Source organism: Microtus pennsylvanicus, chromosome 5 (genome assembly GCF_037038515.1).
Source record: "Microtus pennsylvanicus isolate mMicPen1 chromosome 5, mMicPen1.hap1, whole genome shotgun sequence".
NCBI lineage: Eukaryota > Metazoa > Chordata > Mammalia > Rodentia > Cricetidae > Microtus > Microtus pennsylvanicus.
The window spans coordinates 74684873-75821830 of record NC_134583.1 but is presented as its reverse complement, the minus strand read 5'-3'; the positions used below and the strand labels follow the sequence as shown (position 1 = coordinate 75821830).

General features: G+C 45.2%; 10 protein-coding genes and 1 pseudogene across 21 annotated transcripts in view; 8 read left to right on the top strand and 3 right to left on the bottom strand.

Annotated features, from left to right (window-relative positions):
• C5H10orf90 (chromosome 5 C10orf90 homolog) overlaps positions 1–141234 on the top strand; it is a 219973-nt gene extending 78739 nt beyond the window's left edge. For 2 of the 6 annotated variants that reach the window (XM_075974874.1, XM_075974879.1), the window contains 8 exons: positions 56790–56881; positions 67381–68494; positions 109620–109907; positions 111998–112182; positions 114259–114436; positions 136228–136291; positions 140127–140226; positions 140312–141234. In XM_075974874.1, coding sequence (XP_075830989.1) covers positions 56790–56881; positions 67381–68494; positions 109620–109907; positions 111998–112182; positions 114259–114436; positions 136228–136291; positions 140127–140226; positions 140312–140350 — 2060 coding nt within the window. In that variant the 3' untranslated portion in view covers positions 140351–141234. The remainder of the gene's footprint in view (positions 1–56789; positions 56882–67380; positions 68495–109619; positions 109908–111997; positions 112183–114258; positions 114437–136227; positions 136292–140126; positions 140227–140311) is intronic. The other 4 variants (XM_075974875.1, XM_075974877.1, XM_075974876.1 and 1 more) reach the window with 3 other exon arrangements.
• Positions 141235–182471: 41237 nt separating this feature from the next.
• On the top strand, positions 182472–488752 carry Adam12 (ADAM metallopeptidase domain 12). The gene is made up of 23 exons (XM_075972576.1): positions 182472–182863; positions 232796–232893; positions 263741–263814; positions 368908–368986; positions 384625–384701; positions 399889–400075; positions 406736–406801; positions 408145–408216; positions 414494–414663; positions 417505–417589; positions 421186–421334; positions 442497–442674; positions 448998–449087; positions 450803–450998; positions 460304–460412; positions 460517–460715; positions 462015–462092; positions 465455–465563; positions 468415–468550; positions 469146–469254; positions 471317–471490; positions 481585–481715; positions 483864–488752. Exons 1-23 carry the CDS (start codon positions 182773–182775, stop codon positions 483916–483918), a joined length of 2712 nt encoding a protein of 903 aa, XP_075828691.1. The 5' UTR covers positions 182472–182772; the 3' UTR covers positions 483919–488752.
• A 335-nt stretch (positions 488753–489087) lies between these two features.
• Fank1 (fibronectin type III and ankyrin repeat domains 1) lies at positions 489088–603168 on the bottom strand. The gene is made up of 11 exons (XM_075974873.1): positions 603068–603168; positions 519818–519995; positions 513433–513557; positions 505960–506041; positions 504745–504819; positions 504101–504166; positions 495706–495871; positions 492349–492492; positions 491544–491621; positions 491400–491444; positions 489088–491316 (listed from the first exon to the last, which is right to left on the bottom strand). The coding sequence occupies exons 1-11, from the start codon at positions 603078–603080 to the stop codon at positions 491254–491256; spliced, it is 1035 nt and encodes a 344-aa protein (XP_075830988.1). The 5' UTR covers positions 603081–603168; the 3' UTR covers positions 489088–491253.
• A 54-nt stretch (positions 603169–603222) lies between these two features.
• On the top strand, positions 603223–655380 carry Dhx32 (DEAH-box helicase 32 (putative)). 2 transcript variants are annotated; one of them, XM_075972567.1, is made up of 12 exons: positions 603223–603428; positions 618826–619319; positions 627732–627925; positions 634758–635130; positions 640191–640436; positions 642371–642470; positions 642563–642721; positions 650630–650821; positions 651607–651756; positions 653036–653223; positions 654103–654284; positions 654917–655380. In XM_075972567.1, the coding sequence occupies exons 2-12, from the start codon at positions 619038–619040 to the stop codon at positions 655083–655085; spliced, it is 2235 nt and encodes a 744-aa protein (XP_075828682.1). In that variant the 5' UTR covers positions 603223–603428; positions 618826–619037; the 3' UTR covers positions 655086–655380. The 2 variants fall into 2 exon arrangements, with proteins under 2 accessions (XP_075828682.1, XP_075828683.1); XM_075972568.1 differs by lacking the exon at positions 603223–603428 and adding an exon at positions 603466–603736.
• On the bottom strand, positions 655177–666164 carry Bccip (BRCA2 and CDKN1A interacting protein). Its single transcript, XM_075972569.1, has 7 exons — positions 665962–666164; positions 662389–662463; positions 661667–661747; positions 659828–659917; positions 658971–659158; positions 657225–657399; positions 655177–655614 (listed from the first exon to the last, which is right to left on the bottom strand). The coding sequence occupies exons 1-7, from the start codon at positions 666127–666129 to the stop codon at positions 655444–655446; spliced, it is 948 nt and encodes a 315-aa protein (XP_075828684.1). The 5' UTR covers positions 666130–666164; the 3' UTR covers positions 655177–655443.
• A 25-nt stretch (positions 666165–666189) lies between these two features.
• Uros (uroporphyrinogen III synthase) lies at positions 666190–696778 on the top strand. Of its 5 annotated transcripts, none has more exons than XM_075972571.1 (11): positions 666332–666470; positions 670059–670111; positions 670229–670318; positions 670536–670619; positions 671598–671694; positions 672779–672853; positions 674120–674194; positions 679830–679910; positions 680335–680420; positions 682231–682329; positions 696429–696778. In XM_075972571.1, exons 3-11 carry the CDS (start codon positions 670256–670258, stop codon positions 696564–696566), a joined length of 798 nt encoding a protein of 265 aa, XP_075828686.1. In that variant the 5' UTR covers positions 666332–666470; positions 670059–670111; positions 670229–670255; the 3' UTR covers positions 696567–696778. The 5 variants fall into 5 exon arrangements, with proteins under 5 accessions (XP_075828687.1, XP_075828686.1, XP_075828688.1 ...); XM_075972570.1 differs by lacking the exon at positions 666332–666470 and adding an exon at positions 666719–666857; XM_075972572.1 differs by lacking the exon at positions 670059–670111 and having other exon boundaries at positions 666190–666470.
• A 2328-nt stretch (positions 696779–699106) lies between these two features.
• Mmp21 (matrix metallopeptidase 21) lies at positions 699107–705199 on the top strand. Its single transcript, XM_075972566.1, has 7 exons — positions 699107–699268; positions 700270–700801; positions 701766–701905; positions 702161–702302; positions 703293–703550; positions 704515–704687; positions 704879–705199. The coding sequence occupies exons 1-7, from the start codon at positions 699107–699109 to the stop codon at positions 705176–705178; spliced, it is 1707 nt and encodes a 568-aa protein (XP_075828681.1). The 3' UTR covers positions 705179–705199.
• Positions 705200–707183: 1984 nt separating this feature from the next.
• Edrf1 (erythroid differentiation regulatory factor 1) lies at positions 707184–743342 on the bottom strand. Of its 2 annotated transcripts, XM_075972564.1 has the most exons (25): positions 742979–743235; positions 741852–742060; positions 740316–740382; positions 739570–739695; positions 737052–737176; positions 736657–736813; positions 734103–734204; positions 733729–733850; positions 732954–733065; positions 730997–731144; positions 730813–730921; positions 730266–730377; positions 729133–729393; positions 727012–727083; positions 726566–726716; positions 723806–723994; positions 723304–723504; positions 722178–722396; positions 720341–720564; positions 718268–718426; positions 717776–717925; positions 716367–716520; positions 713693–713808; positions 711997–712148; positions 707184–707977 (listed from the first exon to the last, which is right to left on the bottom strand). In XM_075972564.1, the coding sequence occupies exons 1-25, from the start codon at positions 743084–743086 to the stop codon at positions 707803–707805; spliced, it is 3720 nt and encodes a 1239-aa protein (XP_075828679.1). In that variant the 5' UTR covers positions 743087–743235; the 3' UTR covers positions 707184–707802. The 2 variants fall into 2 exon arrangements, with proteins under 2 accessions (XP_075828679.1, XP_075828680.1); XM_075972565.1 differs by lacking the exon at positions 734103–734204 and having other exon boundaries at positions 742979–743342.
• Positions 743343–783204: 39862 nt separating this feature from the next.
• On the top strand, positions 783205–799462 carry Tex36 (testis expressed 36). The gene is made up of 4 exons (XM_075974872.1): positions 783205–783255; positions 791671–791802; positions 792513–792593; positions 798985–799462. The coding sequence occupies exons 1-4, from the start codon at positions 783205–783207 to the stop codon at positions 799285–799287; spliced, it is 567 nt and encodes a 188-aa protein (XP_075830987.1). The 3' UTR covers positions 799288–799462.
• A 228291-nt stretch (positions 799463–1027753) lies between these two features.
• LOC142850983 (small ribosomal subunit protein uS12-like) lies at positions 1027754–1028254 on the top strand (annotated as a pseudogene).
• Positions 1028255–1028715: 461 nt separating this feature from the next.
• LOC142850982 (HAUS augmin-like complex subunit 8) lies at positions 1028716–1029908 on the top strand. Its single transcript, XM_075974871.1, has 2 exons — positions 1028716–1028892; positions 1029082–1029908. The coding sequence occupies exons 1-2, from the start codon at positions 1028730–1028732 to the stop codon at positions 1029906–1029908; spliced, it is 990 nt and encodes a 329-aa protein (XP_075830986.1). The 5' UTR covers positions 1028716–1028729.
• The last annotated feature ends 107050 nt before the right edge of the window (positions 1029909–1136958 follow it).

Here is a 1136958-nt window from a genome sequence, read left to right as displayed (position 1 = left end):
GCTGGAGGTCACCCCATTGCAGAGGGCAGCGCTGAGAAGATATATTCTAGAAAAGCTTCTATTAGGACTCAAATAGTTTCACTCATTTTTCCCCCTCTTTTTAAATGAGATCATATTAATCTGAAAGCCTCAGAGAAAGCCTGGATGTGTGCCAAAGAGGTTAATGTAGACCTGGGGGCAGAAATGGTCAAGGGTACTGAGAAGGCTCTGCCGAAGACCCAGACAAGAGGCTGCATTATCAGATTTGCTTCTCCTAAGACCCTGGTGTCTCTCTTGTCTCACGTCTTTTCAGCAGAAAAGCTTCGGCGAGTGTGTAAGACACGGTACCCTCGAGAGTGATTTGCAAAGGCTCCAAAAACCCTTTCTGGGATTTCCCCGAGATAAATCTCATGAATATTAGCGCGCCATTCCCATTTTCTGAAATTTCCTAAGAACCTTAGATAGTCTCTAAATTTTCCTAATTAAGTTTTAAAGTCACTTCTTTTATGGCTTAAAAATCATTGAGCGCTACATCATGGTACCATGAAATAAAACCGCACTAACTGGGTAATAATATATTAACTTCTTGGGGTCCATTTAAATGTATTCATGTCCGGAAACTTAAAGAAGCTGTCTCAGGACGTTAAAGGAAAGCGAGACAGTACCCAAGGTTCAATGTGTGCCATGCCGCAGAGAGTCGAGTATTTCTCTGCTGATTGGCAGCAACCATAATGAAGTGCCTGCCCTAAGGAGTTCCGGGGACTGTGGGCATAAAGTGTGCCGGGCAGGAGAATTAAAAAGAAGAATGATAACACAGCATCAACTGGATCTACTATAAAGTGGGAGAATATGATTAGCGTGGAGCGAGGCCAGGAGGGTACCACCGGCCCTCCTGGTAAGTTCCCGGCTTTATTTAATTTTTAAAGAGATATTTCTTTTAAGATGCACACTGCTGCCTCTGGTTCTGAAGATTATAATAAATCACGGACTATAGCAACCCGTGCAATGTGCTGGGTGCCCGGCTAAAAACTATCACGTTTCTTTTCTCCCCGCTCGTCTATTTTATCTTTTAAAGAAGTCTTGGAGGTGATACATACTTAATTTGCTCCCCTCCCTGCAATGTTGAGGACAGAACACAAGGCCTTGCAGATGCTTCTTGGTGGTGTCCCCAGTCCCATAGTTTTCTCTCTGGCTTAGAGAGGCTTTGGGAGTGGCAGGGTTTATTCTAAATGGATTTCCTCCTGCGAAGGGTTGGTTTTAATAAGGATAAGCACAAGAACCGCTTTTAGGGTGGTTTTGGTTGGCAGAGTCCTCACAGCGCTCATTACCATCTGTCTGTGCAGTTGCCCAGCAGGTTCTTCTGTGAGATCAGGTGTCACACCTCTGGGAGCTTCTCTTTCTCGTCGTGTTCTCAAGACACGCCCTTCTGTTTGTTCATGCTGTACCCTGCTTCTTGAGTTTTACCTTGGTACATCTTTGAAAGTGTTTTGACCAGAGGCATCCTTGGTTTGTTCTGGGACCTCTGCTTAGCTAAGACCAGATCAGGGTATCTTCCTGTAAGACTTGGGTACCAGTTTGACACAGGCTCAGTACTTAATACAAAGCCTGGCACAGGCTTGGGATGAGCTATGCCTGGCAGATCATGAGGAACATTCTCTCTTGGCTGCTTTCCTTGGGGATGGCTGATTGGGAGGTTTCAGTTGTGATGGAGGAGGACGCTGGCATCATGTGGGATCCCAGCAAAAGATGCCTCTTTGGTCTTCTTGATTTTAAGCCCCGGGAAGCCACAAACCTGGCCTGCTCAACGCAACTGTTTTTTGGCTACCTCTTTCCCTAATAAGTATGCTTGGAATTAGAGGAGGCGTCATTGACTGGCCCCAACTACTGTTGCTAGGCTTGTGTGTGTGCATGTGTGTATGTGTGTGTGTATGTGCGTGTGCATTGTATCTGTACATTGTTTCTGTGCGTGTCTCTATGTGTATGTGTTTGGTGTGGTGTGTGTGTTGTGTCGTATGTATATGTGTGTGTGTGTGTGTGTGTGTGAGAGAGAGAGAGAGAGAGAGAGAGAGAGAGAGATGTGAGTGTAGGTGACCCTCAAATGTCATTCCTCAGACGCCATATACCTGGGTTTTCTGGGAAGGATCTCTCATTGGTACCTCAGACTCGACAATGCAGTTAGATTGGTTAGTTGGTAAATCCAAAGATCTGCCTGTATCCATCTCCCCAGCTCTCGTACTGTAAGCAGGAACCACCATTCCTGACATGGGTGCTGAGGCTCAAGCCCAGGTCTTCTTTCTTACACACCGAGAACATTATTGACTGAGCCATCTCCCCTGTTGCCAGGCCTTCTTCACCCCCTTCCTGCAAAGCCCAGATTAAGTGAAATACCGTCACCCTGCCATGCATCCATCCTATTTACACCACTGGTGCCCCTGGCAATCCCCACCCATCCACCCATCATAGCTCTGTTCCCTCATTTTCCTCTCTGCCCAGCCTCTCACTTGTTCAGCTTCCTTGTTTTAACTTTCCATCCCTGTGTACTTTCTCCTCTCTTGCCTGGGCAGATGGACTTGTCTCCTGGTGTGAAATAAGCCCGTGAGAACAACTGAGTCCCTTGTTTTCTCAGCGCTCGGTTTCCAAACACTCCTTGACCTCCCTGCCCCATATTTCTTTTCCTTCTTTCCTCTAGAGGTAGAACTCTAAGAACCTGACGACCTGATGTACACACCCTTTAACTGGGGCCAAGCCTGTGAGCACGGTGGGATGCTTTCTGTTGTGATAGCAAGATGACTCGCTGGTCAGAATGAGCTTAATCAGAAGGTGTCTCATCCGATGGGCCTGGCCTAGTCAGGTGAACCCTGGAGGGTCTGAGACCTTTAGTGTGTGTGCTCTTAGTGAAGATGGAGGAACTACATGGTGAGGACTTGAAGGGGGCCACCTGGCGAAGGCAGAAACATTGACCTACAGTAAGAAAACAAGGTCCCTCAATCTTATATTCACAAGGAATGAAATGCTTCTATTAACTCCCTGAATGAGCCTCTAAGCCCTAGAGTCTAAGGGAACCTCAAACGGCAGATGGAAGGCATCTTCAGCTGACAGCTTTTCCAGTTTCGCAAAGCCTTGAGGTTGAGTCTTGTCTTCTGCCCTGAAGAACAGGGCAATCACCACCTATTATGAGCTTAGGTTAAGGTGGTGGTTGGCTATGCCGTAGTAGCAGGCAATGGTGCTGGCTACAGTATGCCTTCTCTTGCTAGAGAGACGGGCAGCAGATGGATTGATGTATGAATTTTAATGCCTATAAATTCAAGCTTGGTGTACTCTTATTCCTAAACTTATCACTAAATCAACACGAAGGGGCTTGATTTTAATATTTAAGTGGCTGCCTCAGGGAAGGTGAGGCGAGCAAAGGGCACTGAGCAGACTGCTGCTGCTCAGGAGCCACGAGGAGGTTGCTATGGTTTCAGTCAGCCACTGTCTCCAGACTGCTAAGGACCTCTTTCCTTCCTGTCAAAGGCATGCACCAGGGAGGCATGTGGTTCCAGGAACATGGCAGCCCACTAGAGTGGAGTTAAAGGTAAGGGTTGGGAGTGTGCAGAACCTGTGGGCACTGCCCACCTATCACCTCTTTTCTTGGGGGAGTCCACTTTGTTTTAGAGAGACAACTGGAACACAAGCTCTGATTTCCAGCTCTGTCACTTAGCACTCATGTGGTATGATGGCATTTGTCAAGTTTGGCGGGCGTGGATATCATATCTTGTGATTTTTCTCACTCCTTATTTTGGTTTACTACTGACATGTTTTGTGACCTTGAAGAAGTCACTTAAGAGAAGGATGCACTCACCACACATGGGCAGGGTCATAGCTGTGAGCCTGGGACACAAAAGCAAGTGACACCTCTCTACTCTGCCTAGACAAGATTGTGGCTGAAAGTTAGGTTATCTGCTCCTTGAAGACTCTGGAGATTGACTGTTTGCATGACAGAGACTGGCATCTTGACGAGCTTTGTCCTTATGGCTGCTTCATGGTAGATCACCCTTGCTGACTTTTATGGGTAACCTTAAGGATTCAGGTCAAGGTGACCCCCCAAGAAAGACTTGCTGTGCTCACCCAAGTCTGATGAGCAGCTGCCTGTAAGGGTCACCAAATGCTCAGCCAGGAAAGACCAGTATCACTGACACGTACACTTTCCCAAATATCTTTACTGACCCCTCAGTGAGGGGCAAAAGCTAGCCAAGCAGGCGGCTGGGGTGTTGGGGACGCAGCCCCGCTGCTGCTCCTATTACTACACTTCAGGCCATGCTTCACATGCCCTACTATGTCCCCACAACCCATTGATTAAGCAGCTGGCTGGGTGGTGGATTTTAAGCAGAGCAAGTCTGAGACTTTTATGATATCTGGAGACATTTGGGGTTATCAGCACTGGAGGCCTGGGGGGATGTTGAGACTATTGGCATCTAGTAGGTGGAGCCTAGGGATGGTGTTAAAGTTCTCATCTCAGCTGCCCAGAGAATGCGCTGGGACCAAGCGTCCACAGTGTTGAGTTTGTCACCTGGCTGATCCCTGGGAAGTGTCAGATAAAGAATGAACAGTGTTTTCCTTCGGCCTTAGCAGCCGACCTCTCTGGTCTAAAGACCAAATAAGCAAAGCCTAGATGCAGGATGCCCTGAGCTATGCTCCATCTGCGTGGAGCTCACAGGTTGCTCAGCAGCATCCCAGCAGGGAGTTCACTCATCACAGCCACTGATGCGCATTGGGCTCCATGCCACGTGCTGGCCGACACATTTCCACGTGGATAATCCCATGTAATCCGCATGGCAGCATCGAAGGAGGCAACTGCAATTTTGTCAGGGAGAGGAAAATGGCTTCCTTCAGCCCTTCTGGGTTCTTTGGCTGGGTTACAAATTGAATTGGCCAAAGACAGATGAACAAGAGAAGAACTGGTTTTAATTGCATGCACACGCATGGGAGTCGGATGACCGAAGCTTTTCTGTGCCTCCTGAGAGCATGGAGCTCAGAGCTTCTGGGAAGTGATGGAGATAAGCTGGGGGGGGGGGTGTGTGGAAACCGACCTTGTTATGCAGAGAAAGTCTCTCAAGGTCTGCTGATCACAGTTATCCCCAAAGCATCTCCTCTCTGGTGTCTAGACTTCAGCTACTGCAGAGAGTCCTCAGGGTTTCTTTCCAGATGAAAATCTCTTTCTGGAAAAAGCCGGCCTTTCAAAATCATGCCTGAGCTTGGGCTTTCTCAGAATAACTAGCTTGAGATTCCCTGACATTTCTTTGGGGGTGGTAGGTTCTGGTCCCCAACAGCTGTGTTTTGAGGGGAATGTGTTCTGAGCTCCAATACCCGTCACTCTGTTAGAGATAGAAAAACAGTTTCATATGGTCTGACTCTTCTTATTCTAGTACATATGTAGCCTTACACTCAAATACTTACACTCCCGGGGAGACCTAGTAAAGTCACAGCAGTGTCCCCTCATGGAGCCAGGTTCTGTTTCACTGCAATCTTGTAGCAGAATCTGGAGTCGTGGGCCTTTCTGTTACTCATCAGTAAGCAGTCTGGGGTGCTTGCTCTGGTTTGTGATGTTGGCGTTTTCTATGCCATAAACTATCCACTGTGGCCAGTGTCCAGCTGCCAAGCTGACGCCCTTGAACTCAGAGGTGGGAAGTCACACACTTATTTTTAACAACTGTCTGAGCTGGCCACAGCAAGCTATGACAAAATGCCCTGGCAGAGTAAGTCTCCCAAACCCTGGGCACTTTAGTTCCTGTAGATGGGGTAAATCTAGTCTTGCATTAGCAGGAGGGCATCAGTAAATCACAGAAAGAGGCATGCTCCTAAATGCTGGGCTGCTGGGCCCTGGCAGGCTTCCCTGTGTGATGGGAGCACCCCTCGGGTGGGCCATGGGCGCTCAGGGGTTGCTGAAGCAGTAGCATCTCTAACACTGCAGACAATGTCCATGGAGACTAACTGTGGCTTCATAAGCTAGTGGGTCTGCCCCAGGAAAAGAACAGAACCCATGAATGCTTTCTACACATGGCTGCACACCAGCAAGGACACTTAGTGCCTGGGGAGAGCACAACAGCCTTGAGAAAAACTAGACACTTATCTTTGCTGTGTCTGAGACGATCCTATCTCAGGCTTTATGTAGATAGCAGCTTTCTGTCATTGCTGTGGTAGCTAGGAGGCTCCGTTCCTCACAGATGCTAGGGTCTTGGTAGAGGAAGACTATCCATGGCATTATTACGAGTGAGATATTGACCATTGGACAGGGTCCCAGCCTGTAGACTTGCTCACCACCGGCTGTGAGCGTGTGGGTGGGGGAAGCTGTCCAGGTAAACCCACGTGGATCTAGGAAGCTGACAGATGCGAGCAGGCGGATAGAGGAGGGACACCTGGTTACCCCATCAGGGATCATCTAGGTTGTGCCCACAGGACACCATGGATCAACGCTGGCCATCAGCTGCTGAGCCGATAGCTTCCTCTGGGCAGCCTCCTGGCCTGCTGGGGCGGAGGTAGCAGAAGCAGTCCACACCTCTCCTAGAGGGTGGCCTGGCCCGTCTCCTCAGCTGCCAAGCATGAGCATTGGAGGAGAGGCTGCGTCAGGCGGCAGAACTTACAGGACGCAGCTTTCACCTCCCCAGCTCAGCTCCCAATGGTGGGGGTTCTTTCTCACTCAGCTTCCAAATCTGTAGCTCTGCTTTCTGCAGGGAGCCCTTCTATCAGCAGGTGTTGATGGGTGCTTAGCTGGCCACCTGGGGTGGGGAAATGGGGGCAGAGCTGGCTGGCTCCAGCACCCACGCATCTGTGCCTACTGCTCCTCTGGCCTCCCTTCCTGCCTCTGACTCTATAGGGACCGTGGGTGCTGTTTCTCTGAGAGGCCCCTTGTTTTAAACCGCAGCTGTGGTTCCATGAGGTGACAACCTCGGTGGCCTCCAAAGCCTCGCTGGGCTGCTGGCATACTGTGGGCACCCTCTGGCACAGAGAGCAAACCATCCCTTCCTCATTGTCAGCCAGGCTACCAAAATTCCCCACTTCCACAACCCGATTCTGGGAGCGAATTTTAATGAATTCGCCTGAAACTTGTGCAGCAGTGATAAAATGTAATTGAGTGCAATTTCCCTCCCACCCCCGCCTCTGAGCTGCAGAACCCCAGCCAGCTCTCCGGTAGGCAATTTCATCACCATGGAGTTGCTGTGTCCTAAGGTATGTGAGCCTTGTGCAGGCTTGCATAAAATGTGAGGTGAATTTTCATCAGGACGCGACCAGAGGAGGCAGGCAGCCCTGCCATTAGGATTGATTAGAGGCTGAGGGCCCTCACTTGGGAGCTGGTGCCGTCCTAGTACGCTTCCCACAGATGTGCTCTCCCAGACCATCTCTGGATTATTTTTCCAGCTGTTCTGGCTCTTTACAGTCCACATGTAGATTCTTCCATTTTATTTTTTTAATCCACTCTGCTCTTGGCTCTGTCGGAAAGTCTGAGAAGTAATTTCTGCTCCACAGTGAACACGTCTTTGTCCAATGCCAGGGTAAAAGTCCATGACAGGAAGTGGGGACTCTATGTTGCTTTGGTCTCGTATTTCCCATGTCGCTTGAGTTTATCCGAGGTGGCTTGGGGGATGTCTGAGACCTGTATATATGGTTCTAGAAAATCAAAGTGCCTGATGTGTGAGACCTCTAGGGTAGGGATGTCTTCCACATGTTTAAATGTTTTAGAGAGGAAAGAGAAACCTAAACTTATGTGGTATATGAAAATTATATAAAATTTGCATCTCAGTGTGGAGTAATAAAATTGAGAGGAATTCAGTCACGGTCACTCAGTTATGTGTCCCTCAGATTCACGTTTGCTTATTTATATGTTGCTAATGAGACACGCCCACCTACTTGTATCCTCCCCACGACTTGTATACTACCCATTAACTACATTCACAATTGACATACCTCCCTAAAGCCACACCCATTATTTACATACTACCCCAACCATTATACCCACCTGTTTACATACTGTTCTACACCTACCTGCTTACATATTGTCCTATCCCCTTTCTCGCCACTTTGGAAAAGTTGAATCCTTGCTACAGAGACAATGTGACCCACAATGTGAGTGGTGTTTATTCTCTGACCCTGGGAGATAAGATTTACTGCCAACCCCTAATAGAGAAGCACAGCTGTCTCTGTGGGGGTGGCTTTGGTCTCTTGGCCAGTACAGAAGAGCCCCTCTTCAATGTAAAAGCATGTTTTCCAGTGATGATGGTGAATTAGATTCCTTTGGTTCGGGATCTACACCCTCTGGGGGCACTGATGGCCACTGGGAGTCAGGTGGGCTCAGAGTAAGGTTTGCTGTGGGGAGGGGCTCGTGCCTGTGGGCCTCCAGTCATGCGCTGGGCATGGCGGCAGCTTATTATTCGCTGTTTGTGACTGGGCTTTGGATGTTCAGCAGAGTGAAAAATAGTTTTCCAATGAGGTAAGGTGGAAAATTAATTTCAGTTTCCCCCGTTCCCAGTAAAATGCTGGAATTAAACAATGAAGGCCCTAGTCACTGGTATGTCTTCACCTTTAGTGGAATCTTCCCCGTGTAAAATTCAGCAAAGGCACACGTATTTTACTTTAAAAATAATATTCTCTGGGCAGTGGGAACCGTATAGCGAAAAGGGAAATATTCTCTTTGCTCTGTGACTGTGCTCTAAGAACAAACTGAAGATGGCCAGGGAAACCACGGGGTGACTATACAAGCAGAGGGTACCAGCTTTGAAGAGCAAATCGTGTATCCTGCACACCCGAATCTTCACACAGTGCGGCCTCTACAGCTGGCAGGCATGGGGGCAAAGGGACTCAGACTTAATTAAAATATTTTCTTTTCCAGTGCTGGCAATTGAATCCAGGGCCTTGCATACACTGGGCAAGGGCTCTCTACCACTGAGTCATCCCCAGGCAGGACCAGGAATCTATAGGCCAAAAGCAGTGCAGTTCTCCAAGGTGTCTCGCTTTGCATTGCCTGTTATAACTAATGAGATGTGGCTTGGTCCCTGAGGGTCTGATTCGAGTAGAATTCCCCACCAAGCTTAATGAGTTTGACTTATGTTAGCAAGTACTTAGAAACACATCCCTGACTCTCTTCCTGAGAAGAGCAGCTCCAGGTAACATCATATCAAATGTCCTGAGTTAGCCTGCTGGAGTGGACCCCCCAGATTCACTCCCCCCAGTGTAGTGATATTGGTCTACAGGACCTCTAGGATGTTCTAGATTGGGGGGCTGGGGGGCTTCATGGATGGATGTTGGCCGACCTCACTGATGAGTCCTCATTCATAAGTGACTAGTCTGGGTGCCCTGAGAGCAGACTGCCGAGAGACAAGGCAGCCCCCAGGATTTCTCTAGCGGCCTGAGTCTGCTCCCTTCATCCGCTGTCAAGAGTTGAAGCATCACAATGCTCCTAGCTGCTCTGTGCCCTGGGATGCCCCAACCTCAGACCATGTTTTATGAGCATAAAACAACCTCTTTTCTTAGACTTGGATATTCTATGACAACAAAATCAGATTAAAATAGTATCCCCTAAGAACAAGGAAGGTCTCCTGGTTGGTTGGTTTGGATTTCTGTTGCAGGCTTTTATTTCCTGTTGATGGTGTTTTTGTGTATAGCATATGCATGTATGCCCATGTGTGTACATGTTTGTATAAATATACTTTTGCATGTGTGGAGGCCAGAGGTTAACATTAGATGTCTTCCTCAGTCCCTTCTCCACCCTTTTTTTTTTTTTAATTTATAAAAACAGCATCTCTCACTCTACCTGGGTCTTGCTTCTTTGGCTAGCTTGCTGATCAGTGAGCCACCAGATCCACGAGTTTCCATCCCCTACTGCTAGGGTTACAGATACATGTTACCATGCCTGGGTTTTACATAGGTGCTGGGAATTTGAACTCATGCTTCCGTAGAAAGTACTTTTCCTGCCGAGGCATCTCCCCAGCCCACGGTCTGGTTTTTAAACCAGCGGTAGCTGCTTAGGCACAGCAGAGGGGCTTCAGTGTCCCTGATTCTTAGATCATTTTATCCACACAAGCCAGCAGCAGCCATTGTAAAGGGCTCTGACTGTCCCTGGGGCAGCAGGCAGGAAAGGAAGAAGTTAGCAAGGATAAACATGGCCCTGCAACTACGCTGAAGTAGTGGCTTTTCCAGCTGCTTTCCGACCTGTGCTCAGTGGCAGCTTGAGCAACACAGTACGAGGCATGGTGTGAGCTCTCGACCTTTGGTCGACTGAGAAGTGATGGATGGGGAAGAGTGAATACCGTCTACAGAAAGGAAACCAAGTGTCTGTAAAAGTGAGATGCCCTCCCTGCTGAAATCCTGGATACTGAAAGATTCTGTAACAGAGAATCATTGTCCTCCAGTGTCCACTGGTGGATAGTTCCAAACCCACGATTGCACAGATGGCCTTGGTAGGTTACGAAATAAAACATGAGGACATGAGCGGAGAAAAGGGACTCGTGGGGACGGGGCTTGGCAGGGTGGGAGTGGAGAGAAGTTCAAATGCATGTTCTACCTGTCTGAAAATGTTAAGGAAGAATGTTTAACCAACAAAGGGAAGCTCGCTGGGTCCTGGTGGGCCAAACCTCCTTGGGATTCCTTGAAGAGGCTGGTTCTAATAAGGAGTCAGGAAACAGAGGAAATGTCATCAACGCCTATCTTAAAACTCGGAGTGACCTGTCAATGTGAGCAATGGGAGAATGGGAAGACAGTGGCTATAAACAAGTCTTGTAGAGTGTTATCTTTTGAGCCAAACTGCTGCCAGGACCATCTATGTCTACTTTTGAGAGTCTATCATGTTGGGGCCCATGGACTGTCGACCCTTCCAACTAGAAGGAGTTGGTGGTGAGGGTCATTGGACCGTTTCCAGGATCTGGTCACTCCTCTCAGCCATTTGCATGCAATTCTACCCTAATTACATATGGTCTCTGTGATAGGTTAGAGACCAGATCGTGGAAAACTAGGAGGAGGAGCTTCAAGTGTGTAGCCATGGGGAAGCCATCAGCCACACACAGACTTTCCAGGATGGCTGCTTTGGGGTCACCCACATACCTGTCAATAACTCTTCAGTTATGCTCCATAAGGAAGGCCAGTAAACTCATTGATCCCCAGGGAGAACTGTGGTGGAACTGAACTTTGGTTTGTCCTTAGGATCTTAGTGGGGGTTGGGGGGCAGAAGACAGTCACATCTTTCCCAGGGAAGGAATATTTTGCTACTATAGCCCATTCAGTGTTCCAGAGAATGCTGGCTAGTTCAGCCAGTGGGGACTTTTTTTAAAAAAAGAAATCTTTCTATATAAATTACTAAGTATGGGTATTCTAGCTCAAAGAATGAACTTCAGTGATGTGGAAAAATCATGTATTCCAAGTTACATTTTCTTAATAATTCATATAATGAGATCAAGACCCTGTAGACTCTCTAGTGGTACTTTGTCCTCATATTCTCCAGGTGACCTGATATGGTTCATAGACATTCCCCCATCACTGCCAGGAGTAAAATGAACTGGGTCCTGGGGACATGGAGTGTATGAGCAGATCTGGGTCCTGGGGACATGGGGTATATGAGCAACCCTTCCCATTGGTTGTCCGTCTTGTGGGAAGAAGACATCAGGTGAATACCAGTTCATGGTCATGTGACTTGCAAGAGACACATGTGACACTGAGGGTCGTGGAGCAGGCCCCTCACCCCAGGTTCAGATAGGATATTACTTTTATCAGTGTTATCAAATATCAGACAAAGTGATTTAAGGATTAATACTGGTTCAAAGTTGGAGGGAATTACCAATTATTATAGGGGAAAGGCATGGTGGCGGGCAGGTCTATTGTCAGGATGTATGACTGGAACCCTTCACATCTTGGTAGAACAGGAAGCAGAGAAAAGGAGAATGCCAACATTCATGTGGCTTTCTTCTTTTCCCTTTTAATTCAGTGCAGGACCACAGCCAAGGGAAGGTGCCACCAACCTTCAGGATGGATCTTCCCTCCTCAATCTTTTCTAAAAACACCCTCAAAGATATATCAATGGTGTGTCTCCTAGGTGATTCTGAATTTATTGGGCTTCACGATGAAGATGGGCTATTGTCTTAGAGTTTATCTTACTATGAAGAGACACCATGACCGTGGAAACTCTTATAAAGGAAAATATTTAACTGGAGTAGCTTAAAGTTCAGAGGTTTAGTCCATTATCGTTATGGCAGGAAGCAAGGCAGCATGCAGGCAGACATAGTGCTGGAGGAGGAACTGAGAGTTTTTGCATCTTGATTCATAGGCAACAGGAAGTGATCTGAGACACTGAGCAAGGCTTGAGCATATATAAAACCTCAAAACCCGTCCCTACAGTGACACCTTCCTCCAACAAGGCCATGCATTCTCCAACAAAGCCACACCTCCTAATAGCACCACTTGCTTTGGGGGTCATTTTCTTTCAAACCACCACAGCTATCTTGTATGGAAATGCTTGCTGAGAATACTTGGAGGGTCTCAAGAGATCAGTATCCATCACTGGCTGAGCTGGGGAAGGAGGGAGAACATAGAGAAGAATTGTGTGTGGTTGGGGCATGTGGCCAGGCTACAGGATTTTACAGCTCTTTGAGGGAGAAGTCTCAGGAGATGTACCTGCCCAGGTAGGCAGAGATAGGATCACCAAGTGTCTTAGATGGCATGCTTTAGGAGTTGGGTTTTATCTTGAAGGCAGTGAGAGACACAGGAGGGTTTTTAAGAGGGGGTGGGGAGCTTTATCAGCTCATGTTTCTGACTTAGAAAGATGCTCTCCCATTAAGGCTGGGTGCTGGTTTCATCTTTCCAGTATGAAGCTGTAAGGTATGTGTTACAAGTGTGAGTTGATTGTCTGGGATGTTTGTAGTTGAAATTAACGAAGATGGACTGGAACCACAAGAAGGCAAGGAGAGAGCTGGTAGGTGCATTCCTACAGTGCAGTGAAGGGGGTAGACTTCTGAGTCAGTGTGAGGGTGAGGAGGGATGCCAAATGCCCGGGGAAAGCTGAGAGGGGCCGCCAATGTGACCAGTTCATCTTGGACTGAATCAGGATAGGGGAGATGAAAGATGTTTTTGTTTGTTGACACAGGGACTTACTGTATATACCTCAGGCTGGCCTTGGACTCATGACTCTTCTGCCTCAGCCTCCTGAGTGCTGAGATTACAAGTATGGACTATATTACCTTATCATGTTTTTGTTTTGTTTTTTGTGGTGTTGAGGATTGAACCTAGGATCTGTGTGTATGAGGCAAGATGCTTCAACTGAGCTATAGCCTAGTCTGTCCCAAGTTTCTTTAAAAAACAAAACTGAAAACAAGTCTATGTATACATACATGTGTGTATGTATGTATGTATGTATGTATGTATGTATGTATGTATGTATATTGGGAGGTCAGAGGGTAACTCAGGAATAGGTTCTTTCCTCTCACCATATAGATCCTGAGAATTGAATTCAGGTCATTAGAAGCGGCAGCAAGCACCTTTATCCACAGAGCCATCTTACCAGCGCCTCCCAAGTTTCTGACTCAACACTAGGAGGGGTGGAGGGTGGAGGGTTGAGAGGCAGCTTCTTGTGTGTGTGCTGGACCCCTCGCCAAGCACCTGTCTCATATAGCCAACTCAGAGAGAGAGAGAGAGAGAGAGAGAGAGAGAGAGAGAGAGAGAGAGAGAGAGAGGAAGAAGAAAGGAAGGAAGGAAGGAAGAAAGAAAGAAAGAAAACAAGAAAGAAAGAAAGAAAGAAAGAAAGAAAGGAAGAAAGACAAAATAGAGGAACAGAAAGAGCTTTTCTGAGTAGTGAAATGGATTGGCTGCAACTCCACAAATGTTATCCTGGATGAATCTCAGGACAATAACACTATTGCTGGTCATTACTAACAGGCTAGGCAATGCCTGGTATTGCTACGAGCTGTAAACATGGTAGAACCATAAGAAACATAAACATGAATTCAGGACAGGGCTCACCAGAGGAGGATAGAACTAGGGAAAGGATCAGGCTTTAATACTTTGGTAACATCTTTTCTCAGTCTGGTTGTGGTGCCTGTATACTTCCCATATTATATTATACTCCCATATGTCTTAAATATTGCATGATTCATTTTATTTTATACTGGAAATCCCACCCAGGGCCTCCCGCATGCCAGGCGAGCCTTCCACTGCTAGCTCTCCTTTTTGCTTTTTATTAGGAGACAGGATCTTGCTAAGTTGCCCAGGGTAGCCTTGAATTTACTCTGTATCCCAGACAGGTTTTAAACTCTCCATCTCCTCCCTGTTTCAGTCTCCTGAGTTGTGGGATTACCAAGCCTGGCTGATTTAAAAACAAAACAAAACAAAACAAAAAAACCCCATTGTAATGGTTTCATCACCTGAGATGATCATTTGAACATAAGCAGCCCTGTTCTCTGTGTAGAGCCTCACAGAGGCCCCCAGGTGTAATAGTACTGCCTGCTACCTGGGTTCAGAGATGCAGGTCTCCCTCGCATTATTTGGAGGTAATAGTGGGGTGCACAGAGATTCTCACGGGCTCTCACCCTCCCAGTCCCATCTTCTCAGGCCTTCAAGGGATAGACTGAGATGCCATTAGTGACCGAGACTCCTGCCTCTGAAGATCATCCCATCCCTAAAGGGTTATTTGTTCTCTTTCCCAGAAGCCTGGTCCTCCAGCTAGCAATAGGCTGCTGGAGCGTCGTGGCTGTGCTCTGCTGGAGTTCCACAGACTGGCTCATAAATTGAATTTCATTTTCAGAACTGGGATGAAATGAGGAAATAATTTCACATTCTATACATTTATTGAAATTATATCAAAATAAGCAATGAAGGAAAATTTCTCTTGGTAATATAATTTCAAGGATCATTTCTTGGGTGTGCAGCGAGGAAAGCACCCACAAATGTCCAGGTTTGATAAGCGTGGGGAGGAACTGTCTGGGCTCTATTTCCAACCTGAAGGAGCTAGACAGCACCACGTAATGCTTCCCCTCTGTGGATTCTCACCTCAATGTTACCCCTGCCCACCCAGTCCTCCCTTTTAAGATGTAGTGTGTGTGTGTGTGTGTGTGTGTGTGTACATGCATGTGTATGCACACCATTGCACATATTTGGAGGTCAAAGGACAACTTGTAGAAGTTGCTTTTCTCCTATTATGTAAATCTTCGGGCTCTGGGGCTCAAACTCAGGTCCTCAGGCTTGGTAGCAAGTGCCTTTACCACGGAGCCAGCTATCCCACCGCTCCCCATTAGCTTTATTTTAAATAGCATATGAACCAACTCTCCCACTTCCCCACTTCTTTTTCATCCTTTCCTTCCCTCCCTTCATCCTTCCTTCCCTCCATTCTTCCCTCCTTCCCCTTTCATCTCTGTCTCCTCTCCTCCCTCCCTCCCTCCCTCCCTCCCTCCCTCCCTCCCTCCCTCCCTCCCTCCCTCCCTCCCTCCCTCCCTCCTTCCTTCCTTCCTTCCTGGTTTTGCCTTTTGGAGACAGTCTCGCTCTGCAGCCCAGGCTGACCTTGAACTGGACTGCACTCCTCTTCTCTCAGCTGGAATTATCCTGTGTGCCACTGTGCCTGGCTTCCCAGTTCATTTTCTGCTCTGGATTGGCTACTCAGATGCCTCCACACTTGGTATTTTCTTTACCTTCCCTGCTCTTTATATCCCCACCCTCACCCCAAAGTTTCAGCCATTCTTTTTATAAACAGGCAAAGTTAACCCAAAGTCAAACTGTGTTTAGTGAGAGATGAAGCCCCGAGGAGTCAGATGGGACCAACTCCCTTGCTGGCTCAGCCTCCCCTGTTTAAGTGGCTGGTTCTCGGGTGAAACCCTTCCAGCGATACACATAAGGCATGCATATCAGGAGAAGCCGCTCCTTTTGTGCGCATCACATTTAGATTGCCTTCTCTGGGGTAATGAGATATCCAGGGGAGGCTTTCAAACATTTTAAACGTTCTTAAGGGAGGCGAGTACCTGGGTTGTCCCAGGCTCTCAATTAATTGCTGTTTTCATGCCTTCCTTCCAGTATGGTGCTGGCTTGACTGTACCACACATCCTGTGGAACAGCTAATGCAGGTATGAGCAGCAGGAGAAGTCATTTGAAACAAAAGTGTCTTTGGCTTTCATACGTGTTTTCTGAGGCAAAGGGGAAAGCAGAAGTTATTTTTAGCTTTGAAAGTATTGTGTTGTCTCTGCAGTGTGACTGGGGAACATTGGTTGTGGGGAACGGGCTGGAAGAGGAATCCATCATTGTGACGACAAAATTAACGGAAATGATAGATCACTAACTATCTCTGTGATCCCTGCATGTCCTGCAAAGCACTGAATGGACTTTTGTAATGTCTAATGAGATAGTGCAACGTGTGATGCATATACAAATATGTATGTACACACAGGTACACACCCCGTAGCAAAAACTAGAATCAGGAGTGAATACGTACAGTGATATCAGCCCCTTCGTGTCCTTTCCTGGCCTGTATTACTCACCAAGATTACTCTGTTCTTTTTTCTATGAGACTATATTACTTTTGCCCCTTGATCTGGGTGGGACCAAAATAATGAAACACACGCTCTGGTATCTGAATTTGTTTGCTTTATGCAATGTCCATACTTTCCATGGTACGGTTCCACGTTCTAGTGTTCTTTTTCATAAGACATAATATTCTACTGCATGAGTCTATATCTGTATCTAATTCTTATCTATCATCTATCTACCTATCTATCTATCTATCTATCTATCTATCTATCTATCTATCTATGTCCATCTATCCATCCATCCATTCACCACCCCCTACCATTTCTCTGTTCTACAGCTGGTCACTATTTGGCTTACTTCCGCAGTCTGGATGTGATGAACAAAGCTGCCACAAGCATTGCTGGGTGCGTCTTCTGTAGACATGTTAATCCACTGCTCTTGGACACATGCCTGGAAGTAGGATGGCTGATCCTAGCGTAGGCACAGGGGGTTGCTGTGTGGATAAGGTCTGGCTGTGTCCCAAAGCGGCTGTCTTACTTTTGCCTTCTCAGTAGCAGCACTGGAGGGCTGGAGTTGCCCTCATCCTCTTGAAACTGGACCCTGTCCAATACTTGCATCTGAGCTCTTCTGCTCCGTTTCTTTGCTCTAGTTACACAGGTGACTGGCGGTGCTCAGCATCTGCTCCTCTGCTCGCTATCTCTCCGAAACCTCCAGCCAGGCTTTAAAGCTGTGTCCTTTGCTTATTTATTCTCTCGGGCATTCTTAAGATATTCATGACTAAGATATATGCATTGTGGATGCCCTTTCTCCGTCTATGGCTTGAATTCCCCTTTCTTAATGATATCTTTTGATGAATATGGTTTTGATTTTTTCTGAAGTACAATTTATCTTTTAAAGTCCGAGCTTTCTTTTGTATTCTCTGAAAGAAATCTATACCAGTCCCAGAGTGGTGACAATATTCTCCTTTGCTTTCTTCCGGAAGTATTAGCGTCTGACTTTCCTGCTGTAGGTCTATCATGGATCTGGAATTGATTTGTGTTGATGGTGTGAGGCGGGGTCAAGGTTTCTTCTCACCTCCCAGATAGATGTCCCTTTGACCCATAGCAATTGATTGAAAATATCTCCTTCTACTCACGGCGGGTCAATGGTATGCTAAGAGTCTTACATGTTTTGTTATTTAATTTTCATAGTAACTTTGAAATATGGGTATTAGTTCTGGCAAGATGATTCCGTGAGTAAAGGGATTTGCTGCCAAGTCTGATGATTTGAGTTCAATCTCTGAGACACAGGTGGAAGGAGAGAAATGTCTCCTGAAAATTGTCTTTTGGCTTCCACATGTACTCTCCTGCCATGTGTTCCTGCTAAGGAATGAATGAGTGAACAAATAATTAATACATAGATACTGAATTTATCCCTATCACATACACAAGAAAACGGAGGCTTGAAGAGATTGAGGGATGAAGATTGAGGATACATCTATCCTGATAATGTAGTAGGAGCTGCAAGTCTTCCTCCTTCTTTCCTGGTCTCGATTCAGAGACACTGCTGCCACACTGCCTGTCAAGCTGTGAGTGGAGTGACCAGCAGTGAGGAAAAGGCTAATGGATGGCATCTTCAGACTACAGGGCAGTGGGATGGCTTCGCATTTCCTAGGAAACCCTACCAGCCAGGGTTTCCTGCTTTGGCTCACTCTGGCCTCCAATCAAAAAAGACCCAATCTCAGTCCCACTTCCTCCTTCCTTCCCTACCCCTTTCCCTCCCTCTCTCCCACACTTCTTCCTGTCTTCCCACCCTCTCTTCTGTCTATCTTTCCTGGTTTAGAGAGAGAGAGAGAGAGAGAGAGAGAGAGAGAGAGAGAGAGAGAGAGAGAGAGAGAGAGGGAGGGAGGGAGACAGAGAGAGAGAGAGAGAGAGAGAGAGAGAGAGAGAGAGAGAGAGAGAGATGCTGGGGCAGTTCTTTAAAGCTCCTCTGCTGCCAGGAAGGTGTTCCTGACTGATCATGCTCATTTCTGCTGTGGTGTTTGCTCGGATGTGCTAGTCATAAGGCCATTATGGAGAAGAGATAAATGTGGGTCTCAGGATTGTTATCCCCGGTAACCCTGATTACTTGGAGATAGCAAAGGCAAATTCCAAAAACCTAAGGAATATTTGAGCGACAGCTGTGTGGTTCTAGGCACTGGAAAAAATAGCAGTTAAAGAAATGGAGACCATTGCAGTCAAGAATATCCCAGACAAGGGAATTCTTCTAAGCAGGTAGACCTGAAGTTATACATATGAATAACATTATATGAACTGATCAGGTTATTATTAAGAATATATGTATACCTGTATGTATACAATAACCATGGAAAAAGAGGCTATGGATCAGAAGGAGACCAAGGAAGAGTATATGGAAGGGTTTGAAGGAAGGGAAAGGAGAAATGTAATTATATAATCTCAATAATAAAATCAACTTTAAACACCCACTTCCCTTGCCCCAAACATAAGGACAGTGACAACTTAATTCATGTCATCTCTAGCCACAGGTAGTCTTCCAGACCTTTAACTACATCTAGTAAATTAATTCTGCTCTGACTTCAGACTGGAAGGCAAAAGGGGCAGCTGGAAGTGCCTTCGAAAGGGGCTGTGTCTTTTTTCCTCTAGCAAACAAACTGAGATATCAGCATTGTTATCTCTGGTTGTATCTACACGTAGACACAGCTGTCTTCCTCCCTGTTCTGCAGAGCTTTCCAAGTTCATATGCAGCAAGACTACAGTGTTTTCCTTAGTAGCAAGGAAGCCAGGTTTGGACTTATTCCTGTGCACTGATTAATTTTAATCCTCAACTTTACACGACCTAGAGTCACTTGGGAAGAGAGCCTCACTGAAGCACTGCCTAGACCAGGCTGGCCTGATGGAGCATGTCTTGGGGTAGTCTTGATTGACTTCATTTATGCGGGCAGACCCAGACTAAAAGTGAGCAGCATCATGCCCTGGTTTGGGGGGCCTGGACTGTATAAAAGCAGAAAAACTAACGAGCACTGAGCTTGCAAGAATTCACTCTCTCTCTGCTCTTGACTGTGGTATGACTAGCTGCCTTGACTTCCCTGCAATACTGGACTCTAATCTGGAATTGTAAGACAAATAACCATTTTCTCCCCTTTTATTTGGATATCTTATTATAGCAACAGAAAGGAAATGAGGCTATCCTGTAAACCACTCCCTGCTACACCTCTCTACTTGAGACATTATATAGATGACATCAAGGTCAGTCGGTAGCTTCAGACATGAACTTGGATTAATTATGCTGGGTGTCGGAATCTTATGTTTTCTTTGGTTTACTGAGATACAATAGATTTCATTTAACAGAGTCATTTCCATACTATTCATTAATTCTTAGTTTTTCAGCCTGAAAATTTGTTTTTGCTGTTATATTCCCCACACGATACTTTATGCCATGAACTCAGCCAAGCACACATTTCTGAGCCCAGCTAGCATGGAAAAAGACTGTCCTAGAGGAAAAGCAAGTAAATAGAGCCTAGTACATTGCTTCAGAAACTCCCAGTCCTGTACAACAGAGCTCGTACCAAGTGAGGTAGACAGAGTCCACATGGAGGTGGTGGTAGCAGTTACTTGTTACTAAGCATTGGTTATTTGTCAGGCCCCTATCCACATTTTACAAACACTCCCTCCAACCTTGGGATGATTTTTTTAAAGTATATTTATTTATTCCTCTTTTGCAAGAGATAATAGCTTACTCTGTATTTGACATCTGGTATATAAAGAGCAAAGACTTAAGCTCCCCAAACACCCAGTTCTAAGACTGACTCATAGTCTGTTTTCCAATATCAGCCTGATGCCTTGAGGAGAAAGCAGAGGGAAGGCACATTGATTCTGATCAAAGGACTACAGTGGCATTGGAATGGTTTTAATTAAACTGTTTAAACATTTAAGACAAGTATAGGTTCACATGCAATTTTAAGAACGAATAAAGATCCCGTGTACTGTTTATCCTGCCTCCCACCATTCCCCTACCACAATCTCAACATCTTTCTAAGGGACAGTCCAGTTTCACGACTGGCATATGGCCATGGGTCAAGACAGAAGACTCCCATCTGTGCTAGAACTCCCTGCTGTTGACCTTATAAATTCTTGCAGTGCAAACCCCCCCTCCTCTTGTTCCTATGTTCCTAATCACAGACAAGCACCTATCTGTTTCCCATGTTAAGAATTTTAGAAGGGAGAAATTATATAGCCCACAGCCTCTGGGAGTGGCTTCTTCAGCCAGCATTATTCTTCAGGAATTCATCTAGGTTGTGGTGTAGTTAGTTCCTGTTTGTTGCAGAGTGGGGTCCGCAACTGGATACACAATTGTCTGTCTGTTCACACATTGCAGGATATCTGGCCAGGTTGCTTCAAGCTTCCTGCCATTGCGAATTAAGCCGCTATAAACACTCAGACACAGGCCTTTATTTCTGTGAGAGAAATGTCCAGGACTGTAATTTTCAACACATACCCTTTATATATTTTGTTAGACTTAGACTGAAATATTATATTATTTTGAGCAATTGTAAATGCTATTAAAAAAATTTTTGGCCTTGAGTTCTTTCCACTATATCAAAATAGAATTAGTTTTTGTATATTTATTTTTTATCTTACAACATGACTGAATTCACCCATTAATTAGTTCTGGAAAATATTTTGTGAGTTCATGAGACACTCTTTGGAAAGTCATGTTGGCTGAAAGTAGGGATCTCTTTCTCTCTCTCCCTTTCCCTCTCTTTCTCTCTCCCTCCCTCTGCCCCCACCTCCATATGTGTGTCCCTTAACCTTCCTTCCTCCCTCCCTCCCTTCTTTCCCTCCTCTCCTTTTCCCTCCCTTTCTGTGCTAGGGACCAAAGCAAGGACTTACATGCATGCCTTCCATCACTGAGTCACACACATCCTTAGCCTTGCTTATTTTTTTAAGTGTGCATTCTGCTTGCTTTCTTGCTCCCATTATATTGGTGAGAAATTCCCATTATCTGGATCAGAATGGTTGAAAGAAGACACCCTTTATTCCTGATCACGAAACATTCAATCTTTGATAGGCACGATATGACTCTGGTCGTTTTAAGCATTTTGTAGATTTTTCTAAAAACAATGTTTTTACATGGGGGCATTCAGTTTGTGAATTGATTAGTTTTGACAATGATTTATTTTTAGCCTCAACTACAGTAGGTTATACAGTTTTTAATATTGACCAATAGACTGTATTTCTGTTATAAACCCAACTTGGTCACAAATGTCCTTTAACATATTATGAATTCTATAAAAATTCTGGAGACTTTTTGCTATATTCACCAGAGATTTTATTGTAGCATTTTGTCTTATGCATCTTTCTGGGTTGGATATTTCAGGATAATGATAATAGATTAATAAAATGAGGGAGATGTGTTCTACTATTTTGATAGAATTGTGTAGAACTGATGTTAAGAGTTTTTTCAATTTTTTGATAAAATTCTTCAGTGAGATCATTTAGGCATGAAGATATTTGTTAAAAAGAGTTTTAAATTATGAGCTTTAAAATTCCTTGGATATCTATCAGGCTAGTCAATTATGTACTTGACATTGGGTGAGTTGTGGTAATTTATTTCTCAAAGGAGTTATCTATTATGTCTTGGTTTGTCAAGGCGTTGTGTGTGCAGTTTGTGATATTCTCTAGTTATCTCTTTGGCAACTGTTGAGTCTGTAGGTATGCTGTCTATCTGTCGAGTTGACTATAGCATTCTCTGTCTTTCTAGCACCTGTTGGGTCTGTGAGTATATTGTATGCTTAGTCTTGATTTTGACACTCTGCTTCCTTTTCTTCTCTATGTTTTATCATATTCAAAATATCAGTGGTTAAGCATTCTTAATCACTGAGACATCTTGCCAGTCCTACTTTTAAATTTTCATTTAAGTCAGTTTGTTTAACATCAAAAACCCAACTGCTTTAAAAATCAAAATGAGTTTCTTACAGGCAGCAAATAGTTGGATTTTGTAATAGAGTCTACCAAATTCTGACTTCTGATTTGTGCATTTAGACAATTTATAGTGAATAAAATTATTGATCTATAAGGGATTAAGTCAATTAACTCTTTTATTCTGTTTCTATTTTTTTGTTTTATTTTAAAATTTATTTTATTTTAAAATATATGTATGTTTGTGTATCTCTGTGTGTGTGTGTTTGAGTATAGGTACCAGAAGAAGCCAGAAATGCAGGATCCCCTAGAGTTGGAGTTTCAAGCAGTCATAAGACACCTAACTTGGATGTTGGGAACCACATTCAGGTCCTTGAAATGGCAGCAGCAAGTACTAACCACTGAGTCATCTTGCCAACCCTATTTTTAAATTTTCATTTAAGTCAGTTACTTTAACATTTTAAAAATAATTCCAATATAACTTTAGTGTTTTTGAATGACTTTATATAGCTTTATCAATGGTTACTCAAAATGTCAGTATACACATACTGATACCACCATTTTACAGTTTGGGTAAAACATAGACACTTTACTTAACTCTGCTTCCCCTTGTTTATAATATACTAGTTTTAAATACCTCTGCATCCATTTAGACCACATCAAGTAGCACTGTTATTTATTTCTTTATCCAACATAATCACAGAAGCAAAGCTGAGAAAGAGGCCATTGTCTTCAAACAGGCTAACACTTCAGTTAGCAGGGCACTCTCTTCCTTCCTGGTGTTTTGGCTGAGTTCTTGCTATCACCTGCCCTTCTACTGCCTTTCTCTCTTCTCTTAGGTTATTCAGCCTCTTTCCCACTTACGTCAAGTGTAAGTACTGGTGGTACTGGTGGCTATAATGTTTTTATCGTGATGACTTTCAATTTTCAGATAATTCCAATATATCCTTCACCTACATGTTGGCTGGCTTTTACTTATTGTCTTTTTCTTTTTCCCCTTTAGTTTGAGGTTAGTTCTTACAATGACAACTGAGCTTTTCAGTTAAAACCTGGGCATGAAGTGCTAAGTCTTATTTAACACCTCTTTTCTGAAATTGACTTCTGACAGCGTTCTTGCCTAGGAAAAGTGGGGTGCTGTTCATGGGGCAGTCACACTGCTGGCAGGGGTGAAATTCTAGCTCTCTTCTTGGCTTGGCTTTCTGCTATACTATGTTGCTAATGATGTGAGCATGGGGCCACTTCATCCTCCAGGGTCACGAGTTCTACTTGTCCTTTCAAAGCCCCCTGCCTGGTTAGTGTGAGTCTCTTTAGATCACTGGGCTAAAAGAGTAGGCTTGGAAGGACTTTAAAATTAACCTCTACCCTTCAGCATGTTTAGGCTACTGTTTGTATATCTCAGCTCCAGGCCTGAGACACAGGGGGCAAAAGGCAAAGCTAGGGAGATTGTCACTGTGTCATTCTATGGGTCCAGAGGTCTCTAGCTTGCTCACTTTTTTCTCTCCTTTCTGTGTCTCCTTGTGCTTGTTTACATGTACAAACATCATGCAATACATTGGTTATATTTAGTAGAGGATTAAAAAGCATGCCTTTCCATCTTCAGGGACCCAAAGTAATGACTTGAAGTCATTATAGACATCTTGGTCCTTTAAAAATATGTGTTTTAAATCTCTGACTTTTCTTTCTTTTATATATTTGCTAAATATACTTTATAGCAAATGTGTTTTCTTATTCAAAGGGGCTGGAGCCCAACATAGACAGTTCAGTGAGTTTTCACAAATGAGCATAGAGGTATGACATGATTTGGGTGTGAAACAACCCTCGCAGGTGCTTGTGTTGGAACATTAATCTCCATTTGTGGCACTGTTTTGGAAGCTGGGTTCAGCCGGAAGAAGTGGGTGTCTTGAATGATAGGCCTTGAAGCTCATACCTTGGCCCCTTTCCTGTTTTGTCTGTGTTTCTTGATCAACCCAGGTGTGAGCAAGCAGCTTCACACTCCTGTTCCCAATGCCATGAGCTACTCCTGCCATCATGTCTTCCTTCTCATGATGGTTGGAGCCTCAGACCATGAGCCCAAAGTTTTCTTCTCTTAAGTCAGGTATTTAGTTTCAAGGACAAGACAGACCACAAATGCACATTTACAATACAGCCATTCTGCTCATTCACCAGATCTTGCTGGATCTGACACCCCCATGGACTCCCCAGACCACTCCATCCTAAAGCAGTTACCCACATTGGAGGGGAGAGGAAGGGGCATCCCGTGTTGAGTACTGCACAATGAGGTTGGGTCATCCTCATATTTAATCTTAGGATTTTCAAAGAACGGATTTGCCAATGAGAGAACTAGAAAGAGGTCAATATTACAGTAAGGGGAGAATTTTATTTAAATGTTGTATGAGGCCCTGCCTCCAAGTTCCATAGCTACCTTGGGATCTTGGTCAATGGATAGAGTTAAGCCTGAAATAGCTGTAGTATGATTGATCAGAATAAGCAAATAATTGTAAAAGTTTCTTTACCGTGACTCTGAAAAGCAAAGCTTTGGGTTTTCATGTTCCAAGAACATTTTCCTTAACATAACACAAAGAGAGCAATAAGAATTAACTATGTAAGTCTCTTATTGATCAATAGCTTATTGATCAATAGCGATAGGGTAATGTGATACCAGTCATGGCCTCTTCATTTTATACACTGAACTGCAAGGAAAGGGCGATTCTTTTTTTTTTTCTTTTTGGTTTTTTGAGACAGGGTTTCTCTGTAGCTTTGGAGCTTGTCTTGGAACTAGCTCTTGTAGACCAGGGTGACCTAGAACTCATAGAGATCCACCTGCCTCTGCCTCCCGAGTACTGGGATTAAAGGTGTATGTCACTGCCGCCCGGTGAGGGAGATTCTTTTATTATGGTATCTGTAGGGAATTGAATTTCCCCATTTCATCTTGCCTTCCCCTCCTGCTCATAGTCATGAGGATGGCCACATCTGGGATGCACACATCCCTAACAGGAACAGCTGAAACATTTGCCTGTAGCCCAAACACGTTGTATTTGCTATCCCATGTAGTGCACTTGCTATGTGCATTGCATCAGGAACAATGACAAAAAGGGACTCTTCATGGATGGCACTGTTCTTTTTCACACATTCATATCCCGAGGCCCATTGGATTCCAAGATTGCTGCCCATAGCAAGGAGGGCCAACTGAATTCAGTTTTTTTCTCCCACAGGAGCTCTCAGGGACAGAGATCTGCCTTTAGGTGAGAAAGAATCAAAGGGACTTGAAAGGCTAGGGACACAGAGCTGAAGTATTAGGATCCCCACCACAGGAGTAGAGTGTCCGGCATAGGTTCAGAGCCAAGGTGTTCTTTATTTTCTTGCAAGGATAGTGTGCACAGATCAGCATTTATTTCTTCTAGAAATGATGGCCTTGTTTAAAAATAATTGTGCCCACACCAGAATAGGAAATCTATCTTAAGAGTTGGCTTTAGCATCCTTTACCCAACGTCTGTGCTGACCAAGAAGTGACTGATGCTGAAAATCACCCAATGTGCACAGGTCCCCTCCCCACTGGCAGGGCATGCTGGAGATCAATAGGCCCAGCATGGTCACCATGCCACTGGGATGGAATGGGTTCCTAAAGTAATTCTCTAGGTGTAAATTATGCAATTATTCACTCACCTCACTTAGGAAAATTCAATCTTGTCCTGGCATTGCCTAGTGGCGTTAGAATTCTTTCCTCACTGGTATCTCACTTCAGATCATCTTTCTGAGAGCTCCACTCACCAAGCAGAGACTCTGGGGGGGGTCACACATTCTGTCGCCCACCTTAGCAGAAAGGAAAGCAGCTCCCTCACATGAACATCCAGGCTGGAGAACATGGAGACCGCAGGGTCTGCTTCTGATGTGTTTTCAAGTGTTAACCTCATCTGGGGGTGGGAGGATTACCCTGACTGTTTTGAGGTATGGGGGACCGGCAGGAGTTAGAGGTGGGGAGGATGGGCAGGTGTTAGAGGTAAGGAAGCCATCTCCCATGTCAACATGGGCATGACCCCAAGTCACAGCTGATAGTTACCTACCGTGCACAGACGTGCACCATTTTAAATCTGCAAAGATAAGCCACATAAGTTACCACTGGGCCCCTCTTGAGTCAGAAGTATTTAATTGACTTTGAAGACTTATTGACACTTGCTATGGACCTGTTAAAAATATTTCAAAAATTAAAGATTTTTTTGGAATATTCAGACTGAGAATTTCTTTTTACTTTCTGTTTTATATTTATTTATTTTATGTGTATGAGTGTTTAGCTGCATGCATGTATATATGTATCACATATAGTGATGCATATGTATGTATGTATGTATGTATGTATGTATGTATGTATGACATATGGTGCCTGGCAACCAGTGCCTCTCCAGGTCAGAATTGGGTACTAATCCCCTGGAATTGGAATTAGAGATGGTGGTGAGCCACAATATAGGTGCTGGGAACAGAGCCCAGGGCCTCTATAAGAGCAAGAAGTCCTCTTAACCACCGTGTAATCTCCCCAGCCCTAAGAGAACTTCTATTTAAAAACCCAGACTTATGCAGAATTGAGCTGAGTCAGCTGAACTGAGAATTGTCATTCCTAGGCAAAGGCCTACCCATCCAATCAGCAGTACCCTAGCTGCCTGCCTTTCAGATCCATGGCATCTCCTTGCTGGTGACTTGTTTTCTTGTGACCCTGGTACCTGGTCCCTGTAAGATGATAGCCAGGAAGGGCTAGTTGGCAGCATACGAGAGTCCTTCAAGGAAGGTCAAGCTGGTATCTGCTTTCAGGGTGTCCTTTCTACTCTTATTTAAGAAAAGATTTTCCTGAAAGTAATGGCACTGCTAATGAAAATTGATTTTTCTTTCCAACAGTTTATTTTCCAGGGAACACACCCAGGGGACTGGTAAGCATATGTGTTAATGGAGATAGGAGGAGTGTAGAGAAGATGACTCTGACCACTATGGGGGGGGAGCATATTAGCTTTCAGTCTCAGTGGTGAACGCTTGACTTGGTCTCAAAAGATGGGTTGGTTTCCAGCTTCTGTCAGGTCAGGGTGGTGGTGAGAAAGTGGGCCCATCCTCTCCTTACTTTTCACCCACGGTCCCAATGCCCCCAGCTGCACAGCTCGTCTTACTTTGGATTATAGGAACATTTCAATTGTCTACTTCTCCTTTCCAAATGTCAACCGTGGAGCAACTAATAACACCCCACACTTGCAGGTGCTTAAGACACGCCAGCTCTGATGTTAAGTCTCTATGTGAAAGAACTCGCTGCCTCCTCTCAACAACCCTTTGAGGCAGGTACGTCAATCATCCCACTTTTCAGATGAGAGAAGAGAGCTGGAGAGAGGCTTGGCTGTCTGTCAACAGCCAGGGCTGGCACATTTGCAGAGTTACAGACCAGACCTGCGGAGGTCTGAGCAGTGTAGCATCTGAGTGGTCCCACTATTATATCCACTGTGCGGAGCCACACACTATACATCATACTATAAATTAATATACATGTACGTTTTTATTGCTTGTGCGGTTGTTGGCGCAAATCATGTCTGTGGAAATTTATGGGTGGTGTTAAAAGTGTTCAAGGGCAATTAGAGACCAATTGGTTATTTAGTTTCTTCTCTGGGGCTTTCAACATAACCAACAACACACATGGCTGGCTTTTCTTAATTGTTTCACTTTGTAAACAAATAAAACACCAACGGGCATATATAGCTAAGGACCTTAAGACTTGTGTGGAGTTATGTCTCGCAAGTGAAGCTGATGGTCACAAGGAATGTGCATTTTAAAGAATTGTTTTAATTTTTATGTCTACGTGTGTTTTGCGTACTTGCTCATGTTTGGTATGAGTGTGCCAACTGTGCCTGGGGGACATTTGGTTATATATACACACTTGTGCTGCGTGTGCGTGCACGGGAGTGGTATAAGTGCACACACTGCCCTCGTGTGTGTGCACACCTGTGTGCGGTATGTGTATGCATGTTTGAGTGTATGTGCTTGTGTTTATACACTTGTGTGTGTAGTAGGCTGTGGTCATGGAAGGCGTGAGGCTGTGTGCTTGCTAATTAAAGGAAAGGCACCATCTTGTCGTTCCTTTGCACAATGAGGGGAAGGTTCACACAGCATCGTCTTAAGCAGTTTGTTGTGCAGTGTTGTCCAGATGCTACTTCTGTCTAGAGTCAGAAGATCCCCATCACCTCTAAAGAAAGCCTTGAATTCATACACATGCATTCCTACCATCAGGCCCTGAAAATGATGAACCCACTCTTCTCCGGGGATTCCCTTATTCTGGGTGTCCCGTACAAGGGCGAGGTTATCGTCTGACCTACCAAGTTTGGTAGCATTCTCTAGCACTGTGTTTTGTAGGTTTCTCCACTGTGTAGCATGTAGTACTTCATTCCTTTGCATGCTTAAGTAGTACTCTCTTGCACAGAGGCACAGCAGTTTGCTACCATCATTGCTTACAGACTGAGGTTTGGTTCCACTTTTAAACTGTTGCGCACAGAGCTACTAAGAGTGCCTTGGTGAGTGCTGCTGAGAACCTGGAGACTGTGCCTAACCCTTTAGGGAGCTGCCAAACTTCCCCTGCATTTGCAGCACCTCATATTCTCCATCTGCGGCACACAGGGCTGCCATTTCCCCGCGTTCCACCAATACTTGGTGCTTTCTCTCTTAGTAAACAGCCTGGCAGGACTAAAGTGGTGTCTCATTGTGTCTGTTTGTTTTTATACTCTACTACTCCAGGTGGCCCTTGAACTCATGGAGGTCGGTCTGCCTCCATCTCCCAGTACTCAGACTATGACACCACACCCAGCTTCACTGTGGTTTTCATTGATGCTGTCCATCTTTATCAGGAACTGTCTGCTGAATCTCCCTTCCTGTATCAAAGTTGGCTCGCTAACTGTATTATTGTTGAGTTGGGAGGGATTTTTACACACTCTGGATATGAACCGCTATTAGCTATAGGATTTGTGATAACCCCGATCTGTGGGTTGTCCTTTTCTCTCTTGATGTCCTCTGATATAGAAGCTTCACTCTGTCACGTTCTTCTACCGTTTTGTAGATCTCTACTTGTTAAACAGCTCTGGCATCTTCTCGATATCCAGTATCTCATTGCAGGTGCTTTGTCGCTGTTCCAAGGTGTTTATTACAGTAGACTCCTGAGAGTTAACTTTTATGCTTCAGATTTTAATATTTTACTCCAGTCTGTTGCTCAGTTTATAATTTCACATGTAATTCCATTTGCTATATAAAAATGACTCATTACTTCATAGTACAATTATTAATCTTTATAACCTCTTGAAATTCCTATACATCCAGTATTATTTGGGGATTAACTCAGTGTGCTCTTCTGTGCTGAGGCGTAGTCCGAGGCAGAGCACCAGCTTAGCGTTCTCAAGGCCCTGAGGTCAGTTTCTAGGGCTACAAACAAGCCAATGGACAAACACTTCCGTCACTCAAAACTCTTTCTCACATCTTTACTTTTGTATTTTTAACTATATAAAATGTGACATTGAGTGTGGTGGCTTTAAATATAGATGGCAAGGGGCTGGAGAGATAGCTCAATGGTTAACAGCCCTAGCTGCTCTTGCAGAGGGCCCAAGTTCAATTCCCAGCACTCGCTGGGCAACTCACAACCACCTGCAAGTCCGTTTTCAGGCAATCTAACTTCTGACCTCTGCAGGCACTAGGCACGCACATGGTGCACAGACACACAAGCAGGTAAAATACTCATTTATGTAAAACAAAAATTAAAAAAATGAACGTAGGCCACAGGATGATGGTATTTCTAAACACAGGGCCACTCCTATGCTGCTCTGAACTCTGGCTTGAGAGCTCTTATTCAAAAACTAAATTCTTAAAGATTGCTCTCTGTTTAGTTTCCCTGACCCCTAACCTCTTCCTGGACTGACCACACGGTTTTACTTAATACCACTCTGAAGTGAGCTTTGGTAAGTGGTATAGCCATCGCCCACTCTCTGTATCATCTTTAAAACAATCCTGACTCTTCCAATGTATTCTCTTTCCCATATACATTTACAAATTAGATTGTCAATTTATGGACTAAATATAGGATTCTATAAATGAATCTGGGCAGGATAGATTGACGGCTGTCCCCTTTGCATCCGGGAACATGTCACACCTCCCGTGTTTAGTTTTTCTTTCATTTTCTCTGGTATTAATTTTTACCACACTTTAAGTACAGGTCGTGCATATTTCATTTTCGATGTGTTTTCAGATAAGCTGGCAATTTTTTTTTTTGCTAGTGTTGATTTGTTTTCTCCTGGTGTTTTCTTGTTGAATACTGTTTTTCTTCACAGGTAACTGTCCTTTGTAGATCGCTTTGACTCTGGCTCAATGGCTCCCAATCTCTTTTTAATTAATTAATTTAGTTTTAGTTTATGAATATGTGTGTATAGTTCCACAGATATAGAGGGGCTGTAGAGGTCAGAATAAGGCATTGGATCTTCTGGATTTGGAGTTACAGGCAGATGTGAGATGTCTGAGTTGGGAATTGAACTTGGGTCCTGTGAAAGAACTGCAATCTTCCTTAGCCGCTGAGCATCTCCCCAGCCCACCTCTCATTCTCCGGTCTCACTATGCTCACAGGTCCTATGGTCTTGCTTTCCAGCTTCTTATGTCTTGCTTAGCTTTATTTATTTATTTTTGAGGCAGGATTTCTCTGTAGCTTTGGAACCTGTCCTGGAACTAGCTCTTATAGACCAGGCTGGCCTCGAACTCTCAGAGATCCGCCTGCCTCTGCCTCCTGAGTGCTGGAATTAAAGGCGTGCACCACTGCTGCCCAGCCCTTGCTTTGCTTTTTATAGATTACCACACTGAGTCTCATTGTTTGTAATAAGTACCCCCCAAATCAGTAAGACATATAGCACATTTAATAAGTACCTGCTAGAGAAATTAATTCTTAAGCTTTTAGAATTTTTGGAAAGTTTGCCTGTTTCATAGAAATTATCAAAACCCATTACATTTATTTTGCTTTACGTTTAATTTTTCTCAGATTTTGATGTTTGGCGATTTTGTTGATATTCTAGTTGAGGGATGGATTTACTTCTACACTATTTAGCCCGTGTGAGTAGAAGAGGAGAAAAGACAAGCTAAACACATTTATTCACATCACCTCGAGATTTAAATAAGAACAGGGGCTGGAGGCCACTGCTTTGAACGAAACCTTTGTCCTGTCATAAAGTATGACTGAAGAGGCTCCAAGCAGCAATTAAGAATCCTTACCTGGTACATACACTCTCTTGAGCACGCACACACAGAGGGGTTGGTGCGGAGGGAGGAAGGGAAGTAGGGAGAGAGGGGGGAGGGATAAAGAGGAGAGAGGAGGAGAGAGAAAGAGATAGAGAGGAGAGAGGAGGAGAGAGAGAGAAAGAGAGAGAGAAGGAGACAGAGGAGGAGGAGAGAGAGAGAGAAAGAGGAGAGAGAGAACGCACTATTTCAACCTCTCAGCTGCAGAACAAGACCCCAACAGGGATGTGTTATTTCTTTCATGGCCCGCCTGTTTTCCCTGCTAAGTACACTAATCCTAACTACAACAGGATTGCTGAGTATTCTGTTCTGAAAAGCACTTCCAAGTGCCCCTGCAAGCCATCATGGTGCAAAGGTCCCCGAGAGCTGTTCTGTTCGTGTTCTGTTCAGTGTCCGGACTGCGAGGGCCTCCTCTAGCCTCATGCTCCCTGGAGCCCGGAGGTTTAATCAACTTCAAAGCTAATTTAGCTCCGGGCTCAACTTTCTGTAGTACGAGTCTCTTGCCATCAGCAAGGACCAGTTCCTGGCAGCAGCTCAGCTGGCAAAGTGCCCCCTGCCATCATATTAAATACTTCATAATGCTTTGGCTTTGGGGTTTCCTCTGCCAGGTTAGCAGATGGCTTTGCTTTTGGTTGCTTTGGGGAAAACCCCTTCAGGTCTACAAGAAGAAGAAGCCAAAGGCGAGGGTCACAATATGGGCTTCCAGCTATAGCTCCTTTTGTTTAAATTTCCACCCCGTTACATGGGGGCTGGAGGTGCTCCAGCCATTTACTTGCTTCTTTGAGCCACAGCTTTCTGAAATGTCACATGGTTAAATGAGAAGAGGCGACGAGGACCTAGGGCCACAGGTGCCAAGTGCACACTGCTCAGAGATGCTGTGACAAAATGCCACAACAGGCAGGAGGCTGAGACAGACATAGACAGACTCACACCTTGCCAGATAGCCAAGATCAAGATGATGACAAGGTTGGTTGACTCCTTCCAACATCCAGGAATCTGCCTGAGACCTCCTTCAGGCTTCTGGTGGCTTCTAAGTGATCTTTGGGGTCCCCTGACTTAAAGAAACATCTCCTCATCTCTGTTCATGTCATTTTATTTTTGAGGCAGCGTCTTAGGTAGCCCAGGCTGGCCTCCAGCTCATTAACTAGGCATGAATGACTTTTTAAATTAGCCCAAACTTTCTGGTCGCCCTGCTTCTGTTTCCTGAGAGCTGGGATTATGGGTGTGAGCCACCATGCCTGGATTGTGCAGGGCTGGGGATCAAACTAAGGGCTTCATGCTAGGTAATCACTCTATGAACCAAACTGCATCTCCGGCCCATTCTGCCTCCATCTCCACTTGACATTTTCCCTGTATGTGTTTCTGCCTCTGGTTTCCCATTTACACACTAGTCAGAATAAATTAGGACCCACCCTGCCCCAAGCCCTCATTTTAACTTGATTGTGTCTTTAAGGGTTCTTTGCCCACACAGGGTCACAATCTCAGGTACCGGGACGAGTATTTGAACACAAGGGTTTTGAGAGAACACAGTTCAACCCACGATAACCTTCAATAAACATGATCAATGTCAACTTTTTTCGGTAAGACGCCACAGCATGGGGAGTCAAGTCCATACGAAAGAGTGAAATCTGTACTGAGGAGAAATCAAAGAACCAGAGATGGGAAGGAGTTTGCGTCTGTCAAGCCAAGCTGTAGGGAAACTTGAAAGCAGTGGTGACCGGAGGCTCTAAATCCTGCAGGAGAATGACCCTCGAAGCTGGGATCAGAGGCCTCTGGGCTCCTTGTGCACCACAGGGCTGACACCTAAGGAGGTACTTCACTCTGAAGGCTCCATCTGTGGGAGGTGTTCCATTTTCATGGGCCAGACAACCCATGGAGTTGTGGATGAGGGGATTTCCAGGTTGCTAAGCAACAGCATCCACCATCCCTGGGATGTGCCTGCCCCTCTTGTTCAAACATCTCTCTCTTTAGGTAAAGGCTACCTTGGGACCACTGAGGACAGTTTACAACTTCTTTTCCACATGTGCCATGGGCTACAGAAAGCCCCCGTGTTGGACGTGATGGGCTCACACTTCTCCATCAGGCCTTGATGGTTTTTCTCACTAAATTATGTTAGAACATCGGGGAGACTTGACTCAGGATCCACAGAAGTGGCCCTTGAGGATCTGTGTGCTGCGAGGCGTAGGTGTGATGTCAAGCCACCCTCCTTCTTTACTTTCAAATTCCACAGGCAAGTGATAAAAAAGCAATTACCTCTTATCTGAGTTGGGGAAGAAGATAAACGCTGACCTCACTTTCAGGTCTCTGGATTTTTTACTTTCCTGTTTGTTTAATCTCAGGTGTACCTGCAGTTCTGGGCCCGGTCAAGGGGATGGGAGAATTGCCTAATCCACCCCTAGGTGGCCTTATGTTTTGGAAGAGACACCAAGCTCTTGTGAGCAATGACCCCTGAGCCTCTGAGGCTAGCTGGATCTCTCACCTGTGGAATTTTCAGGGGACCTATGAGTGGTGGACCTTTTAAAAACAAAACGAACAAAAAAGCGCCTAGTCAGACAGGATTGTGAGTGGCTCAAGAGCACTCTGGTTGGTAAACACAGCTGCAGCGTCATTCCCTGGTCTGAAGTGTGTTAGGTTGAGAGGACAGGATGAAGGTGTTTTGTTTCAGTGAAGCCAGAATAGCTTGGTGGGGCTGTGCACCCATTTGGAAACATTAGGTCTGACTTGAATCCCTCCCCTCCAGCTTCTCTGAGTCTCAGTTTCCTTTTTTACATTTAGTTGAATTTAATTCATGGCACGTTTGTTTTACTTTCTTTTTGAGACAGGATTTTACTATGTAGCCTGAGCTGGATTGGAACTCAGTATATAGACCAGGCTGGCTTCACCCAGCTTCTACCTTGTCTTGAAGATTTGTACCATTATACCTGAACTTTTTGGTGGTTGTGATTTTCATTTGTGTGTTTTGAGATAGTTTTACATAGTGCACACTGACTTCTATGACTGCTGTGTAGCTAAGGATAGCCTTGAACTCCTGTTTCTCCTGACCCTAGCTCTAAGTGCTATACTTTGTACCCTACAACCCCTGGCTCCTTTTCTTTAAAATGGGGTCCTACTAAGGACTAAGGAAATGATAGTGCAGGCCAGCTCTTTCACAGTGCTCACACACTCAGGGAAGCAGGGCACCCTGGCCCTTCCCTGAGGTCTTAGCAGCACCAAGACCAGGGCTGAGACTGTGTGGCTAGCCAGTAGGTCGTCTTCTGTGCTGTGTTCAGGTATGAGGGAGACTCTTTTTCTTCATCCACCTGTGACCATATCTGGAGGAAGTATGTTTGATTCAATAATAGAAGAGATTGTTCGCAGATTGAGGAGGGCCTCTGCACAGTGCAAACCACAAAGCCCTCTGGGAAATAGGTTACGTGTCCGTCTTAGGCATTGTTATTGGCTGTGGTACTCCCATGACCCCATGGTCCAACACAGACCTGGAACAAACCATGGGTACAAGACAGGAGGTACAAGCCAAGGTTCCGCTCCACTCTTACATCTTTATGGACCCACGGTGCCTGGCTCAGCCTGTTTCTGGGTAGGAGCAGCCACTGGCAATGATCTGAGCACTAAGGCCTCTTGTGGCAGTGTTCCAGGACAAGTCTGGCTTTATGGTTCACTGGTATTCATACTGTGTTTCCTAATGAGAAAGTTCTAGAGGGAAAGACCAGCCAGCTAAGGCTGATGAAAATGCCCTGCTGCTGCCTCGTTAGGGGATGGCTATGGTTTCTCCATGTTGACTTCCAACTAGAAAAGCCAAGAGAAAGAGTTTGTGACTTTTTCATATATATGCTATATGCACCACACTTTCACTCCTACCGCCAAGGATTTTAAACTTCTAGAACCATAAGTCCAAACAAACTCTCTCTTCTCTATGCAGCCTTGGTCATGGTATTTACATAGCACTAGAAAAGTAATTAATACATCATTTATGCTAGGGCGCAACATTCTGAAGCTGTGGTTGCTTTGGGGCCATCCATACTTCTGTAAGTGACCCCCTCACCTATTCTCTATAACTAATTGGACTTAAGTGCATCATTTCTTTAGTCCAGTGGTTCTCAACCTTCCTGATGCTGTGACCCCTAAATACAGTTCCTCAGGTTGTGGTGACCCCAACTATAAATAATTTTCATTGTTTCTTCATAACTGTAATTCTGCTATTGTTATGAATCATAATGTAAATATCTGCAGAGATGGTCTTAAGCAACTCTGGTGAAAGGGTCACTTGACCCCCCCCCCAAAGGGTTGTGGCCCACTGGTTGAGAACTCATGCTTTAGTCTTTCATTAATGCCCTATCTGTGTTCGTATCTCTTCAGGAAAACAAAGCAGGAGGCTTCCATTAGCCTCAAACTGGCAAGTACTAGGCATTCCACAGGAGGGTAAAGGGAAGGAGAACCAGCCTCTCACAGTGGGTTCTCTCCACTGCATGCCTTCTCCATCTCCTTTGTGCAGCTTCTGCTGCAAGCTTGTTCCAGTGCCCGTAGGGTTGGGTCTCAGAGGAAAGATGCCATCTGAACACTCTGGATTGAGTCCCTCACTGGAGACTTTGTCATTCAGCCCAACTCAGCAAACATTTAATTAGCTCTTATCCCTGTTGGCAGCTGCTGCTTCTTAGCTTCTGCTATGTGGCAGGCACTTGTGCTAAGAACTTTCCAGGCAGTAATCAACTCCAGAAAGGGAATGGGAGTCATTTTCTCATTTGCAGAAGAGAGGCACTGGCAGGGTCAGGAGGAAGCTGGTGGCAGATCTTCCAGTGTTGAACCCGTTCCTAGTAGCCTAACTTCCACAAGCCCAGAACTAGGGACTCCTGCCAAAGGGGTTTGGGGGCTACAGTGCACCTGAAGAGGCAACTATGTAGCTGCTGCAGTGTGACATGGGGACAGAAACGTAGAATACTAAAATATTTGGTGTTGGGATTAAAGCAACTTGGAAGAGTCTGAACCGGCCCTTAAATGGTAAGATGGATTTCTCTGAGTTGACTTATGTCTATTAACTTAGAAAAGTTGTCACTCTGGCCTTCAGTGTATGTACAGGGCTAATGTGTGTAGCCTGACTAGAAGGAGATCAAGTATATTATCTGTGGCGTTAAGTGTGAACCCCAGACATCCACAGTTGGGAGTTAGGTGTGGTTAATGCAATAGAAGCAAGCATGTGCTTCTTGCTCACTCACAGGAAGTAGAGTCCAGCATTCACTTACTGGAAGGTGAACTCTTCTTTTAACCATGCTAACTCCTAGAGAGAGGAGGTAAGGTTGCTTCCAGCAAGGTCTCTAGAGCCAAGAGAAGTGATGGGGAAAGGGATAAAGATGCAGTTAGAATTGCTACCACTGGAAGGGCAGTCTCAAGTCCTGGCCTCTATGCCCTCAGGGAAAATTGCGCTTACAATGGAAATGCAGACTGAGCACTGAGGACTGCCCAGGAAGGTTGTCTCAGTTTGGTTTCTATTTCTGTGATAAATACCATGAACAAAAGCAATGTGGGGAGGAAATGGTTTATTTGATTTATAGGTTATATAGTCAGTCCATAATCAAAGGAAACTAAGTTATAAACTAAAGGTAGGAACCTGGAGGCAGGAGCTGAAGCAGAGCCCATGAAGGAATGCTGCCTAATGGCTGTATCCCATATCTTGCTCAGTGTGCTTTCTTATACACCCCATAACCACATGCTCAGAAATGGTACTCCTCACAGAGGACTAAGTGCTTCTGCATCAATTATCAGTCAAGAAGATGCATATAGGCCAATAGGCTAGGGGCATCTCCTCAATTGAGATTCCTACTTCTCAGATGATTCTAGTTTGTGTCAAGTTGACAAAAAAAATAACTAACACAAACATTGTGATAAAGTGACCCATTGTAGTAGGAGGCTGTGCCTTTGTTTCCTGGTCACCCAGACCTGAAATAATCACATAGAAACTATATTATTAAAACACCACTTGGCCTATTAACTCAGGCTTCTTATTAACTAACTCTTACATCTTAAATTAACCCATTCCTACTTTTCACCTCTATCTCTGCTTGGAATTCCCACCTTGCTCTATTCTGCGCTGTCATAGGCCCAAAGCAGATTCTTTATTAACCAATAATAGTAAAACATATTCACAGCAGACAGAGGGGAATCCCACATCACCTCCCCTTTTCTGTCTAAATAAAAAGGAAGGTTTTAATTTTTCATAGTAAAATTACATACAACAAAGCAGTTATCAAGCAGGAATTATAGCTACAATATTGAGTCCATTTACATTTGGCAAATTAAGGGAAATACTCTATTGTTTATCCTATCTTTGTGAGTCTAAAGTTTTATATCTAACCTATCTTTAATAATTATAACTATCTTTCTTCAACTCCATCAAAGACTCCAGAAGGACATAATATTACTTAAGTTAACAGGAAGTGCATTATAAGCAACTTCCAAAACTCTAGAATTTATAGAGACATCCTGCTGCTTGAACAGTCATCCAAAGTTCTTCTGTAACATTGGGGCATCCATCTTCAGCCTACAGCCCCTTAGTATCTGGCAGACTTTTCCATGAAGTAGGAAATTTCAAAGACAGTTCTGCCTGTATTGGCAGTTTGTCAGTCTCTTCTGTATCCTGCAGAATGTCTGGCAGACTCTTTCATGTAGCAGGAACCCTGAAGGACTGTCTCACCTTCTTTAGGCAAGTTCAGCAGTCATTTTTCTGTGGATCCTGCATTTTCAGTTTATACAACATACCATCAAGTAGCCTAGGCAAGAGAAGTTCCTTGCCCAAATGGGTAACAAACTCCATAAGGAGCCTCTCTAATGCCCATCATCCTCTTGAAGTAGATTGGTGCTGCCAGGAGTAGATGTGTCTTATTGTCATAAAAAGTCCTAAGTTCTTAAAATATTTTAAATGCCATATTCTGTTAGTCTTTGAAAGATTTGTAGACTACTTATCTTTCTAAAATATATCTCTGTACATCTAGAAAACCTAACTAACATGACTAGAAGTTTGACTATCATAAATGACTATCTATTAACCTGCATCTTTTAATTATACACTATATTTTTAAATGAGCTGCACAAACACAATACCTTAATCAAGAGCAGAAATATACATATAACAAAATTGACCTTAAATTTGTATCAATAGACCAAGATCCATACCAATACACAGTATTCACATCTATAACATATCCCCTTTAAATGAAAACAAACATTTATAAACAATATTTGGGAATTTGGACGTAGTTTTCTCCACACTGCTTCCTGCTTTTTGTTGGGCTAAGCATTTTGGGGGGCTTTATGGAGACTTTTCAGGGGATCTTGCTTCATCAAGCCACATTAGTCTGGAAGGAATACACAGGTTCTCATCCTCTGTGAAAACAAAGGCAGGACCTCTTTTCCAAAGCAACATATCCTTAGACCCAAATTTTGAAATCAAGATACCTTTAAAGTATATATGTTGGTTTAGCTTAGTAGCCCCAAGAATCAAATATCTCTCTGTACTTAGCTCATTCACAGTCAAAAAATTCAAAGAAAACACAATAAAATACGTATTCCTGACTCTCTGTGTATATTCTATCTTTACGTGGTTTATTTTTCTTACTCTATTACTTTTCTACAAGATTAATATTTATTTTATTATCTTTACTCCTTTAATCTATGACTGCCTTACTCTTTTATATTATAATTGTCTATACTCTTTTTTTCCTCTCTCTCTCTCTCTCTCTCTCTCTCTCTCTCTCTCTCTCTCTCAAGGCTATGTACATTTATCCAACACTGTGACCCATTTAAAGATCTTCTTTTTATCTTAGAGGAATGCTCACTGCCTCTGAGAGCCATGCACACTGCCCCACCTCCAGGATCATACCATTAAGTAATTTGTAACACGCTGCTCACAGACCCCATTTAAATGTTTGGCCTCCTGAAATAGCCAGAGCTGTTTGTGCAACTAACATGAACCAGGAAGCCCTCCCTTAAAGAAGCTACAAAGCCTTCACTGCCAATGCTGAGTCAGGAAGACCTCTCTTAAAGGAGCCATAACACTCCTGCTCACTACCAGCAAATAGAGCCCATCTGAAAAAAATACAGCTACTAAGAAGCTGCACTAAACTCTGTTTTATGTCTAGAATTTCTTTTTAAGCTCTCTTGGGTTTTATGTGGATATAGTCAGCCCCACATTGGATACCAATTTGTAGTAGGAGGCTGCTTATTTGTTTCCCTGCTGCCCAGACCTAAAATAACCACACAGAAATTGTATTAATTAAAACACTGCTTGGCATATTAGTTCAGGTTTCTTATTAACAAACTCTTACATTTTAGATTAACTCATTTCTATAATTTTGTATTTTACCATGAGGCTTGTGGTTTATTGGTAAGGTTCCAGGGCATCTGTCTCCTTTGGCAGCTACATGGCATCTTCCTTATCTTCCTTCTTTTCTCCTCTATCTCTGCTTGGAATTTCTGCCTTGCTCTATACTGTGCTGCCATAGGCCTAAAGCAAATTCTTTATTAACCAAGGGTAATAAAACATATTAACAGTATAAAGAAGGGAGTCTCACATCAACCCATCACATGGATACAGAAATGAAGACATGGGTCAAGGCAGGGAAGAGAAGGCTGGAGTGAATAGAGACAGAAAGAGCCAGACATAGTCCAGAATCCTGCAAGCATGGTTGGGAAGGGTTGGAAGCACATTCTTCCTCCATAACCAAGTTGTAGAGGACCCAGGATTTAATACCCTGGGTTGGGTGGCCTGGGTTTGTAAGCCACTCACAGCTGCCTAGCAACAGTCAGAGAAAGGGAACTTGTTGCCAACCCAGGAAAAGAAAAAACAGATGTTTGGTAACTCCATTTTACATTGGGCCATTTGTGCTCTTGTTAATACTTTGAATGCCCTTGTCTATTAAATATCCTAGATATCTATCCTTTGTTAGAATTGTAGATTGCAATATTCCATCCCTATTTGTGGTAGCCTTTTCATTTTTCTTATGTCTCTTTGTGAACAAAAGATACAACTTTACTGAAGTTCAATTTATTCTCTTCCCTTATTTTATTGTAGTTGTTTTCTGAGCCTTTGTATAAGACAGCTTTATTGTAAAAAGAGCAATGGGCCACTTCCTGCTGCCCAGCTCCCAGCTAGTTTACACCCGAAATAATTACAGGAAAACTGTATTCATCTAAACACTGCCTGGCCCATTAGTTCCAGCCTCTTATTGGCTAATTCTCACATTTTGATTCAACCCATTTCTAATAATCTGTATGTCACCATGAGCTCATGGCTTACCGGGAAAGATTCAGCATGTCTGACCTGGCAGCATCTCTGTCTCTGCCTTCTTTCTCCCACCATTCTGTTCTGTCTACTCTGCCTATCTAAGCTACTGTCCTATCAAAAGGCCAAGACAGTCTCTTTATTTAACCAATGAAAGAAACACATAGAAAGAAGACCTTCCTACACCACACCTTCACTGAGTCCAATTCACAAAGAAGTTCTACCATGTTGTATTATAAAAGATGTTGGTCTGTGATTTATCACAGATGAGTATCTGTGAAGTGTGAGAGGAAAGAGTTCAGATCAGCCTTTCCTCAGTGAACTCTAGGGCTGAAAATAAGTTTACTTGGTTAGGATGAATCTGTCCTTGTAAGGATTATTGCATTGTCTTTGTAAATCTCATAACAGTTTTGTGTCTGTGTCAGGGTTCCTATCTTGAGAACTATTGACATTCTGGGCCAGCTCCTTGTTATAACTGTCTGTCTGCCTTGTGTATCATAAGATGGTTATGGACATTCTTGGCCTCAGGATATAGCATCTCCCTCCCCACTGGTAACAACTGAAAATGACAATGTTTTTTAAAAAAAAGAAACCAAAATTGTTTTTTGACAAGAGAATTTATAAATAGATTGTGAAATATTTAGCTGCCAAATAGTGAAAATGAATGATCTTGAGATACAAGTGTGGACATGGGTAATAAAAGCAAATCAAAATAATGACAGAAATCAATAAAATATTTAAAAAATTACAAGAAACACTAGAGGCTAGCTCTTCAAAAGTAATCAACAGAACTTTCTCAGAAAAAAAAAATGTTTTAAAACACACCAAGAGCCATTGTCAGGAATGAGAAGGGAGGCACCACTACAGAGCCTATAGATGCTGTCTATCTTTTGAGTTGCTTGCGGACCATATCTCCCTTGAAAAAAACCCATTTTGATTTCATCACTTTTCCCTTTGGCCTTCTCCAGATTAAGAGATTTAAAAATTAATTTTGTTGCTAAGCTTTCATATGTTACATGAGTTTCAATATTGTTTTCCCAGTCTATGAGTTAGCCTGATACTACATGGGATTTCTTAGTGAAGAGAAATTATTAAAAATAATTGGATTTATTCAACTTTTATTAAATACTATTTTCTTTGAGAACTTTCTAAAGACACATTTTTCCTACCCAGGGTGATAAAAATGTTAACTGTTCTGTGTTTTTAAAATATTTTTTAAATTTTGAGCTAGGCTTTCATATAGCTAAGGATGGCCTAAAACTTGCCACACAGTCAAGGATGACCTTGAACTTCCAATCTTCATACTCTACCTTCCTAGTGTTGAGGTGTCAGGCATGTACCACCATTCCTGGCTTTGAAAAAAAGTCTACTTTCACATTTCTTAGTTTATCTGTAGTTGGTTGGTGGGTTTGGTGGCAATGGGGATGCTATTTGTTTCTTTCTTTCAAAATAATAATGGATTATTCTGTCATCATTTACTGTCATTCATTTTGTTTTTATGGTTAGTATCTACTAATAAGCTATGCCTGCTCATTATTTTCTATATTTCCATATGTCTCATGTTGTCTTTTGTGGTTCTTGTTCTGTGAATTCAGATTTGTTCTTTTTCTAGTAATATACTGCCTTTCCCCTCACTTTCATAGAATTTACCATTTGATAGGACAAATTCTTGACTGTTTCTCATCCATCTTTCTGCAAATGCAGCCTTACTGGTGCCTTGACTAGCCAGGTGTGACATGTTCCCTATGCCACCATCCCACACACATGGAGATTACAGTCATCAGACTGCAGAGAATCCCACAGGACCCTGGAAATTAGCTACAGCTCATGTTAAAAGGCTCTTCCAATGGAATGTTCTAGAAGGATCTAGCATCCAAGTGCTCATTTAGGTCAGATTGCAGAGCAGGTAAGGGAACCTGGGGCAGGTTCAGAGGCTTGTTAAGTTCTTAGGGGTGACCTCAAGTGAAACCGATAATGAGTATTGATCTATGGGACATGGTCTTGGTGCTCTTTAGGTTGTCAGGTTTTCTTCTTCCTTTAGTAGCTTCACCTAGCCCTGCTGCAAGCCCCCAGGACCCACCCACCTTCCTCTATGTCCAAGCCCCCACTTAGCTCTGGTGTGCATCTCAAGCAGCTTGAGCTGCCTTCCTTACCCTTTGCTTCCATGTACTCCTCTTCATTTGATATTGCATCCTATGCTTTTATGCCTCTAAATCACTCCTAGCTTGGAAAGTGTTTAAGGCTCCTTTGTATAGATATCTAGAGGTGTTAACTCTCTCCCCCATGTCCGTGCATGCGTGTGTGTGTGTGTGTGTGTGTGTGTGTGTGTGTGCTTTTCACATTCCTGATACTTAGTGGACTTGCACCCAGTGGTTTCTTGGGCCTCTCTTAGTCTCAGAGAGGAAGGAAAGGCCACACCTGGAAATGACAGTGAGCTGCAATTACGGAAGCTAATGCTGGTCTCTCACTAAAGTTCAAGTTCATTAGTGAAACTTTCTTTGTCTTGTCCTTCTACTTTCTGATGAACTGGTACTTATTTTGCAATCAAGAGTAAAAATGTTGAATTATAATAATAACTAGCCTCATTAACTCTTTTGGGAATGCTAGAGTGCCCAGAAGCTCCAGGAGGGCAGAAATTTTTCTGTCTGCTGTGTCCATCACTGTGACCTCAGTACCCACGCCAGTGCCCCATCATGGTGGATGCTGAGGTAATGCTTACTGTGGGGGTAAAGGAATGAAGTTCATCTGATGCTTCCACGAGCAGTGTGCTGAGGGCCTTCTCTCCTTCTCCTCTCTCAGCACTCATAATAATCCAGTAAAACAGAATGCACAATGCCTCCTTTGTAGATAGGGAAACTGAGGCATAGGGACATACAGTGGTCTAGGTAGTACTGGCCTAGCTTGAAAACCTCAGAAGCTGTGCAGGATGTAAGCCCGCTTCTGCACTGATCCCTCAGCCTCACTTATGGTACGAGCCCCATCTTTGACTGTCCAGGTTTAGAGTCTAGGAACCGCTGTTGTCATTTCTCTTCCCAGGAATACATGGCGGGGTGTGGGGAGGCCAGTAAGTGCATGAAAAGATGCTCAATGTTGTTATCCATCAAAGAAATGCAAGCACAGTGGGCTATCCGTTCACATGGATTTGGGTAGCTATAAGGAAAATGTGACAATATCAAGGGTTGGCAAGGATGGGAAAGTAGCAGCAGTAGAAACAAAATAAAACCTGCCTGTGTTGTCACTAATGACAGAAGTTGATATAGTCACTTTGGAAAATAATTGGTTTGGCAATTCTTCAAAATGTAAACACAAAGTTACAGTATACCTCAGCATTTCAGGGTATGCAGGCACACAGCTACATGAAAACCTGTACACAAATGTTCATGATAGACTGGGTCAGCCTGAATGCCCATCAGCGGATGAATACACGCCAGCTCACAGGCAGTCTTTCCATTTAACAGAGTATTACTCGACTACGAAAATGGCAGTCGAGTGCGTAGCTAAGTGAAAGAAGTCAAGCAAGAAAGTCACACATCCCATCACCCCACTAAATGGAGTGTTTAGGATAAGCTAACCAGAGAGCAAAAGTAGATTAGTATGTAACAGGGACTGGGGTGATGAGGGCATAGGGGGTAACTGCTAATGGGCCTGGGGCTTCTTTGGGAGGTGACAGAGATGCCCTGGAGCCACCGAACTGTGTCTGTCAGGTTTAAGATGGAAACTTTATGGAACACTGGTTTAAACATAATCGTCTGGAGGCTGGAGGAGCATGCTTGGCTCAACTCAGCAGGAAGGGGCGTGGTTAGAGAGAAACTAGAACGACAAAGATCCAGGCCTTCTGTTCTAGTTTTATTTCTATTGCTATGATAAAATACCCCAAGCAAAAGCAACTTAGGCGAGGAAAGGATTTGTTTTGGCTTAAATCCTGCTTGCAGTCAATCATTTTGGAAAAGCGGGGGTAGAAACTCAAAGCAGCAGCTAGTCATGTTGTATCTACAGTCAGGTGCACTGGGGATGAAGCCACCAAGCTGCCTACTTGCTGCTACTTCCACCTGGCTTTCTACTGTGCCCACGTGCTCAGGACCACCTTCCTAGAGAATGATGCTACCCACCATGGGCTAGGGCTACATCAACTAGCACTCCAGACCAAGACAATCCTCCACAGACATGCCCACAGGCCATCTTGGTTTAGATAATTTCTCATTAAGACTTCCCAGGTGATTCTGGGTAGTGTCAAGTTGACCTTAAAAGCTAACAGGCACTACGTCATTAGACTTGACTGAGTGATGTCATCAGGCTTGACCTAGTGAGACTGACTCTGCTGCTTCCTGCCTGAGGCTTTTTGGGGAAGCCCTGGCCATCTTGGGTCCTGCTATTTTCTTCTTTGCATGAGGTAGTAGTGGCTATGGTAAGGGCTCTGGAGATTTTGAATTCTTATATGCCTCTCACCTCCAGGGGTGGTTTCTGTGATTCTTGACCCAGCACGAGCTTTAGTCTAAGCAGCAGGGGAAGGCAGAGAGGATAGGAAATGCTGAGAGCTTGTGGTTGCATTCATCCTTGACAAAAAGCCCAAGAACTCGAGGGGAAAGCCTTCCAGGTGAGAGCAACCTCATTCTAATTGTTCAGCATGACTGATAAGCTGTTAGAGGGCTCTGCAGAGGCTCCTTCGCTTTCTAAGCAGGGATCCAGCTAATGGCAGGAGTGTGGGCAGGTCTCTCCAAGCCTGGGCTTTTCCTCTGCTGTTGGGCTCTTAGATCTAGCCCTGTGATGGCACCTCTCCTCACTCCCTACCCCAGTCACTTGATGTGCTGTGTGCAACTAATGACTCTTCTAATGAGAGATTTACCACGTGGGGCTTTTAGACGCTGCACCAGCCTCATTTGTCCAGCTCTTGGCAGAGCCTGTAATCATCTCAGTGGGCTCCGGGAGCCAGCCTTGCTGCTCTGGCCAATCCAGCCCAACAGACTGACAGTAAGAAGCCACTAGTCCCATACCCAAGTGTCACGTTTCTCCACCCTGACATCTTATGAGAATATTTTTGCATCTTGTTTCTCTAATGAACCTGAGTTGACAGGTTTCTCTGATGTCCCTGGAGTCATCCTTGTCAGCTGGGCTTGGGTCATCTCTGGTCCTCTTTTGAAGAGGTTTCAGAATTGTCCTATTTTCTGTCCCTGTGTTTGGTCATCCTCTAACCTTGAACTAGAATCTAATCACCCTTGTTCATCCTCTAGAAAGCTGTGTGCCTTTGCTTAATGATCTGGGAAACTGGGCTCCTATGACAGACTGGATGCCACTCAGGCTGAAACTGGGAAGGAGGCTTCCTCTACTTAGTCACCATTGTCCCCTGTGTTTTGTAATAGCTGTTATGGTAAAACACTGCAGATCCCCAAGGGGCACAGCGTCAGAAACACTGCAGGTCCCCTCAAGGGGTAGCAGTGGGCAGTGAGCACAAGACCACAGAGGACCACGAGGGCAGACAGTCCCAGGCAAGGAGCCCCGGAGTGGCCCGTGAGACATGAGGGCCAGCAAGTCCTAGACAGGGAGCCGCATAGTGGATGAGAGACATTAGCGGGGCAGCCACTCCCACGAGGAGCCCTACATGGTGGGTGAGAAACTGAGATGGATAGGCATACCATGCAGAATGAGGTTGGATATTTATTTAATAGGTTATGGAAGGGAAAGGAAAGGGGAGAAGGGGGAAGAGCAGAGAGAGGCAGAGAGAAAGAGAAAAGGAGAAACAGAGGGAAGAAGTGGGGAGAAGGGAGCAAGGCAGAAGCTGTGTCTTTGGGAGAGACCGAAAAAGGAAGAAGCTCAGTCTGGAAGCAGAAGGGAAATCTACCTGCCTCTATGGTGGATGAGGGAGGGAGTAGGCGGGGTTTGTCTCTTAAAGGGACAGGACAATAGCCACCTGGAGAATGACTTTCCCAGAAATCAAATGGCTGAATTACTTCAGTATGGTAAAATAGTGATTTGTGTTCAGCAAGCTTGATGAAGAAGAAAGCATAGTTTTAAGAAGCCCAGTGCAAATCAGGCCAATTTCTTCTTAATGAAAGGACAAAGTTTAAGTGGTGACTGCCACCCTCTCCCATGTACCTTGGCTCACACATCCTCAAGATTTCATGTCCCAGTCATGTTAGTACAGGACTCCAGGAGAGAACAGGGCCCTATTCTGCATTCCAGGAAGAGATGGGGCATTGAATCCTTGATTGATGCCAACCTGCTTAGGGTACAGCTGAGTGGGGTCTGGAACCTCGTGTCCTTGCTGCCTGCCTGGACTCTTTCCAGATGGGGTCAGAGGAACAAAGACAAGAGGCTCTTCTTCTACCAAGTCTTTCTACTCCCATGAGTCATGGTTCTCCACTTAGATTCCTAGGAGGGGCAGGATGTTTAGTACCCACACCTGGGCCCTGCTTTCCCTGAGTGTGGCTGCCCACTAACTCTGTAGATGACTCATGGAAAGAGAAGTCTCCCCTTCCCTTTCATCTCCAAATCCCTTCTGAAGGAGTGTGGACCATGCAGCACTGATCGCCTATGTTCAATTGCAGCCATCTGCCACTGTCAATCAGGGCCTTAACCTACTTCCCATTTCCCCCTCACTTCACGCAGGCCTAGAAGAAAAAGATAGCTTTTTAAAAATGGTGGCTTTCATGTGGCTGCGAATATGGTCTATGCATCTGCCTCCCTCCCCTACAGACTTCTCAGGAAGATACTATAGGGCTGTGGAGATTGCAAGACCTGAGTTCAACCCACAAGAAGCAGCATAATAAAGCTGGGCACAGTTGTACAGGATGTAATCCCAATGCTGGGGAGGCAAAGGCTGGTGGTTCCTTTGGGCTGGCTGGACAGCCAGTCTACCTTACATTAGTGAATTATAGGCCAATGGCAATGTCAGAGACTAAAGCTGACTAAAATCTAAGGAATGGTGCTCAAGTTTGTCCCCTGGTCTCCACATATGAAAGAACTATAGTCGACCTAAGAAAATATTGTGTAAGATCAAGACAGAGTCATAGAATGAAAGGCCAAGGTGAAGTTGCAAGAAAGAAGGAGAAGCCAGGACTCAAATATTTGCGCATCTGCTATATTTAGTGTTACTCATGTAGCCACAATACAGAGGTATCCCAGGTGCCAGATAATAGATGAATAGATAGACAGATTGGCTTCTATCTGTACGACAGGATGCTACTCAGCTTTCAAAGGACAGGAATTCCACACATGGATAACCCGGAGGATGTTATATTATGTGAATGATACCAGTCACAAATACTGCTTGTATGTTCACCTCAGATGTCATTCCTAGCACTGGGGACTCATAAAGGTAAAAGGCTAGGAGCCAGGGGCTGGAGGGGTGTCAACAGGGAGTTTCTATTGTGTAAGGATGGCTTCAGTTTTGTAAGATGAGATGCTCTAGGAGCTGGATGGTGGTGACCACTGTGTCGCAATATAACTGCTCTTCATGCCACCAAATCTCATGCTTAAAAATGAAAGAGATGGGAAATGTTGCCTTATGTATGTTCACAACAGATTTTTAAAGCCACATGTTACATCCCTCTCCCCATTAGGCTATGGCTCTTCAGGGACAGGGACTTCTGAGTGTCATGTGTGCATGTCCTTCTGGTGCTGTGCTTCTCCAAGGCTGGGGTGGTGGAGCTGCTACTCTGATTGTGAGCAAGCCTCACCAGGAATGTGGGATTTGTGCATGCCTGACCATGCTGGGTGGTCTTCACAGTCGAAGATTGTGCCCCTATGCTGCCTCCTCTAGAGGAGACTCACATTCCTGCCACTTAGCCACAGAGTCCCTGCATCGGATTTCCAAGGTGCTGTGCCTCATACTCTGGGGGTCTTGCTCAATTATGTTCCCTAGGACTAAAAAATCCACAGACTTCTAAAATCTCTTTATTCTATTCCATAATTGACAAAGTATGTGGACGGTGCCTAGCCAACATCTGCCTCGAGGTCAGCCCTCCATCAGACTCAGCCGCTGTGACCTGATGGTGCTACGCCTCGGGTTCAGCCAGTGACATTCACATGGCCTAACTGCTTACAAAGGCACTACTCATCAAGATAATGACCACGCCGTGGATGCCTCATCCCAGAACATAAAGCTGTCCCCGTCCCAAATGACCCGTTTCATACAAGGTCCTGAATTGTGCAGCTGGCCAGATCGCCCCTTTGGCCTTGGCCATTGCATCGCTCATGCTTGCGTGGTGACTCATGTGTGCCAGGATCATCTCAGCCCAGGGGTTTCGGTTCAGTAACTGCAGTACATTACTGGCTTCTAGCATGGCTTAAACAGCACATCACTCTCTGGTTGGCCACAACTGTCTCCCTTTACCTGTGGCTTCCCTGAGTATGGCTTGTTTCCCATCACCAGTGATAGTCTGAGAGTATCAAGTGGTGAATCACACAAGTAAGAAACTTGTGTTTTAGAAGCTGTGCATTACCTGCACTGAGGAGGTGGCTCAGTGGGTAAAGTGGCCGCGGCGTAAGCATGAGGACCTGAGTTCGATTCCCCAGAACCTACATTAAAAAAGCAAAAAAGAATCCAAAGTTAGGCTGAGAGCTGACTAAGTGGAGAGAGCCCTTACTGAGCCTGTGAAGACTGGAGAGCGGATCCCAGTACCCACTGTCACAAACTGGGCATTGTCCCTGCAGGCCTGCAGCCCCAGCACTGAGCGGGTTAGAGACAGGAGGATCGCTGGGGCTTGCTGGCTGCCAGTCTAGCTGGAAAGTGACAAGATCCAGGTTCAACTAGAGACCCTCCCTTAAAAGAGTAAGGTAGGCAGGCGAGGGCAGTGTTGGCACACACCTTTAATCTCAGTATTCAGGAGGTAGAAGCAGGTGGATCTCTGTGAGCTTGAGGCCAGTCTGGTTCTAGAGGGAGTTTTAGGACAGCCAGGGCAGTTAACACAGAGAATCATCTACCAAAAACCCAAAAAAGAAAAAAAATAATAAGGTAGAAAGTTATATAGAGAACCCTCCTTTGACTTCCAACAACATATATAGGCATGTGTACCAATACATACATGGGCATATGCAAAACACACACACACACACACATACACACATACACACACACACATACACACACATCCCAGCATGATGTTGTATACTTGTAATCTCAATACTAAGAAGGCAGAAACAGGCAGATCCATGGGGGTTATTGACTGGTCTAGGTCAATGGAAGACCCCTGTCTTAAAAAAAAAGTATAAATGGTACCCCAAAGATTAATAATGGAGACTATCTTCTGGCCCTCCACCTGTGTGTGTGCGCACACACACACACACAGAGAAAGAGAGAGAGAGAGAGAATGAGTGAGTTTTACTATAGCATATTATAGTGATTGTTCATGCTTTATCACTTGTTACTGCTGCCAATCTCATATTCTGCCTGATTTTTAAATTGCACTTTGTCCTACGTCTCCCAGTATAGGGAAGGCATAGTATGTAGATAGCTGATACCATCTGCAATTTTAATACTTCAGTTGTGTCAGGGACTGCTTTCCTTCCTAGATAAGGGGGAATAACTGTGGAAGCCACTTCAAATTGAGTCACATATAAATCACAAGAAAATATTCTCCGTATCTTAGGGTCAAAGATAGTTTACTTGATTTTATAAAAGCCAACCATAATAGCTATTGCAGTAGATGGAATGTCTGTCAAATTGCTGAACTTGAGCTAGAGTCGTGTATAAAAACTAGAACTAGGTAGATTAAATTGTTTAACATTATGATGTTACCTGAGTATATTTAGTCCTAAGAAACTTTAAAATGGATTTATTTTTACTTTTTAAAATGATGTGTATCTATGTAAGTCTGTGTACATGTGAGTGTAAGTCTCCACAGAGTCCAGAAGAGGGCGTTAGACCATGTATGGTTAGAGTTACCAGTGGCTCAGATCCCCCTAATGTCAGTGCCAAAAACCCACTCAGGTCATTTTTAAGCGTGATCCATTCTCTTAACCTCTGAGACATCTCTGCAGCCCTCTTGAGGAACTTTCATAGGGACTCACTGCTTAGTAAGTGACTGACATCGTCATAGCAAGTGAAACACAAGAAAGAAGGGACAGTTTGGGAATAAATCTTCCAACTCCAGACAGTGCTGAGAGGTTTTTTTTTTTTTCCCTCACTCAGGTCTGTTCCCAGCAGGAAGCTTTTAAACAATTCTCATGAAACTCATTGTACTTGTCAAATGAGTCTCAGATGTTAACCCCCAAATTAATGGTGACAAGAAGCGACCTTAAGGTTGCTATCCACCGCCTGGTTGCTAGGTAAACATTCCAATGATTTCATCAGCCAGAGCAGGGTGGAAGGTTGGAAACCTGACTCATTCTGAGAGTGGCAACAGATTCAACCTGTGGTCATCTTTCTCAATTTGACAAAGCACGTTTTCATCATTAGATGGTCTTTGAAATGAAGTAAGATAGTTTTGAAGCATCAGTGGGACATGATCAAACTGTCTAGGGAAGGTACGTTCTTGTTTCCCCCTCACAGATATCAGAGTATAAGTGTTATACTTGTGTGGTGTCTACTTGGTAGCTTCAACTGACCAGACATCATTGGTACCAAGTTCCAGGAAGAGAGATGGATGTTAGGAGTCAGGCTGATTGACAGGCACAACAGTACATGCCGTCACACTTGCCTGGGACAGGTCTGTGAGTTGACTCGCTCCCATCTAAAAAATGTTCCAGGCCTAACCCTTGATGGTTTGAGTATGACCTCATTGGAAAGCAGGGTCTTTGAAGATATGGCTATGTTAAGGGGAGATCACACTGGAGTAGGGTAGTCCCTAGACCCAGTATCATTACAAGGGAAAGACGGCTGTGGGAAGATGGAAGCAGAGGTCTGAGCCAGGTGGCCATGAGGCAAGAAAATGAAGGATTTCCAGCAACGCCCAGCATCTGAGAGTCACAGGAAGGACCCTTCCCTGGAGCCTTCAGGGGAAGCACAGCTTGTCCCTATGGACACCTCAGTTTCCAGCCTTCAGGGCTATAAGAGAATAACCTATTGTTACTGTGATCCTCATGGCTTATGGCAATCTATTAACGGCACCTATAGACAACCTATACAGACTCTAACACAGCCTTGGGTGTGCAGGTAGGAGCGTGTCAGAGAGTTCCTTTGAGAGGAGGTAACTTTGCACTGTGTAGGGCTGAGGGACTAGGAGATAACCCAAGGAAGGGCTGGGAGGCAGCACATGTGGTCAAGTTGTGAGACAGTTCAAGGCTGCGAAGACGTTCGAGGTACCCACAGCCAGGATGTGAAGCAGTCTTGTTTCGAGGGTTCCTGTCCTGGTTCTCTTGAGCCTCTGGGTGCCCATACATGGCACGCCAATGTTAAATTTTCTAAGCCATGGAGTCTCTACTCAAGGTCACTGCTGGTGGTGTTGAGGGGATTTAGCCAAGCTTGCCAGGAGGTATGGCTAGGAGTGACCTAGCCAAGACCAGAGAGCAGAGGGAAAGTATACTGATGCAATGAAGAGGAACCTTTCTATGAGACCAGCTGTGCCTTTTGGGAGGATGCTGGCAGTGAGAAGAGGCAGGGATGCAAAGGGTAAGGCTTCTGTACTGTCAGTAGAGGGGGGTATGACTGCTCATCAAGCATGTAGACAAGAGGGATGGAGTGCTGAACTCTAGGGAAGTTAAATGCTCTCCCTTTGGGGAAGGCTGAGTCAGGGATGCCTTGGAGCAGCTGAGCTTAAAGGTGGTGCTCATCAAGGGGACCTGGACCCCCTGGGGAGATTGTTCCACATGGGTGTGTTAAGAGGAAGCAGAAGTGAACAGAAGGCATCAAGGAGAGAACCCAGAAAAATCCACAAAAGACCACATTGTTCTAGAAGTCCTGAATGGGAAGAAATCTCTAGAGGCTTAACTGAGGTTAAATCCCACAGAGACAGTTAAATCTACAATCTTAAGCAATTTTTCTTTATGGAATGTGTTTTAAAACGGTGAAAGGGATTATTGTTAAGAAGACAGAGGCAATCAAGAGTACCCTCTGACTCCTGTCAAATTAGAAATGCTTTTCTACAAAACCCCCCAGTAGAAGGAAAGGGGACTGAGTGTACCTTGCCTCTGACACAGTGACTTAGATGCAGAAGGAAGTGCACTCAGGCACACACCCAGGATCCATACACTTCCTGTTTACAGGTGGCATTGATGGATTGATTCATTAGGCGATACACAGTGGCTCTTGTAGGCTGTTCTTCGGGACAGCTGAAGCTGTGTTGGCCAATGTGTAGGAATTTATCACGCTGTATGTAGTATGTACATCCTAGGAATCACCCGAGTGTGACTAGCTCTTGTCTTTCTTCGTTCTTTACCTTGCTCCACGTTCCCCCCTGCTTTGTCATCTGCTTGCTTGTCCACCTTTCTCCCCACCCCTTTCCATTTTTCTGTTTAAAATTCTTCTATGATGATCTTCATAGTCATCTTGACTTGATACAGACACCAGCAAGGGTGACTGTGGATCATTGAATGATTTTAACCAGTTGCCTCATACATATCAGTTGACTAGCATTGCAGTAGGTTTATATTAATTAAAGCCTCCTCTCATCCCCTTGCTTAGAGGTGGGACCCAGATCCTTGCAAGTTGCAAGGTAGCTTTTAAATCAAAACATAATGTCTCCCTTCCTGGTCATCGATTTAACATCTGTAAGGGAGGTTATTAGTCTTAGACTATGTGGGACTTGAGCTGTGCGTGCTGAAACACTGACGGAAGCATGGGTGGATATCTAAGCTTCCCAATGGGATCCTCAGTAGATAGATCTGGGGGTGGTACCACCAGAACAGATGTCTATTATCAATTCATCTAGTGTTGGTCCTGTTGCTGAAGGAACGCACTTGGAGAAACTCTGCTATGGGGTAGAAAAGAGGGATGGTTAGCCATCATAGCTTCTTCCTCCAAGAAACAAAGCCCTGAGACAGAGGTTGAGGGAATCAAGGATAGCACATTCTCTAAGAGATGATCCGTGGGCCACTGAAGGGTACTCAATAGAGGGGGACCTGAGTGAAGATGTTGTCCAAGTAAAGGGATGGAGTAGCAATCCAGCAAAGGGGACGATGAGGGCTCAGGAGCATCAGTCCCATATTATGACTTTGTAGATGGAGAAAAGAGAAAAAGTGAGGCCAAAAAATTTTATGTATAGCCAGCCACGTGACTATAATTGCTACCCCAGCTGTGAATGAGTCTTCAGATATAAATCCTAACTGACCCATCCTTCAGTTGGTCAGGCCCTACAACCTAGGGCAGTTCTTTTTACCTAAGGGCATTTTTTCATGAGTCATTCTATTGTTTTTATAGATAGCCTCATACATGGTATTAATGTCACAGTCATATGCTCCATAGGTTTTTGGTTCCTTTCCATAGTGTGTCATTATGTTTTTCTGTGTCGTTACCTAGACTTAATATGCATATTTGAAGGTTCTTTAGTCCCTCTACCTGAATCTTCCCAATTACTATAGTACAAGAAATATGATACCCCAAATATGTCCATGATCTCATCCATTCTTGAGATGAAGACATTATCTTGGATGGTCCAGGGGGGCTCACTTTAGTCCAGGAATCCTTGTTCAAGAGAAACAGTAGGGAAGAGTCAAGGAGAAGGGACAGTGGAAAGAGCGGAGGCTGAAGTGAGGCAGGCACAGATTAAGGAACATGGACAGTGTCTAGCAACAAGAAAAGTCCAGGAAAGTAATCCCCCCCCCCCCCAGCACCTTCAGAAAGAAGTGCTGAGCTGCTCATTTGACTTTAACCCAGTGTTGAACTTGACCTCCACAGCTGTAGAGGATGCATTTGTCTTGTGGACATTTGTTACAGCAGGCATAGGAAGCTTATCCATACTCCATCCCTCATGCTTCCCAATGCCAGCAGCCTTCCCTTTCCCCCACTAGAAAAGAGGCTCTTCCCAATAGCGAGTTGATTATGATGACATAATGCTATGCTCTGCACATTGCACTGAGGTCAACTTAGCGGTGTCACTCAAGTTGTCCCAGTAACCCTGTGAAGTAGCCACCTTCATATTCTCTCTAACACAGGGAGGAACGAGGGTATTCCAAGCCGTGTGCTCAAAGCTGAAACGCAAGCCCTGGGCCTCTGTGGTTCAATGTTAGTGTCTGTGTGACCACTGGTACTACCACATTAGTGTTGCTGGACTTCGGCAGGGGCCACCTTGGCTTGTGCTCTAACAGTAGCACCCTCAGCCACTTATGGCATATTTACCTGATACTCCATCCTTACCAAAGTGCTTTAATGAAGATCTCCCCGGGCAGTGAGGGCAAGGCCTGTGTTTGTGTAGGCGGTACCATTGCCTGCATTTATGGATGAAGGCAGGGTCCACAGCTGATACACTGAGGGCCAGCTAGGGCCAAAGCAGAGCAGATGAAAACCCATCGAGTCCCCAAGACTGTGCTGATTCTAACGTCCTCACTCCCTTGCCATGCTACACAAGCAGGCCCGGTGACTTCTGCCTCCATCAGCCTCACTGTCAGGTCATCCGGAAGCAACAGCATTGCACAGGAGCCCCCCAAGCCCCTCAGGTCTGATGTTAGTGCTTCACAGAAAGTAATCAGTGTGCATCACCTTGAATGACCTGTTGTCATTCAGTGACAGTCATAGATGGAGCCAGAGCCCAAGTCAGGACATGACAGAAGTTTATTGTCACTCAAAGACAGGATATAAAGGAGGTAGGCTTTGGGTGGGTTAGAGGTGACCCTTGGAAACCCCCAGATTCAAATCCTGGCCCCTTCACAAATCTGCCAAACTGACAGTACTGTGGCATGTGATTTTTTTTCTCTGAAAAATGCTTTAACCTCTATCTAAAGAAGAAGGGAATCTTTTTATGGTGCTGGAAATGGAGTCCTCGCCCCCACCCTGATGTCACCATATTCTAGAACTCTGACATAGCGTGTTAAATCTAGAGAGCCTGTTTTTGACAGTTTTAATCTCTAGGACTAGCATCATCCATCGTGGTGTTTTGAAAAATCACATTCTACAGAATGTGGTCTTGGGGAGAGCATGCTTTGCCCCTGGTCTGAAGAGGCTAGATCTCTGGCTATTTTTTGCACAGACTCCCCAAGTCAGGTCTTCCTATGTCTAACTCACATTTCTGTAGGAACATCCTGGCAAATATTACTGTGAGAGATCTTGGGGTCACTGTCACTGTGGACCCACGGGTAAGCATGTCTCAGTTCTGCCTCAGGACCCAAGTTAGCTTAAAGATGCTCCTTGCTTTCATCCAAAGATGCTTTTCCTAAAAGCATCTTTGCTTGGAGTTCTAAGAATCAGACAGGGCAGATTCCATCCATCAGGAAACTTAAGCCAAGAGAAGTCTTGCCCATGTGTCTCTCCTTCTCTACATTCAGGCCTGACCAAAGCCTTAGTTGTCTTTATAGCAAAATCCCCTTATGTTACCCCCCCCAATATCTTCACGCTCTCTAAAGTGGCTTGGCTGTCAGTATCTGGTCCCCCATCTAGTTATGGTTGTATTGAGAAGCTGGCCAAAGTCAGTCTTGTATTTATGCCTTGATGCTAGAGATGCCAAGAAATGTAGAAATGTGGTTTTCTCTCTCTGAGTGTAAACTTGGGACAATGGAAACATGATTAGAGCCACATCTGGTCTAGCACTTACTGACTCTAAAGAACAGGAACAACTGTATGGGGAAGGATTCTTGTAGCAGAATCAATAATAATGAACTCTGAGAGCAGAAGTGGCTGGAACAGTGAAGGAAAAAAATATAGGTTTTGTCATAGCTCATAATATACTTGAGCTGCAATTGGCTGGTATATTGTGGGAGTGGGGGACATTAAATTTTATAGTAAAATGGAAGTTACACATTCTATTTTATCCTTCTGTGTACTAAAAGTGGCCGTGTCATCTCCTTTTGTCTAGGATTACTGGACACGCGCTATAGTACAAATGATCAAATCGCCTTTAAAATTCTCCAGGCTGATGTTACAGACAGGAAGTTGGACTTCGCCAAGGTAACATATGTTTGTGACTTCTAGACTGGTCAGCAAAAGGTGTTGAGCTATAAAATACAATTGCTGGCTTGCTCGAGATAGGTTTGTGGTTTGTTTTTCTTTACCTGAATGTTGAATTGATGAATCAGGAAAAATCCAATTACAAGTGATTAAGAATTTTATAGAAAAAGCATAGTGCATATATATATATATGTATATATATTAAATAACTCTTCTATAATCTTCATTAACAATATGTAAGTTTGCAGTGTCAGAGGGGAGTATGATGGTCTAACAATTTAAAAGTAGGAGGGGTAGCCGGAATATCCTGCCATGTAGCATTCGAAAGGTCAGGAAGAAGTGCTTTGAAACATAACATGCTGGTACAGGTTGTTTCAGCTGAAAAGGCGTCAGTCGTGTGAAACAGAGACAAAAATTAGAAGTCATGTTTATATAAGGAAGGGCTTCAAACCAGAGGGTGGAGAGCTCTGCCCATAGTGGTTAGCATCGCCGGTTTGTATGCCAGGTTGTCTGTAAATGGCTGACTCATTTGATGCTTCTGTTGGCCCGGGGTGGGAGTCCTGATGCTGAACCCTTTGTGCAGAAGCCAAAACAAAGCTTCGATATACAGTCACACATCGCACACACGCAACTCTTGAGGCAGCTAAGCTGCTGGGCCCCGGATCTCTCCTTTCCTCCTTTGCTCTGGAGGTCTGACCAGATTATAACTCACCTGCTGGGTCTTATCAATGTTTCCTTGTAAAAGATTTAAATAGTAAACATGTCTGCTCTTGGGTTCTTTCTCAGAAATATGTGCCTTTCATGTAGTAACTCTGCATTTAGTAAAGAACTCCTGCTCATCCAGGGATCCCTGGCCCCAATCTCCCAAGAAGAAAAGATGCTATTCTAGTTTGCTTTCTGTTGCTGTGACAAAACCAGCGTGGGAAGGAAAGCGTATGTTGGACTTACAGGTTGCAGTCCATCGTCAAGACGACCAAGGCAGGAACTCAAGGCAGAAACCTAGAGACAGGAACTGACTCAGAGATGGAGGAATGCTGTTTACTGACTTATTTCCCTGGTTTGCAAGTTAGTTTTCTTATAAAGCCCAGGCCCACCTGCCCTGGGATGCACTGTTCATAGTGGGCTGGGCCCTCCCACGTCAATCATCAAGAAAATGCCTCACAGCTACACCTATAGACCAATATTATGGGGGCATTCTCTCAATTGAGGTTCCCACTTCTCACATGACTCTAGCTTGTATCATTGCAAAACCTAAGCAGTGCAGATGCTATGCTGGCCCTTCAGATGAAAAGAGATGTTGTTGCTAGCATTCAAAGCCTATTCTAGAGGGATACATCACACTCACTGTGACAAGACTGCAACATGCCTTGGTGTACTTGATTTGTTCCCTGGGAGCAGAGCAAGCACCCAGGGTAGAAGGGGGTGGGGTGTAAACAGGAGGAGGTGTGGTCATTGGAAATGGAGGTTGGAGGAGAGGCTGGGGAAAAGAAGAGTTGAGTCCGGGAAGGATGGGAGCACTGCTGAGATGGATTACTACTTTTAAAAGAAAAGACTTGGGGCCAGAGATACTGCACAATTCTAGAACTTTTGCATAGCACACACAAGGCCCCGGATTCTATTCTCAGCACAATGGAAAAGAAGAAAATGTTGATGTTTGAGCTGACCGTATTTCCCTTCTGCCATTGACTTGGAAAATTCCAGTACTTTCCTATTAATGTCAACACTAATCAGTGTTTGGTCACTAATCATGATAAAGATCTTAGGGCCATGTGGCCAGATCCCTGTATTCATGTTCTCTCTCTCAATCTTTCTCTCTCAGTCTCTCTCTCTCTCTCTCTCTCTCTCTCTCTCTCTCTCTCTCTCTCTCTCTCTCTCTCTCTCTCCTATACCCCCACATACAAACATATACATACATGAGGAGAGAAAGGAGAGGACAGGAGAGGGAGGAGAGGAGAGGAGAGGAGAGGAGAGGAGAGGAGAGGAGAGGAGAGGAGAGGAGAGGAGAGGAGAGGAGAGGAGAGGAGAGGAGAGGAGGGAGACAGTTGTTCCCTGTAACTGAGTCATCCCCTGGAAATCACACCTTCTCAACCCTTGCTTTGGAATTGCCTAGATCATCTAATAGTGTGACTTTCTAATTTTCTTCCTAACCAAGAGCTTTGAAAGCTTGTTCTGCGTGTGTCATAATGCCACCACCAAGTGATGAAACCCTCTAGCAGATTCCCTGCCTGGGTTAGTGCCCTAGCTCTCAGCCTCTCTCCAGAGCCTGCACAAGACTGATCACTTCCCTTCCAAAACACTGAAGGCTGGAGCAATGATGAGAAGCCATGCTTCTTCTGCCAAGTGCTTGTTTAAGAGTAAAACATGGACCACAATCATTTCTTCTAAATATATATATATATATATATATATATATATATATATATATATATATATATATATATATATATATATACTTGAATCCAAGTTGTCTTTATACTAAAGTTAGTGACAATATCATATAGGAACTTAGGAAAATAGGGGCTGGGAGATGCCTCAGTCATTAAAATACACGCCTCACAAACATGAGGACTTGAGTTTGGATCTTCAACACCCACACAAAAAAATCAGGCATGGTGGTGTGCACCTATAACCCCAGCACAGTAGAATGGAGCAAGGGGTGCTAGAATTTACTGTCCAGCCAGTTTAGGCAGGTTGCTGACCTCCAGGATCAGTAGGAGACCCTGTCCTAGAGAGCACAGAGAAAGACAACCTGGTTCATTCTCTGCACACACACACACACACACACACACACACACACACACACACACGTGCTGGTGCATCTTCACACTTGCAAATGCACAAACACAAGGAAGAAACTTACAAAACTACTGAAACGTATACAGAAGAAAATATTGATTCCATACCCTTTCCTTATTTTCCCCGTGTTTGAAAAGGCTGCCTTAAAAGTACGTATCAACTTCCAAGGCTTCCTTCAGTCATGCCCTATCCCAACATCCCTGTGTCATTTAAGGGGTTTCTAATTTTTATTTTTAACTTCTTCAGATTATGAGAAGCAATTGCACAGCCTGCGGTTTACTGACTGCCTTCCCCCTACTTAAAAGCATTGATTCTTGTTGGTTTTCAGTGGCCACAAGGAGGAGGGAATGGGGACTTTTTATTTAATGGGAACAGAATTTTAGCTTTATGAGATGAGCTCTGGAGATGGATGGTGAGGGCTGCACAGCATTATAGAATGCATTTGACAGCAGGGTAGCATGCACTTAGAATGCTTAAGATGGCAACTCTCATATCTATTAACTGTAATGAAAACATGGGAGAGAGGTTGATTCTAGCCAGCTTCTTACTGCCATGTAAGCCACCTGGATCCTCTGGTTTTTACCGACTGCACAGAAAGACAATGGCTTCACCATGAGGAGAGAGCAGAGCTCCCATTTCCCGTTTGTTTTGCAGCCCCGAGTCCCCGTTGCTTCTCAGCAGAGTAAATGCAAGACTGAATTGCCCTTGTATCCAGGACACGGTAGCACTGGGTTGATAAATTACTCAGCAATGATGCTTCCAGGTCTGCTCTGTGAGGGTCAGCAGGTTTGCAGCGGGTGGAGGTAACAGTGGCAGTGGGTATCTGTGAGGAGATAGATTCGAATCTGGGAAATATAGTCATGGGTTGCAGAGCGATACTGGCAAAGGAAAGAACTGTCTCATCCAGGGGGGAAATACATATTTTAAAGGTCCAGAGCAGACTGAATGCTTCTCCTTCAGAGATATAAATTGCTGCAGGAAGAAAGTCATTTTCACCTCAGTGACTCAGGGTAGGATTGCTCTGAGTATCTGCCACTTATCTCCCTCTTATTTCAATTTAGCAAACGATGCCCTTCTTAGTCATATGCCTTAAGGCATAAATAAAAAACAAACAGAGTCGATAAGAAGCATGCAAAGACTTACCAGCTCTACAAAACCAGGCTGGAAATGTTTAAAATAAATCAATATCTTAAAACATTTAAAAGAAATCAATCGTTGCATCTATGAGCAAGAGAGGGCAAGAATTATCTTGGAAGACAGTGGTTAGGAGACGGTCTGCCACCAAAGCCAGACTCAAACCCAGCCTGGCTGTCACTCACCTTGAACATGCATCCCTTTCAGTACCAGCTGGTTTTCTTCATCCTTTTAAATCTAGTCTTACATCTTTCAACTTTATTTTACATGAAAGCTATGTCTCTTCAAAGCCACCTTTAGTTAACCTTTGTTAAAAGACAGAGGGAGTGTCCTCCCAAAATAGCTTGATTTGAGATGATCTGTGCTTTTATAACTTGTCCCTTTTTTCTCAGTGTGTGTGTGTGTCTGTGTGTGTGTGTTTGTGTGTGTATTTTTGCTACATTCACCTGTGCACGCAGAGGTTGACTTTATATCTTCCTTGATTGGTTCCTACCTCATTTTTGAGATAGAGTCTTCATTCTCTTTCCTAGACTAGTTGGCCAACGAGCCCCAGGGATCCTCTTGGTTCTGATTCCCTAGCGCTGTGGTTACAGGCACATGCAACCATGTCTTGCTTTTTATATGGGTGCTTGTTGACAGAGATTTCTTTCCCACCCTGTCCTGCAGCCGTTTAATCCCAAAGAAACAACAGCGGTCTACATTAATTATAAAGCTCAGGTTCCTTATTAACTAATTCTTACATCTTAAATTAGCCCATAATTCTTGTCTGTGTCAGCCACGTGGTTTGGTACCTTTATCAGCGAGGCATTCTCATCTTGATTCCTGTGTCTGGGTGATGATTGCAGACTCAGCCTTTTCTCTTCCCATAATTCTCCTGTTCTGGTTGCCCCACCTATACTTCCTGCCTGGCTACTGGCCAATCAGCATTTTATTAAAGCAATTCAAGCAACAAACCTTTACAGGATAGAAGACCATTGTCCCACAGCCCTTCCCACACCCCCAATTTTTTTCAAAACAAAAACTCTGAATCTAATTTCCTTTGTTTAGCTTTTTTCCTATTATCCATAGCAACTTGTAATCAATACTTTAAACAATGACAAGCATCCATAATCCATTTTGTTGGGAATGTTGTTTCCCAGGATACTTCCTGCTGATTGGGGGTTCTAATAATCTTATGGGGACCTAAAGAAAATTTAGAATTATGATCAAGTCCTCACTGGAATATTCTGTGAGGCTTGATCATCTCAGCCAGCAGTCTTAAAACTGTTCTGGATGTAGAATTCAGACATCTGGGCCATCTGCTCCTATTGCAGATTTCTCGGGGGGGAGGGTCTTTCTTGATCAAATATGATTTTCTTAACCCAGAATGAATCCACAGCCTCTCATTTCCTGTGGAAATAAAAGCAAAACCTCTTCTCCAAAGTAACATAACTTTTGACTTAAATTTGAAGTCAAGGCATTTTCAAAATATGTATGTTAGATTAATCCAGTAACATTTATAATTAAATGTCTTTTAGCAGCTGTTGCTCCTTCCTCAGCATTCAAACAATTCAAAGACAACACAATAACATACAGTGTCCAGACTCTTTGTGTCTTTTCCATCTTTTCATGACTTTATTTTAAACTCTATTTTTTCTTTTTCTTTTTAATTTTTGGGTTTTTGAGACAGGGTTTTTCTATGTATCTCTGGCTGCACTGGAAATCACTCTGTAGACCAGGCTGTCTTTGAACTCACAGAGATCTGCCTGCCTCTGCCTCGCAAGTGCTGGGATTAAAGGTGTGTGTCGCCACACCCAACTTCTCTCTCTCTTTTTCTCTCTCCCTCTCCCTCTCTCTCTGTCTCTGTTGCTTCTCTCTCTCACCCCCCTTTTAAGGACTTCATCCTTTTTCTTTTCTCCCCCAAGCCAACATATATTTTTAAACAAATTGTAAACCATTTAGAAGTTTTCTTCATCTTTTAATCTATCTTTTCTGTATATCTCTTTTTCTGACCACACGAGTCTTTAATTTGTTAAGTGATATGGCTAGGATTAAAGCCGTGTTTTGATGGCTAGATCCACCCCATTCTTAGCTTTCTGAGAGTCTAGCCTCATGGTGGAGGTACTGGACAGAGACGTGTTTACTGTCAACAGATGCTAGAGATCCAATCTCAAACTCTCCTGCCTGTGTGGAAGTGCTTCATTAACCAAGCCGTCTCCCTGGCCACAGGTTGCATATTCATTTGATTATCAACTGGTTTCAGTGAGAAAATGAGATTTGATAAATAAAACTTGCCTTGCAGAAGTATTGCATATGCTAAAGGGTGAATAGCCCCTCATCTCCTCTTTTAATCTCTCTACTTGTGTTTTGAGGATCTTTGATTAATACTCAGTCTAATGATGGTCCTGATCATTTGGATATTGCCTCCAGCCGATTAATTCCAGGAGACCACAAAGGTTTCTGTTACTCAACATGCACCTGGAATGTAGTATTACTAGGTGTTCAATAAATATTTGTCATCTGAATCATCAAGCATATGGTTTGCCTATAACTGTAATGTTACAAACAACACCAAAAGGCAGTTATTGGAAAGTGTAAGTTGGATGAGATGCCTCTGTTGTTTTGATCATATCAGTTATCTACTAATTTATGCTGAGTCGAGGAAAAAGTAATTTATACAAATGCCTGTAATAATTAGTGTTAAATGTCCGTTTGACAAAACCTAGTATCACCTGGGAGATGGGGCTCTGAGCAAACCTTTAGGGGAGTCTCTTAAGTCTATTGATGTGGGAAGGCTCATCTTCATTGTGGATGGCACCATTTCATGTGTTGGATCCCAGGCCTTTATACTGCAGCCTTGGTGTAATGAGCTACTTCAAGATGCTACTGCTGGTGGTGGACTGTACATTGAACTTGAAGCTAAATACACCCGCCTTCCCTTCCTTTCCCCTCTCTCCCTCCTTCCCTCCCTCCCTTCTTCCCTTTCTCCTTCCCTTCCTCCCCTCCTTTCCTCTCTCCCTCTCTGCTGCCCTCCCTTCCTTCCATTACTTTCATCCTGGTATTTTTATTACAGCATCAGAGAAGAAACCAAAACAAGGCTTAGGACTTGAAAGACACTGTCACCCTTGTCATATCTTTCTGTTCTTCACACCTTCCCTGTGAAGAAGAGAAGGCAGACAATTGTTCCTGAGCCTGGTGCTGGCCAGTGTGTCTTCACCCAGGAACAGTGTCACCCCGAATAACACAAGAGCTTGAGGAATAAGTTCAGATTCACACTTCTCATTATCACCATTTCCTCTTTCTTCTGATGGAGTCAAAAAATCACAGCCACACTTTCCAGGCCTCCGCTAGTGAATCTGGCAGCTGGCTCTTTAGCCAGACTCTCCAGGGACCCTGGGTCCTTTTGCAATGATGCCCAAGGCCTGTGGCCCTAAGGAAGCCCTCGGCAAGTATGTCCTTGAGCTCTGCCGGGAGGAACCAGACTGTCATTGCCAGTATCAGGGTCTTTTCTGTGGAGCTCCAAGCTGAACTGGCAACTCTTTATTTGTAGCAATCCAGCCCTGCTAATTCTAAGGCACAGACTCTCACAGGAGCCTGAACCCAGATGGCCCTTTGATATTGGTGATTCCAGTACCAGGAAGGGTGCATCTTAACAGACTCCTTTTCAATCTTTTTCTTTGATTACAGCTATGCAAATCAAGGCTTCTCTGAGGTCAGAATAGGTCCCTGGTCACCTAAGTCAGCTCAACCTCCTTCCTCCATATCCACATACCCCTAAGGGTCACCCAGAAGCAGTTATAAATGCAGATTCTAGACCTCACCCCCACAGGTCCTGATTCAACTTACGCCTGGAGACCAGTGTCTTCAGGGATTTCTACCCCAACCCCATGACATTTTTGAGGGCATTTTGTCACTGGTTCAAATTCAAGGAAGCTCTGTCCTGCAGGGTAAGAGCAACACCGCAGGTTCCAAGCTGGGTTTTGTATTTGTATTTGTTTTTTTTTTCTCCAAAGATCAATGTCAAAGGAATTCCCACTGGGTATGATTATACCCATTGTGGGGTGCACAGGAACAATTATTCTCAGAGCTAAATTTAACTAGGATGGGGGGGGGGACTGTGAACTGTCAAATGGGCTCCAGGTGCACCGTCATGTTCTTGCATGCAAATCACAGGCCTGGGAGGGCTGCCAGGAGAAGGGTAGAGTAGGGGGACACCACAGCAGACAGGAAGCCTGCTGGAGACACAGAAGCCCAAAAAGCAGTGACTCCTGCCTCCAGCCTGGCTCTGGCCCACTAGAGTCTGCTGATTTGTCTAAGATGGAGGCATACGCCCCTGGGGTTGCAGGGTACAGGTAATTGTTTTGTACCATAGTATCAGAGGTGTGGGGAGGCAGCTCTGCTCACAGCTGGAGACTCCACTGGGTGACCTTGAACTGTTGACCTTGAATTGGAAGGTGGCAGTAAGACTGGAAGGGGAGCTTGAAGTGCTATCCTTGTCCAGGGGGCAAAAAGATTTTAATTGTTTTTAAACTCTGGAGGAGGTTTAGAATGGACTCCCCATTTATTCCCCCATCTCTGGTTAGCTTTTGAAGTTTGCAACTTCTTACATATCTTTAAAAAGTGAAAAGGGGCTTAGAAACCGAGGGAGCCAGGTTTGGTAGCATACACCTTTCATCCCAGTGCTCAGATGACAAAGGCAGGCAGAGCTCTGAGTTCAAAGCCAGCCTGGTCTACTGAGAGTGCTGCTTACTGACTTGCTCCTCATGCTTGCTCAGTCTGTTTTCTTACTGCACCCAGGAACACCAGCGCAGGGGTTGCACCTCTGACAGTCGGCTAGGTACTCCTCTACCAATCATCAGTTAAGAAAATAAGTACTACAGACTTGCCTATAGGCCCATATTTTTTAATTTAAATAACATTATTTTTTCATTTATTTTACACACTGACCTCATATTCCCCTCCCTTCTCTCCTTCTGTTCCCTCCCCCCTTCCCATCCACCCCTCCTCCTCCGTCTCCATTCAGAAAGGGGCAGACCTTCCACAACCTTAAAACAAGTTGAGACAGAACCTAGCCCCTCCCTTACTTCATGGCTGGGTGAGGGAATCCAGCATAGGGAACAGGTCCACCCTATAGGCCCACCTTAGGGAGGCATTTTTCCAATGGAGAATCCTTTTCCCAATTGACTCGAGCGTGTGTCATCAACATGTTATGTGCAGAGTCCCAGGTCCTGCTGGAGGAGAATGCTCAGTGATTTAAACGAATGAATATTAAACATGCAATAAAGGAAACGCAAATCCTGCCCTTGTTCTCTTACATCATGGGAAAGGCAAAGCCCAGGCTACCATGGACCTAGGCCCGCCCCTTGTGAATGCCTCCTTGAGATGACAGCCGGCCAGCTGTGACTCTGTTCACGCTCCCTACATGGCCTCCATCAGAATCACTGCGGTGTATGGACTACTATGGATTCCGCCATCAGAACCCAGGCCTGGGGAACCTGTGTTCACAGTGTTCTAGGTGGTCCTCAGATAAGCTGGGGTTTGAGATCCGCCTTGAATGCTGAGCACTCTCGTGAGGCCTTCTGGCTTCCAAGGCTACAGTTTTTTTCCATTATCTCAGGGTCTCTGCGGTTCTGTACACAAGTTCATTTTAGACACATAAACAATGGGGCATGGCTCTGTAGTGCGCTGGGCTGTGGTCAGCCTTCCGCAGTACTCAACACACGTCCGCAAAAACAGCAAGAGCAGAGGGGTTCTCCTCCTTGCTCTTAATCTGGTTAGACCCGGTGCCAAAAAGCACAGTGCCTTATTCTGCACATGGCAGTGATTTCCATAGGACATGGGGAACTGCTAACTAGGAAGCGTGGAGTTCCTTGATGATTTAAAATGCGGACGAAAGCTCCTCAAAGAGTAGCCTTGAGCTACGGCTATACTCTGCCTGCTGGAATACATCCATCTTGGTGCACCCCATCCTGGGGAGAAAAACCAACTAGTTGGCTAGTCTGGGAAACTGAATTTGAACATCGGATTTCCCTGTCTTGTTCTCTGAGCTTGGGTTTCTGTGAGGCCAAGCAAGAAGAAAGGAACTGAATTAGCCTTAACGGGCCAAGATGGAAGACTGTGAGAAGAAACTAGGGAGGCGGCACCTTGTTACATTTACTGGACCATCACCAGAGTGCTGAGCCACGGACTATCACTTCCCCAACTGCAACTCTCAGCCACCTTGATCGTTTTGCCTCCCTTCCCTACTGAGGCTGTGAGATTTTGTTTTGGGGTTCTAGGGTTAGGCAGAAGCGACTCTCAAGTCAGAGGGTCTCAACGGATAGAGCACAAAGTAAACTAAGACCAACAGCCAGCTGAGTGAGTCCTCCTTTCCCCTACTTGGGCTCACGTATCTAGAACATTACTTCCCCACAAACATACCTAGGTTTCCATCTCTTCAGAACGCTCAGATTTGGAATTGAGGGAGCCCTGAGGCTTTACTGAGAAATCTAAGTGCTCCTTCCCCAGAATCTCCATGACCCATGAGAGTTTACCAACTGTATTCCTATGAATTCCTGGAATAATTAAAAATTTCTCTACCTATTTTCTAGGGGATGTTGGCGTCACAAAACACAAAAATGATATCGCCTATCATTTCCCAGCTGATTGATGAGAGGAAATCAATGGAAAACGGAGCCCTGCTGCCTCTGCCACAAGCAATCGCTCAAGCTCAACTGTGTCCCCCAAAGCCAGCTTCGGCCAGGCACAGCGGAGTGAACACATACAGGTCATTTGCTCCAGACAGTCTGGGAATTCTGACTCCATCAGATGAGCAAGGACTAGAGACAGAACCACTGTCCACAGGGGACGACCTGGGCAGAGGCCCCCAGAGGGGGTTCTCATCTATCACCATCACTGCGCGACGTGTGGGCCCTCCTGCCAACTCCCTGGTGTGGGACACTGTTAGGGATTCACTATGTCCCAATTGCAGGGCCAAGGATGCTTTGCTCCAAGACCCCCCAGCTCTGGCCAGTGGTGCCCATCTATGTCAGCACAACGGATCCTTCACCTGTACAGAGTTCCCCAGCAGGGGCTCCATAGAGGGGATGAAGGTACCCCAGGCTCATACGAGGCTGTGTGCGAGGCAGGAGTACTGGATCTCCCACATGGGCGACAAAGAGGACAGTTTTTCTTCAGACAGTTCACCATCAAGAAAAGTACCACTGGTGTTCAGTTCATGTGTCCACCTCCGGGTGTCTCAGCAGTGTCCCAATGCCATTTACTATTTGGACAAATCGCTTTCCGTCCCCCTTGAGCAACCTCAGATTGCTAGCCCCAAAGTCCACAGGTCTGTCCTGTCTCTCAGCCTCCGCTGTAGTTCCCACAGGTTAACAGCAGATGGCGTAGACAGCACAGCTAATGGCGAACCAATCAGCAGAGCCCTGCCGCAGGAGCTCCTGGAGGGAAAGCAGGACCTCCTAGGTCCACAATTGGGCCAGCCACAGGAAGGTCACTGGAAAGAGAGCCCAGCATTGGTGCCCGTACATTTGGGGAGTGGCACGTGCCCTCGGACTAGCTCCCCTCCCCTGGAAAAAGTCAAATTTGCAGATGGGAGAAGGAACCAGGTCCCAGGAAGAAAGGAGAAAGAGGAGCTTGCAACGTGTACCACTAGCAGCCATGCCGACCAACTCTCCATCCATATTCCCGGCTGGAGTTACCGGGCAGGTGAGTAGATGTCCCCTGCTGGAGGGGGCCCAATGCCAGTGTTGGGCTAAGAGAATGCTGTTGATTTTCTTCTGTTCACCCATCCCAGTAGAGTGTTCACAGTTAGCATTTGGTTGTCTCTGCCTCAAGTCAACAACTCACAAGTTGGTCTCATTGGGAACCTGTTCTCACATAGAGATAGTGAGAGGCCTTCACTCAAGTTCCCTGTCCCAGCAAGATAGTGTCAGGCCACACAGGCAACTGGCCACCCGTAGCAAACAGTGGCTCCCATAGCAGCTGGAATAGAGCGTGCTCACGTCACATTCCAGAGCAGGGTGAGTCAAATAAAATGCCACCCCACCCAGATAGTTTTTAAAACTCTTCAGGGGTCCAACACCTGAATGTTGAGGGATTGTCTAGAATTTTAAGGTTTTTCACTTTTCAGTCACGCCACTGATAAATGTGTTAGCTTCAACATTTCAAAACTGCGCCTGGGCTCTATAATGGAATGAAGTGTGCGTGTGTTTGTGTGTGCATTTGTGTGTGTGCACGCGCGCACACATATGTAATAATTACAGCATGTTTTCTAATGGGAAAGTTGGAATGTTCCTTCCCAAACAGCAGCAAAAGGAATCATGTGTCCTGAGCTGTGTCTGGAGGATCCTGGCTGGAATTTGTTTCTATTTCTGCGATTTCAGGGCCAGACAGACTCTCCCAGGTGGGCTTCCCTGAGACCCCTTGGCTTTCAGGAGAGGAAGTGAGTCTGTCAGAGGGAGGCAAGCGGCACAGATTTCTCTGTCTCTGAGTAAACTTCTATTCCAGTCCTGTAATTTCTGTGAGAGTGGCTGCTTTATGAGTCATAGACTTTCCACTTGGGGAAAATATTTCAAAGTAGTAAGAGTAAAACTGAAAACGCAGCGTATGCGTAATAATTTTATAGTATGAGTTTTTGTCCATTAAGGGTTTATTAATTAATAAAAAATGACCGTGAAACACTTAAAACTATAATGCGTGTGGAAATGTTAAATGATGCAATTAATTTTAACAAGGGTAGATATATTGGCTGCTGAGAGATCTGTAAAGTAAGTTCGATATAGCTTTTGAATTGATTAAATGATTGAGATGCCAGAATCAACAGGCTCGTTGCATGCAGGAAGACACAAACAGCCAGTCCGCATTACAGAGATAAACTCCGCGTTAGTATTTAAGGCAACCACTCAAGCTGGGCACTTCATCTTCCTTATTGATGACGATTCCAGAAATAGAGAAACTGCATTCTGTGCTGAGCACGACTTGACGCTCTGTCTCACGGTATAGAATAATCACTTGGATTTTTAGAAAATTTCACCAAAGGCTCTTTAAAAAAATAACTGAAGCCGGATCACAAAACACCCATCTCGGAGCAGAGTGGCTTCCCTCTGGCTTCGTAAAGAGGCTGGCTGTTCCCGTAAAGGGTTTGCTTAGGTGGGTTAGGGGAGGTTAGTTCTGCCTCCTGTGGGGCTGACATCCATCAGAATAGTAATGTATTGTAGAGACTCACTCACGTTTAGAGCCTGACTCTAAATTACGGGGCCTCGTCCTATCATTTGAAGAAAGCTACAAAGACTCAGGGAGCCCTGAGCACATTCTCTTATTTTCTAGCTCAATGACTATGGACAGCAACACCACCGCTCTGAGCTTGTATCGTTCACTCAGTAGTTAGTGTTGGTGAATGTCTTCAAGCTTAATGCTCTTTCCCATTCTCTATCAGCCCCAGCTGGACCTTTCGAAGGGAAGAAGTACCATGTGAGCATCAGCAATTTCTGCCTGCATATCCAACAACCACAGAAAACATCAAGGATTGAGGAGATGTGCAAAGAAATAATTCCTAACCCTCAGGCCCAAAGGAAAGCAGAGACCCATGTGTCTTTTAGAAAGTGGTGTTCCATGAAAAGAGAGGCTAGTTTGGTGTTTGGGCCACGTGTCTCTGTTGAGGATGTGTACACACACACACACACACACACACATGCATTTACTTACCTGGTTTGCATATACTCTCACTTATCTCTTTCTACACTAATTTTCAGTGAGCCACATTTCTTGTTGAGTAATGAGAAAGCCTGCTGCAGAATTCCTGTCTGCCATTTATAAGCATGAGAGGCAACCCACTAGTTCTAATGATCCCTTTCTGTCCTGGTACAGGGCACACCATCATCCCAGGGTGCACTTGCAAGCTCAGCTGCGACCCTCGCAGAGCCTTTTAGCCTAATGCAAGTACTCTCAGACCGTGGCGATGCTCATTAAGACTCAGAGGACCTGTGCATCTTCTTGTCTGTAACTGGAACTGTATCTGAGGCATTCTTGATGGCTTCCTGTGGCTACACACACTATTAACGGGCATCATCCTTCATAGTGTCCGAAGCCAACTCCTTTCATCCAAACCCCTTTCAAGCAGGAGCCCCTCTGAGCTTGCTTTGCTGACATCCAGCTGTCTTTGTCGATGCTGCATGGGCGAGTCCATAGACAAAGTCAAGACAGTTTTGGCTGTAGTCATTAGGTCACTGGATAGAAAGTTCTACAGATGTTATTCTTGGGTAAGCCTTGAAGAGATGCATGCCCTCCGGAAGTCTCCTGAAATGAGGAGAGATGAGTTACATGCAGCCACGTCATGTAAAACAGAAGATAGTCCTGTTTGCCTGGGACAAAACATCCCCGCAGACACACGGGCGCCTGCTTCTCCTCGGGAGTGAGGTTAAGAATCGGTTTTCTTTTTGCATACAATATTGGTCCTTGGTGCTTTGTCTTCACTGTTAGTGAGCATCCTGCTGGCACCATCGAGGTAAAAACCATACAAATCTCTGCCCCTGTAGTGAGGAAAACTTTCACCATGGTTACCACCCTTGAACTCATTATCAGCATCATGAATAATCATGGTGTGTGCTATAAAAATCCACAGTACCAGACCTTGGTTTATAGCCACTGTTTTAAATCATCTAGACAGTTCTGTAGGGAACATATCAGTGAAGCTTCTTTTATAGACAAGACAAATAAGGCTTGAAAATTAAACGACTTACCCAAGTCCGTGTATCCGTTCAGTGCCAAAGCTGTGTCCATGGCTCCTATTGTTCCTTGCCAGCAACAATCCTCAGCACAGTATCAGGCATTGGTGGGGCTCAGTAGTGGGCCCGTCTCTACTGTCACCGTAGAAGGTGATATTTGAAGACTACTTAAGAATATGTCTTGGGGAGGTGGCCAGTGGGCTACAAATGGGTTTCTGTGTTATTGATTTGGCTAAAGCTCATCAACTCAGAGCTTTCTCTGTCTGAAATCTGGGTCTTGGTGCCACTCTGTGGGATTTCATATTGATCCGAATGGTTCTGACATCACTGTGTTTTTTTCTCCACTATTGATTATGATACACTAAGTATTACCTTGTTGGTTTTGTCCTGTGGTTGAGCTCTGAAGCTCCCTTTGTTCCTGAGACATCCAAGTAGACAGAGAGCAAGATACAATGTTAGATGATATTGAAGAAAAGACTAAGGAATGCTCCGTCCACACCTGCTTGCCTGAATTCCTGCTTTGTGGTGGGCCTTCTGGACCAGTAGGCCCTTGGTGACTGCACATGCCCAAAACAGTGGTTCTCAACCTGTGGGTCACAAACCCCTTGGGGTTACATATTGAACATTTATATTACAATTCATAACAGCAGCAAAACTACAGTTATGAAGTAGCAGTGGAATACTTTTATGGTTAGGGTCATTGCAACATGAAGAACTGAATTAAAGGGTCACGGCATTAGGATGGTTAATAACCACTGCTCTAAAGGCACTAGTCTGCGTAGCTGGAAGGAAGATGCTCCTGCCAGGCCACCACATGGATATCAAGTCTGTCTTGGGCCTGTGCAGGGCAGAATAGAGGGAGGCAGGGAAAATTAAACAATGCTGGGAGAAAGAAGGCAGAGTAAGGAGCCACCACCATGGACAGACACGCAGAACCTTGCTGGTAGGCCATAGCCATATGGCGATACACAGATGCATAGAAATGGGTTAATTCAAGATGTAAAAATTATGTATAAATATGCAGAAGCTAATAGGTCAAGCAGTGATTTTATTAATACAGTTTCTGAGTGATTATTTTGGGAGTCTGGGGTGCCAGGAAAAGAATAAGTGGCCTCCTATTACACTTCTCCTCCTCTCCTCACTATTCCTCTCGCCCTTCTCCTCCTCTTATAAAGGAAAGTGTATTCATCTTCACAGACCCTCTGATTTGTATGTCATTTACTCAGCTTTGCTGTTCTGGTGGGAGGGCACTGTGATACATTGGCTGATTTGGCTGTTGCCAATAGAACTTTATTTACAAAGGCAAATGGTATGCCAGACATAGTCTGCCTGTAATTTACTGATTTCTGATCTAGAACTTTTTGCCAGTATTGTATCCTATGTTTTTAGAACTCAGACTCTGACAAGAAGATCCCTGGAAAGTCTATATCCTAGGGAGTGCTTTGTGAGAATGACTTGAATTGAAGGAAGAGAGAGAAGGCATGAACGGATAAGGAAGGCACACTCTGGACAGATAAAATAAGGCCATAGCAACCTCAGGAGTGGGAATGGTCCTTCAGTGTTGCTCTGAGCTGGAGCAAGAGGGCTGGGACTTTGGATCCCAGGGAATAGATGTGACCTTGAATAAGGAGCTTAACTTACTGGCTAGTTCTCTAAGGTGGACTGATGAGGGGTGTCTTCCCAGAGTGTGCTGTGCAGTGCACATCAGAGCTGGCCTCTCTGCCATTTTCCACTGAAAGAAGTCAGGAGTCTTCCTAGGTTCCATCCAGCACAGGACTGTAGCGGGCTACGGACTGTCATCCTCTCACCATAGAAAGAGAGTAGTGAAATATTCCCTCCAGTTGACCTCTGTTCATTCACTCGGCTGTGAGAATGGACCCACAGCCTTGCTTGTTTGTTTTTTAAAATTTTGTCAACATTTTAAGCTAAAATATAATCACTTCACACTTCTCCCTTCCTTTTCCTCTAGCCCCTCCAAAGTCCCCTTCCTCTAGCTACTTCCATTCTTAAACTGATAACCTCTTCTTCCCTGAGTATTCTTGTTAGACACACACACACACACACACCAAAAACCCCCACAAACACACGACAATATCGCTAGACATGCTAGCTAGAAAGGGGCAAAGTCTCAAGTCTCATAGGGTAACACCTATGAGTTACAGACAAATGTTGTTTGCTGATACAGGAAGAGTTAGCCTCTGCAAGGAAAGCAGAGCTATCCCTTTTGGTTGTCCAGCATAAAGTGGTCAGCCTTGGAACCATATATATATATACACGCAAACAACAAAAAATGGACTCAGCAGAGGCATGTTTTGTAGGTGAGCCAGCAGGGCTTGCCAATGGGCCAGATGGATTGTCAGCTGTGGGGATTGGGCTGTCCAGCATCATGTACGTCCCTCTGGATGTCCTGAGGCTGCTCCTGTCTGCAGCTCTTCCCAGTGAGATTGCCACTAACACTACAGCCACAACCTGTCCATCTGATAAGGTGTGTGCATGATCATGACCAAGTAAACAGTCTTAGGTTGGTGTTTTCTTACCTTTTCTGAAGCAAGAATGGGGGGAAATGAGTTTTTGTTTGTTTTGTTAGCCACAGCATGAGACAGGGGCTGTTTGAGTGTGTATGTGAACGCACATAGAAACTGGAACCTCCTCTCACTCAATAGTTTGAAGAGAGCAGGTGTCAGCAGTGACTCAGTCCAATCCCACAACCATTGATGTTTGTTTGTACAATGTCCCCTGGCTACTTCTATACATAGTGACAGAGCTGGGAGTCGGAAAAGAAACTGTGCAACCCACAAAGCCCAAATATCTCTCACCTGGGTCTTTTGATAAAATATGCCTCTCCTGTTCAAGCATAATCTTTTTAGAAATTTAGATCATTTGCCTACAAGGACCTCCTCATTTCAGTGGGAGAGGTCAACCAGATGGTCACTTGAATTCTTTCCTAGTGCATTAATTCATTGCAGAGGGAACAAGGCTGGGGTCTTCTATCATAGTAGCAGTCAGAGAAACGGTATTTCCAGGGTAATTCTCAGAAGCTGATTGGAGTGATGCCAATCAAAGGGAGCCATGCTTTTGTCTCTGACACCCACCCACCATTGACTCTAGAGCTACCTCATAGCTTCTGGCCAAAGCCTGTCTAATTCTCTCTTGCTCTTTTCCTGTTTCCTAAACTGTTCATCATAGCAGCTATCCCAGATGCCCCTTTTATTGACAGCCATAAAGTCTGCCACCATGTGCCAGTCACCATTGTCACTAAGGATTGGGGTATCTGCTCAGCTCTAGCACCTTCTGGTGCCTCCATACCAGAGTTCTGCACACCTGCACACCCGTTCTCATTCCCTGACTTACTGTGTAAGCACTGACTCTAGGCACTGGGCTAGATTCAATCGTGCTGAAACAAAACTCGGGTGTGTAGGTGAGTGTTTTAATGTGACCCCTTTACTCACCAGAGGCCCTCTTCCTTCTAGGCTGTACACTCTAAAAAGGCAGTAACTGTGTGAGCCATTGTTCCCACCCTATAGACCACCATGGGGCTCAGAGTGGAGAGTTAGGGTCTTGGTGCTAGGTGGAGATCAAGCTATTCTGATGAGCCAACAAAGCAGCTCATGTGACATCAGGGCCACTTAAATGCCCTGTGTCTCTTCCCTTGTACCACCCCTCTTCACACCTGAACCTATCAACTGGGGAAGGAAGGGAGCCATGTAAGATTCACCACCAACAGGTAGGTTGTGAAAACTCCAGAATCCCGAGTTGTTTTGCAAACTGGGAAGTGAGGATCTCCAAACTGTTTCCCCTGAGAAGTCAGCCAGAACAGTCAAATATTACCATGGAGAAAGTTTGTCATCTTTCAGATGGTTAAATGAATGTGGAGAAAGAGGAAACGCTGAGATGTGTTACACAAAGATGTGGAAGGTTTTAAGTCGTGTTTGTTTCATTATTGATAGGTCTTCATAAGGTGGGATCGTCTCTTCCAGGATAAGAAATACACTTCTCAGATTACTCCATCATCTCCAAGGAGCCAAATTTGCCCATTTTCATCACCACACTCTAGAAGACAAGACCCATTTCTCCTCCCCACCCCTGAGTGCTTTGTTTTCTGAGTAACATCTTCCATTGTGTGAATGGGCTGTATCTCTACAATGTCAGAGAGAAAGTCATTACTAATGCTCCATTTGGTCAAGTTTGCCAGGGATTCATGAAGAGAAATGGATTCAAGAACTGAAGACTGACCAGATAATGGTCTGGATTTTTTTGATTAGGAAACAGTAGAAGCAGCTGTCTAGACAGGGATGAGTCACAACCGTGGGGAGGGCCACCAGCAGAGGTACCATGGGCTCTGGGGGCAGGACCCACACTGCATTTTAATCCAATCAGTTCCTTATCCACCACCTTCTCTGGGTGATTCACGTGTACCAAGCTACCCACATGAGTGAATTCACAGTGGGACTCCACACTGTCGTAGTTATCATTCGCCTTCAGTGTGATCTGAGCTGTTTGCCGGAAGTGAACTTGAACACAGTCCTGGGAGGACAAAGTGGAATAGCGAAGGGTTACTTAACGAAGAGTGTTTTAGGTACAGACAACCTGGAAACTGAAAAATCAAAAAGGTGAGAAATAGATGATATATTTTTGTCCTCTGTCTTGGTGAAGCTGTTCTTTTGCCCCAATAACCTTAGACCAAATCTGAGACCTTTGGATGAGATTTGATCTTCTCTGGTGTTGATAGCCAATTTTGGAAAGCAAGAGACAGGTGAAGATGATGGAACAGACTCAAATTCTTTTTAAACTCTGCTTTCAGAAGAGTTTACTGTTCAATGTGGAAATGCTTTTCATATTGCTATCAGTACTCCATTTATTGGCCATTAGAACATAGCAAAGTGGAAGCATCCATGTTGGTAAAGGCCCTAGTCCACAAGTGGGGCACTTCAGTGCACAGTTTGGGGCTGTCTTTGGAGAGTATAGAAAATTGGTCTTACCCAGGAAGAACATCACATATACAACGTTGATTGTTATAGGAGGCCGCTTATTTGTTCCTAGCTGCCCAGCCCTGAAATAATCACACAGAAACTGTATTGTTTAAATCACTGCTTGGCCCATTAGCTCTAGCTTCTTATCAGTTAACTCTTACATCTTAATCTAACCCATTTCTCTTAATCTGTGTATTGCCACGAGGCTGTGGCTTACTGGGTAAAGTTCTGGCATCTGTCTCTGGCAGGGCTACATGGCTTCTCTCTGACTCTACCTCCTTTCTCCCAGCATTCAGTTTAGTTTTCCCTGCCTACCTCTGTTCTGCTCTGCTCTGCTATAGGCTCAAAGTAGTTTCTTTATTTTAACCAATGGTATTCACAGCATACAGAGGGGAATCTCACATCAACTGATCCTGTGTAAGAGCCATTGCCTCCAAACCAGTGTTGTCTTGTTTGAGCCATTTGGGGAGATGAGTTTATCTCTTTTATATGCCTTGATTCTTAGGGCTATTACAGACTCTTCAAGGTTGAGTTGTCCTGAAGAGCAGACATGTGTAGTAGTGGTGTTCTTTCTGAAATTGACACAACCCTTGTCACTACAATTGGGACTAGACTTTGCCCCCTGAAGTGTCTACCTTCTCTTGCCCACTCTGATTGTTATGACACATGATCTGTGGGAATGTCCCTGGCCATAACCACTGGAAGAACTTATATATTATCTTCTAATTATTGTCCAGCGAATCAGAAATTGAACACAAAAGCTACCAAAATTAGTTTTCCTGTAACCATTTTCTCTATGCATTGTAATATTTGCATGTTTGGACTACATCCTTGGATCTCCTGTCAACTTGGATTCAACATTTGGTTGGTTGGTTGACTGGTTGGTTGTGGTTTTCTTGAGACAGAATATCATTTTGTAGCCCTGGCTATCCTGGAACAAGCTAGCTGTGACCCTTCGGCCTCTGCCTCTCCAAGTTCTAGGATCACCGATGTGTGCCACCAAAACCCAGCTTTCCTGTGTTCCTGTGGATTCTCAGAAGCCTTCATTAAGTGTGTGGTTATCATTTATTATATGACATTATTCATATGGGCACCACAGGAAAAAGACACTCAACATTCTTTCTTTCTCAGAGTTGTGCATTTTCTGAACAACTTGGGTTTTCTCAGACAGAGCCTTAGACAGTGCAACAACAAAGGTTTCCAAAATTTTAAAGTTGCTTAAAAAAAAAAATCCAGCGCCAACTTTGAGATTCAGCTCTTGCAAAATGTAAAAACTCATGATGATGGCTTTTGTACAAAACATGCTTCCCTGGCTCTACCCTATCTTTTGTGAGTATGAACACATGGGTTGAATAGATAGAGATTGTATCATTTTATGTAATATATATTCACTCCTTACTCCAAGGATCAAACTGGCAGTTAAGTAAAGTGGAGTGGTGTTTTCATTGACTCTGGAATGTTGTGCAGTTGAGGAAGATAGAGGCCTATGTATTTTTGCCTGGACAGACTATGCTTGGATGTTTTCATTCAAATGGCCCATGAAAATGTGAGCATGTGATTTTTCTCTGGCTCTAGCAGATCAGCATGAATGCTCTTGGGCTTATAGGAGCAAGTGAAACACTTGGAATTGTAGAGCAGCAGACCCCACCCATGGAATTTGGAGAGATGGTCCACCAAACACATGAAATGTCACAGGGTGGTGCATTTGGAGGTCACTGAATGTGACCTATTTTTCTGTGTCCAAGCCCACTTGAAGCATCATTTAAACGTGCTTAGGTTGTGGCTCTATTGTTGGCTATGGTTTCTTCCAGGTTTAGCATTCTGTGAAAATGCTTAGAAAAATGCTTAGATATATTAGCTCCTCTGCCTTTTCTATTTTACCGTTTCATTTCTTATTGAGAAAAGTAAAGCGTGCATTGTAAAAAATAAAGTTGAAGTAAAAATAGAAACATGAAAGTTAACTTTGACTCTGCTACTCAGTAAGTCTTCCCACCGGTTGTGTGAATTCTCTTGTTAATGCACCAAGCTTTTCTCTTTTCTAAATATAATGCTTTCTTTCCTTTCCTTTTTTTTAAAACAAAAATGTAATTATATACATGAATTTTCCACTTATGTTGTACGTGATTCCCTGTTAAATACCTAATTATTGCAAAGCCTTCTATTGTATAATTTACTTAACATTGAAAGCCAAAAATATACTATTGAACAGATTATTTTTATTAAAAAAATTTATAACAATGTGTTGATGAATGTCCTTAGAAAGAAATATGGATGTTTCGTGTGGTTTTCTTAGGAAGATTTCTAGGAGTTTGGTGAGAAGAGAGACATCATCATGAGGTTCATGAGTGCGGATTCCCAAAGGACAGCGCTGCTGTCTCCACATGAACTCTGGCTTCACTAAGCATCCTCGAGTACCACACATTGCTCTTACAGAACTCTCCACACATTTTAATGAGTGAACATGGTATTCATGATGAAAGTTTGTAGCTGTTAAGATGTCTAATTTTTAAATAATTTTAGATGAGCAAAGAGTCACAAGATAGCAAGAAAGGTTTCCAAGTAGCCTTGACAAGCTTCTAACTCCTTCTGGGCCCATCTTCATCCCTCACCCACAATACACTTGGCTAGCAGCATCTCAACCTAGATATTGGGACATTTTATAGCTGTCATGTAGCAGTGTTAGGAGCTTTCCTGGTCTCCATTCATAGTTGCTAGCGGTGTTTCTCCCTGACCCGCTAAGGTGTGCGGGGCTGGGGGGGGGCAGATGTCTACAGACATTCCCTGGGGAGTAAAACTGCCCCCTGTGGAGAATCCCAGATCTAAAGTAAGACCTCAAGACTGGTTCCATCAATAGGATTAGCGAAGTGCCAAGTGATGCTAGGATTCCTGGAGTCCTCACTAACATCCCTTTTCTGTTCCAGGATTTCTCCCAGGATGCCATCTTGCCTTTAGTCATCATGTCTGCTTCTGGTAATTTTCCACACTCAGATTTTTTGTTGCTTTAACCACCTACCTTTGTCTTTTCCCCAAAAGGCTTAGAGAGGTTTCCTTGGCCCCCATTCTTCTCTGTATTTAAATCTATGCTCCTTCCACTCTAATTTCCTGTGTGGTGTAAGACAGGAACCTATTTTTCCTAGAGGCTGTATGCCACTTATCCTGTGGGGACCATTGATAAGAAATCTGTTATTTCAGAACTGGCTGGCAGTACCACCCCAGTGTGGAATTCTTGTTTATGCAAGGATTTCCCTGGCTTTACACAGCTGTTTCCTTGTAGGAATTTCATGCAACGTGAATAATGTGTGAGTCACAAAGCTCCCCTCCATGTATGGAAATGATGGGGTAATCCTTTGGCTATTCTTAGCGTGCCCCAGTGGCATGGACAGATCTAGCCATTGTGGGAGTCAGCTAAAGTGTTATCAGACTTTGTCAAACATTTATTTTATATTTTAAGGAAGCTTGCCCAAACTAATTCTGTACTTTTATACACTGTCCTCAGACATTATTTACTTACAGATATTTTATGCATATGTCTATGTAGGTAGACTGATAAAAAAACAGATAAAAGATTCTAAGATAATCAGTATGTTTAAAGGCATATGAGATGAATAAATAAAAATATGAGTAAGCAACAAGAAAATATAAAAATATCCAGACTGATTTCAGAAGCTAAAAAAAAAATCTTTCTAGAAATGAAAAACACATTAATTGAAACATTTTTTTAAAGTCATGGAACTTTGGATACAGTTAAAAGCAGTGACACAAAGATATTAAATATTTCTGTCCCCTCCAAAACATGCAATCTTTGATAGTCAGTGTTCTACCACCCCTCAGTCCTGTGAGTCAATATTCATATCCATATTAACAAAAACCAAATCTTTCGTCTTCCATTATATAGGAGCTGGTTTCCAGCATTTTTCTTAATGTCCCTCATCAGTGCTTTATAATTTTTCTATGTAGATGAAATAGATCCTTACTTTATTCATATTCTGAATGCTACTACTAATTAACTATATTCATTTTTAAACAATCAATTTCTCAATACATACGTAACTGATTTCTAGAGAGGGATCTTTAATGCTAAGTTTCTCTTCAAAGCTCTTACAGTGGTGTAATTTTCCACGTTCTATTAAATCTACTTGTTCTTTGACAGTTTCATACATGAGGGCCTAGCTCTAAACAAGACACTTATTTGTTCTACTCTGCTAAAACTCAGGCAGTGCTGCAAAACGGGGAGTGAAAAGAATACAAGAGATGGGGAAAAGGCTCCAAATGCCGTCTTCTATGCATGCCTTTGTTTTTCTTGCCTTATTGCACTAGGCACCATTGCCAGTAGCACGTAAAGGAAGATACTGAGAGACAACATCTTTGTCTTATTCCTCGTTAGGTGTAAGGACTTTTAAAATGTAGACCCCATCTATCTAAAAGACCATTTATATTTCCCCTTTTACTGTGAGAAATTTTACTAGTTTTTAAGTGAATAGTTTCATGGTATTATGCAAATTAATGATGTTTGGCTACTGTTGCCACAACCCACCTCAAGAATTTTGCCCACATTATAAATAAAGACTCTTGTCTCCATTAAAACTGACACTCCATCCCCTGGTAACCGGAATCTATCTTCCGTCTCTGAATTAACTACTCTGGGGATTTCCAGTGAGTGGAATCATGTATTATCTGTCCTTTGCAAATGGTTCATTTTACCTCTACCCAATACCTTTGAGTTTTATCCATAGTATAACATCTACCAGTCTCCTCCTTTGTTGAGGCAGAATAACATCCTCTTACATGAATATGCTCTATCATGTCCATTCATATTATGATGGATGCTTGGATTATGTTTACCGTTAGTTGATTTGGATTAATGCTCTCATGAGCGTAAGTGTACAAGCATTACTTGGAGGCCCTGCTTTCCCTGCATGGAGGTATGCACCAAGAAGTGAGATTGCTGAATTATTTGTCAATTCTGTTTGTAAGTTTTAAAGAACTGTCATACTGTTTCCATGTCAACTGCACTGCTTGACATTACTGCTGGCGACGTACAAAGGTCCTTTTTTCTGTACAACCTCACCCACTTGTTCTGTGTTTACTCTAAATATCCTTTCTAATTAGCATGAAGTGCTATCTCATTGTGGTTTTGATTTCCAGTTCCCGAATGGTTCTCTAGTGGTTGAATATTTTGTGTGTGCATGCTTGTTGACCATTTGTAGACCTTTGGAGAAAAGCCTATTCAAGTCCCTTGTCCAGTTTTAGTCAGTCTATTTTTTCCACCCCTGTTACTAATTTGATGAGAACTCTTGTTTTGCCTAGACATTTGATTATTGACAAGTTCTGTTATGCCCTTATTTGCATAACAATAGGACTTTTCTTTATTTTATGATCCTAGGGAACTGCATTGATTTTCATGCTAATTTGGGATTGCTCTTTGGTCATGATATATTAGATCATAAAAAATAATATTGCTAAATTCTATTTGCTAATATTTGGGGATATATTTTGTGAGATACTAGTGCGTTTGCTTATGAGGTACTTCTGGCTTAGGTGTCATGGAAACAGCAGCTTTTAGAAAAGGAATTGGATGCTATCCTCTCCTCTGGCTCTGAGTGTTGAATTGGACTCACCAGAGCAGCTCTCTTGGCCTGAACTTCAGTTAGAGGGAAGGTTTTCATTACAAATTCAGGTTTTTTTTTCACTTGCATTGTATCTTAGGTTTCTATTGATGTGATAAAACACCATGACCCAAAGCAACTTGGAGAGGAAAAAGTTTATTTCATCTTACAGCTTAAGCCCATCATCCAAGGAAGTCGGGGCAAAAACTCAAGGCAGGAACTGGAGCAGAATCCACGGAGGAACACTTTTTATTGGCTTGCTCCTCATGGCTTGCTCAGCCTGTCTTCTTATAGCATCCAAGACCATCAGCCCAGGGATGGAACCAAGACCATCAGCCCAGGGATGGAACCAAGACCATCAGCCCAGGGATAGAACCACCACAGTGAGCTGGGCCTCTCATATCAATCATCAAGAAAGTGCACTATAGTCTTGCCTTGCAAATCAGGAGGGGGCATTTTCTCAATAGAGCTCTTCTCTTCACAAATGATTGTAGACTCTGTTGGATTGACAGAAAACTTAGCCAGTATGCATCGTCATTAGCGAGGGGTTCCACTCCTTAAGCCTGTTTTTGGAATTTGTGTCTCAAGAGAATCTGCCATTTTAGCCAAGTCATTTGTGTAAGTCACATAAAGCTGACAGTAGTATTTTCCAGTGTGCTTGATCTCCAGTAATGTCTTTGGTTCATCTCATATAATTGTGGTTTACCCTTCCTTTCTGTCAGTCTCCCGAGACATTTTTCACTCTGTTATTTTTATTTCCCCCAGATCCATGTTTTTATTCTATTGATATTTTCTATTTGCCAGTTTTCTACTTGGTTGAGCGTCTCTAATCCAAAATCTAAAATGTGCCACAGCCTAAATATATTGAAACATTGATACCACATGAAGAAAATCCTTCACTGTGGAATCTTTGTGTGGACAAAAAAATATTTAAAATGGTGTTTAAAATTCCTTTGGGTTATGTATATAACATATATGTGAAACATACATGAATCTCCTGTTTAGACTTGGGTCTTATCTCCTCCAAATGTCTGGATATGTATTTATAAATATTTCAGAATTCCAACTTCCCAAAATGATATATCTCTATGGTGTTAGATGTTCAGAGTATTTCTGCATAAGCTTTTTTGACTGTCACTTTATGTTAATTGTGTCTTTATGATGAGATGTAGAGAGAGCAAGATTGTGTCCAGTACTTTTTTCTCAAAGCGGTATAAGCCATTCTTTGATATTTCAACAGGAAGACGAGGAGACTCCGTTTTCTTACTGATTTGTGCCAATTTCTATGTCACATTATTTTAAGTTTCCTAGGTTTTTTTTAACCTGTCTTTTTTAAAAAAAAAATCTCTTTCATGGTCATACATTAAATGATTTTGTTTTTCATCCTGCTTTTTATCTCTGCTTGTTGAAGATTGTTCTCTTTATCGTTTACCATCTTAGTGACCACAAGGAAATGCTATATGAATGTAATAAAGTCAAAGATTAATGAGTATTTTCACTCACATTTCCAATGATAGGGCACTGTGGGATAGTCTTCTTCCATCCGGAAGATGCAGCACAGCTCTTGCCTGTTAGGTCTACCTACTTATGTTTGGATGCTAACAGACTGACCCCTCCTTTGATGCAGTGTCTGCCTGTGCCCTGGTTACCATAATCTCTGCTTCCTTTCCATTGTGTGTGAGATCCATTTTCACCTTCCTAAAGCATTCTCAGAGGAACCTTGATGCCAAACTATTTCAGACTGGCATGAGACTGAGGGAAGAAAGGGTTCTAAGATGTGTCTAATCCATAGTATTGAAAGACTTGATGAGAGCTACCACCCTCTGCCGACAGTGATTTCTTCTCAGTCCTTGGAGACTTCATTCTTTGTGTTTTAGACTTCACCTGTTAACATGGAAAAGGTAGCTGTAATGTAAATATCATCGCTCTTGTGCTTTTCCTTTAGGCTACATTGAAGAAGTCTCTGTGCTAGATTATACTTCATGATGGATTTAAATGTCAGTGACTTATTTTTTTAAAAAAAATTATGTCATTTTTTTACTTGAAAGTAGATTCATTAGAGAGGATTCCTGAACTGTTCTTCCCCTGTAATCAGATTAATGACTACCCTAATTGTCATCATAGAACCTTCATCCAGTAACTGATGGAAACAGATGCAGAGATCCACAGCTAAGCATTGCGCTGGGCTTCCGGAGTACAGTTGAAGAGAGGACTGAGCAATAATATAAGAAAAGGGGTCAAGACCATGATGGGGAAACCCCAAAGAAACAGTTGATTCTAGCTAATGGGAGCTTACTGACTCTGAATTGACAGTGGGGAACCTGCATAGGACCAAAGTAGGCCCTCTGAATGTGTGTGACAATTGTGTGACTTAGGCAGTCTGTGGGGCCACATCCCTAGTGCATGTCCTGGCTCTTTGGAGCCCATTCCCTGTGGAGAGATGATTTGCTCAGTCTAGATGCTGGTGGGAGGGCCTTGGTCCTGCCTTAAGTGATGTGACATTGTTGACTCCCCATGGGAGGCCTCACACTCTCTAAGGAGTGGATGGAAGGTGAGGTGGAGAGAAAATGGAGGGTAGCCGGAGGAGAGGAAGGAAGGGGGAACTGGGATTGGTATGTAAAATAAAAAAGATTGTTTTTTAAAAAGAAGAAAAGAAGAAAATAGATTCTTCTCTCATACAATACATCCCAACCACAGTTTCCCCTCCTTCCACTCCTCCTAGCTCCTCCTACTTCTCCCTTTTCCCTCAGATCTACTCCCCCTCCACTTCTTCTTCAGAAAAAAAAACAGGCCTCCAAGAGATGACAGCCAAACAGGACAAAACAAGATACAATAAAACAAGGCAAAAGTTTTCATATCCAGGCTGAACAGGCAACCCAATAGGAGGAAAAGGTTCAAGAGCTGGCAATGGAGTCAGAAACATATCCCTTCCCACTGTTAGGAGTCCTCCAAAAACATCAAGCTAACAGCCATGACATATACACAGAGGACCTGGTGCAGAGCCATGCAGGCCCTATGCTTGCCATTTCTGTCTCTGAGCACATGTGAGCCCTGCTTCATTGATTCAGTGGACCATGTTCTCCTGGTGTGCTCCAATCCCTCTGATGCCTATGGTCTCTCCTCCACATTTTGGTTGATGCCCCTGATTCATTTTATGGACTGATGGTTGTTGTAATTGTTGTGAAAATTTCTCAGATGTTTGTTTCCTTCTTCATTTCCTCTGTTGCCTCCTTTCAGGTTCTAATTAGATGAGTTTTCTGTGGACTTCTTCTACGCTATTTTCTCCTAACCTGTCTTTTGCATTGTCTACTTCTGACTCTCTGTGTTCAATAAAATTACAGTTTCATATTTTACTCAACTATTTCACTCTTAGCTGTTTCCAAAATTGCCTGAGTTTTTAAATTCCACTTATATACTCTTGATGTCTAGGACTTTAGGCTCTTTGGAAATCAGCCTGCCTGTTTTTTTAGACTCTTGTTTCTCACTCATAACTTTAAAGAGTTCTTTTTTGTGCCTTTAAACATATTGTTTATTATTTTATCCTGTACATTATTATTAATATCTGAGATATATGTGAATCTAAGTCAGCAATTCATATTACACATCCTACATGCACACAAACACATGTATACACACAAACATGCATGCACACAAACATTATAACTTCATGTACATTGAATATTCCTGGGATGAGAATAATTTCATGATCCCCATGTTCCCTTCATGGTGCTCATCTTCTGTGAACTCTTCAGCTTGTTTATTCCAAGCAGGTTCTGTGGTCTCTGCTGCTGCCAACTTTACTCAGTTGCCTACAGTTCTTTGTGTATGGTTGAGGCCTTGTGGGCTTTTCCCCATCCGGTTTGCCATGCTTGCTGGTATACTATTTGTTCAGCTCATGTTTGGGTGAACTCTACCTTTTAATATCACTGGACTAGGATTAGAGTTTCAACGTGTGGATTTGAGAGAACAGACTACTACCCAGGGCTGTCCTCTGTCTACACCTAGTGCTGTTCTCTGCCTTTACCCAAGGCTCTCCTCTGTCTATACCTAGGGCTGTCCTCTGTCTATACTAGCAATCCCCTCTGTCTCAGAACTCTTTTGCTAAGGTTATTAGGGCTTTGATAATGCTGAAGTTTTTGCAAAGCCAGAAATCAGGGTAACATACTTTCTTCCATTGCTTTGGAAAGTTTTCCATAACCATGTAAAATAAGTGATGTATTAGTTAGTTTTCTGTTACTCTGATAAAATACCATGACCAAAGCAACTTATGCAATAAGAAGTCAATTTTGGTTTACAGTCCCAGAGGTATAGACTCTGTCATGGCTGGGAAGTAGGGCAATAGGCAGATGTGGCATCCCACAGGATCTGAGAGCTTATCATCCTCCACTGCAAGCAAGCAGCACAGAGTGAGCCGGAAGTAAGAAGTAGAACAAGACGAAGTCCTTAAAGGCTACCCCCAATCGCTTCTCCAGTGAGGCTTCCGTCCATGAAGGCTTCCCAACCTCCCAAAGAGCACCACCAAGTGGGGACCAAGGGTTAAACACATGAGCCTGTAGGGGGCATTTCTCATTCCAGCTTCCACAGCTAATTTTCACCCGCTATGGCCGTATAAACTCCATATCTATATCCCTACTGTTGGCAATTGAGCTTGATTCCTGTTTTCTCAACATTTAAAATAATATTCACATTGTATCTGTGGGTGAAACTTTAGCTACATGTCCACTCAATGTTCTTTTTTTTTCTTGAAAAAAAAATTTCCGCCTTCTCCCAGCCTCCCATTTCCCTCCCTCTCCTCCCACTTCTCTCTCCCTCCCCCCACTCCTCTCCCCCTCCCTCTCCAGTCTGAAGAGCAGTCACGGTTCCCTGCCCTGTGGAAAGTCCAAAGTCCTCCCCACTCCATCCTGGTCTAGGAAGGAGGCTAGGCTCCCACAAAGCCAGAACATGAAGTAGGATCAAAACCCAGTGCCATTATCTAGCGATGGATGGAGATAGAGACAGAGATCCACTCATGTTCTTAAGCCACATTCCTGGTTGGATAATTTTAGGGTAAATTGTTGGAGCATTGCTAAGACTTTTGATTTATCAGTTGCTTTTGTTGAGGTTTAGAAACATACTTCAGAGTATGGCGACTGGACAAATTCAATCAAGGAGCAATCTCAAGGTTAATTGAGTTACAAACCCTCAGAGGGCAAGTTTGAACTTCCCAATGCTTGGTAAGGCACTTCAGCTATGTACTGACCTTGGATTTTAATATATATATTTTGACTTTGAATATATATATATATATATATATATATATATATATATATATATATTACAATGGATATATATATATATATAAATGTATTTGTTTTGCTAATTTGATTGGAAAAATAGCCTCCTTTTTATAATTTCAATTCATAAATTAGTTTTCTTTTCATTGACTATATAAATTTTCTACTTTGGAAATTGCCTCATGTCCCACATCCCTTGCATCTACGTGCTGGTACAATTCCCCCCACTTAGAAAACAAGTCTTTAGAGTGTCAACTCTTTCATGACCCCCAGAGACCATGGTGGTTAGCCTTTATCAATTGAGCCCTTGTACAGTGACCCCTGAACAACCTTGAACTTGTATACTTCTCTTCATTTAGTCTAGTTCCTTTGACTTTAAGAGTCAGGGTGGTTTTGATCTTTCAAAATAACGGTGTTTTCAGAGGAAACTGACCCAAGCATGAGGGAACCTGGGACACAAAAATAACACATTTTACAGTTCTCTCTGTAGTAATATGGGAGCGGCGGCAGGGCTGCGTCCCCAAACACCCAGCCGCCTGGCTCGGCTAGCTTATGCCCCAAATAATTACACACAAACTGTATTCATTTAAACACTGCTCTGGCCCATTTCTAATCATCTGTGTAGCGCCCCTAGGTGCGCTTACCGGGAAGATTCTAGCCTAAGTCCATCTTGGGTTGGAGCTTCATAGCGTGCGTCTTCCCTGGAGCAGGTAGCATGGCGTCTCTCTTGCGTCTGCTCCGGAGAAGAGAGCTGTGGAGTCTGACTTCACTTCCTCTTCCTCCCAGCCTTCCCTTCTGTTTACTCCACCCACCTAAGGGTGGGCCTATCAAATGGGCCTAGCAGTTTCTTTATTGCTTAAACAATGAAATCAACAGATTGATATATGACACTCCCACATCACTTCCCCTTTTTCTGTTTAAACAAAAAAAGGCTTTAACTTTAACATAGCAAAATTACATATAACAGTTATCAAGTAAAAGTTACATCAGAAACATTTATACATATAACAAAATTGACCTTAAAATCCATACCAATGCAAATTATTCATACCTATATCATTTCCCCCTTTAAATGTAAAAGAACATTTATAAACTATATTTGGGAACATGGGCGCAGTTTTTTCTCTCCAAACTGCTTCCTGCTGAATGGGGGCGTCGTTAATCAGATTATTTAGGGTGTAACCTGTGTGCCAGGTTTATCTCAGTTGGCAGTTGAGCAAAGCAATTTTCTGAAGATGTTCACAGCAACCCTTCAGGAGGACGTGGTCCATCATACCAAATCGGAATAGAAGAAATCCATAGAGTCTCATCCTCTGTGAAAACAAAAGAAGAATCTCTTTTCCAAAGTATCATATCCTTAGATCCAAATTCTGAAGTCATACCCTCATGATATCCGTTCTGGTTCCACTGGGCAGCCCATATAATGAAATGTCTCTCTGTACTTAGCTCCTTCACAGTCAAAAATTTTAAAGAAAACACAATGTACATAATCCAGACTCTCTGTGAATTTTCCATCTTTACGCGGCTTATTTTTATTTATATCTATAACTCTCTGTACTCTGTCTCTTTAAAGACTTTACTTTTACTTTTTTCTTTTTAAACCATTAACTTTATTCTCTGTACTCTTTTTCTTCTCTCTCCCAAGCCTACGTACATTTATCCAACAGTGTGACTCGTTTAGCGGTCTGAATCTGTCCTATTGTGAATCTACAATTTTTTACTATCCAGGAGCACTTTTGATTTGTGCCTTTAAATCACTAGGCACTTAAGAATCTAAGCTGTGACATTCCTAAGTTAACTTTTTGCTTTTTGAGCATATATCTTTGACCTGGAATAACCCTGTAGATCAGGCTGTCTTTGAACTCTCAGAGATCCGCCTGTCTCTGCCTCCCAGGTATTGGGATTAAAGGCGTACACTACTACACCTTGAACTCACAGAGATCTGTTCGTCTCTGCCTTCTAGGCACTGGGATTAAAGGCGTGTGCTACCACACCTTCAAGTCACAGAGGTCTATCTCCCTCTGCCTCCCAAGTGTTGGGATTAAAGGTGTGTACTACGACGCACAACAACTTGCTTCCTTTGTTTTTTGCTTTAAGAACTTCAACTTTCAGCTTGCATATATTTTTAACACACTTTAAACCATTTAGAAATTTTCTGTCTTTGAATCTCTCTTTATTATATATCTCTCTTTTTCTGACCACGTGAGTCTTTAATTTGCCAAGCAATCTCAGTAGGACTAAAGGCGTGGCTTTGACGGCTGGATCCTTAGCCTTCCAGCCTCATGGCTGAGGTACTGGCTGTAGCCATGTTTATAGCATTTCAAGGTCCCTGCCAGCCAGCAAGCTACAACAGACAACGCTCAAGTCCTCTCTCTGTAGCCGGCCCTCCTGCCTCAAACAGTCAGAGTTTGCCCTGGCAGGATGGCCCAGAAAGCCGGCATTTTAAAACAACACAGGTTTGTTCCTGCTGCTGAGTCAGGAAAATTTCAAAATGGAGGACGTACCATTTTGTGCTAGCTCCATCACCAGGTAGGAGCGGCACTCAGCACTTTAATTCTGAGACTGAGCGTGCAGCACAGAAATTCTTTTCATCCAAGTAACATCCAAATCTGACACGCAGAGCACTGCGCAGTCTGAAAACACGTCTCTGTATGGCGGCAGGAATCCGCCATGCTCTTCCGCCTGCCTAAGCCTGATTCTGCCTTCTTCCCAGGAGCAGGCGGGGAGCTCTGAGTCATCGCACGGTCTCAGAGCACTCTCCTTCCGATCCCAAGCGGGAACACAAACATAAAGCCAGAGTTTGCACTGGCGGCACAGCCCTGGGAAGCCACGCTTTGAAATGACACAGCGTTTTTTCTGCTGCTGTTGCCGAATCAGGAAATCTTTCTACAGCACGCCACCAACAAACAGCAAAAATCTGTGTTAAACTCTCTCTTCCTTATTTTTAAGCCTTCTCAGGTTTTTTAAGTGGGTTTAGTTAGCCACACGTCTGGGCGTCATTTGTAGTAATATGGGGGCGGCGGCGGGGCTGCGTCCCCAAACACCCCAGCCGCCGGCTTCGGCTAGCTTATGCCCCAAATAATTACACACAAACTGTATTCATTTAAACACTGCTCTGGCCCATTTCTAATCATCTGTGTAGCGCCCCTAGGTGCGCTTACCGGGAAGATTCTAGCCTAAGTCCATCTTGGGTTGGAGCTTCATAGTGTGCGTCTTCCCTGGAGCAGGTAGCATGGCGTCTCTCTTGCGTCTGCTCCGGAGAAGAGAGCTGTGGAGTCTGACTTCACTTCCTCTTCCTCCCAGCCTTCCCTTCTGTTTACTCCACCCACCTAAGGGTGGGCCTATCAAATGGGCCTAGCAGTTTCTTTATTGCTTAAACAATGAAATCAACAGATTGATATATGACACTCCCACATCATCTCTCAAACATAAACTACAAATGAGCTACATACTCGGCCATGCTGTTGAAAATGGTGTGGTTTTCTCCGTTCCACCCTGTGCACACAGAGAGGAAAACATCACCAACTACCAGCAACAAGCGTCACAGACACCTCAGGGGGTATAAGCTCCACACACAGTTGAGGAAAATGTAGCAAACAGAACAAGTCCTTGGGTCCTGTGGGGCTTGATGACTTTAAAACAGGAGCAAGTAGTTTAGGATGGAGCCAGGACAGGAGGTGGTCGGGGATGTATTATCCCAAGTGATGCCTTCAGGTCTCACTCTGAGGCCCCTGCAGGGCAGAGGAGAGGTTAAGGTACCTGTATCCACTTGGCATGAAGCCTGTGTTTTACAGGGAGAATGTTAATGTCTCCTTGTATTCCTCCATTTCCAGTCTTCCCATACCGAAACACATCCCCTGATGTCAATTTACAACCCCAAATCATGAATGCATTTTCCAACTGATGCTGGCCATTGAGCATCTGTTTCCCTCCTGAGCATTGATCCCACCCCCACACAGGAGGCCTTGGGTCCTGGATTAGCAGAGAAAGGATTGTTTTTAACATGATGTAATTGGATGTGAATCATTAATTACATTATGAAATGGCAAAGCTCACAACTTGGAGTCTCTGCAGCTGACTTGAATCAGTCCTTCCACCAAAGCAATGAGGGTGCATGCGAGAGAACTCGCAGGGACTGGGATGACAAGTGCATAGCAGTCCATAGCCCCTAGAACCACTTGCCCGGCAGGAAATGCCTTCAGTTTGTAGCTGCTTGGGTCCCAGCTGTGTGCCTTGTTCAGCACTAGCTAAACATGCGCCTAACTGTGTGGCTTTTTAAAAAGGTTTGTTTAGCTTTGGGAGAGAGCTCAGCCAGTCACATGCTTGCCTCACAGTCAGGAGAGACTACATTTGATCTCTAGTGCCCACATGAAAAATAAATCAAGCATGGCGGTGTGTGTTTGTCATCCCAAGCGCAGGGAGGTGGAGTCAGGCAGATTTTCCAGTTTGCCTGCTAGCCAGCCTGGTTGTATCTGCAAGCACCAGTCCCTGGTCCCAGTAAGGGACAGAGTCAAAAACAAGAACAAAAAAAAAAAAAACCCACCGAAATCCAAACATAAACAAGAAACCAAAGAGGGGACTGGAGAGATGACTCAGAAGTTAGAAGTACTTGCTGCTCTTGCCAAAAGCTAGAGTTCAGTTCCCAGTACCCACGTTGGATAGTTCAAAACTCCCTGGAACTCCAGCTCTCTAGGAACTCCATACCCTCTTTGGGTCTAGGAAAGAACCCGAACACACCTGTGCACATTTCAAAACTAAGATGATCTCTGGTTGACCTCTGGCTTCTACACACATTCACACATGTGTACATGCACACTACACAAAGAATGAATCAAGTTTTTTGTTGCTTTTGTTTTTTTGAGATGGGGTTTTACTGTGTAACAGCTCTGGCTGCCCTGGAACTAGCTCTTGTAGACCAGGTTGGCCTCGAACTCACAGAGATCCACCTATCTCTGCCTCCTGAGTGGTGGGATTAAAGACATGTGCCACCATCACCCAGCTATGAATGAAGCATTTATTTATAGTTATCATAGATTCATTCAGATATTATTCACATTCTGATTAAGTTGCTTTGTTGTGCTGCATGACATCTGCCAGCAGTGTTCTCTAGAAAGTCTTCCTTTAGAAATGTGTGACTTTTAGCCACGCGGTGGTGGCGCTGTAGAACTCAACAAATGTCTATACGGTTTGGAGAAACCATTGGCACAGAAGCTGTGGGGCCTCACAGGCTGGATTTTGCACTTTCACTATCTAATATAATTTTCTGCACTTATTTATCTCCACAAACAAAAGTCTGTGACAGGGTTAAAACTAGAAAAATAATTTTTCTTTTTTTCTTTTTTCTATGCTTTATAATTTTTTATTGTTTTTATTGAGCTGTATATTTTTCCTGCTCCTCTTTCTTCTTCCCTTCTCCCCTTTCACCGTCCTACCCACTCTCCCTGCTGCCAATTCTGGGGAGCTGTGGATTGTAGTCTGGTTATCCTTTGCTTGTTTTTTTTTAGCTTCTATTCACTTATGAATGAGTACATATGTTCATCTTTCTGGGTCTGGGTTACCTCACTCAGGATGTTTCTTTGTAGTTCCATCCATTTGCCTGCATTTTATGATGTCATTGTTTTTTACAGCTGAGTAGTACTCCATTATGTAAATGTACCACAGTTTCTTTATCTATTCTTCAGTTGAGGGGCATCTAGGTTTTTTCTAGGTTCTAGCTATTATGAATAATGTTGCTTTGAGCATAGCTGAGCAAGTGTCCTTGTGGTGTGATTGAGCATCCTGTGGGTATATGCTCAAGACTGGTATTGCTGGGTCTTGAGGTAGATTGGCTCTCAATTTTCTGAGAAACAGCCATACTGATTTCCAGAATGGCTGTATGAGATTGCACTCTCACCAGCAGTGGAGGAGTGTTCCCTGACTCCACACCTTATCCAGAATAAGCAGTCCTAAGTATTTTTTATTTTAGCCATTTTGATAAGTATAGGATGATATCTCAGATTCATTTTGATTTGCATCTCCCTGATGATTAAGGATGTTGAACAATTCCTTAAATGCCTTTTGGCCATTTGAGTTTCTTATGCTGAGAATTCTGTTTAGCTCTCCACCTCATTTTTTAATTGGATTATTGTTATCTAGTTTCTTGAGTTCTTTATATACTTGGTGATCAGCCCTCTGTCAGATATGAATTTGGTGAAGATCTCCCATTCTGTAGGCAAACTATCACTTTTTGCAGATGATATGATAGTATACATAAGTGACCCCAAAAACTCTACCTGGGAACACCTGCAACTGATAAACACCTTCAGTAATGTCTCGGGATACAAGATCAACTCAAAAACATCAGTACACAAATGATAAACGGGCCAAGAAAGAAATCAGAGAACATTGCCCTTTACCATAGCCTCAGATATAAACTATCTTGGGGTAACTCTAACCAAACAAGTGAAAAATTTGTGTGACAAGAACTTTAAGTCTCTGAAGAGAAAAACTGAAGAAGACATCAGAAAATGTAAAGATCTCCCATGTTCTTGAATAGGTAGGATCAACATAATAAAAATGACAATCTTACCAAAAGCAATCCCTATCAAAATCCCAACGCAATTCTTCACAGACTTTGAAAAAGCATTACCCAACTTCATGTAGAAAAACAAAAAGCCCAGAATAGCTAAAACAATCCTGTACAATAAAGGAACTTTGGAGGCATCACCATCCCTGACTTCAAGTTCTACTATAGAGCTATAGTAATAAAGGCAGCTTGATATTGGCATAAAAACAGACATGTGGATCGATAGAATTGAATTGAAGACCCTGACATTAATCCATGCACATATGAACACATAACTTTTGACAAACCCAAAAGTACATAACAAAAAGGTGGCATAACTGGATGTCAACATGTAGAAGATTGCAAATAGACCCATATCTATTCCCTTGCGCAAAACTCAAGTCCATGTGGATCAAGGACCTCAACATAAAGCCAGTTACATTGAACCTGATAGAAAAGAAAGTGGGAAGTAGCCTTGAATGCATTGCCACAGGAGACTTCTTTCCTAAATAGAACACAAGTAGCACAGACACTGAGAGCAACAGTCAATAAATGGGACCTCCTGAAACTGAGAGGCTTCTTTAAGGCAAAGGACACAGTCAACAAGACAAAACGACAGCCTGCAATTAACTTTTTTCTAACAGAAGAAATGTGGAGACTGGAAAGCAGATCATCAATACTCTAGGTTCATAGAGGAAAAAGAAATCCCAGCAACTTTATACCAAGGACATAAGACTCATGTTTTAGACAGAGTCTTCCTCTTGGTCTCCTGAGTGTTGGGATTGCAGGTGAGAGCACAAAATCCATTTTAAAGAGATACACTTATAATCTGTTCTCTGGGAGAGAGAGAAAGCTCAATGGTGAAGGATGAAAGGATTAGCACATATTAGTCTAAAATCAATCCATATAAATAAGTCTATGCCTGGGTAGAGAAAAGCTTATATACACATACATATACATATTATGTTTTTCGAGACAGGATTTCTCTGTAGCTTTGGAGCCTGTCCTGGAACTCTGAAGACCAGGTTGGCCTCAAACTCACAGAGGTCCACCTGCCTCTGCCTCCCAAGTACTGGGATTAAAGACGTGTGCTACCACCACCACCCAGCACAAAAGGATACTTTAATTTCAACAATAAATTGTTAAATCTTACACAAAGTTAGGTCACATGCAAAGAAGTAAAAAAAAAAAATCAGGTTGGTCTCTGATAGCTATGGAAGCCAAAATACAAAATTTCTCTGAGAAAGTCAGAGGAGGACAATGTGATAACTCACAAATACAGTTTTCAGACCAGCATCCTTGTGTCAACAGCATCACTGTGTAGAACAGCAGCTTGGAGACATTCCTGTGGCAGAGTACCCCAGCATCTTTTCTGAGCACAATGACATGCCCTACAAAGAACAAACTAGTTAACTCCAAGTGCTCTTCCTTTCCTGGGTTTCCAGGACTAGACATTTGCAGTGTGTGTCGCATTGCAGGCTCTACAAAGCACACACTTGGCTTTACTGAAGCTCCCAGCCCTTTTCCCTCCTTTTTATTGAAAATAGAATTTTTCCTCACATACTATATCCTGATTACAGTTTCCCCTCCCTCCCTATTTCCAGTTCCTCCCTGCTCCCCTCCCATCTAGATACACTCGCTTTCTGTCTCTCACTAGAAAACAAACACACTTCTAAGGGATAATAATAAAAATATAACAATATAAAATATGATAAAACAAAAACAATCACACCAGAGTTGGATGAGACACACAGGAGGAAAAGAACCCAAGAGAAGACACGAGAGTCAGACACCTACCTGTTTGTACACTCATGAACTGGAAGCTATAATATATACACAGAGGACCTGGTGCCGGCCCATGCAGGCCTTGTACATGCTGCCTGTCTCTCTGAGTTCATACGAGCTTTGCTTATGTTGATTTAGAGAGCTTTGTTCTTCTGGAGTGCTCCCATCCCCTTTGGCTCTTATACCTTTTCTGCTTCCTCATCTGTGGGGATTCTGGAAGTCCTAGGGGATGGATTTGATAGAGACATTCCATTTAGAACTGAGTGTTCCAAGATGTCTTACTCTCTACATAATGTCTGAGTGGGTCTCTGTATGTGTTCCCCTCTGCTGCTAGAGGAAGCTTCTCTGATGGTGGCTGAGAAGGACATTGATGTACAAGTAAAGCAGAATGTCATTAGGAGTCTTTTTCTTTTTTTTCTTCTTTTTCTTTTCAGAACATAGTATTTCGTTTTATTGTAGGTTTTGTGTTGCAGTCTTTGACTTGCTGAGACTTGAGTTTTGTGCAGGACGGTAAGTATGGATCTATTTAGATTCTTCTGCATGGAGACGTCCAGTCTGACCAGCACCATCTTTTTCCAGTGTGTGTTTTGAATTCTTTTTCATATAAAAAGTCAGTTGTTCATAGGTGTGTGGATTTATGTCTGACTCTTCAATTCTACTGATGAAAATGTCTGTTTTCTGTTCCAAACCCATACTGTTTTAATTACTGTAGCTTTATACAATAACTTGAAATCAGTGGTGGTGGTCTTCAGCAGTTCTGTGATTGTTCAGGATAACTTTAGCTATCCTGAGTTTTTGTGTTTCCATAGGAAGCTGAACGTTGTCCTTTTAAGATCTGTGAAGAATTGTGCTGGAATTTTGGATGGGTATAATATTTGAAGCTATTGTAAACTTCTGTCTAGTCAGTTTGTCATTTGTATATAGCAGGACTAGTGATTTTTATGAGTTGATTTTGTAGAATTTTTAGTGTCAATTATGTATATTGTTATATCATCAGGAAATATAGATGTTTAACTTCTTCCTTTCCAATGTTAACCTCTTGATCTCCTTCAGTAGCCTTAGTGCTCTAGCTAGAGCTTCAAGTCCTATATTGAGAAGGTATGGAGAGAACAGAAAACTTTGCCATGTTCCTTATTTTAATGGAATTTCTTTGGTTTTTCTCTCCACTTAAGTTGATGTTGGCTATGGGCTTGCTGTAAACTTCCTTTATTATGTTGAGGAGTGTCCCTTGTATCCCTAGTCTCTCCAGGACTTTTATCATGAAGGGGTGTGTTGGATTTTTGCCAAAGGGCTTTTCTATAGCTAACGAGATGATTGTGCAGTTTCTGCCTTTGAATTTATTTATATGGTGGAATATATTTATGGATTTTCAGATGATGAACCATCCATGCATCTCTGGGATGAAGCCTAGTTGATCATGGTGGATGACCCTTTTGATGCCTTTATCATTTTCAAACAGATGAGATGCTGAACACACAACTCTGTGCTCCCTAGTCCCTGGAAACAACGTCCATAGGCAAGCAGAGGCAAGGCATTCCTGAGGTTTCCCAAATTGTGCTTGGGAAATTTAAACTGTTTGCAAATTCTGACAACAGGGAAAAGACTCCAAAGAATGACAGGGAATGTTAGAGAGTCAGAAATGATAGAATACAGACAAGCTTGCCACATACAAAGCCTATCACTGTAAGAAACAGAGTTGACCAGAAGTTTATTTTATTTTATTTCATGTTATTTTTATTGAACCAATAATATTTGGGAAGGTTAGTCTAACTAGTTGGCATAAAAATTATGGGGTAATGTAATTTTTTAGGGTCAGATATTTCAACACAAGCAATTATATTTCAGAACAAGAGGTTATGACAAAGTAAATCTCGTGAAGAGAAGAGTTATCCGGAATTAGACCAAGTTCACATATTCATTTACGTGGAACATTCTAGTTTCTAAGCAAGAAAACAGAAGTATCATTTTGGAATGAGTCTAGAAAAAATATAATTTATTCATATAAACTTGAAAATGCTGTAATTCCTATGAATATTCTTGAAATAATGGTTTTTAGCCCATCTCATAATACATATTTTTTCTTTTTATTATACCTTTAATACTTAAAAATTTTGAGTTGAATATATTTTGACCATATTTTCCCCTTCCCCAAGTCCTTCCAGATCCTTCCCCTCTCCCTACCCACCCAATTTTAAGTTCTTTCTCAAAAACAACAACAAAAATCCAATACAACATTTCCCCAAACCAAGGAAACAAAATAAGACACCCAAACAGAAAAAAACAAAATCAAACAAAACAAGTACACTGTAACCAAATAAAAGCACACATAATATTTTTTGGTCAACTACTCCTGAACATAAGATCTGTCACGAAGGGGTTGGTAGTCCTAGTGCCATTCACTCTGCTGAAGAAAGCTGACTTCCTTCTCGCAGGACATATAACTGACAGCTCCCCTGTTAGCCTTTGCCCTAGTGGCTAGGTTTTCATTCATTCATTCGTTCATTCATTCATTCATTCATTTTTAAAAATATAACAAAATAAAATAAACAAAAGCTATCACATCAAAGTTGGACAGGACAAACCAACAGAAGGAATAGAACCCAAGAAAAGGTGCAAGGATCAGAGACGTAGTGGTTCAAACACTGAAGATCCCCTAAAAACACTAAAGTGGAAGCCATATTGTAAGCGTAGAGGACCTGGTGCAAACCGATTCAGGGACTGTGCATGCTGCTTCTGTCTCTGGGAGTTCATATGAGCTTGGTTCAGGTTGGTTTAGAGGGTTTGGTTTTCTTGGTGTCCTCCATTTCCTTCAGTTTTACACGCTTTCCACCTGAGCTCTGAAGGGAGGGATTGGTGGAGACATCCTATTTAGGGCTGAGTGCCGAGGCTCATTTTAAACCTTGCTTTTCAGTGACACTGGGTGTGGTGAATGGTGACATTAGTATTTGATCAGCTCTTAATTAGCTTTCGATTAGCATTTTGTTACAGCTTTTTCCTTACCTGTGTGTCTTGAGAAGCATCTCTGTATTTCAAGTGTGTTTTCCTCATATCTGACTAACATTTCCCTTTCGTTCTTGCTGTTGCAACTGAGTAGCAGAGTCATTGAGAAAATACAATTCGCAGTTTTAGAAATTTTCTCTGCAGTATGCTTTTCTGGAACGTAGCTCATCATCTGAGCCAACATGCAGGAATCATTCCTTGTCAACATACCCGGCAGAACATACCAGTATCCTAGTGATCCAAGAAAAACGGGGCGTGTTTGTCAGGGGGTTTTTGAGTGAGAACACTTGGTTCCCAGATGGTGGTACTGTTTGGGGAGAGTCTGTAATAGTTAGAAGGTGAGGATGAGCTGGAGGATTGGGGATGGGCCTTGAGTCTCATAGCCCTGCTTCCCTACTCTGTCCCTGCTTTCTGATGTGCTCAAAATGAACAAGCAGCCACACCCAATGCTATGCCTTCCAACTCTGATGGTCTCTACCCTCAAACCGTGAGCCAAGTCCTTCCTCCTTTAGGCTGCATCTGAGCAGCAATTCAGACACGGCAATGCGAAAAGCAGCTTGCAATGTACTGGCTCCTGAGCACACCGCACACATTGTCCCACCTATAAACCTGCACAGACCTGTAACCACGCTGGTGTCACCACCAAGAAGGGACTAGATCTCCCGAGTTCCTTTCTGTTTGTGATTTTACAATCCCAAATAAAAACACTGCATATGTTTTCCTTCTCTGCAGTGTATTTTTAGAATATCTGGGAGATGAAGTGCCTTTGGTTCAGCCATATGACTGCCATTAGGACTAATGGGAGAAAGGCATCTTCATGGACAAAAAGGGCTAATCCCCAAGTGTATAAATAGCAGCAGGCTGCGGCCAGAGGTTAGCCTTGACATGGTGACTGTCACATGCTGTGTTCTTGAGGGGGTGGCCCTGTTCAAGTCAACCTTCCATGTGAGGTAAGCTGGACCACAGCTTGGCAATTCAGAGGTTCTTTCTCTGGCTGGCGCAGCTTTTGAACCCCACATCTGGACAGGAAGACCCAACCATGCCTGTTAAGAGTCTTGTGCCTTTTGATTGAACTTTGCCTCTCTCTTTGTATGTTCTCCCCCCAATTCTGGACAAAACTGGGGGATCCTACACTTACTCTAGTGTCTGAACTTTGCTGAGAAATTAGCGCAATTGGTATTCAATCCCGACAGCATGTGTCTGAGCCCCATCTCTGTAGATGCCACATCTGGAGGGCCATTTACTGGCACGGGAGTGACACTTCACCCAGTGTTTGCAACCTTATGATCCAAAGCTCCAAATGTCTTCTGCAACCAGACCTTGAATTGCTAAACTTCTCTATCACTTCTGGCAGGGTGTAGAAGGAAGTTGGGCCCCAATCTCACTATAAACCCTATGGCCCCCTTTCCCAGCCTAGTGCAACTATGTGACTAAAGTGTTTAGGACATCTTAGAGGTGAGAAGGATTAAAGTGTGTTCACAGGAAAGGAAACCATCTCCATGGAAGGGAAGAGCCAGAGGCTCTTGTTGTCTTCTCTGTAGGTCCGACTTTGCATTTCAAGTACACTTAAAGGTCTCAGGTCTTGTTTGGTTCCTGTAGGGAGCTCCATCCCTCGCTCACCTATTTCTGGTGATCTAGATGCTGTGGTGCAGCTGTCGTGTCCAGAGGACAAGACTGAATCCAGGGGGCTGTCCAGCTGGGCCCCTCCCACAGGGCTGCCTGCAGGCTCTGAAAGATGGTTGGGTTTGCCCTGCTGCCATGCAGGCCCGAGTTTAGAAACAAAGACAGGCATACTTGTGTCCTTGAACAATGTCAGAATTCATTGAACAGTGAAACTGGTGTTAATTAAGGATTTCCTTTGGTAGCTGGCCATTGGCAACTAAAGATTCTTACAATCCAGTCCTAATTATGAATATTAATCTTAACTATTAGTATCTCTCAGGTTACAAATCACATTTCACACAGTAAGGTGTGTGTGTATATGTGTGTGCGAGTGATTATAGGTTATAGAATTATTGAAAAATTATTGAAGAACTTGAAACTGGATGGGCAGGTGGTTTGTTCATAGACACATAGTTGATGGGCCGCAGAACCAGGATGGGAGTGGCTCGTAGCTCTCTGGTGCTATATTCTCAGTCCTTCACTACCCATGTTTCTATATGTTACAAACTCATCTATTCTCAGAGATTTGGGGTCATAGTATTTGAGGTGTGTGAGCAGGCAGAAGTGGTTGGGTCCTGGGTAGCTGGTGGCTTCTCTCTGTTCACCACAGCATATTGACTGAAATACTCAGCTCCATGGGGCATCCTGAGTGTTTTAGGAACTGCTACTTTACCTGTGTCTTTATGCCATATCTGGTAGCTCATGAAGTACAGAGATAGTCATTTTGAAGTTTCTGGGAAGTGACTTCATGTGAAAAACTGCTCTGTTCAGGACTTCTCTGAATCTTTCACCAATGAGCATTTAAAAAACAAAGCAAAACAAACAAAAAAATCCCACTAAATTTTAACCAGAAGAAATGAGATAAAAAGTCCAAAGACATCCTTTGTGTCTCGGTAGTTTCTCATATAACATGTATATTAATAATGACCATTTCAGCATGTTTTTCCTAAATCAGTGAGTACCAGTATTCCCTGAGGGCGTACTACTTAAAAACTCACTTTTTAACCATCATTAGCCAGCATCAAGGAGGAAAGGTTTGGTCAATTTTGCCCTTCTTCGGGCTTGTATATTAAGCATTGGCTGGGGGTGGTCACTTTTTGGTGATTTTCCTCATGATTTCACACACACACACACTCACTCACAATTTTCACCAAGAAAGTCCTCCCTCTCTGAGGTATATGGGAAATACTTTCACAAGACAGTGGCTTTTAGGAACCAGTTAAAGACATTTCTAGTTTTCCCCACCTAAGTGGTCTCCTAAGTGAAGTCATAGACTATTCTGTTTCCTGCAGAACCTTCATAGTAGAGAGACATAAATAATAACCCAGGAATTCTCCACAATATGAAAGGGATCAGAAAGCAGAGCTTTGGTGAGACGCCACCTGTTCGTATCATTGGACATGATGCTCCTTTGGGGAAGAGATTGGAAACGTCAGGTTGTTAAAGTGTCCAAGTCTGAAAGTCTCAGGAGTGGAAGGCAGAGGGATCCAGCCAGCCTTGCTGATTCAGCTTCCTTCTGGGGCTTGACTTTTCCTGGTTTCTATTTCCACATGCCATGTTCTTCTCCGTGGGGGCTCTTGGGATCTTCTCCAATTCCGACTGTCAAAAATAGCCTTCAAATGGCAGGACATTCTTCGGAGAGGCTGCATGTGGAGTACGTGCTTCCAGCTGGGTTGGGTTGACATGATTGAGGCACGTGAACCACGTGATCTAACTAGAAAGCTGCAGGGACCCTGGGGAAAGTCTCTGACTGCTCCAGAAGCAATTTTATTTGCCCCAAGCAGAACCAAGAAGCCCACAGCCTTTTCCATGGGAATCCTCTAACCCTGGAATCTGCTTCTTCTTCTGACATGGGATCCTCTGAAGTACTTTTACTCTCAATATGGGAGATGGGTCTTACTGGTTCGAAGGAAGAATCGGGGAAGGAGTGGGAGGGGAATAGAGGGTTAGCATGATATGCAAGGTTCTCCTTCTTGTTTCTTTAACAGTCCCAGCTCTCCAGGCTGCCGCAAGTAATAAGATCTTAGTGGAGAACTGTCCTAGATGGTGGGATCTGTTATCAGAGCCATCAAAGTATTATGAAATCCTTTGTTTTCTATGTCACAGGTTTAGGCAACCATCTTGGCCATGTATATTAAGCATTTCTCATCCTGCTTGTAGCCCTTTCTATTCTCCTCATCACCAAGCACAAAACTGGGCAGCTTCTGACTAATCCCGATGATCTTGAGGTACGAATGAAGGTTCTCTTCCTCTAGCTCCTCCAGAGCTGAGTTCTCTTTCCCTCCACACTATTGTTAAGTCCCGGCCATGTGCATTCATTAGCCCACTGGCTTCTTCCATAAAAGTAGAAAACGGAGGAAGTGTTCAAATTCTTGCCAGAAAACAACTTCCAGTTAAGAGCCTTGGTTTTGCTAATGCAGGAGACATCACGATGTGACAGGGGCTTGTATTCATCAGTGACATGTGGACTTTGAGAAGTAACACGCAGAAATTGCCGTAATGTTGTTCTAGACACAAGGAGATTGACAGTAGCAACCCCCAGACCGCAACCCTAAGCATGACTGTAACTCGAGATCTAGCTCGACAGGGAAACATCTAGCTTAGCAGTGAAAGAAATGAAGGGCAGGGTCACATCCAACGCCCAGGAGAAAGGCCCTCCCTGCCCTACACAGCCACTGTAGGCATTCCATCAGAGAGGCTCTGAAAGTCAGGTTTTACAGCTTTGGAAAGATAGTTCTAGAGGTAGAATCCTAGGCTTCGGGTACTCCAGGCAAGAACTCTGCTTCTGAGCCACACACTTGCCCCAGTATTTTAATTTTTACTTTTCTAAGTTTCAGATCTTGGCAGTCAGCATTTGTGGCATTTTTTTAGCTGAGGAAAAGCTAGTTTAATGGGAAGAGATTTTAGTGAGACATAAAGATACCTCTTCAGACATGACCAAGTTCTGGGAGATGCTGAAAATGTTTGTTCTACACACTTCTGGTTCAGAGGAGCCGCGCTTTGGGATGAGGCCTGCGGAGAAACAGATGCTCTGGAGATGACAGCTGAGGGGATCGCAGAGCCTGCTCTGATGAACCTATGTTTCTTGATGGTGCTTGCAAGGCAGTAAAATGTTCCTGTTGTCGAGAGGGGTTGTGCACACACAGGCGTGAGTCTGAATTACAACTCTGCCTCCTGTATACATTTTGCTTAGACTTTTTATCATTAATCTCACAAACCTCTAGGACTGCGATATGCTGGGAGATGCAGCACCCTTTCTGGTCACTCTCTGGGGGAAGTACGCATTATTGTTTTGCTGCAATTACTAAGTGTAGGTGTCTTATAGCAAGTGAGAATTGCATAGACAGTTCTCCACATAATGTGAAACTTAACCTTCAAATAGTACCAGTGAACACATCAGGTTTTTTCTCCCTCTTTCTTTCAAGGCAGAGGACTTCTTATTCCTGGACTTTCTTGTTTGTGTCCAAACACCACAGTGAAGTCTCCGCAGTATCTCTCCCTGCCCACCCTGACTTCCACAGGGTATAGGCTCTTTGGGCAGTCACCAGTGAACACAATTCCTTTTACAAGCCTGCCTTTTCTGGTCATTGTTCCCTCCTCCCTTCACCTAGTCCTTCAGAAAGAAAAGCTGCAGATACCTGCATGAATAGAAGGAAGCCGTTTTGTGTCTAGGGCAGAGCTGGCATCTCCATAAAGCCTGGTTCCTGCAGGAGAAAGACTCTTTAAAGGCCTCACCTCTGTATGCCCCCCAATCCCAGCACCCCTCCTTTCTCATGTGTGTGGTGTGTGTATACACATGTGTATGCATGTTTATATATGTAGTGCACTTGTATGTATGTGTGTAGGAGCTAGTAGTTGATGAGAGTGCCTTTATCAGCTGCTCCCCACTTTGCTTACTGAGGGGGGGTCTCTCACTAAACCCAGATCTTCGCAATTCAGTCCACCTAGCTATCCAGCTTGCTTCGGGGATCCCCCATCTTTGCCTCCCAAATGTTAGAGTCTCAGGCTGGCTGCAGTACCCTCACCAGCATTTACGTGGCTGCTGGAGAGCCTCATTCTTGTCTTCACGCTTGCATGGCAAGCCCTTTATCCACCGAGCCACACCAGCTTCTCCTCCCGATTCTTTTTTGTTGATTCCCTCCCCAGTGGTAGCAACTCTGCTTCTACTGCAAGGGATTCCCTTGAGGGTCTTGTAGGTGATGCCACTTAACACTCCCCTGCCTCTCAGGCAGGAGGAAGCTGTTTACTCCACTTCCTCTCTGCCTCCTTGCCCTCCTCCTTCCCTCCCTCGTCACTGGGATGCTGTACAAGTTCTGTAGAGACTGAGCAGAAATACGTGGAAGCAATTATTGTCCGATTGTAAACAGAAGCCTGAAGCACTGCCACAGGGAGCCCCTTCAACCTGCAGCTAAAGGCGGGAGCCTGGGGCAGAAGAAAGGAGAGGAATCCCCACCAGCCATCCTTATGGAAAGAGCTCATTCTATGTTTTATTTCACCCTTGTTTCTTGGCAGCTCTACTTTCTTTTGCTTCAACCTCCTTGCATTGTAATGGAAGGCGTAAAGGGAAAGAATAAAGCAAACCTACCTGCTGAGGAAGTTGGACACTTAGTAAACCACCATCCATCCTCCTTCCTCCTTGGAGGTATTAGCATGCCTTGAGCAAAAGCCTGCCCCTCCTGCTACTCTGCATCAGCCTCCTCTCATAGCCCGGTGCCAAGAGAGGAGACTGCAAAGTCCCACGAGCAAGCTTGAGTCCTCCCTGCAGGACCTGCATCTGCTTGTCTAGTGTGTCTTTCTGGCTGAGCGCCCACTCTTACCAGGTTCAATTACCTAGTTCCCAGTTAGATGCTGTGGTTATGGGGTTCACTGATCCAGACCACTCCAGCTAATACACACATAGAGGTATAATGGCAATAGGGAATAGGAGGTCAAGGGTTAGTTCGGGACCACTTAGAGTAACAGCAGAGAGAGGACCTTCAGGATGCCCTGAGATGACACATCCCTTGCAGTTGAATTTAGAAACTGATGTTTCTGCTAATGGTCCAGAGACATCATCACAAGCGTCAGCTGCTGTATATCTAAGGTGGAGGCAGTTGAACAATGGCCTGGCTTTTGGGGGAGTTCATGACCACCAGATGCAAATAAGGAGAAAACTCCATGGGTTAGACTTAAACGAGCCTGCTTCACTCACTGGAGTCCCTTTGGTAGATTAAAAACATATATATATAGGTTTTAAGGAGGTGGAAAGCTGTGCTCTGACTCCCAAATATGATGTCTACCCGAATGAGTATTCTAGAGAGCCGAAAGTTCTTCTCCAGTCTCGCAACCTCCTAACAAGATTTAACCTAGTGCATGTATCAATGACCAAAACACGAGTTCTGCACGTGAGACCTGACCTGCACTGGGGCTATTCCTGCAGCTGTCCCTTGTGGGCTCTTGAGACCACTCTTCCTGGATATCATTTTCTGCCTTGGACATCTGGCTGGCAGAGACCTGGTGTTGTGTGGGTCTTTATACGTGGTTGGTGTTAGGCACTTTGTTGTTGTATGCTGTGATCCAGGGCACCTCAGTCATCACAGCTCCAGGATCTGTGTATCTCCTGAACACTGAATACGAACGCATATAGGAGTGGCTTTCTCTGTCGAGTCAGTGTGCATGGTGGTATATTATAGCCCCTGGAGGTAAACTATCCAGAGAAATGCCCACCCTGTTCTCCTGCTGTACTGAGAACCTGTGTAAATCGGTAGTGCCCGAGTCTGGCCACATATGTCCCTTCTTGACTGATATGGATGCTGTATTGCTGAGGCCCTTCCTATCCTATTTCCATTAGGCTTCTCCTATTGAGGGCCCTGGTTTGCTTCAGGGTTCCCTGTTCTGTCTTAAGGTCTGCTGCTAAGCATGGGTAGGTCAGGAGCCAGGATGATGGAGCAGCATACACTACCAACCCCACAGCCACTAGCTGGCAGGCCTGGCCAGCCACACAGCAACCCTGCCTGGGTCTCATTGGGGTTAGCCCTGTGTGCTTAGGACGTGAGTTGCTGCTAACTTGCCTAGAGCTTCTGGCCATGCCACTCCGCTGAACTGTCTCCTGGAAGCTTTTGCATAATAGACACAGTGAAATGACAGTGGCTTTGTGTATGGTGTGCAGAATTTTGATACAGTGAGATTGATAAAGTTATAAGTAGATCCTGCATGACGGTCCAATCTCCTTCCCAGACAAGGATATAACATCAATAGAAGCAGATTTGTTACTGCTGGGCAAAATCTGTTGGTGTCTGTACTCAGCTCAATAGAATTGAGGGCAGGCAGGTTGCCTAGAGATAGAGCCCCAACGTACCAGGCAAGACCATGAAAGGGTTCTGGTGGTGCTCTGTTTGAAGGAAATGTGTACTGCCAAAGCCTCTCCATATATAGACTCAGAAAAAACACAAAAATCACAAGGCCTGGCATAGATGCTGCTTTTCCCATTTCCCTTATGACAGTCGAGCTTGCAGTAGTGAGGTACCAACTCCTGAGAGCCATGGTGTGGCCAAAATGTCCCCGACAGGCTCCTCGGTTAGAACAGCTGGTCCCCAGGTGGGGGCACTATTGGGGAAGATTGCAAAAGCTTTAGTACATAAGGATTCGCCGACATATACAGGGTCATAGAGGTTGGGAACAAGATCTAAATGTTGCTTGGTTTTGGGCTGAAGTTCTCGCTATTCCTAGTCAGTGAAAGTATGAGGAAGTTGTTTCCCAAGCTCCTATGGTCTAACACCAACTGAGCCCCCGATGCTTCCCATTGTGATGCCCCTCACATCATAAAACAAACAGAATAAACCCTTGTTTCCATAGGTATTTAGTCAAAACTACAAGAAAATGAAGATAGGGTGTGATAGAAGAACCTGAAATCCAACCTCCCCAGTGTATGGGAAAAAAGACCATGCGTACTGCCTGCCTATGCAGTAGACACTTGAGGAAACAGAATGTGAATCACCTAACTTTCATCGTTCCAATGATACCCATTCCTTTTTTTTTTTCCTGCCCCAACATATAAATATTTCGGGGCCCTTCTCCCTAGCATGGCTTTCAAGGCCATGTTTCAGAATTCACAAAAGAGACACTATCAGCAGGGTACCCACAGAAGTCACAAAAGATACATGGTTAAGAAGTGACCCAAAATAGAAGTTGTATTCTGCTCTCTGGAATTGCGTTAGCCCTTTCAAATCACAAGTGAAACATTTAACTCACACTGATTACATTAGAACATCTAGATAGACAGACAGACAAAAAGGAAAAGAGAGGGACTGGGAAAGGCAGATACTCGATGGATGAGGATATTGACCCATTATACTCTATAAGTCTGTAAGTCAATGTATTGATCCAGATGTGGATGGTCTTTGTCAGCAGGCAGGCAGAGACTGTATCCCTGATAATTAGTTGGTTTTTGTATATTTTTCTGAGAGTCTCTAATGAAAGGAAGCCATGTAGGAAGGCTGACTGTTATAGGCTATTTTCTGCCTACAGTATTTTCTAATTAAACGTAATTGGTGATTTTTAGAGGAAAGGTTTATAAACATGTTTCCATACAATTTAGCAAAATGCAGCTTTATTGTATGCGGGGATGTCTGCACTCCAGAAACAAGGCCTAGCAGCTGCCACACATTCAACACTTGGGCCTGAGACCAGTAGGAATGTTTTCCGTGTTTTGCACAGAACATAGGTTCGCCCTCATAGTGAACAGGAATCAAAAGTAGCCAACTCGACTCCTCTGGGCTGGACCCCAAATTCATAAAGGTGATTTCGAGGGACCCTATGCCCTAATGTTGCTGCTTTTCACAGCGAGCTCTATGACCCAGCTTTGCCTACTATCAGCTGTTCTCAGATACACGGGAGAAAGCATGCCGTAGACACCGGGACATTGTTAGCAGGTCACCAGTGACATCCTCAGAGCACCACCATTGGTCCATTCTTTCTTATATAGGACACACTTGAGAAAGCAGAGTTGTGGCTCTCCTAACTTTCATGACTCAGGGGACAGCTACTACTGTCCCCTTCCCTATCACACAATCATTTAAGGACCCTTTTCATTTACCGCAGTAGCTCCCACCTCCAGTGGAGCTGTTCCCTTTAGGCACATCAGTGTGGGGAGATGGTAACTCAAAAAGAGTCATGGTTCTATTTAAAGCAGGCATCTTTTTTTAAAACTTACAGAATATTGAGAAAGAAAGTTTAGATTTTATATCTAAGCCTATTAAAAGACATCAGAGAGAAAGTGTTTTCTCCATTCCCATTCCTGGCCTTCATTGTGCTTTCCCTGGTCATTGTATCTCTCCAGAGGTATCCCATGCAAAGAAGGATTTGTTATGAGGAAGCCTCATTTTGCTTTATCTGCTTAACAATATAGTTGCAAGATGAGTGCACGTTTACTCAGCAACACCTGTCTCTTGAAGCTGCTGCAAATCACAGATGCATAAACTTCTTTCCCTGGTCCCTGGTTGGTGGACAAAGATGTCTGGGGAATTGGATGTCACCCTGTAGGAACAGCATGTGCCACACATCTGTAGATCCATCTCTTCCTCAGAGCTTGACAAAGGCATGATGCTCTGCCTGCCGCATCTGCGCTCTCTATAACACATGGATTAACATCAGTATCTGTAATAACAGGAATAAAGCAATGCCTAGTGGGTATCAGGTGCTCTATGCATGACTATTTTCTTGTTACCTGTTTTAATATTTGATATTTACATAAGTATTGTTTTTGTGTATAGTAGATCTAATTAAATACATGTATTCTACAGTATATATTCTAGTTCTATATTTGCCATGTAAGACCCAATGATAGAGTATCTATGTATAGTCTCTAGTATTCACTCATTATATTATCATCTCACCTAGATTTTATAGAAGAGGCTGTGAGTTTAAATGGTAGAGCTGGGATTTGAACTCAGGTACCATGGGTCAAGCCCAAATTTAAGATGTCCCATCCCTTGCTCTGCTGAGAATGATAGGAAAGATAATAGGACTTCCCAAGAGCAGCACTAGGCACAGTCCCTTTGTCACTAATACATAGTAACAGTGTATGCAAATGAAGTCAAATTCATGGTAACACTGTATACAAACAGAGCTCCTAAACTACAGTTCAGAGTTAAGGATGCTGACCGTTTGCTAATGCGTAGCTATACCAACTATCCACTGTTCCCTGAAGCCCTGCTGTAGCCCATTAGCCAGAAGAGCAATGGGGTAGCCATTAAATGTTTTGGGTCAACTCTCATTTTATTTTGAATAGAAACAAAAGTATTTTCTGGAAACAGCAAGGAGCAACAAGAAGAAGCACAAGGAACTCTTCCTCCTTCCCCAGTGGGACAGAAGCCCATTAAACACCTCCTTCCTGATGGAGACAGTTCACCAAGCAATGATGGGCAGTCTAGCATCTTTTCTGAGTCCCAAGAGAGACAGCACCCGTACTTCCTGACACCCAGAGTCCCTTTGCCTGTGTTTTTTTGCCCTATACAAGTCACATGTGCCTCTCCGCAGGAAGATGATACTGCTCAGATAGAGAAAGAGTTCCCTAAAGGTAAGGAGTGAGGGTGGCCATCCCCGGGCTCTTTCTTGATGCACATAAAGAAAAAAGCTCAGTGCCTTTCTGGGATGGTTCACACAGCTGGCATTCTAGTAGTGTTGGGGGGCACAGGGAGAAGAAGCAGGACTACCAAGTAGACATAGTGCATAGGCTTAGGCTCAGAAGACTGCCAGGAAGACGGCAGACTCTGTGACTGAGCTTTGGAAGGTCTGGGGAGCTGGGGCAGCTGCCCTGAATGTAGCATGTCCCCAAGCTGCCCAGGCCCCCAGTAACTGTCTGGCATGGATAATAACTACGGGGTACAGTCCCCGACACATAACTACCACTTTACATGACCGCCTTGGGCCCCACAGTGTCCACAGGCAAGCAGCCCTGTCTCCATTTCCCACAGAGGAAATAACCAAGTGGGACCCAGGAATCCTATCCCTGTAGGTCAAGCTGCTGACCACTCCTAGGTGCTGTAGTGAACAGTTCTGTGTGAAAAGACAGGCGGACATGACAGAGAATGAACTCTGGTCCCTAGTACCATCAGGAGAGAATCTGGACTTCTGATTGTTCCGAAGATATTTTTTCTTAAAGAACGTGGAACAAGACAGAAGGACATATATGATATCATATGGTTTGGGGTGATAAAAGTTAAAGTGATTATGGTTATTGGTCAAAGTAATGTTACTGGGAGTTGGTTCTTATGTTTTGAACCATCAGTCGGTGGCAGAAGCAATTATTATAAACACCTGTCATGACTGGGTGCTGCGGTCAATACTCTCCGCAGTGGAGAAGGCACAGTGTATGTTGAATACTGTGGGACCTGAGAACGCCCACACTCAGAGATGGTCAGGGCAGAGCTGTCTCTGTCCAGGATGATTCTAAGCCGGAACTTGAGATGTCAATGTTATTAGAGTCTTAAGATGAGACTTCAGGAAAAAACACACAGAAAGGTGGAGGGAAAAGTGCACATAGCCAGAGCTCCAGGGAGGCCTGGGCTGCTTTGGAGAATTGTGAGAGGCCCAGGAGGCCAACGCCAGAGCCAGGGGCTTCCGATTCTTCAAGGACCCTGTGGTTTAAGTTGGAAGAGGCAGCCTCTACACCCACTGCAAGATTCTGGACTGTAAATTAAGTAGTAGATGGTACAGTGTGGTTAAGGCATGATCCTAAACCCACCTTATGATTAGGCTGCAGAATGTAGGCAGCAGGAATGCATCCTGTCTTAAGAAGGGAAGGAGGGGCCCTGACAGTCAGGACTCAGCCTGGAGATGAGGATTCGTTGAGGCAGAAGGACCAAAGGCACTTAGTGGAGGTCAGAGGCCATTTGGGGCAAGATGATGCTGGGTTAGGACAAAGAAGGAGTTAGGTGAGGCTGGTGGGGCTGAGAAGGTGCGGTGGAGAGTTCAGGAGTTCAGAGGGGGAGGGCGGGCTACGGTGATAGAAGGGACCTATCCTTGCATTTGCCGTCAAGGCTGAGTCAGGAAGTAACCTGGGACAGCTATTCATTCTATTCTACTCATCCCAGAAATGGCCTCACCTGGGCTGCTAAGGGGTCAGCTCATATTCCGACTCTTTCCACAAGAGGAACCTAAAAGGGCCCCAGGAAAGGGGCCCCACCAGCTTTGAGAGAGAAACCCCTGATTACTTATGTGAAGCAAGTGGTCAACTCTGGAAAATTAAGGGAAGGGCTACATAATTGAACAACATCCCTGGTCATTATATCATTAGCGTGGCAAACACAAGACAGATTAATATGCTGTCTTGAAACAAGTGAACTGTAATAATTACACGCTTAACATGAAATCCAGACTAAAATAGTCTCCTCTCATCCTGAGCAAAGGCATTCTGAACACTGCAGTCTAAGAAACACCTCCCTGGCCTAACTAGCCAGTCGTGGACTTGAGCTGACTGCCTGGGTGACAAGGGCAGCCATGAAGGTCTGTGATGAGACGGGATCCCATGAGCTTAACAAGGTTCATTAATAACTCACTGGCATCTCTCTTTTCTAAACTGCCTTGTGTGTCTTCTTCTTGTGTCTGGGAGCTGGGCGGGAGAGCCGCTGGGTGCCCTCTAAATGGGCTGTAAATCTGCCTTCCTAGATTACACCTGCTGCGACTTGGTTGTAAAACTAAAGGAATGCAAGAAGCACGAGGACCTCCTTGCCGCTCCTGAGCCCTCACCAGCAATACCCTCTCCAACAGCCACAGAGGAACCACGGAGCTCTGACCAGTTGGAAGGGAGTTCTGAGCCTCGGCACCTGCTGTCAAGCTCCATGACCTTGCAGGTAAAAGGCCATCAGCTCCTCCCCATCCTGCTGGACTCTCTCCCAGGGGAGACTTCTCCTGGGGAGTGTGGCATGCACCTTGACCTCACTTCTGCCTGTGACTGCAAGTCTCCCTGTCTGTGTCACTGGCCTCTCCCTAACCCTTTCCCACCTCTCTTCTGCTGACTGCCTCCTGGAGACAAGGACACAGGTAGCTCTGCCAGGTAAGAATGAGGACTATGGGTACTAGCAACCATGACCATAGCAATGAAAGAGTGCACAGAGGTCACATGGATCACTTCACATCAAAAAAATCCCTATCAGATGAGGGTCCCTATACACCCCGTAGTCAGATGAGGGTGCACAGTCTTTAAGAGATTCCCAAATCATGCAACCGTGAGTTGAAAGACATGAAAGATTTTTCTTTTAGTTCCTCCTCTGATTATAGAAGTAACATACATATATCGATTAAAGGTATAACATTTAAGAGGGTGGATGACCTCAGAGAAAATTGCCACCACTGGCATTCTGCATAGCCAGATGTACTTTTGGGGGAGGCCCTGGCCGTGGGGTGCACCTCTCTCTGGATGAGAAGAAAGCTCCATTGGCTCACCGCTGCAGCCCTGAACCTTGATGAGCCTGCGATAAACATCCAGGGTAGTCCCCAAATCCTGAACCACTAAGATGTCTGCAGAGGCATGGACAATGAAGCAGCAACCACACTTGGGCCAGCAGCCCATTCTCGGGGCCTTTATCTCCAGCCTTGACCCTTCCCCAAAGCTTCTGCACATTTAGTGACTGGTGAGTCAGACACTTGCTAGCCAATAGCTCACATTGCCAAAGAGACTCCTTGATCAGTGCAGCTGCCAGGGGCCCATGCATGATGTGGATGGAGCTCAGAGTGTGTTCCTCTCTGAGCCTCCAGTGGCAGGAAGGGGACTAGGACCAAGGAGCACTTCTAGCCTGGCAGTATACCCAGCGAACCTGTGCTGAGCCCCTGCTGTAGGCAGACCCAGGACAGTGCCTGTGAGACATACGAAGTTATTGAGATGTGGCATGTGTCTTCTTCTACAGCTTAGCATAGAGACAGCCACGCGGGACTCACTCTTGCACAAGGCAGTCTTTGGGGGTACCACGATGCTCTGGTTGGCCTTGAAGACCCAGTAAAACCTACTGGGAGTGGCTGCCGTTGGCACGCTTTCTAATATGTTTTGAGCAGAGACATTCAAGGCCTCAGGAGTTGGTACAACAAACGGTAGCAGGGGATAAGTGTGAGGTGTATGCTACTAAGCACCAGCACAGTGTCCACTAAGCTACCCTGAGCCCTGTTGCTTATATCTGTCCAATAGGAACAATGATGACTGACTTCCAGAATCCATGTGGGGACTCACAAAGAGAACGGGTACAAGTGACTTCCCCAGCATCTGCCATGGCAGCTCTGCAATGGTGCTTTGTGCAGGGAGCACAGAGGGAGAGACTGCTGTGGAGACGGAGGGGATTCTGATCTTTCCTGGGATGCTCACAGAATCCCTCTGTCTCACAAAGACGCCTACCTTTTTCTACCCAGGAGAAGCAGTTCCCATAAGCCACAGATAGGAATTCTTAAAAGCCATTTTCCATGCCAGGAGGACCATGCATGTGCTCCTTAAGACTCCCCCTCTCCCAGCAGAAATGAGTATGCAACTGTCTAGCACCTGCATTCCAATCCCACCCATCTCTCTTAGAATGTCGAATGGCAGAACCATCAGATTTGGGTTCCTCAGCAGCGAGTGGTTTGGCAGTGTGAATTCACGTGGGCAGATGTTGGTCGTTGGTAGTCAGTGACTTCAATGCTAGTTATTGTTTGGTCCTGCTGCAGTGGGGTCTGTGCTGCTGGCTGCAACTGACCTCCAGCAGCTTGTCATCAATGTTCCCGTACCATCTTTACACATGGGCATGTGGAGGGGGGATGATGACATGGGTTTACACTGTGGCTTTTGCCCGCTGAGGGTTGTGTTCTTGATTGGCTCCCGCTGAGTACATGGAATGGATGTGTTATTTCCTGGTCTCCCTTCTCTCAAAAAAATAAAATCTGATTCTGTTCTTGGTCCCAATTAGGAAGCGCTGGAAGTCCGTAGACCTCAGTTCATTTCTCGCTCACAAGAACGGCTGCAGAAACTTAAGCACATGGTACAGCAAAGGAAAGCACAACAAAAGGAAAACTTGGGGCAGAAGCAGAGCCTACTTCCTGTCCGTGCCCACAAGAAGCAGTTCACCGTTCCCCATCCTCTTAGTGGTAAGCTACAGGTGGCTCAGGAGGCCTGAGTAGGGGGGGGGGCAGGTATTCTCAGGCCTGGAGCCTGCACTGAAGGTTCAAATGATGATCTCGATGATCTCAAATTATACCACTGGCATGAGCAGACCTCAGCATCCTGAAGCCTTCTCTGGGAGCCAGCTCATTGTGAGAGGTTACATATGGGCATGCAACTCAGCAGAAATCACTTGGGACGCAGATCTGCCATTCCAGCTGGGAAAGGAGCCGCATCACTGTAGGAGCCAGGATAGCAAGTTCAAATTCTTGACTCCTAACGGATGTTTGCGAGCGATCTCCTCTGCCCTTTATAGATTGCAAAACAGACCTTGGGGCGAGAAGTTGACTCCAGCTTGTCTGCATCAACATTTGTCATCTTGAGACCTCTTCCTGCTATGAGCTCAGAGGAAGGATGGCCAGCTTGCCCAGCACTGCGAAGGCCAGGGTTGAGTCGACCCTGAGAGGCAGGGCACTCTCCTCAGAGCAGGAGTTAGCAGGGACCTTTACTGGGGCCAGCACTATGTGTGTGTGTGGGTGGGGGGGTTGGGAACACGACTGTGAGCAAGGCTGACCTCAGTCTTCTTCATGGACCTCATAAACAGGCCCTTGAACTAGCAAGAATAACAAGAGATGAAGGCAAAGACTGGAACATCAGAGCACTTACGAAGGGGCTGCCAACCCAAATCTTAAAATCTGGAGGCTTGGAGAAGCCTTTGGTTTATGGCTGTGAATGCAGGAATGAGGTCTCTAGGAAAATGTTTTGGACCCCAGGAGGTGAAATCATGAGTGTGGTTCTGAGTAAAAGTTCTCTTGGGGAAATAACCATCTTCAATAAAATGCAGCTTAGCAAGTTTACCAAGCTCTCAGGAGGAGGGAGATGCAGGAGACAGAGAAGAGGGCCTCTGTAATAGGTTCCTATTAGACTCATCTGTGGGTAGACTGGCTTCTTCCCGCCCTCCAGAGCACTTCAGGAGAACTGTCTAGAGACCCCAGCAAGGGCGCCCTTGAATACATTGTTGTCAGGCAAGGGATCTGGCAGGTTACCTGCTGCTTCCATCCCGTGACACATTCCAGGATGATGAGAAACGAAGACAGCCAGAGAGATGCGCAAAGGGCTGGCCCACTGCACACTGGGTGTCTAGCTAGTGTTCCAAGCTAGGTGCGGGCACAGACTTGGTCTGGATGTGTTCTCTAGGGGACCATTAAGTCTCTAGCTCAACAAAGAGCAGCTGTTTCAGGCACAGCTGTCTCAAGGCGCTGTGAAGACCGAATGGCAGCCACAGTGGGAGTAACTCCTTGACACATTCTCACACACAAAGCATGAAAGATTTTACTTGGTCAAAGAGTTAGGCTACCAACACCGATGTCAACTGATAATCACAGCAAGCACACACACACACACACACACACACACACAGGATGGCACTGGAGAATCTCCATTTTCAGCCTACAGTGTGTGCAAAAAGTGGCTGTAGAGAGCTTATTTAGTATGGTGATGTACTCATTCACTTTACATCACTGTAACAAACAATCTGAGACGAATCAGCTTACAAGGAGAAAAGGGTTGATTCAGGCTCAGTTTTTGAAGTTTCGGTATCATTGGTAAGCACCATTGCCTTTCGGCGTACAGCAAGGCAGGAGCGCGTCATGGTGAAATGTACAAAGTGGAGCAAAGATGCTCATCGCCCAGCAGCCAGGAAGCAAAGGAGAGAAGAGACCAAGATCCCACAGTGTCTTTCAAGGGCACATCTCCAATGACCTGGAAATGCCCACTTTACCCCATCTCTTAAAGTCTGTGCTACCTTCCTGCAGCTCCAAGCTGGGGGCTGGGCCTTTCACACACAGGAAGATATACTACAGATCCAAACCATAGCAGGGTGGGTGTGGCTTTGGGCTCCTCCCCTTCCTGTATGGGAGGGGACATAGCTTTTATATACCTATGTTACTTTCTTGCCATGCTACATATATTCCTAAAACAGTGAACATACATTCTTTCAGAGTTCTGGGAACCAGGGGTCAAAATAAAGGCACCTGCAGGGCCAGTCTTGTCTGGAGGCTCAGAGCAAAAGCACACCACATCCTCTCTCCCAGCTTTGGTAACTTCTGGCCATCCCTGGTGCTGCTTGGCTCATGCATGGTCCCCTGCAGCCTGCCTTTGTCTTTACACGACCTTCTTCCTATGTCTGTGTGCCTTTGAATCCAATTTCCTCTTCTCATACTGAGCTGAAGTCTACCCATCCAGTGTGACCACATATTAACTTGATTATATCCGCAAGGACCAGATTTCCAGTGACAAGGTCAAAAGAAGGTCACAGTCACAGTTTTCGGAATTCGGACTTGAATGTATCTTTTTGTGTATATGTGTGTGGGGAGGGGACAACTCTGATTGCAACATTAGTCAGTTTTGATGTTTTTCCCAAACAAATCTAAGTTCATGTGCCTCTAAATGAACATTTTAAAACTGTATATAATAAAAGGGGCCCAGTCTAGATGCATAGTATTAAATAACCAGTCACCTTTTTATTCCCCAAATTCCAAGACAGTTCTGGCCACTGGAATGCTCTTGGGGGGACTTGACCGGCACGGATTTTACGGCTATTCCAACTGTCCCTGTGGTACGGACGTGTTGAGGAGAGCTTTATTTCTGTGTTTGTTTGTGTTAGGTCAGATCAGACAAGTCCTGAAACCAGAGCCTTGTGTAAGCTCGGGCTAGCGAGAGGGAAGGTTTAAGGCCCCATTAAACAAGTCTACAGTATGCATCTTGTCTTCAGCCTGTCTGCTGGCAAGATGATAAAAGCAAAATGCAGATGTTTCCTTACATGCTAAATTAGTTCATAAATCATGTGTGCGAATGAGCCCTGGCTGCAGCGTTGAGACGTCTGATGGAAGGAAGGCTCAGGTTTGCTTTTCCATGCCGGGGTAGCTGCCTCTGATCAGAAGCAGTCTTGGCTCAGGGACAGACCCGAGAGATTCAGGTGATGGGAGCTCCGGCACCTGACAAGGCTGGGAGAGGCAAGACCCTGGGTGTGCAGGAGCAATGACAGAAGGGACCAGGGGCCAGCTGTTTCATGTTGCCTGATAAGTTCTAAGCAGTCTCAGAGGCTTGCGGACAGATTGCAGTGTGTGTGTGTGTGTGTGTGTGTGTGTGTGTGTGTGTGTGTGTGTGCGTGCGTGCACATGTGCATACATATGGGGGTGTAAGTGCTAATTAGGGCTAAGGGTCTCTGTTTGAAGGGCAGGGGAAGTTTTATGAGCAGCTTGGGGTGACAGAGGGCTCATGAAGTAGCTTTATAAACTCCTGGCTCTGGTCCCCAGCTCCTGGTCGGGAGCTTCCCATTGCATGGAGGTGAATGGACACCAAGGAGGTGGGTTCTGGTACAGGGTGGGTGGGAGGAAAGCACGAGAATGAGAAGTGATGGGAGATGCTCAGTGTAACTATGGAGATGGGATTAAGGGAGATGGGAGGGCCAGGAATCAGCTCAAGCAAAAGTGACCATAGGGAGGCTAGATGGTACAGCCACTAAATTCGGTCTTGTGCAGGGGTCAGAAGATGGAGTAGCTTGCTGTGTGGAGGGGCTGAGGGCCAGAAGCAGTAAAGGCAGAGGCTAGGGAAGGTCCTGGGGCGTAAGGAGGTAGGAAAGGTTCTTAGGTGGAAATGTAAGTAACAGGTGGCAATTACTGAGCTATGTAAGAAAAACTGAGATGATAAATACTCTAGCCTGTGGGCTTCTGTCTTCCTCCCAGGTCAACGCTCTGTCAACTCCCTGGGGTCACCTGGAACAGTAAGCAAGGCTTCCCCATCAGCTCTTTGCGGGATCACGAGAAAATTGAGTCATGCTTAGAATCTTAGGTAGACTGAGCCTTGTACAAAAGCTAGCCATGACCTAAGGGTTGAGTGTTTTTGGAATTAGCTTTTGCTTCTTCCTTTCAAACAGAACCCCAAGAAGCCTGACTGTATATGGGAAACATCAAGTATAGCCACGCGGGCACCTGCGATTAGCAGGGTTTGTACCTGGAACAGGTGGGTGGTGGTCCTTGCCATTCCCTATTGACACATTCAGGACTTCATCCTGTTCAAAGCTCCCCCATGCTTGGCCTTGATCATCTTTCACTGGAGTCTTGGACTCTCCCTGGGTCGTGCCCCCATCTTGTTCAGATCTTTCCCACCACATCTCTGCCACCTTCTCCCTAGTTAGTTTCATTGTCTATCCTTCTGCACTCCTGGAAGATGACAAAACCCTTGCTGGAAGCAAGTCTGCCCCTTCTCTCGGTAGCACGGCACTCCGCCTGAGCTCATATGCAGCTTCTTTAAACTCTTACCCCTAAAATCTCCCCCTTGACCCCTAAGCTGGAGTATGGAGGCTTTTGCTTCTCCACTGAACTCTTTTGCAAAGATGAGCTACTACTGCTACCTCAGTGCTACAGATTCAGCCTGCCAGGGCCCCACACAGCCAGCCTGCATGACCTGGCTACTACTTCAGCCCCTTTCCCAACCTCTTATCATGACCTTCTTCCATGGCTCTTCCTAATTTGGTTATGTATCTGACCTTTAGGCATGTAGAAAATCCACCAGAAGCCTCTGCTTCTGCTTCCGTAAGCTCCTTTTTTCTCTATGCCCCCATTGCTGTTCAGTTCTTAAACACTTCTAAATCTCCTCCCTCCGTGCCTTCTCATTTTGGATTATCCTCTGTGGGTGTCCTGGAGGAATGTCCCCAACAGAAAGAAACATGGGTGGCCCCATGGCACACCAAGACTCCCTGCTGGATCTCATGAATCAGACGGACTTAATCTGAATTTCATTATCCACACTTTCCAAGGTGAGCCAAGCCTTTCAAATCACGGGCCAGCAGAAGGATGGAATTCTCTAGAAGGCACTTGTAAATTTCCTTTCCCAGAAGATTGTTGACAGTGCTTGGCTGCTTTGCATTCTCGGAGCATTCAGGGGGAGATGTGACTCAGTAGATAAACCATAGAAGCAGATGTGATCGCCACAGCTCCTGCAGCCAGCCTAGCAGGGCAACAGCATCCTTTATTTCTGCCCCCATCTGATCCCAGGAATGGTTTCCCAAAAAACATTGAAAGAAATATTTGTGGTCAGCTCTCCCAGTGTTAACCTCAGAGGAATTTTAAAATGTGCTTATCAGAGAAAAGTAAATTTTCCTTTATCAGCTCACAGAAGGAAAAAAAAACAGGAAGCCTGAGCTACTTGAAGACTCCTGATTCAGAGCCCTCCATGGCAGACTTAAGACCCTGCGAAGGGAAGCCCTACTGCATTGCTTTGTGCTTTTAAGAAGAGTGGGAATCTAATTCTATAGAATTAGATTTACAGGATGAGGTCATTTCCAATCACAATAATAAAAAGTCAGAGCCCTGGTCTACCAGAAGTAGGAAAAATGGCTTTCTAAGAGATTTGCCCAAAGGCCTAGGTTTTGTTTTCCAAATGACTTCCTTTGGGCTCCACAAGACTGTTAAGTAATAAACTGTGTGGAAACTCTAAGGAAACAGTTTATGAAGTTTATCAATAGTCTATAAGTCTCCACTTCTTATGATTCTTGGGGGGGGGGGAGCAAGTGGAGAGCCCTAGAATCTGAGCAAACAGTTTGATAAAGTTACTATTTGACTAGCAATGGCTGCGGTGGCTTTGAAGGCAAGGGTGTGACTTGTGTTTGAACTTGTCATTTAAGAGCACAGGTGTAGTGTTTTAGCTTTCCTCCAGCTTTGTTGGCAAAAATTATACAAACTTGTGCTGTGCACTATCCCTTCATTAAGAAGTGTACTATAAAATACTAAGATGGCTGTCATGTCCACAGCCAGCACCCGCCTACTTATTCTTTTGTGGTGAGAACCATTAAGATGTTCCAATGAACTTGAGGTTGAATGCTTCCTGATACTCTCTGGTCACCTCGGTGTAAAGCAGGTCTTCAAAACATTCTTCCCTCTAAATAACCCAACCTTTATCCCCTTGGCCAGCCTCTCCCAGACCCTTTCCTCCAGCCCCTGAAACCTCCATTCTAGTCTGTGCTTCTGCAAGTGCCATTGCAAAGCCCTGCAGTGTTTATCTTTCTCCAGCCTATTTATTTCATTTATCATAAGGGTTGTCCATTTTGTAATGACTTTTTCTCTTTTTTTATTTTTATTTTTTTAATTAATTAATTTATTTATTAAAGATTTCTGCCTTCTCCCCGCCACCGCCTCCCATTTCCCTCCCCCTCCCCCAATCAAGTCCCCCTCCCTTGTCAGCCCAAAGAGCAATCAGGGTTCCCTGCCCTGTGGGAAGTCCAAAAACCTCCCCCCTCTTTCCAGGTCTAGTAAGGTGAGCATCCAAACAGCCTAGGCTCCCACAAAGCCAGTACGTGCCATTGTTCTTGAGTTCTCAGTAGTCCTCATTGTCCGCTATGTTCAGCTAGTCCAGATTTATCCCATGCTTTTTCAGACTCAGTCTAGCTGGCCTTGGGGAGTTCCCGATAGAACATCCCCATTCTCTCAGTGTGTGGGTGCACCCCTCGCGGTCCTGAGTTCCTTGCTCGTGCTCTCTCTCCTTCTGCTCCTGATTTGGACCAAAAAACCAAAAAATAAAAAATAAAAATAAAGCTGAAACAGTAAATCCCTCCAAAAATAAAAATAAAAATTAGGCCATATCCCCTTCTACCCTGGTCTCATTTTCATCAGAGTCCTCTGCTCATTATGTATTGTTGTTATAAACAACATTTTATATATACATATGTATGTATAAAATATATGTTATACATGATTATATATATGCACATTATATATTATACATAATGTATTACAGATTATTCATTATGTATAATTGTATATTATGCATATAATATATGATGTATAATATATATATATCACTACAAGCAACGCAGCAAGAATACAGGAGTGCAGATGTCTTTCCTACACACCCTTCGGTCTCCTTTGAAATGCAAGGGAATTGACACCCCGCAGTGTGAGGGCCACATCTTTAGACAGTTCATTTAGTTCCTAAGGAGTCAGTTCCTACCAGCAGTGTGTAAGGGCCCCTCTTCTTCACCCCTCTCCTGCAGTTCGGATAGTTCTTTCTTTTTTCCCCATTGCAGCTATCCCAACAGAGATCAGTGGTGTCTTAGTGTGGGCTCAGTTTGTATTTCCGTGTAGTTGTATATTGTGAGCAGTTTTTCCATACATCTAATGACCACTTGAGAAATGGCTTTTGGGGTCTTTCACACATTTGAATAGTCAAGTTCTTTTCTTCATGTCGTTGGAATATTTTCCTCATATATTTTAAAAATTAACTTTTTATCAGATGCATGGTTTACAAATATCTCCTCCTGTCTTACAGGTTATCTCTTCATGCGGTTAATTTTTCTCTTGGATGCAGAAAATGTTTTAATTAGAATCTTCTAACTAAACTTGGTTCTTGTGTTTTGGGAGTCATAATTCAAAAGCACATTATCTGTCTGGAACAGTGTCATGGAGCCTTTTCCAAATGTTTTCTTAAAGTGGTTTTACTCTTCAAGGTCCTACCCTTAAGTCTTCAGTCCGTTTTGAATTGATGATGGGAGATAAGGGTTCATTTTTATACTGCACATCACAGCACCATTGATTGAAGGGACTGTTCTTTGTCCAATGTGTGTTTTCAGTGATTTTGTCAGAGATTGGTTGAACACATGTAGAGTCATTTCTGGGTTCTCTATTCTGTTCTGCAGTCTGTATGCTGGTTCTAGGCTGGAGTCCTATTGATTACTATTGCTTTATGGTAGATAGTAAAGTCAGGTAGCATGGTGCCGCTAGTGGGTTCTTTACTTGAGGTGCCTTTGTCTAGTTAGGGGTTTTTGTGGATTCATGTGAATTTTAGCAATTGTTCTTGTTTTGTGAAAAATGTCATCTTGGGAATCATATAGGCATTGCATTGGATGTGTAGATCATTTTGAGTTGTAAAGGTATTTCAACAATATTCTTTAAATTCTTGAGAAAGGGATTCTATTTCCTCTTATTAACTTCATTTCCAATTCCTCAGCATTTTATAGTATAAACCTTTCCTAACCTACTTAAATTTATTCTTATTTTCATTTTTGGTGAAGCTATTAATATGGGAAACTTCTTGATTACTTTTCCATCTATTTCATTGATAGCATATGGAAACAATGATTATGTATGTGCTGAATCCAGTTCTTATTCCAGCAGTTTTAGCTACTATCTTTAGGAATTCCTTTATGATAAGGTCATGTCTTCTTCATACAAAGATAATCTCCCTTCTGGATGCCCCTTGTCTAGTTCTACAGACAAACGGAAGTGGCGATGGTAGCCATCCTTGCTTTGTTCCTGATCTTAGTGGGAAAACTACCATGTCTGTGGTGTTTATTGTGATGTTCACTTTGTCGTTTGTGCCCCAAAGTATGCTGAAGTATATTCTCTCTTTACTTCATATCTTAATATGTTGAGTTTGGTTTTGTCTTTTATTATTACAGGATGTTGAGATTTGTCAAGTAATGGTTTTTCTCTTTGGTTCTATTAATAGTGTGTAACACACACACACACGAGGGAACAATCATACTTGACAGGTGAACAAGCCTTTAAATCACTGAGTGATACTGAGTTCATCTTACTCATTGTTCATCAAAGATTTTTGCCACGAAGTCCATCACTCAATTATGTGTGTCTAGATTGGGTGCTAAGGTAACACAGCCACTTAAAATTAATTTAAGAATTCTCTCTTCAGTTGTCTGCAAGTGCCCAGGAACCTCTATTGGAGCTCACTGAGCTCTTAGGTAGAAGCCGACAATGACGCCTTCAGGCTTCTCCTTGGTGGGATTGTTAAGAAAAAAAAAAGTTTCTTCTTGAATGTGTTCATGTACTATTAGCCTGTCCTGGTTTTCTCTTTCTTCTAGACTTATTCTTGGTAGAGTTTGTCTTCTCGGGGATTTATGCCCTTCTTCAAGGGTATCTGGGTTGTAGATATAATTGTACACAGCCATCTCTCAGGATCCTTTTGTATTTCTGTGGTATCAGTTGCAATGTCTCCCCTAATTTCTGATTTTATTCTTTTGAATGTTTTCTTTTTTTAATGTAAAGATTTGTCAGTTTTCTTTATCTTTTCAAACCCAACTCACATTTTAAAATTAATATTCTGTGTGTGTCCTTGTGTGCGCGCTAGCCTCTGCATGCATGTGGGGGTAAGATGAGAACTCTGGAAATCCATTCTCCTTCCTACCTTTGCATGGATCCAGCAATGGAAATCAGGCTTTCTGGCAAGCACCCTTACCGGCTGAGCAATCTCATCAGCTTTCAAACCCAACCCTTCACTATTTCAGTCCTTTGTGTGTTTCCAATCTTTGTTTCACTTGTTTCTGCTTTCATTGCTGTCAGTTCCTCCTCCTTCTAACTTTGGTCTTAGTCTGTTCTTAATTTTGTTCTTCGAGTAGAGAATGTTACATCTTGTGAACTCTTCATGAGTGTAGGCCTCTGAACTTCCCTCTCAGAGCTGCTTTTGCCAATCCTGAGTGTATTGGTCTGCTCTTCCACTTCTTTGCATTCTTCTTCAGCCCTTTGATTGTGCTGATGCATCTTATTTAATCTCCGTATATTTGTGAACTTTTCTACAACTGATTTTCACTTCATACTACTGTGACTATAAAATTTTAGCCTTATGCTTGCTGAGGCGTGCCTGTGGCTGAACACATGATATGTCCCAAAGCATGTATTTCATGCTCTTAGAAAAGAATGCGTTTTTTTAATGTTTGGAGGTAGAATGTTCTATGTATGTCTGTTAGGTCCATTTGATTTAAAGGGTAGCTAAAGTTGAATGGTTGAATTTTCTGCATTGATTTTCTGTCCTTTGAAAGAATCCACTATTGAAAGTGAGATCATATATAATCCCCCAATATTGCATAACTCTCTTCAGGCCTGTTACTTACTTAGTACATTTAAGTATTCCTATGTTGAGTGCACATGCATGCATGTGTGTGTATGTATGTATGTATATGTGTATGTATATGTATTTTATACTCTTCATGAATTTCCTCCTGTTCTTAGCAATATTTCCCTTTATTGCATCGTTAACCTCATCTTTACATAAACCTTCTTGTCTCTCTCCCCATGTTTAGCTTGGCCTATTTGTCCTGATCTAAGCATAGCCTCTCTTGGTTGCTTTGTGTTCTCCTTTACATGAAGCATCTTTCCTATTGCTATCCTTCTAGTCTACGTACCATTAAAGCTAGAGCAAGTTCTCATAAGCAGTATACAGGTCTATTTTGTTTTGTATTTATTTATTTATTTATATTTATGACTATTTTAATTTTTATTGACCTGGGAGAAGGCCTTGCTATACCCCAGGCTGACATTGAACTAGAAATGCTCCAGATTCTACTCCCCAGGTGCTAGGATCACAGACCTGTGCACTAGGCCTGACTGTTTTTCATCTGTGCTTTTCATTCTGTGACTCCCCCCCCCCACTTATTTTATGCATATGGATGTTTTACCTGGATGTATGCATGATATCACATACATGCAGTGCCTGTGGAGGCCAGAAGAGGAGGTCAGATCCCCTGGGGCTAGAGTTAGAGATCATTACGAACTGCCGTGTATGTGGGTGTTAGAAATTGAACCCTGGTCCTCTAGAAAACACATTCACAGCTCTTAAACACTGAGCCATCTCTCTAGACCCAACTCTGACATTTGGTAGAGAATTTAATTCATTTACACTCCAGATAATTGATGAAAAGTAAGAACTTCCTAAAAATTTTCTCCTATATTTTATAGCTTCTTGGTGGTTTTCCTTTTTTTGATGTCTTCTGTGTTGATATTTTGTAGTGATGGTATTAGCCTTTTGTTATTTTTTAAGTAACGTTTCCATCTATTCTTTGAGAATTTCATAATGATCATTTTCATTGCCCTTCCAGCTCCTACCCACCTTCCTACCCATCCAAGTTGTGTGTGTGTGTGTGTGTGTGTGTGTGTGTGTGTGTGTGTGTCTTTTAAACCAACCAAGTCTCAGTTTGTATTGGCTGACTCCTACTTGGGGTGAGGCCTGTGTTGGAGTGTAGTTGAAATACCAAATGTCACTCCATTGCAGAAACTGACTTTCCCTCTCTAAGCAGCAATCAAACACCAATAGTTTATTAACTAATGGTAGGACCTTGTGTCCCCCTCCCCTAGTTTGCACCTGTATAACAAGCTGCTTAAACTAGTAGTAGTTTAACCTTACTTGAATGTTAAAAAAACATTTATTTATAAAGTTTGAGGGTTCATGTACTTGGAATACTAGAATAGGAAAAATTTTATGTCTCAAAACTACACCTCCCCACAAAATACCTCCAAGTATATTTTTCTTCCACACTACCAATATTTTACTTTTTGGTGAAATCACTTACACGGTTCATATTGCATCTCCCTTACCTTACCTATTTTTTAATCATCCCTATCTTTTCACCTATTAGAGGTAAGAATCACTTTTGTGGCAGCATCGCAGCATTAGAATCCTCTGATTTGGGCTGCCTGTGCACTTTCTCAGTGGTGTTCACACCATGGGTTTTCCTGTTGAGTTTGCAGCCTTTTGTTTCTGCTTGAAGAATGTCCTTCTCCATTTGCTGCAAAGCAGGCTGAATGGACTTCTTCAGGGAAAGCCTTTATGCATTTATTTCTGGAGTGCTTTGTCAACTAAAGTGTATTGGGTCAGCATTTCTGCTGTGGCTTCTCCTTAGGCTTTGAGATGTGTCCATCCATCGCCTCTTGGAAATTGATGTCAGCTGAGAGATCTGAATGCCCTGGATAACATAAGCATCTTCTTTCTCTGTCTACTTCCAGGACTCTGTGTGTTTGATTTTGGAAGTTTTACTGTGTGTTGGTGTAGTCTTCTCTGAGAGAACTCTGATTGGAAGCAGTTGAGACCCCTGCACATAGGCGTTCATAACTTTCTTCAGACTTTCAGCTATGTTTTTTTTTAAAAAAAAAACTCTCTGCCCCCTTCTCTTTCTCTTTTGGAATCTTGTAATACAATATTTTAGGTTTCTTAATGATGTCTCCTAAAGCACGGAGACTTTCTCTATTCTTTATTTTCCTATGACTAGATATTTTCAAATAACCCGTTTTTTAATTCAAATTCTTCCTTCTGCTTGATCAATCTGACTATTGACAATCTAATACATTTCTCATTTTATTTATTGTAGTTTTTAGCTTCAGAATTGCAGAGCTTCCCCTCTTTCAAAAGAACCCATTTCAATCTGATAAACTTTTTATTTTCTTCATTTATTATTTCCCTAATTTCATCGAACTATTTCTTTGTGTCCGTTTATACTATGGTGAGCTTCCTTCAGTCGTTTTGAATTCCTTTTCAGGGAATTCATGGATCTCAGTCTCTTTGGTGCCAGCTGCTGTACAATGGTTGTATTCTTCGCAAGTGTGTTTCCTTGGATTTTCATGTCTCTTGCCTCATATTGATATCTACACATGTAATGGAGTGGCTCTTTACGAGCTGGCTCTTTGGGGTTAAGGATAGTCGTCTCTGTGGATGGGTGTAAGGGAACTAGTTGGCTGGCTGTGCCACCTCTGGACCCAGTGACAGCACAGTGAAGTAAGTCTGTGTAGCTGTTAGCTGAGGTTGGTTATACCCGAGATTACTGCTGTCCATAATGGCAGCAAAGGCTATTGGGGTCCTCCTGGTATGTCTTTCTCCTACTGAGGAAACCATAGGCAAGGAGCCTCTCTTGGCACTTGGTCTGGCTTGCAGTGGTGTTGGCAACAATGTTATTCATGATGCTGTGCAGTTGCCATGGGTTCAGCGTCTGAAACACAAGCACTTTTGAAGGGACCAAGGACTAGAACCTGCATATTTTCCAGAATATGTGAAATATACCAAACTGTATAATAATAATTATTATGATTATTATTATATCACAATTAATAATAATAATAGCTATTGTTATTACTATCCACAGCAGCAGCAAAGTTGGGTTTTGCTATGTAGTTATGGCTGACCTGGTACTCAGTACGTAGCTTAAGCTATTCTCAATGTCATAGCAGTCCTCCTGCCCCAACTTCTTTAGTGCTGGAATTACAGGTATGTGTTACCTTGACTAACCAGGTTTTCTTTGGTTGATGAAGATGAAATCCCATCCAATGAGTGCTGATACTTTAAAATATAAATTAGTAAAATATAAATTAATTAAATTTAATGGTTAATGTCCTGGAGTTGGTTTTTTTCTTTTCTCAGTGTCCTCTATCCCAATACTACTTACAGTTCCAGAGGAGGAGCTACGCTTCTTAGAGTTATTTTGAAAAATGTTGGTGCTTTTTATAGTATTTTCTCTCGGAAGTTCATAATGCCTGGGGCTGTTAAAGATACTTAAAAATCCTTCACTGAAGATAAGTTGGTTGATAATCTTTTCAATCTTGGACTGTTTCAAAAGTCCACGTTGGAGACATCGTTCTGAGATTTTTGTTTTTTCTTTGTTTATGCCCATCACACTTACTAAAGAAGCCCCAACTAGAGCTGCAGTTTCCCCCTTTTCCATGGGAATGTAGGACTGTGAGGAAAGGCTGTCCCTGTCACCCCGTGGTGCTTTGATCCAACAGTGCCTCGAAGGGATGCCTGGAGCCCTGAGGCCTGTCTGGCCAGCAGACAGTACCGGGCCTATTTCTATCAGTGACTAATTCTTCCTCACTGGAAGGTTGCCTAGCTCTGGTCCTTGCCCAGAACTGTGTCCATGCTGGCTCCCATGTAATCTGTGATGGTGCCCAGCATGAAGTTTCTAGAAAAAGAAGAGTCTGCCACAGACCCTTGGGAAGTGCTTCGAAGATGCTAGCATACAAAATAAGCACAGAAAAGAGAGCCTGCCAGACAGAGCAGAGCCTGAGCTGACAAAATGACCAGAAGATGGAGTGGATGGTGGAGACCTGACCTGGGTTGCTTCCCCCTTCACATGTGGCCCTGGGAGTAGGGCCTAATGCTGTGTTGTCATGGCATGGGGAAGTTCTGAGAATACACAAAGCCCAGCTTCTAGACTCAGCAAATGGAAACGTCTGATGCTGGTGGGTCAGTTACTTTTCTCATTCTGGTGTTCAAATAACTGAGAAAAGAAGCTCCGGGATGGACAGGCTCCTCGGTTTAAGGGTGCAGCCATTATGGTAGGGAATGCATACTGGCAGAGCTGAAGGTAGCTGGGCACACTGCATTTGTAGCCAGGGTCAATCGGAGTGGCATCTCACATCAACCACGGTTAAGTTCTAGCATAACTAGGTTCCATGGAGCATCTAAGATGTTATCTATAATTTAAGGGCTTTGTTATTGAGCATAAGTGCAGATTTGACTGGGTATCCTATGTCTGGCATTCCTGTCTCAAGGCTGCAAAGTCCATGGGGCCTTGGCTAGCTTCTTACCCTTTACCCTACTTTTGTCATAGTAACGTGTCCTCACATATAGGTGTCTTAGCTCTTTGTCAGCTCGACACAGTTAGACTTAGCTATGATTCAGGCAAGACGAAAAAAATCACCCTGTGTACATCACAAAAGCATACTACTTAACTTATGGACACTTATAATTACCTTTATGTAGGATCTCCTGTTTTGTTGAATTAGATCACTAAGGATTGGGGGTCCTTAAATTTCAAGGTCAAATGAAGCTGCCCATCTTCCAAGTGGAGTTTCTAGATATTATGGAATCTCCTGGGATGTAGCAGGCATATGCCTTCCTTTGAAAGTTGCCAGGGGCCCTTTGGTGTTCACTTTGGGGTTTCTGGTCTCAAGGAGGTAGGGATCTGGTTTAGTTTGGCAGCCTCTGTTGCCACCAACACTAATGAATGGAATTTCTGTAAGTGTGACTTATGGGCTCATGTGTCCTTTGAAATCTTTAGAAAGTGTTACAGGCTAACCTAGAGGCTTTCATAGGGAACTGCTGAAGGTTGCTTGATCCATTGCTGGGCCAGGCACTAAGCATCAGTGTGGGGCATCTTATGTTTTCTGATTGGAAGGATAGAGTGAGGATAGGGAGGAGAAGGTACTGAACTGGGCAGTGGGAAGGGATGGAAAAAGGACTCTGCTTGCCTTTGGGGGTTTATATGGCACTTTGGGGAAAGGAGGCCGGTAAACAGCTGTAATTCAAATCTAGACTCCTATAGGAGAGGGCCTATAGATGGGGTCAGGGGAAGGATGACAGGGTTGGTGCTCATAGGTCCCAGAAGAGCAGGATGGCTATGGAGTGGGTCAGGAGCCTATTTCCCTGTACAACTGGTCCCCATCCTTGTTCTCCGTGTGTGGCTGGCAGCCCTGTTACTGCCTGTCACAGCAGGGAGGTCCTGGCTGCCATAGTCTCGGGGGCCCTTTCACTTGCCCTTTCCACAGGACACTCTGCAGCTCAGTCCTTCACTCCCTACCACCTTGTCTTCTCACAGGAACCCTCAGATGGTGGCCCTGATCTCAGGCAGAAAGAACGCTTTCCCCAGTCCGCCTGGAACCTCTACTCCATCTTATGTCTCAATGCCATTTGTTTTCTAGAGATTTTCTTGGGATTTTTTTTTTTACTTCCTTTAGTCCAGAAGGGACAGAGAGCTATTCTGCCTTTTGAAACTCTCATGTGTGTTTGCATGATGCTCGGCACACCGCTTCATTTTCATAGCCACAGCAGCCTCCCTGGGGCTTGCACTTCTGTCCCGTGCTCCTGGATCAAGTTGTTCACCAAGTGCAGCTGTCAGCAGGGACAGGATTCCGCATAAGCAGGACAGGACTCTAGAAAGGTATGGTTAATTTCTGAAGTTCTCTTTAGATCACCCCACTATTGTCAACTTCAGATACATTTGTGGCCCCAGAGTGACGAGGTAGACAAACATGATGCAGGCAATCCAACTGAACTGAATCTCAGAAACCACGGTGTGATGGCTCCAGCCAGCTGCTTAGCAGAGATCACTCAACGAGCAGCCCTGTGGTCTTAGAATATATGCAGAGGGGCCCTAGAACACACCGCATACCCACTCTCCCCAGAAGGCCAGCCTTTAATGCTTTTATAGAAGACTTCAGGAGGGGCAGACCAGGCACCTACTCCCCAAGGCAGCTTATTGGCTCTGCTCTGTTCCAATAGGCAGGACTTGGTGTGAGTGTTTCTCAGGGGAAGTAATCATGTCTATAACATTCTTTCAAGAGCTCAGGGTGACCAAGGAAAGGCTCCTGGGGATTCCTTGCTGGAACAGATCGTCTTGTAGGGTTGATTGTCACATAACAACTGAAGAGGGAAGGTGATGCTTTGCCATCCGGTGGGAGCTGTAAATGTTTGCGGGAGGCAAGAGTCTCAGCCCCCGAGCAACCAGCTGTGCTGGCATCAGGGTGGTCCTGGCTGCTTACTGGTGACATGATACTGTCAAGAGGCTGCATGCTAAGGCTGTCTGTCCTCCATATGTGCTCTTACACATAACTGGTGTAGAGATTGTAATAAATACCTGCCCATGTTTATACAAGTCAATGAGATTTGGAGACTTGGGTTTTACAAAAACAGCATCCAAAAGGGGGCTTGGTACCTAGTTTCCTGTTGACTTTGAAACGAACAGGGGCTTAGGAATGCTTGGCCTTGCTAAATGATGTCAGCAAGAGGGCCTGGTAGTGATGGTGGTGGTGGTGTGTGTGTGTGGTTGTGTGTATGTATGTGTATGTGGTATGTGTGGTGTGTGGGGTGTGTGGTGTGTGTGTGTATATATATGGTATGTGTGGTGTGTATTATGTGTGTATGGTATGTGTGGTGTGTGTGTATGTGTGTGTGTGGTGTGTGTATGTGTGTATGTATGTGGTATGTGTGGTGTGTGTGGTGTGTATGGTATGTGTTGTGTGTGTGTATATATATGGTATGTGTGGTGTGTATTATGTGTGTGTGGTATGTGTGGTGTGTGTGTATGTGTGTGTGGTGTGTGATGTGTGTGGTATGTGTTGTGTGTGTGTATATATATGGTATGTGTGGTGTGTATTATGTGTGTGTGGTATGTGTGGTGTGTGTGTATGTGTGTGTGGTGTGTGTATGTGTGTATGTATGTGGTATGTGTGGTGTGTCGTGTGTGTGGTTGTGTGTATGTGTGTGTGGTTGTGGTATGTGTGGTGTGTGGTGTATGTTATGTGTGTATATGGTATCTGTGGTGTGTGTAAGTGTTGTGTGAGTATATTAGCAGTCGTGGTGTGTGTAGTGTGTGTGTGTGTGTGCATGCATGTGTGGTGTATGTGTGGTGTGTGTGTTCTCCAGAATGTAGCTTACCTTGGATATTTTAATGGAGAGAAGTCCCCTCTATTTGAGTGATACTAGAGTAAATATAATTGTGGTCTCTTCCCTCCAAAGCCATCAGAATATACACAGCTCTGAGAAAATCCGTAAAAGATCCAGAAGGAAGTTGAAAATGGTTCTCACCAGTGCCTTAGTTTTATAAGAGGAGAATTTCTGTAAGCAGGAATGAGCAGATGGGATTTCACCCTTATCTTTGAGCAAAGCGTACATCTCACAAATCAGCGTGAGGGAGAAAGGCTTTATGCTGGCTCTCAGTTGGAGGATGCTGGCCTTCGTGGCCAGGGAAGACACATCAGCAGAAGCAGCTCACAGCTGTGGCAGTAAGAATATGCAATGATTTGTTTTTACCTGGGTGGATCAGGAAGTAGAGACCCAGAGGGAAGCCAAGGCAGCCTACAGAAACTTCAAGAGCAGCCCCTTAGCATCCCATTTCCTCCAGCAAGGCCTTACCTTCAAACGTGCTACCAAGTAGTCTAACTCATGAGTTCCTGGGGAACGTGTACCATAATCTATCCCATGAAATGAATCCCATATGAGTCATACTGTCTGTGTCCTTGAAGAGCTATAAAAGGAAGAGTGTGTGGGAAAACGAATGTGGGATTGATCTCATGAGAAATGGAAGAACGCTTGTTCATAGTTCTCAGACTCTGTAGCCACAAGTGGGTGGCAGTGTGTTACAGTCAAGAGTGTCCGTGTAAAGCGCTAGGCTAATAGAGACTGAAACCCAGACTTGCCTCTCACTGATGCACAATGAACCTGGCAGGTAAAACTTTGGAAACAAATGGACCCTGGCCCTATAAACACAGACATGGCCAATGTCACAGGGTTGGGAGGAAGAGTACAATCATGGGAGGACACTTCTGCAAGTACAGGCAGGATCATTGTGATCACTCAGATGCCCAATGTCCCCACCTCTGCCTGCCCATGTGCCCGCACAAACTGCCAGAGGTCATTTGAGATACTTTGTCAATTTACTGCAACCAAGAATCACCAGCAAAGAGAATCTCAGTGAGGGATTGATCTAGATTAGTTTGGTGTGTGTGTGTCTGTGTACACACACAAGCATATTTGTATGGTATATGTGTGTGTATGTGTGGTGTGTGCATGGTGTGTGTGTAGTGTATGTGTGTGTGGTGTGTGTGTGTAGTGTTTGTGTGATGTGTGGTGTATATGTGTTGTGTGTATGTGTGTGCATGTGTGTATGTGTGTTTTTGTGGTGTGCATGTGTGTATGTGTGTGGTGTGTATGCTTGTGTGGTATATATATGTGGTGTGAATATGTATGTGTATGTACGTGTGTGTATGCATGTAAGATTGTCTTGATCATCTTAATTGGTATGAAAAGACCTAGACTAAAAGTGGGCAATGCCATCCCTGGGTCTAGGGCCCTGGCGTATGTAAGAGTAGAGAATCTAGTTGAGCAGTAAGCGACCATGACTTTCTCATTGTTCTTTTTCTGCTTCTGACTATGGCTATGACTAGCTGCCTCGTGTTCTTCCCTTGACTTCCCTGAAATGATGGACTACAACCTGGAACTGTAAGGCAAATAAACCCCTTCTCCTTTAAGTTGTTTGGTTTTGTTCTATCGGGATGTTTTATGACAGCAACAGACATGAAACTAAAACACTGTACAAGGCAGATGGAGTCTTCTTCTCAGGCAAAGTTAGAGCCACTCAGAACACATTTGCTGCATGTATTCACTCCCTCCAGGGAGATGCACACTCTGCCTTCTGCCCCTCCCTTTTCTCCTGGCTAGGAGGCCCCCATCACTTATCCCACTTAACAGAAGAGCTTGGTGATTTTAAGCAAACTCAAAATCCATAGCAACCACCTTCCCCAGGGTGGGTGCGAGACCACCAGCCTTGAGCCTTCTTGGTTACATACCTGTTTGTTTTGTACCTATCAAAGACCGCTGGGTCCGGGATTTGACCTCCTGCCCTCACACGGCTGCAAACAGTTCAGAAAACAGCCATGCAAGTGTCTGGTGGCTTGTCTCTCCTTTGGTTTCCTCCTGGAAACAGAACCAGAGCTTAATTGTGGTATTCAAGTGCCCTGAAGAAACAGATCAGGGGGGAAATGAACATCTGATTTCCAGAATAGACCCCATACCAGTCGATTGGAGATTATAAAACATCTTACAAGTGGAACCCCCCTCCAGGATACAGTACATGGGTCTACACTGGCTCCACCCTGGCCTCCAGTAGCTCTGAAAGAATGCTAATCCAAAATTGGGTCTGAGACTTTGTATAATGCTTCCTCTCCCTCTCTGAGGGAGGTCTTCAAATCTGCACACATATGCTGGCCCACGACCCAGACAGGCTTAACTGGTACTTCATAGTGATACTCTATTCACCCTGGGAAATTCCAGGAGCCCCATCTGGGGTGGAGGCCTGGGTGGGGCACCAGGAGGAGCTGTGGCTCATCACGTTGGCATCATGTGGTGATGTCTTCTCTCCTCTCACAGTCTCCGTCTTTCTGAACAGTGGGGACTTTACCCCTTACTTGGAAATGTTGGCATTTCTTTCTCTTCTGTTTCTCCCTGGACTCTTTTCCTCGAAGGTCTTAAGGATTCCGAAATCTTCTTTTCTTTAGTGATTGATAGGACAGGATGCAAGCTTGTCCGCAGAGGTGGTTTCCGTGCTGTGAACCAGGGGCTGTTTTATTGTCCAGAGGGGGAGACATTGCTTAATAGCCCTGTGTCCCTGTACCTTCATGGAAACCTGTATGCTTATGCTGAGTGAAGGCAGTCAGTTGGTTGTCCGGGCTTTCCAGAAAGCATGGCAGCTGCCCAGATAGACTCCCTTGTGACAAGTTCTGTAGGAGAACAAAACGAGACCAGACTCTTGGCTAAACTAAGGCCGAGAGTCTCATGGTTTCCAAAGTCACTGCAAAAGGGCCTTATCAGGTATAATCAACAGTAGAAACTATTTTTTAATATCCCATTTTAAAGAGATTATGCATGTATGTGTGTGTGATATGAATGCATTGTTTTGTTTGCATTCCTGTTGCCATGATAAAATATACTGACCAAAAGCAACTTCAGGGAAAAGGGGGTTTATTTCACCTCACAGTTCATCACCATGGGGAAATCAAAGCTGGACCTTCAAACAGCAGTTCCTCTCACAGCCATAGCTCAGAGCACAGAGAAATGAATGCATGCCTGTTGAATTGCATGCTTGTCTACGCTCAGCTTGATTTACCTACTCCCATACGATCCAGAACCCCCTGCTTAGGAATGGCGTCACCCACAGTGGGCTGGGGATTCCCACATCGGTTAACATAGTTAATACAGCCCACCGCAGACCAGCCCCAAGGGCAGCCCGATAAACAGTCCCGCACTGCACTGAGGCTCTCTTCCCAGGTGATGTTAGGTTTTGTCAAGTTGCCAATTGAAGCTAACCATTACATGCTGTTAAATTAAAAAGAAATCCAATCTTCTGATTGTTTCCTACCCTAGTGTACTTTCTTAATCAAAGGGCACTAGTATATGTGACTTTGATCGTGTCCCATGGCTTTTCCAGGATTAAGTGGGATTAAGAGGGCCCTCATATTGCGGAGGCTGTCTCCTTGCTGAAGGACTGTAGGCAGGAGCCAGACCGTCCGCTTTCAGAATGCTGTGGGGATAGCTGGGAGGTTCCCCTGTCCTTAGAGCACTCTGAAACATAGTATAGGGATTTTCCTTTGAGCAGACAGCCTGGTACTTATTGTTTCTCCCAGCAAGACATGACATTTTATTTATTTTCTCTAAAAGAAGCATTTTGGTGGCACAGTTGTCTATACAATAGTTCAGGTGCTATGACTAAAAAAAAAAAATCCTGTCGAAAAGCAAAGTAAGGTAAGCAATGGCTTATTAGGCTTATAATTCCAAGTTTCAGTCTATTGTTGAGGGGATGGTAAAATCAAGAGCAGACAGAGTCCAGGGACCCTTGCCTGCTTGTATATTTGGTTCTTAGCTAGGTTTCTCTGTTTTTTTTAAAGGATTTATTTTTATTTTATACATAGAGCAAAATTGTTTGCATGTGTACACTCCATGCGTGCTTGATGCCCATGGAGACAGAAGAAAGGGTCAGATCCCTTGAAAACGGGACTTCCAAACTGTTGTATGTCACCCTGGGGTTCTAGGAGCTGAATCTGAGACCCCTGCAAGAACAGCCAGTGCTCTTAACATGTACAGGGCCCAGCCATGAAACGGTACCAGCCACCTTCAGTGTGCACCTTCCTACTTCAACAATCAAGACAGCCCCTCACTGACATGTCCACAGGACAGCCTCGTCTAGAAACTTCCTCATGAAGACTTTCTTCCCCAGTGATTCTAGGTTGTCATGTTGACAACTAAAACAGATGCTGATGTTTTTCTGCTGTCCTGTTTAACTCTTGCTAAGACCAGCGGTTGGCTGGTCAATTGGAAACCCAGAGTCTTTGTCGCAGCCCACGGCTGGGAGGAGGGCACGGTCAGGACCCTGCTCTGGATCTACCTCCGGGTCGCTCCCGACATTGTGCTGTTTTGTATCTCCTGAAATTAAAGCTCTTTCTGTTTCTTCCAGATAACTTGTTCAAACCCAAAGAAAGGTGCATTTCAGAGAAGGAGATGCATATGCGGTCTAAAAGGTACGTGGCTCTTGAGGGAGGTGTGGAAAGAGCTGGGCGGGGAGGCTTGAAGGGCCCTGATGCTGCCCCTCGGGCCAAGACTTCCAGGCTTACATTGAAGGGCTGAGGTCATCTTGGCGGCTGAGGTAGGCAAAGTTGCCAGGCTGTGCATCGGAATGTTTATGCTGCTCCTGGACCAACCTTAGGAAAGCGGTGGGTCTTGGATTCGGGAGCGGGCCCATAATTGGTCCCCGAGCAGGTTCTACACTGGAACTCTACAGATGCATTTGCCTCGAGGCGCGGGCAGAAGCCATGAGCCCATGAGCAGCGGCACCTTTGAAAGTCTTTTTACGAGGAACAGAGAACCCGTTTCTATGGAGGGCCTTGACTGGGGCGGTCCTGAGGAAAGGCTTCCAACCTGGAAGCCAACAGAGCATGGAAGCCAGAGGGGCCTCGGAGGGGCCACAAACCGGCATTTCTGGCATGTCTGTCTCCGGCAGTGTTGGCAGGGGCCACCAAGGTTCTCCCTGCTCTGCCTGGCTAGTCACTATCTAAGACTCCCACTGACTCTTACCACTCTGGGGCACACAAAGGCTACTATTCTTTTTAGGACCTGGCCTCTTAACCAGGACACAAAAGCTCAGCAGGGTTGGCCATGTTCACACACATAAAATGTCATTAAGCTATAATAAAGTGCCTAGCCCTGGGAGAGATTATAGTAATTAAATCAAATTGATAGTGCACTCAGAGACACCACCGAAATAGGAAGAATAATTTTGCCCCCATTCCAGACCCTAAATCTCTGCTTTTATCGTGATTATGTTGTTTCCATAATAATTAAGTAACTTTTGGTTACCTACAGGGAACCTCTCTGAAAGTAAGAAAACAAGAATTGGGGGGCATACCATTAATGATATGACTCCCAGCGTTCTAGCTGGAGCTTATAAAGGATCCCTCAATTTGAAGACTCGCTGCTTCGTAAATGAAAAGTTGTATATACCTTGCAACAAAAGCGCTCTCTTCAATTTAATGGGAAAAAAGAAAAGAAAAGAAAGAAAAGAAACAATTTCCCTTATTGATCCCCAAACCTAAAACTGCTATTACAAGCCCTTGCCCACCAAACAATTTAATTAATGGGCTTCAAAGCAGCATTGGTAGACAGAGATCTGTCCTGGCGTGTCTCTGAAGAAGAAACTGATGTTGAAGGAGCACCAGTAAGCTAGGTGATGCTGTATCTACAGTCTTCCATGGCCCTTAACTGGTGTCCTGGGATGGACTAAGCAATTGGATCTCCTTGCTAGTGGAATGTTCTGGCTGGGCTCTGACCCTGGCTCCCCACAGTCATCTGAAACTGCCTTTTCTTCATATTCCTTGTCTTGGATTATGTTGCTTATATTTTCATTTAAACCAAGCAGTAGAGTAAAACTGAAATTCCCTCAAGATCAATGTGCCCTCTGCCTTTGGCTCAGTCCCAGACGTATCTGCTAGGGTACTTCACAGTCTGTCTTCTTTCTCTTTCCCTTCAGAGCCTGCCATTTGTACCTTTAAGCAGACACATATGGTATTGTGCTGTACTTGCCTTTCCTTCTATAGCTTGCTATTTTCTGGTGTCGTCCATGAGCTTTTCCAAGAGGCAGATTTCTGTCCTCCTAGCTTTTGCCTGTCCGCTCAGTGTATTTTAGGTGGGCATACTAATATATCTCAGGCTCTCACTGGAGGAAGCACTGCAGGGCCAGAGGTGGGATGTGGAAGCTTTTGTTTCCTCTTTCCAGTTGAGTTGGAGGGACAGCTCAAGAGAGAAGTTTCTGGAGCTCTGGAACCACCCACCTGAGGGCTTTGGAACCAACTCCTCTGTGATCTTCTCTCCTGGTCCTTGTTCAAATCCCACCTGACTGCAGCAAAGGTACATTCACACATTCACTCAACCCTCACTCTTACTCATGAAGTGCCAGGCACTGTCAAATCACAGGCCCTGGCAGGGCTTTGTGAGTAGCTGTGTGCTACGTAGTTGGGGCACAATGCCCAACAGTGAGTAATAAGCATTCAACTTGAGGTCCCAATGCCAGCCCACCATTAGCCGTCTGAGGGCTGGGCCCAAACCTCTTGCTCTTGTTGGGACTCATGCTTCTTATTGTATGACACAGGGACCCTATGTGCCTCTTCCCGTGCTTGTGAGGGCAGAACGTGTTTACTCATGTCTGGTGACTAGCCAGATGTGACCTGCTGACACTGCCATTGTCCTTTCACACTCTGCACGCATGCTTCTAAGTGCTGAACATCGCCACTGTGTTCCATCTGACTTTCACACAGAAGAGAAAATGAAAAAAAAAGGGTTTTTTGTATTGCTATATCAATATATCTCTATCTCTATATATATCTATATGCCTACAGGATCAGGGTGAAATGAGTCCAATGTGTTGGAGAAAAATCAGGTAGCATCAGTACTGAACAGTTAGTGTTGGGGAAGAAGAAACCTTCTAGACAAGGATCCCTTAGGTCCTGCTGGTAACTCAGAAGTTCATAATTTACATGGGGAGAAGGACAAAATATTTGAGTCCGGAATGTATTTAGAATCAGCTTTAATCAGACATGCCGTAGGCTAAGAGGAAACGTTTTTTTTCCCAGTGTATGATTCTTGCTACTGCCATCCTGTTGTTCCTTGTCAAATTGCAGGAAGTCAAACATTGGATGGCCAAAAGGTGGTTATATATAACCACCTTTAAATGTTGACTTTCAGAATGGCAAACCAGTAGGTTGATCATTGTTTAGAGGGAGACTGCTCGTTCATTTCCTGGCCACCCAGACCTGAATAATAACATAGAAACTATATTAATTACAACACTGTTTGGTCAATAGCTTAGGCATATTCCTAGCTAACTCATCTCTTAAATTAACTCATTTCTATTCATCTGTGTATTGCCATGAGGCTGTGGCTTACGGGGTAAGGTTCTGGCTGGCGTCTTTCTCCTTCAGCAGCTACATGGTGTCTCCCCGACTCCCCCTACTTTTTCTCTATATCTCTGTTCGGATTTTCTGCATGGCTTAACTCTACTAAATCACTGGCTGAAAGAGTTTCTTTAATAACCAATGGTAGTAAAACATATTCATAGCATACAGAGGGTAATCCCACATCAGAACATCCCTCCTTTTACAAGTGAGCCATTGTCACTGCAAATACAGGATAGGAAGTGACTTCTACATAAATATCTGGGCTCCCCAGCTTGCCTGCTATACTGCCCAAGTCTCGTCATTGAAACACTGTCCCCAGAATGTCTGCATCCTGGGACCTCAGAGAAGGTCTTTTCTTTTTTTCAGGACTATGGATTTAATACGATTTATAAATATACTTAAATCTTTTTTTTAATCTTTTATCATTTTTAACAAAATAAAATACAATAAGACAAAACAAAGCCATCACATTCAAGTTGGACAAGGGAAACCAAAAGAAGTAAAAGAGCCCCAAAAGAAGGCACTAGAATCAGAGACCCACTTGTTCACATAGTCAGGAGTCCTAAAACAATTGAACTGAAAGCTGTGATATTTATTCAGAGGACCTAGTACAGACCCAAGCAAGACCTGTGCTTGCTGCTTTAGTCTCTGCGTTCATACGAGCTTTGCTTGGTTGGTTTAGAGGGCTTTGTTCTCCTGGGGTCCTCCATCCCCTCTGGCTCTTTCTGCCTCCTCTTCCGTGGGGTCCCCCATGTGCTCTGAGGGGAAAGGAGTTGTTCTTCAAGACGCCACCTTACCATGTGAAGACCCTACCTGTGCGCACCTTCCTGCTGATGAGCCAGGCTGCCCGCACCCCTACCCCAGCACCTGCCGTCTTGTTCCTCATCCTGCCCTCCGTCTGTTTCAGAATCTATAATAACTTGCCGGAAGTTAAAAAGAAAAGAGAAGAGCAAAAGAAAAGAGTGATCTTACAGAGTAACAGACTCCGAGCAGAAGTCTTCAAAAAGGTAGCTCGCCTGGCGCACGCAGGCGGGACTGGGGTGGTGCGCAGGAAAGGGGAACTTGACATCTTTGTTTCCGTTGTTCCTCCAGCAATTACTGGACCAGCTCCTTCAGAGAAATGCCGTCTGATCCCAGGTGGCCCTGCTAGCCACAGCCTAGATTTGGGAAGACATCCGACGTTGGATGACCCATTAAACTTAACACTGTCTTCACATGTGAAAGATACTTTTATTTTACTTTTTTTTTTCTTTCCGAAAGACCCAAGGAAACAAAAGCAACAGTCCCGGAGTCAAAAGATCAGCAGTCCGTTGCTGGGACTTCTGTTACTGGGAACCTGCTTGACATACCACCCCACCCCCTTTTTAATTATTATTATTATTACTTTGACATGTGAATTTTACCATTGCTTCTGAAGTTTCCAGTATACCATTTCCACCCAAGCAGGGACGCTTTATATATTCAAGTATGCTTAGATATTGGGTTTTTTTTGGAGGGGGGTGTGCAGTGCTTTTTTTTATTAAGTTTTTGAGAAGCAAAAATCTACCATATTTTAATTCCTAATCTCAATGGCTGCCAATTCTGAAATCCAAAGTATGGCTCAAAGTCTGCTTATCCTATACACCTTGGAGCACGAGAGGCTGACTTGGAAATGGACAGGCGAAGAGGCAGCACACAGGCAAACCCTAGAGCCCTCTGCCTCTCTTCCACCCCACCCCACAGTGCCTGCCTTTGTCAGCCAAAGCCCTTGCTTCAGTGAGAGCCTGAGAATGACTGGGTGAGGCCATCAGTGGTTTCAGCACACACACACACACACGCACGCACGCACGCATGCATGCACGCACATACACACGCACGCACGCACACGCACACTGGAAGTTATCATGATCAAATGGCCTAGCAATACCCACCCTCATATTTTCTTTCAAGTATCCTTCATAAATATGCCTTTGTGGAGTTAAGAACAAAGTAGTTTTTGCAACAAAAAAAATGGAAATAAATACAGCTATTTGAAATCCATGCATTTCTCTGCCATGTATTCTGCTCAGTGTGATAATACCTGCTACAACTCTTGGGTGACACCGAGTCTCTTTCTATTCCACCTCTGGCCACCATAAAAGTCCCTGTGTTTCTGAATGCAGGGCGGAAAAGGTTGCCTCTCAGGGGCTGGTGCAGGAGATGCAGGGATGACTGTCCGGGCAGCTTATAAAGAAGCCTAGAAACAGTAGGGACTTGGAGCATGGCACAGGAGCTCTGGTGACACCTCTGTCCCTATTGTAAGGTGGCTCCCTTCCACCCTCTCCCACCGCTGCACATGGCCTCTCTTTCTAGACCACTGTCTTTTTTTGTATTTGTTGGCAAACTTAAAAACTCTACCTGAGGGACCATCTTGTCCCTGTGCTCTCTCTGCTGTGCCCTCCAGCAGCCAGCGCCTTCGCTTTCTCCTTCCTTCCTTCCTTCCTTCCTTCCTTCCTTCCTTCCTTCCTTCTTCCTTCCTTCTTCCTTCCTTCCTTCCTTCCTTCCTTCCTTCCTTCCTTCTTCCTTCCTTCTTCCTTCCTTCCTTCTTTCCTTCTCTTCCCTTCCTTCACCAGTTCTTTGTTTCTTTGTGTGTATCTGTGTGTGTATTCAAATATGTGTGCTCACATGTTCAGATGTAGGTGTGTGTAGGTACATATGTGTTTACTTGAGAAGGCCAGAGGACAATCTTAGGTATCAAAGTTCAGGCACTAGCCTAAAACAAAACAAAACCAAAAAAAAAAAAACCTCACTGACCTGGAGCTTGCCAAATAGACTGGGCTGATATCCCCTGAGCCCCAAGTATCTACATATCTCAGCCTCTCCAGCACCGGATTATAGAATGGCATTAAAAAAAAACAAATAAAAAACAAGCAAATAAGCCAGGCGATGATAATACACTTCTTTAATCCCAGCACTGAAGAGGCAGAGGCAGGCAGATCTCTTGGTTCGAGACCAGCCTGATCTACAGAGCAAGTTCCAAGACAGCCAGGTCTACAAAAAGAAACCCTGTCTTAAACCAACCAACCAACCAATCAAACAACACCAAAACCATAGCCTATGGGGATCCAGCCTGGTTTGGTGTGTTTTCCCTGCCGTGAGCAAATCATCTCCTCTGCCTAGACTCTTCCTTTGTATTTCATTGTGCCTGCCCCTCTCAGAGAAAGCGACATGACAGAATCATTAGGACCAGAGGCTCTGCCAGGCCACTATTGTTCCTGGTCTGTGGCTTTGGGTGGAGGTGCCAGCCAGTCAGGTTCTAACCAGGAGAGAAACCACAATTATCTGGGAATTTTCAGTGGATTGAATTATTTACTGAGTAGAAAATTGTCTAGTAAGAACTGTAGCAGATCTGAGGAGCCCAAGTAGCCACAGAAATAAAGGAGCCGCTCTGGAAAGGTTGAGGTGTGACTCCATAGATGATGGATTTTTTTTTCTTTTTTCTGAAAATCCATCCTCTGAGGTTTGCCAGAACCCTGCCCTGGGATATACGAGGTTGAGCCCCTCTGCTACAGCAGCTGTCGGGGGCTGGGAGGAGGGGTATGGGGGCTTTGCAGGGCCTGGCCCAGGAACCCACACAGCTATATCTCTTCAGCGCCCCCTACTGACAACGTTTAGCATTTTCCAGCAGCCTAAGGGAGACTACAAAGGGCTGGAATCCATTTTAACTGAGCAAATAAAAAGGGTTGATTTGGAGGTGAAAAGGCGAATACAATGAAGACCTGGCACAGTTGGTTCTCTAGCATTGCCTCAGTTTCCTTAATTGCCAGATGCAAAGTCAGTTTAGTGCCTTCTGCATGCTGTTGCTATGGAAATAAAGAGGATGTGAGTAGAGTGTGTGGAAGGATGCCTGGCCCAAAGCAAATACACCATGAGTGTTTCCTGGCATGCACAGAGGTGGGAGGAGGCGCACATGGGCCATGAGACGGTTGAGAGGGCTTGGCAGTGAGATGCTCCAAAAGGCCATTGAAGTTGGCTTTGCTGCAGCTGGTCGGTCCTGTAAGCAGAAAGTCTTGTCACAAAGTTTGGTTGGGGGCTGAGGAGGTGACTTCCTCGGTAGAGGCTTTCCATAGGCCTGACAATGAGGGACCCACAGAGAAGAAGGGAGAGCCAGTTCACACAAGCTGTCCTCTGGACCTGCTCACGGGCACCAGGGCATGTGCTTGGCATGCCCAGAAGCACACAAAAGCAATGAATAAGTAAATAAGTGCAAAATGTTTGGAAAAAGTAAATCTTGGTTAGTTGGGTTTAGCTTTTTGAGATAGAGTTTCATGTAGCCCAGGCTAATTCTGAACTCTCTGTGTAGCAGAGGCTGGCCTTGAACTCCTGATTGTTCTGCATCCACTTCCCAAGCTTCCGGCTTCTTGTAAGCTTACACGGGCTTTCCACATTCCTGTCACCTTGGGAACCATTTCAAAGCAGCTCAACAAAGAGGCGCTTGGTGGTTTTTGTTGTTGTTTTTGTACAGGTGGGGCCTCTTCCAGTGCTCCAGTGAGTTCCTATGTTCAGCTTAGTCACTTTTTGAAAAATACACATTTTAAGTCAAATTTCTGATAGTTAAGGTCAGTCTTTCTTGGATGAAGATCTTGAGACATCTGTCCTTACTTTTCTTTAGTATCTTCAGAGTATATCCAAAGCTTTTCCCATGTATTCAAATTCAGGGCCCAGCTATTTCCAGACTGTTCGGTGATCCTTAAGGAGGTGAATTTGGGTCAACTAACATTTTAAAGAAAGAATGCTAGATGGAACCAAATTTTGCAAGAGTTCATAAAACACTCACCTTCAAGGCAGATGTGCTGCAGAGACTTCAAATGTAAAGAAGCAAGAGTCAACCATAAATTAAATTATACTGAAGAGTGTGTCCAAGGACAGCTCTTCACTAAGGTCCCAGGAAGGGGAACTGGGTAGGAATATGGGGTCTGGTGTAGGGACCAGACCATTTCCTCTGGACCAGCTGGCTCAGCACAAAGCAAAACATCAAAATTTGGTTTCCTGCTGCACTTGGTTTCTTATTGTAGAATTTCTTCTAATACTGATGAATGAATTTGACACGGTCTGAGTTTCTCTTCTGTCACAAAGTAGTAACAGAAACATATGATGTTATGATCAATATGGAAATCAAGGCCTGCAGAATTAAAACAGCCATCCCTTCCCTTCTCTCGGGAACTGGCCACCATTTGCTGAGTGATTTTATTAAACTAGGGCCTCAAGGAAGACTCTAGAGGAATTGAAACTTCTAATTAGACTTTGCCATAGTAACTTTAGTAATCAAATTCTTCTCGGACTGTGGTTTATTTGGATCTGAGGATAGTTTGGGCCCAGGACGGAGACAAACTTTCAGTGATGTAGGAGGCAGGGGGCTGAGGGGTTTCTTAGGAAAGAGTCCTGAGTCCAGACCAGGTGACCTTTGAGATCCTTAGAGATGTCCAGGTGGTAAGAGAACCGCGCTGTCTCCCGGTGGTCCCCAGGACTTCCTGTGGAAGGAGCAATTCCGATTGGGGTTATGCATCCTGCCTGCCAGCTGGTAATGGAATAATGGGAAAACAATTGTCTTGGCTCTTCAGCCAGCGTCTGTTGCCAACCCAACTTCCTGGAAGTTGTGAGCTCCCCGGGTGAGTCAGCAAATGCTTGCTCAGAAGACTCTTTGAAAGAAGTGCTTGTGAGGCAGTCAGTCATGAGAGAGTGGGGGAGATTTCTCTGTCTCACAAAGTTCCAACTTTTCAACACTCACTGGCCAAAAGAAAAAAAAAAGAAAGAAATTAGTCAGGCAATGGATCTGGCCTCTGAGTGTATCCGATGACCCACAGTCTGAGTATGAGGCACAGTGGATGCAGGGTGACGAGAGAGGAGGGGGGCAGGATGTGTCTGCCCGGGAGGGTGATCTAATCATTGCTACAGGAGAGTTTCTGGGTCAGGCAACTGAGAATGTGGTAGAAAAATGACTGCTACAAGTTTAATGGGAACTCACTTGTGTGCACTCTCGCCGCCGAGGAAGTGATCTGCTAAGTGATTAAAATGTGTCCATCAGCAGATCGTTCCACAGGATAGGGTTACGTGAATTTGTACTTTCATCAAAATTGCCCGCAAATGTGTAGTTCCGTAGAAACCTTTGAGCTCTGCCACCACGGGCAGACGCAGCTCATTCCTGGAACTGATGTGCTTTAGAAGTTCCTCTCGCTAGCTCTCTTCCCTTGCCCCGTACTGCCGGGACATTGCTGGCTCATGCTGCCAGAGCAGGCTCTGCAGCAGTTCCTTGTGATTCTGTGGCATACCCTCCCCCCGTCACACACACACACACACACTGTGACTTACTTCAGAGGGACAAAGCTCTCCATCAAGGCAGACTCGTAGTCACATGGACCGCAGCAATGACAACTTTGCAGGTCTCTTCACAGGCTTTTCTTCAAGTTGCATCCGTTGTCTCGGTTGAAGATTTGACCTGAGGTCTTCATCTGGAGTGTGCACAGAGGAAGGGAAGAGACGTGGGAATTCTCCTGTTTTGTTCTCTTCTCTGAAAATGTCCCTGGACACATCCTGAATGGCACCTGCCTGGCCCATGGTACAGCCAGAAAGGTGACTTCGACTAGTAGCCTTCCTCCCAGATCTAAGCACCTCAGGACCTGGGAGGGGACCTTGGAAAGGACCTGGGAGGATATCTGGGAGGGGACCTGGGATGGGACCTGGGAGTAGGAGACTTGACTTACTCAGAGTATTTCCAAAGAATGCAGTATTATTAAAACAAACAAACAAAACTTTCTAAAATTCTTTAAAAGAGGGGATAAGAAAGTGACTCAGCAAACTGCTTGACATGCAAGTATCAGGACCTGAGTGCTACCCCTAGAACCCATATTTAAAAAAAAAAAGCTGAGCCCCAGCAGCACACACCTGTAATCCCAGCGCTGGGGAGGAAGAGACAGGAGGATCTCTGAGGCTGTCTGGCTAGCCAGTCTAGCCAAGACAATGAGCTCCAGGCTTAGTGAGAGACCCTGCCTGCCTGCCTCAAAAACTAGGGTGGGGAACAATTGAAGAGGACATTCATTGTCACCCCTCCTAGCTTCACACATATCACACACATGTACACAGAGATATGTACACATCACAGAGAGACAGACAGAGAGAGAGAGAGAGAGAGAGAGAGAGAGAGAGAGAGCTGAAAATAAGAGGAAAAATAGGATGGTTATTCATGGTTATGAACTTGACTATGTCTGGAATTAACTAAAGCCCAAATGACCGGGCACAGCTGTGAGGGATTTTTTTTTAATTAAATCTTTTACATCTGAAGTGGGAAGACTCACTTCTAATCCAGATTTTTAAAGTGGGAAAACCCACCTTTAACCTAGACCACATCTTCTCTTGGCAGTCTATATAAAGGACACGGAAGAAGGAAGCTTGCTCCCTCTTTATCTGCTGGCTCTCACTCTTGCTAGCAAGTCTATTCCTTCACTGGCATCAGAGCCTACTTCTCTGGGATTCTGGTATGTGCTGAAGACCAGCCGAGACATCCAGCCTTATGGACCGAACAGCTACTAGGTTCTTGACTCTTCCATTGGTAGACATCCATTGTTGGACTAACTGGACCACAACCCATAAGGCATACCAATAAATCCCATATATATTATATACAATATATGTTATATATGATATATGTGTTGTATATAGTATATATAATATATATTTATTCTATAAGTTCTGTTCTCAATAACTGTGACTAACACAGAAAAGATCTGTCTGAATAAAGAGGGATGACTTCCTAAGAATCATTTTATTAAGCCTCCCCAAGGGTGAATTACGTAGAGGTTAAGTATACTTCAAAGACGCCCAGAGCATTCCCCTTCCGTCTGAGCATTGTACCTCCCTGCCACACCTGAAGTGATGGGACAGCAGCAAATGACATCAAGGAAACCATACAGCTGTCACCTGTACTGAGCATGCAGGACAGGTGACGCCCACTGATCAGAGGTGGCGGGCTGCAGGCTGACCTGCCCAGTGGGGAACAGGATGAACTCTTCCACTGCAGTGGATCCATTCAGAAATCAGCCTCCACCTTTGTGCCATAGCCCATGATGTGATTATGCAGACACCAACGGGATTAGTGGTGACAGGGTCCACGAGGTCTAGCCTGTGCTTCACATTGCGAATCTCTCAGTATACACGAGAGTCTTGTTTCTGCTTAAAAATATACCTGACGGCTACTCGGGCCCGCTTTAATTATTGTCTGCTGACATAATCACAGCTGTAATACCAGCCTTGTTCTCAGTTAACAAGTTTGTTAAAACGACAAAGTAACTTAGAATGTTTTTGAAGAGATTTTTTTGGGGTTGGGGAGGGAAGGAAGGGGTAAAGGCTGTGACATTTCATTAATAAGGCTGAATCTGACTATGACAAAATATGTTTACTAAACTAGGGTGTGTAGTTGTTAGGATGTCTAAGATGGTGGGGTGGATAGAGTGGGGGTGGCAAGATTTGGGTAAAGCATTTACTCTGGATCTGGGCACTCCAAACCTGCCTCTCAATTAGCCCTTGAGAGGAATTTCCTCTCCCGCCGCCACTGCTAGCTATGACGTGGCTTTCAACTGGTTGATAGTGGGACTTGGTAAACCAAGCACAGAACCTGAATAGAAATCCACTGTCCCCGCGGTACCTGCCACATGGCTTTTCAACAAGAACAGCTTGAGGAAGCATATTTTTTTAAGGCTAACCACACACCACTACACTTTCCAGGTTCCTGTTTGTTCACAGCTACCATTAATATTGCAAAGAAGTGACAGCTATTCTCTTGACTGTTTCAGAAGCTTCCAGACCACCACCGAGTGAAGAGACCCCCGAGTGAGTTCAGCATCTCGTTCCTTTGGAACCCAGGAACTCTGTTTTGTTTGAACACTCTATCTGTTTGAGGTGAGCAGCCTGCTGAGGCTCACTATTTTTTTTTTAAATGTTCTACTTCTGCCCCTTTCCTTTGCCAGGATGGTGCCTACTTACAGGATGGGTCCACTGGAGAGGGATGAACAAGTCAGAACTCCAGGTCTGCTTACAGGATCCCTAGAGAGCTGAGGACCTACTGTGGACTGAAAGTTCACGTTCATGTTTGCACTGTGAGGCGAGTACCCAGTGTGGCCCTGTGTGGTGATGGGCTTCCTAGAAAATAAGCAAGGCTGGAGAGGGTCCTAATGGTAGCTCTTTTCCAATAGGATTAGTGACCTATAGGAAGAGCCATGAGAGAGCGCATGCTCTCTGTGAGAGTGAGCAGAGGCCACATGAGCACACACACAAATGATGGCAGCCCGCAAGCCGGGAGAGAAGACCTCGTATTAGAACCTAACGGCTTGATACCTTGATTTTGGATTTGGCCTTCAGCACTGTGAGACATCTTTGTTGTTTTTGGTGCCCGGTAGATGATACTTTATTATGGCCGCCTGAGAAGACCAGTTAGGACCCTCGCTTGTCCTCTGCAGTCACAGTGCACCTCACCCATTCTGATGACATATGCTACCCAGGCCTAGAGCAGGCAAAGTCCCAAAGCTGGAGGCTGCTGGTTCTTCAACATTCGCAGGGACCCTGTTCATATCCCACAGACACACCCAGCCTTGGAGGTCTACGCCATAGCCCCTGGACTATAGAAATCCCTTTGTTCACATTGACAACTGCTAGAGAACCCGATCAAAGCTTCTTCCTGTCCAACCCATTAGAGATGGATTTTACCATAGCTTACAGACTGGATCCCCACTCTGCTGGCCATAAAGCCCCATAGCCAAGATCTTTAAACAAAGCTCTTCTCTTGCTTAGGGTTACTTTTGCTGCGCTGAAACATCATGACCAAAACATGGGAGGAAAGGGTTTATTTGGATTATACTTCCACACCATAGTTCATCATCATAGGGAATCAGGAGAAGAACTCAAGCAGAGCAGGAACCTGGAGGCAGGAGTTGATGCAGCGGCCATGGAGGTGGCGGGGGGGGGGCACAGGAGTACTGCTTACTGGCTTGCACCTCATGGCTTGTTCAGCCTGCTTTCTTATAGAACCCAGGACCACCAGCCCAGAGATGGTCCCGCCCACAATGGGTGGGACCTCCCCTGTAAGTCACTAATTAAGAAAACACTTCATGGGCTTTCTTCAGCTGGATCTCATGGAGGCATTTTCCCAAAACTTTCCTCTTTGATGACTCTAGTTTGTGTCAAGTTGACATAAAACTATCAGTACAGCTCTTGAAGAGCCATAGCTTCAAGAGACATCCTTGCCCCTCTTCTAGAAAGTTTGCCTTTCTAGGCAGTTATTACAAAGCTATCAAGGGAGTGATCTTCAGGCCTGAGATGTTCGGTGGCCCCTCTTTTGTTTTCTGGGCTTTTTCTAGTCTTTTGATTTTGGTGGCAAAACAAGTCATTGTGGATAGTGGACCCATATTCCCTGCATTTTTTAAGACTGCCCATTTCTCATTACCTCAGAAGTGTCCCAGGAGGCAAGGAGAGGCAGGCTCTGGAGAGGCTGCCCAATAGAACAGGGGCTGTAGGAGATGGTGGTAATGGTGATGGTTTCTAAAGTCAGATATGGATAGAATGTTAGAGTACATAAAAAAAAATCGCTCATAACGTGTCCTTTGGCATCAGATTGCCATCCCTCAAGAACAGGATGGCATACACAGCAGCATTTTCACCAACTCTAAGACCGGAAGTCAAATGAAGAAGTTATGATGTTTAAGAGGCATGATGCACACAAAACCTTTTCCTTTAAAATACTAGAATCCCAGCTGGGTCTGGTGGCATTGTCCTGTAATTTCAGCTACCATGGAGACTGAGGCAGGAGGACCAAGTTCAAAGCTAGTCTGAGGAAATTGGTGAGACTGCTGCAAGAACTCTTGCCTAGCATGTGTGAGAATCCTGGATTTGACTACCAGTACAGAGAAAACATATATGTTAATATCTTTTAGTGTGGTGGTCCTACTTTGAATACCAAAGGATGTGTAGGGTACCTTCTCTCATCCAGACCTCCTGCAGGACAGAAACTGGCAGGAACCATGGGTGTCACCAGATGCCTGGTAGATGCTTCTCCATCTTTCTCCCATGAGCTTATCTCTGGTTCATGCAGTGCACGTGTGTGTGTGTGTGTGTGTGTGTGTGTGTGTGTGTGTGTGTGGTGTTCACTGAGCTCTTATCATACCTGAGGAGATAGGGTTGTACAGAGGACAGGAATGACAGGGACAGTGATTGAATCCATGACTCTCATTGCAGAATTGTGAGCTCTCTACAGTACCTTCCCTACTCTGGCCAATGGTATGTGTAAAAAAACAGAAGATACTGGTGTATTTGGGACCTTCTCTAAAATCTTAAATAATTTCACTGATACCTCACAAAAGACTTAAATTATGGAGCAATATATCTCATATTCTCAGGTAAATAAACTTAGAAAAATCTGCCATCATGACTTTCCTTCTTACAGTAATGTGTAAGGTTCCCAAAATACAGAAGAATGAAGTAGTTGCATCACGACATGGAAATTGTGCAATAATACAATGGTCCAACCCAACTAAAGAAGCCAGATAAAGGTTACACCTTGCTTCTCTCCAAATATTAGCATCTATAGGTACCAATGTGCCCCTACTTTGATGTCACCATCTATCGAGGCTTTCTTCCTCGTGTCTCATTCTAAGAAGGCCAACATTGCTCAAGTTCTCTACCCAAAGTCAGAGGCAGAGGAACAAACAACACACTTTTCAAATGCTTTGCCTACTTTGAATCCCATTGCGGGTGGAGGCCTCTTAGGTGTATGTATCAATCAATGTCATCCAAACACCCCAGGTTCACTCTTCACAGAAGATGCCTTGGCATTGGCTGTGTGAATAGTCATGAATGGAGTGGACACTGGGAGAAAAAGAGGAGAGGAACTATGATCAATAACTGAGTCCTGAGAGCAGAAAGAAATTTCCAAACCCTGAGCCATCCAGGCTACGTCACGGAAAGACTTTTCAACACAAGGTTTCATCAACCATGGGTCACAAGGGCACACTATATTGTGAAAACTCAATGTTCACAGCTTTCTCTTTCTTCCAGAGAATACATGCTTTTGTCTAAATACATACATTATTAATAGACCATCAAATATTCACTTCACCTACAATGAATTATTCATGCCATAATCTATGCAATGCACACATTGGTTTATCTCCAGGCACTTCATTGAAAAATCTCATGCTGCCTTTTTCTTGTTGTCTGTGGGAAGAGATGATTCTGTTCAGAAAGCCAGGTTCTAATCAAAGATTGTGCCTGAGAGCTGAGACGGCATGGAGGCATGGTGCATGTTTTTAACATACATGAGCTGCTTTGTCTCTCTCTCTCCAATGTGATTTCAAGCATGAAGGCTGCAACGAGGCATGTTCTTGTGATCAATGTTCATGGCTAAGCACACAAGATGGTCTGCTTGATAGCAGTTTCCTGCTAGACCAACTCTTTGCACACAAACATTATGTTATCAGTTGCAGGGATTTCAGAAGCTGTCAGCATTCGAAGGGTACAACATAGTTTAAATATCGGACTTGATTCAAGAAAGATGCTGATGCAGTCTTGATCTAGTCTTATCATAAAATCCCCAGGCTCTGGAAAAAAAGACATCTCCACTGACAGTCGGAACAATGTCCCAGAAGGGACAGCTCCTACATGGGGTTGAACTCAGTTAGCTAGCTCCTCCAAGAGGCACTAAGGTACTATTTAAAATATCATTTCTGCTGAGCAGTGGTGGCACAGGCCTTTAATCCCAGGACTCAGGAGGCAGAAACAGGCGGATCTCTGTGAGTTTGAGGCCAGCCTGGTCTACAGAGCAAGTTCCAGGAAGGCTCCAAAGTTACAAAGAAGCCCTGTTTCAAAAAACAAAACAAGACAACAACAACAAAAACAAAGACAACAACAACGAAAAGATATCATTTCTGAAATTCTCACTGTCAGCTTTGCAAATGATTTTCAAGTCATTGAGCCATAGAGCATTCCCATAATCCTTCATATGAATCAATAGCAAGCCTGTGGTTGAATGATTACTTGATGCCTTGTGCTAGATATTCTTGGGCACACCTGAGCAGGAAATACACGGTAAACTAGGAAGTGGTTCATATTACAACACCTACCCCATAAGAATACAGAAGGAACTGTTCCCATCTACACCCCAGGTTCAGGGAATACTGAAGAACAGAAGGTGGAAAGAATGGGAGATCCAGAAGACAGGGAGGGGAGCTGGGAAATGCTGTCTCCTGCACATGGTGTTGCCATTATATTCATGAACTCACTGGACAAGACCTGGACAAGAGCAAGTCAGTGAGGTTGGTCAACGCTTCAGCGGGTATTAGAAATTGGACTTAGTGGGCTACAAAAAATGGGGGAAGAGGTAGGACTTGAACACAGGAAGAAAATATTTTGGGGAGCTTGGGGAAGAAGGGGAGATATGTATAATATACATACATTATATGTATATACCCCATATAATGTATGGGGTTGCATACATTATGAAACTGTCAAAGACTAAACAAAAGACATCCAACAACAAAGAAAATGGAAGACAAAAAGCATTCTTGCAAAAGCAGTGTTTTGACCAACAAAGCTATACTAGAATTGAGGGAGGGACACAGTGAGGGAGGAAAAAGGAAGGAAGAAAAGAAGGGAGGAAAGGAAGAGGGATGTGGGAAGGGAGAAAGGTAGGGAGGGAAGAAAGGAGGACAAGTGGATGAACTCCAATCTGATAACATAAAATGAGCAACAGCCTGCTTTGGTCTGGAGGAGTCCAGCACCCCAAATTCCTAAGATGAATTTTATTGCCAGTGTGATAGTGAACAATTGCAGCAGACTTCTAACCACTGAGATAGCTCTCTAGCCCCAAGGTCCATCTCCCAGCATGCCAGATGACTCACAGTTTGCAATGCTAGCTCCTGGGGATCTGACACCCTCTTCTGTCTTCCAAGAGCACCAGCTCACATGTGGTGTATACAAACTATTTCAGGTACACGCATACACATAAATAAAAATAGTAAGTACCTTTAAAAGAGATGGAGTCTTTAAGAGACAATTATATCTTGAGGTAGGGGTCTCATGAATAGGATTAATGGCCTGATGAAAGAGGCCAGAGGAATCTGTTAGTTTGTCCTGCCAAGGGACAACAGCAAGGGTGGCATCTGTGCACCTCCCTGGGCACCCAATCTTCTGGGGCCTTGAGGAACTTCCCAGCATCGTGAACTGTGATAAATTAATTTCTTTTTATAAATTATCTCATTTTAAGGAGAAGAATGGACTAACAATGACACTGTTGGATATCAAAGGACATCATAAAGAAAATTAAATAGTCAAATGGAAGAATGGGACAAATTTGAAACTATATGACACAAGGTATATTTATTGGTCAGAGTTCTCTAGAGGAACAGAACTGGTTGAATACACACACATATGTATATGCATACATACATACACACAACACACACACACATATATACATACATACATACATACATATATACATATACGACTTACTAAAGTAGCTTACAGGCTGTGGTCCAGCTAATCCAACAATGCCTCTACCAACAATAAGTCCAATAATCCAGTAGTTATTCACTCTACAAGGGTGATGTCTCAGCTAGTCTTTATATACTGGAATCCAGAAGACATGGGCCCTAATACTTGTGAAGAAATAGACTTGCCGGGGAGACCAAGCAGTCAAAAAGCAAAAACTTTTCTCTTCCATGTCCTTTATATGGGTTGCTGGCAGATACTGTGGCCCAGATCTTCCCTCTTCAAAAGATCTAGAGTTATGATTTAATTAAGAATAAAAAGCCTCACAGGTGTCTTGAGTTTTAGTTAACTCCAGTTATAGTCACGTTGATACCAAGAATAACCATCATATAGGGTTAATTATTTTTTTAAAGGTTTGATACAACTCTAGTTGTTTTTTTTTTTTTAAAAAAATCCCAGTAGAAAAATGGTCAAAGGGACCTGAAGAGATCCTTCACAGAAGAAGAAAAAATGACCTGCACACACAAAAATACTAGATACCACCAATATTGGAAATTAGAACAAGGAAATAAATAAACCTACCAAGACATGCCTCTTCCACTCTGTGTATTGTGAGAGTATTGTGTTGGGTGCATGTGTGTGTGCCTCTGGAGACCAGAGACCAAACGCCATCTGCTTTTTTTTTTTTTTTTGAGCCAATCTCTGATCATCCCAGAGTTTATTGATTCAGCTAGGCTGGCTGTCCAGTGGGCCCCAGGGACCTGTCTTTCTCTGCCTTCCTAGGGCTGGCATTATACACACATAACTCATGCACCACCATGCCCAGCTTTTTCCTATGGGTTCTGGGGCTCAAACTCAGGTCCTCAAGCAGCAAGGCATGCTGTTTTACAGGATCTATCTTCTGCCTAGTTCTCTATCCCTCACTTCTCTGGCCCACACTCACCCTGGAGGGAAGCTGTCCAGGAGTGTTGGATACTGCAGTGAATCCCGGGCTGCCGAAACCTGGCATTCGGAACTCAGAGCAGGACAGGGAAGCTAATGGCAAAGGGAAGTAGATAGAGGGGATGGTTGCAGAGAGGAGGCGTGCAGATGGTAGTCCAGAGGCCCTCCCAAACCAGCTGTGTGTCCTGTAGCTGTAGACCCTGAGGTTGCTCAAGCCCGCAGACAACCCAAGCCTCTCCAGAGCTGCTATGAGCTGGGCTCTGTTTCTGTTAACTGTGAAGAGCACCATAGGAGGCCAGAGGGATGGAGATGAAGCAGGGTGCTCTGTGCCTTTCACACTGGACCGAATGGTAACTCACAGAGCCCAGGAAGGGAATCCGTCAAGATGTGGCCAAAGATGTGCGTTCAGGGACATGTAAGGAAATGTTATTTTTATCTGTGAAAAATTAGAAACAACTTAAAAGTTCATCAGGAAGGGAATTGTTTATATTCATGGGATTGTGGACAAAGGTCACAGCAATGTATTTATATTAGGCTGATGTTGCAAAGCCATCTGCTGAGAATGCTAAACAGACCCTGGGTTGGTAGGAAATGAAGAATTTTATGCAAAATCATGGAAATCAAGGTTATAGAAATGACTCAGTGGTTAAGGGCATGGACTGCTTTTCCAGAAGACCCATGTTTGATTCCCAGCACTCGTGTGGTAGCTCACAATCATCTTTTAACTCCAGTCCCAGGGGATCCATTGCCCTTTCTGTTTTCGGTGTATACCAGGCACATACGTGGTACAGACAAAATACTCTTACATATAGAATTTGAAAAAAAAATTTTAAATATGGATGCATTTTTTAATTTCATCAAATACCCCATTTATGGGCTTACAAGAATAACGTAAGTCAAAAATGTCTGTTAGGTCCAACATTTCTCTATTCAGTGTTTGTCATTGGTGAGAGTGGGATAGTGAAGTCTCCCACTGTCAGGGTGTGGGGGTCCACATGTGGTTTAAGCCGTAGTAGCGTTTCCTTTACAAACTTAGGAGCCCTTGTGTTTGAGGCATAGAAGTTAAGAACTAAAATGTCATCTTCTTGGTGAATTTTTTCCTTTGATGAGCATGTAATGTCGTTCCTTATCTCTTTTGATTTGTTTTTGTTTGAAGTCTATTTAGTTAGATATTAAAATGACTACACCGTCTTGCTTTTTAGGTCCATTTGCTTGCAATATCTTTTTTTTCCAACCCTTCACACTGATGTTGAGGTGTATTTCTTGGATGCAGCAGAAGAATGGATCCTATTTTCATATCCATTCTGTTAGTCGGTGTCTTTTGATAGGGGAGTTGAGACCATACCATTGATATTGAGAGATATCAATGACGAATGATGGTGGATCCCTCTTATTTTGGTGGTGGTGGTGGTGATGGTGCTACTGGCAGTGTGTGTGTGTGTGTGTGTACTTCCCTTCTTTTGATTTTTGCTGGTCTGATATTACTTACTCTCTATCTTTTGATGGGTGTAGTTTTCATTCTAGTACCTTCTGTAGGGCTGATTTGTAGATAGTTATTGTTTAAATTTGGCTTTATCATGAAATATCTTATTTTCTCCATCTATGGTGATTGAACATTTTCCTGGGTATGGTAGTCTGTACTGGCATCTGTGGTCCTTGTTTCTTCAAGTCTTTAGGACATCCGTGTAGGCCCTTCTGGCCTTTAGAGTCTCCATTGAGAAGTCATATGTAATCCCAATAGGCCTTCATATGTTATTTGGACTTTTTCTCCTTCATCTTTTAATATTTTTTCTCATTCTGTATGTTTAGTGTTTTGATTATTATGTGGCAAGGGGATTTTCTTTTCTGGTCTAATCTGTTTGGTGTTCTATAAGCTTCTTGTACTTTTACAGATCTCTCTCTCTCTCTCTCTCTCTCTCTCTCTCTCTCTCTCTCTCTCTTTCTTTTAGTTTAGGAAAATTTTCCTTCCATGATTTTGCTGAAAATATTTTCTGGACCTTTGAGCCCTTTATTCCTATTATTCTTAGGTCTTGGGTCTGATCTTTTTATAATATCCCAGATTTCCCAGGTGCTTTGTCTCAGAAATTTCATTAAATTTAACATTTTGTTTTGACAGGTGTATCTATTTCTTCTATTGCATCTTTAGCGCCTGAGATTCTCTCTTCTATCTCTTGTATTATACTGATGAAGCTTTGCCTCTGTGATTCCTGTTCAAATTCCTAAATTTTTCATTTCCAGAATTCCCTCAGTTTGTATTTTCTGTATTGAATCTATTTCTACTTTCACATTGCAAACAGTTTTATTCATTCCTTTCTATTGTTTGTGTTTTCTTTAAGAGATTTAATTATTTCTTCCAATTGTTTATGTGTGTTTTTCTGGATTTCTTTAAAGTGTTTATTCATTTCCTCCCTAAAGACCTCACTCCTGTTCATGTAGTTGATTTTAAGGTCTTTTTCTTGTGTTTCAGCTATGTTGGAATATTCAGGACCTGCTGTGGCAGGACAGCTGGGAATGGAGGACACTAGGAGAACAAAGCCCTCTGAATCAGCTAAGCAAGGTGCATACTAACTTACAGAGACTAAACAGCAAGCACAGGGCCTTCAAGGGTCAGCACCAACCAGGTCATTAAAGCTATTTGACTAGTATTTTATTTATTTATTTATTTTGGTTTTTCAGGACAGGGTTTCTCTGTAGCTTTGGAGCCTGTCCTGGAACTAGCTCTTGTAGACCAAGCTAGCCTTGAACTCACAGAGCTCTGCCTGCTTCTGCTTCCCAAGTGTAGCTTAATATTTTTGTGGGACTCCTGTCTATGCAAATGAGTGGGTCTCTGACTCTTGTGCCTACTCTTGGGACTCTTTACTTCCTGTTTGGTTGCCATGTCCAGTTTTAGTATGCTAATTTTTGCTTCATCTTATTCTATTTCATTTAACTATGTTTGTTTGTATCTCTTAGAAACCCGTTTCTTTCTAATAAGACAGAAAGAGAGTAGATCCAGATGGGAGGGAAGGAAGGGAGAAACTGGGAGGAGTAGAGGGAGAGGAAACTATAGACAGGATAAATTGTATGAAAATAGAATCTACTTTCAAGAAAAGAAAAAAAAGAATAATTTCAGCAACTGTTAATATTTTGCTACATGTGTTTTATCATTCATTGCCTACACACACATAGTTCATCTTATATGACCATGAAAAACAATTATTTACATAATATATTCATAATTATATGTATGCATGAAATAGTCAAAGCATATTTAATCCTATGTAACATATAGTACATATTTACATATATTTGAGTTTTTTATATTTATTATTATATTTAATTCTGCGTTTGCAACGGGGCTTGTGAATGGAAGTGCCTAGGAAGGCCAGAAGAGGGCCTCAAATCACCTGGACCTGGCATTATAGACACTTTTGAGCCCAGGAAGGCCAGAAGAGGGCCTCAAATCACTTGGACCTGGAATTGTAGACACTTCTGAGCCGCCAGAGATGGGTGCTGCAAATGGAACTCGGTCTTCTAGAAGAGTGGTCCATGATCTGAACAGACAGCCATATCCCCAGCCCCCACATTTACATATGAGAAACATGATATTTATGCAATATCCTGTGTATTGTGTAAATTATATATATTATCTTCCTTAACTATTTGGGAGTAGTTTACAGAAAGCACATCCTCCAGCCCTCAAGACCTCGAGACCTTCACGAGGTATTTTTATTTTCTCCGCCCCTCCCTTGTATTTTTCCAAACTGTCTACCATCATAATTAGGTACAAATAGCGGCTTATATAAGTTGAAGAAGTAAATCCCACTGCTAAGTCTCTCAACGTTTTGCAGTAACATTGAAATTACTAGCTAGATAATAAGATGATACAACCCTTTCGAAACCAATTTAAGAGTACATATGTAACATTTAAATTTCTACACCTGCTTTGTACTCATAACTATATTTCCAGACCTGTAGTCTGAAAAACTATTCTAAAATTTTAAAAGGGCATTATGAGCAAAATGTGCTCACAGGGTTGTTTTAGACAGAAAAGCGTGACTAAGCCAAATGTCTTACAGAATAGCTGAAAGGTTGTGACAGCTACCACCCCCTTTAGAGAAACCTGTCTACCTGTACTCCTGAAGAGCTCCCCAAAGTCAGATCAGGGCTGAGCTGCAAGGGTGTGTGGAGGGAGCCATCCTAACATGGCTTAGTGGAGCCCTTGAGTTAGCCTCCAAGCATGGGACCCTTTTATATTATTATTAAATGAGGTTCACCTTTCCTGTTGGTAAGCTCTGCCCCCCCAAAAGCCTTGGGGCTCAGGGGCCCCACTAACAGGGACAGTGAGCACAGAATAAGGTAACCTCAGGAAGGAAGCTAGGAGCTGAGTAGAGACGTGGCTTCTCTCCACCCACTATGGCCAGTGACTGATTTTTCCTCTTTTCAAGCCCTTGTGAAGTCCTGAAGGAACCCTGGATTCTTATTCCTGGAAGCTGTCCCAAAGATCAGTTTGCACTGCAACAAACCTATCTGCCACCTAAGCTAAGCCTGGGGTTAAGAGCTCCAGGATAGACTCTTGGGCCATCATACCTAGAGCAGGAAGGTCCCTGGGGAGGCCAGTTGACAGTAGACTGGAGTCACGAGCACTCTGATCATGAGAACCACCCAGAAAGAGCACTTTCCATTGTTTGTGGCCCCTGGCCTTAAAAAACAGGTTCATTTTCAGCCGTGGAACACTCATGGCTTCATGGTCCATCTGCTTGAAACCCACATCATCTTCAGTGTTTGCTTTCAGGCTTCTTTCCAAGGTTGTCTTAATGACATGCAAGATTAGGCCTCTTTTGGGGTAGAGGTATAGGGAACAATGGTCACCCTGAGTCACAAGCAGAGGGGCACAGGTGGGTGGTAGGTGGGTTCGGCAGTTCTGTATACAAGAATGTTTCCTGGTACAGCAATAAATGACCTCAAAAGGGTGACAGGCTAGTCAGCTTTCTTTGTTGGGTGACCAGGGGGCCAGGCAGTCGTTCCTGAACAGATGGAGCCTATGCCCACATGGTACAAAAATTAACCCGGTCACATCATTCTGGGGTGGGGGAGCAGTCTAAGATGTGAAGTTGGTTGCCTTTAATCTTAGGGGGGGGGGCAGGAGGTTCATATAACCATAGCTGCTGCATGAAAAACATTAAAAATAGAGATATTCTCAATGCCAAGTAGAGAATCACAGCAGTAGAAAGGCCCAGGGATGTCTCCCTCCCTAAATTCAGATGGGAAAGATTGAGCAAAAGGCAAACCCTGCCAGGATTTGCAAGTCTTCCTTCTATAATATTGAGCCACGGTGTCTGCAGAGGTGAGCCCACAGAAGGCAGAGAGACCAGCTCCCCGGGAACACACGTCCAAATGCACTTATTAACTTTCAAATCCATTTCACTTGTACCAAATGAGATCTGCCAGGAAGTGACATTTCAGAGAGTCCAGTCGTGCGGGAATAACAAAGACGGCCATTATGTTGGCGAGAGCAACTGTGCTTTGATGTCTTAAAGGGCAGCAGACAGAGCGCCCAGGTGGAATTAGGCGTGGATTAGAAGGTGCAGACCGGGCTAGAGGCTGAGACAAAGAAGTCTCCGGTTTCAGGCTAGGGTCTGGAGACGCTGTGGCCCCAGAGAAAGCCCAGCACACAGTCTGCCTCCCAGTTGCTCAATGTGGCTCATCCCCCAGACTAGAGTCAAAAGTAGGAATTATCTAATTATTTCTGGATGTGCAGTCCTGGAATAAATGTGAGCAGAGAGAGCTCATGCTGTCCCTATCTGCTGCGTGGGAAAGAGCTAACCAGAATGGACTCCAGGGACGAACTGTGGTCATCCTGGAAGAGATGGGCTCAGGGGGGCTGCCCAGAGAGCTGGCAGGGGACATTTGTGCTAGCTGGATCCCAGGGGATGAAAACAAAATCCCCATCCAACTGTCTGCTACCCATCAAAGCAGCTGCTGAGAATTTGAGTTTTTAAAGAAAACCCAGAGCACAAAGCCCCCCGTGGCTTAGAGTCCATTGTCTGCAGCTGACACGTAGACTTCTTTGGCCAGCCTTAGAAGGCCTGCTTAGGCGTTGGTGATGAGGAAATGGGCGTTTTCTGTGTCAGACAATTTCCGTACCTGGCAGGTGGTTGTAGATGGTAAGAGCGTTCTCCATATTTCCATGGAGACAGCAAAGTACCAACTACAGGAACCATTGTCCTTATCCTGAGCTTTTCTGGTGTTGGAAGCTGCTCGCTCTTGCCTGGTGGGATGGTTGGCCACATCCTTCAAAGAGAAGTTCTTAGTCATTTGTCACAATGGAATCCACTGAAGGAAACTATCAGAACAAGACAAGGGGACGTTTTGAAAGCTACTGTCCCATTCCGTCTAGAAGGATGAACCTGTCCTGCTCGGGGAGCAGCCATTGAGGGTAGAGGTGCTACAGCCAGTATTGCTCAGTTCCTGCCTCCTCCTGCCAGAACAGCCAGGATAGCATCCGCAAGGCTAAAAAACACCCACTCGTCTCTTTTCTAGCTCTTGTGTCCTGGCCCTTGCTATTAAGTTCACAGACCCCATGTGACCTTCATGTAAGTATTTCTACCACCTGATTAAAATTCTCTCCTTTCAGGGACAGGAAAAAAAATCTATTGGCCTGGGAAGCTGTCCAGGTCTGTTCTATAAAAACAAGAAGAAATCAGTGATTAAAATAAATAAATAAATAAATAAATAAATAAATAAATAAAATCCAAGGCTGGGCGTGGCGGCTCATGTCTATAATCTGAGCACTTGGGAGGCAGAGGAAGATTCCCTCAAACTCAAGGCCAGCCTGGTCCACAGGAGAGGCAACCCTCCCTGTCTCTAAACAACAAAATAGAGAACAAATCATTTTAAAATCCCAGTCCCTCTCAGGTATTTGAACAGTGTTTGTTTTCAAATATGAACTCCATTGTGACTACAGGTATATAGGTAGGGTTTTCTTTATGTCTTCAGGCCATTTTGAAAAGTTTTATTCTGAGCTTTGATCTCATTGTCTGCTGCCGCAGCCTGTATGTAGACTGTCACCGCGTGAAACCACACAGACTGACCATGGTGTAGGGCTGTGGCGCAGAAGCCTGGCCTGGCCTCGCTGGCTGAAAATTCTGGTGTCAGGAGAAGCAAGGATACCTTTCCTTCTGCAGTGTAGGAGCGGCCCCATGCTGGCCACGCTTGGGCTATGGTCCCCTTGATCTCTACCTCCTCGTCAGTGTCCACGGAAGGATGTTTTTAACCTCTTATTAGTCACTTTCAGCCATTGGTCCGTCTCTCTATAGAAGGCCAACAATGTGGCACTAGGTCCTTCTGACACTGACATTCTACCTGCCTCAGTTTCCCAAATGTGCCTGATTCCTCTACCTTCTTTTTCTCTTTAATGTTAATCTTGTTTGTCAATCTGACAGGACGTAGGGTCTCTATGGAAACAAACCTCTGGGCTGTCCCTGGCATGTCTCTGGGGAGTTTCTAGACTAGGTTAAAGGTGCAGGAGAGACCCAACCTTACCGTGAGTGGCACCATCCAATGTCCTGGGGTCCCAGATGACGTAAAAAGAAAAAGGACACTGAACACGAGCACACATCTTTCTCTCTGCTTCCTGACTGTGGATGCAGTGTGCTGCCCTTGTGTGTCACCGTGTGCTGCCCATGTGTGTCACCGTGTGCTGCCCATGTGTGTCACCGTGTGCTGCCCATGTGTGTCACCGTGTGCTGCCCATGTGTGTCCATGTGTGCTGCCCATGTGTGTCACCGTGTGCTGCCATGTGTGTCCATGTGTGCTGCCCATGTGTGTCCATGTGTGCTGCCCATGTGTGTCCATGTGTGCTGCCCATGTGTGTCACCGTGTGCTGCCATGTGTGTCCATGTGTGCTGCCCATGTGTGTCACCGTGTGCTGCCCATGTGTGTCCCATGTGTGCTGCCCATGTGTCACCGTGTGCTGCCCATGTGTGTCCCATGTGTGCTGCCCATGTGTGTCCATGTGTGCTGCCCATGTGTGTCCATGTGTGCTGCCCATGTGTGTCCATGTGTGTTGCCCAGCTGTGTCACATGTGTGCTGCCCATGTGTGTCCCACGTGTGCTGCCCAGCTGTGTCACCCGTGTGCTGCCATGCCTTCCCTTATCACAATGCACCCTCAAACTATAAGAAAATAAACCCTCCTGTGGTAGTTTGCATGCCTTTGGTCCCATAATCTCATAGGCACTATTGGGAGGTGTGGCTTTGTTGGAGTGGGTGTGGCCTTGTTGGAGGACTGTGTCACTGTGGAGGTGGGTGTCAAGGTTCTCTATGCTCAGGGTACCACCCAGTATGATAGTTGATTTCCTGTTGCCTGTAAGATGTAGGACTCTCAGCTACTATTCCAGCACAACGTCTGCCTGTATGCTGCCATGCTCCCAGTCATGATGATAATGGACTGAACCTCTGAAACTGTACGAGAGCTACCCAAGTAAATATTTTCCTTTATAAGAGTTGGCAAGGTCATGGTGTCTCTTTGCAGCACTAGAAACCCTAAGACATCTCCCTTCCTCCCTTCCTTAAGGTGACTTTGTCAGGTATTTTGCTGCTACAATGAAACAAGATTCTAACACAGACCCAGCTCCCAGCTGCAACAAGTAGTCAGGTCTTAATACATTTTAAAATGCCATCAAAAAAATCAGCCAATTTTAGTATGGGCAAAAAGTCTCTGCCACCTTTTAGTCTCTAAGTGTTAATTACACAGCCGGTCTTGGCCCGTCACATCTCATTTTGGTAGAAACTCTGGCCTCTTGCAGCTCTTTACCACAATTCCAAATCTGTTGGCAAAAATAAGTTCTAGTTTTGTTCTTCAAAATGAACCTCCTTTTTCTAATTTCAAAGGCCTGGCATGCTATTCTGCGTAACTAGATCCTCCCACCTTTGCCAGCGCTCTGTGGGTAGCGGTAGCTCCCACCACGCAGAGGCAGCGTTTCCCTCTCTGCCCACTCGTCCTGGTTTGCCATAAACTATCTCTGGGTGGTGGGCGTGAGAAAATGTGATGCTGTCACCTCAGGGTTCACCCTCCTTTTCTGTTTATTTGGATTCCAGGGGCCACCAGGAGCTGAGACCTGGGCTGGCCCAGAACGAATATGAGAAATACAGATACTCACCCCAGATCAAGTCCATAGACCAGTCGACCTGCTGCTTAACATAAAGGTGAGCGTGGCCTCTCTCCTGACCCAGCCTGGCTGACAACTAACCACATGAACCACCAAGCCACCGTAGACCCCAATGCAACCCCAACGATCCCCTCAATCCTAAAAAGGTCTCTCATTGTTTTGTTTTGGTTGGGTTTTTTGTTGCTGTTTTTTGTTTTGTTTTCATTTATTTGTTTTTTTGTTTTTAGAGATAGTTTCTCTCCGTGTTACAACCCTGGATGTCCTGGATTTTGCCTTGTAAATCAGGCTGGCCTGGAACTTTCAGAGATCTACCTGCTTCTTCCTCCCTGATACTGGGATTAAAAGCATGCGCCACCACACTTGGCTGATATTTCTCATTTTAAGTCATACAGTTTCTGGGTTGCTTAGTACACAGTGAAAGCTAACAAAAAAATATTTTTAAAAAACTTTGTCACTGGAAGAAATTTTAATATGAAACAAAAGTTGCCCAAAATTCTGTCAACCCAAAATAAGCAGTGTGAATGTTTTTCTGTGTTTTCTATGATTTTTATAGTCAGTTATTTATACAGCTGGAGGGAGAAAAGGAAGAAGGGAGGGAATGAGAGACAGACAGACAGAGAATGGCAGTCTACACAATCTATTGTCCTCATTGGTTTAAATGTTGCTTCCTTTCCTTCTCTGATTAGCGTGGCTGCATGCCACTATTTCAGGAAAGTGTGGCTTTCCTTGACTTGGTTACATCTTTCAAACGTTTTCCTAATTTCCCTAATAGTTACTTTATTAAATAATGTCACCTGCACAAACTCCTCCATCCACGTCTGTACTTATGAATTCAGACACTGTACACCGGCTTACAAGAATTTAAAATAAACAAGTGAGCCTTTATTGGCGATCCTGTGTTGCGGCTGCTGAGTAGTTGACACGGGCTTCAGCTTTGGGTGGTCCGGTTTGGTCTTAGAAACAGGAAGCTGTTTTTGCTAGCCCAGGCTTCCTGAGAATGCAAGCTTTCCTTTGCTTCAGGACAGGAAGTGGCTGCACAGACAGGAAGAACTGCTCAGCAACATTGCTGCTGAATGGAGCGCAGCCTACGCCTGGGCTTCCTCCTGGTGTGTCTGGCCTGCTGCTTTCACAGAGTGCTCATGGGAGGTCGTGGATGTGGCTGGGCAGGCATGAGGCAGCCTCCTGCATTGATCTCCTATTGGAGGGCTCGAGCCTCTGGAGGGACAGAGAAATTGATAGGAAGTTCGATGCTCCCTCCCAGTTCTTCAAACTATAGCACTCAGTAACTTTATACCCAGCTCCTCCAAACACTCCATTTTCAATCCCCCACACTCCAACTGTCCTTGAGCCCCAAATCAGACACCTGTTACTCCACTCACTTCCCTCCCAGCTGTCTCTCCACTCTGTTTTATGTAGACGCTGCCTGATGTCAAGGACTCACTGGAGTTATGAGTGAAACCTCCTTGCTCCCTTGCTGGCCCTCTTCCTGCCCTTCTCAGCCTGTCTCTCCTCTGCAGAAGATGCCCAGGAATCTGCCAGAATGGCATGAACCCTCTCCAGCAGCTGAAATATACAAAGGCCTGTCCACACAGGAGTTTCTGTCTCTGGTGGTTCCAGGGTATAGAGTAAACATGAACATTCAGATTCCCACAGTAATCAGCCGTTCCAGCTGCAGCCCCATAAGGACTATCTTCGCTGAAATTCCAGAGGGCCATCTGGAAACAAGACAGGCTGCCTGGGGTCATGAATCAGTGCACAGCTCGCTATCAGTCCTTCCTGGTGTGTGTGTGTGTGTGTGTGTGTGTGTGTGTGTGTGTGTGTGTGTGTGTGTGTGTGTCTTGGAGGAGCCAAGCTGCTTGCCAGGGATATTTGTTTAGTAGCCTACATATTGTTAACATAGGGACAACTGAAAGGTAAAGGGAGCCAGTATAGAAAATGCATCAAAATCCAGACCAGAGCAGCAAAATGTACCAGTAATGGAACTGAACTCCCCCAGGCTGCTATGACTTGGAGATGCCCCAGTGAGTGAATGGGGAGATGGTTCAGTAGATAAAACACTTACCACACAAGCATGAGGACCCAAGTTAAGATCCCTAACACCCACACAAAGCTAGATGTATCAATTTGTATCTGTAACCCTGGGATTCCTGTGGAAAAGATGGGAAGCGAAGAAAGGAATCCCTGGAAGCGGGTGGATCAGCTAGCCTGGTGGCTGCAGTAGCGAATAAGATTGTCTCAGAGGAAGCAGAAACTAAGGACTGGCACTTAGATTTGTTCTCTAACATCCACACATGTGCTATTGCACCTGTATTCATACACAAGCGTGCACACACACACACACACACACACACACACACACACACACACAGAGAGAGAGAGAGAGAGAGAGAGAGAGAGAGAGTTTTTTTAAAAGCCTGGTAATATTGAAATTATATTGGTCCTATTTCCCTAGGTATGTTCCTCCAGCACCACTCTTTCAACACGAGATGTCTTTTTTAATATTTATTATTTACTATTTATTTATTTTTGCATTCGTAACAGTCTCTGCATCAAGAAACACTCATAAATTGCTCACAGCCCAGGCTGCAGATGTCTGTCTACCAGCATAATCATTTTATAGAAGTTCCATGAAAGCCAAATATTTGCCTGAAAGATGGGCTTTTTGACTTAATAACTGGCAGTTACAATTATCCATGTAGATACCCTGGTTATTTTAACCTAGCAGTAGATTCTTAACCCCCCACTACAAAGATGTCCATCTTTCTGTACACATCTCTCTTAGAGAAATCCCAAATCGCTTCTCCGGGGTGATTCTCCTCTTGGCATTTGCACTTGAACTAGGAGGTCAAATCCTGAGGCATAGGCAAAGCTGGGCAGGCACAGTATCTGCATCCACCAAGCCTTCACCAGGGGATGGTGTTGGTCTTGGCAAATGTTGAAAAACAAACTAAGTGTTATTTGCTGTGATCATGGCAAAATGGTGGCCAGAGGGAAGAAACTAGCATTGGCTCTGTCTCAGCTTAGGTGCCACGCAGGGTGCTCCTGGCAGTAAACTTGCTTCTTTGTATATATTTCCTAGTGTCTGGGAGGGGCTCAGAACTTCAGGCAATTCTGCTATGTATAACAGCTATGGAAGTGGGTTTACATCACTGGAGAATTTTGTCACTGATGAGATATATACCAAGTTCTACCAGCTAAGTTGGTTTTAGCTCTTAAAAACATGGATTGCTGACTGATCATCCATCTTATCAAACACTGCTTCAGCCAGGCCCTGTGGCGAACACAGAGATTGAAGGATGGATGATACTGCCCCTGTCCTGGAGAGATTTGTCAAAGAACCAGCAGGAAGCACATGCTTCTACTAGGGGTGATAAGAACTATAGCTGAGCTAGGGAGAAAATGTCAGAGAAGGCTGGAGAATTCAGTAGACCTCAGGGTATCTTCAAGTTTCTGGGACAGGAAGATGTTTTGGCTAAAGGAATGCCTAACTGCCCCAGTGAGTAGAAAGTTCCTGGGACTTTGCACTGGTGGGGGTGACAACTAGTACAACCAAACCAGAGATGCTCTGGTGGAGAAATAATAAAAGCAAAGACCCATCCTCACAGCCAATAGGCCTCCTTCCAGGTTTGGACTCAAGCTGAATGTGGACGCCGATGTTTTGGAGATAGTTAGCAGATTGTTTAATGTAGTTATCTTTAAGTTAGTCAAGAATAGAAACAACCCTAGTGTTCATACAACATTGCATGGACCAGTGGACAAGTACTTTGAGGGTAGATTCATACAATGGATCATTATGCGTTAATAAAAAAGGAATAGGCTCAGATTATGCATAATAGCATGTCACTCTTGCACAGAATCACAAGAGGCCACCCAATATGATGCCATTTGGATCTGTGTGACAAAGGTTAGCAGAGTGGCTACTGATAGGCAACGTTTCTGTTGTAATAAATGCTGTGGCCAAGGTCACTTTATTGAAGGAAGAGTTCACGCTGGCTTATGGTTCCAGTGGGTTGAGCCTATCATGGCAGGAAGGCAAGGCAGCCGTTGGGAAGAGGCAGGACACTGGGAGCTCATACCTTCAGCTTCCAGCAGGAGGCAGACAGTAAAAGCTGGAAGTGACACAAGGGTTTCAATCTCAAAAGTCACCCCAGTGTTACACTTTCTCCATCAAGACTGTACTAGCTAAGCCTCCACAAACTGCATCACCAACTAGTAACCAAATTCTCAGAAGCCTGAGACGATGAAGGATAGCTCTCATTCAAACCACTGCAGAACGTCAGCATTAGAAAAGGGGCTGGAGGCTCAGGAAGGGTTTTGTCTTGGGATCTTGATAATTATCTAGGTGGCTATACCTGGATCACAAGTTATCCATGCGGAGCTGTGTAGTTACCATGAATATACCTACTGTTCGGATATTATAGATCACTAAAAATGTCTTTTAAAAACCCACTAGCAACTTAACAGAATGTTATCACTCATTCTTTAAAATGCTTGAAAGAGCTTCAAGTTTGCCAAAATTATAAACAATATGCTAGATTAAAGAGTGTGGGTTTAATTTTCTGTGCAGGGTCTGGCACCTAAGGCCTCACATATGCTAAGCTAGTTTTCTGCCACTGATCAATGCCCTTAACTACTTTTAAAAATGTTTTATACTTTTTTTCAAAAAGATTTATTATTACTTGTGTGTATGTGTGTAGGTGTATGCACACAATGTGTGCAGGTTCCCTTAGAGGTCGGAAGAGGGCGCCAGACCCTCTGGATCTGGAGTTTTAGGTGTTAGGTGCTCCATTTGAGTTCTGGGAGTCAACTGCATGCAGTCTTTTGAAAGAGAACTATGAGCTCTTAATCACTGAGCCATCCTTTCAGCCCCTAAAGTTTTATTTTTAATCCCTAGCAAAACTAGGATAAGGAGAACACAGACCTAGATAGAGACTAAGGTGACAATGGCCCTCTCAGCACTGACCCGGAGACCTGTCTCCCTAGACCTCGCTGCCTGTGTCTTCATATCAGTAATCACGGCACTAATAACAACCCAAGTCATCCTGTCTGCCCTCCTCATAGAGAAATGTCACAGCAGCCAAAGCCAACACTCTGTGTTTTCCACAGGAACGCAATCTAAACACAAGCCTCCATTTCACTTTTTATGGGAGTTATTTCTTTGTCATCTGTAATTATAGCATAAGTTTCAAGCCTATAGGAAAGTAAAGGAAACATAATATCTGCTCCAATTAGGCCAATCTAGCACTTGTCAACTGTTTGCTATATTGCCCTCAATTAGGGCTTTCTTCGCCAGGTTATGAAAACACTGAAATGTTAGGAAAAGAGAGAGAGGTGTAACGGACTCTCCTCACACCCACCACCTGCCTCTATAGCAATGAGTTCACACCCACTCTTATTTCAGCTGGAGCCTGCCTCTTACCCCTGTACTCCTTAGGAATAAGTCTTGACTTTGATATCATTTTCGCACAGAAGTGTTTATGCTGCTAAAAGGTCTCTTAAAACCTAACAGGGGTCTAGGAACATGTCTTTAAAAATTAACAATTTCTTAATATCAAATAGCACGTCAGCATCCAGCCTTCTCCATTTCCCTCATGAAAGATTTTTACAAGTCACGCACGCCAGGAGCCCAGCAAGGCTCGCACTCTGCCAATGGTTAGTTTAGAAATTTCTTTCTGCTTCTTTAGGTCCCTCTTCTTGTGCATATCACATCTCTCTCGTTTTGGATATTTCAAGAGTCTCATAATAAATAAGATGGTAAGATAATTCAGAAAAATAATACAGCAACTATAACAAAAAAGTTAACAACTCTCACATTGGATAAAGATAAGTACCCAATTTTCACTCTACTTTTTGGCACGCTTGAAGATGATGCTATAATTAAAAGTGGAAAAAAATTCTTTGGAAAAAATGAAATTCTAATAGTTTTTTATGCTTTAGAGTATAAGAATCCTTTGTAACTCATTCGTTTAGACAGAGCAGGTTTCTGACCGTGCCGGTTGGTCCTGTACTCAATTTTCTGTGCAAGGGTATTAAATCGGACTAGGGCTGTAGTTCTGAGGTAGAGCCCTTGTCTAGCACGCCAGAGACCCAGAGACAACCCTCAGTACTGGGGGTGGGAGGGGAAATGGACTGGAATGTCCTGGAGCTGCTGTATTAGCTCAGATCCTTTAAAAACACCGGCCATGATCACTTAAACAGCACCCTGAGGCCTGGGCCCAGACTCTGAGTCAATGGGACTGGGATGGCCCAAGAACTTGCATTTCTAATAAGGTCCCAGATTAGACTGGCCTGTAGCCCCACTGTGGGAAACACTGTCTTCATTTCCCACCATCTACACTTACCCAGCATGTCCCTCAAGGTGTCTTTGAACATGGTTCTTTGCTGGGTTGGTGTGCAGTGCTGTGCACTGTCATCAGGAGACATGGCTTTCAGTCAGTCATGTGTGAGGCTACATTATTCTCACTGTGCTACATGCAGGGAAACTAAGGCAGAGCGTTGACGACCTCTTCTGGGTCACACTGGTCAAGCCAGCTTGAACCTGGGTAACTTTTCTTGGATGTATGGCTTCACGAGGGCTTGCAAACTGGCAGCCCCTCCTGTCTGCAGCCCCCTACTGTCTGGCCTACTTCTAAGACAAAGGGTCTACTTTATCGCCAACTATTTGCATACCCCGAGGTAGGGCTCACACAGGAGAGCCAGAACAAGTATTCCCTCTATTGCTTTAACCCCATTTTTTTAACCCCATGTTTCCTCTGTCACTTAACCCATTTGAAACTAATGACTGGGCTCCCTGGTGTCCTTGTTCAGGCTCTCACTGTCCTAATGGATTCATGAATGTGTATTATTCACTCGGTGTGTTTCCAAGCCTAAGTCATCATTGCTCTAATTGTTCCACTCTTGCCTAATGGGAGCTTAGTCATGTTAGCTCCTGGATCTTTTCTGCCCCAACTTTCATGACCTTTGATGGCTTTTCCCCCATGACAGAATATTGTAGGGTTTCATATAGGTTGGTATTTGCTAAAGGAACAGAAATGATAGAATGTGCACACACGTGCGCGCACACGCACACAAAGGGAATTTATTAAGACTGATTTACAGGTTGCAGTTTGAGCAGTCCAGCAATAGCTGCCTCACACTGGAGAAGCCTAGAATCCTATAGTCATTCAGTCCACAAGGCTGAATGTCTCTGCAGTCCCAGTCTGGCACTGGCATCCCGGAGGAATTTTTTTTGGAGAGTCGTGGATCTTCAGTCTATGTTGGAATCTGCAAGAAGTTCAATCTCCTATCCCCGAGGGAGTGCCACAGCAACAGGAAAGATGAACTTGCCTGCAAGAGTAAAGCAAGCAGGCTGAAAGCAATGGTTTCCTTCCTCTGTGCTCCTTTATCTGCATTGCCACCTGAAGATGCATTGAGAGTAGAGCTGAAAAAGCCCCCGACAGGAGTGACCTCAGTGGCTTGGGTTTTAGTTGGTTCCAGACATTGTCAATTTGACAACCAAGATCAGTCGTTTCTTTTTATGCTTCTTGGGCCAGCTCTGGAATGGGCAGACTCTTCAAGGAGCTGCATTCAAGGAGAAATGGTGTAGAGAGACCACAATGCAGGCTAAAAGCCTTTGCTATTGAGTGCTTGTCTGGTGCCTCTAGAGCCTTCAGTGCATAGGGCTGAAAACTTGTTTAATTTTTCTAGACTAAGATGTGTTGAGTCAATCTATATGAATGCTCTCAGCTGAAATGGTTTTTTTCTAGATATATTCCATCTTAAATCTCAGAACTCCAAACTAAACCTATAGACAGCAACATGCCAGAGAAAATGTACTCACATATATTTCTTCTTTCATAGTTCTCTTTGGTTCTTTGGATACCTTCCTAAAGAAGCACAATCAAGTTCATGTTTCAACATCTTAGGTATTAGATGGAATAGTCATTCCCTCTTTAAACTTATACAGCAAATCAGTCAATAACCAGGATTATTTATTTCATTTTGCTTTTGACTCTTGGGGGCTGATTTTTTTAATGTTTATATTTACTTTGCAATTATATAAAAATACTTCTGTATTGAGGCTGGAGTGATAGATTAGCTGTTAAGAACTTCGACTGTTCTTTTCAGAGAACCTCAGTTTGATTCCTAGCACCCACCTGGTGGCTTGCAGGTGTCTGTAACTCTAATTCCAAGAGCTCCAATGTCCCCTTGTGGTTTCTGGCATTCCACACATGTGATGCACTGACATGCATGCAGACACACACTCATGCACTAAAAATAAGTAAGTCTTGAAAGAAAAGAATGGTTTTGTGGTTCAAACACCAGACCTACACATCAAGTGTATTTAGAGAAGCCTGTCTCCCTCCCCTTCTTCTCAGTCCCCATATAAAAAATAAGCCTAGCTTATACTTCGTTTGAAAAGCAATACTATAATAGTGCAATTCTATGCCCATGAACTCAAATCGTGATTTATTGGATAAACAATAGCACATACCATATACCAAATATTTTTCTCTTCCTGGCTTCTGAGACTATTTAATAATAAGTTTTTATTCTGGGTTGCAATTCCATTCTTTTCTTGATTAAGAAAATACAAAGGGAGAAAACCCTACCACATATTGTGTGTGTGTGTGTGTGCCTGTTTGTGTGTGTATGTGTGTGTGTGCCTGTTTGTGTGTGTATGGGTATGTGTGTTTGTATGCACATGTGTGTGGAAGCCAGAGGGCAGCAGCCTCAGGTGCCATCTACCATATTGCTGTTTTTGTTAATTTGAGACCGAGTCTCTCACTAGCCTATAATTTGTCAAGTAGTTTAGGCTGGCTGGTAAGTGAGCATTGGGATCCTTTTGTCTCTGCTTCCCCAGTGTTAGGATTATAAGCAGATCTCACAGGTTGATTAAAATCCAAGTACAAGTTTCAGCAGAACATGTGGGTTCTAGGGATGGAATTCAGGTCCTCATTCTTTCAAGACCAGCATTTTAAAGACTGGGCCAAGTCCCCAGTCCCTAACTCTTTGAAATAAGCATGTTCACCTTAAAGTATTAATGGGTAGCTGGGAAACATCAGTCCAATGCCTGCCAGCCTGCAACAAGTCACAGACTATGTGGCTCTTGATGTCAGGTGTCTGGACACTCAGGGCTCACAGGAGAACCCCTGCTTTTCCTTCTCTCCTCCCATCTATCCCTTAGAATAACTCCAGAATTAGGAAAAGTCACATGAAGGAACTGACTAGGGTGGCTTCGTGTCTGTAATCCTGGCATTCAGGAAGCTGGGACAGGAGAATTGCTATACATTCACAGAGAGTCTGGACCCTAGAGAAAGAGAGAGCACATCTCAAAAACAGAACAAAGCAAGCAAAGCCACCAGACGCATGGGCAGCCCCAAATCTCTTCACCCAGGTCTCCCTGGTGTCTACGCCTAAAATAGCACAGCACCGTTGTTATATATATAAAAAAAGCAAGAAGCACCATTAATATATTATTATTAACTGGACTTTGAATTTTATTTCTGTTTCTTTTTTTTTTAATTTATTTATTTATTAAGGATTTCTGCCTCCTCCCCGCCACCACCTCCCATTTCCCTCCCCCTCCCCCGATCAAGTCCCCTTCCCTCATCAGCTCTAAGAGCAATCAGGATTCCCTGACCTGTGGGAAGCCCAAGGACCGCCCACCTCTATCCAGTTCTAGTAAGGTGAGCATCCAAACTGCCTAGGCTTCCCCAAAGCCAGTACATGCAGTAGGATCAAAAACCCACTGCCATTGTTCTTGAGTTCTCAGTAGTCCTCATTGTCCGCTATGTTCAGCTAGTCCAGTTTTATCCCATGCTTTTTCAGACCCAGGCCAGCTGGCCTTGGTGAGTTCCCGATAGGACATCCCCATTGTCTCAGTGTGTGGGTGTACCCCTCGCGGTCCTGAGTTCCTTGCTCATGCTCCCTCTCCTTCTGCTCCTGATTTGGACCTTGAGATTTCTGTCCGGTGATAGTGCTTGAAGTTCTAGCAATAGCAATAAGACAACATAAGGAGATCAAGGGGATTCGTATTGGAAAGGAAGAAGTTAAGCTTTCGTTATTTGCAGATGATATGATAGTATACATAAGCGACCCCAAAAACTCTACCAAAGAACTCCTACAGCTGATAAACACCTTTAGTAATGTGGCAGGATACAAGATCAACTCCAAAAAATCAGTTGCCTTCCTATTTCTGTTTCTTATTTCCCACCAATGTCCTGTTTTGGGATCTCATCAAGAATATGACATTGCCTTCTGTGGTTTTCCATTTTAAATTGATCAGTGTTTTTTTTTTTAAAAAAAAAAAGCACCACTGTTTTCTAGGAGGTAAGAGAACGAAAAGAACAGGTAGTGAACTCTCATGGGATGAGCCAGGGTTCGAGTATAATTCTCAGCAGACTATCCTTCTACTGGAAGCCGTGCCGCTGGGGGAAAAGAGCTCCTAAGGAAGGTGGTTAGAGAAATACTCCACCAGTAAAGTGCCTGCCACATCACTGCAAAGACTCAAGTCATTGCCGCGTAATTAGCTCCCACGTCAAAAGCTGGGCCTGGTGGCCTGTCTCTGTAATCTCAGCACTGGGGAGGCAGATACCACAGAGCCCCAGGTCCCAAGGGGAGACCCTATTTCAACAAACCAAACAAGGTAGATGGAGCCCAGGAAAAAACAAGATTTGAAATTGTTCCAAGGTCTCCACAAGCATGCACACACACATATACATACATATATATATATATGTGTGTGTGTGTGTGTGCGTGTGTATATATATATATACACACAGTCAGGTTGCCATTCACATGTACACAAACACACACACATACAGACACACACATACAGATGCCAGAGTGAGGCCTATCTGGGTTTAAGACCCACTTTCTGTTTTATTTGCTGGTTGTGAGTCTGGAGTACCTTGGTACTACTGGGCTTAGATTTTCATCGTAACATTGGAACCATGCTTTGCCTCACAGGGCAATAGAGATGTTTATAAATAACATATGTGAAGTGTTTGGGCCGTGATAAATACTCATTAAACGGGAAATGCCATTATCATGGCATTATTGTTAGGTGGGCCTTTAACTAGCACCCGGGAACTGGATGTCTGGCCATTTGCTGTCCAGAACATAAATCTCTCTTGTAAAACAGATATGTAATTTTCAGTCCACTGGCTGAGTGTGGGATAACACTTCAGACAGGCAGCCTCTGGCTAAACTGTCCCTAAGCAGAGAGCCATTTGCATCTGAATCTAGGAAACACACAGGCGCTGCCTGGCTTCTGTTTGTAAAGGAGCCTCTCTACCAACAGGCACTGACATTATCCTGCAGGAGCATTTTAGAAAATAAACATCTAATAAGTCTTTCTCCCTCTGTCTCTTCCCTCAACCCCCTCTTCTTCTCCTGTGTGTGTGTGTGTGTGTGTTCACATGTATGTGTACATAATTTTGAAAGGATCATTAGTATTTTTTAAGTATTCCTGACAAATTTGTGGTTCTATTTTCTGTGACAAAAACCAAATGACTATTGTGTAACATTAGTGCAGCCATTTTTCTTTGGTGTGTTTGTACAGGTAGGTATGCTGTATGGAGTTTCCTCCTCCTCCTCCTCCTCCTCCTCCTCCTCCTCCTCCTCCTCCTCCTCCTCCTCCTCCTCCTCCTCCTCTTCTTCTTCTTCTTCTTCTTCTTCTTCTCTCTTTTCCTTTCCCTCCCTTCTTTCCTTCCTTCCTTTCTTTTTTTTGCTAAGATACAAGAGAGTTTTGTGTCACTCTCAAAAATAGTACTTAAAAGTAGGTCAGGAAAAAGGTCATAAAAATAGGTCAACCTCCATAAAATGGAACAGACGAAAGCGAGGTTCAACTACATAGACTTCCTGCTTAGACTCCAGAGGCTCCAGAGAACTGTCCTGAGAAGGACCCAAGGGCCAACTGGTGGGGCTGGTGACACCAGGTGCTCTGTTGTACCAATCACAGCCACAAGCACGTTCTTTCCCAGGAATGGAGGGTCACCAGGTAGGACCATGTAACTGATGTAAGCCCAAGGGTGAAGAGGAAGCCTGGCAAGCAGTTTCTGCGGGGAGAGTAAGTATCCCCTTCCCCACTCCAGACAGGTGAGTAAGGCAGTGGTTTCGAATAGCAAAACCACACTATTGGATCATGCTGTCGGCACTTCGGTGCAGAGGAACTGACGTGGACTCCGACTTGCACCCAGGCCGCCACCTGGAATGCCACCACAGCCTCATTCCAGGTGATGAAAAAGCACCCAGCTGGCTTCAGACGTGGGGGATGGCTGTCACCGGACTTTAACACTCTCTTCCTAAATGACACCACAGCTTCCTGCCCACGGTAGATCCTTTTTCCATAAGGTACACAAGACTGTCTGCCTTGCATCCCTAAGAGACATGGGGTTTGCCTGATGCTGAAGGATTTTGATTTCTCAACACTAGATTTTGTAAGGTTTCTTGGCATCCTACCAGGTGGAATGGTCTCGCTAATACACGAGGCTATGATAAAAAAGAAAATCAAATTTGATTTTGTCTCTGAGGCTCTGCCATGTGACTTTCTGAGTTATTACCAACACACATTTCTGGTTTCAAATTATTCTGACTCAGGCTCTCATCTAATTTTTCCATTGTTGGCAATATCCTCAAGTAACCACAAGCTTATCCATTGTCTGATTACTAGAACAAAACACGGTTTGAGGTTGTTTGGAGCCTTTAGGAGAGTTTCATTTTGTTAAAAAAAGAAATAGTACCAGAAGTAATAGAGTTAGTTAAAAATCAGGGGGTTTAGAATATAAAACATGCACAGATTGCAGCTCTCTGGAAGTCAGGTCTGACTTGATTTGCGATGGTAATGGGCCTTAACTAGAATAATTAGGAAGGCTATTGGGACAGTGGCTTGGGAGAAATGAAATATTGTCCACTTATCTTTTTTGGACCCCAGCAATAGATACACTTCCAGAGAACCACCCCTGTTGAATTTGGATCAGAAAATGATAGGAAAGGACATTGGTAAAGATCCGCAAAGAAACATGGCAGCACGGTGGCTCACATATGCACTCAGCCAGCAATTCCGGTCCTTCTCTGTGTCAGCTCTGCTCAAGGCAGGGTCCTATCAGAGAGTGGTCCAGACAGGTGCTGACACACACATGCTCATCTTGTATGGCAGACAGGTATGCACAGTCATAATGACTATGGTTAGTGGTCAGCCTCAGAGGATCAGTGCCTCACAGATCAGGAGACAGGAAAAGGAAGTGTTCACCCACCCAAGTGTAGGAAGATATATACAGAATTGGTGCTGCCTGGGCTGCGGCCTGTGAGGCTGGCCTTGGGAGGATACCATCGCATGGTAGGTGTTTTGACAGTGTGAGTAGGATTAAGGGCGTTGGTGGGGTGGGGACACCAGTTTGGGTGTCTGCTAATCCCAGGGAACCTGTGTGCTGCATGAAGGAGAATGGAGCTAATTCTGAAGTCCGCGATGACCCTGAAAACCTGTCAGCTCCTCATGGGCACTGGAAATGGCAAGGCCACAGTAAAGGTCCTGCTGCATCTGAAGTTGGTAGAGATGATAGTTTCAAGACCCTAGACTGGAGTGTTAGTAGAAGAACAGCTGGCACAACCCTAAAACCTCTGGATGTCTTGTTTCATTGAGACAAGGTCTCCCAGTGTAGCCCAGGCTGACCTCAAACCAATAGCAATCTCTTATTTCAGCCTCCTAAATTCTAGTATTATGGGCAACCCCCCCCCCATGATGGGGTGTCTGGGTGTCTTTTCTGCCTGTGTCTATGGGAGGGTTAATGGGAGGAAGGGGCCCCAGATAAGCATATCCAGCAGGATGCAGAGTGGAGGGAAATATAGACCATTACTGGGATCCAGGAAATGGACTGAAGGACTGAAATACCTTTTGTGAAGTCCAGTCTCTCTCTCTCTCTCTCTCTCTCTCTCTCTCTCTCTCTCTCTCTCTCTCTCTCTCTCTCTCTCTCTGTGTGTGTGTGTGTGTGTGTGTGTGTGTGTCTGTATGTCTTTGTACCACTAGCAGGCCAGTCAGCAGTCAGGGTACAGTTTGAGGCCCACCCAGAGAAGCAGTGTCCCAGAACTGCCTGTATTTGCTTCCCCCTTCCAAAGTGGCAACTAGGCCAGAGTTCCACAGAGGAGTTACTGGTCTTTGCTGCAGAGATCGCAGCACACAAGGCAGCCCTAGGTCTCCATTGGCCTTGTGTAGACCCTTCCAGGAGCTGTGCAACCACATTTGGCCTTCTAACTTGAGAGAAATCAGGATTCTGGAACAGGCCCAGAGGACAGCAAAAATCCTGCCTGCAGAGTGTGAGAATGGTGGTCGAGAGGCATGTTAGAGAAAATGAGGCTGATCTGCCTAAAACAGCAAGGGGGTGAGGTGGGGTAGGAACTGAATTCAGGCATGGGATAAGAGGCCTGAGTCCAATTATTGTCATGTTTTAAGAGCGGGTATTAAGAAGCAATCATTCTAATTTGCCACTAGATAGGTCAGGTAAGGAAGGAATTTTATCACAGGTATGAGGCTTGGCCTTCCCTTTTGGTTTCTGTAAAGGAGATCCTGCCTCTTCCCCTATGGGGAAATCTGCTAAAGACCAGACATGGAGACCCTGACTGACTCCCAAAATACTTTCAAGTTCCCTTAGCCCCAATAAACTCCAGCTTGCCTGGCCTTTGGGAGCCCATGTTACTTTTTGAGGAGCATAGGAACTCATATTCAGTGCTCAAGAACAAGGGAGACGCCTTTGGAGGAGACAGAGATTCTGGGAGCTAGAAACACACATAGGCACGGATATTTGCTTTGGAAAACGTGTGCTTTTTATCGTGGTCTAACAGGTTACGTGCCTACCCCTCAAAGAATTTGATAGTTCAGAACACAAAGCGCATCATCTCATTGTGCATCGTCATTCTGTGCGCCAGGAGTTTGAAGGCAGCGGGGCTGAGCCTCGACTTTGGGTCTTTCCTCCGGTTGTAGTCCTGAGCCACTGTCACCAGAACACTTGAGAGGAAGAGTCACTTACGGAATACCTCATTCACGCCACACTCATCAGATCCTGCTTCCTGGCTGCAGTCTTCCTCCGCGGGGCTGCTTGAGCATCCTCAGGTGGGCTCGGTGACTCGAGTAAGGAGTCACACATTCCAGCAGTGTTGCCAAGGCCCAAAGGGGCTGCTCTGCGCACCCTGGTTTAAGGAACGAATATCACTGAACATCTGGATCATTCTTGCAAATCCATCTCTTTTTGTGGATATCCTGTTTGCCTTTCTACTCATTTCTGGGAGCGTGGGAGTCTCAAGGCCGAGAAATTCCAAGTGGCAGGTGATGCCTAAATACAGATGGGGTGCCCTTTCCTTCTGTCGACTTTCCCTCAGCATCCATGAGTGCCCATCCACCATCATCCCACTTAAGTATTGAGTCTGTGTGGTAATGGACTCTGGGAGTGGAAGGTCAGGGGTTGCGGCAGCTGCCTGGAAGAGACTCCCTGGGGGCAGTCTGTTGAGGTGAAGACCTGGGTTCTAAGAAGGAGAAAATCTAAGACAATAAGCATAGGAAAATGGATGGTGTTTGCTACAGGCTGAGAGGAGCAGGGATTTCAGTTTAAGAGAGGGAATTAACAAGATTTCCAAGAATCTCCACTGTGGTGGCCATTGTGTTTGTTTACTTTTGCAGTATGCCTTGGGAACTGTGCTGGGGGAGAGAAGCTGTGTTGTGAGCTATCTCAAGTTCCATCAATAGGTCACGCTGCCCACACTGGAGAGGCTGCCTGTAAAATCTCAGCTCGGGAGGAGAATTTGCCTCCGTGTTTCCTCTGCTTGTACTCAATGGGAATTGAGCTCAATGCAAGCTTGGGTAAGAAATAAGTGCCCCCTGTTCATTGTGAATGCCCAGGCTGTTAGACAAAAATAGCACACAGGAAAGAGTATTGCAAAGGTCAATTCTTCTAGAAAGGAAGGGACAACACGCCATCTATCTGAAATTTTAATGAGTGGATTTTGGCCTCTGACCCCACACCATTACCTAACAATCCCCTATTGAATGCCATGTCGGCTTCCATTTCCTGTGAATGAGGAGGCAGAATTCCCATCCGAAGGCAGACCATCTGCCGGAGGCCAGCTTAGCACTCTGCCTTGCTGGCTGCGGCTGATGGACGTGAAGTTTTTATGGATGGAGTGGCAGCCAGGCCCATGCTTCACAGCCACAGTGAATCAGAAGGCTGGGAAGGCAGGACTTGGGGCTAGAGTTTTCTATTTCTCTTTCTACAATGAGTGTCTGGTTCCATTCAAACACCAAAGACAGTCTTGGGGCATATTTGGCCTTTTGGAGACGGCTCTGCCAACTTCTGCTTCAAAAGAAGATAAGTTTATTATTATTTCTTACAGTAGAGAGCAACAGCAGAGTACTAAACAGCAAAAAGAAAACAATATTAAGTGAGTGTATAAAGCCCCCCGGCACACATGAACAAACCCTTTCTGTGATCAGTGGTTTGGGCTAACGGCTGAGTCCATCCTAAAGCCATTATGTCCTGGTGACCTCAAAGGAAATAACTTCCAAGCCCTTTGTTTGGTGTTTCTGATCTTCTACAGAACAGCAGGATTACATAAACCTGTCCTTCTGGATCTTTCTCAGCAGAGCCCAAATGTAAAAGGCCAAAGGATGGATGTCTTTACTGAGTACCTTGGGGAGCAGGTGGGTGGGAAGTCTTTCGCATCAGGTCCTCAGGGCTAATACCTCTCGAGAAGGAACCCAGGGCCAAAGACATAGGCTGCACCAAAGACAGGTCTGAGACTGGGTTCTTCACTGTGTGGCTGTGGAAAAGCCAGTTGGCACAACTGTACATTGACGTGATAGGATGTAGGTGGCATCCTCTATCACAGATCATAAAGACCATACATCATGCATAATAATGTAGTAATCAAACCTAGTTATCACGCACACACACTGCCCAGTCACGGTGGTTTGCTGGACTGTACTCGAAGACTGAAAAGCCTGCCAGGCGTGGCGGTGCACACCTTTAACCCCAGCACTTGCAAGGCAGAGAGGTAAGCAGATCCTGGTGAGTTCAAGGCCTGTGTGGTCTATATGGTGAATTCCAGGACAGCCCGTGGGGCTGTATAGCGAAACATCATCACAACAGAACAAAAAGAACAGCCTTTGAAGGTGAGAGGTATTTCTCTACAGCTTGATTTCCCAAGTCCCTAATGGAACATTATCAATTCTGAATGAACACAAGGACATACACGCAAGGCTGATTTCAAATGGTGCCTGTTCCTGGGCCTTGTTTCCAGCTTGAGCATGAAGTAGCTCACTTTGTAAGGTCCTGTGTCATATGTGAAGTGAGAGACTGCCACGAACCGCTGTTGGTGGGAGGCAGCTGGTGAGTAAGGTGGGTTTCCAGGAGAGAGTAAGGAACCCAGCCCTCACCAACCCCATTTCTCTCATGCTGGGTAACTGTTCCAGCACCGGGGAGCTTGTAGGATCAGAACACAATCTCTAGGGTTGGCCTGAACCTCAGCTGCTGTATAATCTTGCTGGAGCTTGGAAAACTGCCAGGTTCTGAGTTCGCTGGCCTGGATTGGGATGACATATCCCCTTGAGTCCCTTATAATCCTAAGAAGTACCCGGGTTAGGAACCACGGTGGCTTACCATTCTCCAGATGTCTTGCCTCTTCTGTCTGCCTGGCTCCTGCTGCTTCTCACATAGCTCTAAGGAGGAAAAAAAAACTGTCAGGCAGAAGATGGGGGTACGGCTCGGGCTCTGAGGTGAAGGGAGACCCTCCATCCCTTTGTTGGTACTTGCCTAGCTGTGCTCTGGGGGAGCAGCTCATTCTGAAGACATAAGGGGATGCCTGGCAATCGGCATTTTCTCTTCCCTGACCAGCCTTGCCCACCATCGATTTGGGGGGGGGGGAGAGCAGAATCTCACTTTATAGCCCAGGCTGACCCAGAACTCACAGTGTCGCCCCTTGTGTTAGTCTCAAACTTGCAGTAATTCTCCTGCAGAGTCAGGCCCCCAAATGTTAGGATTCAGAGAGCAAATCACTAAGCGTGCTGGAGTCTGAATCTCTAACCAGCTTCTTAAAATCACTGAAGTTGGAAGGTATCTGAACCTTTTCCTGGGTCTAGACGACCAAAAGGAAACTTTAGCCAATCTATCAGCGTCAAAAACAGAGCATTACACCAAAAGCACCGTGCCTAAGCGCCTGGTGCTGTAAATTCAATCTTACTCTTCAGGTGTGAGGTGCGGGTTTGGGGCCTTGGGACCCGGCAGCCAGAGTCAGCCTGGCTGTGCACTACATCCCAGACCTCTCATCCCGCCGGTTCCCGGCTAGCCAGCAGCTAACAGCCCAGTCATCCTTTCCAGCCTCAGTCTGGAAAGCTGGACCCCGCCGCCGCGTGTGCTCTTGGCTGCCCGCGCCCAGGCCCCGTGGCCACATCATCCTGAGGCTGGGAAGTGTGCGTTCCCGCGCCGTCGCCGCCACTGAGCCGGGTCTACGCGGGCGGCCCGTACTCGGTGTCCGGGGACATCCTGCATCCAGCCGCCCCTGGGAGTGGGCGGGACCGGGGCGGGCAGGGACCCCGGAGCGGTCTCTAGGACCCGCGGGAGGCCCCTGGCGGGCGGGGTGCGGGGGAGACGCTAATTTGTTCCGTGGTAATGAGAACGGCGACTGCTGGCCGCGGATCCATTGCACAGGCCCGCCCTCAGATCGCTGGTCCCCGGCGCCAACTCGGACAGGCTGCTCATTTATTGCAACGGTCAAGGGCGGCTCGTGCCAGAGTAGCGCGCGCGCGCACGCACACACACGGGGAGGGGAGAAAGTTTTTTTTTGAAAAATGAAAGGCTAGACTCTCAGCTCCGCGGCCGGGGCGCTGCGTGAGGGGGTCTCGGCAGACTCAGGGCAGTAGGACTTCCCCCGGCTCTGCGCCCGCGTGGGATGCTGCAGCGCTGGCTGCTGGGCCCCCGAAGCAGCTGCACGCCAGGCCGGCGACAATGGCAGAGCGCCCGCCGAGGCGCGCGCCCCCCGCCCGCGCTCTCCTGCTGGCCCTGGCCGGGGCCCTGCTGGCGCCCCAGGCGGCCCGAGGTAAGTCACCCGTGCAGGCGGCTGCCCGCGCGTCCTCTTCCCGCCACCTGGACCCCGTCTGGGGTCTCCGCGTGCCACCGCCGCGGGGAGAGAAGACGCACCGGGGCGCATCTGCGGAACCCCCGGCTCGCGTTCTCAGCGCCTCGACACCCGTCCCCTGCCAGGTGCCCTCTCCGGGGGTTGGGGATGTGTGTGCGGAGAAGACACTTGACTTGGGGTCTTGGAACAGCTAGTGTCTGGATGAAATGGCACAGCCTTCCGTCTTGGAGTGACATTTGTTCCTAAGGCTCTTTCAGTGTCTTGACAGTTACACGTGTCGCCTGAGAGGGTGTGCGTAGGGTAGTTTTACTGATCCTGTGGGTTAGCGAGTTCCCCCACCCAGCGTCAGAGTCAACCCCCCACGAGGTTTCCTTTCCACCACCGCCTTGACACAGCTGAGGGACGCACGGAGCCACGCAGGTGATCCCCCTCCTGCCCCGCAAACAAGCACACACAGGTGTGTCCCTGCAGCGGTCTTTACTTTTTTTGTTTTAACTGACTTCCTCTCCCACGTCGTCCCTAACGGATCTCCCGCTTCACACCCTAATTGTCAGTAGCGATCAAACTTTAGCAGAACTCTTCCGTCCCTCTTACTCATCCTTGGTGATAAATAATCGCTTACATCAAGACCTCGTGTAGAGCGAGAACCCACTTCGGAGTTAAACGAAAGTGCATACATTAAAGGCGTTTTTTTACAGACTTGTATTTTCCTGAGTTGAAGCTTCTTAAAGCCCGGGCACCTGTGGAGCCTGTTTGCATAATGAGAACTCACAGCAGGTGCCTTTTTAAAATTCGGGAGCTTCCCTGGTCACCATCGCTGCTGGCTCCCTTCTGCCGCTAGGGGCGCTGTTCACCAATGAATAATTCGCGTTGGCCTCAGACTCAGGTTTCTGTGATTCTATGTAACAGGCATTTGGTTTTCAGCTGCTAGCCCTCCGTCGTTCACTGTTTCCAACACGAAACGTTTTATTTCCCAGTTGTCACTGTTACCCTCCACCTCAGCCTGTCTGCCATAATGTCACCAAATACCAGCTCCCACAAATATAAAGAATATAAATATACAGTTATAGAGACCAACATGGCAAATTGGTGATTAAATTAAACGATTTCACAATCAAGGTGGTATCAGTGAGAAAGACAACACCGAAGACTAGAGAACTCTGGGACCTGCAGATGAAAACCGAAGCCAAAGGTGTTTTTGAGAGAGTTTTGTACAAACTGATTCCTTTGAAGGTTTTACAGCAACTGTACTTTAGAAACATGTAAACTAAGATTCAAAGTATGCCTGAGGTGGGCCTGAACCTTGGCACAAGCTTCACACACATAAACAGAAGTCCGAACACAGCTGATATTTTTTAGAGGCAAATGTTTATTAAATAAAGCTAATAGTGCGGAATTATTGGGGTGGGGGTGTTATTACTTCATGGCTGCAGCTTTGGTAGACAGAGCCCTGCATTGGGATAGAGACAGTTTCAGCAAAGTTTTTAAGGCCAACACACTTTTAGTGGCTTTAAGTATTGTGGTTTAATATTCCAAGTTCACGGCATGTTTACACTTGGAATCTAGGGATCAAATCTCAACCCATGCCCCAAACTGTGTCACGGAAGATGTTTAAGATGCAAACACATGAAACATTTATTCATGTTGGCAGAAGACAAGGATCATTACTTGTTGAGGGCTGAGCATATCCTGAATCTGACTGTAACCTCGTTCATTGCCATGAGCTCCAGCACAGCTCAGCCCAAACAAGTCCAAAACAGAGTCCTGGATCCCAAGTCCTCTACTGGTAGCAATCTTTCCCACTGCAGTGATGTCTGCTGCCTTCTCCTGATGCCTCATGCTGACACATCACCCCTGAGCCTCCCTTTCACAACATAAGCCACCAACTACAAGGGTGTATTGCCCTCTCCCCTGCTCCTTCCATTTCTACACCTTCCCATCCAGCTGCCGTCATCATCCTGCCCTCTGTAGCTTACTTACAGCAGCCACGGCGTCGTAGCCTTGCTGTTCCTCTCGTCCTTACATGGGGTGTTCTCACTGTCACCAATGTTAATACAGTCCGTGGTGGAATAACCTTCTTTTGTACACTGTAAAGATGTGTTTTTTTGGCCAAGTGCCTCTGATTTGTCTAATAAAGAGCTGAATAGCCAATAACTAGGCAGGAAGAGGTTAGGCGGGACTTCCGGGCAGAGAGAAAAGGAGAGGAGGAATAGAGGCAAGGAGGGAGATGCCAGGAGACAAAGAGAAGAAACAGAAGGTGCGTGATGGAAGAGAGACAATGCCACATGATAGGATATAGATGAAAATAAATGGGCTACTTTAAGTTAGAAGAGCTAGTTAAGAACAAGCTTAAGCTATAGGCTGAGTTTTCGTAACCAATAAGAAGTTTCCGTGTCAGTATTGGCGGGACTGAGAAAGACTCATTACAGCAGTCCATCCTGAATCAGATCATGTGAGTTTCCTTTCCTGGGTGAATCTTTCCTTGAACCCTCATGTTACTTTTGTGGTCATGTATGTGTATGAGAGTTGTGTGGGGGGAGGGTACATGTGGGGACAGAAGACAGTCTCCAGTGTCAATCCTCAAGTACCACTCACAGTGTCTCTGACTGGCTGGACTGCATCAAGTAGTGGGACTGGTTGACCAGTAAGCCCTAGGCTCTACCTAAAGCTGCTTTTAGCCATGGAATTACAAGCACACACCATCAAGCTGAACTTTTTGTGTGGATTTTGGCAATTGAACTCATGTTCTCATGGTTGCACAGCAAACAATTTCCCAATTGAGCTATCTCCCCAGTCCCACAAACTGGTTATTCTTTAGAGACATGATTCAGCAATTGCTCCAGGGCTACCCTTACCCAAGAGCCTGGGAAGTTCTCTCATATCCTTCCATATTGCCTCATTTCTTTTCTGAGCACATAGCTTTTTCTTCCTTCCTTTAAAAAAATGTGATGTACATGTTCTAGAAATTTCTGAGAAAGAGTATTTGGATGGTACACATTTAAAAAAATACTTTATGTGTATGGATAATTTGCTTGCATGTATGTTTGCACTATGTGCATGCTTTGTGTCGTGTTCTGTAGAGCCAAGAAGAGGGCACCAGATGCCTTGGAACTGGATTCAACAGCCGTTTGTGAGCTGTGGTGTGGATGCTGGGAACAGAACCTGAGTCTACTGGGAGAGCAGCCAGTGCTCTTAACTACTGAGCCATCTCTCTAGGCCAAGATAGTTCTTTGATAACTTGTGAATGTATGAAGGCTGCTTTTAGTTGCAAATAACAGAAACTATTCTTGAAGCAGGTTGGTTTTTTTGTTTGTTTGTTTTTTGCGTGAAAAGCCACTATGAAATGAACAGTGTAAGAGTGGTTTCACGGGTTTTACAGGCCAGTGCTATAATCAGGGGTACTACGTATTCTTTCTATCTGCCATTCTTAGATGCTGGCTTCTGCATTTACATTCACTTCCTTTTGGTCTCGTGCTGGCTACTGCATTCTAAGCAGCAATTGGGCAAAAAGAGGCGAAAGGTACAGACCTACAATTACCCTCCTCTTTCAGAAAAATAATATTTTTATAAGCCTTTTAGAAGATTCATAGCTCTCATTGGCGGTTTATGATCCAGGATGCTGTCGTGTGCACAGGACTCTGGAAGAGACAATATGCGCAGCTGTGCACACAGGCATGTCTAAAAATTCAGAGTTCTACTAGAAAGCTTGTGTCTACTGTATCCTTCACAAACACACACACGAGTATATGTTTGCATGTATAAAATTATTGCCACACTTGACATACAGATATTTTCTTCCTTCCACAGATATTCGGCTTCTAGACCTTCCTTGTGGAAAATTTTATTTTTTAAAAAAGCAATGAGGCTAAACAATCTAAAGAAGCCGAACACACCTCTTCCCCATAAAGATGATCTTTCTCTCTCCCTCTCTCTCTTTTTCTCTCTCTGTCTCTCTCTCACACATACATGCACACATACATATTCATTAGTGTGTATAAATATGATACAATATATACTTTGTATATACTGTATATGTGTATATGCATACATCTATATATACATGCAAGGGTAATGTCAACATTTTCTTTTTTCTTTGTGTTTTCCATTCCATCCTCGATTACTAGCTTGATAGAGGTCATATGTCCTCGGTATTCAATAAGGAATCTCTTTTTTGTCTCTATACCCGCTACCACTTGAGAACATGAGAAACTTCTAAACATACTCATTTTTCATCTTTTAAATATATTTCTTTTTGCTCTCCTCTCTTCTACCTGTGATTTTCACATTTTGTGTGGCGTGCTTTAGCGGTGTTCTTTCTGACAGTCATGCTGGGAGCTCAGCATGACTGTCGGATTGGGATGTCAGGTTGTGAAGTTCTACTTTGCTTTCTCGCATTATTTCTTCAGTGTTTCGTCTTCTTCCTTATCATCTTCCATTCTACACTTTATTCTATGAGGGGGTGGTTCTGTAATTACCCCCATTCCGTTGAAAGATGTTTACTACCGTCTCATATCCAAGAGTTCTTTCTGCTACTTAAATTGCCTTCGTTTTATGATAATGGCCATGTCTTCTTGCCATGCGTACACGGTTTCTGTTAGCTCTCCGAATACGTTATTGGGTGGTAGGCACTCTTTGTTCACCTCAGGGTCACTGTGAATTTTGAGATGCTTCTTTTCCGCCTTTGGAAGAATCTCTTTCTTCAAACATCTGACTTTCAGCTCACTGTTGCCGTTTAATAATGGGATTCTGAGCTGATTGGATGTTCTATGTGCTTCTACAGATGGATTTATTGATGAGGGAAGGAGGCTACATTTTATTGGGAGACTTCCATACAGTGTTTGTGCTGGCTTAAGTGTTGTTTTCCTTCGGGCCGATCAGTTTTTTGTTTTAAACAAACAAACAAACAAAAAAATCACCCTGTCTTATGCTGGAGGTTTTAGCCTGGCTACAAGGCCTTGTAGTATGACAGAACAGGGTTATGAGGAGAGATATCATGTTCTCATATCACTTTTGTTTCTACTTAATGTTTCTGTTTTTATTTCAGTTCCTCGTGAACCTTCCTCTCCAGGATCAGGCTGCGGTGGGGATGGGAGCACTTGTGAGCCCAGAAATTCTGTGTTGCTGTGTCTCCTGGATACGTTCTTGTGTCCTGGGATTGGGGAGGCAGGCAGCCACCATTCCAGCTTTGCAAAACACTTGAAGTTTCGAATTCTCAGGGCCCCTTCCAGGGCTTTGCATGGCCTTCTTGCCCTTCATCACTTTCATATTCTCCAGGGAGGTCAGGCTCACTTCCTCTCCACCTCCCTTACCTCCTTCCCCTCTTCCTTTCCCTCTGGAAAGGCGCTAGTGACATGCAATAGTTACCTTTCTATTGCTATGGTAAAACAACATGACCAAAGCAATTTATAGAAAAAATGATCTATTGGGGCTTATAGTCCCTCAGGGTTAGAATCTTGCCATAGGATGGCAGAGCAAAGGCACAAAGCATGGTGGCGTGACTAGGAAGCTGGGGGCTCACATCTTGAATGGCAAAAATGAAGCCGAGACAACAAACTAGAAATGGTTGGAGTCTTTAAACTCTCAAATCCCATCCCCAGGAACCTACACCCACCATCAAGGCCACACCTCCCAAGCCTACAGAACAGCTCCATTAACTTGGGGCCAATGCTTTTTCATTCAAACGGCCCAGGACAGGACCCAGACAGTGTATCTTATCCCTAAGTTCTGCCCAGAGCCACTGGTCTCCCAAAGCATGGTGTCTCTTCTTACTTTCGATAGTCTTCATTTCTTACGGTTATTGTTGTTGCTAGGATAACCAAAGCTTTACGGTGGTTTCCAGAGAGACATGGGGCAGCATTGGGCCTCTGCCTTGCCCAGCTAGGAGCCAGCCACGCCTCTGCTCCCACAGTTGCCATTCCCTTCCTCCCACCATCGCTTGGCTCCTTCCCTCCCTTCCTTGTGGAAACAAACATTAAATCCATTTTAACATGTTTTAAAACTTTCTTTTCAAAAAAAAAAATCTACGAAAACTCAAAGTCAACGTATACCTAATTAGACAAATGCCGCAGCTGTGGAAATTGCACGCAAAAATATTTTCAAGCACGGAAGCGCAGTCATTTAAAGAAGTTAAGTAGATTTCTTCCTGCCCTAGATGGTGCTGTAATGAGCTCATAACAGTTGCAAAAAAAAAAAAATGTTTTTTGTATCAGAGTGTATTCTAGGAGCCTTTTAAAGCAGTGCTGTTTTCACCATGTCGCTTATTTCCAAAGATAGGTTTGAGAAGTGTTTCTGAGTTTGGAGGCACATGGCTAGCCCCACAACCCTCAGCCTGCACCGCACAGGCCCCGCAACCCTCAGCCTGCACCGCACATGGCTAGCCCCGCAACCCTCAGCCTGCACCGCACAGGCCCCGCAACCCTCAGCCTGCTCCGCAAGGCCCCGCAACCCTCAGCCTGCACCGCACAGGCCCCGCAACCCTCAGCCTGCACCGCACAGGCCCCGCAACCCTCAGCCTGCACCGCACATGGCTCCACAACCCTCAGCCTGCTCCGCACAGGCCCCGCAACCCTCAGCCTGCTCCGCACAGGCCCCGCAACCCTCAGCCTGCACCACACAGGCCCCGCAACCCTCAGCTTGCTCCGCACAGGCCCCGCAACCCTAAGCCTGCACCGCACAGGCCCCGCAACCCTCAGCCTGCACCACACAGGCCCCGCAACCCTAAGCCTGCACCGCACATGGCCCCGCAACCCTAAGCCTGCACCACATACAGCAGGGCTAAACAGCTCAGGATATCTGGACTGAGAAGTGAGGTGAACACAGTCTTGGTAGAAGGTTTGCATTCCGCATAGCTGCTTCATTCTGTATGTTCAATGAGTAGTACAAAACCCAGAGTTTTTTATAGCAGCATGGAGATACCAAAAACCACTGAGGGCACCTGAGCCAGGCACCATGCCAAAATCTCATGCAGCACTAGGGAGAGAATTCTGCAGCTTGTCCTGTTCCTGCCCTCTTCCCATAGCAGTGGACACCGAAGGCCACAGATGCAAGCCCATCTCTACGCTATCTCATGGGGAAAAGTAGGCCATACCCCAGCCACAGTAAACATCCTGTAATCTGTGTACTCTATCTTTGGCATAATACAATGCTCATGGCAGGGAGATTGGAAATCCGTCTGATTCTCAATAGAATTGGTAATGCTGATCAGAGATGCTGCTTCCCAATTCAAATGTGCGCTCGAGCCCTGTGCTTTCCGACAGACCGCTGTTTCAACCTTCCTACTTCCTGCAAGTCATTTCTCATCCTGTTTCCTTGGACTTTATTTAATGCCCAATATACCTTGCCTTCAGTTGACAGATGAGGAGGAGAAGCTAAATAATTCAGCCTCATATTGATATTTTTTATCCTTTAAGCTTTTATGTCATCCCAAGGTTATACATTAAGAGCCCAGCTTCCTGGCAACTGTTTTAAAAATTGGGCAGCCTCCTTGGGTACCTGGACCTTTGGCTTGCTTCCTGCTGAGGCTTTGACCTCCGTTGCCTTTTAGATGGCCCTCTACAGAGGCTGGTGTCCCTGAGCAGAGTATGCTAAGCACCATTCAGCATTCAAACCCAAAACATCCTTATGTCATTTGGCAGTCAAGGCCAGAGAGGATTTAAACATATTCTCTCTCTCTCTCTCTCTCTCTCTCTCTCTCTCTCTCTCTCTCTCTCTCTCTCTCTCTCACACACACACACACACACACACACACATCTCTCTCTCTCTCTCTCTCTCTCTCTCTCTCTCTCTCTCTCTGTCTCTCTGTGTGTGTGTGTGTGTGTGTGTGTGTGTATGTATGTGTGTGTGGCGGGGGGCATCTGTCTAAGCTCACTTGAGCTCGGATGTGATCTGAGAACCTGCTTTTACTTGTTTGGTTTGTTTTGAATCCTCCATATCCAGGTAATAATATTGGAGCTTGCATTGGGATTTTGAATTGTCTCATGATATATTCTTTTATAAGTAAATGCCTTAGAACTTGAATCTGTGTCTTCATGTAGAGCGTGCAGGGGACATACAGAGGAATGCAGATGCCTTTGGAGGCCAGACGAGGGTGTCAGATCCCATGGAGCTGTAGTTACAGGCCACGTGAGCTGCCCAATGTGTGCTGGGAAATGAACTCCGGTCTTCTGCTTTGAAGCACTGAACCATCTCTCCAGCCAGTCTGTGGTTTAAAGGGTCATGGAGCAGGCATACCTCTAAGATATATATTGCTGGTTCCTTTCCTTGACATTGTGACAAAATGCTTGACAAAAGCAACTTGAAAGGAAGGGGCTCGTTCAGCTCATGGATCCAAGAGACTTGGGGTATAGAAACACCAGACCATAAGCGAAGCAGTGGTGGCACATGCCTTTAATCCATCACTTGGGAGGCATAGGCAAGTAAATCTCTAAGTTTGAAGCTAGCCTGGTCTACAGAGTAAGTTCCATGACAACCAGGGCTATGCAGAGAAACCCTGTCTCATATATATGTATACACACACACACACACACACACACACACACACACACACACACATAATCAAATCTTAGTGAATCATGAGAAAAAGAACTAGGTTGACCTTTGACCCTTGAGGCCTGTCCCCCAGCCCTGTGTTTGCCAGTTAGGACCCATCTCAGAGGCTCTGTACTTCTGCAGACTGCTGGAGCCTACATCTTCAAACACATGAACTCCGACCCTGCCTATAGGTGCGGGAGAGTTTCACATTCAAAAGATAGCATCACGTAAACATTTCAAAAGAAAGCAATTTTTCAGTCAATTTCAATATAATTTAGTATAGTGAGAAAAAGATGATTGAGAAAGAACTTAACGTGGAGCAGAGGACCCATTGTAAGTAACACATCTGTATTCTTACTCACTGGATTGTATTACACATGATTCAGAATATCAAAACCTTAGAGGTCTAAAATGTTAAAAGACATGTGTGTGCCCCATGCCCGCTTCCCACCCAGTCACCCTTCTTCCTTGCTGAGTAGTTGGTGGGTCTTGAATATGCATTCCTCCAATCAGTCCCTGATGTGGATTTTGTATCTGAATGTTAGACTAATGGTTCCTTACTGCACATGACATTCGCAGCCTTTGGGGTTCTGTTTTGTTTTTAAGCATCGGTGTATTTTCAAACTTCATTCATGCTGGCATTTGGACTTGGCTCACTCTTTCTAATTGAACTGTAAATTCAGGCTGTAAACTCTGCTCTCCTCTGTTGACAAATACCTGTTTTCTCCAGCCTTTGACATCACCGTGGTGGATCCTCCTCCTGTCTTCTTTCTGTAGAAGCCTGAGCTCTAGGGGACCTATTATGAATGAATTGCTGAGTTGTACAGTACGTTCATTTTCCACTTTAATATACTTTGTTAAATTGCTTTTCAAATTGGCTTCACAAAGGGAAAAAAATTCCTGCTTGGAGAGTTTTGATTACACAAAATTAGGCGTATTTGCTAGTTTCTAGCTTTTACATTTTGACAAGCTAGATGTGATATATTTTCATCTTTGAATTGACATTTTCATGACTATAAGATAGTCTCAGACTAGTTTTGTTTAGACATTTTCTCTGACTAGTTTATTGTTATTTATCTCTTATTCAGTTTTCCATATTCTTTATTTTTCTTCATTCATGTTACATAGCAAGTAAGGTTACAGAAAATTTAAGAAATGGACTGAAAACAGAATAAAATGAAAAATTATGCACAATTCTTGTACCCCCCCAAAAGACAATCACTGTTCCAGCATTTTATGTGTTTTTATTATAGAACTGAGAATTGGAGTCATATTGTAGATATTATGTTGTAGCTTGCTTGCTTCCTTGCTTGTTTCCTTCCTTCCTTTCTTCCTTCCTCCATTCTTTCTTTCCTCCTTCCCTCCCTTCCTTTCTTTCTTCATTCCTCCCTCCCTCCCTTCCTTTCTTCCTCCATTCTTTCCTTCCTCCTTCCCTCCCTTCCTTTCTTTCTTCATTCCTCCCTCCCTTCCTTTCTTCCTCCATTCTTTCCTTCCTCCTTCCCTCCCTTCCTTTCTTTTTTCATTCCTCCCTCCCTCCCTTCCTTCCTTTCTTCCTTCCTTCATTTGGGGGGATGGGGAGGGACAATTAGTGAGTGGTTACTACCAGGAGTATGGGTCACTTACAAGAGCAGGAATAACTCAGAACAGCAGCCACATCACTGAAAAAGCCCACCCACCCCACCAGTGGAGAGTCACAGCCCCAGACCTGCAGCTTAACAGTTCCCCCAATCTCTTCTTAGAGCTAAATTTCCTTTCCGGGGTCCAGCTCTCTTGGCCACAGGCACCTTTCCTAGTTGTCTACTCCTGCTCCAAAGCTGGGGAGGGACCTCTGAGAACCTTTTAGTTTCTACTTTCTCAGACCTGTGACCTTTTGTTTACTTCTTGAGTCTCAGGAGCCTAGTCCCTCTTAGCGGGAACATTTCAATTGGGAGGATGTTGCTGTGCAACACTCTGCCCCTTCTCCAGCACTTAGCATCCTTTAGTTTCTTTCTCTTTTTGAAATCGTATTATTATTAATTCTTTGAGCATCTCATACAATGTTTTGACCATAGTCGCCTCCCTCTCCCAGTTCCTCCCAGATCCCCTTCTACCTACCCAACTTTGAGCACTCTTCCTCCTCCTCTTCAGCTCAGAAAGTCCAATTTGCGTTACCTAACTACGTAGAGTTGTAGGGCATGCCCTGGTCAACCTACCGGGAATCTTAACATTTGTTCTGATGCCTTCTGCATATGTTCCCTGAGCCTTGGAGGGGGTGATATAGATGTCTATCTATGGCTACGTATTGGGTAACCATGCCACAGCGACGATCACTTGGCCTCAAGAAGATCGCCAGTGGTTCTGAGTATGCTAGACACTGCTAAAAAGAAGTTTCTTTTTAAGACTGGTTGAGGTTGATAATGACAGTAATCTGTCTTTGATGGAATCCGGGAAAATCAATCATTTATCTGTGGCATGTGTGTGTGTGTGTGTACGTGTACGCTTGTGCTTTTATAGCACGATTAATAAAAACCCAAAGATAGATATTGGGGTTCAACCTGAAGGTCAGAAAAGCAAAACAGCCAGCCACTGACTCTACCTCTGTCTCAATCTGAGTTGGCGATCCTGCCTCTAGGAATCTCAGACTGAGACTGTCTGAGGGCTGTCTCCTCCCATTTTATATTCCTCTCTAGGGCTGGGATTAAAGGCGTGCACCACCACTGCCTGTTTTATGTAGCAAAGTGGTGTGGCTACTGGGATTAAAGGTGTGTGTCACCACTGCCTGGTCTGTGGGGCTGTTTTACTCTCTGATCATCAGGCAAGCTTGATTGATTAAAATACAAATGAAATATCACCACACGTGCTCATGTGCTGATATGCATGGATGTGCACGTGATAGCCCGAGGTCAATGTCAGGTATCTTTCTCAATTGTTCTCTACCAAAGTTAAGTGTGTGTGTGTGTGTGTGTGTGTGTGTGTGTGTGTGTGTGTGCACGTGTGCGCGCGTGTGCGTGTGTGTGTGCGCGCGTGTGCGTGTGTGTGCGCGCGCATGTGCGCGCATCTTGCCTGCATATGTCTGTGCACCATTTGCATGCCCAGAGACCAGAAGAGAGCATCGGATGCCCTGGGTCTGGAGCTACAGATGGTTGTGAACCACTCTGTCAGAGCTGGGAATCTAACCGGGTCCTCTAGACGAGCAGACATTACTCTGTTTATGTATGTGTGTGTGATGTGTTGAAGGTTCATGTATGCTGTGATACACATATGGAGGTCAAAGGGCAATTTTCCGGAGCCAGTTCTCTCTTTCCACTGTGGGGTCAGAGGGTCAAACTCAGGTTGTCAGGCTTACAGAGCTAAGGTTTACCTGTTGAGCCATCACGCTGGTCTTCTTGGTGATTTTCTTTAAGTTTAATTTTTTTGAATGTTTCCTTCTTTTCTGAACTCAAAAGGAGATTTTTAAAGATAATTTCTACCAAATGTTAACTTTTACTATTGACTTATAACTTAAATATATTTTCTATTTGTTGTATGAAATCAGTATTTTCGTGCACATCTAAGTAAGCCACAATCACAGTTAGAGGTAGTGAATCTGCTTCCTATTCTGGTCGACACAGGAGGTCTGAGATCTTCCTTCCACAGTCTCCAGGGAGGTCTTAAGTGCTCAGGTTGGCCATATGGCCTGTTGCTTGGACCAAGTTCCTGAAAGAGGGATTTAAGGAGGAGATGTTCAGAAGAACAGAGATCCCACGTTGAGGTCTGCTAGCTAGGGCTCACCCTGAAAATACCACATCACAGGAAACCCTTCAGGGCAGGGAGAACAGAAATGACTGGAACCCCAAACCTCAAACAAAATAAAATTTTTTCTATGTACTTGAGAATGTCATACACATATACAATAAAATACCACCATAGACCCCCCATTTTCTCCTCCAACTCCCCCCCAGCACATCCTCCTCCCAACTTGATGTCTCTTTTTTTCTCTTGCTAACCCACTAAGTCCAGTTGGTACTGCCCAGTTTTGCATGGGTGTGGGACCATCCACTGGAGCGTGGGAAGCCTACCAGTGGCCACATCCTTGAAAAAGATTTACCCTCAATCTTCCAGAAGCTACCAAGTGCCAGTAGCTCCTCAGTCAGAGGTGGGACCTGGGGATCTTCCACCCATCTGCTCTGGAACTTTGCCTGACTTGTTCTTGTACAGGTCACCATGGCTACTGTGAGCCAATGACTATAATAGCTGTGTTGGGTTCAGAGGGCAGCGTTTCCCCTGCCTCCTCCCCATCCTCTGGCTCTTCCGTTCTTTCTGCTTCCTCTTCCATTCAGACAAATTTAATAATCTCTTTCTTCTTTGGTCACTGCTCTTAGTGTTGTCTACGAGGATGCCATGAGATGATGTATCCCTGCCCATACTAAACTCTTAGAAGACTTCATCTCTCCCATTCTTCCTTTCTTTCAAAGCATCTTGATTGTTTATGAAGTTTTAGGGTTTTGTATGACTATGAGGATCTTCCTAGAGGGTTTGCATAATGTCCCATGCTGAGAGCTCAGTTAATTTGGCAGAGAATGAGCATTCTCATGACCTCAAGGCTGCTGTCATAGACACAGGCATTTCTAGTTACTCGTTCTGTATAATGATATTCAGAATACTTTGGATATCTTTCTCCCAGAGTGCCTTGCATAGCTCTGCAAGAGCTCTGTCTAGATGCCCCAAGCACTTTAGCTGTCGTGGCTTTAGATCTTTAACTTTTGTTTGGGTTTCTTTAGAGATTTATTTTTAAGGTTTTTTTTTAATTGTTTGTTTATGCGTCTGTGAAAGTGTCTGCCACATGAGTGCAGGGTACACACAGAGGGCGGAAGAGGCCATTGGATCTATGGAGCAGGAGTTGTGATCTGCGTGATGCAGGTGCTGGAAACTCAACTTCCATCTTCTGGGACCACTATTACATTCTGAGCCATCTCTCTAACTTCTAGATCTTTAGTATGGGGGAAAAAAACTACACAGAAGTAGATATCTAGTAATATCCTTATGTCTGTTACTCGGCTTCTACAGGGGCCAGCTCAGGCTATTCTTGTTTTACATATGGATACGCTTCTTTTAACTTATTGTTGGGGTATTGATTTTGAACTCAGTGGTCTTACATATTTAACGCTAATAGAATGTGTATTTGTTCAGTAGAAATTCTGTGAGAATTATCACAATTTGTCATGTTATGCTCCTCCTCAGCACCACCACTGCCGGCTAAGAAACTGGCAGCACACCTGCACTGTGTTCTCTCTCTCTCTCTCTCTCTCTCTCTCTCTCTCTCTCTCTCTCTCTCTCTCTCTCTCTCTCTCTTCTGTGTGTGTGTGTGTCAGTGAGAATAACTCTAGTTCTTGCCCTTTTATATGTCTTTTTTTCTTCTTTCTAACCTCCCACTGTTTGGCTAAAAGACTATTTACAGCTTCTGGGCCTGTGAATTTCGAGGCTCTAAGCTCCATTCTGTTTACACACTTGGACAAGTACTGTTTGGATTTTCACATTTGCATGTCACTAGTGGAGTCTGGAGAGAAGCTTTGCCTCCTCTCAGCCACACGGGCTAAGCATGGCTTGACGCTTCCCACTATGCTTCTGAGTTTTCATTAGTACTGGTGTTTGGTGGGTCAGTTATGCACTTTTGAAATGTATTGTTTGTTGCAATTGACCATCATTGTTAACATAGGATTTGGAATCTTTTAGGACAGAGGTTCTCAGCCTGTGAGTTGCCACCAGGGGTCACACATCAGACCTCCTGCATATCAGATATTTACATTACGATTTCTAACAGTAGTAAAATGGCAGTTATGGGGTAGCAACCAAAATAATTTTATGGTTGGGTGGTCACCACAACACGAGGAGCTATATTAAAGGGTTGTAGCATTAGGAAGATTGAGAACCACTGCTCTAGGAAAACCACCTATGAGAGAGGGTGTTTCCAGAGAGGGTTAACTGGAGAGAAAAGACCCACTGAAGCAAATGGATGGTACCATTCCACAGGCTAGAGACCATGGTTGAATAGAAGGGAGAAAAGCAGAAAGCCAACTGAGTGCCAGGATTCACCCCTCTGCTTCCTGAGATGTGAGCGGCATCGGCTGCATGTTCTCATAACCTCAGGCTGTTACTACCAATGTGCCTTCTCTGACATGACAAACTGGATCTTCAAACTGTGAGGCAAAATAGCCACCCCTCTCCTAAGTCGCCTTTGTCAGGCGTTTGTCATAGCAACAAGAGTAACCAATGCATTCATCAAACATTGTTGGGGTGGGGGAGCCGTAGAGGTGCCACAGTCCTTAAGGGCACACACTGTTCAGGCAGAAGACCCAGGATCAATTCCCAGAACATATGTCGGGCAGCTCACATCCACTGAGGACTCCAATTCTAGGTCATCTGATGTCCTCTCCTGGCCTTCAAAGGTACTTGCATGTAGTGTGTAAACACATTCAGTCACACACACACACACACACACACACACACACACACACACACAAGTATTTAAAGTAACAACAATGCAATGGGACCATACAGGCCTCTGGTCTGGCCTCGTCAGCCTAGGTGTAGTCTGGCTTATCCATTACAGTCAAGTCCCCATCCACATCCTACCTGCAGACCTCCCTGCTGCTGGGCTCAGCTCACTCCTTGTTAAAGGTGGCTTCCACCCAAGGTTTCTGATAAACAAACTAGGTTTGCTGTCCACAAAGATGCCTATTTTAGCTCTTTCATGGGTTTGGCTCTGTGTAGAATTCTAGGTGGGCAGCCATTTCCCTTGAGCAGATAGAGACCCCCTGGTATAGCCCAGCCTTCCGCAAGACGGTTAAGCTCTCTTTTGGATAATAGTATTCTGTTGTACCCAAATCTGTCTTTTTCTCTAGATAAAGTGGTTCTTCATTGTTGTCCATGTGTTTATATATGTGTGTACCCATTTCTGTGGTGTTATTGCCATTTAATATGAATATATTTTTGTGTATGTCTGAAATGGATTCACTTTATCATGTATGGCCTTATGTCAGCACCATCCCACCCCCTTTTTTCCTCTTCCTCCTCTTCCCATTCTCTTCCTCTTTTTCCCTCTGCCCCTGTCCCTCCTCCTTTATCTTTCTGTGCTAGTGGGAATTGAATCTAGGGCCTTCAACATACTCACAAATACAACGCTTAACCACACCCCAAGTCATCTTTGTTTTATGGCAAATTCTGAGAGCAAGTCTTATTAAGTGGTTCAACCTGGCCCTGGCAGGTATTGAACTTGTGACTGCACCCCCACCCACCATCCACCACCCCTGCTTCAACTGCCCAGGTAATCGGATGAAGATCTATATACACCAGACCTGAGTTTCCTGCAGTTCTTGAATTCAGTCTTGAATTCAGAATGAAGATGATTAACCATTGCCCCTTTCCTTTATGACCTCCTTTGAGACTCTTCCTTGCCATTGGGCCTCGTTAGTCAGTGACCTGTTCATAGCTTCTGCTTATGCCTTAATCTTTCCTCGCCTCCTTTTTCAGGTAATGTCTCCAAGACTAAATTTCATCTTACCAATTCCCCTTTCAGCTGCGCCTAAGTTGCCATTTAAGCTATCCATTGACTCACCTTACAATTTCCCCCTTGTCTGTAAATGCTCACTTGTGAAGGCTTTATTTTGTTCTTTAGACTTGCTAGGTATGTTTTAAAGTGATGTCTTTAGTTACCATTCATTGTAGTTGCCTTTAATTTGTTCTTGTCTTTGGGTATACTATATTGTCCTCCCTTGTACATTGTTCCATTATCTTAAGAGCTTAAGGTGAAAAAAATTATTTTTCTTTATTATAATGGATCATCTCTTCCAGAACCTTCTGCTTCCCTTTTCCCAGCTGCCTCCTCCATGGGAGCTCTGTGCTCTCGGGGCCAAGGTATTAATTCAGGAACGCTCCTATAGAGCGTAGTTTGTTCCTGCTGACAGGTGCTTGGGAGTCCACTTGTCTGTGCCCATCCTTGTAGACCATTCTCCAGCTCAGAACATTTTCACCACACGTTTATTGTAATCTTACTCTCCGCACCAACACGGCAAAGACTTGAATTTCTGAGTCCCTAGTGTAAGCAAGGGGCACGGTGAAACCACAGAACCAGACCACTCTGTGGGTAGAGGAAAAGGTTTACTGGGGGGATCAAACTGCCGTTGCTGTCTCTCAGGGGCAAAAACTGAGAAAACCTTGCCAGTTTTAAGGGAGGGCCTGTGAGACAGAACAGCTTGGGGATTAGAGTAGCGAGAGGCAGGGTGCAGGCCAGAACAGCCTGGGAGCTAGTGTGGGGGACTTTGAACTATCACAGGCTTGTTTGTGTTGATCAGAAACTAGACGTTCATGGCAGGAGGTAGCTGGCTAGAGGGTGTGAATAAGGGTAGTAACCCTGATCTAACAAACAGACGCCTGCTTCGGAAGATCTCCAAGGCAATGCTGACTTTAGGTAGCAATCCATCTAGTTACCTGCACAGAGTGCAACCTGAGCTGAGCCCAGACTGTCACTCAGGACATTGTCAGGAGCGGTGGTATTTTTGGAGCCTGCTTTGGACCTAACATCTAATAATGATCAGATTTGGGGGTGAAAATAACTGACTTGAGAGATGGCAGGTTTCCTGAGAAACTCACAGTGTTTATTTGTAGCCCTGATAACTTGGGAAGGGTGGTCCTAAAAGGATCTGTTCAGATTTTTTTTTTTAATGGGGGAGATTGTGGTACCTGGGATGGGAACCAGGGCCTCATATGCTAGGCAAACATGTACCCTGTGATAGACCCCTAGCCCAGGCCCTGATTTTATTCAAGGGACTTAGCTCTCATTCTATATGTTCAAGTCAGTAAGCCCCTGGAGTTAGGCCAAGAATCCACTGTTCCTCCTGGCTTCCGAGGTGTCAGAGTGTCAGAATGTCTTTGCTGGGAATTCCTTTAATTTCCCCCTAATTACCTTCCCTTTCTTTTAAGGTCAGTTATACGGGTCCTCCAATGTGGGCATCACACTTAGCACTTGTGAAGTGGCGATTTCTCTGTGGAGTCATCCTGTTTTCAGAGCCACAAGGCCCCATGTGCATCCACACATTTCCTTCCTGCATACTGCGATCCAAGAGTTGGGCTAGGAGCTAGGGGATACGGTGGTGTGCAAACCAGACGCAGGCTCTCACCTCGCGGCATGCAGCGTGCTCGGATCCTAGGGATGTGCTGAAAAGAAACTGAACCCACTCCAGGGGCACGGGGGCTCGGCTTCCAGCCCTCAGGATCCTCATCCGAGAATCAGGCAGCTGCTCTCCTGCTGGCAGGTCAGTCTTTGCCTTGGCAGCTGCAGGGGTGGATGTGCTAATGAGGGGGGCCAAGCTAAGCTTCGGGTGAGGCCATCAGCTGTTCCCATCTTCCTCTGGCAGAGGCAAAATGAGAACAGCTGGGGAGCCAGGCAGACACGCACTCCGGAAGTTGCCTCCCAGCCAGCGGAGGTGTCAACAGAATTCCTCTTGCCTGTACCTTCTGGGAGCACACACTAGAATTTTCCATGCTTACTGGTTTTGATAAGGGGCCGGTTGCATGATGGAGCAAGTTGACGGCAGACACACACCTGAATATCTTTGCAACTTTAGGAACGGATTCTGTGATTCCATAAAAATGTATTTCTCCACTAGTTTATCTGGGGGGTGGGGCGGGAAGCAGTTGCCCAAATGACACCAAAATCTGATGGCTCATTAACTTAATTCCACAGCCTTTGCCATTTCTTCACAGGGAGTTCACATTCCGTGAGCACACTAATTGACGGGAACTTCATGTCTCTCACATCTTCCCTGCCGGTTTGAACTCACAAATTCCACGATCCACCCGCCTGTTTCTCAACTCTGCTCGCCTTTAGAATGAGCTTTTCATTTTACTCTCTCCTCAGCATAGCTGGGGGCTAAGCCATTGGTTACAGAGGGTCAAATATGACAGCAGTTTGCTAGGAGGGTGGGCGGAGGCCTAGGATGAGAAATAGTTGACACACCAAGCTAAGACTATAGAAGTCAGACATAGATGACCCTTCCCAAAAAGATACCTGCATCTCCCAGGAATATCAATAAAATAAGGACCTGTCTTTCTCTCACCTCCCTCCTCTGGGGTCACAGCTGGATAGAGGTAGCAAGTCAAGGGTGCTGGGAATTCTCCCACCATAGTTATGAAAATGACAGGTGGCCCGGATCACAAGCCAAAATCTGGACTAAGAGAAGAGACCTCTTTAGAACTGTGTGACCCCTAGGAACCTAGCAAATCTTTTACCTTAGATTCTTTGCCACTAAGGAATGAAGTGTGGTCACCTGCCTGGGCTGTGGCAAGGACTGAGTTAGGAAATGCAGGCATTTGGTGGAGATTGTTCTGGGAGGAGCAGGTACCACCAGTCACTCAGTGGCATAAGTTACCCTCCAGACTTTAGAAGGTACACGTTCTAGGTTCTGTGAGCTACCCATCTTTTCCTGATCCTGACGGATGGTCATCAGAGTTGTTCCCAAAGTACAACATGGAGGTATTAAAGTTCAAGGGTGTTTTCCTTGCCTTTTATTTTTGATCTTATGTTCCAGTCTCTGGGTTTAGGATTAAGGGCATCTCTCTGCAACCCAGGAATATAGTGTCAGTTCATCATGGTCTCTCCACATAGCCCCAACTGTCATAGAACTTACTATGTAGACCAGGCTGGCCTCAAACACACAGACATTTGCCTGCCTCTACTTCCTGAGCGCCAGGATTTTTTTTTTAATTAATTTATTTGTTTAAGGATTTCTGCCTCCTCCCTGCCACCGCCTCCCATTTCCCTCCCCCTCCCTCGGTCAAGTCCCCCTCCCTCATCAGCTCGAAGAGCAATCAGGGTTCCCTGACCTGTGGGAAGTCCAAGGACTCCATCCAGGTCTAGTAAGGTGAGCATACAAACTGCCCAGGCTCCCCCAAAGCCAGTACGTGCAGTAGGATCAAAAACCCACTGCCATTGTTCTTGAGTTCTCAGTAGTCCTCATTGTCCGCTATATTAAAGGTGCGTGTCACCAAGCCCTACTCTTTTTCATCTTGTTGCCCTACAGCAGGAAGTCTAAAGATTCGTTTCCTCCTTTGCCACCATGGGGATATAAGGTCTACACAAAAGGAATACCGAGAGAGGGAGAATCATGGATTTTCCAAGCCTCGAGCTCCCCATGGACCCTTGGGAAGGGACTCTGAGGGGAGGACTAGGAGAAGAATGGGGAGGTACACAGACTTTTAAGGCTCATCAAGGTTTTGCGTAGGTGTTGATATGTTACTGTTGAGAGAAGAATCTTCCACACTTTTCTGAATGAAGCTTAGCACATAGGCTCCTGGCTCTCCTGCCAACTACCAGTCAGAGCACACGACACCGCTACTGTGGCCCATTCAAAGATGCAGCTTTGCTGTTCAGACGGCTACAGATTAAATAATAATTAAAAAAACATTCTAGAATTTAAAGAAAATATTCATCTCCAAGACCAAGCGTTGGTGTTTCTTTCCCATCCAGAAGAGCAGTTAAGTGCAGTATAGTCCACTGTTGCTGGGGTGCTTTTGGTCTGGACCGTCTTCCATCAGTTCCAGCCTCCTTTGTCACAAGTGGCTCTTCAAATACATCTACTCAGTCTTAGGCCGGCACATCTGATCCCACCCCAGGGCTCCTTTTTAGAAACTACACTAAAGATTCTGTACCTACCGGGCAACATTTTCTAGAGTTGATTGCCTTTACCTCACAGAAGAGAATTGAAGTTTTGCTTGTGTGATTGCAGTGAGGCAGTCCTGCATGGAGAGCTTGACGCACACCATTCTCAGTTCACCAGCATCCCACCCCAGGGAGGCAGGAGCTATGATCAACTCTCTTCCCACTGGAAAGCCAAAGCTGGGAGTTTAAGACCCACAGGGTAGGACCTGGTAGGAAATAAAGCTGCCGCTGTGCCCATGAATCCCTGTCCTAAGACAACAGGACTGACCACAGCATTGGTGGGGCCACTGGCAGTGTCCCTAACATTCGGCAGGCACAGGGCTAGACCCTTTGAAGAAAGTAGCTCTTTAAAACATGACCACAGACCGAGGAAATATGTGATTATTAGTGCATCTGTCTCACGGATGGAGGAGCTGAGGCACAGAGGACGCAGGAGTGCAGTTTGAAGGTTGATTTTGGAGCTCACTGTGACAGGGTGGAGTCTTGATCTTCATGCATCCCTTTAGACTCCAGCTTTTTTCCAGTTCTCACTTCTCATGATCCCAGGGTGCCCATGGAGGAGACAGCTGCCCTGCTTTCCAGGAGGACACCAAGCTACTACAACACTTAAGTTCTTACACTGAGGGTCCTAGGACTAGTCCTGTGGGTCCTGACCTCAAGGGTCCCTTTGTAGGGCCCAATACACTTTACCCTTTGTTTCTATACCATGGAATCATAAAAGCTTATCGGCTCAACTGTGCCTTCTCTACAGGGAAATTTATTTTGTGACAGGTTCAATTGCTGACTCTCCTATTCTTTCTCACAAATAAAATGCAAGATTCAGTCTGACATCTTCCAGCCACGACAGATAAAATAATGATAAGAATTATAATGTACCTATGTGGAAATACCACTTATTTCACACTGACACCTGCTGAGGAGCTCATGGTGTTCAGGGGACAGAGATCTAGCCACGACTTGTTGGTACTCTGATGTGGCGTCTCTTGCAAGTATCAGTTAATGTCTCGCCAGGCCTGGGTCTCATGAGGAGCCTTAACTGGAAAGGATCTATTTCCAAATTTTAAACCACATATGGAATTCAGTTTTTTTAAAGTGCTTGTCTGGGAGGTGACACTTCCCAGAAGGCACTCTCATTTCCCAAACAGAGGTTGTCTATAGCTGTTGGGAAATAGGAGGATAGGGGGTAGAAGGATGCTGCTCCCAAGAAACCAGAAGTGATGTAATCTAATCATGATGTCATGCCCAGAATCTGTGAGTTAAAAGAGACTGATAAGGTCTACTCCATCCCTAAGGCAATGAGGGGCTATACGAAGCAGCAACAGGAAGCTAGATCTTTTAGGTCTTAGGCTGTCTAGCACAATGAATCAGCTAGACAGGGAGAGTTACTATTGAACCTTCTGCCCTAGAGGTATCAGGATGGGAAATAGCATCCTGTCTCTCGAGTAATTTTCTTCCTGCATTTCAGTTCCCCAACTGCCCCCAAGTCCTGTGTTGCTGCTGTGTCTCCCTTGCCTCTGTCCCCAATCCATTCTCCCTCACTCCAGCACTGTCTTAACCCGAACTCCATCTCAAATGTATTATATGGGGTTCTCTAGATGAACAGAACTGATAGAACATATATATATATATATATATATATATATATATATATATATATATATTATAAAGGGGTTTACTAGACTGACTTACAAATGATAGAGGCGGGACATCCAATAGTGACCATCTGTACACTGGAGAGGCCGGGAGTCTGATAGCTTCCCCGTCCACAAAGCAATCCCAATCTGGTGCTGGAAGATTCCTGCAGGATTGGTGGCCTTCGGTCGATGTTAGAATCTGAAGAGACAGGAGTCTGGTGTCAGCAAAGATTAGCAGCAGTAGCAGAGATCGATGTTCTCACCAGCAAGAAGGGAGGGCAGGCACTCGAGTTGACTTTTCCCGGGAACCTTGTTCCCTCTGGTCCCTGGTGCCTGACACAGAGCGGCTGTCAGTGACTGAGTAACCCCGCTCACTGCGCTTTTTTCCTTTCTCTTCAACAAATGTGGGTCAACTAAAGAGCTACTCTTTCCTAACTTTCCCCCTTTATCTGACCATTCATGTAAACAGACAAGCACGCTTGACAGTTCTTTTGCTTAAAAAAACAATCTGCGTGTCCTCATGTTTGGTGTGGGAAACATGGCATTTCTTACACCAGTGCTCCGAAAGAAACAGCTCTAGGAAATATTGTGAAGTTCCAACTCCTGGGTAAACAACAGAATGACAGTAAGCCAGGCCATGTCTCTGCTAGCTCAGGCTGTGACTCCCTTTGTTCCGGAAGGAAACAGATGAAAAATCACTGTGAGAAGTTCTACTCTCTCTCTAACTTGGGTTTGGGTTCCTGTTACTGGAACAGTGAGGACATGAGGCAAAAAATCCCAAGTTAACCCCAAAAGATTCTAGTTATATTTCTTTATTATAAGGGGAAAACTCATGGACCAGGTTCAAGAAATCCATCCTCAAGTGTGTAATGCAGGAGCCAGGGAGAGAGAGAGAGAGCCTTGGGCAGGATGGCAGTTTTCTCTGGGTACCCAAAAGGTCACACGTTAACCTGGTCCAGCCTCTTAAAGATCATTGGCTAAAGGAGGTTCACCATCAGGTTCCCTAAAGTTGTTACTTAGTGACCCAGTGATGATAAACTTAACTGTGTGCTCCCCTTTTTCCATTTTATCCCTTCTCCAGGAGGCAGAGCTTTTGAAGTAACTTTGGTTCAGATGAGTAAAAATTCAGTCAAGAGGCAAAATACTCTTTCTGAGAAAAATGCAGCTTTAGCAACCACAAAATTCAACAGAGAACTCCACTAGGCTAATTTGCAAATCTTGAGTTTTACCTTGCCCCCTCGCATGTCCTGCGGCTTCCTTCTCTTTACAACCACGTTGGATGACTTCAGTGGCTTCGGGAAGCTGTTTTGTATACAAGTTTGGGAACTTAGCATGAAACATGGTTATTGTTAAACTCTCAGTGATTTTAAAAGAGCATGTCCTAAGGTGGTATGCCATTTATTTGTATAATTCTCGCAGTGTTTACCATCTATCCTTTGTAGAAATATGAAAATAAGCAGAGATTGTGGAATATGGAAGTGGGTTATCAAAGGAAGACTGAACTTCATGTCTTTGCAGAGTTTTAATGTACACAACAATTGGGTGGCCTAATTAGTTTTAGGCCTGGGAATATGATCTTCAAGATCTATTTAGTTTCTGCAAATTAGCACATTCATTTGTTTCCTGTTATTTATATATATGTACATTGGGACACACACACACATTCACACACGCACACACACACATATCCACATTTATGCATATCCAGGGAGATCTACATTAGAATTCCTCTTTTTTATTAAGGATTTTATATCTACGTTCAGAAGACTTTCATTGCTATATTCTTGCCTGGTTTGGGTAGTAGGGTTATACTGGCCTCTTAACAAGAGTTGTGAAGGTTTTATCACCTCTTGGATTTTATGAAAGAGTTACAGTAAGATATTACTATTTCTCTTTTAAACATCTGCTAGGATTCATCACTGTAATAATCTAGGGCTGGCGTGTGTATGAATGTGAGTGTGTGAATGAATGTGTGAGTGTATAAATGAGTGTGTATGTGTGTGAGTGTGGGGGTATGAAGAGTGTGTGTAAATGAGTGCATATAAGTGTGTGTGTGTCTGTGAGTGTGGGGATGTGAAGGGTGTGTGTGAGCATGTGTGAGTGTGTGTGTCTTCATGTTCAGATCTGAAGACATCTTTCAGGAGTGAGTCTGTTCCCGTTTTACACCTTGCTGAGCCGGGCTCCGTTTTGTGCCATGTAGCATACTTCAGGGTAGCTGACTCCCACACTTCCAGGAGATTGCCCTGTCTCTGCTTTCCACCTCCCAGCAAGAGATTTACAGATGTATGCTGCTGTGTCTAGCTTTTTGTGTGGGTTATGGAGATTGAACTTAGGCTATCAAGCTTGTTTGACTCCTGTTTTTACCTTCTGAGACATCTCCATGGCTCTTAAAAGGTTGTTTAAATTAACCCATATTGAGGATTTTAAAAGATGTCTTTTGCTGTTAATTTTTAATGCCATGTGCTTACAGAGGATGCATTTCTATTGTGATCTTTTTATCTGTTGGGACTGCTATACACTTGAGTTGATAGCACGTTAGTGAATACTCTACAGGCATTAGAAAGCAATATGTGTACTATAGCTGCTGGGAGGACAGTGTCCTATAACTGGCAGGGTCTTGGAAGAGTTTATCTGTCTTTATTTCACTTTATATCAATTACTAAAAGAAAAAACCCTAGATTGAAGTTGCAGATTTGCGTCTCTTTGGAAAATCTTTAAGGTTACATGCATTGGTATGAAATTTCTTCTGTGTCTGACAGTGATTCCATCATCATAATCATCATCATTGTATTGTATGTGTCTGTGTGGCTATATGCCTGTGAGTATAGTGCCCATGAAGGTCAGAAGAGGGCATTAGATTCCCCCTGAAGTTATGTGTGTGTCTGTGTGGGGTATGTGGACATGTGCCTTCATAGGAATATGTACGTGTGAGTACAGTATCCATGGGAACTAGTAGAGGGTTTTGGAGCCTCTTGAGTTGGAGTTGCCCAGGCAGTTGTGAGCAATACAGTTGGGGAGAACTGAGCTCAGGTACTGCAGAAGAGCAGCGAGTACTCTTAACTACTGAGCCATCCCTCCAGACCTGGAAATGATTCTTGTCTGAGGTCTGCTCTGATACATATGCAGCCACCTGGACTTTGCCATGCCAGCTCTGTGTCTGGGAAGCATGGAAGACCATTATTCTTTTTACACTTTAAGGATTACTCCCTCCCATCCAGAAAGGCTTGCATATATTGTGTGTATATGTGTACATATGTGTATGGGGAGTAAATTTTTAGAAAACAACATATAGCTGGATTTGTCTTTTAATCCATTTTGAGTGTCTTTGGCTTTTAAATGGAAGATTAATTCAATTATATTTAATCTGATTATTCATAGTGGAGTTGTTTTTTTTTTAGTTGTTTTTCTTTTTAAACAAGGTCTCATATCCAAGGCTTGCCTCAAACTTGCTATGTAGCTAAGGATGACCTTGAACTTCTGATCTTTCTTGCCTCTACCTCCTTAGTTCAGGGTTTCCAGGTGTGTACACCATAACCACACCCAGTTATGTTGTGCTATGGATTGACCCCAGGACTTGTGTGGGCCTAGCAAGCACCCAACCGATTGAGCTATGTCCCAACCCCCTGGGGACGTTAAGTTCATTACTCTGTTGGTTCTTTTTTATTTGCTGGTTTGTTATTCTTCCTTTTGCTTTTATTCCTGATTTATTTTAGATTGAGTAGCCTTAGGGTTGGCCCACTATATTCTCTGGTTTCATTGTTGTGTTTTAGTGGCTTCCACTAGGATCAGAACAGGCACCTTTGACATCCAAGGCGTGGGAAAGAGAATGCCTGCCTCTGCCATGATTTCCAGAAAGGCCCCATGGAGTTGTTTGTGCCTTAATGACTTCATAACTTTTATTTCTCTTACATTTGAATCTTGCATCCATCCAGCATTTGTTTTGATATTTAAAAAATGAGGCTACACATCTAATTTCTACCCAGCTGTGCCTATTGCTTCATCTTCGTGATTGAAAATAGTATCTTGACCATGTACTAAATTTTCATGCATATTTAGGTGAATGCTAAGGTTTTCATTTGCTTCTATCTGTCGATCTGTCCACATTGCTGCTCAACCATTCTAGTATCTGGAAGATTTCAATCTCTTGATCTGTTCTTTCAGAACCATTCTGTACTTTCTCAAGTATGCTCCATAGAAATTTTAGTCAAAAATAAATCACTGTGGATGTGAACAGGATTGGGTTAGAATTCTACATGTGTGTAGAGAGGTCTAAGAAACTTGGTGAAATGTGGCCTTGTGCTGCAATCTGCCCTACAAGGCTGAGTTTTCCCAGTCTGTCTGTTCAACACTCTTCATTGCTCATTTTATTGTTCACAATTATATTTTCTTTGCCAATTCCCTAGATCATATTACTTTCATTTCAAATTTTAAAAAGGCTAGAGCAGTGGTTCTTAGCCTTTGTGATTCTGTGACCCTTTGATGCAGTTTCTCATGTTGTGAGGACCCTAGCCATAAAATTATTTCATTGCTACTTTGTAATTTTGTTACTGTTATAAATTGTAATGAAAATATCTGATATGCAGGATATCTGATATGTGACACCCACCCTCCATAGGGGTTGCAACCCACAGATTGAGAACTTCAGGACTGTTCTCAAGAGTGATGGCTTATTGGCTAAAGTCCTTGCTCCATAGGCACCTGCGTTCAGATCCCAGCACCCATGTAAACAGTGGACTTGCTGGCACTTAGCACCCATTTAAGTGGTGGGCTTGTGTCTATAACCTCAGTGCTGGGAAAGCCAAGACAGGAGCATCTCAAGGTCTTGCTAATCAGTCAGTCTGACTAGGTGGTGAGCTCCAGATGCAGTGAGAGACCCTGTCACAAGAAATAAGATGGAGGGCCAGAGAGATAGCTTAGTGATAGAGGTGCTTGTATACGGGCCTGATGACCCAAGTCATGTTTGGATCCCACAAAGTGGCAGGAGAGGACAGGCTCCCAAGTGTTGCCCTCTGACCTACACACATGGTATAGACATGCAGTAGACAGACCCAACAGGGATTCCCTACCTTCCCCAGAGCTTTCTTCCAAAGTTGTCCTTGATACGCACACCCATTGTTTCTTCTTAGTAAGGCTGAGGGGTGGGGGATAAAGGAGAGTTTGCCTAATGGGTGTTTGTGCACATAAAAACATGAGGTCAGCAGCTGGAGAAGTTGAGGAGATTTTTCTCTCTGTGCTAGCATAGTTGAACTGTTCTATTTTTAAAAAAATCAATTTGGGATTCTTGAGTTTTGAATTGCCACTTCTTGTTTCTTGGTCACTTTGTTACTGAGAGATTTGTCTTCCTGCAATTGATTTATTAAGGGCTATTTACATATTGTGGCACTGCCCTTCTATAAGCCATAATTTTATATGAATAGCATTATCATCCATCTCCCACTATGAGTTTTAGGTGGCTTTTCACCCTTGGTTGTTTTTCTTTCCTTGTCATTGTAAATGGGATCCAATTTTCAATTTTATTTTAGTAATGGCATTTTCTTGTATTGATTTACACACACACATTTGGGGACTGGTATGTCTATTAAAATCTCATGTTTCTTTTTAGAAGATATTCAGCCGACTTGCCTGGGTTTCCTAGGTAACTAATCGTACCACCTATAAATAATTCCTCTTTTCTAACATTTATTTCTCAGAGTTCTTTTTTTATTGCTTTATTACAATGATTCAAAGATAAACCAGAGGTTTACAAGCGTATGCAAATGGCAGGCATCCTTCTGCTTCAGTCGGAAGTGAAGGCTCCCAACACCCCACTGCAGATCAGAGAACAGACTGCTGACTTGAGGGTCAAGTTCATTATTTAAGAAGGCATCTATTTCTAGTTCTCAAGTTGGACTTTTAGAAATAATCAATATTGAGTTATATGAACTGAGTTTTGGACACCAAGGCTAAATCTCTCTCTCCCCTTCTCCTTCTGGCTTTTTGATACAGATATTAATTGATATACTGATATAATTGTCATTGATAGATAAATGAGTATGATCATATCAAAGAATTTTTACATTTAGGGGGGCATATAAAACTCCTGTCAAGATATAACTTATTTGAGTTTGTCACATACTTGAGTGAAAGGTAAAGGGGTTTACATTAGAGCGTGTGTTTGTCTATCTGTCTGCCTGTCTGTCTCCCTCCAAGTCCTTTCACATAACCCTCCTTCTCAAATGCGTGGCCTCTTTTTTCTTTAATTACCATTCACACATACACAATAAACAAATACATATGTAAAGACAACCTACTGAATCATATGCTATGTGTTTAGGGCTGACCACTTTTGACTGGATTCTAGCAGGGCTCTTGTTCTTGGAGAAGACCAATCAATTCTCCCTCTTTCAATGGCCACTGGTCGCCGGTAGCTCTTTATTTAGGGGTGAAGCTTTGTGAGATTCCTCCCACCTATGTTGAACTGTTGACAAGTTTTGTCAATTCTTCAAGTTTGATCAGGGATCGTATTTTTGAGGCATCATGGGTGCAGCTTCTCCCTCATATATAATAGACTTGCAGCAGACTGCCAGGGCCTCTGTCCCCTCTTTGGTGATGGTACATGAGCCTTATGTGTATGGGCTGTGGCTGAGGACACTTCAACTGAGACTGAGAACCCCACAGTCAGTTGGTCCCTATGTTTTAACCCCTTGTGGATTTGTTATCATCTCTGTCTGTTACAAAAGGAAAACTGATCAGGAGTGAGAGCTACACTTAGCTGTGTGTGGAAGGATAAGTATTTAGAATGCAGCTAGAAATTACCTGCTTTTACTTAACGCATTTTGGGAATATTTTTTAATATATTTTAATGTGAAAATTATTTTTCTCACTTTTTACAAACTTTTTTATTTATATATTCTATGTATAAGAGTTCTCTCAGCATGTATGCCTGCATTCCAGAAGAGGGCACTGGATCCCATTATAGATGGTTGTGAGCCACCATGTGGTTGCTGAGCGTTGAACTCAGAACCTCTGGAAGAGCAGCCAGTTCTTTACTGCTGAGCCCTCTCTACATTCTTCTTTTTTTATTTTTAAGACAAGGTTTCATTACCTAGTCCTGATGGGACTCAAACCCACTGAGATCTTCTGCCTCTGCCTCCCAAGTGCTAAGATAAAGTTGTGTGCCACCACCGCCACCATGAGAAATAACTTCCTGAAACATACCTTTAAAAGAGTCTCCTAGCCTAAGTGCTTTTCTTTTTGCTGTGAGGAATTGTATTTAAAGTTGACATAGGAGCTCCGCGACACAGATTGTGAGCTGCTCTACACTCTATGACCATATGTAATAAATACATGCTCTACACTCTATGACCATATGTAATAAATACGTGCTCTACACTCTATGACCATATGTAATAAATACGTGAAAAACTTCCAGCTGCCTTTTGTGACACTCCTCAGAAATGATGTGGGCATTGATTTGGAATTTCATTGATTGAAACATGAGTGTTTGTTAAAATATTAACAGTGTTTTCACAATGTCTTGTCCTGGGCAAGCCTGTGCCATTCTCTAGAAGATTTCCATTTTCGTCTAAATTTTTCCCTTCGGAAGCCTGCTCCTACAGAACTTTGGTTTTGAATAGCCAATATGTCCCAAGTCTGACATAGGCTGAAAAGAGGGAGGTGAAGGGGATATGCTCATAGACAATATATAGTTTATGAAGTGTCCTTATGCGACACAGTATCATGTGCAAAGAATATTCTTTAAATTAATTCAATCTCAGTTACTGTTCCAGAGTCATTTGCATTATAACGGCCTGTTATGAATATGGAGTACAAGGAGTGATGGCATTTTAGAAACCTAGCAGGGCTGGAAACCCACCTGTAGCAGAATAATAAAAACCACGAGGCAGAAATTGGGGTTCAACTCGAAAACTAGAAAATCAAAACAGCCAAGCCGTTAGAGAAGTCTTACCTCTACTAAAGCTGGGCGACCGCGACCGCAAACTAAGCAGACTAAGCCTCTCTTGCCTCCCATTTTATATTCCCTCTAGGGCTGGGATTAAAGGTGTGTGACTCCTTGGGGCTAGGATTAAAAGTTTGTGACTGCCTAGGGGCCAGGATTAAAGGAGTGAGCCACCACCACCCGGATTTCAGCTCCTACTTAGCCCAGGGTGACCTTGAACTCACAGTGGTCTGCCTGACTCTGTCTCCCAAATCCTGGGATTAAAGCCTTGTGTCACCATTCCCTGACCTCTAGTGGCTTTAGCTTTGCCTCTGATCTTCAGGCAAGACTTATGAAAATACAAATACTATACCACTACACCCACCCTGTGATCACCAATGTTCACTCTGTATTTACTAAGTGCCAGATGCCACGCGTCTTCCTGCTGAACCCTGCCTTAATCTTTCTCTACACAGAGCAACATTAGTTCTTAGGAAGCTGATGCTTGTGAAGGGCAAAGGCCAATTATCTTAAACTGGCATTATCAAAGGATAAAATCTTGAGCTTTTTTATAACAAAAATTGCTTACCCTTGGATCCCCAAGAATCCCAGTGACAATCCACAAATCCATGTCACTTTTCTGTGAGGAAGGATAGGCTACGAAGGTATAATGGCCAGTGTAACTGTCAACTTGGCATGGTATGGAGACATGTCTCCAGGGACTAGTAAAGGATTGTCTAGATGAGGTCAGTAGAGGTAGAAAGACTCTCCATGAAGAAGAATAGCACTTTCCCTGGGTTCAGGGACTGTACTGATAAAAGTAGGCATTAGCTGAGCCAAGAGCATCACTCCATTGCTCTCTGCTTCCCGGCTGCTGATGGCATGTGCCCAACTGCTTCAGGCTCCTGCTGCCTTAACTTTCCTGTCTCAATGGGAGTCAGGGCAGAGGCTCAAGTAGGAACTTGAAAGAAAAAAGCATGAAGGAACACTGCATGTTGACTTGCCCCTAGACCCATGCTTAGCTAGCTTTCTTATACAGTCGAGGCTCTCCTACCCAGGGAATGATGCAGCCCATAGTGGGCAGACACCTCCCACATTGACTAACTGTCAAGATAATTCCCCACAGACAGCCCACAGACCAATATGATATAGGCAGTTCTTCAATAGAGACTCCCTTCTCAGGAGACTGTAGACTGTGCCAAGTTAACAGGGGAAGATAACCAAGGCACAGACTTAAAACAGTCTTGCAGGTTTGTGGTCTAGGCCTCACTCTTGGAATAGGAAACCTGCACTTGTTTAGGGCAGAGCACACGATTGGTTACAGAAAAGAGTATTCTTTTCTTTTTAGGGATTTGGGAAGGTTCATTATGAAGCCTCCCAAAATAAACACAGGTGCCAGAAGAGGCGGGGCCTGTATCCTGTTAGCTTTGCTTGTTTGTGGAGAATGATTAGTATTGTCGGAGTTGTAAGTCTGTTTCCTTGGGCTTGTACTCCTTGTCCCTGAGGAAACCTCCCTGATCTCTGCCCTCTTCTTCCCCTAGCTTCTTTCTCAAGGCTCTAGGGCTGTGATAGCCATTGTCTCTAAGTATCCTGCCTTCTTTGTCTGACACCATTGTCTTTCCACTTGGATTCTGAACTCTTTCGTCACTGACCTTGTGACCTTTGTCAGTGAGTAGGGAATACCAAGTTAGTGTGCTCATCATCACACACAAGTGGTCACCATTCTTGACTCTCTGGGCTGTTGGACAGGCAGAAGATACGTCAGTGCTGCATGCATTGGGGAAGCTGTGCTCCAGCATAGTGGACAGAAGCTGCTCCGAACCCACTGGGAAACACCCACAGCGAGAGCATCCTTCAAGTTTAGGGGAGTGGCCATTGGCTCAATGACCGCTCAATGTCTGGGCTACAATGTGACTTGCATCCAAACCATCTACTAGGAACTCACTGTGAGCGCAGTGGCTGGACCCCAGCATTGCACGCCTGTCATGGTGGTGAGAGCTTCCTTCCTGGCTCCTTAAGTAATTAAACATACATCAGCAGGGGCTAGCTGTGGACTGAGCAGTCCGTGCAGTACTTGGGACCTGAGAACCTCTGCGATGCATTTTGTGGTGGGCATGCCACACTCGTGCTAGTGTTAGATGCTTTCCCTTCTATTGATCTTGATTTTTTCCCTTTTGCATAAATTTATTTAAGGAGGAAATGGTTCCTGTGTGTTGGAAACAGAAGGCCAGGATCTTTTGACATATATGCTAGAAAAATAAATCAGAGGAAAGCTAAACAGTGTTACTGAATGCTGGCCAGATTATCATGTCTACTGGGATCCTGATCCAGGGCCCTTTGTGAGAGTGGGTGGCCCGTGTCTGGGGAGGTCTTCAGCACTGCATGCCAAATGGTCTCCATCCTAATTAGAAGGCTGTCGGGGAGCTGAAAAGGAAGTAACGGATTCCCCTCCCTGACCTTAGGGTTTGGCTCTGTACTGCTTAAGCTCTTAAGCATCTCAGAGCCAGCTAGTCAGGTGGGTCTGTCGCTCTCAGGCGAGCTGACAAGGCTGAGACCCAGGCTTCTTCAGATAGATCCCAAGGCTGACTCACTGAGATGGGAAGTATAGGACTGGAGTCCGCCACTGACTGAGAGCACCATCATGGTCCTCTGCTTGGGTTGAGTCTAAAAGCTGAAGGGACCGTAGCACTAGACTCTGAAATATGTGGGCATACAGGAAGCTGGCCTACGTGTGTGGTGGCTTGGTACCCTTGTCAGAGCTGAAGATGCTTGGAAAACAGTGTTGACACAAAGACATCATCCTGCTAAAGAACATTGACATTTTGTTCCCGGATGCTGGACTGCATGCCCATGTAGATGTATTTTTCAGACAAGTCACCTAACAGGCTGAGAGCACCTTCCCTTGCTTTCACATCCATTGGACACACTTATTCGGTATAGGGTAGGTCCTAGATGCTGTGTCCAAGAGCTCAGAGGGAAAAAAGCCACAGTTTTCCTTAGTGCCCTATGGACAGGTCACACTAGTGTGCCAATACATTGACCACGTGATGGGAAAGAGAACTTTAGTGCCTAAAGAACCGGAACAAGGTCGTTGTGAGAGCCTCATATGGGGATCAGTCATGCTATGAGGATTCTTGATGACATCTACTGAGACAGAGTACTTGCCTGTCTGGGAAAATGGGGTGGGGAGAGTAATTGATTAGCTCCATTGAGGCGGGAAGAAGGCAAAGCTAGCATGTTCCCATCGTGACCAGACTATCTGGTGAGACAGAGAGGGAGAAAAGCCAGCACTGTAGGGGAGTCAGACAAGACACAAAGCACAGGGCCAGCGTCCCAGGATATTGGCCTCCCTTGGGCTGAGCAGGAAGGTTCCGGACCTCTGGCTGACTGTTCTTAGAGCTCTCCATCAGCCCCTGGCTCCTACTAAATCCTTACCACTGCCCTTCCTCAGAGCCCACTTGTCTACCCCAGCCGCTGATATAAAAACAGGAGGAGGTAGGGAGGATGCAGACAGATGGGAAACCTGAGACCTGCATAGCAGTGGTATCATTGCAGGTGAGGGGAAAAGCTCAAAGGGTGGGACTTGGTGACCACAGAAACGCTAATCAGAACAAGGGCAAGGAAGATGGAAGGTTGGATTCTTGCCCCCACCCCATGTGTGTGTGTGTGTGTGTGCGCGCGCGCGCGCATGCCTGCCTGCCTGCCTATGTGTCTTTGCACAGGTGCTCACAGCACACATGGAAGCCAGAGATCTGCCTCAGATGCTGTGTCTCAGGAGCCATGTACCTTGTCTTTTGAGACAGGGTCTCTCCATGGCCTGGAATTTGCCTAGTAGGCCAAAGGGCCAGTGAAGCCCCAGAGATCTGCCTGCTTCCACTTCCCCAGCACTAGGATTACAAGTATATGACTCTATGCCCAACTTTCTTTTCCCCATGTGGGTTCTGGGATTTGAACTCAGGTCCTCGTGCTTGTAGGACAAGGACTTTAATGATGGAGCCATCTCCCCAGCCCTGATGGCCTGGGTTTGAGCTGACTGCCAGTGGTGCAAGCCCCAGTAAGGGCTGATTTCCTGTGGCTCACTGTTCTGCTCTGGTAGAGCAGACAAACAGATCCCACCTATAGGGTACCTTTGCCCACCTGTGTGAGGTGACATACGTGGGCACGTCAATACAACATAGCTTTTTGCAACTCCGGCAACACACCCAGACAACCAGAGAAAGTTCTGAGGAGATGTCTTGAGCTGGGCACTCCAGCAAGAACTTCTCCAATCAGCGATGACAATAAACTAAGCCTTCCTGTGAGTAAAGTCAAGTGTTATCCTTTGGGCTAAGTTCTCTGCTCACTTTAGAGAGGGTCTTCTAGGCTTGGCTGACTGTAGGAAATGTGTGGGATTCAAGATGAGCGTTCTCTCCATGTGGCTCTGATTTATGCTGATATCGTCAAGTCGAAGAGTATCGATCGCATGATTTCCACAGAAAATCACTCTGACAGTTCCTTTTCTCCCCGCCCCACGGTCCTCATGAACAGCAATCTTGAGGATGCTCTGTGAAAATGGAATTACAGTTTGTGCCAGTGCACGGACCCTGCTTGCTTTCAACCGGTTCAGTTTTTCCATTTTCTTCTTGGGAGCAGGGAGGGGACCGAAATATTTACAAGCACATCGCTGGCCAGCCAGTGGCAAATATCGCCTGCTGTCTAAATGAACCGGGCCTGTGTCTACACGCTATCCCATAGTAGAAGGAAAAATGGGAAAGCAACAAAGTCTGCAAATACGTGGCCTTTTGATGCTGAAGAAGAAAAAAAAATCTACATTTGGGTAGTTTAGATTTTCATCTAGAAATGCCCTATAGGAAGAACGTATAGCAGGCAGTCTTACAGAGTGTGTTCAAGCACAGAGAAACTCACTTGGAACAGCCTATAGATTTGACATATATTTGTCTAGGTAATGGAGACACTCAGAGCTGTGGGGGATGGAAGGCACTCCTGACGTTTGCTAGCCTGTGAGTGCCACCCTTGATAACATTGATCTAAATTCATGTTTTTCCAGGAGCGCTTCCCCTTTGAATAAGGAGTTATGCAAATATTTGGCTTATGGTAGATGCATTTGGATTCTTGTCCCGAACTTTATAACAATTGCATACTGAAGCAGGCGACTCTGGCAGGAGCCCCCTCTCATAAACCGAGCCTTCTTTAACATATTTTAAAAGCAAATAATTTCGGTATTGCGGTCGGCTGGAGACATCATTTGTGCTTTAGCCAGGATATTATTTGAGAACTGCAAAGCTTGCTAGGTATGACATCCGTATGTAAACCATGTGTTAGAAAGATATAAATTCAGTTTTGAAATATTTGTCAGACGGCTGTTGGCTTTCAGTCTGTGCCAAACACGTGTTCTGGTGACAGATGGAGCTGTGTGCGTCTGAATGAAACACTTGGGTATGTGTAGACTGCCTCTTCCAGCAGTGGGGTAGGAAAGCCTCTGAGTGCAGAGTAGTGTTCTTCATTGAGCGTAATGCCACTGCCCACCCCACCCCCTGCTCCATTTGTCACCAGGTTATTTGCTCCTGGAGTCCATGTTGTAGAAAAGACGTCTATCTGCACTGCGAATTGATGGAAACCGACTCTTGTCTAAGGGAGTCTCATGTTAGCTTTGCATTTTAAAATGAGACCATTTTCCTGAGTGACATTGTCTGCCTTGTGGGCCCGTGAACTATTCAAGGAAGCCTGGATCAAGGGTTGTCGGACAATATAGACGATGCCATGGAAATATAAAATGTGTGCACATATATATCCATATACATGGGGAAATGGGCACGTGAAGTATAAGTTACACAGGCTATGGGAATGCTAGCAATTAGTCATTTGTTTCTCTGAAGTTCAGGTTTAACTGAGCCCCCATGTTTTTATTGTCTAAATCTTGACAGATCCCGTGTCTCTGTTCACTCGCAAACAGAATGAATGTCATGGCACCCTCTAGGGCTTAGAGATATTGGAAACGTTTGTGAGACAGAGGCAAAAGCTATCAGCCCAGCTGTCTTGTAGACCAACAAGGAACACTCCATTAGAACAGAGCTCGAAGGTAGATGAAGTACTACCGTTACCCTCTGACTGGTCTCTGCTATTTGGATAAGCCCATCTCCTCACTGTCCCTCTTACAGGCAGAGTGGAGACATGAGGGGGCAGTGTAGAGAGGAACCATTCAGGAGGCCTTGCTCCTCCTCCCCAGCCCCCTGACATCAGCATGCTCCCTGTGGAAGCTTTGGTGCTGTCTCCGCTGTGGTTAGGATGTCCCCCAGCTCAGAGCATGCTTACCCCTCTAGTCTCCTCTAACAGTTGCTCTGCTCCCCACTGGCAGGAGCGGGTGGGATTTGAGGAAGGGACACACAGGAAGAGGGAGGCTCAGAAGAGCTCTCTTCTTTCTTCTTTCTACAATGCTAACTTGGAAACTTTAAAAATTATTATTATTATTATTACTATTATTATGTTTGGGAGAGAGAGAGAATGAACAAACACACTATATGTGTGTGGGCATTGTGTCATGATGTGCATGTGGGGGTGAGGGGAATCTGGCAGTCAGTTCTCTTTTTCCATCTTTACTTGGACTCTGGATCAAACCGAGGTTACTGGGCTTTTCTGGCACATCCCTTTACCTGATGATCCATCTTTCAGTCTCAGTGCTAACCTTCTAAACATTGCTTTTTACTTGATTTGTGTGTGCACACAGGTATGTTTCTGTGGTCATGCCAGTACACATATTTGGGGTGCTCAGTGAGGATGTGGAGGCCAGAGGCCTTGGATATTCATTCCTCAGAACCCATTCACCTTTTTGAGACAAGGTGTCTCACTGCTGTCTGGGGCACAGTGATTAGGCCAGACCCAGGAGAGGAAGCACCTCTAGCCACACACAATGCTTTCAGCTCTGTTCCCAGTGCTACTGAAGGACAGCCATGGAAGATTATACCTCCCATTGTGGTTCCAATGCTGTACCCTAGTAATAATCAATAAGCACTCTTTGTTTCTATAATCTTTGCTAGTGGAAATAAATGATGTGGTCGGGGGCTAAGAGAAGCAAAGAGTGAGTGAGCTTGAATCATCAACAGCTTGTCCCGAAGCATTGACAGGCTGGCATATCAGTGCCCATGGATGGAGGACGGAGGATGCATTTGGAGCAGCTAGTGTGTCGTTACTGTGGACTTTAAATGAAGGCACTAATTCCCAGTTCTTTGCTCTTTGTGTTCTGACCAGACTCCTGTAGCCAGCCTAGAGTGGGGCTCACACTGTCTTCTTTGGCAACAGATCATAAGACTGGGTATTAAGACAAGGGCAAAAAACCTTCAAAAGCTTAAAAATTTGAGTGCTTCTAAATTGGGCAATTTGAATTTGAAAAACTAAAGCAAAGCAAGGATTTGGAGACACCAAAGCATGCTGTTTAGTGTTAAACCAGAGAACATGACAATGCCAGTCAACACCATTAAAGATGCCCCTAGATCAATCCATATGCCTAATAGATACTTTGCAACTTGAAGGCACTGAAGGTTTTCTGAACTCAGGACTTGAATTCAATGCTGTGATAGTTTGAGTTGTTCTGTTTGACTATCTAAAATAGGATTTCAAAGTTAACAGTCAGAACCAACAGCTGGAAAACCAAAATCATTTACACCCATGTCCAGACTGCCTCGCGTTTGTCCTTAGCTCTCAGGACATAGGCATGTGAGCCTTAACCCAGTCACCCTTACTGTTTCAGACCCCACCCCACGCGCACCCCATTCCCAGGCTATCCCAAGCAAACCACAGGAGTCTTTAGAAGTAACTGTTCACAGGTGGGAAGAAAGGGAGGGAGGGAAGTGTCTCTTCCACTGCCTTTTCCAATATCAAAAGCTCTTCTCCCACAGGAACGCATGGGACGCTGCTCTAAAACTGTTATTTAGGTTGTAACTCAAAGCCCGTTTTTCTCATGAAAAAAAAAGAAGTATTCTCAAGTATTCTCAACAGTGTCAAAAGACTCAGCTATATCTTAAGTTAATAAGCATTTCAAGGCTGGCCTTCAGGAACCCAAGGAGAGAATGGACTTAAAATGCCCATAATGAACCCACGCTCTCTGGCTTTCGGTGTACTTGCTGGGGCTTAGCGCTCCCTCGGCCAGCACAGCAGGTGGACCTTCTTGAACAGAGAAAGCAAGACCTAGCTCCTGCGATGATGGTTTCTATTATGGCCCCTTGCTTGCCTGCTCTGATCTTAATTTGGCTCCTCAAGGAAGCCTTCCTGCTGGGTAGATAATGAGCCAAATGTCTCAGATGAGGCCTGGGGTTGACACAGCACTTTTTCTCATTAAAAATAAGTAAATTGGAATCTTGGCTCATAAATAAGGCTCATGTGGATTGCGTTCTGTGCATCATCCTGCAAGGGGGCGAACCCTGCATCGCTTGTCAGAGTAGTGAAATGGAGAGTCAAGCTCTGGACTCCCACCCCAACCCCACACCTACACCGTCTCCATCAGCAGCCCAGCCGCGCACAGTTTCAATTTGTTCCATATTGCTTTTCTACACAAATACTTGTCTATCCCTGGGAGTATAGCAGGGGACTTGACAGCCAAGGCTTCTCCCTTGGGTATGCCCAGTTTTGATTAAATGTGAGGCAATGGAGACTGACCAAAGGCTAAGGAGAGAAAATGAATTTGTATCATGATGAGTGAGTGAAGGAATCAACCAAGATGAAGAGCTAAGAAACAGATTGAGAGGAAGGGAGCCTAAGTATGGCTGCCCGATCTGAGGTATAACATTTGAGGGGAGACTTGACAAAAAGGTATGGGGAGGGGGGGTCACATGAAGGTTTGAGAACAGAGACTTCTCTGCAAAGGGAAGGAGAAATGCAAAGCCCCTCCCCCAAAGGGAAGACATGGCAGACAGCGAAAGGATCAGAGATGGTGGTCCAGGTGGTGACAATAGATTAAGCACGGTGGTGCTTGCTGGAGGTGACCTCTCCAACTTGCTGCCCGCGGTGGGGAGTTTCATTTTTATCCAGTGTTTTCCAGCCAGCGTGGTCAGCATAGCCCTTGCTCTACTGAGTGTCATCAGTACGCTTTTACTGTTTTTATAATCTGGCCTCAACACTGCATTTGTATCCCAGGAGGAGTTGGCATCTATTTTCCTCCAAGCTTCAGACACTTTTGCTGCTAGGTGGAAAATGTTTCTAGTATGAGTCAGCTTTACACTTAGGTCTCCACACTCAAAATCCAAACTCTGCCTTGGAAGGCCTGCCATGACCTGGACTTTATCTCCTTTCTATGACCACAGCTTACCTCCATTTTAACCACACTGGTTGTCTTTCTGTTCCAAGAACACAATTATCTCCTACTGCCTATTTTCCTGCAAAAAGACCCTGCCAGGCAGTTTTTTTTCTCTTATCCAATGTTTTCCTCTTTTAAGATCAGAGGGAGAACCTGTATGTGCCTAGAGCAAGTTTTAGGCATTGCCAGCTATTCTGCCCCAGTCCTTGATGCTGGACTCTCATATATCAGGGCTAACATCACAGAGAACTAAAGTCCACTAAGACCAGTAAATGTATCAGTCAGTGAATTTTAAACCAGGCAATGGCAGTATTCAGTTAAGAAGTAGTAGAGGTTTTAGAAATCAAAAAGAACAAGAGTCAAATACTCAACTGGTGTTGGTGACACAGTAAAACAAAGACTGTATCAAAGAGGTCAGCCATCATCTAGCTTAGGGAGACGTGGCAGATGGTGGTGGCATGTCAGTGACTAATGGATAGAGATAAAAACCTTTTTATTTTTAAATATGTCTGACAGGAGGCAGGGATGGCGAGAAGTCTGAAATCAGCCTGGTGAAGAGATAGTTCAGGTGAGATGGATAGAAGGGAAGAGTACTGATTTGGGATTCATCAGCTTCAGAAATGTGAGCTCTCCATGGAGCAGTCGGGTGGTCAGGAGAAGAAGGCAGGCTAGGGGAGGTGGCCCGGTTAGTAGTGTGGTTGCCATGTGTGGTGGTTTGAATGAGAATGTCTCTCATGGGCTCATTGTTTGAGGACTTGGTCCCCAGTTGGTGGTGCTGTCTGTGGACCCTTTAGGAGATAGATCCTTTCTGGAAGAAATACATCATTTGGGGCATTTACAGCCTCTCCTCACCTTCTGTTCCCTCTTTATGCTTCCTGTGTGCAGATGAATTTGCTCAGCCAGCTTACCCCTCTTTTTACCATGAACTCTTTCTTCTACAGTTTGCCTTGGTCATAGTGTTTGATAATAGTAACTACTACAGCACATAAGTATTGAGGACTTGGTTTTAATACCTAGCACCTATATCAAAAATCCAGGGTGACAGCCCACTTGTAATCACAGCACTGGAGAGGTTTATACCTCCACATACAGATCCATACCTGTGGCTCTTGAACAGTCAGGCCCACTGATTCGCTGAGCCTGGCCAATAAGAGACCCCGTCTCAAAAAGCAAGATGACCCCCTAGGAGCAACATCCACAGTTAACCTAATATCGCCATAAACATGTGCACATAAGTGTATGCTCATCTTTCTGCACAAGCATGCACAATTGCATGCACATATACATACATATTTTTAAACAACAGAAGGAAGATTTGGTCAGAGAAGAAAGAAAAACTTGGTCACCAAGTTTTCCTGAATCAGCCATGGGTTTGGCAAAGGAGGTGTAAGATGCCAGATGATGGAGCAAGGATGTTAAAGTACACCCTTAGATGGCCTGGAATTGTTGGGGAACACTCTTAGAGGGATGGTGTTACAGACCACTCTTAGATGGAACAAGAATGCGAGGATGCACTTAGTCGAAAGGAGGATGTGATGGAGCGCTCTTAGATGAAGCAAGGATGTTAGGGGCACTCTCAGTCGGAGAAAGCACTTTAAAGAGCACTTTAAGATGAGGCAAGGACATAAGGGAGTAGTCTCTTAGAGGAAGGATGTGAGGGAGCGTCCTTGAATGGAATGAGGATGTTAACGAGCACTGTTAGATGGAGATGGAGCTTCTTGTAGTTTCACAGTTTCTTTCTCATTGCTGCTTAATCTGTTTAATGCAGTCGTCCTCAACCTGTGGATCTCAACCCCTTTTGTGGGGTCAAACAATCCTTTCATGGGAGTCTCCTAAGACCATTGGAAAACACGGAGATTTGTGTGATGATTTGTAACATTAGCGAAATTACTCTTATGAAGTAGCAAATAAAATGATTTTATAGTTGGTGGTCACCACAACATGAGAAACTATCTCAAAGGGTTACAGCACTAGGAAGGCTGAGAAAGTCTAGTTTAAAGCCTTACACCGGAGTATAATAGATTCCATGCAAGCCTACCCATTGCCTTTTGCTATTAATGCCTAAAAATCATTTCTGAGCTATACATGTTGATGCTTAGTTCCATTTTTCTCTCTGTGTTATTTTTTGCAAACTAAGTTTGGAAGAGTTCTGACGCCCTCCCACCCCCTAAAAAACTGTTACAAGCAAATAGCTTCTCTCAAGGGACAAAGTGATAATGGCATTTGAAATGCAAACAGCTCTGATTTTGCAGTTAACTCTCATATTCATTATTGGGCAACTGTGAGGAAAAATCTGTACAACCGCCTAGTCCCACAGTTCATTACGTGGGGCTTGCATAAGCCTTCAGTGCCCAGCCAAAGCCGGACAGTTTGAAGTTGATGTATACTGTCTTCCTCCTCACGCGTGGAGTCCTATGAGGCATGGCAAGCTACATATATGGTTAGTGGAGGCAGTGTGTGTTTGGGGGCATGAATCTATTTAACCCTTTATGGGAAGCCATAGCTAGCTTTCTCTGACTTTCATCTTGACCTCCCAAGCATCTCCACAGAACTGTAATTGTTCCACAGAGCTTGATTGCTCTTGTATCTAAATGAACTCTGTCTTCTTCAGGCCTGAGGCTGTGCCTGGTGCTGCCAGGAGAGCTGTGGGGCTTGTCATCAGAAGCTCCAATGATAGATGTTTTTCCATTTATTTTTTCTCCATAATAGAAATAATATGTGCTGATTATAGAAAAATCAGGACTGTACAGACATAAAGAAAGAGAAACACGATGCAGTTGTAGCTCTAGTGGCTCGAAGAAAACCAGCATGAGCACTTGGGTTGGCTTCCATCCAAACACTGATCTGAAAAAGTGATCTGCCGAGCTGAAGGGCATCCAGGTCCCCTTCCCTCATGACCTCACTCTACCTTCTTGCCAGTCCTCTGTGGTGGATGATGGTCTTCAGCCTCAAGTGACTCATAAAGGGTTTGAGCCTCAAGAATTTCAGATGACTTCCCTGAGATCATATACGTGTGGCTGGCTGGAATCTCTTCCGGTTTGGTCCATACTAGGGTTTGAACAGAGGGCCCTTTACATGCTATCCAAGCACTCAGTCCTTGAGCTACATCCCCAGGTCAAAGATCTCTTGACTCCAAGTCATACAGATGTTTCTCACTCACCTGTGCCTGGACTCTGTTTCAGCACCATTTTGTCGATACACGATATGACAGTCACACCTAACAGTTTTTAAAACCAAGCGGCACATCTCCCTTTACTTCTGTGCTATCTTGCAGGTTTAATAAAAGCCAATGAAAATTTGCCTTCTGTTCAGCCTCTTGCTTTTCTATTCTCTAGAGTGCCATGGAGTACCTGGAAGGGTCTTCCAGTTGCCATGTCTGGCCTTAATTGCAGTCCTAGCATCTTTTCTTCCATTTGAATCCCTATCAGTGTTATAGGAGAAATGACCAGTTAACACTATGACTGGTTGGGATCTAGAACCCCAGTGATGTCTACCTGTGTCTAGTACTTCTTATGCTGAGTGCCTCCAGAATGATATAATTATTCCTGCAAAATTCAGATTAAGTTCTAAAAAGTTTTACGAGTGGACTATATTTTATAACAGTTTGAGATTCATAGACACATTAAGAAGCTATTACAAATGCCTCCCAGTTAGCCCACATCCCATCCCCCCACTGACATCTTACATTAGCTTTGTATGCATGTTGGCTATAATTCATATACATCATAATGTTAAATTAGGTTCAACCTTATTTGCATTTCCTTGGTTTTTACCCAGTGTGCCTTTCTTGTCCCTCAGTCCCATATCAGGAACCCACATTGGCATATAACCGATATTTATTTTCTTGTGGATTTTTTCTGGCTGAGGTAGTATCTCAGATTGTCCTGGTGTTTTATGACACTTGACAACTTCAAAGAGTTCTGGCCAGAACATTGTAGGATGCATCTTTTGGCGATCTTATGAGAAGACTGGGTTATGTAGGTTTTGAGTGTGTTTGTATGTGTTTGTGGATGTGGGTTCATGTGTGTGGAGGCCAGAAGTCAAATTCAAGTATCATTTCTCAAGATTCATCCACTTTGTTTTTCTCTTTTACTTGTTTATATTCATTGTTTGTATATGAGTGTTTTACCTGCATGTATGGGCTTCATGTGTTTCTTGTGCCTGTGAAGATCAGAAGCGGGGGGAGGGAGGTCATAGCCCCTGGGACTAGAGTTACAGATGACTAAGCTGATATGTGGGTGCTGGAAATAGAACCCAGGCATAAGCAAGAGAAGGAAGTGCTCTTAACGGCTGTACCATCTTTCCAACCTCCACCTTGAATTTTTGAGACAGGACCTTCCAACGGCCCGGTTAAGTTAGACTGCCTGGCCAATGCACCCCAAGGATTCTGTCCCCACTGCTGAGCTTATAAACAGACGACACCACCTCCAGCCTTTTTACACGAGTTCTGGGGACAAAACTGATATTCTTGTTATTGCATGGCAGAACCTACTAAGCTACCTTCCCAACTCCAAAGTACGGGTTTTAAGGAGAAAGATGGCTCTACCACCCTGCTGCTCCTATCACGTCATATCACGGGCATCTTCCACCTGCGTGGTGCACCCTGCTGATGGCACCTTTATCACTGGATAGAGGCAGAGCCAGGCAGTTTGCTCTACTGTTAAGCTACTCTTTTCAGCTTCATCTGCCTTTGACTCTTTTGAGGATCTTTGAGCTGCGTTATTTTTAAATTGAACTGCTAATTTCCAGGTAGAGAAGGTACAGATGGGATGAAAGGGGGATGCTGGTTTCGGGTTGAGTTTTGAAGATGTAAATCTGAATAAAGAGCATCTTTGCGTTAATGGGCACATCAGCACCCCATGACCCCCAAACAGGGAACCCCTAGATAGCTTCAGCCTTATTTGATGTAGGCCTTTAGTATTCAGGGCTAATAAAATGCTAAATGAGTTTCCAAGCCTTGACCTTGGCTTTTCAACTCACGGTGGCTCCTTCACCTTTTTCCTCCTTAGACTTTTCTGAAGCTCCTTGCAGTTCTATTATGGCACCTCCACCCATGTCTTCTTTCTTCAGTCTCTGTGGGTATTGGCGGGAATTCTCCTTTAAGATCTCTGGGGGTGATGCTTAGCTTTCTCTTGTCTTAACAGTCTCACCAGTTTGTCATCTGACGGTCCCACCAGGTGGCCTGATCGGATTGACACCCACTGGCAACTGAACCTTGACATTTCCAAGTTATTAATGTCAGTTTCTGCCGTTTACAGCGGTAGCTGCACAAACATGCCACAAAAGCAGAGACGCCTAGATTTTTATATCCTAGACCGAGTCCACACATCAGGGGTTGTGAAGACCCTCTCCTGCGTGGTCTCATTGGTGCTTGCTTAATCCTGGAAGGTCCCGAAAGAAAAGAGAATGATACCATGAGAATCCCATCCCTTTGAGGGTGGCAGTGAGGGGAGGTGGCACATGAAGGAAGGATTTGGGATCAGGGCCTGCTCAGTGGCCCCATGATAGTGTGTCCTGCAGCTGTGGTATCAGTTCCTATCTCTGGGGAACTGAAATCTTAGGTAGTCACCAGGATGCCTTGGTCTTGTTCTGGCATGCCACCATGTTCCCCTTTGTAAGGTAGGCAAAGGAGGGATTGGGCCAGGCCAGAACAGGCATGGCTCAAGCAAAAGCCAAGTTCTGGGTGACTTTGGTTGGTGGCAGCTGAGTCATTTTAGGGGATGTCTTCTTTGTCATCTTTTCTGTAACATCTAAAGTCATCATTAAATGGGTTCTTTTCTGAAGAAATGGGTGTGTCTATAACGTCTTTCTTGACTACCCTCATTCAAGTCTGAAAATGGCAGACAATGACTGAGGGAAAAGCAGAGTACACACACACACACACACACACACACACACACACACACACATGCACGCACACTCGCACTCACACACGCACACACATGATGAGAGTTCATTCTCAAAGAAGATAATTAGTAATAAAAATCAAAGTATCTTCTGTGCCTTGTTTCCACAAAGAAACGGGTACAGACTCTTTATCCACAGAGCAAATGGCATGTCGGGTTTACCCAGGAGCAAAGAAGTTGGAAGCTTCTCCCCAGTATGAGTTGCCCACATTTCTTCTTTAGATAACAGTGAGTTTTGTTGATGCCCAAATACAGATTACGAAAAACAAACTGTGTACAAACTGTGCATTTTATAAGGCCATATTTTCTGAATGTATGCATCATTCAAGACCTCCTCTTACGGTTTGTCAACAAGATAGCTGCATAAAATACATCCTGATATCTCACAGCTGTGTGTAATTCATCCTGTCTACCCATGCTGCACAAATAAAAATTTTATTTGTATCATCTAAAAGAAATACTAGTGCATAAATACATAAGCAGAGCTCATAAGAAACAGCCTCCTGACCACAGATCCCATGGAGGGGATATTGTGCAACCAATTAAAAAGCCCAGAGATGGCTCCATGATTCCTGTACACAGATAATAAACACTGTGCTCAGCAAATAGGGCAGTTGTGCAACTTCTCCAGAGCCTTGCAAAATGTCTCACACACATTGGTCCAGCCTGCCTTCAGATTCTCCTAGGAATAACTAGAAATAAAGTCTCTTTGTGGAGGACTTTAGAGCCAATAGAAGAGTCTTACTTTGAATTCAGAGTCTGAAAAATGTAGGTGAAAGTTCAGGGGAGTGTTTAATGTGTGGTATATTTGACCCACAGGAAATCAAATAGCTGTCCTTTTCTGTCACCTAGAATGTGGAGGAACTGGCCCTGAAGACTGAGAAGGTTCTTCACATTGGGTTTCTTGAGCCTCAGTATGATCAAATGCAAGTTACCCACACTCAGGCCTCCCTTAGGCTCCCAAAGTCAAGGTATCTCTACTCGGCAAGCAGATGGTAATGGCTTGATTAGCGAACCATGCATCATCTCCGTCCATCTAAGACAGCAACTGCAGTGGGCTGTAGAACATGCAGAGACCTCGCCTCAAGCCTATGTGGAAGTCTCATAGGCATATCTCTACTATAGCTGGAATGTATGCAAAAACATTCTGTCTTCCTCTCGCTGGGGTTGGGTGGTAGGGAATTGATGATATCGGTGTCAGCACTCTTCTGCCAAGTATCCGGTCCTAGCACAACTGCCCTTACTCTCTACCAGTTTAACCAGTTGACTTGTACTGTTAGTTTAGCTCAAAGCTGGCAGGGGTAGCCTATAAATCAGCCAGTGCATTTATGCGGGAGGAAGGCTAAGATGCCTGTGCCCACCTTCATGACAGTAGTACCTGACTGCAAAGAACACCATGGTGGCCATGGTCACTCTAGGCACCTGGCATGGTTTTTACTGGTGCTGGTCGTTCACAAGTACTTGTATGTTCAAATGGCCTTTGCCCAACTCAAGTACCCTACCAGCTCGCTCATAAGCCCTTTACAGACTGCGGTGGGAATTGGCAGGAGCTGTCTCACTGAATCAGAACCCACTATGATGTGTGAGTCTCCTAAGTCCCAGGTAAAGCACCCAAGTGTCAGTGAAGTCCCAAGAGTAATGCTGTAGGGACGAGCTATGGCTAAGCTGCACTAGGTGTGATCAGCTGGCCACACTCTGCCTGTCACAATGGAAGGTAACACTCACTCTTCTTCGCCAATGTGATCTGCCTTCCGGGGGCCCCACTGGGTCTAAAAGAGTTCTAACCTGCAGGTCTCCGCTCATGTATTCCACAAGGCCAGCAGTATTCTAAATGTTTTCTCCTGGCTTCTCCCTCAAGGGTCTCATCTCCAGCCACTCCCCGTTCCCTGATTTCCTTGTTGTCCTTCTCTTGCGGCAATGTTGAATTTGCAGAAGAGGTCCAAGAATGATGCAGAGGATGTAGGATGCAGAGCCTCCTCCTCCAGTCTCCTTTCATAGCACAAGTGATGCCCTCGGAATCAGTCTTAAAGGCTGAGTGCCTCTTCTGGTTGCTTCCTTGGGACTAGAAATTATTTCAGAAACTGTCTAGATTCTAGAATATTACATGCATATGTATTACTAAATACTTTGGAGATGTGCCTCATGTGTAAACTCAAAAATTCACTTGTATATTTATAAAAGCAATTTTCTGCTGTTTATGTGTTTCTATGGGCATGGGTGAATGGAGGCCAGAGGTCAATACTGGGTTCTTTTCTGTTTCTTTACACATTATTAATACTATTGTTGTTGATGATGATGATGCTGTTGAGACATTATTATTCCTTTGCTGAACCCAAAACTCATGAACTGGCTAGACTGGCTGGCTAGTGAGCTCCAGGGGTCCCTCTGTGCCTGCCTGCCTCACACAGTCAATGCAGGGTTATGGATGTGCACCGCTGTACCTTGCTTTCATATGGATACTGGCAATCTGAATTTCCATCCTCACTCTCACACAGCGGGCAGTTTATGGACTGAACCATCTCCCAGTGCCCCTGTGTGTCTCACATACTATTTAAACCCACTTCCTCATATACTTTATCACACTCAGCATTAGAGTACCTGCATTGTGACCATCACAAGGAGCCAGGGATAGCAGCATTTCTAGGTCAAGAATGTTTGTATCTGGGGTGGTTTCAGAGTTTGGGTTTTCAGACTAAGGATGCAAGCTCACGTTCATTCTGTTGTCTTTCTGTCAAGTACAACCATCAGAGGGCAGTTCCCTTTGTGTTCATAGGTTAGACCCAGGGTTGACACTGCTGCATCTCCTGGGATGGAGTAGATTTAAGAGAACGGGGTTTCCATAATGCAGATAGAAAACACTAGCATCAGGGAACAATAGGAGGTGCTGGCCTGAGTGGACAGAATGGGCTTTATGAATGGAAGCATTACGTGTAGAGCACCCACGAGCAAGACCAAAGTGGATATTACTCGGCGAGTGAGTGAACAGAGGTAGAGCAACAATGGACCAGGAAGCCATGTGACAAGCTATGGATACACAACCTGTGCAACAATGGGACCAGGAAGCCATGGTGATAAGCCCTGGATTTACAGTCTGTGCAACAGTGGACCAGGAAGCCATGGTGACAAGCCATGGATACACAACCTGTGCAACAATGGGACCAGGAAGCCATGGTGACAAGCCCTCGATGCACAGCCTATGGGCAGACGAAGACACAGGGCTCCAGGCTGTCAACATGAGCCACTGCAGCGAGGTGGACTTCTGACGTCTTCCATCTAGACAGTGTTCCTTTCTCTCTGGCAAGCCCTGTTGTGGACAGATGTCATCACTCACAGGAAGATTCATCTCTGAGGATTTGTGTCATCTGACTACGATATTCGTTACCTTCCTTGCTGTGACCAAACACTTAAGCCAAGGCGACTTAAGAAAGGAAGTGCTTGTTTGAGCTCACGTTCAAGGGAACCATCCATCGTGGCAAAGGCAGGCATAGTGGCAGGGGTCTGAAGCTGCTGGTCACATTGCGTCCACCGTGAGGAAGCAAAAGTGCCTCCTTTTTGCTGACTCTGGAACTCCAGCCATAGGAAGGTGTCACCGACTTTAGGGTTGTCCCATGTCAGTGAACCCAATTATAAGCTCTCTCTCAGATGTGCCCAGAAGTTTCTCTCATAGGCGATTATACCATCTCTGGCTAGAAGGAGTGAATATTACTCATTGCAAATGCCTTTGTCCTCCTCCCCTCCTTCCCTGACCTGTACCCACCATCCTCTTCTCTCTTTCCCAACGTGGCCGAGGGACCCAGTTCATTCCTCTGCCTCTTGCCATGCTCATGACTTTTCACCCCTAGTTGCTCAACAATCAGGGGTTCAGAATGCTCGAGACCAGCTTTGAGAATGTTCTGGAAAGGCTACACGAGACGGTTGATGTTCCAGTAGTAATCCCTTTGTAACCTGACTATAACTGCAGACTTCCACATCGAGAATGATAAAACGGTGTGGATTTAGAAGTCTTAGGGGAATTGTAAAATGTCTAGGATTAAAATTTCAATACCGTTTGTGCCCCATAAATATGAAGTCTTTAGTAACTTGAAACTGTGCTATTATGACTCAGGTCTGAAAATCCTGGATTCTGGCTGAAGGAATGGGAATAACACGTGGGGGAATCTGGTCCCATCCCTCACCTCCAGGCCCACCGAATAGCAAGGGTGTGACCTCATAGGCGAACAAGTCCAGAGAAATCACCATGCTGGTTATGAAAACGATACACGCTCCAGAAGAGAAAAATGTTATTCTTTCCATTGGGTTAGCTTATGGAAATGGGGCTGAACTGAACCTGTGGCCTGTCAGGCTCCACAGACAAGACCCCAAGAAACAAGTGTGTAGGACAGCTTTTTGAATGACTTTAGTTTAAAAAAAAATAAACCAGTCTAGTTGGTCTGAACTGGCAAATTAATTTTATCTATAGAATCACTTACCAAAGTATATAAAATTAGACTTCCTAAGTGCCCAGAGGAGACTTGGCGTTGTGTCTAACAGATTCATTGAGACTTAAGTAAATGGATTTAGTCTTAATACAGCTAAGGCCTTGGGACTTTTAATACCGAGTTGATCTTAAGCATAGCCCTAATTTATCATTTTTAAAAGTCACCGCATGTGTGCTTCAGTGCTAATTGAAGCACTGAATTATATACTCTGCCTGAACTAATAATCTAACATGGATTATAGGCCTGGAAGGAAAATAAGTCAGTTTGTTGTCTTTAAGGTACAGTATTTTAATGTTGAGATCGACAGAATTCACTCGTTTCTAATGCTTACTGTGATGTAATGGATGCTAGCCTTTCCCTGGACTCGCTCAATTTCCAAGTATTTTCACTGTGTCATTTTTGTAATAAGCTTCTGATGCCAAATTCTTCCACCAGAATGAAAACCCAGCTGCCTTTCTTTTGATTCAGGGGTGAATTTATGGGACGAGAGAAGAGCTTATGAAGTGGCCAGAGCCTCCCTTCTGAGCAAGGACCCTGGGGTCCCAGGACAGAGCTTCCCAGCAAAGGTCAGCTGTTTGTATTCATTCGTTCTTCTTCCCTTCTTTTCTTTCTTTCCCTTCCTCCCTCCCTCCCCCCATCTCTCGTTCATTTGTTTGTTCACCCTCAGCCTCAAGATGGCAAAAGTTTCAAAATTGTGTTGACCAAACCTGTATACTGTTCATGTTTTGTCTTTACCCATTTTCAGTGCAAACTCTGCTCCTTTGAAATGAGAGTCCTGTTCTTACAGGAGAGAGAATAAGTCCAGCCCTGGTGGTGCAGCCCTAACGAGAGAGAGACTCAGCAATGTTAACATCTATGAGCATTAATCTGAGGATGTGGTAGGGAGATGGCTCATTAGTTAGGACCCTCTGCTGCTCTTGCAGTTCCTAGCCCTCGTGTCAGATGACGAACAACCATCTGGGACACCGGTTGTGTGGCTCTGGCATTTTCTTCTGGCCTCTGTGGACACCAGTCGTACAAATGTTATACATACATACATGCAAGAAAGCATCCATATGCATGCAACAGTACATTCATACAATAGTAATAAGTCTTTAAAAATTATCTGGGGGTACTGAGAATGTAGCTTAATGGTGGAGAATTTATCTAGGTTGTGTGAAGCCCAGGGTTAGATTCCATACTTGGAAAAATAATTTTCCAATCAAACACCAAAGATTACATTATCAGACACATAAGTTCTGCCTTCAGTTTACTTGAATGGCAACTATTTTTTGTATTTATATTGATTTAATAAACACTTTTCTCCAATTGATTATTAGTAGAAATGCTTTCACAAAGCTTTAAAAATCCATCATGAGTCTTAATACACTTTAAATCTTGTTTACTTTTGACTTATTTGATTTTTACCTTCTGTGATATACCATAGATAATTGGAATTTTGCCAATTAATACTTTGGGGCATTTCATCTGCCAAGCAGACATGACTTTCTTTAAATTTCAGAATGCGTAGTGACAGAAGATGATGAAATCCATAGAAACCTGAGTCCTTTGGAGAGATCACTGTGATGGCTTTGTCCTGGTGTTCTCTGCAAGTATTTTTAGATCATTTCTTCATGATAGAAAACAGATTTTTTAAAAGAGCAGTCAAGATTGTAGAAATCCCATGTAGCTTTCCAGAGCGGTCACTGGGCCCCTCTGTGTGGGGACAGATGGGATGATTTATATCCTCCATTTATCTGCTGGAAAGGCTGCACTTGAAACAGTTGTAGGAGAGGTTAGTGGTTTGGCTAAAAGAGCCAAATGCCCAATCTAAGACAGGAGGACATGTATTTTAAAGAGGTGCTCCCAAATTGTGTGTGTTGGAGGGAACGGAAGCATGGAGGTACTAATGCTGTTTCCTAGGAGAAAAACTTAATAGTGAAGAAACTCCCATCATGCTATTGGTCAATCATGTTAAGGTATGATGGATGCAGAAGAAGGGAAATATACTACTTAACAAAGAATATATATCTACTAAAATAGTTATAGGCTTGGGGTTGGCAAGATGGCTCAGTGAGTAAAGGCTGTTGCTGCTAAGCTTAGTGGTCTGAGCTTAATCTGCAGGACCCACATGGTGGAAAGAGAGGACCAATTCTTTCAAGTTGTCTTTTTACCTCTACACACATGTATACACACATACACATAGGCACACACACACACACATGTGCATACATATCCAGTAGGTTTCCAGATGGTGGGAAACAGAATAGGGAGATTTCCTGGAGGTAGATATGCCAGAATCAGTGCATAAAGTACAGAATGTCTGTTTAGATTTGAATTTTATATCAACAATGAGGGTGGTTTTACTTTTTTTAATAGATAAATTCTATATAATATTTGGGACACACTTATGTTTAAAAGGTCTTCATGTCCCAATATGGTTCATCGGAAGTGCGGGTTTGGCTGGGTGTTTTAAGTGTCATCAGTCCACGGGAAACTAGAGCAATAGGCTGTCATGTTGATGGCTCACCACTAGTGTCAGCCAATTCTGTTTTGCTCTGGCTTCTGGCCTTGGCTTCAGTTTTCATGTCCACTGGCCATCTGGCAGGTGCCGTGAGGCATATATGAGGAGAAAGTGGAGCATCACTGCCAACCAAGCCTCTGTATTATGAAACGGTCTGTATCACCAGAAAGCTAGTATGCACCATTGTTGTTTGGCACAGTTCCTAACTCTTGTGGGATTTCACTCCACACGTGGAACCATAAGGGAGACGGGCTAAAGTAGATTGCATTCCAGTGACTCCACAGTATTGGCGGTATTTAAGATAATGGGGACAAAGGTGATTTGGTGACTGCCAGCTTTCTTAGTGTTTTATGCCATAGGACTCGTCTCAACGCACCACGGTGACATTAGCATTATGTGACCATAATTGCAACATATGTTCACATGGGCAACTTGACAAAACCCTCCATGAATGACATACACGTAGATGGTCTATTAATGTGGTGTACATGGAATCCTCAATGCAGTGGACACATCTATGAGATCTGGTTAGTGTCTGTAATTGTGTATCTGCCCCCTTTATTAAGATCTAACTTAACTACATCAGCACAGTGACTCTCCACACAAAGTCTTCTCCCAGTAAAGTATTTATAAAGCCTAGATGTGCCCATTGTATTTCAGAAACATGTTTCCACTTGCCATCCCCCTGGTCTCTTTGACTTGGCTGGTTTTTAAAAGTACACCTTATGCCCAGGGCATTGGGTATATGGTCAATAAAGGAGGCAGTCAAGCCTTTGCCCTTGCACCTTACAAGTGTAAGTGAAATAAATTCAGATTGTCTCTCAGAAATCCATGGAGTAGGTACACCTTGGCAGAAATGCCTGGAAAGACTTTTCTGAGATAAAGATTTCTACCTTTTCCATTGAGTTCCACAAAGCTAGGCTGTGAAGAGTTGATATTCAAGGGAAAGGAAGAAACGGTATTTATAACCAGCAACTGTGGCTGATGGGCATACACCATCTCACTCTTGGCTCACCAAATGGCGAGAACGCTGGAGCATCATCAAGAAAGAGAGTGAGCAGAAGTGGTGAGAACTGGTCAGCCTGGGGAGTATTGTCAGAGTGTCAGGTGTGCCTCCCAGTAGCTTAGCAATGTTAAAGATACTCCCTGTGTCTGGGCTCTGGCTATATAGGAGGAGGACCTGCCACTGTGAACATCCTCAAAGAGGAAGGATCCCTTTCTGAAATGGTTTCCCTATATCATTAAAGTGCCAACTTCACTGGCTTTCATGTATGAATATTAGAACTACCTGGAAGTGTATTATCAGTGATCTTTCACTTTAACCGTAGGTCCCAGGCATCTTCCTTTTGAAAATTGTCCTTGTATTTCTCAGTGGTGTAGCCACTGGTACATTGCCCCCACTTAAACAAATACCACTTCATCCATGCTCATGTAGGCACCTTTAACTAAATATAGTGGATCACACATAAACGGGAGCAGGAAAGTACGAAGACTTGGAAGGAAGAAGAGATTTGGTGTAAGAAAGAAGGAGACAGAACAATGGTTCTCAACTTGTGGGGTGTGACCCCTTTGGGGGTCAAACAGCCTTTTCACAGGGGTCATATATCAAATATATTACATATCAGATATTTATATTAAGATTTATAATAGTATCAAAATTAGATGAAGTATTATATATCAGATATTTACATTATGATTTATCATAGTATCAAAATTAGATGAAGTAGCAATGAAATAATTTTATGGTTTGGGCTCACCACAACATGAGGAACTGTATTGAAGGATCACAGCATTAGGAAGGTTGAGAACCACTACAAGAGAAGATAATGAGGTATCTTTGACCAAAGAACCAAACATGTATAAAAATAAAAAGGAATACATTATAAATGCCTTTGGAGGATTTTAATGAGAATACAAGGATTAGAAGTTTGGAGAAGGCATTGAGACAATCTGTAGTGCCAGAGTGCTGCTCAATGGAACCAGTGACTTAGACAGGGGTGCAGTTGAAGACCTCCTCCTTGGCCCCATCTGTCTCTCGAGGCACAAGCTGTCACTGCTGCTGCTGATAATTTGAAAGAGTAGAGGGGGAGGAAAGAACATGGCCTCACTAGAGTTAAGGAACTTCCAGCCTTTTATTGGTGAGCTGGTTGGCATTGTCAGTGGCCCAGCATTTTCTCATCATGCTTGCTCCTCTTGGGGGCATTGTAAGAATGAGCTAGAACAATGGCTTTCAAAACACTCGGGGTCTGGGCCATTACTGTACAAATGTAAGGTGATACTGGGGGTTTAAAGTGTCCATGGGGACCCATCTCCAGTTTCATGTTTTGGAAGAGTCAAGCTGAGAACCAGGGAAGACATGTCACATTGATTGAGCATGAGATGGTCTCCGTGGAACTCAGCCTTTGAATGCTCCAGGAAATGTCCAATTTCCAGCTTTCTCACATCACAAGGAAATTATGGAAATTGTACGTGAAATGAAAAATAAGAGGCCAAAGGATTAGAAGGGGAGCCCAGAGCTTCCTTAGCAGATGGTAGGTTTCAAATATCAAGCAGCAACTCGTTATAATGGTAGAGGCAGATTCCGCTCCAACAGATGCACTTACCACTTTCCAAGCCCAGAAAACTGAGCCCCAGCTCTAGTGTCAAGTGGCTGCTCCCAACTGTTCCTTCACAACCAGTCTCCTGAGAAGGGTGGCTCACGTTCTCTAGCCCTCCCTCTCCCATGTCCCCCTCCCCTTGTGGGTAGCAGTTCCTAACACTTCATCAGAACCACCTCTCCGAAGTCTTAGGTGGCCTCTCTAAAACCAGGGCTTGCCTCCCTTCTCCCTGCTTATCTCAACCCTGACTTACTTTTCGTAAAAGCTTTCTTTTGGATCTCAAAAGCCCATTCTTTGTTGACTGTTTTCCTGCTTAAAATGTATTATCACTGCCATTGCTACTATTATCAGTGGGGAGGATGTGAGTGTGAAGGCCAGAGGACAACCTTGCAAAGTTGGTTCTTTCCTTTCACCACGGCGTGAGGTACAAGGACAGGTGTGGCCTCTTCTGCTCCAGGGACACAGAACTTATCATGGACTGTGATAAGTTGGAATCAATGACACGGGATTTTTTCAAGGTTAGCTTATTTTAGAACAGTCTGAGAATTACTGAGAAGTTGCAGAGGCAGCACAAAGCGCTCCTGGAAAGCCCTTGCTCAGTTTCCCCTGCCATTCACATTTATTCCCCTGTCATTCATGTTTGTGTTGCTATGATATGTTTGTAACAATCAATGAGAGTGTGTGTGTTCACATCCCTTTTCAACCTGGAAGCTTTTTTCAGGAGTGAGGTTGAGGTATGTCTCATGCCTGGTCCCCTCTTATTATCATCTAGTATTACTGTACATAGAACAGCTATTAAACCACACCCATAGATCTCTGTTGACTGAATCCAACCTTATTCCGACTTCATTAGTTCTTCCCTAACATTCTTACTCTTCTCAAAAGCCTATTCTGGAGTCCTTTCCATTAGCCTCATTTCCCCCAAGACTCCCCTTGCCTGTGGTCATTTCTGAGGCTTTGCTTGTTTTGGATGACCTTGACAGACTCTAGGATAGGTCAGAGGACTTGTAATCTAGACTGTGCCTCAGCTGGGATTGTCTGATGCTTTTCTCTGGGTAGGACTGAGCTTTGCAAAGAAGACCATGGAGGGAAAGTCTCACTCTTCCTACATCATATCAGGTCCACACTTAGGAATGACATAATGCTACTGGTACTGACCATGGTCTGTTCAGCCTTCCCCATTGCCAACTCCTTTCTTTTCTCTCTTACCCAGTACTCCTAAGTCTTCTCTACACATCTGCTTCTAAGGAGGGGAAAAGAGGCCTGTTCTTGAGGGACAAGTAGGTACTTAAAGTCTTATTCTTGTTAGATATTTTGATTTCCCCTGTTTTTCTGTGTATTTGACCACTTGTTTATGACAGTATGGATTTCATAGATATTTATCTTCTACTTCAGATTGTAATGTAGTGCTCTGGCTAATTTTGTTGTTCAAACTGATCCTGCTTTGACTATTAATTAATTTCTTTTCATTGGTTCCTATGTCCTAATGACAGCTGTGTGTACGTATGTGTATACGTGCATGTGTCTGGACACATACATGTTCTTTGTAGATTTTAAAATAGCAGATTCTAAATGCTAGCTTGAGGTGGAGGCATACCACTTGGAGACATGGTGTGGGGGCACCTGGTTTTGTCTTGTTGTACCTGTAGAGATCTGTTTCTAGCCTTCAATTCTTGAGAACCAAATATAGTCTTTTCTCCTGAACAAGCTGTTTGTCAAAGTTAATGTCCAGTTCTCAGCATCTGACCTGGTTCTGGCACTTGGCATTCCTCATGCTGACCTGGGCCTCAGCACTGCCCTCCCGCTAATTACTTGAAATTAATTTGACATTTTTCTAAAAGAGGCACGCGGGAAGACTTTATTGAGCTGGCATAATCAATTTCTCATCTTTTCCCCTCAGCAGAGCCTCGCGGGGGTCTTCCTTTTGCTTGACCCACTAATTTCCCCAGCACATAATTTAAAGGCTTGGTCATGAACTCAAAACAGAGCCAGTGAGAACGAGAGCTAAGGAGGCCAGGGTTGTGGGTCATGGTGAGGATTGCTTGTTTCTATGGGAACAATTCCTGGCTCAGCTCCTTGACCTTACCTAACAGGTTTTCTCCCCAGAGAACCACTCAGCATCTACTCCCTGCCATAAGGTCCCAATGACAAACCAAAATACGAGTTTCTCCCCTGAGAACTACTCAGCATCTGCTCCTCCCCGCTCCCACCACTGCCCATAAGGTCCCAATGACAAACCAAAATAGGAGTTTTCTCCCCTGAGAACTACTCAGCATCTGTTCCTCCCCGCCCCCACCACTGCCCATAAAGTCCCAATGATAAACCATCTGAGTCTATCAAAGCTCCCAAGGAGCCAGTGAGTTTCCGGGACTGACTTATACAGCGGGTACTGGCAGGATCATGGGTGAGGCTAAAGCACCACACTGGAGAGCCCAGCAGGATGATGGCTTCCAAAAAACCACGTAGATGGAGACCCTCTCTTTAGCCTTCCCCAAACCTCAGCTGCCCACAACCTACCTTGATGGCCTTAACCACGGAAGCAGCTGTATGTCAGTCTATGCAGACTTAACATTCTAACACAATGATAATAATGAACGGCACTGCGTATCTCCTAACATGCCTTTGTCTGTCATCAGGCAGATATGTTTGGAGGATGAGATCTGTAAGAGCTTCTTTACATCTCCTACCTCAGAGATGTCAACGACACCTCCTCAGGCATGTCCACGGACAACTGTGCAAACTGAATGCTGTACCTACCATTCGGGGTGTGGCAGAGGGTGGGAGACATTTGAGCTCCAGGGTCAAATGGTACAAAACCAGCTCAGCTTCTGGGGGAGTCGGCCCTGCCTAGCAACCAGGTTCCAGTCAGTGGAGTTCTGCTATAAAAACTTTTCAAGGAAAACCCTGCCAGTTGAAGATGATCCAGTGGTTTTTTTTCTCCCGAGTTCCTGCAGTGTGTTCATTTAATTGGCATTTCAGAACTTCTGTGCTGCTTGCTCAGGAACTGGACCTTTGAGACTGCCAGCTCCTCCCACAGTGCACAAAAATATTCGAGAACAAAAGGCCACTCTGGGAAGATAATTCTGTCATAACTGCATTAAAGTCCAGCACCTTCCTTTGTAGTTCAAAACAAGACTACCGGGGCACATCATTTGTGGTCCTGCAGATTCAACTGATAGGATGTGTCCACTTGCCAGCTCAATGGCTGGCTTTAGTGTTCTTCGATGCTGTCAGAACTGTAAGCAGACTGTGTGTGTGAATGCCTCAGCTGGCAGGGAGCTGCAGCCCACCAGGCTCCGCCACACTATAGATGTCATCACGCATAGGGGCACTGATAGTGCCTGACCGTCTTGTCTTCACATCTTAGTGGCTTGAGAAGTGATGAACCTTGGTTCTCCACACCCTAGCCTTACTCATAGTCTTAAAGGGGGAGAGAGGGACAGCGTTTTGAGGTCCACCTCCGTGGAGTCCTAAAGGCTGCATTTTCAGCCTGCTGTTGGCAGGTGCTGAGCCTAGTCTGGTTCCGTCTGGAAGCTTCTATGGGAAACACCCGGATTGGGAACACACTTTGGATAGCCTGGAGTTTCCAGGACCAAATGCGTAGCATATTCTGATTTTCATGGCACGTTGGGCAGTTGCCCAGATAGGGTTAAGAGCAGCTGACGGTTGGGATGGACAGAAAGGAATCCTGCAGACCAGAGGAAACATCAAATGCTAGCGATAGACGGGAACCAGAGGCAAGCCTTTGGCCTCAGCAGGCATGATGAGAAAAGGGTTGGCAGACAAAGCTGGCAGGACAGGAAATGAGCTGGAGAAACTTTAAAGATGTCTTTCTATAAAACAAACGTCCAGAAGTGGTTAAAAAAAAAGTATGCCTTTAGTTAAGTCCACACGCCTTAAGACAACACGTATACATTTTTTTTTCAGTGAAACCTTACCCATTACAAAGGCCCAGATTTTCCAGTTCCCCACATGTCAGCTCACATGGACTTGGCCTATTATACTCATTAACCTCAGAGGCAGCTTCTTACAAGAAATCCCTAGCGCTATGACAACAAATTAATTTAGCTGTTTTATTTGAAGCAGCTAAGACTGGAGCGGAGCCTCATCATTTCCCTGCTCTCTGTTTCTGGTTCGAATGAGAAGGGCATTCAATTATCCATCCCCATTTCTGTGCAGTCAGAGGCACCCAAAGAGCTCTGCTCTCCCCTCCCCGGCCACTGAGGGTAATAGCAGGCTAGGTGAACTGTGCTCTGAGTGACAAGTTGTAGCCCTCTGCTTGTTTAGTATTTTTATTTTTGTGTTGTCTCTGTGTGTGTTCCTGGGGGTATATGTGTGTGTGTGTGTACAGGTGAGTGTTCAAGTGTGTATGTATGCATGTGTGTGTTCATGTGTATGGGGGTATATGTGTGTGTGTGTGTGTACAGGTGAGTGTTCAAATGTGTATGTGTGTATGTGTGTGTTCATGTGTATGGGGGTATATGGGTATGTGTGCGTGTGTGTACAGGTGAGTGTTCAAATGTGTATGTGTGTATGTGTGTGTTCATGTATATGGGGGTATATGGGTATGTGTGCGTGTGTGTACAGGTGAGTGTTCAAATGTGTGTGTGTGCATGTGTGTGTTCATGTGTATGGGGATATTGTGTGTGTGTGTGTACAGGTGAGTGTTCAAATGTGTGTATGTGTGCATGTGTGTGTTCATGTGGAGATCAGAAAATAAGCACAGGTGTCATTTCTTAGCCACGAGCAACTCTTTTGTTGTTATTGTAGAGATGGGGTCTCTCACAGGCTTGGAGTTTGCCAGCAGGAGTAGCTGACTAGCCAGGGAGTCCCAGAGAGTGTCCTGTCTCTGTCTCCCCAGCACTGTGACTGTAAATGTGTGCCACCATCCTTGACTTTTTTTTTGCATGGGTTCTGGGGCTCAGACTCAGTCCCCAAAGCTTCCAAGGTAGCGCTCTACACACTGAGCATCTCTCCAGCCCTCTGTCTATTTTTGTAAGTAATTGTCATTCCTACTGTAGATAAGATACTCTCGGCACTTGAGTTCCAAGTGAGTGAGGCATTTCCCAATGAGGCATGGTCTTGGGTATCATGCTGTGGAGTTTGAATTCTATTTAGAAGGTCACTGAAGTGTAAGAGGAGGCACATGACATTAAGGAACTATATTTTTGGGGAGGTTTGAAAAGAGCATCATGGGAAGTAGAATAAATAGATAAATCTTTTTCCTTGAAAAGGCCCATTATGTCTCTCTTGGTTAATTCACGTCTCATTTATGAATGGATGATGGTGACCAAAATTTGTTCCCGATGAGAAATGGTTCTTAAATGCAGGGCCTCGTGAGGTGGCTTTTCAACCAGCAGCTGGGTTTGTCCTGTAGCCTTAAGGCATAGCCTGCTCTACAGTTTCTGCTTGAAACCCCTCTTTGGATCCAGCATAAGCTATGTCCTGTCTCCCAAACTCTAGTGCCTGATACTTGTCCTCTCCTGATCAACAGGTCTCTTTTGCAGGAACTGCACTGCCTTTTCTCCTCACATTGGAAGGTCTTTATATTCTGTCCCCTCACTGTCTCTGGCTCTTCCTCTGCCTTTCCAGCCACAATCCTAAGACACTTCCACATGCAGCCCACTCAGGACGAAGTTGGTGGCCTCCTCTTCCAGACCTGATTCACACCTTGTACTTTGCCTTTGGTACAGAAGAGGCCTGGAGTCTATCCCCTGAATAAATCCCTTTCTGACCTTGCCTGTGAGTCTGTTTATCATCACCCCATCTATCACGTGATGGAAGAGGCCCTTCAACTATTGGCCCAAACCCCTCCTTCCCTTCCCCACTGTCTCACTGAAGCAAATGTCTACCCAGTTCCCAGCCTGTGACTCTGCTCTTTCTTTGATCTCCCACAGCATGCTTCACCTTTCTTTATCCCGTCTGTATCCTGCTTAGATGTCTGCTTTTTCAAATGAATTTCCCATCTCAAGAGGAGATGTCCCCAAGTTGTCCCCAGAGCCTACCTTAAAAGCTGGTGTGATGAATACCCATGAAAGTGGATCATGGGAGACCCCTGTTGGTTTTGTATCTTGAGGCAGGTGTTGCTGGTGTGACATCTGTATTCTCGGCATCCCTTTTGCATGATTTCCTCATACCTCCATCTGTATTCCATCCAGCATAGCTGAACCAGTGAGTTCCAGGTCAGTAAGAAAAAAGGTGATCAACACTTGAGGAACAACATGTCCACAATCACCTGCACACACACACGCACACGGATGCATGCATACTTAATGAACTTAATGAACACTTGTCTCTGTTCAAGTGTGTTCTCTTTCCATCTTAGCCTCAGTTATACTTCTGAACGTATTCAGAAAATATAGATAGATTTCATGGAAAACATAAGGTGTCTAGAGAAATTTGAATTTCAGACAAACAGCATTTTTTTTTTACAAATGTAGTATGTGTGATGAGGGCTCAGGACCCTTTGAGAGAGTGTTCAAGTGGGCTTGGTATTTAGAGATCACTAAGTACCAAGCTCAGAGGAAGCTTCCTGGGGCTTGCTTTGACTGATCATTAATGATGACTATTATCCCTAAGGGCACCCCCTCAAGGTGCACATTCTCATATTTTGTCCCAGTCACGCCATATGTGAGATGATGCTAATAGTTTTTCCTAGTGCGTGCTACTCTGCGTTATAGCCTTCCTCCTTTTCTTTCTGAGGAAGACACTTAATCTTCCCGCTGGCAATGACAGTGCCACCCTAAGTGGTGGTGTGCAGTGAAAGCCTGTGTAAAGGTGGTTATGCCTTTCGGCATCGATGCCCTGGGCTCTGTACTGTTGCTTCCATACCTGTCTTCTTCCCTCCCCCACACCAGCATGCACACATAACATAAGAAAAAGGAACAAATCTTTTAAAGAAAAGAGGAGAAATAAAGTTATTTAGTGATCAAATAAGGGGATTAAGTTTTCTCTCCGATGGATATTCTCTATGAAAAGAATGTTTTCAGGTTGAACAAAAGCAATTCCGGATGGGTGTCCGGGACAACAGGAAGAGCACAAGGAAGCCAGTGTGGTGGCAAATGCAATCCTATTGGTGCTTTAAAACAACAATAACAAGATGCTTAGGGATCTGCTTTAAAACAACAATAACAAGATGCTTAGAGGTTTGCACCATATGGAAATGAGATAGATGAGCCCTGGGAAGGCAGGAAAAGGGCAGTTAAACTGTTGTAATTGTGTTGCTTGTTGAAGGCAGTAAAGATACTAGCGGAAGATACACTGTAATGTCTCCCATGCTTATTTTAAGTTCTCATACAAGCACCTAGTGGATAATGTAACCATATATATGAAACTATTGCAAAACTATGGCAAATAATACTTTTTTTTAAGAAAAGAAAATGTCTTGGCTTTAATCCCAGCACTCAAGGAAGAAGCAGGCAGATCTCTAAGCTTTTGGCCAGCCTGCCTATTTAGTGAGATCCTGTCTTTAAAGAAAGGAACAAAGAAAGAATAAAGTCCTAATATACAGGAAAATAAGCAAAATGTAGACTGAGTCCTAAATCTGCCAATAACTTCAGTGAAATTTCGTGAACTACTTTAAAACAAGAAATTTGGGGGTGAAATTAAGACACCAAATTTCCTATGTGTGTTTTATAAGACACATATATTTTATAGTAAAATATAGTTCAAATACATGTGAAATATATCAATAGCTAAATAAATTCCCCTAGAAAACAGTGAAAGCATGAATAGATATGCATATGTATATACATGCATTCATGTATATATATATATGTGCATGTATATGGGTGTGTATCTATATATGTAAGTGGAAAGATAGATAGATAGATAGATAGATAGATAGATAGATAGATAGATAGATAGATAGATAGATAGATGCTGACTATGATTAAGATCTGACCACTTCTGTCTTAGTCAGTGTTCTATTGCTGTGAAGAGACACCATGACCACAGCAACTCCTATAAATGAAAACATTCTGGGAGCTCAGCCCAGTGCTCCATTGTGGCTCTCTTTCCCTGTCTCCATCCATTGCAGGATGAAGGTTCTATAGTGACATTTAAGTTAGTCGTTAGTCATCAATTTGACTACAGGGCAAGGCCAATTCAGGCACCCTCTCCACTATTGCTTAGGGTCTTAGCTGGGATCATTCATCCTTGTAGATTCCTGGGAATTTCTCTAGTGCCATGTTTCTCGCTAGCCACATAATGGCTCCCTCAATCAAGATATCTCTTTCCTTGCTGTCCATCTCTGTCCTTCTCCCATCTCGACTATCCCATTTCCTCAATTCTCTTCTCCCATCTCCTTCTTCCCTCTTCCTCCCCTTCTCCCCCAACTCCCATATTCCCGATTTTGTCCAGAGATCTATTTCACCTTCCCAGGGGAATCTATATATGTTTCTCTTAGGGTTCTACTTGTTACTTAACTTCTCTAGGGTCGTGAACTATAGGCTCATTATCCTTTGCTTTACGACTAGTATCCACTTATAAGTAGGTACATACCAAAGTCCAGTTGAAGAGTGGGAGGAATAAGAATATGAGCAAAGAGGTCAAGACCATGATGGGGGCACCCACTGAACAGCTTATCTGAACTAATGGGAGCTCACCAGCTACAGCCAGACAAGGAAGGAACCAGCATAGGACCAAGCTAGACCCTCTGAATGTAGGTGACAGTTGTACGGCTGGGGCAGATTGCGGGGGCCCCTGGCAGTGGCACTCTGATTTTCCTTGCTGCTTGTACTGGCTTTTTGGAACCCATTCTCTTTGGATGGACACCTTGGTCGCCTGAATATAGGGAGGAGGACCTTGGTCCTTCTGGGAGCAATGTGCCTTGTCTAGAGAGTGGATGAGGCATGGAGTGGCAGGAAAGGAGGAGGGGATGGGAGGAGGGGAGAGAGTGGGAACTGAGATTGATAAGTAAATTTAAAAAAAAAACTGAAAATAAATAAATAAATGAAAACATTTAACCGGAACTGGCTTTCAGTTTAGGAGATTTAGACCATAGTTCTCATGGCAGGAAGTGTGGCAGCACACAGGCAGATGTGATAGCTGAGAGTTTTACATATGAATGTGAAAGCAGCAGCAGGGAGAGATAGCCTCTGGGCCTGGCTTGAGCTCCTGAAACCTCAAAGCCCAACCCTAGTGATGCACTTCCTCCCAGAAGGTCACACCTACACCAACAAAGCTATACCTTCTAATCCCTCTCAAGTAGTGCCACTCCCTAATGACCAGAATTCAATACTTGAGCCTATAGAAGCCATTCCTATTCAACCCACCACAAGATGTCTAACATTAGTAATTGTAATAGCTTCAACATAACAACTTTGATTGGATAAGAAAATAAGGATAATCCATAATGAAAACAGGCCAGTTAACCTGGCCCTGAATTTATTCACAATAAACTTGAATTTCAAATGTTTTCTTTATAAAATTTTCATGAAATTTATGGAACCGAAAGAAGGATAAACTAGACAGACTTTTAGCGGAGATTTCTGTTAGATAATAGCCTAACATATAATAACAACACTAACAATACTAATACTTTAGATTTGGTCTACCATGTTCATGAGGATAAATGTAGCTATCATTATTACATATTCCAAATGGAAACACCACTTTGGGAAACAATTTGGAAATTTCCTAGAAAGCCCAACATATATTTGCTATGGGCAGCAAGAGTTCACTCCTGAGTATTTTCCTAAGCAAAATAAACATGTCTAATGCAACATGAAAAATGGATGAATGGATATTATGGCCACTTTATCATGGGAGGAGGTATGACTGAGGAAGGCGTCTGAACTCCCCAGAGAGCCCTTTCACTTACACATTACTGTCAGTTGTAGTCAGTGGGAGAATTTTAGAGTACTTTCTACCTGGAATCCTTCCTCATTCATGCAATGGTCAGTGTGACAGGTCACCATGGCAATGGTCTCACAGTCAGGAAATACAAGCTATTTGTTATGAATCAAGAAATCAAGCCACCATGGTTGTTCCTAAAGCTGGTTTGGCACCAGCATTCAAACACATCTTTTCTTCTTTACCCTATGGCCTTGCAAAGCAAGCTTGTGCTCAAAGCAGAAGGCCTTCTAATATAAGGCTTTTTGGATGGCCCAGAACAGCCTTCCTTGAGAAATGGCACCTTGCACACTGTTAGATCTCTCTGCCCTGTCTTCTTCCTCACTGGATCTCAGCAACTATTCAGCTAGCCTCACTGATCACACAAGACTAACTAACTCAGCAGAGGGGAAAAGAGCTAAGGCTGAAGAGCCATATAGGTCTGTCTGTGCTTTTCCTATGAGATGACAGCAGCAAGGACACAGCTGTTGTTACCTTAGTGACACACATAGCTCAGCAGAAGCAAAGACAACATCAAAAGTCTGGTGACCTCTAATGACAATTGGGGATGTCCCAACCTTCTCATGAAAAGAAATTTCTACTTGCTGAAGTACATGGGGTCACACTAGCTTCAGGGACAGGGGATATGGCTGACTTGGGAAGAATATTTACCTAATATCCAGAAGCCCTGGGTTCAATTCCTAGCACCACATAAATCAGATGTCGTGGTGTGTGTCTGAAATCCCAGCCCTAAAATAGTGGAGTCAAGAGGACTAAAAATTCAAGACCATCCTCAGCTATATGATAAGTTCAAGACCAGCTGGGGATACATAAAGACTCAGTCTCAAAAACAGCAACATAGATACTAATTTCTCATTTGTGAAAATGATTAACACGTCAGGCATTAAAAGGATTGCATTAGCCCTCTGTGTCTTATTTCCCAGGGTGGGTGTGCTCACAGGCATCCAGACTCCTGCTTTGTCTCCTTCACGACCAGACCGATCCACACCCTTGCTCCTTTGTTCCTATCTGGGAGTCACCCCTTTGCTGACATTGTTATCTCCATGCCCAAGTAGTAGAAATTGAAGTAAGAAGAATATTTACTGTGTTAAGAGCATAAGTGCACGTGGTTGGGCCTCACTGTGTGAGGATGCGGTCTGTGACAGTCTCGGAGCTTTCTCAACGTCCTTTCCCAGCAGAGAGCTATAACTCAGGGTGATGAAGTGTCGTCGTTGAGAGCAACTGGGTATAAATCATCTTGTCTGATGTTTACGGAGATCACTTCAGGCTCTCAGTTCCCTCCTTCCCTTCCACCCTTCTGTGCCTCAGCCCCCCTCCTTCTCATTATCTAAGCATCCTCACCCTAAGCAAGGGGTGAATTCTTTCCATCTCTCCATGGTCTTACTTCGTATGATCATTTGTTTTGCTGAAGCCCATTTATCATATTCAAAATAGCATAGAAGACCAATTATTTTATTTCTTTTAAGAAAAGGCTGATTCTCTGCTTTTGGCCCAAAACTCCTCAAGCTCACTCACAAAAGGGACAGAGACGGAGAATGTGCCTGGGACTGCCGCAGGGATGAGCTAATGAGAGAAGGGAGGTCTAAAAGCTGAGGGGTTCACTTGCAGAGTTTGGCACCAAAACATAGTCTCTCCGAATGGACAGCATGGAATGGTCAAAGCATAGTGGGGGTGAGAGCGTAGTCTAAGCAACAATAAGAAGATTAAGCCAAATGATTATTTGACTTAAGCCTCAGAGTTGGACAGCCGCAGGAATCCCTGTGGAGAACACACTACAGTTTGTTGCTTCTCCAGAAAATGTTGAAACTTTAGATAAAATCAGGATGTTTTTGTACACAATTTGGAACTGAGAATTTCTCTTAAGTGCCTCAAGCTGTCCCATGGTCATGATACATGCTACCCATACATGTCCCTTTCATTTGAAAAGGATTAAGTGATTTAGACCCCTGTGACCGAGAACAAACTCTAATTCCAGGATACAGAGTGTTCACTGTGTCTTCAAGTAAGGGGGCAGGGGGAGGAGCACAGGGAAACTTGCAAGCCACGATGTCTGTATCTTGGTTGGAGGAGAGTGAGCAATATGGTGTTCGTCTTCTGCGTATTTCTCAGAGGACTCATAATGTTCCATGTCTTTTCTTGGCTTAGAACGAAGTACGACCTTGATGACTATCCTCGAGGCTCTTGCCAGCTAGTCACACCCGATGAGTTAGGACCTCATGTATACATACCCCTTCTTCTAAGAAACCCACCAGCCAACTACAGCACCCATCACTCTGACATCCGTGCTCCTCATCCCACCTCCTGGGTTTTTCCCATTTAACTCAAAACCATGCAGATTTTCATTCTGCCCTGCTGACATACCCCACCGTCCCTTTCCATGAGACCTAAAGACGAGTCTCTTTCAGATCAAGGGCATACATGTAATTACTTTAAGAACATTCATCTTGACATATGTCGAATGTCTTTACGGTTTGGCGTGTTCTTCCCCCCACTCAAAGGTGGTCTTCAGAAGTACATAACACACCTGTTTGTGGATAAATAGAATAACAAGGGTGGAAGCCGTGAAAGCGGGAGCGCTCATCTCACTTAGTGAGTGAGAACCCATCTGGTTGAACACAGCGATTTAGAAGGAAACTGGAGCTGGAGTTTGCCGGGTATGGAGCTGTGAGCACTTGGGCTGGATCATTCTTTGCGGATGGCAGGTAGGGGCTGTGCTGGCTTTGTAGGCTATCCAGCAGTGTGATGGTTAGCTTTAATTATAGACGTGATACAACCTAGAGTCACTGGGGAAGAGAGTCTTAGTGAAGGATTGTTTTTATTGGTGATGGCTGGGGAGGGAGATTGTCTTCATTCAATTAATTGATACAGGAAGATCCAGTCCACTGTGGGCAACACCGTTCCATAGGCAGGGAGTCCAGAACTGCATGAAAGTGGAGAGAGCACAAGGTTTTAAGAACCCTGCCCAGCCTGAGGCAGGTGTGGGGTATCGGTGGAACGGGCATCATCAGTACCATTTCTTAGCTGCTCACCTATCCAGTTTCTGGTACCTCCTCTAAGCTATACAGATGCCTTCAGCAGAACGCTACTCTCCAAATTCTGGGCTTAACATTAGCTTTTCTTCCCAAGCTGGAGCCCAGTCCTATAGGCCTTTTTTGCTGTATAAAGTCTCCGTTGCTTTCAAACATCATTTCAAAAGGCCCATGCCATCTTCTCTAGCTGTTTTCAAGGGAAAAGGAGGTGTTCAAATAGCTAATGTTCAGGGTTATCCTTGCAACTGCATCTTTAAAGCTATGAGCATCATACCGAAGTTTCTTGTTTGTTTTTGTAACCAACCCTGGGTGGGAAGACACATACAGGTGTGTTCCAACTGTTCACTGTGAAGTAGGCCAGGCATCTTGCAGCTTCTTTCTCTGCGTGCTCCGGGTTGTTTCCCCTAGATGAATTTCGAAGAGTGGAATTGTTGACTCAAAGCCGTGTGCATTGCTAAGGAATATGATAACAATTTCCAGATTGCCTCGTGGAAGGCTGGGCCAGTTCACACTTCTACCAGCTGTGCATGGAAATTCCTGTTTCTTGGCCTCCCACCAACACTGGCGTTTCATACTTTAATAAATCTGGCATGGCCCTGGGCAGCTACCAGGTTGGCTAGAGGAGCTACAGCGTTAAAAGCTCTTGATAGTTTGAACCTGCAGGTCACAACTCACAGGATAAATCTGTAGGCAAAGTGACAAGGTCTGTGGTTCAATTAAAAAAAAAAAAACCCCGTGCACAGGTCTAGTGCGGGGAGATCGGAAACAATAGCTGTTCTTATGAAACAGTGGATCACAGCAGCTGAGTCTGAGCTCTCTGGGACTGAATTTATAGACCCAGAGGGTACCAGTCAAAGGGGAAAGGGGCTTCCTGGACTCTAAATGAGGTGGCTGCTATCATAACTAGTCTAAGTGTTGCTGCATTGTGAAGAGAACCTTGCATACCTGACTGGCTTCCTGAGCCAGGGTAAACTGAGGGTCAGACATTCATAGACCCCAGTGATAGCAGTTCAAGGAATGAAAGAGTGAGGCCCCCGCTGATGGGTTTGGGGAAGGACGCAATGGCTTGGCTTTGCTTTCTTGTTAACTACATGTTAAAAGAGTTTCAGTAAGAAACAGGGCATTGTACACCAAATAGAAAACTATTTTCAACCTGAACTTGGTTCCTAGGGGTAGGGGCGTGTCTGTTCTTCTCCAGGACCAGTCCTTCAAGACCTCAGGTTCTGGGAATTGATGGGTTGAGAAGAGAAAGTGTGTAGATGTATAATTTATCTTTGTGGTGTGTGTGTGTGCATGCACACATGTGCAGATGTTTGCAAGTATATGTGTGCCTTCATTTATGTATGTTTACCTGTACACATGAATGTATATGTGAGCATATGTGTGCATACATGTGCATGTAAGCAAATGCACATACATGTATGTACATAGATACATGCACCTATGCACATGCAGGTGTTGCATGAATGCCTATTTGTGTGTATGTATGTATTATATATGTGTGTGCATATGTATGTATTGTACAAATCTGTTCATGTGTGTAGATGCATATAGGTATATGCATATGTGTGTATATACTTGTATATGTGTGTATGCATAGGAATGTGTGTATACACATATATGTATTACATACATGTGTGTGCATATATGTATACATGTACATACATGCTTGTGAATGTATGTATGCATGTGTATGCATGTGCATGCATATATATTTATGTGTATGCATGCATGTGTATCATATGCTTGCACAAGTGTACATGTGTTTTTGTATGTTTAGATGTATGTGTGCATGCCTGAGTATGTGTGTACTTGCATGAATTTGTGTGTGACTCTGCTGTTCAACACTATCAGCACACATCTTTCCCATCTCCTGTCCACTCTGTGTCCATTGTTTGTTTTCTTTGTTTTGGTTTGGTTTTCTTTATTAGTGGCATCTTTCTGGGGTAGGTAAAGAATTTAAAACCTGTGCAGGTGGGATGGTAGGAGGGAAGTGTGGGTTCTTGCTGGGAAGGCCAAGCAGGTCCTGTACACCTTTCACAGTGTTCCCAGCTCCCTTTTCTTGTTCAGATAACTTCAGGCGATAGTTCAGGTGTGATTCTTAGGAGTGACTCCTCTCAATCCTGCCTTGAGGAGAGCAATAAGTGCATGGTTTTATGCATTTTGTGATTAGGTACAATGGCTTGCTGCAAACTGGAAACTGAATTCTATGCGAGAGTAGGAATGTTATGAGACGAGAGCAACAGAAGCAGGGCCAGAACAGACATTCACCGTGAGTCCCAGAGAGTACTGCTGTGTGCCAGTCTTGACCTAGTAATGTCGCGAATGGTGTCCTTTAATCCCCGGCTGGTGAACCATGCTCACGATGAGGAAGTGGAGCTGAGATCACCTGACAATGACCATGTCAGGCAGAAAGTGATGGAGCTTGAATTTGGCCCTCGTTCAGCATGACCCTAATTAATTTGGGGAGAGGAAGAGTTTCTTGTGAAAAGATGAGCTCTGGTTTTCTGTGAAGCTGTTTGTGTGTTTTCTGCACCACTTTTCCCTCAAGGAACTGGCAGGAGAATGTTTGATTTGAACTAGATGGCCAAGTAGCAGGTTCTGTGCATCCTGTCCTAGCACAGACCGTAGCTGAGGCCCTTCCTTAGACACCAGGGATGGATGTACATGCACTTTTGCTTATACAGAATGTGTCTGAGTAAGCAATCTGGAAACTTTGATTCTTACAAATAAAGACTTTTGGGGGGGGGGTTCAAGACAAGATTTCTCTGTAGCTTTGGTGCTTATCCTGGAACTAGCTCTTGTAGACCAGGCTGGCCTCGAACTCACAGAGCTCCACCTGCCTCTGCCTTCCGAGTGCTGGGATTAAAGGCATGTGCCACCACTGCCTGGCTCAAATAAAGATTTTTTTTTCAACAGACATTCTATCTCTAGGAAATAATGGAAGTTTGGTTTTCATTAGTTACAAACCTTTTTGGGTCGTTATAAATTGTGCAATCACACACCCAGTCCATCTGTCAGCTGAGTCTTGTCCTCTCTTTTTCCTGCCATCACCTCAATATTGTTTTATTTTATCATCCAGTTAAATTGACTATCATCTAAAATTATGGCCATTCATAGGAATGGAGTCACTCTTCCCTTCTCTACAGAAGATGCGGGATAAACCCTGAACATCCTGGCCTTCCTCCCCAAGCAAAGACATGTGATGTCATGGCTGTGGTCTGTTTCCCACCCACCTCCACCCAGCCTGTATTTTGGTCCATGTCCTAGAGTCCTCACAGTGACCTCCTCATTGGCTGCTGCTTTACTTCCACTCCCGTGGTCCAATTTCACATTGGTCCCTCTAGGAAGGCTCCAAACAGACAAGGTCTCGGTAAGCACCAAGTGTTATGAAACCTCATCCTCATCCAGGCTTTGTCTTCCCATTGTGTTCTGAGGATTATTTATGTTAATGGTGAATTTAAATATCTAATTTGTCGATGCAGTTTCAGCTACCATGTAACTAAGAGCCATATCTCCAGTCTAAGATATTTTAAAGATTCTGATCAAGATTGGTATCGAGGTAGACCATGCACTTAGCACGGTGTGGCTGGTGAATCCATTTCATCATGGATTGATGGCATAAACCCCCAAGCCTTGGTTTTGTGCTGTTTTATTTTTCATTGCTGAAGATGGGACTTTCTCACCTCAATGACTTTCCTCCAGTTTCCTCCCTCCTTTTCTTCTCGTTTTTTCTCTCTTTTCCTTCTCCCCTCTTCCCTGCCTGCTGTTTTCCGGTATCAGAGACAAAGCCACAGACCTCTGTGAACTGGTCACTCAGTTTCAGCCTTAACTCTGATTTTACACCTTCTATGCCAGAGAACATGGCCTGAGTCTTGTGGGTGTGTTTTTAAAGTTGGCCGAAATGTCAAATGGCCCCTTGGCTAGTGAAGAAGGTACAGCCATGAACTCAAGTGGTGTTATGCCAGATAGAACTTGGCAGCACAGTTAAGAGGCAGAGTGGGTGAGAAACAATGAATCTGATAGGCCCTATCCATGAAGGGTAGAATGGGTCAGAAGACATATTTTTAAAAATGATTTTATTTATATGTCATGCGTATATGTGATATATGTGCATATGATGTATGTATATGAGCATATATGTTACAGTATATATATGATGTCAGAATAAGTCAATTCTCTCCTCCCATCTTTATGTGGGTTCCGGGACTGAACTCAGGTTGTCAAGCTGATGATGTGGCAAAGGCCTTTACTCACTGAACCACCTCTCTGGCACCTAAATTTTACTTTTAGTTGACTAATCTTTGTACATTTTTTCTGAGCACGATATAATATTTCAGTAGAGGAAATATAGCCGGTATTTTTTCAGTCTATTTCCATAATATAGCCCACTATGTGATGATCAACCCAAGATATTAGGGCAAGTGCTTCATCATCCCAAGCTCTTGTCATTTCTTTGTTATAGGAACATCCAAAACCCTTTCTTGCAGTCATTTTGATTACATGGTACAATATTGTTTGGTTTGGGGCCAAGGACTATAAAGACGAACACAAATATAGGCCCAGCAGTGTTACAAGGATGGTGAAGGGGCCTGGCCTGGGGTATAGACAGCACCAGGATCTGGAACTGTACAAAAGCAGTGAGTGAGCGGAGATCAGGCATTTATTGCTCTCTGCTTCTTGTCTGTGTGTGCCATTGGACCAGCTGCCTCCAGTTCCTGCTGCCGTGGTGTTCTCTCCCTGATAGAACCCCCCAAATCCGTGAGCCAAATAAGTGAGCCAAAATCAGCCCTTGATTCTTTCTGCCGCCTTTCTCCGGGTATTTCATCACAGTAACAAGGAAAGAGTGTAGGTCAGGTGGACTGATTACATCTTGAGTTACAGTATTCCTAACTGCAAGTTTACCTGGATATAACCCAATCACAGGTTGAAGGACAACCATATAGTGTAGCCCAGGGGTGGGGTGTGATGAGGACCATATGAGAGCAGAGAATTTCAGACAGACCGCAGAAGGAATCACAGGACCCAAGTTAATATAGATCTAAGAGAAGGATGGTGTGAGATAGCAACCGTGTGGCCCCAAAGGAGGGTGGATGCAAGGGCGAGAAGGGAGCACACAATGAGGAGTACCCTTGCGGGTGTTTGAAGGAGGTGAGAGTTTTAAACTCTGAAGCCTTGTGGTTGCTGCAGATAGTGCCATGGGACAGGACTTTCCAGACATGTGTATGACCCAGAAGAAGAGGGGGACCTAAAAACCTAAGGTAGAGGGCCTTCCACATAAAAGACTAAGTCCCCATATGTGGCACTGGCTTTGAGGGTCTGTTGATGCTTTAAAAGGAAGAGCTGAATCCCACTTTTCATTTAGTGACAGATGTTATGGGTGGGACTTCCTGTCCCAGGACTCTGCTGATAAAGAAGACTGGAAGATTTCCCAGCCTAGGGAAATGAGAGGCCACAGGGAGATCTCACACCTAGAGAGGCTGAACCCTGGACTCTTCCTAAGTCTGACGTTCTCATGGCTGAGCCTGGGATTGCATCCATTCCCCACACCTATCCTCTTCTCCCAATTCCAGAGGTTCTACCCTGCCAGCATCAGCCTGCACCCTCTTTCTTCATCTTCTGCTTCCTTTTACCCCCTATCCAGAAACTCAAATACTCAACAAATAGCACGAAAGGCAAGCAAAGGGCAAAGCTGGTGACAGTTGTACTGTGTGTCTGATTATCATGACATGTGAATTCTCTTCACAAGGTCTGTATGCAGCTTGAGGGGAGCTTTCATGGCGCAGTTAGAATGGGTTTACAAAAGCTTAGCAATTAGCCATAATCCTGTTTGTAATAGAAGTTGTTTGCACTTTGCTTTGCTGAGTCCACAGCAACTTGGCAGTGCCACTGTGATCGATAGCAGTTCTCTTTAAAGGGCTTCTTATATTCTGCTAATGTTTATTTGAAGGCAATTGCCGTGATGCTTGGTAAATGGCTCTCGGTCAACACAAGAGAGGTGCATTCTCTCTAGAAGACAGCTCGCGTGCAAACAAACTAGCAACTTAAGCTATTAACTTCCTCTGAGTGACAGGTTTGAAATGGTGTTGCTGAGGGGGAAAACAAAGCAGACTGTAAATGTTTCCAGACATCAAATTAGTTAGATAAATGAACTTTGAATAGGAAACCAAGATTTCTGGTTAATTCACACGGTGCATGCTGTGTTGTTGGAAGGCCATTCCGGAAGGTAATTCTGTGCTAGACTGTAATATTTTTAATGCCACGATTGCATCTGCACACCACAGGAAGTATTACCTTTAAGTTATTTCAAGCCAAGGTGAAATTTAGAGATGAGTGTTGCACTGTGTCCACGCAAGCTTTTATTCATGCCTGTCTGCTACGGGGATGGTGCTCACGTACAGATTACTTAAAATCGTCTTCCCATGCGGGAGAAAGGAGAAAGCTAATTTGTTTCTAGCCGTCCACCCAGGATTGGCCTGAAGCCTGACTCATAAATAGAGCCTCAATTAATAAACATATAACATCGCTTTATGAAAAATTTAAAGAAAAACAATTTACGATGGCCATTTAGATCTAAATACAAAAAGCTTGTAAAAAGAGCTTCATCTGGATAAACTGCAATAAATAATAAGAGATATGGTGTCTCACTGCCATCAGGCTAGGAAATCACGGTTCCCTTTGCTGTTGGGTTTCTATGAGGAAGACACATTCCCGTTTCATCAAGTAGGAAGGTTTACAAATAGGCATTTTACCGCTCAGATCCTTCCACAATCTTCTTAATGATGTCAGCTTTGAATGCTTCCGTAAAAAATGGCCTTGACTTAGATGGCTCAAAACAGCGTCTGTTTCTCATCTCCCAGGTCACTGGCCTGAAGTCCAGTGAGTGGGGTGTGGCTGGACTCCAAATCCCAACAAGATAAAGAAGACAACTCAGCCAGCCTGCGTCTCAGGAGACACCAAGGCAGGATCCATTTCAGTTCCTTAGAGGTGTGGCAGAATCTGCTCTTTGTGGCTGGGGGCCAAAGTCTGTAATTTTTTTCCCCCATCTTCAAAGTGAGCGAGGCAAGGCTGGGAAGACAGCTCAGGCTATAAATTTGCTTATTCTGCAAGCATGTGTTTGTTTCTCGGGTCCTCTGGGAAGTCACGGCAGTGGAGTTGGAGGCAGCTGGATCTGTTGCAACTACAGTCAAGAAGCAGAATGCAATGATGCTTGTGTTCAGCTCACTCATTCCCTTGATACGGTCCACGATCCTAGCCCAGGGAATAGTGCTACCTGTAGGGGGCACTTCCTGTCCCAGTTAACCTTATTGGTAACCTCACACAGGCATGTGTAGTGGTACATATCATTGCAGTGCTGGAGAGGCAAAACCAAGTGGGTCCTTGGGCTTGCTGGCCAGCTAGCCTCGCCTAATCAGTGAGTTCCAGGCCAATGAAGAGACCCTGTCTCTAAAACCAAGGTGGACGGCACCATGGAAATTACACCAAGTTTTACTTCTGGCCCCTACATGCATATGTTTTTACAAGTACCTGCACACGTGTAACCCACACTCACAAACACACGCTTGAATGCACACACGCACTGCCTTTAGAGAGCCATGTGACTACACTGACTCCTACCCAACTAAACACACAGGTAATTGCTCCACCTCAAGGTCCTTTCTCATAATCAACCTCACAGGCTCCTTTATCTCCCGAGCTGAGCTAGTCCTGGATTCCTCAAATGATGCATGAACAAGGAACGAGTATTGTCTCTGTGTTTTTCTAGGAGGAAACTGAATTTTTATAGAGTTAAACAACTGATCTATGGACACTCATCTACCTGGAGCCCCTCCCACTGAGTCACTTCTTAAAGCAAAACACCATGTTTTTCAAGAAAGTGTGAAATAGGTCTTGGTTCGATTGCTATAGTTTTGTGGCTAAAGGTGGGGAAGTTGTTCTGTGGTCCTAATGTTCTGTCTAGGGGACTCCTGGAAGACAGGCAAATGCTCAGCCACCTCCCGCTGGACCTTTGGAGGGAGTCTGAGGTTCCTTCCCTGGAACTGGATCCTGACACCAAGCCAGGCCATCTGCACACGATGATACTTCTCAGGAAGGATGTCACTTACAGAGGTACCAAGAGACTGGTGCCTCGAGGCTGCTGCCTCCTGTGTGCCTCCAGGGGCTTTGCCTGTGGGCTTGGGTTGCAAGGGTACCATAGGCCCCTTAGGGGATAGCTGATGAGAAGTTCCCTATTCAGACATTGCCTTCTCATGTTCCTGAGTCCCTGGCAGTTGTGGTCACTTGGGAGTGTAATTCTGTCTCCCTTTACTACCCAAAGAGATGCCTAAAGGCAGGAGGAGGGGAGAGAACAGACAGGGCTGAGGGCCCCTGTCACTGACTGCTGGGGAGCTGTCAGCTAGATCCTGTTAGAGGTAGACTTCAGCAGGCTGATGCTAACTCAGTCCTGTCCCCTGACTCCCTGTCTATGGCATCCTGTCCTCCAGATGTCATGTCATTAAACTGCACAGCGATGAAGTCATTACCTCGCCACACAGTCTTACATATCAGCCACCACGTCACTTTAGCACCCCCAGGCCATCCTGTCACCAACCAGTCTTGTTACTATCGTGTCTCTGTGAGGTCCAGAAGCCAAAATCATTAGGAGACAGGCCTCTAAGGAGAGGAATTTCGTGAAATCCCCCTGCCAGGCTCTCTCCAGCAGCGCCCCATGTGGGTGGACCCAGGGTTTCTCTGCTCCCGGCCGCATCCTCTACTCTCCACCTCGAATCTTATGGGAATATCCACAAGTCGTAAATCTTTCCACTTCTTTTCTGTGACCCTAGGCAGAGCCCTCCCCTTTTACTTTGGTGTCTTAATACTGAGGTGCACAGGCATGAATCTCTGGGGTGTTAAGCGACTAGAAAGGAGCACCCTTGTTGGTTTTCTCCAGGCCATAGATAGATTAATCCTTCAGCTCCCTTGGGGCTGGGGGGTGTGGTTGTGTAGCACAGTATTGGCCTGTCATTCTGGGGTCTCTCCCAGCATCACAAGGGATAGGGAGTGGAAAACTGGAAGCAACTTTCTCAACCAAAGCAAGCCCCGCCGGCCACCCACCCTCAGAACAACACACATCCATTCTCACTGACTGTGTAAGGGGTCCTGTGTCATAGCCTCCTGGGACACTCAGCAGTGTCAGACTCTTGGCTGAGGTGGGCAGCTTGTGAGGCTCTAGAGAGGTTCAGTGTGTTTCTCAGGAACAGTGTGTGGTGAGGAGAGTCTGGAATCCCTCTCATGCCCCAGAGAGGAAGTTTACAGTCATGGCGTCTCTCTTCTCCCCAAGTAAAGTGTTCTTTGGGGATCTCCCGTTGCATCTCCATGCCATCCTTCGCCTATGCTGTCTCTAGGTAGCCATGCATGGTACAGAAAGCATGCATAGATGGGCCTTTGCGTGCTTGCCTTCACAATGATTCTGCTCTCCTGGGAGAAGTGAACCATTAAAAAATAAATGAAAACACAAATGAATACCCACTGGTAATATCTGCTAGAAAAGGCAGAACCAGGGAGAAAGCGCGTGGCTTGCTAAGGTGGTCATGACCAGGACAATGGTCAATGGTTAGGGCTCACAGAGAAACTAGGGAGGATATTTCAACATTAGATTCTAGAATGCAACATAAATCTATAAAAATCTAAATCATTTGCTACAAATGTGAGGGTTAATTAATTCCATAATCATAAATAGATTAAGAACTGGGCCAGGGTGGGGGCGTTGAAGGGAACTAAAGCCCTTCCTGGGCCAGAAGAGGGTAGGAATATACTTTCTCAGACATGCATTATACTCTCCAGAGGGAAAAGCAATGGTGTGTCTTAGTCACAAAATGAAGTTGGAGAGATTACTCGATATAATTAGTGAACCCAGTATTGGAAAGTAAAAATAAAACCTCATTTCATATGTACATGTGTGTGTGTGTGCATGCGCGCGCGTGCATGTGCATGTGTGTGTGTGTTTTTGCTCATGTGTGCACGTGCATATTGGCAGTGCTAGGTATCCAACTCAGGGCCTTATACATGCTAAACAAGTACTCTACCCCTGAGCAACAATCTAAGCAGCTTTCACTGTGGAGAGTTTGTGCTCGGCTCACAGCTGGACACATGGCCATGCTAATACCAACTTTCCACTGCAAAAATAAAGATCACCAGCTCACCAATAAAAAAAATCACTATCACTTATGTAATAACTAATAGGCCCCAAGCCAGGGACCTCCTGGGATGGTGCTGCCTTAATTCCTCACCGTGCTATCCTGCATTTAGTTCAGTTTTGTCTTCTCTGCATTCCGTGGTGTGCAGATCTCGCAGGCTGTAGAGCTAACGTGCTAATATTAAAGTGGTAATCAAGATGCCTCTAAATATTCATAGCAATAAATGCCTCCCTTGTGCCCCATGAATGCCAGGGCTGCAGTCTGAAACATTTATTTAGTGCTGGAGAGGGATTTAGTTATTCCTGAGTTCCCTTGAATGCAGTATTTTAATATTGTTGTTATGCCTGAAAAATGAGATCCCCCTGACCTTCCAGCGTGGATGGTTCAGATGGATGGCTTTGGCTCTCAATGGGTCCTTTGGAAAGGATGATCTCAGGCTGTGATGGGAATAGGCATGGCTATTGAGGGTGATTCTGTGCTGCTGCTCAGTCTGGTACCAAGTCACTGCCACGTGGCCTCAGCTTCAAGGTCAGGGTCAGATTTTTCTAAGTCATTGAAAAGTGTGTGTGTGTGTGTGTGTGTGTGTGTGTGTGTGTGTGTGTGTCTGTATCTGTGTGTAAGGAGTGAGTTGGATGTAATAATGAAGAAGAGATGTGTAGAGTGAACCACATCCCTGGCCCTTCCAGATCTACTGAAGCCCTAACCCCTAACCATGACATGTAGAACATCTGGAGGCCTTTAAGAGGCTGCCTGGATAAACTGAGGTCATAGGGTACAATAATGACCTTTCCATCACTGTGGCCAAAATACCTGACAGGATATATTAAGAAAGAAAAGATCAATTTTGGCTCAGCATCAATTTCAGTCATTCTGGCAGGGAATGAATGCTGTGGTGGCCCAACTTATGGACATAAAAATACATTGGCAGAAGCTACTCACCCCAGCACGGACAGGAAGCAGAAAATGAAGCCATATCCAGGGACTAGGAGCCTTCAATAGCCTGTACTTAGTGCCCCACCTCCACCAGTAGGTCCCATTTCATAAATGTGCCACAACATAACAATAGCATCTCACACTGGGAATCAAGCATTCAAAACATGAGCCTGTGAGGGGCATTTCAGATTCAAACTGTAACACATGGGTAGGTCCTAACCTAACAAGGCAGGTGTCCTCATAAGAAAAGATTGAGGCACACACATGCGAAAGACAGCATGAGCCGACTTTAAACAGTTCTATCCTTATGCAGTTAGACCTGGGCTTGATATAATAAATGTAACTGAGCAAGCTGGGTGTAATAATCTAGTAAGTAGCATTCCTCCGGGGCCATTGCTTCAGTTCCTGCCTTGGCTCTCCTCAACGATGGACTATAATCTGTAAGACACATAAGCCCTCTTCTCTCCAGGTTTCTTTCGGTGACAGTGTTTACCACAGAATCGGAAAAGCAAACTAGAAAAATGCGCTTTCTACAATTCGGGGAATAGTCCATATTTTCATTTGCAGAGTAGGTAATATATTATTTTATTGTTTTTGAAAAGTGCATCAATGCACTTTACATATTTGTTTAGAGGTGCTTTCCTTGGTTTAAGAGATAAAATCATAGTTACTGCCTAAATGTCTTTGGCATATTGACTAGAATTTGATTGATTGGTTCAGTGAATAGTGTTCTTTGCACATCCAACAAAGGATGTAGCTCTGTTAGGTGATCAATCAATATATCATCTTCAGAAAAGGAATGTTGGGCTTGATGGTCTTCAATCAATAACAATTAGGAAAATGGATGTAAGCATGCTTTTAAACTAAAATATCCCATCAGTGAGTGCATCAGAATGAAAACCTCCCTCCCTTCTCTTCCTCTACTAGATTTTTTTTTTAAATTAACCAGAACCCTCCCAAATATACTATGGTGGTTTGAACTGGTCATCAACTTGGTAAGATCTAGTATCATCTTGAAGACAAGTGCCTGGGCATATCTGTGAGAGATTGTCTAGACTGGGTTCACTGAGGTAGGAAGCCGCATTCCTAAATGTGGGCGGCACCATCCCTAGGACTGCGCTGCATCCCCAGATGTGTGGGTAAATGGGTTAGCCAAGAGAAGCAGGGGAGGGAGGGTGATAGAGCAAGAGTAAGTAAGAGAGATCTGCAGAGCCACTTCCCTAGCAGGGATGGATTCCTTTCTTTACTCCCACCTATGATTTGCTCAGCACTTTCATAAACATTATAAAGAAGCACAGGCCAACACACTGATCACAAGTAGGTATGAGGCCCCTTCCTTCTAAGGGGAAAAGGACAGAGCAGCAGGAGATTGGTGCTGAGGTCATGCTTCTCCTATTAGCTGACTTTTAAGCTGATTCCAATAGACAGGAAACGCATCCCAGATAGAGAAGCCAGCATGTGCAAATTCTCAGAGCAACAAGACAACTCTTGCGTTCCAAGGGCAGGCACGATCAGGAACTAGAGCCAGGTAAGGAGGGAGGAGGACAGGGTAGGCATGTGTTGAAGGAACTAAAGGCCTGTCAAGGAGAGGACATGGGGAACCACAGGCTGGGTTCAAATGCCAGTATCTTAGTGCAGTGGGAGATGAGCACAGGCTCGGGCAAGACTGAAGTTGTAAGTGTCCTTCCACGGTTGGAGAAGATGGATGGGAAGAGAAGAAAGGTGGGCCCAGGAGGACCTGGGTTAGAAGGGTTGACAGGAGGAAGGCACGTATTGAGTGTTGCCTGTGAGTTGACCAGGAAAAAGATGGAGATAAGGATAGGAAGGGCCTTGGCAGCAGGAGAGGTGCTTTAGTGAACAGCTTCTGCCGACTGGCTACAGTCAGTAGAGGAGTGGGTGTGGCCAGAGAACCTAGGGGAGGACTTCAGGTTTTCCCACTGTGAGCAGGCAAGGAATAGAGGTGCCCTTTGTGCTGTTGGGGAAGATCAAGGAAAGAATAGATGGGATGGTCAGGGTTGATGTTCAGAGGGAAAGGTTCAAAGGAGGAATAGACAAAGGAAAAAGTACAAAGGCTACATCAAAGCCAGGAGTCCCATTTTCCAATTCTGCCACTCTGGTCCTTGATACTTGGAGTCAAAGAAAGTCCCCAGAAGAAAATCAACCTCTCCCCCTCTTCTTCCCCTCCCCCTCCCTCTCTCTCAAAATCAGTCTTGACAGCCCCCTCCTTCCTCTCTGCTGACTATAGTGATGTAGAACATCAGGACATTGGCAAGGTGAAGCCAAGTGCTTTCCAGCTAACTTCCTGCTTATCTATCTTCCAGGATCATCCAGATGTGCTGACTGTGCAGCTGCAGCTGGAGAGCCGAGAACTGATCCTAAGTCTGGAAAGGAACGAGTAAGTCAACTTCGTTCTCATTCAGAAAGCGACAGGAGAAAGTTAGGACACTTCGCTGAAACCTGTTCTATAATCAGGTCACCGTCAGGATGTATTTGATCTCACAAGCTTGCTCCAGTATTACACACTCATCTTATGTTTTTATTTAAAAATTTGTCCCTTTAAGGGAGAAATTATAAATTTCCAGAAAACAGGGCACTGTTTTTTTGTTTTGTTTGCTTTTCTGAGAACATGGGTGTTGTTATGTTTTGTGTATGGCTTCTCAGGTGAAGTGGTGTCTACTGAGAACTCTCTTCACCTCCATTTTATACCCCCTCCCATACCAGCCCTCCCGCAAGTACCACAGTTACAAAGGGCTTTTCTTATCTATTTAATTCTTCCTCTAGCTAATGAGGTCTTCCAGCGGGCAGTCTGTGTTTAAAGGAATAACTCTCTTTGCCAGGTCCCACCTGGATTAAAGCAGGAGAGCTTGGAGCTTTCCCCTTGCAGGAGAGCTAGCTTTTCTTCCTCACTCTTCAGTAAGATGGGGTGGGGAGTCGGGGAGCTGACAGAGAGAAGAGGAAAGACATCCACTGGGGACATACAGTCCCAGAAACCAGAGTGAATCTTGGTGGGGACAAATCAGGATGCTCATCAGATCAGAGCTTGAGTTTGTGGCTAAGAAAGCCAGATGGAAGAGATGTCCTGCCATGCGGCATCTAAGGCCACACAGTACATTCAGTCGGTATATATGAAATGACACAGCCTGCTCCCTGGGATCTGCGAGCTGCCACTTTGCGTTTCTTCTTACATGTCTACCCTTCACCACCAAGTAGATCAAAGGCTTGCAAAACAGTGAATATATGATATGTATTAGCTTTACTTATATCCTGATGACTTGAAAATAGATTCAGGCACATGGATTGAATACTTGGGGCTTAAACTGAAAATTATATTGCTTTTATATATTTGCCTTCAGAAAGAAAATATTTTAAAGATCTTTCTAGACGTTGTAATTAATTAGAGGATGTGTGTGTGTGTGTGTGTGTGTGTGTGTGCACGCATGCATGTGCACGCACATATTGATGTATATTTGTATGTGTAAGCCAGAAGCTGATTTCCTCAATTGCTCTGCGCTTTTTGAGACAGGGTCTCTCATTGAGCCTGGAGCTAAACAATTAAGTTTTCCCTGGGAAAGCCCCCGGGATCCTTTTGTCTTTGTTTTTTAGTGTTAGGATTGTAGATATTGGCTTTTATGTGGGTGCTAGAGTTCCAAATTTAAGTCACCATATTTATGTAGCAAGAACTATAGCCACTGAGCAATCTCCTCAGCCCCTCTGTTTTTGTTCATTTAAGAATATTGTGAGAAATTCACTTTTTTCATTGCTGCACGTGTATGGCTTTAAAAATATCTCCATTGAGGTGATTAGGGAATGTGGCTAGAATATGAACTGTCTTCATGTGTTTGAACACTTGGTTCTCACATGGTAGCACTGCTTTGGAAGGTTGTGAAAGCTTCAGGAGGTGGGGATTCTCTGGGGAAGGTAGATCGGCTGTATAGCCTGTCTCACTGATCTGCTCTCTGCTCCTGACAGTGGGAACAGTGTGGCCAGCTGCCTCACACCCCTGCCGCCGTGCATTCTCTACCATGATAGACTGTGCTCCCCAACTGTCAATCAGAGTAAACTTTCCCTGAAGATGCTTCTTGTCAAATATTTGGTCACAGCTATGAGAAAAAAAAAAAGCTTGTATTCTAGATGCTATCTGAAAGACACAGGAAAACAAACAAGAATCTCATAAGAACCCCCGTGGTGTCACGTGTCCTCTATGGGTTGTTATTATTGGCAGCATGGGCTTAGAAATGTCTGTGTGGTGTATGCTCCGGGTATCTAGCTGTTGAAGGAACATGTTGCCCAGCACAGGGAAGACTGTGACCCTGATTTGCACATGATCTTAGGGATGTAGGTAGGAGATGGAAAAAATCTCATGAAATCCTTCCTGTGTTTTACTGCAAAAAGTCTGCTCCGGAACAGGACAAGAGCACTGCCAAGGGGGTGACACCAAGAGTTACAGCAAAATGAACCAACATGCAAACCCTGGGTGGCAGGGCCTGTCTTAGCAGCATGGCTTTGCTTTGGTCTCTCGAGCTGACACCACAGTCCTTGGACAATCTACATACTCTCGTTTCACTTGTCATACTGACTTGCCCCTCCGTATAAAATGCTCTCTTGGCCCCATCTGGTTCTCCGGGTTGGGAAGTGGCTTAATCGTCCGGCTCGTGCCCCCCTTAAAGTGATTCGCCCTGTTACTGGAGATAGCGTGATGCAGGCTGACAGCAAGACGGGATAATTTGTGTGGGAAATCATCCTATCCAACCCTTTAGGCCTTTCCTGAGATAACCCCAGAATTAGAAAACTTAGAAACGTGAAACCCTCTCTTCTCAATGTCTTTTTTTTTCTTTAATCTTTTCATCAGCCCATGTTTTTGAAGTGTGCGGATTATGGGACTGGAGAGATGGCTTGGAGGTTACGAGCTCTTGGGGTAGGACCTGGGTTCTGTTCCTAGAACCCACATGGCAGCACCCTGCTGTCTGTAACTGCAATTTCAGGGGACTCAGTGCCCTCTTCTAGCCTCCCTGGGTGCTACAGTCCACGGTACACAGACATGTGTGTAGATAAAGCACCCATACAGATAAAATAAAAGTAAATCTATCTTTTAAAAAAGTATATAGATTATTTGGGCATGGTGGTGTATATAGTAATCTCAGCACATTGGAGACTGAGGCAGGAAATTCTCCATAAGTTTAAGACCAGTATGGGCTATATAGGGAATTTCCAGGCTAGTCCTGGCCAAAAGGAAAAAAAACTTAATAAAAAACTATTGTAATAAATTTAAAATATATGGCAAGGACATAACCTACCTCCCTGGACGCTAGCTTTGATTTACTGATTGCTAGATGTACCGATTTTATTTTTTGCACTGCTGGTAATCAAACCCAGGGCCTTGTGTGTGCTCCATCCTCAGTTCCCACCTGTGCCAACTTTAACAACCACATTCGTTAAAAGTAATGTTTTCATAATTAGAATGTTCTGCTATTACTCTTTTAATGATGCTTTGCCCAAATATTCAGTGTGACCTTTCAAGAAGAAACATCTATTAAAAATGAAGCAATGAATACCCCCAAAATGTACCATTTTGTGAGCAGGGTAAAAATGTTACGATTTCCCTCATGCTGTCAGACACAAAAGGTAATTAATCAAACATCATATAATTAAATTTTAATTTCCATAGCCTTTGGCCCAGGAAATTCAATTTAGAAAGTTTGTTCAAATAAAGCTATAAGAAATAAGAACAGGTCATTTAAATATTTAGCATCCAGGACAGTTGAGGGTCTGACCAATCAGATGGCCAGCCTGTTACAGCCTAGGAGTTAGCCCCAGGTTCAAAGTCATTCACTGTCGAGTCTCTTCCTCAAAATTATATTGGCGGGAGATATTAAAACGATGAAGAACTTTACTATCAAAAAGAAATTCCGTGATGTACCCAATGTAAATATGTTAGGAAATGGCATACGTGGTGTCCGTTTTTATTTTTAAACGACATGTGTGCCACATCGCTGTGGACATAGGAATTATAAAAGCCTTTATCATTTTACAATAAGAATATACCATATTATAAGTTAGGAAAGAATTTCATTTTAAAATGTCAAGACTTAGGAATGTTTAAAAAGAGGAAGGACGACGTGTGTGCCAATCATGGAAGGACACCCAGTGCAGGGCCCTTTTTAAAGACCTTTGAACATCCTCTGGCAACTCCCAGAGAGTGAAGATGGTCTACCTATTGAGCACCAAACCCCTGGGTACCCTGAAATCTGTTATAATTAAAAACCTGCTCAGCAATTAAAACTGAACTAAGAGTGGCCTTGGCCCCTTCAGTCATAAGAGCTATCATCTAAAGCCGACTCTGGCAGAGTCCTCTCATTATCCTTCCCAAATTCCTCCACGGTAAGACGGTTCTTCACAGGGCTGGCTTCTTATTAAATACTCATTTCAGGGAATCTGTTTGGTTTGCCTTCTAGCATCCCTAATTTGTCCAGAGATCTGCCGGTGGCTTAAAATATGTGTTTGTGTAGCCATAATTGAATGTTTAAAGAAACATGTTTCCCTAAGCAGCATCTATCAGGACATTGCTGTCTGCCGATGGGACAACTGGGACCAGGTTTTAGCTGCTCTGACTCCCCTGCATCCCGTGGATTCCCTTAGTCATTCCTCAGTGTTTCAGAAACTGCATCTTTGATCAACATGCTTTATGGGACATGCTGGCCAGCTTAGACAGCCATTTTATTTTCCAATTTTGTATTTTTCAAATTGAGAGCACTAGACTCCATTCAACCCATCTCTCTCCCCCAGGGAGCCTTCCGTTTGCAAGCCCTGTTCCCCAACCAATCAAAGGTGGTTGCTTGTGGGAAATCCATGGAAAACTAAATTTATACTTGGGAATTCTCTGAGCATAAAGAATGTCACTATTGATTTTTATTCTGTCTGGAACAGTTCCAGCCATCTCTAAGGAACAAGTTTAATTAGCACTTTGCTCCAGAACCATAGTAGAGAGGGTGTTTAAACATTGTTCCATGGTGGGCATAAATATATCTAGGCGGGTGTTTGTTTTAATTTTTGATATTATAATACAATAACATCTCCCCCTCCCCCTCCCTCCCTCCAGACCTTCCCAAATACTCCTCCCTACTCTCCTTCAAATCACAGCCCCCTTTTCACTGATTATTATTGTGCACACACTCATGGCCCTAAATATAACTTGCTCAATCCATATAATGTGCTTGTGGGTATGTTCTCTGGGCTGACTGTTTGGCGCTGGACAATCATTTGGTGTGCTCTTCCCTAGGGAAGAGCCCCTCTCCCACTCCCCGCTTTCCTCAGTTGTCTGTAGTTTTTTGTATGCAGGGTTGAGGCCTTGCGGACCTCATTCATTTTAGCATGTCCATCAGTGGCGTCCTTGTTCAGCTCGCCTTTGTCAGCTATGTTGGTGAGATGTTATATGTGTAGGATGTTACTTGGAGACTCACTCTCACAGCAAGTTCCCTGGTCATGCAACTCTCACAATCTTTCCCCTCCTTTTCCTTCAGTGTTCTCTGAGCCTCAGGTATGGGAGTTGTTTTGAGGATGCATCCATTGGGCTTGGACTCCATGACTCTGCATTTTGGTTGGTCGTGGTCTTCTATAGTAAAGATACACTTCCTTGTTGAGAGATGAAGACTGCAGTCTTCATCTGTGAGCATAAGGACAAATGTTTATAGATTGTCATTAGGGGTTATGCTGGTTTAGCAAAATAGTGGTTCTAGATTCTTCTCCAATATCCATAACTTCATCAGGACTAACTAGTTGTCTAGGTTTCTAATGCCAGGCATGGTTTCCCTCTTGTTCAGTGGATCATAAGTCCAATCAGAGAGCTATTGTTTACCACTAAGGTATGTGTGCCACTATTGCACATTAGGGCTATCATAATACACTGGTTGTTTATAGGTGTTGTGGGCTGCTTCATAGGTGTCATAGATGAGTAGGACTGTTAATTGCCTACCTACTTTGGAGGCTTGCATGGTACCTTCTATTCTCATGAAAATTAATCCTCGGGGGAGGGACAACAGGTCAGTTCCAGTGCAGCGGTCTCTGGGCCCTGTTTCTGAAGCACATGGTGTCTTTAGCAAAAACTTAGCTTGCACCTCTGATGGACCACCAAAGGCAAAAACGGGAGGCTGTCTGTTTTGGGAGTTTCTTGAACAGCCATGACCAATAACTCAAGAGGGCCTCTCGTGTCTGTTGTTGAAGTTTTTGTTAGGTTTTTTTAGGCTCTTGGAAGAAGTACCACAAATTCAGACTGAAAGGTTCATTAAAACAATGTATTGTATTCATACACAGGATTATGCATATTTTTAGGTGAACAGTTAATAGTATGATTCCTTGTGACTTTTTGAGACATCTTTATAAGGGTATTTATTCTAGATCATTCCTCAGACTATGCAATACAAAGGAGAGAAGTGTGGCTGGTATGGAGATAGCATCTGATGGATTAAGACTTGGCAATGTGCCCCTGTAAGAGGATGTTAGACCATCATTCATGCTGACCTGCATCACACTAGACAGCTGGAGAAGCTGCTGCTGGTTGCCTTAGGGCAATGTGTGCATTCTGCCTCCCCCTGGCCCAGGGTTTTAGCAGTAACCGCTATAAAGACATAATGGGGCTCCCAAATCACATCTCCTGGCAGCACAACGCTGAGGAGAGAAGTGGTCCTGAACCAGAAGGGTCTGGATTACAGAGATTTCTACACTTTGGACCCATGGGCCAAGACTAACAAGATGAGATTAAGTGGGGATAAATGTGCTTGAGTTAACAGTAAAACAAAAACAAACAAACAAAAAAAAACAACCCTGCAAGTTCAGGAAAATTGGCCAGTGCACTTGTGAATGAGACTGCTGAGCCAACAGGCGCCTTCAAGGCGACACAAGCTAGAATGGCCTAAGGTCAGAAGGGAGGTCTTGATGTTCCACCGCCATCTTCTACAGTCTGTTGATGGCAGGCACCAGCGAACCCTTCTAAAACTAGTGAATGAATGGTGGACCCTGAACAGCCTGCAGTAATGAGACACAAGTCACTAGGAGGTTGACGGCATGTCCTGCAGTGTATAGGGGACAGTTCCAAGAGAGGAGCTTTGAAACCCAACTGTTGTTTCTACAGGAAGCTGTTTAAGGTCTCCCCCATTTCTTGGTCTTCAGAATGGGGTCACTATGAACAGTCAGTGTTGAAACATTAGTGCTCGTGTTATCTCTGATGCCCACTTGTAAGTGGCTTCAGTATGGTTTCTCTGCCATGCCCATGGTTCTTGTTATTTTATAACACTACACTGCTGGCTTCATTTTGTGCCCCACTTTACCCTTTATGGATGAATGAAAAATGGGTCCTACCCGTTCTCTTCCTTAAGGCTGGGTAATGACCATACATCTCAGTTCTGACCAGACCTGGATTAGCAGGAGTCTTTGGGTTCTTGTTACAGGCAGGATTTTAATTTCATTGTTGATATTCTCAACAACTTCAGTTGTAAAATCTTTGTGTGTTGATTTTTCTTTCCTTCTCAAAGAAACCCAACCCACCTGTAGAGTCATGAGTTCTGATTTCCTTGTTGATTCTAAATACTAGTCAAATCTAGGAGAATAAAACTCTCAGAATCTCAGCTGCTTAGATTCATGGCTGCATCTCTCTACACCCCTTATCCTGTTCACAAATACTCGTCAGCATTTTGCTAATGCATTGTTGATATGTGTACATTCACTCACCCCCCTCATCATTTGCTCACAAATATCTGGTTCACATATGACATGACAGTGGGCACTGGGATGTCGGAATGGTCTGACCTTGGTGGTGGGCACTGGGATGTCGGAATGCTCTGACCTGGTGGTGGGCACTGGCAATGTCAGAAGAGTCTGACCTGGTGGTGGGCACTGGCGATGTTGGAATGGTCTGACCTGGTGGTGGGCACTGGAGAGATGACAATGAATAAGGTAAAAATCTGACCTCTTAGAAACAAGCCAACATGAGACAGATCATGGCAAAAAGTAGCAGACAAAAATTAATGGTGCTTGTAGCCAAGGAAGGAAGGTTTGGGATACCGCCAGCCTGACCTTGAGAGGAAGGAAGATGCATAAATGAATGTCATTCAAGATGTATCTTAGGAGGCATCATCCAAGTTGCACTGCATAGTCATAAAGCATGGGAAGTGGACAGATGGTAGAGGATTCAGGAGAGAAGGAATGTTGACGGAGGCTGTTTGTTTATCCCTGGCTGCCCAGACTCTAAATAATCACACAGAAACTATATTATTTGCAAAGCTTTTATTTGGCTAATAACTTAAGCATATTTCTGGCTCTTATATCTTAAATTAACCCATTTCTATTACTCTTTGTATCACCACGTGGCTGTGGCATACCAGGTAAGGTTTCATCTAGCGTCTGTCTCCGGCAGGGCTATGTAGCTTCTCCCTACTCTTTCTATATATCTTTTCCAGCCTGGCTATATTCTGTTAAGCCATTGGCCAAAAGCAGCTTCTTTGTTCATTAACCAATAAAAGCAACACATATACAGAAGGACTTCCCAAGGCTAAGCAAAGTAAAGAGGAAGGGAAATTACAGAAACAAGTATTTCATTGTGCTGTTAAGCAAGGTGGGGCAGGAAGAGGCAGCATAGTCAAGCCGTGAAGGGTCTTCTGCCAGTGTAAGGACCTAGAATTTTCTCATGACAGTGGGACAGCATGGCAGAAAATCCTGTGAGCAGGGCAGTCATACAATATGGCTCAGGTAATTCTGGCTGTGTGGGAAGATGATACTGGAGGGTATAAAGAGTAGGCATGACAGCTGTTGTTATCTAGGGGAAGGGAATGGAACAAATGAGTGTCCACAGACAGAAGAAGGTACTTGGAACATTTTTGATGCAGAATGGACTGACCTTGAGGAACATTTGAGCAATTGCGGTGATGGAACAGAAGATTCCAGGGCTGGATGTCTCTGACCCAAGAAGTGCCAGGAAGGCTGCTTTGGTCAGGGTAAAGATCCCTAAAAACATACTGAGGAGTTACCCTTGCAGCAACGAGCAGAGGCATAAAGATGTGGATTATGGCTGGCACAGTCTTGTGAGATAAATGCACAACATGGAACCTGGTGCTGAGGTGACCCATGCAGGGCGAGGATGAGCTGAACCAGGCTTTTCTTTCGAATTCGTGAGTTTCTGCAACTGACCTCAGTGCAGAGCAGCATAAACCTAAAGTGGGTAGATTCCAAGTGGGGTCAGCCTTCCTAATCAAAGACAATTCCTGCTCCATTCAGTTTCTAAGCCAGCGCCTACACCAGGTGGAGCTTCTTGGCATGTAGGCTCCCTCCAGCACCTCTTCCACGTTCCTCCTAGTCTGCATCCATGCAGTGGGTACCCCTCTTCTAGAAGCGTAGGCAGTTCCTCCTCCCCAGATGAAACCCGGGAAGTTGTTTCTAGGCCAGCAGTGTTGGCACCACTGGGGAGCTTTCTAGGAAGGCAGATACCTGCTTCCAGCTCTCTGTAATGTATGGAGATCTGTACTTTCAATGCATTTCCTAAAGTCACATATTCATATTTCAGTCAGAGACCAGTAGCCATAGGTGGCTTTTAATGAAGATGAACCTCAATAAAATTAAAATATCAGCATTTTTTTTTATCATTTGAGCCCTAGGACAGGTGCTTGGTGACCAGGAGGATCATGGCCATCCTCAAAGATAGTTCTGTTGTTCAGAGCTGGGCCTAGCAGGGAAAATCCACCTGTAAGTCTGAGGCTCCTGATATTACAGCTGGAACATTTTCCAGTTGCCTCAGTGAGTGCTTTCTCCTATGAGGTGTGACCACATATGTTTAGCTCACCATAGCTCGTACCTCAGAGAATCAGGAGGCTGTAGGGGGCCACTGAAGCACATGGAGTACATGGCTGGAGGTCTAGAGGACAGTTCTGTGAACATATGAATCAGCTGTGAGTTGTCACAAGCTACCGGTTTCTGCCATCTTCTAACTAGATGAAACTCCCAAGATTTTGGTAACAGTCTCTCAGCGTTAACATTTAAGAGCATTTTAATTGGGCTAAATTTTATTTCCTAATACGAACTGAATTCCTTTGAGTATCTCTCCTCATTTGAAGTTGTACAGACATTGGAAAAGGTCAGAACACCATTTTGGAATGTTTTATCCACCAACCCGACTTGACATGTAAGCGTCTACGTGAGTTAAAATCAACCGTGTCTCTTCTTGTGGCAACCTGGGAGTGTAGCATCCTTAATCAGGTTGCGTAAGAGATGAGGGCCTGCAAAGGATGCTTGAGGATGAAGCAGTGAAGTAGATTTCCATATCCATTTTCCTCCCTTCAGCTGCTCAGTTCTTGGACCCCATACGGGATGAGAGTTCGCCAATGGGAATCCTGCAGTGCAGAGCTCCCTCTCTCTGAAGCTGCAGCCCAAACACATGGTAATGGCAGTCTTGTCTTTTCAAAGTGACCTCTGGCCACTGAGAGTACCGAGTGCTGTCTGTGGATGTCATTGTACTGTCCCTGTCCCCTGAGCATGGCTGGGTTGATGTCCAGGTGCTGCATGAACTGACTTACTTAGGGCAAGCATCTCCTTGACTTTTCCTGGTTTTCATTTCCTCTGCAGAACAACCATGGCACTTGTGTTCACATGAGCCGCTAAGATTCATCAGTCACTTAAGACAGCAAAATTAGTGTGCAGGAGAGCTTGAAGCTTTTGTGCACTTTTCCTGAGTTTGTGGAGCCAGATTCAGCTGGTTCTCGGCTACCACAGGAGAGTAGAAGATATGTTGACTTCAAAGTCATCGTCCTGAATGGACAACCCTGCGTGTAGTTCCCTTATGTGACTGCCCTGGTTTCCTCTCTGTTGATGTGATAAACACTCTGGCTAAAAGCAACTTAGGGAAGAAAGGATTTATTTTAGGTTACGGTTCCATATCATAGTGAATGACAGCCAGGAAGCCAAGGCAGGAACTTTAGGCAGGTCTCATGATATCCACAACTCCATCAGCTTCAGCCGCTTCCTCCTTCTACCTTCTTCTCTTTTTTCTTCCTTCCTTCCTTCCTTCCTTCCTTCCTTCCTTCCTTTCTTTCTTTCTTTCTTTCTTTCTTTCTTCATTCCTTCCTTCCTCTCTCTCTCTCTTTCTTTCTTTCTTCCTCCCTTCCTTCTTTCCTTTCTTTTTATCAAGACATGGTTTCTCTGTGCAACCCTGGTTGTTCTGTAACTAGCAGACCCAGCCGGCCTCAAACTCAGAGATCTCTCGTCTTCTGCCTCCTGAGTGCTGGTATTAAAGCATGTGCCACCACACTCAGCTTCAACCATCTTCTTGCTAGACTACTTCCCTCAGAGTTTGATAACATTCTCTCAGCTTTTATGTTTAAGCTCATTTTAATTGGGTTAGATTTTGTTTAAGAGAGAGAAAGGGATATACACATTCTTCTTGGTTGCTATTCCACACAGCATTGTCTCTGACCAAGGAACTCACTTCATAGCCAAAGAAGTGCAGTAGGAACTGTGGAAGGCACCTCTTGCTAGCTAATGTCTCTTGTTGGCTAATGCTCTTATACAATTCAGGATCACTTGCATAGGGAATGGTGCTGCCCCCACCAACTATCAGGACAAGACCCCATAGACAAACTTCTCACATCTGTCTAATGTAATTAAGATGATCTCTCACAGGAACACCCACAGGTCATTTTCTAGATTCTGTTAAGTTGAAAAATACCACCAACTATCACACTAGGTTTAGAGACAAGCCACAGTTTCCAGGCTGTTGGAAGTCTCACCTGAAGCCTCTGGCTTCACAAAAGTCCCAGTTTGGGGCTGTGGCCTGTTTTCATGCCTTCTTGGTTTCACCCTTTCTTCTCATTACCTCAATCCACATCAGACAGCCATGTCCAATGTTCTGTCTCATTCACCCTACCTTGCTCAACCTCATTTGACCCCAGTTTTCGCTTCAAGCTGGCACCATGGAGAGTTATAAATTTCCGTAGGCTGGGGGTGGGAGTGAGTCAGGAGGGTCCAGGCTGCCTGTTGGCTGGCTTGGGAGCAGATTATTATGTAAATGAGATTTAAAAATTAGTACCCACCAACTGATCATCCTTGTACAATAATGAATGCTATTCTGTCAGACTCTCCATCCCCACACATCTTATCATCTCACACAAAGAACCTTATATATGGAGCATTAAAAATAATGGGGTTTTGTTTGTTTTGAGACAAGGTTTCTCTGTGTGTAACGGTGGCTCTCTCAGAATTCACTCTGTAGACCTGGTTAGCCTTGAACTCAGAGATCTGCCTGCCTCTGCCCACCCCCCAGTGCTAGGATTAAAGGCATGTGCCACCACACCCTGCAAAATAATGGTTTTTATCAGATTTAAAAATCACTAGTGAGTCTATACTATCAACACTCCAGGCAGAGTTAGCATTTTTCAGATATTACATTCCCTTCCTCCCTTCCTCCCTCCCTTGAACATGGATTCAGAACCACCGTGAAAACACACCTTTGGGCATGTGCATGAAGATGAACGAGTCCAGAAAAGTTGAACTGAGAAGGGTAGACCCACCCTGAGTGTGAGTACCACCACCCCTAGGCTAGGGTCCTAACATGAGAAAGCCATCTTCTTTCCCTGCTTTCCAAAGCCAAATGCAAGGTGACCAATCACCCTCCACTCCAACCACCCTGCCGTCACTGCCATGATGGAGCGGCCCCTTTAAACTGGGAGCCAAATTAAATTTCCCCCACTTAAGTTGCTAATGTTTAGTATTTTGTCACTACAAACGACAAAAGGAACTAATGTCAGATTGCGTATTTGTATCAGTAGGATAGGTAGTATGTTAAGAGCTTGGTTAGAAATATATTTCAAAAATATTAAAATTTTACTATAGGGGCTATTGAAGTGTATTTAAACTTTCCTCACATCTGGATCCAGTTTATTGCCTTACCAAAGGAGGTAATGATCGTAACTTGATCCCATCACCCCTGCTGTACTTTACTTTTCTATTACTGTAAGAGACACCGTGCCCAAGGCAGCTTCTAAGAGTCAACATTTAATTGGGAGCTTGCTTACAGTTTCAGAGAGTGAGTCTATGACCAAAAATCAGCAGGCAGCATAGTCACAGGCAGGCAGGCAGACATGGTGCTGGGGCTAGCACTTTCATCCTGGTCTACAAGCAGAAGGCAGAGAGAGAAACTGGGCCTGGCATGGACTTTTTATCCTCAAAGCCCACCCTCAGTGACACACCTCCTTCCACAAGGCCACACCTCCGAATCCTTTCTGAACAGCTTCACCAACTGAGAACTGAACATTCAAATCCACGAGCCCATGGGGAATCATTCTCATTCAAACCACCACACCTTCCATTCTATGAGCACTTCATTCCAAACCTCTGCACTTTAACACCAGGCCATAAAGTACATCTTTATATTTGAAAGGTTAGTCATTTCTCCAGATAGCTGCTTTTTCCACAGCCATTTTGCATCTGAGATCTATAGCCCTAGGATCTTTGAGCGTCAGAATCCATTCTCATCTCTCTGGGAAGAATATGTGGCTTGGCCACAGAAGCAGACACACAGGTACTGATGACCCAGAGAGAATCAAGGAGAATATGCCATGTTTAAATGTGGAAATTAGTTAACTGATCCCTGTGTGTGAGCCCATCTTCTCCTTCAGTTGTATTTTTGTAAACCAGGAAGCCCTGGGCTTCAAACTTGTTCCCTGGAGACAGGAGGAGTGTGGGATGCATTCTTAGAGTCAGACTAGGCTATTTCCTTGGGTGAGTTAAACACGTGAAAATGTCCAGTCTAGGAAAGAGCATGTCCTAGGCATGATTCTGACCAGCAGCTATCCAAGTGCAATGCCCACGTTGTGGGGAGGATGCATGCTAGGAAGCACCCCAAACAAGACGAAACCCCTCAACCTGAGGCATGGGTGCCACTGGGCAAAAACAGGAAGGCCAGCATGGTCTACTCAGTGATGAAATACTGGCCTCTTCAGAGGCTGTTGACTAAAACAAGGTGATGATGGACACAGGGCTCGGGTACCTCCAGGATGCTTGTTCTAGTCTTAAAGCAGGTGACTGAGGTGCGGTGTTGACTTTGGGATTTGTTTCTCATACCCTCCCATGTGGAGCCTATGAGTCACGAGAATAAAGCTTCAGTTTGGGGTAGCAAATCTTAAAACAGATTCTTTCCCAAAGGCCAGTTCTATCATCTTTGAGCATGTCCATCTTTCCCTCCCCACTGACCTTCACAGATAGGAATCCAGATGGACATGCAGAGAACATTTCTGTTGGAAGGAGTTGAAGTAAAATGGATGTTTTCTGCTGCCAAAGACAAGAGTCAGCTGGATATTTTTGATGGGTTGACATCTTTTCTTCTATAATCTTTGGCAAGGAGAGCTTATAAAAGGAAATTATGAAAATAAACACAAATACTATATAAAGAATGGGAATTCATAGAATATATTTGAAGCTTCAATGCTTATATGGATATACACCAAATATACTCAAAATCTCTATATACCATGGATTATATAATATGGTATTATATTGTAGTATAATATATAATATATGTTGTTTTACTGTGCATATAAGGTAATGGTTCATTTTAAGGTGATCCAGTAACCAATAATTTATATCTAGGAATATCAAATTCATTCTATATCTCCAATGACTTTGATGGGGATTGAGACAAGCTGGCTTTGAACTAATGGAGATCTTGTTTCAACCTCCTGGGTGCTGCTCTGGTTGGTACATGAACCTGGGAGAGCAGGGCCTGAAAATGAGCAGGTCTCATGCAATAGCCAATTTGATTCAGCGCATCAGACAGTTTATACTCTGAGGGCTAAGAAGGATTGCATGAGTAAGGTGTGTAGTCACAAGGGCAAACCACACATGGCGAAAGCATGGTTTACTATAGAGGCACATGACTAACAATAGCTGAAGTCAACTCGCTCCTATCCAGTGCGCCTGGGAGAAGCACAAAAGCACATGCCAAGAGCTTTTTTGTTTTGTGTTTTGAAGAAACTGAGGTCACAAGACCCATGCCTTGCTTCCTTGGAGGAGTCTCACAAGCTCTCGAAATCCCCCTCACGTGATTTGATTCTTGGACTGTGTTCTGACACGTGACTTTTCAGAAAGTTTTATATGTGTCAGGGAAATAGCTAAGTCAGCAAAGTGCTCACTGCACAAGCACGAGGATCTGAATTTAAGCCCCAGAGCCCAGGAGTAAGGGAGGTACAGTAAGTAGTGCATGCATGCAGTCCCATTGCTCGGGAGATAAAAAAAAACGGGCCAGTCTCTGAGGCTCATGGGCTGGCCAGCCTTCCACTTGAGCTCCAGGCAAGTAAGAAAGCTTGTCTCAAAGATAAAAACATGGATAGTGCCTGGGAAATGATACTGGTGGTTGTCCAATGACCCCCATACATACATAGACACGCAGGCGCACACACACACTTGCAAACACATATACATGCACCAAAATACTAAGTAATGCATACTTTACTTACACTCTAAAAACATGGGAAGGATTTCCTTAGAAGCAGTTCCTATAACTTCTAAGAGACTGAGACAACCTGAACATTGATTCTTTCCGACATTTAGAGACTGAGTAGTAAAACATTATCAGTTCTTATTTCTTACTAAAAGGAAAACGTTCTTCAATCCCTGGCATCTCCAAACAGCCACTGGCTTGGGACTGGAGATATGACTCAGAATTGAAGAGCAGTTGTGTCTCTTGTACCCACGGGGCAGTTCACAGCCATGTGTAACTCCAGTACCAGCGTTGATGTCCTGACTTCTCTTCATGAAGGACTGTAACTGTAAGCTGAAATAAATCCTTTCCTCCCCAAATTGCTTTTGGTCATGGTGTTAATCACAGCAATAGAAACCTAACGAAGACATACACAGAGCACAGAATATTAATAAATGATGCAATGGAATTTCCATCGCATGGGTGTATCTATAAATTTAAGTATAGAGGCATAAATAGGAGAGACATTTTTGGCATCTTCTTCCCATGACTTCAGGAGATTACCATGGGGCTGTGCCCTTGGGTTTGGAGGATACTGTAGATACTGTTCTTCTAGTTTGGGGAGGAAGGGGGTTAGGACCATGGATTTTGCAGGTTGCAGCTGTGAACCATGGCTCCTGGGTACAAATGCAATGGCAGCAGTAAAAGCCAAACCTTGGCAAACCACGGAAGTCTCTCTTCATGGTCATTATTAGTGCAGATTTTCCCACTCCGGTGACTGTGTCAGAAGGCCTTTGCCCTATCATTATTAACTATCTTCCCCCACACACATTACACTAGCTATCTTTCTTCCCCCACCTCATCTCTATCCTTTTGAAACTCTCCAGGGTTATTGAAGGATCCTCCCTCCCTCCTCCCTTCCCACGCCACCACCGAGTTCCTCTACTTTTTTTCTGGCATAGTCTGCTCTCTGAACTGAGCCATTGCAGATCAAAGAGATGGGTCCCCAGAATGGTAGAGGCTGATCTGGCTCCTTATGTGCCCAGTGTTCAGGACAGATCTGAGCACACTGTGGAGCTGGGTTAGATGTATAAATACAGGAACCTCAACCATCATTGTATCTTGGTGTCCACTGTATAGATGAGGACTTGAAGGGCAGTGAAAAACCTGCCCAAGTTCACACAATTAGGCCAAGGTGAAAATGAAGCCCGGAGCTCCTGACTTGAAAGCCGGAGTTGCTGCTTGCTAGCCCTCTGAAGCTGGAATTCTGCTGCACAGGCTGAGGTCTCTGCAATGGTCTTTCCCCTTTCTTTCACAAGCTCCCAGTCGGTCATGCGTGACAGTAGCTCCCTGTTAGCCTGCTCGGCCTGCGCACTTTCAGCTAGGAAGAGGAGCCAGTTCATCTACTTTTTCTTGGACTTGGACCTCAGTTTTTTTGTTTTTGTCTGTCTGTCTGTCTGTCTGTCTGTCTGTCTGTTTTTCTGGGAGTGCCCAGCTGATCCCGGGGGGGGGGGGGGCGGAGCAGCAGGGTGAAAACCACCGTGAAGGATCCAGGCTGCTAATGAGAAGGAGGTAGGGGAACGAACTCCTCCTGGCCAGGTAGTAAATGCTCTGTCAGGTGCCCATTCCTGCCTGCACCAACTCTCACTTCCATGTTCACCCCACCACACTGTCTGGCCAGGGTTCTAGGTAAAGGGATGTCAGCCACCTTGGTTCAGAGGCCCCATAGACCAGTGTCAGCCTGGCTGGCTATCTTGGATTGACATCTTGTTGCCAGATCGTGCTATGAGGAGACAGCCACGTGGGACAGGTGCTTTGTGGACGACCCCCCTGCTGAGGGTTTTCTCATGCTTTGGAGGCAGAGGTGGTTGGATATTTATAAATACAAAGTCAGATACCACAGGCACCCCACTTTCTATTCTGGTTTACTTATAAGTGTTCCTGGGAACCTTTCCCCTTTGCTTTTAAAAACTGAATCCTGTGACCACTGATGTCTATCAGTGCAGAAAGAACCTCTGTGGGCATCTCCAGGTCTCTCTGGGATAAAAAGGCTGAGTTTTGGAGGTGACTCTGTGCTGTGGGGTAGAAGGGAGCTGAAACTGACCTTAGAAGCCCCATCCGAGGCTATCACGAACCTGCTTCAACTCCTTAGGATAAAAAGTGCTAACATTTTACATCCCAAGCAAGCCCAAGCCTGCTTCTAGCTACTGATAAAACCTCTCTAACTTTAGCAGGAGGAGGAACTTGTCCCGGCCACCACCCACACTATCAGCATAATGGCCCATCAGTCACTGAGGTAACTTTATGGGTCCTGTGAAGTGAAGCACAAGCTAGTACAGGACATCAGAATACTGACGTCCCAGACTGACCAAGGTACTCATTGTGGGCCTCCTCGGATGCCACCGGAACCCATGAATCTGCATCTTGGGGAGCCCTAGTCAAAGTGGAAAATGTGTGTCTAATAACACTTTTCTCTTGTTGGCACATTTTTGAGGCTTGTGCTAGAAGTTTCTGAACATGTTAAGAAATCCTTCCAGAAAGGAGGGAGTACTCCCCAGATATGGCAGTGTGTCAAGTAGCTTGAAGGGGGCCTGGGAACACAATTGCAGAGCAGCTGAGGACCTTTACCCCTAAAGAGTGTGGTTGCTGCAGATGCACCATGGGAATCCCAGGACAGTGTGAACCACAGTCCTGCAGGAAGCCAGGAAAACCCGAGACCAGTGCCACCTAACAGACCCACGCAGGATGGACTGTTACCTTGTTCACAGAGAGGGCAGGAGGAAGGAAGAGCAGCCTTGGGTCAGGGCTGCATGCCCATCTTGAGAAGTTGCCCAAGCTGAAGCTAATGCTAAGGAACACAGCCACCCAGGATGGAGCCCAGGGTGTGCTCAGCAGCATTTTCCTGCCCATCAACTCTGTGCAATGCATATGACAACTGTCCCTGGTCCTCAGAGGACACAGGGCTCTCAGATGACTTAAGAGCAGCTCAGGCAATTGATAGGTGATAGCACTGGGTCCAAACCCTAACCAAGTCCAGCTGTTGACCCATTCTGGGGTTGGAAGCCTATGAAAAGAAGGCGGCGGGGGGGGGGGGAGGCTGGGGATAAGGAGCACTGCCTAGGAGGGACCTGGGCAAGGGCCAAGAGCTGGGCTGAACATCTCTGCCAAAGCACAGCGTGGGGCAGATGAGCTGGTGATGACCCAACAGCCCCCACTCCCACCCCTGTCTCCATGGGCAGGATGAGCACTCTCCAGAAAAGGGGAGTGAGGGGCGTTTAGGGCCTTCCTCAGTCCTTCCCGAGGCTTCTCTCCCAGAGCCTGTACAAGCTCAGGCAAGCTCGGGCCAGACAGGAACTGTGTCTTATCGCTGGTTATCCCAGACCCTCCACTCCTCTTCACAGTGCCTGCCCCCGAGGAAGCCCCCTCAGCAGGAGTGGGATGGTGTCTGAGAAGACCTTGTCATCTCCACCCCCAAGGGATGTTATCAGCCCAAGTGAATCCCAGAGCTGTCCGGGGACCTGTCTTGGGGCAGACAGGCCTTTCTCCATCCTGCTCCACTCTGCGGTACAAGAAGCAGATGCCCCGTTGTAATCTCTGAGCAGGCTCAGTCCTGGACAGAGCCGTTAGCTGCTTTTCGTAACACAAAGAGAAATCTGGTGATTTCTTCACGGCTGAGTTCATTCTGTTCCAGCAGACATCCCCAACCCCGCCCCAGGAACAAGAGAAATGATAAGCTAGCATAGATTAAGCTGAAAGGAACGAGTCCCCACCGTGAGTCATGAGGACGGAGGACACACTGGCAAGCAGATGAAAACCTTTTGATAAAGACCAGTTGTCAAAGCATGGCCCAATGCTGAGGAAACTGCGGTGACCAAAATCATAATATATGTATCACCCCCACACCCTCCTTTTCTCCTCTGTGACTAAAAAAACATTGCCAAAACAACATTTCCTGTGAGGGGGTTCCCAGGGAACGGGTGAGGGAAGGGGAAGCTTGAAGCAGACCTGTGTTCAGGCAGCGTGTGTGCATGTGTGCACAGTTGTTTTGGGAAGCACTTCTGCAATGACATCGAAGTTGGGAACTGCAGTCTTCAGCAGCGATGTCCTGTCTCCTGAAAGCAATTATGACTGGGCCTTGCTTGTAAGAGTTGCTGACTCGTGTCTGAGCAGGGATAAAGTTGCCCCCCAGAGATGTCCCAGAGAAGGGGCATTGGGTTACAGGAGGCAGAAAGCTCTGGGCTGAGGCATCAGGTCAGCACGTAGACACCCAGCTTAGTGTACTTACTGCTCTGCTGCCTCACAGCCCAGGGCCTCTGATGGATAACTTTAGATGGCACCTTGATGGGGCTAAGGGATACCCATTGAACTACAAAGCATTGCACCCAAATGTCTCTGAAAGGGGTCGGAATCTGCTGAAGGTGGTCGGACATCACCCAGTCAGCTGTGGTTTAGGGAAGGGCAAAAGGTAAACTCACTTACCCTCATGACCTTGGAACGCTCATCTTCTGCTCTTAAACACCAGATGTCTAGGCTCTCTGGCCTTTAACCTGGAACTGAGTACCATGACCAGCTTCTCTGGTTCCCTGTTTGTGGGTGGCAGACAGAGGGCTTCTCAGGCTTCAGTATTATGTAAGCTGAGACAAGCGGTGATGCGTACCTTTCATACCAGCATTTAGAAGGCAGAGGCAGGTGGGTCTCTGAGTTTGAGGCTATCCTGGTGTATAGAACAAGTTCCAGGGCATCCAAGGCCACACAGAGAAGAAACCCTGCTCAAAACACCATAAGATTATATGATTCTCATAACCTAGCTCCTCCCATTTCTCCACTGTCCTTCCTTTCTTCCATCCATCCATCCATCCATCCATCCATCTTTCCATCCATATTTGCTAATGGACTAAAGAACCCTGACTGATCCAGTTATCTTAATTGGTCCCTGCCCATTTGAAGCCTGCTTCCTCCTGTAAAGAGAAAATAACCATCTCTGGGTTGACCTGGGGATGAGTTTCTTTACAGAAATAGACTCTGCTGAGGTAACCCACAGAGGTTATAGTTAACCTATAGAGATTATAGTTAATCTACAGAGGTTATAGTTAACCTACAGATGTCATAGGAAGGATCTAGAACAGCTCTCAAAACTAAAGAAAAGCACACGGCAACCCCTCTCAGAAGGGCAGGACCCAGACCACTTGGGCATCTTGGAAGAGCAATCAACAGACAGGCTTCTCGGGTCTGGTGAGGACCACTCTTGTAATAGTTCAGAGAAATGCATCTGGCCATGTCCTAACTTCTTGAGAAGAGAATGAGCCACCTTGTCTTTAGTCAGAGGCAGAGGCCACTCATCGGGGACCAGCAACAAGAAGCAAGAATGAGGACTGATTGGTGCTCTGTGTGTAAAGAACTTAGCACCATAGTTTAGCAAATCCTATAGGCTAAGGGCCAGCAGTTATGCATTATAGCAACTATAAACTGGAGTGGTTGAGAGCTGATCAATAGTATAAACTGGATAAAAAGTCAGAGAATGATCGTATCTCAAGTGAGAATCCTAGATAAGATCACAGAATTGGGTTGTATTAGGGTGACCAGCACCCTGGCTGTGCTGTTATGTCTTGGAGGTTCAGGAAATCTTTCCAATGGAGAAAACTGGACCACAGAGTAAGGGGTTTTCTATGAGATATTTCTTTTTCAATCGCATTGTTTATTTGTGTGTGTGTGTTGTTGCGTGTGCATGCCCATGCATGACGTAGCATGTGTGACGCTGCATGTGTGTGGAGATAGAGAACAACTCTCAGGAATTTTTTCTTCATCCATGTAAGCATCCGAGGGGTCGAATCAGCTGTCGGGTGGCGGCAAGCACCTTTACTGAGTGAGCTGTCTCACCTCTTTCCACCCAGAGTTATCTTTTGACAACTATGTGCTAATCCACCATTCTGTCAATAAAATTTAAATTAGTAATAATATATTGATAATGGCTTCAGCTAAGCAAGATTTTGGTCCTATAGGAGCCAATCACTTTAATCTTACATTCTTAAAAGAAACAAGGAAGGAGAGAGACTTAGAAGAATGCTAAGTGCAAAAGCTTAGAAGAATCAAAAATTTTTTTAAACATTTTTTGAGAAAACCTTGATATAACAAAAGAGAACAAAGCTAGCTTGAACTCCCGCCATAAAGATGTGTATGATTGGACATTTGATAAATTTGAACGCATGTATGCACACACCTTGCTGGTCTCCAGTAAACGTGTGAGCAGAGGTCTCAGCCTGCTTCATCTCCAGTGATTTATCCTAGGGGGAGCTGTTTGCTCTCACTCTTATCTCTTAAATGTTGATTTATTTCAGCGGCAGCTCCCAAGGGACATCCCATAGGCCTCTGGAGGCCAGTCTGAGAACCCCTGTTTATACAATCTGGGATTATACTGTAGGAAACTACAGCCTCAAAAGGCTCTGAAGAGCCTGGTGGAAGGCAGACTCGGGGTCACAGGTTGGATTTTGCTCATTCACCTTCCCTTCTGTTTCTTATGTGAGGGTAGCCAGCCAGCGTGGATGCACTTCTGCTCTAAGACAGACTCCTGGCCTGAGAGGGACCGTGAGTTCTGTTCTGACAATGGCCAGTGCAGACAGTGGGTCTAGTAAAGACCTGTGGACTCAGAACAGCTTGAGCAAATGAAGCCATAAATTTGTAGCTGCACTTCTAGCTCCAGCGCTTTACCTTGTGTCAAAGGCAAGGTGGATTAACAGCCTGGCTCTCTAAGGCTCTCCAACAATGGGTGAGCCCTCTGTTTGCCCTTGTAGAACCAAGTGCCCTCTCCATCCATCCAATACTGACTCCCACTAGGACACTCCTATTTCCAGTCTAGAGCAGGGCAGGAAGTGTTTACCTTTGGCCCTCTTGGCTGGCGAGTGTGGCTTGATTTTAGGAGGTGAATTAATTACTGAATAAAAAAATGTATCATTCAGAACTAAGTGGCACCAAGAGGATAAGAACATTTTAACCCGAGGAGACAAAACTAAGGAGAAACCCAAGAAGTATAGCCTTGAGAAGATTGCTGGATTTCTTGTGCCTCAATGTCTCCAACTGTAACATAACTGGGTGTCCTGTGAAGGTCCTACAATTGAAATAGGCAGATTCTTGCAAAACACTTACAGTGAGGCCATGGCATGAATGGGTAATCGTAAAGGTATGGTCTCTGCCTCGGGAACACTAAACGGGGCTAGAGAGATAGCTTGGTCAATGTTTGCTTTGCAAGCATGAGTATCCTCAAGCCCCACATTAAAAGGAAAAAAAAAACCCCAGCAAGGTGGTATTTATAGTATTTACTTATAATCCCAGAATTCGGAAAGAAGAAGCAAGTTGATCCCTGGGGCTTTCCGACAGGCCAGCCTCGGTGCTTTACAAATTGAAGGATCATGAGAGTAACTGTCTAAAAAGAAAGGTAGGCAGTAACTGAGAAATGATAGCTATGGCCATTCTCTGGATTCTGTATGCTTATGCACACAGACAGAAACATGCAAGCGTATTTACTAAATGTCTTTGAATGGTAGTGAGTCCATCCTAGGACAGGAAACGCCTTCTGATTGGCCCAGACTTAAGAATGGAAGTAACAGCTGGGGAAACCAGGGAGGAAGAAGCCATCACAGTACTCAGACGAGAGTTGAGCTGACTCAGGAGGGGTGAGGCCTGCACTGGAGAGAACCCATAAAGGAGACCCTGTGTCCCTGGAACATACGAGTGTTACAGCAGATTATGACTCCCTCGGTAGATTAATCATCCATTAGCAGAGTCAGAGCCCTCATGATCCAGTCACTCTCAAGCCTGTATCCCATAATCCTTTGGGCCCATCTTAATCTCCAAAATATAACATTGACCTTCGTTTTCTCTGGCAAACCAGTGTTACGGTGTGAATGTGTAATGTCCCCACAGGTGCACGTATTTGAACACTTAGTCCCCAGGAAGTGGAGCCTCACTGAAGAAGTGGACCCTTGAGAGAGCCCTGGAAATCCCCCCCTGCCCTCCGCCACTCTGCTCACTCTTTGCTCTTGACATACAAAGGGACCAGAGGTTCCCCCATACCCCCTCCCCCCCTCCCGCCACTGTGCCCTCCCCTCCTGCTGCCAAGTCTTCCCCTCCCTGACTTTGAACTGTCACCCCAAATTAGACCTTCCCTCCTTGAGCTTCTTGACATTTATTTGATGACAGCAAGGGGGAAGTAGCCAAGGAGCATGAAGGCTGTGTCTGAGCTTCATGCTCTTCCTCACATTCGGGGGAGGATATGGAAGCTTAGGGAAGTGAAGCATGCTCCCCAGATACCCTAGGCCACAAACCCTGCCACCCACAAGTGTAGGGTAGAGAACTCAGAGCTTCCTCTGACGCCCTCTCCTGGAGTTCTCCTCCAGGTCTATCTATCTGCTCTCAGCTTGCAGACACCCTTCCAAGCTGATCCTCCAGCCCAGAGCTCAATAAGCATGCCCAGAGACACCATTCCTGAGTTACAAGATTCCAAGAAACATAACTTTGTACTCTTGGTAGTTTAGCACACACACACACACACACACACACACACACACACACACACACACACTGCCGCCGCCCTGCATTGAGGGCGTTATCCGCTCATGGCCACCATTCTGACTGCAGATGTGTATTTAGAGTCACATGGTCATCTCATGACTGACATTTTCCCTAGAACTGAGCACTAGATAACAGCAAGGGTTTCCTAGTTGGTGACTTACTCTCAAGATTGGCACCCAGCCCTGTCTTGAGTGCTCCGCTTTGTTCCCCGGCTGCTATGGAATGCCAGCAATTCCTCCTCATGACCAGGGGCCAAAAAAGCACAAGGTTCTCAGGACCGAGTCTGGCGTTAGGAATACCCACATGTCACCCACGACAGGCTCTCTCCTAAACATCTAACAGGGATAGTGAAGTGGAGGGGGTTTCCACATAATGTGAGTGAATCTGGTCAGTACTTCATGTTTCTGGGAATCGTCGTTTTCTTCTCCTGATTTGTTGACATTGCGCTCGAGTGGACTCAACCCTGTTTTGTCTAGGCACGGGGGAGAGAAGAGTTAATATTAAATGGCAGCATTTTACGCAGTAATATGCCCAAGCTAATCCAGAAGCAGCCGTGTTTAAGTGAAGCATGCCCTTGATTCTTTTTAAGCTCCGTCGCCCGCTGGCTTAGTGTGTTGCTGAAGTTGATTTGAGTTAGGAGCTTTAGGACTGTCACTGAAAAAGCCTTTCTTATGAAACATCAGATTTTTTAAAGAAGGATAATTGGAGTTATTTTCCAACAAGAAGTGGTTTTATGCAATTTCCAAACCATTTTCATTTAAATGTCAAGTGACATCTCCTCTTTGCTGTAGAGGAACAGAAGTGTGCGCACGTAACTGAGTGGGCACCCGAGTATTGGCAGTTTCCCCCTCATGGTCCGTGCCGTTATTTTTGAGACGAGAACTATAAAATCAGAGGTGCTTTACAACAGGTTTAAAATAAAGTGGGAAAGTGAGCAATTACCCAGAATGTCACCTCGGCAAATGAGCACCTCTAAAGATATCCTGTCATGATGTGACCAGTTTCTAAGAAAGATGATCCTTCTGTCCCCAGAGCCGGCTCCTTACGCTCCTTCAGGCCACCTTTTCTATTGCCCTTTCTTTGAGAGCAGCAGGTTCTGTATCCCCCACTTCTTTTTTTTGTCTATACTGTTTCCCCTTCCTTTACTATTTATTCCTTACTTCCTTTACACTGCTAAATCTACCCCCACCTCTCCAGTCTTTTTTTTTTAAATCTTTCTTTCTTAGGGTCTCCAGGACCCAAGCCTAGGGAATGGTGCTGCCATCCTGTGGGGTTAATCTTCCTACCTCAGTTAACCTAATCAAGGCATGCCCAGAGGCTCACCTAACCTAAATAACCCCTCAGAGGTGTGCCTGAAGGCAAGTCTCCTAGGTGACTCCTAGTCCTAGTCAAGGCGAACTATCACTGGAGGGGACACCCTTGTGTTTCAAGGGTGTCTCCTAGGTCTCTTGGTTACAGTCCCACCTTCATTTTTCTCTTTGTGTTCACATTCCTGCTCAGCCACTCCTCATCACTCCCCATCCTGTACTGCAGGCTTTTACTCCCCCCCCCCATTGTATATTGCTGGCTTCTTCTCCAAAAAAACAAATTCCTCATCTTAAGGTAGCCCTGAATGCTGACACCTATGGTTGCTTTGGAACTTATGATGAGGCAGTTCCACATAGTGGAGGAGTGTGGACAACTTGCTTACCTCATGGCAACCAGAAATAAAAGAGATGTAAGGGGAAGGATCCAGGGTCAAGATACATTCTGCAATGGCACATTGTCAGAGAACGCTATGAGGCCTTGTCTTCTGTAGTTCTGATATCTAAGTCCATGGTTCTCAAGCTATGGGTCATGACCCCTTCGGAGGTCACATATTAGATATCCCACATACCAGATATTTATGATGCATAACAGTAGAAAACTTGCATCTATGAAGTAGCAATGAAATAATTTCCTTGTTGGGGGTACCACAACATGAAGAACTGTACTAAAGGGTCGCAGCATTAAGACAGTTGAGAACCACTGCTCTAAGTTGTCTCTTCAGATCTTGATTCTAGCAATGGATGGATTGAAGCATTAATTAGAACAGAGTCCTCCTGGTCTGAAAGTCAAGATCAAACGTCTATCTTTGCCTTCGTTTGTTGAATTTCTGTCTATTCATTTTCAAATGCACAACCTGAGATCATCTTCTCCAGAGATTCTCCTGCTGATTCTAAATCTTCTGTCCCATCCCAGTTCAAGTGGAGAGGAACCTTCTCTCAGCTTATGCAGCTTCACCATAGCCTGTGCCTTTCGCTGGCCCTGTTACTAGGTCTGTGTGCACTAATGGTGTACAAGCTACTTGTTATCTCTTTATGCGGTCCCCACACCAGACATACACAATCACAGACATCAATAAAAGCTGCTTGGATCAGATTAGATTTTATATCATGCTTACCTGCTAGCGCAGCAGAACTAGGTTCAACTGTCAGTTGGCTAATACAGTACAACTTTCCTAGAGCATTTATCATGATTCCCCAACATACACTTAGCCAAAGATTTCTAGGAACTTCCCAGGCCCATTCTTCCACTTCTCAGAATCATCGTCCCCCTTCCTCACCATATCTTCTCAGCAGGCTGTGCTTGTTGCCGCCAATATAGGCAGTATAATGGAGCATCAAGGCCTCATGTATGCGCCCCAGCTGTTGTTTACTAGTGGTCTTATCTCCCAGGATGTTGTTGAAGCCAGAGGAAGGTACAGGCTGTGCTATGGACTTCTCATCCCCACTTCCAGTGCTGGACCGGATCACACACAGTACTGTGCATCATAGACCAAATGAATCACTTAGATGTCTTAGCCTCCATTTCCAAGTACTCAAAACAATCAGACCCACCGTTTTATGACTGAAACTTTCTGTTTGAAGCACAGGATGGTCAAACCATGAGTAGGCAGTCTGGAAAAGACTAGAATTTAAGCAACAGGAGGCTTCTGTCACCAGCCCTCCACTGTGTCTGAATAGCACTGTGAGCATTTGCTCAACTGGTTGATGTGAAGTTTAAGAAACTTGCTGGGGTCAGTCACTAGAGTCAAACGTATCTTTCCACAGCGATATCCTTACCATCCTGGAGCAATCATATGCCCTTTTACCTCCAAAGAGCAGACTGCAAGCTAGACTCAGGACAGGAGAGATCAGCAGCACCTGTTGTCCCCAGAACATGTCTAGAGCACAGGGCATGTTTTATCGTGGGCATTTTCATTTTCAGATAGCCAGCATCAATGATCAAGGATTTAGCTCAGTTGGTAAGAGCGCTTGCCTAGCATGCACAAAGCCCTGGCTCCAATATCTAGCATTTCCTAAAGCCAGATATGGTGGTACTTGCCTGTGATCCCAGGACTGAAGATGTAGAGGCAGGGGGGATATGGAGTTCAAGGTCATCACTGGCTGCATAAGGAGATGAAGGACACCTTAGACTATGTGAGCCGCGCCTCAAAGCAGAAAAGAAGAAAATGGAAAAAACAAACGCAACACAGAATTTTAAGAACGTCTTGTGTATTCCCCAAACGAAGTCAATCTGAATTTCTCAGTCTGCCCCTGCCCCAGACACACACTAGAAGTTGCTCTCATTGAGTCCACCCTGTGGTTAACGTTAGCTCCTACTTCCCAGGGTGCTAAGAGAAGTATGTAAGAGGTGTGAGCAGAGTTAGCACACACTCTTAGAGTTAGTAAAAATTCAGTTCTTGCCCAGTCTGCTTTAAACTACGTTCTCACTGTTCGCTGTGGAATCCTCCAAGAATTAAACGGCAGAGACCTAGCAAGGGTTTGATGGCTGGTTGACAGCAGCCGCTTGAGGTGAGATTCTCGAGACACGCCCCCCACCTACAGCAGGGATAGCTTAAGCTCTACTGCTGGCCTGCTCCCTGCAGTGCCCTGCAGTCCTCACAGCTGCTCCAGGCATATAGAGGCAATGAACTTGTCTAGAGGGGAGAGGGAAGGGATGAAGTCACGGGAGTGCTCACGGGTGGAAGGGGATCTTAGGGTTGTCTGTGAATCTCTCTACACAGCCTTGGTTGGGTTCCGTCCCTGGCATCGGGAGCTATCATGTGAAGAAAGGAGTGTTCCATGAGTTCTTGAGAGTCTACTGCATTCTGAGATGGTAGAAATAGGCATTCACATGGCACCATGGAGTCCTATTCCTTACTGCGTCGAAGTCCACAGTTAAAAAAAAAAATTCTATGTCCACCTATTTCTGCTCCAGTGTAGATCGGGACCTCCTGAGGAGCTTGGGGTTTCAGCCATGGCTTTGTTTGTTATTTGTGTATAAATTCCATACCCGGTCCAACTCAAATAAAGCAAACTGGCTCTTCATTAAGCAGGTTCGCAGAGCTTAGGTCAAAGGCTTTGCTGGGACCCACTGTGGACAGGCGGGGAGGCTTGCCTCCCAAACTGCTGTGTTTGCAGATCTCACGGAGGGGAAGCAAGCCCCCACTCCCCTGCTCCACCAGAACTGCTTACAGTGTGCTTCATTTTGCCTTGATTTTGAAAGTCTTTGGGGAATTTCAATGGAAAGCAAGCAAGAACATTTAGTGTTTGCTGCTGACCCAGAAATACAACTCGCTCTCCTGCTTTGTAAGAAAACCTTAGGAGTCAAAGCCAGAGTTTACAAAATAGGTTGAGGGCGGGGGGGGGGGGGTTCTTTAAAAACATCAAGGACATTTTAGAATATGTTTTTACAACTTGACAAAGTCTGTGGAGAAAACAAGGTTTAGAACTAAAGTGTTAGGAACAGCTGCCAATTGAAAATAAATCGCAAATGAAGATAAACCGCCTCTGAGCCTATCATGCGGAACAATGGGAAAATATTATCAGAATTGTAAAAATCCGATTTGCATGCATCTTTTTTTCCCCAAACATAGCTTTGCAAGCCTAAATTGAAAACAAGCAGAGACCAGCTTGAGTAATGGAGTAAAATCATCCCGAGATTCCAGACGTGTGTGTCAGGAGACCCTGATTGGATGAGAAAACCAGAAACAAATAAACGTTGATTTCCCTCACTAACTCTTTCTTTTCCGTGGAGGATTCCAAAGGGTGTTTATAAATCAATTAACTACAAAGACCCCAGAGAGTGTAGCAATAAGATAGTTAGTAATGGTCTCCTACTAATATCTCCCGCTTCTCTTCGTCCCACGCACATCTTCTCCAGTATTCTAGCAATGGCCGTACAAGCATCCTCCACGCAAGCATTCTCCACGCCAGCATCCTCTAGGCAAGTGCTCTGCCCCCGTCTTACAGATGAGTACACCATGCAGAACGCTCACTAGACTTGCCCTCAGGCTGCACAGCTCTCCTCTCTCAAAGACACCATTCAGACTGCGTTCACTCTGGAGTTGAGGTGATGCCTTCTTTCGGGTGACCTCTTGACGCCTCTCAAGCTAGCCATGTTGAGCATGGGTAATGCCCTGATATGGCCTTAGCACGTCTTCCAAATAATTCCCCTGAACACTGGCATCATGCAGGAGAGGGGAAAGTGTTTGAACCTAAGACAGAGTTTCTACCAGTCGCACCATAGGTCATGTGGTTTAAGAGACCAAAGGAAACCATTTGCTGAATGTTAGGGTTTTTTTTTTTTTTTTTTTTTTTTATAAGAACTCAGTCTGGTTAGGATTTTCCTGACTGAGGCACAACTGATATCGCATAAAAGGAGCCATTTAAAAGTGTACAATCTCAGTAGGTCTTGGTTTATTCACAATGTATTAGAGCTACCATTGCAACCCAATTCACTAGTATTTCTTTCTACCCCACCTCCCCGCAAAGCAAAAAGAAACCCAACCTGTAAGTATCACTTTCTAGTCCCTATATCCATTCCTCCAAAGCTCCGATAAGCCCTCATTAGTCTGTCACTATGAATTTGCCTACTTTATTTTTATTTATTTTAGTGTGCAATGTTTGCATGTATCTACAAGACGTGTGTTTGAAGGCCATAGGTCAATGTTAGTTGCTAAGATTGCAGGCACACGCTGTCATGTCTGACTTTTTAGTTGTATACCAGTGATCTGAGTTCAGGCCTTATACTCGCACAAGCCCTTTGCATATTGAGCCATCCCCTCCCCGGCCTGGATTTGTCTGTCTATAAGTCCTTTTGTATTTGGCTCATCTCACTGAGCATGTCTGTGCTGGCTCATCCATGTTATACCACATGTCAGAATTCCATAGCTAGCATCCTGGTTGTTGTTTTTTTTAAATCACAGAATAATATGGATTCTGTTTTGCTTATGTATTTATTAGTAACTGAACAATATTCTGAAGCCACTATCAATTTAATCAATCATAAGGAATTTGGTGAGCCTGAGTGAGAAAAACCCAGAAAGTTTAGTATCTCACATGGTACCCAGTGGTCACAAAGTGCCAAGGACAGCAGTGTGTGAAGCTCCTGTAGGGGCTCCGTGTAGCTTTTAGGATAGCACAGATGTCCCTAGCATCACCTCCAGGCCAGTGCTCCCTGCTGGCAGTCTGCATCTTCCACCTCTACCAGGTCTTTGGCTCACAGATCTCTGGCTGCTGCTCCTTCGGCTCTTAACTATGCAGTTTTTGCAGCGGGTGCTCATGTGCTCCCCCTGGAAAAGTCTACTTCCCCATAGCAGTGTGCTCCTTCTGATGCTCTTCAGCCTAAATGCTGAGAGAACACAACTGTCCTCCCGTCTGAACCAGGAGCAGCTAATCTACTGTTCTCTCCCTTGTTTCCTATCAGACACATTTCAGAATTTACAACTGCATCCTACGTGTGTTTATGAAGTATTCATTGTTCTCCTCTGGTTCTCCCAGAACCAGAGTTATAGCAGGCACCCATTCTGCTGTGGCTGTCCCACCACTCAGACCGAGTACACCTGTACAATTGGAGCCAGTCACTCCCCACGGGGCTGCCTTTGTACTCCTGGCCAGGCCAGTCTTCCTGAGGAGAAGAGCCACCTGGTGCTGCCTTTGATCAATAGTGTTGGTGCTACCTAGTATCTTCTTAGATGGGCCCAAGCTTGGGCCTCATCCATGAGTTCTCGGGTTGGAGGTCAACAGTTTGATGTCACCAAGCGCTCCAGGGGGTTCTGCTAATGTGGAAGAAGAGTGATATGGGAAATATCCCTAATCCCGCTCTTCCTCTTAACCTCTGGCACTAGGTCGTCCCTACTAGGCTGAGTCCTAAAACATGATCCAGAGAGGCCAGGAGGGCTCCCAATTCACAGAATGAGAATAGAAACTAAAGTGTCACCTAGCCCTAGAATAGATGGTGAAGGTTTCATCAGTTGAGAAAACAGAACGACTGTTGACCAGAAACTCCATATCTGGGTGTACAGCCAAAGGAAATGAAATCAGAATCTCAGAAAGGCATCTGCAGTCCGAGCTCATTGTTGGAATCAGGGTGGGGTGATACCAACCCAAGTATCCACCAACCATGGATGGTAGAAAAAATGTATTTGTATGTGTGTGCATATACATTGTAACATTATTCAGCTTCAAACAAAGAAAATCTTGTTACTTGTAATATAAATGAAACCAGAGAACATGTTCTTTGTATAACAAGTCAGTCAGAGAAAGGGAAGTACCGAATGGTCCTGATTTTGTGTGGAACCTAAAGAGTTGGAATTCGTCAGACAAGGCATCAGAGAGCACTGGCCTAGATCAAGTGACCCCGAGGAAAGTGACGTTTATGTACATGATACACACACCCTACCTCCTTTCCTGACCCTTTGCATCCTCCCCTCCTCCTATTCTTTGATGAGTCCCCTCCACTCCCACATCTGTCGGTCTGAATCGCAGAATACCCTGCCTCAATTTCCCACCCAGATCGCCATGTCTGGCTAATATGTCATTGCCATTGTATGCCCACAGGCTTCTTCAGCTGTGAGCTGGGGGTCTTAGGCACCCAGCATTGTCTATTTGGCTTGTGCCTGCCACATCCAAAAGTTCTGTCAACACATTCTCTCCTCGGAGTTAGTCTGTTTTCCAGGAATACTGATGGATGATAGTCTTCTTGCTTTTCCCTTGGCATTCTCTACACAGCGGGAGGGATACAGAAATCTGTAGCATGGAATTTGAGCATTCAGATGGGCCAACAACATCAGGGACACTTTGTGTCTGCCCTTCCCCAGGCCTAGGCCAGCCATGATTCTTTGTGCCCTCCCACAAAGGTCCTTATTTTCTCCACTGTACCCAAGTCGCCATTTGGCATGGAGGAGGCAGTCCATAAGGAATAAAGAAGGCATGTTGCTCCACTGCACCATGAGTCTGTGTCTGGATGCCAGAGTATGTGACTCTCAGGCAAATGTATGTAAAGATGACAGCCATCCACCAGGTTTTATCTGATTTTATATGTTTGAGCATAAATTTATAAGCAGAAAAAAATCAGTGTACTCCTCTGACTGTGTGTTTATCATACACGCTATTGCTGCATAATATGTAATGTAATATGTGTAAATATGCTGTTCGTACAAGACATGGAAGACATAGAGAAGCATGAAAGAAACGATTCAGAGCCTCATCCTATTTTGGCATACTTCCTTCCTGTCACTTTTCTATGACTTAGCAATCTTGTGGCCAGTGGTTTCCTTGGGTCTGGGTACACAAGCCAGTTCCTGCGCTCTGCCTATCTGTGACTATCCCCAGGAAGGAAAAGTGTAGCTCCTACTTAAAAGAAAAAAGAGATTTATTTTATTGTTATTCATAAGCCCCTTTGTCTCTCTGTCTCTCTCTTTCTGTCTCGTATGTCTTTGTCTCTCTCCCTTGCTCCCTTTCTGTAAGGTGGGGGGGGGGGCTGGTACTCACAGAAGCCAGACAAGGTACTGGACCTCCTGGAACTGGAGTTAGAGGCAGTTGTGACCACTTGATGCGGGTGCTGGGAACTGAACCTGGGTCCTCTGCAAGAGCAGTATTGCTCTTAACCACCAAATCAACTCTCCAGCCTCACTCCAAGTTTCTCTATAGTAACATAGGTGTGCACCTACTTCCCTGGTATACAGATGTGAACGGTGACATAGTATCCCTTCCTTAATCACCTCTCATTTTGTTTCCTGTATAGAAGCTTCTGATATAGAGGTATGAACAGAAGGGTTGGAAAATACTCAGTAAGATGTGAAGATAGTTGTCACTTGCCTTGTCACCTATTACAGTAAATCAAAGGCAGCTTGCTACAATGTAAGAAGCTCATTTCCAACACATGGGACTTGTCAAGCTATGCCAGGACAAGGCTACCCTCATTTAGTTCATAAATATCCGATCACTAATAAGTACTCCTCCCTAATCCTTGAAAGCTGAGGTGCCTGGGAGAGAGGGGGACACAGGCTCTATGATTCCGTTTCTTCTATGTCTGTCTTCTATGTCTCCAGGTCCTTCTTCCTTCACAGTTGGCATAAATTCCATAAAAAGTTCATTAAAGCCAGCCTGAAAAGCATCATCCTCTTTTCCAGAGAAGTACTGATGGCCTTGAAGTCTGCAGCCACCCCAGTCCTGCACTTTCTCTCCTCCACTCTGTCTCGTCCACACCAGCTCTCACCCTATGGTAGTCTTGTGGAGCACAGCCCTTTGGTTTTTCCCCCTTAACCCTCCATACATGATTCCATGAGTGACTCTTCCAGCCCTCTGATTTATCGTACACTCACAAGGTCAACAGCCATGTTAAAACAGAGGAAAGAGGAAGCGTGGGCATGGTGGCTTGGCTCACTCAGCTTCCTTGTAGATGGTGATTTCCAGGGAGAAGGATGAATGTAAAGTCTTCCTAAGAATCATGAGAAAGGACTCCTTATGTGCCACCATTTTCATCAGTAGACAGTGGGGAAACTACATTCTCAGAGGGTAAAAATACCCACTGGAAACAGGATTCCCAGTGATCTGGTTTCACTCTAGTAGGCCATAGACATATGAGTAGGATGTTTTCTATTTAAGTATTTAAAAAAAACATATGCTTTAAAATGACTAAATATTTTAGGGCTTCATTAAAATGAAATCCTTCTATCTGAGGGATGTTTGAAGTTCTTGAAAATCCGTTTTGCTTCTGTTTCATTAGCTGCTGGTGCTTGGTTTTGTACAGAATGACTTCTTGAAATTAAGCATTTAATAGTTGAATAGAAAAAAATCGTCTTAGGGTATGCTTTAATGAGGCAAAAATCCCTCACGTTGCTAGTGTTAAGCTTTGGTTAATACCAGTTATTGGCTGGCATGTAGCTGGCATGCCTAGAAGTTTGTGAACTTTCAAATAATATCAGTTGGCTTTTTGTCGGCAGCATTTGGTTTTTATTTGAGAACCTGTGCAGTTCTGGAGGTGCAGGGACTCCCACCTACTCAGATGCCACACAACCTTCTTCCTGCTTTTCCAGTCAGAGCCCAGTGCCTGTGGCAGTTCTCATCCTCCCTTGAGGTCCTTCCCTCAAGCCACAGACTTAGGATCTCATGGCCAGTCCTTCCCCAGGGACCCACAATGCTGGAGGAGTGTGAAGGGAACTGTTCTGGAAAATGGGGACTACCAATACCTGCTTTCTTCTTGTCCCCTCCCTGCTGCTAGCTCTTGCAGCCCCCTGGAAGTACTGTGACACTTGGTTTCCATCCCTTTGTCTTCCTGGTCTTGTGGTGGTATCAGGACTGTTCAGCGGGTCCCTGGGAAAGAAGAAGAAGAGTGACAAAGGTGATGGGTGCTCTCTCTACACCAGCCGTGATTTCCGCGGAGCCTTCCTGAGCCCTGTCTTATTATACAAGCTTCTCAAGCTCAGACCTAAGAGTCACTAGGGATGTGACTTACATGCACATTGTGAACCAGTAAACTAGATGGAGCTGGAGAGTCCCTGTTTCTCAGGAGCCTCTGTGTAGGACAGAGGCTTCGGGCCTGTGCTCTGAACAGTAAAGGGCACTCTGTGTGAAGAGTTTGTCACCCAGAGAGACGATCCATGAGGGAGCTGAGCAAAGTGCTTAGTAAAGTTCTCAAAGATGTTGAAGACAGTTGTGATGCTGATGATGGAGACAATGATGCTGATGATGGTGATGATGGTGATGACAGAGACAAGGAGGGTGGTGATGGAGACAGTGGTGGAGATGGTGATGAAGATGATACTGATGCTGATGATGGAGGAAATGGTGATGATGATGATGACAGAGACAAGGAGGGTGGTGATGGAGACAGTGGTGGAGATAGCAATGAAAATGATAGTAATGATGATGAAAGCAATAGTGATGATAGAGATTATGGTAATGATGATGATGACATTAGCAGTGGTTGTAATGGGGGTAGTAACAATGATGGTGATAATAGTTATAATGTTGGTAACGATAATGGGAGTGATGAAGATATGATGGAAATTATGGAAACAGTGTTGGTAGGTAGTGATGATGGTGATGGAGATGGTGATGGTAGTATTGGTTGTAATGATGATGGTGATAATGGTGGCAGTGGTGATAATGGTTTTGGTGACCGTAATTATCATAGTAGAGGGTATTGATAGTTGTCAAGGTTACAGAAATTATGATTACAATGGCAATGGTGATAGGTGGATATAGTGACAGCATTTGTGATGGCAGTGGTGATGGTGAGTATCTTCTTGCTAGGGAGGACCATTTATCTTCATAGAAAGGTCATTGTTGACACAGCTGTAAAGAATGATTTGCAGAGAATAAGCAGAGGAGAAGAACAGTCAGAGATCCATTTCTGGACAGCATGCAGTTGCTCCCTACAGCTCTCCCATCAGCCCTCTTCCGTTAGAAAGCAACTGAATTAATCTTTATTGTCTGTCAGTCTGTCCTGGCCCCTAACAAAGAACCTAGACCCTCGCAATCCCTCAGCAAATGTGGGCTTCCCTCCTCTTTTCCTGAGAAGTTACAACACACCAAGCTACTCAGCACTCTTCCCATTTAGCCTTCACTAAGCCTCAGACAGCGGTGCGGTTACTAGTCTCTGTTCAGAGGAATAGAAAGTCATCCTGCCCAAGGTCATTGGGGTTTTAGGGCATAGTCAGGAACTCAGCCACCATATTCTCCATCCAAAAGCCTTTATTCCATGCCTCCCCAGTCCTGGACTGATGAAATAGGGGTCTGTGATGGTGCAGCTACCTAGCGGGTAAGCCCTTACCCGTGGCTAAATGATCTGTAGAAAGGACACCCTGCCAGGTAAGCCCTGTATTCATTCATTGTGCCCTCCGTGCCCGCCTTGTTCTCTTGTTTCTGCTGCTGCCCCTAAACTCTGCGTCCTTTCCCCACAGTCCTGCCTGCACCCTGGAGAGCTTCCCCAGGCAGACACTGGGAGTGCAATAGCAGCGCTGGCCTGAGAACGGCCCAGCGCCTGGTTTCCTTGTGGGGCTGTCATCTTTAAACCATCTGTGACATGTGCAGAAAACATGGTCCCCACTTGCCTGGGCTGTCTGTGCCAGGATTTTCAGCTCCACAGCTGTCTCCAGCAAGATGTCTCTCTCTGATGTCTTCCAGGAGTGCCTGGGCTGAACCCCAGGTGCCCATTTCGTGTTCCTGGATAAACTCCACTCCACATCCACTGACATTATGCGAGACTATGTCTTTGTTCCATCTGGCCAGTGGGCGGAGATTCCAGCGCAGCTGGCTCCCACGTCCGGTTGGAGCAGTGATGAAATGATAGCTGTACCATCCTGTGCAGTTCCAGAGAGGTCAGAGGGCAGTGATGTTCCCAGCCATGTGCTGGAAGTCTTTGACTCACTTAGCAATAATGTGTGCTGAAAGAATAGTTGGCGTCCGGCTGACAGGCAGGACCAGACAACTCTGCATGCTCCTCTTTCCCTCATTGTTCAGTCTCAATCCATGCTTACTAGCGTTCTATACACTACACACTCAACCATGCTACCCCTGGCTATGCAAGGAGGTCTGACCAATATTCCAAAGGATCAGGCAAGGTCACAAATAGTCTTGTCATGATCTCACACTACTTTGCTGTGTGGCATCATGAAGCTCTCTTTTTCCCTGATCATTGATTCACCCATTGAATGAAGACTTAACTAGAAAACGCCAGCGTTCATTCAGGTTTGAAAATAGGACTGCCAAGTCATAGTCCCCAAGCTGCCATCAGTTTCAAATGATTCCCTTTTCGTTATTTCTCCTTCACCCCATGCTCTGTGATGTACAGGATGCGACATGTAAGACAATACCAGATTCTTTAACAAATGAGATCCGATCTTGTCCACCTTTCCCAGGGTGGGAATGGGCAAGTGGTAGTAGGGCATAATGGTCAGGGGTGACCATCACCTCAGGGAAGTGTTCCCAGCACAGCCACTAGGAGACCTCGGCAGATGTGAGTGAGCAGGAGAATGGGACAGGTAGCAGCTGGAAGTGAGGGAAATGCCTCTTTGGAATCAAAGTCCAGCCTTTGTCAGTGTGCTGTTCTTTAGCCTTAGTGAGAGGCTAGGCTGCACCCAGTTATTCAGAGCTCTGCTTATCATAAGCACAATGCCCCCATTGCATCCTATCTGGAAGCATTTGTGAATACGTACAAACCATAAACCGATCAGAAAATGATGGGAGCAAAGGCAGGGTATTTTCTGCTTGAATAAAGCAAAACATTTGTGGTGGTGGAGTCGGCAGAAAGCTTACTAAAGCTCCGAGGGACAATTAGTCAGGATGATGAACCAGCCGACAAAGGCGCTTTCCCTCAGCCCTTGTGAAAGGAAGGGAAATCACCTATGGTAAGTCCCATTTCTAAAGGATTGGAGTACGTATTCAATGATGACTGAGAACTCTGGAGATACTGAAAGGAATGGGTGATGGGGTACACACAAGACCTGACTTTCCTGATGCCAGCGAGTATAAAATTACAGGTGCAAAGTTCTACCCTCTGTCACTAACTTTTCCTAAACACCAGTGTTCCTATCTTTCTTAACACTTAGAAAACCAGCCAGAAATGCAGGAAACCCGACCCCACATGGAATCTTTGGGGGACTCCATGGGTTGGCGTGGCCATCAGGTCCACTAAAGAATACTCAGTGGGTGCTGTCTGCTACCCAGTGTGTCTGGTTGCATGGCTTCTGGAAAGCCAAGCAAGCTGTTCTTGCTGGTGGAAGAGACAGTCCTGTGGTTGCCACTCAGTGGGATCAGTCTCGCTCTGTCTTTTTCCAGAACTATCTCTGTGGTAGACATCTGTCTTGTCTCCGTTCCTCAATTGAAAGCCATCTTCACAGAGGAGTTAAAAGACCTGAGCAATGAAACAGCTGGGAATAGAGTCATGCCCCGTAAACCTGCCGACTCACTCCATTTAAGGTCCCAAAAGCCAATTGTCCCAAACAGAAATACATTTTTTTAGAAAAAGATTCATGTATGTATGTATGTATGTATGTATGGATTGATTGATTGATTACATACATATACAGTGTTCGGCCTGCCATTATAAAGGCATTTGTTACCAAGCCTGGCAACCTGAGCTTGATCTTGGGAATCCACGTCCCAAGAGGAAAGAACCAACCCCCACAGTAGTCCTCTGATCCTCGTGTGCACACACAATAATAAATAGATGAATGCATTTAAATCTGTACATTTTTATTAAAAGTGCAGTGTGCCTGACTGACCCGTGGGTGTGAACCTTGCAGGCACAGAGGGTTGTGTCTGTGTTTTCCTGAGAGGGGGCTGCACGATGCTCGTCTCCCAGCAACCACTCAGTAAGGATTTAGGGACACTTCTGCTCTTGTGAAAAGGAGAGCTCAGATCTTGAGATGGTAAACAAAACTTTAGCTATGTTTTCCTTAGCCATTTAGGATCAATCATATCCACCTTCCTCCCACCTCTCCTCCCAGACCTCAACCCGCCTTCCCTACCCACTCAACTTCATGTCCTTTTTGTAATGTCCCAAATCAAATTTACGCTGCCCACATACTCTTAGATGTGTGACTTTTACTGGACTATGGTCAACCTACCAGGGAACACACCCTTAAGGAAAACTGATTTTTCTCTCCCAGGAGCTATTAGTTGCCAATAGTTGCTCAGCTAAGGGGAGGACTTCATGGCCACCTCCTTCCTTCCATGCTGGGATTCTGTGTAGCTTGAGTTTGTTCAGGTCTGTGCATTCCGTCACAACTGCTTTGGGTTCACATGTGCACCTGCCCTACAGTGACCAGAAGACACTATCTCCTTGTATTAATCTTCTGCCTCTGGCTTTTTCACTCCTGCCCCATCTACAGCAAGGTCCCTGAGCCTTGGGAAGAAGGGGTGTGATATACCTGTCCCATTTAAGGGCTGAGAATTCTGCAGTCTCTTATTCTCTGCACATTGGCTAGTTGTGGGTCTCTGTGTTCATCAACATTTACATCAAATAGAGGGTTCAGTTCTTATCTAGCTAGATTTTACATGGGGCTGAATCTGTCTCCATCCAAAGAATGGAAATGCCCTCGCTGTTGGACAGGCATGTGCCATCCATCTTCCAAGAAGATCCTTGTGTCCTCTTGGATGGGCTTAGCCACTGCAGAAGTTTGGAGTCATCCTTGTTGGTTTAGTAAGGTGCTATTTATTACCCCGGAAAAATTCCAGAATTGTCCCGCTACTATCCAGCTTGTTCCTCCTGCTTTCTGACTCTGGGGGCTTAATTCTGATGAATAAGTTCTGGATCAGTTCCTTTAAGTGATCCAATTCCTATCTTCCTTATAAGCATCATTCTTTTTCATTTGCTCAGAGTTATCTGATAATAACATCAGGAAAGAGAATCTACTAAAAAAAAAAATTATCCAGGTGAAATTAACAACTGTGCCTGTCATGTTGCTGGGGGTAGTGGTACCCCAGGAGAATGGCTGGTTTATAAGTGACTACAGCGTATCTGTTTTTATGCTGCATTGTTGTCTTGGCCTAAGGTTGTTAAGCTATAGGGTTTCCACCAACATCCCTGAGTTGTTATAATGTCGTAGCACAATTGGATTTATGGACATTCTTTTCCTCCATAAAATGTGCCCGTTTTATAGCACTGCGCATCTTTAAAATGAAGATGAGGTTAAAGGTCACTGGAAGAGATGAACACATGTGCAGATTAGCAAATGTGTCCTGCCTGGCTGTGAAGAGGAAAGATTGAGGGCTGAAGTGATGTGGCTGCTACGGGACAAGTCATTCGGAGCTAAGCCTCCCACACCCGGTCATCAGAACATTCCTGTAAGACAACTATCTCGAGCTCAGATCCCCAAGGTCACACACAATCAGGTCTTAACATCCGGGGTAATCAATCTCTCAGAGGCTTATAGCAACAGGTTAGCATGTGTTCTTGTTCTTTTTCACTCAAGATCACCCTCCAAAACAACTGGAGCCATGTTGACTGTGTGCCTAGCATTCTCCGACCTGGCTGAACACCTGCCTTCTCCACATCTCATCTCCCTTACCTGTAATCTGGGGTAACCCTACCTCGCAGGAATGGGAGGACCAGGCACACAACTAGGTATGAAGCAGGTGAACAGCTGATCAGAGGTATTGATCCTCTTATCTGTTGCAAAGGTCTAACCTGCTGACTTTCATTCTTAGTCCCCCCAAATGTCTGTTCGGATTTCACGACAGAAGATGTCTGTCTCTAAAAACCCTGTGAGAAATGGCACAGCGGTGCACTTTGTCTCTGAAGGGCTCCTGTCTGGGGTCACTCCATGTCAATCACACCAGCTAAGGAGCCAGCCTTTGAACAGGGCTGACAAAGAGCAGGCACCAATTCCGTGCTCTGGGGATGAACCATGAGCTAGGCAGCTTCTGTTGCCTGATAGTCTTCCTGAAACCCTCCGCACAGATCCATTGCTTGTTCCTTTTAGTGTTAGAGGGGGTTGCTTGCTCGTCCCAGTCACCCAGAACCAAAATAATTACACAGAAACTGTATTATTTAAATCACTGCTTGGCCCATTAGCTCTAGCTTCTTATTGGCTAACCCTTACATATTAATTTAACCCATTTTTATTAATCTGTGTATTGCCACGTGGCTGAGGCTTACCAGCTAAAGTTCCATCTGGCTCCCGTGGGGCTACATGGCTTCTCTCTGCCTCCACCTCCTTTTTCCCAGCATTCCATTTAGTTTTCCCTGCCTAGCTCTGTTCCCCTGTAGCTCTGCTATAGGCCCAAAGCAGTTCCTTTTTTAACCAATGATATTCACAGCATACAGAGGGGATTCCCACATCATTTCAGAAGAGGAACATTTCTCCCCCAGTCTTCCCATCTCACAGGCTGAGAAGAGATGAGGCTCCAAGGTACCCACAGCATATCTCTAAATTAACTCAGAATCGACTAGGGAAAGGCAGTGCTTTTCAATCCATTCTGAGCCCTACTCTGTGATCCTGACCCAAGCCTCTACTTTTCCATCTGTAATGGGGACAAAAGTACCTACACTGGTGGGTGACATAGAGGCAGGCAGATGATCAGGGAAACTCTCCTTTTTGCCCAGGCTTGTCTGAGATAGCTCAGTCTATGTATTGCCAGGATGAGCATTATAACAGTATTCCTGTTCACTTTCAAAAGTACTCATATCTGTGGTGTCACCCAAAGTATATAGACTATTGATACCAAATAATGATATTAATATAAGCTTTTGATCATGATAATTAATAATCATATTGTAATCTCATTGCTATTCCTAGTACAGATTAATAATACTGAACACCAAAAGTCACCATAAGTTTTCATTTTTGCTAATATAAAGCATTGAAATTTGCATGATTTTTAGGAAGTGTGAACTCTAGGGGCTGCAGAGATGCCCGGTGGTTAAGATAGCATAGTGCTCTTGCAGAGAGGGCTTGAGTTTGGTTCCAGTATTTGCACCAGGCAGCTCACAACTGCCAGTAACTCCAGCTCCAGGGGATCTGGCGCCCTCTTCTGGACTCCATGGATGTATATTCTCATGTGCACAGACACACCATACATAATTAACAATAAAATAAATCTTTTCTTTTTAAAAGTGTGGACTTTAAAAGCTGTTTCCACTCTCCAGCAATAGTTTCATGGATTTAAGGTATTTAAAGTCTCTCATATTTTCTATTAAAAATTTATCATTTTCTGTAGCTGGAAGCTTTTCTCTATCTCACCCAGTCCCAATGGACTGGTTTCTCTCCTGCCTGCCAGTCCCCACAACCACTTATAAAATAATCATTCTGAGACTTAATATTAATTATAATTGCTTTGCTGGTGATTCAGGCTTCTTAGTGGCCAGCCCTACATATAAATAAACCCATTTCTAGTAATCTGTGTATTGCCACATGCCCCATGGCTTACCAGTAATACTCTGGCATCTTACTACCCCAGCAGCTCTGGCATTTCCCCAACTCTGCCTTCTTTTCCCCCTGTCTCTCTACTTGGATTTCCCACCTAGCTATATTCTGCCATGCCATAGGCCAAAACAGCTTCTTTATTAGCCAAGAGTAATAAAACAAATTCACAACATGCAGACAGGAATCCCACATCAGTTTTCTTCCTATTGCAAAGCATGATTTATACAGATAAGAGCACACAAAACATCCAAGTGTCACATTTCCTGGGTCAGCTTCACAGATGCGGGTATTTGTGTTTGTTCTTTGTAAGAGCCCATGAGACTGGCGATTATTTTTCTCTCTTCTGAGTAAAGTTTGGTTCCTCTTTTTTAGAGGTCACATATACTTAGGCTACTCATTTGGGAGTCAAAGCATGACCTTCCTAGTTGTTATAAAGTAAACCCATCTTCACTGATGTTCTTGGCTGTAAAACATGCTTGCCATAGGCATCCTTGGCAGAACGTTTCCCTGGGTGCCACAATTTGTTCCCTAGCCGTCTTGACTCTTAGAAAACCGAGTATCAGTACAAGGAAAAACAGAAACTCATTTCCATCCGGTGACACTTTCGAGAGAGTCACATGGAAGAGACATCGAGGGCTGAACACTGGGCATGTATCAGGGAAGAGGCACCTAAAGCCTCTTGAGTATCTCCAGGCCCATCTTTGCAAATCTGAAATTTTCTCTTTAGCTCTGAAACCGCGTCCTTTGACCTTCTTCCGGGGTTATCCTAGCAATCTGGCTGAGTTCCACCCAAAGAAGAGGTCACCTCCCTGACCCACCAAGCCCTCTGGCTTTTGATATATGTCCAGCATTCCCAGTGGCCAAATGCAAGGGCGTCATTAATAAAGGACAGGTCTGTAGTAACACACTGGAGGCAGCGTGACACATTTCAGAGCAGTGGGAACAGATTTACAGCCCCAGAGTGCCCTCCTCTTCCTGGAGTTACTCAGGCCCAACAGCTCCATGAGACTGGAACAAAAGGTCTATCCTGAGGACGATTTATGCAGCAGGGCACGGATGGAATACATCTTGTTAGAGACGAAGTTGAGAGCTTTTGAGCTTAAAGCTTCTTAATGGTTGGGAAACAAATAGTGGTGCCCCACCCCCCACACTGCCTCTCCAAGCTGACCTATGCCTGCCTAGGACTTGTTTTCCTTAAATCTATGTGAGTTCTTTTAAGTTCAGAGGGGTGTTCATGATGCAGGGAAGGCTGTGGTTTGTGTTCACTGGGCATTGTCTTCTCCATGCTCACAGAGGAGGCTTCCAAGTCCTGGGGCTGAGCAAGAACAGACCCTTAAGAGGAACAAGGCCAGCAGGCCTGTGCTGGGCATAGCGTGCCAATCTGGGAATGTTACCATCCTTGCGTCTAGAGGCAAGGAAAGTCTTGGGCACAGAAGGTCACAGTGGAGAAATCTCAAACATGGCAGTTGAAGAAAGATGTTTCTGGGGGTGAGGAGACACACACACACACACACACACACACACACAATGCTGCAGGCACACAGAGAGAAAGACCCTCTACAAAGCAGAGTGGGACTTGGGAAGCCAGAAAACGCACATTCTTCTCATGGGCTGGTTTTTTGTTTTGTTTTGTTTTCTGTCTCTGAAATCTTCCTTCCCAAATTTTGGGTTAGTCAGTTTGGAGAAAGACAGAATGGCTGATTGGCCAACATCTATTTTATAGCACATTGTGATTCAGTTTGGGACTTTTTGAGCCAGTCCATTGGCAGGGGGCCTAATGCCTGGAGAAAAAAATATATATACATGGCCTTTTTTTAAAGCTGCCAGGCTTTTGTCTCAAGTCAGGAGGATGAGGAAGAAGCTAGCCATCTTGAAAATTAGCTAGCTTTATTACTACCATGACTCCTCTGCCTTTTTATCTGTCCTCCAGGGAGTCTCATTTTTAGTCCCTCAATTTTAATCTCTTAAGTAACGTTAATTTTGTTTTTATGCATGCATATATGTGTGTTTGTGTATTCATATGTGTAGAGGTACACATGTGTGCAAGTACATATGTGGTGTGTGTGTATATGTGTGTGCAGATATGCTCATATGTATATAGAGACCAGAGAACAGCCTCGAGTGTTACCCTCAGTAATCCCATCTACCTCCTTCGAGACAAGGAGTCTGGTTGGCCAGAGACTCTAACAAAAGATGGTGAGGCCAGGTTGGCTCTGTGGGGAAATTCTTCTCCTAAGCCTGAGAACCTGAGTTCAATACCTGAGACCCACGTGGTGGGAGAAGAGAACTGACTCCCGTAATGCCTTCCCCTCCATATATGCATGCATATGCACACACACCATGCCAAAAATAAATTTTAAAAACAATTTTAAAAGATATGGTGAATTAGTAATCTGACCCCAAAACCTTCTCTCAGAAACCAGCCAGTTCCCAGGCTCCCCCATCCCTTCTGTGAACATATGAACATGTTTGTGCTGTTTTTGCTTATGTTGGGAACCACTCTAAAGATGTGTTAATCCTACCCATGACAGCACCTCATAGCAACCTACAGGCAGGAGTTCTTACCTGCCCCCATTCTCCACATAGGGAAGCAGGAGCGGGTGATGGAGGCACAGAACTCAATGGGCAGAGCCGGGAGGCAGCAGCCATACACTGCAGGGGACAGTTACCCTCCAACTATAGGCTTCTACCTGACTGATGCAGTGACCATGCAGGGCACCAAGTGCAGAATAGGCCCTAGTCATGTAGCCAGCTTTCTATTGGCAAACATGCCAGTTGTTTCGAGTCTTTGCAAAGGGATGGTTAGGTCACATGATAAAACCAGGCTCTTCTTTCCATTGTGTTATTGTCTTAAGAGTAGTGATGAAGCCGTGTTAAGCCCAAGATGCACACTGGTCCAGAAGTTTGAGTTTTAAAAAAAGAACCCTCTTCTCCCACCTGCCCATAGCATATCCATGCAGAGTCAAGGCAGCAGGTGGCCCCTGCTGTAAGGGGCACCGGAGGTGAGAGCTCACTGGGGTGTGTCGTCTGCAGGGAGCTTTGGGGACTGCAACTGAGAAGCCTGTCTCGTGCTCTGCTTCAGTCCAAATGCTTTGTGCTTGGCTGAAGGCTCTTCAAAATATGGATTATTAATCACAACAATAATTAGCTTTAGTCACATGGAGATGGAACGATAAGAATAAATATCTGGTTTTAAACTGGTGGGTAATTTAAGCCTGTTCGTATTTTTACACCCAGCAATTATTCCGAAACCGCCCTAGAGAAAACGTTGGCGTGTTTCAGTGGGTGGCTCATTCGTTTCAATGAGTTGGAAAATTCGAGCATATCATGCCGCGAAATTGCGTATGACACAAATGCTGAATTGATTATTGGCTTTCTTTTTCTCTCCTGCCTGTGTAGACACTTGCTTTAGAGTCAGTAATATCTGAGGTGCTTGTTTTGAGACAGCCTCATTCTATAGCTCAGGATGGCCTGGAACTCACAGCAATTCCACAACCTTAGCATCCCACGTAAAATTGGCAATTTCAATGCAAAAAAAAAAAAATTCCAGGAACATTACCTCTGAAATACGAAGTGTGAAGCTGGGTAAAATGAAATGTGTTCTTTTCAAAGAACAAAGCACGTTCAATACCACACACTCCAAGATTATATGAGCAAATGAAAACATACAACCTCTCGCGTTTTAATTGTTTATAAAAATATTGCTGGACAAAATGGTTTTTTTTTTACATATGGTCTAACCTTGAACTCACTATGTAGCTGAGGATGACCTTGAACTTCTGATCCTTTGTCTCTACCTCCCCAGTGCTGGGATTACAGGCATGTGCTATTACCCCTGGCTAATGTGATGTTGGGAGTCAAATTCAGGGCTTCATGCATGCTAGGCAAGCACTCTCTGCCGAGCCACACCCTCAACACTAATTTATATTGAGAAGATCTGAGTTTAGTTCCTCCACAAAACAATAGACATTTTTCTCCGAGTCTTGATTGAGAATCTGTTACCTGTTCCACACTGTGCTGGACACTGCACGGGGGAAATTGCTTAGCTGAATATCAATCCTGAAGAGCTTTCAGGGTTTTGAAGAAGGGAGTGAGTCTGGCGTTGATACTGAGAAAGATCAGGACTGGAGTGATGGCTCAGAGGATAAGAACACTGGCTGCTCTTCCAGACTACTGAGGTTCAGTTCTTAGCGCCCACAGAGTAACTCACAGCTGTCTGCAACTACAGTTTCAGGGGATCCCATGCCCTCTTCTGGCACCATGGGCACCAAACATATGCATTATATATAAATGTATATGCAGGCAAAATATCTGTATATATAAAATACCTGAAAAATTGTAAAACTTAAAAAAATTCCTCCCAATGCTCTGTGACTAGAGTAAAAAAAACTGACTCATACAATTTAGAAGGGGAGATTTTATGGTGTATGAATCAGATCCCAATAATAATATAAGCTCTCTCTGGCTGTATATGTGGAATCTATCAAGAGGCTGATGGGGGAGCTAAAGTCGAGGCCCTTGCTAACTGTTTAGTGATAATATGAAGGGAGAATCCTGTGCCTGCGTGTACAGCAAAATTGAGGAAAATCAATGTATCTCTCATCAAAGCTGCTCTCAATTAAGCTCTGAAGGACCTGAGTGTTTGGCTGAGGAGGTGCTTCAGTCGCTCACTGAAAACGATGAAATTGGATTAGCAAAGCAAGGCTGACATGACAGACCACGGGAACCCACAGGAAGCCCCAGGAGCCTGGCCTTCCTGCTGTACACAGGAGAGCAAGGATTGGTCCAAACCTATTGGAAAACAGTGGGGAGTAGGCTCAGTAGGCAAAGCGCTAGCTGTACCCGCATGAGGGCCTGAGTCTGGATTCCAAGCATTCACACGACCCCACGTGCGGTTGGGGAACAAAAAGGTCCCTGAGGCTTACTGGACAGTCACCCCAGTCATTTAGTGAGCTCTGGGTTCAGTAAGAGACCCTACGAGGGTAGACTGAGCCCTTCAGGACCACTTATTCTCAGCGTTTTGACCAGTTGTAAGTCTCTGCAAACAAGCTTCTCCAGCCAAGACCAAGACAAACACTAATCTTAGTATAAATCAACTAAATCCGGTAGACTAAATCTTAGTATAAACCAGAAGTCAGATTTGACAACGTGCATTTAACAGACCAACAGTAGGAGGTTCCCACCATCGCACCTATGAGCTCCCTAGCTGAGAGCTTCTGACCAGGTTTACAGTACCAGGCTTGGATTCTTTCTGTGGAGCAGGTTTCAGATCCAATCAGAAAGCAGTTGGTTATCCCAGTGACATTCCTGACACTGTTTCACCAGCGCGCACATCTTATCTGGAAGGTGGATATTGTAACTTACAGAGTTCATAACTGGGCAAGACTGTTGGTAAACTGTATACAGTACCTTCTAGCATTAGAAAACTAGTCAGCAGGGACAAAGCTCCAAGCTCAATTCCACTTGATTTCTCAGTGTCCTGCCACCAAAGCGTGCACTGTCTTCAACAGTAGGGGCTTATCATCTAGTTCTGGTAGGAAATCCACCTGTATTATTTGGAGAGTCTCCAAACCAACAACTTAGAAGGAGGTGTGCTGGTTAGTCTTACATCAACTTGATACAAATTGGAGTCATTTGAAAGGAGGAAACTTTAATTGAGAAAATGTTTCTATAAGATCTAGTGGTAAGGCATTTTAGTTATAGATAGGGGAGTGCTCAGTCCATTGTGGGTGGTTCAGTCCCTGGGCTGGTGGTCCTGGATTCTATAAGAAAGCAGGCTGAGCAAGACATGGGAAGCAAGGCAGTAAGCAGCACCCCTCCATGGCCTGTGCATCAGGTCCTGCCTCCAGGATCCTCCCCTGTTTGAGTTCCTATCCTGACTTCAATGCTGTGGAAGTGTAAGCCAAATAAATCCTTTCCTCCCCAACTTGCTTTTTGGTCATGGTGTTTCTTCACAACAATAGAAACCCTAACTAAGACAACAGGTATCCCGCGCTTAACACTGGTATTCTTGTTTAACACCCGTGACTTCTGAGAACAACATTATCCACCCTGGTAAGGTAGCTCCCTTCAAAGGCTTTTTTAAATTGCATTTCAACATTATCTTATAAAATAGTATATTTCCATATGTCTTTTTCCCACGTCTTTATTTTGGCTAATCCTCGCCTCTAGTCTCATTCCCGCCCTTCCATGCCCACTCAAACTTTTATACCCTAAGTATTTCCTTCTCTACTTTCTTTTCATGTGAGCTCTATTATCATCCTTCCCTTAAGTCAGGGTCGTCATGAAAGAGGGGGGCAGAAAGAATTAAGAATCAGAGAATAGGGAACACTACTGAGAAATGCTAGCTTCTGAACGTGATGTTGAGTGGTTGCACCCGTGAATTCTCAGCAGCAGTGGCCACCTGCATAGGTCTGTATAAGACTGCCTCCATCAATCTTCCATCGTGGATGAGGGAGGGGCTTAAAAGGTCCGCCCCTCCCTGAGGAGCTATAAGCCATTAGTGGTTGCTAGGGGAAAGGGCTGTCCTATTTCTCAGTGGGATAGCTACTGGTGGGTTATCCTTGCTCAAGTGAATAACCCGACACCCGTGCTCATGCAGGCAGACTTAATTAAGTGCAGAGGGGGCACAAGATAGCAAGACATGAAAATATGGAGGTGACATATTGGAAAGAGGGAATGTGGTGGGGGAGGATATGATGAAAGCATTGTGTGTGTGTGTGTGTGTGTGTGTGTGTGTGTGTGTGTGTGTGTAATTGTGAAAGAATGAATAGATATAAAGAATGTGGAAGGGCTGGAAAAATGGCTCAGTGGATAAGAAAAATAAATTATGTTTGAAAATGCTTAATAAAACATAACACCTTGTATTCTTGTGGGGGTGTGTGTATGTGTGAATGTGTGTGTGTATGTGTGTACATATACTTACACATGCACTTGTGTGTTTACATCTTTCTGGGTGCACTTGTATGTGCAGACACACACATATGTATTACATACACATACATATGTACTACATACACACATACATATGTATTACACACACATGAAGGTTAAAGCTGAGTTCCTTGATCACTGAGGCGGGGTCTCTTGCTGAAGCCAAAGCTCACCGATTCAGGCTGGTCTAGATAGCCTGCTTGCATGGGCATGCCTTGTATCTTCATCTCTGTTGGGATTGCAGGTAACTGTCTTGCCTCCTGGGCACTGAGTTGGGTCTAGGGATCCATAATAAAAAGTGAGATATGCACTTTATCCACTGAGCCCTCCAAAGTGTATTTTTAATTATCTGTTCCTGGAATCCTCTGTGTTTCACAACCTGCATGCAGTATCGTCAGATAGTTCTTCTGCCACCCTTCCCAAAGACCTCCTAAGGAGCGGTTGGCAGAACACGGATGCTGTAGGTGGGCGATTGTGGTGCTGTGTCCTTAACACCTCATACTCTATACATTGTCCAATCTGACTGTTGTGTATCACGGCTGAGGTGTAGCACAGCCTCTTGTTACAGTTATTCGAGTGGATTGTGGCAGAGTTTCCTATGACAACAAAGGCACCAGGATTTATTTCCTCACAGTCAGGTGTTTACGAAGTCTGAAGAACAATCCTTAAGGCCAGAAAGAAGTGACACCGTATAGGTCAATTTTTACACATTTTTATCTATTTGAAACAATCTATGTGTCCAGCAGATTTTATAGACATGTCTTTATTGTAGGTATCCTACAATAAATATTTCAAAAGCTGTTTCTTACCCGTCTTTATCAAGGTATGACCCATCTACACTGTCTGGGAGTATTCCTGAGAAGCAATTAAAGAGTGACTAACGTACCTCTATGTTGATAGAATATTGGTTCTCTGCCCACATTCCCCACCGCGCCTTGACAGCCTCTTTCCTGCCCCTAGAATTCTGCTTTGCATTGTTCTCTCTCCAGTTGCAATTTTGACAGCAGTATAATAAGTAATAGAAAAGTTTCATTAATTTTTGAAAGGAAACGTTCTGTCACTGGCTGCTTCTCCGAGAATTCGCCTGTGACAAGAAGTAGGGAGCATAATTGAGAGAAAGCTCCGTTTGCGGAGAAGAGGGGTGTGAGCCTGGGAAGATGGGGAAGGTGAGAGGAGAAGGAAGAACTGACTTCTTCTCTTTCTCTACTCCCTTCCAACCTAGAGATCAGAGCTTCTGTGGAGACAAATCAAGGAAGGGTGTGTGTGCTGTTGAGCCCTTTGTAGTCTTTTCTTGCAATAAATGGACCTTTTAACCAGGTGTCTTAGATGATTCTGGTTTAGCTGTCTCTCCATGCTGAGAGTCACTCCTCTCTACTGCCCGTTACTTTGCTGTGTCGGCTTGGTCCCCAAGAAGACTATCCACTTGCCCAGATGGTTAATCATCTAGCATCAAATAGCCAAGAGAAACCTCAGTTCCATTTATTTCTGTTTACTTTAACTCTGAAGAACTTCTGATGTGGCATGTCTGTCCTGCACTTGGGACATTTGTTCTTGAATGTCATTGCATCTGAACTTCAGGAACACCCATACAACCAAGACGGCATGCTTGTGGTGTTCACACGGGTGCCTCAGCCTCAGCATCACCAGGTGTACTACAGCTGAACAGCCTATGCCGTGGGCTGCTTTGCCCACCACAGGATGGTAACAGCATCCCTGGCCTCTGCCCACAGTCTATCATCCAGATTGTGAAAACCAAAAGTGTATCTCCAGTTAGTGCCAGTGTCCCCCAGCACACAGAAATCAGCTGCAGTTTAAAGCCACTGATTTAAAATGAGGCATGTGGAGGGCAGCAGCTCCCAATGCCCCCAGGATGTCCTTCTCTTTTCTCAGCCAACTGATGGAAGTGTAGATTCTTCAGAACATCATGAGTGTCTTATCAAGAAACACTGTATATAAAATGCAACTCTATGAATAATAACCAGTTAATATACATTATCAGGGGAAAAATGGAATCCGTTAAAATCTGTTCTCTTGGAACACTGGCTGTCTGCTATTTTCTGCTTCTTGTTATTCACATTCAAGCATGGAAGAGTTTTTGTGTATTTTTACAATCTTATCACCAATTAATTATGGAATTTAATCTCTGATTCCTCAGGGATGGATAAGGGGATGAGTGAGGCAAGAATCTGGGAGAACGCCACTGTCCGAGGAACAGTTTAAATAAACAGCAGCCGCTATTATCCTTCTCGGTATCAGCAAGAATCTACAGTAACAGACACTCCAAAGATTTTTCGAAATGTCAGCCATGAGAGTGATTGTGCTCGAGGAAGCAGCTGCTGAGTTGAGTTTGTGTAGGTGGCGCGGACAAGGCACCGACATCCCATCAAAGCGGAGAAAAGAGCTCTAAAGCGCGCAGACACACGCTGGGTACTTTGGGGAATTTTCTCTTAAGAACGGTTGTTGTAATGTAGTCTCACATGAGCTATCCGAGCTCAGTTAACACATTCTTCTTCCAGGACTGAAGAGATGGTTCAGTCGTTAAAGCAAAGGCTGCACTTGCAGAAGACCCAGGTCCATCCTTGGCGTTCATGCCGAGCAGCTCACAACCACCTCTAACTTTAGGATCCCATTTCTGACCTCCACAGCCACTGCACACAAAATTGTACCGTATATAAATATGTGTGTGTGCGCATGCATTCCTAAATATATAAATGCAATCTGCCCTCACTGGATAGGTACTGAATATGTGCTTGGATCTCACATTTGGTATTGGAGAACTGATCGGTGTGCTCTTCCCTGGGGAAGACTGTTTTTCCTGCTCCCAGCATTCCTTAATTGTCTGTAGTTCTTTGTCTGGGATTGAGGCTTCCTTTGTTCAGATCATGTTTAAGCAACCGTGTTTGTGAGACTTTATGGGTGGAGCTTCTTTGGCAATTCCAGACAACACAATCTCACATCAAATTCTGTTGCCCTGGCTCTTAGACTCATTTCACCCTCGTTTCTGCAATAATCCCTGATCCTTAGGTATGAGAGTCGTGTTGTGGATGTATCTATCAGTTGTACCTGCATCTTGATTAGTTGTGGTTTTCTGTCATGGTACCCTTCTGTTGCAAAGAGAACTTCTCCTGATGAAGGGTGAGAGCTGCCCCGATCTGTGGGCATGAGAACAGATAATCAGAATGTAGTTAGGGATTATACTGGCTTAGTAAATTGGTGGTTGAAGGTTCTCCTACAAGACCCATAACTTTATTAGCCTTGGGTAGCTGGCTAGGTTTCCGGTGCCAAGCATGATTTCCATCTTGTTAAGTGGAACTAAGTCCAATTAGAGAGCCAAGGTAGTGCGCCATTATTGCGTTCTTAGTTTTCATTGTTTCCTACCCAGTCAGAAGAACATCAGCTCCGCTAACATATTTGGAAATGGGTAGCTATGCACTCGGCCAGTGAAGATCCATCCGCAAAGCCCTTTCTCTTCCTTGTGTCCTTTCCCTCCATGTACAGACTACAGAATGTCTGTCTAAGGGATTCCAGCCCATGTTCTTCACCTTTTATTTCCTGTCTGCAGAGAATTGCAAAGTCAGGAAAAACCCAAATCCCCCACCCAAGGACACTTAAAAGTCAGGGCCTGATCTCCCATGCTTTTCTCTTTGAAGGTCGCTATCTAGCAGATGACCCGTTAGATAGCTGGTGTTTAGTCTTAGCCGACACACATACATGTCCTGTAATGGAGAAGGATCCCCTCCTGACAGCAGGCCGGCCGTGTGGTGACTCACACTTGCTCTGAATGCACGTGTCTTGGAAAGAGGAGACTGTGCGTCTCCTTACGCATGTGATGTTATGATTTACACAATTCCACAGCTGAGTGTGAAGGAGTCAACTTTTCCTCTAATGCTTATGTTTGAAAATGTTTTCAAAAGTGGATTAATGTGTCTCTAGGCTAGGCAGGGGAGTGTCTCTTTGCACATAAGTTAATGGGATGCTGCTCTGGGGGGGCGGGGATTTAGGATCTTGAGTCTCTGGGGGTCAGCATTTCTGGCATATTAGCCAACACTTTTTAAAGGGGTAGGAAAGAAGTTCGTGTCCTTGTATAAGTTTTATGGGGAAGTGGTTTTTCTCTTGCAGAATGAAAATGATTTCTTATAGTCTATTTCCTCCCAGTAATGAAGGCTTAACAGCCACGGGCGGCGGAGATAGCAACGGTCGGCTTTATTTGAGCTCAGACTCCGTTTGTTTAGATGCTGCTGGGGAAAGATAGACATTTCCCCAGACACATGAGATGTTTGTGGGAGAGCGTGAGGCTGTTTTCTCACCAAGATTTTTAGACTATGATGTGTGTATGTTTTAATGTGGGTGAGTATATGTACCAGCATGCATTAGCAGAATTGACTCAAATACCAGCGATGTTTTGTCTAAAACTATAATCATCTGGTATCCAGACCACCTCAAGATTTAGAAGATACTAACCCAAAAACAATACAAAGGAATTCTGCCGCTGACGCTGGTCAGCTGTCCTCAAACAACTGTCTAAGGCCTGCGCCGGCACTGCTGAAAAGAACCAAGAAGGGGGAACGGCCACAAGAAATTTCAAACTCTGAGGTGAGCCATCTCAGCCTGGGCCGTGGCTTTCCTTCTTCAAAATGTGGTGGGAAGTGGCACACTTGTGCAGGGGAAGCCAGTCTGCCATGGAAGAACGTTCTATGAGAAGGATAAATCATATGCGATAGAATCTGATCTCCAAGCTTTAGGCAGTAGTGGCAGGTCCGTGGTTTGCTGGCTGCCGTTCTCATGAGCTTCCCATGTACCACCAGCACTGGATAAAGTCTTTTGTCCTCCTACTGAGGTGGGTGTTGTGATTAAACAAGTTAAACTTTGGGGAAATGAAGTTAACTAACACCCATAGCTTGTTCTTTTTCTACACAGCCTAAGTTCTTACAGCCAGGAGTCTCATGATAATACTAAGCTAATAGCTATAATATATACTCAGAGGAGCTGCCTGGTGTAGACCCATGTAGGTCCTGTGTTTGCTGCTTCAGTGTCTGTGAGCTCATATGCCCCTTACTTAGTTGATACAGAGAGCCTTGTTCTCCTGGTGTCCTTCATCCCCTCTGGCTCTTACAGACTTTCTGCCTCCTCTTCCATGAGATTCCCTGAGCTCTGGGGAAGGGATCTGATGGACCTCTAATTTAAGCCTCTCTGTCTGCATAATGTCTGTCTGTGGGTCTCTGAATTCTGTTCCCATCTGCTGCCAGAGGAAATCTCTCTGTTGATAACTGGATACTGCATTTATCCATGAGTATAGCAGAATATAATTAGGAAGCATTTAATTGATTTTTTTAGACTGGCAGTGTTTGGTTTTACCCTGAGTCTTTTGAGCTGTCTGTTCTGTGGTTCTTGGTTTCCCAAGCAGTGTCAGGTATAGGTTTCTTCTCATAGATCAGGCCTTAGGACAAAACAGATGTTGGTTGGCTGCTCCTACCTTTGCCACCATTACCCTTGCATGTGTTTAATTCGTGAGTGTGCAACCAAGTGGGTCTCTGACTCTTGTGCCTGCTCTTGGGACTCTTTCCCTCTTGTTGGGTTGCCATGTCCAACTTCAATATAATAGTTTTTGCTTCATCTTATTATACTTTATTTTGTCAGTTTTGGTTGTTATTTCTTAAAAGCCCGTTGTTTTCTAATGAGATACAGAAAGGGAGTAGTTCCAGATGGTAAGGGATGTGGGAGAAACTGAGAGAAGTAGAGAAAGAGGCAACTATAATCAGGATATATATGGTATAAGAAAAGAAACTATTTTCAATAAAAGAAAAATATAAAAAATTAAAGTATATAGTAATGTTTTTTAAAAATATGAATTCTTTTTGGTGCTGAGTGCCAGAAAATTAATACAAGTTACTTGAAGAAAAGGCAAAAAAGTCTTGCTTGTAATCAAGAAGCAAGAAAAGTCATGTTTCAGGTATGGCCTGAAACAGGATTTGGGGATACCATTGGAGCCCCTTTACTCTGGTTGCCCATGGTGGTCCAGAACACCTTAAACTTCTCACACTTACCCACCATCATCTGGACGCCTGGCTAAATGCTGACCTATTTGTCATAATTGACAAGGACAGGAAGAAATGGCTTCCAAATGGCTTGCCACTGAGGCAGCTCTATGACTAGGGAACTAGCATCTCAGGGGCCTAATTTGACTCTCAGGCCTCATTACTATGGTGGAATGTATGACCAGACCTATCTAATCCACAAGAAGACTGTGCTACCAGCAAAGGTGAAAAGAGAAAAGAGAGACGGGTACAATCATGGCTTAGGTATGAAAACAGAATCTTGTTAATGGGCCATCTTCAAAGACAGTCAACAAGCGTGCCTTTTAAATCTGCAGAACAAGAGGCTTTTTTCTTAAAGAGCCTGTAAGGCATGCTGGGCGGTGGTGGTACACACCTTTAATCCCAGCACCCGGGAGGCAGAGGCAGGCGGATCTCTGTGAGTTTGAGGCCAGCCTGGTCTACAGAGCAAGTTCCAGGACAGGCACCAAAGCTACACTGAGAAACCCTGTCTAGAAAAAACAAACAAAGAAGTATAAGAAATCATTTCCATCCTTGGGGCCTTGTGTCCCCGGGCATCATAGAGCAAATGTTTACTGAGCCTCTGTGGCCAATAGACATTTCTGGGTGTGTGGTGAAGCAGGCCAAGCACCGTAGTGAGTACTAGGTGATCAGTAGGTACCAAAACAGATCCAGGTCCTGTCCCTTCTTAAGTCTGGGCTCCTTGCAGGACAGGGGTTAGCGCTTCTCACAGAGCCTGTAAGCCAGCCCTCCAGCTCTGTCTCCCAAAGTGCAGTCCCTGGACACCAGCACCTGTGTCACCTGGGACTGGTTATCACCAGAGAGGAAGCTGTCATACCCCTCTATTGCTGACTCCAGTCCTGCATTTCCACAGAGGCCTCAGGAGGTTTGTAGGCATGCCCAGACTTAGGAGGCTTCACCCTAGTCCCATGCTCAGTAAGCAAACTCTTCAGAGCCATGGCCACCTGTTGCTGTGAATAAAGTTTTATTGAAACAAAGCCATGCCCGTGTGTTCACACCTTGTCTATAGCTGCCTTGACTCCACAGTGGCAGTTTGGAAATGATAACCAGGATTGTGAACCTAGAAAAGCACAAAATATTTGCTGTGTGTCCCTTAATTTAAAAAATAACAATTTCCAATAATCTATCCAATTTCCTGAAAATAGTATGACTTTATTTTTCTCCACATCTGAATGAAATCCCATGGTGTGTGTGTGTGTGTGTGTGTGTAGGCCACAGTTGCACTGTATGCTGACTTGATGAGCATCTAGGGGGATTTGTGTCTTCACTGTGGTGGCCAGTGAAGCAATGGGCATGGGTGTTTGGACATCTCTGTGGTAGGACTCACAGTCCTCTGAGAATATGCTCATGAGTGGCATAGCTGGACCATATGGGAGTTCCATGTTTAGCTTTTCAAGACTCCTCTGTACTGATTTCCCTAATGGCTGACCAGTCTACTCCCACAGGTGGGTAGATATAAGCACTGTCTTTCCCCACACCCTCTCCAGCATTTGTTATTTGGTTTTTGTTCTTATTCTTTGGTTTTTGATGATGGCCAATATAACCCAGGTGAGACAAAAATCTAAAGGCAGTTTTAATTTACTTCCGTCTCCCTGATGGCTTATGCTACTAAACACTTCCTGTGTTTTCTTCCGAGAACCATCTCTTCCATTCAATAGACTATTCACTGTTTTGAAGATTTGTTTGTGGGACGAAGTTTGGCAATTCTCTATGTAGTCTATATATTATCCCCTACTAAGTTGGCATTAAGTCGAGGGACAAAACTTGCTGCGAGGATGGTGATGGTGGGGGTAGGGGGGTTACCGTCTCCTCTTCTAGGAGGTAAACAGCACAGACTTCATGAGGACACGAAATGGCCACACATGTCCCACTCCAAAGGACTCTGTAACTGCTTTAGTGCCCCGCCCTCATCTCAAATCCCAATGCTTTATGAAGAGAGAGAGAGGTACCATGTTAACATCTGTGCCGTGAGTTCTGTGGCTCATTCTGTAGGAAGGGAACCAATGCCTGAGTGTGGTGAGCGCTAAGTTGCAAGATGCACAGGGCACACAGGAGCTAGCCTCCCTCAGAGGGGCCCAGGGAGGTTCCCCCAAGCTGACTGTTGATTGAGATTTGAGGGAGGGCATCTTGAGAGGACCCCTACCTACAAAGACAAGACATGAAGCAGGCCTGTGTGTTCCAAATGAATAGCAGGGTACCCAACTCAAGCAGCCCTGTATGATCACCCCAAACAGACGGACACGGTATTGCCAACCTAGGCTGTTTTAGGAGCTGATATCCCCCGGGCTCTGAGGAGGCTCCTCGGTGATTCTGTTTGGCTTTTTTCCCCTCAGTCACAGCTACTGGCTGCAGTTCCCAGCAGTGTGCTGGTGTGCAGTATCGGAATATTCAGGATATTTTTTTTTAAAAGAAACAAGTTATGTTTCCTCTTGGCTTGCTTAATTATTTAGGAAAGAAAATCTTTTTTCCAGAAAGGTCCTTGATATATCCATTGACCAGAGTTGGACTGTAAGGATGGAGCCTGCCATGTTACACTTTCGTGGTGGAAGGTGGCTCCTCTATGTGGAATAAGAGAGAAAACAGTGGCCGAAGTTGGTGGCCACACTGTCCTCACTGGCGGCCTTGTATTGACTGACGCTACAGTGGAGAAATTGTTATGGGAGTTCTTTAGCTCCTGGGTGGCCTTCTGAAAGGGCTGGAGACATCTGAAAGGACTAGAAATGGAACACAGACACACACTCAGACAACACTCTCACACACACTCAAACACACACAATCTGAGTTCTTCCAATTTTCCAAGAACACCTACCGTAGACAGTAAAGTCCCTCCACAGCAGCGAGACTCCCGAAGGAAAGCTGGGGCAATGATGTGGTCTCTTTGGGTCACACCCTCTGACTGCCCACAGTTATAAAACATCTTTTAAAAAAGAATAGCGCTGCCCAGAAGTTTCTGAGGAATTTGCGGGAATGGGAAGGAAAGTTTTTACCTCAAGATATATTTACTCAGATCCTGTCACATAAGTCAAGGATGCTCAGGATGTGTTTGTAAGTCAAGACTTCTTATCTGAAGAGGAGCGGCTCCTGAGCGAAGTGGTGTTGGATGCTCGGGTACAGTTGACTCCTAAATCATTTTGTTCTCACTGACTCCTGTGTTTCCTGGTGTTTACGTTTCTATATTTGTTCAAAAACGGACGTCTGAAATCTGTAAAACATAATTTTTCTTGGCCAATGCACCGACATTCCATAGGAATTCCACCCTACTCGCTTTTATGAAATAAAGTTAAAACGGCTGTTGCAGTATTTACCTTAAATATTATTTTTGTTACAATTGAACTAAGGTATTTTTCCCCCTCAAACTATAATCCTTCTGAATATTAGATTTTGGTAGGGAGGTATATGACATATTAATATGCTTATCAAATAAAGAATGTTTTCTAGTTCCTTTTTAGAAATCACCAATATGATGCCCATAGGTTTAGTAAAATCCATACTCTTGTTTAGGGTGAAAAACCTTGAATTTTGGAATGGGAGTTCTACACAGACTTTGCTTCAGTAACCCCATCTCTATTCCTATGCTTCCGTTTCTGTCTACTTGATCAACATGGTCCACTTTTGGACACCTTAGCTTGGTGAAAAATGGCTTCTCAAGAGGAAGCCCATGAGAGTTTATACTGTTTTCTCTATAGCCTCCCTTCTCCATCAGCGGCAAATGAAGGTCTCAGAAAGAAACACACTTTTCTTTGTAGTGCTTTGATTGTCAGCTCTCAACTTGACCCCTAATAGAAGGCAGAATTCTGCAAACCTGGGGTAATTCGGGGACCTTGTACCACCTGCAGCCACTTGAGTCCTGCGACAGCACTGGTGAGACTTGCGTCGTAGCAAAGTGCATTTCATGCCTCTTGGCCCCAAGAAAATTGCATGTTGTGAGTGGCTTGTGTTTTTCCTTGACGGGTTTCGCTTTAGGCTTGAAACTGCAATTTTACTTTCATCATTATCTCAGATCTGTAATTTGGAGAGAAAGTTTTTTTTTAAAAAAAAAATATCTTTTCTCCACCGTGGCAATTATTCTGACTGGAAAGTGGACTTTATTTTGCTTCTAGTTGAGCAGGGAGTGGGAGGGAAGCTTGAAGAACTAGAGCACTCTGGGGTTTCCGGGCTCCCGGATCACTGGGTGGGACATCTCAAAATGAACAAAGGGACGTTTCCAGAGTCTCTAGTGTCATTGGGTAGTCATTAAGCATATGCAAAATTATAGCTCCGTGAACTTCGGGAGGCACTAAAAGAGGTAAAAGTGGCAATAATGGGAAAAGCCCAAATCTGGAATCAATTCGCTGGCAACAAATTAACCAGCAATTATGGTGTGCCTTGTTTGTATTTCTAGAGCTCTTGAGTCGAAGGAAAAGCTTTCCCGCAGGTACTGACAGCTCTAACCCACGCAGAGGGCTCGGAGCACATTCCCTCCCCGGGGTTGGGTCGCCAGCCACTGAAAGAATGTTCCAGCCAAAATGTTTGTGAAGTTTTGATTTTCCAATCTCGTGTGTCTCCAGAATGCACAGAAGATGAAGTCTGGGGTTCCTGGCCTCTAGTGCCTCGTATCCTGTGGCCTGAAGCTCTGCTTTCCCGCTGAGGGAATTTGATCGCCACAGACATAGATAGCCACCGACTCTGCCAAAATGTCCTCCACCCAGGGTCTCTGAGTGCAGCTGCTCTGCCCATCAAAAGGCACTGTTTAGATACTGCGAGGCCTTGCTCTCTTTCCCGTCTTCCTTTCCTTTCATGTGAGTCTCGTTGCTTTGCTCGGAGGATGGTTTCTCAACTCTGTCCTCTGTCGCTGATGTTTAATCTGGTGTGCTGGTTAACTTTTAACTGTTACCTTGACAGCACCTGAAATCTCCTAAGGAGAGGGTCTCAACTGAGGAGTTACTTAGCCCAGGTTGGCCTGTGGGAATGTCTGTGAGGGATTACCTTGATTGTCAGATGAGGTGGGAAGGCCCACTCTGAATGCGGACTGCACTGTGTTATGGGCTGGACCTTACGTACAGGCATGAAGGAACCGAGCACTAAGCACAACGACTAAGCAAGCAGAATGTGTGCGTTCCTTTTTCCCTGCTGCTGACTGTAGATATTATGTGACTAGCCGCTTCCAGTTCTTGCCTCAGCTTCCCCTCATTGATGGACTACAAGCTAGAATTGTTCCTGCTCTGTGTTGCTTCGTGTCATAGCAACAGAAATATAAGAACACTTGTTTTGGACAGCCACGTCCTCATATTCCTCTTCATTGTGTCATGCTTACTCATTTCCTGGATCTGGTACATTGGTATACTGAATGCTGGAGAGGTTTCAAACTGCTGGACTCGGGGTTGGACGGGTGGTCCAGTAGGTAAAATGATTGGGAGGCCACATAAAAAAGACAGGCAGATGCTCACCATTCCAGCACTGGTTGTTGCGGGGAGTGGAGAGTGGCGGACAGGTGAATCACCAGGATTCTCCCACTGTCCAGCCTGGCTAGCCTAACCAACCAGTTCCAGATAACAGAGAGACTTTCTCAGAAAACAAAGTAGAGAGTGGCTGAAGAAGATGCCCAAGGTTTCCCTCTGACCTCCACACACTTGCACGCACACACAGGACATGTGTGCACACACACAGTGAGAGGCGGAGATAGAGAAAACGCAAATGGGCACATACTTAACTCTTTCACAGTTCTGAAAGTTAGAAATCCACTATCAGGAATTTGGGATTTTCAGCAGAGCCAGGTCCCCACCGGAGACACTAAGTGGAACCCCTCTGTCTTTTTTCAGCTGCTGATGGCTTCTGGCATCCTAGGTAGGTCTTGGCTTATATATGCATCACTCCACTCTGCCTCCATTGTTATTAGCCTTCATCCCTGTGTCCCTTCTGTGACTTCATATGGCTTTCTTTTCTGGATGTCTATGTCAAAGGAAGGTTGGACCTTCCCCTAGTATAAGCTCATCTTAGTTCAGCCACATCTATATAAAGACCACATTCCCAAAGAAAGCCACAGTCACAGACACAGGGAGGTAGGAGTTGAATTTTTCTTTTTGCAAACCATAATCCCTCCCATAAACCCCACCACTGTAGATATCCCTCAGATACAGACCCCCCCACACACACACACTTTAATACTCAAAAGCCTTGCTCATAAAAGCAATGCTAACTTTCTGGGCCTGGTGACCATGGTCTTCCCTATTTGGCGACATGCCTTTCCAGTATGGCCTCCTTCTGTTCCTTACATGAAAACCCCCTGCCACCCAGGCTGGTCTACATACTGTTTTAAATCCCATGAACTTTTTAAACATCTGTGTCTATGCCCTGGGCATCTCTGTTGCCTTAGGTTAATAATTCTCTATTGTCTAAGAACTAGCTACTCTCCAAGACCCACCTCAAAGATACTTGGTAGGATCTCTTTCTCTAGGATCTGGAAGGCTCCGGCCTAGTGAGATCCTTTTCTCCTCTGACATTTAAACACATAAAGCATTATCGTGCACGGAGTCACCCTTGCTATGAGAGCCGACATGCTGGAAAGCATATTTGGCTTCTCTATTCAGGCCTTACTAGGCATTATCTCTTGGTAATTCTGATATTTTGGACATTTTATTTCTGTTGCGTTATATGTATGGGTGTTTTGCCTGCATTTATGTCTATCTACTACCTGTGTGCAGTGCCCAAGGAGGGCATGGGATCCCCTGGAACTAGAATTCCAGACAATATGAGCATCCTTGTGGGTGCTGGGAATCAAACCCTGTTCCTCTGAAGAAGCAGCCAGGTACACTAAACTGTTGGGCCATCTCTCCAGACCCTACAGACATTATCTTATTACATCCCCTAGCAGTCCAGCTGTGCAGTGACGTTATATGTAGGCCTCATAAATTCAGGTGCTGTGACTACAAGAGGTGAATACCTTGTCGATATCTCACAAGCTAGAATGATGGAACAAGGGAATCACACTGTTTCTTAGGACTCCAGGATTCACGTTCTTTGTTTTTTGGTTTGTTTACATTTTTAAGATTTCGTTTTATCATCATCTTATGTGTATAGGTGTCTTATTTGCATATATGCCTGTGTCCATGCATTTCTGGTGGCCCTCAAAGCCAGAAGAGGATATAAGATTCCCTGTTTCTAGTGTTACAGATTGTTGTGAGCTGCCATGTAAGTGATGGGAATTGAACCCAGGTCCTCTTGAAGAGCAGTCAGTGCTTTTAACCACTAAGCCATCAATCCAGCCCCTCTTTTAAGGAATCTTTTTAAAAACTTGTGTGTGTGTGTGTGTGTGTGTGTGTGTGAGAGAGAGAGAGAGAGAGAGAGAGAGAGAGAGAGAGAGAGAGAGAGTGTGTGTGTGTGTGTCAGACAGAGACAGAGAGGAGAGAGGAAGAAGGAGGGCACGTGAATGCCACAGAGCATAGCAGAAATCAGAGGTCAACTTAACTTGTGGTAGTCAGTTCTTGCCCTCTAGAATGTGGGTCCTGGGGATGAATCTGAGCTCTAGCCCGCCTTCTCTTGGTGCGGTATTAGGTTATTAAGTTGGGGGACCACCAACCTTGAGTGTGCTCATTCTGATTATCTGTGTCCAATCACTTTTCCTTATACTCAGAATCTTCCAGATAACAGTCTATACCAAACCTCTGTCTGGGTAGGCCGAGAGGCCTTGACCTGCTAAGGAAGTGACTTTATGAGCAAGTGTGGACACTCTACTCCATGACTCCAGGGCCCAATGGGCACCAAAGGTCAGCCGCCTCCACCACCACCTCCTCCTCCAGACTCCGTCCTCACACTTTGATATCAGATATGTGGCCATAAAAATGGGACATATTTTTGATATATTGGGAAAATCATTTCTTTCCCTCTTGAAAAATGTACTCTTCTCTCACCACAGCTGGGAGTTTTGAATATGAATAAATTGCCAGGAATTTGGCAGTAACCGTATATTCATAAATACACATGAAATTTGGTGAGGTTTAAAGAAAAATAGAATTGAAAGGGCATATTGTCAGGTCGAAGCCCAGACATACCTTGAGACAGGGCTGAGTTTGTTTCCAATGGGTTGCTCCTTTGCTTTGCGAGGATGGATGCCAGGTAGTGACCCCACAATGAAAGCCAAGAAGACACACAGTACCCACAGCCTGCGGTCGGATGTGAAGAGATCTCTGTCTTCAGACCCAGAAATAGAAGTGACAGGATTTGCATTCAGTCAGGGCCTGTGCTTGTCCTGGCCCCACCATCAGTCGATGCCAGATCTGTTTGCCTCAAGAGACAGTGACGCACGCTTGGGACATCTGTCCTCTTCTGGTGGCTCCTTTCAGGATCTAGGAACAGCTCTGGCATGTGGGAGGGAGAGAGAGGGGGAACTGGCTGGGGCACCTCTGCCCTCCCCTGGCATAGAAATTCTGTCATCTGACACTTCATTAGTCTGCTCTGCAGAGAGCGTGACTTCTCCTCTGCCATAGTTGAAATTACATCTTTGAAAAGTGTCTGCGGATATGGGAGATCGCAGGGTACCTGGGAGCAGTGCCTGCCTCTCCACCCTATGCTTGCAGACCATGAGGGGGACCTACTAGGACGGGCGAAGAGCCATCTCAGGAGGTCTGCTTGTCGAGGCCGTCATCCTGACTCAGAAAAGTCCATAGGAAGGAGACCTTGCTTGCATCTTATCACTTCTCATGATGTGGTGAATGCTCACTTTGTTCTTTGTTTTTAGAATTAGAGGTGTGTGTGTGTGTGTGTGTGTGTACGCATGCAAGCACACATGCACACATGTATATGTGCATGTGCACACACACACTTGGATATAGGTGCATACACCTTTGCATATGCAGAAGCCAAAAGAGGAGATCAGCTTCCTTGTTACTTGGAGATAGGATCCAACCTCTGGTCCTCAGGATTGTATAATAAGTACTCTCACCAGCTGGGCCATCTCTCCAATTGCAGTGATGCTCATTCTGAATAAACATTCATGCAAGAGTGATGAAGCTCGTATCATGCACTGAAACCCTTCACCCCTCCCTGGCCTGTGCTTTGGAGGTCACCTGGAGCTTTTAAAATGTCTACCTGCCCCCTCAGCGCTCAGGCTCATGAAGTTGTCCTGCCCCACCCCCATGTTCTTCCTATCTCCCTGGGGCCCTACCTGTGCTACTACCCCCATGGGCTCCCTTCTACTTCACGCCTTTTCACACCAATCCTCAAAGGAGCGGCAAATGTCCTTGGCCTCACTAGTGCCCTAGTACCGGTGTGCCACTTGGCATCTCCCACCCTGGACACTGTCAGATCCAAAGCATCTAACCGTTTTTTCTGCATGAGAACCTCATCGCTACCAGATGACCCCACCACACTTCCTCATTCCACTCTGTACCCCACCCCCAGGCATTATCCCCTTTGCTCTAAAGTCTCTAAAGTCCCTGAGAGCCACAAGTGAGCCTTCCTGCCCTTCATATGCACCCAGCTGTCACTCCAGTTCATAGCCAGGGCCCAGTTAGTCTCCAGCCCGTCTCATGCCACCTCCCTCTCCTGTCATCCTTCCTTCTCACTTTCTTCCAGAACAGCTCTTAGTTGTTCACTGACGACATCGAGGTTGCTAAACCCAAAAGTCCTGGGCTCACCACTACTCCTAAGATGTTCTGTTAACCCATCTTCTAAATATCTGTTCCATCACCAAGAATACCGCCGGTTCCCCTCTGACATCTTAGGCTCTGCCTTAAGCTCCGGGCTCCAATGTGCTTCCTCCTCCCCATCAGGGGTAAATCACGACTGCTCCTCAACGACCTCCACTCTCATGTCCTTTGTACTTTATGTGGCCTAGACTCCTAGCTGAATGGACGAAACCCTCTGCTCCAGTCCCCCTGCTCAATCTTGTGACCCATTTCCCCATGTATGTTGTGCGTATCCGGTGTATTTCAGCCGTCCGAATGGAGTTCCTTTCCACACCATTCTGCCAGCCTGAGTTCTTACTGTGAATCTCCCCACACCCACCCACCCTCCCACAATACTGCCACTGAAGGGGCTCTGAGGGCCAGCTTGCTCAGTAAAAGTGCATGCACTCATTGACCAAATGGAAGTAATTTATATCAAAGCAGAGGGTCCAGAAAGTTAAAGACATGACTCTCACATAAATGTGTAGTGTGAGCATCTATCAAAGGTTTATATATCACATTAATTAGGAGCTCAGCCAGGCTAAGACTGACTAAAACAAAAAATGATAAGAGCGCTGACTTATACAAAACTGATTAATGTCCTTCTGGCCAATGAAATGGAAACTTGCGGATTTATCATGCCTAGTCAACAGAATCGCTTGCATTTTATCTGTCTTCTACAAAGTTAGTCTTTTATTGTGCTGAGTGGGGCCAGTTATCAAAAGCAAATAGTAAATCAAACCAAATAGCACCCCTAGGATGAGCGTCTGCAAAAGGGCAGACCCTGTGTATCTTAGCCTGGCTGTGTCTGTCACAGTGACACCATTCTGCCAGTGTAGCCCAAAAGCTGAGCCAGACAACACATGAATGGCTGTGTTCAATTAGCCTCTATTTACACCACTCAGGCCTCCACTGACCCTGCTCCACTCAGCCCAGTGAGCCCTAGGCAAGCTTGTTAGAAGGCAGACTGGCTGGCTTTAAGAGCATGCACGGATCATGACAAGCTTCTCACCCTCCTCTCCAGTTTTACTTAATTTTGTGCTTAACAGTTTGGTGGCTTCTTTGAAATATCAGTTCCCAAGAGACAAAAACATAAGTAGAGTGATTTAAAAAAAAAGAAAAAGCATTCCCTGGGAGTTTGACAATATTTATAACTGATATATAATTAATGCAGATTTTAAAAATGTATTTTCATTGACAAATAAAATTTATAGACATATTTATCTTGCACATATTGTTTTCTAGTGCATATGCATTGTGGAATGGCTAAATGGGCCCCTTAATGCTTATATTCCTTTACACCACGTGTGAGTGTGTGTGTGCACGGCGTGCATTTGTGTGTGTGTGTGTGTGTGTGTGTGTGTGTGTGTGTGTGTGTGTGTGTTAAAACGTTTGAGATCCCTCAGAAATTTTCAGAAATACCATACTTTGTAGTTAGCTATCATCATATTCTACATTAAGTATCTTGATCTATTCCTGTATCTAACTGAACTATTGTGCTATTTGGCTAAGATCTTCCCATCCCTTCCCCATCAGCTCTTGGTATCTACTTGTGAATTGCTCTAAGAGTTTGACTGTCTTGGATCCCACTTAAAAGTGAGAACAATCTTTAGGACTGACATCCAACTGGTGCAGATTTTAATCCTGCCTCAACTTCAAATCCACGTTTGTCAAATCTTTCCTCATTTCCATAGACATTCAGAGACTGCTTTCTGACATATCTGGAGCAGAGGGGTACATGTCAGTCCGCTTCTTCTATTCAGACATGAGACACCTTGAATATGCTCAAATCTGAAACAAGTCCACAAGGGCGTCTTCTGAGTCAGGTACAGGGGCAGGAAATGGAGAACCCAAACCAGAATGTCACATTTCCCCTCTGAAATTCCAAGAGAGCCACCTTGTTTTAACATTGTCTACAAGCTTGGATTAATATTGCTTGTGGGGTCCCAGGGACTTAGGACTCCCTGCGTGTTTCATTTGTAAATTTGATTGGAGGAGCTGATTTTAGAGTTTGTTTTATGTTTGCATGAAACCCTTCAATGTAGCCATTTAAACTACGGTAGAGATGCGGTAATGGTCTGCCTTCTAAGGGTCTGTGATTATCCCCACTGACAGATGCTACTTCTTGCCTTAGTCTTGGCTTCTCTTTGCAAGCCCTGAATGGAGACACAGGTAACTGCTTGAGATGACAAGGATAAGTCTTGGCTGAGTGTCCTGTCCTAAGCAGGGCATTTGTCCCCCCTTCACACCTAAGGTTCAGGAATCACTGTGGAAGAGGGAAGCAGAAAGAATATAAGAGCTGGAGAGCAGGGAGGAGAGCTGGGAGATGCTGTCTTCTGAGCATGGTATAGTCAATGAGGTCATGACCCCAGAGCTACTGTGGCCACCTGCACTGGGCCTTCACAAGACTGAGTCTTTCCACAGTCAATCATGGACAAGTTTGGAAGCGACTCATGGTTTCCTACCCCTCCCTGCTGAACTATTGGTAGCTAGTGGATTCTGGAGGAGCAGACACTGTCTTCAGGAGTGTAGCCATGGGTAAGCCCACCAGGCTCCAATGGACAGCTTGAAACCAGTGTTTATGCGCCAGATCCTGTTAAAACTCAGTCTCAAAAGATTTAAAAGATGTGAACATGGGAAAGGGATGTGTTTGGAGAAGGGTGGTAGTGACAGAGGGAGATTAGAGAGGATGGGATTAGAGCATGCAGAATCCTCTTCGTACATGTATGACACTGCCAGAGGACAAAGCTAATAAAAATGTTGCAAAAGAAAAATAAAATCATAATAAAATGAAAGTAATCCAAGTTAATACAAGAGCATGGGCTAGGAGTGCCTCTGAGAATTGGAGAATTTTTCTCCATGTGTAAGACTTCCATCCGTAGGCAGATGTTGGCCAGTCACTGGCTCAGCTTCCCAGTAGACAGTAAAGCACAGATCCTCCCTTTCCATCTTTGCCTCTGACTTGTCTCCCCAAACTGAAAGTGTCCCTGTCCAGTCTCCACATAAAGCATCCAGGAAGCTTTTTTTTCTTTTCCCCTAAGCTTTCGCTCTTCTTATTAGGTGTCCATGACTTCTGGCAAAATCCCAGAGTGCCAAGGACATTAGATCATTTAAAACCGGGTCACTCCGAAGCTAACTGTAACATTGCCTCACTTAGCAGACTGCATCCAGAGTTGCTTTGCTTTTATTAGCTTCTCTTGATAAGCACCTGGGGTGCTCGTGGACCGATGTTCCTTGCTTTATGAATATAGGTTGCCCAGGAAGAGATATGCTGATTCCTAAGTATTCTGGGACACCAAGCTGCAGCATCCCTCACTCTGTTTCCAAACAAACTCTTCTAACGTGATTTCCCACCTTTGGGCTGCCTCGCCCATGTAAAAGATGTGTCTTGTCTTTGCTCTGTGTGTTGAAAGAATCTTCATGATTCCTGGCATTATGACCAAATTGTTTCCAGGCACCCAGTTTTATTTTAAGTGCATGAGAAATGAATCCAGAAGGTTCACTTCTCAAATTGGATGTCACCAGTTCCAGGACTCAAATAGAGATTCTCCTCCATTACTATCAGATTGTAGGCTTTGCATGTGAAAACAAACACAGCTACCATACATGGTCACCTGTGCTGTGTTTCCTGTGACTATATGCTTAGTCGTATTCATGGCACATGTTGAGTATTTATAGTTATATATACTTGAGTGTTCTGTTTGTATTTTAGTTTAGAGTCTTAGCATATTCCCCAGGCTGGCCTGGAACTTGGGTTCCTCTCACCTCAGCCTCTCAAATGCTGGGATTACATGACATGTGTAACATCGTGCATGCCCAGCTATTAACTTATTAAAAAAAATAAACGAATAGCCCACTACATTATTTCTTTAATCAGTGTGCTACTCTCTCCTCTCAAAGGTTGGAGAATATGGTTCTGCCTTTGTGCAGAATTGCCTGGTTGGACACACAGCTCTAGGCCCATCATGATCCAGCATCTCCCAGAGGAACACCAGTCATATGCCGAGATGAGCCTTTGGTGTGTTTCATAGATGCCACAGACTTCTGTGCTTAGATGGTATCTTTCTATATACCCCATATCTTAGTTAGGGTTTCTATTGCTGTGATGAAACACCATGACCAAAAGGCAAGTTGGGTATAAAAGGGTTTATTTGGCTTACACTTCCACATCATAGTTCATCATCAAAGGAAGTCAGGACAGGAACTCAAACAGGGCAGGAACCTGGAGACAGGAGCTGATGCAGAGGCCATTATTGCTTATTGACTTACTCATCATGGCTTGCTCAGCCTGCTTTCTTATAGAACTCAGGTTCACCAGCCCAAAGATGTCACCATCCACAAGGGCTGGGCCCTCCTCCATCAATCACTAATTAAAAAAATGCCTTACAGCTGGATCTTATGGAGGCATCTTCTCCACTGAGGTTCCCTCCTTTCAGATAATTCTAGTTTGTACATCAAGTAGACATGAGACACACCAGCACACCACCACGCCCCATAACTGCTTTAGAAGCCTTGTGACCAAGTCATGGCAGAGGGCATGCTCTCAAAGAGGATCCCATGTACTGATACACAAATTGGAGAATTGGAGATTATAAAGTAAATGCCTGGATGGAGATAGAGAGTTGGGTAGTATATTCTCAAAGCCTGTTTCTCCCAGAATCCTCATCCTTTGGCCTGTCACGATATATCACAGGCTGGAACACAACATTCCTTAAGTACATTTTTTTAAACAAGACTGTATTTACCATTCCAATCCTTTCAAGTCAACAAGGGCAGAAAAATGCTTGTCAGGGCTGTGAAATCTCTGGCATCCAGTGTCTTATTGATGCTTGGCTGGATTTTGCTAAATGAATGAGTTGGGTGAGATGTAGATGAAGAGACACCACAAGTCTCTGCCTCAACTACAGAAGGAGCAAAGGGCACATTGGTGGTGTCTCAGCAGTGGGGAAGGTAAGCCTCCATTCTTGGTACTGTCTGGTGTGGCACCTGCCACTTAGAGGCATTAAGGTCACAACTACATGTGGGGTATGGTGATTGCAGAAGATACAAAATAATCTCACACTAGTTCCAAATTACATATAATAAACTGTTATTTATTTAGGAGAGACTCACAGATCACTGTCTTAGATCACAGTTCTCTGCACGAATGGGGAACAGGAACAGAGTCTAGCAGCCAAACACAAGAGCTGGAAGTGAGAGAATGCATGCTTGCTTTACACCTGCATTTATAGTGTAAGAGACCATGCCCACGTGGGCTGGTATCTTAAAGGCTGTTGGCCAGAGGAGCTCCCAGAGTATGGTGCTGTTTGTAGAATTTTGTGAACAGTGACAAAGACCTGCAAGATTGAGAACAGTGACAGGGATGCCTCAGAAGTTGTGTCTGCAAAGATATCTCTAGGAAGGCTCTGCAGGAAACTGGAGTTTACAAAACAGAGCAAGATTAGATACTTTTAAGGTTAGACATGGAGAAGGGCATGACCAAACATGGGAAATGCATGTAGGGTTTGAAAACATGTCCCTACCCACATACAGACCCAGGGCCAATGGCTATAAACTTTATAGTGGGACTATGGTCCCATCTGCTCACATCTCATTGTGTGGTGTGATTGAAGCAGTGCATACTTAACACCTGCCTGGTGCACTGTCATCACCAAAGCAACAGCCGTGACTATCTACAGTAGAGTAGGGTTTCTGTTGCCATGAGGGTGACTGGATGGGTTGCAAGGAAGGCCAGGGTTTGGTGGTTGACATCAGCCTCGGAGGTTTTTGCTGTTGCTCCAACTTGTCCTTCCTGCCTCAGTTGCCACCCTATTGTGTGACATGTGTCCCATGCTGAGGGAAGGCCACAGTCCTTAAAGAGCAAATCCTCTTTTCTTCTTTGGTTCTTTCTATGTTCTGTTCCCATTGCCGACACCCTGCTGCTTGCTTTTGTAGACTTGTTGAGGCCCTCTCCTTCATTCTAATCCTCCTCTGGGCCATCTGGGGGAGAAACTGTTAATTACTGGAGTAGGTCCAGGGCTCCTTCCTCAGTCATCACCACGTATGCATGTGTGTGTGTGTGTGTGTGTGTGTGTGTGTGTGTGTGTGTGTGTGTTTGTATGATGCATGTGCTATTCAGGTGCATTCATGTATGTGTGTGAGTGTGTGTTTATGTGGATGGCATGAGTGCATCTATGCACATGCATTCATGTGTTTGTGAGTATGGATATATGTTTGCCATGATATACATGTGGCAGTCAGAAGGGTTTCGTTCCTTGCCTTCCAGTTTATTGAAAACAGAATCTATTTGTTCGCTGCTGCATAATTCAAGCTAGTTGACCTGCAAGCTTTCAGAGCATCTCCTGTCTCTGCCTTCTCCCTCACCACAGGAACACTATATTACAGATGTGTAGCACCTCAGATAGCTTTATATGGGTCCTTGGCATCCCAACTCAAGTCAGTGTGTTCACGGCAAACCCTTCACCTGGGGCCATCTCTCCAGGCTTCTCATCACATTCGCCTGTGTCTCCCTGTTCTAGGCTGAAGGCCTCTTAAGGGCATATGTAGGAAACAGAGCTCACAGTGCTCACAGTGACATGTGGAAATGAATGGCTTGTGGGTAGAGGACAGAGAGATGCCTCCATGGGTGGGAAGTGAACAATGAATAGATTGAGGAATGGCTGCCTGATGGATAGCTGCATGGATAGATAGATGATGGATGCATACATGCATGCATGCACAAATGACAAATGAATAGGTAATGGATGGGCCATGGATAGATGGAAGATGGATGGGTGATAGAAGAAAAAATTATCCCAAGATAAGAGGAAAATGGTCAAGCTGAAGAAGGTCCCATACAATGAATATTTATCGAACAATGAAGATCCCTGAGACATAAACTAGAAAATCATGTTTTTAACACTGGATGGTAAGGCTAGGTCTGTGTGGGCTCCTTTTCAGACACCTAACAGAATACCTGATATACCACAGTGACTCTGGGTGACAGGCAGAGACAGCGACCTACAGGAACCTCTCTCAGTGAGTTTGGATGGGGAGTATCCACGTTGTGTCTGAGCAATAATGTGAGGCTATACAGGGTCCTGAAGGCCTCTTCAATTGTGCCATAGCCAGGAATTGCAGAGTACATGCTAGCTGTCATGGGGTTCTGTGGGAACATGGTCCATGGGTATGCTGTGGTGTGGTATATGCTGGGTGTCATGGGGTTCCATGGGAATGTGGTCCATGTAGGTATGCTGGTGGTTTGTAATCAACTTGACCCAAGCCTGGGAAGAAAAAAACCTTTTTTAAATATTTTTTTCCAATCTGATCACAGTTTCTCCTCCCAGTCCATCCCCTGACCTCAGCTGGAACAGGCCTCCCATGGATATCAGCCAGAGATGGCATAACAAGTTGCAGAAAGACTAGGCATCTCCTCTCCTACTAAGGCTGGATGAGGCAACCCAGTAGGAGGGAAGGCTTCTAAAAATAAAGCAACAGAGTCAGACACAGCCCCTGCTCCCACTGTTAGGGGTCCCACAAGAAGACCAAGCTACACAGCTGTGGCAGATGTGCAGAGAACTTGGGTCAGTCCTCCTATGCCAGCTCTCTGATTGGCAGCTCAGTCTCTGTGAGCTCCTGTGAGCCCAGGTTAGTTGATTCTGTGGGGTTTTGGTGGTAACCTTGACCCCCACTCATCTTCCCTCCTGGAACCACAAACCTGAACAAAAGACTAAATAGAATTTGTTGCAATGAACCATAAGACTCGGACTTATTCCTCAGTGCAGAGTCGCAAGGATACATTTCGTGTGGTGCAAGCCCATCTCTTCTGGAAGGACACTACTGGCCTGGGGTGGAGCTGACCTGGCTGGAGGGCTCCCCATGGCTGCTTTGCTGTCAGATTCTCGCCGCCTCTTCCATACCGTAACTGATCCCCTCTGAGGTGACGCTTGCTAAATACGTTAATAGGATCTTGCTGTCCTTTGAGGGTGGCAGCATGAAGGACCTTGGCAGCTGAGCGATGTGCAGCATCCAGTTGGAAAAGAGAGCTGCTTCTCGGTGCAGACATGCCTGGCGCCTGCTCGCCATTGCTCTCCTGGGATCCCAGGAGCGCAGAGCAGAGCAGTCCATGGCTCAGCAATTCAGCTCGACTCACAGTGTAGGAAGTGGCCTTCCAGGTAGAGAGGTCAGTGGCTCCCAGTGACAAAGCAAGTCTAGTTGGCCCCTTATGTAAAACGTCATTGAACTTCCAAATGACATGGGATGTTGACAGGCACCTAGTTTGTCCTCTGGTTAGTTGTTTAATACCTTTGACACCATTCCCACAGGAGTTCCTTCCTAACTGGGCTGTGAGCCATGCTCTCCATGGAGACAGCTGCTTCAAGAGACTGTGAAAGAGCAGATAAAGGTATCGCTTGCACTGAGTGACCTGCCAATGTGGTCCCCGCCCACTGTGCCTGGCCTGCTCTTTCTCACTGAGATCCCTGTGTTTCTCTAACAGTCCCCATGAATGACATTCTAGGCTTTCACAGTCCTTGATGCTGTCCCATGAAGGGGCTCCTGAATGCCTTGTTCTGTTTGGAGGATCCTCTTTCTATCATTTTCCCATCAAGAGCCCACGAAGCACAAGACAGCCAGAGTGGGCCCAATCTGATTTTAAGGTTAGGGAAACTTGACCTATAGCAATGCCTTTCTTTGTAGTATAGTTCATTTAAAAGAAAAAAGAATAAGAAAGAATGCTAACAAAAATAGAGTCTCAGTGTGCTGCCTAGTCTCGATGATACAGGGTAGAGTCATTTTGGAAGACAGAGCCTCAGCTGAGAAAAAAAAACCACCAGAATGACTTGTGGGCAAGCCTATAGTAGGTTTTCTTGATTGATAATTGATGTAGAAAGGCCACTGTGGTGTTACCATCCCAGGCAGGTGGTCCTGGGTGCTGTAAGAAAGTAGGTTGAGCCAAGCCATGGTGAGCAAGCCTATAAGCAGACTCCTCCCATTGTCTCCTGCCTCTAGGCTCCTGCCCTGACTTCCCTAAGTGATAGGTTGTAACTGCAGAACCAAATAGACCCTTCCCTTCCCAGATTGCTGTTGCTCACGTGTTTTATCCCAACAGTAGAAGCCTTAACTGAGACACCCAGCATCCTTGTCTAATACAAGTGGGAGTGTGTGGCAGTGAAAGAGGAGGTTGTCACTGGCCTCTGAAGGCCACCAAGTCATTTTCCTGAAACGTTGGGGCCCAACCTGGACTTTGAAATTCTGTGGCAGCAAGTCTGATAACAAGTTCACACCCTTCCATTGTGTTGACATCATTCAAAACCAAAAATGTCCTCAAAGCATCAAAACCATGTGCAGGAGCAGAAGTGTTATATGTTTGTAACCCTTTATCTTGTAACTTGCACATATTGCAGGTATTTGAGAGTGAGACCCAGGTCTAAACACAAACCCTTTTTCCATTTCCTATATACCTCATGAGTTAGCATAAAGCAACTTTATACGGTACAGTTAGAGCCTGCACATCTCGACTGGGAGGCCGGGTGTTTGCGTTTCTCCCTGTGTTATCATTTCAATACCTCGAGAATTTAGATTTTTGAACCGATTTGATCTTAAGATTAGGGAAACTTGATCTAGAGTGATGTTTATCTTTATAGAACCAAAGACTATTTTGTGACCTAGAAGAGAGAAGAGCAACATCCCAACAGCGATCCTTACCCATAAGCGTGAGCGAGGACTGGGTTTCGTTTTACAAAATTGTGACCCTTTAGTGAGACAGTCCAGGAAAGAGATAAGGCCCAGAAAGAAAAGGTATGTGGGGAACCCAGGTCTGGAAGAAAACTCTGTCAGTAAAGCTTGTCTTGCAAACCCAACAACATGCGTCTGATCCCCAGAACTCATATTTAAAAAAAAAAAAAAGAAAGTTTGATGGCTAGAGAAATGGCTCAGTGGTTGAAAACACCAGCTATTCTTCCAGAGGACTTGGGTGAAAATCCCATCACCCACATGGCAGCTCACAACCATCTGTAATTCCAGTCCCAGGGAATCTGACAGCCTCTTCCTGCTTCCACAGGCATTGCACACACATGGTATACAGACAAACATGCAGACAGAACACCCACACACATGAAATAAAAGTTCAAAAAGTCAGAGTGTGGTAGACCATGCTTGTAACTTCAGTGCTGTGAGAAGGAGACAGGAGAATCTCTGGGGCCCACTGGCCAGTCAGCCCAGGCTGCTTGGCGAATTCTAAGCCAATGAGTGACGAGTCCCCAGAAAAATAAGGTGGAGGGTACCTGAGGAATGACACTGGAAATGAACCTCTGGCCTTCACATGCATTGTATATACACACAGATGGGTGGGGGGCTGGGGGTCCAGCCCGTGCTTTCATTATATGAGTACATTTAATGCAGTAGGAAATCAGGGTAGCCCTGACTCTGCCATTTGTCTCAGCCCTACAGAAGGCTTCCTTGTGGGGTTGATGCCCAACTCTCCCCCAAATAGGAGGGTGTTATTTGTCGAAGTTTAACTTTTTTATCCTCATGTGGCTATAGATGCAAAGGGGATAGAGAGAACCTCTAACTCTGGCCTCCCCAGGTGACTTGACTTTCCACCGTCATGGTGGCCCTGTTTGCCCTGCAGCACAGCTGCCAATAGATGAGGCTTGGATGCAAGGGGCAGCCCTGAGAAGCGGAGCTCCACAAATGGCCGTGGAGCTTCGCAGAGACCCACGCACAAAGCTCTCGATGAAACCGTGTACGAGGAGACTGATCTCATTCTGAAACCCTTACCTCCCGTCTAGAAAGTGTCATTTGTGATTTGTGAAATGGGATCCAGAACTTCCCCCAGTAAACCACTGGGACACTTAAATCTAAATAAATGAAAGTTAGCAGGCCAACCTAATAATAAGTGTTCGAGCGTGAAACCTGAGCCAGCTTAATAAACTTTGCACCATTTTAAAAATATGAGGCAACTTTTGTGTAGTATTCAGAAGACTCCCGCCCGTGGTAGTCTGTGTGTTCATTTGGAGGTTGCCAGTGTAAGAACATCAGGTACAATGGAGTTGTGTATGGGCAGGTATGTGTATGTATGGAGGCCAGGCATCAGCTTCTGGTGTCATCACCCGGATACTTTCCAGTTTGTTTTTTTGAGCCAAGGTCTCTGTCTGGCCTGAGGCTTACTTATCAGACTAGACTCCTTGGCCAGCGAGCCCTGGGGATCCATTCATCCCTATGCTGGGATTACAGGTTCATGCTGCCATGCCTGGCTTTTTACATGAATGGGTTCTGGGGGTGGGGGGAGTCAAGCTCAGATCTTTGAGTTTGTACAGCCAGTAATTTAGCACATCAACCATCTCCCCATTCCAGAAGACCGAGTCTAAGGCCATCATGGTACAGTTTTGCAATTTCAGTTTTGTCCTGGTCATTCAATGCTTCGGAATAAAGCTGGGAAGACCCAAGAGTGAAGAGAAGAGAAGCTGGGATGGATCTCACAAGGAGCTAAGGTGTGCACCTTCCATGACAAGGCCCTGTTTCTGCTACAGAGCTGCTAGGAATAGGTCCAGATTCCTTGGCTCCTGAGTCTTGATGCTAATAGAAATTTCATGCTCTTTTTGAAGAAAACCAAGCAAAATATAAGGACAGTAATGAGGTAAAGAAAGAATATCAAATATACAATCATTTATTAAGTGTGGATTTAGGAAACCTTGTGGTGCCAAGTTTTTGAGTGTTAGTCACAGAACTCAGTAATAGATTCTTCTACAGTTACACGGAAATTGCCATAACATCCTTGTGTTTGGATTTCAAAACATTCTCTCATGTGTTCATTTTTCCAGCAGTCCATCCATTCATGACTTATGCTGAGGGCTTGTTGTATGGCTCTGGGAAAAAAGCTGTCGTGAGATGCCTGCCACTATGCTGGGGGAGGGAGGGAGAAGAACCCCACCTTTCTCTGTCTCCATCAGACTCTCAGCACTTAGGATAATGTGTGGGAACACGGGAGACATCCAAGAAACGTTTGAGTGAGCCGAGGGAAATAGACATTTGAAAGTAGAAGCCTGGGACCTATTTAGCTGGAAGGGATAAGCCTGACTTACTACAGCTGTCTCAAGAAGACTCATGCTTTCCTGCTCGCTCCACACATCCCCGTTGTTGTTGCAACTCTGCTTCCCCTTGGTCGAGTGAGCGTGCAGATGGCAAGGCAGAAGGTAAAGTGTGCCTGGCTAGACTAAGCCATCTCAAGGCTGAGGTGTTTGAAGGTAGGAAGCATTGATTAAACATCATAGGTGACAAGACTTGGATGGTGGAAGCATTTTCTGGTAGACTATCCCTTCCATCTGTCCATCTATGATACCCTGAGACATCAAATTTGGAGTCACCCATTGTCTTAGGGCTTCTATTGCTGTTAAAGACACTATTACCATGGCACCTCATAAGCCAAACATTTAATTGAGGGGAATCACGTACGGTTTCTGAGGTCCAGTTCAATATCATCATGATGGGGAACATGGTGGCGTGCAGGTGCTGGAGTACTAGCTGAGAGTCCTACATCTTGCAGGCAACAGGAAGTCAGCTGAGACACTGGACTGTTTCCTAAGCATAGGAAACCCCACATTGACACACTTCCTCTAAGAAGGCCATACCCAGTCCAACAAGGTCACACCTCCTAATAGTGCAAGTCCCTATGGGGCCAATGACAAACTACCACACCCCTACAGAGGGCGTACATACCACCCTTGAGCTCACCTCCACTGATCTCAGAGTCATTTCTTTCTGCGCTGCCATTGTTAGCATTGGCCTTGCGTGGTCTTGCTTAGTTTCCCTGTGGTGTGTTAAGTCTCCAGTTCCAGTGATGTTTCAGACTTCCCCAAAGCAGAATCTGCTTGTTTTATTCTTTTTATATCCTTCCTACCTATGCAGAAGTGTCTTGAAAGATCAAGAATTCAATAAATTGTTGTTAAGTAAATGAATGTGTTTGGGATGTTTATAGGGAGTGCTGTTGAATAAATTGAGGTCCTATGTGAAGAAAATCCAGAAAACCCTTCCTATACCAGAATGTGTTTTTCATCTTGTGGATCTTTTTTAATGTTTGTCTGTTATGTCAACACTGAAGATACATGAGTGTTCTTTGCTATCACAGACACTCAGTGTCAGACTCATACCCCAACTTTGCACTTCCTACCTATGCCTTTGGTTTTTAAATAGAAACATTCTTCCTGGTGATAAGGAACTTTTCAGTTACCATGCTCATCCCCAGACCACCACTTCTGTGCACGCCATTCCCCCAGTTGCCACTACATAGACCAGGTTGTATTTCCAGCACCTTGAGACATTTTATTTTAATTTTTAAAATAATTTAAACTCCTAATCCTGCACTTTAAATAACTTCACTTAAAGTTGTACTTTATTTCGAATTGTGTGTATAGGCATGTATTTGTGTGGAAATATGGGTGTGAGTTCAGGTGACCATCAAGGCCAGAAGCCTTAGATCTCCCTGGAGTTTGAGTTTCGCCAATTGTGGGCCACTTGGCATGGGTGTTGGTAGCTAAACTTCGATGCCCTGCATGAGCAGCAAGTGTTCTTAACTGCTGAGCCATCTTTTGAAGCCCCTAAATGACTTCTAAAAAACGACATATACTCTGCCACCATCTGAGAGAGAAAGGTGTCGAGTAGAGCAGACTGAGGGGCACTGACCATGCCATGCAATTAAAAGCAAGAGAAATGTCTGAATCCTCCATTCCATGAGAGCCCCAGCTGCTTCTAAGTCAGGAGAGGCTCCTATATCCACTCATTAGCCCAGAGGAGCTGCAGTTGGAGGCCTGTTCTGATTACCCAACACTGGCTCACAGTCTGTGGAGCAATGTAATGCCAATTAGGCAAGTCCAATTTCAGTCAACTAAAAATGGGGATGAAAATCCCACCATCTGTCTCCTTCATGGTGCTTCCTTTTAAGTCTGTTTTTCTTTGATTTGTTCCATCTCGTTTGTGTTCGTTGTTGTTAAAGATTTACATATTTTTCAAGCTTCTTTTGACTGGTCTGTATGTTCACGCACATGATGTTGGGGAGGAAAACACAGCCCAAGACGTGGAGGTCAGAGGACGGCTTGCCGGAGTCGATTCTCTCCCTCCATCTTTACCTGGTTTCAGGGTTTGAACTTGGGTGGTGAGGGAGAATTGTCTGTAATCTGTCAATCATGTTTTAAATAAGCACTGATTGGCCAGGCAGGAAGTATAGGCAGGAAAACCAGACAGGAAGTAGAAATGATGCAATGAGAACAGGAGAAATCTGGGAACGAGGAAGTTGATTCCTCCCACTCCTGCCCAGACTCTGAAGAAGCAGGATGTGAGCTGCCCTGCTGAGAAAGGTACCAAACCATGTGGCTAACGTAGATAAGAACAATGGGTTAATATAAGCTACAAGAGCTAATAAGTAGCCTGACATAATGGGCCAATCAGCTTTATTTAAAACATGATTGACAGATTACAGACAATTCTCCTGCACCACTAGGGTTTCCAGACCGAGTGTCTTCACTAGCTTCACTGGCCCCATTTGCCTTTTACCACCTGAGTACTTGATATTTGGCATACACATAATTAATGTTTTCTGGAAGGAGCAGTTGTATAGCTATCCAGATGGCTGCCTGGAGAACTACGGGAAAGGCATGGGTAGGTGGGTGGTTGGTAGATATATGGGTTGTGTGCATAGGTGAGAGGGTAGGCAGGTGATTGGATGGCTAGAAACATCAATAAGTAAATTGTAGAATGGATGAGAGTGGATGGATGCTGAGAAGAGTGGCTGAGCGGATAAGTTCCAAATACTACTATACTTACCTATGATATATCAATAACTATTGAGGAGGATGTGGGTGCGCTGTCATTTGTCAGGGTCTCTGCTGAAATAATTTTGAGGAATTAAGAGCTGTGGTCAAGATTTCCAATGCAGTGTAGTGTGTGTTTTGTAGCTACTTTTAATCATCCTTATATTATTACTAAGCTCATGTACTTCTTCCCATTTCCAGAATGGTTTGGGTGTATCGTTGAATAATTCAAGAGCATTTAGTCTAATTGCAGCAATGATGACCCACGCTGCAGAAACACAGAGCCACATGGGAAACTGAAACACAGAAAAGTAATAAACTCACTCTTCATTAGCCTGCTTTTTAAGAAATTTCTCTGTGCGTGATAAGGCTGTATAATTGAGTAGGGAGATGAATCAGTAGCATCACATGTAAACTTCATAAATACCTATATGAAGAAAAGAAGCTAGTTTGGTTTTTTGGTCTTAAATCCTTTGGGAACAAGGACTGCACAGACCCTGGAATTTGTCTTTTTATTTGGGGGGGGGTGATACATGTTATATTATCACGCTTGTGTTTTGTTGCATTTGGATTTCCCATGTTTTTCTCTTTAATACTTCAGTGTTTTACGTTTGCTCTCTCTAGGGTGGAGGTTGATATTCAATGGCACTCATACATGTAAACACATTCACACATGACATATACAACAGACACAAATGCATGTTCATGTGAACACACACATGACACATACATACATGTACATGTGTCCACATGTACATAGAGACGCCTGTACACACATGTGCATACACACATACCTATACCTGTCACTACTAAACCATTGTACCAGTTCTCTTATGCTAAAGCTGTGGCTCCTGGGAAGGATATACTCACACTTGGGCCCCTCCTTTCAGCCATCAGACTATTACTATTTTTTAACTTGTACAAGAAGTAGTACTTAGAGGCACGTGGAAATGAACTAGAAGAAAAAGATTGCCACGTTCACTGGATGGCATCTTAGCACCCACAAAACTCCTGAGATACCTTGGGGGATCTTTAAGACCTCATTTTCCTCAACCAACCCAGATTTGAATAAAATTTGTCTCCTTTGCAGAGACCAGAGAGAGAGTGGAAGCAAACTGTATCCCAGGTCCTTTCTCACCCCAGTGAAAGGAGCCATCTGGTAACTTATAGTCAAATTCCCCTCATTCAGCTTTTGTCTCATGGCATTGTATTAATTGCAGTGTAGGCATGCATGCATGCACACACATGTTTGCATACACACACACACACGTTCTTTGTAATGTAGGGAGACTAAGACAGTGGGCTTATGGACCTAAGAGCCTAGTAACACAGAAACTGGTTCCTGAGGTCAGCTGCAGATCTATGCCCTTGCTGAATTGCAGGGCCTGCCTGGCTCTCAGGTATAGGACACGATGAAAACATTTGAAAAGATTTTTCCAGCTATAAACCTTATGTAGCATAGACCTTAAGCCCCACAGCCATGAGGGTCAGGTTTAAACTTCACCCTAGTCACTTATGAGAAGGATGACCTTAAAGCATTATTCATCTTTCTAAGCCTCAGTCTTCATACAGCAGTTATGGCGGTGCCTGGGGATTGTGGAAGGTATTTGAAAATTGTTTAAAGGACCGCCAAAGCCAAGCCAACCATCCCAGGCTATGTGCTATTTCTGATCATATCATCTGTATTGTATCAGTATGATTTAGATGCATGTTGCATAGACCTTGAGACCTAATGAATACTTCTCTTTGAAGAATAACTTTTGTACACATTTCAAAAAAAAATCAAAGCAGAACTTTTCTTTGAGAGATTTATTTGCATTATCTTCTATTATACATATGCATGTATGTTTCTGTACATGAGGGAAGGTGCCTGTGAAGGCCAGAGAAGAGCATCAGCTCCCTGGAACTGGAGTTCTCCAGCTCTCAGCAGAACCTCCTTAGGAGAAATACTGCATTGGTTCCTTGTCTGTCCCTGTGAGGTGGTGAAACATCACGTCTGAAAGAAAGAGTCTTTCTGATTTAAAGTTCCAGAGGGAAAACTGTCTAACTGGTGGGGCGGCATGGCAGCCAGCAACAGGCGTGGTGGAAGGAACAGGAGGCAGAGAGAATGAACAGGAAGTGGGGCAAGACTATATTTTCTCTAAGCCCATCCCAGTGACATATTTACCTCAGCAGGGCCACACCCTCTAACCTTCCTCGAACAATACCACCAACCGGGAACCAAGTGTTCAAAGGCCTGAAACTGTGGGGGACATCTCTTGGCCAAATCCCCACAGATGCTCACACACCATCATCACATTTAGGAAGTCTTGCTTAGGTAGTCACACATCTCCAGCCTACCTGTCTAGTTACATGTCATGCTTCCTCTACCCGGCCTGGCCTTCCACGCATCAACCACTGTCCGGGACCTAGGATGCTTTGCTTGCATTTGCTTTCTGATGGGCTTCCATACAATACTGGAGAATGCTGGTGACATGGACCATGCTCTAATTCATCTCTCAGTAGCCAGTGTGGCATGTGGAAGCTCTCCATGTTTACTGTTCTAAACCAAGACCAAGCTGACTCATCCCTGCATGATGTTAAATGTCGTCAACATACAGAAGAAACGTCCCGGACTCCGTAGCATCTTTCAACACAATTTTCTATTCATGTCTCTATGAAAAGCCAAAAGATTTTAAATTCCTCCAACTCTTTCTCCAGAACTGCCATTTTTCTTTTTGCTTCTAAAGTTGGTCATTGCACCCATGGTAGGAATTAGAAATTCATTTGAGGCTAACCCACGAGGCCTACCCATTTTGAGTGCAATGTGTAAAGGAAGTGCTATGAATTAGCTGTATTTGTGGAATGACTTGTCAACAAAGATGAGGAAGCAGCCGGAATGGAAAGATGGGCAATTTCGGTGCCAAAGTAAAGAGACATCAAGGAAAAGGGGACGACAGGACTCACTGCTTCCTTAGCCACACAGCTTTGGCAGGAAGGCAGGCCGAGTCTCCTACAGGCCACTCATGTTCGGGAGATAAATGGCACAGTTACGTTGATCAGGACTGCTCAAGCAGACGGTGACAGTTTCCTGTCACATTTTGCAATATGCATGCAGTAGAAATGGATCCTATTTGGTATGGGCCTCCATCTTTGATAGCTTCCTCTATTGATCAACTTGTTTCCTCCTCTGTAAAACCTGCTGTTGTTTTTTTATGCCTTTCAATATCACAGTAGATATTGTTTCCACAAGCACACTGAGACATGCACTGTTTTTATATATTCGTCCTTGTAGGAAAGAGACTCTGGAAAACCATACGTCTTCAGTTGCTGGTTACAGAGCATTGTTAAAGATGCTTCTCAATAGTAATCATCATGTTCTAACCTCTCATGAGGCCTGAGAGAAACCAAAGGGAAATACAGGTAGTTTTTTTCTTTTTTTTTTTTCCAGCACGTGTGGTTGATTTGAATTTAGGTGTAAAATTATGTAACTTTATAAAAAATGTGGATTAAGGGGATGGAGAGATGGCTCAGCAGTTCAGAGTACTTGCTACTCTGGCAGAGGACCCAGGTTTGGTTTCCAGCACTTACATGACAGTTCACAATCACCTACAACTCAGTTTATTGGATCCAATTCTGGGGGATCCAAAGCCCTCTTGTGGCCTCTGTGGACACCGCATACACATGTGCACAGACATACAAGCCGGCAAACAAACAAAAAACCCTCAAAAACTCACAGGAAAAAAAATACAGAAATAAATACTGATGAGTAACAGAACCATATCATAAACCAAGTTCCTCTGATAAATATATTTCCCTTGATGTTTTGAAAGCATATTTATTCTCTGCACAATAAAACATTTCTGTAGGGAACAAAACTAGATGGTATTTTTGAAGCAGGGTCTCACTCTAAAGACCAGGCTGGCACTGAATTTGTCACGCTGCCTCTGCTTCTACTTCCCTTATGCTGGGATCACAGGTGTGCACCCCCACACCTGGCCCTAGTGTTATCTTTGAAATTACTTTATCTGATCTAGGCAGCAAGCAGTAACACTGCCATTTTCATGTCAATAAAATGCCAAAAACAAAGCGCAAATGCTTGCTCAGTCCTGATCAAGATTTTCTTTAATATCAACTAGATGAGAGTCTGACAGTTGTTCAGAGGGAGGTTAATGAATTAAGTACAGCAAACACACGAAGCAGAGCTTCACTATGTAGAGAGGCTGAATTAAGACCTGAGCGGTATGTTGCTCACTTGACTCCAGAGAGCCCCACCCAAGCACAGACTTGGCTTCCTTTTTTTTTTGCTAAGGCCATGGCTGTGAAAGACTTTGGTAGCTGTTGGATTCTCCCTCTTTGTGCAGTACAATCAAACATGGACTCACTCCTGGTTTTATTATTGTCTTTTGTTGTTTGCTTATTTGCTGAGTGGATCTCAGCTCTTCCCTGGGCTCCCTTCCCACATTCTTAAACAACAGCAGCAAAAAAAAAAAAAAAAAAAAAAAAAAAAAAAAAGTTATTGACTCTTGTATTCTAAACAACTAGTTCAAAAGCGTGAAAAACTCTATCCCGGCTGCAGCCTCCGGTCTTCAGTAGGTTCTGGAGGGTCCTTGGTGAGTTCCAGTGCACTCCTGCATCTTCTTAGGTTTTAGCCATGTGATCTGAAACATATGATCTGCCCCTCGGTCATGCCTTCATCTGACCTCTGTAGAAGGGTCAGAACCGTGGCCCGGAGGAGGGAGCACTTTTGGGTGTTAAACAAGACCATGCTTCTAAAAGACAAACGCCCTTCATTACATGCAGCAGGGGCTCGGCAGACGGTGGCCACTGTCCTTGTCCCTTAATTATTATTCTCAACGTTGTACCTGCTACCGGTATGCCTTCTCCTATGCTCTGACCCCTGTACTTACTTCCTTTCATATTTACAATCTGGTGCTGCCTTCGACTTACCTCCTAGGTAAAGTAAATCTCTGTGCTCCCTAGTCTAGGCTCACAACCCAGGCTTTCCTCCGATAAAGGCTCTCAGGAGCTTCCATGTGCAATGCGCCTCACAGCATGCAGCCATGAGAGAATGCCAAGCTCAGCATAGCAAAGGCCGGCCTCTCCCTCTCTCTGCACTTTAACATGCTCGGTCTCTTATGCAGGCATAAACAAAGCGGGTACCAGGGAGGCGGAGTGGGCAGCAGTGCTTGCTGTGTTCACAGGCAGAGCTGGGCATAGCCACACCCGCACCTGCAGTCTCAGCAGGGTGGAGGATGGAGACAGAAAATGGCTGGACCTTTGATTCCAGTCCAACTCCAGGTTCAGGGTTCAGTAAGAGACCCTTTCTGTAAAGCAGACTTCTTCATCTATGCAGAAAGACAAATGCCCTTCATTGACCTCTGTTCTGTAAGATGCGTGTGTGTGTGTGCGCGCGCGCACGTGAGTCCTTTTTAAAATAGTATACATTTTTAAACGACTCTACTGTGGGTCTCTGCACATGGGATGTCACTTTTTTTAATGAGAGACCCTTTTTCTGCAAGAGCAGGAGACACCTTAAGGATTCTCTTTCTCTGAATCTCCTCGCAGGGCTCAGCAGTAAACCTTGACAGCAGGCAGTCCCTTCAAATGCTACTGAAATGACACCCAACCCTTTAACACTGAGAGTCTCTATCCTGTTGGGGACAGTAGGAGATTTTCTTCAAAGCCCGTGTGAATAATAAAAATTTAGTTTTTATACTCATTTCTGTTCTAAGGTCATTATTTTTAGACCAGGAGAAGATCATCATATTGTAACTCATGCTTTCTTTATGACTAAACCAAAAGGCTCACATTGCTCTGTGGGACACGTAACACAGAGTGTCCTTAACTCGGCTAACGGCACATTCTGATGGCGGAGCCCACTGGATGACTCAGAACCCTCTGGAATCGCAGCATCCTGCCGTTCCTGGTTTGGTATTCTCTCTACTCTTCATATGTCTTAAATTTCATCTGGTGTCTTTATTTAAAATGACAGTAAACTCTATTTTATATCATTTAAATGAATTCCCTAAGAGGCCTGGTGATAATTAATCCCACCCTGAAGTATAACAGAGCCAGAAGTTTGACTCATCGCTTTGGGCAGAGATCACCATTTACCTCTCCACTGGAGGCAAAGGCCAAGAGGGCTGGGAGGACCTGGCCTGCACGGGAATTCAAGATGCTTCTGACGTTAGAGTGTTTCCTTTCTTCCTTTTTCTTTTTCCTTGCTGAACTGGGGTGTTTAACCTGGGACCCCAAGCATGCTTGGCCACCACTGAGATACACACTTAAGCTCTAATGCTTTATTTTTCAATTTTAGACATGCTTTTCCTAGGTTGCCCAGGCTGGCCTTGAATTTACTCTATAATCAAGGGGGGGCTGGCCATAAACTCTTGATATTCCTGTCTCAAATTTCCAAGTAGCTATACCGCTATATCCAGCTGGTTTTGTTAAATTGTATTGTGTGGGGGGCTATATATGTAGTAAGTATATGTACACGCATGTGTATGTACCCTTGGAGTCCAGGGTTCAACCTCTGTCGCACTCTAGTTTTAGAGACACAATCTCTTACAGGACCTGTTCCCTGTTTTAGCTGGCTGACTACAAAACCCTAGGATCCACCCCCGTTCCTTCACATTGAGGTTACAGACACAGCCCACCACGCTGAGCTTTCACACAGGTGCTGGACTCAGGTCTCCATGAGTATCTAGCAAGTCTCCTCCGGCCCCCAGCTGCTGTTCTTTTCTTTGGAGTAATCCACAGCTGTGTGTGCCTGAGGTCTTCACTGAACTAACTCAATACAGGGTCTATTTTTTATGAGCCTCCCAATTCTTTGACCCCGGACCTGGGGACCATGGTGACCTAACCCATTGTGGAAGCCATCTATGGTTATAGGGGATGGGACAGACATCTAATGATGCCCAGTTGCTGAGGGCTCTCACACCAAGTGCCAGTTTCTATGTCACAGCCTTGTCTGCCAACCTTGCAGACACAGGGAGCGACTGTCTTGTCCACCTCTTGCGTTTCCATACAAGTCAGGCCCCATTGCAGGAGCCATGGCCCCGTGAACCTCCAGAAGGGAAGTGTAGCTTCTAGAGTAGGGTGGTGGATAGCTAGGCTGGTTTTTGCAAAGCACCACGGGATGTGGTGTTTTTCTACGTGGTGACCCCTCCATGCCACCCCCACAACCCTCCGATCACATCACATGAGAATCCCATCCCATCTCCCCACTCTCACCCCGTTTCAATGAGATCACGAGGCTATGCTCAGAACTCCGTGTCCCACCCTCAAGTATTCGGACAAGAGAAACGTTGGGGGGGGGGGGGGCACTTGTAGACAGTTTCCAAAGCAAGCCCTGTACACAGAGAGAGGAAAACACGCTCTGTGCTGTACTTCTGGCAGCCCTCCGTGCGCTCTCAGAAAACATATGTTTAAAATAAAACCCCTTCAAAATCTCTTCTCTGCGTTCCAATAGTTGGCCTGTTTTTTTTTGTTTTGTTTTGGATTTTTTTTTTGGTTTTGTTTTTTTTTTTGTGAGTCATTATTGTTGTTGCGGCTAAATAATAATAATATTTTGTAGAGTTGCCCTGGGAGAAGACAGGCCCCAGATTGGGGGAAGCAAAGCACTCTGCACCTGGCTGTGTGGCCCCTGGGCTTCTGAGAGCTGTCAGGCTCTCTAATAAAGCCCTTCTCTCCCCTGGGAGTCCACCTCCTCCTGTGTGTGCTCTTCTGTTTGCCTTGGCCAGGGATCACTGTGAGGCTATTGTTTTGTTCCACTCTTGCAGGACTACACCCCTGAGGTGGTCTAGTATCTCCCTGCCTGGGCCCCTGGGCCTCCTTCCTCCTTGGTCCCCACACTTCTGAGCGGGAGTTCTTCAAGCAGTCTCAGGGTCAGCCTCACCTCTCCTGCTCAGAGGCAGGGAGTGGTGAGACCCAGGTCTGCTTTAGCCTAAATGAAAAGATTCCACTGGGCTCCTTCATTCGCCTTCACAGCCCTCTCTCGGCAGCTGCCTTCCCTACCTACCACCTGTTTCCCTCGATGGCCTCTGCATTTTGCTGTGGAGAATTTAGGGAGGAAGTCAAAGGCCCAAGGCAGAGGAGAAAGCAATGTAGAGAACTTGGGCTGCCCTAGGAAGTCACTGTCCCACCACCCAAATGGAGGGACTAGGCGCGTCCACAAAGGTACAACATGCCCTGGGGTCACTTAGGATGGTCTTTTTCCTTCTGTCAGGTAAGCTCCTTCCTCCCCATCCCCACCCCCGGGGTTCCAGAGCTACTTCACAAGATCCATGAAGCACAGGGCCACGTTCCACAGCCTCATGGGCCGTCATCAGTCAGGCTCTCTGTGAGTCAGGCAGGTAGCAGTCGCAGAGATGGGAAGAATTACTGGGCCCCTCCGAGGTCAGCTCGGAAGAATGTATCTGCCGGGCATGAGCCACACAGCAGCCAGGCAGCAGCACCTAGGTAATAGCTATGTCTCTCTTTCCGAGTAGCAAACAGTCTCCATCCTCTAGACTAGTACCCACTAATGCCACAATACAGGGGTACTCAGGCCCCTGCCTTGCGGAAGTGACCACAGTTCTATCAGTGAGGAAGTGGGAGACATATAGTCTCCCACGGGTGGGATGCCATTTAGGAAGTTATTTAAGGTGAGAACACACAACCTCAGGGGAAGCACAAGGAATGCCAGGCAACATCAAATTATTTTAGTTTTAAAAAGTGAGCATATTTTTTTTAAAAAAATACTGCTATTTTCAGGGGGAAAATCGATGCAAAAGGCTCAAACGGTGAAGGGTGACAGGTATAGAGTGAAGCAGGGGGAGGGACACATGCTCTGATCGTGCCGTGGGGTGACAGACACATGGGTCTGCAAACAGATATCCTGAAAAGCACTCAGGTGTTTGTATCCCTGTGATAGGTGAGTGGTAGCTAAACAGTGTTTAAGATAAAGCAAAGGGACACAGTGGATAGTATGTAAACAGGTCTTCAGGGGATGCTGCTGAAAGGGCAAGGGAACTGCTCTTGCTAAGGACTAGGGGTCAACTCCCAGGACCCACACTGGGCAGCTCACAAACTGCCTGTAACTCCAATTCCCAGGGATCTGGCGCCCTCTACTGTCCTTTGATGTCTCTACACACACATGGTGCATACACACACACACACACACACACACACACACACATGAAAAAACAAATAAAGAAATCTTTAAGTTGCTCTGAGTCTGCAATGTGACACTCAAAGCAGAGTGGATGGTTAAAGGGGTGTTCCCAGGTGACACCGTGATGTGGTTAGTAACATACCTGCTCGAAGGAAATGCCAACCAAGGATCTGGGGGTGAAGGGCCATGATGTGTGTCATTTACCGCTCAGTGGTTTAGGAAAAAAATGTGTGTTGCACACAGCATTCACCCGAAGCAGAGACAGGGGACAGGGGTGGGGTGGGGTGGCCACATGTGTATGAGCTATCTTGTTTGCTGAGACCGGGTCTCTCTCTGGCTTGGAGCCAGACTGACTGGCCAACAAGCCCCAGAATCTGTCTGTTTCTGTCTCTCTAGTGCTGAGATTCTAAGTACAGGCCACCACACTCTGATTTTTTTTTTCTTTTCAGATGGGTTCTAGGGACAGATCTCAGGTCCTCAGGCTTGCAAGGCAAGGGCTTTATGTGTGGAACCATCTCCAGATCCTGACATGATCCTGCATAGCCACAGCACCACTGTCACACCCAACAGAACGAGCACAGATTCCACAGGCTCTTCCAATAACTGGCCCAGATTTGGATGTTCAGGGTAAAACCGGGCTCCGTCCTACAGGGGGTTGAAATGTGATTCTTTAGTTTTGGAAACACCCAGAGTTCTGGGAAAAAAGAAAGAGCTTCGGTGGTATTTTATCCACTTTCTGTGTTGACTCGGCTCCCCCGTCTCTGAATGTGGAGAAATGGACTTGGTCATAGCTGTTTTCTGGCCTTGGGAAGTGCTGATTAATTCAGTAAGCTTTCAGGTGACTGGCGTATTCCTTTCAGGGAACTATGGAGGGTTACCGAGGCAGATCATTATAAATGACATTTTTTAGTCATTAAAGCATGCCTCCCTCCCTGCTCAGCATATTTAGCTCTTTTTTCCCCCAGACACATGGAAAGAGTTCAGCTTTTAATGAAGAACGTCTTTCTGGAGCGTGCGTTTAGCGGTACACATGATGTCATCCCAACTCCCAATGTCGCATGCAAGACTGTTGTGTGAAAATGAAAGCACAGTGTTCTCTGAATATGAGTTCCTGGGTTCTTCAGGGGACGTGTTCTTCTTTTTTCCTTTATTGAAGAAGAAAAAAAAGGAAATTAAAGGAACCACTGAATTTTCCAGTGCTAGGAAGCCAAAGAGATCAGAAGCAGAAGCATGGTATTGTTTGTTTGTTTGTTTTCTGGTCAACATCCATCCAGAGAAGCAAACTCTTGCCCTGGGGTGGGTACATTGAGGAGGCATATTCTCCCCCTGTACTCAGGACATCTTGAGGGTGTGGTATTGGGAAAAGATACAAACAAAAGAAAATTCAGAGCTAGGGCAGTAGCTCGGTGGGTCAAGTGCTTGCTGCATAACAGTAAGGACCCGAGTTCAGATCTTTATGTTCCATGTAAAAATGTGGTGTCATGGCTGTAACTCTAGCACTGGTGGGGTAGACCTAGGGTGTCATGGTCTAGCTAACTAAGCCAACTGAACCCGAGCTTCAGGTTCAATGAAAACCCCTGTCTCAAAGCAGTAAGTTGGGGAAGAGATTAAGAAAGGCATCTGAATATTGGCCTCTGGTCTCCGCATACCTGCCCAGGCACACACATGTGCACACACGTACACACATAGAAAATTCTATCTCTGGACCAGGTACCACATGCTTTTGTCATTGCCTCAATTGCCAATACTTTATAAAAAGTGCTCCAAGCATTAGAATGTCAACACAGCACGACTCCAGAGACTTCGTAAATATAATAGATTAACGCTTCAGTCAAATATGGACCAACTCATCACCCTTCCTTGGCTTTTAACTAACTTTACAGTTTGAGGCCATGTTGCTTGTTACAGATTTCAATTTCTCAGGACCCAACAAAACATTCTATCGTGTACTGAGTTGTTGAACTGACTCCACACAGTCATTCATGTTGCCCTTGCCTATGAATAATGAGAGGAACATAGAATCTTCCATCCGCTGTTTTGACTACACTAAAGTTCATGTAGAAAATCAGCCATTAGGATTAGCTGAACTCTCGTGTAAGCCACGGGGTTGGGAGTTAGTAAGGAGTGGAAGCACTGGGAAAAGTGTCCTCTCTTCTCTAGAGATCACATACAGAGGACAGAGGTAATTTAAAGGCCCCACTGTGGGTATATTGGTTGTGGGGGCCTTTATCCTGGAGAAAGATCCAACCATGGTCTATTGTCACTGGCCTGGCTTTCGGTGGCTCTTTTCCTGGGCTCTGCACCACATGAGACCTAAATGCAAAGCCTTGTTCCTGGTGGAAGGGAGAAGAGGCCAGGAGATCAACCCAATTCTGGAAGGTCAACAACACTGGGCTAGAGAATTACAAGTGCTTTCTGTAGCTTCTTTAATGATTTGTTTGTTTTTATTTTATGTGTATTGGTGTTTGACCTGCATGTATGTCTGTGTGAGTGTGTTGGTTGGATCCTCTGGACCTGGAGTTACAGATAGTTGTGGGTGCTAGAAATTGAACCCAGGTCCTCTGGAAGAGCAGCCAGTGTCTCTGTAGCTTCTTTAAAACACAAAGACAAAGCAACCCTCTCCATGAAGAGAGAATCCAGCAGCTAGAACTCAGGTGGGATTTATTGTTTTGTTCTACAATTTTATGTTTTGCAATCATCCATGGTCTCAGAGACACATTCTTCCCTTTTATACGTTCCCAGACACCCTGGCTTTCTTAGGATGTCCCAACTCAGTCCCAGGATCTAAACAGGGAAGCGTGTGTGCCCCACTAATGAGGGCTCCATACACTCAGGTTCATAGTCAGGGGCCCCTTTTAGGAAGAGAGGAAACTGTCTGTTCAAAATGCAGCGGCACGGTGGCCTCTGCCAGAGCTCCTGAGCAGTTCCGTGGGCTGGTTTAGAAATCTCCAGGACGTAGGGGTCCTTTTCTGTCTTGTATCAGTCTCTGGCAGCGATAGCATGGAAATTTGCAGAGCAGAACTCTCTTTGAGCAAACAGAAAGGAACAAATTTGATCTAACACACATTCTGCGAGCTTGGTTCAATGTAGGTCAGTGTCTAAGAGAGCCCAGCTGGCCAGCCTGCGCGTCTGCCTGGGAGCTGGCTGGCTGGCTGGCTTCCGCCCAGGCCAAGAAACTCCCCCTCAGCCCTGAGCACCAATTAATAAAAGCTCCTCTTCATGCCGTGCGGGTGAGGAAAGCAGAGGCCTGAACTGTATCCAGATTGCTGGGGAAATGCTTACCCAATCGGCAGACCTGAGTTCTCTCCAAGGGTAGCTGGTATGTGGAAGGAACATATATAGCAGACGCACTCATTCTGAAGTGCAAGGCTGTGTGTCCGAGGATTAGAAGGTGTTTGAGCTCCCTGCCAGCCAGAGTTACATGGTAAAGCTCTACCTCCAAACCATCCAACTAACCAACCAACAATAGAAGTGTTTTGATTTGATGGTTCCTAAATGAGTTTTGTTAATGCTAGCAATTTAGAAACAGTTCGCCGAAGATGTATTTAAAATTTTCATGTGTGTGTGTGTGTGTGTGTGTGTGTGCATGTGTGCATGCATATATATTTAGTATATATTTGTTCCACTGTGTGAACTAAATGCCAAATAGGTTCGAGATGGTAGAATTTTTAAGGCTCAGAGTATCTTATCTCCTTAGGATTTTTGTTGATGTAGGGAGTTATTGACTTAAGAGCAGGGCTAACTTCTACTCCTTCCTCCAAGTGGAAAAGTAGTAACAATACTATTAGGATTGATATTAACTGTGACTGCCTTTGATGTATTTATTTTTCTCATTCTTCATTTTGTGTGTGTATGTGTGAGTATACATGCTTGTGTATCTGCACATGTAAGCAGGTGTTCCTGTGTGTGTATGCACGTGCCTGTGGAGGTCAGATACCAGTGTCTTCATCTACCAATCTCTACCTCATTTTCTAGGACAGAGTCTCACTGAACCTAGAGCTCACTGACCAGTTCAGCTGGCTGGCGATCCACCTGTCTCTGCCTCCCACCTCTAATGCTGGGGTTCAAGGCGTACTGTAATATCTAACTCTTCATGGATGCTGGAGAACCAGGACCTCGTGTTTGTGTGTCAGGCACTTCCCCACTAACCCACTGAGCCTTCTTCTCCTCTACTAGGCTTTGCCCATGAGATGCTCCCCCACGGGCTATGTTAAAGCCCAGCTCCCCAGCTGCTTGTGCAAACTTGAGAGATTTTAAAGGCTTGAAGAGATAAGGCCTAGTTGGAGGAAGAGGATAGATTTATTACCCATTTTGAAGCAAAATTTATTTTTGCATCTAAGTTGTTATATCCCATGGAACTGGTTCTTCCCAAACATCCTTCAGAGACTCCCAGAAGCCCTTTGGGAACTGAAAGCTGGCCTCATAAGTGACCAGGGATGACCAGGGATGTCAGAGTGACCCCGCTCATCTCTGATAGCACAAGGCAGGCCAAGCAGGCACATGCCTCAGCTCTAACTGTCCTGAATGCTAGATGCAGTTATTCGGCTGGGTAAATTACTCCTTGAAACAACCATCCAGGCCTTGTGTTGGGTGGAAGAGGAAGGACACATTTTTCTCCACTTACACGAGCAGACATGCCCAAGGGCTGGGTGTCAGATGTCCTGGCAACTAACCCCTGCGTAGCTGTGTGACTTTGATCAAATATCCTCACATCTCAAAGACCACTCCTGTGTCTGTGAAAACTGTCCAACGCTGCTTTTGTCCTGTTTCTGCAACAAGTGAAAGAAGCTCAGGGTATAGAATGCTTCATCCCTTCAACTGTGTGGGTGCGCAGGGAACAGAGGCTCCAGAATAGGGTATTAGCACAGTTAAAAATGAAATAAAAGTTGGGTCTGCGGAGCTGGAGAGATGGCTCAGTGCTCAAAAGTGCATGCTGCTCCCTCAGAAGACCTGAGTTTGGTTCTCAGCAGCCACCTTGGATGGTCCACAATGTTTGCAGCAGCAGCTCCCCTTCTGGGGATTCAGAAGACTGGCTCCGTGTGCACTTGCTCTCAAAGGACATATTCCCCCTCCTCGCGCACAAGTAGAAATAATTTCTAAAAATTAATTTTTAAAAACAAGTTAACTTGTCTTCTGAAGCGAAGCCCAGCTGGTTGTTTTTCAGACAATATCTAGGTTGCCTAAAATGCACATTTTACTGCTTATTATCAATATTAGGCAGACTTGATTCTTCACACGTGTGGCCGAACCTCCAGCGGCTCATTCTGTATAGACTACTTTTAGTTCTTTCTGACTCAACACAAATGACCACACCCGAACGGGAGTCCTTCAGACGCCTACTGCTCTTCCTGCATCTTTCAGCGTCAACCCACAGCAATGAGCGAACCCAAACTAGAAATCCTTCGTCGCTGCTTTCCAAGGCAATCTCGCCGCATTAAGCATAAATGGTTCACTTACAGGGAAATGGGCAGAACGGCCATTGTACGACCAAAGGAAATTGGAAGTATCATTTGCATAGCAATAAAAAAATGGGCTTTGAAATCAAACTGCCTGCCCAGTACCAGCTGTGTGACCGTGGGCAAGATGCTAGTCATTCTGTGCCTCTGGCTTGTCCTCCCAAAACAAAAGCCTATCTGCCAAGGGTGTTATAAACATGAAATCTGACCATGTGAAGGAGGGGTTTTATATTTTTTTTAAAAAAATGCTGCAAGATCCCCAGCAGCAGTAGGCAGCAGAAGTGCTGTAGGTCCCAAATGGTGGTAGCGGGCCATGTGGCAGCAGACAGCGGGCCCTGGGAGCAGCCAGTCCCAGGCAGTGATGGCTGCTGGTCCCTGGCAGTGGCTGGTCCCAGGCAGGGAGACACATGGCGGGCGGGCAGGAGACAGAGACATGGATAGACATGACATGCAGAGTGAGGTTGAATATTTATTCAAGGGGTTATGGAGGGGGAAGGGAGAAGGGGGGGACAGAGAGAGAGAAGAGGAGAAAGAGACAGAGAAGGGGGATGCAGAGAAGTGGGGAGAGGCAGAAGCGAAGCTGCCTCTCAGAGAGGAAGATAGAAAAGAGAGCAAGCTCAGGCCAGAAGCTGAAGATCAGCCTGCCTCAGTGGATGGGGGAGGGAGTGGGTGTGGCTTGTCTCTTAAAGAGACAGAACAACCATTACAATGGGGAAGGCATAGCTCAGAGGGTAAAGCACTTGCCTAGAATATGTGACGCCTTGGATTCAGTCCCCTAGCCCTGCTTAAACCAAGCACAGTGGCACGTGCCTGCAGTCTGTCCACTTTCAGGAGTCCAAGGTCAGCCTTCAGCCCCAACAACAGAGCTAGCCTGAAGCAAGTCTGGGTGGGATACACTGGACCCTATCTTGAGAAATACTTAAATTTGAATATGCAGATGAAGAGCTCAGACCACTTCTTCCTGCGGCTGCTGGTGGTGGTGACGATGTTATTACTTTTTGTTTGTTTGTTTTGTTGTTTTTTCTTTAAAGGAAAATTCTGAGGCTTGAGAAAAGCCACTCTTTGCCAGGTCACCAGAGCATGTAGATGGAAGCTTCTGTCCTGTCCAGTTCCATAATTGTTCAGTCCCAAAGAACACAGAGGTGCCATTTGTAAACAGAGACTGCGCTTTCGTTTCCTGGCCGCCAGACCCGAATAATAACACAGAAACTATATTAATTACAATACTGTCTGGCTGATGGCACAGTTGATAGGGGATCCAGGTTAGGTTCCCTGAGCAGCAAAGACCTGCGCTGTGAGTGGTGCTGTTCCCTGGCCTGAGGCCCCAGACTGGAGAAGAAGGAGAATCAAAGTGAGAATCAGCATCTGCTTCTCTCTGCTTCCTGCCTGTGGCTGCCTCTCTTTCTCTCTCTCTCCTTCCTACCCGCGGACTGTGGCGCTCTCTCTCTATCTCTGTCTCTGTCTCTCTCTCTCTGTCTCTCTCTCTCTCTGTCTCTCTCTCTCTCTCTCTGTCTCTCTCTCTCTCTCTCTCTCTCTCTCTCTCTCTCTCTCTCTCTCTCTCTCTCTCTCTCTGCTTCCTGCCTATGGATACAACTTGCCCCAGCCCCTCCATCATACCGTTCCCACCATGATGTGTAACCTCAAGCAACAGAGCCTTTCTCCCAGGAAACGTGGGGACATTCTATCACAGCAGCAGGAAAGGTGACTAAAGCAAGTCCTTGACATGAAAGAGATCTCTGCTGAGGTGACACTGACATCAGTGTTATGAGGGTAGCTGAACTCAAGGGCTCCATCCCAAAAGACAGCAGGGACATCTCAGCTCTTTACAGATGCCCACTCTTTGATCCGGAACCCTGCCCATTCGTGACTTACAAATGGAGGCAGTGTATTAAGAAATTATTCGGCAGAAAGCTTAATTGTCGCCTACGGTTTCCAAAATGCTGTATCAACAGTTTTATTTATAATAGTTTCTAGAAACTAAATAAGAAAGGTTTGTGCAAAGGAAAATCATTATTATTATTTCAGAAAAAAAGGCATAACATGTTTGAATATTTTGAGCGTTTAGTAAATGAAGAATAACAAAAGGAATAAAATGCCATATTGTTCTTATACATGTACAGTGCTAAATATTTAGAACCCCAAAATGCCAAAATTACATCCAAAACTAACCTGAATTTTGTGACTAAGTCAAACTGAGTGCAGAGAGGCATCCTAAACCTCCCTGTTCATATGTTCCCTCCAGCATACCAGATACACTTCTGGGACATGGCTGGCAGCTGCTTTTTCTCAGGCCTTCAGAACCATGGGGTAGCCTTGCCTCCTGGGACGGCTGTGTGGATCACTGGTTAGGAGGGCATAGTCTTCAGAACCCAACAGTCTGGTCTTATCTCCCTAAATCCTGTTATATGACTGTGTACACGTGACTTAATCTTTCCGGCTGTTTCCTGCTTCTCATAGGCAGGGCTAAATAGTCCTCATCCCCCAGGGTCTCTGTCGAGAAAGCAGATAATGCAGCAGACAGAAGGACAGTGATAACACCTATGACGGAGGACAGTGATAATGCTCTACTTTTTCTCGCCCAGAACTCCTGTTCACTGGGTGGCACCACCTCCTCAAGGACAACAAGGAACTTTACAAAGAGCAAGTTTCAGAAATGCCAGCAGACTTGAGTTGAGGGAAGAATGGGGCCCTTGCTTTCATTTTCCAACTTGTGTCTGTCTGTCTGTCTCCTGCTCCCTCCACGTGAGTGTGTTTGTGCATGCATCTGTGCTTATGTGTGTATGATTGCATGCATGTGCAGCGTGTATGTATACGCTTGTGCGTATGGGTGTGCCAGTGCCTGTGTGCACATCTGTATTAAGGCCAGGGGTGAACAGTGGGTGTCTTTCACTATCACTTTCCACCTTATCCTTAGAAACAGGGACTCTCATTGAGCCTAGAGCTCACTGATTGGCTAGACTGACAGTCAGTGAGCTGAGGGTGAGGGGTACCTGCCTACCTCCATCTACCCTCCACCCCCAGTGCTAGGGTTACAGATAGGTACAACCATAGAGTGCTGAGAACCCTAGATCAGGCCCTGATGCTCACCTGGCAGGCACTCTACCAACCGAGGCAGCTCCCTAACCCCTCTCTTACCCTGTACCCCCACGCACTGGTTTTCTAGTACCCTCTCCCCTCCATGGACATCATATTAATAAGTCTGTGATTCTGGACAGTATAGGGTTTTTGTTACCAACCAGAAAACATCCTTCACAGTCCATGGAGTTCAGGAGGGTGTGCTGGTGTGTCTCTTCATATTTACTCTAAATTTACTTGATTCTAACTTAGGACTAGATAATATTAGAGAAAAGATAACCATCCTAGTAGGCAAACACGAATCCTGGATTTTGGGGTTTTTTTTTCCTTTTTTTTTTTTTTGTTGATTTTTATTGAGCTCTACATTTTTCTCTGCTCCCCTCCCTGCCTCTCCCTTCCCCTTCAGCCCTCCCCGAAGGTCCCCATGCTCCCAATTTACTCAGGAAGATCCTGGTTTTTAATTATGGTTTTTATTGTGTGCTGTGTTGTTAAAGCTGTGGGTGCTTCTTCGTCTCTCATTTCTGGCATCCTAGCTGTATTCCCGCATTCTAGCAGGAGGAGGCCAGGACCCACATTTCTATATGAATGACTTTGTAATTTGGGCGATAATAATCTGTCATGAAGTAAATCTGCAGCAGAAAATGGGTTCAGGTCAGAGGCTCTCCTGGAGTATAAAATGGGTCTCCAGAAGGACAAAGTCACTGAAGTCTACGCACGTATGATTCCATTGCGGAGAGCTTCTGCGGTGCCTGCTGGTGGTAATTGGCAGGCAAGGGCCGTCTTGTGACACTTCTCTATGACTGTGTCGCACAGGGTAATTAAGCCCACAAGCCCTGTGTACACTCTTCAAAGAAATAATAGAAAGGAAAGGTGGCGTGTTATCTTTGTAGCCCAAGTAACTGATGCCTCTCTGCCATTTCTCTGCTTCCCACATTTAGACAGCTTTGGGAATGATGCTGAGGAGTCAGAGTTTATCTAAATGACCTTCAAGCTTTGGGAATCACCATCATCATCATCATTTTGTTGTTGATTACATGTGAATCTGTTTGTAGGTATATGCACATGAGTGCAGGCGCCCTTGGAGACTGAAGTTACACGTGGTTATAAAAAGCCTAACATGGGTGCTAGGAACTGAACTTGGGTCCTCTGGAAGAGAAGCTGGTACCCTTAACTATTGGGGTATCTTTCCATCCCCACGCTTTTTAAAATTCTTAAACTAATGACATCCTGTATATGACTGTCACCATGCCATGCCCCCACCTAAGATCCTTGAAAACCATTTAAGCCCCGATCCATTTATTTGTCTGTTCAGGCTGGGTCAAGTAGTTTTTCTGTAACCATGTTCATCTTCTGTCTTCCATCATCACCACGTGCCAGGCACTGGGCTCGTCCAGGAGGGATGTCAGTTCCGCTCTGTCCCAGGGAGAAAAAAAAAACAAACAAAAAATAACATAGACAAGGTAAACTTCCGAGGCCAAATCCTGGCAGACTATAGGAGGGTGGGGGTAAGAGAGGGGCTCCCAGAGACCAAAATGAGTAGGCACAGCGTATGTCCCGCTAATGGAATTCATCTTACTCAAGCTATATAACTAAATTACATAATGGTAAATGCAGGGAAGTGCAATTTCAATATTGATCCAAAAAAAAATCCATTTGGAGGTCATTTGTGTTTTGATTCAATATCCAAACGTTTTCAGAAATGCATATTTTATAAGGACTTTACTTACATCATAACGTTTTATTGAAAAGTCTAAATGGCCATTTTCAGCCACATGTGTCCAAAGGTTTTGAAATTAGAAAATACAGTGTTCAGTTGGGAAGGGTGGGGTTCTGCTTGTCACCCACCACATACCATGATATCTCTACTTTAAGCCGCCCCTCAAGTCACATATACAGTCCATCGCTAAAGTGACACAGCCAAGAACAAGGTCCCTCAGCATTCCCACACTCAGTGTGTATGAACTCCGGTCCCATCCCAGGTGGCCTCTTGACATCCCTGCCCCCAGCCATTATCAGCACCTGCTGTTGTCCTGGCCCCTCCTCGGTGTGACTCCTGGTCACTATAGTGTTAGCCTGGTCCTTTGCACACTCACACTGGCCTCCTCTTTAGCCTTTCTCTTTCCCTTCTTCCCCTCAAAATCATCTCCATATCACTGTCAGAGTGGAGGAGCATCCCAAGGCTGCTGTCAGCTCAGGACACCACCATGTGTCATGGCTCCTGTTGCAGGGAACAAAAATAGTGGCATGTAGCAGACTGTAAGAGCCACTCCCAGCTGTCTGTCTCAGTGTGCACACATACACTCACACACACACACACTCACACACACACATGCGCGCGCACACACGCATGCACAAAAACACACGTGCGCGCGCGCGCGGGCGGGCACACACACACACACACACACACACACATGTGCACAAGTACGTACGTGTGCCCGAGTAGGAGCTGCATGTTCCACCACGGTCACTAAGCCCAGCCTGTTGTCCCTGCACACGGTGCCTTTCAGTATGTGGCCACTCCCATCTGGAATGTCCTTGGTATCTGCTTTTCTCCACATTCATTCAAAAGTAACTGATTCTTTCCCATCACCTCTCCCAATCCTCCTGGCTACCACCTCCGGGGCTAGCTGCAGGCTTGGAGGTAGTTCTCTGACCCCAGGCAGAGCTCTAGGTGTGTCTCTTACAGCTGTGGCCACTCTAAATCTATTCTTCCCAGAGAAGCTCATGCTGCCTTACCTCCAGGGTCCAGCACAATAATTTTTTTCTTATTTATTTATTTATTAAAGATTTCTGTCTCTTCCCCGCCACCGCCTCCCATTCCCCCTCTCCCTCGTCAGCCCAAAGAGCAATCAGGGTTCCCTGCCCTGTGGGAAGTCCAAGGACCACCCACCTCCATCCAGGTCTAGTAAGGTGAGCATCCAAACTGTCTAGGCTCCCACAAAGCCAGTACGTGCAGTAGGATCAAAAACCCATTGCCATTGTTCTTAAGTTCTCAGTAGTCCTCATTGTCCGCTATGTTCAGCGAGTCCGGTTTTATCCCAGGCTTTTTCAGACCCAGGCCAGCTGGCCTTGGTGAGTTCCCAATAGAACATCCCTATTGTCTCAGCACAGACATTAAGGGCCTCATTGAATAAATGGGACCTCCTGAGACTGAGAAGCTTCTGTAAAGCAAAGGACACTGTCACTAAGACAAAAAGGCAACCCACTGACTGGGAGAAGATCTTCACCAACCCCGCAACTGACAAAGGTCTGATCTCCATAATATATAAAGAACTCAAGAAACTAGACCATAAAAGGCTAATCAACCCAGCACAATAATTAGCAGCTAAATAAGAGTGTTACGTAGGTATCACTAATAACAGCGACGAAAATGGGAACCAGCAACGTCAGCTTCTGGCACAGTTAAGATGCATTTCGTTGTCTGGTGCCGAGGGGGAGAGAATGGCTTGTTAGGTCAGTTAATCTAATAAGCAGAGGACAGGAATGTTCTCATGAAATTATGCATCCACCTTCTGCTCCCATTTGCTGATGGAGAGCCATCTAATTTGATTTTCTCTTAGGGTAAAAGTACAAGATCGTTGCTGTCATATTTCTAATACAACCATTGTCCATCTGCCCCTCTTCATTTTCTCCAGGGACTTTTGACTTCGGGCCACGTTTAAAGCAGATAGACATCTTAGAACACGCCGATCTAGCACCTGCTTGGTTTCATCAAATGTACTGAGGAGGGGAGGTGGGATGTGAGTTACCCAGAGAGTCCTGGCATGAAGGGATGGCGCTGCTGTGCTGTCCTCAGGTTTACTCTTAGCATCTGTGTATTTATTCATCCCTTGTTCCACTCAGTGCACATTTCTCCACTGTTTATGTAGTACCTGTCACATGGGCTTAGCAGATAGCACTGGGCCAGCCTGGAAGGATGGTGGTACCACAAGGCACAAGAGCACTAACCGTGGGGCTCAGCAGTTAGGAGCATTTGTTGTTCTTCAGAAGGCCAGGGTTCTGTTCCCAGCACCCACACGTTACCTTACAACCTTTCACCGCTCCGCTTCCAGGGAATCTGATGGCATCCTTTGACATCTGCAGGCACACATGTGGTGCACAGGCATACACGTCATGATGTTTTGTTGGTGCTTTAACAAATAAAGCTTGCCTGAAGACCAGAGTGCAGAACTAGCCACACTAGCAAGCCACAGAGGCCAGGCAGTGGTAGCACGCACCTTTAATCCCAGCATTCAGGAGATAGAGGCAGGCGAATCTCTGTGAGTTCAAGGCCACCCTGGGCTACACAAGATTGAATCGGTCTAAAATAGAAACAGAGCTTACGCATTTGGGATCTTACACCTTTAATCCTAGCACTAGGGAGGTGAAGACAGTAAGAGATTTGGCTGGGCGGAGAGAGGAACTCAGAGCTGAGGATTCCTCAGGACAGAATTGCCCCTATGATCTGAGGATTCTGTAGAGTTAAAAAGTGGTGACTGACTGATCTGTGTCTCCGATCTTTCAGCATTAACCCCTATATCTGACTCTGAGTTTTTAATATTAAGATTAATTAGAATTCACGCTTTATCTGGCGCTCAACTTTTGGGGTACGAATTCACAAAAAAAGCCGCTTGCCTGTGGCTTTGCAGCCATCCTATTTCTATATCCCTCCTTTTTCTGTTCAGAGTAGATTTAATAATCTACCCTTATAGTCTATCGTTCAGAGAGAGAGAGAGAGAGAGAGAGAGAGAGACATGCAAGAAAAGCACTTGTACACATAAAATAAAAATACCTTTTTTAAAGTACAAGCTTGGGTGTGACTTTGCACGGGCTACCAGAACTCCCCTGTATCTCTGGCTTCGGAGTTGTTTTGTTTGTTTGTTTGTGTTTGTGTTTGTGTTTAAATTGAGATTAAAAGCAGTGTCTAGAGTTAGAGCTGAGTTTGGTGACACAGTGTCTGTTCTCTTAGAGCCTGTGCCAGGATCTGGAGTTCAAAGCCAGGCTGGACCGCTCTCAAGAGACAGAACACAAAGAAATGAACAATAGCAGACACGCCTACAGCTAGCTGCTAGAAAGGTTTACATGAGATGCCACAGGCAAAGCAGATGCCCGGCTCAAAGAAGGTGCTCAACGAATAGACACCAGTACAGGAAACCACAACCAACCAAAATGCAGAGTTGTGGAGCCAGTCCAGTGGATACATCTACAAAACACTCCCAGACCTAAGGCGTAGGCAACTGTGTGGGAGAGGGGGTGGAAGGACTGCAAGATCCAGAAAGGACCAGGGAGTTTGCTGTGAGATTGTGTCTCCTGGTAATGTCAGATGCTACACCCATGAAGTCTCAGCAACATGAATGCCCGACATGAACAGAATGAGGACGGCACCAATGAACACACCAAAGTGGAGGGGGGAGAGAAAAAAGAAATGTGGCCTCAACCCTGTGCAAGGAACTGTAGGTGACTGAGGAAAGCTGGGAGCAGGAGAGGTGGTCCTCCCCACGGAAGAGCACACCAAATGGTTGTCCAGGGCCAAACAACCAGCCCTGAATATATACATGCAAGGAACATTATATGGAATTAACATGTTATATTTAGGAATATATATGTATATGTATATACATACATACATACACTTAAACACATATATGCATGCAATAACTATTAGTGAAAAACAGAGACCATAAATTTGACAGAGAGGGGGGCGGGTATATAGGACGATTGGGAGGAAGGAAAAGGAAATGTTATAATTAAGTTATAATTTCAAAATATTTTTAAAAAGGAAGTACTCGGCAAATTCTTTACTAGCTCGGGAAGGAGAAGGCCATGTGCTATGTGGGCGGGCTGCACCATCAGGAACACAACGGTGAATGAACGTCCCCTATGGCTTACATTCTTGAGAGCAAAGAAAGGCAAAGTGTAAACAGATAAAATAAACCAAAGAGAAATGCTATACAGGAAACCAAAGGGCTCCCACAGTGGGTGACAGTGAAGGGGCTGCTTCAGATCCCACATCAGAGGAGAGGCCCCTGGGAAGGCAGCATTTACGCTAAGAAAGACGAAAAGAAGTCAGCCGCATGTCAAACCAGGCAAAGGACGTTCCAGGCACAGGCTATGGCAAATGCAAAAGCCCTTGGTGGAATGTTCTAGAGCAATCCAGGGACAAGTGTTGGGCAGAGGAAGTGTGAACCGGAGGAGATATTACTCCTTGTAGAAAGCAGGGTGGAGTTAGGAGGGGGCCACCCACCCAGGGCCTGCTTAGAGACCCACGACAGGAAAAAGCAGGCAGTGACACTTCAGAACACTCTGGAGCTCCAGGTGTGGATGTGGCCGTATTCTCTAGGACCTGAAAGACATTTCAAAGACAGTTAAAACTTCCAGCTGAAAAGAGAAAAGAACTTTGGGAGTGGGCTTATGTGACCCCCCCCCACTGTCACCAGGGAAGTCCTCCGAAATGTGTTTTTTAATACTCTGGAAGTGAACAAAACTCGGAGCTCAGGAAAATCCATGTATGGTTGTCAACTCTCTGTGACTTATATTTTGGTGTGCCCATCTAAAACACATCACAGCTCAGACCCACTGCAATGGCCTAGCTGACTTAAAACAGGCATGCATGTTTCCTGAATGTATTGAAATACATGTAAAACGGGGATATTGCCCTCCATTCTGAGCTTGGCTGGAAGAGCCTTAAGACAATGAGTTTGGAAAGCGAGTCCTCTCGTCTATGACATACCCAGCATTCCGCCTCCCTAAATCGGGATACTTATCCGGATGCTGGCTGCAAACTCAGCCGGAACCGGCTCAAACTGAAGAGGGACTTACTGGAGTGCAGAGATGTTCACCCACGCCGCTGAACATCTCCCTTCTTCCCCCCATCACTGCGGGATGACAGGTTTGTCTACTTCCAGCGTCCCCTCCAAGTGGACACCAGGCTGGAGGCAACTCTGCAGCCACACCCTGAGTCTTAAGAATGTGAGGAAAAGCTTCATCTACAGAAGTTCCACTGCCCCACTTCCTATAAAAGAGATCTGTGATTGGCTGGGCTTGGGTCACGTGTTCGCCTCTTGCCCCCACCCCTCCACTGCTCCTGCCACGACTCAGAATTTGAAGCCACTCTGGGCTCTGTTGCCCCAACAGATGAAATCAGATTCTGTTTAGGGCTCTTTCTTACGCTGTATACAGACTAGCTTCCCGTCCAGATCTTCAGGTAGCCTGCCGTGGCCACCCCCAGCCTAGGAGTGCCTCCGCCCCTACCCACTCTGATGTGCTTCGGCCTTCTTCTCTCTTTTTTGACACATTGGTGTCCAGTTCCCTCCACAGAGCCTTCTTGATGCTCTGCCTACTGCGCACTGGTTCACCGGGATACAGCTCTCCTACTCTGAGACAGTCCTCGCTATCACCTGCCGGGGCTGAAGCATCCTCAAGAGCCGAGACTGGTCGAATTACCTCTGTGACCCAGCAGCTAAAAACAGCACATAGTCGGTATACAGGAAACTTCCTGCATTGCGTTGAGCAGGGTGAAACAGGGCACACCATCTCAGGCCGCAAAATCATTTAAAGCCAGCTAGCCTGTGTTCTGGCCTCAGTGAAGACCGGGCGACTGTCGTGGTTTTAGTTGGGACACAAGGAAGGGGCTTTCCTGAATTTAGCTTCTCTTGGAAATTCGGGATTTCAGTATGTCAATTTTTTTTTTTAGTTCTCACCTACATCACTTTTAACATTTAATCATCTCTTTAACCTCCGCTGTGACATTTCTGTATTGATAGTTAGCTTCTCTCACCTGTGAGGAAAACTATGGCTCCAAATCAGTTTTCCTAGAAGTGGTTTTGCTACTGATTGCAGTTTGTGGAGCAACGTGACCTCTGGGGGTAGGTTTTCTCAACTTGGAAATATGTCTGCACAACCGTTTTAAAGTGTGGTATGTGGGGAGAGGGGGTAATGGTGTGGAGAAGGTATGATGTGTGTGTCAGGGGGGGAAGGGTGTCCATCCAGGTACGTGGTGACTGCTAAGCTGTGTGCCTGAGAGGAATGGGATCAGAGGTGTGAAGGGGACCCTATGGGTCCCACATGGGCAACTCTTCAAACATGTGTTGCAGACTGTCCTCTACTTGGATTCCCTCCAGCGTCTCCCTGGAAACCTGAATAGGTGGAGCCCATTGGGACCCAGCCCTGAGATGCTCATAGCGGTGTAGCTCAAGCAATACCAGACTCATCTTTCCGTGTCCTTTCTGTTTCCACAGGGGACTCATTGCCAAGGGCTTCATGGAGACCCATTATCTGCAAGATGGCACTGACGTCTCCTCCACTCGAAACTACACCGTGAGTCCTAAACTTTGGGCCAGCAGAGCTCTGGACATGGAGTCTGTGCTGACACTTTGTAGCTGAGCTAATCACATCCCCTAGGTTCTTAATTTAGGCCCCAAGAATCCCTGGAGAAGCCAGGCCTACATCTCAAATTCCAGTTTGCTGAGGCAGGAGGACCACTGAGGTTAAAGTCTAGTATAGGCTATAGAGTGAATTCCAGGACAGCCTGGGCTACAAAAGGAGACCTCCCCCTCCAAAAACAACAACAACAACAAAACAAAAAACAAACAAAAACAAAAAACAGCTTTTTAAGAAAGATTTTTTTGCCAGATGTGGTAGCAATGACTTTCAGTTCCAGCACTTTGGTAGGCAGATGCTCACAGGTCTCCATGAGTTCAAGCCCAGCTATGAACATATCCAGAGCTACACAGTGAGCCTCTGACAAAATGAGAAATTGGAAGAGAAGGGGGAGGAGGGAGAAGAGGGGAAGAGGAAGATGAAGAGGAGGAGGATGGTGAAGTTGTTTTTATATTAGAAAGCTTGGCCAGGGTTGGAGGTGGATTGGAAAGCCATCCTGCAAGGCTGAGCTTGCTGCCTCACGAAGAGATGTAAAGGAGAAGTGTCTGTGCTGAGCCAACTTTGAAAAAGCGCATGACCCTCTGCTGAGCCACCACACTCCTAGTCAGCTTTTCTACTATTTGAACTTTTAAAATATTTAGAGTATGTGTCTATGCGCCTTGTGTGTGTGCGCGCGTGCACGCACGTGCGCATGTAGTGGTCAAGAAACAATTTGTGGTAATCAGTTCTATTCTATCATTTGGATCCTGGAGAGTGAACTTGTCATCAAGGTGGCAGAAAGCACCTTTACCCACTGAGCCATCTCAGGAGACTGATGTTTGAGCTTTTATAGATAGCTTTGACCCAAGCTCATGGTGTGTCCCTTTGACAGACTCTGTGTACCTGTGTGCATGTGACTTTGTTTTTTTTAAGTGAGCCGGTAGAGTAGCCCTTTCCCTGGGAGCCCCTCGTTCTCTGCGATAGGCCTCCAGCGTTCTGCCCCTACCATCTTTGGGACTTGGTTCTTAGGAGTGGATGATTCATGATCTGGGAACATGGTTCTACCACAGCTCTCCAAACCCTGAGAAGACACATAGAAATCCAAAACAAAAGCTAATCACCTCCAAGGTTTTGTGAAAATTTCAAGCTTTATTCAGGAAAATCAGTCCAAGGGACGTTAGCTGGCTGTAGTGACTCACACTTGGGGCACAAGAAAATGACAGCAAGTCGAAGGCCAGCCTGGGCTATGTCGTGAGTTCCAGACTAGCCTGGGCTATAGTGAGACACTCTCTGATAACAAAATGATATGTGGGGTGGGGATAGCTAGAGCTTTGGCTACTGAGTTTGGGTCATGTGACCCCCAAAAGACTACGCAGGACCCAGAGTGGGGAGCAGGAGAGATAGGATGAATGAATATAAATGAGAATGGATATAAATGCCAGGTGCTAGAGGCAGAGAAGAGAGAGCTGGAGTCTGCGATTAGAATCTCACAAGAGTTGGCTTCCCTGTGTGGAAGACAACAGAACTCTCCCAGCCCTAAGGAAACAGGAAAGAACTGTCTGCCATGTGTCATGAATTGAAAGATTTCACACACACACACACACACACACACACACACACACACACATACACACACATGACACACACAAAAGAGAAGAAAGATTGGGATCCACACAACCTTTTGCATGTGTTATGTGCTTTGGAGATGTATTGGCCCATCTCCAGACTCTGAATATCACTATAAGGCTGGAGTTTCCATCAAAACCTTGACCTCAAAGCCACTCCCAAGTCAGGGAAGTCTGCTGGAGCCCAGGCTGCAGCCTATGCTGAAATGCCCCATAGGGGAGTTTCTACAGCCCAGATGTATGAGATGACCATACAAAGTGAAAAAAAGGAGAAAAAATATTAGTAAGTTGCTCCCCAAGGCAAAAAAAAATCACAAGTCAGACAATGGGCAAAGGTACTGTGAAGGAGCACCCCTGGACAGAAGGAGAGAAAGAAATTAGCCCTTCCCAAAACAGGTGGAGGAAAAGCCAGAAGAGAAGGTTTTCAGAACAGAATAGAGCTAATGGGAATTCCAGTGAAATCTATTTTCCAGTATAGGGAAAGAAGTGTAACGGTGGTGCTCAGAGTGTAACAACGGTGGTGCTCCAGGTTGAAGAAAGATACGGATCTTGATAAACTCCCACCAGTCCCAGGAGAAAGAGCAGAAATATTCCAGTTTGATTTACAGAGAACCTGCAGGACGTCAAAGAGGATGTCTTTAAGCCGCCTGAGACAAAGAAGTTTGTTTGTAGCAAATGAAGACAACTGAACCAACAATAGATTTCTCATCAGCAACAATGGAGTTAAAACTGCAGGGACTGGGGCAGTAGCTGCCACCCTCAGTCCCTGCTGCAATGACTTTACAGAACCAAGAAGGTAACAGCCAACGATGCGAGAAATTACTATTCCCACAGCATACCAAAGGCTTCCCAGGCAAGAGCGACCTGCACAGAAGAGCTGGGCGAGAAGTAGATTGAACACGAGAGTAAGATGTCAGAGGCAATAGCAAGCAAAACAATTGCACCAAGTAAATCTACTTAACAGTTTTCACAGGAGTGACTGTGTTTGGGTGTTCTCAAACAAGACAGAGGAAGACTTGAAACAGTTTAAGAGTTTGTCTTGCACTAAAAATAATAGGCATGCTGGTTAACTTTGCTACATAAAGGATGAGGCACCTTTAAAACCAGAGAAATAGAGCACATCCTTCCAAATAACAGGCTATGTGTGGAAATCTTGTTTCAACCCAGTTCAGGGCAGGATAAAGGAAAAGGATTGAAAAAGAAAGAGATAAATATAAAACAGACGGGAACAAAAGATCAAAATAAGATAACACATGAATCTCACTGTATGAAAATAGGTTGAATAAACTTGTCAAGGCCAAGACCCCCTATATATAAATAAATAAAGCTCAATCAATATCAATAATTAAAGCTGTTGTTGTGCTGACATCAGACAAGCTAGTGAAGTAGAAAGTGAGGGAAGGAGAAAGGGAGAGAGAGAGAGAGGCATTAGTGATCAAGCGGTCATTATATAATGATAAAAGGAACACGTCAAACGGGCTGTGAGAGCCTGTGGGATAGCTCGGTTGAGTAAAGGGTTCTGTATCCAAGACTAATGACTTCACTTTGATCCATAGAAGTCACATGGTAGGAGGAGAGAAATGATTCCCTTGGGCTCTTCTCTGGCCTCTACATATATGTAGTGTGCACACACACACATACACCACACATACACACCATACACACATCACATACACACACACCACACAAACATGCATACACATATCACACACACATGCACACACACACCACAGACACATACCACAACATGCATCACATACAATATACACATGCATACACATACACCACACACACACCACTCATACCACATACACACACCATACATACCACATATACATGTGACACACACATGTACACATAAAGACACAAGTATTAAAAAAGCAAAAGGCTACTGAAAATGTACAAATGCTATTCTATCAGAGCATTCTCAACATATATTTTAAATATATGTGCTATTCTATCAGAACATTCTCAACATATATTTAAAAGTTTGAAAAAGACTATGACTTTTCCATCTAAAGATTTACCTACATTTAATGCTCTAGCCCAACTCCTAGTCACAGGGTTTCTTACAAATCTAAAAGTATCCATCCACAATCAGGGCTGAGAGGTCTAATGCTTCCTTTTAGATCTCAGTTTGATCATTTATAAGCAAGCCCTCTGCAAGCCAACATAACTCTAAACTTCACAATTTCTCCCCAAGAGGAAATTCTCCAGAAATGAAGTTGACACAACTTAATCCATCAAGCAAGACACTGAAAATCTCCTAGATCAGCCACAGCCCACGGGAGGGGATATGTGTATGCTGGAAATGAGGATTTGAAAAATGAGCAGAAACTTATGAAAAGGGACACAAAAAAATTAAGAAAGGGGATCGGTTTACCCAAAATCTGTCCATTTGAAAAAAAAATAAAGTAACATTAACAAAATGAGTGAGAGAAAACTTTGAAGATACACTTTTACACAGAGAATTTTTCAATCACAGTAAAGATATGAACAATATTGACCATTTATCTTAAAAATGCAAATTCTCGGGAGCTCAGTGGCTAAGAGTGGTTGTTGTGCTTGCAGAGGAATCAGGTTCTACTTCCATTATCCATACATGGCTAACAACCATCTGTAACTCCACTTCCAGGAAGCTCTGGTGCCCCCTTCTGGCTTCTGCGTGCATTGCATGCATGGTGTGCACAGACATACATACACACACACACACACACACACACACAACGATTCACATAAAAACATTAAAAGAATGAAAAATAAAATTATTAGCATTAGTTAAGGTAAAAGAAAAATATATTCAGAAATCAAATAAAGAATGGTTTGTTTGTTTTTTTTTTTTTAAGCTGGCCATAGTGGCATATGTCAGTAATCTCAGCATTTAAGAGGTGGTAGCTAGAGGTGAGATTTCTAGGCCAGCCTAGGCCACATAGATTCCAGCCTGGAGTACATGAGACCCTGTCTCAAAACAACCAAACCAAAATTATAGTGCTTTTTAATGTCTACCGACAAAAGTGGCATCGGGCTCAAATGATTTTGACAAGTGAGTCTGCCGTACCTATAAGGGATAAATGATCCTGAGACTATTAGACAATTTGGACAAGAAGAAGTGTCACCAAAATATATAAAAGGCATTTATTTGTGAAGTGGGTCTCATAGGCCAGTGTTGACTAGGAACATGACTGTAAACATCCTGATTAAGTCATCTCTCAGTCCTACCTAGCACACAGTTTTCAGCCTCCTTTCGAGGGATGCAAGGGTAGCTCAACATTTATAATTCTAACAGTGTAGTTGATTACATTAGTAGCTGCAGGTTGCGAGTACTGTATTTCTCTGCTCTTGTAGTCTCTACTCTCTCCATTAAATTTCTCTCTCGGCTTAATGAGTACGAATGTTTCTGATAGTCCTGTCTGCTTTCATAGAGCCTTACGTGGCCTCTTGTGTATAGCAGTTTTCAAGACATGACTCACCTGATCAATACAGTGTCCGCATCCCCAAATCCTCTCATTCATTGGGTTGGGGTTGAATACTGTTGAATAAAATATGATCATCAGCACATAAACACTACCAGTTACTATGTTAGTCTAACCAGCAGAATTAGACTAAAGCACGTTAGCGATTGCCGGCTTTATTTCTACAGATTAGACTAAAAAGTCTAGGCATTTAAAAACACGTACAAATGAGACTTCGAAGACATTTATTACAATAAAGTACAAATTACTATTTAGCATTAACTTTTGAAGGCTGGTTCTAAGTAAGAGAGGGATATTTGTTACGTTTTCACAAATGACTAAAGACCAGCAGGGATGTCTGAGTCCTTTTTAATGATAAAGAGTTGTGGACTCATTTGGACATTGAGAATTTGGGAGTCACAGAAGATGCTTACATGGTCCAGGACTGTGCCTTCCAAAGGGACTTGGAGATGAAATGAGAAATGGCGGTAGATGGACAACAAGACCTGCTTGGATAGGGGTTGCTGTTGATGGAGGTTTTCCTGGTAGAAACTGGCATAGAGGCCGGGCGGTGGTGGCGCACGCCTTTAATCCCAGCACTTGGGAGGCAGAGGCAGGTGGATCTCTTGTGAGTTCGAGACTAGCCTGGTCTACAGGAGCTAGTTCCAGGACAGGCTCCAAAACCACAGAGAAACCCTGTCTCGAAAAAACAAAAAAAAAAAAAAAAAAGAAAAAAAGAAACTGGCATATAATGACAAAAGGGACAGAGGACGGAGGAGCCAAAGGCTATTTGGTGAAGAACATTGTAGTCAATGGAGTTTTCCTATCCACATGGTCACAGACGGACAATGGGGACTTCCCTGCCACCATTAGAAACAGTTCATGGTTAGAAGGAAGAGGCAGAGAGAGCAACAAGCCCTAAGTTTGTTTGCGTTGGATCTAAATGGGGCAGGAGGCAAAGCAGCAGTAGACAGTTGGACAGAGGTGTGTACAACAGGAAAAAGATCAGAGGCAGGACCTGAGGGTTAGCCTCATATAGAAGCATGGTGCTTGAGTTGCAATGAGCTAAGCCTACCATTTACATGTCCGTCCATCTGTCTATCTTATTTAAAATATGTTTCAAACATACCCCCTGAGCTATTTCCACACGATAAACGGTTATCCCCAAGGAGAAACAGCAAAGGAGGAGCCTAGAAAAGCTGCTCCTCCAACTTCACAATGATGAAGGCTGCTCTTCCAATATGTATTGATCTGGAGTATGTAGGGCGCCTGTCCAGGTGTGGCTCTATGCTCTGTTTCCATCTCCCATACTAATCTCACACACAGAGAGACATGCCTACTAGGAAGGAAGAATAGGTAAGAGGAAAAAAATGTACAAATCTTGTACTAGCGGGTTCAACAGCTGCCAGTTCCAATATGGACTTGGATCACAAAGCTAAAGGCTTCAAATCCAGACCTCCTAGAAAATATCTGGGATGGAAGGTTCCAGAACTTTAATAGTCATCACCTCCATTAGGGGCTTTGTGTTTCTCTGCATTTTTATTGGTGTGTTTGTTCCATTCCTTCTCACTTTCCCAGGAGGCAATGGGGTGGAAAGGTCCTTCCCCAGGGTGAGTCCAAGGGCTGGAAAGGGATGAGGATGTAAAAATCACTAGATGCTTCACTTCTGCCCGGACCAGTGTCCTTCTATAATAGACCAGAGGCCTTTTTCAAAAGCTGATGCTGCAGATTAATCTTCGGCTGACTGGATGAATCTATCTTTAATAGATAAATGGGTTACTCACCCCTCTCAGGCCCCCAGGAACAACAACACACTGATTTTCCTAATTAGAAAAGAATATCTCACCTGGTGGCGGTGCGTGTCTTTAACCCCAGCACTTGGGAAGCAGAGGCAGGAGGATCTCTGTGAGTTTGCGGCCAGCCTGGTCTACAAGAGCTAGTTCCAAGATAGGCTCCAAAGCTACAGAGAAACCCTGTCTTGAAAAACCAAAGAAAGAAAGAAAAAGAAGAAAAAGAAAAGGATATCTCCCTTCTCACCCATCAGTCTTCATCTTCCCCGGTTTCTTGATGCATTTGTTTTACATTTCTCAATACCATGAACAAAAAAACAAGGAAGGATGGATCTGTTTGAGTCATGGTTTGCAGATACAGTCCGCCATGGCCCAAAGACAGCAGCATCAGGAACGTGATGGGAGCGTGTGACTAAAACCCCTCACCTCTCTATAGCTTTGCACAACCAGAGGGAGAGATCCTGCACAAGTGGGGCCAGCCATCGCCTCTAAGCCCCACCCCCTCGTGGCTCACTGCCTCCTAAAGGTTCCACAGCCTTCTGGAAAAAACATTACCAGCTGGGGCAGCACAAGTGTTCAAACATGTGTGGGAAGGTTTTCATTCAAATGCTAGACCTCAGATCGTACCAGTCAAGGCACTGGCCATGCTATGGCGGACATATGGAATCAAAGAGAGCTGCTTCCCTGTATAGAGCCCCAGCCTGGCAGCTGGGCCTTATATGGTTATCGGTGAGGACTCAGATGCAGCCTTGGAAGTTTGATTCTTGTTGACTCAGACAGGAAAACAAAGGGAAATTTGCTGACTCGTCTCTTTGCCCCTTATAATCAGCCCTCAATGGGTCAGCCTGAATTGAAGCTTCCATGTGGAGTGAGAACCACTTGGCTGGGGTGCTTTTGTTGTTTTTAATATAACAACAATTAGGGTAAGCTGCTTGACTCGGAGCGGTGGCTGAGTTTAACTCTGGAATCAATCTCCTATGTCTCCTCTCCAAAATGAAGTATTTGACTTTGTTCTTTGCTGGCTACATCTAAGGAAGAATTATCTTTTATACTGTCACTTCTAATAAGGCCTGTGGGTGACCATAGGCATGCCATGTGGGCTGTTCGCATTCCCTCAGAAGCCCTGGGGAGATTGGAGTAGCCGGCCAGCGCTCCCAGTGCCTGCGGCGTTTGTAGAAAAGCATCTGTCTGTTGCACACATGTTAACTGGACAACTACTAGAGCCAAACACTATGCCCACCGCAGAGCATACAGCAGGGATGAAATACAGGTGAGAAGACCCCTGGAAAGAAAGGGAGAGATTGGCATGAGTCCAAAAACTGTATCTGTGCTGAGTGTCCTGAAGGAAAGGCCAAGAGGACCTGATTTGTCTGAAGGGTCAAGGAAGACTGCCTGGAGGAAAGATCATGTGGACCACAATTTGAAGCTGGAGGAGGCGTGCACCCAGGGTCAGGAGAAGGAGATCGTTCCAGGGTACTGCCACAGAGTTTTCTCGGGGATGGGACATGTGCAAAAGGTGACAAAAGTCAGAGTGACTTGGAGACCAAAGCTGTGATAGAAGAATGTTGGAAGTCATTGAAATGTCCCTTTAAGGTGTGTCATGAGTATGTTGGGGGCGCTGAGGGCGTGAAAGAGGCTAGTGCTGGACAAAGCAAGCGGTTCTCCTGGATAAGCCGAAAGTCAGGTAGATAGTTCTGCTGTAAAGGCCAGGTATATAGAGATGAAGAGATGGCAGGAAGTCTGGACATTCATAGGAGATCTGCTCTAAAAGATGCCATGTGTCAAATATGTTCTCAGTCAGGGAAAAAAACTATAGAAGTCATTGCTGAGAAACGTCAGGTAGGACCAGCCAATGTTAGCTTAGGCTGGACCATCAAGGAAGTGATGGAATGCAGTATCTTGATGAAAAACAGTGTTTGGGAGGCATCCTATCCATTTCCATGGCAACTATTTCCTGTGAAATACAAGTGGAATCTCAACATTTGCTTTGGATTAGTCTATTGGGCCCATGGGACATAGGGCATCATCTACTATCCACTGTAGCTCGAGGGTTTCTGAGAAGAAAGGATAATACTGCCAGAGAGAAGAACGTCAGAGAGGGTTCACAGGTCATACATATACCAGGTGAGCAAACACATCATCATGTTCTAGAGACAGTCGGATGGACATCATCTTCCACACTCTGTGATCCATACATGGCTATCTTCCAACAATTCTGGTTGCCCTTATCTCTGGTAGCTGTTCTGTTCTCTCCCCAGTGAAAGTCTTTAGCACTAACCCACCCCCCAGTCTTGTCAACAAGGTGCAAACCCAGACATGAAGAGTACTGAGTGAGAAAGCAGAAGCATCTCTAGAGGGTCCCGAGTGTGAGACTGTGGGGTCCATCCTAGCCTGGCTCAGTGAGGTCTCAGCATCCTGGTGATGCTGCACAATGGAAGAGGACACAGCCCTGTCCTGAGGACACATACAGGCTGGCCACAAGTGATGAAATATGCCTAGGGCAAGGACATTGTGAGCAATGGAGTTGCCAATGCCATGCACAGGCTGTGGTGGCCTTCCTCCTCTGAAGGCATCCCCATTCATGGGAACTCTTGGAGATGGGCCTTCAGACGCAGTAGCTGTAGACCTTAGGAAAGCAGTCATGCTGTCCCTGTGAGTGGGTTTAAATCCCAGCTAGGCTGGAGTGCTCCACCAGACATGCCGTGTGGAGGTGAAGCAGCAGACATCAAGCCTACACATAGTCAGGTCTTTGGGAAAGTCAGTCAGTCACCATGGTGACAGTCCGAACAGTCCTTTGCCATGCTGTGCCCTGGGTCCCTTCTCTCTAGCAGGTCATTTTCTCTCACCCTCCTCCCTTCATTTATTCCCTAAAAACATGCTGAGCATGGGGAAACCATTGGTGAGAAAGAAGGTACAGTGTAGTTGACTGAAGTGCATGCTTATTTTGGTACTCGCGAAAATGACTTCCATCTTACAGAATATTTTCCCTTGCTATATTTCTTGGGTGTCTAAAACCCTGAGCAATTAAGAGCCATCCATTTTACAGATTAAACACTGAGTCTCAACCCACAACTCACAACCACGGTTGATCTCCAAGGCATCATGAGCAGAGCAACACATGGTTTCTGGGCTTGACTTGTCAGAAGGTCACAAAGAGCACAAGTGTGATTTCCTCAACCTCTTGTGTAGAACCCAGCATGGCCAAGTAACTGCAGTAGCCCCTGGGGTTCGGCCTGTGCAGTCAGTCACCAGACATGGTTTTCGTTAGAGCTAGGGAGCAGAGATAGCCCTGGGAGGATGGGTGTACCCACTGTCTTCTCAACAATCCCACCCTGTGTATACACACTCAGGGGCTAAGCATGGGGCAGACAGCACTGCCAACACATAGGCTGCAAAGCCACCGTTCCCTTTGCTTGAAGCACGTGCTCTTATTGGAGCTTGATATTCTGTCCGAGAGAATAAAAGCCTGGCCTGATGAAATGTAGACTGGCCTCTCTCCTCCTCCTCCTCCTCCTCCTCCTCCTCCTCCTCCTCCTCCTCCTCCTCCTCCTCCTCTTCTTCTTCTTCTTCTTCTCTCTCTCTCTCTTTCTCTCTCTCTCTCCCTCCCTCCCTCCCTCCCTCCCTCTCTCTCATCTGTAGATTTTTCTCTACCTTTGGAAGTGACCCTTTTATCCTATGATCCCATGAGTGATGTCATTGTCATGATGAAGCCCTGCAGCGAAGTGTGGAGTGCACGTTTCCATTGTAGGGGGAAGCTTTCTTCTCAAAAGCAGAGGCCCGTGAGGGGACAGGGCATATGTCCAGCAGTGAGGTGCAGTGGGAAGCCTGCCTGGAGTGGAGAGGCTTGAGTTTGAGGTCCTGCCCTGCCATCAGCCACCTCTGTGACCAATAATGGCAGCTTAACCATCATGACCTCAGTTTCCACATCCTTTGGGCAAGAAATTAGCTAGAAAAGTAAGACTGGCCTTAGATGGCCCCAAGCCTCCTTCCAGCTACTAACATCCTGCCTTCAAGCATTGAATCAGAGGGGGTCACCATGTTGCCTGTGGCAGGGGTGGCCTAGGCCTTTGGGAACACATTGAAAACACCATCCCCTCAGCATGTCCTCACAGACTCTGTCTGCTAGAAGCCCTTTTAAATTGCAAGGTCGGGCCACTTCCACTACCACTTCAGCATATAAAACCCCTGTCTTTCTAGTCCACGGATGGAGGGGTAGCAGGGAAGTTTGATTTGACTTCCCGCAGGGCACGGAGTTGAGGGCTACCAATTTTCAGGTTCAAGAGTTGTTACTCCAGTTTCCTGTTACCCACCATTAGGTTTGATTGATAGTATTAAACAGAAGGAAAACGGTATTTTACTGGAGTGGGGAAAGGCATTCAGTTAAATAATAAGTATATAAAATGCCAGTTAGAGCTTTTGTGAAGAGAGAGATGTAATTTTGTGGTTGTGCATGTCCAGGACTCTCTTCCACACGAGGTTTTGTTGGGAGAAATAGAATGCATTGGGTCAGCAGAACGAATCAAAGACATGGTCCTGGGAGGGCATGGTCTCATTCAGAACCATCTTTAGGTTCGGGGGGTTGTGCGGTTTGGTGCTTTGAAGGCAATCAAAGAGAAGAAAGGGTTGAGGTCTGAGAAAGACTGTACAGAGACTAGGAGCCATAGATACCCAGCAAGGGCCACTGTGGTAACAGATCCAGGATTCCCTGGGTTGGACACAGATCTTCTCTGAACACTGGCTGCTTGTCATGTTCCCTGCTGTGTGGCACATCAGAATCTCTGGGCCAAGTGTTTATGAGCCCAGAAGATCTGATTGGTTCCTGCATGTATGTGAGCGTCATTACATAGGGACCAGTGTTCATGATCCCCAAAGATCTGATTGGTTCCTGCATGTGAGCATCATTACATAGGGACCAGTGTTCATGATCCCCAAAGATCTGATTGGTTCCTGCATGTGAGCATCATTACATAAGGACTACCTGACCTCAGACAGAGGCACACACTGTCCTGTAGACACGAGTGGGTTTTGCTGGTCTCTGATCATGGTTACTACCTGTAAAGATCTCGTTACGTCTGACCCTGCCTTAGGAGTCAATTTACTAATGGTCAGAATGTAATCTCTGCCACTTCCGTAATCCAGTTTCCCAACCAATAATATGATACGTGAGGGGACAACTGTGTTTTTGAGTCATGGAATTATCCAGACGGTGACTCATAGCATCATCAAAATGAAATCATGTTCATTTACATGTGGTGAGTCATGTTGAAAAAAAAACTAAATTTCAGGAAATTGGAATTGTCTGGGAGAATCTGGGAACTGTGGTTTGTAGTCGACAGATTAATCCCTGTCAGGAGTGAGCAAGGGGCTTGGGAGCTGTCTAACTCACGTAAATCGAGAAATAAGTTGTGAACTCTGGTGACAACTAAGATGAGTAGGGTTGTTGACTTCAAGCAATGGTTTATGAACACTAAACCCCGCTTCCCCTGCTTCCTAAAGGCAATATTTCAAGTTATTGAACTGGAAATTAATTTGATACTCATTTGTTCTCAGCTCATGCTTTAATGAGCATGTATTCCTGTATATTTAATTAGAAAGTACACTTGATAAATAACCCATTAACAACAGAGCCTGGGAACAAATGGGTTTCCAATTTCAGAAGTCGGTAATTATTGTCACCACTTGGCTTTCTCTCCCCTCTCCCCCCATAAGCGGGACTCTAAGATGGATCTCGAAGGTCAGCCATCACCGGGCATACTAGACTCCAACAGCAGCTACTGTCCTTTCCGATTGAGAATCACCTTCAGCTTTGACATGCCTACAGGTGCGCTGTGCTAGAATCCCACACCCCACCCCGTATACCACAGCCTGAGAAGGGGACCGTGATCCCTTGATGCCCTGAGATAGTTCAGTCCATTACAAGCATCCTCCTTGATGAGCCAGTTTTACGTGACTCCCCTGAGAGTTACACACACACAGCGCCATTTCAAATCTACCCAGATGGCAAGGAGGCACACTCGCAGCCATGTGTCCTCCCTCCTTGATATTCTGATGTGGCCGCCTGGGCAGCCCCCGTCCCTTTCAGTCCCCCCAAGTGTCTTGGACTAAGCCACTGCTTGTTGATGAGGACAGCCTCCTAGAAGACAGATCACCAGGTACTCCACAGGCCTGTGTCTGCATCTCCTCCCCCTCTCCCCTGAACTGCGTGCTCCCTCCGTTACCCACTGCCTTTGCAGTTTCCCATCTGCAGGTAATTCCTTCTCCAGTCCTGGCCTCTGGACACCAGCTGCCCACGCTGCAGTGTGTGCACCGAAATACTCTTCGGCAAGAAAACGCAGAGTTCGTGGTGGAACCTGGAAAACATTATGCTGGATGAAAGAAGCCAGGCACGAGGCCATGTACTGCAGGCTTCTCTTTGCATGAGAGGAACAGAGCGAACAAATCCATAGAGACAGAAAGGAGGCCAGTGGTTGCCAGGGGTGGTGAGGGAGGGACTGTGGGGCTCCAGGTGTCTCTGAGCGGTCATTAAAATGCTCTGGAATGAGATCGTGGTGGTCATTGTGCATCCTTATGGATTTCAGTGGCAGAGGACTTCAGGTACTCCCTGTACTTGAAACAGAACACCATGAGATGCTGACATGATGTACTTTAAAACAGCGAGATGTGAGGAATGGGAGTGAAGTCTTGATTTGAAAAGAGAGTCAGCTCTGCGGGGTATCCAATTGTCATGTAAAACAGTTGTGATTAAGAGAGTGGTATTGGCTTAGGAGTGGACAGTTGAGCATTCCTTGGTGGACTATAAAACAGAGAAGAGCCACGGACATACCCTGAGTATTCCCATATGCTCTGGGTTGGATGTCTCACGTGCTTGTGCACTCAGTCCCCTACTGATGGCACTTGTCTGGGGGGACTTGTAGTACCTTTAGACATGACTCCTTGCTGGAGGTCACTGGAGTGGGGCCACACTCTGCTTCCTTGCTGTCCCGTGTGAGCAAGCAGCCTCCCACTACTAAGAACTCCACTGTGCCTTCTTTGCCGTGATGGACTGTGAACCAAAAGAAGTCCTTGCTCCTTGGAAGTTGTTTCTATCAGGTCACAGAAACAAGAAAAGTCACAGACACAGCACATGGCAGAAAGTTGGGGAGAAAAACTGATGAGCTGTGGTGGATAATGCCTGCCTTTGGTGGAGGAAAAGTCGTACACGCCCTGTACTTCCAGGATGGAAATAAATCCTGGGTAGAGTAGAGAGCCAGTCTCGAGACTGTAAACAGAAGAAAATAAAAGGCATGTACCCATGACCTCAAAGAAAGCTGCCTTTAATAATACAGAAAGCTATGGGGGCGGGGTACATGGAAGAGACTTGAATTTATAAAGCCAGGGACTCTGGACAATAATGTTCAGGTTAAAAGACTTTTCTTATACAAGTATGAGGTTAAAATATTAATATCCTGAATATATATATATGGCTCTAAAATCAGTAAGAAAGATTCAAACCTGTCTCCCTACAGCCTTCTCATCTCCATCCTTTGCCTTTCAGATGACCCAAGGATTTATCCTCTTATGTGGTTGAGATGACCTTAGCCAATTTCTCATGATGTCATGGCTTTCCCTTTGCCACTCAACCTCACCTGGTCTTTCTCGTTTGTTTATTTTTAACTATTTTTTGATTGTGTGTATGTGTGTTTGCGTGCACACATGAGTTTATGTGCACCACATGCGTTCAGGAGCTCTTGGAGGCTGGAAAGGGCATCAGATTAGCTCCCCTAGAACTGAACTGCAGATGGTTGTGAGGCACCAAGTGCTGGGAACCAAATCTGGGTTCTTGGCAGAACAGCAAATGCGTTCAGCCGCCCAGCCATCTTTCCAACCCCAGTCCTTTTTCTCAGCCAGGTAGAGATAGTGTTTGTGAATGGCTTGTCACCACCAAGAGCTGACGTGGGTATGGTGGAGGCCGACAGAGACCTGGCTGTCACTTAAAAGGTCCCTTTCCTGCAAAGAGCATGCCGCTGGCATTGTGAATGCCTGGGCTAAGACTGTGGCGTGTGAGCAGCCATTCCTTGCCAATCAGCTGCTTAGTTGGAGCTGTGACCCAGCCTTTTTTTCAACAGCGTAACTACCTTGAATCTGGACAGAGCTCTGTCTTCCCAGGAGGCATCTGAGCTGTGGTTGCTTTGGGAAATGTTAGAGTTATCCTATAAGGATTTCTTTTTTTCTTCCAAGACCTCCCTCAGTGACCTTCCTGCCGAGCTGAATGTGGGCGATTCTGGGAATTCTCATCTTTCATTCCTTAGTAGCCCCCATCTGCTCGGCTGTTTTCCTAAGCCGTTGATTCAGGCCTGGTTTTATTGCATTTCACAGTGTGCTTAAACATCCCATCCACTTCCTCATCTCATTACCAGAGACAATTTACATGAGGGTAAACCAAGGATGTCAACGTGGTCTGTTGTGCTGCTGCGCTTTGTACAACCGTGGGCATCAGGGCTTTCCCAGGGTGGGCGGGGTCCAACAGGTGAGAGTGGAGGCCAGTCAGGCATATCAGAACCCTGCTGATAATATCTAACCATAGACCCTGGAAAAGCCACATTGGGCTTAGCTGTAAACATTAAGACTACCTATGTAATATGGTATAACATGTCCTATAAGTAAAGCAATAGGGGTGTGGACTAGAGGAAGCTGGGTTATCTTAGGTGGAAGGAAGATGTGTTAACTGATTTCCCCTCTCTGTCTTTCAGGATCACTGTTACTACCACGGACACGTGCAAGGAGATGCTGCCTCAATGGTCAGCCTCAGCACTTGCTCAGGTCTCAGGTAAGTGGACATGACCATGGACGTTCTGGTTTAACCATCTCTAGACGACTCATTTCTCTCTGCACTCACTTGAAGACCCTGGGAAAGTGGGAGGCAGCCTGTGTAGTTACTCTCAACGGCACAGCTGACCCAAGATCTTAGTGTCTCCTTCATTTCCCCTCTTTAAATTCTTTCCTCGGGCTAGGGTGTAGGGCTGGGGGCCTGAGAACCACAGAACTAACTGGGTTTAGGCTCCCAAGCATGATCTGAGGCTGGGGCTATGGCTCAGTGGTAGAAATGCTTAACTACAAAGCCACAGACCCAGTCTCCCAGACTGCCAGAAAATGAGAGAACACAGGCATCGCATGAACGATCCTCTGTGCTCACGGCCCTGATGCTTCAAACTTCCAAGTGCTAAAAGATAGGGCACTGTTCATTAACATCGTAGCTGCTGGCTTAATCAAAACAGATTTAAGGCCCCCTTCTTGCTGGGAAAGAAAAGAAAGAATTTAACATTGACCAAGTGGAGTTGCCTTCAGGCCTACCTGGGCAGGTTTTCACTATAGGTAAGGGTAGGTAATGCTGACCTTTTATCACCCTGGGATTGCCTACTCTCAGCCTTGCCCTTCCAAGACCCAGCTAGTCACGACCAGCGAACTTTTACTGGAGAAGCTGCTTGTCTGATAAATTCCACTCTTGCCTTTCTTCCCCCACCACTAGATCTGTGTATTGAGTTGTGAACTATCGGTTTGCATCCTCAAAGTCCTAAATGGCTTGGGCCAGGGCACTGGAGAGGGGCTCCAGGGTAAGGAGGACAGAGAAGAATCTAGAAAATGTTACAGCTTCGATGACAGGGTGGGACTGTGCTTTGTATGTCTGCAGTAACTGCCGTCTCCGGAGTTCTGTAAGGGTTTGGGGAGAATGAGATACCACACACACCACAGTGTACAGACACAGAACAATTCAACATGGCTTCACACACAGAGAAATGGCATAAAGCATACAATAAATATGCAATCAACGGCCTACCACACACACATATACACACCGCAAATGGTTTACTAAACACACAGAGGCAATAAACAGCATAGCCTCAACATACAGAGAGAGAGAGAGAGAGAGAGAGAGAGAGAGAGAGAGAGAGAGAGAGAGAACCCGCTCTCACTCTGCAGCCCCCTGTCATTCCATGCAGTGTTCTCTTTGGCTCATGTAGGGTTGATCTGTTCCTTCACCTGCTACATAAAGTTCTGTTTTACACGCGCATCTCATTTTCCCCACTTGCGCACATGGGGGTGTGAGTTTTGCTGTTTTCTGCATTTTCTCAGTTTTAGGCAACGATGTTCTTAGCACCGACTGGCCGTCATGTGAGGGCTAAAGAGGGCATGGCGCATGGCAGGGAGGGCACACGCTCTTTCCCTGGGACTAGTCACACTCCTGAGTCTTCATCCTTTTCAAAGAGCTGCCTTGATTGTCATGGTGATCCACAGAAAGTGGGGGTTCACTTCTTCACAGCCTCCCCAGCGTTCAGGACATCTCCTGCGTGTTTGTCACTGAACTCTAGGGTCATGTCCACGGCTGTTCCTCTCCTTTACCCCCATCTAGACCTGCTCAGGTAAGAATAGTGACATGTGAACATGTGGTCAAGATGCTTTTTCTAAAAAGCCACAGTGTTCATGTAACCCCTGTTCTTGTCTTCTAATCCTGTCTGTGTCCGGAACTAATTATATCTAGAACACACACACACATACAGTCACTATGCATATGTGCGTGAGCGAGCATGCATGTGTACATACACACACACACACAATGCATTGCATTCCATTGTTTTACACATCTTTGACATGGTGTTGATGGAGCACCAGAGAGCTTCAGGGCATCTGTTGGTCTGAGAGAGGAAGGCAGTGTCTCATGTGCGTTCTCTCTGGCTCTTCATTTATTCCTGGGATACTAGCATGTCCCCAGTGCTCTTCTAGGTTTTAGGGATTCAGCAGCACATAAATTATATTCCTCCGAGAGCACCACCTAGGAGGGGGCAAGGGACAGAGAGTGAGTGACACGAGTGACTGTGGAGAGGGGTGAAGCTGAGAAAGGACAGAAGGGGAAGACGTGGTCCAAGATGGGAGATGAAGGCAGGTCACAGGCCCTGGTGGGAAGCAGGGAATTGCAAGCACATGCCCTGGGCAGAGCAGCAATGTGGCTGGTATGGCTGGGAAAGGAAGAAGGGAGCCACTAGAGGTAGGTGACATCAGAGGGGACAGTAGAAGAGCCTGGGGATGAGGTCGGATACAAAAGAGAGTTTGGAGGTACAGGGGCCAGGGCTAAGATGGAGCAGGATCGTGGGAGAGACACGGATGGACAGAGCTCAGGAACAGACTGAGGGTTCGCCTTGTCTGCTCAAGGTCATGTTTGAGACCTTGAGATATGACACACCTCTCCAAGGCTTATATGTCAGAACATTTGGTCCCCAGCTGGTGGTGATAATTTGGGAGGTTTGGGGACCACTGGAGTTGCATCCCAGCTGCAAGAAGTGAATCACTGCGTGGGGGAAGGCTTGATTTTATAACCCTCCTCTGCTTCCCAATGACCTCCCCTTCTGCTCCCCATCCACCCAGATCAAAGCTACCCCCACCACCTTCCGTGAGAGTGTACCCTAACTCTGAGACAAAATAAGTGCTCCCATCTTAGGGTGCTTTCTTGTGGGGTATCTGATCACAGAAACCAGAAAAGCAGTATATGGAGTGAAGGTGACCAGGGCATGGGGTAGACAGGCTGAGACCAGACTCTGAAGCACAGTCATCAGGCAGCGGGCCAGCTAGAGGGACACTGGACAGCTCATCCTCTCTGAGCTCCATTCTCCTGTGACCCACCCTGTGCTGAGCAGCCACCCCAGCCTCCAGGGCAACCTGATGCACTTTGACTCTGGGTTCCCATCCACGGCCCGGGCGCTCCAGCACTCCCGGACTTGCCATCCCTCAGACACATGTGTCTTATAAAAAGAAGCCCATATAGCAGTGCTGTGTCTCTCTAGAGCCCAGAGGATACACCTGATTGTCCGAGAGCCATCTATTCAAAGTGGCTCTTTCTGACTTCCCAGTTCATGGTAAAGTCGATGTGTATGAAAAAGGAAAAGCTGTCTTTACAAACAAGTTGACGGGAAGGGGGACCCTGGCCACTGAAAAGTTCAGAGGACTTCAGGGGTAGCTGGACCTGGGATCTCAACTAGTGGAGTCAGAGTTGATTTTCTATCTACAGCTTCTACTTTCTTCTGTGATAATTTATTCTAAGGCAGTGTCTATTTGGTTGGCTTTAAATTTTAAGAAGATTTTTCTTTTTTTAAATCTTTTTTTATTATTGGCATTATAACTAATTACGACATTTCTCCCCCCTGCTCCTCCCTCTAAACCCTCTCGTAGCCTCTGCACGTTCTCCTTCAGATTCATGGCCTGTATTTTCATTCATTGTTGTTGTATATATGTATGTATGTATTCCTAAATATAACCCGAGACAGTGTTTTAGCTTGAACTACCACACAAAATCGTACATAGTGGGTGACTCAGACCTCTCCCAGTCCCAGAGGCTGAGTTTAGGGTCAAGCTGCTGACATGATAAGCTTACTTCTGCGGGCTCACTCCAGGCTTTTGGTTGGCACAGCCTTGATATGTGCTCCCATGACTTCCTCCTGTGTGTACAGAGACCAGGAGCTCCAGTGCTGGTTCCTTCTGTGAACCCTCCCTGTGACTCCATCCTCATGGCCTGAACCAAACTTCTCATCTCTCAAAAGGCCCCACATCCTAACACTACCACATTGGAGACTAACACTTGGGTGCATAGATTGTCGGTGCAGGACAAAGGCACTTAGACCATAATGGACACAAATTTGAATCATATTTTGGCGGCAAAGAAGCTGCTGGTCTTGGTAAGCTTACATCCTGAGGGGTGGGGGTTGGGGTGCATGAAGACCTCTCTTCCAAGTTCAGCAAACACCCTCCAAGTGCATCTTAACTATCCTGACTGGCTTGTTGTCCACCCCTGGGATAGTCACAGTGGTACATAGAGAGATGTTCTAGTCCAAATGTCAGGGATTCTGAGAATGCCACACGCTGGGACCAGCAATCCATGGAGGCATCCAATGCTCAGGTGATTTCTGTGAGGATATCAAACTCTAGATGAGTAAAGAGATCAAGGTGTACACATTTAATGTGAAAAAATGGTTTATGAAACAATAACAATAACTATTCAGAACTCCTAGACTGGGGGTTCCCCGAGTAGGATTCTCATGTGGAACCTTTCCTGAGGGAGAAAGTGTAAAGAAATGTCTCTGCACTCCAGATAGCGAAGGCATCCATGGAGCTGAGAAAGGCTTCCACCCCTGTCCATCCTGTACTGGGGTTACTTACAGGCACATGAATGACTCAAAGGCACATCACAGAGAAATTCTTCCTACAACTTAGAGACCGTGACTATAGAAGAGTTACCTAACCCATGGCCCATTGTCTACCTGTCTTGTGTTGTGGGAGCTGCGGGCTGCATTCCTGCCACCCAGCTCCCAGCCGCCTGGCTAGCTTATGCCCCAAAATAAAGACACACAAACTGTATTCATATAAACACTGCTTGGCCCATTTCTATTAATGTGTGTAGCACCACGAGGTGCGCTTACCAGGAAGATTCTAGCCTACATCCATCCTGGGTCGGAGCTTCATCGTGTCTGCCCCAGAGAGCAGAGGCATGGCGTCTGAGCTCACTTCCCTTCTTCCCAACATTCTGTTCTGTTTACTCCACCCACCTAAAGGCTGGCCTATCAAATGGGCCAAGGCAGTTTCTTTATTAGCCAATGACCTTCCTCCATCAGTCTTTTTTTGTTTTGATTTGCTCTTTTATTTTCTTTTGGGGGGATGGGTAGCGACAGTCAAGACAAAGTCTCTCCGTGTACCCCTGGCTGCTGGCTGTCCTGGAGCTATCACTATAGACTAGGCTGGCCTCAAACTCAGAGATCCACCTGCCTCTGCCTCCTCTTCCCCTGACTCTTACCCCTCTGCCTCTGCCTCCTCTGCCTCTCCCTAACAAGTACTGGGATTGAAGAGCTGTGCCGCCACCACTAGACTGCTATATGATCTCTTGAGACAAGACCTCACATAGCCTGGGCAGGCCTAGAACTCGTAGCCAAGTCTTGCTTGAAATTGTGATTCTCCTGGTACAGCCTCTCCAGCACTAGGATTACAAACACATGCCACACCTGGCTTCTGTTTCTGCCTTCAGGTCTTGTGAGGCTTGTGAACCTTCCCCTTTCTCCATGAGGGAGTACTGATGACCGTCATCATACCCAGCCCAGAAGGAACAACTGTACAGCACACCCTAAGGGGACAAGCTGCCCCAGGTATCCCTAAGCCACTCAGCCATCACATACTTTATCCTTCCTAGGCTGTCCACTAAATGTCTATTCCCACACACTGCCTAACCTCTACAGACTCCTACAAGGATACAGGTAATCCCCATATAACAAAGTCACCCAAACACAGCAGTGTCTGCATCAGTACCCACCTCCCAGCCCCAGCCCCCAGAAAACATTCCTTTCCCCAGCCACAGACTCCAGAACTGGGAACTGAAGAAGGCTGTGCAGTCACCTACTGTGCCCCTAAGCCCCACCCCATCTTCTTGCCACTCTAACACAAGTCACTCATTAACAGAGAAATCACAAACCCAAGCTGTCACCTTTATCTTTCAAACCGAGAAGCAGAACACCGCATCCAATCTATAGCTCCTGACAGAAGAATCGATCAGGGCTGGAAATAAAGAAAAACTGTATTTATCCATAGTGACCAGCATGATAGACATTAAGAAAGAAAATAGGGATAAACTTTCTGCTAAGTACAGGGTATTCTGGAAACATAGAGACCCAAAGGCACAGAAATGCCTGTGGGTGTCATCAGTTCAGAGAGAAGCAGCTGTGCAAGTGTATACGTCACAGTCTGCCCATAACGACGGGCGAAGTACACCCTGATACCCAACTCCGATCAATTCATAGATTCATAGTTGCTCCTCTTGTACAATTTAGAGCTAGAAAACGTGTGTGCACATGTGTACGTGTGTGTGTGCATGTGTACACGTGTACTGTGGTGTATGTACATGGTGTGGGCAGACATGTGGAAGTTAGAGGTGGGTATTGGGTCTTCCGTTGCTCTTTACCATATTTTCTGAAGCAAGGTCTCTCACAAAGCTGGAGGTCACCAGTTCAGCTAGACCAGCTGGTCAGTGAGGCCTCAGGATCCGCCTGTCTCCACCTTCTCAGAGCTGGGGTACAGATGTAAACTACCACAGCCACCTTTGCCTCAGTGCTGGGCATCTGGACTCAGGTCTTCATACTTGTGTGATAAGCGTTTTACTCACTGAAGACTTCCCTGGCCCTGGACCAGCATTCTTTCTTTTCAGCTCCACATCCTCTTCCCTGAGGGAGCTGCGTGTCTTGCTAACATCATCCCTGCTTCCCCTCTGCCTGCACTTAGTTGGCCTTTGCAAAGTCCACTCTCCCATCAAGGTCAAATCAAAGGGGCACCTTTCCATGAGACCTCCATCGAGTCTAGCTCTGTCCTGAACCATGAGACCAGCATGTACTCACTTATCTCAGTCCCTACAGCACCACTGGACCTTTGTAAATACCTGTCCATACCCTGTGTGTCCATTCTTCTCTCTGTCTATTGCTGCCCTAAGGTAAGAGCCTTCAGTGTGGGGAACATTCCTGACACATCCTATCTACCCCTTGGTCATAGTCTGGAGCTTTTAGTGGAGGGCTTCAGATGTGAGAGGCAACACAAGATGGCTATTGAAATCCAACTAAATAAAGTGTTAAGGACTGGAGGTGCAGCTCCGTGGCAGCTCCTAGCATCCATAAGGCCCTGGACTTGATTCCCAACACTAATAAAATTAAATTGCCAGGATAGGAGGTTTATTTGTGCCTATTGAATAAGTATGTACATTATTATACTCCTGAAAGTTTTGTCTTGATTTTAATTATATAATATGACATATATAACACCAAATTTTATGTATTAAATACAGAAGAGGTTTCTTTCCTCATGCAATTTGATCATAGTCTTCAAGTGCTTTCCACAAAGGAGAGTTGATGAGCGTCCTCCCTAGAATGAGGGTGACCGCTGTCATAGTTACTTTTCTCACGGCTATGACAAACTACCTGACCAAAGCAACTTAAAGGAGGAAGGGCCATCCTGGGTTCACAGTTGAGGACTGAAGTCCATCACGGTGGGAGAGGCTAAGCATCAGCGCTAGCCATGAGAGCAGGGACGTGATGTGAGCAGCTAGTCACAGCGCAGCCATAATCAGGACGCAGAGAGAGGTGAATGCTTATAGTCATCTTGCTTCCTCTTTTTGTCCTTTATATCCAGCCTGTGGAATGGCGCCACCAGCCGCCCACATCTAGGGCTGGTTTTTCTCCGTTAAACGTCTCTGGAAACACCTTCAGGTATGACTTCTCTCCCATGTGAAATCCAGTCAGGCTGACAGTGAAGATGCCAACCATCATAACCACCATAATCAAAATAATAAGCTGCAATTAGGAATCAAGACACACACAACCCTTGTAGAATAACTGTGTGGATGCAATATTATTGTTTATAATTTGACAAACCAAACTGACATATCTGAAGAAATCTGACCATCTATCCATCTCATGTAGGCCTGTCTCCTTGCTGCCAGTGGCCTATGTTGATCTCTGGCACCCTTTTTTTGATGCACATGTCATTCCACAATGTCTGCCTCCATCTCCACTTCATCTTCTCCCCTGTGTGTTACCTTCTGTCTCTTGTAGGGACATGTCCTCAGAGTTAGGCCCCACTCTCAGGGCAAGGTCATTTTAACAGATGGTTTCAGTTACATCTTCTAAGAACGATCCATTAAGAGGTACTAGAGTTTAGCCCTTGAAACATCTCTGTTTAACCCACCCCCCAGAGTGTCCTTGGACTTGAATTATTTCACTGGTGAAACAGGTCTATGCCATCTGCTTTGCAGAATTTCCATAAATGCTAGCAAGGATGATGCACTCAAGAGCCTGGAGATCCAAAGTGCCTGAGGAAAGGGGATGGGAGAGGTGGCTCAGTGGTTAAGAGCACTTATGGCTCTTGTAGGCAAGTGCAGGTTTGGTTCCCAGCATCTACAGGGTGGTTAACAACAGTCTGTAACTCCAGTTCCAAGGAATCTGGCTCTCTCTTCTGATTTTGTGGGTACTACATGCAGACATATGCACAGGCAGAATACCCATACACATAAAACAAAAATAAATAAATATATTTTTAAATACCTGGCATCCGCAGTGTTTCTGATCTGCCCACATTTAGGATTTGCGGCTTTCTGACTAAGGATACTCAACCTGCAAATAATTATTTTTAAATGCTTTTTAATAGTTTTATCTTCAGCATCTTTTGCCATGCACCTCACCCTGGTGGCATAGTACATTTGAAACAGGAGCCACAGGCTGGCGGTCTTTGTGCCTAACCCAGTACTTGGCACATGGTTGTGGCGGTCATGGCAATGAATGCTTGTTTTGCATGTGCATGAGATATGCACATGGAAGTTGGTTCTGAAAATAAGCCTATGCTAATATTAGCTGATATTGCTGCCATCACAGCTTATCAAACATACATGAGAGAGGATATTACTTTTACCCATGAGCTCTTCCAGAAAAGGGGATTGAAATGAAATTTCATGCCAGCTGCATTTCTGTCTCATGATTGACAGCATGATACGGAGACTAAAAGTTCTTCCTCAGGAAATGCTGTTAGCAATGTTGGCACCGAACATGCAGAGAAAATCTGTATGTCCTCATTGCCGTCTTATTGCAGGGAGTCAAGATCCATGTGCCACATTCCTGCTTGCCCAGGACTAACAAGCAACTGGTAAAAATAACAACATTAAGTTGCATTATTGCCCGGTGCACCCTTGCTTCAGGGGCTAAAATCTGAATTTTCAGCACAAAAGCTTTACCTTGAGGGAATATAGATCTGATGTATTTCCCCAATGAAACCTAACAAAGCCAACTTGGCAGTTTGATAAATTCCTCTTCATGTCCATTCAAGGGGAAAATAACAATACTTTAAATATTTCCATTGTTATGGGGATTTGTTTGTTTGTTTTATTCTGTTTTGTTTCTGACAAGGGTCTCATGTAGCCAAATGCTAGCTTCAAATTGTCTACAGAGCTGAGGATCCCCTTAAGCCCAACTTCACCTTCTATCTCCCAAGTGCAAGGATTGTGCAAGCTGACATGGTACTAAGAAGGGAATGAGCCCAGGGTCTCGTGCAAGCTAGACAAACATGTCGATAGCTGCATAACATCTCCAGCCCCAGACTTGGCATCTGAAGGGAAGGCCATTTTCACTGCAGCCATTCATATCTCTGGACTGTCTTTTTCTCCTTCTGCTTCCCTCCTCCGGACCCTGTTAGGAGAGTCTCATTCCTCTCTATGCTGTGCTGATAGTGATGGGTGGGGGTGCACCAAGAAACGCAAGCCTCAGATGCACGGGTCAGGAGTGGAGCCCCAGATCTTCCTTGAGCTGCCTGTGACCTTAGATGCTGGGAATGATGACTGGAACTTCAGCTGCATGAAGGCCACCACAGTGATAGGTACACTGAGACCGAACCCACAGTCTCTATCTTTCCCAAGCACTCACACATCGTCTTGACTTGGGCCTTCCCTCCTTGCATACTGGAGAGCGTAGAACCCTACTTTCAAAATCTGCTAGACTCAAATTCTCTACTCTGAGATTCTTCCAACTTGAAGTTTATAATCAAACATTTATGACATCTACCCTAAAACAAATTCCCTCCCTTATCTAACTTGGGGCCAGGGAGGGCTGTGAGAACATCGCATTTTTACATCTCAGAAACCTTGAGTGCTTGAATCTTGGACTGCTCTTTGCAGAGATCTTTACAGCTAAATGATTAATTATACCCAAGATAGTCCAAAGCAATTATTTAATTATGCTGTATTGTGGGCTGCCAACTGTGTGGAGCAAAGGGGCGGCCTTCACCCCTGTTTCTCAACATCTGGCCTTTGGATGACTTAAAAGATAAAAGGAGATATGAGAACATTTTTATGACCAAGTAACAATTTCTAGAACTTTCCAGTAAGTAGAAAAAAACACCTTTCAGCGACTGGCTTCTCTCATGATGAGAGCATGACGCCATGTTTCACTCTGTGTCCCCAGCTGACTGGGTGGGTAAGAATTGCAGAAAACAGCTGATAACATATGGTATAGTGCAAAGGAGCTGTATTTGCCTTTCAATCATCTTTCTTTCTGCTTTGTCTTTCTTGTTTGCTTTGTTTTTTAAGGTTTTTTTTCCCATTAATTTGGGCTTCCTAAAATCAAGAGTAATGAGCAAAAATTCCAGTCACCCATTACAAACTTAGAAATGTTAGCTTTATTTCAAGAAGCAGTTCATTGTAAGAGATGCAGGCTGCCCCTCATAGTCGTAGCCCAGAGGTGTGCCCGAGTCATAGATCTAGACACGCTCATGGATACTGTCTTGTGGGGAGGTGGGGGGGGGCAGCTATCTGGAGCTATCTTTTAATCTGCCATGGCATACTGATTCTTCCTAAATCCTCCACAGCTCTCTCTGGTTTCTAACAGCTCCATCTGTTAGAAACATCCTAGCAGTGATCTGTGCCTCCCACTGCCTGTGACACCTCAACAAAGCTGGTAAAAGAAGCGCTGATCCGTCTTGAGTTAGTCACTGTATTTAAGGTTCAACCCAAAGAGATACCTAATCCCTCAGCCCTCTTCCCTCCGTAGCATTTGAGTATGGAAGGTGTCCAGCAAGAATAGCTATGATCTGGAGAGAGCTCTCAGTTCCTAAAGGGCTGGCTTTGCAGGTGTGAGGACCTGAGCTAGGTCTCCAAACCCATGTAAAAAAACACCTGTAGCTGTGTGAGCCCATGGTCCCAGTGCTGGGGAGGAGGGGACAGAAGGATCCCTGGGGCTTTCTAGACAGCCAGTCCAACCAAATCGGCAAACTCCGGGGCCATTGAGAGGCCTTGTCCCAAAAACGTTAGGTAGACTTGAAGAAAACAGTTGATGTCATTTTTTTTTTTGTTTTGTTTTTTGTTTTTTTTTTTTTTGCCGTTTTCCTTGCCAAATATAGATTTTTTTTTTAATTTATTTATTTATTAAAGATTCCTGTCTCTTCCCCGCCACCACCGCCCACCTCCCTCCCCCTCCCCCAATCAAGTCTCCCACCAGCCCGAAAAGCAATCAGGGTTCCCCGTCCTGTGGGAAGTCCAAGGAACCCCCACCTCCATCCAGGTCCAGTAAGTTGAGCATCCAAACTGCCCAGGCTCCCACAAAGCCAGTGTGTGCAGTAGGATCAGAAACCCATTGCCATTGTTCTTGAGTTCTCAGTAGTCCTCATTGTCCGCTATGTTCAGAGAGTCTGGTTTTATCCCAGGCTTTTCCAGACCCAGGCCAGCTGGCCTTGGTGAGTTCCCGATAGAACATCCCCATTGTCTCAGTGTGTGGGTGCACCCCTCGCGGTCCTGAGTTCCTTGCTCGTGCTCTCTCTCCTTCTGCTCCTGATTTGGACCTTGAGATTTCAGTCCTGTGCTCCAATTTGGGTCTCTGTCTCTGTCTCCTTTCATCGCTTGCTGAAGGTTAATATTCGGGAGGATGCCTATATGTTTTTCTTTGGGTTCTCCTTATTTAGCTTCTCTAGGATCACTAATTATAAGCTCAATGTCCTTGGTTTATGGCTAGAAACCAAATATGAGTGAGTACATCCCATGTTCCTCTTTTTGGGTCTGGCTTACCTCACTCAGGATAGTGTTTTCTATTTCCAAGTTGATGTCATTTAATCCCAGCCCTTCGTCATTAATATTTGCCTGGCTGGTGTGTCTAACGGTGGCAGTGAGACAGTGAAGTCACCCACGACCGAGTTAGAGTTACTCTGTGACTTTAGATCCAGAAGGACTTGTTTTATGAAATGGCCTGAGCCTGCATTTGGAACACACATATTTAGAGTTATGTTTTCTTTTGATGAACGGTTCTCTTGGTCAGTGTGAAGTGACATTATCTCCTCTGACAAGAACTGGCCTCAGTCTGTCTTGTCAGATATTAGGATAACAACACCGGCTTCTCCTTGCTCCATTTGCTTGGGATACTTATTTTTTTTTTACTCTTTCTCTCTGAGGTGATGTTTATTTTGGGGCAGAAGGCACTTTTTGGGGGCAGCAAAATAAGAATTCTGCTCCCTAATCTGGTCCTCAAGTCTGGCAGTCTTGATGGGATAACTGAGATTATCCACAGACAGAGTTATCAGTGACAGGCGTGTGTGTGCCCCCATCATTCTTGTTGATTGTATGGCGTCTGAGGATGTCTTAGTACTCTTTGGTTTAATTTCTTTTTAGTATCATTTATTTTTTTGCTCCTCCAGCCTCTTGAATGTGTTTACTTTCTCTTCAATCCCAAGGGTTCCCCGCGGTGTTCTCTGTAGGAGTGGTTTGATAACCATGGGTTCCTTTAGCCTGCCTTTATCACCTTCAGTTACAGAGATAGTTCTGCAGGTTACAGTCAGCCAGGTTGGCAGTTGTGATCGCTAGGGTTTCGAAATACCTCATACTGAGCCTTTTGTGCATTTAAGGTTTTAATTGAAAAGCCAGCAATTGTTCTGACGGTCTTGTCTTTCCTGCTGGCCGGGTCCTTCTCCTTAGAAGCTTTCCGTGTACTTCCCTTGTTCTGTACATTCTTAAAGTGTGATTTGACACAGGAAGCCCCTTCTCCAGTCTTGTCTGTTTGGTGTTCCGTGTCCCTCTTGAATCTGGGTCGGCTTCTCTCTCCCTAGATTTGAAGATATTTTTTCTCCCATGGTTATTTTCTTCTGAGAAATAGCTTCATCTTTGGCTTGAAAGTCTTCTCCTCCTTCCGTGTCCATGATTTGTGATATTTATCACTTTGTGGTGTGTCCCCAAGTTCTTGCATGTTCCATTCATATATTTTTTAAAAAATCTGTCCCTGGCCCTGATGGACTGATCCGCTTGCTCTGTTTTGTCTTCCCGCCCCTTGCATCCCATCATGGGCTATTCTGGTGGTGAAGCTTTACACTGAACTTTCATTGGCTCCATTGTGTTTTTCATTTCAGTTGAGTTTCCCTCAGTGTCTCTTTCCTTTCTGTTTCCATATCGTGAATTGTCTTCCATATCTAGTCAGCTGTTTGTTTGTGCTCTCTTGGAAAATATTTGTGCCTTTCCCAAATTGTTTGAACATCTTTATAATCATTCCTTTGAATTCTGTGACTAGCATTTTGTCTGAGTCCCTTTCATGAGAAGCCACGACTTTAGATTTGCTGATTTGGGAGAAGACACACAGTCCTGATATTTCATGTTCCTTCTGTCTTTGCACTTGGATCTGCCCATGTGAGGTTAGATGGTTAGTTATGGTTTTTGATTCTTTTCAGGTCACCTCTCTTCTTTCAGTGGAAGGGCTTTATAGTACATAGCATAGTATATAGTATAGTATATAGCATGGTATAGTTCAGAAGCGTCGGGTTGTAGTAGAGTCATGATGGGCGAGCTTCCCCTCCTTCAGACTGATGTTTCAGACACCAGGATCTATCTCCAGCCCATTGCTGTGGCCTGATGCTGACTTCTGGAATCATCATTGTTGGGCGGGGGGGGGGGGGGGACTGAAGCTGTGGGGAGAGGGCTGAGAGCTCAATGGAGATAGAAGAGAATGCAGTCAATGGCCTGGATGTTGGGGGTTTGCCTTGCACAGCAGGCCCCCTGCATTGCCTGCCTTATTGTGCTCTGAGCTATCCTCTGTTCTTCTCCTGTGAGTTCCTAGCTCCACCTCTGTGTGGAGTTTTCTTAATGAGCTGCTTGGCTCTGTTCTTTGAACTGGGGCTAGCTGAGGTGACTTCCATCTAGTTGCCTTCTTGCTTGATTCGCAGGGCCTCAGCAGGGGTGGCTCTGCAAGGCCCAGAGCAGTGGTTAGAGCTTACGCTTGGCTCCCACTGCCTCACTGTTCCCACTGGGACATTAATAGGGTTCCGGTGGCAATCTCTGGGGACCCAGTCAATAAAATCTCTATTAACACAGCTTTTATGGGTTTTCTGGAGAAGGCCCTTTCACCTGGTTTGCGGTCAACTGCTGGAGTTTGCTGGAATCTGCATCTGTGGCCGCAGCGAGTCCAGGTTCAATAGCATAGGGAGTTTGTTAGAGCTTTGACCAAATGGATCCTGGGGGCTGATAGGGGAGTGATGAGGTACCCCCGTTCTCTTTGCTTCCCTGACTATAATCAATTGTCCGCTCTGGCTTCTAAACTACACTGTCTTACCCACGGTTGCTCTGTCCATGTATTTTAAAACTCTGTGCCTAACTGTTGGCTCACAGGGTTCTGCTTGGTCATTGTCATTCCCAGAAGGGTGTGTATCTTACAGATGCTGCATTGACTACCAGGGAGCTCCCGAGGGCCAGCATTCCTGTGAGCAGGATCCATTCACAGAGTATAAGATTCACCTCAAACTGTCAGTCTTTGAAATGACCCACAAACAGCAGCCTGATGTGTGGATCTGTCCTCATCCGAGGAAGAGAGATGCCACCATGTAAACAGTAATTTGACTGTCAGTGAAGCAATCATGACAGGAAGTTATTGTTACCCACATGGTGCTGGTAACGAATCCAAGCTCCCAACACTCAGGAGCCTAAACAAGCTTGCATAGCTAGGATGTGGTAGAGCTGCAGCTCGAACCCGGAGCTGCTGGGCCCAGATAGCCCTGGCCCAGCCACAGGACAGGGCCGCTCTCACAGGCTTCTTTGAGTCTGTAATGGGCTCTTCATTTGATTGTGCAAGCAAGAAGATTGGAGTTCAGATCCCCAAACCCCAAGTAAATGCACAATGGACATAACAGCTGTAATTCTAGCCTTGCAAAGTATACAGATGTGATGGCTGGAGCAAGCTGTCTAGTCTGACTGGTCATTAGTGACCTTTGAGATTGATTGAGAGATCCTGCCTCAAAGAATACAGTGCAAAGTGAGCCAAGAGTTCTAAAATACACCTTTGGTCTCCATGTGAGTGCGCATGCATGCTCGAACACACACACACACCCCAATACAGACATAAGTAAAAGTAAAAATAAATCATTTTTAAATATCTATCCTCATCATAAATAAGGAACTATCCTTAAAATGAATATTTGTATTCCCTTTTCAACAGGGGGCTTATCGTGTTTGAAAATAAGACCTACATCTTAGAGCCGATGAAGAACACCACCGACAGATACAAACTCATCCCAGCTGAGAACATGAAGAGCATCCAGGGCTTGTGTGGGTCACATCATAACCATTCCAGCCTCACGGTGGAAGCTGTCTCCACTGAACCCTCTCAAATGTGGTCAAGAAGGGTAAGAGGGAATCTCAAGTTCATGCTTCTTGAGTGGAGGGCTGAAGGAAAGGGACATGCAGGCCTAGAAGGTCTGGAGCAGCCTTGCTGCTGGATGCAGTGTGGATGGAAAGACCCGCATCCCTCAGGAGGCAGGGGATGTCCTGGGAAGAGTATGATCACAAACTCAAACCCCTGCCTCGTCCCTGCAGGTATGAGCATCAGATTCGTTAGCATGTGATGAGTGAAATCTCATCATCCGGGTCAGGAGGTTGCCAAGGTCACTGCGAGCATAGACGGCAGGGTGACCAGCAAAACAAGCATGGCTCCCCGCCCCTTCTCGTTCTCCATGTTGAGGTTTACTCGCCCATGGTCTATTTCACGGTTTGAAATCTCAGAACTGGTTATAGAAAATGAACCGCCTTGACCCACCTGCTTATGCAGAGAGCCTCTGAGCCTTCTCCAGCGGTTTTCCTGAAGTCTTGGTTAGCCTTGCCAGTGTTTGTCCTTGCCCTCCAGGGCTGTGCAGCAGCCTGCCTTTTCCAGCCTCGTGCCGTGACTCTCTTTGCTGTAGCACTGGAGTTGTCTACAGAGTCTAACTACAAGCTGACTCCCCTCACCAACATTTCCCATCATACCCTGGAACGACTCTACCCTATGGTACCTACTCATGGTCATTCACATGGGCCATACAGACCACAGCGGGGCTTTGTTGGCCCGAAGCAAAGGGTCTTTTCCACTGCTAGTTTATAACCAGAGATGAAAGTATTAACCTTTGCCTGGTTCTTTTGTTTTATTTTGTTTTGTTTGGGGATAGGGGCGAGTATGTGTGTGTTTTCTATTCTTCACTTGAGAATATATGTTTAAAAAATCAAACATATGGTGCCCCCTTTGCTAACATTTTATTGGCAAGGACAGCAAGAGTGACATGTTCTTCATATCCTTCAACACATTTTATCTTTCCAAGCTTTAGCTAACAGTCACCTAACTTTGAGCTAGCAATATACCTGTCAACATTCCATGAAGATGATTCTTGGTGTATTCTAACCCATCCATCTATCTTTCCTTCCTTCCTTCCTTCCTTCCTTCCTTCCTTCCTTCCTTCCTCTCCCCCCTCCCTCCCTCCTTCCCTCCCTCCTTTTTGCTTTCCAGCACTACTCCGGCCTCATGCACGCTAGGCCAAGTGTTCTACCACTGACCTACCCCCTACCCCTCTGAATCCTCCAAGATTAAACAACAAGAGTTCTGTTCCATTCATTTGCCCCTTCCTATCATTCTCTTTATACCTGGCCAGACTGTCTGTTTAAACCATTCTCAGCCCCCCAGTTCTGGACTTTGCTCTGTCCAGCCAGATTCTCTGTCATGAGATCCAGTCCCGTTTCCCCTTTAATGATTACCAAAATGGTCCATGTAAAATGCCCGAAACATTAGTTTTTCTGCCTCCTCACAGAAAGAACTCTCCCTTTACTTGCTATTGTTCACCTTGGCATTGATGCTTAAGGAATGAGGATGGAAGTCTATCTGGATTCCAGGATCTTAAAACTACCCAGAAATTCCAGGGGTGGTATACCCCTGAAATCCTAGCACTGGAGGGTGGAGGTAGGGATGAAGAGTTCAAGGCCATTCTCACTACATAGCCAATTCAGGGCATCCTATTTCAAAATAACAAAATGAGGTCAGAAAAACAGCTCAGTCAGCAAAGTGTATGCACGTATACCTGAGTGTGAGCCCCAGAACTTATACTAATACATTTTTTAAAAGCCAGACATGCTGATGCTATTTTGTAATCCCAGCTCTGGGAAGGTGGAGACAGAAGGATCTCTGGGGCTCCCTGGCCAGCCAGTCTAGACTTCTTGGCAAATTCAGTGAACATTTCTGACTTAATCAAAGCAAAACAAACAAAAACAAAACTAACCAACCAATAGCAACAAACCTATGAATGATGTCCTGAGGAAGAATACTTGAAGCTTTCTTCTGTCCTCCACATACCTGCACATATGAGCACATGAACCTACACACACACACTCACATGCACATGAGAGGGGCTATTGGGGGTAGACAGACAGATAGACAGACAGACAGACAGACAGACAGACAGACAGAGGAGAGATGGGGGAAGGGAGAAGAGAGGGGGAGGAAGGGAGAGGAAGGGAGGGGGAGGGAGGGAGGGAGATAGACGAGAGAGAGAGAGAGAGAGAGAGAGAGAGAGAGAGAGAGAGAGAGAGAGAGAGAGAGAGAGAGAGAATATCCCTAGCAGCAGCAATAGCATCTCAGCTCTGGAAGGGTCCCTCTTGCATTCCTCCTGCCCCACCTCTCTTGAGTGACAGACTCAAGAGCTGGCATCAGAGACAGCCTCTCTAGTCCCTCTCGTGTTTATTTCACTCTTCAAACATGCCTGCTTTTGAGTCCAGACCCCAGCTAGGATGTGACTGAGCCAAGCCTCACCCATCATAAACAAGGAGAACATTTGCATTTTGTTTTCCAGGCTCTTGGCTTTGAGTACCTGGTTGAATGCCTGTTAGCCACATTGCATGATTTATAACTTGACAGTTTAAATGATGCTCGCATGTGCTCCCCTTCCATTTAGAAGTACAAACTCGCTCTGTGCTTGCTGACTGTATTTTAATTCTCTGAGCATACACAGCTCCCTGGAACCATGATTGGCACCATCATCTCCAGTCCCATTGACATGGAGAGAAATGAGAAAGCCTGCTAATTTGGGAACGTAAGTGAACCTTTAAATGGAAGGGGAAGGCATGGATGCCAGTGTTGTTCACCCCGGCTCCCACTCTTGCTTGGACATTGCCTATGATGGTCTCCCACAAGAACTTACCCTAAACTGTGAGCAGATAACAAAGATAGTACAAAAAATAATTTTCCAATAGGAAGAATACTTGTGAGTTGTAGGCACCTAGAAAATCATTTTGGAGAGCGCTGTGGTAAACGGACAGAGCAGAGATTCAAATTGCATGGCCATCCCTTGCCTCACTATGCTGCCTTTTATTCTATACTTTTGAAAAAATCAATATAACTGCAGCTAATTAATCTTGTTTATGCAGTGCATCAAGCACCGTTGCTCTTCTCCAGCATCTTCCCAACCTGCCCCCCCCCCAATGTTAACTATCTTGGTTTCTCTGCATCTTCCCAACCTGCCCCCCCCCAATGTTAACCATCTCGGTTTCTCTGCAGATGTTTGCATTTTTCTGCAGGGAGCACCAGGAATCCGTCTGATGTAGGCAGTCACGCTGGCTATCATATAAAGCTGAGCTGTTTGTCACTTTTACAAGGCTCTATGTTAGATTATAGTGAGAGCCCCATTTGCTTCTGGAAGGCGGAGGTGTCGTGGGTTTCTCTCTGGGAATTTTTAAGTCCAGCCTAACGTATCTTGGTACTGGGCTCACCTGCCTGGACTCCTTCCCTCCCCGTTGCTATGCTTGCACAAATGGAAACAGAAAGCTTGAGAGGTAGCTCCATTTGCAAGGTGCCCGCCGCCCACACATGTGGCTTTAAGGGCTAACCCTGGCATCAGATGAGCTAGATATGGTGGTGCGTGCTTGTGATCCCAGCACTCTAGAGATGGAGGCAGGGAGATCAGGAGTACAAGGTCGGCCTCAGGTCCATAGTAAGTTAGAGGCCAGCCTGGACTCCACGAGACCACATCTCAAAGCAAGAAAACAAAAGGACTAGAAAGGGATTTTCGTAGCCACCTTAGTAAGCTTTGCGAGAGAGACAAAGGCTAAATCTGCTAAGAAGAAAATCAAACCATGCATCCCAATAGCAGAGAAACGAATTGCTTCAGGAAGGCAGTGAGTGGCCTTGGTCTTCTCCATCCCTATATCTCTAATACCTAACCCACCATGTAACACACAGCAAGCTCCCAGAAGACACTGGGAGATAAGCAAATGTCTGCCGATGGTCTGGCCATCAGAAGACAGGATTGCTGTGGAAACACATGGGTACCCTGGTCTTCCCTTGCTTTCTTTGACTGAGTTGAGCTCTCCATGCCAGGCATTACAGCAGACTCTTCAGAGGGTACTTTCCGAGGTCTCGGAACTAGTTCCTCTTGGGTACCTTGTCTCTAACTCAGTCCCCATCTTGGAGCTGAAACTCAGAGACTCAGGTTCCTGCCTGGGAACAAGCTTTTGCTCACAATCCTGCAGAATGAAAATCCAGTCAAACAAGCACTTTCCAATGCTGCTGCCCATATCACAAATTTAAAATATATATTTTTAAAACTGGACAGCCTAGATAGGTAGAGATCACATGGAGGTAATTTAAGCCTCTCCTTCAGGGAGTCGGCCCCTCCCCTGTGGCTTTTCATTATGATGTGGTTAAACTTCTCTCTGAGCATGCAATTCTCTGAATTCATGAGAAAATGTGGATTCCTCTGAAAACTGCAGAGACAGGAAAATTGTGTTCGTGTGTTTGTTTTCATTATCTGGGACTGTGTGTTTTCTAAATGATGGTCCAAGGCCAGTTGGAAATGTCCTCTGGTCATAGATTTCACCCTCTGCAGTCTGAAAAGTGCAAAAGCCCAAGCAACCGGCCCTTTTCCGATGGGTTTTTCATGAGAGATTAATTTATTTCTCTATTTCCACAACCTTGTTTTTGTCTGCATAATTAGCTGAATTTGTTCATGGCTGAACTGGGTATTGTAGGGGGGAGAGGAGAGGAGAGGAGAGGAGAGGAGAGGAGAGGAGAGGAGAGGAGAGGAGAGGAGAGGAGAGGAGAGAGAAATTGATTCCCGGGAGCTGAAGAGATGGCTCAATCAGCGAAGTGCGTTCTGTTCTGTTCAGCTCCCCCAGCACCCATGTTACAGAGCCAGGTGCAACAAGCAAGCACCTGCCACCCCAGCACTGGCAGAGGAGTGGGGACTGCTGGGTCCCAGGGACTCCCTGGCAGACCGACCTAACTGAAACTCCCAGTTCACTGGGAGATCACGTCCCAGAAAATCAAGATAGAGAGAGTTAGAGGAAGACACTTGTCGGCAACCTCTGACCTCCACCTGCATGCGTATACATGGATGTGCATGTACATACGTACCCCTTCAAGAGCACACATGCATATACATGCATACATCACAGGGAGGGGGGAAGAGAAAGGGTGAGGAGATTTCGATTTCTTTGGCCCCTCGGTACGGAAAAAGCTTAAGGCGCTCTCGTTTCCAGAAGTGTCTCATTTTGAGCCCACGGTGGGGGGGGGGGACGGGGAGGGGTGCTGGCCTGAGCTCCCAGCTCAGGACCGTGAAACCTGCCTGTACATACAGTTACCAAGCCTGACAGTTTCTCCTTGCAGCGCTGTAAAAGCGTGAGAAATCATACCTTCCATGGTACTTTATTTCCCTTCCTCCATGAGGTTTCCAGATTTCTTCAGGGACACCTAAATCCATGAATCAGCACAGCTGGGCAGCAAGCGGAAACACCACGATAATACAAACATTTTTCTTGTAAAAATCTGTTAGGAAGATTCCGGCCTGGTGGAGATTTGTTTTATGAAAGATGTTTCCCTCCGGATTATGTGACTGGAAACCTGATTCAAAGCATGCCTGCATCCCTTTTGCTTTTGTCTGGACTAGCGGTTGTAACATTGAGTGTTCAGCTCAAGCCCTGTATGAGGCTTAAGTCATAAACCAGCAATTTCGGTTGGGAGGACCAGACACGAGATCAACCCTCCTCTTCCCCCAACCGTGTGTTACTGCAGAAGCAGAAGGCTTTGCTTTTTTGTTTTTAATGTTTGATTTTGGAGACCACCCTCCACGAACTGGTTTATTTCCCCTAAAAAATGCCTTTGGGATCCTCCCAGTAATTTACAGAAGAGTGAAAATGTTTTCGGAGGAAGCTCGATTAAAATGTAACCTGCCTCAGAGGCCATCTTGTTTGGATGTGTATATCTCTACCGCTGAGTGTCCCTCTCCTGTACCCTGACAGCTTCCATATTCTTCTCAGCCATTCCACGCTTGCCAGTCCTAACCCTCACATGTCACAGTCTTAAAAATACTGCTTCTTCTTTCTCTCTCTGCCTCAAAAACCTTTGAGTTTTGTCTCGATTCACCTCCCCTTTGCCTCTCAGGCTTCCCCTGCTTCAGACTAGATGTTTAAATGATTGGCCACAAGCATCCACTCCCCAGAAAGAACTAGGCATTTTCTCAGGGAGATCGCAGATTTCTCTACAAAATGTATTCTCCACCGCTCTCCTAAGATTGTGGCACAGATGTACCTGGGCCAAAAAGTACAAGAAACAGTGACAAGCGGGACTCCAGTGTGTCTTCAGCAAACTTCATATCCTTGTGGAGTCTGCAATAACACACCTTTTTGGCTGGCTTTAGTTCTAGAATGTTCTTTGGAGTTGGTTAGGTGTTCGTTTTGCTTACAAATGACCTTGACTTCTTTTGAACCCACAATCAATGATTCAGCGAGAATGTTAAACTCCTTTTTAGGATTTCCCACATGAAAGAGGAAACCGGATCACCCCAGTTGTGGCTTCACAAGGAGATCACTGGGGCTGGGAGTCAGTTTCTGGATGATGGTACACAGCCACAAAGCCCACGGGAGGAAGACTCTCTCCTCCAAATATTGTTGTTGTCTTGTCTGTTTTTATTTTTATTGTCTGGGAGACATGAGCGATGTGCTGGAAGCCCCGGGAAAGTATTAAGGCAAACTAAACTCTCGCTTTCTTTCGGCAGCATAAAAGAGAGACCCTTAAAATGACCAAGTACGTGGAGCTGGTGATTGTTGCAGACAACCGAGAGGTAAGGGCCTGTGAAACTTCTCAGCACAATTGATTTCAAAAAGAAGCATGAGGAGGCGCTTAGCCAGTTAGGACTCACTTTCCCTCCATGGTCAGTGTGTTCTTAAAAAACATGGAAACGAGCATCAAAATTGCACTTTTCCAATCTGGGGAAGTGCAAACTATTTAATATCTATCTAGTGTAATAAAATAATTGCAAAGTATACCACCCCCCAAAAAATGCAGTGTTTCTCTGTAGCTAAGCTCTCTAAGTAAGGGGAAATATCTAGGGGGAGTTATAGGTGGCTTTCAATTACACTCTGACATTTTGGGGAAAGTTAGATGTATCTTAACCTGAATGAATGAATGAATGAATGAATGAATGAATGAATGAATGAATGCTGTACAGACATGGTAGAGAAATCCTTCCTTCTTGTGATATGCTTTGTACCGTTGATTTTTTTCTTCCATTTCATTTTGAATCAATTTTCCTCAGATTATCTTCCCTATGGTTTCTTACCATCCCATTAACGTAGTATGAATTGGTGGCGTTTTTCTTCTAAACTCATTCGCCATACATCAATGAAACCAGCTTGACAATTTCTCAGAAATCTCATCCCATTCTGGAAGGTCAGCTTAGAGGAGAGAATGGGGAATTTGTTAACTTTTTTTCCATTCTCCGTCTTGGACATGTTGTTATGAGCTTTTCTTGCTTCTCATATTTAATGTTTAAAAACAAATCTAAAGGAAATTTCTCAGGAAGTTAAAATCCAGCTGATGATGTGAAAAGTGGCCTTGGACAGCCTTCCCGTTGTCCATTTTCTCCTTGCCAAAACATGCCCCCGCCTCCATCATTTATGAGGCTGGAGGAGCTGCAGAAGTTAGCGCTTGAGTCTTTGGCTTGAGCACATGCACACGCATTGTAGGAATTACAGGGACTCCCCAGCTGGGAAACTGTCTGGCGTGATGTGAGCTCCTACACTGTAAATGTGGAGACCCCCATCCCCGCCAGAGTACAGGGTGTCACCAAAGCCCAGGACTTTACATCTCAGGATCTGGGAAGAGGAATCCTGATTGGTGTGTGTATATACATATATGTATATGTATGTATGTATGTATGTATGTATACTCGTCTTATGATTTATTTTTATTTTATGTGCATTGGTGTTTTGCCTGCATGTCTGTGTGAGGGTGCCAGATCCCCTGGAACTGGAGCTACAGACAATTGTGAGCTCCCATATGGGTGCTGGGAATTGAACCCTGGTCCTCTGAAGAGCAGCCAGTGCTCTTTACTGCTGAGCCAACTCTACGACCCCCTGACTGATATTCTTATCGTTATTAATGCTGGCATTTCAATTTGTTAAGTTTCAGAGGCAAGGAAAAGATCTGGAGAAAGTCAAGCAGCGGTTAATAGAAATCGCTAATCACGTTGACAAGGTAAGTCCCTTAACAAGTAATTAAAGTCCTCAAATTGTGTCAATGTTTGGAAATGAGGTTGGGAGAATTAAGTGATCTTCCTCTAATTGAGCAAAGACCAGAATCTATCTGTGCATCCTGTGCTGATGTCTGAGTGTCTGGTCTTCCAAGCAGGTGCTTTCCAGGACCTGGGCAACTTTTAGGAGACTCCAGCCCTAGCTGGTCTGGGACTATGGATGCCTTGGGGAGTCAATTTCCTCTAGGAGCTAGTCTTGTCAGGAAAAGTTCTAGCCTACGAGAATTCTGAACAATACATCCGATAGAATCCCACAAGAGTGGGTGCACTGAGCCTCTGAGGATTTGGTAGCTGGGCCTCTTCTGGGTTCTTCAGTGTGAAGGTCACGATGCACCAATGTAGACAAGAGGGTGGACCCTGCAGGCTCCTCCATCAGAACCCAGAAGCCGATGTCCAGCTCAGTCACCATTTTATTCTTCATCGATGTGACCGATAGCTGCAAGAAAAACAGTAGAGGAGGGAACGCTTATTTTGCCCTGTGGCTTTGGGGGTTTCAGGCTGAGGTCTGCTGACTCCAAGGCTCTGGGCCATCATGGCAGAGAGGGCATGGTGGAACAGGGTTGCTCAGCTCATGGTGGTCAGGGAGCAGAGAGAGAGAGTCAAGGAGAGGCCCCCAAGTGTGTCTTTTCAAGACATACCCTTGTAATCCTTCACCTAGGTCCCACCTCCCAGTAACAGCGCCCTAGTATTACTCCAGCCAGGCAGGAATCATTTGATTAGGTCAGAGTCTTCAGGATCCAATCCCATCTCAATGATCAATGGGAATCATTTTAGAGACCGCTTCCTCTTGGAACAACTGCTGTCGGAAATCCCTCATTGAGAACAAGGGGGACTCCACCACTACTTTCACAAGATGATTTCTGAGGACAGAGTCCCTGGGAATCTGGTTTCTTCTATCATCTGCTGGCCAGGAAATGGGGGTTCTGCCTGACTACCGCACCTTTCTTCCAGTGGCACTCCTGCAGGACAGAATCTGGACTGCTAGGGGTTGATGGCTCTCATCCAGAACAGGGCTTCTCTCAGTGGGTTACACATCAGTACTGGGGGTGGGGGCTCCCAAAGATTCTTCTGACTTGTTGTTTGCTGGTAGAGATGAGTGTTTTCCAGTGTCCTCTAAAGAGTTTCACATTCTGTGTGGCTGGCAGCTCCAGGGCCCCAAGCCAGGGATTTACCTGGTACAGGGCTGCATTGTAGATGCCTCCAGTGGGGAGAAGGCTGAAGTGGAGACACAGCTGAGCATCTCAGTAGTCACACATCTCCTGCCTACAAGAGCCTAGTGGAGAGGCGGGCCTGGATGAAGCCGAGCCTCTCACAGCCAGGCTTCTCCGACATAGCCACCTTCTGCACATAGCCGTTTGGAAGGGTTCCACGCTGCCTCTTTCATTTCCAGCAGTCCTGTTCTGTTCAGTTTGAATTTTCAACCTTTCCAGAAAGAGGAAGGCAAAAGTCTTTGCATAAATTCTTCTTCCTCCTCCAACTCCTTGCAGTCCACAGGGTCCTGAGTTCTGTGCATCTGTCAGATGTAATCCCTCTGTTTGCCATCACAGCCAACCCATAGCAGGTAGACATATAAAATCCCTTCATCTTGCACCCAAGTGACAGCCCTGCCATGATGCTGTGTGCAGAGGTCTCTGGAGTTACAGATGAGAGCTACTCACTTCCACAGGGGATAGGGACAAGGGTCATTACAGTCGAGGCAGTGATCTTGCGAGGTAGAAAGTGGGTGAGGGGGTACACTCAGTAGGGAAAGGCTTGGTCTGTTCCTGACCCTTATAATACAGTGAGTGGCTCCTTGTGGTTACAGAGCATGAGAACATGCATGTGTTTGTGCATGCACACATGCATGGTCATGCCCATGTGTACATGCATGATTGTGTTCGTGAGTGAACACGGCACACACAGCTAGGGTGGGAGCTGATGAATTGAGATTTAGATGGCTCAAGGTCCCGGTTCTTTCTCCAGACCTCTCTTTATCAGACCCTTGAGGCTGGCTGACCTCACGTGGCTTTAAAATGTTTCAGCAGTAACTCCTCACACCTCACTGTGTATCCGAAAGTCAAGAGATGAAAGAGAATCCTGGTTAGGGGGCCAGTCCTTTGGGAAAGGAGGGTGAAGTGTGGATCCTGGGGAATATGTCAAGCAGAGCACAGGAATTAAAGCTGAGTTCTCACCGTCCGTGTGTGAAGCAAAGTCCCATCCCTGGCACCGCATAAACTCGGGGTGGTGAAGCTGGCCTGTGATTCTAGTCCTTGGGAGGAAGAAGCAGGAGATCAGGATTCCAAGGTCACCCTCATCTACACAGCAAGTCGGAGCCCAGCACCAGGTACCTGAGATCTGTCCAAAAAAGAAATGCAGGATCACAGTCGGGCTGGGGCGTTAGAATTTGGTTTGTTCATGGGACTACTCTTTCAAATACTGCTTCCTAAACCTCAGCCTTCCTAATCTGGTCTGAGATGGAGCTTGGCACAGATCTGTGCAGAGTTCTCCTTAAACCAGGAGACAAAAAGTGAAAGGTTTGGATAGTTCAGAGGTCAAGCCATCACTCTAACCCTCTGAAAGCCCTCCCGCTCCCGTAAGGAGTGAGAGAGTTCATCCGGGGCCTCAGAAGTAAAAGGAAATGATGGCTTACATTAACATCTGACTAGAAATGGCTGAAACCCCATTTTAAGTACATCTGGTCCTCTGCCTTTATCTCTCTTTACATATTAGTCTAGATTCTATCTTGCTTCGGTTCACAAAACTGAAAATGAGCAATTGGGGGTTTGTTAATGGCCTGTGCTGGTCATCAACAGTATGCGTCTAGAAGCCCTGGTGGGCTCAGTCAAGCGTGCCAGACTGGACAGAGGAAGAGCAGAGCCAATTCACTAAGAACACAGATATGTTTAGCCCTGGTATTCCTGCCCACCTCTCAACAGCTCCCGGAGATCCTGGAGAGGACACTCAAGCTCCTTGGGCAACTCTGTAGCCGCCACAGCAGTTGGCCAGTGGCTCCAGGCAACATCAGACTTCCCAGTTTCAGTTTTGTAACTATGCTTGTGGGGGAGTCTCAGCCCAAAACTCTTTGACTGTCCCAGAGGCTACTTCCTCATTTGCTGACATCTTGGCTTGGTTGGGCATTCTAAGTTAATAACTATTTAGCTGTGCTGGCCTGAGAAAGAGAAAACCCCAGAAGGAGAAGTGACTCAGAGACAAAGGTGAGGTCCTAAAAAGGGGTCAGAAAATCCCAGATGACAGGAACAGAATGTGTGTGTCTGATGGCCATGCTTCTAGAAAAAACTATGAAGCATTGTTCCTGGGTCCTGGTTACTCTGCAGCAGGAGTAGCAAAGAGAGTATCCGGGGACTGAAGCCACCAGCCATCAGTCCAACCCAATTTTCTTAAGTAGCCATCCTCTGAGGGACTCTGCATTTCTTCAATCTTCTTCATTCCTGTGACCACCCTCTTCTCCTCCTCCTAAGCCAGTTGCCTGAAGAAGGCAAGCTCTCTTGATACCATAGGGAATTCTACCTCCCTCATTTCTTATCCACTCCTTCCAGAAAGCTTTGGCCTGTCCAGCAAAGCATTCCCTGGACTTCCTGTTGATGCTATTACTCAGTGGGATACCAGATCAGTTAACTGGATTCATGGTAGCATGTGCAGTGCCTACAGCCTGCGGTGACTCTGAACAGCTGTGGCAGGGCGAGGCTATCCTAATCTTTGTTTTCTCCGCTTGTGCCATGTTCTTGCCCACAGCAATTACTGGTAGCAAACATTTGTAGCTGTTGTAAACAGGAGAATCATTCATCAGTGCCTCTGTCTATGTCTACATACGTTCTGGGATGTCTGAGCCAGGCAGGCAGCTGCCAAGCTCTCTTTGTCCTACATAGGCCCATGAGCTTTTCTCCAAGTCTGCAGTCAAGGTATTTACATGTGGGTGGCAGTTTAAATGGTCCAGATCCTGACATCAGAGTCAGTCTGTCTGGGTGCCACTCAAACCCCACAGTCATGATCTTGAATAATTTACCTGGCCCCTTCAAGCCCCAGTGTCTTGACTCTAAAATGGGAACAGTGGCAATTCCCAACATAGGATCCCTTTGTGGAGTAAGCCTGGGCTTAGGAAGCACCTTGGCATCAAGCCAGGGCTGTACCTATGCTCATTACACTTCACTGACAAGAACCAAGATGGGCCTGTGGACAAACCAAGGAAGAACATTCTGAGGAGGTAGGGGAGGGACAGTGAATAATGGCTTGTGGTAGGCATAGCACCCATGGCATCTAACTGGCAGTACCAACTTCAGAGAAGAGATGACATTCCACTAAGTCTGAAATCTGGGCTAGGGTGTGGTTCGGGAGGGTCTCACAGAGAAATGCAACCTCCCCATTGGTGTGAAAACCTCCCTGCTTGGTATGCTGCTGACTTAGCGCTGAGAGCGATGGTAGGTTAGGCTGGGCAGACCTTGTTCCTGCTTCCACCCAGCACTTCTGGGAGGCATAGTGTCCATCTTTCAGAGGGTAACCCTGAAGCCCACGCAAGACATCTGGCCCTAAGGAAATCGCTTAGAAACTGGCATAGACATCAACACTGAATATGTGTTTTCTGATTACTGTGACCTTTGTATGTGACACAGTTTGGAATGTCATCTTAAGGGGTGCCCCTGGTATGAGCAGACATCATTCAGAATAATCACGGAACTGTCTTTCCTGGGCTGGAAGTTTGCAAACAGACACAAGTCACATGCGACTTGATTAAAAACATACCATTAGACAACATTTTCCTTATGTAATTGTCTCATTAATGTACTGATTCCGTATGGTCTTTGTTATCTATGTAACCCCAATACCGCTGCAATCCGTGTAACTTACTGTGACATAATTTGTGCCCCAGCTGAGTTCTGTGGTGTCTGCTGTTTACCCGGTGCTCACCATGTGACTCTGGGGACCAGTGAGGGAAAGGATGAGCTGCCTCACGTGGGGTTGAGAATCCGGGGTCAGAGGCTCAACATCGGGGTGCTCCTTGCCCTTTGGCTCACCACGTTGAAAGGATGCTTAGCTCTCAACTGCAGAGCTGCGGGATTCCTGTTCCTTGCTGGTCAGATGTTTCTAGACACTTTGAGGATCTGCTTCCCCCTAGAGTTGGCTCCAAAGCCTTTCTCCTTGTGTATTTGGGGCCTCGGAAGGTGGGGACTTTCTTGTTGTGTGTGGACTTGTGTGTCACTGGCATCAAAAGATTAATAGGCACCAAGGGGACTAGTGACCACAGAGTCACCTCCCTGTCAGTGTGCTGTCACATGGGTGATTTTTACAAAGCTCCTCCCAGCCTCATCATCTTGACTATAAACGGGAACAATAACAGTTGTTAGCTCTACAGTTGCTTTGTGTCCTGAACTATGGGCCTAGAAGAACCTTGGCATCAACCCTTGGGTAGACTGATGTAGCCACTCACACAGCCCTTCTAGAGGAGACAAGCCATCCTTTGGCAAATAGAATAGTTGCCTCCCCCTGCTCTCCTATGGACTGGGGCCTCTGGTACAGTCATTGCTTATACATAGGGATGGAGGAGAAGACTCACTATGAGTCCCCTCGAAGCTACCTCATGCTCCCATGAGAAGAACTCTACATGGCAGATCTTCCCTTCTCACCAGCGCTGAGATAACTCCTTGGTATGGTGAGAAAGATGTGCTCATAAAGTTACTGAAGAAGGTTTTGTTTATGCTTCTGTGTTTCCGAAAGGCACCAAACTTCCTAACATGGTAGGTGACAGACTGCGAGGGTGTCAGCCAAAGTTGAGTCTTGGCTGAAAAATTCGGATTCATCCTCAGTATCTCATAGGCCGAACACTGTACTTAAAATGAGAACAGTTCTTATCCTTGGCAGAAGTGACTGAATGATCCTCATCCCATCCTTGCTTCTTCCTTGCAGTAGATATTAACTGCCAGCATATTCAATGCTAACACACACCCACATTTAAGTCAGAGCAAGTCCCTTGAAAGGCACCCATCCTCCCATACACATCTGGGCAGATGGGAGGAATGACTGATGACTTCAGCATCGAAGTGGTCAGCATTAGGGAGTCCCATTAACGTTTCACTGTGCATCGGGCACTAAGACTATTGCTGCCATGGTAACAGAGGTGCTCAGAGAGGGGTCTTCCTGGCTTACAGAAATGAACTTCAGTGAAATTGGCTCCAGTCTCCTTTCTGAGTTTCTGATGATGTGGTCCTCCAAGGATGCCCGTTTTCCTAGTTTTACAGACCCCTGAACATCCGGATCGTGCTGGTAGGGGTGGAAGTGTGGAACGACATCGACAAATGCTCTATAAGCCAGGACCCATTCACCAGTCTCCACGAATTTCTGGACTGGAGGAAGATAAAGCTTCTACCTCGCAAATCCCACGACAACGCCCAGCTTATCAGGTGAGAGGTGCTGTCTTCCTCTACTAAAGGTGCAGTACCGACTGCATGTACTTTCTGTGGGTGCCCAGAGCCACATCTGTCTACACAGCACACTGGCTCCTCCAAGGGCTTCCTAGTCTGCATCAGGGGTCAAGCCTATATCCCCACCTATGGGTATCACAGACCCATTTGGGAAGTCTCCTGTCCTTCTGTGGGACTCTCATTTCTGGTTCGGTTTGGTTTTCCATAACTGAACAATGTCCTCTGTGCTGATTTTTCTGGCCTTAGACTTTATTATTATTATTATTATTTTGAGGCAGGATTTCTTTATGTAGCTTTGGAGCCTGTCCTGGAACTTGCTCTGTAGACCAGGCTGGCCTCAAACTCTGCCTCTCAAGTACTGGGATTAAAGGCATGTGCCACCACTGCCCAGCAAAGACTGGTCTTAGTCTTAATAAGATTGCCTCAAAGAGTAATGTATCATTAATGGAGAAAAATCTGTGTTTTTACATGATCTGAGAGCAAGGCATATGTGTGAAGATTGTCAGGCACGTGGAGAAACACGAGGGCCTTCCTCCTCTGGGGGAGAAGTTCTCTCTGGCCTTCCATGTTAGGGAATATCATCCAGGCCTTGTGTTCTTCCTCCAATCAGTATCCACATGGCCCCTGCTAGGACCCAGCTAGGTGATTTGGACACAACAGTGGCCAATAATAAATGTCTCTCTCTGCTGAGAGAGAGCAGAAGAATAGAAAGCTCTAGAGTAACAGCTAATAGGAGATGTGAAATGAAGCAGGGTGGGGCGACTGTCCAGCTGCGCATGGTGAGTGGCCCCAGACACCTTCGCATTTAAAAGGAGAGACTGTCCCTATATTAGCCTGAATCCGTAGGAGGCAGATACCTTGAGAAATGGCACACTATTTTTCTTTTGTTCTTGTGTAACTTAAGTGGAATCTTCACACACAGTGGTTTCTGTTCTTTGGTCAGTCGGATCTAGCTTGCTGATCAGTTGTGAGGAAGGGATGAGATGGTTCTGCCCTGTGTTCACTTTAGGAAATGCCTCCATCCACTCCCAACCAGTGTCCCCCCATTGTTCATCCGGCCATTTCAGCGGCACCCCTGTGGATGTGTTTGGTTGCTTCCCATTTTATGCGCTGACCAATCCTGCTCTGTGAAAAGTCCATCTCATATACTTTGAGTTGGAAAGTTTTCTTTTCGTTTTGTTTTGTTTTTCTCTAAAGGAATCTGTCCAAGCTAAACATCTGGAAATAAATTAACATCTTCTTTGACCTGCTTGTTTTCTTGGTTGTATGGTTGTAACAGTTCATATGGTCTGCATATACGAACAGCTGTAAATACAATGGCTGTGAGTTTGGGTGTGTAGTTGGCCCTTTACATTTGAGGGTTCCACACCTGTGGATCCAGGCAACCTTAAACCAGACATGTTCCGAGAAAAGGTTCTACTTTCATGAAGCATGTACAGACCTTTATCCCGGTCCTCCCTGAATAATTCAGCATAATGACTAACAGAGCATTTACATTGCATTAAGGATAAATAATCAAGAGATTAAATTGTATGGCTGCATAGGTTCTTTAGCAAACACAATGCCATTTTATGCAGGAAATTGAGTATCTATGAGTTATAGTACTCTCGGAGGATTATAATCTAATCCCCATAGATAACAAGGAATGGCTCTAGTACAATAGATAGAGAGATGATGGATAAAAGAAGAAAATAAAGAAAAAGAAAAGAGTAAACTAAAGAAGAAAAAACAGAAACAGAGAAGGAACAATGGTACTTATATACTTGCTACCTCTATCCAATTAGTCACTGTGAAAATATCTAACTTTAATTTTTATTTTATTTTATCTCACATATGAGTGCTTGCCTGCATGTAAGTCTATGCACCGTATGTGCCTGTTGCCCACAGAGGCCAAAAGAGGAAGCTGGATCCCCTAGGACTGGAGTGACTGACAGTTGTGAGCTGTTATCTGGGTTCTGGGAATGCAATCCAGGCCCTTTGGAAGAGCAGCCAGCTCTTAACCATTGAGTCATCTCTCCAGCCTCATATCTGACTTTTCAAACTCTAACTGCATTGTCTGTGTTGGTATACAGCCAACAGAGCACAGCTAAGACACTTGATTATGGGAGTCCAACAAATACAGTGTTAAGGTTTTAATGCATGAACCCGGGATTAATACACTTGCCTGAAGCAGTCTTTTGGTTTGATTAGATTCATGATCAGGTTGAGATTCTCGATAGGAGAACACCTACGTTGAAGCCACGAAGTTCCCTTCCAGAAACTTCCTCTCTGGTGCCAAGGCTTTGTGGGTGATTACTTGCTATCCACTGGCTCTAGAGGAGCGATCACTTTCCTGCCGATTTCAGTCTCAAAAGCCTTATTGGCAGAACACTTTGAAGGATTCCGTGTCTAACGATGATGAGTTACACAGGGAAGCAAACTCCAGCTCCACCAGAAAATCTCCCAAGCTGTCTCCTGTTTCCTTTAGCACACAGTGATCCCCGGTGACTTCTCGGCCTTTCTATCAGCATGCATTGTTTCAAAGGAACAGCTCCCTACAGCCCATTGGGAAGCAGGCAGGCCGCAACTTACAAACACCAAGTCATGCCTGACCGCTGTCTGAGCCTGGACAGCGGAACTCAAGAATTATGGGACCATCTTGCAACTGGGAAAGTAAAGTGTAATGCAAAAAGATAAAAGTCCCAAGTCAGGAAATACCCTTCCTGGGGCTGCTTGAGTCAATGAACATTCAATGGCAGGCTTGCCTAGCAGCGTTTGAAACGTTGGGAAACGCATCCCTAATGCATGGGATTAAAGACCGTCCTTCCTTGTGTTTTTCAGTGGGGTTTATTTCCAAGGAACCACCATCGGCATGGCACCCATCATGAGCATGTGCACCGCAGAACAATCTGGGGGAGTCGTCATGGTAAGCCAACGAGGCCCCGGAAATGCCTTCCCTGTTTAATCCCCCCAGGAAATCCCTACTCTTGTCGGACCTCTTGAAATTAGTTCTTGTCCAGTGACGCTGTCTGAATTTACCTCTGCTCTTACTCCACCCATATTTATGATTTATTTTCCCACGCGTGGGGACACAGATGGTATGCAGGGAAGGCAGGCGAAGGACAGTAGCTCCTTCTGTGAGAAACATCTCAAGTGGGACTATTGGTCCAAGTATCTCAATCCGGGAATGTTTCCTGGCATCGGGATGAGTCGGGGCATGGGGGTTGCCCTTCATGCTCAGTTTTTTTGGGGTAGACTGTGGTCTCACCAAATGTTGCCGCTCTAGTGATTTTTTGATGGTTCTGCCTCCGTGCCCAGCAGTCAGAAGTTTGAGGTTTTTCACTACGTACCATTGCAAATGCTTTCCATACCTTCTGGCCAGAGTACAATTTGTCTTTATCATAACTTATTCTTGGAAGGCAGAGGCCTAGGTTTATTGCTTTACGGGGATAACTTTGTCATGTATGGGGCTATATATGTTTGTAAAAGGAAATACAGCGAGAAGCATGTTTGAGATTTCTTATGAGTTTGATGGAAGGAACTTAGACCGTCTGCCCAATGGGAGGCTCCCTCCCACGCTAGCCCCCCTGAGAGTTCTAGAAGGGATTCTCATACCAGATGGTCCCTTGAGAATCTAGTGCTCACCATGGTACTGTCTCTCAGAAAGGTAGTTTCCTCAGAGCCTTGTCCTTCCATCTCTATTAAACAAATACACTGTTGCCCTCCCAAGAAGCTGTGACTGTCTCCCCACCCTTCATATAGAGCTGTCTGTGAGCCTTCAATTGTAGCAAAGGGTGGAAACGGTTACATTCTGCTGAGTGTTATTTTCTCTGCATACTGCCTAATCTAATCTTCCTAGTGACGGTACATAAACATTTTTCCTCCCGCCTGGGAGCAGTGGTAGGTCATTTATGCAAGCGTGCACCGCGTGGGTAGCCTATGTGGAGGGCCTGCACCCACTCGCTGGATTGCTGGCTTGAACCATCCCCTCTCAGGTTTCCTTTGAACATGGAAGCCCTGCCGGTGATCTCCACCATGGAAGTCACTGGAAAGTTTGGGTTTTGCTGGTGCCAGGTTAATTTCGAGTCAGATCGCAACTATGTTTTCCTAGAACAGACTGTAAAGTTTTAAGAGGGAGTAATTTTCAGTTTCATGGTTCCATGGTTAGTTGCTACTGACTTTGCCACTTAAAACTGGCACAAATACATTTAGGAGCCAAAATGGAATTCTTCATAAGCAAAGTGAGTCCTGCCCTGCATGGGCCTCAAACATCCCATGTACCACATGACAGAGTAAAGGACCTGCCAGTTCATATTCCTTGCACTATTTCTATGGAAGCAAGTACTAAGATTCCGTCTTTACAATCATGCAGAAAAACCATTCATCTTAAATAGGTAAAAGAAAGATGAGAATAGATGCAGCTTGGGTGTCATGCCGTGAGAATCAAGTCATGACCAAAGTTAGATCAAGGGGACTGAAGAAATAACTCGGCAATAAAGAGTTCACCGTGCAGCCCTTCCAGAGGACCTCGCCTTGGTCTCCAGGACTCGAGTCAGGCAGCTCCTGGCCGCCTGTAACTCCAGCTCCAAAGGACCCAGTACCCTTTCCTAGGCTCCATGGCTACTACACTCACATGGACAAACCCCCACACAGACACCATCACGTACACACATAATTAAAAATAAATAATTTTTAAAAATTGGCTCCACCAATTGGATGGCAGATAATATTCTCATTACACACACCCTTTTTATCCCACAGAGAAATATCAGATAGGGTGTGGATACCACCGTGCAGTTGCTTTAACTTCTGTAGGCAACAGAATCCACATCCTGCCCAGACCTAAAACATCTACGCTAGTTTTCCATTATCCCGCATCCTGAAGTTGGATTCATGCATATTGGCTGTGACCATCCCCATACCCAATGACCCCCAAATGTACAGAAAGTAAGTAGTTTACAGAAAGAGAGGAACCCTTAGAGACCTAAAAATAGGACTTCCAAGACCCTTTCTCCATTTTTTTCAAGACACAGTCAACTGTTGCATTTAGTAATCTAAAGTCACGTCTTTGTATCTAACTAGCATAGACAACAACGACAAAAAGCCCTCTTGATTTGGACATGCCATCAGACACGCAAAAAGATGTGTTCTTCCTCATTGGAAGCCGGTCTAAAGGGATTACCAGTGATTCTTAAGATAGAGTCATATAATCACTTAAGCATGATGTAAAATAGCTTAAACAATTCGAAACAAAGCCGTGACGTTCCACAGAACAGAAAAGCCAGCCACTGAGTATGCTTGAGGAACGAGTTCCTGGAATTTTGTGCCAATACGTGTGCTAACTAAGTCCTGCCCTCCACATGTTCCAGCAGCACCGTGTTCTTCACCAGGGCATGCTATTAAGGATTATTGCCTGATACGTGTCTATGACGCTTCCTACAACAGGAAACTGTGAGATAGAAATGAAGCCATCTATCGGGGATTTCATCTGGTCTAAGAACAGCTGGCTTCCTAGACACGTCTTTGTGTCTCAGAAAACAGACCAGTGAGAAAGCCCTGTTCCTGGTGGTGCCGCCAGTGAATACACCAGCACCCACAGAGACACACCTTTACCCAGAGTCCCCATGAAGACTAGAAATAAGAGTTTTTTCTAAAACACATCATCATACTCTCTTCTGGATATGTTTCGGAAAACCTGTTATCGCTTTTCTGGGTAATGCAAACCAAACTTCAAGCAAGGTACTCATTTATCCAGGGATCCGAATACCTTTTTCAAGACGCCATCCGCTGGCAGAATTTTGTAAATCACATCTACGAACTAATCAGTCTTAGATTCAGTTAAGTAACTATATTTTTAGCTGTTTCTAAGTGTCTACTCTAGCCAAGCTGTCCAAGGGTTCCAGTAAGCTGGAAGCGGCCAGCAATGGTAGCCAAAGGTTAATGTGAACCTCGGCGGCTCCATCAGAGAAGGGGAACTTCTCTATGTCCAAGGTCAACTTAAAGGGTCAGCAAGAGTGAGGCATAACTGAATTATAATCTTAGTTCAGTCAGCTTTCCAGTGAATTATGTTACATGAGCAACTATTATTGTGTGCTGTCAAAAACTTGCCCAGAATCTTCCCCTACCAGGCAGAAAGGAACAAAGAGGGTTGAGTCTAGCTGCTCAGGGGTAATTTGAAAGCATCTTCCATTCAGCATCCTCTTGATGAGGTAGCCTTTTCTTTCTATCATTAGGAATAACTTTTTGCCCCTCTCAATGGTGTTTATCAGAGGGGAGATCAGCAAAGAATCCTCACATATCCATGAGACAGCCTTCACCAGGAGAACCCCCAAATGGGCTTAATGAAATAGGCCAACTTACTTCCCATGTTCAGAGTTAATAGCAAGGCTCTGTACTGAGCCTTATGGGAAATTCAGTTAAACCAAGTGTTAATGATGGGAAAATGCCAAGGAACGAGAAGATGGGAGAGACAAGGCCAAGCAGATGTGAACTGTAAATCTGTGCTCTTGTGTTTCCTTCGAGGACCATTCAGACAGCCCCCTTGGCGCTGCCGTGACCTTGGCACATGAGCTGGGCCACAATTTCGGAATGAACCATGACACCCTGGAGAGGGGCTGTAGCTGCAGAATGGCGGCAGACAAAGGAGGCTGCATCATGAACCCTTCCACCGGGTAAGTGCCAGGCTCCAGTGGCCCAGGACTGCCTGGTGCACAGCTTGAATTGTGTGCTGAGAAACATCTTAGAAAAAGAGGAAACGCGCCCTCTCCCCCGCCCAGTTTTCTGACTAAAGAATCTATACAAGTTTCTTGAAAGAAATTCCTGTGCAGGGAGCAAGAGTAGACTGTGTGTTCTGGTGAGTCATGGGCAGCCAGCTTCAATGCCACATAGCACAAGGGCTGGCCTCTTCCCTGGGATGTGGTGGGGATGGATGCTATTATTTAGAAATCACAAATTATCCTACAATCTCAGCACATGTTTCTGATTTGAGCATTCGGTTTCAGCCGACATCAACTGGAGGAGCCAGGCTTCTGAGGGCCTTGAGAATTTACCCTACAGATTGAAATGGGTCATGTATCCTAGATGATCACATCCTGAAGCATGCTGGGTAGAAGGTGTTTTTTGCCTCTGATTGGATGGGGGTGAGGGTTGATTAGAGTATCCATGTTGACAGATCACTTCGCCAGACCTCAGGGGGTTGAACGAAATGACTTTCCTGCTTCCAAAGATTGGGTGATTCCATTTCATTCAATGATTTTCTGCAACCTGAGACTCAGTTCCTCCAGGAAACATAGAAGCTAGTCCTACTATTGAAGCCCTTGAGTGAGGGTGACTCAGATGCTACCTGGTATCTTCTGACAACTGTCCCAAGCTGCGCTGATCTAGGCAAGCTTAGAAAAGGAGGGCACACTCTGGGCATGGTGCCCTGTCCTTGTCCTAAAACCCAAGACCATGTAGACACTTCTCCCATGAAGCTTCCCCAGCCAAGTCTCCTGTCTAAGTTTGTTGAATTGTGACAGAAAGGGCCAAAGTGTTGACCCAATGACCCAACAGCTGGGTTCTGGGAAGTGTTGCTGCCAAGGAGAAATCATGCCTTGTGAGAGACTAGCTGCCTGTTAGCTTAAGGCCCAGAAGAGGGAAGGATTGTTGAAGAATGTAGTCTCACCTTTGCAGGAAGAGGAAAGGACTGAAGAGTGTGGTCTTGCCTTTGCAAACAGCCCCCAGAGGGGCTCCTACCAATGGCTTTTAGGCCACCAATCAAAGGCTGGGCTAAACCACACAGCCCGTACCAAAGCGTTGCAGCCTCATGTGAGCCACTGCCCAGGTGCCTGCCCTTCGCCGCAAGTTACTGCTGCTTCAGGTTACCCTCATGGGCTCTCCAAACCTGCAGGACCAACCTCTCATTCCTGGTTCTGCTTTGAACATAATTAAATAGGGTCACATAGGCCTTGTTTAGTGATAACAGGACCTGACTGAAGGCGAAGAGAGTTTAAAGCCACACTACCGGGGAGCTCTTGGCCTGGCCCACCCTTAGCCCACAGGCTACATGCAACCTAAAATAGAGATGAACTTGACTGGACACAAAATTGTATACCCACTTAAAACAAAATGAGGTATCTCTTTTGCAATTTTAATTTTACGACTCAGTTGTGCAGTTCTCAAGCGTGAACTTTCTAAATGACATCATGTCACCATGTCACAATGTCACAAGGCTGAATGTGCCAGCTAGAGACTGCCAAGTGGTAGTCTCTGAAAGGAAGCTTGGCCCCACTGAAACATAACATTCTCTGTATATAAACCCTGAAAGAGGGGAAGAACCAGCTGGGCATTTAGGGCCAGGAGCCATTGCTGAGGGTGTGAGGTTGGTCTGAGGCCTGTATGCAACTCTGTCTCACTATCCCGGGGGCCTGGATAGGGCCAACCTCCCTGGGGAGTGTGTGGAGTGGCTCAAGGTTGAGCTGGTGGGAGCTGGCCTGCAGCAGGGTGGTCTTTGTGTCTTCTCATTCTTGAGGAACTCATTCAGAGGACAGAGCAAATGATCTCCATGCCTCATTCCCCTGATTATCCCGTGGACACTAATACATCTACCCACACACCTCCAGGAAGGGTCCCCGCTGACCAACTGCGTTGCCGGCTGACATAGCTCGTGCTTTCTCATTTTTGATCAAAGAAAATGGAAGAGGACAGTCTAAGTCGAGTCTAGATTGAAGAAACCATGTCATCCCAGTTCTGACCCAATGGCCCAATCAAGGGTTCTTGTGCACACAGGCAGAGAAGCAAACCCCTGGGCCTTTGTGAGCCTTGTTGGCAAAATGCATAGGTCTATCTGTATGTCTCCCCTGCCTCCCAGCCAGCCCGCCACCCACTCATCCTCTTGAATAGGAAGCACTGTGTCGGGAGTGCTCAGCTGAGGAAGACCCTACAGCCCGAAAGATCACAGGCATTTGCAGGCATGCTTTCTAGCACTCTTGGGGTTTTGTGTGAGGTCTTTCTCGCTGGCAGGTGTCCATGGCTGTGCCGAGTAGTGCAAGCCAAATTACCCTAGAGATATCCGAACACCTCAGGTAGGAATGATATTGTTAAGAGCTCAGCAAAACATTTTGAGGGCTTCCCACACACACCAGGGGCTTGCTAATGGCCTTTATCTGATTTATTCCTTATTAGCAATGTCAGAGTTTTCTCTTTTGCTGAGCTTGTGTTTTTGTGTAAATCTTTTTCTATTTGGTTCTCCGTTATGATCCCACATCCCTGTCCAGAGAGTGGTGTTTTTAATTTTCTCAGATGGAAAGCAACTTCCTAAGCAAGTGGGTGAATTAATCACAAAAGCCCAGAGTGAGGGGAAAGCCAAGGAGCCCAGACAATCCCCTATCATCCATCACCTATGGTGGAATTTCCCAGGCTGCTCCAGCATTATCTCATAGTGGTGGTTCCCTTGCCTCATGGGGTCCCTGGGAGAGGAGGGGAAGTGGGTTAAATGAGATCATTTGCCTCTGTAAACTATAAATCACCCCCAAAGACAAAGGAGTATGGGTGTCATTTCGTTCACAGGGACAGCAAGCACAGAAGTTGGACCTTTTTCAGAATTCCCACTGAGCTGTAGGAAGGACTTCTGGGTTTAAACCTATTCAAACACTACCCTTTCTCTAATTTCTTCCACTCTGCTGACTGACCCATGGATGACTAGTATCAGAAATGCTGGTTAGTTGAAGTCTGAACCTGAAGGACACTCAGAAAGAGATAGATTAATGGGCAGATTTGATAATAAGAGCTCAGAATCAAAAAGACATAAATACCAGAAATGGACTAAAGTGTGTGTCCTGTAGAGTCGCTGGTTTTCCCTGCACACAGTATGCCTGTACCCTAACTCTAAAATCATGGCCCAACCCTCAACCCTGACATGTGGGACTGGGAGTCTTGCAAACACAAGCATAGAACAGGGTCCTGTACAAACCAGGGCGCCTGATTTCCTTGCGCGCGGCAGCTCTATCTGGGGGGAGTTTCCCTGTGGCTTGTCTCATTAATTATTGGGAGCCCGTGAGTGCCTTGTGTTTTATGTCTTTGGAGACTGAGCATATAAGACCTGCCTTGGAAATTACTCTTTGTATGTGAAGTCTGGGGGTGGGGGTTGTGTAGGAGTTAAATTCAGCAGCATCCATCCATTAAGACGCTCCTTGCAGCTCTTGGTCTTCCTGGGTTGAGTGTGCTGCATTCATAGGAATAAGGATATTGGAGTGGCAAGAACACATTGGGAGTTAACATGATAGTAAATATAACTTGCTACAGTGGAATGTTAAGATTTATGTTCAAAAATAGAGCCACTGATTCCTTTAATTTTTACAAAAAAAAATCATTGAGAGCTAGGCACTTAGGCAGTCTGGGAGGAATGCATTGGAATCGGCCACACATTACGCTCTTTGATGGATGTTGGGTATACACCCATAGCAGGTCAGACTCATATCTGTGTGGTTCCCATTATGATCCCCCATCCCTGTCTAGAAAGTGGTGTTTTTAATTTTCTCAGATAGAAAGCAACTTCCTAAGCAAGTGGGTGAATTAATCACCAAAGCCCAGAGTGGGGGGAGGGGGATGCTGAGGGGATTTGTATTATAGTGGTAGAGAGAGATGAAAGAACCAGGCAACAAAACCCCTGCAGGTTGGAGCCTTGCAGCTGGTCAAGTGCTGGAAGCAACTGACCCGTTGATGCGCAACTCAAGTGAGACATCGACATCGGCCCCTCTGAGGCTCAGGGAACACTGACAAAAAAAAAAGGAGAAGCAGAAAGAATTGAAAGAGCAGGGAAGCTGGGGCAATGGTAAACAATACTGCCTTCTGAGCATGGAATGCTCTTAAATGGGGACCTGAGTTCGGGTCCCCAGCACCCACATACAGAGTTGAGCACAGCGTTGGGTACCTGTGATCCCAGTGCCAGTGAAACTCCTGGGACTTTCTAACTTGCTAGTCGAATCAATTAGCAAGCTTGGGTTCAGTGAAAGAAGTGAAGTAAGTTGGAGAATGTTTGAGGAAAACACCCAGTGTTGACCTCTGGCCTCCCCACATACATTGATACACACTCATCCATGCATACACACTCACATTTGCACATGCACGTGCATGCGCACGGATGGCAGGATCCTTGATTTCAGAGAACTGGCATTCTTCATAGTGGAGAGACCGGCAAGGGATCTGGAGGTGGCAAGTTGAAAGGGGCAGAGTTCTGATTGGAAGATTCTGTAGGTATGGGAGGGTCTCATCAATGAGCATCTTCTTTACTCTGTCTGAGCTAACCTGGGTACCATAGCATCCATCTGTAGGCACTTGTATGTTCATCTAAGAAGGTGGTTCTCAACCTTCATAATGCTGCAGCCCTTTAATACAGCTCCTCGTGTTGTGGTGACCCCCAACCATAAAATTATTTCTTTGCTGCTTCATAACTGTAATTTTGTTACTGTTATGAACTGTAATGTGAATATCTGATTTCTCCACTTTCTTTATGTAGGCACTTAGTGCTATGAACTTTCCTCTTAGCACTGCTTTTATAGTGTCCCATAGATTTGGGTATGTTGTGCCTTCATTTCCATTGAGTTCTAGGAAGTCTTTAATTTCCTTACTTCTTCCTTGACCCAGGGGTGGTTCAATAGTTCACTGTTCAATTTCCATGAGTTTGTAGGCTTTCTGAGAGTAGTGGTGTTGTTGTTGTTGTTAAATTCTCACTTTAAACCATGTTGATCCGATAAGACACAGGGGGTTATTCCAATTCATTTGTATCTGTTGAGGTTTGCTTTGTTACCGAGTCAGTCTTGGAGAAGGTTCCATGAGGTGCTGAGAAGAAGGTATATTCTTTTGTGTTTGGGTGAAATGATCTGTAGATTTCTGCTAAGTCCATTTGATTCATGACATCTGTTAGTTCTTTTATTTCTCTGTTAAGTTTCTGTCTGGCTGACCTGTCCCGTGGTAAGAGTGGAGCGTTGAAGTCTCCCACTATTAGTGTGTGGTGTTTGATGTGTGATTTAAACTTTAGTAATGTTTCTTTTAAATATGTGGGTGCTCTTGTATTTAGGGCATAGATGTTCAGGATTGAGACTTCATCTTGATGAATTGTTCCTGTTATGAGTATAAAGTGTTCTTCTCCATCTCTTCTGATTGATTTTAGTTTGAAGTCTATTTTGTTAAACATTAACTTGTTTCTTAGGTCCATTTGATTGGAAAATCTTTTCCCAACCCTTTACTCTGAGGTAATGTTTGTCCTTGAGGTTTAGGTGTGTCTCTTGTATACAGCAGAAGGATGGATCCTCCTTTTGCATTCATTCTCTTAGACTGTGTCTTTTTATAGGTGAATTGAGTCCATTGATATTAAGAGATATTAATGACCATGACTGTAAATTCCTGTTATTTTTCAGTGGTGGTGTTTGTGTGTTTCCCTCCTTTGGGGTTTGCTGGTGTGAGGTTATCTGTTGCCTGTGTTTTTGTGGGTACAGTTAGCTTCCTTGGGTTGGAGTTTTTCTTCTAGTACTTTCTGTAGGGCTGGATTTATGGATAGGTATTGTTTAAATCTGGTTTTGTCGTGGAATATCTTGTTTTCTCCACTGATGGTGATTGAAAGCTTTGCTGGGTATAGTAGCCTGGGTTTGTGTTCATGGTCTCTTAGTGTCTGCGGCACATCTGTCCAGTACCTTCTGGCTTTCGTGGTTTCCATTGAGAATTTGGGTGTAATTTTGACAGGTCTGCCTTTATATGTTACTTGACCTTTTTCCTTTGCATCTCTTAATATTCTTTCCTTATTCTGTATGTTTTGCATTTTGATTATTATATGGCGAGGAGATTTTTTTATTGGTCCAATCTATGTAAATATTTGATATGCAGGATATCTGATAGGCTACCTCTGTGGGGTTTCAGACCCCTGGGCTGAGAACCACTGCTCTAAGAGATAAAGAGAAATCTTTAAACTCAACCATGGTACCACACTTCAATCTTCATGAGAATGGCCGATAATTTCATTCCCTATGGGCAGGGAGCCAAAACTGGAAGGGGGTAAGCTGAAAATGCATCTGGGAGCAAAGGCCAGGCTGAGCCTTCAAGGGATTGAGCAGAAGTCAAGCTGTCCTCTCCCTGAGCATCTCCAGCTCGTCTCGTGCTAAAATGGAATTTCTTTTTGAAAGGATTTGTCTGAAAATGCATGTCAAGGGGGTGGAATGAATAGTGGTTTCCTGTGGAAGCTCCCAGCAGCTGATAAGATGTACCAGAGCCCAAGAGTCATTCACACAGAATACACACACCATCCAAATCTACCCCCTTCTGAACTCTGAGCAGCTGTGTAAGATCTTGGAACACTCTGGACGTGGAGGGATTTACAAAGACGGAGTTGAAGGCACTTATTTCTCTGAATCATCTCATTTGAGGAGGGCAGGTTTGGGGGAGCGGGTTTTTGTTTTTTATTTTTTTCCTCCGTTTAATCAAATCCTCATCGTTTTTCTCAAAGTGGTGGGATAAAGGATGAAAATCCAGGGAAAAAAAGAAAGAAAGAGCCTAATGGCAAAGGGGGGCTCCAGGAAGATGAAATATTACTGGTCAAAATCAATTTAATTATCCAGCCAGCATCCTAGAGTAGGCTACGTCCTGACTGTAGTTTAGGGGATGATGGCCTGGCAGGAATATAAACAGGGCAAGAAGACCTCATTAGCATACAGCACTCTAGCTCTTGCTTAGTGCCTGGGTAAGGAGCTGCCGCTTACTGGAAAAGAAAGGGGTTTATGTGCAGTTAATTCGGACTTCAAATACTGTTTGATGGTCCCAGGGCATGGCAGAATTGTCCTCTTCTCTTGGGCTGGACACTTTGAAAGCATTGCTCCTTGAGTATCCAGTCCAGGGCAAGTGACACCGGAAGTGGAGGGCACTTATGCTGCCCTGGGTCAGTGAAGAAGACACAAGTGTGCTGCTGGGCGGTGGTGGCGCACGCCTTTAATCCCAGCACTCGGGAGGCAGAGGCAGGCAGATCTCTGTGAGTTCGAGACCAGCCTGGTCTACAAGAGCTAGTTCCAGGACAGGCTCCAAAACCAACAGAGAAACCCTGTCTCGAAAAAACCAAAAAAAAAAAAAAAAAAGAAGACGACACAAGTGTGTCCGTTTTCAAAATAGGAGAACTGGTGCTTAGATGTCCACCAAGTCACAAAGTTTCTGACCCATCCAAGCAGAAGCCCCAGGATCTAAAGCTGAGTCACCTCCTAGTATGTTTGCCACATGAAAAGTAGCCATGGCCATATTTGGACTTCATGTTAGGACAAAGGTCTTCCTAGGACAAAGCTGTGTCCCTGTGCAACTTCTGGGAGGCAGAAGACAGCCCCATTTTAAACTGCAAAACTCCTTCAAATTACATCACTACAGCAGAATTATTTTCTGTCATGGCCTCTTTAATCTTCACTTTATTAGTAAAGACATTACAGCTGAAGCTCTCCCTGACCCCATTCCCTCCCATGCCCGTACCCCACATGGTTTCCTCCTCTTTCTAGAAAGTGGTGCAAAAGCTTTTACGTGAAGGCACAGGTTACTTCTGGGCCTCTCTGTAATTATGCCATCCAGAAGGAACCATAAGATTCTCATCTGCCACATGAGATCAGATACTTGTTTTATCCATTGCTGAATCCCCAGCACCTAGAACAGCATCCTGCATGTACTAGAACCAATAAGTCTTCCTGGATGGAAGGGTGGGTGGATGTGTTGGTGAACGAATTGATGGGTGGGTGGTAAGCATCTCGATGGGTTGGGGGAGGTATATGGATGTAGACAGATGGGTAGATAAATAGATGGTGAGTAGAGAGTTTGCGGATGGATAGGTGTGGGGAGAAATGGGTGAGCAGATAGATGAATGGGTGAGTGGATAGGTGGGTGAATGGATGGATGGAGAGGTGGGTGGATTGACGAGGAAAAGATGGGTGGGTTGGCAGTTGGTGGATGGTTGGGTGGATAGGGGAGTGGATGGCTGTTTGGATTGATGGGTAGGTTGGTGGATGGGTGATGGATCATGGATGGATGAGTAGATAATGATTGGATGAGTAGATGAATCGATGTGTGACCATTAAAACACAATCATTGTTTCATATTTTAATGACTAACTCTCTAGAGGAAAAACCTGTCTAATCATCATCACTTTATCAAACCTAGCATTGGCACCACCTCCGTTTGCCTGTTTTGTGTGCACCATGTCTTTATACAGAGGGATTACAATAGCTTACAAAAACAGACTCAATATAATCAATAGGAAAACTTTAAAACAAACTTAAAGAGTCAAGTAAACACACAGGATGAGGAGGCCAGGCCCGTTGCCATTCTGCGTGCACTCCGTGAAGACTAGGGAGATGAGAGCAGTTTGCTTTGCAGAATGTAGGGTCTTCCCAGTGGGGCTTTTCCTGGAGGCACATCAGAAATCATGTACAGTGTTACAGTTCTAGAACATATGAAGAGACACCCCCACCTGACCTCTCCCCGACTCTATACTCATCTGGTGTCTTTCTTGTGTTGTTGTCATAGCCCTGAGAACACAGACACACTCAGCTCCATCTCTCAGACGAGAAGACTGCAGGTCAGGGAGGACACGGGCCCTGCCTGGTCAGGCTCCGTTTCTGGCTGTCAGCCCAGCCTCTTGCCCCTCACCAGGTTCCAGTGAGCTTTGGCACCTCCAGCTCTTCCTCTCGCCGTTCCTGTATTCCCTGGTGGTAACCCCTGCAATAGCTGCCCAGTGGGGCAAGAACAGGGTGTGTGCTGATTCCTGCCTTAGCCTGGGTTCAGATTTCTCTGTTGTAGCTGTTTTACCCACCAGGTCTGATGAGATGCATGGGCTGTGCAGGTGTGTTGGGTGCAGCAGCAGAAAAAGATGTCTTACCTGAGATGTATAAATCACCCCTCATTAAGCACAGTGCCTGTTTACGTCTATCAGCGCCCAGCCTTGGAAAGCCCCACAAGCAGCAGCCTTTCCATTTAACCAAACAGCTCACCTGACACGGGGCCTCTGCAGAACCAACCAAGAAAAGAGGTTCCTTCAGTCTGAGCGCCACCCGTCCCTGCCTGTGGGTTCTCAGCTTTCAGGACTTGCTCCTGGAGGAAACATCTACTCAGCGCAGAAGTGAGAAACCCACTGTGGTAGCATCCAGAAGCCTCCCGTGCGTGGCTCACCTCACCACAGCACAGTTAGCATGTCTTTACTCAATTTCTGGGAAATTGGATTTGCACTTTCATTAGGTTCCAGAGAGGAGGATCAGAGGTTAAAGTTCGCATGTTTAGCCCATGAACAATAATGTTCTGCAGATGGAGCCATTCCGTGTTCCAGGTGCTTTCTATTAACCACAGCCATGTCTTACTGAGGTGAGGACATTCTGGGGCCATCACCCCAGCCTGTGTGTTCCTTAGCCTTCTGTAGCCCATCTGCAAGACCCACTGGGTCAGCATCAGTTCAGATGAAGTCACTGCTATTCTTGCAAAAATACAAAGATGCAGTTCCAGTCCATCCTCTGAGCCAGTGTTCTTCGTATCCAGCCATACACCATCGGGTAGCAGAATGGACTCAGCTCTTGTCTTCCCCCAACACCATAGAGCAAGCTGTCCTAATTAGAGGCCTAGGGAATGAATATGGTGGACATCTGTTCAGAAACCCTGAATTCAGTTCCAGCTCTGCTTCACTGTGGTGCTGGTAAGATGCCTCACCTCCCTGAACTCCAGTTTCTTCAGCTGAAAAGCCACAGTGATGGAATTTGACTCATGGGGTATCAGCAAGGGGGCTTACTAAGCCAAGAATGAGTGTTGTCAGCATTTCTAAGCCCCTTAAGAATGAGGAGGAAGGAAGACAGGCCATGAACCTTGGTGGTCCCCACAAGCGGCATGGCAATCCCATCAGACTGCAGAATGAAGGCAAGGCCAATCGCCCAGGGGTGCCAGCCAGCCCAACTCAAGGGCCCACTTGGTTGCACGTATGTGCTGTGCCTGGCGGTGAAGGGTTTATACAGATATGCTCAGGCCACACCCAGTGTCTCAGTTCACTTCCTGTTGCCTGCCAATCAAGATGTAGGACTCTTAGCTCCAACACCATGTCTGCCTGAGTGCCACTGTGTCCCACCATGATGATAATGGACTAAACCTCTGAAACTGTAAGCCACTCTATTAATTTTTTTCCTTTATAAGAGTTGCCACAGCCATGGTACCTCTTCATAGCAATAGAAACCCTAAGTTAGATGATTTGATGTTGGTTGGTTGGTTGGTTGGTTGGTTGGTTGGTTGGTTGGTTGGTTGGATGATGCTACTCCTAGCGTATCTTAATTGCCTGTAGTGGCTCCCCTTGAGATTTTCCCCTTCCACGTTAGTATGTTGATTGGCTCATCCTCACTCAGGTCTTATTTAGGCAACCTAAATAAGATATTATTGAGCTATCATGGGTGGAGCTTTCCTGTCATTTACAGGAGACATAATCTCACGGATGATTTTCTGTCCTCTTGACTCCTACACTCTTTCTGCCCCTCTTCTAAAATGTTCCCTGACCCTTGGGCGCAGGATTGTGTTGGAGACATATGAAATGCATCTAGGAACCCCCCACAGTCACTTATTCTCCACTTTGGGCCAGTTGTGGTTTCTGAAAGGGTCCCTGTGCCTTTGGTGCCTTTGATGCCTTTGATGAGCTACACTTCTCTGTGGGTCCGAGGACAGATATTTAGAATGCAGGTAGGAATGGCATGCTGATTTACTAAAAGTGGCAAATGTGGGTTCTCCTCCAAGATCCACAACCCCACTAGCCCCAGATAGATGCCTAGGTTTCCAGTACCAGGTCTGCTCTTGTTGAACAATCTTTATGTCCACCACGATGTGAGAACACCATTTTAGCCTGGGGGTTGGCATGCTGATCATCACTGTAGTTCATAGGCACCATCACTGAGTAGACCATTGGTCGCCTCTCTCCCTTGCAAGATTCATAGCTCCTTCTGCTACTATGAAAACTTGTCTTTAGGGAGAAGACTTTCAAGTCAGATCCAGTTTGGGTTCTCTAGGTTTTGTGTCCAAGTGAGATTTCTGAAGTGTACGGTATCTTTAACTACTTGTCCTCTACCTCTGGGAAGCAATCATGGGAAACGGGAGAAGCCTAAATCAAAGGGAGGTTATTAGGCCTGGTAATGGGGAGTTTTTTAGTCTGTGGCTACTGGGGGAAGCTCTGTCAGCCCAAGCAGGATAACATCATTAAACTATATATGTGCATGTGTATACATGGATTTATATGAATGCAATCTTAGGTAAGTACTACCATGATTCCTTTCCTTACCCTCCTCCTTCCATCTCCTTTTGTATTGGCATCTTTCCTCCCTCAAGAAAAAACACACCCTTTCCTTTTTCAGATCTCATAACCTGCTATGCCCCTCTCTATTGCTGACCCCGCCAGCCCCTTTTACTCTCCTGGTTCCGGCAGTCCTCCGTGTTGTAGCCTTGGAGTTGGGAACCACAGATGAGAGAAAGCTTATGACGCTTGTCTTTCTGGGTCTGGGTTACTTCGCCCAAAATGATCTTTCATAGTTCATCTATTTACCTGCCAAGTTCATGATTCCATTTTTTTCCTTACGGCTGAATAGTCTCCCATAGTGTAGAGGTACCACATTTTCATCCTCTGGTTGCCAGCTGAAGGACATTTGGTTTGTTTCCATGTCCTAGCGATTGTGAAAAGAGCAGCAATGAACAAGGCTGAGCAAGTGTCCGTGAAGTAGGGTGTTGAGTCCTTTGGGAACAAGCCAAGGAGTGGTATAGACGGATCATATGGTAGATTTATTTTTTTTTCAGCTTTTTGAGAATTATCCACACCGCTTTCCAGAGTGGTGAAGCAAGTTTCTTAGCCCACCAACAATAAGTGGGGGTACCCCCTCTCCCCACATTCTCGTCATCATTTATTGTTGGTTGTTTTTGTTGCTCTTTGCCATTCTGATTAGGGTGAGATGAAGTCTCAAAGTGATCTTGATTTTGATTTGTATTCCCCTAATTCCTAAGAGTGAAAAATAATTTTAAGATATTTCTTCTTTTGAGAACTCTTTGTTCGGATCTGTAGAACACTTTATGAATGGATTGGGGTTGCAGGGGTTGAGTCTTTGTTTTCTGAGTTCTTTATATATTCTAGATGTTAATCCTGTGCCACATGTATTGCTGACAAAGATGCTCTCTCATTCAGCAGGCTTCCTCTTTACTTGATTAATTGTTTCTTTACTTATGCAAAAGCTTTTTTAGTTCTTTGAGGTCCCACTTGTTAATTGCTGACCTTAATTCTTGGGCAAATGGAGTCCTGTTCAGAAAGTCTTCCTTGCACTTAGATCATGTAAGATATACTATGTTGTCTTCTAGCTTTATTTTTCAGTCAATTTAAAGAGATAAATGTGGGTGGCTTCCCACTGCATTTCTCCAAAGCGGGCTTTCTCTATCACACAGTTGTGTTTTGTCTGAGCTATGCTCATCCAGGGCCTGAGATGGTCCCTTCCTCTTCCTTCCTCATTCCTGAACTGAAATAGGGAACTGAGAGACTGAACCAAATGACCAGAGATACAACAGAGCCACGGGGAACCATAATACCTGCAGCCCCTGAAATCAGCCTCCTCCCAGCAGCTTGGCCAGGAAGCCTGATTTTTCTGGAAAAGTGGTTGTTGCCTAACGGTTCCCAGAGAGCTTTCATGAGGCTGATATCTCCTGACTTCTGTCAGGTTTGATAAATTGGCCGAGTGTGAGTCACCCCAAGAATACAGCCACAAAAGCACACAATAGGCTCGAACAAGAAAAGGCTTTTCTGGCTGCAGACTTCTCAAAGCCAAAGTTGTTCCTAATCCTGTTTGACTTGGCAGTTGGGAGACAGCTGGATATTAAGCCATGCCTGTCTGTACAGTGAGAAGCCCTTAGCGACTTCCTCTCTCTGAAAAGTCGTGGGGTTTTATTTTCCTACAAGTCACCCACCTTTCCACTTCATTCTCTCTTTATGTCTAACCCTGCATTCCGTGCGGTAAGCTTGCCCCCAGTGTGCCTGGTAGTTAAATAGCAGAGAAAAGGGTGAGGGCATCTAACAAAAGAGGTCATTTCTGAGCAGGAACCTCAGCAGGATGGCTGCGGTGTCGGAGATAAATTCTCCGCGCTGATCTGAAAGCAGCTCTCCTTTCTGGGTCTCAGGTATAATTATTTTAAAGTGTTCTTGTGCCCAGGGACAGAAGCGTGTGAAATGGCTTCTTTTCCGAGTAATTTCTCCACTTTTATTGCTGTGCTCAAGTCTGCCATTGCTGTCTGTCAGTTCAATTAGCTGCTGACCTGGCGTATCGAGGGGACAATTTATTAAATGTATTGAATGGTGTACTGTGATGAGTTTGCCAAGGGCTGTGAGAGAAACAAACTTGTGTGCTTAAGTACATACGATGGACTAAGCAAGATCTTTGGTGTCACAAAAAGCTACAAAAAGAGAGCCCAGTTTGGTACTCTCTTCATTGGAGCTCCAGGGAATAAGGCTCCTGAGTAAGAAAGCAAAACTACAGGTGAGGGGAAGACAGAATTAGGATGCTGGCTCTTGGAGCAGGTGGAAGGGAGCATCTCTCTGTTTACAGACACCACCTTGCACCTAATTTGTATGCAGAGCAAGGACCCAAGTATTACTGAAGTTATATTTTGTTCTGTTTTTGAGATAGGATCTTTCTCTGTAGTCTTCTTGGCTCTCCGGGAACTTACTACGTAGACCAGGCTGATCTTGTACTCATAGAGATCCACCTGTCTCTGCCTCCCAAGGGCTAGGGTTAATGATGTCCTTAACTTCACCAATGTTGCTGGGATTCTTAATATTTTCAGACTCATTCCAGATTTGGGTTTGTCTTGAGACAGGCAGATACTTAGGGAAGTTTAAGTCCATGATCAATAAGGTCTTCCAAATGCTGTCCAGTGTTTCTCAGAAAATGGCACCATGGTGTCTACCAGAACGGCATCAGAGCAGAGCACAGGAAGGGTGCACTCAGGAACCTGCACTGTGCTCCTGTGACCACACAAGTAGGTGTGGGTTGCTCCACTTGGTATCCTTAGGACATGAACCCAGATCGTAGGCGAGGAGTTTTCAAACATAAACCAGCCTCTCTTGGGCCATCTAGTGATAACCAGATAGAGTGCTGTCTCACCATGGAACAATCTTTGAGCCCCAGAAAGGGATGTTGGGCTGATGTATGCTACAGTGTGGATGAGCCTTGGAGCACTAGGCTATGAGCAAGAAGCAGCAGCACAAGGGGTCACAGTGTGGGCCGCTTCCTCCAGGCCATGAACACAAGTGACTACGGAACAGCCGTGGGGGTGAGTGGTGGTTCTGCTTTGCTGGCCCGTGGCTCCGATAGAACACTCTTGACACAGACCCATTTGGGAGAAGAGAGGACTAGTTTTAGTTCACACTTGCAGATACCAGTCCACATTTGAGATAAGCCAAGGCAGGAACCAGAAAGGAGCACTGATTACTGGCTCATGCTCAGCCTCCTTTCTCATAAAGCTCAGGTTCACCTGTCTAGGGATGATGCTGCCCACAGTGGGTGGAGCCCGCCCACGTGCATCATAATCAAGATAATCTCCCACAAGCACGGCCACAGGCCAGGGTGATCTGGGCAATCCCCCTATGAACACTCCCTCCGATGACCCTAGACCATGTCGAGATGGCAGCTGAAGGTAGCTAGGATAGTAATAAAGAGAATGTTCCAGAAGTACATACTGACTGAGGTCCTACAAGGTTGCCTGTGAACTAAGGATCACTAAATGGTAAATTTAAAGTGACTTAAAAGGTGAATTTCCTGTGTTGTGAATTTTGTATCCAGTAAGCTGCGCCCCTGGGAGGACGCAGGTGTTGGGATCCTCCTTCATCACCCCAGTCTGTGATAGGACAGGGCCTGGGAGTTGCACTCTTAATGCAATGTTAACACTGCGACCACACTCTGAGAACCACTGGCCTAGGCACATGTTGGGGTGTAGGCAGGTGAGTCCCAAGCCTCTGAGGCTGGCCATCAAGTGTATGCGGATCGCTGGCTGCACTTCAGCCATTCACCACAGGGACCCCGATGCTGACTGCGGGTAACGGCAGTGTCTAATCACTGAACGTGGAATCAGAAGACTTGCTCAAACCCAGTGCCTGTCAGCCCCTAACTAGATATGCATCCCTTTGCAAATGAGGACAATATTCTCCTGGGATTGCTTTGAATGGATAGTTAGACAAATATCCACTCAGTGACTAGTAAATTTATCACCTTGTAATGGGAATATTATGCCAGGCAAAACAATGCTCAGTTGACAAAATTAACCCGTGGTCCCCCCCCATATGTGTCACAAATAACCATGTACCCTAATTCTAGGACCATTTCCTGGGAATCCTACAGAGCGTAGAGAAATGGTTGGAAAGATGGAGGAGGCATGAGGAAGTCAGCTAGGAATGGGACTTGTTATTCAAGACTTCATCCTGAATAACACTGGGCAGTACTCAGGCCATGTCTGAATTGTCATCTCCTCAGTTTAGAGTAGGATAGACAGTTGCCAACTACTTCCTATAGCATGATTAATAACAACCCAGAGACCGAAACTGGGGTTCAACCTGAAGGTCAGAAAAGCAAAACAACCAGCCACTTGCTCTTACCTCTATTTCAGTCCAAAGTAGCGATCCTGCCTCCTAGAATCTCAGAATGAGACTGTGTCTGAGAGCTGTCTCCTCCCGTCTCTAGGGCTGGAATTAAAGGCGTGCACCGCTACCACCCGGTTTATATGGCAAACTAATGTGGTCACTGGGATTAAAGGTGTGTGTCACCACTGTCTGGTCTGTACGGCTGGTCGGTGCAACTGTTTTGCTCTTTGAACTTCAGACAAGCTTTATTTATTAAAAATACAGATGAAATATCACTACAGCTTCGCAAGTGGGTGAGCAAATAACTGGGAGTTGGGAAGCTAGCTTCCAGATCAGCATCTGCCATCAGAGAAAGTTCCAAGGCAGCAGGCCAGGAAGCAGGGACACACGTGGCCTTGCTGAGCATTCTGAGCTTCGGTTCCCTAGTATGGCTAAACCACAGTGACAGCCTCCATCAGTGGTCACACCACAGGCCCTGCTGTGCCACCGAGAACAGATTCTAAGCCTGTCTCAGGGTTCACTGGCTTGTCGTTCATACTAGTAATCAAGAAAATCATGACTGCATGAACCAGTAGTCCTCAGTGCTAAGCACTCAATGGCCCTGTGAGGTGGAAAAAATATTCTGATATGTGTAGATCAGAATAGTACTGTAATGAGAACAATCTAATATTCTGGTTCTGTTCAATATCCCTTCTCTTCTGAGACCTGAAAGAACTTCAGATTATTAAATTTTGTGTGGGGAGTGGAGGTCAGGGTCCATCAGCTTTAAGTTTTGATGCTTTCTTAGCACTGAACACTATCCACTGAGCACCTTAGTGGCTTAGGGAAAATGTAGTCTGCTGAAAGTTGGGAAAAGGAAAGTGCCTCCATCGACGCTGTGACATTATATTGCCATCCTCTAAATGTCTCTACGGGGAGGTAACTCCTGGGTATGCGAGACACTAGGCCGGCCTCCTCACGACGTCGCAAACCCTTCTGGGTTTCTGGCAGGCTGGCCCATATCATCTTTGTTGCCTGAAGAGATGAGAGAATGTATTTGTAAAACAGACTGGCAAGGCACCGTGGGTAAGGACACTCTGGTGTCTTCTCACCATAGCAGGACTTTGTCCTTGGCTATAAATGACAAGGACTGGCTGGGGGTGCTTTTCTGGAGAAGGAGCTGCTTCTAAATGTGTGCATCTGCCTTTTCACTGATGGATATTCCACCAAGAGAACTGTTGCCCACTCCCATGGCGAGCCCTTTCCAGGATGTGTCCACGCTCTTTTCATCTTGCCCTTTGGAGTGGCTCATTTTCTCCCTTAACAGTGAGCTCTCCTTGGGGGATCTACCCTCTCCCTTAGCACAGTGTGCATCTCCATTACTTATTCTCTTCAATATCTTCCTTCGTAATGGGATACTTTGTTCCTGGATGTCCTTACCTCTCTGCCTGCTGGAAAAAACCTTGACATCTGTGTGTGTGTGTGTGTGTGTGTGTGTGTGTGTGTGTGTGTGTGTGTGCGTGTGTGTGTGTGTGCGTGCGTGCGTGCGTGCTGCACTTCTCTGCCCCCAAAGTCTTCAATAAGCCTGATACCTCCTTAGTGTGAATATTTTCAGAATAACTGCATGATAGGGTCACATTGCTTTTCTTCCCCTAACTGCCCAAAGAAGGTTCAAGAATAATCCATCAGAATGAAATAGTCAATGGTCCCTTCCAGGAGAAATCACAAAAAAGATGAATCAGGAAAAACTGTCTCCAGGCAGAAAATGTCCCTCAGCCCCATCTCTGTCCTCCAAAGAACTGTACCATAGATGGGGATGTTATCAGAGCCCTCTGTCAAGTGGCTCAGAGTTGGAACATTTGCCTGCCATGCCTGGTTACTACCCGGTACCAAAGAAAAGGAAAAATTACTTGAGAAAGGGTTATTGGCACTGGAGATGGCCAAAAGACCCCAGGTTGGAGGAGGAGCAGGGAGCCATGGCCAGAAGTCCCTGGGAGTTTTATTGAGCTAGACTAGAAAGGCCAGGATGCCAAAGCTTTGGGGTAAGGGTGACCTCTGTGAAGTGTGTGAGTGACCCCTCAGGGTCAGCAACTTTATTAAACCTTGCCTGGTATCTCAGAGGACAGTGAAGTTTTGTGGTTCCAACCAAGGCACCCTAAGGAATTGATGTCTGAAAGTCAGTGGACGGCCTTGAGTCTTGGTCCTTACTTGCCACCGTGTTTGAAACAGGATCACTTGGCTTTCTACTGAACACAGGCTACCTGGCCCACAGGCTCCTGGAGATTCTCTTGTCTCTGCCCCCCTTCTTATCATGGGAGTACTGGGACGAGAGGCACACACTACTGCATCATATAGGTTCTGGGGATCTGACCTGAGGTCCCCCCACTTGTATTGTGAGCTCTTTACCAACCGAGCCATCTCTGCAACACTCTATCTCTTCCTCATCACCAAACCCTCCCCCTCAACTTCTCCTGGAGTATTTTCTAATTGACTTGGGCACTCTCCAGAGACTGCTCTCTTCTAGAGGGAGCTGGTCACAGTATGTCACCACAGTACCTAACTATGTATGTCAAAGAATGAACTACAGGCCCCAGCATCCTCAGGGAGGGGTGCTCTCAAAAGGAAGAAAGGGCCTGAACTGGTCCTTAGCCAAGCTTCTTTGCAAAGGAGAGCTGCCCTCAGAGCCTTGTGTAATGCCCTGGCCTCTTCCACACCAAACCTTTCTAAAATGAAAATGTAATACTCTGTTGTTCACTGGAGCTTTCCCGCAGTATTGTAATACCAGCGATAATCTATCTGCAAGGAGACTTAATAAGAGTCCCAAGGAAACTCTTGTCACAGCCCTGCTCATCAGTCTCAACTTATCTTCCCATCCAGCAGAGCCAGACTCGACTTCATTTGTTTATTTGTGGTTTGACTTATACTCCGGTTAACCTAAGAGTGAGCGATAGGGGAGGGGCGGAGGGATGGTGTCATCAGCTTGGCTGCATGAACCCTCAGGACCCAGAGATGTTACCAAACTAAGTCATGATGTGGCAGTTTCTCTGCCATATTTAGAGAGATGTAGCTGCTTGTGTCAGTCTGGCCAGCTGATTGAGATCCAACAAGAACGTCATCTTGCAACTGTCTCCATGGGGAGGTACGCCTGGGCATGCTGGACAGTAGGCTTGCTTCTTCGCTAAGTCATAAAACCTTCGAGGTTTCTGGCAGGCCTGTCCTTGTCTTCAGTGCCTCAAGAGATCAGAAAAAGGCTCGTGTAAGAGAGAACGGTACGCTCTGTGCTGGGCAACTATATTAGTCTGTGTTCTGTTGCTATCACAAAGTGTTTGAGGGTGCATAGTACATAAAAAAAAGAGGTTTATTCAGCATATAGTTTAGAGCTTGTTCAGAGACATGGTATCACCCTGGTACAGGCCTCATGGCTAAAAGTATCACGGTGGCAAAAAGCATGCAAGAGGAAGCAGTCACGTGGCAAGACAAGAAGCAAAACTGATTCTGAAGGCAAGCTTATTCTTTTGATGTCTCATTCTAGTGAGAACTAGTCAGGGTCTTTCAGGAGCTCCTTTCCTTCTGGTGGTGGCACCCCTCCTTCCAGGAGGCCCCACTTGTGCAAGGCCCCTCACCTCCTAGTAACAGAAGTATATGAGCCCTGGGGACTCGCTAACCCATACCCATAACCCCAGCTGCTGTAGGAAAGGATTCCCAGTTCTCTGCAGCTCACATGGTGTCTCCATCCCAGTGAACACTCGGGAGCTCTAGGTTTTTCTCTCTCTGGGAATCAGGACCGGGTGCTACATGCAGCTCCTCCAGCTCTTGGTCATTGGAGAGAGGGGAAGGAAGTCGTAAGGGAGGAATAGTCAGTTCAGCACCAGCATCGCTTCTGTGTGCAGCCCACTGCCAAGAGTTAGTCACAATGTCCACGTGGGTGCCAAGTGCCTGGACAACTTCTCTAATCCCCAGAAAGGGACCAGCACTCTGACTGACCACACCACACCCATTGTAGCCCTGGAATTTATAGGCAAGGCAAGAGCACCTCCATTTGCTTAAAGCTGTGCCAGGGAAAAGACAGTGACTTTTCTTCTCAGGCATAAATGCCAGTACCAACCTGATCTACGGTAGGACAGACCACATGTCCCCTGGACCCATGGAGCCAATAAGCACCATCATGTGTTCCATTATCCTCTTTGCATATACCAATAAAGACATGATGTATGTCCTTGTTATAAATTCTAGACCCTAAGACTTCATTTCCTACAGCATCACCTCTGGGGTGGTTTGGCTAAGAATGGCCTCAGTAGGTTCATAGGTTTGCATACTTGGTCCCCAGTTGGTAGAACTGTTTGGGAAGGATTAGAAGGTGTGGCCTTGTTGGAAGAGATGTGTCCCTGAAGGTGGGCTTTGAGGTATAGAACATGCTTGCTGTTCCCAGTCTGTCTCTGTCTGTCTCTCTGTCTTTGTCTCTCTGTCTTTCTGTCTCCTCTCTCTCTCTCTCTCTCTCTCTCTCTCTCTCTCTCTCTCTCTCTGTGTGTGTGTGTGTGTCTCTGTCTCTGTCTCTGTCTCTCTCTCTCTCTCTCTCTGTGTGTGTGTCTCTGTCTCTGTCTCTCTCTCTCTCTCTGTGTCTCTGTCTCTGTCTCTGTCTCTCTCTCTCTCTCTCCCTCTCTCCCCCTCTCTCCCTTTACCTCTCTCTGCCTCCTGCCTGTGGCTGCAGATGGGAGCTCTCAGCTGTTCCTGCCATCACACCCCTGCCTGTGGCTGCAGATGGGAGCTCTCAGCTGTTCCTGCCATCACACCCCTGCCTATGGCTCCAGATGGGAGCTCTCAGCTGTTCGTGCCATCACACCCTTACTCCACCCTTATGGGCTCTAACCTCTGAAACCATAAGCCCAATTAAAATTATTTCTTTTATAGGCTGCCTTGGTCATGGTGTTTTATCACAGCAATAGAAAAGTAACAAATACAGCCTCCCTGAAGAACTATTAATAGCACTGTGATATGACTATGTCCAAAGCTATTGCTATGAAACGACCACAAGATCCCTTCTCTTTTGACAAAGCCCTTCTTCCTCACCGTATGGGAATGAATGCCAGGACTGTCTTGACAGCTGTGTTTAAGCAAACTCTGTTCATTGACATAGCTGTGAACAGCTGTACATCACTACCAGGAGGCATCCTGGGCCAAAGACCCTGAGGGCAGAGAAGGCCACTGGGGCCTGTGACTCACTGAGGCCTTTCCTTCCCAGGTTCCCGTTCCCCATGGTGTTCAGCAGCTGTAGCAGGAAAGACCTGGAGACTAGCCTGGAGAAGGGAATGGGGATGTGCCTCTTCAACCTGCCAGAGGTCAAGCAGGCCTTTGGGGGCCGGAAGTGTGGAAATGGCTACGTGGAAGAGGGAGAAGAGTGTGACTGCGGGGAACCAGAGGTAAGGGGACCCTCTCCGTGGTATCTACTGTTGCCTCTGCCCGGGAGGAGGGGGAGCTTGATCGAGCTCAGGCAGCAAAATGAACATGCTGGAAATGGGCAAAAGACTAGAGAGATAGCTCACTTGGTAAGGGGCTTGCCATGCAGCCAGGAAAACCTGAGTTCCTAAAAGCCCTCATGGAAAAGCTGGGAGTGGTGGTGTGTGCCTGCAGTCCCAGCTCCGGAGAGGCAGAGATGTGCAGATCCCAGAAACATACCAGCCAGTCAGCCTCATCCAATGGCTGAGACCCAGAAGTCCCAGTGAGAGATCTTAGCCGTTCCCACACACACACAAAATAAGTGGCGAACTGGAGCAAGGATACTTGATGCTGATCTCTGGCCTACACACGCGTGGGGGAAGAGAGGGAGATAATGAGTTGGTAGTGTGGATGCTGCTATAATCGAGATTCTCTGGAAGAGTCCCATATGGCTACCTTGGAATAGCTCCCCTTGTGGGTGGCTTTCTGGAGCGTTAGCCATGTACAGAGTTGGCTGTATCGCTAGGTTTTAACAAGGGAGTGCCTTCTCCTCTGTTGAAGGATGCTTCCATTCTTAGGGTGATGAGGATGCGAACAATAAAAAGCAGTTAGCTCAGAGTTTCTTGGAAAGCAAAGCCCCAGGAGTCTAGCTTCTGGGGGTTCCTAAGTCCCAGGCCTTTCTCTTTGCAAAGCCTGCTGTGGACGGGAAGCGTGGCTAAGCAGCGCTGAGCTGGGCGCTTTCTGTCTAGCTGAGATTGTTCTTCAGCCTCCTCTGTGTGCACAGCTGAGGCTCCAGAGGATCCAGCCGTTCAGCTTGTTAGTGCTCGGAAGCAACAAGAAAAAGCAGCCAGCGTTTACAACCAGCAGTAACCTTCTTGAACCCTGCTTTCCCACCAATCTCTGGGAAGTTTCTCATTTGTATAGGCCCAAGATAAAGCTGGTAAACATAAAACATGTAAGTCATTTTCCCTCCCTAAATAGTCTTGAGAAAGAACAACAAAGAGAACACTACTACCTCGCATGCGAGTCTAGCTTCTAAGGGCTCCTAAGTCCCGCTAGGCCCTAGACTAGCCTTGACAAGTGCCCCCCACACAACGTGGAGGAGATGGTATTTGGAGTAAATCAAAGCCCGGGGTTTGCAGAGCAACTAAGATGGGGCTCCTTCCATGAGGACATATGCAAGCCAGAGTGGGAGACAGGTCTGGTGCAGGTCCTTAGGTAGCTTCACAATGGCTCAAGAAACCAGCATCTCAGAGGGCTCCTTGGGAATACCATGCCCAGGAAACAAGGGAAGCCGGGGCAGGAAGCCTAAGCAGCTCATATATTCATGTGCTCATCACAGGAATAATAGAATCTTTATCATAGTCTGTCTCTAAGTCCCCGAGGAGGCTCCTCCGTGCCAGCGGGAACGCTCTTACTCTCACAGGTTCTGAGAGAAAATGCACAGCACTTGGGGGTAGGGGAAATCAGATGGAGTGAGGAGAGACAGAAATAGTTTTGTGTCCTTGACAAACTAAGAACTTCTCCGTGATAATGGCCTTGTCCACAGCGGTGGTTAATTTTGCTCACAGGGAGCAGGGAGCAGTTGCCGGCTAGGAACAAGTCCTAATTATAGTCTTACCGAATGGCTTCAGGATTAGCAAAGGGAAAAGTGAAGCCATCGTGGGATAGCGTGTACAAAGGAGAAAAGTCCCTTGGAGGCCTTGTTAATTGCTTAAAGAAACAACCCAATTAGTTTAAATTACCCACATTTCTCAGGAGAGGCCATGTTGACTTAAGATGGTTTGTCTTTGATCTGAATGCCTTATAATAATTTATTAATGCAAGTAAATCGGATGGTTCTTCCTGGAATCATGAACGCTGGGATTTGGAATGACTCCGCTGGCAGTTATCCACCCCATCTGCCTTCATTAGCATCCACCACTGTCTCTGTGCCCACAAGTACCATGACTGCCATGTTCATCCTCTCCACACCACCATCCTCACACTGCCATCTGTACCATTAACTGCCATCCTCACCTCCAACATACCTGCACCACCACCCCGCTGACCATTGCTGCCACACCAGTGTCCCTACCAGCATCATCACCATTGCTGTCATCACATCCTGACCATCATCACCCAACGTCCTCAGTGTTATCACCACCAGCACCGCACCAACATCAGCATCCTCACCATCAGCACTAGCACGGCCATCACCACCAGCACTGCCCCAGCATCCTCACCACCAGCACTGCCCCAGCATCAGCATCCTCACCACCAGCACTGCCCCAGCATCCTCACCACCAGCACTGCCCCAGCATCAGCATCCTCACCACCAGCACTGCCCCAGCATCAGCATCCTCACCACCAGCACTGCCCCAGCATCAGCATCCTCACCACCAGCACTGCACCAGCATCAGCATCCTCACCACCAGCACTGCCCCAGCATCAGCATCCTCACCACCAGCACTGCCCCAGCATCAGCATCCTCACCACCAACACTGCCCCAGCATCAGCATCCTCACCACCAGCACTGCCCCAGCATCAGCATCCTCACCACCAGCACTGCCCCAGCATCAGCATCCTCACCACCAGCACTGCCCCAGCATCAGCATCCTCACCACCAGCACTAGCCTGGCCATCACCACCAGCACTGCCCCAGCATCAGCATCCTCACCACCAGCACTGCCCCAGCACCAGCATCCTCACCACTAGCACTAGCACGGCCATCACCACCAGCACTGACGTATCAGGGGATCCCTGTGTTCCTATTGCCAGCTACTCATGTCATGCTCCTCCATCTCCACAGAAGAATCCCACAGCCGTGGATAGGTGCTTGATCTCTCTCCAGGGACCTCACTACACTGTGTTGATTGTGACAAACTCATTAGATAAAGCCAAAATCTTCTTGCATGTAGTTCCCAGCTTGGTATTTCTATAGTTAGGGTTCTCCTTTTTTTCATAAAGAGGTTTCTTGATATTTTAAGAAAACTCCCTTCTCCTTATCTGAAGCTCTTCCTCCCTAGAAATTTGCTAACATCATAGTGAACCTTTTGCCTCACTTGTGTCATATTAACGTATTTTTTATGTTTTAAGTCTAGGTTCAGATGTCAATTGTACCTAGCCATGTGTCCTAGTTTCTAACTCTTGCTGTGCTAAAACGTTCTGACCAAAAGTAACTTGGGGAGGAAAGAATTTCCTCCGCTTACATTTCCAGGTCACAGTTCATCATTAAAAGGAGTCAGGGTAGGAACTCAAGCAAGAAAAACAGAAGCAGAAACCAGGAGGAGCACCCCTGTGGTCTCACTCTCTGGACCATGCTCAGACAGCCTCCCTTTCCAGCCCAGAACTACCTGGAATGGGCACTATCCACAGTGAGCTAAGCCATTCTAAATCAACTCACAGTCAAGCCAACCCCCTACAGACATGCCCAGTCTGATCTTGGAAATCCCTTGACTGAGTCTCCCTTCTCAGACAACCCCAGGCTTACAAGAACACTAAGCTTCTTTGCCCAAGACTTCCATTCAAACCTGTTACCTGGGCTCTTTTGTCTGGTCCCCTGTGCCCAGGTCCTGCAGACACTCCTTCTGTTGCTAATCACACCAAACACAGGGAATGGCAGATCAGTGTGACATACACCAGCACACAAGCCTGCATGTGCTCCCTCACTGCCAGAAGCTCCATTGTGTCTAGGAGAGTGCACTGTAGCTCATAGTGACCAAGAATCTCCATCTGCTTCCCACAGCCCAAGAAAGGCTATTTAGTGCTTATACACGGTCTTCTTTTTATTTGGAGACCTGACATTCATTGGTTCTGTTGCTTTCCTGCTGACTACTAAAATAGTAAATGCACCAATAGGCAAGGAATTTGTCTCTTCTGTGAAATCTGGTAGTACATAAATAGATTTGAGGTAGTTAAAAAATTGTTTTTACCTTCTGGTAGAAGGTATTAAGGATTCCCTGATAAACCGCCCTTCCAACTCACAAGGCTGGGAACGCTGCCCCATCCCATTGAGAGTCAAGAGGATACCAGTCCCTCGCACGTCTTTTAAACGTCATTATCTTTCTCACGTGATGGATCCCCTTTGAAGTCGCTCCACTTGGCTACCTTCCCATTGGGGCTGCTGCTTACATTACAAGTGATTTGAGGGGTGGCAGGAGGAGCCCTCACAAGTGTGTTAGACCCAGATATCAGATGACCGCTTTAACTCAGCATTGCAAGGAAGTCTCCGGCTCAGCTCCTATAACATTCGGGAAGTCACCAAGACCACAGCAAGCTGAGCGGTGCTGCTGCACACCCAGGGGCACTGGTCCAGGATGCAATTAATGGGATCCTTAAGAGGGAAAACATTTCTAAACTTGTATAGAGCTGTAAGCCCATAAGCTGAAAACCCTCCCTGTCATGAAAGCCGCCGCACTGACTTCTGGTTGGCAGCTTTATCTTACTGTGTACGTTACATGGCCCGGATGTTTACAGAGTCCTCAAGCGGATTTAAAATTTAACAAGTTTGGAAGTATGCATGGTAGGAGCAAACGTAAACACTGCGTGAGAGATCAGTCTGTGGGGCTCCGTGGCAGATGCTGAGCAGGTGTCTGGGGGCGCCCTACATCTTCCCAATCACTGGCAGATTTATTAATTACATCTATAAGACCGAGAAGAAATTCATTCATGAGAGATATTTTTCAGGAGTAACCGACTATACTGTTAGACATGGACACGATTAGCTTCATGCTGGCTGGCCGGCCAGGTGTAAGTTTTTCAGAATACATCAAAAATTAAAGAATGTTGAAATCTGGGGCGGCATTAAGCATTCTGTGACATTTTCTTCTAAATCGCACAAATTCCAAGCTTCCAGGAGGCTCTAAAGCTCATGGGCTTCAGGGATTGGCTACTCAAGTGGGTGCAGGCCTTTGGCTAAGACAGGCAAAGGGTGTTGATCCCGGTCTCTATCAGAAAGCCGTGAGCTCACGTGGTGCACTGTCTCTAAAGGAGTTGAATTTCTTCTTCACTTCTGTTTCAGAGGGGATAATACAGCTCAATTTGTGTGTATTTAGATCCCCTGAAAATGGGCATGCTCGGGACAGGTGTGGTAGCATAATCCTCCAATCCTCACACTAAGGAAGAAGAGACTGGGGGATCTCCCACCAAGGGGTGGGGCCAGCCTGTCTACAAAGGAAGTACCATGCCAGCCAGGCCCACAGAGACCTTAGCTCCCAAAACAAGAAAGAAGGCTGAGGATATGGCCCAGTTGGTAAAGTTCTTGCCTTGCATCCATGAGTCCTTGGGCTTGATTTAAAAAAAAAAATAGTATAAGAGGAAAGGAAGGAGAGAGAAAGGAGAAAAGAAGTCAGGGAGGGGGGAGAGTGGCCAAAAAGGAAAGGGGGGAGAGAGGGAGAGAGAGAGGGAGGGAAGGGAAGAAAGACTGATGGGGGAAGGGGGAAAAAGTAAATAAAATGAGAACTCCTACCCCAGCACCCTTTAGCCTCACTCTGATGCCCAGTCCTCTCCCCAGAATATCCTAGGCCGAGGACTTACCTTTGCTAAACAAGGGTTTACTCCTCACCCACCTGGTACACCACAGGGAACTGTCCTGAATGTTTTTCCTCTTGGTGCATCTGCATACTCCAAATCAGAAGTAGACTCCCCCCCCCCCCATTTTTTTTAAACAAATACACCAAACAAGTGCTGTACCATTGGGCTGCTCTCCTATGTCTCAGAAGGGTTCACTCTTGAAGAGTAAGGGTCACATCCATGCATGGTTTTTTGTTTTGTTTGTTTTTAATTTTGTTTTGCTTGGATTTTGTTTTGTTTTTGAGACGGCATTTCTCTGTGTATCTGTGGCTGTACTGGAACTCACTCCATAGACCAGGTTAGCCTCTTACTCACAAAGATCCCCCTGTCTCTCTCTGCCTCCCAAGTGCCGGGATTAAAGGCCCGTGCCAACGCTGCCCTGTCCATGCATGTATTTTGAAATGAGCAATTTCCAAGCCCTTCGATGATTCTGACACAGCTCACTGCACCATGCCCTGCAGGAAGAATTCCCAGGGAGCTGCTGACCTGAGGCGCTCCCGGCTTCCCTCCCCTAGACCCTCCCCCCATGAAGGACTCTTGAGGACTCCTGACTTCTCTTAGCAACAGCAGACTCCTTGGTTCACAAACACTTACCAGACACTTTGCTCCTGGGCCAAGGAAAGCAGGTCTGGGCCAGGTTTTCAGCTCAGGATCTGGGCACCTTAGCCTTTGCTGTCATTTAGGGTGTGACGTTGGCATTCTGAGAGTCACCATTCCACATGACCCTTCAAACGGATCCCATTCCCCTCCTCAGGAATGCACCAATCGCTGCTGTAACGCCAGCACCTGCACTCTGAAGCCGGATGCTGTGTGCGCGCATGGGCAGTGCTGCGAGGACTGCCAGGTGAGTCCAGCGTGGCTGGAGGTTCTGCCTGGTTTGGGTGGCTCCCGTCTGATGCAAGGGAAGTAGTATGGTGAGCTGCTTTCCCCGAGATCATCCTGGGAGGGAAGCTGCCCTTTCACCAGTCGGTACCATCTAGTATTTCTTAGAACTCTCTGGTCAGGTAAAATGCACAGTTTAGTTGCTAACTCTTGTGATAAATGGCCCACGGGCTAAAAACTAACAGGACTGAGAAAGCCAAGCTCAACCCTAATATTCCATCTGTGATTGTGGGTGTCCTAACTCCATGAGAAAAGCAATGACAGGAGAGCCCAGCCTTACCCTGCCACTCAGCCTCATACCAGGTCCACCTGCCTGATGCCAGTGTCTGGCAGGTAGCAGAGAAGCCATTCTGGTGGTTCCTGGGATGTCTGCACCAGCAGAAAGTGTGCACCACCCTGAACTGCCAGAGTGGCAACTGCCCGACTTGCTGTTTGCACTGCTCTGACTGCTCTTGCTTTGGTGTTTCTACCATTCATCCTGTTTATTCAGAATGCATGTCTAACGGGGAAGGCCTGGGCATTGAAGGTTCCTAGGATAGGTGTTTATGTCTTGATACTTAAGCAGTTGATCTTGGCACAAGGATTGCAGGAAGCTCCGCGATCCACCCCACCCAAGCACATCATTTAGAAGTGGATTATAATGATGCATGTGTGTCTGTGTATGAGTGTATATATGAGTGTTTGTGTGTGTGCATGTGTGAGTGTGTGTGTGCATGCAAGTGAGTGTGTGCATATTTATGTTATGTGAATATATATGTGTGTGTGTGTGTGCATGTGTGTGTGCGTGTGTCTGTGTGCATGTGTATCCCCTCCTGATGCTTATTAAGTTCTGGAAAATATTATACGAAGTACCCAGTACCCAGGTACCCAGTTACTAGTGCTGGAGAGTGCCAGGAAGGGGATGAACCTACACGGAATAAGGCTCAAGGTGGGAAGGATATGTGGATACAACTGTCATCCGCTTCTGTAGCTTTCCAGTAATCCCTTCCAAACTTCTGGCTTTCTAGGAGTTGGTGGGTGATTCAGCTTGTTGCCTTCGGGAGTATGCAGGCCATCCAAGCCCCGGACTTGGTGGCCTTGACTGTGGAGCTCAAACAAGCTCCCCTGAACCTTCATTTCTTCAGTCTAAAAGATGAGCTGCTTGTCCGACAGAGGTCTAACAGCCCTCGCTGATAGCCGCTACCACTGCTGCTTCTGCTGCTACCTCCTGGTCCTTGTCCCCATCCTCCCCCTATCCTTCCTGCCACTCCCCTTCAGTTTTCCCCATAAAGTGATAAAGGGGGCCCTGGTTCTTTAACCGGATGACAGTATAGCCCTGTTATTGAGAGTCTGATCTTGCTGATTTTGCTACCTTGCCTAAAAATGCCTGAAGATGAGGATAAGGCATGTGATGGTGTCAATAGCCTGAGAAAAGGGTCACCTCTTCAACAAGAGACTCAACAAGAGCCAGACTGTCTGCTCCTTGGGGAACCTGGTGTTACCTGCAGTTATACAGTAAATGTGACCTGTACAAAACCATTTAAGGAGAACTCTCTGCCATCAAAGGGGATGATGCTGAAATCCCCACCTGTTTACTCAACCGTAGTAGGTGGCCTGTTGCAGTCTGCCTCAGGAGAGCTACTGAGGGTCGTTTCCTCCTACTTGGTACATGTGCCATAAGCCACCTTGTCATTTCAGCTGAAGCCTCCAGGGACTGCATGCAGACCCTCCAGCAATTCCTGTGACCTCCCAGAATTCTGTACAGGGACTGCCCCTCACTGCCCAGCCAACGTGTACCTTCATGATGGGCACCCGTGTCAGGGAGTGGATGGTTACTGCTACAACGGCATCTGCCAGACCCACGAGCAACAGTGTGTCACACTCTGGGGACCAGGTACGTGGCCGCTTCCAGTTCTTTAAGGGACAGTGAAGGACGTATGCTCTATGTACATGAGTCTGTCCTGGCTCCTGGGGGTATTCCTCCATGTAGGCCCATTCTGCTCTGCAATGAGGTTCAAACTCTGAGACGGGAAGTCTGCTTCTGCAGGAGGCGTGGCCACGGTGACCCATCATCCGGGCATAACTCTCACAGTGCACAGTCACTCCCATGAGCAGATGCAGCCTTGATCTAAAGTCCCATTAAGGTTCTAAAAATGCAGATTAAATCTTAGGGCCCTGCCTGTATATCTCTTTGGGGCTCCCCTCTGAAGTCAGATTCAGGGTCTCCTAAGGCAGCCTAGACACTGGAGTCTTACTCCTTAAAAGCCTCACTACCCCAAACCTCACTACCGGGGGTTCTCAGTACCTAAGGACCTCACCCTGCCTTGCAGGCCTCACTGTCCCGGGGGTTTATCACTCTAACCCTTATTACTAGGAGAGCTTGCCACTCCGGGGAGGGCCTCATTACCTAGAAACCATTCTGGATCTACTTCATTTACAGCTCCTGGGATCCTGGCTAAGAATCCCGCTGGGGATGTTTTCTGAGTGTGTTACACTTCTTTCTTTCCATTGAGTTTGGCTGAGTCCTCACTTACAGCTAAGAGATGACCTCAGACCTGGCCAGAGGCCCCAGCGCCAGCAAGGCCACTATGGTCAGCCAGACTCAGACCTCAAGCTAAGCCAGCTCTGGGGGAAACCAGAAACTCTCTATAAGGCTCTGGTTTCCAGAGGAATAAGGGGAGTCAACCAGAGCAGAAAATGATGCCCAAACACTGAAGCCTGGTTTTAACTGCTGTGGGTACAACTCCCAAGCCTGGAGAGTTCTCAGTGCCCAGCAAAGATGGCCCCTCACTTGGAGCTTTCTGGGGAAGAAGAAAGTGTGGGCTGGTGGCTCCCATAAGTGGATGTACCCTGGACAGGTAGAATAAAGAGTCCTGAAACTCCCAGTCCTTCACACTTCCTCTTTCGAGTCTCAGTGCTGGTCCCTCACCTGATGCCCATGAGATTCTTAAGACATAGGTAGGATACCACCGTTACAGCGACACACACCAAGAGACGTTTGTTATACACGTGTCAAATGGCCATAGGACTCCGAATGGGTTAGAGAGTTCAGATACCTTGTAGCCAACCAAGGTCAGTTTAGGACACGGGTTTAGTGCAGCAGGCCTCAGACATCTCTGGTGGCCCTTCCACTCTCCCAGCTCTTCTACCGGCAGGAAGCTCCCATAAAGTTACAGTGGCTTTTCTGGTGCTCCCTTTATGGGAGCTGGCCTTGGCCTGTGGAGCTTTTCAGTGCCCAGCTGTGCTATGAGACCTGGCCCCAGCTCCGGCATGAGCTCAGATGGAACAGCACAGCATTCCCCAAACCATTGTGCTGTGTGGCTCTGCTGGCTGTCATGGTGACCAAAGCAGGTATTTATCCGTGGGAAATAAAAGGAAGGGGAGACACACAAACAGAGATTGAGATCCGTGAGTTCTGATGTCAGTAAAGTACTAATCGTGGGTATTTATCAGGGAAGCATGAGGACAAAGTCCTGATCCATTTTTACATAAGTCTATGTAAACAGCCAAGCAGGGCAGCACAAGCTTGTAATCCGAGCTCCAGGGACATAGAGACAGCGGATCCCTGGGGCTTGCGCTAGCCAGGCTATGCAGTCACCAAGCCCCTATAGGAGAGAGAACCTGTCTCAAAACTGAGGTCAAGAAGTGACAGAGAAAGACAGCCAACGTTGACCTCTGCCATCACATGCATATTCAAGGGGCAGGGCCAGGGAATGGGGACAGAGTTGTGTGCTCACTAGACATGCAGAAGCCAGCCTGACTGACAGATGGGCTTCTCAGAAGCAAGAGCATCCACCTTCTTGAAGGCCCCCCATCTTGGTAGCTGAAACTGAAGTCTGATAGCATTATAATCTGCACACTGTCCTGAAGAGGGGGCATTTCCCCCAAGAGCCCCCCCCCACAGACACACTTAGTTCTTCTCTCTCCTGCCCACCTTCTCCCTGGTGCCTGGGACAGGTGGAATGGTTCTTTGCACTAGGTGCTAAGAAAATCAGGGAGTCCAGGTCTGGGGAACCACCTCAGGCAGTGACTTCATGGGTTTCAATGTGCCCCCACCAGACCTTTCTCAACACAGTTCGTAAAAGAACATCCTCAGCAGAGAGGGGACAGGCAAGGCCTCTGTGACTGAGACCATGACTTCTTTGCCACCCCTCACATTATGTCATGGCCCTTTCTCTCCATACCAGTGAGACTATCTGGTTGTTGATGACACTTTGAGAGTCACCTGTGGTCAGGGCCTTAGCAACTCGTGACAGGAAAAGTCACAGCTTCCGTTTCTGGAGACCAGAGTCCTCCAATCCAGGTGCTGAGAAGACATAGCACATCCAGAAATGTGGGGGAAGAATGTTGTCTCGCTGCCTTTTCCAGCTTTCCAAGGTTACCAATGTCCTCGACTCCCCGCCCCTCCTTCGTCAAGGCCAGCCGTGCAGTTGTCTGTCCGGCTCCTCTGACCTCAGCTTCTGTAGTCTTCTGGCTCTGCTCCTCCTGTTTCCCTTGCAAGTACCCATATGACTTAGGCCCACCCAGATCTCCATCTTTACCTCTTCCCATCTCAAGATCTCTAAATGAATGTCTGCAAAGTCCCTTTCGTCCTGTAAGGTAACACACTGCTGGGGTCCAGGCTGGAGAGAATGGGCTGGTGTTGAACACTGAGGCTGAACCACTCTCTATTCCTTCAGAAAATTTCTGACCCTTCTTGGACCTCAGCTGTGAAGTGGAATGAGCATCCTACCTACCCATGCATGTAACATGTTCTGTCTAGTAGAATGCACGTACCAACAGTCCTGGTGCTTGGCACCTGGTAAATCTAAACTGTAGTCAATGCAATGTGAGTGTGTTCTCAAGAGATGCTCAAGACTTTGTAGAAAGGCAAGATGCGATGGAGAGAGGAAAGACACCGCCTGGATTGAGGGTAGCGAGCAGCCAGGTTGAAGGAGTCTGAGAGATACTGCCTTGCAGTCATCATCCAGAAGAGGTGGTGTTTCTAGCATCCAGGATTGGGTAGAGGGTACAACGGGGTGGCAGGGCCAAGGCAGGAAGTGCAGCTAGTTCTATTTGTGTAGAGCTGTGACTTGGACGGCAGCAGAGACCCTCGTCTGTCATTCATTCTCTCATTTGTTAAGTATTTGCTGACGTCCTGCTGGGTAGGAGATGCTGACTCAAGAGCCTGCTTGTGCCAGAGGAATGCACTGCCTGTTCCCTGCATGCTTTTCTCGGGATGTGACTCCCTCTGTCCCATCCTCCCTACAACTACACTAAGCCCTTACCCTGCCCTGGGTGGATGTAGCCCCAGGGACAGAGGTGACTTCCTGGGCTGGGGCCCTGGCCAGCCAGATGTGCTGGGCTGAGAGCCTTAGAGTGCTACAGCGGTTGGTTCAAATGAACTTTCCATGATTCAGGAAGGAAGCCTTTGTCCAGGATACATTTGTGGTGTCTCATCTTCCCACTCCCAGATCTAGACCATGTTGTGTAAGGGTCATAGACGAGCTCCAGGGAATGGGGTCACTCAGAACTCTAGGGCTCCTTGAGTCATTGCTTGGATGGCTGTGCCTTTCGTACCCAGTGACCTGGCCAAGTTGTTGAGTCACATCGAATTCTCCAGTTACATCCAGGGTGTCTGTTACTCACGCCTCGGAGCTGGCTATCCGAAGCTGACCGGATAAAGCCCTTCCTTCCAGCTAGCTATTCCCTTCTGAGATGTGCCTGTCTCAGTCCAGCATTAGATTCCAATAAAATCCTCCTGCTTCCAAGTCTCCCTAGAAATAAAGGCAGAGAAGATTCAAAGCATGTGCCTGCACCTCCTAAGTGGCAGCGGGACAAACTTTCAGAAGACCTCTGTGGGGTTTGTTCATTTACTTGTGTTTTTTTTTTTTTTGATCTAATTAGTAGTAGTAGTATTGTTGATGCTCTCCCTGTTGGCTGGGGAAGTTTTCTTTTCCGACCTGATTTTCTACCACATCTCGCGGTTAGCGTGTGCAAGTTGGGGCCAGGACTTGACATCAGGTATCGTCCTCAGCCACTCCCCACCTTATTTTCTGAGACAGAGTCGCTCAAGAACCTGAAGGCTGGCTTGGCTGGACTGGCAGTCAGGGAGTTCCAGGGATCTTCCTGTCTCGACTTTCCATTGCTGGGATCACAGGCATGTTCCGCCAGACCAAGTTTTTTCCGTGGGTGCTGGGGTTCGGAACTCAGGTCCTCATGCCAGAATAGCCAATACTTCGCCCATTGAGCTGTCTGTCTCCCTAGCTCACTGTCTCAAGATTTTAGATGTTGGCATCCCAGACATAACATTATCTGCAGTTCAAATGGGTATTGAGCTTCTTATTCCAGTTCAGTCTTAATATTCAGGAAGCTTTTCCGTTGCCATGGCATGACCTTTATTCCTGCTAAAATACAGCTGGGGTTTTTCCTCCGGCTGAAGATTGCCTTTTAGCAGTGCTGTCTGCCAGAGCCACTAGCCTAGTGATGGAGACCATTAGACTGTTAACATCACAGGTATGTTACATGATCACCACAGGCCGAAAGTCACCAATTTTCCCTTGGGGGGCCCCCAAACTTGCTGTTAATGTCCATCTTCTCAGTCACCAGATTTATGCCACATCAGCTGACCAGATAAGTTTTAGGGGATCGTAAATATCCAGTGTTTATCTACAAGGCCGGTTTAAATGAGCCCGATTAACTTGAAATCCACTCAGGGCCTTGCATGTACGGATGGCCTACTGTAACTGATGGTTGCCAAGGGGAAGAAAGGATATTTTGCCAAGAGGCCTATTGTTGGAGAACCAGGAAAGCCTTGTTCCATCGTGTGAGAAGGAAATGATGGCATTTGTTCATTTGGGCTTCATTCCCTGGAAAAGGCAAAGGTGACTCGGAGAGAACGGAAGGGCAGATGCCACCTGCTTATGTCAGTGCCTTTGTTTGTGGGTTTAAGTGACAGGAGTTGACAAAGAGAGAGGAGCGGACTGGCCCAGACTAGATCAGCGTGTTTGCAGAAGAAGATCGTCTCAAGGAGAGGCTCAGAATGAGTAAACTTGGGGCTTCATTCAAAGCGCTGTTATCTTCACTTCCTCTTCAGAGGACACCATGACATTGAGAACTTCCAGACCCGGTTACAAGTGTGAGCCACTGTGCTCAAAGCCAAAACTGGTGATTAAAATGCAGAGCAGCGTCAAGACTCCCTCCGAAAGGCTCAGCTTTATCTCCTGCTAGTGGCCAAGCACTGAGCGTTCCCTTATTAAGAACTCAAAGGCTTTAATTGATGTAGCACTGGAGCGATAAGAAAACTGTTGCCGTTCTGTCCACGAGAGAGAGATGTGCAGCCTCTCACCTTCGTGAAAACACACAGTGCAGAATTTTTAAGCACAGCGATTTTAAGCCTGCATCTCTGCCTTTGCCGTACCTGCATCTCTGCTTTTCCCATGCCTTACATGCCAAGACCTTTCAAATTCTTCGCCATTCTGCCTCAGAGACAAGCACTAGCTGGCAGCTGGCATACAAAAGCCATGCCGAACACTAGAGTGTCACTCTCCGTATGGACTCAGTGAGAGGCTGAGAGTGTCAGCTCAGAAGGTCGTCTGTGATTTGGTTTCCTTTTTATCCCTTTCTCTTGATGATGGATCCTTTGAATGTCAAGATGCATCCCATTTAGAATCCCTCTGCCCCGCTTCTCAGTTTTCGGACTTGAACTTCACCTCTGAGAGAACAGCAATTTATCTTTCCCAAAAGCAAAGCCTCTGTCTTCATGCATGCAGCTTTACGCGGAGCGACATGACAGCATTTCATCTGATGCCAGGGAGCAGGTGAAAATCCACAGCTGCAGAAGAGAACCCTGGGGAGATGTGTGCACGGCCCTGGTGTTTCATTTGCTGAGCACAAATGGCGGCCTCTGGGAGTGTTGGAGATAGGAGGCTGGCCCGCTGGCCTTACGCTCATTTCTTCATGAATATCCTGCTCTTTGCAGTCAGTAGGCAATATATATGGTAAATACAAGGAAGATTCATGAGAGAAAGAGGAAAATGAGCAAGGATTATGCCCAGCCAGCTCCACGAAAAGGGAGAAGCAGAAGAAGGCCCCGGGAGACCCAGAAGCCCTAGATCCATTTAGACCAGCATTGACCCTATCCTGTGAGATAGATTGCTCTGGCCAGAAAGGAGTCTTAAAGTCCATCCCTCTGGCACTGCATGCGAAAGTCAGCACTTCCCTGACCATGTAAATGGTACTCCTATAAGAAAAACATAATGTTCTCGGAAGTAGGAGTATAATAGATACATGAGGTACAACCGTCAAACAATCTCATGTCTTCTACACTGCGACTTATTATCAATAAAGCAGATTTCACGTCAGATCATCAGAGGAAACCAACCCCTCTGCACTGGTTCTCCTATAAAGGGAGTTACTCCATGGGAGGGTGTGGCTGCTGAGCTGCACTGGGGGAACAATGCTAAGAAGTGCCCATGAGCTCTAGCTGGGGACATATTGGTCCCAGAAAGCAGCCTTGCAAGTTGGAGGTAGTCAGATGAGGCATGAGAACTGGACTAAGTTTCAACCGTTCACATCATTGTAAGTTTGATTCAACTTAATCTTTAGCCTTGGAATCCCTGTTTCTTGCAAGGGGTATCCCCTCACCCCAAAGACTCTATAGTAGGAAACATTAGACAATTGGATGAGGACCAGCATTTCTCATGGAGCTCTGTTCATTCCTTCTTGCCTTCTCGTCCCACCCCCATCATTCAGTTAAAAGAGCAGCTTCGGGGTGTTGATGGGAACTGCCAGTCTGGGACTGCTGGAGGATGGAGAAGGGGAAACATTCTGTGCTCTCCACAGATAGAAACACAGAAAAAGGTACAGGGTGTGCTAGAGAATCGTCTGGGCCATGGTCAGGTGCCTCTTGTCTCCCAGTTTACAGTAGCAGAGGAAGTCATGGCCCTGCCCTCTTCCACGTGTCCATTTCCTTTGCCTCATCACAAGTCACTGCTAAGGTCATTGACAGAGACACATCCTGCTTACACATGTGTCAGCAGCAACCTGTGACACAGAGCCTCCTGCTCCTTCAGCGCTTCCTGGTAGAGACACAAAGTTAATCTCAGCGGCCTATATTGTTCGAGCTGCTGGAGAAAAAACTATATTGGCCAAATTTCTTGAAACTTGTTATCTTAGAAACTGACATCTCTTTACAAGTCATTTGGGAGGGGGTGGCATGTTTGTGTGTTCATATGCTTGTTTTTTGTGCATGCGGGCAAGATATCTCATGTCATCCCCAGTCTTTATTTTCTGAGATAAACTCTTGCTAAACCTGGAACTCAGCAGCTCAGTTAGACCTAATGGCCAGCAGGTTGTAGGCATCCTCCTGTCTCTACCTCCTCAGCAGTGAAATCATGTGTGCGTACCTGGCTTTGTACAGGGATACTGGGGATCTGAACCCAGCTCCTGAAAATCACTTTACCAATCCAGCCATCTATCCAGTCCCTCTCTAAATGTCATCTTTGGGGATTTGTTTTTGTCTTTCTTAGGAAGAGAAGGGTCAACAAAAAGGCATAAAACTACCTAGTGCCTCTCTGTAGTGTCTTTCCATTGGAGGAAAATCCCTCTAGACACACACAGACTCTATGCGGGTATTGCCCAATGGTCAGTATCTAAGAAGGAAGCAGGGACCAACCAGCATCATAGGCAATCAAGCTGTTCTTCAGAAAAGGGCTGGTGGACACAGACTCAAGCAAAGGAGATGAGACTCTATGGGAGAAAGGGAAGGTGATGCTGCAGAGACCAAGTGGTCTTCCTGCAACACAGCATTAGTTCCAGTTGGGACTGGTGTGCCTTAGCCAGGAGCTCCAGAAGACCTGCCTAAAATGCTTACTAGGAGGAAAGAAAGGAACGTGCCAAGTATGGTGGCACACACCTTTAGGTCCAGCACTTGGGAGGCAAGGGCAGGTGGATGTCTGTGAGTTCAAAGGTCACCCAGTCTACATGATGAGTTCCAGGAGGACCTACATAAGAAGACCCTGTTTCCAAACAAACAAAAAGCAAACCAAGAGGAAGCAGAAGGTCTGGAATGGGATGACTAGTCCAGAGGTCTAAAGCAGGCTCAGGCCTATCTCACATGGAAAGAGGGTGACAATGGCGAGCTGTGTGCTTTTGCTATTGAACAAGGCAGCCATTTCTGCTAGGAGCTGATAAGGGAGCAGCACAGGTTAAAGAACAATAGGTATCGTTGCAGAGGAGGGAGGAAGTCCTGGCCTAGGACCAAATCTGATTGGAATCTTGATTGCATTGTCACCTTAGAATGCCAACAGAGACTCCCTGGAGCTGGGAGCAGAGAATAGGGCAGGTCGGGCTTTGGGAAGTCACCTCCTAGTGATTGAAAGTGCTGTGAAGGGAAATGTCCAAACCAGATGCTGGAAGGGGAGGCAGGCCAAGAGCTAATGGCCAGGCTCGGTTTGGCCTGCCCCATTCCTCTGACACCCTCACTGTTACCAACAGATACCTTTGAGGCTGCCGTATAAGAGCCCTCCAAAGCTTTCTCCCTTAGCCCTCAATTCCTTATTCTCTTTCCCTGGCAAAAAGAGGTGGTCTTAACAGGGGTCAATCCATGATCCACAACCATCAGGGCATATCCTGCTGTGTACTCTGAGAACAATCTACGTAGAAATGACCGTGCCCTGAAGATGGTGCTTACTCTTGGAGCTCTCTAGGACTGAAAACAAAAGATTTCTGCATCCCTCTCACTCTCCCTCCTCCCACCTTCCCACCCCACCCCCCAGCACACACACACACACACACAAACACACATTAGCCATCTCTACTCCTTGGAGCCTGCCTAGCTTGTCTTTTCTCACCGGAATTGAGTGGGATGTTGCTACAGAGAGTAGCTTCCCCTTGTCTGCAGCCAGCCGGCCAGCCAACTCCTTCCTGCTCCTGACCAGATCCGATTACACAGTCCAGCCTAATCTCTTGAGAGTCTGCGCATGCCTTGGGTCCCAAATCGAAGCCTACAGCACAACACAGAAAAATGAGTGGGCTGGGCCAGAAAAGGATGCCAGCTGTAGGTCCTCCAGGTTGGCAGCAGCCCCCTCCTGAGCCATCTGGGTACCGCGTGCCACTTCTCCACACATGGAATACCCTTCCCCTTATCCCCAAAGCCCAGTGCTGCTCAGAGGAAATCAGAGCAGCAACGAGGAAGGTGCCGTTGTTCTTCTGTTCCAGGTGCTAAACCAGCCCCTGGCATCTGCTTCGAGAGAGTGAACTCTGCAGGGGATCCTTATGGCAACTGTGGCAAAGACTCCAAGAGCGCCTTCGTCAAATGCGAGATGAGGTATGAGGCCACATTCCCTGCCACCGTGGCGCTGAGCCCATACACATGGCAGAGGCCACCCCACACCGGCCCTGTTCTGAGCTTGTGTATTCTTACCCTTCCAGAGATGCCAAGTGTGGAAAAATCCAGTGTCAAGGTGGCGCCAGTCGACCAGTCATTGGTACCAATGCCGTTTCCATAGAAACAAATATCCCACAGCAGGAAGGAGGTCGGATTCTGTGCCGGGGGACCCATGTGTACTTGGGCGATGACATGCCAGATCCAGGGCTCGTGCTCTCAGGAACAAAGTGTGCAGAAGGAAAAGTAAGAACCCAGTTCTCACTTGCATCCTAATGTAAGTCTGGAGCACAGCCACGGAAGAGCCTGCTTAGGAACTAGGGGAGGGGACCAGTTGCTCTTCCTAAAGCTCCTCAGAATATGGTCTCTGGAATCCAACTCTTTGTACCTAAAAGAAAAAGTCAGCCACACTGAAGTCCCAGTCTGACCTTTGAGAAACGAATTAGGAGACCTGGGGTTTGTTTTCTCCCTGTAGGAGAAAGTATTTCTTCCCCTGGGCTTCAGGGAGACCTCCTGCCAGGAATTGACCTCAGAAAGAAACACAAGAAACAAGGCAGTGGAGCATCTTGCTTTGGGGAAGTGGCAGAGCTCTTGGGGGCCTGTTCTCGCCTGGGCAAAGTGGGAAGTCAGCGGCATCTTCAGAGACTCTGTAGAGAAAGGAGGGGCACAGAGTGGGGGTCAGCTGAGAGACAGAAGGGGGTCCTTTGGGAGAACAGGGAGGAGGAAGGCTGAGATGCTTTTGGAGTTAAAAACAAAACTAAACATTTTAAAGGAAGAAGCAGGACTTTTGAGTTCGGCCACACTGGTTTATATATGGGCACGTGTGCAGATATGAGTGTGGGTGGCTGAGCACTGCTGACAGAGACAAGGCCATGCAGCAAATAGGAGCCTCTACAGTGCCTAGATAAACAGTGCCCTGGAGAGCATCCCTGTGGATTCTTTGTGTCACCAGTGACCCCAAAGCCCTACGCAAAACTCTTAAGAAAATCAGTTCTCACTTCCACTGAAACCATCTTCTCGATATAAAAGAGCTCAATCAATACTGTTCACATTGGACAAGTGTCAAATCCTCCCCGATAGCCATATCTGGGGTAAACAACACAAGTTATTATGCTCCATCCATGCTCACGAAAATGAGAGCCTTCTCCAAGTTTCCATTGCTTTCTCTTTCATGTTATGTATGGAGGGTGTGTCCATGTTTGTCTGTGACCTGCGGCAGCCAGAGATCAACCTCTGGTCTCTTGCCAAGTGACATCCACTTGTTTTTAATAACAGTCTCTCACTGGAACCCAGGGCTGCTAGTTAGGATGTCCAGCAAGCTGCAGAGATTCACCTTTCTCCACCAGCACACACGACCATGCTCGGGTTTCTGTTTCCGTTTTTGTTTTTACATGGGCTCTGGGGATTGAACTCGGGTCCTTAGGTTTGCACAGCAAATATGTTGCCAACAGAGCCATCTGTCAAGACCCCCTGCTTTCTCTGTTTCGTGTGCCTGTGTAAGGGTGGGGAGCAGAGGTACTGAGGTATGTGCTGTGTCTCCCACAGATCTGCCTCAATCGTCGATGTCAGAATGTCAGCGTCTTTGGGGTTCACAAGTGTGCAATGCAGTGCCATGGCCGAGGGGTAAGTAGGATTTGCCACCTCCACTCAGCCAGCCCACAGCACTAATAGTTTGCAGCTTTTCTGATGGATTTATTTTATATGCATGAATGTTTTGCCTGTGTGTGTGTGAGAGAGAGAGTGCGCGCACTGGTGCCTACAAAGGCCAAAGAGAGGGTCAGAGTCCCCAGAACTAGAGTTACAGATTGTGAGCCACCATGTGATGCTAGGACCAAACCCAGGTCCTCTGCAAGAGCATCAAGTGCTCTTAACCACTGAGCCATTTCTCCAGCCCCTCCAACATCTCTCCTGTAGCTTTGTAAAAGTTATAGTAGACAGTGAGCACCCCCTCAACATTTTCTTCCAGAGGCATTAACTGGCTCTGACCTTTACATAGCAGGAGAAATGTCACTTTCATTTAACAAAGAAAATCAGATTGAGAGGTAATTATCTTTTGAATTAACATCCTGTGATATAAAGAAAGAATTTTGTCATCTTCAAAGTAATTTCGAAGCTAACCTTGCTTCACGAAGGGCCCACATTAGCATTTCAAGCAGGGCTGTCCCTCTTGCTCCCAACAGCCCAAATATGTCTCAACCAAGATACTTGCAAAAGGGATTAAAATGAGGACATCAGATCTACCGAGCACGTGTTCTTGAATGCCCTTGCCATGGGTTTTGACTACCACATGCCGCTGAGTTCTGAGAAGCTTTAGGGAAGAAAAGGACTCTAATTGTTTAAAACGCAATTTCGTTTTCCTGATGCAGTTCATTTTTTTTCCAGTGGGATTATATTAATCTTGATTAGTTGCACCAGTGGCTCATTTGTCCTCCTGGAGCTTTTCTACGGAAACCAGGCTCTAAATTGTATTTTTAGACTATCTAGACACTTGGGATTATGGAGGTCTTTGCAAAATCACCACCATGCTGTAACCAGGACAGATTGCCGGGCCGCCTCAGACAGGCGCGTTGATGCTCTGTTCAGCTGACTCAGTATCAAATGGAATCTCTTCATGTCTTCATTGGATTATAGACTCCTCTCTAATGGCAGTAGATGAACAAGCCTGGCCCTTTTGTTTTCACGACGATGCCAAGGCCAGTGTGATAGTGAGGAGGTGTCCATAGTTACCTTGCTGGCTCAGAGAAAGTAGGGCAGAGGCCTCTCTTTGTGAGACCTGTGGGGACATGCTGATTTGGAATAGCCAGCTACGACTCTGTGTGGTAGTTCATCTCAATTGTGAACTTTGTGAGATCTAGAGTCACCTGGAAGATGGACCTATGGGCATACCTGTGGAAGATTACCTTCCTAGGTTAACTGAGGTGGAAACCATGCCCAGTGTGGGTAGCATCATTCCCTGGGCTGGGATTCTAGACTTTATATATAAAAAGGAGAAAGTGAGCTGAGCACAGAATTCATGGCTCTCAAATTCTTGACTGTGCACATGATGTGAGCACCTGTTTCAAGCTCCTGTCTCCATGACTCCCATCCATGGTGCACTTGGGACTGTGAGCCAAAATTAACTCTTTCTTCTTTAAGTTTATTATTTCAGGGTATTTTATTACAGCATCCAAAAGAAACTAAGACATTTTACTACAGGTAGCTGACCCAATCCCTCTATGATGAGACCAGGCTCACCACTAGTAACTCCAAGTAGGGAATCTGGACTGCAAATTCCTGCCTCAAGCTAAGATCACCCACACCAGGCAGGGTGTGAGTCTCCTGGGTGGTCTGCCAGCTGCAGCACCTTTGCCAGTATCGAGGATGTACCACAGACACTAGAGAGCAGTCTGTCCCACTTGCTCTCGGCCAGCCCAGCTTATGGTGGATATACAACCCTGCCATGTGAGCCTTGCCTCATCACTAAAACAAAAGAATTGCGTTAATCCATCCCTTACAACCCTTAGAAAGAACTCTGCAACTCGGTGGCCACAGGTGCTCTGCAAAAGAAAGAACCCTGATTAACAGGAGTGTCCTAGAAAACATCCCTGCTTCCCGCGGGCTCCATTGACTGTTTGTCTCCACAGAGGAAGCAACTGGACAAGTGCTTGGATCCTTCACAGAAGCCAGTTAGAGCAGGGAACCATGACAAGCAAGACACAGGCTGCAAATGTTTTGTTTGCCTTCAAATACTCAGGCATATTTGACCCCAGTGTTTTTATGCAGGCCCTAGAGTTGTTTACCAGTTCCACTGACTTCCACACAACAAGCGAGCCACCAAGAAATTCATCGCCTGTAATTTGCAGTGTTTAGATGGAAGGGAAATACAGATACCAGACAGTCATATGGGCTCCCAGTCCTTGATCTGGGCAGCTCTCCCCAGTCATCCTACCACTGTCCTGCCTCTCCCTAAACTGTCAGGTGGACTTCTGTTCAATGCTCCCAAAGCTTAGCCTCCTTTTCAGAAAACAAGCCATGTAGCTTGTAGCTCAGTTGGTGGAGTGTTTACTGAGCATGTGCAAAGCTCTGAGTTTGATCTCCAATACCTCATAAACTAGGGATGGTGAGGCACACCTAGAATCTCTCAGCACTCAGAAGGTGGAGGCAGGAGACTCAGAGAGAAATTCGAAGCCACTCTTACCCATATAGCTAGTTCAAAGCCAGCCTGGAATGCATGAGACCCTGTCGCAAAAAAAAAAAAAAGAAAGAAAATCTTCCGTTTTTCACACTCAAGATCAACTGGTTTATATCCAGTTTGGTGAGCTATGTAAACATCAACAGTGGATCCAAGCAGAGGAACCACTGTGGGTGACCCTTGGCGATTAGATGAACAGACTTCTGGGTCCTTCCACTGGAGCTCTGGTCTCCCATCAGAGTGCATTATCCAGGACCAACAAGGGCAACAGCACCCTTTCCTGCCATCTTCTTCGCAAGGAACACTTCCTCTGTCTTTGCCTATCATATATTGTGACAGGGAGCCAGGTAATAGCCACAAGGAGCTGAGAGAAAGAACAGGCATTTGGTAACAACAGTGGACTCCCAGGAATGTTGCCAGACCCCTGCGCACTTCCATGAGCATCAGAAATAAGAGGTCCAGCTGCAGACCTACTTCCCCACCCCAGACTGCTGGATCCTCCCTGAGCCTCCCAGAGAAGACAGATTTATGCATGGTCTTCTGATTCTGTGTCCCTAAGTGGGTTCCCCTAACCACCGAGAAGGGCAGCTCCACAGCTTTCCTGGGGAGACCAGGAAAGGGGAGCCGGCTGTCAACAGCAGCTCCTGAGCACAGGCAGGCTGTGCTGCTCTCCTCTCCACTGGTGCGATGCTGTCTCTCGGTCTCGCACTTACTGAGTCTACATGTGTTGCTGAGGGGATCTGGCAGAGTACCCTGGTTTTGTGTGTCCTGACCCTGTCCCCTCTGGATGTTTTTCTCCCCTTCTGCCCCAAAGGTGTGTAACAACAGGAAGAACTGCCACTGTGAGGCCCACTGGGCCCCTCCCTTCTGTGACAAGTTTGGTTTTGGAGGAAGCACAGATAGTGGGCCCATCCGGCAGGCAGGTGAGTGGAGCCTCGGCATCGCTGGGAGGGGATGCTGAGCTGCTTAAGGCCGTGGGTACTGGGCAGGCGTCCCCACAATAGGACTCTGGGTGCCTCTGGCCCAGCATGAACCTTTCAGGTTCTAAATGCTGGCTCCCCCTCAATGCAGGTAAGGCATTGTGTTGGCCATTTTCTCTCCCTGTGGCACTTTTCCCAGCTAAGGCAATGGCCACAGTGCACTACCAAGTGCGTATGAATGTCACTGGCACATCGAAGGATTTTGTAAAGGGTTGCTTTTGTGTGCTGCCACCCAGAGCATTTTAAAACTCTGAACAGAGGAATGATAGCATGGGGGGGGGGACAAACAAGAACAGCAAAAGTATGACAGCTACCTCTTAATAAAGAGAATGGTCACCACTAGAGAAGGCTCAGCTGCTAAAGTGCTAGCCACTTATACTTGAGTGTGGATCCACAGAACCCACAGGAGAAGTTGAGCATGATAGTGCATGTTTGTAATCCCAGCATTGGAGAGGCAGAGATAAGAAAATCCCTGAGAGGGCTAAGGTTGGAGCCTAGTCAATTGGGTGTTTATCTAGGGTGCATGAGGCCCTAGCTCAGTGGGTCACGACCCTTTGGGTTTGAGTGACCCTTTCATGGAGCTCACCTAAGAACATCTGCAATTCCTAGTGCTTGACCTGGCTCTTTGGAGCCCATTTCCTATGGAAGGATACCTTCCTCAACCTGGATACAGCAGGGAGGGCCTTGGTCCTGCCTCACATGATGTGACAGCCTTTGTTGACTCTCTCTAAGGAGTAGATGGGAGTGGGGGGAGCAGGAGGAAGGGAGAGAAAGGGAATTGGAATTGATATGTAAAATAAGATTGTTTTAAAAATAAAAAAGAACATCTGTAGATCAGATATTTACATTATGATTCATAACAATAGCAAATTACAGTTATGAAGCAGTGAAAATAATTTTATGACTGGGGGTCACCACAATATGAGGAACTGTAGTAAGGACGTGTAGCCTTGGGAAGGTTGAGAACCACTGCTCTAAATTTAATCCCCAGAATGACATACCTGTCATCCTAGCAGTGGGAATATAGAGAGCCAGGAGGATCAGGATTTCAAGGCTATCCTAGGCTACATAGCAAATTCCAGGCCATCCTGGACTCTATGAGACCCTGTCTCAGAAAAGAGTCATCTATAGAGAGATTGCAAATACAGAGAACTGGCTGTGCCAAGGCCTGGGGACAGGGTGAGGCAGGACAGAATAACAGTCACAACTCCCAGAATACAGATTGGACAGTAGAGTCATGGTACTTCCTGGAACACTGGCTGGACAGCTCAGCAGATGGCACTGCTATCTATGGCAACAGGCAATCCTGATGCCACTTAGGGTCTGGCAGGACTTTGATTGGATCACTTTAAGATGTAAGGTTGATGCAAGGGATTGAAAATAACCTCTTGAGATTCTTGCTGGTCATTTTTTACTTAGATGAGGCAACAGAGTTTAGCTGAAGCTCAGGGCTGCTACTAAGCCTAGGAGGAATGCCAGTTGACAAGAGCCCAGCAACGGTACCCTTCCAGTCATGCAAATGGCTGGAGGAAGACAGTACTGGTAGACCCCATAGGACTCATTGGCTGAGGACAAAGTACAGAACAGGGTGGGTGCCAAGACATTGTGCCCAGAGCTGGGGCAGCTGCTACTTGGATTAGCAGTAACTGAGTGCTGAAGGGAGACAGGAAGAGGGTAAATCTGGCTCCCCAGCAGTCTACAGGTACTGTTGAACACTTAGGGTATGCAACTCGACCTGAACATCCCTGGTCGACATACAGGCTAGTTAAGGGCTCCCTGTTTCCCAGGACTTCACCGTTCTGATGAGCTTCCAAGGAAGCCTCCTGTGATTCCTAGCACCTCCCGGATTGCCTCTGCGTATCACTGCAGTCAGGAGGTAGCCTGATGGATTACGTGTTCTCCTACCCACATGTGCTAAATAAAATGGGATCAAATTACAAAAGGAAAAAAATACTATTTTTTTTAAAATCTCAAACTAGCTTGAAATTTGCTCTGTAGCCAAGGATAGCCCAGAGCTTTTAATCCTCCTGCCTCTACCTCCCAAGTGCTAGGATCACAGGTGTGTGCACCATCACATCTGGTTTGTGGGGTTCTGGGGATCAAACTTAGAGCTTCCTAAATGTTAGCTATACACTCTATGAACTGAGCTACGGGCCCAGCCTCAGCTCCACAGGTAAAATTTCATGAAGCATGCACAGGCATTCTCCCAACAATAAGGAGCTTGCCCCCAAAGGCAGTATTAATCCTTAACAGACAGAAACCAAATCCAGGGTAACTTCATTTAGGGTGCTGGTTTTTTTTTCTTTTCTCATTCTCTAATTTGAGATGCCCCATGATGAAGTCTCAATCAAGAACAGATAAAGGGATGACAGATAAAAGTAAATTCCAACTGGAGTGTGAAAGCAGCCTAGAATCAAGGAGATGTGGGGAGGGGTCGAAGACGACCTTTGGGGAGCCCCCAATCCTGATAAGATGGTCCCCTGATACTTTGTGTGGCTCCAGAGTCCACTCTGCCTAGCGGAATCTGTGTGGTCCAACCAGGGTCCCACCTACCAGACCATGTCCCTGCACTAGCAAGTTCTCAGCTGTCACAGATGAGTAACGGTGGCATGGACCAGAACTCCAGCACGACCTTTGGAGAGAGACTAATTTATTAGGATGTCACTCAGGGATTTACGTGCAGTGGTTCTGTTTGTTCCTTTAGAGCTTGCTCTGCCATAAATGTCACAGTGCGATGTCTTCTGTATTTTATTGGAACGGCCTCCTCCCCTGAGCCAAATGTGTTTTGTTTCAGATAACCAGGGCTTGACTGTAGGGATCCTGGTGAGCATCCTGTGTCTGCTGGCCGCTGGATGTGTGGTGTATCTCAAAAGGAAGACCTTGATGCGTCTGCTGTTCACACATAAGAAAACCACCATAGAAAAGCTGAGGTATGTCCTCTCAAGATATGACGGCTTCTCGCCGCGTCACCCTCAGCCAGGGAGGGAGGCAGATTTTCTGGATAGTAACACTGGGTCTTTGGGTTGATTTGGTTTGTTTGGCTTTTGTAAATGTCTGCCGGGCCAGCTGTCTCTTTGACTCTCCCTTCAAACCCTGTGCCGTCCATCACATAAATAAGCAGGGTGCTGGTGAATTCCACGGATGGGTCTGCTCTCATCTTTGCGTTAGCATTTTTAACAAGGCATGCGGACCCTGGAATGTGTTCCTCAGATGGCAGGGCTTTGGGCCCCAATGTGCTGAGAGACTATTGCTGAAAGGCCAGCTTCATGAGAAACAGCCCCTGTGCATCCCCAGCTAAATCTCTATGATCTTCGGTTAGCTAGTTTGATAGGCCAGTGGCCAGAGAGCAGAGTTAGCATTCATGTTCAACTCATAGGCATGTTAGAGCTTTTTTTCCCCTGCATGATTGGCCATGGAGATATATAGATACAGACACACACACACACACATCAGCAGGAACAGGATATGAGGAATTGTAGCAAGGAGGACTAACCCTTGCTTAGCAAATGTTGGGTTGCCTTACAGGTGTGTGCACCCTTCTCGGACACCCAGTGGTTCTCACCTTGGCCAGGCTCACCCCACCCTCGGAAAAGGCCTGCTGATGAGCCGGCCACCACATCCCAACACCCCCAAGGTAGGTCACACAAGGCCGTGTTGTCCTGTAAAGGCATGGAGTTTTACATAACAAGGTTGCCTGGGAAAACACGGCTCCATCATGCCTGTGAAATGTTTAGTCAGCACACTTGGTTCAGCCATACCTCACTGCCCCTGTAATGGTCAGGGCCCAGAGGCAGGCCCCAGAGGAATCATCTGAGGTTCTCATAAGGCAATCAATGTCCCCATATTGTGTTGTATTTGGATACAAACCAAGTCAATCTCTGCAGTGACCTAGACCTGCCAGGCTCTCAGCAGCCACACTGGGAATGCAGCCAGAGCAGACTCCTGTTTCCAGGGGTCACCAGCTGTGCCTAGGTGAGTTTTCTGGCCTGGGTCTAAGTTCTGCTGACCTAAGTGTTGCCGAGGACTGTGGAATCCATGCCTACTCCATTCTTTTAAAAAGCTATATCCTTGTCCTTGGGTATCCAGTGTTTGCCCGAAGCCTCACTGTTTTGCTTATCCACAAGAATTCTTAAATATTGAACTCCATTATATGGAAGAGGGGATTTGAAGGCTGTACTGGTCCCCTGTCACTTCCTCCCTTCCTTTACCTGTCCATCCAATGGTTCTGCACACACTTCTATCCTGCTGTTCTACCTAAGGGCATGGGGCCAGGCAACTGTGGACTGAACCTCTGAAGCCATTAATTCGCCTTACTAAGCCGCTCATCCAGGCACTCTGTCATAGCAAAGCAATGTCTGACTGAGGCAAACTCGGACAAATTAAAACTGGGAGCAAGATAGGTGCCACAACATGAGAAATAACTGAAAAGAATATTATCACCAATGCAGCAGGCAATGCACTGTTTTACTTCTCTTGGTCTAAAAAGTAGAGGTTGAGCTTCTAAACGGGAAGCCATCGCTCCCAGTAAATGTGCCTCCCTTCGTCTCCAAACCTGGACCCGCCAGCTACAAAGGTGTGTTTTATGGGAACCAAAAGCAAGATCTAAACACTGGAAATGACCCAAAGGTCTATCAGCAGGTGAAAGGATTAACAGTGGCATATTACACAGTGGTTGCTACTCAGCAAGAAGACAGAGCCAGCCACCGACTCGCATGACCTCGGGGGCAAAGCTCAAAGTAGCCATTCCCAGCCAGAGAACCCAGGCAGAAAAGGAGCAGAGACTCTACAGTGCCATTTCTATGCAACTTTAAAACATAAAAACTCATTTAGAATGATACAAAGAGGATGCCAAGGTCTGGGGGGGGGGAAGGGCAATACGGAGGCAAAAGTGGCAAGGAAGCTCTTCTGGGTGATAGAGACCTTGTCATAATTGCTATAATAGTTCCATGGGTATGAACATCAGTCAAGTCAGGCATAGTGGCCCATACCTATAATCCCAGTACAGGAAAAGTATCTTCGGTTCAAATCACATAAACATGGATAGGTTTAAAAAAAAAAAAGCTGAGTAAAGAAAAAAAATCACTTAATTCAATTAACTGGGTATCAATCATACCTCAGTAAAGTTATTTATAAAAAGAAAGAATATGGGGTGCCAGGTCATGCTGCACCTGCTCTGGTCCTCCTTCCGAACATGAGGGAAGCTTGTCCAGAGATGAACACCTCACCTCCGGGGCAGGTAGTTCTAGCATTACCCTTAGCGTGTGCACACTGAGCCCATGCCTCCTTCTTCATGTTCTCATGATCCAGTCTGTGTTTTCATACTTGGTACTTCAGGTTGTTTCATCTATTTGTTACTTAAACCAGCTTGAAGACTGATCAATCGATCGATTGAGGTAGAATCTTCTATTTAACAAACATTAGCTTCAAATTCTCAGTCCTCCTACCTCAGCCTTCCAAATGCTACTGTCACCAGTTTGGTTCTTAATGTTTGCTTGTTTGTTTTAATCTATATAAAAATCATCTCTCCATTTCAGATGTAAGGGATGCTTCCTTTAGAATTTTGAGGTGTAAATAAATACAGTCCTTCATATGGACACCGTGGACTTCCCCTCCCCACTGGCTGTAGACTAGTTAAGGCTGTTCTTTCCTCAGGGAGTGAACTCCATCAGAACTGACTCTCTGCTTTGACCATGCAGGACAGGCCGTTACTGCAAAGCCAGAAGATTGACATCAGCAGGCCCCTCAACACTCGAGCCGTCCCTCATCCCCAGTCACCTCGGCGAGTGCTCCCACCTCTCCACCAGGCCCCACGCGCACCTAGCGGCCCTGCCAGGCCCCTGCCTGCCAATCCTGCACTCAGGCAGGCCCAGGTATGCCTCCCGTGCTAATGGGGTAGGATGCAGTTCAAATCCAGGCTCTGCTAGTTGCTAACATGTAAACTTGGACAAATTGTTTAACATACTGATTTATGAAATGGAATTCAGCTAATCAGATGGTTAATAGAGATAACCCACATACAATGCCTACAGTAATTTTTAAAGTATTCAGAATTGTTTCCATGCCCATGCAATTTATCATCTAAGCCAGGATTTAAACTTTTTCTACCGTGAAGGCTTTTTACCTGGAGGAATTTTCACAGGACTCTGGGTATATAGGTAAGAAATGATAGGAAAATATTAAAAATCTGTATTTTCTCTAAGTCTTTGTTCTGGGGGAGCAGAGAACCTTCTGTGTACAACAGAAGCATGGTAATTCCTAACACTCTTAAATCTGAGCCGAGGCGCTCTTGGCAGTGTTTGTCGGTGGTGTATAGTGTGATCTTTTGCATCGCATGTTCAAAACTGAGGCTGCAGTGAAGTCATGGGATGCGACACAGGCCAGCACTGCCAGACCACCATAGGTTCAGTGCGCATTTGGCTTTAAAATAGCTTCCGGTTGCTGCATGTTGAGTTAATGGCACACAGCTGAAGAAGCTGGGATTTCAAGTGAAATATTTTGAGACTAGTAATGGGTACTGTTGGCAACTCAAATAATGAAACAGAATCGTTTTTAAATGCTATTGTTATAGTTTCCTGTGGGATTATTTTTATATATGTATAATTACGTCTTTAGCATCATTGAGGTTATTCTCTGTGCACATAGCTTTACAGCCTGTGATTCTGCTGTGAAGTTGTTTCTATATACCTTGGCATTGCAGAGCCTATAAAGTGTTCTTTAAGCAGCAGCATGCCGCTTGGATGTGGATTAGCTTTTGAAGAACCGGTGAGTTAGTGGATGTGGTTGATTGCTGTGACTTTTGCTTTATAATCAGCTCTCATTTGGAAGATCTAGACAGATGCATTTGGAGTTCCTTTAGGGAAGATTCAAGTGAAATATCAGATTGAAAACACAAATCTTCAAGTGGTCGAACAAAGTTAAATGTTTGGTTAGAGTATTGCATGTTCTCATATTGGTACCAGTGAGGTCATGATGAGAAAGACAAAGGTTGGTGTTTCAAAGCTTTGCTTATTTGATAGGTAAACTGCAACATCTCCTTTTTCTGTTCGTCCAGCAGTTCAGTCATCTCCTGAGAGGGGTACTGAAGTGTCCCTAAGCCATCGGTTTCTGTTTCGATTTAAACATTTCTTAGTATTTGAGGTTCATTTATCCAAAGTGTTTTCTCCTCCGCATTTTGAAATTTGGGGCTGGGTGTTGTGTGGGATTTCCTTTGGCTTTTGCGGGAGGCTCAGCAGCACTGACCTCTCTCTCAATGGACAATTACACTTGTAATCGTGTTTTTATTATTGCTGTCTCCTGAGGGTCAAAATTGGCCTTGATGGGAAAAAAAAAAAACAGCTCTCTGAAAATGAATCCATCTTTATCCCAGTATTTGATTGCTTCAGGAGAAATGTAGAATTCCCAGCCTTTAGGTCTCACTGACCTCATTTTTAAATAGTGGATGACTTAAATCATGCCTTTGAAGCTAGAAAAATGCCTCAGAGGTTAAGAACACGTACTGCTTTTGCAGAGGACCTGGGCTCAATTTCCAGAACCCACATGACTTCTGCAGGCTTGCACATGGTGCACATACACTTGGACACATGTGCACATATAATATATTTTAGGTGACCGTTATGGGCATCAAGAGCCACTTGGAATGGAATTTTTGCTTTCTGTCAAACAGATGTTTGTAAACCAATGAGAAGCTGATTATATGTGCTCATATATTGATCTTTTCAGCTCTTCCCCCTTCCTGATGTTCTGCATCCCATCATTTCTTTTCTGCCTGAAGGACTTCCATTCGCTGTGTATCTGTTAAGCAAGCCTACTATTGTTGGCATATTACTAGCACCCCTGTGTCTAAGGATGTCTTTTTCATCCAGGAAAGATAGTTTTGCTGGGTATAGAATTTTAGGTTGACTTTGGGGGGGGTGGCGTCCTTCTGTTCCATTTCATCTAGACTCTGCAGTGGTAAGAAATCCACCAAGAGTTCTGTGCACAGTCTCTGGTCCAGGAAAGAAATGTCACAAATCATTTGTGGGGGGTGGGGGTAGAGGTGGGATTCCTTTGGGTTGAGTAGGAATAAAACCATATATAGTCAAAATAATCGTTTTTCTAGACATCCTTCTTCTCAGGCTTATCCCTACAGAGGAGAGACTTTCTTCAGTTTCTTTTTATTTCTTTGGTGCCATTTAGTTATTTCCAGATTGTATATACTTATTTCTTGTTGCTCCTTTTATACGTCCTGACTGAGGCTCTAGCGTGCACACCTAGACCCACCACTGGGTAGTTCCTTGAGGCTAGAGTTCACCAGGTAGTCTTTTTCTCTAATTTTCAATTTATATCAATTGCTTGATGATCTTTTTATGCAAGTACTAAAAGGAATAAGGTAAGCTATGCTTATTCCATTTTGCCACAACCTCATTTCCCTTTTCCTTTATTGCTGCTAACAAATTAGTTTATATCTAGCAGCTCTTTGACACTTGGTTAATTTCTCTGTTCTAAACACTTGTATCCTTGTCAGTTTCGAGCTCTAAAGGTGTTGCTGCTCAAGTCCAGAACTGCCATTGTGAGCTCCTATCAGTAAGCTCCGTGGCATGGCTCTAGCAGTGTGCTCTGTGAATTATCTGTGGCTGTCCCTGGCGCTTTCTATTTTTTTATAAACCTCAATGTTGAGTCTTCTTTGCAAATGTAAATAGAAGTTTTTTTTTAATAGAATTTCTGTACTTTACTAGAGTTCTAGCTTGACCTCTAGCCGAGCAGGAACTCTGGTTTGAATACTGAATCGACGTGGCTTTCCTTTTGTGAACCTCTCATTCCTTGCATGCTCACAACGCCCTCCCCCACGCACCACCAGTCAGGATCCTGGCCTGGTGTCTTCGGTTGGTTTTGTGGATGGTGGACGATTTTCTCTTCCATCTGTTTTTTTCTGGTCTATCTCAGTTTATCCTGCTGGAAGGCAACAGGCAGGTCCCAAACATGTCTGGGCTGTGGCCTTACTTGAGAATCTTACAGGAGCCGTGAACCCCAGGATATGCAGCCGTGCTCAGTGCCTTGCACACATCCCTCGGGTACTCCCGGGGCCTGGAAACATCCACCCAGCGGGTTCCCTCACACTGAGGCTTCTTATTCCTCTCTCAGCGATGCCACTGCTGTACAGTGCAAGTGTGGATTAATAGGTCACGTGATTCGAAGAGCTATGCACAGTGATTTTCTCCCATAGCTATCGGTGCCCACAGAAGTGGCTCCTCCAGAGCAGCCACCCCAAAAGCCTTCTCTGTACGAACCTAAGGAAATCTTCCCCTTAGGCCACAAGTCACTGGGAACTCCACGGTCTCTCTCTAAGCTGTGTCTGTCTGGAGTCTTTCAGAAACACGTGTCACAGATACCTGTGGGGTTCCCCTCTTCACACGCAGGGATCTGGAATCCATTCCAGGCAGCTGTGGACAGTATCCAGAGGTGACTCTTGCTTGGCAGCAAGAATGGAACCCACTGGCACACTGCAGTTCCATGGGTGCCATCCCCCACGATAGGACCCAGATGTGCCTGCATAGCTAACTAGGCTATGCTTGTCCAAATTTATCACAGAAACACTCCAGGGATGGGACGACATCACGAGAGCTGCATTGGTTAACTTTGCATTTGACAAGTAAGCATTGTCTTTCTAGAAAACCTGCCATCCTCCACAAACTCAACTCATTGTCTTGTCCACAGTTGTGCCTCTTGGAAGGCAGGCTCCTCATCCCATGCTCAGGCCTTGTGTGGGACCTTCTTGTACATGCTGTGTGCACACGTGTGGCACTCAGAGGACAACCTTCAGGGGCTAGCACTCTTTCCACCTTGCAGGAGGCATGTGGTTTTGACAGTAGGGCAAGTCTCTGCCTCCATCTTTTCATAGGCGTGCTATGATTACAGATGTGCACCACCTCATCAGGATTTTGTATGTGAGTCCTAGGGATTTGAACTCAGGTCCTTACATTTGAGTAGCAAGCACTTCGCCCACTGAATCATCTCTATAGCCTTACAGTTGTGCCCAGTGTTACTTCTGGAGGAAGGAGAACAGAGGGGAAAGGTCCATGGCAGGGAGAATCCCTGGTCTCCCAGGACACCCTGCCATTTTCCCAATAAGCAGAGCATCACCTGGGTGCCACTGGCACAGCACTTAACCAAAATTCGCCTTGCTAAATACCTGTTCCATTGAATGGCATTTAAATGATGCCTGCTGATGTGTGGGGACACTTGATCTAAGAATCCATTTCTCATTACTTCCTACATGTTCCAGAAAACTAGGTTATTTAAAGTCTTCTGAGCGAATTGCAGACATAAACTCAGGGCTGAGATTATGTTCCCAGGTGTGTTAGAGAAACAGGGACTCTTAAAAACTCAACCCATCATTTGGGGATGACTGATGTTTACTGCATCATGTTCATTTCTTGAAAATGCTGCCAGGTCCTGGTTTGTGCACCATGTACCTACAATGCAGAAACTTCAGCCAAACGGCAATGATGGGATTCACTTACATAGTTATATTTATCACCAAATTGTTTGAGTGTGTGTGTGTGTGTCTACTCAAGTGTGCTCGTTGTTTTGCTACAAGGAGCCTGTGCTTGTGCTTTTAATGGTTACAAAATCATTCAAACATACACTTACTGAGCACTGAGTACATGGCAGGTGCCACAGAGCTGAATGCTTGGCAGGTGTTTCTGCCCCCCTCCCCCCCAGGAGCTGAGAGAAGTTGCCATCATAAGCTTCAGTTTATGGAGGTAACAGAGCACAGTAAGGCTGCATATTCCATGAGCAAGGAGATAGTGGAAGTGTCTTAGTTGTGGTTTCTATTGCTGAGAAGAGACACCATGACCATGGCATCTCTTATAAAGGAAAAACATTTAATCGAGGTGACTTACATTTTGAGAGGCTTAATCCATTATCATCATGGTGTGACATGGTGGCATACAGGTAGACGTGGTGCTGGAGAAAGAGCTGAAGTCCTGTATCTTGACTCACAAGCAACAGGAAGTGGTCTGAGTGTTACACTGAGTGAAGCTTGAGCAAAGAAGACCTCAAAGCCCACACCCACAATGACACACTTCCTCCAACAAGGCTATACCTACTCCAACAAAGCCACACCTCCTAATAATGCCTTTAATAATGCCTTATAGGGACCAATTACATCCAAACTACCACAGACAGGAAAGTCAAGGGCTCAAAGCTGCCCCCTCTACCTGCAGCATTAAGATGCCATCCACTGTCAGTAGATAGTAGTGTGCATTTTTGTCCAGACAGTTCCTAACCTGATGCCTCTTTCTGCAGAGCACCAGAGCTTTGCTGCACAGAGTCTGGGGGGAAAATGTCATCCCACTAAACCATGGTCCCCCCATGAAGCCAGGGCATCTGGTTTCCACCCAAAGGTGCTGACTTGATTTCTGAGTTACTCACTGTAGACAGGAATCAAAGCAGGACTTGGGTTTCCATAACAAGACTCAAGGTTTTCTTAAGGGGCCAGATGCCTCATTCTCCTCCTTCCTTATCCTTGCACTGTGTTTTGATTCAATAATATCTTACTCTTTTAGCTATCTGGTTCCTTTAGGGAGAGCGGGAAGTATTCATTTTACCTAATCAGTGAAGAAAGGGGGGTTCACAGTAGCCCTGCCTGCCATGGTTCTGGCTGTGGAAGATCCACTGGTGTGTCAGCTTTGCTCAGTTCCACGATGCCCGCATCCCTGTGGTAGGCTACAATCTTATCTATGGTCATAATGCCCACAGCATTTTTAGCCAGAGACAGACTCACTCGTTACAGCGAGATGTGTTAATGTCACCCTAGGACCGCAGTTGCGGCTCTGGCTTTCTGGGGTCATGGGCTCCAGTCTCCCTGCACAGAACTCCCAGATAGCAGGACATATTTACTATGGTAGACTATGTGCAAGCTGATAATGCATGACGGTCAAGGCAACAGGGCCACATTTTAATTTTGTCATGTTTGTTTTCAAAGTTGAGAGAGGGAGGAGGGGAGGGGGAGAGAGAACGTTGTTCTGCAATGCACTGCTATTGCTAGAACACAGGTGGGAAGCAGAGGCCCAGGACCCCATGTGACAGACAGGGTGGGACTTTTCTCTGCAACCTGAGGGAAAAAGAATGATGTTTGAATTTTGTTGAAAATACAGACTGAAGAAAAATGTACCAGTAAGAGCAGCCCGGAGTTCCTTCTTAGCTCCCACAGAGGTGGCTGCATTATACAGAGGCCTGACACCTCATAAGCAACCGTCTAGACTAGACCCTCTCCTGACCATGGCAAGGCGGGACAGATGGGGACCCTTACTGTCCTCGGAGCTCAGAAACTTTCCATCAGCATCTTGACTGTTTGGAGTTCACAGGGATGAACATCCCATTGTCCTCAAAGCTGAGAACCATCTGAGAGGACATGATGGCTCACAAGACTATGAGCAGAAATTGAGACTATCGTAGGAAAGTCATAATTATTCCTAAGTTTCCATATAAATCCAAATGTGTTAAAGCAGACTATAACATACACCTTACCTTCTCTCCTACACACCAATAAAACCCTGGTGTTATCTTTGCTGCAGAGACTAGATACTTCGTCATATTTAGCAGAAAAATTAGTATTGCTTTGGAAGGAATGATTTTATAACCTGAGTCTCCTTATGGTGAGTGTGTGCTTTTGTTTTTACATTACACACAGACATTGTGTTCGGTTTTCTGTTCTGTGATGAGAACTGGAGCTTGATTTGTGTGTGGCCTTCATTACCCAGGGCTTGTTGCTAGGGTGAAATTCCTGTCAATCACGGCTGTCAAATGGCAGCGGCTCTTACTCTGAGTGAACACATGCCAGGCCCTGCGCTAAGAGCTTTACTCTGTCCGTCCTCATTCCAACCCCGAGGGAAGGCTGTTATTATCCCTGCACTTGTCCAAAAGCTAGGGCACACTGACGTGTGCACAGCCAGTAAGGTCCTTACACCTACCTAGGGGGTTTGTCTATATTCTAGCGCCTTCTCCTATTTCCTCTGATGAGATCTGATAAGAGACATGTCACCTGTATGTCTGGCCCCTGTTCGGGGCTCTCTCTGAGTCCAATCTGTTGTTCATTCTTGGCACATCTCCCACACAGCTGTGGTTTGCTGACTTCTGTAGGCGCCCCATCATGTTGCAGGGAGCTGTTTAATCTGGTGTTGTAGCCTCTGAGCTGCTGTCTGTAGTTCAGGAGATGTGATTTTAGTTCAAGCACTGTGAAAACATCATATACATTTGAAGTAACTTTTTTGGTTTTATTTTTTGGTATTTTAAATTTTTTTATTGAGTTATACATTTTTCTCTACTCCCCTCCCATGATCCCCACACTCCCTATTTACTCAGGAGATCTTGTCTTTTTCTATACCCATGTAGTTTAGATTCATATATCTCTTTCTCCTCTTTGTTGTCTAGTTTCTCTGGGGTTGTGGCCTGTAGACTGGTTTTTCTTTGTTTAAAAGTCACTTATGAGTGAATACATACTAGTCTTTCTGTGTCTGGGTTACCTCTCTCAATATAGTTTTTTTCTAGATCTATCCATTTGCCTGCAAATTTCAAGATGCCATTATTTTTTTAACACTGTGTGGTACTCCATTGTGTAAATCTACCACATTTTTTTTATCCATTCTTTGGTTGAGGGGCATCTAGGTTGCATCCAGATTCTGGCTATTATGAATAATGCTGCTATGAACATAGCTGAGCACATATCCCTGTGGAATGATTGAGCTTCCTTTGGGTATATACCTAACAGCAATACTGCTGAGTCTTGGGTAGATTGTTTCCTAATTTTCTGAGAAATTGCCATACTGGTTTTCAAAGCAGCTATACAAGTTTGCACTCCCACCAGCAATAGAGGAGCATTCCCCTTACCCCACATCCTCTCCAGCATAAACTGTCAGTGGTTTTGATCTTGGCCATTCTGACAGTGTAAGATGGAATCTCAGAGTTGTTTTGATTTGCATTTCTCTGATGGCTAAGGATGTTGAGCATTTCCATGTCTTTTAGTCCTTTGAGATTCATCTGTTGAGAATTCTCTGTTTAGGTCTGTACCCCATTTTTTTTCATTGGATTATTTGTTCTTTTGATGTCAAGTTTCTTGAGTTCTTTGTATATTCTATATAACAGTCCTCTGTCTGATGTGGGGTTGGCTAAAATTCTTTTCCATTCTGTAGGCTGCCATTTTGTCTTGTTGACCACGTTCTTTGCTTTATAGAAGCTTCTGTTTCAGGAGGCCACATTTATTAATTTTTGCTATAAGTGCCTGTGCTACTAGGGTTATATTTAGGAAGTGGTCTCCTGTGCCAATTCATTCAAATGTACTTCCTACTTTCTCTTCTATGAAGTTCAGTGTGGTTGGTTTTATGCTGAGGTCTTTGATCCATTTGGACTTGAGTTTTGTGCATGGAGACAGATACAAATCTATTTTCATTTTTCTAAATGTTGATATCCAGTTATGCCAGCACCATTTGTTGAATATGCTTTATTCTTTCCATTTTACATTTTTAGCTTCTTTGTCAAAAATCAAGTGTTTGCAGGATTGATATCCAGGTCTTTGATTCAATTACATTGGTCCTCCTGTCTGTTTTTCCTCCAATACCAGACTGTTTTCATTACTGTAGCTCTGTAGTAGAGTTTGAAGTCAGGAATTGTGATGCCTCCAGAAGTTCTTTTATTGTACAGAATTGTTTTGGCTATCCTGAATTTTTTTGTTTTTCCATATGAAGTTGATTATTGTTCTTTCAAGGTCTTTGAAGAATTTTGCTGTGATTTGCTGGGCATTGCATTGAATCTGTAGATTGCTTTTGATGTAATTGCCATTTTTACTATGTTAATTCTACCTACCCAAGAGTGTGGGACATCTTTCCATTTTCTGGTGTTGATGTTTGGATCCTGATGGACACATGGATCTACCAAATCCCAAGACAGTGCAGGTTTTGTGTGACTTTTAAGGTGTGTTTTGCTGTGTAGCCTCAATGCCTGCGACCACGTGTGTGCCCCACCATGCCTCTTCATGCAAGTGCCATCAGCTCATTTAATGACCAGGACATCCTGTAAGGGATTCTAACTCTGATCCTCAGGGTCCTTTTCCCCCTGCAATGATGGGGCCAAGAATGGAAAGTGTCATGCTAACCAGACCTATCCTGGACCCAGGAGAGTTTGTACAGTATTTGCTGACTGATGCTTACCAGGGGCAGAGAGGAAGGTACCCCAGGAGATGCCTCAAGGGGTCTTAGATTTCCATGAAGCATTTAAAGTTGCCACAGGAATAACTGCTGGTATAATAATTATCCATGTGCTGGGAACATCTTCCATGTTCTTTTATTTAAGCCCCATACCAGGGCTACAAGATAGGTTACTCCATTTTCCAGAGAGGTAGACTTGTGTGAGTCCCTTTGGATATAACTCAATGTAGAATAACCCTCAAGTTCTCGCTCTGACCCCTTGGCCAGGAACCCATCACTCCATAGTGTCCTCACAGGCCTTTACTTGTCCCATAAGTCACTATATGGCTCCTTTCTACAGATAATGCAACAAGTTGTACAAATTACAAAGCATTCTGACTATCTTTTTCAGATCCTGACCCCAGGAGGATGGCTGTCTTCTAAATCCTGTGCATCCTCAGTTTAGCAAGTCCTTCATAAACTGAGATTGTCTGAAAGCATGGGTGGATTTATATCCATCCGCTAGGGGCACTGACAGAACCCTACCATCCACTGTACCCCTAAGACGTGTGAGGTCAAATGACCCACATAAGAGTGTACCTACATGATTCTTTTAAATGTTGCAGAAAATTCCACATGAAGGCTAAAACAGGCCCTACTTTGTATCGTAGAAGGGTTATGAATCGGAGATGAAGCCAGCACTGTGTAGCAATGTGCACTGCCTTCCAGGAGACTACTGGGTCCCAGGGTCCAGTTCTGACCACAGAGCTGAGTCACATGTGGTCTGTTGTCTGTTGCAGGGCACCCACAAACCCAGCCCTCCTCAGAAGCCTCTGCCTGCTGATCCATTGAGCAGGGCATCTCGGCTCACTAGTGCCTTGGTGAGGACCCCAGGGCAGCAAGAGCCTGGGTTCCGCCCAGCCCCAAACAGGTAGGTGTCCTCTAACGGTGGAGGGTAGCTGAAGTAACCACACTGGAGGTGTGGCAAGTTTCAGGTGTTAAGTTGTGTTTCCTGCTTCCAGCATGGGAAGAGTGGGAGATATGTGTAAAAGTACACCAGGAAGCAATCAAAGCAAACTATACCCATGCATACCTAAACATCACCCCAGGGCTCTCAGCAATGGCTCACTTACTTGAGAGATCATAGCAGGATGAAGATGACCCAGGAAGGATGAGCTGCTGACACGGGCCCAGCCTGGTCTCCTACAGGCACTAAGGAAAATGGTTTATCTGTATAAAGGCAGGACCCTCCACTACCCTCACCAAGACTTGCTCTGCCTACTCCAGGGGCTGAGACAATAGTTCAGGTTGAGAGATTGTGGAGAGGTGAGGCCTAAGCAGCTGCTCAGTAGGGTCCTCCTGGGGGCTTCTCTACAGCTGAGTGATCTGTGCTGGCTCTCTCTGGCTATGGTCATCTTCACCCCTCTCCCATAGAGGATGAGGCAGATGTAGCCCAGATTCTATTTACATGGGGAGAGGTAACCCACAGCTTTACTAAAGCTGGCTCGTGCCTTTGCAACCTAGCCAATATTAAAGTATATCAAGTTGCATTTAAAATGAATACTCAAAACGTTGCTCCCAGATCCTTGCTGCTAAGGTTACTCACATCAGGAATCTCTATGGGGGAATCCATGGCATGCTGGCTGCTCTCCCATCGTCCAGGTTTGCTGGTGCCATAGTGTAGCTGGGGACATTGACAAGATGGAAATCAGCAAATGCCGCAGCTCAACCTCTTCCTCGGTGAAATTATTCCCTTGTGGGTCTTTTGTTGTTTTGGTTTTCCTCAGTTCCTGGGATAAAACGTACTAGGCAGGCGCACCATAGCCTAGCATTTGTCTCCCTAGGAGCCAGGTTGACATGAGCCACTCAATCTTTATCCTCCTTTGGGATGGGACTAGAGGAACGAGCTACCACGCCTGGCTAGCAGATCATTAAACTCACGGCCCACTCTTCTGACTCATGTGCCCTCTAGCAGGCCATGAGCTCTCCGAGCACCAGAGAACAAGAGATGCTGTTAGCAAGGCTGCACGCTTAGGAACTCCCATCTCTGCAGGGGAAGACGCACGTCATTGATTCATTACGGCTCTTGGGAGGAATGTGTTGGCCTAGGAAAGAAATGGCTGCCTCATAAATCTCAGAGATAATGCTGGTCAGAGGGTCAAGAGAACAGTCTAGCTCTCCACTGTGGAAATGCAGAAAGAGCTGCATAGCTTTTGAGTTACTTTTTATATTTCACTAGATAAAACTACTGCATGGACATGATAAGGCCGACCAAGGGGCACTCCTTTTCAGAACATCCCAAGCAGCCCCCTGCCTCACCTCTACTGATGTCAGCCTGGCTCCCCATCTCTTGAGCTGTGCCATGGGATCAAAGTGGCTACTAGGCATGTTGGAGCTGGTTCAAAACTGAAATAAGAGAGTAAACGTGTACCAGATTTCGAACACTTAATTCTGCCCCCTTGATTCTCCCAGTTATGTATGCTGATTATATACTAAGATGATACAGCAATAAAATTGAGCTTACCTGTGCCCTTGTTAGAAATATAGAATTTGAGGCCTGAGAGAACAACTCAGTGGTTAAGAGCACTTGCTGTTCTTCCAGAGGGCTGGAGTTCTGTTGCCAGCACTCCCATTGGGTGACTCACAAGGATCTGTAACCACTCCAGGGGGATCAGAAGCGCCCTCTTCTGGCCTCCACAGGCACCTGCACTCACATGCAGAGACATTACAGATAAATCTAAAAGGAAAAACTAGGGATTGTCTTGAGCCATTCATGTCCATTTTTCTGCAAATGGTGCTAGTCTAGAATCAACTCATAGATGGGAGGCACAGCTCCAGAGAGGGGAGGTGGCCTGTCATAAATCACTAGGACTTCTGCAGTGAGGTCCTTGGTGCGCTCTGCATTCTCTCCCAAAAGCTAGCCTGGCCTCCAGTCTCAGGTGGAGATCAGTGGCTTCTAGCCTGGGAGACCCACCAGTCTCCAGGAGCAGCCTCCCGCCTAGCTTTTGTGTCTATAGAACGGCTTCAGAGCATCTAACTGCAGTTTTGCTTTCTCCTCCCTGGCTTGCTCTTGATTCAGACCTGCTCCTAAGCACCAAGTGCCCCGATCTTCCCACAATGCCTACATCAAGTGACAAGCAAGCCCAGACTGGTCCTCAACAGTGAAGACAGAAGTTTGCACTATCTTCAACTCCGTCGGAGTGATTTCTTTTTATACCAACTTTCAAGAATTTTCAAAGTGTTTAAAACGCCATTGTTTCCAGAACTTAGAGCTACTGCCGTTGGTGCTGTGCTGTGGTGCTTTGTGTCCTTGCTCAGGTACTTGTAAGTTATTAATTTATGCAAAGTGTCTATTACTGCGCAGGGCGCCGTAGCAGGCATTTGTGCCATTGCGGGGTTTTCTACAGAAGGCTCCTTGTGCTTCATTCTTCTGGCGGACTTGAATGATCCTGCCTGATGGGATCCAAGACGAGATGTTTACTTCCTGTTTGAGGCCTTATTGGAAAACAGCTCCCCAGCTCCCCAAGGCTGTGTTACAGTACCAGATACACAGCTCAGGATACCCCAAGCGGAACCTGGAAAAAGGGTTTTTTTTATTTTTATTTTTTTGGAATCCCTTTCTTGGACTGCAGCCAGGGCCTTAAGGAAGGTCTTGGGCCCTACATACTGACAGGGCTTCAGACTCTGCAGCTCTGCACCCTGAAGATCTTGGAGAAAACCTAGAGTACTAGCAAGAAGGCTGAGGTGTGGCCACACCAGGATAGAGACTGGAACCCTAGTCCAGGCAGACAGTTGACTTTGAGCTGAGAGGTCATGAACACCTTTGGAGGAAAAAGAAGTCTGTGATGCCGCCCAAGGCTCTGCTCCCAGAGCCAGCAGGAGCTTCTCTCTGGCTGCCCTTGTGCACAGTGCTGGCATGCATGGGCATGTTGTTTACACTGGGAACAGTGGTGTTTCTGCGAGAAAGCCACTGCCCAGGCACTGCAGACCTCTGTCTCCTGCCCCGTTTCGAGCTAAGCAAATTGCCACATTGTCTTCTTGACTGTAATACAATGACCCTGTGTTCTGACAGATAGAAGCGGCTTTCTATGGGACCATAAACATTTTCAGATGTGAGCCGGTAACCAGATCTAGTCGATCAACCCTGGAGATAAAAATCTCCTCTTTTACTGCAAGGCTCCACTTATTAAAAATTAGGCAGAATCCATATGCTTGCAAACGTTATAACCACGTGGAATGTTATTCTCATCGCACAGCCATGTCTGCTATCCTTATTAGTAGTTGCGGGACAAAGAACCCAAAGTCACCCATCTCTTCTGTTGAGGGCATCCTGTTTTCTGCAGCATAGCATCTCAGTCGTGCCCACACTGGGAACGTGCCTGTTGTTAACTCATCCTAGGATGACAGAGACATCAGTTCCCCAATGCCAAAGGCTCAGGAAAGGCAGACTTAGTCAGGAAACTCCTCCATCTTTCACTCTTTCATGCCTGGCTGGAAAGCCGCCTTCAGGAGCAGATCTTTAAGATGCCTCAAGCTAATGCCGTGAAAGATAGTTTTAAACATGCAAGGCAAATGGCAGAGGCATCACTGTGTCCTGGCAAGGTGTGGGATGATCGGCTTTCACAGTAGAAGGTAATTGACATTGGTTTTGTAGCATCTGAGTATTTTAGGATCAGGCATCTTCAAACAGGTAGTATCAATGGTTGCCCTGTGTCTTGAAGCCGAAGGGGAAATACAGACTTAGACTTTGTTTTGCTCTCCAGAATTCAAACTGTATTCAGCCTTGGGAAACACATGGTCTTGAACACAAGTGGGTAAAAAATCCACATCACAGATGCACAAAAGAACTCTCATAGGCTGTCTCGTTTCCTGGCACAGTGACAGTTTCGCTGCTGCCGGGACACATGCAGAATTTTTGCAACTGATGTGAGGTTGGGTAGTTGTATTAAGTTCAAACTTACACAACTGGAAAAGTTCCAGAGCTGTGTGAGCATGGTCACACTCAAAGGTTTAGTTGGAACAGGTGATGAGCCCACCCTTTGGGTGGAGTGAGAGGGAAGCTGCAAACCCACATTTCTTCTGTCATTTCTGTACTTTGGTTTTGGAGTACCAGGGAGAGTTTGATTTAAAGGATGTTGGAACCGTGCTCTTTGCCATCTCCCCAGAGGCTACCAAGGATGCCGATGGTTCCCTCACAGCTGAGTGGTGCTGGCTGCTTGTTTTCCAGAGCCATGCATCTGTTTCTGAATAAGAACATAGTTAATCCTGATATTCCCTTACGGGATAGACAGTATTATCAAAAGAATACCTCTAAGATATAGTAGTTATCAAATAAAGCATATTTAGCAATAACCCCAATTTTAACAAAACTTAGGAACCAATAACCAGCATGGGGGTTTATTGAGAGGATAGTTTGTCTCTCCCTTTCTATAGCCTTTAAGTGACAGAGACCAAAATGAATACTCGCAGTTCAATTGCAGTCTATCTTACGTTTAAACACACTGTACACATGAGTAGTCGGCTGAGGTTTCTGAGACTATCCCTGAGAAAGTCCAGCAGAGTGGTCCAGTGCCCAGACATGAGGCAAGTGCCCAGACATAGGCATGGCCGGATGTCCTCATGTCCTTCCTGCACCAAGGTGATGTGACCCCGCTTTAGGGAGGAGGTGGACCTTGCCGGCATTCCACTTAAGAGCTGGTCTCCTACAGTATTCCCAAGTCTGCTTTTCCAGTACGTGGGATCAGATGGAGAGCAACAATGCATTTTTTCCATTTCAAAATATGCATGCCGAGTTTGCGCTGTGTGAGCGTTTCCAGCTCACACATGTGGGATGACATCACAGAAACCACACAAGCAACAAATTAAACTCTACGGGAAGAAATACTCCTGACTGGTCTCTGAGGAGACGTTTTTATGCCTTCTTAACTTTATTAGGAATTCTCAGGCTGAAGCTATGGGTCATTGTTCTCCAACAAATCAATACAACCCATCAATGCATTCCCTAGGAACTGCCAAAGCCTCGGCTGTGTCTGAATGTTCTTAGGAGCCTGTGATCCCCATGGTGCTACAAAGAGGCTGGAGCTGGGCCAATGAGGAGGCCTGAGCATCCTCCTGCCTCTCCGCAGATGTTTACTAAGCACTCTGAGCCAGCGCCACCCTGACAACTGGGGGGACAATGGCTGGGCAGCAGGGCGCCTGGCCACTTGCAGCTCTTTCCTCTGAGGCTTGCTTCATGTTTTAATTCTCTTAGATCAGGCCCTAGCCCAGGGACACTTAGTCTACAGATCCTCCCCCACTGTTCTCAGATGCCCTCGGTCATACACAAATGACTGAGACTAAGAGACACCAACAGTCCCAGGAGCCCCTCCCCCCCCCAAGAACCAAGAGCTGGGTGTTTTGAGCAGTATGGCAAAGTGGGTAAGGATACTGAGAGGCCATTTATGCTCTCGTCCACTCCTAGTTCCGCCACACAGCTCAGCAGTGGCTCCATCATATAAAGTACACAGGAAAACACAGGCACCAACTTGTCTTCCTCTCTTGCCAATCACAAGTGCCTTACTCTGGCCAGACCCCATGCCAAAGCCTCCCTCATCCGAGAGAGCCAAGGTTTTACCTTTGTCACCACTTCAAGCCAAAGTGGCAATGTGTGGCTACCTTTCAAGGTTCACCTACTAGACAGTCCAGTCCAGCCTTCTCCAGGGCCATAGCACAGAGCCGCCCCCCTCCCAGCACGCACCAGCCTTGAATCTATCCCACTGCGTATCAACCACAGTGACCTCCCTCCTAATGCCTTGCTCTAATTAGAAGGTAGAGTTGGCCATAGAAAATCAAGTTAGCACTGACTGCAAAATGCTGTTGCTGCAACTTGAATTTCCCACTGGCGTCTCTTGCTTTTCAACTCTAATGAAGTAAGTAAATCTCCCAGGTCTGTGAGCCCCATACTCAGGACCACTGGGCAGTGGGGACCCTTGCAGGAGACATTTGTGCAGACAATGAACAGACCATTTTTGTGCCTTTTGTGGGGAACAACATACAAGCATACATCTTTTCTCTCTCTCTCTCTCTCTCTCTCTCTCTCTCTCTCTCTCTCTCTCTCTCTCTTTCACTCTCTCTCTCTCTCTCTTTCACTCTCTCTCTCTCTTTCACTCTCTCTCTCTCTCTCTCTCTCTCTCTCTCTCTCTCTCTCTCTCTCACACACACACACACACACACTTACATTATTATCAAACCATTGCAAGCTTTTCTCATATGAGAGAAACTAGGAAAAGCAGCCCAGCATTGTGAAATTGTTGGGATGCTCAATAATGGGTAGAGATTGGCAGGAGGCCTAACACTCAGCAACTGGAAAGTGATTTGGCCCCTGCAAGTTGAGAGCCCAGCCACCCGCCTGCCTTTCTATACCTTCAAAGATCATGTTCTGTGTTTTTTGTAATTCTCCAATAAAGTAACATTTTAGTTCCCAATTTAGCACATTTAAATCGAGACAGATTCCGCATCACATGATTTCCTTACAAACAAGTCAAACAGTGGGTTATCATCCTTGGCCTGTATGTTGGTACTTCTTAAGGCAGTGACTGGAAAACACACACACAAACACACACACAAATTTCATGAGACTCCAAGGCAGAACTCTTGGAACTAACAGTCCTCCTAGCAGGGCAACTTGGTAATGGTTGGAAAGCCAGCCATCGGAATACGGCAACCACCAACGTAACTGACCAACCACAAGCTGCTTAGCTCCTTTCTGATTAATCGTACATCTCGGGTAACCCGCATAGTCGTTCTGCAGGGCTTCATCCATTGATAGCGCTTTGATAAACTCATGTTTTCACCTTTGTATGTTACATGCGGTTATTTTTGTACGCATTTCTCATATGGGGGAATCTACAAGTAAATACAGCCTACTAGTTCAGTAGAAAATGTCATTGTTAAGAATATTATACCCAATAAACAGTAAACAGATAAACATTGCGTGTCTCATTTGTTATCGAGAATCTTGTGTAGAAAAACAGAGCTCTGTTTTCATTCATTTACAAATGTAAGGGCATCTGGGAGCACTGTGCAAGCAACTGAGAACTGTTGAAAGGTGAAGGTGCACATGCTGCCAATCCTGGGAAGAAAGAAGAGGACGCCTGTCAAAACATAGCACTGGTGAGACAGTGGGGGAACCCAATGCCATTTTGAATAGTGTGAGTTCATAACCTATCCAGATAATTTAAAAAAATTTATGTTACTTACTAAAAAGTTCAAAAAGTAAGCAATCATCTAAGTATCAGCTTGTCAGCAAAGAACATCTAAATATGAGGGATCCATGCTTACACATTTTTAAAATAGCGTCCAACTTCTTCATAAGCAAAGCTGCAGAAAACAAAAGTATTTATCCTCTCCATATAGATATACACATATATTCAAAATTATAGCAAAAATAAAGGAATCTCTGTTCTTACCACTTAATCCAAGACAAAGCAAGTAGGTTTTATGATGTCACCAGGTGACTGGCAAATTCACACACAGCAAACAGGCATCCTAAATGCACAGAATCTGACCTCTGCCCTAGTGCCACTCAGGATCAAAGAGTAAATCAACAAACAGGCAAAAAAAAAAAAACAGAACAACTGTGTGTCCTAGGAATTCTGCAGCCAGTATAACACTGGAAATGGTGGGATGTATACTATGGGATGGCTCTCCAACTCCCAGAACTAGAAGCATTTACCTGTTGTCCTCGTTAAACTCTACTCCTGTGCCCTGTCTCTGATAATTCAGAGGGTCCGAAAGGAACCCACAGAGGTGGTTAATGGGTGACCCCCCCCCCCGTGTCTTAGGATCCAGAAGGTCCAGAGAAAGAAACCCTTATGACACTGGAACAAAAGCAGCCCCCCAGGGGAAAATTCAGAGGCACAAATATATAAATTACTAAACAAAAGAGTTGAGAATAAGTGGGCTTGATGTCTATAAAAGGAACAACAAAAAGCCTTGCATAAAAATAATAACTTTGTAAAAATAAAGCATGTAATTTAATGAGTTAGAAAAACAGAACCATGAGTTACTTGGGGGGGGGGGGGGGAGAATAAGCAGGCTGTAAATCACCTCCTAATCATCAGGCCAAATGAATGGCAAAGACTGTAGCCTTTGAGCACACAGACCCAGCTGTCCACCAGAACCCAGTGCAACCATCTCAGGAATGTAAGCACGGTTCAGTAGTAAGGACAGACAGTTGACAATGTTGCCAAGCAGGATGCTGGCCAGGAAGCATGTGATGTGTCCTTTTTCCATAGAGGGGCTGGCAAATGCCATTTGCATCAGGCCCTGAGAGGACAGGAAGCTGGGTGGCAATGCTGATCACGAACAAAGCAGAAGATAAGCCCTTATATGAAAGGCAAAATGCCAACACAGCATCGACAGCCAGGCTTATACACAGCCCACAGAACAATTCTCAGACAAGTGCTCTGTGGCTCTGCAGAGAAGCCCCCTGACAGCTGCTCACATCTATTTCAATGTATAGGTGTTCTCTCTGTGGCTTCCCGAGTATGGACCCTTGGTTACCTTTTCATTGGTCTTCCCTACTATAAAAAAAAAATGCACTCTTGTGAGGGCTTTAATAAGTACCTTATAAAGGGCCAAGTGAACCAGCTTGTCTCCAGAGACCCAAAATGTATGTGGTGCTGCTCGCTTTGCTGGTGTCTAAGCTTGGCCCAGCTAAAGCTTCCCACATTTCTCTCCTTGGGCTCCTAACCAATGGTCTTGGTAGTGGTCAGCCCCTTTTTGTCTACAAACTATACGAGGTGCCTCAAAAATCTTGTCTGCTCTCCAAACTAAATGTGATACGCTACTCACTGGTGAAGCTGTCCGGCCCCCTGGGGGCTGGGTCCTTTGACCAAAGAGGTGAGTCCATACAAACCCATGAACTGGTGGACCTGTCCTCCCAGCACTGCTAACAGAACGGCACCATCTTCAGATATGTGCTTGTGAGCTTTGACGTGAGGCCAAGAGTCTAAGAGAAAACGCCTGGGTGCTTAGGCACCCCACTGCGGGAGGCCACAGCAGCCTGGACTGCAGTGGGGCGGGAGAGATAATAAGAAACACATGAGAAGAAGGCCAGTAGGCCTGGAGCATCATGAGGACAGTGTGGGCGGGTGGGGGGGAAGCACAAAAGTGAGGACCTGTGTGCACATTTCTGTAGCACCAGTGCATAAATATTTGGTTTCGTGTCTAACTGCAAAGGCACGGGGTAAGAAAACATCCCTATTCTATGGACGTCCAGTGACGAGACCACATATGCATGTGCTTAGGTAAAAAGATGTATTTCAATGTGGGAAGAGTTGCCTGTTACATAAAAGTCACTGTGAATCTTCAACTAAATAAATAAATGTGTCGGCCTCAGATACTCCGCACATCGCATGGCCGGCCCAGCAGTCAGGGTTTGCTCTTTTGCTCCTGTCGGTCTCGCAGACAGGTGACGCTCCTTCCCATCAGTGGACGGAGGACTTTCTTGGCAGCTTTTTTTTCCTTTCTTCTAGTAAGGAGAGTACATTCTAGAAAAACCACAGAAAACAGGTCTGTGTGTCTGAAAGAACTACAGAAAGTCAGCTTGGTTAGGCAGGAGGGAGGTCCTCACCTGTCTGTCAAAAACTCTGGCCATTTCTAGGACACCTTTGCCAAACTGGAAGGAAGCAGAACTTAGTTAATTGGATTACAGATCAGAGTATACGGTTCTCATGCATTTCTTTCTTCTCGGGGGACATTCTCCGGTAAACATTACCTCGTTTTTCACACTTGCATCCGCCCCTTTGTCAAGAAGTAACTGAACTAGCTGTTCATGGTTATTTAAGACGGCAACCTGGAAACAGAGAAGTGTGGTGAGGAGCTCTCCTCCCCTCCAGAACAAGTGCAGGTAGCAGGGGATGTGGAGCGAATAGTCCACCTCCCAAGGCAGCCCTGGGCTAGGCCACTGCCCACAGCAGCTCTGCTCTGGCCTGCATCCTGCTGTTAAGCTGCAAATGGGAAATGTTTCTTACCTCTGTCCACACTGGAGTGATACAGGACAGGACAGCCCAGGGCAGAAAGGCAGGAAGTTCATTGTTTAAACGGGTCTACTTTAATCTCACAATGGCCCTGGGAACTGGGGGTTGATAGTCCTTAGCAATATTGGGGGAGGGGGGTAGTATAGTGTGGGGCACGGAAACAGTGCCTACTCAGAGGCTCAAGTAGACCCCAGGATCCAGGAGTTTGAGGCCGACACGGGCAACATAAGTCCCCCTTCAAATATGTTGAGACTACAGTGACCTACCCCTGCTTGTTAACCGTTAGGTATTACTATGCAACCAAACCCAGGGCTCAGTTACAAACAGCTCAACTCTTTTTTTTTTTTTTCAGTTTTTCAAGACAGGGTTTCGCTGTGGCTTTGGAGCCTGTCCTGGAACTAGCTCTGTAGACCAGGCTGGTCTCGAACTCACAGAGATCCGCCTGCCTCTGCCTCCCGAGTGCTGGGATTAAAGGCGTGCGCCACCATCGCCCGGCCATGTCTGGCGATAACAAAAACTGAGAGCCCGGGGAGAAGGGCATACCATGAGAGGCGTCTTTCCATCTTTGTCCTTCACGTTCACGTCAGCCCCAGCCTCGATGAGGAGCGAAGCTACCTTCTGGCTTCCCGTCATAGCAGAGACTCTCATGAGCGGTGTCCATCCTGAGCCAGTGTCCACAACATCTACCTGTGTTGACAAAGGGACACCTGCCTCAGTCCGGTCACTTCCCTGTGGCACTGTTGGGCAGACACACAGAGGATGTGCACTTTCCCAGGCTCCCTGGTTTTCTGGACCTGGGGTGAGCCAGCTCAATTCATGCCTGTGTTCAGGGAGGGGATGTGCTGAGTCTCCTAGGGGGTCCCCCTCTGCTGAGACAGCTCAAGAACTCCCTACTGGCATACTGTTCAGTGTTAAAATGGAAAAAGACAGGCTAGGAAGACACCCAACTATACCTCACACTGGGCCCCTGTGCTTTCCTTTGCTGTAGTTTTTAATTATCTTAAAAACTTAGCTTTATTTTCTACGTTTGAGCGTTTTGCCTACGTACCTGTGCACCATGTGCCTACAGTGGCCATGGAGGCCAGGAGAGGGCATTAGAACCCCTGGGGCTGAGTTGCAGTTGCAAGCTACCACGTAGGTGCTGGGAATCAAACCCAGGTCTTCTAGAAGAGCAGCCAAGTGCTCTTAACCACTGTGCCATCACTCCGGCTCCCGACTGTAATTTTACTAGTGTTCATTTTCTTTGTTTGCTTTCTTAAATTGAGACACGGTCTCACTATGTAGACCAGGCAGCCTCAAAGTCATAGAAATCCATCCGCCTCTGCCTCTCCCCTGCTGGGATTAGATTTGTGCCACCACACCAGGCTTGATAGTATTTTGTCCTTCACTATCTCTCAGAGTTTTTAAATCTTTCCTAGAACAAGGCAGGGATGACAAGAGTGTACACCTTTGTACTTCACAAGCTTACAACTCAGACAGAGAGACCAGATCCACCACACAAACTGACCTAATGCATTCATGCCCAATACTATCTCCAAAACACGATGTGCCCAGAAGTAAGAGGCTCAATGTTCATAACCCAATTTATAATAAACTCTTTCAATTAAGTCTTCCAAAAAAATCATGTGGAATAAGAAGACATAGATGTCACCTCTCCAAATTCTAGGCTATCCCCAACCAAACCATGAAGAGTAAAGAGGGGAATGAGAGATCATGGTGGTATGCACATGCATACACATGCAGAGAGAGAGACAGAGAGAGAGAGAGAGAGAGAGAGAGAGAGAGAGAGAGAGAGAGAGAGAGAGAGAGAACACTACAGAACCATTCCTCAAGGATGCAAAGGTGACCCACAGTTGAAGTGAACCATCAAAACCAAATAACCACCAAGAGGCCAGCAGGAGGCTCTGAGGACACCCGTTGTTCAGATACATGAGTCTGATGGATCCTCTCTAGCCCATCACCGCTCTTCTTCATATAAATAGCCAACTTATGAGCAATAAGCTCTGCTGTGTTTGAATGGCAATACAGTAAGAACCGCCTTGACAAGAGGCTTTAGAGTCTCCAAAGCACCTCACACGGCCTGGCTGGCCTGGGGGCGGGGTATGGCTATGTGGTTTTATTCCCAGTTTAGAAATGCTCAATCCTGCACCTCGGGAGTCCAGTGCCTTCCCCCAGGTCACATAGCACATCAAATGCACCAATGTTTCCCCACTAAGGGAAACATGTCACGCTCGGTGTGAAATCCTTACACCTGGGAAGGGGGTGGTAACCCTGCCTGACTCTCAGTCTTGCCCAGGTTCTTCAGAAACTCCAGGTAAGCCATCTGCCAACAACATGGAGGCTGGGCTGCCTTCAGCCCATCCCTACTAGCCAGATGTAGAGAGATGTCTCCAGGGGACCCATTCGTGCCGGCCTGTCCTCCTGGGCTACCGAAGGTGGAATTTGACCCAGATGGCTGAGTTGTATACTTGAAGCCCAGAACATCCACACTTCAAAATTCCAGAATTTAAATGTTTACATCAGAGAACCCGACTGCCTGAGAACCCTTTTCCTTTCCCAGAAGACATCAGCTTTTCTTCATTACAGACTCACAGTAAACCGCACAGGGTCATGGTGGCCACCACTGCCTCATAGACCTCTTTCACTGACACCAGCCTTCTAAGACTTCTGACATTTTGCAAATGTTCATAACCCAATTTATAATCAACTCTTTCAATTTAGTCTTCCAAAAAAATCACGTGGAATAAAAAGACATAGATGTCACCTCTCCATAATAATATGCTTGTCCCTCAAGCATAAATAAATGGGGTATGCGGTAAAATGGAATTATCTTCATGACTGGGATTTTTTACTTCAAAGTAAATCATTTCCTTGAGAGCAATGGCAGGGACCTAGTGAGACCTGAGGCAGAAGCCCTGCTTTCCCTCACTCACCCCAGAGATGAACTAGATACATTCACCAACATCTTCTGGGAAAAGAGACTTTCCCAGACGCACGGTTCCAGGTCATAGACTCTCAGCTTCCCAGGACCACCACCTGCCAATCACACCCAACACCACCTCTGGCCTCCACATGTACACATATGTACATAGCCATACAAACATGTATAGATGTCATATATCACACATATGCAGACAGAGATCCCAAGAATAAAAACAACCTCGCTTTGAAAGCTACTAGAAGCAGCTAGACCTGTGTACATCTCTGCATTCCGGCATGTAGCAGGTGCTCAGTAAGGCTTCCGTGACTAACAGATACCAGAAATTAGCGAAGGGGCAGAGCTACAGCACAGATGCATCCGGCCAGCTGTGAGCTCCACCCACTTCTCCTGGCCTCCATGATGAGATGCAGTCTGGTTATAGTCTCAGATCCCCAGGGATCCTCCGAGACCTTTCAAGCTCCTGAGCCAGAGCCTCCTCTCTGACTTTTCTCAGAGCAAGTGACTAAGGCCTGCCTGCCTCTTCAAGACCCCAGAGGGGACTCAAGTTCTTACTAGTATGGTGTGGATGGTAGTGTGAATGTAATTGGCCCCCTAAATTTCCTAGGGAATGGTACTGTTAAGAGGTCTGGCTTTGTTGGAGTGGGTCTGGTCTTGTTGGAGGAAATGGGTCACTGTGGAGAGCATGCTTTAAGCTTTCCTATGTTCAGGATACTTCCCAGTAGGCAATCAACTTCCTGTTCCCTGCATGATGGTAGGACTTTCAGCTACACCAGTACTACATCTGCCTGCAGGCCGCCATGTCCCCCCACCCTGATGATAATGGACTGACCCTCTGAAACTGTAAGCAAGCACCCACAATGAAATGTTTTCCCTGTAAGAGTTGCCATGGTCGTGGTGTCTCTTCACAGCAATAGAACCCTAGGACGGTATGGTTAATAAGGGAGCAGGGAAGGCCATACCTCACAGCCGTCCTTTATCATCCAGTCAATCACAGGGCAGTGGCCTCCATCTGCAGCCCAGTGCAGAGCCGTGCAGCCTCCAAGGTCTCTGGCATCCCAAGACGCTCCATGTCTTCGGAGGTATTTCACAACATCCAGGTGGCCCGCGTAGCAAGCAAGCATGAGACTGCAGGGTGCAGAAAAGGAGAATCTGCTACAGGGGCCACCACTGATTGGGTCCACATTTTGTCCACCCAAAGTAAATAAAAAAAAATCAATTGAGTAAAAGAAAAAAACTGTGTGTTTTATCCACACAAAATGTGCACGTGCCCTGATAGATAAAATGTAGTAAATCCATATAATTTTTTGTAAAAATGAAAAAATCCATTTTACCATAGATAAAATGTGATTAAATCCATGGAGTGTTGAGTCAGAGTCACAAAAGGGAAATTAAGTCTGCAATATGAAAAAGCTTTCAACAATTTGAACAACAAAAGATGCCAGGCATCAAAAGTCATAGCATATGATCCATTTACACGAAACATCCGGGAGAGCCTAAGGAGGAAGACTACAGCAGGCAGGTAGCTGTTTGAGCTAAGCAGGGGAAATATACTTGCTATACTTCATAAAACTGACCCCCAGGGTGGCTGTAATGGGTGAACAATCACATGACTGTCTTTTAAAGCTCTACGTTCTATCGAATTTGGATTGCATTCTTTAAAAAAAAGTACTGGAGCAAGATGATCCGGAAGGTAAAGCACAATGATCTGAGCTCAGTCCCAGAGGCCACACTGTAAAAAGAGAGGACGGACTCCTGGCACGCTGTCCTCTGGTGTTCGCATGAGTACCATGGCACAGGAGCACGAATACACACGTGCATGCACATACACACATGCAAACACATACAAAAGTGTTTTGAAAATGAATAGTAGTTACAATTTAGTATAAATTATTAGATTTTAAAATATCCAAAAAACCCAGATTATATTCAAACAGAATAATGAAGGCTCATGGGTCATGCTGTCAGCGATCACTATTAAACCAATTTCTTAGTCTAAAACAGGAAGCTCACTCACTGTCGCTCTCCTCCACCTGCTGGGGGCGTCCTCCTTATAGAGTCTGACAACTAATATGGAATCCTTTTGTACACCTCCTAATCAGACAGCTGTACAGGCAGAGACCACTTCTGGATGCTGGGTGTTAGTGGGGACTGATGCAGTCACGTCATACAAATGTATTATCCTATAGATTAGTTTTCTAGTTGCCATGAGGAAAATGTAACTTTGCAGAGATGTAGCTATCACCACTGCCACCTCTGGCGCGTTCCACAGTATGGGCCTCCACAGCTGTGACCTAAACAACACAAGCTCTCAAGGTTCCTGCCAAAGATGGCACCCTGTGTTCAGTCAAACCTTTATAACCTTAATATAAAAATACCTTTGCTGGGAATATAGAGTTAGATGAGCAAGCTAGATGCTACCCTTCCACTGGGAGGTGACAGAAGCAAGCCCAGAACGCAGGCAGCCAGTGTCAGACGTCAGTTAGGCGGAGAGACACAGGAGGGAGGAGGATGGAAGAGAGAATGGAGGGGAGAGAATAGAGAGAGGGGTAGAATGGAGGGAGAGAGGAGAGGGGAGAGAAGATGAGAAGGGGCTCAAGATGGAGGGGACAGACGATGGAGGGAGAGGACTTGCTAGAGAACAGGTTCTCAATAAAGAAAATGAAACCACAGAGGCAGAAGCAGCAGGCACATGTGGGGGAAAGGCTGACTCGTGATCTCGCCCCAGCACCCACCACTAAGAGTGACATCTGGAGGACAAGCAGGAGCCTGGGTGTTGGTGACACTAGAGGGTTGGGGAGAAGGACCCCAAGTGTGCTGTGATGGCAGGCGTGCCTCCAGGAGCACACAGCTGAAGGTGACTGAAGCACACACGTGGGAGGGGCTTTCTATAAATATGGGCACATGTCAGCCCTGCCAAGCTGCTGTGGAACAACCTTTGTACACTGTAAACATGTACTACTTCCATTGGTTAATAAAGAGCTGACTGGCCTATAGCTGGGCAGGAGAGACTGGGTGGGAGGGCCAGACTAGGAGGATACTGGGAAGAAGAAGGACAGAGTCAGAGGAGAAACCATAAGCAAGCAGGATGGGATGTACCTACATGAGGTAAATGAGCCTCGGGGCAGCACATAGATTAATAGAAATGGGTTAAGTTATAAGAGTTAGCTAAAAAACAAGCCTCAGCTATCAGCTGAGCATTCATAATTACTATTAAGTCCCTGTGTGGTTACTTGAAGTGCAGCTAGTGGGACAGAGCTAGGCAGAAAAGTCCACCTACACCAAGACTGAGTGGAGCATGGGCAGGGGTTTTCTGTGTTATTCTTCCACATTTTCTAAATGTTTGAAAAGTATCTAAATAAATAGTTGAAAACTAAAATGGAAGATCATCTCAGTAGAAAAAGGTAGTCCCTAGATGACCACACAAGGACACTGGGACTATTCAAATCCTTGATTGTCCTAAGAAAGATGCCCTGACTATAAAACCTTAATTGCACTTCTGAGCATTCTCTGGGTGTAGAAGTCCTAGATCAGTCCTGAATCAGTGTGTGAGTGGCCATGGCCTTCCTGAGCTTTGTATTAGCACATACTCATTGCCCTTTCCTTCCCCTCCACCTCCTGCCAGCCACTCCCTCTCCAGTCTCCTTTCTACTTTTACATTATGTGTGTGTATGTGTGTGTGCAAGTGTGAATCATTTGTGTGTGTTTGTGTATATATACATATATACACAGATTGCACGTGTGTAAATCACCGTGTATATGTGGATCTCAGATTGTGAGTGTATGTGTTTTCTCACATTAAATGGAAGGAAATGGATGCTCAAATTTTCACCTATACCAAGTACACAGCAAACATTCCACCACTGAGCTAGACCCCAGCCCTCAGGACCTGGCCCATGTATATTCTCAAATTGTCTGCATCATGACATGGCTTTTAACAACTCCATCTGGAAATGTCCAACTACTCCACCTTTATTAATTATTATTACCACACACATATGTTCTGACTGCAGTCTGTGTGAGTTGCTGGGCAGAGGGAGCTGTCCCAGGCTGAGGATGCGCATGGACAGACTCTGTTCCCTGCACGCTGCTCAGTGTTCACCCGCACAGCCCTAGCTATGCAGCTTCTCCTTCCCAATTTGGCCTTGCGCATTACAAAGTCAGACGACTAAATTCCTACTTCCTCGTGGTTTTTATGACTTTTTACATTTAATTTTCTGTTCATTTGACATGTGCTTTGATGCTTGCTGGAAGGCCAAGATCTTACTTATTTTCTTTCTCGAATAGCCTTTTCTGGTACCTTCTCCATCCACCTGTAGCACCTCGACCATCATGCATTAGGTTCTGCCTATCCTGTTTATCTTCTTCCAATCTTTTGCACAGTGCCCACCTCTCTAATTGGTTTAATTCTTAAGGCATTTTAATAGCTGTCCTCACAGTCTCTGAAAAAGTTTTAGTATCTATTGCCATCCATTTGTTCACTCAGATAAATTACAATCATTTTAACCAGTTCCCAAGAATAATTCCATTTGAGGCTATATTCAATCTATATGCTAATTTGAGAAAAATAGAAAACGGTGCCGTATTCTTGCCATTCTGAAGTGTGGTGTAGATCCCGATTGTTCCCATCTCTGGATCTCTCAGTATAGTTCTGGAGCTGTGTATTTGTATCAGGCTTCTTGCCTTCGGGGACTTATTCTACTCTACTGTGTTTAGATATAAATGAGTACCTTTCTTAAAACAGAGTCTCATCATATAGCCCTGGATGGCCTGAAACTCACAGAGATCCCCCTGCCTCTGTCCCCTGAGTGTTGAGATTAAAGGTGTGTGCCAGTACACCTAGTATGTTTTTAATCATCTTATGACTGCCATGTCAGGAAACCTTCTTACTAAGTTTCAGGTCTTTGCTAGTTGTTTCTCTTGGGTTCTGCAGGCCAGGAGGAATCACACCTCTTACCCCTGTATCTTCCAAAATACTGTCCAATCATGAAACAGAATATAAGGTGCATTCACCGAGAGCTGCTTCACATGTGCCCATATATTAACCCATTCATTGCCTGCGACAACCCATGGGTTACATAAGGAAGGTTGCTATCCGGAGTGATATATTGTGTCCTTGAAGGACTGGGGTTTGACACTATGCTGTCTTTGCTCTTCACTGCACTCCCACCCCAGCTCTCTGCAAACTCAGAAGGAATTTGCCGTTGCTAAGAAATGACCATCTTGTATGGTGATAGGCAGGACTGTATACACCTGTCATCCCGTCTCCTCCAGAGGCTGAGGCACAAGTATGAGTTCCAAACCAGCATGGAAAACACAGTCATACTGTGGTGGTTTGAAAGAAAATGGCCCCCAAAGGGAGTGGCACTATTACAGGGTGTGGCCTTGTTGGAGGAAGTGTGTCACTGTGGGGGCAGGCTTTGAGGTCTCTTGCTCAAGCTTCCCTCAGTGTGAGTTCGTCTACTTCCTGTTGCCTGAGTCAAGATGTAGCGCTCTCAGCTCCAGAACCATGTCTGTCTGCATGCCACCATGCTCCCTATCATGATGATAAATGGACTGGACCTCTGAAACTGTAAAAGAGCTTCCCCAATTAAATGCTTTCTTCATGCCACCCTAGCTAAATATTTTCTTTATAAGAGTTGACTTGGTCGTGGTGTCCTTCTCAGCAATAAAAACCCAAACTAAGAGACCAACTAATCCTCCATCGCAAAACATAACAAATAATAAATGTTGGCACTTTCTGCTACTTCTGTGCCAGGCACCCACCAAAGGCTGAGGGTCTGTTGTGGTGTTTATACACACAGGATTTCTGTGCTGGCACTCTCTGCGTTATTCCCTTGAGACGGATCTTTCACTGACCCTGCAGCTAGGCTAGCAGCCAATAATCCCCAGTAGTCTTGCTGCCTCCACATGCCCCAGTCACAGCACTGGGATTATAGATACACAGAGCCATCCTGGCATTTTACACGGGTGCTAGGAATTCACTGAGCCATCTGTCTGGCCATAAAATACATTTCTAAATGATGCATTGTCTTAGTTAGGGTTTCTATTGTTACAATGAAATACTATGACCAAAAAGTAAATAGGGGAGGAAAGGGTTTATTTGGCTTGCACTTCTGCATTGCAGTACAGTAGGAAGCCAGAACAGGAACCCAAACGGGACAGGAGCCTGGAGGCAGGAGCTGACGCAGAGGTCACGGAGTGGTGCTGCTTACTGGCTTGCTCCATCTGGCCTACTCAGCCCCCTTTCTTATAGAACCCAGGACCACCAGTCCAGGGACAGCACCACCCACAAAGGGCTAGGCCCTCCCCCATCAACTACTAATTAAGAAAATGTCCTATAGGCTTGCCTGCAGCCCTATCTTGCGGAGGCATTTTCTTAATGGAGGTTCCCTCCTCTCAGAGGACTTTAGCTTTGGTCAAGTTGACATAAAACTATCCAGCACATGTACATTCGTTGTGCATAATGTTGGGTTTCATAAGGACAATTTCTCTCAAGTAGACCACATACTCCAACTCATACCCTCCACCCTCCTCACTTTCCCTCCCTTCTGCCCCTGCCTGGTCCTGCTTCTGTTTTCATGTAATTTATACATAAATGGCTATGCATCTATATAAACTCTAGAATCCACAAATAAGAAAAAAATCAAAATCTGGCTTATTTCACATAATCTGCTGATGCCTGGCTGTATCATTTCCCAGAAGACATCACCACATTGTGCTTTAGGGCAGAATAAAATTCTACTGTGTGTGTACACCTTTCTCCCTACATCCTTCTGCTGGCAGACTCCTAGGCCAATTCTAACAAGGCGCCGAGTTGCACCTAAGGTCTCCCTTCACCTTGAATCTCTAAGGAAGGATGTTAGGTTAGAAACCTTCTAATAGGAATTTCCTTACCTTCCTAAATACTTTTCTGACTGGGAGGAAGTAGGTTATAAATATAAATACCTACAAACATGCAAAGGACCTGCCAACCATTTTCTTCCAGGAGTGGGGTTGAACCCAGGGATTTGTACTCTAGGCAAACACTGAGCTGCACCCCAGCCCTGCTCATATGTTCTCAATAATGCTGATGCTCTCTGCACCTTCCAGCTTGTCTTTGCCATGGAAACTCTGAGCTTAGGACCGACACATGCAAACCTGAAGCAAGAGCCCCCTATGGAGCAAACACTTGAACACATTTTTTTTATGTTTTACATAGATGCTATTCATTTTCAATTTTCCACTTCCTGGGTGGATTCTGGTGGCTTTGAGTTTCTCTAAAAAGCATACATTTCAACACAATTACCAAATCTATTATGAGACACAAAGCGTTACCTTCTTTTCATTTTCAAATACCTTCTCTCTAACCATTATTTCTCTTCCCAGTGTCCAATTTTATTTCTTTTCTTTGATGTACAAGACATCAGTTTATCATGAAGATTTTTGTTAAGAGGTATCCTATACATTTTTGCAACGTGAAAATATTACCATTAATCCCTTTCTAGCTCTTTCAATTCCTGCCTGTTTTCTACTTCCCTTAAAATGTTTCCTTTGTAAACTGGAAATGTTTTTTTCAAAACTCTTCAGCCAATTGATGGCTTAGTTCCAGCCTGATTTAAGAGTCACTCAGAAAATAATTTAAAAATTATATCTCAATGTTATCTTTCACTGAACCGGAATGGAACAGATGGCCTCTCTGGATTTAGAAACCACATTTGAGTTTGCGGAGATCGCTCGGTGGGTCAAGTGCTCGCACTCAGGTGAAAAGCCAGGTATGCCAGCATGCACCTCTAACTCATCACCGGTGGTACAAGTGGAGACAGGAAGCTCCCTGGGACTTGCAGACTGGCCAGCCAGCCCAGCTGAGTCCGCCAGCTGGCTGCCAATGGGAGACCTTGCCTCCCAATTGTAACACCTTCAGTTAACTAAGGCCTCCACGAGCTTTTATAATCACACCTATAGAAATGTGCACCCACACACATGTACACTGACACATGAATGTACATACACAGACATAAACACACATACCCACAAAAAAAGTATGGCATATGATCAGAGTGTATGCAGGCAATGCCTATGCCTTCGACCTGTGAACATCATGTACCCTGTGGGCACCCTGAGGACACCATGTACCCTGTGGGCACCCTGAGGACACCATGTACCCTGTGGGCATCCTAAGGACACCATGTACCCTGTGGGCACCCTGAGGACACCATGTACCCTGCGGGCATCCTAAGGACACCATGTACCCTGCGGGCATCCTAAGGACACCATGTACCCTGCGGGCACCCTGAGGACACCATGTACCCTGCGGGCACCCTGAGGACACCATGTACCCTGCGGGCACCCTGAGGACACCATGTACCCTGCGGGCACCCTGAGGACACCATGTACCCTGCGGGCACCCTGAGGACACCATGTACCCTGCGGGCATCCTGAGGACACCGTGTACCCTGAGGGCACCCTGAAGACACCATGTACCCTGCGGGCATCCTAAGGACACCATGTACCCTGCGGGCACCCTGAGGACACCATGTACCCTGCGGGCACCCTGAGGAAAGGTGGTATCGTTTGTCTCCCTATTTGACCCATGTACTAAAGCATGGTGCCTGGCATGTAGTCATCATCAAATAATCATTGGATGTGCTAAAATAGTTCAATTATTACAACAGCTACAACAGCTGGTATTGAAGTATTTCAAAGTGTTCATCTGTCCATGAACACCAAGCTCTCCCTTAGCCACTTCCTATAAGACTAATGGTTCTCAACCTGTGGGTCGTGATCCCTTTTGGGGTTGAATGACCATTTCAGAGGGGTCACATATCAGGTCAGACATTATGATCCATAACAGTAGCAAAATTACAGCTATGAGGTAGCAATGAAATAATTCTATGGTTGGGGGTCACCACAGCATGAGGTATTAAAGGGTCACAGCATCAGGAAGGTTGAGACCCCCCACTGTAATACCCCCAGCTGGTGTGATGGAAACCACAGCCATGTTTTGCAGGGGTATCTCTGATGCCGACTTTGACTGCTGCTTTACAAACACCTGGGCTTCTTGGGCAGCAGAGGAAGCTGGAATGTAACAAGAGCCCCCAAGAAAGGAGCCGTGTCCCTGGGCAGAGTTGGTGGTATTGTTTTCACAGCTATGCATTACTGATCTGGAGGAGGTTGGGCAGGTCATATCTGATGAACGAGACCACAAATGAACAAGCCAGCTTTTGTTATCCCATCTTCCCAGTAGGACCCAAACACCTCTCAGAACTTTCATAATGAACTAGACAAAATGTGTAAGGCAAAAGAAACAAACAAACCAAGAACAGTCTAATAACACAGCAGGCAACTATGTCAGCTTGGAGTTACCCCACCTCCTACCTGTCCTTGCCACTTCCGTTCTTCAGATTCACGTCTGTGCCATTGGAAACTAGGATCTTCACAAGCCTGGGCGGAACCAAGTTGAAAACTTAGTAATGTGACATTCGAGGCATCATTACCACCCCGCCCTTTTTACCCATTCTGAAGACAGGAAGTTCTGTTAAACGGGAAGCCCACTAATCCCCACTGAAAATAGGGTCCCAGCCTTCAGTCAATCATACCCAACCCTGCCCACATGGCACAAATAGTTCGTGTCATTTTAATGGCCATTTTTAATATAGGATCAAACAGAAACACTTAATGAGAACACATTTCTAGTGTCACTCAGTTGGCATTGTTGCAATCAAAAGAGAAATATGATTGAAAGATAAGATGTTTAGTACTTACAGCCATCCCTGCGGGACAGCTAATGGCAACCTCAAGGGGGAAGACCATTCCCAAAATGTCCTCAACCACTTTGTTTAAAGAAATTCAAATTCCAATCTTGACTGTTCCCAAGACGTATACAATATATGGCGTGAGACTAAATACAGACGAGTCTGTGTGCTGCCGAACCCAAGCCATTCCAGGGGAGCGTTTGGGGAGGGAAAAGCTACCATCATCCCATGCTGGCTACAACCTCCAGGGACAGGGAGAAGCCGTACCTGGTATAGCCTTTCTGAGCAGCAACCATGAGGGCAGTAAAGCCAAACTTGTTGGGCACGTCCACCTTTACATGGCTTAAGGAAAAGAGAGGAAGTTTGTCATTCGCAACAGAGATCCCTGAAGTTAACAGCATCCACAGGGGCTGAAATGGCTCATTTTACCAAAATTGTCCGTTGCTCTTGGACCTTTAAGTTTTTGTCTCACAATGCCCTAATAGTTTTTTTGTTTGTTTGTTTGTTTGTTGATTTTTTGAGACATAGTTTCTCTGTAGTTTTTTGGAGCCTATCCTGGAACTAGCTCTTGTAGACCAGGCTGGCCTCGAACTCACAGAGATTCACCTGCCTCTGTCTCCCAAGTGCTGGGATTAAAGGTATGTGCCACCACTGCCCAGCTCATTTTTTTTTAACAAACACTGCCCTAATAGCTTTAAAGGTTTAATTTTTCATGAAAAACACTGTCATTTTACTTGGAACGGGAGCTTCCTCCAACTCAAAACCATCGTGCCTTTCCATGGAATCGTCTGTGACCAGCAAAGCCTCTCGGCGTGAGCTGGGAACAGCATGGCACCAATGCTCCATTCCACCATAGAAGCAGGTATGGCCAGGGCCTGGGCTTTTCCCTTGGCTCCTCACTCTCCTAAGGGAAGAATGCCCATCTTGTGTTGCCAGTCAAGGAGCTTGGCATTCTGTGGAACCTTCTCATCAACTTACCAAGTCCCAGTTCAGAAACCACTGCCTTCTCAGTGCACAAAACCCTGCTACAGAAGAATCTAAATTGCGTCTACATGGGGGGCGGGGGCACCCTCAAGCATCACTCCTGTGGCAGCCGTGCCCCTCCCCTTTTTTCTAGAGTCTCCAGGCCAGCTGTCCGCTGATTCCCAGCATCACCTGGTATCACATGTAGGCATTTCAGACTGACCTGTACTCGATGCTGGGCCGAGAGCCAAAGGATAATAATTATAGCTAGGGCCAAAATGTGATGCCCAGACCTGTCATTTCCTTTGATAGTTTTCATTTAAAAAAAATCACTCACAGGGGTCTTATGACTCTTTATTAGCTAGGCTTCCCTACCTCATACCAGCCACCTGAGGTCAATGTGGGAGGTGCTTTGAAGGTGCTAGAGAATCTGTCTAGGAAAACAAAATAGAGCCATGCTGTGTGTGCCTGTGCAAGGGCTACAGAAAAAAGGACAGAACACCCGCTGTGCTCTCTCACCCTCCTTCCAGAATTCGGAGCAGGAGATCTTCATCATTCACGTTGACAGCACGGTGGAGGTGCTCGCTACTTATGGGCTCCCCTAGAGAAAGCAGACGGACAGCCTTCACCCAGAATGCAGGGGTGGGAAGTTTGACCCCATTGTCTCCCGTGGCCTTGGGTGGATGTTCACCTTTGCTTCCAAGAAGGTATGGAGTTGTCCCTGTTGGCAGAGCTCACATTTCCCACTGAACTGCGCTTTTACTGACAAAGAGCCATTTTTCACACATTAAGAGAAACTTCACAGGCTGACCCAAAGAACTGGGACATTTTCAAATTGTAAGGTGCTTCTTCATGAGTGATGCCATGGGAATAATCCTTCCTAACGTCTCCCGTGACCAAGGAAACCCCAACAACTGTCACGATGTGCTGCTTTCTTTTACCAGAGTGGCTAAAATAGTTCAAAAGGGCAACTGCTTTATCTCCCTGTATTGGGAGAGCAGTTGGGCTTCATACCCACAGGGAAGTGAGGAGCATTGAGAAACCCCTTAAAAGGAGATGGTAATCTGCCAAGTTGGAAATGGTGGAGATGAGCCTAAGACAACAGAAAGATCAATGGGAAACAGAGAAGCAGTGGCTGGCACAGGGACATGGGCGTCAACTCTGAGGGGGCACGGGGGCAGCAAATCAACAGCCTCAGCCTCAATACAACTGACCACTGGAGAAATTCTCCTCCAACTACTAGTCTATGGCTTCACTCCTTCCGCATCCCATGCCTTTCAAATCAGCATGGCAGAGCTCAAAGGTGCATAAGTGATGCAGTGGCGACATGTCTAGTACGGCTCCCTCGTCCCCTCACAGCCTACCAGATCCAGCACCCCCCTCTCCCATGCATTCGATGCCTGCTTGGCTTCAGTTTCTAACTTCTGATCTAAGTTATACCACTGGATGGTTGATCAATAGCACCACAGGGGTCTCTGAGAAAATGGGATAAACGGGGTCACACTCACACACACACTATTGCCACCAATTTCACACTTACTATTCTAAACTGTAAAGGAAACTAACAAGTCCTTCCTTGTCACACAGCTTTGAGCCCAGACTCCCTCCTGAGATGCCTGCCCCCAGCCCTCCTGCAGAACCAGCTGGCAGCCCTTTTCCTGTTCCAGTCTCTCTAGGACATCAGATCCCAGGCAATGGAGACCTCACTAAGTGATAGACATTCAAAGTGACCAAGTGACCGGGGTGGGGGTGTGGGGGGGGGTGTGATGAAAACTGGGAGCAGTGGGTCAGATTGGCCACAGCTGGCTCCTTCTCTCTTTTTAGGTAAAAATCAATTGATATCAACTTAAATTGCTTTAAAACCGCTGTCTTCTAAAGTTTACCAATCTCTAAAAGATTTATTCAATCATGTTAGACATCTTTTTCATCATTTCGCACATCTTTAGACCAAAGGCTTCATTCAAATCCAGGTATTGTGCAAAGCTTTCAAAGCCAAGGACCTGGCCAGCCTTGTTCTTCTAAGGAAGGTCCTGCAGCCCAGGGATCTCACTAAAGGGACTTTATACTCCCAAGGACATTTGACACATCTTTGTCATGACTTGGGAGATGCTACCGGCATCTAGCAGGGCAGGGTCAGGGATGTCCACAGGACAGCTTGCCACCACTCGTGGCCTAGCCATATTCAGAAAGTCAGCGGTGTCATGGATGAGGATCTCAGCTGCATTGAAGTGGTTCCTCCACAGACCACTGTGTGACTCTACATTTCACGGGATTAACTAAACAGGACCTTGCCTTCCCTCCTTTCCTTCCTACATAAAGGGAGAGGCAGTTTGCCTGTAAGAAGCCTATTATCTACAAAGGAACCCTTTTGTGTGTGTCTCAAGATCCAGCTGCCGCAAAGGCAAGTTACCGAGTCATGTGTAGGAGTGTCGGACATTCATCTGGTCTCTACTGAACTTTTCAATGTGAAAAGCATTCTAAATCTACACTTACTAGTAAGGACTCCACATTCTTCCTAAATTCTCTTTTGGGTTACAAAATCAGGACTGAGCAATGCAAAGCTGTCCAGGTCATTGGTTAGGAGACGGCAGCATCAGAGCTTATGGTCAAGTCTCACCTGGGACTATACTTTAATAGGCATTAAGGTATCTAACTGATTCATAACTATGTTTCTATTCTTACTATGTTTAAAATACAAAATCTAAAATAAATGTTGGGAAGGGCAGGGGGGTTACAAGTGTCAAATAAACATGGATGCCTAAAAGCTTCAGGGGATGTGGACTTATGATATTCATAGCAAGGTCTGGAAGCATCTGTAGCAGTCCCCATCTCTTCACTGGCTACCTGCACTCCACTTCACTGCACTCCGCCTCACTGCTCCCACCTCACTGCACTCACTGCGCTCCCACCTCACTGCGCTCCCACCTCACTGTGCTCCCACCTCACTGCACTGTCTCACTGTGCTCCCACCTCACTGCGCTCCCACCTCACTGCGCTCACTGCGCTCCCACCTCACTGCGCTCACTGTGCTCCCACCTCACTGCGCTCACTGCACTCCCACCTCACTGCGCTCCCACCTCACTGTGCTCCCACCTCACTGCACTGTCTCACTGTGCTCCCACCTCACTGCGCTCACTGCGCTCCCACCTCACTGTGCTCCCACCTCACTGCGCTCACTGCGCTCCCACCTCACTGCGCTCCCACCTCACTGCGCTCACACCTCACTGTGCTCCCACCTCACTGTGCTCACTGGCTCCCACCTCACTGCACTGTCTCACTGTGCTCCCATCTCACTGTGCTCCCACCTCACTGTGCTCCCACCTCACTGTGCTCACTGTGCTCCCACCTCACTGCGCTCACTGTGCTCCCACCTCACTGCGCTCACTGGCTCCCACCTCACTGTGCTCACTGTGCTCCCACCTCACTGCACTCACTGTGCTCCCACCTCACTGCGCTCACTGCACTCCCACCTCACTGCACTCCCACCTCACTGTGCTCCCACCTCACTGCGCTCACTGCGCTCCCACCTCACTGTGCTCCCACCTCACTGCGCTCACTGCGCTCCCACCTCACTGCGCTCCCACCTCACTGCGCTCACACCTCACTGTGCTCCCACCTCACTGTGCTCACTGGCTCCCACCTCACTGCACTGTCTCACTGTGCTCCCATCTCACTGTGCTCCCACCTCACTGGCTCCCACCTCACTGCACTCACTGTGCTCCCACCTCACTGCGCTCACTGGCTCCCACCTCACTGCACTGTCTCACTGTGCTCCCATCTCACTGTGCTCCCACCTCACTGTGCTCCCACCTCACTGTGCTCACTGTGCTCCCACCTCACTGCGCTCACTGTGCTCCCACCTCACTGCGCTCACTGGCTCCCACCTCACTGTGCTCACTGTGCTCCCACCTCACTGCACTCACTGTGCTCCCACCTCACTGTGCTCACTGTGCTCCCACCTCACTGCACTCACTGTGCTCCCACCTCACTGTGCTCACTGTGCTCCCACCTCACTGCACTCACTGTGCTCCCACCTCACTGCACTCACTGTGCTCCCACCTCACTGTGCTCACTGTGCTCCCACCTCACTGCACTCACTGTGCTCCCACCTCACTGTGCTCACTGGCTCCCACCTCACTGTGCTCCCACCTCACTGTGCTCCCACCTCACTGTGCTCCCACCTCACTGTGCTCCCACCTCACTGTGCTCCCACCTCACTGTGCTCACTGGCTCCCACCTCACTGTGCTCCCACCTCACTGTGCTCACTGGCTCCCACCTCACTGCACTCACTGTGCTCCCACCTCACTGCACTCACTGTGCTCCCACCTCACTGCGCTCACTGGCTCCCACCTCACTGTGCTCACTGGCTCCCACCTCACTGTGCTCCCACCTCACTATACAGCACAGGAAGGTCTTTTGAGGGAGGCACTTCCTACCACATCCAAGAAGTGCTGCTGTACCAAAATATTAGAAAACAAGACAAGTTCATTTCATGCTTATGAGCTTGAGGGCTGTGTGCAGCAAAGATGTCTAGGCTTTATGACACAGCTAAAATAAATGTGCTGTCATATCCACTTCTACTAGAGGTCCTTGGTACTTCCCATGGGATTCTGTGACCAAAGGGACCACCTCACAGAGACAGAGGAAATCAGCATCCTTGCTTATACATCTCACTTGCTGAGTCTTGGGGGGAAAAAAAACAAAAACACTGGTCAGTTATGAGAGTCCCTCTCAATGATAGCTCAGTACTCCCCAGCTACCAAGATGTTGTCCCAGGGAAGACAAAGAAAAATGGAGACTCCCACTGGAACCAGGTGGATCAGTCCAGGAAACTCTATTAACATGGACTGTTGGCATGCCTAGGTGGGTAAAGACACTGGCTACACAAGCCTGGGAATCTGAATGCCATGCCAGATCTCACGGGAAGGTGGACAGAGAGAATCAACTTCACAAAGCTGTCCTCTGACCTACACATACACACGCATGCACGTGTATACTCATGCACACACACAATATTGAAAAAGATTTTACAAAGAAAACCTGTGAGCAAGAACTTCACGAGACACAGTGAAAAGGCCCTGACTGCCACTTTCACTTCCACTGTAGGCAGGAGCATGGAGAACAGAGAGGACACTCCAGGGTGAGCAACATGTCCCACCCTTCCAAGACTCTGCAGGCCTGGCCCAGGAGAATGGCCTCAGTATGTGCAACTGAATAGAGAACAGGCCAGCCTTGGGGGGTCCGACCCCACAGCGCTTGCTCTGGGTGCCGTGCCTGTAGGCATTATGTCGAGGGTGCTCCAGGGTGTCCATCTGGACTGGATTGGATGCCGTGCATTCCGTGGACACTAGGAAGGGACGGACAGGGTGGACTTTGAGAAGCCATCTCACTCTCGATGGGGGGTCATCTAGCTGCAGAAGTGACCACAAGTAGAACGTGGCGATAACACCTTCCTCAGTGGAACTTGGGTCTTTATTAAAAACTGTGAATAAATCATGAACTCATTGGAGAAGATATTTGCCAATTAACAAGTAGCAGCTGTTTTTCTTTCTTTTTAAGGGTCTGACTGATTAAAATTGCATGCTTCATTTAAGCAAGAGCCTCGTGTACTTTACCTGGGAAGGGGGAAAAAAGGCTGAGCATCCTTTATTCAAACAAAGTGCAGGCTTTTGTGATTCATTAAAATGCTCTCAAACTAAATGCAAATTATAAGCTCACAGAAGCATTTTTTGCTTGCTCTGTATAATATGAGCATTCTCAATTCTCTGTTGAGCATCTTCAGGCTCCTTAAGAGAGCCCCGCACTGAATATTAGAATAAAATAAGGGAAGAGCTGTCAATCAGCAGAGCCAGAGGCCTGCCTCCACCAAAGACACCAGTCCCTCCACAGAGCATAGCGCCATGAGGCAAGCAGAGAAACAATCAACTGCACTGTTTGAGAGTGCTATGGTGTGAGCCTGGGTATGTGGGTATACACACATGCGCCTGTAAGCACACACTTACGTGCATGTACACACATACACACAGTCACTACCGGCATGCCCCTGTCCCTCGTGAGGTCTTATCTAATTTCCTATAGAAGTCATATAAGGGCAAAAATCATAGGCCAGATATCTGCAGTTGCCTCTCTGAAGGCAGCTGGACAAGAAGCACACTTAGCAAGAAGCAGGTCCCTCATCAGCTGATCTGCAGGGTCAGGCCCATCTCTCTACCTTCTTAAAATAAAGGCAGGAGCCCTTCCCTGGCTTAGATGTGTTGTTCAGGGGACAACAGGACACCTGAAGCCCAACACAGCAAGCTGCTGAGCCATCTGTGTGCACCTCTCCGGCTAGGGTCAGGTGGACTAGTCCAGTTGGTGAGAAAGGGATCTGTTCCCAACACACGAGAGTGAGCAAAGAAACAGACAAAAGCCAGTGTGCCTGTCTGTGCGTCTACCTCTGCCACTGCGTCTTAATTAACTATCCCCCCACCCAGCCCCACATATGAGAGATGGCTGGCCCTTCGCCCTCCATCCAGGAGCCTATGATAGTAGTGGGAGGATAAGGGCAGGCGAATATGTTAAACAGGACGGAAGAAATGCAGAGCCTGCCTCAAGGTGGGGCCAGCAAAAGTGTGTGCAGGGAAGAAGCCTGCACACGAAATCAGCCCTGACCCAACTCTGCCCACGGAGCATGTGCAGTGGGCACACCAGGGGACTAGGTACTCTGTGAGAACTGAGAGGGGAGTGGTGGCTGTGGGAGGTGGGGACCGCAGGAGAAAGTCAGAAGGAAGTGCAGAGGCTGCCTGGGAGAGCATCCTGCCTGTGGCCCTGAGAGTTTTTTCAAAGGCAGGCTCTATGTTTGTAGTTCCCATGCCTACTACTCCCTGACCTGCCTTTCTGTGTTCCAGTGCGCGTGCTCGCGCTCTCTCTCTCGTGCTCTCTCTCTCGTGCTCTCTCTCTCTCTCTCTCTCTCTCTCTCTCTCTCTCTCTCTGTGTGTGTGTGTGTGTGTGTGTGTGTGTGTGTGTGTGTGTGTGTGTCTTCTTCTTCCTGGACTCCAGGAATAAATATTACTTTCAGCATCACCAGATAAAGGAGCAGGCCCTTTTACCTGACCTTCATAATTGACTGCTGCATGCCTCCTATGAAGTTACCCTGTTTCATGACTAACTAAGCATCACTTAGGACCACAGGTGAAGACCCCGCCTCTCCGCTTTAACTAACTCTGTTCCGTATCTGTCCATCCAGAGTCAGACCCCTCTTGCCATCCTTGCAACCAAAGGCACAGTAAGGTAGTTCAAGATCTAAATCACCTTCATTCATGAGGGCATAATGGCAAATCACAGAACATATGCAGACAAGGCAAGAGTCACACTAGACACAACTAAAAACTAGAATTACATAGGAAAAGATTTTCTTTGTACAACCCTCCTCTGAAACAAAAATCTCACCTGCACTTTCAATGAAAAGGTGTGAATACATACACAACTTTCCATCCTCGAATATATTTTTAAATGTTTTATAATATCAGTCTCAGGAAATGACAGAAAACCAGAACAAGGACAAGGCGGTCAGAGGAAGTATGGCTAGCCTCCCTGCCCACCTCTGTGATCATGATTTTCTTCAGTCTCAGTACCCAGGGAACCAGAAATCTGTGACTGAACAGGACACATACGTGCACAGAAGCAGACAGTAGACACGTGTGGAAGAAGCAATGCTCCGTCCTTCCCTGCCAGCCCACTCCTAAGAAAGGTTAACTTCCACCCTGTGCCCAATGCCCATGGACAGGACAATCCTGGTACCGAGTCAGCTCTCCCAGCTTTGAAAACATAGCTGGCCTTCCTCATGGCAGGCTGTAAGGTGGCCCAGGCAACCACCAAGCCATCATAGAGCTTACCAATGGAGTTCCCTCTGCTTCCGGTGAGGCCAGGGAGAAAACAGACTACTTTTCTCTCTAAATTGTTTGTGAGTTTCCTATCTATAAGAAGGAAGCATGGAGCATGAGTGTACTCACTGGTTGTAGCCACCGAGACGACTGGGCTGTACTCATATTCTCCAGAGGGGCTGGTGACCTTCAGTCGGAATTTGTACAGTGTCCTTGGTTCTAGACCTTCAACCACATGCTTTGTCGAATAGCCCCTGGACAGAAGGAGACAAACATGGATGCCTCTGACCACCTAGGCCTTGTCCTGGCTTGATGTCATTTTCTGAGACTAATATCTAAAAATGCTTAAAGCTATGTGCATCAGACGCCGTGTCTGAGGGTGGAATGTCTTATATTTACACCCTTTCACTGACCGAGCAGGTGAGATTTTGTTTGGGGGGTGGGTTGCACAAAGAAAATCTTTTCACATGGAAAGTTAGCTTTTAGCCTTTGCCTTGCCCACATGCCAGGTCACTTAACCAGCATTTCCAATACCAGGTAACAACAGGAGGAAGCAACTTTTGAATGCTGTCAATTTCCAATATAGATATGACCCTGCTTTATTGAATTCCTTGACAGAAGTGTACCTGTCACAGGTGGTGCCCTCTGTGCCTCTGTGCCATGTACGCTCTCAGCCCCACAGGGCCTAGCCAGGTGTTGTGCAGCAATTTTCCTCCCAATTGAAACATTCCATCCAGGAAGAGATGGGGAAAGATCATGAGACTCTGGAAGCAATCAACTCATAAGTCTTAGCAAGTTCCTGAAACCAATAATATTCAGAAGGCCAGGGGAAGGATTCTCACACCAGCCTGGATTTAAGAGAAAAGGAACTTTCGCACTACCTGAGCTGCCTGAGTAGAGATTCTCTGACCTGTGGAGCTGCCTTAAAGTTTTTCAGAGCTTCAGAATTTCAGCTTTTGTCAGTTAGCACCTTTCACGCAGCTGCCCTTGAGTCCTCCATGTTTCTGTAGCTAACCTCTCACCCATCCTCCCAGAAAAAAAAAACACAATAATCCCCTGGGTTCACAAAGTTGAACTTTGATAAAATTGTTTCCTTAGTGTTACTGGTTTGCTATCTAGAATAAATAAACATTTTCTTATATTTCCCCCACTAAAAAACGTTTCACACAGTGCTTGGGTGCACGTGTGTTCTTCATAGAAATAGTCTGCTAGCAGAGGTCTTATTGGGTTTTGAGTGGATCCTGAGTATCCTGCTCTCAGTTCTGTCTCTAAGTGTGTCTTTCCTTGTGGTGCAAGGCTTGACGTTGGATGAGGCCCCCGCTACTTCCAGCTCTGCTCTCTCCTTCTGTTCTGTGCACATCCCCAGAACTCCATGCCCGCCAAGCTCGCCATCATTTCCTCTCATTGCTCTCTCATCCTCAACGCGGCTTCTGCAGAGGCCAAAGCCATACATTACGATTCTCAAACGAACTGTTCGAGGATGTTTGTGCTCAACCTAAATATTTACATACAAGTTCTGTTCCATGCAACTCAAACTTATCCCAGGCCCATTTCTTGCAAGGTGTTGGGCCAGGCAGCCCGGGATGATCTCAAGACGGAGATGGATCAGCCAGTGTGCCGCAGGCCCTATCTCCTATAGTCAACATGGTGCCTGACAGAAGCGCGCCTGAAAGCATGGCTCCAGAGAAGGGGTGGCAGCATAGTGAGGTGCACCTGCCATTCACAAGGTCTCACTTGTTCAGCCCCAGGGCCCACTGGGAAATCAGTCTCTTCTCCGAGGTGTGGCATGAACGGGGTAGCTACAGAGCAGAGCCACTCCTGTCCCTGAATAGAGGAGTGACCTCCACCCTTCTGTCTCCTTCCCACCCAGAGTCTGAAGCCTTCTGGCTTCCCCCTGAAGGTATTCCCCTGCATGAGCAATGGGGGATGGGAGAAGAGAGAAGCTGCATGGTGTCCTGCGACACAGGTCTCTCTGACTTCAACAAGATGTGTCAAAATAAAATGTAGGCTCCAAAGGGCGCCAGCCCCAAGACGAAGGCCTTGTGTGCTTCGAGCAGAGCGAGGCTAGGATGCGTCAGGTCTAGGCCGTGTAGGGAAAGATGCCTCCGAGAGAGAGAGAGAGAGAGAGAGAGAGAGAGAGAGAGAGAGAGAGAGAAGAGAGAGAGAGCGCGTGCGCGCATGTGTGTGTACAGTTTGCTCACACCTGCCTATTAGCTCTCATTTCTGGGCATAAACTTTCTCCAGTATAGGGAGTTAGCACCCTATCGTGTTTTATCCATTCCCTTGTCCTATATTAATGAGTGTCATGGCATACTGAACACTGTTCTAGCGGCACTGGGGTCAGATAGAAACTCCCCATGTTACCACATGGTAAATGAGACATATAAGTAAGCATGTAGAGTAGTGTGTCAGGGGTAGTAAGTCCTGAGGAGGAAAACATAGGATAAGCTGGGGGTCTGGGACAGGAGGAAGGACCCTAACTGAGGAGAGGGCTTAGTCAGGACCTGAAACAAGTGTGGAATACTGAAGGCGACTTTCAGAGCAGTGTCTGACGGGAAAGCACATGGAGGAGAGAGGAGTGGGCAGGTGGGGAGTATCGGAGAGGCTGACAAGGCAGTAAGAGGCAACCGTGTGGCTGTGGCTCATCCAGAGAACACTGGTTTTTACTGGAAAGACGTTGGGGGAAGCAAAGGAGGTTGTTAAGCCGGGCCAGACATGATCTGTATGGTTCACGAGGGCTGCTGTGGCTGCCTGCAATGAGGCTGTGGGAAGGCGAGGCCGTAGGCCGCAGACAGGGCCAATTAGGAAGCTCGTGCAATAATTGAGGTGGGAGATAGCAGAACACTATGTGGACTGGTTGGACATAAGATGCTTTTAGTGGTAGATTTAAGCCATTTGCTAGTAGAGCCAGGTACACACCTATGGCTCCAGTTGCTTGGGAGGCTGAGACACAAAGATCGCTTGAGCCCAGGATCCTGGAATCAGTCTAGACAGAATTGCAAGGTTTCATCTCAAAAAAACAAAACAGAACACCTTAAAAACTGCCAGGGGCTGGGCGGCAGTGGTGCACACCTTTAATCTCATCACTCAGGGAAACAGACAGGTAGATCTCTGTGAGTTCAAAGCCAGCCTGGTCTGCAGAGTAAATTCCAGGACAGCCACAGCTAACTCAGAGAAATCCTGTCTCAAACAAACAAACAGAACAGAACAAAAGAAAAATTTGTCAGGACACTAGACCTACCACCCAAGGAGTGTGAGTGTATGTGTGTAGACTTGCATGTGTGCGCATGCTTACACACACACACAATTTCAAAAGGGAAACTACCTTCACAGTGGACCAGGTGTCATGATTAAATACCAGTCAGGGAGTCAGCATCCAAGGATCATGCCCAGCTTCGTCCTCCATGCAAAGAAGACACACTTGAGACATGAAAATGAGAGTAAAAAGAACACCAGCCTTCAGGGTAGAAGAAGAGAAGGCAGCAAGGGGGCTCATCTCACTGGCAGATGTCTCAGCAGTGCAGGTCCTGGGGCACATCTGCAAACCAGACAGAGAGTGGAGTGGAATGCCCTGGCCTTGAGAAGGAGAATAGAGGGAGAACCCACAAAGCTGGGTAACTGTACTTCCGAGAACTATAAGGAAAGCCCAAGCCAAAGACCGCTCCAGTGATGCAAGACAACCTGGCGGTGGACCAGAGCCAAACTGCCCAGGCAAGAGGAAATGGCCAAGTCCACCAGCCCCATGCGCACTACATAACCTTTCTCGTGAGCAAGGCATTCACTGGTCTTCATAACTGGAGCCGGAGCCATGAGTTGGCAAATGAGGTTGGGACTCCTGCAGTCCAAGCCTGCCACCTAGTGCTCAGGCACAGGTACACAATTTTCCAAGGGACAAAACTTTCACCAAGACCCTTGGAACCAGGGTCTGCAGGAGATGCTACCAGCTCAGGAAGACTGTTCTCTGTCCTGAAAGCAGCCATGTTTCCAGGGCCAAGGTGAATTGTACAGACACCGCATGGGGTTAGACTGGTGTACATGGCTGCTGCCTCTAAACAAAGCCTGGGCACTTGGCGAAAGAAAGAGAGGGAGAGAGGGAAGGAGGGAGGAAGGAAGCAGCAGGTCAACAGGTAGCAAAGGAATATAACCAGAACAGCTCTGGCCAAGCACAAGTTGAACAAATAGAGGACTCTATCTTTCTCTTCCTCCATAAAAATACTTAAAATAGAATTGAGACTGAGGAAGATGGCTCAATAGGTTTTTTTATACAAAAAAAAAGCACTTGTCATAAAAGCATTAGGACCCAAGTTCTGATCGTAGTACCTTCATTTAAAAGCTGGCAAGCCAGGCAGTGTTGACACATGCCTTTAATCCCAGCACTTGGGATGCAGAGGCAGGTGGAACTCAATAAGTTCAAAGCCAGCCTGGTCTATAAAGTGAGTTCCAGGACAGCCAGGACTGTTACACGGAGAAACCCCGTCTCAAAACAAACAAACAAAAAAGGCCTGGAACCCCAGCACTGGGGTGGGAAGAGACAGAAGGATGAGATCATTGGGGCTTGCTGGCCAACCAGCCTAGCAGGGGGCCATGGGAGCAGGGGGAGGGCAAGCTAGGTTCCATAAAAGAACTTGTCTCAATGGAATAGGGGCAGAGAATTAAAGAGCAGGACATGCAACATATTCATCTGACCTCCGTGAGTACATATAACTGCATATGCATGCATGCACCACACACACACACATACATACATACACATGTATGTGCACACACACACACAATACATTTTATATTACATATGTATGCTTTTAGAAGGAAATCATTTTCATAGTACAAAGTGTGACATGATTAGGGAACATCTTGGGGATTGTGATAGATTTTTTTGGTCAATATGACATAAGCTAAGTCATTTGGAAAGAGGGTACCTGGGTTGAGAAAATGTCCCCACCAGCTTGGCCAATGGGCAAAACCCTAGGGGCCTTTTCTTGATTAATGACTGATAACAGGAGAGCACAGTCCATTGTGCCAGTGCTGGGAAGGTGGTCCTGGGAGTTAAGAAAACAAGCTAGGCAAATCCTGGGGAGGAAGCCAGTCAAGCAGCATCCTGCCTCCAAGTTCCGCTCTAACTTCCCTCAATGTGTGGAAATAAATAAATAAGCTACAATAAACCCTTTCCTTATCAAGTTGCTTATGGCCACAGTATTTATTGCAGTAGAAACCTAACTGAACAGGGGTCCAGGCTCCAAAATGATTTTCATATGGCAACTGTGTTTCAGATAATACTGTTTTTTGCTTGGACACAAAAAAATGCTTCTCAACCATCAGGCTATCACCTCTTAGGTAATAACTATAGGGTGGGGTGGAGGGACAGTGGCACTAGAAGAGGAGAGGAGGGGGCAGGGGTGGGGCACGAGATCAGAAAAGTTACCACGGGCATCATCACCACCCCCACATCAGCACTGGGGCACAATGCCCCTGGAGGAAAAGGCAGACCGGCAGCCCTCTGAACATGTCGGATCCTGACTGCATCCTTGACAGCCTGCTGCCTGTGACTTACTGCAGCACTGTGTGCCCCAGGGCACCAGGGAAAGGTGGGAAGGGGTCACAGGCTCTTCTGTGTTAAACCGCATATCTACTATAAAGGCTAAGTAAGACTTACGCTGGCATCTCTTTCTGGTATTCCTAAATCACAGAAAGAAGTGACTTTATTTTGCAACAGGCTAAGCAGCCAGAGGAAGTTAAGGAAAAGGTGATGGAAAGGCAAGTCTAGGATTTGCTCCCAAGCACTTGTTTGCGGGAAAGCCAGAGCTCTGTGGGGGCCTGGGCCAGCCAGCAGTGGTCTAGGAGCTGGGACAGAGTGCTGCACAAGGAAGAAATCTCACCCATCTCCCATTGTACCTAAATGGGGGTGGGAGGCAGAAAAGAACAAACTGCCCGTGAGAAATCCCCAGCACAGTGCTGGCTTCCAAGATGCCTGAATGAGGATTTGCGGTAAGGCAGCTGGCCTTTAGAGAGAGGAGGAAGAATGGAGGAGGAGCTTCATCTCAGATTCATATTCTGGGAAGGATCCAGCCAGATTAAGTCAGAAGAAAATGTCAGGGAAACTATAACGAGAAAGGTCCTGATATGGGGACAAGCCTCGCTTCCTTGAGGCCAAAATGGAGGCTATTTTAGGTGGAGAGAGTTGGAAAGGGAATAACAGTGTCAGGAGAGATTAGAACAGTCGGCTGGCATGGACCATCTTGCATCCATTAACAGAATCCTATGGAAACCACCGCTACGACATCCAAGTATTTTTTCCTGTCTCTACATTTTAGACATAGGTGATATACACTAGCATACTCCGGAAGTCAAAGAAGCTCTCAGAGTTCAGTCCTAAGTTCCCCACTAATGCCCATTTACCAAAAGTTCCCCGACTCATTCTTTGACTTCAGAGGAGCCGGTGGCTTCTTAGCCACTGGGTAACCATTTTACCGGGAGGAAAGCAAGCCACAATGCGAGCAGTCGTGTCTGCACCTACGTGTAAATAACACCATAATTGTGCATCTTGGGGTCTTCCTCTTCGATGGAGAACCTAAGCCACTGCTCCTGAGGTCCTTGCCGCTTCTCTTTCCTTTCCAGATCCCAGTACAGTTCGATGCTGTGATGAGTCACTTTGCCCACAACAGGAGGGTGCGGCTTTAAGGATGGCACGATTTCTGAAAAGATAAATATGGGATTTCAGGGCCCCATTCCCAGAAGGAAAAGAGAGCCCGTGGGTCACAGATGCCTGCTGACACTCACACACTCAAATAAAGGTGACACCTGAGAAGCCAAAGGGTTACAGAATTCAGCAGGCAGTGGGTTCCCTGACACTCCTGGAGAGTCACTGGGCACTGATGCTGGTCTTCACCATGACCCTGCTAGAAAGTAGGTTACTCTGGCACAGCAATTAGCTGACTCTTTACGAATGAATGAAACTCAGTATGGTAGTATCACGTTTCAGGGAACTGGTTCACAGATAAAGCCAAGAGATGCTATATCTGCTTTGAACATTTATTTATAACAGACAACAAGGGCTTGACATCTATTCTGTATGATTATCTCTATTTAAAACAAGAACAAGGCTAGTCATAACCCAGGTAAAAGATGAGCTGTCCCTGCCAGACAGAGGAAACAAATAACCAACAGAATGTGGAACAAACGTTCCCACAATTCCGTGTTCACAGAGGTCAGCAGGAATGAGCTCTCACTCCATGCTGACCAGACACTGAAGAGACTCTGTTACTATCACAAGCGACACACTACCAGGAGAAGACACTCAGTCATTGGCTGGGGTAAAGTAGAAACAAAAACCTTACCAGAAGGCACTATGAAAGTGTATGGTAAAACTAAGAATTGGCCACTAGAGATGTAGTTTTGCCAGGCGGTGGTGGCACACGCCTTTAATCCCAGCACTCGGGAGGCTAAGGCAGGTGGATCTCAGTGAGTTCGAGGCCAACCTGGTCTACAAAGTAAGTTCCAGGACAGCCAGGGCTACACAGAGAAACCCTGTCTCAGAAAGTAAAAAAAGAGTAAAAGAAATACTGAGTTTTAAAAAGATAATGAGTCCAACAGGCCATATCCCAGCACGCAATTGTTATTTTGAGGGGTTGTTTTGATGCGCCCTGTTGTTTATTGCTTCTTTTATCTGCCTACTATACTTTGAGTCACATTTCTGGGTCCAGTCTTAAGCACCTTTGTGCCTTGTAAATATTGAGTGCATCCCTGCTCAGTTACTCCAAAAGACATGGTTTTGTATTTTCCTTGTCAGCATTCCACACAGCTGGCCAGCTGCTCTCAACACCACACACCTCCTGCAGTGTGGCCCTGCCAAAGAAGACAGACCTTCTGTAGCCTTGCCCACCCTAGGACAGCAGGCAACATGGCCAACAATGTCCTCTGCACTGGTACAATATGAAGAGGGGTCATATCTGAAAGGCAGGGACAAGGGCAGCCTGCAGGCTCCTACTTCCTACCTTATTTTCCAAATATTTAGAGACGGCATGACAAACTCACTCAAGGTGGGCTACGTATGTACTCTGAAACCATCAATGTGTTTTGGAGCAATTAAGTAACAAGTAAAAGTATAAGTTATGATGTCCCAGGCTGGGCAGTGGTGGCGCACACCTTTGATCCCAGCACTCGGAGGCTGAGGCAGACAGATCTCTGTGAATTCAAGGTCAGCCTGGTCTGCAGGGTGAGTCCCAGGACAGGCTCCAAAGCTACATATATAAACCCTGTAGGGAAAAATCCAAAAAAAGAAAAAAGAAAGAAAGAAAGAAAAAATATGATGTCCTTCAAGCAATGGCATGGTTCACAGCATGACAGGGAAGTAGTTCCACACATGGACACAGATGAATCTCAGAATGGATGATGAGGAAACTGATTCCCAGGGGATGTTATTAGATAATAATGATGCTATTAGGCCATCATTCGAAACTCGCAACAAGCAGTGGCAGCAGTGGGCACAACACTATTATGTAGTCCAAGTTAGACCAACCAAAAGGGGCTGGAGAGGTGACTCAGCATTGAGAGCACCGGCTGCTCTTCCAGAGGACCTGGATTTGATTCCTAGCACTCAACCTTCTGTAACTCCAGTTCCTAGAGGATCTGATGCCATCTTCTGGCCTCTTTGGGTACTACATAAACATGGTTCCAAGTATTCCTCATTGTCCATGTTCAATGCTCTCAATGCTGAGTCACCGGACAATGAGGAATACTGAGAACTCAAGAACAATGGCAATGGGTTTTTGATCCTACTGCACGTACTGGCTTTGGGGGAGCCTAGGCAGTTTGGATGCTCACCTTAGGAGACCTGGATAGAGGTGGGCGGTCCTTGGGCTTCCCACAGGTCAGGGAACCCTGATTGCTCTTCGAGCAGGTGAGGGAGGGTGACTTGATCGGGGGAGGGGGAGGGAAATGGGAGGCGGTTGCGGGGAGGAGGAAGAAATCCTTAATAAATAAATAAATTTTTAAAAAAAGACAGTAAAAAAAAAGAAAAGAAAACATGGTTCCAAGATGTATGCAAGAAAAACACACCCCACCCACAAAATAATATTTTTTAACTGAGAGAAGTGGGTCCACCATCTCAGATATACTAGAAGTGACAGAGGCAAGAGAGAGACAGGAACTGGTCTCCCTGAACTACTTGTGAAATTTGTTAATGAAAAGAACTTAGGATGTATAGAGTAGAATAGTGACATATCGAATCAATTATATGGTGTTTCGGGGGGCATTACTGTCTGTAATACTTTGGATAGGCTTAAAATATTCATTTTAGGGGAAGGACAAGCTAGAAGCATGGTTCTCACTGCCCTTGTGGGCCTCTGCTTTCTGCAGAGAACACAGATCCAAATCATAATACAGTGAGTCTACCTGGGAGGAGCCGAGGGGCCACACTGGTCTGTCAGTTGAGGCCACTGCCCTCAGTTCTGGTCCTGTGCATGTGACTGGTGACGGTAGTGACCCCGGTAGTCACACTGTGATGTGACTGGTGATGGTAGTGGCTCCGACAGTCACAGTGATGCCTCTGCTCAGCACTTCACTTGCCTTTCAAAACCTGTAAAGCCAGGGTGCAGCAGTAGCCAGCCATACCAGAATCCCCCAACATAACTAAAGGTCAACTCCGATTTCCAGTCCAAAGACATCTGACCTAGAACCCACTAGAATAAAAACAGATCAATAATTCTAACTTAATCTTACATCTCAAAAGGAAAAAGGAGGTGGTGGGTGGTGAATCCGTAGGAGGGAAGTTGCTGTTTCCATATCCTCTCTATCGATTCTCGAAGCCCATGCTCTTGGCAATGGTAGATACAAATGACGAGAAACCTCCCTCTCCCTGACCAGCGAGGCTTAGCAAGCATCCCCCAGAAGAGAGGACTGTGCTCCATAGACACTGCAAAGTCCAGACAGGAGCTGAGTAGTTGGGGCATGAATAGAAGTCTTGAGGTGGGGGAGAGTTGAGGTTTATACAAGAGAAATAGTGGGTGATACAAAACCATTGTTTTACCCAGGCAATCTAAAGGAAGGTGACAGGTTGTCTAGTCCTCACAATGTTATGCCAAGGCAGGGTGTGCTTTCCCCGTGGTGACAACGGTGCTGTTAACCATGCATGGTGGCACATACCTGCGACCTCAGCACTGAAGTGGAGGATCATTAGTTTCAACTCAGTCTGGAATTTATAGCCAGAACCTGTTCTGCAAACCTCCATGGAAAAAAAATAGGGCTGGAAAGATGGCTCAGTGGTTAAGAGCGCTAACTGCTCTCAGAGGAGCCAGGTCTGCCCTCAGCACTCACAGCACACAATTCACAGAAGCCTGTAACAGCAGCTCCAGGAGACCTGACACCCTCTTCTGGTCCTGGATGGCGCTTGCCCTTATGTGCACAAACCTACATACAGACATACACACACACAAAATTCAAAATACATACATACACACATACCAGCCAGGAGTTCCATCATAATATATGATAAACATTTATTCTCTCTCCCTCCCTTCCTCCCTCCCTTCTTCCCTCCCTCTTCCTCTTTCTCATACATACATACGCACGCACATACACACACACATACACAGAATTAAAAATACATACATACACACATACCAGCCAGGAGTTCCATCATAATATATGATATACATTTATTCTCTCTATCTCTTTCTCTCCCTCCCTTCTTTCCTTCCTTCCTCCCTCTCCCTCTCTCATACACAAACACATACACATGCATTTTATTTGCTTGTATTAGGATTGTAAAACATTACTTGGTCAGAGTGCAGTATCGCCACAACAGAGAGCCATGACTCGAGCCTTGGTAAGCACTGACAGAAGCCGCCAGCCCAGCAATAGCAGCAAGCTTCTTTGATGGTTTGCCCTAGAAACTACCGCAAGTGGTTCATGGCTGCAATTCACTTAACCTTTGCCAAATTTATTCATATGGTTTAGAGATTTTTATTATCTCCATCATAAGCAATCTGCCTCTGTGGCACCACACACACGTGGCATACACCCACACGGATACACACATACACATAACTAAATATCATAAAAACAAATAAGAAAATAATTTACCGGCCACGACCATAGGCCATGAAGCTCTATTTTTATAGAGAAAACGAGGTGTCAGATCTTTGCAGGGCTGCTTTTGCTTGTTTCGCATTTGATAACTAGACTTCATCCTGAAATCTTGTCTCACAAATTTAGGCTGAAAGTTTAACTTTTCTAAGGTTTCCAAACAAAGATAAAAAACAGACACACTCAATTCTTCATGGTTTTTTATGTAATTGGTAGGATTATCTGGCTTCACTTAAAAGTCTTCCAAAGGTGAAAAGATGGCAAAGCAAACTGTAGCCCCCCTCCCCCCACACACACACCCAGGACAATCGTAACTGATGCACTCTATGCGCCATGAAAGCTTTCAGGAGTAAAATCCCCCTGAAAACACGACGAATAAAACAACCTTATGCCTCTGGTGCCATCTGCCAAGTGATAAAGAGCACATGTGAAATTGTGCCAGTTCCGCTCGCTGTCACCACCCTGGGGTCACTGAGCAGAGCCCGCTGGACCTCACTCCGAGGCCACGAGAAGCCGGCGATAGAAGCCGTTACTTCTAAGCCACAGTCCCCGTGCAGGAAAGGACGGCTTCAGCAAACCCGCACCACAGCTAGGCCTTCACTTCCTGGGGTCTTAAAGGGATCACTAGAGTGTCTTGACCAGAAACGTGCCATCCCTGAGAGAAGATTAACACGCGAGTTTATCAGGCCCCACGGTGTTCTCATCACCATCTGCGGGCCACAGTTCAAAGCTACAGTGAGAGTTGGGTGTCTGAACTTTGAAATTAATACTTATGATTAGGACCACCAAAAGAGAGGATATTACAAAGATAAAAAGCAAATGATCCTTTTGTCACGTGAATACATACACTAGAAAACACTCCTGACTATACGCTAGAGCCAGATCTCACCAGCAGGGGGCATCTGTGACTTGGCCTCTGGGGACAAATGGTCCATCAGGATGACAGTACACTGAGGGAAGCCCACAGGGACAGGAAGACAATTCCCTATGGGTTTGGGAAATTTTCCCCATGTATCTACAGCAACTGTCAATCAGAAACATTCAAAATCAGCATGCTACTGGGGCGGGGGAGGCACCAGCATTCCCACAGCTTGGATTTTTTTTAAAAAAAAAACTTTTTATTGGATTTATTCATTTTAATTTTCGTGTGAGCATTTTGCCTGTATGTATGTAGATGCACCATGTGTGTGCTGGGTAACTGTGGAAGCTGGACAAGGGCATCGGATTCCCTAGGACTGGAGTTACAGATGCTTATCAGCCACCATGTAGATGACTGATAATTAAACCCAGGCCCTCTGCGAGTGCAACAAATGCTCTTAACCACCGAGTCACAGCTCAAGCCCTAAGATTAGGTCTTAGAAACATCAAAAATGGCTGGATGGCCGAGGTGCACGCCTTTAATCCCTGCACTTGGGAGGCAGAAGCAGGCAGATCTCAGTGAGTTCAAGGCCAGCCTGGTCTACAAAATGAGTTCCAGGACAGTCAGGGCTACACAGAGAAACCCTGCCTGGAAAAACCAACTATGTGTATGTATGTGTGTCGATATGTGTATATACGTCCATATGTATGTATGTATGTGTATATATATCAAAAATGTTTGCAGGAGTACTTATCGGAGGATGAAAATGTAACTCAGGTATCAAAACAGTCACATGGTAATAATGGTTTCTCCTTTCTGTTAAAAAATAAGACAGTTAAAGAGTTAAAGTAAGATTGATTCCACCAAGCCTACCACTGGGCTTTACGAAGTGGCGTTCTGAAAGGAACGATACACTGGTAGACATTGGGGAAGCTTTTCTGCTAGCACAGCAGCGTCTGCAGGCAGCGTGCACACACCATCAACCCGATGCTTTCCAATATGTCTAATCTGCACTGATTTTCATCTCCAGGCACCCTTGGCTTTTTTTTTTTAAGACAAAGACTTTCTACATACCACTTGCTGTCCTGGAACTCACTACATAGACCAGGCTAGCCTTGAATTCAGAAATCCATCTGCCTCTGCCTCTGCCTCCCAAATGCTGGATTTAGAAGTGTGCACCACCACTCCAGGTGCCCGCAGCTTTTAATGTTGAGAAACATTGCTTCCTCTGCTGAGCCCACACAGGTTCCCACCAGGAGCATGGACATGAATAAGGACGCCATCTCTGTCTTCGTCACAGTTCTGCTGCTGTGATAGATACCATGACCAGGCAATTTACAGGGGGCTTGACTTATTGGAGCTTAAGGCTCCAGAGAGATACAAGTCCATCATGGAAGAGAGGCTTGGCAGCCAGAACAAGAAGCTCAGAGCTAACGTCCTCAACCACGAACAGAAAGAGAAAATGCAAAAGTGTGAGGCTTTCATCTCGAAGCCTTCCTCCCGTGACACACTTCCTCCAGCAAGGCCAGCCTCCGAAAGTACCCCAAACAGTGCCACCAAATGTGGACCAAGTGTTCAAATGCCTGAGACAACGGGGGATGTTTTCATTCAATGTATCACAGCCTCCCTTTCAGACTTGATGTAAAGAAAAAATAAGTAACAGGAATGATTTTTAAAATTGCTGAAGTTTACATTGAAAAAATAAATAACAATCACACTGACAAGTTTCTGAAGTTTACAAAGGCTTCACAGAACTATGTGCCTAATGTTTTTGCTACACAGAAACAAACTCTACTCGGAATTCCTCACGAGGACCAGGTCATTGGCAAAGTCAGAAACTGAGCTCCCAGAGCACTTATTTTCCTTACTGATGCTCAGGCTGACTGCAAGCATAGGCCACGCAGGACGCTCCATCACAGTGTCTGACCTGCTGGGGACTTGGCCGTCTTGATTCACCTGCAGCTAGAGTACCAGGATCAAAGACGGAACACAGCTCATTCAAGGCTGCACCCCTGGCCTGTGGGGAGCCGAGCTTTCAAGTCAGGTCCCTAATCCCAAAGTCTGTGTTCCCTCCCAGGCCTGAGATTCGCCACTTTCCTATGAAATGAACAACAAATGACTCTGGTAAAGTCATCTCTGAAATCAGAGGACACAGCGTGTCACTGAAGTTCAATTCAGACTGAGAAGCGGTTTCACTAGCAGCAGCAGGAAACTGTCTCAGTGCGAATGACTGGTTTGCATCTATCCTTAGGGAAGGAGCAACTGAGGACCTTGCCAAGAGCTCCACACAAGAGGGGTGACAGCAAGATGCGACTGGCCTTCCTGCTGGTCAGTGCGGTTGGCACAGCACGATCCAAACTGTGTTTCACACTGGGGGACTTTACTAAAAGTGGAACTTCCCAACGGCAAGGAGGAAAAAGGCCAGGGCTAGACCAGTGCCAACAATGTGAATTGGGAAATCTCCTTGGGAAAGTGACTTGAAGCTGCACAGGGCTCCTGTTCTCCTCAGCCCACAATCTCACCCCTGATGAGAGCCCCAACATGTTCAAAGTGGGGCATAGCAGCTCTTCTTTGAGGGAGGGGACTGAAAACTACCTAAGTGGCCACCATGAGTTATGAAAGGTCTGTACCCTCGGATACTATGTAGCCATTAAGATAGTTACAATTCATTCATTCTAAAAATAACTGGGAGGTTGAGTTGCCAAGAGCTGTAAAACAGTATTTACAGAATGATACAACATACATAAAGTTAGGTTTTCCCATCTGCAAGGGGTGTGGAGATGGTTCAGTAGGTGAGGGTGCTTGCTGCCAAGTCTGACTGCCAGGGTTCGAGTCCCAAGACACAAGTGCTGGGAGGAGGGAATGACTCCCAAAATTTGTTCTCTGATCACCACACGTGCCATGGCTTGTGTGTATGCACACACACTTGCATGCGCACACACACACACACACACACACAATAAGTGTAATTTTAAAAATTAAAATAGAATCTCTATCAGGGAAAGAAAACAAAAGGAACAGAAGACCAGAAAAAGTGATTTAATTAGCAACCTTCAATCTTCTTAAACCACATGCCACTCCTGCGGCAACATGTGAACACTCAAAGTACGTGGTATGATTTACTTACAGAAAAACAGGGTACTGGGTGCATGAGGAGTCAGCACCTCACTCTGCCTTATGCACATGCCCTAGATGGGTAAACGGGCAAACATACTCCCAGAGTCTTCAAGTGTCCTTGTCGAGATCAGACCCAGAAATCAGGATGGCTGCCTGTCTGGGGCTTCCCCTTATTTCAGCAACGCTCTCCCCCAGGTGGAGGCCAGGCCCCCGAGGACAGTGCGCAGGGATCCCTCGCTCTCCCGCACGGCTCAGCGCCTGCTTGCTTTCAGCTCATCTGAAAGGAGGTTCTCTTTCACATGTGCTTGCGCTTAATCGAACCATGACAGACAAGCAGAGTTCAAACCCACAGTAAGAAACCACATTTTATCCGGCACGATCAGACTTCATCACCTGTGGATCACATGTTTATAATGCCTCAGTAGTTAGGAAAATTACACAGGAGCCAACTTCCAGTGTGCACGGCATGACGGCATGGGCCTGCAATCGTAGCACTCAGGAAGCAGGGGCATTGCTTTGAGTGTGAGGCTAGCCTTAACTGTATGTTGAATGCCGAGACAGTCATGTACCCCTTTAAAAAACAAAAGACAAACAAACCAAAAAAACCATGCAGACACTCCCAATTTCTCCATCATGAGAATTCAAAGAATCGGGTGAGCGTATCACGCAGTTCATGTGAGTCCTCCCATGACATGACAATGGTCTCCTTGGCTGGAGCTAGTCAGCTGTCTTCAAAAGAACAAAAACTCAATCCACTGAGTTAACAGAAATCGGTCACACAATGGGAACCTCTATAATCCACAAAAATAAAACGGGGCCGTGTATACTGACCCAAAAATCTTCTAAACTGTACAGTTTTGTATTACAGTAACTATGATTGTGTCAGTAGCCACCACCTGCCGTTTTCCTTCTGTGCCCTCCATCAAAAATTCTCTGTCCTTCTGCTTTCTTTAAAAAAAAAAAAATTAAGCCAGGCAGCGCATCCCACACTTGAGAGGTAGAGATAGGTGGATCTCCAAGTTTGAGACTGGCCTGGTCTACAGAGCAAGTTCCAGGGCAGCCAGGGCTCCACAGAAAGAAACTCTGTCTTGAAAAACAAAATTAGGTGTGGGGGGGTTGGCATCCGTGTACTGTATCACACGTGTAGAGGCGAGAACAACTTCCACCTAGCTGAAGCTTTCTCTCTTGTTTCTGGGGCTTCCCTCCAGGCTGACCTTCAGGCTTCCGGCTAAATCTCCTGTCCAGGCCTCCCATCTGGACAAAGGCATGCTGGGACTACAGACGCATGCCACTGCTTCTGGCTTTCTACATGGGTTGTGGGAATGGAACTCAGGTTGTGGCGAGCACTTTTGTCAGCTGAGCCATCTCTCCGGTCCTCAGTTTCTTTTTTAGTGTCATTACGTGGTGGGCCTCTGCTAAGTACAGTCAGCTCCAGCATTCATGGATCTGTGGTCCTTGGGAGACACAAACCTTAAGCAGACTCCTGCCTGTCAAAAGTTATCACACTATGATCGCTGAAGTGTGAGGAAAAAGTCTAAGGTGCCGGCGGATATGCGAGTTCACCCTCAGGAACAAAACCAAGAGAGAGCACTGAGAAACACCAGAAAGCGAATGAGGACCATTCTTTCATCTCTGCTGCCAGTGATGTGCTCTGAAAACTTGCCCAAAGAAGATTAAACCTAAAAACAAATCCCATTGTTGTACCAGTGAGAGAATGATCCAGACAATAGTGTTCTGAAGAACTATTCAGCCATCATCATCATCACCATCACCATTATCACCATCATCAGGTTGGATTAACATCAACCTCCAAAGTCATTATAGACTCTAGAGCAGAGATTCTCAACCTTCCTAATGCTATGACCCTTTGATAGAGCTCCTCATGTTGTGGTGACCCCCAACCGTAAAATTATTTTCATTGCTGCTTCATAACTCTAATTTTGCTCCTGTTGTGAACCCTAATGTAATTATCTGCTTTGTAGGGTATCTGAGACCACAGGTTGAGAAGTGCTGCTCTAGCGGACTAGGAACTGCATTTGGAACAGCCTGTATCCCTGCCTCTTCCAAATGGGCAAAGTGCAACCACCCCTGCTTCCAAGAGCTTGCTACAACCATTTACAAATAAAAACTAAAAAAACAGAGGGTTGGCTGACGCTACCACCTGAGAACAAATTCTATAGCTGTATGATGATCTCCCTGAGCACACTCATTCTAAGCAGGTCACGGGATATATGCAGAAAAAACAAACAACTGTTCGCAGCCAGTACAGGAAGAACCGAGACCACAAATCAGGCGTCAGTTATCAGCAGTGCCCACTGTTCTTTGCATCTATCAGAACCGTGTCCCTTATAAGACATCCCCCACCCCTACTGGAGCAGTGTTGCCATAGTTATCTGATGCCTGACTCCAGGCATGTCTTCCACAGTCAAGATTCATGTCCACACCCTTTGTGGCAGGCAGTAACCAAACCTGCTCTGCAAACAGAACTCAAAGGCAGCCACTAGATCATTCCAGAAAGCCCCCGCCTGTGTAGAACGCTGTCGAAAGACAGATTTACTCTCCTCTTCCATGCGGGTTACAAGTGTACGGCTTTGATCTCAGCTTGGGCATGAATAAATCTTTTTTAATCTACCCAGCAGGTATTGCTTCCCTTTCCCACCCACTCCAACCTCCATCCTCAACCCCTCGCCCTGCTTCTCTCATGTTACATCCTCTCCTCTCCCTCTAAGTGTTCTTAAAATGTGTAGGGCACTTCTACTTGGGATCCTCTCGGAATCGGTGATTTTGTCTGCACTGCACACTCTCTGCAGCACGGAATCGCACGTGCCTTTCCGAGCTCAAATGGCAGAGTAATCTTACAAACGTTAGCTGCCATGAGAGGCAGTGAGATACAACCTCGCTCAACCAGGACGGTCGCTGCTGCCAGGCAGTGAGCAGAGCCCTAGAAAGTAGGCTTTGCTGTTTATTCAGAATTAGGAACTTTAAAAAATAGTTCCTTCTTATTCAGCACTTTTTTTCACCCAAAATGCTAATACTTTTATCTTCCTTTCTGTTATAAAAATATTTCCTACTCATTGTTTAAAAAAAAAAAGATGCTGGGGCAGTGGTGGTACAGGTGATCTCTGTGAGTTCGAGGCCAGCCTGGTCTACAGAGTGAGTTCCAGGACAGGCTCCAAAAGCTACAGAGAAACCCTGTCTTGAAAAAACAACAACAAAAAACACAAAACAACAACAACAACAAAACAAGCAATTCAGTTTGTGTTATCTTTGTTTTTGAGACAGGGTCTTGCTATATAGCCCAGGTTGGACTTGAACCTGTAATCCTCCTGCCTCTGGCTCCTGAGTGTTAGGATGACAGGCATGAAATTATGAGGAGAAAGAAGAGTTTGATCACATCTGCTCACATGCCCACCCAGAGATGACCACCAGCAATAATTTGGGGGAAATCCATTCAAGACTTATTAGTATGGACGACATTTTACAACGAGGCACTACTTTGCAGCTTGTCTTTTTAATTTAGTGGACTATGAATGTACACTTTATATAATGAGCCAAGCGACTTCAGCTCAATCTTTAAAGATAAACTCTCCATGCAGTCATTTGTTATAGACAAAACTGCAGCCAAAGTCATGCATTTCTCTCTGCATAGCCTCACAACTATGGTGCCGAATATTTTATCGCAAAGACCTGGAAGCACAGCTCAGCTTTGGTGTAGAGTTTTCATCTGGGCACATGTTGCCAGCTGCATGAAAAGACCTCTCTGTCTGTAAGCACACAGGAACAGGACTGGTCTTCGGCTGCCAGGTACAAGAGCTAGCGCTGCACCCACATACGAGCCTAAGAACAGGTAGCCGAGAATGACCAGTGTGTTCCCAGTGGTGTAACCAATGGTAAGGTGTTCATCCTTCTGTAATAACCACTTACCCATGCTCCTGTAAGCAACCCTGCTGAGCCTCACTGGGGGTTGTGAGTGGCTGTGCTCTGAGCCAAGTAACAGCTATCTTGGAGCATTTGCCTGCGTCCCTTGCAAAAGGATCAAGGGATCATCACAGCTGGGCTTGTTGACTGCTCACACCCCATCTCTGCAGGGGCAGAAAGGGTCATGTGACACTCACTTGAGTATGCAGCTGCCTCCATCTCCTCCTGTATTCAAGTTCTGCCTTAATTGCACACAGCCTCGAGGAGGAGGTAAATAGATGGGAGGGGTTTTGAAAGGGAGGCTCTATCTAGACAGCTAAAGGAAAGCCCTCATCCCTACTGAGTAAAGGCTTTTTCCAGGTTTGGCTTTTGGGGTGAGGAACACTCACAGCCCTGTAAGTAATACTTCACTTATGTTCTGTAAAGAAACTTAACAAACTTTTGCTTATTGATTAGTTTAATTAATTTTTAATTCATTAAATTAGTTTAATTGGTTTTAATTAACTAATTAAGTTTATCATTCCTCCAGAGTGACCTTTGGAAAATAACATGCCTCCCTTGGTTGTTGAGACCTTAGAAGAAGAGGTAGAAGTCACCTATATCTTCCCTGGGGAAGGAATTTCAGCAACACTGGGTCACAAAAAATAAAGACATGGAAGTAGAATGGAGGCAAGTTTAGATGAGGATCAGTAAATGTATGAGAACAAGAGGATAATGAAAGGTAAAATCAAAATATAACATCCGTATGTATGTACTGTTGTAGTAAGCCTGTTATTATATATCAAATTAATACATACTAATAAAAACAAAGAACTGGCTGATTGCTGCAGTATTGCTAGTAATATAGGGATAGAGTAGAAAGAAATTCCTCCAAGAGAAGAATGGTAGCATCAAGGGCACTCATGTCATAGCATACTGCATGGTCTGGACACAGCATCGTGCTTGGGGCAGAACACTCCCTTTTTCACATCATAGTGTACTGCACATCTGGCCCCAGCATCGTGCTTGGGGTAGAACACTCCCTTCGAGCCATTGCTGAGCTCACAAAATGTGCAAGAACCACCCAGGAACAGCCCACCCTTTCTTTCTCCTTACATCCTCCTCTGCCAAATACAAATATATTGTAGCTTGAGAGATCAGCTCTCAAGGCTACATCCAGGATTCGAGGAGAAAGTCCACAGCATAGCAAAACTGAACTTATAGTTTTTCTATCTGAGAGGTAAGGAATAAATTCATACACATGCTGTCCAAGTCATGGTCTTTATTATTCTATCCAATTTTCTGTGATAGCTCTAATTCTGCCTCTACAGCTTCAATTCTATCTAAGTTATAATTCCTATTAGCTTCTAAATCCTTCTAAGTTCCAATTCTTTTCTCCTTTGTTTTACACACACATATATATGTAAAATATATATTTTTTTACATGATGCTTTTTGCAATAATAAAAAGTTACAAGTTACCTCTGAAGCCAGCAGATTCCTTGAGTAAATGATAAGGGGCCGAGCCATTTACCATGGCAATGCAAGGTTTCAAGGTTCCTGGTGTAAGACTGTGCCCAGAGCCCAGGACACAGTGCCCAGTGAGACAAGCTGCAGGAAGATCTGCACAGAGAGTCAGGTCTTTATCAGCCAGACTTTAGCACGTGAAGAATAGGCATAGTCTATTTGGGAGAATATTATTTTAAGGTGTGTGACTTTTGTTTATGCTGCAATTCTTTAACTCTGTAAAGCTGTGATTCTTTGCCTGTCTAAACCACCTGATGGTCTAATAGAGAGCTGAACGGCCAACAGCGAGGCAGGAGCAAGGGTGGGTGAGGCTGGCAGGCAGAGAGAGTAAATAGAAGGGGAAACAGGAATGAAGGGAGGAGCAACGAGAGAACAAGGGGAGGAAGACGTCAGGTGCCAACCACCCAGCCATGGAGTAGGAAGGAAAGTAAGATACACGGCTAAGAAGGATAAAAACCCTGGAGGGAAAAGGTAGTCAAGATAATATAAGTTAAAAGCTGGCAAGAAACAAGCTAAGGCCAGACATCCATAACTAAGAATAAACCTCCATGTGTGATTTATTTAGGAGCTGGGTGGTGGGCCCCCCAAAATGTCAGAAGAGAAAAACATCATACAACAAGTCTCTTAGGTTGCTTTGTGTTAATGACCTTGGCTAGACACCTGTGACTTTGTCCCTGTGCATCTCTGTGAAGTTGTTAACTTATGATCCATTTGCAGAAACAGTCTAGTTTGAACTTACTCTGGGGTTAAAATGAGCTAATTGTATGGGGAGAAATTGTTGCTTTCTATGTTAGTTCAAGTTAAAGGAACAAAGCGGGCTTTTTTAAGTGTCTTACAGTCCTTATGGGACAATAGAATATGATATACTAGGATATGAGGTATATCCTAGTATTTTTTTTCTATAGATCAAAATTATACAGCTAAACAAGAAGTCGTCTTCCTGACCATCCATGGATATATGTGCGCTTAAGACTGAGATGCAATTATGAGATTACATATACATTTCACCTGAGATTACACACTACAGTGCAGGTATTGGAGAGACACCTTAGCTGCTTTTGCACATATAAAATTACGGACAGGAGCAACAGTTTTCAGAGTCAGTGGTCCTGTTAGCCTTGCCTGAATGGGATTCTCCTCCCATCAGAGAATCATTCCTCTCCTGGGTTGACATCTGAACACTGGTTGCCACCTGCTGTATACTCCCACAGACTCCGACATAAATAACGTGAGCAGAGCTCAGATCTGGAACTGGAAAGCACAGGATCGGATGTCTTCGCATACAGAGGCCATCGTAGGAACACTCACAAGATGGGAATTGTAGAACATGTAGAGACAGAGATGGCCCAGTGTATGAGGATAAGGTGGGGTACCACTTCCATGAGACGGTAGCCATGCTGTGAGGATGCCAGGCTTGGCAAGCTGCAAGAACCAGCTTGTCCCCAACAGAAGTGTGTGGGAGATGTAAAGTGGTCCTGGTTCATGGGTCCTCCTGTCTGTAGAGGAGGAAGTGCATGCTGACTGAAGGAGACACAGTGTCAGCCACATAGATCATGAGCAGAGCCTAACTTAGCAGATAAGGCAAGCAACCATGCAGCCAGGACACAGACCAAGAAACGGGGAGGGAGATAATTATGTATCTGAAGAGTTTACTCAGGATACAAAATAACACCTGAGGGCTGGAAAGATGGCTCAGAGGTTAAGAGCACTGACTTTCCTTCCAGAGGTCCTGAGTTCAATTCCCAGCAACCACATAGTGGCTCACAACCATCTGTAATGAGATCTGGTGCCCTCTTCTAGCATGTAGGCACACATGCAGACAGAACAATGTATACATAATAAATAAATCTTTAAAAAAAAACCAACACCTGAAAATGGAAAACAGAGAATATGAACAGCAGGAGAAGAGCAAGCCAGACACAGAGCCAGACAGGGGGAAAGATAAAGAGAATGCAAGAATTTTTGGGGTCACTTATGTATACTATCATATCATCTGCAAATAACGAAAGCTTAACTTCTTTCTTTCCAATACAAATCCCCTTGATCTCCTTATGTTGTCTTATTGCTATTGCTAGAACTTCAAGCCCTATATTGAAGAGGTATGGAGAGAGTGGACATCCTTGTCGTGTTCCTGATTTTAGTGGGATGGCTTTGAGTTTTTCTCCGTTCAATTTAATGTTAGCTGTTGGCTTGCTGTAAATAGCTTTTATTATATTTAGGTAAGATCCTTGTATCCCTATTCTCTCCAAGACCTTTATCATGAAGGGGTGTTGAACTTTGTCGAATGCTTTTTCAGCATCTAATGAAATGATCATATGATTTTTTTCTTTCACTTTATTTATATGGTGGATTACATTGATAGATTTTCGTATGTTGAACCAGCCCTGCATCTCTGGGATGAAGCCTACTTGATCATAATGGATAATTTTTCTAATGTGTTCTTGGATTCGGTTTGCCAGTATTTTGTTGAGGATTTTTGCGTCGATGTTCATGTATAACCCCAGCAGCACAGACACTAAGGGCATCATTGAATAAATGGGACCTCCTGAGGCTGAGAAGCTTCTGTAAAGCAAAGGACACTGTCACTAAGACAAAAAGGCAACCCACTTACTGGGAGAAGATTTTCACCAACCCCGCAACTGACAAAGGTCTGATCTCCAAAATATATAAAGAAATCAAGAAACTAGACCGTAAAAGGCTAATCAATCCAATTATAAAATGGGGCACTGAGCTGAACAGAGAATTCTCAACAGAAGAACTTCAAATGGCCAAAAGACACTTAAGGTCATGCTCAACTTCCCTAGCGATCAGGGAAATGCAAATCAAGACAACTTTAAGATACCATCTTACACCTGTCAGAATGGCTAAAATAAAAAACACCAATGATAGCCTTTGCTGGAGAGGTTGTGGAGAAAGGGGGACACTCACCCATTGCTGGTGGGAATGCAAACTTGTGCAACCACTCTGGAAAGCAGTGTTTCGGTTTCTCAGGAAATTCGGAATCAACCTACCCCTGGATCCAGCAATACCACTCTTGGGAATATACCCAAGAGAGGCCCTATCATACAACAAAAGTATATGCTCAACTATGTTCATGGCAGCATTGTTTGTAATAGCCAGAACCTGGAAACAACCTAGATGCCCTTCAACGGAAGAATGGATGAAGAAAGTATGGAATATATACATATTAGAGTATTACTCAGCAGTAAAAAACAAGGACTTCTTGAATTTTGCATACAAATGGATGGAAATAGAAAACACTATCCTGAGTGAGGTAAGCCAGACCCAAAAAGAGGAACATGGGATGTACTCACTCATATTTGGTTTCTAGCCATAAATAAAGGACATTGGGCTTATAATGCATGTTCCTAGAGAAGCTAAGTAAGAAGGTGAACCCAAAGACAAACACATAGGCATCCTCATGAATATTAACCTTCATCAGGCGATGAAAGGAGACAGAGACAGAGGAGCACGGGACAGAAATCTCAAGGTCCAAATCAGGAGCAGAAGGAGACGGAGCACGAGCAAGGAACTCAGGACCGCGAGGGGTGCACCCACTCACTGAGACAATGGGGATGTTCTATAGGGAACTCACCAAGGCCAGCTGGCCTGGGTCTGAAAAAGCATGGGACAAATCCGGACTAGCTGAACATAGAGGACAATGAGGAATACTGAGAACTCAAGAACAATCGCAGTGGGTTTTTGATCCTACGGCACGTACTGGCTTTGGGGGAGCCTAGGCAGTTTGGATGCTCACCTTAGGAGACCTGGATAGAGGTGGGCGGTCCTTGGGCTTCCCACAGGTCAGGGAACCCTTATTGCTCTTAGAGCAGATGAGGGAGGGTGACTTGATTGGGGGAGGGGGAGGGAAATGGGAGGCGGTTGCGGGGAGGAGGCAGAAATCCTTAATAAATAAATAAATAAAATCAAAAAAAAAAGAAAAAAAGAGAAAAAAAAAGAATGCAAGAAAGACAGGGTTTTAAAGGAAAGTGCATCACAGCTAATTAAGATACGAATAATGTCTTGTTCTTGCAGGCTTCCAGGGATGGACCTGACTGGGGGTATCAAGAGAATGAAGAAAAGACACAGAGAGAAGAGGAAAAATCCCACCCAGACTGGGTTCTCTGATGGAGAAGCCACAGCATCCTGGAAGTCAGCATGTTCATTACATAGAGTTGAACAGAGAGGCGGGTTGTTGCTGGATAAGAAGGTGTGATTATTACAGGCAGATCAATAAGGAGGTGGAATTGGTGTACAACCGGATCAAGGACACAGGTGTAGCTAATCTCAATAGGAGCAGTCAGCACAAACATCTGAGAGAAAGCTAAGGCAGTGGACATGCTCTGCACACGCTCCAGCAACATCCACACGGAGACCAGCAGGGAAGCTTTGCCATGCCTCTGAGATTTCAGGTGGGCATGAGCTTTACCATCTTCTCATGGGTTTTAGACTTGTGAGGTCCTTGATATGGCTATGCCCACTGTCAACCACACACCTTCACTTGGGGTCTCCCCTACTCCCACAGAATATTAATGCATAACCCTAGGAAGTAAAGCCTGCCCAGACATGTCAAAACGAGGCAGAAGAGTATCAGAGGCAAGGATAGGATCCCTAAGCAATTAGAGAGAATACAGACAACACCTACAGAAGGATGTCGGGATGACACTAAGATTCCCAATGATAGCAATGGAAACCTGAGCACAGCGCAATAACTAGCTGTCAGCCTACGAGTGTAAACTGCAAAAATCCCCTTCAGAAACAAGAATGAAATAAAGTAAAAACATATTTGCTGGAAGACATATCCCAAATTACAAAGAATCTTTAAAATTCAGCAGTAATACAATGGCCTAAGAAGTTAATACTAAATAGACACTCAGCAAAGAGAGACAAGGGTGGCAAATTAATATATGTAAAGGACACCATAGAGCAGCATCCGGAGAATGCAAATGACACAGATGTGGTACCACAATGCAGTTTCGGTGGCTGGAAGGGATAAAATTCAAAGGCCTGATCACCAAATGCTAAGAAACACTCAGCAGTGGCAATATTCACCCACCGCTGAAGGGAAGACAAAGGTCATTAGAGGTCAGCCTGGTGACTCTTACAGACCTATACACCATCTCACCCCAGGATCCAGCAACTGCAGACTAGAGAACTGCCTGGCTGGTGCAAGAATTCATATCCTCACCAGTCATGGGTAGTTGGAGAGGTTATAGTACCAGGTATGAATTCCCTCCCATTGTAAGGCCTTCTTTACTGAATTCAGTTTTAGTTCCTGAATTTGCAAGGCATGGACAAGATCAGCACAAGAACACTGCCTGCTGACATGCCAGTGAGGACGGAGGACCACATGGTCCCACCTCTAGAGGACCAGCTACAGATGCTCAGGAGCTGCTGAAAGAGGGGGAAGGAGTTTCCTCCAGGGAAGAAGTCCCACATAGGTTGTCCAATCCCAAGTGGTCAGCCCAGGAGACATGCACATCCAAGCAACACCAAACAGGTTTAATAGGTTATATAAACACACACGTGTGTGTGTGTGTGTGTGTGTGTGTGTGTGTGTGTGTGTGTGTGTGTGTGTGACAATAATAAAGATAGCATGAACTGGGATGGGGAAGGGGCATGGGAGGAGCTGGCAAGGAGGAGGGGTGATGGAGATGGGGTGCTCCTGCTGTATGAAGTCCAAAGAAACAAAATAATTTTTAAAAATAAAGTCCTTCTCAGGTAAAAGAATTCTGAAGGACTCACGACCAGGACTCAACCACAACCATGGTGGGAAGAAGCAACAGAGACAAAACAACATTTGCACTTAAAAAACAAAGACTGGATAGGAAGCAGGGCCAGACTACAAAGCCTCAATGATGGAGGTGGGACTTGTATCTTATCTGTTGCTTTCATTGGTTAATTAATAAAGAAACTGCTTGGCCCTCTGATAGGGTAGAATTTAGACAGGCAGAGTAAACAGAACAGAATGCTAGGAGAAAGAAGCTGAGTCAGGGAGTCGCCATGATTCTCCGACCCAAGGCAGACGCAGGTTAAGATCTTCCTGGGTAAGCTACTGCCTCATGGCTCTACACAGATTATTAGAAATGGGTTAGACCAATATGTAAGAGCTAGCCAATAAGAGGCTAGAACTAATGGGCCAGGCAGTGTTTAAAAGAATACAATTTGTGTGTAATTATTTCGGGTAAAGCTAGCCGGGTGGCAGGACACAGCCCTGCCCTTATTACAACACCTCAAGACCAAACCCCAGAGACCCCTTCAGAAAGGCTCCACCTCTGAAAGGTGCCACAAGTCAGGAACTAAAAGTCCAAACATGAGCCCATGAGGACCCTTCACATTCAAACCACAACACTCCCCGGGGAAACATAATAGCAACATAGTAGGTCAATAGGTTAAGAAGAAACAAGACATAAAACAGCCATACCGGACAGGGCAGAGGAGGGTCTAACTGTTAAAAGTCCCTTTGCATAATGCTGAAGTAGTAAGTTAACCTATCAAACTAACCTATTTTCAACCCTGGAGCAACCGCTAGTGGGGAAGAGTCACTGCAGGCTTCAAGTGTGTCTCCTCAGGACCCACAGCCTCAGTGAGTCCACATGTTCCGTTAATTAAAACCATCTTCCCTCCAGTTCAGGCGATTTTCTAAAGAGCCTCTGCGAGTTCCCTGGTGAATAAGCACACTTAGATCACCAGCTATTTCACTTTCATCATTAGGAAGCCTTGACTTTAAATCTGTGTAAACTTGCCTGGCTATAACTCTATGATGAACTCCTTTATCCATCTGTAAACACATCCGATAAATACGTTGCCCTTTGTGCATCTCTGCCATATTTTCTGCAAACCCAACTAAACCTTTGGTCCAAAGTTAAAGAGAGAGAGAGAGAGAGAGAGAGAGAGAGAGAGAGAGAGAGAGAGAGAGAGAGAGATATCCAACTTGATCTGAGTGGGAAAGCGCTAAAGTCAGAATTATTCATGCTCACAGAGCACCGTAAATCTGCCTCCCTGGCCCACCTTCTGGAATGGTGAGCCCTGCATTATATATGGACCCTGGCAGGCAAGGGATATCACCAATAAATCATATTTTCTTTACAATCTTCATGAAAATCTCCGGTTCTTGCTTTTCTAAAGTGAAATGCTCAATAAACTTCACTTTGAATCCACTTTTAAATATATTCAGGCCTTGCCTTGGCTGTTCCCCACTTTACTCCCAAAAAGGCGGCGTAAAGCTCCTGGGCTGAGCTTGGAGAGCTGACAGTCTGTGTAAAATGTTTGTCCTTGCTCTGTAAAGCACACACCTCTGAGGCACGAGAGAGCCAACAGTTATCTTAAACCCTTTCCTTCCTTCCCCTTTCAACTGTAATTGGATGGGAATTGGGGCTCCCGCCACTCCCTCCTCCCCCTCCACCCTCACCACAAGATCCCCAGCCTTTTTCCCCATGGAGAAAGCTTGCCATCTCTTTCATGTCCTCCTCCATCTCATCCCTGGACCTGAGACCACCTCCCATCCTGGCCTTAGAGCATACAGATTTTTTTTTTTTTACTATATCTTGGCAGAACTTGATTTGTTTTTGAGACAAATACCAGTGGACACGAAGACAACTGAGTTTATGCTAAAAACATCATTAAAAACCAAAATGCAAATTTGAGTATTTCAAGTATTTTCACATTAATAGACACAAAGAAAACAAAGTAGTTTGTGTGGATGCTGTGGGATTTGAGGCTCTAAGTAAATGTTCTTGTATTTTAGTTTTTTGTTTGGGGGATATTTTTTGCCTTTTTATTTATTCATTTTACATACTGGCCAGTTTCCCTTTCCTCCTCTTCTCCCCTCCCCTCCCCCACCCTCAATTCACCCCTCCTCTCTTTCTGTTCAGAAAGAGGCAGGCCTACCACAGGTATCGACAAGGAATGGCATATCTAGTTGTGATTCAGACTGAGCAAGACAACACAGTATGGGTAATAGGTTCCCAAGAGTCACCAAAGCATCAGGGACAGTCCCTGCTATCATTGTTAGGAGTCCCACGAGCAGACCAAGCTACACAACTCACATATGTGTAGAGGGCTTAGGTCAGTCCCACGCAGGCTCCCTGGTTGTTGGTTCCGACTCTGTGAGTTTCTTTGAGCCCAGATTAGTTGTTCCTTTTGGTTTTCCTGTGATGTCCTTGACCCCTCTGGCTCCTACAATGCTTCCTCCCTCTCTTAAGCAGGATTCCCCATAAGCTTGGCCCAGTATACCGCCCGCCTACGTGACAGTACGGAACTACTGCTGTATTGCGGTGCCTGCACTACAGGACCATTCACAAGCCTCGGGCAAGGGCCTGAAGATTTAAATGCACAAAGACACACAGACAGAGACACAGGTCATCCTTGAAACAGGAATTCCCCAAGAACGCCCCCTTTATTGTGTCCAGGGGCAGCTTATCTAGTGCTCTGGCCACGCCCCAGCTCTTAGGATCTTTCAGCTGCAGACCCACCAGCCTGCCATCAAGGGTCTCGTGCTCAGAGCAGCTGCAGGCTGTCTCAGAGCAGAGGAAAACAAGTTGTTTACAAGAAATTCAGGATCTGGGGGTTCACAGCTCCCAACAGGGTCTCTGCATCTGCTTCCATCAGTTACAGGATGAAGGCTCTCTGATGACAACTGGGGTGGTCACCAATCTCATCACAGGAGATGGCCAGTTCAGGCTATGTACCCACTATTGCTAGGAGTCTTAGCTAGGGCCATCCTTGGAGATTCATGGGAGTTTCCCTTACATCAGGTTTCTACCTGGCCCTAAAATACACCCCCTTTCCAGTCATCTCTTTCTGTATTCTCCCCCTCCATCTACCCACCCAACCTGATCCCTCAAGTTCCCATCCCTACCCATCCCCAGTCCACTCAGGAAATTTCTTCTATTTCACCTTCTCAGGGAGATCCATACCCCCTTGGGCCCTTCTTTTTACCTAGCCTCTCTGGGTCTATGGATTGTAGCATGGTTATCCTTTACTTTATAGCTAATACCCACTTATGAGGATGTACCATGTTTGCCTTTCTGGGTCTGGGTCACCTCACTCAGGAGGTTTTTGGGTTTGTTTGTTTTTTGGGGTTTTTTTTTATTCCATCCATTTGCCTACAAATTTCATGAAGTCATTGCTTTTAACAGCTGAGTAGTACTTCATTGTGTAGATGTTCCACATTTTAGTTATCCATTCTTCGGTTGAGAGGCATCTAGGCTGTTTCCAGGTTCTGGCTATTACAAATAATGCTGCTATGAACATAGTTGAGCAAATGTCCACACATGGGATCTCTAGGGTCCCATATCCTCCTCTTCAACATTAGAAGCTATTGTCATTGCTCCTTACTACTCTCAAGAGCTTAATATTAAGACCCAATTACTGAAGATACCCAAAAACTTGACTCATAGGACATAAATAAAACAAGCTTTCTCCCTGCTGGCTAGCTTTCCTAGTGCTGGAAGGTACTATGCATACTACTAGAGGGGAAATTAATCAAACGTCTGACCAAACTGTGATGCTGTAATCTACAATAACAACTGGCCTGACAAGATAGATATACTGGTACAATAGTGGCACAGATGTCATGGGCATAACCAACTACTTTCATATTTGATTTAAAGGAACACATATTTGTACTGCTAACTGGGACAAAAACTCCATGACTCACTAGATCAAGGGCCCTAGGAGAGAAGCTAACACTGCTATTCTGTTACAATGACAAAGTAATAAGAACTTAAGGGTCAGTTTATCTTTATGCCCCTACATCAGCGCATGTCTCAACCCTCATCAGAGAAGCTTCTTTTTCAGTAGATGGTGATTAATACTGGCCAACATGCAGAAAATAAAAGAATATGGGGTACTCATTCCTAAATGGAACATCTATATCATTCATACCCTCTCCATCCAATGTTCATGGATCAGAGAGAAAGAGGAAGCAGAGATAACATACGGGCCAGAAGCAGTGTGTGTCTGCCCAGAAACAGTATCTGCTGGACATGATGGCGTCACTGCAAACATGAACTCACAGCAGCTGTGACTGCATGCTGAAGACCTACACAAGGTCACTCAAACCAAAATACAGGCAGACTGGAGAGGGACTCACAAAGTCCCAATCCATAGCTGAGAAACTATTGACAACCGATGGCCACTGGGAAGGGAAAGTACGTTTTCTTCAGGGATGTGACCCCCGAAAGATTCACTGTACACTACAGGCTGCACTAAGTGTACTCGGAGGATTCTAAGAAGAGGAAAAGAGCACATGCAGTTGGGAGAGAGTTGGGGAGAGATTTGGGAAAGCAGCGGAGGGGAAAGAACAGTGATCGATTTGATTAAAATACATTGCCTACATGTATGAAATTCTCAATTAAACCAAAGGATATGGCTGGGGGAGGGTCACAGGTCTTAGGGTCACAGGCACTACTGAAGCTATGCTGAATGAACATGTCAAAATGTCTCAACATTTACATCTACATACTGGTGCTGCTCTCAGCCTGGGTCAGAGAAGCTTCTCTTTACAAAGGCTGACAGTTAAAGCAGAAACTCATAAACAAAGTGCTGAGAAAAAGTTACTGCCAAGCACTAAATGAGGCATTAATATCATCCCTCCAAACCCCAGGAAGCATCACAGAAGAGAGAGATCAGAACGGCTGTAAGAGCCAGAGGGTGGAGATACAATACACAGGAAGAGGGGGAGAGTAGGTATGGCTGTCTGCACAGACCTACATCAAAACAAGCCATCATGAGGACAGTAAGGCAACTGGCCTATGGGGAAGGAGAGAGTCAGCAGAGTAGGTGAGGGATAAGAGAGGGTAATGGGATTCAGATTAGCATAAGATATCTTACATATGTGAAACCATCACACTCATTTTTTAAAGAAAAAACATCCTAAAATCATGTTTATTATTGTGAAGAGACACCATGACCAAAACAACTTACAGAAGAAAGAATTTGCTGTTAAGTTTACAGTTTCAGAGGATGAGTTCATGACCATCACGGTAGGGAACATGGCAGCAGGCAGACGGCATGGTCAATAAAGCAGTAGCTGAGAGCTCATTTGTTGATCCGCGAGCACGAGGCAGAGAGAGCTAACTGGGAAAAACATGGCCTTTTGAAACCTTAAAGCCTATGCCCAGCAACATGCCTCCTCCAACAAGGCCACACCTCCTAATCCTCCCCAAACAACTCCACCAACTGGGAAACAAGCACCCAAATATGTAAGAGAGACTACATGGCTCATTCTCGTTCAAATTATGGCAAACCACTACCAAAAAAAAAAAAAGACCCAGGGTACATGAAAAGCCTGAAATCTGCTGCTAAAAAGGGAGCTTCCCATCTTCTGCTAACATCTCTTGGTTAACAACTGCAGAGAGCCATTTGCAGAAGAGGAGCTGACAAAGGCCTTCCACCAGGCAGCATCTCAGCTCCATGTCAGATACTGAGGGGCTCCCCATCAGGATGGGTAGAACTCTATAGGACAAAGGGAATGCCATGTTGTTGAACCTGCTGCAAACTGATGATACTGGTTTGGGTCAGAGCTCAGAGAACCTCTCTAAGCTTTTTGTAATATCATCTGTACACTATAAACCAGCTCATGGAGAGCTAGTATGGTGGTGGGTGGTTCAGAGTCTTCACAGCAACTAAGTAACCACTTTAAAACTCTCTAGGGCTGGAGAGCTATCTCAGCAGTTAAGAGTACTGAGGATTGAGTCCCAGCACCTACTTGGCAGCTAACAATTGTCTCTGTTCTAACCTCAGGGGATCTGCTACCCTCTTCTGGTCTCTGTTCTAACCTCAGGGGATCTGATACCCTCTTCTGGTCTCTGTTCTAATCTCAGGGATCTGCTACCCTCTTCTGGTCTCTGTTCTAACCTCAGGGGATCTGATACCCTCCTTCTGGTCTCTGTTCTAATCTCAGGGGATCTGATACCCTCTTCTGGTCTCTGTTCTAATCTCAGGGGATCTGATACCCTCTTCTGGCCTCCATGTGTATATGCATACATGCAGACAAAACACTCATACACAGAAAGTAAAAAATAAAATCTAATATATAATATATATAACCCTAACCCTAGATCTATATCTATATATGTACATATCTAACATATACATACACATATACATAAACATTCTTACAGGCATTATTGGAATTGGCATTGGGCCCTTAAGCAATCCAGAGCACCTCCCAAACAATTACTGGCCAAGGAGGGTCATTTACCAATAGATAAACAAGATTTTTTTTAAAAAAGTTTTCAACTATGAAAGGCCCTATAAGTGCATAACCATTATTTTAGAGCCAAGGACAAAAGTATGGCTAGTCTAAATGCCTGGTACTCCTGCTGTGCACCTTTGTCCTCATTTTGACCAAGCCTGGCGTGGGGGGGTGGGGAATAGGCACAGCTACACCAGGTACAGGAATCTCATCTGGCTCACAAAGCTTTGCCTATTACCAAAAAAACACAGTTTTGTGTGTGTAGTAATAAGGGGGCGGCGGCGGGGCTGCGTCCCCCAACACCCCAGCCACCTGCCCGACTAGCTTATGCCCCGAAATAATTACACAGACACTGTATTCATTTAAACACTGCTTTGGCCCATTCCTATCTAGCCTCTTCTAGGCTAATTCTCACATATTAATTTAGCCCATTTCTAATCATCTGTGTAGCGCCCCTAGGTGCGCTTACCGGGAAGATTCTAGCCTAAGTCCATCCTGGGTCGGAGCTTCATAGCGTGTGTCTTCCCTGGAGCAGGTAGCATGGCGTCTCTCTCCTGCGTCTGCTCTGGAGAGGAGAGCTGTCGAGTCTGACCTCACTTCCCCTTCCTCCCAGCGTTTTGTTCTGTCTACTCCTCCCACCTATCTTCTAACCAATGAAAGCCAAGCAGCTTCTTTTATTTTAACCAATGACCTTCCTCCATCATGTGTGTCTTTCAACACAGACCAAAGGTACCATGTACTCCCATCTACAGTAAGTGATCAGACCCGAGCACAGTTCTACCATTAGGTAGTGTGATAGCTATTATTGGTTGGACTATAGCCTGTAAGTCAATCTAATAAATCACATGCACGCATATACACACACATGTGTACAGATATGGTTATGTACAATGTCACAGAGAAGGAGCACACAAGGGCACATCTTTTTACAACATAAACAAATGTTGGTGCTCCAAACCCATCTTTATTAACACATAGGTAGAAGGTCCCTACAGAGACATTAAGTCTCAGTTTCTCCAGTCTCTCATCAGCCTGGACCCCTATTTCCAAGGCTACAAGGAGTCCCAACAATGTATTCATGTGGTCCAATATTTTTGTAAATTTTCCAAACAATGTTCATGCTTCTGGCATTAGGAAAGTGCTCGGCTCCCATTCCAAATCCCTGTCCATTCTGTGATCCCTCAGAGCAAAGGTATGGGATTCCCAGGAGATGACTAAAGGGACGCAAAGTGGATAAGATATGTGGTTTCTATGCATTTTGCAGTTGCTTCTCTGTGTGAGTAAGTGCTGGGACTCCCTCTGGAAATGTCATTTCCAGGAATACTTCTTCAGCAATGGCACCCACTTCCCACCACAGTTGACAGACAGGCCACACGGCCGAGTGGGTCCTTCAGTGGAGCAGAGGCAAAGTGTCCAGGAGATGCTGGAAGCAGCTCTGGGATGTCTTGCTAAGTGCTGACATTTTCAGGTGTGAGCAGATTTTGGTGCCCATCGGTGGTGCCCACTGAAACAAACTTTCATGTGTCAGAAAAACACTCAGACAAACAGGGTTGCACTTTTGAAAACATCACACTTTTTTGCAGGAAATCGCACATGATAAAATTTGTCAAATCCCCTGGGTTTGTAGGACACAGACATAGAGAATAACTCCAAACAGATCAGTCTGCGGTGACGGTTTGATGATTTGTGCACACCGTATCCGCGGCATCTTGTCCCCACAAAGGCTGACAGTTCCAGATAAAAGAGCATGCAAAATTGCCACCAGCACCTCAAAGCAGCCTGGAAAAAGACTGCTGTGACAGACTCCTCCACAGACCCCACCGATGGCACAGCGCTCAGATTCAAAGGGCTGCTGGATTGCAGACCCGCGGGGCTCTGTAGAAGCAGCTCCACTTTCTACGAGCGCTGGCGTTGCTCCCAAGACGGCCTTCACTTCAGATGAGTGGTTTGTATTTCCCTACAGCTACAAAATTACTACAAAATTCAAGACCAATGGAAACTAAGTATCACTAAAATTAAGAAAGGCAATTGAAGGAATAAAGATGGGCAGGTGCCACAAAATATCAAAAATTCTGTGAAACGACAAAACAAACGACAAAACCCAAAAGGTGGTGGTTGAAAGCTGTTTCAGAAGAAATAGGGACAGCCAGGAGGATATAGGATATGGTTATGACAACAGAGGAGATGAGCAAGACAGGCTCTGAATATTTCCCCAACAGAACCCAGAGCTGTCCAAAGGAAGAATACAATTTTTATGGGAATGACCATATTTTAATGACCGTGTTGACTTAGTGTCCCCTGGATGGTCACCATGAGGAACTCAGAGATGCTGTGAATACAAACATTTCACTCCCAAATCAGGGCTCCAGCTTACAAATATGTCAAACAGAATACACAAAAGGTTTGTTTAAAATGCTTCAAAAAAGATTTTGTAACACAAACTTAAATATTCTGTCTGTAAAAATGAGCATGTTTTTATTATTTAAAACAACGTATGTTTAGATTATCATACTAGATCCTATGTATAGAGAGCAGGGACATGGCTCAGCGGTTAAGACAGCCAACTGCCCACACATACAAGGACTGAGGTTCAGACCCTAGCAGCCACACAAGTTGAGTGTGATCCCACACATGCCTCTAGTCCTAAAAACAGGATTACTGAGGTTTGCTTGCTGCTAGGTTAGCAGCTCCAGGTTCAGCAAGAGACCCTACCTCAAAGGAGTAAGGTAGTGTTCATATACACACATAGAGCCTGCACATGTGCATGTACACACACATATGTACATATTCACACACATATACACATGAACATATTAAAAGTTCTCAAAAATCAAAAGAAGAATTGCAATGATGCTTGGTGGTTCAGTGCATTCACTGCTCCCCCAGAGAACCCGGGTTCATTTCCCAGCACCCACATGGCAGCTTACAGCCATTCATAACCCTAATCCTAGGGGATCTGATGCTTTCTTCTGGCCTCTGCAGCCACTAAGCATGCACATGGTACACGTACATGCATGCAAGCAAAAACATCCATAAATATAAATTATAAAATAAGTTTAAATTTTTTTCATTTCATGTGTATGAATGTTTTGCCTGCATGTATGTCTGTGAACCACATACATGCAGTACCTGTGGAGGCCATAAGCAGGCATCAGATCCCCTGGACCTGAAGTTACAGAGGGCTGTGAGCCATCAAATGGGAGCTAGGAATCCAACCCAAGTTCTCTGGAAGAGTATCCAGTGTGCATAACTCCTGAGCCATCTCTCCAGCCCCAAAATACACTTTTTAAAATCATAGGACATCACATGATGTTATGTTCACTTGGATTGCACATAAGTGAATTAAAATTCACCTTAACATTGGCCTGAGTGACAGACAAGAATGAGCAAAGAGCACTATTCCTTGGATAGTATGAAGAGCCTTTAGGTAGCAGGAGGTCTTTAGTTGTGAAATAGAAAGGTTTTACCCCCTTAAAGGTCACAATGGGAAAGTGTTACTACATCTGGCATATGCAGGACTTGAATTCCATCCCCACCACCACAAAAATAATACTAGGTAATAATTCAGCATTGTTTCAGGCAACAGAAATCTCAGGGATTCAGGCTAAATACTTGTTGGCTCAATTTGTACACAGTGCCTGGAAGATTATCAAAACAGAAAGACAAACGTGGGGGCTGGGGAAATGGCCCAACAGTTATAACCACATACTGCTCTTGGAGAAGACCCTGGTTCAGTTCCCAGCACCCACATCAGAGACCTCACAATCATCTGTGACTCCAGATCCAGGGGATCTGATGCCCTCTTCTGGTCTCCATAGGTGCTGCACTCATTTGTACAAACCCACAAACAGGCAGACTTCTATATTTTGATTTTTTTTTTCAGACAAATGTGATTTATTTATACAAGCCAGCTCATGGAGATTAACTAAAATAAGTAAAAATTGTACACAATTAAGTGAGAAATCAAGTGAGTAAATGAACTAAAAAGCAGACAATACTATTGCTGCCAATTCTCCACTAGCAAATTGCTTCACAGATGTTGTCTGCTGCCCTGAGGTAGGAAGTCGATTTGCTACACAGAGAACAAAGCTTTCGTTTTCATCAAAGTTCATCTGAAGTTAAAGCACACAGGACAACAATCCAAATGTGACCTGGTGTTGTTGTTCAAAGAAGTAACTTCTAGATAGCCATGGCTGTCTTGCACGTTCTCAATGGCTCGTGACACAGCATAAAACATTAGCAAGTCCTTAGCACATGTCATGATGCTGCTCAGCCAATCATGGGGATGGAGAGCTCCCTTCTTGGTCCCCAATGCTTTCAACTAGTCAGGATTGCGAGAGTTACACACTGCTCTTGGCTCTCTGTTTACATTAGATATATAATTGAATTTCTTTAAGAGTCTAAGGACAGCGAGACAATTCCCACCATAAAGTGCAAGATAATGACCCTGAGCCGTCATTGTCGCTGTATCCTTTCAGTGTGGCTTCGCCCCCAGAAGTTATTCCATGCCTTTTAGCAGCTTTCTTCATTCTTTACCCACCCTGACCCCTTGTCAAAAATCTACTTTTTGTCTCTTATCAATTTGCCTATTTGGGCATTTCCTATAAACAGTATCGTACAGCATACATCACGCGAGGGGTGCACCCACACACTGAGACAATGGGGATGTTCTACTGGGAACTCACCAAGACCAGCTGGCCTGGGTCTGGAAAAGCCTGGGATAAAACCGGACTCTCTGAACATAGCGGACAATGAGGACTACTGACAACTCAAGAACAATGGCAATGGGTTTCTGATCCTACTGCATGCACTGGCTTTGTGGGAACCTAAGCAGTTTGGATGCTCAACTTACTAGACCTGGATGGTGGTGGGGGTTCCTTGGACTTCCCATAGGACAGGGAACCCTGATGGCTTTTCGGGCTGGGGGGGGGACTTAATTGGGGGAGGGGGAGGGAAATGGGAGGCGAAAGAAAAGAAATATAAAAAAAAATAAAAAAAAACCATTTATCAGTTTGAAAATTATTTAAACTCTGTGTGTGTGTGTGTGTGTGTGTGTGTGTGTGTGTGTGTGTGTGTTCAGGAGTGGGGGAGTGGGTATGTGCACATGAATGAAGTTACCCACAGAGGCCAGAAGAGGGGTTTGGATCCTCTGGGGCTGGATTTACAAGCATGAGTCACCTGCCCTGGATGCTGGGAACTGAACCTGGCTCCCTAGAAGAGCAGTGAGTGCTCTGAACGCCTGAGCCATCTCTCCAGCCTTGCAACATGCAGTATGCAGCACCAGCTTTACCTTTTGAAGAAGCTTGGTGAATCTGGTTTCTGCTGAAGTTTCAAGTCATAGAAAGTGTGTGTGTGTGTGTGTGTGTGTGTGTGTGTACATGCGTGCACGCAGTGCCCTCAGAAGTCAGAAGAGGGCATTGGATCTGCTGGAGCTGGAGCTGGAGCTACAGGTGGTTGTAAACTGCCCAATGTGGTTGCTAGGAACTGAACTCAGGTCCTGTCCAAGAGCAGTTCATACTATTACCTACTGAGCCATCTCTCAAACCCCGATATTTAAAAAATTTTAAACCAAAAAGGTTAAATGTTTTAAACCTTTTAATTTGAATTAAATTTTAATTGCAACCTAATTTCAGGCTGGTGCATATTTTTGATTTCAGATTCCTGCATTAGACAGACAAGAAATACTTCCATATACTCACTCAGTAAAACATAGGCAGTGGTTGGACTATTAAATGAACAATAAAGCTAACAGAAATTATTTTAACACCACAGGCCAAACCATAAGATAATTTCCAGAGCTAAAAACAGTAACTACAGAGATAAATGAGCAGGTCCTTAGATTATTTGGTAATTTAATTAACGAGAAGTATGTGTCATATGACGACATGGGAAAGAGACTAAGCTTGGTTGAATTACCATAAAACACTCACTCAAAGGCAAAATGAAGTTCCTGCCACTGTTGTGGAGACACTGATAACCTTGTGGGGAATAAGTGTCCTTGATGTAGTGAGAGTTGTACTTCAACCAGAAAAGAACACCAAGATGACCTGGAGTCCTTCTGTTGAAGAAGAAGGAAGCAATGGAAATTCCACTCAATGTCAGGGGAATCCTAAAAATGTGCATGACATCACAACGTAAGAGTTGCAAAGTTGACCGGTTTTTTAAAGCAGGGGTCAGAGCAGGGGCCAACACAGGGGTCAGCAAATTAGGATATTTACTTTGCAAGTGTGAAGATCTGGGTTCAGATTCCAACTCTCTGTCAAAAGCCAGGCACGGCCACATGTGTGCCTGTACCCAAGCACTGTAGGGGACAGAGACGGGAGGCTTGATGGGCACTTGCTGGTGACTCTGGATTCAATGAGAGGACCCTGTCTCAAGAAACATGACAGAGGATAGAAAGCCCTAACTCCTCCTCTGCCCTGCACCCCCATACAAAGAGGAGCACACACCTGCATACCCCCTTCCAGTCTGCTCTCCGCTTGGTGCTTTGTGCCTGAAGATGTGATCTCTCAACTCCTGCCCTAGCTTCCTGCCGCCATGCCTCTCCTGCCATCATGGAATTCACTGCTGGATCCAAAAATAAACTCTTCCTTCTATAAGCTGATTTTAGGCTTGATGGGTTTTTTTTTAAATCATGGTATTGGTGGGGGGGTGGGGGAATGGCAACTTCCTACTGTCAAATGAAATCATATTTGAGAGGTACAGCAAAGACAGATCCATGAGTGCCTGCATTTAAAAAAAATCAGAAAGACCTCAACACGATCTAACAGTACATACTAGAAGGGCTGGGGAAATAAAAGCAAGCCAAACCCCACAATAGTAGAATGAAAGAAAAAAGATCAGAGCTAAAAGGTAAAGAAGTAAAATACAAAAGAATATGAAAGATCAATAAAAACAAATGATTCTTTGAACAAATAAGATCAGTAAACCCTTAGGACTAGCAAATAAAAATAGACAATTCAAATTAACAAAATTTTAGATGAGAGGGTAATATTAAAGTAATATTAATATTAAAATATTATATTAAAATAATAAATAGCACTGAAATTCAGAGGATCATTAGGGGATATTTTGTAAGACTATATTTCAATAAATTGAAAAACTTAGAAATGGATATATTTCTAGACTCATGACCAAAGCTGAACCAAGATTGTATTTTTTTAAAAAAGCCTAACATATCTGTAATAAACAATGAGACTGAAGCAGAAATAAAGTCTCCCAACAATTTCTTGAAGCCCAGCATTAGAAGAATTCAGTGTTGAATTTTATCAGATCTTTATTTTAAAAAGAATTCTAATGTTCCTCAAATTATTTTGTAAAATAGAAATAGAAGAGATGCTACAAAACTCTCTTTGTGGATCCAATACTACCCTAATACCAAAACCCAATAGGGTCACAACAAAAGAGAAAACTATAAACCAATTCCCCTGATGGACATGGATAAAACCAAAAAAAAAAACATCCATCATAGGTCCCAGGGCTGAGGTGGCACGCGCCTTTAATTCCAGCACTTGGGAGGCAGAGGCAGGCAGATCTCGTGAGTTCGAGCCAGCCTGATCTATAGCAAGTTCCAGAACAGCCAGGGCTGTTACACAGAGAAACCCTGTTTCAAAAAAAAAATCCAGTCGGGTGGTGGTGGCACACGCCTTTAATCCCAGAAGAAGCAGAGGCAGGAGGATCTCTGTGAGTTCGAGGCCAGCCTGGTCTACAAAGCTAATTCCAGGATAGGCTCCAAAGCTACAGAGAAACCCAGTCTCAAAAAAAAAAAAACAACAACAACAAAAGATCCGTCATAGGTTCATATACTGTAATAAGGTTATTGTCACACTAGGAATGCAAGGACGGCTTGCACATGCAAATCAATGAATGCTACATACCACACAAACAGAACCAAAGACAAAAATCACATGATCGTATTCACAGCGTTTATAAAGCCTTTGACAAAATCAGCATCCCTGAAGAACAAGAGCATTGGAGCAACCAGGAACAGAAGATCACCCTCAACATAATAAAAGCCGTATGCCGCAAGCTAACTCAGCATGACCTGAATGGTGAACACTGAAATAATTTCCCATCAATCAGGACTAGGACAAGAGTATCCAGTCTCATCACTTAGTCAACACAATGCATGAAATCTTACTAGACCTGGATGGACGTGGGTGGTCCTTGGACTTCCCACAGGGCGGGGCACCCTGATTGCTCTTTGAGCTGATGAGGGAGGGGGACTTGATTGGGGGAGGGAAATGGGAGGCAGTGGCGGGGAAGAGACAGAAATCTTTAATAAAGAAAGAAAGAAAAGAAAGGAAGGGAGGGAGGGAGAAAGGAAGAAAGGAAAGAAAGGAAGGAAGGAAGGAAGGAAGGAAGGAAGGAAGGAAGGAAGGAAAGAAGGAAGAAATCTAAGGTAAAGCCGTGAGGCAGGAGAAAACAATAAAAGGAATGAAAATGAGGATGGAGAAATGGAGCCATTCCTCTCTGCAGCTGCTGTTACACCATCTAACCTGACACGCTTCAATCCAATAAACACTTTCAGTAAAGAAGCAGGGTATAAAACAGACACATAAAAATCAGTAAAAAGGGGCTGGAGAGATGGCTCAGTGGTTAAGAGCACTGGCTGCTCTTCCAGAGGTCCTGAGTTCAATTCCCAGCAACCACATGGTGGCTCACAACCATCTGTAATGAGATCTGGTGCCCTTTTCTGGCCCGCGGGCATATATGGAGGCAGAATTTTGTATAAATAATAAGTAAAAAATAAAAAAAATTTTAAAAAGTCAGTAGAAAAAAAGTGAGGAAAATTATCTTGTTCACAATAATCTCAAAGAGCCAGGCAGGGGTGGTGCATACCTTTAATCCCAATACTCCAGAGACAGAGTCAGGTGGATCTGAGTTCGAAGCCAGCCTGATGTACAGAGTGAGTTCCAAGAAGGCCAGAGCTACACAGAGGAAAAACCCTGTCTCAGAAAACAAACAAACAAAAAATACCATCACCAAAAAAAAATGAAACTACAATAACCTCAAAGGAAAAACAATACCAAGACATAAACTTAATTACAGATTCTAAAGACCTCCACAGTGAAAGCCACAGAGCGTTGAGGAAACTGTGAAAGACCCTAGAAGTTGGAAAGACTTTCCATATTCACAGATAAACATAAATGCTACTGTGGAAACAGCAGTACTACCTATGAAAAGTGAGCTATAAATTCAGTGAAGGCCTTCAAAGTTCCAGTGACAGTGTCCACAAAAAGCCAAAACAATCCTAAACTTCATATGAAAACACAAAAGACCCCAAAGCGCCAGGGAAATCCTGTGCAGGAAAGAGAAAATTCTCTAAAGGGTTGTGTGGCCGTTTCCCCTGTATGTGACAGTCTTCTGGAGGAAGGAGGGCAACTCGCAAAGCTAAGATGCCTACAGGATTCACAAGGACCTTTCCTGATGTTGCAGAAGCAACAGCTGCCGGGAGAAACACGGTTCCTCAGTGGCATATCCGCCTACAAGCGACACAGAGACCCAGCATGCAGTGCCCATGTGTGAGTGGGGCTCCTTAGTGGTGCAGCTGCCTGAGTCACCCATCCTCTTGTGGGCAACCGACCTCACCCAGTCCCCTGTAAGTGACCCCGTGACCTCAGTGGCTCACTAATCTGGACTTAGATGGAAAGATTTCTTTGGTCTTTTGTTGCCCTCTGTTCACATAACACAGCAGAATAATAATTTATTCAAATTGCACTATAGGATTAAACGACATAGTGTCAACACACAAAACACACGCATAAAAAGACTATAATATCCTATTTAATGTGTAAACTAACCAGAATAAAATAGAATTGTAATGATGAACGCTCCATAGTGCTGCCATAAAAACAGACCAGCTGACTATCTTGGCTTGAATCTGAAATGTCCCCCCACAGGATCGTGTTTTGGGCATTTGCCCCATTTTGGTGGCAGTTTGAGGAGTTGTAGAACCTTTAAGAGATGAAGCCTGGACCAGCATTGGTGGCACAAGCCTTTAATCCCAGCACTCAGGAGGCAGAGGCAGGAGGATCTCTGTGAGTTTGAGGCCAGCTTGGTCTACAGCATGAGTTTCAGGACAGCCAGGGCTGTTTCAAGACATAGAAACCCAGTCCTGAAAAACCAAAAGAGAGAGAGAGAAAGAGGAGAGAAAGGAGAGAGAGGGGAGGGGAGGGGAGGGAAGAGGGGAGGGGAGAGGGGAGAGGGGAGGGGGGAGAGGGGAGGGGGGAGAGGGGAGAGGGGAGAGGGGAAAGGGGAGAGGGGAGAGGGGAGAGGGGAGGAGAGGAGAGGGGAGGAGGGGAGGGGAGGGGAGAGGGGAGAGGGGAGAGGGGAGGAGGAGGGGAGAGGGGAGGAGAGAGGAGGAGAGGGGAGGGGAGGGGAGAGGAGAGGGGAGAGGGGAGAGGGGAGAGGGGAGGAGGAGGGGAGAGGGGAGGAGAGAGGAGGAGAGGGGAGGGGAGGGGAGAATGGAGGGGGGAGGGGAGAGGGGAGAGGGGAGAGGAGAGAGGGGAGAGGGGAGAGGGGAGAGGGGAGGAGAGGAGAGGGGAGGAGGGGAGGGGAGGGGAGAGGGGAGAGGGGAGAGGGGAGGAGGAGGGGAGAGGGGAGGAGAGAGGAGGAGAGGGGAGGGGAGGGGAGAGGAGAGGGGAGAGGGGAGAGGGGAGAGGGGAGGAGGAGGGGAGAGGGGAGGAGAGAGGAGGAGAGGGGAGGGGAGGGGAGAGGAGAGGGGAGAGGGGAGAGGGGAGAGGGGAGGAGGAGGGGAGAGGGGAGGAGAGAGGAGGAGAGGGGAGGGGAGGGGAGAAGGGAGGGGGGAGGGGAGAGGGGAGAGGGGAGAGGGGAGAGGGGAGAGGGGAGAGGGGAGAGGGGAGAGAGAAAGAGAGAAAGAAGAGGCCTGGCTGACAGAAGGTCACTTATGGAAAGGCCCTTGATGGTTGTGGCCCAGTCCCTGGTTGTGACATCACTGTTTGCTTCCTGGTCCACTGTGACATGAAGAGCCTCCACATGGGCTGCTGCCACTGGGAATACCATACCACACCTTCCCGCCATAATGGATGGTACACTGAAACCATGAACCTAGATAAATTGTTTCTCCCTAGGATACCCAGCCGCTGCAACTGCAAGCAGAAAAGCATCTAGTATGCAGGACATATAGGATACAAGATCCAGAAATAGGCCCACATAGTTATATCTACTTTCTTGGCAAAGGAGCCAAAAACATACATGAAATAAAAGAGCTTCTTCAACAGGAAGAACTCAGGAAATTGGATATCCATGTGCAGATGAACAAAATCTCTATCTCTTACCCATCCAAAAGAGTCAACTCAAAGTGAATGAAAGACCTTCATAAAAGACCCAAAACCATGAAACCACTAGAAAAAAAAAAGAGGGGGGAAACATTTCCAAATCTAGGCATAGGGAGGGAATTTCTGGATAAGACTTGGGAAATCTCAAAGGTTCACAAAATGGGTGCCATGAGTTAAAGGATTCTGCACAGCAGAAGAAACCGAAGAGGGGAGAGGAGGAATGCAGGAGAGGGGAGCAGAGAGACAGCCCGCAGGAGGGAGGACACAGGCAGCCCGCAGGAGGAGGGAGCAGAGAGACAGCTTGCAGGAGGGAGGACACAGGCAGCCCGCAGGAGGAGGGAGCAGAGAGACAGCTTGCAGGAGGGAGGACACAGGCAGCCCGCAGGAGGAGGGAGCAGAGAGACAGCCCGCAGGAGGAGGGAGGACACAGGCAGCCCGCAGGAGGAGGGAGGACACAGGCAGCCCACAGGAGGAGGGAGGACACAGGCAGCCCGCAGGAGGAGGGAGGACACAGGCAGCCCGCAGGAGACGGGAGCAGAGAGACAGCCCGCAGGAGGGAGGACACAGGCAGCCCGCAGGAGGGGAGGACACAGGCAGCCCGCAGGAGACGGGAGCAGAGAGACAGCCCGCAGGAGGGGAGGACACAGGCAGCCTGCAGGAGGAGGGAGGACACAGGCAGCCCGCAGGAGGGGAGGACACAGGCAGCCCGCAGGAGGGGAGGACACAGGCAGCCCGCAGGAGGGGAGGGTAATAGACAGCCTGCAGAAATGGAGGACATATTTACCAGCAATTTATCTTACAGGAACTTAATATGTAAAATAAATAATTAAGAAATTAACAAAAGGATATAAGCCCAATCAATAATCAGACAAACGAACTAAATAAATACTTTTCAAATGAAGTGCAAATGCCTAATTAATAGCACAAAAAGGATTTCTACATCCTCAGCCATCAGGAAAATGAAAATCAAAACTGCTTTGAGATTCCATCTCCCTCAGTCAGAATGGCTGTCATACCAGACAACAGTGACGGAAGGCCGGCAGAGCACAGAAGAGCCTCTTTATTTAACCTGTTCAGATGAGGTGAGCTAATCCAGCCACCGTGGAAACCAGGATGAGAGCTCCTCAAAAACTTAAAAATGGAACTCTCGATGACCCAGCTCATCTACTCCTGGTTGGACACAGAGAGCAATTCTAGGACAGTGGCTCTCAACCCGTGGGTCAAGACCCCTTTGAGGGTCAAACAACCCTTTCACTGGGGTCACCTATCAAATACTTACATTATGATTCGTGACAATAGAAAAATCACAGTTATGAAGCAGCAAGGAAAATAATTTTAAGGTTCAAGGTCACCACAACATGAAGGGACTATATTAAAGGGTGGCAGCATCAGGAAGGTTGAGAACCACTGGTCTGGAGAGACAGCACCTCTGCATCTGCTGAGAACCACTGGTCTAGGAGGCGGCACCTCTGCATCTGCTGAGAACCACTAGTCTGGGAGGCGGCACCTCTGCATCTGCTGAGAACCACTGGTCTGGAGAGATGGCACCTCTGCATCTGCTGAGAACCGCTGGTCTGGGAGGCGGCACCTCTGCATCTGCTGAGAACCACTGGTCTGGAGAGATGGCACCTCTGCATCTGCTGAGAACCACTGGTCTGGGAGGCGGCACCTCTGCATCTGTGGCTGCCCTCCTCACATCAGCTAAGTACAGAGTCAGCCTGGGTGTCCATCAAGGGATAAAATGGTAAAGAACATGCGGTGTACATACAAAATGGACCTCTAATCGGCTACCGAGAAGGATGAAGGTCTCCATTCGTGAGGAAATGTAACTGGAGATTATTGTGCTAAATAAACAAGACGCAGAAAGACAAATATGTTTTCTCTTACATGTGGACGAAGAGGGAGCTACGAGGGTGCAGAAGGGGAAATAGAGGAGGAGGCAAGAAAGTCTAACAAAGGGAGACACTAGCAACTTAGATGCAGTGTGGGACTGTCACAGTGGATGTCACAGCCCCCCAGGTTGATATGCACTGAAAAGTCAAAGACTAAACTACTTATTAACTTCCTCATCCAGCTTCATCATATTTTATATTCTTTTCCTTAAAGAATGTTTCCCTCTCCAAGCTCAGACTAGTTGAGATTTTTAGCTTAACTACATTAAAAATAATTTTGGAATTTTTATTAAATATTTATAAATTCAGGGAGAGCTGGTCTTTCTGAGGAGAGATTATTCTAGAAGAAACCATGGTTTTTCATTTGTCCATATCTTCTTTCAAGACTGCCAATATCTTTCAAAGTTACTTTCATACTCATCTTGCCCATTTTCCCTAAGATTTCTCTCTAATTCTCTGTCTGGGGCTAGTTGGGGGTGGGGGGAAGGGAACGATCCTTTCTGACCTTTGCTTTTAGGAGATTACACGAAAGTTACTTTTTATTTATTAGTAATTTTACTGTTTCTTCACCATTGTCGTGCAGTGTTGGTATCACAAGCACCTGCAACACAGATATGTGATAAAGCTACTGCCAGCATGCGTGCACTGTAAACTGGCCTCCAGGACACTGCCAATACACCAGCAGGTAGGGCTGATCCCCTTCACCTACAGCTAACACTGCCATACTACTTCTTGTGTGTGTAAACACGTGTGTCCATGTGTGGAGGCTGAGAGAACGCAATGTGTTCTGCTGTCTTCTCCAACTTATCCTTGTGAGACAGAACCTCTTACTAAACCTGGGCCTTGTTATTTTAGGCTAAGCTGCCTGGGTGGGGAGAAAGGGGGCAATCTACAACAATTCTCCTGTCTCTGAGCCTCCCACCATCCTCAAAGCTGGAGGTAAAAGCTTATGACCACATGCATTTTATATATTCACTGAACCCAGTGCACAGCAAACGTGTGACCCATTGAGTTCTATGGGTGATTTGTGTAAAACCTATACATTTGGTTTTTCTGGAAAACAGTAACTATTGCACTAGACTACATTGTCTAGACCTGTTATTTCATTACGCATCATGCTACTGATGTATATCAAGTTGTAAATAAACAGCTGTGGTTGTTTTCCATTGTGTGAAAGATAATCTGACCTGTGATTTTCCAACTTATAGTATGGCAAATATCATATACTCTCTTGGTCTTTGGTTATAGAAGGTGCAGCTATAAACATCCTCGGCCTGGCCTTCTAGTATCCAGACACAACAGTTTTACTTGGATCTATACTGATGGTCTGAAAGGACACAAGTGCTCAACTTTCTGTGCTAATATTGAATCACTTCTCGAAGCAATTACACTAATTTACACTTTCCCTAGAAGAAAACAGTAACCCCTAATTCACTGTGACAACCCCTTTTAAGTACTGCCAATCATGAATAAGTAAAAAGCTATTCAATTGTTATTCACTATGTAATTCCCTGTTTACTAAAGAGTCTATGTGCCTTCCTGTGATTTTTTACTTGGCAACAAGCTGCCCTCCAAGCAATATTTATTATCTCATACTGTAACTTTTCCAGTTGAGTTTGGGTTTTGCTATTTTCTATGGGTGTGATTGTTGTGCCTTCATGTATGTGCACCGTGTGCAAGCAGTGCCTGTGGAAACCATAAGAGCGTGGAACTGAAGTTAGAGATGGCAGTGAGCTACCTACCACGTGAGTGCTGGGAACCAAACTAAGGTCCTCTGCCAAGAGTAGCCAGTGGTATTCTTCACCACCGACCCACTGTCTGAAACTCTTTCACCATTGACCCATGTGTCCAGCCCTGTGTTTGTTTTGAAATTTGAGTTCTGGAAGTCCTTTAATTGTTCTGAATCCAACCTTTTGTCAGCCGTGTAACAAAGGTGGAACTTCTGCAGGATTGGTGATTACTTCCTTATCTGCTGTTTACCTTTGTGGAAAAAATTTCCAGCTATTTGTGGAGGCCCAAAAATGTAAGCCTATTCCACCTTGTCTGAAGGTCAGAGTTTGAGGTTGCTAAAAGTTGTTAACAATAACTGTGACTACACACCCTGACATAGGGTGTGGTTACTTGGTGTTTTGGACATCAAAATGGCCTATACAGGTAGATCCACTCCACCCTGACCAAAGGTCAAAGAATTCAACCATATTTCTACTCCTCCTTTTGAAATAGGAGGTTTGACCTAGGGAGTGGGTGCCTTCAGGATAATTGGTCTAGGATTCACGGCCTAAACAACAGATGTTTTTATCATGAATTAATGGCTTGAAACAAATAACTGTTCTGGTTGTCCTTTGTATCATGTTAAAGCAGTCTTTTGCCTTTTCCCCCCTTTCGTATTGGGGTATTAAAGTGTATCGAAAATTAAATTCAGGTGAACTCAGAACTCAGTATGCAGGAGGCACTAAGTGGCCCTCCTGAGACTATCCTGTCTTTGATTCTTTCATCTCTGTTCCTCCTACCTAATACTTCTACCCACACCCCTATCCTGGAATGTTTGAACCCACCATAGCATGGAGCCTGGCAGAAGTCACTCCAAAAAGGTGGTTCATTAGGCCTATTCCAATGTTAGAGATAAATTTTCCTATATCCTTCTGAAAAAAAAAAAAAGTTTTTCTGTTCATGTTCATAGTCCACTTGAAATTGACTGTTATGTTTGGAATAAGAGAGATCCAGTTTCTGAAGTGTTTTCATGCCCATTGACACCATTGACCACTATTGACACTGGAGTCATTTTACACATGTGTCTTAGCTGGGGAGAACCAGTCTAACTACTTAGGAACTTTCAAGACTTTTGCAATGTCTTTAAATGAAGTCTTTTGTTCATGATAGAGGATTTATATGCATTTTGTTATAATTTTCCTATGTTCTTTCTGGTTTTATATAAACTTTTAAAATTTAAAGTTGTTGAATAAAAAATGTTCTCCTAATAGCATGTTATAAGTATAAAATGCATTATTTAATGTTTGCCTGCTAACTTCTGGCAGGACTATTATTGTAATAGTAAATCTGCTGACCTTCCCTGTCACCTGGGTACACATCCCTTTAAAAGACAAGCCCCGCCCACTCCCAATTCCCCTCCTTCCCGTGCCTCCTCTCCATCTCTTTCATAACTGCCTCTCCCTTCCCCTCTTTCTCTTTCTTCTCTTTCTCTGTCCTCCCTCCTTTTTCTTTCTCCCCCCTATAACCTCTTACTCTTATACTCTTCCCAAAACCCACTAAATAAACTCTATACCCAAACTCTTTCTGCCTGGCAGATCTGTCTCCCACCCGCCAGGGGACCTGCCAGGGTTGCACCACCGCATAAATCAAAACAACTATGACAATATCTTCCTAGTCATTTGCTCCCAGTTTCTGTAGGGTATGACCATCCTCCACATTTCCTGTAAACAGTTGTTAAGAGCTGAGAAACAGGCAACAGGGTCACCCTTTCCAGCCTTCAGCCTGTATTCATCTAACCGCTATGATGCTCCCACACTATGGCCACTGAGGGGACTTTGTTAACTGGGGCGTAGTATTTTTTATATCAGGTCAAGGATCCTACTTGCGGTTATCTAAAAGTTTCTAATCGCATTTCAGTGCTAATTCTCAGCACATCATTTCTGTTTCTACTGAAACGATCAAACAGTGCTTCTCTTTGTCATCTTTGCATGGGCATATGTAAAGGATGAGCTGACATCAGGCACCTTTCTCTATTGCTCTCCACTTGGTCTTTGAGGCAGGGTCTCTCTCTGAGCCTAGATCCTACCAACTAGCAAGACTGAGAAGACAGCAGGACCCTGCAATCTTCATTTTTGCCTCACAGTACTGGGGTCACAGGCACATTCTGTCATGACCAGCTGTTTCTATGGGGGCTGGGATCCCAATTCAGGTCCTCAAGGCTTGCGCAGCAAACGCTTTGCCCTTGAGCTGTCTCTCAGACCTATTTTCATTCTTTTCGTTGTTGTTTTTGAAATGTTCTCATTATGTATCTCTGTCTGTTCTGGAAGTCACTATGTAGACCAGGCTGGCCTCAGACTCACAGAGATCCACCTACTTCTCCCTCCCAAATGCTGGGATTAAAGGTGTGTGCCACCACCTCCTGCCTCTCCCTCCCAAGTGCCGGGATTAAAGGTGTGTGCCACCACCTCCTATTCTCTATTTTCATTTCTAATGCGGTAACATTTATACATTTTTCTAGTATTTGTCTCTTTATGTCTCTTCAGTATTAAAAGCCTAAAATGTTTAAAAACATTTTTAAGTCTATCTGTAGGCTTGAAATATTTGAGGGAAACTTTCAGGGCATTTCGGGTATCTAGAATGGCAGCTAATTTCCATATTTGTTTATGCTAAGGATACTAACTGATTTTCATGCTTTTGAAATGGTCTCATTATGTACCTCTGTCTGTTCTGGAACTCACTATGTAGTTTCAAAGGGGGTATTATGTCAAATACCTTGGTTTTAGGACCAGAAGGATGTTAATTTTTACTGGAAATAGAATGCTATCAGTTAGCTACATATTTACACCATCACCAAACAATGAAAAACCCAACTTCTACTAGTAAATTTTATTTCAGTTTTTTTTTCTTCATCTATTTTGGCTACTACCATCCAAATATTAAAAGTAAATGGCAGCAAGAATAATTTTCTAAGGCTGTCTTTACTGAAAATACTTCAAGACACGGCTCTGCCAATCAAGATGCTGACATTCAGAACTAAATTTGCAATTGCCATGTGTGAGAAGCAGCTGTGCACTTCTACTTCATTTAAAAAGTGTGTTAAACTGGAAAGGATTTTGACTTTTATCAAATGCCATCTCGCTATTCTTGTTTCGATTTGATGCTGTGGATTGTATCTCCAGCTTTTCTCTTAGGGGACCATCACTGACACAACAGTAAATTAGGATCCTAGCATTAAGTCATATGGGGATTAGATGTCACACTAGACAGCTAATGTGACTGGAATGCCCTGGAAGGTTCCCCATGGCAGTATCTCAAAGATTTCAAGCCTACATATGATCTAACATATGATCTTTATAAATTTTGTGAGATGGTACATTTGCTTTATCTTCTCAGTATATATGTGTATAGTTTGCTTATCATCAAATCATTTCCATGAAAATGCAAGGCCGGAGCTTCTCTACATTCAGCGTCTATCTTCAGAGGATGGGCTCCCTACAAGCCAATCCCATCACAGCAGCAAAGCTGCCCCTGACTTGATGCTACTTCCTGTTCATCTTTCCCCCAGTTGTCCTGCTTATGTTCTGGTTGGCTAAGATTTTGTTTTATTTTGGTTTCTTTTTCTTTTTTTTTAATTCATCACAGATTCAATGAAGAATCCCAAATCACTTATTAGCTGCCCTGTCTCTTCAGACCATGTGTTCTGAACAGCCCCCACTTTTCTTGTCTTTTGCGACCTTCACATTCTAAGAGTTTAGGTAAGTTGTTTCAGACTTGGTCACAATTTAATCTTATCTGCCTGCATATTCAAGTTTTGTTCATGTTTTTATCAAGAAGAAAATACAGATGTATACTACACCTTGCCTTACATCAGGTGCATAAATGCCAACATGATCATCAGCAATGTTGACTTTAATTGCTTGGTTACAGCAGAATCAACTAGGTTTCTGTATTATGGTGGCCCCTGGGACCCTGCAAAGTGGGCGTTCATGTCTTCTTGGTGCCACAGAGATTTCAAACAGGTTCATAATTTTCTGCTGGACTTTGATAATTCTAAACTCTATGTATTCTCTGGGCCCAATAGTAAATCATGCAGCTCACCAAGCCTACTTTTCTTTTGCTGGAAAATACAGTTAGACACTAAGATCTCTCGATGGGCTTGTTGGTTCCTGCTGGGGAGTCCTTATTATCCAGACTTTTCAGTCATCCCTCAGGCTTGCTCATCCTCTGCTGCAGATGATCACTGTTGTTTGAATCCAGCATAGAGACGCCTCTGCTTTCCTCATTTCGATACTCTTTCTTCTAACCTGGCAGTCATTTCCAGCAGCCCTGACATTTTCTCAAATGCCCAGCCTCAGAATACACACAAACTAGTATCCAAGTCGCTGGCAGCTGAGAAATTTTCAGTATGCCTTTGCGCTCTGTCTTCAGCCCTCCTCCCAGTGGTGATTAGTGTGTTGGGCCTCACAGCAGGCAGGGAGTTGTTTGATTTTGCTCTCTTGAGAAAATATACCTAATACAGACAACAGGGATCCCTATCTATGCTCTTCCAACTTGGCCCATTTATATAATGTATCATGAAAAAAACATTCCTTATTTCATGGGTTTATTGAGATTAGTTTCTTATTTTTCTATAGTCGTGTGCTGTAGACTGTAAAAATATCCTTTAGTTTATTCAACAAGAATCCTATGTATGGGAAAGACCCTGAGATCTTAAAGTTCATGTGTGAAAATGACCTATAAGAAGTAGTGAAGAAGACTCAGAGGTTAAGAGTATTTTTGATTTTTCAGAGGACCCAGGTTAAATCCCCAGTACCCACATGGTAGTTTCAAAATTGTCTGTAGCCCCATTTCCAGTAAATTGATGCCCCTCTTCTAGTCTCTACGAGTACTAGGCACATACATGGTACACAGACATACATGCAAGCAAAACACCCACACACATAAATCAAAAGGTTGAAGGAGAGAACCAAGCCCACACAAAGTTGTTCTCTAAACTCCATATGCATGATCCCCTGCACATCCCAGGCACACACACACACAATAAATTAAAGCAATACAAATTAAAACACAATGAGATATGACTAAACAGGTACTGGAAAGTCTAAATTAAAAGGACAGAAATACCAACAATGGTGGCACACATCTATAAGCCCAACACTTGAGAAATACAGGCGGGAGATGAGGGGTTCAAGGTTACCCTCTGGTACACAGTAAGTCTGAAACCAGCCTGGACTACATAAGACCCTGCCTCAAAAACCAAATAGCAATGGATCAAAACACCAAGTACCCACTATGGAGAAAGACACAGAACTCACACACACTTCTGATGAAGGCAAGCAGTGCAGTTGTAAACAACTCTTGACTCGCTAGCCATGCACACTGCAGACACCAACAGCTGCACTTTTAGGAACTTACTTGGTGGGAATGCACACACATGGCCAGCAAGAGACATTTTTACTGGAAGAAGGCAGCAGCCATCAGAGGCCCACCCTGGACACTACCCAGATGTGCACAGAGAGTGGAATCCTGGTCTGTTCCCACAGTGGAACTGGCGATGAGAGAGAAGACTCTTCAACTGTGTACAACAGTGGAAACGGATTGCACCAACACGGTGCAGGGGAGAAGCCACATCTGCACAAGAACCTGTCACGTGGATCTGCTCACACAACAGTCAGAGGCGGGCCACTAAAGCACGCTGTTGGAGGTGAGCTCTGGCTGTCCTTGCCAGGTGGAGGTGGACTCTGAAGGGAACATGAGGAGGCTTCTGAGGTTGATCTTTGTAAAACTCCAGCAAGCCACCCACAAAGTGCACACTTTTTTCTGTGTATATAGTTTACTTCTACAAAAAGCATGCTTTAAATTTCATTTGTGGGAAAGAAGCTCAGAACCACAATTTGAGTGAACACCTAAAGACAAGCGGAAGAACACGCATGGAAGCCAAAATGACTGGTTTAGATCTTAAAACGTTGAGCTATTCACGCAAAATTACAGGCTTATGGATCTGGCGCTTGGGATTCATAAAATGAGCGTGTGCATCCCACTCTGACATCTCTGCTGACCTTAACACAGCAGTGTTTCTCTCTGTTAGGAAGGGTGAAAGCGGTGTCCAGGAAGATGGTGCCTGTGCCCCAGGGTGTGAGAACCTCTCAAGCATGCTCCTGACAAGACTTGCAAACCTCCTGCTCTCTGGTAGCCCACGGTAACTAGAGAGAGGCAGGTCTTACATAATACCACTAGAAAATTATGTAAGAAGTCAAACAATTGCAGGCTAAAGAAAAAAGTTTACTAACTAGACTATTGGGAAAACAAAATTACCTTTCCATCCTAATCCTAAAATGTTATTACAAAGTGTTATGTAAAACGCCATGACAGGCAGCCAAATATGTGTTCAAAAAAAGTTAAAATGCATCGGGCGATCAGAAGATGTTGTTTTGTGACATTTGTGGTATTTTGTTGGTTTTATATTTTTAATTAGTTGTGCTTCTCATCCTCCTAAATAAACAATTACCCTCATAATCAATTTTGTGTCTGTGGTTCACACTCTTTAAAAAAAAATTGCTTCATAATCAAAAACCTCATTCTACTCCTGAAGGAGATTTAAAGTTCATTTACGTCTTTGATTTATCTTTTATTTTTTAAGCTTGTTAAATACAATCTGACAGGGCACATTCCATGCAGGTTGGTGTATGATCTCTACACCACCTGGCAACTCAGAAGGAACTAAGAAGCAAAATTAACTTAAGTAGTCTCAGGAAAAAAAAAGAAAGAAAGAAAAAGAAGCAGCTCAGTTGGCTATTAGTCCTTCTTCTGGTAGGCATCAAGAATTGTTGGTCTTAGTGCTAAGCAGTAGGATATCATGGTGACCACGGACACAGCCCCCAGCCTTTCCTGAAGCTCCACATGATAGAGTTAGGAATCCAGTAAGCACCCAGTAACAAGCCACAGTAAAGGCTGAAGAAAGCAGGGTCACTCTCAGCAAAAGAATGGGTCCTGGAGGAGAAAGGCCCCATGGCGGGTGTCTCTGCCAGTAAAGGAGTCTCCAACCAAACAAGGAGAGAAGCCCTGTCACATCCCCTGGCAGACAGGAACAGGGATGCAGACAGCTGTGTCTGAATCCAGTCAGGCTCCAACTCTTGAGATCTAGAGGCTGAGCCAGCATCATGCCAACTCAACCAGGCCTAGGCAGCACATCTGCAGAAGAGGAGCCAAGCTTTCCAAGCCGCGACAACTGGCAATTCCAAAAACAGCTGTTGTCACTGGTGACTGAGAGGGGAACTGTGAAGACAGACGGAGATGGAGCCCTGGTTGAGTCGCATCCCAGCTACCTTTGTGATTTCCTTTCTGTGTTTAAAGGAAGGCTAAAGGTACCTAGAAGAGAAAGGAAGGAGGGAGGGGACAGAACAATAAACTGGGAAGTGCCTGCTCAGAGCTGAGGAACCAGGTCTACATAAACAAACAAAGCCATTCTCCTGACCCTCTTCCATCTCCCCCAGTCTGTTCTGCTCCTTCCTCATGACACCATCCTTTATTCATTCAGAACAGGAATTCTGCCCGACTCCGTCCCGAGGAATAGCCAGACATCTGAAGCCGCTACTTGCTTCACTTGCTAGACCAACACTGCCACCTACTGGCCAAAATGGACTCCCTTAAAGCCCGGCTCATCTTGGCCCTCATAGGGCTGGCTGGTAGATGCTCCCCCAAACAGGTAGAATTATAACAATATCTGTCTAGGAATAGATTTGTGTGTGTTAAACTGCAAGGAAAAGCCGCATAGTCAAACAAAGTACTTTTCAATTATGAAACCAGTTTTCCTACTGCAGAAAAGATGCCCTTTAGTGAAGAGATTAACAGACTGAAACCTCAAATTCAGGCAGGACCTGGACTTTTCAAGTGTACCTCATCCTATAGACATTATCCAATTCCTCCCTCGAACTATAGTCACATTCAGAGCAGAAGCTCTGTTTTATCGTGCTTGTTTCTAGAACCAAAATCCAGACAAATCAACTGATGGATCACTGCAGAGATCCAGAACCACACCCTGCACACATGGTGTGTGGTTCGCAATAAGAAACAGTGGACACCAGTAAGGGAGGTCACTTTAGTCATTGGCAAATCAACTCAATGATGCTACCTTTAAATTTTATTTTATATCTTAGACAAATTCCAGATAAACAGTAAAATGTCTTAGAGTAGACAAAAAATGCAAACAAAACTTTACTCATAAAACAAAACACTGATAAACTATACTGTGTAGAATTAAAACTCTGTAGAGACAGGATTTTATGTTGTAGCCCTGGCTAGCCTGGAACTCACTATATAGACCAGGCTGGCCTTGAACTCGCAGAAATCCAACTCCTTCTCCCTACCAACAGCTGGGACTAAAGGCACGTGCCACCAAAAGAAACCTTAAGAATGAAAATAGACTGGTGAGATGGCTCAGAGGTTAAGAACACCGGCTGCTTTTCCAGAAGACCCGGGTTCAGTTCCCAGCACCCACATTGTGGCTTACAACCAACTATAGCTACAATCCCAGGAGACCTGATATCTATTGGCCTCCATTGACACTGTACGAACAAGCTGTACAGACATACACGCAGGCAAAACATTCATACACATAAAATTAAATGTTCTTTTTTTTTTTTTTGGTTTTTCAAGACAGGGTTTCTCTGTGTAACCCTGGCTGTCCTAGAACTAGCTCTTATAGACCAGGCTGGCCTTGATCTCACAGAGCTCCACCAGCCTCTGCCTCCCAAGTGCTGGGATTAAAGGCATGCACCACTACATCTGGCTTAAGTGTTAATTTAATAAAAAGCAATAAAAAGATGTGCCACCAAATAGAAGAGAACATAACCAAAGAACTTTGACCCAAAGCAAGTTTAAGAAGGCTTAGAAGCCAATGATAATCTAATGACAGGTAACACAATAAAAAAAAAGGCAAGAAATAAGAGCAATCCCTTTTCCAAGAAATATAATCAAAGGGCTGGCATTAAAACATATATAGAAACACGTTTGCCTTAACTGGGCATTGGGAAATTACAAACATTAGGAGACAACACTGCACACCTGCCAGAATGACTAAAGCTTTGAGAAGCTGACATCATGGGGAGGAAACAACTGGAGTATCACTCACAGCTGCTGCAGACTGACAGAACTGAGAGGCTGTGCTAAAGCAGAGATAGCACGCTTTATAACCTGCATTATTCATAGGTCAATGGAAGCACATATGTGTGCACCAAAACCACATGTCTGTAGAAGCATTGCTTACAGCAGAGCTAAACAGAGTGACCCAACCCAAATGTATGTCAAAAGCAGGACAGTCCACACTGTGGAACGTCAGTGAAATACAACCCCCAACACGGAACATGAAGTAGAGCACAGGAGCAGAACTATGGCCACAGCGCACATGCCCAGTGTAGAGAAAGAGGCCAGGCGCACAGAGGAAGGGTGGCAGGAGAACAGGAATTCATCTAGAGCTAAGAAGTTGGGGTAGTAGCAGGCTTGGTGGCGCATGCCTTTAATCCCAGCACTCAGGAAGCAAAGGCCGGTGGATCTCTGCAAGTTTGAGGCCAGCCTGGTCTACATAGTGGATACCAGGTCAGCCAGGGCTACATAGTGAGATGCTGTCTTCACTCTTGATTTTCTGTCAGTGACCTGGCCTATCAGTCACGGTTCACCGTCTTAGAGCCCTATATCTTGTAGAACATTACATGAAGTCGCCCACAAAGAACTTTTTCCTGTTTTACTTTAATTCACGCTGCTTGCCTCTGTCACTGTCCCGTGTTCCTGCTTCCACTGGAACACCTACTAAGGGCTGTCATTCCTAAAACCCTAAAATAAGACGATTTTACGGTTTCATAGCTTGAACTGGGACCCAGAATCCAGCACTAAACAAAACATGGGCCACTTTAGTAGAGAAAAATCTATTCCTTGGAGGATAATCCCAAGGAAGACATAAATGGGGCAATAAACTGATGTTAATTTAAAATTGACCTTTAATGGCTGTCTTAGGGTTACTATTGCTGTCAAGAGACACCATGACACGGCAACTCTTACAAGGAAAACATTTCACTGGGGTGGCTCACTTATCGTTTCAAAGGTTCAGTTCCTTATCATTATGATGGGGAGCACGGTAGCATGCATGCAGACATGGTGCTGACTGTATCTTGATGTGCAGGCCACAGGAAGGCGACTGAAACGCTGGGCAGCATCTCGAGCATAGGAAACCTCAGAGCCCACCCCCACAGTGACACACTTCCTCCAACATGTCATACCCACTCCAACAAAGCCACACTTCCTAACAGTGCCACTCCCTATTGAAGGGGAAGCCCCAGCCAATCACCTTGTTTGTAGGGTGTGTACCCCTTAGGTCAATATTTACCTATAAATGTGGCGGGTGTGCTCCCCGCCTCCTCTTTGTTTGCTGTTCTTCGATGGAACCCTGGCTTCGTAAGCCCCCCCTTTTTCACTTTATTAAAGCTGAATATTTTATATTAAAGCTAGTCTGATTAATTCTATTTGCTGGTCGTTTATGCCCCTTCACCCTATGAGATTATGGGGGCCAGTTACATTCAAACTACCACATCCCACTCCCTGACCCCCATAAGCTTGAAACAGTATCATAATGTAAAATTGATTTAGTCCAGCTTCAAAAGTCCCCATAGTCTATCACAGTCTCAACAAGGTTTTAAATCCAAAGTTCAAACTCTCTTCTGAGATTCATGCAATCTCTTAACTGTAATCACATACAAAAATCAAAATCAAAAAGCAGATCACAGCCAGGCGGTGATGCACACCTTTAATCCCAGCACTCAGGAGGCAGAGGCAGGTAGATCTCTGTGAGTTGGAGGCCAGCCTGGTCTATAAGAGCTAGTTTCAGGACAGGCTCCAAAGCTACAGAGAAACCTTGTCTTGAAAAAAACCAACCAAACAAAAAAGCAGATCACATACTTCCAACACATAATGGCACAGAATATGCATTATCATTCCAAACACAGGGAGGGGAGCATAGTAAGTAAATACTGGGCCAAAGCGTGACCAAAACCAACCAAGCAAACTCCTAACTCTACATCTCCATGTCTGATGTCAAATGCTCTTCAGATCTCCAACTCTTTTCAGCTTTGACTAAAACACACTTCTTTCTCTAGGGCTGGTTCCACTCCCTGTTAGTAGCCTTCCTCAGCAGGTGTCCCACAGCTCTGGCATCTCTAACACCTTGGGTTCTCCAAGGCAACTCAGGCTTCAACTTCACAGCTTCACAGAATGGCCTCACTGGGCCTCCCTCCATTCAGGGACACCCCTGGACACGTGCCTGGCCTCAGTGGTTTTCTTTAAGCACAGAGGTAAATTCCATAATCCATTTCTTCCATCCTTAAACTTAAAGCCAGACCATGTGGCCAAGGCTTCCAAATCCTGCTGCTTGCTGGGCCTAGAACATGGCCCCCTCATTTAATTACATCTCCACCGCTTTCTGTCCTTCACTGTCTAAGTTTGGCTGTCCCGAAATTGAATCTCTAGACCAAGCTGGCCTCTAACTCAGAGATCCTCCAGCCTCTGCCTTCCTAGTGCTGGTATTAAGGTCTGCCCCACCACATCTGGCTCTAAGCTTTTCTTTAGTTTCTTCCCACAAATTTGGAAACTTAGCTGGGTGGGATCTTACCCTGCAGTCACCGCTCCCTTTATTCCATTTATCTCCTTGAACACAGGCTTTAGTTTCATTTCACTCCCTTTTTCTCCTTAGAATTTACATTTGTAATTTATCCTGCTCAGCTTGCTCCTTTTCATTGTAAATCTTCATTAGAGTTACCACCAATATCCACAAGACAGATTCTATACTAGGCTGTTTTGAGGTTTCTTCTGCCAATGGAATTAATCCAAAAACTCTTCACTTTAGCCTTAAGCAGACTCTTCAGACAAGGGCAAAAATCAACTACTTTCTTCATGAGACCAGTTTCTAGGTCACATACTAACATTCTCCTCCGAACCTCTTGATCTCCACAGTTCATCAAATCACATTCAACACCATCGCCTCTAGTAGGGCCCACATTAAGCAGCACTTAAAGCATTTCACTGCTTTCTTAACCCAAAATACCAAAGTTGAAATTCCTCCAAACATGGTCAGGCCTGTCACAGCAATACTCCAGTCCCTGGTATCAGCTTTTGTCTTAGGGTTTTTATTGCTGTGAAGAGATACCATGACTACTGTAGCTCTTATTTAAAAAAAAAAAAAAAACATTTAATTCCCTTATAGTTTCAGCAGTTTGGTCCATTATCACCGTGATGGGAGGCATGGTGGTGTGCAGGCAGATGTGGTGTTGCCTACATCTTGGTTTGCAGGGAACAGGAAGTTGATTAACACAATGGGCAGTATCCTGAGCATAGGAAACCTCAAAACCCACCCCCATAGTGACACACTTCCTCCAACAACGTCATACTCACTCCAAGAAAGTCACACCTCCTAATAATGCTACTTCCTATGAGATTCTGGGAGCCAATTACAGTCAAACTACCACAAGGACCTTAACAATCCTAAGGGAAATCCCTCAATCTGTAAAAACTGATAAATCAACTCTAAAATCTGTTAAAAGGCCAAGATGAAGAGAGAGAAAGCAAGGATATTTGATAGAAAGTTTGACTAGTGAATGAAATAGGTAAAATGCCAACAGAATTATTATATACTTCTCAAAAACCCTAAAGCACCACAAATAATAGCTGTATGCGTATGCAAGCATTCCCCAGAGGTATTTTGTATATTTACACAATTTTTTAATATACTAGAAGTTGACTTTTAAATAGTGTAAACTCAGATGAAGGAAGAAAGGGAGGAAGGGAGGGAGGGAGGGAGGGAGGAAGGGAGGGAGGGAGGAAGAATTCTATCCCTCTAAGCACAAGCATCACCTATTTCTCAGTGTTGAGTGGGCTAACAGATTAGAGTTCTGGGTCCTGGCAACAACGTCTGCATCTGATGCACCTGCCCAGGGAACAGATCTCAGAGCCCTCTCTGTTCCGACTGTTGTTAAAGACTGAGCCCAGCCCTGACACATTCTTTTTTTATGGTCATTGCTGTTAGCAAAGTGTCAACTCTACCCATATATCACAGAGATGCAGGGATGTTTACATGGCCTCCTGCCAAAAGCAATCACCCTAGCTGCCTGCACACTGCTAGGAGAAGGCTTACAAGGTTATGTTTTGGTTTGATTTTGAGAATGGGAGTCTCCCAGGTCGGCCTTGAACTTACACTCCCACCACCTCCACCTCCTGAATACTGGCATTATAGGTGTGTGTTACCACAGTTGGCTTGAGATTTTAAACAAGAAAAACATTTTCACCAAAAAAAAAGAAAACCCACACACACACCTAATAAAGTCAGTGAAGTGTGCCAAGCTGCATAAATTTACTTGGATACCTTGTAAAAATGGCTGGAAGGGAACATTTAGTCCAACATCACATCAAACTTGTCAGGTGGAACTAACATGTTGTCACAGTTCTGGACTCAAAGGCCAGTAACCACTGAGTCTGCTCTCTAGCCAAAGTTCAGGGGGAAAAAAAGGCAAAGCCAAAAATGGTTTCCCTGCAACCCCATCACCCTCTTCACTAGAGCTTGAGGCTGTGTATTATGTTTGACAGTGCTCCTCAGAAAAGGGACAAAACTAACATAATGAGTTAAAACTGTTAACCAAAGGCACAGAGTCGGGCAGGAGGCAGGAATTCTTTCCTGAGCCAAATCTTCCCCATTATTACACAGATCTCAACACTTTGTGCCAATATTGATTACAGCAATAGGAAATTGTACTCTTATTAACAAGTATGTTGCTGCTCACGTGCCTGAAATCTCAGCACTCAGAACTGGAGGCAGAAGGATCAGAAGTTCCTAAGTGGCTACATAGTGAGTTCAAGGCCAGCCTGAGCTACAGGAAACCCCGTCTTAACAAATAAATAAATTTTAAATAGAATAGTAAGTTTAGTCAGTCTTTTAAATTCCAGAATTTCTGACTGTTATGATCACAAATAAGGGTTCTGGGGATGAGCGCTCCCAAAAGAACTGATACTATTTCAGAAGTAAAAACCACCTCACGTTGGGGTCAGTTAAAACACTAGCTCAGGGACTGGAGAGATGGCTCAGGGATTAAGAGCACTGACTGCTTTTGCAGAGGCCCCTAGGTCGGTTCCCAGTACCCAAACACGGTAGATTGTAACCATCTTTAACTCCAGTTCCAGGGCATCTGATGCCCTCCTCCTGGCCTCTGCAGGCACACACATGGCACACAGACATACACACAGGAAAACACATAAAATATTTTTTAAAATGGCTTGTTATCTTAGAAACAAGCATGAAAGAGAAAATTATCAAGCCTAATCAGAATGGTTTCCTGAAGCTGTCATGGTTAGTGCAGCTCACACCTGTGTCCCCTCAGACTCATGGGGGCAAACAAGGGGGGCAAGGAGAGGGAAAAGAAACCCTTTGGGGAATCTGGCCAAAATCTAGAAACTTCAACAAAACAAGTAAAATCAAATTGCCTACATGTAAAACTCGAGGATAACTCTGAAGCCATTTCTGACAACTCTGAGGCCTCTCAGCAGCAGTGCTTCCCCCTCCCCGGGAACCAAGGACCTAACAACTTCACATACATGTACTGGAATGTTGGGGATTGTTCATCTCCCTGTGTCCTTGTGGATGTTCTCCAGATAGAACTCAGTTATTGGAATTGGGGCAAGATAACCCTTAGGTGTTGACTCAGTTCCTCGGCCTTGGTCAGGAGATATTGACTCAGTTCCTTGGATACAGTTAGGATGACTCACAGATGTTCCCCCCCTTACCCCACCTGTTCTAGCAACCACTCTCTTGCCATGGCTCAGACCAATCATTGCTAGTAGCCCTTTTTATCAGCCAATCCTAATAGTTGGAAAAACAGCCCCCAGACTCCCCCCTCCCTTGCTTCTGTGGCTTTTTGTTTTAAAAGTAGCCTGTACCAGCTATTCAGGGTCTTTTGGCTTCCTGAATGCTGAAAGACCCTGTCACGACAGAATTAAATCCTCATGCTTTTACATCAACTGTGGTGTGAGAGTGTTTTCTTGGGGTGACTCCTCCTCAGTAATTGGACTCTAAGGTCCAACATACAGAGCTAGTGCTTACTTTCCTAAAGACTTCTTGGCTAAGATGTTTAAACACATTGCAGCCAGTGTCTGACCTTGGCCTAACCCCATTAGCCTCTTTCTCGTCCACAAACAATGCACCTGAGAAAACCACCTTAGTTTCATTTTATTTTTATAGGCATGGGTGTTTTGTCTGCATGAATGACTATGCACGATACACATGCCTGGTGCCCATGGAGCCAGAAGAGGGTATCAGATCCCCTGGAACTGGGGTTATAACCAATTTTGGGCCACAGTGTGAGTGGTGGAAATTGATCATGAATCCACTGAATCATCTCCCCAGCCCCCAAGTTTCTTTTGTTTTTGATTTTTGAGACAGGGTTTCTCTGTGTAGTTCTGGCTTACCTGGAACTCACTCTGTGGACCAGGCTGGCCTCACAGAGCTCCAGCCTCTGCCTCATGAGTGCTGGGATTAAAGGTGCATGCCACCACCGCCCATCCCCTAGTTTCATTTTTAAAAGGAAATTTTTTTAAGAAACAAGTAAACTACCCAGTGTTGTAGACACACCTTTAATCATCTATGACTTTGAGGCCAGTCTGGTTAACGTAGTGTGTGTGTTCTAGGCCACCCAGGACCCTGTCTCAAAACAAATGACAAAAGAACAAAACCAGGTAAACCAGTTCACATTTAATGACAATGAGCTTTCATTTTTAAACTCTACTTAATCTTCATTGTAGACAAGGTTGTGAAAAATAAAACTAAACTCTGCTTAATCATTAAATCTCATTGTAAATCACCTCCTTTGAATAGTGTGACCTTAAAAGCCACCAGGTCATGTATGCTGCCATTGCAAAGACACCCAGGTGCAAATCTCTTGAGAAGCCCTGTCTTTGGTGTGTGCTGTTTCCAAATGGTCTCTACACGCCTCCGCTTCTATTTGAGTATGTCCTAACTCTCGTGTCTATGTAACGAGGTAAGCTTGCCTCACTGAGTCTTGTTCTGAAATTCCCTGTCAGAGGATCTGATGTCACAACTGGGTTCAGGTCCCTAAGGAGGAAGCAGGGAGCATCTCACACAGCTCATGGTTGTTCTGGGCTGCAGCTCCCCACACCAGCATTAGTACCTCATCTCCTACACTGAATCGTATACATCTCCTTCCTCTACCCTCCCAAAAGCCCCAGACTCCTCAGACAAAGTGAGGAACAAGGGAACCGTGCAAAGGTGTTTGATGCAAGTTTCACACATCAGTCTTTGTAACATAATGAAGGCCTACATCAGTAAAGCCAGGTTTCCGTTGTTGAAACAGGGGCTTGCTTAGCTCAGGATGGCCTTGAACTCATAGAAATGAGGTTGGCTTTGGATCCTGATGCCCTGCCTCAGTTTTCTGAGTTCTGGGGTTGTGGAAGCAGAGTGTTTTCATACTAGGCTTGATATAGAGTGGAGAGCTATAGAAAATATGATAGGACAAAGGGGTTCATGCAGTGTACTGCACACAGTGTGGTCTTACAATAAAATAAGTTAGGAGCCGCAAGACCTACTCCATAGCCTTGTGGGAGGGAACTCTCACAGGGAAGAGGTGGCAGGAAGCTAAGATTGTCTTCTAACATTTCTTAAGTTTCTTCCATACATACATCATATACCATGGAGGGGAGGCACATTTAGAGGATACACATTTGGAGGAAAACTTTGGAGGTGAAACTTTTGAAAGGGAAACATTTGAAGGTAGCACATCTTAGCCCCCATTATCACAGAATGTGTGTACTTGAATAATTGGCTTACTTCACTTTGCATCTTGGGAGGTAGAGGCAGGCAGATCTCTATATTTGAGGTGAGTATGGTCTACAGAGCAAGTTCTAGGCAGCCAAGGTTATAAAATGAGACCCTGTCTCAAAACAAATGTATATGTATGTGCATATGTATATATGTATGTATGTATAAAAAATAAAGGCAATTCATCCACTTTACAGCATGTATCAGAATTGTCTTCCTTTTCAAAGCTGCATGATGCTCCACTGTGTATATCACATTTTGTCTATAATTTGTGAATGGTCAGTTGGGTCACTTCCACTTTGGGACTGTCAGGAATGACCCATGCTTTCACAACATATCTTTACACCAGTATACATAAACAATCAAAAGAGCGTGGCCCAGACCCTCACAGAAGGCTCTGTCTGTGAGCCATAAAAAATGTTCTCTTTGTAAAATGACTTCCTCCTTCACCTGAGGGACGGGAACAGGGTCAAGACCTGTTCTCCACAGATGGAAGTCCTGTTGGAGAATTCCCATTCGCTTTTCCTATCACCCGGAAGAGTGGACTAGGGCAGCAAAGCCGATTGTACTTAAAGAAACAAATGGAGTTCGTAGCAATCACCACACATTAACACACAGAGTGATCTAGAAACACCCGTGAATTACACAGCGCAGGGAAGACCTTCGCATCCCTTCACTATGGGCCACTCCGCGTCTTTTGGCTCACATGACTTCCACTTGTTAGAGTTTAGGACCACGGGCAACACACGTGTGTGGCTCAAGCACAGACCTTAACGGCTCCCCTCACGGCCTTCTCGCCTGCATTAGTCTCAAGTTAGCTCCACATTCTGATTCACAGCTGGGCCTGTTCTCTGGATTTCCCCTCGGGGGGCTAAGAACACCTTCCTGACTGGTTCATTAATAACTTGAATATTATTTTACATCTGTATGACAGCCATCATCTTATCAATGTTCAAAAAACTTTCCTTTAGCAAAGGCTAGTCACACCCATACATGAGTTGTTCCCTTGTTTCTCCAGGAGGCCTGTGGAGCAGCAGCCTGGCCAGCCCTGAGATGCTCTTCAGAAAACTGGACTGCTAGCCAGACACTGGAGTTAAATAAGGCCGGTTAGTACAGGGTAGTGCAGGTTAGTACTCATCCTGCTGACCTCCAGTGTGGGGAAACCAGATCTACCCGTCTCCCCAGCCTTTCCTGGCCTTCACCAACCAGATCTACCCGTCTCCCCAGCCTTTCCCGGCCTTCACTAACCAGATCTACCCGTCTCCCCAGCCTTTCCTGGCTTCACTAACCAGATCTACCGGTCTCCCCAGCCTTTCCCGGCCTTCACTAACCAGATCTACCCGTCTCCCCAGCCTTTCCCGGCCTTCACTGTTGTCTCCTCCATGACTAACCACACAGCTCACTGCCAGCAGCCCCATCTCTGGAAGCCAGCCCTGAACTCACAGACCTCACTTTGGGGAGGAAAAGGACACTCTCCTCTAGCCTACCGCTTCTCCCCTGGGGCCACAGCAGGGAGAATAGCCGCTCCCAAGGCTAGGAAGGGCAAAGAGAAAGGCAGAAACGGCATCCTTCGCAGTTCTTCAAAGCTCAGGTGAAAACATCTTCCTCACATTTAATTTTTCTTATTAGGATAAACCTGTATATCAGTATATCAACTATTTGAGAAACACCAGTTTGGGGGCTGGGGCTTAGCTCGGTGGTACAGACCCTTGCCTGGCATGAATCGGGACCTGAGAGAAGAACAAGAAAAGCAGGGAGCAAAGCAAAGGTCAGTCTTGCCTTCAGCGTCATGTGGTGCTCCTATCCAGTTTTCTGTCCTGCCTCCTGTCACCTAAATCAGCTGTGGCTCACCTGCCTGTGAGCATGGGAGCAAACCTGGGTCTTGCCCAGTGGTGCTTGCAATCCAGTGGGGGTCAGGCACTGAGCTGACAACCCAAGATAACAGAAACCAAAAGGAACGAAAGAGAAGCAGAAAAGGACACTGATAGGGAACTTCGGCGAATGAAGGAAAAAGTAACACAAATCTATAAGGTCACCATGGCTGCTCAGAATGACACTGGAAACCACGCCCTCCACACGGTGGGCAGGGAAGGGGTACATCCGTGCTCTACAGTGTCATGGGTATTAGGGAGTGAAAAGCAACAGTTTTAAGGCTACAGTCAGTGATATAGTGATGCCTACGATAGCTACCACCCTGTGAAAGGGGACAACTCACTGCCCCATAACACCCGCATGTACCTGCGCTGTCAGGATAGCTGCTGTCCTGTGAGAGAGGACAGGTGCCCCACACATCACACACACCACCTGTGCTGTCATGATGGCCACCACGCCGTGAAAGACGGCAGGTCTGTCTCATACACCCCCACACACTCGTGCTATCCGGCTTCCTGGCATTCAGCTGACTGGCTCCGATCCGCATCCTCTTTGTTCCCTTCTGGATCCTGCTTCTACTAAGTGTTTTTCTGAAGCATGAAGAGTCATCATAGGCCAGGCCCAATGGCAGGCACCATTCACACAGCTCAGATCACCACGGGGATGCCACAGTGGAGGTCTCTCATAAGCCACCAATTTGAGCGAAGCAGGAACTGACGGGCAGGAAGCCAAGCTTCCCAATTTCTGTGCCCCTCCGTGACTTATCAACTGTGCTGTTGGCATCATTGCAATGCAATGGCGAATCTGTTTTTATCTAAAATTCACTCAGAGTAACCAGATGCCGGCTGAAGGTAGCAGGGGCAGAGTGTCATCAGCAAAGTCCCATTTACAGAAAAGAGCTGGGCAAGCCAGCCTGACTCACGCTGACACTATCCGGGATCAAATGGCCATCTGACGGGCACCAAGCCTTTGGACATGCCCAGATCTTGGCAGATCACTAGAGGAGTTTAGGTGTCAGACAGAATGAGCAACCGTTGAAACAGAAGTTCATAATCAAGAAGAAGTAACAAGTCATTGACACAGCTCTAGAATCATGTCGGTCAGCACAACCATTTGGGCCTGCATGTGGGTCCTCTTCCCTTTCCAAGAATCAAACAAACTGTAACTGGGCTTGTTGTCAAGGGATCACTGTCTTCTATTCCTAAAACACACACTTCATTACATTTTGTCCTTTCTGGACCTTTGGCGGTTCTGAGGGGATAGAGTTGAAAGTGGGTAGCTGACCTCCCAAGGTCTGTAACTACAGACACGCGCCATTTCATTAAAGCTCTTAGAAGCTGAGGGTGTGGTAGTTTGAATGTAATTGGCCCCCATAACCTCGTAGGGAGTGGCACTGTTAGGAGGTAAGGCTTTGTTGGAGTGGGTTTGGCCTTGTTGGAGGAAGTGTATCACTCTGGGGGCGGGCTTTGAGGTTCCCTATGCTCAAGATACTGCCCAGTGTCTTAGCTGAGCTCCTGTTTTCCTGCTAGGTAATACTCTAGCACCACGTCTGTCTGCACACCACCATGCTCCCCACTATGATGATAGTGGGCTGTACCCCTGAAAGTATAAGTGAGACACCCCAATTAAATGTGTTCTTTATTAGAGTTGCAATAATTATGGTGTCTCTTCACAGCAATAAAAAAGCCCTAACACAGCGGGGTCCAAATAGCTGGCTACTACTGGTCCACACTGAAGCCAGCAGCTGTCAAACAGATGAAACATCAACCAGGAGCACAAGGAGTATGGAGAGAGACAGTTGATACAGAAACATAAATAGACAGATAAGCAAATGAATAAGCAGTGCCAGTTGCGGTGACACAGGCCTTTAATCTCAACACCAACATAGTGAGACCCATCTTTAAAAAGAACAAAAAAGATTATGTTAGCGAGTTGGTCCCCGAACTAAAGCAAGGAGGTGGCAGTCTGGATTCATTGCTCCTTTTCCACTGGAAGCAGGTGTTAGTTCTTTAAAATGACAGAGCAAACACGTGTTTTCCTAGTGTGCAAATAATTTTCACTGATGGCATCCAAAAGCCTAAATTCCACTGACCTCCATGAGAAAGAGTTCTGATACCCAAGGTTAGGGGAAGTGGGTGCTGGGAGGGGGAGGGGGGTGAAGATAGAGCAGGATGTTGTGTGATTGTTGATTCTAAGTCAGCGCCCACCATGACCAGGACACTGACAGCAGCCATGTCTTCAGTCTCTGACTGATGTGGCATTTGGGTCCAAAACAAAGGAAACATTTTCATAAACGGAACTTGATAGAGAGTGTTTGATATCTTGTCCACTAGCATAGATGTCTTTGGGGACAGTGTCTCCTCCTCTCATCACAGAGGTCCTGCAGTGAGGCGTGGGAGAACAAAGACAAATGCTTTGGACAAAGGACCCACTCCTAATTTGGAAAGGAAGTCCAAACAAGTTACAGATGAGAAAGTTAATATTTTTTTTCTCTGTCAAAAATCCAAAGAACCCACTGTGTTCAACTGGCTGTGGGGAAAGGAGAGCTCACACTGGTCACTGCTGAGGATGACAGCATTTGTAACCCCTGTGAGCCTTTCCAAGAGTTTGGATGCCCATGTCCTCCGAAGGCCTGGCTGTTCCCCAGCAAGGGAACACAGTTTAGAAGGTGGGGCCTGTGAAGAAATTGTGGGACCCCAGACCCTCCCTCTTCCTCTGAAAAAAGTTAGCTCCACCCAGAACTCCCTGCTGTTGCCATCTGGGGCCCCATAAGGTCCCAAAGCAATGGCTCTACTCCATCCCAAATGGAGTTTCCAGAACAGAAACAGGTAACCCTCTTCTCTTGAGTTAATCCAGGGTGGCTTACAGGATGGAACACTGATTTAAGAAGAGTGATTTGGGGACTGGAGAGATGGCTTAGTGCTTTAGAGAACCTGGTGAGGACCCAGGTTCAGCTCGCAGCACCCACACAGTGATTCACAACTATCACTAACTCCAGATCCAGGGATCCGATGCCCTCTTCTGACCTCTGTGGGCACCACCCACACATGTGGTGCACAGAAAGATAAACATGCAGGCAAAATTTTCATGCATAGACCTAAAAACAAATTTACAAAAGAACAATTTATCAAATACAAAACCAGCTTTAACTGCTTCATGCTTAGACTCTCGCCCCTTAGACACAGCTGCTGCCCAAACACAAACGTCAGACCCTAAAGGCTGCCACTATCAGTTTTGAAGTAAAATGGCCACGCTGGTCTCCCACCGCCACTGTAACCACAAACAACAACAGAGACACTTCGTCTTACAGTTCTGAGGTCACAAATCCAAAACGCATCGCAGAGGTTCACGTCGAAGGTTGGCTCCTCCCGCAGACCCTCTTCTGTACCTCTTTGGGGTGCCCCAGACTCCCTGACTCAGACCCTTACATCACGCCAAGCTCTGCCCACATTCTTGATGAGTGCTCTGGCTAGGCCCAGCCTTCTGTTCCCCGCTAATAAGGACACGTGATTGATTCCACGAGGCCTACCTGGACAGCAGAGCCCAAACGCTCCACGTGCCCATCCTTAGCCACGAAACCTCCTTCAGCTGCAGGCTGACACGCATGGAGATTTCAGGGCCTTAGGCTGGGGATGTCTTTGGCTCGGTAGCAAATCACTAGAAGTGGGTCCCTGTCAGTAGTGGACTGGTTAAATAAATTAAGATAAACAGAATACCATCATTCTTCCAACCAGGAGAAAACTCAAAGCGCCCCAAAATGCAGTAGTCACTGGGAAGAGCCAGGCGAAGGCCAGAGAAAGAGATGCGACACGATCTGCTTCTACTCCTGATAGTATTAGAGTGTATCCCGCTAGAAAGGGATGGGTGGGAAGGAAGTGGGGACATTGCCAAATGACTTTTCATTAAATGCTCCATAACTCTTTTGTTTCTGAAACTTGTAACTGTAGCACTTATCCAAAAAGTGAGACAAGATCTAAAAGGGGGGGGGGGGGAGTTGACGAGGAAAGACCAGGACAGGTGGAGATTCTAAGGCAGGTGGAACCAAGCTAGCCGGTGGGGGCTCTTAAGGCAAAGGACACAGAAAGCAGCTAGGGCTACAGCATAATGCTGGACACTCACCAACATGCCAGAGGCTGTGCCCCAAACCAAAAAGAACATACTAGATCATACGGGATTCCCATGCTACATAACCAATTACCATAAAACAGCAGTTCACCCCCAAACAGTCACCATCAAATGAGCTCTGGGAGACAGATACCCAAAAGGAAATATGGTGAAAGACTTGAGTGGGCACTTCGTGTAGATACATTTAAGTAGCCTATAAAAATACATTAAAAAACTTAATAGCATTAGTTAATGTGGAAAGTATAATGAGCACATCTGCTTTGAGGAGGAGAAGGGGCGGAGCAGACATCAGCAAGCATGGAGAACAGCTGGGCTCCGAGGCCCTGCTGGTACAGTGCTTAGCTGCACATGTAGTAGCTATCAGCGGGGCATGCACCTGGACAAACTCTGGCACTTGGCTGGGCATTCTGCTCCTGGGCATGCGCCAATAGAAATGCATTGGATGTGTAGGGAAAGGGACCCTTCATTCAAGGTTGGTGGGATTGCAAACTGGTCCAGGCACTCCAGAAATCAGCGTGGAGATTCTCAAAAAGCTCAAAATAATCTACCAAATGACCAAGCTATACCCCTCCTTGGCATCTGCCCAGAGAACTCAACATCCTACTCCACAGATACTTGCTCAGTCACGTTCACTGCTGCTCTGTTCACAATAGTTAGGAAATGAAAACAAACAAACAAAAAATGTCCTTCAACCAATGAATGGGTGATGAAAATATGGCACATATACGCTATAAAATATTATTCAGCTGTAGAGAAAAATGAAATCATGAAATTTGCAGGTAAACGGATGGAACTAGAAAAGACCATACCGAGTGGGGTATCCCAAACCTAGAAAGTCAAAGATGATATGTTCTCTCTCACTGTTGGCTCCTAGCTCCAAGTCATCATGTATGAGTACATAGTTTGTAATAACTACAGAAATCAGGAAAATAAAGAGTGTAGGGATAAGTCCCGCCCCTTAGGGGGCGTGTTCGCCTCGGGCTAATGTCTGCCTATAAATTTGGCGAGCGTGCTCCGAGCGGTCTCTTCTACTTTCCTGGTCTCCGCGGGAACGGTGGTTCTGTAAGTCTATTTCTACATTAAAACTATATATATCTTTACAAACTGTCTGCATTCGTTTACGCCGCTACATTTTGGCGTCCAACGTCGGGCTATTTTGCCCTCGACTCAAGCGGGTAGCCCGCTAGCTAACACAGCATCCTCCTGGGTGCTGTTTTTCAGTTCGTGACTCCGGCCCTAGTGCCGAGTCCGAGACATACTCGGCCACACAGGCCCATTCTGCCTGCCTTGGCTAAGTTTTACAGCGGAACCCCACTGCCTGAATTAGCGGAAGTTTAAGTACCTGCGGTTTTGCAACAAAAGCTGCCACAGCGGCAGATTTGGTCTGACACAAAGTGACTTGGCAGGGCAGTGGTGGCGCACGCTTTTGATACCAGCACTTGGGAGGCAAGGGCAGGCGGATCTCTGTGAGTTTGAGGCCGGCCAGGCAGTGGTAGCACACGCCTTTAATCCCAGCACTTGGGAAGCAGAGGCAGACGGATCTCTGTGAGTTTGAGGCCTGCCAGGCCGTGGTAGTGCACGCCTTTAATCCCAGCACTTGGGAGGCAGAGACAGGCGGATCTCTGTGAGTTCGAGGCCAGCCTGGTCTACAAGAGCTAGTTCTAGGACAGGCTCCAAAAACACAGAGACCAACAACTGGCAGGAACCGAATATTGCAGGTAAAAAATTTTTTCTTTTATAAATAAAATGTCTGAACACATTACTGTTCAAGAATTTAACAGTTTTTTTAATTGTACCATGTGGGAGATTTTACAAGAGGTGTCTGTCACGCCACCTCTATGGATCCTTCTGGGATTCGTAGTTTTCATTGGCACCAAATGGTTTGATAATAGAAATATGATAAAGTCTTTACGAGACGAATCCAGGATTCTTAAGGCAGAGATAGAACGCTTAAAAACAATTGAGAATGATAACAATCTTCTCAAGAATCAGTTTGAAGTTCTCCAGACTGATAACAATCTTCTCAAGAATCAGTTTGAAGTTCTCCAGACTGATAACAATCTTCTCAAGAATCAGTTTGAAGTTCTCCAGACTGATAACAATCTTCTCAAGAATCAGTTTGGAGTTCTCCAGACTGATAACAATCTTCTCGAGAATCGGTTTGAAGTTCTCCAGGCTGATAACAATCTTCTCAAGAATCAGTTTGAGGCTCTCCAGGCTGATGTTAAGGAGAAATTCATTACTATGGAAGAGGGAACAGCTGATCTGGATCATAAGGTTCAGTCCCTCTCTGTAGGAACTGAAACATTAGTGGCTGATATTAAGGAGAAATTCATTACTATGGAAGAGGGAACAGCTGATTTGGACAATAAGATTCAGTCCCTTTCTGTAGGAAATGAAACATTAACTGAGAGAATCAAAACTGCTGAATGTGACAATTGGATTTTGTCTAAAGCTTATGACAAATTGATGGAAAGAGTGTCAATACAAGAAGGCACAGTTTATGCCATAAAAATTATGTCCAAAGATAAGATGTTATCTCTAACGGACAAACTTCATACTTTAGAATCCTCAATGAAGGCTTTGGAACATAATTCTGGGCAGGAGATTCAGACATTACAAAAAGCAATGGTGAATAGAATTGAAAAGATTGAGGAATTTCTAAATTCTGATGAAGAAGAGCAAAGGGTAGAAGGGCAAATTTTAACTACATCTGTGGGTAAATCTCTCCGGGACAATTTCCACAAAGCTCTACCGACAGCTCTACCTGCCTTTCCAGTAATAACAACAGAGAAGGTGGTTGGTTCCAGAAACCCTAGGGTCATCAAGGAGGATACATGGGAGCCTGTCCGTATGAATGACCTCAAGGAAATTAAACAGGCTGTCATGACTTTTGGGATGCAAGCCTCTTTTGTTAAAGAGATGCTAAGATCTTGGGCCACGACAAACAAAGCAACCCCCTTGGACTGGCTCCAGCTGAGCTCTGCAGTACTTGAGAGTGGACCACAATTGAAATGGCAATGCTTATTCAGGCAAGAGGCTAAACTCTTAGAACAGCAGGAAAAAGCAAAGGGAATTGACATTTCCCTAGATAAAATTATAGGTGAAGGGCTCTTTTCCGACCCTCAGGAACAAGCTAATTTGGATGAAAACACACTCTCCATGTGTACTACAGCAGCCTTAAGGGCTTGGGACAGGGTACAAGACCCAGGACAGAGAATAGAATCATTTGTCAGAGTTAAACAGGGTCAGAGAGAACCCTTTAGTGACTTTTTACAAAGATTAACTAAGGCTGTACAAATAGGGATATCTGACCCAGAAGCAAGACGTATAATGATTGAGTCTTTGGCTTATGAAAATGCAAATGTGGAATGCAAAAGGATTTTGGGGCCTTTAAAGCTCAGATCAGCGCCTTTGGAAGAATGGGTCTTGCATACACTCAATGTTGATACATTTGATTATGGCACTGAAGCATGGGTAGAAGAAGCAATTTCCAATGGTAAAAGGAGACACCAGAATACCAAATGTTTTAATTGTGGCAAAATGGGTCATATGAAAAGGAATTGTAGACAACGGATTTTCAGAAATAATAATAATAATAATGCATCTTTCAGAAACAATAATAATAATAATGCATCTTCTAGAAATAACAGAAATAGGAGGACTCAGCCTTCAGGTTTATGTAGAAGATGTGGAAAAGGCAGACATTGGACGAATGAATGCAGGTCTACAAGAGATAGACAAGGCAACCTGATACAGTCGGGAAACGTGAGAGGGGGGGCCTCACAGGCCCCCATGGCAAACATGGTTCAGTCATATCCAGTTTCTGCAGAGAACGTGCCTCATCAGGACAATTAGGAAGCCCCATGCCTACTGTTACAAGCAATAATGATCAGAAAGATAAGTTACGTGTGTTTTGGCAAACTTCTATAAATGATCAAAGACCTAAACTGAGAGTGTGTGTAAATGGCATTTTTATTACTGGCCTGCTGGACACAGGTGCTGATGTAAGTATCATTACCCCAGAATCTTGGCATCCATATTGGCCTCTTCAGAATGTAAATGTTCAGCTCCTGGGAATTGGAACCCTATCTCGAGTAAGGCAGAGCACGAGATGGGTTGAATGTATAGGGCCAGAGGGACAAATAGGAAAATTAAAGCCATATGTAGCCAATATCGCAATGAATTTATGGGGTCGTGACCTATTACAACAATGGAATACCGAAATTAACATTCCTGCTACTTCTAGAGCCTATAGTTCTGAGAATAATATTAAAAGATATTACAAATGGAGAAAACCGGCCATTCGGGCTGTACAAGAACAAGCAATTGATGTCCCTTCAGAGATACCAACAGCCTTGCCTCTAAAATGGTTGACTGAGAAACCAATATGGACAAAGCAATGGCCTTTAGCTGAGGAAAAGTTACAGGCTTTAGAACAGCTGGTACAAGAACAATTAGATGCTGGACATATAGAAGAATCTACCAGCCCTTGGAATTCTCCTGTATTTGTGGTTAAGAAAAAATCAGGTAAATGGAGAATGGTGGCAGATCTCAGGGCCATCAACAAGGTTATTCAACCTATGGGCCCTCTGCAATCTGGAATTCCTTTGCCCTCTTTATTACCAAAAGGATGGCCTCTCATAGTTATTGATTTAAAGGATTGTTTTTTCACTATACCTTTGCAAAAAGAAGATAGAGAAAAATTTGCCTTCACAGTGCCTACTTATAACAATTCTCAACCTTCGAGGAGGTACCACTGGACCGTTCTCCCCCAGGGTATGTTAAATAGCCCCTCCCTGTGCCAATATTTTGTGAACCAACCATTGCAAATAATACGCAAGAAATTTCCCAAATCTATAGTATACCATTACATGGACGACATCTTGTTATCCGATTCAAACATGGATACCTTGAACAGACTGTTTGAAGAAATAAAGATACTTTTACCTAAATGGGGATTGCAAATCGCTCCTGAAAAGATTCAGAAGGGAGATTCTGTTAATTATTTAGGTTATAAAATAGGTTTGCAAAAAATTAAGACACAAAAAGCACAAATTAGGAGAGATCGCCTACGGACTCTTAATGACTTTCAAAGACTGTTAGGAGACATTTCCAGTCTACGACCAGCTATTGGAATAACACCTGATCTAATAATTCATTTGAACAAAACCTTGGATGGTGATAAAGATTTAAACAGTCCCAGAGAATTAACAGCTGAAGCAGAAAAGGAACTGACAATGATTGAGGAAAAATTACAACAGGCACATGTGGACAGGGTGAATCCAGAGCTCGATTGTATTCTTGTCATACTACCATCAAAAATTTCTCCTACAGGAATTTTAATGCAGAGAGATGATATTATTTTGGAATGGATCTTTTTACCACATAAACCAAGTAAGAAACTGAAAACTTATGTGGAAAAAGTCTCTGAGTTAATTATAAAAGGCAAGCTGAGACTTCGTCAACTAGCAGGCATAGACCCAGCAGAAATTATAGTGCCCTTCACTGCTGATGAACTAAAGAAATTATGGGAAGATAATGAACCATGGCAAAGAGCTTGTGCTAATTTTTTGGGAGACATTAATAACAACTATCCAAAAAGCAAGCGGCTTAACTTCATAAAGAGAACTTCTTGGATTCTTCCTCGAATCGTCCGTGATGCTCCAATAACTGGAGCCCGTACATTCTATACTGATGCCAATAAATCAGGGAAGGCAGGTTACAAATCAGAAGACTTGGATAAGGTGGAACAAAGTCCGTATAATTCTGTCCAGAAGGCAGAATTATATGCCATTCTTATGGTGCTAAGGGATTTTAAAGAACCTATTAATATAGTTACAGATTCACAATACGCAGAAAGAGTTATTTTACATATTGAAACTGCTGAATTTATACCTGATGATACTGAACTAACCTCATTGTTTCTCCAGGTTCAAGATTTGATCAGGAACAGGCTTTGCCCTATGTACATAACACACATCCGATCCCATACGGGTCTGCCAGGTCCTCTAGCACGAGGTAATGCAGAAATTGATCAATTACTGATTGGTAGTGTGCTACAAGCCTCTGAATTTCATAAAAAACATCATGTTAATAGCAAAGGTTTGAAGAAAGAGTTTTCAATTACATGGCAACAAGCTAAGGAGATTGTAAAGAAATGCCCTACTTGCTCTTTCTATAACCAAACGCCACTGCCTGCAGGGGCTAATCCAAAGGGCACCCAAAGGAATGAAATCTGGCAGATGGATGTGTTCCACTTTGCAGAATTTGGCAAATTAAAATATGTTCATCACACCATTGACACTTATTCAGGCTTTCAGTGGGCAACTGCTTTAAGTTCAGAAAAAGCTGATTCAGTAATCACTCATTTATTAGAAGTCATGGCTATCATGGGTATACCTACACAAATAAAAACGGACAATGGTCCTGCTTATGTTTCTAGGAAAATGAAACGGTTTTTTGATTATTACAATATCAAGCATGTTACAGGTATACCATACAATCCTACAGGTCAAGCAGTCATAGAAAGATCAAATCGAACTATAAAAGATATGTTGAACAAACAGAAAGGGGTGGAAAACACCCCCAGAAATAGGCTACATAATGCTTTGTTAACCTTGAATTTTCTCAACGCTAATGAGAAGGGAACAACGGCTGCAGAAAGACATTGGATAATGGAAAAGTCTACTGAACTAAATCAACCAGTTTATTTCAAGGATGTGCTGACCTCACAATGGAAGCCAGGATATGTGCTACGTTGGGGAAGGGGTTTTGCTCTTATCTCCACAGGTGAGGAAAAATTATGGATACCATCAAAATTAATAAAGGTTCGGTTTGAAGAAGAGAAGCCACTTGGAAAAGATAAATAACAATTCTTTCATAAGGATGGCGAACATACTGATGGTAAGAAAGACAGATAGGTTTGGAGGCAGGGTTCTTTTCTTATCTCCACAGGAAAATACTCATCTTCAAAGAAATTGAGGGACCCTGAATATTTAATTACTGATGGATGGACACATTTTGTAAGTATTAATTTTTATTTATATATCTTATTAAACATTTCTTTATAAATATATAGAGCTGGTTTTGAAGTTGGACTCTGGCTCAGTCCCTCTCCAATTCCAAGCCTGTTAGTAAGAGAAAAACCCAGAGTTTCTGGAGTTTCTGTCTCATGTCAAGAGCCATGATATGGGACAGAAAGAAATATGAGTTTAGAAAACATCCTTGCTTTTCTTCATATCTATCATACTTTTCATTGAATATATGTATCATGCCTTTTATTGAATATATATATGTATGTATATATATGTCTATATGATTAATGTTTAAGTTTTTCACAATGAACAATGAGTTTTTCCCGAAGTGACATTTGAAGTTTCCAGGAAGAAGATGGGGCCCCACAACAACAACTCTACCTGGTTGATATGACGTCATGATACTGATAGCACTACTACAAGACCTGTTTTGGATACCAGCTGCACAAGACGATCCCAACTTGGTTAGCTGAAATGGTGCACATCTTGTACAACATTCTGGCCAGACCTCCACAAAATACTCAGAGACTATTTGCAATTTTAAAAGACATTGATCTTGAAATTTAACCATCATTTTACTTTCACAGGATCCCCCAGAAAGAACTTCGCCCCCATGACAGCTGGAAGTAATTCTAGAGGACGACGTCCCCTCTCCCAGTAAAGTTTACCCCTGGGTTTAGGGACATCATTTAGGGGTTGGGAGGTTGGGGGAGGAATTTTATAAGCTCAGGGATCATTTTGAAAAAAAAAAAAAAAAGAGGGAATGATGGGATAATAGATTTATAATTGTGAGTTACTGCTTTTAGACAAATATATTGGTATCAATTCTTGTATATTGAAACAAAGTTAAATTATATTGACTATTGTATGCATGCATGTTTCTATGTCTGTTTAAAACATTTTTATGTATTGACATATATTGTATTGATATATATAGTGTATACATTTACCATATTGCAATGTACATTTCTACCTCTGATTAAGATACTTATATAATGTTTGTGCATTGATATATATTTACCATATTGCAATGTATATTTGTACAGTGTTTATATTTGGAGGTCATTATCCTCATTTGTTACACAGTTGTTTATTGTCTTAGTCTTTAAGTTAGATAGATATTGAAAATTATATAGATAAATAGTCATCTAAGTTTGTCATTTATAATCAGACTAATCAGGTTCTTTAGATATAGAGAGATTATACTCAGTATAGATAGATAATCTTCAACCTCTTCAAAGAGCTGTAGAAAATGGCCTTTAATCTAACTCAGAGTTTCGTGATAGTGAGACACAATTGCTCCTGGCAATACCACTCCATTCCCGAGAGAATGTTGAGCACCAAAGACACTCCACCTGGAGCCTTTCTATTTGGCAGAACTGGCCTTTGGGCAAAGAAATGCCTATACCTCAGCCACTGACACAGATACAGAATGTGCATCAATGGACAAAACAGGACTGTCATATCCTGCCAAGACAGGGTAAGATAGTTTTGAAAAGTTCCTTGCCTTTAATAATGGTATGTCAGTTATGTTAGGCCTTCGCCAAAATTGGTTGACTCAACATTGCAAATGAGACTTTGGGTGATTGCCCAGGTAGTCAGTTGTCTCTGTCAATTGTTGCACATTTTGGATATATCTCGTTTGTTAAGTAATATTTATTCCCTTCTGAGATCTTTGATGGAGTTGAAGATTATATAATTGTAGTTACTCTCTACATTATTTAGGCTCCTTGAGATAGAATGTTTAGCAAAGCTTTTGTTCTCAATATTGTTTGTTATATTTATTATTTGTTGTTATTGTATGTAGTTGTATTTGGCTTAGTTCTGTCTTATTTAGACAAAAAGGGGAGATGTAGGGATAAGTCCCGCCCCTTAGGGGGCGTGTTCGCCTCGGGCTAATGTCTGCCTATAAATTTGGCGAGCGTGCTCCGAGCGGTCTCTTCTACTTTCCTGGTCTCCGCGGGAACGGTGGTTCTGTAAGTCTATTTCTACATTAAAACTATATATATCTTTACAAACTGTCTGCATTCGTTTACGCCGCTACAAAAGAGGACCATTTCTGGGGTGGGGGGAGCAATAGACAGGGTACAAATGGTCTGATTAGGGAATGGGAAAAGGGGTGGAGGAGGGAGGTGAATATGGAATAAGGACAAGGATGGAGGGTAAAATAAGAGTAAGGATGCCTGAAAACATCATAAGAAACCATACTATTAACTGTCTACCTAAAAATCCTATAATACACATAAGTCTATATATACATACATAGTTGAAATGTAATTTCCCCAGCTGGGCCAACCATGCTCCCTTCAAGAGCCAAAGATCACCTAACAAAAATCCCAGTACCAGACATGAGAAGCCCTCTTTTGAGTTGGTCTCGTTTGTTCAAGAGACTCCCAGAGCAGCACAGGCTACTGCTAATGTTCTTGGTTGATGATCCCCACCGTACCCCCAGCCCCGAGGTGGAAACGAAGTCCCTAATGCTGGGCCCAGGGGCTCCTGAGCTGGAGCTGATTTGAAAGCTTCCTTCCTGAGGGCTAGCTCTTGTGGTACCAGAAGGCACATGCAAGCCTCCAAAAGAGGGAGGTAGCCAACTGTCCTGCCCAGCTATGGCACCTGTGAACCACCACGACAAGCAGGGGTCCATAACCCTAAAAGTGTGGTTGAGCTAACCTTTGTAAGCTTAGAGATCACGGGGTGGGCGTATTAGCTTTCTGTTGCTGTGATAAACAGTACAACCAAAGCAGCTTGGGGGAGAAAGAATTTATTATTCAAATCACTTCCACAGCACAGTCTATCACACTGAAGGAAGTCGGGGCCAGACCCTGGAGGCAGGAACTGAAGCAGAGGCCTTGGAGGAGCCTGCTTTCTGCCTTGCTCAGCCTGCTTTCTTTTTTTTGTTTTGTTTTGTTTTTTGAGACAGGGTTTCTCTGTGGCTTTAGAGCCTGTCCTGGAACTAGCTCTTGTAGACCAGGCTGGTCTCGAACTCACAGAGATCCGCCTGCCTCTGCCTCCCGAGTGCTGGGATTAAAGGCGTGTGCCACCATCGCCAGGCTCAGCCTGCTTTCTTATACCATCCAGGGCCACCTGCACCAGGTGACACTACTCACAACAGGTTGGGTCATTAACCAAAAACATGCCCTGCAGACTTCCCACAGGCCAATCTGATAGAGGAAATTCTTCAAGTAGTGGTCCCTCTTCCCACAGTGCTCTAACTTGGGTTAGGCTGACAAAAAACTAGCCAGTGTATGGAAGTGATCAGTTTTCAGTTTTTCACCAAACAGGGTTTGTAGGATTTTGTATTGTATTGTATACACATACTTCAATTAGAAAGCAACATTTAGCAGGGCAGTGGTGGCACACCCCTTTAATCCCAGCACTTGGAAGGTAGAGACTCAGAGAAGGCAGATCACTGAGTTTGAGGCCAGGTTGGTCTACAGAGCAAGTCTAGGACAGCCAGAACTATGAAGAGAAACCCTGCCTCAAAAAACAAACCAGTAGATGATAGATAGATAGATAGATAGATAGATAGATAGATAGATAGATAGATAGATAGATAGATAGATAGATAGATAAAAATAAACACTGAATCCTAGGGAGGAACAATACACTTGGAGAGCAACACTCTTTTCTGTAATATTAAGTTGAGGGCCTCATCCCAGCCCCCCCTCCAACCCCCCTCCCCCCCCATCCATCTTTGGAAGTCCCCTCCCCTGAGAGTTGCCTTGGTCTGGACCCCATCTCCGGGAAAGCCCGCCAAGCACTGACCCCTCCCCAGAGAGGGTCAGGACCACTCCCACAAGCCACTTAGGCTGCTGCCCAGAAAAGGGTTTCCCCATGGTCTCCCCTGCTCTCTCTGTCACCATGCTTTCCTGGCCACCCAGGACCGCTGCAGTAAACATGGGCATCTTTTATTCGGTGTAATTTGGTCTGATTGGAATTACTTGTGTTGGCAGAGAGGCTCATTTTAAGATTATTTCTAACATTTCCAATGAGGGCTGATTCTGTTCACCAGAGAACTTGTGTAATCCCAAATAAACGAATCAACCAGGTCATCTCTCTCACTGACCGCGTCTGTGAAGTCATATCATTGTTTTGTCTGCCTCTCAAAGTTCTGGGCATGGAATCAAATGTGTTCTACCCTTTAGCTTCATCACCAGTCTGTAAGGGCATTTTAAAAAGTTTTTTACAGCCTGGCAGTGGTAGTATACGTCTTTAATCCCAGCACTCAGGAGGCAGAGACAGGCAGATCTCTATGAGTTCGAGGCTGACCTAGTCTACAAAAGCTAGTTCCAGGGCAGGCTCCAAAGCTACAGAGAAACCCTGTCTCAAAAAAAAAAAAGCTTTTACATTTATATTATCTGTGGGGGGGGGGGAGTGTTGCACACATACACACGGAGGCAAGAGAACAACTTTGGAGAGCAGGTTCTCTCCTGCTACACATGGGTTCCAGAAATTGAACTCAGGTTGTCAGGCTTGGTGACAAGCACCGTTACCTGCTAAGCCATCTTGCCAGCCCCTATAAGCTCCCTCATCTTATTGTCAGTTGTTTTTAGTTCAAGGGATGGAATCTGAGGCTTTCTTCATGCAAAGCAAGTCCTCTACCTCGGGGCAACATTGGCCAGTCTATGCAGTCATTTCTGAGACTATGGTTCTGAGGCTGATTTTTCCCTATACTTTCATTTACTAACACTAACGTGACTAGAAGAATTCAAGAGTCAGGTAAGTGGAGGTGTTGAGCTGGGGATGTAGTTCAGCGAACAGTGTGCTTGCACAAACCCATAAACTGGTCCGTGAGGCCTTGCCGCAAAGAAGAAAGTGTCCCTGTCTCAAGGAGGTTTCTGAAACAGACTGGTCACAGCATGGTAGAGAAAACAAAGTCTGCAGACTCAGTACCAAGGAGACAGATCAAAGTCAGGGGTTAAGGGGGAATAAGCTGCTGTACAACGTTTCTAAGAAATGTTGGCAGGCAGGAGGAGGTTTTTTTTTAACATTTATTTCTTTTTATTTTTTGTGTATGTTTTGCATGCACTATGTGTGTGCAAAAACCTGTAAAGGCCAGAAAAGGGCGCTGTCGGATCCCCTGGAATTAGACTTGATTAGGCAGTTGTGGGCCACTGTGTGCTTGGTATTGAACTAGGTCCTCTGCAAGAGCCATCTCCAGCAGCCCCAGGAGAGTTTGTAAAGGACCAACAGGTATGTGTATGGATGGAGAGAAGCCAGGAAGTTGGGAAGAGTGAGGAGGATTTTTGGATGACCTATAAGGGGTCAGGAACACAGATGAAAGAATGGATGCCTAAATCTTGATAATGGCTTGCCTCTTGGCTTCCAAGAAAAGTCCCCAAGATGGCCCGCAATGTCCAGAGATTCTGACTTCTCGACCACACATCCACCCGACCTCGGCTGGGCCTTGTTTACTGAGTGAGTTCTTGCACCTGAATTCACTGAGTCATACAGGGCTTCCTTGGACGCCTCTGGAAAGCACGGCCCCTCCTTGAATCTGGTTGGCTGTTTAGAGGGAGACAAGCTGTAACAGAGTTTCCCTGGCCTAGTAGGGCCAAGGACAAGCAGATTAGCAGGAAGCAGAAGCTGTCTGTGTCCCAAGTTCCTGGGGACACAGCTTCAACCACGGAGCCTTTCTGTGGCTGACCGGGCATCATCACAGGTCAGGACTGCCTTGATTTTCTGTATTCTGCTGGGGATTTTAAAAGAGAACTGTTTACACGTGTTTCTTTAAAACTGCTTTTTAAAAAGTTCTTAATTTGATTAATATAAGCATTTACTTCCTAATAAGGTTTGAACTGTAATCTAATTGAAATAATTGATATTCTTTAGGGACTAAGATTACTTAAGAAAAAAATCACCACACAGTTTTGTGAAACAGTTCCTGTAGTCAAGTAAAAAAATGCCTTAAATCCCCATGAGCTGACCTCCCACGACGATTGCAAGCAGTCCACGAATTACCTAGGGTTTTGTTAGGGTCTTCTGACCTAGAGGTCCTTGATCCGGCCAAGACGACTTATTTCCTTGATCATACCAGATAAAATGAGACTCTCAAAACAGCCATTCAGGTTAGGAAGGGAAGAGGAATTCACCAGGTATTTGTAACCAACCTGACGTTTAAAAGCACCTGACTTAAATGACCTTTGCCGGTGAGGGACTTGAAGTTTACAGGAGCACAGCCCCTCCTGCTGGAGATAAAACAGCTCTCCTGTAAAGGCAGCACCCTCGGGGAAATGAAACAAGGCACTGTCATCCATTCCAGGAATGTTTGCTTAAGGACCCTGGGACGGGACAGAGCGAGAAAGAACACAGACTGGACCTTGCCCTCTTTAGCCTATTCAACGTGCTAGGAGAAAATTTTCTAATTAACAGAACAATTAAATTGTGATTATTGTTACAAAAAGTTCAGAGACAGGAATAGCATTGGGGAAGTGGCACTTCTACATCAGGCAGTAGGAGAAGGAGTGGATGGGGGGGGGGGTACGTAAGCAAAGACTGGAAGGATATGAGGGCTCCTCCCTGCTGGAGCAGGAGTAGGAGGGAGCAGTGCTCTTGGTGGCTCAAAGGGCATCTAGTGTGTTGGGAAGAACCGAACAGACAAAATATGATGTGTGGGTGACACCTAGTCCAGAGTAAGAACTTTAGGAGGCCTTGGGGGGGAAGAGAGGCACTGCAGAAATCAGTAGACCGTACAATCACGGTTATTTGAGGTACTGATGGCAGCAGGAGGGGAAGGGAGGGGGCACATCCTGGATATACTTGGAGGAGGAATAAATTTACATGCTGGTGACAAGGACATGTATGAGGGTTGGTGTGGAACCAAGACTCTAAGATGACTCCAACTTCAGGCTGGAGTGAGTAGGAGTTGGTAGAGACAGTGGACAAACAGGTTTGGAGAGAGGAGTCACTCCCCTAGTGGAAGATGCTGTTTATATCTCTGTCTGGAGCTGGTTCTTTGTGGCTTTGAGACAGGGTCTCCTCTATCCTTGGTGAGCCTTGAACTCACCACCTCAGCCAGATGACCCTGAGCATCTGATCCTCCTGCCTCTACTACCTGAGGATTACAGGCCTATGTTACTCTCCTAGCTTTTGTAGCCTGGCCTGCTTCAGGATGCATTATATATGTTTATGTCTATGTATAGGAAAAGAAACTAATATATGTAGATATAATTATGTAAATTTTCTTCTCCTGTAAAATATATGTATATACTTTACAGGAAAAGAAAAACATATACATGAAAAGGAAAGGAACTGGCCTGTGTGTCGCCTGCCCATCAGAGCACAGTATTTGTGATTGGCCCAGGGTACGTAGGGAGTGAAAGCAGGAGGGAGGGGCTTATCTTCATTTGATAAACATATTCAGTTTTTGCATCTGATAATTATGCACATATTATATTTAGAATGTGGGTTTCTTCAGGCTTGTCTGCTTATTCTTATGCCAAAGACACCCAAATCCATCCTGGTGTTAGATATTAGGGAAGGGATGGTACCGCTGGAATTAATAGGTTTTTTGTTTATTTATTTGTGCATTTATTTATTTATTGCCCTTTGTTTGGGACAAGCTCTCACTGTCTAGCCTTGCCTCACCTGGAATTCACAGACATCCACCTGCCTCAGTGCCACCCCACCCACCACCCAATGTATGTACCACAATACTCAGTTAAATGATTTTTTTTTTTTAAGGAAAAAGATGTACATTCCCTGTGTGATTTTCACCGCAGGTTATCTGCCTAATAGTGAAGTTAGTTTACAAATAAAATAATTAAAGGTAAATATGCAAGCGAAGCCTCCAAGCCACCCTGAGCAGCCCAAGGTCATGAGCTGATTTCATTCGTCCTTTCCCTGGGGAATCATTTCTTGGCTCATTGCCTTGCTGTTGTTCTGTAGCACAGCAGAAGGCCCCTCCATCCCTTGCTTAGTGCCTGAGTTTAAGCCAATTGGGGGTCTGAGAGGTTTGTGCTTATTGGATTTTAATGACGCCGCTAACAGGGATCATTACTAAAAGTAATAGGAAGCTAAGACTGTGGAAAAGGAATGATTGGACTGACAGGTTATTTCTAGCAGTTCCTTAGCGCTGCCCTTAGATATCAACTAATTCTTTGAAGTAATTAAGAAGGATCCTCCCTCGTAATCAGTTTCCTACTCCTGGGCTATTGCAGCCCCTCAGTAGTGGAAGGAATAGCGTATACCCCGGGCTTCAAACGTGCTCCCTAATCCCGGCCTAACAACTCGATGTTGCTCTAACTCCATTAATGGTATGATTGAAATTATTTATAGTTAGTACTGGTTAGTATCATATCTGTCAGGTTTCTGTTACCTCTGAAAGATCTGAAAGAATCAGCTATTTCCTGTCTTGGATGAGATCTGGTTGGATACACATATTGACAGTAAAAGAGACCATAGAGATTAGACCAGTCCTTTTAAATATAAACTGACCATGGTTCACACTTATCCAAAATGGTGTTTATTAGATTGTGAAAGATTTCCTAAGGTGGTGATTTCTGAATTAATTAAAATTAATACAAATTCATTTTAGTATGTGTGAAAAGAGATAAATCTTATATGTACATAAGTGACTTGGTATATATTTCCTACTTTAAATCCAATCGGATGGGGAGCATACATTAAGTCATGGATGTATTAACTGTATTAGCCAGTGTAGTGGGCACGTCTTTGGTCCCAGCACTTGGGAGGCAGAAGCAGGTAGATCTTGGTGAGCTCAAGGCCAGCCTGGTCTACATATTGACTTCCAGGCCAGCCAGGACTACATAGTGAAACCCTGTCTCATATCTGAAAAGTGCTCTTTGGTGTGTCTATGTGTATGGTGCATATGTGAGTGTGCGTATTTGTATGTGTGGATGCATGCATGTGCCCATGGATGCCCAGGGTTGATGTTGGAAATCTTCAATTATTTTTCATCCTTATTCATTGAGGCAGGGGTTCTCAGTCAAACCCAGAGCTTGCCCAAACAGCTAGTCACCTTGCTGTGACTGCCCTCTCAGGCTGGGATTACAGGTCAGCTGCCACGGCCACCCAGCATTTATGTGGGTTCTGAGGATTGGAACTCAGATACTCAGACTTGCAAGGCAAGCATTTTAACTGCCAAGATACCACCCCAACTCCAGATGTAATAAAATGTCTTATTCAGCTTTCAAAGCCTCCCTGAGCTTGTTCCTGTTGTGTGTTTTAGGTTCTGTTTTCTCACTGCCCAGATAACTTTGTCTCTTCTTGTTGACTATATTTTAATTAATATTTTTGCTCTGCTCCTAGACCTTTATTCCACAAGTTTAGGGCCTATGTACTAGGGAAATCTCTATGGGAATCACCTCTCCTTTTTTTTCTTTTCTTTTTTCTTTTTCCTTTTTGAGACAGGGTCTCTCTGCATAACAATTTTAGCTGTCCTGGAACTCACCACCTCTCCTTATTAACCAGATTATTGTGCAAGCCAACTACTTCATACTTTCTCCTAGAAGCCTCTGTCTATCTTTCCTTCCCCAGGTTCAGACTCTGGGAGGTTTCAGTACCTCCTGAGGGGGTCTCTGGGTGCCCCAAGCAGACCCTGTGCTGTGTGTTTAATCCCCAGCTCCCCACAAGGCTGTGCCACAGGAAGAACCAGGAAAGAGAACAGCTAAGAGTGTAGAGCACTGGAGATTCTGAAGCCTGCAGCGGACACCTCTAAACAGTAATGCAAGCTTACAGAAATAGAGCTGCTGTCTCTAGGAGATACTTCACAGCTAAGGGTGTAGCTAAGTTGGTAGAGGGCATGATATAAACACCAAATCAATATTCCATCAGAGCACCACATGGGGTGCCCAAGGCCTAGAACCTCAGCATTCTGAAGGACCAGAAATTCAAGGTTGTCCTTGGTTACATAGTGAATACGAGGCCAGCCTGGTGTACATGAGACTGCCAAACACAGACACACAGACAGACACACACATCACTTAGATCATTTCTCTCTGAAAAGATCACACAGCTTGATCGATATCAGAGACCCTGGTTCAACTTGATATGAGACTAAAACTCATTATTGCTGTATGCTCATAATTTTTTCCAGCAGGTTTGATAGAATTCACATTCCAGTGAGGTGTTTTTGTTGTTGTTGTTGGGTTTTTTTTTTTTTTTTTTTGGTTTTTCGAGACAGGGTTTCTCTGTGGTTTTGGAGCCTGTCCTGGAACTAGCTCTTGTAGACCAGGCTGGTCTGGAACTCACAGAGATCCACCTGCCTCTGCTTCCCGAGTGCTGGGATTAAAGGCATGTGCCACCACCGCCGGGCTTCCAGTGAGTTTTAAACACAAATGATACTGTATAAAAAAAAAATCCTATCAACCCAAGCAACGATAACTCCTAACTTGGAGACTCTGTTTGGCAAGTAAAAGAAAAGGGAGAAAGTCTTTAAATTTTTCTTGTTATTAAGAAATGATTTTTTTTAAACCGGATGCTGGTGGCACATGCCTTTAATCCCAGCACTCAAGAAGCAGAGGCAGGCAGATCTCTGTGAGTTCAAGACCAGCCTGGTCTACAGGGTGAGTTCCAGCACAGGCTCCAAAGCTGCACAGAGAAACTCTGTCTTAAAAAAATAAAAAAAAGAAATGTTTTTTTTAATGCCAGAATTTCCCCCTAGGAACATGGATTTGGTCCAAGTATTTTATTTTATTTTGAAATTATGCAAAAAAGACAACTTGATATATTTTTGGTATCGAACAAAATCCTATAAAAGTTTAAGTTCTTTCAAGTCTCCTGTCAAATAGTGTGCTTGTTTAAGGAACAAAGGAAGCAATAAAATAGTTTGGGTGGGGGAGGTGGAAAGGAGCACCTAGGACAAAGTCCCTGGAAAGGTTGGGGAAAAAAAAAACAAGCAAAGACAGGTGAGTTCCAGCACCGCTCAGTTCTAGCAACCATACACTACACAGCCTTGGCCATCTATCAAACACACACATTGTAGTCCATTATGGCAGCTCATGCCTTCGATCCCAGCACCCCATAAATAGAGGCAGGTGGCCCTGTGAATCTGAGGCTACACTGGTGTGTACAGTGGGTTCCAAGCTAGCCAGAGAGATATGGCGAGACCCTGTTTCAAACAAAACAAAACGGAAAAAAAAAGTCGTAACCCCAGCAGTTTCAGTAGGCTGGGTGGCTCAAGAAGCCTGCCACGATTACAAAGTCAGCCTGTGCGAGACAAGCAAGACACGGAATATTAAAAAGGGGGGAGGGGAGCTGGGGAGATGACTCCATGTATACAATGCTTGCAGAAAGTATGAGAGCCGAGTTTGTTGCCTAGAACCTATATAAAAAGTCAACTGTGGTGGTGTGATTTGTAATTCCAGCCATAGGGGAGCTAGAGACAAAAGCACCTCTGGGGTTCTAGCGAGCCATTTTGATTAGAGCTCTAGACCAGTGAGACACCCTGCCGCATAAGCCAAGGTGGGAGCCTAAAGAGATAGTTCAGTTGTCACAGACAATGACTGCTCTTCCAGGGGACCCACATTCAATTCCCAGCACCCACATGGCTGCTCAGAACGGGCTGTAACTCCAGTTCAAGGAGATCTGGTTCTCTCTTCTGGCCTCTGTAGGCAAAAGGCTCGCAAGCGGTGCACTGACTTCCATGTAGGTATAACACCTGAACACACTAGAACAAAATTTAAAAACCAAGGTGGATGGCATTTAAGAAATGACACCTGAGCTTGGCCTCCACGCAAACGCACACTTACTTGTGCGCACACCTGTATGGCACCTGCGCACATCCCGTGCACAAGCACACAGATAAACAATCAAGCCGGGCGATGGTGGCGCATGCCTTCAATCCCAGCACTTGGGAGGCAGAGGCAGGCGGATCTCTGTGAGTTCCAGACCAGCCTGGGCTACAAGAGCTAGTTCCAGGATAGGCTCCAAAGCTACAGAGAAACCCTGTCTCGAAAAACCAAAAAACAAACAAACAAACAAAAAAACAAAAAAAACAACCAATGAAGAACAGGGAGATTTTTAAAAAAAGCACAAATGAACGTTTGTTATGTATCTTACACTGGGAGGACGCACATGATTTATATATACCCCAGACTTTGGAGGTTAGGTCGAGGGGAGGCAAGATCTCATAAATCCAAGGCCCAGCCTCCTTGCAGGTTCATTAAGACTCAGAAAGCACTATTCACTATTAGTGAGCCCACTACTTGTGAGGACATCAGCAGTGCGCTGTGGAATCTGCGGATTGTCTGGCTCCAGGTTCAAGACCTGGCCCGGCGGGCTCAGCCTCTGCCCGCACCCCCAGACCCCAGCCCGCCGCTTACTGTGGGGCTCCATGGTCAGCTGCTCCAGGGGCCCCTCGGGCCGAGCCCTGGCGGCGCCACCCTCCTAACGCCTGTCCTCCGTGGCAGGCGTCGCTCGGGTTGCCCTGACAACCGCGGACGGGGCCGGGCGGGGCCCGGCGGACGGCGAGAGGGAGGGACCAAAAAGTGACGTGGAAACGCGGAGCCGCGCTCGGGCGGGAGCGGCGTAGGGGGTCGGGGCTGGGGACTTCGGCTGCTCCCACAGAGCAGTGTGCCGAGCTCGGGAAGCCGCCGCCAGCTTCTGTCGGGACCACGCGAGCGTCTGCCGAGCTTGGGAAGCTCCCGCCCTATCTCCGTTCGGCCTCGGTGGCAGCCGCAGCAGGTAACGGCAGGGCAGGCGGCGGGGGAGCTGGGAGGCCGCGCACCTGTTGCAGCCCCGCCCGACCCCGCACAGCTGAGGGTGAGGGCGCCCCAGCTCGGGAGGGAGGACCGCAGCTCTAGGCTGAGCTCCTCTGGACCCTAGAGGGTCTGAGACCGGATGCTCCCGAGACTCCCGAATGGGAGTCAGAATAGATCCTGCTCCAGCTGGAGGACCCAGCCATTGCATCGCAGTAACCCCAGCTAGAATCGGGGCTTCCCTGCACCTGGCGTCGGCCCAGATTAGGGTCTGGATGACCCCGGAACGCCCGGGTGAGAATCAGGATAGAACCTGCTCCCGGCTGGAGGTCCCGGCCTTTGCAAGGCTGTACCCTCTCCCCAGGGTGAGGGTCCTTTGCGCCAGGATGTTACCCAGGTCATGGCTCCGAGATACACCCAGTGAGGACGTCCGCCTCCTTGGGGAGACAGAACCAGGCCTTTGCATGGCAACTCCCTTCCAGGATAGGTTCTCCAGCACCAGAATGTCGCCCCAGGTCAAGGCCAGGACGACCCTAAGACTCCTGGGTTTGGGTGCCCTCTACTCCGCCTGAAGGATTTGCCCTTTGCAGTGCTTGTTCCAGAGTGGGGTGTCCGACCACATTGACCTAGGTGAGGGTGGGACTGTTGTGAGTGTGAAAGCAGCTCCTGCCTCGGTAGTAGGCCAAGCCTGACTCCTGAAACCTTGGGCTGTTCCTCCCCCACTCCTGCTCCGTCATCCCTACTGTCACCTATCACGTTTCAGGCCGTGGGCCCCCGCGTGGGATTTTGCTGACTAGTTTAGGTGTAGGGGTGTGTATGTGTGTTACAATCCTCCCTTTTTTGGAGGGGGTGGGGAATCATCGAATCAGCCAAACTGTGTAGGACACTGGTTTCAAAGACGCTGAACTAGGTTTTGCTTTAGGTGTGAAAATCACGAAGGAGTTTTAGCCTGTATGCTGTAAAATTTTCAGACCACCCCAGAGAGTGCCATTGGTTAAGGAGGAAAAAAAAAGCCGGGAGGAAGGAATAAAAATGGAGAAGAGATAAGGAAGAGAATGAGAAAGTGCAGAGGGGCAGAGGGAAATTGTAGGATTGATTTAGCATTCAGGTCTGGAGCTTAAAGCCCCTCCATCAGTTCCTACTGCTGCCGTAGACAATACTAGAGAAAAATGGAAGGCCCAGCCACATTGGGGTCATATAAGTGATTACTCATCTTTGCCAAAGGAGAGATTTCTACTCTGAGGGTATCAAGGACACAGGGGAGAATTACTTTCCCCTAAGGGAATCATTCAAAGCCTCGTTGAACCTGCGAAGCATCTATTCTGTGATGGAAATGGACGTTTATTATAGTCTACCAGATTAGGCTCCCAGCTCTAGCTCTATGAGGGTGATTGTCAAAGCAAGGAGGCTTATGTGTGGGTGTTGACAAGCAGTGTGATGTATGCGGAACTGCTACTACCTAAGCTAAAGTACCAAACTGAGACGTTTAGCTTGCAAGTAAATGTATCATGAGACATGTCCCATAATGTTCCTGCAACTTAGAGGGGGAGGAGCCAGAGTGTTGTAAGAGTTCTAGTTTTTCTTAATAATAAAACCCTGGAGCCAGAAAGCAGGGTAAATGCTGAAAGACCAGAGAGACAAAGGAGCAAGGCACAGCCAACTTATCACTACCTGCCTGTCTGTCCAGACCTCCAGACCTCTATGGTTAACCGGTGGCTAGCTATGCTCTCTGATCGTCACACAAGCTTTATTTGTTAGAGCACAAACAAATTATCACCACACCAGGGTAAGATTCTGGGTGCTTCTGTATACAGTATTTCCCAAACTCTGGTTCTCCTACACAAAATCAGAACGAGGCTTTCTCATCCAAGACACGGTTATGCCTGTCAATAATGCAATAGCAAAGGTCACAAACAAACCTGGCATTGCTGACACACACAAGAGGTGTAAAGTTAAACCGTCCAAAACAGTAGGCTGGATATTAGGGAGGGAGCGCTTTCTTTTTTTTTAAAGAAGAGTGACAGATCTCCATGCTAAGGTGATGAATACTAAATGTAGTGACTGCACGTGGATTTTAAGAATGGAAAGGTGAAAATAGGAATTGATGGAATACCTTGTAATGGTTTAGAAGAGACCTAATCCTTGAAGTGGGCATTGAGGAAGTCTCACTCAATACATAAAGGCAGCTAACTGTGAAAGCAAGATTTTAGGGGATGTCATGCCTATGAAAGAAACAACTGGCTAGGGGGTAGGAGTGGGGAGGGACATATCTGTCCCTCCCCTTGTTGCACCTAGCACAGTGCACTTGCCCAGTGGATGAGAGAAGAACTTCTGTGAAGGAATGTGTTTAACCTCAGAGAAGATGCTCATGGTCAGAAACTGTTAATGGTTAGGGCTTGAAAATGAATGATAAAGTTTTTATTGTCACTTTGGTTTTTTCCTACTAATATGTCTATTTTCTTTGACTGCTGTGTTCAGTGTATTATTGGTGGCCAAAGGAAAAACAAAAAGGCATGGTATGGGGAGTAAGTTTCCAAGTTTCTTTGCGCACAGAGCGGTGACATCAAAGTAGCAAAGCAAAGCAGCCTTAGCCTAGGATAACAAGGTAGCCAGGAAGACATAAAAAGTGCAGCCGTTTCTTTTTCTCCGACCTCTTGGCCACTCTCAGAATGAAAAGTAAAGACAACTCAGTCAGAGGTTAGCTTAATTTAGCACAAATAGGGCAGCCAAAATCATATCACTTGAGCGTGTGGGTTCTGTCCTCTTCCCCCACCATCATAACTGGGAGAAGGGTTTTAGAGTTTTTGTTTTTTATTTTTGTTACCATGGTTTGGGTCTTCTTTCCTCTCTGCCACTTTCTGAATTCATTCAGGAGCTCAGTCAAAGGTAGACTACACCCTGATTTCCATGTCTGGTTTGTGTTGTCCCCAGACCTGTTAGCAACTGCACTCCAGCTATCAGACTCCCCTGAACCCTGCCGCTCTGCTCTTTCCCTCCTCCGTGGTGGGATTGCGCTCCAGGGTCTGGCTGGTTCTCGCTTTCCAGCACTTCTTCCAGGAGGAGGTCCATGCCCACTAAATGAACTTCTCTCCCACTGGAGGAACTCTCCAATGGAGCTCTTGGCTCCAAAACTACGCTTTCTTCTAATAGTTATCTCTCTTTTGTTTTTTGGATCTTGACCCTCCGATTAAGCTTTGTTTTCTTTTATATAAACCCACAGCATGCTGCTTCCGTAGTCCCTTTGCAACAGAGTGGACTTTGGTTGTGTCCTGAATGGGACAGCAACAGAGAGGACAGCTTCTGGTCTTTTTACTAGTCTTTATTTCTAAGTATACCTCTTTGGGAAAGCTGGGAGCTGCTGGTTGCTCATTATGATGGCAATTTGTCTAATAATTTAGTAAGAATCAGAGTAAATGATGTGTAATTGTAGGGACGGGGAATTTAACTCTGTTGATAGGATACTTCATGTGAACTAAGCCTTGGGTTCAGTTCCCACCCAGTATAAACTAAATGTGGTGTTCCACAACTGTCACCTCAGCACTGGTGAGGTAAAGGAAGAGGATCAGAAGTTCAAAGCTATGATGAGTTCAAGGCCAGCCTAGGCTACATGAGACCCTGTTTGAAATAATAGTGAAGTGTTAATAGATAATATTGATATCTTCCATATTGTAAAAGAATCCCCCCTCCCCAGACAGGGTTTCTCCATGTAACAGCCTTGGCTGTCCTGGAACTCATTTTATAGACCAGGCTGGCCTCAAACTCCCAAGTGCTGGGATTAATGGTGTGTGCCACCATGCCTGGTATAAAAGAAAAATTTAAATGTAGAAATTTTAAATGGAAAAGGCAATGTTGGGATAGGGCAAACATTTATTGAACAGCTATAGTGTGCCACCCTAACATAGTTTCCCATAAATGGAGACAAGGGAATGCCCAGGTGCGTGGGTGTGAGGGCAAGAGGGCTCCCCCAGTAGAGGGTAACTTGGGCGCAGACAAAAGGCAGCAGTAAGCAAGTGGGGCGGTAGTTGTTGCTGACTGAATATGTACAACTGCATACATAGAAGAGAGGGAAGTGAGCCAGAGAGGTGCTGGGGGGAGGTTACAGAGAGCCCTTACTTCAGGACCGGATTTTTCTTTAAAGGTAATAAAAATTGTGGGTGAGTGACATGGTCCATTTTGCATATGGAAAGGACCAAAGATTAGTGAGAGTCAAAATTCGAGACAGAAAAGCAATGGGAGGGCCATTTGTTTTTGTTTGAGGTGTGGAGAGAAGGTGACTAAGATTGGGTGTTGGTTACTGTGGTGCCAGTGTCGTGGGGACGGGGCAGCCACTGGAAGGAGCAGACTTGACGTCTTGGTAACACCCACAAGGCTACTTCCCATGTCTGCTGTCAGGAGTAAGGTGGGCTCTCCAGCTGTTTGTTGAAATCTAGAGCACAAATGAAGGAAGCAAGCTTTGTAAAGAGTATGATGGGGCTGGAGAGGTGGCTCAGAGGTTAAGAGCACTGGTGGTTCAACCAGAGGACCCGAGTTCAATTCCCAGCAACTCACAACCGTCTGTAATGAGATCTGGTGCCTTCTTCTGGCCTGAAGGCAAACATTCAGACTGAACGCTGTATAAATAAATAAATAGAACAGAACATAATAGAATATAGAATATGATGAACGGGCCTGCCAGAGGTCGCACTTGGGAGGCAGAAACAGGGGGACCAAGTTCGAGGTCCATAGAGCAAGTCCAAGACAGCCAGGGCTACTCAGAGCAACCCCAAGGGCGGGGGAGGATATGACTAATGGACTGTGTGCTGAGTTCAGGTTGAAACATGAGCACATGTTTGTGCTGCCCGGAAGCGGTAGTTGGATGTGTGGATCTGTGACTAGAAAAGCCTGCAAAGAAGCCAGGCGTTCAGAACCATTTTCTCATAGTGTCTTTAGTAAGAGGGGGATCCAGGACCTGAGGCACATGGATTTTTCAGTGGAGGAGGGCAGCAGTGAGAGACCCTCACAGACTAAGAAAAGGGTGGCCAGAAAGGTAAGCTGACCTGTAAGAAGGGCCCTAGAGTGCAGGTCTGGCCATTCCCTGAAATCCTTGTGCCTTCCACCCCACCCTGCCCCTGGTCGTTATTAAAATGAGCGCAGAGTTGCTGCAGTTTGTCAACAAGAAAAGCAGGCTGCTTGGCACTTATAGGGCTCAAGGTCTCTATTATTCATGAAAACTGTAACTTCTCAAGTTGATGCCTCAGGTAGGTGGTAGGGTGCCGTACTTGGATGTTTATTCTATTTCTTCATTGCTTGAATAAAAAAAAGAATATAGTAGAACATGATGGCAAATAACTAATTATAACACTCATGTGCTTGAGGCAGGAGGTAGAGGATAGCCTGGGCTACATAGTGAACCCCCGTCTTCTAAATTAGTAAATGAATGAGTTAAAAAGTTTAATAAGATGGCTAAAAGTTCATTTTACAAATTTCAGAGGTAAAATAAATGTCATATTTCTCGGGTAGACTGACGGCGGTACATTCCTTAGATCTTAACTGTACCAGGTCCTACCCATTCACTCAGAAGTAAGCTAGATTAGTATGTTTAAGGAGGAGCCCTTAAGCTATTATACAATCAAAAATGATTAAAAATTAATATTGGAAATCACCTAGTAGTCTGGTTGTGAGAATTTCAAGCAAGACACTTCACTGTGGGGAGTTTGATATAATAACATTAAGAAGTCTTTCTGACCATGCGCTGTGGTGCACACCTTTAATACCCGCACAGGGGAAACAGAGGCAAGGGATCTCTGTGAGTTTGAGGCCATCCTAGTCTATGTAGTGAGTTCCAGGGATATGTAGAGAGACTCTATCTCCAAAAAAAGAAAAAAAGTCTAAATCTAAAAAATATTTAAATTATACTATATGGTTCTTGAAATTTCACTGTAGAGCAGTGAGGTGGCTAAATTTTTTAATTAATTGTGCAATTGATTATTCAAGCTGCATTTGATATGGAGCAATGTTGAGTAAAGATTTAATGGTTTTCTAGGTGCTTTTCCAAAGGCTGATGGATTTTTTTACATAATTTTATGTTTATGGGTGTTTGCCTGCATGCGTGTCTGGGTGCCTCATGTGCCAAATGCCAAAAGATGGCATTAGATCCCTCTGGAACAAGGGTTTAAAATGGTTGTGAGCATCCATGTAAGTGCTGGGAATTGAACCTAAGTCCTCTGGAAGAACAGCCAATGTCTTCTGAGCCATCAGTCTCAAAGATGATCCATTTTGTTTGCTTAAACTCGATGTCAGTGCTTTTGAAGTCTAGAAGTAAGACTTTAAAAATAAATAAATTTTGAATTTTGACTATATCTTTTCCAGAGAGATTTTAAGTGGCTCCTAGAAACCAAATACAACATTTTGGAAAAGGCAGGCCCTAGGAAAACATGGACAGAGAAAGACAGAGCCTCGCTGTGCAGCCCAGGCCAGCCTGAACTTCTAGTTTGCCTCAGCTTTGGGCACTGGGACTATAGGCCTGTGCCACCACTCCTAGCGTCTGAAAACCTCATGAACATGACCCCATTGTGTCATTGGAAATGTTCTGTAGCTGAGAAAGTACTTGTGCTAAGTATTTGACTTGTAGCCCCATGAGGGCAACAAAAACCATGACTTTCAAATACATAAACAGGATTTACAAACAAATATCATTCTATTTGCATTTACTATGCATGTATATCTGTGTGTGTATGCATGTATGCAATGCAGTATACCACAGCATACACTTGTGGAAGTCCCAGGCCAACTTTCAGGATTCTGTTCCCTGTTCTCAGATCATCAGGCTTGGAAAAGGAGTGTCTTTCCTCACCCCTTTTAAAAGCACTGACATCTCTGCAGAGTAAAGTATTTCTTCACCCTGCACTGATACAATACAAACTCATTTTTTTTTTCTTTTTTGAGACAGTCTTACTGTGTAGTTCTGTCTCTCCTGGAACTTACTGTGTAGATCAGGTTGACCTCAAACTCACAAAGATCTGCCTGCTTCTGCCACCCAAGTGCTGTAAGTAAAAGGATGGGCTACTTCACCCAGCCAAGCCCCTGTTCTTTAAGGAAATTGGGAAGTAGAGTGGTTACATAGCTCAGCAGGCATCATATACTAATCCAGGATCACCTGGGGCCAGACTGCCTTACTTCCCACATCTGCTCTATCACAGCCAAGATGCTAAAAGCAAGATAAATTAACCAAGCTTCGTCTGAAGATTTAACTTCCTCATTTGAAAAAAAAAATGGGACTAATAAAGTAAACCCTCGTGGGTTCTTAAGGGTTTAAGTGAAATAATCCATATAAAGTGCGTAAGTGCTTAACAGCATCTGGCATCCAGTAAACACGCTGTGACTGCTAATCAGCAGACTCATCCTCCTCCTCCTCCTCCTTAGTCCAACTCCAGGAGGGTGTGACACCATATTCTCCAGCTGTGGTCTGCAGACAGGTGCTGGCCCCCAGCCTTCCGGTCATGTGAGGAGACGGGTGGGTATCTGGACTTCTTCAGTAGCAAGGCCACAGTGGGAGAGGCAGTGGGTTCTTTAAACTCTTGATACCAGCTTCTTGGCTTGCCACAGGGAAGCACTTTGCATAAAAGTGCCATGATCTCATTCTCCAAAGACTCAGATGGCCTTTTTCCCTCACCTGCCATCCTCATTCCTTCCCTTTCCTGAATATGAGCGTTGTGGGTTGTAAATACATTGATTGTTGCTTCAGCAAATGCTTACTGATCACGCTACCCATGCACATGCATCCCTGGGTCTGTTTTCTAGGGGTTGCAAAGGTAATGCTGAAAGCTCCTCTGAGCTCAAGCAAGAAGGAGATGGGTAAGTGTAGGAGTTGGTGTTTCGGCACACAGTCAGTGTTTGCAGTGGTCCCTCGGCATGCCTCAGATTAAGATTACTGTGCCTTTATCCTGTTGAGTCTTTGATGTTAAAAACCGGTGTTTGACTTGCTGATTAGAATTTCATAGGAAAAAAAGATCAAATTTTGGCTTGTAATGACAATATTTCCTAATTTTGAACTCCCCTTCTGCCACTTATACTATGTATTTTTGCAAAGTGACACACTCAGCACTTAATAATTTAAAATCAGGGCCTGAAGAGATGGCTTTAAGGTTAAGAATACTGGCTGCTCTTCGAGAGGACCTGAGTTCAATTCCCAGCAGCCACATGATGGCTCACAACCATCCATAGTGAGATCTGGTGCCGCCTTCTGGCATGCAGGCAGAGCAGTGTATATCTAGTAAATAAATAAATGAATAAGTAAGTGAATAAATAAAAATAATTCTAAAATCAAAATGTCAGTTAACCTTAAAAAGCACCAAAGAGGCCTCATGTCCTGCAGGGTCTCCAGCCAAGATTCATTCTTTGTACAAAAATAAACAAACATGATAGTCTCATTAGTATGCAGATTTGCCTTTGACTTTAACAAACGGTGATACTGTGTGTATACCAAAGAATTGTTTCAAAAGTGAATTTATGATTTGTGATCAGTGAATGTTTGATTTATGTATTGCTTTTATGTACGCATATAACAAGGATCACATCAGAGTCAGAGTTTATAAAGGATGACGAGCAGAAAACGCTAAGAAGCCCAGTGGAAGACCTGTCTAATCATTTGCTGTTATGTGCAGACACATGAATCATGAGTGATTTATTGCTGTATAGATATCCTGCAGGGCTTTTGCATTGGCTACATACAAAGCTGGGCATCATATAAAAGAGTAACTTAAAGAGGTGAGATATTTTATTCTGTAAATCCAATCTTGGGACTAATCGATCCCTCAGACCTATTAGAAAATAATATTAAAGTTTTTTGTTAAGAAATTTTCCTTAGCGGGGGCTGGAGAGGTGGCTCAGTGGCTAAGAGCACTGGCTCTTCTGGAGGACGCGGGTTCAACTCCAGCATCCACATGTTGCTTCACAGCCATTCATAACTTCAGTTGTATGGAATCCAGCTCCCTCCAGGGCACAAGGCACACACATGGTAGATAAACATACATTAAACAAAACACCTATACAATAACATAAATATAGAAAAAGAGAAATTCTTAGGGTTTTGTTGTTGCATGAATTGCATTTACTGGTTTCTTCCACTGGGTGCTCCTGCTTACAGCCACGCCCATTGTACCCTGTGCCTTAACTTAGCCTCTTACTGGCTTCCCCAGAGCTGGATCTCATGAGCCGCTTTAACGAAACCAAAGGCAGGTGATGAAAAGGTAGACAGGGTTAAAGAAAATAGTGTACTATTAAACTTAAGATGAAAATTGCAAGGAAAAGCAGAGAACTTTTAAAAAGTTGGTCAAGAAGCGTCCGAGTTACCCTGCATGTGAGCGGCCTCAGCTCCGGTGTGCAGGCCACTCGTGCTGTGGCTCCCCCTCGTTGTTGAAATCGCCTGCCCGGGTTTGCCTCTCTCCTGCATGGACCAGCCTTGCTTTCCTCCTTTTAGTTGCTTGGCAATAATATGAAGGGTATTCATATGTCATGAACAAAGAATTTCTATTTGGACACCCCCTCCGCTTTGGCTGGGCTGGAGCCCCGGGAGAGAAGCCAGCCTGTATGTTCACACCATCCCAGCATGGGCACCATGCATCAGCCCAGTGTTGGCTGAATGGGTGAGGAGACCTGAAAATGTAGACACCGAGAATGAGGCTGATTGCATTGTTCAAGGTGCATCACATGTTTTAAAGGCGTAAAATTCCTACAGACCACAACACGGATCCTTATTTATTCAGGAACAGTTTGTAATCGAGGTTCCAGATCATAGGGGTTAGCAGTGAAGGACTGAGGCAAAGCTCTGGCAAAAGTCCCAGGGAATTCATGGGTGGCTGGGTAACTCCCTGGTCCGTGGGGCTGTTGCCTGCTCACTGCCAGCCACAGAGGTCTGGGATGTGATGAAGCAAGGGCAATGCCTGCTGGCTTTTGAATCTCAGGGCAGCCTTCTCGTTTCCAACAGTAACTCCTGAAGAGACCAAGGCAAACCCAACTCTGAATGCTGGACTGGTTAAATCTAAGCACAAGTACACACTATTAAGTTTATGAATTTGCCCTCTTGCCCAGTCCTCCCTTCTGAGGTAGCAAGGGTGTATAGCATGTCAATGATAAAGAGGACAAAAGTATCACCATAGTGACTTCTTAATTGGAGGATTAGACATTATTCAGCAATGCTAAGGGGTCTGGAACTCTGAAGAGGGATATAGCAAAAAGCAGCTACAGGACGTAGGATAGCCTTCAGGGAGGCCAGGGTTGGGCTTCAAGGGTGCAGTAGTCACAGATCCCGGGCATGATATCCTAAGGAGAAGAAAGGAATAGAATTCTGAGAAATTGTTGGGGACTTGTTGACTGACTTTGTACGGGGAGCTTGGTGTTAGCGCCATTCATCCAGTCAGCAGATAGTTATTGAGTGGCTCTTATGCCAGGCCCCGTTACAGACGCAGTGAACAAATCTGACCCAGAGCTCCGCTTCATGGAGCGCGCCTTCTGGTGCACAGCTCCAGCGCCAGAGGTACACACGGTGAAAGGAGGTGACCAGGGAACCCCCTACTGAGCTGGTGCTTGGCAAACCTTTGTAAAACAAAGGAGTGAGGTATTGGTTATCTCAGGGACATTTCAGACCCAGAAGAACAAGGACAGGGCCTGAGACACTGAAAAGGACCCTATCCAGGGCTGAGAGAGATGGGGCAGAGTGGCCCAGGCCTCTATCAAACACAGCTTCCGGAGGTCACCGATGCTGTTTCTGGGTTTAGGAGGCACTTCTTCTTCAGTAGTCTTGGATCTCTGTGGTTTTGTTTTTCTCCCTCTGACTACAGCAGAGAAAGGTTTAGGCTGAACCCACCCACACAGCCCGGGCTGAGCTCTCAAGGTCCATGGTTACAGCTGCAGGGTCCCTTTTCCTTTGCTCTGCAAAGTACATGCTCACGGATTTCAGGGATCAGGCACCTATCTGATACTGGCCTTTTGAGACCTGGAGAGTTGTCTTGCAGGCTGCTCTACTCCATATATCTGCTGGTATCTGGTGTCCCTTTATGAGTTAAGGTAAAAATATTATACAGGGGCTGTCGAGCTCAGCGGGAAAAAGCATGGTTGCTCACCTCCCACATCTGTTGAAGGATCAAATAGAGGATCTGAGATGAAAAAACAAAACAAAACAAAAAAACCCATGGGGGCCTGGCACTGTGACCCAGTGGTCGAGTACTTGTCTGGTATTCATAAAGCTCCTGACTTTAATCCCTAGCCCCGGGAGACAGATCCAAGGAAAACTTCAAATACTTTGAGCACCTGTAGGAGTTAACTGAGATACAGCTGTGCTACATGGCTCTGAGGCTGTGTTGGGAGCTCAGTTTGAGACATGCAAGGTTTGAAGTGCTTCTTCAGTGTCCATGTGGGAAACGATGAGAAGATGTCTGAATACACAAGACTGGAGTCCAGGGAGGCAGGGCATGAGGGTATAAAGATGGAGGCTAGAGAACACTACCGTGTTATCGAGGGAAGAGGGCCAGGGACTGTGTGGGGAGAGATGCAGACACAGAAGACTGCAGCTAAGGAACATGGAACGTTGAAACAAGCTAACCCAGGAGAGAGCAAACCTGCATGCTCTCAGCCCCCATCCTGCTCTCCTGTAGTTCTAGAATTATCTCACCAGACCTCATACATATAAATGACTAAGGCATGGCCTTTTCTCATCTCAGCTTCTGATTCCTGCTCACTAAGGCTGTTACATGCATGTGTGTGTGTGTGTACCCAATTACAAGTGTTACAAAGGGCAGCCCTGAGAAGCTACGGCCTACAGTGTATATGTGGGATAAGTCTGAAAAGGGCACTTTCACATTCCAATCTCTTATAGTAAAATGTTTATTCTGATAACAGTTTTAGTTGAATTTTATTTGAGTGACATATAACCTACCATATTTGCCTGCCTGTTCTCTATTCTTCACCCTCCCTCCATGTCTGTTTCCCTCCATCCCTCCCTCCCTTTCTTCCTTCTGAGTACCTTATATCCCAGACTGGCCTAAAATTCACCAAGTAGCCGAAGATGACCTTGAACTTCTGATTCTCCTTCCTCCACCTCTCCAGTGCTAGGATTATAGATGCTCACTTTATACAGTGCCTGGGCATGAATTGGGGACTTGGCATGCTAGGTAAGCACTCTGTCAACTGAGCTAGAACCCTAGCCTCCATGTTCTTTTTCTTCCCCATGTTAATTTGCTAATGCAGGCCATGGATCACATATCTTTTTAATTACTACTAGGGAAAAAATAGATTCGCATAGCTTAGCACAGATGCAGGGCGAATGAAGGCAGGTATCTGAACGTCACTGAGCCTTAAATTCAGCCACTCCTCTGTCCAAGACAAGCCACACAAGAATCACTCTGACTTTTCCAGAGTCTGAGAATTTAATGGCTTGGCTCCTCAGACTTACCAGTTTACACTGAAGCCCTTTGTGGGCCCAAGCTTTCCAAATGTTTTTTCAAACAAGCCTGTCTGGTTTCTAAGGGCCGGGGAGGATCAGCTCCCTGGGTGAGTGTGTGGGTGACAGGGTGGCTTGGGTACTGAATCACTGAGACAAGCGGGGCTCCAGGGCAACAGTCTGGCTTTGAATTTTCTCTACTCAAGGGAACATGAGGATAGCGCTCTGCTGTGGTAGCTTAAAATAACAGTGACCCTGAGTTTCAGGGGGAAAGTGTTAGAGTGTGGATACATTTTATCTCAAGGCTGCAAGGCGTTGCCCAGTGCAGCATCACCTCCTAAACATCCTTAGGTTGAGCAGGCTATGAGGGGATTGCTCAGGGATCAGGGCTCAGGCAGCCTCGGGGCACGTTCCCCAGCTCTCTCAGGTTGGAGGGTTTCCTGACTGTTGGCTGCTGTGGCCTGAGCGTCCCTGAGAGAGAGCCAGCTCCAAAGGGAGTGGTTCCCAGCGTGGGAACCCTGGGAGTGACTCAGCAGCATTCTGCCGCGTACCTTTCTCACAGCGTGGCCACTTTCCATTGGCACAGTGGTCATCTGTGGTTCCACCGTAACTGCAGAGTGGGGTGAACACATATTGTATAGTAGAGTGTCTAGGTGAGCCTTAGGTCTAAAAGAGCATGCTCAGATGTGTCTATTCCCTGAGGGTTCGTAGTGGTCACTCCTTTGGTCATGTTCAAATGCCAGTTTTTAAGGGGATAAGAAATAGTTTATCCAAAGCCAAGTGTGAGTAGCGAACCAGGAACAGCAGACTTAGGTTGTCCTGAATGATGTGCTCCTCAGAACAAAAGAAAGTCAGGTAAGTGCATCTACCAAACACGTGGGTGATGACATCAGGTGGACCCGAGCAGTGCCAGGGACTCTGCTACAGGTTCCAGATGCCAGCTGATAACATCCTTAGCCCTGGGTTCCGTGGAAGCCAGGGGTCTGTTCAGGAGTGTTGACAGTGTGTTCCAGGCTTCCTTGTTTCTCTTAAGCAGATATGGCCAGATATGGTGGCTAGTAACGAATGTCTATTGAGAGGACTAAAGGCAGAATAAGATGAGTTTGCCTATCCAAACCATTCTATCTCTCCAGATCATGAGCACGCCTTCAGGATCTTCAACATGCATGTGGCCCATGCTTTGTGAGCTACTGATTACACTCAAGGGTGTGCCATAAATGAACAGGAACGTATTCAGTAAAGATGATAGCTGTGTTATACTTATTCATTTTATTTTATTTTAATTAAAAATTTTTTACAAAAGTGTTTGTCTCCATGTTTGTTTATGTATGCAATATCCAAGGAGGCCAGAAGAGGGCATCAGAACCCCCTGGAACTGAAGTTAGAGATGGTTGTTAGCTACCGTGTGGGTGCTAGAAATCAATCCCAGGTCCTCTGAAAGGTAGTCAGTGCTTTTAACTGCTGAGCTATCTCTCCAGTCTCTTACGCTTCCTTAAAAAAGTAAACTTGGTAAGAAATAGTCCCTAAGGCAATCAGGGATGTGGTATAATAGCAGCTTAATTTAAAATATTACAAGGGTGAATGAGAACTTCGACATGTAATTCTAATTAGAGCAAAAGAAAATGTGAGCCTAAGACTGAACCTTAGCTTCTTCAGCAGGGCCTGCTTCCAAGACCTGCTGATGTCAGAGTTTGCCTGCCAGGTGGCTCAAGCTGCCATGTTTCCTGCAGCTGTCTGGGGTGTCATCTCATGCTGTGGGCACCATGAAGGGTCCTGGAGAGAGGCCACACTGAACTTTTGTGTTTGCATTATGCAATATTGTGATTCTGTTTTAGTTGGGAAGCAGGGTGCAGTTTTCAGAACCCTACTGAGACAGAGGCAGGAAGTCCAGCGCACCCCCACCCAATTATGCTCTGCCCTGTGTGTGTGCCGAGTACCTGGTGCCCAGCAGATCCTTCTTGAGTGACTGCTCCCAGGCACCTGCTGGCACAGAGCTTTTCCTCTTCCTCATGAAGGAGGGGCCAGCCCTGGGAGCCGCTGGAGGCTAGCTCTGGAGGCAGTAGTTCAGGTAGCACAGACCTGAAAAGGAATAAGTGCAAGGTTACCTTCGTTCCTGCATTGCAACTGGTTCTTTTTAACTTGAGTTTTCCATGCTTGTTTGTTTGTTTTGTTTTAAATTTCCACCTGGCTGATATGAGAAGGGACTTTCCCTAACATCACCAATTATTTATTTCCTCATTAATCTCTAGTAATTGGAGGAGGAAGAGAAACGATGTGTCTCTTGACATGTAATGAATGTTCTTGGTGTAAATCTTACCTTTCCGTAGGTAAACTCTCTTTGTTTAGATTAGAAGTTATTTTTTTTTATTATTTTGGCTCTGGCCTGTTAGGCTTCACACCCAGCAATCTCCAGAAATATTCTGGAGCCTTCTAATTTAATTAAACAAAGGCTTTCTTATCAAAAAATGAAAAAAAAAGAATAAATTCTCTTTCCTCACTGACATTTCTAAACTGGCATGAGCAGGCCTTTGCTCCCAAGGCATGCTGGGTAGTAGGCTCTCTGGTAGGCAGTGTTCGGGGATTCTCTCTAGACCCGCAGAACTCTCCCCTTTATAAAGTCCCTGGGCCTCTTTGTAGGGGGATTAGGTGACCACGTGACTGATTAGCCTCACAATTCCGACCAGCCTCCCTGTTGCTTTCCATTCACAGCCACGGTGAAACAGAGGCCTGAACAGAGGTCAGGGAGAGAGCACCAGGCTCAGGGAGGCTCATTTTCCAAAGCCGTGCCGAACCACTGTGAGAGCCAGCCTGAATTCTTCCCGGTGGGAAGCAGGCAGCAGCCAGGACAGACAGTAACCACTCCACAGAAAAGGCCGACTGTTTGCTTTGAGTGTGTTTGTGTTTTCTGTTTTTAGCTTCTTATTTGTCACCAGATTTTACACTCATCTCCAATGTGTTTGTTTTTCAGCGTGGTTTATTGAAAGCCATGTAACAGACCAAGAGCCTTGAAGCAAGCCGGCGCAGAGGGTAACCCAGCAACGAGGGACACGGGTTTGAGGAATTAACTTGCTGGGAGCCTGGCTGAGTGTGTGAGTGGGCCTCACGTCCTGGCTGCCATGGGCTGCTGACGGGGGAACTGGACTGTGGAATGTGACCGGCCTGAGCTTGCTGCAGGAAGAAATGGATGAAGACGAACTGGAGCATCCGAACTCCTCCCTAGAAAAACGCTATTTTCCCGAGTCCCTAGACTCCAGTGATGGGGACGAGGAAGGGGTCCTGGCCTGCGAGGATCTGGAGCTGAACCCTTTTGACGGCTTGCCATATTCATCACGATATTATAAACTGTTGAAAGAGAGAGAAGAACTTCCAATATGGAAAGAAAAGTACTCCTTCATGGAGTGTCTGCTGCAAAACCAGGTTGTGGTCGTGTCAGGAGACACCAAGTGTGGCAAGAGCTCTCAGGTGAGGAGCCACCAGCAAGGCCTGTGGCCTTGAGGTTTCACGTGTGTAAAATGTTACAAGCAGACAAAAAGAGCATTAGCAGCCTGGGTGCTGTATACCAGCCTTGGTTATTACGTAACGGAAACCGTGTGGAGTGTGCTTAGATTATCCCAGAATAATAATTCAGATGATCTCATTTGTAGACGAGGTCTTAGAAGATGAAGTAGGCGTTAAAGCCCTCCAGGTTTTAGAGGATTACCCTTAATGTTTGTTTGGGTGCCAGTGGGTATAACCAGACGCCTGACTCTTCTTGCTTTCTTCCTCCTTTAAAGGTTTTTCTATTTATTTTAATTTTATGTTTATGAGCATTTGGCCTATGTGTCTGTGCACCATGCGTGTGCCAGGTACCCAAGGACACCAGAAGAGGGTGCCAGATCCCCTAGAACTGGAATTAAAGACAACTGTAAGCCATCATGTGAGTGCTTCAAACTAAACCCAGGCCCTCTGAAGAACAGCCAGTACTCTTAACTGCGGAGCCGTCTCTCAGCCTGTGTGGCTTGTCTTACCTGTGAAGCTGGCCAAGCTCAGAAACCAAATGCATAGTGAATCATTTTCCTCTTATATTTTGTTTATTCATTTTGGAAAAAAGTTCTCGTGTAACCCAGGCTGGCCTTGAATACCTGATTCTCCTGCTTCTACCTGACAGTGCTGGGATTATGAGTATGAGCAAGCGTGCCCAGCAGAAATCCTCATTTGTTTTGCAGTTGGAAATACCAGAATGGCCAAATGGTATCGAGGTCTGGGCCTATCGAGAGAGGAAAGAGTTAGGGCTGTTAAAGAACGAATGTAGTAGCTAGGAGTGTGGCTTGGTTGCACAGCACTTGCCAAAAATGTCTGAACCCCAGATTTGATTTCTAGCGTGCTCAAATGATAAATTTAGGAATACAGATGTTTCCAGTGTCGGTGTGAGCCAAGGAGGATTTGTGAATTGGGCAGAAGGTAGTGCTTTGTTGTGAGTATAACTGTGTTGGGGGGTGGGTCCGGAGGTCCAAAGAGAGGGTTACTGAATACTTCCTGTCCACTTTGTTATGTTTGAACTTCAACTTCTGACTCGAGAGAGGTCGGCGTTTTACATTGTAGATTCTTATAATGAGACCCTTAGAGTAGACCACAGAGATTATCTGATAGAAGGCACAGTGGTTTTTCAGACAACAAACCTGTGGCCTGAAAGCCTTTGGCAGTGTGCTGGCTCAGGTTGCAGAGTCTCCTAGGCTGGTTGAAGAGAACATGCAGACGGCAGCTGCCTCCTCCAAATCACCTTAACTGTACTGTGGAGAGAGGAGGGCTGGGCAGTGATGGTTCAGATCTGGCTTTTCGCTTACAGTGGCAAGAGCTTCTTTTAAATGGCTTTTTATTCACTCTGGTGACTTATTTTTATTTCAGTTTACTTTATTACAAGAACTAAATGAAATCTTTTCTGGGTTTTGTGGACAAGTGAATTTTTTTATTTTAAAATTTATCTTTTTCAAATCTTATTTTTATGTTTATTGTGTTTACTTCAGATTGATAAAGTTTCAGAAATAGTACAGATGTTTTCCACAGCTGTCTTCAGAGTCTCCAGAGATATTGTCTTACCATTTTGAATCAGCATCCCCCCACTTCCATACATGAACACACACGTTTTTGTTCCAAAATTTTTAAAGATTTAGTGTGTGTGTGTGTGTGTGTGTGTGTGTGTGTGTGAGAGAGAGAGAGAGAGAGAGAGAGAGAGAGAGAGAGAGAGACTCTCTCTATGTAGTCCTGGCTGTCCTCACTCACTATGAAGACCATGCTGACCTTGAACTCACAGATCCATCTGCCTCTGCCTCTTGAGTACTGGAATTAAAGTTGTGCACTACTATATTTTTATTAGTGTGTGTGTGTGTGTCTGTGTGTGTGTCTGTGTGTCTGTGTGTCTGTGTCTGAGTGAAGATGTGCCCTGTGTGTGCCCTCGAAGGCCAAAAGAGAGCTGAAGTTCTAGGTGGTTGTAAGCTGCCCCATGTGAGTGTGGGAAGCTCTGATTCTGTGAAAGCAGCAAGCTGTCTTTACCCCTGAGCCATCTCTCTGGCCCCTATTCTGCGCCTTTTAAGAATAAATTGAGGCATGATGGCACACGTGTTTAATCCCAGCACTTAGGAGGCAGAGGCAGATGGATCTTTCATTTTAAGGCAAGCCTGGTCTACATAGTGAGTTCCAAGACAGCCAAGGATACATAGACAGACCATGTCTAAAAGAAAGCATAAAAGTTAGCAATGCCAGGCATGATGCATGCCTATAATCCAAGTACTTGAAAGGCTCGGGGAGGAGGATGAGCAGTTACAGGCCAGCATGGGAACAGAACAAGACTCTGTCGAAGGGAGGGAGGCGGCATGAGGTCCTCTTCTCACGGTAACAACATTAGCGTCAGAAAAGAGAGTATAACGCTGATGTCTTGCTTTTTCCTGATTCCTGGATATTCATATTTACTAGCTGGGATGTCATAAAAACATTAAATCATCCTCCAACCAAATGGAATCCAGAATTATGCTGTATCTCATTGTCATTTAAAACTAATCTAAAACAGCTTCTCCTCGGTCCTTCACTACTTTGGCATTTTCAGGGCACAGTGAGTTCTGTCGACTTCGATGGTATCTGAGGTGTCCTCAGGGTGGTTCAAGCTCTGCCTGTGGCAGGACGACTGCAGGTGGGTCCCTGGGAGTGCTGCACTGGTGCTCCCTCAGCATGCTGACTGAAGGGTGCTAGTGTGGCACCTGCTGGCTCTCAGCTGTCAAGTTGTTGTTTCTCCTTATGGTTTCATAGACCATGTGGAGTATGCACCTTGTCACACAGTAGCCCAGAGTGTCAGCCTGCTTTACTGTGGGATAGTCACCTTGCACTGGTGGCAGCCTAGCAGTGGGCCCCCCGTAATTCTGAGATGCCTGGTGACAGCTAGCAGTGGTCCTAATTCTGCCTTTGCATTGCCTGCATGACATTCTTGAAGAGTCAGCTCTTGATTTCTTACTTTATTGTTTTGTCTTTGAGGCAGAGTCTCTCTATGAAGTCCTGGCTACCCTGGAACTTGATACGTAGATCAGGCTGGCCTCAAACTCACAGAGATCTTCCTGCTTCCCAGTGGCTGGGATTAAAGACAAGTACCGTCATGCCTAGGTTTACTAGTTAAAAATGTTTATAGTATTTTTGGGGTTTTTTTGAGTCTAGGGCTTGTTCTGTAGCCCATGCTAACCTTAAACTTTCCCAATAATCCTCCTGCCTCAACCTCCGAAGTGTTGGGTTTGTAGGTGTGAGCTACCTCACCTGGGTTAGCTTTCTATTCTTAGTAATTTTATTCCACTCTTTATTTTAGCATAGACCCATTTCTCCTCTGTGGGATGTCATTCACTAATAAACCTATTATGTTGCTCAGTTTGTCCCAGTGTGGCCAGTTAGAGCACCTCAGAGCGACAACTGTCCTTGTCATTCACCTGCCTCGTTCTAGAGTCCTTTATTGCTCACACAGTGAGCTATCCCTGGCTCCTGTAGCAATTCTCTGTGCCAGCCTAGGAAGCAGCCATTCTTCTTAAGGATCCCTGGTTTCTTTAGCAGATAACTGCATTTAGAAACAGAGCTGGGCAGCAGATGTGCCTGTTGCCGTTGGCCTCTTGTGTTTCTGCCTCTTCCTACTGGGAAGGAAGTATGATTTCCCTGTGTCCGCCAGTTCTTCTGCCTGCATAGCTCCATGTTTCGTCCCACCTCTGTCTTCCTGTCTGTTTCTCCCCCTGTGCACTTCTGTGTATTTCCGTTTGTTCATCTTTTACATTTATCTGCCTATGTCAGGGTGCATTTATGCCGCTGGGCTCTAAAAGCAGCTCAGCTCTGGTCTCACTGTAGCCTTCCCACTTTCCGTAGCATCCTTCTCTGGGCGGCACAGCCCCATTACTTCCGTCTCCTTGTTCAGTCTCACAAGACTTGTCATTTCAGGCTTGTTGCCCCAAATCTTTCTTTAGAATTTGTGATTATTATGAGCAAGAATCACTATATATGCTGTAAATGTTGTCACAGTTGTTATATATAGCTGGGCATGTGGTTTCTTTTGCTGCTTTGAAGATTAGTTTCTTTGAGATAGCGCCTCAGAGTAGCCCTGTACAGCCAGCCAAGAATGACCTTGAGCTTCCCCCCGGCCTCCACCTCCTGAAGGTTGGGACAGCACGGGTTTCAACTTCTTAATCATTTTAGTAAGCTGTGGTTTTGTTCTGTTGAGGACGAAGGCAATGCCTTTCTTGTTTAGAGAAGCCAAATTGTATACAAATAGAAATGGGTCTGTTCATTTGTTTTTGGTTTTGTTTTGTTTTAATTCTGAAAGTAGCTTCTTTTGTTTCCAAGACACTTTAATTATTCCCCACAGTTTTAAGTCTTTCAAAGAAAAGCCTATATTTAGGGCCAAAGTCCCTCAAACACCTTCTCTTTCTGCTATAGAAGTCACCAGGGCTGTGTAACAACTGCCCTAGGGAAGAGAAAGACAGTTCTCATTTGTTCCTTGGAGGAGACTTTTCTGTCACTGTTCAGTGAAGCATTTCTAGAGCTACTGAGTATGTCTCCTCCTCCAGCTTTTGCCCTAATCTCCCAAGAGTCAGGTGGGTCAGAGACATTAAGCACAAAACAGCTAAGATTTAGTTTAAGACTCCGGTGGTGGCGTTGGATGTCTCTTGTCGCGGCTGGGCGTCTTTGTCCACAGTTCTGCAGATAGGTTTGACCTATGCTCACCCAAAGCCAAACATGCAGGGATGCAGGACTCGAAACTCACCAGCACCCTCCATGGTAAAGTACTCTGACTTAGTGGTTGACCTAGGGCAGAGCTGCTTTGGGAGTCAGCTCCTGGCCCCTCTGCAGGGTCCTGTGGGACAGATCCCTATCTTCGCGTGGATTACTATTGTCCTTAGGATCCTTTCTCCTTGGGAGGTCTGCGCTTATCATGGTACTGAAGGGACTTTGAGGCTCTATGAAAGAGGAGTCACCTGCACAGGCTAAGGATATCAGCAAGGGCTTGGGAACTTGGGGGCCACGAAGTGTTCTGTCCCACAAAGGCCTTCCTTCATTTTTCCATGTTGATGAGGAGCTGTCTGGTGAGCTGTGGATGGCCCCACACCAGCACCACTCTTGTGGATGTTGTCTGGCCAGCTTGGCAGCGATGAGGCCAGACCCAGTGCTGTGCTCTAGGTTCTGATCTGGATTTGGCTGATGGAGTCTCATAGGAAATCTGTGTAGCTTACCTTAAGTCTCCCAGAATCCCACAGCCTGAGCTCTTTTGTGTGTGCTATGCTGTCAAGCATGGGACTGGAACATTTTTGCTTCACCTCTTGAATTTGCACCCATAACAGAAATCCACAAAACCCATGGAATTGGGGTTAGCCACCCACCTCGTTGCGCTCATGGCAGGAGATAGACATATTGCTGCCTACCATGACCTTGCTTCCACCCCAGGAGTCTCTGAAGCAGAGGCGGCTATGGGCAGAGGAGAAACATGCCGCATCATGAGTACTTTTACGGAATGGGCCTGTCTGACAGTTCTAGAACGTGGATTGAGAAAATATGGTGATTTGATAGATGGTTCTGAGTGACTGATCCCCAGCTGGTGGGAATTTCTAGACTGAGTAAATGAACATGGGTGTTGTCTACTCCCAAACTCCAGAGGAGCTGCTTTGTACATAGGGTCTTGTCTTTCGTGTGGTAAAGAAGCAGTTTCCTATTTATTTTTGTCACTGTACTGCCCAGCTTTTCCAAGTGCTTACTGTCATTGGTGTCACACAGTGTCTCAGAATTCACTTTCCGGCAGGCTATGGAAAGACGTAGCTCTCTGCATGCCTGTGATCCCACAGATCCAACTTGGCTCCTAGCCTACCCTCAGTAGGCTGATGGGGGGAACATCTTCCAAAGAGAAACTGTAGCAAAGACTGAGACCTCTGTCCAGCAGGTGATTGTAGGATGACTGGAGTAAGGGTCCTCTCAGGACTATGAAAAGCCCCTGCAGGGGTGGTGAGCATTGCCGGGAGGAATGACAGATTCAAGCAAGGAACCTTAACTACAGAAGTCGGCAGTGTTCCCCACAGCACACACAGCGCCCCAAAGCTTTCTCGGGGGGAGCTCCTTCTGCCCCTTCAAGTTACTGAGTGCCCAGATTTGTGCCTCTTTCTGACTCCTACCTTTTCAGCAGTACTTGACATTTGCCAAGGCTTAGACTTCAGTGCTCCTGGTTCACCTAGAGCAGTGGTTCTCAACCTTCCTAACGCTGCGACCCTTTAATATAGTTCCTCATGTTGTAGTGACCCCCATCCATAAAATTATTTTCATTGCTACTTCATAACTGTAATTTTGCTACTGTTATGAATCGTAATATAAACATCTGTGTTTTCCAGTGGTCTTAGGACAGCCCTGTGAGAGGGTCTTTCCACCCCCAAAGGAGTCACAGCCCACTGGTTGAGAACCACTGGCCTAGAGCATTGGGGTGAGGGTGGGAATTCTAACACCAGGACCCCTCCCTTTTCTGTTCAGAGAGAGAAGTTTACTATTATCATATGCATATATAATGGACACGTCTTCCAGGCTCTGTAATTAGTTGTGGTTTCTGCTCCGCTGTGAAACTTGGTTACTAAGTAAACATCTCTCTTCTGAGCCGAGCAAGGGTGTTCTTCCTGCTTTTATCTGACCTGCAGAAGGCTCCTTCCCAGTTCCAAGGCTGTGGCCTCCTGAGGGTCCATCAGCTCTGAAACTCCAGGACCACCCTCCCTGCCTCAGAATCCTAGCTTGTTTTTCAGTGGCCATTGGGAGCCACATTTTATGTCTTCTGGACATCAGTCACCATGACAGTGACCATCTTCCTGACTTTCCCAGAGGTTTCTTCCCTCCCTGCTTCATGCCCAGCTCCCACGCTGCTCCGAAGCTTCGTTCATGCGTCTTACTTTCCTCGCTCAGGTGCTGTTCGTGTTCATTACACATTACCCCAGGGTTTTAATGAGGAATCATGGACTGTCTGTTTCTTTCCTGAGCATCCTAAGTTTATTAGAGGTTCTGCCGTTGTCCTTTGTGATGTGTCCTCCGTTTAGCCCCTTGGTGCTTACCCTCCAGCCTGGGCTCCTTCACTTTCTCCATTATCACGATGTCCTTTTACATCCCAGCACCATCCACCTGTCCCTACATCCCCACTGCCTCCGAGCCCCGAGAGAGCAGGGGCCCATCTTCTTGGTCACCAGAGTCTCACAGTGTTCAAATATATATGCATTAGCCCCACTGTGTGTCGGGTCCTTTCTTGAATATCAAGCCACAAGTGTGGATTTTTTAGTCTGTTGGTAGACAAAAGATTCAAAATGTTATTTTATTCAGTTTATATGAGTCCTATTGGAGGTCTTGGCTGGGGACCCACTGTAGAAGACGCTGGCAAGAGAAGTCAAATCTGAAGGGAAGGCTTTGACAAGGATGAGAATGATCTGTTAGGTGTATTAGTTACCTTCCCATGCTGTGACTAAACACCTGGTGAGTGCAGCTTAAGGAGGGAAGGGTTAGCCTGGGGGTGGTAGCAGAATAACCAGGCGGCGATGGTGCACGTCTTTAATCCCAGCAGAGGCAGAGACAGGCAGATCTCTGTGAGTTTGAGGCCAGCATGGTCTACAAGAGCTAGTTCCAGGACAGCTAGGGCTACACAGAGAAACCCTGTCTTGAAAAACAAAACAAAACAAAACAAAACAAAAACAGTTTAGCTTTCATTTGTAGAACCATGTTAAGCAGGCTCATTTGGATATTGTTATGATTGTTTAAATTTAAATGTAAATCCTTTAACTTGGGGTTGCTCTTTCTCATCTAAATGCTATTTAATATTATATTCTTGAAAACATAATAGCTAACACCAGAAGTTGTATTTTTGATGGACCCCTCTTACTACCTGAAAAAATAATTTACATTTGCATGCGTCACAGTTGGTGTAAACTGGGGTTGGAGAGGCTGCTCACCAGGTAAGAATGCTTGCCACACTTGCAGAGGACCTGGATTCTGTTCCCAGCAGCATCTGTAGCTCCAGTTCTCAATGATCCAGCGTCCTCTTCTGGCCTCTGTGGGCACTGCATGCGTGTGGTACCACATACGTGAGCCAAATACTTATACATATAAAACAAATAAATCCCTAAAAGAAATTAAGGGGCATTTTTTTTTCTTGTCCTAAACTGACTTCTAAAATCAGGGCGTCAAAACTTGCTGGTTTCCGATTTCCTGGGAATACCTGCATACTCTTCATTTACTAGTGGTTAGAGTGCAGGGTGATCGGTTGCTCAGCGCTGGTAGTTAAGCGCTATGAGAAAGAGCGGCTCCTCTGTGTTTTGAGTTTGTCATTCCTAGCAGGGGCTGACCCGGTGTCATTTTTTTCCGTCAAAGGTTCCTCAGTGGTGCGCTGAATACTGCCTTTCCATCCACTACCAGCACGGGGGCGTGATATGCACACAGGTCCACAAGCAGACGGCGGTGCAGCTGGCCCTGCGGGTCGCCGACGAAATGGATGTTAATATCGGCCACGAAGTTGGCTATGTGATCCCTTTTGAAAACTGCTGCACCAGTGAAACGATCCTGAGGTTTGTATGTCGCCGCCCCGTCCCCACCTAGGCGCCCCTTCGAGGGCTTGGGTTCTGCGGTCCTCACGGAACATTGCCCTTGCCATCCCCTGCCAAGCACCCATGGTGTAATAACTGCCCTCTCCAGCCTGACCCACACCTGTTGTTTTCCCTCCCTGCTCTCCTCAGTTGTCATTGTCTAAACTTTCGTGATTACAGCCCTCAGGGGAAAATTACAGCTTGTTAGGTTCACCCAAGACCTTCCATCTTGTACTTAGAGATGTGTCTCCTGGTGGGTCCATCACCATTGGCCGTGTGTCGGCCACGTGGATCCCTGGGGCTCTGCGTGATACCTATGTTTCCACACCTCTGTGCCTTCTCCTGGCTACTCATCACTGTACTTGGCCTGTCTGCGTCTCTTCTGGGACTGGCCAGTCCTTCCTAGTCCTCAGGACTCCGTGCCTGACCTTGTAGAGGTAGGCATTAGAGGCTCTTGGTGGGCTTCTGTGGCACCCACCCTCGGCCTCCACATGGCCTTTGGGATCTGTTTTTCTAGCTATACTTTGAAGTCTTAGGGGTTCCAAGGCGCCTTCTCTGAGCTACAGTTAGTTGTGTTATTGTGTGTTTGTACTTAGCTTTTTTTTTTTTTTAACAGAGTCTTCCAAGGGCTTGATAAAGTAGAAAGAGAAATGCAAAAGGGAAAATATGAAGTGAGAGAATTGGAACCATAACTACTTAGGGTTCCCTGCCAGTTGTATCGCACCCTCACAGACAACGACAGTCAGTGCCAGTGTCTGCCCTGCACTTGCAGCCAGAGGTGAAAGCTCAATGGACTTCAGGTGCCCTGGACGCTGTCTTCCCCTGTAGGAGCTCAAGAGATCAGAATACACTGGTCTCAGGGCCAGAGTGTCTCCATATCCATAACCCATTCGTGTAGCATGCCAGTGGGTGGCACTCCTCTTGAATAGTGCTGCTGCAGAATTACAGGGCAGGGGAGGCTTTCTGCACACTGCTATCCTGTGTCTGATATGCTTGCCCTGTAGAGGAGTCCCTAACTTGATGGGGGGAGAAGAGAATACTGCCCTGGCCCAAACTTAGAGGCCATCCAGAAGGCCACCAAGTGTCAAGCCATAGGGTATGTTTAGACCAGTAACGCCTTGACTTACATAAGCTATTTAAAATAAGCTATTTAAATAAGCTTGACTTGAAGCTATTGCCTTTGTAAAAATTAGCAATAAACAAAGCCATTGGATGTATTCATTTTCATTAATTTATGCCCCAGCAATGCTTAAACACGCATGGGCAGCCTGTTTATGGCGGTTCTCCAGTTGTTCCTATCTTGGGCAGTCCTAGATGCTTGTGTTACTGTCATACCAGGGTTCCACAGTCTTCCTTTATGCTGTCTAGCCAGCGTTTTTTGGGCCTTCTTCACCTTATCCCATACATTGGATGTATATGGGTTTATAAATTACTATATACAGGGCACATGCAGAAGAAAGATACCCCTTCCCTGTCTCTTAGGAACTTATGAGCTAGTTGAAGACTGGTTAAACAGGGTGAAAGAAACAGCAGGAAGGATGAAGAGTGCATAAGCCTAGCATTTTCTTCACTATATTTGGCTTAGGAGGGGTGTTGAGAAAATCTCACTATGTAGCCAAGGCTGGCCCGAATCTCTTAGTCCCCCAGTCTAGGAACTAGATGTGTGCACCACCACACTGCTTTTCTTTTTCACTCTTTTTTATGAACTATCTGTTATAATTGAATAATGGCTCCAATTAAATTCTGCACTCATGGTTTGTGTTTTTATATCTTTAATGCCATCTAGACTTAGAAAGCCTTTAGAAAGAACTCTTAGATGTAAGTTTTTATGTTAATGAATATATAATTACAGTTTTTAATTATTATTGAGAAAGTCACAAAGGTACATATCTGTGAACACTGTAATAGTGTAGCAGAGAATCCCTTTAGACAGCTGCTGTGTTTGGGCTTGGTTCCCATGGGATTGTTTTAAGCACTGGATCCTGTCTGGCAGAGGAAGGAGTGAGTTTCTGTGTTCACGTGTTTACTTTCTGAGTGGGAGCCTGGGGTTGGGTAAGCCATGGCTCATGTGGATGGAATGTTCTGGCTACTGCAGGCTCGGCTCTGCTGCCACTGGGCCGCCTGTCCTTTCCTTACTGCATCCTCACTGTAAAGCCTTGTTAGCAGGACAGGACACAGGGCTTCCCTTCCATGATGCTCCTCCTAAACTAGTTGGGTCTGAGCCTCAGGGCGGCCCAAGGATCAAGAAGCCCCCACAGCCTAGGAGGCTGCATGGCTTTATAGCCGGTGTCTCCCGCTTTCTGTGGGGGACTCTGTGTAAGTTCCCTCCCAGAGCTGTCTGTATTCAGGTCTCCTTATCCATAACACCGATGGCTGTTCAGGGGGTGTTGTAAATGGCCGAATAGATAGGACTGGAGCATAGTGTAGGTGGTGGCTATTTTATGATTATAATCAAATTTGTAATTGTGTCTTAAGAATCATTACCAGAACCAGTTCATTCATTTTCCTAGCAAGGTATGCTAGCTATGATTCTGAGTGCCCTCAGATTGAATGGCGATCAAAACTGCAGATTTTTTTTTTTAATTTGGTTTTTCGAGATAGGGTTTCTCTGTGTTACAGTCCTAGCTGTACTGGAACTAGCTCTTGTAGATCTGGCTGTCCTTGAACTCACAGAGATCCACCTGCCTCTGCCTCCCAAGTGCTGGGATTAAAGGCGTGTGCCACCACACAGATGTTTCTTAATGATGTTGAGCCAGGGCCCTGCATATGGCGGGCAAGGCTCTACCTCCAGGCTACCGGGCCAGCCCTTCAATCGGGAGCTTTAAAGTTACTTATTAATTGAGAAGCTAGTGTTCTATATTCAGACTTACCTGTTTTATTTTCTTTGTAACCCTACTGGTCATATCATAGATACCTGGTAAAGATCACTTCCTTCCTGTTCTTTTTTTAATACTATAAAAAATTAGTTCTTTAAGCTTTCTTCTGGACTTTCCGGACAGTAGACGCTTGAATACCACATACCTGAAATTGCTTTCTTTGCTGTGAGCAAAAGTCTCCTGTGTAGTGGATCTCCTGGGTCTCTTGTGTAGCGGGTCTCCTGTGTAGTAGGTCTCCTATTTAGCAGGTCTCCTGTGTGTGGGTCTCCTGTGCAGCAGGTCTCCTGTGTGTGGGTCTCCTGTGCAGCGGGTCTCCTGTGTGTGGGTCTCCTGTGCAGCAGGTCTCCTGTGTGTGGGTCTCCTGTGCAGCGGGTCTCCTGTGGAGCGGGTCTCCTGTGCAGCGGGTCTCCTGTGGAGCAGGTCTCCTGTGCAGCGGGTCCCCTGTGCAGCGGGTCCCCTGTGCAGCAGGTCTCCTGTGTGTGGGTCTCCTGTGCAGCGGGTCTCCTGTGCAGCGGGTCTCCTGTGGAGCAGGTCTCCTGTGCAGCGGGTCCCCTGTGCAGCGGGTCTCCTGTGTGTGGGTCCCCTGTGCAGCGGGTCCCCTGTGCAGCGGGTCTCCTGTGCAGCGGGTCTCCTGTGGAGCAGGTCTCCTGTGCAGCGGGTCTCCTGTGGAGCGGGTCCCCTGTGCAGCGGGTCTCCTGTGGAGCGGGTCTCCTGTGGAGCGGGTCTCCTGTGCAGCGGGTCTCCTGTGCAGCGGGTCTCCTGTGGAGCGGGTCTCCTGTGCAGCGGGTCTCCTGTGCAGCGGGTCTCCTGTGCAGCGGGTCCCCTGTGCAGCGGGTCCCCTGTGCAGCGGGTCTCCTGTGCAGCGGGTCCCCTGTGCAGCGGGTCTCCTGTGGAGCGGGTCTCCTGTGGAGTGGGTCTCAGGTCTCCTGTGTAGCAGGTCTCCTGTGCAGTGGGTCTCAGGTCTCCTGTGCAGCAGCTGTAGATCTTAAACCTATGCAGTTTTCAGAACTGAAAAGCTTCTAATTTTCATTAGGGACCAACTCGGTATAAAACATTCCATTAGGTACAAATATGAATACAACTTCTTAATGTGTTATTCTTAATATGTTAGTCTTGGGAATTTAAGGTGCAGGCTGTTATATTACCTAGAACACTGATAGCATATCTATGTAGTTATTATGACAATATTTTTAAAGCATTTTTCACATGGAATCATATTAATGTGAAAACGAGAAATGAATCTTGCCAAGCTTAGTGGCACACACCTTTAATTCCAGAACTCAAGGGCAGAGGCAGGTAGATCTGAGGCCAGGATAGTGAGCTCCAGGCCAGCTGGGGGACAGAGAGAGAGAGAGAGAGAGAGAGAGAGAGAGAGAGAGAGAGAGAGAGAGAGAGAGAGAGAGAGAGAGAGAGAGAGAGCGCGAGCCCTTTGTGTTGTGGGGGAAAGGCTGAAGTTTTGTGATTCCTAAGTTTTGAGTCATGCTGAGTCTAGCAGAGTTTTAAATAGGTCGCCATCTTCTCCCCTTTTAATCAAGCCCGGGTTTAGTTCCATAGCTCATATACCTCCTCCCTTTATGGGAAGTGTAGCTTTGAGGAAACTGAATGCTGGCTAGGTGGTCGCTCAGCTGAGTTTTGCTGAAAAGGAACAGGATTGTATTTGTGACCTGAAAGGAGCAAACATAAACACAATCTGCTTGAAAATGGGCAAATGTAGCCTATGTTATTGTGTCCTAATTCACCTCTGCTGACGGTGACTGGGAAGGTAGATTTTGATGCATTTGTCTGCATCTTGCATAGACTACAATAATACTGTACTCAGGAAAACCCCAGTCTTAGGCTAGGCCATTTCTCATTAGGCACGATCCACAGTTTGTTACTGCTGGTCTGGTGACACTCAGGCTGAGTCTGCATGAACAGAAAGGCGGACGGTAAACCCTGGATCTCATAAAGCGAGAGCAAAAACCAAATGTAAGGCCTTAGCATCCTGACCCTGGAGGCCGGAGAAGCAGCCTGTGGCATCAGGTGTGCTAGGTCACCTGTTTCGAACCTTAACCCCGAGGTGGATGTGGTGGTGCACGCCTTTAATTCCTGTATATGGTAGGAGGTTGGAGGTCAGCCTGGCCTACATAGTGAGTGCCAGGCAAACCATGGCTACACCATGAGACCCTGTCTCAAAAAAATCAAACCTTGGTCCTGACTCTAGCTTTGTGACCCTTGCTGGAGTACTTAAACTGTTGACCTGTTTTCCTTATTTATGAATGTGAGGGCCATGTCTACCTCAGGACTTATTCTGAAGGTTAGATGAGAAATGTGCGTTTTGATCAGGGGTCCAAACACACTAGGAACTAACAGGAGATGCTCTTGGTTCTCTCTTAAAGGGTATTGAGCACTGTAGCGGGGCGTGGTTTGTCAGAGGCCTCCGCTGCATCTCCTCACAGCTGAAGTTATCACAGTGAAAGCGGACGGCAGAGCCAGCTGAGTGAAATGGAGGCTAGGGGGCTCCTCAGAGGAATTCAGGTGCAAGCTTTGAAATGTCATTGCCCCCCCTTCCATCCTCCCACCCCCTGCCTCCAGGCCTTTAGGCTAAACCCTGCAGGTTCCCAGCAGTGAGCTGGGGCCCGTGTAAAGTTCCCTGAAACTCAGCCCAGGGTTGTTACTAGGGGCTGGCCAGTGAGCACCCTTTGCCCAGGCTGCCCCAAGCTTGCAGACTCCCCAAGGAAAGCATGTTCACATGCACCCTGCACTGGTGCCGCTACTCCTGACAGTTTTGGGCGGGGTGGAAACTCTCCCCAAATTTAAGTGTCTATCTAAATGCCAGCCAGAGGCCTCAGTTTTAAGCACTGGTATAGGTGGAGAATTCATGAGACTGCCTTCTTCAAGCAGAAATCTGTGTGCATGTATAAATTGTGTCAGAAAGAAATCTGTATGGTAGTGACTCACTACCAGGTGGCTTTTAAATTTCTTTCTTAATTTTAAAAACATTTCAAAGGCTAGGGGGAGGGGCGTAAAAATCGATTGCATCACTAATGAAGGAGGCTGAGGCTGGACGGTTTTGAGTTTGAGGCCAGTATCTCAAACACATAAATAAAATCACTAATATTGCCCCCATCCCATCAGGCGTGCGGGCCAGTTTTCACAGGTGCCCCAAACTAATGATTTCCGTATAGCTACTTCTGTTTGCTGTTATTTAAACAACATTTCGAACTTACTTAGTACCCTGTTGACACAGCCTTCTACCAGCCACCCCCAGTGGTCATCTTCATGTGAGCAGCTGGATCATGAGCCTACGCTTTCTCCTTGGAAAGTGTGTGCCAGCACCCAGAGTCCCACTAACGACAGGAAGGGTGGTAGCTGTCCAATAGGGATACTTAAGGATAATACTGTTGGCTTAGCAAAGCTGAAGGCAAATGTTACATGTACCAGTGAGTTTGCATAAGCGTGTGATAGCAACGGGAGGCTCGTTTCTAAAGAACAGTCACACAGACCTGTTTGTAAGCAGAGGCCTCTGCCAGGAGTGCTGTGATGATCCTTGAGTCATCACACATGTATAGAGAACGCCTAAAGTGCGTCTGTGTGGGACCTGTGCTACGGCCCTACGGCCCTACAGATTCTCTCACCTCAAAGGGATCTTAGTTCAAAGGAAAAACTTTTTTTTTTTTTTTTGGTTTTTTTGAGACAGGGTTTTTCAGTAGCTTTGGAGCCTGTCCTGGAACTAGCTCTTGTAGAGCAGGCTGACCTCGAACTCACAGAGATCCGCCTGCCTCTGCCTCCCGGGTGCTGGAATTAAAGGCGTGCACCACCACTGCCTGGCCCCCAAGGAAAAGCTTAACCAGTGCTGTGCCACAAAGCGGGGTGGGGCAGGACAGGGCAGGGGTGTGTGTTTTAGGGAGTCCCTCACATGGTCTTCATGAGAATTCTCTGACATGTCTTCCTTGTAGGTACTGTACGGACGATATGCTGCAGAGGGAAATGATGTCTAACCCTTTCCTGGGTAGCTACGGGGTCATCATCTTGGACGACATCCAGGAGAGAAGCATGGCGACCGACGTGCTGCTTGGACTTCTTAAGAATGTGTTGCTTGCAAGACCCGAGCTGAAGCTCATAATAAACTGCTCGCCTCTCCTCCTCAGCAAACTCAGTTCCTACTACGGAAACGTGCCTCTCATAGAAGTGAAAAGTAAGCACCCTGTGGAGGTTGTGTACCTCAGTGGGGCTGAGAAAGATTCCTTCCAGTCAATTTTGCGCCTTATCTTTGAAATCCACCGCTCGGGCGAGAAGGGCGACGTCGTAGTCTTCCTGGCCTGTGAACAAGTAAGTTAAGCGGTATTCTGACCTAGCCGAGTGCTGTTGTATGGTATTTCCTTTGAGAAGCTTTTAATCTCCAACTCCTTGCTCCCATTGCATAGCCACCGTGTAAACATTCCCTCCACATCTCATTCTACACACAAACTGCAGCACAGATAAGGTAAGCAAAACCTGTGCTCAAGCCGGATGGTGGTGGTGCACGCCTTTAATCCCAGCACTCGGGAGGCAGAGGCAGACGGATCTCTGTGAGTTTGAGGCCAGCCTGGTCTACAAAGAGTTAGCTCCAGGACAGGTTCCAAAGCTACAGAGAAACCCCGTCTCGAAAAAAACAAACAAACAAACAACAACAACAAAAAAAAACACCCTGGCCAATAGCTTAGCTTTCTACTTGAGCTAACCAGCGCCCCTTATGACTTAATTTAAGCCATTTCTGTTCACCTTCATGCTGCCACGTGGCTCGTGGCTGTTACCTCAGCTCCCACATGTTCTGCTTCCTCTCTGTCTGACTGACCACTCTCTTCCCAGCATTCTTGCCGTCCCCAAAATCCTGCCTAGCTATTGGCTGTTCAGCTTTTTATTAAACCAATCCGACTGACATGTCTTCATAGTGTCCAAAAAGATTATTCCAGCAGTGGCATCTTGAGGAGTTCTGAGAAATGATCCTCCTAGCCAGCTCCCTCCACTGGGACCCAGCTTGATGGAAGCTTCTCAGCATATAGCTGGTCCACTCCGGCCCTCTCCCATGGAGACACAGTGGACACAATAGGGCTCCATCCTCCTCAGCATCACCTGAAGTAGTTCATTCTTCTCAAAGCCTAGCATCCTGTTCTACCCCAGCCCCTCCAGTGTTCCCATCCCCACAGTATGGGGCAGGCATGCAGTGTTTCTAGTGATTAACGGGGACCAGAAAGTGTTTGATACAGGTTGAGCTACCAAGGGGTGAGCCCCTGCTTTGGTGTGGATCTTCCCTGGGTAACCTGGAGGTCAGACCTCAACTCAGGCTCAGAACTAAACGAGCCTGGGGCCGTTCTTGAGACTTAAACTTTATCTGTTTCCTTAGAGAGAGTGATTGGAGTCTCATCTGCATAAGGACATTTATCAGATGTTTGTGTCTATGACACACTTCCTCTTGAATACTGATCTTCTATGACAATGATTTATTCTATCCTCATGCCCCAATTATATGATTTAGAATGTTTAAGAATGTTTTCTTACTTTGCCCTTGGCAAAGTAATAAAATAATTAAGGGCAGAGAGAGCCCGAGGAAGGGAACCACAGCAAAAGTCAGGAATCTGAAACAACGGAGAATTGAAACTGCCAGATGGAGACCAACAGGTTAAGCAGTCATCTTTGAGGTTAAAATCAGAAATTTCACTGGGCGGTGATGGGATGATTTAATCCCAGCGCTCGGGAGGGAGAGGCATTTGGAGCTCTGTGAGTTCAAGACCAGTCTGGTCTACAAGACTCTATTTCAAAAAAGGAAAAAGAAAAAAAAATTCAAAAATTTCAAAACAGAGCCAAGTGCAGGCCAGTAGTCACAGGACTCTTCAGGCTGAAGCATGAGATCAGAGAATGAGAAGGTGGAAGCCAGCCTTGGCTTGAAACCGTGTCTCAAAAAAGAGAATGAATATATATATGTATATATATGTATTTAATATATATGTATGTATAACAAGTAGTTAATTTTAAAAAGGGGGGGGAGAGAGAGAGAAAGAGAGAGAGAGAGAGAGACAGAGAGAGAGAGAGAGAGAGAGAGAGAGAGAGAGAGAGAGAGAGAGAGAGAGAAAGCACCCCAAATGAACGCTTTGGAAACTAAAGGTCAAAACGGATTTGGGGTAGAGGTTGTCTTAGAATATTTGATTCTTAAAAATGTAGTGGAACCTGTCTGTCAGTGACATGTTGACCTTTAAACTGGTGAGCTGTAGCAGTCCATGGCACTTAGAAAGTGTCCTTCCTGTTGAGAAACACCAGCCATGCAGACATGAAGCCTTCTGCCATGGAAGGGATGGCCATGAAAACCACAGGGAGCTTTCACCCTCCTGGGCCCAGAGGGGAAGGTGCTGCTGCAGCAGACTGGCCAGGGCAGCTGCTCTGTCCTTGCTGCCCCGACTCCTGCTGGCTCCTGCAGACTCACCAGGAAGCCAGCTTTGTCTCCAGTTCCACATCTCCTTCTCTTCTACCGCCTTCCCAGCTGTACCCAGAATTGCTGCTGGGCCTTCCTCTTCAGTGCTCTTGTCTTAAAAATCCTTGAGCTTAAAACCTGCTGTGGGGCTGAAGTGATGGCTCGGTGGTTAAGAGCACTGTATGCTCTTCCAAAGGTCCTGAGTTCAATTCTCAGCAACCACATGGTGGCTCACAACCATCTGTAATGAGATTTACCCTCTTCTGGCCTGCGGGCATGAATACAGGCAGAACACTGTATACTAAATAAATAAGTAAATCTTAAAAAAAAACAAAAACAAAAAAACCCCAAAAAACTGTGGTCCTTCAGTACCATATAAAACAAACATAGGTGACCGAGAGCTATGTTCTAAGAAATTGAATTCAAATTGCAGGCGTGTCCACTGACCGTTTGGTTTTAGGAGTCCGCTGTGCGCTCTTGCTAGGTGCTTCACATATGCTCCAGCTGCTGACTCAGCCCCACACCTGCTGTGAACTGATCCCCGTAATACTCAGGCCTCCCTGTGACTCAGTACCTGCCAGACTGAGGCCCCTGCCTGCTTCTGGCCATTGAGTTCACAGTATGTGGTCGCTGTAAAGACCGGCAGGCAGGTGTGCAAGGGTTGGAGTTTCCTGGGAAATGGTCTGTGTGGCCTCAGACTTCTTTAGTCTCAAAGCCTAGGTAGATGTTTAATACTCCCTTTCAGTGGGTGGCGTGGGCTCCACAGTGTTGCAGCCTCTACCAAGAGAATAAGCTGAGCATGGCGGAGAGGCAGGGGCAGCGTCACCGTGCCGGTCACATAGTGAACTCCAGGATAGCCAGGACTGTGTAGAGAGACCCTGTCTAAAAAGGAAAAGGGAACCGAGGAAACGAATGCTTGAAGCACCAGATGCATATTCCAGCATTGCATTTTGTAATTTTTGAAGCTTATGGCCTACATGTGATATGTCAGCTGTGCTCGGGTGGGAGCTGTACGTAGAATCCATTTCTGTCACCTCTGCCTTTTCCCGCTGACCATTTCCTTCATTTCTCCTTCAGCAACAGTGTGTGCGCCTCTGTCTGCATGCACACTCTCAGATGTGTGTCCAGAATTCAACATAAGAAAATTTATCAACCAGAAGCAGGCAGATTTCTGAGAGCTCCCCGGTCAGCTAGAGTTACATGATGAGACCCTGTCTCAAAAAGCAAAACAAAACAAAAATCAACTTAGTTACCAAATGGTAAAAAATTTGCTCCTAAGTGGGCTTCCAGCACTGAATCTCCTTTTCTGTGTTCTCTGTTGAGAGTTAGCGACGTCTGCCTGAAGCTGGGGAACGTGGGCGTCCCCACTGAGGTTGTCTAAGAAAATGTGTGTGGTAAATGAAGTGAGGGACCTGGATTGTTCATTTCTTCTTTTAGACAGGAAGCCAACAACCTCTCAGTCGTCCTGCCCCATCTCCCAAGCATCAACAAGAAATAGTTTGCTCTTATTATCCAAATTAACAAATTCTTCATTATTTAGGATGTAAAGAGTTGTGTGGTTTTTCTAGTTTAAAAATAAAAAGATTTTGTCCAGGTAAGCGGTGTATTGCTGGAGAGGACAGCGAGAACAGGCCTCCTGGGAGCAGCTCACCCCAGCTCCCAGAGGCCTCTGATCCCTCTTCAAGGCAGATCTATACTCCAAAGCCCTCGAGGTGACGAGAGCCACTCTACAAACGATGTAGAAAGGAGGGCATCATGGGCTAGAGACAGGGAGAAGGGAATAGAGCCTTAAAAACTGCAGAGGTTACAGGAAACCGACTTTGAACTCTGACTCTGATCAGCTAGGTGAGCTTCCCATATGGTGGCTTGCTTTACACTTTCAAAGACAGACATTTGGCCAGCATGGTGGTGAATGCCTTTAATCCCAGCACCAGGGTTGCAGAGGCAAGAGGATCTCTATGAGTTCAAGGCCAGCCTGGTCTACAGAGTGAGTTCCTGGACAGCCAGGGCTACACAGAAAAACCCTGTCTTAAAAACAAAACAACAACAACAACAACAAAACACACACACACACACACACACACACACACACGAAGACAGAGATTCTGAAACTCTAAAAGACTCGACTAAGTTACATCTGTTTTCAAAAACTAGCTGGGATTTGAGAAATATGCAGACTAAAATCCTTCACCTTCAGGCACTGCTCTTTGCTTGTCAGTCATTTCATGGCAGGTGGTTCTGTTCCTCCCCAGTGTTTGATGTGTATTTGAGCAAACTGTTCCAAATGCCTATAAATGCAAGGACTGCTTCCTGCCCGTCTCATGGCCTTCCTGCCACCACTTTGAAGTACACACGGGTCAGATGATTTCTAAGGTGGCCCAGGTGAGGATCCCATCATGCATTTGTATGCACCTTTCTGTTTTATTTTAGTTTTTTTGAGGTGAAGTTTCACACTGTAGTCCACGCAGCAATCCTCCTGCCTCAGCCCCACTGAGCCTTGGGAATACAGGCACGAGCCAGCACACCTGGCTGGTACACTTTCCTTTATAGAAATTCTAGATGATGTTAAGCAATGTTTAGCTCCACAGGCTCAAGGAACAGTGAGCCACCCCCACTAACGTGAGGGGGAACTTGATTTTTCCGCTCATGGTAAAGTATCTGAGAAACGGCATCAAGCTGGAAAAATATAGAACGAAGGCCTAGAGGCAGGTAGGACATTTCCTGAGAGGAAAGCCATTCTGAACTAAAAGCAATGAAATTGTGTACAAATCACATTTAACTTGCCCAAAGAAAGATTATATCCCCTTTCTTCATTTAAGGCAACAGCATAAATGTTTCTTTCCCCGTGTGCATTATTACCTAAAACATTATTGAATTCTGGGATATTTCTGTTCTAAAGTATTGTTCTTTATTCTCATGGATGTTTATTTTTTTTTCACTTTAGGATATTGAAAAAACGTATGAAATTGTGTGTCAGGAAGGTTCCAACTTAAACCCAGACCTGGGCGAGCTGGTGGTCATTCCTTTGTATCCCAAAGAGAAATGCAACCTGTTCAGGCCGGTGGATGAAACTGAGAAAAGATGCCAAGCAGATCAGAGAAGGGTGGTGCTGACCACCAGCTGTGGGGAGTCTCTGATCTGGAGCCACACGGTCAAATTTGTTATCGATGTTGGTGTGGAGAGAAGACAGGTAATTACCATCCCAGGGGCTAGAGTTGGCCAGCCAGCACCAGCACCCACTTGGGTTCCTGCTACACACCAGTGGCCAGAAAACGAGGGTGCACGGTGACCCAAGGTTTTCTTTACTTGGTCAGACGTGCACAGAGTGGTTGCAGCCACCAGTTAGAGTCTTGGCTGTGTCTCCTTAGCATATTGGTATTCTTGAAGAAATGAATTGCAGTACAGAGGTTTGAGGAAAGGCCAAACGTTAGCATAAAGGTCTTGGTTCCCGTCTACCGCCTGCTCATCTCTTTTCTCCCACCCTTCCTTTCCTTCTTCCTTTTAACTGGGGATTAAACCCAGGGCCTCCCACATGCAAGCCCAGTGCCCAGCCCCTTGTGTCTTTAGGTAAACTCCTGGCATAGTACATTGTTGGGCTTCTGAAGCTTCTCTGGCGTGTGATTATCTGTCTATCAGCACAATTAGCATATTACTTCAGGGAAATTAGCTTCAAGTGAATTGACTAACTTTTGCAAATACTGACTAATTGAACAAAATTTTTTAAATCTAAATATTTTAGAAAATAAATTATTGCTAGTCATGATGGTAATGGCATACACCTTTAGTTCCAGCACTTGGGAGGCAAGGGCAGGCAGAGCTCTATGAGTCCAGGGCAGCCAGGCTGTTACACCGAGAAACCCTGTCTCAAGGAAGAAAGAAAGAGCAAAAGAAAGAAAACAAATTATTAAAACTGGGAGGTGGGGGCTAGAGAAATGGCTCAGAGGTTAAGAGCACTGCCTGCTTTTCCAAAAGTCCTGAGTTCAATTCCCAGCAACCACATGATGGCTCTCACAACCATCCAAAATGAGTTCTGGTGCCATCTTCTGGCCTGCAAGCATACAGAACTCTGTACATAGAACAAATAAATCTTTAAAAAAAAACAAAACTGGGAGGTGATGGTGCATGCCTTTAATCCCAGCAGCTTGGGATGCAGAGGCTGGCAGGTCTCTGTGAGTTTGAGACAAGCCTGGTCTACAGAGTGAGTTCCAGAAAAGCTGGGGCTACACAGAGAAACCCTGTCTCAAAAAACAAACAAACAAATAAAATAATTTAAAGATAAATAAATTATAAATGAAATAGCTTCATACAAAATATGTTTATCATTATCTTTAGATTTGAAAAATAAAGATATTGTTTCTTAAGCTCTAAAGACACTAGAACTAAAAAAAAAGCAACAATAACCAAAAAAACCCTTTTGAGACAGAGAGGAAACTACCAGATTTTATCCTTTGAGAAAACTGCACTTCCTGAATGTCCTTGTTTATTGTGACACCTTGGTGTCCCAGCAGATATGAAGACTCCCTTGAAAGAGTCAGTCTCTTTTGAGCCAGGCTCTTGCCAGCCACATAGCCTAGCTGGCCTTGAACTTAAGGTTCCATCTCAACCTCCCAGTGCTGGGATCCTAGTTGCACACCGCCACACCTGACTCATTAGAGTCAGTCTTCATCATTCCTAGAGCCCAGGCTGTCACTTGCCCTTTCAAAGCACACGCATGTGTAGCTATTACGTCTGTGTGGCATTTGTAATAGGTACACTCCCCAGAAAATCCCAGGATGTATCATAAAAGGTGACACTCCGTCTGAACAAAACATCAAAGCATTACAGCCCTGCTGATTGGAAACCCTCATTGGTGTGGCATTGGGTGGGGAGGGTATGCCCACACTTCAGCAGTTCAGTACTGTGGCAGGTGACACTGAGGTCCCATATTCCAGAGGTGCAGTGGACACAGGCCTCTTATAGAGGTCAAGGCTCTCACAGTTTCCATCTCACCATGATTGGCAGACACCAAAGGAAAAGAGCCTGACAGCATTTCTGTGGTGGCGCACTGCTGGGCAGGCACCTTGGAAAGAGGCGGGTGGCTGCTCCTGCGTTTCCAGGAGCTAACATGCTGTGTTTCTGTTAAAGGTATACAACCCCCGAATCAGAGCCAACTCCCTCGTCCTGCAGCCCATCAGCCAAAGCCAAGCGGAGACCCGCAAGCAGCTTCTTGGGTCTTCTCCCTCAGGTAGTGTGGTAGGCACAGGAGCAAGCAGTGTGAAGTCCTTCCGAGATGTATGTCACAGCAACACTGAAGCCATTTCCCTTGACTTCTTTTAGGAAAACTTTTCTGTCTGTACACTGAAGAATTTGCCTCCAAAGACATGAGGCCGCTTAAGCCAGCAGAAATGCAGGAAGCCAACCTGACCAGCATGGTGCTCTTCATGAAGAGGGTAGACATCGCGGGCTTGGGCCGCTGTGACTTCATGAGCAGGCCAGGTAACTTTGCACTCAGGTTTTCTTCTTATTCCTGCTACTTCTTCCTTCTGTGGTATCCGAGAACATGCAGTTCCTGTCAGTGTAAGCCACGTGGGGTGTGGTCACTGCTGATACCTTCTCACCATCACAGGCAGAAACTCTCTAAAGAAGGTGTGTGTGGTGTGATGTGGTGTGGCGTGGCGTGGCAAGGGCTATCTTGGTTAGGGTTACTTTTGCTGTGCTGAAACACTATGACCAAAAGCAAGTTGGGGAGGAAAGGCTTTGTTTATTTATTTGTTTGTTTGTTTATTTTATTTTATTTTTTTGGTTTTTCGAGACAGGGTTTCTCTGTGGTTTTGGAGCCTGTCCTGGAAGTAGCTCTGTAGACCAGGCTGGCCTCGAACTCACAGAGATCCGCCTGCCTCTGCCTCCCGAGTGCTGGGATTAAAGGCGTGCGCCACCACCGCCCGGCTGTTTATTTATTTATTATGTATACAATATTCTGTTGTGTGTCTGCCTGCAGGCCAGAAGAGAGCATCAGATGTCATTACAGATGGTTGTGAGCTACCATATGGTTGCTGGGAATTGAACTCAGGACCTTTGGAAGAGCAGGCAATGCTCTTAACCACTGAGCCATCTCTCCAGCCCCGGAAAGGCTTTATTTATGTGGCTTATACTTGCAGATTGCTGTTCATCATTGGAGGAAGTCAGGACAGGAACTCAACCAGCACAGAAATCTGGAGGCAGAAGCTGATGCAGAGGCCATGGGGTGCTGCTTACTGACTTGCTCAGCCTGCTTGCTTGCTTGCTTGTTTCCTTCTTTCCTTCCTTCCTTTCTTTCTTTTGTTTGTGTTTTTTTGAGACAAGGCCTCTCTGTAGCAACGCTGGCTGCCCTGGAACTAGCTCTATAGATCAGGCTGGCCTCAAACTCACAGAGATCTGCCTGCTTCTGCCTCCCGAGTGCTGGGATTAAAGGCGTGCACAACTGCTACCGGACCAGCATGCTTTCTTATAGAACCCAGGACCACCAGCCCAGGGATGGCACCACAATGGAGTAGACCTCCCCACATCAATCATTAATTAATAAAATGTCTTACAGGCCAACCTAAAAGCCGATCTTATGTAAGCATTTTCTTTTTTTTTTTTGGTTTTTCGAGACAGGGTTTCTCTGTGGCTTTGGAGCCTGTCCTGGAACTAGCTCTTGTAGACCAGGCTGGTCTCGAACTCACAGAGATCCACCTGCCTCTGCCTCCCAAGTGCTGGGATTAAAGGCGTGCGCCACCACCACCCGGCTGTAAGCATTTTCTTAATTCATGTTCTCTCCTCTCATATAACTCTGGCTTGTGCAAATTGACATAAGACTAGCCAGCACAAGGGCCAAAGCTTAGCGTCTGGTATTTTCCTGTCACTCTTTGAGTTCATGTTTGAGACAGGGTCTGTCATTGAGCCTGATGCTCACTGAGTGGCCTCACTAGCTGGCCAGTGAGCATGTGGCTGGGATTCTTCTACCTCTCGCCCTGCTACCAGTTCCTGAGACTGTAGCTGTGCACCACGAGCCTGGCTGTTTTTGTGGGTGCTGGGGATCTGATGTCAGATCCTCGATCTTGTACCCTTTCCCCAGCCCAGAGAATAGCTTGTCCTCCGGACAGTGGAGTCAGAAGGACTGGCAAGAGCGGCAGCTATAGAGAGGGATGGAAGGGCAAGATGAACAGAAGGTAAAAGATACGTTCCTGGAGGGCCTGGTGTCCTCCTTGTGAATTACAGTAGCACTCAGATGTCACTCCTTTGCAGTTTAGGTCAAACATCCAAGAGAGGTGAGGTTCCTGAAGCAAGTCTGATCCTAGCCGGAGCAGTTTCCTCCAGGGGTCGACTGAGCCTACTGGCCCTGGCTTTCTTCTTGTCCCCAGAGCTACTCAAGTGCTGAGGGAAAGGCCAGTGAAGCACAGGACAAGCAGCTGCGACCTGAGTGACAGCTACTGTGCCCAAAGCAGAGCGATGTTACGTGCTAAATCCCTCTAGTGTCTGGGAAGTGGTGGCAACTGTACTTACCTTTGATTTTCTTTTTTTTTTCTTTTCTTTTCTTTTCTTTTCTTTTTTTTTTTTTTTTTTTTTTTTGGTGTTTTAAGACAGGGTTTCTCTGTAGCTTTTGGAGTTCTCTCTGCAGAACAGGCTGGCCCCAAACGCAGAGCTCTGCCTGTCTCTGCCTCCCAAGTGCTGGGATTAAAGGTTTATGCCACCACTACCCAGCTAGCTACATGTCTTAAACCTTTCTTTTTTCTTTTTGGTTTTTCAAGACAGAGTTTCTCTGTATAACCCTAACTGTCATTGAACTCACTCAGTAGACTAGTTGGGCTTCAAGCTCAGAAACTAACCTGCTTCTGCCTCCAGAGTTCTGGGATTAAAGGTGAACACCGCCACTGCTTGGCTAAGCCCAGCTACGCTGTCCATGTCAACCACCAGCTGGTGAGGAAGGTCCGCCAGCACCCGCTGTATGCATATCATATGTGTTTAGACCCCCACCTGTTCTCTGAAAGCTCAGTCGCTTGTGTGTGTTTACTGGTGTGTTAAATCACCTAGACAATAGCCCAGGGACTGGACGCTGTTATTCGCTCTACTTTATAGATGAGAAGCCGAGTCACTAGACACAAGGCAACGCACAAAAACGGGCAGGTGGCATCTGCCTCGACAGTGGCCAGTGCCTGACTCTGCTACTGTTTCCTACTGAAAAGTCCTGGCGTTTCCTCTTCTCCTGGGTGCTCTTTGTCCAAGGCTCCTTGCCGATCATGGGCAGCAGGTGCTAAGAGTCGAGCACAGTGAGGGAGCTTCCCCATTTCCCTACTCATCGTGCTCCTGAAAGTGATGGGGACCTAGTGCCACAGCCAGGGAGACACTGGCTGTCAGAGCAGGGCCCTGTTTCTATAACCTGTTTTGTTCTGTGACTTAAAACGTAGCTTCCACAAAGCAGGCAAATGTCTGGATCACCATATAAAGGGCTCTAACTTAAAAAGTATGTTTGCTCTTAGTTTTTGCTTGTTTCTTTGTGAAAATAGCTTCCCCCCCGCACACACACACACTTTTGACCAGTAGTTAAAATTTTTCATCATGCTTATCTAAGAAGTAAATGGCTGTCTGCCTGTGTTGTCTGTGTCCTTGGTCAGATTTTGTAAGACAGAGAAGTCAGCAAGAGGCCATCAAGGTAGGATATTTAAAGTGGGAGCTATGTGACCCAGGCTTTCCTTCCCTCGTCCTGGCCGTAAGGAGAACATCTAGGGGTGAGAGGGTCACAGCTTCCTTCTTTTTACCCGCTGGCCTCTGAACCTAAGATGGGGTGACTCTGGCCACAGATGGGTCGGCTACAGGAATCCTTCCCGAAGCGCCCTCCACTGAAGTTGTTTTCACCTTTTTGTTGTTTTTACGTTTTGGTGTTGCTAGAAATTGAAGCCAGAGTCTGAGCATGCTCTGAGAGTATTGTACCACCGAGCCACAGTTCAGGGCAGACTATCCTTTTTCATGACGGTAGGGATGGGCCTAGAGACTGAGTGATGGGCATGTACCCTACCACTTACTACAGCATGCATTTCACTGTGAACACTGCCGTCCAGCTCTACTGCTCAAGTCTTGGCGCCCTCGGCATCTGCCTGCTCCAGAGAGGTGGTGTTTGGTGAACTAGATAGGAGGGAGGAAGAAAAGCCAGGCTTGCTCAAGGTTCTGAAGAAATCAGACATCAGAGATACCTAAAAATAGACTGGACTGGGGACTGCTCTGTGATGGGTCCCTGCACTCATTCTCTCTCTTTCTCCCTCTCCCTGCTGGGATCCCTGCTCTCTGTGTGGCTCCTGGGTGCCGCTTACTTCATGAGACTTCAGACTGATAACTGGGAACAAAGGGGTCAGAGTCCCCATTTACTTTTGGCTCCCGATAATACACACACAATGGTCTTTTGCTGTGCTTGGGGAAATGTGGCTGTGCATCAACTCTGGAAGATGCTTGTAGGCAGTGCATTTAATTCAACTTAGAATTGAAATGTTTGAGCAAACTCTGCCCTTTTCAGGATCTGTGAACCGTGTGGAAATGGACTTGGCATGACTAGGTTACTGGCAGTTTAGTGAGTTCCCTCGGCATGGACCTCTCTTTTGAAAAACTAAATCAAGGATTTTTTTTATCTCCCTTGGCTGCCTGATGATAGACCTCCATGAAAGTCTCACAGCCACTGTCCACCTGGGTCAGGAAGCTCAGGACCAGCTGAGTGCCTCAGCAGAAACAGATGGCTGAGACTCTCTGTCCCTGGAAGGCAAAGCTGCCAAATATCATCTCTGTGGTCATAATCAAAACTTGTTTTACTATTAGCATATAAAACTGGTTTGGGGATAACCAGGATTTCTGTGATTTTGAAAAAACAAAACAAAACAAAAAAACAAACAAACAAAACAAAAAACACCGAGAGCCAGACATGGTGGTATATACCTGTAATTGCAGTATTTGTGAAGTGGAAATGGAGGCAAGAGAGTTGTATGTTTGAGGTCATCCTGTATGTGGATTTCCAGGTCAGCCTGGGCTACATGAAACCCTGTCTCAAAGAGAGAGAGAGAGAGAGAGAGAGAGAGAGAGAGAGAGAGAGAGAGAGAGAGAGGGAGGGAGGGAGGGAGGGAGGGAGGGAGGGAGGGAGGGAGGGAGGGAGAGAGAGACAGAGAGAGAGAGAGAGAGAGAGAGAGAGAGAGAGAGAGAGAGAGAGAGAGAGAGAGAAATATCCAGCTTGGACTTCTAGCTTAGCATATAGGGCAAGGTAAGGGAGAGCCTGGAGAAAACAAAGTGAAGGCAGGGCTGGACCCGAAAGAGGGAACCAGCTCTGAAGTGGCCCCATCAGGGCGCTCTGGGGCAGGGGCTGGGTTTGGAAGGGGGATCCAGCTCTGGCACCGTCAGGGTTCTGGGGCAGGGCTGGACTCGGAAGAAGGCACAGAATGGAAATAATGCTTTTTTTGGTTTTTTTTTGTTGTTCTTTTGTTTTCAAGACAGGGTTTCTCTGTAGCCTTGGAGCCTTTTCTGGAACTAGTTCTTGTAGACCAGGCTGGCCTCGAACTCGCAGAGATCCGCCTGCCTCTGCCTCCTGAGTGCTGGGATTAAAGGCAATCAAAGTAACTGCTTTGGGTAAGGTCAGTTAGTTCATATATTTTTATCCCTTAGAAAAGTGACCGGGGTTTGGCAAATGCTTGGTATTGCAGGTGCAAGACACTCCTTACTGAGCTCAAAATCCCAAGGCTCCCTGCCCTGGATTGCAGAAGGCAGTTTCCATGGGTATGCAAACGGATAATGAGTCACAGTGTGATGAGATGGCGGCACCACAGAGCCCTGAGTCTGGCTCCTCCTGGCAGGACTCCCTCACAGAACCCATACTGCTGCTCAGTCAGCCCCTCCCACAGAGGGACTTGATGCTTTTTACCAATCACCAGCTGCCTAGTCAAGACCTGCCCCACTGATTGGTGGGAGGAGAAGACAGGCACATGCAGGAGTTGGTTTGGGATTCCTTCTGGATAGAGTGAACCCTTGGAACAGTGAGGAAATGATTGTAGTCCCTCAGATAAGTGTGAGTGACCAGGGAAGGGAAGCCTGTGAGCTTGCAGTGACATTCCACAGAAAGCAGAGCTGTCATTGACAAGAATGTCTAGTAAGAAGGCTGTTTTGCCCCTTTTGAAGCTACCTTTAGAATAAAGTAGTCTTGTTCTACAATGAGGTGGCCTGGCTCTGACCATTCATTTACTGTCTACCGTGATTTGCATTCAGGGGACACTGCCGTTGAAACACCCTCATCCAGGCCTTTCTACTCTTAGGTGTACTGTTAAGGGCAGCACTGGGGAGATGTCTTAGAATGCAGTATAGCAAGTGCTGCTGGCTTAGGTGTTAGAGCCCCTCACGTGTGCCATCCATGAGCATTAACTCTTCCTCCTTTATGATACACGCACACGAGAAAAGCTTTGCATGAGGCCCAGGAGCACAGTTCTGAAGTCATTTCCATCCTTCTGTTAACTCTGTGAGCAGCCAACTTGACTTCAGGACGTTAAAATGAGTAGTCAGTGCTCTTTGGGAACAGCGCCTGTCTGTCGAGCCATATGCTCGTGCGGAGTCGTTGTGGGGCCTGTAGCCCATCACACGGCTTTGCTGTGTCCAGGTGCTCCCTGGTGAGGCCAGCGTTCCCAGTCCTTCAGCTGCTGCCGGCCCCTCTGTAGCACATCAGCTGTCCCTTTGGGACCCACAGCTCTCTGATGGAACTCTTGGACTACTTTTCTAAGTAGCCTGTCTGTTTCCTTCCTGGCACTGCAAATTCTCAAGGTTCTGTGTTCACCAGTGTGGTCAGGCCCAGAGTCCCGAGGGATAAAGAGAAGGCCATTCTGCTTCGTATTAAATTTTGATGGTGAGTGCCAGGCAGTGCTGGCATATGCCTTTAATCCTAGCACTCATGAGGCAGAGGCAGGTGGATCTCTGAGTTCGAGGCCAGCCTGGTCAACAGAGTAAGTTCCAGGACAGGCTCCAAAGCTACAGAAAAACCCTGTCTCAAAAAAACTAAAAAACAAAACAAAAAAATTTTTGATGGTGAAAAAAAAAATCAGAAACAAAAAGTGACTGACTTCACTGTTCTTCTGTAGTGAGGGGGTGTCACCTTCAACCGAGCTCCCTGTGATGGCTCCTTATCACCCTGTCCCTGGTCCCTTGCTTCAGTTGCTGTTCTCCCCCACAACAAGGCTGCAGGGCAGCATTGGTGTATCCCAAACCGCACTAGTGGTTTCTTAAAGCTTTCCTGGCTTCTTGACCTTAGTGGAAATCTGATCAAATCAGAGCCTGTGAGTAGGCTGTAGAGTTTCTCAGTGTGCCTTAAATTTTGACAGTCACCTTCAGTGGTCAAAGTGTAAATAGCAAAAAAGTGATCTTTTTTTTTCCCTGTCAGTCACCTAAAAACTCCCCGGCATAGGCAGGTTCAGTTGCTTCTTGGGTGCCTATGGTTGGGCCTATGGGTGCTGTCTCTCACACGCCACATACATGCGAGTGCTAAGACCGACAGAAGGCAGCCAGTGGCTCTCTTAAATCCTTTGGTTTTAGGTAGCACAGCAGGAGCTGGCTTCCCCGTATAGCCTTTATTTGGACACCAGGTAGCAGAGAGGAGGAAAAGCATATTTAATACGACTTGATTCCACAAAGTCAGATACTAAATGGACTTCTTTGTGGAAACTGAGTGGATATAACACACACAGTACTGGTGCCCATGTAATCTAAGTCGGCAAGAAATGAGGGACAGGGAAAGTCAGTTTGTTTGCAGTAACCTCATGTGTCTGGTCTTTCTGTTTTCTCCAAGAAGTCTTTCTGACTTCTCTGCCACTCTGTCTTCTTTGTTCTGCTGTTCTTGTCACATCTCAGTTTACTGGGTTCTAGACCACGTGTCTTTGCCTTATTGAGCAATGATATTTCTGTCTTCCCTTACGTGTGCTCAGGGCTGGCTCTGTAGACCAGTGCCGGGGCTGCTTCTAGTCAGTATTCTGAGCCTGCAGCAGGCCCTCTGGCTGGTTGGCTGGTGGGAGCAGGCTCTGCTCTGGATGCTGTGTGAGCACCAGATATGTTCCCTCCAGTCACACCGATTGGAGCATTGCTGTCTGGTCCCGAGAGGTCTCAGATCCCCAGGGTCATTTTGACCCACCAGGACTGCATTAAATCCAAGGAGTCCCTGCTTTCCTCTGCACAGCAGCCTGCCACTCTGCCGGGGCCCTTACCTAGACAGCCGTAAGGCTTTCCCTCACAATCTACTGACTCAGTGTCTGGCCAGTTCTTGCTTCACAGGTTTTGTTGCTTGGTTGCTTGTTTTATACAAGAATGAAAAATCCCTACCTGCTATTCCATCTCAGTTGTGCAAAATATATTCCTTTTTCTTTTTTTTTTCTTTCCTAGCCCCAGAAAGCCTGATGCAAGCCCTGGAAGATTTAGATTACCTGGCAGCCCTGGACAATGATGGGAATCTTTCCGAGTTTGGAATCATCATGTCCGAGTTTCCTCTGGATCCACAGCTCTCCAAGTCTATCTTAGCATCCTGTGAATTTGACTGTGTAGATGAAATGTTAACCATTGCCGCAATGGTAACAGGTATTCCTTAATGACCCTTCTTTTGTACCACGAATCCACAGCAAGTCTAGATTTAAATGGAGTAAGCAGCAGGGACAGTGGTTGGTCCATCTAACTTTGCAGATGATAGTAAAGTGGGGTTTTGTTTGTTTCTTTTTATTTTCGAGGCAGGGTTTCTCCATGTGGTCCTGACTGTCCTGGAACTCATTCTGTAGACCAAGCTGGCCTTGAACACATAGATCCACCTGCCTCTGTCTCTCATGGCCCTGCCGTAAAGTGTTTTAACAAACTAGAAAGGGGAGATTTTTTTTTAAATTACCTAAATGTAACAATTCAAAAGGTCATGCCTGGCTTCTTGCCAACAGGACTAGTGTAGTGCAAACAACAAACAGCCACGAGGCAGCACTTCCAAGATAACCTGTGGCTTTGCTTCCTGCCAGCTTCACTGATAATGGCTCCTGTATTTTCACGTACTCTTTGACAGCAGCACGGACTAAATGCTGTGCCGCTTTGGAAGGTAGTCCTAATCCTGTGTCTGACTCGCGGGCCCTTTGACACCCTGCTTCCCCTGTATGAGCAGGGCACTAACTGCCGTTGGCAAAGCACCATGAACAAAAGGGAGAAAGAATTAAGGCAGCTCACTCTCAATTTCTTTGGCTTCCAAATAAGAATATTGAGAACACCGTATTAATTCAGAGAACCAAGACAGGAGTGGATTCATAGACAGGGGTCCTGCCTCTGGGCACGCTGGGCCAGGATGAAGTGTGTCCTCTGCATTGCTAACTGTGACCTCTTGCATCTTAAAGCTCCCAGTTGCTTCTTGCACGTGCCTCAAGGTGCGGAGGAGGCTGCTGAGACTTGCTGGAAAACGTTCTTGCACCCTGAAGGTGATCACTTTACGCTCATCAATGTCTACAGGGCCTACCAAGACACAGCTTTGAACTCTACCAATGAGCGTACGTGAACATGATCCCCAAAAACCACTTTCCCGTTCCTTCCCCCTTCCCCAGTTGAGGCTCAGATATTTGAATTATCTGTAGCCTTCCTTCTGATAGTCCCACCAGCCGCTCGGACACCTAGCATGTCACAGCACAGGTCTAGATTTGGGGAGCTTGAATACTCTGGGCAGCCAGCTCAGAAGCAGCAAGCCTGAAGCACAGTAACAGAGACAGAGAGTATGGGGTGGGGGGAGGGCGGGGCAGACATCCCTGGTACCCTCCTTGTCCCTGAACTGCAGTGGCTATCATCATAGTGTCCCAGGAGAGGACCTGCTGCTGGGGGAGCTGGCAGCACCTCTTCAGGACGAGGGACAGAGGATTCCCCACAGGAGGCTCTTCTGCTTCCCACAGACCAGCCTCTACTTCCTTTGCTCCAGAAGATTGTATAAAAAATACTTGTAATGTGGAAAAATCTCGAGCTCAGTTTGCAAGGCAGTAGGATCCCATCAGGAACAGAGATCGTGTTTCTAGAGTGGACTAGAGGGACAGTTATTGGATTTTGAGAACATGTCTGGGTGATGGTGTCTGACCAAGTATGTACTCCTCCCACTCCTGTGGGACAGTGGACAGGACAAGGTAGATGAGGGTCTGCTGTCCATTGGGCTAAGGCCATCTGCAGTCTTCAGTCAAGATGCACTTGCAGGTGCCAAGAAAGTACCTTGAAACACAATCAGATTAGTACATTTGGATTAAAAGAAAGTTGCAGGGCTGGAGAGATGGCTCAGGGCTTAAGAGCACTGGCTGCTCTTCCAGAGGACTGGGGTTCAGTTCCCAGTATCCACATAGCAGTCTACAACTCTCTGTAACTCCAGTTCCAGGGGATCTGACGCCTTCACACCAATGCACATAAAATAAAGTTAAACAAATTATTTAAAAAAAAGAAAGAAAGCTGCACCCAGGGTCAATGAGGAACTAACATGACATAATGAAGTCCCAGGTCAGCCTGGTAGGGCCTTACCAAATGAAGTATGGGTCTAGCTCTGGGTCTCCAGCAGTACACGTCTATACAGAGAAGGAAGTGCAGATGCTTCCCTCCCTATAGCCACGAGCTGGGAAACGTGCTTCTGACACTCCAGTACACTGGGCTCACAGCAGCTCAGCAGCTGCTACAGGTGTGGCCCATCCCACAGCCACCGGATCCTATCCTCGCTGCCTTCCTACCAGTCCCTCACCTGACCTTCGATAGCGCTTAAAGACTACCACATCACTTCTGAGTGGCCTTCTGTTCTCCCTCTAGACTGTGTGGAGACGTGGTGTCATGATTACTTCCTCAACTGTTCTGCTCTGAGGACGGCAGATGTTATCCGAGCAGAACTCTTAGAAATTATTAAGCGGATCGAGCTTCCCTATACAGAGCCTGCCTTTGGCTCCAAGGAAAACAGTCTAAACATCAAGAAATCGCTGCTCTCTGGATACTTTATGCAGGTAAGCAGGAGTGGAGCTGCCTTGGTTCGTGTGGCATGAATTCCACACACATAGGAGTGGAGCTGCCTTGGTTCGTGTGGCATGAATTCCACACACATAGGAGTGGAGCTGCCTTGGTTCGTGTGGCATGAACTCCACACACATAGGAGACTCAGCCGGCAATCTCCTTACAGTGATAGTTTTTATTGACCTTAACTTTTTAATAACACTAAAAAGATGTCAATTTAAGATTTGGTATTTAAACATACTTCTTCTCAAGCCAGAGTACTGTATGTAAATTTTGTCTAAGGAGACCGATCTTCTTCCCTCTCTAGGGAAGAAGACACCACAGCTCCTTTCCCTTTTACCAGTGATCTGAATGCCCAGCAAGTTAAAGTACTGCCTCAGTTGTTTCTTTCATTTCCGTTGAGAGGCTAAGTAATGTCCATGACAGAGGTGTAGGTATGTTCTTCACATCATGAGTGGGCCACAGTGCACCCCAACGAGCAGTTTTAATGGAGAGATAGATGACATTTCAGTATAGCTCTCTTCATCTGTGAGGAAACGTAGGTTATCTATGTAAGAGGTATGGTAAAGATGAGCTGAGCTAAACACTAGGCATAAATAAAGCCTTGGTAGTGTGGACAGTGATGGCAGAGCTGGTGGCATGCTACGTTCTATTTCATGACCCAAACATTACAGTCAACTGTTTCAGCGGCTGCCCTAAAGTGCTGAAGCTAACTGTCGTCACTATTTCAAGTTTTAAGACAAAAGTCATTGTGACTTTTCTATGATTTGAAAACAGGAAACACAGGTGACAAAATTTTAATTTTATTCTGTATAAAATTTTTCAACTAACGTATTGTTTCGATTCCCTTTTTCTTTGACCCTGCCTTTTAGATTGCTCGGGATGTTGATGGGTCAGGTAACTACTTAATGCTCACACACAAGCAGGTTGCGCAGCTGCACCCACTGTCAAGCTACTCCATCACCAAGAAGATGCCCGAGTGGGTCCTCTTCCATCAGTTCAGCATAGCCGAGAACAACTACATCAGTGTCACCTCAGCAGTCTCACCCGGGCTGTAAGTCTGACTGAGGAGGGAGGGCTTGCTTTGAGCGCTGGCTGGAACTGGGGGCCGGGGGTGACTCAGAGGAAGAGGAGGAATGGTGAGATTGAAAAGACAAGGCAGTTCCCAGAGGGTTTGTAGGCCACAGAAGGGTTTAGATGTTATTCCAAGCACAAACAATGCACAGCAACTGGTGTTTGAAACAAGAGGAAGGCCTCTATATGCTATAAAGATCTCTGTATAATTGGTAAGTGGAGAAACACTGAGAACAGTCTCAGAGATGACTCCATACTTAAAGGCACCTCGTAATGTTCAAGGTCACAGCTTACTTACAAAGGTGGATTCGTAGGAGAACTATGAGGTTAAGAAACAAAGACGCTCTCCCTGGTGCCTCAAAGCTCTTTCCAATCATATGCTCTGATCCCACGCATGATAATGGCCCCGTACTAGAGAAGGAACACTCAGAAGCGCAGTGAGACTGACGGCACGAGAACCAGAGTACATATTATGTACAGAGGCAGAACAGGGTACCAGATCTTCAGATGAAATACCAGGGCCATGTATTCTCTGGGGCTGGGGCAGACTCCCACACTCCTGACATGTCTGCCAGTCCCCAGCTCTCATCACTGTATGTTTTAAATGAACAGGTTTATGCAGCTGGTCCCACAGTACTATTTCAGCAACCTGCCTCCTAGTGAAAGCAAGGACATCCTGCAGCAAGCCTCGAGCCACCTACCCACCACAGCTGTGAAAAAGGACCAGGATGGGTGTGACAAGTGCCCCGATGCTGCGGAGCAGAGATGCTCGATCCAGTGACCTCTCCAAGACAGAGTGCAATAAGGACACCAAGGGGAGGCCGGTGGTGGGCTGCTGGAGCCAGGACAGTCCTGGACAGTACCACTTCAAATGATTTTAAAATAAAAAAATAGTTTTTATTAAGTTCTTAAAATTACTATTCCATCTTTTTCTTATTGGAAGTTTTTAACCAATCATTCAGAATTTGACCAGAACTTAAAAAAAAAATTAAAATGTAAATGTGTCACAGACACATGGAACAGAAGCCTACTTTTTGTAGCGGACTTGACTGAATAAAATAATGAGTTTTTCAGTATCTCCCCAATGGTTTCTTGGTAATTATACATAAACAAGTCCTTCACTGTCCGGGGGAAATGGACTAGACAGATAGATGGTCTTTCAGCTTTTCCATGATCTCACTCATCTTGTCATCTGGGATTACCATCACAGTTCGCAAGGGCTTCATCGGCACATCATCAAAGGACCATCTGCCTCCCAGACAAGTGTCGCTCTCCCCCTGCACCGAGTAGCTGAACTTCAGGATCGCTTCCTGTAGCAAAAGAGGAGACGAGGAAAATGTAGACAACTCAAAAGGCAGAGCTCATTTAACCCAAAATAAAGAATTCTGTCTGGTATATGTGCTATAAGAAAAACAGTGGAGCTGGGCGGTGGTGGTGTGAGCCTTTAATCCCAGCATTTAGGAGGCAGGGGCAGGTGGATCTCCCTTGAGTTGTTGAATTCAAGGCCAGCCTGGTGTAAGCAGTGAGTTATGACAGGCTCAAAACCTACACAGAAAAACTCTGTCTCAAACAAACAAAAAAAGAGAGAGAGAGAGAGAGAGAGAGAGAGAGAGAGAGAGAGAGAGAAACAGAAAGGAAGTAGTTCTGAATAAAGTAGGTTCAAATGGACACTTTGGGGAGACCAAACAAATTTCAACTCACAGGAGCCCATGGATTAAGGTATGCCATTTCCAAGTCAGCCAGTGAGAGAAGAGAGGTGACACTGTTTCTAATTTCAGAGTCACATTTCTTGACCACTTGAGTGTTAATATTGTGACAGGTAAGTGAAATTGAGAACGGTTCTCAAATGCTGACCTTCATATGCCTGGCAGCTTCCTGAGCTTGGGGACACCGTGTCAGCATGGTGTTTGCATAGCCAGACCACGTTGAAATCCCACACAGAACTCTTGAAATTGTTTTCATTTGTAGAAAGCATATTTTTGCTTGTTTTTCTCCTGTATGTGGTACATGCATGTAAGCATGTGGAATTGTGTGTGAGTAAAGTCCAAACGACATCAGGTGTCCTCATCAGTCGACCCTACTGCCTTGAGACAGCGCACCCGAGCAGGAAGCTGACCAGCAAGCGCTCAGCATTCTCCTGTCTCTGTGCATGTCCTGTATTTTCACGTGGGTATTAGGGATTCTAACCCAGGTCCTCACACGACGAATGACTCTCCCTAGCCCATTTTGGCCATTTACTTCTTGTAAAACAAAGGCAGAGCCAAATTTCTACTGCTTCCGTCAGTGGGGAGAGCTCAAAGAGTGAGTATTCTAGCTTTACAAGTCTGATCCCTGGAACCCACCTGCACAACTGGATGCAGAGGTGTGTCTGTAACCCCAAAATCCCTGGGAGGCAAAGGTCTGTCTGCACAGCAGCTGCAATGAGACCCTACCTCAGTGAAGTGGAAGTACCCCTAAGAGATTAAATTTCAAGATTTCTGAAGAGGGCTGTATAAGAAAGAATATAGGAATACTGTCTGGGATTTGGTTGCCCACCAAGGTATGAGCCACCAATATAGAAAATGCTAGAGATTCCCAGTGGGATGCTATCCAGATCTAAGGGCACAGAACAGCCGTGATCACCTTCACCCATCCACATCTGCAAATGAGTAACTTGGAACTGTAACATGCCCATGTAGCTTGAACATCACACTGAACATGCTCTAAGTGCCTAATTGGTCCCAGTCAGTCAGTAACCACCCACCCCCACCACCTACACACACTATAATGGGAGGCTTTTGTGTGTGCAAGATGTACCAGACAGTGAGTTAGCCATAGAGAAAAGTGGGGTGGAAGGACTTTGGCAAAAATCTTATGGATAAGTCTTATTTTCAGGAAAATTCTACTGATAGCTAACATAAATGAAGCAGGCCATTCTTACCTCATAGAAAAACTCTTCCTCTGCATTTGCGAACATCAAGGCTTCCTGCTGAAGACCATCCTGCTTCTTTTTGGAACCGGATTTTTTTGCTTCCACAAATGTCTTACTAATCAGGAGATAGAAGTAGCACTTCCCGCATGGCTTATTGGTTCTTTGCGCGTCCGCTAATTCTTTCCTACGAGACATCCATACACACATTGGTTACTGCTGGGTTAACTCTGTCTAGAGCCCAGAGGAAACCAAGACAGCACCTTCTCTGGACCCTGCTGAGCATGGGCTGGACATTTTCACTTATGCTATTGGCTAGTCTTAAGAATGTGCTAACATGGGCTGGAGAGATGGCTCAGAGGTTAAGAGCACTGGCTGCTCTTCCAGAGGTCCTGAGTTCAATTCCCAGCAACACGTGGTGGCTCACAACCATCTGTACTGACATCTGGCACCCTCCTCTGGCATGCCGGCATACATCGAGGCAGAATGTTGTATACATAATAAATAAATAAATCTTTTTTTTTTTTTTTTGGTTTTTCGAGACAGGGTTTCTCTGTGGTTTTTTGGAGCCTGTCCTGGAACTAGCTCTTGTAGACCAGGCTGGTCTCGAACTCACAGAGATCCGCCTGCCTCTGCCTCCCAAGTGCTGGGATTAAAGGCGTGCGCCACCACCGCCCGGCCTAAATAAATCTTAAAAAAAAAAAGTGCTAACACTAATTTTTGCAGTAAACAGTGAAGAATATGAGTCCAGAAAGACACATACCTACTAACTCATGATCTCACAGAGTCCCTCAAATCACTGTTTTGTGCAAATTTAAAAATAAATAATCTCCGTTCTTTAAACAATCAGTATTTAACTGCACACAGGCACAGTGGATGGCACTGTGCACGTGGCTACACGGGTTCCATCGGGAGTCTAGGACTGGCTTCAACACACTGCAGAAGCTGCAGATACGGAGAGCTAAATTCTAGGATAATCTGTAAAATGGCAATGAGAGTTTCTTTCCTTCCAAGATTGACTGGCCACCTTTAAGGAAAACTAATAAATCCAGAACAATCCACTTCAGCTCCAACACAGTCAGCAGAAAGCAGATCAAGCCTGTGAGACCAGGTAAGCAGGAGCCTCAGTCGCTTACAGAAACCAAAGATACAGAAAAAACATTTAGGGCACAGGAGCAGTCAGAGCCGCAGCTTAGGGGGCTGGGGGAAGAATTGGGGCATCTGGACAAAAGGAGAAAATGCGATGTGGGAGACCATCCCTGGGCTAGGATACTCTGTCTACATTTTAACCCTGTGGTGGTACAATCCTTAGTTCACTTAATTGTCTAAATGTTGTTTAAATGTTCTCAAGTTGAAACTCCTGCATTAAAACAACAGAAGAGCAAGAAGTAGACTATTCCTTAAGGTTGTGGTTTCACTAGTCAAAACAGAAGTTAGGAATTGGGCTCTGGTTTTGTTAGTATTTGTTCAATGTTTTGTCAAATCAGTCTGTGAAAGTAGAAACTGTCAGGTCTTCATCAACTTTCCTACCATATGAATATTTGAAAATATTAAAATTACTGCCATCAGTCATCAAAACTGTTGGAGGGGCTGGATGCCAGAAATGGGTGCCCTCGCGCACTATTCCGGAAACTCCCCTCTCTCGGCGCCTCACAACCCAGGCTGGACCGTGTGCCAACCTACACATGCTGCACAGAGGTGCCACTTCTGAATCCACGGGGGTGAAAACTGACTGCGGCACTGCCCAGTGTCTCTTACTGGAGCTGCTGGTGCATCGGCAGTGCAATCTGAGGAGGCACGTTAATGAATCTTTCACTGAGCAGAAAGCCCACAGGCTTGCTGGTGTCGTTCAACAGCTGGTCCAGCTGTTCAACCATGCTTTTCTCACAGTTCTTCTCACAGAAGCTCAGAACCAACTCTTTAATTTGTTCCGCACACTGTGTGCCCTAGAAAGTAAAGAGAAGGCTTTGACTTTTACCTCACAAGTAGAGGGTTTCCTCCCACTGCCTTTAGACGCCGGTGTTTCTTCAGTATTGACTGCTGAAGAACTCCCCAAAAGTAACTACACCTAATTACCGTCCCATGACTGGTGGCAGATCATGCTTGTAATTAACACTCACACACTGGAATAGCAGTCCTACTCTATCTCAGAAACAGTTGGAAATTAACTGGAAAGTTCCTTTGAAAACAGGCCGACCGTGGGCTGCACCTTATCCAGAGAATAAACAGCTGGCATGGTTTTTACTAGAATTCGTTATTGAGTCAATAGAGAGAGATAATGAACACAAGCGCATGTTAAGGGCCCACGCGCAACTCTGGAAGCTGCTGACCAAAGTCTCTGTATCCACTACACTAGGAGCAAAGAGAGCAGCTGCAGAGACCCTGCCAACAGATCCCGTGTCAGCACCAGCATCTCCACACCAGGGACTAGAATGCTTGATGACTGCCAGCGGGAGTAATCAGCTTTAAGCTGGGGACAAATCACTCCAAACAAAACAATGCCACACTGAAAAAGGGAGAGAGCAAGAGCACATACCCTGATATCATATTCTGCCATAGAAGACCCCATTTTGACCAGAGATTCAAGACTTCAAGTGCCACCCAGTAAAACTGACCTTTCTTTCAGTTAAATTTAAAAGGCTTATGAAGCCGAAGATCTCATCTTCATCCACTTCATCACCGCTGTCTTCTGAAACATCGGTTTGCTGTTTCAGAAGAAAAGAGTACTTGAATTTTACATTAATTGAGTGGGAAGAAGTATAACACTAATTTTTCATTTTTAAAAACCAAAGCTTGGGGCTGGAGAGATGGCTCAGAGGTTAAGAGCATTGTCTGCTCTTCCAAAGGTCCTGAGTTCAATTCCCAGCAACCACATGGTGGCTCACAACCATCTGTAATGGGGTCTGGTGCCCTCTTCTGGCCTACAGGCATACACGCAGACAGAATATTGTATACATACTAAATAAATAAATATTAAAAAAAAAAAAACCAAAGCTTGTTTTTCCTGCTGTCAGCTCCCAAAGCACCGCGTCCTGAATGCTGGGTGGTGGCGTTCACATCACTTCACCTCCAGCCCATGCTGTGTGGTGGCGTTCACACCACCTCACCTCCAGCCCATGCTGTGTGGTGGCGTTCACACCACTTCACCTCCAGCCCATGCTGTGTGGTGGCGTTCACATCACTTCACCTCCAGCCCATGCTGTGTGGTGGCGTTCACACCACTTCACCTCCAGCCCGATCTGCTCTTCCTTTCCATTCTAGGTGACCTCATCCTGCTCTGCATTTTTCTGTTAAACAAAAGATTCTTTGGGGTTTCTTTTCTTTTTTTGGTTTGTTTCTTCAAGGCAAGGTTTCTCTGTTAACCCTAGCTGCCCTAAAACTTCACTCTGTAGACCAGGCTGGTCTTGAACTCACAGAGATCTGCCTGCCTCTGCCTCCTAAGTGCTGGGATTAAAGGGGTACGCCACCACTGCCCAGCTGGCAAGATGTCTCATGTTCAACAAAACTAGATGACACAAATGGCAAACGAGATGGTCATTCATGCACCTAGTCCGCCAGGTTCTCTATCGGACAATTTTCCTGTACTTCAGTGGCCCCCAGCATCTGTGCCAGGACCCATGCAATAAAGCCCTACTCCAGAGCCTCCTCCGCACACTGAACACAAAGCAGGAAGGAACTGAGATGAATCTGACTTCTGTCCAAATGGCAGGTCCACAGGCCAAACAGATGTCTGCTGCAATTCTAAGCTGCAGGGGAGTTACTGTAACACAGCAACAGGAAACCAGAAGGACTCCGGCTGACAGAGCAGAGTCAAGTCCATGCTGGACTGGCACCTCATTTTCTGGGGCTCTCTCTCTCTACTAGACAATTCCTTTTTTAAACACTCCTCCTCGCTTCTATGCAATCATGCGCTGCTTTCCCCTTCCCGCGGCAGCCATCCTAACAGTTCTCTAATGTTTCTGTCACTTATTTTGCTGAGTCGAGCACAGCTGGCATTACCAGGCGCCTGTCCTCTGCCTGCCCTTGGCAATCCCAATCGCATCTGATTTCAATGGCTGACATCTGCTGAAAACTCAAGGCTCTAGCTGCTGCTGCTCAGGATCTCACATACACACCCAGGCACCCCAAACTCAAAGTGTACAAACCCCATGACGTGGTCATCCCCTCAACCTTTCTTCTACGTTTGCTAACCTCAATGCTCTAGCAGGAACTTGTGCATCATCCTTGACTATTCTCTCTGTTGCTCAGAACCGAGTACACTAAATCATATCATATTTCACCTCCCAGGTATCATCTAAATCAGCCCTCTTCTCCCCTCCCCATCGCTGATGCCTGGAGTCCTACACGTAACATCCCTGGACCACTGCAGTGGCCTCTGGGCAGTCCTCGCTAGTACTTCTTTCATCTGGAGCTAAAGAGGACCACGTCCCTGTAGTATCAATCACCCCAATTACCTTAATCACGCTCCCGATGTGGTTCTGTTGAATCAACAGATCCGTTAGCTCTGCAGTGTTCACGGGAGCTTTTAGGAAAAGCTTAAAGGAGAAAAAAATATTTCAAATTAAAATCAAAGCACAATTTCTAGTAAAACATTGATTCTGTTATCTAAACAAAAGCAATAAGATGTAATAACCTGATCGAGATGGCTGAGAAAAGTAACCCCAGGAAGAAAACAAAAATCCAGAGGGGAAGAAATTTCAGAAAAGGCACAGCCAACAGTGGTCAGCAAACAGGCATGGAGGGAAGATAAACACAGGCCATGTTATCGGAGGTAAAGGCAGAGTACAGGGAACAATGTGGACTCTGTGGCACCAGCAGGTGCAATTATGTAGCTATCATATAAGGATAGATGCCCTACTTCTGAGCTGCTGATGCTATGTGAGGCTGGCCTTGGGCCCTTATATTACCCTCTTTCCCTGCCATGGTGGACAGCATCCCCTCTGAACTGTAAACCGAACGCTTCCTCCCTAGTTTGGATGTGAACTACAGGAGAGGGACTAGCGGTGTCTCAGGCAGTAAGCACGTGAAAAGGAAAGCATTCCAGGACATGGCAAACTTGAACACAGTAACCAGGGGCGGGGCAGAGCGAAGGGGCACAGAGTCATTCACCCTAGAAAAGGGGAGATTCCTTCAGCAAAGAGCAGAAGACAGGCGTGGGGTTCTGGAAAGGCCGTACCTGTTGCAGTAATTTCTTAATTCCGCCATAATCGTTATCTGAGATGGAGTAAGCTTCAAATTCAATATTCACTTCCTGTAAAGAGATCATCACAGATTCAGAAATGATGCAGGCAGCATTTCCATTTTGCAAATTTTTCTTTTCCCTCGGTTTCCATTCTTTTAGGGCTCTTCTCTACCTGCAGAAAACGCCTCAGAGAGGTGGGGTGGAGAAAACATGACATGTTAGTCTAATGTGGTGGTGCAAACCAGCAACTTGGGAGATAGAGAAAGGACGATCAATACTCTGAGACCAGCCCAGGCTACATAGCAAGAGGTTGTTTCAAACCAGGGAAGGGAGGGAAGGAAGGTTACCTAAATAACTATCAATGTCAGGCTTCGACACAAGCAAGCCTGAAACCAGAAGGGTGCTACAGGTCCGCAATGCCAACCGCAGGTTCGGGGGAGGGGCGGAAGAACATCTCAATTTTAAGGTCGTCCTGGTCTTCATAGGGAGACTCATTCTCAAAGAAAAAAGAAAAGTTAAACTCTCAGGCAGCCACAAAGAGGGAATCAAATGATTCTTCACCTGGCTTCAAAAAGCACCTGTAAAGACAAGCTCACTTCAAGTCTACAGAATGACCAAAGTTTAATTTGGACATAGATGTGAAGCTGTACTTTGTTCACTTAGCAAACATTTACCAAGTAACAGCAGGTACTAAGCACTTGAGAAGAAATGGGGAAGCCACACCTTGTGGCACAGGCCTGTGATCTCAGCACTCGGGAGGGTGAAGCAGGGAGCCAGGGAGTTCAAGGTAAGGTTGGGTTACAATGTGAGTTCAAGGCCAAACAAGTGAAGCGGCGAGACTATGCCACTTAGGAAGACTATTTCACTTAGGAAATGAACCGGTGAGCAAGGCAGACGTGAATGACTCTGCTCTGGAGCAGACACAGGAGACAGAAAACGAGTCTCAACAACTGTACGTGCCATTCAAAAGGCGGGGGCAGGCTGGAGAGAGTGCAGCAGGTAAAGGCACTTACTGCCAAGCCTGACTGCGTGAGTCCCTGGACTAAGATGGTGATGGTGGGAAGACAGAACTGCGCACTGCAAACTGCCTTCTGACTTCCACACCTGCACTGCGGCATATGAGTGTGTGTATGCGCGCACAAACACGGGAGGAGGGTCATAAATGAATTTGTAAAAGAAGATAGGGATGATGGTAAGACAGCTCAGGGGTAAAGGCACTGCCACCGAGCCTGACGACCAGAGTTTCTTCCTTGTGACCCACGTGGTAGACGACCAGAGTTTCTTCCAAAGTTGTGACCCACGTGGTAGAGTGAGACAACCAACTCCTACAGCACCCCCTGACATTTACACAAGAGGCTATGGCACATACAAATAAATGTAATTGAATATATATATGTATATAGACATGTATATATTTTTTTAAAAGATACACTGTGCTGTTATAGCTTAAAACTAGGAAATTAGAAAGTCGAGAAACGCTTGCTTTAAAAAGGTGGCATGAACTAAGAACAGCGGAGGAGGTTTCCTGGCACGAGGAACAGCAACACAAGCCCCTAAGGCGGGAGAAATTATGGTGAATTGAAGAGGCTAGAAGAAGGCACATGTCCCCAGCCGCCTAACTTCTTTAGTAAGCAGCTAGCAACAGAATTCAGGAGAAAAAGCCAGCTACCTCTATCTGTCCTTGAAGCTAGGCTCTATAGGACCTGAACTATGCGCATTCCTTTATTCCTGATATACCACTGTCTTTTTAAAAAAGTGATTTGAGCTAGGTGGTGGCAGCACATGCTTTTAATCCCAGCAATTGGAAGGTGGATCTCTGTTCGAGGACAGCCAGGTATACAGAGTGAGTGCCAGGACAGGCTCCAAAAAGCTACACAGAGAAACCCTGTCACAAAAAACAAAAACGACAACAACAAAAAGATTTGAGATTGATTCTGATCTTCCAAGATAATTTTCATGGTCTTTTACATCAGAGAAATAAATTGCGGGTGAATAAATGTATCAGAAAATGAAAACCTTCTTCAATTAAATAAAGAAAATCCAGCAAGGCGGTGGTGGCGCACGCCTTTAATCCCAGCACTTGGGAGGCAGAGACAGGAAGATCTCTGTGAGTTCGAGACCAGCCTAGTCTATAAGAGCTAGTTCCAGGACAGGCTCCAAAGCTACAGAGAAACCCTGTCTCGAAAAACCAAAAAAGAAAGAGAGAGAGAGAAAGAAAAAGAAAGAAAACCCACTAAGAATTTCAAAATAGAGACTTGCCCTAAAAGCTCTCTAACAACTACTTCTGTCGGGCTGGAGGGATGGCTCAGAAATTAAGAGCATTGGCCGCTCTTCCAGAGGACCCAGGTTCGAATCTCAGCATCTACACGGAGGCCAATAAACATCTGTAACTCCAACCCCTAGGGATCCGATGCCTTGTATGGCCTCTGTGGGCACAGCATGCATGTGGTACATGTATATGCAGGCAAAACACACAAACACACAAAAGGAATTTAAAGGCCTATGTGAGGGGTAAAGCTACTCTGACTCCTAAGGTCCGAGTGAGAGAGCTTTCCTAGCCTTAGCGTCATACACCTGTTCTCAAAGCACACACACAAGCTGATGAATTCCTGCCCCCCCCCCTTGTTTCTTTTTTCCTCCACATAACTATATATACACATTTCCCCTTAACTTGCTCTGCGGTCTCACTTGTAAAACAGTGATAATTCCTAAGCTCATGGTGCTGAAGTGAGAACTAAATGAGTTAATACAAAATGCAGACCCTGGGGGTATGTTAAAACTATTATCACTGTCAATTTCTAGAGGGTAAATTATTGAGCCAGGAGTTAGAGGCACTTTAAAGTTTGATACATCCTGTCAGATTATCCGCCAAAGAGATCGCGAAGATTTATACTCCCACCAACAGAACGTGCAAGTGCTTATATTGACACACTATTATCCTTTCTCTTGGCATTCTTTCTGTGTCTATGATAAACAGCTCGACCAAAAGCAACCTGGGAAGGAAAGGGTTTCTTTTATCTTACACTTCCAGGTAATTGTTCCTCAGGGCGGGAAGTTTGGACAGGCGCTCAAGGCCCGAACTGAAGAAGAGACCACTGTTCACAGGCTTGTTTATACCACCCAAGACCATCTCACAGTGGGCACGTCCATCATTAATTAAGCAAATACCCACAGACAAGCACACAGGTCACTGTGGTGGAGGCAATCCCTCATCTGAGGTTCCCTTCTCCCACAGTTTATGATTACAGTACACACGGTTTTAGTCATGGGCAGTCAATGTTATAGATTTTCCATGTTAACGAAAGAAGCACAAGTGTAGGGGGGGAGGGGAGTTGCGGGCTCAAGGCGGGTGGTGGATAACTCAGCCGGGAAGGACTGCAGGGAATAATGTGTAGAAAAGCCTGAAGTAAGAACGTGCCAGTCCGGTTCAGCTCCTGAATCACAACGACGGGAAATCACAACTCCCCACAACCACTGTCACTTTCCCACAGCTTCGGTTGCCTGAATGTTTTTTCCCCCACTCAGATCTATGAATCTACACCAAAAATATGGTCACGTGTGCCTCACCTCGTCCACGATCTCGTCTTCATCCTCTTCTTCCTCACTGTCTTCATCGTCGTCATCGTCTTCTTCCTCATCTTCCACCTCATCCTCTTCTTCCTCCTCGTGGTGACCCTGCGCTCCCAGCCGCTGAACCCCGTTTCCCACCGCTCGCTTCTTAGCTCGGGAAGCCATGACGCCGGCCACACTGCGCCTGCGCAAGTCCCGCCCCTTTCCTTCCGGACCCTCTCTTCCGGACTAGAGGTAGACTGGTCCAAGAAGTTCGCCGGGGAGTCGGTGCGACATAGAGAGCGGCGGGGAGGAATCCCTCAGGACTAATCTGCCCGTTTGTCCTCCCCACTGGGGTCATGGTCAGACCTCCTCTTCTTCCCTCCATCCTCCCGCCCTTCTCATTCGCTCCGGTTCTCCCCCTTGTGCGCAGTGGTTTGGCCCATCCTTCTGCGTCCCTTCCGCCGGCGCCTGGAGGCCAGTGCGCGTGCACAGCCAGATGTGGGCGGGTGCCCCACGCGCCTGAGGTACGAGCGCGGGGACAGCTGGCTGCGGGGTGGGGGGCGGCTCCCGGTTGTCTGTGCTTAGCAGCCTCGGCTGGGGCCGCGAGGTTCTTGCCCCGCGGCGTGCAGCTCGGTCCTGCCTCTTAGCCCATGAGCTGGGTGTCGGGCCCAGGACCCGACTAGGACTCAGGCCCGTAGACGTGCACGCAGGCCCTAGCGATCCGTGACACCGCGGGGCAGGGACCCGGTGCAGCTGCCAACTAGGGGCTGACCGGCACCGGTGGAGTCCGCTCCATAAGGCCCGCTGATCCTGGCAGGGGCCGATCCCGCGCCATCGCCATAAAAAAGTCCTAAGAAGACAAGAGGTCTTTTGCTGCCATGGGCCAACGGTGTCTTTAAAAGACTTGTTTGGTAAGAATAGAACAGAAAGAAAGGGATTGCGGCAAGTTAGCGAGTGTACCCCTCCTCTGGGGCTAAATGAATTACTGGTCCAACGTTTCAGAGTTCAACAGAAGCCAGATTTTTGCAAGGAATATCCTGAAGGTTAAAACTTGTATCAGATAAATCTACCGTAAGGGTTATCACACAGTCGACCGATTTTCAGCTCCTTGTAAAGGTTATCGAGAAAGATCACTAACTAGGGAAAACATTTGCTTCCCGGCAAGAAGCTCTGTGGTTCTCCCTTTCCTCTGTAAAATAACAGCAGCATATGAGACTCCCAAACCATAGTGAGCTGCCCCTAAGGAAGCCTTTGCCAGAGAAATTCAGGGACTCTAAATAACCCCAGTGGTCCTTCATCAGGAGGAGATATCAGGATACCAAGGCCCCCATTAACCCTGAGTCCCCATGATGGTAGTATGTGAGATTCAAGTGTCCCGGGCTTTTGTGTCTACTGGGCTATATCGTGGATAGTAATGACACCCGGACTCCATCTCTGATAGAGTGATTTAAAATGACTGCCTTGGGTTTTGTAACTGTGCAAAAGCATGTTCCTTTAATGAGTACCTATCACAAGCTAATAATAGAAAAAAGGATTTAAAGCATGTCCATAGAATTGCACGGAAACTCAAGAACAATTTCCCCCAAGTCTTATTGGTTTTTTTCTTATGGTAAAATATGCATAACAAAGTTTAACACTTAAACACATAGTTGTTGGCCTAAGTTTATCCATACTGTTTCACAGCCATCACCACAGTTCCCCAGGTTCAGGATGTGAGATGACCTAGTGGGTAAAATGCTTGATGTGCCTGCATTTCCCAGCACCCACATACTGTAGCTGTAACCCCAGTACTGGGATGATGGGCAGGATGGAGACAGGTGGATCCAGGACTCACTGGCCAACTAATCAGTGAGCTTCTGGCTCAAGAGAGACCTGCTCTCAAAAAATGAGCTTATGGAGTGATAGAAGACAGCACTTACCATCAACAGGTACCCGTGCACACGCAGAAAAAACAAGCAAACAAAACAACAGCTCCCCAGTATCATTTTCTGCAGCCCCCTGGATTGCTTCACAAGGTGGAAAAAGGGAAAGGCTCTCTCCTTGTGCCCTCAGATCAGCCCCTAATCTGGAGCCTGTGGTCAGGGCATGCATTAGAGTAGCACCTGTCACTAGGTGGCCTCCCTGCACATTGACAACGACAATGTTGGCTCCCTCGTTCCTCCTTAGCACGGGATTTGGCCTAAAGGTCAGCTAGTAGCTCGTTAGGTGGATAAGCCCTGGGCTTCAGATCTGGCTTCTGGTTCTATCTCTACCATTTATTCTGCTGACCTTGGGCAGATTAAGAGCCATGGTTTCCCTTCCTGTAAGATGAGGATTATAGTGGCTTTGCAGGCTTCAGTGAGGATTGTAAATGCTTAGTCCACTCTGACAATTTGATCTGTCAGTTTGAACTGTGAGATGCCCGAATAGCTGCTCTTCTGCGTGTCTAGTGCTCAGCAAGTTTTGTGAACAGGCATTCTCTGAGATAAAGGGTTTGCTGAGCCATATGTGCGCTAGCCAGAAAGGACCAGGGCCCAGGACGCATTTTGTAATTACCAGCATTTAATTAAAAAAGACAGCCAAGATAACGTTTATGACGAAAAAGTGAGAAAGGAAAGCAAATTGTGTACATGGAACTAGCAATGGTTATGAGCACTAGGGGTAACACAATGAAGTCAGACACAGGAACATTTGTGCTTGGAGGGCAGTCTGTAGTAAGCGCTCGCCGCTTCTGAGTCCAGGCTGGGGTTAGTCCAGAGAGTTTATGGGTAAATTGGAGCTGGTGGTCTTTCCGACACTGGCTTTTTTGAAGTTTTCCTTCTTAGCCTTGTTTGTTCACGCTGTAGAAAAGCACCTTAAATTTACTCAGCATCTTTGGAACTGGGGAAATGACCGCATTTCATTAAAGAGACAGGAAACTCACTCCTAGGAATAAAGCCATTCACTGGCTTCAAAGAATCCAAAGCTTTCCTTGACCTTCATTCTTGAGCCAAACCTGTTCTTTCCTGGACACCTGACATTTCTTATTACTGTCCTTCAGGTGGTAGTCAGGGGTCTAACCCAGGACCAGGTGCTGGCTCGGCAGAGCGCTGACTGTTCCTCCGGCCTCTGCTGTTGTCATTCAGATTTCAGTTCAGATGTCACCTCCCCAGAACAGTCTTCCTGGTACCCGGAAAGGTAACCCTTGCAACTGTCAGAACCCTAGTTACTACCTTAGCACCCCACAGCACGTGTTAGTACCTGGAATCATACACTCAACCTCAGGTAGATCCTGTAGACCTGACTCATGAGGCTTCCAGATCCAGGGGATTAGGCCGCACTGCTGACAGTGAACCAGAAGGACAAGTGAGAGGCTGACCTTGTCTTTGTTTTGTTTTTTTTTTTAAACATTACTAAAATGTCCTCTGTAGAACTGTGGACCTGTATGCTAGAACCTGGGACCGAGGGACCGGGGCAGGGATGTAGAAGGTTGAAGAACACTGCAAGGCCACAGGATTACCTGTTATCCACAGCATCATGTTTTGGCTTTATTATTTATTTGTTTATGTTTTTCGAGATAGAGTTTCTTTGTGAAACAATCCTGGCTTGTTTTGCCTTTTTTTTTTAAGATTTATTTATTATGTATACAGTGTTCTGTCTGCATGTATGCCCGCAGGCCAGAAGAGGGCACCAGATTTCATTACAGATGACAGTGAGCCACCAACTGGTTGCTGTGAATTGAACTGAGGATCTTTAGCAGAGGAGGCAGTGCTCTTAATCAATGAGTATGTGCCACTACATCCCGCCTGGAGTGAAATTGTTTATGCTGATCTTGGTGCATGGTTTTGATTCGTGTATTTATTCCTAGAAGTAAAATTACAGGAAGAGAAGGTATGAATTATGTAAGATGATACATGTTGATAAATTGTTTCCAGGTTGATAGATTACCTTGGGAAACTTGGTAATATTTAATAAATATGTCTTGAGATGTGGAAAAGTCACTATAACTGAAGGACTTATTAGTTTATTTATTTTGAAAAGAAAAGAATTGCTTATTTATCTACCTCCTCAAAATTAAGGCACTCATTTCTCCATCGGCTGCCACAGTCTGCTTGTCACTTGATTTCACTAATGGCTCTCACTTGCCTTTCCAGGCAGTATCAACTGCTAACACACTCTCCTGTGGCCTTATCAGCGACACACCCAGGTAGCTACACACAGGCTGATTGAGGATTGCCTCATTCTTGTCCTCTGTCCCCTTCCCGCATTGCCTAGGAACAGTCTCTGAGATCTAACTAAGATCGGTTTCCTTGCTCTGTCCCAGTGTCTCTCATAAGGACTGCCAAGGACAATGAAGGTTCTCTTATTGAAAGATGCCAAGGATGATGAGAGTGGCCAGGATCCGTATGTCCAGGTGAGTGGCTGAGCCTTATTCCTTGGCCTCTAAACTAGAACTTCCTTGCTAATGGAGGTGGGGTTGGGATGCTAAAACTCAGCGAGCTTGATGCATACATAGCTAACGTGACGCCATGCTCCCTTATTTTCAGATAACACTTAATGTGATTTCATGACCTTTCCTCATTTTCAAGACAGCCCTGGCCAACCAAAAAATGACATTCTTTCATTTACAGGAACTGGGATTGTATGGACTGGAAGCTACGCTAATTCCCGTTCTGTCATTTGAGTTTTTGTCTCTTCCCAGTTTGTCAGAAAAGGTAAGAGCCCCATGCTAGGGCTTGCCCTCTGTAGAATCCTTGTCAACCCAAGCCACAAGAGTGTTAGCCTCATTTTACACTAGACATGAGCGCAAGGGCAGGACACACTCACCTGAGCGCTGGAGACTCCCCATTAGCTTCTCCCCCTGTGCCTCTATCTGCTTAGTCAGGAAGCTGTGGGCCCTGGAGATAGAGCCCCACCAGCATGTCTTTCAGAGTTAAGGCCCTTTTGGCCCATCACTGGCCTATGCACAGAAGACTCAATAGATGTTTCCAATTTCAGAGCGAGCTCTGGTGTAGCAACTAAGCCAGGCACCTAGCCAGTAAGGAGAGCCAAATCCAAGCCCAAGGCTTCTGCCCACCACTTTGTTGTACTCAGTACTTGAGAGATACTGCAGGAGCCAGGCAGTGAAGCCTCCAAATGTTTTAGATTGATGGTGGCCTGAGGGTGTGCTGAGTATGGGCAATGCATGTTCAGTACCCAGTAATGCAAAAATCTAAGATGTGGTGCAGACACCTTGAGAGAAGTGAGGTGTACGCAGCAGCTCAGTGCCTGGCTCAGAAGAAGTGTTCGGCAAAGTATTGTGTTTGAAGCCCAGGCTTCGGCTGGGTTTTACCTCCTTGGGAGTCTAGCTGTGTTATGGATCCAGATCAAGTTTGCTATCCTGCCTGCATCTTACTCCACTCACCCATCCCATGCTGGGTCAGGATGCCCCTCTGTTCTGCTCATCTCCTGGGTTGCAGCTGTGTGTCTCTGCCCAAGAAGGAGCTTAAGGGAAGGGCCGTGACAATGAAGCGGTTTACCCAAAGCCCAGAATGGCTCCAGGCCCACAGTCAGCACTAGACAAGTGTCAGGTGGGTGGAGAGTATCGGGATAGGACTAGATAGTTGCCCACTTCTTTGCGGATGCACTTGGACTCGGGCTCATAGTTCTTCAAGAGGCTGAGACTAAGCCAGCATCCTTTGGTCCTGGTGCAGCTGTCTCATCCTGAAGGCTTTGGAGGACTCATTTTCACCAGTCCCAGGGCAGTGGAAGCAGTGAAGCTGTGTCTGGAGAAGGACAATAAAACTGAAGGTGAGGGCGGGTCTGCTCTGGAGTCCACCAGACTCTTATTCTCGTTTCTGTTCTGAGCCGCTGCAGTCCAGAGGTAGCTGCATTCCAACAGAACCGAGGTCAGGGCATGCTGGCTTACAGGTGCCCCTAGTCCCCACACAGACCTGACTGAGAGGTACTCTCACTTGCCATTTATTTATTTGTTTTATTTTATCATTTTACTATTATTTACTTACTGCTTTATTGGGTACATGCTGTGAATATGTGTGTAGAGATCAGAGGACAGTCCACAGGAGCTGCTTCTCTCCTTCCACCCCATGGGTCCCAGGGATCTGACTCAGATCGTCAGGCTTGATGGCAATTGTCTTTACGTGCTGAACTATATCTCATGAGCCCCTCAATTGCCTTTTAAATGTTCACTTGTATGTTGTGCCAATTTCTTCCTCTGAAAGAGTAAAGTGATACTTTACTCAAGTGGGGAAATGCTTCATGGCCCTCCTACAACCTTCTCAACATGGCTGTTCCTTGTTCTCCATTACAGCAGTATGTAGTGACCCAACCCATCTCCTGACACCCAGGCTCCAGACTGAGTGCTAAATGTAGTCTGGAGACATGCACAGTACTGTGACCTACTTCACGTACTGTCAAAACACAGGCATGGGGAGTTCTTCCAGTGGGGAAGCAGTTGGGAGATGGTGAGTGCTGGGGCTTTGCAATTCTGTAGTCATGCAGCCATTCTGGCCGCTGTGAGCTCCTTGACCTCTCTTCCCCTTGGTGACCTGACCTTGGAGTAAGTTTCATAATACCCAAATCATGGGGTTACTCTTCTCACCAGCTGGAACATGTCATATGTCTGCTCTCTGCCAGTGTCTTGAGCCGCAGGTTTTTGATGAACACTGCATAGTCTGGGTCCCATAGAGGAGCATCCAGGACGTTTTCAGGGGCAGAGTGTAGTGAGGGAAAGGGGCTGGTGGTGCTGTTACTGTTGTCTCCTTGCTTTGGAGACTGAGTGCTCAGTCTCCTACTAAAGTGAAGGCTGGGACCTTAGAGTGAAGAAGCAAGCCACCTTGTATGTGTAGCTCACGCGTAATTCCGTGTTTTGCAGACTGGGAAAAGTCTCTGAAAAGCAGATGGAATGCCAAGTCTGTGTATGTGGTTGGAAGTGCCACCGCATCTCTAGGTGAGGAGTTGTGGGAAGATGAAGGTTCGAATCCTAGGTGGGATGGGTGAGATTTCATACTCAGACCATGTACAACCTGGAACCTGTGAACTGCTTATTTCTGGAATTTTCCATTTAGCATTTTCAGGCCATAGTTGGCCAACAGTAGCTGAAGTGGAGGGAAATGAAATGGCAAAGCAAGGATGAGGGACCACACATGCCTCCTGTATTAAGGGCCAGCCTTATTAAGTCCTCCTGTCTCAGTTCAGTTTCTGGGGACTTCAGGTTTCTTGGCTCACTTGTCCCTGGTAGCATGGGTCAGCAGTGCAGTGCAGGGACAGCTTTGGTCCCAAACAGAGTTTGTACCTGCAGGAGGTTTCTCCCTTAGTCATAGTACATTCCTAATGCTCGAGGAATGAAAAGCTGATGGTGTTCCCATTGAAGCTGTCATTGGTGACAACGTAGGTACCAGTTGTATGGCCCCTAAACGCAATACCCACCATACACCTTTCCTCTGGAAGTCATGTGTTCCTCTGTGCAGGTAGCAATGCTAAGTGGGGCCCTGCCTTTGTCCACATCCTCTGTCTGGAGAAGGCAGGGAGCCTTCACTGTCTGCTTCTTGTTCTCTCCAAGGAGAGCTTTGTTGGATATGGTGGCAAATGCCTTTAATCCCACCCACCACCCCGGAGGCAGAGGCAGGAGGATCTCTGTGAGTTGGAGGCCAGACTAGCCTATATAGAGAGCTCCAGGACTACACTGAGAGAGTGGCTAGGATAGCATCCTCCCTATGTTACCTGTGTCCATAGCGATATGGGTCCTTGTTGGTTGTTGTGAAACATTTTCTCTGTGCCCTCCATTCTGGTCTGGCCATGTCAGCCCATTATCCCTTTCTGGAAGGGAGCTGCTCACATCTCCCTAATGAAATGAGGGCTCTTTAAAGGGATGCTTGCAAAACTTAGTGGTCACAAATGCTCACCATCTCCTGACTGATAAGCAGATGCCAACAGTTGACCTCATTATCACATAAGCCGAAGGCAGTCCTGCAGGGCCCCTGTTTTTGGCTCATTGTAGATAAAGTAAGTGGGGTTCAAAAAAGCTAGTTAAGACAAAGACCCTGTCTAGGGAAGGTGTGCCCAGGACACCCTCATCTCAGAAAGGATAGCTGCGGTCTTTCTACTTGGCGTCCAGAGGACACTTCTCTGTGACTGGGAAAACAGTGCCTGTCCATTTGTACTTTAAAAGGGTTTCAGTAACCGGCAAAGAATTCACCTCTTCATCATTTTCCAGTGAACAAAATCGGCCTGGATGCGGAAGGAGCACACAGTGGCAATGCAGAGAAGCTTGCTGAATATATTTGCTCCAGTAAGTGAAGACCACCTCACTTGAGATCCACCCTCCCCCACAAGACATGCTCCCAAGCAGAGAACTGGTTCCCATAAAGTTGTCTTTGGTCATCACGTGGACCAGCCCTAGGGCTGTGTGGATTTAGGTAGTGATTTGCCTTAAGCTAAGTGTGGGGTTTTAGGCATCTGAAGAATACAGAGGAGGATTTGGAGTGAGGACAGGAGGATTGAGAATGCCCTCCTCTATGCTGTCTCCTCTCTTCTCTGTGTGTCTAATCCAGCTGTAGACACAGGTCCTTGCAGCTGTGTCACCCAGCCACACGGACTGAAGTAGTAGGATCCTCTTGCTCTGTCAGCCGGGGGAATCCAGACCTGCTCTCAAGGTCAGCCAGCTGGTGTTTACAGTTTGGCACGCAGGTCTCTGTCAGAGCTGTCAGACTCTAGCTGGAACAGGGGAACATCTGGGGAAAATGTAAACCCTGGGTCTTGGCTCTAGCTGTGTCTGTAACGTGCTGAGCCCTCTGAGGAAGGGCAGGGTGGAGTACTAACATAGCTTTGGTTTTCCTCAAAGGTTGTAGGATCTGGGCATCTTCTTTTCTCCTTAGTGTATTATCGGGGTGAAGAGAGAAGGACTGTAAATCTTTTTATGGCGTCTCAAACAATGACAAGCATTGACAAAACAAAACAAAAACCAAACAAATATGTTAACTATGTCCTCTCGAAGTGTTATTGGCTTATGTGATCTGTAAACATATAGGCTCAAGTCCTTCTGAGGTTCTCATGCAGTAAGCTACTCCCATTGCTGGAAGGTCTCTAGCTTTTACATTTTAGTGTTCCTCTGGAAGCTGCTCCTAAATCCTGAACTTTGGACTAGGGCTCCCTAGATCTAGACAGACCCTGGCAGAGCGACCTGCAGGTTTCAGCAGCAGTCAGGGAGTGGCAGAGGCCCTCTCCAAGCTGCCGATTCTCTACTTTTTTCAGTATGGAAACAGACATCTCTCTTGGTAGCTTTGACTGTTGATTTGACGTAGTCTAGAGTGACCTGAAGAATCTCAATTGAGAATTATTCAGATCAGACTAGACTGTAGACATGTCTTTGGAGTATTGCCTTGATTGATAATTGACGTAGGAGGGTCCAGTCCACTGTGGGCAGCACCATTCCTGGCCATTCTGGGCAAGTGGCCCTGGGCTTCACAAGAAAGCTATCTGGGCCTAACTAAGCCTGTGAGCAAGTTGGCAAGGATCTTTCCTCTACAGTCAGTTTTTTTTTTTTTTGCTTCAAGTTCCTGCTCTTCCTTCCCTCAGTGATGGACTATAAACCTGTCAGCAGAAATAAACCCCTTCCTCCCTAAGTTGTTTTGGTCAGTATTTATCGTAGCCATGGAAATGAATCTAGAGCATCTTTTTATTTAAATTATTTAACTGATACAAAAAATTATGCATATTAATGACATATCAGTTTCTTTTAAAAACAATTTCAAATCCAGGGGTATAGTTGAGTGTCAGAATTTCCTTCATGTCTGTTGTTATGTCCCCCTTTTTATTTCTGATTTTGTTAATTTGGATATTAACAAAATTCTGCCTTTTGCTTAGTTTGGATAAAGGTTTGTTTATTTTGTCGATTTTCTTGAAGAACCCTTTGTCTCATTAACTCTTTGTATTGTTTTCTTTGTTTCTATTTTGTTGATTTCAGCTCTTAATTTGATTATTTTCTGCTGTCTAGTCCTCCTGGGTGAGTTTGCTTCTTTTTGTTCTAGAGTTTTCAGGTGTTCTGTTAACTCACTAGTGTGGGATTTTTCCAACTCCTTTATGTAGGCATTTAGTGCTATAAACTTTCTTCTTAGCACTGCTTTCATTTGTGTCCCAGAAATCTGGGTATGTTATGTGGTAATTTTCATTGAATTTTAGGAAGTCTTTAATTTCTTCCTTGACCCATTGATGATTCAGGTGGGCATTGTTTAATTTCTATGTGTTTGTGGACTCTCTGAAATTAGTGTTGCTGTTGAATTCTAATTTTAAGCCATGGTGATCTGATAAGATACATGGGGGTTATTCCAATTTTTTGTATCTGATGAGGTTTGCTTTGTTACCTAGTGTATGGTCAGTTTTTGAGAAGTTTCCATGAGGTGCTGAGAAAAAGTTATATTTTATATTTGGATGGAACATTCTATAGATGTCTGTTAAGTCCATTTGAGTCATAACATTTGTTAGTTCCCTTATTTCTCTCAATTTTCTGTCTGACAGACCTGTCCAGTGGTGAGAGTGGAGTGCTGAAGTCTCCCATTGTTAGTGTGTGGGGTTTAATGTGTGATTTAAACTTTAAAAGTGTTTCTTTTACATATGAGGGTGCCCTTGTATTTGGGGCATAGATGTTCAGTATTGAGATTTCCTCCTGATGGATTTTTTTTTCCTGTGACTAATATGAAATGTCCTTCTTTGTCTCTTTTCATTGATCTTAGTTTGAAGTCTATTTTGTTAGCTATTAGGATAGCTACACCAGCTTGTTTCTTAGGTCCATTTGATTGGAAAATTTTTTTTCCCAACCCTTTACTCTGAGGCAATGTCTGTCTTTGAGGTTGAGGTGTGTTTCTCGTATGCAGCAGAAGAATGGATTGCGTTTTCATATCCAGTCTGTTAGCCTATGTCTTTTTATAGTTGAATTGAGTCCATTATATTAAAGGCTATTAATGACCAGTGATTGCTAGTTTCTGTTATTTTAGTTTTCATTGTTGGTGATGTTATTGTATGTGTTTTTCCCTTCTTTGGGATTTTCTGCTGTGAGATTATCTATTGTCTATGTTTTTGAGGATGTAGCTAACTTCTTGGGTTGGAGTTTTTCTTCTTGTATTTTGTGTAGGGCTGGCCTTGTGGCTAGGTATTGGTTCTGTCATGGAATATCTTGTTTTGTCCATCTATGGTGATTGAAATTTTTGTTGAGTGTAGTAGTCTGGGCTGGTATCCGTGGTCTCTTAATGTCTACATAATGCTTGACTAGGACCTTCTGGCTTTTATTGTTTCAATTGAGAAGTCAGGTGTAATTCTGATAGGTCTACCTTTATATGTTACTTGTCCTTTTTCCTTTGCAGCTCTTAATGTTCCTTCTTTAGTCTGTATGTTTAATGTTTCGATTATTATGTGGTGAGGGGACATTTTTTTTTATCCAGTCTATTTGGTGTTCTGTTAGCTTTTTGTATCTTCATATTGTATATCTTTCTTTAGGTTGGGAAGGTTTTCTTCTCTGATTTTGTTGAATATATTTTTTGTGCTTTTGAATTGGACTTCTTCTATCCTTATTATTCTTAGGTTTGGTCTTTTCATGGTGTACCATATTTCCTGGATATTTTGTGTTATTCTTTTGTTAGATTTAATGTTTTCTTTGACCGATGAATCTATTTCCTCTATTGTATCTTCAGTGCTTGAGATTCTCTCTTCCATCTCTTATATTCTGCTGTTTATGCCTGCATTTGTGGTTCCTGACCATTTTCTCATAATTTCTATTCCTATAATTCCCTCAGTTTGTGTTTTCTTTACTGTCTCTGTTTTGGTTTTCAAGTCTTGAATTGTTTCTTTTATCTGTTTGATTGCTTTTTCTTGATTTTCTTTAAGGGATTTGTTGATTTCTTCCATTTTTTTTTGTCTTTTCCTCCATTTCTTTGAGGGAATTTTTCATTTCCTCTTTAAGGACCTCAAACATTCTCCTAAAGTTAATTTTAGGTCATTTTCCTTTTTTCCCTTTTTTTTATTGATTTTTTATTGAGCTCTACATTTTTCTCTGCTCCTCTCCCTACTCTCCCCTCTCCTTTAGCCCTCTCCCAAGGTCCCCATACACCCAATTTCCTCAGGAGATCTTGTCTTTTTTTACTCCCCTAGGTCATTTTCCTCTGCTTCATCTATATTTGAGTATTCAAGTCTTGCTGTTGTAGGACCACTAGTTTTTGTTGGTGTCGTGTTGCTCTTTGTGGTATTGAGTGTGTTCTTACCTTGTCTACCCATCTTTTCCTCTAATTGGTGTAGTTGGGGCTGTGTCTCTAGTGATCAGTCTTCCAGATGCTTGTTCCATGAGGAACATTTCCTTCTTTTGTGCCCACAGGTTAGTCCCTTCCTGGGAAGGCAGCTGAGCTGACTGACTATTCATATGTGAGCCCCACATGCCTACGTGGCAGGTCTCGGCCAGACAAGCCTGTGTCCTCAGCAAGCCCTGCACCACTGTAGCCCAGCCTTAGGGATAAATGATGAAACTTGAGTTCTATGCTTCCAACCCAGCTAGGAATAACAGTATGAAGAGATAAATGGCAAGGGAGAGTCAAGAATCATCTAGAAGCTCCTTCCATGCCTTTGGAGCAAGGCTTGCTGGAAAGTTGAACTGTTTTGGTTTCCCATAGGTGCTCTACAAGTAGCTTTAGTCCCTAGCTTCCTGCACCTTCAGGCCACAACCCTCACATAAAGATACAGGAGAGCCTCCTGGGCTCAGGTGGCAAGCACTGCACCTGAGAGTGTCTTTAAACTGTGTGCTCTGGAGGTCCCAGCAGCACTTTGCTGGAGAGACAATTCAGCAGGCAGCTGTGATCTATATTAATCATTTCCCAAACCATGTGCTTGTCTATGTTGGTACCAATATTTACAGAGCAGTTTACATAAAATATCCACCAGCATCTCACTGTTGCTTGTACTTCAAACACAGTGGCCTACAGCTACTCTTGTCACTTAGCTACTGCTTCTCAGAGCCAGTGCTAGCCGGGGAGAGTTCTTTCCATTCTTCCTCTGATCTCAGTCACCAGTGCGTTCAGAGGGATTGTCATGGTATAGGGAATATGTGATGTTTGTGAATGACCAACACTCATTACACTGTTTGATCTGATATGGAAGAAATGGTTGGTTTTAGTAGAACATGTTGTGTTCACAGTTGAGGAAGGTTCTTGCATCTGACAATCCCTCAGTTTGGTTGGATGGTTTTGTTGCAACTTGCAAAGTGCTCAGGGCTGAACATTGCCTTGGGTCTCCACAGGTGGAGGTGGGTGGTGGGGCAGAGTGAGATTCAGAGCCATTGGAGCAGCCTTCTGTCATCTGTGCCCTTTAGGTTCAGGGGCTGTTGGCATGACTGGGCACATAGTAGGCTGGGAAGTTGTCCTTGTTGGAGGTGGCTACAGTAGAGCCACTCCAAAGTGCCAGTTCCTTACTGTCTCCTGCACCTGTGCCTGGCTCATCCAGAGCCCCCTCCACAGCTAGGAAATATGCCCAGTGCCAGTCCCTACTTACTTTCTTACTTAGTTAAGTACAAGGCCTGGATTCCAGATAGGGACCATGAATCTGACAGAGAGTTCAGGCAGCAAATAGGACAGCGGTGCTTTGTTTCTGTGACTGAGTTTTCTAGGCTCTTTGCTCAATTTTCCCTCTTTGGTTCTTCATGAACCCTTCAAGGCCAAACAGTACAGCGGTTACCCTTCCTAGTGACAGGCGCTGGAACTGAGATCTTACAGCAGAGCTGAGCCTGGGGCGCCCAGCTTTGCCCTCCTGGGAGTTGCTTTGTGCAGCGTCCCCCTTGGGGATTTTACAAGTTTTCCAGTGTCTGATGGTATGTTCACAGGGTTGTCTTCAGCACTACCTCTCCCTTTGAGATTTTACCGGCTCTACAATGTCTTGTTGTGTGTTCACAGGGCCATCTTCAGGACTGCCTCTTCTCTTTCCCTGTGGAACTATCAAAGGAGATACTCTTCCGAAAATGCTCAAGGACAAAGGTGACTAGGATGAGCTCATAGCATCCCCGAAGATGAATGTTCTGAGGCCCAGGAAGAACACAGAGCTAGGATGCAGTTGGGTCTCCTGGCACAACTGTGGGATTCATGGAGCAGCCAGGATCAGAGCTGTGTGGACAAACTCACACAAACATGAGAGCCAAAGGCATCTGTGGGTAACGGATGAAGGCTGTGGTTCTGGGCCTTTCTCTGCTAACTCAGCCTTCCTGACTGCGGATTGATTCCACAGCACTCTGCAGGCCACAGAGGGCTGGGCAGGGTCTTTTGCCCCCTTGCTGAGCTTTCCATTTCTAGGAGTTGGTGCTTAGAGGCGTGGTGACAGTCCCCATCAGCTGCACTAGGGTGGAGAGGCCCTATCCCATCCTCAGGATGATGAAGCCTGTCTCCTGGTTTTGATTGTGCACAGGGATCCCCATGGAAAGCATGCATGTCTATCAGACAATTCCACACCCTGGGATTCAGGGGAACCTGGAGAGCTACTATGAAAATCAGGTATGTAGAGTTCTAAGGGAGAGCAAGTCCTGGAAGGGCAGGCCCCAGTGTAGGAGCGTGAGTTGGGGGTATGAGTTTGCAGTGTTGATTCTCCTTTGGGTGACTGAGCAAGTGGCTTTTCTGCTGCTCCATTTGTGTGTCTGTGATCTGGGAATAGACCCATGCAGTGAAAGTTTTATAAAGATTAAAGAAGATAATTCATACAAAGCTGCTTGTGTAACATCTCCCATATACAAAGGCCTGGAATATACAGTGGTCTTGTTATTGCCTCTGTTCTCCATTCCGTGGGGCAGAGGCTGGGCCCACACTGGGAAGAACTCACTGTGGAGTCTGAATTGGGATTGGGAGACCTGGGGCAAGAGAGCGGTGAGCGCTTCTTACATTAATGGCTAGGTCCATCATTTCCATTCAGAAGTCTCATCCCTTTGCCCTCCTGGGACAGCTTCTGCAGATCATGCCTGTTCTGGGGGTTCTAATGGACAATCCAGCACAGAGAAACCATACAGGCTAGCTAGTTGTCTGCTCTGTCCCTAGTGGGTAGAAGTTGACAGATGCCAACAGGAAGCCTGTTAATTCCATGAGGGCTGTTTAACCCCACGGGCTGGAGGTGCCTCCACTGCTGATGCTGAGCTCCAGAGTCAGTGTCTTCTGGTCAGACCGACTGAGGGCCAGCAGAGCACTCGGTCAGTGGGAATTGCAGCCTCTCCCACCTCAGCCTGCTTTACAAACAAATCCTTCCAACTCTGCTGCGGTGGTCTGAGAATGACACAGAGCCCGAGAGTGTACCGATGCAGAGCCCCTGGCACAGAGCCCGAGAGTGTACCGATGCAGAGCCCCTGGCACAGAGCCCGAGAGTGTACCGATGCAGAGCCCCTGGCACAGAGCCCGAGAGTGTACCAATGCAGAGCCCCTGGCACAGAGCCCGAGAGTGTACCAATGCAGAGCCCCTGGCACAGAGCCCGAGAGTGTACCGATGCAGAGCCCCTGGCACAGAGCCCGAGAGTATACCGATGCAGAGCCCCTGGCACAGAGCCCGAGAGTGTACCAATGCAGAGCCCCTGGCACAGAGCCCGAGAGTGTACCGATGCAGAGCCCCTGGCACAGAGCCCGAGAGTATACCGATGCAGAGCCCCTGGCACAGAGCCCGAGAGTGTACCAATGCAGAGCCCCTGGCACAGAGCCCGAGAGTGTACCAATGCAGAGCCCCTGGCACAGAGCCCGAGAGTGTACCGATGCAGAGCCCCTGGCACAGAGCCCGAGAGTATACCGATGCAGAGCCCCTGGCACAGAGCCCGAGAGTGTACCGATGCAGAGCCCCTGACACAGAGCCCGAGAGTGTACCGATGCAGAGCCCCTGGCACAGAGCCCGAGAGTGTACCGATGCAGAGCCCCTGGCACAGAGCCCGAGAGTGTACCGATGCAGAGCCCCTGGCACAGAGCCCGAGAGTGTACCAATGCAGAGCCCCTGGTACAGAGCCCGAGAGTATACTGATGCAGAGCCCCTGGCACAGAGCCCGAGAGTGTACCAATGCAGAGCCCCTGGCACAGAGCCCGAGAGTGTACCGATGCAGAGCCCCTGGCACAGAGCCCGAGAGTGTACCGATGCAGAGCCCCCTGGCACAGAGCCCGAGAGTGTACCGATGCAGAGCCCCTGGCACAGAGCCCGAGAGTGTACCAATGCAGAGCCCCTGGCACAGAGCCCGAGAGTGTACTGATGCAGAGTCCCTGTGGGGTCTAGAAGGGTTGAGTTGATGAGCTGAGGGATGCTGTCTAGGGGCAAAGCTAGCGCTCATCTTCTCATTTCCCCTAGGGTGTCCCAGCCAGCATCACATTTTTCAGCCCCTCCGGCCTTAAGTACAGCCTGGAGTACATTCAGGCGTTATCTGGTGGCAGATTTGATCAGATTAAGGTATGGTACTCTATGGACTTCAGCCTTTACTCTTTATCCTTTGCATGTTGAGTCAGACACCTGTGAAGTGTCTGGAGAGTCGGGAGGGTCCCTGCGACTTCTTTACTGGTGCTCTGCCTACATTGCTGGTATCCTCTGGGTGGATCTTACTCTAATTTGGGGATATTAACCCCAGGTTTTTTTGTTCTGTCTAGCCAACTGTCTAGCCATCCCTGTCCCTGCATGGCACTGTCCTTGATAAGTCGAGGACTCAAGTGAGATCCTTCTGGCAGGATTTGGTGTGCGTGTTGGTGCCTTCCATGCCTTGACTGAAATGGTTTTCTAGTCTAGAAACATTCATCTTTGCTGTTACTTAAAGGATTCCCATCCACACTCTCAGGGACTGTATTTGTTGAGTCTTTAAGTAGCATCACTCTTGTGGCACCTGCAACAAGTGCCTTTGACCAGACTCTACAGGGACCGAGGAGAAGTACAAAGTGTGGCTAGAACCCAGGGACAGTAGGTCCCATCCCCACCCCCCAGAGCTCACTTCAGTCAGGTGATGCCAACACTTGGGCTTATCACAGCTGCATCTCACAGGTGTGTCCCACCTGGACTCAGACTGCCCAGTTTCAAGGTGGAACGTTAGGTGCAGAGCAGCTGAGCCCTGCCCTAGTTCACACAGCTGAAAAGGACGACGCCATGGTTAAAGGCCAGGAAGATACGTGCCAGGCCGTGGGCTGTGGTGATACATAGCCATGGTCCTAGCAGTTGCCTGGCAGTGGTCAAAGTTCTTGAAGCCATAGCTTGTGCTAGTCTGGTTGTGGGATCCAGCAGGATGGGGGTGACTGTCCTTACCGGGGAAACCCTCCTTACAGGCTTCGACACCTTGCCAGCATCATATAGCACATTATTAGAAGGCCAACTTCTATGAGGGGTGAAGTGGAGGAAGGTGGCACCTGAGTCCTGTACAGAATTGAAGAGAACGGTCCATGGGTGCTCAGCATAGTTACTGACTGAGTGAGTTCTTGGGCACTGGGGAAGGGTTAGCAACAGTGCCAATGCTGCTCACATGTCTCTGTGGATGTGGTGGATGAGTCATCGGGTAACCGTGAAGTGCCTGAGCAGCTTTCTGATGGGAACGTGCCTCAGAACTCACCTGGGCTGACCATACTGGTCTACCTTAATAAGAACTCATACCACGAAAACCTTACTCTGTCCCTGTCCTAAGCAAACCCAAGTTAGAGCAAAATAGACACTTGGAATTTCAACTCAGGGCTTTGCTGCCAGTACTGTCTAGACTCATGGAACAGCTGGGGCATAGCAAAGGTGCCCATCTTAAATCTGTCCCATTCCTTTCTGCAACCTGTGGGTTCTTGGCATCCCCAGTCATCATACTGCCGCTGTTCAGTGCACCACACACCAGTACTTACAGATGCCGCTGTTCAGTGCACCACACACTGTACTTACAGATGTCGCTGTTCAGTGCACCACACACTGTACTTATAGATGCCGCTGTTCAGTGCACCACACACTGTACTTACAGATGCCGCTGTTCAGTGCACCACACACTGTGATTACAGATGCCGCTGTTCAGTACACCACACACTGTACTTACAGATGCGGCTGTTCAGTGCACCACACACCAGTACTTACAGATGCCGCTGTTCAGTGCACCACGCACTGTACTTACAGATGCCGCTGTTCAGTGCACCACACACTGTACTTACAGATGCCGCTGTTCAGTGCACCACACACTGTGCTTACAGATGCCGCTGTTCAGTACACCACACACTGTACTTACAGATGCCGCTGTTCAGTGCACCACACACTGTACTTACAGATGCCGCTGTTCAGTGCACCACACACTGTGCTTACAGATGCCGCTGTTAAGTACACCACACACTGTACTTACAGATGCGGCTGTTCAGTGCACCACACACTGTACTTACAGATGCGGCTGTTCAGTGCACCACACACTGTACTTACAGATGCCGCTGTTCAGTGCACCACACACTGTGCTTACAGATGCCGCTGTTCAGTGCACCACACACTGTACTTACAGATGTCGCTGTTCAGTGCACCACACACTGTACTTATAGATGCCGCTGTTCAGTGCACCACACACTGTACTTACAGATGCCGCTGTTCAGTGCACCACACACTGTGATTACAGATGCCGCTGTTCAGTACACCACACACTGTACTTACAGATGCGGCTGTTCAGTGCACCACACACCAGTACTTACAGATGCCGCTGTTCAGTGCACCACGCACTGTACTTACAGATGCCGCTGTTCAGTGCACCACACACTGTACTTACAGATGCCGCTGTTCAGTGCACCACACACTGTGCTTACAGATGCCGCTGTTCAGTACACCACACACTGTACTTACAGATGCCGCTGTTCAGTGCACCACACACTGTACTTACAGATGCCGCTGTTCAGTGCACCACACACTGTGCTTACAGATGCCGCTGTTAAGTACACCACACACTGTACTTACAGATGCGGCTGTTCAGTGCACCACACACTGTACTTACAGATGCGGCTGTTCAGTGCACCACACACTGTACTTACAGATGCCGCTGTTCAGTGCACCACACACTGTGCTTACAGATGCCGCTGTTCAGTACACCACACACTGTACTTACAGATGCGGCTGTTCAGTACACCACACACTGTACTTACAGATGCGGCTGTTCAGTGCACCACACACTGTACTTACAGATGCGGCTGTTCAGTGCACCACACACTGTACTTACAGATGCCGCTGTTCAGTGCACCACACATTGTGCTTACAGATGCCGCTGTTCAGTACACCACACACTGTACTTACAGATGCGGCTGTTCAGTACACCACACACTGTACTTACAGATGCGGCTGTTCAGTGCACCACACACTGTACTTACAGATGCGGCTGTTCAGTGCACCACACACTGTACTTACAGATGCCGCTGTTCAGTGCACCACACACTGTACTTACAGATGCCGCTGTTCAGTGCACCACACACTGTACTTACAGATGCCGCTGTTCAGTGCACCACACACTGTACTTACAGATGCGGCTGTTCAGTGCACCACACACCAGTACTTACAGATGCCGCTGTTCAGTGCACCACACACTGTACTTACAGATGCCGCTGTTCAGTGCACCACACACTGTACTTACAGATGCCGCTGTTCAGTGCACCACACACTGTACTTACAGATGCGGCTGTTCAGTGCACCACACACTGTACTTACAGATGCGGCTGTTCAGTGCACCACACACCAGTACTTACAGATGCCGCTGTTCAGTGCACCACACACTGTACTTATAGATGCCGCTGTTCAGTGCACCACACACCAGTACTTACAGATGTGGCTGTTCAGTGCACCACACACTGTACTTACAGATACCGCTGTTCAGTGCACCACACACCAGTACTTACAGATGCCGCTGTTCAGTGCACCACACACTGTACTTATAGATGCCGCTGTTCAGTGCACCACACACTGTACTTACAGATGCCGCTGTTCAGTGCACCACACACTGTGCTTACAGATGCGGCTGTTCAGTGCACCACACACTGTGCTTACAGATGCCGCTGTTCAGTACACCACACACTGTACTTACAGATGCGGCTGTTCAGTGCACCACACACTGTGCTTACAGATGCCGCTGTTCAGTGCACCACACACTGTGCTTACAGATGCCGCTGTTCAGTACACCACACACTGTGCTTACAGATGCCGCTGTTCAGTGCACCACACACTGTGCTTACAGATGCCGCTGTTCAGTACACCACACACTGTACTTACAGATGCGGCTGTTCAGTACACCACACACTGTACTTACAGATGCGGCTGTTCAGTGCACCACACACTGTACTTACAGATGCGGCTGTTCAGTGCACCACACACTGTGCTTACAGATGCCGCTGTTCAGTGCACCACACACTGTGCTTACAGATGCCGCTGTTCAGTACACCACACACTGTACTTACAGATGCGGCTGTTCAGTGCACCACACACTGTACTTACAGATGCGGCTGTTCAGTGCACCACACACTGTACTTACAGATGCGGCTGTTCAGTGCACGACACACTGTACTTACAGATGCCGCTGTTCAGTGCACCACACACTGTACTTACAGATGCCGCTGTTCAGTGCACCACACACTGTACTTACAGATGCGGCTGTTCAGTGCACCACACACCAGTACTTACAGATGCCGCTGTTCAGTGCACCACACACTGTACTTACAGATGCCGCTGTTCAGTGCACCACACACTGTACTTACAGATGCCGCTGTTCAGTGCACCACACACTGTACTTACAGATGCGGCTGTTCAGTGCACCACACACTGTACTTACAGATGCGGCTGTTCAGTGCACCACACACCAGTACTTACAGATGCCGCTGTTCAGTGCACCACACACTGTACTTATAGATGCCGCTGTTCAGTGCACCACACACCAGTACTTACAGATGCGGCTGTTCAGTGCACCACACACTGTACTTACAGATGCTGCTGTTCAGTGCACCACACACCAGTACTTACAGATGCGGCTGTTCAGTGCACCACACACCAGTACTTACGGATGCCGCTGTTCAGTGCACCACACACTGTACTTATAGATGCCGCTGTTCAGTGCACCACACACTAGTACTTACAGATGCCGCTGTTCAGTGCACCACACACTGTACTTACAGATGCCGCTGTTCAGTGCACCACACACCAGTACTTACAGATGCGGCTGTTCAGTGCACCACACACTGTACTTACAGATGCCGCTGTTCAGTGCACCACACACCAGTACTTACAGATGCCGCTGTTCAGTGCACCACACACTGTACTTACAGATGCCGCTGTTCAGTGCACCACACACTGTACTTACAGATGCCGCTGTTCAGTGCACCACACACTGTGCTTACAGATGCCGCTGTTCAGTACACCACACACATACTTACAGATGCGGCTGTTCAGTGCACCACACACCAGTACTTACAGATGCCGCTGTTCAGTGCACCACACACTGTACTTACAGATGCCGCTGTTCAGTGCACCACACACCAGTACTTACAGATGCCGCTGTTCAGTGCACCACACACTGTACTTACAGATGCCGCTGTTCAGTGCACCACACACTGTACTTACAGATGCGGCTGTTCAGTGCACCACACACCAGTACTTACAGATGCCGCTGTTCAGTGCACCACACACTGTACTTACAGATGCCGCTGTTCAGTGCACCACACACTGTACTTACAGATGCCGCTGTTCAGTGCACCACACACCATTACTTACAGATGCCGCTGTTCAGTACACCACACACCAGTACTTACAGATGCCGCTGTTCAGTGCACCACACACTGTACTTACAGATGCCGCTGTTCAGTGCACCACACACTGTACTTACAGATGCCGCTGTTCAGTGCACCACACACCAGTACTTACAGATGCCGCTGTTCAGTGCACCACACACTGTACTTACAGATGCCGCTGTTCAGTGCACCACACACCAGTACTTACAGATGCCGCTGTTCAGTGCACCACACACTGTACTTACAGATGCCGCTGTTCAGTGCACCACACACTGTACTTACAGATGCCGCTGTTCAGTACACCACACACCAGTACTTATAGATGCCGCTGGCAGCAGTACTTACAGATGCGACTGTTCAGTGCACCACACACCAGTACTTACAGATGCGACTGTTCAGTGCACCACACACCAGTACTTACAGATGCCGCTGTTCAGTGCACCACACACCAGTACTTACAGATGCCGCTGTTCAGTGCACCACACACCAGTACTTACAAATGCGGCCGTTCAGTGCACCACACACTGTACTTACAGATGCCGCTGTTCAGTGCACCACACACCAGTACTTACAGATGCGGCTGTTCAGTGCACCACACACTGTACTTACAGATGCCGCTGTTCAGTGCACCACACACCAGTACTTACAGATGCCGCTGTTCAGTGCACCACACACCAGTACTTACAGATGCCGCTGTTCAGTGCACCACACACCAGTACTTACAGATGCCGCTGTTCAGTGCACCACACACTGTACTTACAGATGCCGCTGTTCAGTGCACCACACACTGTGCTTACAGATGCCGCTGTTCAGTGCACCACACACTGTACTTACAGATGCCGCTGTTCAGTGCACCACACACTGTACTTACAGATGCCGCTGTTCAGTGCACCACACACTGTACTTATAGATGCCGCTGTTCAGTGCACCACACACCAGTACTTACAGATGCCGCTGTTCAGTGCACCACACACTGTACTTATAGATTCCGCTGTTCAGTGCACCACACACTGTACTTACAGATGTCGCTGTTCAGTGCACCACACAGCAGTACTTACAGATGCGGCTGTTCAGTGCACCACACACCAGTACTTACAGATGCCGCTGTTCAGTGCACCACACACTGTGCTTACAGATGCCGCTGTTCAGTGCACCACACACTGTACTTACAGATGTCGCTGTTCAGTGCACCACACACTGTACTTATAGATGCCGCTGTTCAGTGCACCACACACTGTACTTACAGATGCCGCTGTTCAGTGCACCACACACTGTGATTACAGATGCCGCTGTTCAGTACACCACACACTGTACTTACAGATGCGGCTGTTCAGTGCACCACACACCAGTACTTACAGATGCCGCTGTTCAGTGCACCACGCACTGTACTTACAGATGCCGCTGTTCAGTGCACCACACACTGTACTTACAGATGCCGCTGTTCAGTGCACCACACACTGTGCTTACAGATGCCGCTGTTCAGTACACCACACACTGTACTTACAGATGCCGCTGTTCAGTGCACCACACACTGTACTTACAGATGCCGCTGTTCAGTGCACCACACACTGTGCTTACAGATGCCGCTGTTAAGTACACCACACACTGTACTTACAGATGCGGCTGTTCAGTGCACCACACACTGTACTTACAGATGCGGCTGTTCAGTGCACCACACACTGTACTTACAGATGCCGCTGTTCAGTGCACCACACACTGTGCTTACAGATGCCGCTGTTCAGTACACCACACACTGTACTTACAGATGCGGCTGTTCAGTACACCACACACTGTACTTACAGATGCGGCTGTTCAGTGCACCACACACTGTACTTACAGATGCGGCTGTTCAGTGCACCACACACTGTACTTACAGATGCCGCTGTTCAGTGCACCACACATTGTGCTTACAGATGCCGCTGTTCAGTACACCACACACTGTACTTACAGATGCGGCTGTTCAGTACACCACACACTGTACTTACAGATGCGGCTGTTCAGTGCACCACACACTGTACTTACAGATGCGGCTGTTCAGTGCACCACACACTGTACTTACAGATGCCGCTGTTCAGTGCACCACACACTGTACTTACAGATGCCGCTGTTCAGTGCACCACACACTGTACTTACAGATGCGGCTGTTCAGTGCACCACACACCAGTACTTACAGATGCCGCTGTTCAGTGCACCACACACTGTACTTACAGATGCCGCTGTTCAGTGCACCACACACTGTACTTACAGATGCCGCTGTTCAGTGCACCACACACTGTACTTACAGATGCGGCTGTTCAGTGCACCACACACTGTACTTACAGATGCGGCTGTTCAGTGCACCACACACCAGTACTTACAGATGCCGCTGTTCAGTGCACCACACACTGTACTTATAGATGCCGCTGTTCAGTGCACCACACACCAGTACTTACAGATGTGGCTGTTCAGTGCACCACACACTGTACTTACAGATACCGCTGTTCAGTGCACCACACACCAGTACTTACAGATGCCGCTGTTCAGTGCACCACACACTGTACTTATAGATGCCGCTGTTCAGTACACCACACACTGTACTTACAGATGCCGCTGTTCAGTGCACCACACACTGTACTTACAGATGCGGCTGTTCAGTGCACCACACACTGTGCTTACAGATGCCGCTGTTCAGTACACCACACACTGTACTTACAGATGCGGCTGTTCAGTGCACCACACACTGTACTTACAGATGCCGCTGTTCAGTGCACCACACACTGTGCTTACAGATGCCGCTGTTCAGTACACCACACACTGTACTTACAGATGCCGCTGTTCAGTGCACCACACACTGTGCTTACAGATGCCGCTGTTCAGTACACCACACACTGTACTTACAGATGCGGCTGTTCAGTACACCACACACTGTACTTACAGATGCGGCTGTTCAGTGCACCACACACTGTACTTACAGATGCGGCTGTTCAGTGCACCACACACTGTACTTACAGATGCCGCTGTTCAGTGCACCACACACTGTGCTTACAGATGCCGCTGTTCAGTACACCACACACTGTACTTACAGATGCGGCTGTTCAGTACACCACACACTGTACTTACAGATGCGGCTGTTCAGTGCACCACACACTGTACTTACAGATGCGGCTGTTCAGTGCACGACACACTGTACTTACAGATGCCGCTGTTCAGTGCACCACACACTGTACTTACAGATGCCGCTGTTCAGTGCACCACACACTGTACTTACAGATGCGGCTGTTCAGTGCACCACACACCAGTACTTACAGATGCCGCTGTTCAGTGCACCACACACTGTACTTACAGATGCCGCTGTTCAGTGCACCACACACTGTACTTACAGATGCCGCTGTTCAGTGCACCACACACTGTACTTACAGATGCGGCTGTTCAGTGCACCACACACTGTACTTACAGATGCGGCTGTTCAGTGCACCACACACCAGTACTTACAGATGCCGCTGTTCAGTGCACCACACACTGTACTTATAGATGCCGCTGTTCAGTGCACCACACACCAGTACTTACAGATGCGGCTGTTCAGTGCACCACACACTGTACTTACAGATGCTGCTGTTCAGTGCACCACACACCAGTACTTACAGATGCGGCTGTTCAGTGCACCACACACCAGTACTTACGGATGCCGCTGTTCAGTGCACCACACACTGTACTTATAGATGCCGCTGTTCAGTGCACCACACACTAGTACTTACAGATGCCGCTGTTCAGTGCACCACACACTGTACTTACAGATGCCGCTGTTCAGTGCACCACACACCAGTACTTACAGATGCGGCTGTTCAGTGCACCACACACTGTACTTACAGATGCCGCTGTTCAGTGCACCACACACCAGTACTTACAGATGCCGCTGTTCAGTGCACCACACACTGTACTTACAGATGCCGCTGTTCAGTGCACCACACACTGTACTTACAGATGCCGCTGTTCAGTGCACCACACACTGTGCTTACAGATGCCGCTGTTCAGTACACCACACACATACTTACAGATGCGGCTGTTCAGTGCACCACACACCAGTACTTACAGATGCCGCTGTTCAGTGCACCACACACTGTACTTACAGATGCCGCTGTTCAGTGCACCACACACCAGTACTTACAGATGCCGCTGTTCAGTGCACCACACACTGTACTTACAGATGCCGCTGTTCAGTGCACCACACACTGTACTTACAGATGCGGCTGTTCAGTGCACCACACACCAGTACTTACAGATGCCGCTGTTCAGTGCACCACACACTGTACTTACAGATGCCGCTGTTCAGTGCACCACACACTGTACTTACAGATGCCGCTGTTCAGTGCACCACACACCATTACTTACAGATGCCGCTGTTCAGTACACCACACACCAGTACTTACAGATGCCGCTGTTCAGTGCACCACACACTGTACTTACAGATGCCGCTGTTCAGTGCACCACACACTGTACTTACAGATGCCGCTGTTCAGTGCACCACACACCAGTACTTACAGATGCCGCTGTTCAGTGCACCACACACTGTACTTACAGATGCCGCTGTTCAGTGCACCACACACCAGTACTTACAGATGCCGCTGTTCAGTGCACCACACACTGTACTTACAGATGCCGCTGTTCAGTGCACCACACACTGTACTTACAGATGCCGCTGTTCAGTACACCACACACCAGTACTTATAGATGCCGCTGGCAGCAGTACTTACAGATGCGACTGTTCAGTGCACCACACACCAGTACTTACAGATGCGACTGTTCAGTGCACCACACACCAGTACTTACAGATGCCGCTGTTCAGTGCACCACACACCAGTACTTACAGATGCCGCTGTTCAGTGCACCACACACCAGTACTTACAAATGCGGCCGTTCAGTGCACCACACACTGTACTTACAGATGCCGCTGTTCAGTGCACCACACACCAGTACTTACAGATGCGGCTGTTCAGTGCACCACACACTGTACTTACAGATGCCGCTGTTCAGTGCACCACACACCAGTACTTACAGATGCCGCTGTTCAGTGCACCACACACCAGTACTTACAGATGCCGCTGTTCAGTGCACCACACACCAGTACTTACAGATGCCGCTGTTCAGTGCACCACACACTGTACTTACAGATGCCGCTGTTCAGTGCACCACACACTGTGCTTACAGATGCCGCTGTTCAGTGCACCACACACTGTACTTACAGATGCCGCTGTTCAGTGCACCACACACTGTACTTACAGATGCCGCTGTTCAGTGCACCACACACTGTACTTATAGATGCCGCTGTTCAGTGCACCACACACCAGTACTTACAGATGCCGCTGTTCAGTGCACCACACACTGTACTTATAGATTCCGCTGTTCAGTGCACCACACACTGTACTTACAGATGTCGCTGTTCAGTGCACCACACAGCAGTACTTACAGATGCGGCTGTTCAGTGCACCACACACCAGTACTTACAGATGCCGCTGTTCAGTGCACCACACACTGTACTTACAGATGCCGCTGTTCAGTGCACCACACACTGTACTTACAGATGCCGCTGTTCAGTACACCACACACCAGTACTTATAGATGCCGCTGGCAGCAGTACTTACAGATGCGACTGTTCAGTGCACCACACACCAGTACTTACAGATGCGACTGTTCAGTGCACCACACACCAGTACTTACAGATGCCGCTGTTCAGTGCACCACACACCAGTACTTACAGATGCCGCTGTTCAGTGCACCACACACCAGTACTTACAAATGCGGCTGTTCAGTGCACCACACACTGTACTTACAGATGCCGCTGTTCAGTGCACCACACACCAGTACTTACAGATGCGGCTGTTCAGTGCACCACACACTGTACTTACAGATGCCGCTGTTCAGTGCACCACACACCAGTACTTACAGATGCCGCTGTTCAGTGCACCACACACCAGTACTTACAGATGCCGCTGTTCAGTGCACCACACACCAGTACTTACAGATGCCGCTGTTCAGTGCACCACACACTGTACTTACAGATGCCGCTGTTCAGTGCACCACACACTGTGCTTACAGATGCCGCTGTTCAGTGCACCACACACTGTACTTACAGATGCCGCTGTTCAGTGCACCACACACTGTACTTACAGATGCCGCTGTTCAGTGCACCACACACTGTACTTATAGATGCCGCTGTTCAGTGCACCACACACCAGTACTTACAGATGCCGCTGTTCAGTGCACCACACACTGTACTTATAGATTCCGCTGTTCAGTGCACCACACACTGTACTTACAGATGTCGCTGTTCAGTGCACCACACAGCAGTACTTACAGATGCGGCTGTTCAGTGCACCACACACCAGTACTTACAGATGCCGCTGTTCAGTGCACCACACACTGTACTTACAGATGCCGCTGTTCAGTGCACCACACACTGTACTTACAGATGCGGCTGTTCAGTGCACCACACACCAGTACTTACAGATGCCGCTGTTCAGTGCACCACACACTGTACTTACAGATGCCGCTGTTCAGTGCACCACACACTGTACTTACAGATGCCGCTGTTCAGTGCACCACACACTGTACTTACAGATGCCGCTGTTCAGTGCACCACACACCAGTACTTACAGATGCCGCTGTTCAGTGCACCACACACTGTACTTACAGATGCCGCTGTTCAGTGCACCACACACTGTACTTACAGATGCCGCTGTTCAGTGCACCACACACTGTACTTACAGATGCGGCTGTTCAGTGCACCACACACTGTACTTACAGATGCCGCTGTTCAGTGCACCACACACCAGTACTTACAGATGCCGCTGTTCAGTGCACCACACACCAGTACTTACAGATGCCGCTGTTCAGTGCACCACACACTGTGCTTACAGATGCCGCTGTTCAGTGCACCACACACCAGTACTTACAGATGCCGCTGTTCAGTGCACCACACACCAGTACTTATAGATGCGACTGTTCAGTGCACCACACACTGTACTTACAGATGCCGCTGTTCAGTGCACCACACACCAGTACTTACAGATGCGGCTGTTCAGTGCACCACACACTGTACTTACAGATGTCGCTGTTCAGTGCACCACACACCAGTACTTACAGATGCCGCTGTTCAGTGCACCACATACTGTACTTGCAGATGCCGCTGTTCAGTGCACCACACACCAGTACTTACAGATGCCGCTGTTCAGTGCACCACACACTGTACTTACAGATGTGGCTGTTCAGTGCACCACACACTGTACTTACAGATGCCGCTGTTCAGTGCACCACACACTGTACTTATAGATGCCGCTGTTCAGTGCACCACACATAGTACTTACAGATGCCGCTGTTCAGTGCACCACACACTGTACTTACAGATGCGGCTGTTCAGTACACCACACACTGTACTTACAGATGCCGCTGTTCAGTGCACCACACACTGTACTTACAGATGCCGCTGTTCAGTGCACCACACACCAGTACTTACAGATGCCGCTGTTCAGTGCACCACACACCAGTACTTACAGATGCCGCTGTTCAGTGCACCACACACTGTACTTACAGATGCCGCTGTTCAGTGCACCACACACTGTACTTACAGATGCGGCTGTTCAGTGCACCACACACTGTGCTTACAGATGCCGCTGTGGCCTTGGGCTCTGCAGCTGCCAGGAAAAAAGGGTTTCTGGGATAACATTGATCACAACAACTGTGAGTTATTCCAGAGCCAGAAAGCCAATATGAAATAATGGGAGTCTTCCTTCATCACTGGGACTGTGCCTGCCCACATGGGTACTGTTAAGGTTGACAGGGGGCAGAGTCCTGAGATCCATGCATTGGGTGGTTTGGCATTCTTATTTTAGTTTGCCCCAGATTTGCACAGTGGCCTTCCTTCCACTGTAGGAGTGTGTGTGAGACCAGTGTTTATACAGTGCTATTTAAAGTGCAGGGGTTCACAGAAAGTTAAGGAGTAACCTATGACCTGTGCTTACTGCTTATGGCTGACTCACATAGAATACCACAAAGGAGCCATGGCAGAACACCGAGAACTTTACGGCACCTGCCACCAAATGAATGAAAGCCACTGCATCTTCTTTTTCGTTCCTGTCTTCTGTGTGACCACGTGGCCTGTGAGGTGGCTATCTGTGCCATCAGTGAGCATATGCCTGTGCCCAGCACTGAACAAGTAGTTCACCCTGATCACCTCATGCCCAGTGGACAGCCTGGTTGGAGATAAGGTGGGGGCAGAGGAAGTGGATGCCGGGATTTGAACCCTGGCCTTCCAGCTTATGACTATTCTGTGTTCCTGGGGATCCAGATCCACCTTGGCACCCCATACTCCCCAGCTGCTCCCACCCAGAGCCCCTGAAATTGAAGCAGAACTGTCTGCAGTTAGAGCCCCTGAGGAAGATGGTGTCTACCCCAGGCTTCATCCCCACACACCCAGTCCTAAGGACATGTTCACTTGTATCAGGAGGTGATAGTGAGATCCTGACTGGAGGGATTGTGCAGACCCTGAAGCCAGCTTCAGATTAGGTGGCACTGTTGTTTATATGAAACATCACACAGGAATGGCGTCCTAACAGAAAGTCTGTTCAGATGACGCCTGCACACAGGATAGTGAGATCTTGACTGGAGGGATTGTGCAGACCCTGAAGCCAGCTTCAGATTAGGTGGCACTGTTGTTTATATGAAACATCACACAGGAATGGCGTCCTAACAGAAAGTCTGTTCAGATGACGCCTGCACACGGCCCTTGCTGTGGCACTGAAGCTGTGTCTCTTGTGTCTTGCCTCCTTGCAGTTTGTAGCCATTGGCCCCAGTACAACTCGTGCTATGGCTGCCCAGGGCCTGCCTGTGAGCTGCACAGCGGAGAGTCCCACCCCACAAGCCCTGGCTGCAGGCATCAGGAAAGTGCTGCAGCCGGACAGTTGCTGCTGAGGCCATGCGGGGCCAGCTCCTTCCTCGTGCACAGTACAGCTTGTGCTGCCTCTAGGATAGAGCCCCGAATCAGGGCTCTGGATAAGCTGCTGGCAGCATATCACTGTCTTCGTGAGTCCAGCTTGGAACCCAGGCCAGGTGTAACTGGCCATTGGACCCTGGGGGAACTTCCTGAACCTAGAAAAAAGGAAATGAAATCATCCACATGGTTACTTGTGCGTGCAGCCCACTTTCCTTTTAATTCTCTTTCTTATGTATATGGGGGGGGGGGTCTTGTCTGTATGTTTCTGTGCCATGTGCATGCCTGGTGCCTGCAGAAGCAAGGAGAGGGTGTCAGATCCCCGAGAACTGGAGTTAGAGACAGCTGTGCATCCCCATGGGGGTACTGGGAATTGAACCCAGATCCTCTAGAGAACAAGTGCTTTCAATCACTGATCCATCACTCCAGCCCAATATTATCATGTGTGGTTTTTGGTGCAAAGTTGTGTTCGGGGGCAACATACATGGTCTTTCTCTGATGCTGACCTGGTTAAGAATGATAAATTGTGAAATGTTTATTCATTATACAAAAACAAAACAAACCACTGAGCCAAGCATGGTAGCACATTCATCATCCCAGCATTCAAGGGAATGGAGATGGAGACAACACAGCCATGCACTTAAGGCCAGCCAGGCCTATATAGTGAGATGCCATCTCAAAAATCCAAATAAAAATAAACAAGACCTAGAGTTCTGACTTTTGCTGTGGATAATTATGCTTCAAATATGAAGATTTTATCTCCTGAAATATAACTGCAGGATATCGATCAGGCTAACTGCTTTTGGAGAGGTAGAGGAGAGAAAAGGAAGAGAAGATGGAAACGTAGCGCCCCGCAGAAAGAGGTTCTGAAAAATCTGTCCCCAAACTTTATTTCTTCTAGGTCAGTGGTTCTCAACGTGTGAGTCATGACCCTTCAGAGGGGGCCACATAGCAGACATCCTGCATATTAGATATTTACATGATTCATAACAGTAGCAAAATTACAGTTATAAAGTAGTAATGAGAAAGATTTTATGGCTGGTGGGTCTCCTCTACACGAGGAACTGTATTAAAGGGTTGCAGCATCAGGAAGGTTGAGAACACTGACCTGGGCAGTCCTGGTCTAGATTTGAGCTGCATTAAGAAACGTGGCTGTGGGCTGGTGGTAGGAAAGACGGCTTGCACAGGCAGAGCTGTCTTCGTGGAGGGCAGGTTAGAAGGCATCTTCCATGAGGGTACACCCTGCCCAGCCCGATGCCGTGGGAAGCTGAGGGTAGACAAACACTGATGGCAGCAGAACAGGAGGCTCCTCACCATCTTAGAGGAGGCATTTACAGAACGTTATCTCCAAACTATAAATGCCTCATGTATGGTCTTCTCTCTCGGGTGCCAAGTGGCCCTGGTCACAGCAAGGCTCCCAGAGGGGCAAGGCAGGCTTGGGTGCAGGTGGGGACCTTGCATGGCCTTTGACATGAGCTTCCAGGCTCAGCTCTAGACTCCAGGGACTGAAGGGTTGCCTCTTACTCCCTCAGGTTGTGTGTGCTATGTTGTAGACCTCGGTGGTTCTAGTCTCTCCTCACAGACTCACCACGGCCTGGGACTCCACAATAAGTACCCGTGTTCAGGAACAGTCAGGTACCCAGGGCTTCCATGGAGCTGTTGCACACATACATACACTTCTCGGTAGACATAAATGTATGTGTCTGCAAAAATAGTCACCGTGGCCTTGCCCCACCACAGGAGCTTGGTCCCCCTTTCTTGCACTGGTTTTAAGTTTTACTTTTCTATATATTGATTAGACATTCTATTTTTAATTATATTATTTACTATTTATTTGGGCAGCAAGCAGTGAGTATGCTCATGGAGGTCAGAGAGCAACTTCGCAGCAACCGGCTCTCTCCTACCATGTGGGGCCAGGGATTGAACTTAGGACATCAGGTTTGGCAGCAATTGCCTTTACCTGCTGAGCCATCTTGCCTACCCTAGACATACTTTTCTTCTCCATAAAGAAAAGCAACCAGTAAGAAGAAAAATGGCCACAAAGTCTAAAAACAAATTAGCATGCCCTAAGCCCCAGATCACCCAGAAAAAAGCTACTGGAATAGGAGCAAACTGAGGGTTATGGTCTGAAAGCTGCAGGCCTACTCCTAAACGGCACGTTGTAGGGCTCAGGCAGGGCCTTCATAGAGCACAGGTGCATGCATCCTGCACTTCTCCCTCAGTTCATTTAGGAGCAAACTCGACCAGGAAAGTCAATACAGGAGAGCAATCCACAGGCTCACCTCTCCAAAGTACCATAACCCAAGAGCAGAGGAAGTGGAGTTCTCACGCCCATGAGAAAAGGAGCCCTGGGGTCTTCAAAGGCAGCTCACCAGGGCCACAGAAGCAGCTTCCTAGCAGGCACACTTAAGAGCCAGGTGAAGAATGCCTGCTTGCTTATAAAAGGGTCCCACCATGTTCCGCTCCCTCAGAGGAGAGACGGGGACGCAGCAAGGTAGGACCAGAGTGTCCCAGTGGGACCATGCTCGCTGCCTCTGCCTTGCGTCTGACACTGCTGCTCTGCTGGCTGGTTGCACCCCAACCCACCCAGCCTGAGAGACTCTTCCACAGCCGGGACCGTTCGGACCTGGAGCCATCTCCTCTGAGCCAGGCCAAGCCGATTGCTGACCTCCATGCTGCTCAGGTAAGAGGAGACCACAGAGCAGCAGCATCTGTGTGCACAGGCAGTATATGCCACACAAACACACACACACACACACACACGTAGACATCAGAGCATAACATGGAAGGATGGCTGTGCAGAGGCAGAGAGCCTGCTTAACCTGGTGTCATCTTTCTGGAGTTGGGACAAACCAGGCAAACACCTCTACCTCCGAGCTGCACCTAGCTCCTTCTGGTGTTAATCCCAGCAGCATGGGTATCTAGGCAAGATCAGCCCTGTGCTCTAAATGTCGGGCGGGACATTCGAATGCAAGCGTGCGGTGCTTCCAGGCACTCTGCTGAAGGCATCCCTTGGTTGACACCTGCCAGCCTGGGCATACAAAGATTGCCTGCACTGTGCTATTGAGAGGCATCCATTGATGCAAGAAGACCAGGGCTTCCTTTCACCAGTCCTGGGTTGGAGTGGCCTTGAGCAGACCCCCTGCCCCTCGACCACCCTTGCAGTCAGTCTGGTGGTTACCAAGCTCCACAAGCAGACAGATGATCAAAATTTCCCCCTAAACTCCTGGCTCCAGAGTGCCCCCAGTGTGGAGGGCAGTGAGAAGGGATGATAGGCCAAGCTTGCCTCAGATGCCAAGGGACACCCCTGCTGCCCCTGCCTTTCCTATCCTTGCGGGTTAGAAACCCACCAGACTCTCAGAATGATTCTTGTCTAATCCCTGGAGTTGGGGAGTTTCTTCTTCCTGGGCAGGCCTCCCTCTCAGCTCCTTGGCCCACAGTATGCACCCACCTACAGCCCTAACCTCTTACCTTTGACCTCTTCCCTCCCAGTCCTATTACCTGGCCTGCTTCAACCCTGCTTCTCCATAGGCCACGCGGCATCCATTACTTTCCTCTGGTAGGCCCTGGATGATGTCCTCTATCTCTAACTCCACTCTCTATATCCCCATGCCCCTCCCTACCCCCTATAGCACAGGAAAAATGTTGGCAACCCTGTGAATTTAGGGCTTTTCTTTCCCACAGAGATTCTTATTGAAATACGGCTGGTCAGAGGTGCTTAGTTCAAAGGAGTCACCAGGGGTCCCTCTGGGCTCCACCTTGGCTCAAGCTGTGCGAAGATTCCAGAAGGCAAACAGACTGCCAGCCAGCGGGGAACTAGATTCACCTACACTGGCAGCTATGAACAGGCCACGCTGTGGCATCCCCGACACAAGGCTGCCACCCCAGGCTGCTCTGCCGACCCCACCAGCCCTGCCAACCCCTTTGGGTCTCTGGCCCAGGGCCCGTCAAAAGCGCTTCCTTCAAATGCTTCTGCCCAAGCCAGGTGGGCAACATGAGGGCACTTTAGACACTGGGCCCAGGAGGGCCTTCTCCAGGAAGACGCTGACCTGGAGGCTGGTCGGGGATGCCTACAGCAGCCAACTCTCTGTGGAAGAGCAGAGATATATCTTTAGACTGGCCTTCAGGATGTGGAGCGAGGTGACACCACTGAACTTCCGGGAGGACCTCACTGCCCCTGGCACTATGGTGGACATAAAACTGGGTTTTGGGAGAGGTAAGGGGTACAAAGGTAGTATCTCTTCCTATCTATTCTGCAGGCAGTCTTTGGTTCTTCCACCAAAGCCCCATGTCCAGTATCAGGCTCATGGCAACCTGGGCCAATCACAACTTGATTGCCTTGTCACCCAGAGTGGTGTGATCTCAAGTCCTACCTGCTGGGCTTCTTCAGAGATGACACCTAAGAGGGTGGAACCTACTCTCGGTAGATTCTCAAGTCTTCTTAGCTGTTGGGGTTCACTTGCCTGGAGCACATCCCAGCCCATCACCCACCCATTCTCCTGGTCACATGGAACAGCAGCCGGTACAGCCCACTTGACCTGTGTGAAGACATGTAAAAGCTCTACCTTCTTGCTGGCAGACTGGACAAATACCCTGACTTCCACAGTCCATTTGTGAACTAGAGGTGTTCCATATACCTTGCTGCTCTCGCTCTCTCTCTCTCTCTCTCTGGATTAATTTCTTAATTCTAGAATACACAAGACATGGTTTGTTATAGAAGTATAGATTTAAGAGATGTTGACCTTGAGGTCCCCACCTCCAATGCTGTCTCCATCAGCACTACCATCACACACACACACCAGAGCACACACACAGAGCAGTTAGTATAAAAATGTTTCAAGATGGTTCTAGTTTTTTCTTTTTTTTTTTTTGCTATTTTTGATTTTTTTTTTTTCAAAACAGGGTTTCTCTGTGTAGCCCTGGCTGTCCTGGAACTTGCTTGTGGACCACACTAGCCTCAGAAACCAGAAATCCACCTGCTCCTGCCTCCTGAGTGCTGGGATTAAAGGTGTGCACCACCACACCCAGCTTGTTTCAAGTCTTTATAGCCACCCTGTTCACACTCAGCGGCATGGTTTCTTCCATGGACCTTAGTAGCTCCTGGAGACTGTGGTGCTGTCAAAAAGGGACTTAGGATGGGCACCTTCATTCACTGCTACCCACCCTTCTCCCCACACCAGGCCGGCACCTGGGCTGTCCGAGGGTGTTTGATGGGAGTGGACAGGAGTTTGCACATGCCTGGCACCTGGGTGAGATCCACTTTGACGATGATGAGCACTTCACCCCTCTCTCCAGCGACACGGGCATCAGCCTTCTCAAAGTAAGAGGCTCCAGTTGCTCTGCCGGGAAGGCAAAGCACCTAGCACAAGTTCAGAAACCCAGCTTTTCTTTGGTGTGTACATAACCTTCTAGAAGTCTCCGATGGTGGTTCCCCAGTCCTCACCCTGTTTCTCTCCTAAGAAGGCACAACTCTGAAAGGGCATAGGCCAGGCCTCTGTAACTTATAGTGACTGAACCCTGCATCATCAAAGACTCAGGTTTGGTCCCACACCTGCGGTTTGTGTTTCCCTCCTAGGTAGCTGTCCATGAAATTGGCCATGTCCTTGGATTGCCTCACACCTACAGAATAGGATCCATAATGCAACCAAACTACACTCCCCAGGAGCCTGCATTTGAGTTGGACTGGTCAGACAGGAAGGCAATTCAAAGACTATATGGTAAGCTGGGCCTAGGGCAGATCCATCTGAGGGCACTGGGGAGGCTAAAGCCAGCAGGGTCCACTCTATTAACTTGGAGGCTGGTCCCCAAACAGCACAGGCTGCATGAAGAGCTGCCCTCAAACCCCAGCTGCAGGCTCTTAAAGTGACCACACTAGACCACAGACAGCCACAGGTGAAGAGCAACAATCTCTTTCGTGCCGCCTTCTCTCCCAGCTCTTCACACACTAGTGAGGACAGAGGCCATCACGGCTTTTACACAGGTAGAGCCCCCATGCCTCAGCATCACAGAGCTGTGTGACTGCAGAGCCACTGTAAGAAGCTGTGATTCCAGACAGCAGCTTCATCACAAACCAGGCACCCATGGCTATTCGATACAAACATGGTGGGGCAGAGAGGTGGCTCAGCAGTTCAGAGTGCCTTCCAGCCTTCCAGAGGTTTAATTCTCAGCACCTGCATCTGGAGGCTCACAACTGCCTGCAATTTCAGCTCCAGGGATCCATCACCTCTGTCCCCTATGGGCATCCATACACATACATATAATTAAAAATTTTAAAGAAAAAGAAAAGAAACTGATTGGTTACAGCAGATGTCCAAGACAGGGAGAGCATTTCCATTCCTAGGCCCTCACAGAGCCAATCTCAGGTCAATTCTCATGTGTTTCCATTCTTGACACCCAAAGCCTATTGCAGCCGCGTCAATTTCCGCCAGTGGAAACATGGCAGTTAATGTGTGTCCTGAGCCAAACCTCTTTCCTCTCAAGAAATCAGATGGACCAACAAGAGGCATGGGCCAGCTGTGCTAGGGTAGCTATAGAACTGCATCCAGACTGAGTCTGGGAACCCTGTGAATGGCTTTATAAAACTCAGCTGCTCAAAGCTCAATCTCAATGGTGCTTCTTTAAGATATTCCAACAAGTCATCTCCATCCCAATTATGAATGCTGGTATTTGCAATGACAAGTGGCTGGAATTTTTTTTTCCCTCTTCAGGTTCATGTGAGGGATCATTTGATACAGTGTTTGACTGGATTCGCAAGGAGAGGAACCAATATGGTGAAGTGAGGGTGAGGTTCAACACCTACTTCTTCCGCAATAGCTGGTACTGGCTCTACGAAAACCGCAACAACAGGACTCGCTACGGGGACCCTCTCCAAATCCTCACTGGCTGGCGTGGAATCCCTGTGCAAAGCATAGATGCCTTTGTCCATGTCTGGTCATGGGGAAAAGATGAGCGATATTTTTTCAAAGGTAACAATGCTTCAGGTCTGGCTCTATTTCTCTTACTGAACTTGCATTCAGGATGTTTCCAGCATTCACCAAGGTTTCATTGTAATGTTTCCTGTTTGAAATTAGACAGACTGCAGGCTCAGGGTGGGCTTGTATCTTCTCATCTTAGGAAGGCCTCTAAATCACCAAGTGAGTAAACTTGGCTAGGTTCCTCTAACATGGAAAAGAATGGTGTCTTATGGTTTCTACTGCCGTGAAAAGACACCATGACCATGACAACTATTACCAAAGAAAATATTTAATTGGGTGGCTTACAGTTTCAGACGGTTAGTCTATTATCATCATGATGGGACATGGTGGCATGCAGGCATATACAGTGCTGGAGAAGGAGCCAAGAGTTCTACATCTTGATCCACAAGCAACAGGAAGTGAACTCTCTACCACACTGAGCATAGATTGAGCAATGAAGACCTCAAAGCCCACCCCCAAAGTGACACACTTCCTCCAAGTGTCATACCCATCCCAACAAAGCCATACCTCCTAATAGTGCCACTCCTTTGGGAAACATTTTCTTTCAGACCACAACAAATGGTCTGTAAATTAAGACTAGAGATATCCCATGATGTTTGTGGACTTTCACTGTGAGAGGCAACTAACATTCTAACACAGCAGTGATGTGCCCCATCACTGGGGTAAAAACAAACATTACTGGGGTCAAACTGAGAAGTCATGTGAGGCCTAAGGAGATGGTTGAGTGAGAAAGCCTTTTTCTGGAATCGTGGCAGAGTACCACATAGGGCTGACTTGGGACCTATTGGCAGCTGCCCTTTGGAATGGACATGAAGTAAAGGGGCATGCCAGTTTGTCCTAGGATGGTGGGTGAAGTCTTACTTGGGTGGAGTTCAGGAATCCCGGCTTGTATTTCTGGCCCATGCCATGATCTGGTATTAATATACCACATTGACAGTTTTGGGTTGGTTCTCAGGAAACCAATATTGGAGATATGACAGCGAGAATGACCAGGCACACACTGAAGATGAAGAAGGAAGGAGCTACCCCAAACTGATTTCAGAAGGCTTCCCCGGCATCCCCAGCCCCTTGGACACTGCCTTTTATGAACGGAGGCAGCAGTTAATTTACTTCTTCAAGGAGTCTCTAGTAAGTATCACCACATCTCAAGTCCTTAGTTAAAAGATGTTCTTATCACTTCAGACCTACACAACAATGGCAGATCACCAGATGGGAAGTCTACAGAATTCAGTGCAAAGTCAGAACTATCAAGATCCTTCTGTAAGTTAAGTTCAATGTCAACTATCCTCAGAAAAGTGTTTGTCTGCTTTACTTTGCAGGTATTTGCATTTGATGTCAACCAAAACCAAGTACTTAATTCTTATCCAAAGAAGATGAGCCAAGTGTTTCCAGCAGTAATACCACAAAACCATCCATTCAGAAACATTGACTCAGCTTACTACTCCTATGCACACGGCTCCGTCTTCTTTCTCAAGGGCAACTCATACTGGAAAGTAGTGAGTGACAAGGACAAAAACCACAACTCTCAGCTTCCTCTGAATGGCCTATTTCCAAAAAAACCTATTTCAGAGAAGTGGTTTGATGTTTGTGATGTTCATACCTCTACACTGAACATGTAACGAGAACAGGAAAATCAAGACAGTGCTAGGACTCAGAACAGCTCTAAGAGAAAAAGTCAGACTTCTTTGCAAAGAAAACAAACCAGATTCTTAGTAGCTAAAGCAAATATGGCTTCCCAGGTTAAAACTGAACAGGAAAGCATTACTTGAACGTTAAAAATAGATTTAAGGATCAGCTACTTGGGGGAAAAATATCTTTTAGACACATCAAATAATTTACCCTAGAGAATCCACATCTTTTCTTTCAACTCCGCACGACCTCTGCCATCCCAATAGTGTCACTAGCGGTCATGGCATTTTGAGGTACAGAAATGACTTTTACAGCACTTAAGAAGACTGGTCTAGGCTAGGACACAGAAATGAAATTAACTATACTCCAAAACATGTCAAAATGGTATGTTTAACATTTGACATGAACCAAAGGTCCCTGGTGTGTTTAGTCTTATCTGGCTGGAACAATAGATAGTCCTACATGTCTGTACCCTGCAGTGGTCTCCTGCTGCCAAACGAATCATGTCTGTGCACATGGCCTCACCCCAACTGCTTGTGGCTCTGCAGAGCATGGCCTTTCTGGCGCACCCTAATTAGTTTAGCGGTCTTCTCTTCCTGCAAAGCAGTGAACAATTAACTGTTTATGTCCTATAGGCCAGGCCACGCCCCAACAAGGCTCTGAAATCTAGCTGGGTAACTGTAATTTCCTAATCTAGGATAGGCATTGTCCTTTAACTTCCACACAGCAGGGATTAGGAACACCTTTAGTCTCCACCATCAGTACTGGCATCACACACACATACTAATTAATACTGAGATGCTTTTAGTTTTTTTGTTTTGTTTTTCTAAGACAGGGTTTCTCTGTGCCCTGGTTGTCCTGGAACTCATTCTAGAGACCAGGCTGGCCTGCTGGCCTCAAACTCAGAATCACTTGCCTCTGCCTCCCAAGTGTGAGTGCTGGGATTAAAGGTGTACACCACTACCTGGCTGGCTTATGATTTAACACACAAAGCTACTGTCATATAATGATGGAATCTGAACAATGAAATTAACTGAACAAGGTTCAGAAGCCTGAGTGATCAGGCCACAGAGTCTTTTAAAGGAACAGCTAAAACACATGCACTTCAGGAAACTTTAATTTAAACCAACGTAAGTAATTACAACACATTTGAGAAGGATCTTCTATTTTCCTGCAGAAAATTTCATGTTATTGCTATGACAAAGGGAAAGAGCCAAAATTTCTATTTCCTTGATTGAAAACCATTTTCCATCTATCTGAAGGCTTTCGGCTAAGGAGAGGGGCTAGGAGACGAGCAGTCCTAACACCCTAGCTCATCTCTAGGGAAGCAGGGAGAGATCCTGTTGAGTTCATCTGCTCCAGAGGTGCTATGCTCAGTGTAAACAGCCATGTCTCTCCTGTAGAGGAAGGGCTGTGTGTTACTGTGTGCATTCTCTCTGCAGGGGCAAAGAACACAGTAGTCTTGAAATGGGGCCGGTGAGTTGGTTCAAAAGCTTTACAATTTCACCAAAACTTTAAGGGTTCTGGTGATTAATTCTCATAAACAGATGAAAATTTGCTTCCAAGGACAATGCAAACCAAACAAGGAACTAGACAAATGGTGAGAGAATCTGCCTTGCTGCAATGGAGGCCAGCTCAAGTGAGAGAAACCCACAGATGCAAGTGTGCCTGGTATGGGAGGGGCCGCACAGTGGCTGGACACCCGAGTGCACCCAAGCAGAAGTCTGCTTGATTTACATGCTGCATGCTTCCTTCAAACTATTAGTCACAGCCCTGTATGCGGTTGGCTTTGGGAACAGGAGAGTATGAACGCATGCAAGTGGCTAAGATGCCCAGAGCAGCAGAGCACAAGCAGGATGTCTGTCCCAGGAGCATAAATGGGTGGCAGATCTTTGCCTCAAACATCATTAACTATGATGTACTTCATAAAGTTTTGCTAATCACATTCAAATCAAATCACAGCAGTGTGAAGAATGCAAGTGGGAAATACCGAGATATGTTAAATAAATAGCTTATTTATTGAAAATAGTTCTCTTACCTTATTCACAGTTTCAAGTTTAGAATGAAAAAGTGATAGTACCTATTCTTTACCAATGTCACAGAAAGTCAAAGAAGCGAGTCCTTTCAGAACATGCACTGACTGGAGACCTGCACAAATATCAAGTTTTGAAAAATCCTGTACCACAGCTTAGAAAGAGTACACTTTCTATGCAGTTTACAAGGAAATGCTGATGTGCTGAGTTTACTAGCCATTGGAACCCATAAAGTCACTTGGATAAAAGTTTTCTTAGCCAAAGTAACATTTTATCCAAAATAATCTTCCACCAAGTGGTTTAACAGACTACCTACAAGTGTAACTGTGTCATAGGACGTCTGGTATCACTGAAGAATCATATACTTTTCTAGGAAACACACTGGGAAGGTTTTGGTTCTACTTTGGCTTTTCACCTTCAAAGAAGCAGCCAAAAACCACCCCACATCCTCTGCCTGCTGTGGGAAACGAGTCTCCACTGTTTAAAGGGCATTTCCTCATATTTAATAGACTCAGCACCGAGTGGACAGAACAGCTCCGGGTTGGGAAGGCACTGACAGAGTCCTCAGGTACTACTCTGGGTCAGGGGGCAGGACTGCTATTTGACATGCTGCTCCCAGATGCAAGCTGCTCCAGCAAACAGATGACGACTTCAATTCTTTCCAGCAGAGTTGAGTTTCTGTTGGCAGTTGCTCTCAAAAGCTGGGAGTAAATCTGCTTGTTGGTTTGGAGGACTGTATCTTCTTCGGTGTTACTGCTACAGTGAAAAACAGACAGTTGATGGGGACAGCAGAAACTTTCCAGAGCAGCTGCACTTACCCATGGCTGCTCAGTGACTCAAACACAGACAGTGCCTCAGCGCCAGGGGCCCTGAGAAAAGGCACAATAAGCAACCACAGAAATATGGACAAAGAATACATGCCATCAAGAGAGCAGAGCGGGAGCTGGTGCTGGTAAGAGCAAGGAGAAGCTAGGCGGCCATTCCTCTACTCACAACCCACATCCCAACTAGCAGCTGCGCTCTGGCCTCAGACTCCTAATCCAACTTCTTCCAATTTGTACAGATCATGCTTTTTCTTAACCTCCTGCCACCCACTGAACTAAAGTCACTTCTCACAGGCTCCACCATGTCAAACAAACCTTCTTCTTCTTCTTAAGAGAATTAGCTGATTTACCTTACCTACCATTATACTCAATTACTTAGTGTATGTATTTGTCTAAGGACCGTCCATGACGTTATTAACTTGTTCTTTGTACTACAAGAGAGGGTCCATGATCCTCAGAGACTATTTTACCTTCTACTATTTTACCTTCTAGAGCTCTTCATCTCAAATCCTAAAGCCTCCAAAATGTCAAGAGGCCACACTCTGCTACAGCAGCGAACACTAAAGCATGTATTAAGAACAGCTCAATTCTTAACCCAAAGTAGAATAAATTCTCTGCAACTTAATAAACAAAATTTGTACTTTGCCCAACAGCACCTACATAGTTGCCATACCATGAAGCACACTCAATAGGCTGAAATTGAAATTTTTCGATAAGAAAATTAATCTTAAATTTTTTCTTGGGTCTCACTGTAATTACTGAGAGCCAAAGTTAAACTCTGCAATTATTAAGCCCATTTTCTTATGTTTGCATGAAGCTAAGGGGAAGAAACAGCAGTCAAAATAAAACAAACTAGGTCTGGAGATGGCTCACTGGTTAAGAGCTTTGCCTGCTCTTCCAAAGGTCCTGAGTTCAATTCCCAGCAACCACATGTGCTCACAACCATCTGTAATGAGATTTGTTGCCTTCTTCTGGCCTGCAGGGATACATGCAGGCAGAACACTGAATACATAATAAATAAATTTTAAAAAAAAATTATAAAAAAAATAAAATAAAACAAATCAATAACATCTATCACGGTTACATTCTGACCTCCTTTACTCTCAAAGAAGATAATCAGGTCTGCTTTTTTCAAATTTCAATAAAATTATTAGCTGTTTTCCCCTGTACATGAGTGAAACACAACCAAGTCACTGACTTAGTAACCATGTGTTCTGCTTCAAACCTGCCACAATATCATGTTTCTTTTGCTTAATAAACCTGAAAATACAAATTGGCACAAAGGATATGAAGCCTGCATGAAAACTTTAGATTAACTTTTTTTTTCAACTAGCTGGGTGTGATGGTGCATGCGTTTAACCCCAGCATTTGAGAAGTAGGGGCAGGTGTATCTCTGAGTTTGAGGTCAGCCTGGTCTACAGAGTTAAGTTTTGGACAGCCAGGGCTACACAGAGAAACAAAAACATCTTGAAAAACCAAAATAAATAAATAAACAAACAAAATATTTTTTTTCTTCAACATTAATAACCTGATCAGAAATAAAACTTACTTAGGTCATACATAGGACTATTGTGATATAAAACATAATAAAAGACTCAAATTATTAACTGTCAATCACTCAAGCCACTGATTTGTAAAATCATCGAATTAACTCACATGATTTATTGTAATATATAGATCAGATTGTAATGATAAGATTATATATACTGCCACCTTGTGGACACAACAGCAAATCTTTTTATTAATTAACTAATTTATTTATTTATTAAAGAATTCTGTCTCCTCCCCGCCATCGCCTCCCATTTCCCTCCCCCTCCCCCAATCAACTCCCCCTCTCTCATCACCCTGAAGAGCAGTCAGGGTTCCCTGCCCTGTGGGGAGTCCAAGGACCTCCCACCTCCTTCCAGACAGTAAGGTGAGCATCCAAACTGCCTAGGCTCCCACAAAGCCAGTACGTGCAGTAGGATCAAACAGCAAATCTTAAAAAACTACCTGTAGTTAGTTTTTAGGCAATGAAAGCCAAGAGTCCCTTCTCCATATATGTTATTTACTCTACTTTCTGGTTCTTCAAAAATATGAACACATGTGCTAAACTGTAGTGAACACTGCAAACACCTTGCTGCGTGCGTACTTGAGACTTCCTCCAATAAAAGCTCCTCTTAGGTGAGAGGACGTTACACAGAAGCGATGAATCTAAGACTGAGGTATGTCCAAACAACTAAATCTTGGCTCCTCTAGTCTGCCCTTCCCATGCTATCTTCCACAGACCTACCTCACCCTTAGTGCACCCTCATCCCTAGTCAGGGAGGGACCCTCTAATACTCTTAGTGGATCCTAAAACCTAAACCCAGATACCCTCAACCCCATATATAGTATATTTTCCCACACATGATAAACTGAAATTTTATTAGACACAATCAATGATTAGCAATATTACCATAAGATCTTAGCAATCCATAGCACATACCTCTTTTTTATTTATTTATTTAATTAATTATTTTGGCTTTTCAAAAAATAAAAATAAAAAAGGGTTTCTCTGTTCCTGAGTGCTGGGATTAAACGGGTGCACCACCACCGCCCAGCTGTTTCCTTTCTTTACTGAGAACTTTTAGCCCCTTTCTCTTAAAGCTGGCACATTCATACTGTCAGTATCATCAAGTACTATAGCACAATGATCATCAAGCAGGCTACTAGATGACTAACAGGTAGACTAATAGTGGGTATGGTATTGATACGCTGGACAAAGGAATGATTTACAGCCTGAGACAGCATGCACTTTACCAGGCTATGCAGAATGGCACATGACACTTACAAATTGTTTACTTCTGCAATTTTCCATTTAATATTTTGAACGAGTGTTGACTACAGCTAACTAAAACCTCAGATGTGCAACTTTATATGGGCATTTACTATTGTTAGAACTTGGATCCTGAGGGATACAGAAGATTGCTGTGGCAAGAGGAAATTCTCAACTGTAGCTCTGTTCAAGATATAAAAATGAACTCAACTGTCAGATAAAACTTCAGACAGACCAAACAAGACTTCACCGTCCTAACAGGGACCAGTTTTCAAAACTTCTCCACAAATAACAGCACATGATAGTGAGGGCTATCTCATGGGGGCTTGACAAGACCACTGTGAATGCGAGGCACTGAGAAAAAACTCAGACTCTGCACAAGATCAGCTTGCTTAATGTCAGCAGGATGCATTTATGAAGTGACAGGCGGTTTTGTATCATAGTTGTGAAACTTTTGGAATGTTGAATGCTGTCAAAGTTCACAACACTGAGTAGTCACACTGTGTATAAATTAAAACATAAGACAAACATTACCTGTATTCCAAGATAAAATGGTAAGACAGACTTAACTAGTAACAATGATGTATGTGGGTGCATTTTCTTTATTTTGATCTATTTTTCATGTTTTGTAATATGGGCTAGACTACACTTGTGTCTGTATATCATGCTCCTGATGTAGTACTTGATACTCAATTTCAAGTTAATGACGCCAAAAGAACAGCTCTCTAGTAGAGCAGCACACTGCACATACGAGCAGAGGAACCTGGGAATACTCTGGCTGTGCCCATCACTCTTCTTCACTACTCCCTAATAACACAGCCTCAGAGGCTCTAAGATTCCACCACACACCTTGAAAGGTGCAACTGTCCTCAGTATCTATATCTTAGCCCTGAATTCACATCAAAGACATGTTTATAAGTATTATTATAAACAACTTAGGGTCTTCATTCCAGGGCTATTTATCTCTCCAATGTTGTATTTACCCTATGAATATATGGTAGGCACCTAACAACAAATAGTTCTTAACATTTTGCATTTTCCATACACAGTGTAAAAAATACAACCTACCTATTTCTTAACATCAGTAGAGGGAACTCATGTTCTTTTCGTAGGTGAGGTATTAGCAAATAAGGTTCAATATTTATGTAATTTACCTCATTTTCCTTTTAGATGATGACAGCAGTTTGATGGACTGAAGGAGAAGGAATGACAGACGAGACTCAAATATACTAAGGAGTTTGATCACTTCTTCTCGATTAAGATTAGGTGAAGATTCAGCAGCCGGTGTAGCTTCATCATTCTTAGGCTAAAGACAGCAGAGTTATTTCACCTAAGCTGCCCTTCTCCCATTTTATATACTATGACGGCCAAATTGCCCCTTCAATCCAGCAGACTATGGAATCACAAACAGGAAGCAGACTCAAGAGCACTCTGACAAAGATACAATAAACTCCCCACACCTAAGAAGTGCTAACGAAAGAAATGAATCCTGCATAGAAATTTTATGATTTCCCAACACTGACTGGCTGCTACAGAAGCAACATGAAAATGGATATCACCTAATCAGGACTCACTAGGGTTGGAAAAGTAAGGGTGGGAGGAGCAGTGGGGCACTCTCTGCAGAAATGCTGAACTATGCCATGGAGCCTGGGGAGCAAATGCTCCTGGACAGTCCACTAGGACTGAGAGCACAGGCTTTCCTGCTCTTGGAAAGCAAAGGCAGACACATCCAAACCACAAAAATAACCTTAAGAGGCTTTGTAACTTGCTAATAGGTCCCTTGGTACCTACGGCTCATTAACAATCATTCTTTAAAAACTTTCAAAATATAAAAAAAATATGCATTAAAGTAGGTTAGTAATACTATCATGAGGCTCTTGTGTATTGTGTGGCAGTGAGCTGATGGACTTAATACATGGGAACAGGAGAAAGTAACTGGACTTACTGGGCTTCAGGTTAACTAGTATAAACTAAAGTTCCCAGGGACTGAGTAAGTGGTGGGGGAGCTGTATGCGTGTTAAATATTCTACAAGACTGGCTGACTGATTAGAACTTCCATGACTGTGAAGAGCTAGAAAATTGCAGGTCCAATTTTCTTGAGCTATTTTTAAAGGCATCTTGTGCCTTTAAAAGTCATCCATTGCCTACCTCTGTGTCTGGCCTAACATCCATCCTTGTGACAGTGAGGTAAATCCCTTTGTAATGTACCAAGAGACCCCCTAACTCTGCCAACCCAAAGGCTCAGCTGCCAACAGAAAGCATCTGAGGTCTATCTATAGAAGAAATGTCCCCAATTTCCTGTAACTCATCTGTATGATAGTTCTACCAATGTATTTGTAAAATATGACTTTCTTGGTTCTATAGACCACACTACATGGTAGAACATGGGTGACAGTCATCTGCGTTCCCAGGCCATGTTCAGCCGTGTGGCTGCAGACTAAAGTATCTCATTTTCTCTTGGTGGTGAGAGCTGTATGTCTGCATCAACACTGGGCTAGTTCTCCCAAGTATAAGTTGTTACAAAGAGGTGACTTCATATTCTGCCCATTCTGCATGTGGCCTGTTCTCTTTCCATTTCACCATGCTCAACATGGCTTGAGAACATTTACCAGGACAATGGTGCCATGCTACTTGGATCCTCTAATGTGGATCACAGTCATGGGTCAATAAACTTTATAACAACTAACCCAGCCTCTAGTATTTTGTTATAATATACAAACAGACTGAGACTTTTAACCAACTAGTAATGTACTTTTATGCAGTAATATGTATATATACATACATTCATAAGTATGTGCCATATGCCTCTTACATACATTTACTATAAACATAAAAGTTTTCTCCAGTTACCTGATCACATTCCTCCACAAGCTCCTTCTGGATGAGCTGGAATGCATGTTCAGTTTTCACCATGATATCAAGTGCCCCAGATAATGTTTTTAACTTTCCAACATTGCTATTCTGACCTAAAATAAACACAAATAATCATTCCTAGACTACAAACCTATGAAGCCATCTAGTGTTACTGACTTTCAAGTACTACAAAGGCAGCTTATGACAATCCTAACAAATCAAAAGATAATTTGTTTGCTAATTTTTCTTTTGGAGAAAAAAAATACTAAGCCTAGCCAAAGTACTAAGCTATAATAATACCTTTAACTTTTGAATGTAGTTGTAGTAATGTTCCCTCGCCTCAGCATTTGGCTCTATATGATGAGCACACCAATCTCTCTAGAATAGTGGCCAGTATCTAAAGTATTAGGTTGTAGGGACCAACAGACAAGAGCCTGTGGTTCAGAAGTCATTCCACTATTCAGTTGTGTGAAGTTGGTTGAGTCAATTTAATATTGGTTGTCCTACTGGAAAGTACTACACTTTCTGTTCTAAGGTAGGTCCAGTGAGTATTATACTCTTCCAGTCATGCAAGGCACCTCTACTCCTTTTCTCTGTTCACATTCAGTGTGTGTATAGTACAGTGCTGTAAGCAAAGGGTTAACCTCCACAAAAAGGTCTGGCCATTCTCTGTGGCTCCCTCGGCCATAAGTCCTTAGTATGGTGTATATGACATAAGTGTCTCTATCTACTTGAGGGCTTGCGCTACACTGCGCAGTCTAACGGTGTGGTTTCTATGGAGTCTCTGGGCTGCAGGGTGACTGCTTATCTTCCAGAGAGGCTAGAGGATTAGTTCAACCATGCACCCAAATCCCAGTATGTACTCCGGACTCCACAGTTACACATCACTGCTGGGATGAGGTGGGGTCAGCACTACCTGTAAGTGCATCAAGAGGACAACGAGGAGCTTTATTTCTGGGGCATTCCTGACCACTTCCTTGGTTGATTTGACAGCTTTTCAGCGAGTTCTTTGGGTCCTTTTACAAACTGCCAACCCTACAGATGGTGTCAGAGCCCTCAAGTATGCAGCTAGCATCAGAGAATTCCCCACCTGCTAATGGCCACCTTCTTCTGTTAAAGTGTAATTTAAAACTACTAAAATAGTCTGTTACCTGAAGTCAATGAATTAAGATGTCAGTGTAGATATAGCACCTTCAGGACAGGAAGCAGACAACAGGGACATAAAAAAGGTAAAAAAGCCCCAAATACTAGGGTAAACTAAGATGAAGTGTCATTAATGACAGCACTTACTAATGTGCCTTACAAAACCAAATTGGGCTAACCACCCTCCGGCCCCGCCTTATACCTCCAACTATATTTTTAGGATATTTATAGTATTAGAGTGGTTTGAAACTTTTTATTGCATCTATTTATTGTATGTGTGTGTTGTCAGGGGTGGGGGGAAGGGGACACATATGTCATGACACGTTTGAAGGTCAGATGATTAGACAACTTGTAGGTCCCAGGGATGGAATGGTAGCAAGTACCTTTACATGCTGAGCTACCTCACTTGCTCTAAAGTTTTTTAAAGGCGATTAACTACAACAATCATCTTAGGTTGCATCTCCAATATCTATTCTTTTATAAAAACGCATGGGAATCCTGAAGACTTTAAACTTCAGAATACTGCAAGATGCAAGTGAAAAGTTACCCAGAGGCTACCCTGGAGTAGACTGCTCAGTCCCAGAGCCAATTCCTTACACCTCCCATGCATACACACTGGCAGAAAATAAAAATCGAATATAGTATTTTTAAAAATGGTAATGAATTCATTTCTAACTAGAACCACAGGGAAATAAATCCTCCAAGGGTTTATGGCTTATACATACAGGCAGTAAGCCTGTAGTTTCTTAAGCCCTTCTCAAGGGCTCTATCTCACATAAACTAAGTCACACAATTTAAAGTACCACTGACATCTCTAATCAGACAGTTTTGGGCTAGAACAGTTCAGATCTTGTCTCCCTATTTTAGAGTATATGTATAGTTTTTATAGACTGAGCTTCCTTAATTCCAAAATCAGATATCTGGAATGCTCCAAAATCAAAAACTTAAAACCTTAAATTTATAGCATTAAAAAAAAATCAAGATGAAATAAGATGAGTTGCTGTACTTCAAACAAACAATAGTTTTCTTACCATATAAGAGGTATTTCTCAAAAGCTACTACTATGGGCAAGGGGAGCCCTAGACAAGAACTCGAGGGAGGGAACCCTGGGAGCATTAAGAAGTCACAACGTTCACTTAATCTCTGCTGTGAAGATGATATAATGAAGACCTCACCTTTCACCATTTTCTACACAGCAGCATCCATTCCAGCCACAATCAAAGCTGCCAAGTGTCAGTTCAATATCTACAGGGAGCAAGTGAGAACTATGGTTCGTTCACATGCTGCTACTTCTCCAGCCAAGATTTTTATACTGTTTCAATCTTAAAGTCTCTATTCACTTCTCTACGTTTTAAAATGTATTTCAGAAAGTGTAGCAACTTCTCTCAGTGGCTACAAAGGGTCTAACACCAGGCAAATTAACAGGAAAACGGTCTTGCTTGTATCCAAGAGCCACACACAGCTTAGCCTCCCTCTAAGACAATCCAGAAAACAGCCACCATATACATATCTGAGAAGTCAGACTTACTGGTCATCTGAAATTCTGCAAACGCCACCCTTTCTAGCTGCACTCTAAGCAGTTCACAGGGAGCATCTTTGAGAAGTTGAAAGAGCTTTGCAGCTTTGCCGTAATGGAGATCTGCCAGCACTCGATGTTGCTTCCTAAGATGCTCATCACCAACCTACAAACAAAAACATACCAAAAAGTAAAATAAAAATCCCAAGCCTTCTGCCTGTATCACTAACTGTTCTCATCTTTTATTTCTTAGTTTTATAAATTTTAAACTAATTAAATTAGAATAACAATTTACATCTGCTATGAAGATAATGAAATGAGGCAGGAGACTAAGAGGAGAAAATAAGTTCTCACTAAGCCAGCTACATAGTGAGCTCTAGGCCAGTCTGAACGGCACAGTGCATTCCTGTCTCGAAAAACTCGGTAAAAAATGAGCTCATTTTTTAGTAAGGGGCTCCACATGTCAGTGTGGATGAGTCTCAGAGACAAGACATTCAGTGACAAGCAGTGATCCATGGGAGAGAAAAGGCAGTACAACTCCTTCCCTCAAGTTCATAACACAGCAAGAACAAAAACAAGGCTTAGAGCACTCTCCCATTCCCTGATCCCCAGGCACAACGGGGACTCCTTCTTGTTCTTTAAACTGCATCTATGCTCCACTAATATTTTCCAGATGCTTTTATATGCACACTCCATTTCACAAAGATGGGAGACCTATATTTTAAGGTTTATTTTTATTTTTTTACTTATTTTTTAATTTATTTTTATTATGTATATGGCATTCTACCTGCATGTATCCCTGCAGGCCAGAAGAGGGCACCAAATCTCAGTACAGATGGTTGTGAGCCATCATATGGTTGCTAGGAATTCAACTCAGTACCTTTGGAAGAACAAGCAAAGCTCTTAGCCACTGAGCCATCTCTCCAGCCCTTAAGGTTAATTTTTAAATGTTTACTTTTGAGTATATGTGGAAGAGGAGTATGTGCACACGAGTACAGGTGCCTGCAGAGGCCAGAGGCATTGGATTTTCCTGGATCTGGAGTTACAAGTGGTTATAAGTTGTCTGATGTGGGTTTTAAGAATCAAACTTAAGTTCTCTGAAAGGGTAGCAAACACTCTTAATTGCTGACTCTCTTCCTCCAGCCTTGAGAACAGAACTATTATTATACATAGTCTAACTACATTTAAATAAATACTAAGTAACATACTCAGGAAATGATTTCCATACTAAGACCCAATCAATTATAGTAAAGTACAGGGTTCAAATGCAAAGGGAAAAACACTGACCCTCTATGTTTTTTAAAAGTAGCTACATTAGCTGATAGGGAAAGGTGGGTTTTAAAATACTTGTATGCACAAAGCATGAAAGGGAAGGGGATACTCTTCAGCACAGCATGGACTGTGATCTGGGATGAGCACACCTGGTTTCTCAGACAGCTGTGGTACATGGAAGCCAGCCTGTGATGGATGGTCGCAGCTCGGTACTGACAGAGGGGCTGCCGAGCAGTCGCAGAATCAACATCGCAGTGTTTCAGGGACTTCATCATAGCTTCGCTCACTTCTTTCTCAATCTGTTTAGGTATTTCAATGGGGACAGGAGAAAAGGTAAGTTTATAATCATGTAAGAACTTTCATATTAAATATTGCTTGCTGCCAGGGGTGATGGCACATGCCTTTAATCCTAGCACTTGAGAGGAAGTGGCAGAGGCAGGATGATCTCTGTGAGTTCCAGGCCAGTCTGGTCTACAAAGCAAGTTCTAAGATAGCCAGAGCTGTTACACAGAGAAACTCTGTCTTGAAAAACTAATAAATAATAAATATTGCCTACTAAAGAAAAGATGACTGATGTACAATATTAAATAAAGGAGTAAACAATACTGACACAAATTTAAAAATCAAGGAAATCTTATCACCTGCTCCTGAGCTTTTCTAGACAATGGAGCATAATCTTGCTGTAAAGTTGCCATGGTAAAGTATGTAGTGGACAATTCCCAGTTCACAGAATCCCAAACAACTGGATGCATGTCTCTCGTACCCAATGACCTCAGAGCTTTCAAATAGTAATCGACAGCCTGTGAAGAGGGAAAGGAGAAATTAGGACTCTGGTAAAAATGTGCAAAGAACACAGTGAAATGAAACATGCTTCAGACCACTTGGACATCTATTTAATCTAGGAGAATTAACAAAAGGATGGTATCATCAAGAAGGGAGAAGAGAAGCAATCCAAGTATTTTAGCAAAGTGCTGTCTCTGAAACAGACAGAATTCCACTGCAGGGCCTGTCCTTGGTACTAACTCCTGACACAGGCTGCTGCAGGAGGATGTACTTTACTTTTTTTTTTCACGCCAAAGGAAAGTTTGTATAACTAGTAAACTACAAAAACTATTTTACTGTAAAAATTAATTTGCTCACCCCCATCTTCAAATACCTGGCCACAGTATTCTTACAACAGTCACACTAAACCCTTCACCAAGTGATACTTGCTACATTTCAGGTGTTTGTTAAATGTTGCAGACACACAAATTTTTTTTTAAAAAGTCACTTCCATTTTAAAATGCACTTTGCCAGGAACATTTTTCATGAGTGTTTAAAGTTTCTAAACAGCTAATAATTTAAGTGCTCATGCTTTTTTATAATGTTTGTTTTTATTTACTTACTGTGTAGACACATGCATGTTTTCAACTCAAAGATAACCTGTGGAAGATGGTTCTCTCCTTTGACCACGTGAGTTTTGAGGTCTGAACTCAGGTCGTCAGGCTTGGTGTCAAGTGCCCTTACCTCCAGAGCCACACAGGCTCCTTTCTTGTACTCTTTCTAGCATTGTAGGAAAATGTGGTAAATAAACTCAACCCCTCCCCTTGCTAGGTAGCCTACAATCCTCCTGCCTCAGTAAACTAGGTGTTGGGGTTACATGAGTGCAGCAAGTGGCTCAGAGTTATTCCTTAGACTGATTTTTTACTTGTTTTTATGTCTGCTGCACGTATGTGGGAACACGGAAGGCCAGGAGAGAGCACTGGATCCTCAGAAGTTGGAGCGGGGCAGCTCACAACTGCCCAACATGGGACTTGAACGCTGGTCCTCTGGTAAGAATATCAAGCATTTTCAATTGCTGAGCCATCTCTTCAGTGCCAGGTTCAATTTGTTTGTTTGTTGTTCGAGACAGGGTTTCTCTGTAGCTTTGGTTCCTGTCCTGGAACTAGCTCTTGAAGCCCAGGCTGGCCTCAAACTCACAGAGATCTGCCTGTCTCTGCCCCGAGTGCTGGGATTAAAGGCGTGCGCCACTACCGCCCAGCAACAGGTTCAATTTTTTTTTAAAGATTTATTTATTTATTATGTATACAGTATTCTCAGTACTCTGCCTGCAGGCCAGAAGACGGCACAGATCTCATTACAGATGGTTGTGAGCCACCATGCGGTTGCTGGGAATTGAACTCAGGACCTTTGGAAGCCATCTCTCCAGCCCCAACAGGTTCAATTTTTAAATGTAATATCAAATAAAATTTTTAGATTTTAAAAAACATTTAAAATATTTTTAAAAGCCATTTACTTTACTTGCCCATTTTCATATTCAAGTTTCTTTTAACTTTTCTTCACACCTTAAAGGATGTACTCATCTGTTATATGTGTCTGATCATTACTGTGAGACTTGCTTCTACTTCTACTCTCTGATGCGCATTTCTATCTCCCATACTGGACAGGACACACAGTCCTCACCTGTATCTTCTGGTACTTTCCCAGTTTCACTCTCTCCATGCCAATCTTCGGTACACTCAACATTTACTCCAGTTGCATCAACACCACTTACTGAAGCATCTTTCCTAGTAATTCCATATGCCATCCTCGGTACTAACACCTTACTGTTCCTATGAGCTGCCCACTCCTTTGCCATCACAATGTTGTACTCTCATTTAGTTTTACTCAGTGAAGAAAAAGTCAAGTTTGGAAGGATGACAGTGAGTAGGTGAGGCCCAACGTAAAGGCCTTACCTTGCTGTAATACAAGCCCTCTTCTGGAGAGAACTCCCGTTTGAACTCATCCTCTGCACCACAGTGCGCCTGTGCACAGACCCGCATGAGTCTTCCTGTGTTGCACAGCAGAAGGGCAGCATTTGTAGCATCGTCAATCGACTCAAAGTTGTGAATCCCCTTTTCAAAACAAGAAAAGCTTTTTTTCCACAATTGTTGCTCTGCAGCAGACACAGATTTGCTCACTTCACAAAGAAAGAAAGAAAACAATTGCATAAGGAGACATCAGTGTGACCAATGGGGTCAACTGCAGCACTCTCTCTGATGCCTGTCACATGAGTCATTCAGGTGAAGCACTGACTCCCACTAGCTTACAATGTGACTATACTTAGAATCAGGTCTTTGAAAACTTATTAAGGCCAAGTGAAATCATTAAAGAGTGAGGTACTGATCCAATATGACTGATCCCTGTAAGAAGGGAAAAAGACAGCAAAGCTCTAACAGAGAAAGGGCCTCGTGAGAACACAGTCAGAAAGTGGCTGTCTGAAAGCCAAGAGAAGAACCTTGACCTTGCGTCTTCAGTCACCACCTCAGGTACTTAGCAGCCACTCTCAATACTGGCTGAGATTAAAACCAACCAAGACAACTGAGCAAAGCATATTATTAGAAAGTGTTAAACACAATCATAGTTCCATGGAGTTTTAAGAGGCTATAGTCTATGCTTTATCTAATTCTCCTAGAGTCTGACTATACCCTACTCATGCTCTCCCACTGACAGATTCCAAATGTTCCTTAACCACTCAGGTCTCTGTCCTGGCTGGTTTTGTGTGTCAACTTGACACAAGCTAGAGTCAACAGAAAGGAAGGGGTCTCGGTTTAGGAAATGCCTCCATGAGAGGCAGCAGTAAAGCATTTTCTCATTTAGTGATCAAGGTGGGTGAAGCTCTCCCTGGGCTGCTGGTCCTGGGTTCTATAAGAAAGCAGTCTGAGCAAGTCATGAGGAACAAGTCAGTAAGCAGCGCTACTCCATGGCCTCTGTATCAGCTTCTGCCTCCAAGTTCTAGCCTTGTTTGAGTTCCTGTCCTGACTTCCTTCAGTGATTAACAGCAATGTTGAAGTGCAAGTCAAATAAACCCTTTCCTACCAACTTGCTTTTTGATAATGGTGTTGGTGTTAATAGAAACCTAAGACAGCCTCCCACTAACAATGACCTCTTTAGAGCACTGTTTTTTTAAAATAAATAATATATTCAATTTTTTTTTATTTTATGTACATTGATGTGAAGGTTATCAGATACCCTGGGACTAAAGTTACAGACAGTTATAAGTTGCCATGTAAGGGTGCTGGGAATTGAACCCATGTCCTCCGGAAGAGCAACCAGTACTCTTAACCGCTGAACCCCCAGGCCAAGTGTAGTTCACAACTGAGCAGGCAAAGAGATGTGTTCAGTTTATCTGTGGCCCTCAGTTACAGCTTGGCCCTTCCTAACCCTTTTTTCACAGCACCTGGCCTTTCCACAAACAGCCCCTCTAGTGGCTACAATTAACACCCTATGGGGATGCTTCTCGATCTGAGTAGCACCAAGCCATTATAGCTCTCAGCACATTTATAATCAACTACCTCCCATTAGATCTTTCTACATTCACTGATGTCACAAACCAATTCAGTGCAGCCTGAACCTCTACCAACTGCTTCCTTAATTCACATGTGGCCTCCTGCTGCTACTGTGGACTTTTTGCCCCAGGCTCCTGTGCCCTGCACAATCTCCAGAGCCTTATAGTCACACCCCCTCAGGTGCCAGTTCTTTGCTCCACCCACAAACAGTTCAACAGGGATCAAAGAGGACATAGACACTTACCTACTCGCTCACCCTGCAGTGCAGCAGCCTGATTCATGTAAAACACACCGATTTCATTTCTAATGTTGCCCATTCTCTTCAACACTTGTACATAGTGTTCAGGATTCTGACTTTTTAAGTCACTAAATTGCAAGATTTCATTAGCAGCCTCATAACATTTACAACTAACTGTAAGTTGACTTTCTAAGTCTGTAGAGAGATCTGTTGCCCATGCAAATCCTTAAAAGAAAAAGAAAAAACACGTCATGTTATGAGCCCTTCCTCCTTAATACCTATGGTATCTGACATTTTAAGTCAAAAAGAAAGAAGTGCAATATAATATACATTCCATCAATACAACAAAAACCTTAAATGTCATAGTAAAAATGTCTATTAATAAAATAGTATTTTCCCAGAACACTCATGTTGGATTAAAAACATATTTTTCTGTCTATAAATACCAAATATTTCTTACCACTCAGATTTTCCCATGATACATCTCTGTCGTCTAGTATTCTGTGCTAGCTGTAATACAGACCCAAGACTGACACTTACACCACAGTGCAGTGTGTTCACATGGATGCTGTGAGCTGAGTTGTTCCTGTGGTTAAATCACTATCTCCCTTTAGAACAGATGATATGAGGTAACTTTCTCTTAGCTACTGGGCTCATCTAGAGTGTACTTAACCCACTTCCACCAACCATTTCTTCTTTCTGACAAGTACCCTAGATGTATATCCATGAAAACCTTACCAAGAGTGCATGAAGGAAACACAACCATATTCAAACCTTAGTTAGCTTTAATTAATAATTGTAAAATATTTGAAAATTATTTAATATAAACACATGGGACCATACTCAATTTATTTTTGTTTTTTTGGAGACACGGTCTTACTATGTATTCCTGGCTGGCCTGGAATTCACTATGTAAACCAGGCTGACCTCAAACTCACAAAGATCTGCCTGCCTATCTCCCCATGCTGGGATTAAACAGATTAAAAACGTATTATCACCAGACCCAGTCATGCTCAATTTTAAAATCTGAAAATGACATAAAATAGTTAACCAAAAAGCACTTTTGGAGCATACTTAAATAGGCATGAGGGAGCAGATAATTCCACTGTGACCAAGGGAGGTGTCTGCATACCCTGGCAGCTGGACTCTCTGTGAAGACTATGGAGGATCTCCTGGTCTTCTTTTGTCTGGTAATTAAACTCCTCAAGGTGTGCTGCTCTGTTATTTGCGTTCTGGGCCAGCATGAGTTGGATGTCACCGCAGAGTGTCAGATATTGAGAAAGAAACAGCAGTACTTCAGAAAGCATGTTGGTGCAGAGGCAGCAGTAAGTATCTATTTGAACAATGGTGAGAAGGAGAGCCAAAAGGACATTAGAATTGATACTCATGACAGACACGAAGAGACTGTCATCAGCTAAAGCTCTGTGCCTGACTGTCACTGTCCACATCAGGTGACACAGGGCTTTGAACACTTTACACCAAGGAGATGTTACAACACCGTGCCAAAAAAAAAAAAAGACATGCTAGAAGGTGTTGCTTTAAAATTAAATTTTTAAGCAGAGAAATGAAGGTTCACTATCAATCAGATGTCTCCCTCCCTCCAAGGCCTTCTGGACATACTCAGGGTATCTTACCATGGCTCTGCAGAGCTAGCTTAATGTATCTCAATGCTCTTCCGTACTTCTGAAGACTCATGGCAGCATCGGACAAAATATAGTAGGCCTTTGATGACTTGAGAATCAGCTGAAGTTTCATTTTATGTTGCCAAGAACCAGGGGTCATTCCAGACTGCCTAGAACAATTGCCCTTTTGAAGGGAGCCCACTGCAATAGGGAGAAACATCACATTCTGTCTGAATCTAAGTTTCAATAAAAGGGAAAATAACCTGCCAGCTGAAACCCTCCCGACTCGGGCACTGCTGGCAGGCCGAGACTGGTGACACTAGGCTTTCCTACTTATGGCAGTAGAGAAAGCAGCAATTCCCAAGTGACTCCTGCCAGCTGTCGCCAATTCCTGCATCAAACTACCAAACAGCATACATTGTAAAGCAGTCTTAACCTCAGACATCAGACCAGTTTCGCTATGCCTCTGAGCTCACATACTGTTTTAGAGTATTCGTCCCAGTCAACACCCATCAGCCAAAGCCACTTCCTACCTGTTGCCTGCAAAGATGCTTGCTCTCCCCAACTCCCCACTGCACTTTACATTTCCTCTATCAAGAACACTGAAACTGCTAGATATAATGACTCATATCTAACTCTAGCACTCAGGAGCCTAAGTTTGAGGCCAGCTTGGGATAGAGAATGGTGACCCCAACACTAACAAAACCACAACACAAACTAAAACCCAAAGCAGTCCAGCCAGTCCTATTACCTTCTATTCACGATCATTTTACTCAAACACTTATCATATTTTATATACATGATCATTTATACATTCTATACATGATCATTTTTATACCAACCATATTACCAGAAACAGAAATAGTGACATAAAGTTAAAGGACTACATTGTTAACATACAGTGCACCAGAATACTCAAGTCTAACTATGCTGATAAGATAAAAATATGGTGGAACAAAGAACACCCCCAGCCCATAGCTTAACTTTTCTTTTTTGTTTTTTGTGATTTTTTTTATTAATGTCACACATACTTTTTCAAGATATTTGTTGCTATGTACTATGATGGCCTGGGCTGTGCCTATGTCTTTTTCCTCTGCAGCCATAGCATTCTTCTTTTATTTTTTTTTAAGATTGATTGATTTATTATGTATACAGTGCTCTGTCTGTGTGCTTGCTGGCCAGAAGAGGGTGCCAGATCTCATTACAGATGGCTGTGAGCCACCATGTGATTGCTGGGAATTGAACTCAGGACCTCTGGAAGAGCAGTCAGTGCTCTTAACCTCTGACCCATCTCTCCAGCCCTGCCATAGCATTCTTTGCATACAAGGCACTGTGAGGAGATCAGAGAACGATGAAGGTCTTGCTCACACTGTGTATGTTCACAGTTCTTTAACATAGGAGAAGAGGAATAAACCTGGGTTTAGGACACACTCATAAGACACACTGGTGACAAGGACAGCAGACTGGACAATGTTAGTGTGAGCAAGACTTACTTTTACTTTTCTTCCTTTCTTATTCCCTTATCTTGGGAGTCTCACTCTGTAGCCTAAGCTGGCCCCGAACTTGCAGCAATCTTGCCTTAGCCTCCCAAGTGATAGACTACAATGGGGCCATCAAACCTGCATTGGAGCAGGGTTTCTCAATAGGAGAGAGGGACAAGAAGAGCTATTTTAGACAGCAACAGTCAAGTCCCGGTACAGTTCTCTGTGAATGCAGGATGAGCCTGGCATACAAGAAGCATCACATAAGTACTACCAGAGAAAGAAATCTGTCCCCTCTACCCTTGTCATTTCTACATTTTTTTATTACTTCAAATAAACAGACTTTTAAATTATTAAAAAAAAATACCAAAACCTGGAACTAGGGGGATGGAGGTATGATGGTTCAGCAGTTAGGACCACTGGCTGCTCTTCCAAAAGACCTGGGCTCTATTCCCCACACCCACAAGGGTGGCTCACACCATCTGTAACTCCAGTTATGGAGAATCCAGTGCCCTCTTCTGGCTTCTGTGGGTACTACATGCATGTAATGCACTGACACATATACCAGTAAACACCCATTCAACTCAAGAAACTAAACAAAAAACCCAAACTGGAACTACTTAACAGTGTAAGTAGAAAGGGAAATACAACTTATATTAAGAAACAAGATTGCTATTTCTAGCCATCAACAATGGCAGCCATCTCTTGCAGGTGCTCATCATGTATCCAGCTCTAAGCACATTATCTTTTTTCTTCTGAGACAGGGTTTCTTGGTGTAAGAGCCCTGGCTGTCCTGGAACTTGCTTTGTAGACCAGGCTAGCCTCAAAATCAGAGTTCTGCCTGCTTCTGCTCTCCTGGCATGTGCCACCACATTAGTAACTTACATCTCCTAGAGCCTCTAAAGAAGCAGCTGTCAATGTTTGCAGTTTGAGAAAGAAGAGGCAGCTCAACTGAGTAAACAAGGTGTCCTCCGGAGCCAAAGTTTTAAGCGAATGGTCTGGATTTTAATTCGTTGCTCTTGAACTACCCCACATATTTACCAGGCAGCAACTCCCTAAAAACCTGTTGGGCAGGCTTCCCAAGGCTAACAGGGAGAGGTGGGTTCCTTAGAAAACTAGAAAAGTCCACAGAATCTCAAAATTATCTTTCAAGAAAAGGCTACCCTGACTTTCCATTTCCCTGGCTTCCTTCTTCTCAAGTCATTCTAGTAAGTGCCTTGACAGAAGCCTTCTTAGTCACAGGACAGCAGTTACTCTGCTGAAGATACTATCTGCAAAGCAGTCAACTCACTTTTGTCCAGGAATAAGGCCATCTGCTTCTCCAGCCCCTCTGGACCACCCCTTGTGGATTCATCTTCATATTTTAAGGGGATGGGAGTGCTGGGATCAGCTGCTGGAAGGTCACTTTCTTTTTTGATGCTGCTATCTACAGATTTTAAACCCTTTAAAAAATAAAAACATACAAACAGACACTTTTATTCCCTTCTTAAAAAGAAAACCATTTTCCATTTACCAATAGTAAAAGAAAACCTAAATACACAGCAGAATTTCTATCTCAAGAGACTTGGGACTACTTGCAACCTGACGGGAGAAAACTGACGAAATTTTCACTTAGGTTAAAGAAATAAAACCAGAGCAGGGCATCATTCAGAACATTTAAACACCAAAAAAACATGTGCTACTTGCAAATAAGCAGACTGCTGATCAATGAGGAGCAAACCTAGAACCTAGACTTACCTCCAGCACATAGCTAAGGACGAGTCTACAGCGCTCTTCCGTGTCGTGGCAAACAGGAAACGCACAACTGGGCTTCAGAGACAAACATTGACAAGTTACCAGCATGTTACTATTACAGCAAACCAGCTGACTCTTATTTCCCCCAAATTATTCAAACTCTGCAGAGCAGGAACTTAGAAACATGCTTTGTATTCAGGTTGGTGACATAGGTATCTGATGTGAATGCTATTGGTACTGTTTCAAATCATGCTCAACAAAAGACCTTCCAGCGTCCGTGAGGACCAACACTTAAAATTCTAAAAAGACTTCTATTTGATAAGAAAGTTCAAGAGTAGTAAAGCTTTAGATAAACACACACCAAAGCAGTAGGTCAGCTTACTCCCATCAGCACAGAGAGCAGCACAGTCAGCAATGCCATCGTCTGGTAGTAGGCTAACAAGTACCACCCTTCAGCCAAGCCCTTTCTTTAACTGATCCGCTTAATTAAAGAACAGAACCAAGAAACAGCTTCCAACCACACCAAGTAACATTAAATACAAGGCCATTTCATCTGGCTAGCTCCTGGGAGGCTTCAATCACCAGCTTTCACAGGACACCCCACTCAGAAGACTGAGGGTTTTATCAGAGGGCAGAGTAGGTAAATGGAGAATTGGGAACCCAGGAGCCCATACTCTACCAGGTCATTCATCACAGGCCAGGATAAGCTAAGGCATGTTCCCATGAAGATGACTGAACACTTTGTGTGCCTCAGACGGTGGTCTAGAACATTTTCTGTAAAATCAGAGGATGTTATTACCTCATGCCACCCAGCAGTCCATGATTCTGTAATAGTGAAGTTTCCCCAACACACATAAAAGTGCAGTTAACCACTGACTTAACTAGAGAGATAAGCTCAAGCTGAATGCGAACTGAGATTTAGACAGACAGGTCATGACTCATTTGTAAGCACACATTATATGTCCTAGAAGGAAGCTTACACTCTCGTGAAGAGAGGAAACACAGCATAAGGATATCAGATATAGACAGGTTATGAGAGTAATAAAACAGCATGATTTGGCCGGAGCGGTCAGGGAAGGTCTCCTGAAGGAGATAACATTATTTTGGCCAAGACATAAGCCTAGAAAAAGGCAGCCATGAAAAAAAAACCACCAGAAAAAACATGTTCTAAGTAGAAGCAACAGCATAGGATTTTGGGTGACTCTGATGCTTTCCTTTACAGAAAAGAAAAGGGGGGGAATGAAGAAAGCAGGTCAGAAAAATCAGGCAATGATTTAGGGTAAAAGAAAGCTATGTTTTCAAAAGTTTACTTGGATATACAGTTCCCATCTCAACGCTAAACTCCAAGCTTAAATAAAAAGACTACTTATAAACATGAGTGTATTTCAGTTCAGTGAACAGCCAGGTCTTATGTGCTGACCTGTACCCAAATATAGGGAGTAGTATATAGGCAAGTCCACTGTTGCCAACAGATGAACGGTAGGATAGTCATTATTACTCACGCCAAGATACAGACATAAAGAGGATGAGTTGTTAAGGTCCACTTGGCCCTAACCACAGCAAAGACCACAGGAACAAGCATTTCTATAACACATGGATAATTCACCAGTCCTCTCTACATGGGGACCACAGTGCCATTCTCTTCTCAATTCTGATTCTATGCTCACCCAACAAGCTGTACTCACCAGCAACTCAAATGCTAGACAGAAATGCCCTGGTAAAGAGAGGACAATGCACCGGGCGGTGGTGGCGCACGCCCTTAATCCCAGCACTCAGGAGGCAGAGGCAGGTGGATCTCTGTGAGTTCGAGGCCAGCGTGGTCTACAAGAGCTAGTCCCAGGACAGGAACCAAAAGCTACAGAGAAACCCTGTCTCGAAAATTTAAAAAAAAAAAAAAAAAAAAGAGAGGACAATGCTATGCACTGATCGCAGGAAAGGAAAACCCCTACATAAAAAGTGAAATACAGTTGCCTGGCTAGCACATTTGCTCACCATGGCCTTACATAACGTGGCTCAGTTATCCCAGGTAACTTTACTCTCGTGCGGTTCCTAAAGTCAAGTTATAAAGTTATAATGCCATGTTTTGCAAGGCTAGCAACATAAATAGAAATAAAGCATGCTTACTCTGATTTGATGAATTGACTTGTATTTTTCTGGTACTGACAGCTCTCCAACAGACTTAATTATAGCCACTGCCTTGTTATCATCTGCCGGGTCAGAACTGGTGCTGTAGGTGCCGTTTTCATCACTATCGGGCATCTCTTCTTCCTCTTCACTGTAGCTTTCATCAGAATTCTCATTTAAAGGGGAGTCTGAACTTTCTTCTTTTTTAGGCTCATCCAACTGGAAAAGTTCTGAAAGCATGTAGTTGGCTGAAGCAATAATCTTACAAAAAAAGGAAGAAAGAAAGAGATGTGAAGACTGAAGCTGCCTCACCACAGTAAAAGTCTTAGGGGGGAAGTCTAAAGATAAGTGGTTTTCACCACAAGTACTGCACAAAGCATAGTTCCCAATTCAAAGCTACAATATTCTAGGTGTGCTTTGTGAAGCCCAGATGGACTATTTCCTTCCTTTTAGAAATTGGTGTACTCTGAGTTCTCCTGCTCAACTGGAGACAAGCTTTCATGTGTAAAGCATTTCAAGTAGAACACTAGCAAATTCCATCTCATCCCAAGTGAAAAATCAGAGTGTCTCTTTATAAGCTGTGACCGTTCAATCTTTGCTGGACAACTGTTACCATATAATCTATGGCTGTAAGGGAGAAACTTAAGATATGCAAAAGGGAAAATCTAAGTATGGAGCGTGAGCCTCCCTTACTCTTAACAAATGATGACGTCTCACTTCTGTAGTAAATCCCTTTAAAGACCTAATTGTGAGAAAGCAGAGGAAAAATGCATACTCTACTAGGATTACGAGTGCTCGTCACTAAACAGAGCTGTCCAAAAGGAATGTTAACAGGAGCCACACACAGAATTTTAAATCTTCCAGTAGTTGTACTGAAGATGTGAAATCTAATAAGCAATTTAACACATTTAATTACATATCTACCAAATGTTCAACACACAACTTTCTCTCTTAAACTTCAGTGTGCATTTTACACTGACAGATGCCTCAATTCAGATTAAGCACATCCATATTGTTCAGCTCCATGCAGTCAGAGGTACACAGTACAGAGAAACAATGTGACTAGGTTCCACCCCAACATTGCTCTATCAGAATGCCAATAATGGCTTACTCATCAGGCATGACAATCTTACTTGAGGATGTCTGCTTTTGTCCAGCAACTTAACACAGTTGAGAAGCAATGTTCTAATAGTCCCATAGTGTTTTTTATTTTGATTTTTCTTCATCATCATGTTACAAGCAACCCTGAAAGAAAAGCATGTCAGCTTCACTATCCACTTAGCTTCTCCTGCAGGACTGAATGGAGGTTCATCCTGTTGAAGAATAACAGAACGACTGGTACAAAGACACACTGTTGCATCTTGACCACCTGCCACAACTGAGCTTTCACACCAAAGATGAGCATTATTTGGTATAAATGTGCCTGTGTGTATTTCTTTGCCCCATACGCTCCAACCCCCAAGCTAGCCCCATGCTAAGATGTATTCTTTTTCACTATGTAAACCTTTAAAAGTACTTAGAAGCCACGGCATGGATAGTGAGACTACTCCTTATCTTAAACTTTAGTTTTTAGACAAGGTCTTGTTACATAGCCCAGGTGGGCCTTGAACTGGTGATGCTTCCCCTCAGCCTCCCAAGTGCCACAAGCTGTGCTGACGTGTCAGTTCTACAAGCACTCACTTGTATAAGAGGATGGCCACTGGCATTGTGAACGGGTTCTGGTACTTGTCTTCAGTTTCTTCACACAGAGTCGTGAGGTCATAGAGCTTCACAATATCACTGCCGCTGGCTGAAAAGGAAAACAATCCACCTCAAGTTACAGCCCTCACACAAATCACTACTGTCCATTCAAGCACTAACTTACCTTTAAAGAGCCAGTAGGTATGGCCTTCTTTAGTACAATTAGATTTTAGAAATGACAAAATATTTTGTGCAATGTCTTTTATGACTTTAGTGGAAAAATTAGAGTTTTCCAAATTGGGGATTTCTTCTGTCTTTATCATTTCATATTTCTGTAAAGCACAAATCAAAGGCAGTTTAGAAAACCTTGAGAGTGTAGCTACTTACTATTAAAGACAAATACGTAAGTCTCAAATAGAAACCTATGTAGCACATAATTTAAATCAGTATTTTTCAATCTTTTCCTGTTTCAAATGGCAAAGAGAGCTGAGGACCTTCCTTTGCCCATTTTCTAAGAATGACTTCTGATCTACTGACTCAGGCAAGGCACTGTCTAATTTCTTTTCTATCACAGCACAGACAGAACACTTCTCCACCCGATGTTTGCAGTAGGAAGATAAATGAAGGTGGACTTTATCTAGCAAACTGGAAAAAACAAAAAGAAACACATATTTCTGGCCCCTTTCTTTCTTCAGACACAAGCGTCTACAGATGTTTCCCTGGGCCTGCAGATTTTTCCTTTGCAGAGATGGAGCACAGGGGGCAGAAGTGGCAAGAGGAGGAAAGGTTTATGGATACTACTAGTGCTATTTCTTGCACTGCTGGGAATAATGCTAAGGAACCTCACATCTTAGGCAAGTACTCTGCTATTCTGAACTAAAACTAAAACCCAGTCAACTACTACTACCTTTAAAGTACCCCCATGTTTTTCCAGTTTGTGTTCTGTGCAGAGTGCCCTAACCACCTCTTAGCACATCTTCTGAGATATATATATAAAAGACTAGATATCCCTAACATCAAAGAAGGTTGTGTCTCATCCTCTTACACTCATCTATAGTCTTTAATATGGTTATCTCCCCCTCCAGCATTTCACACTGAGCTATCCCCCTTAATTTCACTTGTGTGTGGGAACTCCAATGTGTGGCTTTAATAGAGTTCTTGGTAAAAAAAAAAAAAAAATCAATCAGCACCTATCCAGATCAAGTGCCAAATTTTCTCCAGTCCCAGCATCCCTAGCAAGTGCACCTTGAAAACACTGATTAGACATGTCTATGATTTTCTCATTCTGAAACAAATCAATATCCCATGTCAGTGAACTGTACCGCTGTCCTAGACCTGAGAGTCCCGCTACTTTACCCCTATCACTAACACTTTCCTCCTTTCTCCCCTATGCCTGCTGTGAACACCTCACTACAGTTGTCACTGTCATTTTTGGTTCATGGCCTAACAGTGGTTCCTCACCAAGGCTGCAAATTAGAATTGTGCACAAAGCTTCTTTTTTTTGTTGGGGGGGAGGGGGTTGAAGACAGGGTTTCACTGTAGCTTTGGTGCTTGTCCGGAACTAGCTCTTGTAGACCAGGCTGGCCTTGAACTCAGAGATCCATCTGCCTCTGCCTCCCAATTGCTGGGATTAAAGGCGTGTGCCACCGCTGCCTGGCTTACAAAGTTAATGGAAAAGAAAGTTGGTTCACAGGTCCTAGTCCTAGAAACACTTGCATCCAAACACATACAGCTGTTTAAAAATCCTTAGGTGACTTTGACATATAGCCCTGGTTGGGCTATGATGATGGAAGGCACAGTATCCGCCAGATGCAATTATTACTGTGGCAATTCCTAAAGTTTTGTATAAACCAAGGAGATCCTTACATAACAAAGAATGTGTCCACTGTACACTCTGAGTAAATCACTGTGGAGCGGTATTTATGATCTTCCCAAAAATTACTTGTAATAACACTCCTGAAACATATAAAATTCTGCTCTTACCAACTTAACCATGAAAACACTGAAATTTCAGTTTATTCATACACAGGTATCTTCCTTGCCAAAGACACTCCTTAATATTCAGGGCCCTAAAAACTGTGGTGAAGTTCTCTCTGCACCAACTTACATCTGAGAGACAGCAGAGTCACTCTGTGTCTTACCTGTACAATCCCATTTACGTGGAAGCACATCACAAGCTCTGGTACATTGCAGATCAAGTTGTCCAACCAATAGTCAATTCCAGTTAACACATTAATTGGTTTGTTGTTATCCCTGAAAATAGACATTTCTAATGTTATCTGGCTTAATTAAAACACCCCATAATCAATCATCTTAGATGTGTTTTCCCATTTAAAAACCTTATTCGATCCTCCCTAGATGGAAACTGTCATACATACTCTTTCTGATAGGAAGATCCAGACACACATAGTTCAATAGTCACATTATGCCTAAAATCTTTCCAAAACCTTTGATTTTCTAACACACACTGCTAGGCTCTCAGTACAAACAGAAAGCAGTATGATGACATGGCTGTGAGCTCCCTGTGTGCATCACACATCACAAAGAAACAGACACATGACAACACACAAGTCAGAACTGACACTGACTAATGTGCAGGGAACATTAAGAAAATGTTCACAACTATGTTAGAGGAAGCTGGCTAACCACCTCAAGCAATTAAATCAACTCTTGTATTTTGACTGGCTGTAGACTCAAACATAAGACTAGGCCGGTTCCTCAGATGTCTGGCCTGGGCTTCTATCAGAACCAGAATGAACAGTTGTTTACGGGGCAGTCAGCATTTGCTGGTAGTGCTTCCTTTCTTACTGTGGCAATTTCCATTGATAGGAGGAAAAAATGACAAAGAGGAGGCCAACCCAAGAGTCAGAGGAGAGCTTATCTAAAGAAAAGTACAAGGGGCATAAGGTGGTTTACCTGAGACGTAAGCTAACTGCTGGATATCTGCCACCACCAAATATAGGCATGTTAGAACCAACCAGCATATGGATATCTTCAAAAGTCCACAGGATATTCCGGACGAAATCATTTTTAAGACCCTTTAATTTAAAATAGGAAAGATTATAATAACAAGAGATTCAGTTTCCCCCCATGATCCAAAGAAACACTAGGAAAGGAGAAGAGGCAAAGGAGACAAAGTCAGTTCCCAAGAGCTGTAAGACAGAGAGATGTTTATAAAGCAATTCTGAGGACCAAGTGGCATTATTCCTTATCAGTTCCAACTGAGACTAGTTTCAAGTGATGGAGTGGACTGGGGACTAGTTGTCTCAGTGGACACATGGAAAGCATACCTGACTGTTCTCCCCGTCATTGAACAAAGTAGTAAGGTTTTGCTCTTTGGGTGCTGAGGCCACATGGCCCACTATGCATGAGGGCTCAAGAGGCTCCCTGCCCTGTGGAAAGTGCAAGATAAGAAGTGACTGTGCTGCCAACACTTCTTACAGTTGACCTATGCTTAGAGTATCACCCACCAACCAGAACACAAACCCCAATCTACCTGTGTGAGTTAGCCAGTGCAATGAATGCACGGTGCTTGCTCATCACTCATGGGGTGTGGCTCTCTTTAGCTTTGATTTCCCACAGATGCTGCAAGCTAATCATATTCGTATCTTAAATGAGATGGAGTAAAGATCTTTCAAGAACTCAGTTTTCATTTTTTGGTTTTTGCAAGTCATCAGACCGATTACCACTCTCTGGCAGCCTAGCACATCTCTACTGAACTAAAACACCTAGAACCCCAGTCAGAGTTTAAAACGCTCTTCATACCAACAGTCTCCAGTTGAGCATGTCCTATGCAAGCTTCACAGACTCCTAAACCCCAAAGACCAAGAGAAAACTTTCCCATTAGCACAAAAAAACCAGTTGCCTGCCATATACTTGCTTTTGAAAATTCATGTCTATTGAACATCATTCCTACCATTGTCCTAAAAAACAAATAAAAACAACAAAAACCAGAACAAAATAAAAATATCAACCAAAATCCAAATGTTCTAAATGGCATTACAACAGAAAAATCTACCTCCCTCTCTATATAATCCAATGTTTTCCCATTTGTTTAACTTATTGAAACTTTCTCTTTCTTTTTTTTTTTTTTTTTTTTTTGAGACAGGGCCTCTCTGTAGCTCTGCCTGTCCTGAGTGCTGGGATTAAAGGTCTGTGCCACTATAACCAGCACTTCTGCTCTTCAGAGTCTGGAAAACACTCACGAAAACACCTAGGTATTGGGTAAACACAGCACATTATCCATTTTGCAGTCATTAGGCAGCTGTCACCAGGAAACACTACTTTAAACCTTTAATAGCGATGCTGTCTTCATCTGCTGAACTCACAAAACTGTCTTATTCTACTGAATTACGTGTAAGTCTACAGGGGTATGTACATGTGAGTGCAAGTCCTCTAGAGGACAGAGGAGGACAATGGCTCCCCTAGAGATAGAGTTAAAATAGTTATGAGATGACCAATTTGGGTGCTGGGAATGGAACTCAGATCCTCCATGAGAGCAGTGTGTATTTAACTTACCAAGTCATTATTTTAGCCACTGTAAAATAGTTTCAAAAAATCCTTTAGTTGCATATAGCCACATGTAATAAAACATGCAAAGTAATGAATACAGAATCATATGCCCCTCCTTCTTGATGCAACCACTAAGTACCTCCTTCCTTTTATATTTTCTCTTTGTGGGAAAAAAAAAAAACCCTTAAATTTATTTATGTACTTTTATGAAAAGTCTTCTCTACTTTAAAATCCCTACAACTAAAATCAACTTAGTTTTTTATAAAAATCAAGTGTGTGTTAATTTTTTATAACTCTGTAATGTGTAAAGACTGAACTAATCTGGTTGAATCATGCTCAGTGCATGAAAATACACACTAAGACAAAAAACATTATTTACCAAGTTAAAAGCTCTACTTTTACTTCTTTGGGCTTTTTAGTGTATTTCCCTAAAAATAGAATGCCACAATTTAACATCTATATAGTGTTATTTCATTCTATGGTACACTCAGTAAGTTAAAAATAAATAACTAGGGGCTGGAGAGATGGCTCAGTGGTTTATATTACTGATTGCTCTTCCAGAGGACCCTGGTTCAATTTCCAGGATGAACATGGCAGTTCATAACTGCCAGTAACTCCAATTCCAGGGGATCCAACACCCTCTTATGGCCTCTGTAGGTACAAAGCACACACATGGTGCTCAGACATAGAGGCAGGCAAACACTCATGAACATAAAAAACTCAAAAAACGATTACGTAAATAAATAAGGAAGCACCAGCTCCCGAGGTATAATGGTTAACATTCTGGACTCTGAAACCAGCGATCCGAGTTCGTATCTCAGTGGAACCTCGAGGAAGAGGCCCAATATAAACGGGCTGCCCATGCATGCTTCAGCATTGCCGGGGGATATGTTTCACATAAATAAATAAGAAAGCAAGGACATGAAAGGAGGACAACAGTCTATTCTTTCTTCCTTTCCAAAATCTTCACATAACATTAATGTGGGGCCAATGTCAGGAACCTCATTTTAGATAAAACAATTTAAATTATAGGCATACCTATTATCTAAACACGGCAGGTACTTATACATTTAGAGTTAAAAATACATTCACTAGTGCTCAAATTTTTTAGATAAAATAATCAGTAAGCTACTTTAAAATATTTCGGGTTACTTAATAACAATTATCAAACCATTCATGTTAACTCCCATAAATTCTATTGTGGGAAACTAAAAGTGTTTTTTTTATGAGATAAAGTTGATAAAATACTCCTCACCCTATTTGCCACCTGTTATTTTGTAAGGTTGTTTTCCTAAGTGACTTCAAAGAATCATCATTAAAGGACTAACAAACCTGACTGGAAGCACTGGGATCTTCAGACACTGAAGAAGGCATTTCAAAGGGAGCAGGCCAGGAAGCCCCTTCAGACTCATGTGATTGATCAGAACTTGATGATTCTTGCTGTTCTGCAGGAGATGGGACAGGCTGAGCGGCTCCATCACCATTGATGCTGGTCAAATCAGAAACAGAAAAAAAAAGTCACCATATTTATGTTAACAGTCTACCCATTTGTATGAACTAGATTCTATAACCAATTACACATCCTGTCTATAAGAAATACAATAAAATAAATGTTAACAAAACCACAGAAGCAAAACTTGAACTGCTAATTTTACCCTCTTCATGCTTAGTAAATTTTAGGCCAAAATCTCATTTCCTTAAGATAAAAATAAACAGAGGTCAAGTACCTGTAGTATAAGAACTTGGAAAGAATAGCCTTCTGATACCAGTGCTCTTTGCTTTTCTTCTTCCTCTGCCACTTCTGATCGATCAGTCTTTGATAAAACTCTTTCAACCACGTCCAATCACCAGTCTGAATAACATGAGACAGTACTGAACAAATATGCACATATGTAATAGATGTGGAAGTGTGTTGAAGGCTCAGCACACAACCAGTGGTGCTCCTAGGACTTCTAAGAGAAAGAGCTTAGTAGAAGGAAGTTAGGTCACTGGAGGTGTGGCCTTGAAGAGGATACTGGGACCCTGGTCCCTTCTTTTTTTCTTTGCTTCTTGGTCACCAAGAGGGAAGCAGACTCTCACCCCAGACTCAAAACAATGGTGCTGTGGTAGGGTGGAACCTCTGAACCCACAGGCAGGATAACCCTCATCTCTTCATGTCGACTGTCACCGTGACAAAACATGGACTAAAACTCAGCCACCACTCTTGTTTACAAGGAGACAGTCTTTAGTTATTAATTTCTGAATACTGTTGCATGAGCATGTACCTATAAACACTTCCATCTTCCTGCACCCAATTCACATCTCTCCTAAGCTCACATCTTTCTCCTCCAAGCCAGGCCTAGGGAAGAAATCCTTTCCTGTAGTACCTTCTTAGCTGCTTCAAGTAGCACCTACTTTTACACTTTATTCAAAATATCTATGTATTACTCAACAATTAAACTAAGGAGTAATAGCGCTCTTTCTCTCTCTCTCTCTCTCTCTCTCTCTCTCTCTCTCTCTCTCTCTCTCTCTCTCAAACACACACACACAAACACTCGGTTCTTTTCTAAGGGGAAACTACCTCTACTATCAATCTTATCACCTGTAACTTACTTTTCTTTATCAAAGCGCTGAAGAAGCTAGAACTGGGGGAGGGGGGGCAGGTCTGTCACCCCAGCTACTGGGGAGGCTGAAGTAGGTAATCTGCAAATTTAAGACTTATGTGAACTACAAAGCTACAAAGTAAGTTGGAGCCAGCCTTGCTAATTAGCAAGACCCTGTCTGGGGAGAGGGGTGCTTGTGGCAAACGCTACTCTAGCATGCATGAAACCCTAGGTTCAAACAAAGCAACACCATGGTTTTAAACATTTAAAGAATATTCTTTAAAAAGCAGTATAAATTGGTAGAAACATCAACTACTTGTAACCAGTTCATGAAAAATAAATGTAAACATGGAAGCAGGCCCTGAGAAGCAAAAACTTTCCTCAACGCCTAGGGGAAATCTATGACCATAGTCTGAGAAGCTGGAAATTGGTTAATATAACCAGTTACATTCATAGGAACAGGGCTCTTTAACATTGTTTGCATTTTTGACAGTCATGTTTCCTTCCAGAGTATGCCTACAACACACTTTAAAAAAGTCCTTAAAATTTCAATTAGTTCCTTTAATTTCATAGATTTTTTTTACAGATCTTTTTTTAAAAAGCTTTTTGTAAAAGATTTTATTTATTTATTATGTATACAACAGTCTGCCTCCATGTATGCCTGCAAGCCAGATGAGGGCACCAGATCTCATTACAGATGGTTGTGAGCCACCATGTGGTTGCTGGGAATTGAACTCAGGTCCTCTGGAAAAACAGTCAGTGCTCTTAACCGCTGAGCCATCTCTCCAGCCCTAATTTCACAGATTTAACAACTACTTTTTTAAAATTGATGTCATCCTTTTTCTTGTCTTTTTTCCTGGTTTTAAAAATGAATAAAAGAGGGGGTTGGTGAGATAGCTCAATGGTTAAGAGCACAGACTAATCTTTCAGAAGACCCAGATTGGATTACCAGTACCCACATGGTGGCTCACAAACATCTGTCACTCTAGTTACAGAGGATCAGACACCTTCTGGCCTCTCTGGGTATCAGGCATGCATGTGGATCACAGATGCACACATGCACCTAAAACAAAAAAATTCTTCTCTGTTCTTTTCTTTCCCTCCCTCCCTTCTTTTTAAAAGACAGGGTCTCCCTAGCCCCAGCTGTCGTGGAACTCTCTACATAGGCCAAGCTGGTCTTGAACTCAGAGATCCCCCACCTGCCTCTGCATCCTCAGCCCCGGGGTTAAAGGCATGTGCCATCATCAACCACATCAACCGGTACTGTTTTTAAATCTTTAATGAAACTTACAATTTAGCATTTTTTTAAAAAAAAGTGTCTGTGTGAGTAAGTATGTGAATGTGTTTGATGTGCACGCATGCAGAGGCCAAATGAGGTTATCAGGTGTCCTGCTTTATCATTATCTGCCTTATTCTCCACTGTACCCCAAGCTTGTTTTTCGTCATTCTCCACCCCGTCACTGCCCAGTGAGCAAGCCCCAGATTAATGGGGTTACAGAACTGCATTACTATGTTTCAGTGTTTTATACAAATTCTGGAACTTTGACTCAGCAAGTGCTTGTAGCCCTACTCTGGTATTTCTTTAAAACAGAGTCATACTTTCAGTGCTCCTGAGCTATAAAGAGAAACGCTTCTCTAAATGATGTTTGCATAAATTAATTACCTGAGATGACCTCATGAAGAGCTCCTGAATATCCAGCTCATCTAATAGGAGGGTCCTTCCTATGCGATGGACAGCCATGCTCACATGGGACTTGCTGTAGGGAATCTTCAAGAGCTTTTTTATGTTCTTAAAAAAAAGTTTAGAAAGGCTCTTTTAGTATGACCAAAATCTTTTGGATTGTTAATTTCATTTAACTCGAAGCTTGGTAAGCCTTATTTCCTCAAGGTTACATAAACTAGACTTGACAAAAGAACTACAATGATATGGAAGATAGATCTTTACAAATTCTTGAGTTACACTGTCAATGGAAGTGACAGCCCAACACTTACTTTCACAACAGAATTCCTTTTTATAGGAGTAAGTGGAGGCATGTGGTCACGCTGTTGTACTGACCAACAGAAAAAAAGTTACTAATCAAAGATCAATGGCTACTAGAATATCATTTTTAATTCTTAACTGGTAGGATATGAAAAATAACTCCAAACATAATATGTTTCAATTATTACTATTAAAATACAACCAACAGTATATTTTTATCACTGTCACTGTTTTTGGAATTCTGTCCTCTTAAAAAGGAGATAAAAAGTTAGTATTTTAAAAACAAACATAAGTATTAATAACCAGTTAACTTTGCCTTACTGAATTGTAGATAGCAAGTCTGTAAAACAAAACATGGTATAATGCCCCCACCCTATGCCACCTAACACCGCATATCCCCAAAGTTAACACTTGATAACAACACTCACTTCTGAGTCAGAGACCACATCCACATCATTTCCCACTGAGTCAATGAAGTCATACGCCATCCCGAAACTATGGAAGGAAGGGGTCACAGGTTGAAAGCCGAACAGAGTATCAAGTTGCACTGCTTCTGGAACACACACAGCTACATCTCACACTTGGAAATCAAGGTGCCTAGTACTTCCTTCTCAGTTGTACATAAGGCACACCTTAAAAATACACTCACTTCATAAAACAGTAAGAACTATGAAAAGCAATTAATATTATCATAAACCCCAAAACTCTCCAATGTAAAATAGTTCAAGACTTTATTCTTTTTACATGTGGAGAAGAAAAACAAAGAAATATATATTATGATTTTGTGCTCCTAGGAGTATATAATATCAATAAAAGGAAAAACTGTACCTAAAATCAATTCAATCATAAAGAGAAAATAAAAACTGGTGAGCATCCAACTCATTCCAAGTCACCACATGAGGGTCATGTATGTTATTTACAAGCTTAAAAAGCAGCTGATGTCACCATTTCGCATTAGTAAGTGACAGAGTCAGGACATTTAGTGCATATGTTTATATGATTTTCCATCTATTCTAGGTAAGTAGGTTAACCATGATTCCTCATGTGCAAATACTTAATAGTGTCTATCTTAAAAGATGGTTGTAAAAGATACAGGTGAAAAACAATCCAGCATAGTATTTATATAATCAACATAACTATTTAAATCAACTCACCACATTTTTAATATAATTAAGTCATTTTCAAAATAACAGAAATATATGGTTATTTTCAGACTTTTTATCGGATCAAAAAGGCTACAAATAACTACCCGTAAACACAGCTTTTACCCTATGAGGCATGAGGATAATTTCTAAACTACTAGCTCATTGGGTATTAATATTTGTGGTTCTTGCCATGTAAATTCTATGAAGAATTTTTAAGTCCAATAATTCAGGGGAAGAAAAAGAACACACAGCAAATAGCCTACAAAAATGTGGACACTAGCTAAGGCCAAAGGATACTCTCAACTTTAAATACCATCAGTAGAATTTCCTGTGTGGGTCAAGGGTGTAGAGTTCCTAGCATGTGGGGTTTTTAACCTCGGGCTTTATCAAATGCTACATCACCATTTAATAAAAACTCCAAACGTCAAGCTAAGCAGTGGCTTAGTTCTTGCTCCTCACCTACCCCCTATTTGCACATGTTCAAAGCATATACAAATGGCTAAGACAGCTTATCAGTAGTCAACATGCACCTCTGTTAAGCCATGCTGCAGACTTGAAGAAAGCATATACCTGATATCTTCCTATTGTAACATGGATTTGAATGACAGCTCTAATTTTTTATTAAAAATATCTCAGCGAAGGAAGGTGAGCTGAGAAAAATGCATAGCTCAATAAAATCAATAAAAAAAATTAAAAATGATAAAAAAATAAAAATATAAAAAATCTGAGCAAGTTAATGTGCACCTCCAATTGAACTGGAAAGCAGCTTTAAGTGGGGGTTGAAAGGGAGGGAAAGAAATGACAGCGATTAAAATTTACCTCGAAAATGGCTTGCTTTTCTTACTGTTGCCAAGAACGGTAGTTCCTGCTGGCCCGAGTTTGGCACTCTCTCGTAACCAGTTGGCAGGTGGGAGTTTCAAGTCTGTTTTTTCTTCGAGACGTGCAAATGCTGTTCGAGGAGGGGCAGAAGAATATTTCACCACAGCTCGGCTTTTCACTTCATTGCCTCCAAGAAGTAATGCGGATCCCTGATTAACGTACGGAACGGAGCTTTAATGAATCTTGCTAGGAATGACAATCACACCTTCATAAGAACAGAGCAAGAACCCACCGGAGCAGGCTTCCCAAGGTGCCTATGCTGCCTGTCAGCAGCGGCACTTAACAAACTCAAGCTTAAATTATGCTTACCTAGCACTTTCCCATCAAACTTACAAAGGATCAATTAAGAAGTGGATAGAGGCCAACCAGACTGCTTTTTAAAATACTGGGGCATAGCAGCTGCCCAGCACTGTGGAGGCAGACACAGAAGGGTCACTCCGGGGTCTAAAGCCAGCTCCACCGGTCTGTACAAGCAGTTCGACACCAGCCATGACTACCCAGTACATTGAGTCACATAAAGGATAACATCAAAAACCAAGTGCGCTCAGCTGGGTCCTGCTGCCTGCCCGCAAAATGAGCAAGACCTCTGTACGCTTTTGATAGAATGGTCATCTGTGGGAAGATACTGGGTCGTGGTCTGTTTTATTAAACATGCGGCGATTGCTTCGTAAGCTCGCCCTAATATTAATTTCAAATCAACTCCATAGTCTTCGCTGCATACCCACAGTCTGGATTCACTAATCTAGAGCCGCCCCTTAGGCTTGACAATCACTTTACGCCTTTTAAGAATCGGTTAAGATTTCGGTGAGGCCCTCCCTGGCGCTGTCCCTCTTCCCCCGTTCGGAGGGAACCAGTCCTAGCCATCAATGACCCCCGAGTGGGGAAACAGGTGTGTTCGGCATTGGATGCCTTGCAAGCAAACACCTGCACGGCCGACGACAGGCACACCCGCTGACTCCTTCCGTACTAGAGGTGTCAAGGAGCCGTGGAAGAAAGCTCCAGAAGCTCCGCGATTTCCCTTCCAGGCCCGGCGGGTCCTGGCAGGTCGTGCCCCGCCGAAGACTCACCTGTGCAGAAGGTTCCTCGGACTCCGCCTGGGACAGGAGGCTAAGCCCTCCTCGGGTAGCCGCCCCGGGAGGCGAAGCCTCGGCTCCTGCTTCCTTGGGGTCCCCCATCCTTTCCGTCCCGGGGGAGACGACCAGACGCGCGAGCCCCGGAGTCGGCGACAGGAACGCGGGCCCAGAGACGCAGGAGAAGCGCAGAGCGAGAGACTCGGACGCTCAGCAGTCCGCACTTCCGGCGGCTGACAGGAAAGGCTCGAGGTGACGCGATTAAATCTCGCGAGATTTACCCCAAAGGTCCAGCCTAGACCCCGGTTCTAGCTCCTCCTCCGCGGCGGGTCCGGAGCTGCAACGCACCCGCGCCTCTCACGCACTCGGGCGTCCACTTCTCGCGATATCCGACGCCTGGGCTCCTCCCTCTCGCTTGCGCTGGCCTTTGTTGGCAAACAGTTATTAGGATTTGAGTCAATGTCACTGTGGTTGGGCCGGGGGTGTGCTGCTCAGTGGTTCGCGTGATCAAAACCAAAGCAACAGTCCTCAGCCGGTCCGCGCTCTCAGGGCATCTCCGAATTCCACACGAGCAGGGACCACCTGTGGATCAGCACTTTCAGATCAGAGGGGCTGGAGGGCCAAGATCCCGCGTTTCTCCCTGAAACCGCTCCTGTGCCCTGAACAGCAAGGAGAGAAAAGTCGTCAGCCTGTTTCGTAGTTTTCTAGGCAGCGTCCCTTGCAGCCCTGGCTGGTCTCGAACTCGCTGTGTAGCGAAGGGTGACCTTGAACTTCGTGTAGGCTAGGCAAGCACTCTGAGCTACATTTCCAACTCTGCACCTAATATCAGACAAACTCTGCCACATTCCCCATAAAATATAGTTTTAAGGTTAAAAAGGTTTTGTTTGCAAAAGGTATTAAGTTTTTGAAATTTTTTTTGTTTGTTTGTTTTACGTGCATGAGTTTTTTTGCCCGGACATTTGTGTATTGTGTGTATGTAGTGACCACAGAAGCCAGAAGAGGGCATCAGATCTCAAGGAACTAGGAATTGCCTTATGTAGGTGCTGAGTACTGGATAGGGGGTCCTGTGCCAGAGCAGAAAGTGGTCCTAATTGCTGAGCCATCTCTCCAGCCCTAAGGTATTATGGTTGTTTTTGTGTGTTTGTCTTTTGTTTGAATGTTTTGACCTTTGCAGTTCATTGGTCGTGCCAGTTTATAACTTTACATTAGGCTCTGAGAACCCAGTAACCGCTTCTTAGGAGTCCTTGTAGCCAGCAGATGCAGACTGCAAAGTGTTTTCAAGTTAGCCAAGACATTTTTATGAATTAACGTTTCGATAAATGTTTTGCTTTAAAGCATGACTTACAGTTTCTAAAAAAAGACTTTGTATTTTATAGGCAGTTACTGTTGTTGCTGCAAGTATTTCTTGTTTATTAAATTACAAGGGCTAGCAAGCTCAGCAGGTAAAAGGCCTTGCCTGCCAACCAAGCCTGATGCCCTGAGTTCCAGCTCATCCCTGGAAACCATGGTAGAAGAGAAAGTTGCCTCTGGAAAGCTCCCTTCTGCCCATCACATGTCCTGTGGCATGAACACACATATTATATACACGATATTAGTATAAGATTTGAATAAAACTTTATAAACATGTTGGGTACATGATAAGCCTTGTGCATCCATTAACTCATTTTCCAAGAATATTTTTAAAATATCTAAATTACCATAATGTTAAATGATAATCAAATATTTTTAAAGTAATATGATTCCAATTTTTAAAAATACATGTTTCTTCTGTGTCTCTAAATAAACAGTTATATGTAAGGAGAAACAATTCCACATTTATTCTTTGAAGTTTTCTTTATTTTCCTATTTTTTTCTTTCTGGCTGTTTTATAATTAATTTTATTAACCCTTTTTACAAATATAAGTTAGCTTCAATAATCTTACAGTTTTGCCATTTATAGTATAATGTATCAGTAAGAAAGGATATACTGAGGTGGTGGTAATTTTTTCCTTGGGACTCAGATATTGCACTCAAATATTTCTCTAGAGAAGTAAGCATTTGGACCCTTTTTGATGCTTACTAGGAAAATGCTAGTATATCCTGCAAAAAAAAAAAGTCAGAAATGAATGAAGCAGAACTGAGAACTGGACATACAGAAGAAGAAGCTGACAAAAAATAAGGGATCATGGGAGCTCAGCCAAGGCAATCAGGCTTCCCAGGCCTTATGGAGGGAGGCCTGGCCTGGGGCTGGGTCTCTGAAGCCACACACAGGCAGGGACTAATTTAGTTGGGAGAGGAGAGTGGTCCCCGAGGCCTGGAGAAACCAGGCACATCTGGGTTGCATAAAGTTTATACATTCTTCTAGCTCCAAGAGCTTTTCCCCCCCATAATCAAACACACGCTGCAGGCTTTTAAAAGTTATTATCATTGCCTCTAATGTAGCTGATTGAAATCCAATGTTATGAGAAAACAGACGACTCCCCGCATAACTCACATGTTAAGACATGAATTTATGCTCTTGTTTGTACTGTGCCAGGCTTAACCTGATTTATGTCCCCTCAGGATGGCCTTTATCAGCCATGCCTCCATGGAAAGTCCTGTCGGCTTAGGGCTCTCATGTTTCCTGTCCTAGAGCCTGATGCCCTCCCTGCTTAGGACACACATGTTGAATGGATGGCTAACTTATACTGTGCCACCCAACAGCTTGCTCCAAAGCTCCAAGTCGTTGGTGCTTTTCTTCTGCTTAGAATACCTTTCCCGGAGTTGCCTAGTTTATTCCTGTTCAACTTCTAGATTAATCTCAGGTATCCATGTAAGTCCTCCCAAATACTCCCCACACACTCTTCAAACACACACACACACACACACACACACACACACACACACACACACACACACACACACACTTTTTTGGTCCCTTACGCTGGTATAGCTTTATACTGCACTTGTCACGTTACAAGAAAATGATGTTTCTGTCTGCTTCCCTTGCTGCTTGTGAGCTCCAAGGCAGGTGCCTTGTCTAATCACCTCCGTTTCACCAGCAGCACGCTCTACCTGCTGACAGAGCTGTTTCAACCCTTAGGCAATGTAGAGAAAATTGACTCGTGCTGTCAGACTTTTAAAATGCATTTCAAAATGTTGGGAACATAAAAACAATGTTGTTCACTCAAAAATATTTTAATACTCAAAATCCAGGCTAAAAACACGAAGTAGCTCCTACATAGTGTAGTGCCAATGTCATCAAGGGTTGAAGTTAGTGCTGACACACAGTTTGTACCCCTTGAAGTTAGTGCTGATGCACAGTTTGTACCCCGAGGATTGAAGTTAGTGATGCGCAGTTTCTACCCGGAGGATTGAAGTTAGTGCTGACGCACAGTTTGTACCCCAAGGACTGAAGTTAGTGCTGATGCACAGTTTGCCAGTCTGAAATGGTTTGTAACTCAGACCGTCTTAGACTGCAAAATTTCCCTCAGCATTCAGGGAAGTCCTAGTCAGTCATAAATTGATCTAGTTAATGGATGTAGTAGCATATGCTTTTAATTCCAGCACTCTGGAGGCAGAGGCAGGCAGACCTCTGAATTTGAGGTCAGTCTCAGATATGTAGTGATTTCTGGGTTGATCAGAGATACATGGTTAGACCCAGCCTCAAAAATATAAAAATGTTTGTATGTAGTTACTTGCAACACTCAGTATTTTTTTCTTGTTTTGAAAAAATAAGTTAACATCCCCCCCAAATGTATCCCATTAAACACTAGGTTTTCTTTCTTTTTTTTTACATTTAATTGTTTTATTTTTATATGTTCGAGCGTTTTACCCACATGTATGTGTGCCATGTGCATGTCTGGTGCCCTTAGAGGACAGAAGTAGGTGTTGGATCCCCTGGAACTGGAGGTACAGATGACTGTGGGCAGCCGTGAGGGTACTGAGAACTGAACCTCAATCCACTGTAAGAGCATCGAGTGCTCTTAACCAGTGAGCCTTTTCTCCAGACTCCTGTTGAATACGAGGCACCATTCAAATGTTATAATAAATTTGCTACTGCATACTGGAACCCTCTTTTAGATAGGCACAGCGTTCATTCACTACTAAAGGTCCGGAGAAGTCCTGCAGCAAAGACAATACTAAATTATTTTAGAAGTAAGCTTGTTGGACTTCAATCTCTCTCTCTCTCTCTCTCTCTCTCTCTCTCTCTCTCTCTCTCTCTCTCTCTCTCTCTCTCTGAACAAGGATGATTTGTTTATTTTTTTATTTTGGAGGTTAACCATTTATCCCGTTACCTGCTACTTTTCAAGACTCACATCTTGGGGGCTGGAGAGATGTCTCAGTGGTTAAGAGCATTGCCTGCTCTTCCAAAAGTCCTGAATTCAATTCCCAGCAACCACATGGTGGCTTGCAACAACCATCTGTAATGAGGTCTGGTGCCCTCTTCTGGCCTGTAGACATATACACAGACAGAATATTTTATACATAATAAATAAATAAATATTTAAAAAAAAGACTCACATCTCAGGATAGTGACCTTCAGTTCTAACTGTTGTTATGCTCCAACCCCAGGCTGGCCTAGGGTGCTTCTCAGGACTGTTCTTCTTTTCCCCCTCTTCCTTCAGTCTGAGATGATGGGCTCTTGAGTTTCTCTGCGGCTCTTTCGGTGTTCTCCATCATGAAAACAGGCCTTGCTCTGTAGTAATTCTGTGGTTCCTAGATTCTTTCCAGTCAAAGGTCCATTGCCTTGATGCCACCGATGCCTGCAGGATGCTATTATAGACAGAAGAAGTGCCATCTTTATGAACTGCTCATCCAGAAAAACTTTTTTGACACAAAACTTTCATAGTAAGAACTGTGTGAAAGGTGGGTATGATTGGGAAAGCTACTGAGTTTAATGGAGAATTCAGTGCACTCCGAGTCTCCCTGGAGCTGCTCGAGTGGAGGATGCTGATCTCTGAGAAGTTTATACTTGGGCAGTGTTTGGGAATGTGGTCCTCAGCTTACTACACCCACCCCTACTGGCCTAGGGTCTTACAAGTACCCAACCCCACCAATTCCCTTGGTGAACATAGGAACGCCATGATCTTTCTGACTCCTGGCTGTGGTCAGAGCTAGAAGTGGGATTTGAGATGATCTGAAGCCATCTCTTCCTTTTGTGGGGAGGATAGGGCAGACTCATTTATTTAACAACAGGGAAAACTTACACATCCTCTAAAATCATGTTGTGACCACGGGCATCCCCTTGTGTTCTTCTAGGTTCAACAACAGACAGGAGGGACACATCTCAGCATAATGGAGGTTGTTCTTACCCATTCAGCTGTTACCAGAACATGAGATGGGAAAGCTTCTTCCCTATGACCTAGACAAACACAAGGACGGCCATGGTCACGACTTTCAGTCAACAGGCTTATTTGGAGTCTTAGTCAGGGCAACAAGGCAAAAACAAGCAACAAAGCAGATCTGAGTTAGAAAAGAAAATAAGTTGTCATTGTTGGCAGAGGACATGATTTTAGACATATAAACCCCTGAAAACTCCACCAAAATAAACTATGATAGTGTCAATCGGATCTCAGTCTCTGGGACAAATATTGGAGCCTGAAGAGGGAGCTGTGGCTGTGTTGACTCCTGGCTTCAGCGGTTTCTCTTTGGGCTATTGTGAGTCAGAATATGGATGGGAGCTGCTCGTGTTATGGTGATGGGGACACAAAGATCAACGAAGGGTCAGGATCCCAATAACCCCTTCACGGGCCATCTCCAAAGGTCCGACTTCCTAGCACCAGGCCATGCCCTAAGACTTCCAACATCTCTACCAAAGCATCACAGTCTGTTGTCCAAACCTTTCGCACCAAGGGGACACTTAAGATCCAAACCATAACAAGAATTAATAAATGAATCTAGCAAAGTTGCAGTTTGCAAAGTCAACTCACATATATCCGTAGTGTTTCTGTATGCCAAGGGTAAATTAGTTGAAATAGAAACCAAAAGATTAATATAATTTATAACAGCTCCCCCAAATACCTGGGACAAAATTTAGCTAAAGAAGTGAAAAATTATACAATGAAAAGTGTAAAATATCGATGAAGAAAAATTTGAGATGACAGAAAAATGTGGAAAAACTTCTTCTATGTGTAAGATTACCATAAGTGATACTGTTAAAACATCTGCACAACCTAAAGTGATTTGCAGAAAATACAATTTTCATTAAGACACAATGACATTATTAAAATGTATAGAAAAATGCTAAAGTTTATATGGAACTACAAAGGAACTAGTCAAAAAGAACAAAGAAGGGTGCTGATTTGTCCTATCTGATTTCAAGACATACTGTTTGTTGCAATCAAACAGCGTGGGACTGACATAAAAGGAAACACAGAGACCCACGGAATAAAACCAACAGCCTAGGCATGAAGCTATGCATATAGAACTGACTGATTTGGGGAGAATGCTAAGAACATAACATGTCCTGGGGAAAGGACAGCCTTTCAAGTCTGTGTTTCTTGGAAATCTTGATATCTACATGTAGAAGAATGAAGTTTGACTCCTATATTCCACTAGCTTTAAAATAAATCAACTCAAAATGGATTACAAACTTAAATACAAGGCATGAAACTAACCAAATTCTGAAAGAAAACAGGAGAAATGATTCAAAGTATTAATGAGTAACTGTTTCTTTAAAATATTTTTAAATTTATGTTTTGCCTACATATATGTCTGTGTGATGATATTAGATTCCTGGAACTAATTTTAGATCTCCTAGAACAGTTGTGAGCTGTGTTGTGGATGCTGAGAATTGAACCTGGGTCCTCTGGAAGAGCATCCAGTGCTCTTAACTGCTGCATCTCTTCCTTTTTAAAGAGAGTGGCATGGTCCATGGCAAACAGAATCGATTCATTGAAAGGCATACAATATTCACTAAAAGCAAAGCTGGGCAAGTACTCAGGTCCACTACTCAGGTAGCCTTTTAAAAAGTCACACTGCTAATGAAGAGCAGTAGAATGTCTTTTTTTTTAAATGTTTCTTAGGATCTTATACAGCCTAACCTAGCCTGGAAATCATGATCCTCTTGCCTCAGTTAGAACTTCAATTTGTTCCATAATCACTGGCTAAGCAGCCGACTTTCAAAGTACCGGTTTTGAAATCAGTGTCTCCAGGTTAGTCTAAGAACACTACCTATTTTATGGGATTGCTAGTTCCAGAACTCGTTGGCCTATAGACCATACCTTAGGATAGTGACCTTCAAAGGCTGTTCCCAGTTGCATGAAGAACCAGAGCATTTTTTAAAAATAAATGCATGCCCTTCCTTGGGTCATGGTCAGCTGGGCTATCAATCAAAGGAGACTCCATATGCAATGAAAGCAAATGACTCCCAAGGAACAATGTTTATGAGGATTGTTTGCTTGGAAAATATAGGACACTAAGGTCAAAATGAATTTCAGCTGAACACTGAGGAAATTTGTAGAGTAAGACTATTCCAAATATTTATTGTAAATATACCTTACACATACATTTGAGTTCTGCTAGTCCAAGTCGTCTTTATCCAGGACCAAAGCTGTTGGCCTCCTTAAAGCCTTTGCTCAGTGGTAAACACGTCTGCAGTTCACGTCATTTTAACAACAATGGCACAAAAATCCCTCATGATCAACTGTGGTATTAGTGAGATAGGGAAGAACGAGGCTTCCCCAAGGAAGGACATGGGTTATCAGTGACCACCACACAGTATACCACAAGTAAACGCCATCTGATGCCACCAATGAGGTTAAACGGTGACAAAACCAGGCCTTTCAGAGATCTTTTTTGAAGTTGTATAATGGGGGAAGGAATGACCTTGAGGTGGCTCCTATCACACTCAGAGGTCACAGGTTCTCAGTGACAAAACACTAATGAGAGTTGTCAAGCTTGAAAGTGAGTTACTCTTTCTTTTTTTTTTTGCTTTTCAGAGTGTTCCACATTTTCTCATCTAGCCTGTGATGACAAGTAGCTGTCATTAGGATGCTACTTGGAGAAAGTTTCACAAAAAAAAAAAGATTTTTTTTTTCTGTTCCTTCAAGATAAAGGTAATATTTGAGCAAGGAGTGAGAGAGCCCATTTTGTTTACAGAAGATTTCAACCCACTGAAGGAGTATTTCTGAAGATATACATTTGGAAATCTTTGCAACAGTCTGTGACTATGTTGCTCGAATTGATGCCCACAGTTTATGAAAGCTCATATCTGGCTGGGGAAGGGGATTTCTGAACGACTAAAGTGATTGCTGTGAAGGGTAAGAACCCGAATTCAGAGACTTAGAGCCTACATAAAAGCCTTTAATCCCAGCACTTGGGAGGCAGAGGCAGGCAGATCTCTGTGAGTTTGAGGCCAACCTGGTCTACAAAGTGAGTTTCAGGACAGGCGGAGTTGTTACACAGAGAAACCCTGTCTCCAAAAACAAAGTAATTAATGAGAAAGGAATGAACACTTAAATCAGGTGGTGGAGATGTGCCCTTTTAATCTCCGCACTCTGGGAGGCAGAGGCAGGTGGATCTCTGAATTTGAGGCCAGCCTGGTCTGCACAGAGAACCCTGTCCGGGGACAGACAGAGATGCTGGGACACTCTGCCTGTAATCCCATGTATAAGAAGAAGAGATGGACTCCTCGATGCAGGTTGGAGAGAGATTAGGCAAAATGCCTAACTCCGGGAGCAGCCAGAAACCCTGCCCCAATGCAGAAGGTAAAGAGCAATCTAGGAATGCACAGAATGTCAACCTTGGACATCCACATGTATGCTCACACATGTGTACATGTACATGCACGCATGCATAAGCAAAAAAGAAAAGGAAAAGATGAAGAAAAGCAAACTGCATCCTTAGTGACAGTGGATGTTCTCAGAAGAGAGCGGCTTTGGCTTAGGTAGGCCAGATGCTAAGGTAAAAGGGGCTACAAGATCACAGAGGCAGCCAGCCCATATACCCCTCTGTCACACTGGTGACATTTTTTTTGGGGGGGATATATAAATCCATAACTTATTGTGCTCTTCGACCACTCGTTGACCAACTCAGATCACCTAGCCTAATCTCCTTGTCAACCCATCTGTTTACCCCATAATGTTTGCAAGATCCCCCCTTCACAGCCAGTCAGCCAGCAGGTCTTCCCCCATCCCGCTACACATCGTGGTTTTAAGTTTATCCTATGACAACAGTCTGGCAGCCTTTCTTCTTGATGTATGACAAAACACATTGCCTGTGAAATAACCAAGTTAGTCCTTGCTCCGTGTAACTTCTCCGTAAGAAGGGCAGCTGGCTTCCAAAGAAAATGGAAATGTAGCCAGCAAACCTCATTCAAACCCCTCATGTGATTTGTGGCTACAACAGAAAATACAGACTGACACCGTAATGCCTGAGGCCGTTTCATTCTTTTAAGTCTGTCCAATTATCTTTTAAGATAGAATAAATGGGTCAGCCATCTAAAATGAAGTTTTAAAATAAACAACTGGGGACGGAGAATGATTCAGGGGGTAAGAGCGCTTGATGTGCAAACATGAGGACCTGTGTTTGGATCTCAGTAAGTCAGGCCTGCATGTGCTTGACTGGAACCATGGTGATGTCGAGAGCAAAGATGGGAGGATCGTGGGCTTGCTGGCCACCAGGCTAGCTCAGCATTTGGTGAAAGATCTTGTCTCAAAGGAGTAAGGTGGAGAGTGACAGAACAGGACACACAATGTTCTCCTCTGGCCTCGGCATGTGTGTGCAGGCGCACACACTTAGGCATACATAGATGCATATACCACAGTTACAACACACACATACACCATTGGAAGGAGACCTCAGACTGGTGTAAATTTTCAACCAAGATTATGAGAAAGGAAAGGAGCCTATTCAATCGCTTTGCTATCTTTAAATTTATATTAGTAAGAACAGAACTGTTTGCAGTTAATAAATAAAAATGCTTCAAATGCTGCTTTATAATTTTTTTTTACCATTCTGAGTTTTTGTCAATGTGTTAGCATCAATACATAATTTATAAATAAATAAATATACACACGTTAAGGTTTCATGCTCAGAAATATTTTTAAAGAGCTAGTTCAGTTGGTAGAGTGCTTGCCACGCAAAACATGAGGACATAATTCAGATTCCCAGCACCCATAATCCAATGCTAGGTTTGGTGCCATGTGCCTGCAATCCCAGCATTTGGGGGCAGAGACAGCAGGATCTTTTGGTCTTCCTGGTCAGTCAGTATAGCCAAATCAGTGAGTACCAGATTGAGTGAGAGACCCTGTCTCCAAAAATAAAGTGGAAGGTGACTGAGAAAGAGCACCCAGCATAGCCCTTTGACTGCTACATACACACACACACACACACACACACACACACACACACACACACACACACTTTATGTGTGAAATTAAAAGTTTATAAGCTACTGCTTTTGTATTATCTTGATTTATTTGTATTGTTTATTTATTTGATGGATTTGGGATTTTTAAGACATGGTCTCATGTAGGCCAGACTTACCTCAAAGTCTGTAGACAGCCAAGGATTTCTTTGAATCTCTGATCCTCCTGCATCTGCCTGCCACATCTGGGGGTTACAGGCATGCATCATCATGCCTGGCTTTTAGAAAGACTATTTTAGATGCAATCAAATGCTATCTTTAAGTCAAGAACAATTAGCAAGTTAATGAGGTATACTTTGCTTCACACTTTAATTTGACAAGAGTAGACAATTTTGAAGCATAAGACAATATAAGCCTGGATGCACAGTTCACTGGTGTAATGGCAAGATAGTTTTGGTCACAACTGCCTCACGCCTTATTCATGAACTAATAATAATTTAATTTCAGTTATGAAATTAATAACATCTAAGCAGAGTGTTTGGAAACCCTTTTTTCTGCATCGGAAGGAGTTTGTTTCCTAGACACCCATGAACTCGGATTCTTTTGCGAGTTCTCAGCACTGATTTTCAGAATACAGACAAGTGTTTGTAAGGGCAAGCTGTCTCTACTAGCTCTCTCTGTCTCTGTCTCTCTACTCTGTCTCTAACTTTCTACTTTCGGTCTGTCTCTCTGTCTCTGTCTGTTTCTCTGGTCTCTGTCTTTGACTCTCTGGGGGATTGTTGGAGGAATGACTGCGTATCCATGTGGAGCCCAGAGGAGAACCCTGGGCAGCTTTCGCTATCATTCCTCCATCATATCCTCTTGAGACAGGGTCTCCCACTTAATCTGGAGCTAAACTGGCAGCCAGCAAACCAGGGCTCCTCCTTCCTCTGCCCACCACATCGCTGGGATCACAGATGCAGGTGCAGCCACACCCAACTAGCTTTGCATTGCTTGAGGTTTTAAGGTTGCACAGCAAGTGCTCCAACCCTTTAGCCACCTCCCTGCCCCTAGATACTGCTTCCTAGAGAAGGAATGTTCTTCGAGTATTGCGTTTATCCTCCAAGCCTGATCCATACCAGAATCCTGGGAATAGTTTCAAAGTCGCTAACATCTGCTCTCTAAGCAGTATTAGCTTAGTTAGCTCAGTGGCTGGAGCCCAAATTCGGTTATTTACACAGCACATGGATGAATAAGGGAAAAAAATATTGCCCAGTGAACCATTCAGTGAGTGTACCAGTCAATGATGTTGTGACCTCTCCACTCCCTCCCTAGTCCTCTCCCCTTCCCAGTTAAGGGTGTGGCCTCTGCAGACCCAGATGAATCCTTCGGCTATTAGACAATACAAGGAGGAGTCCAATGAGGGCAACAAAATGGCCACTGCCTGAGCCTCATCTCTAACCATCTCATAACATCATCTGATCATCTTCCCCTAGGCACTGAAGAGATGTGGTTTCTATTCTCAGAGTCCCACAGTCACGAGGAGCCCAGTGACAAGACCCATTGCTTATGAACGCCATGCAGGATGGCAGCCGCTGCCTGAACGGTGGGTGTTATCCACATACGACAGTTTTTTACATATTTATTTACATTTTTTTTCTCTCCAGGAAACGGAGCCAGAATCCACAGATGTCATTATCCATCTGCACACGTTTGTTTACTACCCAGAAGGCAAGATTGCATTTTAAAAGTCTTGGATGGCTATTCTTTCTTATCACAAGTGACTTTAGAAGCTCTGACCATTCACATTGACCCCTGCTGAAAGTGTCTGTCAAAGCCCTGCTTCCTGGAGTGCTTTGAGATTCTCCTACAAAAGGCATTTTTCCACAGAGTGGAAAAACATCATTTATATTCATCCTTTGCTGTGGCATTTCTCCCTGGAATCTCCCTCTTGTCTGTCAACATTGGGGGAGAGGCACTGACCTCATCTACATTACAAATGGCCTTCTTTTAACCAGAGGTAGGTAAGATACAAGCTATTCACACTCACATGCACACACATGTGCACACTCACACACACGGAGGAGAGAGAAGGGGAGAGGGAGAGGGAGAGAGAGAGAGAGAGAGATTCTTCTCTGGGAGAGTCTCAGGCTTGGCTATCCATTAACTGGTAGAGCCAAATAGGTGTGGTTACAAATATTCTGGAAAGGCTTGAGTACTTGAGGACTTAATCAATACAGTGTTTTGTGGATTTTTGTTCCTGGGGAGGTGGGGCGCATCCATGCTGAAGATTGCACAGGGTTGATTGGCTAGAGCTTCCTTGATTATGAATAGTTGAAATATTGTAGATCCAGAGCCAAATTAACCTGAGCTATTTTTAGTCCCTTCAGTATCCATTCATTGCCCAGCTCTATGTCTGACTCAACATCCTTCTGACAGTCAGGTAAAGCTTTTGGAATTTATTAACAGACCACTAGCTTCTACTATAACTAAAAATTTAAGAATGTAGCTGGTTGGTGACGGTGCATGCCTTTAATCCCAGCACTCAGGAGGTAGAGGCAGGCAGATCCCTGTGAGTTCGAGACTAGCCTGGTCTACAAAGTGAGTTCCAGGACAACCGGGGTTGTTACACAGAGAAACCCTGTCTTGAAAAACTACACACACACACACACACACACACAAAGAATACCATGCAATAACACCAAAACCCTATGGCAGAGTTTTCTCTCCTTTGCTATAACCTGTGCATTTGATCTCCCCACATGAAATTTTACAGATGCCTTGATTTATGAATGTCTTTTGTTCTATGATAGTAAGTTCAGGTAACAGTTCCCATACTCGACACATGTTGTTAGGTAGCCTGTTACTATGTATGATCACTCATATGGGACACAGAATAAACTCTTTTTCCCTTTCAGGTGAGGACTGTTTTGTATTGACACCTGAATGCACAAAGTGTATATTATTTTATATCTCTCACTACTGTGACTTATAGGAGTATCACCAGAAAGAGGGGAGTGCTCCCCAAGGAGTCATTTAGGATGTAATGTAGACCAGGTCTACACTTTCCCAGGACTGTGTCAAGAGTAGAGAAATTTCTTTCTTTCTTTTTGTTTTAAAAAAAATTATTTGTTTGTTTGTTTATTTGTTTGTTTGTTTATTTATTATATAGTGTTCTGCCTGCACATCAGAAGAGGGCACCAGATCTTATTATAGATGGTTGTGAGCCACTATGTGGTTGCTGGGAATTGAACCCAGGACCTTTGGAAGAAATTTCTACCAAACTGGCCCCAAGACCTGAAAGTAGACTCTCACACAAAGAAGGTGAGGTCCTAGTCAGTGTGACTTTGCCTTATTGTAGTGGGTGGTTAGTGGCTAGATTAACTGAGGAGAGTCTCCATCCCATGGGCTCTTGTTCCCATTTGGTAAAGTTCTAGGAAGTGGGGCACAGCCTGAGGCCGTGCCTGAGGTGGCAATACCAAACGTGAGAGTCTGCACCTGTCACTGAGGGCAGGAGTGCTCCCAGGGGGCCAGGGGACCTATCCTGGAGCCCTTCTCCCACACCTCGGCCTGATAGCCTCTTGGTCTGCAAATCAGCTTCTGCTTGGTTCTCTTTCATCTTTAAAGCTCTGCATCACAAAAACATTTCAAATGCAAACTTCTGTAGGGATGACAGGAAAACAATCCTGACTCACACCCAGTCACCATCATCTTAATGACACGTGGCCACTGAGGTCCATGTTCCTCCCTCCTCCAGAAGACTACTGAAATTGGTTCACCCTTAACCGTGTTTAATTCAGTCCTCCCAGACGCGTTTCTTCCGGCCATGCTTTTCTGCTCTGTCAATCAGTGTCAACAGTCACTCTTGGGTTGCCTAAGAAAAGCCATGTCTCCAGAGAGCCCTGAGCAGCTTTGAGAGAAGTGTTGGAACTGACCAACACCATGAGGTATGATGGACTTAATTCATTTCAATGATCTTTTGAGTCCCAATGGCAGCTCTGAGCGAAAGATTGTTATTCCGACATGACTTCTGACTTCTGAGGGTCTATGCTCTGGGTCGGGATCATGGGCAAGGGCAGCAGCAAGTATTGAGGCATGAAAGGCAGAAGGACGAAGGGAAGGGACGAGGCCTGATGAGCACAGAAGGTTGGGTATGAAGGCTGATGGAGGAGGGGATTACGGTGTACTGCAGAGTCTAGGTCCCCTGGAGAGACTGAGAGGCTGGGGTGGGGTGTGAATGTGAAATATGGAGGTAGGAATGGTTGCAGGGAACTGGGCAGCCCTAGGTGGCTAGAACACACTGTGCAAGGGGCCTGACAGGAGACAGGCTTTTGGTTCTCAATCTCAGAGTTCTTTATAGCTTGGTAATAAGATAATTCTTACTCTTTTAGAATTAATTCTCTTTCTTTTTAAAGATTTATTTACATTTATTTTGTGTATGTGGATGTTTTGTCTGCATGCATGAATGTGTACCACAAAGTTTCATACATGGAGACCAGAAGAGGGTGTTGGATCCCTGGGATCAGAATTACAGACAGTTGTGAGCTGCCATGCGTACACTGGGAATCGAACCTAAGTCCTCTGGAGGATCAGCCAGTTTTCTTAACCCCCTGAGCCATCTCTCCAGCTTTCTCTCTGTAAATTGTGAAGTCTGGGCAGAACAATCTCTCTTTGTAAACAAAACAGAACTCTGACCATTTTTCAGAGGAGCAAGGTTTCATTAGGGATGTGGGCACACTTACTGAGGTGCTCTCAGCAAGGGCAGCAGAATGTGAGGGGAGAGGAAAATCTGCTGTCCTAAGAACATGCTCTTTAGTCTTCTGAGACAAGTCCGATGGTCCGGGGCCGCGTTTTTTCAGGATGGGATGACTCCAGTGATTCATGCCTCCACTGATCCCCATTCATTGTGCTTATCAGCGAGTTTAGACAACACAGTTGTTTTTAAAAGGTTTTGCTTGTTTGTTTGGTTATTGTGTGTGTAATCAGCCCACAGAGGCCCAAAAAAGATCTTTTCTAGCTGGAGTTCTAAGTGGTTGTGAGCCACCCACTGTGAATTCTGGAATGCAGTAGCAAGTTCTCTTAACTGATGAGCCCCGAGCCTTTGCTATAGCTCCCAAACAATCATAGCCTTGTCCCTGATGATGCTAATTGTCAACTCTCCCTTGAACTTTGATTTCAGAGAGGCCCAGGGGATACTCTTGGAAGGTAGTGATGTGCCCCAGTCTATCTTACCACACCCCCAGGAGATCCTCTTTATAGAAAAAGAAAGCATAAAGGGTATTTTCAGATCCAAGGGAAACAAACACCAGGCTTGAGGATGCTTACAAACAGAGGCTCACATGGCGTGTGTCTACTATGAAAGCTTTCTTAGAGTGTGCTAATTGTTTTTCATCACGACTACCTTTTAGAAACCACTAACTGAAATATCTCATTTATTCTCTTACCTCCATAGCAGCTGTTCCTTGGCCGCTCCCTTGCTAGGGGGCTGGATTAGTCAGGGTTCCCTGGAGGAGCAGAACTAATAGAATGAACTTATATATACTAAAAGGGGATTTATCAGAGTGGCATACAGGCTGTGGTGGTTCAGCTAGTCTCAAAATGACTTCTCCCAACAGAAAGGCTGAGAGTCCAGTGGTTGTTCAGGTCACAAGACTGCATGTCTCGGGAGTCTTCAGTCTTTGTTGGAACCCTGAAGTCTTTGTTAGGCTCTAACACTAGTGAAGGAACACCTCAGCATCAGGGTAAATGAACTTGTTAGTGAGACTAAGTGTTGTAAGAGCTGCGGGGCTGCGTCCCCAGCACTCCGGCTGCCTAGCTAGCTTATGCCCCGAAATAATAACATACAAATTGTACTCATTTAAACACTGCTTGGCCCATTCGCTCTAGCCCTTACTGGCTAATTCTGATATCCCGATCAACCCATCTCTAATAAACTGTGTAGCACCGGTCTTACCGGGAAAGATTCAGCATGTCTGACCTGGCGGCTTGCTTCATGGCGTCTGCCCGGGAGAGGGGAGCATGGCCTCTGCTCCAGAGAGCAGAGCTGTTGAGTCTGAGCTCACTTCCTTTTCCTCCCAGCATTCTGTTCTGTTTACTCCACCCACCTATGTTCTAACCAATAAAATGGGCCAAGGCAGTTTCTTTATTAGCCAATGACCTTCCTCCATCAACTAAGGGCGAGCAGGCCAAAGCAAAACCTTTTTTCTTCACGTCCTTTTATATAGGTTGCCATCAGAAAGCGTGGCCCAGATTTAGGGTGGGTCTTCTCACCTCAGAAGATTCAGTCAAGCAAATCCTCCACAAGTAGTTTGAGGTGGTTGGGTTTCAGTTGATTTCAGATACAGTCATGTTGACAAGCAAGATTAGCCACCACAGGGATATATATGCCAAACCCTCTGAGAACAGGGCCTGGAAGCAGATTGGAAATCTCAGTTAAGGGTTTCTGAGGTTCCCTAAAGCACAAGTGAAGCAAAGTAGGACCAAGACAGGTGCCCTTTGGGGCTCCGGTCAGAGGTAATGAGTCTATATTTCCTATATGCAAATAGACTGGGTGCTGGAACACTGTTTCTTGAACATCGAAGTGCAGTCAAAATATCTAGGAACTTTTAAGTATGGATCTCCAACCCTAAGACCCAACTAGAAGGAGGTTGTTTGGCAACCAGGGGTGGGAAGAAGGACACAATGAGAATTACAGGAAGAGAGAGCTTCAGCAAGGTCCTAGCAGTTAAGGGAGCATTTCTGGGTAGAGACCACAAGTGAGGCTGAGAGGGACTCGAGAGGCATGGGGATGGGGTTGGGGGTAGTATTAAGAAACCTCTGCCTGCCAGGTGCTGGGATTAAAGGTGTGCACCACCACCTGGTCTAAAGTATTTATTTCAAAAGTTCAAGGACCTGAATTTGATCCCCAGAACTCATGTGGGAAAAACAAAAACAAAGAACCCGTGCACAGTGGTGATCTTGTGATCCCAACACTAGGGAGAAAGGTAAATTCCTGGGGCTCATTGGCCAGCCAGCTTAGATTACCTGCTGTGTTAAAGGCCAGTGGGAAGGCATGCTTCAAAACAAAACAACAGGCAGAATAATACTTAAAGTTGTCTTCTGGCATACACACACACACACACACACACTCATACACATATACATATACACACCACACATACACACATACATACACCATATACACACACTCATACCCATACACACATACATACACCACACACACTACATACATATCACATAACATGTACACACACCACACACATACTACACATACACACCAGACACACATACCACACACACACATACCCATACACACATACACCATACACACACCACACACACATCACATAACATATATACACCACACACACCATACACACATACTGCACAGACACACCAGACACACATATACACACACTATAGACACATACCACAAAACAAACACACACATCACACACACAAAACACATGTACGCACACACCTCACACACACATTCGCAACATATACACACACTGAACATACCACACCCACACCAGACACACACATCACACACATATGCATATACACCACACACATATACACACACATAGCAATCCCCCCCCCACTCCCCATACATATATACACACACGTACACCCTGCACACGAACACGTGTATGCATACACAAATGATAATGAAAGACCTTCAAGTCACATTGTGTCATTGTAACCATGCTCTTCAAACAAATCATCTGCAACAACAAAGAGGTTTGTGGATGGATTTGATCACTGTAGCCTGAGCTCGTTCATGCCTGCGAGTTGAAGTCAGAGTCTCGCTCTTTGAGCACCATTTTGCTGTGTATGTTTGTAAATATATTTCCCTAGCATATTTTATGCTTCAGTTAATTTAGTTGACATCTAATTTAGTTGACATATAAAAATAAAATCAATTTTCAGGCAAAATACCCATAAAATAAGTGAAATGGTATAATAGGTTTCAAGAAATTAAAATGTAATATATTTAGGCTTCTAGTCTAAAGCAATTTCATCTAGAATAGTAGATACTGGAGCTGTAATTTAAAAGAAGAATCACTGTCAGTTGTACAATAACAAATGTTGCTACATATTCAAAAATTTATTGCTTGGAGTACTTTGTTGTAAAAAATGAAAATTTTTGTTCAAGTGTCCTTTAAAATGTCAAAAAGCCTAAAACAGGAAAGCTCGGTGCGCTGATGCGCAGGCTGTGATTAAGCTGTGACAATGATTATTACTTTGGATATAAACACTATCACATTTCACTGGGTGAGTTCTTTAATTAATGTCGGGTTCTGTTCTGTTTATTACCCTGTGTGCTTATGCTTCCTGTCATTTTCCAGTTGTCTGCTTGAATCCCGTTTTTAAATAGTGATTTAGCAACTGATAATGTGTATTGATTTCCGTGTTCCCTCTCATTTACATTTTTATCACTTTGCTTGGCATATTCGGGTTTAATCATTTTATTTTTATAAACAGTCATACAGTGTGCTAATTTAGCTGCATGATTAAGTTTAGTTTCCAAAGAGAGTTTGTCTTAGAAACTGGTCCCCAAAGTGACTCGGAGCTGGGCATTTTGTACGAGTGAAAGGGCCTGCTCTCCTGCTGATAACTGGGAACATAAATTCTTGATTTTCAAAAGTGCTTCTGTCCTCTGAGGCTGACAGCACCGTGTGTTCCAGCAGGGGGTGCAATGTGATTTAAAGCCAGGGACAGGATTTCAATGTGTCTTCTTAGCTGCAGACAAAGGTCTCTCTAAGGAAAGCTAGTCCGAAAGTCCCATCCTGCTGATGACCGCCCTGGGGACGTGAGAGGAGAAAGCAGAGAGGGCTAGAAAAACCAGAGGACCTGCTAAAGGTCATGCGCTGGAAGAACATTTGCTCATGCGCTTCAAGTCCATGATGCATTAGAGTGTTTGCTTTTGTGCTCACAGGATGGTGTGGATGGGGTGCTCAGTGCAGCATATTTTGAAGTTGTTTACTTTCTTACTTTCTTTTTTGAGTTTTTGGTTTTGCGAGACAGGGGGTCTCTATGTAGCTCTGGCTGTCCTGGCACTCGCTCTGTAAACCAGGCTACCCTTGAACTCAGATGTCCACCTGCCTCTTAGAGGCCACCACCCCCAGTGCTGCGATTAAAGGCCTGGACCACCACTGCCGGACTTCAATTGTTTGCTTTCATTGTGTAATCTGTGGCCATACAGGATGCCTAAGCGCCGGGACAGCTCTGGGTTAGTCTGCCCGAGAAGGAGCTTGCTACAGCTCTAGGTAGCTGCTTCTTTTCCAGTATCCAAACCTCCCACGTAAGTAAGCACATAGGCAATGCATTTAGAGCATGGCAGGCACATAGCAAGTGCTGTATACATGTGTGTGTGTGTGTGTACATGTGTGCAGAGGCCAGAAGAGGATGTCAGGAGTTCTGCTCTCTCACTCTCCACTTTATTTGAGGCAGGGTCTCTGATTGAACTCAGAGCTAGGCAAGCAGCTGGCAAGACACAACTGTTCTTTTGACTTCGCTTCCAAGAGTTCCGGTGCTGCAGACACGCGCCACTATTCCCGGCCTTTTACGTATGTTTTGGGATTTGAACTCAGGTCCTCATGCTTGTGTAACAAGCATCCTTATCCACCAAGCCATCTCTCCAGCCCCAACATAATATTTCAAAAGGTAAAATAGACAGATGTGGAGGCCAGAACTATGTAGAGAGGCCCTGTCTCCAAAAAGCCAATAAATAAAATAAAATAATTAAAAGAGGGCTGGAAACGGCTCAGTGAAGTGCTTGCCCTGCAAGTATGAGGACCAGAGTTTGAAGTCCGAGCACCCACAGAAATGCCAGGCAGCATGGTGGCTCACCTGTAATCCCAGATCTTTGGAGCAAGCAGGCTAGCTCAGTGAGCCTAAGTGGGGAGCTCTGGCCTGAACTGAGGGACCCTGTCATTATAAAAGGTGGAACTCCACAGAAACACAGATCCTGTGTTTCTCCTGCCATTTGCGATCACAGCGTTTAAATGTCATCCTGTCTTTTAAAGCCATTCAAGCCACTTTAGTCACCTTTAGTGGGTAATTTAGTAGCGTTAAGTATATCCATGGTGTTTTTATCTGCTGTTATCTGCTGTTATCCACTTCTAGAAGTTTCTCACCATCCCAAAGTGAAGTTCTGCTCATGAAACACAAATTCCCTGGCTCCCCTATCCCATCCCCAGTTCTATTTTCTGTATCTATGAATTTGGCTATACTAATAGCCTCAGGGAAGTGTAACTAGACAATATCTGTTCCCTTGTGACTGGTTTATTTAGGGTGTATCTGATGGTGATCCTCTTTGTAGTGTGTGTGTGTCAAAATCTCATTCAGTATGTGTGTGTGTGTGTCAAAATCTCATTCAGAGTGTGTGTGTGTGTGTGTGTGTGTGTGTGTGTGTGTGTGTGTGTGTGTGTGTGAAGTTCCAGAGGCTAACATAGGGGGCCTTCCTCAATCATTCTTGACCTTGATTTTTTTGATATGGATTTTAACTGAACCTGAAACTTGCTGTTCCAGCCAGCCCAGTGCGTTTCCAGGGACCACCTGTCTCCACCACCTAGCAATGGGGTTATTGCTGCTGTGCTGAGCTTTTTATTTGGGTGCTCATGCTTGCACAGAAGCACTTTACTGACTGGGCTATCTCTTTCCCCCTTGCTTCTTTATAAGACTGGATAATATTCCATCAGTGGACATGCCATACTCTGTTTATCCATTTCCTTGCCAATTGACATTTAGGTTTCTTCTGTCTGAGGTTATTGTGAAAATGTTATATGCCCCTGCTTTCAATTCTTTCAGGCAGGTAGTTCTTGATTTATCTGTTGTTTTTGTTTGTTTGTTTTTAAATCTTCCAGACATGGCATGTTAGTCAAGAAAGAATGTGACCTGGAGTCAACCTCTTTCCTTTTACCCACAGAGCCCCAATTCCCACCCAACACTGGTACCAAGCCCACTTTATTAGGATCATAAAAATATGGGTTCCATCTGAGGTGTGTGCTCTGGACCTGTTTTTTCTTGACCATTCACTGCTTTTTGCTGGAGTTTTCCAGCATCAGTTATCACGTGCTAGGTCTGTGTGTCACCGTATCTCACGTGCTGACTCTGTGCGTCACCAGATCTCATGTGCTGACTCTGTGTGTCACCAGATCTCACGTGCTGACTCTGTGTGTCACCAGATCTCATGTGCTGACTCTGTGTGTCACCGGATCTCATGTGCTGACTCTGTGTCTCACCAGATCTCATGTGCTGACTCTGTGTCTCACCAGATCTCATGTGCTGACTCTGTGTGTCACCAGATCTCATGTGCTGACTCTGTGTGTCACCGGATCTCACGTGCTGACTCTGTGTGTCACCAGATCTCACGTGCTGACTCTGTGTGTCACCGGATCTCATGTGCTGACTCTGTGTGTCACCAGATCTCGTGTGCTGACTCTGTGTGTCACCGGATCTCGTGTGCTGACTCTGTGTGTCACCAGATTTCATGTGCTGACTCTGTGTGTCACCGGATCTCGTGTGCTGACTCTGTGTGTCACCAGATCTCACGTGCTAGGTCTGTGTGTCACCAGATCTCATGTGCTGACTCTGTGTGTCACCAGATCTCGTGTGCTGACTCTGTGTGTCACCAGATCTCATGTGCTGACTCTGTGTGTCACCGGATCTCACGTGCTGACTCTGTGTGTCACCAGATCTCGTGTGCTGACTCTGTGTGTCACCGGATCTCATGTGCTGACTCTGTGTGTCACCAGATCTCATGTGCTGACTCTGTGTGTCACCGGATCTCATGTGCTGACTCTGTGTGTCACCAGATCTCACGTGCTGACTCTGTGTGTCACCGGATCTCGTGTGCTGACTCTGTGTGTCACCAGATCTCATGTGCTGACTCTGTGTGTCACCGGATCTCACGTGCTGACTCTGTGTGTCACCAGATCTCATGTGCTGACTCTGTGTGTCACCAGATCTCACGTGCTGACTCTGTGTGTCACCAGATCTCATGTGCTGACTCTGTGTGTCACCGGATCTCGTGTGCTGACTCTGTGTGTCACCGGATCTCGTGTGCTGACTCTGTGTGTCACCAGATCTCGTGTGCTGACTCTGTGTGTCACCGGATCTCACATGCTGACTCTGTGTGTCACCAGATCTCGTGTGCTGACTCTGTGTGTCACCGGATCTCGTGTGCTGACTCTGTGTGTCACCGGATCTCACGTGCTGACTCTGTGTGTCACCAGATCTCACGTGCTGACTCTGTGTGTCACCGGATCTCATGTGCTGACTCTGTGTGTCACCGGATCTCGTGTGCTGACTCTGTGTGTCACTGGATATCACATGGGGGCTCTGTGTGTCACCAGATCTCATGTGCCGACTCTGCTTATCATAAGTACTTTTCCCTCAACACTGACCTCCATGTTTAAGAACAAGTTTAGGTCAATCAGACAAGGTAGTTTGCAGTGGGATTTCAACTGTATTTTGATAAATAAAGACTGCCTGACGATCTGAGAGTAAAACAGTCCCACTGGTCAGCCTTACAGACCAGATTATGGTAACACCCACCTTTAATCTCAATAGCCACAGTGACACGCACCTTTAATCTCAGTAGCCACACTAGTTGCCATAGAAACTGGGCGATGCATGCCTTTACTGCCTTTAATTAAAGGTGGTGCCCACCTTTAATCCCAGCTGTAGAGAGGAATATAAAATAGGGGCAGAGGGGAGATAGCTCTCAAACATGCAGTCTCGCAGGATCGCCATTTTGGACTGAGGTCGAGGTAAGAGCCAGGGGCTTGCTGTTTTGCTTTTTGGCTCTTCAGGCTGAGCTCCAATTCCTGAGTTTTTATTAATCATGCTTCAGTAGTACTTTTCCTGCTTCTCTTTTGTTGTCTTGTTTTCTTCTCCCCACCGCCCCCAACCCAGAATTCTGTCAGTACCCTCACCACGTCAGTGGGTACTCCTTTGTATGGCTGAAATTCTGTCCTCTTCTCCGTTGTCCCAAGATGTCCTATTTTATTTTTTTTTAGATTTATTTCTTTTATTTTATGTATATGAGTGTTTGCTTGTATGTATGTATGTATGTGTTCAACATGCCTGCCTGGTGACCTTGAATATTAGAAAATGGTATCAAATCCTCTAGAACTAGAGTTACAGATGTTGCCAACCACCATCTGGTGCTGGGAACTGAACCTGAGTCCTCTGCAAGAGTAACAGGTGCTCTTAACCTCTGAGCCATCTCTGCAGCCCAAGACGCCCCTTCTTTTTGATGTTCACCACATCACATCTTTGTTGAATTCAATTCACCTTTCAATGGCTTTCTAAGAAAAAAAAAATGTATACTGGAGATCAATATTTTGATGTCTCAATCATGTTAAATGTATTTAGTCACTATTTTAGAAGGTTTTATAATTGAGAATAGAACGCTAAGTGGACAGATCACTTTATTTAGGACACTGTGAGGAAATATTTTATTTCCCCCGTTGGGCAGTCTAGAGATTGAACTTGGGAATTAGCACACTCCAAGCCTGTGTTCTGCCTCCAAACCATATCCCCAGCCCCTCTTGCTCTTGCTCTTAGTTCTCAATGTTGCTGGTGAGGAATCTTATGGAACTCTTGGTTTCTGTTTTATTTCATGATATTACAAACCTACAAAAACCAAACAAACAAACAAACAAAGGAGAGAACGAAGGGCACCTGAAAAACCATACACGTGACCCATTACACACACATGACCCATTACACACACGTGACCCATTACACACACGTGACCCATTGCTGTCACCATCTTGTTAGGCACACCGCCTCTGTTTTCTTCTCCCTTTTCATCTTTTTTTTTTTTTTGATTTTTCGAGACAGGGTTTCTCCGTAGCTTTTGGTTCCTGTCCTGGAACTAGCTCTTGTAGACCAGGCTGGCCTCGAACTCACAGAGATCCTCCTGCCTCTGCCTCCCGAGTGCTGTGATTAAAGGCGTGTGCCACCACCGCCTGGCTCCCTTTTCATCTTGTTTGTTTCCATCTGCTATGTGATCACTGTCTGTCCTACTTTGCTTTCTGTTACTGATAAAAAGAAAACCGACCCAAAGCAGCAAAGGGGAAGAAAGGGTTTGCTTCATCTTACAGCTTATGGTCCATCATCAAGAGAAATCAAGGCAGGAACTGAAGAAGAGACACCGTAGAGGAATGCTGCTTACTGGCTTGCTCCTCGTGTCTTACTTAGTCTCTTCCTTATACACACCAGTACAGTACCACATGCCCAAGGGTCTAACTGCCCACAGTGGGCTGCGCCCTTCCACATCAATCTTTAATTTAAAAAAATGCCCAACAGGTTTGCTCACCAGCCAATCTGTGGGAGGCATTTTCTCAATTGAGGTTCCCTCTTCCCAGATGACCTGAGCTTGTGTCAAGTTGACAAAAAACTAACCAGCACACTGTCTATGAACAAGCTCTTTGCTCATCTGTTGAGCATTTGAAAGGAGCAATCATCATCATGCCCATCCTGAATGGCTTTTTGAGGGAAAAGGACGTTCTCTTAGGTTTACACAATATTATCACCACAGTAAGACACTGAAAGAGACACGTAGAGCCCAGCATAAAGTCTGTAATTCATATTTCCCCCCGTGAGCTCAAATCATCTTCATTCAGTGCTTTTATTCTTTTTCTGACCCCAGATTGAGGGTGGCTCTCAAGGCACATATGGTGGCTGAAAAGGATGCTGCGTCCTGCCCAGAGCTTGGTTCTCCCAAGTGTGCATGCCAATATGCAGTCATCAGCATTGACAGGCCAGTGTCCTAGGCCTCATTTCCCCTCATATGGAAGCAGTTTGTCTGGCCAGAGTTAGCTTCGAGAACTCCCTCCTCCACTGCCTTTGGCTCTACGCATGGGAATAGAAGCTGTGCCTTAGCCACACTGCAGTAGATTGTCAAGCAGCCCTCTGCTTCACTCTGCTGGGCCCCACACTCCTCCCTTGGTTTTTGTGTCTCCAGATCTCAGTCCATGTCACCTGGCTAATGTCCTCTCGACAGACATCTGGGATGTAGCGGCTGCCCTCTGCCATATAGCTGCTGTTTCTCTTGCTTCTCTTGGTTCTTGTGGGTCTATATCAGCAGTTCTCAACCTATGAGTTGTGGCCCCTTTCGGGGGGGGGTCTATGCCCTTTCAAAGGGGAAAATATATCAGATATTGACAGCAGTAGCACAATTACAGTTATGAGGCAGCAACAAAATAATTTTATGGCTGGGGTCACCACAAATGAGGAACTGTATTAGGGGGTTGTAACATTAGGAAGCTTGAGAACCACTGCTCTACACCTTTCAAAACCCCCTTTCTGCAGGACTTTCAGAAGCAGCTAGAAGAGACACAGCCATCTTGCCAAGAATTTCTCTTTGGTATTTCTTTTCACTCATGCTGAGGATTAAACCCAGGGCCTTGTACAAGGTAGTTAAGTGCTCTACCACCGAGTCACAGCCCTCCCCCCACCCTTTCTTTTCTAACCCTGAGAGAAGGTCTTGCTAAGTTACTCAAGATAAACTTGAACTCACTGTGTGGCCCAGGCTGAACTTGTGGTTCTCTCTCTCTCTCTCTCTCTCCAGAGTAATTGAATAGCAGGCCTATACCACCAGTCCCCGCATCTGTGGCTTATTTTGAATGGACAAAGCATTACTCACTCAGGACTACTGAGAAGCTGCCATCCATCAGGCATGGATGTGATGGTGGGCACTAATCTAAGGATGACCTTTGCTTTATGAAGATCACTGTCTGGGGTATGTGCGTGCACACGCATATGTGCATCTGTGTCTGTATGTGCATGCATGTGTGTGTGTGTCTGTGTGTTTATGCAGGTCTCATTGCAAACTGTGGTAGATATTCTGCAGGATGGTACTAGTTTCTCTGCTTAACTGGGAGAGCTGACCTAGTCCAGCAGAGTAGAGAAAGATGACGGGGAGTGGAGCAGGCGAAAGAGTGCTGTGGGCTTTGGGAATCAGTAGAACAATGCAGAGGCTGCGTGGCGGCAGAGGGTGTGGGGCATGGAGAAAGCACAGAGTAGGAGGGCTGATGGTGTGAGGAGACATGGGCCGTGCTCCACATTAAGGGCTGTGTCTTGGTACTCAGGGTCACCCAGGCCACTGAAGAGATCTGAAAGCATCAGCAGAATCTTCTTCATGTTCTTCAATGACTATGGGGTAAAGAATGGCTCGATGGGAGAGAAGTGTGGCCCAGGGACCCAGGAAGGAGGCAGGCATTGATTTGATAAATAGGGGTGACTTCCAGGATATGGCAGAACTTGGGGAGTGGGAGAAGCAGGCATCAGGAGGTTGATGCCTATGCCTTTGGTATATGGAACTGGACAGATAATGAGTGAAGGAATAGAAAATTCTGGACAATAACTAGGTTCAAGAACTACCAGAAATGACCTTGGTCCAGTTCGTGCACGCCTGTAACCCCAGCATTTAGGAGGAGGGAGCAGGAGGAGCAGGAGGAGCAGGAGGAGCAGGCCATCCTCAGCAACTGAGTAAGTTTAAGGCTGGCCTGGAATATATGAGACCCTGTATCAAAACAAAACAACATTTAAAAAAGACCAGATTTCTCCGTCAACAGAAGAAATAATGTCAGGTAGACTATGATGGAAGCAAAGCTGGACAGCAAAGGCTGCGAGGAGCCACACAGACCAGAAAGAACTTGACCATGAGTCTGGAAGATAGGCTAAGGGTCCAAAACCACAGAGCTTCTGATCAGTCGAAGGTGCAGCTGTTAAAAAGCAATTTCAGTCTTGAGAGAACAGCACAGAGGCGGCAGCCCTTGTGGGTGTTTCTCCTTTGCGAACTGGAAACGACTGTTTCCAAGGTAAGCTAGCTGGCTGCAGAGCTGCATCATCCAGGATGACCACACGGGGGTGCTGAGTTGGTGTCCAATACTGGCTTGAGAACTAGGTGGATACAATTAATCCACCTGTATGCAGGGCTGGCTGACTGCTAAACAAAGGTAAGCCATTGGCTTTCGTAAGATCCAGCTAGTCAGGGGCTGCGCTGTAAGCAGGGCCCCTAGGTACCTGTCAAGAACCCCACATCTCCAGCCCATATTGCAACCTTACACTCTGTGGGGCTGCAGATGGGAAATAGAGAGCTTGACCAGATGGCTTCATGAAAACGTTTTCATGGAGCAATGATTCAGGGAGATATGGACAGGTTATGAGACCATGTGCATATCAAGGCTCTGTCACTATTACTGGGACTATAGGACAGGGAGGGATCAGTGGCCCCTGGAGCTCAGTGGAAACCAGAACCAGAGAAAAAATAAAAGAAAACAGAAACATCTAGAGAGATGGTGCCAGACCAAAGAGGAAGCAGAAAAAAAATATCCTAGCCTTTCTCCCAATTTTTTTCATCTTGCCTAGGCAGTAACTGCAGGGTTCAATCTTATATCCAGGAGCAAGGAGGAGGAGATAGACTAAGAAAGGGGGGAGAAATGGAGAACCACCCTTGTACTGATTACTTTCCTAGTTGCTGTAGCGAAAGAGCCAACAGAAGGGAGGGATTACTTTGAGTCGTAGTTCGAGGACACATTTCAACACATGAGAAAGGAATAGCAGAAGGGGCTTACGGCGCTGGCCATACTCCATCCACAGTCAGGAAGCAGTGAGATGAACACCAGTGCCTAGCTCACCTTCTTTTTATTCAGACTAGGACCTCAGCCTGAGGAACGGTGCTACCCACATTTAGGGTGTTTCTTTCCAGCTCAATTAACCGAGGCTAGATCCTGTCATATTGATAATCAGTGTTAACCATTACAACTTCTAAACTGCCCTTTTCTTCTTCTGCTACTCTTGCTGCTCCCTGGGAAAGATCTTCCTCAAGTCCAGCCTGCATCCAGGGGTCTGCTCAGCCCTCTCCCAGCATATGCACACGGATCTCCCATGCTCAGAACTAGCACAGAAACTTCTCCTAAGGCCAAATACAAATGGCTTTTGGATTCCCCACCATTTGGCTGGATTATCTGCACCATTGCTTCTGTCCGTCACTGAGGAGAGCCAGGAAGTGTCTGGACTGTCCTTGGTTTTCCAGGATGACCTTGTGTAGAGCTGATTACAGTGTGTGTGTGTTTGCTCACAAAGCTGTGTGACTGTCATTTCTTTGTTCCCTCTGGTTCCGCAAAGCTTAATCTTTGCCTTATGACTGGACCCCTGAACTGAAGAGGCTGCTGTTGCTCATGGGCTTTCTCACTCCGAAGGGAGTAAGTGGACCCTGACGGTAAAAGACTAAGCACATGCTAAGAACTCCAGGGAGATCTCTGGCTGGACAAGGAGGATGGAACAATGGAGGCTCACTATACCAGCTGGAGGAAAAGCCCAAAGAATGGGACAGAGGGGATGTCATGGAGGCCCAGGGCATTTTGAATGAAGTTCAAGTCAGAGTAGGCTGCTTGGGATTAGAGTCGGGTATGTAGAAGGTCCCACCAGGACCAGGGAGCTGGAATCCTAGCCTTTTGCTCGTTCCCACAGGGGAGTAGGTTTCCAGAAGCACCATCCCTGTGGAGAGTAAGGGCTGAGACCCAACTCTCAGCCTTGGAGAGGCAACAGCAAAGGTGGCCAAGAGCCGATTTGTGCTCAGCCATGGTGGACAGATAGGCCTGGAAAAGCCACATTGGAGGAGAGAGGAGTGTCCCTGGCTTTGAAGGCTTCAGTCAGGTCTCTATTAGGGCCTTTTGATGGTGGAGGGCCCCTCTCTCCACAGGACTCTCTCTAGTCGTCATCAATGAGGCCGCACTTTCTTTCTTTTCCAGCTTCCCTTCGGATCCTCATTCTTTTTCTCCTTCCTTCCTTCCTTCCTTCCTTCCTTCCTTCCTTCCTTCCTTCCTTCCTTCCTTCCTTCCTTCCTTTCTTCTTTCCTTCCTTTCTCTTTTTTGACAAGGAAATATCACAGGTGGGAAGGCAGCAGAACCAGCCTGAATGGGTTCAGATTCAAATCTGTCAGTGAGGACTGAGGTTCTCACTCTGCTCGAGTAAGAATTCCAGAGCTGGGTTTGATCCATGTGTTCATGCTAGACCCCATCATCCTTCCCAGAACAAGGTGATGCTCTGATGGGTTGGTGTTGGAGTGAGGAGTAGAGCTGCCTCCGCTTAGACAATACAGAGTACAGTGAGGTGATTGCTGGAAGGACAAGGAAGGTGATGATCTCAGAACTCCAAGGCCCAGGTGTCCTCTCTATAGCCTCAAGTCCGTCTGCCTCTAACCCTCACAATTACTTCATTATATTAAGATCTGGTCACTGGCACCTCCCCTTTAAAGAGGAATCATTCAGGATGCTTATTTACATAAAAATTACTCCTGGACACTCAAAGAGTAAGGCTGATAGGCTTTTCAAAACTCAAGAAGGGCGATATATACATACAATCTTCAGTGGACACCATCTATCTATCTGTTGGGGAGTTTGATTCTTGAGAATGAAAATTTAGAAAGTTTCACAGTTGTGTTCAGAGAAACACATGAAGACAACCTAGAAGGTCTCGGCTTCCTACTTACAGATCTTATCGGGGATTTCCTGGAACTCAGCTCTGGTATTCTTCACTGTCGGAATCTAAGGCTTCCCTCTTCCAAGTCTGGTATAGGGCCAAGTATCAAGCCTCAGCAGACTGGACACTATGCAATTTCACTTTCCATAATGCAAGACTTAATTAAAGTGGCCCCCAAGGAGCCGATGGGAGAACTGCTCTGCCTGCCATAAGGGTGAATGACAATGGTTTCCTGAAAACGTGGGTCCATCCCTCAGGCTGTGAGCCCTTGAGAATAGGAGTTCTTTAGCACCGAATGCTATTTGGTGTATCATCTGTAGATAGCCCTACGTCTGACCTGGCATCCACTGTAGCTTCGTCCCATTCTGGCCTGGCTGCTGAGTGACTGAAAGACATTAACCATACCTTACAGGGTTTGCTATGCTTTCCTAAAAAATAATCCTTAGATTTTGCTTCCGGCCACAAATAACAATATATGTTCATTATAGAAATTTGAAAAAAAAAACCCAATGCAGTTAAAAAGAAACAATTATAAAATATTTATGTAATTTCCACTAACCTATGCACATAACCTTTTTAAAGAGATCATTGTGTAGAAATATCTATCTTTCTCCTTAATTATATTTTTGTACCATTCTTTCATATTTTTCAGGACTATCCTCCTTTCAGTTGCATTTAAATTATGACACATTTTTTTCTCCTGTAACGAATATTATAATGAGCATTGTATACTTAGGGAGAAATCTGTGGGAGTGCATGGCTGTTTCCTTGGGATGCATTCTCAGAGGTAGAACTGCTGGACCACAAAATCTGGGTATTTGTACAGCCGCTTACTCTTTGACGCCAACAGTAGTTTCTTAATACTTGGTTGTGGTATGAGGACTGGCAGCTTCACTTCACAATGAGTGGCGCTAGGGAATGCCCATACCAGCACCAGCCCGAACAGAGGAGACTCCCAGCCATAGTACTCTTTTTCACACTGAGTGGCGCTGGGGAATGCCCATACCAGCACCAGCCCGAACAGAGGAGACTCCCAGCCATAGTACTCTCTGTTCCTTACAAACGAACCCGCCTTCTAGGGCTCAGGTCCTCCCACTGCCTGTCCAAATATCTTGTTTGTGCATGTTTGTGTGTACGCGCGCACGTGTGCACCCGCACAGATGTCCGTGTGTGGAGGCCAGAGGAAGACACCTTGTGTCTGCTTACACCCTTCTCTTCCTTATTCTTCTGAGATGGTCTATCACTGACTAGCTCATGGTTTCAGCTAGGCTTGCCCTAGGGATCCATTTGTAACAACCCCATCCAACGCTGGGGTTACAGGCATATATATATATAACCAGCATTTTATGTGGGTGCTGGGGATTCAAACTCAGGTTCTCATGCATGCACTCCAAGCAAGCAGTCTTTTCTATTGAATTATTTGTCCAGTCCCTAAACATCTCTATTAACATTGAGGTGAATATGGTCTCCACCATTTTTGTATGTGTGTACGTTTGTATATGTGAGGGTACACCATGCCTATGTATGTATGTATGTGTGTGTGTGTGTGTGTGTGTGTGTGCGTGCATGCATATGGAGGACAGAGGTCAGCCTCTAGTGCCTTTCTTTCCTTAAGCACATTCATCATTTTTGTCTCCTTTTGGAATCAGGGTCTCTTGCTGGCCTAGAACTCACTGAGTAGGCTGGGCTGGCTGGCTAGTGAGCCCCATTCTGGGATTCTAAGCATGTACTATTATGCCTGAGATTTTTTTTTTAACATGTGTTCCAGAGACTAAACACAGGTTCTACTTTTCCTGACTAAGCCATGTCCCCAGTCCCCTAGTCCCCCACCCTGAGACCCTGATGTCTGAAACTGGTGGTGTTGTGTGTCTTTGTTTCATGGCTCAGCTTTTGTTCTGAGTCTGTTAGGGAGGGGCTGCAGGTCAGAAAAGCCGTTCTTGAGAACAAGTCCATCTCTCTAGGCTTTGCCATTTGGATCTATTCCAACCAGGAGGGTTATTTCACCTTGACAGCAGCCTGGTCTCTGGAATGGCCATAGAGATTTTCCTGGGAAGTGATCTGAGGTGCTTGAGCAGGACATTTTTTTATTTTATTTTATTTTTTAAAAACGAGAGCTGGCTATTCTTTGTGGCTTTTTCAGATGCCAGTGATAACTGGCCAAAGAAGGAGATACTTGCTGGAACATTCCCTGGGCTAGCCAGGAGAAAGTCACAGCTGCTCTGGCCAATGGGAACAAGAGCTAATTTGCTCCAAGGCCCTAATTGGCTGATGGTGTAATTACGTGCCTACTATTTTAAGGCTGTGTTTCTAGCCCCAGCTTGGCAGGCTGTCTTGAGGCATCTGGCGGCAATGATCAACGCCTCTTTTTTTCAAGGAGGCTCACAATCGATTCATCTACGGACCCACAAGGACAGACTCATTTAGTAGGGCCAACATGTTTCAAAAAAAAGTATATTTTCATTAACTAGCCTCAAAGCGGTAATTATATGTTCAGAGAACACAGTAAAATTTTATTTCTAAATATTTGGCAGAGAAAGGTTGAAGGCAGTGTGTGTCCAACATGCTGCATGTGTTTTAAATAAGCCCAGCATCTTCCCCTCCAAAAGGAAGCAGGATATACAATCACACAGACATCTGAAATTTAATTTTTAGCAACAGGATGTGTTTCTAAATACCACTAACATATCAAAAAGAGAGTGTGTAAAGGCTTTAAAATTGTTATCAAAGCAATTGCAAAGCAAATGAGGCGCCTTTCATTTTTTTTTCCTCTCCTGTCTTTTTTTTTTTTCCTCCCTCTTTTCTCCTAAGCATAGTGGTGTCTGAACACAAAACCAATCTCCACTGAGAATCAAAAGCAACATTGGTGTCTTTGCCCGAGATCCTGCTGAACTTGGACGCTCACCCTGATCGGATTCACAGTTTATAATCACAGTTATCACAGAACCATTAAAAGCCTATTAACTTGAATCCCCACAATTCCTTGAGGGCAAGGGCAAAGAGAGAGAGACAGAGAAAGAGAGAGAGGGGGAGGAAAGAGAGCGAGTGTGCGAGCAAAATAACTTGAATGTAAATGTAACACAACACTCGAAAGGAGAGAAGCTCTTAATTATGCCAGCCAAGGAAGAAGTCTCATGGATGTCTCTATACAAGCAGATGGCTGAATGAAAAAGAAAAAAGCCACACGAAGGCTTAGGCACAGGGGTTGCCACAAAAAAAAAAAAATGCTTTTTCTGGGAAGAGACTGGTGTAGTGTTGTAGTGGGGGCGGTGCGTGCCATGTCCAGACTTCTCAGGAGGAGGATGTAGGAATCTGTAAGAATGCGTAGCTACTGGTTAGCTTGGCTGAACAAACATATTTTGGTGGCTGATGGAATCAGCCTGAAAAGAATATTCACCATATTTGGTGGTAGCAAAAACTCCGAAGAGATTCGAGCTATTGTCATGTAAGAAATTTGATTTCTTGTTTCTGCACCCTCCAGTGCCTTCGCCGACATTCCCACTAACAATGCTATTATGGCCCACTCCGCGAGACAGTGAAGTCAATAAGGTGTCTTGTGACTTGAGATGAAAGAGTCCTTATCTCACCAGGAACAATTAGACATATCAAATTACTTTCTAAAAATCACACCGCAGTGAGCCTCGCGCATACCAACGGCAGAGCCTGATCCCCAATATCCCAGCTGCTCATGCGAGGCAAAGATGCTCACCCTGCTGGGTCCCCACACCCCACATCCCCAGTAATTTGACCTCAGCCTTCATCCTGTGTTCATAAAGGAATATTGGCGTCATTTGAGGAGGGGCTGCACATTCTTGCTGCTGTCTGAAATGCTGAAGGCCAATCAATCCGCCCTCACCTTAAACGAGTCCTTCCTGCATGGATTACCCACACTCACTGCCCAGCTTGATCTCATTTCTGCAGTGGATGAAGCAAATGACTCAGCCCAGAGGGAGTGAGCTATTGACTAAATGCTTAATTAGGCACACAGCCCCGACGTGGTCATTCTTGTACACTCAGAACGACCAGACCACGGTGTGGCAAAATCATGACTCTGGCTAACTCTCATTTGCTCGAGCCACAGTGGAATCAATGGGGCAGCAATCTAAATTAAACATTAACACAGCAACACTGCATCCTGTTTCCGTAACTGCAACGAAGCAGCATGCATCATAGGACCCACTGGGAAAGCATGGTACTGACGTTCTGATGTTCCCATCGGGCACCCTGGAAGGTGGCTACGGTGCAATCCAGAAATGTTTTTTTCATTTGTTTGTTCAGGAATCTTGTTTGACGCGAGCTCTGATTGAGGTATAGAGCATGGCCAAGAACCTGTGCTTCTGATGAACTCTGGATAATTTCAATGTTCCTGTGCCAATCTCCCATCATAGGCACTGGAGGCCTGAGTGGAGAGTTCCCTCCCACAGCCCACTCAAAATGTCAGAAGAAAGGAGGGTAACTCTCACAGCTGACAGTTTCGTGGCAGGACATGGTGGGAACCAGCATGGGAGGCCATGTCTGGGTCTTCTTCATTGTTTCCTGAACTGAGTAGCAGGTGGCTCAAGTGTAGAGACCTGTACAATAGGTCTTAGCACCCTCTCCACTTCCTGTCAGCCTTGGAAGGCTCACTCTCCAGGCCAAAAAAAAAAAAAATCTTGGAATGTGAAGAAAGAGCAAAGACAAGAAAGGATAAATTTGTGGTCATCCACACGATTAACTCAGCTGATGAACCCTGTGTCCCCATGGAGCTGCAGAGCAAGGCTGAGAGCCAGGACTCTCAGCCCAAGTCTGTCTTTTATGACTTTGTCTTATTGTCTTTGTAACAAGGCTCTTTTATTAGCTCACGATTTCCTGCCAACTTGATGAAATCTCTATTATGCTTTATAGTTCGAAATAAGAGGGTAAGGTGGGTTTTTTTTTTTAAGTCTTCTGTTTAGAGACCCTGCCTCCCCTGCTTCTCCCCCTGTGTCTCTTCAGGGGTGGGACTGAACTCCTTGCCACGTTCCTAGCCACTGTTTATTTTCTCTTTAGCTGAAAATAGATATTTATTTTGCTGGTTTGTTTCAAAATTCTAGGGCTGCTGTTTTCCATCTTAGAGCGTCGTTTTGAGTCACACGTGTAATTACTGCTGTCATTTATTCTCTGGTTTTGGACAGCTATCCCGTTCGATCTATGAAGACAAAAACAGCGGTCGTAGCGGCACGCGCCTGTAATCCCAGCACTTAGAAGGAAGAGACAGGCCGGCTTAGAAGTTCAAAGTTATCCCTAGCTGTAGAGAAAGTGTGAGGCCAGCCTGGGATACACGAGTCCGTATCTAAATAAAATCAACCAACCAGCCAACCAAACAATTAACCAACTAATCCAACAGACAAGCATCTGTCTTTCTAGAGGTGAAGCAAGCTGGAGCAGGATGCTCCACTCAAACTCATCTAACACGGAGCCAGAGAAGCAGAGGGGGAGATGACAACGAACTGGACATTCCCACCTGCTGCATTTTAGGGTAAGATTTCTCTTCATAGGAGATGTTTTTCATCTTGGGCCTGGCTCAATGGGTAAAGGGTGCAAGGACCCGAGTTCATATCCCCAGTATTCACATAAGTCAGGAGTGGTGACCCACATATGTAGCCCCAGCGCCGGAGGAAGGGGTGGAAACCAGTCGAGCTGAAATGGTAAAGCTCCAAGTTTAGTGAGAGACTCACCCCGACTCAGAACACAAGGTGGGGAGGGACAGAAGATACTGGAAGTAGACCCTACTTCTCCAACCCCCACACATGTGTACATACATGTACCCCAATATGTTCATATACATGCACACACACTTCCCCACACATATGCATACCAACACACATATGTTCACAACACACATGCACACCCCACGTGTGCATACACATGCATACACACAAATGCATGCACATAGATGCAAAAATATTCCCTCGAGAAACTTGCTTTGTTGCTGCCGATTCTTTTCTGTTTGTGTGTGTACGTTTTCGTGGGAGGGTACACATGTGTGTGGATATGCAAGTATATGTGTGCTCAGGCATGTGGAGGCTGGAGGGCAACCTTGGGAGCCACTCTTCGGTCATGATTTGCCTTATTTGGAGTCAGGGTCTCTCCCTGACCTGAAGCCTATTTCCTGGGTATAGCTGACTAGTCATTGAGAGCCAGGGATGTTTTCTCTACCTCCTAGGTCCTGGGATCGTAAGCATGCCAGCACGCACAGCTTTTGAAAATGTGGGTTCTGGAAACGATTTCTGGTTTTCCTACTTGTAAGGCAACCACTTTACAGACTGAGTCATCCCTCCCTCCATTCCAACTCACTGATTCTGGAGCCTCTGCCTCCTGTTGACCAGCGGATCATGGTCACAGAGGTCTAGGTGCCTGTTTGCAGCTCCCAGGACTGCCTAGATGACCTACCTCTTTGCTCTCCCATCCAGCCTCTGCTCCAACCCATGCATGGCCTCCTCCAAAGTGTCCAAGCTACCCTGTCCTTTTAAAAAACAGCTCTTCTGTTCTTTAGTGAGAAAACTCCTCTGGATATCAGGCCTCCAGCAGGCTGTCCATCTGCCTGGACTGTTTTCTCCCTTTTTCCTGAGCTCACTGAAGTCATTCTTTATTCTTTTTAATTACCTTCCAGATTCAGGCTTCTCTGCCAGATAGTCTCCAGGAACCTGTACCTCTCCTGGTTATAACCAGGTACCTGTGTAGCAAAGCCTGTCTCTCTATCGGCCAGCCAGCTCAGTGAGAACTGAGACAACATCTACAGTATTTATCACAGCATTTGGCATACAACAGCTCCCAGCTAAACCTTCTCTGGAAAGCTCTTAAAAAGTGTAGAGTGACAGGCATGGTCCACATGTTTGTAACTCCACAATTGGGAGGTGGAGAGGATCAAATCATCCTCTAAAACAAGGAGCAGCCTCTGGCACTAAAACACGTGGCAGAGATGGACATGTGGCCCTTCCATAAACCCTTGGATGCTTTGGGCAGACATTGCCTGAACTTCAAAGTCATCTGTGAAAAAACACAGGGTGAAACCATTTGCTGTAAACGTAGAAGACAGTTCAATGAAAATAATGTGGGTTACTCAGAGATTGGGGACACTGTTCCTTGAATGTGCTGCTGAAGCCACGTTTGCTGTTCAATGAGGGCTGGTTCTGGTGACTGCAATGGTGCTGGCTCACAGTGGGTTTGCGGTAATATTTGTGGAAGTATCACTTTTTTTTTTAAAGTTAAGATATATTCTCGTGGATGTACCATCTTTCTGTCTAGCTAGTCTGAGGACTGCAACTGAGTGGTCCTGCTTGATGCTTCCATGCAAATGGCGTTAGCACATCTGGTCCAGCTGTGTGCCCACGTTGAGTCACTCCCCTCCCTTGCCAATGGAGATAATTACTAGTACCTCCTTTGGTTCCTATTAATGTCTCACTGAGGAGACTGGTGGTGCATTCCAGCACAGAGGAGGCAGGGATGTGGAGATGGCTCAGTGAGTAGTGTTCGCTGAGCAGGCATGAGGACCCGAGTTCAGAGGCAGAGCATCCAGGTACAAATCTGGCACTGTGCTGTGCATTCGTAACTCCAGCTCTGGGGAGGCAGAGACAAGCAAATCCTAGAGACATTCTGGCCAGCTAGTCCAGCTAAAAACACAGGGAGCTTCAGGTTCAGTGAGAGACCTTATCTCAAAAACAAAAACAAACAAACAAAACACAAAGTAGCAAGTGATAGAGGAAGACTTCCAACATTGGCCGCCAACCTTCATATGTGCACACACATGTGTATATACACACACATGTGCACATAGAGACAAAGAGGAGCAAGGGGATGAGGGATGGGAAACAGAAACAGCTTACTGAAGTCTCTTCTAAGAGCTGGGGACAGCATCACAGGAACTGACAAGGAAAATACAGCTCCCGGGAGCAACAGCTGCAGGAGGCTTGGTGCACCCTGAAACCAAAGGGTGCCTTTAACAGGGATAGCTGTGGTTGTGGGGACAGAGCCATCGATGCAGGTAGGGATGCTTAGCTGCTTCCAAACCATGGCTTTTTAGGGAAGGAACCTGGAAGCTCAGCAATTTGACTCAGAAGTATATTAGAGACTATCATATATAGCTCTTCTCTATCCTGTGCTCAATGGTATTAGTAGCTTGAAACCCACCAGCAGAAGCCCTCACACCGTAGAAATGAACAAATCCCACCACAAATGAGACTGATAACCTCCCAGAGAGCTGAGCGCCACCTGCCAGAGGAGCACAATCCTCCTGCCCCTTCTGCCTCTGGCTTTTCTAGTCCCCATCAGTGCTTCCTTTCTGGATGAATTAAGCCCGAGACAAACACTAGGGAATAGATTATGCAGTTTTTACACATCAAACCCCTGGGTGCACAGCAGGATGGGATGGAAAATGAATCGGCAGTGGGTTAGCACACGTAAGTGGAAAATAACCAGCAAAGCTCTTAGGGGTGATATGGAAGTCATTTCAGTAACAGCTAACATGGAAGCACTTAGCACACATTGAAGTATGTTCATTGTGTCCGGTCTTCATTTTCCAGTGTGCTTTTGAGTTGCTAATGTTTCCTGGGGTCCTCTGACCATAATGACCCCAGGAAGAGATGGCAAACTTCTTCCATTTCTGCCACACTTGTACTATAAAGAATGAGTTTGCTGGGCAGTGGTGGCACATGCCTTTAATCCCTACACTAGAGGCAGAGACAGGTATAACTCCGTAAGTTCAAGGCCAGCCTGGTCTACAGAGTGAGCTCCAAGACAGTCAAGGCTATACACAGAGAAACCCTATCTCAAAAAATCAATCAATAAATGAATAAATAAATAAAAACAAAAAATGACAGTACCCTTTTCTCCATTAGAATCTAGAGAACCTGGAAATTCAAGATCAGGGTGGCATTGCTGACTGACCTTGGGTCTTGGTTCTGTCTCTTCCATTCTGAGAGAACTTTGAGTTAAACAGTATTACAGCACTCCTCTGCCTGACTCATAGGCCCCTGTGGAAATAAGCGTGGTCACATCTTTCATCTCTGGGCCATAAGAGAAAGCGTTGTAATGGTGGCTTCCAGGGACTTTTCTTAGACCACTGAGATCATGACAGATGTGAGCTAGGATTGATCTAGTATAACACATGGGTCCCCCAGTTCCCTCTTCTCGTCCTTCATTGTGATGCTGGAGTTAGATGCCAAATACAGGGACCAGGAGATAACACCTGCTTTCTGAGTCTGGTCTGCTGGTGACAGGCAGGAGGGAGCCCCAGTATCCCAGTACCCAACTTCAGCACAGCTATCACGCTGAAGCCAGTATTCAGCTCTGGATGTAAAAATCCCATGTTTGTGTCACAGCTGCAGCGAGACTGTGGAACCTCAGGCATCACACCCAGGAACTCATGTTGAGAAACCTTCAGTGCTGGCAGAGGGAAAGGTGGCTTGTCACTACCATGGCAACTCCTGTTAGAACCAGAGATGAGATGATTTGAGAAGGCGGGAGACGAAGACACACTTTCTTAACGCAAAGGATAGCTGGAGTCATTCTCCTGTAGATGTCCACTCTCATCGTCACGTGGAATCGTCAAGAGAATTGTCTGGGTGGCATCCAACAAAAGGAGATAGAAAAGCAGAAAGCACAGCAGAGAGAGGGAGAGGCGCAGTTCTGTGTCCCGGCCTAGGGAAAGATTTCAGGAGCAGCCTTGGCAGCTGAAGACTGGTAACCGTCCTTGGGGTGTTCATGATTTCTACAGGGGACCCGTGACCTCGCTTTGCCTTCTAGTGCCCTATCATTGATAACACGACCCTCATGGAAAATAAATAAAGTAAAAACACAGAAAAAGAGTTTATTTCAGAATAGCATCTGGTACATAGTTGTGTACAAATGTTATCTCCCTGTGGCTTCTATGCTGTGCCAGGCAGGTGAGTGAGCCTAGGAGTGTGTGTGCCATGATTACGTCTGACCTGGGAAACAGAGAACACCATGGCAGGAGATACTGGCTTCTTTGGTTCTGGTACAGCAGCATTGCTGATGTGAACAAGGTCAACTCCAGCCCAGATCTCAGTTTTCTGAAAACTAAGAGATTGAAACAGATGGTTGCTATGAGGACATCAATGAAAATATTGGTTCTAGGAAGGAGCAAAATGCTTGCCATGTTTCCAGCATTGTCTTGTCCTCACCTCTCTGGCTGCTTTCTGGGAATTTTTCAGCCGGGCTCGGGCGCTCAGGTCATTGGAACTCTGGATGTGCTTAGGGAACCTGATGCAAGGAACAAGTGGTAAGAACCTTCCCTCAGGGCTTAGAAGCCTCTGCCCATTGTGACATGAGCTCCCTTTCTATGACAAGCAGTGGTCATTCTCTGCCACCTCCCTGACTGGGCAGCAACTGAGAAGATCAGGGACGGGGTGGAGGGCTTTCCAGATATGTCAAGCTTGTGAGGCCATGGAGAGGTGAGGAAGCCAACCTCAGTACATTCAGCTCTTTGGAGAGAATGACCAAAGGGAGGCGGTTCAACCCGCCTGTGGACAAGGTTGGAAGATGGGTAAGGAAGATGGCCTCCCTAGAAGCTTCCTCATGGAATGTGGCTGTCATTGAGGGCACAGAACTCATCAGATTTCCTTCTACTACCTATGGGAGCATGGCCTTTAACAAGTACCTTCCTTTGGCCATGGTTTCTCTACCTGTCAAATGGGAAGCTCAGCATTCTTTTGAGGACTGAATGAATGCACGCGAATCTGGGGGAGGCTGCCCAAATCTGTACTCTTAATACTTGGGAAGCTGAAGCAGGAGGATTGGGAGCTTCTAAGGCATCCTAGGTTGCTTAATAAGACAGAGTTTCAGAAAATAAAACTGAAAAAGACAGAGGAAGGACACGGAGAGAGAAGAGAGGCATGGGGAAACAGAAGGGAGGGAAGGATGTGGGAATGACGAAAGAAGGAAGAAAGGAGAATGAAGAATGGAAAGGAGGAAAGAAAAGGAGGAGAGAAGGAAGGAAGAAAAGCAAGAAGGAGGAAGGAAGAAAAGGGGAAGGAACGAGGAAGAAAGGGGAAAGAAAGGAAATTCTTGGCACAGTGTGGGCTCTTGAGAGTGCTCATCGGGCAGCAACTGTCACCTACACAGGCGTTCCCGTTTCTGAACACCTGTCTTCTAGTACTACATCCCTCACTACATTGTGAACTGTCTCTTCCTCCTAGAGCATAAACTCCATGGGGCCTTTGTCACTTTTCCTCAATGGCGTTCCATCAGTACCTAGAGTAGGATCCAGTGCAGAAGGCACACTCAGTATTTGTTGAATGAAGAATTCTTAAACTCCCAAGTCCTGTCCGATTTCCATCACCAGATGATGAAATGCACAGAGCCTAGGAGTGTGCCCTTGATCACACCTGGAATGTCCGGACTCGAGCTATCCTGGCAAGACCCTTGTCTATTGACATCGTAGACAGCCCAGTTTAGGCATGCTGTTGTTCTAGGGTCTTCTAGAAACTTTTGCAACTGTCTCCAGTGTGAGGTCTTTTCTTTGTGGTCCAAGTACTTTTCACCCGCCCTTTAATATGTACCTTCCATGCCTTCTCAGTTTCCCAGGTCCAACTTCCTCAACTTGTCCAGAAAAGGGAAATTCCTGTGTCCTCTTCTGCTTTCACAACCAGAGGCAGAACCTGAGAAAAGACGGGTGTTCAAAGCACTTAGTCAATAACATGGGGGAGATTTGTGAAGTTCTTTTTTTTTCGTGTGTATGTGAGTAGTGTATGAGTGTGTTCACATGTGTGGGCATGTGTCTATGCACACGTGTTTGTGGGGGGCCCAAGGCTGATGTCAAGCATCTTTAAACAGCTCTCCCCCTTGTAGACTGAGGCAGAGTCTCTCACTTGAAGCTGTAGCTGGTGTATTGGGTTAGTCGGAACAGTCATCTTGCTCTGGAGATTCCCTGTCTGCCTCTTGAGTGCCGGGTGACAGGTGAGCTCCCGCTCCCGTCTGGCTTTCATGTGGGTGTTAGGAATCTGGTCCTCAAGCCTGCACAGCAAGAGCCAAGCTCTTTAATCAGTCATCCCTAGCTCCCAAATGAAGTTTTTGTTTGTTTAAAAGAAAAAGATAAAGGGAAAAGATGTTGGCAAATTTGGGTCTTTAAAATTTACAACACTGATCACACTCTCTTCAGCACCACCTTAGACTAAGGCAAACAAGTTTTTGTCTAATCTTGGCTTTTTAAAATGTAAAATGAAATATACCAAAATTAGAGCGCTGCCGTGAGACTAATTCATTCAGAAGGGCAGAGGTAGGCAGAATAGCCAATCAACACTTCCTAACTATAGTGTATCTGCATCTTATATTCATGTATTCACACATACACACACACACACACACACACACACAGCATTCACGCATTCACGCATGCACACACACACACACACGCACCTGCACACACACTGTAAAATTTCCTTTATTCCATTAAGATCAAAAGTAATATGTGGGGTATATAAAATAAAACAGAAAAGTCTAACTAAAATAAAATTAAATTCCAGTATAAATATAAGTTAGAATAAGACACTGAGACTGAGAAAAAAAAAACTTAATTTGGGTTCCCTGGGAGCCAAAGTCAAACGGGAAATAGTATCAGCCACATTTTAATTTTGTTCTATTTTAGTTTAGTTATTTATTTTTTAAGACAGGGTTTTACTGTGTAGCCCTGACTGGCCTGGAACTCACTATGTAGTCCAGGCTGCTTCAAACTCACAAAGACTTGCCCGCCTCTGCCTGTGTCAGCCCCATCGTCATAATGGCCCATGGTGAGAAAAACGTTTCTCAGATTAAATGGCTACTTTTTCTGTCATCTAAATGTCAGTTAGGATTGCGTTTGACTGACTATGAGAATGGAGATGTAGCTCATCTATATATAATATATAGCTTGTGTCATATATTACCAGCAAGTGCAAGGCTCTAGGTTTGGGCTCTGGTCACCAGCATGGTGGGGGTGAGACCGAGAGTATCTTAATCAGACACAGATTTGTGTTCCTCGTTAAATAGCAGCAAAGTTGGGCACATGTAGTTGTGGCATGAGTGAGCATCTTTTGGGAATATACCCAAAAGTGGTATTGCTGGGTCCTGAAGTAGACTGTGTCCTAATTTTCTGAGAAATTGCCATACTGAAATCCAAAGCAGCTGTACCAGCTTGCACCCCCACTAGCAATGCAGGAGTGTTCCCCTTACCCCACATCCTTTCCAGCATAAGCTGTCGTCAGTGTTTTCGATCTTGGCCATTTTTACAGGTATAAGATGGAATCTCAAAGTTGTTTTGATTTGCATTTCCCTGATGGCTAAGGATGCTGTGCATTTTCTTAAGCGTCTTTCAACCGTTTTAGGTTCATCTGTTGAGAGTTCTCTGTTTAGGTCTGTACCCCATTTTAAATTGGATTATTTGGACTTTTTTTTATGTCAAGTTTTTGGGTTCTTTGTATATTTTGGAGATCAGTCCTCTGTCTGATGTGGGGTTGGTGAAGATCTTTTCCCATTCTGTAGGCTGCCGTTTTGTCTTGTTGACCATGTCCTTTGCTTTACAGAAGCTTTTCAGTTTCAGGAGCTCGCATTTATTAATTGTTTCTCTCAGTGTCTGTGCTACTGAGGTTATATTTAGGAAGTGGTCTCTGTGCCAATGCATTCAAGTGTATGTTTTTCTTTTATGAGGTTCACTGTGATTGGTTTTGTGTTGAGGTTTTTGATCCATTTAGGCTTGTGTTTTGTGCATGGTGATATGGATTTATTTTACATGTTGATAACCAGTTATGCCAGTACCATTTGTTGAATATTCTTTCAATATATTCAAACATATGTTTAATATGTTTTTCCATTTTATATTTTTAGCCTCTTTGTCAAAAATCAGGTGTTCATAGGTGTGTGGATTAATACCAGGGTCTTTGGTTTGATTCCATTGGTCCTCCTATCTGTTTTTATGTCAATACCAGGCTATTTTCATTATTGTAGCTATATAGTAGAGTTTGAAGTCAGGGGTTGTGATACCTCCAGAAGTTCCTTTATTGTACAGGATTGTTTTGGCTATGTTCATACCAGCATTATTTGTAATAGTCAGAATCTTGAAACAACTTAGATGCCCCTCAACTGAAGAATGGATAAAGAAAATGTGGTACATTTACACTTTGCAGTAGGATACAGTGGTAAAAAAATAATGACATCTTGAAATTTGTAGGCAAATAGATGGATCTAGAAAAAACATATTGAGTGAGGTAACCCAGACCCAGAAAGACAAATATAATAATTAAACACTCATAAGTTGCTTTTAGGCATAAAGAAAAAACAAAACAAAAGAGTCAGCCTACTGTCCAAAACCCCAGAAAACCTAGACAACAAAGAGGACCCTAACCTAAAAGAGACATACATGGTTCTACATAGGAAGGAGAAAAAGACAAGATCTCCGGAGTAAATTGGGAGTGTGGGGGTCACGGAGGTTAGAGGGGAAGAGGGAGGGAAGGGAGGGGAACGAAGAAAAATGTATAACTCAATAAAAACAATAAAAAATAAATCTCTTCTTAAAAAATAGCAGCCAAGTGCAGAAGCAGGCAGATGAGAGGTGGGAACTCTGCTCCAGGGAGTTTTCAGAGCCGGGGGCTCTTTCCAGCCTTCTGTTCAACCATTTTCATCATCAAGCAAGTCCTCTCCATGTAGTAGGGAGTCTACATTCCAGGCAGGAAAACAAGATCACGGGACCACAAGAAATAAGGTATCTGTTTCTAAGGAAAACAACCTTGCAGGCTAGTGGGTTCACATAGCCAATACAGCTTCAAGGGAGTATGGGAAGTTTGTTTGTTTAAATCAAGTACATTGTTTAAATCAAGTACATTGACATTCCAAGTGAAGTCAGGTTCCGTTATGAGATAAAGTGAGAATCCACACATGGTAGGTCAACATTTCATGCCATCCCCAGCCACAAGTCCAGCAGGGCAGCCTGGTAAGGAGGAGTTCGGAGGAGAGGCGCTGTCCGTCCACATCTTCAGCTTAACTCGAGCCTTTGGCAAAAGTCCTCCCTGCTGTCAGCACCTAAGAGCGTGGAAAGAATAGTGCTGATCGTGAAGTTTCCAGAAGGAACTTTAGATGAGTGGGGGAAATTAAAGAAACCGTTGGCTGTGAGTCAGCGGCAGCCCATCTGCGAGGACAGTAATTGTCCCATTAGAGGTGACAGTCATTTTGCAGTTGACCTTGCTGCTTGTACTCTGGCTGTTGCTGGGCAGGAAAGGCTTTCTTTCCCTCCTACTTACTTTCATTTTCCTACTTAATATTTCAGTCATTGACTGACGGAAGGCCGAGAAAATTTCACCACCAACTAGTTAAAAAAGCTGTATTTCACAGTTACACTATCCAACAGAAGGGTTTATTCCACAGCTATCGTGTTATAGCCATTAAATATATATTTTAAAAGAGTGAAATTAAAATGCCAGAGCCATATTTTAACAGTGATTTAGTCCATAGACTTGCAGAATATAAATGAACTCAAGCCAGTTGTCAGCTGATGTGAACCATCGTCCCTGCTGTCAAAGCAGCCTCCCCACCAGCCTGGGGCTCAGGGCTTTTCTGAGAGGGTTGCAATTTAGTGGGATGGAGGGAAAACAGAGAGAGGCTCCACTTGGAGCCTGTTTGCGCTATTTATATTGATCTTTAAAATTGATTGTTGGGGGGGAGTTTACTGGGGATGAGATGGGGGATGGCAACATGAGGGAACAGATGGTCGAGTGGGGGGTGGAGAGGGAGAGTAACAAAAGAGATATCTTGATAGAGGGGGCCATTATGGGGTTAGGGAGAAACTTGGTGCTAGGGAAACTCCCAGGAATCTATGAAGATGACCCTAGCTAAGACTCCTAGTGATAGTGGAGAGGGTGCCTCAACTGACCTTACCCTGTAATCAGATTGATGACCACCCTAATTGTCACCATAGAATCTTCATTCAGTAACCAATGGAAGCAGATCCACAGCTAAGCACTGGGCTGAGCTCAGTTGAAGAGAGGGAGGAGGGTGTGTGTGTATCAAAATCATGATGGAGAAATCCACAGAAGTTGACCCAAGCTCATGGGAACTCATGGACTCTAGACCAACAGCTGGGGAGCCTGTATGGGACTGACCTAGGTCCTCTGCCTGTGGGTAACATATGTGTAGCTTGGTCTGTTTGTGGTGCCCCTATCAGTGAGACCAGGATCTTCCCTGACACATGAGCTGACTTTTTGGAACCTATTCCCTACGGTGGGATACCTCGCTCAGACTTGATGCAGGGTGGAGGAGCTTGGTCCTGCCTCAATTTGATATGCCATGCTTTGTTGATTCCCGTGGGAAGCCTTACCCTTTCTGAGGAGTAGATGGGGGTGGTGTAGAAAGGAAGGGGAAAAGGAATTGGAGGAGAGGAGGGAGGGGAAACTGAGGTTGGTATGTAAAACCAACATGGCCTCATGGACAGCATGGCCTCTTTCTGTAAAGCAGTATTGGTCCCCTTCACATGTGACACACGAGGGCTCAGTCAATGTTGTTATCTGGGGTGGTGGTGCAGGCAACAAGAGGGGAAGGGGAGGACAACAAAAGGTTTGTGCTAAATAAAAAGCCATTAAAAAGCTGGGTGGTGATGGCACATACTTTTAATCCCAGTACTCGGAAGGTAGAGGTAGGTGGATCTCTGTGAGTTCAAGGCCAGCCTGGTCTACAGACCGAGTACCAGGATAGCCAGGACTACACAGAGAAACCCTGTCTTCTGTCTTGAAATACCAAAAAAAAAATAAAAAATAAAAATAAAAAAAGAAGGAGAAGCATTTATTGTTGTTTAGGAGTGACATCAGTCATACCACGTGACCACATGTGATTTCTAAAATTATGAAACATTCTAATTTTTGTATATCCATATGATACAATGCATGCAGTTTACTCATATGTAGAACTGTACAAAGCACTAAGTGTGAGGATTTGGGGAGAATGTTTTCTCCTTTACTTGTTTTGTGGTTCTGAGAATTGAACCCACACTAGGCAAAGTACTCTACCACTGAGGTATAGCCCTGTTTTTCTTTTTACTTTTTGTTTTGATGCAGACTCTCACCAAGTTACCCAGGACTTGCAATCTTGAACTTGCAATCTTCCTGTCTCAACCTCTTATGTAGTGGGTTACAGTTTTGTGCCCCCAGACCTGGTTGTTTCCCTATGCTTTTCCTCTACCGAGTTTTTATTTTATTTTATTTTATTTTAAGTCAAGCATATATTCTACAAGTCTCTCCAGGAGCAAATTCATCGGTGCCCCATAGGCAGTTTCTTAGGTGACGAGGGTTGGGGGGCAGGGTCTGCATACATACAGCCAGTGGGCTTGCCTGGTGGTTTCGTTGTCATTGGTCTCGTTCTTCTCAGCCCACAGGCAACCACTGGGACATATTTGGTGGTAGTTCTCTTGTTATACTGTGTTCTAAGTTACCTGTTATTTTGCATGCACAGGTTATATATTCACATCGGTGGTGGTGGGTTATACATCTGTGAGGTTCAAACTCCATTGCCAGGAAAGGAGGAGGGTCCCAGGAGCCTGGGAGGTGGAAGAGAATTAAGAAACTGTAGACTGATCCGACATACTTACTTCATATACTAGGTAGGGGGTCCCTGACAGGCACACAGGCACACATTGATACCCACAGGCAGGTGACACATGAGCCTACAGACAAAAATACATGGGCAGCTTGGAAAAGTCAAAGACTCAAGCCTTTGACATCAAGGCCACATTTGTGCAGAATCCACATAAAAATGTCACTCTGCCAGGCATGGCTATATGACATATGATGTAACTGTTTACTTTTGGGGTGCCCAGGACATTGAGTATCACTCATCGTATGCAGACTCACAGCCCCCAATATCCAGTGTCATTATATTGTAGCAGATTCACTCCAGATAGCCATATCAGCGCCATGTTATCTAAACACAAAACCGACCCTTACGGCCCTCTTTTCTCAACAATAGCTCCGTCTGTTTCTTCCTTCTGTCCACTCTTCCAAGTCCTAAGTGTCTTGTAGCTTTTTCACAGACGGAGTGAATACCCACAGTATCAATAGTATTTATAATACAATCTCCCAGCCTACCCACCCAGCACACACTTGCACAGATGCCAATCAAAAGCCTCCTGAACATAAGTTGTATTCGAACATGGAGGAATGGAGAGAGAATTCCGGTTAGCCAATGTCTTTATACTTCAAAAGAGAAGAGAGGAGTTGGGGAGATGGCTTGGTTGATAAAACATTCATCTTGAAAGTGTAAGACCATGAGTTTGCTCCCCAGAACCTGTCTTCTGTCTTGAAATACCAAAAAAAAAAAAAAAAAAAAGGAGAAGCATTTATTGTTGTTTAGGAGTGACATCAGTCATACCACGTGACCACATGCGATTTCTAAAATTATGAAACATTCTAATTTTTGTATATCCATATGATACAATGCATGCAGTTTACCCATATGGAGCTGGGAACAGTGGCACGCAGTTGCAATCCCAGTGACAGAGAGACGGAAACAGACAGAAGATCTGCATGTTGGCCAGCTAGTCTAGCATGCTTGGCAACCTCTAGGGCTGAGAGCAGACCCAGTCCTGAGAACATGGGCTGGACACGAGGCTCCAAGTGCCAGGGCTCCCAGGCCTGGGAGGACGTCAGGCCACACAGTTCTGTCGTTGTTCAGTACCTTCACTTGTGCTACTTTTTGCCACTCTTTGCCAGAGCGTGGAAACTTTTCCAGGTTCCCTGAGACCTTGAATCGGAAGAGGCCCCCGGTGGCTTGAAATGTTCGTCTGGAAGGAATATTTCAAAGTTACACGGTTTTTTTTTTTTTAACCATTCCCTCGTCACACCAGAAGTGCCCATACCATCTTTTATCACTTTGCAGAGGAAGCCCGTATTTGGCACACAGATTCAGCCGTGTCTGGTTCTAATCAAGCCGCGTGTTGTGTTTCCAGTTTCCTCAAATTGGACTGGTACAGAAGACACCAGAATCCACCACAAGTGCTACCCTGAAGGAGATCCACTGTCCGTACTTGTCTCAGCGGGTGGAGACGAAGCTGCCGCCGATATACAAAATCCGAGAGAAGGTAAGATAAACGCGGGCCCCACTTCCAGGATCCCCGGGCTTTTCTGAGGAGGCAGCAGTTTGGTCAGACGATGAACTCGTTTGCCCATGCCATACCCAGGTTCCCTGTGATGCTCCCAAGTGCTCTACAGCTAGAGCTGGCTCCTGCTCCAGCCGAATGAGCCGGGATTCTCCACAGGAACCTTTAGTCACTGACAGCCATGGTCTGCCTCCCTGGTCAGTTCATGAGCAACTGCCCCACCTCAGTAGTGTGAAGGAGGAAGCAGAAGGGTTTTAATAGCGACATCAGTGGCACCGCTGTGAGCCTCAACTCAAGCTCCACGCTTCAGGGAACCCATCCCCAGGGGCTTCTAGGATCTGGTTAGGTTTCCAGGATTTGGTTTCTGCCATCCTTATCAGTCAGATAAGAGGTTGGCTCCCGTGCCGTCAAAACTCCTTGCCAGCATTGGGTTCTGTGCATCTGTGCACTTTTGCATCTCTATCTCCAAAGACGTTTTGAAAGAGAATTTTTCCCGTGTCAAGGATTGGTAATAGGGTTGAGTTTGGAAGCCCCACACCAGTGCCCACATTCCTCCTCCGGTGCTGTTCGCTCCATGCTGGTGATGGATCCTCGGTCCCACCCCTTGTCCTTCCCCACCACTGTGCCCCAATCTGAGGGCATCCCGCAGTTCTGACATGTACCTTTTCATCTCTCTCCTCGTTCTTCTCCAGCAAGCAGCAAACAAAAGTTTCCCCTTCTCTGTGCATGACAATCGCTACAGTTTTGAGAACTCTGGATACTATTTTGACTATGTGAGTACTTCTCTGCAAACTGGTAGGGCCTCCGCGATAGCTCAGTGGGAGCGCTCTTGCCTAGCATGCGCGAGGCCCAGGAGCCATCGCTAGTGCAGCCAGCAGGCAACTGGTAGAATGGGGAGCAATGATGGGTCTCTTACTTTCTAAGGTGCACAGGTTACGGAAAGCCGTGTGTTCCTTAAAACTGGAACTAGGTAAAAACAGCTAGGGGTCTTCAAGAAGACTCACAAAAGGTCGCAAAACAAAAGCCCCTCTCTTGAAGCTCTCAGAGTCGGGTGGAATTTTTCAAGCCTGCACAAGCCTTCTGCCTCCATACATGCTCAGGCCAAGCTTACTAAGTGTCTGCCTTTGGAATTGTCTCTTTTGCGATTCCTCGAGTTATCCCAGGGGTGCCAAGTCCCCTGCCACTGGAGAGCTTAAGGTCTGAGAGTACTCGGTAGTAGCTTAATAGAGCATTGGGTGTAGAGATGTAATACCAGCTGCAGGTGTCATTTTCAAATTCCTAGTAGTGACAGGGACATTTAAAAACCAGGGGAAATTGATAAAACAAACGTTCTACTTAAAAAGTTTCAACTTTATGTTATTATGAAAGTAACAGATTCGCTAAAACTTCAAACTTAGAATTTCCCTTTTCTTGGGCCATTGCCAGGCATCAAGTGTTTTGTATCTTTGCTTCTTTTGAGGCGCTGTCATAGACATTAGGTCGCAGTTCCCAACAAGACCCCGCTAGACAAATTTAGTTCTCTGCAGTGTAATGCATTGCCAAGCTAGGTCACACAGTCAGATGCACCTTGTTTCTTTATAAAAAAAATTATATTTTTTATTGTTTGGGAATTCCATACACGTATATAATGTGTTTTGATCTCACCCACCCCAAGCCCTCCCCTCCAGCGCCTCTCCTATCCCTGTGCCCACTTTTTTCCTCTCAACTTTGTGTGTTCTGTTTTAAACTCACAAAGGCCACTCCAGATGCACTTTGAACTTAGAATATTTTCAGCTTCCATTGGGTTTATTGGGTCCTAAATCTAAGGGCATTTGCATATTTTATGCAACCCAATATTTCCTCTGAATTATCAATTCAACATGTAGAGAAATTCATATAAAATTAAATATTGAAATTACTATTAAATTTGTTTTAATAAATTCTTAAGCTTTAAAACATTTTTTACATATACCCTGTGTGCGCGTGTGTGTATTAGTGTGTGTGAGCACAAGCACGTGTGTGTGTGTGTGTGTGTGTGTGTGTGTGTGTGTGTGTGTGAAGGTCAGAAGACAACTTGCAGTTGTTTTTCTCCTTCTACCATGTAGTCTCAATGGAAAGAACCCTTCCCTGCAGAGGAATCTCGTTGGCCCCAGAAAGAATTATTAGCCAATTATTCTACATTTCTCTTTTCAAACTAAATCCTTAAAAATCTGATACACATGTTACTAATCTCAATTTAAACTTCTCCTATTTAAATGCTCAGTAACTAGTGGCCAGTGGCTGTTACACAGGATGCCACAGGTTAGCATATATCAGGCAGAAGAATGTGTCAGGCAAGCTTCAGGAACACTTCCCAAACTTGAGAAGCCACTTGACAAAGGCGCTGTTAGCAGCGCTCTTTGTTCATCAAGCCTTTACTACACACCAGTGTTTCCCACTATCTTGTAGCACTCCTATGGGCTAATCGCTCATATCCTTGATACAGCAATGAGCAAACTGAGAACCATTGAGATGAAACATCATGCCCTGAGAAACCTTTCCCTCCACACAACCGTGTTCCAAGTAAACAGAGCAGTTTAACCTGAAACCCGCTTCCCTTTGACAGAGTACTGAATACAGAGTCAGAATTTCCACCCTGTCCTCTCCAACTGGCGTCTTAATGTTTTCTTCATAATAAAAGTCTATTTTTATTTTACTGTTTGTGTATGAGTGTTTTGCCTGCGTGAATGTCTGGGCACCATATCACCATGTGCCTACCTGGTGCCCATGGAGGTCAGAAGAAGGAGTCAGATTCCCTGGAAGTGGAGTTATAGATGGTTGTGAGCCACCATGTGGATGCTGGGAATCCAACCTAGGTCCTCTGCAAGAGCAACAAGTGCTCTTAACTACTAAGCTGTCTCTCCAACCCCACTTAATATACCTTCCAAATTGTCACAATAGCATATGCTCATCAAAAAAGTCAAGTAAGTGATGGTGAGATGATTCAGTGGGTGCTTGTTGCCAACCTGGAGACCTGAATTTGATCCATGGGACCCACACGATGGAAAAGAACCAAGTTTCACAAGTTGTCCCCTGCCCTACACCCTCCCCCCCCACACACGTAAATATTTTTTAAAAGTCAACCCAGATTTATGTAAAATTACAAATAAAATTTTCCTTCTTGTTTCCCTTTTCAACACCTTACCCTGATCAGGGTCTAGTGGGCAGATCCACCAAGTGTGTATCATGTCAATGGCACAAGTAGCCTTCTTTTCGTGCATCTTAGGAGGGTGATGAGAGCCTCCAGGAAGATTCCAGAGGTTTCCCAGCTTTCTCTGTCTTCCAGAAGTGTTTCCATCACCTTAACATTTGGAGCTTCAGTTTATGATGATTTGGTAGAACAGGACCTAGGACAGCGCCAGTAGTTCAGTAGCGTGGTTTGCCTACTGCACAGGTAGTCCTGACTAAATAATTTGGTTCACAAAACTGCTTAGGTTTGATGCACTTCTTTAGAATGAGGTTTTTGAATTTTTATCTTGACTACTAGTCTGTCTATTTAAGCCTCATGCTTCCTATTGCATAGAGTTTAATGATGTGTTTGCTTAGAATTTGTCTCGTCCATTTCAAATTTAATGGCATCATGTCAAAGTACCAGTACTTTTCTAATCTTTAAAATGTTCTCCAGTTGACAGTTGAATTCAAATACTTGTCATTTTTGTTAATGAGATTATTAAAACTATGAATATTCTCTAGTTCTGGCTATACCAAGAAGATATTATTATTCAGACCTAACTGATAATTCTAATATTGTTCCAGTATCTGAACAGAGTTAAAGCTCTCTGCAGGGGTTGCTTTTTTCTTGGAGAAATCTGCAGGTGACCATTTTTATATCCAGAAGGTAGTGCCTTGTTAATACACTTCTTAAACATTTACACTTGAAGGTAACTACTAGGAAAATATCAGAAGACAGAATGAGCAAATAAATGAACAAATAACAGTTAGGCAAACACATCATTAAAATCTGTGTTAATCAGACCTACTTTGTCTGATTAGTATTTGCCTCCAAATACTCTTTATTTAATTTTTAAATTCTCCTTTAACAGAGCTGTTTGGAAGATCCTTGCATTTCTAACGTGGCCAGAATTCATTAGGTTACATATTTGCTGCTGATACCTGATTTTGGTGTTATGTTAAGTTTGATGGAGGACACTCGGTGATTTTGACTTCTTATGTAGTAGAGATTATTTTTGCATGTGATTAATTTTAAAGTGTCTCATTAGTGATTAAAAATATTATATAGTCCCTCCCTCATTCAATTGCAAAATTATTGGCTGAGGACTGTTAATTATGTTATAAAATATTTCTTATTTTATTGGCCTGTCAATTTCTGCTTCTAAGAGTTCCTCCTAAATTCAACACTTTTTGGTTTTTCTTTAAATAGTTTAGTATCATGTCTTGTTGCATAAAAATTCATGATTGCTCTATTTTTATCTTGATGGCTTCGCCATGTACCACTATGAGTTTCTGTTGTGGGATTCTGCACACTGTGTGTGAAGATGTATGGCTGTGATGTGTGTAATAAAAAGCTGGAAAGCCAATAGCTAGGCAGGATGTATAGGCAGAATTCCAGGAGAGAAAGAGGAAGAGGAGGAGGAGTACGAGGAGGAGGAGGAATCAAGATTTGCGGAGACACAGTGAGGAAACAGGAGGTGCAAGATGGAAGAGAAGTAACACCACATGATAGAATGTAGATTAGTATAAATTGGTGAAGTTAAGTTATAAGGATTAGTTAGGAACAAGCCTAAGCTATAGGCCAAACTTTTACGATTAATAAGAAGTCTCCATGCCATTATTTGGGAGCTGGCTGGAGGGACAGAAAATGACTTGTTACAAGTATCCATCACCCTATGTGTCTCTTTTAGCCATGACTCCTGCCTTGCTGTGCTGTTTTACAAAGTGTAGTTCCTTCATCTTTAGGAATTAAAATTTTATTTTTACTAATTCTTTGAACATTTCATACACACATGTGGTGATCATATTTGCCCCATTCTCTCCCCTAACTCCTTCCGGATCCACCTCCCAGCTCCCCATCCCTTCCCAACTTCACGTCCTGTATTCTCATGGCTATGAGAGTATTCCCTGGAGCCTCTCGCCTACCATGGCCATACCCTTCTGCCAGAAGCCATCAACTCTTTATCCCTCAGTGAGGGGTTGGGGCTACTGAGTCCCTCCTTACTCCATGCTGGCCTGTTGACTAGCTTGATCTTGTCCAGGTCTTATGCTGACAACCGCGACAGCTGTGAATTCCTAAGTGCAGTAGTGCTGCCAGGTTCAGGGTGTGCTTCCTTCCAGTCCTCCCTGACCTCTGACTCTCTGCTGTCTCTTCTACAACTGTCCTGGAGTCTTGGTGGGAGGGCGAGTGATACATATATCCCATTGTGTTTTCATGAACTTTGGCCATGCTGCTTTGGGTTTGTCTTCCTTTATAGGCCACTGTTTCTCTGTGTAAGAATTTAAGCCGTTCACATTATTTGGACAGTTACAAGTTTTGGTCTTACACTGGTCACTCACTTTCTAGTGCTTATCTATCATAGTCTTGCTGTCTCTTTTTTTTGCCCCTCTCTTCCCACGGTGCTCTGGCAATTGAACTTATTTGCTTATTCTCACTTCTGCTGACTTTTGACTAATAGCTTCTTTTAAATACAAATGCTGGGGCTGGAGAGATGGCTCAGTGGTTAAGAGCATTGCCTGCTTTTCCAAAGGTCCTGAGTTCAATTCCCAACAACCACATGGTGGCTCACAACCATCTGTAATGAGGGCTGGTGCCCTCTTCTGGCCTGCAGACATACACACAGACAGAATATTGTATACATAATAAATAAATAAATGTTAAAAAAATAAATAAATACAAATGTTTAAAATGTGCACTAGCAAGGCACTACTCTGTGTATACAAATTGAACGCCCGAAGACTTCCCCTAGGATAAAGAGCCCCTTCCAAGGACCTTATCTCTGTTCTTTCCTCCCTGGGGCTGGCAGGGTGGTGGCCTTGACTGGCTTCTCTCAGTCTCTGGATGAACCCCATTTCCATCTGCTGCTCAGCCACTGGTCCTGATTGCTCCAGTCTGACTAAAACCCTACAACTTCCCTCCAGTCTCCCCTCGCCCCTCTCTTCCTCTATCCTTCCCCCTTCCCTTTCCTTTCCATGTCTAAGCACTTCCTGCTCGCCCCCTCTTGTTCCTTCCTCTGAAATTTCCAATATATTTCATGGCCACATGTGCAGCAAGTGTTTTGACTTATATTGTCGTCTGCTTTCCTTGCAGTTCCTTCCTATATGATTTTTTTTCTTTTTCCTTTTCTAGATTATCCTCAGATAACTTCTCCAGAAGATGCCATGTGCCCAGCACTTCTCTTTGTCCCCCCAGAGCCTCTCTCAGCCTTTCTTCCCTGCCCTGACTCAGGCTGCTCTGCACAGACTGTTCAGCAGGAGCCATTGCACTGCCCCTGGGTGTTTCCCCACACTCTACCTACAGTCTGTAAATGCAGTCATCCTGAGTATTGGTGGGGATTGGTTCTGGGATCCCCTGCAGATACCCCAATCAGCGGATGCTTGTCTCTTCCAGACAATGACATAACACTCACATATTACCCACGTAACCCCTGCATAGCCTCTAGACGACTTACGATACATTGTAAATGCTGTGCAAATCGTTTTAATGTTGTTTAGGGAATTATGATAAAGAAAAAGCCTATCCACGTTCAGTTCAGATGTGATTAAAGTATTTTTGTTATACACACACACACACACACTTTCCATCCCCAGTTAGTTGGACTTGAGTTTGGTTTAAGTAGGGAGGCAGATGCCAGCTGTGGCACAGACATATAGTCTGATTCAAGCATCCTATCAGGCTCCATTGCCTCCTGACTGATGGGCCCTTGTGAACAGCCTTGTTTTATTGGATGCAGACTGTGGAACCACTGGTTTTACCTTCCTTGTCCAGTATCCTTCATGGCAAAGAAACACTGAGAACAGAGATAAGGCCCTGACAGGATGTTGTTGACTTCTGATGCTCAACAAGTTGGCTTTTTATAACAATCGTCTTATGTATGCCTTTAATTATATACATGCTGTTAGCTGATTTCATTGAAATCCTCAGAACTATGTGGTCTTGTGCTTTTCTTCCCTAATCTTGTCCCTCCTTCCTAGGGCTTGGGACGGAAGAAGACCTCACCAGAGAGAAGACAACACATTTCCAGGAATTTCAATCTCTGGGCCTGCGACTTCATCCCGTCATGTTTTGATGGCCTTTCCAATAACAGAACATCATATGTACATAAGGAAGCCATGGTCATCTCAACCTTCCGACGCTTCCCTAGATGTTACGACGAAAAATGGAGTGCCTTCAAGTTTGTTCCCAGAAAAGGCTACACAGAGTTTTTGGAAAACCAGCCAAATGAGGAGTTTTCTGTTGACACAGAGGCTGTCCCTCCACAGGAGCCCGATGATTAGAAGATTCGAAGCTTCTTGACGACGTTTGTGATGTCATCTCATCAGGCATTCACAAAGTATATGCTCTGCTCCAACACTTTTGTGATTTTCATAAAGTTGAATATATTCAAATTCTTACCAAGCTGTGCAAAGCTATACACACATGTAAATAAACTGCTAAGAGTGTCAGTTTACCTTTGGGGGAGTTAAAAAATTGTGTAGTTCATATATGATTAAATTTTCATTCTGAGATTCCAAACAATGCAGAGGAGGCAAAACCCCCCTCGTTTCTGTTTTAATTCCAACCCTGGTCCTGTCATTAAAAGTCATTCAACTACTTGCTTGAATTCAATGCATGTGCATCCAGACATATGCATATAGATACATAAAATCTTGAGCGGATGCTACGTCTCACCATATGTAACATTTCATAGCTCAGTTTTGCTATCTAGCCATGTACTTTGGTTTTCTTTCAACATCATATATAACTTGATTTCTTTTCTTAAGAACTAGGTGATGGACTAGAGAGACGGCTTAGTGGTTAAGAGTGTATACTCTTCTTGCAAAGGAAACTCATTTGAGTCTCAGCACTCACACTGGACAACTCAGACCACCTGGAACTCTAGCTCCAGGGGAATCTCATGAACTCTGGCCTCAACAGGCACCTACACCCATGTGCACCACCCCGTACACACATAAAAATAATAATGTGAACCTTTAAAAAGTTTTTAGAAAGAACTAGTCATGCTTCATCTCCAAGTCTGGGTGCCCACTATGTTTTTAGAAATTTACATTTTCTTTTTACTAGGCAATTGGACTGTTAATAACTTTTGGAGTCCTTCTACAGCAACTGTGGTCTCATAGACAGAATGCTCTGTAGATACGTTAGATCAGCCTCTTTGGGTGCATGCTTGTGTGTACCTCAGAAGCATATAACAAAAGTTTAACTCATGGATGTGGAATTGGATAAAATACACAATCCAACATCATGACTAAACTGCTTTGGAAAGACTGGGACCATTAATCCCCTGCCAATTGTATCTGTGAGTTTGCATTTTTCTCCCTTCCCATCATCTTTTGGGTATTTATAGGTGAAAAGACAATGATTTTGCTTCTATTTTCCCTTTTCTTCTTTGCACATGTATGTGTGTGTGTGTATGTGTGTGTGCAGATCAGAAGTTGACTCTTTCACTTCGTTCAATGAGGCAAGATTTCTAAATCAAACTCAGTGCCCCCCTATATGGCCAGTCTCTAGCCTGTTTTCCCTACCTCCACCTTTGGAGACTGGAATTATAGGTGAGCTGCAACACCATCCCCGGGCATCCACACAGGCCTCCTCACACTGGCATGGCAAGAGTCTTAACTGATGAGTGCCTCCCTAACCTTAGTTTCTTAATTTATACCATAATGTTATTGTTTATGATGGAATATTTTTCTTATTAATCAGAATTAATTATTATTAATAACATTATTTTTATATATTACTTAATAATAATTAATAATTGATTAATTATTAATCAGACAATCAGAACAAGATTGTCATATAAAAACAATGAAATCTATTGTCAACTTGATAGGAATTTCCTCAAATGTAGATGCTAATTTATGGGAAAATTGTCAACTTTGTGCTATGGTGTATCTCCCCCTTTATTCTAATCTTTAAAAAATTCTGGGACAGGCTCCAAAACCACAGAGACAACTGTCTTGAAAAACAAAAGCAAAAAAGAATTCTGAAGTTCCCTATCTATGCTGTAGTGTTCTTGAGCAGGTCTTAGGCATACGGTCACAGCCACTGGGAATTAATATGTGCCATCAGTCTGTCGTGTTCTGAAAATACAGCTTCACAGCAGTCATTCACCACCTTTGGCTCTTACAATCTTTCCACATCTTTTTCAATGGTGATCTCTGAGGCACGCGCATGTGTGTGTGTGTGTGTGTGTGTGTGTGTGTGTGTGTGTGTGTGTGAGTGAATGATATAGATATTCCATTTAGAGATCAGTACCCCATAGTATTTTATTATCTGAACATTGACCAGTATTGGGTCTCTGTATTAATCATCATCTATTGCAAAAAAGAAGTTTCCCCAATGACAGTTGAGAGGTACATTAATCTACACAGATAAGAACTTAGAGGAGAGTTTATTGCTATGTTCACTTAGTAGAATAGCAGTAGTAGGTTCTCCTATAGGACCTATGTCCTGGTGAGTCATGGGTTTTTGTCTCAGTTAATAGTACTGGCATGAATTCCATCGTATGGAGTGGACTTTAAATCCAATCAGAATGTCGCTGGTTACTTCCATAACATTTTTGCCGCTATTGCACCATCAAACGTATCTTGCCAGGCTACTCACTGCTGTAGCTTGGAGATGGATAAGATTGATGATAATTTTCCTCTTTCAGTAGTGTCCATAGCATCTTCATCACTATAAAAGTTATCCAGTAGGGATAAAGCTTCCAGGTGGGTACCAGCTTGACTTTTCTGTCCTATGACTCCATTAAGAGGCATCTTTAGCAATGGGGGTTGGCTTTCAAGTTATGGAGGATAACCAAGAGAAATGGCAATATTACATAATGTTTGGGTGGGGGGGGTCTATGATACCCCATTGACCAACATCTCAAAAAGCCTACCTGATACTGAACTTTTTATTTGCTAGCCTATGGTGTCTTGGAGAAGGATTGCTCCCTGTTAAAGGGTAATTCCATTTAAATTCCACATGCATACACACACATATGCATGCACGTGCATGTGTATATGTGTGTGTTTTAAGAATTTTACCGTAACAGGCTTCCACATGGCATTTTCAAAGGTCTTTAGTGTTATCTCTCCACGCACTCTGTCCTGTGTCCTGTCTTTCCATCCCTACCCCACCAAGTCCTTTGTGCTGCACTGTACCCTAAGCCCCCTTCATACCACCTGTGATGATCCCATTGCTCTTGAAATTCCCCCATGGCTCCACAGCATTCGCATATGAGAGACAACATGTCACGCTCGTCTTTCTCAATCTGGGTTTTGGTGGTAAATTTTTAATATTTTTTAAAGTTTCACTTTTAGATTAGCTATGATTAGGAAGAAGTTAATGGTTTCCATATGTAAATCTTTCATTTGTCCCCACAGCTGTACTTCTAATAAAATGATCTAAAGAAATAAAAATTAAGTTCTACTAATTTTCCATTTGCTTCTCCCTTCTTTTCTATGTAAACATTTCTGTCTTTGGCTAAGCAGTAACTTGATATCATTTTTGACATGTTCTTTGGGTAGGTCTAGATATACTTCAAACATTAGCATTAATAATACTTTAATTTTAAGTTTATAGTGGAACCCAGAATCCCAACCTCTTCTGTAGGTTTTATAGAATTAAATTATACATCATCTAATTGAACATAATCTCTGATAGTCTTATTTAATTTTTTCCCTCTAATGCATTTTTTTTGAGTACATGCATGTTGAGTTATTTTTTTTTCTCAGAAATTAAGGCTAAATAGTGACAACAGCAACCATGTCCCTCGGGTTCTGACTGTACTCCTTATTTTCCTCCCAGGGCTGGCTCTAGGCTGACTTTGTGTTCCTTCCCCAGGCAGCGTATGTACAGATTCTCTCACACCTCCTTTCTTTATCAACAATGCCGTAATAGACACCGTCCACTCTTGTTCCTTGCCTGGAAAATACACTTATAATTTGAAGTCACTTGTTAGTATTTACAATTTACTCTATCTGTGTGTGCATGTGTGTGTGTGTAGCACCAGAAGTCAATGCCAGGAGTCTTCCTTGACCACGCTCCACTTTTTATTTATCAAGACAGTTTCTCTTTCTGATTTTTATTTATGGATCAATGCTGCCAGATACTAACTTTAGTGGCTAATGTTCTGTCATTCCCCTCCCCTCACCGCCCTTCTCAGCTACAGCACACACATTTTGTTTCCAGAATGTATGTTCCTGGCTTTTGAGGAACATTGTATGCTGTGTGTGTGTTCTCATACTGACTGTGGCAGGGCTATAGTGAGAGACAGGACAGACAAGTAGCTCTGGGTGTGGCTACTAACGACATGGAGAAAGAGCTTCCAGTTTATCTGACCCCAAATCCAAGTACCTACTTCTCAGTTTATCCACCTCAACAATGCCTTTGATTCCTTTTAGTGCTTAGCAGAGAGAATGGTGGGGACCAGACAAGGCAGAAGACCTTTATAAGTAACCCCACCAAATGGCCTTGCTCCAATCTATCCCCAAATCCATGCCAGCACCAGTGGAACCCAAATTCCCACATTTGCAGGAGACCTGACCTGGGCTCTGTCTGTCTTCTTTGCCTTAGAGAACCAGACACTCTGGCAATAATCTAAATGTAAACAGGATGGGAGACAAACACAAACAGCGAGATGAGGCAGGCCTTCTGTCTGTCGGAACTGGAGATCAGTATGTGTCAGAGGGGTGTTAGCCATGTCATCATCAGATCCCAGAGACGTTCTCCTTGAAGTCAGCAGGCCTGAGAAGAAGAGAAAAATAGAGAACTTTCTTCATGTGTGGGTCAGTGTAATTGAATGCTGCACCCTGGTTGTCACCGACACGCTGTCTCCTACACTGTAGGAAAGGTAGACTGAGGATACTTCATGTTCACAAGACAGACTCTTACAGATGGGCTCAAAGAAACAAGAGGACTAGCAGACCCTGTTTTATGCATCACGATCAGGTAACGTGGTAGTATCCGCCTGCGTCTTTGCTGAGGGGACCTTGCAGGCACACTCTCTGGTTTCTGGTTTCAAGAGGACTGTCTGGTTTGGTTGCGGTTCATTGAATAGAACACGGTGGCAAGACCAGAGCCTCTTTTGAAGTCTAGACCTACTTTGTGTGCCACTCACCTGATGCAAATCCAGTCATTGGATGCTTGAAAACCTTGGTCCTTACATTATCTTAATTCCCAAATTCATGTCCAACACCTACATCCATACGTGTGTGCTTGCACACACACATGCGCACATACTACTAAAAAGTGTTCAGAACCAAATCTGCAATTACATGGCGATTAATGAATGGGGGGCATGGTTATCGTCATGGAAACACTCCTGAAAACTAGTCTTTCTTTACTTAATTGTCTCCTGTGCAAAACAAATAACATCATCTAATTACCCGCAATTCTTAATGCAGTGAACCAAGAACAAGGGGATACTTGACTTTAATAGAGGGTGGAACTGAGGATTCCAAACACAGTTCACTTTGTGCAAATAACAGTTTTCCAAAAATTGACCCCATGCTAGTGAGTTGCTGTAGCTTTAGCTCCTGGCTTTAGTGGGTCGTTTTGAACGGAGGAGTAAACAAGAAGTCAGTTGCAGACACCCCGACTCACTAATCAATTCCATGCAGGTGTTTATAGATTTCTTTCACCTTAATGGATTAGCTTTGGACTTGTGCCATGCTAGAAATCACTTAGTCCCTAAGAGAGCAACTGATGGCCCAGCGGGCCCATTCTGGAGAGATGCTCCCTGATTCTTGTTCTAGAATAATACCAGGAAGCTCCCGTTACTTCCTGTGCATGTAGCAGGCGTATGCATAGCTAATGAGTCTCATTTCTGCAAAAATGGGGCCTGGAAGTCCATGCGTAGCACAGACAAAGGGACAGAGTGGCGGTTTGCTGTGTGGCATGCACTCTCCAGTGCTGTCTACTTTTCAACAGAGAGACACTCTGGTTTATTTGGACCTTTATGATTGTGTTGTAAAGATTATTTTTGTTACTTCCTTTTTTAGTATTCATGTGTCTGTGTGTGGCATATGTACATGTTACAGAAAGGTATATGCACATGCATGTGTCTGTATTTGGTGCATGTACATGCTCAGATAGGTATGTGCACATGCATGTGTCTGTGTGTGGTGCATGTATATGTTCAGATAGGTATGTGCACATGCATGTGTCTGTGTGTGGTGCATGTACATGTTCAGATAGGTATGAGCCCATGGATTCACATGTATGTGGAGGCCAGAATCAACAAGGTCAAGGATTCACTTTAGGCATCTTTCTCTATGGCTCTCCACCTATGTTTTAAGGCGAAGTTCTGCAAGGAAGAAGAAGCAACTTACTGTTTTGGCTAGGCTGCATGGTCAATGAGCTCTAGGGAGCCATTGTGTTTGACTGACCACCCCCCACCCCAATACTGGTGTTTCAGATGAGCCCTGCCACACACCGTTTATTTTAAATACAGGTTTGGGGGATTTAAGCTCGGGTCCTCATGTTTCTGCTCAAGGCTGCCCCAGCTCCTGCTCAGTGACATACTCAGAGCACCTTGAAACTGCCTTTGGCCCAAAGCATTCTTCTGTGTGGCCTTGTTTTCTGTCTTCTACTAAGGCTGATATGACAGTGTTCTAGGAACAAGCTTCACATAGAGACTCACCCTAGTCACAGCTTGAGAGTGTAAGACATGTCACCACTGCCTCAAGGGTCAGAAAGAATAGACATTCACCCAATTCAGCTTTTCCCCACCTACATAATGGGTCCATATTGAGGACTCCCAGGGAGAGAGATGGGTGTGGGGGAGGAATGGTGAGCTAAAAATAGGATTCCCATATGTTCTGCTGAGTTCAGGGAAGGAACTGTGCTGTTATGGTAACACCCTAAGAACATCATATAACAGGCGAGAATAATCAATTTATTCCTTCGGGTTCTTGGAGGATGCCCATCATCTTTGGATTATGACAGTGGGAGCCAAGGCTCTGGGAAGACCCCTTTCAGCTCTGCTGTGAGCTTTGAGGCTTGGGGGTCCTTCCCAGCTCTGCCTTTCTCTGGTTGAAGCAGCCCCACACTTCACAAAAATCAGTAAGACACAGGGAAGTCACTGCGCTCATCCCCATGCCGGTGGAGGATGGAAAGTGCTGGGTAAGTGTGAAATGAGGAGTAGTGCCTTCAGGAGAACCCATCAAAACAAATGAAAACATCTTGTTTAACACCCAGAATTTCAGCAAACATGTTCCCAACACACCAAAAGGATCCCCCTCAAATATTAAACAACAAATCAGCCCCCTGCCAGAGCCTGACTCACCAAATCAACGTAATGGGGAGAACTAACTCGCTTGCTTCACCATGCCGGTTTGATAGCGTTAAATTAACTGCGGTGTGTGATTTCTGCAGAGGAACAGGAATTACCTCATTGTTCTGTCTCTTAATCAAAGTCAAACATCCACAGGTTCCCAAGCCAGGTAGTACAGGCACAAAAGTGCAGACAGATCCTTTCCTTGTCCCTTCTCCTCTTCAAGATCAAAGAGGTGCCAGTGAAAGAAAGGACCACCACCTCTGGTTCCCACAGACACCCACATGACAATCCTGCTTCCGGGGAGAAGAGCAACTCCGTTCATGACTCAAGTAGATGATGACTATGTCAGAAACAGGAAGGAAAAAGAGAACATCATTGTGCAATATTACAGAGGCTTCTGTGGCTAGAATTTCTGTTCGAGATTCCATGACTGGCCTCAGCTGGAAGTGGAGAACTAACTCCTCCAGAAAATATTAATTTTCCAAAGGATTCCAAAAGAGCAGCAGAAAGTCCCCTATTTAATCGCGCAGGAGACACACATTCCTATTCCTCGAAGCACTAGCTAGCCCTGGTGGTACAGGCCTGTGACGATAACACTTGGAGGTTAGGAATTCAAAGTCATCCTTGGGTCCATAGTAAGTTTGAGGCTAGCCTGGGCTACATGGGGCCCACTCTGTCTTAAAGTAAACAAAACCCCAAACAGGATTGTTTATAGCATCGAATATCTGGAAGCTTCTCAATCTCTTAAGGAAGAACTTGGCTTTGCTAGAGCATATGGATCAAGCATTGGGTATCCTTGACCAATTAGAATGGTCCAGGTAAAAGCAGATGCTGTTTCCAGCTGAACGTGAGTTGACTGAAAGTTTATTTTCTAGCATAGTGTCATCCCTTCTCACTCACAACCCCCACTGTGCACTAAGCTCCTCCCCCCAGATACCCGGCTCCCTTTGAGGCCCACTATATAGAGCTACGCCACATGGACAAATGCTCAGGTGTTTAACCATTTGGTGACTGCTTAGAATTATTTTTCTTTAAAAAAGTTTTTCATATAATATATTTTGATCATATTTCCCCTTCCCCAGCTCCATGTCTGTCCCACCTCCCTACCTAACTTTATGTTCTCTCTCCAAACAAGATAGGAAAAAAAAAACATCAAAAAAGGAAATCAAAACAGACAAATTAAAAAAATAAAAATCAGTAAGACAAAAACTAAAAGCCTAAACAAAACAAAAGGCAAGTGTGTCACACACACACACACACACACTAAAATGATAAACAGAAAAACATGGAGTCCTTTTCTGTTGACCTGGGGCATGGACCCTGCTCTGGAGTGTGGTTGATATACTCAGAGACATTCCATTAGAGAAAACTGATTTTCCCCTTCCCAGCAAGTATCAATTGCGAATAGGTTCAGTTAGGAATGGGACTGGTGACTGCTTTGGGAGCCCTCCCTTGGATTCAGCACTGCTCTGGCCTCTGCATTACAAAGGCTGGCAATGACAGACCCCACCCTTGCTGTGCATCCAGACCTGGTGACCTGTCAAGGAACTGCACCTGCCCCTAGAAAGAGCCAAGATTTGACGCTAAGGATGCCACGTCAGTGTGGATAGCATGAGGACGCTTTGAAAGGTCATAATTATAATTTTATTAAGCTGTGATCAGGGAGAGAAGATAAATGTCATAGCAATGAGATTAATATTGGATACATATTATATTATGGGATGATTATGAATTTGTGTTTCTTGTGTACATTCAAATTTGGATATGTATGAGGGAGAAAGCCGACTTTAATTTTTTATCTGCTGGGTAAGGAATTGATTTTATTTCTTTCTCTGCTAATTAAAGGAAAATTAGAAAAACAAGCTACTTACTAAAGCACTAAATACATTTTGATTACTTATGGATATAAGCAGTTGTGTTGGCTTCATTTATTTATTTACTGAAAGCCTAATGATAGGTAAAATGAAGAATTAATAGTGTAATAGAGAGGGATAATGGAATTTTTCAGCAGACAGAATGAGGTCTACTGTTTTCCCACCTTCCAGCCAGGAACACGATGCATTTGGTCTCCACCCATCCTAGGTAGTGCACAGCCCCTGTTTGAATGGAACCAACTGTAGGGAAACTGTGGAGGGACGGGGAGGGGACAGTAGGTGATGGCTCAGGTGAGTTCAGTTTAATGTACCTTAAGGAGGCTGAGGGAGTGTCTGGCATTCAGCTGGGTGTGGTGGTTGTGATAGTTAACCTTCATGGTCTCCTTGATGGTTTAGAATCACCATGGAGACATGTTTCTGGGTGTGTCTTTGAGGGGGTATCCAGACCACTCTGAATGTGGATGGCACCATCTCATGGCATTTGGGGCCTCCAAACTGGAGAGAAAGGAGAAAGAGAGCCGATCATCATCTCTTTTCTTCTTACCAAGGATGCTGTGTGACCAGCTGTTCACATTCAAGCCCTGACGGCATGGGGGGGGGGGGGAGGCTGGGACAAGATGAGAAAGACGTTAAGAGAGGAGAGGGAGAGAGCAGAGGCCCTCCAAGATGATGCTTTGTTGTAAGGGGGTGGACCCAGCATGAGGCTGGAGGAAGCCCAGCAGCAACAGTCCAGAGATCCTCTGGGATCTTATGTAGTAGAGCTTGGCAGATCAATAAAGGGGCAGGAGAAAATGGCTAAAGGGAGCAGAAACTGTTTCCAGAAGGAAAATGGAGATGTGTGTGAGATGAGGCTGGACTAAGACTGTTTCCTTTAAAATTTATTTTTACTTATACTCGTGGATATATCTGTATGTGGGTGCCCAAGGAGGCCTGGGGAGGACATCAGAACCCTTGGAGATGGACTTATAAGCAGTTGTGAGCTGCCTGATGTGGTTGCTAGGAAGTAAACATAAATTTTAAGCAGTGAGCGCTCTTAACCACTGGGCAATCTCTCCAGTCCCAAGTTTGTGTGCTCAGTAAAGGGGCTAAGACCTATGAGGCTGACTATTCTTCAAGTTTCCTAAGGAGCCCAACTGGCATCCATTAGTGCCAAGGTCCCACTAGGCCAGCCTAGGTAAGATTCTGGAGGTGGGGATGCCTCAGCCTTTATATAAGACCCTCCAGGTGATTCCAAGGCCGTACAGGACTGATAGGAAAACAAGATCCGAAAGAATTGAAATCAGCATCCTCAAAAATCTGCAGCACTGGAAGTTAGGGGTACAGGGGCCAAGTGCACAGCGGCTGAATAGGTAGATGCGACAACCCACAGAGATACACCACACTGTGCAGCCTCAGGGAGGAAGGCACTGTGGTGACACACAGCAGCCTGGGGAGACTCTGAGGACATGTGCTAAGTGAAGTAAGGCATACCCAGGAAGAGAGATGCTTCCAAGTATTTAAAACAGTCAAATTCATAAAGCCAAAGGCTAGACTAGTGTTTACCATGGACTGGGGAAGTTAGTCATCAACAAGCCAGAAATTTGTACTAAGTGAAAAGAATAAACTCCAGAGATGTTCTGCGTAACATGGTGCCTGGAGCCAATGATGCTGCACACCGCACACTTAAGATTTAAGAGGAAAGATCCATACTAAGTACCAGAGCTTCTGTAGATGCTAGAAGTAGCTGAGAAGGATATGCCAGGAGGGAGGAGGTGAGAGGAGAGGGGCAGATAGGATGCGTCACAATGTGCACAGCACTTACAGAAACAGAATGCAGAGTTTAGGAAAGTCGTATGTGTGAACTGGTTTAGAAATTTCATGTAGACAACAAAACTGAATATAGATTGGTCATTCCATTAGTGAATACACCATAATCGACAACCAACAGAAGAGTCTCAGGAGTTCAGGCTGCAGGTAGAATCTCCTAGCCTGGAAACGACTCGTGCATGGCATCGATGTTGGTCGGGATACCCAGAAAACAGGATGAAAGGAAAGAGTAGGCAGGTCCAGGAGATGCGGGGACACCAAGACAGCCACATTCTCAGACCTGGAGACTCTGTTCTCCCCTTTCTGCTGCACTGCTGATACCAGCAAACAACACTTGCATTGTCACAGAGGATGACCAAAAGAACATTCTAGAATGTATGTGCATGGGACTGTGATGAAGGCTGCTTTTAGCTCACTGGTTGAGGAGTGAAGCTTTGATGCCCAGTCCGCCCATCATCTTTGTTATGGCAAACAAGTTCCTGCCAAGTCCTAGTTGTTTATAGGACTTACCTGTTAGCACTAAGTGTCACATGAGAAAATACATGTGGAATGCTTTCCAAAGCACTAGATGCAGGGTGTACGTACACTCTACACATAGGAATGGAGCTCATTGACAGACTACTTGCCTAGCATGCATGAGTCTTAATCCCTAGCAGTAAAAGGCAAAAGGTGATGATCATCAAGAGGTCTGGGTATTTGCAAGCCAAAGGACCCAATCTGATGCCCAGAACCTTCATTTAAAAAAAAAAGCCAGGTATGATGTACACTTGGAAGCCTAGTTCTGGGGAGGAGAAGGCAGGTGAGTCCCAGGGGATTGCCAGCTCTTTAACCTAATCTAACCAGCCATCTCCAGCCCAATGAGAGACTCTGACTCCCAAGAAGATGGACAGCCTTTGAGTAAAAGCACTTGAGATTGTCCTCTGGCCTGCACAATAGAGCGTTGTGCCACCCCCAACATGAACATGCATGTGATGTATATACATATACACACGTCAGGCTGATCTCTCAATGGCTCTTCACTTGATAGATGGAACACCGGGATGGTGCTGGTATTCCTATGTACCAACATTATTTTCTGATTGTTTGTAGAGAACCAGAGAGTGTTATTGAGGCAGGTGGTGGGACTGGGTCCATTGTGACTGTAGCACCTCTTCCTGCCTTGTTTAGAGATAACCCGGTCATTCCATTCACAAATAATGTGAACTCTCCCTCAGAGAGAGCCTTGAGCATGGCACTTGCGAAGTTAGGTCTGTATGTAGGGTCTGTTTTCCTCAAAGACTACAGGCGTGGGGTGGGTAGGTTCTTTCCAAACCTTTCATCTTCAGCTGGCCATGGGCTTAGTGTCCTGTCTCTCTCTGGCCCCAAGAACAACTCACTGTTGAGCGTTTTCAGAGCAGCTGACCACTAAACCAAAACCTGAAGACCTGAACATTTTGAGCCTCCTGGGGTTTCTGTTGTTGTTTTGTCTTGTTTTGAACCAAATGGGTGTTATCCAGCTCAGCCAGCAGCCTTCTCACTTTGCTAGCCAAAGTCACAGCAGTGAGTAAAGACATACCTGTAAAGATGACAGCCGCTCGGGCTGTGTTTCTCTAACGACAGATTCCTGTCATTTGTTTATTTAATAGCTGTGATCACAGGTAGAGGAGAGAACACATTAGCTCTAAACTAAGCATACAAGGAAACACATTTCACAAGGCATGGTGTCCAGAGCTCACACACCACCTCCTCGGGATCATGGGTAAGACCAACAACTTCACAGAGCGCGCAGAAGCAAACAAGGTCAGAGTCCCTGCAGCGACCTGTGCGGAAGAGAGACCCCGCAAAGATGGAAGTGGGCTCTGCCTGGCTCTCCAACAGTTCCTCCTTCACACTAGAAGCTGCAAGCCCACGAGTGCTGCACAAGACACTCAGACCCAGAAAACCACGGCTTTTTAAAATCTCTTAGTGGCAAACTTCCTTTACCCTTTTCTTAAGCGACTGTGAGAAGACCAGTTGCTTGTTTTTATTTTTTTATTATTATTTTTTCTTTTTTTATTTATTTATTAAAGATTTCTGTCTCTTCCCCGCCACCGCCTCCCATTTCCCTCCCCCTCCCCCAATTAAGTCCCACCCCCCCAGCCCGAAAAGCAATCAGGGTTCCCTGTCCTGTGGGAAGTCCAAGGAACCCCCACCTCCATCCAGGTCTAGTAAGTTGAGCATCCAAACTGCCTAGGCTCCCACAAAGCCAGTGCATGCAGTAGGATCAGAGTTGCTTGTTTTTAAACATCTGGACAATACTAAATGAAAACCAGATAGGGCACTTGACATCCCCCAGGAGCAAACATGAACCTGGAAGGTGAACACACACACACACACACACACACACACACACACACACACACACACACACTCTGAGGGATGGACTGGCCAACTACCACTACCCCCTCATAAACTTCTACCCTGCCTCCGCCTAGTTCCTAATTACTCCATGGCATGTCTTTGTTCCCTGACCTGTGTCCGCTTTTATAGCGCACTCAAACAAGGTAGAACTGTGTCTACTTAATAGCAAGTTAAAGACCAGTACATAAAACGTTTAATTTCCTGATTCCCAAAGACTGCAAGGTTTAGAGAGGTAGGACTCATCAAGCTTTTTGGCTGGGTGTAGTCTTCTTTCAAAACAGCAGCGACCAGCCTCTCAGATCAAATTTCATTGCTCATTAAAAAGAAGGAAAAAAAGGTATGAATTAGATAATGCTAAGTGGAAGGAAGCAGGCGACAAGACACACTGTGTTTACAACTAAAAGGCTGCCTACCTGTGGGGAAGACAGCAAGGGTGCAGCCACACCCACATCGGAGGTTCCCGGAAGGCCTGGAGACCTACTGTGCTATTTTCCTCATTTTGATTTTTACACTGATTTTAACACACACACACACACACACACACACACACACACACACACACACCCTTCATGAAGTCTCCCTATCTATTGGCTTCTTTCAGGTAATAACGCGTAAGAAATTGTCCACTGTTGCAGGAGGTCCTCCCACTCCTCCAGCCTATCACCGCTGAGATACCAGCCCCTTGGGGCGTGGTCTCTCTCCCTTTAAAAAAGCGGCCACTTCCCTCTCCTCTCTCTCTTCACTTCCTGCTCCGCCGGCGACTAGACTCCTGGTCGCCTAGAGGGCTGTTGCCTGGGACAGTGATCTGTAAGTTTTTCCCCTTTAAATAAATATCACCCTATTAATCATAATCCCAAATTGGTGTGGCATTGTTTGTGACTTACGCCTTCAGTCCACCCGCAGAAATCAAGCAGAAAAAGAGACAGCGGTACATGGAATTTTCTCTAGAAAAAAAACGGCTTGAGAGATGCCACAGTCAGATCGCTTTCCATCCTCGGGGGAAGTCAGCCAAACCTATTCCAACCCAGTCCATGTGTACCAAGAAGCCTTCAGGTGTAGCGAAACCCTGGCTCTGAGCCTTTGAAGTCTTCTGAGATGCCAGATAACCCCTTCCCTGTTTGACTTTCTCACTCAGAGAATGGTTATTGGGTAGCACTAAGTTTTGAGGTACGAAGTTACAAGTCCTAGTACACAGAGGAAAGTGAACAGTGACACACAAAGGAAGGAATTTTGCCAAATGTGAGCATCCTGAGGGCTTTCACACCCAGCAGGGCAGATCTATAGCAAATGTTGGATGTTTGGGAACGAGAGTCTGTGGTTAGAAGTGTGGAGATCCACTTGGATTATTGCTTAGGAAAAGCCATGTCTTGGCTTTACGAACAGTGACTGTGCAGATGCATGCCACAAGAGGGCAGGTGTACATGCTGAATGGTTCTGGAAACCTAACCTCCGTCTCGCCGAAAAACATTCGCCAGTGGGTTTTATGTCCTATCTGTCACTGCCCACAGACAGGCTTTGGTTACAAAGAAGCAAAACCACATTGCCAAAGAAACCCAAGCATAGAGGAAAGCCTCCAGAACAGAATTCCCCAGCACCGAATTTAACTCTGCTGGGTTTGTGTGTATTACGAAATAGATTTTCACAGTGAAAACACCTCCAATTTCATTACCACAAAAGATGGAGCTGCTATTTTTACACGTCGGTGGGGTAAACATTTCCTGACTCCGTGTCACCACACGAATGCAGATGTACCATTTCCTCAATCTCATTTACAGAATAATGGGATCGAATAATGCTTCATTATTTCATAATGAACAAAGCAATACGGGAGTCTGAGAAAAAGAAGTAATTCCACTTATTTTTCTTTCACCCCAGACCCTCTCTCCCAATTGCATTCTGATATTACAATGAACTTAACATGTTGGGTAATTCCAAGACCTTGCTTCCAGTTCTCTGAAGATGAGGGTTCAGGCTTCTCAGAACTTGAGGTTTTCTGGTTACAAACTGTTTTCTCTAAATGTTTCTTAGAGCCCTTAGCCAGCCTGGCCTGGGGGCAGGGCGGGGGGGGGGGCGGGGGCACTTACTTTCTGCATCCTGAGCAGTCTGTACTGATGCTGGGGGACTGGTCAGTGTTAGCTCCGGAGCAGGGTTTGCCTAACTATGACACAGACAGCAAGAGGCTCAAAGTCTGGCTGCTCCTTGCAATTTGTTCTGAACCGGTTTGGAGCTACAGAGCCAAGATCCCAGTTTGTCGCTTATAGGGATCTAGATGTACCTAGGAGACAAATCTCTGAGCATGTCTGTGAGGGGGTTTCTAGGTTTAGGGTAACTGAGGTCGAAAGATCCTCCCTATATGTGGGCACTATTTCAAAGGCTGAGGTCCCAGACTTGATAAAAAGGCGGAAATGAGCTGAGCATCGGCGTTCATCTCTCCGGGCTTTCGAACGGTAAACGGTGGACGCCGTGGGACCGACCGATTGCCTCAAGCTCCAGCTGCCAGGCCTTCTCCAGCATGGTGACTGACACCATCAACTGCGAGGCAAAATAAATTCTCTCTTCCAAAGTTGCTTTGGCCTGCTGCTTTGTCACAACTCTGCCAAAAGTGACTAATAGGCTGGGCGCGTGTCACGTGACTTTAGGCCCTTCGCTGTTTCTTTCTTAACCATGGCTTTTCCATCTATAAAATGCATACCACGTTTTATTTTTCCAAGAGGATGGAATGAAATAATGAAGGTTAAACACCAAACCCCACGTCTGGTGTAAAACTGTGGCTCTGAAACAGGTCCATCCTTTCCCAAAGCAGTTATGCTCCCTAAGCTCACATCTTCTGTGGAATGTCCTCCAGGCCTGGGCACGGCAGACACAGTAAGCTGTTACCTACCGCTACTTTTTATCGCCCCACTTTCTGCTCTGTAAGCATAATTTTGAGGACAACAACAACTGATAAATGCTAAGTCTCCTTTAGCAACTGCCGACAAAGGCATGACCTCTCTGACCTTTTCTGGAAGAGTCCCCATAACAAGCTTCTCATCCTCATTCCATGCTTCTCACCCAGTTCCTTATTGTATCTAGTAGCTGCAATCTATTCCGTCTGGCACGTTATCACTAGGAAAAACCACAAAGTGGACGAAGCCGGCTCACCCAACTCTCTGGGTTGACATTGAGGCCCACAGACTTAGGGACTCCAGGAAGAAGCAACTCGCCAAGCAGTCGCTGTGTTCTCGGAAGCAGGTGCCCACCAGCCCACACCAGGGCTGCAATAACAAGGAAGATAGAGTGCCAACATTAACTGTGCTTCCGGGTCCTAGGGACCAGGGTGGCGATCGTTTCTGACAAGACACGCATGGCTGTGCTGCTTGTGTGCAGTGGCTTCAGATAGGGCTCTCGCAGGCCTTGCTTCCTCCCAAGACCAGCACGCAATGTCAGACGTTTTTATAAGGGCCGTTCCTCTGCTCCAGATCATAAAACCCAGCACTGCAGTTTTGTTCTCTCTCAACACAACAAATGTTTCTTATCATTGCATGGTTTCAGACACATTTTATTACTACTAACCCCCCTCCCTTCTTTTAAAGGTACCAATAACTTGAACAGCATTTAACCCAGGCATGCGCACACACTGCATTTGTCCAGGTAGTAAATTACAACAAGAAAGTCATTCGGATTGCCTGGACAGTCTCTTCTGTGTGTGTGTGATGGGGTGAATGCCAGAGTCAGCTTGGGTATTGCTCCTCAGAAGCTGTTCATTTGTTTCTCTTTCTTTTTTTTTCATTACATTATTTATGTGTGATGTGTACACGTTCAAGTACATCCATGCCCAGCACAGTCTGAGTATAGAGGTCCAAGGACAATCAACAGGAGCTAGTTCTCTCCCTCTACCACGTGGGTCTTGGGGATCTAACTCAGGCTGTTAGGTAGGGTGGACAGGAATATTTCATCTCTGCACCATCTCACCAACCCAAAATACTGCAGAATGTGTGTGTTTGTGTGTGTGTGTTGGGGGTGGGCAGTACTTTACCACTGAGCTCCAGCCCCACCTTGGTTATTTTTTTGAGACAGGATCTCTCTAGGTCAGGAGCTTACCACGGAAGTTGGGCTGACTGGTCATTGGGCCCCAGGGATTTACCTGAAGCTCTCTCGATCATTGTGATTAAAAGCATGTGCCGTCATATGTGACATTCTTTGAAAATGTAGGTTCTGGGACTCACAATTCAGATGACCGGAAAGCAAGCTCCCTACTGACTGAGCCATTTTCCTATCTTCCTAGCCATGGACATGACTCTTAATTTTTCATTTGAATAGACTTTGAAAAGTTTCCTGTGGCTTTAATATTTGTGATCAATGGTTCTCAACCTGTGGGTCACGATCCCTGGTTTGGTGGGGGGTGTGAATAACCCTTCCCCAGGTGCTATTTAAGACCATGAGAAAACACAAATGTTTACATTAGGACTCATAACAGTAGCAAAATTGCAGTTATGGAGCAACAATGAAAATAATTTGATGATGGGGGTCAGAACATGAGGAACTGTTTTAAAGGCTCACAGCATGAGAAAGGTTGAGAGCCACTGCTCTCGAGGGAGGTTGGTTGCCTTCTCTGAACACTCAGGGGGCCCTGAGCTCACTTTCATAGCTTTAAGGGCTCTGTTTCACCCCATCTCCAAAGTTTCACCCACACCTGGACCACTCCTTGAGAACACAGCATGAATGGTGTCTTCTGTCCTTCTATGTGTAACACGGGCACACAAATATTCACTGAATAAAAGACAATGAATTGTATTATTTCGGACACAAAATATTCATTTTAATCATTCCGAATAAAATTAAGATCAGAGTTGTTTTTAGAATAAGGCAAAATACAATGCTTAAATAGAAAATGACATTTTAAATTAAAGGCACACTTTCAAAGAACTTAAGTTAATAGTTTTTTTTCTTGAATGACTTTAAGAATGACTTAAATATTCTAACAGGCCAATGGTTTATTGATCAGAAAAAACTTGGGTATTAAATTACCAGCTGAGTATTGCCCTAGGAATCCCATTTGTCTTGCGATTATAGGGTGATTAATTTGATAAATAGCCAAGATCTATTTTCATCTTTGTGGCATCTTGAAATGCATCCGATGTCCATTGTTCTTCTAACCAGATGTGGTCTAAAAAGGCACATCTGACCACACCCCTAAGACTTTGCATTCTGCCCCTCCCCTTCCCTAGGCCCCCAATACAGTCCAAGGCTAACATCGCACTCACATCTGCTTTTCCTTTTTTAATCTATTTCTCTAATTTTTTTCCATCAGAGATACCAACTTTAGAAAATCGTGCTGACTTTGGAAAGTGGCAAAGAAGGATTTAGTTAGGCCAGTGCATGAAGTGGGACCTGGGGCAGTTTGCCAAGATCAAACTTTCCTTAGCTGGAATCCTCCTTCCTTCCCTTCCACTTCTCTGTCTCTCTGCCCAGCTCAGCTTCCTGGACCCCAACCAGTGATGGCAGAGGGTGGAAGGAGGTACTGAAGGGAAGCAGAACCTACTGGTTCTACTGGGTTCCTCCCACCCTTGCCACCTGGCTCAGATCAGTAGAATCTCCTGTGTGCAGTGATGCTCTGGTGAGCGGGACAGTAAGGATCAGGCCCAAGGCTGTGTTGATTGCTCTCCACTTGCTAATTCCATGTTCCATACAGCCGCCTCACTCCCCAGGAACTCCCCTCAACAGGCATATGCTTTGTTCCAGTCCACGGCTTCTGTGACCTCTGCATCGTGGCCCTTTGTACCTGGGGGACTTCAGTGGGTGGGCATCAGCCTGCTATGCTGGACTGAAAGTTGTCAGAGGAAGGGAAAGGTATATTCTGCCTTATCTCTTCACTCCTGCGTAGAGCTGGCACTCTGTCATGTCCTTAGGGTAAAGATGTGAGTGAGCAGATGAGACTTGAAATACACAAGAGTTTGTAAGCACAGTTCCTGGAAAGGGACAGACAGTAGTGACCGCTCTGTTTACACCTGGGAGCACCCGGAGCCTCACTTGCACCTAGAGGGCTCAGAACCATCTATCTAGGGGAAAGGAAAATGACAGAAATTAAAAGAGTCAATCCAACCATTGGTCACATCCCTGAGATAGACTGAGGTGGAGCCCCAGGCTGCAGGATATTTACTAGGGAGGCAATGGGACCGGCTTGTGGGATGAATGGAAAGAGGAGGGTAAGGAAGAGATAGAAGTTGCCCTTGATGTTGGTCAGGGACAGCTTGGCTTTGGACTCACCCTTCAGAGTTGATCTCTCTGAGTTGGACCCAAATAACCTAACCTTCATATCTGACACCGACTATCCTTGGCTGGAAAGCTATCTGGAAAGGGTGATGACCTAGGTGAAGTGTCTCTAAAGGTGCAGCCCTTGGAGCTGTGTCTGATATTTCACTGGCTAGTGCTTCCTTCCAGAAGAGGATCTGGGCAGCACATAGCATGTCCAGCATAGTATGATCACAGGAAGCTAAGAAGGCTGGGCCCTGTGGACCACACACTAGAGATGGTTGCAGCTAGGAAAATAGACTTGGGAGGGACATGTGTGTGTCTATGGCCAAAGGGCTTCCGCATCTGGGTCAGGTGCTGGAGTCTAAGCCCAGGACCTCTGGCATGATGCAGTGTTCTGAGTCTTGCTCTGAGCGTGGGGTTATATTAAGTCATACACATACATTATGTTTATATTGCATATATATGTCCATTGTGAAAATTATATCTCAATAAAGATGTTCAAATTAGTTTTATGTTTTAAGTTTAAATTAAGTTTCTATTTAATTCATTTTTACAGGTATGGTTTTTTAGCCTGCATGTAATCTGTGTACCGTTTGCTTTCCTGTAACCTGCAGAGGCCGCCAGAAGAGGACATTAGATCCTCCTGTACTAGAGTTACAGACAGTTGTGAGCTGCCTTGTGGGTGATGGCAATAGAACCCAAGTCTTCTAAATGAGGAGTCAGTGCTCTTAATCACCGATCATTCCGCCCCTGGTTTAGCATTTTGCAATAACTATGCTGTATCAAACCTTCCAGCTGGTGCTGCCCCATTCTGTCTTATCTATCCCAGGCTGATCTCAAGTTTGCCATATAGCTAAGAAACACCTTCAGATCCTCCTCATCCTCACCACCTAAGAGCTGGGAGTACAGCCGTGAGCCACAACCTCCAGCTTAGGTGACCCTGGGGGCTGACCCCAGAGCCCTGTGCAAACAGTCCACCAGCTAAGCCATACCCCCTGCCTTCATGTGCTCTTTTAAAAGAGAAAATAGGACAGGAGTTTGACTGTACAGTTCTTCAACCCCCAAGAGGAAACGGGTATCTTAGAGTGAAACCAAGCTGAGCAAGGCCATCACAATGATCTGAACTTGAATCTGACAATAAACTTGGACAACTGTCTGTCCTTCACCCTAACCCTCCGGCAGCCCTCTGACGTCACTAAAGGTAAAGAGTCAAACAGTCGGGGAAGAGTGAAACTATTTCCCATTTCTTTTGCTTTTACCTGAGTTTAGCTGAGCATTGCCTTGCTGTTAGCACCATGGCAGCTCTGAGAGAGGGCTCAACAGGGTTCATCTGACCACATTAGGTGCCTTCTGCTGGAGTCTTAGATACTCACAGATGGTCCACATCCGAAGAACTCCGCGGGTGCGCTGAGCTGGCATCCTTCAAAGGAGGACAAAGATCAGCATGGCCTCTGTGGAAGAGGTGGGACCCTTACCACACTGTAAGATATTGTCATCTAAAATGCTTGGCACATGCCCTGGAAACTGCTTTTTGCTTGTGTGTGGTTCTCCTCTAAGCATCAAGGTCACTGTGGCCTCCTTGGCCAGTGGGCTCCTAGAGTTTCGGACCTATTCTTTATGTCTCTGTGCACAAAGGTGGCTTGTTCTTAGACCCAGAGTCTGTTTACCGGAGGGGGTCCTCTGCCGTTGGCCTCTTTTTCCAAATGCTCTGTGCCCCCCATTTCCCTGCCACCCATTTCCCTGAGTCTGGTGGATATTGTTCTCACAAAATCCACGATTTCTTCTGTTTTCATATCTTCAAAAAACATCTATTGATCTACTCTATGCCTTACTAATATTTGGGGTACGCTCATTTCTCTTGCTCTACCCACAGGAACAAGGTGCAAGGGAAATAGAGGAGCCCCTAGGGCCAGATGGACTCCCTAACTGACTGCTACCCAGCTTGACTAGTACTGCTCCGCCCCCTCTCACCTGGCACCCCTGATCTCTTAAAAGACAGTAGTGAGGACCAAATCCTTTCATTCTTTCCAGACCCTAAGCAGCTTGCCTAGGCATTCACCCAGGGTGGAGTCACGTGTGCCTTTTCTCACAGGTGGAAGCCCTGCTCATGTTCACAGAGACATCCTTGGCCTTTGCTTCCAATGACTCCTTAGTGAATTGCAGGGAGGTCTATGGAGAAGATTGTGATACTCAACAGCTCGGGTGTGTTTTGCTTCCATCAACACTGAGATGAGCTTGCCTCTTTGAGCCTGTAACCACGCACAGAAAAGGGAAGGGAGTTGGGCATGCAAAGTTTGCTGAGGATCTAAAATCCGGGGAGAAAATTCTGAAAGCAGCGATGTGTAAGAGTTGTCAGCAAGAAGGAAAAGGAAAAAAAAAATGTCTGAGAAAGCTTCTCACAGAGCCAGGCATACTGTCACAGGCCTCTAATCCCAGCACTTTAGAGTCTGAGGCAGGAGGATCGGGAGGTCAAGGTTAGCCTTGGCTAGATAGTGAGTTCAAGGATAGTCTCATAGCCTGGTCTACATGAGACCCTGACCCAAATACAAAACAATGCAAAACAAAAAAATAAAAGGAGGTTCTGACTCCCATGGGTCTTAATTTTGCAGACTCTCACATAATGCACCTACCCTGAGGTGAGAATAAGCTGGTACCAGTGAATACATCCCTAGACTTCCAGACGCAAAGCACAGAGGTGATTGTAGATTCACACTGCCTAGACAGCCATTCCAAACAATTTACACCCAATCCTTTCTTAATGCGTTGTTAAATCTCTGGGTACATATTTGCTGATACAACATTCACAGCGAGGCTCCGAGAGCTGGGAGGGACAGGAAGGGCTTTCCTTTCCAGACTCACTTCAGCCTTGCTTGTCAGAGCCCATCAGGGCCCCACACCTCAGTATCTCAGCATAGATGCAGGACAGGGTGGACCAGGGACCCACACAGCTTTCCCATCCATTGTAAAGTTGGTCAGTCCCATGGATGGGTTAATACCACAGATAATGACTTCACTGGTTGAGTGACTGATTGGTTTAGTGTGAGTCTGTATGTGTGTGTTCATTTGTATGCATGCACACCTGTATGTGGCTGAAAGTTTACGTGTGTGTGCATGTGTGTGCATGCATTTGTGCATACCCTGGCCCTCAAGAGCACGCACATGACGCATGTGTGGAGGTCAGAGGACAAGTTCTTGAAGTCAGCTCTCTTCTTCCACCAAGTAGGTCTTGGGGATTGAACTCAGGTTCTCAGGCTTGGCAGCAAGCACCTTTACTTCCTAAGCCATCTTGCTGACCCCGTTGCACACAATTTATGGGAATAGGAACTGGTGCAGCTGACACAAAAATAGCATGATGCTTCTCCCAAAAGTTAAAAATAAAACTATCACATGATTCCACAAATTTGCCTGTTCCAAGATAGCCTTCTGGATATGTACTCAGAAGATGCTTGCAAAACCATTTGCTTGGCAGTTTTCTCTACAATAACCAGAAGGCAAGAAAAAGTCACAAAGTTTTGACAGGTGAACAAAACATGGCCTGCAATATAAAGGAATATTACTCAGCCTTAACAAGGAAGGGCGTTCTGCCACCTCTTTTAATGGGACAGAATTTTGAGGACACCATGTTAAGTGACATAAACTACACAGAGAGAAGCTCTCTGTGTGATTCCCATGTAGCAGGTCCCAGAGCAGACAAATTCATAGGGATGGGCAGCAGAAAGCTGGTCAGCAGCATCTGAGAAAAAATGACACAGAAAGCTGTGTTGCCATGGGGACAGAAGTTCGATTTTACAAGATGAAACCGTCTGGGCACAGGTTACACAGCAATGTGGATAAAACTGCTGGAGTAGACCTTGAGAAACAGTTAAGGTGGGGGCTGCAGCTCAGCAGTAGCACTTGCCTGGCATGCACAAGGCCACGGAGTCCGTCTCGAGCACCACACATACACAAAATGGTTAAGATGACAACTCTGGCCACTATGGAAAGAAACAGTGCATACTTGCTTCCTTGTAGCAATGGTCACTGGCTGCCAGGTAATGCTTGGGCTCCAGGTATGTAGTGTGCTCCCCTCTATCTCCCCACACTCCCCACACTCGGGGTCAGACAAATGGAGGCTCAGCGCATCTTCATTGGGTGTCAGAGGGAAACAGGGAGTGGTCAATAGAGGAAGGGAAGAAAGAAGGAACAAAAAATCAAGAGATAAATTATAATGGGCAGTAACCTAATGAAGCGACCTTTAGCGTCTCTGATGCTCCAGGGAGAGCACATTGAAGCAACAAGGTCCACTGCTCACCATAAAATGAGGAAAGAGTTTAGTATCACAATTTAAATACCTAATGGTGGGGAGGATTTGTTGAGTTGGATAACTTCAGACAGAGTCAGTACATTTCTTTCCATTATGTATATGTTCATGGATGTGTAGCTTCACCTGAGTATGGAGGTACATGTGCAAGTATGTGTTTGTGCATAGTGAGGTCAGAGGGCAACCTTGGAAGTAATTTCTCAGGTGGCATACACTTTTTTTTTTAACTTTTTAAACCAACATTTTCTTAATTCTTTGAAAATGACACACAATGAATTTCTATCATATCCACACCCAACTCTTTCCATATCTACCCTTACTTCCACGCCTACCCAACTTTGAGTTTTCTTCTTTCTTTTTCACATAGACTTCAGTTTGTATTGTCCAATTACACTGAAGCATGGGACCTGTCCTAGCATGTAGTTGATCAGTATTTTGAGGCAGGGTCTCTCATTGGCCTAGAACTAACCAACTAGGCAAGGCTGGTTGGCCAGTGAGCCCCAGGAATCTGCTTTTAAATACTGTGTTTGGTGGCTGATAAGCCCAGGATTGCGTAGAAACCTACTGCAGCTTAGAGAACAAGACAGTCAGTGACCATAGCAGAGTCCTGCCTGGATGCAAGCTCACAGAGGGGTCTCTAGGTGGCCACTGTACATACACACTCATATGCTTACTGCTATATGCCTGCAGTGTGTTGACTCAAGCATATGCCTGCATACATTTGTGTCTACACACACACTATATGTTAGCTCTCACATGTGTGCGTATATACACTTATGTCTCTGTGGTTCCTAGCTGAGCCAAACAGCTGCAGCAAGGGCTGGTGGAAACAGAAGTCCTCAGGTGTCTGAGTGAGAGCGCAGGTGGAGAGGCAGGTGCCTCGGATGCGCGCTGGAAGGCAATTGTGGGACCACATAGAGCACTTGCCTCCATGGGGGCTTCACGGTGTAATAGGACCCAGATCTTTATGAAGATTTGCATAGCTGGACAACTTGGCCGGTGTGTAAAATGCCAGGTAGAGAGGTAAACAGTGTTCTGTGAGAGTCACATGGGGGGTCCCCAGCCAGGAGAGGTGGGGAAAGGCGTGCACCGCATACCCACTGAGAGCTGAGTGAAACTAAGAAATGAATTAAAAGAAAGTCTTTTAAAAAGCGAAGAAATAGAAAACATAGAGGGATAATTGTGTGTGGGAATAGGGCTTACTTATTTTTCTTTTCGCTTCTTTTTTTTCCACCGTGATACTAAAGACAGCATTCCTGGGAGTGGCAAGATGGCTCCGCAGCTGAAGGTATGCTCTTGCCGCCAGGCCTGAAACCTGAGTTCTATACCAAGGACCCACACAGTGGAGGAGAAACACAGCTCCTGTAGCTGTCCTCTGGCCTTCATACACATGCCATATGCACATCATGAGCACACAGCAGCAGTAAATAAAATGTAAAATGTAATAAAACTTTTTTAAAAGAAAGCCCTGCTGAATTGGACCCCATTACTACTGCAGCTTCTGCGCTGAGAAAATGCTACCAGCAGAAAGCAGAGGGCAACAAGAAACAAACAAACCCACAAAGTACCCTGCAACAAACGTAAGCAAGGGTTACAAATCTCATAAACAAAGAGCTTTGTCCATCAATAAATAACTCCTCCCTCTCAGCGAATGGATTGAAGTCAGGAAGTCTCACATGCATGCCCAAATAAGTCGATACAGAAGACCGATAAGCAGGAGGGGGGGGGAAGAGTTGCCTTCGGTGGTAATCAAAGACACATGAATTAAAACAGTCATGTACCTTTATTTCTTTGTTTATTTCTGCTGATAAACTCAGCGGGGATTTAGTCCTGAGGCATTAGGATTTGAAGGAAGCAGCCAGAAGCAGGTGGGAATATAAATTGGTGTAGCTTTCCTGGGAGGCCATTTATGGCAGTGTCCCTCAAACGCTTCAGAAGTATGCTTACTTGGTCATTTTACCTAAAGAATTTCTCTTTGGGAAACCAATGCGCAGAGATTAGGTGACGGATATCAACTTCAGCATCGCTCACAACAGAGCAAAACTGAGAATGCTGTAGCTGTCTAACAGAATCAAACGGGACAGGATGATAGGCAGCCATTAAAATTTATGTCACCGAGGGCACCTAACAATGGGGGAGAGTGGACACAATAGGTGGTAAACAGGAAGGAAAACAGTTTACACAACTGGGACATTCAAATCGAGAGGCCAGAGACGTAAATCAGTCAGGTGTGGAAACCTGAGAGACTGTCTGAGACTGGGCTCACATTGCATGTCAGAGGAGAGTGGGAGAAGAAGCCAGAGGGCGGCTCAGGGTCACTGATTCGTTATATGAGAAGGTAAATGAGAGCATCATAGTCCACGACTGACAATCCCAGGTTCCAGGTGCAGGAGCAACAGGTGAAAAGGAAAACTGAATGGTTTAGAAGGAAAAACGGCATGATAGCCACATGGCTTCCGACGGAACAATGTCTTCAGTGACAAGATATACTCAGCCCAGAGTTTAGAAAAAAAAAAAAGCAACAGGAAGTTTTGTGAATTCAGTCCCAGCTGCTGTGAGTTTATGCCTAACAAATACTATCAGGAGCTGGAGGGGAGAGAATGCGGGATGATTTGAATTCAAACGCATTACATCCATACCCATATATGAATATTAAATAACTATTTTCAAAACCTGGAAAATAGTACAATGAATGAATTCAAGGCGTTTAGAACCAGGAAAATTCATCTTAGAACACGCGAGGCAGCACACACTCCACTTCAGTGTGTCTGGGAATCACAGGTGGATATGTGAATTGACGCTGCTGGTTCATGGAACACATTTTCAGTCACAAGATATGAAGGAGTATTACAGGTAAATAAAAAATAGAATTGACACCTTAGGCTAAGCCTGGTGAAGGGTCTGAGTAGGCGGTCCTTAGAGAAGAGAAACTAAATGGCCAGTAGACACGCTACATCGCTTAGCGCAATGGGATGGTTGATCTACATGGCTGACTAGATGAATTTAGGATGACCTAGGAAATTCACTCCTGAGTGGGCATTTCCACAGAGGTTTGATTAAGAGGGAAAGACAGAAGACCCTTGAATGGGAGGCAGGAACACTCAATGAGTTGAAATGCAGACTGAACGAAAAGGGAGACGGTCAGGAGGATGTTGGATGTCTTCCTGCTTTGCTCAGTGGCCAGTACCAGGACCAAGCCGCTCCTGTCACCCCCCCCCCCAGCACAATGGACTGCAATCCTCCAAACATGGGTGAAAACCCATCCTTCTTGCTTTAAGTTGCTTTTTGCAACTTAAAGCAAGAAGGATGTGTCACAGCCACAAGAAAAGTGAATGGAGAGAAACAGGTTTGATTGCTATGTAGTTTGTTGGCCTTAGGAACCCGTGATGGGAGGAATGCAGGAAAGTTTGAGGCTGCCTGTGAGGTATAGCTCTGGGGTGCTGTAAGAAGAACTTCACCTCCAGTAGGAATTTGGAAGACCAGAATGTAGGTGGAAATGAAGTCAAGGGCCACCAAGATTCAGAAGGGAACAAAGATCTTACTGAGAACTGGAGCAGAGGGTGTTGATCTTGTATTACCGGGGAGAAGGGGACACATCGTTACGCTCGGATGGCCCACCTCTTCTCTGACGTCCTTCAGCTGCTTTCTCTCAGGTCCTTGGCACAGCGAAGGTTGCTGCTGCAACTTAAAGACTTGATTACAAGTTCATCACTTAACTAAACAGGCCCAGTATTCTAGGCCGTTGGAGGGAGCGTAGGGTTCTGCTCTTCACAGTCTTTGGGGTCTGAGGCTGGAGTCTAAGAAGCATATTTCTAAGCTGCCTTAGGAAACTTGGTAGTTGAAAAAGGAAAAAGAGGACTGTCCTGGGGGAGGTTTCCACAGGTTAGACCAAAAACCGGTGTAAGAGCTTCTGTTATTATCCATCGGTTGGACACCAAGGCCACAGCTAACTGCAGGAGAGGCTAGGAGATGGAGTCAAACTGTGCCTGAGAAAGGGGAGAGCAGTTGGGAACCAGATAGCAATCTTGGCCACACATCTTAAGAGACACTCAGCTCCCGCTAGCAATCAAGGAAACGTAATTAAAGCCATTTCCATCACCAGACTGGCAAAACAGATTATCAAGACTATCCCCAGCCAGCAAACAGCTTCACAGAGAATATCCCCCAACCCCCCCTCATCCTGTTTAAAATTTCTATTCTATGCATGTGCTGTCGCTAACATACCATTCATTTACTTGTTAGTAGTGTTTACTGTTTACACGCTGTCTTCCCGCTTTGCAATGCTAACAGGGTAGGGCTGTGTGAGCGGTACCTTAATGCATGCTCAGCATCCACAGCAGAGGTGGCACTGTTTGGCACAGAAAAGGATCTGCAGAACAGAGAGACATCATAGGAGGTGGTCCAGGTAGGCCCTTCCTCATTGATCCTCAGTACCCAAGAGTAAAGAAAGATTCAACTCCTCAATCATATGGTCACTTCCAGGCCATTGGCTCAACCCAGCTCCAGTTCCAGCTTGCTCCTCCATACATTTATGAGTGCAAACAGCTCTTGTCTTCAGCCTCTATGTTTGGCTATTTTATATTTTTTGTTTGTGAAATATAAATAAGATGCTATTTGATGTACAATTTGATGAGTTTCAACAAATGTAAATCCTCAGTGAAGGGACTGGGTCTTGGTTACTCTGCATTGTTGTGGCAAAATACCTGATACAAGCAATTTGAAAGAAGGAAGGGAAGGGTTTAACTCAGGGTTTTGGAAGTTTCAGTTCATGGTCACTTGGCTTCGCTGCTCCTGGGGCTGTGAGGTGAGTCAGAGAACCATGAATGGAGCATGTGCTAGAGTGGAGAAGGAGGGAGGAAGGGAGGGAGGAAATGAGAGAGAGAGTGAGAGAGAGAGAGAGAGAGAGAGAGAGAGAGAGAGAGAGAGAGAGAGAGTATGTCCTTCAGTTCAGTGCCCTGCCTATGAACCCCGCAGAAGGCCTCTTAAGGGAGCAAGCTTTGGATGGCTGATTACATTCAATAGGAACAGGAGAGGCACACACCCCTCTCCCTTCATTGTGAACATGCTTCTAGTCTGGTTTTTTATTTTATATCCCCAGATCTCTTCAGTGATCTCCTAAGGATCTGCAATAAAAGGCTCTTTTCCCCATCCGACGATGAGATCTTCAAGGGTCCCCATCTACATGACTTGTTCCTCATGGCTGCTCCTGTGTCTGGCACAGTTCCCTGCACCTGGTAGATGCTGAATAGAACATGATTTCATGGATAACGGAGTGTGATGATACCTGATGATGAGTCTAGAGATGTGGTTTCTCCTTCTGACTTCAATCTTATGTGGGGAATGCGTATGGCTTAGCTTTAGCCCCGTCAGGGCTCCCTCAGTCACATACGGTGGCTCAGTTTCTTTTCCTGTCACGGTGGCAAAATACCCAGACAAAAGCAACTTAAAGAAGAAAGAGCTTATTTGGCTCCCAGTTCCCAGTTACAGTCCATCATCGTGGGGAAGCCGAGGGGCAGGAGCTTGAAGCGGCTACTAATGTTACAGTCAGCCCACGGCAGAAAGCAACAAATGAAGGCACTCTTGCGATCAACTCGCTGTCTCCGTTTTTGTACAGTTCTGTATCTCAGTCAGGGACTAACCCCACCTTGGGTCTTCCTGCCTTGGCTGTACAATCCCCACCGGTATGCCCAGAGGCCCATCCCCTTGGTGATTCCAGATCGGCAAGCTGACCACTAACACCGTCCATCACATTGGTTCAGTAAGTACTTCAGAGCACCTACTCCGTGCCAGGCACTGCACTGGGTGTTGCGGAGACGAGGGTGACCTGAGCAGACACCATCCACATTCCCAAGGTGCCTACTCCTCGAGTGAGAGGTACTCGCTAGTCCAGTGACCTGCGCCATCAAGGGGTCCGACAAAAAGCACCGCCAGAGCACTATAAACCTCCAGGATACCAGCTTGAGCATTCTGCTGTGTTCTTTTTCACACAAACAGTCCTGTTATCTTAGAAGAATGGCTCAGGAAGCAGAATCCTTTTTATTTGCTATCAAGGTTAGAGTTGTTTTGAGAACCGCTGTGTCTATAATAATAGCAAGCTCTTCTGGAATAAACACGGGATGGCAGAAATGAGCAAAACCACCAGGCTGTTCCTTTTCATAATCTCTGACTTCAAAACCGCAAAATAGACCTTTCAGATAAACCAACCAGCCTTGGAATTATTCAGAACTCAACCAGGGACACTTACTTGAGAACACTAGAAACGACAAACTCTGCCTCCCACGTCTCTTTCCACGAATTTATCACACAGAGGGAAGCGCCCTGCCTTATAAATATTTCCCATTATGGAACTTTTTTTGGTAAGCTCCTCGAGTAATTTCAGATCTCAGCCAGGTTTGTTCTCCCTGCTGCCCAATACAATATCTTCCAGGGCTGAGGCGCTGAAGTGATGGGGAGAAAAGAGAAATTAAGACAACTTCGCAGCGTTCCATAAGCATTTGCATGCGAATCAGGCTGTCCTGCTGTGTCATAAATTTGATATGGAAGGGAACCATGAGTACCAAAGTTCACATCCAGTCAGGCACTTTAGCCATACGTCATGGAGGCTGCTACAAAAGAAACGCAATAATATCCTTGCAAATATAGGACTAAGGAGACTCCACATAGCACATCTGAGAGCGCTCAGATGTGTAATTATTGTGAGGATTTCACAGACACATAAATATAATGATCTTGAGCTAAGTAAATTGCTAGCTACCAATGAAATAAATAGGGTCCCTTCAGAATTTGAAATAATTTGGGATAGGAGGGGGTGGGAAGTGATTCACCTTGGCTGTTATCTTAGGAACAGTAATAGAGGAATCTAGCTGCCAAATCCGGGGCATTTGCATTGTTCTTCGTACCCTGTAGAGTGTGTCAGAAGCGCTGGGTCCCCGCTGACTTCCAACCCCCCTCTTTTGGTAAGCCACAGCACAGCAAGGCTCAGCACCGGGTAGAGCAGCTAATACTGTTTACTGCAGTAGGCACCCCAGCCATAATATTTCCCCCAGAAATACTGATGTGTTTAAAGGTCAGGTTGATGCTGATTTGACAGGATAACATAAATTCATCTCTCTAAAGGAAAATGGTACACATGACTTGGTTTAAAGGTTAAACTGCCTCCCCCACCTCTGGATAGGTCAAGGGTACAGGACTTTCATACACAGTATAATTACTTGTTTGGACAGACAGGAGGAAGGAAGTGGTCCAGGCTTCGGGTTTTAGTAGGGATGTTGGAAAATTTAAGAATCTATTGACATGTCATTTTTGAATATAGTTCATTGTAGGGGCGGAAAACCCTACCATGTTGTTCGGTTAAGATGTCCTGTCTCTGCCTTTCCTAACTATGGGAGTCTATGAATCTATTTCAGAACGAAGCCAGTTGGAGGCTATTCCCAGCTAATACTGTTTGTTCACAGGGCTAGTAAACTCTTCAGGGCCAAAGGTGCTTAGGAGGCAGTAAGTGAGGGCTTTATAGATGAATAAAAGGAAAGCACTGATTATTTTTTAAGCTACATTTTTTTTTTGCTGTGTGTGTGTATCAATGTATACCCCATGGTATCTGTGTATGGGGATCAGAAGCCAACTTATAGGAGTCAATGCTCTTTCCACTACGCAGGTCCTGGGGATCAAACTTAGGTCACCAGGCTTGGTAGCAGGCACCTTTATCCACTGAGCTATCTTGTTGGCCTAGAATATGCTTTTCAAGTCATCCACAAAGGTTGTTGGTTTTTTTTATTAATTAGGAAAAAGATAGATAGAAACTCTCCCACTAGAAAATAAAAACGGACAAATCAGATTCAGAGAATTTCTTTTATGCATGCCTTCATCTAGTCATACTATATGTATGTATGTATTTTAAAAGTATTGAAGCCTATACCATTTGTTAGATTGAGGGTAACTGGAAAGGCTTCGCCTTAACCTTATAAACTTCATAGCCAATCTGGGAAGGGAAATTAAGCGATCTCAGGATTAAGAAGGGCAGCAGAAGTAGGGAATGGGCACCAGTGCCTGCCCAGAAGAGCTAGGACTTGGCTGTACTCCTGTGTGGGGAGGGAGAGGAATCCCCTGTATTCCCTTTGACCCCAACCACAGCAGCATCTCAGGTTCACAGCAGGATACAAATAGAGCAAGCAAGCAGTCCAGGTTTATTTTAGCAGATGCAACCACAAAAATGGAAAATGAGCCACGCTTCTTGGGGGCGGGGGCAGGGGGCACAGGCAGAGCTGAGAGGCCATTTCCTCTCTTCTGGCTCACCTCCAAGGAGAGCTGGCCTCTTTTCCTAGAATAATTGAAAGCTTTCCTAGAAGTCATCCTTACTCACTTCAGCCTGCGCTCTCTACACTCACAAATAAGTATATGTATTGGTTCGTTTTGTGTTAACTCAACACAAGCTGGAGCCATTTGGGAAGAGGGAAACTCAACTGGGAAAAATGCTCCCACTAGATTAGGCCGTGGGAAAGCCTGCAGGGCGTTTTCTCGGATGGTGATTGATGTGGGAGGGCTCAGCGTATTGTGGGTGGTGCCATCCTCCATCCTGGGTGCTATAAGGAAGCAGGATGAGCAAGCCATGAGGAGCAGGCCAGCAAGCAACACTCCTCCATGGTCTCCACATCAGCCCTTACCACTGGGTTCCCCTTGTGTGACCGCCCTGACTTCCCTCAGAGATAGAGTGTGACCTGAGATTTGAAAGCAGAATAAAACCTTTTCCCTCCAAGTTGCTTCTGGCCATGCTGGCTTGTTGTTGCCGTGGCTGTGGCTGCTGTTTTTTTTTTTTTTTTATCACAGTAGTAGAAATGCCTAAACAGAATAAAAACAAACTCCTCATAAAGTTGAAGAGTTTACTAGGGGAAAGGAAGACAATGCCTTCTGTATGATCCTGGAGAATTATTAGTATGGTGTCATGGGAGGCACTGGAATCTGCCCAGACAGGTTTTGTGGTTTTTCCCAGAGCCCTGTCCTTGCTTTTGCCTGTTCATCTCAGTTGTCTCACACCCAGCTGCAAGCCTTACTGCCCTCAGCATTTCCCACCTTGCTGCTTTATCCCCACTATTTACTCAACCCTAACGTCTGTTTTCACCGTAACACTACCGGCATCTCCCTGTCTCCCATCATATCACGCTGAGCCTTACAGAACACAGTTTTTGTTTTGTTTTACAACACTACTCCTTCCTTCCCCGTTTACAAACTCTCCCACACAGACCTTGGTCTTAGAGCATCAGTAGGTGCTTTTTAGGGGCCTGGGAGAGGCCTGGACTAAAACAAAGCTGGGTCAAGGGTAGGTCCATTCTCTAATGCCCAAGGACTCATCAATCATGTAAATATTCACGTACACAGTAAGGGAAATCTCATCTGCATCTCTCCTGAGGCACCTTGAGGTAAGAGAACGGCTTTCCTGTACCCACCTAAGAAACAGGACAGGGACAAAGGTGGCCTGGAGACACAACCCCACCTTGTGGTTGAGAGACCTGGCTCTCCTGCCTGGTTTAAGACAAAATAGCCAAGTTCATTGCCAGAATAGTAGAAGAATGGTCTCTAGCCCAGTTGCAAAGGTTGTTCCTCTGAAACCTTTTGAGAGCTGGGTCTAGATAACCCACATTGCTCTCAGCCCTACTGTCTTCCAAACTCCCACAGGATGGGTCTGTAAGCCCTGCTTATAGCCTTCAACGGCGTTCCTAATTCAAAGTCCCAAAGTCTTCCACACTCCTCCAACCCCCAGCACAGTCAGGCTTCTCACAGCCGTAGCCCCGCTCCCCACCCTGACTTCTGGCTTAGCCACTTTTCTATTGCTCTGGCAACACACTATGACCAAGGCAGTTTATAAAAGAAGGCATTTAATTGGGGCTCAGCCTTCTAGAGGCTGAGTCTATGCATTCAAAAACATGAGTCTATGGAGGCCGTTCTTATTCAAACCACCACAGTTGTGTTCATCTTACATTTCCAAAGGAAAGAGAACTCTGTATAGCAAGGTGACATAACCAAGCATTTCAGAACCGGAAGGAACAGTTGAGACTACCTAGACTCACCCTAGCCTTCACTTTTCCTCTCTCTTTTCCTTTCCTCTCTTTCCCATCTAGTGACGTCAGCAAGGCAAAGCTGGCACTCAGAGGTGTTTAGTGAATGAATGATTCAAACACCAAGCACAAGCCAGTCACGTGATGCGCTGGTGTAGGGTACACCAGGAGGTCGTGTGACACGGGAAGAAGGAGTTGGGACTGGCTTCCCCAGCTCGTGAAGGCGTGAAAGTGAGGAAGGAAGGAGTGTTAAGAAGTGTTGGGGATCTTCCCTGGAGCCAAGTGCGGTGATCCTGGTACTTGTAGTCCTAGATCCATCAAGATTTGAGCTAGGAGTTAGAGTTTGAGTCCAGCCTGTAAGACAGGGAGACTTCATCTTTGAACTACAAACCTGCCTTCCCCAGCTTGGCGGCAGAGGTGAGGAGGAAGATTCCAATCATTCCTAGGGCAGGGCCCTTTTCCTAGGTTGAAACTGCTCCTGAAAGGTGAACTTAGTGTCCTTTCCTCTTGTTCTCTTTCTGCCTCACAGAAGCCTGTCCTATCCTTTGGGGCACTGCCAAGAGAGGATGAATTGCACTTGAAAGAAATTCCATTCTGAGAGCACAAGCTCTTTCTAGACACACCAGGTAGGGGCATGTGCTGGGCTAACCCGAGTCTCCAGAGTGAAGTTGTCAGGGTCTCAGTGGGACCTCTCCGCTCAGAACCCCTTTGCCTTCTCTTTGGCAGCTACAGACGCTGAGCCACAGTGAGGGGCAGGGGAGCAGTCGCTATAAAGACCTTCTTGCTGCCAGCCCCACCCTGGTCTTGCAGAAACCAGGTTACCTTCCACTGGTGGCGTGGGCATGGCTCCAGGATGGGAGCCCCAAGTCTCTTGCCGAAGGACAAGAGCAGGAACGAGGACAGATCCCAGAGTCCCAGAGTTCAGCTGCTTCTCGTGGACACTGCCCAGAGAGGACCCTACGGAAACGTCACACGCAGGCTTGCTCAGCCCCTGTGTGCACTGTGTGCACTGTCTTCCCACACGTCAGTTATTTGGAGTTCTCAGACATCACGTGAGGGCCTTATGGCTATACCACACTGACATGCTACAAACACCCCAGGGCTATGGCTCACCTTCCAGTGATGGCCATCTTCTTCCAGAATTTTCCAAACCAAACTGGCAAGCTGTTTGAGTACCATTGTACACAGGTTCAGCGGGCAACGAGTGATATGATTCTCATTACAGATAATTTCTGGACAATGTCCTCCACAAGGACAAACACAAAAAGTATCACATTGTCTTCTGTATCTGCAGCTCAGACAAAGAAGCATTCGTCTTCCTTAGCTAGCCCTCATATTGGGTGCATATGGCTTAAAGATTGGGAGAGAGTGGAGCTTTGACACCTAGTGTCACCTCTTCTGGTCATGCATCTCTAGCAAGCCACAGGAAGTCCTTCCTGTTATCATCACCACAGTTTCTGTACTAATAAACTTCTCTAAGACTACTAGGCAGAAGTTCCTTACATACAGAACACATATAGCTGCTTTAGCTGTTGGTCTTGACAGAAAGCTAAAATTCAAAGCATTAGGACTTGGGATTAGCAGATACCAACATGCTTTGATACTACAGGGAGTTCAGCATCTCCCAGTCTTCTGCTTCATCGACAGAACTCAGAACTCAACACTGGTTGGAGAGGCATTTATCGCTGCAATGGGATTCCTGAGAAAAACAACTTGAGGGAGCATTTGCTGTGATTCGCTGTTTCAAAGGTGTCATGGTACCCTGACTCTGTTGTTTCTGTGGTGAGAAAGCATCATGGTAGGAACAAGTGAGGCAGAGGGATGACAGAGAGTGATAAAATGAATCTACCTTCACAGACACGTCTCCAGCGACCAGCCCCCTGCTTCCCAATAACAATCACAATCCATAGATGGATCCATTCATCGGTGGGGTCAGAATCACTGTCCATCACTAGCTGAAGACGGAGGCTTCAGTACACAAGGCTTTTCAGGGTAACTCACATCCAAACCATAAAAAAAAACACATATGCCAGCTCATCTGGCCAAACAGGAAAGCTGAAGCATAATTGCTTTTGGATTCCATGAATATATGGTGTTCCTAAGCAACTGCTCTCGCTTGCAGAGGCCACTGAGCCAGGCTTCTGCTGGTGCTGTTCTAGGGAAACTCCAGATAGAAACAGCCCGTGGATGCAGACACTCAAATTTACAGCACCAAGTCTTTGACCTCTTATGTATGGGGCTGCATGCACACTTCCTAGACTAATGAAACGCCACTAAGTTTCCATATGGTATTAGAAAGAATGGTTTGTTGTTAGCTGTAACATGGGAATGCTGCATGCTGAGCTCTGTAACTCAAAGGCCATGATGGAGAGGGCTGTGACTGGGACCCCAGTGAAGCGCCTGGTGGCCCTGGGAAGGGACTTGGCTGCAGTAAAGTCCTACTACAAGTATGGATTATGGGTTCAGAATAGAACTCTTTTCTTGATAATTTTTTGTTTTATTGAGACAGGGTATTATGTAGCCCCGGCCTCAAACTTGTTCTGTAGCCAAGAGTATCCTTGAACTCCCGATCCTCCTGCCTCCACCTCTCAGATACTGGAATTGCTTGTGTATGCTACCTTGTCTGACTCCTTTTCCTTAGTTTTGAGTATTCAAATAGCTGAAGTAACGGAAGGTCTACCAGAGGGAGTCATGTGTCTAGAGCCTCTGGCCAGTGCCCATCCCAAAATGTGGGGCTACAAAATGGCATTTGTACAAATGCAATTCAAAACACGATTTCATTCTGGGGGACATAATCAGAGATCAACGTTTTCATCAAGTTGCTGGACACAGTGGAATGTCCAGCAGAGAGAGCACAAAGAGGTGGAAACAGACCAACGATCTCACAGCAAACCAGACGCTGCCGCTCCAGGGAGGTATGACGGCTTGTCATTCACCTCAGCTGTCCTCAGCTTGTTCTGAAGGACAGGGTCACAGATCTCCATGGTCACCCATGGAAGTAGACTTCAAGATAACTTCTTCAAGGGGCACCCACTCGCTGTTTCTGTTTGCTGGGACTGTAGGTTGCATTTTTCTTCTTCCTTTCACCAACTCTTTAATGTGGCTCCATTTTATAACGCAACATTTTCTTTACTAATTTCACAGGGAAATTTAAGAGAATAAACCCCTTCCAATCTTTTAATGATTCTCTTCAGGAAGAAGAGGAAGAGGGGAGTAGAGGGGAATGAATAAGAAGGGTCCACAGTGGATCTCTCTTCATTGTGGAGAAACACCCCGAATGTGGCCAATTTTACATTTAACTGTTTCCTTAGTAGTTTACCAACAGGGTCCAAAAGAGCGTTGCTGTCCTCCAACAATGACAGAATTTTCGAGCCAGCTTGGTGTTGGATCATTTCCTAGCAAAGATTCAATTGAATTCAAGTAAAGTGGGTTTTTATTGGAACAGTTATGAGCATGCCCGATGATGAAGTAGTGTCCAGCTACTCTTTCTGGGTGGATTTGATTTTCTATAATGAATTTATTGGGTTTGCTAAAAACCTCCAAGCAAAAATTGGTAAAAATCTACTGATCAGCAAGACACAGAGTGGAAAGAGATGCCAAGAAGCATAGACATGCAGTTTTTTGGATTTATTTTTTTCAGCACGAAAGTTAGGCCAGTTGAGCTCTGTTAGTTTGGGGATAGGTAGGTTTGTCATGATTCCTAAGGACAGATCTTCCCAAGACCTTCACTCTCCTAGAGAGAACTGTGAATTGGCTGCTGAACTGTGTGCAAACCCAGAGTAGACAGGGGCAAGGACAGAAAGAACACTGGTTTCAGTGTCACCCATATAAGGTGATGGAATTCTCTAAGTGGCCAACAAGCCTTTGTCACCTTGGTGCTTCTGGTGTTGTTGCCATACAGGATATCATGAGCTGGCCCGTCACAAAAAGGCAGGTCCCAACCTGGTTTGTGACCTCAACAAATGTACATCATTATTGTCCCTGGCCACTTACCATTGCTCTTCTAACCAATCACTACTGACTTAGGAAAAGGGGGGGGGGGGAGTTGTTGAGAAAGGTTTCTCTGTGCAGCCCTGGCTGTCCTGGAACCTACTCTGTAGTCCAGCCTATCCTCGAACCCAGAGATCCACTTGCCTCTGCCTCCCGAGTGCTGGGATTAAAGGCGTGCACTTCCACCCATCTAACTTAGAGACTCTTTATTTTCCAGTATTTCCGGAGGTGAGAAGTTTTACAAATGAAGAGTTAGCCCTACCACATCCCCTTTGGAGGCTGTGGGAGATTCTGTCTTTGTGTCTTTTCCAACTTCTATATTTGTCAATACTTACTCCTTGGTTTGTGGTCACTTTTTCTGTCTTCAGAGCCAGCAACAGTTCAGTATCATCAAAGTTCAATTTTCCTTTTCTCTCCTCCTTTCCCCTTCACCTCCCTGCTCATCCCTGTGTATGGCTTTGTGTTTCTTCTCTGATATGAATGTTCTTCTTTGAAAAGGACCTTTGCAGGGAATTGGGGCCAACATGGCTGGTCCAGGATCATGCTTGCATGTCAACGTCTTTAATCACAGCTGCCAAGTTCATGTTGTGTAGAAGGTTTCCACAAGTTCTGGGTCGGGAGACTGTTATTTAACCTGTAAGCTTTACAATCCCATCAGTGTGGTTTTGGGGTGTTGTACCTTCCTTGCATTCCAGGAATTAATGTTACCCATTCACAATGTTGCTATTATTTGTATATTTAAGTAATTGCTGGATTTAGGCTGCTAATATTTTAATCGGGATCTTGGTATCTAATTTTATGAATTGTATTTCCTTCTTTATTTAACTGATAGTTTGAGGCAACAATTATGTGTCAGGCATTGTTCTAAGACCTTAGAGCTCTTCAGGAGACAAGATAGAGAAAGTCCTTGACTTGTGGAGATTGTATTCTAGAGGAAGAGACAGTAATAAATGTACAAGAAATATTTATGATCGGAGCCAATGTTATTCACTATGCAGAAAAGTAATTAGGAGAAGGAAATGGAGAGTGGCTGACACCTGATGGAACCTGAAGCTGAAGGAAAGGCGGGATAAGCCTGTGACAGGCAGGGAAATGACCAATGCAAAGGCCCTGGAGGTAGGGTCACTCTGTACTGGGGAGCAGCAAGCAGGCTATATAGGAAGCAGTGGTTTTATCTGTAACAGTTTGTACCCTGCCACCTCTTCTTTTTCTCCTCTTATCTCTCTTCAGTCAATCTTGCCGGGTGTTTATGTATCTTTACTTTTTTAAGGCGTTAGTTTGTGGCATCTAGGGAGATGTTCTTCCATTCTGTTTCTTTTCTTACTCACTTTGTAATTTCATTTCTCCTGTTTCTTTGACTGATGTTTGTCAATTGTAATCCCCCCTTCCCAGCCCCAAATAACTCAAACTTTCTCTCTGTGTCAGTCTTGTTAACTTGACAGAATCTAGAATTGCTTGGGAGCTGGCCTTCTGAGAATGGTTATGGAGCATCACCCTGATTGTGGTAAGGTGGCCAGACCCACCCACTGTAGGCAGCACCACTCCCTAGGCTGGGGTCCTGGACTATATACGTGGAGAAATGGAGCTAAGTGGAAGTAGGCATTCATCTTGCTCTGCTTCTTGATACATGGATGCGACGGGACGAGCTGCTTCAAGCCTCAACCACCTTGACTTCTCATCATGATGAACTGCACCCTTAATGACAAGCTGTAATAAACCCTTTCTTCCCTCAACTGCTTTATTCAAAGCTTCCTATCACAGGAACTGGAGGAGAATCCAAGAGCTGGTGATTTTTGGCCTCATTCTTTAGCCTGGGAAGACAGAAGGGATGGAAAATTGAGTGGATGAGCCAGTAACACTCTCTATCCAGCAGACGTAAAAGAGCTTCCAAGAAACCCTGAGAAGGACATGGGCCTGAGGGCTCCTGGACTGCTGGGATGTCCCCGAAGGAATGTGTGCTTAAAAGACAGGGAAGCTTCACAGCCCTAACCCAGCCTTGTTCTATGCTTCTCCTCCATATAGCTGCACATCTACAGTGCAGTAACAGCCTGTGTCAAGAATGGTAAAATTAAGCCAAGGGTTCCCCCAGCTCCTGCTCTAACAGCTTCATTCAACCCAAAAGAGTGGGACGTGGAACCCTCCCCATTTAGAGCGACCGTAGAAAGCAGTTCAGGGGAATGGAGCCTCAACCTGTGGGGTCAGATGGCATCTCCAGGAGCTGTATTAGAGGATGGTTGGCCTGAGGGTTGCAGTGTGAGGGGGACGATGTGTGTATATGTGTTGCGTGGCTTGCAAGAGTGGGAAACCACCGTTTAATCTTTTTTTCCCCTTGCATTTCCACAGGAGAAACACCGAAGCATACAATTTAAATAGTTATATTTGTCTGTGCCGGGAAAGAAACATAGTGCTTGTGAGTTTATAGCTCAGGGAGAATCATTACCAAGACATCAGTCAGCACCTTCAGAGATTGTGGGGCAGGCAGGGACAATCTGATGCCCATCTGGCTTCATGTGGACCATCTCTATCTGCCACCGCCACCATTTCTTCCTTTCGGCTAGCTCTCTCCCAGAGATTGTTTTTCATGAGGGACTAGGATGCTCGAGATAGGAGCTTCCAGAGCCAGAAAAACCAACCAGTGTTCAGGCTGGAGGGCCACTGCTTTCTGAGCTCTGCCATCATCCACTCTTCACAGTGTATGTGTTTGTAAACAAAAGGAACAACACCGCATTCAACTGTGGAGGGCTTATTCACAGCTCTATTGTGTGGGACAGTCCCTCGTTAGGACTTAATTATGACTGTCAGTTTGTGAGAATGCTGGTGAGCCCTGGCCCTGCTCAGGAACGGAATCTTGGAAATCTTGCTGACTTGTGAATGCAAAAAAAAATCTGTCTTCTCTGCTAGGCATTAATGATTCTCATGGAGGCAAGCGAGCGCCGGTTTGAGCAAAGATAAGTTGATGTGGATAGAGTAAACAAGGTCCACGGGAATGCACTTGCTAGCTGATGCTCTGGATAGGAGACGTATTTCGCTTTAATGTGGCAACCTCATGCGCATACGTGTGAATCATAGGTACACGGTCAAGGTTAAGGCTGAGATTTGCTCTGCTACAGAGACATGAATTTCCTAGTGACTTAAGTAAATTAGACCATCTGCAGGACAGTGTAGACACCTCAGTGGGGCCCTACAGTGCGTTTACTCAGATAGCAAAGGCATCCCTTAACCAGGGAAGACACAAGGGAATTTCCGGGTGGGCGGTATTTCCCAGCATGCACTCACAGAGGATGAGGGGTAATTGCTGACCGTCCTTGGTGGGAGAGATCTTTAAGACAAATCCATGTATCCTGGGGCCCCTTTCCTTCCGAGGCTTCCTGTTTCCCCTTTATGAAGGCTAGAACTAAGTGGCAAAGATTTGGAGTGGTTTGGGAACTGGGGGGTCTGATGCTAAGTCTGGTTCTGGTAGCATGTCTGCAATCCCAGCAACTTGGGAGGCTGAGATAGGTTAGTGGGAACTTCAAGGCCTGCCTGGGTTACCGAGTGAGTCTAAAGCCAGTTTAGGCACTCTAAGGAGATCCTGTCTCAAAATTAAAGGTGGAAAAGAATTCTGGGACTATAGGTCAGAGGATGATCTCTTGCCTAGCGTGTTCAAGGCCAGAGTTCAACATCCACTGAAGAAAGGGAGGGAGGAGGAGAGAGAGAGGGAGGGAGCTCACGGGTGGTCATTTCTGCCATATCTACTATACTGAGCCGTAGGCCAGGGCAGATCTCAGACTCAGTTGGGATTTGAGGCTGTGAGCCTCTGAGGCCCACTCCGAGGTGAAGAGGCCAGCATCCGGGGCTTTGAAGAATGATGGACTCTGCGAACAACCGTCTGAAGCATCTGTTCTGAGTCTGTGGGCCTGGGTTGGAGCGATAACAATGACTCACCTGTTTACGTTGGTTATTTTTTGCCAGGCACCAGATTGTATTATATTTCGACTTGAATGGGGGAAAAAATTACAGCCGATTTTTTAAGGCAAAAACAAACTAGCATCCCTGGAGGTTCTGAGCGTGTCTCCTAAAATTTCACTGAAATTCAACAGCGAACGCAGTAGGACCAGGATGAAGCCTCTATGTGTGTGTCTGAGCTTCTGCCTGCCTAGACAAAGAAGGGTGCAAGCTGGGAGCATCCCCAGATCTGGGCCTCTGGGATAGAGTGGGATCCTGGAAGCAGCCAGGAGTGGCAAGTGTGAGGGACTGCTGACAACGGGTCTTCTGAATGAGAATCAGAGATGCTCCTGCAAGGCAGGGGTGGGATGAAGTAATACCCTGTGGGGCGCCGCCAACCCTGCAACTCAGATCTTACCTGCTGTGTCCGCTCTAAGAAGAACGGGGGTCCTTTACCTCCGTGCGTTTAATTGACTTACTTCTATTCCTTGAAAAGTCAAGTGCTTAGGAAACTGGCTTTCTTTTTTAAACTCATGTATTTTTTTATTGCTATCTGGAGGGTGTGGATGCCAAGGGCAACCCCGCAGAGCTGATTTTCTCCTCCCACCATGTAGTTCCTAGGGATACAGCACAGGTTGTCAAGCATAGCTGAAAGCCACCCACCCTCCGCACGCTTATTCTTCCCAGCGTGGGATTCTAGAGCCCTGGTTTTGCTCCCATTGTTTGCGGTTGGGGATTAAGATCCCAGGAGCTGTGATTCCTGCCAGCCCTTCAGGCTGAGGTCCTAGGAAGAGAGGGTGACTTTCCCCCACACAACAGGGGGTGAGCATGTATTTCAAAGAGACACAGTTTGATTCTTCTGTTCTGCTGGGTGCCTGCTTGCAGGTCCAAATCGGTAGTCAAAAGCACCAGCTCTTGAGCAGAGTGAATTTGACTACTTCATGGACCTCTTAGCGAGTCAGTTTAGGGCTGAGAAGGTGGCGCCCTAGAGAAAAACAATAGCCATACAAGTGTGAAAATGGGCTTTCAGGCCTCCCGGGAACCCACGAAAAAGCAGGCAGATGTGTGTGTGTGTGGGGGGGCGCCAGTAATCTCAGCACAAGTGACACAGTCGGGGGATACCCAGAGCAAGCTGACTAGCTAGATTCGCTGAAGCCAGCAAGCTCTAGTTCAGCAAGTGACCTCACTCCAAGGTATAGAGTGGAGCACAATGGACAGAGACATCTGACATCCACTTTGGGCCTCTACGCGCATGCACACATGTGCATGTGAATCCAGTGCACACACATACCAAAAGCAAACTCAGTTTAGTGAGCAAGCCAGGGGCGTAATCTACAGGCCCAGATCCATTTGTTCATTCCAACCATCAGCAAATAAACCCTAGGAATTAGTAAGATTAAGAACCCGAAGGTTTCTTACGATGCCATTTCTCAATGCTGATTTCACTTTGGGTTGCTAGGAGATAAATTATTTTTTTTAAAGGGCAATTTGCATAAAGACCAGGACAGCATTTTAATAATGTCAATATATAGCCAAATGGACTGAAAGTGCCAAAGTGACAATTTCTCAGTGGATAATTAGGTTTCCAAATTTAAATGTTATAAAAAGAGATGGGCTTGTATTCCATGGAGCTCCGGTCCACTTGGGGAGCTAATTATTTCTCAAGAACAACGCTGGGTCATGTTAGCCATCATCTTGCTAATCTAACAATATTGAGCCACTGGGAGGTGGTGCCCATCCTACCACACCATCAGGAATGGTGTTTTAATCGTAGAATCCCAGGAAACCCATTCTTCTTATCACTAGCGCAAATGTGACGATTTGTCTAGCAGCCAGGGTTCAATCTACACTGTGTGCTGCCGCATGAGAGTGGCTTCATCACCTGGCTCCCCTCTGCTTGGAGTCTCCCCTGGGAGGCCTGAGCTCTCTATTGGAGTTGTGCCTGGCTTGGTAAAAGAGCCCGAAGGGATCTGGGGAAAGGCCTCAGACAGGGAAGAGGACAGAATGGGAGCATGGGATGCTGTCCTGGAGCCCAGGTAGCTCCGAGCAACAGCTGTCTGGACACAGATGTCCTTGAGACACTGCCTCATTGGTCTATCCCTGCTGGGTTGTTCTTCACCTCTCTGGTCAGTGAACTATTCCAGGAAACATCTGGAGCTCTCGATGAAGAGTTATGAAAGTCCTGGATGCTCATGCCTGGCAGTAGAGTTGATTACCAGAGGTGGAAGCCATGTCCTCCCAGGACCCCACCCAACCACTAACTGAACAGCCTTCGGTGATGCTCACCCTTGCAGAAGAAGCTGTGGAATTCTAGTTGCATCACCTTCAGAAACCCTTTGGGCTCTGAAATTAAAATGTCTCCTTTCCCTTCCAATCCTCTTAGCTCCGCACATCCATGACCTCCCTCTTCCTCTTTCCACCTACCAGGCTGGGTACCATTAGGAAGGTCCTTAGAACCCATCAGCCTCATATAGCTTGGTGAGCTTTATCGTGTTCTAGGAAAATGCTCATTTCCCTTTATCAAACATAAATAAAAATGGGAGAAAAGGTTTTGACCAAAAAAAATCTACTTCAAAAGAGCAAGTGTAGGAGCAGTAGGTCTTTTCACACCTTAAGACAACAGTCATATTCATTTCTCCTCTTCCAACACCTACCCTTACCTTTTCCTCATGGATGTTAGAGGGGTCCTTCAGTAGCTCAAAGGTCAACCCTATATTCCATAGGTGAGCTGTAAAAGCTCAGGGACCATTGACTCTAGTGAAACTGATCTCAACTGCTGTCTCCCAGGGCTCAGAAGACAGAACACATCTGTTCACGCCTGGATGCTCATCCACTCATGTCTGCTTAATAAATCATGTGGAAGGAGAGCCATAGCAGCCTTGCTATAAGGAGCTCACCTTGAGTGGGGGCCATAGAGGATAGGAATGTACTAATGAGGGGAAAAAAGGGTTAGCATCAGGGAAGCCCGGAATGAGTTCTCTCTAGGCATGGTGGTTCATGCCTGTAACCTTTAGAACTCAGACATCTGAGGCAGGAAGGTGGCTGTGAGTTTGAGGCCAGCCTGGGTTACCTAGTGAGCTTGAAGTCATCTGAGGCTATGGAGTGAGACACTGTCCAAAGAAAACTTAAAATGATGGACATCCCATTGCTGGGCGGGTGGGCCATGGTAGAACATAGATTCTGGTCTTTGTATAGCAGGAAGGTGTTGGACGGTCTTGGTCAGAGGACTGGCACATGACACCCTGGTTTTCAAAGGTTGCTCTCATCTAGTGGTCCAGGTGAGAGATGAGCGTGATTCGTAGAAACTGATGGCCAAAGAAGTTCTGGAGGTAATGCTGATGGCACCTGTGGCCTGGTGGGATAGGGTGAGTACTCAGAAGTGGGAGCCAGAGCAGCACCTGCTTTCCTTTGGCTCCATTCTTAGGGAAAAAAGTCCACTGGAAGCTGAGGAAGGAGACATCACTCTTGGCTCCTGGTTTAAGGGTACATTAGTCAGTCCATCAGGGCAGTTGAGGCTGAGCTTGTGGCATGACTTGTTCACATCCCAGCCAGTGTGGAAGCAGAGACCATAGGTGGGAACTGGAAGTGGAAACCACCTTCAAGTCCCTCTCCAGTATCCCCTGCCTGCCAGCCAGACCTCATGCCCCCAAAGCTTCACAACCTGCCAAAACAGCACCAGCAGATGAGGACCAAGTGAGCCTGTGGGAGTCATTTATTTTTTACCCAAACCCAGAATGCTGAGGCAGGAGGATTGTAAGTTTGAGACCAACCAGGATTAGATAGGAATACCCTACCTCAAAACAAACTTTTTTTTTTAAATCAAGCTAAGCACATGTGGTGATGAACGGCCATAATTTTGAAAAATATTCCCAAGACATCACAGAGAACACCCTTCCTCATCTCAACACCCCTGTGAAAGTCATAGACACCTCGCCTCAAATTCTATACTCCCCCTAAATTCCCCAAACCAAAAAGAGCCAGTATTTCTTCCAGTGCCATGTGCAGCATACAACACTGCCTGCCAAGGAACCAAGCAGGGTGTGCAAGAAGCAGAGTCCACGGGAACGGCACGAGAGAAGTCTTTCTGCTTTAGCTCAGCGTAGACACGGCAGAGTGAAAATCTATCTACACAACATGCTGGGACCACATTAAATATAAACATGTGTGTATGCCCAGGAAAAAAAACTGGAGGTTGTGTTCATGGTCTTGATGATGCTGTTTGGAGATGAATCGTTACAAGTGGGGAGTTTTCCAGCATTTTGAATATTTTTCATGATTTAAAATATTAATGTTTGTAAGAAGATATTTATTGTCCTGAGAACATTTTTAAAACTAAAATTTTGTATAAAGAATTGTCTTGGTTAGGGTTTTATTGCTGTGAAGAGAAATCATGACTACAGCAACTCTTATAAAGAAAGATGTTTAACTGGGGCTGGCTTTCCATTCAGAGGTTTAGTCCATTATCACCATGGTGGGAGGCACGCAGGCTGACATGGTGCTGGAGTCTAGCTGAGAGCTCTACCCCTGGATCTGCAGGCAGCAGGAAGAGGTAATGAGCCACTAGGCCTGGCTTCAGCTTCTGAAACCACAAAGTCCACCCCTAGTGCCACACTTCCTCCAACAAGGCCACACCTACTCCAGCAAAACCACACCTCCTAATAGTGCCACTCCCTATGAGCCTATAGGGGTTATTTTCATGTCGGAAAAAGTCAAAGATGACCAAATTTCATTATTATTGAACATTTCCCTGGTGGCTCCATGATAGATTGGTGAGTAATAAACAGGCATACGTAATTAATAGATGATGAACTTATGCTATAGAATCTGATTTTTCTTGTTTTTAACTTCAAAATTTTTCAAGCCTGGGACATTGTAAAGGAAAACGGAAATGTCAGTCAATTGCTAAAATTTTCCATGTTTCTAACTAGCTCTCTGGTCCATTGGCCAGAAAACATTACCTATTGAGACTAACTTGGGAGCCATTTTTTATGATAACCTTCTTCATGCTTACTAATTCTTTCTGCTTCCTTGTAGGATTTATTTACTGTTCTTCATGTGCTATGCATTCTACACATATTTCTCTTTACACTTGCCTTTCTAATATTTCAAAACATACTTTTGGATGTTCAAAAAGTAAAGCACAGTGGTAGAGAGATGGTTCAGTTGTTAAAAGTACTTCCTGCTCTTCTAGAGGACATGAGCTGGATTCCCAGCACCCATGTCAGAAAGCTCAGAACTACCTGCGATGCTGTCTCCAGGGGATGGAACACTCTCTTCTGGCTTCTTTGGCACCTGCACTTACATGCACACACACACACACACACACACACACACACACACACACACACACACACACTACATGCTTTGATATAACAAGTCTTAAAAACATCAAATACCCACAAATATTATTTTTTCCTTTTGAAAGCTTTTGATAATATTAATGCATGACTATGAATAGAAACTAATAAACTATGAATAGGATCACACAAATTCAAAATTAATTACGCATCTTGCCCATTTATCTTTTCATGGGGTCTTCTCTTGATTTGGTTGATTTGTGCAAATGGAGACTGTGCATTCAATTCACAGCTGCTCAGACCCAAATATTCACAAAGAAGCTATATTAATTACAAGACTGTTTGACTAAGGGCTCAGGCATATTTCTAGCTAGCTCTTACATCTTAAATTAACCTATTTCTATTAGTCTGTATATTATCACGAGGCTGTGTCTCACTGATAAGATTCCAGTGTCTTTCTCCTACATGTCATCTGTCTGACTCTGCCTTCTTTCTCCCTGCATTCAGTTTTCCCACCTAGCTCTGTTCTGCCCTCCATAGGCCAAAGCAGCTTCTTAATTAATCAATGGTAAAACAACAACAACAACAAAAACAAAAAACCCAAAAACATATTCACAGCATATAGAGGGGAATCCCACATCCGTTTTTCCTAACCCCTGTTGAATCTTAATCGTTCTGATCATTTGATTTTAGCTGTCATTCTTATTGTATGCTAAAAGGGGTTCTCAGGTCAAATCTGTTACATGTTTCATTAAGATGTTCTCTCTTTTGTCTGATCCAGAAGATATCCTTTATGCTTGCAGCTAGTGTCAAGTTGGTACCACATGTTCTAAGAATCCAGACAAACTATGCCTGCGATGTACTGAGTGTGAAACCTGCTTCTATAGCTCTTTTCTCCATCAGGAGACTGACGATATAAAGTGAAATGGTCAGTTTGCTGCCTGGTATCTGGTGAGAAATTGCCTTTGCTAGTTTGAATCAGATTGTGTGTGTGACAGAAGATGCCGCTGTCTAGGTGGGGTGCCCAGAACCATCTGGGGGCTGGAGAGCAAAGTTGAGCAGAGTTCCTGGGAGCTCCCCTTTCCCATCGGCACAGCTGAGTCCTACTTGCTGTTGAACACACATCTCTTTCAAGCTCTTTGCTTTGATCACTAATTGAATCTTCGCATCGTGAGCACTGTGGGGGCTTCAGCTGACCCCTTCTCATTGCAGATTTCATGAGAATAATGTTCTTCATTTTGATTGTTTTGTTCAGTAATTAAGACCTTGGTAAATGGAGAGTCTGTACTGTCTTGCTTGCATGTTCCATGTGGATCTTGCCTTCTGTAAGACTGCTTTGTTTCTAGATTTAAAAATTCCACACAAACCACTTTATTTAAGGGCTTCTCTTCTCTCCCCACCCATTTTCCTTACTATACTTCACTTAAAACAAATTTCCACCATGATTGTGACATGTATTTACTCTGGTATGAGTGGTTTAAAGATTAAAAATGGGATGTATTTAAAGTAAACAAGTTTAAATTACAAAGTTGAAAGCACATATGTCCCTAAATCAATATGACTTTAAATGATTGAAAAGTTGTTCTTTGCTTGGTCTAATGAGGTGGATACTGAACCCAGGACTTCATGCATGTTTGGAAACTGCTCTGCCACTAAGCTGCTTGTCCAGCTCTCAAATTCACTTTGAAACACTAAGTAGAATGTTGAAATTAAAATCAAACTAAAATTAGACAGCCAAACACTCTTTAAAAGATGAAAATTGAATTTTTTTTTTTTTTTGGTTTTTCGAGACAGGGTTTCTCTGTGGCTTTGGAGCCTGTCCTGGAACTAGCTCTGTAGACCAGGCTGGTCTCGAACTCACAGAGATCCGCCTGCCTCTGCCTCCCGAGTGCTGGGATTAAAGGCGTGCGCCACCACCGCCCGGCGAAAATTGAATTTTTAAATGTTGACTATATTTTATTAAGTAGGTGGGGGAAAAATGATCGAACTTCCATTTCTACCATTGATGACCATATAGTGCCACTGTGGCTTGAGTGTGAGCTGTTCCCGGCCCCATAGGCTCACGTGTTTGAACACTTGGTCCTCAGGGGTTGCAACCTTGCTGGAGGAGGGTGGGTCCCTGGGGTGTGCCTTGAGGCTTTAAATGACACTTCTTTGCTCATTGCTTATTATATGTGAGGCCAAAGGACAACTAGCGTGAGTGAGTTCTCTCCTTCCACCATGTGGGTCCCAGGATGGAACTCAAGTTGTCAGGCCTGGTGACAAGGGCTTTACCTACTCAGCTGTTCTCAGACCCGACTGGAGATTTCGTGGTTCAGCTCCACTTCCTGTTTGCTTTCTATGTCCCTCTGTGACTGGAGTGTGATTGGCAGCCTCTCCAAGATGGACTGCACCCCTCAAACTATAAGCCAAAAGAAACCCTTCCTCAAGGGGCTTCTGGTCAGATGTTTTTGTCACAACAATGAGAAGCATAACTTACATGGGAACAGACTCAGGCATCAGCCAAGGCTTCTTTCACCTAATCTCTAGATGCACGCAGGCACAAATTAAGGGTAATGTCAACCATTTAACTGCTGCAGAGTGCTCAGTGCAGGATGCAGCCACGACAAATAATGCAGCCACTCTTTTCAGTTTCTCTGAGCCATAGACAATAAAGACAATGGAGAAAGTGGAATTTTAGAGCTACAAAGAAGGGATGCTTTGTGATGGAAGGATGCACCGTGTTTGTCTTCTCCAGAAGGATGGCCATTAACCACTTCTGCACGAACCGCATGTGCAGGCACAGCGCACTGGTCTTCCTTGGCTTACTTACTTTTTATTTGGAGGGATAGAGAAAAAGATACGGACAGGAGTTCCCTTGGGTCTGAGTTGCGTTTTCCACCTGGGGGAACATTTAGGGTCACAGGTGGCATGTCAGGTCCCTGGTCATAGAGGTACCTCGTGCTTTTTGAAATGCATGCATTGATGCCGTACAGGGTGTTGGAGAATTCAGGACCCAGGACAGAGCTCCTCTTGCCTGGGGCCACTGTGAATACCAGCCCCACAATACTTTTAAATCTGGTGGTGGTTAAAGACTTGGGGAACGAGGTTTTGAATTTATCGGCTCATTATTCAGACCAAACATTTGAAGCAAAGTGCTGGATGAAGCTATCGACTGGGTGAATAGAAGCGTCTTCAGGAGAAAAAAGGGTCAGCCACTTGGAGCTGGTCTTGAAGGATGGAAGATGCCCAGAGAAGGAGAAAGGTCTGCTGCTGAGATTTGTGAAGAGGCTTCAAGAGGGACTATAGAATATGGTTTCCGGGTTCCAGGGACACAGTGAGTCTGTTCTAGGCAACAGTAGGGACCTTAGACCATGTCCTGCTGGCATCAGTGGGCTGTGGCCATATGCATCTGCACCATCAGATTTGTCAAGCTCCCAGGTGATTAAAACACAGCTGTGCCAGGCGGTGGTGGCACACGCCTTTAATCCCAGCACTCGGGAGGCAGAGGCAGGTGGATCTCTGTGAGTTCGAGGCCAGCCTGGTCTACAAGAGCTAGTTCCAGGACAGGAACCAAAAAAGCTATGGAGAAACCCTGTCTCGAAAAAAATCTAAAAACAAAACAAACAAACAAACAAAAAACCCACAGCTGTATTGAATGGCAGGGCCTCAGAGCAAGGATCTCAGAATTAACCCCTCCAGGAAGCACCCCATTCTCACCCCTAGCATCTCCCCTTTGCCTCTCCAAAGTCACAGACGGTTTCCAGCAGAGCATACTCCGCGACTTCTGGAAAGCCCACTGCTGAGCAAGACAAATGTGAAACAGGCATGGACAGAGAGGCGGGCTGTTTGCCTTCCATCCTCTGCTGCCTTTGCTTTTGCTGTCAGAGTTGGAAGCAGGTCTTTGATTTCCTAAAGTCAGAAAGCAAGAGCAAGAATCTGCTACTGTTTACTACAATCGGGTAAATATCCTTGAACCCCCAGCTCCCGCCGCTCGCCAGAGAAGTTGGTGCTCAGCAAAAGGCAAGAATGAAAACACAAACTGTTTTCCTTTGTTTTCAAAAAGAGTGTCAGTTGCTTTTCCTAATTGCAAAAATTATACAGGCTTATTGAAAAATAAATCAGACATGATGGACAGATAAAAACTAGAAAGGGCCAGTCTCTGAGTATCTAGTTGTTTTGTTTGAATTTCCACTTAGAAGAAGAAGAAGAAAAAAGAGCTCAGCTCATAAGCAAGGCAGCGATGAAGCTGGCAAACAATTGGAGCTCAAAAAACAGCATTCTTGTCAAGCTTCCTTTGCACCAGCTTTCTGACTTCCGAACTTTCAGGAATGTTCTCATCTCACCTGGTGCGATCAGTACTTAATGGTAGTGATTAACTCTCCAGCTTGGAAGGCAACTAGTTATTAAATAACAGCCCCCTGCCACGCTACCCTTCTCCCAAACAATGCACTCAAAAGCCCCAGTGTTCTCCCAGCTCTAGCCATGTCAGGGCTTTGGGGCAGGTGGTGGTACAAATGAAGTCATCTCGAGGCCCACATGGAAACTTCAGCAGCCTCCTCTCTCTCTCTCTCTCTCTCTCTCTCTCTCTCTCTCTCTCTCTCTCTCTCTCTCTTCAGTTTCAAGAGTCATGTTGCACCAGAGACTTCCCAGTGATTCAGGTCACTTTCTCCCTGGCTAAATCCCTTGCAAGGTTTGCTCTTGAGGAACTGTTCAGTCGTAAATCTGTTTTATGGGATTAGGAAATGAAACAGGGTGGTTTTCAAATACTGAGTTGGCACAATTGTGGGACATCTGGGGAAGATATTAAAATTCTGCACATTCTTGAGGCCGCCAAGGGGAAGAATGGAAGAAATACACAGAGAGACAGGAAAAGGTAGTGGACCCTGTCTATTGTGGAGGGAAGTGATACCGTCTAAGGGTGTTGATTGGGCTGGCTCTCTTTGCTAGTTAAACAATTGAAAGGAAAAAAAACAATCTAGGTATTGTCTTAAGGAAACAAACAAACAGTGCTGGATCTGACTCAGTTGGTAAAGTGTTTCACAAGAAACTGAGTTCAGATCCCCAGCTCCCACATAATAAACACAGTCAACTGTATCAGCCCAATCCTAACGCTGGCTGCGGAGGTGGAGGCAGCAGGATGGATCCCTGGGGCTTGCTGGCCAGCCCATCTAGGGGAGCTCCCCTGGCTGGGTAGTTCAATGAGAGATTACTCCTCCAAAACTAAAGCGGAGAATGATGGGGGAAAGCAAACAGCATTGACTTCTGGTTCACAATCATACTTCTCATCTGTATACACATATACTTACACACCAACACAGAACAAAACCCCATCTGCCTTCACCATGTATCCTGAGCCCTGCTCAGGTGACAATTGTGCTCTGCTTATGAAGGGCTCAGCTATGGCATTGAGGGGATTTTTCAAGTTCAGTTGTGTTTCCTGAACCACCTGTCACCCTCTAAGAGGTACTTCATTGGCTTTTGATTAACAATGCCACTTTGCATGGAGGGACTGATCTGCGGATGACTCTGGAGTGTCACCGTCTTGCATTTGTGAGTAGGTTCCATGTTTCAGATGCCCTTTATGTTCTAGCATGTTCTAGAATACAAATGGCCCCCATTGAGTCATTTCTTATCTTCTTCCCCCCTCAGTCACTGCCTTGCATTTGAAATGTGGATGAATCAATCGGAGCCATGACACAGCTATGGGGATTTTGAAAATAAGTTGGGATCAGAGTGTGTCCCTGATGGGAAATGGGAAAGGGCCAGGTATTTTTAGATCTACTCCAATTAAGTGCAATTGCCTGGCTAATTCAGGTCGAAACAGGGTCTCTTCCTACCTAAATGATCCCAGTGATTCAGGCTGTGAACCGTGGTACACTCTGCAGATGCTGATTGTAAATGACTCATCTACCAGTCATCAAGCAATAGCTAAACGCTCGGCAAAAATTACTCCCATCAGGGCCTTGATTTCTTATTATTTGTGGTGATCAAAACCCCATCGCAAAACTCTCCCGACATAGTAAGTGAAAAATACATGACACAGAACAATGCAGGAGGATGTGTTACCACTGTGATCAAAGCAGCAGGAGGTGAACAGACATCCCTATTGATTCATAAGTGCTTTGTTATGTCTGAGGAAAAAGAGGAGAACAAGGGACTGGAGAGATGGATCATTGGCTGCTAAGAGCACTTCTGTTCTTGCAGAGGATCAGTAGTTCTCAGCACCAATATCAGGCAACTCAAAATCTCTTGTAATGCTATCTCAGGGTGGGTGGGGGATCTAGCACCCTCTTCTGGCCTCTAAGAGTACTGCACTCAAATGTACACACACACACATACACACACAATTAAAAGCAAAATAAATATTTTTTTTTTTAAAGAAGACATCATTTAAAGAAATGAGAACAAAAACGTTACTAACCTTGGTTTCCTGCTGAGAAGGATGGGCAGCTCTCAGATGGAGTAGGAAGGGAAAGAATGTTTTCTATTGATGTTTGGACCACAGGAATGAATCAATTAATACAACTAAAATACTTACCTAATTGAAAACTTACAACGCCGTCTAACTAGTGATTAGCTTTTGAAGAAGGCACACATTTGGAGACCACATTAGCTTCTTAAAAGCAACTCCAGAAGAGCCCCTGACCATCTACCTGGGGCTGGTAGGAGCACCCCAACCACCAGGAAGCCAGCTGGCAGTTCTGTAAGAGCAAGTTGCTCAGTTGCTCCCTCTAACTGTGATGGTGTGTATGGCAGGTCCAGAGTACAGGGCGCTAACATTGTCTACCCTATCATTCAACCAGCGGAGGAGGCTCTCTTCAGAAGACTGTACAAAGAAGCAGGCTGACAGGCACCCTAAATGATCCTTGATTTTAAAAAATCAAGCAGGCAGCACTTTAATGCAGATTAAAAGGCAAATTTCATATGACTTACATCCCCCCACACTTTGAGAAATCAAGAATGCAATGTATTGGACTTACTTAAAGGGAAGAACTAGTATCGCATGCGAAGTCTATCTTAATAAACTGTTTTTAAAAATCCAATCCCAGAACCCTTCTCTCCTCACAATGTATTGGAAGCTCCGCAGATATGGAGCCTGTGCTGGGTTTGTTGCTGTGACAGATGCCTGAGAGAAACAATGTATTAGCAGCAAACTTTATCCTGGCTCCTGTTGACAGAGGTTTCGGCTCACGGCTGGCTGGTTCCATCACTGTGCACCTGTGGTGAAGTCGGACATCACAGAGTCAAGAAGAAATCAAACACTAGCCACTCACCTCACAGCAGGCAGGAAGCAGAAGGAGAGAGAGACAGGAGGGACTGGGGGCAAGGTATGTCCTTCAAAGGGTCAACCCACTGATGATGTCTGAGCCCTCTACTCCAACCCCTTCTCAGGGTAGGGCTCTAGTGAAGTTCTGGCTGGATGTCTGGTGGTGAAATGATACATCATGGCAAGGGTTCCAATGCCTCAGTAGCAAAACCTCCTCCTGCTGAGGCTCGCAGGGTGGTAAAGCCTTCCTGGAGTCTAAGTGAAATGTTGACAGTGTGTGCAAGAAATATCCACTGTAGCTTTCTCCACCATCCCCAAATGTTTACACCCTGAAAACTGTTCCCTTTCAGAGCCTGCTTCTACTAAGATAAGCCAAGCCTGCCTCCTCATTCAGTTGTGTATAATACCCCTGCCTTCTTGCTTATCCGTGTGCAATGCCACCCCTACCTCCCTGCTCAGCTATATGCAACAACCCTTCCTTCCTGTTTAGATAATGAATGTGCTGAGCTTCCAACTGCTTTAACTTCCTCATCCGAGAGATCAGACCACCTGACCCCAGCTTTTCTGTGTACATGTGTCCATCGTTTCTTCATTCCCTCGCTGCCCCTCGTCAAGGCTCTGGGGTCCAAGTTGTGCAAAACACAGCAGCAGCTCAGTGTTCACCGGCTGTAGAGTGAGCCTCAAACACACGAGTCTTTGGGAGGACACTCGATATCCAGACACACAGAGACCTCAGTATCTCAAATAGCAGTTCCTTTGGGGGACTGGCTGAGAAGGGTGTCAAAATACCCCCGACTGAATGATATTCCCATAGGGATAGTTTGAATTTACCTACTAAGCTTACCTGGCTCACACTGGAAGCCATATCTGTGAGAATTTCTGGGCTCCATCTCAATGGTTGAGTCAATTGTTTCTGTTATTCTTTTTCTTTTAACCATTATGGGTAAAAAACAAATAAACTATAAATCTCCTGTTTTAGTTAGGGTTTCTATTGCTATGAAGAGACACCATGACCACGGCAATTCTTATAAAGAAAACAGTTGTTTGGGGTGTCTCACCTACAGTTTCAGAGGTTCAATTCATTATCATCATGACGGAGATCATGGCGGTGCTGTATGAAGGCTGCTTGTTCATTTCCTAGCCACCCAGACTCCTAAAATAACCACACAGAAACTATTAATTAAATCACTGCTTGGCCCATTAGCTCTTACATCTTAATTTAACCCATTTATATTAATCTATATATTGCCATGTGGCTGTGGCTTACTGACAAAGTTCTGTCTGGCGTCTGTCTCTGGCAGGGCTAAATGGCTTCTCCTGACTCTGCCTTCTTTCTCCCAGCATTTAGTTTAGTGTTCTCCACCTAGCTCTACCTTACCCTATCACAGGCCAAGACAGTTCTTTATTAACCAATGGTATTCGCAGCATACAGAGGGGAATCCCACATCATGGCAGCATTCAGGTAGATGTGGTTCTGTGGGAGTAGCTGAGAGTCCTACATCTTGCAAGCAAAGGAAGCCTACTGGTACATTGGGCAGTATCCTGAGCATAGGAAACCTCAAAGCCTGCCCCCAAAGTGACACACTTCCTCCAATAAAGCCATACCCACTCTAATAAAGCCACACTTCCTAATAGTGTCACTCCCTATGAGATTACGGGGGCCAATTACATTCAAACTACCATACCTTCCTTATGTCTCTACTGAAGAACCCACAACTCAACCAAATGACAACAATAAACAAATGACCTAATGCAAAAGCATGCATCTTAAATAGGTAACTCTCTTTTTAAGAATATCTTTTATTTAGCTTTTTCTTTGATAATTTTGTACATGTGTGTGATGTACCTGATCCTTTCCACAAATCTCCCCCTCCCACTCTTCCCAGGCTCTCCCTCAACACCCCGTCCCCACATACAAACACATTCCCATATCTCTTTGAACCCACTAGGTCCAGTTAGTGTTGGCTGTTGGAATGTTGACTAATCTTTTTGGCTTGATCTTACACAGGTGAGTTCAAGAGTCGGGTGGCCATACCCCGTCCAGAAGACAGTATTCCACTCAGCTCCATTTTGTTCCCTCTTCCGAGATGTTCCCTGAGTGTCTGGGGGAGGGTTGTTATAGATGTCTGATTTAAGGCTGATCACTCAACAGTCACTTTTAAATAGATAATTTCTTAAAGATGCTATAGAACTGATGTGCAGGCTAAGATGCCCCACTGCTAAGCCTCAGAAAAAAAGGCAAGCGCTAGTCTTACACCCACTGAGTGAAATAGTGAGTGTTGGCAAGAACATGAAGACATTAGAATGAGCGTGCGCTGTTGCTGGGGTTGAGAAGTGAGGCAGCTGCTGTAGAAAATGGTGGTGTCTCTTGAGAACTAAGAGGAGCGGCTGATGAGATGGCCTAGTGGGTAAGAGTACTTTCTGCTAAGCCTGATGATTCCAGGACCCACAGAGTGGAAGGAAAGAAGTAACCCCAGCAAACTGTCTTCTAATCTCCACACACACACACCCTGTTACACATATATACCTGACCCTATTGTGGGCTCACACAAATAAATACATTCGTGGAATAAAATGGGCCGGAGAGATGGTTCAGTGGTGCAAGCATTTATTATTCTTGTAGAGGACCAGAGTATGGTCCCCATCTGTCTTAGTCACTTTTCCATTGCTGTGGAGAGACACCATGACCAAGGCAACACCATGACCGGAGAGAGGTCTGTGGCCATCATCGTGGGAAGCCTGGCAGCAGGCAGGCAGCTGTGGCACTGGAGCAGCAGCTGGGCGCTTATATCCTGGTCAGAAAGTAAGAGGCAGAGAGCACTAATTGAGAGTGGTGTGGGCACCTGAAACCTCAAACCCTGCCCCTAGTGACACGCTTCCTCCAACAAAGCCACACATTCTAATCTTTCCCAAACAGTTCCTTCAAACATATGAGCCTATGGGAATCATTCTCATTCACATCACCATACCGCCCCCCATGTCAGTGATTCACAACCACCTTTATACACCCACACAGAGACATACACACATACACAATTAAAAATAAAATCAGTCTTAAAATCATTAAAAGTAGGATCATCACAGAATCTAACAACCTCCCTTCTGAGCATCTATGTTCAAAAGAGTTGAAAGCAGAGGTATGTGTGTCCCTACGTCTATAGCAACAACTGAGCAGCACAAGACAGCTGCCAATCTAGAGATGAATGGAAACCCAACACATGATGTGTTACAATGGAATAGTCTTCAGATTTAAGAAGGGGAGAGATTCTGTCTTACACGGCAGTATGGTTGAGCCTTGGGGACACTGGACTAAGAGAAACAAGTCAGTCGGGGGGGAAAAAGGAATGCCACTGGCTCCATCCATGTGAGATTAGTAAAGCCAAATTCAGTGAGAAAGGACAGTGGTGGTTAGAAGAAGGGAAGAGGGATTGTTTGACAGTGGTAGTTTCCAATTTTCAGATGAGGCTCTACAGATCGGTTTTAGAATACATGACTATACCCAATGCTACTGAAGCGTGCACTTTAAAATGGCTACCACGATAAACATGATGCGGTGCATTTTTTGATACAATAAAAGCAGAAAAAGGGATCGGCTTTAAAACTTGCCAAGTGCCAATAACGGTTGAAGCTGAGAGATGATCCCATGGAAGTTCATTATGTTCCCTTCTCTTGCAAGAAGTCATTTAGAGGAAGGCATTTAGGGTTGAGTAAACTGTAGTAGAATGTGTGGCGGAGAACGCTTATCATAAAGAGTCGAAGCCCCACAGAACTTAGGGAGGGAGAACTTAGTAGGTGGGGCTCACGGTGCCTGGTACCACTTCCAGGACTGCAACCAGAGGGGAGCCAGGGATGCTCGCAAGCCTCTAGGTCACACCCAACAGGAGCACAGTCAACACCAGTAAGTGACTCTCTTTTGTTTGCTGGACACCTTACAAGAGACTGTGCATTATTCTCTCTTGGAGCTGTGGACTGCTGGGAAATAAATATTCTGATTACAGGAACTCTATTTCTGATCTATTTCATTTAATTTCCAGCCACTTGATATCTGATTAAACTTCTCTATTCGCCTTTCTGGAATAAACAATATAAACAATTTCAGTGTTTATTAAGCTTTTCAAACATAGCATCAATTCCCCAGCCAGACTACCTTGCTTCGTTACCATGGATTTGATCCCAAGGCAGCTTCCCACGGATATCTGCCAAAACGTTCTTGGATTCGTTCGTAATCCATTTACTAACTTCCATTTGAAGGATAACTGTTTGTGTAAAACATTAACTATATTATTATGTCTCTTGATGGCTACCTAGATGAACTGGTAAATGATACAAAAATAACAATAAATAATATAATGATAATAACCAAAAGTGAGAAACAGAAAAATAGCTTAGCTTTCATGAATGATGTTGGTCACTAAATTATGCCAAATTCCAGAAGGATACAAAGATGCTCTTGTAGATAGCTTCTTTATCTATGGCTGTCAAATGTCTAAGCATTTGGGTAGATCAAGACAGGTATCTAGTTATCAGTATCTAGTTGGTATGTATATAGTTGCTTTATATGATCTATGACAGCTATACTGTTGAATGACTTTATTAAATATTTAAGGCAAAAGTAGAGAATAAATAACAAGTAGTTGGCAGAGAGAAGCAACAGACAGGGTAGCTACAAATCACCAAAATATGAGTTTGTAACATCCAGCCGAGATGACTGGAGAAGCCCAGTGAGAGAGCAAATGAAGGTTATAGCATCAAACTAGGGACTTAGAACACACAGCAGAAAACAGCCAGAGGCGTTGACGCGGTCATCTGGAGTTCCCAGTGGAGTTGTCTCTCCAAGGATGAACTTTCAGCCTTCCATTGCCCAGGCATTTCTAGACCGTGGGATAAGCACTAGTAATGCCTTTTAGGAAGACTCTACCTTTCTGGCTCTATTCAGGGACAAACTACCTTCACTACTCTTCTCTGCTTGCTCTTTCCCCTCTCCCTGCTGCAGAGCCAGGGTGCCAGCCTGACCCAAGACAGGGGTGTTTGGAGGGCACTTTAAGACAAACATATTTGAGTCTGAAATAGGGGCGTCTACCCTGCTTCCAAAGATGTCTTTGCAGCAAGCTTAAATAACACACAACAATTTACCAAGGCAATGCGCACTGCAATAATTTCCACACATGCATGCACGCACACAGACCGCAGGTGCAGGGACAGTTCAAAGAGAGGATATTCCTGGAAAGGGGTAGAAACGGGGCACACTGCTGCATAATACCACACCAGTGTAAGCAGCACAGCTTCTGGCATGGGAGAGTCTGGAGGGCTGTGTAACAAGCACCGTGAGCCTTAGAGTGTAGTCAGCCGGCCAACCTCTCTCGACGCTCCCACATAAACCTCCATGATACTTGATACATGGGCTGAAGTACAAATTGCCTCTCCTGAAATAGTAATGAAAACAAAGAACACGCTATCCCGGGTGGCATTTTGTTGCCAAGGCTAGCCTTTGATCTCTACAACATCTTGGGGCAGTCTGCAGGCATATTGAGAAATCAAATTACCCACTGTGTTTTTCTTTCTTTCTCCCCCCCCCCCACTTCAGCCATTTGTTAGAAAATGTTATAAAAATCCAAGTTGTCTCTCTTGATCTTTATCAGAGACTGCAGACGCCTTTGATCTCCTCTGCGTGTGACATTTGTGCACGGCTTCCCCATTTAATTGTCTGACTTTCGCTTGCTGTTAGGGTTGAAAAGTTAACCGTAGCTTTGCTCTTTAAAGAAACTCCTATTATCTTCCAGCCAGTCTTTCATATTAAATATGTCATTTCCTCACCACACCTCGTCACTCAGGTCACCACGTCAGGCACAGACAAATTCTGCATGTGTCTATGAGAGAAGCAGAAAAAAAGAAAAAAGAAAAACTTTGGTAAGAAACTCTGTAAGGTTGACATAAGCGTCACAGAGTCTCATTGAAAGGTCCCAAAGTAGAACCCCATCTACCCACAGCTCTCTCTCTAGTCCAGCCTGACTTCCTCAGTTTACCCCCAAGCACCTCCTTTCACCATGACAACTGACCAGTAGAAATGGGCAGGCGCACTTCCTGTTCTTTTCCTCTTGGCCTGTTCAAAGGAGAGAATCTTTCTGGCTCCATTAATGCAGAGATTCTCAGCACTGTGTCCTGTGGATCAGTGGGAGGCATCACCATCTCCATGAGGAATTTCAAACCATCAGGATCTATGAAAAATGGCTGACACTTGTACACACAAAGCTTCAGAGGGTGTTTTCTGTACATTGCTCCCCTTTGACCCACAAGAAACTTTGCTTGGCAAAACTGGTGAACCGAGTCTGGTGGAACTGATAAAAACTACTGCATCTATGGTGTGATTTCCCTTCCTCTGCTCTGGTTCTGAGCCGGTACCTCTGGGCTTGGTGCTCAAATCTGTGTTTTAAAACAGACTGTCACAGCTGATGAACAGGCCCTGGTGGGCAGGCGCGCCTACCTGGGAGGGAGGCTAGAAAATGCATTCGCACTTCATTTAGAGCCAAACACTTGAGAGCATGCCTGAGACTAAACAAAACACTTCAGATGAAGCCGCAAACAGACCTGGACTCCCTGGTCCTGGGGGAGCCGCACCACACAGTGAGTCTTCCGTGACACTTCCTTGTAACCATAGCATCATCAAAAGAGAAGCCTGCAGACCTTGGGGCAGGGGGACCTGTCCCCAAGTGGGAAGGGTCTGAAAACAAGAACATGCATCTCCGGGAGTGGCTTTAATGATTGTCGGTGCTGGGAGGTACCCTTGAGAAGCCAGGCACACAGCGGCGTATGTTGATTGCCATACCTCTGCGACACGCATCACAACCAGGGGCAAATAAATGTTGCCAGATATTTGCTGCCTTTTTTCTCTTGAATTCTCGCCTCTTGCTAGCGGGCATGTGACTGTCTCATTAATCATAAGGCCTCTCCAGAGCGTGGAACACGTGCGTATCTGTGGACGTTGGTCAAATAAACAGGATATGGACACGGGGTGGAGCTTTTATGGGGTGAACTAGGAAACAATGTTCAGGGGTACGAGCAATGGCAGCAAAGGTGCCTAGTGGAGAGGGGATGGGGTTCCAAGGACACACAAAGCTCTGTCAGAGACACGAACCCCTCCAAAGAGAACATCTCTGCCAGGACAGGAGAGGAAGCGGGCTGTGCTCAGGGTTCAGACTGGCAGACGAGCAAGACCATCCACAAAGGGGCCTTTGGCAAGTAGCTGGCCACAGAAAGGCGGTGGGTAAGGCTGACCCCTCTGAATCCGCATGGGGAGATATCAGGGGAAGGAAAAGGATGAAGGGGGATGAAAGAAAAGGAAGGGGAGGAGAAAGGAAAGAGGAGGAGAAAGTGAGTGGAGGAGGGAAAGGAGAGAGATGTGCTAGAAAAAGGATGGTAATGAGGGGAAAAGGAAAGGAAGAAGAAAGAGAGAAGGGTGGGGTGGAAGGAAGGAAGGAAGGAAGGGAGGGAGGGAGGGAGGGAGGGAGGGAGGGAGGGAGGGAGGGAGGGAAGGGAAGGGGAAAACGGTGGGAAAGGAAACAGAAGTTTTTATTTCATCAGTAGAAAAAGCCCCGAGGCCAGAGGGCATGGTTGTTTCATAAAACATCACTAAAGGAAAAGAGTGGGATGGGCTAACCCCCCATCTAACCCCAGCAGAGCCTTCCTGTACCATGAAGGAGAAAGAAAGACTGACAGGTGAAAGACGGGCCAGGCAGGAAGTATAAATAGTAGCTCTGGGTTATTTGTAACCTTCATTTTAAGGTAAGGATGATTGGCACATGGATGGCTTGGATTAAGGGAGCCCCTGATCTTTAACTTGCAGGTCACATGGAGAAAACTTTGAGAAAATGCTCCGACATGGAGATGTCAACTTGAGTGACAGCCCCACGCACGGAGCCACGCGCTGGCTGATGCCTTTGCATGCATCACTTCACAGAAGTGATGACTGCCATTTGAACAGAGAGACATCCTTCCCGCCCGGGGTCAAGAAACTGACAGAGCCCACCCATTAATAGAAATAACTGTCATTTAAAATAAAATGCTTGGTGGAAATCTTCAGCCATCTATGAGAGAGCATGAGGCCTGTGAAGGGGGCACCCATGAATCACGGTGCGGGACACTGGCACTCAGAGATGGCACAACTGAGTGGGAGACAATTACATCCTGAGCAGTGCCTTCAGCTGGCTACATGGCTCCCCCCTGTGTAACGTGATGGCTTCTCTCTTAATTTACAGCCCTCCTCGGCACTAATTAGGAGCTTTTCCTATGTGACAACACAGGAGGGGATCTGAGGGAGAAAAAGAATGGCGGTATAGCTTCTGACTTGAGAGCCTCTTCTGGCAAAAAGTCTTTGAGTAGTAAAGGTTCTCTGGAGAAGGCTCCTTTGGGGACAGTAACAGAGCCTGGGACCTCTGCTGAACTTCCATGATATCACAACTGCGCCAGCAAAGAAAGGGCGCGCGGAGATACTTCTTACACAGAAGCTTAGCCTGGCATTAGGTAGTTTCCCATGAAAGCGTAACATTCGTCTTAAGCCACATGCAGATGAAGGGTCTCGAATGTGCTTGTGGGAAGTGGCCCCTGATGACTGATCTTGGAAGTGTGATACCTGTGGCTGTGTAAAGCAAGTACTATATATAAAACATGGTCTTGTGCCATGTTTCTCAATGGCGTTTGATTTTGATATGGTAATTAGGACAGCGATAAAGTGAGTTTGGTGGCACCTGCCTATAATGTTGATACTCTGGAGGTGAAGGTTGGGGATCAAGAAGTCAAGTTCATCTTCTCTTCGATAATGATTGTGAATTTAAGGTCAGCCTATGTGAGGCCCTATTCCTCCCCCCCCCAAAAAAAAAAGCTAAAAATTAGTGATAAGGGCTGAGGAGACAGTTCAGTGACCCCCTCAAAGAACAGAATGGAGAGTGATTGAGGAAGATTCCTGGCTTCACTTAGGGGCATGCATGTGTAACACACACACACACACACACACACACACACACACACACACACACGCAGAGACACACACAGTAAAACAGATAGAAGCATGATATGATCTACATGTTTCATATCTGCATATCTCATAGAGTGACGGGGCACAGACTAGTTAAGCACCTCCCCCAGGGGCATCCATTTGGTGAAGAATGGAGCCCTCAAATCCAAGTCCTCAGACTCCAGCAACTGGGACTTCCTGGCAAGGTAGGGCTTTATAACCAGTTCCGCGATGGCGGTTAAGCAGTTGCTCCAAGAGTGTGCAGTCCATAGGAAGTGGAATCAGAATTAGCCCTTGTATGTTCCACGCTGCTAAGAGCTTTCAAAGATTAAATCCATCTACTTATGGGTAAGAGATTTCCTCAAACTTACTGGCTTTAAACAACACACGGTTCTTATCTGATAGCGCGTTAGTTTACAAGTCCCCTTAGACACTTAAGAGTTCTAAGGACTGTAAGGGAATCAAGGCATCAGCTGGCTGGGCGCTTATCCACAGACCCTAAGGAAGGTTCCAGCTCAATCAGATCTCAGGAATGAACTTGGTCCCTTGCGGTTGTAGGATTGGAGCTCACATATCTCCGAGGAGCTTGCGTTGCATCTCTATAGGACTTGGAACTCTTTCTAGACTCTACACTCAGCTCTCCCCTCTTCTAAAGCAACAACAGCACGCAGAATCCTGGTCATACCTCAGAACCTGTTTCTCTTTCTACAACCAGCTGGAAAAAAGCTCTCTGGTGGTCACAGTCACCTAGATAATATCTTGTCTTAAGGGCAACTGTAATCACAGCTGTAATTCCTGGGGACAAGTCAAGGTCACTGGAATGATGGTCCAAATCCACGAGGAAGGAGTCATGCCACAATGAGGGGGCTCTTAGAGTTCTGCCCACCACAGTGCACATGGGCTGGCCATGGCTGGCCATTGATGCTCAGCATCTTTGGCTCATGGAAACTCACTCAGTTTGCCCCAGCAGCTCAGTAGAGTGACCTGTAACTTCTTAGCAGCAAGGGGTGGCCAAATGGGAAGAGGTGGCCATGGAGTTTGAAGATCTGAGACCTCTGCCACTCACTCGGGAACACAGGAAGATATCTCTCTCTCTCTCTCTCTCTCTCTCTCTCTCTCTCTCTCTCTCTCTCTCTCTCATCCCCATGCTCAGGTTACATGATATGAATGCCAGTCAAACAATGAGTTACAGTCCCTGTGCTTAGAAGCTCACTGACTCCATAATAGAATTGCCCTGGCACAGTCAACAGATTTGAGTTCTCTGAGAAACACTCCCTTGAAGGCATTGTTGGAGTCTAAGACTACCCTCAGGGTCAGGACGTGCCCTACATCACTCTGGTTCTTAGACTGCTAGATCCTAACTATGGACTCAGCACCCATTCCTTAGTCCTACAAAGATTAGCAGAGATTAGGCTATGGCCATAGCCATACAGCATGGAGGAGATGTCAGGGGCACAGTATAGATGAGGGAACTGTATAGGTTCCACTTGAAACCTCCATGTAGAGTCTGTGGGCCATGAAATTCACAGGGGTCCCTCTGACCCTCTCCTTGGGTGTCTACTAAGGGTCGTCACTCTGAAAGGGCCACCTGCCTCGTCATGGGCAGGAGTGAAAACTGTTCTCATAGTCCTCTAGCCCAGACAGAGTCTGCTCATAGGAGCCCCTCGCTCTAGCTTGAGTCATCATCACTCCAGGGACCTCGATGTGGCACTGGGAATTTGACACAGTAATTACAGATGTAACTACAGATGATGTTTCCAACAGCATCCTTGCAGACTTGTCTGAGATGGAAGTCTTTACCCAGTGTAGTCAGAGTTCTCAAGAGTGATGGAGTCTAAGATAGAGTCTCTCTCTCTCTCTCTCTCTCTCTCTCTCTCTCTCTCTCTCTCTCTCTCTCTCTCTTTCTCTCTGTGTGTATTTGTATCTAGCTAGCTAGCTATGTATCTGTGTAGCTATCTATGTATCTATCTGGAATTTATTAGAATGACCTACAGACTGTGGTCTAGCTAATCCAGCAAAGGCTGGTTATGGGTAGAAAAATCCAAGAATCCAGTAGTTCTCAGTCTGTGAGGTGTCTCAGCTGGTCTTCAGTATACCCTGGAATCCTGAAGAAGTAGGCTCTAATGCCCATAAAGAATGGACTTGTGAGCAAGTCAAGAGCAAGCAGACAAAGAGCAAAAGCTTCCTTAGGCTTCCAGCAAGAGATCTGGCCCAGATTAGAGGTGGGCTTTCCCACCTCTCAAAAAATCTGGATTAAATCATGTGTCTGTCTGCCTCAAGATCCAGATTAGAAATTGATTTTCTGCTGGGAAGTGGTGGCACATGCCTTTAATCCCAGTGCTCAGGAGGCAGAGGCAGAGGCAGGTGGATCTCTGTGAGTTTGAGGCAGCCTGGTCTACAAGACCTAGTTCCAGGACAGCCAGGGCTGTTACACAGAGAAACCCTGTCTCAAAAACAATCAAACAAGCAAAAACAAAAAAGAAATTGATCTTCCTACTTCAAATTAAGTAAAAATCTCTCACTGGTGTACCCTCCATTTTGGGGTTTTAGTTCATTCCAGATGTAATCAAGTTGACAACCAAGAACAGACTAGCAAAGACATCCTTGGCCATCAACAAACTGTACTCAAGCAAATGTAGCCTCATTTTCTCCATCCTAAGCAGTCTGGGACTCTACTTTTAGGACAACAAGGATATTTAAATGCTATTCCCATACTCAGACAGACATGCAGTCTGTCTCTGGGAATGTGGTTGACTTCTTCCTGTATCAAACATGAAACCGTGAGCAATTCTAAAAGATTATTTTCTTTCTTCCTTTTTAGTCATCTAGACTTTAGAAACTGTACCCAGTAAATTCATCCTCAGAGCACCCAGTTTACAAACATAAACACCCTGGAAGATGTGAAGGGTTTCCCAGGAAGTCCCTCAGGAGGCTCAGGAGATGAGTGATATTTAGATGAAAAGAAAACTCTCTGGGATTCTTCTTGGAAGAGAGCCTTGTGGAAGTAAGGATTTAGCAGAGGGGTAGAGAGGGAGTGTCTGATTCCCAGGGGGCCCTTCTGCACTGTCCCTGCTTTCAGGGAGAAGGCATGAACTTGACCTTCCTGTATCTGTTTTTTTGGTTTTGGTTTTTTGAGACAGGGTTTCTCTGTGGCTTTGGAGCCTGTCCTGGAACTAGCTCTGTAGACCAGGCTGGTCTCAAACTCATAGAGATCCACCTGCCTCTGCCTCTCGAGTGCTGGAATTAAAGGCGTGTGCCACCATTGCCCGGCAACCTTCCTGTATCTGCTAGTTCCTGGCTGGCAGCTGCTCCTGGAGGGGGAAAGAACTGAAAACCTTGGGAAAATCTATTCCTCGTGGCTGGGGGCAGTCACTAATGAGCACAAAAGCTGTGGGAAGCTCACTATAAAGTATGATTGCTTTGGTTCTAAGAAGGGGAGGAAGACATAATGGGTAGATGGCTGAGGAGGTAATAGCACCTGCCACCAAGCCTGGTGACCTGAGTTTGATCCCTGACATTCACATGGTGTAAGATGAGAAGTGACTCCTGCAAGTTGTCCTCTGACCTACACATAGAGAGACACAGACACACACACACACACACACACACACACACACACACGTGCGCGCGCATGTGCACGTACACACACATACACACATGCATATGCACACACATGCACACACATGCGCACACACACATGAACACACACACTCATACACAAAGAAGAGACCATCTTAATGAGCAATGGGACCCTAAGTCCCTGCCCCCTCCTCTGCATAATATCCCATGCACATGGTTGAGTGTCCAGCATCCTTTTGTGTCTGGAAAGCAGGAGGCTCGTGCTCTGTGGATGTAGGGATGCCTTCAGCTCTACCAGGGCTTGACTTTGTTTCTGTCAGGAAAAGGCAGTAGGAAATAGAAATAATGGGGAAGATAATTAATGGAGCCCACAGGTTTTTTTTTTTTGTAACCTCCGCCACTTTACCGTGTCAATAACTGGAGAGCAGACTTTCCCCAGGATATTCCAGAGCGTGACTAATTACAATAACAAAGAACACATTTCCCCTATTCCCTGCCCTCTCTGACTTGGAAAAACGTAGTTTTGCCCTTTTCCAGGTGTGTGACGCAAGATGGGTGAGCCGATCCTACCATGTAGACATGACAAAAAGCTCATTTGCTGAAAGCTGGGCACCCCAAAGGGTTCCTTGCTGTTTTCTGAGACGCTAAACCAAGCGACACCCTGCAAATTGTTGCAAGACTGGGCCAGGAGGACAGAGATCTACCAACTGTGACTTCATCATACAGCAATGCTGGCATAGGATCATTCAGGAACCACACACGTGTGGATTTTTTTCTGTAAGTCAATTTGGTGTCTAAGACATTTACATTGTTTCCCCAAAGGTTATACAAACACATTTACACATTTATTTCTATCTAGCGGCAGAGACGGGAGGCTCCTGGGACCAGAGGAACTTGGGGATCTGATGAGGGCCAGGCGGTTTCCAAGGCCATGCAGGGAGGGATCTGTGTGTCTGGAACACATTAGGGGTATGTAAGGCAATGCTTGCCCCAGGCCTGTTAGCCCCCAGGACTGTGTGTCTTGAGCAAGGTGCTTGCTGTGGCAGGGTACAATAACAACCATAATTAGTCTGACCTCCTCTATCTACTCCCTCTGATAGCTCCCTGCCAGGCTGACCTCAGGCTTCCTTTTGAGTACTGCGACATTAGCAAACCCACAAGGGAGGCTTAGAGAAGGACTTACACATGGCAGCTGCCTATCTTGCTGCCCCTGCAACCAAGTCACCCACAGGTAAAGGAACCCATGCCATTCTACCGGGAGATGGCTAGCTATCCTGGTCATTCAGCCAGTGGCCAGTCAACTACCAGACAGGTATGTGACCCTTCAGACAACCTGCCAGGTGACCTTGTACACAGTGTCCTAGCTAAGACCAACAGAACTGAGTCCAGCTGAGACCAGCCCACACCCCTACTTTGCAGCACTGGGAGCTAAGAGGAGGGTAGCATGAAGACTCTTGAGTTGGAGAGATCTTAAAGCTTATTGACCCTGTGCTTACCTCCCTCCCCTCCGTGACTCGGCACTCACCCTCAGTCTCTCCACCTGTGGGAAAAACAGAAGTTGCCAGTGCACAGGGATTGCTGGGGTGTCTAAGAGTATTTCCGAAATGGGTGATTCATGTTTGATTGGAGCAACTTTTTTTTTTTCTGGAAAAAAAAAGATTAAGTATTGGGGCAGCTGAATTGTGACTGTCACATCCTTGCCATGATATTCTGGGGCATTGCTTTCACTCTTGGATTTAGGGATAAGCCACGACACGTGTCCTGCCCAGCTCTTAGCCTACTGTAGCAGCCATTTCAGTGCTGCCTCAAGGCATGGCACTTTGTCTTAGGGCGCCTATTGTTGTGAAGAGACACCATGACCATGGCAACTCTTATTAAAGGAAAACATTTAATGGGGGTGGCTGCCTTATAGTTCAGAGGTTTAGTCTGATACCGTCATGGTGGGAAACAAAGCAGCATGCAGGCAGATGTAGTACTGGAGCTTGAGACTCCTTGATCCAAAGGCAACTGGAAGTGAACTGAGACACTAGGGGGTATCTTGAGCATATATGAGACCTTAATGTTCATCTCTACAGTAATACACTTCCTCCAACAAGACCACACCTACTCCAACAAGGCATTTCCTTTCAACCACCATACACTGCCTTCCTGAGGGTGTGGAGGGATGGAGTACAGAATCTCCTCACGTGCCCAGGTTCTGCAATCCTGGAAGAACACCGCAAGCTGCTTTCTCTCTTCCTCTCTGAGAACCACATCATGACTAAGCCACAATACTCACTCCTGCGCATGCGCACAAGCTTTTCAAAGTTAGCTGCAGCGTTGGAGATGAAGCAGAGAAGCTCTAGGCACAGCTAGTAAAAGACAGAAGCTGATCTCACCTGAACAAGGCATCCATCAGGCCTCCCGTGGCCTACTCACACCTTTGGGTTTTTGCAGAAGGCCCTGCCCTGCAGGAGGCCGCATAACTTATTGGCCAGGCTGGGGCACCTGGAGGAATGAAGAAGGGCTAGGAGGGTGGGCGCATCTGGTCTGGGCTGGGCAAAGTAAGGAGTGCGCCCATCCCAACTTTGTTCTGGAACGTGAAGAAGAAGAAAAAAAAAGGCAATTGACCTTCGAAGGGACTTCAGCACTGACACAGATGCTGCCAAGTGGAGCAGATCACATCTGAGAAAACAGAGACCCAGGAGTCAGCGTTTTTGTGGCACCTTATAAAACATGTTCTTATCAAATTGGCGACTCCTGCCTGAGGAATCCTGATGCCAGGTCTTGGATTCTTAGGTTGGATCATGAGGGCTCTGACCTGACTAGCAAATGCGTTCAGAGTATGGTGGAATAGAAAGTAGGGCTTGGTTGAGGAGGTAGGCATGTACCCTTGAAGGCTGGAGGAAGTAGATACATAAAAGGAAAAGGAAGCTTGTCCCTGCTTTCTCTCCTCCCCCTCTTCCCTCTCCCTCTCCTTTTACAATGTGAACAGATTTCCCCACCATGCTCTTCCAAGATGATATTTCTGCCCGGTCCGAGGCCTGGATGCCATGGAACCAGCTGACCACGGACTGAAACCACCAGCCCCGTAACCATTTCTCCTCTTTGGTAACCTCAGGTATTCTACTACAGCAGTGAAAAACAGACACAGATTTTCTCTTCTTCAGGATTCATGAGCCTGCTTTGCCCGGCCACCTCCGGAGGTGACCTGGTAAATAGTGGATGAACAAGTGAATGCGGGAAAGAGATGGGCACCAGTGTGTTTCTGTCCTCCAGCTCCATCCAGGGCTCAGAGGCCCGCTAACGGGGGAGGAAGGCTCTGCACTGCGGAAACTTCTCTGAAACCTCCTAATAACTGACTCGCTCTTTAGTATGAAGAAGTTCTGCCAACATCCCCTTCTCATGTTCTTCAGCGGCTGAAAAATGAGAGCTTTGTTCTTCCCCGCGTGGGAGGACTGGCCTGGGTTCTGCAATGTGCGGTGGGGGGGAATAGTATCTTCTTATGTGTTCCCTGTCTCTCTTCCCCCTTCCCTGCTATCCTTTCTTCCTTTTTGATATTTTAGGATGTCTTTTATGCCCCCCAGAACCCATGCTCCATGTCAGAGGCCCCCTCTGCCCTCCAGAGTTCCACTGAGGCTGGGTGTGCTGTGAGCACTTGTGAAATCAGTTAGCGGTCTCATTTGAGGAGTGCCTCCTTTTCTACCGTTAGCCTTCTCCCCTGCCCCTGGAGAAAAAGGTTTTCATTTCTACATAGTGGGGACAGTAGGGAATGAGGTGGTAACAGCATGTCCCTCTTGGATATTTTGATCACAGTTTCTGCGAGTATATTGCTAAATACTTTTCTGAAACATAATCATTCCTGGAAATCGGCACGTTGGAAAGGAAGGAGGCTTGCTCTGGTTGCCGTGATCCGACTGCCTAGCTGCCTGAGACTTGCTTCTTGGAAGGACCTCTGTCCATCCTCTCAATGAGGTAAAAAAGGCAACTGAATGTCCCTCCCCTGTTCAGTGTGATGATGTTTCCTCGAGCAAGGGCTGATGGATGGGCACCACCAGCAGAAGTTCTCTTAGCACAGGGCACAGGAGCCCTCTGTCTCAGCGATGGTGTGGCCATTGTACTGACTGACACTCTCTAAGATAGGGAGGAAAGAGGAGCCAGGCCCTTGCTGAACACAGCAGCCAGAGTTTGCTAGCGAGTGACATGGTGGCACAGTCCTAGTACTCAGGAGACAGACAGACAGACAGACCAGACAGAAAGAAGTGAGAGGAGGAGGGGAAGGAAGAGAAGGGGATGATGCAGAGCCTGGAGTAACAGGGGAGTGCCTCCTGGACACCAGGCTCCTTGGTTTCGTGACTCCTGCCCACTCCTGTACCTGAGGCCTTGCAGAGCTGTGTCTGAAGACCTTAGACCCTGGGGCCCAAAGGGCTGAGAGGCCATCACATTTCTCAGGGGCAGAGCTGTGATGGGGCTTAGGAGAAGGAACCCCACTGCTAGCTTCATGCTGTCCAGATGCGGCCTCACCACCACCCCTGGGGAAGACACTGAAGTTGTATTTTCACTCTGCTTTGGCTTTCTTCCTTTTGCTGTCCCTACTCCCCCTCAGGTCTCCTTTATAAGTCATCCACAAGTCACCTGTGCCAGCATCGCTTAGCTTGGAAGGACTAAGTCAGGAAAACCTGACTTAAGACTCAGGTTTATGAGACCAGTGTGTTTTTACCAGGGATCTATTTAAGAGGGAGACTCCTTCTTCCTGTCTCTGAGAGCAACACATGCAGAATGCCAGGCTTGTTACTTCTGCATGACTTAGGGAGAGTTTGCAAGACCATTCTCCACAGTAGGTGTCTTACGCAGGTATTTTTGGTCATGGGGAGCCTTAGAGACTCACGGAGGAGGTGCAGCAGCTCAGGACACGTACCCACTCACACACGCTACATTCCTACAAACCTAGGTCCGTAGATGCTAGAACCCAGGCTCTAGAACCCATTGAGGGTTAAGTCCTTACTACAGACTCCAGGAGTGCAGTGGTTAGATGAAGGGCTGGGCACAGTCTTCTGTTTATGGGGAACAGATATGTCTTGGAGATATGACTGAAGGCCCAGTTTGCCAGGCATGCAAGCAATATGGTGCTTCTGCATTAGTGCCCATGAGAAAGAGCTCCTCTAGCCAGGCTCATTAACCATCAAGTTAAATAAAGGGTCTTTCTAAGCCCATTCCTATGTAACTATTCTCAGTGACGTAAAGAATGGGGATACTGGCAGCATAAACCAGCCAAAGACAACAACTTGGAAAGGCCTTGATGCTACCCAGCACCTGGCACCAACCCATGTGCACCTGCAAGTCACTGGGATCTGCACCTGTCTTGGTGAAGCCTGAAGGATAAGAAGCCTCCATCCAGCTGCATTCTGTACAGAGAGACATAAAAAATGGTTTTGGTTGTGGCTTAAAACCAACATCTAAATCTCAGGAGAAATCTTTTACAGGATTGATTCCTACTTACTAAGGATCTTCAAAATCTCCCCAGTACTTCAAGGCAAAAGGATAAAAGTCTCAGGGGCTGGGGATAGGACTTGATGAGTAAAAATGCTTGTGTAAGCATGAGGACCAGATTGGGGGACCCCATCAGAATCCACATACAGATGGGATGTAAGTTTATATGCCTGTAGTAGCATCAGGGCTTGGGTTGGGGGTAAGTGTTGGGGGCAGAGCAGACACAAGAAGATGGTTGGCTGTCACTGGATGCTAACCTATCAAGAAGCCAACAAGTTCCAAGTTCAGTGAGGGACCTTTATCAAGAGGATAAGGTGAGGAGTGATGGGCAAGAAAACCCAGTGTTCTCTCTCATCTTTGTGTGTACCTGCACACATGTAAACCACAGACAGACATGATGTGGGAGTGTCATATATCAATCTGTTGATTTCACTGGCTAAGCAATAAAGAAACTGCTAGGCCCATTTGATAGGCCCACCCTTAGGTGGGTGGAGTAAACAGTACAGAATGCCGGGAGGAAGAGGAAGTGAGCTCAGACTCCGCAGCTCTCCTCTCTGGAGCAGACGCAAGAGAGACACCATGCCCAGCTCCCAGGCAGACGCACGTGATGAAGCTCCGACCCAGGATGGACTTAGGCTAGAATCTTCCCAGTAAGCGCACCTAGGGGCGCTACACAGATGATTAGAAATGGGCTAAATTAATATGTGAGAATTAGCCTAGAAGATGCTAGGTAGATGAGCCAAGCAGTGTTTAAATGAATACAGTGTCCGTGTAATTATTTCGGGGCATAAGCTAGCCGGGCAGGCGGCTGGGGTTTTGGGGACACAGCCCCGCCGCGCCCCAATTACTACAAATGACGCCCAGACGTGTGGCTAACTGAGTCCACAGAAAGCCTGAGAAAGCTTGGGAAAGAGTAAAGCATGTTTTCTTGATTGTGACAATTTCTGTGGTCTACTCTGCTTGCTAGAGGCAAGCAAGTGCCTCATCTAAGAGAGGCTTCCTGACTCAGCTTTAGCTGCAAAACCCTGCAGCTCATTAAGAGGTCCTGCCACGAAACACTTAAACGGTGTTGACGAAAAGCTGAACACATGCTTTTCGGTTTTCAGCCGTAGCAGGAAAAAAGCTGTGTCGTTTAAATATGCCAGCTTTCTGGGCCATCCTGCCAGGGCAAACTCTGACTGTTTGAGGCAGGAGGGTCGGCTACGGAGAGAGGATTTGAGTGTTGTCTGTTGTAGCTTGCTGGCTGGCAGGGAACTTGAAATGCCAGTTGTGGCTATAAACTTGGCTACAGCCAGTACCTCAGCCATGAGGCTGGAAAGCTAAGGAATGGGCTACATCTAGCGGTCAAAGCCACGCCTTTAGTCCTACTGAGATTGCTTGGTAAACTAAAGACTCATGTGGTCAGAAAAACAGAGAGAGAGATACAGTAAAGAGAGATTCAAAGACAGAGAAAATTTCTGAATGGTTTACTGTGTGTTAAAAATATATGCAGACTAAAAGTTAAAATTCTTAAATAAACCTCTGTGACTTCAAGGTGTGGCAGCACACGCCTTTAATCCCAGTGCCTAGAAGGCAGAGACGAACAGATCTCTGTGAGTTCAAGTAGTAGCAAACACCTTTAATCCCAATGCCTGGGAGGCAGAGACAGGCGGATCTCTGAGAGTTCAAAGACAGCCTGGTCTACAGGTCAAAGATATACGCTCAAAAAGCAAAAAGTTAACCTAGGAATGTCACAGTTTAGATTCTTAAGCGCCTAGTAATTTAAAGGCGCAAATCAAAAGTGCTCCTGGATAGTAAAAAATTGCAGATTCACAATAGGACAGATTCAGACCACTAAACGAGTCACACTGTTGGATGAATGTACGTTGGCTTGGGAGAGAGAAGAAAAAGAATATAGAGAATAAAGTTAATGGTTTAAAAAGAAAAAAGTAAAAGTAAAGTCTTTAAAGAGACAGAGTACAGATAGTTATAGATATAAATAAAAATAAGCTGCGTAAAAATGAAAAATTCACAGAGAGTCTGGATTATGTACATTGTGTTTTCTTTAAAATTTTTGACTGTGAAGGAGCTAAGTACAGAGAGACATTTCATTATATGGGCTGCCCAGTGGAACCAGAACGGATATCATGAGGGTATGATTTCAGAATTTGGATCTAAGGATATGATACTTTGGAAAAGAGATTCTTCTTTTGTTTTCACAGAGGATGAGACTCTATGGATTTCTTCTATTCCGATTTGGTATGATGGACCACGTCCTCCTGAAGGTTTGCTGTGAACATCTTCAGAAAATTGCTCTGCTCAAATGCCAACTGAGATGAAACTAGCACACAGGTTATACCATGAAAGACCTAATTAACGACGCCCCCATTCAGCAGGAAGCAGTTTGGAGAGAAAAAAACTGCGCCCATGTTCCCAAATATAGTTTATAAATGTTCTTTTACATTTAAAGGGGGATATGATATAGACATGAATAATTTGCATTAGTATAGATTTTGCTTTATTGATAGAGATTTACGGTCAATTTTGTTATATGTATAAATGTTTCTGATGTAACTTTTACTTGATAACTGTTTTGTTATATGTAATTTTGCTATGTTAAGTTAAAGCCTTCCTTTTTTTGTTTAAACAGAAAAAGGGGAAGTGATGTGGGAGTGTCATATATCAATCTGTTGATTTCACTGGCTAAGCAATAAAGAAACTGCTAGGCCCATTTGATAGGCCCACCCTTAGGTGGGTGGAGTAAACAGTACAGAATGCCAGGAGGAAGAGGAAGTGAGCTCAGACTCCGCAGCTCTCCTCTCTGGAGCAGACGCAAGAGAGACGCCATGCCCAGCTCCCAGGCAGACGCACGTGATGAAGCTCCGACCCAGGATGGACTTAGGCTAGAATCTTCCCGGTAAGCGCACCTAGGGGCGCTACACAGATGATTAGAAATGGGCTAAATTAATATGTGAGAATTAGCCTAGAAGATGCTAGGTAGATGAGCCAAGCAGTGTTTAAATGAATACAGTGTCCGTGTAATTATTTCGGGGCATAAGCTAGCCGGGCAGGCGGCTGGGGTTTTGGGGACACAGCCCCGCCGCGCCCCAATTACTACAAATGACGCCCAGACGTGTGGCTAACTGAGTCCACAGAAAGCCTGAGAAAGCTTGGGAAAGAGTAAAGCATGTTTTCTTGATTGTGACAATTTCTGTGGTCTACTCTGCTTGCTAGAGGCAAGCAAGTGCCTCATCTAAGAGAGGCTTCCTGACTCAGCTTTAGCTGCAAAACCCTGCAGCTCATTAAGAGGTCCTGCCACGAAACACTTAAACGGTGTTGACGAAAAGCTGAACACATGCTTTTCGGTTTTCAGCCGTAGCAGGAAAAAAGCTGTGTCGTTTAAATATGCCAGCTTTCTGGGCCATCCTGCCAGGGCAAACTCTGACTGTTTGAGGCAGGAGGGTCGGCTACGGAGAGAGGATTTGAGTGTTGTCTGTTGTAGCTTGCTGGCTGGCAGGGAACTTGAAATGCCAGTTGTGGCTATAAACTTGGCTACAGCCAGTACCTCAGCCATGAGGCTGGAAAGCTAAGGAATGGGCTACATCTAGCGGTCAAAGCCACGCCTTTAGTCCTACTGAGATTGCTTGGTAAACTAAAGACTCATGTGGTCAGAAAAACAGAGAGAGAGATACAGTAAAGAGAGATTCAAAGACAGAGAAAATTTCTGAATGGTTTACTGTGTGTTAAAAATATATGCAGACTAAAAGTTAAAATTCTTAAATAAACCTCTGTGACTTCAAGGTGTGGCAGCACACGCCTTTAATCCCAGTGCCTAGAAGGCAGAGACGAACAGATCTCTGTGAGTTCAAGTAGTAGCAAACACCTTTAATCCCAATGCCTGGGAGGCAGAGACAGGCGGATCTCTGAGAGTTCAAAGACAGCCTGGTCTACAGGTCAAAGATATACGCTCAAAAAGCAAAAAGTTAACCTAGGAATGTCACAGTTTAGATTCTTAAGCGCCTAGTAATTTAAAGGCGCAAATCAAAAGTGCTCCTGGATAGTAAAAAATTGCAGATTCACAATAGGACAGATTCAGACCACTAAACGAGTCACACTGTTGGATGAATGTACGTTGGCTTGGGAGAGAGAAGAAAAAGAATATAGAGAATAAAGTTAATGGTTTAAAAAGAAAAAAGTAAAAGTAAAGTCTTTAAAGAGACAGAGTACAGATAGTTATAGATATAAATAAAAATAAGCTGCGTAAAAATGAAAAATTCACAGAGAGTCTGGATTATGTACATTGTGTTTTCTTTAAAATTTTTGACTGTGAAGGAGCTAAGTACAGAGAGACATTTCATTATATGGGCTGCCCAGTGGAACCAGAACGGATATCATGAGGGTATGATTTCAGAATTTGGATCTAAGGATATGATACTTTGGAAAAGAGATTCTTCTTTTGTTTTCACAGAGGATGAGACTCTATGGATTTCTTCTATTCCGATTTGGTATGATGGACCACGTCCTCCTGAAGGTTTGCTGTGAACATCTTCAGAAAATTGCTCTGCTCAAATGCCAACTGAGATGAAACTAGCACACAGGTTATACCATGAAAGACCTAATTAACGACGCCCCCATTCAGCAGGAAGCAGTTTGGAGAGAAAAAAACTGCGCCCATGTTCCCAAATATAGTTTATAAATGTTCTTTTACATTTAAAGGGGGATATGATATAGACATGAATAATTTGCATTAGTATAGATTTTGCTTTATTGATAGAGATTTACGGTCAATTTTGTTATATGTATAAATGTTTCTGATGTAACTTTTACTTGATAACTGTTTTGTTATATGTAATTTTGCTATGTTAAGTTAAAGCCTTCCTTTTTTTGTTTAAACAGAAAAAGGGGAAGTGATGTGGGAGTGTCATATATCAATCTGTTGATTTCACTGGCTAAGCAATAAAGAAACTGCTAGGCCCATTTGATAGGCCCACCCTTAGGTGGGTGGAGTAAACAGTACAGAATGCCAGGAGGAAGAGGAAGTGAGCTCAGACTCCGCAGCTCTCCTCTCTGGAGCAGACGCAAGAGAGACGCCATGCCCAGCTCCCAGGCAGACGCACGTGATGAAGCTCCGACCCAGGATGGACTTAGGCTAGAATCTTCCCGGTAAGCGCACCTAGGGGCGCTACACAGATGATTAGAAATGGGCTAAATTAATATGTGAGAATTAGCCTAGAAGATGCTAGGTAGATGAGCCAAGCAGTGTTTAAATGAATACAGTGTCCGTGTAATTATTTCAGGGCATAAGCTAGCCGGGCAGGCGGCTGGGGTTTTGGGGACACAGCCCCGCCGCGCCCCAATTACTACACAGACAGACACATACACACACACACACACACACACACACACACATCCAGGCACACACACAACTCAGGTCTGTCTACACCTTGCTGAGTCCTCCCAGATGCTCTACATACACAGGACCCTTGAGTGCTATTTGACATGGGCCACATTAGAGAAACCCCAAGGCCGGCTTCTGCAGCAACAAGATATTGCTCGTGTGGTCTCCCATTCTCCCTTTCCCTTGGGGTAAGCAAGGCATGCATCGTATTACCTGTGGCCGGGGTAGAAATGAATACTTTCAAAACCTAGGTTACACTGTTTGTAAGTGTTGAAGGGGTCCTGGCCCCCGAGTTCCTGTCATCTGCTGTCTGCTTTCCTGTCATAGTTTTATGTGTCCGTCATCCATCCTAGTCCATCGTCTGCCTGGGACATGTTGGGGTGCCTGCCCAGGACTGAGGAGGCTGTGGCTTCGTCTCCCTGTAGTCTAAAGTATAAGCTACTGGCCTGGGAAATCCTCTAGGCTTTGAGAGGCTGGGATCAGGAGGAAGACACGTGGTTAGATGGACATAACCTTCCTCCACTCCAAGGGAGAAAGAGTCACTCATGCTGATGAGGACAGGATAGAGTGTCACCTTTAGACAAGGGAGGAAGCTAGCTCTCAGCACCTGCACTTATTCTTCTGGCTCCCATTCCGAGGAATAACATTTATTTCTGTATGAGGAATGAACCATACATCAATGTCAGCGCCTTCCCATCGTCTGTATTTGGGGTGATGGTAGACTGTGCCTTTAAAAACCCGGAGGTCAGAAAGGTGATGCTTCTCAAAGATGGATGAATGGCTGCAGGTCTCCTGTTACCCCAGGCTTGTAAGAGCAGCTGTTTCCATGCTGGGGAAGGTTTGTTTAACAAATACGGCAGGACACGCACGGGCCCCTGGCTGCCTGTTCTCATTCCCACAGAGCGCGGCATGCTGCCCCATTCATGTGCAGCATCCTTTTGCTCTTGAGCAACAGTGCCAGGGACTCGTGGCTTTAAACAGGCACTGAATGGTGCACAGAAGATGCCTGGCTTCTTGCTTGGTTGAAGTTGCCTCGTGACCCCAGCAACCTAGAGCTCAGCCTTATCCATAATAGGTGCTCCCTGGGCTTACGAAAGACGAGCATGACGAGGAACAGTGTGTGCGGAGAGTTGCAGCTCAGGCCTGATGCTACGTAAGCACTGTAGATTCTGCCTTTCACTGGGGTATCCAAGAAGCCCTAGCAGGCTTGCAGAATAGAATGGCTGTGACCCCAAAGAGGAAGAAGGGCTCCAATTCCAATACCCCATGCAGCACCTCAGGTAAGAGACAGATCTAATAACTAGAAAAGATCAGGACTTAGAGTCAGGGTGGGGGTTTTCAAATGACTAAAAGATTATGAGAAAGGTTAAGTCTGGAATTAGCACACTGGTTTACCATATCTCAGCTTCAAATTAGTTAGGGAGTAAATATTTTTTGTAATATTCATTGACAACTTGGTAAATAAGAGGTGGCCACAAACTGTTTTGACACTCTTTCCATTAAGCTATAGTCTAAGCTCCTCCTCCTTGAACTAGGGTGGGCTATGTGTCTTCACAGAGTGTGGAGGAAGGGGAAGATATACTTGCCCTCCTGAGACTGGAAGTTTCCACCCTGCCTTTGCAGCCCATGGCTCACTTGTGGTATCAGGAACTGCTCTGTAAGGAGTCTGATCATCCTGGGACAGAGACCCAGGAAAGAACTCCAGAAAGCATATGGGAAAGTCAGAGTGTCTGCTGGGTTTAGCCTTTCAGGCGGCTCTGTGTTGAGCATATGGGACATACATTTGGGCTCTCTCATCAGCTGCTGTCTTAACACGATCACAAAACCTTCGTCCGTAACAACGTCTCAGGGCAGGAGAACTGGCCAGCTGAGCCCTGACTCACAGGACTGTCAGGGACGGTAAGCTGGCTATACTTCCAGTCTCTAAGTTCAGGGAGAGTGTGTCCTGCAGTGGATGTAGCTAGAAGGACAACCTAGAGAGCCACTTCTTCATGCATATCTAGGTCTTTCGACGCCATTCTCACTAGTCACATGACTCCCTTCTGAGGTATCTATGCTAACACAACCCAGCACATGGTAAGCCTTCTCCAGTCCTTTTTTCAACTTGAATTAAGTTTGCCTAGGAAGTGAACAATCCAAGTGTCAAACACGATGGAAAGCTGAGCTACCATACAATCCAACGGTGCCATTTTAGGCTTACTTTTGTCTTTATTTTTGCTTTGTTCTCCTTTTTCTTATTCAGTACGTAAGACCTCTTGCATGCTAAGCAAGTACTCCATCCCTGAGTCAAACAAACACACACACAGAAAAAAAAAATTTTTTTATTCCTCTTTGAATGCTTTAATGATAGTGAGAAAGGGATCCAAACTGTGTATTAATATTTGCTTATTGATGTTAAAAGTAAACAGATATGCAAAGTCTATAAAAAATGTGCCCAACTAGCCATTATGGTTATCAGCAGATAATGGAGCTATGGTTGATTTTCTTCAATGTTTTTTACCTTCCACATTTTTATTTATTTATTTAATTAATTTTTTGTTGTTTTTATTACGTGTGTGTCTGTGTGTGTGTGTGTGTGTGTGTACAATTAAGCACCTGCCATGGCATGTGTAGAGGTCAGAGGACAACTTTTGTGAGTTGGTCCTCTCTGTCCATCCTAGGTTCCAGGGATAAAACCAGGTTGTTAGACCTGCCTGGCAATTGCTTTCTCCCATTAAGTCACCTTATCAGCCTACATTATTTATAATGAGGTAGTATAGCTTTATTTCAATCAAATGTGTAAGGGGTCTGTCACTGTAATGCAATACTTTTGACTATTACCTTACAAAGAGTGACGGCTATTTAGCTCACAGTTTTAGAAGCTCTAGCCCAGATTGAGTCAGTCCATTGCCTTGGGACTCTGATAAGGTGCCACCTATTGAGCGGTGGCATCAACAAATGGAAGTGAGAAAGATGATGGGCCAGATACGACAGTCATCTCAAATGGCGTATCCTCTGTGACTTAAAGACTTCCAGTAGGCAGTACCTCTCAAACATTCTACCTTCTCTCTGTATTGCCATCCTTGGGAACAAGACTTCAACAGAAGGGTCTTCGTGGATCCAAACTATAGAACATCCAAACTATAGAACAAAACAGTCCAAGTAAAACTAAACAAGGAGATGTAGGCTTGAAGTTAATATGGAATGAGACGGAGCCTTAGAGGTAAAGAAAGCCTTTTGCCAAGAGTAGTCTGTATAGAGTGACATTCTCATGATGTCACTGAACTCTCCAAGGATGCGAAGGGTTTACACTTGACTCAACATGCTTTTCAAGGAGATCATATGAAGTCCTACTGGCAAATGAGATCTGGTCCAAATGCAACCCCTTCAAGGGACCCTGGTGGTCTGGAATAGCTTGATATAGTCTTCCAGTCCCTAACTCTGCTCTCAGTTCCCAAATGCCCTTGTGTGACCTTGCTCTCTAATGTCTCATGTCCCTGGAATCCTGTCAGTTCTTCTTCTTGGCACACAGGCTACAAATGATGATTGTGCTTCTTGGCTTCCAGGACTTCGTGAGCTCATGTCAGATTACTTGGTGCTGTGTAGCTTGTTCCATCAGTTTATCTCCTCTAGAAGCCCAGGAGGGACCCCAGAGTGGCAGCATCCTTTGCCAAACTCTTTTCTGGTTCCCATGGCACCCAGCCTGGCACTGGGCTCCTATGAGGTACCCATGGAAGGAGCGATACATTGAATATCCTGCCCACTTCTGTCATGTTGTTCAAGTCAAATGTGCTAAAGAACATGCAGGGCTGTGTAAATGCCACACTGGCACATAAACAGAAAGAACTGGAGTTATTAATTACCCGGAATGTGAAACACTGAGCATTTTCACAGAAGGGGGGAAGCACGCACTCATCCACATTTCTCAGAGAAGCAGTTCTGCCTGCTAAATAAGGTTTCCTTGTTCCAAAAAGTAGGAGTGGAGGAAGCAGATCATCGCTCTCCGAGATGTCAGCAGAAGCTCATCAGAGCACGCATCTGTGGCTTCCGCCTCCGTGGCTCCTGCTTTTGTTCGGTTTGGCGACTTTAACAACAGCCTGGATGAAAAGGGGAATTATTGCACAGCCAGGGAAGACAGGTGAAGGCCTGAGCGCTGTCTCATGCCAGAGATAACAGTTACTTTCCCTTTGTATACGTGGATGTTTTCAAAGGCGCAAACCCTAGGTTTAATTTGAAGGCTAATAGCTTGTAAGAAGATCGCTTATCTACTGTCCTCCAGCCACGATGTGCCCATCACCAGACACCAAGAAACAGCTAGTTTGGAGCTGTGGAGTAGTGGGGCATGAGATCCCAGCACATGTCTCAGGAGTTGGACAGAGCAAGATGTGACTGCGTGAGGTCTTGCAAGCTCTCTGACAGAGGCAAGCAGTCCAGTGGTGGGAAGTAAGATTTCCCCTATAAGACCGTGTATACTTGCTTATTTTTATATCTCTTTGTTTACTTGGCACAAGCATCTATGTAAGGTCAATGGCATACAAAGATAAAGACTGAATCTGCCTGGTGGAGAGCATGCTGTTGGGTGAGGGGGAAAAGGGTGACGGCTGTGGGCTGAGTGGGGACAAGGAGAGGAGGCAGGGTCTCAGTGACAGTGACAGCAGGAATATGAATCAAGAGGAGAAAAGAATAGAAAGAGAAAAGAGAGGGGGAGCCAGGATTTTCTTCTTCTTCTTCTTCTTCTTCTTCTTCTTCTTCTTCTTCTTCTTCTTCTTCTTCTTCTTCTTCTTCTTCTTCTTCTTCTTTGAGCCAGGATTTTCTAAACATGAGTAGATGGCTGTGGCCTTAGTGGATGGGAAAAAAGTGGTCAAGAGTGAGGCTGGTGGTGGAGGAGAGAGACAAGAATCCTTGAAATGAGACCCAGAAGTTGGAAATGTAAAATGGACCAAATCCAGAGCAGTGTGGGAATGGGGCAAGCCTGAGCTAAAGCCCCAGGATTAACTAGATCTTAATCCAGTGACTAAACTGGTTTTCTCCTTCCTCTGCCGTGTGATACATTCACGGCCCCGAGCCAATGTCTTGGCCAAAGTGCCACAAGCCAATCTGATGGAGGCAATTCCTCAACTGAAGTTTCCCTTCCCCAGGTGACTTTTTGTGTCACATTAACAAAAAACTAACTAACACAGGGATGCCAAGGTTACCTGGCAAGACAAAAGGGTCCAATGAAGCACTGGGCAAACATACACAAAAGAGAGCCAAGATTCAAACTCAGTGCCACAAAGAGATAGAAACGGGACCCTAAGGGCAGTCCCCAGGCTTCTCATGCATCATCTATCAACAAGCTCCCATTTCAGTGTGTGAGGTCCCCAGGACCAGTCAGGGGATGGCACAAAGCCAGTGCAGGTTTTGCTTGTGTTCTCCAGACCCGTGGCATAGCAAGGCAGCATGGGATGGTGGTGAAAGTGTGGCTGAGATGAATCGTGAGATCTCGGCTGGGAGGCGAGCAGGAGAGACAAGAACTAAGTGGAAGGTGGCCTGCTTAACAGAGGGGTCTACAGCAGGCATTCAGGAGGAAGGATGTGCACAAGGGAAGCCACACAGAGGAGAATTCCTTAGCCAGACCGTGTCCATCCCCACCTCCACTGCCCAATTCCGAGTATTTTCCCGAGGTACTCAGAATGTATCTGGGGATGTCCACTTCCTTTGTGAATGAAATGATGGAGAGAACGAGCAAGGCAAATAGACCACAGAGGGACGTCTGCATGGAGCCAAGAGCCAGGGCTGTCAAATGAGGTTTGCCTATGTCAGTGGATGGTGGGCTAGGACTGTGTGCGGGGGCGGGGGGACAGCCTCTGTTTCCACCCCTAAAGCCATCTCTCTGTCTCCTCTAGCCTCTCCAGTCTGTGCTTAGCCTTTTAGCAGGCAGTTAAGGAACTTCAGGGGCCTGACCCACCAGGACTGTGTGCAGCTGAGAGATGGGCTTGGTAGTTTTACACCCAAGTTCTTGTCTACTCCTGACCAGTTCTAGGCGGGTTCCACAAAGATCCTAGAGGGCCCTGGCAGCATGCAGTCTCCGTTGGCTTTCCTGTTCCATTTCTTCTCTGTCTCTGTCTCTCCATGAGTGTGTGTTTGGGAGAGACAAACAGGCAGAGAGAGAGAGAGAGAGAGAGAGAGAGAGAGAGAGAGAGAGAGAGAGAGAGAGAGAGAGAGAGACAAGATCTTAAGTGGCTCTTTGACTAGATCCTGGAACCCAGGTAATAGAAGATTAACAAGAGAAAAATGTAAATGTTCTGCTAATTTTATACACACGCAGGGATATTCAGTGGGTGAAGGCAAAGAGCTGTTGAAAGCATAATGTCAATAAAGTTTAGACAAAGGACAGAAAGTTTATTGTAATCCCAGTACTTGGGATACAGAAGCAGGAGTATCTTAAATTCATGGCCAACCTAGGTGCTGTAAAGACGCAACCACTACATCCAAACTCCTCCACAGGAATAAATAAATGGGATAAAAGCTGACTTCCTTCCTTCCTTCCTTCCTTCCTTCCTTCCTTCCTTCCTTCCTCCTTCCTTCCTTCCTTCCTTCCTTCCTCCTTCCTTCCCTCCTTCCGTTCTTATTCTTTCTTTCGTTCATTCCTTCTTTTTTTTAGGACAAAGGAAGGGAATAGGAGGCAAGGCAAAAGAAGAGCAGTAGCTTCGGTCTGGACTGGCAGGATGAACGGCTCTCTGGACAGGAGCAGTAAATTCTGGGGACGACACTTAGATGGGTGTGTAGCCCAGAGGACAAGCGGTAGATAAGGTGACTTCAAAGCGTCTGTTTGTTCAGGTGCTTTGCAGGCCCAGTCACCACCCTCTGGTGACCAAGGCTGTTTGTTAGCCTCGGCCTCTGAAGTGTGCCCCTCCCAGAGAATCTTTATGGCTTGCTGTGCCCGAAAATGAAGGCCACTTCCTTCTTGAAGGTATAGTTCCTGAGTGACTTCAGTTTGACCCCAGTCTGAGTGGCTATGGGGCCTGCTCAGGAATGAGAAGTCTTTCTTTACCTCCCCCATCACCTTACTTAGGCCTCTCTGCACACACGGCACCCCAGGCCCTGTGTCACACCACACTTTGAGAGCCCAAACCAGGAGGACACCCCAGGAGGAAAAAAAAGACCTCTCTTATTGAGTCTGAGAGTGATACACAGCTTGATCTGAGGCCAGGCTGCTCACATTGCAGCAGGGAAGAGGGGCGTGCTATGGAGAGAGTTCTCCCTGAGAAATTGAACCATTTTGGGAGGGGAGGTCTTCAGCCCTCACGGTGGAAGCATTCATGGTGACAAAGAAAGACTGGGTGGTGGCTGGATGACTCCCAGTCACATGCAGTCTGGTATCAGACTCCAGTAGGCTCTGTAGTCCAGGGTAAGGCACTTGCCTAGTACACATGAGGTCCTGGGTTTCTTTCCTAAGATGGGGCATGGGAAAATGTGAGCATCATGGCTCGTAATGGTAACCCTGCCATTTGGGAGTCTGAGACAGGAGGATTGCCATGACTTCAAGGCTAGAGTGGGCTATAAATTGAAAATGTGTCTCAAAACCAAGCCACCACAAAAATCCCCCAAAGGAACAAACAAAAATCCCATGGATGCCAGGATCCCCCTCCTGATGACTAAGAAAACCACGGGCTGCTTTATAAAGTGACATCGTTATTTACAAACTGAGTTGCAATATGTTCATTTACATATTGTCTGCTGTTACTTCCTCCCCACAAGCAGGCAGACTTGGGAGGGAGGATGGGACAGAGACTACAGAACTTTGGAGCTAAAAAAAAAAAAGTACCATTGAAATGCATATGGACTAGACCAGCACTCAGGTCCAACCGGATGTGGCTGGGTCTCTAACCTAGGGATTGTGTACTGAGTTGAGGGACTCGTCAGCGGAGCATGCCCAGTGCTCACAGCCACACTCTCACAGCAGATTCTCCATCTTTATCTGTCAAGTTTCCAGGTGCATGGAAGGCAGGACATCATCACAATGACACAGCAAAGTTGGAGCCATTTGGCCATTGTCCTCTGTTTCTGATGGCTAGGGTGGCCTTTGGGACTTCCTGATTCCATTGCTGTCTGCCCTGCAGTCAGAGATTCTGTAGGCAGCATTCTGGGGGTACGCAACGATCTCCACCAACAGAAGTGGAAAGACTGAGTAGCAAGGTTTGAGCATCCATCTCAGGGAAGCTCCCCCGGTGACTCATCCGCAGCCTGGATTTATGAATAATCATCACAAGAACCAAAGCCCAAAGGCCACCTAGACTCTGGGGTCCCTGCCAGAAAGAACCATCTATTTCCAGCAACCAACAACTTCTGGGTTTTTTACAGTCTTGTCACCACTTTCCCTTCGACAGATCCCCTGAACCCAGGGTCGCTCTGCCCTGCAGCCTCGGTGGCACACACCACCCCACACAGCAATGCTGGCATTGCGGTCCCTTAAACAAGGCTGCAGGCAACTCACTTTCAATTATGGACCCTCCCTGGCAGACGGTTGGGATGCTCAAATCACATGGGCGCAGAAAGCTGGTCTATGCTACAAGCACTACCCGAGACCCGAGAGAATGTTCACAAAGTGAATCAACAGCCACATTGGAGTAGGAAAATGCAGCTCATGCTCTATTACAGGAGGCAGGTCTAATGGCAGCACTGTTTCTTTTAAGCAGTTTCATTTAATTTCTTATTATGCCCTGACTTTGGCTGTCCATGCAGGTTCCACGTGTTTGCGTCAACAGTGCTTCCCACAAAATGCCGGCTATAACTCCAGCCGCCAGCCTCCTGCCTTGCGTTTACAAGGCAGGACACTGGCACCCAGTGACTTGACACAGGCTGACAGCCACAGAGTCGTGTAACAAGCGTCACTTTGTGCACACTGTTCCTCGGGTTAGGGTTTCTGAGCTCTCCTCCAGCATGGAACCTGTACCATCGGCTTGACAAGAACGCCTGATTGGACGACTCCTATGCACAAAGCCAAGTGCATCAAATGACTCCTCCGCAGACTTCAAAACGATCTTTCTATCCTTCACTTAATGTCTAAAGATATTCAGTGCGCCTGCAGGTCTGTCATGTTTCCAAACTGCATCTGATGTTTAATTAAGCGGTAAATATCTATTTTTTTTTCTTTCAGAAAAGAGCTTAAAATGAAGTCCATCAGAACCCGACTCTAATTTGACCACCTGCCTTTTGAAGTCAAACCTCTTCCACTTGAGCTAAGTGTTGAGGTAAGGCAATTATCTGAATTGTTCAGAAAGCAGATTTTTTTTTGGCCTAAATCATCACATTCTAGAAAACAAAGCGTATGTGTCAGTCAACCGAAAAGCAGAAGAACTGAACTCTTTTTCTACATGAAATAGCATATGTGTGGCCTTATTTCCTCCAAGTTAATTGGCTAATGCGTGCTCCTTGGCCCTTTGCACAGACAGCGAGCATACAGAGCTACAGACCCATCCTAATGAACACATGGGGTTTTTCATTTAGGTTTAGGTTTGGGGGCTGTTGGGTTTTGCTGTTGTTGTTTGTTTTGGTTTTTAGTTTGCTAATCTTGGTATTTTTTTAAATTGTTGTGTGTGTCTGATATGTGCATATAGCGGGTGTTAGTGTGTGTGTCTCTGTCTGTGTGTATCTGTGTGCAAGTGCCGCACCATATTCATAGAAGTCCGAGGACAAGCCTGGGTGTGGCTTTCCACCTTCCACTTTCTTGAGGCAGATGTCTCTCGTGGTTTAGGACAGGCTAGCTGGCTCTTGGGCTTCTAGGGACTCGCTGGTTGTCTCCAGTCTCTCTGGTTACACATTCACATAACCACATCTGGGTGCTTCGGACTTGAACTCAGGTTGTCACGCTTGCCCAATGAATGTTTTATCCACTGAGCCATTTCCCCAGCTTCAAATTGGAAGTTTTGCAGACCGGTGTCCATGCCGCCATTCCCCAGTAAGATCTCCGTTTGATGCCTTCATTACTCCACCCCTTACCGTATCGCTTGCAGGCAATTCCATGAACATAGAATGAGCTGGGGCAAGCTTCAATTTTATATTAAAGCTTTCTTTATTCTTTCCAAGAGATGTGGAATCTGAGACCTCACTCAAAGCACTAACTAGACTAATATTTACCAATTGTGTTGTTTCATGTAGATAGCATAACTTAGGAGGAAAGCCAGTTTTGACACTATAAAAGGTAGATTTTGCCAGAAGCACCAGGTCCTCTATTCTGTGCTTTAAATTTTTCCTCTTAAGAAGTTTAAATAAAATCAAATACAGCCAGCAGTATGGTCTAAAGGTGAAATGCCCCCACAGGCTCATGTGTGTGAACAGTGGGACCCCAACAGGTGGCGCTGTGACTAGATATAGTGGAGCCATTAGGAGGTAGGACTGGCCATGGGAAGTGGGTTTTTGGGTGAGACTTTGACAAGTATAGCCCCTTCTGGTCCCAGATTGTGTTCTGTACTTCCTGTTCGTCTTCATGAGAACAAGCAGTTGTACCTTACTCCTGCCATTTCAGACAGCGCTGCTACCATAACCTAACCTTTCCCACAGCGATGAATTGGAATGTCTTTGAAACTAGGAGACAAAATAAAAACTTCCACCCTCAGCTCCTCCTGTGAGATACTTTGTTGCAACATGAAGAAGAGGAACTAGTTCCCCAGATTGGAGGGCGGTGGCGCAGGGTTGATGGTATATTGTTTCTTTCTTTTTATACAAAACAACAGATCGCCAATTAATTGGGATCTGAAAGAACAGAAGCGCTTCAAACTTCTAATTTTGAAATCCTCAAATGTAAATCCTCTAGGCTGACAAAGTTTATATGGCAACACAATATGTTCAGAATAAATTCTGGAAAGTGGTAGGTCTGTTCGTGAGGAGCAGCGAATACCCAGTGCTGCAGCCGCCAGGGCGTGGTCCACGCCTCCCCAGATGACGAGCCATCAGCTGATTCCTCTTGATTTTGATGCTGCTGACACCTGCTCTGAGCACCTCTGTTTCCATGGTAACCAAGGGACAGCATCCTCATCCCCATGCTTTCAGAACCTCATTAAATCAGGCAGCAGGACAGCAGCTGTGTTCTCCATGCGCTACTCTGACAGCCATGGACTAATTTTATGATGCTCAGGTGATTTTGGGAGAGCTTTCTGGGCCAGGCTGTTGAGAATGTGTAGCTAGTGAGACAGATGGCAGAATAAATAAATATTGCCAAAGTGTTTAACTCACACAAATTTTCTGAAAGGTGAGAACCAACAATGGTAATTTTATTGACTGCGGTAATTTGAAGCCAACTAATAAATACCACAGGGCTGGAAGCTCTTGGAGAATGTGGGTGTGAGCTTCTATTCTGGGGCCAGAAGCTTCGTAGGACAACAGGGCTTCATCAGAGACACTACTGTGTTCTAGGGTAGCTGTGACCCCAGCTGCAACATGCACCACAGAGCTAGCTTCTTTTCTTTCCCTTCCCATTTCATTGTTTTCATTTTTTGAGACAGGGCGCCACGAAGCCTAGGCTGGCCTCAAACTCACTATCTAGCCAAGGGTGACCTTGAACCTGATCCAGTCAAGCCTGACACAGTGCCAGAGAGAACTTGCTAATTTTCATTCCTGGATCACTTGCTGGCTTCAGGAAGAACGACAGGAAATATCATCCAACCTCCATGATAGAGATGTTTGATTAAACCAAAAGGCCAGTTTAAAGCCAAAGGGAATGGAGGGGGGGGAAGCCAAGAGCCAAATTTTTGTCACTGTTTTCACCAAATGATGCTTGACATACATTCAGTTGCAAGGCGTCTAGGTAGCTTGACTGATGCAGGGTGCATAGATAATTCCAAGTCCTCTTGGTACTGAGGACAGCAGAGAGAGCACTGGACTAAAGGAGACAAGAAACAGATGAAAGGAGGCCATGACTGCCACTGCTCTCAAGAGGGTGAGGCCTAGGTGCTGTGAGTTCCAAGCCCTGACGTGCTGCAGATGGGGCTGAAGTAGCTTTGAGCTGTAGTCAGGTGGCTATCATGAGAGTCCCCACTTTTAACCTTCATGCAATGCCCCGATCTTTAGTAAGAGGGCAGGAAAATTCTGCCTGTATTAAGTCCAGCTTGGGGATTAGTCAATGGGAGCTGCCCTTTCCTTGCCATTCTGAGTAAGTACTGTGTATTTCATACACTAATTTCAAGTTTTCCCTGCAGCTAACACAAGTAAATGGTTTGGCTTTGGAGGAAGTTGGCTTCTTCCCCAAATTCCTTGTCTTCCGTAGACTTACTGCTTGTGTATGTCCCATGCTTGGAGTTACCCTCCCTGAATCTCACTTGCTCATCTGATTTAACAGAAATCATCACGAGGGGTGGGACAGAACTACAAGAATGACATAGGATGGCACACGCATGGCCCAGAGCTAGTGCCTGATGTGCCGCAAGAACCTAGCCCATGACACCTTGCTCTCACGATCAAGTTATTAGTTATCAAAACTAATATCGTAGGACAACTCAGCTTTGTCTCGTTTGACAAAGAAAATAAAAACAATCCGTTATGATGTAGTGACCAAGTGCGTTCCAGATTACTTCATCCGTGCTGCAGGCAGAAGAAGCCCCCACTCCACCATTTTGGTATAGATACAATCCCTGAGTAATGTTTAAACCCTTCAGTCTTTAAATGGGATCCCAAAGTCTTCTTTCTATTAGAAGAGATCAGAAGTTCTATAATTCTTTATGTAATTGTATTGATAAATATGCTGAGTTGAAGCTGTCACTTACCATCCCACTAATGGTCTCGCAGGCTTATTCTTGGAACTGTCATGGTGCGGTCACATACTCTGTGCTTGATCCTGGGTGGGAAGGATGACTTGAGCAAGCACCTAAAAAGAGCGATACTACTTCAGTTATTTTAGAATTTAGGCCAGCGTTTGTTGGCATAGGTCATGCATGAAGCCTGTGGTGATTGCCAGTGGGACATGGAGGTTCATCAGGCGCGGCCTCCATCTTCGTAGGAGCCTATGGCCAGATGGGAGAGAGTTCAAGGATGAGTGAGGATGGGAATGGAGTAGACAGTGAGTGTGCATCGTAGCAGCCTGCTGTGCAAAGCTGGAAGTTAGTGCTGAACTGTGCTGGAGGCTGCTCACACTCAAAACCACACTAGGGGCACCACTAGCCCAGACATGAGGACAAAAAGAATTTAAACAGAAGCTGGTGCTCCCACATCCTCCCGACAGATCTCCATCTGCCACACTCCCACCTTGGTACTCCCTTTGGGTGGAAGCAGATTTCCGTTGTTTTGACATTGCCATTTCTCTCAAAATGCAAAATGCTTTTAAAATGGGAAAGGGGGAAATAAATTTTAAGCACTGTCCAGGATAACAGTTTGGTATCTTGGTAAATTGATCTCTAGCTATTGTTTTCTGCTTTCTATCGTTGGTTTAGTTTTAATGTTGCTGTGATCACGCAGTATATTTTTATCTTACTTTCCAGATAATACGAATGTGTTTCACAGCATTAAGAAAATCTTTGCACACATCAGGCTGACTGAAGAAAGTTCCATTCCATTATAATTTACCGAGACACGTCCTATTGTTTCTTAATCTTTGCTACTATAAATAATTTGCACAGGATTTCCAATGGTGATATTTCTTTAAAGACAGTCCTTGGGAACACTTAAAGAGTTCATTGTCTCCCTTCCTTCTTCAAACTGTGCCCAGTGCCCAAAGTGGTTCAAGAAAGACTGAGTAGAAGCAGTGGGCTTCATCCCTGCAGCAGTTTCAGAGCCTTTATACATGGAATATTGTGACTCTCCAACAGAGTTGTGCTTCCCAGACCTGCTGAATCACGAAGCGTTTCTTCTCTGGGAACATTTATTAACTTATCTGACACCTTTTAATGCAACCAAGATGTATTTCATATTTATTTTCTTAAAACACCACATTTGGGGGTGTCTTTTATACACATTTGAAATGATGAGTATATCTCAAAACCAGACAGGTGCCCTTCAAGATAGGGAAACCATAGGTCATTCTCAATATAATGTATTGAGACGGTAAGACGTCCTAATAATAACTGTCAGGGGGAAAGCTACAGAATAAAGCTTTGTCAAAATCATATATATTGAATATATATTCAAATACAACAGGTTATTAATTAATAGAATCAATAGCACTAAAGGTGTTTGACCTGAAGGTAGGAATAAGGCAAGAACCCTCCGAGCACAATTATTCTTGTTTCCTTTTTTTTCCCCCTGGAACTCGCCCTGTAGACCAGGCTGACCTTGAACTCACAGAGATGTGCCTGCCTCTGCCTCCTGAGTGCTCGGATTAAAGGCGCGTGTCACCACCACCAGGCTAAAGCATAATTATTCTGTACCATGCCGCAGGTCTAATCATTGTAATGAGACAAGAAAAAGAACACTACAGACTTAATGCTGGTCATCATCATGGCTGGCACAGTATATAACTGTCTATCTAAAAATCCCAAGAGACAGTGGGAGGTAATTGTAAGCAATGTTATGATTTATAGGATGTGTGATGATTATGTAACACTCTGCTGTTTTCCTTTATAGCTATAGTAATCCAGTATCGTGGAAGCAGAGGGGTGATGTGGGAGTGTCATATATCAATCTGTTGATTTCATTGGTTAAGCAATAAAGAAACTGCTTGGCCCTCATAGGTTAAAACATAGGTGGGAGGAGTAAACAGAACAGAATGTTGGGAGAAAGAAGCTGAGTGAAGGAGTCGCCATGATTCTCCCACTCCAGGCAGACACAGGTTAAGATCATTCCTGGTAAGCCAGCTCATGGGCTACACAGATTATAAGAAATGGGCTAGTCCAGGTGCGAGAGTTAGCCTAGAAGAGGCTAGATAGAAATGGGCCAAGCAGTGTTTAAATGAATACAGTTTGTGTGTAATTATTTCGGGTAAAGCTAGCCATGTGGGCGGCCGGGTGCCGGGGACGCAGCCCAGCCGCTCTTATTTCAACAGAGGGCCCACTTAAAACATCAACCATGAGTGCAAATATGAGAACTAGAACTGGTAAGTGTATAACTTTAACATGAAAAAGCTTTGCCGAGGATATTACATCATACCTGAGCAGATGGAGATGAACAGGTGTCACGTCATACCTAAGCAGATAGAGATGGACAGATGTTTCGACCAGGAAACAATGTTGCAAACCTGATTTCTCCTGAAGAATTACTCAAGGCAATTTTCATCACCTTTCCAACCCAATTTCCCTTCTCATTTTGTGTTGTTTATACTTAATGAATAAACTCTAAACCCTACCAAAATAAAAATTAGAAAGTAACCAAAACATCCTGGAAATGGTTTCCCTTTACTAAATGAGAGCAGAAACAGTACACTTTAGTGAGAGAAATGTCTTGGTATTTTCATTCCAAACAGTAGTTTATAAATACATCCCCAATTAAGAGTTCTGGGGGAAAGTCAATAACCATTATTTGGTTAGAAATATTTAGTTGAAGTTTTGCATTAACCATGGAAAAAATAAAGCCTATTATCATTTAACTTAAAAAGAAGTAAACACAGGAGAGATTGTTAAGATGTTTAAAAAACATTTGATGTTCTTGCAGAAGACCCAGGTTGGATTCCAAGTACCCACATGCCACAGTCACCAATAGATCCAATGCCCTCTCCACAGGTACTGCACACACATGGTGCACATACAGACAAGCAGGCACACACAATACACATAAACAAAAATAAATAAGATTTAAGATAAATACTAATACAGAAGGACCAGAATCAAAAATACCAGTTATGATATGATTAGAAATACCAAGAAACCATAAGAAGAGACCAAGAATCAGGTTGAGGATCAAAACTCAGCTCAATGTTGCTTGCAAGAAAGAGTGAGAAGCAAAGTAAAGTAGAAACACTGGACATATTAATGATCAAAAAGAGAAAAGGAGCATACTTCAAAATGTTGGTATGATAGTATTAATATCACAAGCTGGTGTTCTAGATGGAAAATTCCAAATCATGCGAGGAGATGTGTGTGATGATAGTGACAGAGCTCAGAAAGAAGAGTCACAGTCACAACTGTATGTCCCAGCAATGAAATAGTTAACTATCTAACCTGCAAGGGTGAGCAACAACAGGAAAAGTTAGTTTCAAAAGCACCACCACTGTGGGATAGATAGCCACTAAAGGCAGACCAAGTATGCCAAGGAATCAACCAGATAATCAGTAAACTTGACTCCAATTGAGCCTTATATATCTCACATGGAGAATATACTTTTTTTCCTCTAATACTTGAATTACTTATAGAAAAAGCTATATTGTGTCCTACTTAGTTACACATTTAAAAAAATCTTAAAATCAAAAAGTGTGTATCAAGGCTGGAGAGATGTCTCCATGGTAAAGAACACTGGCTGTTTTCCAGAGGACCCAGCTTTGATTGTTAGCTCTTACGTTGCACCTCACAACTGTCTGTAACTCCAATACCTTCTTCTGGCTTCTGAAGGAACTGCACATGTGTGGTACACTTGCATACATGCAGACAAAACCACATAAAATAAAAATAAACAAATCTTTTTAAAAGCATTATTTACAGACAACATTATTATATTCAGATTTATGTTATAAATAGTTCAGTGTTAATTTAAAATCTTGTAAATGAATAATCACAATCTCAAATAAACATTAAGTAAAATAGAAAATTAAAGGGAACAGAAGATCTTTTTGTTGGCAGAAGGTTCTCTCTTTCCTGCTGGATCACAAATAGTTGACACAGAGGCTTAATATTAATTACAAATGCTCCGACAATAGCTCAGGCTTATTACTAGCTACCTCTTACATTTAAATTAACCCATATTTCTTTTCTTTTCTTTCTTTTTTTGTTTTTTTTTTGTTTTTCGAGACAGGGTTTCTCTGTGGTTTTGGAGCCTGTCCTGGAACTAGCTCTTGTAGACCAGACTGGTCTCGAACTCACAGAGTTCCGCCTGCCTCTGCCTCCCGAGTGCTGGGATTAAAGGCGTGCACCACTTTAACCCATATTTCTTATCTACCCTCTGCCACACAGCTCATGGCTCATTACCTCGTTCTCTACACATCCTGCTTTCTCTGCATCTGCTGGCATCTCCCCTGGCTCTGCCTTTCTTCTTCCCATCATTCTCAGTTTGGCTTCTCCCACCTAACTGTTCTGTTATTGGCCAGTCAGCATCTTTATTAAACCAACCACAAAGACAAATCTTCACAGTAAACAAAGGGATTATCCCACAGCATAAATACCATACCATAAATATCTATGCTACAGAATAGAAGGTCAGAAATGATTCTGTACATATGCGCACAGCCAGATGGCTTCAGCAGACTGAAAGAACGTGCTGCGAGAAAAGATGGCCTACAGTGTCTGTGAACAGGCTGGGTTCTGGAATCTTGACAAGAGGCAGTGAAGGACCGGAGAAAGGACAGACACCGAAGAAACAATGGACACATAGACACAGCTAGGTTTTTGGGGTCTGGGTTCTCTTACAGAGAAGTTGAGAGACAGGCTTAGCTTATCTCATTAGCAGGGGCTCTGCAGGGGAGCAGTCTTAGGTTGTAAACACTGTGGGGAGAAAGCCATGCTGGGCAGTTACTGCAAACACTGTCTGCTTTGCACTTGGACCCAAAGAAGGTCTACCATCCCTGTGGGACTCATCCGCTTGCATGGGCTGAGGCACTGGAGTCCTTCGCACGGCCATCGTCAATATCAACAATACGCGTTCACTCAGAGCTTCGCTCTGTGCCTATGATGCTCTCCGCAGTGCATAGTGTTGGTAGAAGAGAGTCTCAAAGAAGAACTAAACTGCACTGCTACACTACACACAAAATAAACAAAGCGGATTAAAGATTTACGTGCAACCCCGAAAGCACAGAACTGCTAATAGAAACACAAGTAAAACACTCCTGGGCGTGGGGCTCAGCAACTACTGTTGCTGTTGTTGTGACAGCACGGAAAACTAGCACACAGGCAACAAAAATAAACAAACAGGGGTAGCAGGATTGCTCAGTGGGTAAAGGTGCTTGCTGCCAAGTCTGGTGACCTGAAGTAAAATCCCAGAACCTACACATTGGAAGGAGAAAATGGATTCCTTCAAAGTTGCCTTTTGACCTCCACATGTATGTGTATTTTAAATAAAAAAGTATTTAAGTAAAAAAGAACATGTCAGACTGGAAAAGTTTATTCTGCAAGGCAAATAAACAATGAACCAAACATAAAGGCAGGCTTCTTCAATCTGACACTGCTCCTCATCAGGGGGATGTTATCAGTGAGATGTTGCCTCATGCTTGTGGAGACGCGGATTAATGAGAGGCACAGATACTGGTCAGCAAGGGTGTGGAGTAAGGGGAACACTGTGCGCAGCTGATGGGAACATAAATGCCATTGTAGACAGCAGTATGGAGGTTCCTTCAAAGCTTCAACGGAGAGCGAGTGGGATGGCTTAGCTGGTAAAGAGCTTTCTGGAAAAGCCTAAGGAGGTGGGGTTGATCCCCAGACCCGGGCGAAGGGAGAGAAAATACTTTTGAAAGTTGTTCTCTGACCTCCAGTCACGTGCTGCGGCATGTGTGCTTGTGTACACACACAGGAGAGGAAGGAGAACAAAGAGGGAGGAGGAGGGTAAGGGAGAAGGGGGGAGAGGGAGAAGGAGGGAGAGGGGGGAGGAGGGAGAGGGAGGAGGAGAGAGAGGGAGGAGGAGGGAGAGGGAGGAGGAGGGAGAGGGAGGAGGAGGGAGAGGGAGGAGGAGGGAGAGAACCTTGGGAATAAGAAGGTTGGAGGGCTGCTTCTACAAGCCAAGAAACACCAAAGACTGCTGGCAAAACCCCAGAGCAGGGGAGGCACTGAAGCAAATGCCTCCCAGCCTCACAAGATGCCAAAAAGGATCTTTTGCAAGGAGCCTATTTCCATATAAGGTGACATTCACAGGTACTTGGCAGTTGGACCTGTTCTTCTATCGGTGAAAACAAAGTTATTGCTGCTGGACGTATTTATCTAATCTTTAAGAGCTGGGGGAAGACACAGCTGTGCACAGCTGCCCCGTGAACAGATACCCTGGTCTTGGATTTCGAACCGCAGAACTGTAGGTTGATATGTTTCTGCTGTTTCAGCTGCTTCGTTTGGATCCTTTGTTAGAGCAACTATAGGAAAGTGATATGCCAGGAAAATGAAGTCACTGTTATAAACACGGGAAGAGACAGAATCACCTGCGTTTACAATGGCACAGTCGTACGCCTGGAAAACCCAAGGGATCTGGTCTTTTTTTTAAAAAGTTACTGGAATAGATATGGTAATATCTAAGGTGGGCTCACACAAAGGTTCCAGCTGGCTAATGCCAGGGGACCCCATGGCAAGAGGGTGGAGGGCAAGATAGGGAGTGTAGCCTTTCTGCAACACCATGGGTGCGGGGCCTCCCCCACACAGACTCAGTCTTCCCTGTGGTCCTCTTCTGCAGCCAGAGTCTCAGCATCAGCCTTCTCTTAAAACCTAGAAACCAGTCCTCCAGCTTGTGAACAAAACAAGCTGGTCCTAAGATGTCAAACCCTGCTTAATCATCCCACGCCTCTGTAAGTACCTTTCTCTTAAACACTTTCAAGTATCTAAGCCCACTGGCGTAGTTCACATGCAAAGGGAAAACAGAAGCCCATATTTCTTCTTTCCCAACATCATATTTTTATTAATTATTATTTTTTATTAATTATTTGGGAATTTCATACAGGGCACCCTGATCAAAACCCCACCAGTCCAGTCTGTGTTGCCCATCTACTCATTGGAGTAAGGTCAAACTCCCAGTGGCCAGCCGCTCCCCAACCTCTTACACCCCCGCACACCAGAAGGCATTAACTGTGAAGAGCTATATTTCTGCATCTTTATCACAGTTTTTAAGAACTCTCTTCAATAGCTTCCTGTCTGAGCTGTTTCCTTCTTAGGGGGAGGGGGTGCCACAGAAGCCTCCAATATCTCTTTCACTGTTATCGATGAGTCTGCCGTCATCAATACGACTGCAAGAGAAGCTTCTGTTCACTGTAATAAAAGGTCCAAGAATGGATGGATGAATAAATTTAACAATAGAATGAGGGATATAAGGAAGAAAAGCATAAAGAGGAAAAGCAAACACTCTGAGTACTGAGTGTTACAAACAGGACTGAGCAGATATTCTTCGAGGATTAGAACTTAATTCCGCAAAATGACAACTCCCCAAACCGAGATAGAAAGTCATGGGGGTAGAGATAGAACTCGGTGATCAAGAGTTATCCAGTCTTCCTGCAGAGAACCTGATTTTAATCCCCAGCACCCACACTAGGCAGATCGCAACTGCTTGGGACTCCAGCTCCAGGGGTCCGACACCCCCCCCCCGATATCCACAGGCACCTGCACTCATGTGCCCATACCACACACTGACACACAAACACACACAACATAAAAAAGCTAAATATTTTTAAAGGTTTAGAATAAATCTAGGTTCTTTTTAAAGACATTTGTTTAGTGTGCATGTTCGGGTGCACACACGTGCACATGCGGATATATGAACCTGAAGGGGCATGTAGAGATCAAAGAACAACTCACTGAAATCAGTTCTCCCCTCCCACCCCATGTGACCCAGGGATGGAACTCAGGTCAACAGGCTTGGCAGCAAGCATCTTTGCCTGCTGAACTGTCTTGGCTGCCTGTAAATCTAATTTTAAGGAAAACTTCAATGAGGGTCTTTCTTCAGTTTAATGGAATGACGCCCATTTCTCTATGGAAGAGTAAATATTTACAGAATAGCTAAGAAAGTTATGGAAAAGAACAGTGCATATACTTGCTTCACAAAATGCCAGGTTAGGACACGAAGCCCAGCAATCCACTCTTGGGTACCAGTTAGGGATAGACAAATGGACAGCAGGATTGAACAGAGAACCAAAAGCAGATGGCAGCAATGAAAGCGTACAATACAGAGAAAAGACTCGTGTATTAGCACAGAAGCCATCTGAAAGAAAGTACAGCTGGATCCCCATCTTACAGTGCACTGCAAATAGATAGACCAGAGGCTTGAATGCAAAAGTAAGACCCAGACTGGCCCCAAAGCCTGTGTCTGTACTCACTGTCCAAAGCCAGAGGAAGCCTTTCCAGCCTTGGTCAGATGCCTGGAAGTGAGAGATCAGAAAATCAATGATGAAATTGAGACAAGACAGATCTTTAAAAACTTTGAAAAGACATATTCGGCCTCAACAGACAAAAGGTGAGTTGGGAAATTAGTATTTTTAATACATAAAGGATGTAGGGTTGGGTGCCAGATCTTTGTTCAGAGACACTGGAGGGAGACGGGGGCAGAAAGGGACTTTCTTTCTGCTCCGTGTGTCCTTAGTCAGCTGCTGCCACGGACAGCATCCTGGGTGCTGCTGAGCAAACCATGCCAGGGAGTTACTGGATTGGTGTCTTCGCAGGTGGCTTGCCAGGGCTGCTGAGGTGCACAATAGTGGCAGTCCTCTGTGATCACAGCCGTCCTCCCCAACCAGATGTGTTCCAGTTTCTGAGTTTACCCACTCTTCTCCCCTTGAGCCAACCCCACGCTTGGTTGTCTCTGATAGGCTTGTTGCTGCCTTTGAGGTGTCTATGCAGCAGCAGGTTCCCTCTCCACATCTGTTCCTGGTTCTCTTCATTAGATCTCCTCTGACTTCCCATGTAGCCCTGTGTTTACTGTCTGTCTGTCTCTGCTAGCATGGGGCTCTGTGACCAGCTTGGTTACTGTTTGCGTCCCTGGTGCCAACCACAGTATTTGGTCTGTAGGAGTTCACTGGGTACTTGTTGACTGGGCAAGTGAATGCCTTTACAGTCAGATGTCTAGAAAAAAAAAACCTTAAGCTATACAACATCTTGAGTATTGTTAAGAATGAACATAAAAAGTTAGGTGTACATAACAAATTGCTATAGCCTTATTTGCTACTGGTATGTCAAACTTTTGAATGTACATTACCTCCTCAACTATCTGCAGGAACTGGCTCCAGGATGCTCAGCACATACCAAACCATTCAGATGGTCAAGATATGGGTTCTCTTCGATAAGAGAACCTAGTATTTGCAGATGATCTGCAGGCACCTTGTAAATCACTTCTACAACTTATTATACATAATACAACATAAAATCTGTGCAGATATTTTTATTTCATATTTTTAGAGAATAACAACAAGGAAAATTAGGACTAAACTGACACTATTTTATGTCAACGCTTTCAATCTGAAAATATCATCTCGTCTGCTGAAATAGTTATTGAGTCTGTGTATGTGGAGTGGCATATTGCAATTGCTCCCAGAAACCCAGTCTATAAAAAGAAATGCAGAGGATGGAGAGGTGGCACCATGGTTAACAGCACTGACTGCTCTTCCAAGGGACTGGGGTTTGGTTCCTAGCACGACATGGTAGCTCACGACTGTCTGTAACTCCTGTTCCAAGAGATTTAGATGCTCTCTTCTGACCTCTGAGGATACTGCATGCCTGTGGTACACAGAAGTACATGCACACATATCACCCATACACATACAGTAAAAATAAATAAATCATTAAGAAATAAATAAAAAACAGGACATGAGTGTATACATGAGAGAAGTTTCGACATGTATGGTTTAACAAAATATATAAATAAGGAAATTATGTATTCCCTGGGATAGACTGAAAAATGTATGACATACACACATTAGACAATGCTATGCCTCACTTTAAAAGTTGTGTAAAGGGCAGGGCATCAGTAGCACATGCCTTTAATTCCAGCATTCAGGGAGGCAGAGGAAGGCAGATCTCTGAGTTTGAGACCAACCTGGTGTACAAAGCAAATTCCAGGACAGCCAGAGATACGCATAGAAACCCTGTATCAAAAAACAAACAAACTAACTAAGAGAAAAGGTTGTGTAAAGGTGACTCGGCTGCTTTGGAGGAATAGCCACAAGGTTTCGCCGAATTTTAAAAGCAAGTTGCAGAAATGTGTAAATTGTATGATCCTTTCACATACAGAGTCCTAAAACATTGAACTAATTGGCATTAATAACTATCAAGTTGGCTAACATAAAAGAGATGGACATAATATACTGAGAAACAAAACAAATTCAGCAAAGGAATAAAAGGGATGGTACCAGTTTCCAAAGCCTGTACCTCACTGTTGATCCATACACAAGCATCTTCTTTTTTTTTCTTTTAGGATAATAAGACGATTCTGCAACAGATCAGAAATGTCCCCAGAAGGGGTGACTCAAAGCTTCCCCAGCAAATATGTCACAGCACAACTTTGAGAAAAATGATGATTTTCTTTCTTTATATACAAAATTTATTTAATCTTCTTTAATGTGTGTGAGTGTTTGCCTGCACATATGTATATGCACCACATGTGTGCTGTGCCTGTAGAGGCCAGAAGAGGGCATCAAATCCTCTGGAATGGCAGCTTTAGATGGTCGCTAGTGACCAAGTGGGTGCTGGGAATCAGACCTGGGTCCTTTGTCAAAGTAGCAAGTGCTCTTAACTGTTGATCCATCTATCCAACACCCAGAAATTATAGTTTTTGTGAAAACAAAGAAAATGAGAGGACAATTTGTCTGCCAATTTTTTTATTTGCTTCTATGCATGCATGTTTCAGGAGGACTTCCAGCAGAAGTTTGCTATATCAAGGCGATGTCTCATTTATAATGCCACAGTGAAATAACCTGCATCACTGATGCATTTTTCAAAATAAAAACCACATTGAAGAATTGTCTTCAGTGTAATGAGATGTGTTCATTTGTAGTTCATAGCTAACTGGAAACTTTTATCATGCACCAACCCTGATAGACAGGGAGAAAATATGATTAACAAAGAAAATTGAGTGTGTGTAGTAATGAACATGATCAGAAACTGTGGCTTAAGTGGTGAACTATTATCAGTGTTTCCCAAAGCCCATCTCCTCTTCGGTGTGTAGAGTTTAGAACTGAGCGCAGTTAATTTCATCATGAAAAATCAATGTACATTGAAGAAAGAAGCAATTGATCAACTACTTAAACACACACACCAGAGAGAACCAGAGAGAGAGAAAGGGAGGGAGGGAGGGAGGGAGGGAGGGAGGGAGGGAGGGAGGGAAGGAGGGGGAGGAGGAAAGGAGGGAGGGGGAGAGAGAGAAAGAGGGAATGAAGGAGGAATGAGGGAGGAAGAGAGGGAGGGAGGGAGGAGGGGAGAGACAGAGAGAGAGAGAGAGAGAGAGCGCACAATACCCCTCAAACTTACAGAAAATTGCAAGGGTTTGACATAAAGACAGCTTTCTAAGAATCTTCAGAAAAAGCTGTCCCATGTGAGTACTTAGAAGTCACGGAGCATTCCTAGCCACACAATGGGGAAATTAACGTTGACATTCCACTGTTGACCGGCAGACCGCATCCACGTTTTTGATCATCCCAGGACTGCCCTTCATAGCAAAAGGCCCAGTTCAGAGGCACAGGTGGTAGCCCTCACGTCTCTCTAATCTCGCAGCCTTCCCTCTGACTCCCGTGACCTTGGCACTGTAAGGATCACAGGCTAGTTATTTGGGTTAATATTCCCTGGTGAGAAGATTTACAACTCATTGTCAGATCTGTGGACCTCAAAGCCTAGGCTGTGCCCTTCCACTCTGCAGGGGCCCCCGCAGTCTCCATCCAACAGCTCCACAATCTTAGCTCTGCTTCGATTTATAACTCGCAAGTGGTTTAAGATGATAACATCCCATTCCCCATCTCACTTTGTTGCCCCTTGCTTATGTTGCTTGCACTCTTAGATTCCTGTCTTACTCTATGAATTATAATCCACCACAAAGGTTATTTAATTTGGTCTGTATTTGTACTGGATTCAGCCAATAAGATCTGGCTTCTGGTTCTTAGGCCTGTTGTCACCATTCTTTAGACGTTTACTTTTCCTTTTTCTTTTTTAGAATTAGATTTTAAAAAATTCTCTCTCCCCCCCCCCCGTGTGTGTGTGTCTGTCAGGGGGGAGGTATGTGTACATTTATTTAAATGCCTCCCAAGGCCAGAGGCCTGGGATCCCTTAGAGATGAAATTACAGGTGATTGTGATCCACCTGATGAGGGTGCTAGGTGCTGAAATTCACATCCTCTAGAAGAGCAGCAAGATCTTTTACCCTCCAAATCATCTTTCCAGCCCCTTTAGACATTTTCTTACTTTGGGGCCCAAACGGTATTTCCAAGTACAACTGGTTTTCTATATGTACAGGCACTGAATTAACCATGGTTTCTTTGGCAAAGAAGAATGTTCAAAAAAAGAAAAGGCCAGCTGGGTATTTGTGAGATACCCCTGTTTCTAGGCATCCCTGCAGGGCAGAACAGGGGATTACATATACTCAAATACACATGCAAAGTGATAGATTAATTTATCAATATATGTAATATATGTATATAAATTTGATACTCAATGGGTGTCTTAGTTATGGTTTCTAATGGCTGTGATGAAATACTATGTCCCAAAAGAAAGTTGGGGAAGAAAGGGTTTATTCAGCTTACTCTTCCACTTTGCTGTTCACCATCAAAGGAAATCAGAGCAGAAAACCTGGAGGCAGAGCTGATGCAGAGGCCATGGAGGAGCACTGCTTACTAGCTTGCTGCCCCTGGCTTGCTCAGTCTGCTTTCTTATAGGGCCCAGGACCACCAGTGCAGGGATGGCACCACCCACAATGAGCTGGGCCCTCCCTCATCAATTACTAATTAAGAAAATGCCCTACAGCAGGTCTTATGAGACATTTTCATAATTGAGGTTCCCTATTCTTGGATAACCCAAGCTGGTGTCAAGTTGACATAAAACTAGCCAGCACACAGGGTCAGGGTCACCAGCTCCTCTTGGTGGGCAGAATTAAGTAATATATGTACAACACACACACACACACACACACACACACAGAGGGGTCAAGTGATGGTTTTCTAAAGTGTTCTTTTTTGTTTGTTTGTTTGTTTTTGTTTTTTTTTTTCGAGACAGGGTTTCTCTGTGGTTTTGGAGCCTGTCCTGGAACTAGCTCTTGTAGACCAGGCTGGTCTCGAACTCACAAGATCTGCCTGCCTCTGCCTCCCAAGTGCTGGGATTAAAGGCGTGCGCCACCACCACCCGGCTAAGTGATGGTTTTCTATACATAAACTTGTCTCCCTTAGTGCCGGTCCCCTATCCCAGACCGCGGTGACACTGCCTTCCTCCACCCCCTGCACTCTGCTCACCTCCCAGCTGGCCATGTGATGTCTGCCCACCTCTTTACAACCCATACTGCTTAGTAAGATGTAGCATACGTGGCCTTTCTTGTCTCAGGAAGTGTAAGAGAGTGGTGATGGAGCTTCCTGCCATGGCTCGAGGGGACCAGTCAGCTCTCCTGTTCTGCCTGGCTGGCCTGGTTGAAACCTTCCAAGCCATACATAGTATCGTGAAGACCCAGCTGCTCCCATAAGCCGGGAAGGCCAGAAGGCCTCTGCGGCACGCTGGCTTTGTCATGTTTCCAACATGTATGGCGAATGCAGCCTCTTTCCTGTGAACCACCCTTTCTCAAGTCCAGCTCACAATAGACTTTCTGGCATAGCTGCCACATGGGACGGAATGGAGGACACCCTCCGGGTACTTCCCAGCATCTTCTATGTACCACAGAGAGAGGAGGGGACAGAGAAAAGAAGCCCCTCTGGGACTGTTCCCCTGACCGCAGAGCTAGTGTTCCCAGTGTCACAGAGTTGCCATTGACTCTTATGGTGAAATGCCTGGAGGTGAAACAGCAAATACAATGTATCAGGAAAAATAATCAGGAGATCATTGAGGTGGCTAGATCGCCCCATTTATTGGAAATTGTTGAAAAGCATTGTCTGTGCTTATGAACATTTAATATCTTATACTAATTGTTATTTTATGTGGAGAGTAAAGATGATTTATATGCTTTGTCTTGTGTTCAAAAGGCCTGGACTGCCAGGGCTTTTGGCTTCATGGCGTTTTGGAAGGTTGTCTTTCCTCGGCTCGCTCTCTTCCTGTTTCATCCCTGCAGCAATGATGCGGTCAGGAGGAGAAGTGCTGCTCTGGCCATGTGAAGAACTGTGGGTATACTCTGGCCACAGGTTCAGATTTGCTCAGAGGGGACCCAAGGTGTGAGCTCGTTCCCAAGTTTTCAGGTTCTCATAGATCATCTTTTGTTTTGATAACCCTCACCCTAACACTTCTCCAGAGGCTAGCAGGGCTGGTTGGTGTTGAGACACTCCCACGTGACCAGACATTGTAATAACTCCAAGATGAGCGCCCCCAGAGCATTTAGACACAGCGACAAATCCCAGGAAAACACTCACTGGTAATAGGGAGCATGCCTCTCCCTTTAAGTACTTTTTTAAAAAAAGATCTTTCAAATCCACACTCCCTAAAGCTTTTGTTTTTATTTAGTCCTGTCAGCTTCAAAAGCGCATTTAACCTGTATGCCAGCAGGAAAACAAAGCCTGCAGCACAGCCACCAGCATCAACAAGACATTCTCCCTTTTCCTAGGGGACCCACCTGAAAGGAAGGAGAGAGAAACAGATTCTACATGTTTGGGCAATTCAAACTGGAGCACACATGCCCAGCTTCTGCAGATCTTAACCCAAGCCATGCCTCCTGCTGGTGCTTTTGTTCATCACAATGGAGGCCCTGCTCCCCTTCTCAGAGGACCCTCTCTTTCTGGAGCCTTCCAAGAGGCCCTCATGGCTTCAGACAAAAGGACGGCACTGTTCCTGGCCATGCGCCCCTGCCTTAGATCTTTCTGAGCAAGTCCTAGTTCTTTGAAGCCAGTACTGAACTGAATGCAGTCTGAATAGGAGCTAAGTAGAGTGGGGGGAGCCAAACAGAATGCCAGAGCTTGGGAGCTCAGGGCAAGGTGACCCTGGAAGGTAAGTAGTTACAAAAATATCGTTCCTCAACTTCAGGCTGGCATCGAGGTTACTGGGCTAGTGGGAAGGAACCATCCATCCGAATATGGTAGATGTCACTCTCAAATACCCACGTGTCTCTTGGCTTAAGTATTTTTAGGTTCTTCTAAGATTTCTGTAGCTTGGAGATTCCTATAAAGTATTGGAAACATGTTTCTGATATAAAACTGGCCTGGGTGATGGGAAAGATATAAAAACATTAAGATTGTATCTCTTGTCTCTTCGGTTTGTTTGTTTTTGAGACATGGTTTCATGTAGCCCAGGCTGACCTCAAACTTGCTATGTAGCCAAGGATAGCCTTAAACGTTTTGATCCTTCTGCCTCCACCTCCAGGCGGAGGTGAGACCACATGGCGTCACGCCCAGTTTATGTGGCGCTAAGAATCCACCCCAGGGCTTCGTGCATGCTAGGCAAGCACCCTGCTAACTGGGCTCCATCCCTAGCCCCAAAGCTCGGATCTTTAAGAGATAAAAGGTCATGCTCTTGAGGACAGAAGCAGAGAAAAACCTGCATAAGAGAGACAGAAAGCCCTGGTAGCATCTCCACACACACAGGCAGCCAGGCACTCTTCCAGCCTTGTGTACTGAACTCTGAGATGCTCATAACACATGCACACAGGTCTTCCACCAGCTAAACTGTGCCCGCTATCCAAGGCCTACTCTGTCTAATCCATTGTGATGGTGGGGCTCCTTCTCCTCGCCCCTCAGTTGTGGAGTGGGTCTTGGCCTCCAGTTCCTTTTCAGAGAGCTTGCCTTGGAGGCTCTCCAGTCCTTCCCCTCCCAACTTTCAAAAGAACTGAGAGGGCAAATCGGGACCAGCAAAAATCTTTCTGGAACTTCTTTGGCGACAAGCCTAAAAGGCCATTAAAGCTAAAAGCCATGTAATTTTTTTCTGCTGGGTAAAGAATGGAGTGGGGCCTGGTTCCACTTAGGAAGTAAGGTTTCTGTTCTTGTGGGAAGTTTGCGGTTGAAACAAGCCATTTTGTGTTTTTACTTTAAAACAATTTCCTCAGCAGTGCTAGGTGAATAAATAACGGGACTTCATTATGACAGAAACAGGCGTTTTTTTGTGCACACAAGAAAGCCTCAGGCAGCTTGGAAACAGCAGGCAAGAAGCATCCATGGCAGGTATTGTAAGCACCAACTTCTCCTCTAACAAATGCTAGAGAATAAAAACATCTGGCAAAGGTCATGTCCATGTTCTTAGCTAAGGACGCTGTTCATCTGGCTTTTCGGCCGGGGAAGGACAGTTTCTCGGCGACTTGGACAGGAAGCAAAAGTTGTCTCGTGGCAGCTGTGTACACTGCTCTTAAACAATGGCCCTGATATGAATTCCTCCTCTGTTCCGAGCCCCTGGGGACAGAGGGGATGTTCCTCTGTGCCAGATGAAGGAAGGCAGACAGAGACGGAGAGAAGGTGCTCCCCTAGGCCTGACAAGCAGGGATTCTCTTCGAAATTGCAACAGGGTTTTATTTTTGTTTGTTTATTTGTTTTTGACAGATGTCTCATTTGGCTTTAACCCACACACCCTGAAAAATGGCTTCTGGAGGAAAAAGAAAAGAAAATATTGACAACACGCTACAGATCTGAAATTGCTCGCAAACCTGAGAGGAAATGGAAGGCTTGGAAAGACATTCCGGAGAGTTTGGTGGGGTGGGCTTCACTGAGACTGCTACAGCAGGTGGGAGTCATACGGGAGCGTGAACACCTTAGTTCCGAGCACTTTCAGCCAGGTGCCCACAAGTCCTTCTCTGGCCCCTTACTCTCTGCCTGAGACCTGCCAGCCTGCCCAGAGCCTGGCTGACTATGCCGCCGTCCAGCAACTGCTCACACTGCCCGCCAGTGTTTCCTGGCCTCTGGGCACACACCAGCATCACTTTACCCATCCACAATGCAGACATCATCTAGTCTACCAGCGCTATCCCCGGTTTCCAGAGGGCCAGCTTCTTTAAGGCTGATTTCCCTTCCTCCTGCAGAAGCATGGTCTCTTTTGTGTCAAAGAGATGACCGCCTGGCATGGCTGTCCTCACCTCTAGCCAAGTCTGCCTGCCCATTGTCCCCAGCTGCGGCTGGTGGATGGATGCAAACAAACAAACGGATCCCTGTCTACCTGTCCTTGATCTGACATAGTCCTTCCAGCCGAGATCTCCCACCACGCTCTGAGCCCTCACCGTAGACCTCCACTGTACATAAGATACAGACGAATTACATTTTCCAATTGCCAGAATCACTCTTTTACATAAGGTCCCTGGCATCTCACTCTTTAAAAAATACTCCAAAAACTTTATTTTAGAATGTGTGCCAGGAAGGCCAGAGGATGGCTTAGTAGGTAGGGCAGAGTACTGCTGGCAAGATGACTCAGTGGGTAATGCTCTCGTCCTTCAAAGCCATCGACCTGAGTTTGAAAGAAGAGGGTTGACTCCACAGAGCGGTCATCTGACCTCTGCATGACTGCCGTGGCACATGGGTGCCCTCCTATGCACAATAATAGTGAATGGATTAATTTAAAAATAAAATTCGTGAAGAGGTGCATAGGAAATAATTATAGCGAAGTGATAGCATTGAATGTGCTTGTTTGTTTTCTAATTAAGTTTTATCAGCACTCTACGTGAGTAGGCCTTGCATGCACTGTGGGCACGTGAGCAAGGCATGGGGGGCAGGGAGGAGCTGGAAGAAAAGCAAGTGTCAGAAGGAGGTTTTAGCTGAGCCTGCGCTTAGGAGACGTGATCTTGGAGGGAAAGCAGGGGACAGGGAATGGAAATAGCTTATTCCGGCTTGTGGAAAAGGAGAACAAGCTCTTCCAAGACTAGCATAAAAAGGTCCCTGTATTCCTTGTCCCTGTGGAAAATGCTCCTCCTCACCCGATAGTTCCGGGCTCTCACACAAGGAAACGTGGTCAAAGGCTCTCCATGGTGAGTTTTTATTACTATTTGGGAAAGCTAGGCACTACTTTGTTGAACTCTAGATATTTTTTTCTATTTTTTGGGTGCTTGAAACCATGGATCCAAATGCACAGACAGTATGGTTGTTTTGAAAAGGTCAGTGCAGATGTGATGTTATCATCGGGCAAGACCAGTATGAATTGCCACATCAGGTGAGTGTTTATGGAGCACGTAGTATGTGCGCACACTGTGGAGGGCACTGGAACTTCACAGTGAGCGATACCAACTCACTGACTCCCTCCATAGAGTTTAGGGCTCTGTGGAGAGTAAAACAAGCAATAACATCCCGATAAGAGAACTAATGTAGGTCGGCAAGGATATAAGGCAGCCTGGGTTAGCCCAGCCCTGGGGACCAAGGAAAGCTTCCAGACAGAGCGACAGCTGAAGGCCAAGATGAATGAGCCAGACATGAACAGTGACAGAAGTGAGTGGGGAAAGCTCAGGCCACGGGTGACAACATGTGCCCAACGTACAGGATGACAGACAACAACAGAAGCACCTAGTGAAAGTACTTCAAGCTGATCGCAACAACAGTAACGACAAAAGGATGAGGGGAAAGAGACTAAAGCCATGCCCGCTTTCACTATCAGACCGTCGTGGGCTGGAGACACGAGGTTGTTCTATAGGAGCTGGCTAGTCTGCAGGGACAGGCTCAGCATGAAAACGCTGCCTGCAGGTTAAATGACCATGACAGCTCCCTGTGATTTAAGCCACACCGGATGCAGTGTCTGGGGTTCTACCACCACTACCCCTTAGGATGTTGCACACAGCCCTGTGAGGCAAACATTCAGGTAAAGCGGGTACAGACCGGTTAAAACGAGGGAGCTCAAAACCATCGTGCCAAAAGCACCACACTTTTAGCTCCGACCTCAACTGGCTTCTTTGTGGGAATTGTGTCACATAGCACACATGGGGCCAACCCTGCAAGAATTTAACCTTTTTTCCTGGGATATTGTAGAGCAGTGGTCCTCAACCATCCTAACGCTGCGACCCTTTCACACAGTTCCTCATGTTGAGGTGACCTCAACCATACAATTATTTTCATTGCTATTTCAGAACTTTAAGTTTGCTACTTTATGAATCATAATGTAAATATCTGTGTTTTCCAATGGTCTTAGGAGACCCCTGTGAAAGAGTCATTTGACACCCCCCCCCACCATGGGGTCATTTCCCACAGGTCGAGAGAAACTATGGTAGAGGGATTCACATATTGTCAGGAACCAGTAACCCCCTGAAGGTTTTCAAGGAGAAGATTAGAGCATCCGATAATCTTTCAACAGTAGAATTTGTAAAACGGCCCTCACGGGAAACCACTGTGTTCATCTCAGGTGGCCTCGTGTGCCCTTTGTGCACAGGGAACAGGTAGAGTCGCTTTAAGAAACCCATTGTTTGTATCCATCCTTGTAGAAACCTGGGGTGGGCTGAGTGTGGAGAGAGGGGCCTGGTGCAATGGACAGAATTAGGGCAGTGTAACCCTCCAATGGAAACACGCATCCCCAACATCTGCTTTAGCTAATGCTGCCTTGGGCAGTATTAAATTATGTATTCAGCTCTTAAACTATCACAGATTCGTGTTTTGAGAGCACAACCGTGAGAAAATCGTGCACCGCTGGCAGAAACAAATGGTTCTGTTCATCTTTTGCATGAAATTCTTTTGGTGGCCATTCTTCAATAACTCTTCATCGTCTTTCAAAGGAAAGGACACCGTGGGGGACCATATAGGGTAGAATGTGTAGGAACGTATCCCTTCCATACTGACCTCATTCGCTCTCCGTTCAGCAAAGGGAATCCAAACAAATAGCAAGAAATTCCCCAATGAGGCGGGGGCAGCGAGACCTGAGAGGACTTTTCCCTACAGCCTGAAAATTGCCTTTCATCTATAGTGAAGTGTTCCTCTCAAGATCTCAAATCATTATCTTGTTGATACATCCATGGAGCTGGAGTGCTCCCAGCCCTGCTACAGCATTGTCAAAAAACAGGAAGACTCACACACTTTTCAGTATAATGTCACCAATGAATTTTAAAAAGAGGCATTGGTTAAAGAAAGTGGGGGGGTTTCTCTGGTCTCATCAATCCTGACCTCCATCAATGACTCAGGACTCATTGCCCCTTGTTTTCCAGAACGTTATTGTTTTTCTTCTTGGGAAGAGGAAGATGTGAGGAAAGCCTTGGACAAAGGCATAAGATCGTAACAATAGCAATAATAAAAAGAATTATCCTGTAACTTTGGGAGCTGGGTCCACCAGTACTGGCATACCTGAAGGCAGCCATCAGTTTCAACTTTAATCCCCAGAGTCCAGCGCAGGACCTAGTACATTTACTGCCCACTAGATCCCCAAATATGTCTGTTGACATGGCTGTCCCTCTTTTGATTTGCAGCCTCCCAACAAAACCAGGAAATCCAAAGAACTTGTTTTGTTGTCAACCATCCTTGCAGGAGACATGGACGGCTCAAGAGTCCTAGCTCGTGATGGCAAATAAAATCCTGGATCGTCAAGGTCCCACGCAGCGCCTGCTCTGCACCTTCCCTGTGTGAAGGCAAGGCTGCACCGCAGTTACCTGTTAAGATCTGGGCCAGTCTACCCTAGGCTATTCTTCTGTGAAGGGAGTATGGACGCCATCTGGGACCTCTTCAGAGTGCAGTGGGACACAGGAACGCACACTGCTAATGACGTAGAAAGGATGCCAAGTCTACCCACATTCTGCTTCGCCAGAGTCCTTGCACTGGTCTCCATACTACACTGACTTCTGAGAAAGTACAGTCTGTGGCCACCACCCCTCCTTTGCGGCTGAGCATGCCTGCTGTAGTGGTTTGAAAGAAAATTGCCCCGTGGGCTCACAGGGGGTGGCACTATTAGGAGGTGTGGCCTTGTTGGAGTAGGAGTGGCCTTGCTGGAGGAAGTCTGTCACTGCTGGTGGGCTTTGAGGCTTCAGATGCTCAAGTCAGGCCCAGTGTGGCATTGTGTTCCTGCTACCTGCTGATCCTGATGGAGAATTCTCCCCTACCTCCCCAGCACCATGTTTGCCTGCCTGCTACCATGATCCCCACCTCGACGATAATGGACTAAATCTCTGAACTCTAAGCCAGCCCCAAGTAAATGCTTTCCTTTCTAAGAGTTGCCATGGTCATGGTGTGTCTTCACAGCAACAGAACACTGATGAAGACACCTGCTAACCTCGGCTGTGCCCTCCTGGTAGTCAGCACCAGGTGTCATGCAGCGACTCCTGGCGAACAACCTGAAGCAGGAACTCATGGTTGCAGGGATACCTGCCAGTTTCTACCAAAGAGACCTTCTTCTAAGGCCTACTCTGGACTTAGACACAGACTTGCCTCTCCATCTTCTGCACAGATGAGTCTGGAACTTATCTGAACATTGTCCAGGAATACTCACTACTTGTCACCCAGATTGGAGAAGCAACTGTCTTTTTGCATTTTGTTCTCCCATCTCTGCTCGCTGCCTTGGAAGTATATGGCTAAGCTAGTGACAACCTTTGTGGGCACCTCGAGTCCACAGCTGTGCTCCTATGTGGCTTAGATGTGACTGAAACAGCAACCTTGAAGCTGATCCCAAAGATGTTGCAGATAGTGTAAAGAGACTGTCACCAAGTAGGGAAGCAAGATGGGGGAGACAGACTCAGCTGCTAAGAAGCCTGCAGAAGGTACGATGACTCCAAAAGGCAGTGAAAACAGCAAGAAGCCCACTGTTTACCCGTTCATGGAGCAGCTCGTCCAGAACATGGCAAAGTGGAAAGGTGGGAGGGGAGCCAGCCATGTTGAAGGTCAGGGACCCCAAGATGAGGCCTGAGCTCACAACAGCATGCCAGGTATGTCGTATCCCAGGAAGATTAAAGCCACCTGGTAGAGGAGACCATATCTGCCTCTGAAACAGGAAAGGCAGGAGAAGAAAGCATAGGGTTTTGGGAGTGCCCGGAGGGTGGCGGTCACCAGTACTGTAGTACTGTGCCCCTCTGGACCCCATAGTGGTTCCGTGGATTTCTTACGCATGAGCCTTCACCAGCTGGCTCTGGGGATCTTGCCTGAGCATTCCACACCAACTCAGAGTTTCCCCTTTACTTCCCGAGTTGGACTACACATCAGAACATCAGACGGGAGCTTTGGTGTTTAGTCATTCGTCAGGATTACATGTACATCGTCACGAGACTGTGTGCAAAACTGCATGGCCATTGGACTATAACAAATGCAAAAGCACTGAAGGATGGACTGACAGACAGCATGCTGTAGCTCGATTATGTAAAATTAAAAATAAACAACAGCTTCTTGGGGCCCTGAATACAGTTCCCAGCAACACACATGCACACACACACACACACACACACACACACACACTTGCAAGTAGAAGTAACTGTTTAGAATTTGTTTTTATGACTTTAAACTTGAACCCAGGATCTCACACAGACCACACACACACACACAGACACACACACACACTCTTTCTACTGTAGAGCTGCACACCATCCCCATGTTAATAGTTTAACCCAGAGATTCTGGTGTGGCTTGAGTAATTCTCTCTCCATCTTAAGCCCTCTATTCAGGCCCCTTGTTGATCTGTGGGTGAGGCCATAAGCTAACAGGAACCAACTGCAGGAATATTATCTTGGCCTAAACTAAACAAAGAAAAGAAAGCTCCCGACTCAACTGAATTTCAGGCAAATACGCTTTATTGTTTACAAAGTGCTGAGCTATTAGATGCCTCCATTAGACGGGAATCGTTTGAGGGGCATAGCAAGACGTCCGCACACACAGAAGGAGCCATCTCCAGAGAGCAGCCGGTATTACAGAGCTTAGCGTGGAAGCCGCCTCGTTCTCCCAGCTTCTGTTTCTGGGAAATCACTCCACATTATGACTGTTTGCAACTACAATGTATTTCCAATGCACAGTGTTATCATCAGAGCTGGCTTCCTCTGTGTCCAGGCCTCGGAATTACATCCGCAATATGCCTTCGGGCACATTATGTACAATTAGGAAGTCTTCTTGAGTGGCTTATTTTTTCCAAATATGTAATTTTGGCCAAATGATATTAAGGGATTTAAAAAAAAGATATCATTCCATTAGCTGAAATTATTACTATTTTAATTTGCCCGCAAAGCCTTTATTTCAAGTATCATTTCTTATAGCCTGCAACTCAGTGGGTATCATAATCCTGATAGAATTTGAGCTACTTGATAGCCTGTGACATTTCAGAGGCTTCATTCCCAACAGAAAGTCAGTTTAATGAGCACTTCTGGTGTTAACTGTGAACAGTTATTTTCCACACTCTTAAAGTGCACGGCTAAGCCAGGGACTGGTGCCACCTTTGCTAATGTAACACCTGGTGTTCCGTTCCTCCCAATGCCTGACCCCAACAATCATCCTCCTGTCATGCCTAGCCAATTTATGGAATAGATGGGACTGCAGAAAAAAAAAACCAGGAGCTGAGCCAGCCTCCTGAAGTAGTAAGATTCAAGACGAGCTTCGAGAAAATTCCCCTCCGATTGCAAGACAGCAAAACTTTCTTGTAGACGGTTCAGCCAGCTGAGCCTCTGTCAGGGAGGTGTTGTTCGTGGAGAAGGGGGACTGCCTCGGAATGCAGGAAGCAAATAGCAGGCAGTGGAGGAACTAACCGCTCATTGGCCGGTCCCTCTAGCTATGCCACCATCAACTCAGGACCCAGACTGTGCGACGGGTTCCATGTGCATCCTCCACCCTCCATATATGTCGTCTCCCATCCACTCGAGATCCCCTCTACCCTCCACGCTCAGCGTCCATAGTCCACGCACATCCCTTGTCCTCTGTTTGGAGATTCTGTGGTTCAGGCAGGCAGACCTTACCATTCTTTCCCATCTCTGCTGTGCTAAAGACACATGGCTCCATGGCGGGTTGGTCAATGCCAGTCGGATGCCGAACAGCACTATCTCTAAGCCCTGACCAGCGCTGGTGTGGCAAGACAATGCCGAGGACCTTCAGGGGAGCATTTAAAAGGTAAGTGCTCTTTGCCTGCCATATTTGATTATCATTGAATGTAGGGGGGAGGGGGATGGGTCTTCTCACAGTTTGACAGGGACTGTCAAAGTGGCTTAGTGGGTAAAAGCATCTGCAATGCATACCTGTGATGCAAACCTCATGACCAGGGTTCAGTTTCTGGAACCCGTGCAGAAAACCAGACACAGTGGTGCGCATCTGAGAGCTGGGAGGGGACGGATAAGAGACTTGTCAGGAAGCTCATGGGCCAGCGAGCTTACAGTACATGGTGCACTGGACACCTTGCTAAAAGAAAAAAAAAGGGTGGAAGGAGAGAATCAGCTACCAAAGTTTGCCCTCTGACCTCCACACTGGTGCCATGGCTTATACACCTACACACACACTGGCACGCATGCACACACACACACACACGAATAAAATAAAAGGCATAACAGGAGGTAGGATAATGTGTTTGGCTCTCCAGCACCCATGTAAAAGCTCAGGCATAGCAACATATATGTGTGATTCGAGTTCTGGGGAGGCAGAGACAGGGATCCCTAAGCTTTCTGGCCCGCAAGCCTGGCTCAAATGGATGACCTCCAGGTTAGGTGAGAGACTGTGTCTCAAAGAGAGGCGAAGAGCAACCGGGGAAGGCACGGTAGTTAACCACAGCCCTCTACACACACATGCACAACATACACATAACTAACTTGAACATAACAATACTATGCATATCACACACACACACACACACACTTTTTAAAACAAAATAAAATTTATTTTATGTATCAAACTAAGGTAAATACTCTTATGACATAAATATACACAAATCCTCATTTAGAGCAAGTCCTGCTGGAGAGAGTTAGAGGGTAAGAATGGGCAAGCATAAAAATTCAAAATATAGGCAAGCGCCTAATTGGTCTAGTACCTTCTATGCCCCCAACACTTGAGTTGTCCTACCTACTTGCACAGTGTTGTTAAAGTAAAATAAATCATTTGATATGACTAGGTTTTAGGAAAATATGTGCGAACCGTTCAGGCAAAAAATCAGTTTGAAATGGATGAAATTTTCCATCTGAGTGCTTCAACCGGGAGAGAGTGCTTCTGGGAGTGCAATGTTTTTAATCTTGTTTTAAAATAAATACTTTAATGTATAAATCACTCAATTGTGAAGGCATTTCAATTTTATTTTCCTTTAGTTTTGAGGCTTTGCTCTCTGCAGTCCCAAGGAAAAGCTCTCAGATAAAACCTGCTGAAAGCCACCGTCACGAATGCGAAAGCACAACGATAAATTTATACAACACTCAAGCCGTTTGGACTTTGCACAATTCTCTAATAAAGTGCAGAAGTGGGGCTTCGGCTGAGCATGCTCCCTGGCATGTGCCTCTCGGATGCACGAGGAGGATGGAAAACTCCGTGCATTTATGTGGCTGTCTCATGGATGTGACAGTTTGCTAATATCTTAATGAGGGAATTATGGTAATTATGAAAAATCTTAGCTTTACATTATTTGCTCTGTGTGTGCAAGGGTGTGTGGCTTCCTAAGCCAACGCAACCTTCTGATTCAGCAGCATTCAAGGGGGAAAATTTCTGAGCTAATAATACAAAATGGATCTTAAGCTGCTGCATATTAATCAAATTCATTTAAGTACATCCATTAATTTGTGTGTATAACAGCCAGGCCGGGAATTTGGAGGGCGCTGATTTTGCACAAAATACATATATTAACGAAGGCTAGAACTTCAACATGACTAATAGCTTTAAAAATATTTTCATAAAGCAATTCTAAGGGGGTAATGCTGAATAATTGTTTTCTTTTTAGTGGCTCCACTTTGATTTCATTTTGTCTTATTTGACTTTACGTGGAAAAAAATTTAAAAATACTTAGAGATGATTACTAAGAAATGGGGAACCTAAAGAATGGTAGGAAAAAAAAAAGAGGCTGAGACATTGGGCAGCAATGATATTAAAATTCCAACCTTGCCTATAAGTCACTTTACCTAAAAATAGGTTTATGGTCACATATTCGTGTAGAAAGATATGAGTCTGAAGCTAATTGGGAAAGAACCCTTCATTTCTTGTTGGAGAGGGTGTTGCAAGCTAGCAAAAGGTGTGGCAAAGAAAAGTGAGAAGAGGGCGTGGCTGTCTATCTATGTGTCTAGAACCAATGGGAATCTTTTCTTTTTTCATCTCAAGTTAGAGGGTTTCCCCGACTTGTGTGGCTAGTCAATCAAATACCTCTGCAAGGCGTTTCTTTAGCCCTGGATACTGTTTCAAAGGCGGGAATCCCCCCACCCCCACCCCCAGGCTCACCCCCTCACTCAGCACAGGGCCAGGCAGATCCTGGTCTCAAGAAACCTTTAAAAGAGACGCTGTACAAAACAAATGCAATAAGAATTAGCAAGCCAAGGTCAGTAATCTGAGGGGGCAGCCTCAGGGAGGAAGGGGGGAGTGGTATGCTGGGTGAGCTAGTGCGGGATGTTCTCCTGACCCTCTTCTTCTGTCTCGCTCGCCTCTATGCTGAGTGTGTCTAGGAGGGTCAGGGTGGGACAAGGTAACTGAGGAAACCAGCCAGAGGAAGAGAGGTGACAAGGGCCAGGGGGTATGCAGGTAAGCGATCCAGTTATAGTAAGGCTACATGTTCCCAGGGACTGCGTCCCACAGGGCTCTCATCCTGTGTATTCAGTGGTGAGCAGAGAAGGCCTGTGGTAAGGCTACTATGGGGACAGCCATATTACTCAGGACACTGCCATTGTTTCTAACTTGGCTTAGGACTACTGCATTCAGCACTTCCCAAGCTGTGGTCTGTGAGGAGGAAAGAACCGGGGTTTCTGTTCTCTCTTTTCTTTCTTTCTTTCTTTCTTTCTTTCTTTCTTTCTTTCTTTCTTTCTTTCTTTCTTTCCTCTCTCTCTTTCTTTTTTCCTTATTTCTTCCCTTCCTTCCTCCTTTTCTTGCTTTTTTCTCCTTCTCTCCCTCCCTCTTTCTTTCTCACTTCCCTCCCTCCCTCCCTCCCTCCCTCCCTCCCTCCCTCCCTCCCTCCCTCCCTCCCTCTGTATCTCAGGATGGCTTTGAGCTCACATCTTCCTGCCTCAGTCCTCCATGTGCTAGGATTTCAGATGTGCACCGCCACCCCATCTATAGGAACTTTCTTTACCAGATGTGTAGGGCGATGCTGGTTCTTTGTCCTCCTGCTTTACAGTACAGTTAGCACATCTGGAACTCAGAGAAGTCTGACCTCAGGATACTCACAGTGCTCTTTTGGTTGGTGGTTGATTGCCCTTGATCTCCCAATCTCCCTGACTCCATCTCCCAAATGCGAGGATGACAGGGGGCATACCACTGTGTCCTGCTGATACCAGTGTTACTCTCTCTTTTATTTATTTATTTATTTATTTATTTTGTTTGAGACTGAAGCTCTACATAGCCTGACCTGCCAAGAACTTTCAATGCTGGCCTCAAACTCACAGAGATTCACTTGCCCCTGCCTCTGGAGTGCTGGGACAAAAGGTGTCGGCCTCCACACCTGGCATACAGACCTTTTATAAGCCTTCTACTTCCCAGAAGGATTCAAACACAGAGCAAGCATTTATTTACATTTCAGCTGATGTAGGTCAAGTTTGTTTGCTAAAAAAAAATTGTTGGACCCAAGGAGTCTTAGAACTTTAAATGAGAGATACAAAGATCATGCATGACTGGCTCTGCCCTTGCCTTCGTGAGTGAGCTTAGCTGAGTGAGAATTTCTTCCTCCCAGCTTCATATCCCAGTCTGCTTGTACCAGTGTTGCCAGAAAGCTTTCTTATGTCTCTCATAAATGCCTTGTTCTGCCTTCCAGAGAAAGAAACAGGACGGCTTTGTGCTCATTCTTGTGGATTCTGTCTTCAGCAGTTCAGAATCCCCTGTTTCTTCCTTCCCATGGGGCATGCCTTCTCTGTGGTCTTCCTCCTCTCCTCTGGAGGCTAGAAGGGGGAGAGCCAAGCTACTAGGGAGTGCTTGGTCAGGCAGCACTGAACACATTCACCACCTATAAAATTAAGTACCACACCACAACACACCTCACACTGTACAACATTGATTCTTACAGTTACATCAAACATCTCCCAACTAACATGCATTTTCCTTCTTCCTTTCAGTCCTAGGTCTGGAACTCAGGGCCTCGTGGACACTTTACAGGTGCTCTACCACTAAGCTACCTCCCCAGCCCTCATTTTCCTTTCATTCTGAGAGTCTCACTGTCTTAGAGTTCTATTGCTGTGAAGAGATACCATGACCACGTCAACTCTTATGAAAGAAAACATTTAGTTGGGGTTGGCTTACAGTTCAGAGGTTTAGTCCCTTATTGTCATGATGGGAAACATGGTGACATGCAGGCAGGTGTGGTGTTGTAGAGGCAACCGAGAGCTCTACATCTGGATCAGCAGGCAGCAGGAAGAAAGAGTGAACAACTAGGCCTGGCTTGAGCTTCTGGAACCTCAAAGCCCATTCCATGGTGACACACTTCCTCCAACAGGGCCACATCAGCTCCAACAAGGCCACATCTCCTAATAGTGCCACTTCCCTGTGAGCCTATGGGGCCATGTTCATTAAGACCACCATGCTGTGGGACAATGGTCTGTACCCTGTCACTTGTATTTTAAATAAACACTGATTGGCCAGTAGCCAGGCAGAAAACATAGGCAGGGTGACCAGGCAGGAAGTAGAGGCGGGGCAACAAGAACTCTGGGAAGAGGGAAGTTTCAGTCTGCAGTTGTCACCCAGACGGAGAGGAAGCCAGACACAGAGCAAGCAAGATGTGACTGTCTCGCTGGAAAAGGTACCACGCCTTCTCAACGAGGTGGAAGGAGAGAATTGACTCTGGCAAGTTGTCCTCCGGCCTGCACATGTACACTGTGGCAGACATGGGCTCTGTGAGTGGCCAGAAAGGCTGTCTCTAAGTGCTCTACCTCCATCCCCTCCACACACACCCCGCGACAGCCCCTCCACGTTAATCAGTGAGGACCTACCTGGCCTGATTTCAGATTGGCTTCCAAGGAAGATTTCCTAACCACCTTTTTTTTTTTTTAAGGAGAAGGGGATTAAAGAATGATAAAATATGAGAGACTGGGGAAGAGGTTCAGCCGGTCAAGTGCCTGCTGTACAAGCGTGAGGACTCGAGTTCCATGACCCAGCACCCATGTTAAAGCCAGGTATGGACGGCTGTGATCCCAACACTGGAGTGTGGGGTCAGGGGTAAAAACAGGCAGGTGTGAGGGGCCTGTAATCTATAGATTTGTTTAAGACTAAAAGTGGCTAAATACTCAATGAGACTAAAAGTCACATTCCCTATCTTTAACTGCTCACAACATTCCACGGAAGCCTGTGTTTTGACTCTGAAAAGATGATGGCTACAGCCCCCCCCTTCAGAAATAAACATATCAAGGGATGCTACTCGTTAAATTGTATGGTATGAAACAGTACCGTACATGACACGTACACATGACCAACACAACCAAACATTAAGCTCCACAACATGGGCTCTCTTAATTAGTAGCTGTCATATTGAGATTAAATTGGGCATTAAATTAAGTTTAAAGAGGGATTAAATTGTGACAAGAGGTGCAGGAAAGACACAATAGGCCTGGAAAATAAAAGGTAATTACTCAGAATAAAATCACAGTATTAAAGCTCTGAATACTTGCCCGCTTTCAAATTTAAACTCAAGTTTATTTTGGTTGAACAATGGGGATGAAAAGGTGACTTTTGTTATCTCAGACCCTGCGTTTTGAAATCTTGGGCAACCCAGATTGTCATTCGTCACCTGTATTTGAAGCCTCGAGATGCAACGCTGGTGGCTTTTCCATGTGGTGACTGGGACAAGTTCCCTTATTAACATTGCCTTTGACCAGCTTACCCCACTCCCTTTAAGTTCTTTTGCATATTCCCTACCAGCCGAGGAGAGTTTGCCAAGTTTTAACATCTATAATTTTTAAAGATTTATTTAATGTTTTATTTATGTGTGTGTGAGAGGGTATGCAGGTACCCCAGGAGGGCAGGAGAAGGCATCTAATCCTCCTGGAACTAGAGTTACAGGCAGCTGTGAACTGCTTGACTTGGATGCTGGGACAAATACTCAGGCCCTCTGCAAAAGCAGCAAGTGCTCTTGACCATCGAGTCATCTCCCCTCCAGCCCCTCTCCAGCATTTGGGTTATGAAAAATATTGGGACTCTACAGATGGCTCCGTTGATAAAGCACTTGTGCAGGCAGGGCACCTGAGCTCACATCCCCAGGCTTGTATAGATGCCGGGCGTGGCAGCACATGTCTGCCAGCACAACACTTGCAATGGTGGGGAGCAGAAACTGGGAGATCCATGGAGCTCACTGGCCTCCCTGTCTAGACATATCAGTGAGCTCCAGGCTCAACGAGATAATCCCATCTCAAACAATCTTACACCTGTCAGAATGGCTAAAATAAAAAACACCAATGATAGCCTTTGCTGGAGAGGTTGTGGAGAAAGGGGTACACTCATCCATTGCTGGTGGGAATGCAAACTTGTGCAACCACTCTGGAAAGCAGTGTGGCGGTTTCTCAGGAAATTCGGGATCAACCTACCCCTGGACCCAGCAATACCACTCTTGGGAATATACCCAAGAGAGGCCCTATCATACAACAAAAGTATATGCTCAACTATGTTCATAGCAGCATTGTTTGTAATAGCCAGAACCTGGAAACAACCTAGATGCCCTTCAATGGAAGAATGGATGAAGAAAGTATGGAATATATACATATTAGAGTATTACTCAGCAGTAAAAAACAAGGACTTCTTGAATTTTGCGTACAAATGGATGGAAATAGAAAACACTATCCTGAGTGAGGTAAGACAGACCCAAAAAGAGGAACATGGGATGTACTCACTCATATTTGGTTCCTAACCATAAATAAAGGACATTGAGCTTATAATTCACGATCCTAGAGAAGCTAAATAAGAAGGTGAATCCAAAGACAAACATATAGTCATCCTCCTGAATATTAACCTTCATCAGGTGATGAAAGGAGACAGAGACAGAGACTCGCATCTCAAACAAAACAAAACAAAAAAACAAAACAACCCTAGGTGGTGAGGGGTTGAAGAAGACATTGACCACCAACCTCTGGCTTATACACACGCAATTAATCATTTAATTTAATAAATAGCCTTTGGACATCTTCAGCATATTGCAATAAAAGGCCCTAGACATCCCTGTGCAAACAACCGTACTCTCTCTTCACTTGTCCCCTTTGAAGATGCTCAATAATGCACCATAGCATTCATAAGTAGACCGAAATGACATCAGCAGGGTACCATTTGTCAGCTGCAGCCCACAGATGAGGTTCCTTGGAACCTGAGCTTAGAGAGGTCACCCCATGAAGTTGATCTTTATCAGGAATGCCTTTTATAAGAATAGAATGAGAGAGGATAAAAAAGAATTTATCTTGCCATAAGTAAATTGATGGTATAAAACAGCCAACATCAAAATAAATGGAGAGAAACTCACAGCTATTCCACTAAAATCAGCAACAAGACAAGGTTGTCCACTCTTTCTATATATCTATTCAATATAGTTCTTGAGGTTCTAGCTAGAGCAATAAGACAACAAAAGGAGATTAAGGGGATACAAATCAGAAAAGAAGAAGTCAAACTCTCACTATTTCCTGATGATATTATAGTTTACATAAGCGACCCCAAAAATTCTACCAAGAAACTTCTACAACTCATAAAAACCTTCAGTAATGTATCAGGATACAAGATTAACTCAAAAAATCAGTAGGCCTCCTTTACACAGATGATAAATGGTCTGAGAAATCAGAGAAACATCATCCTTCACAATAACCACAAATAGCATAAAATATGTCAGAGTAACTCTAACCAAACAAGTGGAAGACTTGTATGACAAGAACTTTAGATCTTTGAAGAAAGAAATTGAAGAAGACACCAGAAAGTGGAAAGATCTCCCATGCTCTTGGGTAGGTAGAATTAACATAGTAAAAATGGCAATCTTACCAAAAGCAATCTACAGATTTAATGCAATGCCCATCAAAATCCCAGCAAAAATGGCCCTATACATCCCTGCGCAGACCTCGAAAAAATGGTACTCAACTTCATATGGAAAATTACAAAACACAGTATAGCCAAACCATCCTGTACAGTAAAGGAATTTCTGAAGGCATCTCAATCCCTGACTTCAAATGCTACTACAGAGCTACAGTGCTGAAAACAGCCTGGTATTGGTATAAGAACAGACAGGAGAACCAACAAGCCAAATCGAAGACCTGGATATTAATCCAAATACCTTTGAACATCTGATTTTTGACAAAGAAGCAAAAAACATCAAACAGAAAAAAGAAAGCATATTTAACAAGTGGTGCTGGCATAACTGGATACCAACATGTAGAAGAATGAAAATAGATCCATATCTATCACCATACACAAAACTCAAGTCCAGATAGATCAAAGACCTCAACATAAAGCCAGCCACACTGAACCTCATAGAAGAGAAAGTGTGAAGTACACTTGAACGCATTGGCACAGGAGACCACTTCCTAAATATAACCTCAGTAGCACAGACACTGAGAGAAACAATTAATAAATGGGACCTCCTGAAACTGAAAAGCTTCTGTAAAGCAAAGGACACGGTCAACAAGACAAAACAGCAGCCTACAGAATGGGAAAAGATCTTCACCAACCCCACATCAGACAGAGGTCTGATCTCCAAAATATACAAATAACTCAAGAAATTGGTCATCAAAAGAACAAATAATCCAGTAAAAAAAAAATGGAGTATAGACCTAAACAGAGCTGCAAGACACTTAAGGAAATGTTCAACATCCTTAGTCATCAGAGAAATGCAAATCCAAACAACTCAGAGATTCCATCTTACACCTGTAAGAATGGCCAAGAATAAAAACAGTGATGACAACTTATGCTGGAGAGGTTGTGGGGAAAAGGGAACACTTCTGCATTGCTGGTGGGAGTGCAAGCTGGTACAGCCCCTTTGGATACCAGTATGGCGATTTCTCAGAAAATTAGGAAACAAACTTCCTCAAGACCCAGCAATACCACTTTGGGGTATATAGCCAAAGGATGCTCAATTAATTATGCCACAAAGACATGTGCTCAACTATGTTACTCACAGAGATCTGCCTACCTCTGCCTCCCGAGTGCTGGGATTAAAGGCGTGTGCCACTACCACCCAGCTTCAACTATGTTCTTAGCAGCATTGTTTGTCATAGCTAGAACCTAAATGTCCCTCGACTGAAGAATGGATAAGGAAAATGTGGTACATTTATTTACACAACGGAGTACTACACAGCAGAAAAACAACCAACATCTTGAAATTTGCAGGCAAATGGAGGGAGCTAGAAAGCATCATATTGAGTGAGGTAACTGAGACCCAGAAAGGCAAATATGTACTCACTCCTAAGTCATTTTTAAACATAAAGCAAAGAAAACCAGTCTACAAATCACAACCCCAGAGAATCTAGACAACAATGAGGACACTAAGAGAGGCATGCATGGATCTAATCTACATGAAAAGTAGAAAAAGACAAGATCTCCTGAGTAAATTGGGATCATGGAGACCTTAGGGGAGGGTTGAAAGGGAAGGGAGAGTCAGGGAGGGGAACAGAGCAAAATGTAGAGATCAATAAAATCAATTTAAAAAAAAGAAATTTTGCTCCAGTTTAAAAAAAGAAAGAAAGAAAACTCAAGGTCAATAAAGCATTATGTTATCTAAAAAAAACAAAATAGGATTTTATAGGGAATTTCATTGAATCTGTAGGTTTTTTGTTTGTTTGTTTGTTTTTTGTAAGATGGCTGTTTTTACTATGTTAATCCTACTGATTCATGACTACGGGCAACCTTTCCATCTTCTGATATCTTCTTCAGTTTCTTTCCCCAAAGCTAAAGTTCTCACCTGCAGGTCATCCAGCCACTAATAGAAATAGATGCAGACCCACAGCCAAAATTAGGTGGAGCTCAGGGAATCCTGCAGAAGAGGAGGAGAAAGGACTGCAGGAGTCAGAGAGGCCAAGGACGCCATCAGAAAACGCACAGGATCGACTAACCTGGGCTCATGGGGCTCACAGAGACTGAACCAGCAACCAGGGAGCCTGCATGGGACTGACCTAGGCAGTCTACACAATGTTACAGTTGTGTAGCTTGGTCCTCTTGTGGGACTCCTAACAGTGGGAACAGGGACTGTCTCTGACTCTTTTTTATCAGCTTTTGGGACCCTGCTCCTCATACTGAGTCACTTTGCCCAACCTTAAAACGGGGCAGCAGGGAGGGCATGCTTAGTCTAACTGTAACTTGATATGCCATGTTTTGTTGATATTTATCAGAGACACTACCTTTTCCTAAACAGAAATAGAGGAATGGATTAGGGGGAGGGAACAGCGGGGGAGGGGCAAGGGGGCAGGAGAGGACTTGAAGAGGAGGAAGGGGAAACGGCAACCAGGATGTAAAATAAATTATTTAATTAATATTAAAAACAGAAAGAAAGAAAGAAAGAAAGAAAGAAAGAAAGAAAGAAAGAAAGAAAGAAAGAAAGAAAGAAAGAGGAGCATCTACAGACTGCTTACCTGTAGGCAGCGTGGGGCGGCTGCATGGCAGGATACTGGGAACTCAGTGACTGCTGAGGACCAGAGAAACAGACTTCCTGGCGATGGCACTCAGCAAGGGCATATCATGTGAAAAGAGAAAGCACAGGCCTTCTGTCAGCACAGACTAGTACGTTTGTGAGTATGCCACACACATGTGTGCACACGCATGTGTGCCCGTGCACACGCATGTGCACCTGTGTGTGGAGGTGAGAGGTTAACTTTGAGTGCGAGCCCTTTGGGTACTATGCCTTTCTCCTTGTTTTTGAGACAGGACTTCTCATTGGCCAGTCACCCCTCTTAGGCTAGACTGGCTGGCTGGCATGCTCAACTTTTTTCCGTGGGTGCTAGGAATGAAACACAGGTCCTCAAGCTTGCCAGAAAGTGATTTTCCTGCATAGAGCCATCTGCCCCACCCTGTTGTCGTCGTCTTGTCTTCTCGGTGGTGGAACCTGAACCCAGAACTTTGTTCATGTTGAACAAACACTTAGCTCTTGAATTGCAGCCCTAGTCTGTGGTGATATTTTGTTTGTGCTGTAACAAATAAAGCTTGCCTAAAGATCAGAGTGCAAAACTAGCCACACTAGTTAGCCATAGAGGCCAGGCAGTGGTGGCACACACCTTTAATCCCAGCACTCAGGAGGCAGAGGCAGACAGATCTCTGTGAGTTCAAGGCCACCCTAGGCTACACAAGATTGATTCAGTCTAAAAGAGAAACAGAGCCAGGTGGTGGTGGCTTCCACCTTTAATCCCAGTACTTGGGAGTCCCATGCCTTTAATCCCAGCACTAGGGAGGTGGAGACAGGAAAAGATATGGCTGGACTGAGAGAGGAATAAAAGGTGGGAGGAGACCGGAGCTCATGTCTTTCAGTCAGAGATCTTGCAGAAATAGGATATCTTGTTTGATCTGATGATTTCATAGAGTTAAGAACTAGTGGCTGGCTGCTCTGCTTCTCTGATCTTTCAGCTTTCACCCCTTAATATCTGACACTGGGCTTTTATTATTAAGGCCAAATAAAATTTGCGCTACACTAATCCCAACCATGAAGATTCCTTTGTGAATTCTCTTTATCACGTCTTTGTCTTTGAGACAGGGTCTCAGTATGCAGCCCAGGCTAACTTCATATTGCTGTTTCTCAGGCTAGCCTTGAACTCATGATCCTCCTCTCTCGGGTTCCTGTGCTTGAGTATAGGCATGCCCGACCACGCTTATTTATTTATTATTTTTGTCGTGTATGCGCTTGTGATATAGTGTGGACACATATAGAAGCCAGAGAAGGACACTGGTGTCCTCTTCTGCTGCTTTTCATCTTAGTGCCCTGAGACAGGGCCTATCGCTGTATCTGCTAGTCTCGTTGGCTGGTAAGCTTCTCTGGCCCCCAATTGCTGGGCTCACAAACACACCGCTATGCCGTGTTTTCTGTGGGTGAGGGGATTCAAACTCAGATCCTCTGGCTTAAATAGCAAGCACTCTTAGCTACTAAGCTGTCTCCCCAGATTGTGTTCTGTTTTGTTTTAAAGAGAGAACAACACAATCTCTCCTTTTTCAGTGTTTTAGAAAATTATTGCTAAACATGATTTCTAGGGCAAAGAGAACGCATACAATTTAGAAATAGCTACCCAGAGTTTAAACTATCTCTGAGGGTGGCACCCGGTGTTTCATAAGCCACCTCCTGTCATGTCAGACTTCCGCACTTACTGAAGTCTCAGTTGACCTAAGCAAAAAAAAACAGAGAAAAAAATGCAAGCACCAACTTTCTGAGGAAGGTCCGAGGCTGTGCCTTGATGAAGGTGGATAACTAGATAGAACGGGCGGCCCTGCGCAAGCAGTATGCTCCTTCTCCTCGCATCCCAGGCTGGGAACAGCTGCAGCTGTCGGCGCCTCCCACACCTTGGCCCCTCCGCCAACAGTTTTCTGGGTGCCTTTGTTCCTTAGGTTTCCCCCACTCCTCTTTGTTACATGCACAGGATCCTGTGCCTGGCCTTGTCCTGAGTCCTCTGATGGACACAGGATGTTTCCCAGTTGCGCTTTAGAAATGGCCTGCTACCGGGCGGCTGTCCACGGTTTCCCGGCCACATGTCTCCTTCTGGATGCAAAGTCTGATTTATTCGTCATTCCTGCTACGATTCTTGTTACTAAAAAAGCCAAGATGATCTCCTCAGCGATGCGCAGGAAAACTGAGTGTTCTGTTTTATAACGACGGAGTCGGGATGCTTGGTTGACATGGCCCTGTCTTGTTGTTTCTCTCAGGAACAGGGAGCCTGGCTTCCTTCCTCCCCCTCCCTAAACTGTTACTTGTCGGCGGGAGCTGGAAAGTGGTGCTGTTTAGCATGTAAATAAAGCAACACTTTTTCCAGTAAATGGCTCTGTCTAGCATTATATGCCAGGAACTCTTTTCTGCACAATGAGGAATTCAATTCCTGCACTGTTTCTTTCCCCCTGTCCCTTTCACAGAAGGAAAGGTGATCACGCAATTATGGAAGTCCTCTTTGCTTTATATTTTTTTTTCCCCAATTGTGCCCCAATTTTGCTAGTCTCCTTACAGACAGCATTTCCATTGTTAAATCACAGTCATATGGCATCTTATGAATTAATCCACTTCCTGGAGTCCGGTATTTAATAGATGATGTAAATGAAGGCTGTGGCTCTGAGGTCTGTTTAAAGGGCTGTGCTCACGCTCCGCGGTCCTGCCTAGATGAAGGGGGCACATGCTTCTGCATTTTTATTTGAGCCCCACTGAAGCCGGTCATTATATTGTGAATGGCACAGCGCAGCTCTACGGTTCTTTAAAGGCCCTTGTGCATCCGCCCATGCGATGATTGACGTTGGCTAGGACTCGATGCAATGTTACACTATTTTAATTCTTTCCCAGGCAGTGTTATCTTTGATCACTTCCTATTCACTGGGAGAAACTCCATACAATTGCTATCCCACATCATGTCGTGGGGATGGTGCCAAGCTCCCTGGAATGTAACTGTTCAAGGCAATTTCCCCACCCTTGGGCTGCTCGTTAAAGGGACAAGGCTTCGAACTTTAATGAATAAGGTACACTGAAAATTCCACTTTTCTTTCAGAGAGACTCCGTTTTCTTTCTTCTTAAGACTGTTTTTCTGCGGCTGATCTCTTTGTTTAACTGGAATTGATCCTCTCGCCATCACAGCCGCGGCTGCAGTTCAGCATGCAAAGGGGTTTCTTGTCGCATTCCCTTTGTGATCCAAGCGTATAATTTTATCAAAGAACGCCATAAAAATATGTGGATTTTCACGCAAAGAAAGTACACCATTGCTGATGGGGGCTATAGCTACCACCATGTCTGAGGTGGAGCAATTCTTCTTCAGGTGTCTGTGCTGTTTTAGCAAACTCTGAATTAATGTTCTTTTTACCCTGGGGATAGTGAGCCTTTAAATTTCAATAAAAAGTTGAGCAAGAAAGAGTCAAGTGGGAAAAATGACAGGAAGCGACCAGTGTTTAGGAAGAGGCTCGTTTTCAAAAGCCAGCAGGGAAACGCTTAGCCAGATTTGAGTTCATTTCCCTCTTTAAAGGCGGGCATTAGCCGAAACGATGGCTCAGCTGGTAAAGCCCTGGCTGTACTACAGTCAGGGGGCCTGATTCAGCTCCTCTGCACCACAGAAAGAGCCAGGCCCCTCTGTACATCTATAGTTTCAGCAGCCAGGAAGCGGAGACAGGATTTCTGGACAACCAGCCTAGCCGTGGAGAGCTCCAGAGTCAGTGAGTGAGCTGGTTAGGTTTGGGAGTTTTTTGTTTGTTTTGGTCAACTTGACACAAACTAGGGTTGTCTGGGAAGAAAAAAACAACTCATTTGAAAAAAAAAATGATTCCATTGGATAGGCATGCAGGCACGTTTGTTGGGGCATTTTCTCGATGTGGAAGGGCCCAGCCCAATGTGGGTGGTGCCACCCCTGGGCAGGTAGTCCTGAAATATATAATAATATATTTATAGTTATTATTATATATTATGAAATATATAATAATGATATAAGAAAGAAGACTGCTGAAGTGGGAGAGATGGCTCAGCAGTTAAAAACACTGGCTACTCTTCCAGAGGACCGGGCTTTGGTTCCTAGCACCCACATGGTAGCCCTAATCAACCTACAGCTCCAGTCCCAGGGAATCAGATGCCTTCTTCTGGCCTCCTCAGGCATAGTATGCATATGGTACACAGACTTCTATGTAGGCAGAATATCCATATCCATTTAAAAAATGAAAACAAAAAGTAGCTGTCTGAGTTAGCCAGGGAGAAGGAGGTAGTATCAACATCCCTCTTTGGCTTCAGCTTCAGTGCCTGCTTCCAGGTTTCTGCGTGAGCTCCTGCCCTGACTTCCCTCCGTGATGGACTATATGCTGTAAGCTGAGGTAAGCTCTTTCTTCCCCAAGCGGCTTTTGGTCATGGGGTTTATCACAGCAAGAGGAAGCAAACGAAGACAATGGAAGATCTTGTCTTAAAAATAAATAGTCTGGAGAGCCATTGAGAAATATATCCAGCACTGACTTCTGACCTCCAGAGGCACGCACGCATTTGTGTACATACACCTGAATACACAGGCCACACACAGTACACATAAATACCTTACCACACGTAGAAAGAGAGAAAGGGAAGGAGGGAGGGAGAGAGTGAGGAAAGGAAGGAAGGAAGGAAGGAAGGAAGGAAGGAAGGAAGGAAGGAAGGGTGGAAAGCAGATGGGCAGGCAGGCTTAAATTATCTTTGTTGTTTTTCAATACTTCACATAAATCTAAAATTTTATTTCTGTTGCCTAGTGAATCAGGGGCAGAAAACAGCACTCAGAGAATTGGTGTGGGGCGGGGTGGGGGTGAGGGTTGTTAAATAGTGAATTCTGGAAGTCTGAGTCACACCTAGCATGGTGTGTCACCAGCATGGGAAGAAAGAATCTGCTTCATGTTGAGCCTTGGGGATCTTCACTAATTCACACACTGAAGGCCACTGGTCCCCACCCTGAGCTCTAGGGCTTCACAGCTTCCTAACAACCAGAGAAGAGCCGAGTCCGGGACTGTAGAGAGGCATCAATTTATTTAAAAGAGGAGTAAACAATGGGAAAATAATGATTAAAAAACAGTACTAACTTGTACTCGCTCTGCACAGAGTGTGCCTCTAATAAAATCAGTTATTCACTGTTATTGAAAACTCAAATAAACTCAAATGCAGGGCAGCCTGCATTTTATCTGACAACAAGTCTGGGGTCTTTTTGTCTTCAGGAACAGAATTACAGCCCCCCGATGGCCTTCTGTTAGCCGACACACCCCACAGGTGGCAGAAAGGCTATGTGCTCATGCATGCTGTCTATGTCTGAGCTATTACTCATCCATATTTAAACAACCTTCGTCACAGTACCAGGGAGATGGGCAACATCCATCTCACTTCCAAAAGAAAACGAGACTCCAAGGCATTATCTGATATTTCATCTGAAGTACCAGAGAGATACCCAACCCCCAAATTCCCGGTCCCTAGCCCCATGCTTTTCACCCCACCAGAGTGACCCGCTTTGTCCCACAGCCGCTGGGCTCTCTCCAGTACACAAAGCTTCTATTCCTACACTTTCTCTGCCATGTTTCCTACCCGAGTGGCCACTTCCTATCCGAAGCCATTTATTCATTATTCCTTGTCCCTGGCCAGTGCTACCATCAGCCCTGGGAGATGGTACAAAGGGAAGCGATTGTGACTGCTCTCCTTCCCCTCCGGCCTTTCTCCTAATCCTGCCTTTGAAAGTTCCCTCTGAATGAATTGACACTCAACTGGAAACTGAGTGTTCCTGTGACCCTCAAACAGAAGTGATGGCCTCACAAGCATGAGGGCATGAATTTTCAAGGCACCCAGAAAAGGGTCAGGCTGGGTGGTACACATGTAATCCCAGCACAGCACGGGGAGATGGAGACTAGCCGATTCCTGGGGTTTACTGGTCAACTCATCAAGCCTGTGGAAACTTCCAGGCCAATGAAAGACCCTGTCTTAGAAACAAAATAGATGGCACATGAGGAAGGGGGCTGAAGTAGTCCTCTGGGCTTCATGCATACACATGCATACCCACCCACACATATATGGGGGGTGGGGGACACACATGCATACCTGCACACATACGGGGCGGGGACACACATGCATACCTGCACACATACGGGGCGAAGACACACATGCATACCTGCACACATACGGGGCGGGGACACACATGCATACCTGCACATGTATGGGGGCGGGGACACACATGCATACCTGCACACATATGGGGGATGAGGGACACACATGCATACCTGCACCCATATGGGGGGGGACACGGGCATACCTGCACACACATGGGGGTGGGGGATTACACATGCATACCTGCACATTTGGGGGTGTATGGTGGTGGTATACACACGTGTACCTGCACACACGGGGAAAGGAGGTGTTGGGGGACAGGAAACAAATGTGTACCTGCACACACATGGGGGGAGGGGCAGCCCGCGGGGGGGCGGGTAAATTTTTGCTTTCTTTTAACAGATTGTTACATATTCTTTCAAGATCCTTTTTTCATGTATCTTTATCAATACACATATTTTAACTATTTTACAAAACCATGAACGCATTTTCACCCAATTATTGCGCCCACAGTGTATGTGAGGACAAATTGCTGAGTGGCCCCCACCCATGACGATCTTGCCTGTCCCTTCCCACCATTCTTTTTTAACTTTATCTTGGGGATTTCCAGTTTTTCTTATGTCTTCTAGAAGAAATGAATGCTTTGCCCCTTGGGTGCAGCAAGGATCCTCTACCCCATTTAGCCTATCTTTTCCACGCCAATTATGATATTTTTGTTGTGCAAAATTGTTAAATTGTTAGGGAGCCTGATAATCCAGTTACGCATAATCCTTACTTTCTTTGCCCTTCTAGAAATGCCTTCAGTGTGCCAAGATTATATGTCACTCACATCTTTTCTGGTGCCCTGACGGTTTTAGACTTTTATATCCCAGTCTCTGAAACGTCTACCACCCGTTTCAGTGTAGACAGTTCAGCAGAGTGCTAGCCATCTGAGCCCTCCACCACTTCCCTACTGACTGGAAATGACGCTTTCATCACGTGTTCAATGTCTATGTATACTCAGGTCTATTTCTAGACAGCGTGCTATGATTGCTTTGCGTTTCTCCCAGGTCCTGAGTCAGGAAGATATTTTTTAAACCACTGAGATTCTTGATCCGTTCCACCAAGATAGGAATCATGTGTGGAAGAGGAGAAGCTCCTCCATTGTTGGCAACCCTGAGCTGCTAAGCCTTAGAGGCTGGACCCAGAGTTTTATAGCTCCAAACCGAGCGTTCTACGTTCGTGCCTGTTTCTGGGATAAAACATGAGACAGAAAGCAACCTGGGGACAAAGGAGCTGCATTAATTCTGGTTCAGGTTCTCCCTAGTATTGCAGCAAAGTCACTGTGACAGGAACTTAAGGCAGGTAGTCCCATTATATCCACAGCCACAAGCAGAGAGAAATCAGAGTGGACATGCTCTTGCTTGCCTGTTGGTGCCCAGCTAGATTTCCTCACTCTGGCACAGTTCAGGCCCTCCTGCCTAGGGAATGGTGCTGCCCACCCTGGTCTGGGTCTTCCCATATCAATTGACTTAATTAAGACAGCCCCTCCCTCTTCCCAGGCCAATCTGGTATAAGACTTTCTTCCCAGGTAATCCCAAAATTATGTCAAATTGACAAGTAGCTAAAGACTATTCTCTGAGACCATAGAACCTATTTCTGCAGACTTTAAAAGCCAACAACTTACCCTGAGGGCCGTCAAGGTGGAAGGATATTCCTCTGGGCTTTAATAACCACCAAGGGCCCCAGCTTTCGTAATTCTTGGTTTCAGGCAACATTCATAATTAATAATTAATTAACATTAATAATGCATTCAGACAACAGCAAGCAGCAGCAGGCAATGCCTCTAGTGTTACACTTCTTGTTCAGACTTCAAGTGTCAGAACACTCAGCCATAGACAGTGATGCTATAGCTGACTGCTTTATGGGCTGAGACCCTCGGGCCTTCTCATTTCCTCGGAACTCTTCCAGTGACCACAGCGTCTCCTCTTCAGCTCATCACAGCCCTCACTGTCTGTGCTGCCCCGGCCCCTTTCTGGAACTTCTCAACTCCTCTCTCATCGTGATCCCCACCGTGACTGTTGGGCCCATTCTACTGACTGTCACTTACTCTTTGTGTTGCCAGCTTAGCCTAGGTTACTCCTGATAAATGTTGAAAGTTGGCAAGGAAAGGTCACCTCAGACAAACCTTTTAGTGGACTTAATGGTTGCAACGTTGCAGCACAGGAGGGTGTCTCCTGGTTGGTTTGCAAAGTGTGTCAAACAGCCTACATATATTGATAGAAAGAAGAGGGTATCGAAGGGTGTCTGCAACAATCATATCAGTCTCTCATGAAAATAAAGAACTGTGTTTACAGCCATCACTGTACAGTCCTGTAGACAGAGCTTCTCTGTGTCCCGGCAGCCACTCCCAAATAACCACACTGAGACTTAGTATTAACTACAAATTCTCGGCAGACGACGTAAGCTTGTTTTAAACTAGCTCTTAAAATTAAATCAGCTCGGGCTGGAGAGATGGCTCAGTGGTTAAGAGCATTGCCTGCTCTTCCAAAGGTCCTGAGTTCAATTCCCGGCAACCACATGGTGGCTCACAACCATCTGGAATGAGGTCTGGTGCTCTCTTCTGGCCTGCAGACATACACACAGACAGAATATTGTATACATAATAAATAAATATTAAAAAAAATTAAATCAGCTCATATCTATTAACCTCTGTGCTGCCTCAAGGTTCATTTACCTCATGTAAATGCTTTGTGTCCTGCTTGCTCTGCTCTGCATCTCACAGTGTCTCCTGAGAGTCCACCCCTCTGCTTCCCAGGGTCCTCCTAGTCCGGCCTTCCTGCCCAGTCTCTTTCTGCCCAGCTATAGGCCAGTCATCTTTTTATTAACCAATGAAAGTAACACATATTTACAGTATACATGTTGTTCCACAGCATTTTCCTGTTTTTTATCTAGTATCCTTTTTAATTGATTTCATTGAGCTATACATTTTTCTCTGCTTCCCTCCCTTCCTTTTCTCTCCAACCGCCTCCCCTTCAACCCTCTTCCATGATTCCCATGCTCCCAATATACTCAGAAGATCTTGTCTTTTTCTACTTCCCATGTAGATTAGATCCATGTATCTCTCTTAGGGTCCTCATTGTTGTCTAGGTTCTTTGGGATTGTGATTTTTTGTAGGCTAGTTTTCTTTGTTTTATGTTTAAAAAACACTTATGAGTAAATACATAAATGAGTAAAGACAATTGTCTTTCTGGGTCTGGGTTACCTCACTCAATATAATGTTTTTCTAGCTCCATCCAATTGCCTGAAAATTTCAAGATGTTGTAATTTTTTTTCTGCTGTGTAGTACTCCATTGTGTAAATGTACCACATTTTTCTTATCCATTCTTTGGTTGAGGGGCACTTAGGTTGTTTCTATGTTCTGACTATGACAAAAAATGCTGCATGGACATAGTTGAGCACATGTCTTTGTGGTACAATTGAGCATCCTTTGGCTATATACCCCAAAGTGGTATTGCTGGGTCTTGAGGAAGGCTGTTTCCTAATTTTCTGAGAAATCGCCATATTTATATGCAAAGGGCTGTACCAGCTTGCACTCCCACCAGCAATGTAGGACTGTTCTCCTTACCCCAGAACCTCTTCAGCATAAGTTATTAGTGTTTTTTTAAATCTTAGCCATTCTTACAGGTGTAAGATGGAATCTCAGAGTTGTTTGGATTTTCATTTCTCTGATGACTAAGGATGTTGAACATTTTCTTAAGTGTCTTTCAGCCATTTTATATTCCTCTGTTGAGAGTTCTCTGTTTAGGTCTATACTCCATTGTTTATATTGGATTATTTGTTCTTTTGATGACCAATTTCTTGAGTTATTTGTATATTTTGGAGATCAGACCTCTGTCTAATGTGGGGTTAGTGAAGATCTTTTCCCATTCTGTAGGTTGTCGTTTTGTCTTGTTGACCATGTCCTTTGCTTTACAGAAGCTTTTCAGTTTCAGGAGGTCCCATTTATTGATTGCTTTTCTCAATGTCTGTGCTAATGAGGTTATATTTACAAAGTGGTCTCCTGTGCCAAAGAATTCAAGTGCACTTCACACTTTCTCTTCTATGAGGTTCAATGTGGTTGGTTTTATGTTGAGGTCTTTGATCTATCTGGACTTGAGTTTTGTGTATGGTGATAGATATGGATCTATTTTCATTCTTCTACATGTTGATATTCAGTTATGCCAGCACCATTTGTTAAATATGCTTTCTTTTTTCCGTTTGATAATTTTTGCTTCTTTGTCAAAAATCAGGTGTTCAAAGGTGTTTGGATTAATATCCCGGTCTTTGATTCAGTTCCATTTATTTTCCGGTCTGTTTTTATGGCAATACCAGGCTGATTTCAGTACTGTATCTCTGTAGTAGAGTTTGAAGTCAGGGATTGTGATGCCTCCAGAAGCTCCTTTATTGTACAAGATTGTTTTGTCTATCCTGATTTTTTTCTTTTTTATATGAAGTTGAGTACTATTCTTTCGAGGTCTGTGAAGAATTTTGCTGAGATTTTGATGGGCATTGCATTAAATCTATAGGTTGCTTTTGGAAAGATTGTCATTTTTACTATATTAATTCTACCTACTCAAGAGCATGGGAGGTCTTTCCACTTTCTGTCTTCTTCAATTTCTTTCTTCAAAGACTTAAAGCTTTTGTCATACAAGTCTTCAACTTGTTTGGTTAGAGTTACTCTGAGATATTTTATGCTATTTGTGGTTATTGTGAAGGGTGATGTTTCTCTGATTTCTTTCTCATCCCATTTATCATCTGTGTAAAGGAGGGACACTGATTTTTTTTTTTTAGTTAATCTTGTATACTGCTACATTACTGAAAGTGTTATGAGTTGTAGATGTTCCTTGATAGAATTTTTGGGGTCACTTATGTAAACTAACATATCACCAGCAATTAGTGAGAGTTTGACTTCTTTTTTTTTTTTTGATTTTTATCCCCTTGATCTCCTTTTAGTGTCTTATTACTTTAGATAGGACCTCAAGAACTACATTGAATAGATATGGAGAGTGAACAATCTTTTCTTGTTCCTTATTTCAGTGGGATCACTGTGATTTTCTCTCCATTTAGTTTGATGTTGGCTGTTGGCTTGCTGTATATTGCCTTTATTATATTTAGGTATGTTCCTTGTATCCCTGCTCTCTCCAAGACCTTTATCATAAAGGGGTGTTGTATTTTGTCGAAAGCTTTTTCAGCATCTAGTGAGATGATCATGTGGTTTTTATTTTTCAGTTTGTTTCTATGGTGGATTATGTTGACAGATTTTTGCATGTTGAACCATCCCTGCATCTCTAAGATGAAACCGACTTGATCATGGTGGATAATGGTTCTTATGTGTTCTTGGATTCGATTTGCCAGTATTTTATTGAGTATTTTTGCATCAATGTTCATGAGTGAGATTGGTCATAATTCTCTTTCTTAGTAATGTCTGTATGCAATATGGGTATCAGGGTAATTGTAGCCTCATAAAAGAGTTTGGCAATGTTTGTTCTGTTTCTATTGTGTGGAACAATTTGAGGAATATCAGTATTAGTTCTTCTTTGAAAATCTGGTAGAATTCTAAGCTGAAACCATCTAGCCCGGGCTTTTTTTAGTCGGAAGACTTTTGATGATTGTTTCTATTTCTTCAGCAGTTATAGGTCTATTTAATTTGCTTATCTGGTCTTGATTTAATTTTGGTAAGTGATATTTATCCAGAAAGTTGTCCATTTCCTTTAAGTTTTCCAATTTTGTGGAGTACAGGTTTTCAAAATATGACCTGATGATTCTCTGTACTTCCTCTGTGTCTATTGTTATGTCCCTCTTTTCATTTCCGGTTTTATTAATTTGGCTATTTTCTTTCTGCGTTTTGGTTGGTTTAGATAAAAGTTTGTCTATTTTGTTGATTTTCTCGAAGAACCAACTCTTTGTCTCATTGATTTTTTTGTATTGTTTTCTTTGTTTCTATTTTATTGATTTCAGTTCTCAATTTGATTATTTCCTGCTGTCTAGTTCTTCTGTGTGAGTTTGCTTCTTTTTGTTCTAAAGTTTTCAAATGTTTTGTTAATTCATTAATGTGGGATTTTCCCAGCCCCTTTATTTAGGTATTTAGTGTTATGAACTTTCCTCTTAACATTGCTTTCATTGTGTCCTATAAACATGAGTATATTGTGTGGTCATTTTTATTGAATTTGAGGAAGTCTTTAATTTCTCCCTTTTTCTTTCTTGACCCACTGATGCTTCAGGTGAGCACTGTTTAATTTCCATGTGTTTGTGGGCTTTCTTTTTTTTTTGTATCTGTTGAGGTTTGTTTTGTTACCTAGTATGTGGTCAATTTTTAAGAAGGTTCCATGAAGTGTGTAGAAGAAGGTACATTTTTTTTTATGTTTGAATGGAATGTTCTATAGATGTCTGGTAAGTCCATTTGAATCATAACATGTTAGTTTCCTTATTTCTCTGTTAATTTTTTGTCAGACTGACATGTCCATTGATGAGAGTGGAATGTTGAAGTCTCCCACTATTAGTGTATGGGGCTTAATGTGTGATTTAAGCTTTAGAAGTGTTTCTTTTACATATGAGGGTGCCCTTGTATTTGGGGCATAGATGTTCAGTATTGAGATTTCCTCTTGATAAATTTTTCTTGTGAGTAATATGAAATGTCCTTCTTTGTCTCTTCTGATTGATTTTAGTCTGAAGTCTATTTTATTAGATATTAGGATAGCTACACCAGCTTATTTGTTAGGTCCATTTGATTGGGAACATTTTTCCCAATCATATACTCTGAGGCACTGTCTGTCTTTGAGATTGAGGTGTGTTTCTTGTATGCAACAGAAGGATGGATTCTGTTTTCATATCCAATCTGTTAGCCTGTGTCTTTTTATAGGTGAGTTGAGTACATTTATATTAAGGGGTACTAATGATCGATCAGTGATTGTTATCTCCTGATAATTTAGTTTTCGTTGTTGGTGTTGTTATTTTGTGTGTTTTTACCTTCTTGGGAGTTTGTTGCTGTGAGATCATCAATTGTCTGTGTTTTTGTTGATATAGCCAACTTCCTTGGATTGTAGTTTTCCTTTTAGTATTTTGTTTAGTGCTGGGTTTGTGGCTAGGTATTGGTTCAATCTGGTTCTATTGTGGAATATCTTGTTTTGTTCTTCTATGGTAGATGAAAGTTTTGCTGGGTATAGTAGTCTAGGCTGGCATCTGTGGTCTCTTAATGTCTGTGTAACACTTAACCATGACCTTCTGGCTTTCATTGTCTCCAATGAGAAGTCAGTGTAATTCTGATAGGTCTGCCTTTATGTGTTACTTGGCCTTTTTCCTTTGCAACTCCTAATATCCTTTCTTTATTCTAGACGTTTAGTGTTTTGATTATTATGTGGCAAGGGGCCAACCTTCAAAACTAAAAGAAACAACAGAAACAGTTGGCTACCTGTAACTCAAGGTTTCTCTGTAACATTGGGGCATCCATCTTCAGCTTACAGGACTAGAATCTGACAGACTTTTCTCTAAAGCAGGAATTATGAAAGACTGCTCTACCTTGGCTTGGCAACGTTCAGCAGTTGCCTTTTTTGTGTCCTGCTTGTCCAGTTTAGACAACATACTGTCAGCAAACAAGGCCAGGACAGGCTTTTGCCTAATGGTCAGTTAGATCACATTATCACATTAAAAGCAAACTCTATATGGAGTTTCTTTTTGTCCATCTTCTTCTCTGAAGTAAATTGATACTGCCAGGAACAGATGTGTTTCATTATCATGAAAAGCCCTATGTTAACAAAACATTATAATGCAATATTCCATAGATCTCTGAAGTATTTGAAGACTACCTGTCTATCTAAAATATATCTCTGTTTGACCTTGAAGACATACCTAACATAGCTACAAGTTGGGTTGTAATATGAGACTAACTGTTAACTTGCATTTCTTTATTATCCTGAATAGTTTCAAGGACTAGAAATTTACATTACGTTGTTAAATGAGCTGCATAGGTGCAATACCTTAAACAAGAGTAGAAACATGTGTACAAAATGTCCTAACAAAAATAACTAATGTCCCCTCCCATCTTCCCTGGTGACTTTGTATTCATTGACAAAAATGAACCAGCACACCTTTCCTGTTGACCTGGGTGAGAATAGCTACAGGGTCTTCTGGAATTCACCATGGCAAAAAAACCCAGCACAGGTATTGAAACTGTTTGTAGTTGAGGCAATAACTTTCAGAACCAGAGTTGTGCTTTGGCATCAAGCAGCTGCAGTTGCAGTGTAGCTTCCTCGAGGTATCAGTGGTTTCAGTATAGACTTCCCTTGCAGTGTCTGTGGAGCACTCAGAACAGCTGGTGCTGGCATGAAGGAATCCAGCTGGTTGTTGACTCATAATGCTTCCCTCAAAGAAGCTGGGGTATCAGGGGAGGATTTAGCAGCTATGAGTCAAGGAACCAAGTCACTGCAGCCCGTAACAGTTTGTCTGTAAGGAAGTAATTGTTTAAAAGGGGTGCTTGCAAAAAGAAAAAGAAAAAGCTTATTGTTAGCTTTAGTAATTGTTGGCTCCTGACTCAGTGCTCCAGAGAGAGGTGGGTCTCTCTGATCCATCTCATTAAAGCAAGTTTTACTCCACTGCTCTTGATTCTCCACAAGCATTTGCTGCTGTCCCTTTACTACATCATCTCAGGTTTTCATACATCATACATTTTCCTTTCCTTTAGTGATGGTGACTGTACTGGAATAGGACCTAGGGTCTTGCCTGTGCATGTTAGGCAAACATTACACTGCTGAGCTATATTCCCCAGCCAAATACTTTTTGATTGTTTTTTATTGGGCTTTAATGAATATGTGTATCGTATTTTGACCATAAAATGAAATAGAAGAAGATAATTGAGTTAAAAAAAATGCAAGTTCTATTTACCATTCATGGTCATAGTTCCTGCTATGTAATTTGAAGTGTTCCCTTCCAATCCTCCATGGGTATGTTTATAAACTAAAAACAGGGCAATGCACATATAAGCAAAATAAATGGGCTTATTCCAGTGTTGGGCAGACAGTCAACCAGAGCATACCAGGAGAGCTGCTAAATGGTAAGCCATTCCACACCATATGGAAAGTTGTGGTGACTCCAGCTGTTCCTGCTGTCCCCTCAGGGCTGCCCCAGCACCTCTGGAATGGCATTTCTCCTTGTATCAGGTTTTGCAGGAAATTCACAACTGGCATTTGTGTGTGTGCCTTTCTCTGTCCTTTTTATGTCGGAATTATACCAATTCCGTAGAAAGATCTGAAAACACTACAGTTTTTTCTTTATTTTTATTTCCTGGAACAATCTAAATGTCACAAGAGTCCTAAGTTCTTTTGGGAAAACTTATTTATCCAGAAGCCAGCCTTTGGGGGAGAAAGAACAGTGGTGTGTGTGGTTTGTACTGTTGTATTTATCCTATTTCATTAGTTGAGAGAACTATGGCAATGTCCACTTTCTTGGAAGCTTACTCATATGTTTGCAGTACGAGCCACAAAGACCTTCATTAAATCCTACCGCCACTAGCATCTTTTTCTTTAGCAGACTTGTTGTTGTTGTTGTTGTTGTTATATTTTAGATTTGGGAAATTTAAGAGTCCCTATGTACCCTGCATCCACTTCCTCCCAGGATTAACATCTTATGCATGATTCAAACAGATAGTGAAATGTTATTAGTAGCTAAAGACCATAGCTTAGATTCCTTCCATTTCTACCAAATGTCTCCTTTTTTCTCCCAGGGTCCCACCAAGAAGGCCACATTGCACTTAGTGTTCATGTCTCCTTAAGTGCTCTTTAAAAAAAAAAAAATCAAGACAGGGTTTCTCTGTGTAACAATCCTGGTTGTCCTGGAACTCACTTTTGTAGACCAGGCTGGCCTCTTACAAAGATCTGCCTACCTCTGCCTCCCAAGTACTGGGGTGAAAGAATTAAAGGAATGTGCCACCACGCCCAGCTCCTTAAGTGTTCTTAACTGTGACAGTTTCCCAGATTGTCCAGCTTGTGATAAGGTTGACAGTTTTTATTTTTTAGTTTTCTGTTTGTTTTTTGTTGTTATTGTTGTTTTTGTTTTTTATTTCTCTGTAGCTTTGGAGGCTGTTCTGGATCTCTCTCTCTCTCTCTCTCTCTCTCTCTCTCTCTCTCTCTCTCTCTCTCTCTCTCTCTCCCAGGCTATCCTTGAACTCACAGAGATCCACCTGTCTCTGCCTCCCAAGAGCTGGGATTAAAGGCTGAAAGTTTTTATTTTAATCAGTTTGGTTGGTTGGTCAGTAGGTTTTATGAAACACACTTTCAATCTTCAATCTTGAACTTACAATGCAGCACCAACTGGCCTTGAATGCGTGCCTCCTGCCTCTACTTCCTGGGTGCTGGGATCACCGAAGTGAGCCACTCAACCAGGGCTGTCTGGTTTTATGGTACTGGGGATTAAGCCCCACCCCTACCTCCATGCTAGTCAAGTGCTCTACAGTCCAGCTTCATCTCTAGCCCCTGACTTTGGCAATTCTGAGAAGTGCTTCTCAGATGCTTCAGTCCCATAGTGATGTTTATCTGCCCTTCTTCATCCAGGAAGCAGGGTTGTTTCTGGTTGTAGTCACACAGGGAAAGTTCAGTTTGCTGCATCATTTCCGGGACATGTGCCAGACACCTGCTGAAGCCTCCCCACTACCCCTGGACCTCAGAAGGAGGCCCCCAGATGCACCAATGCCCAGAAGCACTAAGTTAACCTTCCCCTCTTGAACACAGAGAATCTACCTAAACTATCCGATTCTTTGGCAAGGAGGCCTGTCTAGTCACCACTGGCCGACTGTATTCATGCGCAGCCACACCAGGGTGGGTTTGTGGATATCCATTGCATTGTGGGGTTATAATGCAATACTGTGTTGTTTTGTTGCTCAAGTTTCTCCACCTTCAGCTTTGAGTGTTCCTTTCACGTGGCTTCTGTGTCCCTCACTGAGAGGCCCCCAGGCTTGGGTATGAGTATAGTCTTGTCATCTGGTCCTTTTTGTGCTACTTCCTGCCTCTGTTCTGTCTCACCATTAGTCCAGGGAGTCTTGGCTGCTTTTACTGGGGAATGAGATTAGAAAGCAAGGTCTGGGGTTTCAGTGCACTCAGTGCTTCTGAATTCTTCTTTTCCTGTTCTATTTAATACAATTATATATCCCTTGTTGTATAGACCATGTTGTTTTTATAGCTGGAATTCTCTAACAATTCTTGGAGAAACAGCCAAAGCCAGGAGGGTCCTTGATTCCTTCCAGTGTGTGTAGCCAGGTGGAGGCCTTGAAACTCTCCCTATGTTTTTACATTTTATTGGAGTTTAACATAAGCAACTTCATTTTTATTCCACCAACATTCATAGTACCCAGGCGACAAATGAAAAGGAAGCAGAATATCTAAACCAGGCGTTGTGGTACTTGCCTGTAATCCAGCCCTCATGGAGCCTGAGTTGGAGTACTGATGAATGTCTGTGGCCAGCCTAGGCTCTGTAGTGAGACCCTGATTCAGAACAACAAGAATCATGAGAGAAGGGAGAAATCTTAAGGGAGGGGGAAAGAGAGGGCAATGGAATACATATGACAAGAAATCAGAAATGGGAACTGTAGAGGTTTTAATAGGAATGTTGCCCCTCCCCCCATAGGCTCACAGGTTTGACTGCTCAGTCACTAGGGAATGGTTCCACTTGAGAGATAGGAGGAGGCATCGCCTTGTTGAAGAAAGTGTGTCACTGGGTCCTTTATAAGAATCTCATAGTCATAGTGTCTCTTCACAGCAGTAGAACACTAAAACAGGGTCTATTGGGGACCAACCAGATGCAGCGGGTGGAAGGGAAATGGGGGAGGGAAACAAATGGGAACAAAGTATAACAACATGTGTGTATGGAAACACGGTAATAAAATCAATTGCTTTGTGTGCTAGCCTAAAAAGTTAGCCGACAAAAGAAAGGATGGAGGGAAGACTGAAGAAAACAAGTAAGGACGTAAGAATAAAGAAAGAAGGAAGAGAGAAAGGAAGAAGGAAGGAAGGAAGGAAGGAAGGAAGGAAGGAAGGAAGGAAGGAAGGAAGGAAGGAAGGAAGGAAGGAAGGGAAAATTTGCCATCAATATTAGACAAAGAGGCTTCTGAATTAGACCTGAACACAGCCTGTTGTATTGTGGCATGGTCAGTTTTGAAGGCATTGGGTGCGCTTGATGTGACTCCAAGGGATCTAAATTTGTTAAAACCTGACTGGCTTCTTCACCACCAGGGAGCTTAACTTCACGGAGGTGCAGCAAAAGGAGATGGAGCTCCTAAGCAAGGCCACGTTCACGTGTGAGCAGGCTGAACAACTGTCCCAATACTTTTCTGCTCGGCAGTGATGATATTCCTTTTAACATAATTTGTGAGATTTATTAAAACTCAGAAAAGATGAAGAATGTGGCTACTCTTTGGGAGTTTTTCATGATTTTCTATCCATATTTCTTTTCTAATATTTTAAGTGTGTCCCTCACTCTGTCCCCCCCACCTTGATTAGACCTCGATAGAGACTGGCTCATTTGACCAACAATTTTAGAGACACAACGATTGGTTATATGTATCAAGTTTGTCTTCACACCTTCCACTTCAGTAATTTCCAGCTTTATACTTGAGTTGAGTATTATTTTGTTATCCCTCCTTTTTCTGATTTCTTGAACTGAATGCTTAGCCTTCAATTTAGTTACTTTTCTATTACTGTGACTAACAGCATACTAACAGTAACAATATACTAACACCATGACTCAGGCATTACAGGAGAAAGGGATATTTGGACTGGAAATGCTGGGAGTCTTTTGCAGTGTGAAGGCCATCCCCAGCAATACACTTTCTTCAACAAGGCCACACCTCCTAAGCTTCCCAAAACAGCCACCAAGGGGACACCTGGTAGTCAAATGCCCAGACGATGGGGGCCATGTCACTACCATCTAATTTTTGTTTCAAATGTGTTTCAGATAGTAAGTGTTCTCTCTCAAAATTATTTTGGCTCCATCACAAGAATTTGACTGTACTTTGGTTTGTGTCCATTTCTATAGGTTCTCTAATTTATTTTGTATTTTCTTTTTAAGCTTCATTATCTAGAACAAAGTTGTTAAATCTCTGAAGTATTAATTTCCAGTTTAACTAAAGCATAGACAGGGACAGCAACAGCCATGACTTCTATCTATAATCTATCTTCTGAGATTTCTCTGTGGAACAATATATGAACATATGTTTTGAAATATTGCATAATTTTGAGTAGAACTGCTATTTTCTGTTCGTTGAACATATTTCCCCACTCTCTTGATATATATCATAATTATACACTATATTATTTAAATCTCTGTGTCTTCAGTTGTCCATCACAATTTTTATTAATTATTTTTTTCTAGCAGTTTGTGTATTGCAGGCTATAATTATAAACATTTATAACTATTTTATTTACTTAGTGGATTATTTTTCTGGGCAGCACAAACACCCTCATTCCATCTACTATTTTTCCTCCGGATCTAATTGTGGCTTGGCTCCATGTTTCCACTGACTTTTTCCATGTTAACATTGGATTGCTTTTATGATTTGATTTGTAGCAAGAACTTGAATTACGCTATTTCTCATTGCCCTTGGAAACCAAGAAAAACGCTGCAGGTTTAAGTCTCATTTTCGCAAACATGTTCTTAGTTATTTTCAATTTGTGGCTATTGTGAGTGGAATATTTTCTTCTATTATGTTTTCTAAGTAGTGATTATGCTTATAGTAAATTCATTTTGAGTGCCCTTTTCTGTGTTTTGTACACACCTTTGTAGCCAGCCACATTATCACAGTATACTTTTAGTAACATTTTTCACTTTATAAATTTACTGTAGTGGTTAGTCTGTGTCAACTTGGCACAAACCTAGACACATCTGGAGGAGAGAACCTCAATTAAGGATCTGCTTCAACTCCTGGCTTTAAGCTTCTGCCTTTAGTTCTCACCTTAGCTTCCTTTGATGACAGTTCTAAGCTGCATGATGAAATAAACCCTTTCCTCCTCAAGTTGCTTTTGATCATGGTGTTTATCACTAAGATTAAAAGCCATCTATCTAGGACACATACCGTGTCAGTCATGATCAACTGACTTCTCCTCTTTCCCTTTAATTTTCACATTTGGTTTTCTTGTCGTGTTGCATTGGCTAGCACTTTAGTAAGCAGGTGAAACTACCCATAGGGGCTTCTTTACCTTGCTGTTTTAAAACTGAGTGCAGTGCACTGATTTGTCATGGAAATAAAGTTCTCCAGTGGGAAATGTGTTTATTGAGACTAACCTAGAACAAAGGTAGCAGAGAGTCACACAAAAATCCACTTTTTCCCAGTATCAAGAAAGCTAATGTGTGTTCATGTCATGCACAGCTTAACAACGTCGTGTGTTTGTGAACCTCTTGACTTTCATGGTTATGCAGAAACTGGTCATCTGTGTCTATCCCTTTGCCAAGGATGCCAACCTCACCCCTACACAATTGTCCCCTTGGGAAGGGAGATTGGGAATGGGGACTGTTGCTTTTTGTCCATGTTTTGGCTTGAGTTGTGCAAAAAGTTTTTAATTCTCTTAACTCCTTTTGGTTATTTTTCTATTTCTAGTTTTGTATTGTTGTGCTTTCCCACATGTCTTGATCAGTCTAACAAGAATTGACTGAGGGTTTCTTTATGTCCTCTTTAAAAACTGAAGCAGCCCTTGATTTGCTCTTTTTTGTTCACTACTCCATCCATTGCTGCTTTTACTGTTGTTGACTCGGTAGTTTCTTTGTTTGTTGATATTTGTGTTAGTTATTTTCTGCAGAATTGAATTCTTTAATGATTAGGAGTGAGAGACTTAAAGACTGCATTTTTCTCAGAGAACTTCAGGTGCAGTCTGGGTTGCTTTTGTTATTTATTTTTAGTTATTGTGCATTTTGGGGCTTGATGCCTCTCCTGCTCTCTGCCCCCTCCTCTGCCTTTAGAGCAGACTAGGAAGTGTGGGATCCTATACTATGGATGAAGTTGATTTTACCTTCCTTTGCTGTGACTTTTAGTTTTATTCCATTGTGGAGGTTAAAGACAAAACAAACCTTTAATGATTTGGTTTTGCTTTGTTTTTTAGAGTTTACTGAGGTTTTGTTTGTTACTCAATTTTTATAAATAAATGGACACTTGAAGAGAAATGGACAGGTCCAGCTGGCTTTTGTTTGTTTTGTTTTTGCCTACTTCCTTATTTATGCTTAGTTTATGGAAGTCATGAGTGACTAAGAAAAGTATGTTGCCTCCCTTTATTCTTTCGTTTTTAACAACTTATCCCTTTTCCTACAATTTTCACTTTATCTTAAAGTTAAATTGTTTGACATATAAAATATATGGAATGTACCATTTCTCTGTGGCTTTTCTAGCTCAACGGTCTCCTAGAATTTGTTTGCCTGATACTGATATCACAAATATAGCTTTCTTTCTGCCTGCTGCCTGCTGTAATGGGAAAGTGTCTAACCCTAAAGTCAGATAGATTTGGAAGGCACAGGGGACAGCACAGTGGCAGGAACCATAACAAGGACTCTTTGAAGACCACAGCATTGTACAAAAGTCACCGTATGCCACCTTATACAAGATATATGTCTAGGAGGACATCTGCCCAGACACCACCTTGTGACGGAGCCTTAGAGCTCAGGGTTGCTGCTTCAAAGCAATGTAAAGACCCTTCCAAGCATTATCTGAGAGACCCTTGTCTTCTTTGGTCTACCAGATTCGCTTGCGATACATCAGCACATCCATTCCTCAGGTTTTCCATCTCCCTGCTTATCCATCAACAAGATAGCTCTTTCTGGAGCCTCTAACTGTGGAGGCTGGCAGTATCTTTGGCTGTCCTAATTTCTAAGTCTGTGCCTTAAAGCATGCAGCTTGATTCAGCTTCTAATCCTTTATAGAAGTTCTATTTTTTTAAAAAAATAGAATTTAACTTTTATGACCTTTACATTTATGTTTTACGATACCTGTGTTTTATTTCAGTTTTGTAATCTTATCTCATATTTTCTGGGTTAGTTTTTTCTTCCTAGAATTTTTCTTGTTTATTTTTCCTTTCAATATATCTTTTGAGTATTCTCCTTCCTGATTTTCCTTAGGAGTAGATGGAAAGTACTTGGCTATTTTAGTTCTAACTAATGGCTATCTTTGCAGCCTTAAATACTGGACTGAATTCTCCGCTTGCCAGTCAGAAGGAGAGCCACCTGAGGACACTAAGTAGCTTGACATTGCTTTTGCTTAGATTATATTTATTTTTCCTAATTTTACTTTTTATATTCTAGTATATTTAACTAGTATGTATTTTCTATCACAGATGAGTATTACTTTTCAAATAGCTTTTTATTGTCGATATTATAATATAATGACATTATTTCCCCTTCCTTTATCTCCCTACAAACCCTCTCTTTGTCTTTCAAGTTCTTGGCCTCTTTTTTTCATTAATTGTATATATGTTATATATTACACTATTATGTAATTGTTATATGATTATAATAATTTTGTTATTATATAACTATATTATCTACATTATATGTTTTATATATGTATATATATATCCCCCTAAATACATAAATACACCCTGCTCAACCTGTGTAATGTTACTTGTATAATATCTTCAGGGTTAACTGTTTAGTATCTATAGGTCAACCAGTTGATGCGCTCTTCCTTGGGAAGGCTGTTTCTCCACTCCCAGCACTCCTTAGCTGCCTGTAGCTATTTGTGTAGTGTTGAGGCCTTGTGAGCAGCTTTCCTTTGTCCACCTCGCACGCTCATTCATGCCGCCTTTGTTCAACAGATGTTTAGGCCAACCTGTTGCTGAGACTTGACGGGTGTGGCTCCTAACATCCCTAGAAGACACAGTCTCACAGCAAATCCCCTGCTCCTCTAACTCTCACAACCCTCCCGTCCTCCTGCAATGATTCCTGAGCCTTAGGTAGAAGAGCTATATTAACATACTTTTATTTTTCTATCAGACATTTGCATCTGCTTTGTGATAACAAAGTTTGTTTTCCTTCCTTTGTAATTGACTTTAAAAAAGAAACCCATTTATCAATTCTTTGCTTTTGCTTGAAGAATTCATATTTAAGGTATATTGGTAGGTGTGCTCGTTTGAAAGAAAATGACTTCCAAAGGGAGTGGCACTATTAGGAGGTATGTCTTTGTTAGGAGTGGGTGTGGCCTTGTTGGATAAAAAGTGTCACTGTGGAGGTGAGCTTTGGGATCTCATACATGCTCAAGCCTCCCCCAGGGTCTCAGTTCACCTCCTGTTGCCTGAAAGATGTAGAACTCTCAGCTCCTTCTCCAGCACCATGTCTGCCTGCATGCCACCATGTCCCATCATGATGATAATATATTAAACCTCTGAAACTGTAAGCCACCCAATTAAATGTTTTTATTCATAGGAGTTGCCATGGTCATGGTGCCTCTTCACAGCAATAGAAACCCTAACTAAAGCAGTAGGGAAAGACTTGTTGCCTTTTATTAAGATTGATTTTATTTTTAATTATATATATCTGGTGAGAGGTATGGGCAATTCAACATAGGTGCCCAAAGAGGCCAGAGGAGCCAGATCCCCCAGAATTGGAGTTATAGGTGTTTGTGGCTCACTTGATGTGGGTGCTAGGACCCAAATTTAGGTCCTCTACAAAAGCAGCAAGTGCTTTTAACAGCTGGGCCATCTGTCTAGCCCACAAGTTCTATTTTTTAAATTTCTTAACTTTTTCATGAAAATTTTCTGGATTTTTGCACATGCATTCATGCTGTGTCTTTAATAATGCAACTGCCAGCAGTGTAGCTTTGGTTGTACAGATTAAATTCCACCCTTAATTCTTTCAGTGGTTTTGCCTCTTATGCTGCCTTTTCTGAACCACACACGAGTGATGTGTCTCTTTAGTCCTTGCACATTCGTGACTGTCTCTGTGCTGTCATTATATAAAAGTGATCATTTGGCTGCAAGTAAGAAGCCTGTATTAAATATCTCCCCCTCCCAGTTTATGAAGGTATATTGACATCAAATGTCTCTCAGCTGAATTCTGAGGCCAGTTTAATTTTGCTCAGAGACTTATTCCTTCTTTCATTTGAAAAAAAAAAATGGTTTCAAGAACATATGAGTTACTGTGTGTGTGCGTGAGTGCACATGTGTGTGTGTGTGCGTGCACATGTGTGTGTGTGTGTACCCTCAGAGGCCAGAAGAGGGCATCTGGTCTCCTGAAGCTGGAGTTGTAGGGAATTGTGAGCTGCTTGATGTGGGTGCTGAGAACCAGACTTTGGTTATTTGCAAGAGGAGCCAATGCTTTTAACCACGGAGCCACCTCCCTAGCCCCTTCTGTATTTCTAAAGTTTGGTAGATTTCCCCAAAATGAGGAAGAGTTATAGAACATAGACACAAAAAGAAGTGAATGTGGGCTCCTAGAGAAAGTGGCTTCGTGTTCTAGGGAGACATTTGGAGAAGAGAGGTGGGAAAACAGGGCTGGGTATCTAAACAGACCAATATTAGAAAGGGGAGGACCCAAGAGCCCTAAAAATACTTGCGCCACTATTACTGTAGCAGATTTCTTGTCTACAGACCAGTCACATGCCAAAGGGATGAAACTGTTACTTCCTTTTTCTTTATGGACTGGTCTTCTGTCTTTCCAGGTTATTCTTTGTCCATCCTTCTCAGCAAATGAGCTCTGAAATCCCCAAGAGGAACACTTTTTTGTTACAACATGACTCCCTGATGTCACTATGTATTAGTTACTGTTCTATTGCTGTGATAAAGCACCACGGCCAAGACAACTCATGAAAGAAAGCATCTAGTTGGGCTACTGGCTCCAGGGTGTTAGAGTCACAATGGCAGGGCAAAGGCATGGTACCAGTCATCCTTGAACTCTCATGTCTTAACTGTAAGCAGGAGGCAGAGAGTGTCCTGGGGATGGTGCAAGTTTTTGAAACCTCAAAGCCTGCCCTACCCCTTATATTCTTTCTCCAGCAAGGCCACACCACCTAATCTTTCCCAAACAGTTCAACCAGCTGGGAGCCAAGTATTTAAATAGATGAGCCTATGGGTCCATTCTCATTCAAACCACAATATGGCCTTTGTTTCACTGAGCTAAATAAAGGAAACTCAGTGTTTTCACAGTGGCAAGGATATTCCTGTGGATCATACTTTTCTTCTTCCTTTGTCAGTAAGCTCTGTTCGGGACCTTGGTGATCTGTGTTTCAATTGCTGTCATCTAACCTTTTTATCCCTTGTCACGCTTCTCATCTTACCTTTATTTCTTTCTGCATTTTGTTTAACTCTCCCTAATTTTTCCTTGTATCTCTTGACTCAGTTTTTCTGCCAAGTCAATGCTCCTTGTTTGTAATGGATTGCTACATTCTGCCATGGTTTATTTTGCCATCCATTTCTTTCCTTAATTCTGCACATCCCTGATCAGTTTATTGCTCCACTGTTGCTCTTAAGCTTCATGGGAATTTTAATTGCTTGTTTTCCTGAAGAATGTGACTATCTATCACTCAGTGGATACCTAAAGGACCAGAAAGTATCCATCACTAAGTGGATACCTAAAGGACCAGAAAGCATCCTCTGGGTGGGGCCTGGGGACAGAGATGTTCCATTAAATGCTTATATTCCACAGTAGCCTCTGCATTCTCTAAGATCTCTCTTCTCCTAGTCCTTTCTACTTAGCAAAAAAAGGAAATTAACCTCATTTTTTTGTCCTTCACTAAAGAAAAAAATAGATTTTAGGTTTAATTTACCCAGCTTATACACATGATACTGGGTGAATGGCCAGTCCGCTACTCAAATCCCTCAAGAATCAATTATCATGCCATCTAAGTCTGTTCAGGTGAGAAGTTCATTTCATTAATCTCCATTGTTGTGAAGACTCATGATGAATCACATAGAGGACAATCATTAAATTATGATGACATCCACAAAAATGAATCATGGAGTCTAGCCCTAGTTCTGATCAAAGCAAACAACTTTCCACTAGTTAGAGTGAATAGCAGACTGGAATTCAAATCCAAGTCTCCATCCTCAGAGGACAAAGAAGCCAGAAGCAAGTTCTCTGTCTTCACTAACTTACTAAGTATGTGTACTGTTCCCTTCTGGGGGGTGTCACAAGAAGGGGGCAGTGAAGCAGTTGGGTCTGGACGTTTCTGTCCTGTATGGGTACTATGTAGCCATATCCTCCTAACAGAAATATTTCCATCCTGGAGGGAGGTTCTCTGAGACGCTGGAAATAAGGAACTTAGAAGTCTCAGGAAGTCACTGAAGATTACAAGATTCACACCCCTACCCCAAGCTTGTAAAGGCAGTGAGGACTGTGGAGGAGATTCTCTGACCTGCCAAGCTACCTGTAAGTCATGCAGAGAGTGTTAATCATGCATCGTTCATGAGTCATCACTCATGTTGTGTGGACTTTGAGGGGGGGGGTTACAAAAAGTTGTCCCTTACTGTAGAATACTCTATTTGTACACTGTAAAGATTTGTCACTTGAATTGGTTTAACAAAACATTGATTGGCTGATAGCTCAGGCTTGTTGCTGGCTAACTCTTACACTTAAATTAACCCATATTTCTTACCTATGCTACTTAGCTCAAAGCAGTTGGTGGCCAGCTCCATCTCACAGGCATCTATAAGGAGCTCTCAGCATTGGAGCAGGCATGAGACTGTGAAGCATGAGCAGCTGTATCTGGCTCCGTTTTTATGTGTTTAGAACATTTTTAAAGCTTTTTTCTTTTTGGTCTTATGTGGATCTACGCCTCACATTGGGTGCCATTTGTAGGTGGCATTTTCCTGTCCTGACTGCCTCTCCCAAATAACCAACTTGGAGACTTAATATTATCTATAAATGCTCAGCTGATAGCTCAGGCTTGTTACTAGCTAACTCTTACACTTAAGTTAATCCATATTTCTTATCTAAGCTTTGTCGTGTGGCTTGGTACCTTTTCTCAGTATGGCATGCCCATCTTGCTTCTCTGTGTCTGCTGGTGACTCCTCTGACTCCACTGTTCTTCCTCCCAGCATTCTCAGTTTGAGTGTCCCACCTATACTTTTAACTGCAGCAAACCATCCTTTTTAGTCAGACAAGAGGGCAGAAATGCTGTGGAATTCTCCCTTTGTACACTGTAAAGTTTGTAAACTCAAACTACTTTAATAAAATGCTGATCACCTGTAGTCAGGCAAAAAGTATAGGTGGAACAGCCAATCTGATACTGCCAGGAGGAAGAAGGGCAGAGTCAGAAGAGATGCCAGCCAGCCTCTGAGGAAGCAGGATGTGTAAATATGAGGCAATAAGCTGTGAGTCATGTGGTCAAACATAGGTAAGAAATATGGGTTAATTTAAATGTAAGAGTTAGGTAGTAAGGAGCCTGAGGTATCAGCTGAGAATTTATAATTTGCATTAAGTCTCTGAGTTGGTTATTTGTGAAGTGGCTGCCAGCACAGGAAACTCCGCCTACAGAGCTTGGTCCTGTGACTTCTCACCCATATTCCTGTGACTATCCCGAAGACACTCATTTGTTTAAGTTGGACCTTTTTTAATTAATTATTTTTTTAAAAAAATATTGTCTTTTCTCACTTTACATACTAATCCCAGTTCCTATTCCCTCCTCTCCTCCTGTTCCCTCCACCTCTTCCCCCATCTAACCCCCAATCCACTCCTCAGAGACAGTAAGGCTTTCCATGGGGACTCAACAAAGTCTAACACATAGCTTTGAGGCAAGACCAAGGCCCTCCTCACTCTATCTAGATGGGGAACTTCCTTAAGCCAATGGCCTTTGAAAGGCTGAACCAGGTTGGGCGTGGCCTTGGGTACCAAAAAGATGCAAACCTGCCCACACACTCTCTCTCACTCCCTGCTCTCACACCTGGATGCTGGATTCTGTTCCTGTTCCCTGTTGTGATCTGTGAGTTCCCCTTAAAATAAAAAAGCAAGGTGTCCTTCCAAAGACAATGGGTTCCAAAGAGCCAGTACAAGCAGTAGGGATAAATCCTGGTCTCACTGCCAGTGACCCCACAGTTCACCCCAGCCATACAATTGTCACCCACATTTGGAGAGCCTAGTTTAGTCTTGTGCCGGCTCCCTTGCTGTCAGGCCAGAGTTGATGAGCTGCCATTAGCTCAGGTCAGCTGTTTCAGTGGTGACCCCATCATGATCTTGACCGTTTTGCTCATATTCTCACTCCTCCCACTGTTTGACTGGACTTGGGGGAAGAACAGAGACAGAGAGCAAGGAAAGAAATATCTTGATTGAGGGAGCCACTATGGAGCTAGCAAGAAACCTGGCACTAGAGAAACTCCCAGGAATCTCTAAGTGTGCCCTCAGCTAAAACCCTAAGCAATAATGTAGAAGATGCCCCAACTGGCCTTGCCCTGTAGTCAGATTGATGATGATCTTAAATGTCATCATAGAACCTTCATCCAGCAGCTGATGGAAGCAGAGACAGAGACCCGCAGTGGAGCACAAGTTGGACTTTCATAGACCCCTTTCTTTGATCTGTATCTGGTGCTCTGCCTGGAGTAAGCAGGCATCTCTCCAGGAAAAGTCACACGGCAGTGATAGACTGGAGAATACTTGGAAAGCATCTGAAACATCGTAACTTTCAGGCCATGGCAATGTGGTCACAGCCCAGAGGTGATACACTGCACACAAAACTGGCAATAGTGAGGTGGGGTGAGGTGACGATTGACCCAGAGGGTCATACTCCATCAAGGAGAACAAATAGCGCCATTTTGACTAGATACAAACCTTATCAAGGTGGGTGCACAGAAAGACAGTCATGACAATGTAATCATGTCCCTTTATTGTGGCATAAACATCTTAATCAGACAAGCTGTGATTACCCACAAGAGACGCTTTATGAGTATGGGCTGTTGATGTTCCCTTATTGGAGAGGGTAGGAAGGTCATCAGACTCTCACCCGAGGTTCCTGCATGTCCCCCATCTGTGGACTTCTGCCCCAGCAACACATGGTGCCGGAGGTGCTAGATCACACACAGGAGGCAGGAGGTTAACTGCAGGGGAGAAACTCCGTCTGTGGAGCTGGGGAAATGCCATCATCCATGCTGGCATGAGACTTGTCAATGATGTAGCTGTTTGGGGATCACCCCGAGCTCCTGAGAAAACCTTCTCTCATGCTTTCGCAAGGGACCCCAATAAACTCATCTGCACCCCAGGCCAGATTTGGGTGCAGTCAGTCTTTTATCATTGTGGGTGCCTTACCTGAGGTGAGAAGGATTTTGTTCACATCTTCAGCACCTTCCTCCAGGAGCCTTCTATAATCGAAGGACATTGCCAATAAAAACCCTAGAAACTCGTATTTATGTGTCAGTGTCTGATGGAGGAAGGTCATTGGTTAATTAATAAAGGAACTGCTTGGCCTGATAGGTTAGAACATAGGTGGGTGGAGTAAACAGAACAGAATGCTGGGAGGAAGAGGAAGTGAGCGCAGATGCCATGCCTCTCGTCTCCAGGGCAGATGAGATGAAGCAAGCCACCAGGTCAGACATGCTGAATCTTTCCCAGTAAGACTGGTGCTACACAGATTACTAAATATGGGTTAGGCAAGATAAGTCACCACCTCGTGGTGCTACACACATTAATAAAAATGGGCCAAGCAGTATTTAAAAGAAAACAGTTTGTATGTCGTTATTTCGGGGCATAAGCTAGCCAGGCGGCTGGGAGCTGGGTGGCAGGAATGCAGCCTGCAGCTCCTTCAACAAGTGTCTTCGCAGCAAAAACAGAAATTTAACCTTCCTATTTTCTAGCAAATTCTGAATTTGAAAAACCATGTGCTTTCCCCATCAGATGAGGACTTCCGAGATCATCTCATCTTAACCAAAAATAAACATCCCTGAAACCTCCCCACAAAAACATTAGTTTCAAAAAGACTCTGTCTTAGTTAGGGTTTCTATTGCTGTGTAGAGATACTGTGACCACAGCAACTCTTATAAAGGGAAACATTTAATTGGGGCTGACTTACAGTTTCAGAGATTTAGTCCATTATTATGGGGGTAAGCATGGCCGTCCAGGCAGACATGGTGCTGGAGAAGGAGCTGAGAGTTCTACAGCTGGATCAGCAGGCGGCAGGAACAGAGTGCCACACTGGGCATGGCTTGAGCAGCTGTGACCTCTCAGCCCGCAGCCAGTGACACACTTCCTGTGATGAAGCCACACCTCCTAATAGTGTTTCTCCATATGGGCCTGTGGGGGCCATTTTTATTCAAACCACCACAGCCTCTCATGTCTGTTTCAAGCTGTATCAGGAACATAGATTAAAGGCTTCATTCTGGGAAAAATGGAGATAAATATTGAAACATAAATTATGGTGGTACTAGTAATTGCATATTTGTGCTAAGTAACTAGAAAATTATTTGAACATTAATTCCATTTACATGTGTTCGTTCAGATCTGTCCCCCTGAAGCGTGCAAGTCTTTGGGCTTTGAAACATTTAATCACTGAGTAAGCAGCCCTCGATGGGACTGCCTCTCATTTATTGTCTTTATTGATTTTCCACACTGGAGAATGCTCATGGAATAGAAGCTGACTGCCGAGTGAAAGAACTCTATCTTACTGGGCAGAACAAAAGCTCCTGCTTTTCCCCTTCTTTTTTCTTTTTCTTCTTTTTCTTTTTCTTTTTTTTTTTTTTTAATAAAAAAGGGAAACCTATTTTCTCCAGATCACCAGCAGGCCCAGAAAGCCCACATGCCATGTATCAGTGGGCTGCTCCTGCTACATGAAACAGTGTGTGTGTGTGTGTGTGTGTGTGTGTGTGTGTGTGTGTGTGTGTTTCAATCAAATATACAGAGGATACTTGGCTTGCAAGCTTAGTTCTTGACTAGAGCAGGGCTGACACCCAGGCTCCCTGGGGTGGTTGCTTGGTTGACTTGACAGTATCTAGAGTCACCTAGGAGACAAATCTCTCTGGGCACATCATGAGGGTTTCTCTGTGTAGCCCTGGCTATTCTGGAGCTCATTCTGTAGACCAGGCTGGCCTCAACCTCAGTGATCCACCTACCTCTGCCCCCCGAGTGCTGGGATTAAAGGCCTGTGCCACCACTGCATCCATGGAAGATCTGTCTTGAATGTGGGTGGCACCGTTCCCAGTGTTGGGGTCAGAGATTTAATTTAATAGAAAGGAGCAAGCTCAACACCAGCATCCTTTGATCTCTGCTTCCTGACTGTGGATGTAACATTAACAGCTGCCTCAAGCTCCGGATGCCATGCCTTCCCCACCATGATGGAGTGTTCCCTCAAACTGAGAGCCACAATGAACCCTTCTTTCCTTTCTTCCTTCCTTCCTTCCTTAAGCTGCCTTTGCCACGAGAACAAGAAAGGGAACTCACACACTCCAGAGACACACTGGATCCTGGATGACACATGGACCCCTGCTCCAGTAGGTTCTTAATCAATACAGAAGACCCCATTCCTGAAGACAGTGCCTGGAAAACCCTAGAATCCAATTGATTAGAACACACATGTCATCTTCCCAAGTCTGTTCTTAAGGCAATATCCAAATGACTTCACAATAAAGCTGCCATTTACAGTCCAGACCCCCAGCCCCTCTGCTGCACCTTCCTAACAGCTGATCCACCAGGCGGGGACTCTGGGTCAGTGCAGGAAACTATGGTCCTTGTCACTTGATAGTCAAAGAGGGAATTTTATGTGCTTTATCCTAACATTATCCCCATTCTGCAGGAAAAGATGCTGGACACTGGGAGGTCAGGTGACCTCACAGTCACATGATCATGGTCATCACTGATGGAGCCAGGACACTAAGTCTTTCTCAGGAAGTCTCCAGACACCTGTGCCACTGTGAGGCTACCTCCTTCCGGCCATTTCAGCTGCTGTCCATCCGGCATGGAGACAATGTTTGCCACCTCTGCCCCAGTGTGCTGTCTAGATTTATGTCAATTTGGTGCAAACTCTAGTCCTCTGAGAGGAGAAAACCTTGCTTGAGAAAATAAGACTGGGCTGTGCCATTTTCTTAATTAGTGATTAAAGGGGGAGGGCCCAGCCCATTGTGGGTAACGCCACCCCTAGGCTGGTGGTCCTGGGTGCTTTAAGAAATGAGGTTTAGCAAACCATGGGGAGAAAGCCAGTAAGCAGCGCTCCTCCATGGCCTCTGCATCAGCTCCTGCATCTGGGTTCTTGCCCTGTTTGAGTTCCTGCCCGGTAGAAGTATAAACTCAACAAACCCTTTTTTTCCCCCATACTTGCTTTTTGGTCATGGTGAGTCATCACAGCAGCAGTGACCCTAACTAAGACAAATTGGTACCAGGAGTGGGGTATTGCTGTAACAGACCTGACCATGTTGTTTGGGGCCGGATTGTGGAAGGACTTTAGAACTTTGTACAATAAAAGCCGTTGAGTGTTCAGTGCTTGGGGAACTGTTCTGTGGAAGCTTGGAAGATAAGAGTGTTGAGGGCAAAGATGGTGAACGCCCTGTTTGTAAAGTTTCAGAAGGAAATTGAAAGGCTCCATCAGAGGCATTTGTTATTTTGATTGAAGATCCTGTGGTTCTGGTTTGCTGGGGCTGAAGAATCAGCTGTGATTAACAAGACACCAGAACGGCTAAAGTAAATCCTTTGCTCTGCTGGGGCACTCACTGCTGGTCCACTAGAGCTGAGAAACTAGCGGTGACTGAGAAGAGACCAGCATCACTGAGGTGAAACCTTCTGGGAAGTGTTTCCTGACAGTCAGCACACAGAAGCTGTGCTTCAGGGGTGGTCAAGGTTGTTTGTCTTATTGGCAGTTGAACTCAGTAGTGGAAGAGTCGCCCAGGTACAAGTTTTGAAGGTATGAAGGGGTCATGCATAGAAGTTGGTACTTGGCACCATGAAGAGAGCCTATGAGAGGCTACTAATGAAAGTACAGCCCAGTTGCATCAGAAGACCCCAGCGTTTTGAGATACCAGCACCATGGAATAACCACCAAGACCAGCATCAGCAATGGAGTGGAGCCTGTAGGTTCCTCCCCAACTTGCTTTTTGGTTATGGTGTTTCTTCGTGGCAATAGCAACCCTGACTAAGACACCTAAGGTAGCAGCCTTCTACATCTCTTCTTGTGTCCTGAAACTCAAGAGGAAGAGCAGATATGACAGTGGGATTAGGGCCCAATTAAGAAAGAGGACAAGATGGGGAACCAATACTGGCTGAGAAGGTAGCAATTATTTTGTGGGGTTTTGAATTCAATTCCCATTTTATGAAAGCCAGTGAGAGAAATGCCTCCAGGAGTCCCACCGAGGCCGGATAAAAAGACAGAAACATTGGTCATGGAAAAGGAAGAGAGCCTCCCACTCCACACACACATACGCAAACGTAAAGCCCTAGGAGTCTGGTTAAAGCCTCTGCTGGCAGAGTATCAAGAATTCCAATAGAACATCCCCATTGTCTCAATGTGTGGGTGTACCCCTCGCGGTCCTGAGTTCCATGCTCGTGCTCTCTCTCTTTCTGCTCCTGATTTGGACCTTGAGATTTCAGTCCTGTGCTCCAATTTGGGTCACTGTCTCTGTCTCCTTTCATCGCTTGCTGAAGGTTAATATTCAGGAGGATGCCTATATGTTTTTCCCAGCTGGCCTGGGTCTGGAAAAGCCTGGGATAAAACCGGACTCTCTGAACATAGCAGACAATGAGGACTACTGAGAATTCAAGAACAATGGCAATGGGTTTCTGATCCTACTGCACGCACTGGCTTTGTGGGAGCCTAGGCAGTTTGGATGCTCAACTTACTAGACCTGGATGGAGGTGGGGGTTCCTTGGACTTCCCACAGGCCAGGGAACCCTGATTGCTTTTCGGGCTGGGGGGAGACTTAATTGGGGGAGGGGGAGGGAAATGGGAGGCGGTGGCGGGGAAGAGACAGAAATCTTTAATAAATAAATAAATTAATTAAAAAAAAAGAAATTCTATTAATCAAAACTACTGGAAATAAAGTTTCAAACTGTAAAAAAAAAAAAAAAAGAATTCCAGCATAAGTACCAAGTGCTGAAGACCTTCATGCCTTCCTAGCTGGAAACCTGTGATTTTCTAGGAATCCTGGAAGCCAGAAACCTCATTTACTGGGAAAGGGAGAGTCCTGGCCCCTGTGCAGCCCTGTGGCTCCTGGCTCTCATCAGATTTAATCCTACCTACGGCACTTCTAGAGCCTATAATATCACATGTCAAAAATGGAGAAAAGAAAGAAAAAGTCTCTTAGCAACCCTTAGAAATGTTATCAGAGAGCAACCCGATTGGCATCTATGTCTACCGCAAAAATACTGAAGTTGTACTTTTCTCTGAGAAACACACACATACACACTTGCACATGTACGCACACACATGCTCTTGGGTGCACCCTCCTTTCTGCATGTCTATCTTAATAAACTTTACCTCTGCTTTGCACTGGCTCGTTCTGAAATTCTTTCCCAGGCTTGCTGTTGGAGCAAGGAGCAAAACGAGGAGGCCAGACAGCCAGAGGCCAAGGACACTGCAGCCGACCACATTCTAGCGTTTGGGGCTTTACCAAGCCGGACTCACCACCAAGTGACCTGAGAAATACTTAGAGTGAGCATGGATGCCGCAAGGAAGCACGGTGCAGCTCGCTATGCTGTGCCTGCTGCCTGACATGTGGCTGCTGCAGAGAGCGGCATGAAGGGTCTACCCGGTGGCACCGGTGCTCAGGGTAACTGAAAGAGGAGGTGGCCTTGTCACTCCGAGGCTAGAGACGTCCTGGCCCTGATGCTTAGCCTAGCTTGTTTTCTGAATAGGCACAGACAGTTTCCCAGCAGGCCAAACTCAACATGGTTCTGAAACTGTGACAAAACGAGGCTAAGCACTCCCTAATTTCGCCTGACCATGTTACAAAACATGTTATGGTCACGGCCCAGGCCCTGGTTAATCTAGCAAGCAAGCCATCCATCTTCGACAAGCCATTAAAGCAACAAGGAATAGTGAAAAGTGGAGAAAGGAGATTTATTCAATGTGGCCCCTGCCTTGAGAAGAGGAACAAACAACAGAGCCAGAGACAATGTCCATTTCCCAGTTCGTGTATGTGGTTCTGATATAAGGTTGAGGTTTAAATAGTGATTAAGAAGTTGATACGGCTGAGAAATCCTGGCCAAGGTGTGACCCTGCCCATTTACTGACCTATCATTGTTCTGATTCCAGCCCTTCCTCCAAAGTAGTCTAACAATTCCTCAGAACCCAGGGACATCTCTTATGAACACAAGTTCTGCCTCTGGCTGACACAGGCTTCAACCTTTTCCCTCTCCTAGAGTAAGATTGCTGGGGAAACTCCAATTCCTTGGGTCTGTTGCTTTAATAATCTGATAGCCAAAGTGTGTGGGGTGGGGGGAGGTACAGGTGTCTGTAGATCTTCATTCCTGCCAGAATGGCTACAGTGAGAGACAAAACAAAGTCATCATGACGCTCACACCAAACACCCCTTCACTGGCCACAATGATTACCTTTGCCTCTTCATCAACAGCAGCTTTTTCTCTCCCTGTGGGCAAAGTTCTGAGAGCTGTAGGCATCTATAGTAGGTAGGCTGGTAGAGAGAAGGATTGGTATGCCTTTGGCTAAAGATTTGCTGTATTTATTCTTAGAGGAGAAAAAACATAAAAATGAGAATATCTTGCTCAAAATGTAAGTTCTTACTGTGTAAGAGTGGAATATCCAAGTTGTCACAAGATTTTCTTGCGTTCCAGCCACGCTCAGACAGTCATTCTCCATTTTGGTTGTTGGGCTAGATTCTGATAGCAAAGGAAGGAAAATCAGACTAAAGAAGTGTGTGTGCACATGTGTGTGCATGTGTGGCATGTGATTTGTGTGTATATGTGTGATTTGTGTGTATGTGTGTGATTTGTGTGTATATGTGTGATTTGTGTATATGTGTGTGATTTGTGTGTATGTGTGTGATTTGTGTGTATGTGTGTGATTTGTGTGTATGTGTGTGATTTGTGTGTATGTGTGTGATTTGTGTGTATGTGTGTGATTTGTGTGCATGTGTGTGATTTGTGTGTATATGTGTGATTTGTGTGTGATTTGTGTGTATGTGTGTGATTTGTGTGTATATGTGTGATTTGTGTGTATGTGTGTGATTTGTGTGTATGTGTGTGATTTGTGTGCATGTGTGTGATTTGTGTGTATATGTGTGATTTGTGTGTGATTTGTGTGTATGTGTGTGATTTGTGTGTATATGTGTGATTTGTGTGTATATGTGTGATTTGTGTGTATGTGTGATTTGTGTGTATATGTGTGATTTGTGTGTGTGTGAGAGATAGAGAGATTTGTGCATGTATTCACTTACAAGGCAGCAATACTCACCATCCTACCACTCCCTGACTCTGCCATGCTGCAGAATGACTCAGTGGTTCGGAAATCTAACAGGATACATAATGAGGGGTGATGATTTTGTAAGGTATGTGGCTAGCGTGGTTAGGATATGGCTCATGGTGAGAGCTTTAGAAAGCACAGTCTGGGGGGATGGTTGGGCCATTGGCGGAACCAGTGTTAGAGGGATCAAAGTCTTTTGGGAGGTCAGTTGCATAACAGAAACATCTTTAAAAGGGAACGGCCAGTCCCTTCCCTATCCATGGCTTCCCGACACCCCAGTGGTTGCTCCCTTCCACACTCCCTCCCGTCATGACAGGTCCACCATAGCTAATACAGCCAGAGCCTGTACCACGTTCCTCCAGAGCTGAGCTGAGCAAACCCATTATCTTCACAAAGTACTTCACGGGGCTCTGGCGGTGTGTTGGAGTCATGGGAAATAGATCACTAACAGTGCTTTCCTCTTTGGGTGCTCATTTTTCAGTAACACTTTTATTTTAGTGAGATTTGTACTAGTCTCTCAACTCTACAGATGAGATTTACTGAGCTACCCAATCAGAGACTTGTCCTGCTTTCTAACAGCTTTATGTTGCCATAGAAACCCCTGCTTCTCTAGACCTACTCCAAATAACCCCACAAAAGCCTGTCCCATCTGGGATTCTTTCTAGCATCCTCCTGCCGAGGTACCTCACAGTTCTCCAAGGTGTGTGCCCTCTTTTGTCAAAAGTACCTGTTCCTGGGGGTCTTGGACAGGAGGACATTCAATGACAGTGACTGGCTGTGTACTTGTGATACAAAATGAGATAAGAAGATCTATCAGCACCCAGGCTTCCTCCCACAAACCTATACTTCTTTTCTAACTGTGAGAAAGGGATCCCTCAAGACAAAACTGTAGGATGTTCTACAAAATACCTGACAAGAAATCTCAGAACTGTCAAAATCAACACAAAAAGGACACTATGAGAAACTGTCACCCTCTGGGGAAGTCAAAGGATCCTCACGAATAAATCATAATGGGTTATCATCTTAGATAGGATCATGAAACAAGACAGGGACACTGGAAAGGCTAACAGAATTGGAATGATGCTGAGAATTTAGTTGATGGAAACAATTGCTTTTCAGAGAGCAAGTTGGCTTTGGAATAGTTAAGATGCTCCGGGAGGCAGTGCTTCCCTCCAGCTCGCCCATCATCCATTCTTGAGAACCCAGAACAAGAGATTCTTGGTTTAGCAGCATCACTCTGTGCTGTAGGAAGCTAGCCAGATCCAGGTCTCTAGACTCTGAAGTCAGCTTCACTAGAACCCCAAGGTCTAGCAAGTGTCTTAGGAATGAGTAGAGAGATGTTTGGGATGTATCCCCTCAGCCAACCCCAGCTGCTGCTCTGACAGCTATCTCATTAGCACGAATCCTCCCTTATCCTTGAGATAAAGAAAGAGCATCTCCTTGAAGAAGCCACACCCCCACCACCTTGCTTCCCCCTCTAGTGTGGAACGAGAGGTCGTCACCTGTACAGGACCACCAGGAAAATAGAGTGAGGGAGGGGTCACATTGTGGAGCTCAGTGAAAGTCTGAGCCTTTCCCGCTCACAGCTCAAGAACGAGCATGTGTAATTCCACCTCTTCACAAGGAGTTCAGCAATTATTAAAGGAAGGCCACGCGAGTTTATTTATAGAACCACATCTCTGCCGTAACTGTATAGAATTTTTAATGCAATTAACCTGTGTGGATTTTAAACATTTTTTTTAAAAAGTAACTTCCATAGGTCATTTAGGGTACCTCCGACTAACTGCAACCTCAGCTATCAAATTATCATTGTTGCCTAATTTATCATCAAAGACCCGTGAATGCCATTAAAGGTAATTACTGCCTATATGAGTCAGGAATTTTCCACAACTGAAAACACTGAATGCAGTTATTTCAAGAGGTCTGTCACGTATGTTGCAGAAGCAAGCTTAACGGAATCGCACAACGTATGTTGTGTTTTATGAGGGCATCTTGGGATTCTCACAGGGCACCTGGGTTCTCCCAGTAAGACCACTTGGGGTGGTGGGAAGGGAACAGAGAGGTTCCACGTCAGGTTTTCTCCTAGTAAAAGTTTCGTTCATTTCCCCCCTTAATTTGGGGCTGGAACCCCTGAACCATCTCTGCAATGCATTTGAACCACTGAACGATATAAACACACCTTACTTCTATTTGATTTTGATTGCTTTCTTGGCCTCATTTCCCTGCAGCATTTGGTATGATTGAATAATTTTCAGTTGGGTTTTCTCGCCCTGCCTGTGCTAATCTGCGAGCGGTTGGTTTTTACAGCATTGCTACAATCTACTGCCTTGATCTTTTGCTGCAGTTTTAAAGGGGTATTTTATTGCCTGTCATTACCATTCATAGTAGCTTCTGGGCACTGTCATTTCACCAGCCTAATGTGTCATAACACATGCCACTTGCTGGGCCCTCATCTTTGAGAGAGCTTCTGTTTTTTTTCCTCCCCCCCCCCCCAGGAGCCACACTCTCCTCATTCTTCCAGCCACCCTGCTTTTTGGCCCAAACTTGATTTTTTTCATTGGTGATGAGATGTTAAAAGTCTCAAAATGACAGATAATGCCATTTAAGACTGGTATAAACTCTTCAATGGCTCCTATGATTACATTTGCACAGCCCTTGCCCAAACTACAACGTGACAGTAAAGTCACGTTCTGCACGTGAGCGGCTATTTTAGAAATTCCCTATAAGCGGGACGGATGATGAAGACCCGAACCTGCATGTACCATCATTCATTGAGCCCTGAGAGGTGCTATCCTTCCTATCCTTCCATTAAGCACGCGTGGAAGTCTTCCCACACACTCTGTCTTCATCGGGGTCGTGGTGGAGGAATGCGGTCCTTCTGATGCACAGACACTTCTGAGCAGGCAAACCGGACCATCTCACCAGGCTCCATCACATCGTGTTCTACAGTCTGGACAAAGGACTCAGGCAGTACGCTTGCCTGAGCAGGAGCTAGATGGCTTTTGTTGCCTGAGCAACACAGGCAGAGTCCTCACACGCAGGGTTCCACATTCATTGACCACGGACTAGGGGCCAACCATGGAGCTGCCTGCAGCACAGAGATAAGCGGAGGACTTGTTAAGACGTTTACGCTGACACCCGTGGGCTTCAAAGTGAGCGTTTCTGTCCTCGTTCGTTCATTCACAGAGCATTAGCTGACTGATTGCTACAGAGCCCACGCCAGGCTGGGTGGCACAGACACAAAGGTGAGCGTCACTGAGCCGTCATTCCTGCCCTCATGGAAAAGAGAGCCCAGGTCACAGCGACGGCCACGCAGTTAGCGTGCAGACTTGAAGAGTAGCTTACCACGGAAGAATCTCTTTATGCCTGTGACGTCCTGATGACCATGGGACTGGCCCTGGGTTATTTGTCCTATCCACTGGCCCTCACTTGCCTCTCTTCTTCTCTGTCATTATGAAGTAAGCCACTTTTCTTTTTACATGTCACCAAATGAAGGATGCGATTAAATTAATTTAGCCACTGTGTCCAGTGTGTGGTTTTAATCTGTGACAGAACATTGCTTGTTATGTGAATGGACAGGAGACCAGACCAAACACTTACCCGGGTGTTTTAAGATAGTCTGGGCACAGAAATCAGCAAAGAGATTTTTTCCTAATATATATATATATATGTATTATATATATATATATATATATATATGTATTATATATATATTATATATATATATATATATATTAAAGTGTGATTGGTTTTCCTTCTAGATTAATTTGGGTTTGTCAAAATTAGCAATACATTGATTAGTCTTTCTTAAATGATAAAGTGGGGGATGAAAAGGTGGCTTAACAATTAGGAGAAAAAAACAGTTAGGAGAACTTGCTTCAGAGGACCTGTGTTCAGTTCCCAACCCCCACATGTAAGCTCAGAGCCACCTATAACTCCAGGGCCAGAGAAAGTGACACCTTCTTCTGACCTCCACAGGCACCCTCACAACAAGACACGCACCAACAAACATACATGCACCTAAAATTTAAAACCTAAATCTTTAAAAAGGGGCGTGTGTATGATTACAAGGTGAAATAGTTCTCTGGAGTTGTTTAACCACTGCGTCCCTTTAAGCAAAGGAGACAGCGTTGCCTTCCATGGGGGTAGCTGCTAACTTTTAGCTTGGTAGCATCAGAGGCATTTTTAGTTGTTGTGATTGTGGGTGTGGGTGCTGTTGGGATTCAGGAGGCTCAGGCCTGGGGTGCTGTTAAACATCCCACAACGCACCAACAACCCCCACCACCACCACTAGCAACAAAGAACAATCTGGCCCCAAATGTCAGTCTTGCAGAGGTTGCCAAACCCTGCTTTTAAACTAACCCACCTCGAGACCAGCTGAAACATGCACCATGCAGGTGAGGTTGCCAAGACTGGAGGAATCTGGGAGAGCAAGTCCAGCATCCTCCTTCTGCTCTTGCATTTCCTCCTTTGTCTGTTTACCCATCATTTAGTTCCCTTGTGCGGCACGGCTTTTTGTGGCTCTTTATGGATTCAGTCCTTAACTATATGAGCTTTTCATTACCCATTCTGAAATCGTGACTGGTTGTAATGTAAATTACATAACACATCTTTCTGCAGCTCCGGATTCTTCAAGTTAACCCTCCCAGGCTGCTTATCTGTCTTCCACCACCTACCTACGTTTTATGCGCTGCGCTTGGCATTCTGGATTGTTCCTTTCATATTAATTTCAATGAGGCCTGGAGGGTCCCTCTCACCCTATAATAGGTTGCTTTGTGAACAATTCCAGTAAGAGAACAATTCCTTGCAAACAGTGAGATATTCTGGAATGTGAAAAAGATACCCTCCGTGTGTCATTCACAATTGTAGCTGTGCCTCTCTGTTCGCAATTATACTGAAATTAAAATGGAAGATGAATGATTTGTTCCCTCTCTCTCTCTCCCTGAAAGCATCCCCCACTGTTCCAGGTAATACCCTCAGCCACTGAAAACAACCAGAACTTGAAAGTTCCCAGTTAGATGTAGATGGATTATCTATTTTGCACCTAAATTTGCAAGCCATTAAGTATCCCTTGTCCTGACATCATTATTCTCCTCATAATGGATCTCTGATGATTTCAGGTTGTTCCAATTTGTGATTGACCATTTGAAATACGCAGTTGTTTGTCACATCTGTTGAACTGTCCTCTCCCTTAGTCCCTCTGCAGTTGTCACTCCAGCGTAGCCTGCTCTCTCTGTGACGTCTGAAGAAGCTGGCCTTTCCCTTTCCGCAGGTCCTCGGCCTGGTGGGAAAATTAATGTGACTTTCAGGAATACAATGGTTTTCAGACCACGCTGCCTATTTGGCAGGATGCATGGAGTGTTGCAGACCTTTCAAAGATGTTGCGTTTGAAATGTTGGCTTGGAAATCAAGTCTGTTGTTTCTTTCTTTCTTTTTTTTTTTTGACATTTACCATCCCTTTTAAATTTTTTTATTTTACTTTATTTTTTTTCTATTTATTAAGTCTGTTGTTTCTTGGGAGCTGGCTGGTGTCATTGTCCTCTGTCAGAGGACTGCGAAAATGGCACAGCAAGAGCGTAGTTTTGAATCAACATTCTGATGCTTTTTAGATGGATCTTCCTTTGTGAGAAAGCTTGATTTCCATCTTCGTCTACAATTCCTGAGTTTCAATCTTTACAACTAACTTGTACCATGGTGACCCAATTAAATTCTTAATTACAGGGTTGGGGTGGAGCTTCAACACTCCTCTGAGCATCTACGTGCTGGTGCTACATCCTCTGATCGGAGCTCCTGGAGCCATCCTGGCAGAGATGAGGACATTTTGAAAGCACATATGCCACTCCCTTTGGTTGTTAGACTATTGGAACAGTGGTCCCAAAAAATTAGACTTTCCCCAAAACTTTCATGCTCAGAGAAGGAGAAAGCTGTGCCACCGATGGTGGCCAAGAAAGGGTTTTCACACCGCTCTGACAACTTATCAGACTTCCTTATAGGAGAGACTAGGAGTTGAAGCAATGATGGGTTGATAACAGTAGATGGGACCATACCCTGACTAGAGCCAGTAAGTGATGCAAATGTCTTGCCTTCTATTTAAACTTAAACATCTTATCAAAACATGAAGATGAAGATAGAAGAGGTGTCGTTGAACCTCTTTTTTCCTCGTCCCAGTGTAGACACATTGAATAATTTTTTTTCTCAGCTTCCCACTGTTACCTGTTCCTTTTATTGACTTATAGAGAACAGGTAGCAAAATCTAACTTGTTGGAGATGCCAGGACCCAGACTCTGATGCTAAGGGCTCCAGAAACATTGCCGCCTTCCTGAGGTGACCGCTCACATGGCTGCTGCTGGACAGCTTCCTCCACCTCACTCCCATCACGGCTCCGTCGTTCTCACTTATCCTCCATCCACAGAGACTCGAACGGTCTTCTCAAAACTCTGATCCTGCAAACATCCGGAACGGTAGAGTCTCCATCCTCCGGCCTGTCCACTGGGGTCTTCTGTGGTGTCACCCTAAGCTGCCTTCTTCCTCATCCACCTACTTGGCTCACCAGCATTCCTATGCCAGGCTGAGCTTAGCTCCCTAGCCAACAAAGTGCCTTTCCCTTCATTACCACTGTTCTTCCCCTAATAGACTTAAACTCCAAATGGAAATTCCGAGGCCACCTTCCTTGTAGCCTTCTTTGTAGCCTCTTGGACTGGAATCTCAGGTCATCTCTTCTCACTATTCATCATGAAACTTAGGCCTCCCTCCCTTGGGGCTCACTGGCCGGCAGAGCACCAGGCCTGTGAGAAATCTTTTATCAGAAAAGAAGATGAAAGATTTCTGAAGAATGATTTCTCAGTTGTCCCCTGGCCTCACCAAGCCTTCATTTTTTTAAAATAGCACCAAGGAACTGGGAGGTAGAAGTTCAAGGTCACCCCTGCCTATATTTTGAATCTGAGGCCAGCCTGGCCTACAGGAGACACTATCTCAGGCAAATATATGTTCTCTTATTTGTGATTCTTGGGATTTATACAGCTGCATAAAATCAGGTATGGGTCTATGATCTGAAGATAAAGGTCCCCTAACTGTGGGGACTGAGGAGCCCGAAGGAAGGAGGACAGCAGCAGAGGTTTGAGGGAGGATATGCTCAGCACACAATGCCTACAGTTGCTTTAAATGCAGCTCAAGAGGGGACTGGTTCATTCTATCCCACAGCTCATGACAGCAGGGAGTCGGAGCAAGGAGCTTGAGGCAGCAGCTACATTGTCTCCATGGTCAAGAAGCAGAGCAGAGTGAGCTCAGCTCACTTTTTCCTTCATATACTGTCCAAATTCCTGGCCCAGGGAGTAGTTCCACCCCCAGCGGACAAGTTTTTCCACCTCAGTTTACTTCGTCATGGTAATCCCTCACAAACGTGACCAGATGCCCATCTCCCGGGTGACTCTCGTTCTATCGAGTTGATAAAACTATCACAATACATATATGTGTGGAAACTTTTCAAAACAACCATAAAGAGGAAAAAATGGAGACTATAGTAAAAAAAAAAAACAGTAAGATAGTACTTAAAAATTCTCAGCACGCCTTTAATCCCAGCACTCGGGAGGCAGAGGCAGAGGGATCTCTGTGAGTTCGAGACCAGCCTGGTCTACAGAGCTAGTTCCAGGACAGGCTCCAAAGCTACAGAGAAACCCTGTCTCGAAAAAAACCAAAAAAAAAAAATTCTCAGCAAATCATCTCTCTTCAACAACAGCACAGAACTAGACAAAATGGTCCAAAACAACCCAATTAGAACACTGGCAAATAAGCAAGCATAGCAAAGTAAGCAGTGGTCGGAAGCTGTTGTCTGTTGGTTTTATTATTAGAGTCTAGATTGTTCAGTGGGATCCTGGGCAGCTGAACCTGAAACTACCGCCCTTCTGTCTCCAGGCTCCACATCAGTTTGCATATCTACCAAGGTGCAGCAGAATTGTCTTCACTTGGGGCAGAGTGCAGATATATCTGCATCCAAGAAATGCTCCAAGAAATTCTTCAGATTGCGAGTAAACGGACTCTAACCCCAGTCCATATGGAGAAATCTAAAGCACCAGTAAAGGAGATTAGATAAGTAATTATGAAAGACGGTATAAATTACAAAAGAATAGACACAGATCTGTTCTTGTAGCCTTCTGTTAATTGATTTAAAAGACAATTGCATAAACAGCAATTATAAAACTGTATTATTGAGCTTACAACGTGATGTGTGACAAGATGATAAATGCGCACAGGCGTGATAGACGCATGAGCAGAAATAAAACATTCCACATGGCGTTATGAAGCTGTACAGTAGGATCTATCGCATATACAAATGAAATGTATGTGATAATGGTACAAGGAAAGGAGGAGGGCGGAATGCCAGGAAATCTCTATTCAGTACAGAAGAAGGCAATAGGGACTGGAAGCTGGCTCAATGGGAAATGGGATGGGGAGATGGAACATAGTAGCCCTCCGGTAGTCCCAGCACAACATTCGACTGATCTAGAATGATAAGAAAAGCCTGGACCTCAGGAGGGGAAGAGGGGCAGGAGAGGAAGATTGTGAAAAGCAGGAGGAATCCTGATGACAGCAACATTCAATACATTAATAGTGAATTCATAAGTGGGTACATATAATCAAGATAATATATGTACTATTTTGTCCAACTTTGTGTGTGTGTATGTACATGAGCATGCATGCCTACACTTGTAGGTGGGCACAGGTGTATGTAGACTCATGTGCACACACACGTGTATGGAGGTTGGCATTGAGTGTCTTCCTCGATTGCTTTCTAGTTTATTTATTGATGAAGAGTTTCTTGCGGAATCCAGAACTCTCTGATTGGGCTAGTTTAGCCATCTAGCTTGCTCTGGGAGGTGGGAAGATTCCCCAGTTTGCCAAATTTGCCCCCGGGATCTTCCTGTCTCTGTCTCCCCAAATGATGGGGTAACAAACTCACACCATCACAACTGGCTTTTTTCATAGGTTCTAGGCATCAATTTCAGGTCTTCACATCCGTATGATATGGCGGATACTTTACTGAACAAGTTATTTCCCCAGCCCTTAAGTAAGGCTTTTAAGGAATGCCCATGAATAAGTTTTACTATGGCCTGTTGCCTGCATTCTACCTTCCGCCCCAAACAGTAACCGGAAGGCACCTAGAATCTACTGTCTACATCGCTTGACATTATAAATAAGTCAAGGAAGTGAGTGCATGAGCGAGGTAACCATCCTACTGTGCATCCCAACACAAGGTCTCGGTAGTTTTATTTCTCTCTGAAAACTGGGAGTGTGGAATTTATATTTTCTATGTTCCTATGTGGGTGGAAACTGATCTCAAGTTTGGCAAAAAAGAAAATATACAAAAGACTGCAGAGATTTATAATTATTAATAGCTGTAAAATCTGTAACAAAAGCAGAAATAGGTGGCATGGTCAAATATTGAAGATATTCATTTGTCTGTATGACGGTATCTTATGGACTGCTTCTACCACCAAACCTACATGTTAAATCAATAAATTGATCTCCTGCAGACTAAGGTCCACCACAAGTTAATCTAGCATGTAGCATGACAGTGGTTAGCTGTTAAGACACTCTCTCCCAGATTTTCTCTAAAACTAATTGATTGTGATGTTTATTTAAAAAAAAATAGAACCATGAAGCTAATACCTACTGAGCCCATGATGTATGTTCTAGGCGTCTATACTGTGGGTCTCTCCTGCGGCCTCTGCTGTGTCCTGACGTTAGTTGTTTGGCTTCTGTTCTTTAGACCCACAAACGATCTATGTCCTAGGGTGATTTACACAGCAGCTACTAGGCAATCAATAGCATTTTTCTTTCTTAAATAGTTCCCTAGCTTAGCTAATCTCATAAATATCACTTTAAAATTAAAAAGGCAGAGTTCTTCTCGAGGACACCCCCAGGGGCCAACAAAGTACAGCGACTTCTACCTGCCTGTGTGACTCTGAAGGTTAAGTTGAAGGTTAGGTCAGGAGAGGGGCAGTGGGAAAAGAGCGTGAGTCAGGACCTCTGGCCTGGGTTCAAATGCTGGCAGCCCTACTTGTTGACCATGTGACTTTGAACAAATTACCAGACGGCTCTCTTTTTGGTACAAAAGATTGATGGAGATTGCAAACACCCTTGGGAAGTTCCCACGGGGATCTAATAAGGTCATCGTTACAAAATATGAAGCCACCTGGTGGCCTTTCAATAGATGTGGGCTTCTTCATTTATTTCCCTAGACCCTTCTATGCCATTAGAGCATGGGAAAGCAAATCTCACCCAGCTGTGATCTTGGATAAATCAGACTTTGGTTTCGATACTTAAAAATTAGGAATACCAATCACAGCAGAAGGATCAAAACTAAACAGCATCGAAAAGTTCCATCAGCTGCAGAACATAGGTGAGCGGAAGGTGGCTACTCCTCTCCTGGAGCTGGCGAGGCATGCACGGAGACAGGACTGTAGGTAAGGGTCATTCACCTCAATGGTAGAGTCAAATGCTGTTTGGACTTTTTACCACAAATCACTTCCCTTTAAGGTGGGTCTTTGGAAGGTCATAGGAAGCTTGTTAAGGAAACCAAGGCCAGACACTAGGCAAGAAGAGCCTCGATTTCAGTCTGTCAGTTCCATCCCATCTTTGTTGTGTTGTTAAACATAGAGCTTCTCGCTCACTTCTAATGCAATCATAGACACACTAGACTCGATAAAAGCAATGCTTTCTTACCTTATCTAAGCCTGCTTTGTGCTGCTGTCCGAGAATACCACAGACTGGGGAATTCATAAAGAAAACCACGCATTTCTTCTGGCTCCAGAGGCTGCTAAGGACAAGGTCAAAGGGCCACAGCAGAGCCTTCACAGTGTGTCACCCTGCCTCAGAGAGCCAGAACCCGCAAGAGGAGCCACACTCGTTTTCATAACAATTAGACTCTTGGAGAAAACGCAGGCCATCCTGAAATAGCAGCAATGGACCTGTTTGCGGGGAGGAACTTTCACAATAGAAATGTCACACAGGCCCCACCTCCCAGTGTTGCTGCCCTGCATTGAGATTCTAGCGCACAAACTCTGGGAGACATATTCAAACCATAGCCACCCATTTCCACAGATCCTCTCCACCCAAATCTCTCCCTTCTCCACAAAGATAGGCTGACCTCAAACTTACTATGTAGCTAAGGACGGCTTTGAACTTCCGATTCTTTTGCCTTCACCTCCCAAGTGTTGGGGTCTACAGTCGTGCTGCGTTATGCCCAGTTTCTGCAGTACTATGGATTGAACCCCTGGCTTTATGCAAGCTACTCCAGTGCCCTCCCACTGAGCCACGCCCCCAGCTCTGCCCTCTGTGGTTAGTTTCTATTTTCAATGCTGCACAGGCACTAAAGGTGACCACTGAAAGGCTGTCATCCCCCTTGGAATTTGCTGCACAGGCACTAAAGGTGACCACTGAAAGGCTGTTATCCCCCTTGGAATTTGTAGACATCTTTATGCTTGGCTTGGGTACTGTTCTGTTCTTGAGGTTGCTTTGTGGATGTTTGAAGAGTGTTTATTCTCTGTTGATAATCAGTGTTTTGTTTAAAATGTTTATATTAAACATTAGATCAGGCTTAAAAAACTATATCATTCCAGAATCTCATGGCCTCATTCCCATTGGTGTCAAGTAGACCTACAGATGTCTCAGCAGCGTCTACCACTTCCAGGACTCTGTCCAAAACTGTTGCTCCATTGACCCCATCCCATCTTCTTTCTCTTATCTAGGAACCACATTAATTTTCTTCTCAATACCATGGAGTTGTTTCTACTTAATGTTATCTTCCTATGTCAAGGGTTTGGGGTCAGAGTGAAGACGGCCTCACGTAGTAAGCATGGAATGAGTGTGCTGTGTGTAAGGAGAGAGGTCACCTGCACGAGGATATTGGGTGTGCCACAACCATAAAAGGTCTCCTGTGCACACAGTGTGGTCTCCTGGGCACACAGTATGGTCTTCAGCAGACACTGTGGAGCATGGAACATTTTGTGTGTGTGTGTGTGTGTGTGTGTGTGTGAGAGAGAGAGAGAGAGAGAGAGAGAGAGAGAGAGAGAGAGAGAGAGAGAGAGAGAGAAAGCGTGTCTTTATAATTTGTCCTGTGGGGATTTCATTCATGTTTATAATGCATTCGATTACTCTCCCTCTTTCCTTCTCTTATCTGCCCTCCCACCCCCGCTGATCCCTCCTCCTCCCTACAAGTCCCTTTCCCACTGTATTGGCAAGGTTTTGTTTTCATGATAAAACACCACAACCAAAAATAACTTAAGAAAGAGTTTGCCTTGGCTTACAGTGCCCGGGATCCGAGTCCAGAACAACGGGAGGGGTGTGGCAGCAGGTGACCAGACAGGAAGCTGAGATCACATTTTCAGCCTCAGTTTAAAGTCAAGAGAGAGTAAACTGGAAGTGGGGTGAGGCCATAAACTCTCAAAGCCCACTCCTTCATCAAAGTTTCAGCATCTTCATCTTTCCTAAAGAGCACCACCAACTGGGGACCAAGTGTTCACAGACCTGACCCTATGGGATATAATCTCATCCAAACTACCATATCCACTTTTGTGTCTTTTTGTTTTGTTTTAGTGACCCGCTGAGTTTCACCAGGGCCATCTGTATAGCCATAAGTTTAGAATTAACCATTGGAGTCTAGGGGTGATCAACCATGGAAACACAGCAGAAGACTGTGACTGCCTCACCCCCAGAATCCATCAGTAGCTAAAAGTTCCACAGGGAAAGGTAGGGTCTCCATCAGCCACTCCTTAGCCCATGATCAACTTTCTTTAGCCCCAGTACAGGCAGCCAGGGTTGCTGCAGGGCCCAGGTCTCACCCCAAGGCTGCAAGTTGCACCTGAGTCACCTTGGCAAAGCCCTCCACACTGTCTCTCTGCTCGTTTCCCATCTGCAAAGAGGAAGTAAATGATTAAAATGGCTTCACGGGGTTTCTGTGGGAGTCTGGAATAATAGGAAGCACTTCACACACTCCTGAGGTGTGACAGACAGCACAGGAGTCGGCACTCTCAGAGAGCAAGCTCTGAGCCATCGAAGCTCAGTCCAGCGCAATGGATTCTGGATGCTCTTTCCTGCTCCTCTGGCTCGGCACTGGGTATGGCCAGTCACTTAAGAGATGTGTTTGATTATTAGGCTGAGCAGAAAAAGGTTCTTACACTTGAGAAATTTTACTCTGGTGGAGAAAAGAGAACGAGTGAAAACCCCAATTCCCAAGAACACAAGTTGGAGCTACACAAACAGACACAACACAAACGCAGCTGAACGATCCCAGGCTGGGAATTGCTGAAATAATGATCACGGTGGAAGTAAAAAGAAACTGATTCTATTAGCTCACGTCCACCTAGAACTGCTTTTAGAACAGAAAGATGAAAAGAACGCTCACACGTGGAATGCAATTTAACGTGTGTATTTCCTAAAGCTTTCTTTCACAAGCATGAGCAGAAGCTGGTGTTTGCTGTGGCTTCTGTGGGCGCGGATCCTCTTTCCACTGCCTGATGGGACAGCTCAGCCTGCAACCCTTCAGAAAGTCTTCTTTCTTTTATGACTTACATAAACCATTCTGGGACTGGGCATGTGGCTCAGTAAGTAGGGTCCCCACCTAGCAGGCATGCAGCACTGGGGTTTGATCCCCAACACTGCATAAACTGGGTGCACATGCTTATAATTCCAGAAGTCAGGAATAGGAGGAGCAGAGTTCAAGGTCATCCTCAGTTATGCAGTGTTTGAAGCCAACCTGGACTACCTGAGACCCAGGCAAGAAAGAAATAATACAGAAAGAATAAAAGAACGAAAGAACAAGGGAGGGAAGGAGGGGATATTCAGCTTATCTCACTTTAAGGATATATTGATTTTTTTTAAAAATAAACTTTCTTTTAAAAAGTAGATCTTTTGGGAACTGGAGAGATGGTTCAGGGGTTAAGAGCATTTGCTGCTCTTGCAGAGAACCCAGGTTCTGTTCCTAGTCCCCACAATGGGTAGCTCACAAGCTTACAACCACTATAGCTGTATGAATGTATGTATGTGTATATATATGTATGTATGTATATATGTGTGTATATGTATGTATGTATGTATCCAGAGGATTTGACACCCTCTCACCATCTTTTGGCCACTGAGGGCACCCACATACACACATATACAGACATACACACACACACACATACACACACACACACACACACACACTTTTTAAAAATAAGACTTTCTAGTCAATGATGACAAATAATGAAAGCGTGATTATAATGACATTGCTAGAGGAACGCTTTAGAAGGGTTGGCCCTGCTGCTGTGTGTTCCTACGTCATCCATGCCTCATCTCTCTGCCTGTTAACCTAATCCTTTCAAAAAGACACACAAATTAAGTGACTGCAGAACTGGGGTGGAGACAGAACAGCATGACCAGACCACAGCACCATCTACAAGCAATCCAACAGGGTTCCCGTGTGACTTTGACGGCATTGTGACCCAAAGAACAGTTGTTCCAGGTTGTCTCAGACAGGTCGATGGAGACCAGATACGAAGATTTGTATTGACAACTGCTTCACAACCTCATTTCCACATTGTTGGGTTATTCTCTCTTTTCTATGGTAGTTTCCTTTGGAAAAATCATTCAGCATCTCTTCCAGCTTCCTCTTACACACAAAGTAAGGGGCAACCAGCTTCTGCCCGCTCTCTGTTTGGACCTGAAAAGCGCTATGTGGAGATGTGGTGCTCATTAATTATACATCACCCTTTATTGCATACTTTATGCCTCTCTGGAGACGCTGCCCCGACTTCTTCTACTGATGTTGTTGTAACAAACACAGTGGAATTAGTTTTCTTTGATCATTGCCTGTAGTGATCAGATAAAGTTCTTTCCTGAACTACCTCTCTAGGGATACTCTTCTGAGCAGGGGACAGCATACCAGAGTGGCTAGCGGCCGTCTTGATTCCTAGGATGACGTGGGAGTCACTGGTGACAATGAGAGACCACTTAAACCAGCAGATCTCAGCACAGATTCTGGGGGCTTGGGGAGTCCAGCAAAGAAGGTGGAACAGAAGAGAGACAAATCAGAAAGCATCCCAGCAGAGACCATTCCAAAAGATCTGTCCATGACTGCCAGAGGAAGATTCCAGCAAAATGTAGATGTTGTAGAAGCAACTGAAAAGGATCTGTGGGGACACATGGGTGAACTTCCACACTTCCATGAAAAAGATAGAATCCAGGGCTAGACAGGTAACTCTCATGAAGCTGAGCAAGGAAGACACAAGTCCCCAACCCCAGGCTGGCCAAGGATGGAGCACTGTGGCCAAGAGGTCTCATAAATGCAGACCTCAAATCAAACACAAAGGGTTCTAAGGCAGAACACTACAAAGGCGCCTTTGTAGCAAGGGACCAATGGGGCAAGAGTTGAAGGCCAGGACTGAAGGGCAGCTAGACAGAGTTAGAGACTCCTCTGCCTCCAAGAGGCTTAGTTTAGATAGATGGCGCCACCAATGTACACAACCTCATGTCCCATCTCACACTGGAGTCTGCAAGTGCCGTCTACCCTCTTCCCCTGCTCCCACCATCCAGCAGAGCCCCGCCTGTGAGGCCTTCTGCAGCGTTGCTGGGTCTTGGTTCTTGTCAGTGGGAAGCCATGTGCAGACCTAACTGCCATGGCCTTGGGGCCTGCAAGGAGCAAGGACTGTGCCATCATTGGCACCAGATGTCACATTCCTAATACTTCCCTTTGTCTAACCGTGCTGGAAAAGAGGACAAAGACTATTTGGGACACAGAGAGGAAGTGCAAGCAGGCGTCATGTCTTACAGACAGTCCCTCTACAGAGTGAACTACCTACCAGGTTGAGATGCCTGCTTCTGGTTGACAGCCCGATGCTCTAGTCAGGCTGATTTCTGATCTAGATACACCACTGTCTTGTGCAGCCATATAACAAGGACAGAGGTATAGCAGATATTTGTTATCATAGCTGCATTTCTTCTGTGGTTTGGATTCCATTTTATTTTAAAATAAGTCCCTGAACGTGAATGGTCATGGAAAAAAAACCATGCTATTGGATAATTGCATGTAATCCCCCAAACTTCATCCAAAAACAATTGGTGATTGTCAGAGAACTGTCATATTCTATTGTGTTTCTTTGTAGCAACAAGCACTGGGGGGAGAAAAGCAATTTCACTGGCTTCATTTTCATGCAGGCGAGAATCACTATTGTGATTTTGTAATTAAGTCTTTTCACATCAAGAAAAGAGTGTATCTGTGAAATGTGCATGGGCCCAAATGGAAAAGTTAATTCAATAAAACGCCATGATTATCTCGTGTTTATTAATGAGATAAATATTTAATTAAAAAAATTCTTGGTTTTCATCTCTCTATTAGAAACACAGCAACTTAAAAATGTTCCTTTTTACACAAGATAGCACAACAAGACTCTTTGCACATGATAGTGTATTGAGCAAGGGCTGAAGCCACTGATTGGGTAAAGCCCCACCCCCAACTTCTTATCAAGTGCCTCTCCTGGCTGCAGCCACGGAGTCCTTCCTGGCCAGCTCCACATCAGGCCTGGTGCAAAGATGATGGTCTATAGGTTGTGCTTCCAAGGGCTGGACTGCAAAAGCTCCGGGCACTTTTGTGTTAGAGCCCACAGCTTGGATTTTGAAATTTTAAAATATCCAAGGCTTGGGTAGGATTTTGTTCTATCCCACTTGGAATCCTGCCATAGGTCACACTTCTCTGGAGACTATCAATCCTATTTCCACTCTGAACTTGGATGCAGGTTCTAGAAAAAAAAAAAGAGCAGAAAGACAGACAAGAGCCCTGCAGATCCAAACATCTGATGAAAGAGTTGCAATACCATGTAAGCTTCTGTATTATATGTGTCAGGTTTTGAATTTTGGATTCTGATCTTCTCCTGCCCAGAAACATTCCAGAGGTTTCTCTCTCCATACTGGGTGCCTGGCAACAAGAATGTAACTCACACTCGGGCCCTCAAGTGAGAGTTAGAACAAGTGATACCCGAAAGGCGCTGTGTCGTGGGACTAGGGCACTTGGGGAGTGTGATGGGTGGGACGAGAATAACCCTATGGCTCATGTGTTTGAATGCTTGGTCCCCTGTTAGTGGAAATTTTTGGGAAGGATTAGGAGGTGTGACCTTGTTGGAGGAGATGTGTCACTGAGAGTGAGTGGGCTTTGAAGATTCAAAAGTGCATGCCAGACACAGTATCTCTCTCTCTCTCTCTCTCTCTCTCTCTCTCTCTCTCTCTCTCTCTCTCTCTCATTCCCTCCCCCTCCCTCTCTTTATCTCTCCCTCTCTCCCTTCTCTCCTCCCTCTCTCCTGCCTTTCTCTCCCTGCCTGTTGACTGTGGATCAGGATATGAAGCTCTCAGCTACTGCTCCAGCACCATGCCTGTCTGCTTCCCACAATGGTGATCACCTAAAACAAGTCTCCAGTTAAATGCTCTCCTTTATAAGAGTTACCTTGGACATGAGGTCTCTCCACAGCCACAGAACAGTGACTAAGACAGCTAGACCATGAGATGGACTTTTAATTTGTGGATTTGTCAGGACACAAACTGTAGCTCAAAGGTAAACTAACATTTCTGAGTGCCGTTTCTTTCTTTTATATCAGACTTAAAACATACGTTTTGCCTAGCTATGGCTGTTGAACATATTTAGGCTCCTGTTGAGCTGACTTGTTATGAAGTAACTAATTTTACACATTAGGCACTATTCAAAGCTGGAGACACGGGTCTTAGAAAACAAGCCCCATTCCGTGTGTTGTGGCACTAACCAGAGTCATTAAGGACTGCCATCTTTAGTTCCATGCTTGTGTCTCATGGTAAATGCCAGTGCCCCAGGAAGACAAAATGCTCCAGCCTGTGGATCTCTGTGCCCTGGAAGATGGAGGCATTGGCACAAGCTCTTTTGAACTGGGGATGCACCTACATTTCAGGAGCTGTCCAGCCTGCCTGCTGTAAAGCAGTGGTCTTCCCTGCTGACTGCCTATGACTCTTTCCTGAGGCCATGCTCCTGAGATGAAGGACTTCTCTTCACAACGAGATGTGTGAGTTCGGGACTCATTGCATAGCTACTCACTAAATATTTCCCGTAAAATGACTGAATGCATTAACATCTTCACCTCCGGTCACGTACGTAGTAAGCCGTGTTAAATCATAAAAGGAGAAGAAAGAATCTTGTGGTTTTTAGCCGAATAGAAAAGATGTAATCCCCTCAGAATGGACGGACTTTTGAGTCTCAGCACGGGAAAGAATCGGGCACTATGCACTTGTTTCCTTTGCAGATTACATTCCTGTGCGCCGTGTTGAGGGGAGGTTGTCCTTGGTCAGCATGTGGCCTCGGGCTCTCTGACGCAAAACAGCAGTTCTTAGTAAATGTCCTTTAACTGCACATCTGCGGGGAGCTGCTGCTCTCCTCTCTGAAGGAAATCTTTCCAAAGAGGCACTGAAATTATCGACATGGCAAATCAACCAAACTCCCGGGGCCTTGCCTCCACCCCAGCACACAGCAAGCACGTGTACCCTCTTGTCTAGGGAACCTCCTGGGCTGTAGCTGCTCTCCCAGCTGGGAGCATTCTGAACCTCCAGCTTCTGCAGCTGCAAAGCTGCATTTTCTGCCTGGTCCTTGACCTCAAATCCACCCACCAAGACAGCACAAACAAGTAGATCCCGGACCCCTTCAGTGTGTTCTTTAACTGCCGCTTGCTTAAGAGTAGCTCGCCGCCTCAAAGTGCTGCACTTTCCAAGGGACAGCGTGAGGTACCCGGCAAGTCAGTAGCTGGGGATCTGAGTGTCCCTGAGCCCATATGGGACACAAAAGCACACACCAAAGCAGCCGGCCACACAGGTGCCTCGGTACTCACGCACACCGGAAGAAAGCCCCACAGGAAGAGGAGGGTGCTCTTCTGCAGGGTTTTCTGTAATTTTGTAGAAACCTGGCTTTCTACGATCTATGTTAGTGTCCTCGGTGGTCAGAAGCGATGACGGATGTCTTGGTTACCTGCCTTCTTGCTGTGACAAAAGCGACTTAGGAAACAGAGAAATGATTTCAGCTCATGGTTCCATGAGATCTATCACTCCAGGGAGGTGGTGGTGGTAGCAGCAGGAGGGAGCCGGTTCGGTCATGTTATATCTGCCCATAGCACCAGCACTGGGGTCACGTTGTATCTGCCTGTAACACCAACACTGGGGTCACATTGTATCTGCCTGTAACACCAGCGCTGGGGTCACATTGTATCTGCCTGTAACACCAACACTGGGGTCACATTGTATCTGTCTGTAACACCAGTGCTGGGGTCACATTGTATCTGCTTATAACACCATAGCTGGGGCGGGGGGGGTGGGGGTGGGGGAGGACATTCTCATAGACTCACTGCACTGGCCAGCCAGCTTAAACAGCAAGGCAAGTTTTAAGTTCAGTAAGAGACCCTGTCTCAAAAACTGAGGTGCAGAAGCATCTAAAGAAGACATTCTCACGTCAGCCTCTGGTTTGCTTCTACATGTGCCTGTACAAGTAAGTGTGCACGCACGCACGAGCACACACACAAACACACATGCAGACAGACGTAACACTTAAACAACTAAATGAGGAACCATAGAGATGGCTCACTGCTTAGGAGCACTTGTTGCTCTTGCAGAAGGCATAGTTTTAGTTCCAAGCACTCAGAGGGTGGCTTACACCAGCCATAATTCCAGCTTCAGGGAATCTGATGTATTCTTTTGTCAGGCACCAGGCATACATATGGTTTACTTACACATATGCAAACAACACACACACACACACACACACATATATATATAATAAAGAATCTTTAAAAAAATGAATCAAGGGTGAAAAATAACAACATATTAAAGGTGGCGTACTATAAGAATATTAAACTACATTGCTTAGTAGCAGAAGGGTCAAAAAGCCATTTGCTTCTTATATTGGTTAGGTTTTTATTGTTGTGATAGTTTGCCACAACCAAGGTGACTGATAGGAGAAAGAGGTTTCTGTGGTTACGGTTCCCTGGGGAGTCTACTACCATGACAGGGTGAGAACAGGACAGACAGCCCTGCCCCTGGGCGCTCACATCTTGAGCCACAAGCAGAAAGCCAGGAGACCAAATTCAAAACGGCCCAAGCTTTTCAACCTCAAAACCTAGTGACATACTTCCTCCAACAAGGTCACACCTCCTAAGCCTCCCAAACAGGGACCAAGCATTCCAATGTCTGAGACTATGGGGACCATTTCAAACCGCCACACTTCTGAAGTTCTCAGCATTACAAACGATTACAGCACCTCTTTTCTCTCCATCTATTTCCAGCTTCCCATCTTTTCCCAAGCAGTTCTGACTTATTCAACTGATCAAACAAGATCATTACCCGTGCATGGATGCTTTGGAGTAAAAGACATCTTAGGAGCAGTTCAACTTTCTAATTTTTCAAAAAACAAAAGGTGCCAAAGAGGGGGAAAGGAGCAGCCGTGCTCGCTACACAGCTAATGAGATGCTAATGTACACAAATGAATTTTGAAAGAACACAAATATTGCCTGGAAATTAATTATACCTCTCCCATTGTCTTCAAAAAATGGAAGATTGAAACCTGCTTCTCGATGTTTACTCTGTTTAATTCTCAATTGTTTCTTTGATGTTTCAGATAGAAAGGTTTTGCACCTGCAAAGAGAAAGGGCGCTGAACAGATTGTGAGCCCTCTACAAACACTTCATCAGGAATGTTCCCTGTCAGCCTCCCCCTCGCACAAGGGAGCCTTGATGATATCTTTGTGTGTCTTTGACTCCTTTTGATTAATAAATGCAAACAATTTTTCTCAGTAACCTTGCTGCAAACTATGCATGACAATTAGGGACAACCGCCAGTGAAGGAATGCACCAAAGCCTGTTCGTGCTTCCTCCGCTGCGGAATAAATGGGCGATGTTTAATGCTTCTTGACAATTAGAGAATGAAATCTCCGCAGCTATGCAATTTCAGTAACTGTTTATTATTCCTGTCCCCTGCAATGAAGGATCAATGTTTATGACAATTTTAGCTCCTCTCTGGATAGACAATTTGATTATCTCTTTCCCCGAGTTTTATGTCCCATTATTGAATTCTTGGGTGCAAATATCATTGGCTTTGCACAAAATGGATTTGTGATGTTGCCATCCAAACAATCTGTTGAACAGGCGTTCTAAGGAAGCCAAGTGTGACTCTCGTAGAATATTCCACGGTGACTTTCCAGGGCAGAGACAGCTTGTGAAGAGTTAAGCTTGGTCCTTCTCAAAGCTTGGTGGTCATCTACTGGGGACTGGCTAGCTATGCCCTGGAAGGATATGTCCTTGGTGGTGTCACCGGGGCAAGAAAACATAGCCAGTGCCCTCATAGAAAAAGCCCAGGGGACCAGAGGAGAACAGCACTGGGGATCTATATGTCTCCAGGAGGCACCATCTGGATGGAATCGAGGTTGGAAAGCAGCTTAGGCTATGTAGCACACTCAGAGCCCAGTCTTTTTTGTACACAGCCTGGTCGAGGTGTGTGGCTTTGGGTGTCTAGCCTGCCCGTGGCTGCTACCAGTTACTCATCAATTATGCTGATGATGAGACCCTGGGTGCATCCAATCACTCAACACTCAATGCTCGCTGTGTCGCTGCCGTGAACACGTCACTTGGGAGCAGTGGGAGAGAGCCGGTGGCCTTGAGAAAAGGAGGGATGGTTGCCTGTTGATAGATGGATCCACCAAGGCCCAGGTGGGGTGATAAAGGTCAGTAAGTGGTGATCATGTGCTATTCAGAGATGTCCTGACACCAAAGGAGGCCATATTTCTTGGGCCAGCTAGGCCAAGGAGTGTGACAGGAAGGAAGACGTCCCGGCCAAAAGGGAAGAAGAGAAGCAAAGGGTCCAGCAGGGTAGATTAACCTCTGTGACTAGGAAGAAGGAGGAACACGTGGACCAGAGGCCAGGTCTGGAAGAAGCTTCCTGGGGTGAGGTGCCATGCTATGGAGTTTGGTGCAGCTCTGTGACCAAATCCTGAGGGCGGTGTTTCTCAGGACCTGCAGAGGCTGAGGCATCTTGGCAAATTCTCATAGGCATCAAGTCGTGATCCCATCTTGAAACCAAGAATTGACAGCTGTGAGGCTTTGATGAAATAGCATACTGACACACGCCTACACGGCATAGTCCGCCACACACCTAACAACACGGCGTAACCTGTTGTTCCTAGGCAGCAAACCTGCACAGAGTGCTATGTACGGAGCATGGTATTCACCTTAACCCAGACACACCTGTGTCTTCAAGCATCCGAACACCTTCCCTAGTTACTTGTCTCATCTCTGTAATAATTCCTGAAAGAAGAACTGTAGAGAAGGAATGGTTTGTTCTGGATTAGAGACGCACAGTTCATCATGCTATTGTAGTTAGTTCTTGCGATTTGACACAAACCTATACATACCTGGGAAGAGGGAATCTCAGTTGAGGAACTGCCTCCACTAGACTGACCTGTGGACATGTCTGTAGGGGCAATTATTTTATTGTTGATTGATATAGGAAGGCCCGGCCCACTGTGGGTAGTGCCATTCCCAGGCAGGTGGGCATCTACATGGTCATTACTGTGCATCGCCTCAGATAACAATTAGAAATGGATGGGTATGTTGTCAATGTGTAGGTATCTGGGCTAATAGGTTTCAAGTCCTATGGATGAGTTATCTGCCCATCATCATCTCAAGGTCCTTTCTATTTGAAAGGGAGTAAGTCTTAAAGAAAAATACCGTGGAAAAGTGATGGACCTCAACTTTATTACTTTCTATTGCATAAATTCAGATAAAACAATTCCAAAATTGTATGTAAAATAAGACTGATGTGCTATGGAAAGGCCACTGTCATTAGAGAGCTGGTGACTAGCAGGGCAGGAGCTCAGGAAGAAGATGGTTCCAGAAGACACATTTGTCATCCTCCTTTCACAGAGTGATACTCTGCTTCCTTATGTTGGCACATCCTGCCTCCGACTAAGGCACCAGGATCCCAGGCGGCTGTGGGAAGTGAGTGACCAGACGGTCCAAGTCCACAGGGAACCAGGGGAGTCCAGCGTTGCATCTGCTTGCAAAGAGAGGTATTGGGAGAAGGCTCGCAACTGCGTGCCAACCACCACTCAATTTATAGCTGCCTGATCTTTAAAGGATTTCAGGCTTTCTGAGCTTCAGTTTCTTATCTGTAAAATTTATGAAAACATACCCTATGGTTCAGGATTTAGGTTGGGTGCCTCTGGCTTTGCCTACATACAGTTTGTAAGTTATATGTGTTTTATATAGAAAAAAAAAGAAAGCTATAATATTACTCTTGACTGTGGCCTGGTGCATTTTAAAATCTGCCCTGTGGTTATGGAAGTCATCTGTATGTTCTTGGAAAATAACCTTAAAAGCAAAATTGGGCCTGGGAAGATGTTCAGACCTGAATTCGTATTCTCAGAACCTGTGTAAAAGCCAGGTAAGAGTATGCATCTATCATTCTAGTGACGGCAAGATTAGAGGTGGGGACAACTGGGTTCCTGCAGGTTTGGGGGCTTGCTAAGCTAGCCTATGATGCTTCTAGACCAATAAGAGGCCTGTCTCAAACAAAAAGTTGGAAGGTCCAAGAACTGATGACTACACACATACACCAAAAGAAGAAGAAAAAATAAAAAATCAAACTTAGTTGAGAAATTGGGTGAAAATGGGTTGTTACTGAGTCAACACAATGTTAAAAATTGCTTTGATACTGAACTAGAAAGTTTGGGAATAGCACTCACTTCCAAAGCAGAGGCTACCAGCACAGGGCCAGCTTCACTGAACTTTCATGGTTTGCTTCTTAGAGCAGGCAGTGCCAAAGAGCAGTTGAGCCATTCTTCCTTGAGATAAGGAGAAGCTGCCAGGAAGAAGCAAGGGCTGAGCTGTAATCCAAGGACAGAATGCTCAGAAGGTGGAGGACAAAAACTGCAATGTCCAAGCCATTGTGAGCCAGGTGCTCCCACGGCCTTCTCAGGCCATCCTCAGGAGAGCCCCAAGGAAGGAGGAAGGACCTGTCATTAGTACATATCACAAAGAAAATGGAAAACTAAGACCCAGAGAGATCAGTGTTACCATTTGTGACCCACAGACAGTTTGACCCCACGGACCGGACAGTGAGCCAGTATCGCTGTCCACCTGGGCACCAAGCCCTCAGGTGTGCCCTGAAGACACTGCAGAAGGTGACATGTTAACAAAGGCATCCCACAGAGACCAACTGGACTTTATATCTATGAGAGTTAATGTAGACAGAAATAATATTAAATGCATAGCAATAGATTAAACTACCTTTAGAGAAAAGCGGTAATTAAGAACCTAAGGTAGGAAAGGCTTGATCATTTAAAGGAAAACTCACGAGCATGAGAGGAGCTGCCTCTAAGCAGTAAACTAGAAGAGCAAGGAGGAGCACCTCCCAGAAAGGACCAGAATGTGACACAGTTCTGAGGGCTTGAGTTTGGGGACACGCTGGTGACAGAAGAGTCCGTGCTCATTACTGATGGAGGCCGCCACGGACTCTCGGCGGGAGCTTGTTATCAGAGTGTTTTACAGTCCACCTGGCTGCGGAGAACAACTGGACTGTGGAATGACAGAGCAAATAAAAAAGCAGTAAAGAGCCCGAGCGATAGTAATGGGGGATTCTAAGTACCTGAGCTCTGAGCTGAGTGTGGCGAGTCAGTGAAATAAAGCCTGAAGCACTCGAGCAGAGGAGGCTTGGGATGGGAGGATGGCTGAGGAGGAAGGAGCGCACGCGGAGGGTACTAACTCTAGTAGCCTGTACATTATACCACGGATATAATGAAGATGAACATAGATATTTGTTGGGAGCAGTGAGCCCCCAGATCCTGAATTTCTTGTAAACAACTTGTTTTCCCCTGATCTGAGTGCCTACAGCTGCTCTGAGCACGAGACCTTCAGGAGTTCCTGATGGCAGGAGAGTGGTTTCTGGTGGGTTTGGCTGGAGCATGGCTATCTCTATATAATCTGCCCCTGAACACAATCAAGGGGGCATTCTTGGGGCTTTTTGTTATCAGTGTTAAAAGGTTTGCGTGTCGGTCTGTCTCTGTATCTGTATTCTCAACCTCCAGCCCCTTGCCCGAAGCTCGCGAACTAGGTTCTAGCGCATAGAACGCAGACCGGGGCCGCGGTGAGCGGCAGATATTCACCGCTTGTCCCAGGGCATGGTTTGCCTGGCTCTGGTTCTGTGTCCAGGGGCTACCTCAGCTCCAGGTCACGGTCGCCTTGGAAGGTTCCCACACCACCCAGGGTTTCTGGACTAGGACCTGAAACGCCATGGCAAGTGTCAGCATCAACTCCTAGGATGTATTGGATTAGTTTTGTGACAGCAGGGATTGAACTCAGGGCTTCACTCTTGCTAGGCAAGCATGCTATCATCTCAGACCTCTGCTCTCAAATGTAACCATTCCAGTGTACAACATGCCCCCCCCAAAGTCAATGGACTTATTTACAATTTTTTTTTTAATTTTTTCGAGACAGGGTTTCTCCGTAGCTTTTGGTTCCTGTCCTGGAACTAGCTCTTGTAGACCAGACTGGCCTCGAACTCACAGAGATCCACCTGCCTCTGCCTCCTGAGTGCTGGGATTAAAGGCGTGCACCACCACCACCCGGCTACAATTTTTATTATTTATTGTTTTACTCTGTGTGTGTGTGTGTTGAAAGGTGCACACGGGCACACATATACATGCGTGGAAGAAAGAGGAGGATGTCAGGTGTCCTGCTTTGTCCTTCTCTGTCTATTCCCTTGAGACAGGGGCTCCATTAGCAGCTGGAAAGTGCAGTGAGCTTCTTGTCTCTCCCCCACCCTGCCACAATGTTGAGGTTACAGTACTTTAGCAGTCATGCCTAGCTGGGATTTGAACTCGGGTCTTGACTTGCACGACAAGCACTTCCATCTGCTTAGACCTCATTTGAGTCCCTTTATTTAAGTTTTAAATTGCATTTCTAGCCTATAATTTTAATGCACACTTTGGAATAAGACTCAACACTAGCGCCTCCTGTACCAATAAATTATTAATCATATTTTATAAACCACTTTCTTATGATCACTTATGAAACAATACGGCATGGTATTAAATGGGATGCTGTAACTGATCACTTGAAGACAGCTGCCCGGCCAGGACTGAGTCAGGTCAGTGACAGGACAAGTGTCTTTGAAGTGCTGAGTCACCATGGCTGCAAGGTAACTCACAAAGCTCTCATTTTGAGGGTGACATATGAGCACAGCAAGCCCCAGCACAAAGTCACACATCCGTGCCATGGCTTACAATGCACTGCCCTGATGCAGACAGCACAGGAACCAAGGAAAAGGAACAGCCACTCTTCCCTTTTCCACTTCCCAGTTGATGTGAACTAGGCTACCCTGGGCTCTGGGATAAAGTAGATGCAGACCCTCAGCACTGCGACTGGAAAACGGGTCCAAAACCGTTCTGTGGCCAGGAGCTCCAGCAAATGGAACGATGCAATATAATGCCCATCGCAGTTTTGACAAAGGGTGTAGCATCTTGAGAGAGCTCGCAGTTTGACAGAGGAGCTAAGATAAGTCACTAAGCCCGAGCTTACTTGTGGAAGGCAGTATCGATGCACACAATGCAGGAACCACCCAGCACACGGGCTCTGAGAGCAAGGTGCCTCTGTCAAGGGCATGGCCGGTGAACATCAAGGCTGTGGTTTGTCTCCTTTATTCCTGGAGCATTTTAGTTGAACATACCAAACCCTAAAAGGAATAAAAGAGAGAAAGACAACGACTGCCTAGCTTCCTCCTTCTGGATGCAAAAAAATAAAACCCTGGCAAAATATTATTTTAGCTATTTGTCCTGAGATTACGCTTTCCATTTTCAGGACGTTAATAATGGGCTCTAGAGGGTTTTTTTTTTCTGGGCCCAGTACAATGTTATAAAATTAAACATCCCCGTGAATGAGGGGAATTGAAGTAATTATCCTGCAGAGTAGAGGAAAACCTCTTCTGTCCCAGAGTACCCCAGACAAAGAGCTCAGCGTAACTCCTAATAACCGTTACTCCGCAATCGGAGCTCTGCTAAAAAGCAGGGCGCTCACCAGCACTTTGAAGCCCCATCTCTCCAAATTATGGCCCAAGAAGCACGATGCTGTTCCCAGTGGCTCTTCTGGGTCTTGCACAGCAGAGAAAAGCACAAGGAGCTGGCCCACCAGAACACATAGCTGGCATGTCACTCCACTGTGTTCCCTGTTGATGCTGAGGGAACACTTCTCCTGCCATTTGGAGGCACCAGGAATGAAAACGAGACCACGCTGCAAACAAGAGACAGGGATTCTCTTGTTTCCCTTCAGAAAATGACATAAAGCATAGTGCTTGGAACTATTCAGTCTCCAAGGACTGTGGAGATGGCTCAGTCAATACCGTATGTGCTGTGCAAGCACAGGGACCCCAGAGCTGGGATCTGCAGAATCAAAGTAAAGGGGCTGGGCATGACAGCATGCACCTGTCACCCAGCACCAGAGAGGCAGAGGCAGGAGGATGCTTGGGTCTTGCTGTACAGCCAGTCTAGTTGAGTCAGTGGGCTCTCAGTTCAGGGAGGGCCCTTGTCTCAAAAAATAAGATGGGGCCAGGCAGTGGTGGTGCACGCCTTTAATCCCAGCACTCGGGAGGCAGAGGCAGGCGGATCTCTGTGAGTTCGAGACCAGCCTGGTCTACAAGAGCTAGTTCCAGGACAGGCTCCAAAACCACAGAGAAACCCTGTCTCGAAAAAAACAAAAACAAAACAAAAATAAGATGGGGAGTGATTGAGGAAGATGTCTGACAATGGCCTCTGGCCTCCATTCACACACCCATCTGTACACACACGCACATGCACACACAAGAGCACATGCACATATGCACAGAGAGATACAAGAAATACTGAGACTCTAGATCTAACCAAACAAAAGCCCACAAGTCAGGCGAAACGGATGGTCACAATGCCTATCACACAATGGCGTGTCCTAGTCCCTCAACCAGAGTCCACTGACCCGCTCAGAAATGCCACAATGTTGCTGCTCAATAGAAGTAAAGTATGGGCAATTTTTCTAGATCTTTCTTTTTCTCCCTTTACAATTGGAGGGTAATCGTTGTGCCCAGCTCATAGGTCTGGGAGATTTGGAGAGATTTGGAGGGGCTCACGGAAGACACTTGCCACATTTTGATGCAGGAGAAGCAGTGAGTAAAAGCTAGCCTGGTGGTGTTAATCATGGTGATTACATCAGCAGGGGTCCATTCAGGAAGGAGAAACTACAGCCTCTATTTTAACAGGAAGAATCCAACATAAGACACTGGCTGAGCAAGCACTAGGAAAGAGGATAGGGAAGTGACAGAGGTGAGGCTATAGCAGCCACCACCCACCCGAGGGGGAAAAACATGAACTCTGGGATGATTGTGACATGCGCTGCTGACTCTTGGAGTAGATGCCCAGCAGAACTCAGGTTCTGAGTCTGTGGAGCTGTGGTCGTGACCTCTTAGTTTGAGGTTTATTTTATTAGTTTTTCAATTTTATGTGTATATGTGTATGTCTACAGGTCTGTAGGTGCATGTGCTTGTGGGTACCCCAGGAGTCCAGAAAAGGGTGTCTGGTCCCCGGGAGCTAGAGCTACAGGTGAGTGTGAGCTGCCAGATAAGGGTGCTGGGCATTAAACTCCAGTACTCTCCAAGAACAGCAAGTGCTCCTAACCAGGGAGCCATTCACCCAACAGCAATGGTGACATCTTAAACTGCTTAAAGTGTGGGAAAGAAAATGAAAGAGAAAAGTCTATAACCTGCTAAGGAAAGAACTAAGCAAGACAGGTCCCACCAAGGAAACCTTTTTCCTGGCATGAAAAGCCAGCACAAAAGAGCTAACCTTCATCTCTTCCCCCTTTCCGCTCCCCACCTGCCCCCCTGCACTCCCCCTCCCAACTTGGAACTGGCTAGCAGTTGACCAAAGCTGGGGTTGGGACTTCAAGAGAGGACTTTATATACAGTGTGGCCAGGGCTGATGACGATGACCTGAGTCATGTCAGAAAAGAGAGAAAGGGTCTGTGCCCTTTGTAATAGAGCTACCGGGATGGACAGATACCAAAAGATACACAATGATAAACATGTGCTCACGAAAGTCAGTAAGTTATCCTTTGACGAGCTTCGGTGGGGTGACCTGTGGCGGCCTCCCTGAGAACTTAGTTCCAGGCTGAGAGATGCGGTACGAAGGGGCATGAGGATGGAGTCAGGTGGGGATGAGGATTGTCTAAGCAGAGGGAACCACGCAAACACGAGGCTAGAGACAGAAGAATCAGGTATCATGGCGGAAGTAGGTCTCTCTCTAGGTTCCAGTAGAACTGAGTGTGAGTTCCTGTCCGGTTCACCCTATCTCCCCCAGGGTGGTCATGGAGCCTCCTTGCAGCTTTCGCCATCAGTTTACCAACAGAGGACATGCCCGTCCCTTCTTGTCCTGTCAGTAATGTGCATGCCAAGTAATAGAAGTCCCTCGGCAAAGAACAGCATGCTGAAGCAAGACAGTGTGTTGTCTAGACTGCAGGTTTTCCTGGTGATTCAACATGACTTGGACACTGGTTGGGTACAGCAGTTTAGTCTTCCAGATTGGAAGATTTCTGGCTAGAGTTTGGCTCCACCCTGACAATCCAAAGATATCCCTATCACGTATTGAACAACCCGTCTGCTGACTTAAGGGACTTTACATGGATGTTTCTCACTATCTACCATCACTAAACTTCTTGCGTAAAACCAGTATTTGAGGCAGCTCTGCTCCCGAAGACCTGTGTTTATTTGCTTTTGTTCTGTTTCCGTGAAGTAGGACAGCTTGAAGACCAAGATAGTAGTAGCCTTACAGGCATGCTGGTTCTTGGGGTCAAGATTCCTGCGTTCATTTCTTCAATGAATACCTGTGTTTCCATTACATGTCAGGGAGATTCTGAATGATGCTTCTTCCTTTAAAAATTCTATGTGCATGTTTTAGAGTGTTTCCTTAGCTTCATATTTATAAAACTAGCAATTTCACTTCTTGTGAAGACACTGAAAGAGGCTGACGGATGGATGGTACTTAACGCAGCAGCGATAGCTGGACCTGCTGGCTAACTCCCAAGTCATCAGAGCTAGCCTCTCTGCTCATTGACTGCCTCAACCAGGTTTTGATTCTCAACATCGTGTGAGGGCTGGGTGCTCTGGGGATGGAATAATACCTGTGAATCATAGCTTTAAGGAGGAACTAGTTTTGTGCAGGGGGAAAGGCCATGGGCTAACATAGGCTAACATGGCAAAGCCAATCGCTAGCTGCTGCCAAGGACTGCCATGAGGAAGGGCAGGCACAAAACCATATCCTCAGAGAAAGCCAGGGCCAAGAATGACCTGAGTTCTCTTGTGGCCATTATCCTGGGGTGAGATTCAAGAGAAGATTCTCACCCAGGCGTGCCAGTACTTCTGTAATCCCAGATGCATAAGGCAGAGGAAACACAATTCAAGGTCAGTATGGACTACATTGTTCGAACTCGTCTCAGAAAAAAAAATCAAAGGGAAAAGGAAGATGGTGGAAGAGGAGGAAGGGAGAAGAAAGAGGAGTGGAGAAAGAACATTAGACCAAATACACCAGCACACAGCCACCATCCTTGAGGCGGTAAGTCAATGAATAGCCTGTTTGGCTCCGCCAAACACACTTTACCATGCTAGTGGTCCCTGCCTGTGCACCTCCTGACACTGCATGCATCCCAGTGACATCTTTCCCAGCATCCACTAGTTGCTGGGTTACCCACTCCATTACCCATGAAACCTGGGCAGAAACCCAGGAGCGGCTTCAGCTCCCGACCTGGGCTCGGTGTGGACCACGCAGCCCTGCTCTGACTGTTCTTTGTTTCTCCTGAATCTGTGTTTGGGGCATCTGCAGATTAGCTAATGGATGGTGCTCCATCTTGCCAAATGTTAATGGTATAAAATGTGATCATTTTGCTGACAAATGTAAACAGGTTTCATTCTGAATCTCGGTAGAAATAATCCCTCAATTTTGCACTCTGGGAACAATAGATTTTGTTGATGTTGATTACTCCATTTTCAGCTTCTTCCAGTGATACAGTGAGGCTTTCGATTGCAGCTTTCAGGTGATAGGTGTGTGATGTTTTCTCATTAGCACCCTAATGATACATCCGATGAGTCCCCTGTCTGCGGTGCACCATCTCGAGCCGAAAATGAATTTGTTGCGGCAGAGTTGCTGCAAATGCGTTTGCTGTCTCGCCTGCTTGGAGAAGATTCTTCCCCTCTCCTCGAGTCCTAAAAGGCATAGGGTGTAAGGTCCAATGCCTCACCTCATGTCTTACTTTACAGCTCACCGGGGAGGTGATGTCTGGTATAAACCTTAGCTTAATACTGATAGTCTGGGAACGTCCCCAAAGGGTGTCGATTTGCATACCCCTCAGTTTCTGCAAAACATGCAAACTGGACCCGTATGTGGCTCTCATTATGACATGGTTCCCCAAGTTTTAGCAACTAACCATTTTAACTTTCCCAGAATTTTGCATAAAATCCCATTCTGAAGGAGCAGTAAGCTGGGCTCTCCTTGGCTGCCTTTAAATTAATAATGAACAGTTTACTGGTTTATTTGCATTTCTGCTACTGTCCCAGGCCCTGGGAAAACAAGAATGAACAAAAAGAAGTCTACAGGGAACCAGCGATGAAAGAGAGTGGCTGCGCCAATTCCAGAAACTAATGGGGGAGGGACAAAAATCTCAGTGTGGACTAGAAGGGACCGTCCCTAGTGTGCCGTGCATCTGTCATCCAAAGATCCAGGAGTTTGCCATTGCAAGCTTGAGAGAGGCCTCAGCAGTCAAACCTCTGGTATTCAAGGCTGGAAAAGCCAACAGAATTTCCAGCATGGAACATACTGGCTTTGTGGGAGCCTAGGCAGTTTGGACCTGGATGTTACGAGACCTGGATGGAGGTGGGTGGTCCTTGGACTTCCCACACGTCAGGGAACCCTGATTGCTCTTCGAGCTGATGAGGGAGGGGGACTTGATCAGGGGAGGGGGAAGGAAATGGGAGGCGGTGACCGGGAGGAGGCAGAAATCTTTAATAAATAGATTAATTAATTAAAAAAAAGAATTTCCAGCATGGAGACAGCCTGCTGGGGGATGAGCTCTGTGGTCCCCACAAACAATGAGAGGGGGACACAGAGAGTGATGGGAATATCACCCCCTCCTCCCCTCTAAAATCTCCAATACACAGTTGGATCTGGATGAGACGGATAATGGAGGAGAGGCATGAAGAAGGGCTTTCCAAGCCCCTTCTAGAGCCTTGGCTGCTTGGACCAGGCTCACAGCAGACATCTAAAAAGGGTTTGCCACACAGCCAGAGGTGACCACCCCTGGAAGCACAAAAACCTGGGGTGCTTCTGGTGGCACCTTCTCACTTCCCACTGGTGCCCAAGAAAGCAACACTATTCTCGTGGCCAGCAACTCCAGCATCTAGGACAACAGGAGAACAAAGCCAGTGGGAGGAGGAACTGAGGTCGACTAAACCATTTCCTCTGTGACTTCTAAGAGGCTTGGGTGAACAAGGAACAGAAAGGAAGAAGCAATGTTGAAGAGGTGGCTCAGTCAGTCAAATGCTTGTATTGTAAGCATGAGGACCAGAGTTCAATCCCCACATCCCCACAACCCCGACAGACACGGATGGATGGATGGATGGATGGATGGATGGATGGATGGTGGATGGAGAGAGGGGGGACCAAGGTAGGGAGAGAGGGAGGGAGGGAGGAAAGGAAGGAGGAAGAGAGGGAGGGAGGGAGGAAAGGAAGGAGGAAGAGAAGGGGGAGGGAGGGAGGGAGGGAGGGAGGGAGGGAGGGAGGGAGGGAGGGAGGGAGGGAGGAAAAAAGGGAAGGAAGGAAGCTGGGCATGGTACCACACATTTAAAATTCAGCACTAAGATGGAGACAGGCAGATCCCTGGACCTCTCCAGCCAGCCCAAGCCCACTTGGTGAGCTCCAGGCCAGTGAGAGACTCTGTATCAAAAAAATAAAATGGACATCTCTATAGGAACAAACAAGATTGACCTCTGGCCTCCACATGCACACAGACAAACAAACACACACACACATGCTCACACATATACTTGTAAGCAGAGACTGTACTTTGTTTCCCGGCCACCCAGACCTGAATAATCACACAAAAACTGTATTAATTACAACACTGCTTGGCCAACAGCTCAGGTGTATACTTAGCTTTTTCTTACCTCTTAAATTAACCCAATTAACCCATTTCTCTTATTTTACATTTTACCATGAGGTTTGTGGTTTGTTACCTCTTGCTTCTTGGGCAGCTACATGGTGTCTCCCTGACTCCGCCTTCTTCCTCCCTGCATTCAGTTTAGTTTTCCTGTCTAGCTATATTCTACCCTGCCATAGGCCAAAGCAGTTTCTTTATGAACCAATGGTGATAAAATGTATTCACAGTATACAGAGGGGTATCCCACATCATATACTCACATCCACACAAAAGAAAACATGGGGAAACTGGTTAACTATAACAGAATTACAATAAAAATGTTTACTGGAGACAATAGGGCATTGTTGTGGGGTACCCACCAGTGAGGATTACTTGAACTCAGGTTTAAGCCAATAGAAAGTATTTGTCTGCCCGTGACCACACTGGGAGTTTGGGACCTCAGCGCAGTCCCAAGGCTTTGTCAGGGTGAGCTTTTAAGCACAAAAAAATTCTTGCGTTGACATATTTCAGTCAACAAGAACAATTAGCCAGAAATGGAACTACAGAAGCCCAAAAGCATGGTTAGTAGCTTTAGGGACTTTCCCAGAACTGTGGGCTTTGATGGACTAGGTCTTTGTTCTCGTTTGAGCGGGTGTTGCTGCCATTATGCTGGGCTCCAGGGCCTGAATGGTGTTTCCATCATGGTGTCGGTTGTGCTAAGGTCTACAGAGGTCTGGGGGCCTGTGGCACTGTACAGAAAGATTTGCACAGATAACCCATTTAAGCATGGCAGTAACTATGAGATGTAGAAGCTTTTAACGGTCTCTTTGCGTAGAAGCAGCACAGAGAAGTTCAGCAACTTATCAGTGGCTGCACAGCTAGAAAATAGGAGGGTTGGATTCAAACCCAGGCTGTTGGGCACGTAAACCTACGTGGGTCAGGACAATAGCGGCTGAGGCATGTCTTGAAATGGGCACAGCGTCTCTCTGAGTCTGGGAACCCCAGTGTTATTAAATCAGATTACAGATGCCTGGGACTTGCGTTAGAAAGGCTGATGTGTGAGTCTAAAAACACCAGCAGAAACAGACATCATAGAGCCTTCTCTCTGGGCACAGACAGGGTGAAGCAAGAGTGAAACCGCTTGGTGAGCCATATGGGTGTGGGGCAAGGACAGGACACGGTGCGCTTTCTCACCAGGAAACTTCGGAAAAGAATAAAGATATGAAGAAGGTCTGGATAGGGTGGGGATGAGAAGGGGAGGATGCAGGGGCAGGAAGCTAGCAAATCCCAGAGACCAGAGCTTAGGGAGATAACCCAGGGATTGGCAGGGTAGCTCCCGAAACGCACAAGCTCCACAAAGCTCCATCCTCCTGTTTTCTTTTGTCAGACGGCCTCCATGCTCACCGGACTCCGCCAGCCACAGTGTGGGGCTGGGAACATTGCAGCGAACAAGATGGGAGAGGGAAATGCAGCTCCCGGCACAATCATCCAGGCCCCAACCATCGATTATTTGCACACAGTGCCGAGACCTTCCTGTGTGTCAGCCAATCCTGGGAGATGAGAAAGAGCCCACATGTCCAGACCAGGAAACAGACTCGAAGAGGTAAGTTCCCTTTCCATGTTCACAGAGATAACACAGTCCAGCAAGAGGTAGGCTGGTGTCCAAAGGGTCACACTATGAGCTGCTACACTGCCCCCCCCCTGCCTGGACAGCAATAAACCCTACATTCATACCCACCGCCCCATACAGATTACCAAAGTCCACAGCTGGGACTTGGACCTAAGGAAGTGTTCCACGGAGCCACAGTTATGAGATGAAAGGCCAGGATGCTGGGATGATGTGAGCTTGGCTCATGAGGAAGAATCACCAGGGTCAAAAGGTTTACTTTAGAGTCACAAGTCTTTCCTTTTTTGCCATTTTTCTTTTTCTCTTTCTCTTTTTTTCCTTTTATTGAAAATAGATTCTTTTCTCATTCAACAAATCCTGGTTATAGTTTCTGCTTCTTCCACTCCTCCCAGTTTTCCTTGACTTCCCCTCCCCTTTGAGCCCACGCCACTCTGTCTCTTATTAGAGAATAACAGGATTCTAAGAGATAACAACCAACATGACCAAGTAAAATATAATTCTACAAAGTAAAAACGATCATATCAAAGCTGGACACAGCAACCCAAAAGGAGGAAAAGAGTCCCAAGAGCAGGCATGAGAGTCAGAGACCCACTCATTCTCATACCCAGGAGTCCCCTAAAAATACTGAACTAAAACCTATGACATACACGCAGAGGACCTGGTGCAGACCCATGTAGGCACTGTGCTTGCTGCTTCCATCTCTGTGAGCTCATATGCACCTTGCTTAGTTGATTCAGACGGCCTTGTTCTCCTGGTTGTCCTCCATCCTCTCTGGATCTTATGCTTTTCCACCTCCTCTTCCGTGGGGTTCCCTGAAGCCATGTGCCTTTCATGTGATAACATCATTGAAAAAGAAGCACACAGAAAATATTCTAAATGTCTGATGGGTCCTTTAGAAGGATTGTGTAAAGGGTTAACATCAGTGTCAGCACCAGCAAAGAATCCTGGAAATCAACTGGAGAAAGACAGATTTGAGGTAGAGGAACATCATGGCCAGCCAAGGAGCAGGGAGGAACTGAGGCTGTATTCATGCTCAGGTTCATGCATACATGCATACAAGCAAGCATGCACACACACACATGGGCACACAGATGTACTCACACTCATGTATACATGTACTGTGTATATGTACACACATGTGACCACATAAGCACACACATGCATATATACACACACATTCATGAATATACACACATAAGCACACATGCACACATAGACGTACCACACACACACATTCTGGTGCATTTGGCCCACGCAAACAGTGCTGGAACAGTGTTTAGTTCCAAGGCAGAAGCATACATGCAAGAAAATGTACTGAGAAATGAGAAGTTTCTTTGCCAGGACAAATGCAGATCTGTGGTGAGTAGGATCTCAGTGAAGGTAAAAGGGGAATTCTGAAGGATGGGAGAGGTAAGAGGAAAATGGAGGGAGAAGAGAACAGAGAGAGGCAGGGAAAGAGGAGAGATGAGAGAAACACTGTTATTTCATGTCTTCATGAAAAACATGTTTCATATTTTCACCTTTGAACTACCATGAACAAGGACATTGTGAACATTGGCTCACAAATATCTGTTTAAGCTCTTGCGCTGAACATCCCTGGTCATGTATCTAAAGGTGGACTTGGTTGATGATGTAGTAATTTATGTTTCTTTTTTGTGAGGCCCTCCATATTGTCTTCCGCTGTAGCTGCATCATTTGACATCCACCGGCAATGTGCGAAGGTTCTAGCTGTCCCTCAGCCCTGACAACACTTGACCTGCTCCGAATTCTTTAGTAATATCCATCCAAATGGGGGTAAAGTCGTGACTGCAGGAGAGATGGAATTTATGTTCTTCCAAAATTTCTGTTTGTGTAGTAGCTAATCCATAGTCCTGTGTGAGACTCTGGATACCTACGTTCTCAGAGACATCTAGAAGCAGGACCAGACTGAGGCAGAATTCGACCATGAACAAAGCCCTTCCAAGCATGTGATACGTGTACCTGGAGGACACAACTAGGTTTATTTACAAGGAGAGATGGGACTACACCACAGAAGAGGAAACTGAGGCAGTTGGAGCACATGCTGATTTGTGGCCATGACCCCAGCCAGCCTCACCCACCGGGCTTTTTACCCAATATCAAATCCCTCCCCTTATACCGTGCTATAGTTAAATCCCAACATCTAAAGAAATTCTAGAAATATGGCTTGCACATATGGTACTATATAAATATTTACATATGGTTTATGTTTACCCAAGAACACACACACACACAGAGCGTATTCTGAGCCCATGGTAGACTTGTAGCAAAATAGCCAATTCCTTTTATCCTGCGTTGGTTGAGCTTGGCCAATCTTTTTAGAACCAGAAATCAGTTCTGAAACAATAGAAAGAAAGTGGTGGTGAGTGACAGGGGCTGTGTGAAAGCATGTTTATTATGCTTGATCATGTCAATCAAAGTATGTGCAGACACCAAAATACAGTATCACCCTGGAACTCAAAGCAGGGAGAGGATCAGGGACACTGCTCAGTCCATGTCAACCTGATGGACAGAGCTAAAGCTGTGCCCAGCTCAGAAGCTCCACTAGCTCTTGTCCCATCCCATCCCATCCCATTCCTTCCTTCTCTCCCTCCTCCTGAAAGAATACTTATGGACTGTAGGCAACGGTCAGGTCAGGAAGCCAGCAATGAGACTCAGCGAGAGGGAAGTGACTGTTCTTTACCTTGCAGACTCTCAACAGCTACACATTCCATAGGTCTCCCGGTCCTAGGTGAATCCATGGCTCTTAGGTCCTGCCCACATTTCTCCCAAAAGGTCCCTGATGGCTCCAGCAGTCTTGGCTGACAGCTGAGGGGTTAATTTTATTGCAAGTCAACAGCCTCCGTGGCACTGGCTCCTACAGATTCATGGAGAATTGTCTTTAGTTCCCTCTGCCTGATTTATGAAGGTACTACTTAGCTTCCAGGAGTATAATAAATATTAATTAATTTGCAGTAATCTTACTTAACACTTTTATAGTAGCTTCATAAAGCATAATTAAGATAACAGACCAAAGACTATATCAATACTAGGTATTATTATCTTACTACATTAATTTTTAAAATGCATTGTCTAAGCAATACCTTAATCAGCCAGTAAGTAGAGTTAGCTCACAGAGCTCTCGAGGGATGCTTCCCAAAGGACAAGGGACTCAGCATATTTTTATATTGGGGAACAAAGGTGGAGGTGGATGAAGCATCTCACATCAATATTGTGACACCCAATAACCAGATGGAGAGGTCACACACCTCTCAGATGAGTGGGTAGCAGAAACTAAAAGTTGGATACATCTCCCACTTCCTGGGAACAGGTCCTGGAGCCCTGGTAGACATTGTCTTTTCCCACAGTGGCCTCCCAACCACAGACACTAGGAGCCTCCAAAGGAGTAGGAACTGGGCAAACACAGTGAGTGTTTATGTCAGGGTGCCTAGACGGGCTGAGATTTGAGAGCTGTCCTCAGTGGTGTGGCATGTTCTTTTTACAGAATGTGATTGCTTGTGGGGAGGGAAGCGTGAGGAATTTGGACTCAGCCTAGAAGAATTTTCCTGCTATCACAATGCCAAGCTGTCACAAGGTCACATGATCCAGGTGATTGGTCCTGACTCACACAAGGAAAAGTAAGACGCAGTGCCTCCTGGGAGATGGCAGAGGAGAAAGCGGCATCTGGAGGTTCCATGCAGAGCAGCACTCGAGGGAAGATGGGATGACAAAGAAGGGAACATGAGAGTTGGAGAATGTGCAACAACATGCGTGGATCTGCTCTGGGGAAGTGGCCACAGTGTGGCCACAGTCAGAAGAAGTAGTGTGTTGGGAAGCCTGACCAGAGATCAAGTGGTGTGCCCAATTCTGTACGTTCTTCTCCCTCTTTCTCTGGAGACCAGAGTGGGAAAGAGGAGTGGGAGAGAAAGTCCTCACAATACATATGGCTTCATCCTCCCCTAGAGTATGGAAGCTTCCAGAAGGAAGGCAGAGTGGCCCTTAAAGCAGTCTTTCCTCTCACGGGCTATAATAGCAGGGGTACACACACGTGTTTGTGTGGGTGTGAGAGTGTGTGTGTGTGTGTGTGTGTGTGTGTATTATAGCCAGAATGTTAGCTCACAGAGTCACCTTCTTTGTGAGACAGCCTCTCCCTGGCCTTGGGTATCAAGTAGGCTGGGTAGCCGCTTGCCTCAAACAACACATGGATCACAAGTGTATGTCACTGTGCTCAGCTTTTTGTGTATGTCACTGTGCCCCACGTTTTGGTTTTTGCTTTTTTGTTGTATGTTTGTTTTGTTTTTCAAAACAGGATTTCTCTGTAGCTTTGGAGCCTGTCCTGGAATTAGCTCTTGTAGACCAGGCTGGCCTCGAACTCAGTTTCGCCTGCCTCTGCCTCCCGAGTGCTGGGATTAAAGGCGTGCCCTGCCACCACCTGGCTCTTTTTATTTTTTAAACATAATTTTTGAGTATCAAACTCAGACACTTGTACTTTCAAGACAAGCATTTTACTGGCTGCGCCATCTCCCCAGCCCTAGTAAATGGTATTTAAACATTCCGATTTCTTTCTGTCTGTTGTCAGTACATAAAACTGTAACTGACTCTCGAATACTGCCCTTGTCTGAGAGGGTATTACTACGGTCACTGATTAGTGTCTAGAGTCTTGTTAGAGATTCCTCAGGATCTGCCATGTTCCCAGCCACATCTTCCAAGAATAAAGACAACCCATTTCATGCCTTTCTTCCCGGTCTATAAGCCTTTCCTTGGGCTCAGTCACAATTTTTAGGAGTTCAGAGATAATGTGAACAGAAGTGACCGTGGACATCCTTGATCTGCTGCTCCCAGGAAGAGCTGCTGCCGCGGCTTCAGCACCAAGGCAACATCACCTCTGGGTTTCACATAAATATTCTATCAGTCGGAGGAAACTTGATCGTTTCCTGGCTTCTGAAAGTTTTCCAAAGCTCGTGTTTAATTTTGTTCAGTATTTTTTTTTCCTGCTTCTATGGAGATGATCACTCGGGTTAATTCTGTTAATGTAAATTTCAGTGATTAATATTCTAAAACTAAAACAACTTGGATTTCAGGACCATGTACGTTTCTTTATGCTGATTGGATTCTATAAAATTTTATCAAGGAGTCTTATCTCTATATTCGTGCATGGATGCAGGCACACACCTTGCACGGCTTGTGTGCCGAGGTCAGAGGACAACGCGAGTGCAGGTCCTCCTCTGCCACCTTGTTCGAGACAGGGTGTCTCTTGTTCACCCCTACATGTGCCAAGCTAGCTGACCTGAAAGCTTCCAGGGATTCTCCCGTCTCTGCCTCCCATTGTTGATGGGAGTGCTGGCATTACAGATGTGTGTGTACTGCCATGTCTTGATTTGTGTGGGTCCTATAGACTCTGACTCATATCCTCACATTACACACCAAGCCCGTTGGCCCTCTGAGCCCACTCTCCAGCCCTGAGCCTGCCTCTTTTCTGACAGGAAGCTGAACGGCACAAATTTGATAAATTATGTTTCAATTTTTGTTTAATTCAAAGTATTTCTTAATTTCTTTTAAAATTTCTTCCTTGACCTAGGGGTTATATTCATCTAACAAAAGAATAATGGGTAAAGAAGTTGTGGGATGTATACACAATGGCCTTTTTAAGCCACTAAAGAAGATATGCCATTTGCAGGAAAATGGATACCAGATCATCATATAAATGAATTAAATCAGTCTCAGAAAGACAGATATCATTTAATTTCTCTCATAAAAAGTTACTAGATTCCATAGAGGTACAGATAATCCTGCATTGTTATAGTGCATGACAGTAGCAGCAAAGATATATAAGGGAATGTTGGGAGCAGGAAGAGGCAGAAGGAGAACAACACACAGAAAACACAGTCAATGTATAATGTGTGTGATATGAAAACTCCCTGTGCAATGCTGTGGAACAATGCTCTTGCACACTATAAAGATCAGTCACTGGTATTAGTTTAATAAAACACTGATTGGCCAGTAGCCAGGCAGGAAGTATAGGTGGGGCAACCAGACTAGAGAATTCTAGGAAGAGGTAAGGCAGAGACACAGTCGCCAGCCAGATGCAGAGGAAGCAAGATGAGAATGCCTTACTGAAAAAAGGTACCAATCCACGTGGCTAAACATAGACAAGAATTATGGGTTAATTTAAGTTGCAAAAGTTAGTTAATAAGACTGAGCTAACAGGCCAAACAGTTTATAATTAATATAAACCTCTGTGTGTTTCTTCAAGATTGGATGGCTGCAGGACCAGGGGGGACAGAAACTTCCATCTACAATGCAATACAATAACAATGAATATGCACAATGAAGATGTCAATTTTTTATAGAAAGAAAGAAAGGAAGGAAGGAAGGAAGGAAGGAAGGAAGGAAGGAAGGAAGGAAGATTTGCTTAATTTCTAACAATCTGAAGCCATCCCAGAGATCACTCTGTAAGTGATTGACAGTTTAGTTTTGTCCTGATCAGCGAACATACTACAGATTGTTTCAATCTTTCCAAATGCTTTACAATTTGTTCTATGTCTTTGCATATATGGTCTGTCTTTCTTAATGGTCAGTGTGTCCTTGAAATTAATATGTTCTCTGCTCTTATTGTATAGAATAAAGGTTATCCAAGCCTAATTGCTTGACTATACCGATCAAGTTTTGTATATGAAGGGTCAGATGAGAGTACTGAAGCCTCCAACTGTATTGAAAGATTCCCCTGCACCCCCTTTAGTTCTGCCTGGCTTTATGTATGTAGTAGCTCTATCACTGCACAGAACTACATTTACAACTCACATCTTCCTGCCATGACACCCCTGCTATCACTATGCATTGTCCACCGTGGTTCCTAGCAGTTCTCTTTGGCTTGAAGGTATCTCATGCCACATGAGTACAGCCACTCCAGCTTCCTTACATGTGCTGTCTGTATAGCTTATTGATCAGAATACTGTTGAAAACTAACAGCAATAGCAAGCACCACAAAGCTTAGGGAGCATGCAATTCATGATAGATATTTGACTATGTGTGTATGGGAAGTGGATACACAATATATGCTCTACTGCTTCTGTGTCTGGTGATGGGCTTGCTCTGGAGGTCTGAGAAGATGAGAGCAAGCTGGAGGGAACTAACTGAAGAAGCTGTAGGTGGCTGCTGCCCACCCACTCCACAGTGTGAGCCATCGATCAGCACCAACACGCATGAATGACCATAGCAGCCAGTACCTTTCCATACACGGTCTACCTGCAGAGAGAGAGAGAGAGAGAGAGAGAGAGAGAGAGAGAGAGAGAGAGAGAGAGAGAGAGCATGCTTGCCTGTCCAGTAATCTGTTAGAAAGAACAGTAGCATTGGGCCTCTCACATTTAGGGACTTCTCTGTAGGCCACTGTACATTCAGAAGCCCTATTGTATTTGATTTCTCTTTTTCTGAAGCTTCTAACCAGAACTTCTGCATACTGTTTCCCATGCTCTCTATGGGTTTGGGAACTCATTTAAGGCCATGGCAAACTTTATCAAACCCATCTTTTTGGGGGGAAAATGTCCTTGCCTACTGGTTTCAGTCACGTGTGTGTGTGTGTTTGTGTGTCTGTCTGTCTGTCTGTAAGTCACTCTCTTTACTTCATTTCCCAAGACTGCTGCCCAGGCTTCCACCACTGTCTAAAGATAATCACTCTCTCTCCCCTTTCCACGCACCTGGGAAATTACACCCTACATCTTCCCAGTTCTTGAATCCAGTCAATAGTGAAGACTTGGAAGAACTGGGACAAGATCTCGGAGCCTTAAATCATGCCATAGATGCTAACAAGGTCTAAAGTCAAAGGTCCTTGTCCCTATAGGTTGCAATAGCTTCTTTGTTGCATAGCTCCAGGCACTTCATCTGGGAACACACAGCATTCTCCCAGATACACACACACACACACACACACACACTATTGTTGTCACACATATGCCTGTCTTCCCCACATGCACACAAACACACATGACCTCCCAGCTTTACATATGTGTCACATCCATATGCACGTATGCACACACATAACCACACAGGCGCTATTCTAGTTTGCTTCTCTATGGCTGCAACAAAGCACTCTGACCAAAATCAGCTTGGGGGAAGAAAGGATTTCTACAGCTTATAGGTCACAGTCCATCAATGAGAGAAATCAAGGCAGAAACTCAAGCAGAAAGCATGAAAGAATGGTTGTTCATTGGCTGGCTCCCTCTGGTTGATGCTCAGCCAGCTTATACAACCCAGGGCCATTTGCCCAGGGGTGGCACCACCCAAAGTAGACTGGGTCCTCTCTTAACAATCAACAATCTAAACAATTCCCCACAGACGTGCCCTCAGGCCAACCTAACCTGGGAAATCCTTCAATTGAGACATTCTTTTCTAAAGGGACTTTTGGTTGTGTCAAATTGAGACAAAAATTTATATATTTATTAAAATAAACGAGGACAGGTAACCACATGTTGACGCCCAGACATTCAGTAAGTTGATTTTTCCTCCACAAACTCCATCACTAAGAGTGTGTGACTTTAGGGTGCTCTTCCGAGCCCCCAACCAAGACTTTGTTCTCATCATTGCTTGCTTCTGTTTGGAGAGCCATGATAAAAACTACTGTGAATCACAGCTCAAATTGGGGTCACATCTCTGCCCCAGACAGGAAGTAATCGCTGCTGTTGTATTGTTTAATTTAATTTCTCTCAAATAAAGGAAACCACTAGTACTACTGTTATGGTTCCTGGTGGACCTTGAGGGGTGGGGATGCTAGACAGCTTGCTAGAGGTCATTCAGTGAGAAAGGTGGAAATTTGCCACCTCAACCATGGGTTTTTCTCCTGTGCTGCTTAGGTTTTGCTGTCAACTTGACACACGCTATGATCATCTAGAAAGAGGGAACCCCAGTGGAGAAAACGCCCTCATCATATTAGCCTGTAGTTAAGTCTGTGGGGCATCTTCCTGAGTAATGATGGATGTGGGAGGGCACAGACCACTGTAGGTGGTGCCACCTCTGGACAAATGGACCTCAGAGATGAGTGAAGGGTGGCTGAACCTACGCAAGCCACTAAGCAGCGTTCCTCCCTTGTCTCTGTTTCAGTTCCTGACTCTAGGTTCCCGCCCTGTTGGGGCTCCCACCCTGAACAATGCATGGCAGGGTAAGAAACAGTAGACCCCCCTCCTTCCCAAGCTGCTTTTGGCTTGTGGTATTTACGGCCACAGAAAGGTAACCTAGGACGCCTCCCGAGCGTTGCGTGTTTCCCACAGCATTCCTTTCCTGTGTATAAGTCACCATGCTCCTTTTCCTAGTGGGGGCGGGACTTTCCACCTCTGCTAGCCCCAGTCCATGCTCTTCTGGTAACCCCATCAGCAGCGTAGGCTCTAGGTAAATACCCGACTCACCAAGCCAACAAGCTCAGCTCACCTCTTTCTCTAGGTCCAAGGAAGCTTTAGAGGTCCAGCCGGAGCTAACAGGTTTTCTCTAGGCTGCCATGCCTCTGTTGGACCTGAGTGGAAAAGTTCAACACCCTGGGACCTGCTGGTAGCCATCGCGGGCCCGGAGCAAGAGCTGACTTTGAGTTACAAGGAAGAGTGAGAAGGGACGATCCAGGTCCTGACCGTGTATCTGGAGCCCAAATCCCAACCAACCTACTTAGTCTCCCGCCACACTCTGTTTTATGATGGGTGCCAGTGAATGACTTCAGTTCCACACCAGTTTGAATTGTTTCTCTATACTCGGTAGCTTTGAGTCCTGGCTAGTTGGTGGGTCTTCTTGGTTCCTCTCTCTGTGAGATCTGTCATGGGGTTGCTTTCCCCACTCTAGAACTAGGTGACACCACACACTTCTCTTTTCTTCTGGCAGCTAGCAAGACTGGAGTCCAGAGGCAAGAGGTGGAGGGTATTTTGTTCTGGTTTTTTTTCCTCAACTAGCACACTCTCTTGACATGATGAGCTTAATTCCTTCCATTATTCTCAAATACGGGCAAGCTATAAATTAGACAGAACTCCTTCTGTTTGCCGCTCTTATACCTCTATAAAACCAAAACAAAATTAAAGATTAAATACAAACAAAACCATAAAACCTATAAAAGCCCAATTAAAAGCACAGATTTAATGTGACGGGGATGCTGTGCTTAAGCTTAAGCAGCATCTCGAGAGGAGGCTCCCGGGGCTGCTGTGTCCAGGATGTTTAGCCCTGGCAACCCTGCTCCACCATGCCCTGTGGAAGCCTCTCCTCTCACGTCAGCTCCCAGAACCCCAGAATGTCTCCCTCCCAGGTCAGGCTGTGGCCCTTCTTGGAGGGACAAGTGTTTTTATACATACAGTCCCCTATTCTTGGCTTACGATCTATCCTGACCCCAGCACGGTGCTAGCCACAGTACTCTCTATAAAAGAATAAAATTCTAAAATTATTAGTGAGATTGAGAGGAGTTCCAAGAATACATGCTTGAAACCAGCTTTAGAAGCCTTTAAGAATGAAGAAGAGCTTGGAGTCTAGGAAGCCGTGGTTTTAGCATGACCTCGTGAATCTTTTGAGGGGTTTGGCACAGGTTTGCCTTTCTGATTCTTGGTTTTCTGTCTATGAAACTAAAATTAGTAAAAAAAAAAAAAACTTGCACCGTACATTGATGGGTGGGTGTTATTAAATAAACTATTACATTGTAGATCATAGTCGGTTGAATAGTGTACTCCACAAATCCATGTTCCCCAAGAAGCTTATTTGGAAACTGGGTCTCAGTAGATGTAAGCAAGTTTGTGCTGGGTCTTATCTTAGGGCCACACACATAGAAGACTGCCATGGGAGGATAGGCACAGAGGAGGAGAAGCTGTCCACAGGGAATACCAGGGACTGCTGGGTAGAAGCCAGAGGAACTGAGGGAGGTAAAGAACAGAGTATCTGGGCTCTTCCAAAGGAGGCCACTCACACCTTAATTTCACATGTGGTTTTAAGGTCATGAACCAATGACACCTGCTGCTTTCAAGGATGTCCATCCTGCAGGCCTCGAGCATACACAGTCAAGGAAAACCGTGAATGAACCATCAACAACAAAATCCTAACTCACTTAAAACAGTAGGAAATATTTTTCTGTTTTTTTTATAACTCAATTAAGTGTGAACTTTGTGTTATGGTAATGTCAAAAGGTTGGGTGTGGGCTGGTGGGATTGCTCAGTGAGTAAAGGCTCTTGCCACCAAACCTGATGCCCTAAACTTGAGTCTCCAAGCTCACACGGTGGAAAAGAGAACTGATCTGCCCAAGTTGTCCTCTGACCTCCACACTTGCTATGGCACTCACTAGAACACACACACACAAACACATACACAAGCAATAAATAAATGTTTAAAAATTAAAGGTGTATGCACCTACAAGCTACCCAACTTGTTTCACTTTGTTCCTGAAGCCAGGAAAACCAATAAACTGGCATAACCAGTCTTGACCAAATACTTGGTGACCAGAGAAACCAGAGCTACTTATTAGCCAATGAGAGTCTGAGCATCAAAGGACAATGTGACATCACACAGAAGTTTCCATGACCTTCTCTGCAACTCCACCCAGCAGGAGCGCTGACCTGTGTAATCACTGTCATCATAATGTACCCCAAATGGCACAGCACTTTCCAGTGTAGTCCTGTTGATCACCTCAGTCCCTCTCAACACGACCCTACTGGAGAGATAAGGCGAAGAAATCCTCCAGAGTTAATTGGAGGATAATTCAGGTTTGATATACCAGATTGGATCCCCAAAGAAAACAAACAAACAAACAAATGACATCAGTGGGGAAACTGGTGAAACCCATATGAATTCTGTGACTTGGCTCATAGTGACGTGCCAAGGGTCGTTTCTTGTTTTCCAGCAGTGTGGCATGCTGCCGGAGAAATGGGTGAGCAGGGTGTGTAAACTCACCACTGTGTGCACACTATCTTTCTTTGCATTCCAGTCATCAAAAAAAAAGTTTTTCATTTCGTTTTGCTTTGTTTTTAACTATAGGAAGGACTCCGCAGTTGATACAAATGTCACACAATATCACACTGGAATGTCACCAAGAAACCGTCTCAAACTAAAATGCCTTCCAGAGAGAGAGGGAGAAGGAGAGAGAGCACCTTTGCCTTCCCCTCCATGTTTTGTTTCTTCTAAAAAGCTGTAATTAACGTTTCCCTATGTATTTATGGGAAACAGGAATTTAGAAGAAAAATATTTCACCCATGGTCCCAACACCTAAAGGCACTCTTGATATCCATGCCGGGGTATCCCCAAAGCAAATGCATGTGCTGTGGTGTGTCCTAGCCGTCCCCTTCCCATGCCTGAGCATCTGAACATCACTGAACATCATTCTGCATTCGTGATGCTGGGGGCAGCTGCAGGCCCCCAGGTGCAGATCTCATGGGTACCAACTCTTCCCCGTTCCATAGTGTCTTCTCCCTACCAAGGTCACCTTCAGGATCTGTGCCCACATACCTGTGTACATACACATGACCACACAAACACATGTGTGAGTGCTCTTCACCTAACGTTCATCTTTACTAGGAAAAGAGACTCAACCGGGAGCATTCTCACCGTCCTGTGGCCAAGGGATCCATCTCAGCTGCTGTTGTTCCACACGCATGCCCTGTGCGTCCTGAAGAGATTGAACCCAGTTCCTGGGGAAGTGCCTTCTCAGTGGTAAACACCGTTGCCCCTCATCTCCTCCTGAATCTCCATATTCCCTCTTCAATCACAACAGCATATAAAAGGCATCCCGGCTCTGATTTGGGGGTACCAAAGGCTTCCCTGAGCTCTTCACCACCTCCAGCTGTCAACCTCTGGCTCAGCTCAGTGGAACATCTTGTAAGGATTGACCCCAGTCACTGTCCCTGTTTCTTCACTGTCTTCTCTGGGTGGCTTAATCACTCTTGGACATTTCTCACATTAATTTGCTTCTGTGGAGCCAGTGTTTATCCAATCTCCACCCCACACCCATGCCCACTGGTTTATGCGTTCCTGTAGGCACAGAGCAGGCATGCCTTGTTCTGAGCCAGCAAGGATACCTGGCAGATTCGAGAAAGGTTGGTTGAATGAGCCAGAAAAGTGCACTCTGGAGGACTTCCCGCATGAAATGCAACGGTGTAAACCTTGCATCTTTCAAACAGTCCTGAGTGAGCATATGAGTGTTTGCCTGCAGGGATGTATGGGCACCGTGTATTTGCAGTGTCCAAGAAGGCCAAAAGGAGGCATCAGATCCCCAAGAGCTGAAGTTACAAGCAGTTGTAAGCCTCCATGTAGGTGCTGGGAACTGAATCCAAGTCTTCTGCAAAAGTAGCAAACGCTCTTAACAGCTGAGTCATCATTCCAGCCCCTCAAATGTCTTTCCTAACCACTAGATTACATATGCTATGTGTGAAGGCTGATGTCCCCCCAAAACACATTTGCTGAAACCCTCAGCTCTGGCAGAATGGTACCAGGAGGTAGGTGGGACCTTTAGGAAATGACAGAGCCATGATGAATGAGGCCTCGTGAACGTGACTAGTGGCTTAATTAAAGGAATCTTTGTGCCTTGGGAGAACACAGCAAGAATCAGCTGTTTGCAGCCCTCCGCACACCCCAGCCCTGCGTGCACCTTGATCTCAGACTCCCAGCTTCTAGAGCTGTGGGGCACAGCCTAAGACAGCTGATCTGCAGGAAGTCAGCTCTTGCTCTGGCCTCACACACATCACACCCGGGCTAGGCTTTGGAGAAAAGCTGAAAAGTCATAAAATATCAGCGCAGTAAGGTCCTCCATCCCCTTGCCCGATACACACGCCTGGAGAGGGGAATTTCCCAGACTCCATAACAAGTTAGCAAGGAAGGTCAGACGGTGTGATTCTCCATGATTGAGCAGTACCTGTCCTCTAGAAACTTCATTAAGGAAATGTGGTTTAATGATCCTCAAGTGCTCATAGCTACACTGAAAGGAAAAGAAGAAAGAAAACCTCACGCCCCGAGCTCTTCAGCGAAAGAGCTTTAACAAATAGATAATACAGTTTATAGACAAATAGATATTTTCCCCTCAAGGGCACTTGAAAGCAATCTATGTATTTTCTCCACTGTCCCTCTTTCCTGTGGAGTTTCTTAGCACACGGTCCTCAGAAACAATCAGTGGGGAGCTGTCACTGTTTACAAGGTCACAATAAACCCAGATGATAGGGCCTGGTGTGGGTAGACCTGGTTTGCTCCTAAGCACTGGGAAACTTGACCTGGGCAAAAGTGGGTAGACCCCAGGAGTGAGAGGATGCTGGGGTGTTTTCAAAATGAATTCGCAGTATTGGCAAGACGACTTAGAGAGTAAATGCCCTTGCTTTATGAGCCTGATGACCAGAGTTCCATCTCAGGAGGCCATTTCATAAGACCAAATGTGGTAGCTCCCATCTATAGTTCCAGCTCTCCTATGATGGCCACACGGGTAGTAGAGGCAGGAGAATTGCTGGAAGGCTCTCTGGCTAAGGATACTGGAGTAGGCAGCTCAGTAAGAGAGACCCCGCATCAACAAGGTGGAAGGCTTGAACTAACCCTTCAAATCTGTCCTCTGACCTCTGAATACATGTAGACACGCACACACACATGCACATACATACATACACACACACACACACACACACACACACACACACACAAATAAATAAAAAGTAAATTGTGCTCTGTAAGGATCAAACTACTGCTGAGATTATCTCTTTTTTGTTTAAATTCTGCCTGTACAACCTACCAAGGGCATGCATGAGGTGAGGGATCAAGTGTGACCTCCAGCCATGGCCTTCATCCACAGGGAATGTTCCAGAAGGTATGGTGGTGATTTGGGGTGAGGTGTTGTTAGCATCCAGGCAAACATCCAGGCAAATGCAAACCCGGTCCTGCCCCATGGGTACCGGGCAGAGGCAGAGTGGCCACCCCTGCATACATGCATACACTCAGGCAGTACACTGGCCAGTCTGGGGGGTTCTATGGCTGGTATGCAGGTGTAAAGGTCCCTTTAAGAGACAAGCTCCACCCATCTCTCCCCCTCCTACTCCACTCCCTCTCCCCCTCTCCCTTCCCCTTTCCGTGTAAGCCCTGTCTGATGGTGTGTTTATCCCCCCCAGCCCCCACCATGAGATTCATGGTCCCACCTTGCACCACATAACAGCCAGTATCCTAGCCCCTTCTTCTTTTTCCAGGCCCCAGCTCCTGGTGGAGCTTTAGAGCTCCGCACATATTTTAAGCAGGCTGTCAGGAGGGAGATGTCATAGCTCCATGTTAATGATTCCTATAACAGTCATTTTTAAGGGACTTCCATTGACGTGGAATTGATTTCTCTTGCTGATTCGATGCCATGATCAGTCAAGCTTTTACGAGCGCAAAAGCAATCCCTTCTACAGCAAACCCAATTCGTATCTGTCATGCTGGTCGTGATAAGGAAGTCCTGCAGAAGACAGCCATTGTGGGCAGGCCCTCTCATGTATGATGCAGATCAAGCAATGTATAATGTCCAAGACAAGAAGTAATATTGTGTAAATCCCCCTCTCCACTCCCCAGCCTGAGTGGGGCTTTTTCCGAGTAGGGAATTGTTTTGGACTGGAGTTATTAAAATCACAAAAAGCCCAAAAGACAATGCCTCAGTCGCCATCATGGTGGGCACGATCTGGGCCGTGTGCTTTCTGCTTCCTTCTGGCTCCTTCAGTCCAAAACGACAGTCTGAGCCTGCCTCTGCGATGTTCCCCACGCTCCGAAATGTGACAAGGACCATAATTCAAATTTATAGCTGTGTGTGTGTGTGTGTGTGTTGTGCGTTTGTGTGTGTGCGCGCGTGCACGCACACACTTTCCCTTTTCTTAGACCAGTAATGAAGTTGTAACTGCAGCATTTCTTTCATTACCTATTCATTAAAGATACAGACATGAAAACAGTTTCCATGGCAATGGCTTTGTGGATTCTGAGTACATAATAAGAATTTTATTGTTTACACTAAAGCACAGATAACTGACGGGTGCTATTGTCCCCTGTAAAGTCTTAGTTGGCTTCCTGAATTCGCGACAGGGTGAAGAGCACTGTGGCCGGTGCTCAGCCTGGGCCAGTGGGGGCAGCGGGGGTGGGGGAGGGGGAGGCAGTGTGCAGGGTAGAACCTTTGCAACTGTTGTGGCATCCTCCCTTCAGGATGGAAAGGACATGTCAGCTACGCCTTTGCAGTGAACTCAAACTTAAATATTGAAAGAGTCTAAGAAAAACTCAAACAGCGCCTCTTCTGAAGGTCCTGAAATGTTTCCATCCAATGTTTAATGTGAGAGCATTTGATGCCCTTCGCTGCTAGTGTCTAGCTGTGAGCTGAGACTGCTCGCGTTCAGAGCTGTGCTCTTACCTTGCTGGCTCAGCTTATCATCCGCAAGGGACCCGGCTGTTCTCTGAGTCTCGGTTTTCTTACCTGTGAAATGGGGGCCATCTGCACACATGACAAACGTATGCAATATACACACATGTAAAGTAGACATGAGTTGCACACCTGCAGAAGAACGCAAGCTTGTCTTCTGCCCTCCACACACCCACAATGGCACGTCTCCCCATATGCATGCCCATGCACACAAAATAAAATGTATTTACGGTTTTTTCCTTTTTTTTTTTTTTTTTAAGATTTGGGGTTTTGGACTTCAGGCCCTGCTTAAAGGTGCCCACCTCCCCAGGACCTCTCCTGCGGCACAGGCTCCTACTCCTCTCACAGGCTAGCTTGCAGAACCTTTTGCCTCATGGGTGGCAGGTTAATCCCTACCCCTCACAAAGGTCCTGTTCTCCTCCAGAGAGCTGGAGCCTGACACAGGGGAAGGACATTTCTTTAAAAGACAGCTCTGGTTGATGAAAAATTAAATTAATTAAACGGCTACATGAGCTGTGTTCAGAGAGTCAGGGTTTTTGTTTTTGTTTTTGTTTTTTTTTTTTTGGTTTTTCGAGAAAGGGTTTCTCTGTGGTTTTGGAGCCTGTCCTGGAACTAGCTCTTGTAGACCAGGCTGGTCTCGAACTCATAGAGATCCGCCTGCCTCTGCCTCCCAAGTGCTGGGATTAAAGGCGTGCGCCACCACCGCCCGGCTGAGAGTCAGGGTTTTTATTGTGAGATCCGGAGTTGTGTGAGGTTGATCTGGGGTGGGGTAGCCTAGGGAAACCGAGACTTTAAGTTAATGTTAAAGAATTGAGGGAGGGAGTGACGCTGGCTGAAAACCAGAGAGGGGAGGATTGAGAACACAGAGGATTGAAGACACAATGGTCTGCCCTCGACATTTCAGAGGGAAAAGGAAAGAATACTAGCCAGGTTGTTTGGCAGCATGGCAGATGGGGAGGTGACCAGAGGATACACTGCAGACTTAGAGGCGCTGTGTGGGTCTTACTTACAACCTAGTTCTTTGTCGCTTATGGTCGGCTGGGGTACAATTCACTCCCATGGTGCGGAGCAGGCTTCTAGCCCTCCAAACTCCATGCGCTCCCTGAGTCACAGCGTGTCAGTGAGGGGTGTTCAACTGGGAAGACCCACTACCAAAGACTGTGACCAGACACATGTGCTCATGACCAGAAGTATTCCCCTAGGTCAGTGGTTCTCAACCTTCCAAACGCTGCAACCCTTTAACACAGTTCCTCATGTGGCGGCGACCCCCAACCATACAATTATTTAACTTGCTACTTCTTAACTGTAATTTTGCTACTGTTATGAATTGTAATGTAAATGTCTGATATTTCTGATGGGCTTAAATGACCCATATGAAAGGATCACTCAACACCCCCTTTGCTGAGGGGTTGCGACCCACACATTGAGAACCAGTTCTCTAGGAATTGTGGGTAGTAGAGGTTGAGGTTGCAGGAAGCGAGAGAACGGAGACACTGAACAGAACATCTCATCCTATCCGCTGTTTACCCGCTCACCATCCTGCTGGGGTGGGTAACAGAGAAACCCAAATTGACAGGAGCCATCCTCCCACGGGAAGGCAGGCAGGGGCTGGGGAGCTGATTGTGAATTCTATGGAGGAAAACAAGGTCCAGAGCAACCTTGATGGACGAGCTTGGAAGACACACACGAGCTGATTGCAAGATTTTAAAAGCCTTAGTAACCAGGACAGCTTGACATGGCCTTGAAGATGGAAACACAAAGCAACAGGACAAAGCAGAGGCCAGAATACAACCTGTACATAGATGGGGTTTTGTTTGGGGGAAAGGGTTGTTTCTTAAGTGGAAAGGTCCAAGGCAAAGTAATCAGGAAAGATGCTGAAACAATTTGGTTTCCATATGAAACAAAAAGCAGGTCACAGACTGGAAGGAAACACGTAACTGTGTCAATTTATCTGAGGAAAGACAAGCATCAAGAATACACACAGAACATTTTTAACAAGGCAATGAATACACACGACCCAGATTTAAAAAAAAAACAAAACAGAAAGTCATTTGAGTAGACACTCTACTGAAAAAGTTCTAGACTGGAAGGGTTCTGAGCCTGTGACGACACAAGGGAGATGCAATGTCACCACACACCTGCTAGAGATGAAGACCCACTGTGCAATGTCACCATGCACCCGCTAGAACAGATGAAGACCCACTGTGCAATGTCACCACACACCCGCTAAAGATGAAGACTCATTGGGTGATGTCATCACACACCTGCTAAAGATGAAGACCCACTGTGTGATGTTACCACACACTCGCTAGAGCAGATGAAGACACTGTGCAATGTCACCACGCACCTGCTAGAGATGAAGACCCACTGTGCAATGTCACCACAAACTCACTAGAGCAGATGAAGACCCACTGTGCAATGTCACCACGCACCCACTAGAGCAGTGGCGACAAAAAGGGCTGACCACACCAAATGGCCGACAGGATTTCAAGGACCTGAAATACACTCTCATATGCTGTCAGTTGGAATATAAAATGATGCTCCCTTTTGAAAACATCTTGGCAGCTCCTTAGAAAGTTAAACATAGGCCTACCATATGACTTAGCCATTCCACCCCAGTATTTACCCAACACAAATGAAAACATATGCTCGCACAAAGACTGTACACAAGTGCTGGTGGAAGCTTCATTTGTAATAACCAAAATCTGAGGTTGAAGAGGAATAAAACCACAAGCCACTTTAGGTTGTTGTATGAGGGAGATATGACATGTTCACATCAGACAACTATTCAACACTATGATGCGTGAACTATCGATACATTATAAATGAATCTCAAAATAACCACACTGTGGGAAAGAAGCAAATGGCACAGAGAATACTGTGTGAATCTGCCTATGTATGGCTCTAGGAAACCTTCCATCGTCCACAATTACAGAAAGTAGATCTGTTCAAGGGTGGGGAAGGCTGGAGAAAGGAGCTATGAAGAGACAAGAAAAAGGGTTGAAGGAGTTGGCCATGTCTACGGGCTCATGGGTATAGACACATGCCCAAAGTCATTAGGTATAGACTTCAAACATGTGCAGTTTGCTATGTGTTAATCACACTTTGCTAAAGCTGGGGGAGGGAGGTTAACAAACAAAACAAAATAGAGGGTAAATGTTAGTTCTCTGCCGCTGTAACAAAATAACTGGGGAAGCCAACTTACAGGGGAAAGATTTTCTTCTGCTCAGGGTTTTAGAGGTGTCAGCCCATGGTTGGCTCAGCTGCTCTAGAGGCTGCAGTGGAATAGAATATCATGGTGATGAGGGGGTGACAGAGGAGGCCACCCATCTCCTAGTATGAAGGACAGAAGAGAAGGCAAGTCAGGTGAAAACGTGCCTTTAAAGGCTGTTACACATGCTATGTACAGCCTTTGTATGAGAGTATGTTTTCGTTTCTTTAGGCTAAATACTAGGGTGGAAAGGCTAAGTCATATGGTAGGCCTGTATTTAACTTCTTAAGAAAATGCCAAGATGGTTTCAAAGGAGAGTATCATTTTATAACCTCACTAACAGCACACAAGAATGTATTCAGTTCCTTGAAAACCCTCACCAGCATTTGGTGTGGTCAGGCTTCTTCATCCCAGCTAAATGTATTTCTTAGAACCCAAAGAGCTGTTCTTTGTCTACAACCCAGAAAGCAAGGTGTGTATACAGCCATTCCTCTCACAATAGGACTCCCCTTTGGGATCCCATGGACTCCCTTCCAACCCTGGAACCTTTGAACTCACTGGTGCTTCTGCCCATGACACTCTGCTCTTTTGAGCTTCTCACCTCCTACTTACTGACTAGTCCACTCTGCCAGCCACTATGCACACAGTTCCTTGCAGTTAGGGCTCCATCCTCGCAGGGTCTAACAGTCCTTCAGAGAGTCCCAGATCCCAGCAGTCTACCCACCACTGGCTCCTCCCAGCCCTTGTTCTGGTTATTTGCATGCCTACCACAGGCTTTCCCAATATACCTGCTAGCTCAAGGTCCAGACCATATGGATTATATATAGGTTTGAAATTGTGGACAAGTGCTTCTATGGGCAGAAAATGAAAAGACACCACTACCACCATCACCACCACCACCATCACCACTACCATCACCACTACCGCAATCTCTGCCTAGAAACTTGAGAGAAAAAAACTTTCCAGTCCAGGAAGAAAAAAAATCTTTGTTTCTTCTACCCTTGAGCTCCTCTCCCTCCTCCTCAGTGAATCCTTTCTAACTATTTGCTATATTGGACATGTCTGCAACACAGGTGCATGAACACACACACACACACACACACACACACACACACACACACATATACTTTGCCAAGCATTTGTCTTCCACGTTAAAGGGAAAGCCACTCAAGAGCCAGGATCTCAATTCTGTTTACTGTTTCGCCTTTAGTACCAATTATGGTGCCTGTGCACAGAAAATACTCTAAAAGAGCAAACCTAAGGAGAGGCTTTGAGCACTGACCCTGGGGGACAGGGTCTTTTTACTTCCCTCCTTCACATTATAGCCATCCTCAGATGACACTTGTCCCTCCCTTTGACCATCAGACTATTGAGACAAAGGATCCCTAGTAATTGGAACTTTCCAAGGAAGCCAGCCAGAAGGAAGCGAGTCTCCCAGGAAGAAATTTCACACAGTTCTGACAACTTGTCAGACTTGCCTTGCAGGAGAGACTGGAGCAGAGACAAGGGTGAGTCAGTGGTAGACAGACAACACCTTGCATGCCTCGTGCCCTCCAGTCAAACCTCAACCTTGTGTCAGGACTTCAGGATGAATTAGGGCATCTCAGGTCCTCTGTGTTTGGTCCTCTTTCCAGTATGACCACACTGGAGAAATCTCCTTCCCTAGTTTCACTCTTGTGTCTTTAACTGGTGCACTGAGGACTGGTAGCCAAGTCTGGCTCCTTAGGGCTCCCAGGGCCCAGGCTCTGACACTAGCAACCTGTGTTATAAATGCTGTCTGGGGTCTGAGGTTTAAACATTCAAGTTAAAGGTGACTGTGGAACACATTGCTTTTCGTCTAAGGCACCACAAGGGCCACTTGATAGTATTGATACAGTCAGGCTTGGGGTCCCCACTCATCCCCAGCCCACAGCTGATGTGGGAGTGTCATATATCAATCTGTTGATTTCATTGGTTAAGCAATAAAGAAACTGCTTGGCCCTGATAGGTTAAAACATAGGTGGGAGGAGTAAACAGAACAGAATGCTGGGAGGAAGAGGAAGTGAGCTCAGAGACGCCATGCTCCCCTCTCCTGGGCAGACGCGATAGCTCTGCTCTCTGAGGCAGACGCGATCAAGCTTCGGCCCAGGATGGAAGTAGGCTAGAATCTTCCCGGTAAGCACACCTCAGTGCTACACACTTTATTAGAAATGGGCTAGTCCAGGTGCGAAAGTTAGCTGAGAAGAGGCTAGATATAATGGGCCAAGCAGTGTTTAAAAGAATACAATTTGTGTGTTGTTATTTCGGGTAGAGCTAGCCAGTGGCAGGAGCTGGGTGGCAGAATGCAACCCGCAGCTCCAACAACACACAGCCATTATGAGTACATCTAACCCCCTTCCATCAATCATGCTCTGCAAAAATAGCCTGTCTGTGGGGAAGAGGATCCAAACCTGGGGATGCCCTCAAGAAGTGCTCCCCATCACAGCACATGGTGAACGGAAGTGGCTCTAACATCTGAGAAGTGCTCGCTCTGGGAGAGCCTGCTACCTCCTCTCACTGCCTGACCCAAAGGCTGAGTCTCCATCCCGACTCCTTTTCAGGGTGACACTTCTGGGTCAGGCATCGGGCATGCATCCCCTTTGCCCATCCATCGTGGTCATAGTAACGAGGATAGCAACCAACATGACGGAGACATGTGCACTTTAATATCTCCATTCAGCAGCAACAACAATAAGCAATCACTGACTATTATCTTATGGTTTGAGAACTCCCACACCTCCTAGCTCATGTAATTAGCAATAATTAAGTGGCCTGCATAAGCTATGTGATTAGGAAATGGCAGAGTTGGGGATCAAGTTCAAGTCTGCACCGCCAATCTTACCAGTATTTTGCAAACCTTAGTGAGTTTTCTACACCTCTGGCCTTTTGCCTAATTAATATTTTTCCTGTGATTGATTACATTTATAAAATGCACTGATTTTTAAAGTTCCATGTCATTCACAAATAGAAAATAAGTGTCACTAGACCCAAATAGGAGAGACTAACTACACAAACAAATCTGGTGAACATAGAACAATGGGATTCGTGCTCATTCGTTGCCATTTTCTGCAGAGGGTTCCACGTCTGAGACGGCACGAGGAAGCTTTCAGGGACTGAAACCTGCAAAGGGACTGAATGAGAACAACCCTGCCACCCAGGAAGCTAGTGGTGGCTACTGACAAGCCCACAGCCACATGCCCAGCAGTCACAGGACTCTCTGTTGTTAGCCTTCCTGATGCACGGCTCCACAAGGAATGGGAAGTGCAGCTAGCATGACTATCGGGAGGCCAAGGGCTTTGTTGCAGGCAGGCCAGGACAGAACCTTGCCCCCAGACTTGCTCCTGGGTCTGGAACTCAGTTGCCAACAGTACAGGGCTGCCACATGCGTTGGTATGATTGGAAGAAGGCACAGGTCCCTTGAAGCTACTTGCCAGCAGTGAGCAGGACATAACTTCTGACCCGTAGCTCTCTCCAGCAAGGCCTGCCGAAGGATGCGTGCAAGGAAACTACACTCAGTTGGCACCGGGTCCTGGATGAAGTCGGCATGATTCCAAAGGGGCGAGAGAAGAAACTGACATCATGGCCTTCCAGATCTCTAGTCAACTCTTGTCATTTCTTTTGTCACAGCCACAAGAAAAGTAACGTGGTTGGTTTTTCGTTCATTCTCTCCATATGCTCAGAGCAGTCTGTTGACTCATCTGGAGATTCTTATCTGTTCTGATCTCATTGGTAGGCTGATCTCAGTGCCTACCCAGTGCTGGAAGTCTCCATCACCAGTCAAGAACGGGTCCTGGGCAGTGTGGTCTGAAAGCCTTATTTGCAGAGAGGGTCTATAGTGGTCCAGAGTCTGCAGAGATCTACTCTGCTTTGACAAAGCAAGTGACAGCTCTCTTGGCCTAAGGAGGTCTCACATATGTCTCCATCAAAACTCATGATCCACTTTTCCAACTACCAAGACGGACTTCTGTCATTGTTCTAGCCCAAAAACTGTCCTCTGACCTCTACTTGAGTGTTGTGATATGCAAACATGAGCACACACACACCCCAAATAAATGCATACCTAAGACTTACGGAACATCAAGAAAGAGGGGAGATTTAAGAGCCAGAAAGCCAGAACATCGGCTCTGAGATAGTGTCTTCTGTATATGGCAAAGAAGCTGCACTCATGAAATTTCAGAAATGTGGTTGCTGAAACAAGACCTGCACAATGACGACATGCCAGTGTAGAAGGAGAGAGTCTACAGGCAATGAATGGCTGCCAAGGGAGGGAGAATCAGTCATATCCAGGCGTGATCTCCATAACAGGTTATCAAATCCAAAGTGGTCAACTCTAAACAAATACACATACAAGCAACACTGATGGATTCAGTAGTCTGTGTGTATATATTTATATGTATGTATATACATCCATATGTGTATGTAACATTGATTAAAGAAGTTACGAATTTGATAGGGTGTGTGGAGGGGACACAGAAAGAGATGGAGGGCTGTGGGGAGGGGTAGAAGTGTTTAAATACAGTACTTACACATGAAATTCCCAAATAGAGAACCACACCTCCAATGTGTACACATAAGCAGTTAGCATCATTTCAGAATCTGCATCTTGAGATGCTGCTTTCGTGTAAGTGAGAGCAGATGCATACCTGCTGGGCTGCCGGGCCTCAGAAGTAATTTGCAAGTCTATGTCGGAGCTTAACACTCAGTGGAAACTGACTGCCTGAACCACCATCAGAATGTCACAATTTCATGGCAGATGTGATATTTGAAAATGGTTTGTTGGAGCCCAGTGTGGTGTTACAGGTCTTTCATCCCAGTACTCGGGAGGCAGAGGCATGTGAGTCGCTGTGAATTTGAGGCTAGCCTGATCTACATAGCGAGTTCTAGGACAGCCAGAGCTACATAGAGAGGTCTCAAAAAAACAAAGCTGGGGGGCAGTTGTTGTGAAAGTGATTGTTTTTGTTGGTTCAGACAGGAATTTCATTTTAACGAAGTACTGGGTCACTCTATTTGTGTGGAACCATGGCCTCTTCTAAAGCACTGGGTGTTTCACAAAATGAACCTGCACTGTCCTCGCCGAGATAAAAGTATTGATCTTACGAGCGCCACGGCCTGAAGACTACAGGTTATTAGAAAATAATGCAATCTTGTCTCTCTGTTTCACCATTCTCGCCCCTAATGATGGCCAGAGTACTTAATTAGCCAGGAAGAGCATCTCCATAAAGGGCAGAGGTCTGTACAGAAGCAGCCAGAGATCCCTGATCAAATTCTTTTGTTGTTATTGTTAGGATTGCCTCAAAGAGGTGGAAAATAAGTTCTTTTCTCTCGCAGTGCCTGGAAAGCATTTTTTGAATCAGGACTGTCAAGAAAGCATGGGGCTGGAGGTGAAAAATGAGGCTAGTGAATTCAGGTCATGTGGACAGTGGAGTAGAAGATGTTCTTTATTACAAATTAGCAAGAGTCTTCCATGGTTCCTGCTAGCTTCTAGATGCGGTTTAGATGACACGTTTCTTATTCCTGGTTGACTTTTATTGACATGATTACACTGGACTCAAAACCCAGAGACACCAAGCTGTTTGTTCAGTAGAAGAATTTCACTTTACATACAAAGGCTACCAAGCCACTGGTGGGTTAAAAGTAAGAGGTCAGGAAAAGATGTCTACTGACTTAATCATATAGTGTACATTATGGGGAAACTAATTAAAGACAGGGACTATTACAACGGAGAAAGATTTTTCATGATAAAAAGGTCCATTAATCAGAAAGACATAGCCATCCTAAATGTATTTGTATCCAATCACCAGAGAACATAAGAACACATTAGCAAATAAAATCACCATACACAACAGTAGGGAGTGAAGAGTATAGTTATAGAAAACCGTTTAAATATTCCACACTTAGAAACCAGTGGACCAGGAGACCAGAAAAACGGACAACAGAGAACAACCCTACCAGTAAATAGAAGTCAGTACGTGCTTTAACAAGCTACGTCGCAAAACTGAAAAATGAAAATTCGCTACAGGTAAACAGAAGGCCTTCTATCCACCAAAGGAAGTCTTGCTAAATTTGAAATTATGCATGATATGTTCTCTGCTATAGAATCATCTTAGAAATCAATAATATATACTCTATGTTTACAATACCCAAACATTATGAAACTAAATGGCTGACTTCTAAATAATCCACAGGGCGAAAAGGTGGTCACAGGAGAAACTGGAAGCTGTTTCAAACTAGGTGATGCTAAAAATAGGATGCAGGGCTAGAGAGACAGCTCGGCAGCTAAGAGAACACACTGCTCCTGCAGAGGACCCGAGTTTGATTCCCAGCACCCACGGTGGGTGGTTCGCAACACCCTTGACTCCTGCTCCAGCAGGGAACCCAGCACCTACCCTTCACAGGCACCTGCACACACAGGCACACTTCCAGACACAGATTCACACACACATAACTAAAAACTAAATATAGGTATTTTAAGTAAAATACGCTATTCAGGGAGGGTGAAGTTAAAGCCTTAAACGGTTGCTTTAGAGAAAAAAGTTGGTCTTGTCTTTTTGGTATAAGCGTCCCCTTTAAAAATCTAGGGAAAATAAAAGGATTACTAAGGTAAATAGAAGAGATGAAATAGTAAAAACATAAACTGAAATTGGCAAAGAGAGAATAATAAACCAGTGGAAATAAATGAATGAGACTCAAAGCTGGCTCTTTGGAAATATTGACAAAATGGCCAGCCAAACTTTGATAGCTCGATCAAACAAAACGAGAGCTAGCATGTGATTCATATCAGGGGTGGGAGAGGGGATTTCACTCTAAGTACCAGAGAGACTAAAACATCAAAAAATAAATTCAAACAGCTCTACGCCAGTAACTCTGGGGAATTATAAGGAGCAGAGAAACCCTCAGAAGACAAGGGTTACCATGATCCAGTCCTAGAAAGATGGCTCAGTCGCTGAAGAGACTGCTGTGCAGAACAGGAAACTGAGTTTGGATGATGGCACCATGCTTAAAAAATAATAATAATCCAAGGTGGAGGAGGATGGAGACAGAAGGATCCTAGAGCTTGACAGCTGGTCCAGGGTAGAGGAAGATGGAGACAGAAGGATCCTAGAGATTGGTGGCCAGATGGTCCAGATAACCAGGCTTAGTGCCAGGTTCAATGGGGGGCCCTCTCCAAAGATAAGGTGGACAGCAACCAGGGAAGAAATCTGGCATGCGCGCGCACACACACACACACACACACACACACACACACGCACGCACATGCACGTGTACATCAACATGTACACACTACACACAGAGAAAACTTCCAAGACCAGGAGAAACAATAGAAAATTTGTATAGTTCCATATCATTTTTTTTAAAAAATTGAACTTGTAATTTAAAGAAAACCAGTTCCTCCTACGAAAAATACTATGTATCTAGGGATTTTGACCAACTTTTAAGGGTGGAATTCTATAACACAGTGAAAGAAAAACGCCTGAGGCACAATAACATTTGAAGAGTTTGAGGAAGGCATCATTCTGAATTGGGGAATCAAGTGTCAAGTGTAAGCATTTATGGGGAGAATACAGACAGCCCTTACAGTCATGTGACCCCACACCTTAGTTGGTCTGTCCCACTAGAAGTACCTAGTTGTAAAATTTCCAACTGGTGGGCTGTTTCGGGCAGTTGAGCTTGAGTTCTGCTTTTCTTTACTGTAGGTATTTACGAGATAGTTCATGTTGAATTAGGCTTATGCTTGTAAAACAAGCAGATTTAGTTCCCTTTGGAGGCCTTGGTGCCTGCTCTTCACTTTCATTTACAATAACAATAGCAATTTTATTAAGGAAGCAGAGGAGGAAGAAATGTTTCCCAACACACCACAGGAAGTGAAAATAATGCCATATTGCTTCCTTCTCTGTTGCTGTGATAAAATGCTATCACCGAAACTAGCTTAAGGAAGGAAGAGTTTATCTGACTTAACTGTTCCAGAGGCCTAGAGTCCTTAATAGCGAGGAAGGCATGAAAGGAAGCTGGCTGGTCACATTTTATCAGCACACAGAAAACAGAGAAAGAACAGGAAGTGAGGCAAGGCTATCCACTGTCAGAGCCCACCCCCATGACACACTTCCTTCAGCAAGACTGCACTTCCTAAAGGAATTACAACCGCCCTACACAGTACTGGGGATTAGGTGTTTAAATAGACAAGCCTATGACCATCGCAGACCCTAAAATCAAAACCAAGCAAAATGTAAAAAAAAGAAAATGTCCATCACCTGCACAGACACAAAAAAAAAAATAAAAATAAATATTAGCAAACTGAATCCCTTATTACAAGAAGAGGACATTTTATCCAGAATGACTTCATATTGTACAATAAGATAATAGAGACTTCCGAATAACCTTCACCATGCTTGGTCACCAAATAGAAGCAAAAACTCAACTGTCTTTGGTTTTATTGACTTATTTCTCTATTGGTTTTCAATTTTATTGAATTCCATTTATAGCCTAGGAACACAAGGTTAATATAACATTTTAAAAATCAATCAATATGTTCATCGTATCATACTAAATGAAGAAGAAAACCATTTGGTCACATAAATAGATTTAGAAAACGCATTTAAGGAAATTGAACACCCATTCATGAGGAAAGATTTCATCCAACATTAACTGAAGGGACCATTCTCAACTTGATGAAAGACATCTGTGAAAAAAACCTGCCATCAATATCACACCACAGGAAAAAGTACTAAACGCTGTCCTCATCAATTTTAGTCTGCTTACCATCGTCAAGAGTACCTCAGCCATGGCACTAGCAAAGAAACGAGGCCATCTTTAAACTCAAGCCACAGGATTATCTATAAAGACTACAAGAAGCTAATATTAAGCAAATTTAGCCAATTCATAAACTATACTATTAAGAGTTTAAAAATCCCCACTGTAATAGTGAACGACCATAAAATAAAACATTTCACATGCTATCGACAATAGGATCAAAAATCATGAATTAATGATAAATGTAAGAAAACATGAGCAAGCTGTGTAAAAATAGTGGCAGGAGGAAGCAGGAACCTACTTTAAGGGACGAATGAATGCTGCTTGGGGATTGGGAGAGGAGAGAGTTAAAACTCCTGAAACCAGTCACATTCAAGAGCCTAGCCAGCTGTGTGTGCGTGCATGTGAACTCCCATCTGCATATGTGTGTGCACTTGCAAGTTGTTAAGCTGATCCAAAATTATTATATAGGATCTAGAACAGGGTTGGAACACATTCCGTTACTTTAAGATATTATGAAGTCAAAGTTATCAAAGCAGGGTAGCTTTAACAAAATGGCACATGCCGTGGTTTGAAAGAAAATAGCCCCCAAAGGGAGTGACACCGTTAGTGGGTGTGGCCTTTTTGGAGTGGGTGTGGCCTCATTAGAGGGTTTCAAGGTTTCCTATACTCAGGAAACCACCCAGTGTCTTCATCGATTTCCTGCTGCCTGCAAGATGTAGGGCTCTCAGCTACTCCTCCAGCACCATGTCTGCCTGCATGCCTCCATGATTTTGATAATGGGCCTCTGGAACTGTAAGCCACCCCAATTAAATGTTTTCTTTACAAGAGTTGCAGTGGTTGTGGAGTCTCTTCAAAGCAATAGAAACCTAACTAAAATGGAAGTCAAATAGATCAATGAAGTTGAAATGCAAGCAAATAGACACATGACTCTTTTAACTTGACCGAGGTACCCAATCAATTCAATGAACAGCTCCAACAGCTCACACCCCCATCACTCACGACACACAACAGTTCATTTTGAAGGGCTGGAGAGATGGCTTGGTGGTTAAGAGCACTGTGCTTACTGCTTTTGCTGAGGACCTGGATTGTTTTCCAACCCCTACATCAGATGATTCACAACCACCCATAACTCCAGTTCCAAGGAATCCTACGCCCTCTGCTGGCCTCCACAGGCACCTGCACAGATGTGGTACACACAAACTCAGGCAACACACATATATAGAAATAAATAAATCTTTCTTAAAAAACGAATTTTGAGCCAGGCGGTGGTGGCACACGCCTTTAATCCCAGCATTCAGGAGGCAGAGGCAGGTGGATCTTTGTGAGTTCAAGGTCAGCCTGGTCTACAAGAGCTAGTTCCAGGACGAGCTCCAAAGCTACAGAGAAAGCCTGTCTCAAAAAATGAAAAGAAAAAAAAAAGAATATTGAGAATATCTTCACAACATTTACTAGCAGGGACTACCCCCAAGAAAAAGGCCTGACAGGAAAAGATCAATAAATAGCACTTCATTAAAACCTAAAACTACATCAAAGGATACTACTAAGAAAGAAGAAAAGCAAGCCACGGAGTAAACAGAGTAGAAGAAAATGATCTTAGCCCAGATGTCACTAGGTGATGTCCTCTTACGAAGTCACCTTTGGATGTGTGAGCTCCCATTGACTGACATATCACTGCATCCTACATTACTGTATTTAAAGACCCAACCTTTGAAATGAGCCACGTGGGCAAGAGGCATGTCCCAGTGGATGAAGTGATCGTCATACAGCAAGGGGACTGGAATCCAGATCCAGTAAAGCTGGGTGAGAGGATTGCACTCCTGGCCCCATTGGTCCTATAGCAAGATGGGAGACAGAGGCCAGCTTTCTGGTGGCAGACAGCAGGAGACTCTGTCCCAAACAAAACTGAAGGCAAAACCTGACACCCGGAGTTGTCCTCTGACACCACAAGTGGGCTGTTGTGTGACCCACAATCACACTCAAATAGTCTCACACAAATATGCATAGAACAATACACATACAATAAAAAAAGGAACAAAGGGCCGTACACAGATACTTTATAAAATAAGATGTATAAAGGGCACAGAAAAAGATGCTTAACGTCATACAAATTAAAAGCTCAGGAAGAAACCACATCACAGCTTCCAGTTTAGCTGAAGTTGGAGAGGCTGACAATAGCAAAAGGTTACAAAAGTCTGGAACTTCTACAGCTCCCCTGCTTTGGGGAGAGGGGACATAAAATGGCATAAACACTATAGAAAATGTGTTGGTAGTTTCTTACAAATGAGACGTGTGTCTGCTCTAAGACTCAAGCATTTTGCTTCTAGGGACTGAATCAAGAAAAAAAATGAATATATGTCCATCAAAATGTTCCTGGAAGATTTGTTAATAAAAATGTGGGGAGAAGGGTAGCTACCTGTAGGCAAGTGACTCAATAAGCAACTCCTATTGGCCTCTGGACACAACAGGATACTTCCCGGAAATGGAAAAGAACTGACTGCCAATCTGTGGAATAAATAGATGAATTTCACAGCACTTTGAGCCAAAGACGCCAGAGATCTTTGACTTGAAGCACAGGAGTTTCCACTATGTGATTCTACTTCCGTGACGCTGAAGAAGAGAGAGATGTAGGAGGTACAGATGGAGCCCACAGTGGCTGTTTCCAAAGACCAGCATCAGGGGTGGCGATGACTGATGGAAAGAGGCAGGAGGTGCCTCTGGGGATGTGGAAGTGCTGAGTGGTTTATTTGATTCAGGGTTACATAAGAATCTATAATTGTCAATATTCATCTAACAATACACCGAGCGTCCTGCATTTCACAGTATGTAAACTATACCTCATTTTAAAAATGTTTACAGTAAAACATAAGCCAAAGCTAAGCCAAGACATTGGAAAGTGAGCCGACTGAGTAGTCCAAATCAAATAATAGGGCAATAAATAATAAACAGAGGTGTATTTTCCTCCCCAGCCCAACCCTCCAAATGTCATATGTTTTTACAAGTACATTGTAGCAGTCTTTCAAAACACAATCTGTTCTTTTAAATAAACTGTTCCCAAAGTTATAAAAGACTGCTTAAAGAGAAAAGCAAAATAGGGAAAGGAAAAGGGAGGGAGGGGATCAAGGGAGAGTGTCCAGTTCATTTTATGAGGTCAGTGTAATCTTGATCCCCAAACAAAGGAAAACACATGACTAGAGAATGCCATGCTCATTACACTTATGAATATCGGTGAACTAAACAAAGGACAACTGAACCAAACCAAATAAATGCAGCAAGCCTAGAAGTGGGGAGCCATACCAGGACGGCAAGGATGGTTCAACCTCAAAATGTCTGCCAGTGTGATTCATCACATTCATGCATTAAAAGAAAACACACAGACACAGACAGACACACACACACAGAGACACACATACACACACACACATACATACATACATACATACATACATATATATATATACAAACACACATAAACACACAGTCAAAATTGATTCCTAAAATATATATGATAAAAATAATGACCTTGTGTCTTTTTTACTTTACAGGTTTTTAAAATAGTTTTTACCATAAAGAAGACATTTCCCTAACAGTAGAGATTACATATCAAAACTTATTATGTTTAATGAGGAAATTTTCCATTCATTTCCTCTAAGAACAGGAGCAAAGTGAGAATGTCCATCCTTCCAGAAAGGCTTCACATGGTGCCAGAGGCATGGGATTCTTTGTAGAAAATATAATTACCCACTTAGGACAAGAAGAAAATAACAGAATCATAAGACAAAATTACTACTATACTACTGCATTAGATATTTTAATGTAATATAAAATATCTAAACAACTAACTTACATTTTTTATTAAATAAATATTAAAATATCAAAAAGATATACTCATTTAAATAACAAATAAATGGCAGGACACTTGTCTAGGATATATAAAATTGTAGTTTCATTCCCCAATTATGAAAAAAAAATCAACAGATAGTTTTTCTCTCGGACCCGTGGCATCGGCAAGATGGGCAAGTGTCGTGGTCTCCGTACTGCCAGGAAGCTCCACAGCCACCGACGGGACCAGAAGTGACATGACAAACAATACAAGAAAGCCCACTTGGGCACAGCCCTGAAGGCCAATCCTTTTGGAGGTGCCTCTCATGCCAAGGGAATCGTGCTGGAAAAAGTAGGAGTTGAAGCCAAGCAGCCAAATTCTGCTATCAGGAAGTGTGTCAGGGTGCAGCTCATCAAGAACGGCAAGAAGATCACAGCTTTCGTCCCCAGTGATGGTTGCTTAACTTCATTGAGGAAAACGATGAAGTTCTGGTTGCTGGATTTGGTCGAAAGGGTCATGCTGTAGGTGATATTCCTGGAGTCCGCTTTAAGGTTGTTAAAGTAGTCAACGTGTCCCTTTTGGCCCTGTACAAAGGCAAGAAGGAAAGACCAAGATCCTAAATTTTGACAGTGGAAGCACAGTAATAAATTTTCCTATTCTGAGAAAAAAATCAACAGATAATAAAATAACTAGCTGAATTTTCAGCAAAGTTGTTATTACTATTTCAGAGAGATAGCAAGTAGTAGGAAAAAAATATTTCTAGAAGACGCTACTTACAGCCAGTTGTGGTGCACACCGTTGGTCTCAGCACTCAGGAGGCAGAGGCAGGGGCAGAATGTATCATACTCTGTGAGTTTGAAGCCAGTCTGATCTACATAATTAGTTCCAGGGCAGCCAGAACTACATGGTGAGACCCTGTTTCAAAAAAAAAAAAAGTACAAAAGATATTACTTACAATATTAAAACAATGATAATGCATCTAGGAATCAATGAGAATAAATGAAAACTTTATGGAGAAATCAAATCTCCAGTAAGTTGCATAAATCAGAAATTATATAAATATAGGATGACGATGTTATGAAAATCTCAATTGTTCCCCCAAATTGCTGTATAAAATTTGAATATTCAACCTGAGAAGTGGCTCTTCAAGTGGAAGGCGGGAAAATGGTGGACTCTTCGGAGCGGGGCGCGGGGAAGCCCACAGCCACTGGTGCCCCCAAGACTAAAGGAAGAAGAGCACAAGGAGGAAGAGTGGTTGAGTCCAAATACCTGCAATATGAGAAGAAAATTAAGAAGGCTTCTGTGGGGCTGGAGAGATGGCTCAGTGGTTAAGAGCATTGCCTGTTCTTCCAAAGGTCCTGAGTTCAATTCCCAGCAACCACATGGTGGCTCACAACCATCTGTAAAGAGGTCTGGCGCCCTCTTCTGGCCTGCAGGCATACACACAGACAGAATATTGTATACATAATAAATAAATAAAAAAAAAAAGAAGGCTTCTGTGTCTGCTGGAGGGAAGTCACCAGAGGGAAGACCAGCACATTGCAGAAGATCAAAGAAGACGGCCTGATGATGGGAACAGGGGGCCTGCGGCCCACCATGCTGGAAGGGCACAGCACAGCCCTGCCCTACCTAGACCTTTCATCCATCAAAGACACAAGCATGTTCAGGACGGCTCCCCAGCTACACAGGACAATGTCAAAGAAAGCTGAGTCCACATCCTTTACCACTCAGAAAAAGACACCCCTTCCCAAGAAGAGACAGGATCTGCAGGAGACCAGGGACACGATGGAGTGGCAGACACTGCTGCTGACCCTGCTCTCTGTGAAGATGGAAAACAAGCTGACTCTGCTGGAGGAGAAGGCTGAGAAGGACTTGGCGGCCATATGCCGTGAGAAGGAGAGTCTACAGCGGCAGGTGCTGGAGCCACGGCGCCAGCTGCTGCTCCAGCAGAAACATCAGGAGCTGGCTACCATCTTGGATGGCCAGATGGAGGTGCTGGGCCCTTTCCAGGCTGTCGCAAAGCCCTTCGAGGAGCAATACAAGACACTGGCCACAGCCTTGGACACCACTCGACATGAGCTGCCTGTGCAGGCCATCCACATGCAGAGAAGTGGGCAGGAACTCCTAGATGATCTGGAGCCGGCCCTAAAGACCATCCTGCAGCTCCTGGGCGAGCTGGGCATCTCCTCCCCTGACGCCAGCACACAGGTGTCATACCTGCTGGAGGAACTCAGGGACTTGATTACCAAGAAGGACCTAGAGCTCTACAGGATCTTCGGTCAGGTGCTGGAACTTTCCTCCCAGGCCAGCAAAGAGGCAGCCTTGATAAGCCAGGAAGTCTAGGAAGAGGCCCAGAGCACCCCAACCTGCAGCCAGTGGTACTTCTGTCCAGACGCCCTCAGGGGCCCACAGCCCCCTCCCAGGACAGGACTAATCCCAGTGTAGGCTTCACCCCACTTTTCTGTTGTCTCCGTTCCCTCTGGGCCTTTACCTCATAGATTGAAGGACGTTCCAGCCATGCAGTTTTCTGAAATTTTTGTGCACTTTTCCTTTTCTGCATTTTCCACTTGGGACATCAGCAGCATTTGTGGGTTTGGGTTTTGGTTTTTTGAGACCGAGTCTCCCTGTAGAGCCTGGCTGTCCTGGAACCAAGTGACTGTCGGTGTGGTGGTACGTGCTTTTAATCTCAGCACTCCAAGGCCAGCCTGGTTTACTTCCAACCAGGAGTGACTTCCAAGACAGCCAGGGCTACACAGAGGAACCCTGTCTTTAGAACAAACTGATAATAAATTCTGATTGACGTGTGAAAAAAAATTTGAATACTCACACTTTCTGACATGGTTTAGGAAATTCGACTAGTAATAGCTTAAGTTAACTCTGAAAGATCAAGACTAGCATTCAAATAGATCCCTACAGAACTGGAGAAACAAAAGCCTAGCCATGTCATAAACACAACAGACTAGCAAACCAGAGAAAGATGCGAAAGTAGGTGCGAGCCTGCAGAAGGGCGAAAGAGCCGCTGTGGCTCCTCCTGAACAGGACATGAGGTCAATGGAGAGGCTTTGGTACACATGTTCACAGAGTGGAGAAGAAGAAAATCAGGTCAGTACAATAAAATCAGAAGCTTTGGGAGCTGTGCAAAGTGAACAATTATCTAATAGAGCTTAATCACATTGAAAACAAGAGTTTCCAGCCCATGAAATATAATAGGACAGTAGTCAAAGAAAGATCACAGAATAAGAGAAATTATTTGTGGTGCCTTGAGTCAGTAAGAGATGCCTGGGATAATCAAGGAAGTCTTGACAATTGGAAGTAGAAGGCAGCCTCATAGAGAAATAGGAGAAAAATGAAAACAGAAGAGGCAGCCCCAAAGGCCAAGAAACACAAAGACGCCCACACTTTTCATAAGCAGAGTGGCAGTTACAACCGTGATGACATGCGACTCTGTGTCCAGGAAGCTGCTGATCTGGGTACGAGCCCCGCAAGGAATGTGGATCCAGGCCATTTTCATCATGTACACTAGTCAGAGTGAATTAAACAGCACCCAATGTAGCAGCCTCTGGCTCTTCTTCATCACAGCAACTGTGTACGAGCCCTGTGATCCTACAGTGTCACTCTAGATAGACAACCCCAGTCTCAGACGCAGAGATTGACATGTCCAGGTTGTTCCCACAGGGGCAGCTGCCAGACGTGGGTTATTAGAAGCAGTGGGAAGAGGAAGCGAGTTTGGGGTGCCAGCACCAGAAAAGTGGATAGCTAATTTGGCATCTCATAGAATGTTCTGGAATTAAAAGCAATGACCTTTAGCAGTGTGGGTGGTCTTAACGTCACTGCTCAGGGAAGAAAGTAAGGGACAGAAGAAGGGATGTGGCCCAGTACCATCTACAGCGAATAAAATTCACACACACTAAATAGGAACATGCTCTTTTGCAAGAATGAGTACAAAGGATGACAAGCAAGCTGGAAAAATTGCAGAAGTATTTGATGTGTTAGAAAGGGGACTGGTGGCGGGGCTGATAATTAACCAAAGCAGGCAGGAGGAAGAAAAAGAGAGGAGGTAATATACATGGAAACATTACACACACACACACACACACACACACACAAACTCTCACATGCAAGTACACACTCACATGCGTACACACATTCACAAACACACATGGACTCACATGCACGTGCACGCATGCACTCACAAACATACTGCCAAGCACTCACACATTATGTGTACACAAAAAAATCATACGTGCATGAACTCACACAGGCACACATGCACTCACACACACATGCATACAAATACTCACTTTCACAATGCACTCACACACGTGTGTACACAAACATACACATGCACACACTTTTACTTACAAATACAGTTATGCTCAAGAACATTCAGAAGCAACTCGTAGTCACAACCGCAAGAGAACAGTCCACTGTGGGATAGCCACTAAGTAGATGAAGACGGTATGGAAATTTTGTGAAGGCTTACCATATGGTGTTAGATTTTTTTTAAAAAGATGAAGTGAAAGTTATACCATAGTTACCAATATGAGTGTTTTTAAGAACTACATCCACACACACATGGGAAGTGAAGGATCAGGAGGGGAAATTACAAAGCTGGACCCCATGCTGTGAAGAGGGTGAGCCCAAGAAAGACTTCCTGCACACACTCGTGCTCATACCGAAGAGTATTTTAATGTTCACTGTCTCACACTTTGTAGTCTGCATGTTACTTCTTTTCCCCTTTAAAATGTTGTACAGATCATTTACAAAGAAAGAAAAGGAAAGTTCTTTCTTTAAATATTGTATTTATTCCTTCGCAAGTGCATACATGTATGTAGTGTGATGTAATCATCCTCCCCACATTACCCTCTCTTAGCCCCTCCCACTCCCATTTAACCATTTCTTCCTCCCCAACAAACCCTCTACTCCCCTAGCTTTTGTGTATGACTGTGGTGGTTTGAACTAGAATGGCTTTCATAGGCTCACACGTGTAAATACATGGTCCCCATTGGGTAGAACTGTTTGGGAAGGATTAGAAGGTGTGGCCTTGTTGGAGGTGTATCACCGTGGGTGAGCTTTAAGGTTTTTCAAAATCCCACACCATCCCCAGTTAGCTCTTCATGCTTATGAATAGACATACGAGCCCTCAGCTACCGCCTTGACACCATGCCTGCCTGCCTTCTGCCACGCTCCCCACCATGATGGTCATGGGTTCTGACTCCCCAGAACCATGAGCTCCAAATTAAATACTTTCTTTTATTAGTTACCTTGGTCAAGGTGTTTTTCTATGGTGATTGAAAAGTAACCAAGATTGAAAGGTACAGTGACTCACTATATTTTATTAGGGTTGTTTGCATGTGAGCATTTGGGCATAGAGTTATTCACTAGAGTGGGGCACTACCTCTGTGGCTACATTACTAAAGAAAAATATCCCTAAGTTTATGTTGATGGGCAAAGAATGCACGCTTTCCCTGAGCCTTACGTGAATCTGGTCAAGCCTAACAGGCAAGTTGCCCCATTCTTCAGCAGGAATACTGATTTTGATATTTCCAAGTAGCAGAGCTCTGAGTTGGTGGCCTGGGTGGTGAAGGTGACCTTAGCTCCTTTGCTGACAGGTTGGTGGCCTGGGTGGTGAATATGATGTCCTTAGCTCCTCTGCTGACAGACTGGAGGCCTGGATGGTGAAGGTGACCTTAGCTCTCCTCACAGGTGAGGACTAAGGGAGTGCTTTGAAGTTTGCAGTTCTGTTTATGGAAACCTTAATGGTAGATGGCCAACGAGTCCAAAATTTAAGTCTGGGGGCAGGGAGATGGCTCAGCTGGCAAAGTGTCTGCAAGCATAAGGAACTGAGTTCGATTCCTTAGAGCACAAGTTAAAAAGCCAAGCATGGTGGTGAGCAGCTATGATTCTGGTCCCAGGGAAGTGGAGACAGGATGATCCCTGAGGCTTAATCAGTAAGCTACAGTGTTGTATTAGGCTGCTTGGGAGGGTTTTGATGGCTGTTTCTATTTCCTTATGGGTTATAAGTCTATCTAATTTGTTTATCTGGTCTTGATTTAATTTTGGTATGTCATACTTATCCAGAAAATTGTCCGTTTCCTTAAGTTTTCCAATTTTGAAGTATGATCTAACGATTCTCTGGATTTCCTCTGTGTCTGTTGCTATCTCCCCCTTTTCATTTCTAATTTTGTTAGTTTGGATATTCTCTCTCTGTCTTTTGGTTAGTTTGGATAAAGGTTTGTCAATCTCATTTATTTTCTTGAAGAACCAACTCTTGTCTCATTGACTCTTTGTATTGTTTCTTTGTTTCTTTTTAATTGATTTCATTCCTCAATTTAATTATTTCCTCCTGGGTGAGTTTGCTTCTTTTTGTTCTAGAACTTTTCAGGTGTTCTGTTGATTTGCTAGTGTGGAATTTCTCCAGCTTCTTTATGTAGGCATTTTGTGCTATTAACTTTCCTCTTAGCACTTCTTTCATTGTGCCCCATAGGTTTGGGTATGTTGTGTGGTCATTTTCATTGAATTTTAGGAAGTCTTTAATTTCTTTATTTCTTCCTTGACCCAGTGGTGATTCAGTTGAGCATTGTCCAATTTCCATGAGTTTATGGATTTTCTGAAATTTGTGTTGTTGTTGAATTCTAACTTTAAATCATGGTGATCTGATAAGGTACATGAGGTTATTCCATTTTTTTTTCTATCTGTTGAGGTTTGCTTTGTTTCTGAGTATGTGGTCAGTTTTTGAGAAGGTTCCATCTGGTGCTGAGAAGAAGGTATATTCTTTTGTGTTTGGGTGGAATGTTCTATATATGTCAGTTAAGTCCATTTGAGTCATAATGTCTGTTAGTCCCTTTCTTTCTCTGCTAAGTTTCTGTCTAGTAGAACTGTCCAGTGGTGAGAGAGAGGTATTGGAGTCTCCCACTATTAGTGTGTGGGGCTTAACATATGATCTAAGTTTTAGTAATGTTTCTTTTACAAATGTGTGTGCACTTGCATTTGATGTTCAGAATTGAGACTTTATCTTGATGGATTTTTTCTTCTTCATCTCTTTTGGTTGATTTTAGTTTGAAGTCTATTTTGTTATATAGTAGGATAACTACACCAGCTAGTTTCTTAGGCTCATTTAATTAGAAAATCTTTCCCCAATCCTTTACTCTGAGGTAATTTCTGTCTTTTAGGTTGAGGTGTGTTTCTTGTATGCAGCAAAAAGTATGGATTCTGTTAATAAATGGGACCTCCTGAAACTGAGAAGCTTCTGTAAAACAAAAGACATAGTCAATAAGACAAAATGGCTGCCTATAGACTGGGAAAAGATCTTCACCAACCCCACATCTGACAGAGGGCTGACCTCCAAAATATACAAAGAAGTCAAGAAACTAGATATCAAATGACCAAATAATCCAATTAAAAAATGAGGTACAGCTCTAAACAGAGAATTCTCAACAGAATACTCTTAAATGGTTAAAAGACACTAAGGAAATGCTCAACATCCTTAGCCATCAGAGAAATGCAAATCCAAACAACTCTGAGATTCCATCTTACACTGATCAGAATGGCTAAGATCAAAAACATTGATGCCAGCTTATGCTGGAGAAGATGTGGGACACTCCTCCATTGCTGGTGGGAGTGCAAATTTGTAGTGCTGCTGTGGAAATCAATATAGTGATTTCTCAGAAAATTAGGAAACAATCTACCCCAAGGTACAGCATATATCCAAAGGAGACACATTCCTACCACAAGAACATTTGCTTTACTATGTTCACAGCAGCACTATTTGTAACAGCTGGAACCTGGAAACAACCTAAATGCCCCTTAACCAAAGGATGGATAAAGAAAATGTGGTACATTTACACAAAGGAGTACTACTCAGCTGTAAAAAATAATGACATCTTGAAATTTATAGGCAAATGGACGGAACTAGATTTAAAAAAAACATCCTGAGTGAGGTAACTCAGACCCAGAAAAACAAATATAGTATGTGCTCACTCATAAGTAGATATCAAACATAAAGCAAAGGATAACCAGCCTACATTCCATAGCCCCCAGAGAAACCCTCACACAGAGACAGGTAGAAGCAGAAGCAGCGATCCACAGCTAAGCACTGGGCTGAGCTTCTGGAGTTCAATCAAAGAGAGGGGGAAGTGATAATGTGAACAAAGGGATCAGAGATAATGCTGGAGAAACCACAGAAATAGCTGGACCTAGCTAGTAGGAGCTCACTGACTCCGGACTGACAACTGGGGAACCTGCATGGGACCAAACTAGGTCCCCTGAATGCAGATGACAATGGTGTGGCTTGAGCAGTATGTGGAGTCACTGGCTGTGGGACCAGGATCTAACCCTAATGCACGAACTGACTTTGTGAAGCCCACTCTCTATGAAGAGATACTTTGCTCAACCTAGGCACAGGGGAGAAGGCCTTGGTCCTGCCACAGCAAGGTGATGAGATAGACTTAGTTGACTTCCCAAGGGAGGCCTTACCCTCTCTGAGGAGCAGATGGGATGGGATGGGGGAGTGGGGAGAAGAGGGAGGGGGGAATTGGGATTGGTATGTAGATAGATGATAGATAGATGATAGATAGATAGATAGATAGATAGATAGATAGATAGATAGACAGACAGACAGACAGACAGACAGACGGACAGACGGACAGACGGATGGGCAGACAGATAGATGAAGACTTATTACTTTTACAGAGAACCTGATTCATTTCCCAGATGACTCAAGATCAACCTCAGCTCCAATTTCAAGGAATCCAGTGCCCTCTTCTAACCTCCACAGGCACCAGCACACACGTGGTTCTCATATTACATTCAGGCAAAACACTCACAAAAAATAAAATAGTTAAATTTTAAAATGAAAATAAAGCAAGGAGCCATTGAAGAAGACACCTGACATTGAGCATGTCTGAGCAGTCACATGACACACCCACAAAAAAAAAATCAAAACACAAGTTGAGTCTGTCTCCCGATGATGACTGTGGACACTCACCGGGGATGGTCACCATATCCTCAAGGCATGGCCAGTGTGGGGAGTAGGGACTTAGGTGGAGTTTCGCCTTTTCCTTGTTTAAATTTCTGCCATGACCGTCGTTCCTCTAGAGTCCACAGGGACTATGCTCTCCGAGAGTCATCCGGGGAGACTATGCTTCAGTGTCTCTGCCTTCTCTCCTCTCTGGTGACAACCACAAAAGTGAATGAGAACCATTTCTACGGGAAGACATGAGTCTAAAGTGAAGGAGGTTGTGGTCAGGGACGGCTTCCGAATGATCAAACACCCCAGTGCGGTTCAGAGTCACAGCTGGGACTATTTTGTCACTTTCTAGTTTAAATTCTAGCAGTTATTTACAGAGATGTAGAAGGCATGCATTATGAATGAAGACAAAGCCGTGGAATTTAATTTGCCGAGGAGCTTTCACTGGCACTGTATACACTCCAGGCAGCCGCTTTCCCCAACGAGGAATCCCCAGAGAAAGAAAAATCTCAACCGTCATCCACAGAGGCAAGTCATGTAGCAGGAGAGAGCTCCATTTCTTCCTCAGGCCCCTGGTTTTCCTGCCTCTTCCTACTCCCCTGTCCCTCATTCCTATCTCTTAAGTCATATACGGAGATGATGTCTCCCGGTCTTATCAGACATCTGTGGCTTTGCTTTGCTTTTGTAACTGTCAGGAAAAAAGAAAGTGCACAGCAGTTATCTGCCTGTGATCCTGTATTTCGTCTTTACTATCAGTGTGCTACACTATCCAAGATCTAACCCTTGATGGCAATAAAGAGAAAATCTTTTTAAGAAATTGATTGGTCATCACTGTCTATTCTTTATGGGAGAACAAAAATCTTCCCATTTATTACAGAATTATCGCTCTCAGGACAAAGTGTGTGAGGTGATACGCTAAAGCATGCTCTTGGGGATTTAGCAGAAGTAATAGCAGAGAGCCCATAAAGGAGCTTTGGATGCTTCCCAGTGAGGAGGGAAGGACCAAACCCACAGAGAAACCTTAAAACATTAAAGACAGCCATAGTGGTGAATGCCTTTAATCTCAGTACTTCAAACGCAGAGGCATGAAGGTCTCTGTGAGCTCAAGGCCCGCTTGATCTATATAGTGAATTCCAAGCCAGCCAGTGATGAAGGAAGGTCATTGGTTAAAAAAAAAATAAAGAAACTGTTTGGCTGGCCCTCATAGATTAGAACATAGGTGGGTGGTGTAAGCAGAACAGAATGCTGGGAGGAAGAGGAAGTGAGCAGAGACTCAACAGCTCTCCTTTCTGGAGCAGACGCCTCAGAGAGACGCCTGGGCAGACACATGCGATGAAGCTCCAACCCAGGATGGACGTAGGCTAGAATCTTCCTGGTAAGCGCACCTAGCTATGCTACATAGAATATTAGACATGGGCTAGTCCAGGTGCGAGAGTTAGCCTAGAAGAGGCTAGATAGAAATGGGCCAAGCAGTGATTAAAAGAATACAGTGTCCGTGTAATTATTTCTTGTAAAGCTAGCTGTGAGGGCGGCCGGGTGCCGGGGACGCAGCCCCGCCGCTCCTATTACTACAAGCCAGGGCTACCTAACCAGACTCTCACACACACATACACACACACACGCACACAGAGAGAGACAGAGTTATATTTCAACAGTGCGAAGGTTTGGTTAGGTCTGTTTGAATGTTTGGCACTACAGGGAGTGTCACAATCAGGATGTGTGGCCTTGTTGTTGGAAGTGTGTCACCATGGGGGTAGGCTTTGAGGTCTCACAGTCACGCCCACTGTGGGACACAGTTGTCTCTGCTGCCAGATGATCAAGATGTAGAACTCCCAGCTCCTCCTCCAGCACCATGCACGCGTGCATGCTGCCACAATAATAATAGACTAAGCCTCTGACACTATAAGCCACCCCAATTAAATGTTTTCCTTTATAAGAGTTGTCATGGTCATAGTGTCCCTTTACGGCAATAGAAACCCTAGAGCTTTGGAATTGGGGAGGCTTGAGTTTGAATTCTACCCAGAAAGCTGCCACTGCACAGCAACATTCTAACCTTAAGGAAGTGGCTCAGTCTCTCCATCTGCTCACCTGTTCTAAAATGTTGAGAGTGGGAACAAATGTATGGGAAAGACAGAGCGGGGGTGACCAGATCTACCAGAAAGGGCTGTTCTAATAATGTAAATGAGCCTAGTGCAAAACGCACACAGAAGAATTGCGCTAACTAATCTCGACTGTGACTGACATTCCTGGGAAGAGGGCACCTCCGCTGAGGAATTGCTTCCATTAGATTGGCCTGTGAAGTGTTTTCTTGATATCTAAACAACATGGGAGGTTCCAGACCACCTTTGGCAGTGCCATCCCTGGGCAGGTGAGAAAGGAAGCCGAGCAAGCCGTGGTCAACATCCCTCCATCGTCTTGGCTTCAGTTTCTCTCTTCAGGTTCCTACCCTGGGCTCCTGCTTCCGGAGTCATTCACATTGGACTGTAACCCGGGAGCTAAACAAGGCCTTTCCTTCTTGAGTTGTTTTTGATTGTGGTGTTTATCACGGCAAAAGAAACCAAACTGGGACAGTCAGCATTCAAGAAACAAGCACAGACTTCATTGTTTTAACTGTTTGGGTGAGTGACATCGATTCAAGGGTTTGGATCAGTGGTTCTTAAAGTGCATTTTGAGGAACCTTTAGAAGTCCCCAAGAGTGTTAGAGGAATTTTATGATGATAATGAAGTCATTTGCTATTTTCGTTGCCATTCTCCTGGTTAGTTTTGTCAGCTTGACACAAACTAGAATCATCTGAGAAGAAAACTCAATTGAGAAAATGGAAAACCAGACTGACCTATGGGACATTTTCTTGATTAATAATTGATGCGGAAGGGCCCATCCCACTGTGCGTGGCACCACCCCTAGTGTGGTAGTCTTGAGTACTTTAAGAAGCAAGGTTAAGCAAACCATGAGGAGCAAGCCGGTAAGCCGCACCCCTCCATGGCCTCTGCCTCGGCTCCTGCCTCCAGGTCCCTGCTGTTTGAGAACCTGCCGTGATTGCCCTCAGTTGATGGATTATGATATGAACTATAAGCTGAAATAAGCCCTTTTCTTCCCAAATTGCTTCTGGCTATGGTATTTTATCATGGAAATAGACATTACTGAAATCTCAGACAGGATCTGCCTTAGCAGAAAAAGAATGTGTCTCGGGGAATTCACCGTGGTATTAAGGAAATAGCTAAACAGAACTGCCCTAGAGAAGTAGAAAACCAAATATGGGTAAGGTTAATGGATCAGTAACTCAACTCAGCCCGCTTCAAAGAACTGCAGAAGAGTGTGCTTTCTGCACATTGTATCAATAGTTCAAAGCATACTTACATGATAACAAATCACACAAAACTGGACAGTCAAGAGAGCAATCAGTCAAAAGAAACAGACCCTCCGACAACAGAGAAATGTTGGACTTAGAAAAGAGACCCTCAAAGTAGCTATGGCAGCGAGATGCAGAGGCATACACCTGCGGGCCAGCTCTCTGGAGTCTGAGGAAGGGGAAATGAGAGTAGCAGAGACTCGCAGGCAAGCGGGTGAGAGTCACAGTGGAATGCATGTGGTAAAAGAAAGGGTTAATGAGTCCAAAGGCACACACTGGAAATCACACAAGTCAAAGCACAGGCAGAAAAACCGTAAAAAGTTGATTCCGCGGCCTGTGGGCTAGTATGCAGCATTCCAATCCACCTGTGCGCTGAATCCCAGAAAACAGTACTCACGGCAAAATACATCTGAAGAAATATTAACTGAATTGTCTTCAAATCTTATGGTAAAAACAGAAATAGCAACTCATAAACCTAGGAACTATAATGAAGTCCAAAGGGAATTTGTAGAAAAACAATGACATCTAGACTTAGGCTTATTATAAATAAACAAATAAAGGCAAAATATTAAGACAGACGACTACGTAAGTGTTAACCCACACTCTGAAGGGATGGGACCTGTGAGCTCAGACTCTGGCTCCTCCGTTCCTACCTGAGAGTAAACAGTATGATACCTCATTTCTCTATACACCATGCTCCTTATCTAAGAAATGGGGGTGATAATTGCATTAGGGTTCCCTAGAGGAACAGAACCCATTAAATGAATTCATTAGATCGGCGTACATTGAAATAGCAACAGCAGCTGTCTCTCACCTGAGAAACTGAGAACCCAGGCATTGTTCAGTCCTTGAGGCTGGATGCCTGAGCAGTTGCAATATAGCTCCTCAGATCTAGAGAGTTCACAGAAAGCTGTTGTCTTAGTCAACACTGGAAACGCTGCATCAACCGAATACATCAGCTCTGTGGCGAGAGGGAGGAGCCTGTGAGAAAAAAGCAAAGAAGCTCCCTTCTGCTGTGGCCTTCTTTCCTGAGCTTCTGCTTGAATGTGCCACCTACAGTTTTGGTGGGTCTTCCCACGTCAGTTAAGGCAATCGGGACAATTCCTCAGCTGAGCCTCCTTTTTCAGGTGATTCTAATGTGTGGCAAACTGTTATCACCAACCGTTAAAATAGTCTAAGTAGATTAGGTTATTCTGAGAATCCAAGTAAACTCACATGCGTAAAGCATGCCATGGTGTGTGGCTGGCATACAGCTCCGGTTAGGTGAGTATAGTCTACTGTTACTTAATATTCTTCTGGAATTATCTGCTGCTACTATTAGAAAATAGGAAAAATAAAATATATACCTATTTAAAAAGAAGAAAACAGAATTATTTTAGATATGACTGTAAATATAACATGAACTCAAAAATAAATAAAAGCTTGGGATGGCTCAGTGCCAAAGCACTTACTTAGCTGGTACGGGAGTCCTGGTTTTGATGAGCAGTGGCGCTCATAACTTCCTGACACTGAGACCCTTTAATACAGTTCCTCATGTTATGATGACCCCCCCAACCATAAAATTATTGTGTTGTTATTTGTAATTTTGCTCCGGTTATGAATCGTAATGTAAATATTTGATCGTGACCTGATGGAGGAAGGTCATTGGCTAATAAAGGAACTGCCTTGGCCCATTTCATCAGTTAGAAGATAGGTGGGAGGAGTAGACAGAACAAAACGCTGGGAGGAAGAGGAAGTGAGCTCAGACTCCACAGCTCTCCTCTCGGGAGCAGACGCCTCAGAGAGATGCCATGCTCCCAGCTCCCAGGCAGATGCACGCGATGAAGCTCCCACCCAGGATGGACATGGGCTAGAATCTTCCCGGTAAGACCGGTGCTCACTAAGACCGGTGCTCACAGATTATTAGAGATGGGTTGATCGGGATATCAGAATTAGCCAGTGAGGGCTAGAGCTAAAAGGCCAAGCAGTTATTAAAAGAATACAGTGTCCATGTAATTATTTCAGGGCATAAGCTAGCCGAGCAGGTGGCTGGGGTGTTGGAGACGCAGCCCCGCCGCTCATATTACTACAGTGACCCCCCCCTCCAGGGAAGTTGTGACCCACAGGTTGAGAACCACTGGTTTAGAGGCATGCACAGGAAATCACAATAGAACCAAAAAACATAACATTCAAGATAAGAACTAATTGTGGTGGCTCGTGCCTATAATCCCACACTCAGAGGATGAGGCAGGAGGATCATCCTGAATTTGAGATCAGCCTGAGCTACAGAGTGAAACCCTGCCTCAAACAACCAAAGAACCTGTTTCCTTTTTCCAATGTCCACAGAAGTTCATTTCTGACACTTGAAATACAATTTTAAAAACGATTTGGAAGAAGGAACTTCAGAGTATATAACAAGAAAAGAGGTGGTGTTAGGAGACTAATGGTGAATCTCTTTGTCTTTGCAAACATGAGAATCAGGATGCTGGCACAGCCAGAGCCAGACAAATGAAAGGAAGTAGGATATAGAAAAACACACCTGAGGCCACAAAAGAAAGCAGTGCCCAATTATGGCCCCTGAAATCAGCCACCCAGGACTAGATCCCTCAGTTACAATGTAACCTGGGAAAATTGGCAAGCACCTGTCCACTGCCTTGGCCCTGCCAGCTGGATGCACTGTGGGTGTATCAAAGCAGTCAGTGTAAAATTGTAACCAGAATAAAACAGTGGGGAAGAGGCTCATGGGCTTGGACACAGCTCTTCTCCGGTACAAACACCAAGAGGAAAGCTATTAATACACAAGACTGAAGATTTCATTACACAGACTTATTTAAGTTCTTTCATGTCAAAAGACACTATAAACAAGATTAAAGGCAAACTATAAACTGATCAAGAGATTTGCGAGGTGTGTGACAAGAGCTGTTAATTTGCAAATCCAACAATGTCAAACTAATAAAAGAATGGGCAAAGGGCTGGAATATGTTCTCTACAACAGCACAAACAGCTTGGAAACAAAACCCCACTCGGAAACGTTCAAAGAAATTATAATAAGTGGTCTGAAGAGATAACCCAGCAGGTAAGAGCACTGGCTGCTCCACAGAAGACCCAAGTTCAGTTCCCAGGACCCATTTGCAGGCATCTCAAATGCAATTCCAGGGTGTTCAACGCCCTCTACTGGCCTCCATAGGCATCTGCACTTAGACATGTACATACACACACACAGAGAATTTTAAAATAAAAATTAAACATTTTTAAAGAAACCATCATAAGACAGCCTTCTATACCAGTTGACAAAAGGATACTAAAATATTATGTAATTACGAGTAGAGGTTCCAGGCATTTTTATCTTGAGCTACTGAGAGCTAAGTAACCAAAACCTTGTCTTGGGAGAATCTAATTGCAACCTCACTAATGATGGTGTGTGTTGTCTACTGACTGCAGTGGACATTGCCGATACTGGTACTGTTCCCTCATTAAACAGGATACTGGACCAGGCGTGCTGGCAAACACCGTCATTCTAGCTCTAAGGAGGCAGAAGAAGGCAGATCATTGTGAGTTTGGGTCATTGTCGTATATGAGATAAATTTTTATATCTAGGAAGTATTCATTGATCTCACCATGGGCCTTTTAGCGACTGCAGACACACAATGTTGCTCCCAGTTTTACATGGATTCTAAGAAGGTGTGTAGCAAACGCTTTTCCCACTGAGCCATCTCCTCAGCCCTCTGAAGGCTCCTTACAAAAGGACCTCAGACCTTTTTATCATCATTAGAGTATTTGAACTTTTTTGGTGATCTTTTCTGTAGCAAGCTTTCTTGTCAGACTATCTTTGGATCACTAGTCCCCAAATCACGACCCGAAGACTTATTATTATCTATGAAAGTTTGGCCTTAGCTTAGGCTTGTTTTCAACAGTCCTTATAACTTAGATTAACCCATTTCTATCAATCTACATCCTGTCTTTGGTGTTACATCATCTCTGTATGCCCATCCTGCTTCCTCCGAGTCTAGCTGGTGACTCCGCCTTTCTTCTTCCCAGCACCCTCTCTTCCCAGAAACCCCACCTGTTCTCTCCTGCCTTTCTGTTGCTCCTCAGCTCTTTATTACTCCAATCACAGCAATACATCTTCACACACTGTACAAATACCCCCACGACGTTTCCCCTCTTTTGTTTAAATAAAAAGGAAAGGTTTTAAGGCTATCACATTAAAACTGTATACAATAAGAACAATTATCAGGTATTATCTGAATAAAACAGAAGGTGTTTGACTTACCAAAGTAAAACTATGCCAATTAGAACAATTATCAAGTAAGAATTATATTCACAATGTCCAGTCCATTTTCGTTTGGCAAATTCAGAGAAAACACTCCATTATCTATCTTATGTGATGAGTCCAAAGTTTTATACCTAAACCATTTTTATCAAAACTTGTATTATCATCCTTAAAATATCTTTTTAGACCTTAAAACATCTTTTTGGACAAACAACTTAAGATTTTATGTTTTTAACCCTATAAATTTTACATCTCAAGCTGGGCAGAGGTGGCACACACCTTTGATTCCAGCACTAAGGAGGCAGAGGCAGGCGGATCTCTGTGAGTTCAAGGGCAGGATAGTCTACAAAGGCGAGTTTTAGAACAGGCTCCAAAATTACAGAGAAACCCTGTTTTGAAAAACAAAAACCCTCTTTACATGTATCCTGTAAGCATCTTTTCTGAATTTGGTAGCAAGAAAACTGTAACCATAAGCATATGGTCTTCAACTCCAGCAAAGTCCTGAAAAGGATAAAATATTACCTAAGTAAACAGGAAGTGCAGAGCAAACAACTTGCCTAATGACAGAAACGACAGAGCCGTCTGACTGCCTGGACAGTCACCCAAGGGTCCTCTGCAACACTGGGACATCTATCTTTGGCCTACAGGCTTAGACTATCTGACAGACTTTTCATCAAGCTGGAATTTTGAAGGACTGTCCTACCTTATCTTGTCGCCTTCTTTTGTGTCCTGCTTGTCTAATTTGGACAGCACACTGTCAGCAAACGAGGCAAGGCAGTTTCTTGCTCAAATGTCTAGGTTTGCCACATTGAAAGCATACTCCATATGTAGGTTCTTCTATGCCCATCATCTCTTTTTAAAGTAAATTGGTGCTGCAGGGGCAGACGGGTCTCACTGTCATGAAAAGCCTTATATTATTAAAATATTTTAAATGTCATATTCTGTATATCTCCAAAGGGTTTGAAGACCATCTATCTAGCTATTTAAAATAGAAACCTCCCCTTTTTATTTAGACAATACTTGATAATTGATCTTATTGTATACAGTTTTACTGTGTTCAAGTTTAAACCTTTCCTTTTTATTTAGACAAAAAGAAGGAAATTGATGGGGGAGTGTCATATATCAATCTGTTGATTTCCTTGGTTAAGCAATAAAGAAACTGCTAGGCCCATTGGATAGGCCCACCCTTAGGTGGGTGGAGTAAACAGAACAGAATGCCGGGAGGAAGAGGAAGTGAGGTCAGACTCCGCAGCTCTCCTCTCCTGAGCAGACGCAAGAGAGACGCCATGCTACCTGCTCCAGGGAAGACGCACACCATGCCCCAGCTCCGACCCAGGATGGACTTAGGCTAGAATCTTCCCGGTAAGCGCACCTAGGGGCGCTACATAGATTATTAGAAATGGGCCAGAGCAGTGTTTAAAAGAATACAGTGTCCGTGTAATTATTTGGGGCATAAGCTAGCCGAGCCAGGCGGCTGGGGATTTGGGGACGCAACCCTGCCGCCGCCCATATTACTACAGGAAATGTTGAAGGTTATTATGCACTGTATGAAGGTGTGTTGCTGTGATTGGTGTACTAAAAAAAGGTGGAATTGCCAGCCAGATGCATCAAACGTAGCAAGCTTTCTTGTCAAACTACCTTTGGATCACCAGCCCCAAAATAACAACACGAAGACTTATTACTAACTTATTATTAACTTATTATTAAGGTTGGCCTTACCTTAGGCTTCTTTTCGACTAGTTCTCATAACTTAAACTAACCAGTTTATTAATCTACACTTTGCTATCTGAAGTTGCTTCATCTCTGTACTGCCCATTCTCCTTCCTCCAAGTCTGTCTGGTGACTCCACCTTTCTTCTTCCCAGCTTCCTCTTTCTCCCCATATGTCCTACCCATTCTCTCCTGCCTAGCTATTGGCCATTCCGCTCTTTATTACACCAATCACAGTAGTAAATCCTCACACGGCTTACAAACATCCCACAACACTTTTCACTGAATGGTCTTGTATATTTTCCTTGGAAATCATTCATTTCATCCTTGTAGCCAAATTGATTGCCATAAAATGAAGCTGGGGATCCTTGGGGTGGTGTCAATCTTGGCTTCATGGCCTGTCCCCACACTGTTTTTTGTGTGATTTTTCTTCCTTACGTCTGGCCTAAGCTAGCAGGTCGATTGCTGCACTGAGCTGACTGCTTTCCCAGAGCTATCTCTCTCATGCTCACTCATTAATTACCTCATTTCCTAATTTATCAGTTTTTCAGTTATCTGTTTTTATGCTTTTACTTTCCTAAGATCTATGAATTCCTTATTAAAAACAGCTTTTGTTTTTGGTGTCGTTTTAGGCTCAGAGTACAACCGACTGCGAAGTGCAGCGTCTTTGTATTGGATCCTTGGGTCTTTTTATCTAATCGAGCACTTAGCAGAAAACAGAGAGTCCTGGTTCTGTTATAGCTATGATTTTTAAGTCTTATTTTATTGCATTTAGTTTGTAGATATTCAGCCTCGAGTTAAACATTTTGTTTCCTGTTCTGTTCACGTAAGTGGCCTACAGGCGAGTTTGGGGGTTTGGTTTGGAGGCGTTTAGGAATTTGTTCCTTTCATACTTTTGTTATTAGCTGTGAGACAGGTTGGCAAAGACCGTGGTGTTTTTCTTCTTTGAGGAACACGGAGAGCTCTGTGGGTTGATTGTAAAATAAGAGCGTTCTGTGTCACTCACAGGAATGTGCACATCCTTCCCATCTGACCCCAGGAGTCAAGTCGCTCCCTGCTCCTCACTCCCACTCTTTGTTCCCTTCTCGGTCCCTATAGAAGAGTTTCAAACTCTTCCATGTCAATTTTATTTCCATTTGTTTTTCTTGAATGCCTAGAGACTCCGCTTTATATAGTCCAATGATAATGTATCAACTAGTAAAGATGACAGCATTTTTATCTTAATTATGTGCTGTATCCTTTGTGTTAATAAAATCTCTGGCACTGCAAGTAACAATGTCTTTAAAAAAAATAGAAGCATCTCAAAAGGCTTTCAAAAATAAACATTGTCTACACTCTTAGGGAAAAAAAGTAGCAGTAAACCTGGCCTGATGGTGTAATCCTAACTACTTAGAAAGGCTGAGACATCAACACTGCACACTCAAGGTCGTTCTGGACAGTTTAGTGAGACCCTGACTTAAAATAAAAAGTAAAAGGAGAGTTAAGGATGCGGTTCAGTGGCAGGGGACTTGCCCAGCGTTTGTGAGGCCCTGGATCTAATCCTTAGTATTGCAAAAATATATAAGCAGATAAGCGGAGGTTCAGGAATGTAGCCCAGTTGGGAGAGCATGTGTGAGACCTTTGGTTCATCTCCCAGCACCAATCATGTCCCTCATCACCAGCATCACTTTCATCATCGTCATAAATGGGATCTACTGGTTGCTGTAACACATTTCCGCTCATGCCGTTGTTGCTGTTGGCATTAAAAGAAATGGATTTCATCAGACCTTTTTAAAAAATTATTGTTGTGTGAGAATTGTGTGTACCTTCTGCGTGCTTGTTGTGGGACATTTATAGGGTCAGCAGATACCTCTCAGGAGCTGGTTCTTGATGGAGGAGAGTCATATTCTATCTGTTGCTTTTATTGGTTAATTAATAAAGAAACTGCTTGGCCTGATAGGTCACAACATAGGTGGGTGGAGTAGACAAAATAGAATGCTGGGAAGAAGGGAAGTGAGGTCAGACACAATGGAGCCAGCCACCAGGTCAGACATGCTGAATCTTTCCCGGTAAGCCACCACCTCGTGGTGCTACACAGATTAATAGAAATGGGTTAATCAAGATGTGAGAGTTAGCCAGTAAGAGGCTAGAGCTAATGGGCCAAGCAGTGTTTAAAAGAATACAGTTTCCGTGTAATTATTCCGGGGCATAAGCTAGTCAGACAGCCGGGAGCTGGGTAGCAGGAATGCAGCTCGCTGCTTCATCTACAGGTTCTCTCTTTCCACCTTCCCAGGGATTCCAGGGACCAAACCCAGATTATCAGGCTTGCCCATCCAGGCTTTACAAGCTGGGCCATCTTGCCTGTGGCGTTTTCTTTTTTTTCAAGACAGTTCTCACTGTGTAGCTCTGGCTGGCCTGGAATTCACTATGTTATGTAGACCAGGCTGGTCTCAGACTCAGAAATCTGCCTGCCTCTGCCTTCTCCCAAGTGCCACCACACGTGGCCCATAGTGACATTTTTCTATTTATCTATCATCGCTTGTACTGCTACCCTCACCCCTTCTTGCTGGTCTCACCTCCCCAAACATCTTTTCCTTCATGTAAGTGAAACTTGAGCCGGTATCACCAATGACATCACCTAGAGCCTCCCTTCTCCCCTCCTACTGTTTTTGTTTTTGGTTGATTTTTGTTGTTGTTGTTCTTTATTTTGTTGTTGGTGGTGGTTTTTTTTTTGAGATGTCTTTATTCTTTTTCCTGGGTCCACCAGATGTGAGAAAATGACTAACTATTTCAAGGGAAAAATGGAGTACTCTTGGTGGAACAGGTTCAGAAAACCAACCTAGGAACAACCATTTACCGCCTTCTACCGCCTCGTCCACATCTTTTCCTTAGTAGTCTTTGAGATTCATATTTCAGCCTGTTTTCTTTTTTAGCTTTGATTTTCATTCTCCTGGTCACAACTGCCCTTCCTGTCCCTCAGACTTCACTGTACCCTTCTGAATCCATTATGAGGCTGAGTTCCCCACCCCCATCCACCCTGAAGGATGATTGGCCCATAGTCACCCTCTCATACCGTCCGGCAGCAGCATGATTGACTACATTAAAACATGAGTAACGGTTCTGTGATCACATGCCCACCACCAGCCCCATGTGTTTCTGCGACCTTCCAGCTCTGCCTTCCACCTTCTGCCAAGAAGTCACCATATCTGCATTTATTGTTATTTTATTTTAACTTTATTTTCTTTTTTTTTTACTTTTGGTTTTTCGAGACTTTAATCTTATCATCTTTTTCTCCCTTTGTTTTGAAACGAGGTCTCACTCTTTGCCCAGGCTGGACTGAAATTACATAGTCCACAATAGCCAACAAATCACCAAACCAAAAAAAAAAATCTTCCTGCCTCAACTTCCCAAGCACTGGTGGAGTGGAGTGTGGACTCCAGCCTGGGTCCCTTTAAATAGCCTAAGTGCAATAAATCAGCCTCAGCGAATGGTACCTTTGTGTCTGTGTGGGGCAGATGAGCACACTTTGCTTTAGGGGTTAGCCTGTGCCATGGGTGGTGTGAGCAGCGTCCTTGATCTCTGCATCCTCATGGCAACCTTGCTTCTCCAGCCCTGACAAGCAACTGTCTCCAGAACTGACCACAGCCCATGGATGGCAAGATTACCCCAGTTCAGGAGCAGTTATGGAAGTACATAGGCATGAAATGTCAGGATGTGTGCTTGCCCCTAATTGGACCTGATGGGAATATGGCGGCCTTGTAGTTTTTGCCTTTTTAAGACTCTGAAAAAATGTGACCTGTGGCCATTTCCACGGAAATGGACCTGGCCAGAGTCCATCAACCTGACCAGCATTTAATTAAAACTTGCTTCAAATTGACCCAAAAATTGTAAATAAATAAATAAATAAAAATGTTCCTTTCCTTGTAATTTTCAGGATTAAGAATAGTTTAAGTAACATTTTCCGAGCCTTCCCCACCCTGTCATGCCTTCTGGGGATCACTTTCAGTTGACACAGTTGTATGGAGAGCATCAACTCTTCGTCTTTATTTCCCTGTCTTTTACTGGGGACGCAGACCCCATTCCAGCACCACCTCCCGCTTGCTCAGGAGCTGACTGTCCTCATGTCTATTCAGCTCGACGTCATTGAGATCAGGCTGGAAGGCTGGGGGCAGCGACACCAGAGGGATCATCAAGGGATGCATAACAGGTCGTGCCTCTCAGAGAGCTGGTCCGCCAACATTAACTTGGGGACTGGGGAGATGGCTCAGAGGTTAAGAACATTAACCAGAAATAGTAGTGATCAAAATAAGCAAGACCTAGACTGCAAGAAGGATGGGACTTGCTTGCTTGGCTCCTTCTTTATTCTATTTTTTTTTACTTGGTGCTGTATGCTTGCCTCAGCTTCTCCCCCATATTATAGATAGAACTATGCCCTCCATAAATTCCTCCTATACACTTCAGAATAGACCTGCGCTGGTTGGAGTCTCTAAAAGCAGAGATAAGGAGTTGGAGAGATGGCTCAGTGGTTAAGAGTACTGGCTGCTGTTCTAGAGGATCCAGGTTCAGTTCTTGGCACTCACATGGTGACGCACAACCTTCTGTAACACCGGTTTCTGGGGAGTCTGGTGCCCTCTTCTGGCACCTGAGGGCATTGCATACATGTGGTGCACTGCCGGGGAAAACACCCAGATGTATAAAATAAAAATAAAATAAATATTTTTTTATAGAAGGGGTACCAAGTTAAAATGAGATCATTAGGATGGACCCTAATCTCATGCGACTGGTGTCCTTATAAGGAAGGATACCGAGACACAGGCATACACAGACAGACAGCCATGTGGAGACACAGGAGAGGGTGGCCATCTAGAAAACATGACTCAGAATCAGCTCTGTCAGAAGTGTCAGAAAAGAAATTATCTAGGCCACTCGGCCTAGAATCATTTACTAAGTTGTATCTCCTCACTTTAGTTTCTGGGTTAATCCTCTGCCCTACAGAGCACACAAATTGGGGCCACTCAGCTCCTGTGTTTAGAATATACTCCCAACCAGGTCATAAGCACAGTCACTGAACAGGCAGAGAGGGGAAAAAGCCTCCATCCCTGAAAAAAAAATGCCCCAGAGCCTCGTAGCCAACCATCAGGGAAAACTGTTTACCTATCCACAAAGCCCACCTAAGAGGCTATCTGGTAGCTACCAACGCTCCCTAAAAAGTGCCTTAAAGTTTGGGTTCTGCTGCTAGAGGTATCATCCCCCAGAGTCCCATCCACCATCCTGATGCTTGGGGGCAGAATTCAACAGTTTTCTCCTTCACAGTCATGGCAACTCTCCTTTCCACACCAGCCTCCTGGGCCATTGAAGACAAGATTCCCATCCGTCCCCGTGATAGGGAAGAGAATTTCTCCAACTCCTTTTCCATAACAATCTTTGAAACCCTTAACGCTTATGCACCTTTAAAATGTGTTTAGAGGCTAAGGAGACAGCCCTGTCTTTAAATTGCCTTCCGCACAAGCCTGAGTTTGATCCCCAGCACCCATGTAAAAAGCTGGGCATGGAGGGACAGGCCTGTAATCCCCTGGATAGCAGAGGCAGAGGCAGGAGGATCCCTGGGGCTTACTAGCCTTTGAGACTAGAGTAGCTGGTGACCTTCAAGGCAATGAGAGAGCCTATCTTAGTAGCCAATGAGAGAGCCTATCTCAGAAAATGAGGTGGAAGCCCTGGAGAGAGCTCAGTGCCTAAGAGGACTTGCTGCTCGTGCAGAAGACTTGGATTCAGTTGTCGTCACCCGCACGGCCCCTCATGACTGTCTATAATTGCAGGGAATCCAACGCCCTTTCCTGGTCTACAGACACACACACACACACACTGAGTCACATACCTATTCTTACAATAAATTCAATACATAAGGTGAAAAGCAATTAAGGAAAATATTGGCATCAACTTATGGGCTCCACACATACACACACACACGTACCCACACATACGTGTACACATGTACATGAGCACATACACACACAAGAATAAATAAAAGCCAAATGTATCGAAATGGGTTTTCCCCATTACTCGGCAGGTGAATGGCCAACAAGGGCATCGCATCCCCCGGCAGGGAGGCTCCTTCACACCAGATCCCGCTGCACTCCCAGTTCTGCGGAGGTGTTTTCTTTCTCCAGTCTCACCTTCCCTTCTTTTCCAGTCGATAACTCCCAGAGCACAAAGAGGGATTCGTACCGGCTCGCTGGCTTGCTATGAATCACCCAGAGTGCTGCGTTTTAGAACCCAATTTTTAAAACTCACTTACACTTCAGAGGAGAAAAATAGCAGCATTACTGGAAGGCTCAATTAAATTATCCCAGGTTAACGTCCCCATGAATAACTGCAAACACACGGCCACTGGATACACTGGGAAGCTGTTTCCTTTGCAGATCTATGGCCTGTTTTGTTAGCACATTAAAATATATATAATTCTAATAGAAAAAAAATGTTTACTCCTTTTTAGAGCAAGTGAATGCCTATCATTCCCAGGACAATGACTTCCTTAAAACCACAATAGCTTTTATCTCTTTAAGCCCCAAAGGACACTGGGTAAATCTCTCACTTGGGTTAACTTTGCTGAATATATTTAACCAGTAAATTATTTGCCTTCCCAACTGGAAGAGCCAATATACATTTATGTTCTAGGAATGGTTTGTTTTACTAACTTTATGAGTGAAGACCTCAATAGTAGCAAAGCCAAGGGACATTTAATTAAGTTATATTTGCTTTTTCATGATCTTAGGCTCAAGCTTATAAATCAAGAATCAATGAGTACTTAATTTCCTCTTATAGCATTAAAAGTAATTGCTTCATAAATTCTCTTTAGTAATCCAAATATTTGCACACAGTGCAGCACAAAGAGAAGTTGTCTCACTGATGAGAGCCCAACTTTTATTTTATTAGAATAAAATGGAGCTGGCTCATTTTATAGCTTGTGATTTTCCTGGCTGCCTCAAATTCCTTTTTGAAGCAGACAGGATATAAATTTAAAACAAATACAATTATGACTTTGCTTGAGGAGGAAAAAAAAGTCTACTTATTTAAAATGTAAAAAGAAATCACAGTTGTAGATCTATTTCGACCTAGTAGAATATTAACATAATAGCTACATTTTCCTCCCCACCAGAAAATAAACTATTTCGAAGACTGATTTTGCCTTTTTTTTCCACCTGTATATTTTAGTTGGGGGTAGGGAGGGCCAAAAAAGTCTTACTAGTCCTAGCGAGATGGTTCAGCCAGTGAGTTCAGATCCCCTGAATCCACACTGAGAAGCCAGCTACAGTGGTATGTGCCTATAATCCCAACACTAGAAAGTGGAGACACGAAGATTCCTGGGGTGCGATGGCCAGTCAGTCTAGACAAATTGGCCAGCTCTGGGACAGTCTCAGAAAATAAGGTAGAGAGCAGTTGAGGAAGACTCTTAATGCTGACCTCTGGTTTTTACATCCATGTGTGCACACGTGCACACACACACACATAATAAACAAACAAATAACTGTCTTCTGTTGCATCTCCATAGATGATTGCCAAGTTGGACCTGCCCCAGAGGCTGAAAGCATCCACATACTTTAACCTTCTGTTCATATTTCCCCAAACTCAAACACCATGCTGAGGTTTACAAAACTCGTTTATAGTCTCCGAGTTTGTGTGAACCAAAGACCGCTTTTCTCACGGCAAACAAAAACTAAGGTGAGGGAGCATCAGAGCTCAGGGTCACATGACACCTACAGCTGAGTGGGAGGAGCCCAAGCATTCAGGTATCCAGTCCAGAGCCAGGGCTACTCCACAGCAACTGCCGTCTGCACCTATAGGGTAGCACATACCGTATGCCAGGAATTCAATCAGCACTGTAAAACAGAACGTGGAAGAAAGCCAGTGTTCCTGCAGGCAGGAATTACAGGCTGGAGGCAGCATGGGTAACCCTAAACCACACTGCACCAAGTGGAAGAGGCCAATCACAGACGACCCTGTGATGAGGATGGGTGTGGTGGTATACCACTTTTAATACCGGGACTTGGGAGGCAGAGGCAAGAGGATGGTGAGTTCAAGACCAGCCTGGGCCACATGAGACAGTATCTCAAAAGAACATGTTATATGATTCCATCTACATGAAATGGCCACAGAGGAACCCAGAGGAACAGAGAGTAGATTGGGAATGCCAGGACTGTGGCACAGAGTGGGGAGGACCATTAAGGGGTGTGCAGAGTCTTTGGAAGGTAACAAAACTATTCTAAAATTGATTGTGGGGGTACATGAACACGTCTCTGGAAAAGAAAAGAAAATGTGCATTTTTGAAGCCATTTAACATTTAAATGGGAATATTGTATGGTGTGTGAGTTACATTTCAATAAAGCTGTTTTTAAAGACATATTATACTTGCAACCCCAGCCCAAACCAACAGCTGAGGGTCTCTAGGTAAGAACTTAATATTATCATATTGTCATGGTTCCAAACTACTTCCCAATATCTGTTTATAGTCACAGACAAACACTACTCTCGACCTTCATCACAGGAGCCTCCTTCTGCGTGAACTGTGGTGGATGCGGAGAGTCATGGCTACTCTGAGGCTAAGAATAAGGAACAAGTTGATCTGAGCCCTAAACAGGCTTGGGGAACATCATGAAGGAAGGAATGAAAAGACTATCGGATAGAGTGAAGTGCTACAAAATGCCATGTCCTGGCTGACCTGGACCAGCAGGTGGCTCTTTGATGACAACTTCCTGAAAGGAAGGAGCAGAGGATCAGAAATAATAAAGAAACATTTGGGGGATGTTGTATGGAGGTTGCTTGTTTGTTTCCCAACTGCTCAGCCCCAAAATAATCACACAGAAACCATATTATTTGCAATACTATTTGACTAATAGCTTAAATATATTTCTGGCTGACTCATTCTAAACTAACACATCTCTATTAATCTGTGTATTGCCATATGGCTGTGGCTTACTGGGTAAAGTTCTGTCCAGCATCTGTCTCCAGCTGGGCTATATGGCTTCTCTCTGCTCCGCCTTCCTTCTCCCAGCATTCAGTTTAGTTTTCCCCACCTAGCTGTGTTCTACCCTATCAGGCCAAGGCAGTTTCTCTATTAATTAATGGAATTCACAGCATACAGAGGGGAATTTCACAAGGGGGAAACAGGGGTGGAAGGGGAAAGGGGAGAAAGGAAGGGGAGAAAAATGTATCGCTCAATTAAAAATTTAAAATAAAGTTTTAAAAAAAGAAAGAAAAAGAAGACAAGAAATTTGGGGCCAGGGGTCTTACACAAGTTACATCTTAGACCAAACAAGTCTACTTACAGCATCTTGTAGATGGTGTGGAGGCAGAAAATGAAACAGTCAACAGAAACCCATCATACAACAGAACAAAGTCAGCAAGAAGCTAATCAAGCAATGCTGCACAAAGGGAACCCAGTGATGTCAGATTTCCCTCTATATGCTCTTAATATGATTTATTACCATTGGCTCATAAAGAAGCTGCTTTGGGCTATGGTAAGGCAGAATATGTACAGGCAGGGAAACTGAACTGAATGCAGAGAGAAAGAAGACAGAGTCAGGCAGATGCCATGTAGCTGCCCAAGAAGCAAGATGTGAAATAACAAACTATGAGCTCATGGTAAAATATAAAATATCAGAAATGGGTTAATTAAAGATGAAAGAGCTAGCTAGGAAGATGCCTGAGCCATTGACCAGTGTTGTAATTAAATAGTTTCTGTGTGATTATTTGGTTCTTAGTGGCCGGGAAATTAAAGTACATTCTCCTTATACATAATGGCACCCAACATTCAGAAATGTACACCCACATAAAGCCTAAGAAAACTTTTTAAAAAGACTTCTAGAGCCACAAAAATGGGAGCCAATTGGAGCTTCTTAGTAGCTGCATTTTTTTTTCAGATAGGCTCTGTTTTCTGGCAGTGAGCAGAGGCATGGCTTCTCTAAAAGACAGGTTCTTAGTTCATGCTGGTGGCATGAATGGCTCCGGCTCTTTCTGGAGGTCCTGCTACAGAAGACATAAATGGGATTTGTGAGCAGAGCGCTATAAGTTGCTTAATGGTGGCATAAACCCATTGTATCCCTGGAGCTAGGGCAATGAGCAAAGCTCACAGAGGCAGTGAACATACCTATGCCATGATGGACAGGGTGGAGCCAACAGGAAAAGCCACAGTGTTAGTCCTAGATACTCCTGCTTATTAAAAAAGATTCTCTATGCCAAAAATGATTATAGATAAATAAGACAGATTCAGGCAAAAAAGACCTCTGAATGGGTCACAGTGTTAGATAAATGTACATGTGCTTAGGAAAGAAAGAAGAAAGAGTACAGACAATCATAGAATAAAGTAGTAAAGATAATTCAATATTTAAAAGTAATAGAGTAAAAATAATAAGCCTGGTAAAGATTGAAATTACACAAAGAGTCTGGATTATGTATATTTTATTTTCTTTGAATTTTTTTTACTATGAATGAGCTAAATACAGAGAAATATCTCATTGTACGGGCTTCTAAACTAAACCAACATATATATTTTTAAAGGTAGCTTGAATTTAAAATTTTAGTCTAAAAATATGTTAGAAAAATAGTTCTAATTTTGTTTCCACAGAAGATGAGACCCTGTGGATTGCTTCCAGGATAATTGTGGTTTGTTGGAACAAGACCCTCTGAAAGGTCTCAATGAGCCCTAAAAATGCTTTGCACAACAAACAACAGGAAGCAGTTTGGAGAAAACTGTGTCCAAATTCCCAAAATGATTACTTTTAAATTTTATTTTCATTTATAAATGGTTAATAGTCACAGTCAATTTCTTAAAAAAAATAATAAGGGGGATATGATATAGAGATAAATACTTTACACTAGTATGGATCTTGGTCTATTGATACAAATTTATGGTCATTTTTGTTATATGTATATTTCTACTCTTATTTAAGGTGTTATGTTTATACAGCTTATTTAAAATGTAATATATAACTAAAAATTACAGATTAATAGATCATCATTTATAATAGTCAAACTTATATTTTGTTAGTTACATTTTGTAGATATACAGAGATATATTTTAGTTAGATAGATTAATCTTCAACACTTCAAAGACCTACTGAATATGGCATTTAAAATGTTTTAAGAACTTAGACTTTTCTCAACAGTGAGACATGTCTGCTTCTGGCAGCACCAATCTACTTCAAGAGGATGATGGGCATCAAAAAGACTCTTTATGAAGTTTGTTAGCCATTTGGGCAAGAAACTGTTCTTGCATGAACTGCTTGATGATACACTATATGAACTGGCTATGTAGGACCCACAGAAAAGTGACTGCTGAACTTTTCAAAAGAAGGGATGATCCTTCAAGTTTCCTGCTTCATGAAAGAGTCGGCCAGACATTCTGCAAGACACAGAAGAAAATTATCAACAAACTGCCAATATAGGTAAAATAGTCTTTCAAATCTCCTGCTTCATGAAAAGGTCTGCCAGAATCTATGGGCCTGTAGACTGAAGGTGGATGCCCCAACATTACAGAAAAACTTTGGGTGAGTATCCAGGCATCAAGATGTCTCTATCAATTCTACAGTTTTGGGAGTTGCTTATAACTGTTTACTTAGGTAATATTATATCCTTCTGAGGTCTTTGATGGAGTTGAAGACAGATAATTACAGTTATAGTTTTCATTGGTTAAAATAAAAGATAAAACAGATATGAAACTTTAGACTAAGAAGATAAAATAGATGATAGAATATTTTCTTTAATTTTGCCAGATACAAATAGACTAAATATTGTAACTGTAGTTCTTGCTTGATACCTATTTTGTTATATGTAATTTTACTATGTTAAAGTTAAAACTTACTTCCTTTTTATTTAGATAGAAAAGGGAAGATGATGTGAGATTTTTTTTTTCTGTATGCTATGATTTATTACCATTGGTTAATAAAGACGCTGCTTTGGTCTATGGCAGGGCAGATTATACTTAGGTGGGAAAACTAAGTATCTTTTCAATAGTTAAGTATAACTGTGTTTAAGAAGAAAATAGATACAACACTTTAGAAGCCTTTCTCTTGAGGAGGTAGAATCTGAGGGCTTGGTCCAAGTGTCCCAGCACCATGGTGCCTCTGCCAATGTCACCCAAAGGCAAGACTTGCCTTCACCCTGAGGACAGTTCAGTGGGATACCGGTATCCAAAAAGGGCCCCAGCCTCCTTCCCTGCCACTCCTAAAAACCGCCTTTTTCCTAATAAGGACGAGGGTCCACATATGTGGACCAGGATATGTGGCCGTCAATTAAGCAGGACTAGATAGTGATCATCCCTTCAGTCGGATGCCAACCTCCTTAGAAGCAGCATGGTGACCTCACGGGGAGGGCTGTGATCACAGGTCCTCAGAATGGCATTCTCCCATTCTCACTAGGATGGATACCCTCCAGTCCTCTGGGACCCTGTTACCGTCTGTGCTGGTTGTATTGACACAACCTAGAGTCAACTGAGAAAGGGGAACATAGTTGAAAAACTGCCTCCATCACATCGCCTGTGAGCACGTCTGTGGAGCATTTCCTCGACTAATGGTTGATGCGAGAGAGCCCAGCCCACCACCGGCCCTGCCATCCCTGAGCAGTTAATAAATATAAAGAGACTGAGAGACCAGAGAAAGCAAGGCAGTATGCAGTGACGCCACAGTCTCCGCTTCAGTTCCTGCCTTCAGGGTCCTGCCTTAGCTTTCCTAGGTGATAGGCTGTACAGGAAGCCAAATAAATCCTTTCCTACGAGAGCTGCTTTCGGTTGTGGTGTTCAGCCCAGCCGCAGAAATCAAACTAGGGCACTCTCTGACTCCGTCTCCGGAACAGCTGACTGACCCCACCTTCGAGAACCCCCTAGAGCTGTCCTTCAAGGTTCACTAGCTCAGTGGAACCACAGTTGAAATGCCCTTATTCCAGAGACACATCAACAGAAAAACCACCCATGTGACTCGTCCCGCAATGGTGACTACGGACTCTTCGTGGCTCCCAGCTGGTGCTCAGGCTGCCTGCTGCTCTGGCTCCTGCCTCACTGTGCCGGCCGCAGCACCCACCACTGCAGATCTAATTCAGGGTCACCTTTACCACAAACTGACTAGTAATTCTCTCTGGGTTCTCTTACAAACTGAAGCTGTGAACACGGCTTTGTGACGAAGTCAGACTTTGCCAAGACGGGCGCTCCAGCTGGGCCAAGTCCAGGATGGCTGCAGCATCTTCCTGTTGTCCCCGGCTCTAGGCCCTGAGCCCACGAACTTGCCACCCTGCTGAGATTCCTAAGACTTGAATTGAGTTCAGTCATTTAACAAGCAGAGGATTGGATGGGCGCAGGCAGGCAGAGGAATTGGGAGGGGGGGACTCTTCCAAAGGCCTGAAAGAAAAGGCAAGCATGTTCTTTAGTGATATCAAATGAGAGAAAGGAAGGAAGGAACCGCCTGGGGTCACAGGCAGCCAGCAGAGTGCAAAAGTGTCATTGGAGCGTGATGGAATAATCAAGATTTATTTTTTAAAAAAAAATACTGTTATTAAATAAACATTACAGAAACTTTTGCATTGCCAACTTATTTTTATAGCTTAAGGCATGAAACCCCACATCAGTATGTTGAATTACAAAGATTCACTGCAGCCTGCTAGCTGACAGCACATCAAATTATTTGCAAATATTTTCCAAAACAGTAACCTTGAAGGATGCCAGCCCCATTCAGCGCAACCTTTTCAGGAGATGAGGAGAGGCTGCTGATGCGATTTCATTCCAGCAATGTCTACAGTCCTTACAGCGTCTACAGGTTTAGCAAGGAGTGCAGTGCACACACACACACGCACACACACACACACACACACACACACACACACACGCACGCACACTCCTCCCTGCCCCCCACAAAGCCCCACACCATCTCTTGGGCACTGGCATCTCTCTTCCTCACTTACAGAAGATACGTGAGAAGTCCCCCGAGGATTGTACTCTGAGTAGGAATTTGTCCATGCCTTGGTCACATGTAAGAGCCTTACCACCCTCCCAGTCCGCAACGACATAGTTCTGAGAAAATCATGTAATTGCTTTAGCAGAGTGTCTGTAATTGATGGGGGAAAGCAAAGTCAAAGGAAGATGGAGTTTGAAGGGAAGCGATACAAACTCCCCATGTGACAGGCACAAACATCTATGTTGTCCATGAGAGTAACGGGCTTAGCACCACTAGGACTGGGGGCCTGTTACAAACGAGAAGAGCAGATTCCTCAAGGGAGCAGCTTTTGTTTTATATCCAACATATCTGCTTTCAAATGTTTCAATTGTTCCTTTCCCTCTAGTATTTGACATTGCCTTCAAATCTTATACACCTTTCTTTTCATCAAAAACTATCTTTGATGAATCACTCTCCGGGCCCATTTAAACAACTGTGACGTCGTTGGGTGGCTTAAAAATCACATTTAGATCATTTAGCAAGGTTGGCACAATAGCCGACTTCTAAAACCAGCATTTGCCAAGTATTTTTGCCATACCGAATTTGCTACACTACTGAGAAAGCTCTAATTACTTGGCATAGATGGGGCCATGTTAAAATTAAGCAAAATTGATTGCCTTCAAAATAACCTTTTGTTTTTGCCTCCCAAGACCTGTTTTGCACATTTGGTTCAGGTAAGAACACATCGCTCATGTTGACATGAGCATCTTTCATGTCTTAAAAAGGCTCTGTGTTTTTCCGTTCTTCCATCAATAACAACAAGCCCATATTTTGCCACTCCTCAGTGAACTCGGAGATTGCTTCTTAAGTGTCTACCTTGAGCCCAGTGCTATGCTATTAAATGCATCTCTGCCCCCCTGCAGTGGCTAAGTACCATTGCAGTAAACTGCACTAATAGGGAGACAGAAAGAGTGTCCTTAGAGACCTCAGCACAGTGTTCTTAGGTGACAAACGTCTTCAAGCGACTTCACAAATTAGAAGGAAATCAAAATTGTCTCATTGAAATTGTCAGTTCTGATATGTTCTCAGCAGTACATTTTCAAAAGTAAATCTAGGTAGCTACTATGAAGATAGCTGCAAAAAGAGATGAGAGGTGTAGGGTCCCTCCAAAGGCGTTTGTGGGTCCAGAAGACAAAGTCTACAGTTTATAATGAGATGAATAATGATGAGCTACATTGAAATCATTCCAGAGGAAATTTATCCAGAGAAGAGAGAGGGCTAGCACAGTGCTTCACACATAGAACCCCAGACCTCGAGAGGGAGAAGATGGCTCCAGGCTCTAGGCTCCAGGCTCCAGGCCAGTCAGGTGCATATAGTAAGACCTGTCGAAAAGAGCGATAACAGGAAAAGAGAAAACGAACTAACATACAGTAAACACCTACTATTTCTAGATGTTTCACTCATCTTGAAGTCTCGGCTAAGACATAATGACTTCCACTGGCATCCTATGCCATAGCTAGCTCAACTGGACAACTAAGAAAAAGTATTTGCCCCAGAAGGAGTTTTAAAGGCCTTGCCACTGAGTATCTCTCACCCCACATCTCTTTGGGATTTTTCAAGATTACCGCACATATTTTCTTCTCAGATGGAGTTTTTAAGTTAAATGCACATAAGTATGCTTCTGCCCACCCCCAACATAATACACCAGAATCTTTCATATTCTCCAAGAAAAAAATAGCATTTACATGAATTAGTTATACTGGTCATCCTAACCATGACCCTTTATCCTGGAGGAATCTAAGGTTCAGAGGTGTCAAGTCATTTGCGCAAGGCAACAAAGCTGGTGAGTTAGAGAGAGAGGATTTGCAAGTGGGGCCTTGGTGTCTATTGGGATGATTGAATGGGGTTTTTTTTTTTCTTGTAAGTGTGACACTTAGTATCACACATCAAGCCAACCTTGCACTCTTGGGCAGGTCCCACTTGGTTTTGGCATAAAATCCTTTTCCTTGGTTTCTTGATTTGATTCTCTGGTGTTCTGTTAGGACTTTCATGTCTGCACTAACAAGAGATTTGGGGCATTTGTGATATCTTTGTCTGGTTTGTCATCTGGGTGATACTGGCCTCTAGAGTGATTTGGGGATTCCTCCCCTTCAATGCCTACAAGACCTAGTGAAGGGTTCTTGGGATCCATTCTTTAGAGTATGTAGAACTTATTGTTGAGCTGTTCTACTTGGGAAGTTTGAAATTAGAAATTCCATCCTTTCGTTTCTGACAGATTCTCTGTTTTCCTCAACACAGTTTTGGTAATTAAGACAGCTACAGGAATGTGCCCACTTCCTCGAGGGCATCTACTGTTAACACAGTACTCCTCTCTCATTCTTTTTTACTGGGCACTGATGTCCCTTTTTTCATTTTATTTTAATCTTCAGAATCTTCTTTCTCTTTTTATGTTCATCAGTTGTTTTACCTGTTAATTTTAACTTATTTTTCTATTCTTTATTTCTCTTCTATTTCTATTAACATCTTCTAGCTTTAGATTTTATTGCTCCTCTTCTTTCTAGTAATATTCTTCTTACATTCATGAGTTTGTGTGTGCTGTGGGTTTTTTTTTCATTGATTCCAAGGACTTTTTCATTTCTCTTGTGATTTCTGCTTTGGCTCATTGACTATTTAGGAATGTATTGATTCCCTGTTTAATTCCATTTTAGTTGACGGCTCTGTTTTGCTTGATATCAACCCTCACAAGCTTACAAGAGTATTTTTATGTTTGAATCTATTGTCTGTCAAGAAAACAGTCTATTGGCCCTTGAGAAGAATATGCACTCTGCTGTTATGTCAATGTCTTTAAGGTCAAGTTAGTTTACGGACTGATCAGATCTACATTCGTGTGTATTTTCTGTAACTGCCTATTACTGAGAATGAGGTATTGCTGTCTCCAGCTTTAGTATTGCTGAATTGGTTTATTTCTCCTTTTGATTGCTTCAGTCTTTGCATCGCACATTCTGGAAGTCTGTTGTAGAAAGCATGCATGTTCGTTGTGAGATTTTTTTGCTGTCTTGACCCTTTATTTGTCACTAGCAAAACATTTTCTTAAATTCTATTTTACCTTACCATTTTTTTTTAATTTTATGATGGCGTGAAAGTAATACACATTCAATAGAATATGGACATCGATTCCAGAATTAGAGGCCAGAAGAGAGCATCAGATCCCCTGGAACTAGAGTTACAAACAGTTGTCAACTGTCACGTGGGTGCTGGGGATCCAACCCACGTGTTCTGAAAGAGTAGCCAGTGTGCTTCACCATTGAGCCATCTCTTCAGGCCCTGCTTGTGTTTTTTAATCTAAAGTATTTCTCCCATAGATTGCATATAGGTGAATAATTTTTACGCATTCTACTAAATTTAGCCATTTATTTGGAGTGCCAATTCTGTTCAGTTTACTATAATTACTAACAGGCTAAGGTTCATGTCTGCCGTTTTTTCAATTTGCTTTACCTGTGCCGCATCTTGATCCTCTGAGGTGTTGAATATTCCCACATAACCTTCTTGTTTTCCTTTGACACACTCCCTTTTCTGGGTGTTGTTTTCTTAGTGCTTGCTCTGAGAGTTATAATTAATGCCTCAATTTACAATAGTCTAATTCATACTAATAGCAATTTAATATGACTACCATATAAACATTCTATTCCTATATAGTTCCCTTCTCTTCTTTATAATTTATGATATTATTTATGTTCAGTTATAATTTAATGCATTGTAGGTCAATTAACTCAAATTTATGAGCACTGCTTTGTGAAGTTTTCTTTAAAGCTGCACATAAAAAATAGAAAGAGCCTCTTTCATTTTGTCTGGTTTGGCTGTGGATTCAAGCTGCTGCTAGGGCCCTCTGTCCTAACTGTCAAGGTTCGCTTTAGTACTTCTTCGCAGACAGGACCTGATGTGGGAGTGTCATATATCAATCTCTTGATTTCATTGGCTAAGCAATAAAGAAACTGCTAGGCCCATTGGATAGGCCTACCCTTAGGTGGGTGGAGTAAACAGAACAGAATGCCGGGAGGAAGAGGAAGTGAGGTCAGACTCCGCAGCTCTCCTCTCCGGAGCAGATGCAGGAGAGACGCCATGCTACCTGCTCCAGGGAAGACGCACGCTATGAAGCTCCGACCCAGGATGGACTTAGGCTAGAATCTTCCCGGTAAGACCGGTGCTCACAGATTGTTAGAGATGGGTTGATAGGGATATCAGAATTAGCCAGTAAGGGCTAGAGCTAAGGGCCAAGCAGTGTTTAAAAGAATACAGTGTCTGTGTAATTATTTCGGGGCATAAGCTAGCCGGGCAGGGCAGGCGGCTGGGGTGTTTGGGGACGCAGCCCCACCGCCGCCCATATTACTACAGATGGCGCCCAACGTGGGGCTAACTAAACCCACTTAAAAAACCTGAGAAGGCTTAAAAATAAGGGAGAGAGAGTTTAACACAGATTTTTGCTGTTTGTTGGTGGCGTGCTGTAGAGAGATTTCCTGATTCGGCAACAGCAGCAGAAAAAACGCTGTGTCATTTCAAAGTGTGGCTTCCTGGGGCTGTGCCGCCAGTGAAAACTCTGGACTATGTTTGTGTTCCCGCTTGGGATCGGAAGGAGAGTGCTCTGAGACCGTGCGATGACTCAGAGCTCCCCGCCTGCTCCTGGGCAGAAGGCAGAATCAGGCTTAGGCAGGCGGAAGAGCATGGCGGATTCCTGCTGCCATACAGAGATGTGTTTTTAGACTGCGCAGTGCTCTGCCTGTCAGATTTGGATGTTACTTGGATGAAAAGAATTTCTGTGCTGCACGCTCAGTCTCAGAATTAAAGTGCTGAGTGCCGCTCCTACCTGGTAGCCCCAGAGCTAGCACAAAATGGTACGTCCTCCATTTTGAAATTGTCCTGACTCAGCTTCAGCTGCAAATCCCTGCAGCTCATTAAGAGGTCCTGCCACGAAACACTTAAATGGTGTTGACGAAAAGCTGAATGCATGCTTTTCGGTTTTCAGCCGTAGCAGGAAAAAGCTGCGCCATTTAAAAATGCCGGCTTTCTGGGCCATCCTGCCAGGGCAAACTCTGACTGTTTGAGACAGGAGGGCCGGCTACTGAGAGAGGACTTGAGTGTTGTCTGTTGTAGCTTGCTGGCTGGCAGGGACCTTGAAATGCCAGTTGTGGCTATAAACATGGCTACAGCCAATACCTCAGCCATGAGGCTGGAAAGCTAAGGATCCAGCCGGCAAAGCCACGCCTTTAGTCCTACTGATATTCCTTGGTAAATTAAAGGCTCTTGTGGTCAGAAAAAGAGAGAGATACAGTAAAAAGAGATTCAAAGACAGAGAAAATTTCTGAATGGTTTAAAGTGTGTTAAAAATATATGCAAGCTGAAAGTTGAAGTTCTTAAAGCAAAAAACAAAAAAAAGGAAGAGAGTTGTTGTGTGTACACACCTTTAATCCCAACACTTGGGAGGCAGAGGGAGATAGACCTCTGTGACTTCAAGGTGTGGTAGCACACGCCTTTAATCCCAGTGCCTAGAAGGCAGAGAGGAACAGATCTCTGTGAGTTCAAGGTGTAGTAGCACACACCTTTAATCCCAATGCCTGGGAGGCAGAGACAGGCGGATCTCTGAGAGTTCAAAGACAGCCTGGTCTACAGGGTTATTCCAGGTCAAAGATGTGCGCTCAAAAAGCAAAAAGTTAACCTAGGAATGTCGCAGCTTAGATTCTTAAGCGCCTAGTGATTTAAAGGCGCAAATCAAAAGTGCTCCTGGATAGTAAAAAATTGCAGATTCACAATAGGACAGATTCAGACCACTGAATGAGTCACACTGTTGGATGAATGTACGTAGGCTTGGGACAGAGAAGAAAAAGAATATAGAGAATAAAGTTAATGGTTTAAAAAAAAGGGTAAAGTCTTTAAAGAGACAGAATAAAGTAAAGTGATAGAGTAAAAATAAGCCGCGTAAAGATGAAAAATTCACGAAGAGTCTGGATTATGTACATTGTGTTTTCTTTAAAATTTTTGACTGTGAAGGAGCTAAGTACAGACAGACATTTCATTATATGGGCTGCCCAGTGGAACCAGAACGGATATCATGAGGGTATGATTTCAGAATTTGGATCTAAGGACATGATGCTTTGGAAAGGAGTTTCTTATTTTGTTTTCACAGAGGATGAGACCCTGTTCATTTCTTCTATTCCGATTTGTTATGATGGACCACATCCTCCTGAAGGGTTGCTGTGAACATCTTCAGAAAATTGCTTCGCTCAACTGCCAACTGAGATGAACCTGGTACACAGGTTACACCATGAAAGACCTAATTAACGACGCCCCCATTCAGCAGGAAGCAGTTTGGAGAGAAAAAACTGCGCCCATGTTCCCAAATATAGTTTATAAATGTTCTTTTACATTTAAAGGGGGATATGATATAGACATGAATAATTTGCATTAGTATAGATTTTGCTTTATTGATAGAGATTTACGGTTAATTTTGTTATATGTATGAATGTTTCTGATGTAATTTTTACTTGATAACTGTTTTGTTATATGTAATTTTGCTATGTTAAGGTTAAAGCCTTCCTTTTTTTGTTTAAACAGAAAAAGGGGAAGTGATGTGGGAGTGTCATATATCAATCTCTTGATTTCATTGGCTAAGCAATAAAGAAACTGCTAGGCCCATTGGATAGGCCTACCCTTAGGTGGGTGGAGTAAACAGAACAGAATGCCGGGAGGAAGAGGAAGTGAGGTCAGACTCCGCAGCTCTCCTCTCCGGAGCAGATGCAGGAGAGACGCCATGCTACCTGCTCCAGGGAAGACGCACGCTATGAAGCTCCGACCCAGGATGGACTTAGGCTAGAATCTTCCCGGTAAGACCGGTGCTCACAGATTGTTAGAGATGGGTTGATAGGGATATCAGAATTAGCCAGTAAGGGCTAGAGCTAAGGGCCAAGCAGTGTTTAAAAGAATACAGTGTCTGTGTAATTATTTCGGGGCATAAGCTAGCCGGGCAGGGCAGGCGGCTGGGGTGTTTGGGGACGCAGCCCCACCGCCGCCCATATTACTACAAGGACCTCTCCGTTTGTTTACCTGTATTGCCTTTGGGGATAATTTGCTCCTTCCCTTCATCTGAAGGATAACTTTACTGGAGAGAATTCCCACTTAGTCTTTTCTCCCGATAAGTGGACTTGGTCCCTGTTGTCCTCTGACCTCCACAGTCTCTGGGGAATTCAGGTACTCCTCTGACAGAAAAGCCTCTGTGGACGCTGAGTTTCATGATGTTCTTACAATTTCCTTGTCAAAAAAATAAATAAGTGTTTCTTTGTCAGGCTGAGAAGATGCCTGGGGGCTTAAGAACACTTGTTCTTACAGAAGACCAGGTTTTGGTTCCCAGCAACCACAGGGCAGCTAATAACCAACTGTAACTCCAGTTCTAGGGGATCCAACACTTCTTGCAACATCCTCGGACTCCTGAATTCATGTGGTACACAGATGTGTTCTCTCTCTCTCTCTCTCTCTCTCTCTGTCTCTGTGTGTGTGTGTGTGTGTGTGCGCGCGCGCACACACACACACACGTTTGACACGCACAAACTAAATATCTAAATATTTTCTAATATTTTCTCATCCATGACTCTAAACACTTTGATCAGGAACCATTTGAAAACAAACCCCTTTGAGTTTATCTAAATGTTCATGGAGCTTCTTGGATGTGTAATTTTCCATCAAATTTGAATTTAAAAAACTTTTCTGACCCTTCCTCTCTCTTTGTGCCTTTGGATGCAGGCATTTCAGGAAATCTTGGTTGAATAATTAGAAGACCACTAAACTAACTGAGAAAAGACATTAATGTTCGCATACAGGAAACTACAGGACCTTACAACATCGTTTCAGGAAGGTAATAAACACGGAAACACTGGGAAGTAGAGGCAAGAGGATCTCTTTGAGACGACATAGTGAGTTTCAGGCCAGACATGGCTATACAGTCAGACCATGCCTCAAACCAAACAAAACACCCAACTGCAACACACAACAACAATAGCAAGTTTTACAGAAGAGAAAGGATCTGATTTCCAGCATTTGAGTTATAACGTTTTATTACTGTCTTTCTCCTTCTTTTTAAGGGTCTCTCTACATAACCCTGACTGTCCTGAAACTCAATATGTAGACCAAGTTGGCCTTGAACTCACAGAACTCAGGCCATCTGGAAAAAGAACAAGAACTCTTAACTCTCGAGTTGTCCCTCCAGTCACACATTTTGTGTGCACGTTGGGCATTCCTGCAACTCTCAAGCGGGCAGTTTACAAACCTACCTGCTTGCTCAGAGCCTCAGTGCCAAGGCTGCACATCCGGGGACTTCCTCAGCTGTTTCCTGGGTATGTGATCGTCTCTACACCCTGCATGACCTCTTGGAGTCTGAAGAATTTCCCAGAGCTTTTCAAAGCTCCCTCTGAACTTTTCAGTTCCTAGATTTCTCTTTTAAGTTTTTCTGGTTTACACACAGTTTGCCCCAACTGGGCTCTGCCGACCCTTGAGAAGCTACACTCAACAATGGCCTGACTGTTGGTGACAACTGTCCTAGAGGAAAGAGCGGTTCACACTGGGAAGATCATCAAGCAGATAGATAAAGACCTCTTTGTGAGTGAGGTCTTCCAGGAACCCTTAGGGCCAGTCCCACAGCAGCGGGTCCCTGGGGATGTGACGCTGAAGGAGTCCAACGTTCTTGCCTTGCCGAAGGCTGCCAGGCCGCTGGTGCTCATTGTGGTTAAAGGCCGTTGGCTTTCCATATTACTACTGCAGAACTGGGGGGAGGGGTAGTAACAGGACAGGTTTTTCATCCAAGTTCCAGCCATTTTTCCCTCAATAAGTTCTTCCCAGATTACAGATGCTGTTGTTTAGGTTTTTTTGAGCTTGGGAAACGTTAGTTCTGACCATTTTCCCCAGTGTTCTCATTGCTTTTTAGGAGGAACTGATTTGGTAAAGCCCTTACTCCTTATTTACTGGCATCCTCTCCCCCACGGGCATTTTAATGTTTCTGTTCTATGATGGACTCAGTAAGAAAGTATGATTGTTTATGGTGGACCAAAAAGCATCAATGAGATTTCCATTCCAAAGTCAGCAGTCTTCTGAGCCTATCCTGGACATGATACTTCGTTTTACTAGGACAAAATGCTTAAGACTGGGTAAGTTATACAGAAGAGTGGTGTTCTGGCTAATGGTTCAAGCCTGTAATCAAGGCCCCGCATCCGATAACAGTCATTCTTGCTGGCAGAGTCCCAGGGTTGTTCAGCGCATCACTTGGAAAACCTATTAATATGTCTTCCAGTCTCTTTCAATCTTCTTATAAATATTCCAGTAATTTAAATCATAGAGTCCACCATAACGATCCTATCCAATGCCGATCACCTCCCAGAGGCCCCATCTCTAAACACTATAGTCAGATTAAATGCCTACCCTCTTAATAACTCACAATAGGGATCACATTTCAACACATGAAACTTGGGGACACGTGCTAACCATATCCAAATCTTAGCAACCCCATACTGAGGAGAGAGAGTTTCTTGTTCAACTATCTGTTGTCACTTGGACATACTGTTAGGTACTGCACTGCCAAGTACAAAGAGAACCTTCCAGAAAGCACTTTACAGAATCACATCAGATCCTTTGCTGTGTAACTCCAAGACTGCTGGTAACCAGCTCCAACCAGTTCAGGTGGCAGCTGGTTTAAAAATACTCCTTCCCCTATTTGATGGCCGCCTATTCCTGGAGTATTCTTTTTATATGGGGTACCACTTAGGGGCTCCTTTCTTAGATAAGGATATGACATCGCAAGCTGGTTTCACGAGCCACCGGGGATAACACCAGGGCACCAAGATAGCCGAAAAGATAGATATTGTAGAAAAGGCAATAGGTTTGCATGAGCCTTTGAAGGACATTAGTCTTGACAAAAAAAAAAAAAGCTGATAGAGGGAGAAGAAACGTGTTTGCTTTCTAGAGCTGTCAAAGGCTAAAGGCTGAGTGGTCTAGACAACAACATTTCTCAGTTCTGAAGACCCAAGGTTAAGGTCTCAGTGAGTTAGGTTTTTGCTAAAACCTCTCTCCTTGGCTGACAGGCAGCCTTCCTTCTCCACCCCCAAATGACTTTTCTTCTGGGCACATGTTCCTGTTCCGTTCCTCTTTATTTAAAACTTGCAGTGAAAGCAGCTTCAGGTTAAGGAAATGCTGGCTTATGTAGAAGAAAATAAATCCTGAAATTGCAGCATCTTCACAAGCTAGAAGGGAAATTTTGCTCCTATCAAGTCCAGAACAGAAGGACCCAAATACCTTCCAGATCATGACCACCCTTCACTGGAGTGTATGTTTGTATCTGTGCTGACATTCAGGTTGTGGTAGGATCATGGGTGAAGAAGTCATAGAATCCCCCCCCCCATGACCTCTCCATGTTTGGCTCCTTAATGCTGAGGGGTACCACATGGAGACTTTATGACAGCAGCTGACGGGTACCTAGGTGGCCCCCAGAACATAAAATCTGCTCAGTAAATGTCTGTTTAGTGAACTGATAGCTAGAGAAGGAGGAAGAAGGTAGAGAGAAAGTCAGGAAAACATGCATGTATTTTTGTTGTTATTTATTTATTTATTTATTATGTATACAATGTTCTGTCTGTGTGTATGCCTGCAGGCCAGAAGAGGGCACCAGACCTCATTAAAGATGGTTGTGAGCCACCATGTGGTTGCTGGGAATTGAACTCAGGACCTGTGGAAGAGCAGGCAATGCTCTTAACCACTGAGCCATCTCTCCAGCCCCACCTGCATGTATTTTGATGCTCTTTGCCAACCTTTCTACCTTGACAACATGCTTGATTGTTAAAAGTCACCTTCACTCAACACATACACAGCTCAATAAGCATAAAGAAGTTGAGCTAGTACCTGCCTAGAGCCTTCACCCCTATGGACTAGTACTCATGGTACTGAAGACACTCTGTATGATACCAAAGGAGAAAATTAATACAAATCTAGCTACAAACTTGTCGATCTACAAGAATTACTTGCCTGCAAGATATGCTTGCTGGTGCAGTAGTGGCATGAGGCTTGTGGGAGTAACCATCCAATATCTGATTTGATGGAATCCATACCCAACCCTGTTTGGATGGTCAAGAATATGAGACTATGCCGAGTGGTGGTGGCGCACGCCTTTAATCCTAGCACTTGGGAGGCAGAGGCAGGCGGATCTCTGTGAGTTCGAGGCCAGCCTGGTCTACAAAGGGAGTTCCAGGACAGGCTCCAAAGCTACAGAGAAACCCTGTCTCAAAAAACAAACCAAAAAAACAAAAGAAAAAAAGAAAGAAAGAATATGAGACTAGATAGGCCAAGAACATTTGAGGAAAACCAAATACTATTGTTCTACTAAGGAGCATATCAATAAAATGACTCCTAAGAATAATCTGTTATACTCATAGATCCTTGCTTTGCTCAATGTCATCAGAGAAGCTTCCTCTTGCAGCAGATAAGAACAAATACTGAGACGCAAAGCCAGTGTGGCGTGAGAGTGAGAGACCTTGGAACACTCAGCCCTAAAAGGAATGTCTCCATCATCTCCCTCCCCTCAGGACTCAGGGAACTCTGCAGAAAAGGAGGCAGAAGGGATGCAAGAGCTGGAGGAGATGGGAGGGCATCAAAGAACCAAGGCCTTCTAGACACACCAGGATTGATACACACATGAACTCACAGAGACCATGGCAGCATGCACAAGGCCTACATAAGTCTGTACCAGATGGGGTCCTAGAGCTGACAGAAGTGGACACACACCCCTATCCCTAACACAGACCTATCTCAATTTATAGCCACTTGCAAATGAGAAATTAGTTTTCTCCAAGGAAGTCTCACTTGGGAAATTTTGTGTTGGCAGTAAACGGCCAACACAAAATGAACTCAACAGCATCTTTGGACGTTCTTTGTCTTATAATGTCAGCACTTTTCTTTTAACCTTGCAGGATATATATATATATATATATATATATTATGGCTTCCACTTTTGAGTTTTTATGATATTCCTGTGTGTATAAATGTGTGTGTCTCTGTGTCTATATGTGTTTCTTGTGCTTTTTTTTGTTTTTCCTTTGATTGTTGCTTTGTCACATTCCAATTTGTTTTTATTTATCTTATTGCATTTTATTTTATTATTCCTTAGATATCTATTTTTGTGCTCTAAAAAGAGACAAAAAGGGTGTTGATCTGGATGGGAGAGTGGATAGGCATGAATTGGGAGAGGGGGAGGGGGAAGCATGAAAAACATGTTTTTTAACAGAGGAAGAAAAGAGTCACCTTCATCTGACACTCTTCCAAAGCTTAGATAGATGATAGCCCCTATTAGAGAACCTAATTCGGGCACCTTGCTAATGTGTGAAACACACAACCGCCAGAAAAAAAACCATGATTATTGACCAACAGAAACATAGAGTTAGACTGTCCAGGTGGCTTGCAGGAGCTTTCAAGCCAACCTTTCACCAAAAGGTAGTCTGGGAAGCAGCACAAATGTTGAGATTAGTCAATAAAATTTGTTCAACAGAAGAAGAAACATTTAACCAGATGCACATGTTTACAATCCCCTGTCTACATGGACAGATTATTCATTGCCCTAATGGCTGACAGCCTCTACAAAGAACTGACGACTGGGAGATTCTACTTTGAAGCCAAAGGTGTTAGGAACCAGGTGCATCCCCAGCCTGCCTTTAGGTGCTCAGCACCATCAGCCTTGTCATCGCCAGCTGCCAACACACACCCCCTTTAAAAGGTCCCAGCCACCACGGCCTGCTCTCTTGCCCTCTGTCTCTTGTGGTCTCTGTTTCTCTCTTTCTCTCATCCCCATTCCATGGCAGCCTTTCACTCCCCCACCCCTCAATAAATCTTTTGTATGAGCCTTTTTGCATGGTGTGATTTCTGTGGCTTTCCTTGGCTCCCATCTGCCAAGGTACTCTTCCTTCTCCTGCTAACCCTAACAAAAGGGGCCTGATAATTTTATTTGTTTGTAGGATGCTTCCTTGTTAAGAGAGCCTTTACTGTTTTATAGTCGTTAAAGGCCAGCCTGGTCTACATAGTAAGACCCTGTCTAAAAAGGGGAGGGAGAGGAGATCTTTATTACTTGAAAGTATTATATGACTACTTGTCTGAAATAGGGCAAGAAAATATAAAGATCCACCAAGATACCCCAACAGACAGAAAAGAATCTCAGATGTCAAAATAATGGAAGAAACAGGAACAAAAGGAAACAATTCCTACAACCCAGACCCTCATAGCACCTGCATTTTGGAACAAAGAATCAATCCATCCACACTTTTGAGTCTGTTGAGTCACTAGGACTCAGTAAAATAATGGAATCCAAACTAATTGGTGTGACAAATCACCATATGTTCACCATAGTGCCAGAGAGAGCCCTGATCATAGACATGGAGGGAAAGGGGAAGGGAGAAAGGAGAGAAAGAAGGAAAGAGAAGAAAGAAAAAAAGAAGGAAGGCAAAGGAGAAAAAAGGGAGGAAGAAAGGAAGGAAGGAAAATGAGGAAGGGAGGAAGGACAAGTTTTAGAACCAAAAGACAGGTGTTTCGGTGTGGAAAGTCCCTTCCTGCATCTTGAACCTTGATTCCCTGTGTTGTCTTTAAATAGACTCATACTGGTCAAGTGCTCGCCCGTAGGTAAAATATGTTGGTGAACTATGAGTCAGCAGTGAATTTGTATTCAGAAAATATTTTGAAATATTGTACTATGATGTATATATTCATGTCTGTGTGTATGTGCTTGCATGCCTGTGCGCACACTCATGCATGCATGCAAGTGCGCACACACACATGTAAAAGCCAAAAGATAATGTTCGTGTGTCTTCCTTGGCTGTTCTTTACCTTATTTTTTGAGATAAGGTCTCTCATTGAACCCAAAGTTTACCAATTCATCAAGGCTGGATGGCCAGTGAGCCCCAGGAATCTGCTTGTCTGATGGAGTTATAGGTATAAGTTACCACAACCAGCTTTTTAACCTGGGTGCTGGGGACCTGAACTCAGGTTCTCATGCTTGTGTGGCAGGGTCTTACCAACTGATCTGTCTCCCCAGCTTCCACTATTTGAATACTATTCAATGTATTTCCCCCTCTCAGTCCTGGTTTGTTTGTTTTGTTTGTTTGTTTTGAATTTCAAATAAACTTTCTTAAAACGAACAAACAAAAACATACCCCAGCCATCATTTGCAGGCCAGCCTTACAGTATCAAGAGCCTGGTAGAAAGAGCTACAGGGGTCTCAAAGTTTATTCAATCAGTATAGCTGAAAGTGGGGGCTGGGAGGGGCTTGCAGGAATGCAGAGAAGAGAAAGAGGAAGGCAGAGGGTAAGGATGGAGAAACAAGAAGAGGGAAGATGAAGGTCCTCTCCTGTCCTTGTCACTAGCATGGCATCTGGAGATCTAAAACTAGAGAGTTCAAAATAGCTCCCTAGTAAAGCTTTGAAAGGAAAGGATCTTTAAAGAGAATCAGAGGAAAGTGGTAGTTAGGAGAGACAACCACAGGTAGAGAAAAGAAATGATTTCTCCAGTCATGTAGATGTTAAAATCCATCTCTGCTTGTCCTGAGTGGCTTACACAGGATAGATGAAGAGTCAAGACCTGTGTGGCACTCACACAGTGAGACTACAAGGTAAGACTGTGAGGGGTTGACAAGCCTAGTACTAACAAAAGGACAGGGATCCCCCCAAGGGCCAGGATAGACTGAGATCCATTCTCCACCCCAGCAGCAGCATAGGGTGAGGTAGACCAGTTGGACGATGAAACACAAACTAATGACTGACACCCTGGAAATGACCTGGAGACAAGGGACTTATGAAATACTTAATATCTTTGCATTGGCAAAGTGAAATATTCTAGTCTTGAGTAGAATTCAGGATTTGAAAATTAGTAAACTACCAGTATCTATAAAGTGACCATCTTTGTGTGTCCTTGAGAGCTTCCAGTGTGGTCTGAACAGATATAAGGGACACCCGCATAGACACCCAAGAGCAACAGGTGCTGGTAAGTGTTTTAGAAGAAATCCTGCAGAGGGCACCAGGGTCTGGGAAGCCCCTCACTCCCATTCCACAAGACCACATTAGGAGAAAGTATCAGAAGATTCTAGAACACCCATGCAGCCTTATGAAACAGCAAACTCCAAGTGTCAAAGGTGCTACCCAGCTGTGCACAAGGGCAGCCAGCTTGGCTATAGCAGAGAAGGAGGCTGGGTGAGAAGCGTGGACCAGGATTGGCCTGAGACATTCCAAAGACCTTCCTTGACTCTCTCGGTGACAACACGGGGCGCATTGGTGGGTTTCAGTGGAGGATGAACTTGGGATCCAGAGGGAGACAGTGTCCAGGAGGTTTTATTTTCCCAGACGTGACCTTTATTGACGAGGAATAAGGCAGGGGTTCCAAACTTTTGGCATCTCAGTACAACATAGTCACCGACAAAGTCCATGCTCGAACATAAAGCTTCATATTTAGAGTAAGTTTATGATTTTGTACTAAGCCTCCCTCATGGCTGTCCTCATCTGAGAGCTCTGGGTTGGACACCCCTAGCAGACTGCACCCTCCTAAAAACTCACTGTGTTTCATCTTCGGTGTCTGTATGAGGTCTCTCAAATTTATTACGATAAGGGAAAAGAATGTCTGACCTGACAATCCTGTGAGGAAAAGGGAGCCGCTATAATTTATCCCTTTTAGGGCACCAGAGCACACAAAGGAATGAAAAGATCTGCCCAGAATTATAGAGTAGAGGAGTAGGGGAGAGTAGCCAGATGCTAGGCCCTGGGTTCCCAGGTCTGCAGCACTCACCTGGTGGGGTGGGAGGGCTAGAGTAGGGGTGGCAGACTTGGGGACAGAAAGCTCTCCTCCCCACTTCTCAGATAAGGTATGTGAGGACAACCATCCCCAGGAGAGTGAGGTGCTGCGTGGATGGCAGCAGTTTTCTAAATGACGGTAATGTCACCATGATGGGAAGTATTCTGTCACCATGACTCAACTTTTACAAGGCCAGTTGGGCACTCAGGGCCATCACCCTCCCTGACCACCTCCTGATGATGGAGCTCCTCAGTTCAGCATGTCATGTTGGGAGCTAGGCAAGGATGCTCTTCAGAGACGTTGAGCATCCTTAGCTAGATCTGCAGTGGAAGCCCGTGTACAGGACAACCTATGGCAGTGACTCTCTGATGGACGTCCTCTCTCTACCCTGGCGGAGACAATAACAGGGGAAAATAGATAGCCACTGGTCTGTGACAGGTGCCCTCCTCTTCCATCCTCCCTGTCTCTCCCAAGGCTAACAAGCTAGTCTATACATCACAGGAAAATGGCAGCTGTGCATTTTTTTTAACCTTTGTAAATTGCTGATCCCACCCCACCTGCCTCATACACACCCGCCACCCCACACTGACTCTTTGCTGCCTCCCTGTTCTCAAATAGGACCTGGCTGCCTCTTTTTCCCTTCCAGCTCGTCTCTGCCCTCGGCCAACTAATTTATTGATTGGTTCTCACCGAAAGCCAAATGAAGTTCTCTTTTATTGAGACAATTTCTCAAAGTCTGGAACTTGCAGGCGAGGGTGACTTCACCTCATGTTCTCTTTAATTAATGGAGAGCCACTCGTGGCACAACTCCACCAGCCCCCAGCCTGTGCACCTTGCATTTTAATTCCCTGGCTGTGTGCTTTGAGGCTTGGCCGGATGGTAGAGCCGCCCAGAATTGCTTCAATCAGCGCTTCACGCGAAAAGTACAGGTTGAGCGAACACACCCTGTCCCTGACCTTGAGGAAGAGTCTATAGAATAGGGACACAGGCACTTGCTTAGCTTATACAAGGCCCTGGGTTTTATATTCACCACACAAAGGGAGCATGGGATGGGCCGTGGACTCATGATCTCTTGGAGTACCAGGAAGTTGCGAGCCTGCTGACATGGGTGCTGGGAGCTGAACTCAGGTCCTCTGCAAGAGCAGTATGTGTTCTTAACCATTAAAGCATCTCTCTGAGCCCAGGGTCTGTTTTTGATGCAGCCTCTCTATCTCTTCCCCCTAGGAACTGTTCCCCCTCCCCAACTGGCAGTGTTTCCTCGTTGGTTTATCATGGCTGTGCTCCCAGGATCCAGCCATTTCATTTGTCTCTTCAGCTTTTTCCAAACTGTGGTGAGAGCACATAGTTCATGAGTGGCTTCACCAAGTTGGACAGAAAGACCTTGTGCAGATGACTCAACCCCAAGCTGGAAGTCTAGGACACTAGTATACTGGACCCTACTTCCTCCTGTCTCTGCCCCCACTCCTGGTTCCCCACAGCACAGATAAGAGTGTCTGTCATTAAAGCTGGTCTCACTCGAATAAGCCATATACATCCTTCAGTTCTGACTTCTTGCCCTCATGTTGTGCTCATGAGATTCACTCATATTTCATTCATTGCTATATAATATTCTATTATAGGAATAAAGTATGGTGGGTACATCTATCTTAGTAATGGCAATTTGGTGTTTTCTAGGGTGGGACTGTTCCAAGTACCGATACTGTCAACACCCCTATCACGTCTCTGATGGAGCTGTGTCCCTGTTGGCTGAACACCTGGGAGAGGAGCTGCTGCCCCTTAAAGCCAAGTCTGTGGATAGCTGCAGTGTGTGCTGCTTTATTTAGTTTCCACTTTTCATATCCAGTCTAACAAAACCTTAGTTACATCCACTCATCTCCGTGGATCCCTGCTGTGTTCAGTCCCTTGACAGAAGCTGTGTCACTCACTGATCACCGCAGCCCTGAAATGTCAGTTCTATTACAGCTCCTGTTTTACTGCCATGGAAACTGAGGCAGTAACCTCTCAGCTGAGGGTTTTCACGGGCCAGTCTGAGATACGTAAGTTAGACATTTAGCAAGGCTGGCTATCTAGTCAACAGATGGAGTTCCCCTGTTATTTGAAACAGTGGGATTTACTGTGGATATAAGGTTAGATTGCTGAGCATTAAGAAAATGACGTGAACGCTTCCACATATATTTAAGTTGTTATGTACACTCGGATTATGATGGTGGGTTTTATGTCTACAAAATGCAAAGTTACAGTATGAAATAACAGAGATCGTCCATCCACTCATTTATGTTTCAACAGCTGTTATTGAGCCCCATTCAGGACAAGACTCTTGAGACTGCGACAAGGCTCAGAAACACAACGCAAATAAAATGGGGCAAAGATTACAAATGAACAAGTGGCTGGAATCACTTGTTCGTTCCTGGCTGCCCAGACCCAAAATAATCACACAGAAACTGTATTAGTTAGAACCTACAAGAGCTAGTTCCAGGACAGGCTCCAAAGCTACAGAGAAACCCTGTCTCAAAAGAAAAACAACAACAACACTGCTCAACCTATTGGTTTGGGCTTCTTATTAACTAACACTTACATCTTGAATTAGCCCATTTCTATTATTTGGCACTTTACCATGAGGCTTGTGGTTTACCAGCAAGGTTCCAGTTGGCTGCTCGAGTCTTTCTCCTTTGGCAGCTACATGGAGTCTCTTTGACTCCACCTACTCTCTCTCTCTCTCTCTCTCTCTCTCTCTCTCTCTCTCTCTCTCTCCATCTCTGTTCAGATTTTCCGCCTAGTTTTACTATGTTAAGCCACTGGCTGAAAGCAGCTTCTTTATTAACCAATGGCAATAAAACATATTCACAGCATACAGAGGGGAATCCCACATCAAATGGAGTTTGAAAGCTTATATTCTTCAGTTTTCTCCAAACCCAACACAAAGACTGCAAAGCAGACTGACAGTTCCTATCCTAGGACCACACATGGAGAACTACCAGAACAAAGGAATAGGCTGGGAAAGGCTCCCCAGACGTGAGCAACCTATAGTTTTCAAGGAAAGAGATAAGTTCTCTAGATGGATGAAAAGAGGAGAGGATTCACAAACACAGCACAAAAAAAAAGAAAAGATCACAGTGAGAAAATGATCACTCACATGTGGTTCATGGTCATAAGAAGGGAGGGAGGAGTTAGTGGGAACAAGATGCAAGTGTCAATCAATTCAGGAAAAAAAAACCTCGATGCTGAGGATTCATGTTTCATTCCGTGAGTACAAAAGATTGATATTGATAGTTGGAGTCAAGAAAAATGGACTGAGGAGAAAGACTGTGAAAAGATGTTGATGCTTAAAACGCAATCTTATAAAGCAGACACTTTGTATAACTTGGAGAGAAAAGAGAGGAATCCAAGTCCCCAAGAGGAGAGGAAGCCATGTCCCCAGGAGGAAAGGAAGTTGTGTTCCTAGGAGGAAAGAAAGCCTTGTCCCCAGGAGAAGTGGAAGTCAAGTACGTGGAGAAAAGGAAGCAATGTCCCCAGGAGGAGAAGATGCCATGTCCCCAGGAAGAGAGGAAGCCAAGTTCCCAGGAAGAGAGTAAGTCAAGTCCCCAGGAGGAGAGGAAGTCAAGTCCCTGAAGGCAAAAGAACAGGACTGTCAAGGGGGTGGGGGTGATTTTAGGGTCCCTGAGGGTCAATGCAGCAAAAATGAAGGAAGAAGAAGGTTTTCTTCTAGCTTCTTGAATAGAAATGGGGATGGCAGGGGCCAAGAGGATGAAGGAAATGCAAATAAGCCAGTCATTGCCTACCATCAGCAGCTCCATAAGCTCATGCTAACAGCTCCCTAGGGTGGGATTTTCATCCCCACTAGAGTATGGGTGCCTAGAGGTAAGTCCATGCCCTTGGTAGAAACCATACTCATTCTGCTGAGCCTTGGGTCCACTGGCCCAGTTTGGGGAGCCTCCACAAAAAAGCTTCCTGTCTGCCAGAGCCAAGTGCAGAACTGGTCTGTAGAAGCTCATTCAGTTTTCTCAATGAAAGGAAGAATGGAGGCATTTTGTTTATCTTATTTGTGGGTGCAAGCTTGTGTGTGCATTTATATATGTGGGTGCAGGCACGCACATGCCACAGCTCCTATGTGGAGGTCAGAGGTTAACCTTCATGTCAGTACCTGCCTTCCACTTTGAGACAGGGTCTCTTTATTGTTCACTGCTGCAGATGCCAGGCAGGCTAGTCTGCCAATTTCTACTGATTCTCCGATTTCCTCCTCCCCTCCCAACCCCATAAGAGCATCAGAATTACAGATGCCTACTACCTCACCTGGCTTTATGTGAGATCTGGGGATTTGAACTTAGGTCCTTACTCTTATGCAGTAAATGCTTTACCCAGTGAATCATCTCTCCGAACCACATGAAGACATCTCAAGTAGAAGCTCTCAGGAGCTTGTGGTCACTACTAGGGAATGATGTGTCTTTCTCTAGTGCACATTAGCCTATCTGTGAACTTTGAGCAACAAACACTCTGTCTCACAGCCTAGCTAATGAATACACGTATCTCGGCGTGTAAGGAGCAAACCGTTAGTGCCAAATGGTTTTTGTGTTTGTCTTATTTATTCTAAATAAGTACCATGGGACTTCCGAGCAGAATGAAGTTCCCCTTATTTGAATGTTAGTATCCCCCTCTCTATTATTTCCTCCAATTATGGTGTGTAATACTGTGGCATCTGCATTTGCTAATGTCTGTGAGATGACCTGAGGATGAACGGCTTCAGTGATCACACTTGTTATTTCCTAAAAGAAACTGAGAAAAGTGATCACACAGAGAACTGTGGGTCATTTTGTTGGTTTTGTTTTAGTGGTTCGTGTGTGTGTGTGTGTGTACTTGCACGCGTGCGCGCACACACATGTACGTAAAGGCCAGAGATTAACCTTGAGTGTTAGTCCACAAAAGCTTTCCATCCACCTTGCTTTCTGAGTTAGGAGCTCTCGCCGGGACCTGGAGCTTGCTGCTTAAACTAGGCTGGCTGGCCAGACTGGTCTAGGGATCTTCCTGTCTCCTTCTACTCAGCTCTGATATGACAGGTGCCTGACTTTTTTACATAGGTTTTGGGAAATCAACTTGGGTCTTCATGGCTTAAGCAATAAGCACTTTACTGACTGGGTCATCTCCCAAGCTTTCTTTTATTCCTTTTTGCAAACATCTATTTTCCAACAAGAGGGAGAAGATAGCAATAACAGGTTGAGAGGAATACATGGTTCCTCTGACAGCCCAAAGTGTGACAGAGTTCCGCAGAAAACTGACAGGCCAGAGAGCAATTGGGACGGAGCTGTAAAGCTTGTCCCCAAAAGCCCACACACATTCCTGCCGAGGCCTACCATTTAGAAACCATGAGATCCAATACGTATATCTATATATACAGTAATCAACTGTCATTAAACAGTGTAATAGTAGTGGTTCAGAAGGAATAACATCAACAGCCCACAAATGTCTACCTAATTCCCCTCTGTGGGAAATAACAAGAAACGCATCCTGCAATGCTACTGCTTAACCCATATCCACCAGTCTATCTTATCACAGCAGGAAAAGCTTCAGACAGCCTTCTTCGCTTGTGAAATCTGCAGTTCAGCCTGTCTTGTCCATTACAAATAACTGAATTGAATTTACCAGATTAAATATAATCACTTTGCAACCTATCTGCACAACTGGCCCATCGTAGAGTCTACACAAGCAGAGCTTTTCAGCAAAGTTGTTCAGGCTCGTGGAATTCCTCAAGGATACCCATTAACCTCCCCGCAGCTCAGCCTTCATGCGCCTTCATGCACAAACAGTGCTATCTGCTATTTATACTGTGTGGATTGTAACAATTGACCTAAACAGTTGGACACCAAGTAAAACTCTATGCATTGGGGTATTACACAGAAGATAGTCTGGTGGTGGTGGTGGTGGTAGTGGTGATGACGGTTGTCATGGTGGTGATGAGGCATAGACCCACGCGAGAAATGTTGAAAAGAGCTTTGCCCATGAGAGGAAAGATGGCATACATGAACACAAAGAGGAGAACCAATCAGAAGCTCTGAGCAAACAAAGCTGCACAGGGAAAGTCCTGATACAACTAGAAGCCAAGAAAGCATCCTCATTGAAAAGCCTTGGGGTAGTGACATTGGAAACTCAATCTCAAAGCACCACAACACGTGTCCTCGTTAGGTTTCTACACGTGATAAAGAGCATGACTGAAACCAGCTTGGGAAAGAAGGAAGGATTTATTTCCTGAAGGGAAGTCAAGGTAGGAAGTCAGAGCAGGAACCTAGAGGCAGGAACTGAAGCAAAAACCATGGAGGAGTGCTTCTTATTGCTTCTCCCCCTATGGCTTGTTAAGACTCCTTTCTTGCCAGGTGATGGTGCATGCCTTTAATCCCAGCTCTTGGGAAACAGAGACAGGAGGATCTCTGTGATTTCAAAGCCAGCCTGGTCTACAGAGTGAGTTACACACACACACACACACACAGAGAGAGAGAGAGAAAGAGAGAGAGAGAGAGAGAGAGAGAGAGAGAGAGAGAGAGAGAGAGACTACTTTCTTTTTCATTTTTTTATTTTATATTTTTTTGGGGGGGGGGGTTGAAACAGGATTTCTCTGTGTAGTTTTGGAGCCTGTCCTGGCACTAGCTCTTGTAGACCAGGCTGGCCTCGAACTCACAGAGATCAGCCTGTCTCTGCCTCCTGAGTGCTGGAATTAAAGGTGTGCACCACTACCTCCCGGCAAGACTGCTTTCTTATACGCACCACAGGACCACCTGCCCGGGCTGATTCCACCCACACCGAGCAGGGCTCTCTCACATCAACAATCAGTCAAGAAAATGCCCTAGGCACTTGCCCACAAACCAACCTGATAGAGGCATTTTCTCAACTGAAGTTTCTCGTCCCAGATGACCCTTGTTTGTGTCAAATTAAGAGTCATGCTCATGTGAAAGGGTTCTATTGGTTGAAACTGGTTTTATCAATCTATTGTCGAAGAATTAAGACTTTCATGTTAAGTGCATATTTGTACATCTTGACTTTGGAGGTGGCACCGTTTAAAGGTTCCTAAGTGGGAAGGATGTGTTGAGTAAGACTCCGTGAGTGACTGAGCTAGAGCTTTGAAGGCAGAGGGTACCGGGAGAAGCACCCCTTGGGTTAACACCTATAGGAGTAAGGGGCAACTTTGAGCAAAGAAAAGTGATATAGTGACATCTAAGGATTCTGCAGATCCTTAGCATACCTGTGGGATACTCTAAAGCTGAGACAGTCCCTCAAAGTTATTTCATTTGAGATCAGGGGCCAGATATTTGACCTTCCACAGTGATTAGTCATTGGGTATGACAGACCACCTCTAAGACAGAGTAGAATCTGGATCAACACTATGGCCTCTGACCAAGACTAATCCTGAGTGGAGAAAAGTAGCCGACTCACCCTGTAGCTGGGGCAAAATGCCTTGACCTTAGAAGAAATCCGGGTGTCATATCTCATGTCTGCTGTACTCTGTCACTTGAATTGCTTGTTTGCATTTTCCTCTTGGAATATCTGGAATTGTGTCTACTACCTACTGTTAGTAACCACCTTGTGTGGGTGGGTAGGTAAGTGGACAGGTGGGTGGGTGGACTAAAATGTCAAAATAGAAAAATTGGCATCACTCCCATGTGACCGTCTATCCCCAAGAGTCTTCACGTCAATGAGGATAGAAAGGCTGGAAGATAAATCTTCCTTGGTTTACTTGGCATCAAGAAAATCGCACAGATTTAAGGAGTGGAGAAGAGTCCTTATGTATAACGAGCTGGGTATTTCTCAATCTAGAAAAACTAGAGCATGCCTGTTGACTTAGTTAGAGGTTTTTTATTCCTGTGAAGAGACACCATGACCACAACAATTCGTATAAAGAAAACATAATTGGGGTAGCTCGTTTACAGTTTCAGAAGTTCATTCCATTATCATCATGACGGGAGCATGGTGATAGGTAGGCAGACGTGGTACGTGGTCCTGGAGCTGAGAGTGCTACATCTTGCAGGCAACAGGAAGTTGACTGTAACACTGGGCAGCATCCTAAGCATAGGAAACCTCAAAGCCCACCCCCCACAGTGACACATTTCCTCTAACGAGGCCATGCTCACTCCAACAAAGCCACACCTCCTAATAGTACCACTCCCTATAAAATTATGGGGGCCAATTACATTCAAACTATCACACCTGGCCATGCTTTTTATTGGCTGGACCCAACAAGAGGATGATGGAGGCAAGAAAGTCTACCACGGCAGAAAGGGAAAAGGATGGAGGATGGATGAAGGATGGTACAAGATCATCATCACACTGGTATGGTGTGTCTCCCAGCTGAATCGTAGGTCAGAAGAGCACAAAGGTGTAAGGACCTTTGCCTATGTTCATTGATTTAAGACCAAGGGTTATGTGCAATACAGGGTAAACTCAGTAAAACATCTGCCAAATAAGTAAATGGCTTTTTGCCTGAACCAACTGATGCACAAACATTGTCTAAGGCTAGCAAAGGTCAGCAGGTAGCAAAGCCGCCTCTGTTCACTTGGTGCTCTGTCCTCTGCTGCGGCTTTTACACAGTAGCAGCTGTTGCATAAGTGCCTAAGAGAATGCACAACTCCCAAAGCTGCAAATATTTACTCTTTGGTCCTTTCCCAAAGAAGCTAGCCATGCACTGCTGTAGCGAGACAGCCGAAGTTTACATCACTCAGATGGTTGGCCAGGGAGTCTGAGAGACATAAGGAGCCAGCCAATGACAAGAGCTGAGTGGACTACAGTGAGAGACAGTTTCTGATCTCAGGATTCTGTTAAGTGAATGACCTCTACAAACAACCCAAATGACCCTGAAAGGACATCTTTAGATGTCAGAGGAAACTCAGCACCCATGTACTGCATCCTTAGCTACAAACAGTGGTACCCAGCCCTGAAGCTTCACCCAAGTTGTTTCCAGAGATCATAGCTCACTAATCATGGAGACTTTAATAGGTTAAAGGGTAGCGAGAGCCCCAGCACAGTTCTGTCAAAAAGAAGTCTCCATTTTCCAGACTTTCTGAGCACAGAGAATGAAGAGGGGCAGCCATGTTCCGGATGCCCCTTGCTCACCAGGACCTTCACCTTACAGACTCCTTCTTTTGGGGGTCTTGAAATTTGGAATTTTCTGCAGTACTGGAAATGGGACACGGGGCCTTATGCATGCTAAGAAAGCAGTCTAATGACCTCTGCCTCAGCCTCCTAAGTAGCTGGGATCGAAGATTTGTACCACCAAGTCCTGCTCCATCTTGGTTTGAACTCTATCCTGAACCCCCTTTCCCTTCATGTTGCACTTGGAACCACAGACTGGTGCTAAGCACCGAACCTTTGGGGGACATGAAAGGTTTGTATTTGCCCAATGTCCTCACTGTAGCAGGGAGAGGTGGGATCCTGCCCACAGTTCAAGCCACTGAAGTCCCTTGGGCTACGCCTGCTCCTGGAGTCCTCGCTTCCCTGCTGGCCCCTGATGGCTCTCCCTGCTGGCTTCCCTTCTGCTTTCTCTCTTCCAGAGGTCCCCTCCTGCTCTAACCTCCAACCTCATGGGGCAGTTCACTCTACAGAACCTACCAGAACAACCACAGACACGCGACAGGCTAAAACTATACGCTCATGGTAACACAGTTTTGCACCTATTAATCTGACTTCACGGACACCTACAAGAAGCCAGTTGCAAACAGGAGTCTTGCGACCAGAGTGCAGAAGTGAGTCTTGACTCCAGAGCAAGGCTTTGCACTGGCTGCACACTTAATCCGCCCCTCCTGGTAACTCTTCATTAGTGTGAATAGAATATTCCCTAATGCCCTGCTCTATTCATGGACCGGGGAATCCCACACACTGTACTGTGTACATTGTATTACTGCTAACCTGCAGTGGATGAGAACGTTTTGTACGCTCAGCTTATTATTGGATGTTTCCTCACATTGCCAAATGTAGCAGAAGTAACATTATTAATATTTCATTCGGAGGAGGCAGAGTCGGGAGTGTAGAGGACTCATTCTCCACACAGAGGTGAAACAGATGAACTGGCTCAAAGACGCACGTGGGCAAACTCCGGCGGCTTTACCATGACCTCAGCAGGTCCTGCTTGCATCCCAGTTTTGATTGCCTCTGAAGGATAAATTGCATGAAGGATGTCTCCAGCACTGCAGGGCTGTCTGCTGTTGAGAGGGCTAGAAGACAGTTGTAATGACGCTAAAAGGCTTACATAATAAAAACATCTTCTCGTGTCTGTAGGTAAAATAAGCAGACAACATGGTGCTTAAATTAAATCCAACCCCTCGCCCATAGAATTGGCAGCATGCAGATGAGGCAGGCACCACACCACCGCCCAGGAAAATTGGAGAATCTGCAACAGCAGCCTCCTCCCATTTGTCCATCCTTCAAAAAGCAAGAGCTGAGATGGTGGGACTGTGGCTGGAGAAACGCCAGGCCATCCACGCTCAGCTGGCACCCAAGCTTGCGAGAAGGCCACGGAATTGCTAGTTAGTATTAATTCCCACCCGATCGCCAGCTCCACCCAGCATCTTCTGCCAGTGCAAGAAAATAGATTGTCTTGCGCAAATGTGTCTCTCACAGGAGAATATGGTCAGTCGGTCCAGATTCCATTTCAGCAGTAACTGAGGAAATTGATATGATAATTCTGGTGCCATTTTGGAAAAAAAAATTTCAGCAAATGAAGGCCTCGTTGAAACATAAGCAAAATTGCCTTTTGGAAGCTACCACGGCGGCAGTGTGGGATCGGGAAATAAAAAGCATAAGCAAAAAGCATAGGAACTATAATTGCCAGCCCAGGTCATCCTTATCAGCCTGGGAGGCTTAGGTTTGAGCCCTTTCTAAAGTGTTGTTTTTTTTCAATGCTGAGGTGCTGGCCTTGGAGACAAGGGTTTGCTCACTCACTCAGGATAAGAAATGAGTGTCTCTAGTTCAGAAACACAGGTAGAGGTATCTTTCTACTTTGGAGTTATTGGTTTTCGGTTCTGAACAGGACCTCAAGGGAGGTCTGGCTTAAAAACGAGCTCTTACAAGGTCAGCTCGGTGGAATGCATGTGTATGTGCGTGTGTGTCTGCGTGCGCATGTGTACTACCGTGAGGATACATGCACACGCCTGCACATACATCTGAAAACTAGAGGACTCCCTTGGATGCAGTTCTTTTCAGAATCTGTCTACTTGGTTTTTGTTTTGTTTTTCCGAAACAGGGTCTTTCACTGGCCAAGTTGGCTAAGCCAGCTGGCCAGAGTTGCACGGATCCACCTGTGTCTGCCTCTCCAGCACTTGTAGGGAGTGCACTCGTGGAGTGCTGGAGACGTGGAGTGCATTCTTCCACTCCCGGCTTTGTGATGTGGATTCCGGGCATCAGATTCAGGTTCCAACGCTTGCAAAGCAAGCACTTTCCTGAGATGCTTCCCCGGGCCTTGATGCCCTTCTCATTCTCATCACAAAGAAAAACAAGAGAACTGAAAAGAAGTGAGCCTGTTTCAGTTTCACGGAGCACAGGACACAAAGCCTGGCTTCCTCTTCAGTGTTCTAGTTTATAGACAGTTTGCTGCCATAGTGCTGTTGAGATGTAAGCCCCTCACAGTAGGAGGCCCGTTTCCATGGCTCAGAGGAAGTGTCTGGGAGCAGTGACATTAGTGGGAAGTCAGACCTCGGGCTTGGGGGGACGTTATGACGTGGAACCCTGAAAGTTCACTGAACACGTCCTTTTCTGGCCCAGCTTCTCTCCGACAACACAGCAGAATTGCTTGGTTCCTGGGGGAAGCCCCCTCACTGACCACTGAGGGTCTTTTGAAGACATTCGTTAGGTGATACGCCCACTTACCCAAGGAAGTGCACACGTGAAGCCCAGGTTTGATTCTGAAGCAAGACTCAGAGGGAACCAAGAGCGACTCTCTGGAAAGCACCTTCCCTGCCAAAGCAGTCCTGCAGCAGCCCCCTGGCACTTCAGATACCTGTGTCCAGATGGACACTTTGACCTTGGCCATAGATGCCCAGGACCTCTTTTGTCCATGCTGAGCCTGGCCTTATCTAGAATGCCTCGGAATAGCGGGAGGGGGCAGCCATCTGCTGTGGGAGGGGTTGGCTGTGGGTCCTCTCAGGAGACAGGTGGCCAGCAGCAGGGAGACCCACTAGGTTGAACTAATCTGAGGCCAGGCTGACTGAAGCTCACAGCAAGCTACGACAGGTGCGGAGGGTGGAGAGGTGGCAGCACGGAACTGGGTCACTCTCAGTGTGGTCCTCGGTGAAGTTTTTCAACCACGGACTTGACAGCATCGGAAAAGTCAGCACCCCAGGAGGCAGAGAGAGGACCAGGGGCTCCATGTAGAAAGGGGGTGAGGGAGCAGAGAAGAGAAGATACATGTGTGTACCCGGATCACTGGGCTCAACCTCCTGGGTCTAAGAAATGGGTGTCAACCCCAGAGGTTTCTTCTGAGACGTAGCTGTAGTTTTGTATAACGTAAAGTGAACCCTGGGGCTAAGGACATTAGGAACAGGGAGTGTGGCTAGATTTTCCATCTCTGGTCTTTAGGGTGACCTGAGTCACTGAGGAGGTCTCCAGGACATGGAAAACCATGGGTAGGCAGACAGTTGCCGGACCCATTCTCTCTCGATCTCAGTGAAGCCACTGATCCCTGCAGGCCACATCTGCTTGTCTATGAAGTGAAGGGGACAAACTAATAAACATCTGTCTCTTGGCTTTCAGGGGGAAGAGTGAAGACACGGAACCTGGCCTTGTGCTGCAGCTGACACACACAGTGACCACACAGAGGACATGCCCTGGACAGCAGGAACCGGTTATTTCACCCCCTGGATTCCGACCCAGCTTTACTGCCTCCCACCTTCTCCCACCCCCAGCAAGAAATCCAATCATAGGCAAAGCCTCAGAGTTTGCACTGCCTGCATTAGAAGTTCAGACATGAACTTACCTCCACACTCTACACGGAGAAAGGGAATGCACTCAGCAACACTGACCGTGCTAGCAGAGAGGGAGGCAAATGTTTAGCCTGAGGTCGAAGGCCAGTCCTTCTGAAAACGCCCAGTTATATTTTTCCACAGACAACCATGGGTTAAATGTAGAGAATCAGATTGACACGGGTCCAGCCCGAGTGTCCACCTGGTCCCCTTCCTGAGACCTGGAGCACTTGACAGCAAGGTCATGCGAGGAGCTTTGGACACAAGTGCATCGACAGCTCTGCTGAGCCGACCCCATATTGACCTTGAACGAGTCCGGCTCTATAGCCATCCGCAGAAGGGGGTGATGGAGCACGACTCTTCAGGATGGTCTATTTAAGGGCAATGGCGCTACACTTACAGGTTCCAGGGGCCTTCATTAACTAGCCATTAAACGGGGAAAACAGCACTGCCCCGCCTATGGACCAAATCTGAAAGGCTTTTGAGGTAGGAGGTAGAGAGGCTTTTATGAACAACCTGCAGGTTTGGGTCTTCCAAAAGGGATGAGGAAAGGATAACAGGGCAAGTCTCCGAAGCAAAATGTCAAAATGAGCATACTGCGGCTACTCTTTCTCCCCCGACCCCGTCTCTGTTCATTCCTCCATGGTCTGTGCTGACGTGTTGTGCTAGCATGTTCCTTCTCTGGGCTGCTCAGCCAACACTTAATGAATGCCTGACAGGAGCCAAGAGCTGTGGGAATCCGACGGTGAGGGAGGACAGACAATACTGGTCTGAATAGTGTATTCTAACGAGAGACACGTTGTCTACAGAGGGACATTTTAACTGTGGATTGTGCATGAAGAGGAGTTTTCTGAAGGGGAAGAGGGTGTGGACGGAGAGAACAGTGTGGGAATGGAAGGACAGCCTGGAAGGTTAGGAAAAGTTCATCTCAGAGGCCCGTTAAGCCAAGCCCTGTATTCTGAGGCGGGCTGAGGAGGACTGAGGAGTGCTAGACACTGCAAGAGACAGAGTCCAAAAGAGGCAGGACCAGACAGAGGCAGGCTTTGTGCCTTGGAAAAGGTTGTGTGGAGAAAACACATTTGCTCTTAGGTTCACCCTGAGGAGTTAAGTGAAACCAAAGCTAATTCCATCCGTTTGGAAGCACATTGTGAGCACAGAATACCAGGCAATAACAGCTCTGGGCTGACAGGTATTTGGTATTGACTAATTTATTGAACAGAAATTATTCCCTTGGTGTCTTAGAGAGTAATAACGTTGTGGCTTTGCTCTCTCCCAGAACACTGATGTCTTGGAAATGTCAGTTCCCCAGGAGTAAACAGCCAAGATAAAGACGGTAGGGTGACATCTCAATACCACTCCTCAGACTCAAACCAGATGTCTGCATCCCACATCCATCCAGATGTGACAGTCGGTCCCCGTCACTCACCCTCTTCTCCATTACAGTCATCACCCATGGCTGGGTGCCTTCACCATCTACATGCTCCATCCGGTTTCCTCCTCGCCACCCCTCTCCCGTCTCAGACCCACAGGTCTTCATCTGTCTTGACTGTCCACTGACATGGCTGACTCTAGACACAGATCTTTTTAATATCCTTCCAGTTTCTGCATATGAGTTGGACTTAAGGAAGAGAACAAGAGTGGAAAGTAGAGAGATCAGACAGTGTCGGAGATCCAAACAAAGACAACGACTGTGTCAAACACAGAGCCGTCGGGATGCAAGATGTGATCTGGATTTTGAATGTATGTGTGGTGGTTCCAGGAATAGGAATTACTAATTTACTAGATGACATACATGCGCGGAAGAAAGGAGAGTCAGCAAATTCTCCATGGTCAGATCATCACATGGGTAGTGCTACCATTACATGCTCAAGACTTGACAGGCTTGAACAACCAACCTGCCAATGCTTGTAGGATGCCGTCTTCAGGGTTTTCCAGATCCTAATATATGGGCCTTCTAAATCCTCAGTTCTCTCTGTCGGAAGCATGCTGCATAAAACAGGCTATATCAGAATCCAGTTAGCCAGAGAGGAAAGCTGTGGTTCAAGGCCCTGCGAGAAGATACTTGCAAAGGCTCTAGATAGTCACAAATCAAGTCCAGTAATAGATACAAAGGAGAAAACACCATTATGAAGCAGCTTATTCTAAGAATGCAAAGTTGGTTTAGTGTTCTAAATTCAATCAGGGTAATGTGCCGCATTATCAAATTATACCATCCTCTCAACAGAGGCAGAAAACGCATTTAATAAAATTTAATACCCATCCACAAAAAATAGGCATAACAGAACTTCTTTAATGAGCATCAACCAAAACAAAGTCTGTGGCTGCCAATTTTGTTTTTATTTTCTCTATTAAGCTTTCCCCCTTGCTTTATTGCCCTGGTGTCAGACCTCTCTTTCAGCGCTAAATAATAGGAGGAGGAGGCCATCTTGCCTCATTTCCACGCAAGCAGGAAAGAAGCACAACCTCCTCCCCACCTAAGTTACACTGGTTCTGTCTCAGTCAACAGTGGTCCTCACGGAAGACTTTGCCGCCAGAAGATGGCATCACCTCATGGGTGGCATCTTTGTCATCTCTGTTTGGGTCAGTACACTCCAGGAAGTTCACATGTGATCGCAATGAGTGAGAATGCCTTCTCATAACATGTCTCTGTGTTAAGGGACACATGACTGAATGTCATGACATCTAGTCATGACTAAAATTAGGACTGATATGAACAAGGGCCACTGAAGACATAGAGCAAGGGGAGCCCCCCCCCCATCTACTGCTGGAAGGGAAGAAATGGAGACCACTTTTATTTCCCAGCCACCCAGACCTGAATAATCACACAGAAACTACATTAATTACTCCAGTGCTTGGCTGATGACTCAGGCATATTTCTATCTAGCTCTTACATCTTAAATTAACCCCTTTCTATTATTTTATATTTTACCACAAGCTCGTAGTTTGTTACCTCTTGTTTCTTGGCAGCTACATGTTGTCTCCCTGACTCCGCCTTCTTTCCTACTCTATCTCTGTTTGGAATTCCCACCTTGCTATATTCTGCCTTGCCATATGCCAAAGCAGCTTCTTCATTAGCCAATGGTAAGAAAACATTTATAGAATACAGAGGGAAATCCCATATCAGAAGGGCCTTGCAAATACCATCTGTACCTGAACATATCCACACTCTAGTTCCCCATAGCCTCCTCTCCCTTAGTGGAAAGGCATACAATATCTTCCTTAAAGTATATGCAAATGTTTATGGCAGTGATATTTTAGTAGCCCAAACTGGAAACAACTTGGTAGTAAGATTACCAAACTAACTATGCAAATTGCCATAATGTAATGGGACTCAGAAATGTAGACATTAAAAGATTGCTTTCCATACAGCAAACACAAAATAAATACATAACCAATAATATTAATCCCATAACCCATTAGTTGGTTTATCAGATAAAGGAAAAATTCAAGGGCAAATAATCTTAGAAAGTAAAATCAATGTTATTGAAAACAAGCTGGTGAGTTTCCTGACCAATGAGAGGAAGTGGCTGACACTGGTGGTCTAGAACCCAGGACCAGGAAAACCAACAGCTTCATCGTAAGTCCCTCAGTCTGTTCTAGACACCGTTGATTGCAACACAAAGCAGCTGACAGCAGTATGTACTTACACAGACACCTCTGAGTTTCAGGGAAACTTTGTTTATGAAAGCCTCACAAACATGGCTGCCTAAACATGACATGATCAAGAAAAGCTCCAATAGACATGCTAACACATAAGACAGAGAGCCCACAAAGGCCTAGACCAAGAACTACAGGCAACTAAAATTGCCGAGAGCTGAAGAAATAGTCTTCCCCATAGAAGAGCACAGCAATCAGTTATCCAGTACCAAATAATGGCCCCTGAAACACACACTTATAAGTAACATTATATGGGCAAAGCAGGTTATACTTATATATTTAGGGGTAAATGTATATGTAACAACAATTAAGGAGAAAGGGGTCATAGGTTCAAAAAAGTGTTAAGTATGTAAGAAAGATTGGGAAGAGGAAGGGAAAGTAGGAGATGCAATTATAATCTCAAAAAATAAATGATAATTAAAAACTTATTTCTGAGCAGTAAAATTTGTTTATAATGTGTTCACCTGCCATGAACAATTGTTTGCTTTATCTTTCTTCAATGGGGGGAAAAAATGTAAAACCTAATCCTTGGCTCAAGGGCTATTAAAAAAAAAAAAGCTGGGCCATAATCCGTATTGCTCTGTGGCTTGTGGCTCATCTGTCCGAGTCCTGAAGACCTAGCACAGGAGACCCTGCATCATTTGCAGCAGAGACAAGCAGTGAGACGATCAGCAGAAATGAGGGATCAGATGCAATGGAGGCAGATCCTGGGATACAGCAGATGAGAAGAGTCAGCGGAGGGGCAAGCCAAGACATGAGGATTCAGACTCAGTGCCCGATAGGTCCCCAGGGGTGACTGGACACAAGCCCACACCTAGATATCTCTGCTGACATTGTAAAACTCCAGAGATAAAGGGCAAGTTCCTAATTGCTCTCCTGAGAACAAAACATTTTATGTGACTAGACTCGAGAGTCAAATTTGACTCAGACTTCTCCTTGGACACCCAAGTAAGAGAAGTCCCAGAGAGCACCTCAGGTTCTCCAGAGATGTGCCACATCTCGACACAGATAAAGCCCTGGGGAGATGAGCAAGAACACAGGAGACACCTTTGGGTATGCCAGGAGGAGCCTGAGAAAGCTTGCTAGGACCAAGATGAGCTGTTTCCGACATGCACCATGGTGATGATGATAAGACAGGGCTCGGGGCAACCCTAACACCACCTCACCACACACACCTTACAGTCAAACCAATTTTCTCCACACAAGAAGACAGTGTGCTTCAGAAAGGCAACGAAGACTGCTAAATATTAATTCATCCAAACCATTCACACATTGTCTTTGCCAGCAGAGTGGGCATGTGATGAAACTCAGCTGACGAAGTATTGGGTGAAACTTCTAGAAGGTGCCTGGACAAGGTTTTCCTTGGTGATAAAAGAAATCCCTAAGAGAAAAGGGTTCTTTCCTCTTTACAATCACGTCATCCCTGAATCCCAAGAAGCCAGGAGCCGGGGCACCCACCTACAGCCTTGGGGAGGAGCTGAAGGACAGCTGCCAGCATGCAGGTGGTGGAAAACCAGAGCACCTGGGGCGGTGATAGCATCTGAGCGTCCTCATTAACCCTCCTCTGAACCAGCCTGCCTCCAGAATTCCTGGTACATGAGAAAACAACCTTCCCCTCTGTTTAAGTCTCTTCTCATTGGGTTTTCCATCGTTTCCAACCAGGAGCACCCAACCAACATAAGGAATGAAGTGAGACTGAACAGGGGTGGAAAGATGGTTCAATAAGATGGCTCCTTGCTCTTGTAGAGGACCCAAGTTTGGTTCCACATCTGGCAGCTCACAACCACCCTAGAACTACAGCATCAGGGAATTCAGCTCCCTCTTCTGGCCTCTGTGGGTACCTGCATGCAACATATAGGAAAACACACACACAAAGGGATGAAGAGACTCTGGTACTTTGAAGGGAGGTGCGCATAAACTGCCTTGTTTGCTCTTTCTGCATTCCCAACTTGGCTGTATGATTAGGCCTCCTGCACTTTCTTAGCCCCTTCTTTATTTCTGTTCACACAGGGACAGACATGCTAGAGTCGGCTTGGCTCAGAAACACTTCTACATGTCTACTCCTACATGTGCGGTCAATGCCATAATATTGATCACGGTGAAAGTACTGACAAACCTGAAGATCCCGGAGTTTCTACAAGAGGAGCAGCAGGGACAGGACACTCCCCAGAAAAGGGGAGATAGCTTGTGGGCCAGATATACACAGACAGCGGCAAACAACAAAATGAGCTCATCTCCAGCAAAATGAAAATGAAAGACTAACACCTGAAGTTCTCTTCTGACTTAGACAGAGGTATCGTGGAATGTGTGCACCCTCACTCACACACAAACCACACACACACACACATGCACACACATGCACGCGCACACATGTGTGCGTTGTATGGGAAGCTTGACTAGATCCAAGCTCCAAAGATCAACTTTGTTATTGGAATAGCTGAGGGGAACTGAGTATGCACAGTAGGTGGCATTATGCAGTGTTGATGGGTGGAGCTGATACAGCCCCTGCCTGGTATGCACGCAGCCCTGCATTAGATCCCCAGTGCTGCATCATACCAGGTGAGAGGATGCATTCTTGTAATCATCGCATGGGGAGGTGGAGACTTGAGAACCAGAAGTTCAAAGTCATCCTCAGCTGTTGTAGTGATGAGGTGAGCTGGCCTGCTTTTCGGCCCTCCTGGCTCCCGCCCGGCTAGCTTAGCTCTGGAATAATTACGTGGAAACTGTATTCATTTAAATACTGCCTGGCCCATTAGTTCTAGTCTCTTATTGGTTAACTCTCACATCTTGATTAACCCATTTCTAATAATCATGAAGTGGTGACTTACTGGGAAGATTCTAATCACTGCCCATCTTGGGTAGGAGAAGCATGGCGTCTACCTGACTCTGCTTTCTTCCTCCCAGGATTCTGTTCTGTCTTACCTGCCTACCTATGTTCTGACCTATCAAGCCAAGCAGTTTTCTTTATTAATTAAACAATGAAAGCAACAGATAGATAGAAGACCCTCCTACATCAAGCTGTATAGTGAGTTCAAGACTTGCCTGGGATACATAAGGAGAGGGAAAGGGATCTGTGTTAATTTTCTTAAATGTAATAATAGTGTTGTAGCTATATTAGAGAAATGTATTTTCAGGAAATACATATTGCAGTATTCATGGATGAAGTGTCATTTTGCCAGCAACTTACTTTCAAACAGTTTAGGTAAGAAAACACCAGTGTAAACAGAGGAACCTACATTATGCATAGCACACAGCGCACATCCCTGTAAGTAGAGCAAATGAATCAAGCTGTCAGCAGAGTCTGAAGGTGGGGAAAGGAGATCCATGGGATATTACACTACTGTTTCAATTTTCCTAAGCTTTTAAATAAACTGGCATAACAATTTTTGAGACATGTCATGCACACATGTATGTATGTGCGTGCATGTGTGCGTGTGGGGAGGGGGTTGTGTGTGAGTGAGGGTGCACACATACCATGTCACCTCTGTCTAAGTCAGTGGAGAACTTAGGGTGTTAGTCTTCCATTTTCATTTTGCTGGAGATGAGCTCACTTTGTTGTTTGAGATGATAGAATAGTGACTTTAAGAATCTGAGGGAGGGGCTGGAGAGAAGGCTCAGTGGTTAACAGATCATTTAAACTTTAGGAATATCATCTAATATTTCCGTTTTGTGACTCACTTATCCATTTCCTTTTCCTTCCCTTTTCTATCTGCCCTCCAACACCAGCAATCTAATGAAACCTTAACTGTCCACACTCATGAAGTCATGCCCACACACCCAGTCCCAGCTGCCTGGTGGTTCAGTCACTTGCAGACCACACGTACAATGTGAGCTCTTGTTCTTCCAATGGAGCTGAAATTCCCACCCCTTCTTAGTGCCTCCGCCATTTATTTCAGTCGCTCCCCTAACGGCTGTGACAGAACCCGACAGAAGCAGTGTAAGGAAGATGTTTATTTTGACACGCAGTCTCCAGCGGCACAGTCCATCGTGGAAAGGAAGACATGTGACCAGGGAAGCTTAATCCAGGGTGGGGAGATCTCCATGGCATAGGGAATCAGGAAGCAGAGAGCTCAGGCCAGAAGCAGGGGGAGTCAACAACCCTCAAAGATGGCCCTTAGTGGTACACACCATTCAGGTAGGTCTTGATACATTTATGCATATATATATATATATATATATATATATATATATATATATATGAAATAGTACATGTGAGTAGATACATCTATTGACATCTTTACATAGCAGACATTTTCCTCAGATTCCTTTGGAAAGATGTATGTATTTTTTGTGTACATACATGTACATAGGGTTGCGTCACGTGCACACAGGAACCAACAGAGACCAGAATAGGGCATCAGATTCTCTGGAACTGGAATTATAGATGATTGTGAGCTATCATGGGAGTGCTGGGAACTGAACCCTGGTCCTATGTCAGAGTAGCAAGCTCCGCTAACAGCCAAACCATCTCTTCAGTCCCTCCCTCAGATTCTTAAACTCATCCCAAAGACTCCACAGCCTCCCAAGCCATCACCACCAGCTGAGAACCAAGCATTCAAATACATGAGCCTATGGGAGACATGTCACATTTGAGCCACATCATCATCATGATATGATAGCTCAACATATTATCTGTATGTATGATGATTTTGATAAAAATCGTCCACCATGCTGCCAGGCATGTAGAAGAATGGTACACATAATTGCACATTGTTCATAACATTTGATAATGGTAACTAACAATGGTGACTCATTTATGCATGTACTATATACTTTGATTGTTATTTTATAGTTCTGCTTATTTTTTAAAACTTACTATAAAATGATACGTTGTGTTATACCAGCTGGAAGTGCTCATTTCTTCTACAAGCTGTGTCTGCATGCAAGAGGCCATGTGACGTTCACAAACCACCAAACCACCTCATAACGCCTTTCTCGGGATGCCTCTCCACCATGAAGCAATGCATGCCTGCGTGAGAACACATGTGCAGATGCACACCTTTGTATATATGCTCACTTGCGTCCACACACATACATTTCTAAAGGTGGACTTCTTCAGCGCCTACCATGCTTTTAAAACAAGCACAGAATTGTTTTAAACATTCCAGTGGATGTTACGTGATTTCACGTTGTTACTTTTTGCCCATTCCAAAAGGACCTATCTGATAGTCACAAGGATGCTGCATTATACCCAGAGGAGGGCAATGGATAGCTATTTAGATAGCCCAGGGGAATGTGGTCCTGGACCTGCAATATTTCAGCTCTTTACACTCACTGGAGTTCTAACCTGTCAATCATCCTGAAGGCTGTTTTCTGTAGGTGTGGCTATTTTCTGGGAGCTTCAGTTTGTGCTGCATTTGAGCAAGGTTCAGTGTGGGACGCTAACACACAGCATAAAGCAAATTGGGACAATTAGCATCCCCACTCCTTGCCATTTCTTTACATGTGATACAGAGCACAAGAATCCATTCCCTCTATCTAACTGATCCTGGGCACTTGTTGCCCCAGCTCCACTATCCACCACCTCCCTCCCCTTGTCACTGCTCACCCACCCACTCACTTCCATCTCTGCCCTTCCCAACCTCAGTAACTTCCATTCTATTTTATTCTGGAATGCTCTCTCTTCCATTGTTGTTTAGATAGTATGTAATTTTTTTTGACTTTACTTTTCCAACATTTAATTAGGAATAGAGCACATAATTTCTTCATGAGTTAAAAGTCTCCTATTGCCTCTTAGTTATTTCATTATTTCTGATTTTTCTTCTACTGGAGTTTATGGTTTCATTACAGGTAACTTAGGTATCGCCAATGCCTGCGAGTGTTCTGTAGAAATGGGGGGAGGGCTTTGAACCCTCGGAAGGCGTGGCTATGTGTTCCCTGAATCAGTTTTCCTTTCTCTGCTCTCTATTTTCTATATCCTTATCTCTGTCTACCGGGTGGATCCAGATCTGAGGTAAGCATGCTAAACTTCCTGCTACGACTGTCACTTAACCAGACTCTCATTTAACAGCACTTTAGTTTACGCGTAAGTTACTGAGAAATGTTATATGTCTATATTTTATATTAATAACTTACTCACTAGTTGTACTTCCTGCAGAAGATCCAGTTCCCAGCAGCCACACATGCCTACATATGTGCAAACATGTGTACACATGAGTATATGCACACACCACACACACACACATACAGAAGAAAAACTTTAAAAGAAAGTGCCAAGTTGTGGATCATTAAGTGTGTGTGTGTGTGTGTGTGTGTGTGTGTGTGTGTGTGTGTGTGTGTGAGAGAGAGAGAGAGAGAGAGAGAGAGAGAGAGAGAGAGAGAGAGAGAGAGAGAGACCAAGTGCACTTGCGCGTGTGAATACAGATGTTCTCAGAGGCCAGAAGAGGGCATCAGATCCCCTAGAGCTGGAGTTACAGCTGGCTGTGAGTCACCTGATGTGGGTGGGGAAACCAAACTCCAGTCCTCTGCAAAAGCAGGCGCACTGAGCCATGAAGGGAACCTCATCTGGTCTATTTTTAAAGACATAGATTCTTTAAAAACGGCAACAAAAAGAACTAAAAATAAATAGCAATTAGTGATTATTCTATGAGCGGAGAGGCAGAAGCATGAAGCTCTGCTGGTTAAAGCGATCGCCCTCACAGAGCGGACCGGGGAGGAGGGCAAAAAGCCGACAGTTATCACTTGACTTCACTGTTGATCTGCAGACGAATACATGTGACAGCAACTTGATCTGGAACATCCAGTCTCTAGGGGAAGCTCTGGGCAGCACAGGAGGCAGAGGGCACTCCGGGCTGCTCACAGTGAAGATGAGGGCAAATACAAGTGGTTTGGGGGACTTTCTGAATATCAGGGCCTGTGTCGCTGCATGGTGTGGCCTTTATGTTAGAAGCCCACACCACTGAGGTGACCGCTCATGGGCCGTGAGCTGCATTACTACCGAAGGCTCTGTGTCCCCCTCTCCAGTGTCCTGTGACCATAAAAATTCTCTGATGGCTGTCTGGCATGGCGTCACATGGAGTGAGAGAATTTCCAAAACAAAACCTCCTTTAAAAAGCAAAACCCTGTGTTATTTCATGTATCCTGAGCCAAGCAAGGCAAATGCAGCTAAACATGACGCAAACGTGATTCTTGGTCCTCTCACAACCCAGCAGTGCAGTGAGGCTGTTTCCAGTACGTTCTGGCTGATTCCACCATGGTTCTGTAGTCCGGCAGTGTTTGGCCCCCCACTTCTCTGGGTCTTACCCACGGAGGCAGCTCCAGACTTCACCTCCTCATAGGTAAGTAGCCAAAAGCAAGAAGGAAATTGAGGGGCTCACCGCAGAGGCGTCTTCTCTTTCCTTCCTATCCGGAAGGCCCAGGAGCTTTCACTTTATGTCTCAGGGGCTGAGACTGGATCACAGGCCTGAGATGAAAGGGAGGCAAGTGCTGTACCAGTAACCTCGCCCATCTTTCTTCCTCTACTTATAAGGCATCAGGACCCCGCTGTGATAGCTGTGGTTAATCTGAATTCCCTCCTGAAAGTCCACTTCCAAATCCTATCACACAGCTTTGGGGAAGCTCTCCATCCATTCTGTGACAGAGGGCAGTCAGAATCAAGTTCCTTAGGCACCACATAGTAAGATGGTGTGAGCCTCTCACCCTGCCAGGTTTCACATCGGCAGACGTACCTTTACGATGCATATCCTTTTCCGCTGAACTAAAATGTTCCTTCCAGGAGAGGGGTGGGGATGACTGGTGATTCTCAAGAGGCAGATAATCTTCCTGTGTTTGGGAAAGCTAAAATTTGCAAGATTCAAGAAGGCCTTTCTCCAAGCGTAGAGAAGCAGTAAACGACACTGGGAAAGGAGACTGGCCAGCCCAGTTGCCTAGAGGAGACTCTTGGATCAGGAGAGCTTTCGATCAGCTGTGCAGAGAGCTCCAGAGACAAAGCTTTCTTGAGCTGTCACCTGTGGGTGGGTGGGCTCTAAGCGATGAAGCAGCTTCTGAGTCATCTCTGTAAGATACCCCTCACCCCTACTCCTGTCCGCCACCACAATAAAAACTCAGTGATTCACCAAGTTGGACTGACCCCAGTCATTGCTTTGGTCTGTTGCTGGTTTTTATTCTGGAGTGAGTAGTGGGGTGTGTGTGTGTGTGTGTGTGTGTGAGTGTGTGTGTGTCTTCTCAGGAAACGTCTCTCAACACAACAGCTTATAATACTAGAGATCCTGGTGCCTCGATTTGCAAAGTGACAGCTGGCAGGGCTGCCAGTTCACACTATCCAAGCTGTGACTCTTCCCACTGTCCTCCCCATCCCAGGAAATGTCCCCTAAGAGCCTCGCACTTAATATTGTTTACAAAGGTCTTGACTTTGGAGCAATGTGACATTCTGGGTACATCTAAATGCCGTCCATTACCATCAAATGGTGACATTCGCTTTGCTTCATTTGTAATTCAGAAAAGAAAACACGAATCCAGCACAACAAAGAGACACTCACATTGTAGATAATGGACCCAAGCAATTGCCATCCCTTGTACTTCAAGCCGGGAGAACAGAGCTAATGAAAGATTAAAAGGAAAGTCCAAGAGCTGTAGGAACAAGTTTGAGCAATCACTTGTCACTTGAGGTTAGCATAGAAGTTATTTTAACAAGATATTACTTGCAGAATTTCCCCCATAAATCTTTTATTAAGTCCAAGAATCTCAGTCAAGACACTTCCCATGCAGTATGGTCAGAAACGGCGGAGCTGCTTCATTGCTTCCTTTAAAGCCAGAGAGCGAGAGATGCTAAGTGCTGCGCCCACTGACCTTCACATAAACCTGATATTATTATTGATTTTCCTTTACTCCAAGAGGTGAAATATATACGGGGAAACAACTATTAACATGCCTGTTTAGATAAGTCCAGACAAAGCCAGCGAGTATTTATCTTTCAGTCCTCTTTGCTTGGAGCGGAAGCCCAGTTGCCTGTAATAAGACTTGACACGTTCAGATTGCTTTGCATCACCCCTGGGTACCATAAAGAAAGGGCAGCAGGCAAAGCCTCATCAGAGGCAGAAAAGACTGGAAAGCCAGCCTTTGGGAACCTTCCAAAGCCAGACTGACCTTTCCGATACAGTCGAGCATTTTTATTTCAGGGGGTTGGTCCTCGAGCCCCTTCGTCCCAACTTCTCTGGCTTTCCAGCCAGCATCCAGCTGTTTGTGTTCGCCACAGCGCTGCATTCTCTTGCCTTTACTTTCCACCCTCCAGCTGCCCTCCATGAAGAAGATTCTCTCTGCCGTTGTATTGCCTTTGCCCCTTTGTCAACAATCAATTGCCAGTGCACTCGCGTTTCTGTGTGGAGGATATCTACTCTGTTCTCTGGTCTTGTCTCTTCTTTGACCAACACCAACCATCTTGACAGCTGTAACTCTCCAGAGTTTTGAAGCCTAGAAGAGTCAGTTCCCCAACTTCCTTCTCCTTCACTGTCCAGTTAAATGTTCTGGACCTCTTGTCTCTTCATGAAGACTTTACCAACATATCTTACTGGAATTTTAATGTCCACATCTAAATTACAGTTGTTTGGTTTTTTGTTTTGTTTTGTTTTTCTTTTCCTTGCATCTCTTCACATTGGGAGGGAGGAAAATGTAAGAAGTGAAGAAGGGGGAGGGAAGGGATGGGTGGAGGAAGAAAGAGGAGGAGAAGGAGGAAGGGGAAGGTGGGGAGCTGAAGTTGTTGTTGCTGTTGTTGTTGTTGTTGTTGTTGTTTTTGATGCTGCTGTTGTTGTTGTCTGTTCGTCTGAAGAAAGTACCAGCGATTAGTTCCACTGCTGGTTTGGTAGCAGACCCGGTCCAGGCTGAATGGTTGGAGGCCATGTGTGACTGTCATCTGCACTCCGAGAAGAGCTGAGCTCATTGTTTGCTGTTGGTTGGCTGCCAAGGCCATCTTTTACATTACAGTCACACCCTGGAATCACAACCAGTTAAAATTAAATCCATGCATTTAAACAAGGGCAGAGCTGGAGATGCAGCAGCGATACATACTTTCAGGAAATCATATGTGGGATGTACACCATGGCTTTATCCTCCAGGCCTTGCATGTACAGGGAATGTTGTTAATTGGGTTGTTTAGTTTTGTTTGCAATAGGGTCTCTATGTAGTCCTGGCTGGCCTGCAGCTCCCTGTGTAGGACACACTGGTCTCAAAGTCACAGAGATGTGCCTGTCTCTGCTTCCTGAGTGCTTCAGTTTATGGCATGTGCCCCCATGCCTGGGAGAAGGAAGTTTCTTCAAAATTGACCAGTTAAGTTATAAGATACCCATACTGTGCCACGGTAGGCAAAATATAAATACTGAAAATGTTAGTGATGGGATACTTCTTGAAGACTGAAGGCACATAAAACCAAAACTTATGCATAATATTTCCTGAACAATGAATGTACTATTCTGCCCATCAAAGGTAGTTGGTTCTAAAAATAGGCACACATCATTCCAACAGGGCTGTCTGCAGTACCTGAGACTTAAAGCCAATGTCAAATTTGTTTGATGCCCTTCATTTTTGAAAATGCAAAGCCGTTTGCATGTGTTCATATTGATCATGATGCCTCTCAGAGTACCCCTTGCTCTGAAAACTGAAAGATTGACTGGAAAATTCAGGAAATAAGTAGTTTATAACTTTTAGATAACCCTCAACAGATCGCCCTATTGTATCATTGGTTATTATTATTCACTTTTACTGTGGCTAAGTTAAGCTTCATCACATCTATAGGATAAAATAGGATATATAGGATTTAGTGTCTACTAGCCACTGAGAGTCTTGGAGCACCTGTGGATAATGAGAGACGGCTCTATGTTGGAGGAGGCTGCTAGTTTGTTTCCCAGCTGCTCAGACCCAAAATAATAAAACAGAAACTATATTATTTAAATCACTGCTTGGCCCATTAGCTCTAACTTCTTATTGACTAGCTTTAACATCTTAATTTAACTCATTTCCATTCATCTGTGTATCGCCACATGGTTGTGGCTTACTGACAAGGTTCAGCATCTATCTCCAGCGAGGCTACATGGCTTCTCTCTGACTCTGCCTTTCTTTCTCCCAGCATTCAGTTTAGTTTTCCCCTCCTACCTAAATTCTGCCCTATCAACAGGCCAAGGCAGTTTCTTTATTCACCAATGCTATTCACAGCATACAAAGCTTCTTGTTGGTTCCCGGCCTCTTAGCCCTGAAATAATCAGAGAGAAACGGTATTAATTAAATCACTACTTGGCCCATTAGCTCTAGTTCATTATTGGCTAACTCTTACATATTAATTTAACCCATCTCTATTAATCTGTATATCGCCACATGGCTGTGGCTTACAGGCTAAAGTTGCCGGTGTCCATCTCCAGCGGGGTTACATGGCTTCTCTCTGACTCCACCCTTCATTCTCCCAGCATTCACTTTATTTTTCCCCGTCTAGCTCTTTCTGCCCTGTTCTTCTATGGGTTCAAAGTAGTCCTATATTAATCAATGGTATTCACAGCATACAGAGGGGAATCTCACATCAGCTCTATGTTGATGACAGAGTATAGACTGCTGGTGATAATGCCTGAAAACTAAGAGAGTATGGCCCTTGACTTATTCTCTGTCTATATGGATTGGTCCTACAGATTTACCCATATGCATGCTGAAAGCTGCACAGCTGTAGAATTTTACTAAGGCAGGGGCTTTTCACTGAATACTTGTAAACTCCCTACTAGCTCCCACATTGTCACTGCTGCAATACAACGATGACCAGATGATTTCAAGAGTTCTTCCAATAGATTTTTGTTTATTACATATGTGCACATATATATTTATGTACATCCTAGTCACTAGAATCAAGAAATAAAATGTGCATACGCATATGGTCAGCACTAATTAGATTCAGGGCTATTAATCATAGCAACAATATTATAAAGAGGACATGAAGCCCTGAGGTAGATAGGTTGGAGTTGGAAGGAAGTAGTGGGGGTGGATAAGATCAAAATATTTTGAATACATGCATGAAATTTTCAAATGATAGATTTTGAATATTATTTTTAAAGGGAAGTAAACAGGGTGAGTAGGGACTCCTTAAACATGTCCATGTGCTTCTAGCCAGCTAGTCACAGTTCACACACAAAGACACATGAGCACAGTCACGGTCTGACAGTCTTTCATTCCTGGTTTTGCCTGTTCTTGAGTATCTTCACAAGGTGTAGTCATCTTCTGGGTCCAGCTTCTTCATTCTTCATCATGTCTGTGAGATTCACTCATGTTGCTGACTTCAGTTTATTCTCTTGGACGGATATACTACAGTGAAGTTTCCCGTTCTACTCCTCATGAACATTTGGAATATTTCCAGATTCTTAAAAATAATTTTTATATATATATATTTGTAGGAGAAGGGGCACACATGACACAGGAAAGATTTGGAGGTTAGAGGGCAACTTTGGGGAACTGCTACATTTCCCCTGCCACATGGATCCCAGGGATTGAACTCGAATCATTAGCAACAAGCATCTTTACCTCTGAATCATCTCACCAGCCCTATTTCTAGCTTCTGGGTAAAACTGATAATATTTTTTGTACACTCCTGCATCTGATTTTAATAGATACTAGCAATTTTCCAAAGAAATCCTACAAGTTCCTTGACGACCCTCCCCCCCACCAGGGATGTGTGAAAGTTCTAGATGTTGCACAGCTCATGACCACTGTCTTTTCCTTCCATTGTTCTGGGAGTGTGTGTGGTATCTTACGGCAACGATTACTTTGATCATCATTCTCTGGTGTGTAATGGCAGTGTGTGTCTCTCCACGAGTTTCTCTTCCACTTGATAATTCCTGTCTTGACAACACATCTGCTCAAATCCTTTGCTTGTTTGTTTTGTTTTGTTTTGCCCATGACTTCCTGCTTGGCCAGCACAAACTCTTTATATATTAAGATACATGTCTTTGCTAGGTGTGTGTGTTGGACATATCCTCCCCTTTCCCCTGGTTTGCCTTTTTAGTCTTAGCAGATGGTTAACAGAGGTTCTTATTTGTAATGAACTGAAATTTGGTGGCTGTCTGTGGGTACTGTTTAGCAGAGTGCATAGCCTATTCAGCTCGCCTTTGCCTAAGCCTTATAGTAATGACACAATGCATTGCCTTCTCAGCTGCTTCCATACTTCAGTGAATGTATCCGACAATAAGCACATGAACTCCACATGTGGTAAAACCATCTTAGGACAGAGACATCACTGGAGTGGGCCAACGGCGGACCCTCTTGAACCTGGACATGAAGGTCTGTGACAGGGCAGACACATCCAGGATAAAGCCACACTCTTTCTCCTAGCACTACGTCCATGGGAAGCTCACCCCCACATGTTGGTTGGCTATTACTCCAGGCCTAGGCCAAGTGACTGAACCAGTAGCTTGGAGTGGTTAAAGTGAACTGTAACGCGCTTGAATGAACACAATGCACACTTAAAAAAACCAATTATGAGGTTCTATGCTTTCTTCAGTGGTGTAGCCGCTGGTAAGTTGTTCACACTCCAGTAACTAATCCTTCACCTATGCTCATGAAGTCAACTCTCATGACACTCATTGGGTCACACACAAAAAGAGACAAGAGTAGAAAGGGGAGGGGCTACTTAGGAAGAAGAAGAACACTAACAGGACAGGGATGGAGAATAAGGAAAAAAATGGGATGAATATGATCAAAATGTACTAGTAAAACACATGATGTCATAATAAAACCATACTATGTATATTTAATATATGATAATTTAAAAACAGTGAAACTTGCCATGGGGGATGTATGGGCCTGGAACACTTTTCGCAGATAGGGTCTAACGAGAAAGTATAAGGCAAACATTTGGTGCACCAGTGCTGATTCCAGCATGAACACTGCTCCCTTGATATTTAAATAATATTAGAAAAGAATGAAGAACTTTGATGACAGTGTCCATCCTGGAACACTCACCCTAAGCCTCTTTTCCAGCATTGAAGTGCAGGAGAAGCAGATGACAGCCAATGAAGGACATACCCACCTTCAAAGCTGTCCCTCTTCATTCTGATGATCGATGAAAATTCAGAGAACTCTGGAAAACCAGCAGCAAGCATCAATAGGCATCTTCGGCTGTATCTTCAATGAGTCTTTAAATATTTAAGTCACTCTGGGAGTCATATTGTACAAGATCCCTCTGCTATCAACAAAACATTAATTAGATATCCACTGCTCTGTTTAGGGCTCTGCAGTGAGAAGTTACATTTTTTTTTTTTTTGAGTCAGCAAAGAGGCAATAACCAAAGCAACAGGGAAAGACAGGAGGAGCCAGTGCCACATGGCTCAGCACCCACACAAGAGCTGGGGAGCACGGGGTGGTGCCAGGGAAAGGAATGGAAACAAGAGTTGTAGACTTACTGTGTGCCCTGGATTGGGGAAAGTCAGAATAACTTATGTTAGGTACTCTCCCTTTGCTGCAAAGAAAGGTACACCAGAAGTGGTTAAAGAGGATTAGCCGTGGCTCACAAAGAGGGGTTTCCGAGGGTTGCAGTCTGGTTGCTAAGCCTAGCATACCTGGGCAGAGCATCACAGTAGTGAAGGACAGGCAGGCAATGTCTTGCACCTCCTGGTGGATAGAACAACAGGACAGGACTAGGGACATCCCCCAAGGACACCCCTCCCTGGTCACTCACTTCTTTCAGCTAGACCCCACCTTCTAACATTTCCACAGCTTCCCAACCAACTGTAGACCAAGCACTCAAAATTCAAGCCTGCAGGTGATGCTTCATATTCAAACCACAATAATGCTCAGGGCCATATAACCTGTGAGCACAGAACTGAAGAGCAGGATTCAAACCCAAATCCACCACCATCACCCCCTCTTCCCTTTCCTCTCTCTCTCTCTCTCTCTCCTCCTTTCTTTCTTCTCTCTCTCTCCCCCCACTTACTCTTCTTCCCTCACTCCCCCTCTCACTCTTCCTCCCTCTCTCCCATACCCTCCCTCCCTCCCCCCATTCCCTCTTTCTCCCACCCACTTCCCCCCATTTCCTTTGTGGATCTTCATAATAGCTGCATGCTACAAGAAGGGAGCAAAGTCCCAGCTACTTAAGAAAGCTGATTTTTTTTTTGTCAGGTGTTTTGAAGGGCATCTCAGTAAAAATAAGTATACCTGGGCCTTTTCATTTTCCGGGGCCCACAGACTTGCTGAGTTTTATGGTATAGTGAGTCTCAGGTCTTTGCTGATGAACGCATGTGGACAGAATTTTCTGTTCCCTCTTCATTCCTAGAGATATTATTTCATGCATTTCTTTCATGGCTGGCGATGTACAAATCAGATTTAATATCAATAATGTGCCATTTGGAAAGCATTCAACTGCTGGCCCCACCAAGAAAACATCCCTCCGTGTCAGGATTTATTGAATCCGAAGCGAGGAGGCTACTGGAGAGCAGGTTCCTTCAGCAGCAGCGTAAACAGATGGTCTTTGGAACGCACTCGCGTTCTTAAGTACTGAATTAGTTCAGGACAGAATGGAGTCGCAGATGCCAGTACTTGCTGGCCAGCAGGGTGGTCACGGGAAGATGTCAAAACTGTTGTGACATTCTCTAAACCTATGGGCTTAGTCTGAGCCTGGAATAAACTAAGATCCCTGATTACAAGATGCCAGGCTTTAGGGAAGGAAGGCATGACTGGCAGACGGGAGCTTGGAGCAGGTGAAAACTCATCAAGGTTTCCCTCAGTGTACCTCTCCCAGGGGAACAACCAATTAAGTTAAGACTGCCAGCAACTGACCTCATCCAAGATGGCCACCCCCTCTCCTCCTCCCTGCTCTGGAAAGCCACAAGCAAACCCCAGGTTGGGTCTGATCAGCTCCTCAAGGCATCCCTCTCTAAATCAACCCTCCCTTGCCTGCTCTCTCACTCATGCCCTCCTGGGGCCTTGGCCCTAGACCCTACCATTTTAACATTACTCTCCTTACCCTGCCCAGTATCTTTCCACTCCTCATCCCTCTGCTGGAAAAACCCATGACACAGCTTCCTCCATAGCCCATGGCACAGATAACTCCCCCACCCACCGCCCCGACCATGGCCCAGTCCCTCATCACCACTACCCCCCATAGCCCTGGGTCAATGTCTTACTTCAAATCACTCGCACCCTGGTGACCAGTGTAGAGCCTGGCCCATCCAGATACTCAGCAAGGGCAGTCTCCTAGTCTTTCTCAAGTGTTCTTGTGCTTCCTATTCTGGCTCCCCTGCCATCTGCACGTCCCTGGCCATCTTTCTACTCTGATACTGTCTTTTAAAAAAAAATTTATTTATTATTTATACAGCACTCTGCCTGCAAGTATTCCTGCAGGCCAGACAAGGGTGCCAGATCTCATTATAGATGGTTGTGAGCCTACCATGTGGTTGCTGGGAATTGAACTCAGGATCTCTGGAAGAGCGGCCAGTGCTCTCAACCTCTGAGCCATCTCTCCAGCCCCTCTGATGCTGTCTTTGAAAAACCATATTATCTCCCAGCCTAGGGGTCCCCAAACCTAGTACCACATTTAAACTTATTTTTATTGAGGTTAAATTTACATAACATAAAAGAGCTTTCATACAGTGTAAACCCAGTGACGTTCAGAACATCTCCAATTTTGTGACCCCCTCCACCCTTACCAGGATTCGCAACATTCTATTTGACCCCAGAAGAGACCCCACACACCCACTAAACAGTCACCCCTCTTATTCTTCCCTTTGCCCCTGGCATCCATATATCTCGGCCATGTCCTGTGTGTTTGCCATTCTGAGAATTTCCTGTGATCCTCATGTCTGGTTTCTTTCATTCAACATGGCATCTTTAAGGACCACCCTTCAGTTACAGGCATCAACGCTTCGCTTCCTCCTAAGGCTGCATAGTACTCCATCCGAAGAATGTGGCACAATCCTTTTGTCTTCTGCCTGCCTGTGGCCTATGGCGAGTAGTGTTGCTGTGTATATTATGGGTGTGACGACATGCTGAACACCTCTTTGAAACTCTTTGGGGTTTATAACAAGAAACAGAATTGAAAAGTCAAGGGAAATCCTATGCTAAACCCTCAAGTCTTCTCTGGCAACTCCTGGATTTATATCAGGTTACTCTTTAGGTACTCAGTGCATGCCTTTGCTTCTGTGAGCTCTGCCATTCATAAGAAGGGACTCTGTGTCCTACAGCTCAGCTTTGCTGGAAAATGGTTAAGGGACAGATGAGTGGCACACCTGCCTCGGGGTGGTGCTGAGGAGAAGGACTGACAGTCAGGGAGGTAGACCTAGACTTGGAATGAAAACGCTCAAGCCGTGTTTGGAGAGGAACTGGCCCCGATACGGGTCTCAGGAAAGCTGACCATTGAAGAGAAGTCCATACTGTAGGAAACAGAGGAAGGTAGATCTCTGTGAGTTAGGGGCCAGCCTAGTAAACCTAGCTAGCAAGTTCAAGTTCCAAGCCAGCCAGGGATACATAGTGAGATGGTATTGGGGAGAGGGAGAGAATTTAGTATGTCTGCTGGGGGAGGGAGAAGTTCAGATTTCTGCAGAGGTTAGGCTCCTTAAGCTGAGCAAGCTCCTATGGATGATCACCGTACCAGGGGTCATAGCCTAACAGGAAGTAGGTGGTCCTCCATCATGCACATACCAAGGCACTAATCAGATTCAGGGTTTTAAAATGAGTGCATGAAGTCAGGAAGGAAAATTAGTGACGTGGATACAAGAGGAGTTGGAGGGAGGGAGTGGGAGAATAGATTTGATCAGAACACAGAGAGAGAGAGAGAAACAGACGTGTGCGTGTGTGTGTGTGTGTGTGTGTGTGTTTAAATTCTCAAACAATAAACTGTAAATGCATCCAGGTGAGTTAGCTCAGCAAAGGTCGTGAAACAGGAGGCATTCAAGCAATGCCTTTGACAATGGCTGGTCTTCATCCAGAGGCAAAACAGAAGGACCAGGATGAGTAAGGAGAACAGAAGGGTCTGTGTGCTCTGGACAGCAGCATGTTCTTTCTGTGAAAAGGTCCTGTGCAGTCACATGTTGCAGCCAGAAAATGAGAACGCTGGGATTGGAAGAAACGCGGGGACTCATGAGCAAGCCGTGGGAGCTGAGAAAGATGTTGAGAAGAAAGAGCCATGGCAACGCTTGTCATGACAATGACTGACAGCCATGTGCAGCAGAAATGGGGGCCGCTTCTGACGAGACCTCTTGGAAGGCCAGCATGGCCCCGCATTGGCTCTTTACCACCTCACTAAGTGTTGCTGGGGAAAAGAGTGGATTTCTGAGAAACATGACCAAATGTTAAACTCGAGTATAGCACTCATGGGAACCAGCTTACTCTGCATGCATAAAATATATTGTAGCAGCAGCTTCTTCATGCAACTCGGGAGAAACGCTGCAGCTTCTTCATGCAACTCAGGAGAAACGCTGCTGTGAGGTCTGAGACACGCTGACGTGAGCAGAGGCACACCAAGCCATCGGCAGCAGGTCACCCGGTATTCAAAACAAAGGTCACAGGCAACTCTCCCACGGACTTGACTGCAGACAGCTTCACCCAGATGGCGACACTGCTTGAACATGTTCTGTGGGAGCAGACTGGGGTGACGGGTCCTGCTGACGAGAATAGACAGGGTTCGCTTCCCCTCTCCTCACGGGAACTTGTGGGTAAAGACGAGCCGTGGTGAGAGGACACTATGAAGAAAGTCTTCCTGGGGCTTTACACGAAGGCTCCAATATTGGGGAGGGCTGAGGTTTAAGGCGTATTGCTGGTGTCAAGGAACTTAGAATCCACTTTGTGTGTGTGGAGGGGGAAGGGTCGTTAACAAATAAGAACGTTCAGGGTCCAGACAATCCAACCAAGACTGACTCGCCTGGGTGTAGGCTCATTGACTATCAGCCTTCTCCCCTTCAAAGAAGTATGTTTTACATATTTGCCTGGCTAAAGAGGTGGAATAAGTCAGTTCTTAACTTTCATTAATAAAAATAGCATATGGTTTTTAATAATGCAAATAGGCACGATTTTCATTTTAACAACAGCACTATGCAAATGGGCCACAAAAATAATTTGCAAGAAATGCTTTGTTGCTACTAATCGATTGGACATACAGTTCATCCAACAGCCCGTGGAGTTTCATGTCAGCAACGCGGAGCTGTCTTGGAAGTTAGTACACTCTTTGTTGTTTGGTTGATCTGAGGCAGGATTTTACCATGTGGCCCAGGTTGTTCTTGAATCTAAGATCTCAGACCTGTGCCACCACGCCTGGCTTGAACTGTTGCAGTGTTGAAAGTGACATGTTTCAAAGTGAAGTCAGTCTTTCCAAAATAAATGAAATAGGTTTGTCAATTGGATGCAAATATTAAAGGGAAAAAATGTTGGCACTTCAGTTATTGCAAAATTTAAGAATGCAAGTCTGCTTTTTCATCTTTTAGTTTGGGGCTTGGATTGAGGCTCAGCCTGTGAGCATTTGCCCAGCACACATGAATACCCCAGCACTTTGCTAAGTCGGTGCCCTGAACCCGGCACTCAAAAGGCAGAGGAAGAAAAGTCTTAGGCTCACTGTCAGATACATAGTGGTCAGCTTGAGATACCTGAGGCCACATCTCAGGAGAAGAATAGGTGGTGCTGTGGGATGCTGTCTTGTGGCATGCCATAGCCATCTCGCTCTTGAATTCACAGCAGCCATGTTTACCTGCACAAGACGTGCGAAAGACTAGACCTACTGACTTCCCCTCATGCAGGGAAAAAGGGTTCGTGAGGTCTCAACCTTTAATGGGTTGCGGGGGTTTCTTCAGTGGGTTAGCCATGGGTAATCTGTCCTTGCTCCTATAACAAATCCCCTACCTATGACCCTGTAAGCAACCCTATTTAAACTCATTGGGCCACAAAGAAAATAAATCTTCAAATTTTATAAAATCTAAATCTTATTAAATACTGTTGACAAAAAATTAGCATCTAAATTAACATATGGTATAAAGGTATAATTGCATTAGGTTTTGAAGATCAATGCATAAAAGAACGTAATGTATCGCATTAGTAATTTTTATGGTGATTACATGTTGAAATGATAGCATTATGGATGTGTTGATGTGGTACTATTCTTAAATGCAAATATATGCACATTAGAAACATTGCCCATTATTAAAGAACACATTAAAATAAAAATACATATTAAAAATAATAACATATGGATTTAAAACTTTTCTTGCTGCTGGGAAAACATACCTATCGGAAGTGACGGGGGAGGCTTTGCTTTAGCTGGTAGTTTCACGGAGGAAAAGCACACCTGTGTTCATGAAGCAAGGAGTTGCAACTGTCCCCAGCAGCAGGAGTGTGAGACAGCTTGCCCTCATCAGCTACAGACCAGGGCCAGAAACAGACTAGGTCTACATAGCGAGTTCTATGGCCAGGGCTACATAGTGAAACCCTGTCTTGAAAGAAAGGAAGACAGGAAGGCAGACAGAAGGGAAAGGAAGGAGGAAGGGAAGGGGAGAGGAAGGGAGGGAGGGAAGGAGGGAGGGAGGGAGGAAGGAAGGAAGGAAGGAAGGAAGGAAGGAAGGAAGGAAGGAAGGAAGGAAAAGGAAAGAAGAGAAAATCAGGGACCAGGATATAACCCCTAAGATTCACCTTCCAGCGACCCACTTCCCTCAGCCAAGTCCTCGCTCTTAAAGGTTCTACAACCTTTCCAAAAAGCACCACCACCTTGGGACTGAGTGTTGAAACACAGGAGTCTAAGGGGGACAGTTCATGCTAAACCATAATTGCTGTATATTGCTTATGCTGAGCAGAGTAACGACTTCATTGTCTTTCTCCACGACTTTTTGACAGCCAGGCTGGAGAGCATCAGTCCCTTGCCTACACTGAGAACAGGTGTTCTGCATTGATTTAGCACCAAAGTCTCATTCAAAACGCAACCCAAGGCAGGTGAGAAGACCACCAAGTCCAACAACCTGCAACTAGTCCCCAGTACCTGCATGGTGAAAGGAGGGGACCAGAAAGTTACCCTCTGACCTCCACGCATGTACCATGGCACAGGTGCACATGTATGCATAGGCACACATGCACAAGCACACAAACACACTAAAGAATAAATACTTGGCTGGACGGTGATGATACACGCCTTTAATCCCAGCACTCAGAAGGCAGTGGCAGGTGGATGTCTGTGAGTTGGAGGCCAACCTGGTCTACAAAGTGAGTTCCAAGACAGCCAGGACTGTCTCACAGAGAAACCCTATCTTTCTTGAGAAGAAACGAAAAAAAAGAAGGAAGGAAGAAAAAAAGAAAATAGTTTTAAAAATTGAAATCGAAATACACCTGAATTCTTACACTCCATAGTGTTTATTTTAGTTATTTTTTTGGTTTTTGTTGTTGTTGCTGCTGTTGTTGTTTTTAATTTTTATTTATTTATGTATTTTTATGAACACTGATATTTTGCCTTCATGTATGTCTGTGTGAGGGTGTCAGATTCCCTGGAACTGGAGTTAGAGACAGTCTTGAGCTGCCATGTAAGTGCTGGGGATTGAACCCGGGTCCTCTGGAAGAGCAGCCAGTGCTCTTAACCACAGAGCCATCTCTCCATGCCCTATTATTTTGTTTTGTGGATTACCAAACTTGGCAAGTATTGTTTATGGTGGCATTAGAGTTGACTATAGAAATACAAACAATGAAAGAAAAACTATTCATAGGAAACAGAACTATATCATACCTTATTTTGATTTCAGCATTTGGTATCCTGAGATACGAGTTCCAGGTAGTCTCTGCTAGCGGGTCTTGGGCGAGTGTGTACGGCCAGAGGCTGCTTTGACCCTTGCCAGTGTCTAGTGCCGTCTCTCACTAGCTTGACAACAGCACGGGATTTTTCTACGCACTGGCTTTCTCTGGTAGTGGGAAGAATGGCATATGGGGTCGCCATTTTTCCTGCTGCTAGGACAACTGATGAACTAAAAGCTGAACCAAGTTCCATGTCACCTGATGGGTGAACAGACACATGCAGGAAGCTGCCTCAGCCAGCACCTGTCTATGGCTGGTGCCAAAACAGAAAAGAGATACAATCCCACATACCGTCCTTTCTCCTTCATGGTAATCTACCTTAGCAAGACCCATAGGGCTGGATCAAAAGACTACAGCTCCCAGACTCCTTTGCCAGTAACAGGCTGAATCAACTTATCCAAATAACCTCCTCCCCTTGAGGGGAGAGGCAGGTGATTCCTTTGCCTTTGTTCCCTGCTGGCAAGGACAAGGGTGTGGTAGTAGCAATCCTTGGGCACAAGGGCAACTTTACAAGGGACTGTGAAGATACCAGAAAGAAAGCACTTGGGAGGAAGAGGCAGGCGGATCTCTGTGAGTTCGAGACCAGCCTGATCTACAAGAGCTAGTTCCAGGACAGGCTCCAAAACCACAGGGAAACCCTGTCTCGAAAAACCAAAAAAAATAAAAATAAGAAAGGTTTTGGACCCTGATGACATATGGCACAGAGCCACAGGTCACACAAATGGGAAACGTGCCTTCCTTGGTTAAGCCACGGCATTAAGTCTTTCACACACAATTGAAACCGCATCCTAAGAGTGAGCCCATAGAAGCCTCCTGGCTGCCCCGCCCCACCCCCTTCATCAGGGCTCTGTGGACGCATAATGAGGGTGCGAGCCAGGCCCTTCAGAGAATGTGATACGCGGACTGGAGTTGGGATGATGCAGACCTCAGGCGACACAAGTTAAAGAGATTTTTTTGCACACACAGAAATACACACACAAAGACCCCAGCAGGGTGCGAGGAAGGTGGCGGAATTCCGGGAAACAGCAAGCCGCCCAATGAGGGAGGAGCGAAGAAGAGTGTGGTACCAGGCTCGGCGGCTCTGCTTACAAGAAACAGACCCAGCATTTGCTTGCTGAGACAAGGAAAGGAAAGAGCTGGCTCCTGGAACTTCAGCTGGTAGACAGGACATCCTGGATAGCTGACTTGAAAGCCTCATTATGGTGCCAAATTCTGGCACCATCCCTTCCCTCACTTTCTACTGAGAGAAGTATATTTTTCTTCAGACTTGAGCTTCACTCTTGGTTGTAAGACAACGAAGGGAAGCAGGCATCCTCGTTCGCTTCCAGAGGAAGGGAGAGATCTTGGCTATCTGAAAAATGAGGAGGAGTTTTCAGAAACGTCTAGGAGACCTCAGGTGTCTTCGGCCACAACTTGGGTCCCCAGTCTTGGGCTTAGCACACTGGGGTCTTGATCAAGACATTTGCCTCCTCTGACTTCTGTTCCAAGGTAAGAAGATGCTCCCATCTTACATTGGTAAGATGAAGTCAACCTCAACACACCCCAGCAATCACTGACAGGGACTTGGTCCAGAATTTGTAGTGATTCCAGTCAGGTGGCAGCTCCTTCTGGAACCATGGAGAGTTTTTTGCAGGGAGGGGTGGTGGGTTTTGGGTTTTGGGTTTTTTTTATTTTTATTTTTTTTACTGAGCATCTTAATTTTTTACCTACGTTTCTTCCCTGAGTTCTATTTCAGCTGAAAATGTCAGCTCTAGCAGGGAGAAGGGGAGGGGATGGAAAATGCAATGGGTAAGCACATTAGCCCCTCCTGAGGCTCCGAGGAGGCTAGGCACTCTCCTAGAGGTAATGTCGAAGGTTAAATACAGGCCAAAATAACATAGCTCACAATTACAGTTGTTCATTCGTCCGCTTAAAATGGGGAGTAAAGGTCATGAATCAAATCAAATCAGCACATTAAGTCCAGACTCACCTGCCTCCGGTCACCCCATCCCTTTGTTAGTACGATAAAAAACCATCCCTGTTCCCTTAATTAGAAGACCAGGACTCAGTAGACAGTGACAATGGAGACACCAGGTGAGGGTCAGGCAGCCCTCGGGTTAATTGCTCTGTGGAAGCCACCGGCTCTGAAGCACTGAGTAGAGGTGGCCCTGCCGCCCAGGTCTCTGCCACATCAGAGGAAGCTCGCCTCAGTTTGATGCAAAGAGGAAAAAAGTAATAAAGCAGGCTTCCACCAAGCCAAGCCAGTTCCGTGTGGAGCACTGTGCTCCTCCTATCCAGAGAACAGCTCTCATGGAGGAGAAAGAGGCCTTGTATTTCCAAAGGAGAGGCTGGCGGAGGTAAAGTTATGTTCTAACATCCTTTTTTTTGGATAAATAAAGGTTAGTAACAATGCCCGTATCCTGTATTGTGTGTTCTGATCCCACACCCCCAGAGCCACCAACTAGATGGTCCAGAGATATGGCGGAAACCTCATCTGTCCCTTGCTTCTGTTTCCTAGAGGACATGGACCCTGAACATTTATGTAGTCCTCTGTAACCAAAATAAGCTTGACCTATAGGCCGATTCCACCTCAGCCCTTCTCCAGATCAGATGCATCTACGTCCGGGACCCAAGTCCTTCCTTTCCATCCCTTCGCTCATTCTCTGCTCATCACCACCCCAAGTCTCAGCATCTCCTTGAGACCTGGAGCCCTGCTGTATCACCACCTGAGCCCGGGTCAGATATCCATGTGAGGGTATCTTCATTCCCCTCCCTGGCGAGTTTCTCTGCCCCAAGAAAATGCTCCTTGCCCATTCTGTTGCTCTAACTTTATCCCAGGACCTATGTCCGGCTCTGATTTGGTTCCCAAGACAAATCGCACTCCTGCCCCTTGTTTCCGTCATTCCTTCAATCTTCATGTGCCCGGTCATCCTAATCCCGTGGTGAATCAACTTCCGTTCCGTTCTCCTCCCAGTGCGGCTCAGAGTGCTGGTGTAGACACAGCACCTCCGTTTTAAAAACAACCCTAGTGGAGGCTCAGGAGATGGTTCCGCCAAATGCCCGTTGCATGAATATGAGGAGCCAACTTTGGATCAACCCACTGCGGTGCTGGGTGTGGTAGCACATCCCTGTAATCCGGGCTCTAAGGGTACAGGGATAAGAGGATCCCTGAAGCTTTCAGATCCACCCGTCAAGACAACTGGTGAGCTCCAGGCTCAGTGAGACTTCATCTCAACAAATAAGACAGGGAGTATTAGGTCTTCAAAGAAACCCGAGATAGGCGGCCGAGGAACCTATTTAACGTATCAAAGCGAACCTCTGGCCACTTGTCTCCCCCTACTCATAAGTACCTGCTACAGAGCCTTTCCAGCTGGCATACCCAGCCCTCTACCCTCAACCACTCCAGCCCCTTAATTTTCTTTCCCTTCCCCCAGTTTCTCTTCCATATATAATTCAGCCATTTTGACAACACAGTCTCTTGGCCTCTTGGTGCTTCTCTCCTCAGACATACCTAGGAATAGTCAAGTCCTTGTATTCTCATTCATGGAATGATAAGCAAGACACCCAACATCCACCACTGGCCTCCACGCCTGCACACACTGGCACCCGCTCACAAGTGGATAAGCACATTAACACACACCCTCACGTACATGCGCCTCACGGATGCATGCACACATTAACTTACATACAAATGCAATCAGTGCCTGTAATTCAAGAACCCTGCAGTCAATGCGCTCAGTGATCCCTACCAGCGTCAAGGTAACACGCACACAGATTTTGGACTTCTTGTTTCCTGTGAGACCTGTCACCTGTCAGGGACCCATCACTTCCACGACCTGGGGCCCACGAATTTTTCCTTAACTCTAGCTCCACATCTGACCAACAAAGGCTTTTCTCTGCAGTACCTCTGTAAACCTAGAGACAAAGGGAAGAGGGATGGGTCAGCTGTGTGGTCAGCATCCACGCCCGCCATGAGTTGCGGAAACCACAACCAGCAAGGACACAAACCTGAGAGTCGGGACAGTGTCGAGCCAGTTAGAGTTCCCAGAAAATGGCCGCCTGCGCCTTTCCGAGCAGCAGCAGCACCCTTGTGATCGGATGTGGTTTGAGCTGAGCAAGAAGCAGGGTGGTGGCAGAGATGGTAAGATACCAAGTGCAACCCACATGCTCCTCACCTACAGAATTGCAGTGGATGCAGAGATGCTACACATCCCTGGTAATCCCTGGCTTGTTTGCGGTAGCAGATGCCAACTCTGTCCTCCAGCTTGAACTATTCCGGAAAAGACCTTAGTTTCAAGAGAAACTCAGCAACATCTGTCTTCTTACCAAACACAAGAAATAATGCTTTGGGGGCTGGCGAGATGGCTCAGTGGTTAAGAGCATTGCCTGCTCTTCCAAAGGTCCTGAGTTCAATTCCCGGCAACCACATGGTGGCCCACAACCATCTGTAATGAGATCTGGTGCCCTCTTCTGGCCTGTAGACATACACACAGACAGAATATTGTGTACATAATTAATTAATTAATTAAAAAAAAGAAATGACGCTTTGTTTTGAGAAATGTCAATCTACCCTTTAAAAAATGTTATATTAATAGACCTTTCATCTATATTTCTCAATTATTAACACTTAATCCCCACCCTCTTCTTTATTATATTAGTGTGTGTGTGTGTGTGTGTGTGTGTGTGTGTGTGTGTGTGTGTGTATGAGCGTGTGTGTGTGCCTGCGTGATTCTTTTTTTCCACCATGTGACAGTCCAGGGATTGAAAACAGGCTGTCAGGCTTAGCTGGTGGGGGTTGGGCACCTTAACCTGGCAAGCCCTTAACCCAAACCCACTATTTTTTCTGAACTCATTGAGAATATGTTGCAGAATCACTAAATGCCTCAATATTGGTATGTATAACAACAAAGACGTTCTTCTATATAACCACAGTATAGTCACCAAACTCAGAAAATTTCCCTTTGACATAATACCATTATCACGGAGCCTAGTCGCAGATTCCCTGTTGTCCCAAGAAAGTCCTTCAGAGCAACATTTTTCAGTCTCAGGATCCAGCCTGCAAGAACAAATCATATTAGCTGCCAGCACTCCAATTTCCGTCTGTCTGGACCAGATCCTCTGCCTGTCTATCATCATCACCCACCCCCACCCCAGCCCCAGCACGGCCAGCTGTGAGGAGCACAGGCTAGCTGTTTCTCAGCATGCCCCCGGTCCCCCAGCTAGCATTCGTTGTGTTAGTCATTTGACTGAGGCCCTGCATTTAGGGCAGAGGCAGTGGCACAAACCACACTTGCTCTCCCACCGCTCCCCGACACTTGTTGACTCATCCATCCCCTGTGGGGACTGCAGCTCTAGCGCCAGGCTAAGCCTCTACCAAGCAACTGCACTATAAAGGTCTGTTTTTGCAAAAGCTCATAAGGTTAATTAACAAGACAGAAACACCTGAAGACCTCAATTCAAAGTAGAAGGAATTAGCACAAAGTGATGAGTCCCAACCTCTGGCCTCATGGAGTTGCCTAAGGTAAGAGGATGCAGCCCAGCACCTGTATGTGAGGCGGCTGCCTCTTATCCTTTGTAGACAGGAGCAGGGAGTGGGTGAGGTCAGAAGCTTGTCATAACACACAGCAAATTTAAGGCTCCTAAAGGCTCCTAGCTGAGCCAGCAAGGGACCACACACCAAAGACAACAGTTTGAAAAGTGTGCAAAGGTTGTCAGAATCAAACGGGGTCCATGGTCCCAACCCCAAAGGTTTTGAGGAGGCTTGAAGGGCAGATATGTGTAAGGGAACATGTGTAACTGATGAGAAGTATCACAAAGGCTGCCAGAACCACCAAGACAACCATAACCTTCCATAGAAATATTTCCACAGGGGCATCTGCCTGACGTTGGCCTGACACCAACTTTGTCACTGATGCTTGTAGTCTAGGAATACGGAGTAAAAATAACTTCTGACTGTTAAGTTGGGAGCTTAGGTCCCAGCCCCTTGCATCTATCCTAGCCCCCTGACCCTGAGAGTTAGCACTCTGGACTCCAAATCCCAGCAGGCCAGGTCCAGGGAGGGGTCAGGACCACTCCCCAGGGTATTTAAATGAGCTCCCAAAAGAGGAACACACGGTCTGCTTTCCTTCCTCCTGGTGGTCACATCCACGCTGTGGCTTACCGGTTCCCCCCTGGGGCCACCCGAGAGTGCAGAATTCCCATTAAACCTGGATATTTCTTAATTTGGCTTGTTTTGATTTGGCTTGATTGGGAATTTTGCGCCGGCAGGGAGCTCGCGTTAGGAAATACTCCTAACATCTTGGTGGAAGATGTGGGCACTGACTTCCTCATTTAGCCCTTAAGAACCCCACCACCTCAGCCCCCTTGAATATACACGTAGGCCATGGTGGTACGTTCCTTAGCAATGCCCTTCTGAATAAACTCACTGTTGTCTCAAAGACAACTCACTGTTGTCTTTTAGATTTTTGACAAAGGAACATAAGGCACATGACCCAAAACCAACTGAGCCAAGGAGGAAAGGGGGCAAATGAGGGGCAAATGAGTAATAAACTGGAGAAAGAAAAAAAAACAAAAAGGCTCTGAACCTCTTCAAGGGTCCAGAACAAACACTTTAAAAAACAAATATTTGGCTAATGACAGAGCCGATTTTTTGGAATATTCGAGTAGAGCAATGTGCTGAGAACATGAACTCTTACAGCCCTGAAAAGGAATCCTGCTAGACATGGCAACTTATGTCTGTCATCTCTGCACTTGGGACGCCGCCAGTTGAGGCTTATATAAGGATTCTCAGGTCATCCTGGTCTACAGAGGAAGACCTTGTTGAAGAAGAAGAGGAGAAAAAGGAAAAGAGGGGAAGAGGAGGAGGAGGAAAAACAGTGGGAGGACCCTAGAAGAAACTTGAAACCTTTCTAAAAGCTTGAGTATCAATGCATCATTTGAATCACATCCTAAGAGCAGGAAAGATGCTTAAAAGATTGTGAGGCACCTCAGTGGAGAAAGGCGCTTGCCCCAAAGCCTGACAGTCTGAGTTTGACTCCAGGAATCCGTGTGATGGAAGAAGAGAACCAACTTCCACAGGTTGTCCTCTGACCTACACATCAGCACATGGATCTCTCCACACACAGAGAATAAGCCAATCCGTTCAAAGGAAAATTCAAAGCAAGGGCGGCAGATAGAATCTTTCATCCCTGACAAAAGCTAAAGATTTGTTTTCCCATCCAGGTGACATGTAAATTTGTCAGAGACGCCCTTGTGAGTAACTGGTCTCCGTCATCTGGGAAGTCTCACTTTTTCTTTAGTATCAGCAAGGGCCTTCCAACTTTAGAATTATCCAGAACATTCCTAGAAAAGCCGTTTAGTCTCCAAGGCATGTTAGCCTCCAGATAGCAACTCACAGATTCGGAGAGCTCCCACTGTGTGGCTGTACTTGGCAGGGGCTTTAACCCCCCCTCCACCACCGCCACCACACCACTCTGCGCCCTCCCGAGAGGTCTTGTGGAATCAGGTTAAGGCCCAGTGTGGCGCCTTTTCCTTACTCTAAAAATCAGAGGAAGCTTCCAACTGCCTTTACCTGTTAAGATGCTTTTCCCCTGGCTGGGTTTGGTAGAGAGTTTGCCTAGCATACATGAAGTCCTAGGTTTGTTCCCAAAACTGCACAAACCAGGCATAATAGCACAAACCTGTAGTCCCAGCACTGAAGAGGTACAGGCAGGAGAATCAGAAGATCAAGATCATTCTCAGCTACATATCAAATTCAAGGTCACCCAGAACTACATGAGACCCTGTTTTAAAAGATTTAAAAGAAGAAGAACTTTGCTTCTGTTTCCCCACCAGCCCACCTACCTGCCTTTCTCCAGTAAAGTCCATATGTGGGGGTCCCAGGTTAACACTATTTTCCAGGCCACACCTCTACTTTCAATAATACGTCTTTGTTTGAGTGATGGAAGCCACCTAGGCTGACTTAGGAGTAGGGAATGAGTTCTTTATTTGGGTACCACCCAAGACAAACTTTCAACCTTCCAAGGTGTGGCAATTACAGGTCCTCAGTCGATGTCTAAAGAATGAATAGAGAGACAAAAGGATGGATGGACAGATGGACTGGTGAACAAATAGATCAATTTGAAGGTAGATGGATAGAAGATTGACAGGTACACAGAGAGATGGATGTGCAAATGGGTGAACAGATGGTGTGGGTGTGGGGATGTGGGGGTGTATACACCTAAGTGGATCCATGATGAATGAACGGGTGAGAGAATGAATGAGGGAACAATTACATACGCAGATAAATGGGTGGTGTGGTGCATGAATGGATAGATTGCAGGTGAATGAAGGGACGGATGGATGGATAAGAGCCTGGCTGGAGCGTTTTGCTAGCCGAGTGGATGAGGAGTGGAGAGGTGGAGAGGGACGTGTTTGGGTGAGTAAGTAAATGAATTAGTGGATGGGTCAATGAGTGGATGGGTAGATGAAAAATAAAGGATGGGCAGATAGACAGACAACTCAGTCTCTAATCACACAACACTCAAGAAAGCCAGAACAAGGCTTTCCTCCTTTCCCATGTCCCACTAGAATGAACAGTGAGCCATTTCAAAGTCCTCCGGAGGCATGGCCAACCTATTGTGCTACTTCTTTTCCCAAAATCTGAGCTTCTGTCTTGAGTCTGTGGTATACCCAGGGCCAGTCCCCTGCTCTAAGTATCCCAAGCTGGCCCAACACATCTCACTGGTCTCTAGCCATTACAGGAGCAAGACAGCTAAGACCCACCTGTTAAGTAAATGAAAGGACTGAACAATGTACAAAAAAATAAATCACCCCAATTCTACCATCCAGAAACAGAGGAAGAGTTACCAATTTTGTGTGTACTTTCCCATTATTTTTAATTAGCAAGTAGGTATTCTGAATACAAAATAGATCACACTAAATATATATATATATATATATATATCACTTTATATTAGTTTTTTTCCTCATGACAGCATAATAATTTCTTTACTTAACATTCCTCAGAAACAACACAGCATCCCATTACGGAAATGCACCATGACTCATTTCACTCGCTCCTTTGCGTTATTTCCGATGCTTATTGTTCAAAGCTCTGCTGTGATGGACTTTACAGCTCTATTTTTAGCCACGCGGGGTCATTTCCTCAGAAGAAATCCCTGTTGCAGCACAGCTCCATTAAAAGGCTGTACAGAAGCGCGAGGCTCTTCTTGAGATTCGCCAGATTGTCCCCGGGAAAGGCTGTACTAATTCACACTCCTGTGGCGGAGTGAGAGCCCGCGCAGCTGGCGCTCAAACCTGCGCTGGTTTCACACTGAAGCAGGTCCTGCGGGGAGATAGTTCTTTTTCAAGCCCTGCCCAGTTTCCGCCGCCCCATTCGTTGCTGCACGGCTTGGAGGGGGGGGGGGTCATTTTTAGATAATGCCAGAATCACATGCTAAAAAGACCTGTTTGCTGCCTCTTTCAGAACAGCAATGTCCTCCGCGACGCCCCGCCCCCACCCCAATCCCTGGCTCAGCAGTTAGGAGCACTTTCTGCTCTTCCAGAAGACCCGATTTGGTTCTCAGCACACACGTCAGACAGCTCACAACAGCCCGACACTCTGGCTCCAGGGATCCAACCCTCTCTCCTGGCCTCTGTGGCCCATGCACACATATGATGCATACAGACATAAAGACACACATATACACATAAATAAAATAGATATTGTTGAAAAGGACGGTATTGGGGGCTGGGACATCAGTTGCTCTGGCAGTAGAGGGCTTATCAGGCACAGGTTCACATCTCCAGCACCCACTTCCAAAGCATGGCATGGTGGGGTGTGCCTATGGTCCTCAAGGTGGGGTGGGGGAATGGGTAGATTATTAGGACTTGCTGGCCAGCTAGTCTTGCCATATTGGTGAATTCCAAGATCAATGAGAGAGTCTCAAAAAAAAAAAAGAACAAAAACAACAACAACAACAACTGTGGGCTGCAGAGACAGTTCAACAATTAAAAGCACTTGCTGTTTTTGCAGAGGGCTGCAGTTTAGTTCCTAGACCCACATCAGACAGCTCACGACCAGGTGTAGCTCCAGCTCCTGGGGTCAGACTCAGTCTTCTGACCTCTGTGGGCAGGCGTGTGTACATGCTCCTGTGTACGCAGGGAGAGGAGGAGAGGAGGGCCAAAACTAAAATGAAACCTTGAAAGAACTGCACCCCTGTACCCCTCAACCATCCTCTTCGCATCCTTCTCTCCTTCCCTCCCTCCCTCCCTCCCCAACATCCCTCTCAGTGTCTGGTAACCACCGTTGTGCTATTGCCTTTGAAATCAGCTCTTTAAAGATTCCACGGCTAGGGAAGCGTCTTTTTCCTTCTGTGCCTCACCGATTTCACTCCATACAATGTCCTCCAATTCCACCCATGTCCCTGCCAAAGCCAGGCTTCCGTTTTTCACAGCTGAACGGTTTTCCACTGCGTGTGCAGACTGCATCTCATGGGCACATTCATCTGAGCCTGGACACCCAGGTTTACTCCACACGCTGGCTGATGCATGTGCCTTTGCTCCAGTAAATGATGTTTATCATGGTAACAGGTGTTTCCTCAATGGAGAAAATCGAGAAAGTAGAAAGAATGGGAATGCAGGGTGCCCACGTAGGACACGGTTTTCTCGAAACAGTCAATTATGCCTCCATGGGCTTTCCCCTTGGGTACCGATTCCTTTTCTGCGGCTGTAACAGTGATACAGCGGTGGATCCTGCTTGTTTCCTTACGTGCCAACACTCTAAAAGCACGTTTTTAAGTCTTGTTACAAGCTCCTGGGAAACTTAATTATAGCAAGGGTTTTTCCTTCCTTCAAGTGGGTGAAGCATAGCCGACCCACATCCCTGAGAGATTAGTAAGCTGCGTTCACGGTGATTGATAAAATTGAGGCGTCGGGCATAGCGGCTCATGCCTGCAATCCCAGTACAAGAGAGGCTGAGGCAAAAGAACTTCTGAGAGATGAAGGCAAGTGTAGTTAGTGGCTGCAGGATGAGACCCTGTCTCAAAAACACAAAAAACAGCAACAAAACAAAACCATGAAAACCAGGCCTGCGAGCATAGTTCAGTATTAGAGTACACAATGCCTTAGGTTCAATCCCCAGCACTGAAAAATAAATGAGTTTTAAAATAATATGACAATAAGCAACATTGTGCTAGAATGTCAGTACATGCCTGTTAGTTCTTTGCCTTGACACACGTGACCATCATGATGAGATCATTTAGAAGACAATTAAGGACATGGAGAGACAATGATATCCACCCACCTCCCTCCATAAGCCATGCGGGGACAGCTATGCTCTTCTGGTCAAAGCGGTGACTTGACATCTGGGTATTTTCAGCAAGACAATTCTAGAAGTACAGAGCCCAATGCAGCAGATAAAGTGTTCCATGGCAGGGGGGGAGGGGGGGTCCCATTAGTCCTCCAAGCACAGTCACAAGCAGGATGTGCTGTGGCTTCCACGAGACCTTGGACAGAGGCAGTCAGAAGGAAACACAGTACTCTGTCTTTGGTCAACACCACCACTTAGGCTTATCCATGTCTGGTGATTTTGACTTTGCAATTATCAGCCCCTCACTCGTGAGAACAGCCTTTGTGGCCAAGTGCAGAGCTTTCAGTTTGTAGTCTGTGCCTCCTCTAGCAGCCTACCCAAGCTACAGGGCCAGAGCTCATAGTGAAGGGGCAGGGCTTACACCTCTGAAAGGCCCTCTTCTCATCACCTTGGTCTCAGGGAGCCCAGGCCTGATCACCTTGGCCTCAAGATCTCAGGGAGACCAGGATAGCCTCAGACTCACTATGTAATCAAAAATGACTTTGAACTTGTGATTCTCCTTCCTCCACTTCCCAGATGCTGGAACTATGGGTGTCTACTCCCAAACCCAGTTCCTGCAGTTTACGGGGATTGAACCCAGGGTTTCATGTTTGCACAGGCAGGTAGTTTTCTAAGTAAGGCAAACCCACAGCCACTACCCACAGCTTTTCATTAGGAAAAAGTGCAAATTACTTGTGTTGAGGTGCTGGAGAGTTGACTTAGCCATGTGGTTGCTGTAAAACCTTGAGCCTGGATCCCCAGACCCACATGAAAACCTCACATACCTATAACCCAGCTCTGAGAAGACGGGTGGATCCCTGGAGCTTGCTGGCCACCAGTCTAACTGAAGGTGAGATCTGGGTTCAGTGAGGGATGCTATCTCAAAAACTAAGGTGGAAACAGCTGCGGGAGGCCTAGACACTGGCCTCTGGCTTTCACATGTGCACACACATATATGCACACACCTACACAACACACCCAAAGTGCAAAGGTCGACATACTTGCAATGACTAATTGGCATAAGAAAAAATTGCCAACCTCACTAATAATCCAAACAAAAATACTGACAGTAATACATTGCTTTTTTTACATCAATGTGGCAATACTAACTAGTAAGTCTGGAATAAACCCTCTCAGTAGAGTTTTCTTGATATTTTAACAACTTCCTTTTATATAAATAGATTAAAAGGAGTGATCCATATGGACACCAGGAAGCTTGCAAGACCTGAAGCTCTATAGATTGTAATATCACTGTGAGGTGCAGGCCCCAAGAGAGGAGAAGACGAATAGGTCTCTGGTCATAGTCTGCCTTCAGCTTCCCTCAAGAGAACTGAGTCCACGTGGGAAAAGGAGCAAGAAAGGTTTTAGGAGTTGGCCACTCTGGAAGGCAGCATGGGCAAGGCGCAGGGTGGGCATGTCTGGGCACACTGCAGGAACAGGTCTGAGAGATGGGGCCACTCCTGGTTTTCTCCCTGAGCCCACTATGCCTTGTCCTAGCTGTCAGGGACCTGTCACAGCAGAACACCTCTGTGAGGTGAAATGAGAGCCCTAAGCAGGCACAGGGACAGCAGAGGTAACTCACAAGTGTACCAACCATGGAAACCAAATGCAGGAAAAGCCTGCCTGGGTACTCTTGGGCTCACAGAGGGGGTGCTAAACAAATCAATGGACTTGTACAATGTGGTCTGCCCATAGGGTAGAACATAAATCAGCCAATAAAAGGAACGAAGCTCTGACGCATGCTCCAACATGGATGAAACTTGAAGACAGTGTGCTAAGTGAAATAAGCCAGTCACAATGAACAAATACTGTAGAATTCCACTTATGTGAGGTTCCTAAAATCAGCGAATCTTACAGAAGAGGAGGATGAGAAGGAGAAGATGAGAGGTGTGCACATCTGGAACCCCAGCCTTTGGGACACTGAGGCAGGATGGCAAAGTCAAGGCTAGCCTGTACTCCAACTCTGTCCTTCAGAATTGTTATCGGCACTACAGTGGATGTTAGTAAATCTTTATTTTATACACTGATGCAAAGATAAGACCGTAGCAAAAGAAGTTAGTTCAGTGACTGGAGAACTGGACTAGTTTAAAGTTCTTGTCTGGCATACACGAAACCCTAAGTCCCATCCACAGCACCATGTAAGCAGGGCATGGTGGTGCACACCTATCTTCCCAGCACTCAGAAAACTGAGGCAGGAGGACCAGGCGTTCACAATCATCCTCAGCTACATGGAGTTCTGGGCCAGCCTGGGATTCCTGAGACCATATCTCAAAGAAAATAAAAACAAAGGTTTGGAATTTAGCTCAGTGGTAGAGCACTTGCCTAGCAAGCACAGAGCCCTAGATTCAGTTGTCAGCTTCAACAAGAAGAAAAAGAAAGCAAAATATAAACAAAGCCGATTCGAACATACTCGCCAACCAGTTATTATAACTACCATTTACATTGTGTGCTGGATAGTTTTACGTCAAATCATTTGACATAAAACTAAAAGTCATCTGAGAGGAAAGAGCCTCAATTAAGAAAATGTCTCCATAGCTGGGAAATGGTGGTACATTCCTTTATTCCTAGCACTTGGAAGCAGAAGCAGGCAGACCTCTGTGAGTTCGAGGCCAGACTGGTCTACAGCGCTAGTTCCAAGACAGCCAAGGCCAAAAAAGAAGATATCTCCCTAAGATCAGGCTGTAGGTAAGCCTTAGGGCATTTTCTTTATCAATGATTGATATGTAATGGGCTCATGCCAGATAGTGCCATCACTGGGCTGGTGGTCCTGAGTTTTAAAATCAGGTGGGCTGAGCAAGCCATGGGAAGCAAGCCAGTAAGCAGCACCCCTCCATGGCCTCTGCATCAGTTCCTGCCTCCAGGTACCTGACCTGTTTGAGTTTCTGTCCTGACTTCCTTCAAGGATGAACAGTGATGTTGAAGTGTAAGCCAAACAAACCCTTTCCTCTCAAAGTTGCTTTTTATCATAGTGTTTTATCACAGCAATAATATAATAATATTCATCACAGCAATAATAAACAAGACACATTGATATCAATTTGTGGGAATAAAGGAAGCTAAAAGTGAGGAGACACAATTTATGAAGATGCTTTTTACCAATACAATATTAATGCAAAGGCACTTCTTTTGTTTTACAGTCTTTTTCAACCTGAAGTTCCTCTTTATGGTATTCATCACCCGTTGTAACAATGTATTTATTTTTATGACTGCGGAGCTTGACCCTGTCGCTTCCCTCTGGGTGACAGTCGGCAGGAAGGGCAGCTGGTTCACCTCTGCTCTCTTCATTTCATCCGTAATAAGCCTTGACCCCTGTGCAGGCTCTCCAAGAAATACGCTGTAAATGAGTTGAAATCGCTTTTATAAACACGCAGAGTATAATGCCGAACTCCTACCGTCGGCGTTGCTTTTTACAACTCTCTCTCTGCTGTGCAGTTCATATTTCATTGCTGAGCATCTCGTTGATACGAGGGATATGAATTGTGTAAAGGCTTCTGGAGAGTTCTAAATTCATTTTATGCATGTTTTGCAAATTGGACTCCGAGGAAATGCATTATCGCCCCCGCAGACTTTGACTTTGTGGGTAAGTATTGTGCACTTGCATAAAGACTGTTCTACTCTTCAGTGGATGAAGGCACATCCTTCTGTACACCTGCATTTGTGAAAGAGAAAATCTTAAGGTCTCAGTTCTTTGGGCACCTACGTGTGCAATGCTGACACGTGGTGGGTTTTGTGGCATCTCTTCAAAAGACAGGTTTCAGACAATGACAGTTATAAAGCTGGATATACCTAGTGCCACTAACAGTGACGTGCATTTAGATCTTTGGCTTTTGACCTTTGTCCTCACGAATACAGTTCATCGGCTCAGACCTGCACCCATGCAAGTGTTAGTATACTGTAGGTCCTCATTGCTGCAAAAATATACGCCATTATTTTCCTGTTTCATTTTGTTTAGTGGCTCATAAAATGTTTTTATATACTTCTCAAATCTCCTTTTAAAAATGTGAATAAAAGTCTTTTACAAAAAATTAAATTATTTCTTCCAGAATTTTTTGTCAAGATCTTAAATTTTCAAGATTTTGATTTTGACATTCGAGATTATGGTGTCTGAAACTGTATATTCTAGGGTTATGGCTCAAACCAAGGTAGGTAGATATGTAAGCAGATAGATGATAGATAGATAGATAGATAGATAGATGATAGATAGATAGATAGATAGATAGATAGATAGATAGATAGATAGATGATAAATAGATGGCTGATGTGTTAGATATGATTGATGGTTGGGTTAGATAGATGATAGATTAGAGAGAAGAGAGATGGTAGATTGAGCTATAGGAAGAGAAAGAGAACAACTTTTTAAAGCACTGAAAAATGGTTCAGTTGCTCTTCCAGAGGGCCCAAGTTTGGTTCCCGGCACCCACATGGCAGCTCACAACTTCCTGTGACTCCAGCTACAAGGGATCCAATGCCCTCTTACACAAGCACACACACACAAATTCAATATACATATATATATATATATATTTAATCTTTATCTTTTGGTTTTTGAGACAGAGTTTCTCTGTAGCTTTGGAGCCTGTCCTGGAACTCCCTTTGTAGACCAAGCTGGCCTCGAACTCACAGAGATCTGCCTGCCTATGCTTCCTGAGTGCTGGGATTAAAGTCATGCGCCGCCACCACTCGGCATATTTTTTTAATCTTTAATATAAATAAAAACTTCAATAATTTGATATTTTTATTATGTAGTATTTTATAGCTCAGAGGTAGAGTGCTTTCCCAGGATGAGTAGAGAAAACCATGAGTTTGATCTCTAGCAGGGAAAACAATCTTTTTAGCTTTTTAGTGCAAAGATAACTAAACTATAGCAGAGCAAGGGAGATCTTGGTGGACATCCTGGCTCCCTGCTGGACTCCTGCTGCAATGTTGTGGCGCCCTATCTGGTGCTCACCAGGGACCAGGGTCATTCCTACCATTCTAGAAGACGTTCCGTCTCCCTTCTCATTTCTTCTCTGTTAATTTTACCACTTGATTAAATAAAAATTCATTGCTGCATACTGGAAAAAATGGGTGCACGAGATGGACAATTCCTGAATTCTGTCCTGGAGAATTGTGAATTTCAGAGCTCTTCTGGACTGAGATCTGGTCCTTTTGTCTAAGCCATTTCCTTGCACTATCAGTATTGTCTCCTGCCCTCTCCTGCCCATCTCCTTCCCTCTCCTTCCCTCTCCTGCCCGTCTCCTGCCCTCTCCTGCCCATCTCCTTCCCTCTCCTTCCCTCTCCTGCCCGTCTCCTGCCCTCTCCTGCCCAGCTCCTTCCCTCTCCTGCCCATCTCCTGCCCATCTCCTTCCCTCTCCTGCCCGTCTCCTTCCCTCTCCTTCCCTCTCCTGCCCGTATCCTTCCCTCTCCTGCCCATCTCCTTCCCTCTCCTGTCCATCTCCTTCCCTCTCCTTCCCTCTCCTGCCTGTCTCCTTCCCTCTCCTGCCCTCTCCTGCCCATCTCCTTCCCTCTCCTGCCCATCTCCTTCCCTCTCCTTCCCTCTCCTGCCCGTCTCCTGACCTCCTCCAGCTTCTGAGATGATCCATCTGTTTTCTAAGATTTATTTTTCAGTGCTTGGTCTTCTTGTATAGTTTCTGTGAGATTCTCTTTCTTTTCTGAGCCTTATTCTGGACTTTACATTTCTAAAAGACTTTCAGGCTGGGCATGGTGTTGCAGATGCACTTAGAAGGCAGAGGCAGAGGCAGGCAGATCTCTGAGCTTGACTTTGGTCTATAGAGCAAGTTCAGGACAGTCAGGACTATTACATAGAGAAATCCTGTCTTGAAAATCCAAAAAGAGAGAGAGGGAGGGAGGGAAGGAGGGAGGGAGGGAGGGAAGGAGGGAGGGAGGGAGGGAGGGAGGGAGGGAGGACAGAGAAACTCTGTCTCCAAAAAATAAAAAATAAATAAAAAGTTCTCTAAAAGACTTCAAGCTCTCGGTGATCTCTGGGGTTGGGATGGGGGGCAGTTTTCAACCACTGACATAAACTGTTTCCCTGAATGATTTGGATAGCAGCATTTGTCTAAGGCATAAACTGAAAACATAGAGGGGCTGGAGAGATGGCTCAGCGGTTAAGAGCATTGCCTGCTCTTCCAAAGGTCCTGAGTTCAATTCCCAGCAACCACATGGTAGCTCACAAGCATCTGTAATGAGGTCTGGTGCCCTCTTCTGGCCTTCAGGCACACACACAGAAAGAATATTGTATACATAATAAATAAATAAATATTTCTTTAAAAAAAACTGAAAACATCGAGTCCCACTCTGTGGCTTAGATTTTTTCATCCTCCAAATGACATCTTTTAAAGGAACAGAAATGCTAGATTTTAATAAGCTACAAATAATCTTTTATGCTATAATTAGTGCTTTTTGTGTCTTATTTAGGAAATCTCTGAGGGCTGAAGAGATGGCTCAGCAGTTTAGAGCTGGTGCTGTTCTTGCAGAGGATCTGACTTTGGTTCCCAACACCTGTGCTGGGTGGCTTCCAACCACCTGTAACTGTTGCTCCCCAGGGATCCAATGCCTCTGGCCCCTGAAGGCCCCTGCGCTCACATGCACATACCCCAACACACACATAATTAATACTAAGATAATCTTTTTTTAAAAAAGGAGTATTTGCCTACTGGAGACCATGATAACACATGGGGACCCAATGACTTCTTGACTCCACAGATACCTGTTTGCCCATGTGCACATAAACTCACACAGGCACACACACAAACACATACACATATACATCAATTTTTTTAAAAATGGGGAACTAAACTACTTAGAAATCATGAGAGTGGGATTGAGAAAAGGCTCGGTGGGTAAGATGGCTTGCTGTGCAAGGAAGAGAACCCAAGTTCGGATGCTGTGGAGGCAGAAACAGGAGGATTGCTGGAGCTTACTGTAAGCAAGCCTGTAGGGCATTTTCCTAATTATCATTGATATGAGAGGACTGCTATTGCGGGTGATACCACCCTGGGCTGGTGGTCCTGGGTTCTATAAAAAAAAAGCTGACCGAACAAGCCATGAGGAACAAGCCAGTAAACAGCACCTCTCCATGGCCTCTGCATCAGCTCCAGCCTCCAGATCCCCACCCTGTTTGAGTTCCTGCCTTCGCATCCCTGAGTGGACCTTGGTTACCGGTGATTCCAGCTATGTAAACGGAATAAAGCCTTTCCTCCCCAGGTTGCTCTGCATCAGAGGTTTTTTTTCTCACAGAAGCAGAATGGAACTGGAATACACGGAAAGCAACAAAGCACAAACTCAGTGTCTTCCTCTGGTTTCTGCACATGCGCAGGCACACACACGCATACACACACACACACACACACACACACACACACACACACACACACACAGACGTGCACCACATGCACACACACAAAGAAGCCACAAGCGGGTGGGTGTGAGAAGTCAGCTACGAAGGTCCCTGTATGTCCATCTGGAAAACAGTCTGTCCTCTCTAAAACAGACTTCCTCAGTCTCCAGTCTCAAATCAATGTTACAGGAGTTTGAAAGGAGAGAATGTGTGAGCCCGGCAACCACCTGCTGAGGCTCACAGTCCTCAGTTTCCCCTTCTCTGGGGAAACAAGGTGAAGCATTCCCACCCTGAAAATGAACACCAGAGGAAAGGGATCTCGGGTCTGACTGCTTCTAAAACAATCCTCCCCTTCCTGGAGACTCACCTGCCACCACCCACTCCTGCGTGTTTTGAGAACTCGGCTGTGTACATTCCGTGGATTTTCCATTTTCTCAGCCACCGGCTGGGGATTCAGCCCTCTCAAATCTGCTGAAGCAGTCGCCGCTCGCCCATCTGTTACCAGACTTCCACACGGCACTGCTGTTCTCAAATGTTCTTGAAAGTTTGTATCTTTTTAAACCCAGCTTGTTGTAGTAGGGTGGGGAGGGGCAGGCAGAGAAACAAAATTAGAATCTTCAATCTGCCATTGGTACCTGGAAGTTACAGGGACAGGCTTCTTTCTCAATAAGTATGAATTTTAAAAGCAGAGCAATTAACGTTGTTTCAAGAAACATAGGCATTTCGATCTCATCCCTAAACTAAGAATGTATCCCAAAGAAATGGACAAGTTTTATCCCCATATCTATTGTCATGTTATTTAGAAAGCAGAAAAATTTAAAACACACTTAAATGCTCAACAATATAGAGATAATTTAGAAAACAATGGTATAGCCATCTGGTAAAATCCTGAGCCAATGAAAATAATAGATGCAAGTGGTATTTTATGACGGAGAGATGATCCGATTGTGACCAGACAGTGTCATGCCAGGAAACGGAACTGTAGGCTGAGGTTCATCCCAGCTCAGGAGGAAGGAAAGGAAGAAACCACCACCCAAGGAAGAGCAAGAGGGGGAGGAAAGAAGATGTGGGATGCAGGATACCAAGGAAAAGCAAAATTGTCAACGCTGTTGCCTTCACTTGCCTGTTTGTTTTCTCTGAAAGTCTCGAGCTGTAACTGGGAGCTTCAGAGATACCTCAGTGGCTGAGGGTGCAGAGGGCTTGGGGGCTTCAGAGATGCCTCAGTGGCTGAGGGCGCTTCTGCGGCAGAGGGCTTGAGTTCCTTCTCCCACCCCCCACATTGGGCAGCTCACGACTGCCTCTTTCTCCAGACCCAGGGGATCCAACACCCTCTCTTGACCCCTATGGCAACTGCCCATACATATACAAACACACACCTATAGACACATAAATTAAAACAAATCTTTGAAGAAAAATGTAGCCGGGAGCTGAGAAAGTAGCTCAGTTAAAGTAGTGTTTGCCTGACAGGGGTGAAGCCCTAGGCTTGACTCCCCAGCTCTGCATAAAACCAGGCATGGTTAACCCCAGAACTCAGATAATGGGGCATGCACACCTGCTTCCGAATTTAAAAGACAGCCCTGCCATTCCATCACTGTCACCACCCCCTAAAGCTGCAACCTGGTTTTACACCTCTGTGTGACACACAAGGTCCCCTGCCTGGAAGTCTGGGAGGCTATGAAATGCCTAAACTGTTGGACCCCCCAGCGCCAAGCTCAAGACACCCGCGTTCATCTGGTGACACTGACCCAAATTACAGTTCCAAAGGGCAAGAGGAAGTGATCAGCAAACATCTGTAGACCAGCCTTCCCAAGCCATCTCCAGAGAAATGGCAGAGCCCGCAGGCCACAGCTGCAGATGGCAAGACTGGCTCAGAGCACGGGCTCTGTGATAATTATCATTACTTAACATCATCCCACAAGGAGCCATTAGTGGAACAAGGCTGGAAATTAGAATCAAACAATCCCCTTCTCTACAATCCACGCGTGCAAGACCCCAGCCGCACAGTGAGGGGTGGGGAAGCTGAGCTCGGTAGTCCTGTAATTAACTAACTCCAGCTTCAACCCCAAAATACCACCTTGTCACGTGGCTTGTCATCTTGGTAGAACTCGGTCTATCATAACTTGTCATCTTCCCTCAGCTTTGCCCCAGTCCCCGCGAAACATGTGCAGTGGTAGGTGAAGCCCTGTGCTGGAGAATTCTTTCTTATCCCTTCGCGGATCCTTCCTCATCCGGCAGGGGAGGATGCTCTCTCCTATTGGACTTGACTCTGCTGCTGCCGTGACAGGAACTTTCTGTAGAATGTGAGGGACTCTGGGCCAACCCTGCCCAACAGCCTGCTCCCATCTGCCCGGGGTTAGGCAGGATTGCGCTGAGAGTCAGCCTCAAAGGCAAAGGAAACTATGTCCCTGAGGATACATTCATTGTCAACCTGACAGAATCGACAACGGGTTCCCAACCTGTGGGTTGCGACTCCTTGTGGTCGAACTATCTTTTCTTTTCACGAGGGTTATCTAAGAACACCGGAAATATCAGATATTTATATTATGATTCATAACGATAGCAAAATCACAGTGATGAAGCAGAAGTGAAGATAACTTTCTGGTTGAGGATCACCACAACAGGGGAAACTGTGTGAAAGGGCCGCAGCTTTAGGAAGGTTGAGAGCCACTACTCTAGAGTCACTGAGGAGATGAGCCTCTGAGCGTGTCTGTGGGGTCGTTTCCAGACTGGGAAGACACACCGTAAAGGTGTGTGGCACCATTGCAAGGACTAGAATTCTGTTGTTGTGACGAAGCCTTTCTCACAACACATACGTCCACCCACCCCAGAAAGGGAGCCCACAACAGAACAAAGTATGGACAACCCCAAAGTCTAACATGGTGAACCTTGAACTTTATTGGGGTGATTTACAGGAATATGGGAGAGGGGTTACTTATAGGAGCAGAAACGACTGGAAAGCAGCTGCATCCTCAAAGCTCACCCCAGCATTGGTGGCACTCACAAAAGCTGGGAACCTGGAGCACACTGCACAGCCTACAGGCAGCTCAGCTCCTTAGAGAGTGTCCTTTCCATGTGCCTCCCTTGATTGACCTAAACCTCTTGCAGGCAGCTGGGCTGGTTTCTGCTTCTGCCAGGCAGCTCGGCTGGTCCAGAAGTCTTCTTTGGAGCTTGGCTCGGCTCTTCTAAGAGGACTTTCATCTTTTATTGCAACTCTGGCAGGGAGGGGCCTAGGGAATCTGGTAGGTTTCAGCTACTTTGAGATGTTGACTTTCCTGCTTAAGGAGCTTCCTGTAGAATAGAAGGTTTCAGTCTCAGAGGAGGCTGTTACCCAACAGGCCCCAGAATGAATAAAAAAGAGCATCAGCATCCCATCTCTCTCCCTGAGCTGAGCATTAGCATTCCATCTCTCATCAGGTTTGCTTGCTATGGAGGTAATGTGACCAGCGGCCTCATTCTTCTGTCAGCGAGACTGCCTCGCCATGACGGACCCTCAAACTGCGAGGCAAAATAAACCTGTCCTTAAGCATCCCCTGGCATTTTGTCATAGCAACTGGACAGGTCACTAGCTTAGCATCACAATCTTTTTTGTATAGAATTACTTTCCCTGAGGAATCAGAGGCAGGGCCAAAGGCTCTTAGGCTGAGCCTCATAAGCAGGGAACCTGAGTATCAAGGAATTATGGCAGTCCCAGCATCCTCAACTCTGCTATTTCTGCCCCTGTCTGACTCCCCAGTCAACAAATTCACTCAGGAGCCAGCTCCTCAGGCCAAGACAAACTACTTTCCCAACAAACTCCCTTGTGCTGAAGTCCAGAGAGCACTTTCATTGCTTCAACCTAAGCACCTGGCTTACCCCTGCTCCTTCCTCAGCCCAGGGTCCTCAGAGGCATCTCATCCTCTGCCCAAAGCCACGTGACCCCTCACAGCACCCAGATCTCCATTTGTGACCAACCCCTCCTCCTCCCCCATCAAACTTGCCCCATCACAGCTCCCTTCGCATGCAGCCTGCAAGTGCAAGCGCCATGAGCTAGAATGACCATCCCAGCTTGTGGCCAGCTCCGGGACTGCCTGCCCCTCTGCGCGCGCACGCACGCACACACACACACACACACACACACATCCCGACCCTCAGCCTGCAGCCAGCTGTAGCCCAGCAGAACCCACAGCTCCTCCTAAACATCTTGCTCTCCGGCCTCTCCCCTGCTTAAGTTCTGTCTGAAGCTCTCCCTTCCCGTCTCCACCCAGCAGTAAGTATACTCTCAGCCCTTCAAAGCCCAATGAAAACCCACCACCACCTTCTCACCCATCCCTAGCCCAAGTGAATCCTACCTCCCTCCCTTGCTCAGGGCCTTTTATGTTATAGAACTTACTAGCCCCTCAGCCCTGCTGTTTACTAGGACTGGTACATGGGTCTGTACTTGCAGCGGGAA

What these genes read in the sequence shown, in the direction of transcription:
- Uros (XM_075972572.1), top strand. Translation starts at nt 670,256, where the DNA reads ATGAAGGTTCTCTTATTGAAAGATGCCAAGGATGATGAGAGTGGCCAG. An exon ending in TTCCCAGTTTGTCAGAAAAG is followed by an intron (nt 670,620 to 671,597) that starts GTAAGAGCCCCA and finishes GTCCTGGTGCAG; the next exon opens with CTGTCTCATCCTGAAGGCTT. An exon ending in AGAGCTACTATGAAAATCAG is followed by an intron (nt 680,421 to 682,230) that starts GTATGTAGAGTT and finishes CATTTCCCCTAG; the next exon opens with GGTGTCCCAGCCAGCATCAC.
- Edrf1 (XM_075972564.1), bottom strand. Translation starts at nt 743,086, where the DNA reads ATGGGGGACCCCAAGGAAGCAGGAGCCGAGGCTTCGCCTCCCGGGGCG. An exon ending in CCGAGGAACCTTCTGCACAG is followed by an intron (nt 742,061 to 742,978) that starts GTGAGTCTTCGG and finishes TACGTTAATCAG; the next exon opens with GGATCCGCATTACTTCTTGG. An exon ending in GCTAGCTCTGCAGAGCCATG is followed by an intron (nt 723,505 to 723,805) that starts GTAAGATACCCT and finishes TTGTTCAAATAG; the next exon opens with ATACTTACTGCTGCCTCTGC.
- Dhx32 (XM_075972567.1), top strand. Translation starts at nt 619,038, where the DNA reads ATGGATGAAGACGAACTGGAGCATCCGAACTCCTCCCTAGAAAAACGC. An exon ending in TCTTGGGTCTTCTCCCTCAG is followed by an intron (nt 642,471 to 642,562) that starts GTAGTGTGGTAG and finishes GACTTCTTTTAG; the next exon opens with GAAAACTTTTCTGTCTGTAC. An exon ending in TCAGCAGTCTCACCCGGGCT is followed by an intron (nt 654,285 to 654,916) that starts GTAAGTCTGACT and finishes TTAAATGAACAG; the next exon opens with GTTTATGCAGCTGGTCCCAC.
- Adam12 (XM_075972576.1), top strand. Translation starts at nt 182,773, where the DNA reads ATGGCAGAGCGCCCGCCGAGGCGCGCGCCCCCCGCCCGCGCTCTCCTG. An exon ending in AGCACTTGCTCAGGTCTCAG is followed by an intron (nt 384,702 to 399,888) that starts GTAAGTGGACAT and finishes CCTTTTCAACAG; the next exon opens with GGGGCTTATCGTGTTTGAAA. An exon ending in CTGCACTCAGGCAGGCCCAG is followed by an intron (nt 471,491 to 481,584) that starts GTATGCCTCCCG and finishes TGTCTGTTGCAG; the next exon opens with GGCACCCACAAACCCAGCCC.
- Mmp21 (XM_075972566.1), top strand. Translation starts at nt 699,107, where the DNA reads ATGCTCGCTGCCTCTGCCTTGCGTCTGACACTGCTGCTCTGCTGGCTG. An exon ending in CTGACCTCCATGCTGCTCAG is followed by an intron (nt 699,269 to 700,269) that starts GTAAGAGGAGAC and finishes TCTTTCCCACAG; the next exon opens with AGATTCTTATTGAAATACGG. An exon ending in AAAACTGGGTTTTGGGAGAG is followed by an intron (nt 700,802 to 701,765) that starts GTAAGGGGTACA and finishes TCCCCACACCAG; the next exon opens with GCCGGCACCTGGGCTGTCCG.
- LOC142850982 (XM_075974871.1), top strand. Translation starts at nt 1,028,730, where the DNA reads ATGGTGGACTCTTCGGAGCGGGGCGCGGGGAAGCCCACAGCCACTGGT. An exon ending in GCTGGAGAGATGGCTCAGTG is followed by an intron (nt 1,028,893 to 1,029,081) that starts GTTAAGAGCATT and finishes GCTGGAGGGAAG; the next exon opens with TCACCAGAGGGAAGACCAGC.
- Bccip (XM_075972569.1), bottom strand. Translation starts at nt 666,129, where the DNA reads ATGGCTTCCCGAGCTAAGAAGCGAGCGGTGGGAAACGGGGTTCAGCGG. An exon ending in TTAAGAAATTACTGCAACAG is followed by an intron (nt 661,748 to 662,388) that starts GTACGGCCTTTC and finishes TTCTCCTTTAAG; the next exon opens with CTTTTCCTAAAAGCTCCCGT. An exon ending in CCGATGCACCAGCAGCTCCA is followed by an intron (nt 657,400 to 658,970) that starts GTAAGAGACACT and finishes GATGTCTCGTAG; the next exon opens with GAAAGAATTAGCGGACGCGC.
- Fank1 (XM_075974873.1), bottom strand. An exon ending in GCTCAGAAAGGCTATACCAG is followed by an intron (nt 504,167 to 504,744) that starts GTACGGCTTCTC and finishes GGTTCCGCCCAG; the next exon opens with GCTTGTGAAGATCCTAGTTT. An exon ending in TGATAAAGGACGGCTGTGAG is followed by an intron (nt 492,493 to 495,705) that starts GTATGGCCTTCC and finishes TTGTCAACACAG; the next exon opens with GTAGATGTTGTGGACACTGG.
- Tex36 (XM_075974872.1), top strand. Translation starts at nt 783,205, where the DNA reads ATGACCAAAGGGAGGCGGTTCAACCCGCCTGTGGACAAGGTTGGAAGA. An exon ending in TGGACAAGGTTGGAAGATGG is followed by an intron (nt 783,256 to 791,670) that starts GTAAGGAAGATG and finishes TTGTGTTTCCAG; the next exon opens with TTTCCTCAAATTGGACTGGT. An exon ending in CTGGATACTATTTTGACTAT is followed by an intron (nt 792,594 to 798,984) that starts GTGAGTACTTCT and finishes CCTCCTTCCTAG; the next exon opens with GGCTTGGGACGGAAGAAGAC.